The sequence below is a fragment of the Macaca thibetana genome, chromosome 9 (genome assembly GCF_024542745.1).
Source record: "Macaca thibetana thibetana isolate TM-01 chromosome 9, ASM2454274v1, whole genome shotgun sequence".
Lineage (NCBI taxonomy): Eukaryota > Metazoa > Chordata > Mammalia > Primates > Cercopithecidae > Macaca > Macaca thibetana.
Genome location: NC_065586.1, coordinates 26442138 through 27461203, shown reverse-complemented (window position 1 = coordinate 27461203; position 1019066 = coordinate 26442138). Strand labels below are relative to the sequence as shown.

Below are 1019066 nucleotides of genomic sequence, written 5' to 3'. Positions count from 1 at the left end.
AAGTTCTGGATAACCTGATGTCAGCTCCTTGTCAATGAGCGTTCTCTGCGTGGTGGGGGTGATCTTATCCACTAAGATTTCGATAAAATCAGCTTGAACACACAGAGAGGGGAAAACTCAACATTCTTCCAGTATTTCCAGGAATTCTTGAGTGGGACCTGTTTTTCCACGTTACCTCATGATCCTGATGATTGGCGGATCATCTACCTGTTCAGGTCTCTCTAGTCTCACCTCTTGCAAGTGTTCCCGTTTCCTTCTTCTTTCATGCCCTTGTAATCTCAGGCATGTAACACAACCCTTTTTCTTTGATTTCTGAAAAATACCACTGGCCTCAGGCAAATAGAAGTAGGAGATGTTGAATGATGATCCATGAATGAGGACAGGACTGAAGAAAGCTTTACTCTGTAAACCCACACCTATGTTCTGTCTCCCAGCTGTTCTCAAAACCGAGAACCTCTCACCGGCATCACTGGCCTTGGGCTCCTTCTTTCTCACCATCCAATTTCCTCTCCCATGACTTCCCCCCATTTCCAGAACCACCACCCCACCCCCAGATGCTATCCTCAGAAATTTAAATACTTCTGTATCTATTTGCTTTTGCTGCTTAACAAGCCATTGCCAACAGTCATTTGTTGAGCTCATGATTCCACTGGTCAGCAATTTGGACTGGGCTCAGGTGGGGGCCTGCATGCATCTGCTGTCACCTATAGGTTGACTTTGATGTTTTGGCCGGGCTTTCACTTGTCTGGGGCCTCAGCTGGGACAGCTGGGCTGATCTGAATGTGCTCCACGCACATTCCAGGAGGCAAGCCCAGGCTTATGGAGGTTGCACTCAGTTTCAAGAGAACACCCAAAAGCATGTAGGGATCCTTGAAGCCTAGGGACAATTGGTACATCATTTCTTCTGCTGCATTCCATCTGTCAAAGCAACTCACAAGGTCTCCACTTGATAGGGGGCTACAAACTCATGTTGTAAAGAGATGTGTATATGGGGAGTGGTTGGGTGGGGGACACATATATATAGGACAAATCCAAGGGCTTGTGTTTCCATAATCAAAATAGTCCTTAAGTTGTTTTTACTTAAAATACATTTCTTTCCTCTTGGAAGAACTTTGCAGCCACCTCTTAAACTTCTGTGATTTTTCTTCCCAAGATCACAAGAAAATAACATCAGTATGTGAGTGTGTTTTGGGAACAGGGAGAGTTGCAAGAAACGAAAGTAATTGTTTTTGCTCCTGGGTAATAATTTAATTTTTTATCTTCAAAATTTGTATTATGGGGACTTTAAGATAAGCAAACAATACAAATGTATATTTACTCCTGCTTTATTTTAATACATCCCTCCCAAAATTACACGAGGACGAGTGTCCTAACACCCCAGTGTGGTATGTTCAGACAGTTTCTAGCTACCCTGAAATTTGCTGAAGAAAATGGGTCAGCCACCAACTGTGAAATTGATTTTTAAGTACACTGGAGATAATTACTTTTTACAAAATACATCATAAAGACAAAGATCCTTTCTAACTCCATTTTCAATAATGGCAGAATTAACAGAGAACTAAAAGAGGATTGAACCTTCTGTGAAAGTAATATACTAAGGGGAAAAAAAGGCACAGCATTCTTTTCCTAAGGAAAAGGAAAGAAACTGATGAGGAAAAAATAATTTGTTCCAGGAAAGCAAATTTCAGTAACTTTAGGGCACTGGCGAAATAAATAAATAAATACATACATATTTTGGAAACCTAATGGGAAGAAAGCCATCCAGAAGAGATGGATACTCTTTAAACAAACAATGTTGGCAGGTGAACAAACTGTATGGGAAGTGCAGGACAGGGAACAGGGTGCCAAACTGGCAAGGCAGAACTGTGCAAAGTTCTGAAAGGCGAATAGAGAACCGTGAAATGATGTCCAGCCAGATCACCAAAGAAGAACAAAAAGAAGGGACTGGGAGGTGCAGGGACCACATCAAAAGTGAGAAAGACACTGCAGTGTGGGTAGACATAAAAGACATCAGGAAGCTGTTAATCAACTGCATTAATAAAATCCAAGTTATTCCTGACCATGTTACCATTTGGCTAAACAACCAGCCCTGGATTTCACATACAGTATTTCTCTGCTGGCCTGTTGCCTGGCTCCATAATCAGCATTGACTAAATGTTTTTGATTGCAAATAGCAAAACCTTAGCTCAAATGGCTACTTTTTTTTTTTTTTTTTTTTTTTTTTTGAGACAGAGCCTTCCTCTGTCGCCTAGGCTGTAGTGCAGTGGCACGATCTCGGCTCTCTGTAACCTCTGTCTCCCAAGTTTCAAGCAATTCTCCTGCCACAGCCTCCCGAGTGGCTGGGATTACAGGCATGTGCCACCATACCTGGCTAATTTTGGTATTTTTAGTAGAGACAGGGTTTCACCATATTGGCCAGGCTGGTCTAGAACTCCTGACCTCAGGTGATCCACTGGCCTTGGCCTCCCAAAGTGCTGGAATTATAGGCGTGAGCCACCATGCCCAGACAAAATGGCTTTTTAAATAATGGGAATTTGTTGGTTCATGTAAACAAAAAGTTTAAAGATAGAGTGATCTTTAGGTAAAGTTTGATCGAGTTTTGAATTCTATGTGTCTGAAATTATCTTGGCCGTGCCCTCCTCTGTACGTTGGCTTCATTTTCAGCTGGCTTCCCTCATGGTTGCAAAATGGCTGTAGCAACTCCAAATCTCATATCCTCACATCCCACTGTTCAGAGGAGTTCCTCTTCCTCCAACCACAAAGCAAACTGTCTGGGCTTCACGCTGATTGAACTGACTCAGGTCATTACCATGCGGATTGACTGATCCTAGATGTGTTCATCCCTGAAGAACCAGGCACTGGTAAGGAGATGAATTTATGCTGACTTCCTTGGGTCATGTGTTGACTGGAACATGGCGGGCTCCATCTCATCCAACCCACAGGGCTGATACTCAATGGGGTAAATGTTCAGGAAGCCAGTAAAATGCCTGCCTCAGGTAGTCTGAGCAGAAGAGGACTCTGTCATTCTCTTCTGGTTTGGGTGACTTAATAGGCACATAATCAGAACAAGGTTAACATGTAGCAAACCATGGCAGGTTAGACAACATTCTCAGGGCGTGAATGTCAGCCCGGTTGTATCCCACATCTGCCTGAAAGAAAAGCACCAGCTCTGTGTATTAAAAGCATGAATAGCTGCTCTGCAGCCATCTTCTCTCTTAACTTACTGTAATCACTAAATTTGTAGGAACGTGAATACCCTTCTCTCACGTTGGATCTTTGAAAAGTCAAACATTCTCATGCTTACACCTCACTTCGTGATAAAGCTGAAAATATTTCAAAGTAAATTAAGTTCCTCCATGTGTAATTATCGTCTGCATAAATTTAATTTTAATTTCAATGAAACTTAATTTGTCAGAATAAATATCCAGACACATTTTTATGCTCTTAAATGAACAAAAGTGATTTTTGCTCTATAAAGGATAATTTCCATTTTTTCTGTATAATTACTACCATTGATGTCTTTGAAATTTCTAGAAAAACATTTTTATCTCTTAAAAGAAATGTCTAGAGTGAACCTCAAAACCTCATCTGCAAAATAAGAATAATTACACCTACTTCATAGGGCGTCATGAGGATAAAAGAACTTAACATATAAAAAGTAAGTACAACAGTGTCTGACACACCTAATATATAATTATTATATATGTAATATGCAAGATTATTATATAACAACATCATTATTACCTCATTTTACTAGTTTTCACTTAATGCTCAGGCTAGACCTAGGAGGTTGGTGTTTATTACCACATTTTACAGAAGAGACACAAAGAGATGATAAATAAGGCATTGGGTTTCCAAGGTATTGAAATGGTGTAACTTTTTCTTCATAAGTTACTAAGATTCACATTAAAAATAACTTCAGACTTGCTAATCTCTTTTACACTTTCCTTGAACTTTCTTCTGGTTACTGAACCGATTCAGTTGAAACTCAGCAAATACATGCATGAGACACTATCTCTGCTATTCATTCATGGTCAAAGCTACTCTGCTGGGTGTTTATTTTCCAGATACTTCTGTCTTCCAGTCTCTTCCTTTTGTTATGTTTAGTTTACAGATTACATAATCTGTAGGCTTAAACATCTATCCTTACAGTTAAATTTAAATATCTGGCACTTAGTAGGTAGTCATTAACATTTATTGAAGGAAGGAAGGAATGAAGCACAACATTGATTTATAAAGAAAAACAAAGGCTTACAGGAAAGATAGAAACTCTAATTCTCATGCCACCACTCAGGCCAATGATATGACTAAAGGAATATAAAAATTAGAGAAAGCCTGAACTAGCTGTGGAAAATAGTAAAAGGTGGCATTTACATATCAGAAACATAACAGAATTTCTGCTAAATATAATGGGAATGGAAACAGACTAAGGAAGGCATGAAGGGTCAACTGTAAATTCAGTTTTACAAACTGCTTTTATCATCTAGCAGCATGACTTGAAAGTTTTTCCAGGTGAATATCAATATTACCACTTCAATTGCTTATAAATATTTCATTATTTGTATGCATAATTAATTCTTGCCAATATTTAGATTGCATCAATTTTCATTTTTACAAAAATGTCATTGAACATCAAAAATCTTATTTTCAAAGGCAACTGTTGCAGAATGAAGATTATAATTTTCAAACATTATAAGGAAAAAAGCAAATAAAACCAAATCTGTATAACAAAAGGTTGAAAGCAAAAGAAACTGCAAGGAAGTTGAAAATAGCAAAATACGAGAATGGAAGAGCAAATGAATGCAAATGAACTAATGCACCTTTTAAGAGGTCAAAAAACAACCCTCTGTATTTAGGTCCAAAGCAACTCAATTTTATTCAGTTTAAGCAAGGCACTAAAAGAAAAGCTACACATAAAAATAAAAGGCTATACAAAAATAAATTAGGTAATGGTTGCATGAAAGACTTGAGCTCTTTCCTTCTCTATGTTGATTTCATTTTTTTGGCTTGTAGCAAGACAGCCACAGCAATTTCGAGTGTCATAGCAGAAATAGCAATATTCAGGTGGAGATAAGAGACCCTGGCTCTTGCTCAGAAAAAGGAAACTTTCCCAGAGGCTACCTAGCTACCAGCACGCTTCCTTTTGGCCAGGACTGGACCTCATGCCCAATAAACACTCAAGTGGAAAACATAATGGACTCACCATTTGTCTCAAATCTTTGCCTGAGACACTTAGCTATTTGGGAAAGAAGTGACTACCGAAACAAATCTGAGGTTTAGGAAGGAAGGGGAATAAATGGATTCTAGCCAGGCAAGCGGTGATGATCACACCACCAGATCAGTGTTGACAAGAAGAAAGTTGATGTATACTAAACTGACTTAAGGACATAAAAGCATTATTAAGGATCAAGGGCTGCTTTACTTAATGATAGATTCACCAGGAAGACAAATTATTCTGATGCTGTATTCACCTAAAAGCATAGCTTCAAAATACATGAAGCAGAAAGCAAGCAGAAATATAAGGTAATATAAACAATTTTTTTTTTTTTTTTTTTTTTTTTTTTTTTTTTTTTTTTTGAGACAGTCTTTCTCTGTTGCCCAGACTGGAGTACAGTGGTACGATCTTGGCTCACTGCAACTTCTGTCTCCCAGGTTCAAGCAATTCTCATGCCTCAGCCTCCTGAGTAGTGCACCACCACACCTAGCTAATTTTTGTATTTTCAGTAGAGATGGGGTTTCACCATATTAGCCAGGCTGATCTCGAACTCCTGACCTCAGGTGATCCGCCCGCCTCAACTTCCCAAAGTGGTGGGATTATAGGCGTGAGCCACCACACCCAGCTGGCAATATAAATAATTTTATATAATTTTAGGTCATAGTGGAAGATTTTTAACATAGTTTTTCCAAGGACATTGAGCAGAACAAAATTTAGTAAAAACTGAGAAATTATGAACTGCAGAATTACTAAGCTTGATGTAATTGATATATGTGTGTGTGTATATATATATACTGTGTATGTATACAGTGCTACAAGCAAAAAAATATTAAATACATATTTTCAAGCACATATTGAATATCTATAAAAGTTGATCACATACTTGACCACAAAGCGCAACTCAGTAAAAAATCAAAGCAGTAAAATTACAAATGAAATCAATAGCTAAAGATAGTCATGAAACGAATACATTTAGAAATTTAAAAACCCACTTCTAAATAATTCATGGGTCAAAAAAGAAATAATATTGAAAATTGTAAAACAGAACTGACTGGCAATAGAAACCCTACATATTAAAAACGAATGCAGGATTATTTGCAGGGAAAATTCTTTCTGAGACAACTGGGGCTTGTCTTTTTTCTAATAACATATTTCCATCCAAAACGTTGACATTGACAGAAAATTTAGGAAAACATTATACTTCTTCCATGTATTTTGGAAAGACTGCCCTCTGTTCTTTCTTTCCTTGAGTGTTTTCATGAAGTCTCAGTGAGAGTCCACATGCCATTTATTTTCTCTTTATTAAGCATTTTTGTGGCGATTTTATTCAAATAGCCAGACCAGTAACGGTCAGCCTGTCCACACTCCCACTCCACAGGGGAACATTTTCCTTATGCTAGTAAGGTGGCTATCAGAGGAGTTTCTTATTGCCCTCTCTGGCCACTCCACAAAGAAATCTAAATTGCTCCAAGTATTGCTAACCTGGCCATCTCCTTGTGGACTCTGTCACTAGCTTCACAACTCTGCACATTAGTAACCTCTTATTGATAGAACATCTGCTTCTGTGAATTTCAAAATCCAAAGCTATGCAAAATTTCTCTTTTACCATTTACTCTAATGAATTGCATGCTCAACTTGATTCAAAGGAGGGAGGAAGAAATGAACAGTTCACCGCCTGCCCTGATAGAGAGAGTTTGTAGAGAGCTTTCATTTGATTTGTCTCATAGGGATGATAGTAAACCCAAATAAGAAAGATGAATAGAATGATTTCTACTTCCAGGTTTATTATACAAATAATACATTATTATTTTATTTAAAGTTGATTTCTTGTCATGAATAGTTAAAATGCATGAATACTTGTACAGATCATCTGTTATGGTAAAGAATGATTTTGCACATGGTTACATTAAGGAAAACCCATTTTATTTCCTTTCGACTTCATCCTAAGATCACAAATGTTGGCACTCTTAACCGAACAAAGGATAGACTTCCTTAAGCATGTTTCCTGATAATAACTTTCATTTTATTTTGGTTGGCTAGATGTATATTGCCTCTCCAAGACCTCAATTATATAACCTGGGATTTCCACATTGTTTTTGACAGAAAAGTAGAACAAAAATAAGTTATGCAGACAAAATTTGAAACACATGATATGGAATTGAAAGGACTTAGTGATGAAAAAGTTGTCTGACTTCGTGGTAATCAAATCTTGAAATAGATTTCTCCTTAAACAAGCAAACAGTTCAACGTATTTGGCTATGCATCACTGTCTCTTCAAGCTCAAACAGATTTTAGTGCTCCATCTCTCAACTACAGTATATTTACAGCCGGACTTGGAAACTGATGCAGTAAACATCAAACTCTTACTGCAGTCTTGAATTATACTCTCCATTAAGCAGCCTTTGTAAGACTCTGGCTCCACAATCACAGAGGACAGGCAAGACTGTAGAATTGAGGAAAAAATAACAAGGTTTTGAAAACCATGGACTGTTACAACAGATGTTCTCCTTTTGTCTTTCCAATTGGAGTAAGCTGCTTTAATCTTCCAATGCTATATTAACTTCCAATAATAGATACTCTTATTTAGTACCTATTATTCAGTACCTTATAGACGCTTAACCTATTTTGGGGTTATAGATCCTTATGTGCATTTGATGAAAAGTATGGATCTGTATAAAAATATACAAAACAAAGCATATAACCCTCAAAATTTTGGACTATAATTTCAGTTGACTCACGGACCCATAAATTCACTCATGGACCCCAGTTGAGAATCCTGACCCTAAGGAATCTGAGAATGCAAACCCTGGAGAAAAGGTAACTTAAAGAGTATTTTTTCTTCAAATTTTGGAATGTAAAATCCTTTTATTGAAACTTCGTTGTACACAGGGACCATCCATTGTAAGTACATTTTTTTTCAAAAAAGGATTTATGAGAATTAGGCCAGCTGCAGTGGCTTGTGCCTGTAATCCCAGCACTTTGGGAGGCCAAGGTGGGAAGATCACTTGAGGCCAGGAGTTCGAGATCAGCCTGAGCAACATGGTGAGACTCTATCTCTGTAGTTAAAAAAAAAAAAAGAAAAAGAAAAGAAAAAAAGAAAGAAAGAAAAGGAAGAAAGAGGAAGAGAATAAAAAAAGATATAGGAGATTTTTAAAGAAAAAAACATAATTTTAAGAGGAATTTTGACCTTTGCAATCTTTTTACCAAAAATCTACATGCGTCTCAAAAATGGATAGCTAAAGCATTAGATCAGTTTCCATATCCAAATGCTTTTATTTTTTCATCTTTATTCTACTAGATAAGAAAATTCTAACTCACATTATAAATCATCAGAACTGGAAGAAAATGTTTTATGGCTCTGACAAATGGTTCTGGGTATTTGGATTGAAGCTAGGAAGAAATTTCCAATTGAAGACTACTATACACTCCAAAGCTGGACTCTTGTATGCTTTGAGTTGGGAGGTGGGGTAAATGTTTTCTGTTTTTTGGTTGCATTTGACTCCAGAGAGAGTTCTATAATTTCTATTAACAGCATATGCATGTGGTTTTATAATATGCTCAATATGATGTTATTATTATTTTTTCTCTAAAGAAGGAAGAAATTTGAGATTTGGTGTTAAAAAGAGTCATACACACAGTGATAGAGCTGTTTCCACACAGTTTGATTGTCTTAAAAAGTCCTCTCTGATTTGAAATCAAGGGGTCTTTTTTCCTTTTTTTCTTTCTTTTCTTTTTCTTTTTTTTTTTTTTTTTTTTAGCTCTAATGTGTTAAAATCAAGCAACTAACAAAACCAAATATACTTCCAATACATGCTACTTTAGCAAGTCACTTGGAATCTTGGAGATGTTCTTTGCTGGCACTTTTTTACTGAAACTGAAATATATGATATAACATTTCTCATTAAATTGAGGCCTTTTCTCTCACTTTTAACGTGTGATAGAGCTGATTATTATACATGTTGTTCATTTGTTCACTAAGCACACAGAATACAGCTTAGGACCACTGGGTATTACCTGATTATATTCCCATTTCCAGCATGATCACAAGTTTAATCAAGAGCAGGAAGCATGTTAATGGTGACTATATCAATTAAGCCATAAGTACTGCTGCAGGTCAAACCACAATACAGAGCCTGGAACAAGAGAGAAGCTTATTTCTCTCATTGCATAAACTTCCAAGCTGTTCCATTAAATTATCAGGTGCCCATGTTCCTTCTCTTTTGGTCTAGTGCCATTCTAGCATGTTGCATGTCTGCAACATTCCACAACAGCTCACAAGACCCATGATTATATGGCAAGGAAGAAAACGGAAAGGGAGGGTGCAAACCTTAGAAGTTTCACATCTCACTTTTACATATCTCCTACCCATTAGGGCACATTCATAGGCCACACTTTACCTACAAGAGATGCTAGGAAATGTTGCCTTTATTCTGAGTGGCCATGCACCCAGCTAAAATAGTCTAATACCATAAAAGAAAGGAAGAATGGCTCTTGAGTGCAATCAGCAGTCTCTGCCAGAGCCAGCAACAGTTTCCTGTGAATTAAGTATAATGGGTTTGACTTTCAGTTGTCGTCTTTTATTCCCAAGCAGCACCTGTCTTATATATAGTGCTTGTGTTTCATCAGAACAGTTTCCAATTCAACTTTTTTTCTGATCTTTATCATAGATCACGATAGTTAACAAAAATACTTTGTCTCTAATAAGGGCAAATTAGTCCATTCTCACACTGTTTATAAAGACATAGTCAAGACTGAGTAATTTATAAAGGAAAGAAGTTTAATTGACTCACAGTTCCAAGGGGCTGGGGAGGCCTCAGGAAACTTACAATCATGTCGGATGGGGAAGCAAATACGTCCTTCTTCGCATGGCAGCAGCAAGGAGAAGTGTACGGAACTGCCCTTTATAAAACCATCAAATCTCGTGAGATTTATTCACTATCACTAGAACAGCACAGGAAAAACCTACTCCCATGATTTAATTACCTCCCACTGAGTCTCTCCCACAACACATGGGGATTATGAGAGCTACAATTCAAGATGAGATTTAGGTGGGGACACAGCCAAACGGTATCAAAAGGTTTTCAATAACAAACAGAACAAGGAAAAAATCAAAATGATGGAATACTTTCTCCTAATACTTTCACAGCACATATTCCTTGAACAGATTAATAGTAAACACATAAATAATTTAATGCAATTGTAAAGCAGAATATCTGCTAGCATGCATGCATATACAATTAGAGTTTTTTTTAGGTCTAAACAAATGGGAACTTGGCAGTTCTTATACCAAGGACATCCAAGGGGGGCTGCTGGCTTCCAGCACCAGTTGCCTAAGAGCCCACATTTGGGGAACATGATTAAGGCTACACATCAGAGTTTTTGTTTATTGCAAACAACAGAAATGGACTCTGGCTAGCTCAAAGGGAAAAAGAAGGAAATTTATCACAATGATATGAGGGTTGCTCATAGAAAAAGAAAAGTAAGCAAAAGGACTAGGTGTCAGGAAGGACAGAAGTCATGGCAAGGTAGCCCTGGGAAAAGGCCCTGCCATTGTGAATCCACCCTTGACATGTTCTGTCCTCATCACTGTGCTCTAAGATCTTCAGCCTCCTAGGAGGAGACTCTGAAGGTTGATGTTATGGGCTAAATTGTATCCTCCCCAGTTTCTACGTTAATGTCCTAACACCCAGAACCTCAGAATGTGACTATATGTGGAGATAGGGTCTTTAAAGGAGTAATTAAGTTAAAAATTAGGTCATTCAGGTGGTCCCTAATCCTACCAGTATTCTTATGAGAAGAGAAAATTTGGACACAGAGACACACAGCAGGAGAAGGCCAGGTGAATGTGAATCCAAATGGCCATCTGCAAGCCAAGGAGAGAAGCCACACAAGAAACCAACCTTGCTGACACCTTGATCTCAGACTTCCAGACTCCAGAACTGTGAGAAGACAGATTCCGATTGTTTAAACCACCCTGTCTGTGGTACTTTGCTACCCTAACAAACAAATAAGCTTGGCTTATCTTTTTACTTAAGACCGCATGCAATGAAGCAGAGGTAATCTACTAAAAGAAAGCAGAAAGAAGGAGAAAATGTGTCCAAAATAGAAAACATGATACATCTCTCGGAATAGTTGAAGCTTGTGCATTTAGAAGAGAGATTAAGTTTATTCCATATTACTCCAAAAAAAGAAATTAGTGACATTGGAAGTTCTGAGAAAATACATAATGGTCTAAATAGAATAAAGAGCTGCCTCATAACTATAATGGAATGAATTACCTTATAATTGTCTTAAAGCAACTACTATCTTTATTATAGCTAGCATTTACTGAGTGCAACTATGTGCCAAGAACTGTATAGGGCACTTTCCTGCATTATGTTATTTAATATGCCAATGGCCTCATGAATAAGTGAGCATTATTATCCCCATTTGAAAATAATGAAACTAAAATTAGTAAACAGTAAAAGTAATGGCAAAAGCCGCAGTTACTTTTGCACCAACCTATCACAAAAGCCAGATTTTGAACCCAGGACTATTTGAATTTGGAGCTAGAATTCTTATCCTAGTAGCAGTCTTGGTTTCAACTGTTGAATTCTGGAGGTATTGTACTCTTCTTTGTTTCAGCCCTGGTTAATAGATTCTTAGGGGAAGCAGAGGCTGGGATTTCTAAAGAGCAGTGGTCAATGAGAAGCTTTGGAAGGTGAAGAGGTTGTCAAACTATGTGCTGCACTGTTTGTATAAGATAATGCTGAGAATGGTCACAAGACATTTAGCTTGAATATATTTCTACCCATGTTGGAAGAAAAGGCCTTGTACCATAGAAGTGACTCAGTGCTATTTTTTTGATAACAAGCCTGCTTTTTGAGGTCAGATTGAAATATTTAGAACTATCTCCTATATAATGGAATCGTTCGTCTTATAATAGCATCTGCCAGCCCAGGCTGTGCATTAGAACACCTGGGAAAGCTGTTAAACAATATATAAGTCTGGGCCTCATTCCCAGAGGCGGTAATTCAGTTGGTCTGCGATGGGGCGTAGGCATGAATATTTTTAGAACAATCCCCCAGTGCTTCTAATATGCAACTAGGGTTGAGAAGCACTGCTTAAGAACTATACAATCAAACTGCACTTCAAACTAATAATGAAACTCCATTTTTCTATAAGAAACCTACCTGATTTGTTTTCAGCCAGAAAAGCATCAAACTCTGCCTCTGGTTTTTATCCTTCCAGGTCTGATAGTATCAATAAGTCCACCTTGTCAAACAACATGGGCGTGAAACTTTTTCCCATTCACTATCAATGGAGCAGCAGATTCCTGGTATTGTTGCAAAGCTTGATGAAATGATGGCTATGCCTTTTTGTTCTAGCTACTATATGTTCATATTCTGTTTAATTAAAAACATGATGTACATGACGGGAAGTTGCCTAGAAGTGGGAATTTAGTTAATGTATCCTTATCTATTGCCACAATAACGCTGTGTAACAAACCGCAAACCCTAACCGGCAGTGTTTATTGCTCACGTGTCTGAAGTATGTTGAGGATTGGCTTGGTGGCTCTGCTAATCTTGGCGGCTCTGCTAATCTTGGCTGGACTAGTTTGCTCAAGTGGGAGTCAGCTAGCCATTTTCTGATCCAGGTAATGACTGGCAGGACTAGGCATGACTGGGGTGACTTGACTCTGCCTGCGTTTCTCACATCCTCCAGCAGGCAAGCCCAGAGATGTTCTCATGTGATGGCTGAGGCGCCAGAGAGCAAGACACATATGAAAACCCTTTTCAAGACTTTGCTTATGACAGGTCAGTTAGAATCCCATTAGCCAAAGCAAATCACCTGGCTGAGCCCAGTGTTAATGGGTGGCAGTCACTCCACCCACTTGCAGTGGGAGGGCAAAAGGTGTGAACACGGGGAGGGGGAAAGAACTAGAGCCATCATTTAAATTCAAGAACTGTTGAGAAAACACTATAACATCAAACCCTGAAATAGAGTAGAGGGACAAAGAAAGAGGATAATATGGTGAAATAAATAGCTGGAAAGATAAAATTTTTAAACAGAAATAGGAGACCAATGGTGTGGCATTGTCAACTTTTAATTGGCTAGATGCCAGAGAATATGAGGGGAGGAATTGGCCTCCTACTTTTTACTATTGCTCTTTACCTAAAAGGTAATTGTTAAAGCCTGTGGAGTGTGGACAAATTATAAGCTATTCAAGGAAACGGGAATAAAAACATGTGAGTATATTTTCCATAAATGTGTTTATATATATATGTGTGCGTGTACATATATACATATATACACACACACATATATATGTGCACATATATATATATAAACATATTTATGGAAAAGTACTCTTTAATGTGGAAAAAAATGAGAGCTAAACATTAAAAAAAATGTACTTTGTAAGTTCTTATTATCTCAGCTACTCCAAATTTTAGACTTCTACTACAGATTTCTATTTTTCTGTGTCTTATATGTGGAAGTGGTTAGTAATAAATCTTTTGTTTCTGTAAGTAATTTGATCCAAAGAAAAAATAATTTTAATATTTACATAGAAACCCATCTTCTGTATTCTCAAACCTCAAAATAAGGCAATCATTTCACTAAATATCCTGCAGCCAGTTCAAAGTATTTTTGCAAAGTTAAAAAACTACATCTTGTTACTCAGATCAAGAGCTGGGTATATACACACATATACATATATGTGTATATGTATGTGCACATATATATGCATATATGTGTATATATATGTGATATTGGAACATCAGTATATTTTTTAAACAAGAACATTTTGTGCTTCAAGGAAACTTAGAGGTTACCTTATTTAGCCCTCAATTTATAGAACTGAAAAAGAATCCTCAAATAAGTTGAAATGATTTTCCCAAAATCATGCAGCAATTCAACCACCATCATGATAATATCTAGTACTTACGTAGTTTACAAAGCATTTTTATATTCATAATGTCTATTAGTTTTAACAACTACGTTCAATTATGTAGTACAGTCTTCATTACCTTTATTTTTTAGATGAGTAAACCAAGGTATACAGATATTAAGTAACGTATCCACAGGCACTAAGCTGTAAGACACATAACAGTGTCTTATTCTACCTCTATAATGTCAAAGTATCCCAGCTGGAAATCGACATTAAAACTACAATGAGATGCCACTATGCACCCATCAGAATCAGAATGTGTGAACTCAAAAAGACTGACCCTACCAAGTGTTGGCGAGGATGTGGAGGAGATGGAGCTCTTGTACCCTGCTGGTGGGGTGGGGCATGGCATAGTCACTTTAGAAAAGTTTGGCAGTTTCTTTAAATATCAAGCATACACCCACCATATGACCCAGTCATGTCACTCCTAGGGATTTACCAAAGAGAACAGAAAGTTTATATTCATACAAAGACTTGTACACAAATGTTCCTAGCGACATTTTTGCAATGGCCCTAACCTGGAAATGCAGCAATTTAGATGACTCTCAATACGGTTACACTGATTGAAAGGATCTAGATGAAGAAGAGTACATATTTTGTGATTTCATTTATTTAAAATTCTAGAAAATGAAAACTAATCTTTAGAGATAAAAAGCAGATGGAGTTGTGGGAAGGCAGCAAGGGTCTCCAAGGATTACAAAAGACCAAGAGGAAACTTGGGACTGATGAAAATGTTCATTATTTTGATTGTAGTGATGTTTTCACATCACACATATGTATATACATGTCAAAATTTATCAAAGTGTACACTTTAAATCATCCAGCATATTATATATTTCAATATGTTTGTGTACCTTGATAAAACTGTTGAAAATAAAAAGTGGCCCAGCTAAAGTCAAGATTCTGAAAAAATCTGCTTAATTATATGCAAACTTGCTAAGATCACATGAATACAAGTGTCTTTCCACTTTTTTTAATTGAAATAAACCCTAGCAATCAAAATTTACATAGAGTCTCTTAAAAATGCGAATAGCATTGTGACACTTCTGTGCCTTTTAAGGCAATTGCAAAGATTTTATGCTCTTTCTAACCCGCAGTGCTATTAATTCTAACAATAAGAAGTTATTAATGATCCTATGCTTGGTTAATTTATTTAGTAAAAGAAAGTTTGGATCAGCAAGGGACATTTACCCCATGCTGTTGGGTATGCAAATGAATCTTTTGGGGACACAATTTGGCATAGCTGTTTCAAGGACTTTAAAATCATCCTTTTCTTCACTCCTGTTCTTCAGTCGGGTAATTACACATCTGGCAATTTAACCTAAGAAAATGATCTCAAAGCAAAAAAAATAATAATAATAAAAAATAAAAAAGCCTTTTGCGAAAATTGTTCCTCCCAGCATTATTTATAATAGCCAAAACTGGAAATAAACTTAATGTCTAAAAATAGGAAAGAGTTCTTAAATAAATCATGTTACATTCGCTTAATGGACCATTTATAGGAATTAAATAAATAATTTGTAATAGGTTCTAGAGAATCACTGAAGACGCTCCCAGAAAGAGTGAAACCAAATTGTAAAATATCCCTCCCCTTAACACTAAAGAAATGAGCAAAAATAGGTAAAAACAGAAGGACCAAAACCCCAGCACCCAGAAAGAAGACCAACTTCTTATAATAGTATTTGAAAAGAAGCATCAGGGTGAGAGAAAAACCAAAAAGTCGTTTGGATTAGCTCCTAACTCTTCATCCCCAAGCAGTGGAGATGAGATGGAGAAAGGTGAGCAGATGAAATCCTAAGGAGTTTTTTGTTGTTTTAAGGTAGTCTCACTCTGTCGCCCAGGCTGGAGTGCAATGGAGTGATCATAGTTCACTGCAGCCTTGATCTCCCAGGCTCAAACCATTCTCCTGCTTCAGCCTCTGGAGGACTAGCTGGGACTACAATTGCAGTCTACTGCACCGAGCTAATTTACTTGGTTTTTTTTTCTTTTTTTTTTTTGTAGAGACAGAATCTCACTATGTTGCCCAGGCTCCTAAGCAGTTTCAATAATCCTACTCAGCTTGGGGAGAGGCAAATAGGGATAGAGAAGGAGAGGATGGAGAAAGAAAAGCAGCAAACTCCTGCAAAAAGAGTCTCTTGCACTCAGGTTGGTGCTCACTAGTGAAGAGAGAGCATTGCCATGGCTTGTCGCTCTGGACTAGGAGAAGACATGGAGGGGACTGTAAGCAGTCAATAGTGAGGCACAGAAAACTAGCTCAGCCATAAACAACACTTTGCCAGAACAGAAAGCAAAGAAGAGAGAAAAAGAAGGCGAGACCGTTTGCAGGAGTAGAAGGATAGAGCGGTGGGGCCAAGGGAAATCTCTGCCACTTGCTGCCCTCCTGCCCCACTCCATTCCCATAAAAGACCACCTGGAGCAAAACCCGTGGAATTTTTCCCTTTTAAACCCCTGAGTTGAGGCTGGGTGAGGTGGCTCATGCCTGTAATCCCAACAGGCAAGAGGTGGAGGTGGGAGGATGGCTCGAGGTCAATAATTTGAGACCGCTCCACACACAAAATTTTTTTAAAATTTAGCCTGGCATGATGGCATATTCCTGTAGTCCCAGCTACTCAGGAGGCTGAGGCAGGAGGATTGCTTAATCCTAGGAGTTGGAGGCTGCATTAAGCTATGACCATGCCACTGCACTCCAACCTGGACAACAGAGTGAGAACTTATCTCTAAAAAATAAATAAACCCTGAGATATTACAGCATTATTCATAATAGCCAAAATGTGTATGAACAACTCAAATGCCCATTAACTGGTGGGTGAATAAGCAAAATGTGGTATATTCACACAATGGAATATTATTTGAAATAAGGAGGTGAAATGCTGATACATGCTACACGTGGGTGAAACTTGAAAACATCATGCTAAGTGAAAAAAAAAAAAAAGCCCATCACAAAAGGTCACATCCTGTATGATTCCGTTTATATGAAATATCCTGAATAGGCAAATCCATAGAGAGAAAGTAGATTAGAGATTCTTGGGACCTGGAGGAGAGAAGACAATAGGAGGAACTGCTAACGGCTAGAGTTTCTTTTGGGGATGATGAAAATGTTCTAAAATTAGGTAGTGGTGGCCAGGCCCAGTGGCTCACGATGGTAATCCCAGCACTTTAGGAGGCCGAGGCATGTGATCACTTGATTGAGGTCAGGAGTTTGAGACCAGTCTGGCCAATATGGTGAAACCCCATCTCTATTAAAAATACAAAAATTAGCTGGGTGTGGTGGCAGGTACCTGTAATCCCAGCCCCTAGGCTGGGGCACGAGAATCACCTGAACTCAGGAGGTGGAGGTTGCAGTGAGCCAAGATCACACCACTGAACTCCAGCCTGGGAGACAGAGTGAGACTCCATCTCAAATAATAATAATAATAATAATTAGTGGTAACGCTTGCACAACATTGTGAATATAGGGAAAAAAACCCACTGAATTATACACTTTAAAAAGATGACCTAGGTCATATGTCAATTATATCACAATAAAACTGTTATTTAAAAAAAAGAAGAGGGAGAAGTGTCTGAAGGATTGCTGGGATTGCTGGCACGAGTGACGGGAGTGACTCTTAGCTGAAGTGCTACATCCTGAATTGAGGAAAGGATTTGAAGCTTGAGGAAACTACCTAAGGGAATAAGAAAGGCCACTGCTTAGATGGAAGTAACCCCATCACAGGGCTTTACATTAAATTATAGAAGAAAGGTCAGAACTCATTCACCAAATCCAACTAACCTGGTACTTCCTGAGCACTCCCTTGCCGTCCAGAGCCTCGGGCTTCCAAATAGAGCCAGAACGGCAGGCCCAGCCCTCCACATTCTGAGGTCTCAGATAAGCAAGAAGGGACCCAAGATGGCACACCAACATTGAGATGAAAGAGAAAGCCTTATTAGAGCTGCCTGTGATAAAGGAATAACATCGCAACCATAGAAATACCCTACAGCAAAGAAAGTAATAGAAAGGATTATATAAAGATAACATGTGAGCCATCCTTGGTTATAAAATACACAATACCAATACAGAAGAAAACTGTATAAAATAAGACTATGTGCTATAAAGAACATGCAAAGGACATAATCAGGAAAAATACCAATATTTTAGAACCATGGAAATTATGATTCCAAAAATGACAGTACATTATAAATATGCAACAACACTAAAAGAGGCTCCTAGTTTAGTGCTAAGTGGAAAGATATGCAAACATATATACTATAGGATTACAGATATGTATTTAATAGAACTATAAGGAAATTCCTGAGCCTGATAAAACTAATTGTTTTAGCCATGTGTAGTGGAGTTCACCTGTAATCCCGGCTACTCAGGAAGCTGAGGTTGGGACATTCCTTGAGCCCAGGAGTTTGGGATCAGCCTGGGTGACATAACAAGACCTCGTCTATAAAATAAAATAAAATTAAAATAAAATAAAATAAAATAAATCAAATTGTATTGAGGTGATTAGCCAATGCATCTTTTTTTCCTTCTTTTTAGGTTTGTACATTTTACAAGTTTTCTATAAAATGCATGTATTACTTTTGTAATGAAAACCATAATAAAACATATATTTTTTAAAATAATGGTTTCTAAGTGCCACTGTTGTGGGACATGCTTGTGCACAGGTAAAGTTCTATGTGGTCAGTGTGCAGCAGCAAGCAATTTTCAGTCTAAATGGCAGACTGAATAAAACTATGTGTGGATTTATTACCCTTTCTCCCCAAATCTCATTGAAATTCCAAAACAGATACGAATCCATAACAGTGCTACAAACCAACAAAGAATAGCATCAAGAAACCAAATACTGCGAACAATTTCTGTAGGACACAAAGCAAACACGATTGGATTTATGGGAAAACCAGAGCCCAGCCTTCCTAACTCCAATCACATATAGCAGAGGACCACCACAAAACCAAGTTACCATCTTCCCATCAAGAACTGTAGGCTACAGTCAGCAGGGCCATGGATCCAACATAAGCCACACACTATTGAATGGATACCTGATTAAAATGTTGCAGAAGTACTAGGCTAGTATCATACAGAAATGGTGGCATTTTTCACCAGAATGAAGCCTAAAAAACAGTTCTCTAAATAAAGCAGAGGGACGAAAACTGTGAGTTCCTTGTGGAGCCAAAGGCTAAAAATGGTTATTGGGGGAAAAAAGTAGTGGAAGAAAATTCCATACTTAAGAAAGACAAATTTTTCAGATAAAAAGATACCCAGTAGCCAAAAAAAGCTGAGCAAAAATAACAAAAACATAGAGCAAGAGAGACAGTTAGGCATAGCCCAAAAAAGAAGAGAAACTACCCAAAATATCTCGCAAGGCTCATATAGCCTTGAAGCCAAAACCGGACAAGTACAATAGAAGACTAAAGAAGAAACTAGTCCCACCCTGGAACATAGATGGAAAATCAAATCAGCAATGTATAAAATACTCATACTGAATGACATTAAAGTGTATGTCCCATTAATAATAAGGTGTTTCAGTGTTAGAAAAAAAAACCTAATTATGTGATCAAACACCTTAAAATATTAAAGTAGAAAAACACTTATTTCTATCATTGAGAAAATTTTGGGGAAATTCAAATGTGCATAATTAAAAATAAATAAACCTAGAAAATTAGGAATGGAAGATAGAAAAAACAATGAGTGTCTCCTCATCAGTCAACTTCACTTCTTCCTAAAAGAACCCCACCATTATTCACTCTCCTCTGATGGCAATTGTGGTGGTTCTGAAACATGTCCACAAATTGTTTACCACTTCTCTGTTCAAGAGGTGGATTGCATGCTTGATCAAAGAGGACGACCTTCCCTGATAGAAGAGGTCCTTTCTTTGGTCAAGGGTGTATGAGTAGCTGCACTCCCCTGCTAGAATCTCCAGACAAGCTCTCGAGAAGCAAAGCCTTCTAGTGACTCAATTCTGATGAATCAAGTGGAAGTGACAGTCATGAAAGGCAGTGCAGCCCCCTCCTGGATCTCTTTTGTAGTGCTTTCCTTAGGGGAAGTTAGTTGCTATGTTATGAGCAGCCCTATGGAGAGGCTCACATGGCAAGGAACTGAAGACTGCAGCCAACAGTCAAGGAATTGTGGCCCCCAGCCAAAAGCCAGCAAAGAACTGAGGCTCCCCCAACCAGTAGGCAGCAAAAAGCTGAGGCTTCTGGCCAATAGGCAACAAGGAACTGAGGCCCCCAGCCAACAGACAGCAAAGAACTGAGGCACTCAACCAACAGGCAGCAAAGAACTGAGGCTCCCAGTCAACAGCCAACAAAGAACTGAGGCCCCCAGCCAATAGGCAGCAAGGAACTGAGGCCTCCAACAAATAGTCAGCAAAGGACTAAAGACCCTGGCCAACAGTTATCAAGGAACTTAGGCACCCAACCAACAGGCAGCAAAGAACTGAGGCCCCCAGCCAATAGACAGCAAGGAACTGAGGCCCCCAGCCAATAGCCAGCAAAGAATTGAAGACCCCAACCAACAGCAAAGAACTGAAGAGCCCAGCCAATGGTCAGCAAAGAGCTGAATCTCCCAGCCAATAAGTAGCAAGAAACTGTGGTCCCCCAACCAACAGGCAGCAAAGAACTAAGACACCCAACCAATAGGTAGCAAAGAACTGTAGCCCCCAGCCAATAGACAGCAAAGAACTGTGGCCCTCGGCCGGGCGCAGTGGTTCAAGCCTGTAATCCCAGCACTTTGGGAGGCCGAGACGGGCGGATCACGAGGTCAGGAGATCGAGACCATCCTGGCTAACATGGTGAAACCCCGTCTCTACTAAAAAATACAAAAAAACTAGCCGGGGCGAGGTGGTGGGCGCCTGTAGTCCCAGCTACTCGGGAGGCTGAGACAGGAGAATGGCAGGAACCCGGGGGGCGGAGCTTGCAGTGAGCTGAGATCTGGCCACTGCACTCCAGCCTGGGGCGACAGAGCGAGACTCCATCTCAAAAAAAAAAAAAAAAAAAAAAAAAAAAAAGAACTGTGGCCCTCAACCAACAGGTAGCAAAGAACTGAGCCCCTCAGCCAACAGCCAGCAAGGAATTGAGATCCCTGGCCAACAGCCATGCTGGTGAACCATTTTGGAAGCAGATCCTCCAGCCCCAGTCAAGCCTTCAGATGACAGCCACCCCATCTGATACCTTTACTGCAACCTCATCAAAGATCTGGAGCAACAACTAAGCAAATAATCAATTCCTGGATTCCAACTGTCACAAACTGAGTGAAGTAATAAAAGTTTGTTGTTCTAAGCTGTTAAATTTGGAGATATGTGAGTAATTTGTTGTGTCACAATAGGTAACTAAAACAGTCTGTTGGGAAAGGCTAGACTTCTCAGCCCTGAGGATTAATCTATTACTTATTTCTTTAAGCTGACAAGTAAAAATTGTACAAATGTATTGGGTACAGCATGTATTTTATTTTATTTTATGTTATGTTATTTTATTTTATTTTATTTTATTTTATTTTATTTTTGGGGAACACAGTTACACTCTGTTTTCCAGACTGGAGTGCCGTGGTGCAATCTTGGCTCACTGCAACCTCTGCCTTCCAGGTTCAAGCCATTCTTGTGCCTCAGCCTCCCGAGTAGCTGGGAATGCAGGTGCGTGACACCACACTTGGCTAATTTTTTAATTATTAGTAGAGATGGGGTTTCGCCATGTTGGCCAGACTGGTCTTGAACTGCTGCCTCAAGTGATCCACGCAGCTTGGCCTCCCAAAGTGCTGGGATTACAGGTTGCAGCCACTGCACCCGACCAACATGTTGTTTTAAAATCTGTATTCATTATGGAACAGTTAAATTGAGCTAATTAGCATATGTGTTACCTCATATACTTATCTTTTTTGTGGTGAGAGCACTTAAAATCTACTCTCTTAGCAATTTTCCAGAATACAATACATTGTTATTAACTATAGTCACCAGCACTTTGGTCCCAGCACTTTGGGAGGCCAAGCTGGGTGGATCACTTAAGGCAGCAGTTCAAGACCTGTCTGGCCAACATGACGAAATCCCATATCTACTAATAATAAAACAATTAGCCAAGTGTGGTGTCATCCAGCTGTATTCCCAGCTACTCGGGAGGCTGAGGCACAAGAGTGGCTTGAACCCGGAAGGCAGAGGTTGCAGTGAACCAAGATTGCACACCCGCGCTCCAGTCTGGAAAACAGAGTGTAATGTTGTATAATAGATCTCTTGAATTTACTCTTCCTATCTACCTAAGGGAAAATCCTCACTGAAGCATGTTAATTATGGCAATCTCATTGCTTAAGACAGTTTTGGACAGCAAAACATTAGTGTAAATATGCTTCTGAGGGTTGGAAAGATTTCCTCACTTTGAAAAAGTCACGAATATTCTCATTTCTGCCTCCAAAAGCTGTTGTCTGAATAAGACACCGGCAACTGTGACAGCAGCTTCAAAATCATGACAAATGGCAGAAATATCTAAATGGAACTGGAGAGGGAAAAGATGAAGAACCTAAGCCCTTGATGAATCTGGGAGGCACTGAGTTACCTCGCCCTGGAATTCCCTGAAACTCTGACATTCTCAAGAAAGGTTTTTTAAAATGCCTTTAATGTTTAAGCTCCTTTTAATTGGGCTTTCTGTAGCTTGCAGGTGAGAGCATTCTCAGGGATTCAAAAAGAAAACTCTTGTATTGTCTCCTCATGCTGCCGTAATAAAATCCCATACACTGGGTGGTTTTGTATTTACCTCTGTGTAGTTTGAAATCTCTCAGTGAGAAAGTTTTATTTTATATAAAATACATCTGTTAAAATGATGGATAAAGAACAATTTTCCTGATTTTAAAATAGAAAGAGTCTAATATAGCCACCCAAAATGAATGACTAACGATAAGGATATGTGCAGTGGTCTACATAAGACATACCTATATCTAATTTTCATGTTAATTTCAGACGGATGTATCAGTAATAGGTCGCATTTTGTCGGATATACATAAGTTATTATAATCCCTTCACATCTTAGTTTAGAGAAAACAAAATGTCAAAGTCAATGCAAAAGATGTGAGACGTGCTTTGAAGGTTTTGAGAGCATTTTGACATTTCATTTAATTAATAAACTCAGATATTTCACAACATTGGCAAAAATAAGTGTTTATATCCATTTTGTTCATGTCAGTTTGTTTCAGACATCTTAGACACTAAACATGGCTTTTAAAGAAAGTCTACTGCAAGAACTTCACCAAGACTGATACCCCAACTCCTTCTAAAAATTGTGGCTATTTCCCTTTTCTCTGTCTCTATCCCATGATGTGCAGGATCAGATTAGTACTCCCAGAAAAGGAGTAAGAGGAAAGTAAAACTAGGAAAAGACAAAAATGAATTTGCCTCACCTATGATTGTAAAAAGAGTAGCCAATCAGTTAATCAATAACAATAATATCTATATGCATCTCAATTTTGATGAAAAATCTGTGACTTTTATTGATGCTAATTTGATTTGTTGTAAGTGCTGTTTTCCTCGTAATGTTCCAGAGCAAAACATGCTCTTACTAAACAGCTGCTCTCTTTGCATGGCCCCCCACCCAAGGCTATCAATGACCAAGAAGCCTGGACACAGGCTGTCTCTGTTGAGAGAACCTCAAAAACTACAGCGACCCTCCCAGGCGACTGAGACTGAGTCTACAAGGGCCAGCCCAGTGGCCTGAACCATCTTGCTTTTATTCCTCAAAGAGACCCATATCCATGGGGTAACTGTCCTTCTCTGACTCAAAACTTCTTCCAGAGCAATGTGTTTCAGTGTGTCCTACGAAAGAGGGGAGTACTTTTACCCACAAAATGGGTCAGTCAATTTAACAGGTGGGCATCTTTTGAGATATTTCAGAAATCAAGCAGGAGTTTTCCGAAGCAAGGAAATTTGGTACCGGTGGCCAAGGGAGAAGATTTAACTTCTTTTTCTTATTAGTTTTTCCTTCTCTTATTTTTATTACTATGCTTCTCCCACAACATTCCTTGAGGAAGTCATGCACATAAAAGGCGCATTCTGGTTACCTACTGGTCTCTGTGAGAGCAAATGGTGTAGTCACGACAGATCCACCTAGACAGACAGGAAAGGGTCGAGGGCTCTGCAACGTTTAAGGTCTCTGATCACCAAAAAGAGGCAATGATTGAAGCAATGGAAAGCCTTTATCCTGCCCGGATGGATGACGGGATTCCGAATGGCAGGCCTTATGGACGGTTTGTGAAAACTATCCCAGGGAGCTTATGAGTTTCTTCCAGGTTTAAAGAGCCTGTTAACACTGAGCCACATGAAAAAATAATACTCCGGAGGGTTTTTCCCTCCTCTCCGTGATGTGATTAACATCTGAAACTACTCAAATTATGCTCCAATGAGGAAAACTTAAACAAGAAAAAGCTCCCTTGAACATTAAAAGAATCCACTTGTTTTGTAATCTGCACTTTTATTCCCAGAAGCCCTTTCATTCCAGGTCTAGTTCTGCTGGATCTTCAAGTCCTGCATACTTTGATGTTAGTATCAATCTTATTGGTGGACAGTCACAAGTTTTTGAAGTATTTTGAAAGCAGTTTCCTGTTAATAGCACAGACACATGAGCTTTGCGTGTCAATCCTTTGATGGGGAAAATATCTGACTGGATTTGGACACTCACAGTTTTGCTTATAGTTATTCTGCCAGGTTTCATCATTGGAATTTGGCAGTTTATCTTCTTTCTATCTTTCCTTTCTTTTTCTTTCATTTAAAAATTTTTTTTCTCTATCTTTTGATCTCTGTATGCTTATATAGAATTTTAATTTAATTATCACCTAGAAAAAAGAGAAGCTACTTAAAATTAATTTTCAAAGACAGCCAGGCATATAGTAGAAAAATCTTCATGTTGAAGTCAGGCAAGTCAAGTCAGATCCTATGGCTTAAAGGAGCCACCAACCTCTTGGAGTTGCCTCAGTTTACTCATCCCTAAAATGGGGTTAACTGGGACTATTTAAAGCAGAATTTCTAAAACGTTATTCATATATGGAAACTTTAAGGAAAAAAAGATGCCTAGAGTGTTGATTCAAAGTGTTTTCTGATTTAATGTTGCTGAGCTATTACATAAATCTAGGTATAAGTTCTTTATGCTTATTTTAACTTCTTATGCCAATTATATTCGTTGACTACTATGGAAATAATGCTGCATAACTGACAACCCCAGAAATCTTGGTAAATTACAAATACAAATATTTGTGTTTTCTATTCACAGTAGGGTTTGGCCGATCTCAGCTGGGCCAGGTGAGGATTAGCACCAGGTTGCAGGTAGACTCAGTGCTGCTTCCTCTGTTTTCATCGCAGGATCAGAGGCTACGTGAGGCATGTCTGTTTTGTTTTGTTTTGTTTTTGATGATGTATCACAAGACTGCAGGGGCCATGTCAAATTATGAATACACATTTAGAGTCTCTTCCTGTGTCACATTAGCTGATATTCCAGCCAAGTCCAGCCTTAATGGGTCAGGGAAGTATAGTCTGCTTACTCTGGGAGAGGTACTGCAAAGACTCATGGCAAAGATCATGGAGGTATAAATCCATAACAGGGAGGAACAGAAGGACTGGCAGCAATGGTTCAATCCACAATTTTTCTTAGATTATCATTTTTCACGGCTGGGCATGGTGGCTCATGCCTATAATCCCAGCACTTTGGGAGGCTAAGGTGGGGTGAATCACCCGAAGTCAGGAGTTCGAGACCAGACTGACTAACATGGCAAAACCCCATTTCTACTAAAAATACAAAAATTAGCCAGGTATGGTGGTGTACGCCTGTAATCCCAGCTACTCCAGAGGCTGAGGCAGGAGAATGGCTTGACCCTGGGAAGCGGAGGTTGCAGTGACCAAGACTGGGCCACTGCACTCCAGCCTGGATGACAGAGCAAGACTCTGTCTCAGAAAAAAAAAAAAAAAAGATTGTACTTACTCACTTTGCTCCCATATGTGACGTGCTCCCCCTCCCCTCAAGACACACCACAAGCCTTAACCAATCATGGCATGGGGCTCAAAGTTCAAAATCTTGTGCTCCTCACTGAGATGTGGCTCTTCTTTATTCAGATATTCATAAACTAAAAAGACAAGGCATCTGTCAGCCTATATTCCCAACATACAATGGTGAAACAGGGTTGAGGAATAGCAGTAAATGCCCTTCTTTTAAAAGGGGAAGACTGAGAAGATATATAGTGATTACTGGGCCATTGGAATTCTGAAATCCTACTATGAAAGTATTGACCAGTTTCCCCACCGGGGGAGGGATTGTTCTTTGGAGCAATGCCCCAGTCCACTGTTCTCCATGTCCCAGCTCTGTCTCTGGCACAACCTTCCTTTTCCATTATTTTTCCTGGCCACATCCGAAAAGAGTACAATCATTCCTCGGTATCCATAGGGGATTGATTCCAGGATGCCCTCTCTTTGGATGCCAAAATTGGTGGATGCTCAAGTCCCTGATAGAAATGCCCTAGGATTTGTATATAACTTGCACACATCCTCTTATATACTTTAAATCATCTCTAGGTTACTTATAATACTTAATACAATGTAAATGCTATATAATAGATGTTACTCTGTATAACATCTAATACATAGTAGATGCTCTGGAAACAATACCGTGGTTTTTAATTTGTATTTTTTAATTGTTGTATTATTTTTAATGTTTTCTTTTTCAAATAATTTTGATCCATAGTTGGTTGAATCCACCCATGCAGAACACCCGTGGATACAGAGGGCCAACTGTATTGGAGGATGGGAGAGCAGCTCTCTCGCCCACTTCCTACCTATAGAAAGTTAGGAGCCTAGAGTTCTTTTTTCATCTCAAGGTCAGTCTCTTAATCTAGCAACACTTTTGCAAATACAGCTCTCTCAAAAGCCTGTTGGGTTTTGATGCAGTTGATTCCGGACATTTCCATGTACCAAAAGCCACACTTGTAATTCTTTGTGAGGCATATCTCTTTCTCTCTAAACTCAATTACAAGTACTTTGGGTGCATCAGGCATCAGTGAGCCCACTGTCTGGGCCACTTAAAAGTTGTTACGTCCAGGGAAAAGTACCTACGTTGGTTTTGTTGTGATGAGTTTGCGCCTGGATCATGTCATTTTTCTGAGGCTATTTTCGTGAGTCTTTCAAATGCAAGTTATTTTTCAATTTTATATTTTACTGATTGAAAATGAGAAACAGCTTTATTCGTCAACTCTACAGCTTCTGGAATTTCTAGGCTTGCTACATTCCCTGTCAATTTTGCTTGAAAACTGGCCAGTTCTTTTCTGAGCTTATCTCTTGTGGTACTTTTTCAAATGCTGAGAATTGCAGCCTATTCACGTTATCAACATTCGGATTCAGAATCTCCTTGCCCAGTGCCACAGCTTCATTAGAGAACACCTTTTGCCTTCTTAGTCATCAAAAACGATAGTTTTGCCCAAATGTTTCACTGCCCCATGGTGTTACAGCAGGTAGTCAGGCAGACATAAGTAGGGCAGGAGAGGGCCCCGCACCAGGAATGTCAGGCGACCATCAGGTGATGGTCAGGCCATTGTTAACCATCTCTCTAAAATAATGATTTGTTGCAGACAATGCCAAGAAAAGGTAGTTTCCCAACAGATAGAAATACCAGAAACTGGTGATCAGCAACTTCCCGATAAGATCTCAGGAACTGGGTGAACAGGCTCAAGCCTGCACACTAAGAGGCAAAACGGCAGAGTTTAACAGGTGAATGACCTTCTTCTAGGAACCCTTGACTGGTAAGGGAAGAACGCCTCAAGTGAGCATGTGTACAACTCCAGTAAACACACTGTGCGTGCTCACCTCCCAAGTGCTGGTAGGCCACTGTGCATGCAGACATCCCACCCCAAGGGAAGAATCAGGAAAGAAGGGTTGCAAGACCCCAGAAGTATGCCAGTGTATGAGACCCCAAGTCAAAGGTCTAACCATGTCCTTGAACTCTCAAGTCACCTGCTTGGCCCTCTTCCAAGTATACTTTCCTTCCTTTTGTTCCTATTTTAAAGCTTTTTAATAAACTTTCACTCCTGCTCTAAAACCTGCCTTGGTCTTTCCCTCTGCCTTATGCCTCTCAGTCACATTGTCTCTTTTGAGGATGCAAGAATTGAGGTTGCTGAAGATCCGCACCGATACACCACTGCTAACAGTGGTACAGGTTGTCTTGTTTTCCAGCCTCCTGTAGCATTCTGCTTTCTCTAAGGTGATGTATTGCAAAGTCTAGACAAAGGGCGTGGTTGTAGAATCCTATAATGGAGACGGAGTAAAAAAAGGAGGAGAATAATTTACCACACTGATATAAATCAAAGCAAAAAATGAAACTCAAAGAAACAGTATTAACTCAATGTGACACTGTTGTCTTATATCAAATCATAGCTCAAAATATGAATATGATGCATGTTCTTTAGGATACGACTTTACTACCGTCTGTCAGATGATAACTAAAATATCTTAGCACTATTCTGGATGTGAACTCCTGCAAAGCCATCTTCGATTTCACACACAATGAGATTGTCTTGACCAAAAGACCTCATACTGTATGAAATGAATGTATATGTATGTCATTTGCATATTAAGTCTGCCTTTGTGCGTTTCTCATTAGTGTACTTCAGTTAAAGTAGCACAATGGACTACTTTGTGTGACACTCTCATTGTAAGTGTTGATTATAATCTTTCTGATGATTCAGAATATGCTCATGTTAACCAGGTTCATACTATTTCTGATATGAAACACAAGCAGTTTTCAATCTTACCACTCATGTACTACTGAGAATATGGTCTGTAGATCCCTAAGCTGAGAACATTGATCTGTAAGGTTATTGGGGGTTTTAAATGACATGACATTGTTTAAAGAGCTTAGCACAATACTTGAGTAAGTGCTCAATAACTTTTAGTTTCCTTCCCTTCCCTTTTCACTTTATAGATTAGAGTTTCGTAGTCCACTGTGAGCATTAATTTGTCCAGCTCTGCCTTCAGGTGGAACATCTGTATAAATCCAGCTTTGTGAGTATTTTTAAACTGAGAGATTTTCCATCTGTTTTGGAGTTATAGCAGCCCACATTAGCCTCACTTGAGCTCTTAATGATATATGTGTGATGGAAACAAGACGTTTTAATATGTAAGTATTCATAGCCTCCTTCATTCCTGTCTGTGCAGATTCTACCCCTCCCCCACAGTCTTAGGAATTCTTTCTTTGCCCGTCTAGTTCTTGATATTTTTGTAATGCAAAATTAAGGGGCAGGGAGAGCAACTGGGCCATAGATGCCTGAAGAAAAAGGAAAGGATTTTTGCTTTCTGGGTCGGCCCTGGGTTCTCTATTGTGCAGAATCCAGGTAATGAGCAAAGCAGAAATGAGACTATAAAAAGAAGCCTAATTCCAAATTGATATAAATAAGAAAGATTTTGAGGTGGAGGCAGGAGGAAGAAGACAGAAAAGCCATGCTAGATTGATGTTGGGAGAATTTGGAAAGTTTGGGGAGAGTCTGCAACAAATATGGACCTTGAAAGAAGTGTGGAAGAGAGATGATATTTCCAAAAGTATTTTTGTGGGTTATAACATAGATTCCCTTTAAGACTGAGAAATACACATAAAATATTAAAATTCCTTCTAAGTTACTGCTATGGTTTGAGTGTTTGTCCCCTCCCAAACTCATGTCAAAATTTAATTCCCATTGTAACAGTATTAAGAGTTGAGACCTTTACGAGGTGATTAGGCCATGAGGGCTCTGCCCTCATGAATGGATGGATTAATGGCATTTTCCTAGAAGTGGGCTTTTATAAAAGGATGAATTTGCCTCCTCTGGTTCTAATGCTCTTTAGTTCTCTCTGTGGGTGTCTCTCTCTCCCATGTGATGCCTTCTGCCGTGGTATGACACGACAAAAAAGCCCTTGCCAGATACCACTGCATCTTGGACTTCCCAGCCTCTAAAACCATGAACCAATAAATTTCTGTTCACTATAAATTACCCAGTCTCTGCTATTCGATTTTAGCAGCACAAAATTGACTAAGTTACTTTTTGCTGCTGGAGTCTAGATTTCCTCAGGTGAGACACTATACTAAGACCTGTTCCTATGAACAACTGCTCTACACACACACATACACGCACACACACACAGTCACTCCGCACACAAAAACTCTTTGTATTTGGATTATATACAGTCCTTCCAACTAAACAGCATCAAGATTACGTATTTATTACTATATAAAGTTTGACAAAATTACTAGGTTCATTTTCTGCAGTGTGTTCTGTGTACTTAGTTTAAGATTTTCATATAAACATTATTTCCAAGAATGGAAAGTTAATAATATTTATATCATTTGTGTTTCACTGTTTGTCAGACTTCAAAATGCATTTCGAAACTTTTAGGCAAGTTTACTTTATACACGCACATAGAGTCACATAGTGTGGAAGACAGCTAATTGATCCTCAGTTCCTCCTCCCTCTAGCCCACATGCTAGAGACTGCATTATCAGCCTCCCTTGAAGCTAGTTGACCACTGGACTAGGTTTGTGCCAGGGGAAAGTGAGCAGAAGTGATTGTGCAAGTTCTGCAGCAGGTGCTTAAGAGAAAATTGCTTGCTCTCTAGATTCATTTATTATCCCTTTCTGGTAGGCTAAATTATGGACAATAACCTGAGCCAGTTTCAACCATCTGGATGAGAACAATATCACAGGAGCAATAACATAGAAGGAACCCAGGTCCCGACCCAGTCTTTTGCCCATCCAAGCTGGTTAACCACTTCTCTCCAGACTGTATGAGACAGAAGTACACTTCTATTATGTTTGAACCAGTGATGTATGGAAGTATCTGCTATTGCAGTTTAGCCTACACCATAATCAATACACCTAGAAAATGTCACTTTCAATGCGACAAAACCAAAAATACTCAAGTGGGACTTAACTAAACTAAAAAAGCTTCTGCAAAGCCAAAGAAATAATCCACAGAGTAAACAGAAAACCTGTAGAATGGGAGACAATATTTGCAAATTATGCCTCTGCAAAAACCACTAATATCCAGAATCTACAGAAACTCAAACCACTCAACAACAACAAATAACCCCATTAAAAAGGGGGCAAAAAGCCATCAACAGACATTTCTCAAAAGAAGATATATAAGCAGCCAACAAACAATTGAAACCTTGAGCAACATTGCTGATCATCAGAGAAATGCAAATTAAAACCACAAGATATCATCTTATACCAGTCAGAATGGCTATTACTAAAAAGTCAAAAAACAACAGATGTTGGTGTAGACGCAGAGAAATTGCATTCACAATTTGCAACTGGGAGAAATGTAAACTAGTACAGCCTCTATGGAAAATGGTATTGAGATTCCTCAAAGAACTAAAACTAGAACTACCACTCAACCTTGCAATCCCACTACTGGATATCTACTACCCAAAGGAAAAGAGACGATTCTATAAAAAAGACACCTGCACCCATATGCTTATTACAGCACCATTTATAGTAGCGAAGGCATGAAGTCAACTTAAGTGTTCATCAGTGGATTACTGGATAAAGAAAATGTATATATACACCATTGAATACTATGCAGCCATAAAAAGAGAATAAAATCATGTCTTTTGCTGTAACATAGATGAAGCAGGAGGTCATTATCCTAAATGAAATAACTCAGAAACAGAAAATCAAATAATGCACGTTTTCACTTATAAGTGGGAGCTCAATAATGTGTACACGTGGACATAAAAATGGAAACAATAGACATTAATAATAGTGAGATTTGGGCTCAAACCTCACCGTTACTCAATATACACAGGTAGCAAACCTGCATGTGTACCTCCCAAATCTAAAATAATTTTTTTAAAAAGAAAATGTTGCTTTCAATTTAAGGAGTTATTGACTAATGGACAATATAACATATATACTAGTCTCTGTATTGTGCAAAAATAAAATCTGTTACAGTAACAAAATTCATTGGAGGTCATGTTTGGAAATTACTATTCACTGATAGGAAAATTAATCTCTTTCTGTACAGTTATGTTTGATTAAAGTTCAGATGTTCAAAACTAGAGCAAACAAGAGTTCCTAGAGCAACTAGAGCAAACAAGCTGGTAGATGCACTATGTTTTAGCAGTCATTCACTTACCTGTAAAACACATTGAAAAATTTTCAACTTCTAGTCCAGCATATGCAGAGCTTGGATGTCATCTCTCTCAGGAAAATAAGCTCTACACACTGAAAACCAGCAACTCTTCTTAGATCCATCAGAGAACTGAGATCACAGAGCAAAAATACTGCCCCCAGAATTGTAGAGATAGACAGGTGGATACAGAAAATTCCATCACACAAGGAAGGAAGTTCAAGCGGAAACCTCGGTGGGCACCAGAACCAGGGTAGGAAAGCCTAAGCTTAACTGACAAATCGCTGGAGACTCAGTCCGGACAAGTTTGAGAATTAAAAACTCCCGGGGACCTGGTCTTAGAAGGAATGGGGAGCACTTTCAGGAATTGTACCTCCAAGAGCACTCAAGGTTCTCACAGTTAACATCTCAGAAAAATCCCCTCCTGTTTCCAGCAGGGTGTGTGGAAAGTAGCCATTGTGAAATAACATTCAGAGCTTTCTCCTCCTTACAAAGACTACCCCAAAGAGAAACTGCTTTGTTAGACCCCTGAGATTTTGCTAGACCCCAACTGATGTAGAGGAGGGAAATCTCCAACTCCAGCCCCATCTAACCTTCCTGTCTAACCACAGCTTGGTGGTGGTGGGGGACCTGAGAAGCACTTGGAAAGGTCGCAGCCCAGGGGCACAGGCTCATTTCAAGACAGACCTCCCCACAGGTCTAGAGGAAGCCTCCCCTCTTGACTCCTTATCTTCACACCAGTTGAGCTCCTGTATCACACAGGGGAATACAACTGAAAGAAGTGTGAGTTTCGGATGATATTTCAAGTATAAGTCTCTAAGGGAAACCTAGAAAATACTGAGTGCCTACTATATGCCAGCCAATAGCTTATCTGCCAAAGACACAGTGGCGTTAAACGAAAGCTGTCCTCTCATCGAGCTTATGTGGTAGTAGAGAAAAAAAGACCATAAACAACAAAATTTCCATTAGAGGTAAGTGGTATGCAGAGACTAAGAGAAGGAAAGGCCTGGCCAGGCACAGTCGTTCATGCCTATAATCCCAGTGCTTTGGGATGCTGAGGTGGGAGGATTGCTTGAGGCCTGGAGTTCAAAACCAGCCTGGGCAGCATACAGAGACTCTATTTCTATAAAAAATTTTTTAAAATTTTGGACATAGTAGTGCATGTCTGTAGTCCCAGCTATTGGGGGAGCTGAGGTGGTAGGATCACTTGAGCCCATGTGTTGGAAGCTGCAGTGATCTATTATCACACCACTAAATTCCAGCTTGGGCAACAGAGCAAGGTCCTGTAGAAAGAGAGAAAAAAGAAAGAAGGAAGAAAAGAAGGAGGGAAAGAAGGAAGGAAGGAAGGAAGGAAGGAAGGAAGGAAGGAAGGAAGGAAGGAAGGAAGGAAGGAAGGAAGGGAGGGAGGGAGGGAGGGAGGGAGGAAGGAAAAGGGAGAGAGAAAAAAGAAAGAGAAAGAAAGAAAGAAAGAAGAGAAAGAAAGAAAGAGGAGTAAGAAAGGGAGAAAGAAAGAAAGAAATGGGAGAAAGAAAGAAAGGGAAAGAAAGAAAGAAAGAAAGAAAGAAAGAAAGAAAGAAAGAAAGAAAGAAAAGAAAAGAAAAGAAAAGAAAAGAAAAGAAAAGAAAAGAAAAGAAAAGAAAGAAAGAAAGAAAGAAAAGGGAAGGGAGGGAGGAAGGAAGGAAGGAAAGAAGGAAGGAAGGAAAAGGGAGAGAGAAAAAAGAAAGACAGAAAAAGAGAGAGAGGGAAAGAAAGAAAAAAGAGAAATGGGAGAAAGAAAGAAAGAAAGAAAGAAATGGGAGAAAGAAAGGGAGAAAGAAAGAAAAGAAAGAAAAAAGGGAAGGGAAGGAGGGAGGGAGGAAGGAGGGAAGGAAAGAAGGAAGGAAGAAGGAAGGAAGGAAAGAAAGAAGGAAGGAAGGAAAACGGAGACAGAAAAAAAGAAAGAGAAAGAAAGAGGAGAAAGAAAGAAAGAAAGAAAGAGAAAGAAAGAAAGAAAGAAAGAAAGAAAGAGAAAGAAAGAAAGAAAGAAAGAAAGAAAGAAAAAAAATGGGAGAAAGGGAGAAAGAAAAGAAAGAAAGAGGAAGGGAAGGAAGGAGGGAGGGAGAGAAGAAGGAAGGAAGGAAGAAGAAAGGGAGGAAGGAAAGAAGGAAGGAAGAAAGGAAGAAGGAAGGAAAGAAAGAAAGAGAAGAAAGAAAGAAAGAAAGAAAGAAAGAAAGAAAGAGAAAGAAAGAAAGAAAGAAAGAAAGAAATGGGAGAAAGAAAGAAAGAAAAGGGAAGGAAGGAGGGAGGGAGGGAGGAAGGAAGGAAGGAGGAAGAAAGAAAGAAAGAAAGAAAGAAAGAAAGAAAGAAAGAAAGAAAGAAAGAAAGAAAGAAAGAAAGAAAGAAAGAAAGAAAGAAAGGAAAGAAAGAAGAAAGAAAGAGAAAGAAAGAAAAGACAGAAGAAAGGAGGAAAGGAGGGAAGGAAGGAGGGAGGGTAGGAAGGAGAAAGGAAGAAGTGAAGGAGGAAGGAAGGAGAGAGGGAGGGAAGGAAAGGAGAGACAGAAAGAGAAAGAAAGGAAGGAAGGAGAGAAGAACGGAGGGAGGGAAGGAGGGAAGAAAGTAAGAAAGAGAAAGAGAAAATGGAAGGAAGGAAGGAAGGAAGGAAGGAAGGAAGGAAGGAAGGAAGGAAGGAAGGAAGGAAGGAAGGAAGGAAGGCAGGCCTGGAAAGCAATTAGGAAATAGGGCACAGCTATTTTAGATAAGATGGTTAGGAACTATCTCCCTGAAAAGGTGGCCTCTGCACTGAGGCCTGAATGAATTAGAAGCTCAGTTTGCAAAAACAGAATACACATTCAGTCCAGTCATCTTTTTGCTCCTGATCCTTGAGGCATGCATGAACACGCACAGACCCCAGAGAAGTTGACAGAAACATTGTCCAATGCTCCATGTATCAGGAAGATCAAGCCCTTGATATCAGATACTTACAATTATTACAGCGTTTATGTTGGATGAGCCAAAAAAGTCATCAAATCTTGGGGGACCTGTGTCAAAAGTCTGTGGCCAAAATTTCCCCGCAAAAAGGGCTGTTAACCTTTTCTCAAAGAAGTCCTTCTGAACTTTGTGACCTTTATTGATATTGCCTTTCATGGGCTGATGGGTTTATTACACTGTATGATGATCATGTTTTTTATAAAATAAAATGTTCTGCGACTAGTTAATACATCTTCCTATTTATTTGAATAATGTGACTTTATTTTATTTATTTTATTTTGATATGCTAATCACATATTCTATTTCTAGCTAATTAAGTATAATGTCTGTAGTCATTTTTATTTCAGAAGTTGGGCTTTTAGTCAACACCCTTAGTCCTTAGGTTAACATTTTTTCTTTGGAAAAATCAGATTCAAATTCTATCAAATTATATCACTTTAGCAAACATTGCTCTTTCCAGAAAATTAAACTGGATTCTATACATAATAATTTAAAAGTCTGAAAACAATGGTTTTCATGCTGTTTCTGAGAAGTGGAGGTTCTATCTGTAAAACATAAATTCAGTAGTGTTCTCCATGAAGTGTGGTGGGCGATCAGCACATTCCTTCACCATCCCAATGACAGAATTAATTTCTGTCCTTCCTGGATGTATTAGTCTGTTCTCATGCTGCTAATAAAGACATGCCTGAGACTGGATAATTTATAAAGAAAAAGAGGTTTAATTGGCTCACAGTTCCACATGGCTGGGGAGATCTCACAATCGTGGTGGAAGGTGAAAGGCACGTCTTACATGGCGGCAGGCAAGAGAGAGAATGAGAGATTTATTCACTCCCATGAGAACAGTATGGGGGAAACCACTCCCATGATTCAGTTATCTCCCACCAGGTCCCTCCCACAACATGTGGGAATTATGGGAGCTACAATTCAAGATGAGATTTGGGTGGGAACACAGAGCCAAACCATATCACTGGATTTATGTGTAACTGGAATATTCATTTTTTATACAGTCTTCTACATTCCAAAGCCAGAAGAGAGGATATTTTAGAAGCCTAACACAATGGTTTACAAACTGTTCCCTAGAAATAGTTGTCTGGAGTTGCCTTAGGATGTGTGTAGAAAGCAGGGGGAAAAAAATCAAAGCAAAGGGAGGCTGGAGTTTGTGATATGGGAGATGGTGACTGGGCAGGACCCCCTAGGCTCATATTTGCAAGAGAGATAGGCTATGTGGGGATCACATATGATCTCAGTGGCTTCACACCACAAATGCTATTTCTTGCTCCACAAACACCAGCACAGACCAAAAAGCCTTTTCTTTCATCTCGTACACCCATCTGCCACCATTGTGTGATGCCACTATATATTAAAGACTGCTGTTGCTGCAATAGGAAAGGAGAAATGGAGGATCCATGGAGGATTTTAGGGCCAGCTTGGACGTGGCAGTCTCCACTGGCCAGAATGAAGTCACATGGCCCCTGTCTAACTTACAGGGAGCCCAGGAAACCTCAGGAGGCACCTAGGATCCACAGCAAGTACAAATGATTTCTGCTACAAGACCTTACCCCCACTCCAACAAGAGCAGTGATTTGTATATTTCTTTACTTGTGTGTAATATTTCCAAGGGAGATTTTATTTGAAGAGTTTCCTGGCTCAAAAGAAAAACATGTGTTAAGGCACTGATCTAATAAGAAAAATGACTATTTCAAATCTAAGATGGCACAATTTAGTTATACTTCGGAGAATATAAAATTGGTGCTTTCATGGTTTGATCAAGTTGAGGGAGATTGATGATAACAGAGTGATGTACCGACTTGTCAGAATCAAGAAAAAAGAGGTTGAACATGGTGGTTCATGCCTGTAGTCATAGTGCTTTGGGAGGCCGAGGCAGGAGGACTGCTTGAACCCAGGAGTTCAGGACCAGCCTGGGCAACATAGTGAGACTCCATCTCCACCAAAAAAAAAAAAAAAGAAAGAAAGAAATTAGCTGGACATGGTGGTGTGTGCCTGTAGTTCTAGCTACTCAGGAGGCTGAGAGGAGAAAACTGCTTGGGTCCAGGTGTTTGGGGCTGCAGTGAGCCATGATCCTACCACTGTGGTACAGCCTGGACAACGAAGTGAGACCCTGTCTCTACAAGAAAATAAAATAAATCTTGAAAAAGAAAGAAGACATCATCACATATATAGAAGTTGAATTTATGTGAAATACGAATGTTCATCATCCCTTCCAATCTTTTTAGCTTTCTCGTCTGACAGAGGCTGGAAAACTCAGGTCTATGTTTCCAAAACTCCTTTGCAAATTGGATTCTGAATGTGACTGATCTGACAAATCAAATGCATTCCATGTGCGATACAGCATTTGGAAGTATAGTGGAGGCCTCACCTCTGTGGTTTTCTGTTTCTTTCAGCAGTCAGTCTCATGGAGACACTTCAGGTTTCTGTTCCAGAACTGGCAGACTTTCCGGTGTCCACATTACAAGTTCCATGGGTGTCAGAGGTGAGGTGCAGGCCATCGGTGCTGTTCATGGGAGTCACAGTCCTGGTGCCAGCAGCAGTGGTGGTTTCTTGGTCATAGCGCTTCCTGACTGTGGCACAGGGGGGTGGTGCTCTGGAGTTAGGATCAGGGAGGAGGCAGAAGCTCTTTCAGTACCTCTGCTCTGCAGTGTACTTAGGAAGCCATTTCTGAAAAACCTGGAACGGAGGGGTTAACCTGATCAGGTCTGCCAGATGTAGCCGCCTTCTTGCTCTTGGTCATTTTTATTTCCATGAATCTGAAGGCCATGAGATGAATGCTGCAATGTCACCTTCACTGGCCACCTTATTGACAACACTTATAAGTCACCACGGTAATGGTCACGTCAGTTGTTTTTCAGGAACTTGGGACAGCTCCTATCCAGTTCAAACTGGTTGAGACCACCCTTCAACGGGGCCTGTGCAAATGCCCGAGAGCTGACCTTTTGACATGAGAGGACCCAAAACTTTACCCACAGATCATGCTCACAATGCCATGTTCTGAACATATGTCCTGTGAAATGCCAGGCACACTGCCTATGCTTGTGCAGATCACTGATTACGTCATTTTTCCCTACTGCCAATCACCTTTTCCCACGCCTTAGACCACCCTGCTTCTCTAACCCATAAATATCCCTATAAGCCTCATCTTCAAGGAGGTGGATTTGAGACCTGCTCTCCCACCTCCTCATCTGGCTGCCTTGTGAATAAACTCTCTTTTGCAAAACACGTATCACAGTGATTGATTTATTGCGTGTGCGCAGAAGGGACCTGGACCAGGGTGATACCAAGTGTACCCAGAGTTTACTAATTAAGCACTTCCCTTCCTCCTGTTCCTAAGTTCTTAGTGGTTTTCCACGTCATTTCATGTCCTGTAATCAATCTTTTCCTCATTGAACTAGCTAGAGTGGATTCCGTTTGCACCAATGAAGCCCTAACTGCTACAAGACCCATCTTGAAAAAAAGAAAAAGAAAATGATAGTAATATGTGGGAACATCTTGGTAACTTGCTCAAATCATCTCCCTCATCCTGTACCAGGCTAAATGCCACTGTTGTGCAGGCCCTACTTCCCAGCATTTTGTAGAAGCTGGTGGATTTCATAAATGAACTGAACTTGGCTAAAGATGAGAGATGAGAAGAAAATGGCCCAAAAAATGTGACGGAGGTGTCCAGGCATAGTGGCTCTCACCTGTAATCTCAGCACTTTGGGAGGACGAGGTGAGTAGATTACCTGAGATCAGGCGTTCAAGACCAGCCTGACCAACATGGTGAAACCCTGTCTCTACAAAAACTACGAAAATTAACGGGATGTGGTGGTGCATGCCTGTAGTACCCCCTACTCGGTAGGCTGAGGCAGGAGAATCACTTAAACTCAGGAGGCGGAGATAACAGAGAGCCGAGATTGTGCCATTGTACTCCAGTCTGGGTGACAAAAGCAAAACTCTGCCTCAAAAAAAAAAAGAAAAGAGAAGAATTATGACAGAGGCTTTCCCTGCTTTTTTTTTTTTTTTCCATTGCAGAGATCTGCAAACACTTTCTGTGAAAAGGCCAGACAGAAAATATTTTAGGCTTCATGGGCTGTGTGATCTCTTTAGGGACTACTTAGCTCTACAATTATAGTATGACAGCAGCCATAGATACTCTATACATGGGTATGGCTATGTCTTCCTAATAAAACTTTATTTACAAAAATAGGCGCTGAGCCAGATTGGGGTGGCAGATCATAGTTTGCTGATCCCTCTTCTATAGTAATAGTATCCTTTATTTTTATTTTGCAGATAGGAACATGGCCACCTGGAATAAAGACTGCATTTCCCAGCCTTTCTTGCAGCTAGGTGTGGGAACGAGGAAGCATGCATTTCTATTTCCCATTCTTTCTCCTTTTCTCCTGGTTGGAATGTGGTCATAATGGCTGAAACCCCCATAGCCTTTTTAGACCGGATAATGATCTCAAGACAGAAAGCCTTGCATTGGGGAAGCAACAAAATAGAAAGCAATTAGATCCTTGGCATATAGGAATGTCAGGTGGGTTTCTTGAATATGAAAAGAAAGTAAGCAATGATCTTGTTTAAACTATTTTGATTTGGAGTTTTTCTGTTATGGCCAAACAATCTTAACAGATCAGGCAAAAATTCAAAAAGCATAGTAAATGAATGAGGACTGCTCAGTACATCATTTTTGCTGGATTAATAAATGACTGTGAATTGAAGTATGCACCCCATGAAATAAGGCTATTGGGTCTTGTCTCAAAGATCTACATATCAACTTGAAGTACAAAATACAAAAAGGTATTTGGTTTATATATTTGCAATACCAAATTTCAGTATATGAACTATCTTTGTATAAAGTTATTTGGTATTTTCATGATATAAAATAGAGAAAACTAAACTTTATTAAAGAGGATTAAAATAAGTCTACATCTAGTTATAACATGTAGATTAAAAATTTATAAGTAGGGGCTTGGCACAGTGGCTCATGTCTATAATTTTCACCAACGCCCGAGGATTACTTGAGGCTAAGACTTTGACACCAGCCTGGGCAACACAGAGAGACCCTGTTTCTACAGAGAAAAAAATCAAAATTTGCTGGGGATGGTGGGTGCACTTGTATTCCTAGTTACACAGAAGGTTGAGGCAGGAGGATCCCTTGAGCCCAGGAGTTCAAGGCTACAGTGAGCTATGATGGCACCACGGCACTCCAGCCTGAGAGAGGGCGAGACCCTGTCTCTAAAAATAAACAATTAAAAAATTGTAATTAAAACACTCAGCAATTGTACGCTAAACTACCAACACAGTGTTCAGATTTATATCTATGTTCTAGTCACTGTGCTACAGAAATAGCTTCCTAACTGGTCATACAAATATCTCTCTACACCAAATAAATCATCCCGTAGAGGTGGTTTTTCTAATCCCTGTCCATGCCCTTACCCCTCTCTATAATGAGTGTATCTCATTGGGTTCTATTTGTTTTTCTAAGTTAAGAAGAGAAAGACAAAACTAAGCTATAGCTGAAAGTTTTCCAAAGAAACAAATTATGTTGTGTGTATTTAAGTTATACAGTATGATGTTATAGGATACATATACAGAGTAAAAAAGTTAATATAGTGAAACAAATTAACAAACATGTCTATCAACTCACATAATTATTCACTTTTTTATTTGTTTTTGTGGCAGGAGCAGCTAAAATCTACTCATTTAGCATGAATCTCAAATACAGTACAATTGTATTACCTATAATCTTCTTCTTGTACATTAGATCTCTAGACTTGTTTATCCTACATATCTGCTACTTTGTATTCTCTGACCCACATATCCCCATTTCTTCCCCCCATCCCCAACCCCTGCTAACCATTGTTATATGCTCCATCTCTGCATATTTGAAATTTTTTCAGATTCCACATATAAGTAAGATGATGCAATATTTTTCTTTCTGTGCCTGGAGAATTTCACTTAACATAATATCCTCCAGGCCCATCTGTTTTGTGGCAAATGGCAAGATCTGGTTCTTTTTTAGGGCTGAATAATACTTCATTCTGTATATAAACCACCCTACACCCTTGCTATTCAAAGTGTGGTCCTTGGGCCATCACCCCCACCTAGAAGCTTGTTAGGAATGCAGAATCTCTGACCACACAGTATCAGAATCTGGTTTTAATAAGATCCCAACGTGAATTGCACGCAAGTTGAAGTTTGCGAATATTTGAGAATACTGCTTTTCATTTCTTCTGTACTGACATTAAGTAACAAATACCCTTTAACTTCTCTCAGCTCTTTCAATCTCAAAAATACTAGTCACCTAAATAAAACGTTTCTGTACTTCTAAACTACCCACCAAGCACCAAAACAAAAAAAGGACTAAAATTAAAACATATGTCTCGTAGCATCACCTATATTCCCATTGGGAGAAAAGGGAGTATGTTTTCATTTCAAAGCACTTCTTTTTCCTAGAAAGCATCTAGGATTAGGCTCCTCTCTGATCCTCAGCTGAAAATGATAAAATGATAGTGATAAATTCTAACAATAAGATGCCATACCTGTAGAATCTCTTGGGGATCCTACAGAGTCAAATTCTGATAAATAAAACTAATAGTTTTATTTATTGAGACATCAATTTTATTACAGGTCTGCAACAATAGGTTATTATTTAATACTATTTCCACTACGTATATGTCAGTTTCATATCATTTCAAGAATATAAAAACTTGTATTACAAAGTAGAAATTGTATTTTTCCCCCCAAAGAAAATCTCTGCTTGCAGTCCTGCTTGCTTAATACATCCAAATCTATGCTTCAGGTACTTGGAGGAGAGCCTCACATGTAACTACAAGTTTAAAATATAAACTTTGAAGAAAAGTTAACAGCTTCTAGAACTAAAATACTGAAAAGAAAAGTAAAGACAATTTCTAACCTTTGTCAAAGAATGATACCCCCCTTTTGGGGATATTTTTAAATATATTGGGTAGAATTCCATGATGGCTTAATTATGGTCTTGACTAAATATGGAAAGATAGATTCTATTGGCTTCTCAAGGTCTCTTTTCAATGAATAGTCGCTGTACAAATAGTATTTCCTATAAATAAAATTGCATAGTGAAAATCAACCCAAGCACATTGTACCTTATACCATTTTATTTTCTAAACTTTGGCTGAAATATTCAGAAATATTGGCAACAATATTACTTCTTTGGAAGAAAAACTAGGTAGTGAGATTCTTGGGCCCTTTTGTGCTGGGAGTTTTAAAGAATTTTAGTACATTCCTGATAACTCTTAGAACTCACATCCTGTGTATTTAAAGACGTATTTTCTTGCCATTTTAATATATCAGCTCATATCTGAATTAAAGGCCTGTTTAAATGTCTAGGTCAAGAACAGAAGATTCATTAGAGAGCTGTTGGTTGAATCCTGTATGGTTTCCTATCTGGCAATTTTAAGGACCAATTGTAGGGATCATCCCCCCCACGTTGCGAAACCCTGGAGGGTTTACTGGGACACATAATTTTCAGTACTAACATAGAGACAGTTGGTCACACTACAATTTAGCAATATATTTTTCAGAGTGTATGTGTATCTGCACGTGTGTTAGTGAGTGGTTATGGGGTGTGTGTGCTTCTGTGTGTGTGTGTCTGTGTGGAGGTGCACGGGGTGTGTGTGTGTGTGGGTTTATGTCTGTGGATGTGTATGTGTGTATAAGTATGTGTGTTCAGATACATTTATTGTTATTATTTTTTCCATGTGTTTAACATCCTTTTAGAGGATAACGACCAAATATAATACTTTTTCCAATCTATGTGCTATGTGTGCAAGTAAACCAGTAGTTAGCTATTTATCAACTCATCTTTAAGAAAAGTAAAAACTAAAATTCAGTATTTGCATTTTAAATAAAAAGAAAAATTCTCAAAATAGAGACATCTTGTCTTGACGATGGTATCGGTAACCGTTTTTGAAATGGTGTTTCCTTTCCAGCCTTAATAAACCCATATTTCTGGAGTGAATTCATCTTTAATTATGCAAGGCTGATAGACGGAGCCTTATATGCTGCCATTAGAAGAGGACATTCTCTGGGCTGAGTGGCTCATCGTGTGTAACAAAAGACATTCTCACTTTCTTATCAATTCATTTTTTAAAATGTTCATAAAATTGTGAAGTTGGCTGTATCTGCTTCTTTTAAATAACACTTCAGTGTAAAAGCAACTGATGCTGAGTTGTTCAACTTATAACTTCTTGGATCCAAAATGTTTTCAGGATGAAGTGGCAATTTTTACAAAGCCAATAAACTCTGTGATTTTCTTAGATGGAAACAATGAAAACTCATAATTGAATAATGGTATTCAAAAAGGAGAAAGCCCCCCCCACATACACATTTGAGGCAGTTATTAATTAAGCTCCTTATTCTAAAAATGTATGTCTAATGGGAAAACTTTAACACTTAGTCTGCTTTTCCAGTAAGACTATATTTCAGGCCAACCAAAAAACCCCCACTTCATCTAGTGGGGTTTTACAAGAGAATACCATCTATGAAGAGAGATAAAAAACTGAACACTATGATAATCGTTGTCAATTCCTAATGAAATTATTGACCCAGGCAAGAATTATCAACTATTGTTGGAAGCAGCTGATCTTAAAAAAGATGAATGGACAGTCAGACATTCGCAGAGTACCAAAGTAATACCAAAGCTTTCTTGCTAGTCACAGGTGAGAAATGTAAGTGTACAATAGAAGGACCAGGTTTTCATCACCGGAAGCCAGTGGTCAAGTTTAACCTCATTTATGGTGCAGCCATCAAATATCATGTCTCCTGCTGTGACGCACAACAAAATGCAAACCACCACCTGAGACATATTCTACGAAAATGCTCAGTGTGAGTCCAGCAAACTTTCAAATCTAACTTCTGTTTATGGAAAACAGAGGGCATGAGGGAAAGTAAGACAACGGCATGAGGGAAAGTCAAATAACAGCACCAGAAAGTACACAGACAAATGAAGAAGGTGGAGAATTCTGTGGGGTCATTGGTCCAGTCCATCCAACAAGTCAGTGTGTAGTGAAAAATCATTAGGGATGGTGATTGATTAGAAAAAAACTTGGAGACAATACAACTAGATTCAAGATGTGGGCCTAGATTTGACTCTAGTTTGGACAGACTGGTTCTGAATGGTGCCTTGAAGACAATGAAGATTTCAACTACGGGTAGATTATGACATAAAAATTTATCGAATTTTAAAGTTAAAGCTCATTAATGTAGAAAACCAGGTTACAAAACATGTTGCAAAGTATTTTCTCATTTATATTAAAATACAAACATATGTAAATCATCTGAATGAATCATTGAAATAGTATTAACAGAAATAATTCCTGGGTGGTAAGAATATGGTACTTTTATTTTCTTATTTTTGCTTATCTTATTTTCTAGCTTTCTTATTGCACATATATGGCTTCTGTAACAATAAAATTTATTTATTGGTTAAGAAACTGAAAGAATTGTGTGCTGAGGGCGGGAGTGCCACAGTTCAATGACATTAGGGTTTTAGACCTTTCTGAGACCTAGCGCTGATCAATGCAATCATTTTCAATGACTTTAAATAGAGAATTTGGATTAGCAGAACAGAGTTGAGTTATAATCAGCAGGTCCAGAGCCAGGTCAGCACTTCAGCTCTTCGTGTCCACAACTGAAGTTGTCAGCATAGCCCAGATTTGCTGGACTCTTGGCTTTTATATGACCTCAAGCTCAGATTTTCATCTGGAAAGGACTGATAATGAGACCGTGTGCTTAGGGTATTGCCTTACATGAACAGATACACATGAGAGCCCTAGAACAATGCCTAGCATCTAAGAGCTCCATAAACATCAGCTCTTGTTCCTGTGATTGTTCTCTCTCACAGTGAAGGATTCCATTGTCCCCTGAGTCACTTAGGGCTGCAGGCCATCCTGGAGGCTCCCTCACTCCTCCCACAATGACCCAGTGGCATCTGTGGCTGCTCCGTTCTTATAGGAAGAAAACCAAAACAATGGATATAAGATACAGGCCTTCCATCATCTAGCATTTGCCCATTTATTGGCAGTCTTCTCATTTCACTTTCTGTTACGCATCCTAAGCTTCAGCCTTAAGCCACAATAATTTTTTCACCTTCTTGAGGATGTGACTATCATCCTCAAGGATATCTACTTTATAGTTATATAAAAGCAAAACACATATAAAACACTCTTCATCTGCCCCCTTCAGGTAAAGATGACATTTAACAGTAATTGAGAAAATAACTGCCTTCCAAAAGACACTTAGGATTTAGAAATGTGCCTTTCATTCCATAATTTTGTTTCTGAAAATAACTTGTATTATCTATTGAAAAACTCTGATTTTACTTAAAAACTTGGAAAAGGAATTTTCAAATCTACTTTAAAATCTCTTTAAAAGTTGCAGGGAATATGATAGTCATTTTTTTAAATTGAAGTGCCACACTTTCTGACCAATTTATAAGAAGAACTGATTGATATCAAGGAAGACTTAAAAGCATAATCTCAAGCAAGCCCCTTTGTATAATTTGTGGATGGGGCGGTAAATATAGTCAGAAATCCACCTCTTCTGTATGAATCTATGTCTTGTCCTGAGATATCTGGGATTTTAGGGATGACAGCAGTATGAAAAATGAAAAAGAAAAAAGGATGCTAATGAGCAACATGAAAGTTTAGAACTTACTGGTAAAAGTAAGTACATAGTCAAATTCAGAATACTCTAATACTGTAATGGTGGTATGTAAATTACATGTATCTTTAATATGCAGGTTAAAAGACAAAATTATTAAAACTAACAATAGCTACAACAATCTGTGAAGGGATACATAACACAAAAATATGTAAATTGTGACCTCATAAACGTAAAATGGGAGTAAAAGCATAGAGCTTTTATGAAATCAAAGTTAAGTTGTTCAAAACCAAAAACTGACAAATGGGATCTTATTAAACTAAAGAGCTTCTGCACAGCAAAAGAAACCATCAACAGAGTAAACAGACGACCTACAGAATGGGAGAAAAGTTTGGCAAACTATGCATCTGACGAAGGTCTAATATCCAGCATCTGTAAGGAACTTAAACCAATTTACAAGGAAAAAACAAATAACCTTATTAAAAAGTGGGCAAAAAGCATGAACACTTTTCAAAAGAAGATATATATGCAGCCAAGAAGCATATGAAAAAAGCTCAACATCACTAATCATTAGAGAAATGCAAATTAAAACCACAATGAGATACCATCTCACACCAGTCAGAATGGCTATTACTAAAAAGTCAAAAAATAACAGATGCTTGTGAGGTCGTGGAGAAAAAGGAACACTTCTACACTGTCGGTGGGAGTGTAAATTAGTTCAACCATTGTGGAAAACAGTGTGACTATTTTTTAAGTATGAAGCAATTCAAATTACATTGGTACAGTGTGACTATTTTTTAAGCATGAAGCAATTCAAATTACATTGCTTTCACTAAAAGTAGCCTTGTTGATGATATTAATAATTATTTATTGACATAATATTTTGGTGGGAACAAAAATATATTTGTATCATTAATAGAAAAACTTGTTTTAAAATATTGTTTATCTCATTGTTGCCTCTTTAAAAACCTTTCCATTTTTGAGTGTTTTACAATTTATAAAATATATTAGCCCAGTTGTACATCTGTACCATCCATTACCAGTAAATGACTACATATGTATTAGAGCAGGCCGCCCCTAAATATTTTCTACTGATAAGAGTGTACAATAAAAAAAGTTTGAGGGCCATTGCTCCAGACCAATTGTCCTCAATGTACAGTTTGATAAATATCCGTATCAGCACCATTATAGAGCCTGAAACCCAGAAAACCTGGCTTTGAGCATCTATAGTTGGGATGTGGAATCTGCATTTCTAACAAGTACCCACTGCTTAAGGTGGTTCAACGGCTTGAAAAGCCTAGCATTGAGGAAATAAAAAGCATTCCGTGCAGACCACGAGTGCCTAGGAATAAGGCATTCTACTGACAGCCATAGGCTATATACAGTGTCCACAGTCAGCAGTCTCCTTAGTAGTCTTACTGAATTTGCAAGTCCAACCTTAAGTGTATAAACTTCTTACCCTCAGCAAAGAAATTATTTCCTAAAGGATGATTCTGCAACAATTGGCTCTGTAAAAAATGTATGTGACCTACATAGGGCTTTATAGGGACTGCTACAGACTGAGTGTGTCCTCTCAAATTCCTATATTGAAACTTATTCTCCAATGTGATAAGCTAAATGAGTCCTCTGAAATTCATATATTGAAACTTAATTGCCAGTGTGATAACATTAAGATAAGTGGAGCACTTAGGAGGTGATTAAGTCATGAGGGTGGAGCTCTCATGGATGGAATTAGGACATTATTTCCTAGTTAAGGCCTTGAATGAGTGGGTTCATTCCCTTCCCATTCTTCTGCCATGTGAGATGCAGCAAGAAGGCCCTCACCAGACACCGGATGCTAGCACCTTGATCTTGGACTTTTCAGCCTCCAGAATCGTAAGAAAGAAATTTCTATTCTTTATAAATTATCCAGCCTCAGATATTTTGTTATAACAGCACAAAAGAACTAAGACAGTGGCCCTGCCATTGCAATTCCAGGGGCTGAATTATGTGTTAATCATTGTGGGATCATCAGAGGATAAACTCATGGAAAGGCTTCAGTTACTGCAATTTCTTTTTCATTAATCAGAGGGCCAAGTTTAATAGTTGTTTAAAAAAAATAAGTAGATAAATAAACACTTCAAATAACCATGCCACCCTTAAACCCAGGCAAAAGGCTACTGCCCTGAATCCTTCTTTTAAAAGGTCTGCAACACACACACACACAAACACACACGCACACTCTACCATTTGGGATTGCGTGCCAAACAGGGCATAGTGCAATCTAAACCTAAATGTCTGCTCTTGTGACAACATCATTCAGGCCCACGGAAATTGTTCTACACATTGTTTGCTTTATGTCCTCATAGTAAAAGGTGATCACATTCAAATGTTGTAAAGGTTTGGGTTGCACTGCTGAGAACACTGGAGGTGAACACTGCAGTGAACACTGCTTCTGACAGCTGGGAGAAAAGACCAATTAGTTAACTCAACAGATCCACAGAGAGGATGAATGCAATATATCTTTGCCTCATGCAATATTGTTTCCCAGTAGTGCCTGGCATCGTTTTTTCTTGCTCATCCAACACGTGGTTCTGGAGGTATTCAATATTTAGCAAAGCTTTGCAATAGTTGCAACTGGTAGCAAAAGAACGTTTTGCAATATTAAATAATTCATCACACTTAAATCAGTAATTGTATAAATCTTGACAAATCAGTCAGAAATCTGATGTCAATACTTTGCATTGAAACCAGCCATGTATTGAACACTAGCAATGCAAATAATTTCATTTGTATAAAGATATTTTAAATTAATTTTCCAAAGATTAAATAAAACATTAGATTTATTTGAAAGTTTATATTCATTATTTTTATCTTTTACTTTTATACATAATTATTTTAGAATAAAAATAGCACTTCATAAATAACACATGAAAATGAATTTAATTTTCAAACCTGCCATATTTACTTTAATGTACATTCTTTATAAAAACATATTCAGATTTTAAACACTTAATAGAATTGCATTTACTTGTAATCCTTCAGAACACAAATTATGAGAAAATATTGATTATAATAACACAATGTCTTTTGCTGAAATAAAGACAAGAAAATTAAATTTAATATAATAAATATATTTTATATTTCTTATATTTTATTACTCGTCTAAACACCGCAAGCTTAACAGCAAGATATCCAGACATGTGCAATAACAATTAAATCTGATTGCCTTTAACATTTTTCTAACCAAAGTCCTAACTTTCTATACAGTTTTTGATTTTCCAGCGAGATGGTATGTTCGTCAAAGTAGAAGGATGGGGCATATGTTACTTAAGTGTTTTAGCTTGATTTATAGGGTTTAAATATTTAGACATATGGTACGTGGGCGTCATTTGTACTCTTGCCTTAGGCTTCACAAATGTTAGGGGTAAGCCTGACGACGGTAACAAATGAAAACAAGACAAAACAAAACAAAATAGAGACAAAATAACCAACGAGGATCATGAAGTTGTAGGGCCACTGCCACCTTCCTCCTCAAAGCTACTGGTTTTCACCCCTCTTAGAATCAGCCACTTATAATTGTGTCTACTCCCACAAGAAAACAACATTTCAGGGTCACTGAGGCTATTCCAAAGCATGTTATTTTTCATTGTCCGGTGGAAAAGATGTTCTCCAGATTTCGAGAACCCTTAGAATATTCAGCAGCAATTGGCTTCTGGGTGTAAGCCCAGCCATGAAGATGAACATGAAGTGGAGCCTTTCTACCATGATGCTGAAGCTGTTAAAATCATCCTATTCCAGGTGACACTGACACTCCACTACTCTCCACCTAGAAAAAGTGTCATATACAGAATGAAAAGCGAACATATTGGCATTGAGTTTCTACCTGTGAAGTGAGGAGTTGGAAGGTGTGTAGCTGCATGTTTAGCTGTGCCTGCAATTATGGAGACAAGGGTTTAGAGTTCTTTCTGTCTACCCTTCCTATATACCTTCAAAGAAGGGGCAGAGTTAAGTGATATAGCACATGAGCTCTAGGGTCTGCCTGACATGGTTCAAATCCCAGCTCCACTAGTCACCAACTTTGTGACTTAGGGTAATCCTATGCCTAGATGTCCTCTTCTACAAAACGGGTACTAAAGGGTGGTTGTGAGAATTACATGAGTTAATTGCCTAGAATAGTGCATGGATTCATAGGAAGTGCTTTGTATGTATTATGTATGTTTAAAATATACTTTACTATGTCACCATTTATGAGTCTGGAAGAGTAGTATCAGGACATATGTCTTGAGCTGCCTGCTACTGCAGGTCTAAGAAAAATTTGTGACATTTGGATATTGCAAGACTTCCCCTATCCTACACTTCAGGCTGTTTAAATTTTACAATTAGGCCTGGCATGGTGGTTCACACTTGCAATCCCAGCAACTTGGGAAGCTGAGGCCAGGAGTTTGCGACCAGTCTGGACAACATAGCAAGATCCCACCTCTACAAAAAAAAAATTAAAAATTAGCTGAGTGTGGTGGTATGTGTCTGTAATCCCAGCTACTCGGAAGGCTGAGATGAGAGGATCTCTTGAGTCCAGGAGTTCAAGGATACAGTGAATTATGATCATGTCACCATACTACAGCCTGGGCAACAGAGCAAGATCCTATCTCGAAGAATTTACATTAATAAATAAATAGTATGCAATTAATTGGCCTAATGCCTTTTTCCTTTTCCCTTTCTACTAGTCCAAACTCCTTTCTCAGCAGGATTTATGGTAGCCTACTCCATCAAAGCACTTTTAACAAAGATCAGTGAAAAGCAGGACAAAAAGATGCTCACGCCTGCTGCCTGGCCTGAGGTTCCCTGGCCCAGATACTTGGGCAAGAATTAATCTGTCTTGTGCAGAGAATGACTGGAACCCCAGGAATGACTTCACTGCCACCCATAACAAGTTTATGCACAGAACACCTCTGTTCCAATACCTCTTTCCCTTTAGCACTTTTCCAAAACAGGGGTTTTATCAAAGTGGGGTGCAGTGAGGTAGGTTAGATAAAGGCACGCACAAGGAAGAAAAGTCACAAGCTAACTTCTGTGTGTCTACCATTACTGTATTTTTTTTTTCTCAACGGAAGTCCTAAAAATCTTTCTTGAAACCCAGAAGTTTTTGGCATAACATTCAAAACAGCCTGATGTAAGAGGTGAAAATACTGTTTTTCAATCAGGCTCAAATTTCTAAAATAATGCTCTCTTTTTGCATGTTTTCGGGAAGGATGTTGGTAATATGGTTACAAAATTTTTAGCAGACACATAAAATGGTCATTCTATCATCTTTAAGCTCCCTCATGCATAGCTGTTAGGCTAACCTAATCTGGGTCCAAAAACCTTTTTCTGTAAAGGGCCAGATAGCAAAGCCTTTCTGGGCCCTGTGATCTCCCCCATGGTGACTGAACTCCATCATTGTGGTGCAGAAGCAACCGTAGACAAGACTTGACTATGAATGAGTTAAGGAATGAGGGTTGATGTTTTCCTATAAGACTTGATTGAATGGCACTGAAGATTGAATTTATGTCATTCTCATCCTTACTGATATGGTTTGCCTGTGTCCTCACCCAAATCTCATCTCGAATTGTAGCTCCCATAATTCCCACGTGTCATGGGAGGGAGCCAGTGGGAGGCAATTGAATCATGGGGGCAGGTCTTTCCTGTACTGTTCCTATGATAGTGGTGACAGTGAGTAAGTCTCATGAGATCTGATGGTTTTATAAAGGGCAGCTGCCCTGCACAAGCTTTCTTGGCTGCCAGCTTTGGGTGATTCCTCTGCAGAATGTGATTGGGTGGAAGTGGCTGAGAGGCATTTTCACTTGTATTCCTCTTCGTTTGAGAGTGGATTTATGCAAAAGACCCTCCCTGTAAGGTGTTATTCATTCTGCATTATTTATGGAACTAAAATTAACTTATAAACAAAGCAGAAACATCTTGTGAGATACTTCGTGGCCACCCATTCTACTACTTAGCTCAGTGTTTCTGCAGCCGTATGTGTCACCACTTGTTCTCTTGTTCCCCTTACACACTCCAGTATGTATCTCTGCCATCAAACTGGCCACGTGTGAGCTGAACCTGCTGTTTGTTCATTAACTTACTATTTTATGCCATTTGAGCAGGAAGTTGTAGTCATTCTCTGGTTTTGTAGTTTGCTTTATTGCTTATAAGTAATAACTGGAAAAAGGAGTTTTAAAACACTCATTATTTTCAAACACTTTGACCAATATTTATTCTGAAATGTCAGGGTACCTTGGTAAAATATCAAAATGCTAAAACTGAAGACTTGTTCTTTTTCTTTACCAGAAAGTAATAATTACATATATTTATAACTGCAGAGTCCAATACAATGAATTAATATTTCTTCCAAATGTTCTTACTTAACGTCTTTCTAGCTTTAGCAAAGCAATATCTTACTTTCACATTAAAAAAAAAAAACACAAAAAACCTTCATAATAGTGTAAGGCAGTTTGTGGAAAACTTATTATTGTCATTTTATACTTTAGTAAATTCAGGCTAAACCAACATCAAATTAACTAGAATTAAGATAGTTGATTCTAGTTAATCAGGGCTCAAGTCTTCTGATTTCTGGTCTAAGTTTTTAGGTGTTTTGGGTTTTTTCCCCCCCTGCATAAGGCCATCTTCCACAAACTACATATACTTTCTTAAATCTTCTAAAACTTTCTAAAACTGGAGGTTTTACTTCTGAGGATTATATATAGCATTTCATATACTGACATTGGATATAGCACAAGAAGCTGAGTAACATTTAATTTAGAAATAGGTGTAATTTAATTATGAATGTATTTGAACTGTGGGTTAAAATGAAGACAACACTTCCCTTTTGCATAGAGGATAAAACTTGTAAAAATAAAATAAATGCTCATTTGTATATTACAGAGGGATATTTCACACCATTTCACTTCTAGAATGGATCCTTCACTCTTCTTTCATTTTTAAATGGATTTTAATTATTAAATCATAGTCTAAGGGAATTACCATATGTTAATTTTTTAGTGAATTGAGGCTTACTCAAACATATTTTATTCCTATATCAAATGAAAATTATTTTTGCATTAAGACTTTTGCTGTATATTTCATTTCAGAATTTAAGAAAACAAATATTACCTGTAAGAATATCTTAAATAAAAGCGCTCTAAATGCATTTTTAAATTGAGTAAATATAGTTAAGTACTAAAACAACAAAATTCATTTGTCCTATACTAACATGTACTATAGCATATAGCTCAAAAAGTTAGTAGAATACTGAGAAACTGCAAGTAACTGTATCATGCCTATTGCTTTACCTGGGACAGCTGACCAAAAAAATGTTTCAGGGGTGTGTTAGAGCTGATTTCATTACAATTCCTGGTGACAGCACCACTGATAGAGACCATAAAAGAGAAGATGGCTCTTTCGTCTTATGAAATCAATTAGATCTGCTTCTGTGGTGAAATTTGTTCGCTGAAAATTGATGGCTGAAACCTTAGGATTTACCCCTGTCTTTAAGTTCCTACAGCGAGGTCTGTAGACCAGAAGAAGCCTGTACTGAACTCACACCACAAGGGCAGCGCCAAAGACAAGATGCAAGCGCTGCAACAGCAAGTTATATAACAAAAGAGAACCGAGGACATCAGAACGTGCTCCAATGATACTTTGTATCTTCCTGGTGCGCAAAAATGTAAACCGGCCTTCCTTTATGGTTTACATTGTACCACTGCCCAACGGTTTGCTATCGCGTAATTTGGTAGATGATACATATGAAATTTGAGGGTGTGATTAGTCTTTAAAATAATAGCTTTAGTAAATATTTTAACCCCTTCTAGGCATCCCCGCCCCCTAAACACACACGAAAAGAAGATGCTAAGGTGGGCCACTGCCCCGGCTCTGGCCAGCCACATTTAGAGGGGAAAAGGACAAATGGTGCTATTTCTTTAAGCTTGGTGAGGGGAAATCTAAGTTTGTTCTTTAAAAAGGGCGAAAGTTCCCTGGGACCACAGGGCCGGCGGCGAGAGCGCAGGCAGCTTCGTTGTTGGCACCTTGGGGATCTTCTGGGCTGCCAGTAGCTCTGAGCTTGCAGTTACACCTAAACCGCCGATTTTGCTACTTATATTTGCAGTAATGCTAGGAAGCAAAGTATCATCAATTAGAGAATCTGGAAGCCATTCTCTCTTTGCCCTGTGTCCCAGCTTGTGATTCTTCTAAGTTCCATCTCCTTTGCCGAGTGCAGATTCCTGGCTCTGGCGCGCCTCCTCTTCTACACTCGGGTCACCGCGGGTTGGCCACCTGGGCTCAACTCACCCCATCCTTGCTTTCCCCCATCACTATACCCAGCGGCGAGGGCAGCCTCACTACTCTTGCCCCGGAGGTGAACGTGTGCCTGGCTTTGATTGAGACAACCAGGACCCCAGAAGCCCAGTGACATCAGAAAAGAGGCTCCTGGGCGCTAGCACTTTCCGCAATACGCTCCAGGGCTGTAGGTGCAAAACCAAGCTCTAACTTCCCTCCGAGAGGGAAATACAGGGCGCGTCACAGTGGCCTCTCCCGCCTAGCCACGCGCGGTGAAATTTCCGGCAATCGGGCCAGCTAAGACACGGGATTTGCACCGCAGTCTCCCAGCTTCTGGAGCCGGAGCCGAGAGCTCCCGGCAGCTTCTCCAATTTCTCTCCTAAAGTGCGAAGGGATAAGCCCCGTCTGCTCCACGCCTGCGAGGCCGGCGGATCTGGGAGCCGCGCCCGGCTCCGCAGGACTCGGCGGGCCCGGGGCTCCCCGGCAGCGGCTCCTCTGCTAGGGGTTAACAGCAGCCCCCGCGGCCAGGCGGGCGCGGACGCTTCCTCTCCACCCGCCCGGGAACGTGGATACTGCGCCCGCAGGATGTTCGCCGGCTGGGCCGCGCAGTCAGGAAACATGAGAAGGCCTCGCTATTCCTGTTCCCGGGCCGCGCGCGCCGGGCTGGGTAAATAAAGCCGAGACGACAGCGGTGGCGGTGGTGAGCGCGCCGGAGCCCGCGTGGAGAACATGCGGCGGGGATGGGAGTGCGCCTAGTCTCGAGGCGGGAGAGCCAGCCGCCCTGCAGCCGGCCGCCGGCCCCGCAGCCACAGGTACAGCCCCCGCGTCGCCGAGTCCCAGCCGGCTGCCGGGGAACGCCAGGTTCGCTCTGGCCCCTGCGCCCCACCTTCCCTGTGCCCCGGGCGCTGGTGCTCTCCCCGCCCTTCCCCCAACTTCCCTCCAAGGTCTGGTGGAGACGCGCTCGGGTGGCGGCCAAGCCTGACCCAAGGGCCTGCGCGGAGCCTGGGAGCCCACCTGGCCGCGCCTCCTTTGCTTTAAAATTATTCGCCGGCGTTGGGGGGAGGGGGACACTTCTGCAGGGAGTGACCTCCCCGGCCACAGTGTGGAGTGAATCCGGGTAAGTGATTTGAGAAGAGGCGCGGGTGGCCGCGCGCCGGAGTCCTGGGAGGGTCAGGAAGTGTGGTTCACACGCCCCCGGACCCCTTGCGACAGGACGGCGCTCGGACCTTTGCCATCGCTTGCCTCTGAGCCTGCTGCCTGCAGACCTAGAGCGCGCCGGTTGTCTGTGTCTGCGATCTCTGCGTGGGCTTGGGGCTGCCGGGGAAGGGTCCGAGGTGGCTAACCTCGTGGTGACTTCGCTAGGAAAAACACGTCGTCGCATCTAGGAGGACGCACTGGGGTGGCGCGGAGAAGGCCGGGCCAGGGAAAGGTGTCTTGTACAAATAAAGCAGCATGAACGCACATCCCCAAGGGCACTGACGTTAAAAGAAAACAGCAACGCTAGTCTTGACTGTAGAACAGGGGCTGCGAGCGCGGAAATTCGCTTTGACACTTATTGCCGAGGCTGTGTGCACACCCCAGGCACGTACCTGTCTGCGCGGGAGGACGCAGTCCTAAGGGACACGCGGCATCCAGCAGAGGTCTGACTTCACTTCCCTACGAACACAGACCGTAGCCGTAGTTTGATCGCGGTGGCCACAGTCCTAAATGTCACGCGTGGCCTCTGCTGCGGTGGCCGGAGGGCGGGGCGGGGGCGTTGGCGAGTGTGGGCACTCGGCGAGGCAGAGGGGGTGTGTGTGTGTGTGTGTGTGTGTGTGTGTGTGTGTGTATGCGCGCGCGTGTGTGTTAGTGGAGTAGCAGCCCATGCCGCGACTGGACGGGCAAAGGGGGCGCTGGCAGCGAAGCGGAGGCCGCTCGGAGGAAACGGGAGCTGTCCCGAGGCGCGAGGCGGGGAGATGGGGCGGGCGAGGGCGGCCGCGCGCCCTGGGGCTGTAACTCTGCGGCTCCGCGGCCGCGCGGACTTGCCCCTGACGCCCGTGCGCGGCAGGCAAAAGCTCAGGGTCTCCGCGACCCCAGAGGTGAGCTGCTGGCTCTCCCCGACAGTGGCAGCCGCAGCCCGGGAGGTGCGCCGACCAAGCTGCCTCCTGACCTGGACTTCTGACACCTTTACAGCCTCTGAAAGGGTCCCCTTGAGACCCCAGAGAGGAGCGAGTGTCAAGGGGCTCCGAGCCCGCGACTGACACCCGTGCTGTGGAAGAGAATGGCACTGATTGAGGGCTCTCGGGACCTGGGTCCTGGCGCCTTGGACCTTAGGACCATGCGCGTCCCGGGGCGCGTTGGGGGATGATAGGAAGATTCGGGGAGAGAAGGGGGAGAAGTGGTGCTTTCGTCCTGACGCCACTTAACTTTTTCCCTGTCCTTGAACCCAACCTCACCCCGGGGGACCTTATCGGGCAGAAGATGCGGGGGTTTCAACCAAACCATCCACGATCTAGGAAACACGAAAATCCTCCAAATTCCCGTATGGCCTGGGACTCATGAATTGGGCCTTGCGGATGCGGTTGGCACATTACCCCAACTCTTCCCTTCCATCCAGTCCCTCCTGACGCCCCGAGTTGGGGATCCCAGAGGCTTTAGTCTTCTGCTGTGATTGAAGAACCACGCGCGGCCTCACGCCGGTCCCGGCTCCGCAGTCCGGAGTATGCCTCTCCCAGACACAAACTGAAACCCAGAGGCTCGTTTGGGAATTCGTTTCCTTTGCCTCTGCGGGTGAATGATTCCCAGTTGTAGTTCTGGGGAGTGAGGGGAAGGGGGGATCGATCGCCCAGGCAAGGAAGAGGGCAAGTACCTGTCCGGGGAGCCTGCAGGGGCGGGGGCGTGTAGCCAACTGGGGAGAGCCGCAGGGTCCCTGCCATTTGCGGCGGCGCCGCTCCTCCCCTCGGCTCTGCAGCCCGGCGACCCGGGCAACTTCAAGGCCCAGGACCTGCAGGGGTCTGAGCACTCTCAGCCAGTAAGTAACGAGATGCACCTTCCTCTCCTAGAAGCCGAGCCCTGCTGCGGAGCTCCCGGCGGCCAAGCCCCGAGGCTCTGCGGCCGCGCAGCGCGTCCCTGCCACCCGGCACCATGAACACCATCGTCTTCAACAAGCTCAGCGGTGCGGTGCTGTTTGAGGACGGAGGCGCCCCGGAGCGGGAGCGGGGTGGCCGGCCCTACAGCAGTGTCCTGGACAGTCCTCACGCCCGCCCCGAGGTGGGCATTCCCGACGGCCCGCCCCTCAAGGACAACCTCGGCCTGAGACACCGGAGGACAGGGTATGCGCACTCCCGGGGGCAGGGGGCGGTGAGCTGTGCTGGGGTCCCGCGGCAACGCGGGCGGGTTGGGGGCAAAGGGCCCGGAGTTCCCTGGATGTGCAGGTCTGCCTCTCCAGGGCTCGCGCGTTCTCATGTTAACGGGCTCCTATCTCACAACATGAGAGATCAATTCGTCGGGGCAGCTCCAAAGAGCTTGGTGGAGACTGAGGGCGCCAGGAGCTGCCCCTCGGTCCTCGCTGCCTGGACCTCGGATTTGGGGGTTATTTGCCCCTCTCCGGACTGCGGGTGCCGGTGCGCGGCTGAGGGCGAGGAAAAAGGACTGAGCTGGGTGCAGAGAAACAGGCGAAGCCAAGTAGTCGGGGAGTCCCGGCTCAGACTCCGCGGACTTCTCTTCGGTCACCCCAGCCCCTCGCCAGGGCCCCGCGGCTCGCCTGGCCCAAGGAGTCGGGAAGGTCGCCTCCCCGCAGGGAGTCCCGGGCGCGCGCGCGGCTCGGCGGGGCCCGCAGCGAACCCGGAGGGGGAGGCTCTGGGCCTGCGGGGCAGGCTTTGGGTTTAGCGGGGTGAGGGGGATGCTGGGGGGCGGCAGCTTCCGGGTGGGCCAGCTGCTCAGACTGCCGGTGAGTGGAGGGCAGGCTATGCCTGGCCGGATCCCGGCGGCTTCCCGGACGCCCAGCTGGGGAGGGGTGGCAGTCCTGGCCGCCTCCACCTGAACGATTGCATCAGCTGCTTGTTCTGCGGCGTCGCTGCTTAGTAAAATAGAGATTCGGTTTCGTCAAAATGTTACTACCAGTCGCTTCGGGTGGAATTGCATTTCAAAGTGTTTAAAGAGGCAGAAACCCAGGACGCTCCGGCGCAGGCGCGCAAGCCTCGGGGAGCGGCTGGGCGCGCCGGCGGCCGCGCGCGACACCTCCCGGACCGGTGCGGGAGCGCATCGCCCCAGGCCACGCTCCAGGCTCCTGGCTCCAGGCTCGTGGCTGCCTCTGCCTCCTCCTCCTTTGAATATGCTTTTCCTGAGGTCTTTTTACTTTACCTGATGTGACAGAGCTTGCCGTACTTTTAACCCTCCCTTAGTCGGGAAACGGCCCGACAGTATTTTTGGGTTCTGCAGCCTTCCTCCACAAACCACCACCTCCTTTGGAAAGTTTCCCCCTTTTCCTAAAAGATTAAAGGAAATAGAGAGCTTAAAGAGAGCCGGGGAGGCAGTGCTCCTTTGCTTTATTCCCTCTGTCCAGTCGGCGACCTTTCCCCTGACCACAGGCGACGGAAAGCCTCTGGGAGCAGACAAGAGATCCCCAAGGAAAGTTTCGAGAGCCAGCCATATACCCTGCCAGGCCTGCCAGGCCAGGGTCACTCGAGGGCGCGGCGCCAGCGGGCGAGGGAAGGGTAGCAGTTAGCCCCGCTGCCCAGAGCCGCGACTGGAATAGCCGTTTTCTTCAAATCACTTGACCTTCGTCTCCTAAACCTCTAACCTTGGGGTATTGAGTTCAAAATATCCCCCTACTCAAGATAAACCTAGCGAAATGACCTCCCCATCCAGAAACTTTGTGGCTCCCACTTCCTGCCTCTCCCAAACTCTGGGCGCGCGCGGAGCAGGGGCGCAAGGCAGGACTGCGCAGCTTGGATGTAGGGTTCGGACTCGGCCGGTACGTGGAGGGGCCGGGCGGGCAATCGTGTTGCTCACCAGGGCCTCCTCCTCTCCCCATGTCCCAGCGCCCGGCAGAATGGCGGGAAGGTGAGGCACAAGCGGCAGGCCCTGCAAGACATGGCGCGGCCCCTCAAGCAGTGGCTTTACAAGCACCGTGACAACCCGTACCCCACCAAGACCGAGAAGATACTCTTGGCCCTCGGCTCGCAGATGACGCTAGTACAGGTAATCAGGACTAATTAACCCCCTGATCCGTTTCCGGGCGAGGGGCTGAAGAGCGGGCACGCTTAGGGTTCGTGAGGCTCTCCACGTGGCGCTTCTACCTGGAGAGGGATGGAGCCGAGCTGTGGGAGTTTCTGAATTACTTCTCACCCTCATCCCTCAGTTCAGTGCGGATGCTCGGTGCAGGAAGGAATGCAGGAAGCGCTGTCAGGGAGGGAAGTGAAAAGTAAACTGCAGACTTATGAGAAGGTAACTGGGAATCTGGATTCAAGAGCCACATATAGATGAATCCAGATGATGCCATCTGCGGTGATTTTCAACATTAGTGAGCATCAGAATCGCCTGGAGGGCTTAAAACACAAATCGCTAGACTCCACCTCCCAGTTTCGGATTCAGCAGGTCTGGGGTGAGACCATCATTTGCATCTCTTACAAGGCCCCAGGTGTTGCTGCAGCTGAGGCTAGGAAGGAATCCCACTTTGAGAACCGTGCAGTGTGACACTCCATATTAAGGCCCAGTATTAAAGCTCAGGTACAGAGTAACTTTCAAAATTACCATTACTGACAGCTAGGAGTAGGGGATAGAAAGATAAGAAATGATGTTTGGATCAACACCCCCCCCCACTCCCCCAGCCCGAAAAATTTTTTTTTTTTTTTTTTTTTTTTTTTTTTTAATAGGAAGCATCCTAAGCATTAGCTGCAATCCACAGCATTTTGCTCCTGATGCTTTTCTGCTGGGCTTAAGGAGAGGAGGCAGATTTCAGATGGTTGAGTTACTTTGCCAAGTGTGGAGAAATGGTGCTAAGTTTGTGTTCTCTGGTGAACAGCGTTACTTTACATTTGACTAGCTTTTCAAAACTGAATCTTACTGTTCACAAAACCACGATGTTGTAGGCAGTTATTGTAAGAATTTTACACTTGACATAACCAAGACTTGGGGCAGTTGTGTCAGTAAAAGACAGAGATAGGCCTGGAAATAAATAATTCCAGATCAAATGCTTTTCCCATCATGTCATAATTTTTTTAAAAAAATAAATATGGTGGCTTGAACTTTCTACATGCAAACAGGCAAATTTATTCAGAAAGAAGAGGAGGAGGAGCTACATCAGGTGAGAAGTTTTGCACATTACAATAGCATTACCTGATTGTGAAAATTTGGCCATTCCACTAAATTTACAGTAAGCAGGAGCTCCAAAAAGAAAAAAAGGAACTAGTGGATAAAATAAAAATTGCTTTCCGGAGTATTTAAAATTTCCCTTTAGGAATTACTGGAAAGTTTGACAAGGTGTGAAACTTGACTTATAGTCAGGCTATCAATACTAGAATATGTAATTTCTGCTTATTTTCAGAATATAATTATATACAAAAACATCTGTTTCTTTTATATTATCAGGCAATGGTATTAATAGTGATTTGCTGCAGCAGTGGAGGGGAAAATTAATTTAGTGTTCTTGGCTTAATAACTGTTTAACATAGAACTATGAATCTTTTAGCGATTTACCAAAGTAGTTTCTAAATAAATTATTCCAGTCAGAAAAACCTGACTTATGAAAATAAATAACCTATGTTAAAATTTCGTTTAAATAAGTATGCTATTTATTTTTAAAATACACTAATTTATAGAGTTATTTGAATATTTCACATGATGTCAGCAATGAAACACTAAGTTATTCTGGTTGATATAGAGCTTTATATTTAATAGTGGCTATTCTTTCATACAGAAAGCAAAAGAACATTTATGACATGTGTTAGGATGTTTTTAAATTACGAAGTAGCATTTGTCATTAGGAGAGCCATTTAAACTTTCTTATGTAGTACTTTTGTTGAGTTGCAATACAAGTAGTTGTAATTTTAAATTATTTGCCACCTGTAATGATAGTTCAAATACAAATAAAAATGCTTTTTACATTCAGATCTTGGTGACGCTATTACATTTTTAAAATATGCTTTACATGAAATTTTCATTCAAAACACTTTTTTTCTCTTACACTAGTCCTCAGAAAATAAAAATGCACAAACATATGTAATTTTAAGTGGGGTAAAATAACTTTTATAATAATAAATGACAACTGTATAATGATTTCAAATTTTATTATTCATGAAGCTGGTTTCTGAAGCTTTAAAGTGATAAATGGAAAAAATTAAAATGTATAGAATTACCAATGGATCTTATGGCTGATCCTATGGCTGATCATTGTTCAAATGCTATAGAAATACACTCTGGGCCGGGCGCGGTGGCTCAAGCCTGTAATCCCAGCACTTTGGGAGGCGGGCGGATCACGAGGTCAGGAGATCGAGACCATCTTGGTTAACACGGTGACACCCCGTCTCTACTAAAAAATACAAAAAACTAGCCGGGCGTGGTGGCGGCGCCTGTAGTCCCAGCTACTCGGGAGTCTGAGGCAGGAGAATGGCGTGAACGCAGGAGGCGGAGCTTGCAGTGAGCTGAGATCCGGCCACTGCACTCCAGCCTGGGCGACAGAGTGAGACTCCGTCTCAAAAAAAAAAAAAAAAAAAAAAAAAAAAGAAATACACTCTGTACTCTCAAAATATAAACAGCTTTGTTGTGGAATAGTATAAAATGGTATGTGATTGGGGTTTGTATTATTGCAGGATATGGAACTTACCAAGGAACAATGAGTAGATGTTAATGCTTCCTCCTCTAATAATGGAAGTCTCATATTCCTGTGATCTGTCCACATACGATTTGTTAAAACTACTATGTTCCAAGATCCTGTCTCCACTGTTGACATAACTCTGTTTTTCGTTGGTACTGAGTGTGCCTGCTGAGATATATATGCTGTTATCAGCTATAAGGCTTATAACAACTGTTAAATATTCAACAAAATCTCAGATTGGTCCTTATTCATTATTCCAAGTGTTATATTACATGGTGTGGGAATGAAATGCTCAATATTTCAGATGAATAGCTCAGAAGTTTGTTAATTCAGTGTGTTCAAAGATGGACAGATGCCAGTTTATCCCTTTGGGTGTACTATAACAATTGCTCTGTCAACATGATGAATGTAAACACCTTTGTTAAAGTAGGATGAATATTAGTTTTCCCTCCCAGCTTCGAGACAGTTGACCCTCTAATCTTTCACTATAAAATATGGGAGATAGATAGACAGATAGATACCAATATAAAATATAATTATATAAATTAGTCGTATCTAACTATCTCCCATATTTTATAGTGAAAACTTAGAGGCCCAAACATCTATACATATATACACACATAGCATTCAGTTTGACAGTAAAATTCTGTTCCAGAACCTACCCTTGGTAAGGAGACCTGTTTCATGTAAAATACAATTTGAAGAGAATATGAATGACAACCCGAAGGAATCCATAGTAGATTAAAAGTAGAAAATTTGAACCGATATTTTTACCTTCAGTGAAACAGATGGAATTTGCATTAATTCATCAAGAAAGAAATGCAAAACAAGAATATGCAAATTTGTTAACCAGCTATTTGCTGTTTGCAGGACCTACTGCAAATACACATTAAAGACCTTGGAGTGTATCTATCTGTTAGGTTGTACTGGAAAAAAAAAAAAAACAACAAAAAACCCCAGCAGAATACATGTATTACCAGATTGGGTGGTGGTCAATTTATGAAATCAGTTTTGAAACAGTCTATATTAGACATCAGCAAATCTTTCTGGAAAATCACCTAATGTGTAACTATTATAATATGGTAAAAAATAAAAGACTATGAGTATATAAAACATAAAAAAGATATGACTCCTATGTATGAAAAGTTAGTTAATCCCCTATGACATTTAAATCATTTAAATATTCCCCCATTTTTGTCTGTTAGAAGGATAGTGTATTACTTTTTTTTAAATTAGAAGGCCATTGCATTTTCATTATAAGAAGAGTTTCATAAGAATTGGATTTTACACTGTACTATGTGTGGTTGCTGTGTGAAGATTTAAGGTTAGTCTGAATTATATCCTGTTTAGTAAAGAAAGTTACAGAAATGTTTTGGAGTTGAATTCTAGTAAATATGAATGATCTAGGGGAAGTTGCAGGCTGTACTCTGTGTGAAAGGAGCAAAGAAGGACAAAAACACTCTTGCTGGAGACAGTACTGGTCAACAGAGGGAGGTTAGTACCTCGTGTAAAGGATATTAACATTGCTGTAGGGAAACTTGGGCTGTATTCGCCCATCTTAATTTTTAGAGCTAACAAGGATATTAGGAACCATCAAATCCATTTTAGAGATGAAGGATTCAAAGTTCAGTAAAGTTGAATAACTTATCCAAATTCATACCGCATGGTTTTGGCAAATTCAGAACAGGAAGCCAGGTCCTTTTCCATTGTATGGTGATTATGGGATAACAGGACATTTATGAGGATTTGAAGGAGTGAAGTGATTAAATCAAAATGGTGCATCAATTCTTGAATTTGATGATAGTTGCTAAGATCGATTTAAGAGAACAGAATGGAAGAGAGGGAAGTTAGAAAGAGAAATGTTTCCAAATTCCCAGTTAGTAGTATAGTTGGATAAAGTAGTTGGATAAAGATTTTGACAGTGAGTTGAAGAATCCAAGGAAAGATTGAGAAATTTCATGAAGAAAGGGATCAGGCTCCATGTGCTTCCACAGCTAATGTTCACCGGTGTATCCCAGTTAATTATGTGTAGTTCTTTTCTGCTAGTCCTTCTGGGAGTGCAGAAGACAAAGCTTATTCATTCCTAGAACTTAACACCATGGCTAAAGTACAATAGTCACTCAGTAATTTTGTTGTCTGTCTGTAGAGAATGGGAAGGACTGAGAATTCGAATTCAGACTGAGAATTTGAAGCCAGACCGAATCATAGTCATAGTAACATAGCTTAGCAGGAAGAAGTGTTGATGAAGACTGACTTCTGAAATGCCATAGTGAGATTATATGTCATTGCATATAAATTTGAAAGGATAACTATCATTGCTTCAGGTACAAAGAAGATAGTACTGACTATATTGAATATTAAATACATATGGGAAACCCAGCATGTGTTTACCCATGAGGACAGGGAGAAAAAGTATAATTTGAGGGTTTTTTAAAAGTAGAATAATAAGAATTTGAGTAATGCACAAAAAATGTGTATTTATGGTATAAATCTAGAAAAAAAAAAAAAAGGAGAAATTTCCAGTACAAACACTGCCACACAAACCATTATAGTAATCTGGCCTTTCTTCAAAGCCTAGCTTAAATTCCTCAGTTTGGTCATGTTCTGGACCAAACTGGCAGAAAAACTTAATTCTCTTCCCATGTTTCATTCTTTTAAAGGCAAGTATTGCCCTTTTGAGTTTCTAAAAATCTCTGCACTGATGATAGCCTGATATTTTAGAAGAAATCTCAAGTACAAATCCAGTGGCATCTTCAAAAAAAGAATGGAAGTATCTTTTCTTTGTCTTGAAATGTTTCTTTCTTTGCCTTCAACTATTTGTCTAAGCAACACTTTACTTTTGGCTTAAAGTGAAGAGTTCTTTGGTTTATTTTCCTCCTCTTCACCGATGGCTCTGCCTCTGCTTGTTTTGCTAGCTCATCTTTTGGAAGCAAACAGGTCCCACCTTTTTCATCTCTAATGGTTTCCAAAGCTTGGTCTTTGACCCTGCTTTCATTCTTTCTACTCTTGCAACTTTGACAATTACCTCTGTGCCTTTTCCTCTTGAATTTGGTCATCCCCTCCCTTCAATCTCAGATACCACTTTTATTTTCTTACCAGACATGTCACCAGTATTAGCACCTCAAACTAGACATTGCCCAAGCCAAACACATCATTTTATCCTCAAAAAGTTTTTTCTCTTTCCCCACGTGCACTACCTTTCTCTTGGTTACACAGGTTTGATGACTCAAGGTCATCTTTAACTCTTCCCTCTTCCTCAGCCCCTACAATTTCTCTGGAATTTCACTTCCATTTGTTCCTGTGTCCTCTTTATTGGCAATGCACTTCCCTTCCCTCTCAACCTGACCTATTCTGGACCTTCTTCAAAGCCTCACTTAAATTCCTCAAAAAGGCTGGAGTCACATATGAAAGTAACCCCTCTTTCTTTTGGACTCCTGTATCATTTTAATATCTTGTATGCCATTCATCACATTCTTTCTTATATTAGCTATTTGTATACCCTCCTACTTCTCTGACTGGACTTTTCTCTTACTAGAATTTTTTGAGGTCAAGGCCTCTTCATTTTTCCTTATTCCACAAATACACTAAGTGCTCAGTGTCTGTAGTAAGCAACATGTTTGTCGAATGAATGAATGGATATGAATGTCCAGTATTCTTATGTCCTGAGAATATTTAATGATCAGAGGTGCTGAGAGAGGCTTAGCTCCTTCATGAGAAAATAATTGCACCATGGATAATGTTTTCAAGTTTTGTTAATTGAAAAATAATACCGTTTTAGGTGTCAAATTGGTTTGCTAATGCAAGACGTCGGCTTAAGAATACCGTTCGACAGCCAGATTTAAGCTGGGCTTTGAGAATAAAGTTATACAACAAGTATGTTCAAGGCAATGCTGAACGGCTTAGCATAAGCAGTGATGACTCGTGTTCTGAAGGTTTGTTAATATTTTTATTTTGCTTTCTTTGTTTTGCCTCTATAGCAAGTTCACCATAATTGCTATTTTTAAGGTTGCTCTCACAAAATATGATGGTGCCATAACGGTTCTTTTTTATTGCATGAAGTAACTTCACTTTTATAATACTATAAATGACCAAAGGAATGATGGCCATTTCCTCTTGTTTATAGATATACCATGTGTCAGAATAACATATTCATTGAAATTCATTAAAATTAAAATACCATAAGTGAGAGATGACATAAATATTTGCTTTCATTGCCTAAAAATTAATCTTGAATATCAAAGATAATTTTATATACTTTAAATATATTTCCTTTATATATTTTTAAGGATTAAATATAAGAGTTGGGTGGCTGGGGGAAACTGTGCCTACTATCCTACTTAGTGATACTGTTCCGCTGTAGATGGAGAAAATCCTCCAAGAAACCACATGAATGAAGGGGGCTATAATACCCCAGTTCACCATCCCGTGATTAAAAGTGAGAGCTCAGTCATCAAAGCAGGAGTGAGGCCAGAGTCACGGGCCAGTGAGGACTACGTGGCACCCCCCAAATACAAGAGCAGCTTGTTGAACCGTTACCTTAATGACTCTTTGAGACATGTCATGGCCACGAACACTACCATGATGGGAAAAACAAGGCAAAGAAACCACTCGGGATCTTTTAGCTCCAATGAATTTGAGGAAGAATTAGTGTCTCCATCGTCATCAGAAACTGAAGGCAACTTTGTCTATCGCACAGGTAAGCCCATGTTTTCTGTAGTAATTCCTGTGATACCTTTTTAAAGTACAATTAAAACTGCATCAGAGGGGTTTATTTTAACAGGTATAAAGGCATCAGATTATTCACATATTGCCCATAATTCAGTTTTAAAGCTTTCATTTTGTTTATAATTGCCAATGGATAAATTTGTTAGTAGATTATGGTCTTATTGAGAAATTTTCAGTTTTCGTATTAAAGATAAGAAGTTTTATTTTTCTATTTTTTAATTTTAATTTTTTAATATTTTTGTTTTGATTTTATACAAAAATTAACTCAAGATGGAAGAATTTTCATACTTAATGATAATTTTAATCTTCATAATAACAATGTTTAGGGGAGGTATATACTGGCTTTTATGAATAATTCATAATAGAGGATAGTGCCAGATTGTGGCCAGTCCTGCAAATACTTTGTATTATGTCTTTTCTGTTAAATGCTTTGATTGCTAAATAGTGATGGTAAATGAAAACAAATTAATAGGGGTGCCAAGCTTTTGTGAAAGAAAAGTATAGGTCTGGCTTCCATTGCTCTGGAAATTTTACTCTCATTCCTGAAAAGCATAAGCAGGGCTGAAAGATAGCTTTTAAAATTTTACTTTCCTTCCAGAAATAAAGAATTGATTCCAACCTGTCCAAAACTTTCAGATAGAGTAGTAGGTTTGGTAAAAATTTCTATCTTGACTTCAGTTCCCAGAGAGGTTTGCTCTTAAGAAGTGTATGAGGTGACTTTCGAACAAGGAATATGCATGACCTACATCTACATCTGGTGTAGACAATCTGGGTCCTGAAAATGCCAGCAAATAGGATTTAGAATATTAGAGCTGGAAATAACCTCAGAAAGCATCTATAACAGGGACATTACATCACAGATAAGAAAACCCAGACCAAGAACACATAGTAGGTACTCTCCTCCAGATCTCTGAGTCTGCACGAGAGATAGGAAGAACATCACTACTATAATCACTATTATTATCCCAACTACTACCAATCATGTATACAGTAGTTACGGTACGCTAGGCCCTATGATATAAACTATACACATTTTACTACATCTTTTCTTCATAATATCAAGAAGCTTGGTCTGTGAACAGTAGGGCTTTATTAAGAAATCTAAAGTTGCTCTGTTAATATACCCTGTAGATCATTTTGCCAGCAATCTGATTTTCAAACATCTACAAATATATATGAGACAAATGATCTACAAAGATTCAGAGAAAATAGCAATACATTTCTAAAGACTTAAATCAACCTCATTTTCTCTCTGCATTACCAACTCTAACAATAAAAACAAACTCTAAACACTCAGAAATACAGAAATCGTCTTGTAAACAATAATTGGGTCTAGGAAGAAGAAAAAATAAAAGGAAATTTAGCCAATAAGGAAAATGAAGCTGGGCATGGTGGCTCATGCCTGTAATCCCAACACTTTGGGAGGCAGAGGCAAGAGGATTCCTTGAACCTAGGAGTTTGAGACAAGCCTAGGCAACATGGTGAGACCCCCATTGCTACAATTTTTTTTTAATTACCCATGCATGGTGGTGCATACCTGCAGTCCCAGCTACTTGGGAGGCTGAGGTGGGAGGACTGCTTGAGCCCAGGAGATCAAGGCTGCAGTGAGCCGTGATTGTGTCACTGCACACCAGCCTGGGCAACAGAGGGAGCCCCTGTTGCAAAAGAAAAAAAAAGAAAATGAAGACACTACATATTAACATCTAACTATTGTAACCAGAGAACTTGAAAGTAATTCAGAGTTTTATGAAGGTTTATTTTTAAAGAAAGGAAATCACATTGTTCAAATACAGATAATTGAAAAAAAGTAATAAAAAAACAAAAAAAGGTCAAATGGAAAGCTGAAAAACAAATAAGAGTTGACTCTTTTAAAACAGTAATAAACAAGCAAAAATCGACACAAATTAAAACTGGAAATTACAAAGGAGGAAACAGCAATCAATAAATAGTTATTAAACAAAAAAGGTTTTAAAAAATTATGATGAAGTACTATGCACAATTGTTTGGCAATATACTATATGTAAATGTATATTTAAATAAATTGGCATTCTCCACACAAAAGTTCATAAACATGAAAAGTTTTAAATGGCCAATAACTCACAAAAAATTAAGATTTTTAGTCAATCCAATTCCCAAAACACATGACTTAATTCATCCATTTTTTTTTCAAACTTTGAAGAATTAATGCTTGTGTTTTATGCGTTTTTCTGGAATGTATAAAGATATCAAATTTTAAAAAAAGTAAATGTTATCTTATTTCCAAACCAGATTAAGACTCCATAAAAGTCAAAATCTTTATTTATAATACTGATACTATGAAAATACCTGAGAAATATTTATAATGTAGTATTAATTGAAAAACAATTCAAAATTGTGGGAACAGTATAATACAGTTATAACAGTACAAATGTGCATAGGCAAATACAAAAAAATGACAAATACATTAATTTTAATGAGACACAGTAATTGGTAATTGGTAATCTTTTATTTAAAAATATTTTTCTTATAAAATATTTAACATTGTCTAGTAAAAACATAGGTTAATGACTATGCAATTTGCCCAGTGTGGTGAGTCTTCTGAAAATGCATGCTCTTTTCAAAAGTGACAAAATATAAAGCCAGAATGAATAGCACGCCTGTGCAGTTGATTCTTTTCAAAATTAAATGTCTCAGTGGCTTATTTTTATTAAAGCATTCCAAAGGCACTTTGTCCAATGTATGGACTATTCATTTGCCAATTCTATTTTTAAATAAAAGCCTATTTTTTTTTAGTTATGGAAGCAAAGAGAAAGCAACCTAGACATGTAAACTTCTGGTTTTACACGCATGTGCATCAACTTAAAAAGGGCAGACTAAATGATTTGTTTTTATGGTTGGAGAATTAAGAAAGACTAGCAGCCTAAGACTGATCTGCTAGGTTTCAGATCAAAACAATCAATGGCTGTCTTCTGTGGGAATTGAGTGACAGCGTTGCTGCAGTTGTAGCTGGGTTACCAGGCATGTATAAATAGTAAAACCGGGGATTTCAAGAAATACTTTCTGAGCAACTGCTGTGGTTTTCTCTGGCATACAACCTTCTTCTGAATTCTTTCAATTCCATCTGGTTATATCTTTCTTTCCTCCCTCACCTAAATAGAAATTTTCTAAGTCTGTATTAACACCCCCACCCCCAGTGCTACAGTAGTACAAAGATTCTGAACTTTCAAATTTTTTAAAAGAACACTTTACAATTTATTTGTTTTTGTTACAATTTATTGCTAAGGAACTTTTTTGTTTGTTTGTTTGTTTGTTTGTTTGTTTGTTTGTTTTTAGACGTAGTCTCGCTCTGTCACCCAGGCTGGAGTGCAGTGGTGCTATCTCGGTTCACTGCAAGCTCCTCATCCTGGGTTCACACCATTCTCCTGCCTCAGCCTCCCGAGTAGCTGGGACTACAGGCACCCGCCACCACACCAGGCTAATTTTTTGTGTTTTTGGTAGAGATGGGGTTTCACCGTGTTAGCCAGGATGGTCTCGATCTCCTGACCTCATGATCTGCCCGCCTCGGCCTCCCAAAGTGGTGGCTTTACAGGCGTGAGCCAGCGCGCCCGGCTGCTAAGGAACTTTATCCATTTATTCATCCATTTTTGTTAGAGTGGCTGTTTTGTAATGAGTTTTATTAAATACATGGAAGCAAAACGCCAGTTGAGGCCGGGCACGGTGACTCACACCTGTAATCCCTGCACTTTGGGAGCCCGAGGCAGGGAGATCATCTGAGATCAGGAGTTCGAGACCAGCCTGGCCAACATGGTGAAACCTCGTCTCCACTAATAATACAAAAATTAGCTGAGCATGGTGGGAGTCGCCTCTAATCTCAGCTACTAGGGAGGCTGAAGTACGAGAATCGCTTGAACCCAGGAGACAGAGGTTGCAGTGAGAGGAGATTATACCACTGCACTCCAGCCTGGGTGACAGCGTGAAACTGTGTCTCAAAGAAAAAAAAAGGCTAGTTGAAAGTTGGTATGAGAAAGGATAATGTATCACTGAATTTTATTTCACTTATTTTTATTAAATTCTAGGGGGCTGAAGTCGTATAGATTATAAAGTAGTAATCCTAATTGAAGATATTGCTAGAAACATCAAAGCAAATGCATACATATTTTTACTGATTTTACATAGACATTATTTCTCTGTAATCCAGTCTTTGGCTTCATGCCAGGTGCATAGCACACTCTCAATACAGATGGGTTGAAACATTTTTGACAGCAGTAGTTATACCATCACAATTGATCAGAATTATTAAGGTCATTGCATCTAAATGTAATTAATACTCAAAGGAAATTTAGTCACTCAGTGTCATCCATTGAATTAAGTCATCTAAATTAAAATTATAATTTGTTTTTATCATGTGAGCTTAGCGAATGTCAATTTTCAGATGTCTGACTGAGTGAATTTCCTTACAAACTGACCTCCAAGCCTCTAGACCTGGGGGTCATCTGCTCTGGGAGGTGCCAGGATAAGGACCCCCAGTGTAATATCCACCTTCATTCCTGTTGAGCCAGGTTCAAATTCTCCAGATGGAACCGTCTTTGCCGCCTTACAGAGTGGGTTCTCGCTGGAACCTTTCCTAGTTTGGATTAGAATTTGACTTTATCCTCAGAACCAAGCCTATGGAATTTCTTTCTCTACTGAAGAGGAAAGAGGTTTCTAAGAAGGAGTAAATCAGGCAAGTCTTGAAATAAAACCTGTGGAGTTCCCCTCTTGTTTTGCTCGACTTGAAGACAAGTCCCTGTTGCATTTTTCCCTTTCACAGATCACAGATGATTAGTTTATAAAGGCCTAGTGCAGGCCAGGCCTGGTGGCTCATGCCTGTAATCCCAGCACTTTGGGAGGCCGAGGCCAGTGGATCATCTGAGGTCAGGAGTTCGAGACCAGCCTGGACAATATGGCGAAACCCCATCTCTACTAAAAATACAAAAAAATTAGCCAGACATGGTGGCGTGTGCCTGTGATCCCAGCTACTAGGGGGAGTGAGGCAGGGAGATCACTTGAACCTGGGAGGTGGAGGTTGCACTGAGCCAAGATCATGCCACTGCACTCCGGCCTGGGCAATAGAATGAGACTCTCTCTCTCAAAAAAAAAAAAAAAAAAAAAAAAAAAAAAAAAAAAAAAAAGGCCTAGTGCATTAGAATGGTTGCTCTATGAGCTCCATGGCTCTGTCAGTATAGGCTTCATAAATGTATCCTGCTCCCAAGAGGCTGAATGTTTAAACTTCATCTTGTTAAACTCTCTAAAATCTCTCTTAATTAGACACATATGGTATAAACCAAAGCATCTAGGCAGATAGGAGTCTTTTCTATGTTAGTATGAATTAATTGGGCTAACTTCCCATCGCTTGACGGAGGTGAATATCCCTGGGAAGAAATGAAGATTTTGATTGAGAGAAAAAAGAAGTCATTTATTGGTGCATGGGACACTTTGGGAGGTAGGATCCATTTGGATGTCCTGCTGCAGTTGGAGACGTGGAACGAAACGAGAGAACAAGGCATTTTGGTTACTGGGGAAAGAGGAACAAGGACGTAGAAAGTTTGGGAGGATAACAAGTCCAACTGCCATCTCCAAACCTTTTTTCTTGGCTCATAATGACCCTCAGGGGAGAAAGTGTTCTTTTTTCTTTTTCTCTCTCTTCCTGCACACTGTGTACTTCAGAATTTAAGCTGGTATCAGTAGTAAAATCTAGATATGCTCATGAGTTCAATAAACCATTGGATCTGCCTGGGCTTCAAGCTTAATTTATGGCATAGTTTCTTCGGAGAAATGTACTCTCCGTTCTAAACAAGCAATGTAACAAGGACCCTTCTGGGACAGAATCCATTGGTATATGAGGTGCTGCTCCTATGTGCACTCATTCCACGTGCAAAAATGATAATTAAGAGCCACTCCAAGAAGGCTCTGGCTTAGACTCACTGGAGGCCTGTGTTTGGTGCTGGCCACTCTATCCATGAAACCATATTTAAATGAACCAGAAGAAAGGTTTAAAAAGATGCCTTGGCAGATCTTTTTGAGCAGTGAATATTCCCCTGACAATATCTGTTTCATTCATTTCAGCTTTTGTTTTGGGGGGTAGCTTTTAAAAAGTCTTACGGCGGCATCAAGAGCCATCTGTGTTAAGGGCCCTGCGTCGAGTGCCTCGGTGCACACGCACGGTTTCTCTTTTGGGCTTTTGTTACCAGTAAGTCTACCTCGGACACTTATTTTCTTATTTTATTTCCCTTTCTCTGCTGTCACTTTCTTGGTTTTAGTGAAAGAATTAAGCTTTGCCTTTTTGGATTATTCCAGACATTCTTTTCCTGGCATGCAAATGACTGTTGATGTACTCCAGCAGAGAATAATAAAAGCCTCTATCAACAGTCCAGCGAGTGACATTTAAAGGATACTTGAAAGGTTGTCCAATTCCTTGTCTTGTACCTTACCTAACAAAGGCCATCTGGGAATGAGGTATTTCACATAAGTCCAATTTCCAGATAGCAGAAATTTAAGGACCAATTTAAAAAATAGAGAATTTTCTTCTCTTCTAAACTTACACTATTCAGCACAGCTTTGGAGAGGTACTTTAATGATCTTTCTATTCTCTAAACTTCCTCTTCCTTGTATTCCTTATATTCTGTTCCACCCTTTCAAGTCAGTAACCTCAGGGTTAATCACAATCGGAAACTTGCCCCTCACTCCTTTGAATAACGAGCCTTGTCTTCCTGACAGCCTTTTTAAAAGGGAACTTTTCTAATTACTTATTTCTAAGCAGAATCTTTTCAAATGAGATTTATACAAATGCTGACCCTTTGAATATGCATGGGCTTACTATAGAATTATAAAAACTTAAGCACTATTCGGAATACCATAGATTCTTAGTAAACGTTTATGAGTCATGGTAGAAGCAAAACACATTGGTGTGGATTCTTTCTGAAGTTCAAATTAATTTGATGTTTGAAAATCATATTTCTTTCCGGCTTCACTTGCAAAAATCCAAATGCAATTGTACCAGGGTTTCACCCATTGTGAAGAACTGAGAGATTAATGGCAGACAAGAAGAGAAAAAAAGAAGAAATATTGGCAACATGAGCTGTGTGCTGGCTCCTTCAGGGGTGGCTTTCCATTCCCTTTTCTTTGTTATTTGGTGTCACATGAGAGCCCGAAAAATCCTACATGTAGATAGATGCTGAGACTCGCACTTTCCTACTATATGGCTTACAAACAAATCGAAAGTATGAGGCAGTTTAGCCTAGAAACTGTACAGATATTTTAGGGTTGTGTTAGCTTCTGACATTTTTGTCATTTTACATTGTGGTACCTAAAAAAGATAGCAACGCTGATTTCATATTCGGCTGAATATGGGCAGATTGTTTTCCGAAATGCAGCCGCATCCTATCTCTTTCCTTTGGTACTAGCTCTCACTGCCTTGTGTGTATTAAGAGTTCCTGGAGACCCTGAAATGGTGTTGTATTAATTTTTATAATTCCCCTAGTGCTTACTACCATGTCTTTCATGTATTTACTCTATAAATGTTTCTCAAGTGAATGAATTCATGTTTTGATGATTTAGTATGTCTGCGCCTTAAATCATAAAAAACATTTAAATTTACTTAAGTATATGTTGATCTGTGTTTGTGAAGAGAACAAGAGGAAGGGTCCTGAATAAGTTTGAATTGGTTTTTAAAAAGTTTTAAAAAGAAGAGAAACGTAAAGTAAAAACAAAAAGTTAAACAATGAAGCTGAAAACAATGAGATGTTTAAGAGAGTCAAAAGAAAAACATAGAAAGAATAAAATGAAACTAAATCGATTTTCAAGTAAAAGAGTAACTTCCAGAGAGATGCAAGGATGAAAAATGGAAAAAATTAGCTAGTTTAAAGAAAATCCACCAAAGAATAAAAAGCACAGCCAACAGACAAATAGAAACAAATGGAGCTTTTACAAATTTGACTTCACTAAGTAGTGGGATTTATTGTTTACCTAGTACCATACATAGCCTTGGAGGTGAGACTTAAGAAATAAAGCACAGATCTAAATCCACTCATTTAAACCCTACTGCCACCTTTACTGTCAGGGTTGACAAGAACCCTAAGTCAAAGTTGTGACTTTTTAAGAATGACTATTTTTAGCTGCATATGAGACTAGGAGAAAGTCCATACAGAAATTTTACACTTTCTCTCTCATCCATGTGCAGGAGCAAAGATCCCGTACATTTTTGATATTTTCCTGTTAAGAACAAGTTACCAACCTGAAATTTTGATCTTGCAAAGCCATTCTCTGTATTTTGGCATTACCGTTCTACTGATATTTATCAGCAAATCGATCATATTTGACTTTCTGATACTCAGTGCATTTCAGACTTGCTTCAGTGGTCAGTCACATCCTGGGGCAGCTTCATAGAAGTCCTTGTTCATGTCACTATATTTAAGACTGTGTCAGTATTTCCATTAAGAGACTTTCTCATTCCCTAGGGCTTCTAAATAAGTCATAAAAAATCAAGCCAAACTCAAAGCTGGCATAAAGGGGTCCTTTTTTTTTCTTCTCCTATATATAAGGAATATAAATGCTTAACTACCATTAATTCTATATTTAGTTAGGTTTGTAAACGCTTTATACACTGACGAGACCAAATAAGATCCATTGATGCTTCTGTGGCCTAAGAGTAAAAAGAATTTCAAAAAGTTTTTACTGTCTGTGAAAACAACAAGACATTCTATTTAATGAATATAGCCCAATGAATATAGAGGTGGTTTCTTTTCTCCCTTCTTCTTCTTCTTTTTTTTTTTTTTTTTTTTTTTTTGTTAGTTGCAGTTAGTTTTTTCCCTTCTGTCTCCCTATTTTGTTTCTAAAATTAAGAAGGTATTTTTCTGGGTTAAGATTTGTCTTGTTGATGTAACAGAATTTTTACACAGGGTAAATATGTGCTTTCTTCCAGTCCAGAGTTTTGGTACTTTTAATTTTGGAAGACTGATTTCTTGTTTTCCATTATAAATGATATCATTTATAATTGTGAGTTTTGAGGAAGTAAAAAAATATAATAATAAATGTGTTCACTTTGCCCAATTTCCTTCACAAAATTTGAATATTTTTCTCAGTTTTCAGTTTAAATGAAGGGTGGTGTGTTTAAATAACAGCTGCGTAATGAACTTTTTCTCTGTTTCCTCTTTGACAGCTTCTGTTACCCAATTTCTCTGTTTCATTGCACTAAACAGGTAAATAGTCAGGGATTTTTGTAAATCCAGCAATCAGCTTTTAAAGGATCTTCCAGATCAATCCCATATTTTTCAGGTTAGGAAATGGCTTTGGCCTCTATACAAGGCTCTGAAAATGTTCACTTTTGGCCATGAGTTGCTCTGTTGCTTGGAGATGTGATCCTGATCCTTTGTGTAGTAAGTCTAACAATTTTTGGCAGCTTCAGGCACTTAAACGACTTTTACTTACAAAATACTTAAATCATTAGTGTTGAACTTTTGAGAACTTGGAGTAGCTGTGTATGCCTTTCTAAAAATTTCTCTGTTGTAATAGCTAGAGTGGAAAGGTTTTTACACAAGTTGATATTATAAATTGTGGGTTGTAATAGTGATATAGTACCTAGGGATCATCTTTGGTTATTATGGGAAATAGAAATGGTTTGCAGAAGATCCCACACCATTAATACTGGTGGCCAAAGGTTTCTGCGGTGTGTATGTGTATGAGTGTGTGTGTGTGTGTAGTAGTAGTAGTAGTAGTAGTAGTAGTAGTAGTAGTAGTAGTAGCAGTAGCAGTAATAGAAATTGAACATAGTTGGAAAAACAAGGTCGCTTTTGAAGACGATCAGTGGCATCTCCCCTCCGCCTTGTACATGACACTGGAGACATTGAAGTTATTACCAGGAAGTGGCCAGAAACAATTTGAGGGATAACAACCCAGTTGGAAAGTGGTTTTGGGGAGATAGATTAGTCTCAGTTTCAAGCAGCAACACCACTCTACTTTCAACAGTTTGGAGTCTTCCCCAAAGTGAGTCAGTAACTTTTTCCAAGCCCAGTAGGAGGTGCTACAGGGTGAAATTCACTTTTAGCATTTGCTCAGGTCATGCAACCAAAAAAAGCAAAATTGAAGTTTAGATTTCACAGGCTCATGGATTTGGGTAGCACCTTAGCAATGGGCCATGATTCTCTTAAGCACTTTTTTCATGTCTTTCAGAATTGCTGGACTGCAGATAGGGGTAAAAACTGCCCCTTGCCCACTGACTTCAGTACTTTTGAGTGTCTTTGATACAGTGATGAAGACATACATCTTTTACACACTGTGTTCAATTTTTGGTCACTTTGTGTTCATTTTTTGATCACTTTTGGCCCAAAAACACACAATTTTGTTTTTTTGTGTGTGCTGTGTTTGTTTTAAATGAAAATTTTGATCAGTTTTCACTTAAATAAAGAGAACTTTTTTACAATGTGATTTAGAGAGGAATATTTTAGTAATACAAAATTAAAATGGAAAAGCAGAACTCAAACGATAATGAAACCTTTTAAAATGCTGAAAGGTGGTCAGAGACAACCATTCATAAAGTGATATTTCCAAGAAGCAGCTTGCTTCTTAAGTTTTCACATAGTTGCCTGTGTATTAAGAACTGATAGTCCCTTCAGCCGAGCCAGTCTCAGGTGATGGTGAACAAATCTCCCAGTATGGCAGAGACATTTCAAGTAAGAATGCCCTGTTCTGCCAAGACTGTCATGATACTAAAATGTACCCTTTTGCTAAGGGCCAAAATTCAGAGTCTCTCCTCCCAGTTTCTACACTGATGTAGACAACAGATGCACAAAAAGGCAAAGTGGTATGTCACATGGCTTCAGAGCAAGAGGATGGCTATCTGGCAAGGGAGAGAATTCCTTAAATGTTACTGGGGCTTACATTTCTAAATGTAAAATTCCTAGCCAGAAGCTATTTGGTGCCAAGTGTCTTTGCTGTGATGCCTGAGCCTAGCAGGAAACTGGATGGTTGCAATATTGTGGCTGCTGTTGGAATCCACACACCCCTTGCTAATTTGCAGCCAAGATTGAGTGATATGATTGTTTTCCATTTTTTCTTATCATTGTTTTGGTTGCATCTAATCTTGCTGTATTTTCTTCTCCTAGAATTCTCTTCTGAGTGCTAAATCTATCCAGATGGGTCAAGAGTTTCTTCATAACCTTGTCACTAGTGTAACTGGTCTTGTTTTAGTTTTGATGGTGTCTCCTGGGTTCATTTATTTTAGACCTTTTTAGAAATATGGCACCAATTCATATTTATGCGGCAACCCATGGGGACTCTGGCTTATCTAACTGTGTACTTTTTTCTTTCAACTGTGTACTTTTTTCTTTCAGAAGATTTTGTATGTATATATTTTTCTTAAAATGTGCTTGGAAAAGTATAAACATAAATCATCTGGAATAGTAATTCTCAACTATCTTGAAAGGTGTTCGAGGACTATTTCATGGTTACTATGATTGAAGCAGTAAAATTTAGTTTATAGTTACAATAACTTTCCTCTCATTAGGAAAATATAAAAAAGCTCAACTTTATGATTTCACGACATATTACCAACCCTTAAATTCCATTCTAATCCCCACCCCCTAACACACACAGACTGGGTGAAATGCTCATAGGAAGCTCAGAGAAGAACTGTAGAGGCATATGACCCGTCTGTGCTATGTTTGACCTCACCTTTTCTCTCAGCTGCTTTCATAAAAATGACAGCATAAAGGTCTGGGCAGAGGCTGGGTTGAATGTATATTTTGATTATAGTAAAGTTCTTGCTGCATCATCTTGTGATTTGGAAAATGACTTTGCAGGGCCCCAGTTTTCTCTCCAGCCAGCCTCCCTACCTACATGAAATTTTCCACCTGTAGATGAGACCACAGGAAGCTCTAATGTGGATAGAGCAGAGAGCAGTGCCTCAGAAATCAGCAGCTCTGTGTGTTGGCCAGATCTGTTAGCAACTGGGTATGTGTTCTAAGGCAAGTCCCTTTATTAATCATGGCTTTTGTCCCTTTAGCCATAAAACGAAGATGTATGACAAGATAATCCATAAGTACCTTACACCTCTGAGAGAGTGCAATTCTGTGCAATGCATAGGGAGACAAGGAAGCCCACAGTTTATAGAAAGTCATAGCTAAATGCATATCACAATGTCTCTATTAGAACAGAACTTGGGCTCTGAGCTACAAGACAGGGACATTGCAAAGGAGCGTTGGGGAGCATGGCACCAGTAAACCTCCCTGGTGGCAGATAAAGGAATCTGCCCAGCGGGGGTGTTGAGCCCTGAGCATGGGGTAGGAGGCCAAGAGGGTAGATTTCACGTGTTTAAATCTGGCAATGTTTGCCTTATGTCATGTGTCATTTTTAGGAGATCTCTCCCAAGATTATAGAAGTATGCTGTGTTTTGCTTTTTCTGATAATTTTTATCAGAAGTATATTTTCTGACATTTTTATTTTAAGTACATATTATATACTTATAATCTACCTACAATTTATTTTTGTAAATTATATGAGATCATGATCAGACTACTTTTTTCCCCACCAAATGAACAGCCAATTGTCCCAACACATTTTACTGAATACTTCTACCTTTCCTCATTGATTTGAAATGCTACCCTTATTATATACTGACTTCTTTTATATGTATACCTATTTCTGGACTCTATTGTATTCTATCCAACTATAACATATATTAATAGCATAACATTTTATTTCCTTTTTATTTTAAGTTCTGGGACACATGTGCAGGATGTGTAAATTTGTTACGTAGGTAAATGTGTGCCGTGGTGGTTTGCTGCACCTGTCAACCCCTTACTTAGGTATTAAGCCCAACATGGTTTAGCTATTTTTCCTGATGCTCTCCCTAGCCCTGGACCCCCCACGACAAGCCCTAGTGTGTGTTGTTACCCTCCCTGTGTCCACATGTTCTCATTATTCAGCTCCCACTTATAAAAGAGAACATGCTGTGTTTGGTTTTCTGTTCCTGCATTAGTTTGCCAAGGCTAATGGTTTCCAGCTCCATCCAAGACCCTGCAAAGGACATGATCACATTCCTTTTATGGCTGCATAGTATTCCATAGTGTATATGTATCACATTTCCTTTATCCAGTCTATCATTGATGGGCATTTGGGTTGGTTCCATGTGTTTGCTATTGTGAATAGAATAGCATACCATTTCCGTGACTGTAGTTTTATTGTCCATTTTGATGTATGACAGGGTATGTCTACTTTCAGTGTTTTTTTTTTTTCAAAATATTCTCATCTAGGTCCTTGAATTTATTTTTCTAGTAGAACTTTAGAATAAGTTTGATAATTCTATTTTTAAAAATCTTGTTAGAAGTTAATTTGGGATTTCATTGACTCTATATGTTAGTTTGGGGAATATTTTTGTCCATGATATTTACATCAAGTCTTCCCACTGAGGGCATGGCAGATTTCTCCATTTATTCTGGTCATCTTTTATGACAGTCGTTAGTTTTTATAGTTTTCTTTATATAGGGTTGGCATATTTCTCATTAGGTTAATTTCTGTTTTTTTATTTATTGTTCTTATTGTTTCTGTTGCAGATGAGTTCTTTTCAATAATAGCTATAATTGATATACAGGAAAGCTGTTGCATTTTGTATATTTTTCTTATGTCTAGTTCCATTGTTCAAGTACACAAGTATCTCATCTTCAAATAGTAAGTTTTGTGTATTTACTCTCTTTTTCTTTCCCTTCCTTCCTCCCTCCATTTATTGTATCATGTTGGCCAGGTCCTACAAAACGTCATTGACTCACAGCAGTAATAACACACATTAATGAGAATTTGTCTTATATTTTACCATTGAGTGTAATGTTTGCAGAAGGTTTCTTGTGTAATCACTTTATTGAGTTAAGGCTTTCTCTTTCCATTCCTAGATTATTTAATAAGATATCTCCCTAACCATACACTTAACTGAATAGGTCATTGCATTTACGACAAACTGCTATTTATATAGTTTTTAAGATTGTCATCTAGTTGTCCTCTTTTCATCTATTTAAGTTATTTACAGTAGTACATTTCCTAATGCTTAATCATCCTTGAATTCAATATTCTTTTAATATATTTCTGGATTCCATTTATTAACATATTATTTAATAATTTTGCATTGAAATTCTTAACTGAGATTTATCTTTAGTTTTCTTTTTTTTTTTTTTCTAATGGTCTCCTTGCACAGTTTTAGTATTAAAGTTATGCTAGGCTTATGGAATGAGCTGGAACATATTTTATCTTTTTCTACTCTAGGAAATTTTAAATAAAGTAAGGATTAGCTCTTCCTGATGCCTTGAAAGTTTAAAATAATTCACCTGTGAAAGGATCTTAGCCTGAGATTCCTTGGTTCTTTACTTTTCCTCTTACGTTTCTCATCTTTCTACATGTTCTGAACAGTTTCTGCTTTATCTTCCAGATTATTATTAATAATTTGGTCTTTAACTTTTCCCCCATTCATTCTTTAATCAACTTTTTTTTTTCTTTCTCTCTCTAATTTTTTTTTTTTTTTTTTTTTTGAGACAGGATCTCCTTCTGTTGCCCAGGCTGGAGTGCAGTGGCACAATCATAGCCCACATCAGCCTCAAACTCCTGGGCTCAAACGATCCTCCTATCTTGGGCCTCCAGAGTAGCTGGGATTACAGGCATGTGCCACCATGCCCCGCTAATTTTTAAACTTTTTTGTTGAGATGGGAATCTTACTATGTTACCTAGGCTGTTCTGAAACTCATGGCCTCAAGCAGTCCTGCTACCTTGGCCTTCCAAAGTTCTGAGATTGACAGATGGGAGCCAGCATGCCTGGCCCTATAAATCAACTTTTCTACTGCAGTTTTTCTTTTAAGTTGGGTATCTTATTTTTATTCTCCAAGAACATCTTTTTTATCTTATCACTCATTTGTCATAGCAGCTATGATCCCTGTAGAGATCAGAAGTTACTAGAATCTCTACTCTGTACCTCTTAATGGCCTTAAAGCCTTTTCTAGGAACTCCCTTAGACAGGTCCCCTAACCTATTTAAAGAGTATTTGTAGCAGCTTTATCCTGGGGTTAGATGACCCGGAAAGCTCTCTGTGGACTCAGAGAGGAGGAAGAGGTATGCCCTAGCTCTTCTGACAGCTGTCTCGTATCTGATAACCTTCTTGATTCCCCTGGTAGGCCACTTATTCTCTGTGAACTGTGCACTTGGAACTGTGTGCCCTTTTGGGAGAGGCAGCTCACACTCTCCACGGTCTTGCCCTCCACCTGTTTTGAGTTGTGGTTCCCTGTTTGGATTTCCCCACCAACTTGATGCCATATGTATTTTCCTTTCCATGAATTTCTCAACTTTTCTGACTTGGCAATGGTAACTTTTATTGTTTTTGAGCCCCATTAAGCATGTATTTGTTTTCAAATTTATATTTTGCAATTTAATGAGATTTCAAGGGAGAAATTAATAAAGCTTATTCAGTACCCCCTCTTAAAGGGTGATTCCATAACATAGACTTTTAGCAAATGATTTTATGGTAAAAGATGTTTTCCTTACTTCCGAGAGGTTTTATGGAGAATTTGCACACATTCAAAATTAAGCATAGATTCCGAATATCAATGAATAATAAATACAGAGTAACTGTGCACACAATGGAGCAGTGGGAACTGTTGCAACATTCCTGGTAGGTTTCATGTACATAAACATGATGCGTTGTGATAGGTCAAGACTTCCTCAACTATGGTGCTGGAATAAAGAGATAACTATAATTTAGTTAAATAAAAAATGCCATAATTATAACATGGTGTATTATTATTTGGCAGCTGTGCACCTAATCTCTACTGTACTTTTGAAACGTGACTGGAGTCCAGGTGGATAATGTTTTACTGTGTCATGAAGCATGTAGCACGCTAGACCTGACTTTTATTTTTGTCCTTCCAGTGGAAAACTTGGTGTTTTGTTTGAGTGCGGACTGCTGGGATTTTTTAAAGTAAAACAAGGAGCTAAGAATTTCACTCCTTCTTGCCAATAGTTCCTTCAAGCAAAATTATCAATTAATGGAGCGTTAAATATCATATGCTTCATATTTTTTTTTACCCTTTTGTACTTGGGTTATTTTAATAATTTTCAGCTAGTGCTACAAATTGACTAAATATTATTGACTATAATTGGCTATTATTGACTAAAATTATACATCAAAATAAAACAAAACCATGGCAGGGAAAAGATTATCATATTTGGAAAACATTTCAATAAAGTACATATTTAAATTTGCATATTTGGCTTATTGTGAAAATGTCAATATAGTTTTGCTTTCCCCTAATACCTTCGTTATTATTTCTTCATCTTCTTGATAATAATACAGTGCGTTGTCTTTGCTCAGAGCATTAGATTCTTCCTTGGTTTGTTCGACTGTGAATGAGCTGACTGAGTATTTCACCACACTTCTACATCCCTGAGCAGTGGTGAACTGACCATAGACTATTTTTCTATGAGTTTTCTTTCTTCCTTCAGGAACAAGTTTGATTGTTCATCTGTCAGCAGGAGGAAACTGTGATGCTTACATAGTAATGAATTTAAAATAAGCCACTGTTCCCAAGATCTTTCCAAGAGCAGCAAGCTTTCAGTGGAGTAACTAACATTTCTAGAGTTCTTTGCTTGCAGGGCACTTATCATCATTGTGTTAGGCAGTCCCTGTTATGCTGCACGGGTCTTTCCCTGAATTATAGAGCTAGTTCTCTGGTTCATCCTTTAAGGTGCTAAAATCACTCCGATGAGCTCGAGTTTTACATGTTATCACTAGTTGATCTCGCCACTGGGCAAAAATCATAAACAGCAAATCTCCAGACCTAATTTCTAGCAAACAATTGCAGCATACTCCTCCACCAGGCTTTCCCGGGGAATATGGGAATTTGAAGGGTTTTCTTTTCCAATGTTTCTGTCTATCCTGTTGGAGATGGTGATGGGCAGCGTCATCTCCACACACATATTCTACGAACATATTAAGTGAAGCCTCTGCAACTAAGAAGGGCAAAAGAAGTGCCGGACGTCCGGCCTGAGATCATGGCACCTACATGGCCAGGAACAGACAGCTTGCATGCAACAGTCAGGAATGCAGTATGTGGTTTCTGAATTCGTTAACAATGTCAGGTTGAAAACTGATGACTAGAATTTTAAATCAGAGAACAGTTTTTATGCATACGTATTAGTTTTCTCTTGCCGCATAACAAATCATCACAAATTTTGTAGTTCAAAACAGCACCCACTTATAAGCCCACAGTTCTGGAGGTCGGAAGTCTGGCATGGCATAGCTGGGTTCTCTGCTCAGGGTCTCACCAGGATGACATCAAGGTGTCAGTCATTCTAGGCTCTAAGAAAGAACCCATGTACAAGCTTATCCAGGCCAATGGCACAGCTCATTTTCTTGTGGTTATGGGACTGAGATCCACATTTCCTTGCCTCTCAATTTCTAGAGGCTGCCCAGCTCCCTTCCCTGTGGCCTCCTGGCACTTTCAAACCAACACCCGCATGTTGAGTTTTTCTCAGGCTTGAATTTCTCTGACTTCTCCCCCTGCATTCCCCCAGGAAAAAGCTCTGCATTTAAGAGTTCATGTAATTACATCAAGCCCATCCAGATAATCTTCCTATTTAAGGTCAACTGATTGATCATCTTAATTACATCTGTATAGTTCCTTTTAACATGGAATGTAACATATTAACAGATGTAATACCAGGTTGAAAAGTCATGAGGGCAAAATTCTTCTACCCCAGCATAGATCATGCGGCAGCGGGATTTGGGTAAGGTTTTGCCTGTACAACCACAAATGTTTAGACAATTAACATTATGATGAGTGTGAGCTTATAATTATAAAGTATAAAAAATGTACTGCTTCAAATGCTTTTGGTATGGCTAATCTATAAATGGAGTAATCAAATTCTGTCTAAATAAGTTAGTTGAAATTTACATAATTATTTACACATGAGCACAGAAAACACGTGTTCTCTTTATCCATTCAGTCAATCTTGCTTTCCTAAAGGTTATTTGTATTTTATCTCATAACATGAAGTAGGCATTTTCACATGCAGGCCAGCATCAGGCAATTGACATGTGCCTTTTTTTTTTTTTTTTTTTTTTTTTTTTGGAGCCGGGGGCAGAGTCTCACTCTGTCACCCAGGCTGAAGTGCAGTGGCATGATCATGACCCACTGCAGCCTCAACCTCCTGGGGCTCAGGTGATCCTCCCATCTCAGCCTCCCTAGTAGCCTGACAATGTGCTTCTAAGGTATCTGGCTAGATTATTCCCCATGGCATGATGAATGTTTATGACACATAATAATGGCTGCTATTTATCAAGCACTTCCTATGTGCCTGGCATTGTGCTATGTGCTACACTTGCAGGTATTATTTTAGTTAGTCTTTACAATAAGCCTATGATGTATATATTATTGTCCTTATTTTAAGGACGAGGGAACAGACTTAAATAGCATGTAAGCTCATGTAAGCTGAGATGTTGCAGAACCGTGATTTGAACTCATATCTGTTTGACTCTAAAACCTTCTTCAGCACTATCTTTTACTTTTTCCCAATCCTGGGAAAAGATGGCAGTTTATTTTTGACAGATCCTTCTACCCGCTGTTATAAGTCTTCCTCTACCTTTTTTCCCCACTATGCCCAGAGCAACCTATGTCTTTATGCTATGCCCAGCCCCCAGCCCATCCCATAGGTCCTCTGTCTGCCCTTCAGTCTTCCGGAGTAAGTGCTTTTCCATCTGTCAATTGATAACGACAGGTCCTCATCTCAGGCAGCTGATGTCAGTGAAGTATGAAAACAGCACCATCAAAATAGCTTATACCAGGGCATAATAATGACAAAAATAGCTGGGGATCCCTGTGCCAGGCACTGCACTAAGCACCCTACATGTATTTTCTTACTCAATCCTCATAATACCACACGAAGTAGGTACCTTATTATCCTCATTTCCCACAGGGAATTTTGAAAGCAGAATTTCTAAATCTCTGAGGGGATTAACTGTGTGAGAGAGTTTGCAGGGAGACTCCTTGCCTTCTCCGGGCCACCCTAATCCTTTCCTCATTCTAGAAGATTAGGATCAGCCGCATAGCACCCTCATCTTCAGTAACAGCCTTCAGTCTAGAATTTATTTCATCCTTCCTTCGTCTTACTTCAGATCCTTTCTCCCAGAGTGCCACTGTGAGCATTTGAGACTGGAGAGAATGCCATTAGGACCGAGCCTTCTCTGTAGCACAGGCCAGTGGCATTTTGGTCTTAGAATCCCAGGAGGGGACATTGAATATCTCTGTAGAGAGGAAAGGGACTCCAGGAATATAACAGATTGTCCAGGGCAAAGCAAGCATCTGCCTGCAGCAATTCTCCTGAGGGCCATTGAGGCCAAAACTATGATAAAGGAAAGTACAGCAATTGCATGGAACAAGGGTTACAGGCTCCTTATTAATAAGGAGAGCTACTTCTTTGAAAGGGACAGCAAGTCTGTTAAGAAAACAGGACTGCAGTCTAATTCTTTCTTACGGCCTAAAGATCTGAGTGGTCTCAGGATGCCGAAGGCAGGAAAGGAAGAGAGACCCTGCCTGGGGTCTGGGGTCCAGGCCCTCAGTCACTGCCCCTGCCTGTAAATTTGACTTACACCCTTTACTTCACATCACTCTGTAAATCCACAGAAAATAAAGTTGCGCCTTGATTTTCAGAATAGAAAACAAAAGGTTTACGTCTAATCAAGGTTTAAGGACAGCCCAGACACTTGGTGTTTTAAACTAATCTTGCCGTAAATCGTTTTGTTATATGTGCAGCATAAGTCCACTTCTGTTTCATAAGTTTAGGTTCTCAGATACTGAGTGTTTCTTACATTTAATGTTAACCAGCAATATCAACTTCCTTTGGTTGAGTCTGTCATTGTGTCAGCAGTAACGGCTACTAAAATATTACATCCTGGTTGTAAAATATAACTGAAATCACTGGAAAATATAATACTAAGTGGGCGAACTGTGACTACCATAGTTTGAAAACCACAAAAATGTTGTCTTGATGAGGAAGTGCATACTCTGTTTTTGATCATCCTATATTAATGAAGATTGTTACTTTAAGAGAATAATTAATTTTTAAAAAGTCAAGTGCTTTCTCCAACAGTGGGACTCAATGACATTCCTTTAAAACAACTTTCACATTTAATCCATCATTAAGGCCAAAGGTTTTTTTAATTTTTAAAAGCTTGTCCTTGAGCTAAAATAACATGGAACATTTTAAAACATGGCTCCAAGCTGCTCTACATACATTTTATTTAAACCACAGAGACTGCAGTTAGATTTCTCAGTGCCAGACAGACTGCAAATTATAACTGTAGCAGAAGCGACTATGAATTTCTGGATGTTGTAGTACCAGTGAGCCTGGTTGTTTTTTTGGAGCTGTTCCTCCCTTTGGGCTCTACTCATGAATGACTTAATCCCTGTGTCAGATCAAATGTCATGCCTGTTGCCATGCAGAGAAAAAGCAAGCAAAGCCTCTTTTTTTTTTTTTTTGTATTTGCACAAATTTGCTGTACTCGCCTGCGGAGGAGCAGGCGAGAGGTAAGAAAAGTCACAAAATAGAAGTTGTAAAGTGAGGCCAGAACACAGTGAAACTCCAAATGTTGGATATATGATGAAAATATCATCTAAAGCAGAGCACCATTGTTTATTATGGCAAGAAGAGGGGATAATATCCACGGTTGAATAGTAAAAATATTTTTACTAAGGTCATTTTTGTACTTACTATTCTGGTATTAGATTAGCAAACCTAATGCCAGATTAGATCTAATAATATCTTATGTTGTGTTGCACTGTGTACTGTAGAAAGTACCTGAACATCTGTTATTTTATTTGATCCTCATTATAACTCTATGAGGTAAAAATAAGGATAATTATTCCTGCTTTCACGCAGGGTGGGAGGGAGTGATCAACTCTTGCACAGCTACTTAATGGCAGAGCCAGAAAGAAAATTTAAGTCTCTAAGCTCCTGGTTCGGGTTCTTTCCACTCGATTTTACTGTGTTTTCCATCCTGGTTAAGTCAACTCAAAATAAAATAAAAAAAATCATTTACAGAATAGAACTCTCTAAAGCAGTGACTCTTCCTTTTGTACATGGACTGCTTTAAAAATTGGGTAAAAACTTTGGATCCTTCTTCAGAAAAATGCACATCCACTCCCTTAAATCCCCATAAACACACAGACACTGTTGTGTAGCCCAGATGGCAACAAGGGTATCTCTGATCCTTTCCATCTAAATAGCAATCCCATAGATACTTGATTGCACACTATGGAAGGTCGGACACTTCTGAAGACTTCTAGACATGCCCAAGGGCTCTGTCTTCTAAGCATATGGTACATTTGGTGCATGAGTCGTGTTGCCATTGCACATATGTGCTCCCTGTTCCGCATCGCGTGGATTCAGATGTGAAATGTACTCCCTTCCTCAAATGCCAGAAGATCCCCAGTCTCAGAAAGCCTGTGCACGTGGTACACTTGAAGGAAAATTCAGAGGGAGTGAAGGAGGACCTTCTATCACAGCAATTCGTATGACTTTATTATTGCTTTTTTTAAGAGACAGAGCCTTGCTCTGTCACCCAGGCTGCAGTGCAATGGCACGATCACGGCTCACTGCCACCTTGAGCTCTTGGGCTCAAGCTATCCTCCCACCTCAGCTTCTCCAGTAGCTAGGACCAGAGGCATTCACCACTGCACCTTGCTAACTTTTTATTTGTAAAGACGGGGTCTTGCTGTGTTTGGTCTCAAACTCCTGGCCTCAAGCAATCCTCCCCCATCAACCTCCCAAAGTGCTGGGATTACAGGCCTGAGCCACTGTGCCTGGGCACAGCAGTTTATATGATTTCCTACAGAGCACTACTTGTCTTCATTCTTTAGTGCCCTTTGGCCACCCCAATATGGGACTCTTCCCTGCCTGCTTCATCTCCCAGGGTCTCCAGCCTCACAGCACCTCACTGGCTCTACTCTTCCTCCTGCCACCCTTTCCTGTTACCTCCTAATCCCCAGTTGCCTCAAAATCCCATGTTCTTTACCTGTAGTGTAACCCAGGTCTCTCCAGCTTCAACTCCCAAAGTCTGTTCTATGCTCAGATCACTTATTGAGATGCTAAGCAAAGTTAAGAAACTTAAGGGGCTTTCTAGGTCCCCTTCCCCTTCCTTATAAGGCATTTGGGACATTAAACGGTAGTTTATTTTCTTCATACACACCTGTTTATAATTGTAGGAGTTTCAAGGATTCCCTAAAACATCACCCCCCTGGCTTTAGAATCCCATTCGAAGACAGCAATGGGAGTGACTGGTTTTCTTGGATCTGTGAGTTTAGAGCTTTATTCAGGTTCCTCTTTGGAGCAGAGTTGATGATTAGAGACAGAGTGCTCTTTTGAGCACTCCAGAGCTGTATCCAAGCCAGGACAGCTGGTGTGGGGCACCACGGGATCCCATGCTTATGGTCCTGCTTGTCTCCTTCACCTGGCCAGTCTAGAAGCAGGGAGTAGTATGGAAGCTTCTAGGAAAAAAGAAAACAGGTCAGTTGATCCAGCAAAAATCTACCTTGGTTCATGCTTATAGTCTACCTGCTTCTTGTCCTTTATGGAAAATGATACCTGTTTTATAAGAAAAAGTGAAGGATGGACACAGTTGTTCATGCCTGTAATCCCAGCACCCAAGAGCAGGAGGATTGCTTGAGGCTAGGAGTTCAAGACCAGCCTGGGCAACATACCGAGACCCCATCTCTATAAAAAAAAAAGTTTTAAAAATTAGCTGAGCATGGTGGTGGGCGCCTGTAGTTTTGGCTACTGGGGAGGGGCTGAGGCAGGAGGGTCACTTGAGCCCAGGATTTCGAGGCTGTAGTGAGCTATGACTGTGCCACTGCGCTGCAGCCTGGACAATAAAGCAAGACCCAGAAAAAAAAGAAAATAAAAAGAAAGAAAAGAAGGAAAGAAAGAGAGAAAGAGAGAGAGAGAAGGAAGGATGGAAGGAAGGAAGGAAGGAAAGAGAGAGAGAGAGAGAGAGAGAGAGAGAAAGAAAGAAAGAAAGAAAGAAAGAAAGAAAGAAAGAAAGAAAGAGAATGAGAGAAAGGAAGGAAGGAAGGAAGGAAGGAAGGAAGGAAGGAAGGGAAGGGAAGAAAAAAATAAAAATTAAAAAAGTGACAATTATGAAATAAGAATAGACAATGGCATAAAATAGTATTTTAAAAGTAGATCGTGCTTTTAGGAAAGAAGTGTTTTAAAATATTAGTATATTTTTAATTTGATTCAAGTTTGAAGCTATGTTATTTTGAGAGATGCATTCTTTTCCCAGTGATAAAGCTTCTCTTCTTGTTGATGGTCTGTGACTTTAAAGCACTGTTGTCTGAGTATTCTAGCACATCTAGTTTTGTTCATACCTGTGATTGGATAGTACAAAATAATTATTATCATCTTACTTGGAAAGTAATGACATGATTAGGCTAAGGTTGAACACGTTTCTAAAGGAAACTCTTGCCAGTCCAATGATATGACTTATAAATATAATTGGTAAGCACAAATGTTTAAAAACAAAAACTGGCTGAGCACAGTGGCTTACGGCTATAATCCAGCACTTTGGGAGGCTAAGGCAGGCAGATCACTTGAGGTCAGGAGTTTGAGACCAGTCTGGCCAACATGGTGAAACCCTGTCTCTACTAAAAATACAAAAATTAGCCGGGTATAGTGACTCATCCTCTAGTCCCAGCTACTTGGAGGCTGAGGCACAAGAATCATTTGAACCCAGGAGGTGGAAGTTGCAGTGAGCCAAGATCATACCACTGCACTCCAGCCTGGGTGACAGAGCAAGACTTTATCTCAATCAATCAATCAATCAAAATAAAAAATAAAAAACTAGCAGAAGTATGGAGTTAGAGATAGACCAGAAATGGAATTAGACCCATTGCTAATTCTGAAGTTGTGTGGAAAATGTAGAAATTCTCAAATTAGGAATTGGCCCTGCCCAGGCTGCCCCCAGAGGAGGAGTCCCTTCTGTGGGCCTTAGGCTTTAGCTTACACTCTGATTGATCTATTGGAGGACATCGGGGAGTGTGTCCTTCTCATGCTAATGCAGAAACTAAAGATAAGCTGGTGAGAGGAGGAATCCTGTCCTTGTGACCAGTCAGTAATGAAACCAGAGGAGGAACTTCCTTTAAACCAGAGATCAAGAATAGGAAGCAAAGTACATGGCCACAAATCAAGCCCTAGCTCATCTTCAACTTTTTCATTGCAGGACAATTCTAGGAGTCTCTGCTTCCACAGGATTTCTATAGGAAACTCTGATATCTCTGTACTTCTGAGGCATCCTCAGAATTCACTATGTCACTATGAGATTTAAGGGACAGCCCACAGAGTGGTTCACTTGTTCATTCTGCCTAGAGAGCCCTTAGAATTGTGCTGTTCGATATGGTAGCCAATAGCCACATGAGGCAACCCAGCACGTGAAATATGACTAGTCCAAATTGAGATACGTTTAAATATATGAGAAAAGAAAGCATGGAAAATATCTCATTGATAATTTCTATACTAATTACATGTTAAAATGATACTATTTTGTATATATTGGGTTAAATAAAATATTTTATGAAAAATACTTTCACCTTTTTCTTTCTACTGTAAGTGCATCTACTAGAAAATGTTAAATTACTTACATGGTTTACATGTAGCTCACATTATAATTCTATTGACAGCACTGCCTTACAGTCATGGGGCTTGCCAAATGGTGGTGGTGGGAGGAAATTTATGGAAAGGGCTTTTATTCCAACTCAAAGAAGAGGCATTGAGAGGGAAGTCAGAGTTTCATTTGGCTTAAAACTGGCTGGTATCCCTTTAATCCCACTCCAGAGGGGCACAGAATCTTCATCTTCAGGAATCCCTGCCGTCTTCCTGGTCACTCACGCATGGGGAACAGAGCCACATCCTCAGATCAGCTCACCCATGTTTCGTTATTGTTACCAGTCCTACCAGAAATCAGTGCAAATAACTGGTTTGTTCCCCTCATAAAATGTCGACTACCCTACAGTACAATAATCCCTCCATATCTTGGGAGGCTTGGTTCCAGGAACTTACCCTGCTTCTGCCACCAATACCAAAATCCACAGATGCTCAAGTCTCTTATGTGAAATGTCATAGTATTTGCATGTGACCTGCACACATCCCCCTGTATCCTTTAAATCATCTCTAGATCAGTTATAGTACCTAATACAATGGAAATGCTACGGAAATAGTTGCTATTTTTAATTTATATTTTTTATATTGTAAACTGTATTTTTTATTTGTGTTTTTTTGTTGTATTGTTGTTTGTTTGTTTGTTTGTTTATTTATTTATTTACTTTTTTCTTTTGAGACAGAGTCTCGCTTTGTCACCCAGGCTGGAGTGCAGTGGCACGATCTCGGCTCACTGCAACCTCCGCCTCCTGGGTTCAAGTGATTCTCCTGCCTCAGCCTCCAAGTAGCTAGGATTACAGGTGCCCACCATCATAACTGCCTAATTTTTTGTATTTTTAGTAGAGACGGGATTTCGCCGTATTGGCCAGGCTGGTCTCGAACTCCTGACCTCAGGTGATTCACCTGCCTCAGCCTCCCAAAGTGCTGGGATTACAGGCGTGAGCCACTGTACCCGACTGGTATTACTATTTTTTATTGTTTATTTTTTTCCAAATATTTTTCAATTCACTGTTGGTTGAATCTGCAGATGCAGACATGGAGTTCCAACTGTGTAGATTCTGTCTCATTCATCACTGGTACCCGACATATTATCTGGCATATAGTCGATTTTTTTTTCTTATTTTTTGAGACAAAGTCTCCCTCTGTCACCCAGGCTGGAGTGCAGTGGCGTGATCCTGGCTCACTGCAACCTTTGCCTCCTGGGTTCAAGTGATTCTCTTGCCTCAGCCTCCCAAGTAGCTGGGACTGCAGGTGCATGCCACCATGGCCAGCTAATTTTTTTATTTTAAAAGAGATGGGGTTTCACCATGTTGGTCAGAATGGTCTCAACCTCCTGACCTTGTGATCTGCCCACCTCGGCCTTCCAAAGTGCTGGGATTACAGGCGTGAGGCACCGCACCTGGCCTATAGTTGATTTTTTGATGTGTTAAAGAAATAGAAAATGTATAGATGAATAAATGAACAAATAAATTAATGGTGCACAATAAACCATTATTAATTTCTGTGGGCTCAGGTATACGGGAGAAGGCTTTGTCATGGTCAGTGAGCTAAACCAGGGAAAAAAAGTGTGAAGTGAGACGTAAAGTACTTTTTACAAGGGGTGAGATACTTGCCAGGATGCACCGGTGGTCGCTCTGAGTTCTCTACAGCCAGCATCTCTTGTGATTGTTTGATGTGAATGCCATACTGGCTGTTAAATATTTTAATATTCTCTGATTGGAAGGATTTCTTAGTTTTTTGTTTGTTTTTTTTTTTTTTTTTTAATTAAATCAACTAAGAGAGGTAACAGTTTCCTTCTTTAGGAACAAAATGTAGAAGAACGTTATTTAGAAAATGTATGAAGGTTACCATTTCCCACTCTCCCATTATTTTAAGAATACAAAGTTGGCTTTGGTTTAACCTGTTCATTTCTGATAGAATAATGCAGAGACCTGTTTAATTTCATCTGCACGTGTATGACGTAAGTCACTGTACTTTCAAACAGAAGCATTTTTGTTTAGAGGATATAAGCTTCCATCTAGAAAAATATGCTTTTTAAAAAATAAAATGCCCTTAAAAACACAAATGGATTAGCTAGAGGAACATTTCAGTTTGGGTGGAAGGAAAGTTCTATTTTACTTTCATTTTTCTTTGAAATGCAAAACTTACTAAGTTAGCTTTGCAGAATTAACCCATTCTTAGTGCCAGTGGATGCTAAGTGCTGCCGCCAGTAACTGTCAGAGAGGATGCAGCGATGTGGATGCAGGGCGGCAAACCTGGAAGCGGCTGAATTTTTATGTTGCTTTTATTAATACCTCTCCTTTCCACAGCTGTGCTGGGTTCCCACATCCTCATGTTGCCCCCTAATTACCCAAGACCACGACCTTGGGCATTACAAACCTGATTTCTTTAAGAGATACCCACATCCACTACTTTTTCCTGGGTTACCTTACCCAAGGCCAACTTTCCAAGTTAGGCACAGTAGCATGGTGCCTAGGGTCCACGAAAATGTTTCAATTTCAATTTTTTAATCAAACAAAAAATGAATATAATAATAATGAATATATCATAAGCCTGGATTATATGCACCTATATACCAATGCATTTGTAAAATATCATTTAAAATTTTTTTTATGTAGGAAAGGGCGCACCAAAACACAAGTACTAGAGCCTATGAAAGTCATAATGCAGGCCTGACCCCCACTTTTTTAATCCCCTGGGGCACATCGTTTTGTTTTCCAAAGGGACTGCTTTTTTGTCATCTGACAGTTTAGCATCCTAATAACATGCTGTATGCTAAAGTATTAAATTAATATCTCCCCATCAGTTCATTAATCTCTTAACAAATAATCATTGAGAATCCTTTCTGCTGTGAGTTGGGGCTGACGCAGTGACCAGGACAAACGGTACTTTGTGGTAGACGAGCATAGAACAAGGAAGTGTGCAAAATGCTACACGGAAATACAGCGTGCATACAGCACGGGACAGAGAGATCTCATCTAAGTACATCTTTAAAATATTTAACTTTTATTGTGTTCTTACAGAGATTCTGTATGGATTTAAGAGCAAGTATAAATATAGTTTCTTCTTTTCCCCTCTTTTATATAAAAGGTAGGCTATTCAACTCAACACCAAAAATCCAAACACCTCAATTAAAATGAGCAAAGGGCTTGACTACAGATGTTTCCAAAGAAGAACAAATAGTTAATAAGCACATGAAAAGATGATTAGCATTACCAATCATTAGAGAAATGCAAATGAAAACTACAATGATATACCACCTCACACCCACTAGGATGGCTATTGTTAAAACACACACACACACACACACACACAGAGAGAGAGAGAGAGAGAGAGAGAGAGAAATTAACAAGCGTTGGCAAGGATGGGGAAAAATCAGGATCCTTGTGCACTGCTGGGATTATAAATGGTACAGCTATGGAAAACAGTATGGTGTTTCTTCAAAAAATTAAAATTAGAGTTGTCATATGATCCAGCAATGCACCTTCTGTGTACATACCAGAAAGAGTTAAAAGCAGGGACTGAAACAAATATTTATATACCCATGTTTGTAGCAGCGTTATTTATAACAATCAAAAGGTGGAAGCAGCCCAATTGTCCATCGACAGAAGAAGGGACAAACAAAATGTGGCTTAAACAGGAAGGAAATTCTTTTTGTTTGTTTGTTTGTTTGTTTGTTTTTGAGGCGGAGTCTCGCTCTGTCGCCCAGGCTGGAGTGCTGTGGCGCGATCTCGGCTCACTGCAAGCTCCGCCTCCCGGGTTCACGCCACTCTCCTGCCTCAGCCTCCCGAGTAGCTGGGACTACGGGTGCCCGCCACCACCCCAGGCTAATTTTTTGTATTTTTAGTAGAGACGGGGTTTCACCTTGTTAGCCAGGATGGTCTCGATCTCCTGACCTCGTGATCCGCCCGCCTCGGCCTCCCAAAGTGCCGGGATTACAAGCGTGAGCCACCGCGCCCGGCCAGAGGAAGGAAATTCTGACACACGCTCCAACATAGATATACTTTCAAGACATTGTGCTGAGTGAAATAAGTCTGTCACAGAATGACAAATACTGTATGGTTCCACTTGTATGAGGTACCCAGAATAGTCAAATTTATAGAGACAGAAAAAAAATGGTGGTCACCCAGGGCTGGGGGAGGGAGGAATGAGGAGTGATGGTTTCATGAATATCAAGTTTCAGTCTGGAAGGTGAAAACATTTCTGGAGATGGATAGTGGTGATGGTTGCCCAACCATGTGAATGTACTTAATGCCACAGAACTGCAGAGTTAAAAATGGTTAAAATGATACATTTTATGTTATGTATATTTTACCACAATTTTTTAAAGAAAGCCTTCATCAGAGCAATTTCAGATCATACAGGCTGCTAATGGGCTAGAATTATCTGTCTTTGATTTGGACTATGATGACTAGTGTATTTATCCCATAGCCAGAAAAAACAATAGTGATAGCCACAGTTTATACTGTGTCGAGATACTAACAATAAAAAAATTACTTTGTTTTACATTTTTAAAAAAGGTAGCATATGGCTGGACATGGTGGCTTACACTTGTATTCTCAGCACTGTGGGAGGCTGAGGTGATAGGATTGCTTGGGGCCATGAGTTTAAGACCAGCCTGGGCACCATAGCGAGACTTTGTCGCTACAAAAAATTTAAAAATCAGCCAGGCATGGTGATGCACATCTGTAGTCCCAGCTACTTGGGAGGCTGAGGCAGTAGGATCACTTGAGCCCCAGAAGTTTGAGTCTGCAGTGAGGTATGACCGTGCCACTGCACTCCAGCTTGGGTGACAGAGTGAGATTCACTCTGTACAAAACAAACAAAAAAAACAGGTATATATCCCTTTACTTTGAGATTTTAAATTTAATAATGTATGCTAGAGATGTTTCCATAATAGCACATGGAGAGTATTCACATTCTTTTTCTTACAGCCGCATAGCATTCAATCCCAATTCCAAATCGCTCTCTGTAGGTTCGGAATCAGTTTGCACTCTAAGGATGAGAATCCTTGTTTCCTTACAGCCTCTAGATGCAGTGTCATGAAACTCATTAATTATTTTATCCATCTGATTGGTGAACAATGAGTCTGAGCATCTCTATATGTTTAAGGGTCGTTCATAATTCCATTTTCCTGTGCACACATATTCATACTGCTTTTGATAAGGACTCTCATGGATAATGTTTTATTAATTTGAACAGCTCTTTATGGAGGGAGATGAGCCTTTAATGTTCATTAACAAATATTTTGCCCAAGTTAGTTATATATCATTGTATATATTTATTTTAATGAAGATTTTTTTCCTTATGTAGCCATTTTGAAATGTCATTACACTGATTATTTTTTATAGCTTCTAGAATTTAAGTGATAGCGAGAACTTCCTCATTTTAAAACTTTAAAGGGAGTATTGTAAGTTTTCTTCAAGGATTTCTATGGTCTCAATTTTCACTTCACATCTTTCATCAATTTGGAATATCTTAGTTTGAGGTATAATATGGTGTGACAAAAATGTCCAACTTTATTTTTTTCCACACAGTCACCCAGTTATTCTAACACCATTTATTGGCCAATCTTTCTTGTCCTCCCTAATTGGAAATATCATCTTTTAAATTGAGTTGGTCTTGTCTTTCTATTCTCTTCTATTAATTTTTCTTTTTACTCATGTTTCTGTCCTATGCAGTTTTAATTATGGAGGTTTTAGAATATGTTTAATGTCTGGTTGTGCTTATTCTTTCTCATTGTTCTTTTTTCATAGTTTTTCTAACCAGTCTTGCTTATTTTTGCATATTAACTTTAGGGACAACTTGTCTATTTAAAAAATCCTTCTGTTATTTTTAATGAAATTGTGTTACATTTACAAAGTGATTATAGAAAAATCAATATTTCTAGGATGTAGAATCCTCTTATCCAAACACTTGGTATGTCTGTTCATGTATTCTTGTGTCACTTTTAATAGTGTTTTAAGATGTTCTAAATTGGCCTTGAACATTTCTTATAAAATGATCCCTATGCATTTTATCTGTTTTATTGTTATAAGTGGGTCCTTTCTTCCATTGCATTTTCACATTTCTGTATATTAATATTGTATTCTGCTACCATCATAAATTTGTTTATCATTTTGGTAGCCTTTTAGTTTATTTTTCTGTGTTTTCTTGTATTTTACTATCCTCATAAATTTGCTTATCATTTTGGTAGTCTTTTTTTTTCTTTGGATACACAGTCTTGCTCTGTCACCCAGGCTGGAGAGCAGTGGTGTGATGTCAGCTCACTGAAACCTCCGTCTCCTGGGTTCAAGTGATTCTTCTGCCTCAGCCTCCCGAGTAGTTGGGATTACAGGTGCATGCCACCATGCCTGAATAATTTTTGTATTTTTTAGTAGAGATGGAGTTTCACCATGTTGGCCAGGCTGGTAATGAACTCCTGACCTCAAGCGATCCACCCACTGCAGCCTCCCAAAGTTTTGGGATTACAGTTGTGAGCCACCAAGCCCTGCCAGCTTGGAAGTCTTTTAGTTGATTTTTCTATGTTTTCTAGCAATACAATCATATTTGCAAAGAGTGATGATTTTACCACCTCTTTGATTTTTTTTTTTTTTTTTTTTTTTTTTTTTTTTTTTTTTTTTTTGCCATAGATGTCTTTCTCTAGCTTATTACATTGAATTCTATTTCCATTGACCTTAGTGGTGTTATGTAAGTTGCTGGCCTTTGGGTTTCAATCAATGCCTGCTCAGATTATGGTTTTAGACTTGGAGGATCTGGGTTCCAATTTTTCTCTCTGCCACTCACTGAAAAACATTAGGTGAAACATTTAACTTCTCTGATTTACATTCATCTCTATAAAATGAAGAAGGCAATACAAGTACCTACCTCCCAGGGTTGTTTCAAGGTTCCAATATGATAACGATGGAGAAAGCACTTAGTAAATGTGCTATATAAGAGTTCCTTGTTATTGCCATTTCCTCCTACAGAGAATGCTTTTCTACAGCACTCTTTTAGGAATTATAAAACTGGACTTCCTTTTGTGGTCCTGCGCCTTTTTGTAATTCCATTTTCTACATATACTCCAAGGCTGGAAAGGAAAAGTGTTTTTTGAACGATGAGCAAATTCCTTTGCTGACATTTAACCAAAATGTATTCCAAACCTGAAGCTTTTTGGAAGCCTAAGAAAATGTTGGTCACCTTCCTGTAAAAAAGTGAAATAAAAAATGTTTATGTACCTCGGCACTTCCTGACTGAGCTGGAAGTGAGTGCACTGGCATGTTGTTATTTTGTGGTGTTTCAGTTCTGGGAAAAATGAAACCAGAAAATATAGCAGATTTTTCGAGATTTTTGGTTGTGAAAAACTTTCCTCACCCCCGCCCACTGATCCACTTTGGTTAACACTGAGAAGGCCATGTAAGTTTGACTCAGCTGTAAGTCTTCTGCAAACTAATTCTGATCTGTGATCCTGCATTAAATTTCTTTCTCTTTCCTTCTCTTGCGTTAAATTTGGTCGAGAATGAACTGCATGTCTAGAGATAGGACAGTGGTTCTTCTTTCACCCTTAGACACAACACTGCCGCCTGATAGCCTTGACTGAATGTATAATAACTTCGGTATGTAAGATGTTTGTATTCCTTTTGAAAAATAAGCTTCCATAACTAGTTTCTGTGCGTAGTTTTGTGTCCTGGTCCAATCTGATAAAATTTGCAAATTTGCTTTTCCTTTGTAAGAAACCACCCAGCAAGTGGCTTCACTCCTTCAAGGGTTTTAGTTACATGTCAACTGCCCCCGCCCTGCACCTCCCATGCAGGCATCTAGCTTGAAAAGTAATATGTGTGGTCATTGGTATGTCCCTGTGTTTCCTAACACCACTAACCTTCCTATTTAGACAGCTCTCTCTCTTAGGACCTCGCATCCAGCTGGGAAAGTTGTTTTTCCAGCAGCAGCCGCCTTTTCCCTTGGCTTCCTGGCCTATCAGTGGCTTTGGGAGATGCTTCTGGCTTTGTCCGTGCCTGGCTTCAGAAGAGAGTTTCATACTCCCTCATTTTCCTGGATTCAGTTCTACAGCTAACTTTGAATAGGAGGAATTTGCCCTTTGTGGAAGGAGTGGAGATCAGTTTTGCATTGAAAGTTAATGAGGTCTTAATGTATTCTCTCCTGGAGATTGGTAGGAGGAGGACATTCTAGTCTCCAGATGGGCTGTGGATTCGTTTACTGACCTTAAAGAAAAGCACATTTGAAAACATTTTCCTTCTTTTTTTGTGTGTATTTGTGTGTGTATATATATATATAAAATATACATGTACATTTGAAAACATATTCTTTCTTTGTGTGTGTGTATATATATAATATACATGTACATTTGAAAACATATTCCTTCTTTTTTTGTGTGTGTATATATATATGCACACACAAAATAACTCTGTAAACTTCTTTTTATATTATATATTTATATTATAATTTATATATAATATATATTCTATATATTATATTATATAAATATGCTATATATAATATAATATAAATATAAATATAAAATAACATATCAATATGTAATATATAAATATATTATTAATTATTTAAATATTAAAACAATAATTTTATATATGTATACATGTATTTATAATATAAAATTTTTACATTATTTTATATCTATATATCTAAATAAACATATAAAGATATTAGATATATAATAATATCTTTTATATATTATATATTTATACATCTTTTATATATAATATATTTAATCTTATATACTTATGCATTTTATATATATTATATATAGTAAAATCTGTTGTATTTTATAATCTTATACATATATATAAAAAATCATCTTTTGTGACTCTCAAAGCTCAAACATAATGAGGTAAAATCACGTGAGAATGTGCTGTGTGCCGTGATGTGCACTGCTTCAGTTCTTTAGAGGGAAAGTCCTTTGAAAACCCTTGCTTGTTAAAACTTTAAGTAGCAGTTGTACCAACAGTAGCAGTGCCATCGTTTATGTTAGCTAACTTCACAGAGTGCTTATCAAAGCAGATTTAGTAAATTAGAATAAAAGTCAAAATAGAAACAATTAAGTGAATCCATTAAAAACTTAACCCCTTTGTAGACATAGCCTGAACTGCTAGAGGCATCCAGCCTAGGAAATTATTTGTGGCTACCTTAACAGACCACTACTTCAAATGAAGGGCTTCATCCCTAAGTTTATTCAATAATAAGATAGGTATATACACCTACTGTATACCCACAAAAATTAAAAATTTTTAAAAAAATTATAGAACAGGAGTCAGGGAAGACAACGTGTTAATTTTGGTAGGGGAAAATATTTTATTATTATATAAATTAAAATGAACAACCTAGGAAATGAGAGTATGTGCTTAATGGATGATTTTTCTCGTTAAGTAAACTTCAGAGGACACAAACCACCTTCCTCTTGTTCACTACTGTATTACTAGCTGTTAACGAAATGCAATGAAAATCTGTTGATTGATCGGTTTATTGATTGATCACTGGGGAATATAATAAGTACTTCCACCTTTGAAACACTCTTAGTTTAAAGAGGAAAGTATGTCTATCTTTTGTTATGTAGCTATAACAGCAAGCAAAGAAAGCATGAAGGGCCAGAATCGATTCTTGGGTAATGAGGAACAGGCTCTATTCAACGGAAATGGTTTACATTATTCCAAAGGCACAATTTTGCATTTAGTGTAAGATACAGTGGTAAAACATTGAGCTTTTGCTTTTTACCGATAGTGTAAACATTACTCCAAGATGTAGTCTCTGGAAATAATTTAGTTAACTCTTATTTTTATATGCATGTTCTCTTCTGGAGACTTGTTGCAAAAATTGATGGAAAGTTATTTTCTTTAAGTGACAGTTTGTTTACAGAAATTCCTTGAAATCTTGATGGTTATTGAAAAGACTGAAATAAATGTTGCCTGAAACTGCCTGTTTTAGGGCTACTCCACACCTTCCAAAGTAATACCATACTTTGTTAGTAAATCATCTAAAATCCATAAAGGTCATGGAGACTGCTCCCTTTGTAAAATGAAATATTTATGTTTCAATCCCAAAAACATATTGTGAACCATTTTGTTGTTTTAAGTTGAGGGTACATAGTAAATTATTCCAGAATTATGGAGGCCAAATGTCATTCCCTCCAAAAGTTTGTGTAACATCTATTTATCTGCAGGCAGATGACTGCTCTCTATAATCAGAGGCAGACTTTGTCAAGTTAAGTCTAAGTAAACACAGCTGAACATAAGCAAGTTGGACTACAAGGTTTTTCTGAGCTTTGCCAATAGCATATGACCTTGAAGAATGCTGACTTCTTACTACAATCTGCTTTCCATGGAAAGAAGAATTTTTTTTTGGTTTCAAATTAACAAGTGATGATTAGAAGCTTGTTACGTTCTAATTTTTAGATGAAAGACAAATGAACATCACGCATGCACCCCAAAGACCATCTTTCTGAGGGAGTTATTCCCATGTCAGGGAGCTGAATTTAAACTAGGAAGGCGCATGTGGAAGCCAATTAAATGGAGTTTCTTTCTATAAGAAAGCCTTTTTTGTTGCTGTTTATTTGCATTTTGTGGGTTTTTTTAAAAAAAATTTTGTCTTTGTGCCATTTTGACAGATTACAACTGTGGTTCCATATGCCAATAGCAAGTGAACTTTATCGATGTATTCATTCTTCATGATGCATCTGTCCTCAATAGGAAAGGAGCTTTATGTTGTCATTGACTTTTGGTTTTCAATAGAAATTCTCATTAACTTCTCTGCGCTTTCCACAAGTCCCTTTTTTTCTTCTCCTTTTCTTTTTAACATACATGTGTCTTTTCAGTCACTGAATACCTCCTTCTTTTAGTCTAGTATGGAGTCCAATATTAAATTTTTAAGGGCACTTTGTGGCTAAAATAAAACTGCTATTAAATATTTCATGTCAAAAGGTGGGACTTTAAGTGAGAACTTTGGTAAAAGATGGATTAGTAGAGATTTGCCTTGAGACTTCTAGCTTTTCAATATTCTCTGACTGGCAGCTCGCCAGACAGATCCTCTGTTCTTTCTGTTTCTTCACTTAAGGAAACTATTACTTTCTGCTTCACCCTTTGGGTGTACATTTCTTTCTGAGAGTAAATAGAGTATGTATTAAGGATGTGTGACTAATAAATATTTTTAAATAATTCATCTTTCAAGACTTTGGCATTTTACACTTTTTAAAAATCACATGTTGAATAATATTAGCTGAGCATATGGAAAAATATTTAGATCTATGTGGTAAGATATTATACTGTAGTTAGATTTATATAAAATTCTTATTGATTGATTGATTTATATACCTCTTTTTTTCTATATGCGACTGACTTTCCACATTAAAAGGAATGCATTGAGGAGAAAATATCAAAACACCCTGTCTTTCCAAATATGTTGCTAAGTAATTTTGCATCGCGGTTTTCTTTTTGCAAAGAGCTGCATCAGACATCTCTGAGTACATCAACAGCTACGCAGGAAGGTCCTGAAGACACCACATACTCTCAACACATCCAAATCAAACACTTTATGTCCTGCATCCTTCAAAGTGAAGCTTGGCCTTCTTCCTTGCCTCCCTTCCTCAGACAATGCCATTGCCAACCACCCAGTCACCCAAGGCAGAAATCTGAGAAACATTTCAGACTCCCAGCTCCCATTCCCCCAACTCCATGTGGTCAGTCCGCAAGTCTCTCCTGTAAATATCTCTCGAATTTTGCCTTTCCATCCCCCCGGCTACTCCCTTAATCCCCAGGACTCCTCACGTCTCCCTTGGGCTCCTGCCATGATCCCACCTGGCTCCTTCAATCTGGTCTTCCACTAGGGCAAGAGGAATCTTTCCAACATCCAAATCTGATCCTATTATTTAAATATTAGCGAGTAACTCCCCGTGCCTGTCAGGATAGAGTTCACTTTCCTTATCTTGGCACACAGAACCACAAACCCCTCAATGTCTGGTCTCTGCTGATCTCTCTTGGTTCATTTTCCAGCTGTCCTTTCATATTCTTCATTCATTTCAGCTCAAATAAAAACTCAAACACTTTCCCAGAGGAGTCAAGACATTGCACTTTCATACAGCTCGTCCCTCTCCTTGGGCTGCTCCTCTCCATCTGTTCATCTCAGTAACTCCTGTTCACCTTGACCTTAGGCTGAGGCATTCCCATCTTTTCCACGTCTTGGCACTCAGATAATGATAAACTTGGTTGGGAACACTGGCAAGACCAGGGCAGGCTGCCTGCTGCTGGAAGCAACTGTCTGGAGTCTCTTCCCTGCTGCCCCACTGGTGTCATCTTCTTTAGAGCAATTTTCATGACCACTGCCTCCTTACCCCTGCCATTGCTCCATCCCGCCTCTGTTCCCACCATACTTACTACAATGAGCTATTGCCTTTCATTCATCACAAAGTGAGCTTCTTTGTGATGAGATCCATTTGCAATTTGTATTTTGAGGGCCCGTCACAGTGCTCGGTATACAGTACACATTCAGTAAATGTTTGCTGAATAAACCAATGAACCTGTGAATAAGTAAACAAAGACAACATGGAGAAGAGCAAATTCTGTTGTACTTGAAATGAGAAGATCCGACTTCTAGTGCTAGCCCTATTGTTGACTAACAATTTGGCCTTGGACCTGTCAATGGGCTTTTCTGAGGCTCGATTTCCACATTACAAATTGGGGATTGTTTTGAAAATAATGTAAGTGTGCACAAAAAAGAAATGAGGTAAGTTGCAGGTTTGTGACTTGAAAAACACTCACTAAATACTGTTATTATCATCACAGGTTATATTAAGGTGTCCTGGCCCTTTGTTATATCAAAAAGGGGGAGAAAGAGACAACATTCTGCATGCAAAGTATAGTTTTCCATACAACGCTCACAAAAAGATAATTTGGTTTTCATTTGAATAACTTCAGATACATTGTAATGTGATTACATGTTCCCTATCAAAGTGGCAGGCATCGAAGGATGACAACAATAATTCCAAGGAAAATCGAATATTCTTCCCATTCAGCAAGGCAGGGCGAAGAAGGTTTGGGATTGTCTGCCTATTTGTAAAATACCAGGATTATTTGAAAACGTATATACATTCTTGCAGCAGTAAATCTGAGAATTTGAGGATACCAAGTATACTGGTTAAGGATGAAGCAGTGATACAATTCAAGTCTTTTAGGTAACACGTGGTCACTTTGTGAAAAGGATAGGTATAACAGTTGTGAAAAGGATGGGTATAACAGTTAGATCCTCACAGAAAATTCTTACTAACAGATTAGAGAAGTAGCTTTTAAAAATTGGGAATTTCCAAAGGTGTCCCCCACATTCAAATGCCATACTCTTCTTGAGTAAGAACCTTTACATTTAAAACTTTTCTCCAAGCCACTAAGAGTAAAACACTGTCACATACCTATATGATTGAGTGGGTGATATACATATGATGCTAGTTCATGCACCAGCTCTAAAAGAGAAGAGCAGAAGACTAGCTGCTGACATAATTTTGGAATTAGCCTTGGTATGCACGTTCTCACTCTCGGTGAAGATTCCATCCTAATGTTTTGCATATTATGGCTAGTAACCAATTTAAGTGACCTTCTCCAAGGAGTCTCTAAAACTGGAATCTTTGTAATATGCAGCTTGTGCTCTTTTGATAATATTCCACACTCGAGCATCAGTCATAGACATAACATAACTGCCCTTGACCCAGCTTAGGCGATTCAAATACAAAAACTATTCTGGATTGTTGCGTTACTTGTTTTCTGTTCCATTTCAAGATAAATCTTAAAAGTTTGCTGTCACTACAAAAACAGTATTTGCAATTGTGGAGTAATTATTGCTGCAGCTCATTGAACGTTACTGGGTACCCAGTGTCTGACAGTGACTACTTCTAATTTTCACAAGAGTCCCAATTGTTTGCTACTCTTACATCTATTTTACAGATGAGAAAAAAAAAAAGACTCAGAGAGATTAAGTAACTTGCCCCAAACCTTTTTGAATAAAATCCCAGCAAAACTGGGATTCAAACCCCAGTCTCTGAGGTCCCAAATCTATTATCTTTCCAGTTCAACTTACTGTTCGAGGAATAGAGTGTGGTTAAATTTGTACTGATTAGCAGTAAACAGGTGTGTTTAATTCAAGATAAACAACAACGACAAAAAAGGCATGAATCCTACGAGAGAGCCGCCTTAGGAATTCAAATAGCTAATAGGTTATTATTTTTCTGTGTGCCTTTGTAACTACTAAAGTTAGCGTGGAATTTCCATTTGAATACTTCTTCAATTAATCATAAACTCCCAGTTCTAAAGTAACCTTTTGATACATGCTTCCAGCCCTTGTCCCACACAACTCTCATTACCCTTTTCTTCTTCAGTATAAAAATAATCATCTTTTTCCAACTCTGGCCCACTTTCTGCTTTTTCTATTTTCTTTATTATCATTATGATTAGTCATGTGAATAATTAATTAAATGCATTTTTACCTTTAGTAGGGCCCTTCCTCATCCCTCATCTCTCCTGTCTTTATTCTTCTCCATGAGCTCCTAAAAGTCAACACAAATACAGACTCCTTGCTCCTTTCACATTGGAAATAGTTTTCATTTTATGTGCATCTTCCTGTCCAAATAAGAGTCTATATATTAAGTTGCCTAACAAACCATCTATCTTGTAGGATGATTTTTATAAACCTCCTAAATTAAGCTGAAAATTGGCTGGATAATAGAACTAGTTACTGAGTGCATGGAAAATATGAGATTCTTTTCTTTTCTGTTAATCCTTACCGAGCATTTATGCTTCCTTATCTCCTATTCTTGTCTTGTGCTGTGGGCGGTGTAATTAACATTGCCCAGAGTCCTGCGACAGTGGCTCGCTTCTTCCTGTGTGTTGTGTCACGTCTTGTTTTCAGCTTCCACTGTGGGTGGCCTGGGAAGGAGCGTTTCTCCTTGTATGTTCAGTAGACGTCTTCAGCTCCCTCGGGTTGGGACTCATGTGCAAACCACATGCAACACAGACAGTGGCACACTACTGCTGGTCATTAACTGGGAGGGGTCTAACTGGGCCGACATTGAAAATAATAGAGGATGTCAGGAGCAATGGTGCTGGGGCACCTTTTGAGGCTCAGAGGTCCTCACAGTTCCTGGTTTCTTGTGAGAAACCTTCTGCCCTTGAATGCAAGGCTGGGCTATAACAACCCCTCTTGCTTCCACCTTCTGAGTGGTGGAAAAGTAACTGGAACTACCACACACCTGCAGGAGCTTGGGACTCTTGCAAGGAATGGAGGGTTTTCCTGGCTGTTGTTAAAAAAAAAAGAAAAGAGGGCAATTTGTTTGTGCTTCTATGATGAAACTATGTGGTCTGTTTACTCTTGTGTAGGAGTGCCAGGCTTTTTTGTGTGATCCTTTGATTCAAGGCAGTAACTACTATCTGTTTCTCATTGCTCATTCACTATCTACTTCTGGATGCCTGGAGAGAATTTAGAATTGGGAGATTAAACTTTTTTTTTTTTTTTTGAGACAGAGTCTCACTCTGTTGCCCAGGCTGGAGTGCAGCGGCATGATCTCGGCTCACTGCAAGCTCCGCCTCCTGGGTTCACGCCATTCTCCTGCCTCAGCCTCCCGAGTAGCTGGGACTACAGGCACCCGCCACCACATCTTTTTTTTTTTTTTTTTTTTTTTTTCAGTAGAGACGGGGTTTCACCATGTTAGCCAGGATGGTCTCAATCTCCTGACTTCGTGATCCGCCTGCCTCAGCCTCCCAAAGTGCTGGGATTACAGGCATGCGCCACCACGCCTGGCCTGGAGATTTAATTTTTAAAGCACTTTGGAGTATGTGTAGTATATTCCAAAACCAAACCCAAAAGGTATAGATAAATGGATCTGGTTTGTCCTGGAAATATCGTGTTTGCTTCCTTTTCTCTTTTGTACAGCTTTCTGCCTTTCTTTCTGTTTCTGTTGTTTATTTTTAAATTGGTAAGAGTATGTTAGTGGTCGTTAAAATATTACGTTTCTCTCTATAATCATTGTATTAGACCATTTTCATGCTGCTGATAAAGACATACCCAAGACTGTGTGATTTATCAACAGAAAGAGGTTTAATGGACTCACAGTTCCACATGGCTGGAGAGGCCTCACAATCATGGCAAAAGGCAAAAGGCACATTTTCATGGCAGCAGGCAAAAGAAGATGCGAGCCAAGCGAAAGGGGAAACCCCTCGTGAAATCATCAGCTCTCGTGAGACTTGCTCACTACTATGAGAACAGTATGGTAAAGACCCGCCCCCATGATTCGATTACCTCCCACCAGGTCCCTCTCACGACACATGGGAATTGTGGGAGCTACAATTCAAGATGAGATTTAGGTGGGGACACAGCCAAACCATATGAGTCATCAAAAGATATAACAAAGAGGAGAAAAGATAAGAAAGAGCAGAAAATTGCTTTTAATCCCTCAGAAGTATTAGATTCATTGGCCATTTCTCTAAATCAGTAACTTTTAGTGACTAAAATATGTTTTCTTTTTTATTTATAGGTGTCTTATTTACTTATAACAATATGTGACATCTGTAATGCAATATGTATGGTCCATTGGCATTTAAATACATTTGAATCATGTGAACATGCCATTCTTTTGTACTTAAATTTCCATGAAATGGCCTTGCAAAAGTTTTCTGTGTATTCTACTTGCTCTTGCCTTTTCCTGGTAGTCATTCAGTTCTTGTTTGGGGGTATTTTTAAATCTAAGATCATCGTGGTGTTTGTTCTCTCTCTCTTTCCCTTTCTTTCTTTATAACTTCTTTGATCCATGCTTAAGTACTGTAGTTTGAATGTCTGGTGATGCCCACAAAAATTCCTCTCCTGCATATTACACTTCTTAACTCTGTAGTATAGATCCTCATTGTTTTAGACCTGCTACGTTTAATTTTTGGCCCTTGGGAGGAGTAGTCTCAGCACAGAATGACCCCACAGACTCTGGGGGAGGCACAAGCCCAGCTCATCTCTCAGCATACACACAGTCAAGAGTTGTTCTCAGATCTCAGGCTCTGTCCCTAGACATATATATGCCTTTGAGATGGCCACCGTTAGCAGTTTAGTCCTTTTCAGCCCTATGGTTCCAGAAGCTGATGCTATGACATTCTGCGGCTGTTCAAAAGCAAAGCCATCAGCAGGCCTACATAGGACCCTCTCTATCCTCCATCGCAGTTCAATCCAGGATCCTAACCTCTGTGCTCTGCCTCAGTGGTTTTGGTCAAGCAGTTGCCAAGCTGTTTGCCTGGTGGATCTCTACCCCAGTCCCTGTTCCTCTTTAGAGACCATGTAGCTCTAGCTACCTCGCAGGGCTGCCCTAGAAATAACAGACTAAAAATAACCAAATACTCTGTTCGTAAAACCTCATCACTATGTCAGTGTATAATAAAACAATGCTCTGTTCTTTTTGAGGCAGGCCTGAATAAAATATTCCAAGAGCAGCAGAAACTAAGTTCACCTTAGTTTATAAAAGCTTATTATCCTACCCTAGAAAGAAATTCTATGTTAGGTTGAATAATTAGTTTTTGATGACCCAATGTGGAATACTATTTGTCACCTTATTTTCCCAAAGGAAAGATTAAGAAAAAAGTCAAAGACTTATAAAAATAAAAGGCCCTACCAGCACAGCAATTTTGCACTGGGCCAACATGTTTATTTTCAAAACAGAAAACACAGATCTCATGACAGTATATCATTACCATGGCTATTCCAGTTAGAAGAAGGAGGATGATTTGCATATTCTGAAGTATCTTGTAATACGTCACAATGAAAATCTTGGATTCCTTTGTTCTCAAGTGTGTATTAGTAATAATTCTCCCTGATTTATATGTCATAGCATAGTAAAACTTACAAGAACTGGGCAAAAGTAATGCAAGTAATGTGAGGTGTTTTACCACCTTACCTGACAAAAAGCATTTTCAGAGGTATTATATCCATATTTAAGCAAAGATAAACAATAAATAGTATTTTTGAAGTTGGAGTTACCGATTTCTGAGTGATATTTTCTTATAAAAGTGTTGTGTCTGCTATTCATATTAAATTGGAATCAAGAACTTGGTTTATTAAAACAGAATTACCATTCAACCCAGCAATCCCATTACTGGGGTATACAGCCAAAGGGAAATAAATCATTCTACCAAAAAGACAAATGCATTTGTGTATTCATCACAGCATTATTCACAATAGCAAAGACATTAAATCAACCCAGATGTCCATCAATAGTGGATTGGATAAAGAAAGTGAGGTACATATACACAATGGAACACTACACAGTCATAAAAAAGAGTTAAGTTATATCTTAACTTAAGATATAGTTAAGTTAGATATAGATATAGATATAATAAAGATATAGATACTGCAGCTGGAGGCCAGTATCCTAAGTAAATTAACACAGGAACAAAAAATCAAATACCACATGTTCTCATTTATACATGAGAGCTAAGCATTGAGTACACATAGACACAAAGAAGGAAACAATAAGCACTGGAGACTCCAAAAAGGTGGAGTGAGGGAGGGCAAAGGCTAAAAAGCTGCCTATTGGGTTCTGTGCTCACTATCTGAGTGACGGGATCATTCATACCCCAAACCTTAGCATCACACAATATACCTGTATAACAAAACTGCATATGTACCTCCTGAATTTAAAATAGTAGTTGAAATTATTACAAAAAAATCTTGGTTCATTCAATACAGGCTTAAGATGGCTGGTTGACCCTTGCTGGAATATTAGAAATCCAATAATATGTATATATATTTTACTATGACAAGGTAAGAGTGCCTTGTGCTGCTATACTTGAGTGAACACCAGGAATTCCAGCATAGTTCTTTACTAAAACAGTCCATTTCTAATGCTCCACACCATAGTTCTCATAGGGCAGCCCCTTCATCGTCAGCATCAGAACACCTGAGGAGGTTGTTCAAGTGCCATAGCCATGACCTACCTGAACACAATCTCAGAGATGGGATCCAGAAACCTTCCCCTTTGAAGACTTCCCCAGAGAATTTTATTCTCTTCTCTAGAGCATCCTAAGAAAATGAGTAAGAGGCCTGTATTAGTCCATTCGCACACTCCTATAAAGATACTACCTGAAACTGGGTCATTTATAAACAAAGGAGGTTTAATTGACTCACAATTCTGTGTAGCAGGGGAGGCCTCAGGAAATTTACAATCATGGCAGAAGGAGAAGCAGGCACCTTCTTCACAAGGCAGCAGGAGAGAGAAGAGTGAGCAAGAGCAGGGAAAACTGCCTTATAAAACTATCAGATCTCATGAGAGTTCCCGCACTATCACGAGAACAGCATGGGGGAAACCACCCCCATGATCTGATCACTTCTCACTGGATCCCTCCCTCGACATGTGGGGATTATGGGGATTGTAATTCAAGATGAGATTTGGGAACACAGGCGAACTATATCAAGGCCTAAGGTATGACAGGAGAGACCCAGTAGGGGGCTTAGTACCTTTGTAGAGCTTGGAGTGGCCCCTTGGCTAACAAAGGATGATTTGCACCCTGACTTCTTCAAGTCAGGAAGCATAGTGCCACAGCCCTTCCTATGTGCTGGGCACTATTTCAAGAGCTTTCCATTTAATACCTCATTTTATCCTCACAGCAACCGTACAAAGTAGGTGTTACAATGATCCCCATTTTATAGATGGAAAAACCTAGATATAGTGTGCGTAAATAACTCCTCCAAGGTCATGTACTTAGTGAGTCCACTATGTTCCCATGGGCCTAGGACGAATCCAGTGCCTCAGACAAATACTGTATGAGCAGGTGGTTTTGGATCTATGAAATGTTTTTTTATTTTCCTCCCAAAAGATCAACTTGTTAGGGTTTTGTTTTTGTTTTTGTTTTTTGAGATGGAATCTCGCTCTGTTGCCCAGGCTGGAGTGTAGTGGCACAATCTCAGCTCACTGCAACCTCTGCCTCCCGGGTTCAAACGAATCTCTGGCCTCAGCCTCCTGAGTAGCTGGGATTACAGGTGCATGCCACCACACCCGGCTAATTTTTGTGTTTTTAGTAGAGATGGGGTTTCACCATGTTGGTCAGTCTGGTCTTGAACTCCTGACCTCGTCATGATCTGCTGGCCTCAGCCTCCCAAAGTGTTGGGATTACAGGCGTGAACCACCACGCCCAACCGACTTGTTAGGTTTAAGCAATTTATCAGTTACTTTTTTCTAGCAATCTCTTGTATTCTGTTTAGGTGGTAATCGTAGAAAAAGGATCTGTATGCCATTGAAATTTAATAAGTGTATATTTAATAGATTAATAGGAAAGGAACATAATCAGATGCTTCCAGTTAGCAAGAGCTGTCCCCAGTCACCCACACGTGGCTTCCTTCAGCCAGAACTGGTTCTCCTAGGCAGGGAATCTTTCTCTAGGAGCAGAGTTGTTCTCATTGAAAAGTAGAGGTGACCAGTCTCTTCCCTTTTCTTTGGAGGTTACATTGCTTCTTGGTTTGGGATGTACATCCCTGGGCAAAATTTAGAGTAGATCTCTCAGCAAGATTTAAAGTGGAGAGGAGTTATTTAGTGTTCTTTTGGTCAAAAGGGGTCATGGGAGGACCACTAGACTAGGGGTGCTCTGTAACCTAGCTCCAGCCACCTTCCCACGGACAAGGACTTTTACCCTGCCTTTATTCACAGTTCTTTTTTAACTTATGCCCTTCAATACCATCAGCAGAAATCTTCCCCATTTTCATTTCAAAGTATACCTCCACCCTAGTTTAGGCTTTAAATACTGTTCCTAAATTAAAAGCAGAAGATTGCAGAACCTTTAAACATAGAAATGTGTGAACCTAGAACACTGACATGCCAAGTACAGTTTTAAGTTTATTAAGAACATTGAAGCATATTTGAAATGTAGAAGAAAGACTGGTAATAGTATTCATCTTATATCTAAAATGGGGGGGGGGGTTTTCTAGTAGTAAATACAGCAGATGAACAGTGAGTAGAGAAACTGCCATTTGCTGATCTTGTGAAAGAGCCAAGAAGTTTGTGAGCGTCACCTCTCTCATTGTGTCATTTCTGGTGTTAATCATTCAGACAGGTTTAACACGGAGATCTCCTAGTCTGAAGTGTCATTTCTGGAGACGGTAATTTGAAGAATTTGTAAAGCATAGCAATAATATGAGCCAATTCAAAGATACACTACAGTTCATGTATCAAAGGAAAAATACTTTTTGATGGTTTTTTAGAGATACTGAGGAGTTTGAAAATAGATGGAGGAGCCAGACTTTCCAGATCATGAATGCACATTTTTTCCGTTTAAAGAGTCTTTTTTTTTTTTTTTTTTTTTTTTTTTTTTTTTTTTTTTTTGCTGAAGTCATATTAGTCGTTTGTAGCCTAACACCATGCAGCTGTATATTTATTAACAAGTCAACCCTTCCAAAACGGCAGTGTGGTAACTGTAAAGTGAATCTTGGGAGGAATAAACCTTGTGCTATAGAACTGAAAGGATGAATATCAATATTAAGATGTGGGGACAAAATTAAGGTTTAGCTAAGAAGCACTATAAATGCATTTAGGTTTCAGAACTAGTAGCCCAACCTGCATGTAAAAAGGAGTGCTTTTATAAACAATTAATGCTCTTTGCAACATATAAGCACACACAGAACTTATTCATGTATAGTTAGGAGTTCATTTTCTGAGACTTTGGCTGGAAATCTAGGTTTCATGGATGAAACACTTTGGGTAACATCTCCAATATTCCCCCTGAGAAAATGAAGTAACAAAATCCATTAGATACTTAAAGCTAATAGATATTCTTTAATGTGGCTCCAGGTCTCTTTGTCTTGGCATGTTGTGGTGTTTTGGCACAAAAGACCATCAGAAAAGCCATTTTTGTCTTTGAAGATGATAGATTCTGCACACTTAATCCATTAATCTGAGCTGATGGGCTTTTGCCCAGAGTTAAATATTTTCTCCTTACATAATGGTTTTCATATTAAATCATCGAATAACACTAATTTTTCTGGTGACTGCATTTAATTCCATTTTCTAGATGTAGAAAATTAAAGTGAGAAGGGAGGTAAACTTTTTCTTTTTTTTAACGAGGACTTCTATAGTGCTTGGTATATGTGCTCAAGCTGTCTTCTAAGTGTTTTATAAAATATGAACTCATGTGGTCCACATAACTACCCTATGACTCCGGTACTATTATCCTCGTTTAATAGGTGATAAAGATGAAACACAGAGAAGTCAAGCAGCTGGCCAGCTTGGCACGTGGATGCTAAGTGAGAGAGCAGGGGTGCAGTTCATGCTGTCTAGGTCTGGAGTCTGAGCTCTGACCATTACACTACACAGCCTCTAAGGCTCCCTCCAGACCACCCTCGTGGAGAATACCAAGAGCCAAGAATAGAAACGAGAATACTTAACATTTCCAGATCCCCTTTCTGAACCCCCGCCGACCCTGGCCTCCCCATAGACTACATTCAAATCTTCAAAGTGAAATTTCAGGCTGAACGTTTTAAACTTGGGGAAGATGGAGCCTTTGAGATCACAGAGGAGCAATCTTGGAAGATGGGACTATGCTGAATGACTTAGCATCAAGAATATTTAATGTGCTTAGTGAATAAGATTAAAAGTGAATTGAAACATGATCATTGGGTGGTGTTCTGTTTATTCTGAACAGCTACTTTTAAGTTACAAGTCCCACTTCCTGCACCTCCACTGGCCCAGACTGATGGGGCCAGAAGAGCTGTGCATTTTACCAGAAAAAAGAAACATCAGGAAATGACTAAAGAGCCACCAGCCAGGGCAGTAGCTCCCTAACATAAGGAGCCAAGCAGCACTTTCACAGGTCTACCCAAGGCATTGGTACTCCTGCAGAAAGAAAGATGTCCTATCGTTGTTCTTAATGGAATTATAACCTAGCCTGAGAGCTTTGAGATATGAAATAGCCCCATCTTAACCAGGGAGCTCTTCACTATTGGTTCAAAATAGAGAGGTGTGGGCTGGGTGCAATGGCTCATACCTGTAATCCCAGCACTTTGGGAGGCCGAGGCTGGTGGATCACTAGGTCAGGTGTTTGAGACCAGCCTGAACAACATGGTGAAACCCTGTTTCTACTAAAAATACAAAAAATAGCTGGGCGAAGTGGTGCGTGCCTGTAATTCCAGCTACTTAGGAGGCTGAGGCAGGAGAATTACTTGAACCCAGGAAGTGGAGGTTGCAGTGAACCAAGATCGTGCCACTGCACTCCAGCCTGGACGACAGAGCGAGACTCTGTTTCAAAAAAGAAAGAAAAGAAAAGAAAAGAAAAGAAAAGAAAGAAAGAGCTGTGGCTTTCAATTTTTATTTTCTGGCAGTAGCTAGTTGAGGGGACTATGCATTGACAGAAAGGCAGTTGAAGGTAAGGACCCTGTGGATCCAGGACATCTGGGTGTCATTAGCCATCAAGAGGGGCCAGCCCACATAAGCGGTGGCAGAAAGGAAAAGAATCTCTGGCCAGAATATGGAAGTCATGGCTGGAGGCAACGTTGGCTTTATTTTTGGAAAAGAGTTGGCCGGGCGCGGTGGCTCATGCCGATAATCCCAACACTTTGGGAGGCCAAGATGGGCGGATCACCTGAGGTTGAGAGTTTGAGACCAGCCTGGCCAACGTGATGAAACCCCATCTCTACTAAAAAAACAAAAATTAGCCAGGCATGGTGGCAGGCGCCTATAATCCCAGCTACTCGGGAAGCTGAGGCAGGAGAATCGCTTGAACCCAGGAGGAGGAGGTTGAAGTGAGCCGAGATCACGCCACTGCACTCCAGCCTGAGTGACGGAGTAAGACTGTCTCAGAAGAAAGAAAAGACTTTTCTTTTCTTTTCTTTTTCTCTTCTCTTCTCTTCGCTTCTCTTCTCTTCTCTTCTCTTCTTTCTTTCTTTCTTTCTCTCTTTCTCTCTCTCTCTCTTTCTTTCTTCAAATTCTGAAATAATTTTAGACGCCTCTCATTCTTTATACTCCCAGGATAACTAATTCAGCTAGTCTATTACAAGAAGAAAAAAAATACTAAGTCCATCCATGAATATGGGGTGGGTTTCATTTTATTCATCTATTATTCATTATTCACTTCTCACCACTTAGAAAGCTTCCAAAGCTCTCTTATCTCCAGACCCATAAAATCCAGGCTTCTAATAACCCTTTTATCTTCAGTAGCCTTGACTTTCACCAGGCTTTAGTTGCAGTCTCTTCCTGTCATGCCAGAGTTTTAGAGTCAAACTCACTTTGGTCAGCGGGACTGGTAGAAGCAGTCTGGTCATCAACAAATAAGTGTTATGGGTTGTTGGGTGGTTTTCCTTTACTTCCTTTTCTGGCAAATATCACTTAGAATGATTTATCTTTACTCATTCAAAAGCTCTAACTGTCCCAAAGAGAGGATAACCACAAAAATTTCCTGTAAAAGTGACACAGCACTTTTCCTCTAAAAGTGACGCCTAGGAACTGTTTAGCAGTCATTCACTCAGGGCTATAGAGGAGTAGTTATAGGGATATCACACACACATCGATTAGAAATCACTCTACTGGGCCGGGCGCAGTGGCTCACGCCTGTAATCCCAGCACTTTGGGAGGCCAAGGCAGGCAGATCACAAGGTCAGAAGGTCGACACCATCCTGGCTAACACAGTGAAACCCCATCTCTACTAAAAATACAAAAAAAAAATTAGCCGGGCGTGGTGGCGGGCGCCTGTAGTCCCAGCTACTCAGGAGGCTGAGGCAGGAGAATGGTGTGAACCCCGGGAGGCAGAGGTTGCAGTGAGCCAAGATCACGCCCCTGCACTCCAGCCTGGGAGACAGAGCAAGACTCCGTCTCAAAAACAAACAAACAAACAAAAAGCAAAACAAAACAAAAATCCAAAAGAAATCACTCTACTGAAAGTATAAAGAAGATCTCAAGACAACTTACTTGAATTCCCTATTCTACAATTTGGACAGATTCCTTGATATTACATATTAAATCATAAGGAGAAAAAAATCTGGTTTTGGTCTCTTTGTGGTCTAAAATCCTAGCAAAAAGTACAGAGAAGTTTAATCCGTTTTTAATAGGTTCTACTGCCATAGGCTTTCTATGTATACTATGCATTAAGTCTTGCCACGGTCTTTGCAGGTGGCTTTATTGACAGAGGTTACTTGGATAGTGCCATGCAGGGGTTAAAAACAAGACCTTCAGGGCCAGGGGACCTCGTGCTGAGTCTCACAGCTTGCAAAGGTGCAAGTTCCTGGACCCCTCTAAGCTACAGTGTCATTTGTAAATAAGGGTGGTGGTGCTATCACACAGGGTCATTGCAGGCATTTAATCAGATCACATTTGTAGAGTTTCTGGCATAGTGCCTGGCATAAGAATAAGCATACAATAAATATTAGCAGCAGCATTAGATTCTCATAGGAGCATGAACCCTATTGTGAACTGTGCATATAAGGGATGTAGGTTGTGAACTCCTTACGAAAATCTAACTAATGCCTGATGATCTGAGGTGGAACCGTTTCATCTCAAACACCCCACTCCCTGCTCTGTGAAAAAACTGTCTTCTACAAAACCAGTCCCTGGTTTAAAGATAACTCCTTCTTGCAACATTTGCACTGCTTAATATTCAAGTTTAAGTTGGATGGAGCTGGATTTTGAATTCTTTCAGGCTGTTTCTATTTTACAGGCAAAACCCACTGCCACATTGGGAAAGGCCAAAGGGTAAATTACTGTCTTATTTATTAACAGCAGGTAAGGTGAACATGGAAGTTCAGTAGCAGGTTGTAACACATGTCCAGAATGATGCCATTTAAAAAAATGTGTATAATACTTGTTTGGAAGGCCATATATCCAAATGTTAATATTAATTATCCCTGATTGCCCCTTATTTTCTATTTTACACTTTTTCTTAGATTTTCTGCAGGGAAGCTGTATTACTTTCTTATTTAAAAAAAAACAACAAATGCTATATATTTATGTGCATGCGTGTGTGTGTGTGTGTGTGTGTGTGTATATATATATATATTTTTTTTTTTTTTTTTTTTTTTTTCGGACAGGGTCTCATTCTGTCACCCAGGCCTGAGTGCAGTGGCATGATCTCAGCTCACTGCAGCCTTGACCTCCTAGGCTCAAGTGATCCTCCCACCTCGGCCTTCTGAGTAGCTGGGACTACAGACACACACCACCATGCCTGGCTAATTTTAAAAAATTTTAATAGACACAAAGTCTCACCATATATGTTGCCCAGGCTGGTCTCAAACTCTTGGGCTCAAGCAATCCTCCCGCCTCGGTCTCTCAAAGTGCTAGGATTACAAGCATAAGCTGTTGTATCCAACCAATGAATGCTATTTATAAAAAGAAAGAACTGTATAGTCACTGTAGAACCAATTTGTAGAGGGGTGTGGAAGCCCAGCTTCAGTCTCCAGGTATGAAAAAGTAGAGATGGAGACGGTAGCCATGTGAGCAGGGAGCCCTGGGGATTGCTTGTGAGCCCTGGGGGTCATTTGGTAAGGCACTGCAACTTCACAGCAATTGGTATTTCAGAATCTTCAGTGAGGTTTTATACCTGCCATACTCACCAGAGTCTTGTTCTTATCCTCAGTTGTTCCAAGTATGTGAATAACTCCAGAAACTGATCTGGTACCCCCAGAGGCTCTCTGGATTTCTGAGGTCAATAACACACTAGACGCAGGTTCTGCACACCTGCTATCAAAGTAATGGCCCCCAAACTTAACAGGTGTGCAGAAGCACAGTTTTCAAGCATCTGGAGCTCTGACTTGCTTTGGATCATTATCACAGGCCCCAGATTTTTAATTGCTCTGCAAGGGCACTAGGCCAGGCCTCATGAGCAAGGTGAATATAGTCATGTGTTGCTTAACAACAGGGATGTGCTCTAAGAAATGCAAATGTATCATCAGGCAGTATCCTGGACTACAATGTATCCTAGACTACAAACCTGTACAGTAGATTACTATACTGACTACTGTAGGCAATCGGAGCCAATGGTAAGCATTAAAAATATGTATCTAAAAGAAACTACCATCAGAATGAACAGGCAACCTACAGAATGGGAAAAAATTTTGGCATCTACTCATCTGACAAAGGGCTAATATCCAGAACCTATAAAGAACTCAGTCAAATTTACAAGAAAAAAACAAACAACCCCATCAAAAAGTGGGCAAAGGATATGAACAGACACTTCTCAAAAGAAGACATTCATACAGCCAACAGACATAGGAAAAAATGCTCATCATCTCTCGCCATCAGAGAAATGCAAACCAAAACCACAATGAGATACTGTCTCACACCAGTTAGAATGGCAATCATTAAAAAATCAGGAAACAACAGGTGCTGGAGAGGATGTGGAGAAATAGGAACACTTTTACACTGTTGGTGGGACTGTAAACTAGTTCAACCATTGTGGAAAACAGTATGGCGATTCCTCAAGGATCTAGAACTAGAAATACCATTTGACCCAGCCATCCCATTACTGGGGACATACCCAAAGGATTATAAGTCATGCTGCTATAAAGACACATGCACACGTATGTTTATTGCGGCACTATTCACAATAGCGAAGACTTGGAATCAACCCAAATGTCCATCAGTGACAGATTGGATTAAGAAAATGTGGCACATATACACCATTGAATACTATACAGCCATAAAAAAGGGTGAGTTCGTGTCCTTTGTAGGGACATGGATGCAGCTGGAAACCATCATTCTCAGCAAACTATCGCAAGAACAGAAAACCAAATACTGCATGTTCTCACTCATAGGTGGGAACTGAACAATGAGATCACTTGGACACAGGGTGGGGAACATCACACACTGGATCCTATTGTGGGGAGGGGGGAGGGGGAAGAGATAGCATTAGGAGATATACCTAATGTAAATGACGAGTTAATGGGTGCAGCACACCAACATGCCACATGTACACATATGTAACAAACCTGCACGTTGTGCACATGTACCCTAGAACTTAAAGTACAAAAAAAAAAAAAAAAAAAAAAAGAGTTAACAGAAATGGGACCTGATTTCCTTTGGGGATCTTATAATAATGAATACTTTAAAAATATAGAAAGTAATTCCTACTCACTAGAAGAAATGTTTTACGTATTAATTGGGTTTTCTCAAAGGGTAGAAAAGTAGTACAATGAAGTAAAAAATATATATATATGTATCTAAACATACCTTCACATAGAAAAGACACAGTAAAGTATGGTATAAAACAGGGGCCCCTCACCCCCAGGCCACAGACCGGTAGCAGTCCAGGCTCCATAGCAGGAGCTGCATAAGCAGCTTTATCTGTATTTACAGCTGCTCCCCATCGCTCACATTACCATCTGAGCTCCACCTCCTGTCAGATCAGCGCTGGTGTTAGATTCTCACAGGAGCGCGAACCCTATTGTGAACTGTGCGTGTAGTTGTGCACTTCTCTTTCTTTTTTTTCTTTTCTTTTTTTGTTTTTTTGAGACTGAGTCTAGCTCTGTTGCCCAGGCTGGAGTGCAGTGGTGCGATGAGATATTGGCTAACTGCCACCTCCACCTCCCGGATTCAAGCGATTCTCCTGCCTCAGCCTCCCAAGTAGCTGGGATTACAGGTGCCTGCCACCACACCCAGCTAATTTTTGTATTGTTAGTAGAGATGGGGTTTCACTGTGTTGGCCAGGCTGGTCTCACACTCCTGATCTTGTGATCCACCCTCCTCGGCCTCCCACAGTGCTGGGATTACAAGCACGAGCCACCGCGCCTGGTTGGTTGTGCGCTTCTTATGAGAATCTAACTAATGCCTGATGATCCGAGGTAGAACAGTTTTATCCTGAAACTGCCTCCCTCCCTGGTCTGTGGGAAAATGGTCTTCCACGAAACCAGGCCCTGGTGCCAAAAAGGTTTAGGACTGCTGGTAAAAAATAAAAAAAATATGCACTTGTATAAGGCACTTACCATGAACGGAGCTTGCAAGGCTGGAAGTTGCTTTGGGTGAGTGAGTGAGTGAGTGGTGAGTGAATGTGAAGGCCTAGGACGTTACTCTACATTACTGTAGACTTTATAAACACTCAACACTTAGGCCACCCTAAATTTATTTAAAAATTTTTTTCTTCTATAATAAATTAATCTTAGCTTACTGTTACTTTTTACTTTATAAGCTTTTTAAAAAAACGTTTTGACTCTTTTGTAATAACACTTAGCTTAAAACACAAACACATTGGACAGCTGTATGAAAATATTTTCTTTATGTCCTATTCTGTAAACTTTTTCCTGTTATTAAAATTTTTCATTTCTTATTTTTACTTTCTAAACACTTTTGTTAAAAACTAAGCCACAAACACACACATTAGCCTAGGCCTGCACAGGGTAAGGCTCGTCAATATCACTGTCTTCCACCTCCATGTCTTCAGGGGCGATAACACGCACGAAGCTGTCATCTCCGATAATAGCAATGCCTTCTTCTGGAATTCCTCCTGAAGGGCCTGCCTGAGGCTGTTTTACAGTTAACCTTTCTTTTTTTTTTTTTTTTTTGAGACGTAGTCTTGCTCTGTTGCCCAGGCTGGAGTGCAATGGCGCAATCTCGGCTCACTGCAACCTCTGCCTCCTGGGTTCAAGCAATTCTTCCACCTCAGCCTCCCAAGTAGCTGGGATTACAGGCACCCGCCACCACACCCAACTAATTTTTTTGTATTTTTAGTAGAGATGGGGTTTCACCATGTTGACCAGATTGGTTTTGAACTCCTGGCCTCAAGTGATTCGCCCACCTCGGCCTCCCAAAGTACTAGGATTACAGGCGTGAGCCACCGCGCCCGGCTACAGTTAACTTTTGAAATATAAGTTGAAGGAGCACACTCTCAAATAACAATAAAAAATATAGTAAATACATAAACCCAGTAATATAGTCATTTATTATTACCAAGTATTATGTACTGTACATAATTTATGTGCTACACTTTATACATTTAGCAGCTCAGTAGGTGTTGTTTGTTTGTTTGTTTGTTTGTTTTGCAATGGCGTCCTGCTGCGTCACCAGACTGGAGTGCAATGGCGAGATCTTGGCTCACTGCGACCTCCACCTCCCGGGTTCCAGCGCTTCTCCCACCTCAGCCTCCTGAGTAGCTGGGATTACAGGCATGCAACACCATGCTTGGCTAAGTTTTTGTATTTTTTAGTAGAGACAGGGTTTCACCATGTTGGCCACGCTGGTCTTGAACTCCTGAACTCAAGTGATCCACCCGCCTTGGTCTCCCAAAGTGCTGGGATTACAGGCGTGAGCCACTGTGCCCGGCCTCAGTAGGTTTCTTTACACCAGTATCACCACAAACACATGAGCAATGTGTGGCACGACCACATTATGATGTCACTAGGTGACAGGAATTTTTCAGCTCCATTATAATCTTCTGGGCCACTGTCATATGTCTGGTTTGTCACTGACCGAATTATCGTTAGGTGGTGCACAACTGTACCTTCTTTTATTGTTTTAAAATATGAGTGGCTTCTTCTTCCCACTCAAATAATCCTAGTGGACTGTCTTTGTTTTCCCCCTTGGCTGAGCTATTTCAGTGATGATTTCTCACTGACTCATTTACTTCCCTTTCCGTGATCTCAAAAGTTTTTTTTCTTCTACTCCCTCCATTTTAATTTAGGGAAACATATATAATTTTTCGATTGTTTAATTTAAAAACCTGAATTCTTAATCTCGCCTCATTTTATTTACATTTCAGTGGCATATGTGAAACAAAAACATTTTTCCCTTTAGGGCCTATTTATTAAATTTTTTAAAAACCTCAGAGAAAAAGATTTGGCCACATTTTTGTCTCTTTTTATGGCTACAAATATAACATCGGGAATATACATCAGAATTGATGTGCTTCTGAGTTGCATTTTTCACAGTTGGCCGCAGAGCTTTTTGCTCAGATATCTCGAGTTGCATTGGAACTGGGTTTTCTGTATAATTTTTTTCTCTACTTAACCGTAGAAGGAAACACATGTCCAAACTGAGGATAGCCCCACTTTAAGTTTCAACATGGTTTGGGTTTTGCAGCATCCAAGATTTTCCTAACTACACACCTCTTTTTTTTTCTTTTCTTTTCTTTTTTCGTCTTAAAACACGCTCTTTTGGCTGGTTCAATAAGCCGTTCCTGCCAACCAGTTGCTTTTATGGTAATTGACAGCGAAGCTGATTTTTGGAACCTTGGAATCTAAAGAGGCATTTTAGCTCAGACTTTGGAGAGGCTGAGCCAAGCTACTTGCAGAGTAAGAGATATAGCCGAGCCAAATGTGGGGCAGTCAGACCCTGAGTCTGTGCATGCTAATGAACTGCTCTCAAGAGTCTACATACCAGGAGCTAGCTCCAACTTGCGTTTTCCCTCTTTCAGCAACATGCACGATCCTTCTCTCTCCTGTCTGATTGTTTCTGGAGCTACTAGGTGCCACTTCTCGAGTGGAGCCGGTGAGACCACCTGTCAGCAGTGGACAGACGTGTCAGGACCCCCATGACCACCAGGGGTGGGGTACACAGACCCACTGCACCTCAAATACTGACCATGAGCTGAAAAGACACAAGACACAGCACACTTGCATAAGAAAAAAAAAATTACAACATTAATACAGCCAGTTAGTATAATGAGAAGATTGTAAATTTTCTGAATTCCCCTCAAATGATATCAGTTCGCTAAAAACTGTGACATTTCTCCAGATTTCATCTTAGCACAACAAATAGAAAAAAAAAAAAAATCTCCCCAGTCTCCCAGATCTTTCGAGTCCTTGCTTTCCTAAAAAAAAGCACAAATGTTTCAGAGTCAAAGGGCTCTGTTTGCTATCTTCCTTTTGCCGGTTTGGCTTTTCTGGGAACCAGCACACATTACTCCACAGGAGGTGGCTCTCGGACTACAAAATACCCAAGTGACACTGGGCAGCCCACCAGTAACAGCCTCAGGAAAAGCATGCCCTTCTAACATCAATTCATTTTTTGAACTAAAAGCACTTTGGGCACAGAGACTGCCCACCCCCGGCACTTCCCAAGTGGTGGTAAGCAGCTTTTCCTTGTGGATTTCAGTCTCTGAGATTGAGTTTTGTTGTATGCAGTTTTCACACTGACTACTGATAGAGAAGCAACATGTGTCTATTCTCCATTACTTTTTTTTAAATAGAAATTCTTTTTTTATTGTATTATTCTTTATGTTCTAGGGTACATGTGCACAACGTGCAGGTTTGTTACATAGGTATACATGTGCCATGTTGGTTTGCTACACTCATCAACTTGTCATTGACATTAGGCGTTTCTCTTAATGCTTTCCCTCCCCCAGCTCCCCACCTCCCGAAAGGCCCCAGTGTGTGATGTAAAACAATTTTCTTCTGTTACTGGAAAGGAACCCAATCTATACCTAGTGACATTGAATGTGCCCATCTGCCTGAAAAATAAAATACATTATTCAGTGTATCGAATCCTGTGTAGTACATTGTTGAGATTTGTAAAACCTAATTAAGAATACCTGCATGGGGATTTGAGTCTACGTTTTTGCACTTCAAAGGTATTTTCATAGGCACCAAAGTGTCAAACACATACACCCAAAGAGTAAGCAGAATTTTATAATTTCACAGTTGGCTGTAGTAAACATGTTTCTCAGTGGAACAAGTCCAAGGAGTCAGCCACAGGGAGTGCTAGCCACAGCCAGGCGCTCACGATGCTGCAAGACATGCAAGTCAACTCCTCATCCTAAATAGAGGCTCTCCGTGGACCTGAGCCATGAATTACATCTTCTCCTTCCACGTGCAGGCTCCATACATTGATGGCATTGATGCACTGACAGGTTCTGTAACCCATAACGTATTTGATAGGCACAGGCTTTCTTCTTGTGTGTGCAGTAACCACTCTGAGGTTGACAGTTCAGGTAGGGAACTGGGTTCTGGTCTCCTTCGCCTATGTGAGATGGCTTCATCTGGGAGCCAGAGCGTCAGTTACATAGTCTTCTCTAAATTATGTTTTGTTATTTCCCTAACGTTATTTAAGCCTCATGGAACTTACTCTGCTTTTGCCAAGTCTTTCCATTGAATAAATATCTCCATAACCTATTGCTTCACTTTGGCAACAGAATTGTTGCAATTTGTGGGCAAAATGGAGCAAAGGCCTAACTCATTTTTTTTTCCTCTGTGAAATGTGCAATTTGCTGGCTTTCCTTCTCCCAGACGAAAGCCTTGACTTGTTCTCTGTTCTGGTAGCACCTTGTCTCTGTCCTCACTGAGTGAAGATTTACAGATAGGAGAATAGAACTCGATAAAAAATGACTTCACAGATACCGTGGAGACTTGTTATCCATACACAAAGTCAGTAATCATAAATAAATTAGGCCACGAAGTGCTCAGAATTGTGCCTGGCACGTAGTAAATGATCTGTAAATCAGTAGTATCAGAGTTCTGTAAATTACCAATGATCATTCTTTTCCTGCATTTACATGAGTTACTTTATAATTGCAAAACTATGGAAAGTAGCAGAGGTATAGCTAAGCATCCAGGCTGACCCTGTAAGAGCCAGAAGCTGGCAGAGCTGCAGAAGGTAACGATCTAACTGTTCACAGATCCAGTTATTTCCCCCAAAGGATCCCTAAAACCTTATAAAATGCCGCCTGAGTAGTCAGTGAAAGGAGACCAAGGGAACTAACACTCGTTGTTCCATTCTGGGCCAGACACACATGATCTCATGTGTTCTTCACAACCACTTTGCCATTTGTTCACTAAATGCTTTTGTTTTGTTTGTTCGCCTTGTTTATTTAAGTTCCTTAGGTGAAGGGTTGTGAAAAGAGCTCAGAGTGACCCATGATTGTCTCGTGGTCTACACCTTAAGGCTGAACTCAGGATATGTCAGCAGGCTTTCCCCATTCTTTTCCTTCAGACAGGGTATTGAAGCTTGGCTGCCTCATGGTCATGTCATTTGTTTTCTCTTGACCACCTCTTCCCTGGGAAATTTTGCCCTGCTTAGACTATATGACGATCATGTTGACGTTACTCTTCTCAAACCTCTTCTAGTTCTGTGACTCTCTTAGAGCTCAGAATTGGAAATTAGGATGCATTTCCTAACTATCCTTAAGCAGTGTAGAGAAAAAGAAATTGTGAGAAATATTGGGTTGGTGGGGATGGGAGGTGGGGTAAAAGGAAGGGAGAGGACTAAGGGCAGGAAAAGACAGTTTTGTAAAGGCCATAGAACTAGCAGAGGGCCTTGCATCTTCCAAGTTTCCTGTGTGGAGCACAGTGCCACCTGCAGTAGCTCCCCGGTGATATTGATTATTGTTGTGGATGATGATGGTGATGAAGAGGGGCTCACCCACTGTCTGGTTTTGGAGTCTCAACCCTACTCCTTTGCTAGGACGCCATGCCAGTAGCCTATCTACCACCCCCCTACATCTTTCCCTTCAGTAGGGAAATTTTTGTGTTACTCATACCAGATTCTTTTAGCCTAAGGAGCTCGAGAACCCATTTTTGTGGGTTCTTTATATTTATGTGGTGTTGAGAGACATTCGTGTTCGGAGTGAAGCAGCAAATCTAAACCAAAGATGTGAGTGTAGAAGCAAAAGCTAGCATCCTAACTTTCATTTCCTGCAGCAGCAGGAGGAAGCGTTCTTTTGGAAATTGAGGACTGGTGCCTGCTTCTTCTAATAAATATGCCAGGAAATCCTGTATTGCTATCGCCATTGGGTCTGTTACTCATTTGCTAACTAGCAGAGGGAACTATTTGCCCATCCTTTGTCTGAAATAAATGTGTGATAACTGGCCAGGCACGGTGGCTCACACCTGTAATCCCAGCACTGTGGGAGGTCGAGGCAGGCAGATCAGGAGGTCAGGAGTTCAAGATCAGCCTGACTAACATGGTGAAACCCTGTTTCTACTAAAAATACAAAAATTAGCCAGGCATGGTGGCAGGTGCCTGTAATCCCAGCTACTCAGGAGCCTGAGGCAGGAGAATTGCTTGAACCCGGGAGGTGGAAGTTGCAGTGAGCCGAGATCATACCATTGCACTCCAGCCTGGGCAACACAGCAAGCCTCCTTCTCAAAAAAAAAAAAGAAAAAAGAAAATTTGATAACCATGAAATTATAGAATCATTGAGCCAGAAGCACCCCCAAGTTTGTCTAGAACCCCCAGTTTTTTATTTTAATTTTCTTAGAGACAGGGTCTTGCTTTATTGCCCAGGCTGGAGTGCAGTGGCACAATCCCTGCTTACTGCAGCTTCAACCCCTGGGCTCAAGCCATCCTCCCACCTCAGCCTCCTGAGTAACTGGGAATACAGGTGAACACCCACCATACCCAGCTATTTTTATTTTTATTTTTAGTAGAGATGAGATCTCACGATGTAGCACAGGCTGGTCTCGAATTCCTAGGCTCAAGCAATCCCCCTGCCTTGGCCTCCCAAAGTACTGGGATTACAGATATGAGCCACTGTGCCCAGCCAAAACTCCCTGATTTGATAGTTACAGAACTGAATCCCAGACATTGTGGGAGGTCATAATCTGCCCCCAAGTTACACTGCAGATGGATAGTAGGGCAAGGCCAGAACCTGGCCCCAGGCACAGTCAGCACTTTTTTCCTTATGCTGCTTGTCTCCTGATCCAAAAGGCCCCAATTTCTCAGAGTAAATAACTTCAGATTATTGTATAGCTATGAGAGCTCCCTTTTATTCTTTACTACCCACTGTCATCTTATTTCTGCCCCTTTGCAATTTTTTTCATCTTAATACAAACTGCTTTATCTTTATTAAAAGCTAACTAATTTTCAACTATATTTCCTGAAGAACTTTTACTTCTGGTCATTAGTGATGGAACTCCTGAGATGAGAAAAGAAAGGAAAAAAATAAAAATAACTGAATTTTTGCTTTTCTTTACAGACACTCTGGAAAACGGATCCAATAAGGGTGACAGGTGAGCAAAATGTTCCCATTGGCCGTGCCTGCTTTTCGGCGATGACATTTTCAATGCAAACTGCAGTGAGTTTGATCGTTTACTTTCTGTTTTGCTTAACTCCAGTGCAGCTAACAGAAAGGGACCGAGCAAAGATGACACGTATTGGAAGGAGATCAACGCAGCTATGGCCTTAACAAATCTTGCACAGGGAAAGGACAAACTGCAGGGAACTACCAGCTGCATCATCCAGAAGTCGTCCCATATAGCAGAAGTAAAGACTGTCAAAGTGCCGCTGGTGCAGCAGTTTTAAGAGCTTGTTGCTTTTCAGATCCAATGGATGTTCTTTCCAGTGTTTTCGTCAACCCTCATCCTAAAAGCCGAAGCAGGGATGAAAATGACTCTCTCCCAAACCTCTTCTTATTTTTAATTATCCCAAATATATCATTTAGTTGCTTCTGTAAAAGACATATAAATTATAAAAAACTCATTTTAATCAAAAATATTAACTTATTTTATGTTACTCAAACTATGCATAAAATGTCTGCATTACCATTACAGTAAGTGCCTTGCTCCCAAAAATAAGCTCCAACGTGGGCATAGTTGAACAGCTATGCCTCAAAATGCCAACGCCATATGCTTATTAGCCTGTGTGCATCATTCCAGATGGACCTAATCATTCCAGGACTGAAACCAGAATCGCTGAAAGCCCTTGAAATGCATTCAATAATTCACAAGTTAAAACTTGGATATCTGTTCAGCCCAAATGAAATCTTCCTTTTAAAAAAAGTCTACAGTATTGAAAATTGTTCAATGTGCTTTTCAGAGTGACAGTGAGACTTTTATGCATGTATCTTGCCTGCATATCTGATATGTTACAAACTTCCAAAATTCAAGGTGCAGCGATCCACATAACGTTGTACATTTAAGAAGTGATTCCTTCAAGTTAATTTAAAATTTCAATGAATACATGGTGATCAGGAAAACGTTTTTTCAAGCACTGTTGGAAAGTACCACAAAGCCCTTTAGAATTAATCTGGATTTTTTTTCTCAAGTTCTGCTGAAGTTTAAAAAAAAAAAAACAACTTTATTATATAAATAACTCAAAATTTTCCTGTGTAAAACTAAACCTGTAGTTTTAAAACATAATCCTGTTTGCATTAGAGCTCACTGTCTTTTTGTGATGGAAACTGTGTTCATATGGTATGACTAAAAATCTTTTATTTGATTCGTTTCAAATTACAATTGCTGATGGACAATTTGTATTGCAGCGAGAACAAGAGAATGAAAGAAATGTATCTCTGTGTGGCTATACATACACATACATAAAATTGATTTTTAAATTTAAAACATATGGAAAACAAAACATTGAACAGTTTGAATTTTGCCAAGTTGGACATTAATGTAAAAGTGAAGTGAAATCGTGCATTGAAAGAAAACATTTTGTTTCTAAATTAGACAACCATTGAGTGAGAACAATCAATATCAAGAAAGAAGACTATCTTTCTCAACTAAACAATAATATTCTAATCAGCTTGGGAAGACTTGAAACTTGAATAAACAGTGGAAATGCCAAATATAACAGAGGGTATGTGCTACAGAGAAGTAAAAACGGTTTGACTCTTTTATGATGGGATTTTTTTTTCTGAGTATGTAATCTATTTTTTTTTAAACTGGAAAGCATTTTTGTCAGTGTGAATGAGGGTCAATAGTGTAGCCAAGTGGTGACATTTTTCTTTATTTTGCAAAATGCTTTTAAAACCAAAGGCTGCTCTAGTTGACGGACAGTATCAGTCTTGATATAAATTGTAGGACACTTTTTCATGTAACATAGCATTTGGGGATTGGATTTATTTAGTGTAATGAAGATAATTTGATATAAAAATATTTTGTGTATATATATATTTTTACTTTGTTTTCTAAATTGCTGTTTGCAGTAACAGTAAGCGCAAAGCAAAATATATAAGTTATGACTGTATGATCAGATGAAGTATGAGTTCTTTTGGTTTGCATCCTTAAATAGTTAGAGATCTCTGATACAAACTTTGGAATCTTTACAAAACAATTTTGCCAAAATGTGAGCATGTCAATGAAAACTAAAGACAAATACTTCACTCTTTTTCATACTATTATAAGTTATTCTGGTATTAAATATGTTAATAAAAGTGTTTTTGTTTTGACATATTTCAGTTAGATGAATGAATGCTGGTTGTATTTTATTTGAATGAGTCATGATTCATGTTTGCCGTCTTTTTTAAAAAATCAGCAAATTTCTTCTCTGTTATAAATTATAGATGACAAGGCAATATAGGACAACTATTCACATGATTTTTTTTAATACCAAAGGTTGGAAGATTTTATAATTAACATGTCAAGAAGACTTTATAATAAGCACATCCTTGGCAATATCTCCAATTGCAATGACTTTTTAATTTATTTTTTCTTTTGCTGCTTTAACATTTTCTGGATATTAAAATCCCCCCAGCCCTTTAAAAGAATCTTGAACAATGCTGAGCCGGCAGCTGAAAATCTAACTCATAATTTATGTTGTAGAGAAATAGAATTACCTCTATTCTTTGTTTTGCCATATGTAATCATTTTAATAAAATTAATAACTGCCAGGAGTTCTTGACAGATTTAAAATAAAAGTTAATTTCTAGACCTCAATGATCGTATGGATTTTGTTTTCCTTTGAGAGCTGAGCAGGTAGATGAAGCAGTAGAACAGACGGGCCCATTATATGCAGCAATTCTCCTTGGACTGTTAAGGGATATGATATGGGAGTGCTGCATTTGTATTAGGTTTGAATTTCATCACCTTAGGCCACCGATCCAGCTTTTAAAGACTGAGGAAAAGGGAGTGTGATGCTGACTATTCAAATACGTACCTTTAAAATGAGCATTTTCACATAATACCTTCTTTCCCTCACTAATACAATTAGCATTATTTGTGGTATGCTCTGCACTGGAGAGAAAACCTTGGCTTTGAAGCTAGACAGAACTACCTTTGAATCTCAGCTTTGTCCCTTACTACTTAGTCATTCTTACCTAGTTTCTTCATCTGCAAAGTGGGAGTAAGGAGCTATACCTTCTAGAGTTTGCAATAAGATTGAGATAAAATACAGTACATAAAGTGCCTACCACGGTGTCTGTCCGATAATAGGTGCTTGGTAGCTGGAACGTATTATTATGTAGTTACAATTCCTCTCTCCAGGCTTTATGCACAAGAAAGTAGAAATATTTAAAATGAATGCAACATACGAAATGGGTAGTTTAACAAACAGCTGTGGAGAGGGAGAGATGCCTGACAAGAAAAGCTGCTGTGCAATGGTGAAAGTTGGTATCAGAGTTAGAAAGGCCTTCAAGGAAGATTAGTTTAGCATCGTCACTTTGAATTTCCAGGCAAAAAGCATAAAGCGTTGCAAAGTTAAGGCAGAACAGACATTCCAGCAGAAAACACGATACATGCGGTCGCGTCCTTCTTTGGGATAACCAAGAATTGCTTTCCCTCTATTTGTCCTGCTTGATACTGTTGAAGATGGCTAAGAAAACCTCAAGCTGCTGCCTGTGTTCTCTGTCTGCTCCAAGTAGCAATGTTTAACAAACAGTGGCAATAGCCATAGCCTGCTTTCAAACTTATCCAGCTCAGCGGTGTCACAGCATGTAAATAAACACAGAGAAGCAGAGCAAGCCCCCCAGGCCATCCTGCCAGGGATGGCATAGGCAAGTCATGCCTTGGAAGGCAGTGTGTTGTGGTGGTAAGAACCTGGGCCGGCATGCTCTGGCTTTGCTACTTCACTTCTTAGTACCTTTGGGGAATAAGCATAAGCCTTCTTTCTATACCCATTGTTTGCACCTATAAAATTAGATCTGTGAAATTTACCTACTCCAACGATCTGTTGTGGGGAGTCAATGAGGCAGTCGATATGAAAGCACTTTACAAACTGCATGGCGCTGTACAAATGTTAGCGATTATGACCATATTCCACACAGCTCTGAAAGGCCTCATGTCTCACACTTTTTGGCACTATAAACTGTGGCTTCCGTGAAGCATATAGGACCCCTCGACTCTGTCAAATATGTGTTAGGGTCACCAACATTGGGTCCTTGTGAGCACTAAGAATTTCTCGGTCCTGTTCTTTTTTTTTTTTTTTTTTTTCTTGAGACAGAGCCTTACTCTGTCACCTAGGCTTATGGAGTACAGTGGTGCGATCTCGGCTCACTGCAACCTCTGCCCCCTGGGTTCAAACAATTCTCCTGCCTTAGCCTCCCAAGTAGCTGGGACTACAGGTGTGGTTGTGTGCCACCACACCTGGCTAATTTTTTATTTTTAGTAGACACAGTGTTTCACCATGTTGGCCAGGCTGGTCTCGAACTCCTGACCTCAGGTGATCCACCCGCTTCGACCTCTCAAAGTGCTGGGATTACAGGCGTGAGCCACCACGCCCAGCCAGTCCTGTTCTTCTTTGTAACCATTATGATTAGAATTAGAAGATAGATTGCCACACTGCAGGAATAGAATCCTGAGTTCACCGCTCCGAGCTTTGGGACCCATCTCAGAGATGGATTAAAACTTTGGTTTGGGAGAAGGGTGAATTGGCCACAGTAAACTTTTCCTCTCAAGGCGAGGAAAAACAGATTTCTGAGTTTGGAAACAAAACAAAATGCTGAGGTGTTTTTACATTTTGCACAAATGACTCCATGGGAATTCACCCCATGTAAGATGGTCTCACTAGGTCTTCTACAACAAATTGTAACCCAAAGCCAGTTTCTAGAAATTTGACCTACACTGAGTCTAATCTGACAGATATTCTTGACTTTTAAACAAAATTTAAATTTTAAATTACAAGTGTTTTAAAAAAATATAGATGTAATTTATGCTAATTGCAGAAAAATGTAAACAGTATAGAAGGGTAAAGAGGAAAAGCACCTACATGAGGATCTATTATTTTTGGATCTATTATAATTTATTTAGCAGATAGCCCACTGATGAACTTTTGGGTTATTTTGAATTTTTAATTATTATAAACTAGTGCTACTCAAAGTGCTGTTTCACATTGGAATAAGGAGCTTGCACCAAAATGGATTTCTTTCTTCATCAAGAAAGTCTTTCTGTAAGAAAAAAAAAAAATGTCAGCTGAATGTACAGTGCTCTTAGCAATGTAGTTGATTCACATTAAGTAACACTGATAACAATGATGCAGGTCCGGCACAGTGGCTCACACCTATAATCCCAGCACTTTGGGAAGCCGAGGCGGTGGATCATTTAAGGTCCAGGAGTTCAAGGCCAGCCTGACCAACATAGTGAAACCCCATCTCTACTAAAAGTACAAAAAAATTAGCCAGGTGTGGTGGTGAGCGCCTGTAAGTCCCAGCTACTCGGGAGGCTGAGACAGGAGAATCGCTCAAACCCTGGAGGCGGAGGTTGCAGTGAGCTGAGATTACGCCGCTGCACTCCAGCCTAGGTGACAGAGTGAGACTCTGTCTCAAAAAAGAAAAAGAAAACAGACAAACAAAAAACAAAAAAACAAAAAAAACCCACAAACAAAAAAACAATGACTCAATGAACATTCTTACGCCTATGTGTCTTCAGACACTTATACATCTATGGAATAGATAGCTAGAAGTGGAATTAATGGGTCAAAAGATAAGCACATTAAATTTTTTGATGAATGTTACCAAATTAGTATTTTAAAATTCTACCAATTTACACTTCCAAAAATAGGGTATGCCCGTTTTCCCTCAACCTGGTCAAAACATTGAGTAGTAGTAAACTTTTCAATAGTTGACAATGTGGTTGATAAAAATGATATCTCAACATTGTTTTAACTTGTGCTTGTTTAAGATGAGTGGCGCTGCACTTAAGCTTATTGGTATTTCTTTTCAGTAAACTGCTTGTTCATGTTTTTCTTTTTCTTTCTTTTTTACCTTTACTTGTCCATTTGTAAGTAATTTGTATGAGTTCTTCGTATATTAAAGAAAATTTAGTACTTTGTCTGTAATATATGCTATAAGTGTTTTCCCACTTTGCTAGGATTTTTTTTAACTTCACTTATCATATTTTGAAATTCGGAAGGTTGAGCCTCGTCTGTGTGTATATTTAGGGTACATAGGATGCTACTGCATCTATTTGGCCATCATAGAAGCAGTGTCATGTGGTAGCTCAGAGCATACACTCTGGAACCAGACTGCTGAGGTTCAAGTCACTTCTCTTGTGCTTACTGGCTCTATTACCTTGCACAACACACTTAACCCGTCTATGTCTCAGTTTCCTCATCTGCAAAAGATGGTTGATAATAATATCTACTTCTTAGTGTTGTGAGGATTAAATTAATTATATATAAAGTACTTACAATGCTACCTGGCATATAGTTAGTGCCAAAATTGTAAGAAGATTCATCCATGTTTTCTACTATCAGTTTTATTATTTATTTTTGTATATTTAAATCTTGTATCCATTGGCGATTTATTTTGGCTAAGAAGTAAGCTAGGTATCTGGCTCTCTCCTTGATCCTCCCAGCAAAAGACAACCTAGCTGGCTGTCTCAAAACTGTTTACTGGATAATCCACTGATCTCAGTATTTGCTTCTGAGCCCTCCTCAGGCCCTTACCATAGTACTGAGTATAAATCCTTCAATATCATTCTTCCTCAGAATTTTCCTGGCTCTTTCTACATCTTAACTTTTAAGGATATACATGATACATTATATTATCAAATCCCTACTGCCCCCAAAATAATGTTGGCATTTGTGGAGTTCATGAATATATAGATGAGTTTATACTTTGCAATGTTGAGTTTTATTATTCAGTTTTCTCCTTTCATTTGATCTCAGTAGAGTTTTAGTTTTGTTTCCTATTTCTCATTAATCTCATTCATTGGTGTTTATTTTTGTCTTGCATCTGTCAGTGTAGTTTTTCCATTTTTGTTTAATCTTAATTATCATTTGTTTGCAGACAAACTGTTGGTTTTTTAATATTATTTTTGTTAGCCAGACACTTAATTAGGATTCTTTTTTAAAAATTAATATTCCAAATATTTCACTTGAACTTTGAGGTATACCATCATGTTATTTCCAAATAATGAAAATTTACTGATCCTTTTCTAATATTTATACCCTATTCCTTTCCTTTCCTTGTGGTATTGACTGATATTTCCAGAACAATTTTCCATGACAGAGATGGTAAGCTCTCTTGTGTTTTTCCTCACTTTAATGGAATCACTTCTAGTGTTTAAATATTTATGCTGTAATGGATATTGATTTGAGAATTATTCTTTTTCGTATTTTAAGACAATATTATTTCATTCTGGATTGACTAAAATATTATATTATAAATGGATGTTGAATATTTTCCTAAACATTTTTTATTAAATTATAATGTAAAAAATTTGCAAGCCATAAATGTACAACTCAACAAATTTTAACCTAGAGAATATAATTGTGAAAGCAAAACCCAGATCAAGATTAGGACCATTATAAGTGTTCCAGAAGCTCCTACCCAGATGTAACTATTTTTCTGACTTCTGCCTAGTTGTGAAATTAAAGTAAATTGAATCATAGAGTTACATTCGTATTTCTATCTTTTTGATCAATATTATATTTGTGAGATTCATCCATCTTGTTGCATGAATTTATTCTTGTAGCATCCATTCCTCTTTATTGCTATATATAATTGCATCATTATGTGAATATAAAACAAATTATTTATACAACCTCCTGTTGATGGGTATGTGGGTTTTCCATTTGGGGGGCTATGATGAATAACACTTCTATAAACATTCTCATATGTTTCTTTGGGTAAATTCATGTATGCATTTCTGGTAGACTGGAGCTAGACTTTTTGAGTTACGTTCCATTGTAGTGGATATTATCAAACAGTTTTCCATGCTGGTAACACCAGTTTACATCTCCAAAGCAAGATATGAGAGACCTAGTTGCTCCATAGACTTGCTAATTTTGGTATTTTCAGATGTTAATGTTTTAGCTTTCATAGTAGATTTGTAGAGGCATCTTATGATTTAACATTAAGAACAAACTGATATTGTTTAATATGAATATTTAATTGATATTTAATTGGTGATTTTAATATGTCATATTTGGATATTGTGGCAGTGCCTGTTCAAGTTTTTTTTTTCTTTGAGACAGGGACTTACTATGTCACCCATGCTGGAGTGCAGTGGCACAGTCACAGCTCACTGCCTCAACCTCCCAAGCGCAGGTGATCCTCCCCCATCACCCTCCTAAATAGCTGGGACTACAATTTTTTTTTATTTTTTGTAGAGTCAGGTTTTTGCCATGTTACCCAGGCTGGTCTTGAACTTGTGGTCTCAAGCAATCCGCCTGTCTTGGCCTCTCGAAGTGATTGGATTGTAGGCATGAGCCACTGTGCCCAGCCTCAAGTTTTTTTCTAATTTATACATTATAATTGTACAGATTTATGGGATACAGCTTGATGTTTCGATGTATGTATGTTGTAGAATGATTTAATAAGGGTAGTTAGTGTATCCATCACTTCATGCATTTATCATTTCTTTGTGGTGAGAACATTCAAAAGCCTCTCTTCTAGCTATTTTGTAACATGCAATACCTTACTGTTAAGCATGTTACCCTCCTGTGCAATCAAATGCCAGAACTTATTCCTCCTAATTGTCACTTTGTACCCAGTGACCAACCTCTGACCAGCCTCTTCTTTCCCCCTTCCCTCTCCAGTCTCTGGTAACTACTGTTCCACTCTCTGTTTCTATGATATGAACATTTTTTTAAATGGACTTCATATATGAATGAAATCATGTCTTTCTGTGCCTGTCTTATTTCACCTAATATGGTGTCTTCCAGGTTCATCTATGTTGCAGCAAATGACAGGATTTCATTCTTTTTTATGGCTGAATGTGTGTGTGTATATATATGTGTGTGTGTATGTGTGTGTGTGTGTGTGTGTGTGTGTATATATATATATATATATATATATATATAACATTTTCTTTGTCCATCCACTTATTGTTGGACACAGTTTGATTCCATATCTTGGCTATTATAATTAGTGTTCAATAAACATGGAAGTGCAGCTATCTTTTTGATATACTGATTTTATTTCCCTTGGATATATACTCAGTAGTGGGATTGCTGGATCACACGGTAGTTCTGTTTTTAATTTTCTGAGGAAGCTTCATCCTGTTCTCCATAATGGCTGTACTAGTTTATAATTTCACCAACAATGCATAAGTGTCTCTTGTCTCTACATCCTCACTAACACTTGTTTTCTTTTGTGTTTTTGATAATAGTCATTTTAACTGGAGTTAAGTGGTATCTCCTTGTGGTTTTGATTTGCATTTCCTTGATAATTAGTGATGTTGGGCATTTTTCTACATCCCTATTGGCCATGTTTAGGTTTTCTTTTGAGAACTGTCTTTTAAAGTCTTTTGTCCCCTTTGAAATCAGATTATTTTATTTTATTTCTTTTTTTTTTTTTTTTTTTTTTTTTTTTTTTTTTTTTTTTTGCCGTTGAGTTGCTTGAGTTACTTATATATTCTTGATAATTATCATTTCCCCAGTGTGTGTTCTTTGATAAGTACTGACTATTTGGATTTACACCAGTGACTGTTCAAGATTTTTCCCCACTCTTGCATTGGGTTGTTTGTTCTTTACTTACTTATTTTTAAGTGTTCTTTAATACATTCTGGATATGAATCCTTTGTCGGTGTGTGTGTGTGTGTGTGTGTGTGTGTGTGTGTGAGATAGCAAGCATCTTCCAGAAAAATATCCTGCTGCAACTGAATCTCCTTAAATGCATTTGTTTGATTAATTATTTATGGTCAAGTTATAATAGTTCTCCTCCAATGGTTCCGTTTCAGTAGAAACTGCCTATCTGGGATATTGTGTTGTATTTCTCTCTTCGGCTGCTCAATCACCATTTTTCATTGCATGCACAAGACTTTCTTCAATTTGAAACCTAAGTGCATCTTAAGCAGTGGAAATCCTATGAGTTAAGGGATGGGGCAGATACTTTCAGCCCTTGTGATCAGGAGATAGACCAGCTGACAAGCTGTACTTCGTTGTTAAGGCACCAAGACATATCCCTTCTGCTCTCCAGGCTGCAGAACTGCAAATGGAAGAAGAACTTGGCCAATTGCTCAGCAACCCCACAGCACTTTGAGGGTCAAGACTTCATACGGTCTAGTGCTGCCTTCTTCTCAGAGGCCTCTGTATTTTCACAAGTAATGCTTTTTCTAAGAACTTACAACTTGATGCCCATTTTGGGGTTCTCCTCTACAGCAATCCAGGTTCTAGTCTTGACAGAGGGAAACTAACACATGATCTCTGTCCCTCCCTCCCTCTTCTCCTCTTCTCCTCTCTCCTACATCTTTCCTTGCAGAGCCAAGTCCTTGGTTCAACTCCACAGGCTCTGCCTAACAACTTCAAGAGCAGCTTCCCTGAGGTAGTTGAATTGGAGCTGGGTTTGAGAGGCAAGGCAGTCGAGGCACACAAAGGTGGCCATTTTCCCAATCTCAATTTCTTAAGCTACAAGCCTTGAATCCTCAATATGAAAGGTGACGTAACCAGAACTTTGATACTTCCTCTATTCTCACATGTCATTTTTAACACTTTCTTGTTAATTTTACATTGTCAGTATTTATGCTACTTAAATTATTATCTGAAACTATAACTCTTACAGTTACCGAAATAGGTTTGATGCTTGTTGGGAATACTTCCATAAGCTGCTTCCCCTTCTTGAGGTCTCTATTTTGATTTTTCTTTTGATTAGATGGATGTTATCATTAATTTTGTTTCTAAAGTTTATCATGTGGATGTTCTATTCCCTCACATTGAAGCTGTCTTCTTTTCCCTTATATACTCCTGATAACTTAACTAGGTATCGAAGTCTGAGCTTTTACTTTTGCTTTCAGAACTCTTGTCATCGCTCCACAACGAACTGAATATTGCTGTGGCAAATTCTGACGTCAGCCTGATACGTGTCTGCTGGGTTGTTTTGGCTTGGGTTTTGTTTTTGTCTTTGCTTTGCCTGAGGGCACATAGGCCGGGCGCGGTGGCTCAAGCCTGTAATCCCAGCACTTTGGGAGGCCGAGACGGGCGGATCACGAGGTCAGGAGATCGAGACCATCCTGGCTAACACCATGAAACCCCGTCTCTACTAAAAATACAAAAAAAAACTAGCCGGGCGAGGTGGCGGGCGCCTGTAGTCCCAGCTACTCCAGAGGCTGAGGCAGGAGAATGGCCTAAACCCGGGAGGCGGAGCTTGCAGTGAGCTGAGATCCGGCCAGTGCACTCCAGCCCGGGCTACAGAGCAAGACTCCGTCTCAAAAAAAAAAAAAAAAAAAAAAAAAAAAAAAAAAAAACAATTCCTTATTTAAACCTAAAGTTCACTCACTTACACAGGATATGTCGTGGATCTACAGACTGAAATCTGGAAAAAAATTATTATATCTAAATTTCAGGAAAAAAAATTGTTATATCTAAATTATTTCCTAAGTTCCTTTTTTTCTGTTAGTTTTCTCAACATTGCCAATTTGCTGTATTCGTTTATTCAACTGTTACTTATTGCATACCTACATTTGCCAGGCACTTTGCTAAAAGTGTTGGGTGTTCAATAATGTGAACAAAAAGTGCAGTACAATTCTCTCTCGATCAATCTCCTGCCTCTCTCATACTTATTTTTAGCAGTATCACATTTTCATGGTATTATTTTCATGTCTCCTGATTTTGCTTTGGCTTTGTTTGTTTATTATCTTCCATTTCTTCCCTGTCCTTAGGAGGCTCACTGTTGTTATTCTCCCCTCCGTGCTTGTTCTCTCTTTCATCCCCCCTTCGAGCTTGCTTTTCAAAATCTATTTCGTCTTTAACTTTTTGGAGTATATAGAGTAATATCTGTCAGAAATTTTCTTCTTTCCTTAGAGAATTGCTCTTCATGCAGGTTCTTCATTTGCTTTTTCCTTGTTATGTTTGCTCTTCTCCTCCTTGAGAATAACATTCAAGTCTCACTTTTCACCCTTTATACTTACTAACACTCTTTGCTTAAAAATAGTTGTGGGGGTGGGAAGGGCACAGTGTCCATGGTCGGACTTACAACAACACCATGCTCATATTTCTTAGCAAATCTCTGTCTCTGTGTGAGGATAGACCTCCCCTCTCCAGGCTGGGCAGATCTCCCAGGCAGGAATTAAAGAGGCTTACAGTGAAGTGTGGTAGTTCTCACAGATTATTTCTTTGTTCACGTGACTCAGTTCAGCAATTGCAAATCTGATTATTGTTTTTTCTGTTGTTTCAAGCCTGCCTCACTTCTAGTCAATTTTGAGGATAGAAAAAAATAAGCCTTTCAGCCCCACTTTTCCTTCCAATTCTATGTTATGAAATTAAACTCCCATTGGGATTTAGCCCTTTTCCTGTGGTCTACTCATGACTCAAGTCCTTGTCTTTCTAAGTCAGGGATTATTAGTTGAATATTTTAGGATTTTGTTTAACTTACTTTTAGAGCAATCTATACGCTTCTTGAGATGTAGAAAGGCATGTGTCAACTCTTACATTCTCTCTCAAGTTAGTCAAAATTTCACTGCATGGTACAGATACTCTTATGCTGTGGTTGGGTCTACACCAAGTTTCATCAAAGATGAAACTTTGCCCTCTGTTTCTCTTCTTGTTGTGCTTGTGGAAGGCTCTAGCAAAGGGCATAAGGTAAGTATAACTTTATGCTATCGTCTCCTACCAGAAGTCTTGGGGCAAATTATAGTCTTATTATTTTTCTTTATTCTGGTCTTAAAAATTCCAGTTCTGGGCCAGGCGCGGTGGCTCAAGCCTGTAATCCCAGCACTTTGGGAGGCCGAGGCGGGCGGATCACGAGGTCAGGAGATCGAGACCATCCTGGCTAACACGGTGAAACCCCGTCTCTACTTAAAAAATACAAAAAACTAGCCAGGCGGGGTGGCGGGCGCCTGTAGTCCCAGCTACTCAGGAGGCTGAGGCAGGAGAATGGCGTAAACCCGGGAGGCGGAGCTTGCAGTGAGCTGAGATCCGGCCACTGCACTCCAGCCTGGGCGACAGAGCGAGACTCCGTCTCAAAAAAAAAAAAAAAAAAAAAATTCCAGTTCTGACTTTTTTTTTTACTTTCTTTGCTAGATTTGTACAATTCTTAACACTTTCTCTTTTTTTTTTTTTTTTTTTTTTTTTTTGACCTGACACTACCATGTTACCTTCAAATGATTTTTTTCTTCAAACAGCCTCAGTCATGACTTTCCTGGTATGTCACAATACCCCCCTGAGGTCAATAATGAAGGGAGTAGCTATGAAGTGATAACCTCTATTTCCTGTTCACTTTCTCACAGGCCTTCAGCTTAACTGTGTGCTATAAAATCTCTTCAACCAACAAGCTCAACCATTTATCACTATAGTCTTAACTACCTCTGCTTTTTGGATATCTTAATTCCCCAAAGGACTGTCAACTTAACCATAACTACCTAACAACTGCCAAGCCTCACTTTATGAGCTGCTGTTGAGAGTTTAGCTATTTAAGGCTGATTTTTAAAAATTTTTATTGGCACTTCATGGCATTTGCTTGATTTACACTGCTGTAAATAACCACAATTAGGAAAATTTCTTTTCCTTTAAGGTATGGTAGGCAAGGATGAAAATGGATCCTGAGTCATCTTTCTCCATATAGTTAACTCCCTGCCAGTGCATTCTTCCAAGTTTGCCCAAGCTCAAAAGGTCAAATGTGGTCAGTTGTCGACTGGGTAGAGACCTCCTTGGAAACCAAGAATGGATCTGTTAAGGTAGAAGCTTTTTTCTACCCCACCCTGAGCTGCTTAGGGATCTGCTCCTTCACCAACCCTTTGGTCTTAAAACAAATGCTTCAATTACATTCATAGCTTCATGCATCTTATCAGGTATTCTGAGTTTTTGCAAAGGTATCCAAAGTAGGGGAAATCCAGTGGTTTAAAAAAAGATATTGGCTGCGTGCGGTGGCTCATGCCTGTAAACCCAGCACTTTGGGAGGCAGAGGCAGGCGAATCACTTGAGGTCAGGCATTCAAGACCACCCTAGGCAACATAGCAAAACCCCATCTCTACTAAAAATACAAAAATTAGCTAGACATGGTGGCACACACCTGTAGTCCCAGCTTCTCGGGAGGCTGAGGCGGGAGGATTTCTTGAACCCGGGAGGTGGAGGTTGCAGTGAGCCGAGATCATGCCACTGCACTCCAGCCTGGGTGACAGAGCAAGACTCTGTCTCAAAAAAAATAAAATAAAATAAAAGTAAAGTCAAATATTACTGAGACATAAAAAAGAACGGAATTCAGATACATGTTACCACATGGATGAACCGTGAAGATATTGTGCTAAGTGACATAAGCCAAACAAAATGATAGACGTCTTATAATCCCACTTAGATGAAGTAACTAGTATAGGCAAATTCATAGAGACAGGAAGTAGATTCAAGTATACCAGGAGCTGGGGGAGGAGGTACGGGGAGTGATTGCTTCATGGTTGCTGAGTTTCTGTTTGGGATAATAAAAAGTTATAGAAATAGATACTGCTGATGGTTGTACAACATTATGAATGCAATTAATGGCAGTAAATTGCACACTTAAAATTAGTTAAAATGGTTTATTTTAGTAAAGTAATGTATTACTTTGAAAAAAAAATTGTCAAGAAGTAACTTCAGGACTTTTGATTCCTCCAGACTTACCTTCTGGGATACAGTGAGTAAATGCACATCCTGGGGCTCTGCCGTGGGATCCCAGTCGTTCAGAATGCTGAGACCCTTGACTCCCTCGGTGGATCACAGTCCAACTCATTATCTTCTTCACCCTCTGAAGTTGCTCCATTCCTCTCTCCTCCTTCTCTCCCTCCCTGAAAAGTCTCACCCCACGTTCCTCTGACTCGTTCCTCCATCGTTCTCAGATCCTCCTCCCCTGCCTCGCTTCTTTTTTTTTTTTTTTTTTTTCCTTCGAGACAGTCTCACTCTGTCACCCCTGCTGGAGTGCGGTGGCACCATCACAGCTCACTGCAGCCTCGGCCTCCCAGGCTCAAGCGATCCTCTCACGTCAGCTTCCCAAGTAGCTAGGACTACATGCATGCACCACCATGCCAGGCTAATTTTTCCGTATTTTTTTGTAGAGATAGAGTCTTGTTGCGTTGCCCAGGCTGGTCTGGAACTCCTAGGATCAAGTGATCCTCCTGTCTTGGCTTCCCAAAGTGCCAGGATTACAGGCATGAGCCACTGTGTCCGGCCCCTGTCTCACTTCAGAGTCTGAATGTTGCCAAGCAGAGTATGACCATTCCTACTAACACCTGCTGAGATTTAACAAAGCACACTCACCACTTCTGTGCTGCCACAAAGTCCTTCAGGGCAGAGCCCACAGCTCCTCCCACTCTGCAGCCCTTCCTGAGCAACAAAACAGCACCTGGACTACGTGGTCAGCCACAGCCTGGGCCCCACTGCCTGTGCAGAAAACAAGCCAAATCTCTGGAACCAGCATACCAAACCACCAGTTGGGCTGGTGACCACTTTGACCCCTGGCCCAGCCCTAAAGCCCTCAAACCAGGTGGAACAGTTTTCTTTAGCTTCACCAGCAGAAGTAGGCGGCAGGTATAAGACCCTGGTAAAGGCAGGGACGGGCAGGAGCAGCTCATGGCACCAATCCACAAAAATGGAGAAGCGTTAAGTAGTGTTTAAAGGAAACATTAGGTCTGGCACGCCCATGCCTGTAATCCCAGCACTTTGGGAGGCCGAGGCGGGTGGATCACTTGAGATCAGGAGTTCGAGACCAGGCTGGCCAACATGGTGAAACCCATCTCTACCAAAAATACAAAAATTTGCTGGGCATGGTGGCAGGCGCCTGCAGTCCCAGCTACTCAGGAGGCTGAGGCAGGAGAATCGCTTGAACCTGGGAGGCAGAGGTTGCAGTGGGCCAAGATCACACCATTGCACTCCAGTCTGGGTGATAGAAAGAGACTCTGTATCAAAAAATTAAAAATAAATAAATAAATGAAGGAAAGGTTATTCCTTTCCCTAAATGCAGCAGAGGTGGGGCAAAGCAAATGCCCAGGTGAAGGCAAACGCCAGGGCAGGGGCAACAGCCAGAGTAGAAAAGACATTAGGCTGTGTTGTGGAGTTGAAGCAAAGCCACCCATTTGTATACTAAATGGCAGTTCAGGATAGAGGTGGGCAGAGTCCAAGACAACACCAAAAATTTGGAGGAATTCCACATTAATTCCGGAATTTGGTCATTAAGCAAACTGATTTTTAGTGAATTTGCCCTCATTAAATTGATTTTCAGCAACAGCATTTGTTACGCTAGTATAGCAAGAGAAAACTAGGATGCCAATATAGTTACTAAATACAAGTGATATTACCTAGTCATGACGAATCATTCCAGGCTCCAGTGCTGAGCTCCACGAACTCTGGAGAAGTGGAATATAATTGCATGCATCTGCTCAAATTCGCTAAGAATTATCAGACGAGGCCGGGTGCGGTGGCTCATGCCTGTGAGTGGCTGGATCACCTGATGTCAGGAGTTGGAGACCAGCCTGGCCAACATGGTGAAACCCCATCTCTACTAAAAATACAAAAAATTAGCAGAGCATGGTGGTGAATGCCTATAATCCCAGCTACTTGGGAGGCTGAGGCAGGAGAATCACCTGAACCCGGGAGGCAGAGGTGGCAGTGAGCTGAAATCGCACCACTGCACTCCAGGCTGGGAGACAGAGAGAGACTCCTTCTCAAACAAACACCAAAAAAGAATTATCAGAGGAACTTTCACACGAGCAGGTGAAGGTGGAGAGAAACAAAGTGGCCAAGCTTAGGAGGCAGAGTGGGCTGAGCAGCCAGGGTCAGGCAGGAGCATAGAGGGGTACTGCTTATTAGCTTAAGAAAAACATCATTAGGATGGAAATTTGCTACTGAAAACCAGGCCATCGTATATCATGCAATCCAAAGCCAAATATGTTGAGAGGTTTTTATTTATCCGCTGTCTGGAATTTTCCATACTTTTGCCATTGACCAATGGAGAAACAACCTCAGCTTTAAGCTGGCTCATTAAGGCCTTTCAGAAAAGAGCCAGTGGATTTAGCATCTCATCCCAGAGGGAAGGCTCTTGATCACATTAAAACAGAACGGAGCTGGCTGGCTGTTTCCTGCACTGCGCCGTTCGATGAAAGTGTTCAGCACTAAAGTCTCTGGAATTACACTTCACTTTCTTTTCTGCCATTATTATTCCCAGAAATAAGCTACACAGGCACATTACATCTCCACCCGGCCCCCACGCCTGTTTTACTTTCTTACTCCCTTTTAAATCTTTTCTCCCGACCCTGTATCTTCCCTTTCCTCTCTCTCCCTTTTCCTCTTTATGTAGCTTCTTGATCATTTGTCTCCAAGTTGAAATCAGAGCTCTTGTACTAAAAACAAACAAAAAGCTCAAAAAAGCAAAACCAGGATCCCAGGTGTAAAAACGTTCTTATGGCAACTCCTCTCTACCGTATTTGGGTAACCTGCAGAATGAAAACAGCGTTGTGTCATGTTTCAATATGGTTTCACTGTTGAAGCTACAAGGGTCAGATTGCATCTCCCAACGGTAGGCAAAGTCTCTCTGGAAAGACCGTGTGATTGATTCCTGGACCAACTTCTTTAGGAGAGAAGTTCAAAGCTCAAAACGGAGATTGGAACCCAGAGCGGGAACCCAGGTAGGCATGAAGGAGGGCTGTGCTTTTCTCGGTCAGACATCATGGAATCTAATGTCTGGGGGATCACCCTTGAACAGCGGATGTGAAATACGGCACTTTCAAACTGACACCTAGAAAATGAAGTTGAAAACAAGACTGGATTTGCTACCTGAGTCCACCTGGAGATGTGACCTTTGTACTGCAAGCTCTACCTTGCAAGGCAGATCACCTATATTTTTAATATTTTCAGAATGTATTCCCCTCTGGTTATCTCCATCTGTGATTAATTTTCTTCACCTAGCCAACGAAGTAATTTCTTTGCCAGGGTTTAGGTCTGAGTGTCTTAGGAGGCATGTGTCCTCGAAGCCACCAGCATGACCCTACAGAGGAGAGACTGTGGTAAGAACAGACTTGGAGTTTCTCCCAAAAAGGAGAATCCCCCCGCCCCATTTTTTTTACTTTTTATTTCCATAGGTTATTGGGGAACAGGTCGTGTTTGGTGACATGATTAAGTTCTTCTGTGGTGATTTGTGCAGTGACTGGATGAGATTGGAGACTATTATTCTAAGTGAAGTAACTCAGGAATGGAAAAGGAGAATCTCCTTCTAATGCTAACTTTAGTGTCTTGGTCTTACTTCATGTTGGAAGTTGGTATTTCTTTGGCCTTTCCCTGCTCAATTCACTTAATGGTCTCCATCTTCCTTTCCAAAACATTTGCAGTCAGTTAATTTTTGCTCAAGAGAATTAACTCAGTTAAAAGAAATCATGTACTGTTGTAGCCAGTAAACCCACCCATCTCTCTCTCTCTCTCTCTCTTCTCTCTCTCTCTCTCTCTCTTCTCTCTCTCTCTCTCTCTCTCTCTCTTTCTCTCTCTCTCTGTCTTTCTCTCTTTCTGTGTGACACACACACATACACACACACACACACACACACACACACACACACACACACACACAGAATCTGCAAGTGGGGTATGCTGCCACCAGGTGGCGTAGTACTTTAACTTTGCTGTTAAAAACCAGAAGTTCTAAAACCGTGGTCCCGATCACCTTTGTCAAAATGAACTGAGATAATTGTTTAAAACATGAACTCTCATTTCTTGTCCCAGACCTACTCAGTAAAATCTCTGAGGATGAGACTGAGGAAATGTTTGTTTGTTTGTTGAACAGTTCTCAGGTGAATCTGAGTCACAACTGGTTTTCAGAATTTCTGATACAAACTATGATACATATTTATAATTTTTTTGCTTAAAATTCAACTGATTTTTCCTTAAAGTTCCCTTGGCTTCGTAATAAATCTTCCATCTTTCATTTATCAAAATATAGAACTTTGTACTAAGTTTACACAGATGACCTCCAAAATGATCTTCCTCCCTCAGAATATTTTTTTCCCTTTTCTCTTCATTCTGGAAAAACTTCTTAAGCTTGTCTTCCATATTACTAACATAGTTTTCCTTTCCTTTTTTTTTTGAGATGGAGTCTCACTCTGTCTCCCAGGCTGGAGTGTAGTGGTGCAATCTCAGCTCACTGCAACCTCCACCTCCCAGGTTCAAGCGATTCTCCTGCCTCGAGCTCCTGAGTAGCTGGGATTACAGTTGCACACCACGATGCCCAGCTAATTTTTGTATTTTTTGTAGAGACTGGGTTTCACCATGTTGCCCAGGCTGGTTGTGAACTCCTGGCCTCAAGTGATCCTCTTGCTATGGCCTCCCAAAGTGCTGGGATTACAGGCGTGAGCCACTGCACCAGGCCCCATATTACTACCGTGGTTTTCTGAGATATTAATTCAAATCTTTTATTTCGTCTTGTATTTTGTAGTATTCCTTCCTTGTTCCATTTAATATATTTTTTAAAGTCTCAGTTTGGTGACTTATTTCAATCGTATTTCATAGACCACATGTTTTCTTAAATGTTAGTAAGAGCTCATAGCAGATGCTGTCTAATATTGACTTCTTTTTTATGCGACAAATCTTTTACAAAAGTGTGTTCCCATTGCCTTTTGAGTATTATATTTTCCTTCTTACATTACAGTTTATTCCTAGGACCTGTATGAATCAGAGTACAGTCAGGAAAACAAAACGCACTAGATAGTTGAAACTGGGAAGCTACGTACAGAGAATTGGTCACAGAAGTGATGGAGGAGATGAGAGGTCAAACAAGGATGTTGAGGACTAGAGAGACAGAGGACACCAGGAGCCAGGACACTGTGAAGAAGCTGGGACCCCCATGGGCTGGCCTCGGGGAGCTGAGACCACAGAGGGAGAGACAACACTTAGGGAACTGGAGCCATGAGGGAGACATGGCCACTGCCCAAGGAGCCTTCCGATAAAGAGAGGGAATGTCCTGGCTTCTCCCTCCCTCCCACCCTCAGCCTCCAATGGGCCAGGGAGCCTGGGACACAGAGCAGGGAGAGAGCAGAGGAGGAGAAGCAGAGGGGGAGCCACCTCCATCGTGCTGGCTTGCTGGACTCGCTTCCTCTCCACTCTTCTGTGAACAATCAGTGTTCTCTACTGGCCTAGTAATTTGGGCTGAAAGTGAAACCAGCTCCATTTTCCAACAAGCTGAATGCCCATAGAACTGAAGCTTGAGAAACTTACATTTGCACAATGAGATGCACCTGCTGCTGCTTCTTGGCCACTCCTCTTCCTTACCCATCTGACACGGTTTGGCTGTGTCCCCACCCAAATCTCATCTTGAATTCCCACGTGCTATGGGAGGGACCCAGTAGGAGGTAATTGAATCACGGAGGCAGGTCTTTCCCATGCTGTTCTCATGACAGTGAATAAGTCTCACAAGATCTGATGGTTTTATAAGCAGGAGTTTCCTTGCACAAGCTCTGTCTCTTTGCCTACCGCCATCCATGTGAACGTGACTTGCTCCTCCTTGCCTTCCACCGTGATTGTGAGGCCTCCCCAGCCCCGTGGAACTGAGTCCATTAAACCTCTTTTTCTGTATAAATGACCCAGTCTCGGGTATGTCTTTGTCAGCAGCGTGAGAACAGACACCATCCCTAATGCCTGTTTTCCCACATGTGGTTATGATGAGATAGACCCCTCACTTGACCACCTGCTGCCTGATGACCACCTCCTCTTCCTCCCCCTTCTTGTTGTCCTTCCCAGCTATATAAACCCTTAACTTCCATCTGCAGGGAGGGAGGGGTTTGAGGTTTTGCTCTCATTTCTCTGGCTGTTGTCACCCGAGAAAGCCTTCTTCCATGGCAGTACTCATTGTCTCCACTATTGGCTTTCTGTGCAGCAAGCAATGGGACGTAGACTGAAGCCCTGGTGTTTGGAACAACAGAATGCCTCTCCGATGCCCTTCAGAAGGTGCCTGCCATTCCTAAGCAGGTGCAATCCATTAACTAGAGGAATGAGGTAGGAAGTTGGGGGTTCCCTGGCAGCACATCTCCTCTCTGCTTTAGGGGAATCTGCCCTTCCAGTGCCAGCTGCTCTCACTGATCCTCCTCCTGGGCCTGTGGCTGCATCATCATGGCCCCACTGCCTCTGCCTCTCCAGGGGCAGCTCCCCCCACATCCAGCCTCCCCCCGAGCCTCCCCACCCAGCCTCCCCCAACATAATCTCCCCGCCAGCCTCTCCACCCAGCCTCCCCCAACATAATCTCCCCGCCAGCCTCTCCACCCAGCCTCCCCCCAGTCAGCCTCTCTTTGCTTGGCCTCCTTCCTGATGTTGTTGCCTAAGAAACTTCCAAAAGCCCAGCACTGACCACTGCCTGGCAGGGCTCCTGGAGCCCCGCGCTTTACCCTGACCTATCCTCCTAAAAGATGATGTGTTGAAAGAAGATCCTTACTCCTGCTGAGGAGGCCTCATCCCCCAGCACTGCTAGGGGGTTTCTTCATCTGGACCTGTGGTTTGAGCCTCCCTTACAATGGCTGAAAGTCCTCTAAGAGGGTGTCACCTCTCTGTCTCATCATCTGTCCTCACACTTGGACCCAGCAGACATTCATGGAGTTTGAGACCCTCTCTATTTCTTTCCTGCAAGGCCACCACAGCCAGGGACCCTGCAAGGCTCTAAGGACACAAATGAACAGGACAAAGCTCCTGTCCCAAGAAGCTCATGGCCCCACCAGGACAGCAGGCAAATAAAGAGGCACTCCCAGAACAGAGGCAGGGCCAGGGAGGGTGGGCAGAGCATGCAGGGTGTGCAGGGAGGAGGGGCACGTCTTCCCACCTAGGGGTGGCAGTGGTCCAAGGAGGCTTCCTGTGTGGGTATATCTAAGAGTGGGCCTGAGCTCAGGAGGTGACAGGAGTGAGTAGGGCTAATGTCAGACAAGGGAGGTGCAGGGAAGGGCCTCTAAGGTAGAAGGAAGAGCACGAGCAGAGGTCTGGAAGTGGAAGAAAGCCAGGTGCATGTACAGCCTGCATGGCAGGGAGTGCGTGGAGAGTTGAGAACAAGGTTGGGAGTGTTTTGAGAGATCTGGGAGCTGTGGCACCAGATTACAGAGGGCCTTGCATGCCAACTCAACCACACTCTAGGCTGAGGGAAGGGGCACCCAGCGAACACGTGTCACAGCATCCCATTTGTCTTTTAGCAAGAAATTACCCTGGCTACAGTAAGTAAAAGGGAAGCCAGTCCAAATACTGGAAAACTGTGGCTATCGTCAAGGCTAGGGACAAAGACATCCCAGACTAGGTGATGGCAGAGGGGACAGAGAGAAGAGGACGAATGGCTTAGGAGAAATGACAGCACTTGGTGGCTGACTGGGTATGGGTGTCAGGGAGAGAAAGAGAGCCATACTGAGGCCTTTCTGACTTGGGTGACTGGAAGAATGAGAGGAGAACTGAAGTAGTGAACATCGATTGCAAACCAGTAGGGTAAGGGTGGTTTCATTTTTGAACTTGATGAGTTTGAGACATCTGCGAAAAATCTGCTTGATCTACCTGGCTCTGGAGTGCAGCAGCTACCTACGAAATGTAAGGATGCTGGCTGAGCTAGATATACTGATGTTCAAACTAACGATCTTCCATTACTTTATAAACTCCACAGTGTACGATATAAGTGGCAAAGAATACTGAAAACACTCTGCAGTTGACCCTTGAACAACACAGGCTTGAACTGTGGAGGTCCACTGGCAGCTGGATTTTCTTCTGCCTCTGCCACCCCTTGAGCAAGCAAGACCAGCTCCTCCTCTCCCTCCTCCTACTCAGCCTACTTAACATGAAGACGATGAGGATGAAGACCTTTATGTCCCAACAAAAGCAAACTCCTTTTTTTGTTGTTGTTGCTCCAAATGCTACGACCTGAAGAATGGATGTAGATTGAGATATCAAAAATCTCAGAAAAATATATAATATATTTCTATATCTCTGTATTTTTTTATTTTTATTATTTAAATTTCACATTCCTTTTAAAGTGGTTATTCAGTCAGTAGCTGCTGAAGGAGGCTCCTCTGCTGGACCTGGGGGCGGGTGTGGGAAAATGCAATAATTTTTGATGAGATGGATGAAGGACAAGAAGTGAGTTCTGTCAATTATTGTAGATACAATTTTCTGATTAAATCTAGAAAAACAAGACCTTTATGATGGTCCACTTCCACTTAGTGAATATTTTCTCTTCCTTATAATTTTCTTAGAACATTTTCTTTTCTGCAGCTTACTTTATTGTAAGAACACAATGTGTGATGCATGCAACCTACCTACAAAATATATACGGTTTTCTTTCTTTCTTTCTTTCTTTCTTTCTTTCTTTCTTTCTTTCTTTCTTTCTTTCTTTCTTTCTTTCTTTCTTTCTTTCTTTCTCTTTCTTTCTCTTTTCTTTCTTTCTTTCCTTCTTTCTTTCTTTCTTTCCTTCCTTCCTTCTTTCTTTCTCTTCTTCTTTCTTCTTTCTTTTTTTGACACAGAGTTTCACTCAGTCACCCAGGCTGGAGTGCAGTGGGACGATCTTGGCTCACTGCAACCTCTGCCTCTCGGGTTCAAGAGATTCTCTTGCCTCAGCCTCCTAAGTAGCTGGGATTACAGGCATGTGCCACAATGCCTGGCTAATTTTTTGTATTTGTAGTAAAGACAGGGTTTCCCATGTTGGCCAGGCTGGTCTCAAACTCCTGACCTATAGTGATCTGCCCGCCTCAGCCTCAAAAGTGCAGGGATTACAGGCATGAGCCACAGCATGTAGCCAGCCTACAAAACATGTGTTAATCAACTTTATGTTATTGGTAAGGCTACTAGTCAATAGTATACTATTAGTTAAACTGGGGGGCAGTCAAAAGTTGTATGCAGGTGCTTTGGCGCCCCAATCCCCACATTGTTCAAAGATCAACTATATTTGAAAATGCCCCACAATGTTGTTTCCAAGATCGTGACAGAGACACAGGTTAGTTTTAAAGGAAAGGTCTTTGAGTAGAGTATCTTGTAGGAACATGGGTCAGCAGGTCACCTGGAACCAGAAGACAGATTTAAAACACATCGTGAGGGTAGCAGACTTGCCAGCCTGCACACAAACCCTTCGTGGACCTGGCTGGTGTCTCAGGAAGCTCTGCCTCACAATTACTGAGCAGAACAAACAAGACAGTCTCCCCGAGCAAACGTGGCCAAGTCAGGAGCTGTGACATTTGGTCTCTATCAAAAAAGCCTCCAGAGAGCCCAAAACTCATTTTGAGCTGTTTCATAGAGAACCCGTTCAAGGAACATGACTGGCCTCATACAGCACCTTTAAAATAACAGCTTTAAAAGTTACAGCTTAGCTGTAAACACTAAGGAAAACAGTGCTCACAAATATTTTTTAACCAATTTCCAACAGAGCATGGCCTTATGTAGGTACCCGAGTTGAAACACTGTTCTCCTTCTGTGAGGAGCTATGGGGCCTCCTGCAGACATGAGCGTGTGCTCAGGGCATGGTTCTTTGCAGATTTTTTCATGAGCAAAACAGAACAGGAATTCTCCACATCACTGTTCATGTGAAATATTCTTTGACTCTGTGTATCAGTCTGTTCTCACCTTGATATAAAGAAACACCTAAGACTGGGCAATTTATAAAGAAGAGGTTTAATTGGCCCATGGTTCTGCAGGCTGGACAGGAGGCATGATGCTGACATCTGCTCAGCTTCTGGGGAGGCCTCAGGAAACTTACAGTCATGGCAGAAGGTTAATGGGAAGCTGGCACGTCTTACATGGCTGGAGCAGGAGGGAGAGAGCAAGGGAAGAGGTGCCACAAACCTTTAAACAACCAAATCTCGAGAGCACTCTTTCATTATCACAAGAGCAGCACTGAGAGGGAAATCCACCCCCATGATCCAATCACCTCCCATCAGGCCCCATCTCCAACACTGGGAATTACAATTTGACATGAGATTTGAGCAGGGATACAGACCCAAGCCACATCACTCTGTTTCATGAAAACATACTAGAATGAAAGTCATGGTAAGGTGAATATGGATTGACCACTGAAATACCATTCTTTCTTTTAAAAAGTAATTATTGAGAATTTACTACATCCCAGGTACTATTATAGATACTGTAGAAAAGAAGCTAAACGATAAGATTTTTGTTCTCCTGATGTTTACTTTCTAATGCACAGAAAAAGAGAGTAAACAAAGAAACAAATGAAGAAAACCATTCCAACCGGTGCTGAGTGGGATAAAGTACTATAAACGGGGCCGGACACAGCGGCTTATGTCTGTAATCCCAGCACTTTGCAAGGTCAACACAGAAGAATCACTTGAGCCCAGGAGTTCAAGACCAGCCTGGGCAACAGAATGAGACCCCATTTCTATTTTTTAAAAAAATCAAAAATTCAGCTGGGTGTGGTGGCACACACCCGTAGTCCCAGCTACTACAGAGGCTGAGGTAGGAGGACCTCTGGAGCTTGGGAGATCGAGGCTACAGTGAGCTATGCTCACACCACTCTACTCTAGCCTGGGTGGTTTTCTGAGACTGTCTCAGAAAACAAACTACAAACGAGGGGCAGGGGGCATATGGAAGAATGTAATATGAGCTGGGGTAGGCTGTGCAATTAGAATAGTCAGGAATATTTAGTTCAAACATTTCACTGAGGAAATGTTTGAATTAAACCTAAATGGTGCTGGACACAGTGGCTCATGCCTATAATCCAAGGGCTTTGGAAGGCTGAGGCAGGAGGATTGCTTGAGGAGTTCAAGACCAGCCTGGGCAACATAGGAAGACTCCCATCTCTTAAAAAATAATAATAATAAAGATTAGCCAGGCATGGTAGAGTGTGCCTGTAGTCCCGACAACTCAGGAGGCTGAGGTGGGAGGATGGCTTGAGTCCAAGAGTTTGAGGCTGCAGTAAGCCGTGATCACGCCATTGTAATCCAGCCTGGGTGACAGAGGGAGAACCTGTCTCAAAACAAAACGAAGAAAAAAACCCACCCAAATGACACACAGGAGCCATGGGAAGAGCGGGGTTTGAGTATCACAGGCAGGAAGACCTGGAAATGCTCAAACTCAGTGCGTGTGTATTCTAGAAAAAAAAGAAGATCCAGTTAGGAGGAGCTCAGTGAGTGAGAGGAGAGTGGTAAGACAGGAAGTCACAAAGGTGGGCAAGACCAGATCCTGTAGATCTTTATAGCCACAGTGCTGAAAATTAGATACAGAACTAGGAGACTATTTGGTGATGACAACTGGACCAGCCAGAGCCCCATAGGAAATGAGAGGCCCCTTAAATGAGCTTCTGAAAAGAATGCAATGAAGGGTTTATTTTAAAAGCAAGGTTAAGGGAATTAACAGGGGTTGCTGAAGATTCAGAACCTGGGAAGGATAAGAACACCTTTAAAAAGGGTCGGGCATGGTGCCTCACGCCTGTAATACCAGCACTTTGGGAGGCTGAGGTGGGCCGATCACTTGAGGTCGGGAGTTCAAGACCAGCCTGACCAACATGTTGAAATCCTGTCTCTATAGAAATACAAAAATTAGCTGGATAGTTCCACCTACTCGGAAGGCTGAGGCACGAGGATCACTTGAACCCAGATGACTGAGGTTGCAGTGAGCCAAGATGGTGCCACTGCACTCCAGCCTGGGCGAAAGAGCAAGACCTGGTCTCAAAAAAAAAAAAACAAAGGCTGGGGGTTGGTGGTGCAGAGGTAGTGTAGTGAGAGCTAAGCCATAGTGGAAGGATCACTCAACAGAAGATGATGTCATAGAAGAATGCAGCCATGGCTGCAGGGGGTTGCAAAACAGTGAGGGAGGAGGTGATGGGGAGAGAATATCCCACCTCTTTCTGTTCCCACCCTCCCGTCTCCTGCTAGTACCTTCCATTGGCTGAACCCAACCAAAGCCAGAGCAAAAGGGTGGCCAGATTATGGAGTCCCCATGGTCATTATCCCAGGGCCAAGATTTGGCAGAAAGGGGGGATTTGGGGTTGGGGAAAAAGGGAAAATGACCTGGTCTGATGTTAGCTATTTATAACAGCTTTTTGAAAAATACATTTAGGGGATACAAGTGCAGTTTTATTGCATGGATGTATTGCAGAGTGGTGAAGTCTCGGCTTTTAGCGCATTCATTACCCAAATAGGGTACATCATCCCCATTAAGTAATTTCTTATCCTCATCCTGCCTCCCATCTTCCCACCCTTCCTAGTCTCCAATGTCTATTATTTCGCAATGTATGCCCGTGTGTACATATTATTTAGCTCCCCGTTATCAGTGAGAACATGCAGTTTGACTTTCTGTTTCTGAGTTATTTCACTTAAGATAATGGCTTCAAGTTCTTGTTTTGTTTTGTTTGTTGTTTGTTTTTTTGTTTTGTTTTGTTTTTGAGACAGAGACTCACTCTGTCGCCAGGCTGGAGTTCAGTGGCACGATCTCGGCTCACTGCAAGCTCTGCCTCCTGGATTCAAGCGATTCTCCTGCCTCAGCCTCCCGAGTAGCTGGGACTATACAGGTGCCCACCACCACGCCTGGCTAATTCTTGTATTTTTAGTAGAGATGGGGTTTCACCATGTTGGCTAGAATGGTCTCGATCTCTTGACCTCGTGATCTGCTTGCCTCAGTCTCCCAAAGTGTTAGGATTACAGACATGAGCCACCGCACCCAGCCAATGGCTTCAAGTTCTATCCATGTTGCTGCAAAAGACATGATTCTATTCTTCTTATGGCCAAGTAGTATTCCATGGTCTATGTGGAATTTTTTATTATTCAATCATCCATTGATGGACACTTAGATTGATTCCATAGCTTTGCAATTGTGAATAGTGCCACAACAAACATACAAGCACAGGTAATTTGATATAATAATTTCTTATCCTTTGGGTAGATACCCAGTAGTGGGATTGCTGGATTGAATGGTAGTTTTCTTTGTAGTTCTTGGAGAACTCTCCATACTGTTTTCCACAGAGATTGTACTTGTTTACATTCTCATCAACAACATATAAATGGCCCGGAGTGGTGGTTCATGCCTGTAATCTCAGCACTTTGGGAGGCCGAGGCAGGCAGATAACCTGAGATCAGGAGTTCGAGACCAGCCTGGCCAACATGGTGAAACCCTGTCTCTACTAAAAATACAAAAATTAGCCAGGTGTGGTGGCACACACCTGTAATCTCGGCTACTCAGGAGGTTGAGGCAGGAGAATCGCTTGAACCTGGGAGGTGGAGGCTGCAGTGAGCTGAGATCATACCATGGCACCCCAGCCTGGGCAACAGAGCAAGACTCTATCTCAAAAAAAAATAAAAAGTGTATAGGCGTTCCCTTTTTCTCCACATCCTCACCAACATCTGCTATTTTTTGACTTTATAACAGCTTTTCCAAAACAGCAATATAAATACAGCACAGAAAACATCCACCAATGTTCTAACTTACTCTACTTCCCAGTAGAATAAAGAACCAAACTCACTATGCAAGGAAACCCACCTAAAACGCAAGCGGGGTTCACAACCTCCTGTTTGTATTACAAAGAGAATGAGGTTTGCTCTTTGAAAAAAAATTTTAGTTTTCTATGACATTTAATGATCTCTAAAATCAATCTGCAGGTATTTATTACATCCAAAGAATGTCATAAAAATAGGTCAGAAAAAAATGTTCTGATTTACTGGGATTTTTCCAATGCAGCCCTACCATAGTGTTGGGGGTCATCCTTTCGTGACTTAAGAGAGGTCCTTCTTTGTTCAACTTTTCCTATAAATTCTTTCCAGATGACTCCAGGTCTTGTCAGTCTCCACACACTCCAATTCATCTGTATGATATTCTTTGCCTATACCTTGTAGCAAGGTGGGTAAGAGTGAAAATTCCCACTGCCACCAAACTGCCTGGCACATACAAGCAAACACAGAGAAACAACACAGCACAATGTTAAAGTGTATGTGCTTGGCCGTCAGCCCGCCTGTGTCCCTGGCTGGTCCACCTACTTAACCAAGTAACCCTGGGCAAGTTGCATAACCTCTTTGTACCCTGGTTTCATCATCCATAAAATGAGTGATAATAATAATACGTGTTACATACTGTCGTTATGAGGATTGAATAAATGACAATTTCTAACAGTTTCAAGCAGCATCTGGCCTGGAGTATGCACTAAAATGCTCTCTCCTGTGCACAGAAGGCTTCCTGTAGGACACACTGTAGTATACCACCTACCTCGCTGCCGTACATATGCCTGGAAGTCCATTTCCCCCATATGGGATGGAGAACTCCCACAGGGTACAAACTGAGTTCCAGTCTTTTCTGAATCCTCAGCACTCACATCACTGCCTCATCTCTTCATTCCACAAATAATTACAGAAGGCTTACTGTGTGCTTGATGTTTCTAGAATCTGCTTCTAGTTTGGTGACCAGATGAACTGCATCATTGCATTTTTCTATAATTGTCTTATGGGTATAATACGTCTTGTCTTTCCAAATAGATGTGTAATGTTCTGGAGAAAAGAGGTAATATCTTAAATTTGTCTCAATTATATTTAAAGATATCTATAATTTTTATTTTTTCTATGAATCGCCCTATTTTGCCAAAGCCAGTGAAAGAAGTGCCAAAGTTAACAATATTGTATTTATACGTCAATAACTTTTTACACCTTTTTCTCTTCAATAGAGGAGATAAAATGTACATATAAACAACTGTCATACAATATAGAAAAGACTGAGTGCTGGGTAAAATGCAGAGGGGATTCAGAAAACAGCAGAATTACTTTTAGTTCTGTACTCATTAACTCATTAAAGTTAAGTACAAGTAATAGAAAGCATTATGTTAGCTTAAACATAGAAAAAAAGGATATATGTTCAAAAATATACTCATAGAATTCAAGGACAACTGGGCATTACAGGACACCTGAAGCAGGAACTGGCACACTGAAGAAGTCCTTCCATTTTGGTACAACTGAAAACCATCATCTTCACTTGGTACAACTGAAAACCACCATCTTCATGTGCATCTGTTTCATTTCTTTCTTTTTCTTCAGGTCACCTTTATTGTCTCTCTGCCCTAACGGCACTAGGTTTTATGTGGTATCATTCTAACCACAGCTGACAATAACGGGCCATCTCTTAGTTTGAATTCCAAATCTTGTAGAATTTAACAGACCTGATTTAGGGCCAGAGAAGGGATGCCAGTGAGCCGATCAGAGCTCAGAAAAGATGTGTCTTCAGGGGCTCAGGGATAACTCTGTGGAGGAAAAGGTTCTGGAGCCTCAAGGAGGATGTCTGTGCCCTAGAAAGAAAAGTATCCACGTGCAAGACTCTCCTCCACTACTTGAGGTCATTTGGGATTCCCCAGAATAAGAGTCTGCTAGAGGTGGCTTCATACTGGCTTCCAAGAACCAATTGTTAAATTTTCAGGAATTTTCTGATCAGTTGTTAAACACAGCCCTATTAAAAATTAAACTATATAAATTCATAATTAGAAACAATATTAAAAATGAAAGTAAAGCAAGGCACCCATCCAGTAATCCCAGCACTTTGGGAGGTTGAGACAGGAGGATCACTTGAAGCCAGGAGTTCGAGACCAGCTTGGACAACAAAGTGAGACCCTGTCTCTAAAAAACATTTTAAAAAATTACCTGGGTGGTATAGTGGCATGTTCCTGTAGTCCCAGTTACTCAGGAGGCCAAAGTGGGAGGATCGCTTGAGCCCAGCAGTTCAAGGCTGTAGTGAGCTATGATTACATCACTGTACTCCAGCCTGGGCAACAGACCAAGACTCAATTAAAAAAACAAAACCCCATCAAAAAGTGGGCAAAGGATATGAACAGACATTTCTCAAAAAAAGACATTCATACAGCCAACAGACACATGAAAAAATGCTCATCATCACTGGCCATCAGAGAAATGCAAATCAAAACCACAATGAGATATCATCTCACATCAGTTAGAATGGCGATCATTAAAAAGTCAGGAAACAACTGGTGCTGGAGAGGATGTGGAGAAATAGGAACACTCTTACACTGTTGGTGGGATTGTAAACTAGTTCAACCATTATGGAAAACAGTATGGAAATTCCTCAAGGGTCTAGAACTAGATGTACCATATGACCCAGCCATCCCATTACTGGGTATATACCCAAAGGATTATAAATCATGCTGCTATAAAGACACATGCACATGTATGTTTATTGCGGCACTATTCACAATAGCAAAGACTTGGAATCAACCCAAATGTCCATCAGTGACAGACTGGATTAAGAAAATGTGGCACATATACACCATGGAATACTATGCAGCCATAAAAAAGGATGAGTTTGTGTCCTTTGTAGGGACATGGATGCAGCTGGAAACCATCATTCTTAGCAAACTATCACAAGAACAGAAAACCAAACACCGCATGTTCTCACTCATAGGTGGGAACTGAACAATGAGATCACTTGGACTCGGGAAGGGGAACATCACACACCGGGGCCTATCATGGGGAGGGGGGAAGGGGGAGGGATTGCATTGGGAGTTATACCTGATGTAAATGACGAGTTGATGGGTGCTGACGAGTTGATGGGTGCAGCACAGCAACATGGCACAAGTATACATATGTAAAAAACCTGCATGTTATGCACATGTACCCTAGAACTTAAAGTATAATAATAATAATAAAAAATAAATAAAAATTAAAAAAAACCACACAGACTCAAAACTCATTACTTTCTAATTATTTTTTATATGTTACCATTAGCTATGTCTTAAGATTCTTTTTGTCTGTTGTATCTGCATGGTGGAAAAAATGGCTGTATAATGCTACTGGGGTGCAACTTCACATTCTGTGACGTCACATTAGTAGCTTGAAATGAGCCAGGTAAGAGTACTTAGCCCATGGAATTGACAAATACTATAAATCAGACCTTGATTTGTTTTTTTGTTTTGTTTTGTTTTTACTATTGCTACTTTTTAATTGTCTAAATGAGGGATTAGCAAACTGTGGTCTAACACAGCTTGCCACTTATTTTTGTAGAATCCACAAGCTGAAATTAATTTTTAGTTTTTAATGGTTAGGGGAGAAAAAGAATGATATTTAATGACATGTGAAAGTTATGAGTTATGTTAATTGTAAATTTTACTGTTTACAGATGAGGTTTTATTGGTACACAGCCATGTTTACTACTATCTATGACTAATCTGTGCTATAATGGCAAAGTTAAGTAATTGCAACAGAGACCACATGGCCTGCAAAGATAAAATATGGTGTGGTTCTTTACAAAAATAGTTTTTCTGATCTGGGCTAGATTGAAGAAAATCAGAAGAAAATGTGAAGTATTCAGATTCTTAAATGTTAAAATTAAGAGTGTTGTGTCTCTTAGTGTTACATTATAATTAGCACAAAAAAATTAAGAAAATATCCTTTTGGAATTTAAAAACTGTTATCCAACTCCACAAAGATATCCCTCCAATCACTGACAAACAAATGAAGTTCTGACATCTTTCTTGATTGCTTCACTTTCTTCTAAATGAAAATATTAACCAACATTCATGAAGTTATTTATTTGCTGAATCAGACAATAATCAAACATTTATTCATAAGTTGATATTGTGACATGATTGCTGTCAATAGTATTAAAAACACTAATAGTAAAGGAATGACATTAGGGAAGACGGCAGAGTAGGCAGTGGCAGGAGTTCATCTCTTCACCAAACAGCAATTGTGTTGGCAGGATTTCTCTGATGTAAGTATTTCGGAAAACTGTAGTCTGTTTGAAAGCTTGCAGCTTCCAAGGGAAGTCTTTTCCTATAAATCATGGTTAATTTCAGTCAATTTCAGCAGTTATCATGGTAGCAGCTACCCAGCCACAGCTGCCAAATCTGAGCCCTGTGCCAGTCAGCTGTGCCAACATTCCTAGAGGAACTTATAGCAACTAGGATAGCTAGAAAACACATTGTCCTTTGAAAAACCCTGGGATCAGTTCTAACGTCTGGTGGCTGCTTCTGATTGTGGAGGTATAGACACAGAGGTCAGCTGCCATTGTTGCAAGTCCCACCCAGCAGCTGAAGTGGCTTCCTGGGAATGTAAAGAAACAAAGTTTGTTTTCACCCTTCATTTCTGCCCCCGTTTTTTTCTTTTGCTGAGCTAGATATTTAAGGATTAGGACATTGTAAAGCAACTGCACATGTGGAGGAATTTAGAAAGTCACTGCCCATGCCCAGGGAAAGACACCAGCTCAGAATACTACCCTAAGTTTACACCTCAAGCTGATCCCAGCATAGAGACACCTTATAACAGTTTAAAAACAAAACCAGACAAAAACAAAAACAGAAAAACAGCAAATCCTGGGGAAGGGGTTGAATCTGATTTCCATAGTTGCCACACAATAAGATTCAAATGTCCAGTTTTAAACACTATAAGATTCAAATGTCCAGTTTTAAACAACCACCAAAAGAACCACAAGTCACATAAAGAAATAGGAAAGTATGGTTTACTCAAAGGAAAAAAATAAATCAGAAGAAAATATGGTGTCTTTACTAGACAAAGACATGAAGACAACTGTCTTAAAGACTCTCAAAGGACTAAAGTAAGATATAGATAAACTCAAGAAAATAAGATATGAACAAAATATAAATATCATTAAAGAGATAACATAAAAAACAAAACATAAAATTCTGGAGTTTGGAATTACAATAACTGAAATTTTAAAAATTCACTAGAAACATTTAAAAGCAGATTTGAGCAGGCAGAAGAATCAATCAACTTAAAGACAGATAATTAAAATTTTGAGTCTAAGAAACACACACACAAAAAAAATTGAAGAAAAGTAAACAGAGCCCAAGGACAGTGGAACGTCATCAAGAATACCAACCTATGCATTGCGGGAACCTTAAAAAAATAAATAAATAAAGGATCAGGGCAGAGAGATTATTTGAAGAAATAATGTGCAAAAACTTTCCAAACATGCTGGGAGATATGAATCTACAAACCCAAGAAGCTCAACAAATTCCAGATATAATAAAGAGACCACACCAATACACATTATAATAAACTTATCAAAAGACAGAGAGAATCTTGAAAGCAGAAAGAGATAAGTGACTCATCAGGCACACAGGACCTTTAACAAGATTATTGGCAGATTTCTCTTCAGAAACCTTGAAGGTTTCAAAGTGCAAAAAGTGTGGAAAGTTATTCAAAAGTATATTCAAATTGCTGAAAGAAAAAAAACTGTCAAATGGGAATTCTATATCTAGAAAAACTATCCTACAAAAATAAGGTAGAAATTGAAACATTCCTAGATAAACAAAAGCTGAGGGCATTTATTACCACTAGATCTCAAAAGATCTTCAGATTGAAATAAAGGGACATTAAATAGTAAATCAAGGTCATATGAAGAATAAAGCTCTCCAGTAAAGGCAAATACATGGACAATTTAAAAATCTAGTTTTATTGTAACTTTTGTAACATGATTAAAAAGACAAATGTGTTTTAAAAACCAATTATTACTCTATGTTTTGAGGCTCACAATGTATAAAGATATAATTTATGATATTAATAACTGAAACCGGATGGGGACAGGGCTGTATCGAAGCAGAATTTTTGTATGCTATTGAAGTTAAGCTACTGTAAATTCAAATTAGTGTTATAACTTTAGGATGTTAAGTGTAATACCCATAGTAATGATAAACAAAATAACTATAGAATGTACTACACTAAGGAAAATGAGAAAGGAATTAAAACCTTTTCCTACAAAAATCAATGAAACACACAAAAAGAGCAATGCAGGAAATGAGGAACAAAAAAACTATAAGGAATATAGAAAATAAATGCAAAATGTAGAAGTAAACCCTCCTCATTAGTAATTACTTTAACTATAAATGAATTAAAATCTCCAGTCAAAAGACAGAGATTCAAAGAATGAATTTAAAAAAAAAAAAGTGATCCAACCATTTGCTGTCTACAAGATACTCACTTTAGCTCCAACACCACAGATAGATTAAAAGTGAAAGGATGAGAAAATATATTCCACAAAACTAGTAACCAACAGAACTCTGGGGTGGTTATGCCAACATCAGACAAAATATACTTTAAATTTAAGAAAGTTGCAAAAGACAAAGAAGACATTAAGTTTACAAAAGACAAAGAAGACTTTACAAGAGACATTAATATATGATGTTTGCTTTGTCTCTTGTAACCTTTTTAAATGTAAAGTGTATTGATTTTACTATTACATATTAATACAAATTTCAACATAGCAAAAAGACATAATTAGAAACACTTGTACACCTAATAAGAGGCTCCCAAAATACATGAAGGAAAAATTGACAAAATTGCTCTTCTTTTGCTTCAGAATACTCTCATGACAAAAATCTTGACTCTAGTTAAATCTAACTCTGTATCTATTTGTCATCTTCACTGGTGCAGTTATTTAGGGGTGAATTTTTTAAAAGCACAACTATGTTCATTGGCTTTAATTCATTATCATGAACTGTGGGAACTTAATGCTCTCTGTTGGTTATATGACATTTTTTTTTTCAATCTGATCACTTTTCCACACTTCTGGAAAACCACTTCATGTTTTCTTCCCCATTCTTTCTCTCCTTCCCTCCCAGCTTGTGACCTTGCTTCTTGTTTCACCAAGAAAATGAAAGCAACCAAAAATGTCTTTCACTAGTTCCAACAACCACATCCATCTATAATCTGTCTTTTGTTCCCATATTCTCTACTTTCTCTCCTGTCATAATAATACACCTACCCTTTTTACTAGAGTGTTATATATTACCTTCTCTTGCCTATTAAAAGATATTGTTCCAGTAATTCTTTCCCCTTTGTATTAATTTTCCTCTCTGTTGAATCATTTCTATGTAGCACTTCAATAAGATTTTCATCCTTATACCACTTCACTGAAATTGCTTCTGTCCACACCACTGATGAACTCCTCTTTGCTAAATCCAATGGTCAACTTCATCTTCATTTTACTTGGTTCGTTGGCAAGATTTAACATCAATCATGTCATCCTTCCTGAAGCACTTTCTTCACTGTGCTTCCAGGACAGCCTCTCTCTGGCCACATTTTTCAGTCTGCTTTTCTGGTTCTTTCTCATCTCCCTTACTTCTAAACATTAATGTACCCCAGTTACTTGAGTCTTTTATCCTGTCTATAAACACTCCTTTGGTGATCATAAAATGTCTAATGACTTTAAATATTATCCATGTAATGGTAACTCATTGATCTACTTTGATGGCCCAAACTACTGCCTGAGTTTATCTATACAAGTGCCTACCCAATATCTCCATTTAGAAGTCTTATTAAACTTGGTATGTCCAAAACTGAGTTCCTGATATTTCCATCTAAGCCTGCTCCATCCACAGTCTTCCCTTTCTTAGTTAATAGCAAATTTATCCTACCAAAAACCTAGAACCATCCTTGATTCCTCTATTTCTTTCACATCCTGAATCCAGCTTCCATCCTCCCTCATCTAGATTACTATAAAGCTTCATAACTTGTCTCCTTGTGTCTTTCCTTGCTTTCAGTCTATTCTCAAAACAGAAGTCAAAGCGATCCTATTAAAATTTAAGTCACATTATGTACCTTCTCTGCACAAATCCTTCCAATGGCTTCCCATCTTACATAAAGTATCATAAAAACCCAAGTCCTCATCTTAACCTACCAGGCTCTGCATGATCTTCCCCGTTCTGCCCATAATCTCTCTGAAATCATTTCCCTAACTCAGTCTTCTCCAATCACTCTGGAAGACACCTTCCTGCCCACCACCTTCTTTAGCTCTTCCCATTATTAAAAACTATATATATATATATATATATATAACTCCACTAGATTGTAAACACCATGACAGCAGGATTTTTTTTTTCAGTCTGTCTTGCTATCCACAGCACTGGAATAGTGTTTGGAGGCAAGGAAAGGGTATATGAGATAGCAAGGACGTGGTATTGAACATTTTCACTGTAGACATGGTGATATGGTTTGTCTATGTCCCCAACAAAATTTCATCTTGAATTGTAGCTCCCATAATTCCCACATGTTGTGGGAGGAACCTGGTGGGAGATAATTGAATCATGGGGGCAGTTTCCCCCCATACTGTTCTCATGGTAGTGAGTAAGTCTCACGAAATTTGATGGTTTTATAAAGGGAAACCCCTTTCACTTGGTTCTCATTCTCTTTTTGCCTGCTGCCATGTAAGACGTGCCTTTTGCCTTCTGTCATGATTGTGAGGTCTCCCCAGCCACAGCCACGTGGAACTGTGAGTCCATTACACTTCTTTTTCTTTATAAATTATCCAGTCTCGGGTATGTCTTTATTAGCAGCATGAGAATCAACTAATACATATGGATTTTGTCATTCAAAGGGATATCATTATGTCTGTGAATAGCCAGTTGATAGGGGGATCCTGAAGTCATTTTGAAAGGAATAATCATTTCCAAACTCATGATTTTTTCCAGAGACTACAAATGAGGACAAAGATGAGGTGACATTGATGGTATTTTAAATTGATATTTTAAAAGATGCATCTGTACCTTATTAGCATTTGAGAAATCAGTGGCAGGCAGTGTGCTGCAGAGAGACAGCCAGTGGACAAGAAATAGGAGATCCTTCCTGCGAGGCAAAAAGATGGGGCAAGGCCAGGAGGGAAGTGAGAGGAAAAGGCCAAGAGTGATACAAGCTTTGGCTCTTATGGTGTAACCGAAATACAACTAGGACCCCCCACCCCCACTCCAGGCCTAGCCTCAGCACATACATTTTAATTCAAAGAACTGCACTCTAAAGGAAAATACACATTAAATCAGTTCCAACTCTTACTTAGGGAGAAAATCGCCAAGAAATGTGGAGGGAACTACACTTTTAGTGCACAGTAAATCATGCCGCATCCTCTCTATGGGTCTCCTCCACTCTCAAAACTCACCACAGAAATTGCTACTGACCCCACAAACCTCTTTTTCCCTCCTCTCATCTCCTAATCCAAACCTCTCCATGGCCAAGTCCTGCTACTTCCCATTATCCCTCCATTCATCCTCCCTTTCCTCTCCAGCTTTCTTTCTCATGAATAATCTCGTTCTTTCCAATGTAATCCCTATGTCCCACTTGTCCAGTGGTGTCTCTGGCTCACCATTAACTCAGTTCTGCATTATAAAACCCTGAGCTCTGAGCTGACAAAGCTATAATTATCTCTAGAGAGGCAGAGGGAGGTACGGGAAAGGCTGAGACCACAAAACATTAATAATTTTCTCCCCCATCACAGTAGAATAAAGTCTCTTTTCCCTCCCTGGATTTCAAGTGTCTGAAAATATCTAATTTCAAAAGGAGGAGGAGGAAGAACCCCTTGGAAAGACAGAAATACTGGTGAAAAGAGAAATCCCTCTCTTTGACTGGGGATTTCAGCCAAGTGAGCTAAAAGGCCAGGATTCTTTCTAACCGTCCATGCCACAAGATGTAAACGAATCTATTTACTCAGCAAAATATTTCCTTATTACATTTTGAGTAATTTCCCATTGAAAACAAACAGTGCATGTCAAAAAGCTCCAGGAGTCCCTCAGGCCCTCGGGACTTAGAATGGGCCCATCTCAGTCATCTTTCCTCTGCTTTCAAGAGAGGAAGCCAGACAAGTTTATTTTTACTTTTGTCTTTCTATTTTGATTTACCAAATGCCACTGCTTAATTGAGTTCTGAAAAAGACAAACAAAAGCAGCAACCATCTCAGTGTAGACTGACTATAGAACATTTGAGCTGATCTTATCAGACAACGAATTCAACCATATTTTATTTACCAATAGAGATACTGGGAGTAGTCAAGATTACCAACCTTGATGTAGGATGCCCAGCTGTCATTAACTCTTCATCAATTAACCATTGAAAAAGAAACAAAATCATTTCACTTTCCTTTTTTTTTTTTTTAACTGATTATAAACACAATTCATTGGCCAATCCACTCTTTCCCTACTGATGTGAAAGACCACTTTTGTCATTTACTGAAGTATATTTAATTCTATGCTATTATAATAACTTCTGTGTTCTGGCAGTAAAGCCCCAGACGTTCAATTTCTGTGACTGTATGATTAATTTTAACAGCTTGTATGAGATTGGTGCAAAAGTAATTGCAGTTTTTGCTATTAAAAGTCATAAAAGTAGGCCAAAGTGGGCGGATCATGAGGTCAGGAGATCGAGACCATCCTGGCTAACAAGGTGAAACCCCGTCTCTACTAAAAATACAAAAAATGAGCTGGGCATGGTAGCAGGCGCCTGTAGTTCCAGCTACTCGGGAGGCTGAGGCAGAAGAATGGCATGAACCTGGGAGGCGGAGCTTGCAGTGAGCAGAGATCGTGCCACTGCACTCCAGCCTGGGCGACAGTGTGAGACTCCGTCTCAAAAAAAAAAAAAAAAAAGTAATGAAAGTAACACATCTACTTTCATATCTACCAGAATGGGTAAAACTAACGAATAAACATAAAGAATCCATACCAACATAAGGTGGTGGTATGGATTCGGAGCAACTAGAGCTCTCAAATACTGCTGGTGGGAATATAAATTAGAACAGATGTTTCTAAACTGTTTGGCAGTGTCTATTAAAGCTAAACATATGTACTGTATACTCTATGACCCAACATTAACCCTCCTGGCTTTCCCTCTAGTAACAATGAATATTTACTTTCACCAAAAGACATGCGCATGAGTATGATAGCTAAAAATCAGAAAACAACCCGAATGTTTACCACTAGTGAAGAATTTATTTTTTAAAATGTTGGTATATTCATGAAATGGAGCACTGGGAAGCAATGAAAATAATAAACTACTGCTACATGCTGCAATATCAATGAATCTTACAGGCATAATGTTGAATAAAAGCCACACACAAAAGATTAAAAGGTTAATCTTATTAATGTTATCAGTTGTATTAATTGATTACATTAACAAGAAATTCAAAATAAACAAAACCAATCTATGGTAATAGAGGTCAGGAGATAGTTGCCTTTTGTTGGATTTACTGACTGAGAGGGGTGCAAGGAAGCCTTCTGGAATGTTGGAAATGTTCTATAACTGGATCTGGATTGTGGTTGTATAGGTGTATACATATGAAAATACTTATTGAGCTGTACACCCAAGATTTGTGCATTTCACTACATTTAGTTATACCTCAATAGTTTTTAAAAATATTGCCTTTTCTTTTATTTTTATTATTTGGGGTAAAATTTAACATCATTTGACTGATTTTGATAAAAATCTCTATTAGGATTTACATATAAAATCAGAGTGCATTTAACATCATTGTAATTTTATTGATTTTAAAAATATTCCTCTTTTAAAATGTTGCTGTTTTCTTCATGTAGGTATAACCCAGATGTCAACTGCACTCAGCAAATATTTTGACATTCTAATTAAATTGCCTTGAACACTCTCCCAAATACAGTGAGAAACCCAGAGGAGGTGAAGCCATGAGGAGAGGTTGAGGTATAGTTTATAAGCTCCCCAGGCAATGTGCAGAATGTCGAGAACCAATAGCCTGGTTGACTTGACTCACTTGGGTCCTGCTGAAAGTCAATAGCTTGAGTGCCAAAAACACAGCACTATTTTGCAGTCAGAAATAAAGAATGAGACCTTTTCATTTGGGCTGGTCAGTTCCCTTAAAAAGAAATCAATGAATCTTCTGCTAGAGAATAACACTGACTGGGTATTCTGAGACCCCAGTGAAGGGAGAGGACTAGAGGTCTCACTATTGAAGATGTTAACTTTCATTTGATCTGCCTATTTTCAATATGGCACTATATTAGGCTATTTTTTCATTACTATACATAAATACCTGAGACTGGGCAACTTCTAAGAAAAGAGGTTTAATTGGCTTGCAGTTGGGCAGGCTATACAGGAAGAATTGTGCCAGCATCTGCTCATCTTCTGGGGAGGCCTCAAGAAGCTTACAAGGAGGGACGAAGGTGAAGCAGGAGAAGACAGGTCACATGGCAAAAGCAGGAGCAAGGGATGGGGAGGTGCCACACTTGATAACAACCAGACCTCATGAGAACTTACTCACCATTGCAGGGACAGCACCAAGCCATGAGGGATCCGCCCCTATGACCCAAAAAGCTTCTACCAGGCCCCTCCTAAATCTCATGACCTTCTTATATTGCAAAATGCAATCATACCTTCCCAGTAATCTCCCAAAGTCTTAAATCATTCTAGCATTAACTCAAAAGTTCAAAGTCTCATCTGAGACAAGGCAAGTTCCTTCTATCTATGAGCCTGTAAAATAAAAAAAAAACAAGTTACTTACTTCCAAGTTACAATGTGGGTATAGCCTTTGGGTAAACATTCCTGTTCCAAAAGGGAGAAATTGGCCAAAAGAAAGGGGCTGTAGTCTCCACTCAAGTCCAAAACCCAGCAGGGCAGTCATTAAATCTTAAAACTCCAAAATAGTCTCCTTTGACCCCACGTCCCACATTCAGGGCACACTGGTGCAAAAGATGGGCTCCCAAGGGCTTGGGCAGGCACCTCACACTCACTTTTCTGCTTCTGCTGTGTACCAAGTTCAGGCTGCTAAAATTGGGGAGAAGTCGTGACACAGCAGTATGGGGTCAAGGAAGGATTCAGGAGACAAACTGCTTGGTGTAAGGCCTTTCAACCAACCTTTCCAACTCCAGCCACATCTACACTCTTGTCTTCATAACCTGACACCTAGAATCGGTGAGCTTTTCTGGGGCTATGCGTAGAAACTGGCTTACTCCTTATTGGTTTCTTTGCTCATAGGCTTAGATTTTGACTTTCTCTCTAGAGTTAGTCAGCATTTACCTGCTTCCAAAATGTTGGTAATATATCTTGTTTGCTACATCTTCTAGGTGTGTCTTTTTAAAAAGACCATATAGTCATTTAAAATCTCAATTTGAGTCTTTGCCATTTTTTTCTTTTTTCTTCAGTACAATTTACATAAGGTGAACAAATCTTAAATGTATAATTAAATGGAGTTTTACATATTCATACACTTGTGTATCCACCTTTCAAGTCAAATTATAGAACATTTCCAGCACCCAAGCAGGATCCCATCTAACACCATATTTTAGATTGGGTTCTCTTGGAAGCAGACTCTGAGACTGTTTTGTGTCCAGAATATTTGTTATTGAATAATCATGATCAATACCTGTTGATCATGAGGGAAGGAAGCAGTCCTGGGTAGAAAATGTCAAGGTATCATGCAGGACCCTCAGCCTCAGCCAAACCCACAGAAAGCTCTGGAGCTGAAAGCGTCCGATGAATTGTCCTGTCCAATGGACAGGTGACTGTCCAAAATGGCCAGTCCTTTGTCTTTATACCCCCACCTGGATCTGTTGTTAGCTGTAAACTGCCTCTGGAAGAGTGCGTCACCCTGGTCAAGGCATGTCTCTGTTGCTGACGCAATCCCTAGGTCAATGACAGCTGATGGCTGTTGGTTGACAGCACTCCTTGCAGCTGAAGGAAGAATCAGGCCTCTTCATGTGTACCACACCCTCCTTGTCAAAAACCCTCCAAGGAAAACATCATTCTAACTCCTGTTACCTTAGATTAGTTTTGATTGATTTTACATTTCTTTTAAATTGAATTACACAGTATGGACTAATTTCATTCTAGTTTATTTTTTTCAGCATTACATATGTGAATTTCATCATGTTGTTGCATGTAGCAGAAATCATTCCTTTTCATTGCTATATAATATTTCACAGTAAGAACAAACTGCAGTTTATATATCCTTTCTTCCACTGATCAACATTTGAATTGTTTCCATTTGGGGCTATTAGGAATAATCTTCGCTTTCTCTTTCATTGGTTTCTGCTTTAGCTTTATTTTTCCTTCTTCCTATTTGGTTTTAATTTGCTCTTCACTTTCTAGTTTCTCAGAAAGGAGACTGAAATCATTGATTTTCGACTTTTCTTTTTCTACCCTATTCAATCAAAAGTATAAATTTCCCTTTGGTCAGAAACTGCATTCCATAAGTTTTGAAAATATTTTATAACTGCTGTTATGACTTCTTTTCTAATACATGTATTATTGAAGTTGTGGATTTTCTACTTATTTTTCTATTATTGATTTCAAGTTTAATTCTACTGTAGTCAAAGAACATTTTCTTTATGTTCTGAGTCTTTGAAATTTTGGGAGGCTTACACTCTGATCTAGTATAGGCTCTATTTTGGTGAATGTTCCATGTAGGCCGGGCACAGTGGCTCACGCCTGCAATCCCAGCACTCTGGGAAGCCGAGGTCGGTGGATCACAAGGTCAAGAGATCGAGACCATCCTGGCTAACATGGTGAAACCTCGTCTCTACTAAAAATAAAAAAAAATTAGCCAGACGTAGTGATGGGTGCCTGTAGCCCCAGCTACTTGGGAGGCTGAGGCAGGAGAATGGCATGAACCCAGGAGGCAGAACTTGCAGTGAGCCGAGACCACACCACTGTACTCCAGCCTGCATGACAGAGCAAGACTCTGTCTCAAAAAAAAAGTTTCATATAAACTTGAAAAAAAAAAATGTTCTGCAGTTATTGAGTGTGATGCTCTATACTTGTGAATCCGATTCAGATCTTCCATGTTTTTATTAATATTTTTTCTTTATTATTATCAATTGCTGAGAATGATGTATTAAAATCTCTGACTATAATTGTGGATTACCAATTTCTACTTCTGGATCTATGAACTTTTGCTGTACATATTTTAACTACGTTAGGTGCATACAAATTTAAAATTATCATGTTTCCTTGATGAATTACCTCTGTTATTATGAAAACTCTGTCTCTATTAACATTTCTTTCCATAAGTCCCATCATGTGATATTAATAGAGCTGTATCAACTAACTTTTGTTTAGTGTTTGCATGACATATCTTTTCTCATCCTTTTATTTTTCCATTTTCCTGTGTCCTTATCAATAAGTCTCTCATAAACAGTATTGTATTTAAAGTATGTCTCTTGCAAACAGCATATAGTAGTCTCTTTTTTAACCAAATTGGCCCATTCATCTAGCAAAGGAAAGGGCTAGTAATTGCAAGTTCACTTCACAATTTTCACTTCACAATTAGAATTTCAACTCATCTAGTCTCTTTGTTACCACAATTCTCCTATGTCTTTAAAAATATAATTTTGGAAAATCTTGGGATTCTTCTTTAGTTATTGCAGCCTGAGCATTGGGCTATTATGACCTATTACATCCTTCCATGAAGCGCAAGCCTCTGTCTTGTCATTTAATAGCAAGGGTTTTTGTTTGTTTTGTTTGTTTTTGTCGTTGGTTTTTGTTTTTAGAGACAGGGTCTCATTCTATCATTCAGGCTGGAGTGCAGTGGAGCAATTATAGTTCGGTGTAACCTCAAGCTCCTGGCCAGAACCTATCCTCTGCCTCCCAAGTAGCTAGGATTATAGGAATGTGCCACGATGCCCAGATTTTTATTTATTTATTTATTTGTTTTAGAGACAGGGTCTTGCGATTTTGCCCAGGCTGGTCTGGAACTCCTGGCCTCATGTGACTCTCCCTCTTTGGCCTCCCAAAACACTGAGATTACAGATGTGAGTCATTTTGCCTGACCTAATAGCAAGTTTAACTATACACATTCAATGTGATAACTGCTTTATTTGATCTAAATTCTATTATCTTATTTAATGGTTTGTGGCTATTTTTCATATTACTTTTTGATAGATTTATCTTTTTAACTCTAATAATACAGATATTCTATTGTATACCCCCAGAAGTCACATGGCCCCTCGATACCTAAACACAAAATGAACAAAACTATTGACTCTCTCAACTGTATTCAATAAGAAATTGAACGCCCTCTCCGAGATTGCAGGGGCTTACATTTTCATGGAGAATTTTGCTTCTGAATGTTTGTGTCTTCCATTCTGAACATCTCTAGCATTGATTCCCATAGCATGATCCCTGCAGCTTCATTCCGGCCCAGATGTGTTCCCTATTCCCTTTTCTCATACCGCCCCCCCAACCTCCTAATCACTCTAAGCCTGTTTTTTTATTTGCTTATTATTATTTTTTAAGACAGAGTCTCACTGTCTCCCAGGAGTGCAGTGGCACCATCATAGCTCACTGTAGCCTCTAACTCCTGGGCTCAACTGATCCTCCCACCTCAGCCTCCCTAGTAGCTTGAAATACAGACACACACCACCACCCCTGGCTAATCTTTTTTTCTTTTTTTCAATTTTTTTTTTTTTTTTAGAGATGGGATCTTGCTATGTTGCCCAGGCCAGACTTGAACTCCTGGCTTCAAGCAATCTTCCTGCCTCAGCTTCCCAAAGCACTAGGATTATAGGCATGAGCTACCATACCTAACCTCAAACCTTATACTAAGCTTTTTTTTTTTTACCTCCAAACCTTCTGTAAAGTCTTTTCTGAAGACTTGAGGTAATGAATAATGAATTATAGCCAAGCAATCAATGTATTATCAAATGAGGTGAATCTCCTCCTAAAAGTTCTTTGATCATCCTGGCCTTACAGATCACTCAGAAGTCACCTTTTTCCACAGGGAACTGTTCTCTTAACTTGCTAAGTTGACCTCTTTCTCTCAACAGACCTCAAATTTTGTGTAGGCAGCCTTTTAGCTCTTCACTTCTATTCAATTGTACCCACCTCTGTAGATCCAAAACCTGATTGGCACGTTAAGCTAGAAAAGGGACATGTATCTCTTCACTTCTATTCAATTCTACCCACCTCTGTAGATCCAAAAACTGATTGGCACATTAAGCTAGCAAAGGGACATGTATCTCTGTGTTGTATGCTTACCGGCCCCAAGGTATTTGCTTGTGATTTTCAGTTTCAGTCTTTCCTCCCAAATTATCTCTGTATTAATAGAAACAATCAATAGAAAGACTGCTTTTTCCCACTGACTTGATTTATGCTGTAATTCTTTTCTCTCTCTCTATTCCTTTGTTTGTTCTATAAAAAGTTGCCTTTCAATAAAAGTCAAGCCTAAATTCTTGATCATAATTAAGCAAGAAATTATATCTATTCACTGTTCTCCCCTCCCATTATGTAAAACAAGACATTTAACAGTCTTTTATCTCGCATCTCCCAACTCCCAATTACTGTTAACATAATCTAAGCTTTTAGATCCAAATGACAAATGTAAATTATTTTATTTTATTTATGTTACCTTTCAAGTACACTTGTCTGTCTTCCCGGGAATACCAGCCTGAAGCCATCAGGGTCAACTCTGTCTCCACTTTTTGCTCTTTTCTCATTGACATACTTGCTTTTGTAGAAACCAGGTAAATATTGATGCAGACCTCTGTGTTGCATATTTATTCATTTGTTTCAGTGGGAATTAGGAAGGAGAAAGGAAATTACCTGCCAGCTTAAATGCAAGGATCATCTTGACCTAGAAATCTTTTTTTTTTTTTTCCTGAGACAGAGTCTTGCTCTGTTACCCAGGCTGGAATGCAATGGTGTGATCTCAGCTCACTGCAACCTCCACCTCCCAGGTTCAAACAATTCTCCTGCCCCAGCCTCCTGAATAGCTGGGATTACAGACGTCCACCAGGATGCCTGGTAAATTTTTTGTGTTTTCGATAGAGATAGGGTTTCATCATGTTTACTAGGCTGGTCTCAAACTCCTGACCTCAGGTGATCTGCCTGCCTCAGCCTCCCAAAGTGCTGGGATTATAGGCGTGAACCACCGCACCTGGTCTAGAAATCTTTAAACTTACTTTTACTGAAGCAAGGTTTCATATTATAATTCATTCCTTAGATTATATTATATCCAATTTTTAAGTATAAGTTGGTGCTCTTACCCCAATCCTACCTAATTTACTCCTTCAAGTTTCTCCCCTTACACTGACCCTCCCATCACAATTTTAGGCCCTCATCCTTGCACTTGCCTGGGAAAAGTCTATTAACAAAATGCAACTTTACTTGAATATTCACCCCAGTCTGTTTTTATTTTTAAATGCCTGCAATCTTTCCACTGCTTAACACAGACTTTATTCCAAAACTCTGTTTAAAATTGATTTTTTTTGGTAAATTAAATGCACCAGCAGAGCTATTATTTAAGAGAAGCTTTCAGTGAACCATTTTGCAAAATAAAGGATTTTTTTTTTTTGCAATATGTATTAACTCCTATCCCAACCATTTCCACCTCCTCTTCCCACTCACAACAATAACAAAAAAAATCTGTTTTGTAAATTTGGATTTTTGAATAGTAAATGGAACTTACCATATTTCATTTTAAAACCAAATACAAACATTTACAGACTCTGCCCTGTAACTCTCTCATATCCATATAAATAATTATGCCTTTTCTGTACTTGAGAACTTACTATTTCTTTTCACTGCTTTCACTTTCTTTCTTCTTTTCTTTTTTTTTTTTTTTCCAGATCGTATAGATGCTTAAAGGGAGCTGAAACAAGAGATGAGAAAGATCAAGAGAAATAATTGTTTTTCTTTGTAAATGTTACAAACCTTTTAATTTTTCCTCCTAGGCTCAAAGCTCCTTTAACTTTGTTCTGTCATTATTATTGGCCTCTCAGAGATAAAGCAAACGTGCTAAATAGCATGTCCACACTGGCAGAGTTTTATACTTGCTGCACTTTCAGGCAATGAAATCGGCAGCCTAGAAAATTCAATTCATTGCTAGAGTTCAATTTCTGGCAAAAACCACTGCTCCAACATGAATGTCCATTCCCATTTCAGGTATTTCTTGGCATGGTACTTTTCCCAGCACTGAACCCTTGATGTCGTTAGTAATGATGACTATTATGGGAATAAAGGATCCAAAAATGAGAAAAACTTTCAGTGAAAGATAAGCTTTTGCAGTTATCCAAGAAATACAATGAAGAGGTGTTATTGAGCCAAGGTGCTCACTAATAGGACCTGCTTCTGATGATTAAGGGCGAGTGTTCAGTAGGCTTCATGCTGAAGTAATTAGCGGAATTTTTTATTATATTCTGACAAGTTCAATACAGAGTTGTTTGGTTACTCTCTACACTTGGAACGCACATGGAAAACACATGTGGCATTGACTGGAGTTTGTTCCACTCTAGAAGTGTTGATAAAATACTTTTTAAAATGTAACTCACAAGCCTGTAACATTCCTCAGCGCTACAGGATGCAAACCCACCTCCTAGTCAAAGGGTGAGATCTTTGGGGAGAACGCCATTGCTACCACGCTGTCTCTAACACTCCAAACCAGTACTACCCCGCCCGAGCCATGACCTTGGACTCAACCTGAGCCATTTTCTGGGAGTCTACTCAGCACAGGAAAGCTCTATGTTCCAGACAGGGAAGACACCGCACTGGAGCTTGCTCTCATTCCCTTCTTCTTCCAGCTCTTGCAAGGGTTCTGTGTTCCTGGAATCTGAGCACCAGGCTACCAGCAGAATCTAGATCTAAATCTTAGAAGGCAGTAACATATATAAACAGCTAATGAACATAGAGTAAGTGAAATCACCAAGTCTTTGTGATTCCTCTCTCTCAATAGTTATCATTTATCTTGAATCTATCCATTATCACTGTGAGTATTTTAATCCTGACTACCATCATCTCTACCTCGGATGAATACAATAATCTCCTAAAACATCTCTTGCCTCCAGCATTATTTTCTTCCACTGTGGCCAAAATAATCTTCCTAAAATGCAAATGTTGATCATATTTCTTTCCTTCTGGAAACATTTCACTGGCTCCTTGGACCTATCTTCAGGATTAAGTTTAAATACCTTGGCATGGATTAACTGGGGTGACAGATCATTAGTTGTCTAAACCAATCACTTTTTTTTAAGAGATGGGTCTTGTTCTGTCACCCACGTTGGAGTGCAATGGTGTGATCATAGCTCACTGCAGCCTCAGATTTCTGAGCTCAATCAGTTCTCCTGCCTCAGCCTCCCAAATGCTGAGATTACAGGCGTGAGCCACTGCACCCAGCCAAACCAATCTTTACTGAATGTCAAGGAGGGAAGACGATAATAGTTATGCTGAGACCACGGGTGCAAATAGAGTCTCTCCTAGGGCAAACTGATATGCATAGTCACCCAGAGCACAAATGGACATATCTTCATGATCTAATCCCAGCTAATCTCTCCAACTTCACCTCCCAGTCTTTTCCTCTTTTTGCATATGTTATTCACACTGCCTTGAATTCTATTCTCCTTATCACTGGCCGCTTCACCTAGACAGCTCTGAATTAGAACCTCATCCCTGCTGAGGCTCCTCTCATTTTCGGAAGCAGCCCTAACATCTTTTTCTTTTTCTTTTTCTTTTTTTTTTATTTTGAGACAGAATCTCTCACTCCATCGCCCAGGCTGGAGTGCAGTGGTATGATCTCGGCTCACTGCAACCTCCACCTTCTGGGTTCAAGAAATTCTTGTGCCTCAGCCTCCTGAGTAGCTGGGATTATAGGGGCCCGCCTATAATCCCAGGTGGCTAATTTTCGTGGTTTTAGTAGAGATGGCTTTTCACCGTGTTGGCCAGGCTGGTCTTAAGCCCTAACCTCTTGAGACCGAGAGAAGTGCTCCACTTTGGATGCCCTCTCACTTTCTGTACTTTCCAGTCCTGGCAGTGATGATAGCATGTTATTTGTCTTTTTGCCCAGTGCATCATCACCATTTGTGTATCTCCCCATAGATGGTGCTAAATTCTTTGAGAGTAAACATTCTGGAATTGGTTGACTCTCAATACATATGAGTGAATGAACGAACTCCAAGTGCCACTGGAATTGGGAGGGGAGAGATCTGGAGAGCTTACAGGGAGATGGTATTTGAGTCTGTCCCTGAAGACTGGGTAACATCTGGGAGCCTTGGGAGGCTGGAGGCACAGTCAGGGAAGTGAAGCCGAGACTGCTGCTGAGGATAGCATGGGCCTGGCACGTCACAGCACTGGGGACTTGAGTTGGCTTTGCCCTGAAGTTCTGGCACAAGATAAATCACCCTCATCTTCAGTAGCTAACAAGAAAAACTACATACCCACCAAAACTAAAAATAAATAAATAAATAAATAAATAAATAATAAAATGTAATGAATAAGAAGGAGAAGGTGATACCTGCAAAAGAAGTTGAGTGAGATTTCCGGGCGCTACTAACATTCTTTTCCATGGCCGAGAGGTTGGTCACACCGATGTGTTCAATTTGAGAAACAAAAAGTTTAAAATTAAAATAAGTCCATTCTCTCTAAATCGCTTTTCCAAACTGGATAACTGGAGACTCATGGGGTGTTAAATATAAAAGGCTGGGCCCAGCATCCTTTGCTGTAGCCGTAGGTAGCATGACTCTGGAAAGCCTGCCTTAGGGCTAAAGGTGTCCCAAAGCCTTTTCGACTTGCACCGCCAGCACCACATCAGGAGGGTGCTGCAATGCTCCCCGACAGAACAAATTGAAATAAGCCAGCTTGACCAGTGCTTAGGTGCAGGTTTAATTCTTCTAAGATATGCCTTCATTTTTGTTAATTGCACATGTGTTTCCAATGAAAATTCCAAATGTGTGTTTGAGCTCCCCACCCTTTCTGGGATAGTCATAAACATGCTACAATATACCCTGTGTATGTGCGTTAGAATTCAATTTGCAATGCGCATCGCCAGACATGCATATTTATGGCTGTGCATCTCTGCTCTGTGGACTCCTGCCCGTCTCCTCCCCAGCCCCATGCCCCTCATTTCCATTTTTTGTTTTGCTGGAAGCTGACTTGCCCCAGGAGGCCTGGGATTTTCCCTGGCCCATCCCCATGGTTTTAAAATGACACCAGCTGCTGACATGCAGTGGCAGCTCGGCTTCATTACAGATGTAGATTCTGTCTAGTGATGCTGGCCCCTGTCCCTGTTTGAAGAGAGCCCTGCTCAGACAGAGCTGCATAAGAACAGACAGGGGACAACTGCTGCTCTTTGTTTGAATGTAGATTCTGCGGTGCCTTGATTGTCCCACACTGTCAGACAAGGTGAGCCCAGCCCAGTCAGGAAGGGCTCAGCATAAGCCAGCCTGGCTCCAGGGCAGAGGAGAGAGAGAGCACAGCGTGTAAAGGGGGCCTTCTCTGCCTTCCTCTGCCCCTCCACCCCCCTCCCTGTCCTCACTGCCTGCCTCACCGCCCCTTCCTCCACCTTGAAGGTCTAATGGGGGGAATCATTTCCCAACAGAAAAGTCAACTGGAATTGTGAAACAGAAGCCATTTTAAAAGAACCCAGCTCCGCATTTTATTATTTTTCCAGGGAAAACAGGTTTTGCCTTGGCCAGGCCTTGGTGCCACGGTAGGATATGGCTTGTGACAGCTCTGAAAAGCATTCAGAACAGTAAACACGGGCCTGGCCGCAGCACCCTAATTTAAACCGGGGGCATTCTAGGCAGGCAGTGTTTACCACTGCACTCCCAGCACAAGAGGCTTTATTTCAGAGGAAATCATTTCTTTCCAATCAGAGACACAGAGAGAGACCATATAAGAAGGAAAAAAGTTTGGTTTCAATCTGTGAAATTGGTTCCCCTGGGGGAAACTTTAATTCTTGTCAAATGTTTAGGGAGAGTGCAAAAGAGAAATTTTCCACGTTTGCAGATGCGTTCTGTGACTCTGCAGCTCCGGGTCTCCGTGCAAAGCTTCTCACTCCTGTTTTGGGTGTTTCTGGAGTGAACGAGCCCTGGGATGGTCTGAGAAAGAGGAATTCAAGGATGTCTGGCGAGGCGATAGAGTGGCCATCCAGCCACAGTCTGCACGAGTCACCTTGTCTGATTAAGGGGAGGGGTCTGGGGCAGGGACCAGACCCAGAGGAGTGGAAGACTGCACTTAGGATCCGAGCAGCCCCTGCCTAAGCAGATCAAGAGCAAAGACAGACAAATCTTAGAAAAGTCCTCTAGTAAAATTCCTTTTCGCCTTTCTTTCTTCTGTCCTGGGCATCTCTGTGCCAGCGCAGGAGACCTTGACGCCCCCAGTGAGGGGGTTAGAAGCACAGTGCACTCCATTGAGGCTGTCAGGCCATATAAACGAAGCCTTGGTTATGGTCATCAAAAACACATTTCCCAGCTCTCGTTTCTTAAATCCACTGCCCTTGGGATAGAAGTCAGAAAGTCTAATTATAAAAGGTGACTTCAGGGCACTTCTGGGCATCACCGGTGTTTTGAAGAGGAAGGGGAGTTTCGGTGGGGAGATCTGGCAATGGCAGCAAGGAAATGGAAGTGCTACAGACGCTTTCCTCCAAAAAATAAATAAGTCCACAGTTAGGTAAATATTCTGTAGAGAAACAAAAGCTGTGAAGCCCCAGAGTTTAAATTGAGATGGGCTATGAAATGAGACCGTGTTAGATTCCCTCTAAGATGCAGACAAACCCTCAACCCTGGGGGCATTCAGAAGAGTTTGGGGGTCACATCATTCTGGCACCATCCCCAGGGGCAGCTGGCTTCGCTTAGCCTCTGGAACACACTCAGGTGACCACCTTCCTGGGTTACCTTCTGCTCACTGCCCCAGCCTCTCAGCTGAACTATATTCTGCCATCTTTCCCATCACCTCCATCCCACACTGTTGTTTTTAATGTGTGTAATTTCTGTCTTCCTAGCTGGACTGGTAACAACCCGAGGGCAGGGCTTGCCTGCGCTGCTCACCTCTGAATCCTGTGTGCCTACTGTGGACTGGCATATAGTAGGTATATCATGACTCTGCTGAAGGAATGAATGAATGAATGAGCCTTCCTGCTTGCTGCTCATGATGATGGCTCTTGGAAAAGGCAATGAGAAAAAGAAGAGGTGGAGGTTTTGAAAAATCACAACTTTTGGGCATCGGGTATGTCTGTAAACCCAATTACTCAAGAGGCTAAGGTGGAAGGATCACTCAAGCCCAGGAGTTGGAGGCTGCAGTGAGCTGATTGCACCAGTGTACTCCAGCCTTGGCAACAGAGTGAGATCCTTAAAACAAAACAAACAAGCAATTAAAAACACCTTAACTCTTCTAACTTAGGTTAGCATCATCTAGAAACTACCTTTGAGGGCAAAAAATCCTTTGAGACCATTTCAATTCTAGCTAAAAGAAGCCTGACCTGGGGAACATTGAAGATTCCCATCATGCCACAGGCATTCCCATGTTTGCCCATGTTAGAGTGTAGGGTTGGGGAGGTGGTTGTGGGTGGAGAGTAGAGAGGCACAAACAATGTTTAATGTGAAGAGAAGAGTCAACTCTGCAAAATAAGAGCCTCCCAGGCAATGTGATGACACCAAGAACTGGCGTTACTGCAAATTCCCTTTACTCATTCTTTTGGGTTAAGGCACAGAAAGCTACCATTAAATAGAGGTGTCATACTGGAAAGGAATTAGGTAAATTCTTTGATGGCCAATAAAAGGCATCTTGGTAGTACTCTGTCATTTAGAAGGAGTTCCAGGCTGGGCACAGTGGCTCACGAACCTGTAATCTCAGTGCTTTGGGAGGCCAAGGCAGGAGGATGACTTGAGCACAGGAGTTCAAGACCAGCCTGGGCAATACAGTGAGACCCCATCTCTACAAAAAACTTAAAACTTAGCCGGGCATGGAGGTGCACACCCGTAGTCACAGCTACTCAGGAGGCTGAGTGGGAGGATGGCTTGAGCCAAGGAGTTTGAGGCTGCAGTGAGCTATGATCATGCCTCAGAACTCCAGCCTGGGTGACAGAGCAAGATCCTGCTTGGAAAAAAAAGCAGGGTGTAGGGGCCAAAGGGAAGCCAAGGAAGATGCCAGCAACAAAGGCAGCTAACCAAATGGGTTTACGAGAAGTTTCTTTTCTACTTAGAAAAGAAAATTTCTATTGGCAGAGCCACCATAGCTTCCTATAGGGAAGTCTCTCTATGCTAGATTTACTCCCGTTTTTGCCAGCATCTCCAGGTTGATGAGAAAACTGTGGTGGGCATGCTATGCAATAATTTCAGCAAAACCTGTGATGAAATATTTAACAATCTTTTTATAGAAAGTATGGTGAAATAGGGGCTGGATTGGAAACTGATGAACAATTGAATCTGAAGACTGATTCTTGGCCTGATACCATCCAGGGAATAGTTTCTAAAACTTCAACTTTTTCATCAGTGACTTTTATGAAGACACAAAATACATTTCATAAAGATAACAAATAACCACAAGGGACTGGTTCCAGGACCTCTCCATACCCAAATCTGAGGATGCGCAAGTCCCTGATAAAAAATAACGTAGTATTTGCACATAACCTACACACACCCTTCCGTATACTTTAAATCATCTGTAGATTACTTATGATACCAAATACAATGGAAATGCTATGTAAATTATTATCATGCTGTATTGTTTTTCTGTTTGTATTACTTTTATTGTTGAATGGTTATTTTTTATTGCTTTTTTTCAAATATTTTCCATCCATGGTTGGTTGAATATAAGAATGTAAAATCTGCAGAGGGGAGGGCCCACTGTGTCAACAATGCAAGTAAAAAAATTCAAGACAGATAGCCAGGACTATAGAATACAGAGTCAAAATTCAAAATGCTGTCAACAATCTCATAACCAGCTAAAAGGGATGGAATGAATCTCAACAGAGAAGAGATGTAAAGTCTTCCATTTGTTCTCCAAAAATAAATCACAGAAAAACAGAATGGAGGATACTCAGGTTGGCATAGACTCCTATGAAGAAGATGGGAGGATTCAGAAGAACTAGAATGAACGCACAGGAAGAAGACTGAACAGAGTATGTTCTGAAAAATATGAGAAATGACTGAAAAAAATGGATGAGCAGCTTGGGATCATCGTTTGATGATATGGGAGCGTTCTCTACAAATATTTAAAGGACTGTCTTATCAAGAGGAAGACATTTTTGCAGAAGAATTCTTCCTTCTTCAGGACAGGCAGGGAGACAGACTCGTTCAATGACAGAATGGCCTTCCTTGCAGTTCCAGCTGTTTAACAGTGAATGATATGGGCTGCCTTGCAAAGCATGAGCTCTCTGTGGTGGCAAAATCAAAGTCATCTGCAGATACTTTGCAGACAGAAATTATAGCACTTAATTATCTATAGAACAAAGAGCTACAATAGACAAGTTTGATGAGAATGCACATTCCTGGGAAATAATGACTAGTGAATAAAACACGAAAGCAAAGACCAAGCGGACAAGATGTTTTGTGCGTGGAATGTTGATGTGGGTGTTTCACTCTGGACAAGGAAAACTGAGTAATGGGTTTGAAGTAACGGGCAGTGGTTGAGGAGGTCCACTGCTGGGAGTTCTCAAGGGGCACGGTGGCCTGGCATTTTAAGTGACTTCCAAGGTTCGTCTCAGCCTTTTGATTTTGGGTAGTTTTTTTTTAATCCCTTTCCCTCCTTTGGCTTTGGCAAGAACACACATCATTAGGTCGCTGAGTTTTCTTTGTGAATCACTCATAGAACAAGAAATTGCTCTGCCATGTCATAAAATATTTTTCCACTGAAAGACACAAAAGAATTTGTTATGAACACAGAGAACCCTGACATGCCCTCCTCTCGTCAGCAGTCCCAGAAATTGTCTGAAAGAAAAAGAGTGGGAGGAGGGAAGACAGAAAGGGGTGTTTCCATACTCTTAAGGCCCAGCGCTCTTCTGGACAGGTCTGATTCAATCTGTCTGGCTGGTCTCATGAAACATTCTATTTTGTACCTTCTGGGGCTGTTGAAGAAGGCAAGAGCGGAGATTTATAACAACAGTTGTTCATTCCAGCCCAACTGGTTTGGCACGGGGAGGAGCTATATTTTTCAGAACAGCTTTTCAACATTCCTGCATGAGTTGAAATGCATGAAAATTTCAGTTTTGAAACAACCAGATGTTTTTGTCAGTGAAGAAAGAGATGACCCAAAGGAGACTGGGACAACAAACTCAGGACTTGGGGGAGGAAAACAGTTCTGCCCAGAGCTCATGTCTTTCTCAGAGCTCCAACCAGCCATTTGCTGTGATTAGCCTACTTGTACCGAAGCCAGACTCCACTTAGCATTTTCCTTCCCAAGGATCCCACTTGGGCTGCAATGCTACGGATGGTTTGGGAGTAAAAGAAGCAGCCTACTGTCTTCACTGGAAACTCAAGGAGAGGGAAGGGTTGATGGCCAGTAACCCCTCATGACAGAACTGGCCCACATGAAGCAGATAGACAACGGGCTGCAGAATGTAGTGGAAATAATACTACACTTGGCAGTGGGACCCTGGGTTTCCCAGCTACAGATTTTGTCATTTCTTTGAGGTCATTTCTCTGACGAGGGGCTGGGAACAGATGAACCTTAGCACTGTGTCCAGCCCCCTGCATCAGTAAACCCCACTCCCTAACTTCTATCTTCCTTACAAATAGATAATACATTGAAATTGAACATGAGGAAATCACTTTTTTAATGATCAGTTAGCAGATAAAAAATATAATTTTTTTCAATAAAGGTGGCATTTCCTAATTTGAAAATTATAATTACTTCAGTAGATTCAGTGAAGTAAACCTCTATTATTACAGTGACTATAGTCACAGGGGATTTTTCAAAATAGTCCCGATTTTGAATATTCTGACTGGCTCTCAAATGGTGAGTTCTAACATTCAGTTAAGAAAATATGGCTAATTACTTATAAATGCTGGTTGGAAATGGAGAGAGGTAGGAGAGTATAGAGTTTTCATTTCCCATGACTGTTCTTGTTCTTAGTATAAGGTTTTCTTGTCAATTTTTTTGGAGGGGTGACATGGTTTGGATTTGTGTCCCTACCCAAATCTCAGGTTGAATTGTAATCCCCAGTGTTGGAGGCGGAGCCAGGTGGGAGGTGATTGGATCATGGGCGCGGAATTCCTCCTTGCGGTTCTCATGATAATGAGTGAGTTCTCACCAGATCTGTTCGTTTAAACTTGTGTAGCATGCCCACCCACCCCCTCTCTCTCTCCTGCTCCAGCCATGTAGGACGTGCCAGCTTCCCCTTCGCCTTCTGCCATGATTGTAAGTTTCCTGAGGCCTCCCCAACCATGCTTCCTATACAGCCCGTGGAACTCTGAACCCATTAAACTTCTCTTCTTTATAAATTGCCCAGTCTCAGGTAGTTCTTTATAGATATGTGACAATGGACTCGTACGGGAGGTTCTTAAGCAAGAAGAGCCCAGGAGTCATGCGTCTCCTCTCTCCTGATCTCCAGGCTTCCTGAGTCCCAGTCGGCATGTCCAAGACATTGGGCTGCACTAGGTATCTATCTGCTGCAGCAGGCGAGAGCCAAGAACGCCAGGCATCCTGACTGATGCTTCTTGGTGGTCTGGAACCTGCCACCATTTCCACGCTTGCTACTTCTTTCTTCTGTTTTTCAAAATCCTGCTTTGTTATAAGAAGTAAAAGGACCGGAAAGCAGATGCAACTGAGACTAATTTGGATGGGGGAGCTTTGAAGCTGCCTGTCTTCATTTGTCCCTGCCATAGGCCACATGGGTTTGACTTCCAGAGCCACACGTCAGACTCTGGTGCTGCGTTTTGCCTGACAATCCGTAGTTTCCCAGGCAGCTCCCCCATTGCTTTCCAAGGGCGACCAGCACGGGGTGATTCGTTTAACATTACTCTTGTAAAGTTGCTGCCTCTCCGAGAGCCGCGTCAGCATGCCTCCCTCTTCTTCAGAGGGAGCCAAGAGAAACTATTAAAAATGTGTTTGAAATTACACATTCCCCACTCTCCTTGACAGAGGAACTTTGCAAAGCTCGTTAAGAGAGCTGGAGAAAATTCCACAGCACATTTCTGGGTTTATGGTTATTATTTTGCATGTGCTGCTGAGCTAATAGAATATGACTTTGGACATCCATGATCCAAGGGAAAATGGCCGCCTAAGTCTAGAGGCTTTAAAACCAGAACAGCAGAGATGGCTACCATTTTGGCCATTCACCCCTCTTGCTCTACTTGCAGATTTAGTGAAAGAGATGAGAGCCAAGGGAACAAAGACAAAGAGGAAAGGAATAAATTAAGCAGATTTTGGAACCACTCCTCCTTCTCCCCACTTCTCTTTTCTCCCTGCCTGCCATCTTTTCTTTTTTGCCCTTTCAAATGTTGGATGGGCTGATTTAAGCTTATTTTACAGCTTTTCTCCAACTCCGTAACACTGAGCTCAACCAGAGCTGGACTGAGACTTGTAAATCATCTCCTAGAGGAGCCTCGCTAAGTGGAAGCAGCCTGTTCAATTCCATTTTCTCCTCCGGTTACCATCGATGACCTCTAGACATCTCAATTTCTTACATAATCCTCCAGCAAGCAACGCCACTGCTCCATTGCCTCTTTTGGAAAGAATGCTACTCCTGACCTTCTCCCTTGCTGGTGTGCTAGCATGACAATGTGAGAACCAGCCTGGCTCTGATCAGGAACCACCACATCGGACCCCCAGACCACAGAGCTCATGGTTTTATAGTTTCTCCAGGAGATTTGCATGTCTGGTGAATGTATTGCTGAACAGACACATTAGAAGTGAAGTTCACTACCACCTCATTGAAACTGATCCTTTCCTATAAAAACAATGGAGTCGCGTGACATTTCCGATGAGCGAAATGTGAAACAATACCATTTGACCTTAAAGCCATGTAAATAACTTTAACAAGCAAAAGTTAAAACATACTGGGTACATCTAACAAGAAACATGTATTGAGAAATCTAGCATGTGGGGGAACTTCAGTGGAATTTTTAAAATCCATTAGAAATGGAAACTGAACAGCTCAGAAATACCTGATTTCTAGGGTGTTATAAATTTCTGAAACAAAGATTGGAGGATTTATCCCTGGTGCTATGACTATAACTTCATCTTGATTTGAGATGCCATTGCTAACCAAGCTGGCTGCCCCTTGAAGGATGAACATCATAGTTTGCTTTTCATATTGAATTGAGATTCTCTCAGTTCGAAGAAACATAAAAAGAAAGATAATGTTTCTATTCTATTAGATCAAATATCATATCTTTTGATAAGATAATTGCTGAATTCTTAATAGGACACTATGCAGCCAACACCAAAAAGATTCTTTATTCTGTAAAATTTTAAGCACAAGTTCAGATCAAAGAGTTAAAAGACAATTTCCAAAAAACAATTCCAAAACTGCATTAGTTTAAAAAGACCTTTTTCCAAAACTCTGTTGTAAGCTTTTTGTCTCCCTGAATATGTTTTTCTTTCCATTTAAATTTTTACGTAAAGCAAGGACCAATCTTTACTTGCAAGAATATCTCAGAAAACATTTTCATCCAGAATATGTTTTCTTCTTAGCTTCTAAGCACACTTACCCCCAAAAGTGGGATCTTTTTCTTTGTTATAATTTCTTCCTCTCGGATCCGATCCTTTGACCTGAAACTTTGTGTTTTTCAAATCCACATCAACGTTTTATTTAGGTAATTGTTCAAGATGCACAGGCTGTACACATCTCTGCCTTGGCAGAGTTAGCACTTAGCATGCATCCCCACGGCTCCAAAGAGGGATATAAGAGGGACGTTTGCTCTTTTTGTTTAAGAATCCCTGCCAGGCGCTGTGGCTCACACCTGTAATCCCAGCACTTTGGGAGGCCGAGGCTGGCAGATCACTAGGTCAGGAGATCGAGACCATCCTGGCTAACACGGTGAAACCCCGTCTCTACTAAAAATATAAAACTTAGCCGGGCGAGGTGGCGGGCGCCTGTAGTCCCAGCTACTCGGGAGGCTGAGGCAGGAGAATGGCGTGAACCCGGGAGGCGGAGCTTGCAGTGAGCTGAGATTGCGCCACTGCACTCCAGCTTGGGCTACCAAGCCAGACTCCGTCTCAAAAAAAAAAAAAAAAAAAAAGCCCATGGGACACTCGATGACTTGAGAGCTTGGAACGCCTGGCCTATGGCACACAGAGGTTGCCTCATGTGCAGGGCTCCAGTGCTCACACCTCTGCTCAACTATAGGGTGGCAGTTGGTAATTCAGACCTGTGAGAAACAAATAACTTATGCATCTAGTGTGGCAGCTGGACCTTGAGCTATTGGTCCAGAGAACTGGCATTTTCTAACGGGCCATACGGAAGTCTGTCTACGATTCTGGACAAGAAATCCTTTCCTTGAAATGTACAGGTAATCCAGGCATGGAGGGCAGGAATAGTCACCTGGGTGCTTCATTCATTTTAATGTAAAGACAGCTGCACAGAAACCCTCCCCTGCAGTCCCTGAGCCCTACGAGTCAGGTAACAATGGATTTTCCCAGGTGAGAGCATGGGAAACCTGAAGCAGCTCTTAAATTTCCAGGCTCCACTTAATGTTACTGCTTTCCACCAGCTCTGCTTTAAGAAAGGTAAAAAGGTACCTAGGAATTTACGAAGCTTCAAATGGCTCTTGCAGCCACCGTTCTCAGCGGCTGATTTAAATAAAGAGATTTCCTTTGTAGTGCACACAGAATTTAAGGAAAAACAAAAATGTACCTGGCAGAGCCTGGCTCGGCTCTGATTATCGCTGTTTGACAAATAGAAAAGATTAATACGTGTAGGAAAAGATAATGTTTAAAGTATCAATGTTGGAAACAAACCAACTCAGGAGGAAAGAAAAGCAAATGTAGGTCAAAAAAACGGTTTGATGAGGAGAATTCCTTAATGCTTTGCAGACAAACAAAAAGGAGAGAAATGAGGAAATAAAAGGGGGAAAGCGGAAATTCAGTGAATTTAGTTTTTTTTTTTTTTGAGACAGAGTTTCACTGTGCCTCATGTGCCGCCACACCTGGCTAATTTTTATGTATTTAGTACAAACGGAGTTTCACCATGTTGGCCAGGCTGGTCTCAAACGCCTGACCTCAGGTGATCTGCCCGCCTCAGTCTCCCAAAGTGCTAGGATTACAGGCGTGAGCCACCGCGCCCCGCAAGTCAGTGCATTTAAGTGTAAAAAGATGTGAAACTGAAATCTACCGTGCTGGAACTGAAATCTACCGTGCTGGAACTGAAATCTACCGCGCTGGAACTGAAATCTACCGCGCTGGGAGAGACTAAGCAGGTTTTCTAAGGTGTTGCTAACTCCCATTTGATTTCCTTCTCTCAGTGTGTTATCTTCTTCAAGCTGAGCTAATAACCAAATTAATACCAAACTGCCATCTGGAAAAATTCTCCCTCATATGCCTCAGATATCTGCAAACTTCACTTCCCCGAGGAGCAGCCTGGATACTTCCAACTAGACCAGAGTCTCCTGTTAGAAGCTCTCTTGCTCGACCTGAGATTTTCCTCCGCAGCAGTCACTGTGGACCACCGTGGAGCGTGGACGTTAGATCTTCTGCTTTCTCCACTGGCTTGCAAGTCACAGTAAGGTGGGTGTGTGACAGTTTCTGCTCACTGTTGCTTCTCAGTCACCAGCTCAGTCTGGCTTATGCATTCATTCGCTCATTTGTTCATTCAGCAAGTGCTCACTGTGCTCCTGTGTAACAGGAGTTATCCCTGGCATCACAGAGATTGTACAGGATGAGGCAGAAATGGCTTTCTTTGCTCCGATGTTGTTTAAATTCTGGGGTTAGAAAAGGAGAAGAGGAAGGGCAATATATAAGTACATACTAAATGAACAAAACTTCAGATACTGTTAAGTTCCATGAAGAAAGTAAAAGAGAGTGATCTGCTTCTGAATGCAGCCCTGGGGGATGGGGTGGGGATAGGTGCGAGCCCTCACCCCATGGAGTTGTCAGAGAAGCATAATTGAGGGGAGGCATTTGCATAGAGACAGAGGTGACAGGAACAGACCAGCTATGCAGAGAGGGAGGCCACAGAACATTCCACACAATGCACATTCCTTAAGCTAAAGTGAGCGCATTTAGGTTAGAGAAAGAAGCACTGTGACTGTCTTTTAGTGGGATATGGGAGAGAGATAGGAGATGGGATTGGAAACGAAGAGTGGAGCAGGTCGTGCCGGTTATGCAGGCCATGGCAAGGAATCCGGGTTTTGTTTCCAGCTCATGGGACATCATCAGAGAGGTGCAAGGAAGCAGGACAGTGGCGTGATTTAATTGGCATTTGAAAGACTTATGGGGACAGGGACTTATGGGACCATGTAATGAAAACTAGGGACATTCTAGTTTATGGTTTGAAAAGTCACAACAGCAAGCTTTCTGGTGTGGTTAGCAGGGGTCTTCAAAAGGGCTCTTCATGGCAGCTATTTCATTTGGGGGATTTAGGAACAAGTTATGCAAAATTCTTGGTTAGAGAAATCCTTCAGGAACCTGGAGACCAGGCTTAGGGGCCCTGGCCCAGGCATTTGAGGGTGTCCCCACTGCAGCTTGAGCATCACTTAGGACAGCAAATGTCAGGGGGGAAGGAGGAAGAAGGTGACTTCTTTAGTTGGAGTTGTTTGACTTGCTGTCCTCTCACAAGGATGAATTTACCAAAGAAATTGTGTCATTTTCTCCAGCAAGGAAATTTATTTTAACCCTGTTCAGCTAGCAGGTAGGGGTTGGGGAAACAGCCATAGAAAGTGCTATAGACCATTGCTTCGCAAAGTTATCCACCAAAGTATTCTGACACCTGGAGGTGAGTGACAGTGACCTCTGGGAAGGCAGTCTGTTCACTGCAGGCTTAGACTCTCTGATAAATGTTACGTCTTTTTGTTGTTGTTGTTGTTTTTAGAGACAGAGTCTTGCTCTGTTGCCTAGGCTAGAGTGTATGGCACAATCATAGCTCACTGAAGCCTCGAACTCCTGGGGTCAAGGGATCCTCCCACCTCAGCCTTCTGAGTAGCTGGAACTACAGGCACACATCACTATGACCAATTAACTTCTTTATTTTTTGTAGAGATGGGGTCTTGCTATGTTGCACAGGCTGGTCTTGACCTCCTGATCCAAGTAATTCTCCTGTCTCGGCCTCCCAAAGTGCTGGAATTACAGGCATGAGCCACCACACCTTGCCCTTAAACATTATGTCTATTTAATCTCCTATTCCATAATATACATCGGTTTGGTTTAAAATTTAGAATTATGTTTAATTCTTAATTTAATAATTAAATTTATAATTATGTTTGATTCTAAATTTTATAATTAAATTTACACTTAAATTATTTATTTTCTCTTACAATTTTTCTGGCAAAAAAAAATATTAAAAATATTCCACCTGCTCTCCAGTGAAAAAGGCCAGGTTCTAGGTCCATCACTACCACCACCATCCTGAACCCCAAGAATCTGGTCCACACACCAAAAATGCAGTAAATGGAGATTGGCCTGAGAAAGGGAGGCAGAAATGGAGGAGTCAAGAATCCGGCCCATGTTCCAGTATATGCCTGGATTTCTAGATGATGCTCAAGTTCCTCATGTCACCCCTCTCTGCAGGGCAAACTCCTATGCTACCTGCAGGACACTCAGGGCTTAGGCCAATGCCAAGTTCTACCATTACTCTTCCCATCAGACTGACTTCTCTCCTTGCCTAATTTTGAAGACATGGTCAAGTGCAGGGTCTATCTCATCATAACCACATGTGGGAAAATAGGTCTGTTCTCATGCTATTAGTCTGTTCTCATGCTGCTGATAAAGACATACCCAAGACTGAGTAATTTACACAGAAAAAGAAATTTATTGGACTCACAGTTCCACGTGGCTGGGGAGGCCTCACAATCACGGTGGAGGGCAAGCGGGAGCAAGTCATGTCTCACATGGTTGGCGGCAGGCAAAGAGAGAGAGCTTGTGCAGGGCAACTCCAGCTTATAAAACCATCAGATCCTGTGAGACTTATTCACTATCACGACAACAGCACAGGAAAGATCTGCCACCATGATTCAATTACCTCCTACTGGGTCCCTCCCATGACAAGTGGAAATTCAAGATGAGATTTGGGTGGGGACACAGCCAAACCATGTCAGACGGGTAAGGAAGAGGCGTGGCCAAGAAGCAGCAGTAGTGTGTTAGCAGAAGAATACACAAGGGTCTCATATCTTCCCATGTCTGTTTGGATGAGTTGTTCGTGAAAGTCACGTCAGTTTTTCTGTTTTGCAAAATCAATGCAATTTCACACTTGCTGAGCCAATACCACGATCCCAGCCAGATCAGCCATCAAGTGTTATCTTTTTAAACTCCAAATAATGAAGTGCTCTTGTTTTCCTGAAATGTCTTGAAAAGGTTATTTCCAGGCTGACACTCTGCTTGCCAGCTTTTATTTAGAAACACATTTTTATATATTCACTTGAATTCTCTGGATAGGCCCAAAAAAGAGTAAATAAAGCCGTGGCCAAGGTTACTATCCATCCATCAATCCCCAGGCCCTGCAGAAGCCCGAGCCTTGCAAACACAGCCTTTGTAGGCGGTGGCTCTGGCCAGACCCTCTGTAAAAAGGGACTCTTGTTGCCCTTGAGGGTTTCAAGTTGAAAAGGAAAGCTTTTCAAAGCCATCAGAAAGTGAAAAACCAATCTAAGTGCATCCATGTAGCACAAGAGTGTCAGAATTCATAATTAAGGGTCATAAATCTTTTTGCAATGGACCAAAAATAAATAAGCTCGTTCGAGTACAAACATAAAGGCAGCAGGCATACACATACTCCAAGTGTCAGCTTTAATTTATTTCTTCACTTGGAAAGAGGAGACTGAAAGCTGGCTGCCAGGCTGGAGGGAGCCTCCTCGACTCTTCTTCTGGCCTAGACAAAGGTTTGAATGTTGTAGGGAGAAATCCAAAGAATAACACAGGAAGCTTGTTGACTTCTTACATTGAAAAGAGTTATTTGGAAGAGAAGGGAAAACAGCAGAGAGAACAAACCCCTTCTATAGTAATCTCCTTTGTATAATCCAAAATGCTTGGCACGTTAAAACCAAATACCAGCAGACCAAAGGAAAAAGAAAAAAATGGAAAGAAAAGTCTGATTTACAGTATGCTGTTTGACACATCTGGAGGGGATTTAGAAAAGACATTCAAAAACCATTTCAAGTGCATTGAGAACTCCGCTAGGACAACAAAGATACGTATATAAATATGTACACAGTTATTCACACAATTCAAAGTATAGCAGTCACAGCACATAATCATTTCTCTTGTGTGTGGGAACAACATCATTACAGCATTAAAATTGGAGGGGATCAATAGCAATGGAATTTTCTGAGAGCTCCATATGGAAAAAGGTCACTGAATACAGTACCTGTGGAACCAATTACTTGTCATTAAATTCAGCAGCATTCAAATAAACTTTTCCCCTCTCTTCTCTTGTCACTTACCCTAAGGCATCCAAACAAAAATCCTCAAATTAGCAAAGTAAAAGAGCCGCTCTAGGAAAATTCTGGTGCTCTGAGAAAATGTGTTCTGCAGCAGTCTTTCAACATTAGAGCAATGTTATGACGTTTATGAACTGAGTCAACACTGCACATGCAATGTTGGTCTTTGGGTCACAAAAGCATCAGGCTACGGGTTAGTCACAAGGCTCTTGCAGTCACCTTTGAGTGTTTGTGTCTCCATTGCCATTGTCGATAAAATAACCTTTCTTTCCTACCAAATTATTTTTATATTTAAGACAAGATATTGAAAGCACTTCTAGGACAGGCATGGTGGCTCATGCCTATAATTCTGACACTTTGGGAGGCTGAGACAGGAGGACTGTTTGAACCCAGGAGTTTGAAACCAGCCTGGGCAACACAGCAATACCCCCAAAAATGTTTTTTTTAATTAGCCAGGCATGGTGGCATGTGCCTGTGGTCCCACCTACTTAGCTGGCTGAGGTGGGAGGATTGCTTGAGCCTGGGAGGTCGAAGCTGCAGTGAGCTATGATCATACCCCTGCACTCCAGCCTGGGTGACAGAGTAGCACCCTTATCTCTTTTTATTTATTTATTTATTTATTTATTTATTTATTTATTTATTGAAACAGAGTCTTACTCTGTCACCCAGGCTGGAGTGCAGTGGCATGATCTTGGCTCACTGCAACTTCTGTTGCCCAGGTTCAAGCAATTCTCTTGCCTCAGCCTCCCAAGTGGCTGGGACTACAGGTGCCCACCACTATCCCCAGCTAATTTTTATATGTTTAGTGGAGACAGGGTTTCACCATGTTGGTCAGGCTTGAGACCCTTATCTCTTAAAACTAAAGAAGAAGAAGAAGAGGAGGAGGAGGAAGAGGAGAAGGAAGGAGGAGGAGGAGGAGGAGAAAAAAGAAAATATAAAATAAGAAAAGAACAGAAAGAACCTTTAAGGCATGAAGTGCCTTAAATTATAAGGAATGTGTTGTTGCCAAATTACTCTAGGCAACTCATGCAGTGGGTAGAGGACACAGAGCAGGTAACTAATCTGTAGTAAGATACAGCAGCTTTTCTAGTGTCTCTTGAAGGCCAGTATGGGATGGAAGGTGGTATGTGGAGAAAGGAATAGGGGACTCTGTTCTGGATTTGCATGAAGCCAGCTGGACTGAAAGGACTGGAGCTTGGGGACATCTGGAGCCTTGCCTAATAGTTCCCTGCCATGTAGTTTTCCATGTGGGAAATTCAGAGGAAGCCTGACTTGTGAGAATTGCAATCCCACATTTCATACCTATCTGTCTTCCACTGTTGAGAAGAGCTAGAGAAGTTGACTGGCTTTTGGAATGATTCTTCATGGAAGAAGCTAGATGAACCATTTAGTAGACTTCCCCTCATTTCAGAAGACAAATTCCTCAACTTATCTAAGGCCTACCTAGAATGCCAGTGCCTTTAAAGAATCGGGCACTCATCACACACCCTGATCACACTGAGTTGTGGCCTCCATGAAAGAGTCTCCCAAGAACCAAGAGTCAGTTGGAAGAACTCTTTTGAACTCTCTGAACACATCTCTGGGAGGTGGAACAGGGCATTTATAATACATGCAACAACTATCTACCCCAGCAGACCAGCAGATACATGATCCAGAATAAAAGTTTATTTTTTATGCCACTGAGTTTTGGGGTGGCATGTTATGCAGCATTTTGTGGCAATAGTTGACTGACACAAATCTCTAGAGAATAGAACAGGTTGTAAACTATAAGTGGAAGCTGATGTTGGGTGTGTCATACAGGATTTTTTTACAGCCTCAAAATCTGGAAATTACGTCTTATCCACGTGACTTGATTGGTCCTCTTTGATATTCAAATGTTTGGCATAGGTTCAGTGGGTTTTAGCCAATCCGCCCTGTGGTTCCCACACCTCCACATTCAGTCTGCCCTTCCATTCAGCACTTTAGCACCCAGAATAAGGGGAAGAAAGAACTCTTCAACCCATCAGTTTAAGAGTTTAATATCATCTAAAAATCCCGACACATTATAATATTTGTAAAATACTGTGGAACAAATGATCTGCTGTTACAATAACATATCATTATTAACCATCCAGGGGCACCTTAAAGTTAGCTAATTCATTTTCTTTGTATTGATGTCCTCCCCCTTAAGCTGGTCCCCACTGTCACTTAATCCCACCAGGAAGATGAGATCATTCTCTCTGTTCAGCAGGTTCGTCTTGTTAAATTGAGTTCCCTTACTCCTCCCATGTTCCTTGTTTATTACCACAAAATTGCAGTAGCATAGAACAATAAATCTTTGTTTTTGCTCACCCACAAGTTCTACAGGTCAACTGGACAACTGTGCTGATCTGGGCAGGCTTGGCTCATTTCAGCTAGGCTCACGTGCTCAGCTGGGGCCTGGCTGGGACAAACCATCTCTGCTCCACGTGGTCCCTCATCCTCCAGTAGACTGACCTGGGCTTGATTGCATGGCTGCAGGGAAAGTTTCTAAACAAGAGTAGAAGTGCGCAAAGCTTATTCAAATTTAGACTCAGAACGTTCTTTTAGAGCATTCATTCTGTTGGACCAAACAAGTCACAAAGTTGGCCCAGATTCAAGAGATGGGGAAACAGACTCTACCTCTTGGTGGGAGGAAGTTGCTTCCAAGTCACACTGCAAAGGGTGAGGATCCAGGAAGAGGTAGAGAAGTGGGGCCGTTTTTATAATCCAGCCACCAAACCTTTTCCCTAAATGGATGGCACAAATAAGCCTTATGTTTCCTCATTAAAAGAAAACAGTAACTATTTCTATACTTTACCCTAAATCTTTGTCCTATCTACACTCAAAGGTAATACATTTTCAGCAATGGATGCCTGTAACAGTAAGTCCCAAAAGGAAAATTATTATAAGTATTTTTCTAAAGGGGATTTGGAATATGCCTCCTAGTGACCAAAAAAAAGAAAAAAAAAAATATATATATATATATGTGTGTGTGTGTGTGTGTGTGTGTGTGTGTGTGTGTGTATTCTCATTTAACCAGGGCAGGTTGTAGAAGAAAAAGAAAAGATACTAACCTTTCACCTGAATTTCAGGTTTAAAGAGTTGGATGTTTTCCCATCTGGCCTTAAAGAAAAGCAGTTTTATCAGAGGGAAGAATGGACCTGCCACAATCTGCATTCACAACAGGAAGTAAGCTTGCCAACTTTTGGTGGTGTGAGCTGGTACATTCAGACTTCTTACAGCTTCCTGAAAACACAGACCTGGTGGGTTTTAATATCTATTATATACTCATCCTATTTGTGTGCCTATTTATCTCTAACATGTCTGCATCCAATTTGACAGCCTTTTAGATTTTATATGTTATAACCACCTAATCACTGACATAATACTTTTAGGAGATTTGAGAAACAGGATTGGAAACGATCCTGCCAAACTCCAAAGAAACCAAAGGCAGGGGAAATCTGGATTGGGGAAAGAGGTCCGCCATGGGTTCCTCTACCTGAAACTGAGGGCTGGAGAGCTTCCAATACCCATGGGAGGTCACTATGTTTTATTGGAAATGAAAAACCAATGCACTAGCCCTATAGTTAACAGATTATTGGTTATTTTGTATCCAGTCTCTTTGCCACATGACTTTATAGTTCTCCCTTCTAGAGGTCGAATGTTCTTCTCCTCCCCTTGACTTTGGGCTTTGTCATGGAACTTGCTTTGTTCGACAGTGTGTCCACAACATAATGCAAGCAGAGGCTTGCTCTCTGGAGCCTCTGTCATGAGAAGACCTGCCGTGGGTAGTTCAACAATTCCAAGAAAATGAGAAATGCCTAGAACACACTTGACCTGCTGAAATCATCAGAGCTGTCCCAATTTGCCTGAAGTTTGAAGACAACCTATCCCAGCTGACGAGCAGATACATGATCCCGAATATAAGTTTATTTTTGTATGCCACTGAGTGTGGGGATGGCATAGTAAGCAGAATTTTGGGGCAACAATTGACTGATATAAATCCCTGGAAAATAAAACAGGTTGTAAATTACAAGTGGAATCTAACGTTTGGTGTGCAATACAGGATTTTTTTACAGCTGCAAAATTTGCAAATTGCATCTTGTCCACATGACCTGATCAGTCTTCTTTGGCATTCAATTGGCATCCCAGATTCCCTCAATAACTAAGATACAAAATGTAAATTGGGTAGAAGAAAAGAAGATTTTAAAAAAATACTTGTTATTGTTCTACTTCCATACCCCAAAGAAAGTAGATTAATGATCCCTCATACAAACATCACCCAGTTTCAACATTTATCAATATTTTACATTTGTTGCTGTCTACCCTACCCACTGTTTTCTTGAAAACTAGATAATTTTAATTTCAGCTCCATTAGAATATACCTTCCATGAATGCCTAGCACCAAAGTTAAAAAAAAAAAAGGTTATTTCTCTAGGAAGGGACCTTAAATTTGAGTTCAGGAAGGTCTATGAATCTTCAGAAATTTATGCAAAAGTGTGTGTATGGAAATGTGTCTTTGGAAGAGGTCCACAGTTTCCATCAGATTCAGAAGATAAAATCCTCCTCTCTGCAAAAACATCAGCCATTCTTGCCTGTTCTCACCCAGCCTTGCCAGATGCCCGCATCTTGCACCCTCTGCAGGTGGAAGAAAGCCCATGAGTACAGAGAACCAACCCTCCTCAGCCAAAGGAGAACCCGTGACTCTGGATGGCCAGAATCACCAATTTGCTTATGTAGACACTGAAATAAGACAAAGTGTCGACTTTAATTTTAGCCATATGGGAAGTCGCAGTCCTTCAAATAATCAGGAAGAACGGCTTTGCCTTTCAGTGAAAATGTCTTGGATGGCTTAGAAGCTCAAGGTCCAAATCTCAGCTGTCTAACAATTTTGGATGTGCCTGCCTGCCTGCCTGTCTCATTGGCACTGAGAAGACATATCTGGGGTAGATTGAGTGTAGTGGTTCCTACATTTGAGAGAATGTACACATCACCTGGAAGCCTTTAAAACCCAGATTTCTGGATCCCATTCCAGACCTACTGAATTGGAGACTTTGCAAAGTCTGCATTTTTAACATCTTCTGATTGCAACGTGGTGCAACTCGTCCACAGACCACACTCTGAGAAGCACTGGCTGATGGGCAGCCAGTCCTATAGCAACTGTCAGAAGCTTAAAGTAAGTCTTTCTTGAATTCATATTTCCTTTCAGTCTATAGGTTGGGGGGGCGGGTGGAACTTTTCTAAAAAAAAAAACGAAAAGAAAAAAAAAATCCTTTCTAAAGTCTTAACAAGCCTAGAAATTTGCTATTTCTAAGATTTCTGATTTCCTTTGGGCTCTGTGCACTTCCACCCATTTATAGGACTGCTGTTCCATTGGGCTGGTTTTAACAGTTCAGGCTCAGCAGGGAATTCTCACCAACCCAAACCAGGGAGAGCGAGGCCAGATCCAGCGCCACCCGAAGTTATTCAGGCTACCCAGGTGACAGTGGCAGGCATGGGACATAAAGTCAGACATTCTTTGAATTTCTCATCCAATTCTTCCCAAGAGAAATGTCACATAAGCAATGGGGGCTTCAGAAGGTATCTTCAAATACAAAAAGGAACAAGCACTTAATGAGGAGCACAGAGGCAAGGGACAGTAAATACAGCTGCCCCCGCCCCTACACCTCCCCTTCCCTGCCCTGCACACTCAACATCAAGGCCACTGGTGCAATGTGGGTTTCATTAATGGCTCAAAGACAGTATTTCACTGAGTTATAAGTTCAAGATGTTATTGAAAAACCCATACTGTGTTTGTTTTTATCCCCACCTACTTCACTCCAAGTGTTTTCTTAAATCATAAAAAACAAAAAACAAAACAAAACAAAAACAAAAAACCTCTTTAACGTGGCTCCACCCAAGTGGTCATATTTCTAAGGGTCTGGAGCAATGCACACAGGGGCTGGTGAAACCCAAAACGGTTTGGGGAAGGATGATGCTATTTCCTCTGCCTCTCAGGGGAAGAGGAGAAAAAGCTGTGAATCCGTTAAGTACATAAGCAGGATCATGTGGGTGGCCCCAGAGAGGGACACCTGTTTTGCTACTAAATGCAAGATCACAAACACAGTTTTTTCCATCATAACTATCCTATCTGAAGCTCAGCCAGCAGAAGTTCAGAGCAAGCTCTCACAAGGTCTTAAGAGCATAATCTTGGAAAAAAGCCACTGCACTAAAAGATAAAGTCTACAGACATTCTTTTTCATAGATGTGGACTATTCCGTGGTATGACTGTACTGTATATTGGTGGACATTCAGGTTGTTTCCATCTTTTCCTATTACAAACAGTGCAGTAACATGAATAAATTTAAACACATATGTATATATGTATATCTGGAGGATGGATTCCTACAATTATTGTTGATAGGTTAAGAGTATTTACAAATATGCATATTTTAAATTTTAATAAATATTGTCATATTATTTTAAAAATATATTCACAAAGCTTATTTCCACCAGAAGTAGATGCAAGTGCCTGTTTTCTTATGCTTCTTTCTTTCTTTCTTTCTTTTTCTTTCTTTTTGAGACAGAGTCTCGCTCTGTCTTCCAGACTGGAGTGCAGTGGTGTGATCTTGGCTCACTGTAACCTCCAACTCCCAGGTTCTCTGCCTCAGCCTCCCGAGTAGCTGGGATTACAGGTGAATGCCACCATGCCAGGCTAATTTTTGTATTTTTAGTAGAGGCGTAGTTTCACCATCTTGGCCAGGCTGGTCTTGAACTCCTGATTTTGTGATTCACCTGCCTCAGCCTCCCAAAGTGCTGGGATTGCAGGCCTCCCATGCTTCTGTAAGCACTGGTTGCTGCTGCTTCTTTTCTTTCTTTCTTTTGTTGTTGTTGTTTTACTACTCAGGTGTGCATAAAGTGATCTTATTGTCATTTTTATTTGCATTTCTGTGCTTAGGTTGAGCATACTTGTATAATTATTGGTCATTTCATATGCATTTTCTCTTCTGTGAATTCCTATTCACATCCTTTGTCATAGCAGGTTGTGTTCTTATGAATTTGTAGAAGCTGAATAACATTAGCACTTGTTCTTACACACATGTTAAAAAGTATTTTTTCCCAGACTTGTCTTTTGACATTTTCCATTATCTCATCCTTTGATGTACAGAGGTTTTTAACTATTAGATAATCAACTCTTTGTGGATTCTGGGTTTCCTAAAGGCTTATACCACCTCAGGTCACAAAATGTATCTCAAATTCTCTTTTAAAATGTTTAGTTAAAAATATCAAGAACTTTAACCCATTTGTCTTAAATTCACTTTCATGTATGTTGTGTGAGGTTCAGGAAAATGTCATATATAAAACAGATACTCCTATCCTCTGGTGAATTGAAAGGTCATTGTGATAGTATGTCTCCATGGATCTGTTTCTAAACTCTCTATTTTTTAATTCCTGTGCCTGTGCCACACTGTTTTATTTACAATACTTTTATAATACGTTTTAATATTCTCTTTTTCTTTTCTAAAAATCTTGAGCAATTACAGCATATCTATTTTATATAAGAACTTTAAAATAATTTGTCTATTAAAAAATTACCCATTGAAATTTTTATTGACATTGCATCTTATGTTGTCTTCTTGTTCCAGAAACATAGTAGGTTTCTGCTTATTCACATCTTTTTAAATGCCTTTAAAAAATATCTTATAAGTGCCTTCATTTGGGTTCTTGTCCCACAATTAGGGTTATGTTAATAATATAAACAAATTGTGCCCTTGTGAGTTAAAAATCCAAAGAAATTAAAGTTTGATATTTATCCCCATCCCTAATATCTGACTCTGTTCAGTATCACTAGAGGGTCCTCGGTGCTTGGGTAATGGGAGGGTTGCTCAGCAGCTGTGGACCAGACTGTCCTCTGGAAGGCTGTAGTTCATTCTGGGCCATAGGAATTGAATTAGTTTCTCATATGCCCTGCCTTTAAAAAGTCCAATATGTTCCTAGAAAAGTAAGAATATCACAAAATTGGCTCTCCTCGCTCTGCCTTTATCAGTAAGCCAATTTGCGGATCCTAAGTGCAATTATCCCAGATAAAATTATGTTCCCAGAACCCAGTGTTTACTGTTGCCAAAGTCCAAAGCAAAAACTCATTGGTGTCTGAAGGAAGGACAGAATGGAAGGACGGTTCACCAGGACACTGGTTAGTTATGTCAGCTGTCCTGAATCCACTTCCCAGGTATTTAAACTCCCTTGGAAGAAATCATCCATCAGGAAGTTAACTTTGGCCCCATACATGAACATACGTAGGGGATAAAGCTACTTATACATACTGTACTCACTATCAGAAAGTGGCATTTTGAAAATGCTATGCTCTTACTAATATTTCTGCAATGGTGCAGCCTCAGGCACTGAGTCTTATTTGAGGAATCTTCATTTCCCATCCAGAATAGTCAGTCATCTTAATTTCTCATCTTCCTTTTGGCCTTGTGTTTCTGGCAACCAATGTCTCACTGAATGTGGCTCCATCCAGAACCCACTTAGCATTCTCGTGTGAACAAACATTCCAGTGCTGTGCTACAGTGGCTTTCCTATGGAAGCCTGTGAGACTTGCCAAGGATGGTTTCTCTTTCAATCCCCATGTTTATTTCAGCTGGAAGATCAAAGCTGCTCTTGATGATTATGAAGTTTGGGCTCCTAGAGTCATTGCAAAGGCCAATTATTCTACCACGGGCTGCTCCTCAATCCAATATGCTATGCAATTTGGGTCCTGGGTATCTAAAAGTTATGTTACATTGATTGTGTATGTAAAATGATCAGCCTAGTATAGAGCAGCCAGATAAGACTCAGCCCACTCAGTTAAATCTAAGTTTCAGATAAACAACCAATACTTTTTAGCATATTCCAAATATTGCATGAGATAGACTTGCCCTAAAATCTTGTCGTTTTGTTTATCTGAAATTCAAATTTAACTGGACATCTTGCATTTTTATTTGCTCAGTATGGCAACCCTAATCTAGAGCTAACTGGAAACTACATGGTGGGAGTGACTCTTCAGCCTGAGAGCGAGCACTTAAGTTCAAAGCTGAGCCCTCTACGCTTCCCTCCTTGGCCCTGGAAGGAAATGACATTTGGAGTAGCCGCTCTGGTCCTGCCTATCCAAGGCCTGGCAGCTGCATTAACCTAGAAACTCCCTAGTGCTCTGTAGAGTAGGCAGAGCTCAACTTCCTTGCAGCTTAAGCACAATCAATATTGTTCCACTTACCAATGCCTGAGAAGGTCTAATCCCACCATTAAGTCTTTCCTGATGGCTCCTGTTCTAGTGAGAATCAAAGTCATGCTCCAACAGCCTTTATCATTGCCCTTCCTCTTGCTTGCTGTACAGCTCAGGCACATCTGACCTACACACCCAATTTTACTAGGTAATCTCAGGCCAGAAAGACATTGTACAACTGCTGGTCCGGGTAAAAGTTGTTCCATCTATGGATGAAACAGTTTAATCACAGTAACCTGCCACAGGGTAATGTTGGCTCTTGAAAACCTGAGCTTTAAACATCCCACCCTGTCTGTATTAACACTGACCTAATGGGACTTCCAGAGACTGCACTGAAAGGTGGGAGAGGACAAAGTATCAATTCATGATAAAGAAAATAAAAGCAAAAAAGTTCAATACAAATATGTAAAAGTGCTCAATTTCACTTATGTATTTTTCTCAAACTAAAAGAAAGAGATGCAGTTTGGGCCCGTATATTTTGTAAAAATTAAAAAGATTAAAAGATTTTCTAGCATTTGGTATTATCAAGAGCATAAAAAAATGGGTATTGTCATATAGTCTTGGTGAGTGTAAATTGGCCTGGCCTTGTTGAACAGTAAAAATTGCACAAAAGTCTTATGCTTATGATAAAGGAAAATGGAAACAACCTAGATGTCAATTAATAGAGATAAATAGGCAGGGCATGGTGGCTCACACCTGTAATCCCAGGCGAGGCCAGGAGGATCACCTGAGGTCAAGAGTTCAAAACCAGCCTGGCCAACATGATGAAACCCCATCTCTACTAAAAATACAAAAATTAGCTGGGCATGGTGGTGGGCATCTGTAATCCCAGCTACTCAGGAGGCTGAGGCATGAAAATCGCTTGAACCTGGAAGGCAGAGGTTGCAGTGAGCCAAGATCATGCCACTGCACTCCAGCCTGAGTGATAGAGTGAGAATCTGTCAAAAAAGAAAAAAAAGAGAGAGAGACAAATAGAGGAGTGATGGCAGCAAGACGGCAGGATAGGTGGTCCCACCTTTAGGAACCCCCCACAGTAACAATATTTTGGCTGCTATCCATGGACAAAAGTGCCTTTGGGGCAGGCTTTTGGATCCAGGTAGGAGGTTACAAAAGCTTAGTGAAGCCTGAGACTGAGGAGAGCCATTTTGAGAAGGCGGACCAGCACCCAGGTGGCAGGATCACTGACTGTGGTCCTAGCATCTCTGTCCTTCTGTAGACTCAGGTACACCTTCAATTGGTCCTGCCACTGGCACCATCTGCCAAAGGACCCAGGATGGGCCATGCCTGCTCATGCCTGGAGTAATAGGCCCACTGACCTCAGTCCCAATTATAAGCCTTGAAGAGGCCCAAGACCAGTCTTCAGACCCATTCAGCCATAGTTTGAAAGTGATCCAGCCTGCCTACTGGGAAACACACCTGTGCATACCCTAGGAGGTGGGCCCACACACCTTGGCCCAACTACGGAAACTGGAGTAGTCTTGTGACTTGACTTCAGCCCCTCTCAGCTATAGTCCAGGAGTAGTCTTGCCCACCAAAAGACCCAGTGGGAGATCTGTGTCCCTAGAGGCAGGCCTGAAGAGCTCAGTCTTAGCTGTGGTCCCTCCAACCTGTGGTCCAAGGTCAGTTCTGCCCACCCAGAGACCTACACAATGATCTAGGAGGAGCCACACTCACCTATGCACTTAGTAACAAGCCTACTATCAACAGACCCAACTACAGATCCTGAAGCAGACCCTTGTCCCAGTGCCAGCCCTACTGACCAAGGTCTTGGAAGTAGATCTGTTCACCCAGAGACCAAGCAGGATCCATATCTGCTTGAGCCACTGTTAACAAGCTTGCCAACTGCAGACCCCAGTAGTAGCTACATGACCTGGTTGCAACCCCACTTGACTTCTTTTGTCAGATCCCAGGGGTGATGGCATCACTTGACTGTGCTTCTAGAGGAAATGCCATCAGCCCCGGGAGCTGACAAAAGAAGGTCTTTACCTGCCAAAACCAGTCTATAAAGACTGAAAAATGTGCTTGCTTCTTAAATGCACAGACACTAATGCAGAGCTACACAGATCATGAAGGATCAGGCTACCAAACTATAATACTACCATAACACTACCAAAGGAAACTAATAAAGCTCCATTATCTCACTCCAAAGCAAGGAGATCTACAAATTATCTGACAAAGAATTCAAAGTAATCATCTTAGAGAAGCCCAATAATGCAAGAGAACACAGAGAGACAACTAAACAAAATCAGGGAAACAAGGTATAAACAAAATGAGAAGTTCACTAGAGAAATAGAAACCACTAAACAATGAACCAAATAGAAGTCCTGGAGCTGAAGAATTCAATGACAGGGCTGAAAATTTCAATAAATTTCAATAGCTTCAACAGGAAGCTTGATCATGCAGAAGAAAGAATCTAAGAACTCAAAGACACGTCAGTTGAAATTAGAAAGTTGAAGGAACAAAAGAAAAGATGAGAAAAAGAGTGAGAAAAGCATATGGGACCTATGAGACATTACCAAATTGGTGAATATGTGCATAATTAGAGTCCAAGAAGAGAGAGACAGAAATGGGCAAAAAGTTTATTTAAAGAAATAATGTCTGAAAATTTACCGAACCTTGAGAGGGATATAGACATCCAGATTCCTGAAGTGCAAAAGTCCCAAAGCAAGATCAACTTGAGTAAGATTATATTCCACACATTGTAAACAAATTATCAGAAGTCAAAGGTGAAGAAAAAATGTTGAAAGCAGCAAGAGAAAAGTGATTTGTCACATAGAAGGGAATGTCTATAAGGCTATAAGAAGGTTTCTTAGCAGAAACCTTGCAAGCCAGGGTGATATATTCAGAGTGCTGAAAGCACTGTGTGTTTATTATTATTCCAACCAAAAATAATATACCTGGCAAAGCTATTCTTCAGAAATGGAGAGATAAAGTCATTCCCAGACAAACAAAAGCTGAGAGAGTTCATTGTCCAAGAAATGCCTTACAAGAAGTGCTAAAAAGAGCTATTTAAGTTGAAAGAAAAGGACATTAAGTAACAATATGAAAACATACGAAAATGTAAAACTAACTGACAAAAGTAAATATATAGTCAAATTCAGAATACTCTAAAACTGTAATGGTGGTGCATAAATCAGATTTAATTAAAAGTTAAAAGACAAAAGTACTAAAAATAGCTACAATGATTTGTTAATGGATACACAATACTTAAAAATAAAAAGTTTGACATCAATAGCTTATAATGTAGGAAGAGAGAGATATTAAAATGTAAAGCTTTTGTATGTGATTGAAGTTGTTACATGCTTAAAATAGAATTTATAACTATAAGATTTTATGTATGCCTTATAGTAACCACAAAGAAAAAAAACCTCTAGTAGCTAAAAGAAAAAGAGAAAGGAATCAAAGTATATCACTACAAAAAAGTCAATAAATCACAAAGAAATACAGCAAAAAAGTAAGAAAGAAACAAGAGAACTACAAAACAGTAAAAAAAAAAAAAAAAAACTAGCAAAATAGTAACAGTGTCTTTAGTTATTAATAATTAGTTTAAACATAAATGTATGAAATTCTCCAATCAAAGAATGGCTAAATAAATTGTTTTCAATCCAACAATATGCTGTCTGCAAGATATTCACTTTAGCTTTAACGACATACGTAGCCTGAAAGTAAAGGGATGATAAAAAAAAAAATATTCCATGCACATGCTAATGAAAAGGAAGCAAAATGACTGTACTTACATCAGACAAAATAGAATTTCAGTCAAAATTTGTCACAGGAGTCTAAGGTGACTATGTAATCACAAAGGGATCAATTCATCAAGAGGATATAATAATTATAAATATATATGGACCCAACATTAGAGCATCTAAATATAAAAAGCAAATATTTACAGAACTGAAGGGAGAAATAGACAGCAATACAAGGAGACTTTGACACATCATTTTCAAAGGGAAATTCAATACATCACTTTCAACAATGAATAGATCCAGACAGGAAATCAATAAGTGGGCTTGAATAACACTATAGACCAAATGGACCAAACAGAAAAGTCTATCCAATAGCACCACAATACACACTCTCCTCGAGAACATTCTCAGGGCAGATCATATGTTAGGCTATGAAACCAGTCCTAATAAATTTAAGAAGATTGAAATCACATGAAATATCTTTTCCAACCACAGTGGTATGAAACAGAAGGAAAATTGGAAAATTAACAAGTATGTGGAAATTATACAACATACTCCTGAACAAAAATGGGTCAAAGAAGAAATTCAAAGGGATATCAAAAAAGTATCTTGAGACCAATGAAAATGGAAGCACAACATGCCAAAACTTATGGGATGCAGCAAAAACAGTTGTAAGAGGAAATTTTATTGTGATAAATGTCTGTATTAAGAAAAATGAAAGATCTCAAATAAAGCTAATCGAAGAAAAAAGAGAGAGAGGAAACTTAGAAATGAAAGGGAGTCATGAAATACAGAAATACGATCATAAGAGATTACAATGAACAATCGTATACCAATGAGCTGAATAACATAAATGAAATAGATGAATTCCTAGAAACATACAACCTACCAAGACTGAATGACAAAGAAAGAAAATTTAAACTGACTGATAATGAGTGAGGAGATTGAAGCAATAATCCAAAGCCTCCCAAAAAGTAAAGCCCCGAACTTGATAGCTTCACAGCTGAATTCCACCAAACATTTAAAGAAAAATCAGTGTCAGTGCTTCTCAAATTTTTCCAAAAAATTGAAAAGGAGAGAATATTTCCAAATTTATTTTACAAAGCCAGCATTACCCTCATACCAAATCTAGATAAAGACACAACAAGAAAGCAAAATCACAGGCCAATATCCCCGATGAATATAGATGCAAAAATCCTCAACAAAATACAGATTGAGTATTCCTAATTTAAAATCTGAAATGCTCCAAAATCTGAAGTGCTCCAAAATCTGAAACTTTTTGAGCACTGATGTCATGCTCAGAGGAAATGCTCACTAGAGAATTTCAAATTTGGAATATTTGGGTGAGGGATGCTCAACTGGTAAATATAATGTAAATATTCCAAAATCCTAAATCCAAAACACTTCTGGTCACAAGCATTTTGAATAACGGATTATCACCTTGTACTAGGAAACCAAATTCAACATTATACTAATAGAATTATTCACTATAATCAAGTGGAATTTATCCCTGATATGGAAGCATGGCTCAACATAGAGAAATCAATAAACATTATACATCAAATTAACATACATCAGACTTACATCAGACAAAATAGATCTTATGATCATCAATATAGATGCAGATAAAGTATTTGACAAAATTCAACTTTTCATAATAAAAATTCTCAATAAATTATCTATAAGAAGGAATGTACCTGAACATAATGTAAGCTATATAGGACAAGCCTATAGCTAACACCATATGGTTCAACAGTGAAACTTTGAAAGCTCTTTCTCTACAATCAGGGGAAAGACTTCTAGATAGAAATCACTTCTATCAACATAGTGTTGGAAGTCCTAGCCAGAGGAATTAGGCAAGAAAAAGAAATAAAAGGCATCCAAATTGGAAAGGAAGAAGTTAAATTGTCTCTGTTTGCAAATAACATAATCAAATATGTTAAAAGCTCTTTAAATCTTTAACTGATTAAGTTGCTTATAGTCTTTAAGATTTCACCAAAGAACTGTTAGAACCAATAAACAAATTCTATAAAGTTGCAGGATACAAAATCAACATTAAAAAATCAATTGTTTTCCTATATGCTAATAATGAGCTATCCTAAAAAAGAAATTAAGAATCCCATATATAAAAGCATCCAAAAGAAAATACTTAGGAATAAATTTAACCAATTTATTGTGTTAGAAAGATCTGTAAACACTATGAAACATTAATGAAAGAAATTGAAGAAGACACAATAAATGGAAAGATGTCCTATTTTCTGCATTGAAATAATTAATATTGCTGAAATACCCATGCAGCCTAAAGAAATCAACAGATTCAATGCAATCCCTATGAAAATTCCACTGTCATTTTTCATACAAATAGAAAAAACATTCCTAAAATTCTTATGGGACAACAAAAGGTCCAAACTCAACTTCCATGCTCCTCTATAGGGAGAGGTTACTCCCCAACCCCAAGTCAGGTGAGGGTAGCTCTATGATGAAACACTGAAAGAGATTGGGGTGTCTGTTTCCCAGCTAAAAAAATTTGGAAGGCAGGAGGTGTCCTGGAGCTGTGTCCGTGGTATGTTGGGAACAGAGGCTGAAAGGTAGCAGCAATCTGGTAGACTGCATTTATCGTTTGGGAAAGAAAGTATGAGTTCCATGAGCCAATGGATGCTATGGCAGGCAACTGAGCATTACACTACTTTTTTTTTTTTTTTTTATACAGGGTCTTGCTCTGTCGCCCAGGCTGGAGTTGAGTGACACAATCAAGGCTCACTGCCCCCTCAAATTCCCAGAACCTAGCAATCCTCCCACCTCAGTCTCTCAAGTAGTTTGAGACTACAGGTGCACACCACTGTGCCCAGCTAATTTTTATTTTTATTTTGTAAGAGACAAGGTCTCACTGTGTTTCCCTGGCTGGTCTTGCACTCTTGGCCTCAAGTGATAATTCCACCTCAGCCTCCCAAAAAGCTAGGATAACAGGTGTGAGCCACCATGCCCAGACTGCTATGTTGAAAGGACTCCACCAAAGGGGCTTCCCATCGGGGTGAGGAGTATACCCCAACAAATGTCCCCAAGAGAGCCCACACTTGGAGGTCTACGGGACAGAGTCATTTGATGCTGTGGCAAGAACTATCAACAGTACCTTGTAGGTGAAGAAATCTTTCCTGTTGTCCTTCCTCCCTCCTCCTTGCCCCATCTCCACTTGATAGAACATTGTGTGAGGTCAAAGTGGAACATTAGTTAAAGCAGAGACCACACTTCACTGACCCCACTACAGATTCCAGAACTATGTCTTAGGCACTGAAAAGGAAGGAGGACAGAAGCCGTGAACTGGAGATGAGGCTGAAGTTTGCCTTATATTGAACTGGACTTTTATAACCTATTATTATTATTACTTCAGTCCGAAGATATAATTTTATATTGTTTTATTTATTTTATTTTTTAATAATTTCAACTTTTATTTTAAATTCAGGGAGTGCATGTGCAGGTTTGGTATAGGGAGAGATGGTGTGATGCTGAGATTTGGGGTACAAATGTTCCCATCACCCAGGTAGTAAGCATATAAGTAACTCTCAACCCTTGACCCCATTTTTCCTCCCCACTTTTGGAGTTCCCACTGTCTATTGTTGCCATCTTTACATCTGTTAGTACCCAGTGTTTAGCTCCCATTTATAAGTGAGAATGTGCAGTACTTGGTTTTCTGTTCCTGCATTAGTTCGCTTAGGATAATGACCTCCAACTGCATACATGTTGCTGCAAAGAACATGATTTTATTCTTTTTATGGTTGCATAGTATTCCATAGTATATATGTACCACATTTTCATATATATATTCCATATATACATAAAGTATATATATAAAGTGTGTGTGTATATATATATACACACACACACTTTAAGTTGTTGGATACATATGCAAAACGTGCAGGTTTGTTACATAGGTATACACATGCCATGGTAGTTTGCTGCACCCATCAACCCGTCATCTACATTAGGTATTTCTCCTAATGCTATCCCTCCCCTAGCCTCCCACCTGGCCACAACAGCCCCTGGTGTGTGATGTTCCCCTCCCTGTGTCCATGTGTTCTCATTGTTCAACTCCCACTTGTAAATGAGAACATGTGGTGTTTGGTTTTTTATTCCTGTGTTAGTTTGCTGAGCATGATGGTTTCCAGCTTCATCCATGTCCCTGCAAACAACACGAACTCATCCTTTCTTATGGCTGCATGGTATTCCATGGTATACATGTGCCACATTTTCTTTATTCAGTCTATCATTGATGGGCATTTGTGTTGTTTCCAAGTCTTTGCTATTGTGAATAGTACCACAATAAATATACATGTGGATGTGTCTTTATAGTAGAATGATTTATAATACTTTGGGTATATACCCAGTAATGGGATTGCTGGATCAAATGGTATTTCTGGTTCTAGATCCCTGAAGAATTGATACATTGTCTTCCACAATGGTTGAACTACTTTACACTCCCACCAACAGGGTAAAAGCATTCCTATTTCTCCACATCCTTTCCAGCATCTGTTGTTTCCTGACTTTTTAATCATCGCCATTCTAACTGGTGTGAAATGGCATCTCATTGTGGTTTTGATTTGCATATCTCTAATGACCAGTGATTATGAGCTTTTTTTCATATGTTTGTTGGTCACATAAATGTCTTCTTTTGAGAAGTGTCTGTTCATATCCTTGGCCCACTTTTTGTTGGGGTTGTTTTTTCATGTAAATTTGTTTAAGTCCCTTACAGATTCTGGATATTAGCCCTTTGTCAGATGGATAGATTGCAAAAATTTTCTCTCATTCTGTACGTTGCCTGTTCAGTCTGATGATAGTTTCTTCCACTGTGCAGAAGCTCTTTAGTTTAATTAGATCTTATTGGTCAATTTTGGCTTTTCTTGCCACTGCTTTTGGTGTTTTAGTTATGAAGTCTTTGCCCATGCCTATGTCCTGAATGGTATTGCCTAGGTTTTCTTCTAGGGTTTTTATGGTTTTAGCTCTGACATTAAGTCTTTAATCAACCTTGAGTTAATTTTTGTATAAGGTGTAATGAAGGGATACAGTTTCAGTTTTCTGCCTATGACTAGCCAGTTTTCCCAACATCATTTATTAAGTAGGGAATCCTTTCCCCATTGCTTGTTTTTGTCAGGTTAGTCAAAGATCAGATGGTTGTAGATGTGTGGCATTATTTCTGAGGCCTCTGATCTATTCCATTGGTCTATATATCTGTTTTGATACCAGTACCATGCTGTTTTGGTTACTGCAGCCTTGTAGCATGGTTTGAAGTCAGGTAGTGTGATGCCTCCAGCTTTGTTCTTTTTGCTTAGGATTGTCTGGCTATACAGGCTCTTTTTCGGTTCCATATGAAATTTAAAGTAGTTTTTTCTAATTCTGTGAAGAAAATCAATGCTAGCTTGATTGGGATAGCATTGAATCTATAAATTACTTTGGACAGTATGGCCATTTTTATGATATTGATTCTTCCTATCCATGAGTATGGAATGTTTTTCCATTTGTGTGTGTTCTCTCTTGTTTCCTTGAGCAGTGGTTCATAGTTCTCCTTGAAGAGGCACTTTACATCCCTTGTAAGTTGTATTCCTAGGTATTTTATTCTCTTTGTAGCATTTATGAATGGGAGTTCACTCATGATTTGGCTCTCTGTTTGTCTGTTATTGGTGTATATGAATGCCTGTGATTTTTGTACATTGATTCTGTATCCTGAGACTTTGCTGAAGTTGCTTATCAGCTTAAGGAGATTTTGGGCTGAGATGATGGGGTTTTCTAAATATACAATCATGTCATCTGCAAACAGAGACAATTTAACTTCCTCTCTTCCTGTTTGAATACCCTTTATTTCTTTCTCTTGCCTGATTTCCCTGGCCAGAACTTCCAATACTCTGTTGAATAGGAGTGGTGAGAGAGGGCATTCTTGTCTTGTGCCAGTTTTCAAAGGGAATGCTTCCATCTTTTGCCCATAAATATCGGCTGTGGATTTGTCATAAATAGTTCTTATTATTTTGAGATATATTCCATCAATACCTAGTTTATTGAGAGTTTTTAGCATGAAGGGGTGTCACATTTTATAGAAGAATTTTTCTGCATCTATTGAGATAATCATGTGGTTTTTGTCATTGGTTCTGTTTATGTGATGGATTACGTTTATAGATTTGTTTATGTTGAACCAGCCTTGCATCCCAGGTATGAAGCCAACTTGATCGTGGTGGATAAGCTTTTTGATGTGCTTGTGGATTCGATTTGACAGTATTTTATTGAAGATTTTTGCATTGATGTTCATCAGGGATATTGGCCTGAAATTTTCTTTTTTTGTTATGTCTCTGCCAGATTTTGGTATCAGGATGATGCTGGCCTCATAAAATGAGTTAGGAAGGAGTCCCTCTTTTTCTATTGTTTGGAATAATTTCATAAAGAATGGTACCAGCTCTTCTTCTTACCTCTGGTAAAATTCAGCTGTGAATCAATCTGGTCCTGGGCTTTTTTTGAGTTGGTAGGCTATTAATTACTGCTTCAGTTTCAGAACTTGTTAGGCATCTATTCACGGATGCAACTTCTTCCTGGTTTAGTCTTGGGAGCGTGTCTGTGACCAGGAATTTATCCATTTCTTCTAAATTTTCTAGTTTATTTGCAAAGAGGTGTTTATAGTATTCTCTAATGGTAGCTTGTATCTCTGTGGGATCAGTGGTGATATCCCCTTATCATTTTTTATTATGTCTATTTGATTCTTCTCTCTTTTCTTCTTTATTAGTCTGGCAGTCTATCTATTTTGTTAATCTTTTCAAAAAACCAGCTCCTGGATTCATTGATTTATTGAAGGGTTTTTCGTGTCTCTATCTCCTTCAGTTCTGCTCTGATCTTAGTTATTTCTTGTCTCCTGCTAGCCTTGGAATTTGTTTGCTCTTTCTTCTCTGGTTCTTTTAATTGTGATGTTAAGGTGTCAATTTTAGACCTTTTCCACTTTCACCTCTGGGCATTTAGTGCTATAAATTTCCCTCTAAACACTGTTTAGCTGCATCCCAGAGATTCTGGTACATTGTGTCTTTGATCTTATTGGTTTCAAAGAACTTATTTCTTTCAACCTAAATTTTGTTATTTAACCAGTAGTCATTCAGGAGCAGGCTGTTCAGTTACCATGTAGTTGTGTGGTTTTGAGTGAGGTTCTTAATCCTGAGTTCTAATTTGATTGCACTATGGTCTGAGAGACTGTTTGTTATAATTCCCATTCTTTTACATTTGCTGAGGAGTGTTTTACTTCCAATTATGTGGTAAATTTTATAATACGTGTGATGTGGTGCTGAGAAGAATGTATATCTGTTGATTTGGGGTGAGAGTTCTGTAGATATCTATTAGGCCCACTTGGTCCAGGGCTGAGTTCAAGTCCTGAATATCCTTATTAATTTTCTGTCTCATTGATCTGTCTAATATTGACAGTGGGGTGTTAAAGTCTCCAACTATTATTGTGTGGGAGTCTAAGTCTCTTTGTAGGTCTCTAAGAACTTGCTTTATGAAACTGGGTACATATATATTTAGGATAGTTAGTTCTTCTTGTTGCATTGATCCCTTTACCATTATGTAATGTCCTTCTTTGTCTCTTTTGTCTTTGTTGGTTTAAAGGCTGTTTTATCAGAGACTAGGATTGCAAACCATGCTTTTTTGTGCTTGTTTTTTTTTTTTCTTTCCATTTACTTGGTAAATATTCCTCCATCACTTTATTTTGAGCCTATGTGTGTCTTTGCACATGAGATGGGTCTCCTGAATACAGCACACCCATGGGTCTTGACTCTTTATCCAATTTGCCAGTCTGTGTCTTTTAATTGGGGCTTTTAGCCCATTTACATTTAAGGTTAATATTGTTATGTGTGAATTTGATCCTGTCATTGTGATGCTAGCTGGTTATTTTTCCCATTAGATGATGCAGTTTCTTCATAGTGTTGATGGTCTTTACAATTTGGTATGTTTCTACAGAGGCTGGTACCGGTTTTTCCTTTCCATATTTAGTGCTTCCTTCAGGAGCTCTTGTAAGTCAGGCCTTTTGGTGACAAAATCTCTCAGGATTTGCTTGTCTGTAAAGGATTTTATTTCTCCTTCGCTTATGAAGCTTAGTTTGGCTGGATATGAAATTCTGGGTTGAAAATTCTTTTCTTAAAGAATGTTGAATATTGACCCCCACTCTCTTTTGTCTTATAGGGTTTCTGCAGAGAGATCTGCTGTTAGTCTGATGGGCTTCCCTTTGTGGGTAACCTGACCTTTCTCTCTGGCTCCTCTTAACAATTTTTCCTCAATTTCAACCTTGGTGAATCTGACAATTATGTGTCTTGGGATTTCTCTTCTTGAACAGTACCTTTGTCATGTTCTCTGTATTTCCTGAATTTGAATGTTGGCCTGTCTTGCCAGGTTGGGGAAGTTCTCCTGGATAATATCCTGAAGAGTGTTTTCCAACTTGGTTCCATTCTCCCCATCACTTTCAGGTACACTAATCAAATGTAGGTTTGGTGTTTTTACATAGTCCCACATTTCTTGGAGGCTTTGTTCATTCCTTTTCTTTTTTTTCTCTAATCTCATCTTCATGTTTTATTTCATTAAGTTGATTTTCAATCTCTGACCTCCTTTCTTCCACTTGATAGATTTGGCTATTGATACTAGTGTATGCTTCAAGAAGTTCTCATGCTATATTTTTCAGCTCCATCAGGTCATTCGTGCTCTTCTCTAAACTGGTTACTCTAGTTAGCAATTCCTCTAACCTGTTTTTCAAGGTTCTTAGCTTCCTTGCATTGGGTTAGAACATGCTCCTTTAGCTCAGAGGAGTTTGTTATTACTCACCTTCTGAAGCATACTTCTGTCAATTCATCAAACTCATTCTCCATCCAGTTTTGTTCCCTTGCTGGTGAGGAGGTGTGATCCTTTGGAGGAGAAGAGGCATTCTAGTTTTTGGAATTTTCATTATTTTTGTGCTGGTTTTTCCTCATCTCCTTGGATTTATCTACCTTTGTTCTTTCATGCTGGTGATCTTCAGATGGGGTTGTTATGTGGACGTCCTTTTTGTTGATGTTGATGCTATTCCTTTCTGTTTGTTAGTTTTCCTTGTAACATTCAGGCCCCTCTGCTGCAGGTCTGCTGGAGTTTGCTGGAGGTCCACTCCAGACCCTGTTTGCCTGGGTATCACCAGCAGAGGCTGCAGAACAGCAAAGACTGCTGCCTGTTCCCTCCTCTGCAAGCTTTGTCCCAGAGGGGCACCTGCCAGATGCCAGCTGGAGCTTTCCTGTATGAGATGTCTGTCAACCCCTGCTGGGAGGTATCGCCCTGTCAGGAGGCACGGGGGTCAGGGACTCACTTGAGGGGGCAGTCTGTCCTTTAGCAGTGGTTGAGCACAGTGCTAGGAAATTCACTGCTGTCATCAGAGCTAGAAGGCAGGAATGTTTAAGTCTGCTGAAGCTGCACCCACAGCCCTTCCTTCCCCCAGGTGCTCTGTCCCAAGGAGATGGGAGTTTTATCTATAAGCCCCTGACTAGGGCTGCTGCCTTTCTTTCAGAGATGCCCTGCCCGGAGAGGAGGAATCTATAGAGGCAATCTTGCTACAGTGGCTTTGCAGACCTTCAGTGGGCTCTGCCCATTTCTAACCTCCTGGTGGCTTTGTTTATACTGTGAGGTGAAAACCACCTTCTCAAGCCTCAGTAATGGTGGACGCTCTTCCCCCCATCAAGCTCAAGCATCCCAGGTCAACTTCAGACTGCTGTGCTGGCACTGAGAATTTCAAGCCAGTGGATCTTAGCTTGCTGGGCTCTGTCGGGATGGTATCCACTGAGCTAGACCACTTGGCTCCCTGGCTTCAGCCCTCTTTCCAGGGGAGTGAACAGTTCTGTCTCACTGGCATTCCAGTGTCACTGGGGTATTAAAAAAAACTCCTGTGGCTAGCTCAATGCCTGCCCAAATGGCCACCCAGTTTTGTGCTTTAAACCCAGGGCCCTGGTGGTGTAGGCACCTGAGGGAATCTCCTGGTCTGTGGGCTGCAAAGACCATGGGAAAAGTGTAGTATCTGGGCTGGAATGCACTGTTGCTCACAGCACAGTCCCTCACGGCTTCCCTTGGCTAGGGGAGGGAGTTCCCTGACCCCTTGTGCTTCCCAGGTGAGGTGATGCCCCACCCTGCTTTGGCTCGCCCTCCATGGACTGCCCCCACTGTCTAACCAATCCCAATGAGATGAGCCAGGTACCTCAGCTGGAAATGCAGAAATCACCTGCCTTCTGCATTGATCTTGCTGGTAGCTGCAGACTGGAGCTGTTCCTATTTGGCCATCTTTGTGCCACATTTTCTTTATCCGATCCACCACTGATGGGCACCTAGGTTGATTGTGACTAGTGCTGCAATGAACATTTGAGTGCCAGTGTCTTTTTGGTAGATTTCTTTTCCTTTGGGTGTATATCCAGTAACGGCATTGTAAGATCAAATGGTAGTTGTGTTTTAAGTTCTTTGAGAAATCTCCAAACTGCTCTTCACAGTGGCTGGACTAATTTACATTCCCACCAACAGGGACTGGACTTTTAAAATCTGAAAATGTGACACTTCTCGTGGCCAAAAGTGAGCCAAAGATCATGGAATCTGACAAGGATGTCATCATTGAGCAGGGAGAGAGGGACTAGAAAGAGCTTGCTTAAAGGCACTCACCGATCAGCAAAAAAAAAAAATATATATATATATATATATATATGGTGTTTCCTGATTTACCCCACTCTGTCTAACCCATTAAATAAGTCAGTTACACGGAATATATTTCACATTAGTTTTTTGTTTTGTTTTACTTTGTAAGACTGCTTACAATATAGAACCCACCTATTTATCATAGTAACACTATGAACTAAGATGTCGTGATTTACAATAAAACTTGCAGCTCACAAACATGACACATGATACCCTTGCTCACATTCATAGCCCCAGCAACTATTCATCCATGTTAAAAGTTTGCTTTCATTCTGTTCCTTAATTTCTATACCTTTCATTTTCCTGATAGAGGCATCCAGAATTTGTAACCACAATTGACACTGATTTATTTATGGCTTGCTTTGAGCTGGATGATTTGGGCCTGAAGATCTCTAGGGCAACAGAAATGCATGATTGCAAACTTCAGTGCTAGCCAAAGCTTTAAGAGTCTCATAATTTTTTATCAACATATGTCATTGTCAAATATATATAAACAGTATTTAAAACTCATGAATAGATCATCTGAGTTTACATTAACTTCCCCTTCTAGCATAGAGTTATACCTCAGCTCTCTTAAAATTTTTCTTCAAGTTTACTTTTTATGTTCAATACATGATATTATTTCACCATTCACCCAAGTAGATGCCATTTGCTCAAGGTGACATATTTGTCCCCTTTGGTGCCACACTCATATCATCTAAAAGCATCACTGCTCCCCCAGAGAGATGCTTTCATTCACCAAGTAATTCTTTGCACGGTTATTAAAAACAATTCTGGACATTGGGAATACATAGCAGACAAGACAGTCTCTACCTTTAAGGAACATTCATTATAGTGGGGATAGTCAGTATAAAGCTTGACAAATAAATTGGGACATTTATTAATAAAGGTTCTCCAGAGAAAAGAGAACCAATTGTGTGGGGAAGGGCAGTGGGGGAGTTAAAGATATTTATTATAAGGAATTGGTTCAAGCAATTATGGAGGCTGACAAAGTCCAAAATCTGCAGAATTGACATCCCAGTTTGAGTCCAAAGGCCAGCAGGCTGTTGCAGAACCAGTCAGAAGGCTACCAGGCAGAAGAATTATCTCTTGCCCAGGGAGGTCAGCTTTTTGTTGTATTCAGGCCTTCTACTGATTGAATAAGGCCCACTCACATTATGGAGTGCCATGTGCTTTACTCAGTCTACCAATTTAAGTGTTCATCTCGGCCAGGCACTGTGGCTCACACCTGTAATCCCAGCACTTTGGGAGGCCAAGGCAGGTAGATCACTTGAGGCCAAGAGGTTGAGACCAGCCTGGCCATCATGGTGAAAATCTGCCTCTACTAAAAATACAAAAAAATTAGCTGGGCAAGGTGGCACACATCTGTAGTCACAGCTACTCAGGAGGCTGAAGCAGGAGAATTGCTTGAACCCAGGAGGCGGGGGTTGCAGTGAGCCGAGATCATGTCAGCCTGGGTGACAGAGCAAGAGCCTGTCTTGAAAATAATAATAATAATAATAAAAACAAATAAATGTTAATTTCATCTAAAAACACCCTCACAGCAGCACCCAAAATAGTGTTTGACCAAATATCTGGGTACCCCATGGCCCAATCAAGTTAAAACACAAGATTAGCCATAATAGGAGATCAAAAACAAGCAAGTTGAAAATAAAGAAGATGTTTTATGACTGTTAGGCTCAGAGGAAATAAACTCAGCAATTTTAATCTTACGGTGGTATGAGAGAAAATGGATGGGGAAGGGAAGTGACCAATTTTAGGCATGTATTTAAGTTACAGTAGTGTCCCAAACTTTAAATACTTCAGTATTCAAATGCCATCTTGTGGCTGATTACTTACATCAGGTCTTATTTATTTGGTGCCATGCACATAACATCTGTTAAAATGTTTTTTTGGAGTCAGTGGAGTTTCCTTCTTAAGGCCCCAGGGTTTTATGTCCTTATTTCACTCATATTAGTCGTAGCAATTCTGTGCCTGATGGATTCAGGATGCTAGCAGCCATGCCAGCCTCACTCAAGGTTCAGATGCCTTCTTTGATTGTAATGGATTTAATTCAAGCCCGCCATAAAATAAAATATTGATAGTCAGTGTACATAAGGATACCATAAGAGAAATATTTACACATTTAAACTAACATACAGAATCACTTTACAACCCCTATGTTTAGTACAAAAATAACATCATTATATAGAATAAACAGGACTGAATCATTTTCCAAATTCTGGGCCTCCATAAATAGTAGTATGCATTCTTGGCTCAATGTTATAATCTTTGTTGGTAACTTTATGCCATCTAATAAAAGACATATTATTAAAAGGCTTTGGGCATGACCCATAACTCATAATATATCTTGAATACATATCATCATTATTGAGTGTGGCAAATCTTTACATTCTTTTCACAGTCCCTCCCTTCCCCTTTTTACACCTGCACTGTTCAGAAGGCCCACTGACATCATGAGACTTATTTTCTGGCTTTCTCTTTTTTTAAGAAAAAGTTTATTTGATAATAAAATCACACTAAAGAATATTTACGACATATGTAAAAGATACAGCTACAATAATATAAATAACGATTTATGTTAGTTTTCTAGTGCACATGTAGCACATTACCACAAACTTAGCTGCTTAAAACAACATCCATTTATTAGCTCACAGTTTTGTAGATCAAAAGTTCAGCATGCTGGGGGGCAGGGATTCTTCTCAAGGTATCACAAGGTGGACATCAAGGTGTCACAAGGTGGACATCAAGGTGTCAGCTGGGCTGAATTCTCATCAGAGGCTCTGGGGAAGAATCAGCTTTCAGATTCACTCTTGTTGACAGAATGCAGTTCTTTGCAGTTTAGGATTTAAGTCCTCATTTCCTTGATGTGTGGTCCCCTCCAACTTCAAGCCAGCAACCGCACATCAAGTCCATCTTATGCTTTACATCTCTGACTTCCTAGTCTGCAACTAGCTGGAGAAAATGCTCTGCTTTTAAAGACTTCATGTAATTGGGTTTGGCCCACCCAGATAATCTCATTTTTATTAACTCAAACACAATTGATTAGTAGCCTTAATTACATATGCAAAATCCCTTCTGCAATATTCCATGATATAATCACAGACATAACACTAGGGGGCAGAAATCACTGGGGCAGTCTTAGAATTCTTCTTACCACACTTTGAATCCAACACCCAGGGAAAAAGATGGAAACATAATTAAAATTATAAAACCTTTAGAAGAAAGCATAGAAGAAAATGTATGTGGCGTTAGGTTAGACAAAGATTTCTTCAATAAGATATCAAAAAGTACAATCCATATTAGTGTAGACTGAGCTTCATCAAAATTTAAAACTTCTGCTCTTCAAAATACACTATTGAGAGCATAAAGATGGGTGTTAACAGGTGACACGAAATAAGAAAAAAAGAGTATAAAAAGTCTACAGACTTGCAAATCATATCTGATAAAGGACTTGTACCTAAAATACATAAAGAACTGTCAAACTTCAAAAATAAAATATCTCAATGAAAAAAACTAATAAGATTTCAACAGACATTTCACCAAAGAAGATAAGCTGATGGCAAATAGCCACGTGAAAAGATGTTTACTATCATTGGTTATTAGGGAAATGCAAACTAAAACTACAATGGGATACCATCACTCACCTACTAAAATGGCTGAATTTAAAAGGTGAATGGGTAAAGAAACTTTGCTATGTTCACACAATGGAATACCACTCACCAATAAAAAGGAATTGCCTACTGACACATACAACAATAATTATTTTGTTAAAGCTCAAAATAACTATTCTGAGTGCAAGAAGCCAGACCAAAGAAGTATATATTATTTCATTTATATAAAATTCCGGACAATGCAAACTAATCTGTAGGAACAAGAAGCATGGCAGTGGTTGCCTGGGGTGATAGAGAGGATCAGAAGGGAGGGATTAGAATGGAGCAGGAAAAACCTTTTGGGGATTGTGGCTATGTTCATTATCTCAATAGTAATGATGGTTTCATGAGTGTATACATATGTTAAAACTGATGAAATTGTTCACTTTACGTATGTGCACAATTATACCTGAATAAATCCATTGAAAATACAATAAAAAACAATTTACTCTGAATTTTATGAATTAAAAAATAAATGGAGCAAATTATTCACCGCTTTCTTGAGCACATGCAAATAGATACACATCACAGAGGACATCTGTGTTTGTTTTTCTAATGAATCTCAGGTGAACACAACTGAATAAATTGAAAGCTTTGGTTTATGGTACACTGTCTTCATTGGTTCATGCATAATTCTGTTTAATTTATGTTATTTGCTTGCATATATATTTATTATAATACTGTAAACAGTCATGAGTGCCTAGCCAATTGGAGAGCCATAACTCTGATCATCACATCACTTCATTAGCCTTCAAGCCCTGCTCCCAAATGACCAATCACCCTGAATTTTCTATTTAGCATTCTGTTAACTTCTTAGGATATTTTTATCCAATGACTAAGATAGTTTTGTATGTCCTATGAACTTAAAAAGTATTTCATTCTCATAACAATATTGTTCACGATAACCAAGAGGTGAAGGCAACACAAATGTCCATCAACAGAAGAATGGATTTTTAATGCAATATAATACTATACAGCCTTTCAAAAGAATGGGGCCAGGCGCAGTGGCTCACACCTGTAATCCTAGCACTTTGGGAGGCTGATCACTTGAGCTCAGGAGTTCAAGACCAGCCTGGGCAACATGGCGAAACCCCATCTCTACTAAAAATAAAAATAAAAGAAGGGTATTCTAACACATGTTACAGCATGAATAAACCTTGAGAACACTATGCTAAGTGAAATAAGCCACTCCAAAAAGACAAATACTATATGATTCTATTTATGTAAGGTATCTAAACTCAAATTCAATGAAACAGAATAAAACAGTTACCAGGGACTAAAGGGTAAAGGAAAAGTGGAGGCTGTTGTTTAACAGGTACAGAGTTTCAGACTGGCAACGTGAGGATGTTCTCAAGAGCTGTTTCACAACAATGGACTATATTTACTACTGAATTGGATACTTAATAATAGTTGAGATAGAATACAAAGCAGAACATGCATGAAGAAAAAAAATAATTAAGATAGTACATTTTTTGTTACATGATTTTTACCATAATAAAAAACAAATAAGCAAGCAAAGCAAAAAAAGTATCATACTAAATGTAGTCTTTTTTCACTGAACATTTCTAAATTATTATTCACATTATTGTATGTGGCTATAGTTAATTTATTTTCACAGCTGTAAAATACTAATTTTCCCTTTTCCACTTTCTTTGATTTATTTTGATGGTTTATTTTACCTGACTCATTAACTTTCAGCATTTTTTTTTAAATGTATGCATTCAGCCTGGCACAATGGCTCACACTTGTAATCCTGTAATCAGTACTTAGGGAAACAAAGTCTGTCAAACACGTTTTTCCTTTTGTCTCTTGTTTGGTACATTAGGAGTCTTTGCGATCTGAAGTCTTTCCTATTTCTTTAATTCTGGAGGAAGTTCTGCATTGTATCTTTAAATATTTTCTTTTCTCCATCATCATTTTTCTCTCCTTCTGGTATCATTTTTCTGTAAAAGTCAGCACCTCTACTTCTATTCTCCATCTCTCTTAACTTTTCTTTTGTATTTTCTATTTCTTTGTCTTCTCTTATTTTCTTCTTGGGATTGTTTTTCCATCTGTTCTAGCTCATCAGCTGGGTCTTCACCTGTATCCATTCTGCTATTTATACCATCTTCTATGTTTCTTATTTTAATTATCTAATTTTTCATACCTAATATTTGTCCTAGGTTCCTTTTATGTTTTTGTGTTTCTGTTCCACATTGAAAATTTCCCTTTCTCCTCTGATGTAGTTTAGATATTTGTCCTCTCCAAATTTTAAGTTGAAATGTGATTCCAAATATTGTCCAGTATGTCCATGTTTTGTCCATTATGTCTTTTAATATATATAGTAAGTTTATTTAAATATTTTCATCCATGTATTCTAATACTTCCAGGGATCTTTGGTTTGTTGTTTTTCTTTCAAGATAATTAAGTTCCATAAATATTTCATTATTTTGGCTAATGAAATCATTCTCTCCCAGGGATATCATATAGGGTATACTGAGAAAGGGCTCACACGCCTGCAGAAGCCCACACTTAGATCTATCATTCCAAATGACTGCAAGGAGTGAACAGGCATGAGCCTTAGGGTAGAAAGTCTCAGGCATCATAAAACCAAAATTAATCATCCTCCTGTGTCACTAAGCAACACCTTCAGATCAAGACTTGCATGTTAGAATCACTTGGCAAGCTCTGAAAACGATGATGCTGAGGTCAACAGCCCAGGTCAGTTACATCAGAATCTCTGGGGGTGGGAGCCGGTAAGAATGATGGCAGTGTAACAGTGGGAAGTGGGAGAGTGTGGCTTCCAGGGCTACACAGTCTCCAGATTTTTCCCCAACTCCTCACCTGATAGGTGTGTGTACCACCTTTGGGTCTTTGTCACTGGTTTCTGCAGGAAGCAGTTATCAATAATAATTACACGGCAAAGAATGATTGGCAAGAGTTGAATTTTTCAAACTTTTCTTTAAATCTCTTTATAGCAGCACCAGACACCCTCTGCCTCAGACCCCAGCCACTACGCACCCATCCACAAACCATAACCATCACCTCATTTCAAAACTTTCTTCCATTTCCACAGGAATTTCTCTTTTATGGATGTTGTTTGTATTCTCTAGCATTTATGTTTTTCTCTATATGATTTTTCCAGTGAATTTTTGAGAAAGGAGCCTACCCAAATCAGGAGGAACTATCTCTCATCTATTTTAAAGTCACAAGTTTACATTCCCAATAAACAAATATTTTTGAAACCTCCAAGCATTTATATTAAATAATTAGCTCCCGATGAGTCCACATCTATGCACATGTAATTAACAATTTCCCTTTCAGAAGGCGTGCTTCCATTTTGGAAAAGGAAAAGGTTTGCTTCATAGTCAAAATACCTGTAATTAAAACAAAATTTAAACTGACCAATATCTCTCATTCTTGACATCTGTAAGAAATTTTTTACTCTCATCAAGTATATTTCTATCCTACTCTGGGTCCCAGTATCTCTCATCATCATCCTTTTTGATAGAGGTGAAAAGAGGATGTCTTTGCCATTGATATGCTGCATTCTTCACCATTGTCCCAAATCCCACGAGGTTTTAAAAATAGCATAGGTCTTAGAAATTTACTCTATATAGTCCTTATCTTTCTCTAGTCAACTTAGAATGTTTAGCATGTGGGAAAATTTCCCTTTTCTCTCTAATAGAATTCAGATATTAATAATATTACTGTTTTTCCCCTCCAAATCTTATGTTGAAATGTGATCCCAAATATTGGAGGTGGGGCTTAGTGGGAGGTCATGAGGGCAGATCCCTCATGAATGACTTGGTGCCCTCCCCACAGTCGTAAGTTCACATGAGATATGGTTGTTAAAGGTTCTGGAACCTCTTGCACTCTCTGTCTTGCCTCCTCTCGCATGGTGTGCCACACCTGGCTCCTCTTGCCTTCCATCATGACTGTAAGCGTCCTGAGGCCCGCATTAGAAACTGATACAGGCACCACGCTTCTTTCGCAGCCTGCAGAACCGTGAGCCAAATAAGCCTATTTTCCTTATAAAATTACTCAGTCTCTGCTATCTCTTTATAGCAGTGCAAAGTGGACTCATATGTCCTTTATAAAACTAATTGCCTCTAAAATCTCCTGCTCCTTTGAAATCATGCATGGGTTGACTAAAAAGCCATATGCTATCCTCTTCCAGACATTTGTAGTCTATGCTTCTATGCTGCAGAAGAAATTACTACAAACCTGGGAGCTTGAATCAGCACACAATTATTACCTCAGAGTTTCTGCAGGTCACACATCTGGCCACGGCATAGCTCGGTCCTCCTCAGAAGGTCTTACAAGGCTACATTCAAGGTGTTGGCCAGGACTGGCTCTCAACTGAGGCTCAGCTAGGGAAGGATTTGCTTCCCAGTTCCTTTTGGCAGCAATGAGTTCCATGTGGCTTTAGGAGTTCTGGCAGCTTGCTCCTTCACAACCAGCAAGGGAGAGAGAACGTCAGTGGAGCCAGTCAGCTAGCAATACACAGTCATATAACATCACATAATCATGGAAATGACGTGCCATTCCATTTGCCATATTCTGTTGTTTAGGAGCAAGTCATGGGTCTGGTATGCACCTAAGAAGAAACAATTACACAAAGGCCTGAATACCAAGAGGAAGGGGTCGTGCGACCACCTTAAAGTTTATCTGCCACACCACTACTACGTCAATCTCATAAAATTTCATCTCCCCCAAGCCAATGGACCTGCCTCCCGGACCTCCTGATGTTTGGTAGAAGATGGCTCTCAGCAGGCTAGAAACATCTGCGGATTTTCATTCAATAACTGACAAGGAGCGACTGCTTTCTACTTTAATTATAATTCGCCACAAATTAAATGTCCAGGGATTATTAGGATTTAAGTTCGGATGCATGCAATGGAGACATGAAATAAACTGACTTACACCAAACCGAGTTTAATTCCTTTCTTGCAGAAGAGTCCAGAGTTAAGCCGTTCAAGGGGCTCTATTTCTCAGAGTTACCAAGGACCATGGCTGTTTCTATCTTGTTCTGCTATCCATACAGCATTGTCCTCATGACGTGGTCCAAGACGGCTTGCTGTCAGGTTCATATTTTAGTAAGATACAGGAAGGGAGGAAGGCACATACTGGAAATTGTGTGCACTACTTCCCCTTGAATCTTTTTTGACAAAAATCACTTATGCAGAAGTACCTACCAAGGGAGACTAAACCACTAAACCATGTAGACTTTATTCTGAGTAGTCATGTCTTTGGCCAAAAGATCAGAGATTCTCTCACCAAGGGAAAATAAATCAGGAGAAATAGAAACCAGAAGACAACCAGGATTAGTGAACTCCACGAAAGTGATTATTTTTTATTTTATTTATTTATTTATTTATTTATTTTGTACAGATGGGGTCTCACTGTTGCCAGGTTGGTCTTGAATTCCTGGCCTCAAGTAATCTTCCTGCCTTGGCCTCCCAAAGTGCTGGGATTCCAGGTGGCAGCCACCACATTCTGCTTGATGTGAATCTTTTTTTTTTTTTTTTTTGAGACGGAGTTTTGCTCTTATTGCCCAGGCTGGCGCGCAATGGCACAATCTCCCCTCACTGCAACCTCTACCTCCCAGGTTCAAGCGATTCTCTTACTTCAAACTCCCAAGTAGCTGGGATTACAGGCATGTGCCACCATGCCCAGCTAATTTTGTATTTTCAGTAGAGACAGAGTTTCACCATGTTGGCCAGGCTGGTCTCAAACTCCTGACGTCACATAATCTGCAGGCCTCTCCTCCCATAGTGCTGGGATTATAGAAGTGAGCCACCGTGCCTGGCCCTAATGTGAATCTTAACTCCACTTAGGAATCATTTTTCTCCCAGTTTTCCCCTCAGTTAGCTAAAAGAAATCCTTTTATTGAAATATCCCCAGACCTACTACATGGTCCAATCAAATTGTGCTCCCTAAAATGAAGTATTTTAATAACAAAATAAAATATTTTATTTTAAAATAAAAATTTTAAAGGCATTCATTTATTGGACAAGAGGGTCAAAGGAAAAAGCAAACTGTGTGCCACGGTGCTGATCGCAGTTTAATATTTCGGGTTTTCCCACACCCTTTTGGCTTCAGAATTAGGACCTGCCCTTCCCACGTCTCTCCCCTCCATTGCGCTTTAATTGGAAATAGGGATTTACTTCTCTTTGGTTATTCTGTGACCTACAGAGAATAGGACTGGGACCTGTTTTGAGAAGCAAAATAAAATAATATTATGAATTGAAATGCTTTTGTGGTCCACTTAGCAGTGATTGGGCAAGAATTTCATCTTAATTTTTTTGTAGTGCTTATCATTTGAGTGTATTTTGGACACACGTTACATTTGCCTGGTTCTCCAGGTGACATAATGACAAATTCCTGAACGCTTGATTCTTGGTTTCTCTATGCGCCTGCAGAGGAGCCCTAAAGTCATATGGGAATATAGACGTGTAACATAACAAAGGTATTGAGATATAACCCTAAAAGTTGATAGTGGTTTGCTCTGAGTAGAAGGATGGGGCAGAACTGGAATAAGTGGAGGTCTCATGTGGAAGGCTAAATAATGCCCCCCACAAGAATGTCCACATTCCAATTCCCAGAGCCTGTGAATATATTATCTTATATGGCAAAAGTGACTTTATAGGTATGATTAAGCTAAGGATCTTGAGCTGGGGAGACTCTTCGAGTGGGCCCTAAATGTAATCACAAGGATCCTCATAAGAGGTAGGCAGAGGGAGATTTTACATGGAAGATAAAGTGAGGTGGTGACACTGAGATCAGAGGTAGGAGAGGTGATGTGATGTGGTGTGACTACAAGCCAAGGAATGACGATATCCCCCAAAAGATGAAAAAGATAAGGAAATGGATTCTTCCCAAAGCCCCCAGTGAGTGCTGCCCGACTGACTTTGATTTTGGCCCAGGGACATCCATTAAAGACTAATGGTCTTCAGACTTGTAAAAGAATGAATCCAAGTTGCTTTAAGCCACCAAGTTTATGGTAATTTATACAGTGACTAAAGAAGCCACCAGATAATAAAAAAATGGTAGAAAAGAAGCATTTTTTTCCTTCTATCACTGCCTCTTATAGACTTTAGCTTCTCCATGATCTCCATCAACAGGGAACTAATATAGTTTAACTTTTTACCTTGATCCCTCCTAAATGTTTGAGTTTTTTTATAATAAGTATATATGATTTTTATAATTAAAAAGTAATAAAGAGGAAAAATGATAATTTCTCATCATTAAAATGAATTTTTTACCTTGTGAATTTTTTAAACATGTGTATTACATGTCCAAAAATAATTTTAAAATGACCTGAAAGATGCATATTTACATTGTTGTCTCTTGATCATTCCATAGTCTGAATTGTACAGGGGGATGTGAGTATCATGGGGGCCAACCAGCCCTGGAATTTTGCCTTTGGCAACTTTATGTCTGTTTTTGATGTTATTGTATGTTTTTCACTTGTTTGGTTTCCTGTAGTGATGTTCCTGGTGCCATTACAGCATGCTAGTGGTGTATGATGGTCTACTAAGAAGAGAGGACTATGATTTCAGTTGTTTCTCTGTATTAACCAGCCACCAAGAATTTCAATGACTTTTTAAAACCAGGGCCAGGCATGGTGGCTCATGCCTATAATTCCAGCACTTTGGGAGGCTGAGGCAGGAGGATCAGTTGAGGCCAGGAGTTTAAGACCAGCCTGGGTAACATAGCAAGACCTTGTCTCTTTAAAAATGTTTTAAATTAGCTGGGCCTGGGGGTGCATGCCTGTAGTCCTAGATACTCAGGAGGCCGAGGTGGGACGATTGCTTGAGCCCAGGAGTTCCAGGCTGCATGAGCTATGATTGTGCCACTACACTCCGGCGTAAGCAATAGAGCAAGACCTTGTTCATAAAAAATAAAAATAATGAAAAGTTTCAGAGTAAAAAAGATAAAGAAGATTGTAGTGAACGTAGGCTTTCATTTGATAAGGGTATTCACGGCTTTCCTCCTAGTTTTCCCCTTTGCTGCTGCTAGTTCAAAGGTCTAGAAACAGCCCCAAGTAAATCTCATCTAGTTTCTTTCCTGGTCTATTTCTTATCTTATACAACTCAGCCCCTGAAGACTGGGGACATGCCCTAGTACTAAAGAGCACATGCTTCGAAGAAGTCACCAGCTCATAGAAAAATGGTAGAAAAGAAGCATTTGTTTTTCCTTCTACTGCTGCCTCTTATACACTTTAGCTTCTCCATGATCTCCAGCAGGAAGACAGGACCGCAGTATGTGAGACTCCCCAGTGATCCATGGATGCTTCCAGATGCATCCTTTGCAGTGTTGCTCCCCTCCCTCATCGCCAGAATGTCTTTTTCTTACTTCCAAAAATACTGCCCTGCTTTCTTAGAAAAGGAAAAGACCCATGACTCTCCCATCTTCCTTCACTTCTTCCAGACTGTAACGTATGCAGCAGGAATTCTGTCACATTTGTACAGTACAGTTGGCATTGTTCCCAATTTAAAGACTTATCTAATTTTGTCCCCCAGATAGTATTTATTTGATCTTTCTTTTGAGGGCATTTTGGGGTGACAAACCAGGAATCAGTAATATATAAGCTTACTCTTATACTTTCATATTCCTTAGTTATCTAAACTCTCTAACTTTTCTTAAATGAATCTATATTATTTGTGTAATTTTAAAATAAATTTTACTTAAATGTACTTAAAAATAAATATTATTAAATTTCATTTAATAGTACTTTCCAATCAATGAATTCCTACAGTAAATATTTGAACTTATAAAATAATCCAGATGATTTTAGCTAAGCTCTAATTATCAGTTTAAATAGAGCCTCCTTTGTTCCTTTTACTGTTAATTATGATGACTATATCAGCTAAGCAGAATGCACCTCTGCTCAGGAAAATTTAGGTGAAAACGATAAAATTAATACGTTTTTAATTCTACCCTGAGGTATTCTCCTTGAGTCTTTTCAATCCAGACTATTATAAACAGGAAAAACATCAGCATTTAGATTAACAGCTGGATTTTGTTTAAAATATTTTCTTAATTATAATCTATTTAATTTTTTGCAGTCTAAGGGATTTTTGATGTTATTGTTATTGGAAAAAATCTCTTACTTGTGTTTCTTATATGACAATCTTGTGTTTCTGGAATACAGAGATGAAAAATATGGTGGCAATTGCTCTGAAAAGTTTGTCTTCTTAGTTGGCTCTTTCAAATTTTGCACCCAAGCAATAATTCGCTTTAGGGGTCAGACCTGAAAAACATATCAAATCTCACCAAATCATGTAGAAATAGAAGTTCCCAAAACTGGAAGAAACCTAATGAACCTTGGGGAAATGTCACAAAAAGCAAGTAAATATGCTTGGGTGTTTACTTCCTCCTGAAACTTAGAAAGACTTTTAGCAGCATAAAAGTTACATGAACTCAGGATTCTGGTTTTTCTCACTTTTCTCCATTTTGGGAGACTGGAGACAAAGTGCAGTTAGACCCAGCATAGCAATAACTCTCGGGGAGCCAAGGTGGAGCTTCACCATTTCAACAGAGACCGATTTTGGTTTTAGCACAATGCCACACATTTAGCACCGGATTGCTCCTGAAGGACCCGAGAGACCCCCCAAATACTGTGAGTGCCCAAACTGCAGAAGAGGGAAGGGGAGACCCGCCTCTCCCAAACACACATCCCCACTTGGAAAAGGGTCTAGTCTGTGGGAGAAGTTCCCAACCGACTTGGAGCTGAGTCAATTTAGAGAGCCCAGCAAAATACAGGTGCAGAGGAAGCAGCAGGAAAGGCCCTGGGAGCTCACTGAGTCCTCAAGCAGGCCATTCCTGCCTGGCACCACAGGGACCCTTCGGGAGGGTGGTCAGAGGTGCAGGGGAAAATGCCACAGTGAAAAGGAAGTCTCCAGCTGAACTTTGTAACAATTTGAACCGGACGAGAAGCCTCCTGGCCAGAACTCGGGGGAGGGTACGAATCCAGTGTGCAGACTCCACAGGTGCGAGAAGAACCAAAGCCCTGTTCTTTTGCAGCTTGGAGGTGGGTAGCTGGGGGCAAGTTCTCAAGCCTGGCTCACCCACTGCCTGGAAACGGACTCCGGGCTGTTGAAAGTGCACAGTGGGAGTGAGACTGGCCCTTCAGATTGCACGGGAGCTGGGTGAGGCGTGTGACTGCTGGCTTTCCCCACTTCCCTGACAACCTCCATGACTCAGCAGAGGCAGCCATAATCCTCCTAGGTACGCAACTCCATTGACCTGGAAACTTCACTCCCATTCCCCACAGCAGCCACAGCAAGACCTGCCCAAGAAGAGTCTGAACTCAGACACACCTGACCCTGCCCCCACCTGATGGGCCTTCCCTATCCACCCTGGTAGCTGAAGACAATGGGCATAAGCTCTTGGGAGCTCTAGGGCCCCACCCACCGCCAGTTCCTCTCCATACTACTACAGTTGATGCTCTCTGGAAAGCACCACCTCCTGGCAGGAGGCCAACCAACACAAAAATAGAACATTAAACCACCAAAGCTAAGAATCCTCACAGAGTCCATTTCACTCCCCTGCCACCTCCACTGGAACAGGTGGTGGTATCCACGACCGAGAGACCCATACAGTTCACATCACAGGACTCTGTGCAGACAACCCCCAGTACCAGCCTGGAACTGGAGACACTTGCTGGGTGGCTAGACCCAGAAGAGAGATAACAATCACTGCAGTTCAGCTCACAGGAAGCCACATCCCTAAGAAAAGGGGAAGAGTAGTACATCAAGGGAACACCCAGTGGGACAAAAGAATCTGAATACAGCCTTCAGCCCTGGACCTTCCCTCTGACAGAACCTATCCAAATGAGAAGGTACCAGAAAACCAACCCTGGTAATATGACAAAACAAGGCTCTTTAACAGCCCCCACAAAATATCACACTAGCTCACCAGCAATGGATCCAAACCAAGAAGAAATCCCTGATTTACCTGAAAAAGAATTCAAGAGGTTAGTTATTAAGCTAATCAGGTAGGCATCAGAGAAAGGCAAAACCCAATGCAAGGAAATCCAAAAAATGATACAAGAAGTGAAGGGAGAAATATTCAAGGAAATAGATAGCATGAAGAAAAAACAATCAAAACTTCAGGAAACACCGGACACACTTACAGAAATGCAAAATGCCCTGGAAAGCCTCAGCAATAGAATTGAACAAGTAGAAGAAGAAATTCAGAGCTCAAAGAAAAAGTCTTCGAATTGACCCAATCCAACAAAGATAAAGAAAGAAGAATAAGAAAATATGAACGAAGCCTCCAGGAAGTCTGGGATCATGTTAAACAACCAAACCTAAGAATAATCAGTGTTCCTGAGGAAGAAGAGAAATCTAAAAGCTTGGAAAACATATTTGGGGGAATAATTGAGGAAAACTTCCCTGGCTTCGCTAGAGATCTAGACATCCAAATACAAGAAGCACAAAGAACACCTGGGAAATTCATTGCAAGAAGATCATCGCCTAGACACATTGTCATCAGGTTTTCTTAGTTAAGATGAAGGAGAGACTCTTAAGAGCTATGAGACAAAAGCACCATGTAACCTATAAAGGAAAACCTATCAGATTAACAGCAGATTTATCAGCGGAAACCCTACAAGCTAGAAGGGATTTGGGCCCTATCTTCAGTCTCCTCAAACAAAACAATTATCAGCCAAGAATTAACTAAGCATCATATATGAAGGAAAGATTCAGTCTTTTTCAGACATCCAAATGCTGAGAAAATTCGCCACTATCAAGCCACCACTACAAGAACTGCTGAAAGCAGCTCTAAATCTTGAAACAAATCCTTGAAACACATCAAAACAGAAACTCTTTAAAGCATAAATCACACAGGGCCAATAAAACAAAAATATCATTTAAAAAGCAAAAAACAAAAACAAAACAACAACAAAAAACACGAAGGTACACAGGCAACAAATAGCATGATGACTGCAATGTTACCTCACATCTCAATACTAACATTGAATGTAAATGTCCTAAATGCTCCACTTGGAAGATACAGAACTGCAGAATGGATAGGAACTCACAAACCAACTATCTGCAGCCTTTAGGAGACTCACCTAACACACGAGGACTCACATAAACTTAAAGTAAAGGGGTGGGAAAAGGCATTTTATGCAAACAGACCCCAAAAGCAAGCAGGGGTAGCTATTCTTATATCAGACAAAACAAAATTTAAAGCAACAGCAGTTAAAGGAGACAAAGAGGGACATTATATAATGGTAAAAGGCCTTGTCCAATAGGAAAATATCTCAATCCTAAACATATATGCACCTAACACTGGAGCTCCCAAATTTATAAAACAATTACTAATAGACCTAAGAAATGAGATAGCAACACAATAATAGTGAGGGACTTCAATACTCCACTGACCGTACTAGACAGGTCATCAAGACAGAAAGTCAACAAAGAAACAGTGGATTTAAACTATAGCTTGGAACAAATGGACTTAACAGAGATATACAGAACATTTCATCCAACAACCACAGAATACACATTCTATTCAACAGTGCATGGAACTTTCTCCAAGATAGACCATATGATAGGCCATAAAACGAACTTCAGTAAATTTTTTAAAAATGAAATTATATCAAGCACTCTTTCAACCCACAGTGGAATACAACTGGAAATCAACTCCAAAAGGAAGATTTAAAACCATGCAAATACATGAAAATTAAATAACCTGCTCCTGAATGAGCATTGGGTCAAAAATGAAATCAAGATGGAAATCAAAAAAATTATTTGAACTAAACGACAATAATGACATAACCTATCGAAACTTCTGGGATACAGCAAAGGCAGTGCTAACAGGAAAGTCGTTGCCCTAAATGCTTACATCAGAAAGACTGAAAGAGGTGGCGGACACCTGTAATCCCAGTTACTCAGGAGGCTAAGGCAGGAGAATCATTTGAACCTGGGATATGGACGTTGCTGGGAGCCGAGATTGTGCCACTGCACTCCAGTCTGGGTGACGGCGAGACTCTGTCTCAAAACAAAACAAAACAAACAAACGAAAAAGATTGAAAGATCACAAACTGACATTCTGAGGTCACTTCTCAAGAAACTAGAGAAATAGGAACAAACCAAACCCAAACCCAGCAGAAGAAAGGAAATAACCAAGATCAGAGCAGAACTAAATGAAATTGAAACGAAAAACATACAAAAGATAAATGAAACAAAACACTGCTTCTTTGAAAAGATAAATAAAACGGATAGACCGTTAATGAGATTAACCAAGAAAAGAAGAGAGAAAATCCAAATAACCTCATAAGAAACGAAATGGAAGATATTACAACTGGCACCACTGAAATACAAAAGATCATTCGAAACTACTATGAACACCTTTACACACATAAACTAGAAAACCTACAAGAGACAGATAAATACCTGGAAAAAATACAACCCTCCTATCTTAAATCAGGAAGAATTAGACACGCTGAACAGACCAATAACAACCAGCGTGATTGAAATGGTAACTTTAAAATTACCAACAAAAGAGTCCAGGACCAGCTGGAATCACAGTAGAATTCTACCAGACATTCAAAGAAGAATTGGTACCAATCCTTTTGACACTATTCCACAAGATAGAGAAAGAAGGAACCCTCCCTAATTCATTCCATGAAGCCAGCATCACCCTAATACCAAAATCAGGAAAGGACATAACAAAAAAAGAAAACTACAGACCAATCTCCCTGATAAACACAGACGCTAAAATCCTTAACAAAATATTAGCTAACTGAATCCAACAACATATCAAACAGACAATCCACCATAATCAAGTGAGTTTCACACCAGGGATGCAGGGATGGTTTAACATATGCAAGCCAATAAATGTGATACACCACATAAACAGAATTAAAAACAAAAATCACATGATCATCTCAATAGACGCAGAAAAAGCATTAGAAAAAAATCTAGTATCCCTTTATGATAAAACTCTCAGCAAAATCAGCATACAAGGGACAGACCTCAATGTAATAAAAGCCATCTATGACAAACCCACAGACAACATAATACTGAATGGGGAAATGTTGAAAGCATTCCCTCTGAGAACTGGAACAAGACAAGGATGTCCACTCTCACCACTCCTCTTCAACATGGTACTGGAAGTCCTAGCCAGAGCAATCAGACAAGAGAAAGAAATAAAGGGCATCCAAATTGGTAAAGAGGAAATCAAACTGTCACTCTTTGCTGATGATATGATCATTTACCTCAAAAACTCTAAAGACTCCTCTAGAAAACTCCTAGAACTGATAAAAGAATTCAGCAAAGTTTCCAGATACAAGATTAATGTACACAAATCAGTAGCTCTTCTATATACCAACCAGTGACCAAGTGGAGAATCAAATCAAGGATTCAACTCCTTTTACAATAACTGCAAAAAAAAAAAAAAAAAAAAAAAAAAAAAAAGGACTTAGGAATATACCTAACCAAGGAGGCAAAAGACCTCTACAAGGAAAACTACAAAACACTGCTGAAAGAAATCACAGAAGACACAAACAAATGGAAACACATCCCCTGCTCATGGGTGAATAGAATCAATATTGTGAAAATGACCATACTGCCAAAAGCAATCTACAAATTCAGTGCAATCCCCATCAAAATACCATCATCATTCTTTACAGAGTTAGAAAAAACAATTCTAAAATTCATATGGAACCCAAAAAGAACCCGCATAGCCAAAGCAAGACTAAGCAAAAAGAACAAACCTGAGAGGCATCACACTACCTGATTTCAAACTATGCTATAAGGCCATAGTCACCAAAACAACATGGTCCTGTTATAAAAATAGGCACATAGACCAAGGGAACAGAATAGAGAACCCAGAAATAAACCCAAATAGTAACAGTCAACTGATTTTCAACAAAGCAAACAAAAACATAAAGTGAGTAAAGGACACCTTTTTCAACAAATGGTGCTGGGATGATTGGTTAGCCACATGTAGGAGAATGAAACCAGATCCTCATCTCTCAAGTTATACAAAAATCAACTCAAGCTGGATTAAAGACTTAAATCTAAGACCTAAAACTATAAAAATTCTAGAAGATAACATTGAAGAAACCCTTCTAGACATTGGCTAAGGCAAGGATTCCATGACCAAGAACCCAAAAGGAAATGCAATAAAAACAAATATAAATAGTTGGGACTTAATTAAACTAAAGAGCTTTTGCACGGCAAAAGGAACAGTCAGCAGAGTAAACAGACAACCCACAGAGTGGGAGAAAATCTTCACAATCTATACATCTGACAAAGAGCTAATATCCAGAATCTACAACGAACTCAAAATATCAGTAAGAAAAAAACAAATAATCCCATCAAAAAGTGGGCTAAGGACATTGACGATTCTCAAAAGAAGATAGATAAATGGCCAACAAACACTTGAAAAAAGGAAACATGGAAAAAATGCTCAACATTACTAATGATCAGGGAAACGCAAATCAAAACCACAATGCAATACCACCTTACTCCTGCAAGAATGGCCATAATCAAAAAATCAAAAAACAGTAGATGTTGGCATGGATGCAGTGATGAAAGAACACTTCTACACTGCTGGTGGGAATGTAAACTAGAACAACCACTATGGAAAACAGTGTGGAGATTCCTTAAAGAACTAAAAGTAGAACTACCATTTGATCTGGCAATCCAACTACTGAGTATCTAACTGGAAGAAAGTAGGTCATTACATGAAAAAGATACTTGCACACGCATGTTTATAGCAGCACAATTCACAATTGTGAAATCATGGAACCACCTCAAATACCCATCAATCAATGAGTGGGTAAAGCAACTGTGGTGTATATATATATGTACACACACACACACACACACACACACACAATGGAACACTACTCAACCATTAAAAGGAATGAATTAATGACATTTGCAGTGACCTGGATGAGACTGGACAATATTATTCCAAGTGAAGTAACTCAGGAATGGAAAACCAAACATCATATGTTCTCACTGATATGTGAGAGCTAAACTATGAGGATGCAAAGGCATAAGAATGATGCAATGAACTTTGGGGACTTGGGGAGACGGAAGAGGGGGGTGAGGGATAAAAGACTACAAATAGGGTACAGTGTACACTGCTCTGGTGATGGGTGCACCAAAATCTCACAAGTCACCACTACAGAACTTATTCATGTAATCAAATACCACTTGTACCCCAATAACCTATGAAAAAAAAAATAGCCACCCACTTCCAAAAAAAAGAAATTTTAACCCCAAACTTATTATCTAGTTATTTAATTGACAAAAAAAGGTAAGTATACAGAAGATATCTGAATGACATTATTAATCATCTTTACCTAAATTGATATTTAGAGAACACAGCCTCTAGTACATGGATGTTCACTAAAATAGATTATACATGCTGGGACACAAAACAAAGTTCAATAAATTTCAAAATATTGAAGTCTTACACAACATACTCTCTTACTAAAACAGAATTAAATTAGAAATTAATAACAAAAATATATCTAAAATATCTCCAAGTACTTGGGAATTAATATACATCTGCATAATTTGTTTTCAGGTAGGTCAAAGATGAATGGCTCCCTTCTTCCTCTGTCTTGCAGTCATAAAGAATTTTCTTTTAATGAGACAATCACTGTTGGTCAATTTCACAAATGCATTTTGAAATATACATATATGTACATATATGTATATATACTTTGTTATACAAATGCCAGCACACACTATACTGCAGCCCACTTCCTTCAATGAACAAATCACTTGAAAGTCTTTTTATGATTAGTATATTTAGAGATGCCTCATTTGTTATAATGTATAGCTGAACCATATTTTATATAACCAATTACCTATTGAAGATCATTTAGGTCATTTTCAATGTTTTGCTACTATCTACTGGTCAAATGGCTGGGACGAAAAGATGTATTTATTTCAAAATCTGATTGAAAATTCTAAATCATCTTCTCTAAAATTGCACCAATTTGTACTACAAGCAACATATGCAAGCACACAGAGCTCTGTTTAACAATATGTATACTCCTGGAAGAGCATCACAGTAAGGAGTCTTAAGATCTTATTAGGAGCAGGGTGATGAACTGGGTGGACATGAGCAATCAGCCCACAAATTAGACTTTCTAGCATCAGACACCACTACCCATTCAGCCTGTGCAAAAGGACCCAAATGCAGTTCTCTGGCGTGTGATAACACTGGGATTTGGGAACACATGGGCCTCTCAGCTCGAGATTCTTATCTCCAGATGTGGCACCAACCCTGCTTCTGCCATTTAGTTTGGGAATAAACTCTGCAGTTCTTCCTGCAAACCCAGGATAATCAACCCCTTAGCACGGTAATTATACGTACATATCTACTTTTATTAATGTACCCATTTAGCTTGTGCAGAAAATCCTTAATTCCATTCAGCCTTCATCACAGATGGGGTGAAAAGAACAGGACCTGTTGTCTTGCTCTTGTTTTTGAAATACTATACTCCTCTCTACAGGAATATTCTGTTGACAAAAGTGTGATATTAATATATAAAATTATAATCCTTATATATACAAATCCTTGGTATAAAAACACTGCTCAGTTTGATCCCAAAGGAGATGTGCACATGTGTGTGTGCATGTATGTAATTGTCTCATTAAACTCTCCTCTATCTTGAATAACTTTTTGTCTCCTCGACCTATTAGTTTAAGATGGAAGGCTGTCCTTTACTACTGAAAGCAATCCTAGTGTACTCAGTAGTCAGTTATTTTTGAAAGGTACATTAGGATACCATGTAATTGCCTTTCAAGCCTCCAATAGTCTCAAAAGTAAATGTGCTCTTGAAAAATAAGAAATTGGCATTTCTTTGCAGTTAAATCATTGATATTACTGATTTCCTATGCTTTATCCCTTATAATGTACAATGCATTCATGTTTTATATATTTTATATATATAAAACATATATCTAATAACCTAAAACATCTCTCTCTCTCATATATATATATATATGCTAGGTAACAGGAATGCATATATATGGGTGTGTATATGTGTGTGTGTGTGTGTGTGTGTGTGTATATATATCTGAAATACTCTCAGGTTAAGAATCCATGAGCAATCTAAATTTTCCTGACATGTGCAAATACAATAAAATTGTTGAAGATACAATATGGAATATAAAGTCATGATAAAAAGAGTAAGGCTGGGCATGGTGGCTCACACCTGTAATCCCAGCACTTTGGGAGGCCGAGGGAGGTGGATAACCTGAGGTCAGGAGTTTGAGACCAGCCTGAGCAACATGGTGAAACCTGATCTCTACTTAAAAAAAAAATACAAAATTAGCCAGGCATGGTAGCACAAGCCTATAACCCCAGCTACTTGGGAGGCTGAGGCAGGAGAATCGCCTGCACCTGGGAGGTGGAGGTTGCAGTGAGCCAAGATCACGCCATTGCACTCCAGCCTGGGCAATGAGAGCGAAACTCCATCTTACAAAAAAATAAAAGAAAAGAAAATAGTAGGTACCTTCAAGAACATCTTATAATTATTCACAGGCATTTCTTGGTTAAAAATTATGTTTTTCTTAGTTGCTTCTTTAGTTAAGTCCATATAGAACTCTGGAAAGGAAAATAATTCAGTTCCTGCAAAAAAAATTAAAAGTTCTCCTGAAGGCATCTGCCAATAACCTCACCTTTTTGCTATAATGGCCATATAATGATCAGGGGAAAAGAGACAAAACTTAGGGTCTTCTCGTGATGGAGATTCTAAATGACATTTCCAGAGTTGGGTCCCTACATAAAAGGATGAGTTAGGAAAAATCCCACACTGTAGAGGCAGACAGCAAGGAAACTTGCCTGTCTTAAATTTGACACTAAGCAAAGAATGAAAAAAGAATTTTAAAATTAACCACTAGCTGGGGATCAGGCACGGTGGCTCACGCCTGTAATCCCAGCACTTTGGGAGGCCGAGGGGCAAGGATTACATGAGGCCAGGAGTTCACACCCAGCCTGGGCAACATGGTGAAACCTTGTCTCTACTAAAAATATGAAAATACAAAAATTGGCCAGGCATGCAGGCACACGCCTGTAATCCCAGCTACTCGGGAAGCTGAGGCAGAAGAATCACTTGAACCCGGGAGGTGGAGGTTATAGTGAGTGGAGATCATCGCTGACCTCAAGTGATCCGCCTGCCTCGGCCTCCCAAAGCCTGGGAGACAGAGTGAGACTCTGTATCAAAAAAAAAGAAAAGAAAAGAAAATTAACCACTAACTGGTAGTCATGTCAGTTATGACTAAATACAAGCTCCCTAAATGACCCAAAAAATCTAGAGCCAACAACTAATATTAAGGTGTAATCCTAGTAGTGTTCTATAATATACTTCAAGTGGAATAAATAGAAATTCATATTTAGAGGCATTATAATGAGTCTGTGGAAGACAAAGAGAAGATGTTAAATGCAGCCAGAAAGAAAACAACATCAAAGGGACAATTGGACTGAAAGCTGCCTTCTCAGCAGTGACAATTAGATGGCAGAATACTGTAGAATCATATCTTCATATATCATTCCATACAACAGAAAACATGTGTCATACCCTAAAAAAACCTATTAAGAATAAATGTGAAATCAAGACTTTTTCTGGACAAAAATTAAACCAAGAGTTACCCTCAACAGATCCTCACTAAAAGATCTTCTAAAGAAATAATTTAGACTAATTCCAAAGGAAAAGTTTGACATATGAGAAAGAATGTAGAACAAAGAAATTGTTTAGATGGGTATCTAACATTGATTCTATAAAACGATAATAATGTCGGTTTCAGGGGCCAACCCTCCTCAACACACACACACACGACAAATATGAAAATAGTGGACTAAAATAGCATGGAATTTAAGAAGGCTATGATGTGAGAAGTAAATTCTTTAGGGTTTTTGCTATCATCGTTCATTGTATACCCTAAATAGTACAGGTATGGAAATGATTTTGTATTTTATTATAAACATGATAGAAGGTCATTGAGAATTTTGACTTAGAGTTAAAACCTTTTTTTCTTAAGAGATACAGCCTCACTCTGTCACCCAGGCTGGAGTGCAGTGGTACAATAGTAGCTCACTGCAGCCTGAAACTCCTGAGCTCAAACGATCCTCCCGTCTTGGCCTCAGGGCTGGAATTGCAGGTATGAGCTACCTGGTCTGGCCTTAGAGTAAAATTATCACAGACTACCCGTATTATCAAAGAATAATGAATACATGGCAGGGATTAGGGTAAAAGAGGAGACAGCAAGCCAGTCAGAAGGTTATTCCAGCAAAGTAAGGGTGATTTAGGCTGGGGTGGCCGTAAAAAGAAGTGATATAATTTGGGTTATCATCCTCAGAATGCATTTGTTTATTTTATATATGTGTGTGTATATATAAATATGTGTGTATATATATATATATATATTTTTTTTTTTTTTTTTTTTTTTTTTGAGACAAAGTCTTACTCTGTCACTCAGGCTGGAATGCAATGGCGCAATCTCGGCTGACTGCAACCTCCACTTCCTGGGTTCAGGCGATTCTCCTGTCTCAGCCTCCCGAGTAGCCGGGATTACAGGCATGTGCCACCACACCCGGCTAAGTTTTTGAATTTTTATTAGAGACTGGATTTTACCATGTTGGCCAGGTGGGTCTCAAACTCCTGGATGTATGTACTTTTGGGGTACATGTGATCATTTAATACATTCCTATAATTTGTAAGATCAAATCAGTGTAATTGAGATATCTGTCTCCTTAAACATTTTTCTTTAAGCTAGAAACATTTGAATTATTCTTTCCTAGCTATTTTGAAATATACAATTGATTGTTGTAAACTAGTCACCCTATGGTTCTATCAAACACGGGGTCTTATTTCTTCTATCAAACTGTATATTTGTATCCATTAATCAACCTCTCCTAAATCCCCCAACCCCCGAAGATGTGTTTGTTGATTCGATGAACAAATCAAGAGAAAGACAAGATGGTTACAAGATTTGGGGCCTGAATGACCGGAGAAAAGAAGGTGTTACTTCCTGAGAGGTTGATCCCTGAGCAAAGAGCTATTTGCAAGGAAAATCAAGAATTCTGTTTGCATATGTTACATTTTAGATTTACCAGACAGGCCCTTGAAGGTGTGATGTAGAGGTACAAGAGGATACAAGAAGGGTACAAGAGGGTACAAGAAGGGTACAAGAGTCTGGAGTTCAAGGTAAGAGGGCAAGACTGGAGATAGTAAATTGAATTAAAATCAGAGTGGGAGATTTTAGCACACTTCCATCTTAAACTGATTAGTCAAGTAGACAAAAAGTTATGCTTGATAGAGGAGATTCTAATGAGACAATGAAATGCACACAGACACATATACATGCACACAAACCATAGCCATATAATATATTGCGCCCACTGGGACATATTTGAGGTAAAAGGAGACATAATTATTACGATGAGGCAGCAGGTATAAACTGGAACAAAGAGTTGCAATGCGCACATCCCACGTCTTATGCCACATTCCTACAACAATGTTAAAAATTAATAATAAAAATAAATATAACTTTCCCCTCCAAAAAAACTAACAGCACAAGTTTGAAAACTAAAAGTCAAAGTGACAAATAACTGATCATTGTAAGATAAACTCACAATAGCAATTTTGAAATTTTGGAATTAAGTGCCAGGGAATATATAGCACATTAAAACCTATGAAAATGTTCTAAGGTTTTATTTATGACAACATTTTTTGCCTGAAGAATTAGTCATTTAATTCAAAGGGCTAGGAGGCTGGGCACAGTGACTCACGCCTATAATCTAAGCACTTTGGGAGGCTGGGGCAGGAGTATAGCTTGAGGCCAGGAGTTCAAGACCAGACTGGGAAATATAGGGGGACTCCATCTATACAAAAAAAAAAAAAAAAAAAATTAAAAATCAGCTGGGCATGGTGGTGCACACCTGTGGTCCTAGCTACTTGGGAGGCTGGAGCTGAAGGATCAACTGAGCCCAGGAATTCCAGGCTGCAGTGAGCTATAATTGCACCACTGCACTCCAGCCTGGGACAACACCTTTCCTCTAAAAAAGGGGGAGGAGGGGTTAGAAAAAGATTAATGGAGTAAATCTTTTTTAAAAAGTTGAAAGTGAAAAACCTTTGCAGAAATTAACAAACTAGAAAGTAAATACACACACAAACAAAAACAAGAAAAGCAATAACTAGATTCTTTGCAGCTTTTTAAAAAAATAGCAAACACTGGAAACAATTTCAGTACCTATCAGTAAGAGAATAGATAAATAAAATATGGCATGTTACTACAATGAAACAGAATGATACCATTAATTCATTTTATTCAATTTATTCATTAAACTAAAGCTTCATGTATCCTTATGAATAAATCTCAAAAGCAATGTTAAGTAACAAAATCAAGTTGCAAAATGATAGGTGCAGTATAACACCATTTATGTAAAGCTTCAAGCACACCAAACAATAATGTTTACTTTTTCTTTTTTTTTTTTCCTCGACGGATTCTCTCTCTTACCCAGGCTGGAATGCAGTGGCACAATCTTGGCTCACTGCAACCTCCCCTTCCAGGGTTCAAGTGATTCTCCTGCCTCAGCCACCCGAGGAGCTGGGATTACAGGCACCCATCATCATGCCTGGCTAGCTTTTGTATTTTTAGTAGAGATGGGATTTCACCATGTTAGTCAGGCTGGTCTCGAACTCCTGACCTCAGGTGATCCACCCACCTTGGCCTCCCAAAGTGCTGGGATTACAGGCGTGAGCCACCACACCTGGCCAATAACGTTTACTTTTATGACTGCACAGAAACTTCCTAAGATTCAAAAGTCTAAATGAGAAAGATGTCAACTTGAGAAGAATAGCCAGACCCACAGAATGGAAAGAGAATGTTCCTGTCACGGAAAGACACAAAGGAGACTTTAACTATATTTGTCCTATTTTTAATAATATCTGAAGTAAACAAGGCAAGTGTTAAGATGTGTTAAATCTGGATCTTAAGCACATAAGCGTTTTGCTATTTTCTATATGTCTGAATTATTTCATAATTTTTAAAAAATTTTTAAAAGAAAAATTGTGTTTCAATCAGGAGCATACATGAAATAATGTTTATTCTGTGAAATTATTTATCGTATACTGTCTCCTCCTCCTCCTCCTCTTCCTCCTCCTTCTTCTTCTTCCTCTTGTTCTTCTTCCTCTTTCTTCCTCTGAGTCAAGGTCTCACTCCATCACCCAGGCTAGAGTGCAGTGGCATGATCACTACTCTCTACAACCTCAACCTCTGAGGCTCAAGTGATCCTCCCACCTCAGCCTCCCAAGTAGCTGGGACTGCAGGCGCACTCCACCGCAGCTGGCTAATTTTTGTACTTTTTGTAGAGATGGGGTCTTGCCGTGTTACTCAGGCTGGTCTTGAACCCTTGGGCTCAAGTGATCCTCCTGCCTCAGCCTCTCAAGTAGCTGGGACTACAGGTGCATGCCACCACACTGGCTAATTTTTTGATTTTTGTAGAGATGGGGTCTCCCTATGTTGTTCAGGCTGGTCTTGAACTCCTGGGCTCAAGCGATCCTCCCTCCTCGGCCTCCCAGAGTGCTGGGATTACAGGCATGAGCCACCACACCCAGCCCTTCTATCTTGTTAAGTGTTACAGAATGGAAGGTCAGCTGGCCTCTCTCCACAATGGAATGACCTTGCTAGGACTTGACACCACCTCCCACTGCTCCTCTATCTGTTCTTTTGCTTCTCTGCCCTTTCTTCACAGCACAACGTTTTGGAGAGTATGTTGGCCAGATCAACAAAAACAACATTAAAAAGTACTCCGTTTCTGATGTTGAGTAAACATGACATTCTTGCCTGATAAGTTTTTAATTCTATCAACAGCTCAGGTTGAATATATTAAATTTGGGCTCTATCATCAGATTTTACAGCTTGAGAAGGAGGCATCTGATAATATACACAGAAAAGTAGGCCATCTGTCAAACATGAAAGCTACACGGGATGTACTGTGCAGCAGCGGGGCTGATCCACTCTACAGCTAAGCAGCAAAGCTCTGCCATGTGGTTCCCATCAAAGACCTCAAATGGGCATTTCACATCATAATCTAAAGAGACGACCCTCAATTAAATACAGGCCCAACACATATACATGTCAGAATTTGGGAGAGGTATTTCTATTGCATAACATATGTAGTCATTTCTGGTACATAAATTGGATTTTTACAGGCCTGTACAGACTCCACAAAGAACCTTACCTTTTTTTCATACTCTTTCTGACAATGCTTGTATAGATGTTGACATTTATCCCTTGAGTTGTGGTAATTGGGTGGTGTGGCTTCTACATTCCTGTAAGGTGACTTTGAGATACTAGCAGGGAGGAGCAGGAATGACCCAAGACCAACTGAAAAGAGAACGTACAGGCTCAGTAAGGATGCTTATCATCGTGAGAGTATGGAGATAGGGGAAAGTAGGAAGACCAACAGGGAAAAGGTAGAGAAACAATTAGAGACTCTACCCCAAACCTAAGATGCCTCATCCTCAGTGCTCCTGAGACCACCCTCTGCTGTGCTCCACCAGCCCAAAAAGAGACACACACCTCAGAATAATGGTCTCTCCCAAATGGCCACATCCATATCCCCAGAACCAGTGAATCTCACGTGGCAAAAGGGATTTTGCAAAATAGATTTAGTTAAGGATATGGTTTGGCTGTGTCCCCACCCAAATCTCATCTTGAATTGTAGCTCCCATAATTCCCACGTGTTGTGGGAGGGACCCTGTGGGAGATAATTGAATCATGGGGGCGGTTCCCCCATACTGTTCTCGTGGTACTGAACAAGTCTCACGAGATCTGATGATTTTACAAGGGGTTTCCCTTTTCACTTGGCTCTCTCTCATTCTCTAGTCTGCTGCCAGTAAGACATACCTTTAACCTTCTGCCATGATTGTGAGGCCTCCCCAGCCACGTGGAACTGTGAGTCCATTAAACCTCTTTTTCTTTATAAATTACCCAGTCTCAGGTATGTCTTTATCAGCAGCGTGAGAACAGACTATTACAGTTAAGGACCTCGAGATGGAGTTATTACCCTGGACCCTGGCTTATCTGGATAGGGCCAATGTATTCACAAGGGTCCTTGCAAGAGAGGGGCAGGAGGATCTTACTCAGGGAAGGGGATGTGATGACAGAAGCAGAGGTCAGAGGAAGAGAGAGATCTGAAGACTGTGCTGCTGGCTTTGAAGGTGGAGGAAGAGGCCCTAGCCAAGGAATGTGGGAGGCTTCCAGAAGCCCAAAACAGCAAAGAAGTAGACCTTCCCCTAGAGCTTCCAGAAAGAATGCAGCTCTGTCAACACCTCGATTTTAGAACTTCTAACTTCCTGAACTATAAGATAATACATCTGTATTGTTTCAAGCCACTAAGTCTGTGGTAACTTGTATGGTAACAATAGGAAACTAACACATGTCTCCATTGCTGGTGAAAAGTTACTGACTTATGACTCCATTCCATCAAATCTTGATAGCCCTTGCAGTTCTCAAAGTTCATGTTTCTGTGATTACTAACTAGGGGACCATGTGGAAACCTTGTTCTTTTTTTTTTAATATATTGACAGTACATTCCTCTAAACAAATTATGAGTACTGATTTGAAAGATTCAGAGACAAGAACACCGGGGCCACAGAAATGTGGTAACTTTACACATGAATTGCAGCTGATTTAAAAAAAAAAAAAAAATAGCAGACCTGCACCCACAAGACAAGGTACTACTTCCCTAGCGGGAAGCTCAGCTTCATGCACATCCTCTGCGTCCCTCCCTATATAACCTTGGAATCCACATTCACTTTCAGGAATCCAAGCACTTTCAACCTACTGAGGGAATATCTTCCACTTAAAAGTACTGAAATGGTGAAATCTCCCTTCATCAACATAAACACACATCTAAGAATCACCAGATAGCTGAGAAAATAACAATGTGAAAAAGAACTAACACATGAGGAAACAGAACTTACAAAGCAAACAAGAGAAGACTACAAAATAATCATTTGTATCCTCAGAGAGAGGAGAAGCTATCACAACAAGAAAAGTTTCTTTTAAAAAAAGTGATCAGAGTGGTTGGAAAATAGAAATGATTGTCATCCCCCAACTCCACAAATAAATCTCAATCTGTGGGCTAAGACAGAGAAAGGAAATATGTGAAGATTAAATTGGCGACCTGGAAATGCAAGCTGAGGGATTCTCCAGGATACAGTGCAAAAAAGAAGCAATGAAGTGATGGGGAAAAGGTTAAGAGACAAAGAAAACAGATACACGAGTCCACTGGAAGCCTAGCAGAAGTTGTGAGGAGAAACTCATAGCAGATACCCTGACTGAAATTTTTGATGAGAATAAAGAAGTTTTCACTGCATGTTCTCACTTATAAGTGGGAGCTGAACAATGAGAACACATGGACACAGGGAGGGGAACAACACACACTGGGACCTGCAGGGGGTTGCAGGGCCAGAGAGAGCACCAGGAAAAATAGTTAATGAATGCTGGGCTGAATACCTAGATGATGGGTTCATAGGTGCAGCAAACCACCACAGCACACACTTACCTATGTAACAAACTTGCACATCTATCCCAGAACTTAAAATAAAATAAAAATAATAGAGAACTTTTCTTGTTACTGATTTCTATTTTGATTCTCTTAAAGTCTGAAAAAACACTCTGTAAGATTTTATTACTAGAAATGTATCGAGACCTGTTTCGTGGCTCAGCTTATGATACATTTTGGTGAACATTCCATATGCTTTTAAGAAGAATGTGGGCAACATGGTGAGACCTCATCTCTACAAAAAATAAAAATTGCCTAGCATGGTGGTACGCACCTATAGTCCTAGCTACTTGGGAGGCTGAGGCGGGAGGATTACTTGAGCCCAGGAGTTTGAGGCTGCAATGAGCGATCATCATGCCACTGCAATCTAGCCTAGGCAACAAAGCAAGACCCTGTCTTTAAAAAAAAAACAAAAAGAAGAATGCATATTTTGCAGCTGTTGAGATAATGTTCTATAAAAGAGGTTTATAGTGAGAATTAAGTGGATTAATGTATGTGAAATGATATAATAACATTGAAATATCTCAAACACTAGCTGTTATTTTGCTATTGAAAAAGTTTTCTTTTTTTAAGTAAGATAAATAATAGATATCTGATATTCCATATTTACCTGCATATTTACCACTCAGGTGTTCTTCATTCTTTTTGTAATTCCAAGTTTCCATCTGTCATTACCCTACCCTGAAGAAGTTTCAACTTTAGATTTGTAGTGTTGATGGGCTGGCAAAAAAAAATTCTCTCAGCTTTCATTTATCACAAAATTTCTTCATTTTAACTCCTGTCTTGATGATATTCTAGATGGATATGACATTTTGGGTTAACAAATTTTTTTTTCCTCTCAACACATTTAATATGTTGTTCCATTATCTCTGGGCTCCACTGTTCTGATGAGATATAAGACATCATCTGTATCCTTGTTCCTTTGGCTGTTTTCCAAATTTTCTGCCTAGCTTTTGATTTTATCTTCAGTTCATTTATCTTTAGGTCATGCTAGTTTCTTTTGCCATCTCTAGTCTACTGGTTAAACCCACCCAGAAAACATTTCATTTCAGATATCATACTTTTCATTTCCCTGGAATTTCCATTTGATTTCTTTTATCCATTTCTGTGATAAAATTATAAGTCTGTTTAGTCATTGTGGTCATTTCCCTTTAAGTCTTTGAAGATAACCATAATAGCTCCTTCCAAGGTTTTGTCTGCTAATTCAAATATCGCAGGGTTTGTTTCTCTTGACTATGGATTCCATGTTTTTGCTTGTTCACCTTTCTAGTGAATTCCAATTGCATAAAAGATTAACCTATGCCATGGTTTGAATGTGTCCCCTAAAGTTCATGTATTGGAAACTTGATCCCCAATGTGGAGGTAGTGGGAGATGGGAAGCTCTGCCCTTATAAATGGATTAATGCCATTATTGTGAGAGTGGGTTTATTGTCACAGGAGTGGGTTTTTTTTTTTTTTTTTTTTTTTTTTTTTGATGGAGTCTCACTCTGTTGCCCAGGCTGGAGTGCAGTGGCATGATCTCAGCTCACTGCAACCTCCGCCTCCTGGGTTCAAGCGATTCTCCTGCCTCAGCCTCCTGAGTAGCTGGAATTACAGGTGCATGCCACCACGCCTGGCTAATGTTTGTATATTTAGTAGAGACAGGGTCTCACCATGTTGGCCAGTCTGGTCTTGAACTCCTGACCTCAGGTGATCTGCCTGCCTCGGCCTCCCAAAGTGCTGGGATTACAAGTGTGAGCCATCGCGCCCAGCCTAGGAGTTGGTTTCTTATAAAAGAATGAGTTTTGTTCCCTCTTGCTGTCTCTCTCGCCCGTATGATGTATTCCACCATGTTATGATGCATAAGAAGGCCATCATCAGATGCTAGTACTTTATAGTGTACTTCTTGGCCTCCAGAACTATAAGCCAATAAATGTCTGTTTATTATAAATTACCCAGTCTGTGGTATTCTGTTTTAGCAGCACAAAATGGACTAAGCCTATTATGAGCTACTCCTCTATCACCAAGAATTATTATTTTTAGAAAAATACTCTACTATCAATGTAATAGACTGAATGATGGGAGGTCAGATTCAGAGAGATCCGTTAGAGAATGTTAATGTTACAGATTACAGTGGTAATAGAGAAGTTCAGGTTTTAATGAAGACCTGAACTAAGGATAAGGAACTCTATTTATGTATGCCAAGATGTGGAAAATAATCTAAATGTCCATTGACAGATGAATGGATAAAGAAAATATATACAAACAATGAAGTATTATTCAGCCTTAGAAAAGAAGGAAATCCTACAGTATGAGACAACATGGACGAACGTGGAGGACATTACACTATGTGAAATAAGGCAGTCACAGGACAACAAATACTTATAAGTAACAAATACTTTTTTACTTATGGTTTCACTTATATGAAGTGTCTAAAAATAGCCAAAAGCCAAACCCATACAGAGAGTAAGAAGGGTGGTTGCCAGAGGCTGGCGGGGGCAGGGGGAAATGGGGAGTTGATATTCAATGCGTATAAAGATTTAGTTATACAAGATGAATAAGTTCTAGAGCTCTGCTGTACAATTAAATGTTTATAGTTAATACTGTATTGTCACTTAAAAGTTTGTTGAAAGAATAGGTCTCATGTTAAATGCTATTACTACAACTTTTAAAAGAGAAATGCTAGAAATCAAAAACACTGTAAGAGAAATGAAGAGCCTTTGATGACCTCATTAGTAGACTGAATATGACTGAAGATAGAATCACTAAGTTTGAAGAAATGTCAATAGAAATATTCAAATTGGAAAAACAGAAAACAACTGGAAAAAAAGAATGTCCAAGAACTATGGGAAAACTACAAAATATATCATGTGCATGTACGGGAATACCAGAAGGAGAAGTGAGAAAGGAACAGAAGAGATTAACTGAAGCCATAATCATTGAGAATTTTGCCCAATTACATGTCAGACATCAAACCACAAATCCAGGAAGCGCAGAGAGCACCAAGCAGAATAAATTTCTCTCTCTCTCTCTCTCTCTCTCTTTCTCTCACACACACACACACACACACACACACAGACACACACACACCCTTCATGTAGGCATATCATATTCAAACTGAAGAAAAATCAAAGGTAAAGAAAAAGTGTTTCAAGAAGGCAAAAGAAAAAAAAAACACTTTACTTCTAGAGGAGCAAAGATAAGAATCACATGTGATGTCTCCTCAGCAAGTAGACAAGCAAGAATAGTGAAGTATTTAAATTGTTGAGATAAAAGGCCACCAACCTAGAATACTGTACCCTAAGAAATTATTCAAAAATGAAGGAGAAATGGACTTTCTCAAACAAACAAAAATCAAATTTGTTGCCAGTAGACCTGCCTTCAAGAAATGTTGAAGCATGTTCTTCAAGGAGGAGGAAACTGATACAGGTCATACACTCAGATCTACATAAAGAAAAGATTAGCACTGGAAAATGAATAAGATACAGTTTAACAAAAACTTTTACTTTCATTACTCATTTTTCTAACCAATAAATATTCAAAATAATAATAGAGGCTGGGTGCAGTGGCTCACACCTGTAATTCCAGCACTTTGGAAGGCTGAGGTGGGAGGATCTCTTGAACCCAAGAGTTTGGGACCAGTCTGGGCAACATGAGACCCTGTCTCTACCACAACAACAAAAAATTAGCCTGGCATGGTGGAATGCACCTGTAGTGCTACTCAGGAGGTTGAGGCAGGAGGACTGTTTGAGCCCAGAGGTCAAGGCTGCAGTGAGCCATTATCACAATATTGCACTCCAGCCTGGGCAACAGAGCAAGACCCTGCCTCAAAATAATAATAATAATTGAAGGATATGGTGGTATATGTCTGTGGCCTCAGCTACTTAGGAGGCTAAGAGTGTCACTTAAGTCCAGGAGGCTGAGGCTGCAAAGAGCCATGATCACAACACTGTACTTCAGCCTAGGCAATAGAGTGAGACCCTGTATCAAAATAAGAATAATAGTAATAGAAACAATGTCTTGTATTATCTATGCTTATATATACATATGTGTATGTTTAAGTTTACGTATAAGTGATAACTTTTAAAAAATGGGCCAATTTCTTTGAAATTTCACAATCTAACAAAACTCACAAAAGAAGAAATACTTTGTCTAGGCCTATATCTATTAAAGAAAGTGAATCAATAATTAATAACCCTCCAAAACAGAAAGCACCAGACCCAGATGGGTTCACTGGTGAATTCTACCAAATATTGAGGAATAAATTATGGCAATTTTCTACAATCTCTTCCAAAAGACAGAAGCAGAGGGAATATTTCCTAACTCATTCTATGAGGCCAACATTACCTTAATATGAAAACTAGACAAAGACATTATTAAGAAAGAAGACTACAGATCAATATTTCTCGTGAACAAAAATTCCCAATAAAATATTAACAAAAAGAATGCAACAATGTATAAAAAGATTACACACCATGACCAAGTGAGATTTATCTATGGTGTGCAAGGTAGTTTCAACATTCAAAAATTAATTAGTGTAATTCCATCATATCAATAGGCTGAAGAAAAATTACATGATCACACAAATAGATGCAGAAAAAGCATTTAATAAAATCCTACATGCATTCATGATAAACCATTCAGAAAACTAATAATAGAAGGAAACTTCTCAACTTGATAAGAAGAAATCTCCAAAAACCTACAGCCAACATCATAGTTAATGGCAAGAAACTAGAAGTTTTCCCACTAAAATCAAGAAAAAGGTAAGGCTCTTCTCTCACTACTCCTTTTCAACATCATACTGGTAGTCCTAATTAATACAATGAGACCAGAAAAGGAAAGGAAATGTATAGAGATTGAGAAAGAAGAAATAAAATTGTGTTTGTTTTCAGATGACATGATTGTATATGTAGAAAATCTGAATGGACAAAAAAATAAACCTCCTAGAACTAATAAGAAATCATAGCAAGGTTGCAGGATACAGGCTAATATACAAATGTCAATCATGTCTTAGTGGTATAGTAGTGAGCAGAGCTGCCTTCCAAATATCAACCATTTTCCTATATAACAGCAATGAACACGTGGAATTCAAAATGAAAAACACATTATTACTCACATTAGCACCACCAAAAATGAAATACTTAGCTGTAAATCTAACAAAATCTGTACAATATCTATATGAGAGAAACTACAAAATTCTGATGAAAGAAATCAAAGAACTAAATAAATGGAGAGATAGTCCATGTTCATGGATACAGAAAATTAATGGTTTCAAAATGTCAGTTTTTCTAACTTAATCTATAGATCTAATACAATTCCAAAATTGTAAAGGCAAAAGACCCAGAAGAGCTTTCTCAATATTGAAGAACAAAGTCAGAGGATGGCTACTATCTGACTTGAAGACTTTGATCTTTGACAAAAGAATAAAGGCAATACAATGAAGCCAAGAAAGTCTTTTCAAGAAATGTTGCTGGAACAATTGGAAATTCACATGCAAAAGAAAGTCAATCTAGATAGACATAACACCCTTAACTAAATTAACTGAAAATGGATTATAAACCTAAAATGGAAAATGGAAAACTATAAAACTTCTAGAAGATAATACAGGAGAAAACCTAGATGACCTTGGCTATGGCAACGACTTTATAGATTCAACACCTAAGGCATGATCCATGAAAGAAATAATTGATAAGTTGGACTTCATCAAAATTAAATTTTCTTCTCTGCAAAAGACAAGTCGATAGAATAAAAAGAAAAGCTACAGATTGGCAAATAATATTTGCGAAAGACAACATCAGATTAAAGTACTGTTATTCAAAATACACAAAGAACTCTTAAAACTCAACAATAAGAAGGCAAATAACTCAACTAAAAAAGACGTTAACAGACGACTCACCAAAGAAGACACAAGAATGGTAAATAAGCATATAAAAAGATGCTCAACAACATGTGTCATTAGAGAATTGCAAATTAAAACAAGTGAACACTACACACCTATTTGAATTGCCGAAACCCAAAACACTGACAACATCATATGCTGGTGAGGATGTGAAGCAACCGGAACTACCATTCATTGCTAGTGGGCATGCAAAAGCCACTTTGTAAAAGCTTGGCAGTCTCAGGTATTCTCCCAAATGAACTGAGAACTTACATCCATGCAAAAACCTGTATGCACAAGTTCATGGCAGCTTTATTTATGATTGTCAAAACTTGGAAGCAAACAAGATGTCCTTCAGTAGGTGAGCAGAAATATAAACAGGTATAGACAAAGAATAAAATGTTATTCAGTGCTAAAAGAGAAATGAATGATTTAAGTCACTAACAAACATGGGGAAAACTTAGTGCATATTACTAAGTGAAATAAGCCAATCTGAAAATCCTACATATTGTAGTGATTTCAATTATACAACATTCAGGAAAAGGCAAAACTATGGATACGATAAAAATATCAGTGATTGGCCAGGCATGGTGGCTCATGCCTGTAATCCCAGCATTTGGGAGGCCAAGGTGGATGGATCACGAGGTCAGGAGATCGAGGGCATCCTGGCCAACGTGGTGAAACCCCGTCTCTACTTAAAAAAAATACAAAAATTAGCCAGGCATGGTGAGGTATGCCTGTAGTCCCAGCTACTCAGGCGACTGAGGTAGGAGAAAGGCTTGAACCTGAGAGGCGGAGGTTGTAGCGAGCTGAGATCTCGCAACTGCACTTCAGCCTGGTGACAGAGCAAGACTCCGTCTCAAAAATATATATATGTGTGTGTGTGTGTGTGTGTGTGTGTGTGTGTGTGTATGTGATTGCCAGTTCTTAAAGGAGAGGGTGGGATGAATAGATACAGATACTTTTTTTTTTTTTTGAGATGGAGTTTCACTCTTGTTGCCCGGCCTGGAATGCTATGGTACGATCTCAGCTCACTGCAACTTCTGCCTCCAGGGTTCAAGCAATTCTCCTGCCTCAGCCGCGCGAGTAGCTGGGATTACAGAGCCCCACCACCATGCCCGGCTAATTGTGTATCTTTGGTAGAGACAGGGTTTCACTTTGTTGGTCGGGCTGGTTTCAAACTCCTGACCTCAGGTGATCTGCCCGCCTCGGCCTCCCAAAGTTCTGGGATTACAGGCGTGAGCCACCACGCCCAGCCCACAGAGAATTTTAGGGCAGTAAAACTACTCTGTATGATACCACAATGGTAGATACATGTCATTGAACACTTGTCAAAACTCACAGAATGTACAACACCGAGAGTGAACTCTAATGTAAACCATGGACTTTGGTGATAATCATGCATCTCTATAGGTTCATTGATGGTAACAAAGGCACTTCTTGGGTGTAGGTTGTTGGTAACAGAGAGGCTGTGCATGTGTGATGGCAGAGGATATGTGGGAATTCTGGAATTCTGTTCTTCCTGATCAATTTTGCTGTAAACCAAAAACTACTCTGAAAGTCTATTTGTGAAAAAGTACAGAATGGAATTAATCACTCAAGAAGAAAAACTAAGAAAATAGAAACAGCAACAATAAAAATGTAGACTATCACTAGAACCAAGATTTTTGAAGTGGTAAGTGTGATCAACAATGTTAGCAGAGGCCGGGCGCAGTGGCTCATGCCTGTAATCCCAGCACTTTGGGAGGCGAGGCGGGGGGATCACCAGGTCAAGAGATTGAGACCATCTTGGCCAACATGGTGAAACTCTGTCTCTACTAAAAATGCAAAAATTAGCTGGGAGTGGTGGCAGGTGCCTGTAGTCCCAGCTACTCGGGAGGCTGAGGCAGGAGAATCGCTTGAACCCAACAGGTGGAGGTGGCAGTGAGCAGAGATCGCGCCATTGCACTGCAGCTTGGCTAAAGAGCAAGACTCCGTCTAAAAAAAAAAAAAAAAAAAAAGGCTTCTGAACATTCTAAAAATGACTTTAACATTACAGACATATACTTAGATCAAGCATGTCTATCATTACTCATCCAGAAATAGCATAATTTAAGCAAAGAAAGGCAGTGAAAGAGGGACAGTGCCAGGTTCTGATGAAGAATACAATGAAAGGATTGTCTTATAATTTGAAACATTTGGAGAAGGAAGCCTATTAGAATTAAATGTATTCAATATATTAGAGTCAAAATCATCGAACAATTTAGTTTTAAAAGTTTGGTGGAAAATGAAGTGCAATTTTAAATTCTTTATTTTAACTGAGCGTTTCCAGAAAACAGTTTTCTCTCTCACAAAAAGAAACACAGTATAAATTCTAAAATGGTTTTAAAGGAAAAATATAAATATATATAAATAAGTAATTTTAAAGTCCTAAATTGGCTCAGTTTTATAAAATACTGGTAGCGTCCTCATTTTATCTGTAATGTCTCTATTCAACCCCCTAAAACTTCTCTTTAAAAAGATAAATGTATGCAATAGAAAGGAAGCAATTCTCTCCTCCAAAATGCAAGATCGGTAATGATTCCATTTCCTCCACTTTCAACTAAGTCAATATCGGTGAATGCTGAACTATAATTTGGCCCCGGACTACTGTGAAATCTGTCTGTTGACCAGTATAAGCATTCCATCTTACAACGGGAAGGCCCAGATATAATAAAAAGGTGATTTGTTGCTGAATTTTCTCAAAAAGAGATGAAAAGAAACAAAGTCACAGAAGAAACCTGACCAAAGAAAGTACAGTCTGTGAAAATTCTCAGCTGGACAGTGCCTAAGGCGTCTTTGAACTTGACCTTCACCACAGGGTCTATCATGTTACTGAGGAGCTGCTGCCACCTCATGGAGAACTGAGAGATCTCATTTTCCAAACGCATGGGTTTCTGGTAGCCAAATGATCTTTGACAAAAGAATAAAGGCAATGCAATGAAGCAAAGAAAGTCTTTTCAAGAAATGTTGCTGGAACAATTGGAAATCCATATGCAAAAGAAAACCAATCTAGTTAGACATAACAATCATTTTCTAGGTGCATGGATTCCGCAATCACCCATTTATATCTTTCCTTTTCTCTTTATTGAAAGCGTAACAACCACATGAATCTCACATTAAAAAGCCCTTTCTTGTTGGATGTAATTCTCCTAATTCAATTTTTTATAACCATAGTATTATACAGCACATGCATATGAAATAAATAATATATCATCTCATTTTGAGTGATTACTGCGTGGATTTAGATATATCATCAGTCAAATTAATATCCCCAGACTGCAGAGAAATAGCCTAACATCGACAGTCTACAATTCTGCCCTGAATATACATTTACAAAGCTAATAGCTAAATTGCAAAATTTAGAGAATAACAAAATTTAAAAGGGTCTTGATGCTCCTTTTCCACCTTCCCTGCAACATCCTCACTGAAAACCAAAATATCTTCCCTTCTTGTTTTTTGTATTATTTTCTCTCAACTTTTTTCTGTTTGGTTTTGTTTGTTCGTTTGTTCGAGACGGTGTCTCGCTCTGTCGCCAGGCTGGAGTGCGGTGGCGCGATCTCAGGTCACAGTAACTTCTGCTTCCTGAGTTCAAGCGATTCTCCTGCCTCAGCCTCCTGAGTAGCTGGGACTACAGGCGCCCGCCACCACGCCCGGCTAATTTTTGTATCTTTGGTAGAGACGGGGTTTTGCCATGTTAACCAGGCTGATCTCAAACTCCTGACCTCAAGTGGTCCGCCCGCGTCAGCCTCCCAAAGTGCTGGGATTACAGGGATGAGCCACCGCGCTCGGCCGCCTCTCAACTTTCAAGTTCTGTCTTAAGCCACGTGATCCGAGCAACAGAAATGCGCAAGTCTTTCTAGCTTGGTGCAGTGTTTCACGCCTGTAATCCCAACACTTGAGAAGTCCAAGGTGGGAGAATCCCTTAAGGCTGGGAGTTCAAGATCATTCTGGGCAACATAGCAAGACCCCGCCTCTACAAAAATAATAATAATAATAATAATTCGAGAGGTCAAGGCTGCAGTGAGCTGTGATTGTGCCATTGCACACCAGCCTGGGCGACAAAGTGAGACCTTGTCTCGATTCTTTAAACAAATGAAGAAGAAGAAGAAATAGACAAGCCTAAGAACTAAAATAAAATAATAAATTCATTTTCAAGGAGCTTTTATATCTTACTCGCAGAGACAAACAGTGTTGGGTGTTTTTGTGGAAGTGCCATCGTGTAGATTTTGATCTAGAACAAATTACCTCAAAGTGTAAGATGTAATTTTTATGAATGATATTCTTCACTGGAGACAGAATGGGATTTCTAATAATTGCATCTTCATCATTTGAAACTCAGTGAGTCTTGGCATTTCCATGGTTTTTGTTTGTCTGCTTATTTTTAATGCTTTAAGCAGGTACTGTCCCCCAGGAAATTTGTAGATAAAAGCAAGTTATTTACAAATTTGTTCACCTACTTTTGATCCCACCCCAGCTCTGTACTCTGGGCTCACACTTCAACAAATCCTAGTAAAGTTTAAAAACAAATCTGAATTTCCATATTTGTATTTCACATGTCCTTCAAATATTTAGAAAGTTGGAAGAGAAAATCTAAAAGTAAAATATCTGCTTTCAATTTCTTCACCATGGTGAGTTTAGATAGAAACTTAAGGAACCTCCAAAAATAAGTTATAAAATAATAAGTTATACCACATAAATGTGTATAGATGTGCATACACACACACACAGTAGGACTTCAATGGGTGTTTATATTACTCTTTACAATGTATCTATGTTATCTATATTCTTTTATAAAGATGAAAATTTTATTAAAAATGAAATAAAAAGACACATGATTATAATATTATCGGAATAGACAAAATTCAAGGCTAAAACTAATTAAACAAGTAAAAGGGAATATCATGTAATGGCAAAAGACGTGATGATAAAGAATATACACACTGCGTTTCTTCATGAACTAAATAACATAAAGCTAAAAATTCCAAAACTATAGGAATGTGATAAAATCATCTGTCATGATAATATCCTTAATACAACTCTTTCAGAATCTGACAAAGTACACAACGTTACAATGTTATAGAAGATGTGATTAATAGTGTTTTACTTAACACACATATGTTGTATTCCACAAATCCTATACATTAAACTTCTTATATGAAGTAGCTTTAAAAATCAGTCAAGGCCTGCCGGGTGCAGTGGCTCACACCTGTAATCCCAGCACTTTGGGAGGCCGAGGCGGGCGGATCACGAGGTCAGCAGATCGAGGCCTTCCTGGCTAAAACGGTGAAACTCCATCTCTACTAAAAATACAAAAATTAGCTGGGCAAGGTGGCGGGCGCCCGTAGTCCCAGCTACTTGGGAGGCTTAGGCAGGAGAATGGCGTGAACCTGGGAGGCAGAGCTTGCAATGAGCCCAGATCTCGTCACTGCACTCCAGCCTGGGTGACAGAGTGAGACTCCATCTCAAAAAAAAAAAAAAAAAAAAAAAAAAAAAAAAAAAATCAGTCAAAATTCCAACTCTATTTGTTAGCTTTGTGACCTTGGAAAAGTTATTTAATCTTTCTAAATTCCTGTTTCCTTCTCTGTAAAATAAAAACTGTCACACTCACTTGACTGTTGCGAAGGTTTAAATGATTAATAGGAGTAAAAGCCAAGCATGGGACCTGGCACTTATGAAACAGTGTAACAGTGTTTTTTCTTGCTGTTATCATATTTCTTCCTGGTCTTCATCTTCTGCAACTTGAATGCTAAGTACTTTTCACTGCATCTTCATATCACACCTCTCTATTACTTGGAAAAATTTTAGATGCCACAAACTGGGCTACCCAACATATTCCAACATCATTGCAGCTTCGAATCAGAGTCAGGCAGTTTTATAGACCAGCATGTCCAATGAACTTGTCTTGCCCTTAGCCTCCCTGTATTATCCAACTGTAAGTCTAAAATAAGTAATCATCAAATAGAAAGAAACCAGCCAGAAAAAAAAAAAATAACTGAATTCTTGGCCACGAAGAAAATCTTAATTCCAAAAAATAGAGAGATTTTATGTCTCACATTCTCTAACCATACTTGAATTATAAACTAGAAGTTTACGACAAGAAGGAAAAAAAATACCCTAAAGGCAGAACAATATGAAATTAAGGCACACTTCAAAATAGTTCCTATCCGAAGAGGTACTTAAAACTGATATTACAGTCTGGGCAAGATGGCTCATGTTTGGAATTCCAGCACTTTGGGCAGTCAGGGCAGGAGGATTGCTTTGGACCAGGAGTTTGAAACCAGCCTGGACAACATGGTGAAACCTCATCTCTACAAAAAATTAAAAATTAGCCAGGTGTGGTGGCACAAGACTGTAATCGTAGTAATTCGGGAGGCTAAGGTGGGAGATCACTTGAGCCCGGGAGGTAGAGGCTGTAGTGAGCCATGATTGTGCCACTGCATTCAGCCTAAGCAACAGAGTGAGATCCTGTCTCAAAAACAAAAACAAAAACAAAAAACACTGATATTACAAATAAAAAGAATAGTCTAGGCATAGCTAAACTTTATACTACAGTAGGAAATATCTTAAATGCTTCTATTACTAAAAAGAAAAACTAACATTAAACCAAGTAAGCCAACTAATGAACTTTCTAAAAATTGTGATAAATCAAAAGAAAGTCATAGAGAATGAAAAATCAAGGATATTGACCAACCAATCACACTTCTGGCCACACAGTCTCTGTACACAATTGTTCATAGCAGCTTTATTTGTAATAGCCAAGAACAGAAAACAATCAAAATGTCCTATAACCGGTGAATGATTAAATCTATCTGTGGAACATACATGCCTTGAAATACTACTGAGCAATCGAAACAAGTTGTTGATATGCCCAACAACTTGCATTAATAGCATAGGCATTATGCCAAGTGGAAAAAGCTACTCTTAAAAGATCGCATGCTGGCTGGGCACACTGGCTCACATCTGTAATCCTAAAACTTTGAGAGGCCAATCACTAAAGGCCAGGAGTTCGAGACCAGCCTAGGCAAAATAGCAAGACCCTGTCTCCAAAAAAATTTTTTTTAATTAGTTGGGCATGATGGCATGCACCTGTAGTCGTAGCTACTCAGGAGGCTGAGGAAGGAGGCTCGCTTGAGCCCAGAAATTCAAGGCTGCAGTGAGCTATGATCACACCACTGCACGCCAGCCTGGGTGACAGAGCAAGACCCTGTCTCTAAAAAGAAAAAATTAATTTTAAAAATCACGTACTATATGATTCCATTTATATGATACTTTTGAAATGACAAAATTATCTATATGGAGAACAAATTAGTAGTTTCCAAAGGTTAGGGAAAGTAGGAGAAGGAGGAAGCATGACTGTAAAGGGACAGAACAAGAGAGACCTTTGTGGGGATGGGCCTGTTCTGTATCTTGATTGTGGTGGTGACTACACTCATCCACACATGTGATCAAATGGCCCAGAAGTACATACATGCCTTGTACCAAGGTTGATCTCCTGGTTTTGATATGTAAGCCATAACCATTGGGAAGACTGGATCAAGGGTACGTAGGAATGCTCTGTACTATCTTTATAACTTCTCATGGATCTATAATTAGCTCAAAAAAAAGGTGTTTTATAAAAAAAAAAAAAGATGAAATTTTAAAATAAAAAGTATTTAAAATTTATTTTAAAGTTTTTAAATAAAATCTTGGTTTTTGAAAACACAAAGGAAATCTCAAACACAGAGTAAATCTCCAACAAGGCTGAACAAGGGGGAAAAAGAGAGATGACAGAAAATATACAAGTAGGAAGAAGAAATAAGATATAACCCCAATACAGGTGATATTAAAAGTAAGAGACATGATATACACAATTCAGCGGCAATACATTTGGAAACTTAGGGTAAACTGATCTACTATGGGCCAGACATGTTCTTAGGTAGGGTCTCCCTGGATAACCACATAATTTTTGCTCACGGAATCCCCAGGAGGCACCATTCCCATAGAACACAATGGAACCCCCTAGAAATCTACAGGGGGAATACAACTGTGTCTATGAGCTGCCCTCATTATAGGAGCTTAATGTGGGTCAATTTACAAGACCCCATCTCTGCCTTTCTGCAGCATATAGATGCAAAAGCTATAAATACACACACGAGTAAGTCGAATCCAGCAGTGCATTGAAAAAAATACAACATGGACAAGATACATTCTAAGAATGTAAAGATGGTTTTGAAATAGAAAATCTTCAACATAATTCATTACGTAAACTAGCAACAAAACCATTTGATTGTATCAATAGGTGGCCAAAAAAAAAAAAGAATCTGAAAAAAATTAGCTGCTATTCCAAAAAAGATTAAAGTAAAATATTAAAATAATACAGTTAACTCAATATTCTAAAATAGTAAAGACTATTTCTTGAAATAAAAAAAAAAAAAAAAGCAAATGGTACCTTAAAAGACAAAGTACTAAAACTATTGTTATAAAACAGGAACACACAAAATTATCTTTACTCACACATATTGTGATGAATCTAAAAAACAAGAAACACTAAAAGGAGATTAGCATTAGTAGCAAATTTGGTAAGACACTTTCCATAAGAAATACATGAACAGTAATTTTTTCTTTTTATGGAGAAAAATAAATGAGAAATGGAAATGGAAAAAAAACCTGGACACACGATAGTAACAATATATGATAAAATACCTAGAAATACATTAACAAATGTAGCTAGACAGTCTATATGAAGGAAACTCTAAAATTTTATTAACAGACATAAAACAAGAACTGAATAAATGGAAAGGTATGTCATGTTTCTGGTTGGGAAGACTTTTTAAAATGTCACTTTTATAAATTAATACATAAATTTAATGTAGCTCCTGTCGGGATTCCAAAGAACTTTATTTTGTGACTGGGTAAAATGCTTGCCAAAATAGTAGTTACTGAAAAAAAAAATAGTGAGAGGAGAGCTTAATTTACAAATATACTGTAAATCAAAATGGTTGTGATTTTGGCATAGGACTATGTCAGTGGAACAGAACAGAATCTAGAAACAGACTCGACTGTATATGGGAACTTACTCTTTGAAGAAACAGCAATGATTCATCCAGCACCAGGGCCTCCTCCCTTTCAACTTTCTCCCAGGTTATAACCTGGACCTACCCTCAATGTCTGAATGTCAAACATCTCTCTGACATTTCTTTCCAGGTCCCTTGCCTGAGTATATCTAGGCTGAAATATTTGGCCACATTAGGAACACCCACCCTTTGGTTCTATCTACTTCTTTTCCCCCTCTATCGTCAACTTCTCACTGACCTCACTTCTCTCTTTATCCAGTTCAGATTCCATAATGCATCATTATAATTTGTCCCCTGTGTTTACTTTCAGATAACTTGTGGGGTGGACCTATCCCCATTTCACTACCTTAGGAAAATCCCAGCCCTGCTTAAATTCAAATTTTTACCCACTCTGTGTCCCTAGATGAACATGCCTAGAAAAACACACAGAATTAAACTGACTGGCCTCTATTTTTGACCACACATTTTAAATAATCACTTTGCACTACTGGTAAGTTCTATTATATTACCCTAATAGAGTTTCTTTCCTATTGTCCTAGATAATTATTTCCCATTTTCTCTTTTCTCAAATCCTCTCTTCCATTTACCCTAGTGATGATCTTGCTTTTTACATGAATAACACAGAAGCAATCAGAAGAGAACTCTCACATCCTCCTACCCCAAACCTGCAAGTCTGTCCATATCTGTGCTCCCCCACAGTCTTGTCATCTGATATGAGGACTGCACTACCTCTGCTCCTGTCTGAGGTCACTGTCTCCACTCAAGAAGTAGATCCCTTTCCTTACCTACTCAAGAGCGTTGTTGCTACCAGTTTCCCTTTTCATGACTGTTATTTTCTTTCTAGTAGATCATTTCTGATGTAGGGCAGGTGACCCCCCAAATGGGGGGTTAGCCCAGGGGACCTCTTGACTTTGCCCAGAAAAGAATTTAACAGCAAGCCAGTGATGCTGGACATAACTTTCATTGAAACAGCAGTGCATGGCAGCAGCGGAGGGACTGCTCCTTGTGGAACGGGGCTACCCATCAGCAGTGCACCCAGAGCAGCAGCCCAGGGGCAGTTCTGCAGTCATATTTATACCAGCTTTAAATCACACGCAAATTAATGGACAAGTTATTTAGAAATTTCTAGAAAAACGGTGGTAACTTCTGAGTGTTGCCATGGCAATGGTGAACTGACATGGCACTGGTGGATGCGTCTTATGGAGAGGTGCTTTCACCTCTTCCATACAGCCAGTCTTCATCTGGTCCAGAGTAAAGTCCTGCCACCTACCTCACTGTCTCATTCCCATCAACACAAAAGTATTCTGTAACATCTCCCATTTTCTCTCTTCCTAGGCCCACTTACCCTCTCCTCACTTCCAGCTAGGACTCTATTCCAGCAAAATGTCTATTCTCTCTGCCTCCATTTGCTTCTTTCCCTATCTTCCTTTACCACTCTTTCTAGGCTTTCATCTCACCCACCTCTGAAATCTGTCAAAGTCACCAGTGACCTCCATATTACCAAATCCAAATGTGAATTCCCTTTTCCTATATGTCTCAGCTCAGCAGCAGGGGATAGTGTCTAAAAGCACCTTACACCAGAGGACAAGAATCTGGTCTTCAACCAACTGTGAATATATGGGCAAGTTACTTACCTCCCTGTGCCAAGGTTTCCTCATTTGTAAAGGATGATGATCATACTACTCTAACACTGTATTATAGGGTCGTGGAAGGATTCTGTGATTTAATATGTATAAAGCACTTAGACATTGTCTAGCACACCATAACAATTCCATAAATGTTAGCTATTATTAGTATTGATTGTTCGCTTCTTCTTGAAACCTTTTTTTTTTTTACTGACTTCTAGGATGCCACACACCCCGGATTTTTCTGGCAACTTCCCAGTCTCCTTTGCTGACTCTTTCTTCTACTGTCTAAACAGCAAAGGGTTCTAGGATTACTTAGCACTTTCTTATTATCTATCTATTTTATAGATATATTCTTCCCTTGGTGATCTCTTATATATCTCATGTGTCTATGGCTTTAAATTTCATCTATGTGCTAATAATCCTCAAATATATATTTCCAGATCTCTATTATCTCCTAAGCCCCAGACTCTTATACTCTTATATTCAAATATCTATTCAAGGCCGGGCGCAGCGGCTCACGCCTGTAATCCCAGCACTTTGGGAGGCCGAGGTAGACGGATCACCTGAGGTCGGGAGTTCGAGACCAGCCCGACCAACATAGAGAAACCCTGTCTCTACTAAAAATACAAAAATTAGCCGGGCGTGGTGGCGCATGCCTGTAATCCCAGCCACTCGGCTACTCAGGAGACTGAGGCAGGACAATCGCTTGAACCTGGGAGGCGGAGGTTGTGGTGAGTTGAGATTGTGCCATTGTACTCCAGCCTGGGCAAGGAAGAGCGAAAACTCCATCTCAAAAATAAATAAATACAAAACAAAAAAACCTATATTCAAAATTTCCACTTGGATATCCAACAGGCAACTCAAATTTAATAAGTGCAAAATAATTTTTCCCCACATCTGTTTCTCCCTCCATATTTCCCACCTTATAATGGAGCACCGTTACCCAGTTGCTAATGCTAAACACCCAGGAATCATCCTTTGATTCCTCTCTTTTCCTCATCCAATCTATTAGCAGGTCTTATTGTATTTACCTTCAGAATACATCTTGGATCTGACACTTCTCACTACAACCCTTAGTCCAATCCACCATCATACCTTTATTAGATTTAAGCAACACCCTCCTCATAGATCTGCTTTCACACTTGCTCCCAAATACCAGTTTAGCAAATTTTTTGAAACAAGTATCAGATCACATTACTTCTATGGCAAAGTTGGCTAATTATCTTCCCAATAACCACCTAACACTTCTTCCTTACTTCCTTACTGCCATTGGAGACAGCAATGTGCCTAACCTAGACTGCATTTTCTAGCTTGTTAGGTGTGGCCAGGAGATTACATCCAGCCAGTGAAATAAATGGGAACAGTATTATGTATATCTTCAGGAAGTTCCCCCAAAAGACAACTGACTCAGTAGGGAGTGTGCCCTTTTGTCTTCCTCTCTTTCCTGCTGCCTGGAATATGGATGTGATAAACAGAGCTCTCCCACCCTGCAGCCACTTTGGACCATAAGGTAGTCTTGAGGATGAATAGAAATGGCCAATAGAGTCACTCTCAACAGTCCTGAATGATCATTTTTGGACTTCTCTGGTATAAGAAAACAAACCATTGCACATTTAAACAATTATTATTCTGAATTTTCAGTTAATATACATCCAAACCCAATCCTAAATAATACAACTCCTCTATTTTTTCTTAGTCAAGCTAGTTAACATATCCACCACTTCATGTACTTATTTTTCTGTGGTGACAACTTTTTTATTGGTACATAATTTTTGTTTGTATTTGTGGAATACAAATGATATTTTCATACATGTATAAAATGTGTAATAATCAAGTTATTTGATTATTCAGGCTACCCATCACCTCAAGCATTTATCATTTCTTTATGGTGAGAACATTCAAAATCCCCTCTTCTAGCTATCTTGAAATATACAATATAGTGTTAACTACAGTCACCCTACTGTGCTATTGAACATTAGAAATTATTTCTTCTATCTGTATTTTTGTAACCCTTAACCAACTTCTCTTCATCCTCTTGCCCACCTTCCCTTTCCAGCCTCTGGTAACTATCATTCTACTCTCTACCTCTGTTAGATCAACTTTTTTAGCTCCCACATATGAGTGAGAACATTCAATATTTGTCTTTCTGTGCCTGGCTTATTTCACTTAACATAATAACCTCCAGTTCTAACCATGTTGCTGCAAATGATTTCATTCTTTTTTATGGTCTAATAATATTCCTCTTTCTTTGTCCATTCATCCACTGATAGACACTTAGGTTGATTCCATATTTTGGCTATTGTGAATAGTGCTGCAATAAACATTGGAATGCAGATATTCCTTTCATAGACTGATTTCTTTTCCTTTGAAGAAATACCCAGTGGTGGAATTGCTGGATCAAATGGTAGTTCTATTTTTAGTTTTTTTGAGAAACCTCCATTCCATGGTGGCTGTGCTAATTTACATTGCCACCAACAGTGTATAAGAGTTCCCTTTTCTCTGCATTTATTTTTGTCTTCTTGATAATTGCCATTCTAAAAGGTGTGAAATAGTATCTCATTATGGCTTTGATTTGCATTTCCCTGATGATTAGTGATGTTGAGCATTACCTTTTCTTATACCTATTGGCCATTTGTATGTCTTCTTTTGAGAAAAGTTTACTCAGATCCTTTGCCCACTTTTTAATGGGATCATTTGTTGTGCTGTTGTTTGTAACTTCTGTATTTAAAGCTCTTCAGTGGTTTCCCATCACACTCAGCATAACATCCAAACTCCACCAGGATCTACAAAGTCTTACATGGTTTGACTCCTGCTTCCTTCTAACACCTCCCTGCTCACTTTCTATGCTACATAAACACTGGCCTTGTTATTCCCTGAACTCACCAAGCAGGATCTGCTCAGGCCCTTTCACACTTGCCAGTTCCTCTCCAGTAAACTCTCTTCTCCCACACATATGCGTATGTGTAGCAACATCTTTTTTCTTGTTGACTAGAGTCTCTGCTCAAATGTCACTTGCCCAGAGAGGACTTGCTTGAGACCGATACACTTTTTATCCAGTCAGTGTGGTCTATTTTCTTCCCACTCTTATTTCAAAATCATGTAATTCATCTGTTTACTCTCTTTTCCATCCTGCTACATAAACTAACATGAGGACATTGACTCTGATTTATTCACCACTCTATCCCTAGGACTTAGAACCGTGCCTGGCAAATAGGAAGTCTGAAATAAATCTTTACTGAATAAATCAACAAGTTATGGAATTTCTATTCAGGGGAGAAAAGATTTATTAAATTGTGTTGGCAAAGTTTACTATCTGCCTGGAATAAAATAAACATCATAAAAACACCATAAACACAAATAAATTCCAGATGGATTACATAATAAAATATAAAGACAAATAAGCAAACAACAAAACTATGAAAATAGTAGGAAAAAAATGTTTGAGAATGGCTGTATAACCTTGGGATGGGGATGCCTTCTTGACTAAAAGGGAAATACAGAAGACATAAAGGATTAACAATGTCATCTGCACAAAAGTGAAATAATTAAGAGTTAAAAAACAAATGATTGGCCAGGTGCAGTGGCTCACATCTGTAATCCTAGCACTTTGGGAGGCCAAGGCAGTGGATCACTTGAGCTCGGGAGTTCAAGACCAACCTGAGCAACACAGTGAAATCCTCATCTCCACAAAACAAAAACAAAACAGCCAAATGACTGCTCTGAACCATTGCATCCGGCCAAGAACAAATGCTCTGTCTCAGACAAGGACAGGAGTTGGTTCTTATGCCCTCCCTGAGAATATGTTAAAAATATATTTTAAACATTAAAGAACTTTGGGAGGCCGAGGCGGGCGGATCACGAGGTCAGGAGATCGAGACCATCCTGGCTAACGTGGTGAAATCCCGTCTCTACTAAAAATACAAAAAATTAGCCAGGACTGGTGGGGGGCACCTGTAGTCCCAGCTACTTGGGAGGCTGAGGCAGAAGAATGGCGTGAACCCGGGAGGCGGAGCTTGCAGTGAGCCGAGATTGCGCCACTGCGCTCCAGCCTGGGCAACAGAACGAGACTCTATCTCAAAAAAAAAAAAAAAAAAAAAAAAGAAAGAAAGAAAAGAAAAGAAAAAAATTAAGGAAAAGAACAAATCTTTGTTGTTGTTGTTTTTGTGATGGAGTCTTGCTCTGTCGCCCAGGCTGGAGTGCAGTGGCACAATCTCGGCTCATTACAACCTCTGCCTCCTGGTTCAAGTGATTCTCCTGCCTCCTGAGTAGCTGGGACTACAGGCGACCACCAGCATGCTTGGCTCATTTTTGCATTTTTAGTAGAGACGGGGTTTCACCGTGTTGGTCAGAATGCTCTCGGACTCCTGACCTCAAGTGAACTGCCCACCTTGGCCTCTCAAAGTGCTGGAATTACAGGCGTGAACCACTATGCCCGGCCAAGAACAAATCTTAATAGTAAAGGGCTGAGGCAGAAGGATCACCTGCGCCCAGGAGGTCAAGACCAGCCCGGGCAACATAGAGACTCTCTCTCTCCAAAAAGTAGAAAATTTGCAGGGCATGGTAGTGCCTACCTGTAGTCCCCACTACTTGGGAGGTTGAGATGGGATGATTGCATGAGCCCAGGAAGCTGTAGTGAGCTATGACGGCAGCACTGCACTCCAGCCTGGGCAACAGGGTGAGATCCTAAGTAAAAACAAAATAGTGAAGGCAGCGAAGAATATTATCCTATGATATATTTCTACAGATTTATGCAAGATAGAGGCCTCTAATAAATAAAGGAAGAGAAAAAGGAAGTCTAGAACACGTAGGTAGAGACTGCAGAGTGATGAGAGCCAACCTGCCTTGGGGTGGCCACGAAAGCCCTGATCAGTGTCAGGTATAGTAGAGGTGGGAGGAAGGAGTCCAAACATAACCACAAGGAAATTTTCTGGTAATGTGAATATTCTGTATCTTAACTGATAGTGGTTCTTTTGGGAGTGGGGAGGAAGGGTCTCACTCTTGCCAGGCTGGAGTGCAGTGGCACAATCACGGCTCACTGCAGCCTTGACCTGGATTGCTCAAATGATCCTCCCACCTCAGCCTCTGGAGTAGTGGAAACCATAGCTGCACCACAATATGCCTGGCTATTTTTTTTTTTTTAAGTTTTTTGTAGAGAAGAGATCCTATTATGTTGCCCAAGCTTGTCTTGAACTCTTGGGTTCAAGCAATCTTCCTGCCTCAGTCTCCCAAAGTGCTGGGATTACAGCCATGAGCCACACCCGGCCTTGATTGTGATAGTATTTATACAAGTGCATGTATTTATTAAAACCGATCAAGACATAGCCTTATATAATCAAAGTAGATTACAATACTTATGGGAATTTCATCTAAGGCAATAAACACTGAAAAATTACAAATTACATTTTTCCTATTTTTGCCTAGAAAATGAAAGAAATCCTAGTTAAACCTAAGTACCAAATGAAAGAAATTAATTAGGTGTCTCAATAAACTTAGAAAAGTCTATAGCTTTTATTAGTGACAACTACACAGATTTCTGAAACGAAGAAAACCTATGTTCCATTCACACTGACAAAATGAAATTCATAGGAATAACTTTAATAAAGAAGGTATAGGTCCTATGTGAAGAAAACCATAAACTACTAAAAACATTATAGAATCTGAATACAGAAAGATACCCCATGTATCCTCATGGCAAGTCTTGTAACTAAATTATCAGTTTTCTCACAATGAATGCAGGAATATCATGTGATCCCAATTAGAATTCTAAAAACTAATTAAGAATTAAATTTTTGGTTTTTAAAACTTTTAAGGATGTAAAACTTCAAGCAAATTCAAAAGACAAGTCACTGGGTGAAGATGTCAGCAATAAATATTAATGAGAAAAGATTAGTAACCATATAAACCTCCTTCATATGAATATTTTTTAAAGGACCTACCAAAAGGAAAAATGGGTAAGGGATCATTTGAAGATTCACATGTGAAGAAAAAAATATAAGCACATAGAAGAATGTGCCTTACAAGCCATATACTATGTTTTCTGTTATCTAAAGCCACCATCAAGACTTTTGCTTTACCAAACCCCTGTGGCAGTCTGATGAAACCTGCAGAGCTATTTTAAGAAGGTTTTTTAAAACATAAAATACACAGAATTAAAGAAAAACCAATTATACTAAAATACATTACTTTTCAAGGTTAAGAGCCCCTAAAATAGAAGGTCAAAGTAGATTACAGTACTTATGGGAATTTCATCTAGGGCAATAGCGGTACTTCGGCTCAGTAGGAAAAGGCAGGTTTATTTCATGTTTTGTGCAGAACAACAGGCTACATGTATGAAGAAGAATGAGATGGCTCCTTATCTTGTGCCATAAACAAGTGAATTTCAAATTATTCAAGATTTTAAAAGAAAAAATAAAATAAAAATCTCAGAGGAGGTTAAGGAAACTATGTCAAATCTAAGAGTTGAGGAGCCCAGAAGTGATAAAACATTTTTTAAAAAATTGTAAGGAAAATATAGCATAAACAAAATTTTAAAAGGCTGTTAGAAAAAAAATCCTTATAACATACACATTTGGATTAATATCTGTAGTATACAAAGAACTCATATAATAAAACCACAAAAAAACTGAACAGAAAAACTGGCAAAGGATATAAATAATCACTTCAAAAAAAAGCCCACAAACATGAAAACGACTGCAGAAAATGCAAACTAAGTTACACCTCAGAAGTTACACCTGCTTATAATCCCAGCACTTTGGGAGGCCGAGGGGGGGCGGATCACCTGAGGTCAGGAGTTCAAGATTAGCCTGGCCAACATGGTGAAACCCCATCTCTACTAAAAATATAAAAATTAGTCAGGCATAGTGGCACATGCCTGTAATCCCAGCTACTCGGGGGGCTGAGGCAGAAGAATCGTTTGAACCCGGGATGCAGAGGTTGCAGTAAGCTGAGATCATGCCACTGCACTCCAGCCTGGGTGACAGAGTCAGACTCTATCTCAAAAATATATATATACACTCACTATCTGGGAAAGATTCATTTGTATTCCAAACCTCAGCATCACACAATATACCTTTATAACAAACATGTATAGGTACTCCTGACTCTAAAATAAAAGTTGAAAAAAAATTACACCTTATAAGTATCGAAGTAACTAAAACGTGGTAACACCTCAGGGCTGATGGGGAATGTAGGAAAGAGGGAAAGTGGTATGTTCATAGGTATTACACTAGTGGAAATGTAAAAGATTATAGACTTTGGGAAGCTATTGACAAAATATGTCAACACTTAAAAAATGCATTGTCTGATCTATGGATCCAACTCATAGATATCTAACAAAAGGAAATATTTACAAGGATATTTATCATGGTACTATCTACAGTAGCAAAAAAATAGAAACAAGATAATTGCCCATTACTAGAGGAATAGTTGAACAAATTGTGGTATCCGACACATTCGAATTTTAATACTGTACCATCACTGAAATGGATCTTAGATGTACAGAAATTGGCTTGGAGGGATTTTCACAATCTACTGTTAGGAAAGAAAGGCAGCCAGGCGCAGTGACTCATGCCTGTAATCCCAGCACTTTAGGAGGCCAAGGCAGGATAGCTTAAGCCCAGGAGCTCGAGACCAGCCTGGGCAACACAGGGAGACCTTGTCTGTACAAAAAGATGTTTAAAAAAATTATCCAGGCATGGTGGTGCACACTGTAGTCCAGCTACTCGGGAAGCTGAGGTGAGAACATCATTTGGGTCTGGAAGGTCGAGGCTGCAGTGAGCTGTGATCATGCCACTGCACTCCTGCCTGGGAGACAGCGAATGCCTGTCTCTAAAAAATAAAGAAAAAAACAAAGAAAAACAACATGCAGAGATGAATATACAGATGGTTCCAATTTATAATATATATTTAAATGTAAAGAAAATTGTAACTATATATAAATATATATGTATCTATATGTATTTGCATATGAATATAAACATCGAGAAATGCAGAAAGAGCACATGTGCTAGGATGCAACAGATACCTCAGGGAGGAGAGGAATGAGAGGGCGTGCTCGGGTGACAGAGGAAATGAAAAGAAACCACATCATATAAATCAAGAGGTCCTTAAAATAGCATGTATGAAGTTAACTCATTTACAGTTTTCTATGTATATATCCACAAAGAAATATGTAAAAGGAATCTCACTAAAATGTTAATAGTTATTTAAGAGTAGTGGCTTTTCAAGTGGTTTACTTTTTTCTTTCTTATGCAAATAATCAATCTATTATTGATGTAACTAACCTGATGTACAAGTACCTCTGTAAATAAGAAAAACACACACATTCTCACACAACATATATTTGGTTGCAAGAAAAAAGAAAATCCAAGTCAAATTGCCTTCAACAAAAAAGGAATTTATTGGCTCACATAAGTGAAAGTTGAGAAATAGATCTCAATTCAGGTCCAATTTGATCCAGAAGTCCCCAAGGGCTCCAACAGACTCCCTCTCATTCTCTTGGTACTGCCTCAGGCTGGTTCCTTTATATTAGAAAAATGAGCTGCAGCAAGTTCAGAATGTGACTCCTCCCAGCACACTATCTCCAAGGAGATGTCTTCAATAGCTCCTGAAAAAGCCTAGGCAAACATCTTTATCTCAGTAGTCTGGTCTGGGTCAGGTGCCTACCCCTGAACCATTGCTACTGGGAAGTGGGGCACTGCTTAAAGGTAACTGGGTTAATCTAGAAAGCCGAGGGTGTGACAATGCCACCCAAACCACATGCATGATTCTTTGCAGGGGTTGGGGGGGGGTATGGTGAGAGAAGGAAGTAGGTGCTGGATTGGGCAGCCACAGCACACACGAACAAGAAATTAAAGTCGGTCACAAACATATCCAATAAAATATTAAAAGTACTCAAGCTCACTAGTAATCAAAGAAACACAAATAAAACTATGTAATTTGTTGCTTCTCCGGTCAAAAAAGAGGAAAAAAATAAACAATAAATAACTTGTATATGTATGAGGAATGGTAAAGGGGGCAAGACTGAGAACAGGCACTCACATGACTATTCAAAATATGTGTGTGTGTTTGCGTACATGGAATAGCTTTAACTATGGGGCACTTAAGCAAACTTTATACCACAATCAGAAACATGACTGATTCCTAAATATGAAACAGTAAGCTAGCAACAAAACAGTAAAATGTAAAGCCCCATCACAGCAGTCCTCCAGCATGATAGATGTTCCCATTTGGGGAGAGAAAAATCAAAAAAAAAAAAAAACAAAAAAAAAACCTGGGTGAGTCTATATTCCTTAGTCCCTAGTCTTGACTTAGCTAGCCTATCTATGTCTATTTATTCTCGTCTTTCAATAGTTTAGGCAAAACCCAGGGTGAAGTCTATATAGTCGAGTATACAAGGCAGGGTCAGAGTCAGAACAATGTCTTCTGAAAACTGAATAATGTTTTTACTCCTACACCTAACTAGGGAAATACAGGAAAGACAAAATAACTTCCTAAGTATTACTGGTGAAATGTACCTCCAAGAAATAGAAGCATAATGCTTGAATATGGAGAGGATCTCTGATCTGTAATACATGAAGAATTGTTGAGTTCATTTGAAAAAAATACACAGAAAAAATATGCATTAAGTTGTACTTAAAGATAGACTATGAATATTGCGTAAGTCTGTGCCAACTCACAGGCAGAACAAGTACTGGTGTAAGAAGGATTCTTTCATGAGCTATGGTGCTAGTCCCACCCTTAGTAGAGAATCATGTCTATTTCTTGACTATGCAAACTACGATGAATCAAAATCAAGTCTATTTCCACAACACTCAACTAGAATGTCAACACCAAGTATGAGTTTGTGGATGGCCATCAAATACATGAAATGAAAACATCACCCCCAGATTTCAGTTTTGAGCAAATTACTGTTTCCATACTTTCTGTTCTCACATAGAAAGTGAATGTACCATAAGTCCCTAACTTTGCACCTTTTCTAAGTCAGGATTTTCATTCCACTCTGAGCAGATGAAAGAAATAAGATCACCTACTCCACTACCTTAACTTTTATGTCACATGACTTATGAGGTAGGTTTACTTATGAGTATGGGATTTACTCTATAACCAAAAAGTCTGAAATACTTCTATTACATATAACAAAAGAGTGATAAAGAAATAGTGGACCTGCCTTAACTCAGTTGTGTTACAAAAAGCTGGTAACCACCCATTGTAAAACGAGTGATGGTGAAGAATATGGGCTCAGGCGTAAAAATGCCATGACTGGAATCCAGCTCAATGACCGAGTAGCTATGTGATCTTTGGGGGTTACCCAACATACCTACATAGTGTTGTCCTCACCTTTAAAATGGGCATAATAGGATAATCTATTAAGGTTGCTGTGAGGTTTAATGAGATAATTCAGCACTTAGAATGGCACCTGGCACCAAGGAAGCTTTCAATAAATGTTAACTGTTACTCAGAAATTGAATAGTTCTTTATTTGTTTGGGTCAATCTCAGTACTCCCAGAACTCAAAATACTACATTCTAATTGCTCTAATTTGTACCATCTGCAAAAGACCCTTTAAGACTGCTTCAATGATTCTGAAAAGAATTAACAAAACCCTGCTACTAGGTGCCTGACTTTAGATATTACAACTGTTGTCACTTACAAAACCTCCACTACAAAACACTAAGCGTGCAACAAAATAATAAAATGAAAGCCACATAATATCAGTAACACCATAGTACATATTCCTCAGCTGATGAGAGTAATAGGGAAATGTATATACTTCCTGCACAAATGCATCTAGGGAAGGTAGGCTATATTTATTCAAGAACTAGAAAAAGGTTACAATATAAATCTATCAAACAAAATTCATTTTTGTTATATTCAAGTAACTTGTATATATTCAAATTTAGACCAAATCAAGACAACAATCCAATACACAGATGATTATATAGCTCAAGGAGCAAAAAACAACAGTCTTGTCAATACAGACTCTACATAAATACACAAATCTCAAGTTTTAATATAACATGAACAAATCACAAGTACCTGTGTTAGTGTTCTTTCTCCAAATTTCTAGTAGTAAATCTTGTATATTTAGTAAAAGCATATAGAATGTATAAAACCTTCAACCACATGTAATGTAGACTAGGAAGTGTAAATCAAATAAATGTGAGGTTTTTATATGTAAAGATGTACATTTCAGAAAGAACCCAACATGAAGTAAATTAACAAACATATTGCAAAGGTGGTCACTCACAAAAATGCTTATCATTTGCAATCGTATACAGAGAACAAACTGCCCAGAAATTAATACTGGAATCTTACTAAGGGGTATTATAGTAACCAACCTTAAAGGACAAATAACTTATTTGGGGGGTTAAAATAGCAGAGATCAGTGTAAATTAAATAACACATGAGTGAAAAAAATCTACAATATACAATAGCAAGAGGTGAGAAAACTGAATACTATGAAAAAGATGTATTAGTCTGTACAAGTTGGTTTTGATGAACTATTGGTTACTTGTTAAGTAAATTGTCAAGATTTTCATTGTGACAGTATTTTCCCTCACACATCAGAATCTGAAAGTAATATGCCTTTCTCAAATTTTCACTCAGTGTTTTTCTTCCCCACTCCTCAAAACACAGAAATAGGTTTTTCAACGTCAACTAGCCATTATGGAAGCCATAAGATACAGATATTCATCAACATTACACAAGCTACAATTGAGGTACCTGGACAAATACTACCAACATTTATGAAAAAAGATGTTGGTTTTAAAAGTGGTTAGTACGAGGAGTCACAATAAACACACTATTCATGTCCTCCTGAAACCAAAATGGGGGAAAACCTTATTGTCATTCTGCCAAACACCACATAACTAAAAATGCTGCACAGAGTCATGAATCCAATGTACATATCACAGGCTTAAAACTCCAGTTAAGCAACTGAGCTAATCATTGAAGTAAATTAAAAGTACCAAGCTTCTTTAACCTATCAATGCTGTTTTAGAAGCATCATCAGAACAAATAGAGATTTAGTTATAAATTGGCCTGGGCTACATTCTGTAATGAGAATTTTGCTTTGTACTAAAAAAGAATCTCAAACATCCTAGAAAAGCTGTGGAATCATGCTCTTTATTATTCCTGAAAGAAAATTTGCCACGTTTGATGATACCTCTATTCTTCTCCGTGGGTCTAGGAGTTCTACATACCAAGTAATTCAGAAAATGATAGGAGTATTTAAGCAAAAAGAATAGCAAAAGCAGACTTTGTATCAACATATACTAGATAGGTGGATTTTTTTAAAAATTACATGATAAATGTAAATCATAAAATTGAATGTACTTATAAAGGTACACCTATTTTGTGCTACATAAAAAAACTGTAGACTGCAAACTGTGCATGCGTACCATAACATTTTACCCGGGGTCAATGAGTGGGATTTCTTGCAAATATTTACTGCTATGATATAAAACAATTATGTGCAAACTGCAAGGTCCCTAAAATAGCAGTTAAAGAGTTTATATACAGAAAGATGTCACTATCTGATCAAATACACAAGAGATGGAATTTCCCAGAGTTTATAACACAGAACAATAACCACCACAGGCTCCTCCTCCTTGGCCTTCTTCCCTGTGTGACAGTTTGACTCCTTTATTCTGGTTCTCACTTTCCCACAGTCCAGGGGTCTGAATGATCTTTTCAACAAGTTCTTCAAAGGCACATTGTACACCATCACAGGTTTTTGCACTTGCCTCTGAAATTCAAGGAAAAAGGTCATTCATAGTATATTCCTTTCTGGTCATATTCTCATGTTTTTCTGGGAAACGATCAGGGCATAAATATCAGCCTATAATACATTAAGATCCAAATCAGCAATTTTTCCCCACAGTCAATAACTACTGAATTTCCAAATCTCAAAACTGAGTTACTTAAATTCTATCCATAAGAATACTAGTGTATAAATTTATACCAAAAAAATACTGGTTTATAATCTTAAAACTGTGATAGAAGTATAACTTGTAAAGCCCTACTTAACTAGCATGTGAAAGTTTTTTCCTTAAGCTTTCAGTTAATTCTTACAACTTGCTCCCAAGGCAGATATTATTCCTATTTTAAAATAAGGAAATTCATACAAGTTATAGAATTAACCTGATTATTCTGTTAATAATCAGGCAGCTCCAGGTAGCTGGACAAAATGACAAACCACCATGAAAACTGGTCCCACAGCAAATGTTTGCTCATGAAACTCAAGTGGACACTCAGCACTGCTTCCAACCCTACATTTCCTTAGTGGTGATCTTTCTCACTGTCTGAGATGATGACTTTATTCCTGCCTCTCAAAACTCTATCACAGCTAATAATCTAGCTGCATTATGCTGAGAAAATCAGAAGCAATCTGGCAAGAACTACCTGATCATCCCACTAATAAATTTACCAAGTTACCTGCATATGTATCCTCATGCTCTGCCTTCCCTTCTGTGAGAACGGATGAACTGTCCCTGCTGCTATCCAAGCCATCGCCTTCTCTTGTTCCTGGAGTCCCACCCCTTCTCATTCACTGAAGGATCAAACACTCTCTCTATTGGATCATACGAATCAGCCTAAAAGTCTGCCAAATTATTTTCCATCCTATTAAAAAACAAACTTGCTCTCTACGCCACATGCCCTTCTTATAGCCACCCATTTCTCTACTCTCTTTGAAACCTCTTCTAAAGAGTTATCCACATAAGCTGTTTCTACCTTCTTATCTCACATTCTTTCTTCAAACTACTCTAATTAGGCTTTCATTCCCACCACTCCACTGAAATCATTCTTTTCCAAGACCACAACACCCTTTATCTTGTCAAATCCAACATCCTAATTTGATTTGACATCTTTGGTATTTGATACTGCTAATCACTTCTTCTTTTAAACAAGTTGTTCCCTTGACTTCCAGGACACTGAACATCCTGAAAATCCTCTATCTCATTGGCATGTCATGTGCAGACTTATTCGCTGGCACTTCTTCTTTCTGTGGACCTCTAATTGCTGGAGTCCCCCAGGGTTCAATCTTCTGCCATTTTCTTTGTTTCGTTTTGTTTCGTTTCCGAGACAGGGTCTCACTCTGTCACCTAGGCTGGAGTGCAGTGGGAGCTCCACTATAGCCCTGGACTCCCAGGCTCAAGTGATCCTCCCACCTCAGCCTCCAGAGCAACTGGAATCACAGGCACATGCCACCACACACAGCTGATTTTATTTGGAGATGAGGTCTCACTAGGTTGCCCAGGCTTCTTCAGCCCTTTTCTATCCACATTCTTTCCTGAAGTCACCAATCTAATCACGTGATCTTAAATGCCACCTAAATGCCAATGACCACCACGTCCACCGGTTATCAGAAAAATGTCTCATTCTTATGTCAAAGTGAAATTCTTGATTTCTCACTTCCCTACTGTAAACTTGCTCTTATCTCAATCTTTCACATCCCAATTATTGGCAGCACAATCTACCTCACTGCTCATGCCTAAAACCTGGAGTTATCTCTGATTGCTCTCTTTTCTTTTTCCTTTTTTTTTTTTTTCTTTTCTTTTTTGAGACGAAGTCTCGCTCTGTCACCCAGGCTGGACTGCAGTGGCCCAATCTTGCTCACTGCAAGCTATGCCTCCCAGGTTCAAGCGCTTCTCCTGCCTCAGCCTCCCCAGTAGCTGGGACTACAGGCGCCCGCCACCACTCCCAGTGAATTTTTTGTATTTTTAGTAGCGACCAGGTTTCACCATGTTAGCCAGGATGGTCTCGATCTCCTGACCTCGTAATCCACCTGCCTCGGCCTCCCAAAGTGCTGGGATTACAGGCATGAGCCACCATGCCCGCCTGATTGCTCTCTTTTCTTATCCTCCATACCCAATCCACCCACAAATTCTGTCAGCTGTACCTTCACTGTACCTCCCAGAACTGCCAGTTTTCCACCACCCTCTACTGCTACATAGTCAAACCACTGCTTCCTTCATCTAAGCCACCGCAAGAGAAGAACTAGTCTCTTGCTTCTGTTTCCCCTAGTCCATTTTCTACACAACAGGATCTTTTTAGAGTATCAGGTCACACGCTGCTTCCCTGCTTTCCACCACAACTGGAACACAATTCATCTCTTTACCATTTGAATGGCATCTCTCACCATCTGCCTTCTCCTTAACACACACTATGCTCCAGTACACACGCTTTCTTCCTGTTCCTTTAACACACTAGCCTGGTTCCTACCTCAGGAAATATTCGCTCTTCTCTCAGCCTGAGATGATCTCCCTCTAGACTAGGAGTGTCCAGTCTTTCGGTTTCCCTGGGCCACATTAGAAGAATAGTCTTGGGCCACACATAACATACACTAACACTAATGATAGCTGGAACTTAAAAAAATAACTCACAAAAATCTCATGTTTTAAGAAAGTTTACAAATTTGTGTTGGGTCACATTCAAAGCCATCTCCTGGGCCACATGCAGCCCGTGGGCTGGACAAGCTTGCTCTAGATCCTCACCTGAGGGATTTCTGCTCAAATGGGACAGTCTCTAAGAACCTTCCCTAATCAGTCCCCACTCCAGTCATTCTCTCTCCCCTTATAATGTTTTATTTCCTTCATAGCACTACTTACTTATTTAAGTCTGTCTCCCTTACTAGAATGTAAGCTCCATGTGGGCAGAAAGTTTGTCTGTTTTGTCCACTGTTACATCTCGAGTGTTCAATAAATATTGGGTAAACTAATGTATGGAAATCAGGGATATACAGCAAGTAAAAGTACTCAATTCCTTTCTGAAAATCTCAATACTTTCCACTAATTCCACTCTGCTTCTATCTATATATGAAGTCCTCTCAACGTCATTTGCAGATTCCTAGTAGTTTCTAATGCCATGGAATGGTTAAATCAGTAATTCCTAAAGCTGGCTTCACATCAGAATCAACTAGAGTGCTTTTTAATAAACTGCCTTTCAAACCTGTAATAAGGCACAGGGCCCAGGTGATTCTGATATGGCTCATCCAATTTTCTAGATGAGGGGTTGGCAAACTCTTTCTGTAAAGGGCCAGATAGTAAATATTTAGGCTTCGTGGCCCATATGGCCTCTGTTGTAACTACTAAAATCTGCCATATGGCACAAAAGCAGCCACAGACAACATGTAAACACATGGACATGGCTGTGTACCAATACAAATGGTGAGGCCAGATTTGGACCAGGCTGTAGTTTGGCAACCCTTGCTGGACCATGTTTCTCAAAAATTAATGTGCATATAAACCATAGGAAGAGCTTGTTAAAATGCAGATTCCAATTCAGAAAGTCTGGGGTAGGGCCTGAGCTGAAGCACTGCTAACAAGCTCCCAGGTGGTGCTGATGGTATCAGCATATGGATCAGCAAGGCACAACTTTAGCACTGGGTGCCAAACTTTACTGAATGCCATTATATCCTGTGAGGAATGATTTGACTTTTTTAAAATATGATTTCACATAATATGATCATACATTTTACAGAAAGAAGAATAAAGAACCTTGTTATATAGTTAGATTTTGTAACACAGGGCAACTAGGAACAATAAATACATTTTATGGTTCATAAAGGAATAAACTTAGCAAAAATTCCATTTAAAAATTCCTCATTAATAATGAAAGGATAGATACTCACTCACACACCTACCTATAAATAACATGGAATGCTTTCGTGCAAATTTCAGGCCTTCATTTCTATCGACTTCACGATTTTCCTAAAACATAAATGCAATGATTAAGAAAGGCTACCAAAATACAGAACCAAAATGCCAAGTGTCTACCTTCTTACCTTATCGATTTTATTTCCAACTAGCATGTTTACTATGTCATTTCTTGTACAGTATGTTTCCAATTCATTTAACCAATTATCCAGTTTAACAAATGTGTCTCTTCTTGTGACATCATAAACTGAAATAAAAGGAGTCATTTGTTAAATAAGCATTAAAGAAAGAAGCAATGGTATATTTCTGATACGTAGCTAGGAGTTAGCATTACTAAGCAATATAGGCAAGTCTGTTTTTTATTGTCTCCAACAATTAATAATGAGTGTCTACTGATCCAAATGGAAGAAACAAGTGTTTTGTTTTAAAGCATACACATTTCAATCCTATTAACATATACTGTCACAGAAATGAAATTATATCCTGTGTAATAAGTGAAAACCCATTTAATACCCATTAAAGCAAAATAACAGCTCTTCCCATTCATAATGATGAATGAGGTCTAGCCAAAAACCAGAGTATTTAGATTTGAATCTGTGGCAAAATATCAAAAAAAAAAAGAAAAGAAAAGAAAATACATGAATGTAAACATCTATGACCCCATTAATTTGTTTCTTACAAGAACCAAAATTTACAGCTTTGAAAAAATTGTAGTACAGTTAGTGGATGCGTTCCTAATGGTCTTCCTGTTATCACTTTCATCTTATGTCATTCTGCATTACAACAAAAAGCTTATTAAAGTGTTTTACAAACTCAAGAGATGCTGAACCAAAAGGCTGTCACTATCAAGTCATAATATTAAAAAAAAGAGAATTCTACCTATTAATACAATTGATCAATATTCATTTTAAACTGTTTCCCAGGAATATCAAGAACAAGCACTTTTCAACAAATTACACTGAGAAGCCACATTTGGTTTGTAAATTTTGTTTGATTATAAATCAATAGTGTTAAGTGCTTTGTGATATTTTTAGGACTAATAAAGCAGGTTCTACTAATCAACAAATACTTTTCATCCTTTATAAACTGCAGCAAATATTAATATGCTGATGACTGAAGCCCAGTTTCCATAATACTCCAAGACAGTCGAACATACGCTGATTAATCCTCAATTACGTTCTCATTGACATGTGTTTTCAAACCAAATAGTCTTGTCTTTATTTTTTAAGTGCTAGACAAAAGACTAAAATCAGAAGTTTTAATATTCATTAATATTACATGAAGTTAATACAACTACAAGTTACATAAAAGTAGCTCTAATGAGAAGTAAAACAAAAACACACTAACTTTCACACACTAGGAAAATCAGAAACTCCAATAAATATTTTTAAATTAATTAAAGTAAACACTTACCTAATATAACACCCTGTGCACCTCTATAATAGCTGGGAGTTAATGTTCTAAACCTCTCTTGACCAGCAGTATCCTAAAAATGATCATTATTATTAAATTAAACAAAGTATAAATAGACCTTCAATATACTAGTTTAAGAGTAGAAAGTCAAACAGCATTATTAAAAATAGTATTAATGCATGAGCTCATTAAAAAACTGGAACTTAAATAAGATGTGTTCACTTACTGACAAGTGTCACAAAATAAAATTACTTATAATTACTGATCTCTAGAAAAATGAAACTATGTAAAGGTTTTCTGCTGTTTTGAATTTAAGATTTTTATCATACATGAAATGAAACCCATGGTTCTAAACTCCAGTTGCACAATGAAATTTTCTGGGAATCTTGAGTCTAACCTCCAAAAAACTTCTGCTTAATCGGTCTAAGGTAATGACACGAATTTTTCAAAAAAAAATCTTACCAGGTGCTTTTAATGTAGAATCAAGGCTGAGAACCACTGATTTGAAGAAAATTATGGGGACGTATTACTTTAGGTAACAGATTTTTAGGTTGGGCTCTTTTAAGTGTTTTCTATGTATCTCCTTTTGAGAGAATGCATATAACCAAGCCATTCTTTATTACATGTTGTTTCTGACTCATGTTAGGGTTAATGAACAACGTACACTAGGTAGAAAATGTAAATTTCATAAAGCAGGGACTCATCTGTTTAATCACCAGTTTAACCGTTGTGCTGAGAGCAATTCTTGAAAAAAGACAGTTGCTCAGAATTTGTTGAGTAAAAACAGAAAAAGAAAAAGAATGAACCTATTTAACAAGCCTTTACCTCCGGGCCCAATTCCTTCTCTCTGTTGTCTTTCCACTATCCTTGGACTATGGATTCAAAGTACCTAAGATTATACAAAGCAGCTCAGCCCACCACCTGTTTTATTAAATAAAGTTTTATTGAAACACAGCAGGCCTATTTGCTTACGTATTGCCACATGGCCCACTTCAGGATTGGACTATTTCCTATCTGGCTCTTTAAGAAAAAGTTTGCAGTCTGCTGATGCAAAGTAACCTAAAGAAAAGTAAAAGTAAACACATGTATCAAACCTCAACTTAGCTACCAGTCCCACTGCTGTAAATGAGGGTTTTCTATGGGACAAGCAGAAGCTCCTCTAGATATAAAAAGTGCTAGAATAACCTGTAAGAGGTTTATAAGATTGGAGAGGAATTCAAACCAGGGGCTTGAGGGGCTTCAGCAACACAGTAGGGAGGATCTGCGGTCATTTATAACCCCAGAAGAGAAACTTAAGAGGAAAGTAATTTTCCAATGTAAACCCCTTTGAACATTCAGCACTCTTCCACAGATATACTTACATAAATTTGAATGCCTTTCCTTCCAGATTCTCACCACCACAGAAACTAATCCCCACCCTGCCATGCTTAAGTGAAGAAGTAACAGATTTAAAGTAAATGTTCTAAACAGATAAATTTATAAAATAAATGATTTTTCTCTTTACAAAACTTCTTGCTGCCTCTTAAGTTTCTTACAAAACCTGCTTTGGATTTTAAAATCATTCAATTTGTGTATTTACTCAACTTTTCAAGAACAATAATATGAATTAAAAGCTGCTTAAAGCAAAGTGAACTTGCCGCTATCTAAAGCAGATTATAACTTTGGTAACATGAGACAAGTCAATATTGTAGTCTAATAATCATTAATGAAATGGCACATGGATGCCCAGTGATCTTTTTTGATCACTATGCTTAAGTAATCAAAACCCAAATTTGCAGGGAAAGAAAAAGTAATCAACTAGAAGCCAAAAGATATAACTACTATGCATATCATAGTAAAATGATTACTATGTATATCAGTAAAAGTGTCACCGCTTTTAGGAAGCAATTGGTAATATATACAATAAGAAACTAGAAATGCTCTTCATAGCCTTGTACTAGTACCTATTTCACACAATCTGATTCATAAAAACTCAATAAAAAATGTGTATTTTAAAATGACAAATCATTATGAGAACGCATCCTGGCGATTTGCTTATATGCAAAAAATGACAAATTAGTAATATTCAAATTATTCAGTATCCAGATACATTATAACTTCGAGAATTGCACCATGTTAAGCATTTAACTTTTAGTAGTACAGACTATCTTCTTTAGAGAGAAAGAAAGAAAAAAGGAAGGAAAAGCCATTATTGAAAAGACAAGCCTTGGGTTTGGAACAGCGAATTAGTGAATTTGGAAATTTAAGCAGCAGCTATTTTTCCATACATGGAACACTGTTCTATATTCATAACAAATAGTTTGGGGCAAAGACCAAGTATGAAATATTTTAGCCCCAAGACTTTGTGATAACAGGAAAAAAGTTTATTCTATTTGCATATGGAAACTGTGTCCATAAGTTCCAGAGCTGGCAGAAAAACAAGTGAACATGAAATTTGTTCTCTCTGGTCTTCATTGAGATCAACTTCAAAAACTGCCTTAATGAAACACAACATAAAAATCAGAACTGCAATTCCAGTTAAAATATCCATAAATCCCGATGTTTTAAAAGTAAAAACCATAGCAAGAAAGTTTTAATGTTGAAATACTACACTTGACTTTGAAACTTTGCTTGTGAATATTTATTAATAATTAGGCCAGATGTTTAGAGCCTTGCCATTTTTGGATTCACTTATAAAAATGTTTAAATAGGTGTTATAATTTAGAGGGTGGAGGGAACCATGTGCAATAGCATTGGATCAGGATTTATAGTAACTATAAAGTGTATATGCTTAAATAGAAGTTAGATTGTTGCTTGTGTTTGTTTTCAAAACAGGAATATGTGGTAGGTATAATAACATCTTTGTAAGATAAATGAAGTATAGCTTTTTGTCTCTATCCTGTGGTTTTATTTTCTGATGGAGGAAGAAGAGAAGAAATTACCGAAAGATATATAGATCAGGGCTAGGAAATTCAGGGCTAGGAAAGATCTAGAAAGGCTTAATAATAGATGGAGGGAGTGAAAGTGAAGTAAGGACATAGAAAAAGGCAGTAGAAGAAAACAAGGTCATGGTGCGTATGCACTTTCAGGAGGCAGGAGGGGCAGGGCTATGCTTAACTATTCCATTTCATCCTAGAAAAAGCTTCCAAGTAGGAGAGAAACTCATTTTATTTTATAAATAAAACTATAGAAGAATTAGGCAATATGGATTTATATCTTTCTAATAGAGAGGAAAGGCCTTCCTAAATACATTACACCCAAATGCCATGATGAAAATAGCTGATCTAACCATATAAATATTAAAACCTTGGTATGACAAGAACATCCTTTACCTCCTCTTCACCTCCCCATCCCCATATTCATCCTTAACAATATTGGAAGGTAAATGACAAACTGGAAAAAAAAATCTGTAGCATATGGCAGTTAGTATTACACACACACAAGAACACAAACATATATTCAACTGAAACACGATTTTAAAGGCAAATGATAGATTAGAAAATTGTACCACATGACAAAGAGCTAATACTTTTATTATATAAAGACTTTAATGACAAAAAAGATGAATGCTAACATATAAAATGGGTAAAATATGTAAAAGAAAACTTATTTTTTAAAATGATCAATAAATAGGCAAAAATCTCTTATCAAAAGAAATGCAAATATAAGTAAAACAGCAACACTCAGAGGCAAAAACAAAGAATGATAACAGTATAGATAAGGATGTGGCAGAATGAATATAAATATAATTGGTGGGAGTATAAACTGAAAAAAAGGCTTTTTGGTGTACATTAATGTTAAGACTTCATATTTATTTCTACTTCCAGCTACACATTTTAAAGTAACTGGACACGTACACACAGACGTATAAATCAGAATGCTCAAAGAGCTCTAATCTTTGTGAAAAGCTGGCAAAAATGTAAGTATCTCTCATTGAAGGTTGACTAAAGTACAGCTATGAAATGGAATACTAGGTGGCCATCTAAATGGCTACAGCACATACTGTGTGTGGGGGTGAGGTGGTAGGAAAGGAGGACAAACAGGTTTAAAAATGTAAGATATAATCTCTTTGTTTTGGAAAACTCACATACTCGTAGGTATAGTGGTATGTATACATATCCCTAGATATTTTAAAGAATGCTCACTAAAATGTACTCGGTGGTATACTTTTATGGACATTTTTCTCTACTACTGTCTTACTGTCTCAATTATCCTTTTTAGAATGACCCTGTATTATTCTTACAGCCAGGGGGAAAATCTCTCTTCTTTAAAGAATGTTTATAGGCCTATGGTAAAAATTCTCTTAAATAATACCTGCCAGCCTTTTTATTAGGCAGGAACTAGAAAGTAAATTTAAAACAAAACGAAACTATGAGAGAAAAATCTCACTGCAACCAGCAAGCCTCAGATACTACTCTAATCTATATATTTCACAAAGCAGCAGCAAGGACGGAAAGGGATAATAAATCAACCACGAAAAGCATATGGAAATCAGGCCCCTACTTTAGTATGGAAAAAGCCAGCATTCTTACATCGTTCAACACATTTTACCATAGTCTAGTCCAACATTTTCCAAATTGTTCTCTGTTAGACATTACTGTTCTGATTGATATTAAATATATTTGCGGGAAAGGGGCAAACAAGTTAACAAATTTAAAGTAGTGTATGTTAGGAAAAACTGACATAAAAACATTAAACACACTTACACAGTTATTTGTTATTTGGGGATAAATGTGTATTAGAAACAGTGTGCCATTCAGAGAATGCCAAGAAATATGACATCATACAATGCATGAACACTTGCTGTTTTCAATCTGTGACTGATGTACAAAAACAGCATTTACCATTTAACCATCTTGTGGAAATATGTCTCGATTTGATGACTGCTGATCAGTTCTAATATGATTTCTTATGTTACAAACATATATGTATAATTATCAGAGCATATGTGGAAATTAGATATATAAAACAGTATATATTTAGAATTAACATATGTATATATAGTACCGATCATATTTAGATAGACAGATATAGATAGATCGGTATGTAGATGGGTAAATAGACTGATAAAAGGGAGACACACAGAGAGACAAACATAGACACTAAGCATCTTGGATATTTTTGACAGTTAATGCTACCTTATCTGACACTAGCATGAGGAGGTCTAGCTAGTACAGCAATGGGGATCAGAATGGTTGGATTCACAGGAAAATGAAAAGAAGTCAGTAAGGAAAAACGAGGCATTAAAAATAAGCCCAAAGTTTGAAACCTCAAATTTTATAAATATCTATACTAACAAACAAGAAAAATAAAATTTTTCCTAAACATCACGTCATTCCTCCTCCCCTTAACAATTACCTTTAGTGTTAGTTCAGTCTAGACGGTCTTTTTAAAACTTAAAGAAACATATCCAATTATGATTCTCTTTGGCAGATGAGATGATTTTTTAACATTCTGTTCTGTTTTGAAATATTCATAAAGAATTATGCATTGTAAAAATTTAAACAAAACATAGCTGCCTAATTACCCAATTATATTACTGTTTATCCTTTAATCAGTATCAAATCTCCCAAAAGTTATTTAATACAAATTGTTCATTCACCACCTCTAGAACACTACACAAATCAATTTCTGCATCCTTAAAAAGTAAAGTTTAACATTTTCAAAATACATTTTAAAAGCTCTTACCCATATTGCAAGTTTAGCCTTATTTCCATCCACTGAAATTGTTTTCACCTTAAAGTCAACACCTTAAAGAAATGAAAATTTTGATAAGTCTCCCAGTAAAACAGACTTTTAACATCCATTACCAAGAAAACCAGAAAACAGAAAAGTCACCTTTATCACATGCCCAGTTCACACCCCAAATTCTTAGAATTCTGGATGTGGAGATAAAATCCAGGATCTTAGGATTTAATCAGGATAAATAAAAATCAAATGCTTGTAGAATTCACTCACTCACCTACCTTCCATTCTTCCAAAAAGGAAAAACAAAAGTCAGTTTAAGGTAATAACTCACTATGCGAGCTAAAAGTCAAGAGCTGCAATTACAGTGCTCACATGAAGATTATGCATGGCTGACCGTGGATCATGGCAGCTTCCAGGGGCTCCCTAAGCATCCACATGCTACCGTTAAGAGTGCTGTCCACTGTCAGCCAACCACTAACTCAGATCTTGACTGTAAGCAGCTTGGGGAACCAGTAAAAATATAAAAGGGTCCCTCACTCTTTGTCATATAATTTCTTTATTTTGTTTTTATCCTAAAAAAAATACTATTTTTATGTGATAACCTAATCAATGATAACCTGCTTCAGCACAACTTCAATAAAAGAATTTATACATGAAAACATTTATATACAACCATCTAAGAATCTTCATAAGTGAAAGAGGCGTGCCCAAAGTTCTATGAAAAGCTTCTGTAAGTACTAATTTATGTAAAGAAAAGAGTTTCATAAGAAGTCACACAAGGCTTTATTACAGCAGCCAAAAAAGAAACCTCTCCCTTTCCAGGAAAAGGAGTTGACACATGCCATCTGGCTTAAATGAACAGCAACTGCCCACAGGTCTTTAAAGAGTTCAGTCTACCCCACTGGCCAGAGGGAAAACATTAGCTCAAGAAGCTTGGAAAGAAACTTTCAAAAGATCTTATTAGCTTGTCACAATTAATTCAGAACAGCCCCAACTAAGATGAACAGCACCCTCACATACTAAATGCTTAATAGAACACCTGTCACCAATATGGAAATATATTCGTAATTCTTGGAAGACTTGTGTTGATCCATTACAAATACAAATTCGGTAATAAAAATGCACATTCAAAATGTGCATTATGCCAGGTCTTTCTGTATACCAAATATATATATTTTTTAAGTTTGGTGTTTTGAGCTGGGGTGATAAAGGAGTTGATAAAGCCTAGAATGACGGGCAACCATTAGTAAAAGCACAGTGCTGATTACACAGCCCAAGAAAAACCTAAATATAAAATTTCTTCACAGCCAAACAAACAAAAAATCCCACATGCTAAATAATCTTTTATTTACCAGGTCTAAATAAAGAAGCTACCATACCATTTTAAAAGTGGAACCATCTACATAAACATGAAATTATCTACATTTTCTTCCTATTGCTTTTAAAAACAAAAAAGAAAAAAAAAAGCACAAAACCTGAGAAAATTCAGAAAAGGAAAATGGTTCTGACTTGGTGCAGGTACTAAATGATAGCCACTGGCAGACATTACACAGAGATAGCCTCTGTCATGCACACTCTACAGTTAAATTCTCAAGGTTTTTCAGGAAGTATATAAATAACTAATTTTTTTTTCTTAATAATCCCAGGTACATGTTCAAGAGCAGACAAACATCTTTCCTAACTATCAGCTAATTTGTTTACCCAAGAAAAGAAACCCACCACTTCCAGAATGTATGTGTTTTCTACCCATACCCCATCTCCTCTTTCTTTTCTTATTTCCTGGTTTTGCATGTTTGTTGTCAACAGTCTAATGACTGTCTCTGACATAAGAATAATTTGCATGTGAATAACTAACAATGTCTCTAAGTTATGCTTTTGACATATTATATCTGAAACTTACCAATACCATCCACAGGAGACACTGCCCACTGTCGTCCTGCCATCAAAGCTAACAGACACAGGTAGCCTGAAGGGGCACCTAATCTAAATCCAGACCCCTAAAGTCCCCAGTCATCTTCCCTGGGTTCCTCTGGTGAATCTCACATGCAGCAAGTGAATCTCACATGCAGCAATTGAGCTGTTCAGCTCTCACATGCTAAAACTGCTTCTTCACCATGCTTCTCTTTTGTAAGTGGCTGATAATTTGCCTTAATTGGTACCAGCAGTGGGAGTCTTTTTGAGAGATTTGATTTTGCCAGTTTCTTACCAAATTTGATTAAACTGTCTTTTCAATCTCTTTATGTGGATAACATGGAGCTCACAACAGAAACAGAAGAACTGTCATCTCAGCTTTTTCTTGTCCATTTGTGTTTGCATTTTTAATATGATCTTTAATTCAGTTTCTTCGCAAGAATCTTTTTTTGGGCACACTGGTAAATTTTCATGTGGCACTTACTGCTTATTTCAAAGGTTCCATTAATTATATTATCTAGTTTTAACTAAAACAACCTTTATTAAAAAGGCCAAAGAAAATATGAACTCAACAGTAGATATATGTGAATGGGAGACCAGAAGATATTAATGGAAGCAGAAGTGTATGTCTTGTCCAAGAGGAGAAAAATCAATCAATTAAAAACTACCTCAGTACTGACACAGATGTTACAACTATACACCACATGTTCAAAAAGTTTAGACATGAGTGACATAAAAAAAGATCAAATAGAACTTTCTAAAGATGAAAATGGGCTGGGCACAGTGGCTCATGCCTATAATTCCAACCCTTTGAGAGGCTGAGGTGGGAGGATCGCTTGAGGCCAGGAGTTCAAGACCAACCCTGGCAAAATAGCGAGACTTTGTCTTGACAAAATAAATAATAAATTTTTTTTTTTTTCTTTTTTGAGACGGAGTCTTGCTGTGTCGCCCAGGCTGGAGTGTAGTGGCAGCGATCTCGGTTCACAGCAAGCTGTGCCTCCCAGGGTCACGCCATTCTCCTGCCTCAGCCTCCCCAGCTGCTGGGACTACAAGCGCCCACCACCACGCCTGACTAATTTTTTGTATTTTTAGTAGAGACAAGGCTTCACCATGTTAGCCAGGATGGTCTCAATCTCCTGACCTCGTGATCCGCCCGCCTAGGCCTCCCAAAGTGGATTACAGGCGTGAGCCACCACACCTGGCCAAAAATAAAATTTTAAAATTAGCCAGGCATGGTGGCTTGTGCCTGTAGTCCCAGCTTCTCAGGAGGCTGAGGTACGAGGATGGCTTGAACCTGAAAGGTCGAGGCTGAAATGAGCAATGGTTGTGCTACTGCACTCTAGCCTGGATAACACAGCAACACCCTGTCTCAAAAAAAAAAAAAAAAAAAAAAAAAAAAGGTAAAATTGGCAATGTCTGAGATGAAAAATACACTGGATGGGATTAACAGCAAATTAGACGCTACAGAGGAAAACATCAGTGAATGTGATGACACAGCAATAGAAACTACCCAAAAGGAAGCAGAAAGAAAAGATTCAAAGAAAATGAGAGACCATCAATCATCTGTGGGACAACTTCAAGCAGCCTAATATTTCAAGCAGCCTAAATATTTCCAGATAAAAGGGACAATTTCCTTGAAAGATTAAAAGCTACCAGAATTTACTGAAATAGATCACAAAGGAAATATTTATAGAATATTTATCTATATTTATAGAATATAGATAAAAAAGGAAATGTGAAGAGAGTCAAAGCATATTATTATGAAAAATCCTAAACATAAAAGAAGGCAGTAATGGAAGAATTCAGAAACAAAAACTCTTTAAGGAAATAAATAGCAAAATGGCAGAGGTCCTTCCTTATTGGTATATTAAATGCAAATAGAATAAACTCTCTTATCAAAAGATTGGCAGAATACTTTTTAAAAATTCAACTACATGCTTTCTATCAGAGATTCACTTTTGGTCTAAAAATACGTTGAGAGTGAAAGGACAGGAAAAGATATTCCAAACAAATAGTAACCAAAAGAAAACAAAGGTAATTATACTAAAATCAGACAAAATAGACTTTTAAGTCAAAAACTGTTAGGAGACCAAAGACAAAATATTTTGATAAAAAGGCCAATTCTCAAGAAGATACAACAATTATAAACATATACACCATAGAACAGAAGTCCAATATATATGAAGCAAACACTGATAGAATTAAATGGAAAAACAGTGTTACAACAGTAGGAGATTCTATGTATTTATTTTCCTAAACACAAGCCCTCCACTGAAAATACTGATTATTTTTATTGCCTGACAGAATTCCAAAACGTCTTTTTTTCCTTTTTTTTTTTTTTTTTTTTTAACAAATTACATTTTATTTAGATTTTTACAATTACAGTTTTATTACAAAGGATACAATATCAGGACCAACCAAAAAGAAAAACACATAAGGATGAGGTCTGGGAGGGTCCCTAACGTGGAGCTTTCATGCCTCCCCCCTCCTCTCCCCGCAGAACCAGAGCACATCACCCTCTTTTTTTTTTTTTTTTAATCCTCCCACATACTTTATTTTACTTTTTTTTATTTCAATAGGTTTTTAGGAACAGGTGGTATGTGGTTACATGGATAAGTTCTTTAGGGTAATTTCCGAGATTTTGGTGCACCCATCACTCGGGCAGTGCGCACTGTACCCAGTGTGCAGTTATTTTATCCCTCTCCCTGAGTCCCCAAGGTCCACTATATCATTCTTATGCCTCTGTGTCTTCATAGCTTAGCTCCCACTTATAAATGAGAACATACAATGTTTGGTTTTCCATTCCTGAGTTACTTCACTTAGAATAATGGTCTCTAATTCCAGCCAGTTTGCTGCAAATGTCAGTATTTTATTCCTTTTCATGGCTAAGTGGTATTCCATGGTATACATATGCCACATTTTATCTACTCGTTGATTGCTGGGCATTTGGGCTGGTTCCATATTTTTGCAATTGTGAATTGTGTTGCTATAAACATGCATGTGCAAGGGTCTTTTTCATATGATAAACAGTCAGAGATTTTAATACACCACTTCCAATTATGAATAGGGTACTGAGATATATTATCAACAGAAAATAAAGGATTTCAAGCCAGTTAGAGCCAACAGAATACTCCGTACAACAACAAATTTTTTTCAAGTGTACATGAAACATTCTCCAGGATAGGCCATATGTTGGCTACAAAACAAGTCTTAATACATATAAAAACAATGAAATCATGCAAACCACTTTTCTGATTACAATGGAATAAACCTAGAAATTAATATCAGAAGGAATACTGGCAAATTCACAAATACATGAAAATGAAACAATACCCTTTTAAACAACCAATAAAAATCATAGAGAAAAATTAGAGAATGCCTTGAGACTAATAAAAATACAATATATTAAAACTTAGGGAATGCAGTGAAAGCAATGTTAACAGACATTTTTTTTTGAGATGGAGTCTTGCTCTGTCACCCAGGCTGGAATGCAGTAGTGCGATACTGGCTCACTGCAACCTCTGCCTCTTGGGTTCAAGTGGTTTACCCATCCCAGCCTCCCTAGTAGCTGGGACTACAGGTGCCCGCAACTATGCCTGGCTAATTTTTGTATTTTTAGTAGAGACGGGGTTTCACCATGTTGGCCAGGCAGATCTCGACCTCCTGACCTAAGGTAATCTGCCTGCCTTGGACTCCTAAAGCGCTAGGATTACAGGCATGAGCCACCACGCCCGGCACAGTAATTTATAGCTGTAAATGAATATATTATAAAGGAAATAAAACTTCAAATCAATAACCTAACTTCATACCTTAAGGAACTAAAAGAGAAGAGTAAACTCTGTGCAAAGCTAGCAGGGCAAAAGTAACAAATAATATGAGCAAAGATAATTAGAGAATAAAACACAGTAAGGAAAACTGATAACCAAAGTTGTTTTTTCTTAAAGATCAACAAAATAGACAAACTTTTAAACTAGATTAACTTAAAAAAAAAAAAGAGAGAGAGAGAGAGTGAGAGAAAACATTCAAATTACAAAACTCAGATATGAAAATAGGGCCATTACTACCAATTTTACAGAAAAAAAAAGGATCATAAGAGAATACTACAAACAACTGTATGTCAACAAATTGGATAACCTAAATTAAATTGGCAAATTTTAACAAATACACAATCTGCCAAAATTTACTCATGAATAGAAAACCTGAATAGACCCATAACCAGTAAGAAGACTGAATCAGTAATCAATCAAGTTTATTCCCAGAATGCAAGAACAGTTGAACTTCAAGAAAAATGAATCAAAGTAATATATCACATTAAGAGAATGAAGGGTTTTAAACACATGATGATCATCTTGATGCAGAAAACGCATTTGACAAAATTCAATTCCCTTTCATGATAAAAACACTCAACAAATTAGGAATAGAAGGGAATTTCCTCAACATGATATACACCACATATGAAAAACCCATGGCTAAGTCATACTCAATGGTGATAAAGCTTTGGGTTTTTTCCAAGTTGTTTCAGCTAGTCTACTTCCTTCGCATTTCCTAGTGAATTTTAGAATCAGCTTGTTGACTTAAAAATAAAAGCCTGCTGGGATTTTGATAGGGATTATGTTGAATCTATAGATCACTTTGGGGAGAACTGACCTCTTAGCAATATTAAATCTTATGGCTACTGAAAAAGTAATATCTTTCCATTCATTTAGGCCTTTAAAAATTAATCTGAAAGTATTTTGTAATTTTCAGTATTACACATCTTTGACAATTTTGGCAAATTGAGCCCTAGGTATTCCATAGATTTTTATTTAAAATTGTACTTAAATTTTTCGTCTTCCTTTTATTCATTACTAATATATAGAAATACAATTGACACTTTAAATATAGATTTTGTATTCCTGTGGATTTTTACATTCTTCTTTTCCAATCTGGATGCATTTCTTGTCTTACTGCCCTGCCTAAAAATTTCTAGTACAATAGAAGTGGTGAGAGCTTATATCCTTATTCTATTCCTTATATTAAGGGGACAACATTCTTTCATCATTAAGTATGATGTTAGCTGTATGTCTTTTATATATACCCTTTTATCAGGTTTCTATTCACAGTTTACTGAGTGATGTTATCAAGGATACATGTTGGATTTTTCTCAAATGCACTTTCTGCATCTATTGAGATGATTATGTGATATTTCTTTTTTAGTTTAAAGTAGTGAAGTATGCACTGATTTTTTTATTCAATGTTAAACCAACTTTTCCTTTGTGGGATAAATCCCACTTCATTTTGTGTTGTTCTTCGTATGTTTCATATAAATTGATAATTTTTCAAAAGCACAAAAGCTATTCAGTGTAGAAAGGACAGTCTTTTCAACTAATAGTGTTAGAACAACTGGATATATGAAAAAAGAACTTCATACCTTACATTGTATTCAAAACTTAATTCAAAAAATTATACTTAATGTAACACTTTAAACTATAAAACTTCTGGAAGAAAATATAGGGGAAAATCACTGCAACCTTCTACCAGACAAAAGATACAACACTGAAATCATCATCCACAAATGGAAAAATTAAGAAATTAGATTTCATCAAAATAAAAAACATATGCTGTTAGAAACATACTTTTACACGAATGAAAAGACAAGCCAGAGACTGGGAGGAAAACATTTGCAAGCATATATCATCTAATAAGGGACTTAAATGCAGAATATATTTTAAAAACTCTCAAAGCCCAACAAAAAGCAAAAAACCCACTTAAAAATTAATGAAAAACTTGAACAGACACTGCAAAAAAAATACATATATACAGTCTATATAAATGTGTGTATAGACATTAAAAAGACACTCAACCTCATTAGTCATTAGCAAAATTCAAATTAAACCACAATGAGATCCAAACACATACCTACTTACCCATTTGAAAATAAGGTGAAAATTTAAAAGGCTGCTCATAGAAATATAAAAGGTGAGGGGTACAGAAGAATAAGAATTCTCATATGAAGCTAGTGGGAATGTAAAAATGATACAACCACTTTATAAAAATATGGCCAAACTGTTTTCCAAAGTTAAATATGCATTTACCATATGACTCAGGAATTCCATTATTGGGTATGTATTCTAAAGAAATAAAAATTAGTATTCATACAAAATCCTGTACCTGAATGTTTACAACAGGACTATTCATAATCACTAAAAACTAGAAACAACACAAATGTCTTAAAATAGATGAATAGATAAACCAACTAAAACTGTGGTACATCCACACAATGGAATATAGCTCAGCAATAAAAAGGAACAAACAATTCACAGGAACTTGGATGAAGCTCAAAGGCATCAAGCTAGGTGAAAGCAGTCTCAAAGGTAACATACCATATGACTCCCCTTATATGACATTCTCAAAAAAGATAAAACTGTAGACCAGATAAGTGGCTGCTAAGGTTAGAGGCAGGAGGACCAGACTAGAATAGAACAGAAAGCGATAGCACCATGTAGTTTTGGGGATGATGGAACTAGTTGGTATGCCAACTGTGGTAGCAATTATATGACCATAAACACTTGTTTTAATACGTATGTTAAAAATCAAACTGTACATCAAAAAAATCAACTTTAATGTATAATTTTAAAAAAAATACTGCTATGAACTCATATGTAAGAAACACGATAGATCAAAAATATTTTCTGAAAGAATAAATTATCAAGAATGTGTATTGTAAAACCTCTACTTCTTTTCAATTTAGGATTTACTTTGTTGTTGTCAAGTCTGAGACTGATTCTGTATAACTGTTCCATGGGCTTTTAAAGTAGTGAGATCTTTATTCAAAAGATTTGCTGATTGTGTTAGTCCAATTCCCTATGCCTTTATCTGTATCTTTTGGGTCTATCTATCTACAAAAGAAATGCAGCAAATCCAATACAACTGTGTTTTCATCAAATTCTTTTTTTTTCTTTGAGACGGAGTCTCGCTCTGTCATCCAGGCTGCAGTGCTGTGGCGTAATCTCGGCTCACTGCAATCTCTGCCTCCCAGATTCAAGTGATACTCCTGTCTCAGCCTCCCGAGTGGCTAGGACTACAGGTGTGAGCCACCATGCCTGGTTAATTTTTGTATTTTTAGTAGAGACAGGGTTTCACTGTGTTGGACAGGCTGGTCTCGAACTCCTGAAATCAGATGATCTGCCCTCCTCAGCATCCCAAAGTGCTGGGATTACAGGTGTGAGTCACCGCACCTGGCCCTCACTGAATTCTTTTCTTGAGTTTTGAAGTTTTTATAGAGAGCTTCTACGTTTGGTGCCTACTTATTTATGACTGTTATAGCTGCTTAGTTAATTTACTGGGCCAACATTATATACTATCCACTTTATTCTGTCCAGTGCATTAACCTTCAATTCTACCTAACTTAGGCTTTATTTTACCACATCACTTTTGCATTTTTGCATTTGCCTGGGTCATCTATTTTCAACCTTCTCTTACTTCTTTTTCAACTCTAGCTGATAATCTGAATTAGTATGAGAAGTGGACCCAGGCACATTTAATTAATTAACATATTTAATTTTACTGCTTCCCTCTTAATTATATTTAGCATTCTTTGACATTCAGGTCAAATATGTGGTTGATATACTGTGAAATAATTAAAAGAATTTCAAATTAGAAGTTGGGACGCTGGAGTTAGCCCCAGCCTTCTGACTAAGGTATAGCCTAAGGAATATAGACTAAGGTATAGAAATCAAAGATTTCTTTCTTTTTTTTTCTTTTTGAGATAGAGTCTCTGTCACCCAGGCTGGAGTGCAGTGGTGCGATCTTGGCTCACTGCAACCTCCACCTCCTGGGTTTAAGTGATTCTCCTGCCTCAGCCTCCCAGGTACCTAGGATTACACACACCTGCCAACATGCCTGGCTAATTTTTATATTTTTAGGGGAGACTGAGGTTTCACCATGTTGACCAGGCTGGTCTCAAACTCCTGACCTTCAGTGATCCACCTGCCTCGGCCTCCCAAAGTGCTGAGAGTACAGGCGTGAGCCACTGTGCCTGGCCCAAAGACTTCAGATGTTCAAAGGGGAAAACAAAACTGAAAATTCAAAGTATCCAGAGCAATGACAAAGAAACACTCCATACCAAAACCTATGGAACACAGAATTGGTTCTTAGAGAACATCTTTAACAAAGAATAAGGATTAAAAATAAGGGGACTTAATATTTATGTTAACAAGCCAAAAAATATGCCAAAAGAAAAGCAGGAAGAACAAGGGAAAAAAATTAAAGCAATCCTCAAAACAGTAAAATAGATACATTCCTTAGGAGAAGAACAAAAATAGACGAAATGAAGAGCCACAATCACAGATAATGAAAAGTTTAAAATAATACTATGTGCAACTAACTTAAGAGAAAATGAATATTTTCCCAGTTACACTCCCAAGACTATTCTAAGAATAGAAAACTTGAAGAGGTTGGAATGGTAAAGAAGGAAGGAGGATCAGATTGATTCAACAGGTAAAATGTAACCCTTAAAGAACAGATAATTCCAATATTATTTAAGCTTGTCATGAAATTTTTTCTTTTTTTTAATTTTTTTATTTTTTGAGACAGGTCTTGCTCTATCACCCAGGCTAGAATACAGTGGTACGATGACAGCTCACTGCAGCCTTGACCTCCCAGGCTCAAGTGATCCTCCTGCCTTGGCCTCACAAAGTGCTGGGATTATCGGCATGAGCCACTGCGCCCAGCAGAAGTCATAAGTATTTTTGAAAGCTCACTAAGGAAATAACATCAACCCATAACAACCACAATTTTTCTAAGTGTAGTTGAAATATGCCAACCCTCAAAAGACATTTTCACATATTTTAACAATTATAAGTCTTAAAATAGATTAAGAAATATGTGTGAGCCAGTCTGAAGTAGAAAAATGGTTTTACATTCATTTTCTAGGTTTTTATTTGAAAATAGTTTTTTAAGACACCCTTTTTATATTCAAAAGTTACATAAAACGGAGTAAATAAAAAACAACGTAAAGCAAATTGTGCCTAATCAGATTATATAAAATTAGTATAACTAATTTCTACAGGATCTAATTTCCATGCTTACCAATGCCATCTATGCTACCAATTACTTAGATAAGTACCTGATTAAGGACCACCATGTGACCCTGTCATAGCAGGAAAATAAACCTAATACTATCTTTTATCAAACACTCCTATGTAATAAGCAAACAAAAAAACTGGTCAAGATACTTTTGCAGGCTGAGAGCAGTGGCTCACACCTGCAATCCCAGCACTTCGGGAGGCCAAGGTAGGAGGACTGCTTGAAACCAGGAGTTCAAGATCAGCCTAAGCAACATGGTGAGACCCCATCTCCAAAAAAATACAAAAATCATCCGGGCATGGTGGCACGTGCCTGTAGTTCCAGTTCAGGAGGCTCAGGTGGATCACTTGAGCCCAGGTGGTCGAGGCTGGAGTGAGCTGTGTTTGTGCCACTGCATTCCAGCCTGGTGACAGAACAAGACCCTGCCTCAAAAAAAAAAAAAAAAAAAAAAAAAAAAAACCCTGCAATTTTGTGTATATAACTGTATATTTTTACGTCAGAAATGTTATCTTGTACTACATTTTTAAAAATTTATGTTTCCGTATGTTTCCTTCTGAGTCTCAATATGCTTATGTTGGATTTCCTTCTCTGATTTCCACATCTATCATTTTCTAATTCATTTTAACATTTTCATTAATTTTGGTAAATTCTACCTGCTTTTTCCATTTCTAGACTCTGTCTCTTATTGTATCTTCCACTGTTCTCTATTATCTACGTGATCCTTTCAATTTCATCTTCATTTCAGTAAAGGTTTTATTTTCTAATTTCATTTATTTTTCTTTCCACTCAATCAGCTTACCTTGCATTTTCTCATGCACTCACTCTATTTCTTCCCTGGCCTCTTATATCAACTGCTTTCAGCTGCTAATGAAGTAAATACTTCATTAAGCTTTCTAAACTCATGGCAAAATGTTTGGTCACAATGTTCATCTTCTTTATGGCAATATTTTAGGTTACTGTTCTTCATTTGTCCTTTGTTTTTCTGTTTCTTTCTTCCTTTCTGATTTCCAAACATTTGTGGCAGTCAAGCTTAATGAATTCCTTTTGGTTATTCATCTTTGAAGAAGTGCTGGTTGTACGGAACCTGATATTTGTAAGAGGTTCATGCAGAAGGCCAGAGTGCCTCCAGTTCTGGACTGACAACCTTTTCGTGATTCAGAGATTTACCTAAGAGACAGTTTAGCGTTTTACTTCTCAACAGCCAGTGCAGACAGGCAGTCTGGAGGTTTTTCACAATGCAGTCATCTCCTCCCCAACTGCTGTAGAGATAGACACATATTACTTCCTGCAAAAATGGTTTGTTTATGTGACTCCCTGTTTGGCTTCATTTCCCTGACTTCTTAGAATCAAACTAGGTGGAGGAAAGCTCCTGCCTTGAGCTGAAGAAACCCATTTCACTTTTGTAAACAAGGGGTTTAGGTTTTATACCTCAGGGGGGCCTTGCAGTTTCATGTTTCTTGCTGTCTCTGAGCTCCACAGCCATGGCATTCTATCTACTTCTTCCCACATGCAGCCAGCCTGATCGCCACTGCTCCTGGCAACAATTCCACCTATTTTGTGGCTTGGGGTTTTTAACTGTCTTCTAGTTTAGTGGAATGCTGGGTTTGTGTGTCAGTTTTTCCCTCTCTTTGTTGTTTTTAGCTAATTGCCAACAAAGAAAAATGCTAACTTTATAGTACCATCTGCAATTGCAAATCCAACAATTATCTTAAAAGAGTATTTTATACAAGACGGAAACTTAAGTGTCTCACTAAGTTACTAAAAGGTAACAATACACTTTCCTTACTACTATTTTACTGTGGGGTAAAACACCAATTTTGCATAAAACACTAATTTTCACAAGGTCATTAAGTAATTGTTTTTATTTTAAAAACTCATGTGTGGGCTGGGCGTGGTGGCTCACACCTGTAATCCTAGCACTTTGGGAGGCTGAGGCAGGTGCATCGTTTGAGGTCAGGAGTTCAAGACCAGCCTGGCCAATATACTGAAACCCCATCTCTACTAAAAATATAAAAATTAGCAAGGCATGGTGGCACGCGCCTGCAATCCCAGCTTCTTGGGAGGCTGAGGCAGGAGCATCACTTGAACCTGGGAGTTGGAGACTGCAGTGAGCTGAGATCATGCACTACTGCACTCCGGCCTGGGCAACACAGAGAGACTCTCATCTCAAACAAAACAAAAAAAAAAAAACAAACAAAAAAAAATATATATATATACACATATATTTACATGTTATTACCTAAGGCAGAAAGTAATCTGATGCTTCAATGTAAAAGATACTTTGTTCAACATATTCAAGATCCAGGGCCTATTTGGGGAACAAATTATATATATTTTCACCAGCATACTATAATCTTAATATTTGTCTTTGCAGAAGACAAAGCCTTTTTAGTAATAAAGACAACCCACGATTTGGCATGCTACTAGTCCCCAAATTCCATTTGAGTTTGTAATGTAGACAGTTAATATTATATGTATGTTCATTCCTTCAGTAAAATTTTAACTTTAGGCAAGTTTATTTTTCTGCCAGTTGCTACTGCTCTCCTCCTGGCTAGCCATTACCAATATGTACTCAGACAGGTTTTGACCAAAGTAAGGTTTTACTACTAAGTAATTTTTATAGGAGTAAATAATACACCAGTCTGGGCACAGTGGCTCACACCCATAATCTCAACACTTTGGGAGGCCCAAGGTGGGTGGATCACTTGAGGCCAGGAGTTCAAGACCAGCCTGGCCAACATAGCAAAACCTGTCTCTACTAAAAATACAATTAGCCAGGTGTGGTGGTGCATGCCTGTAGTCTTGGCTACTCAGGAAGCTGAGGCACCAGAATCACTTGAACAGAGAGGTAGAGGCTGCAGTGAGTCAAGGTTGTGCCACTTCATTCCAGCCTGAGCAACAGAGCAAGACTCTGTCTCAAAAAAAAAAAAAAAATTAATTAATTAAATAATAATAATAAAGCCAAATTACAATGGATTTTGAATTAGTGTTTTAAATGATTCCCTTTCCTATGACACAAATAACAGTAAATCTGTAAATGTTAATATCATGCAAAAGCTAAGTAATGCCTAATTTATTGAAAATTTACAGGCACCATGAGTTCATATGAGGAAAAAGAAACAAACAAACATGAGCTCCTCCTGAGCTGGGCATGGTGGTGCATGGCTGTGGTTCCACCTACTTGGGAGGCTGAGGCAGGAGGATCGCTTGAGCCCAGGAGTCTGAGGCCAGCCTGGGCAACACAGCGAAACACTGCCTCATAAAAAAAGAAAAAAAAGAAAGAGCTCTTACTTACAGAATTCCAAACAAGATATGTAGACAGAGTGATGGCATTTTTTTAAAAATCCCCATTTGATAACAATCACAGTTGGAATGACAAGATCATATACTGTCCTTATCACTTGTCACAGGCAAGAATTATCAATGGATGCTACAACAAGAGGGCAAAAGGTGTAAGAAGGAGGATACCTATATAGTCTCAATGTATCTCTCTACAATAAATATATATATTAGTTATGAAGGGAAAAATAATAACTTCACAGAGGAGTAAGCTGGCATATATCACCTTAAGTAACCAAAGTCCCACCACTAGTAAATGGGATAAATAGACACAATGTGCCTCCTAACACTATGCTCTGGAAAACACTTCTGTGGGATTCCTGCCAAAACTGCATAATCTGAATCTAACTGTAAGGACACACCGGACATACACAAATTGAGAGACATTCTACAAAATAATTATTTACTCTTCAAAAATGTCAAGGCCCTGAAAAGGCAAATGAAGACTGATGAATTATTGATTAAAGAGGCTGAAGAGGCTCGACACGGTGGCTCAAAGCTGTAATCCCAGTACTTTGGGAGGCTGAGATGGGTAGATCACTTGAGGTCAGGAGCTCAAGACCAGGTTGGCCAACATGGCAAACCCTGTCTCTACCAAAAATACAAAGAAAAATTAGCCAGGCGTGGTGGCATGCGCCTGTAGTCCCAGCTACTCAGGTGGCTGAGGCAGGAGGATCACTGGAACCTGGAAAGTGGAGGTTGCACTGAGCTGAGATGGTGCCACTGCACTCCAGCCTGAGCGACAGAGCAAGACTCTGTCTCAAAAATAAATTAATTCATTAATTAAATAAAATAAAAGAGACTAAAGAGAAATAACTAAATTCAACATACGATCCTGGACCCAAAACAATTATTTGTCTTTTGCTATATGAGACATTAATGGAACAACTGATAAAATCTGTTAATAGACAATAAAATGTATCTATGTTCATTTAAGAAATACACATTAAAGTATGCAGACATTGAAGACATCATGTCTACAAACTACTCTCAATTCATTTTTTTAAAAAAGAATACTGTGTGTATGTAGAGAGAGAACGATAAAGCAAATGTGACAAACATTAACATTTAGAGTAATTTAATAGGATACACATGAATTATTTGTGCTATTTTTACAAATCTGTGGTCTGAAATTGTTTCACAATAAAATTTTAAAAATAGACATACAATAAATGAAAACAAAGGCAGTTAAGAAAAACTCTTTATTTTCCCTGACAATAATGCTAGGATCATCTTTACTATATTCTCCTCATCAGATCATGAAATTTTAAAGCTGGAAAAAAAGTATTCTCTCTCCCCAAATCCTTCCAATTTACAGATGAAGTTAGTAAGTCAAGTGACTTCATCAAGATTACACATAATTCAAGGCAAAGCCAACCAAGACTATTATCTAGCTCTGACTCAGCTCAGCTACCTTTCAACTATTCCAAGTGGTCTCTTCATCCTTTTACGTTATCTACAGTCTAAACACATGATACCAAAATACTTACCTCTATCTTCTCATATATTCTCATAAGTTAGTGTGACTAACCACTTTCAGGCAATCTAAATTTTATCCTTAAAAGGCATTTAAGTATCATTGCTCCTAACAATCCTTAATAACTAGTATCAATACATATGTAAAGATAAGAATACATGTCAAACACTGTAGCAAATGCTGAACATACAAAATTAATACACTCTGTTAGGTCCATAATGACGGAGACCAAGTTTCCCTGGCATACAATAAGTATTCAAATATAACTGTTGTATATTACAAAATAAAAGACAATCCAAAGTATAGAAAAGAAATGTGCGTACAGAAAATTACATTAGCAGTTTTAATAAAGTGCCATGAGACAACAGATAAGGAAGTTATTTTCTCTTGGTAAGATCTAGAAAAGCTTCAGAGATTTAATGATACCAAAATAAGTCTTGAAGGACAAATAAGATTTCAACAGACATGGAGGCAGTGGGGTGGTGAGAAGAAGGTAGAAGGATTTAGATTAAAAAGGCCAAAGGCAAGAAAATACTGGCCATTTCTATAGAATTTTTAAACACAGGCTTACCTATTGTTGCTGCAAGTTCTGGATCAAATGTATCATCTGTGAACCTCAAGAGCAGGCTGAAAGAGATATTAAAAAGACAGGTTGGGAACTTGAATTTTCTCATCATATGATAAATGTGTTCATGACTATTTGGTCACACATTATTAGATGCAGATAATGAATGATGTAGGCCTTCTCTTAGAGCAGGTATACACAGAAAAATTAAATTACTAGAGCAGGTATACACAGAAAAATTAAATTACTAGAAAGGCAATTTAAAAATCCCAAGAGCAAAGTAGTTTACTATTAAATATATTCCCCATGGTCTCCTACACAATCCCCCAAGTACAAAAGGTGGGGGTTTTTGTTGTTGTTGTTGTTGTTTAACTGTTCTGGTATGTCCTTCTGAGAAAAATGATACTAACAGCATGTCATGCTTTAACTGACATAGATGAAAAGGGAAAAAATAAAGTCCCTTAGAATGCAACAAACTAGCTTTTAAAAATCTGATTGTGTAATCCACTCTGAATTCAAGCAAAACCAGAAACATATCAAAGCCGAGCATTCTGTAACACGCAGTATGGCTACTACCTAAGAGAAGATATAGTAAAAAGAGAGGTAAAAAGAAAGATCACACGACAGAGTAGGTAGACTCGGGCAAACACCAGGTAGAGTGTATAAAACCAAGTAGGCAACTGGAGGCTACTGGAGGCTTTTAAAGAAGTTATGACAAGTACTGCTCTTTGTTTTAAAATGTTAATACTAACAAAAAATAGAAGAAAATCAACGGAAGACAACTGCCAAGGTTATGGCAAGAGAGAACGAAGGACTAAACCTAGGAAATGATAAGAAACCAGAAAGGAGGGATAAAAGATAAAGACGCCTAGGGATAAAAAGGGATAAAAAGCTAAAGATGCCAGATTAGAAGGGTACTCTAAGATTTTACATCTTCCAGAATTATTTTACTTACTACGAAGCAGAAGTGTCAGTTATTAGAAGCTCTTCAAAAATGAAATCTAAGCTTTTGTTAAAGCCCTTGGTTTTAAAGTCATCCAACCTTCCCTCATGTTAACTTCTGAAGTATAAGACTATCCTAATTGACCTGTTTGCATGAATAAAATCAAAGAAACAGCCATCAGGTATCTAAATTATAGAAAAATCTTATGACTTTCTATAGGTTGTGATTATTGCTGGTAGAGGTATGTTTTGTCCATAGAGTTTTTGCAAAATATAATGGCCTCCTGGTAGTTTCCAAACCCACTGTCATTAATTATATTTGAAGGATTAACTCTCCCTTACTGGTTTTGTTTTCTTGTGTTTACCATAAAACCAGCATCACAAAATCAAAGTAAAACAGAAGAGTCAAATTCTAGATTTATCCACCTAACATCTTGACTATATTTACTTACTTGGAACGTAGGTAACAATACTAGTAAGACTCTTAAAGACTACCTATAAAATTTTTCTTTTCTCCCAACATACTCAGTTAACTATAATTTAAGAAAAGATACATAATATCTACATGTGGTCACCACAGAAAATATTACTACAAAAACTTAAGTTAACATTACCTTGTAGACTAGTTGTAATAATATCATAATAATACAATAATGATGATATTGGGTATTATTTACTGAACACATGGCAATGTGCAGACACAAAGTCAGAGGTTTTTCTCTCATAATTGCTAATCCTTAAAAGGCCTTTGTTATTAACAGTACTTCATCAGGAGAGGCAGAGAATTGGTGGCATGGTGTGAAGCAACAAATTTTAATACAGGCTCAGGGTATACATCAGATCTTAGACAGGGGTATCCCGGTAGCCCAAAAAGTATTCTAAATTCTATGTATGTCTTTTTCTAGGCAGAGAGTCCATTTCTCTATTAGACTTTGAAAGGGGGAAGAGAGTTCATTTCTCTATTAGATATTGAGAGGAACTGACAATCTCAAAATAATTAAGAAGCCCTTTTTTTTTTTTTTTTTTTAGAGACAGGGTCTCACTCTGTCACCCAGGCTGGAATGCAGTAGCACAACTGCAGCTCACTAATCCTCCCACCTTAGACCCCCAAGTAACTGGCACGACAGGTGTGCATCACCACGGCTGGCTTATTTTTTTATTTTTATTTTTTTAGAGGCATGGTCTCGTTATGTTGCCCAAGCTGGTCTCGAACTCCTGGCCTCAAGAGATCCTCCTGTCTCAGCCTCCTGAGTAGCTAGGATTATAGAAAGAGCCACTGCACCTGGCAGAAGCACCATTCTTATAGTATTGTATATTTACACACTCATATTTTCAAAGTTAAAAGAGCAAAATGTTTCCCATGCAGAAGTAGAGATGGAAGGAGTAACTATCGCCATGGCACCTAGATGCGACCAAATTTATAATAAACAGTGTGATTATGACTAATCTGCATTTTTTAAATTTACAAATGAAATTCACCAAAAAAAAAACAAAATGGGAAGGCAAGGGGCATAGGAGGGACAGCAATTTAGATAATAGGTCTCTCTAATCCCTTTCAGTTCTCAATACGTTCTGCTACTCTTTCCCTCACCAGGCCTAGCCACAGAATCCTAGTCTTATACATTTAGGGTCTGAGAGGTTTCTATTCCAACCCCTCACTTTTGAAATGAAGGCCTACAGCATTCAAGTATTACACACAAGGTCACACAAGTGGCAGCCCCAGTTTCATAATCGTGATCTCCTGACTACTATCACATACCCTTTAGACTCTCACACTATGAAATACACTAGAAAGTAATCCACTAATTCGGATTAAACATATCCTTTGTTTTCCCCCAACAACACAAGTGCTATCTCACTTCCACTAGCTCCAGCTCTGTAATGAAACAGAAACCAACTTGGTTAAAACAATCCTTTAAGATCATATCCATGACAAACGTTTTTGTACTAATTCACTTTAAAAGGCAGAGACTTCTATTTTGGTAGAGTCATTTATTCTCATCTTATCCAGAAACATAAGTGTTCAAGATTGCTTTCCATAGCATATCACATAGGCAAATAATGTATATCCAGCTAGACAAATAAGACAACTTTCTCACTATATGTAATCCTTTCACGAAAGAAACAAAGAGTCAAAATCTTGCTGGGAGCAGTTGATAATCCACTGCCACGTATTGAGGAAAAAGTTTAAAACACACTAGGCCCATGGTAAATGTGTTTCCGTGACATGAACTAGGGAGACTGATAAATCCACTTAACAGGCCTTACTCTACAAGGAGAACCTTGGTTGGGTGTCATGGCTCGTGTCTGTAATCCCAGCAATTTAGGAGTATGAGGCAGGAGGTTGGCTTGAGCCCGTGTGCTTGAGACCAGCCTGGGCAACATAGGAAAATCCCATCTATGAAAAAAATTTTAGAAGTAGGGCCGGTTGTGGTGGCTCATGCCTATGTTCCTAGCACTTTGGGAGGTCAAGGCAGGAGAATCTGTTGAGCTCAGGAGTTCGAGACCAGCCTGGGCAACACAGTGAGTCCTCCTCTCTATAAAAAATAAAAAACACTAGTCAGGCATGGTGACTTGTGCCTATAGTCCAGCTACTCAAAAGGCTGAGGTGGGAGGATCACTTGAGCCCAGGAGATTGAGACTGCAGTGAGCTATGATCATGCCACTGCACTCCAGTCTGGGTGACAAAACAAGACCCTGTCTCAAATAAACAGTTGGTAGAGCAGAGGCGTTTTGTTTATATACTCCAGTTAACCTTCCAGAAAATTTTAACACGCCCTAACTTGTCATCCATGCAATACATTTAGAAAAAGTGCTAACAGACCATGTATTGGGTTGAACTACATGAAATGACAATCAACCATTCTTGACTTCAAAAACACTAATTTCATATGACTGAACTTAAATGAGGACCATGTCTCAAGGAAAAAAGGAGAAAAGAAAAAGAAAGATCACAAGGCTATGAAATTCCTATTAAGACAATGTTTACATTAACTTTTTAACCCTCAAATATGCATGTGCAATAATAGATGATCATGTAAATAATTTTACTCATCCCTTTTACACACACACAGACAAATCATGCTGGTTTGCTAATTCATAGTATTTCATTATTCTATTCCTTGGTATGTGCAAATCCTTCATTCCAGTAGATACAGAGTACATTACATGAGGAACACTATGAAAACGTGTTGTCAAACTGGTGGCTCATGCCAGTAATCCTAGCACTTTGGGAGACCGAGGTGGGCGGATCACAAGGTCAAGATCGAGACCATAGCCTGGCCAACATGGTGAAAATCCATCTCTACGAAAAGTACAAAAGTTAACTAGGCATAATGGTGCCCGCCTGTAGTCCAAGCTCTGGGGAGGCCTATAGTCCAGAATCGCTTGAACCCAGGAGGCGGAGGCTGCAGTGACCCGAGATGGCGCCACTGCACTCCAGCCTGGCAATAGAGCGAGACTCCGTCTCAATAAATAAATAAATAAATAATATCAGAATATATAAATAATATCAGAATTATCAGAATAAGTTTTCACATTCTGAAGAAGCTTTTAAAAAGTAAGACTTTACGAAGTGACTTTTACAAGTTATTTGAGGAGAGCTTTCATTCTAGCTTGTAGAATGAAGGCTACTTCAATTTATGAAATATAAAAAATCATTTGAAAGATATGTGTATCAGAAGGTATAGCTAAAATATGAAACTGATTACAGCCCCCGGAGTGTAAATGCGGTTTAAGGATCAGGACGGCCTTGAACATAACCTACTCATAATCAGACGGCAAGAATGACATCACCTGGAGAACTCTGTTCCAAGACCTGGATGAAATCACAACCCTCTAGCAACATCCACCTAGATCCATGTCTTACCTTATACTCAACTCCACTGTCAATATTATTTTCCCCAAGGAAAAAAGTCAAAAATGAAAAGACAACACTAATCTTCTGTCTCCATAGGATGTGGGAAAATGAGAAATAACAACTACATTTTATTTTCAAAGGTGACCCACGGCTGAAGCACTCGGACCTTAGACTAAAGCGAAATTTTCCAGCAGTCACAAGATCCAGGAGTTCTTCCACAGCCGACTAATAAAAAAGTAAAAGAAGCGACATTAAGCTGCGCCCAAACAGGCCAGGAATGGGACCTAAGGCGTCACGAAACTTCCCGAGGATATTATGTATTTAGAGAAGGCCCCACAGAAACCCTCAAGTGGGAAAGTTATGTCTCCCGGGTCTCGGGGTGACAGGCAGCCTGAACCCCGAAGAGTTGGAGGCAAGGCGCCCCCCGGCCAGATTCGGGCCCAAACCAGCCCGCCACGCCCTGAGCTCCGCGCAGCAAACCGGCCGGCGGAGCGGCGGCCCTCCGAATGGTGTTTTCTCCGCGCCACAGGAGGGAGAGCGACTCAGAGAACTTGGGCCTGGCAGAGGCCGGGAACCAGCCGCGCGGGTGGGGCGAGGGGAGGAGAAGCCGCGGGAGAGCGCAGCCCAGAGGCCGAGGAGGGCGCAAGTGGAGCCGGCTCGAGCCCGGCCCGCGCCCGCCGCCGCAGTTTACAGTTCCCGTCGCGGCCCAGGAGACAGCAGCCACCGGGACAGAAAGAGCCCAGTCACCCTCGTCACGACCCGCACGCCCGCCTCACCTGGACTTGCCCACCCCACTCTCGCCGATGATGAGGATCTTCAGGGTCGTCAGCACGTCCTCGTCCATCCTGACCCCGCTCCGCTCCGACCCCAGCTGGCGGCCCCGGTGCGCCTCTCAGCCCTTCAGCAGAGAGAGCTGCTGCGCATGCGCATCGCTCCACGGCTGCCACCTTCCTTTCACACCGGGTGTTCAGGCTGCCGAAGCCCTGGACGCCCCAGTTCCGCCTTGAGGTAGCTCCACGGCTGCGCAACCCAGAATCCCCGGCGTTTTTCCGGACTGCGTGTTCCTCCCCTGCGCAAGCGCAGGTGGGGAGAGCTGTGTGTGACTTCGTTGGCTTCTTCATGAGGTCTAGCTCCGCCCCAACCTCAACCTAACCCTCCTGTCGAGTCAGTGGGAGGACTGTCAGGAGAGTATCAAGCTGTTTTATTTCAGCAGCTGCTCATAACAGCTGCACTGCGGTGGTTAAAGCACTGTGCTTGAAGCAGATTATCTTAAATTTAGGTCTACCTCTACCTTATAACTGCCTGTCATACTACTCTGAGCTTTTCTTCATCTCTGAGAGACACAGTAACACTTCTTAGAACATCTGCTTCTTATTGTTATGAAGGTTAAATGAGTTAACTTGTGAAGACTTTTTTTTTTTTTTTTTTTTGAGACGGAGTCTCGGTCTGTCGCCCAGGCTGGAGTGCAGTGGCCGGATCTCAGCTCACTGCAAGCTCGGCCTCCCGGGTTCACGCCATTCTCCTGCCTCAGCCTCCCGAGTAGCTGGGACTACAGGCGCCTGCCACCTCGCCCGGCTAGGTTTTTTTTTGTATTTTTTAGTAGAGACGGAGTTTCACCGTGTTAGCCAGGATGGTCTCGATCTCCTGACCTCGTGATCCACCCATCTCAGCCTCCCAAAGTGCTGGGATTACAGGCTTGAGCCACCGCGCCCGGCGTGAAGACATATTGTTAACCAAAGCGCTCTATAAAAGGCGTGATCAGGTATTAACTTGCTGGCTTCCCCTCTGTTAGAGTGGAGAGCACCCTCCACACCCTAATTCATCTTGAAATGGAGGCCTAGACTTCAGGTAGGTCAAGTGCATTACTTCTGGCGGTGCAACTTCAAGCCAACTCTTCTCATAAGAACTGCTACACCCACACTGCAAGAAATGTATGTCTACACCTTGCCTCCTGCATTAAGTTGTAAATCTTAGTGAAGACACCAAACCTCATTCATAATACTTAGCACAGTGCCTGGTACATGGCAGGCACTCAATAAACCTCAGTTCTCTTGTCTGATTTCCTTGTACCTGCAGCTAATGTCATATACAATAGATATTTGATTAAAGACTACATATAAATAAAATTTCAAATGTTAAGAAATTAATTTGTTAAATAGCTGGAAAAGCCCTTTCAAAAGATATCCAAATGGCTTCACCTCCTTCAGGTCTTTGCTCAACTGTTGCATTCTTAAAGAGGCCTTCCCTGTCCATTCTACTGAAATATGCAAATCCCTCCAGCATTCTCTAGACCTCTTTACATTGTTTTTTCTGCATAGGACTTAACCACTCTCTGATACACTATATATTTTACTACTTTATTAGAAGTCTCATGAAGGCAAGGATTTTTTGTTTTGTCTACTGGTATGTCTTCAGTGTCTAGAGTACTTCCTGGCACATAATGTGTGCTAAATAAATGTATCCTGAATGAATGAATCGAATGAATGTTGTAGAGTCCATTCCTAACCTTAGAGAATAATGTCAATGAAACAACCTCCCCTTCTCATCAAATAGCCCTTGAAATTTCAGTCAAGTCTATCTAGCTTACTTTTCATCACGACAAAAAGACCTTATTTATGAGGTTCACAGTATTGTCAAGCTCTCCTGCCGTGGGGTCCCCAGATCCCTAGAAATTCCTGAAAACCTTTCAGGGGGGTTGCAAGATCAAACTATTTTCATAGTTAATATTTTTATGCACATTCTCTAATGATAATATAATGGAGTTTTCCAGAGGCTATATACTAATAACATGTAATAGCAAAACAGATTGAAGGCAGAACAAGATATGTGAACTTAATGGTTTTCTATTATATTAAGCCAGATATTAAAGGGATTTCCTAAAATGTAAAACATTGCCACTGTTCTCAATTTTTTTGTTTTGGTTATTTTCATAAATATTTCTATTAACTGGTAATAGGTTTATTATTGTTTTTACATAAATTAACATGTTTAAAATTTTCTCAGTTTTAATTTCTAGTAGGATAAATAAGAGATGTAATCTCTTTGGGGTTCTTATAATCAAAAGCTCTTTCAGGTCTTCAATAGTTTGTAAGATATACAATAATTTGTACAACCAAAAAGTTTGAGAACCATTGCACGGTACTATTCACACCAAGATAAATACAAAAACAAAAACTTAATCAATAAATCCAGGGCGATCTCTTGCAACCTGTAATACTGTTGACAGACTTTGGCAATATCATTTTCTCTTGGATTTCCTCCATCTTTTGGCCATTTTCTCTCTTTCTTTTACTTTTCTTTTTTTCTTTTTTTCTTTTTTCTTTTTTCTTTTTCTTTTTTTTTTTTTTTTTTTTTTTTTTTAACAGATGGGATAGTGCTATGCTGCCCAGGGTGGTCTCTAACTTCTGGGGTCAAGAAGTAACCCTCCTATCTCAGCCTTTGAGTAGCTGGAACGGCAGGCATGCATCACCACGCCTAACTAATTTTTTAAAAAGTTTTTTAGAGATGGGGTCTTGCTATGTTGCTGGTCTCAAACTGCTGGCCTCAAGCAATCCCCCTGCCTCAGCCTCCTGAATTGCTGGAAGTACAGGCATGCACCACCTCTTGGCTATTTCTCAGTTTGTGTTTTTTTTCTGTAATCTTCTTGCTCATTTTTTAAACAATTTTGTCTTTAGGATTTTAGCCTGGTTTTATCTTCTTGCTCTACTTACACTGTCCCCGGTTGCCTTCTTGGCTTCTTCATCCCCAAATGTATATCTCTGGCTGAGATTTTTCTCCTGAGGTTCAGGCCAACATACACAACTGCCAAGACATCCCTACATGGGGGCTGGCAATAAACAGATGTATGTAAAAGACATAAGGAATAATTGTCCCATGCTTAGTGAAGGAGAGGGAAAAAAAAGGGAAAGAAAAACATCAAACATTTCTCCAAATGTTTCAAGCCTCAGCACTACCAATCCAAGAGAAAACCCAAGATAGAAACAAGAAGGAATATGAGCTTCGTTTCAGCCATAGTGAATTTTATGTAAAGGTGAACCTTGAAGGCAAAATTTTTCAGAACTCTTTTAGAGCAGTGGTTCCAAGATTCAGGGCAGATAGCAAGACACTAAAAAAATGAACCAAGGAGATGGCATTCCTAACCAACAATTTGGCCTAGGTGTTCTGTTCTATATGGTATTATCCTTACATCCCTGGAAAACAGCCAAATCCTTTCTTAGGTTTCAGACATACCTGACTGCCCTTTCCCCTGTGGATCCATCTTCTAGTATTAATTATTTTTACCATACTCCAAATATATGATCACCTCATAAAGAAATGTCTATGGCAATATTCTTAAGACCTGAAGTTTGGGATGAGCAATGAGCAAGCCCAGTACATAGGAAGAAATTGAAATAGCGATACCACTTGGAGATGTGATGGAGAAGGCCCATCACATGTTGCTGTCAGTAACATTCCTACAGCGGGCAGCCCCAGAGATAGACAACAGATGACAGATAAAAACAGATTCAGGCCATTGACTTTTCTCCACCCTTAGTAATCGCATCAGTAATGAAGAGAAGAGAAATGCTGCTTGGAGAACTCACATTCTGTGAACAGGTACCAGCATGAGCACTGTGACTCATGGCTTATGTAGGACTGCTTGGGTCCAAGTGTAACAGGCGTCTGTGGCTGCAATTTAGGAGTTTAGTGAGCGAAGTCATACAGCATGGCCACCTCCGCCCCCAGCTCCATTGTCCCTGGCTGAGCTAAGGTTCCAAAACTACCCTCACCCTCTCCAGGCACTGCTTCTCCTTGCCTCGGTTGGTATGCACAGGAGCTTTGGTATGCAGTCACGGAAGAGTTTACCTTTTGTTGTTGTTGTTGTTGTTGTTGTTGTTAGAGATAGGGTCTCACTATGTTTCCCAGGCTGGACTATAAACTCCTGGGCTCAAAAGATCCTCTTTTCTTAGCCACCCAAGTGGTTGGGACTTCAGGCACATTCCACCATACCTGGTTTAAAGAGGAGTTCATTTCATTGTTTAATTATTTGGGTGAAGACTTGGGGATTAGAGAGAGGGGTTAGAAGTAAAGTCTGTGGAAGAGGTAGCTGAAATGTCATTTTGACCACTTGGGTGGGGTTTTAGCCCTGTGATTAGAAGGGTCAGGGTCAAAAGCTGGAGTAGCTGCTTTAGGCTTGCAGGCTGACACAAGCAGCGCTGTCTGAGGGTCCATGGGACAGGATAGCTGGGGCTGAGAAGAAGGTCATTGCACTGTTTTTTCCATTTGACCCCAGACCCTTTTCCAACCTTCTCTGTTACAATCTGTATAATATCACCTTCTACCAAGGAACTTATTTTACAGCAGAAGTGTGGCTGTGGGTTCAGGCATGCCCTTGGACTTCACTGGTGTTATCACCAGACCCCACCTCAGGAAGCAGCTACTATGATAGACAATGGGATGGTCCAATGCCCACTCAGTTAAAGTGCCAGCAGGGAGATAATATTCTGTCAGGTTGCACTGCTGCTCTACAGGATGTAGTAAAAACTTTAAACTTGCAACCTACAAATGATGCTGTTTTCCTAATAAAATTCAGAGTCGATGAGGAGTATCTGACCTCCTGGGTCTATATTACATGTTCCTCTTATGTGACTCCCCAAGCTGACCCCAGCACTCAGTGGGCTATGGTAACACTATCTTCTGCCTTTGCTTCCTCAGATCTAGGGTGGAAAAGGCTGCCTACCGAAGTTAATCTCTAGGTTCCTCTTTTCCTGGTGCCCTAACCTGACCATGCTGCTGTAAACAGTCTTTTGGTTATACTCCATACTCTCTTGAGACATCTGAGTTCGATTTTGTTTCATGCTGGGACCCTGACTAACCATTCTGTTCATTTACTCATTGACCTGAGCACCCAAAGCTCACTTCCTTGGAAGAATTAAGAGACAGCATCTTCGGCACAAACAGTGCTTTCAGGAAAGTTACCATCAACAATGATGATGAAACTTTTTTTTTTTTTTTTTTTTTGAGACAGTCTCACTCTATTGCCCAGGCTGGAGTGCAGTGGCGCGATCTCGGCTTACTGCAAGCTCTGCCTCCGGGTTCACGCCATTTCCCTGCCTCAGCCTCCCGAGTAGCTGGGACTACAGGCGTCCACCACTATGCCCGGCTAATTTTTTGTATTTTTAGTAGAGACGGGGTTTCACCATGTTAGCCAGGATGGTCTTGATCTCCTGACCTCATGATCTGCCCACCTCAGCCTCCCAAAGTGCTGGGATTACAGGCGTAAGCCACCACGCCTGGCCGATGAAACGTTTTGAAGAGGCAGTTTTCTCGCTATGTTCCCAGGCTGGGGTGCAGTGGCTCTTCACAGGAATGATCATAAAGCACTGCAGCCTCTAATTCCTGGGCTCAAAGGATCCTCCCGCCTTAGCCTCCCCAGGAGCTGGGACTATAGGTGCATGCCACCATGCCCAGCTATGATTATGCAACTTTAAGAGGCTTTGTGGGCAAGAGACATCAATCCATGATAGCATGAGCAGGAGGAAAAGATGGCAGAGTCAATATGATAAAAGCCTGGGATCCACATAAATAGTCAACTGATCTTTGACAAGGGGGCAAAGGCGATACAATGGATAGGAAATAATCTTCTCAACAAATGGTGCTGGAAAAACTGGAGAGTCACATGTGAAAAAATGCATCTAGAAACAGACCTTACACTTTTCACAAAAACTAACTCAAAATGGATTACGGACCTAATGTGTGACACAGAACTATAAAGCTCCTAGAAGATGTCATAGGAGAAAATCTAGATAACCTTGAGTATGGCAATGACTTTTTAGATACAACACTGAAGACGTTTCATGATCCGTGAAAGAAACTGACAAGCTGGACATAATTAAAATTTTAAAAATTTTCTCTGAGAAAGACAATGTTAAAAGAATCAGAAGACAAGCTACAGACTAGGAGAAAATATTTGTAAAAGATGCCTCTGCCAAAAGACTGCTATCCAAAATGTACAAAGAAACCTTAAAACTCAATAATATGAAAACTAACAATCTAACCAAAAACTGGACCAAAGACCTTAAGAGATACCTCACCAAAAAAGATGCACAGATGGCAAATACGTTTATGAAAAGATGCTCTAAATCATATGTCATTGGGGAAATAAAAATTAAGAAAACAATGAGATACCACTACACACCTATTAGGATGGCCAACATCCAGAACACTGACAACACCAAATGCTGAGTAGGATATGGAGCAACAGGAACTCTGATTCATTGCTGGTGGAAATGCAAAATGGCACAGCAACTTTGGAAGTCAGTTTGATGGTTCCTTATACTACTACATTTACAGACTCTTACCAGGCAATTCAGCAAATGTGCTCCTTGGTATTTACCCAAAGAAGTTAAAAATGTATGTCCACACAAAAACCTGCCCTCCTATGTTTGTAGCAGTTTTATTCACAATTGCCAAAACTTGGAAGCAACCAAGATATCCTTCAGTAGGAAAATGGATATATTAACTGTGTTCGAGCCAGAGAATGGAATATCATTCAGCATGGAAAAGAAATGAACTAACAAGTCATGAAAAGACATGGAGGAAACTTAAATGCATGTTACTCAGTGAAAGAAGCCAATCTGAAAAGTCTGCATATTATATAATCCCAACTATATTACATTCTGGAAAAGATACAACTATAGACACAGTAAAAAGATCAGTGGTTGGTAGAAGTTAGTAGGGAGGAAGGGATGAATAGGCATAGAATAAAGGATTTTTTTAGGTCGGCGAAACTACTTTCCGTGATACTATAATAGTGGATACATACCATATACATTTATTCAAACCCATAAAATGTACAACAGCAAGAGTAAGCCCTAATATATACTGTGGTCTTTGGGTGATAATGATGTGTCAATGTAACTCCATAAATTATAACAAATATAACACTCTGATGGGGAAGGATTTCTTTTTTTTTTTTTTTTTTTTTTTTTTTTTGAGACAGAGTCTCGCTCTATTGCCCAGGCTGGAGTACAGTGGCACAATCTCGGCTCACTGCAAACTCTGCCTCCCCGGTTCACGCCATTCTCCCACCTCAGCCTCCTGAGTAGCTGGGACTGCAGGCACCCACCACCACGCCTGGCTAATTTTTTTTTTTTTTTTTTTTTTTTTTTTTTGTATTATTAGTAGAGACGGGGTTTCATCATGTTAGCCAGGATGGTCTCAATCTCCTGACCTTGTGGTCCACTCTCTTCAGCCTCCCAAAATGCTAGGATTACAGGGGTGAGTCACTGCTCCTGGCCTACTGTCTATTGTCTTTGCCTAATTTTGGTATTTTATGCTGACCTCATAAAATTGGTTGGGAAGTCTTTTCTTCACTATTTTCTAAAAGAGATTTTGGAAAATTGACCTAAATTCAAACTTAACTCTTCCTTAAGTGTTTGTAAAATTTACCAGTGAAAGCATCTGGGCCTGGTGCTTTATGTTTTGGAAGGTTATTTGTTATTGATTTAATTTCTTTAGAAGTTGCATGGAATTGGTTTTATTCCTTCTTTATATGTTTGGTAGAATTTACCGGCAAAACTATTTGAGCCTGGAGATTTCTTTTTCAGAAAATTTTCAACGGAGAATTAATGATTTACAATAGTCACAGGACTATTAAATTATCTATTTTATTTTGGTCAGTTTGGGGAGTTTGTGTTTTTTAGAAATTACTCCGGTTCAACTAAGCTGTCAAATTTATGTGAGGGAAGTTGTTTATTATCTTTTTAAAGTATGCAGGGTTATATAGTGATTTCCCCTAATTCTTTCCTGATATTGGTAATTTGGACTTCACATTTTTTGTGTGTGTCACTCCTGCTAGAGATTTATCCAATTTATTGATCTTTTCAAAGAACCAACTTTTAGTTTTATTGACTTTTCTCATTTTTCTGTTTTCAATTTCATTGATATTCTTACCTTTCTTATTTCCTTCTTACTGCTTGATTTTTGTTCTTGTTCCTCCAGTTTTACATAAGGAAGTTTGGTTATTGATTTGAGATCTTTCTTCTAATAAAGTATTTAATGGCAGAAAATTTCCACTAAGCACTGATTTAGCTGCATCCTACAAATTTAAATATGATATATTTTCATTTATTTCATAGATTCCTGTAACTTCCCCCTCTTCCGTTATGGCTGTCTTGTACATTACATCTACATTCATTGAAATCCTCACCAGACATTGTAACCACCCAGTGGGTTCACCTTGCCCGCTGCCTAGACAGAGCCAATTTATCAAGACAGGGGAATTGCAAGAGAGAAAGAGTAATTCACACAGAGCCAGCTGTGCAGGAGACTAGAGTTTTATTATTAATCAAATCAGTCTCCCCAAGCAGCACTCAGCGATCAGAGATTTTAAGGACAACTTAGTTGGTGGGGGGAAGCCAGTGAGCCAGGAGTGCTGATTGGTGTATCAATCTGGGTGGTGCCAGCTGATCCAACAAGTGCAGGGTCTGCAAAATATCTCAAGCACTGATCTTAGGAGCAGTTTAGGGAGGGTCAGAGTCTTGCAGCCTCCAGCTGCATGACTCCTAAACCATAATTTCTAATCTTGTGGTTAATTGGTTAGTCCTGCAAAGGCAGTATAGTCCCTAGGCAAGAAGAAGGTTTGTTTTGGGAAAGGGCTGTTATCCACTTTGTTTTAAACTATAAACTGTAAACTAAGTTCCCCCAAAGTTAGTTCAGCCTATGCCCAGAAAGGAACAAGGATAGTTTAAAGGTTAGAACCAAGAGATTAGGTTAGATTAGCTCTGTTTCACTGTCTCAGTCATAATTTTGCAAGGGAAGTTTCAACATTGTTAAAATTTTTGCTTTCAAACATATTTAAAGGACTAAAGAAAAAATAATAGCCCATTATATATGCCCATATACCTATCATTTCTGTTGGTTGTTCTTAATTAATAGTTTTCCAAGTATACTTAATCTAAGAATGTCTTCCACTTTTATTCCTGAAACATATTATTTTTTACCAGACATACAATTACGAATTAACAGTTATTTTCTTTCATCACTTGAAAACTGTCTCACTTTTTTCTGGCCCCTATGGTTTCTGAGGAGAACTCCACAGTCATTTGCATCATTCTCTCTGTATAAGTAATGAGCTATTTGTGTCTGATGGCTTTCAAGACTTTTTATTTGTCTTTAGTTCATGGTTACATGTGTCTTGGAGTGGGTTTCCTTGGTTTTATCCTATTCAAGGTTTGCTGATTTCCTTAAATCCGTAGGTTTATGTTGTCTGCCAAATTTCAGGATTTTTAGCCAATTTTTTAAATAGTTTTTTTGGCACCACTTTTTCTTCTCTCTTTCTGGTGACATAAAGGTTAAATCTTTCGTTATTGTCGCACAGGTCCCTGAGTCCATGTGGGTGTTTTCATATCTTTTTCTCTGTTACTCAGAGAAATGATCTAATGATCATTTCTATTGAAATTTGTTCACATATACTGGGTCTTTCCTCTGACATCTCTATTTTGCCATTAAGCCCATACAGTGAGTTGTTTTTGTTTTTGTTTTTTTTAGTTTCAATTACTGTGTTTTTCAGTTCTAAATTTCTATTCAGTTTTTATGGCTGGAATACAGTAGCTATTCACAGGCATGATTATCGCACACTACAGCCTCAAACTCCTGGGTCCAAGCAATCCTCCTGCCTCAGCCTCCAGGGTAGCTGAGACTACAGGCATCTGCCACCATACCTAGCAATAATTTCTGTTAAATAAAAACTGTAGGAGGTCACTTTTTTGAACTAAGCTCTTGCTCTAGGCCCCAAAAGACCAGACTAAAAATCAAAATGGAGTCATCCATGCTACAGTTTCATGTCACCAAACCCAAACTAAGTTGTTACCTGACCTTCAGAGAAATCGCAAGAGACATAACAGCAATCTTCAGTCTAACCTTCAATCCCTATGATAATGAAGCTTCCTCTACTTAAATCCTTACACAAAAGAAGTAGCCTAAGAAATCTCGACAGTGTTTTCGTGGACAATATCTGTGTCCATAAAGTGGCTGTGCTAATTTATGTTCCCACTAACAGTAAGAGTTCCCTTTTCTTCACCACATCCTTGCTAGTTTCCCTTTTCTCCACATCCTTGCCAGTATCTGGGTTTTGTTGTCGCTGGTTTTTTGTTTGTTTGTTTGTTTTGTTTTGGGGTGTGTGTGTGTGTGTGTGTGTGTGTGTCTTAATAGCCATTTAACTGGGGTAAGATAATATCTCATTGTAGTTTTGATTTACATTTCCCTAATGATTTGTGATGTTGAGCATTTTTTCATGTACCTGTTGGTCATTTGTATGCCTGCTTTTGAGAAATATCATTCATGTCTTTTTCCCACTTGCTTATTTTATTACTATTGAGTTGAGTTCCTTGTACATTATTGATATTAGTCCCTCGTGGGATGAGTAGTTTGTGAATATTTTCTTCCATTCAACAGGTTGTCTCTTCACTCCGTTGATTGTTTCCTTTGCTGTGCAGAAACTTTTTAGTTTAATATTGTCCTATTTGTTTATTTTTGGTTTTTTGCCTGTGCTTTTGAGGTCCTAGCCATAATATGTTTCCCTACACCAGTGTCCTGCATTATTTCTCCCGTGTTTTCTTCTAGCAGCTTTATAGTTTTGGGTCTTGCATTAGTCTTTAATTCATCTTGAGTTGATTTATGTATATAGTGAGAGATGGGTCCAGTTTCATTCCTCTGCCTATGGATATACAATTTTCCAAACACCATTTATTGAAAAGGGTGTCTTTTCCATAATGTATGTTCTTGGCACTTATATTAAAATTCAGTTTGGCTGTAAATACATGGATTTATTTCTTGGTTCTCCATTTTGTTCCATTGGTCTAACTGTCTGTTTTTATACCAATACCATGCTGTTTTGGTTACTATAACCTTATAATATATTTTGAAGTCAGGTAGTGTGCTTTTAGCTTTGTTCTTTTTGCTCAAGAAAGTTTTGATTATTCACGCTCTTTTTTGGCTTCACATGAACTTTAAGATTTTTTTTTATTTCTGTGAAAAGTGATATTGGTATTTTGATAGGGAATGCGTTGAATCTGTAAATTGCTACAGAATAAAATAAAATAAAATAAACATACATTATGGAAAAGACATCCTCTTCAATAAGTGGTGCTAGGAAAATTGTACATCCATATGCAGAGGAATGAAACTGGACCCATCTCTCACCATATACAAAAATCAACTCAAGATGGATCCCATGAGCATGGGATGTCTTGTCTGTGTCCTCTCAAATTTCCGTCATCAGTGTTTTGCAGTTTGTCTTTAGATCTCTTTCACTGCCTTGGTTAAATTTATTCCTAAATATTTTATTTTGCTTTGTTTTGTTTTATTCTGTAGCTATTGGAAATGAGATTGTTTTCTTGATTGCTTTCTTAGTTCATAATTGGTGTGTAGAAATGCTACTGATTTGTATATGTTGATTTTTTAACCTGTACCTTTAGTGAATTTTTTTTTAATCAGATATCAGAGTTTTTGAGTGGAAAAACTAAAACTTGGACTTCTTTATGCTCCTGCAATCCCACTACTGGGTATTTATTCAGAGGAAAAGAAATCAGTATATCAAAGGGATGCCTTCACTCTTGTATTTACTGCAGCACTATTCACAATAGCAAAGATACAGAATCAACTTAAGTGTCCATTGACAGATAAATGAATAAAGAAACATGGTACATGTACACGATAGAATACTACCAGCCATAAAAAAGAATGAAATCCTGTCATTTTCAGCAGCATGGATGGAACCGGAGGTCATCATGTTAAGTGAAATACACCAGGCACAGAAAGACAAATATCGAATGTTCTCACCCATATGTGAGAGCTAAAAAAGTTGATCCCAAGGAGGCAGAGTAGAACGATAGATACCAGAGGCAGGGAAGGCTATGTGCTGGGAGTAAGGGAATGAACACAGATTGGTTAATGGAACAAACATACATTTAAATAGAAGGAATAAGGTCTAATGATTGATAGTGGAGTAGGGTGAGTATAGTTAACAACGTATCATATATTTCAAAATAGCTAGAAGAGACAATTTGAAATGTTCTCAAAATATAGAAATGATAATTATTCAAAATTATGGACACCTGAAATATCCTGATTCGATTATCACACATTCTATGCATGTAACAAAATATTACATATACCCAATAAATACATGTGAATATTATATATCAATAAAAAAATTAAAACACACAAAGTAGCCTGAAGTAAACTGATATTAACTAATCAGTTATTTTTCTATTGTTCTTTCTCCCTGTCCCAGCCTTACAAGAAAAACAATAGCTTTGAAATAACTAATATGCTTTTTGTTCTTTGCTTCTGCTTTCTGCGGCTCTTCTCTGTCTATAAAGTCAACCTCTTCTGCTCAGCTCATCAGAGCATTTATTCTGTTTTATGGAATGAAGTTTTGCCCTATTCTATAATTGCAATGAAGCTAATTGAAATATTTAAACTTGTCCTACTTTTGTTCTTTGATATTTCAAAATCTGCATCATCTCAGTACTGGAATCTGCTTATTGTCTTTTTGAGTTGTCCCTGATTCTTTGTAAACTGAATAATTTTGGATTATATTCTGAACAGTTTACATGTTATATTATGAGACTTTGAATCTTATTTAAATCCTATGTAGAATGTTTACATTTTGTTTAAGCAAGGAGCTTACCTGATTGGGTTCAGGAAACAAATTTCAACCTACCTTCTTCAATTTTCAACAATATTGCATGGCTATTGGATCTATCCAATGTATGCACTACCCAATGGCCATTTTGGCATAAGAGCAGTCATCTTTGGTATGCTGAATAGGATCAGACCCAATTTTGTGATCTTGGTAATTTGTCCAGGATAGTTACCCCTACCATGCCATGAATGTTCATAACTGAGCCCATGTCCATGGTCATGATAGAGGCAGGAGGCAGACAAATCCATGGCAGACAGAGGCAGGTCCCAGTGAAACCCTACCTTCAAGTCAAAGACAGTCCCGTGTAAATCCTTGCACCGGATTGAGAACCTCTCTTCCCATTTGGTGTGCTTTCCTCGGATTGATTCCCACCCTTCACCTATTTTACATATACCAACCCTTTCCTAATTGGTTTTCTGAACTGTTGTGCCCACCTTTGAGTGGTGCCTTTGTTTTAGCCTTATTTTTTGCATACTCACAAACCAATCAGCACGCATTCCCCATTCTGAGCCCATAAAAGCCCCAGACCCAGTCACACTGAGAGACCGCCAAACTTCAGGTGAAGGATCACCCTCACATCCCCCATCTTCTGAGAGCTGTTCCATTGCTCAGTAAAATTCTTCTCCACCCTTCTCACCCTTCGATTGTCAGAGTAGCCTCATTCTTCTTGGACATGGGACAAGAACTCAGTACCCAACAAATACAGGTACAAAGAAGGCTGTAATACTGTGGCCTTCTGCCCTCTGCCATCAACCCAATTATATTGTCAAAGGAGTATCCATTTAGAAATAGACTGCCTCTCCCTCCACCAAACGAACAATGAGCCAGCCCAGCACCATATCAAAATCTCTTGCCCTACTGTTCTCATGTGAGAGTACTCATGGCAAGTATGCCTATAGCTCCAGTGCACCAGTAGGTGTTGGCAAATACACACTATGGAAAGTCTAGGCCCCTACCTAACTCTCCTACCTACAGCACTTGGAGAGTCAGAGCTTCTCTACTCACAGTGTCAACTGGCTGGAATCTGATCTATGAATCAGGCCAGCTGGCTAGAATCTGCTTCCGGCCTCATTCCTGCCAGCCCCATTGCCTGGGGGCTGTGTCCTGTTCTTTTTCTCTAGTTTTGGGATAATTCTTAGAACAACCTGGCTCTGTGTCTAATACTCCCACTGCTACTGTTCCAAAGCATGCTTGTGTCTTTGTCTTTTAGATTAGGTTCTTCTTGCTGATAAAGTGAACTGAATCTGTCCATGTCTGTTAGTTTTGATCTTTTGTTGATAGGACAATTCTCTCACTTTCTATTTACTATAATTTTTGTATCTGCTTTTTATTTTAATGCATTGACTACCATTTTAGAAAAAATAAAATAATAGTGACAATAACATGCATCACTTTTTTTCTTATTTCTAATTTTAGTGGGAATATCTGTAGAGCTTCACCTATGGTTTGTCATTTCTCATAACTTATTAATGTAATGTATTATGTTGGATCTTGTAATGGATTTTGTTGTATTATTTTATCCTAAGATTTATCTTGATTCATCTTGGTAAGTTATTCCTTTATATATTGTTCAATTACATTTTCTGACATTTCATTTATGAATTTGCATATGTAGGCATATTCCCAAGTGACACAAATTCATGTTTCCCTTTAACTTACTGTCACTTAGATATGGGAGAGCATAGCAGGCACTGTTCTAAGATAATCATTGATATGGTGTACACGCAATTCTTTGTGGAAGACTAGATATCTACTGTTTCTTATTACCCCAAATCCGTTTCTCCTGGTTCAGTTAACACACTCGTATTTTCCTTGAGAAACCTCTCGCTTAATGTCCTTTGAAAGAAGCTGATCTCCTATCTCACCAATTCCAGAGGGTGCCCATTAAAAAGGTCCAGCCTATCAGCTCAGTCCACGCATGAAAATGATGTAATTCAAGGATGGGTACATTACTCAATGGGGTGAAATTCTAGGACTCTTGCAGAAACTTTGAAAAAAGAGAAGTCCATTTTGCAAGAGATGCCAACAGGTTAAGATAGGGCCCTAGAGGTATTAGGAGCCCTCTAGCTACTGAGAATGAAAAACCTAAAAGAGAATAGCACCCAGAGCAAAGAAAGTAACTCCAAAAGCTGGAGACAGCTCCTGGTACCACCACTGGATCCTCTGGATTGAGTCAGACTCACAGCCAGATACTCATAGATCTTTCTGTGACAGGAGCTAGTTTCCTTTTTTAAAGAAAATTATGAAATATTTTAAACATATACATCTATAGGGAATAATATGAATAACCAGTTTTATCAAATGTATTAAGCATCAAACATTATGTTATTAACATGAAGCACTAAACATTAAAGACAATTTCAAGAACCCCCTGTGTGCTCCTCCCTGATACAATCTATTATTTTCCTCTCACCCAGAGGAAAATATGATATGATATGAAAATTGATATGGTTTGGCTGTGTCCTCATTCAAATCTCAACTTGAATTGTATCTCCCAGAATTCCAAAGTGTCATGGAGGGGACCCAGGGGGAGGTAATTGAATCATGGGGTCAAGTCTTTCCCATGTTATTCTCATAACAGTGAATAAGTCTCACAAGATCTGACGGGTTTATCAGGGGTTTCCACTTTTTCTTCTCCCTCATTTTCTCTTGCTGTCACGATGGCAGCCTCTCGCCATGATTCTGAGGTCTCCCCAGCCATGTGGAGCTGGAAGTCCAATTAAACCTCTTTTTCTTCTCAGTCTTGGGTATGTCTTCGGCGTGAAAATGGACTAATACAATAATTACTGTCATAAATTCAGTGTTTGTCATGCCTATACATGATGTTATATTTTTACCTACTTATTTATGCATCCTCAAACTTAACAGAATTTAATATTTTATTATTTTATCAAATTATACAAATACTTCTGCAATTTGCCTTTTTCATCCCGGGGGTTTAACTATGTTTTGGGGGTTTAACTATGTTGAGAGATGTAGCTGTAGTTCATTTAAAGTGCTGTATTCTATGGCTGTAATAAAAAAGTAAAAAAAAATAGTAGATGTTGGCATGGATGCAGTGAACAGGGAACACTTCTACACTGCTGGTGGGAATGTAAACTAGTACAACCACTATGGAAATCAGTGTGGAGATTCCTTAAAGAACTAAAAGTAGAACTACCATGTGATCCAGCAATCTCACTACTGGGTATCCACACAGAGGAAAAGAAATTATACGAAAAAGATACTTGCACACACATGTTTATAGCAGGACAATTTGCAATTGCAAAAATGTGGAACCAACCCAAGTGCCCATCAATCAACTAGTGGATAAGGAAACTGTGGCATATATATATATGATGGAATACTACTCAGCCATAAAAATGAATGAAGTAATGGCATTCGCAGTGACCTGGATAAGATTGGAAACTATTATTCCAAGTGGAGTAACTCAGGAATGGAAAATCAAACATCGTATGTTCTCACTCATAAGTGGGAGCTAAGCTATGAGGGTGTAAAGCCTTAAGAATGACTTTGGGGACTCAGGGGGAAAGAGTGGGAAGGGGTTGAGGAATAAAAGACTACAAGTAGGGTGCAATGTATACTGCTCAGGTGATGGGCACACCAAAATCTCACAAATCACCACTAAAGAACTTACTCATGTAACCAAACACCACTTGTTCCCCAATAACATATGGGAAATTTAAAAATACAAAAATAAAAATAATAAAAATAAAGTGTTGTATTCTATATTCCAGAAAGCTATGTATTCATCAGTTCTTTCACTCTCTGGTGTTTCTGTAGGTGATCAAAATATGCAACCCCAAAATATATCACTTTGGCATATGGATTATTTTGAGCTGAAAGTATTTGAGATCCAATAGATGCAGAAAGAATCCTTCCCAGAGCTAAAAGCAGAAGCTTTTCAGAAATGAAGATTGCCATAAGTCCCCTTTCCTGGAGAAGTTTTATCGCCATGAAGAAGATCGAAAGTGGGTGTCAAGTCGGACCTTCACAAACAAATCCTGTTCCATTTGCTTCCCCTATATATTTACCTTCCCATAATTTTCAGACCTTGAAAGCCTAAAGCCTCTTCCTTTGTTTTCTCCATAAATTTATTGCCCTTTGTTAAGATGTTATATAACCCCAGATTCTAACCACCCCTTTGAATTACTTATCACTGGGTTTCTCTTGCATGTTTGCATGCTGCATATGGTAATAAACTATGTTTTCCTCTTGGTCATCTGCCTTTCATCAGTCTAATTCACAGGTCCCCTGTTAGAGAATGTAGGAAGATAAAGAAAATTAAGGTTTTCTTCCTCCCCTACATTTCCAATGTGTTGACAGTATACTCTCTTATCCTTTAAGCCAGATTACATTTGGGTTCCCCTTACTTGCCAACCAAAGAGTGCTGACCGGCCCATTCAGAAAATCTCTAAAAACTCCCAATATTACTCTCCCTTCAAGGAGCCTAAAATCCCTGACATTAGAGTCAATCCTGGCTGAGGCACTGTATTTGGAAAACTCTCATAGAGTGAAGGTATGATCCAGGAAGAACCAAAGATGAACTCATCAGATTTTGCACAGACCATAGAACTGTTGCTATTTAGGAGCTAGGCAGCTATCTCCTAAAAGAAGACAGGGCCCTGGGTGAAGAACAATAGATAACTTTTTTTTTTTTTTTTGAGACAGAGTCTCACTCTGTCACCCAGGCTGGAGTGCAGTGGCACGATCTCCGCTCACTGCAACCTCCACCTCCCAGGTTCAAGCGATTCTCCTGCCTCAGCCTCCTGAGTAGTTGGGATTACAGGCATGTGCCACCACATCCAGCTAATTTTTGTATTTTTAGTAGAGACGGTGTTTCACCATGTTGGTCAGGCTGGTCTCAAACTCCTGACCTCGTGATCCGCCTGCCTCAGCCTCCCAAAGTGCTGGGATTACAGTCGTGAGCCACCGCTACTTTCATACGAGACTTTGAAGGAGGAGGACAGCCCTGAGCTTTGTTGTAACTGGGGAAGACTTGGGGAATCCAGGGTTGAGATAAGAACGCTTAAGAAGAGTTAATGGTTTTGCCTTAGAGGCGAGACATGAAATGTCAGCTTTGTTTATTAAAGGTAGCAGCATCTAATTGGACAGCCTTAATTTCAAAGCTTCATTCAGTCATTTGCTGTCTGTATGATCTTGAGGCAAGTCATTCCAGTTTTTGAGCTTCGATTTCTTCACATGTAAAATGGAATGAATTATACCTACCTTTAAGGGTCGATTGCATTATTTAACACAGTGAATACATAATGTCTGGAAACTAGCACATCTTCAGTAGATAATGGTTATTATCATTATCATTAATTTAGCCAGTCCCATCGATAATAGTTACATCAATGACAGTGATTTCCCCCAGGGGTTGTACTATGAAGGGCTGACTTGAGAACCTGGGTTCAAAGCCAGGGCTTAAAAGTAAGAGGTTTATCAGAAAAATATATTTTTTCTTCTACCAAAGGTGACCCAAAGAAGGCACAATTTAGTGCTGGAGAAGACTGGGCTTATCCTGGGAGTGGATTCTAATGATCAGATCTCCATCCAAGGTGACCTGATCATTCCTGCCCAGTGCTCAACAGAAGTAAATTGGAATATAATAGAAGGGTTCTGCCAGTTTCTAACAACTTAAGGATAGTCTCTTAATGTGAAAAAAATAAAATGGTGCCCTATCCAATGTTTAAGAGGTAGAGAATCAAGCTTGAGCTAAATTTGATCATCTTGAGAATGTAGTTCTCTCAGAGTTGCTGATATGTCTAACATTGAGATAGAAGGCAGCTTCACGGAGAGGGTGAGAAGTTGCACTGCCTTTCAACCTGAGTCACACTTTAGAAACATCTGGAAGTTAAAGCTACTGATGTTGGATGCCATCCCTCAAGAAAGTCCCATGCCTTAGGTTAGGGTGGGGCATGAGCTTTAAAAAAATTATTCAGATAATTCCAACATGCTGCCAGAGATGAGATCCATTGCGTAGAGATTTCCACGACTTTGGGTCCCATATGTACAGGAACAACTACAGTATAAAATGGTGGTGTTGGTGATTCTAGGAGCAATAAGTATCACATGCAGTTAGTGTGAGCTCTGCCGGCAGAGCTGTCATCACTTACTAGAATAAATCATATCCATGGAACCCAAGGAAAATCAGGAGTTCTCAGGTGATAAGGAGAGAACCCTACCTAAGAATGACTGATGGACTCTGAGGAACCCCAGGACAAGGACCTATGAAGTTTCTCTCTTTCCCTTGTGAAACTTAAACCACAAGGTTAGCACAATCGCTGCATTTTCAATGACTTGTATACAAACTAATATAAGCAATTGTGCCTCATGTAGGCACTTCTGATTGGATACAACACAGTAATAAAACCAGTTACTCATTGTGAAGCTCTTGTTTAGAGAGCAAAGGCTGGCATATACAAACTCTTTTTCATTAGAAAATATTATACTGATGGGTAGAGGGAACAGAGGGTTCTGGAATGCTTGTACTGTTCTGTTTCTTGTTCTGGATGCTGGTGACGGGTATGTTCGGTTTATAAAAACAGGTATGTACACTTATGAACTGTGTATTTTTCAATGTGTATTTTACACTTCAGTACAGTATATAGCAAATATTAAAAACTGACTAATCACTGCTTCCTTTCAGCATGTGTATGGAGTATGCTAGATAATTCTTATCAATGGGGAAAAAAAATGTCCATATTGAATTCTTCCACTTACAGAGCTTGGGAGGAGTTACACAGGGAAAGGGTTACAGAAGAAAGACGGAAATTGCAAAGTGTTTGCCGGTTCTTCAGTGCTACCCAGGGGCGAACAGGTGGTCTTTTGTTTAGCAAAGTGATGAATGTGTTTTCAGACATGCAGAAGGTGAACAGACCTCAACATGAGGAAGAAGCAGAGAGCCCATTGCTCTGTCCTGTAATTAAATAGATTCTAATTTAGGGGAGCGCTAAAGGTGAAGGGACCTGGGGAATCACGGAATAAGAGGGGACACCTGAGAGAGAGGACTGCTTAGGCTGTGTGATGGCAGATTGCAGCTTGGGAAAAGATGCCCATACAGACTGGGAATGCATTCCGAAGATGCGATGGTTAAAGGACTCTTAAGAAAAGAGAAATCTATTATTTAATTTCAAATTTGTTTACGTGGCTGCAATGAAAATCCCATCCATTGATTCAGACCCTTGGTAACATCTGCTACCTTAGCTACCCTGCTACCCACCTGTTTTGTTTTGTTTATTTGTTTATTTAGAGACAGGATCTCACTCTGTCTCCTAGGCTGGAGTGCACTGGTGTGATCTTGGCTCACTGCAGCCTCTGCCTCCCGGGTTCAAGCAATACTCCTGCCTCAGCCCCCTGAGTAGCTGGGATTATAGGAGGGCATCACCACGCCAGGCTAATTTTTGCATTTTTAGTACAGACAGGGTTTCACTGTGTTGCCCAGGCAGGTCTCAAACTCCTGACCTCAGGTGATCCACTCACCTCAGCCTCCCAAAGTGCTGGGATTACAAGCATGAGCCACTGTGCCCAGCTCCCACATGCTTTATAATATTCCTAGGTACAAACCAGACAGATGGAAGGATACTGTAGCTTAGTGAGCCAAAGAGACTGAGTTAATTTGGTTATTTTAGCTCAATTTTCTTTTAACGATGATATATGCCTGAAACTTACTGATTTGGGGCCAGACCTTTAAACTGTAAAATGAAAATATGTGACACCCCCATAAAAAAAGGACCTCGGCCCTTCTGATATAGCTAATTCTGATACACAGATCATAATTGCTACTTGCCCCAGCTGCGATGTGGGTTAAAGGGTGGTAAAACTCGAAGTCAGATGATAAGTTGTATTCTTCGGGAAAGCTACTTAACATTTCTTTATTTTATTATTATTATTATTTGAGATGGAGTCTCGCTCTGTTGCCCAGACTGGAGTGCAGTGGCTCGATCTTGGCTCATTGAAACCTCTACCTCCCAGGTCAGAGCGATTCTCCTGCCTCAACCTCCTGAGTAGCTGGGATTACAGGTGCCCACCACCATATCTGGCTACTTTTTTAAATATTTTTAGTAGAGACAGGGTTTCGCCACGTTAACCAAGCTAGTCGTGAACTCCTGACCTCAAGTGATCAGTCCACCTCAGCCTCCCAATGTGTTGGGATGACAGGCGTGAGCCACCACGCTCAGCCAGCTGCTTAACATTTCTAAGCTTGTTTTCTCTTGTATAAAATGGGAGAAAATAACTCACACAGAGATTCTGTGAGACCTAAATGAAAGGATGTATTTGAAGCAAGTCCCTTACCAGATAGCATATAGTAAATACTCAATAAGTATTAACTCCTTTCCTTTTTGCTCATCCATAATATGGTATATAGAAATATTTTATAAATTACAAAGTGCCATACAAATAATTGTTTAAAAAATTAGTGATGACTAAAATTTGTTGACTGATTATTTGCAAAGATATTCCTTCCTAACAATTAATTTCAAGAAGTAGAAAGAGTATTTTCATACCATAAATTCAATGAATGATTTTAATACAGTGATTTTCAACTGGGAGCAATTTGGCCTCCCAAGGGTCATTTGGCAATGTCTGGGGACATTTTCAATCATCACAGCTTGGGGAATGCTACTGGCATCTAAGGAGGACAGGCCAGAGATGCTGTTAAATATCTTACAATGCATAGGACAGGCTCCCACAACAAAGAATTATCCAGCTCAAAATGTGAATGTCTCCACTGTTGAAAAACCGTGTTGGTGGCAAAGCAAGTTAGTCCGGTTTGTCTTCATATCAATTGTATTGAGTGCCCACACACACATCAACACCTTTTAACCTTAAAGTATCCCCTTCTTAGCCTGTGAACCCTCAAAAGGAATGAGAAAATTCACTTCTAAGGTGACCCTGTTCTTAGACGTTCAGGCATATAAACCATGAGCCTGTAATATCAATGCAAAGCTTGTGTTCTGCCCCAGAAAAGTCTAGAGAACTCTCTCACTAGACACTCTCCTCCACATCCCATTAAAAGGTGCATTATATTTTGTACAGTGTCACAACTTTAAAAAACCTGTACAGTCCTGCCTGTCTCAAGCAATACTTAGTAAATCAAATTCCATGGTACTCAGCTCATTTCATGATTCAACAATGTGGATGGAGCTCTTTCCAGTAGCGAAGATGATTTCTTCAGAGTAAGAACCTGACTTCATAGCAATCCTGAATCTTCATTTTAGGAATCAGAATGAGATAATTCACAGCTAGTGAAAAGATTGTTCAGAAACACTTCTGTTATTGCTAAGTAAATGTTCTTCCCGGCTATGAATCTAACAGAGGGTGGAGCTAGTAACCTGGGGCAATGGAGCTATTGATAGTGTGCTATTCAGTTTCTTCATCTCCCACCGTCCCTGCTACTCCTGCTGACGTCTTATCCCTGGCTCCATGAGAGCAGCCAGAGGTCCTACAACAAAGTCAGAGCTGGGTCAGGGGCAAAGGATGCTGGGAAAGCTGTGTGCAACATGCAGTGGAGTTGTTCTAGAATGCAGTAATAATTATTCTATAATTTACTTTGTATTTTCACAACACATTACTTTTTTTGTTTATTTGTTTTTGTTTTTGAGACAGAGTCTCACTCCGTGGCCCAGACTGGAGTGTAGTGACATGTTCTAGGCTCAGTGCAACCTCTGCCTCCCGTGTTCCAGCAATTCTCCTGCCTCAGCCTCCCTAGTAGCTGGGACTACAGGCATGCACCACCATAACGGCTAATTTTTCTATTTTTAGTAGAGGCGGGGTTTCACCACGTTGCCCAGGCTGATCGGTCTTGAACGCCTGACCTCAGGTGATCCCCCTGCCTCGGCCTCCCAAAGTGCTGGGATTACAGACATGAGACAACACATCCAGCCCAAAATATAACTTATACGATCTTTCCAACAACCCAATTATGTAAATAAAATAAATATCTTTAACCCTACTTTACAGATTAAAAGAAAAAAAAAACCCTATAAAGGTTAAATGTTTTATCTTAAATCCTGCAACTATTAAGTATCTAGAGAGCCACGTACAGTGGCTCATACCTGTAATCCCAGCTCTTTGGGAGGCCGAGGTGGGAGGATCACTTGAGCCCAGGAGTTCAAGACCAGCCTGAGCAACATAGCAAGACCCTGTCTTTATAAAAAACAAAAATTAATTAGCTGGTTCCAGCTACTCAGAGGCTGAGATGGAAATGTGGCTTGAGCCTGGAGTTCGAGGCTGCCATGAGCTATATGATTGCACCACTCCTTTCCAGCTTGGGCAATAGAACAAGATTCTGTCTCAAAAAAAAAAAAAAAAAAAGCGTCTAGGATCCAAGCCTTCTGTGATGGTTAATATTGAGTGTCAACTTGTTTGGAACGTATTGGAAGTATTTTGGAAGTATTGTTCCTCAGTGTATCTGTGAGGGTGTTGCCAAAGGAGAGTAACATTTGAGTCAGAGGACTAGGAGAGGCAAACCTACCCTCAATCAGGGTGGGCTCCATCTAATCAGCTGCCAGCATGGCTAGAATAAAGTAGGCAAGCAGCAGATGGAAGAGCAGACTTCTTGCTGAGCCTTCTGGCCTTCATCTTTCTCCTATGCTGGATGCTTCCTGCCCTCAAACACCAGACTCCAAGTTCTTCAGCTTTCGGACTCTTGGACTTACACCAGTGGTTTGCCAGGGGCTCTCGGGGTTTTGGCCACAGACCGAAGGTTGCACTGTCGGCTTCTCTACTTTTGAGGTTTTGGGACGTGGACTGATCCACCACTGGCTTCCTTGCTCTTCAACTTACAGACGGCCTATCGTGGGACTTTACCTTGTGATCACGTGAGTCAACTCTCCTGAATAAACTCCCTTTCACACATACATATATCCTATTAGTTCTGTCCCCCTAGAGAACCCTGACTAATACACCTTCCAACTCCTAAGAGTTCTTTACACTGAGAGTACACAAAAATAAAGTCTGTGCTCCTTTCCTTCCAGTTGTCTGCATTTACTTCCCTTTTCTCTGTTGCAGGAGTGCAAAAGAAAACCGGAGACACTGACCCGTTGTAACCTGGCCTGCAGACTCCAGAAAAGGTGCAGAAATCCATGACTTAGCCTGGTGGTATTCTCCAAATCAGAAAGTATCTGCCCTGCAAACATGCCTGTGGGAAATCATTCATTTCCTAAAAACTCATTTTCATAACGTCATTAATCATCCTGGACAGATTTTTCAAAATTAGCCGTTATTTGTTCTTGCCTAATTTCACCTATTACTGTAATTTAAACCATATTACTGTGATTTAATGTGCTTTTCTTCAGGATTATTACTTTAAACATTTGAAGACGGCTTGTTCCAAATTAGCAATGTCATGACCTGAATGAATGTACTTATTCCCTTCATTAACTCTCTTAGCTATTCATTCTTCCTTGAAAGGATCTTTCAGTTCCCTTAACTTCCTCTTATTTGAATACTCACTGTAATTGTGTTCACACAGAACATAAAGATGTTTTTTTTTCCTTTCTGAGAAGGTACAGCCACCCTGTTCCAGTTATAGGAAGTTTTAATGAGGGTTTTAGGTGTGTGTACGTAGGGAGATAATTTTATTATTACTTTTTATTCTTGGAGGAGTTAAAAATTTCACAACCAGCTCTTAATATTATTAAAACTTAGAAAATTTGTATATATAGCTACAAAGTTGTAGCTTGTCTCTAGAACTGTGAAGAACAAAACCAAGAATGTAGTATTCCTACGGCAGTGTGTGGGCCCTGAATTCAAAATACATACCTTCTAACTTCTGTAAACATAACCCAGAATTATACTGTTATTCCTTTTTGCTACTATACTTTGAAAATTCATAACTTAAAAGGCAGAGTAAAACTATGAGTGAGCAGATGTGATTCATTCACTTCTCCATAACGAGGGAGGTTTCAGCTGCGAAAACAGAAATATTCTGTTCTGGTATCTTCTACCTCTAGGAGAAAACTTTTTAATTATATTTTGAAGTCACTATGAATGTAGGAAAATTCAGCACAGATAAAGAAGGGTGAGGATGTCACTGGAGGAGACAGACAGTGCTTGAGCTCACCAGCCCTTTGCTATGTCAATCCTTGTCTACCTTTGAACTATACCATCTTGACTTCTCTTCTTGTAACTGAATGTTGAGTTTCTCATCTTCAATTTCTTTTCTTTTTTTTTGAGGCGGAGTCTCACTCTGTCACCCAGGCTGGGGTACAGTGGTGTGATCTTGGCTCACTGCAATCTTTGCCTTCTGGGTTCAAGCGATTCTCCTGCCTCAGCCTCCCAAGCTGTAACCCCAGCACTTTGGGAGGCCAAGGTGGGTGGATCATGAGGTCAATAAATCAAGACCATCCTGGCCAACATGGTGAAACTCCCTCTCTACTAAAAATACAAAAATTAGCTGGTCATGGTGGCGTGTGCCTGTAGTCCTACTTCCTTTTCTTTAAGCAGTAAAAACTTTATTGTTGTTAGCAATTCCTGCTTCAGTGAACAAGTTTACTGAGACCACATATGCCAAACCAAAAATCAGTCTCTCTCGATCACACACATACATTTTTTATTGTCAAATATTATTCACATATAAAATGTACGTGTATAGTTCAACAATTAGTTGAAGAAACATACACTGGTACAACCACCATGTAGGTCACAAACTGGAAATTTTCTAGCACTGCAGCAACTGATCAGTGCAGTCCTTCCTACTCCCAACCCATCTACCCATTCAAGATCACTCTATCCCAACTTATACTAATCATTTCCTGCTTTTATTTTTAAAAGTATAGTTTTACCATATGTACTTTGTTTTCTAAAATTTATTTTTTTTAAGATGGAGTCTCACTCTGTCACCACACTGCAGTGCAGTGGCACGATCTTGGCTCACTGCAACCTCCGCCTCCCGAGTTCAAGCGATTCTCCTGCCTTAACCTCCTGAGTAGCTGGAACTACAGGTGTGCACCACCACACCCAGCTAATTTTTGTATTTTTAGTAGAGACAGGGTTTCACCACATTGGTCAAGCTGGTCTCCATCTCCTGACCTCGTGATCTGCCCACCTTGGCCTCCCAAAGTGCTGGAATTACAGGCGTCAGCCACCATGCCCAGCTGTTTTCTAAAATTTTTAATAAGATGCATCCATATTGTGTGCAAATTTAATTCATCCAAGTTCATTGCTGTATTAGAGTCTACTTTATAAAAATACCACAAGTTGTCCTTTCTGCTGATATACCATGTGGGTTGTTTCCAGTTTGGGGCAATTTTATCAACACTACTGTGAACATGCTTGTACATGTATCTAGGGTATACCTTGGAGTGAAGCTTCTGAGTCATAGGGTAGGCATATCTTGAACATTACCATATATTGTTAAACCATCTCCCAAAGTAGTTGTACCAATTTAAACTCTTATCCATTGTACATGTGAGTTCTTGCAGTTCCACATTCTGGCCAACTTTTGATATGGTGAGATCTCAAATTTTTTATAATCAAATAGTTTAAAGAAAGGTAGCATTCTTACAACTTTTCTGTCAAAACAAAATTATTTATCAAAATCTCTTTGATGATCAATCTCTGCTACCATTTTCAACAAGTGGAGCTCCACATACCAAATGTCTAGATATTTAAAAGATGCCAAACTAATAAGCAGTGAAATTCAAAAGTCAACTATATGATGATGTTGTAAGAGTATCTCATAGTGATTTTAATTTGCATTTCTCTGATCACTGATGAGATCGCTAATGAGCCCCTTTCATGTCTAGTGGTCATTTAGATTTCCCCTTTTGGGAGAAGTGCCTGGTCAGGGTCTTTTGCCCATTTTTAGCATTCTCTATGTTTTTTCCATCATAGATGTTCTCTAAATGTTCTGAATACCACTCCTCTGTTGGTTATACAGTTGAAGATGTCTTCTCCAATACTTAGTCTATATTTTCACTTATTTTATGATGTATTTAGAAATCATTAATTTCAAGGTAAAAAGTAATGAAATGTGGCCTATGGTTGAACAGAAACAGTCTATAAAAGCAAATCTAGAGATGGCTCAGATACTGAGTTTATCAGTCAGGGACTTTAAAATAACTATAATAAATATGTTAAAGGATCTAGTTAGTAAAAATGGACAACAGACATAAAACAGGTGAGTAATATCCAAAGAGAGCTGGAAATGATAAAAAAATTAAAATGTAGAAATAATAAGTATAACAACAGACATGAGAATCATTCAGTGGTCTTAGCAGAATGGACATAACAGAAGAAAAAAAAGTTGGTGAGCTTGTAGACAAGTCAATTGAAATTATCCAAATTAACCTAAACAGGAGTGGAGGTGGGGAAAGAAGGTTAAAAAAACAGTCTGTGTTCTGTGGGACAAAAACAATAGTGGCCTAACATTGTACATGTCATTAGAGTTCCAGGAGGAAAAGAGAGAGAGTGAAACATGGGAAAAATTGGAAGAAATAATGGTTGAGAAATTTCTTTCTTTTTTTTTTTCTTTTTTTTTTTTTTTTTTTTTTTTTTTTTTTTTTTTTTTTTTTTTTCTTTTTTTTTTTTTTGAGACAGAGTCCTACTCTGTCACCCAGGCTGGAGTGCAGTGGTGTGGTCTCAGCTCACTGCAACCTCTGCCTCCTGGTTTCAAGCAATTCTCCTGCCTCAGCCTCCCAAATAGCTGAGATTATAAGCATGTGCCACGACGCCCAGCTAATTCTTGCACTTTTAGTAGAGATGGGGTTTCACATATGGCCAGGCTGTTCTTGAACTCCTGACCTCAAGTGATCTGCCCCCTTCAGCCTCCCAAAGTGCTGGGATTACAGGCGTGAGCCACTGCACCTGGGCATATCAGGAGTTTTAGAATTGGAATAGACACAGAGAAGAGCAGTTATGGAAAGGCCAGGGTTGGATCAGTGGAGAGGGGGCATGACTCTGGCCAGCTTATAATGGAGCCATATATGGCAAGGAGATGGCCAAATGCCTCTTTGAGGCTGTAGGTCAAGAGAGCTCCTTGTTCTGTGCAGCCAGCTGAGGTGAGTCAAGGCCTTTTTCTTTCTTTTTCCCTGTTATTCCTGCTGCTCTAGTTTACAGTTCACAGCACATATAGTCCCAGAACATGTCCCTTTCCCCTCTTCCAATTATAGCATAGTGGAAAATGTGGGAACTCTCTTCAATTTTGCAGAATTTTCTCCCCCTTAGTTTCCAGTTTTGTTTCCAGTTTTTGCCCTTTTGTGTATCTTCTTGGGTAAGCTAATGCGAAAGTTGGAGAAGTCCCATCAGGCACATCTAGCCTGGTTTTCTTCACAACTTTTTATTATTTAGATTTTCATGTACACAGGGAAGTGGGAAGAATTTTACAGGGAACATCCATATACCCACCAAATAATTCTACCTAAAGTATTATTTTAACTTATTAACAATAAATTTTAACTTGTATACCTGCTTTATAATAAATTTTAGTTTAATTCAAGCAGATTCTCATCATGCATATTCTCAGGACTTATAAGCCTTAGATAGACTTTAAAATATTAATTATAAAAAATTAACTAGAGAAATAAGAACTGGAATATATGTCATTGGGCTACAAATGGTATGTCTGCATTATATTAATAAGTAGAGAGTTGAAGCAATCATTTTAATAACTTCTGCTTAAAAAAATTTTGTGATGGTTAGTTTAATATTTTTTACAACTATCCACCTCGTTCCATAGATAAAAACTGGTCGTAAGAGTTGAAAAGAGAAATAAAGTGATCCCAATATCAATTTGGGCCCATATTGTTTCATGTAAAAATTCACCTAAAAATCAACCAGCTGTAGTGGCTCACACCTGTAATCCCAGCACTTTGGGAGGCCAAGGCAAGAGGACTGCTTGAGCCCAAGAGTTTAAGACCAGTCCAGCCTGGGCAACATGGCGAAATCTTGTATCTAAAAAAAATACAAAAATTAGTCAGGCGTGGTGGCATGCACCTGTGATCCCAGCTTCTCAGGAGGCTGAGGTGGAAGGATTGATTGATCCCAGGAGGTTGAGGCTGCAGTGAGCTGTGATCATGCCACTGCACTCCAGCCTGGGTGACAGAGCAAGACCCCATCTCAAGAAAAAGAAAAAAAAAAAAAGATAAAATATAAATTAATCTTGAAATTCATGGAATCTCCTTTTGTAGATTTTTTTTTTTTTTACAGACAGAGTCTCACCCTGTCGCCCAGGCTGGAGTGCAATGGCACAATCTTGGCTCTCTGCAACCTCTGCCTTCCAGGTTCAAGTGATTTTCCTATCTCAGCCTCCCAAGTAACTGGGATTATAGGTGCACACCACCATGCCTGGCTAATTTTTTTTTTTTTTTTAAATTTTAGTAGATACGGGGTTTCACTGTGTTGCCCAAGCTGGTCTCCAACTCCTGAGCTCAGGCAATCCACCCGTCTCGGCCTCCCAAAGTGCTAGGATCATAGGCATGAACCGCACCTGGCTGATAATTTTTAAGGATACTATATAGTCACATTGTCTCGTGGCAGATGACGAAGACAACAATCAGAAGATTCTTCTTGGTTTGTGATTCGTCATTTTCCAGTCCTTTCATGACCTGAGAGAAAACAACAGTAGCAGCAGCAAATGGACTTACTTCTTGCAAAGCCCAAGGATGGCCTCAAAGTTCTTTAAAAGGCCTGCTTAATTCCCGGCCTTCTTAAGAAGGGTATGTGTTAGCAAAACCTTGGCTGTAATGTTCCTAAACTTTACATTATTTCCCTTATAATAGCATTTGAAACATCCCAGCCAAAGGACCACAAAGCAATCTTACTTCTATATGACAATTCCCCGCATATTGTTGTTATTATTATTTTTTAATTGCATTTCCCTGGCATGCATTACAAAGAAGTTTTCCTACAAATCAAAACCAAAAGCTTGGACCAAGCCAAAGTGAGTTTCAACTTGAATCACCACCCACCTGGGCCTGCCTCAGGCTGGCAGTCCAAAGGGAAAATACTGCCTAAGCATATTACCAGCCTCTGGATCTGTCCCCTTCTCAGGTGTAGAGAACTGAGATTAATCGGGAGAGGTGACAAGGCAAATTTGACTGGAGATGAATTCTGGGAGGCAGCAGCGTTTAGAGTAGCCCAGCCATTTGGCAAGGAGTAGCAGAAATGACTTTTGATTGGAACAGTTTGAGAAAGAACAAGGTTGCTCATGATTCCAAACTGTTGCCAGAGCTTGCTGAAGCCTTTTAGCTAGAAATGCTTTCAAGACAACACTTTGCCTACTGGAGAAGCTTAAGACCTGAAAGCAAGCCAGATTTTGCTATGATGAAACTTGACAATATGTAAAATGTTAAAACATAAGACTTGGGTTCAAGAATTTACTTAAAACAAAAAGAAACCAGAATTGATCTGTTGTTGATTCTAGAGAGCCCTTTCAAATGTAGGTTCAGTCATTTTCCAAATTAATTTTCAGTAAAAGGAAGAGTAGTTTTATCAGACAATTATTGTTCTTTCCTTTTTCCCATCGACCAGATTTTGCCAGGTAAGTAAATGGTGTTAGTTGGCTGAGTCTTTCTAGCTTTAATTGTCTTTAACTCTCAAGCCTCTGGGATACTGCTCATTAAGAACAGATATTAATTATTCTCTACCCAAGGGCCTAGCAATGTGGTAGGTCTCCTAAAGTTGATGAAGAGGAGGTGTTGGTGTTGTACACCTTTCTGGGTTGACTCATGAACCCAGAAGCCTGGGAGACTATGTTGGCTGCTCTTGGGAGGTTTCATAGATGTGACTATTTGGAGAACTATGACAGAGTTTCCACCTGCCCCACTTAGTGGCTGGATAGATTGGGACAAGTTACTTAATCTCTAAGGCCCATTTCCTCATCTGCAAAATGGGGCTAATAGTAATGCCTATATCATAGAGCCATTTTTAGGATTAAATGCTAAAAATAAAGAGAGCAAAGTAAATGCTAAACATATGTCAGCCATTTTTATCAGACGTGTGTGCGCACGTCTGTGTGTCTGTATATGACTCATGTAACTCCATTAAGACCTGTTTTTCTTTTGCCAGCAGGATTTCATTGCCAGCTTGAGTCAGGAAAATCATGTTTTTAAACTTCTCTCATGATTGTGAAAAGATCACAAAAAAAGAAGCAGCCAACTGGCCAGGCACAATGGCTCACGTTTGTAATCCCAGCACCATGGGAGGCCAAGGCAGGCAGATCACTTGAGGTCAGGAGTTGGAGACCAGCCTGGGCAACATGGTGAAACCCCGTCTCTACTAAAAATACAAAAATTAGCCGGGCGTGGTGGCGGGCACCTGTAGTACCAGTTACTCAGGAGGCTGCAGGAGAATTGCTTGAACCCGAGAGGCGGAGGTTGCAGTGAGCCAAGAACATATCACTGCACTCTAGCTTGGGTGACAGAGCAAGACTTCATCTCAAAAAAAAAAAAAAAAAAAAAAAAAAAGCAGCAGAGGAAGAATGAAATCCCTGGGAATTGTCACTCCCAATGTCTTTTTCAGATCCCATCACCACTTAAGGTGATTTTCTCAGACCATGAACCTTTGAGAGGCCTCTTTGGAGCAGGCTTTGTGTGTTTTTCTAACGTTCCTCAACAAATATACAGAGCTTTGCTTTGAGAACACATGTCATAAATCCACAAAAAGAAATCCATCAAAAACCAAATTATGGATGTAAAAAATATTATAGAGACTTCACTAATGCATGGCTACTTACACAGTATTTATATTTATGAAGAGATCCTTGAATTAACCCAAAATGTTGACTCAAATAGGCACAACTTGAGCATGCTTTTAATCTCATTGGTGTCCATATGACACCAAGCTACAATTTCATTTCAAATAAATTAGCAATAAATGAAATTACAAAATGTGGTTTCTGTCCCCAAGTGGTGGTTTTTATTGCTTTCACAATTTTGCCAAGTACATTTTCAAGATAGAGACCTGTATACCCAGTGACAGTAAACAAGATAATTGGATATTAAGAAATTAGCTTCAGTGAAGGAGATCCAAATTCTTGGAAATTTTAATTTTCACTTTTTCTGCTTTCTTTTTTTCTGTAAGAAGAATGTAATTAGTTTCTTGCTTCTATCTCCAGAGAAACATGAAAAGAGTCTTCATTTCACTGGAAGATGATGTAATGCACACTTTGGATTCTGATCCTTGTGCAGACATTCAGAGCCACAGGGGAACCTAGCTCACAAGCTTTCAAATTCACAATATGCCCGCTGACATCATAGGCAATTATTTTATTGTTCCTTTGGCCAAATAATAGGAGAAATTTCAGACATTCAATATGACTTTACTAAATATTAACAACATCTCTGAGTATTTATAACTCATTATATTCTGGTATCACCCATGGTGCTGAAAGAGAAGGGCTTTTTTTTCCTAGTTTACATAAATTCTTGATTTTCATCTTCTGAGACCTTACGTTGGACACAGCTATCTCATAATGTCATAGTTACCTTAATTTTACACACAGACAATGGTGTGAAACTAAAAGGTTCAGTCACTCTAATGGTCCAGCCACTCTAATGAATTTATTTCTACGTAAATCCCCCAAATCTAATATTAATGTTTTGATTTTGCTGTAATGTAGATACTTCAGGGAAATAATAAAACCAAGAACACTTGACTTCAATCATGTAGTCAAAGAAAGATCATTAATTTCTTAAAGCTGGAAATGCTCCAATGTATTTTAGACAAGTTTTACCATGAGATTTCTATAAACATGAATACATTTCCTGATTATGCTCTACAGCACAAAACAAAAATGTCTTAAAATATTTACAGAACACTAAAACTTTTAAAATTAAGAGACCAACATTACCAACTGTTTGTTAATTGAGGATATTTAAAACAACAACAAAAATCTGCAATTTACTACCCAGCATCATTTCACCTCAAACATCAACATGTAAAAACACTAAACCCTTGATCCCCTCCTGCCAACACAAACCTTTTCACTGATGTCATCCAACTAAATAAATGGCACCCACCATTTATCAAAAAATATTTGCTCAAGACAAAGCCTTAGAAGTCAGCCCTCTCCTTTATTTCTCCCATATCCAACATCCAATTTAAGAGCAAATGCCTTTGGCTCTGCCTCCTCCAATTCTCTCCAATCCAACCACTTCACACCTTGATCTGCTAACACTTGTAGTCTAAACCACTGATCTTTCTAGCCTGATTTACAGCAGTAGGTTCCTAACTGATCCCCTACTTCTGCTCTTGCACCTGATATTTAGTCTATATTCCATACACCTGTCAGAGTAATTTTTCAAAATATAGATTAGATTATTTCACCGCCCAGCTCAAAATTCCCCTATGTCTTCTTTCACATTAGAATAAACCTGAGTTCTTTCCATGCCTTCCAGGGTTCTAAATGACCTGGCCCTTGTCTACCTCTCCAACCTAATGCTACATCATTCTTTCCCTCACTCATTCTGCACTACCCAAACTTACCTCCCTCCTCTTCCCAGGGTAATCCAAGCATCCACTCACTCTAGGACTTGTCTATGTGGTCCACCTAGCTGAATGCACTTGGGATATGCTCTTAGCTCATTCTCTCTCTTCATTCATACCTCTCCTCATGTTACCCAGTCAGTCTACCTTCCCACCTAAAAGTGCGTGTTTTGTCATTCTCCAACCTAGTGGTTCTCAATGCTGGCTGTACCTTAGAACCACCCAAAGTGCTTAAAAATCCACATTCCCAAGCTGTTCTCCAAACCAACTGGAATAGAATCCCTCCAAGTAGAACAGGATGTTTTAAAGCTCTCAGGTGTTTACAGTGTTGGGCCCCAGTTGAGTACCACTGCTTGAGCTCCTGGTTCTGTTTCATGTCTCTTCATAGCACTTACTACTATTGGCACGGCATTATATATCTGCCTTTTTCTGTATTCTAGAATTTGCTCTTGGGCTTTGAGCTAAGTCATATGCTGGGAACATAAGCAGCCTCCCTCCAGCCTCAGCCCCACCAACCCCTCGCCGAGGGCCTGGGCTCCCCCATCCAGCAATAGAAGGGTCCCTAGACTATATGCCTAAGCACTATTGTATTTTTGGCTTGGTGTGTATGCTTTTCATTGAGTAAAATTTCTGTTCTTCTGATAATTCAAGTAACTGTTTCACTTACTGTAGCTTTGTAAACAGAAATGTAAGAAAAAAATTCCATTGACTGTGTTCTGGTTGAAGATTTCATTACCAAGGTGTTAAGATCTGCCTTTTCCCTGTCGTTTTGAGGAAGTATTTGACTCCTCCTCCTCCTCCCCTAATGGCTTGTAGGTTTTCCCATGTCATAATAAAGCTACATTTTATTCTGGAGGAAAAAAAGAATTTGCTCCAAATGTTTAGAGATGTTCCATGTTTTGTTCGCAGTCAACTCCTTAGGACCTAAAACGTTCTTGCAAATTTCATGTTTCTTATGTCCTTCCTCTAATGAAATTAATTTCATAATTTCTTGAGGAGAAGACAAGAGAAAATGGATATAATCCTTCTGAGGGCATGAAGATGTCAGGATAGCACATCTTTCCCCATCTCAAAAGGGAAACAGTGGTTTCCTTAATCTTTTGAACAAAGAAACTTCCTATTTCACCTCTAAGAGCAGAAAGTGGAACAGATGACAAGCTGTTTGTGAAGGGTGTGAATATCTTCATGTCAACAGGAAACCTAGGGCCCCTGTATAACTCTGAAAAGAAGAAAGGTGTCTTCTACTGATTAAGTCAGGTTCATCTGAAATAGAGGAGCCGGGCGTTTCTTGGTGACTGGATAATCTTCTTTTCCTCTAGGTGCCATCCTGGGGAAATGGATTATTAAATAATCTATCTCTTCTCAATACCTAAGACACTTAAAGGAGAGTTAAGTCAATTTACCTCACAAAAGGGAAAACCAGGCCAGAGAGTTCTTTTCAACACATTATACAAGTTTCTGAAAATAGCATTACAAAGACTACAACCTCACTTTAAATTTCAAATAGCGTAGGATTAAAATGTAGACATCTCCTAATTCTACATTATCCATTTCACTCCTCAAGGGCAAATACTATTTGCAGTTTGGGGTGAAACCTTCTAGACATGTTTCTATGTATACATGCATACACACACACACACACACACACACACACACACGCCAAATGATTTCCTCCATTCTGTGATGCCATCAAATGTAAAGCCCAGGAGTGAACTGGTGCCACTCCTCAAGGCTACTGTCCCCTCCCATTGCGTCCTCCCGCATTGCGCCCCAAGTGTAGGCACAGCCCAATCCCTTTCTCCACAGCAAGATTGATCAAGTAAGTGATGGTTTGCATAGTGATACCGACATTTTTGAGGGATAACTGACAGGAATTACATCACATAACAGGCCAGAAAGTGAAACTAGATTATTGCTCTGGAATTGGACAGCCTAGGTTTGTATCCCAGCTTTTCTACTCACTAATGGCCTGCCTTTGAGAAAATTACCAAGGTGTCTCAATTTTCTCATTTGTGAAATGAAGATAATAATAGTACCTGCCTTATAGGATTGTTCACAGAATTCTATTACATACATGAGAAGAGCTTATAGCCATGCTGGGCAAGAATGAGTGCTTGGCAAACGTTAAATTTGTTTTACTCTTCCAAAAATCCATGCATTATACTATAAGGCTGGAGTCAGCAAACATTTTCAGTAAAGGGTCACAGTTAATATTTTAGGCTTTCGGAGCCATATGGTCTCTGTCAAACTCTTCAACTCTGCACAGGGGAAAACAGCCCTAGACAATACATAAGTGCATGGGTCTGGCATGTTCCAATAAAGCTTTATTTATGGACACTAACATTTGAATTTCATATAATGTTCACAAGTCATGAAATATTCTTTTTCAAAAATTTCTCAACCATTTTATGTAAAAACCATTCTTCACTCCTAGGCTGTGCAAAAACAGGCAGTGGGCTGGATTTAGCCCTTAGGCTGTAGTTCACCAACAAATCCCCCCGCTACCATGACAGTTGTCCCCACCTGGCCACTTCTGCACCCTCTTCTCCAGGTCCCCATCTCCCTGTTTTTGCTCATCTTTCCTCTATAGGAAAAAGCAAAACTCAGTAACCAGCTTTAAGAAGAGCCCTTTCCCATTAGGACACAGGGAGCATGGTCCCTCTGTCTCAGGCTTTACACTCCAGGTTGAGCTCTGCCCTCACCTTTGCAAACCAGAGGGACCAGGAAAAATGGCCACATGTGTTGTAGGAGGAAGCTCACTTTCTGTTGGAAACATACATTTTGGCTGCATAGCAGTTAACTGCTTTAGTCTACCAACTTCTTTAACTTGTCCCTTGGTAATTGATATGGTCTGGATGTGTGTCCCTGTCCAAATACCATGTTTAACTGTAATCCCCAGTATTGGAGGTGGGGTCTGGTGGGAGATGATGGGATCATGGGGGGTGGATTTCTCGTGAATGGCTTGGCATCATCCTCTTGGTGCTGCCTTGCCACAGTGAGTGACTTCTTGCAAGATCTGACTGTTTAAAAGGATGGCACCTCTCTCTCTCTCTCTCTTTCTCTCTCTCTCTCTCTTGCACCTGTTCCCACCGTGTGAGATGCCTGCTCCCCTTCACCTTCTACCACAATTGTAAGCTTTATGAGGACTCCCCAGAAGCACATGCTGTGTTATGCTTCCTGTACAGCCTGTGGAACCATAGGCCAATTAAACCTCTTTTCTTTATCAATTATCCAGTCTCAGGTATTTTTTTATAGCGATGTACAAACCAGCCTAATACAGTAATGAATGTCTATATTACATAGTTTCCAGGTTCCAGGTTTGCACTATTACAAAGAACGCTGAAAGAACTCTATGAGAGGGGAACAATTCAATCCCATTTGACAGATGAAGGAATGGAGGCACAGAAATTTTGAAGTAATTTGGCTAATCTCACACATGGTTATGATGGAAGCTGCTATGATCCCACTTCCTGGATACAACTGACTGACCTCCAAGAGTGGTCCCCTGAGCCAAGATGTTGTTACTGTAGTAATTCACTTCCTTGCACCAGTTGACTGGTCTATAAGTAGGCACATGGCCCATGCTAAGCCAATCAGTGTCCTTTCCCTAGAATTTTAGAACTGGACTTGTGAAACTCTTACGATTCAAACTTGGGTCTACTAGCAGACTTTTGGAGAAAAACTCACCTGTTTTCAAAAAGAAGGAAGCCAAGACAGGCAGAAAAAAAAAAAACAAAAACAGATAAACCATAAGAATCTTGTGGGCAAACAAGGCTTGGTTCCAGGTGTCCTTGAGGCCCAGCTATCCCCCACATCTTCCAGAAGCTAAGTTATTTTATAAGAGTCCACAATATATATTTATATATTAATTATATAATATATATATTAATACAATATATATTACAATATATATTAATACAATATATATTAATACAATATATATTACAATATATATTAATACAATATATATTAATACAATAAATTACTGATATGGTTTGGCTCTGTGTCCCCACCCAAATCTCACCTTGAATTGTAATCTCCATAATCCCCAAGTGTCAAGGGCAGCACCAGGTGGAGGTAATTGGATTATGGGGGTGCCTTCCCCCACACTGCTCTCATGATAATGGGTGAGTCTCATGAGATCTGATGGTTTTATAATCGTCTAGCATTTCCCCTGCTTGCACTCACTCAGTCCTGCCACCCTGCAAAGGTGATGCCTGCTTCTCCTTTGCCTTCTGCCATGATTGTAAGTTTGCTGAGGCCTCCCCAGCAATGAGGAACTGTGAGTCAACTAAAATGCTTTCCTTTATAAATTACCCAGTCTTGGGCAGTTCTTTACAGCAGCATGAGAATGGACTAATAGAATTATTTATTTTTTTTTTTTTTTGAGACAGAGTCTCGCTCTGTCACCCAGGCTGGAGTGCAGTGGTGTGATCTCGGCTCACTGCAAGCTCTGCCTCCTGGGTTCATGCCATTCTCCTGCCTCAGCCTCCCGGGTAAATGGGACTACAGGCGCCTGCTACCACACCGGGCTAATTTTTTGTATTTTTTAGTAGAGACAGGGTTTCACTGTCTTAGCCAGGATGATCTGGATCTCCTGACCTCATGATCTGCCCGCCTCGGCCTCCCAGAGCTACTTTTTAAAGTGATTTTATTAAAAAAAGACTTTCCTTCACTTTACCCAAGAGAATTCTAATTAAGTAAATTAATCAGCTGATGGTACTGTAAACATAAGAAGACAGCCATCAGGAAAAGGACTATTTCTCAGAAAGCCACTGAAAGTTTAATACGTTTGTAAACAAAATAAATTCCTAAGCCCTCAACTGACTAAATGGATCCTTTCTTGGCCAAGGGGACCCCAGAGAAATCTGAAAAACTGAGTTCATGACATGAAAGGAAGTTGGACACACTTTATTATACTCCCTCCCTTTTGGAGTTTAGACGCAACTGACCAACATTACAATAATTTTAAAATAAATTAACAAAATAAAAGTGATAACTTTTAATAAAAATAATAAAATTAAATTAATAAAATAAAATTTAATTCATTAAAATAAATGTAAAATTAAATAAAATTCAAATAGAGATCACAAAACTGAAAAAACAGACTCTTTGTAGCAATAAGCTACCAAATTCCAACCTGACTCTGTTATAGGATTGTAGGACACATAGCAGATCCCGAGAGATATCAAAATATTTTAACCCAAAATATATTTATTTGACATATTATGAAATTGCCCCACAAAGCTGTCTTTTGTGGGGGAAATTTGCATCTGTAGAGAATCTCCATTAATGCAGACAGGCCTTCCCTTTCCAGGCCTTTCCTGAATCTAGGAGAGATTAACCAAGTATCTGGTACCTCTAAAGATATGAAAAGAGACGTTTACCATCTATTCTCTCTGAAGCCTGCTACCTGTGAGACTTCAACTACTTAACAAGAACTTTGGTTTCCATAGGCCTCCTTATCTTAACTCAAACATTTTTTTCCTACTGATTTCAAGTCTTTAGACAGTGCTTAACTCTTTCAACCAATTGCCAACCAGAAAAATCTCTGAATCCACCTATGACCTGTAATCCTCCCCACCCCCACCCCTCATCTCACTGCCCTCTTCAAGATATCCCCCCTCTTTGGGCTGAGCAAATGTTTACCCTCCATGTATTAATTTAGTATTTTACCTGCAATTCCCACCTCCCTAAAATGTATAAAACCAAACTATAACCCAACTGCCTAGGGCACTCTCTCTCAGACGCTCTCAAGACTATTCCCTGGGCCACGGCCACTCATATTGGCTTAGAATAAACCTCTTTAAAATACTCTACAGAGTTTGAGGTTTCTTTCCATCAACAAGTTATAGATTCAAGACAAGTATTTCTACTGAACAGCCAAAAGAAAGTACATTTAGCAAACCAAGAGGCATACTCTGTTAGCCATGGCATAAAAATAGACAAAAATAAAGCCACCAGTGTTGCAGAATTTTCTTTGCTAAAAATAAAGAGGGAAAAATATAGAGAAGTAAAGTAGGAATAACAGATCCCCATCACCAAGAATAAACCATTTAAGCTCTTTTCTGTAACCTCCAAAGTTTTATGTAAAATAAAAGAGGTAGCCCAGATAACTGACTAGCTCCCTACTATCTGCAAAATTCTTTAGCTCTGATGTTAAAAAATGTCAACAGTTATTCACAAAATTTTTAAAGTCCTAGAAGTATGACAAAGATTATTTTCATACTAAACACAACTGCCAGAACTGGAGATCTTACAACTGACTTAGCTGCAACAATATAATTGGACTAAACACTTCAGAATACTTTTATTGGTTAATTAGTTTGTGTTGATGATAAATTATTACCAGCTCTTAGAAGTGAACTGTGAAGTCTAAGATATAGCCTATGCTTTTTAAATACTAAAAATATACAAAACTGTAATGTGACGATTCAAGAAAGCAAAATCAAATTGCTGTCATTTATTTCTGTATGGCTTTTAATTTAAAATTGCTACTCAGCTCAAGATCCAACTCATATTTATTTTTGTTTTAAAATGCAGTTCATTTCACACCAATAATTCACTTTATTACGAATATTTTCTTTACTGTGATTCAGTACTATATATATATGTATATATACACACACACACACATGCACACACACACATATATAAAATTAGGGTAATGATTACAAAACATTTTTGACAAGTACAGAAAATAGTAATGTTTTCCAGCTGCTACATGGTATGTCACCAAAAGAACCACTGGCCCCACAGAATAAGGCAACACCTATGCAAGTACGTGACAGAAATCTAAATGTCTAATGAATTAATTTTGATCACTGACTTATAGATTTTTGTAAATGTTCCCATATGTTGTTTAAATTGCCCATTATCCAAGTTAGTGCCTGAATGTTGTCACTTTCAGAGCTTCACTCTGGAGAGTTTTGAAAATTGTAATTATTTCAATGTATTTGTGTGCAATGTACTGTCACTGGGGAAAACATAAAACTACTGCCTTGCCTAATAAACTCTTTCTAGATATCTAATTTTTGAAATTAAATTGAGAGTTCTAAGTCTCTTTCTTTTATTAGCTCTAGTGGTGCCGTGGCAAGGTATTTTGTTGCTTTGGTAGACGTGTGTGCTAAAGAGTCAAAACGAAAAATATATCTAAAGACCTCAAATTCAGACTACACACTGCTGAAAGGAAATGCAGAATGCTTCACAACTTGAATCTTCAAGCTCGGAAAGCACTGCAGATTGTCCATATTCCAGGAGGCTGCCATAGCATAAGCCATCTGTCCCCACCCATTCCAGCCTTCCCAGGGATTGTGCTGGGAGGAGAGAGCTCAGCCAGGACAAAGCACAAAAACCTCAGAAACTCTTTCTAGATGAATCCATTTCACTGGCCTGGCATAAAAGTAAAGATCAGAAAGCCTTCCTATAACTAAAACAATTGTTCAAAATATTATAAATATGAATATAGTTATTTTGCTGTTTAGAAAACAATACTTATAATTTATTGACTCCTTGCAAAGTACCAGCACTACCTAAGCTCCTCAGAGGCAAGTACTCTACTATCCCATTTAACTTGTCCAAGGTTACACACCTAACGCACTGTCAACCCGGGATGTGAACACAGGTACCTGACTATACATACAGCCTGTGCTCCTGACAGTGCACAATGCTACTCCTGAAATGACCGAATGTAAAGGGCTTGATTTATTGGTACAAATGATACAAGCCTAACTTCTTGTGTTCTTGTCCTAGGCTACATTATCAGGATGTAACTAAGCAGCCTTTTTGGCCTGAGATTCTTTTAGTTCTATTAAAGTTTACACACCCTCCAATTCTTATTTTACATGCAAATACCACACAATGAAAATTTTAAGAAAAAATAGGGCTTATGTCATATAGCTCTCCCTTTTACAGTATCAGCACAACAGGCATCAAAGAATCTGCTCCGCTCTCCCCTGACCAAACCCTCAAGTCAAGGATGGGAAACAGGGGCTCAAGAGCCATGAGTTTTGTATGCCCAAGTTTATAACAGCATTAGTCGCAACAGCTAAAACATGGAAGCAACTCAAGTGTCCGTCAATGTTTGAGGGGTATGCAAAATGTGGTATATACACACAATAGAATATCATTCAGTCTTTTTAAGAAGGAAATTCTCACATAGGCTAACACATGGATGAAACTTGAGGTTATCATGCTAACTGAAATAAGCCAATCACAGAAAGACAAATACTGTATTATTCCACTTGTCTGAGGCATTTATTTAGAGTAGTCAAAATCATAGAGATAGACAGGAGAATGATGCTTAGATGGGGGCTGGGGACAGGAAGGAATAGGGAGTGGCTTAAGAGATACAGAGTTTCCGTTTTGCAAGATGAGTGGTCTGGAGATGGATGGTGGTGATGGTTGCACAACCTTACACCACTGGACAGTACATTTAGAAGTGATTAAGATTGTGAATTTTATGTGTATTTTACCACCATTTTTTAATTGGGAAAAAAATTAGAAAGAAAAGAGGAGCCCTGGCACAAAATTGTGATCTATAATGATTAGCTAGATGGATTGATCCCTTCCTCCTGCCCCACAGACCTCCCCATTTTGTCAGTAGCAGGTAGCTGAGGCATCTGCTTCAGGTTGGAGAAAAGTGTGGGTTTTTAAGCTGGAGAGGCAGGGCAGGGCCTTTGTGAATGGCATTGTCGAAGCAGTCCAAGGAGCGACCCCTAAGGATGCAGACCTGGCATTCCTCATCCAGTAAAACATCTGGTTCCTCCTCCACATCCTTGGAGACAGACCTCACACAAATACAAGACCCAAGTCAACAATTACCACACAGATGAGGAAAGCCAATGTCATAAAAGAGACATACTCAACTTAATCAACAGAAGTTACTCCCTAGGGAAAAAGGTTAATAGAGCAAACAAAATGAGCCTTTAATAAAAGTAAAATTCATACCCTCAGGAGGATATCATAACTATAAAAATACAACTATAAAACAATTTGAGATCCTAGAAATATAAAAATACCACTCACTATTAAAGTGAAACTCAATACCTGAGTTGAATGATAGAATAGACATGACTGAAGAGCATGTTCACAAAGCTGAAAGATCGAACTGATTACCTTGCCCTAAATGCAGTGCAATGGAATGAATGGGTGGTAAATACAAAATAAAAACTAAGACTTCAGGGAGAGTTCCAGAAGGTCTTGCACGCATCTAACTAGAGTTCCAGGAGAGAACAGAAAGTATTGAAAAAAATAATAAAAGTAATGATAGAAGGATATTCCCAAGAATATCAAAAGACATGAGTCTTCAGATTGAAAGGGATACTGAAATGTTTTTATTTTTTTCAACCCTGCTCCTTCTGTAAAGACTACTAAAAATTGATGCAGATGAGAACAACCATAGATATGTTCTTGTGAAATATTAAAGCGTAAGAACAATATCTTCAAAGCCTTCAAAGAAGGAAAATAATTATCTGCAAAAGAGGAGGAATCAGATTGATATTAGATTTTACCATCACAATGGTGGATGCAAAAAGACATTTGAACAAATTTTCAAAGTAGCAACTGAAAATAAATTTAAATCTAATTTAAATTTGAATGTGAACAACTCAAATATCCACCATAACAGAATGATTAGATGAGCTATGCTATATCCTCATTGTGGGACATTTTTTGTGACATTATGCAGCAGTTAAATATGCCATCTCTGCAATACACTGAAAAAGCAAGCTTCACAAATACAATATGCCAGACATGGTTCAAGTCATCTCTAAGATACATTGTTAGTGAAAAAACAAGCTATAGAAATATTTATATATATCAGTCATGGTTCAACTAAAGAAACAAAATCAGTAGGAAATACATATTAAGAGATTTATTGCAAGGAATATGTGTGTGTGGTTGTCAGGCTGGCTAGGCAGTCTGAGAACCACAGGGCAGGCCATCAGGGAGAGAAGTCTGGAACTGTGAGGCACAAACTGATACTGCTATCCACAGGCAGAATTCCTTTTTCTTCAGGGAAGACTCAGCTCTGCTCTTAAGAACTTTCAAATGACTGAATCAGGCCCATCCAGATTATCTAGGACAATCTCCCTTACTCAGAATCAACAGAATATGGATTTTAATCACATCTACAAAAATGCCTTTACAGCAACACACCTAGGTTAGTGTTGATTGAATAAGTGGAAACTGTACCTTAGCCAAGTAGACACATAAAACTGACAATCACAATCATACACACACACACACACACACTCACATCATGATCCAGATGCAGTGTGTGTGCGTGTGTGTGTGTGTCTGTGTGTGTAGACAGAGTTTGGGAAAGATTCACACGAAATAGCTAACAATGGTTACTATTCAGGAACAGAGTGAAAACTGGAAAGGAAAGTTCAGGAACACTGTGAAAATGGAAAAGAGAAGTGGTCTAGGGCAAAGAGGAGACTCATTTTCTGCTCTTTATAGTTCCAATTTTTAAACCTTTTAACCACTAGATCATATAATGAATTGTGCATTTGTGTGTGTATGTGTGTGTATGTGTATTTTTTTAAAAGACAGGTTCTCACCCAGGTTGGAGTACAGTGTCACAATCATAGCTTACTACAGCCTCTAACTCCTGGGCTCAGGCAATCCTCCAGCCTCAGCCTCCCAAGTACCTAGGACTACGGACATACACCACCATCCCCAGTTAAACCTTTTAATTTTTTTTTAGCAGAGACAGGGTCTTGCTATGTTGCCCAGGCTGGTCTGTAACTGCTGGCCTCAGGTGATCCTCCAGCCTCGACTTCCCAAAATACTTGGATTACAGGCATAAGCCACTGTGCCCAACACTATATTTTTAGCATCTATAAAAATGTATGTCTACCTCTTGCCAACAAGTGGTTTATAATGAGATTAAAAACATTAGTAACATGCCTGTAAGTCATCTACAATGAGATAAACACATTAGTAATATGTCTGTAGGTAAAGAATGAATATAATCCACCAATTTCAATGCCAACTGATTTTTTTTACAGAGCTATCATTTTAATTATATGGATATTCTTTTCAGTGTTAGTAAAGACACCTAAAGTTCAGTTTAAAAATTAAATAAAAATGTATAAATAAGAAGAATCTTTTTTTTTTCAGTAAGCCAGGAACCTAGTTGTACCTCTAATAAGTGAGATATATTATCTCTCTTAGGTCGCAGGGGACCTGTTTTTTAGCATTCCAATCTAACAGACTTCGAGTGCCCTCCGTAAGCACCTAGCTATAGACAAAGTGAATTAAACAATATGAGAAATCCAACTCATTAGGATCCAACATGCTGTACTCAGAACTACAGAGTCTCACCTCACCAGACTCGAGAATTCACCATAACACAGACGCAGAACAAAGGTCATTGTTTCACAACCGAAGATGGCTCTGTCTTTTGCATTCTGAATGTACACCGTATAATCTCCTTTGATGTTTCTGGTTAATTTACAAGGTCAGGGTTTTCCAAAGGTTACATTCTAGATTTATATGGGTGTCCTGGGATTCGGCTGCTCAATATACTTCAACTGGTTTCTTTTTTATTTTTTTTGAGACGGAGTCTCGCTCTGTTGCCCAGGCTGGAGTGCAGTGGTGCGATCTCGGCTCACTGCAAGCTCCACCTCCCGGGTTCACGCCATTCTCCTGCCTCAGCCTCCCGAGTAGCTGGGACTACAGGCGCCCGCCACCTCGCCCGGCTAGTTTTTTGTATTTTTTTTTTTTTTTTTTTTAGTAGAGACGGGGTTTTACCGTGTTAGCCAGGATGGTCTCGATCTCCTGACCTCGTGATCCGCCCGTCTCGGCCTCCCAAAGTGCTGGGATTACAGGCTTAGCCACCGCGCCCGGCCCCAACTGGTTTCTTACCAAGTTTCATCCAAATGCTTCTCCAAGTGTACCCTCTGTGCTTAGACCGTAAAACAAAAGCAGGCAGGAGGGGGCTAAGAAAAACAGTAGAAATTAATCAGGGCATAAATAGAAACATCAAATTAGAGCCCATTCAGAGCTCCATTTATTTCTCTTTCATATTTATTATTATTTCATTTTATTTTATTTTATTTTATTTTTTTTTGAGACAGAGTCTCACTCTGTCACCCAGGCTGGAGTGCAAAGGCATGATCCTGGCTCACTCCTATCTCTGCCTCTCAGGTTCATGCGTTTCTCCTGCCTCTGCCTCCTGAGTAGCTGGGATTACAGGCACCTGCCACCACGTGCGGCTAATGTTTGTATTTTTAGTAGTGACGGGGTTTCACCAGGTTGGCCAGGCTGGTCTTAAACACCTGACCTCAGGTGATCCGCCCGCCTCAGCCTCCCATAGTGCTGGGATTACAGGCATGAGCCACCACACCCGGCCTATTGCTCTTTTTTAAATTTTTGTTTTCATTTTAGACTCAGAAGGTACATGAGCTGGTTTGTTACAAGAGTATATCACACAATGCTGAGGTTTAGGCTTCTATTGATCCCATCACCTAGATAGTACACATAGTACCCAAAAGGAAGTTTTTAGCCCTTGCCCCCTCCCTCTCTCCTTTTGGAGTCCCCAGTGTCTACTGTTCCCATCTTTATGTCTGTGTGGACCCAAGATTCAGCTCAGTTCCCACTTATAAGTGAGAATTAGTGATATTTGGTTTTGTTTCCACATTAATTAGCCTAGGATAATGGTCTCCAGCTGCATCCACGTTGCTGCAAAGGACATGATTTCATTCTTTTTATGGCTGTGTAGTACTCCATGGTGGATATGTACCACATTTTCTTTATCCAATCCACTGTTGATGGGCACCTAGGTTGTTGCTACTGTGAATAGTGCTGCAATTAGCATATGAGTGCATGTGTATTTTTTACAAAATGATTTATTTTCCTTTGGGTGTATACCCAGTAATGTGATTGCAGCATTGAATGGTAGTTCTATGTTTAGTTTTTTGAGGAATCTCCAAACTGCTTTCCACAGGTGTTTAACTAATTTACATTTCAACCAACAACGTGTAAGTATTCCCTTTTCTCTGCATCCTCACTAACATCTGTTATCTTTTGACTTTTTACTAATAGCCATTCTGAAGCATGTGAGATGGTATCTCATTGTGGTTTTGATTTGCATCTCTTTGATGATCAGTGATGTTGTGTATTTTTTCATGTGTTTGATGAATACCATCAAATTTAATATCTTTAGCCCTTCCAATGAATAAATCTCCCCTACCCAACAGAAAGAATAATTAGTCTTTCATATAACTAGGCTGGTTGAAACTAGCCATTTTTAACAACTTTTTTTTCATGTGTTACCTACTGAAATACAGTTCAGTGCATATTGTTTGGGGTTAATACCAGGAGTCTAGAGATGACTAAAGAAACCATCTTCATTTTTCCATACTCTAAGAAAGACCTCCATGCTTCCTTCATACTAATTTGCTTGCACCCAATCATTCTTTTGCTTTTGGAGACTGAAAACTTTTCAGTGGATTGTTTTTCCCATCTCCATACTCTTGCCACTGAGTAAAGGGAATGAAGAAATGTCAACAACTGGTAACAATGCACCCCTTTACCACAGATGTTCTATTTCACTCCCAATTGGAGTTGCTATGGTTTGACTTTTTGTCCCCTCCCAAACTCCTGTTGAAATTCAATAGCCATTGTAGCAATATTAAGAGGTGGGAACTTTAAGAGGTGATTAGGCCATGAGGGCTCAGCCCTCAAGCACAAATTAATGCCATTACGGTGGGATTGAGTTATTTATAAAAGGATGAAGTCAGCCCCCTTTTGCCTCTCTTTCTCTTACTTTTTCATTGCCTTTCCACCATGGGTGCAGAAAGAAGGCCCTTGCAAGATGATGGCCCCTTAATCTTGGACTTCCCAGCCTCCAGACCCATGAACCAACACGCTGCTGTTCATTATAATTACCCTGTCTGTGGTATTCTGTTATAACATCACAAAATGAGTTAAGACAGGAGTAAATTACAATTCGATTCTGACACAAACAATCCAGAGTTAGCATAAAACTCAACAAGTTTTAAAATTCAGTCACAATGGGGTCTGCAGTCACTCACATTTCTGACCAACTGGCTACAAATTCAGAGTTTTCACAATCTTCTCAGGTTTGACAACTTACTGGAATGACTCAAAGAACTCAAGAAAGTGCTATACTTATTATTACAGTTTTATTTTAAAGGATACACATAGGGCAAGGTCTGGGAGAGTCCAGGACATGAACTTCCATGCCCTATCCCCGTAGAGTCAGGCTATGTCACCCTCCCAGCACATTGATGTGTTCACCAACCAGGAAGCTCCCCCAAGCCTCAGTGACCAGAGTTTTTATTGGAGTTTCATTACTTAGGCATGATTGATTAAACCATTAATCACTTAACTGAACTCAATCTCCAAACTCCTTCTCCTCCCGAGAGGTAAGGTGGCTCAAAGTTCGAGCTCTCTAATCATATTCCTGGTCTTTTTGGGGGCCACTTCCCATCCTGAAGCTATCTAAGGGTCCACCATGAGTCATCTAATTAGCATAAGAAAACCACTCCATCACTCAGAAAATTCCAAGGGTTTTGAAGCTCTTTTCAGGGAACCATGGGCAAAGACTATACATGTTCTTTTTTTTTTTTAAGAGACATAGTCTTGTTCTGTTGCCCAGACTGGAGTGCAGTAGCACAATCATAGCCCACTGTAGCCTCAAACTCATAGGCTCAACTTAATACATTAGTTAAAACTTAAAAATGGAAAAGTCACAGTGAAACATCAGAGTATTCAGAACAGAGAATTTTAAAAGCCCTCATTCTTAAAATGATGGATTACCAGGAGTCCTAGGTAGAGCAATAAGAGAAAGAAAGGGCATCCAAATTGGAAAGAAGGAAGTCAAATTATCTTTGTTTGCAGATGATACTATCTTATATTTGGAAAAACCTAAAGACTCTACCAAAAAAACTGTTAGAACTGATAAATAAATTCAGTAAAGTTGCAGGATACGAAATCAACATACAAAAATTAATGGCTTTTTTTTTTTTTCTTTGAGATGGACTGTTGCTCTTGTCACCCAGGGTGGAGTGCAATGGCACGATCTCGGCTCACTGCAACCTCCACCTCCGAGGCTCAAGTGATTCTCCTGCCTCAGCCTCCCGAGTAGCTGGGATTACACGTGCCTGCCACCACGCCCAGCTAATTTTTGTATTTTTAGTAGAGAGGGGGTTTTACCACGTTGGCCAGGCTGTTCTCCAACTCCTGAACTCAGGTGATCCACCTGCTTCAGACTCCCAAAGTGCTGGGATTACAGGCAAGAGCCACCACGCCCAGCCAAACAACAATCTGAAAAAAAAAAATTAAGTAATCTTATTTATAATAGATAAAATAAAATGCCAAGAATTAACCAAAAAAGTGAAAGATCTCTACAATGAAAACTATAAAACATTAATGAGAAAAATTGAAGAGGACACAAAAAATGGAAAGATAGTCCATGTTCATTGATTGAAAGAATCAATATCGTTAAAATGTCCATATTACCCAGAACAATGTACAGATACAATGCAATCCCTTGACATCAATGACATTCTACAATCTACATCAGTCAATCTACAGATACAATGCAATCCCAAAACATCAATGACATTCTTCACAGAAATAGAAAAAACAATCCTAAAACTTATATGGAACCACAAAAGACTCACAATAGCCAAAGCTTTTCTGAGGGGAAAAAAACAAAATGAAACTGGTGGAATCATATTACCTGACATCAAATTGTATTACAGAGCTCTAGTAGCTGAAACAGCATAGTACTGGCACAAAAACCAATGGAACAGAATAGAGAACCCAGAAACAAACCCACACATCTACATCGAACGCATTTTTGACAAAGGTGCCAAGAACATACACTAGGGAAGGGACAGTCTCTTCAATAAATGGTGCTAGGAAAACTGGATATCCATAGGCAAAAGAAGGAAAATAGAACCCTATCTCTTGCCATATACAAAACCCAAATCAAAATGGATTAAAGACATAAAACTAAGACCTCAAACTATAAAAACACTAAAAAGAAACTTTGAGGAAACTCTCCAGGACGCTGGACTCAGCAAAGATTTCCTAGGAATACCCCCAGTCACAAGCAACCAAAGCAAAAATTTGACAAATGAGATCACATCAAGTTAAAAAGCTTCTGCACAGCAAAGGAAACAATCAATGATATGAAGAGACAACCCAAAAAAATGGGAGAAAATATTTGCAAACTATCCATCTGACAAGGGATTAATAATAAGAATATATAGGAATATACATAAAAATATATATAACAAGAATGTATCAATCAACTCAATAGGAAAAAAATCTAATAATCTGATTAGAAAATGGGCAAAAGATCTCAATAGACATTTCTTAAAAGAAGATATTCAAATGGCAAACAGGTAGATGAAAAGGTGCTCAGTATCATTGATCATCACAGAAATGCAAATTAAAACTACAATGAGATATCTATCATCCCACCTCAGTTAAAATGGCTCATATCCAAAGCCGGATGTGGTGCCTCATGCCTGTAATCCCAGCACTTTGGGAGACTGAGGTGGTCAGATCACTTGAAGTCAGGAGCTTGAGACCAGCCTGGCCAACATGGCGAAACCCCGTCTCTACTAAAAATACAAAAAAAAAATTAGGTGGGCATGGTGGTGTGTGCCTGTGGTCCCAGCTACTCAGGAGACTGGGGCAGGAGAATTGCTTGAATCTGGGAGGCAGAGGTTGCAGTGAGCCAAGGTCACACCACTGCACTCCAGCCTGGGCAACACCACGAGACTTCATCTCAAAAAAATAAATAAATAAAAATAAAATAAAATGACTTATATCCAAAGACAGGCAATAACAAATGCTGGAAGGATGTGGAGAAAGGGGAACACATGTACACTGTTGGCAGGAATGTAAATTAGTGCAACCATGATGCAAAACAGTCGGAGGTTTCTCAAAAAACTAAAAATAGAGTTACCATATGATTAATCCCACTTCTGGGTATATACCCAAAAGAAAGGAAATCAGTAAGGAGATAGCTGTACGATGTTTACTGAAGCACTATTCACAATAGCCAAGATTTGGAATTAGCCTGTGTCCATCAACAGATGAATGAACAAAGAAAACATGGTACATATACAAAATGAAGTACTATTCAGCCATAAAAAAGAATGAGACCCTACCATGTACAACAACATGGATGGAACTGGAGGACATGATATTAAGTGAAATAAGCCAGGCACAGAAAGACAAACTTCACATATTCTCACCTGTTTGTGAGAGTTCAAAGTTAAAACAATTGAACTCATGGAGATAGAGGTCAAAATGATAATTACCTGAGGCTAGAAACGGTAGTGAGGCAGGGTGGGAGTGGGGATGGCTAGTGGGTACAAAAATATAGTTAGGTAGAATAAATAAAATCTAGTATTTGGCAGCAAAGCAGGGTGCCCACAGTCAACAATAATTTATTGCACATTTAAAAATAACTAAAAGAGTATAACTGGATTGTTTGTAACACAAAGAAAGGATAAATGCTTGAGGTGATGGATACCCCATTTACCCTAATATGACTATTGCACATTGTATGCCTATATAAAAATATCTCATGTAGTCTATAAATATGTACACCTACTATGTATCCACAAAAATTAAAAATTAAAATATTAAGGCTGGGTGCGGTGGCTCACACTTATAATTTCAGCACTTTGGGAGACCGAGGCAGGTGGATTACCTGAGGTCAGGGGTTCAGAACCAGACTAGCCAGCATGATGAAACTCCATCTCTATTAAAAATACAAAAATTAGCCAGGCATGGTAGCATATGGGGCTTGTAAGCCCAGCTACTCAGGAAGCTGAGGCAGGAGAACTGCTTGAACCCGGGAGGTAGAGGTTGCAGTAAGCTGAGATCATGCCACTGCACTCCAGCCTGGATGACAGAGACTCTGTCTCAAAAAAAAATATTAAAATATTAAAATGGCAGATTAACTATAAAGAAATGGCCATCACATGGGTAGTAAAGCACATACAAAAAAAATAAGCAAAAATGAATGCTAAAAGATCATGGAGAAATATCTTCAATGTACCTAAAGTAAAGAACTCTGAAACTAAACTTCTACATACAATAAATTATCATTGAAGGAGGAAGATCATTAAACGAATATCCAGATATTAAACAACACTTTATGCCTCAATGACATTTGCAAAGAAACTACAGAAGAATAGGCACCAGCCACAAAACTGATTCAAGGAGGAGGGAAGGAAATGCAATGGTGAGCAAATCAATTTGAAAACATATTGCTGAACTGAATTATTAACTGTGAAAAAAATAACAGCAATAATGTTCATGTATGTGTTTAAAAATCAAAATGGAATTAAAATTCTAAACAATAGTAGCCAAAAGTTGTGTGTTTCAGCAAAGAATAAAATATTATAAATATTTTTGTTCTTTTTAGAAGATAACAGAATTATCCAACAAAAGGAGCAAAGAATATCTAACAAAAAGAGCAAAGAATAAAAATTTTAAAAGTAGGTGGGGATAAAAGCATGGTAGACAATACAAAACGGGATGACAGAAATAAACCCAAAAATAAATTATAGGCTAGGCATGGTGGCTCATGCCTATAATCCCAGCACTTTAGAAGCTGAGACGGGGGGATATCACTGGAGCCCAAGAGTTCAACACAAACCAAGGCAACATAGTGAGACCATGCCTCTACAAAAAATAGAAAAAAATTAAAAAGGAATTAGCCTGGAGTGCTGGCAGAAACCTGTAGTTCCAGCTACTCGGGAGGCTCGGATGGGAGGATCACCTGAGCCTGGGAGATCGAGGCTGCAGTAAACTACGATAGCACCACTGCATTCCAGCCTGAGTGACAGAGCGAAACTCTGTCTCAAAAAGTTCAAATGGGTTTAAAACATCCATTAAGAGACAAACTTTAAGATAAGTCTCTTTCTTTTTTAAAATCCTACTATATGTTGTTTTTAACAGACATACCCAAAATAAAACAATATTAAAAGCTTAAAAATAAAGACTTGGAAAAAGATATACCAGAAAGTAATAAATGATGCTAACATAGTGATATTTTAAAGAATCAAACATTTAATGAGGTAAAGAAAGACGTGATATTGATAAAAGGAGAAATTTCCAAGAAGATCATAAACAAAATAACCTCGAATATAAAGGAAACAAACAGTATTACACGGATAAATTAACTAATTCACAATTATAGTGAAGGACTTTGCATCTCTCTTGCTCAGCAATTGGTAGGAAAAGCAGATAAAATATATAGAAATGTGTAGCATATTTATGGAAAAAAATGAATCTTATACCAAAAGGAATCATTATTATTTTCAAGCACATATAGAGATTTACATCTATAGACCAGAAAATACACCTCAATAAATTCTAAAGAACTGACATTATATAAGCCATTTTTGGCAATAATATAATAAAATTATAAATAAAATATAACCAAGAAAATTCAATAGTTTTAGAAATCATCCTACTTTAAAATAACTCATGGATTAAAGAAGAAACATCTAATAAAATTATTAAATTTTTGAAACATCATTAGGACACTACACATCAAAACGTGTAGAATGAAGTTAGTCTGGTACGTAAGTGAAAATTTACAGTTTTAAATGCATTTATTATAAAACAAAAAGCAGATAACATAAGAAGTTAGAAAAAGAACACAGAAAATTGGAGGAAGAAAATAAAGACAAAGTAGAAACAGAAAGATCAAAGAATTTTAAAATAGAGTGAAACTATAAAATTAAAACCTGGTTCTCTTAAAAAAGTAGTAAGTATAAAAAGCTTCAAAAGCTTTATTGGAGAAAGAAGACGGTAGACACAAATTCATACTAAGAATAGAAAAAGGGTCTCAAAGTACAGATAAAGAACACATTTTTAATCTTAATAAAATATGTTAATTAATTTGAAAACAAATGACATAAATGCATTTTTAGAAAAATAGAAATTACCAAAGTTGGCTGACGAAGAAATAAAAAACCTGACTTGCCCCATACTATCAAAGAAATTGAATTGGTTGTTAAAATTTCCCATTCCTTACAGTGACAGGTTTTAGAGCACTTAAAAAAACTGCATTCCTTAAAGGCACTAGACCCTGATAATTTCACAGAACAGATTTAGCAATCTTTCAAGTAACAGGTTATCCTTATCTTATAAAAACTCTTGTGGAAAATAAAGAAAAGGAGAAGTGACCCAACTTTTTAATAACATTGTTACTTACCCACATTAAATAATAAAAAAATTATAGGCCAATCTCACCGATAAATAGGGATGCAGAAGTGTTATATGAACTATTAGTAAATTGAATCCACATTGTATTTTCACATATTGGGTTTTCTAGCATCCTTCAAGGTTAGAAAACATAATAACACCATTTGCCAAATACATAGATTGAGGGAGGAAATCATATTATCTTCCCAATGTATCACACAGATGTCTGATAAAATTTAACTCATTCATGATTAAAAGAAAAAAAATTGTAGCAAATTTTCCTCACCTTGATAAAGGTATAAAACAAACAAACAAACAACCCACCTTAATCTTAATGTTGAAAATATTTCAAATAATAACACCTAAAAAACACATAGCCCTTATTTAATTTCACATGTTTTTAATAATTTCACATTTTAAATAACCTGGTCTTGATAACAACCTCATGAGCTATGTATTCTCTTCTCCGTTTGATAGCTGAAGAAATTGCAACAGAGTGAGATTCTGTAACTTGCCTCAAGTCATAGAAATAGCAAGAGGTACATCTGTGATTTGAACACCTGGGCCTCTAAGTCCATGTTTTTAAACAGAATGCCATAAAACCTTGGAGCACATCCCAAACCTGGTAATTCCCATTTCCCATGGGAATGAACTCAGGTATCTCCTGGATTCGGGCTCCCTCTGGGAACATCACTCTGGTTTCCTCTCTGAGATTTCTTCAGATTCTAGTCACTCTCCGTGATTTCCCTTTTATGTAGTTCAATCTCAAAGAGCAGTCACCTCTAATTTATCTTATTTTCCTTTTTGTATGTTGAGTGTGGCTTTCAAGATCTCATTTTTCCTTTTCTGCCCAGTTTGAGCTTCAAAATTGTAACACTTCTATTAAAGAAATCTCTATTTTTCGTTACCTTAAGCAGTCCCCAGTTTGTCTTCTGCTGATTCCTGAGGCATTTTTTTTTTTTTTTTTTTTTTTTTTTTTTGTCATCATTATACTACAGGAAATGAGAGATTCATTTCATGGTATAAAAAGGAATTTAATGAAAGTCTAAAACAATGTAAATGCTTCTAAGAGTTTTACTATCAGCATTGTGAACCTCACCCCCAAGTCAACAGGAGCCTGCACTCTCTTGCTTCCAAGCAAGCAAACCCCAAATGCATGTGTCATACTTGCTAATGCTAATGTCATACTTGCTAAGCATCACATGGTCAAGCCCAGAGCCAATGTGGGAGGGAACCACAAAAGGCCATATATGTTGGGAGCCAGGATTCAGTGGAGGCCATGAATGAGTCTACCACCTGCCCATAACATTAGATGCATTTTAACAATATGCTTCCCCTGTATTCATGGACTATATTCGTGGTCATTTCCTGCTGCTGTGGACTTTAGTTCCTCCTTCAGTTTCTTTTGTAATTGTTCACATATCGGTTTTAGAGCCTCTCCTCAATATCTGATACAACTTATTAAATCTTTAGATTTTTAACCTATAAAAAGAAAACTGATTTTTTTTTGGGGGGGGGGGACGGAGTCTCACTCTGTCGCCCAGGCTGGAGTGCAATGGCCTGATCTCAGCTCACTACAAGCTCCGCCTCCCGGGTTTACGCCATTCTCCTGCCTCAGCCTTCCGAGTAGCTGGGACTACAGGCGCCCACCACCTCGCCCGCCTAGTTTTTTGTATTTTTTAGTAGAGACGGGGTTTCACCGTAAAATTGAGTGATTTTATAATGTTCTGTGGAAGACTATTATAAAAGTTAAGAGAAACTTTTATAGGAAATTTTATACCATTTAAATTCCCAACAAGAAAAGAAGGGAGGGAAAGCTGAAGATGTGGCAGGTGAGAATATGCAAAGACAACTTGTATTTCTGTTAGAACAGAGATATCTGAACAGATCCTAGAAGACCTGTTCATCTACAGAATCCATTTCAGCCATTATACATGCCGTATTTTGTTTGATTGTTTGTTTGTTTGTTTGTTTGTTTTTATAAATAGAGACACGGTTTTCACCATGTTGCCCAGGGTAGTCTCGAATTCCTGAGCTCAAGTGATCCACCCACCTTGGCCCCCCAAAGTGCTGGGATTACAGGTATGAACCATCATGACCAGCCTATACCTGCCTATTTTAATTACATCATTTCAGGAGCTGTGGGAAAGCAAGCAGGAACAGCTAAGTAGTGACAATAGGGGATACTGACATGCGAAAAGGTTCTTATCTTTGCAACTGATGCCTTTACCCTCACCCCATCTTGGCTAACAGTGGAGTGTCCTCTAACTACTGAATGCTGCGATGAGTAAGACACAGCCCTTGTCTCTGAGTTGCTCATAATCAAGTGTAAGAGACAGCTAATCCATAACTGAAGTGTAATTTTAAAAGAGACATAGTTACTAGTGGGCAATTTTGCTTTATTTATGTCAAGTTTGGTTTAGCTGACCTGAGGGAACAGGACTTAGAGAAAGCAGGGAACAGAAAATCATGGAATACGAGGGCTGCTTAGGAAGAAATGGAGGAAAGTGGAATCTGCATATGGCAGGAGCTAAAGGAAGGAGAGATGACTTAGCACCAAGTGATGCTTTGCTTGTTTAACTTAATCTGAACCAAATATGGATAACTAAGAGAATAAACAAGTTTCTCATTTCCAAGCTATGTTCTTGAATTATGCAATACCCTTACCCTTCTCATACAGAAAATATTTTCTGGCCTATAGAGAACCCCATCCTGAAAAGTGGACATCATTCCCAGATTACAGGCCAGAAGGGTTGGCTGAAATTGAGAGAGAGAACCCGAACAGACATGTTCACCAGAAGCCATGTTGCTTTTAGCCCATGTTACAGGGGCACCCGCAGCAGAGTCTAGAGCTCTGAAACCAACAGCAAAGGGTTGCACAACTCAAACACAGCAGAGGGGCTCATAGAACATTGGGTCTGATTTTATTTCCTACACATTTTAAGAAAGCCAAATTCCTTCTATAGAATGATACAGAAAAAAACCAATAAGAGAGTAACAAATGGTGATCTTTTGCAATTGAACTACTAAACCCACACAAGCATTCGTAATCTGGGTATCTGGATTACTAAAATAAAATAATCAGAATAGATGATCTAAAGTCAGAAGAGTAGATTGAACCAGATCCTGAAACATACATGTTTTACTGTAGAATTTAGTAATTTGTAGTAACTGATTTGTTGAGTAATTGTAGACATTCAGTTGCTGTGTTTTGAAGGGTTAGAAAAATCTGCTGATGTGTAAGAAAGAAATACCATAAGACCTGGCACAGCGGCTGGGGCCTATAATAGCAGCACCTTGGGAGGCCAAGGCAGCAGGATTGTTTGAGTCCAGAAGTTTGAGACAAGCCTGAGCCACATGGCATGACAACATCTCTAAAAAAGTGTTGTTTTGTTTTGTTTTTACGATAGCCAGGTGTGGTGTAGCATGCACCTGTAGTCCCATCTACGCTGAAGGTGAGGCAGGAGGATCACTTGAGCCCAGGAGTTGGAGGCTGTAATGAGCCATGATCATGCCACTGTACTCCAGCCTGTGTGACAGAAAGACCGTTTCAAAAAAGAGAGAGAGAGAGAAGGGAAGAAAAGAAAGAGAGAGAGAGAGAAAGAAAGAAAGAAAGAGAGAGAGAGAGAAAGAAAGAAAGGAAAGGAAGGAAGGAAGGAAGGAAGGAAGGAAGAAAGAAAGAAAGAAAGAAAAAAGAAAGAAAGAAAGAAAGAAAAAGAAAGAAAGAAAGAAAGAAAGAAAGAAAGAAAGAAAGAAAGAAAGAGAGAGAAAGGAGGGAGGGAGGGAGGAGGGGAGGGAGGGAGGGAGGGAAAGAGACGGGAGGGGAGGGGAGGAGCAGGAGGAGGAAGGAAAGAGGGAGGGAGGGAGGGAAGGAGGGAGGAAGGAAGGAAGGAAGGAAGGAAGGAAGGAAGGAAGGAAGGAAGGAAGGAAGGAAGGAAGGACCATAAATAGGGGCAGTGAGAGGGCCTGGGTTTAGATTTGCTCCATTGCATATTACCGGTGAATCCTCGCACTCTGACATTTCATCTGAAATGCTTAGGAGAGCAGCTGAGCCATTCTCTCCTTAACATGGATATGGTCCAAGAAATAGAATTCACAAACTGGTTACTCTATCTACCGACTTTAAATGTGATCCAGCTGCTACTAGGTTTATAGCTCATGAATGATAAACTCAAGAGGCAGCTATAACTAGGACTTGGAACATGCAGAGATGAAAGATGAAAGGGATCCTCAGTCCAGTTTACCATATTTATTTTAAAATAGCAAACTGATGCCATCTTGTGGTTAGTTTAATAGGGTCACTCAGCTAAAATTCTGGAAAGCCAACAAACAAAAGCTCCTCTTCGTTTTTCCTTTAAAATATTGTTAAAGATATTTCCCCTGGACTTTTAGACACATATATCTTACAATCTGGAGATTTCGTTAAAATGCTGCATCTACCCACATGAAAACACAATTACTATTAAACTATTAATGCTAATTAAGTGATTGCTAACCATGGAAAAAGCACTAAGCAATTTTCATAATTCTAGAAAGTGCACGTGATCTGCCTTTCAGTAATGGAGTTCAGTGCATGTTAAAAGATAGGATTTTCATTAAAATGGTGACATGGACACATGGGTCCCTCTACCCTGGGAACTGCAGAATACACCAAAGAAATTGAACAAAAGGGGACAAGTTTACAAAAATGCTGGAGACGGAAGGCAGTACCATTCATATCTCACATTTTGGAGAGTTTCTTCCAGATAGAATTTAGAGGAAATCAGATTTTAAAAATGATCCCATGGACTACTCATAGTTAATTGCTGGGATAAATGGTGCAGGCAAGTCCTCTAAACATGAATAGATAGATGCCTTTGTTTTATTCATAGATTCCCAATATCATTAAAAGAATGTATATATCAGTCCTCAAAAGTATGCTCTCTTAGCCAAAATTACCAACATGAGTATGGTAATTTACATATATGAATATAAAATATATTAAGATGAAAAAGGAAATACTGTTAACCAATATAGTCCTCTGAAATGAGAAAGAAAATAGCAAAATATATCCTTGTAACACCTGTAGACATATGCATGGCTTGCATGTGGAAGTTGTGGATGAGGATAGAGAATGACTTGGGTATAAGATTTTTCAAATACAATTTGACTAAATCAAACAGACCCAGGTTCTTTAGCTCTTGGACTCTGGGACTTGCCCCCACGGCTTCTAGGGCAGTGTGGGAGGATGTTCCTCGGGCCTTCGGCCACAGACTGCAGACTGCACTGTTGATTTTCCTGGTTTTGAGGCTTTCAGATTTGGACTGAGCCACTACCAAGCTTTTCTCTCTCCCCAGCTTGCAGACAGCCTATCATAGTACTTCATCTTGCAATTCCATGAGCCAATTCTCCCTAATAAACCCCCTTTTAATTTTTTTGTTAATTTTATTTATTTATTTTTTTGAGACAGAGTCTCACTCTGTCACCCAAGCTGGAGTGCAGTGGCTCACTGCAACCTCCGCCTCCCGGGTTCAAGCGATTCTTCCACATCAGCCTCCCAAGTAGCTGAGACTACAGGCCAGCACCACTACACCCAGCTAATTTTTGTATTTTTAGCAGAGAAGGGGTTTCACCATGTTGACCAGGCTGATGTCAAACTCCTGACCTCAAGCGATCCACCTGCCTCAGCCTCCCAAAGTGCTGGGATTTACAGGGATGATCCACCGCACCCAGCCCATTTATCCTATTGTTTCTCTCCCTCTGGAGAACCCTAATAGAATAACCTATCCTTTGATCCAGTAACCTAGACTTACTCTTCTTGCCTCAGTTCAGTTATTACCTCACCTAAATTAGTTGAACATCTTCAGTTCTTGTACTGGGATCACCTTCAAATCTAAAGATAACACATGCAGTACAATCTCCATTGATGACTAAAAGCACTGCAACTCCAGCCAGTTGGTTAACTACTTATCAATAGGATTCCTTTCTCCTCATCGTTCTTTTTTTAATTATTTTTAATTTTAATTTCAATTTTATTTTTTGAGATGGAGTTTCGCCCTTATTGCCCAGGCGGGAGTGCAATGGTCACTGCAACCTCCACCTCCTGGGTTCAAGCGATTTTCCTGCCTCAGCCTCCCGAGTCACTGGGATTAAAGGCACCCGCCACCATGCCCAGCTAAATTTTGTATTTTTAGTAGAGATGGGGTTTCACCATGTTGGCCAGGCTGGTCTCAAACTCCTAATCTTAGGTGATCAGCCCGCCTTGGCCTCCCAAAGTGCTGGAATTACAGGCATGAGCCACTGTGCCCTGCTGAGTAAATTCTATTAATAGGAATTTTCAGAAAGAGGGAGGGAGAGGCTGGATGTGGTGGCTCATTCTGTAATTCCAGCACTTTGGGAACTGAGGTGGACGGATCATTTGAAGTCAGGACCAGCCTGGCCAACATGGCAAAACCCCGTCTCAAAAAAATAATAACACAGAAAGAGAGAGGGAGATTATATATATCGAAATAGAATGAGATTCATATCAGGCTTCCCATCAGCAATGCTAAAAGAAAACAATGCAAGAAGACAATAGAGTAGTATCTTTAAAGTTTTGATAGACAAAAATATTGACCCCCCAAATGTGATAACAGACAAATAATCATCCAAATGAACTACAAGATGCTACAGTGAGCTAAGTGATTAGGATATATTTTATTGCTTAAATAGGTTTGGTGTTTTTTTTTCATGGAAAAAACAATTTATAATTTTAAGGAATAATACCAATTTTCTCTTTTTCCCGTGTTATTTTTTTATTGATGCATAATAGAAGTCCATAGTTTTGGGGTACATGTGATAATTTAATACATTCATATAATTTGTAAAGATCAAATCAGTATACTTGGGATATTTATCACCTAAAATATTTGTCATTTCTTTCTGCTGGAACCATTCAAATTCTTCTCTTCTAGCTATGTTGAAATATCCAATAGATTACCATAAACTATAGTCACCCTACTGATCTATCTAATACTAGGTTTTATTTCTTCTTTTCTTTTTTCTTTTTTTCAGACAGAGTCTCACTCTGTCACCCAGGCTGGAGTGCAGTGGCGTAATCTCGGCTCACTGCAACCTAGGCCTCCCAGGTTCAAGCAATTCTCCTGCCTCAGCCTCCCAAGTAGTTGGGACTACAGGTGTGTGCCACCACACCCAACTAATTTTTGTATTTCTAGCAGAGACAGGGTTTCACCATGCTGGCCAGGCTGGTCTCGAACTCCTGACCTCAAGTGATTCACTCGCCTCGGCCTCCCAAAGTGCTGGGATTACAGGCGTGAGCCACCACGCCTGACCTAGGTTTTATTTCTTCTATCAAACCATACATTTGTACTCACTAAGCAACTTCTCTTCATCCCCTCTCCTGCTACCCTTCCCGGCTTTTGGTAACTACCAATCTATGAGAATTTTTTTTTTCTTAATAGCAAAACTAGGAACACAAATCCCAGATATCATCAATATGGGCAGTAGTTGTAAAGGAAAAGGATGCTGGGGAAATGCAGAGGAGGAGTAAAGAGGTTTTTTGACTGTATTAGATTTCCTATCATATCAACTAGAGCACATACATACATTCCTGACATTGTTTCAAAAAGAGAACCTTAAGAATGTTTATAAAATCTAAGAGTCATAAATAGGCTGGGTGCAATGGTTCATGCCTGTAATCCCAACACTTTGGGAGGCCAAGGCAGGAGGATGGCTTGAGCCCAGGAGTTAGAGACCAGCCTGGTCAACATAGTGAACCCCCACATCTTGACTAAAAATTAAAATTAAAATAATAATAACAAAATAACAGAAAGAGTTACAAGTAGAATAACAAAAGTAGAATTATAATTTACAAACCATTAAAAGAAAACAATTGAACAAAGAAAACTGGCAGTCCCATCCCCTTGCCTTCACCTGGGTCTGGTGCTCCTGAGCCCAGGCATCCTTAGCTTGACTGCTACAAGGGAAGATATTGTTTCCTACTGGAATAGAGGACAAGCAGTCATCTGACTACAGAGGCTGTGGATGAGTAACCTGATGGTCTAATCTTTACACAGACTTTCGACCCATTCAGCGTTTAGGTTTCTACCTGGCACTGTTTTTCAGAGGTACCTGGTGCTTTCATTCCTGAGCCTTACCAGTTTCTGGCAGGATCATAGTTCACTGCAGCCTTGTGGCACAATCATAGCTCTCCGCAGCTTTGAACTCCTGGGTTCGAGAGATCCTCTGTCCTCGGCCTCCCAAGTAGCTAGGACTACAGACACATGCCACCATGTTTGGCTAATTAAAAAAAAAAGTTTTTTGTAGAGACAAGGTCTCGCTATGTTGTCCAGGTTTGTCTGGAACTCCTGGCCTCAAGCTATCCTCCTGCCTCTGCCTCCCAAAGTGCTCGGATTATAGACAATATTTCTTATCTTTATCTGCTCTTCTAGGTCAGCTGCTACTGCTGATAGCTCTCATTTTCTGTTGTCTTCTCTTGCATTTCCTTATTCGTATGGGTTTACACTTACATAGTTCCTGAAGGGAGATCATGGAGGCATGTATATATCTAACAGCCTTCTCTGTAGCTAGAGAGTATTTGCAGCCAATAATTCCCTGGGCTTATGTTTATCATTCCTAACCTCACTTTTGCTGAGTGAACCCATGCCAAAACGAACCCATGCCAAAAATGTCAACATTCTAGTGAACTTAGAGAAACTTCAAAGTCAGCCTTAAGGAAATATTAAATATAAACTGGAGAAAAGCAAAGATATATAAGTAATTAAAAAGATGATAATAGACACAGAAGATAATGTATGTAATTCAGCATTTCTGTAACTGAGGTTGCTAAAGAAAAGAATCTAATAAACATTTCTTTATCCAAACCCTCAGAAAACCCTCAGGAAAGAATTCAAAAACAAAATTGGGAAAGAAAAGTTTATTAAATAAATGAAGACTTGAATATTCACATTGAAAAGGAGAAATTGATAAATGCACCATATGCTAATGAAGATACTGATTTTCAAACATAAATAAAGACTACTGTGGACAACCAGCCAATAAAAGGGTAGCGGGGAGTCACCTACAAAGGGAGATGACATCATACAAACAACATTGAAGGCCAGAAGACAGTGAAGCAATGTCTACAAAATTCTCTTAGAAAGTAAAAAAAGACTAGACACATATCTTCAAAGATACAAGATGCAAAGAGATGTAAGTCCTTATCTTTAAAAAACTAAAACTTCTTGGCAATTAAATCAGTTCAGCTAATAAATCAATCAAAATTAAGACCTCAGAAATTGGGAAGTCATGGTAAGGGAGCTTAAAGAAAATATTGAATCCATTAAAAATAGAGCTACAGATGTAAGCAGCTGCAAGAATTTTGGCTACAGAATAGAATGTAAGCTGAATAAATTATAACAATGTAAACAACAACAGCATATTTCACCAAACTCAGTGGTTGGTGGAGAAAGGGACAGAAAAGAAGAAAATTCTCTACTTTCAGGTTAGAAAGTCCAAAGTTGAAAAATCATGAAGTACGTGTTTAAGAATATCATTTAAAATTCATTAATTTTCAACAAATATTTATTGGGTACCTGATATGTCCAAGCTTTTTTTAGGTACTGAAGATACAAAATATAAACCACAATTAGAGACTTAAAACCAAACATAACTGAAATGTCAGTAAATATAAACAGAATAAATTATTAAAAGATAATCATTATTAGATTGAGTAAAAAGTGAATAATCTTCTATTAGTCGGGATAGGCTAGCTAATGGTAATGCTACAGGAAGAATAAAACAACAACATTTCAGCAACCTAACAAAAGTTCAATTCTTGCTCTATATAATGTTTAGACTGACTTCTATGCAATGGCTAAGAATTCCAGGCTGCCTCTATCTTATAGCACCTCCACCTCAACATAAAGCATTAGATTAGGACACAGAGAATTAGAACAGTGGCTCTGAAGTGTGTTGGACTGAAAGTAATACACAAAGGTTTTCATTATAACTCATTAGTCAGAACTAATCACATGACACTAGAGATTGGGAAATAATATTTTTCTTGTGTTTAAAAGGGAAAAGACAAGTAGAAATGCTAGTAAGCACTAGTAATATTTCTCCCACTCCTGTACGGTGTATACAAAAAGCACATCAGGAACAAACAGATAAAAAAAGATTAAAGAAAATGTGGTCAAAAATAAACAAGGCAAATGAAAACCTAACGACATATGTATGTCTGTGTTTAAATACTGAATTAATTTCCTTTACAGTTATAGAACTATCAAAGTTTCTAATTTTTATTTGCATTGTTTTGTTAGGTTTTATATTTCCAGGTTGCTATTCCCCCAAAGTTTGGGCTTTTTAATTTAAGTCTTTAACTGATTAGGAATTTATCTGTATATGAAATATGATGTAAACTATTGTTTACCTATGTTAAATTGTTGTTATAATTAATGTTATTAATTTGTTATGTTATAATTAATGTATAATAATTGTTATGTGAACAGTTTAACATAAACAATAGTTTAACATTAGGAAAACTCATACCTATAATGTTAACTGTTGTCTAACATTATGTGCATTCTCAAATTGTTGGCGAAGAGTACTAGAAATGTCTAATAAGTCAAGTTTGTTAACTACATTGTTCAAATCTTTTATACCAGCAAGTATTTTCTGGCAGATATTAGAATTTTCCTATAAGTTGAACTATTTGTCATTATATAGTCATCTCTTTATCTCTAATAATTACTTTTTATTGCCTTTTATATACATTTTTCCTGAGAATAATCTACATACTTCAACTTTCTCTTGGTTAGTATTTATTCGTTAGATATTTTTCTACTTCTCTTCATTTTTTGATAGTTGATTGACAAAATATAGAAACACAATTGATGTTTTTTAATATTGATCTTGAATCCTGCAACACTGTTGAATTCATTTTTTGGTTCTAATTGTGTGTGTGTGTGTGTGTGTGTGTGTGTGTGTGTGTGTGTAAAATTCCTAGGATTTTCTACATATAAGATCATGTCATCTGCAAATAGAGATGCTTTTACTTTTTCTGTTCCAATCTGGATGCCTTTTGTTTCTTTTGCAATTTCTCTTCTTAATTCTGTCCACTTTTGCATTATGTATTTTTAGTCTCTTTGGTTAGTTACATAAAAGTTCAAAATTGTTCTAACTTTTTGCTATATGAATTTTGCAATATAAATTTTTAAATACTTCTTTTATTCTCATGCTTCTTAAATTATTAACATCTTTTATAATTACCTTTTAGCATACAATTTACTAATATGATATCTTGATTGGTCATAAGATTTTTCTAGCTTTCTTTTTTTACAAATTCATTAGGTCATCAAAATAGATACCTTTAGTAACTTCATTATCAAATGAGGTAATTGAAAGCAACATTTGCCAACATCTTAACAAATGCAATATCATAAACAATTTTAATGATTTTTAATCTTGAGAAAGATCTTAATGATGATATAAGTGTTGCCAGAGTTGCGAGGGGTATTTTATAGGTCATGACAACATTTGGATACATTTATCATAAATTGCTTTGAAATACAAGTTTTACTACAACTAGAACCAATGACTCTTGTAATTTTTCTTAAAATACTTACCTTTTAATACAAATCAGTTCCATGTACATCTGAGTTTAATTTTAAATGTATACAATAGAATTTTAATGTTTCCTCTGCAATTTCCTGTAACTTATGGAGTTTTTGTAAAATACTGTCTTTTTGATTTGTATATATTTCAAAATATCTATGTACTCATTCTATCACTGTATCTTCAATTATAAGAAAAAATTAATTTCAATATTGTCCTAATTAATAATTGGTTTATCCAAAACTTCATTCAAAAATGCTGTTATTTCCTGTTGAACACAAAAATCTTCACGTCTAATTTCTGTTTCTAAGCCTGTGGAGATTCGAATTGTAATGTTGCGGCAGTATCAAAACCAGAGGTTCCAACTTAATTGAAGAATTCTACCTCCTTGATATGCTTTATTGAAATGTCTACGTGAGGACTTTTTTTTTTTTTTTTTTTTTTGAGACAGAGATTGGCTCTGACTCCCAGGCTGGAGTGCAGTGGTACAATCTTGGCTCACTGCATCTTCCACCTCCCGGGTTCAAGCGATTCTCCTGCCTCAGCCTCCTGAGTAGCTGGGATTACAAGCGTGCGCCACTAGGCCCAGCTAATTTTTGTGTTTTTAGTGGAGATGGGGTTTTGCCATGTTTGCCAGGCTGGTCTTGAACTCCTGACCTCAAATGATCTGCCTGCCTAGGCGTCCCAAAGTTGTTGGGATTACAGGTGTGAGCCACCGCGCCCGGCCTGAATGCTTGTATTTTGTAATAATTTACTGACAAAGGTTACTGCCTGAGCACCAGCAGTTTCTGCCTCCACACAGATTTGCAAGTAAATATATGCAGCTGTCACAGTAATACACTCCAGGGACACACTGGCAAGTCAGCTTCCTCCACAGTTGCTACTACTTCTACTGCTGTTGCTGCTGCCACCACGAATCTGCCCAGGTCCTGGTCCCAGCTGCTCCCTTGGGACCTTGTGGCATCCCTGACTCCCCTTGGCATGCATGTGTTCACCAGGCTCCCAAGTCTACAGTTTTAGTACACACGCTGTTTCATACCAGCCATGCCCATGGAACTGAGCAGCACATGCACACACTGCCGTTGGATACATGTCCTGTGCTTCATTCACTCATTAGACTTCACTTTGAATATATAAGTTCAAAGATAAAAATATTCAGAATTTCAAGTCAGCAACAGCAGAGCATTAAGTAGAGGGTGGAGTCCACCTGAGAATGGGCCACCAAGCCCTCCCAGACCCCCAGAGTTGTCCCACATCGTTGTTTCTATTTGGTATTGCCAGTCTTTTTCATTTTAGCCATCTAGTGAAGGTGGACTGGTAACTCATTGTATTCTTAATTATTTCCCCGATGACTTTTTATGTGCTTTTTGATCATTAATTTATGATCGACTTTCTTTGTGAAGAGCTTTGTCAAAGTCCTTTGCTCATTTTTACTGAGTTGTTGGTAACTTTTTTTTTTTTTTTTTTTTTTTTTTTTTTGAGAGAGAGAGGGTCTTCCTCTGTTGCTAATGCAATGGCACAATCATAGCTTACTGTAACCGGGGACTCCTGGGCTCGAGACCCTCCTGCCTCAGCCTCCAAGTACCAAGGACTACAGGCATGCACCACTATACAAGGAATACAGGCATGCACCACCATATGAGCTAATTTTTAATAATATTTATAGAGATAGGATCTTGCTATGTTGCCCAAACTAGTCTCAAACTCCTACCTTCAAGCAATCCTCCCACCTGGGCCTAACCATGCCTAGTTGTTTGTAATTTTCAAGATCTTTATATAACCTGAATACAAGGCTTTTTTCAAATATATGTATTAAAAATTATTTCTCCCACTCAGGAGCTTTCCTATGCATTTTTCTTAATGGTGCTTTTTGATGAGCAGAAATTTTTACAGTTTATAGAGTCCAATTCATTATTTTTTCCTTTTATGGTTAATGGTTTGTGTGTCCTACCTAAGAAACTGCTGCTTACTCCAAAGTGACCAAAAAACGAATCTATATTTTCATCTCAAAGCTTAAGAGTTTTAATTTTTACATTTGGGTCTATGATCCACCATGAATACATTTTTACATCCCCTGGAAAGTATGGATACAGGTTTATTTTCCTCATGAAATAGTTACTCAGTTGTTCCAGCATCATTTGTGGAAAGACTATCCTCTCGCCATAGGATTAAGTTGGCAACTTTGTCAAAAAATTCCATTGATCATTTATGTGTGCTTTTACTTCTATGCCGCTGACTTTTTTTGCCCATTCTAAAGACAATATCACACTGCCTTGATTACTGAAATGTTATGTTAGTTTTCTTAAATTCAGTTGTGTAGATTGGTCAAAAATTACATTTTTTTCTTTTCCAAATTGTCTTGGTTATTCCAGGTCCTTTGTATTTACTTGCTAATTTTAGAATCACTTGTCAATACCTCCAAAGCCAGCTGGGATCTTGACTATGTTGTGATAAATCTACAGATCAATTTGCAGAAAATGGATATCTTAGCAATATTGAGTTTTCAAAACCATTAGCATCATTTGTCTCTCCATTTACTTAGGTGTTCTTTAATTTCTCTGAGATATATTGTGCTCTTCAGTAGACTTATTCTTGAATATTTTATTTTTGCACCATTGCAAATAACATTAATCTTAAATCCCTTTCCAACTTTTTTCTAGTACAAAAAAAAATTGGTTTTGGTATAACTACCTTACGTTGTGTAACCTCATTATTCTCATTTATTAGCTCTTACAAATTTTTATGATTTCTTTAGCACTTTAATTTACACAATTATAATCTTTATCTCTTGTCTTAATCCACTGACTAAATATTCAATAAACTGTTTAAAAACAAAGAGCAAACATCATTGCCTTGTTCCCACCTTCAGAGGGAACATGTTCAACATTTCATCAGTAAGTAAAATGAGTATTTAGAAGTTTTTTATAGAGGTCTCCTATCAGATTGAGGAAGCTCCTTTCTGGTCCTAGTTTGCTCAAATGTTGTATCATGAATGAGTACTGAATTTTGTCAAATGATTTCTGTTCATCTATTAGGATTGTTGTATCATTTTTCTCTTTTAGTTAATGTGGTAATTCAACCTAAATGGTCTTTCAATATTACACCAACCTTAAATTCCTTGAATAATGCACATTGGTAATGGGATATTATTTTCATATACTACTATCTTTCATTTGTTAATATTTTGTAAATTATATTTGTTCCTATGATCACAATGGATATTGGTCTGCAATTCCCTGTTCTTGTAATGTCTTTCTCAGATTTTGATATCAGGGTTATGCTACCCTCAGGAAATGAGCTGGTGCTACTCATCCTGTCTTCTAAAATAAATGATGTATGGTTTATATAATTTCTTCATCGTTTCTTCCTTAAATGCTTGGTAGAATTTAGCAATGAATCAATTTGGATCTGGAGTTTTCATTCTGGAATGATTTTTTTTTTCAAATTCATTTTCTTTAACAAATATGAGACTATTCAGATATTCTGTTTCTTCTTGGGTCAGTTTTAGTATGTCTTCTCTCATAAGGAATTTACCAATTTCAGCTACGAGGTCAATTGATTATTTTCTTATTATAATTTTAATGTCTCTAGGTTCTCTGGTGGTATGCCCTCTTTAATTCTTGATGTTGCTAATTTGTATCATATCTCTTTTATTTTTATCAGTGCAGCCAGTGGCTTACAAAGTTTATTAAATTTTTCAAAGGATTAACTTTCAGTTTTATCAATTTTCTCTATTATTTTTCTATTTGCTGATTCACTGATTTCTCCTCTTATATTTATTTCTTCTCATTTTGTACTTAATTTGGGTTTAATTTTCACTTTTTTTTTTCCTTTTAGGATGGTAGCTTAATTGATTTTATATCTTTTTATTTTTCTAACATAATTTTCAAAGCTATGAATTTCCTTCTAAACACTCTTTAGCTTCATCCATAAATTTTGATATAGTCAGCATTCATTATCATTTATGACAAAATATGTTCTTTCCTTTGCTATATCTTTTTTGGCCTACGAGTCAAACAATGTTTATATTCTCTTCACTTTTTAAGGATAAATTTACTAGATATATAATTTCTAGGTGGAAAGGTTTTTTTTTCTTTCTTTCAGCATTTTAAGATTTCATTGCAATTGTCTTCTTACTACAATATTTGAATAGAAGTCAGCCTTCATTCTTAGTTTGTTTTATCCAATGTAAAAATGTCTTTTTTTCCTCCTCTCTCTCTCTAGCTTACTTAAGACTTACCTTTTGTTTTCAGTCATTTGACTATGATGTGCCTAAGTATGATCCTCTTTGTATTTAAAATGCTTGGGTTTCTTGCAGCTTCTAGGATCTGTGGCTTGTTTTTTTTCCCATCGCATTTGGAAATTTTTCAGCCTTTATTTCTTAAAATGTTTTTATGCCACTTTTCTCTCTTCTCTCTTTCAGGGACTCAACTACAAATATGACCTTGCATTTTTTTAGTTGGTTCATAAAATTATCCACAATTTTATTTAAATTTGTATCATATGGTAATTTGAATCTGTTGACACCTTCAGTGGAATCTTGTTTATGCAGCCTATTTTATTGAGAAAATACTCTCTCTAGAGACACTGAGATTCCTGGTGAACTCAAGAAAAATCTACTATGCGAATTTTGCTCTTTTTTTTAACTGAAATCTTGAAATACTTAAGTCCAGTTATTTTCATTATTCGTTATTTTCATTATTTCAGGGTTTGCCAGAGAAACAGAGCCAAGGTTCACCAGAGGAACAGAACAGTGTGTATACATAAACACACACACACACACACACACACACACACATACACGGAGAGAGGAAGGGAGGGAGAAAAGGAGGAAAGGAAAGAAAGAGAGAGACTTGAAGGTACTGGCTTACACATTTGCAGGGGTTGTAAATCCAAAATGTATGTCAGATTGGCAGGCTGAAAACTCTTGGGCAGGAGCTGATGTTACTTACATGCAGTCTTGAGACAGTATTTTTTTCTTTTTCTGGGAAACATCGGTTTTGTTCTTAAGGCCTTTCAACTTATTTGATGAGGTCTACTTTCATTATAGGGGGTAACTCCTTTACTTAAAGTCAACTGATTGTAGGCGTTAATAACACCTACAAAATATCTTCAAAAATAAAATAAATATATAGAATATCTTCATAGCAACACCTAGATAATTGTTTTATTAAATTACTGGGTACTCCAAATTGACACAACAAACTAACCATCATAGTCCACTCCTTCATCAACTTGGCACCCATATACATTTCCTTAAACCATACATAATCTCCATATAAAAATAATTAAAAAGTTTTAATTCCACCTAACCTGACACAACTATCCTGAAAGCAACTGAAAATGCACTCGCATTTTCCCTAGCAAAGTATACAAAGTACTTTGGTGATGTTCATGTTAATTCTTCTTTTTAAATACTGTGATGTAAAATTAACTATTATTAATATATCTTATCTTATAGGGGGATAAGAAAGGAAAAATATAAAAACTCCTAATAATTGCAGTCTTGGTTTCTGCAACTGGTCATATATTTGTAGGTAGTATTTATAACTACCTTCTTCCACTACCCATTCCATAGTTCCTGTGCCCAAAGCAAGCACCTCAGCTTGCTTGTGGTTCTTTGCACAGCAGAAAAACTCAAACCTTTATTGCTGAAGGGTCTAGGCCAGCTGTGTCCAACCCTTTGCACACAAGGACTTTTTTGCTTATCTGTGGTGGTGGATATCACGAAAATTATGCACAGACTTTTTTTTAAATAGCTCATCAGCTATTGTTAGTGTCAGCGTATGGCCCAAGACAATTCTTCTTCTTCCAATGTGGCCCAGGGAAACCAAAAGGCTGGAGACCCGTGGTCTAAGTCATTAGTAGTCCTGCCTGAATTGGGTTGTTGTAGTTTTCCATTGACTTTAAACACAGGTATTATAATACTAACAGACATGCTATAGGATCTTCTGCATTCCATACATACTCTTCCTTACCTCCATTATGTAGAAGCATTCCAATTTCTCCTTGGTAATCAGGATCAGTCCTTCCAGCCAGTACAGTAACTTCCTTGGCTGCCTGTTAATTCAGAAGCATCAGAAGTCTAAAGTGGCCAGGTGGAAGTCTGAACTTCCATCTCAATGAGATCATTGTTGTGCCTCCAGGTGGAAACATACCTTTATAATTGAGACTCTGGACCAGCAGAACATAAAGTTGTGCAGACAAGAAAAAAAAAATAGTGTGTATCAATAAGGGTAATAGTAATGACAAGTGACACTCCTATTTCCACCCTGTGATTCCTGGACCTATGAATCCTGGATATAAGAGAAAAGGTACCATATGTTGGATGCTGATTTAGAGTATATGCGGCATCCTGGAGCGCATTTCCCCAAATCTGCAATGTAGTGTCATCTAGCTGAAACTGAGACTTCACAAGTCGTTCCACTGTTCTATCAATCTACCTGCCTCAAGGTGACAGGAAACAGTTATTATAATTTGATGAGCATGGGGCCATTTCCACTCCTCATTTGCTGTGGAGTTCCTTGAGCAGAAGCAATGCTACGAGTAATATCATGACAGTGAAAAAGGCATTTTGCAAATCCACAGATGGTAGTTTTGCCAGAAGCATGCTGTGTAGGGAAGACAAATCCATATCTACAGTGTCTATTCCAGTAAAAATAAAAGTCCACCCCTTCCGTGATAAAAGCAGTCCAATGCAACCAAACTGACACCAAGCAGATAGTTGATCATCCCAGGGAATGGCTCCATATCAGGAACTCAGTGTTGGTCTCTGCTGCAGGACGACTGGGCACTCAGAAATAGCTGTAGCCATATCAGCCTTGGTAAGTGGAAGGCAGCTCAGCCTTGCTGAGCACATGCACAACCTCCATCTCTGCTACATAGCCACTTTGTTCATGAGCCCATTGGGGGATGATAGGGTGGGCTGAGGAGTAAAGTAAGCCGACTGCTATCCACAGAACAGGCCATCTTATCCACTTGATTTTTAAAATCCCCCTCTGTGCAGTTCACCCTTCGGTGAGCATTCACATGAAACACAAATACCTTCATTTCTTCCCACTCAGAAAGGCCTATCTTTCCACAAGACATGCCTCTTTCCCAGATCTCCTTGTCTCCAATTTTTTCACTTCTGTTCCTCACAAGTACCTGACCATCCAGCCAAACCACTGGCCACAGTCCGTGAATCAATATATACTTATACCTCTAGCCATCTCTCCTTCAAGCAAAAGTAACAGCCAAATGCTGTCTGGGAGGACTTCCCTTTGCTGCTGTCCCTCAGGGATGTCCTAGAAAGGGACTGTAGTACTGTAGCTATCCACTTGTGGGTAGTGCTTGCACATAGTGCAGAACCACCTATAAACCAAGCCCTAGTTTTCTCTTCCTCAGTCAACTATCATAGGGAATCCCCCGTGAAATAATAAGGGTGGGCTGGGGCAGAGAAGGTAATGTAGCAGGAGCAAGGACGATGGGCAATTGGGCCACTTCATGTAATTTACTGTGCCTTCAGAGCCTCCTCAAGCCAGATCCTGTATATATCACTGCTGTATGATGATGGAGTATCGCTCTGCACACCCAAGTTTATGGTTTGTTGGCTCAAACAACACTTAGGTTGTAAGAGTCAGCTCAGGTCACATGGTAGCCCATGGTTAAGCATTCAGTTTCTGAGGCCCAGTAGATAGACAAAAGCTGTTTCTCAAAAGGAGGATAGTTATCCACTGACTATGGCAGGGCTTACCTCCAGAATTCTAAGGTTCTGCACTGTGATTCACCTATAGAAGCCTTACAAAGGCTACAAATAGCATCTTTATATGCCAATGGTGCTCGGATCTCCTAGATCATATGGCTCAAGTGGCAGAACAGCTTGTATACCTGGACCTGTTGCAGAACCCTTCTCTTAAAACCAGCAGCCGGGCTGGGCTCAGTGGCTCACGCCTGTAATCCCAGCACTTTGGGAGGCCTAGGCAGGTGGATCACCTGAGGTCAGGAGTTCGAGAGCAGCTTGACCAACATGGCGAAACCCCGTCACTACTAAAAATACAAAATTAGCCAGGCATGGCAGTGTATGCCTGTAACCCAAGCTACTCGGGAGGCTGAGGCAGGAGAATCATTTGAACCCAGGAGGCAGAGGTTGCATTGAGCAAGATCGCGCCATTGCACTTCAGCCTGGGCAACAAGAGGGAAACTTCGTCTCAACAACAACAACAACAACAACAACAACAAACTAGCAGTTTTTCAGGTCACTTGGCAAATGTGCCAGAGTAGCATATCCAAATGAAGAATATGTTGCTTCCACCAGAGATGGCCAGTAGGCATTGTACCTGATTTTTAGCTATAGGAAGAGACAGATGCAATCATTTATCCACAGAAATTGGATACAGGGGCTGTGAAAGTCCCCTGTATTTTTGTGGGATCTATTTTCCATTCTCGTTGTTGTTGTTGTTGTTGTTGTTGTTGTTTTGAGACGGAGTCTCGCTGTTGTCAGCCCGGGCTGGAGAGCAATGGCGCGATCTTGGCTCACTGCAACATCAGCCTCCCAGGTTCCAGTAATTCTCCTGCCTCAGCCTCCTAAGTAGCTGAGATTACAGGTGCCCGCCAGCACACCCAGCTAATTTTTGCATTTTTAGTAGAGATGGGTTTCACCATGTTGGCCAGGCTGGTCTCGAACTCCTGACCTCAGCTGATCCAAATGCCTCGCTTCCCAAAGTGCTGGGATTATAGGTGTGAGCCACTGTGCCCAGCCCTCTTTGTTTTTAGATAGATGGGGTCTCACTATGTGGATCAGGCTGGTATTAAACTCCTCGCCATAAGCAATCCTCCCACCTTGACCTCCCAAATTGTTGGGATCACAGGCATGAGCCACCTTGCCCAGCCTATTTTCCACACTCTGACATACAAATGTCTTACCAATAAGTTAAGAGTAGTTATTACTTTTTGCTCACTAAGTCCAGTCAGCATAATATCATCAATGTAATGAACCAGTGTGATGTCTTGTGGAATGGAAAGGCAAGCAAAGTCCACACAGACTCAATAATGATACAAGGCAGGAAAGTTATATACCTATGAGGTAGGACAGTAAAGGTATACTGCTGGCATTGTCAGCTGAAGCAAAGCAACTTCTGGTGATATTTACTATAAAGTACTTGGGGGGTAAAAGCACTTGTTCAAGCAATAAAGTCACATCTGAAATAACAGCTGCAATTGGAATCACCACTGGTTAAGTTTACATCCTAAGTCCATGCAGTCCTGGTGGCTTCCACTTGGCCTTTCCCACCATAATAGCCCTCACTCCACAGGTCAGGGGACCAATGTGGGAAATCTGCCAGTTGCTGAGTATCTCTTCCAACTGTGCCTTCTGGAACAGGGGAAATAACAATATTGATCCAGAGACATGCTGGACACACTGTGAGATGTCTAAAACTCACCTGACCTCCATAAGACAAAACTCTGACTGGTGGATCACAGTGAAATTTTGGGTCCTGAAAATTTTGGATCCTGTCAGTTCAGAGATAGTGTCCATTAATCCCCACAAAATACAATTTTTTCCTTTTCTCAAATGCACAGTCACCTAGTAAATGGCTTTAGTCTCCTGTGGGAAAGATAAGAGAAAAATTAACAGCACAAATTTTTGGCAGTAAAATCTTTCATCAAGGAGACCCAGCCTCCCCTTCATCCAAAGGGTTCTGGGTCTACAAACTGAATCAAGTCTGGAAATTGATTGAGTGGCTGCAGCTCTCTATTTTGATGACTCAAGTTAAACTTCTGTATACTTGACCTAAAATTCTTCCACATATACAGTAAAATTTAATAAAATTTCATAGTCTGCCCATGTATTTCTCTTTTAGAGACACCATAATCAAGTAGCTAATGCTAGATGGTTGGGTCTCTGCAAGTTAGAATATTCTTATTACTGATTTGATTATGGTAACCACATCCACCCTGTCTCTGGCAATTAAGTGTCACCACTTGACTCCTGTCACCCTAGGACTCAATTATCCCCATTTCAGTGGCAGAAGTATCCACTGTAATTTCCAGCTTACAAAGAAAAGTGAACACAGAGTTCTTCAAGGATGCTGGGCCTTCTCGACAAATTCAATCCTCATAAATTTGGTGAAAGATGTGTCCTCTGGTCCTCTTGCTCTTGATGGATAAGCAAGTTTGACATAATGAATCCACCCTAACATTCCAATCCAGTATATATAACCTCATCTGCAATATATGAAGGCAGTGCTAGAATTTCCATTTCATTTAGTGTGGGCCAGTTTTTGGTTCATGTTTCAGCCAACCAGCCAATCAAACTATTAAAGCCCTTTCTAATACTTTGAGGTGCAACATTGAATCCAGAATCTCTGTTTAGTAAATCCATATCAGTAAATTCAGGCTGACCCAACTGTATTTTCTTTCCATCATTATCTTACAGCTTTAATATCCATTGCCACACATATTCCCCAAATTTCTATCAGTATAAATTGGAAAAATCATGTGGTTCTTTTGGTGTGTAACATTACTCTTCATGGGTCACAGTTTGTACCCAACCCACTGGGAACAACTGGGACTTAATTAAGTCTATGTATATGCCTAAAATCAAAAAGGGGTATCTGGGATAAGTTTTGAGAATAATCAGCAGTATCTTGCAAGGAAATTACCTCCAGGAAAACCATTACAGATTCCTTAGGAAAATCAGGCATAACTTATTCAGACAGGGGTGGGAGGACTGCTTCTATTGGTGAGAAAGATTCAGCAGAATATAGGAGTTTGAAGACCCCAGCCAGCTTCATCAGCATCTTCCTATATACCCCTATTCGAATTTTCAGGATCCCATTCCTAACCAATCAATGCCCGCAATTTAACAGAAGACACTTTGCAAAGCTGCAAATTCAGTTTGCGTTGTAATTTAGCCACTCGCAAATTCAGTTTGCATTGTAATTTAGCCACTCGCAGAATGAAACTCTGGGTTTAGTTTTCAGAAATCTTAGTCCTACAGATACTGGAGATAAGGGTTTCCTTAAGGACAGACATTAAAACTTTCAGTTCCTTTAGGAAGGGCTTGAGCTGAGAATGTGAAGCTCTGAGATCATCCTTTTCTTTCCCCACTTTCTCCAGTGCAGTTAGGAGCAACTAGTCAACTGTATTATACTAGTTAAACTAATATGTTTTAAGGTATCAAATACATGGTCATGCAGGACATTGCCTTTCATAAGCATGTGTTTAAGAGTAACCAATGATAATATTTTACATATCTACTGCCACATCACAGCATGGTCTATTAGTACCCTCTTTACCACTGGAAATACAGTCATTTGTTCCTTTAAATATAATCAGATTAGAGAACCATTCCAAAAAACTCAAACTCAATTAATAAAACTCAATCTTAAGACTCTATTTCTCTGGAATAACTCTTGCTACCAAAATATATATAGGTCAGAGTCCTACAGGGAAACAGAACCAGTAGGATGGTGCGTTTTCTCTCTAACATCTAACTGTCTATCTGGCATATTTCAAGGAATTGGCTGCTAGAATTGTGGGGGCTGACAAGACCAACATCTGTATGGCAGGCCAGTAAGCTAGAAACTCTCGGGCAGGAGCTCATGTCACAGTTTTGAGATAGAACTTTTTCTTTTGGGGGGAAATCCTGTGTTTGCTGTTAAGGCAATTCAACTGCTTGGATGAGACTCATCCACATTACAAAGGATAACTACTTTATTTAAAGTGAACTGATTGCAAATGTTAATAATCTTCACAAGTTATCTTCACAGCAACATCTAGATGAGCACTTGATTAAATGATTGGGTATTGTAGTCCAGACAAATGGACATGACAAATTAACCATCACACATGGATACTGTCTTCTTTACTTCATTCAGAGTATCATTCTTAAGAAACACTTTATAAAGCAAAACTAATAAAATAAGTAATCTCTAGTTCTAATTATCTTGAATGTTTTGTCAAACCAAATAAGATGCTGCAAAATAGGCATTTTCAATATTCCATTCATTACAGAATATAAATTTGTCCAAATAAAAACAGAAGCTCATCAAAATAGATATACATATATTTGAGACAATTTCACTCTTGTTGCCCAGGCTGGAGGACAGTGGTATGATCTCAGCTAGCTGCAACCTCCGCCTCCCAGATTCAAGCAATTCTCCTGCTTCAGCCTCCCAAGTACCTGGGGTTACAGGCATGTGCCACCACGCCCAGCTAATTTTGTATTTTTAATAGAGACCAGGTTTCACCATGTTGGTCAGACTGGTCTTGAACTCCTGACCTTAAGTGATCCACGCACCTCAGCCTCCCAAGGTGCTGGGATTACAGGCATGAGCCACCATGCCCGGCCCAAAAATAATTCTTCTTACAAGTTCACATTTAAAAACACCATTATAAAATTTCTAATTTAAATCTTATACAGTGTTTTATTCTCATAGTATATATTCACTTCCTTCCTCACTTTTGTAGTGACAATTTCAATGGCTTCTAATACAAATTTTGTTTTTAATAATTGAAATTTGTTAAAAGTTTCAAAACTTTAAGTTTGGTTGGAATTCTATCCAATAAACACTTCGATTAAAGATCCACAACTGATTTTGAACAAATTGCAACAAAAATGAATAGAGGACTCATTTACAAACTAGTTTAATACATTGTAAGGCACTAGATTGATTGTCAGTCTTTCTTCAAAGACAAGCATTTGTAAAATGTGACTGACTTTGGACAACAAACTAAAGTGCATACTTTCATGCTTCATCTTTTTTTGTTTTTTGTTTTGTTTTGAGACAAAGTCTCACTCTGTCGCCCAGGTTGCCATGCAGTGGCACGATCTTGGTTCACTGCAACCTCTGCCTCCCGGATTCAAGCAATTCTCCTGTCTCAGCCTCCTGAGTAGCTGGGACTACAAGCATGCACCACCATGTCCAGCTAATTTTTTGTATTTTTAGTAAAGACAGGGTTTCACCATGTTAGCCAGGTTGCTCTCAAACTCCTGACCTCAAGTGATTCACCTGCCTTGGCCTCCCAAAGTGCTGGGATTACAGGTGTGAGCCACCGGGCCTGGCCATGCTTCATCATTTTTTAATTCAACATTGATTTAATCACCAAATATTTGTCCTTCAATTACTTTAGATATTTTATTAGCTCATCTTCCTCCTTCTTCATGCTATTCCTCAGACATAAATTTTGATTATTCACTTATATTAACAAAAAAGGGCTATTTTGCTTAATATGGGTTATTGACAAGATTCCAGTGCAATTGTTAACTCTGTCTTCTGCAGCCAAAACTGGCTTCTTCTGTTGTCCTGGCAAACCATCTCATTTAAATTTGTTTTGGATGCCTTATTTCAAATGAAGTATTATTATCGATAGTTGAATTAAAATAAGCATGGACTGGTTTGATGTACTTCTGCTTTTTGCTTTCAGATACTGCCATAGTCAGATCTACCGATGTGGATGACACAAGTGCACTGAATAGAATTTTAACACTGGCTAATCCTGAAGTACACCCACTGACAAACCACCTTTCTTCCAGCTCCTTTTCAAACACTATGTAATTAACACCTCTCTTTCAATGTCAACAGGTAGAGTGCTGACTAAGTAAAATAAAGTGTGCTCAGATATGAGTGTTAGGGACGGCTATATCTTCATGGGTTATCCAGTAGTAAAGCCAAACTGATCATTTTAATAAATAAGCCACAACATTTTAGTGGCTTATCACAATACAAATATATCGCTCACTCATGTAACAGTCACTACAGATGTTCCTGGTCAGTGACTAGGTATCTTGCCCGGAATGCTTCAGGAACCCAGGTTCCTGCCAGCTTATATACCACAGTTCAAGTAGGTTCCTCTGTCACCTATGTCTAGATGATGGGATGAGACAGAGCAATTATTAAAGGTCTTGGTCTGGAAGTAACACCCATCACTTCCACTTACATTCTGTAGCTGATTACTGGTCACAAGGCCACACAAGGGAACAAAGGGGACTCGAAAATGTAATCCTTGACTGGACAGCCATATTTCAATTACAATTCCATATTATGATGGAAACGGTAGCACAGTTTTTAGTTGACAACAATCCCTTAATGTCATTGATTCTTAACTGCTTACATTAAACTAAAATAAATTTCAGATGGATTAATATTTAAATTTTTAAAAAGCAGATAATTATTGTATTAGTCCATTAGTGCTGTTATAACAAAACATCTGAGATCCTGTTTACAAACAACAGGAATTTATTTCTCACAGTTCTGGATGGGGGAAGTCCAAAATCAAGATGTTGGCAGGTTTGGTGTCTGGAGGGCCCAGTCTTTGCTTCCAAGTTGGTGCCATGTGGCTGCACCCTCTGGAGGAAAGGACGCCTATGTCCTCACCCGGCGAAAGAGAGGAAGGGCAAAAAGGCCTAGCTAGTTATCTCCAGCCCTTTTATAAGGTCACTAATCCCATTCACAAGAGGTCTACCATCATGACTTAATCACCTCTAAAGGCTATCACATTGGGGTTTGGGTTCCAACCTTTGAATTTTGGAGGGACACATTCATTCAAACCACAGCAATTATAATCACAAAAAAAGAAAATTTATTATGACAAAAAATGGGATTCATGAAAGAAAAGTATTCATTAACTAAATTACAAAAATAAGCCATGGCAATAAGAAAAATGAGGGGAGAGGGGAGGCTTGTAACTCTGACCACAAGAAAAGTGGTCATTTCTTTAACATACAAATCAAGAAGAAAATCCTAAAATCCAATAGGAAAACTATTTAATGGAATAGGCATGCAAAAGATATGATAGTTTACTCAAAAAGGAAAGATAAGGATACTAAGCAGTACATTCAAAATTAAACCAAAGTAAGATACCACTGGCACAAACCACTTTGCTGACATTGTAGGATAGGCTATGGCAAATTGGTATATTGCTTATGAGGGTATAAATCAATACAACTTCTTTGGATTTTAATTTCTCATAGCTCTAAAAATTTTAAAAAAAACCTATCCTTTGGCCTAGTGAATCCACTCTAAAAAATTATTTCTGACAGATACGGTTCTTATGTACAGGTTTAAAAAATGATATTTATTTACTGAGCACTGTTTATAAAAGCAAATGACTAAACAATGTATGGGTCCATCAATAAGATTCTAGCTAAATTATATTTCATCCATACATTGGAAAAGCATACAGCAGTTCAAAAAAATAAGATAAATCCATATGCACTGACATGTTCAAATCTTCTGCCACTGTAGATGAAAAATGTAATCTACATAACACGAATAGTGCAGTAGTATTTATGAAAAAGGTATATCTGCTATATCTTTGATATGCATGTATATGCATAGAAAGGGTTGGTAAGGATGCAGACCCACTTTTTAACACTTCTTTCAAGAGGAATGGGAGTGCAAGATTTTGATTTTTTTTCCCACTTTTCATTCTATGCATTTACTTCTTTTTACTAGGAGAATGTATGTATATGTTACACTTGTGGACAGAAAATAAAAATAATAACTAAGTCAAGTGCGTCAGGTTCACAAAAGTCTTACCCGAAACTGCTACTGGGTGAACGCCAAGAAAGGTAAAATCTGTCACTCAGGACACGTGGAATTTCTGTACCATTTGTGTGCGTGGAAGAAACACCCAAATTCTCCCAATAAATTGCGAGTCCCAAAGGATAGGCACACATTTGATGACCTTAAAGAAGCGTTCCTTGTATGTGCAGAACCCCTGAGAAACCAGGGACACCACAAACACATTTCAGATTAGTTGGGCGACGGGGCAAAACACGTGCTCCCAATGCAGCCTCCGCTTCTGGCGCGCGGCTGGAGCCAAACTCCCCTAGAATTCCTCCAGGAAACCGTTGGGTGGGGCTAGGAAAGCGTTGGGTGGGGCCAGGAAACCGTCTGGTGGGATCTCCGCAGCTACTTTTCACCTGCTGTCCCTCCTGCGCTTCCTTAGAGGAAGAATCAATGCCTTGGGTGGAGCCCGAGCCCAGGCCGAGCCCAGAGCAGAAGCCCAAGCTCACCAAGCAGGACTCGGCGACCGGGCCGGAGTGGTACCAGAAATCTGAGGAATCGGAGTCGGAGGGCAACCAGCCACCCCTGGGACCCCTGGCATCCCCGAGACCCCCCGAAACCCCAGGACCCCCGGCGTTGGAGCGGGACGATGCACCCCTGCCAGAGGGGGACGATGCATCCCCCCGGCCGTCGGTGCTGGATGATGCACCCCGCCTGCGGTTGGAGCTGGACGATGCACCCCTTCCAGAGGAGGAAACTCCCGAACCCAGGGCCATCTGCAGGCACCGGCACCACTGTCACACCGACTGCCTAGAGGCGCCGCTGTCCCGCGCCTTCCAGTGGCTGGGGTGGCAGGTGGGCGCGCACCCCTGGATCTTCCTGCTGGCGCCCTTGATGCTGACAGCGGCGCTGGGCACCGGTTTCCTGTACCTACCCGACGAGGAAGAGGAAGACCTAGAGGAGCAGTACACCCCGGTGGGGGGCCCGGCCAAGGCGGAGCGGCGCTTCGTGCAGGGCCATTTCACCACCAACGACTCCTACCGCTTCTCCGCCTCCAGGAGGAGCACCGAAGCCAATTTCGCCTCGCTTCTGGTGGTCTCCTACAGCGACTCACTGCTGGACCCGGCCACCTTTGCAGAAGTCAGCAAACTGGACGGCGCGGTGCAGGATCTGCGTGTGGCGCAGGAAGACGGAAGCCAGATCCAGTACCAGCAGGTGTGCGCGAGGTACAGGGCGCTCTGCGTGCGCCCCAACCCGCTCCTGCACGCCTGGCAGGTGGACAAAACGCTCAACCTGAGCAGCATCTCCTTCCCCATCTACCACCACGGCGGGCATCCCCTCTACCTGACCGGCTTCTTCGGAGGACGCATCTTGGGGGGCAGCCTAGGAATGGGCCACTTACTCCTGCGGGCCAAAGCCATGCGGCTGCTGTACTACCTGAAGACCGAGGACCCTGAGGACAGTGTGCAGAGCAAGCAGTGGCTCACCCATTTCCTCGACCAATTTACCAACATTACGAACACCTTGGCCTTGAAGAAAATTGAGGTACCTGGTGGTTTGGGTTTACAGGGAGGCCAGGAGAAGGTCAGAGGGACGAGGAAGACTTGCTCCCCAGAACCCTAACAAAAGCACCTCCTGACTACTTTATGGAGCCCTTGCCTCTAGGCTGGGTGTGCTCTACCATATTTGGTACTCAATCCAATTTTCTTAACACCGACGGATGCCAGAAATCGTGAATCCTGAGTAACATTCTAGTCGATAACACAAATCTTTCGTCCACCCAATGGGCCTGTTCGGTACAGACATTGATCTTCATGTTTAATTTTGGGGTTTGGTTTCTAATCAAATTACAGTATTCTGAAATTCTACTTTTAGTTAAATTCTTCACTGGCTTGGGAGAGCCCCTAAAACTTGCTTGGAGCTCATTGGGATTAAAAAACAAACCGTCTTGTAAGTAAAAGTTCTGTAGTGTTAAGAAGATAACTAGCGGGCCGGGCGCGGTGGCTCAAGCCTGTAATCCCAGCACTTTGGGAGGCCGAGACGGGCGGATCACGAGGTCGGGAGATCGAGACCATCCTGGCTAACACAGTGAAATCCCGTCTCTACTAAAAAAATACAAAAAAACTAGCCGGGCGCGGTGGCGGGCGCCTGTAGTCCCAGCTACTCGGGAGGCTGAGGCAGGAGAATGGCGTGAACCCGGGAGGCGGAGCTTGCAGTGAGCTGAGATCCGGCCACTGCACTCCAGCCTGGGTGGCAGAGCAAGACTCCGTCTCAAAAAAAAAAAAAAGAAGATAACTAGCTTAGCATTTTTCAAGTTAGATACATACAAAGCAGCCCCTGGCTTAGTGTGAGGTACATAGTAGCTGTTCAGTTATTGGTGGATCTGCAACTCTATTAATAAAGATGTATAAATAAGCCCTAGTGAAAGAGACACCTGCTGGAAAGAGCTTTCAAAGGCCAGGCCCTCCTGAAATATTTATGCAATTGAAATAGTAAAAGACACCAACCTAATACAAATTTAGAAAAAGTTGCGGCCGGGCGCGGTGGCTCAAGCCTGTAATCCCAGCACTTTGGGAGGCCGAGACGGGCGGATCACGAGGTCAGGAGATCGAGACCATCCTGGTTAATACGGTGAAACCCCGTCTCTACTAAAAAGTACAAAAAACTAGCCGGGCAAGGTGGCGGGCGCCTGTAGTCCCAGCTACTCGGGAGGCTGAGGCAGGAGAATGGCGTGAACCCGGGAGGCGGAGCTTGCAGTGAGCTGAGATCCGGCCACTGCACTCCAGCCTGGGCGACAGAGCAAGACTCCGTCTCAAAAAAAAAAGAAAAAGTTGCTAATTTCTGCAGCTATTAATGAGAACAAGATTAACCAGTTTCAGGCTAGGCGTGGCGGCTCACACCTGTAATCCCAGCATTCTGGGACACCAAGGCAGGTAGACCGCTTGAGTCCAGGGGTTCAAGACTAGCTGGGGCAACCTGGCAAAAAAAATACAAAAGTTAGCCAGTCGTGGTGGCACACACCTGTAGTCCCAGCTATTTGTAAGGCCAAGGCAGGAGGATCACTTGAGCCCAGGAGGTTGAGGGCCCTGTCTCAAAAAAAAAAAAAGATTTCAAAGTTTTATATAAAATTCAGATTTTGTTTATTCAGGAGTTTTATTTAAACTTTGAATTTGCAAGAAACTTGAGGAATCTATAGATGTGTGGAAAGAAGCAAATTGACATTGTTTTCTCTATTCTGAAGTCATAATCCATGTATTTCTATCTTTTGCTGAATTTTAACATATTGTTTCATCACTAAAATAAAGTGTTTCAATAGTTTTTGTAACTCGCACACAAATATTGTAATTAAAAGTTATTTATCTGAGTATATTTTTGTGGCAGGTGGTCCACTTTACATCACTTTCCAGACAACTGGAATTTCAGGCAACTTCTATGACTGTGATCCCTGTGTTTCACCTGGCATACGTTCTCATCATTCTGTTTGCAGTCACGTCATGCTTTAGGTAAAAAGCTTTGATTAGTTTTTAAATCTCTTACTTTATGAAAAATACTTTATTATGGTAAAATATTATAATATATATGACATATGTGCTATTCTAGCCATTCTTAAGTGTACAATTCAGTGGCATTAATTACATCCACACTGGCGTGCAACCATCACAACTATCTGTTTTCAAATATTTTACATCATCCCAAACAGGAACTCTGTTACCATTTTGCAATAAATTCCCCATCACCACCACCACCACCCCCACCCAGTGCCAGTTAACCTTTAATCTACTTTGTCTCTGTGAATTTTCCTAAAGGTTTCATATAGTGGAATCATATAATTGTCTTTTTGTGACTGGCTCATTTCACTAGGCATAATATTTTCAAGGTTCATCCTTGTAGCATGTATCAGAACCCCATTGCGTTTTATGGCTGAATAATACTGATTCCTTCAGCTTCGTTCTTCTTCTTCAAGATTACATAGATCATTGAGACTCCTTGCAATTCTATATGAATTTAAGAATCAGCTTCTCTATTTCTTGGGGGGAAATGACTGTTGGAATTTTGATGGGGATTGTGTTGAATCTGCAGACTGTTTTGAGTAGGACTGGCATTTTAGCAATATTGAGTCTACCAACCCAGGAACTAAGGATCTTTCCATTTATCTAGGTCTTTTTAAGTTTCTTTTACCTTGTTTGGTAGTTTTCAGTGTGCAGATTCTTCACCTCCTTGGTTAAAATTATTCTTAGGTGTTTCATTCATTTAGAGCTATTTAAATGGAATTGCTTTCTTAATTTCCTTTTTGGATTGTTTATTGCATATGTATAGAAGCACAACTAATTTTTTGGTGTTGATCTTGTATCCTGAAGTTGTGCTGAATTTATTAACTCTAGTAGTTTTCTTCTGGATTCTTTGGTATTTTTCAGGTATACAATCATGTGATCTCTGAGGAGGGAGAGTTATATTTCTTCCCTTCTAATTTAGATGCTTTTTATTTATACATTTTTTTTATCTAATTGCTCTGGCTACAACTTCCAGTACAACATTGCGTATCAATGGGGAAGTGGGGCATCTTTTCTGTCTTGTTTCTGATCTGATCTGATCTTAGAGGAAAGCTTTCATTGTTTCACCCTTGAGCATGATGTTAGTTTTACTATTTTTATAAATGTCTTTACTATTTTGAGGAATTTTCCTTCATATTCCTAGTTTTTTAGTGTTTTTATTATGCAAGGGTGTTGGATTTTGTCAAGTGCCTTTTAAACATCTAGTGAGATGATCATGTGGTTGTTGTCCTTTGTTCTATAAATATGGTATATTACATTGATTGACTTTCTCCCAATGACCTTTCTGGGATAAATCCCTGCTGACTATGATGTATAATCCTTTTAATATGCTTTGGATTGGACTTACTGGTATTTGTTAATGACTTTTGCACCTATATTCATGAGAGCTATTGATTTGTAGTTTTCTTTTCTTATGATGTCATTGTCTAGCATTGTATCAGTGTAATGATGGTCTCCCAGAGTGAGTTAAGAAATGTTCCCTCCTCCTCAATTTTTTGGAAGAGTTTGAGAAGGATTCCTGTTACCTCCACTTTAGATGTTTGGTAGAATTCATCAGTGAAATCTGGTCCTGGACTTTTCTTTGTTGGGAGTTTTTTTATTACTGGTTTAATCTTTTGTTACAGGTCTTGAGATTTTCTATTTCACCTTAAGTCAGTTTAGATCATTTGTATTTTTGTAGGAATTCGTGCATTCCATCTAGGTTATCCAGTTTGTTGACATACAGTTTTTGATAATATTCTCATAAACTTTTCTATTTCTATAAGGTCAGTAGTAACGTCTCCGCTTTCATGTCAACTTTAGTTATTTGTGTCTTCTCTTTTTCTTTGTGACACTAGGTAAAATTTAATCAATTTTGTTGATCTTTTCAAGTAACCAACTTTTGGATTGATTCATTCTATTGTTTTTCTATTCTGTTTTCACCTCTGTTCTAATCTTTACTCTTTCCTTCCTTTTTCCTGTGGCCTGAATGTTTGTGTCCTCCCAAAATTCCTATGTGGAAACCTAATTCCTGGTGTGATAGTAATATGAGGTGGGCCTTTGACAGGTGATTAGAATGGGACTGATACTCTTAAAAAGAATTCGGAGGGAGATTATTAGCCCTTTCCACCATGTAAGGACATAGCAAAAAGGCACCATCTATGGAGCAAAGAGCAAACCGTCACTAGACACCACATCTTTGGCCTTGACCTTGGATTTCGCAGCCTCGAGTACTGTAAGAAGCAATTTTCTGTTGTTTATAAGTTTCTCAGTCTATTTTGTTACAGTGGGCAGAACAGACTAAGACACCTCTGTTAGCTTTGAGTTTGGTTTTCCCTCCTTTCTCTAGCTCCACAAGGTGTTAATTTATTGATTTGAAATCTTTTTTCTTTTTCATGTAAGTATTTACAGCTATAAATTTCCCTCTGAGCACTATTATCACTGTATCCCATAAGTTATGTTACGTTGTGTGTTCATTTTCATTCTTAACTATTTTCTAATGTCCCTTGATTGTTTAATAGTGTATTGTTACATTTTTGTAGATTTGTTAATATTCCAGTTTTCCTTCTATTGTTGATTTTTAGCTTTATTCTATTGTTGGTTAGAAAAACATACACTGTATAACTTCAATCATTTAAAATTTGTTCAGACTTGTTTTACAGTCAAATGTATGATCTATCCTGGAGAATGTTCCATGGGCACTAAAGAAGAGTGTATATTCTGCTGTCATTGGGTTGAGTCTTCTATATATTTCCATAGGGTCTAATTGGTTTGTAGTGTTGTTCATTTCTCTGTGTCCTTATTGATATTCTGCTCAGATGTTTTATGCATTGATGAAAGTGGTATATTGCATTGTCCAGCTTTTTTTTTCTTTTTTTTTCTTTTTTTTTTTTTTTTTTTTTTTTGAGATGGAGTCTTACTCTGTCACCCAGGCAGAAGTGCAGGGACACAATCTTGCCTCAACGTAACCTGCACCTCCCAGGTTCAAGCAATTCTTCTGCTTCAGCCTCCCGAGTAGCTAGGATTACAGGTGTGCATCACCATGCTCACCTGATTTTTGTATTTTTAGTAGAGATGGGGTTTCACCATGTTGCCCAGGCTGGTCTCAAACTCCTGACCTCAAGTGATCCACCCACCTCAGCCTCCCAAAGTGCTGAAATTATAGGTGTAAGTCACCACGCCTAGTCCTCTCCAGCTATTATTGTAGAGTGCTCTATCCCCCCCTTCACTTCTGTCAATATTTACTTCATATATTTCGGGTCTCTGTTATGCAGTGCACATATGTTTACAGTTGTTATAGCTTCTTGGGGAATTGACCCTTTTATCAATATATAATGTACTCCTTTGTCTCTAAGTCTTTTTTGCCTGATGTTAGTGTAGCCACTCCTGCTCTATTTTGGTTACTATTTGTGTAGAGTTATCTTTTTATATACTTCCAATCTACTTATATTTTTGGAGATAAAGTAAGTCTGTAAACAGCATATAGTTAGATCATGTTGCTTTATCCATTCTGCCAACCTGTCTTTTGATTGGAGAGTTTAATCTATTTACATTTAAGGTAATTGCTGACAAGAAAGAACTTTTAACTTTTTTATGTTCTATCTGTCTTATCACTTTTTTGTCCTTCATTTCCTCTATTATGCTTTATTTTTTTCACATTTCTTTTTTCTTTTCAGACAGGGTCTTTCCCTGTTGCCCAGGCTGCTGTGGAATGGCACAATCGTAACTTACTGCAGCCTTGAACTCCTAAACTCAAGCAATCCTCCCACCTCAGCCTCCTGAGTAGCTGGGACTACAGGCACATGCCACCACATCTGGCTAATTTTTATTATTTTTTGTAGAGACAGGATCTTGCTGTGTTGCCTAGGCTGGCCTTGAACTCCTGGCCTCAAGTGATCCTCTCACCTCAACCTCCCAAAGTCATGGGATTACATTGTGAGCCACCCCCACTGGTGGGTGCAGCATGAGCTACTATGCCTAGCCACATTTCCTTTTGTTTTTTTGGAGACAGAGTCTGGTTTTGTCGCCCAGGCTGGAGTGCAGTGGCACAATCTCGGCTCACTGCCAGCTCTGCCTCTTGGGTTCATGCCATTCTCCTACCTCAGCCTCCCGAGTAGCTGGGACTACAGGTGTCCGCTACCACGCCCAGCTAATTTTTTGTATTTTTAGTAGAGACAGGGTTTCACCGTGTTAGCCAGGATGGTCTCGATCTCTTGACCTCGTGATCCACCCGCACCGGCCTCCCAAAGTGCTGGGATTACAGGCGTGAGTCACCGTGCCTGGCCGCCACATTGCATTTTTTTTTTTTTTTTCTGGTATACAATACACTTGGGAATTATACTGCACCAGGTAAGATTTCTATCACAGTGATATTCCATTATGCTTTCTTTTATGTTTAGTTTATATTTTTCTAGTGAGCTGTTTTTATTCTCTTTTCATCCCCTTTTGTGATATTTTTAGAGATTTTCTTTGTGATTACCATGGGGATTTTATATAACATCCTAAATTTAAAATAGTCTGTACTGAATTGATACCAATTTAATCCAAAACCATATAAGAACCTCTTCTCCTCTTTGTCACAAATTACACCTTAATATATTGTATGCCCTATAACATAGATTTACAGTTTTTTTTTTATGCATTTGTCTTTTAACTTCTATAGAAAATAAAATGTGGAGTTACAACCAAAAGTACAATAATACTTGCTTTTATAGTTGTCCATGCATTTCCTTTTACTGGATATTTTTATTTCTTCATACAAGTTAGTTACTGTTTATAGTAACTTTCTAAATTCCCCAGTATGCATAGTTGCTTTTCAATGTCCTAAATTCTCAGAGAAATGCTCCCCATCTTTTGTCTTAGTGTTTTGTACATTTGGGGTGTGATCTCTTGCCCCAGCCATCTGAGGGTTGTTAATTCAGGTTGCAATGTTTGCCACCTTTTTCAACCTGAGTTTTGAGTTAAGCAAAACAGAAAGGAGCACCTTGCATGAGTCCTTTGTGTAGCCAGACATATTATATATATATGTGTGTGTGTGTGTGTGTGTGTATATATATATATACTTTTTTTTTTTTTGAGATGGAGTCTTGTTCTGTCACCCAGGCTGGAGTGCAGTGGCGCAACCTCCACTCACTGCAACTTCTGCCTTCCAGGTTCAATCCATTCTCCTGCCTCAGCCTCCTGAGTAGCTGTGATTACAGGCATGTGCCACCACACCCAGCTAACTTTCATATACAATATTTCTTGAGTAAAATTCGCTCTTCCCCCTCCAGATCCGGTGAAACACTCTGACACTGGGACTCAGGCTGTCATCACTTTAATACTGCCTCTGCTTTTGAGACTGTGGCCACTTTAACACCCCTGCTACCTTAACACTGCCACCATGCCAGAAAGGGGGGCGATTTTTTCTTTTTCTTTTTCTTTTTTTTTTTTTTTTTTTTTTTTTTTTTGGTTCATCACTCGCTTGGTTGCTCTCACTTTTTCCAGGGTTCATAAAATTGCTTCTGACAGTTTCTGCTTGTTTTTTGGATAATTCTTTGAGAGGACAAGAGCTTCTTATTCTACCATTTTTCCTGACATCCCGTGCTAAACTCTTATTTTTTAAGCCTGGTGATTTTTAAAAACATTTTTTCCCATCAGCAATAGTGTCTAATCGAATGGAATAGTAAAAGAAATTGTGGCCAGTTTTGTTTGATTTGGCGTATCTTTTTTACCTAACATATTGCATCAGTTACGATTAATTGTTCCATTTGGAAGGCAGATAAGTTGGTGGAACCAGGAAGCACGTCCTATTTCTACTAATTTAAAATAGTACTTTTCACTTCATAAAAAATTAAGTTCGAATTTAATTGACTTAAGTGTCTCCATTGTTCTAATGTGCAGTTTACCTTGTTAAGCACTTAAAAATTGTTCTCTAGGCATTAAGGGTAGTTTGTGTTCTTGTTTGAGTTCAAACTAAAATATGAAAGATATCATCAAACAACAGAATTTAGATGTAGGAGGAACCCCATAGATTATATTCTAATTAATTTACATCAGAGTCACCCAGAGAGCCATAAACCAGATATTCTCAGGCACCACCCTACCAAATTAAAATATCTTGGGGTTAAATCTGGAAATCTGTATTTCAGAAATTTCTCTAGCTGATTCTTACATGTAGGTAGGTTTAGGGACAAATAATATAATTTAACTATTTAGATGTATGGAAAAGAAAGATGAAGTCTCAGTAGGTAAAGGGATGTGAAGACATTGGGGACCTCTTTGGGTCAATAAACTACCTCATAATTTTGTTACCCTGGAAAGAAGGACCACATCCCTTAGAAACAAAGAAACTTTAAAAAGAAACAAAGGCCGGGCGCGGTGGCTCAAGCCTGTAATTCCAGCACTTTGGGAGGCCGAGACGGGCGGATCACGAGGTCAGGAGATCGAGACCATCCTGGCTAACACGGTGAAACCCCGTCTCTACTAAAAAATACAAAAAACTAGCCGGGCGAGGTGGCGGGCGCCTGTAGTCCCAGCTACTTGGGAGGCTGAGGCAGGAGTGTGGCATGAACCCGGGAGGCGGAGCTTGCAGTGAGCTGAGATCCGGCCACTGCACTCCAGCCTGGGCGGCAGAGCAAGACTCCGTCTCAAAAAAAAAAAAAAAAAAAGAGAAACAAAAAAACCCCGCAAAATTCAGTCTACTAAACTTAGTAGGATAAAGCATTTTAAAAATTCAGTCTACATGTTACTAATAATTGGTTTGACAAAACTTTTCTACTAGATAGATAGTTGGTTTTGAAAATACAAATTCTAGTCAGTTCTTACATATCTTTACAAATGATTTGGACAATAACGCAGAAAAATATTTAATAAGAGAATTGGAAAATGATTTATAGTTGTCTCTAAAGACTCTTCTATGCTTATGTAACCACCATATTGAACACAAGACTCATAAGGTATAAACATAAAGCAGTTGTGTTTTTGTCTCCCTTTGTTTCCTGTTAGTTTACTAGGTAGAGCAAGTTCTTCCTCTGCCTCACGAAAATTCAGGCAGTCCCTATGTTATGGTAATTCTTAAGCAAGACAAAAAGTCCTCCAGTCAGAATTAAAATGTCCATGTTCATGTTCATGTCATAAACAAAAGTGGTAACTTGATTTGAAGCTAAGGTTTTTCCCCCTCTCCTAGCTGGAGCATGCTACATGGAATAGCCTTTAATAGGGAAAAAGGGATATTCCAGGCATCTCCTGTCACTTCTCCTACTATCCACCTTGCTGAGTGGTTCACAGACTGGAGCATGCTCAAAGAGTAGGAGAAATGGAATTGAAAAATTCTTAAGATATGAATGCTGCCACGACCGTCTAACATATGTCTTCTCTGGTCTTGAATATGAAATTGATCCTCTGGCAAGTGTTTGTTTCGTGTTTTGTGTTTTGTTTTTTGAGATGGAGTCTCACTCTGTCACCCAGCCTGGAGTACAATGGCACAATCTCAGCTCACTGAAACCTCCGCCTCCTGGGTTCAAGCGATTCTCCTGCCTCAGCCTCCTGAGTAGCTGGGATTACAGGCATGCGCCACCACACCCGGCTAATTTTTGTATTTTTAGTAGAGACGGGGTTTCGCCGTGTTGGCCAGGCTGGTCTCAAACTCCTCAGGTGATCCGCTCACCTCCGGCTTTCCAAAGTGCTGGGATTACAGGCGTGAGCCACTGCACCCGGCCGCCTACAAGTGCTTTTATAAGTTCCCTGGACACCTCTCGCTCCCCCTCTTCCCTTATCACAGAGGGTCTCTTATGTCTGCTCTGGGTGGAGCTTCCTAGACAGTTCTAGTACTTATCCCCATTTTGCCTGTCTCACACACACTCATATATGAAGGTTATACCTTGCATACACGCATTTAGCTCATTTAAGACACATATTCAAACATATTTCAGGATTCTATATTTATTGTCTTGCAATGAAGTCACTTAAATAAGACTTTTCCAAAAGCCTACGCTCTAAATTGAACTTAATTATAGTTCATGCTATTTCATGTATAGTAATACCCTGCCTTTCCACAGGAATACTATCCAAGACATCCAATGGATGCCTGAAACCACAGATAGTACTGAACTTTATTTATATTTAGCCAAAGTCTCTGTAATCAATACTATACTTCACTCCCCTATCCTAAGAAAAATTCACAGCTAAGAAAAGGAGGAATGGGCATAACCTTGTCATATATACCTTTTATCCAAAATCTTTCTGATTTTGAAATTCATCTCTTTTACTTTCTTATCTTAAATCCTATCAACCAATATTGTTGTTTTAAAAATGTATTATAATAGGCCGGGCGCAGTGGCTCATGCCTGTAATCCCAGCACTTTGGGAGGCCGAGGCAGGCAGATCGCCTGAGATCAGGAGTTCGAGCCCAGCTGGCCAACATGGTGAAACTCCATCTCTACTAAAAATACAAAATTATCCAGGTGTGGTGGCGCATGCCTGTAATCCCAGCTACTTGGGCGGCTGAGACAGGAGAATCACTTGAACCTGGGAGGCAGAGGTAGCAGTGAGCTAAGATTGCACCATTGCACTCCAGCCTGGGCAAAAAGAGCAAAAGTCTGTCTAAAAAAAAAGAATTATAATAAGAGATTTTATTATAACAAAGCAATTTACTTTTGCCCTGGAATTTATATGTGTATGTGTGTTGACTTGGGGCCCTGACCTAAATTCATAGTACCAGGTTGAGAAAAAGTGAAATACAATAACAGTACAGGCATTTTATTAGCAAGAAGAATTTTATCTATTTAAATGTGATCTCCCCTGCAGGTCTTTAGTCATGTTCCTGCTGTTTTGAAACCAGTGGTTCCAGTTCCTCAGCTCCTAGACTTTAATTCCCAAGTTAGTTTCTCTCCCCCACTAGAATATCTGAATGCAGGTATCAGTCATTTGTTCTGAAGCAATTTTTAACAAGTAAAATCTAAAGCCAGAGGTTGTTGCCAATACTTTAAAAGGTAACGTTATGGTTGTTGAGGAGGTAAAGCACTGAATCATACTTTAAAATATTCTGTATATAGTCCCATTCCTGTTGGTTTGCCAAGGAAACAGGCACAGATTGGGTCATTTAAAATATAGCGCATTTTAATTTTTTCCAAATTCGTAGCAACTTTTCCACAGAATCCACTTCACCAGTAGAGAAGAATCCTGAAAGTAACTTGAAAGAAGACTTTCCTACTGTATGTTAACAACAATACACATTGTACTAGCTTTGAAATACAGGAGGCATTTAATGTTGTGTTGTGGCTAGTTAGAGATCAGCAATAGGTGAAAAGATAACTGCTTATATGTTCTTTCTCTAGTGCAGTTTGCTCTTCATTACCTGTTATATTCCATTCACACCCTTCTGAAGATCAGAGTGGAATTAGCCATTAGCAGTGTTTTAGTACTTCTTTGTGGCTCCAAAATGCCAGTCAGTGACTTAGTGCCTGGCTGGCTGCAAAGAATCACATGTAGGAAAGTTGGTAGAAGTACAGATTTACAGATTTCTAACTTTTCTGCTCCCTTTCTTTCCTTTTATTTATTTATTTATTTTTTAATTGGTCTGAGATTGTCCCTGGCAATTAAAGGTCTCCAGAAGATACGTGTGGAAATTACTGCCTTAGAGATTTTTGACTACGTGTCCAAGTCAAAAATGTTATCCATTGATGAAAGCTGCCACCACAGATTCTATGATTTTTCCCTCCAACTTTGCAGGTTGGACTGCATACGAAACAAAATGTGTGTTGCAGCCTTTGGAGTGATTTCTGCTTTCTTGGCAGTGGTGAGCGGCTTTGGCCTGCTGTTGCACATTGGGGTGCCATTTGTCATCATAGTTGCCAATTCGCCATTTCTTATTCTAGGTGAGTAAAACCAAACGGGAGGCTACACACTGTGTATGTGGCAGGGTAGGGGATATAAGGGAAAGAATTGTATTGAGGTGGCTCTACAGTTCACAAATGAGGTGCCAGGAAACAGGGAAATGAAATTGAACTGGATATCTCTAGAGGTGGAAAGATCGAGTATCCTAATGGAAAAACAGACCATGTACGTGAACAGCAGTTCACATGTAAAAAACAAAATACGAATCACTAAAAATACAGTCATGTATCACTTAACATTGAGGGTCTGAGAAATGCTTCCATAGGCAATTTTGTCGTTGTGTAAACTTCCTAGAGTCTACTTACACAAACCTCAATTGTATATGCTACAACGCACCTCGGCTATGCTGGCCTCCTACTCCTAGGCTGCAGTCCTGTGCGGCATGTTACTATGCTGAATACTATAGGTAACTGTCACACAATGGTAAGTATTTGTATATCTAAATATATCTAAACATAGAAAAGGTACAGTAAAAATATGGTAGAAAATATAAAAAATGGTCCACCTGTACAGGGTACTTATCACGAATGGAGCTTGCAAGAATGAGAGTTGCTCCGGGTAAGTCAGTGAATAAATGTTGAGTGAACATAAGGTATAGGACATTCCTGTACACTACTGCAGACTTTATAAACACTGGACACTTAAGCTATTGCTACCTTTATTTAAAATGTAGTTTTCTTTCTTCGATAATAAGTTAACCTTAGCTTACTGCAACTTCATTATTTTATAAACTTTAAAGATTTTTTACACTTTTTGACTTTTGTGTTAACACAGCTTAAAACACAAACACATTGGAGAGCTGTACAATAATATTTTCTTTCCTTATATCTTGGTGTAAACAAACTCTGCCAGTCTTATGAAAGTATAGCACATACAATTATGTACACAACATAATACTTAATAAACAATTGTTACTGCTTTATATATTCACTATGCTAAATTTTATGTCATTATTTTAGAGTGTACTCTAACTTATGAAAAGAATAGTTAACTGTAAAATAGCTTCATGTAGGTTATTCAGGAGATATTTCAGAAGAAGGCATTGTTATCATAGCAGACAACTCCACGTGTCCTGAAGACCTTCCAGTGGGACAGGATGTGGAGATGGAAGACAGTGATAGTGATGATTCTGACCCTATGAAGGCCTAGGCTAATGTGTGTGGGTTTTGGTTTGTTTTTTGTGATGGAGCCTCACCCTGTCACCCGGGCTGAAGTGCAGTGGCTCAATCTCGGCTCCTGGGTTCGAGCAGTTCTCCTACCTCAGCCTCCTGAGTAGCTGGGACTACAGGCACGCACTACTATGCTCATATGTGTTTTTGTATCTTAGTTTTTAATAAAAAGTTTAGAAAGTAAAAAAAAAATAAAAATTTTTAAAAATAGAAAAAGGCTTATAGATTAAAGATATAAGTAAAGAAAATATTTTGTATAGCTGTCCAATGTTTTTGTGTTTTAAGCTGTGTTATAAAAAGCCAAAACATTTTTTAAAAACTTAAAAGTTTATAAAATAATAAAGTTACAGTAAGCTAAGGTTAATTTATTATTGAAGACAGAAAAATATATTTTAAAATAAATGTGGTGTAGCCTAAGTATCCAGTGTTTATAAAGTCTACAGTAGTATACAAGAAAGTCCCAGGCCTTCATGCAAACTCTACAAAATGGCTTACATTAAATCAATTATATACGTCTTAACTGTAGTTATTTATGGCTGTGAGGTACACTGGATGATTAGGTGTGAGTGCGTAGGAGGAAGGTATGCCTTGAAAAGCTAGAATAAATAAGCTAATATCCAGTACACAACTCACTATCTCCCCCAGAAAACCAAGTATTAGTTTTTCCAAGATGCTTACTTTCCAAAATATAAACATCTTTATTTTCTCATGCTTACTGTAAAATAAATTCTGAACTTACCAAAAATACAAAGAAAAATGGAAAACAACTGTAATTCCACCCTTCAGGGATAATTCCTGCTAATATCTCTATGTATATCCATCCAGAATTTGTTCTATGCAAATATACACATGTAGCTATCTCTCCATTTCAAACATCTTATTTTATAACAAGAAATTTTCGTTTAACATTAAATATCTACCTCTTTTTAAAAAGACTGAATATGATTCCAATCTAACGCTATGTTTGATTTGGCCAATCTCATACTGTTATGGGATTATGTTGTTTTCGATATTTTCCTATTATAAATTACACCAAAATGAACACACTTGTTCTACTTTTGAGCATTTGTCCAATTAGGACAAATTCCTAGAAGTAGAATTGACAGTCAAAGGTATTCCCTTTTTAAGTCTTTTGCTTTGTTGCAAACTTGGACTGAAAAATTGTGTGCCAGTTTCCATTTCTCCCTAGTGGACTGAGTGTCTTCATTTGCAGAAAACCCTCCAGAAATCCTCAGTCTTGCTCATATTGATTAATAAGAAAACCAAGTGTCTCACTTGTGGTTTAATTTGCATCCCTTGATTAATTGAAAAGTCAAATATTTTTTTCTTATACCGTTATTCACTACATAACGACGTTTGGGTCAAAGATAGACTGCATATACAAAGCAGACCACATATACAATGGTAGTCCCAGAAGGTTATAATGGAGCTGAAAAATTCCCATCACCTATTGTTATCATAGCCATCCTACTGTCATAACGCAATTCATTACTCACATGTCTGGTAGGAGATTGGAGGGAGGTGAAATTTATCTGCAACACGCTCATGCTGCCCTTTCCAGTTCCTTTTTTTTTTTGTAATCCCCTTTCCCAGGCTTCAGTCATGACTTGAAAATTCTCTGATGTTCTCCTATTCCAACCAATCTGAAATATCACTGAGGAAAGGAACTAATTATCTAGTAGGCATTAATATGTAAAGAATTCTTAAGATTTACCTTGATACATATTTCTGATCTCATTACAATGAACTGGGCGAGTGGAATTTGAATACCAACATCCTAGGTATCAGAAACAAACTAGAAGAAAAACTCTATCTGTGTATGTGCCTGTGCGTGTCTATAAACTATGTGGTGCCTCTCAAATCATACCACAGAGATAGCCAGATGCTCACTGTAGAACACATTAAGTCCAGCTTATATTTCAAGCAACAGAATGTTGGCTGGATGTGTCTGTACATGAGCATGAAATATCTTACAAGAGAAAATGATCTCTCAAGCAATCTACTGGAATCAAAGACACACATTGCCAATGCTGCTTTGACTGATACCCATCTAGCCAGGTTTCCTGACCTCATCATGGAAACACCCTAAGCAAAGAGTAGAGTATACTGCACTACGTGCATAATAGGAGTATATACAAAGCAAAGACTTATTACAAAGGAAGGAGTGATGAGTTCTGTTGTAAAGTCAGAGGCAACCAGGGAAAGCATCACAGAGAAGGTAGTATTTAATCAGAGGGTTGGACAAGATAAATAAAACCTTAAGATATAGAAAAAGAAAATGGTTTGAACCAAGCTGTTTAATTTTTAATGGATAGTAATATGTATGAAGATGAAGATTCTGTTTCTTTTTTTTTTTTTTTTTTTTTTTTGTTACAGGTGTTGGGGTCGATGACATGTTTATCATGATTTCTGCCTGGCATAAGACCAGACTTGCAGATGACATACCAGAGCGGATGTCCAATGTCTATTCAAAAGTGGCAGTGTCTATTACAATCACCACCATCACTAACATCCTGGCCTTCTATACAGGGGTTATGAGCTCTTTTAGGTCCGTACAATGTTTTTGCATCTATACAGGAACAACCCTGTTATTTTGCTATTTTTATAGCATCACCTGTTTTGGAGCATTTATGGCCTTGGATGGTAAAAGAGAAGTAGTCTGCCTACGCTGGTTGAAAAAGGCTGACCCAAAATGGTCCTCATTTAAAAAGTTCTGCTGTTTCCCATTTGGTTCTGTCCCAGATGAACATGGAACGGATGTCCATCCAATGAATTTGTTTTTTAGAGACTATTTTGGCCCCTTTCTCACAAGCAGTGAGTCCAAGTATTTTGTAGTCTTTATATACGTTTTGTATATCATAAGCAGTATATATGGGTGTTTCCATGTGCAGGAAGGTTTAGACCTTCGAAATCTGGCAAGTGACGATTCCTACATCACACCATATTTTAATGTAGAGGAAGATTATTTTTCAGATTATGGTCCCAGGGTTATGGTTATTGTTACTAAAAAAGTTGACTACTGGAATGAAGATGTTAGGCAAAAACTGGAAAACTGTATTAAAATTTTTGAAAAAAATGTCTATGTAGATAAAAATCTTACAGAGTTTTGGTTAGATGCATATGTGCAATATTTAAAAGGTAACAGCCAAGATCCTAATGATAAGAATACTTTTATGAACAATATTCCTGATTTTTTAAGCAATTTTCCAAATTTTCAGCATGATATTAATATTTCATCATCAAATGAAATCATTTCTTCCCGGGGCTTCATTCAGACAACAGATGTTTCTTCCTCAACCAAAAAGAAAATAATGTTATTCCAATTACGACGCATAGCTGAAGACTGTCAAATTCCCTTAATAGTATATAACCAGGCATTTATATATTTTGATCAGTATGCTGCAATAATAGAAAACACTGTTCGAAATGTATTGGTTGCATCAGCAGCTATGTTCATTGTTTCCTTATTGTTAATCCCTTATCCATTTTGTTCCTTGTGGGTGACTTTTGCTATTGGTTCTGTGATTGTAGGAGTAACGGGTTTCATGGCATTCTGGAAAGTCAATCTTGATTCCATATCCATGATTAATCTTGTCATTTGTATAGGGTTTTCTTTCGATTTTTCTGCACACATTTCCTATGCATTTATTTCTAGTTCTCAGCCCTCAGTAAACCAAAAATCAATTGAGGCATTATATCTTCTAGGCTACCCAGTGTTACAAAGTGCAATTTCAACAATATTAGGGGTGTGTGTTTTAGCTTCAGCGAAAGCATACATCTTCAGAACATTTTTTAAGATTATGTTTCTTGTTATGGTATTCGGGGCAGCTCATGGCCTAATTTTTATTCCAGTATTCTTAACCTTTTTTGGAAGGTTTATTTGAATATCCACTAACAAATCAAAGACCAATTCTATAATTCCTCATTGCCCCAATCCAATCTGATTTTTTTAAATGCACTATTAAGAATAGTCAACAAACTACTGGGAAACCAAGGTGGGTGGATCACCTAAGGTCAAGAGTTCGAGACCAGCCTGGCCAACATGGTGAAACCTTGTCACTACTGAAGATACAAAAATTATCCAGGCATGGTGGCGTGCACCTATAATCCCAGCTACCTGGGAGGCTGAGGCAGGAGAATCGCTTGAACCTGGGAGATAGAAGTTGCAGTGAGCTGAGATCATGCCACAGCACTCCAGCCTGGGTGACAAGAGTGAGACTCCGTCTCAGAAAAAAAAAAAAAAAAAAATTGGTCAACAAACTAAAAACAAGGGCATGTTTCCTTGACTTGGAAATCCCATTTTAAATTATTATTTAAAATATACTGATAAAAATTAATTAGTCCTATATTAAAATATCTTCGCTAAATTAGGAAGTGTTATCTTTCTTACAGTCTTTACAATCAAGTACAAGGTACAACTTTTCTGTTATTTTTTCCCTTTACTTTATATTTATACCTGAAATTCAACTACTGTATGTATGGTTCATACTATAAATGGAATATTGTTTTCATTGTACTTGCTACATGCATTCATATGTGAAAATATATCTTATCATTTATTTTTCCATTCAAAGGCTTTTCTACACATTTTGTTCATGGTATATTTTGGTAAAAAAATTTTAAAGTTTATAAATCCAATTTATCATATTTTTTCATGGTTAGTGCTTTCTTATCCTAAGAAATACACTGACTACTCCAAGGTTACAAATAAAGTCATCTATGTTTTCTCCTCTAAGCTAATAGTTTTGATTTTACATTTAGGCCTGTGATCCATACACATGTATTTGTTGGGCCGTATGGATAGAGATCCGTTTCCTTCTCATAAAAGCTGCCCATTTGTCTCAGCATCATTTGTGAAAAGACTGTCCTTCAGGATAGGATTAACTTGGCATCTATATAAAAAATAAATCAGTTGACAATTTATGTGTGGTTCTAATTTTGTGCCATTGATCTGTTGGTCTGCTCTAAGCCCAGTACCACCACACTGCCTTCATTATTGAAGCTTTATATTAATTACTGGAATTAGGCTGTGTATGTTGTCCACTTTGATTTTTATTAATCTTTCTGATTTCAAAGTTTATCTTTGTTATGTTCTTTTTTTTTTCTTTTTTTTTTGAGACAGATTTGCGCCCTGTCACTCAAGCTGGAGTGCAGTGGTGCGATCATAGCTCACTGCACCCAAAACTCCCGGGCTCATGTGATCCTCCTGTCTCAGCCTCCGAGTAGCTGGGAATACAGTCATGCCATTACATCTGACTAATTTTTTGTTTTAATTTTTTTTTAAGAGACAGGGTCTTTCTGTGCTGTCCAGGCTGGTCTTGAACTCTTGGCCTCAAGCAATTCTTCTGCCTCAGCCTCCCAAACTGCTGGGATTACAGGTGTAAGCCACCATACCAACACTTTGTTACTTTTTTATCTTAAACTCTATAAACCAATATTGTTTTTTTAAAGAAGGTATTCATCATAATAAAACTATACTGTAACAAAGCAATTCACTTTTACCCTGGAACTTGTTGGTTTTGGGCCTTGAATTTAATTCGTCACACCAATGGGATGGGAAAAGTGAAAAACAGCAACAGTGTAGAAGTTGTATTAATGATTAGAAAGGTTAGCTATTTAAATATGATCTTGCCTAAAGGCTTTAGTCATGTTTTTCCTGTCTTGCAATCAGTGGCTCCCGCTCCTTAGTTCTCTCTCCTAGACGTCAATTACAAATTAGTTTCTTTTCCTCACCAAAAATATTTGGGGTGATGTCAGCATAAACGGGGTAGAATGTAGCTCCGAGAGCCCATTTCACCACAAAAATTTAAAAAAAAAAAAATTGAAAAAAGCAAAAACTGTTAGAAATGATTCTAATTAAACTCTGAAAAATGGTCCAAGGTTTACACCAACCAAGTGGACACTAAATCAGAAAAAAAGCAACTTAAAAATGGTGGGAAAATTTTGTGGCATTTTTATTTGCCTTTGTCTCACACCCCCCTCCCTGGCTTGATAGTGATGGTGGTCCTAAGAAGGTAGCCTAGGCCAGGCAGGGTGGCTCAGGTCTGTAATCCCAACACTTTGGGAGGCCAAGGGGGGGTGGATCGCCTGAGGTCAGGAGTTCGAGACCAGCTTGGCCAACATGGTGAAACCCCATCTCTACTAAAAATACAAAAATTAGCCAGGCCTAGTGGCATGCACACCTGTAATTCCAGCTACTCGGAGACTGAAGCAGGAGAATCGCTTAAGACCTGGGAGGCAGAGGTTGCAGTGAGCTGAGATCGCACTACTGCACTCCAGCCTAGGTGACAGAGCAAGACTCCGTCTCAAAAAAAAAAAAAAAAAAAAGGTAGCCTACATTCATTCCTACCAGGTGTGGGACCCAGATTCCTAGTTCCAGAGGGAGAAAAGACCTCATTCACAGAGAGTTTGTCTGTTTAAACATGTCTACGAGCTATGAGAAGACTGACACAAAGCACTTATGCTTGTTTTACCTTCCCCAGAACTCACTCATGGTGAAAAGTTAGCAAGAATTTCCTTAAAACATCGTAAGCCAAATGAACAGCCCACAAGCATCAGGGTCAAAACATTTCTGTTGAGGTATTTAATAGTGCCCTATAAGCCAGGGAGGATAGGCTGGGCCAAGAGTTTCTTTGTCAAATTAAGGCATTCAAAAGCACCTTTATATACTGGGAATTTTTTTTTTTTTTTTTTTTTTTTTTTTGGCTTTGAGACAGAGTCTTATTCTGTCACCCAGGCTGGAGTGCAATAGCATGATCTTGGCGCTCTGCAACCTTTGCCTCCCAGGTTCAAGCGATTCTCCTGCCTCGGCCTCCTGAGTAGCTGGGACTATAGACGGGCGCCACCACGCCCAGCTAAGTTTTATATTTTTAGTAGGGATGGGGTTTTGCCATGTTGGCCAGGTTGGTCTTGAACTCCTGACCTCAGGTGATCCATATACTGGGAATTTTAAAGCCATGCACACGCTCAGGGCAGGACACATACTCAGAAAAGAGCTGCGAAAACTCAAAGCTTTAACCTCTGGCTAATCACTCCAGTCCAGCAGGAAGTGAGGGGGATGCTGTAGCTCCCTTGGGGTATGCTCACCAAGGCGATGCTTCCCTAGGGTACTTCTCCTCTATGGGATTGCACAAGGCTAGGGGACAGGACCAAGAAATACTAGGGTGCTAGATCTCTCTAGTGGCACTAGTAGTCTCCATGAACAAATGGCTATGTTCCCAGAAGAGACTAAGCTGCTCACAGGGGATGCTGTAGCTCTTCCTGTAGCTACCTAGGGCCCAAGATTCAAACACATGTCTTCCAAAAATATGGCATCATTTAGTGATGGCTCTGTAAAACTAAAAGCAGATAGGGTTCATTGGGCTGCAAAGGTGGATGGCCATCTTTTGACTCAGACTGAATACAGATGTTCCAACCAACCGGCCAAACTACCTGCAGTGGTGATGGCCAAGCAGGCCACCCCTACCACCATATTGCTACATTTTCACGGGCCATTGCCAGCAGCCTAGTTAAATTGTCAGGAGAATGGTGGCTGAGTGACTAGGCTATTAAAGGATCCCCTGTGTGAGGACAAGGACTATGCCAACAGCTTCCTGTCTTGAAGGGACAAATACATGTCACCCATGTGGATGCTAGGAATACCATAGCCACCCTTGAGATAACATGTCATGTTTTTTGGATACTCCGTGAGATGTCCCGTTAACCAAACAACATACTTCACTGCCCAAGCAACATGACACAGGTTACACTTTCAGAGGATATGATCAGAGGATATGATGGCCTTTCCATGCAGCCTATTATGCACAGGCCAGTGAAACCATTAAATGATGGAACAGCTGATTCACACAGCAACTGAAGAGAGAACATCAAGACAACCTGCTGGTGGGGTGGTACCCCCACCTGACTAGGGCAATGTAGGCACTAAACACAAGGAAAACACAGCATTGCAACACGTGTTGAGAAACACTGAACTAGGTAAGGGTCGCGGTGGACCAGGCAGCTGCCTGATTGGCCTGAGCCTGCAAAATCCTCATGTTTTCAACAATTCTTCTTTTTTCACTTTAGAAAGCATATCCTGTGGGTGGTTTGCAGTTCAGGCTGCCACAGTACCCCCAGACAGGGGGCTCTCTGACTCTAATCTGGAGGCAATGCTTCCTCTTGGTGCCTCCCCTCCCCTCTATGTGATTCCACAAGGGTGGGTGACAAAACCAAGGAATACAAGGGTGCTAGGGTCCCTCTAGGGGCACTAGGGACATCTGATCCTTCCAGTCAAGTGGGCATTGTCATCAGGCATATTAAGTTTTTACAGGACACCCTTTCTCTTCCTACACTGGACAAATGAGGACAAAAGGTCTGGGTTAAGCAGCAAGGGCAAGGGGTGCCCTCAGAGGTGGCAACCTCAGGATAGGGACAGACAGGCTAGGTCACTATACCACCTCAGCCCAATTCTTATCTGATGGGTAGGAAACACCTGGGCCCCCTGGGAGGGGTAGGGGTGGGGCACGAACCTGTCAGTCTGCTTTTCCACAAGGATGTGGCAGCAGAAGCCTTGAGTGTGTCTTTGGTGGGCTTTGGTGGGCTCTTTCAAGCTGTGGCCATGGCAGGCAACCTGACAAAGTGTTGGATTTGCCACCCTGGACCTCCTCCTGTCACAGACCACAGCAATTCTCTCCTGCCAGTGGTAAACTAAACCATTAATCTGTTCTCATGCTGCTAATAAAGACATACCCAAGTCTGGGTAATTTATAAAGAAAAAGTGGTTTAATGAATTCCAGTTCCATGGCTGGGGAAGCCTCACAATGATGACAGAAGGTGAAAGAGAAGAAAGGCACGTCTTACATGGCGGCAGGCAAGAGAGAAAACGTGTGCAGGGGAACTCCCCTTTATAAAACCATCAGATCTCATGAGACTCATTCACTATCATGAAAACAGCACAGGAAAAAACCCGCCCTCATGATTCAATTACCTCCCACCAGGTCCTTCACATGACACTTGGGAATTATGGGAGCTACAGTTCAAGATTTGGGCGGGGACACAACCAAACTGTATCAACCATTATTCTCTGAGTATTGTCACAGTGTAAGGCAATAACACCTGAGCATGGCTTACTGAGCAAGGATCTGGCACCTGCCACATGACAGGGAACCGGAAGTGCCCTATTAACTGACTCTGTGGCAAAATGTCACAACCACAACTAAAAAAACCTTGGTGGGCAGGTACTTTCATGGACACACTCCTTTGATTACATGGACTAGAACTGTCCCAGTAGTGATAATGAAAGCAAAGACTAGACTATCGCTAGCCCTCTGTGTAGGATTCATGAACAATATTGTATGGAAGAAACTGAGCTCATGCAACTATGCCATCAATCGGACTTGGTTGGTGAAAGCCAGTGCATCTATCCCTATGTATGGGCCATTGAACAATAAAATGAGGAAAGGGATGTTATGTACAGCCAAGGGCTACATCTTTCTCTGCAGATGGTCTGGCGGTAACCCACAGGATGGGCATTGTCATGCCTGAAAATCTGTCAGACAGAGGGATCTTGCATATTGCATATGCTGGGGGTACCCCAAGATACCACCCCTGGGAATAATGAGATGCCCCCATTTGGGCCTGCAGCCCAAAGCCATACACCAGACTTACTAGGAACCTTCCAGGAGGTAGAACTGACTCTGGGCTTATGTCCTTTATGAGATCTTTGAGACCATGCATCAGAGTCAGTGCTCTGGAAAAAGTGATAAGAAATCTGCCCCTGACCATGGCAGATATGGCTTCCTCCACTGTCACTGCCTTGACCGCCCAGCAGACATCCCTCAGCTCCCTCAGGAAGGCTGTTTCAGATGACAGAAGTTATCTAGACTTTCTTTTAATCCAACTGGGAGGAGTGCATGCAATTGGCAGTACTGCCTGCCATACCTGGATTAATACCACAGGTATGGTGGAAACACAAGTGAAGAAGATTCAGAAGTAGGTTCACTGGCCACAGACAGTGGAAACACCTGAAGAATTCCTCTTTCACCTCTTTGGCAACTTCTTAGCTAGATTGTTTGGATTCTGGGCTAGGTCACTACTCCAGGAAGGCTTGGTCATGCTTATGGTTGTAGTCCTCCTGAGCCTAGTGAAATGTATTCTGGCTATGGCCCAAAGGTGTTGCACTGAATGAAGATGTGTCAATCAAGATGTTACATGAATCTGATGAGACAAACCTCCACCTCCAGATCTGGGCATATGGTTGGTGAGCATATGATATGGACTGGTTTTGCTAAGGGTAATATCTTGTGGAAGTGAGGTGAGGCGCACTGCAGGACAGTTCTCTAGGTGTCCTTGGACCAACCCCATTCTTCCTCTTCCCTTACTCCTTCATAGTACTCAAGAAGAACTGTAGTATGTGCTGGGAACGCAACACCTTGAGATGTGGGGGAGTTTGCCAGAATAGTTCAGGCTCATTCCAGCCCCATTCTAAAAACAGAATGTCCATCAATGCTTCAGCCCAATGTGGAACAATCAAATGAGGAAAGGGATGTTATATGCAGCCAAGGGCTACAGCTTTTATACCCCAGTGTTGCCCCTGGGATATAAAACCCAGGGTGAGTTGCTTTCTGGAGTCCCTCAGCTGCAGTACAAGTAGGGCACTCACAGTTAAGGCTTCATCCATCCCGGGAAGCTTTCTGAGCCTTGGGAGGACTGACTCACAATGAATCCCAGGCATCTGCTGTCCCTTGTTGCCTATCCACAAGTAATAAATCCACTTAATGTAGCTTGTTGCATATGAGTACGTTCTGTCGCACTGGACTCAGACGACTTGATAAACCAGTACACAGTAAACCTGCTTCACAAAAACATGCAAGAATAAAAGAGTAATGTAAGCAGACATGGAATTCTAAGACATAATCCAAAAGAAATTGAATTGTAACAGAAATGAAGAATGCCCTCAGTAGGCTTATTGACAGACTGGACACAGCTGAGGAAAGAATTTCTACGCTTGAGGATATATCCATAAGACTTCTCAAACTGAAAAGCAAAGAAAAAAAAGACTGGGGGAAAAAAAGAACAGGCTGTCAAAGAACTGTGGGATAACTACAAAAGTTGTAACACATGTATAATGAGAATACCAGAAGGAGAAGAAAGAGAGAAGGGAACGGAAGAAATTGCTGAAGCGATAATGACTTAAAATCTCCCCAAATTGATGTCAGACACCAAACCACAGACCCAGGAAGCTCCGAGAATACCAAACAGGAACAATATCAGTAATTATAATAATAATACTACACCAAGCATCTCATATTCAAACATCAGAAAAACAAAGAGAAAAACATGAAAGAATTTAAAGGAGAAAACTACTTTACCTATTGAGGAGTAAAGATAAGAATTACATTCAACTCATCCTCAGAAACTATCCAAGCAAGAAGAGAGTGGCATGAAATATTTAGAGTGTTGAGAGTTCAGAACACCAACCTAGCATTTTGTATCCTGCAAAATTATCCTTCAAAAGTGAAAGAGACAAAAATTGAGGGGATTTATTGGCAGTAGACCTGCCTTGCAAGAAATCTTAATGTTCTTTGGAAAGGAGGAAAATGATATAGGTCGGGAACTCATATCTACGTAAAGAAAAGAAGAGCACTGTAGAAGGAATAAGTGAAGGTAAAATGAAAATTTTTATTTTTTATTCTTATCTGATTGAACAGATAACAATTTGTTCAAAATAAAAATAGCAACAATCTATTTGGCAATTATAGCTTATACGTAAGTGAAACAAATAGCAGAAATGATTAAACGAATGAAGGACAGAATTAGGAATATGTTACTCTTACAAGATATTTTCACTACCAGTGAAGCAGAATGATGTTATTTGAAAGTAGACTTGTATTCATTGTAAATGTGTGTTACAAACTCTAGGGCAAGCATTTAAAAGTGTTTTAAAAGAAGTATAATTGGACATTAGTAAGATGGTGGAATAGAAGGTAACGTGCTCCTATCCCCCAATAAAGATTCTATACCTATTCACAGTCAAAAGTCTCTCTGCAGGAGCCTCATTATTCAGGTTGGAGTTTGTGAAACCCCAGCTGATCCCAAGACCTATGAGGGTCATTTTGAGATTGCAGACCAACAGCCAGGTAGCTAATCCACTGAGTGTGCTCCCAAGTTCTAGCACAGAAATGGCCCAGTCCCAGAAGGGCCTTGACTACAGCCCTGTTTGACCTTGAGCCTGCAACCAAAACCGTCTTCCAGAAGTCCAGGAGGAATTGTACATACTAGGATCTTGATGAAAAGGCTCATCTGCCTGCTGACATCAGTTCTGGCAGTGAACCTGAAAGTTGCTCTGTGGCTCAGCTCTAGCCCCGCTCAGCTGAGGCCCAGCTCAGAACTGCCCACGCAAGGACCCAGAGGGACACTCACCCATATCTCACAGCCCAAGAGCCTGAGCTTCCCCGATAGCTTTGCCAACTTCTGTCTCACAGCACATTCCAAGGAGGCCTGGTCTCAGCTCCTGCTGCCGTCAGGTAACTGTCCCGTCTGTGCTGAAACCTGTTAGAAAACAAAGTGCCCCTCTGATTCTTCGATTTGGGCTCTCCAGCCTCCATCCCACAGCAGATCCCAAAGGGGTCCAATCCCAGCTCTGGCCTATCTTCTTGCATAAGATCCTTGTGCAATCTCATTCCTTGGTATTTGGCCAGATGTGCTGAAAACTTGTGCCCACACAAAAACCTGCATACAGGTGTTTATAGCGGCTTTGTTTGTAATTTCTAGAACTTGGAAGCAAGCAAGACATCCTTCAACAGGCAAATGGGTAAACCGTGGTACATATATTATTATATAATTATATATATATATGTAAAATTCCATGCTAAAAAGAAATAAGCTCTCAAGCCATGAAAGACATGAAGGAACTTTAAATATATCTTATGAAGTGAAAGAAGCCAATCTGAAAAGCCTACATATTGTATGACTCCTACAGTAGGACATTCTGGAAAAGGCAAAACTTTGGAGACAGTGAAAAGATCCATTGTTGCCAGGGGTTTGGGAGAGGGAGGGATAAATAGGCTGAGCACAGAGGAGTTTTAGGACAGTGAAACTGTTCTGTACAATATTATAATGGTAGATACATGTCATTTTGCATTTGTCAAAACCCATAGAATGTACAATACCAAGAGTAAACCCTAATGTAAACTATGGCATTCAGGTGATAATAATGTGTTAATGTAAATTCATCTACTGTAACAAATGGGAAAGTCAGGGGGCAGGGGCTATATGAGAATTCACTGTACTTTCTGCTCAACTTCACCATGAACCTAAAACTGCCCTAAACAAAATTTAGTGTGTATTTTAAAAATTTCTCAAGTCATATTTTTAAAAATACCTTTGTTTGATAAGAATCAAAACAAAGTCCATAGTTAGTGTGTTTCTTAAGACTCTTAGTCTACAAATTCTCCCTCCTCTTTTTATTTCCCCCTCTTGTAGTTTATTTGTTAAAGAAACCAGGTCATTTGTCCTGTAGAGTTAGAATCCTACATTTTGGCTTTTGTTGATTGCATTATGCTGTTTCAGCACATTCCTCTGACCTCTTGACATGGGTAAGACAGGTTTGATCACATGTGTGCTTGGTTTTGTTTGCTGTTTGTTTTTGCAAGGTGGCATTGTGAGCTTTCAATCCAATATGTCAGGAGGTGCTTAATGACTGACTGTCTGTTTAAGATGGTAAAATTCACTAATGTGTTCAGGTATTGTCAGCCTGGTCCAACCATTACAAAATACTTCATCAGTTTTTTTACTTAATTATTTTAACAACTTTGAGAGGCAGAATAATACCCTCCAAATATGTCCACATCTTTTTTTTTTGAAATGGAATGTCACTCTGTCACCACCCAGGCTGGAGTGCAGTGGTGCAATCTCGGCTCACTGCTGCAAACTCCGCCTGCCAGGTTCAAGCGATTCTCCTGCCTCAGCCACCTGAGTAGCTGGGATTACAGGCATGCCCCACCATGTCTGGCTAATTTTTGTATTTTTAGTAGAGATGGGGTTTCACCATGTTGGCCAGACTGGTCTCAAACTCCCAACCTCAGGTGATCAGCCTGCCTCAACCTCCCAAAGAGCTGGGATTACAGACACACACCTCCATGCCTGGCTAATTTTTGTATTTTTAGTAGAGACGGAGTTTCACCATGTTGGCCAGGCTGATCTTGAACTCCTGACCTCAAGTGATCCACCACCTCGGCCTCCCAATGTGCTGGGATTACAGACGTGAGCCACCATGCTCGGCCTTAATGGGTTTTTACTATGTTGAAGTTTCTCATGAGATTTAGTCAGATGTCAGCTGAGAATGCACACATCTGAAGGTTTGACTGGGGCTGGAATCAGATCCATTTTCAAGATGGCTAACTCACATGACTCTCAAGTTGTGCTGGCTATTTGTGGGAGACCCCAGTTCCTCTCCATATGGGCCCCTGACAGCTGCTGGATTCCCCTGGACCTAGTGGTCCAAGAGAATGGAAGATGAAATGTCCTTTATGCTCTAGCTTAGGATGCCACACAGAATCATATCTGCTACTCCACTGGTCACACAGACCAGTTCTAATTCAATGTGCAAAGATCAAAGTAATAAATACCAGGAGGTGATAAAAATTGGGGATCATCATAGAGGCTGGCTGCGAGTTTGTATGGATTAATTTCATCCCAGTTATGGTCACATTTTCCTTCTTCACATGTCTAGTGCATTTTTATTGGATACTTCTTATAGAATATATGTTGTTGAGTACTAGCTTTTGTTGCTTTCTCTTAATACTATTGGATATGACAAAGTTATCTGTGTATCAGGTTGGTCTTTTCAAAGCTCATTTTTAGGACTTCTTAGGATGAATCTAGAGTAGTCTTTAGTTCTAGGCTAGCTTTGCCCTACTATTAGGCACAACTCTCTGGGGTTTCTACTGAATCTCCCAGGTTTTCAATGAGGAATCTACATTCTGCCTGGTCAAAACTTAAACATCTCCCAGCCCTGTGAGATTGCTGGAGATTTAGTGTGTACCTCTCTGGTTATGCTTTGCCTTGTCTCATAGAGCTTCATCCTCTGCATGTGCCATATGTGGCTAAGTATTTAGTAATAGATTCTCTGGTCAAACTTTGCAAAGCCTGACTTCATGGACATTTACCTTACACAGAGGTGACTAGGTATTTAGAGACAAGCTAAAAGGGGCCCCGTGCAGATTTAGGAAGTGCTTTACCTCCACGGTTCCTTCTACTCTGGCACTTTGACTTACATATTTTAGCCTGCCCAGACCTCCTAAACTCTGCCCTGTAAAGAAAATGCCATGCTCTGCCTAGATTTACCTTCGTATTCTGTGGTTTGGAAAATGTCTCCATGAAGAAAATGAGTATGATTATAGGACTCGCTTCATTTGTTTTCTGTCTTTGAGGGTTCATAATTCTTCTCTGTCTGTTGTCTGGTGCCTGAAAATCATTGTTTGACACATTTTGTCCTGTTTTTTCTTTTTCTACCTTTTTTTTTTTTTTTTTTTTTTTTTTTGAGACAAGGTCTCACTCTGTTGCCCAGGCTTAAGTGCAGCAGCACGATCACTGCTCACTGCAGCCTCAGCCTCCCAGGCTCGAGCAATCTCCCGCCTCAGCCTCCAGCGTAGCTGGGACTCCAGGTGCATGCCACCACACTAGGCTAATTTTTGTAGAGATGGGGTTTCTTCATTTTGCCCAGGCTGGTCTTGAACTCCTGGGTTCAAGTGATCCACTCATCTCAGTCTCCCGAAGTGCTAGGATTACAGACATGAGCCACCGCACCCAGCCTTGCCCAGTTGTTAACAATAAGAGAACAAGCTCTCTTCTAATTATCTTATCATGGCTGGAAACAGATATCCCCTATCTTTTTGTTTTCATGTTTGTGTCATTCATTTCCTTGTCTAACTTTACAGTCTGATTTTCTCTAGTCCATCTCCTTGAAGCAAACTTTGAAATAAATATGAAACTTCAAATATCTGGAAATTCCCCTTTTTCTCTTAATAAATTAATAGAAATATGATACTACAAATGTTATTGTGATTTGCTAATAGGCTCTTAAATCTCCTTAAATTTTTTTAAAAGGCTTCCTGAACAAAATAAGTAGGCTTTCAAGACCACTGCAAAAGAGACTGATATATACTATACCAATTGCCCAGAAAATTCAAAGGGAATCTTCCAAGTAACACTTTTGCCCCAAAATTTCAGAATAATTCACCACTGAAAATATTATCCTTTTATGCTGCAAGTGTGCAAGAAAACATGACTCTCCTCCTCCATTCCCTGTACACACACACATTGTTCCCTTCTCTGAAGGAGGATCTTTGATGTGGATGAGCAATTTAAGTATAAATTTGTTGGTTAATATCTGTCAAAGTATATAGTTATGCTTTCTAAAGTTAAAGGATTTGGTGGCCATATAAGAATCAAATTGTAACACAGTCATAAACAACACACGCATTTATAATTATCATTTTGCTTTGATATTAAGTCCATTTATTAGTCCGTTTTCACATTGCTGATAAAGACATGCCTGAGACTGGGCAATTTACAAAAGAAAGAGGTTTTTTTGAACTCACAGTTCCACGTGCCTAGGGAGGCCTCATAATCAAGGTGGAAGGTGAAAGTTACGTCTCACATGGTGGCAGGCAAGAGAAGAGAGAACTCATTTAGGGGAACTCCTCTTTATAAAACAATCAGATCTCGTGAGATTTATTCACTATCATGAGAACAGCACGGGAAAGACTTCCCCTCATAATTCAATTATCTCCCACCGGGTCCCTCCCATATCACATGGGAATTCAAGATGAGATTTGGGTGGGGACACAGCCAAATCATATCAGTCTGTAACTGACATATGTTATTTTTCACATATATTGTGGCTAAAAAACTTCCTGGCAACTGTCAGCGTAAAATAACTTACTTTTTATTTTTCTAATATCAATAAAGAATTACAGAGTTCATTTTCTCTTTTCATATAGATAATTGAAAAGAAGATATTCCTTTCTTTTAAAAGACAAAGGTTTTGAGAGTTCTAAAGTTCAAAATGTTCTCAAAGGGGATCTGGCCTGAACCCTTGTCACAGACTGGAGGCTACTGCAGGTCTCATCACCCTCGCTCTGCATGGATGATGCCCTGAGATGCCATCCTTCTGCCTAGACTTTCTTCAGGTCAAGAGGCAGGGCAGGGACTGGCAGATGAAGTCACCAGCCAGGAATGGCTAACATTTCTTGTTAGCTATCTCAGTCCTGCTAGAAAGAATAAATTTAAAGAAACCCCTACATTAGAAAGGGGAGGTCAGAAGCTGAGTGGTTGGTAACACTTCCTTCTTTTTAACCACAGTAGTGGTGGGCTTCCTTCCTAGTGCTAAATGCCTACTGTTAGACACCTAGTGTATGATTCATTCATGCCTTTTACAAATACTTGTCAAGTGTTTGCATTGTGACCGATACTCTTCCAGGCACTGATTACAAAGCAATGAACAAATAAACAGAAGTCAATCCCCACAATGGAAATTACATTCTAGTGCCTAAGGAAGAAAGCACACAAGACACATAAGATACGTAAGTAAATAGGTAGTATGTTAGGAGCTGGTAATTATCATGGAGAAACATACAAACAATTAGCATGAAAGCCAGCAAGCTAACGTAAGTCCTTATCACGAAATAGGCAAGTGTGTGCAAGTACACACGTGTTAGTGTCCATGCATGTGCACAGCGTGTGCTGATGGAAGGGCAGGTCATTGCCACTATATCATAGGACCAAACTGGGGAGAAAGGAAAACTTATTCTTATAAGTCTATTAACATATATTCACCTGGAAAATAAATTAGGGAAAAGGAAGTACACTACTCCTACATATTATCAATCATGGTTATTGTTTTATTCTCTTTTCTAAAACAGCTTGGGTTCAGCATCAACCTTCTGGGTATTAACAAGGACACTGATTTTGAATTATAGAGTATAAACAATTATTTTAACAGAATTCATTATATTTAAGGGTTCACTGCAAGGACTTTAGTTTTGAGTAAGTAGAAAAACAATAGTGAGAACTGATATTCCAAGGGGGATTTTACAATAAAAAGCCCATACCTCATTATTTTGCCATAACAGAAGTCTTCACTCACTGGACACCCCAGTGAAGCCCTCTAGATGTTAGGCCCACTGTGTGCTGGAAGATATTATTGTATGTGCAGAAATCATTAAACTGGCTTTATGGAGAATTATGTTTTTGAAAGGAGAAAGCAGAGAAAACTAAAGGAATTCCGTAATGTGACACCAAAATGTAATCGAAGGGATAGTTTTCCCAATTCCATGTAATATCCGCCCCCTAAGCCACTGCAAAGAATCAGTGTATCAGACGCTACAAAGCATATAGAAGTAGACTGACTTTGGGGATATGCAAAATCTAATATCTAGCAGCTGAGAAATATAGTGAAAAGCCTGGGAATATGCTTCAAGGGAAAAATAGGTTCGCAACCAGCCTGGCCAACATGGTGAAACCCCACCTCTACTAAAAATATAAAAATTATGCGGGTGTGGTGGTGGCTGCCTGTAATCCCAGCTACTCGGGGGCTGAGGCAGGAGAATAGTTTGAACCCAGGAGGCGGAGGTTGCAGTGAGCTGAGATTGCACTACTGCACTCCAGCCTGGGCAACAGAGCAAGACGCTGTCTCAAAAAAAAAAAAAAAAGAAAGAAAGAAAGAAAGAAAAGAAAAAGAAAAATAGGTGTTTATGTTTTGTCCAGGTATACTAAATACTAAATATCCAGAGGTTTCCTTAAGGGATTCAGAATGGTGCAATTTATTTCTTCCTCTGTTATAACGTTGGTTCAACAAAATGAAACACACTTAAAGCTTGGGTTGGGTAAATACATGTGTTTATCAAGTCATTCAAATAATAACTATCATCAATAACACAATGAGGAAAATCACCAAGGTCATGATTTTTAAAAATCTTGAAAAAAATCAATAAAATGAAATAAATAAGTCTTCTTCCTCCAAAACATAAACTACATTCCAGGTGTTAAACTGCTATGGAAATCATAAAAGAAATGTTAATAGGAAAAACATACAACTCGTCGATAAAAACCTAAAGCCAACTAAAGCTTGAGCCAAGAAACAATTGTGGGCCATGATGAAGCTGTTGAGGATTTTTTAAGAATCATTTATGGAAGAAACAGACATTTGGAATAAAGCAGGTTGAGCCCAAGACACTCTTAGAAGGCTGCATAACTTTTTATAGATGTTACTAGTAAAGGTAGCAGCCATTACTGTCACACACACAAACACATGTGCATGCACGCACACACACAAACACATACACACACACACAGAGACGATTGCAATGGCAAACTACATCCCCCAAATTTATTAATACTTTGAGGTTTTATTTTCCATTTTTCTCTTTATACTGAATTATTTGTCTCATAATGCACTTCTCTATAAATGCTTTATTTCTCTGAACTGGGCAACTAATGAAATGCTACAAATACATACCCACGTAAACAAACACAAGGTTTTGTGCTCTCAGCTTCTGTCTTCTACCTACACTGATTACACCCCAAGAGTAGTCTTCTATAACGTTATTCAAATAACAGGCCACCAGATACTCTTCCCTCTGGAAGTGCACCTGTATCTTTCATCAACTTTAACGGAAATTATGTGCAAGCAAACTCCTACTGCTAGTTCAAGAGTCAAAGAGGGGACAAGGCATTATGAATTTTTCAGATTGCTGACCAAGAAATAACATTCATTTCCTCCATTATCAATATTGTTTAAAATGAAAGTCACAGGATTTCTGAGGCAGAAATATGGGAACTTAAAAGAATAAACAATAGATTATTTTTATTTCACAGCTTTTTCGGGGGCTGGTATTTAAAAGGAAACACTTTACTGAGGCCCACTGCCAACAATTTGTCAATAATAAAATGAATAAAACTAGGGCACTACCGAATTTCTTCACCTGTGAGTAGTGAATAAGTATAATCTATGATTTTAATACCCTTTTCAGTAGTATTTGCAAACTTTCCACCCAATTGATGGCTTGTTTTATCCTCACACAAATATTTTCAACATGAGCCCTAGCCTAACTGTCCTTTCTTATTTTCTTGCTGAAATGTAATGAAATGCTAAATTTCAGGAATGTTGAGAAATACTCTTTTGTCTGTCCCCGAAGAAATAGCTTCATTGTTTCCTTCCTATGAACTCTGCTCCCAATTAATTGACTTTTGTAATCGTGTTTTGAGACCAGATACTGTTCAGCAGATTTTTTTTTTTTTTTTTTACCAGGGTAAAGCTCTATTTATCACATGTCGTGTTTTTCCCACTCTGTCCTCATTGTCACTGGTTAGAAGGAAAGAGTGAATTTTTGAAGTTACTAATCAACAGTGGCTATTTGCCTTAGTTTAGCTAAGTCATCCTCAACTGACCAAAGAAAGAAATCGTCAGATCACTGATGGTTGGCAGCACAAACGGGTGTGTGCGTAAGATCCAAGATCAACATAGGATACATTGTACTGCGTATTGCTTTACCACATTTCTTCTGGGTTTAGCTATGCTGGGAGCAGTTGGGCACATACTCTTACAAATGAAGTTTGGAGGTGCCTGTATTTACATCTCCGTGTTCAGAAGAGCAGAGCCAATAACCCTATCTGTGCCTTTAAAGAAGATCTGAGAGAGTCAACCAATGTAAGGATGGTCATATGGACTTTCCTTGCTTTTGGTCACCTCTCCTGGCCATCTCTAGCCACAGATCTGCACAGACCAATATGCCACTTTATACAGAGATGATGTCCACAGATAAAGGAAGAAATGATTGTATCTACTGCTACAATGACTCCATTTTATTTCCTAAAGATCAGGAAACAACCCACATTTAGGATAGTGCAACAAATCTCAAGGACAAAATGGCAAAATACATACATTGCTTATTCACAATTAAGAGACATGGCCTCTGGCCTTTTGTTTTGTTTTTTGGCAGGTGGTACTTATTCTGACAGGTGGGAGTCTCCTCTGCTAAAGCCAGAGTTTATTCTTTTAAACTATAAATATGATATATTATGGGTTTCAAGAGTTGCATTCTTTTTTGCCTCCAATTTACTCTTCCATCCCTCCTTTCCTCATCCTGTGGCCAGCTCCTCCAGAGGCTATGGCAGAGGGAGAAGGGGCACAGTTGGAAATTCCTGCTGTTACCAGAACATGGCTATTGTTTACTTTGTGAAGGCGGGCTTTCTCTGTGAGTCCCAACTGTGGTTGTTTTTTTTGGGGGGTTTTTTTTGTTTGTTTGTTTGTTTGTTTGTTTACATTCCCCATTGCAGATACTCTCCATGTGACTTCTTTTCTCCCCTCAGCTTTATTGAGATATAATTGGCTTTTTAAAAACTGCACATAGGTACATACACACCATGGACTACTATGCAGCTATAAAAAAGAATGAAATAATGTCCTTCGCAGCAACATGGATGGAGTTGGAGGCCCTAATCCTAAGTGAATTAACACAGGAACAGAAAACCAAATACCACATGTTCTCACATATAAGTGGGGGCTAAGCATTGAGCACACACAGACATAAATATATAACAATAGACACTGGACTACAAGAGGGTGGAGGGAGGTGGGCAGGTAGTTGGCAAAACTACCTATCAGGTACTGTGCTCACTACCTGGGTGACAGGATCCGTGCCCTAAACCTCAGCATCACACAATATTCCTGTGTAAGAAACCTGCACACATACCCCTTGTATCAAAAAATAAAAGTTGAAAATTAACAAGCAAAGAACAACCCCATTACAACGCAGGAAAGGATATGAATAGACACTTTTCAAGAGAAGACATATATGTGGCCAAAAAGCACATAAAAAATGTTCAACATCACTAGTCATTAGAGAAATGCAAATCCAAACCACAATGAGATACCATCTCACACCAGTCAGAATGGTTATTATTAAAAAGTCAAAAAATAATGGATGCTGGCAAGGCTGCAGAGAAAAGCTAACACTGACAACAGTGTAAATTAGTTCAGCCACTGCAGAAAACAGTTTGCTGATTTCTCAAAGAACTTAGAACTACCATTTGACCCAGGAATCCCATTATTGGGTATATCCAAAGGAATATAGATTGTTCTAATGTAAAGACACATGCACACATATGTTCATCACAGCACTGTTCAGAATAGCAAAGACACGGAATCAACCTAAATGTTCATCAACAGTAGACTGGATAAAGAAAATGTGGTACATATACACCATGGAATACTACACAGCCATAAAAAAAGAACAAGGTCATGTTCTTTGCAGCAACATGATGGAGCCAGAGGCCGTTATCCTAAGGGAACTAATGCAGGAACAGAAAACCAGACACCTCATGTTCTCACTTGTAAGTAAGATCTAAACACCGAGTACACATAGACACAAAGAAAGGAATCATAGACACCAGGGCTACTTGAGGGTAAAAATTGAAAAGCTACTTATTGAGTATCATTTATGCTGTGTTTATTACCTGAGTAATGAAATAATCTGCACACCAAACCCCCAGAACATGCAGTTTATCCGTAGAATAAAACTGCATGTGTCCCGCTGAAAAGAAAATAAAAGTTAAAAATAAACAAAAGTTGAGGCTGGGCACGGTGGCTCACAACTGTAATCCCAGCAATTGGGAGGCCAAGATAGGCAGATCACTTCAGGTCAGGAGTTTGAAACCAGCCTGGCCAACATGATGAAACTCTGTCTCTACTAAAAATATAAAAATTAGCTGGGCATGGTGGTGGACGCCTGTAATCCCAGCTACTAGGGAGGCTGAGGCAGGAGAATTGCTTGAGCCCGGGAGGCGGAGGTTGCAGTGAGCAGAGATTGTGCCATTGCACTCCAGCCTGGGTGACAGAGCAAGACTCCATCTCAATAAATAAATAAATAAATAAATAAATGTTGAAATGAAATAAATTAAAAACTGCACAGAATTAATATATACAATGTGATGAGCTTGGACATATGTATACACTCATGTGACCATCACCACAATCAAAGTAATAAGTATATCCATCATCTCCAAAAGTTTCTTTGTGTCCCTTTGTTGTTTTGGTATTGCTGCTTTCATGGTAAGAACACCTAACATGAGACAGTATGCCACCATTGCCACCACCACCACCATCGCCATGAACAACGTCGTACAGACTCTCACACACGGAGCTTCAGTCGTATGATCAATGCTTTAGTTGTTGGTTTGTGGAGAAGCTTCTCAAGGATGACAGCTCTGGGGAGCCGTGCTCCAATCTCTTCAAGCATTACCTGCAGTGTGTTCAGAAAGCAGTAGCAGAGAGAATCCCTGTTGAAGGACTGAGTTCACGGGCCATGGCAAAGAAAAGCTTGAAGAGTCTTCTTGACCTTGACGGTCACCTTGAAAATGGATTCCTCAAATCAAGAAATTGAGGACTCTGGATTTTGTCAACTAAGTCTGTGAAGACAGCCATCAGATTTGATGGGGATTGGCAAGGGGAGTTTTGTTTCCTCCTTCTTGATGTTTTCCTCTCACTTGTAAAAGATGATGATTTTGGCCCGGGCATGGTGGCTCACGCCTGTAATCCCAGCACTTTGAGGGGCCGAGGCGGGCAGATCACGAGGTCAAGAGATCGAGACCATCCTGGCCAACATGGTGAAACCTCGTCTCTACTAAAAATACAAAAATTAGCTGGGCGTGGTGGCGCATGCCTGTAGTCCCAGCTACTTGGGAGGCTGAGGCAGGAGAACCCTTGAACCCGGGAGGCGGAGTTTGCAGTGAGCCGAGATCGTGCCACTGCACACTCCAGCCTGGCAACAGAGCGAGACTCCATCTCAACAACAACAACAAAAAGATGATGATTTCTCACTTGCTGTGGTATCTTCTAGGAACCCAGGGTGCTAAAACTGAACAATTTCTGGGGATTATCATTGCAATACTTGGTCTGGCATCAGCTGTAAATATACCTTGTATGAAAATAATGATAAACTAGTCAGGATGATCCAAGTTGCCTGACCTCTTGATTTTTGCTACGAATAACATTATGTACACTTGTACTGGAGTCATCGTTCACGAAAGCAATTGGTTAGGACTTCCTTTTTCTCTCAGGGAACTAATGCTCTGAAAAGGGATCTGGGCACAACAGTTTCAGTCAGTGCTTCGGAACAGAGTCTTTTTTTTTACATGGTAACTAACAGTTAAGATTGCTGGCAGCCTGGATAAGCAAAGAGGAAGACAGCTTTTAACACAACCCCCTGCCTGGAAAAGAGGTGTCAGATTAAGATGTGAAAGCTTCAAGAATGTTGCAGTGAACACCATTTCAGAGCTCACAGTGTAGATCAGGAATAAAGATACTCAGTGGCTATGGAGGAAAAGTCTAAATTGCACAGTTTGCTGTTGGCAGCTTTCAACTCAAGTCAAGAATTAAGTCAACCTTCAGACTCTAAAAAATGCCAAATTGCTGCATCTGGTTAAATGGGGGAAAAGGTGTTTGCTTTATTTGCCTTGTTTACTCACCCCATCCTATAATGTCTGAAATCATGGAGATGGAATAAAGTGTAACATTTCATTTCTATCATTATTTTCCCCTGGAATTCAGTACAGAACAACTATTATCCTGCTACTCCGCATATCTCATATACGCACGAAGGAGAGTTTTATCTTTTACAATTTAAAGGTGAAGAAATAGTAATTTGTCTCAGCTAAGTGGTATGGCATGGCAATTAGAAACCTCGCTGATTTCTAATATTTATTTCCAGAATAGGCTACACAAATATCTTAAAATAAATTTACATTATGGTACCAAAAATGTCACGATCAAGAGAATATTTACATGCTTTAGAGTGTCTTGTGATCCCCAAAATTGCATCTGCTGAGTAACTTGGTTTAATTTATTCGATGCCAAAGAATAATACAAAACTTGATTTACTGGCCAGGCATGGTGGCTCATGCCTGTAGTCACAGCTACTTGGGAAGCTGAGATGGGAGAATCGCTTGAGCACAAGGAGGTTGAGGCTACAGTGAGCCAAGATTGCGCCACTGCACTCCAGCCCCAGTGACAAAGTAAAGACCCTGTTTTTTTTTAAACACACAAGCAAAAAAAAAAACAAAAAAAAAAAAAACAAAAAACAAAAAAAACACCACCCTTGATTTATTGAAAACCTAAATTCTATTATCTTGTCTCTACTTTACCAGTTACAATTACTACTTCATATTTAATGTTACCAGTGCTTAATGTCATTTCAAAACATTCTTCATGGATATTTTCTGACTGGTTGGGGTTCATTATTCAAGGATTATAACAGATATATGGAACCCAACTGAAGGAGGCAGGCAGCAAGCTAAAGGACATCTGTCCTAAACTCAGACTGGCCACAAGCAAAATAGCTCCACAGAGATCAGAGGTGCAGGCTGTTATATCACATAATGGCAAAGGTAAAGGGATTCTTTATTCCTTATCGTAAATGGCTGTCCACGTGCCTTACCCTTGCATTACCAGTTGAATGTAATTACTACAAAATACCCTGTAGCCTCTTGAACCTTACCACAAACTGTCCCATGGAGTCTTCAGAAAAATCCTGCTCCAAGCCAACGATATTCTTTTATTATAAGTCGTATTAAGAGGTCTGTGTGTGAAAGCTGCATATGCCAGCCCAGAAATTCACTTTTGAACCTGATTTTTGGGGAAAATTGCAGGAAATATCTTGAACAAACCTCCTCAGTTTCAATCGAGGGGGTGAGAAGGATGTTCTAATTCATTAATTGCCAGGACAGATTTTAGGTTGCTGAAGTACAACTAAAAAGCTCAAGCAGTGGGTATCTCACCCTATCCATATTACAGTTAAGTCTTAAAGGCCAGATATTAATAACTACCTTGCTTTATGAACACATCCTACTGAAAGGAAAAACATCTTACCTTGCTGAGAATAATTCTTTCTGAATGTTCCCTACTCTGTCTTGACTTCATCCTCCCCATAGTGACTCCAACTACCTCAGCTACTTTAAAGGTTTTTAATTTTGATGAGGAATTAATTGCCCTTTCAGAGGGATTTTGTAACTTCTACTACTGTTTCTTCTTTCTAATTCTTATGGTTACAAGATGGTTTTAATTCCAAAAATCAGTAAAGCCAATACTTTAAGGAAAAAAAGAGGAACACTTAGCATGAGACGTACTGTCCTAACAAACGTTTAAGTGCACAATGCCTTATTGCCAACTGTAGATACTAAGGTGCACAGCAGATCTCTGGAATTTACTCATCTTGTATAAATGTAACTTTACATGCATTGAACAACCACTTCCTGTATCTCCCTAACTCCATTTCTTGGTAACCACCATTCTATTGTCTACTTCTGTATGTTTTCCTATTTTATTTTATTTTATTTTGATGGAGTTCTGCTCTGTCGCCTAGGCTGGAGTACAGTGGCACCATCCCAGCTCACTGCAACCTCCACCTCCTGGGTTCAAGCTATTCTGCTGCCTCAGCCTCCTGAGTAGCTGGGATTACAGGCACCTGCCGCACACCTGGCAAATTTTTGTATTTTTAGTAGAGATGGGGTTACACCATGTTGGCCTGGCTGGTCTCGCACTTCTGACCTTAAGTGATCCTCCCGCCTCGGCCTCCCAAAGTGCTGGATTACAGGTGTGAGCCACTGCGACCAGCTACTTATCCTAATATTCTTTTCCTATCAAATAATATTTTTAAAAAACTGATATTAAGGTATCCCTTATAAGCACCCAGAAAAATATATGAACAATGTTTCTTAACCAGCTTTTGCCCAATATTAACTAAGTCTTAGTGAACGTAAAAATCATCCAGGGTTGCGGCCGGGCGCGGTGGCTCAAGCCTGTAATCCCAGCACTTTGGGAGGCCGAGACGGGCGGATCACGAGGTCAGGAGATCGAGACCATCCTGGTTAATACGGCGAAACCTCGTCTCTACTAAAAAGTACAAAAACTAGCCGGGCGAGGTGGCGGGCGTCTGTAGTCCCAGCTACTTGGGAGGCTGAGGCAAGAGAATGGCGTGAACCCGGGAGGCGGAGCTTGCAGTGAGCTGAGATCTGGCCACTGCACTCCAGCCTGGGCGACAGAGCGAGACTCTGTCTCAAAAAAAAAAAAAAAAATCATCCAGGGTTAGGAAAAATCATGTAAAAATAACTTTTGTTTGCAAATTCAAGAAGCATGCCCACTTCTTGAGGAAACCAGCTGATGAAGAGAAGGTATGGCATACGAGGCAGTTCTCATGACTGTAGCTACAAAATTAGCACTTACAGGCCAGGCATGGTAACTCACACCTGTAATCCCAGCACTTTGGCAGATCACATGAGGTCACGAGTTCAGGACCAGCTGGGCCAATATGGTGAAACCCTGTCGTCACTAAAAATATAACAATTAGCCAAGCATGGTGGCATATGCCTGTAATCCTAGCTACTCAGGAGGCTGAGGCAGGAGGATCACTTGAACCTGGGAGATGGAGGTTGCAGTGAGCTGAAATTGTGCTACTGCACTCCAGCCTGGGTGACAAAGTGAGATTCTGTCTCAAAAAAAAGATTAACATTTATAACAAGAAGTTAGGTGGTTCCTCGTTGGTTCCCTTCATTCACTTTTTGAAGGCCTGAGGACAGTTTGCCAAGCCAGAATATGTTAGCAGAGTCAGACCACAGCTGAGAAGTAGGTGGAGTTGTCTTGTATATTTTTGTTTCTGCCTTGGGCATGCTTCTCCGCCCCCTATCCTCTTCTTTCTTCCTCCTCAAACTCCCACAGTACTCCCATCACTTCAAAATACTGTTTCCAAGAGATCCTAACTCTGAGTACAGCTCTTTGACTTCTTTTTTGAGACAGGATCTCACTCTGGTTGCCTGGGCTGGAGGCAGTGGTGCAATCATGGCTCACTACAGCCAGCAACCTCTCAGACTCAGGTGTTTCTCTGTCAGCCTCCTGAGTAGCTGGGACTACGGGTACATGGCCATGCCTGACTAATTTTTTTTTGTATTTTTAGTAGAGACAGGGTTTCTGCATGTTGCCCAGGCTTGTCTCAAACTCCTGGACTCAGGCAATCCACCTGCCTCAGTCTCCAAAAGTGCTGAGATTACAAGCATGAGCCACCGCACCCTTCTCACGCTGGCTATAGGCTCAGCCAACTCATACCCTTGGACTTAGCTGGGGAACTCCTGGCCAAAACCGCTTTATATTTCCCTATTTTATTTTATTTTATTTTATTTTGTTTTATTGAGATGGAGTTCTGCTCTGTCGCCTAGGCTGGAGTACTTCTCTTGGCATAAACCCATTTAGATTGCCTACTTGCCTATTTGCTTGCTAAACCCCAAGAGGTACTACTTTCTCTTCCATTGCGAATCCAAGCATTTTAATCCCACCCTTGTAACAAAGCACACTTCTACATGCTGTGGCACTTGCCTTTGGAATACACTCCTTCTGCATGAACTCAAGTAGATCAAGCACTCTGAGAGGCCGAGGCGGCCGGATCACTTGAGTTCAGGAGTTTGAGACCAATCTGGTCAACATGGTGAAACCCCGTCTCTACTAAAAATACAAAAATAAGCCGGAAATCGCTTGAATCCAGGAGGCAGAGGTTGCAGTGAGCCGAGATCATGCCACTGCACTCCAGCCTGGGTGACACAGTGAGACTCCTTCTAAAAAAAAAAAAAAAAAAAGGCCAGGTGCGGTGGCTTACACCTATAATCCCAGCACTTTGGGAGGCTGAGGAGGGCAGATCACGAGGTCAGGAGATCAAGACCATCCTGGCTAACACGGTGAAACCCCATCTCTACTAAAAATACAAAAATTAGTTGGGCGTGATGGTGTGCACCTGTAGTCCCGGCTACTTGGGGAGCTGAGGCAGGAGAATCGCTTGAACCCGGGAGGCAGAGGTTGCAGTGAGCCAAGGTTGTGCCACTGCACTCCAGTCTGATGACAGAGTGAGACTCTGTCTCAAAAAAAAAAAAAAAATTGTATCCTAAGGAAAAGATAATAAAAGGAAAATTATGACCCTTGTATACATTTAGGCAACATGTCTCCTACTAAACCCTTTGCATGAAGTATAGATAATATTTGATATTATTTATTATCCTTAATGAGACATGTTCTAAATTAATCCAGACATCTTCTCATTAATTCGCTCATACTTACTTTGGAACCAATCATCCTTCACTTGAATAGCCCTCTGATCTCTTCACCAGGCATGGACCATGAAGTGCCCGCATTTAATAATAATCCCAGGTTACCACATTTCACCTGTGCAATCCCTGCTGTTTACCTGGAACAGGGTATTTATTTTACTCTAATACAGAGAAAAGAAAACTCATAGATGATCACATACTGTTTCATGCCAGCTTATTTTTGAAAATATAGTGAACAGCTAAGATGGTTCCCAGTTACCTCTAAAAATGAATGAAAGAATAAAAAAGGATTAACATGAATCAGAAAAGAAGATACCATTTGATAAGCCCCAAAACAACACTTTCAGTAGTAGCTTTCCCGTAGATCCTACAGTATTGGCCTTAACCACCATGTGCAACAATATTTTAAGAGCTATGATCAGGCACACAGGTTAGGAATTCTTTGTCAGCATAAGCAATGCTTACAAGCTCTGAGAAGAACAGACTCCAGTAACATCTGTCTTAAATTTCAGATCTTTTGGTTCATTTTACCAATGTCTATTGAGAGCTAAGCATGAGTCACAGAGATGAATAAAACATATCCCATGCACACAGTAAGTTCATAGCATAATGAGTCATATGGACATGCATCAGATTAATCAATATTATTGGTCATGCTTTGAATTAAAGCATTGAAAGTCCAGTAGGTAATATCAAGCTCCAAAATTACAACAAACACAGAAAGATATTCAGGAAAGATGAGTTTCCAGGGTAGGATGTAAGAAGGTTCTGGAATGTACACAGATGCTGGAGAACTAGAGAACTGGTATCTCAACTGAGAGATACCAGTGAGGATAAATAAAGAAAAGATATGTGAGAGGCCATCAGAGAAAATTCTGCCTACATAATTTAACCAGTGTTTGCCCTAAGAATGCAAGTGATGACCCAGTCACCTATCTGCTAGCTTTGCCATTTTCCAAAGATTTTTAAATTGTCACTCAAAGAATAATATTTTCAAAGTATGAAGAACCCCTCTGTAGTAGTCTGTTTTCATGTTGCTGATAAAGACATACCCCAGACTGGGTAATTTATAAAGAAAAAGAGGTTTAATGGACTCACAGTTCCATGTGCTTGGGGAGGCCTCACAATCATGGCAGAAGGTGGAAGGCACGTCTTCCATGGCAGCAGGCAAACAGCAAATGAGAACCAAGAAAAAGGGGAGTCCCCTTACAAAGCCATCAGATCTCGTGAGACTTACTTCCACGAGAAGAATAGGAGTGAAACCGACCCCATAATTACATTATCTCCCACTAGGCCCCTCCCACAACATGTAGGAATTATGGGAGCTACAATTCAAGATGAAATTTGGATGGGGAGACAGCCAAACCATATCAACCTCTGAACTCAGTATATTTTATGCTTAGGCTCAGGGCTATACAAAACCTTTCTAGAATTAGATTTTGCCACATCCATTCTGATAACAGCCCTCCTAGCTTAACTTGCAGATTATTCCTTCTTCAATCTAGTTCATATGTGCTAGGTGGTCTCTATTGCTGCCCCAGGGGTGGACCACATGTCTCAGGCCCAAGCCAGTAAGCACATCACATTCCCCTGGCCTTGGTGCTTGCAGACACAAGAATAATTCCTAGCCTTGCAAGCAAAAGAGCTCACTGTTTCCTACTGTGCTTAAATATTGGACTAATCTGAGCCTAGGACTGCCGCAGTCATCTTGACATCAAGCACAGAGAGCCTAGAAGTTCCAGAAGTGATGACGAGGAGGTTGCACATGAAGTCAATCTAGTGGGAGGCAGAGAGGAGAAACACAGAAAAACAAAACAAAACAAACAAACAAACAAAAAACCCAAGCCCTAATGATTCTGTTTGAGCCCAGAATCCAACTATGCCGGCAGCCAGGCTACCTGTGGACTTTTTCGGTTGAGTGAGAAAATAAATTCCATCTTTGCCTCAAGACTTTTGGAGGAGATGTTCTAACCCTTGTAAATTAATACAGAAATAAGTATATAACAGACACGTTTAATCTGATGCCATCTCATTTCCAGGCCCCCTCCAAAACTCATCAGGGGCTAGAGTCTCAGAGCTATAAAACTGACACAGAAGGATTTCACAATTTCAAGTCACTTTAAAACCAACATCATAGGAAATGTGATCACAGAATCTTTAGCCAAATTCTATTTTGTAGGCATTTTCAAAAATGCAAATCCCATTTATGAGATAATCAAGAAAAACTACCAAGAGAGTAATTACATGCAATCTGCTTTGATTATTGGTCTTAGCCATCAAAATTCATAAATGCATTAGAAATCATATAACAAAGACAAGACATATAGCCTGATCCTGAAGCATGCAAATAGATATACAAAGTACTTCCTGCTTTTTATTGGCTGAGTGGTGAACAGGTGTAGTTATACAGTTTTTTCCTTTTCAGGAACAAAGATCTGAGCACTTTGCATGAGAGAAGCCTCATAAAATTGCCAATATGTGGCTTTGGGTTTGAAACTTACTCTGGAACTTAACGTTTGTGAAGAAGTGCACTAAGCATTCCCCCTTATTCATTAGAGTCACTCCCTCCACATTGAAGTCGTGATACGCAGAATGCAAATTATAAACCTAACTGCACATATGGATTCTTGTTTAATGCAATGACCCTAGTTTTATAGTCCAGGAGTCCATATTTGAGGGAAGGTGGTAACCAACCTCACCCAACAGCTAACCAACCTCACCCAACAGCTTGTAATCTTGGAAAAAAAAGTAAAAAATGAAAAACACCCATGGGCCAAGTTTCTAAAATGGGAAAATGGTGCCATCTTGTGGTTACAAATATGTAAAAATAAACGTTTTACCTTTTCTCTTGTTTTAGAGATGGTTTCACTCTGTCACCTGGGCTTATGTGCAGTGGCTTGATCATAGCTTTCACTGCAATTCAAATTCCTGGGCTCAAGTGATCCTCCTGCCTCAGCCTCCCAAGCAGCTAGAAATAAAGGTGCACACCAATGTGCCCAGCTAATGTATTTATTTTTCAAGACAGAGTCTCACTATGTTGCCCAATTTGGTCTCAAACTCCTAGCCTCAAGTGATTCTCCTGCCTTGGCCTCCCTGGGACTACAGGGGCACACCACCATGCCTGGCTGAATTATTTTAAAAATTTGTATAAAAGTGGGGTCTCACTATGCTGTCCAGGTTGGTCTCTAGCTCCTGGGCTCAAATGATTCTTCTGCCTTAGCCTCCCAAAGCACTGAGTTTACAGGCATGAGCCACCACACCTGGTCTCACTTTTTTCTCATATTAAAGAATCATTGCCAAAATCAGGCTCACTTTAAGTAATCATTTCCCTCAGTGTTCTGATACACCCCAATAAAGCTTCTTTTTTTCTTCTTTAGAATACTGTTAAAGTGTAGACACCTTTCTTTGACAGTCAATTTCCCTGCTTTTTCAGCCAGGAAACTCCAATTTCCTGTAAAAGTCGTGTCCATGATTACACTTTAATTTTTGGATCAGAAGCAGGCTTTAATTCTGAAAGCTAAGATGATGCATTCATGGAAGAAAAGAAGAAAAAAAAAGCTCAAACCAATTTTTAGACATTAACACAATAATCAGCGAATGTCTTGAGAGATGGCCCGGGACATTAGAAACAGCATTTGAGAGTCCTTGAAAATGCGGATTGACTTCCAGAAAACATAGTGTTCATAGTGAGGAGTCAAACACCTTCTTCTCAGAAATTGTTGGATTGATTAAAAAAAAAAAAAAAAAAAAGCCAAGATAGGCATGAGCCAAGATGTCATCCGAAATACCTTATATTTTGTGGAACTTTTCCTACGCAAATGCAAGTGGGGCTAGACTGGAGGAAGTGCCAAGGGCTGACTCACTGTGAATGTCAAACGGTGCCACGGAAAAGCCAGCCGGGCGCAGTGGCTCACGCCTGTCATCCCATCACTTTGGGAGGCTGAGGTAGGCGGATCACTTGAGATTAGGAGTATGAGACCAGCCTGGCCAACATGGTGAAACCCCGTCTCTACTAATAATACAAAAATTAGCTGGGCGTAGTGGCGCTCACCTGTAATTCCAGTACTCAATAGGCTGAGGCACAAGAATCACTTGAGGCCGGGCGCGGTGGCTCAAGCCTGTAATCCCAGCACTTTGGGAGGCCGAGATGGGCGGATCACTAGGTCAGGAGATCGAGACCATCCTGGCTAACACGGTGAAACCCCGTCTCTACTAAAAAATACAAAAAACTAGCCGGGCGAGGTGGCGGGCGCCTGTAGTCCCAGCTACTCAGGAGGCTGAGACAGGAGAATGGCCCGAACCCGGGAGGCGGAGCTTGCAGTGAGCTGAGATCCCGCCACTGCACTCCAGCCTGGGCGACAGAGCGAGACTCCGTCTCAAAAAAAAAAAAAAAGAATCACTTGAACTTGGGAGGTGGAGACTGCAGTGAGCAGAGATCAAGCCACTGCACTCCAGCCTGGGTGACAGAGTGAGACTCTCTGTCTAAAAAAAAAAAAAAAAAAAAAAAAAAAAAAATTTAAAAAATTTAAAAAATTAAATTATAAATAAAATTTATTTTTAAAAAAGAAAGAAAAGTAGAGAAGGCTTTCCTCTGCATTATGAAGACAGTCTGGTAAACCCGTGGGCAGATCGGATCATGAAAATTAAAGAAATTTCCCCAAAAGCAATAATGTTTGGGTGGCTTGTATTTATACTAGGAGATAGGACTTCAGTCTAAATTGGTATCATAATTTAAATAATTTATATTTAAGTTTAATAACATTCCTCAATATTCAATAGAAAATTCTTCCTTTATAAGAATAAAGCATAAATATAGAAATTACCTGCCTGGTAGAGTTATTGATAGGAAAAATGGGAATCAAAATAGAACACGACTTAGAGCGTGATTGTGGAGCTGGCCACAGCAAAGAGAAAGAGAGAGAAGTGAGGAATGAGAGAGTGGGGTTTGGGGAGAGCAAGTGAAAGAGAAAGAGAGAGTGAGAAGGTCTCATGTAAGCATACGGTAAAAGCATGTGCCCTAGATTACATATGGCTGAGCCGAATAAGAGAAATAGTAAGTCTAGTTACAGTGGCTCACACCTGTAATCCCAGCACTTTGGGAGGCTGAGGTAGGAGGATCGCTTGAGGCCAGGAGTTCAAGACTAGCCTGGACATGATAGTGAAATAATTAGTCTCTACTAACAATACAGGTGGTGGGCACTTGTAATCCCAGTTGTTCAGGAGGCTGAGGCAGAGAATTGCTTGAACCTGAGAAGCAGAGGTTGCAGGGAGCCGAGATCGCACCACTGCACTCCAGCCTAGGTGACAGAGTGAGACTCTGTCTCAAAAAAAAAAAAGTTTTAAAAATCAACCAGGCATGGTGGTGTGCACCTGCAGTCCCAGCTACTTGGGAGGTTGAGGCAGGAGAATCACTTGAAAAAAAGAATCTTTACCCAAAAAAAAGTTTTCTAAAAAATTAGCCTGGTGTGGTGATGCAGACCTGTAGTCCCAGCTACTCAGGAGACTGAGGCAGGAGGATGGCTTGAGCCCCAGAGTTGAAGGATGCAGTGAGATACGATGGTTCCACTGCCCTTCAGCTTAGGCAGCAAAGTGAGACTCTCAAAAATAAAAATAAAAAAGAGGGGGGAGTAATAGCAATAAAAGGCAACATTTTTGGACCCTCACCCCATACCAGGTGGAATAGTAAACTCCAGTTACACAACGCTTCATTTAATCCTGTTTGAAAATTTAAAAAAAATTTAAAAAGATGTGATTTTTTCCCAACACTACTAGATTCTGGTAACTAGATGAGACTTTTCATAGAATTTTTTTCCAACTAAAAAAACTACAGATCACTTTAAATATGTATGGCATTCTTCATCAGCACCTGCCATAATGCACCTTCATTGACCAAATGAATATGCCAGATATTTTTCAAAAAGTCTGAAACATTTTTAGAAGTAGAATACTGTTGGATACAATGGCCATGTAATCACAGATTCTTGAAATGTCTCTTCCCTCCAAAGTGAGTTAAGTGAATCTAAAAAGTGAAAACATTAAGAAGTATGTAATTCCATACTGAAGCCAGAAATAGGTCCAACCTTATACCACAAACCTAGCACCAAATTTAGATAAAATAACTGAACTGGAAAAGTGACTCACTTTCAAAAAAGAAGTATGCAAAGAAGCAGCAAACAAAAGACATGTGGGTAAACATGTGGGTAAACCCCACTTAGTATGGGCAGTTCAGGAGGCAGAAAGAACGTAGTTGGTTACTAGCCTATTTCCCAGGGCCCACACTGGAAGAGCTGGCAAATTTATCTTCCACTTTGGTCCAGGGTGAAAACACTGATCACCACTTTTATACACCTGGCAATGGAGGGTGCAAACAAAGATTGTACTACAAGAGAAAAGTTCTTAGGTATTTTTTTCACACTTTAGTATTTTTAAACTCAAGTTGCTTTAAAAATCTACAGCAAAACAAACTTTCCATCTTCCAGATGGAAGAGTAAGTGATAATATAATCATCAATTCCTGTGCTTTTTCTTACCTTTGAATAGAAGAGTTTTCTTGTGTTACATCTTTTAAAATTTTACTCTAAATGTAGATCTCTAATCATTTCTATGGATGTCCTCAAAAGATTGCCCCAGTGAGGCATTCTTAGCATAGAACTATCATGTATATGTTAACCATAATAAAGAAAATATTTGTTCCATACTTTTGTGGATTTTTCTGGGGCCTTCTAGGATCTTTCTTTGTGCTGAAAGAATTAGACTTTGCTCCAGGCTCTGATATGGAACAGGATTGTATATTAATTGAAGTCATTAAGGACATTGATGGCCATTCTGAATTTAAAGTTGAAACTTCACTTCTGTTCTATTTCCTATTTCAAATTGTATCCAGCAATATATTGCCCAATATAGACCTCAAAGTTTATGCAATGAGATTAAATAACAATATTAAAGTATTCCAACAATCATATGTCAGTATATACCGATGTTCCAAAGTTAAATATAATCTCCCTCCCATTAATAATTTCCAAAGATTTGATTAAATTCAAAGATGAAAACCTTTAAAACATTAAAATCCCAAATATCTAATTTAAAGTCTAAAAGGGCAAAAATCTGAAAGAAGAAAAATAACCCTGCTGTGTTTGTTGTGTAGTATGCATCCAAAGAAATGAAAGTCCCAAATCCCAACCTTCAATGCAAAATCATTCTCCCCAACTTCTCATTCTGTTCAATTTCAGTTCTATGAATTCTCCATTTGCATTTTTTCAGGGACTGCAGCCTGACTGTCTTTCTCTGGAGTGGGTTCAGTTCCTTCGGGACCTCAGAAATTGTGTCTGTTTGCTGTTAAGTCCCTCAGGGGCCTCCTTTTTAAGGATCCAAAGCATTCATAGAGCATACAAAATTAGACCTCACTGTGTTCCACATCTATATATTTTAGAAAATAGAGCAATCCCCAATTCCTAGAACATAATCATGTTCCAGAACCCGGCACTCCCTGTTGTCAAGATCATAAAAGAAACTGAAAAGTACCTAAAAATAAAATACTGGTTTCAGCTTTACTCGATTGCTGATCAACCCATGATATTTGCCTGGGATGCGTGATAGTCACCCTAAAAATCAGTTAGGATTGTGCAAGAATGTTCGGAGCAGCATTACGCAAAATAGACAAAAAAAAAAAAAAAAAAAAAAACAGAAGCAATTCAATGCCTATCAACTGATGAATGGACAAACAAAAATGTGGTCTGTCCAAAAACTATTCAGCTATAAAAATGAATTTATATTGGTACATGCTACAATATAGATGAGTCTTGAAAACATTGTGCTAAGTGAGAGAAGCCAGGCACAAAAGACCACGTATTTTATGATTCCATTTATATGAAATGTCCGTAATAGGCATATTCATAGAGACAAGAAGTAGATTCGTGGTTGCCAGGAGATGAGAGAAAGGGAGAATTGTGACTGACTGCTAATAGGTACAGGGTTTCTTTTGGGGTTGATGGGAATACTCTGGAGTTAGATAATAGTCATGGTTGCACAACATAGTTAATATACTTAAAATCACCGATGTGTACACTTTTAAACAGTGAATTTTATGTTCTTCTAAATTTACAGTAGCATCTAAAATAATGTCAGGAGTTTCACCTTTGACAGGATGAAAAGCTATACTTTGATTCCATAAAAAAGGATTAAAAGTAACCTATTATTAGAATTAACTGCTCTTTTATTTGAAGCATCTCGTGACATCAGTGTGGTAGTGACATTATTTCACAGTGTGAACAATTCTCTTTGGGGTATTCCAGACAACCTCTTACAGCTACCACTTAATTTTTTTCTGAGAAGAATTTACAATCTAAAGTGAACAAAATTAATTTAGAGAAACAGTCGATCTAAATAAACGTGAAACCTTTTTTGCAGTGTAATAGGTACACGTACTTTGCATATCTTCATGTTTTACATTGTTTACAGGCATAGGTTCCTTAAAATAACTATCACATGTTCAAGTTTATGATAACACTTTTTTAGGAGACATATGTCTTCTGTATTTATGTGGTCAGTGATATCACAATAGACCCTTAGTGGATGAGGCTATAAACATTTTACATAGGCTATGTATTTATCATCTGCTTTCTTGAGAATGGAATCCAGTTATGTGTTTATTTTCAAACCGAAATGTACTTTTTTAGATCATTTCTACTGCAAGGATTATCGCAAAAAATGTTACAAACAACAAAATAAATACGTCCAGATTTTTTCTACACAGAGTCACTCTAGCGAGGTCTTCTTTGCCTGCATTTGTTTTCTTGCACTTCACCTGCAATTTCCCAGGTGTCCCTCTGACCATTCCACATGGCCTCGAGCATCTCCCAGGCCCTAGCAAGGACCGTGGCACAAGCAGCCGAGGTGAGCTGAGGTTGAGCTGTGGGAGCACCAGGGACCGCCGCTGACTCTTTCGCCTCCACCCAAGTGCGGAAGGATTCTGCTGTCGCAGGCTTCGGTGTCATCGCACAACCTCATTACAGCCACAAGCACCCTGCGTGAGGCCAGTGACACTACGATGCTAGGTAGGTTTGGAAAAGAGGGTTAGAAGCCAGAAGTGAAAAGGGGACAGTATTCAAATCCATCCTAGATTATTCTGAAGGCAGCAGTTAGTTAAATATTCTATTTTATTTTAAATGAGAAAACGTCACTATTCGTGTTAAAGGGACAGGGAGTGGTTCAAGAGCCATAAACCCAGACTGCGCAGGACAAGCAAGTTATGACGTTCTAGGACTTCGACAAAAGGAGGTTGTTGTCTTGTGTTATTTCGAGGTACTGATGGGGCAAATGACGTTTCTGTTGTTACTGGCAACAACAAAGACTGCGTTTTTTGGTATTTGTCCCACAGCCTCTTTTGAAAGAGCCTCTTCCACCCTTTATGCTTTTTAGGAATGAATCCAGGCTTGACTCTCAGGGTTTAAAGCTCATGAGCTTTCTCCTAATCCATGTCCCTGTAGGAAATTTCATCAGGAGCCTCCACTTACCTAGTTACATGGCTTGAAAGATGATCCCAATTCTGAAATGAGATGCCACCCTGAGCAGAGGGCCCAGCCAACATGTGCCCAGATTCCTGACCCAGGGAACTGTGAGATAATTCATTTGTGTTGTTTTCAGCTGGTAAATTTGTGGTACTCAAAAACCAATGCAACTTTAAATAAATATATCAACTCGAATAAACTAATTTTATTTATATATGTGTACTTATTTGTGTATCTGTGTATGTGCACAAATGTCGACAAAGAGGCTGCCCCTAACAAAACTCTAGACAGGCTTCTCTGAGCTCTTTTTTGACTAGGCCTCATCTTTGGTGTGTTCTCCAGAGCCCAGTTTTAGCAAAGGCTCCTGCCGAGTTGGTTTTGCCGGAATCTCTCACCCTTGTTATCTGATCCAAGTCCCTATTCCCCAGCATCCCCCAAGTGATTATCTGATCACCTCAGCTTGCATTCAGCAAGAATGTAAAGTCCATTTAGCCAGAAATCCTTCACCAGAAGTAGTTTCCTGTGGTTTGTGCGCGTTTTTAAATATTTAAAAGTGATCCATGCTTTATACGTGGTTCTAAATGCTTCTGTAAGATCTCAGATTTCTTTTAGTTTGAACCCTTCATTTATTGCTTAAGCAAGTGGGTGAGGGAAGTGTGAACCCCGCCTGCCTTCTCTTAGCTCTCCCTCACTGAAGATGGGAACGCAGCCCTCCGCAGTGGCACCTGGGACCCCTGGTGCAGTGCCCAGGTGACATTCCTGTGGAGAAAAGCACTTTAGGACCGGTCTGCAGACACCCTCTTATGAATCTTCTGCTTTACCCTGAAGCCTGGGAGAAAACAAAGGGGAAAAATGTGAGAAGAACTACGCTGCCCTTCCCGAATAGAAACCTGTTGGGCAGAGGCACACGCAGCTGAGGACAGAGCTCAGCATTTTACGTTAAATTTGCACATAGTTTCTGTGACCTCATTTGACAGACTGTTTTTGAGCTCCCTGTTGCAAATGTGTCTATTTTCCTGTTCACTTAAACCTAAGGGAATACTCACATCAGCCACAAGAGGTGACTCTGTTGCACTATTGCTCCTGTATTCTCTTACGGCTGTCACAATGACACTGATATCACACAGAGACATGAACCTGGACGTAGGGCAGGGTACGTGCAGAAGAAGACTGTGCCATGGTTAGCCCAGCACTCATTCAATCAGCTAAAATTGTGATAAGGGAAAATGAAACACATGTCAAATACTACATTCAAGGTATCCAGAAGTGAAAATGGGAGAATCTTGACAAATTCTTGATGGCAAAGCCACATTGCTTGTGTCATTCACAGTCCTTCTCTATGATCTGTGTTTATGGAGTAGATCTATGTGTAGCCTCTCTTACGTAGAATAAGGTTCAATTGAAGGTGACAGAAAATCCCAAAAATGATAGTCCTTTAGGCAAGTTAGCATACTTCTTGCTCATGTAAAATCAGGCAGAGGCTTGGCCATTCAGGCGTGGCAGCTCTGCTTCATGAGCCATCAGAACTCCGCACTCCCCAGCTGTGCCCAGGGCATAGCTCACTTACTCATAGTCACATACGGCTGCTGGAGCTCCAGGAAACACAACTGCATCCCAAGCTGCAGTCATGAAAAAGGAGTAGGAAAAACAAAAGACCTCCTCCCGTAAGGAAAGTCCCTGGAAGTCACAGGCAAACAGTTCCGCCTCTACCTCACCTTCCCAACTTTAGTTCCATGGCCACACTGACCTGCAAGGGAGGCTAAGAAGTGTAGTATTTACATGGATGTTGATGTTATCAACTGAATATGTGGGGCTTTAGTAACTAACAAAAAAATGAGAATAAATATCAGGAAGAAACTAGGATTTTTAGACACACAAAACACTCATTCCGTAATAGTAATGACTCCTTTTTAAGAAACTATTTTACATTAACAAGAACAGACTTGGGAAATTCAACAGAACACTGAGAAGCATAAGAAAAGGTAATTCAAAGTAGGAAAAACGTTAATAGATTAAAAATATGTGAAGGGAAACTCAGAAAATTTAGTCATGAGATAAATGACACAGGCCGGGCGCGGTGGCTCAAGCCTGTAATCCCAGCACTTTGGGAGGCCGAGGCCGGTGGATCACGAGGTCAGGAGATCGAGACTATCCTGGCTAACATGGTGAAACCCCGTCTCTACTAAAAATACAAAAAACTAGCCGGGCGTGGTGGCGGGCGCCTGTAGTCTCAGCTACTTGGGAGGCTGAGGCGGGAGAATGGCGTGAACCCGGGAGGCGGAGCTTGCAGTGAGCCGAGATCACGCCACTGCACTCCAGCCTGGGAGACACAGCGAGACTCCGTCTCAAAAAAAAAAAAAAAAAAATGACACAAAAGAGCACTTTACATCAATTTACTAATTTTCAAAATTTGAATTATGCCAAAATTAGTGGAAATGTATGTGGACGTGTTCATGTTTTATCTCAAGGATTCAGACACACTTGGAGATTTTCTTCATACTTAGTGAAAATAATTATGCATATACTTTATGTCCCAACCATCAAATCCTGGGCATATTCCCCTGACAAGAAGCCATGGAGGACATTTTCAAAGCTCTTATTTGCAACATTTATTGTACTGCAAAGTATACTAAATTTAGATGCCCTTTACCTGGAGATTTTGTGTATAAGACATGGCTGTATTTATTGTATACATTTATATTTATATACTATATATATTTATCTATATATATCATAGCTTTTATAAATAATTTCGTATAAATGTGCAGGTGGCAAGAGGGCCCAATGGTCCCTCGTATAAATGTATTTGCATCTGTTTTTTGTTTGTGTGTGTTTATTTTCTGGCTGTATTTGTTTTATAAATTTATATTTATAGATGTATATATTTTTCTCTATATATTATAGCGATTACACACAACTTCGTCATGCTGTAATATAGCTATATTAACTGTATATTCTATATGAAATAGATATATGTGCACATATATGCATATATACATAAATACATACAAACAAAGCACTATGGGTAGGCCTCAAAAGCAGTGGGTGTTTACCATCTGCAAACGGGCCATATAATGTGGCTTTCTGGCTCCCTGCCAGTAGGTGGCAGTATTGCCCAACAGCCAGGAGTGTAAAAGTACGTGGATCTGTTTGTGGGAGGGTGTGTGTCTTTGTGTGAGATTTTTGGGTTATGTTTAGTGTGTGTGTGTGTGTGTGTGTGTATCCACATGCTTTGGGGTGTATAATTTATATAAGAATATACATACATATCTTTATATTTGAATATATGTACATACGTACATCCATATTTATATATAAATCTATGTGATTATATATGTTTACTAAGTGATACATGTTTTTAAGTATTAATTTACATATCTAGGCTTTCTTGTTCCTGCCTGGAGGCACACCACCACAAAAAGACACAGCTCTAACAAGTTCCATGCATAAATATGTATGTTTTAATTTTTATGTATATGTTGATGCATATATTTATATATGTTCTCTATTTCTTCATATATTAAAAATACAGACATGGATTTGTGTATGTTTGTTCGCGTCATGCCTTAGCTGGTGCCCTGTGTGTGGGAAGCACTCCAGACCGGCAGAGCGCACCGCTCCGTTCTCCAGAGCAGCAGTTTCCACACGCTGAGCCCCACCGATGGTTTATCCCCCGGAGAGTGGAAGGCACAGCTGTTCCATCTGGTTGCTACCTCCCTGAGCTTCAAAAAACAGAAGAGCTAGGACTTTCTTTTGGGTGTAAGGCAATACAGTTTTCAGCCTAGACTTGGCGACCCAAATTCTGTGCAGAAAGCTAGCGCTGCTGCTGTCCCAAAGCCAGATGCCAGGCCGGGAACCTCAGGGCTCCCCAGGGACTCCCCACTTGTGCACGTGCAGTTCAGCCTCTTAGGACGGACCTGCGTCACCCACAAGCTGGACCCGAGTTCTCTGAAAGGCGTCATCCATCCCCTGTGGATGGCCACATCCAGCATCTGCCTCTGACCTGGTTTTCCTCGTTTGCCACCTACACCGTGGACCAGAAAGTTTTGTCAAGCCAGAACCATTCCATGATTCTCAAAGTTTTGGGTGAAACCTCAAGCCTGCGGGTTCCCAGGTGTCTTTTTTTTTTTTTAATTATTATTTTAGATGGAGTCTCACTCTGTCGCCCAGGCTGGATGTAGTGGCGCAATTTTGGCTCACTGCAACCTCCGCCTTCCGGGTTCAAGTGATTTTCCTCCCTTAGCCTCCTGAGTAGCTGGGATTACAGGCACCTGCCACCATGTCTGGCTAATTTTTTTGTACTTTTAGTAGAGACCGGTTTTCCCCATGTTGGCCAGGCTGGTCTTGAACTCCTGACCTCAAGTGACCAGCCCGCCTTGGCCTCCCTCCCAGGTGTCTTTAATCCAAGTGTTCTCCGGGTCTGCCCTGGTTTCTCGAGATGCAGCTGGGGCCTGCCATAACAGGCTCACACAGATCTGTGCAGTCTTCAGTATAAATTGGGGGTCACTTTCCTGGTCCCCAAATGCTCTCAGGAACACTCAGAGCCATCCTGTCCTGGCCTCGATGTCCCTCTGGCCCGAGTCCCCCTTACCCCACCCAGATTCATGCTGCACCCAGTGACTCCTGTGTGTTCAGAGCTAGCCTGTTTTCATCCTCCTGGAAAGCCTCCCCTCCCCCCACCCAAACCGGGACGCCTCTCTCTGTCACCACCTCAACTATCAAAAAAGAGTCACTGTCCTGACTGACAGCTTCTGGATAAGTGGGCAGCTTTCCACTAGAAGACGATGGCGCTTGGCTGGATCTGGTCAAAGGGCCATGTTCGGGGTTTGTCATTTGTGGAGGCTCACACAGAACTGGCAGGAAAAGAGCCTCTGGGCCTTTTGTTTCACTCCACTGCCAGCCTGTGGTAAGGGGGCCCAATGGCTTCTTATATAAATGCAAGTGCATCTGTGTGGATTTGGGGTAACATGTTTGGGTTATGTTTATTTTATACATAGAGACTTGTACATATACACCTATATATATTTGTTCACATACATTTTTCTATATATATAATTACACAAAATATTTACATTCACTTATGTATATAAATATGTCTATATGTGTGTGGATGGATAGACAGATAGACAGATAGATAGATAGATAGATAGATAGATAGATAGATAGACAGACAGACAGACAGACAGATAGGGAGATAGGTTTTCTTCTTGCCTGAATGGAGAAGCACCACTATGGACGGGCAGAAAGCGCTACACAGTTTCCTGTATAAATATATGTATGTGTGTGTATATATGTGTATATATGTGTGTGTGTGTATATATACACGAATATTTACATGCTGATACATATATTCACATGTTACATATGCCCTTCTATCTTTAACAAACACACATTTCTGTGTGTGGATAAATCTATTTCTTGCTGTGTCTTAGCTGGGGCCCTGCATGTGTGAAACACTCCAGACCGACAGGCTGGGCCTCCCTGTTCCTCCAGAGCAGTGATTCCCAAAGCTCAGGCCCCACCCAGTGTTGATTCTCTGGCCCAGTGGGAAGGTGCAGCTGTGCATTTGACTTCGGGCGTCAGGGCCATTGCTTCCCTCGGTGTTTGGGGGAAGTCACGCTGCTGCTCTTCGTCCCCAAATGCTCTCAAGGGCACTCAGTGTAGTCTCACTGTGGCCTGCCTGTCCCTCCACCCTGCGCCATCTTACTGCCCCTGCCTTTCTCTGCTCCCAGTGAATCCTGAGGGCTCAGACTCTTCTTTCTCTCCATGGAAAGCCTCTTCTCTACTCACCAAACTTATCGTATTGCCCCCACCTGCAGTGTTCCAAAGAAGCCCAGCTAACCTGATGCGCAAGTTCTGGGAAACTGGCCATTTTTCCCAATGGAGGGTGATGGCCCTGGGACTGCCTCTTGTTAAAGGGAGATGGCCAGGTGTTTCCCATCCAGGACCGGTGACATGGACATGGCAGGAAAGGACTCCTGCTGGCTTTAGGGTTCCCCAGGCTGCTAGTAGGTGGCTTGAAGGCCCCAGGGGACCAATGGCCTCTAATATACATGCAGGTGCGTCTGTTTGTAGTACGTGTGGGTTTTTCAGTGAGTTTTGGATGTTTATTTTATACATATATGTTTGTATTTATACATTTATTTTAAATATATTGTTTGTATTTATGTTTATTTTAAATATGTGTTTATATATAAATTTATATATATAATTATACCAAATATCCAAATTTATTCCTTCATAAGAATATGTATATTTTATGTTTTCTAATCACCTGCATGGAGAAACACCAAGGTAGACTGGTGGAGAGTGCAGCAAAGATCTACATGGACACATCTATATTTTGATTTATATGTTGATACACATGTTTACATGCTACATACTCCCTTACACCTTTACATGCAAACACATTTATGTGTGTGAATATATTTATTTCTAGTTATATCTTAGGTGGTGCCCTGTCTGTGTGAAACACTCCAGACTAGCAGACTGGGCTGCACTGTTTCTGCAGATCAGTGATTTTAAAACACTGAGATCCACTGAGTGTTGATCATCTGGTCACGTGAGAAGACGCAGCTGCACGTTGGACGTCCAGATCAGAGATATTATTTCCCTTGGTGTCCGGGCCAGCTTGCACTCACAGTTTTGGAGATCGACAGAGAGTGCTGACAGCTGTGTTGGCATGAATGGGAGCGTCCAAAGCCTACGATAGCTGATCGCATTAGGTGTTCTTCCAATCGAGTTCCACCTGGTCACTGTCTCCCTGAGGGTCTAATAACAGAAGGCATCATCCATTTCTTTGGCTTGTGCAGTCATGCATTTTCCAGCCTTGTTCTGGCAAGCATGAGCCAGCCAAGAAGCGAACAGTGTGTGCGACCCGAGGCCTGAGGGCTGTCGGTAGCATCCCCACTTGAGCAAGCGCACTTGAATCCACCACAATGGACCGCCTCAGCCACAAGCTGGGCCCTGGCGTGGGGACGGGCATTATTCCTCCAGCTGGGAAGGTAGTGCCCAGCACTCTGCCACTGAACTGTTCTTCCCTGTCAACCACCTACATCGCAGGCCAGGGGGTTTTGTTAAGCCAGACCCCTGTTTCCCTGCTGTTCACACTAGTGTGAGGTCTCAGGCTCACGGCTCTCCTGCTGCCTTTCATCCAGGGATTCCTCAGGCCCATGAGACCCTGTCCTAACAGGCTTTGTCAGTCTGTGTAGGCTTAGGCATCCAGAAGCTCTCAGGGGCACCCGGCCCAGTCCTCCTCTGGCCTTGTACCACCGTAACACCCCCGCAACTGCCCTTCCCCCAGCGCATTCTGCAAGCTCAGACCCAGCATTTTCTCTTCTCCCAGGAAAGCCTCTTCTTCACCCACCAGATGTGGGACACCATTGGATGCACCCACCTTATGTACTCAAAACATGGGCGCCTAGTCTCATTGAGAGGTCCTGGAGGTGTGGGCAGCTTTTCCACTAGAGGGCAATGGCCGCTGGGCTTGCTCTGGTTAAAGGCCAATGGCCAGGTATTTGCCAACTGTAAAACGTCTTATAAAACTGGGTTTTTTGGCTCCCTGTGCTGCCACAAGGTGGCAGAAAAGCAGTGTCTCCCTAGGAACATGGAAGTACATCTCTGTGTGTGTGTTTGTGCGTGTGTGTGTGTGTGCGCATGTATGTGTGAGTGTGTTTATGTGAGATGCTCCAGTGAACATGGAAGTGCATGTGTGCGTGTGTGTGTTTATGTGAGATCCTCCAGGGAATGTGGAATTGCATCTGTGGTGGCTGGGGGGACATGTGTGATTATGTGAGATTTGGAGATCACGTTTTTTAATAAATATATTTATATATACAGAGAAATACATGCTCATACATGTAACTACATGTAGTATCTATAGTTATATATACATAAGTTGCCTCTCACCTACATGAAGAAACACCACCTCCGACTATAAGACAGCATCACATACTTTATGTGTAAATATCTCTATTTTAATTCTTGACTTATATGTTTACCATATATTTACATATGGTATATATTTCTTTATATATTTTTAAATATACACATATACACATTAACGTGTGTGTGTATCGGTTTATTTCTAGTTATATTTTGGCTGGCGCCCTCTATGTGAAAAACACTCTGATTGACAGACTGAGTCACACTGTTTCTCCCGATCAGCGATTTTTTTCTTTTTTTTTTTTAGCAGAGACGGGATTTCATCGTGTTAACCAGGATGGTCTCGATCTCCTGACCTCGTGATCCACCCGCCTTGGCCTCCCAAAGTGCTGGGATTACAGGCGTGAGCCACCACGCCCGGCCCCGATCAGCGATTTTAAAACCCTGGGCTCCCACCGAGTGCTGATCTTCTGATCCAGTGGGAAGATGCAGCTGCACACCGGACTTCCAGCGCCAGGACCGTTTCCTCCCTTCGTGGCCGGGAGAAGTCAGTCTCCCACCAAAGGAGGTCAGAGAGCGTTGCCTGGATGTTTTAGGGAAAATGGAGATTTCAAAAGACTGTGAGACCCAGTATAGTTCATTGGTGTTTCATTCCAGTCCCGTCTCGCTGCTACCTGCCTGAGCTTCTGAGAACAGATGGGGATACTATTGGCTAGCGCAGTGAAGTAAATACACGTATTTCATCTCACTTTTAAAGGAACCTCTACCATCTACCCTCTCTGAGGGCTGCTGGCTGTAAAGTATGAGCTCTATAACAAGACCTCATTTGCAAGCCATGTCTTCTCTTCTCTCTTATAGCCTGCCTTGCCACCATAACCTGATTTTGCCATAACTTGTTTCTGGCCATGCTCTGAGCCCCCATTGTTCATGGCCTCTAGATGGTAGCTATGCTGCTAAGCACTGTTGGAGGTTGGAGTCATCGCTTTGTGGTTCTCCCTTGTGCGCATCAATAACCCTGCATGCCATTTCTCCTATTAATCTGCATTTGGCCAGTCGATTTTTCAGTGAAACTTTAGACCACAAAGGGGAAGCATTCCCTTGTCCTCTATCATTTTGTGGCTGTGAGCAGAACACTAAAGCCTGCTCTTCCAGAAGCTGCAGCCAAAGGAACCCAGGACCAGAGCAGCTGGCAGAAGAGTACGAAATTCTTACCAGCCAGGCTGCTGGCCTCTGTGTGGACTCTGTTTGAGCAGATGGTGAAAATTGTTGCCTTTTCTTTCTCCATAAAATCTTGATGAGTGGAAGAAAAAGATTTGTGTGACTAGTCATACGTGTAGTGACTCTTGTGTAGTCTTTGGCATGAATAATCATGTTGTTTGATCCCTTTTCCTCCTAGAAATAGTCTCTCACTCTCTCGCTGTCTTTCTGGGTTGTGCTGTCATAAAGCAGGGCACCTCAGAATAGAACAGGGGTTCCGAACCCCTAGAAACCCAATTTCGAGCCACTTCTAAGAGTGGTTAGATTTATGGCTCTGATCAGACTGGTGTCTATTCAAGCAAACTTTACTATTTGTTCCACAAATAAAACCACATGAAGCTCCCCTCTGACCTTGTTTCATGTCCTTGAGAGCTTGGCTTTTAACCAAGTGGGAGCACTCTTGGTTGCCACCATCTGAGAAGTGTGATATTTGGGTCACATCCAGTGGCCAGTCTAAAACTGGCTGGGGACCTCAGACATGCAAGATTTTAGGCAGCACATTTTTTGTTCCAAATGTGTCACGCTCTCAGGAGAGTTTGTCTTAAGAAGTCCTATCCCTATGGGGCTTATGTCACATCAACTCTTGTTGCCTAATTAGTACTGAAACAGTACACTTTCAGGAGGGCCTCCCTAGCACCGCAGATTAAGGTGTCCGTGACTGGCAGTCCCCCACTAACTTGTGGGTTACTGGAGGTACTGTGTGCAAAAACACCATCCTTAACCATCTGTGGCAACAAGAGCTCTTGCCATCTTAAGCCTATTTCTGAGAGTAAATTTTTTGAGGATCATTAGGGCTGCCTCATCTATGCTGTCTCCAGGAATATCTTTTGTTTATATGGTTAAAGTTATTTTAAACTGTAAAATTGCCTTGTGGGCTTTTCATGACCAGGCTTGTTGGACTGAGTCACGATTGAAATAAGTTCACCATTGGAAATTCTAATCATTAGTGGTTAGAAAACCGATCCTTTATGTTAGAAAGACTCCTAAATTTAGAAAAAGAGATCTTTTATTCTAAACAATTGCTTCATTTGTGTTTACGGAAAGATTAATTTAAAATAAATATTCATAGTAGTTTCATGGCTATACTTAGAAATTCTTTTGACAAAATTAAAGGGCGAAAATCTGGCCCAAAGCAAAGTTTAAAGTTGTCGTATGCTCCGAGTGCCTGCTGTGACTCTCCTGCAGAATTTGCAGTGCCGGCCACTCCACCTCGCAGTCCGGTTAAAATTCCAGACTTCCACTGCCATAGCCTGGGTTTGATTCCTGGTGGGGAATTAGTCACTTTGGTTGGATATTTGTGTGATTTTTATCTTTTGGGGGACCATTTGTTACCCATCCTTTTCCTTCCCATGGACATATATATATATATATATATATTTTTTTTTTTTTTTAACTTTTATTTCAGGTTCAGTGTGTGCATGTGCTGTTTTGCTACACGGGTGAATTGTATGTCACTGGGGTTTGGGGTACAAATGATTTCATCACCCAGGTAGTGAGCATAGGTAGTTTTTTAACCCTCACCATTCTCCTCCATTCCCTTTTCAAGTGGGTCCCAGGCAGTAACAAATGCTGGCGAGGATGTGGAGGACAGGGAACCCTTGGACACTGTTGGTGGGAATGTAGTTTACACTATGGAGAACAGTTTGCAGGTTCCTCAAAAAACAAAAAATTGAGCTAGCATGTGATTCAGCAATCCCACTGCTGGGTATACATCTAAAAGAAAGGAAACCAGTATATCAAAAAGATATCTGCACTCCTATGTTTGTTGCAAGACTGTTTACAATAGCTAAGATTTTAAAAGCAACCTAAGTGTCCATCAGCAGATGAATGAATAAAGAAAATGTGGTACTTAAACAAAACAGACTACTATTCAGCCTTAAAAAGAGTAAGAACCTGTCATTTGTAACAACATGGTTGGAACTGGAAATAAGTGAAATAAGCCAGGCACAGAAAGACAAACATCACATGTTCTCACTTATTTGTGGGATCTAAAAATCAAAACAACTGAACTCATGAACAGAGAGCAGAGAAGGATGGTTACCAGAGACTGGGAATGGCAGTGGAGAGCTTGGGAGGTGGGCATGGTTAATGGGTTAAAAAGGAAAAAAGGAAAAAAAAAGCTCAGAAAAATAAATAGGACTTACTATTTGATAGCGCATCTGGGTGACTATAGTCAACAATAACTTAATTGTACATTTTAAAAAGACTTAAAGAGTGTGACCGAATTGTTTGTAACTCAAAGGATAAATGCTTGAGGGAATGGATACCCCATTCTCCACGATGTGCTTATTTCACATTGCACATCATCAACACATCTCATTAATCTTATAAATATATACACCTACTGTGCACCCACAAAAGTTTGAAAAATAATCAAATAAAAATAGTCTAATCATAATTTGCAAATACCAGCTGTTTTCTGTCACCACTAAATCAGTCTCCATTAAATACAAAATATACATAAAGTATGTATAAAGCTTATATATATTTGCTATTTCTGAATAAAATAAAATCAATCAATCAGCTACATCTTATACATTCTTACAGGGATGGAGGTATTTAAGAACTACCTCTACTAATCCTAGAAATGTTTCAACTCCTGTAGAAAAGATAGAACAGCTATCAGATTAATTTTCAAATTATACTAGAGAAACTTCAGAGAACAAATTTTGTGGCATCATACATCAAAATTAAACAATGACATCAGTGAGAATTACATACAATTAACTTAGGGACAGTTATGGATTGGTTTATGGTCTTGGATAGCCATTATTTCCACACAAGTAAAGCTCATGACTCAGTAATTATTTCCTCTTTCCTGAACAGATTTGGCCCTGGTCAGTTCGTGACCCAGAATTTTTTTTTCCAGGAAACAGCACTTATTCTGTCTATTGATCCACAGATAATAGACTCTGCTCACAGATTGAAATACAAACTACCCGCCTGATTTCTTTCTGCTGCCAGGACAATGGGCTCAGGTTTATGTTCACAACAGCCAATGAGTGCATAGAGGTCTGAGTATGGGCCTGCGATCCTGTGACTTTACTTCCCCCGAGAACTGCAACTGTCATCTCACCTGTGGATACAAGGACAGTACATATTTGATGACTTAAAGTTATTTTTTAATAACTTTGTCTTAGTTTCCAGTTACCAGAAAAATGACAACTTTCTACCAAGCATCTTCAAAGACATGAAAATGGGAGAGGCTCTGTTTTTCCATGATCCCTGGAGGCAGACAGGGGTTCACATGGAGAGAACAGGACATGCTGAGTCTGAGACATAGGAGACTGACAACAAAGCACGTGTGTCTTACCGGATTCCGCGCTTCCCTGAGATCTGCCTCTGCTGAAAATCTGATTTTCAGTTAACCCCCAAATTCCTGAGCCAAACTATTAGTGAATTGTAAATAGATGGGACCACACAAAGACCTTGAGAAGGAGGTGTCAACAGGTTACAGTGCAGAGAACTTAAAGACAAATATTAAAAAGGAAAATAGGGACAAAATAGTGTGCTTCAATGCAAATTAACATTAAACTGTGGCTCATATATAGCCTAGGAAATGTATTTTAAGATCATTTACCCCATAGAGAGAGACATGCTAAATTAAATAATATTCATAGAAGAAACAGAACATTTATTAAAGATTTGTTTTCCACACAAGAGAGCACCAAGTTTATATTGTCCAAAAGAAAATTTTACTCATGAACTAATTAATACACCAATGATTTAAAAGTTACAAAGTAACTTAAATGATTTAAAAGTTACAAAGTAACCAATCTTCCCAATAGTTTTTAGGAAGGATATGTAAAAGTGATACGGGCAGCGCCTAGCTGTGCGCCACGGCCGTGTTGCTGGCGGGGCGGGGCCCGGCAGGCAGAGTGGGCGCCCGGGTCCGGCCTTTTGCCACCTGGCTCCTGGGCGCGGCCACCCCCTGCGCCCTGCCGCCCCTGACCCTGGTCCTGCTCCCGCCCAGGCCAGATGCCCAGCTGCTCCGCCAGCAGCCGTGACCTCAGCCAGGCCACGGAGACAACAGGCAGTAGGGTCAGCCGCACAGAGGAGAAAAAGCAAAGCAAGTCACAGCAACTGAAGAAGATTTTTCAAGAATATGGCACTGTTGGCGTGTCGTTGTACACTGGAATCTCATTAATCTCCTTGGGCATATTTTACATGGTTGTGTCAAGTGGTGTGGACATGTCTGCAGTTCCGCTGAAACTCGGATTTAAAGAGTCCCTGGTACAGTCAAATATGGCAGCAGGTACAAGTACCTTTGTGGTGGGCTATGCAATCCACAAGCTGTTTGCGCCAGTGAGAATCGGCATTACCTTAGTCTCTGTGCCCTTGATAGTCAGATAGTTTTGCAAAGTGGGATTTTTTTAAACCTCCAGCTGCAAAACCTTAATGAACCCTTCAGTCGTAGGCACCGAAACCCTATTTCTTCTAAATTACACAATTTGGATTGGTTTTAGGGTTGTAGGATTTCTTTTGGAGGGGTAGGGGGCTAATTGCTATGTTCTCATGGATACATAAAACTCAGGCTTTTGAACAATTTTAATTTTTTGCTTCATAGATTTTGTGAATGCTATTCATTATAGGACTAAAATGTCAGGAAGATACCACAGATGGGTTAACATCTCAAGACAAAATAGTCTGCAATGTGCCTTCTGGGAGATTTTTGGCAAGGGTCTGTCTGTAAAAGTTCCAGGGCGTTAATCTTGGCTCAGGTTCCTAAAAAGCAATGATTAATTTAACTGGCTTTTGAATATCCCCTTCTGCTTATATTTGTTGTCAGCTGCCCACAGTTTAATATGCAGCGTTCTGCAAAACAGCTGCCAGTGCTACAATCAATGAAGCAAAACTTAATATGTATTCACAACCTAAATTAGTATCAATACTTTGACATTCATTACATTTGTTTTGGGGGAGGGAAAGTATTTCTGGTATGTTTCATTGATCCCCAAACACCTTCCAATCTGGACATGATGGGGCTGATTCCAGATGGTTTTTCTGAAATTTTATTAAAGTATGTCAGCGTCATTTGTTTAGGTAAAATATGAAAAGTCTGCCGAGTAGCAGTGGCATCACTTGGTTCCTGATGCCCATGTTCCAGATACCACACATAAAACAGCTAAGGCAATCTTAGCTTTTCTTAGACAACCTTTATCTCAAACTTTCAGACATTCCAGAATTGTCATGATATTTACACTGTCTCATTATTTTGAGTTAAAAATCCTGTTCAAGAAAAGGAAATTTTGTATCACTTCCTCAAAAGGAAAATTCATAGCACTTGTCACAAATGGAAGGCAACGATGAGATAATACAAGCCAGGGAGGGGCTTGTATTACACAGGCAGGTGTAGTTAGTCAACCGAGCCCGTTTTACCTAATGAAGGGCAGGTGTGTTAGAGAGATTAGCTAAGAGTAGAAAGTCAAGCACAGAGGCCGGGTGCGGTGGCTTATGTCTGTAATCTTAGCACTTCAGGAGGTTGAGGCAGGTGGATTACTTGAGGCCAGGAGTTTGAGACGAGCCTGGCCAACATGATGAAGCCCCATCTCTACTATAAGTACAAAAATTAGTCAGGCATGGTGGCACACGCTTGTAGTCCCAGCTGCTGGGGAGGCTGAGGCAGGAGAATATCTTGAACCCAGGAGGTGGAGGTTGCAGTGAGCCAAGATCGCACCACTGCACTCCAGCCTCGGTGACAGAGGGAAACTCTGTCTCCAAGGAAAAAGAAGAAAGGAAAGGAAAGGAAGGAAAGCAAGAAAGACAAAGAAAGAAGAAAGAAAAAGAGAAAAAGAAAGAAAAAAGGAAAGGAAAAGAAAGAAAAGAAGAAATAAAGAAAGAAAAGAAAAGAAATCTGAGCATAGAGCCAAACTGAGACACTGGCACCTCCTCCTTGTAGTAGTCAGGAGCAGATGATTGAAGTAATTCTGTCCTGTGGGGTTCAGCGTCATGCAAGCTCCCCCTGGGCCATTCTCTGATGCAGAGCACTTGCTCCACACTCTGGGAACCCAGATTAACCAGTCTGCCCTGTCACATAGTTGAAGGAGTTGCATTTATCTTTCTGGCTCCCAATTCCTTTAAAATTATATTTGCTGCAGAACCTCCACAAGGCTAAATAAAATAAAATCACATTTGCGACCATCAGAGAACTGAAGGAACTATTAACTGGCTGTCCTGGTTTTGCTGAGATTGGGCTGTTGACAGTAGTTCCTGGTTGGCCCCCAGTTACCCATGTCAGTTACCTCTGTTAACATTTCCAAGAATCTTTGTAGGACAATTCTCCACTTGCAAGGTCTTTAAAGTAGAACTCTTCCCCCCCTCTTTTAAGACAATTGGCCCATTGCCAAAAGGTTTTACTGTCTTAAAGCTGGAACTGTCTTTCTGAGATCGAATTCCAAGGACTCCTCCACAGCTAAGTGAGCTGCCTCACACCAGTGTTAGGTGATGCTTTGTGTGGACGAAACTGAGCATTTTCATCTTGTGTTTAAAGCAATTTGTTGGCTTCGGCTCCTCACCACTTTCTATACCAGTCTCCCATTCACATCCCTAGTAATGCTTAGGCAAAAAGAAAAAAGAAAAAAAGAAGAAAGGAAGGAAAGAAGAAAGGAAGGAAGAAAAGAAAAGAAAAGGAAAAGCTGATGGTGAAACCTACAGGTTTAAGGGCTTAAATCTCAAACTTTGTGTTAGGAGTAACGGGAGTGTGCTGAGAGGGCAAGCAATAAAATGAGTCATACCAAAAAGCCACATTGCTCTCTCCTAAGCCCTAAACCCACTCCACTCCTGAGGCCAGTGGTCCAAACAGAAAATAACTGGAGAAGACAAGGAGGTCAAAGGATCAGGGAACTAAGCATTACATGAATTCACCAGCAAGATGTACAGAACACTTGTGTTTACATTGTTTTTATGGAACTAGCAGAATAAAACTGTTCTATTTTAAAAATGAAAAAAATGTGATAACTTTGTTTGATGCCATATAGACTATGCCAATATAGATAATTAGAGCATATTAATATGAAAGTAAAATTTTTGAATGCTAAAAACCACTGTGCCAACCCATTAAAATATTAGATCATTAGGAAATCCCTTTATACCAGAAACGCAAGTAAGAGTCATCACATTAGGAAACTCATTAGCACAATAAATTACGTTAATTGAATTAATGAGAATGTCTTGTGTTCATGTTCATAGATAGAAAAGAGATAATGCCAAAATTTTAAACAAGATTATTTTAAATGATTCAATTAGTATGGAATTGGTGCAAAATATTTCTTTAAAACATAAAAATAGATTTGTATCAATGAAAATTAAGACATTACATGATTAGGCAGGATAAGCATTGTTAAGACATCAAAGGTACTTTAATTAATAAGTTGATTTTATGGTTGCGTAGTATTCCATGGAGTATATGCACCTTTACAAGGGCGTGGATGGAGGTGGAGACCATTATCCTTAGCAAAGGAAGGCAGGAACAGAAAACCAAATACAGCATGTTCTCACTTGTAAGTGGGAGCTAAATGATGAGAACACATGGACACATAAAGGGAAACACACACACTGGGCCTGTCGGAGGGTGAAAGGTGGGAGGAGAGAGAGGATCAGGAAAAATAACTACTGGACACTAGGCTTAACACCTGGGTGATGAAATAGTCTGTACAACAGCCCCGCCCCGCCGACAGACATTTACCTGTGCAACAAACCTGCACATCCTGCACGTGTACCCCCGAGATTAAAATAAAAGTTAAAAAAATAAAGAAAATAAAATAAGTTGATTTTAACTCCGATATAGATTCCATCTGTGTTGAGGATATAGAAATTGTACTGTAAGGAAGAGCAAACAAATTAAAATACCCATGAAAAGTCTCAAAATTAAAAGAGAGCGACTTCCCTTTTAAAATATTGTAAAGACTTGGAAATTAAAATTGTGTTGTGTTGTTTCATCATTAGTCTGAAAGACCAATGGAATACAACATTGAAAAATGGAATAAAACATATAGGAAAATGTGCAATGAAAGCAGGAGTGTAGAAAGAAGAGACGAAAGCTTGCTGCGTCTCACTGGGCACTGAAGCTCACAGACAGGCAGCAAGCTTTGTTTCTCACCACATGTGCTTTCTGCAAGTTTGGCATTGCCACATGTGCAGGAAGGACCTTTAACATTTGAGCAAGAACATTTGGGGGCTAATATCTGATTCATGTGACTTTTTCTGCCTCAATATTCATTGTAACCTGTTCTCATAGCTCACAGTATGTTTCCTGCTGAGCTAAGATGTTACCGCCATTAATAGAGCTGTATTACCTGCACCTTTCCCCTTTCTATGTTTGGGAACCTTGAGAACAGTCACACATCATTGTGGTAATTCTTTAGTTGGTCACTTGCCTAGTGAAAGACTATCGGGGGGCTCCTCTCCACACTGGGCCCACAGGGGGAAAAAAAGCTTGTGAAGAGTTCTGAGACAGAACACTGCCTGGGGACAGTGAGGTGGGTCACTTCAAGGTACAATATTCTTAACTTATATCCCAAACTGATGCAAACAGAAAGTTCCACACGCCTTCAGAAAAAGAGAGAGAGAAAAAAAAACATGATTGAAACGTGGAATCATCTTTGGTTGTGAAAAACACTATCTTCGGCCGGGCGTGGAGGCTCACGCCTGTAATCCCAGCACTTTGGGAGGCTGAGGCGGGCGGATCACAAGGTCGGGAGATGGAAACCATCCTGGCTAACACGGTGAAACCCCATCTCTACTAAAAATACAAAAAATTAGCCAGCCGTGGTGGCGGGCGCCTGTAGTCCCAGCTACACTGAAGGCTGAGGCAGGAGAATGGCGGGAACCCGGGAGGCGGAGCTTGCAGTGAGCTGAGATCCGGCCACTGCACTCCAGCCTGGGCGACAGAGCGAGACTCCGTCTCAAAAAAAAATAAAAAAAAAGAAAGAAAGAAAAGCAGAGGATGTGCTAAAATCAAAATTAACAGATGATCTATGTCTGGAATAAAAGTGGTTATTTGTTAACAGATGCTGGTGAGGCTGCAAAGGAAACTCCTATTCACTGTCACTGGGAATGTAAATTAGGTCAGCCACTGTGGAAAGCAGTTTGGAGATTTCTCAAAAAATGTAACAGAGCTACTAATTGACCCAGCAATCTCTTTACTGGGAATATACCCAAAAGAAAATACAACATTCTACCAAAAAGACACATGCGAACCTCCACACGCAGCACCTCTATCTAATATAAAAGTTAGCATTATTTCAAAAAGTGTTTATTTGTGAAAAATTTTCACCCATGGTAGGGATGAAGAAGAACATTCTCACTAAGGTCAAGAGGCGCACATCCAAAGGCAGCCCCGGGGACAGGGCTGGGAAAGCCAGCAGCACCAGCGTCCTGGGCACATGCCAACAGGTGTTGGCTGAAGCAACAGGTGCCCTGGGGAAATGGAAAGGAGTTACTTAGACACAGTTGCTGATTCTTGAATTTCCTATTTTTCCCAGGATGTCTTTATCATTTTCTTACCCTCCTGTCTATGTTTAGACACATGGCCCTAGAGGTGACTTGTTGGCCGCAGAATGAAGAATTCATCACTGTCCTTTGGTCAAGGTAGAGGGAGTTATGTAATTTCATAAACTTTCCATATCTGATGACAGCAATCAAAAAAGAACTGAACAGATGGAGAAGATACATTATATTCATGAACAGGAAAACTCAATATCCTCAGGATGTCAATTCTTCCCAGGGTACAGATTCAATGCACTTCTAATCAAAATGGAAGCAAATTATTTTATGGACATAGAAAAAGTAATTCTAAAACTTACATGGAGAAGAAAAAGACCTTGAATAGATAACACGATATTGAAGTAGAACAAAGCTGAAGGAAAGACAGGCACTACTCAACTTCAAGACTTACTGAAAAGCTACGGTAATCAAAGCAGTATCATATCGATGAAAGAATAGACAGGTTAATGAAACAAGACAGAGAGTTTAGAAATAGAGACACATCAATATATGTAATTAATCTTTGATGAAAAAGTAAACGCAACATGGTGAAACAAAGATTGGTTTCTTCAGAAAGTGGAACTGGAACAACTGAATATCCACATGTAAAAAAAATGAATCAGATCTTACCCCCTCATCAAAATTAAGTCAAAATGAATCACAGACCTAAATGTCAAATACAAAACTCTAAAACATCTGGAAAATAACAGGAGAAAATCTAGACTCTCTTGGGTTTGATGATCTCTAGAAAAAAAACACCAAAGTTACAGTGTATAAAAGAAATAAGTTCCTGATGGAATATAGATTAAAAATTTTTAATTTTGTATAAAATGAGAAAAATACCAGAAGAAAACATAAATGCCTATTTACACAGATACATTTTTATGTTGACAAAACCTTTCTAAGATGCTCAGAAACAAGCACTGTGAAGGTTAATTTAGAAAAAAAAAAAAAAAAAAATCACCCTGCATATGAGAAAAAATAAAAGGCAGCATACTGGTAAAATATTTACTATACATGTATGTGCATGTGTGTATACATATTAGATTTAAACATCTTCATTTTATACAGAATTCACTCAAATCAACAAAAAACCCTCTAATTTAAAATTGGGCAATTTAAATCAGAGATCTAAATTGCAGATCTAAAAAAAGTACTTTGCCTCTAATTTAAAATTGGGCAAAGTCCTTTTTTAAGATCTGCAAGTGACCTATGCACACAGGAAACAGTATTTAGTGTTCCTGGTTAGAGAAGGCATTTAAGTTAAAAGAGGAATCAAATGCTGTTTTCTATCCACAAAGTTTGTGAGGATAAAGAGCAGTGATATTTATATTGCTGCTTAAAGTTTAAGTTGCAGATGACTTTCGAATAGACAATTTGGTGGTAAGTACCATATTAAAAAAAATGTATATGCCCATTAGTGATCAATTCTATTACACTAAAATATTTTTAGAAAATAAGGAAACATACATGCAATTTCTTTTCTGAGCACTGCTTAAAATATCAATGTATTAAGAAGAATCCATATAATGGCTTTTATAAATACATTTCTGTGAATTTATAGCATGGGGTAATATGTGACCACTGAAGGTAGAAATATATGCAGAAGTATGTTGACATTTGAAAATGTATTTTGGTGTACCAAGTGAGCGTAAAGTTCAGTTTGTTTATACATACAGACGATAGTCTTGTGTTATCTGAAATTATGTACAAAATATGATAACATTTGTTATTTGAGGGCATTTGTTGTAACTTAAAATGTTTTTCCTATTTGTTCTCTTTGATTTCTGCATCGGGCATGTACAATGTTATTAGTAAAAGTTTATTATTAATGAGATAATTTTTGGGAAGAGCAGGACTATGAATTTTGCCCTGATAAAAACAATTTTTCACTTTCTATATTTTAATTTTTATTTTTTTGTGGATTAGTATATTCTGCGAACTTTTAGCATCTTCAGAAGAAAATCATTTTATCTGTGCTTGTTGATTTACATATACATTTTATTAGAAATGTATTTTATTATATCTAGATTTATTATACATATGTCAGTTATTACAGATTAATCCTTTTAGTGTAGTTTTATTATTAGGAAAATAAAGTAGCAAATATAAGTGCTTTATTTATAGCAGTTTTTTAAGATATTGAACTTCCCAACTGTATTTATCCATTCTTTGAATCCATTTATCACATGTAAGTTGAATGCCTATTATGTAGAAGACACATTCTATTAACTCTCAAGACCCTTTCATACTAAAAAATTTCACATTTACCTGCTAAGCCTGAGCAATGTGAGAGACTTAAAATTGGAGTAATAGGACTGAATCTCAGTTGCAGCTTTTCCTCTCATCTTTCAAACAAAAACACTTCCAAAGTCAGAAACTAGTAAGAGATAACTACCAACCACAATTTTGGAAATTTATAACAGCTTTAAATAGTAATATTAATCATTGGAAATACCTAATTTACAAGTATTCCCTCCATATATCTAAATATGAATTAATATACATTCTGTAAATCTAAATACAAAGTAAAATGAGCCATACCTGTTCATTTGAATCCCAAGTTTTCTTTGGCTTGAAGTTTTTAAAATATTAAAGGAGTACTTTGTTTTAACTTTTTTTTTTTTTTTTTTTTTTTTTAGACAGAATCTCGCTCTGCGGCCCAGGCTGGAGTGCGGTGGCGCGATCTCCACTCACTACAAGCTCCGCCTCCCGGGTTCACGCCATTCTCCTGCGTCAGCCTCCCGTGTAGCTGGGACTACAGGCGCCCCCCACCGCGACCGGCTAATTTTTGTATTTTTAGTAGAGAGGGGGTTTCACCGTGTTAGCCAGGATGGTCTGGATCTCCTGACCTCGTGATCCGCCCGTCTCAGCCTCCCAAAGTGCTGGGATTACAGGCGTGAGCCACCGCACCCGGCCAACAATTTGTTGTTTTTATTTCAACTCTCCTTTTGCGTAGTACTCTTAAAAGCTAAAATTTCTTTAAGTGTTAATCCTGTGACTAGGACTGCCATCGACCTGTTTGTTGTATATACCATATTCCACTTCATGGAAGGCACCGTGAATTGTGTGATGCCTCCTTACTTTATGTACCAATAAAAGATTGTTTAAATTTTTGCCAAATACAGTTCTAATAAATAATGAATTGTAAGTGGCATTTCAATGCCACAGATGTTAAAATATGAGAAATTGAGCATCCTAGAACCGTTAAAATACAGTGTTATCTCTAACCTTTAAAACACACCACAAAGTAGGCATAATTGTATTATATTACTTAAAATGTTGTCTTTGTTAAGAAGAAGTAATAATTATAATATCTAACAATTACTGAGCTGTTACATGTGCTAAAAACTCTTCAAAATACTTTGCATAGATTGTTGAGGCATTCTCAACAATCTCATTGAGGCATCACAGTGATGTTCTGTGAGATAACTGCTGTATTCATCTTCACTTTATTGATGAGAAAATTGAGGCACAGAGAGGTTAAGTGATAGCTAGTAAGTGAAAGACCTTAAAGTAATACTCAAGTCCAAGTTGAACTGAATCCAAAGGCCAAGCTCTTTCTATTCAAATAGGCCACTCTTTCATTAATGTCGTGAGTAATAAGAGTGAATGAATGTTGTACTTTCTTCAGGAGATTATTAAATATTTGTTTTGAAGGCAGATAAAGAGCATGGTATTTAATGTTTACAATTACATAAATCATTGTATGTTTTGAGACAGTGGACTAAACTTTCCTAAAACGTCCTCTCACTCTTGTAGGACTACTCTACACTGGGCCTGTGCCAAGGGCCATGCGGAATTAGTAACACTTCTGCCAGACAGAAATTGTCGACTTGACATCCATGACAGTGAAAACAGGACACCTCCTGTGAAGGTAAGTTGTAGACAATTCTTTCAGCAGGAGATGGATTTGGTTTAAATACATGGAATAAAATGAATTTGTCTCATTGAAATACAACTAGTTTGTGAAACCTGTGGAATATTTATTTTGATTTCCTAAAATTTATAATTTACTACTTGCTTTAATACTGACAGGCTCTACAATGCTGGAGAGAGGCTTGTGCAAATATTCTGGTAGATTCTGGTCCCAATGCGAATATTGTAGATGTGTATGGCAACACGGCTCTCCATCATGCTGTTTATAGTGAGAATTTGTCAATGGTGGCAAGACTGCTGTCCCATGGTGCAGACATCGAAGTGAAAAACAAGATAGACATTAACCAATGTTATTTTCAAAATATTTGAAATCCATTTGTTTTAACATTAACATATGTAAGTTTTTTTATATTTGGAAGCTCAAACATTCCTTGAATGAAAACAGTTTGAAAGAACTTAATTGTCTAAGATTTTACTTGAAATATTAATATTTTTACAAGAATTATTAGAGAGTATGGTTTTCTGTTCATTTATGATAAATATTTGAATTTGTTAAAGGTAAAACTTTTTCAAATATTCTTTCCCCCCGCCAAGTTTTTTTTCTTTCCAATTTGTGTAAAACTACAAGACCGCAAAATTTGCCTCCATAAATTGAGTCACCGTGTAAAATTTAGGAGACATGCAGAAATCTGGATTTCCTCTTAAAGGATAAAACCTGGTGTCTCTTGAGCCCATATGACTGTTTGGTATGTTCTGAAGAGGCTCTAGTTTTACACAAAGCATGTGTTTCCAGTTTGCTACTGCGCCTACCTAAGCACATCAATCACTCAACGTACCTCTTTTGCCTCTGTCAACATTTCAGTTATCAACTCCTCTCTCATAGTATATTTTGGTAAAGATTTCAAGGTATTCAAGACAGTTGATAAGTGTTTATAATATATAGTTTATATTTTACATTAATTCATTAATAATGGGGTTGATTTCTAGAATTTATAAGATTTTTTAAACGATTTTTCTTTAAATAAACCATAAATTGAGGCAATAATTAATAGCCTACCAACCAAAAAAAGTCCAGGACCAGACGGATTCACAGCCGAATTCTACCAGAGGTACAAGGAAGAGTTGGTACCATTCCTTCTGAAACTATTCCAATCAATAGAAAAAGAGGGAATCCTCCCTAACTCATTTTATGAGGCCAGCATCATCCTGATACCAAAGCCTGGCAGCGACACAACAAGAAAAAAGAGTTTTAGACCAATATCCCTGATGAACATCGATGCAAAAATCCTCAATAAAATACTGGCAAACAGAATCCAGCAGCACATCAAAAAGCTTATCCACCATGATCAAGCGGGCTTCATCCCTGGGATGAAAGGCTGGTTCAACATACGCAAATCAATAAACGTAATCCAGCATATAAACAGAACCAAAGACAAAAACCACATGATTATCTCAATAGATGCAGAAAAGGCCTTTGACAAAATTCAACAGCCCTTCTTGCTAAAAACTCTCAATAAATTCGGTATTGATGGAACGTACCTCAAAATAATAAGAGCTATTTATGACAAACCCACAGCCAATATCATACTGAATGGGCAAAAACTGGAAGCATTCCCTTTGAAAACTGGCACAAGACAGGGATGCCCTCTCTTACCACTCCTATTCAACATAATGTTGGAAGCTCTGGCTAGGGCAATCAGGCAAGAGAAAGAAATAAAGGGTATTCAGTTAGGAAAAGAAGAAGTCAAATTGTCCCTGTTTTCAGATGACATGATTGTATATTTAGAAAACCCCATTGTCTCAGCCCAAAATCTCCTTAAGCTGATAAGCAACTCCAGCAAAGTATCAGGATACAAAATCAATGTGCAAAAATCACAAGCATTCTTATACACCAGTAACAGACAAACAGAGAACCAAATCATGAATGAACTTCCATTCACAATTGCTTCAAAGAGAATAAAATACCTAGGAATCCAACTCACAAGGGATGTAAAGGACCTCTTCAAGGAGAACTACAAACCACTGCTTAGTGAAATAAAAGAGAACACGAACAAATGGAAGAACATACCATGCTCATGGATAGGAAGAATCAATATCGTGAAAATGGCCATACTGCCCAAGGTAATTTATAGATTCAATGCCATCCCCATCAAGCTACCAATGACTTTCTTCACAGAAGTGGAAAAAACTGCTTTAAAGTTCATATAGAACCAAAAAAGAGTCCGTATTGCCAAGACAATCCTAAGTCAAAAGAACAAAGCTGGAGGCATCACACTACCTGACTTCAAACTATACTACAAGGCTACAGTAACCAAAACAGCATGGTACTGGTACCAAAACAGAGATATAGACCAATGGAACAGAACAGAGCCCTCAGAAATAATACCACACATCTACAGCCATCTGATCTTTGACAAACCTGAGAAAAACAAGAAATGGGGAAAGGATTCCCTATTTAATAAATGGTGCTGGGAAAATTGGCTAGCCATAAGTAGAAAGCTGAAACTGGATCCTTTCCTTACTCCTTATACGAAAATTAATTCAAGATGGATTAGAGACTTAAATGTTAGACCTAATGCCATAAAAACCCTAGAAGAAAACCTAGGTAATACCATTCAGGACATAGGCATGGGCAAGGACTTCATGTCTAAAACACCAAAAGCAATGGCAACAAAAGCCAAACTTGACAAATGGGATCTAATTAAACTAAAGAGCTTCTGCACAGCAAAAGAAACTACCACCAGAGTGAACAGGTAACCTACAGAATGGGAGAAAATTTTTGCAATCTACTCATCTGACAAAGGGCTAATATCCAGAACCTACAAAGAACTCAAACAAATTTACAAGAAAAAAAACAAACAACCCCATCAAAAAGTGGGCAAAGGACATAAACAGACATTTCTCAAAAGAAGACATGCATGCAGCCAATAGACACATGAAAAAATGCTCGTCATCACTGGCCATCAGAGAAATGTAAATCAAAACCACAATGAGATACCATCTCATGCCAGTCAGAATGGCAATCATTAAAAAGTCAGGAAATAACAGGTGCTGGAGAGAATGTGGAGAAATAGGAACACTTTTACACTGTTGGTGGGATTGTAAACTAGTTCAACCATTGTGGAAAACAGTATGGCAATTCCTCAAGGATCTAGAACTAGCAATACCATATGACCCAGCCATCCCATTACTGGGTATATACCCAAAGGATTATAAATCATGCTGCTATAAAGACACATGCACAAGTATGTTTATTGCAGCACTATTCACAATAGCAAAGACTTGGAATCAACCCAGATGTCCATCAGTGACAGACTGGATTAAGAAAATGCGGCACATATATACCATGGAATACTATCCAGCCATAAAAAAGGATAAGTTTGTGTCCTTCGTAGGGACATGGATGCAGCTGGAAACTATCATTCTCAGCAAACTATGGCAAGAACAGAAAACCAAAGACCGCATGTTCTCACTCATAGGTGGGAATTGAACAATGAGATCACTTGGACTTGGGAAGGGGAACATCACACACTGGGGCCTATTATGGGGAGCGGGGAGAGGGGAGGGATTGCGCTGGGAGTCATACCTGACGCAAATGACGAGTTGATGGGTGCTGACGAGTTGATGGGTGCAACACACCAACATGGCACAAGTATACATATGTAACAAACGTGCACATTGTGCACATGTACCCTAGAACTTAAAGTAGAATAAAAATAAATAAATAAATAAATTTTAAAAAAAACTAAAAAGAAAGAAAAATAAAAAAATAAAAAATAAATAAACCATAAATAATCATCTTCTATTAGAATGCCTTTAAGCCTTTTTAGATTAATCATGGTTATATTTGAACAGGTTATGCCTATTGCAGAAAGTATATCTTTCTCCTCAGAACTGTCCCTTAAAATTCAAGTGATTTTTGTGGCTTCTATTATGCTAATCCATATAGATGAGTTAGAACTTTTGTTAATAAGCCATTTTATTCGTATTTCTTATATTTTGCCAAAAATTAAGTAGCAATTACAATGGAAACCAGAATCAAAATGGATTATTGCATTTTAAGAAGTAGAGATGCATTAGGGTCTTAGTATTATCGTTATAATTGAGAATAAGCTTTTATACTGAATTTCTAATAGTTGAGATAAAATTCTATTGTCTTATAATAAGAGAAACCCCATGGACCACTTATAATAAGCAATCAAATTCATTTGAGGCCAATCTCTTTAAATTAAAGCTCACTTCCTTAGTGACCCACATAGAGCAGGAGTGCCTGACATTGGCGTCTGGGATCTTGGGATTGTTGATAGAAGAGAATCAGCGAGTTTGTATCACCCAGAGGAAACCTCCATTTTTCTTGGGAAATTTTCAAAACTGTATCCCTGAAATTCTAATGTGTCAAATATTAATGTCTGCCACAAAAATACATTGTCAAATAAGGATTAGGCAAAGTTCAAGTCATTTCTTGGATAGTGGACTTTTGATTCACAGTTTTATAATATTTCTTGAACATAGGTAATGGTGGAATCTGTTGGGATACAGTGCTTCTGGTAAGGTAATTACTCTTTGGAATATAGTTTAAGAAACACTACTCTGGAGGTAATACTTTAGATTACAAATTTACTAAAAAAACAAAGTATTTACTACTATGTCTTAGGGTTTAAGGATATAGAGATAAAAGATACAGCCCCTGCCCTCAAGAAGCTCTTGCTTTAGTTGGGAAACAATAAAACTATTACAATATAAAGATTTTTGGAGATAACCAGAGTTAATGTGGTGATGCAGAGGCTGAATGTTTCCAAGGGAAGGTGCAGTGCATGGGAAAGCACAGAAAAGGGAGAAAGAAGGGGCTGCTATTGATTTACTTTCTATTTGATGTGTTTAAGTTCACAGGATATTATACAAGGGATTCAGTTCAGTTGAAAAATATGTAATTTCATGAATTATAAATTGTTTTTGCTGTTTTACAGGCTGGCCTCACACCACTTTTACTGGCCATAACAAAAAGAAGTGAGGAAATTGTGGAATTTTTAGTGACAAAAAATGCAAATGCAAATGCAGTTGATAAGTGTAAATGGTATAGGAGTTCTTTGTTTATTAAAAAACACTTGAGTAGTGTTCTAGAGTAATAGCACTCAAGTCAGAAATATTAATAACATTTACTTAAAATTATTAGATTATAGTGAAAACTATCAACACAAATTATCAGAAAGAAACGCAATTATTGGGACTGGTCAACATAAAGAACAGTATATAGTAGGATTTATCTTCTCTTATGATACTGACTGATTCTTATTTGTAATCTGATGTTTTTGGTTGCATTATCTTCTATTAGCTAAAGTGGTTCTGTATTAGTTTTAAGAAGTATTAGTTTTTAGTTTACTTTATAATTCAGTATTGAATGATTAACACATTTATAGTATTTTTCTAACTTCTGTTTTTTATACACTTTTTAAAAATGCAATATGTGCTGGTCATGGTACCTCTCGCCTGTTATCCCCGCACTTTGGGAGGCCAAGGTGATTGGAACACTTGAGGCCGGGAGTTCAAGACCAGCCTAGTCAACATGATAAAACCCCATCTCTACTAAAAATACAAAAATTAGCCAGGCATGGTGCTACATGCCTGTAGTTCTAGCTACTCGGGAGGCTGAGGCACAAAAATCACTAGAAGCAGGGAGGCAGATGTTGAAGTGAGCTAAGATTGTGCCATCACACTCCAGCCTGGGTAACAGAGCAAGACTCTGTCCGACAAAAAAAAAAAAAAAAAAAAAGCAATATTAATCAGAAATAGGAATTTAAAATCATTTTGTCTTTAGGATGACAGTTTGCTTTAAGTTGTTTTCTTTGAAGAATATTAATTTTAGGTTATCCCTACGTGACTATTAATTGCTATCATCAGATACTGTGAATTTATCATGTTTTTCCTTTTTTATTCATAGTGTATTATTATTTCTAATTTGTATAGGTAGAGGGAAGAAAGACATCTTTAATTTATTGAACGTTTTAGTTAATTAAGATAATCCAGCCAGGTGCGGTGGCTCACGCCTGTAATCCCAGCAGTTTGGGAGGCCAAGGCAGGTGGATCACCTGAGGTCAGGAGTTCAAGAGCAGCCTGGCTAACATGGTGAAACCCGTTGCTACTAAAAATACAAAAAATTAGCCAGGTGTGGTGGCGGGTGCCTGGAATCCCAGCTACTCAGGAGGCTGAGGCAGGAGAATAGCTCAAACCTGGGAGGTGGAGGTTGCAGCGAGCTGAGATTGTGCCACTGCACTCCAGCTTGTGCAATAAGAGCAAAACTCCATTTCAAAAAAAAAGACAAGCCACAGGTGAGTGATAAAAACAGAGAGGCTTCTGATTCACACAAGACTGGGTTTCATTTCCAGCTTCCTCACTTTATATGTGTGACTTTACAAACAGTACTGAATACCAAGTATGATTTTCTATATGAAAAGGAGAATAATAATATGCCCTTTAAGGACAGTTGTGTGGAAGTAACATTATGAATATCAACAGCATTTAATTCAGTGTCTCATACGTTCTTATCAGCATCATTAACTGAACTTACTATGACTACCACTGCTATCATTACTCCTAATATTGTTTTAAGCCTTCAGATTGCTCTTGTTTGACTTCTAGCTGATTTTGAAGTACAAAATATTATATCAGACTAAGGAAGAAATAGAGAATTCTTCACTTAAATCTTTGCCTCTTTAAGATTCGTGAACAAAGTGTATTTTCTTGCCCCTCAAAGGAGCTTATGTTAGCCACTTCTAGTACGCCACATGCCAGTGGGACATGAGTCTTTTTGCCCCTTCCTTTAGCCTTAGTGGTGATTTACAAGGATAAACACTTGAGCACTCAATATACTTATGTTTGTTAGTACATGTAAATGGTTAATTCTACACTGACAGGCACATATTAAATTGGTTCTGTTCCTAATAATGAAGTTGTCTCTTTGTTATTTTGGCACAGCCCTCATGCTTGCTGTATGTCATGGATCAGTCAGGAGGCAGAGGGAACTGGGGGAAAACATGGGAAAGGATCTTTATTGCAGTTCCATGGGAAGGAACAAGCAAGTCAAGGCAATCAGGCTTAGCACTGGCTAGTTTGAATAATTTCATTGGCTTCTCTAAAGAAGAGGCTGCTATCTGGCCCTGAGGAAATTAGGGAAGCAGAATAGTGGCCAGAAATGTGAGAGTGATAAGGAACATTAAAGACTGTAAAAGAGATAAACAGAGATAAAGAAGAGTAAAGAGTGATGAAGAGATGAGAAAGAAGGGGGTATAAACTCTGGATTGGTTGGATATATAGGAAAGGCATACAGGCAGGCAAGCGGTTTTTTACATCCAGCAATTAGCTTATCCTGAGAGGCGCAGTCCCTCCAGGGTCAACAAGGCCCAGATATCAAAGCATCAAATTCAGGAAATAAGAGACATGACTAATACACCGTTAAAGTCAGTATTATAATTAATATTATTCAACATTATCCTGGAGTCTCTAGCCAATGCACACAACAGCAAAACCAATAAGATAACAAATATCTGAATGGAAAAGACAGACTTTTAAATTCTCAGATGATGTATCTACTTAAAATTTAAAAACAAAGTCAAGTAATCCATTAAAAGCTATTAAATATAGACACTAAAAACCGTCCTGTATACTATATACTGGTGAAGCTCATTTATAAAATGTAGTGTAAAGCGTGATTCAGAAGAGCAACAAGAACTAAAATAGTTTTAGAACTGATGGAAAATTTCAAAGTCTATGTAAGGAAAAGTGTAAATGCTTATTGCAGATATAAAAGAAAGCATCAGGAGAAAAAGAGGTACAGGTCATCACTGCTCCACCTAGTTCCAGTAACCATGATTTAATTAAATAACATGAGTTCCCCAACATGGTTCCAATTTCAGTTACCGTGGTATTTCACCTGTAATTACATAAAGTACAAACTTTGTGTGAGCTTTTCAGTCCACAAATCACAGTATAAATAACAGATGTAATCATGATCAGTGACGCATCACTTCTTTCAAAGTATGCTGTTGCCAATCACTGCATATTTGTTACTGAGTTTATACAGAGAGCAAAGCATGTCACTGTCTTGCCTCCTTGTCTCCCAGTGAGAAGCCCATGTGACATTTTACAAAAAATGAATAATTAAAAGAGGAAAGTGGTCAACAAACATGAAACTGCAAAAAAAAAAAAAAAAAGAAAAGAAAAGAAAAGGGATAACACACAGTGAAATTCAAATGGCACATAAATGTAGTTGTAGAAGAAATAGTGGCCATTCACTGAGGCAGATGTTTGCTCGGTATTTCAATTAGTTTTGACAAATAAATCAATTCTGAGTCTGACTGAAGCTCTGTATTTACAGAAACACAGGGGGCACAGACACGTGCTGTGTTAGGGGGTTTTTCTGTTGCTGTAAAGAAATACCTGAGGCTGGGTCATTTATACAGAAAAAGTTTAATTGGCTCACAGGTCCACAGGTTTACGGGAAGCATGGTGCAGGCAACTGCTCACCTTTTGGGGAGGCCTCAGGAGGCTTCCATTCATGGCAGAAGGCAAAGTGGGAGCAGGCTTCTCACATGGAGAGACTGGGTGCAAGAGAGCAAGCGGGGGAGGTGCCACACACTTTTAAACAACAGATCTCCTGAGAACTCACTCACTATCAGTGGGACAGCACCAGGTTATGAGGAATCTGTCCCAGTGACCCAAACACCTCCCACAAGGCCCCACCTCCAACACTGGGAATTATATTGATGAAAGAAGGTAAACACCAGTAACATGTGGAAAGAACTGCATCTGGAAATCTGCTCTATCAACGAAATCATTAGAAAAATGTGATGTACTTAGTGTACGAATTTTAGGAAATTTCCCTATTACACTTGCTAGTTTGAATGAATACATGTGTTATTTCCAAAAACATATATATTGAATATTTAATTATTGAATGCATGTATATATCTCATATATATGTATATATCTCATATATATGTATATATCTCATATATATATTATATATATATGCTGACATCACAGGGTAGACTTAACTCATGGCAATTTTTTTCCTGAAGCACCTGCAGAAATCTGTCCTCTTTTCAGTTTTGAAAACCCTCACAAGCCATGGGGGAAAGAGGATCCTTTAGATGCCAGATAGTTCATGGGGCACATTGGGTTACAGTAATTTTAACATAGATCAAATTCATAATTCACAGTGAGGAAATCTGAGAGTTACTCCCAGCTATCATTGAATCAAAGGTGGGGCGGGGCTGTTGTGGGGGCGGGGCCTTGTGAGCCAGTGCCTGGACTCCCACATCACAAATGGAAGGGCGGCGCGTGGAGGGAACTCAAGGCCTGATTGGTTCCTCCTAAGCAGGATTCGACCTGGTTGGCAGGGCAACCGGCCTTCGGTTAGTGCCTTCAGTGGGTGCCTTCAGTTGGTGGCATTTGGCTGCTTTTCCTGGGGAGAGGTGGCAGGTGCTCAGCTCTGCAGGCGTGGGGCAAGCGAAGGCCCCAGCTGCCCGAGAAGAACAGAGTTGCCCCATGGGGACTAAGCCCGCCCCATGCAGGGCCTGCGCAGGGCTTCTGCAGAGCCGTCGTGCAGCTCTGACATCTATGAGTGGGCAGTCAGCAAAGGCGCAGGCCTCAGTAGAGAGGAGCAGAGGCGCCCAGAACACGCTGTCCCCTAATGCCAGCCCTAAGCGGGACTGGCTCAGGGTGCGGTGGGCGGAGCCGTTCTGCAGCCCTGAGGTCCACGATGTGGCCGTGGGAGTAGCGCCAGACTCCACTGCTTTGGAGCCTGCCTAGTCTGATTTGGAAGCCGTGACTTGCAGCACATTGGCGACCAGAAGACGCCAAAAGGTAGGGAGACTGCAGATACCGCTTGGCCTTAGGAGCTCCTTTGGCAGTTGCTCACCCAAGGTTCCCCTCAGAGGCTTCCACAGCCTAGGGCTCCTCCTCCTGCCCCTAGTTCGCGTTCCTAGGCCCGGGTCCCAAGCAGGAGGACTGGCTCTGCCTTGCCTCCCCACCCTTTCTTTTTTCCCTGCTGTTTCCAGCCAGTTTCTTTCCTCCTACATAATCCAATGCTCACTTCTGGGCCCTCTTCTTCTTCCCCAGGCTGGCCAAAAACTACATTTTTAGAATACAAAATGTATGCTACAGATTTCATTGCTGTAGAGGAAATGCCTGACAGCTCTTGTATTTAAACTTAAGTAGCCACACCGGGACTCACAATTTCATATCTTGAGTTCTAGACCACAGCCCTCTCTCCTAAGGCAATGTCAGAGGGTCAGAGGTACTCTTCTTGATTCTAATAAAGAAAATGATTTTTTGTAGAGACAGGGTCTCACTGTGTTGCCCAGGCTGGTCTCAAACTCCTGGCCTCAAGTGATCCACCCACCTTGGCCTCCCCCATTGCTGGCATGATAGGCAGGAACCACCACATCCCGCCTTTGGAGGTGCTCTAGATCTGTGTGTTTTGGCTGATGTTCCTGCACAGCTGTCAGTAAGATGCTCTTGCAGTATAGTTCCAAACCTTCCTGCACAAATTCAGTGGATCCTGTGATTTTATTTTTTTTACATGGAATAGAATAGCCCTTTTGTTATTGCAGAGAAGCTAGACAATTCACAGTTAGTAACCTACCGCCTAGAAAATTTTATTTCTTGATCAAAACACCTGTTTATAGATGCTTGTGGTCCAAAGATGCAGATTCCTAATCATGCCCAAGAAGAAGTGATGTCCACTACAGACAACCAGGGAGGGAGTTTAGGATTGTTCTGAGGTGGTGCAAGCTGTTGAAATTCACCCATAAGAGGATAGAGAAAGGGAATCCACATGTTTTGATCCCTCCATGTGCGGGGTATAACTGGGTCTTCATTAAGTTGCACCACCTTTGCTCTCAGAGAGAACTGGATTTGAATCCCAGTTCCAACACTCATTACAACGTGATGGTGAATGAGCTTTTAAATCCTCTGAGCCTCAGTTTGCTCATCTATAAAAGATTGGATTCCTATGAGGCTTGCCTAAGATTAGTGTGTAAAAATCTGGGAATAATGCCTGCAATTTGAAAGACAGGGTTGTTATGAGGCTTCAGTTAGGTAAGTGTGTGCAAATCTGGACAAAATGCCTTTAATTTTGTATTTGTTCAATATATAGAGAAGGAGTATTATTTTTCTCTCCTTAATTTTTAGAATAAGTTTATACAATTGGCATTATTCATCTTTTTGAGATAGCCAAAGGACCAGTAAGTTTAAATGTGGCTATGATTAGTCACAAAGCAGTTCACCATATATTTACTTGGTAATTGCTACTGAAAAGTAGCAATGATGCTCACACTGAAAATCTTGTATTACCTAGCGGTTTTCTCTTCCATAAGCCTCTTCATTTGTGGAAACCATAGATTCTAAGTTGCTCTATCAAAGTGATCATTAGAAAAATGTGATGTACTTAGTGTATAAATTTTAGAAAATTTCCTGTTAGTCTTGTTAATTTGATTGAATATATGTGTTTTGGATTATGAATATGAATATGTATTGATATAAGAAATATGACTTGACATCATAGAGTAATCTTAGCTCATGGCAATGTTTTGTTCTGAAAGCACTTGCGGAAATTTGCCTTTGTTCTAGTTTCGAAGAAAATCAGAAGTGATGGGGCAAGGGGGTGGTCTTTGAATGTCAGATAGTGCATGAGGTACATTAGTATACAGTAATTTTAGCATAATTCATATTCGTAATTCACAGTGAGGAAACCTGAAAGGTGCTACCAGCTACTAATAAATGAAAGGTGGGGCGGGGCCTTGTGAGCCAGTGCCTGGACTCCTGCGTCACAAATGGAAGGGTGGCGCGTGGAGGGAACTCAAGGCCTGATTGGTTTCTCCTAAGTAGGACGCGATCTGGTTGGCAGGGCAACTGACCTTCAGTTAGAGCCTTCAGTGGGTGCCTTCAGTTGGTGGCATTTGACTGCCTTTCCCAGTGAGGGGTGGCAGGTGCTCAGTTCTGCAGGCGTGGGGGCAAGCGAAGGCCCAAGCTGTCCGAGAAGAGCACAGGTGCCCCAGGGGACCACGCTGACCTGTCACATGTGCCCCAAAGCCCGCCCCAGGCAGGGCCAGTGCCGGGCTTCTGCGGAAAGGTGCTGCAGCTCTGACGTCTATGAGTGGGCGGCCAGGAAAGGTGCAGGCCCCAGCACAGAGGAGCAGAGGCGCCCACAACGCGTTGATACCCAAAGCCAGCCACAGTCAGGGCCAGCGCAAGGGTTCTGCAGAGCCAGCCTATGGCTCTGACCTCTACCAGTAAGCAGAGAGCGAAGGCGCAGGCCGCGCTGTAGAGGAGCAGAGGCGCCGGGAACACGCTGTCTCCCAATGCCAGCCACAAGCAGGGCTAGCTCAGGGTGCGGTGGGTGAAGCCGTCCTGCAGCTCTGGGATCCACGAGGTTGTGGAGGCACTAGTGCCCGACTCCACTGCTTTGGAGCCTGCCCAATTGAATTTGGGAGCCAGCGAGGGTCCTGACTGCAGCGTATTGGCCATCAGAAGACGCCCAAAAGTAGAAAGGCAACGAATACTGCTTAAGTTCAGGAGCTGCTCTGGCCGCTGCTGGCCCAAGGTTCCCTCAGATGCATCCAAAGCCTCAGTTTTGTCATCTATAAAAGATGTGATTGTTATGAGGCTTCCATGAGGTAAGTGTGTAAAAATCGTGGCAAATTCTTGTAATTTAAAAGAGAGAGTTTCTATGTAAGTGGCTTCTATAAGGTAAGTGGGTAAAAATCTGGACACAATACCTGTAATTTTTTAAGTGTTCAGTATATGGAGAAGGAGGATTATTTTTTCTCATCTAATTTTTAGAGCAAGTTTATAAAATTGGTGATACTCATATTTATTAGACAAACCAATGATCAGAAAGAATAAATAGATCACCAAAGTCACAAAGCAGTTCACAATGCATTTACTGGGTAATTTCTAGTTAAAAGTAGCAATGATGATCACATTGAAAATTGCGTATTATGTGGTCATTTTGTCTTACATAATCCTCTTGGTGTTTTGAAACCATAGATTCTAAGTTGCTCTATCAAAGTGATCATAAGAAAAATGTGATGTACTTAGTGTGTAAATTTTAGAAAATGTCTTCTGTTAGTCTTGTTAATTTGGTTGAACATGTATGTTATTTTCAAAAATGTAAATTGAATATATGTGTATTAGATATATATGTGTATCTCTGAAATATGACTTGACATTATAGAGTAGACTTAGCTCAAGACAGTATTTTTTTCTGAAAGCACCTGCAGAAATCTCTTTTCTAGTTTGTAAGAATCTCAGAGGTCATGGTTGAAAGGGGGTTCTATGAATCCCAGATAGTGCATGAGGCAGATTTGGAAATTTTCAGCAATTTTAGTATCATTCATTGTAAGGTGATGATGCCTTGGAGCTTCGTCACAGTGAGAAACCTGAAAAATCATAGCAATCAGCAATGAGTGAAAGGTGGGGCAGGCCTGCTGGCAGGGCGGTGTCTTGTGAGCCATGTGCCTGTGCCCTCAATTCCATGTTGTGGGGATGCGTGCAGGGGATTCTGGACCTGATTGTTTCCTCTGAACCAGGATTCGCTCTGGTTGACTTGGTAGTCGGCCTTCACCTGCTGGCGTTCATTGGTTACCCTCAGTTTGTGTTCTCAGTTGGTACCCTCAGCTGGTGATCTTCTGTTGGTGACCTTCAGTTGGTGGGCATCGGCTGAAGGAGAAGGAGGAGCTCCACCTATCTTCTCTCCTCCCGCAGTCACAGCTCTCATGCTTGTTGCATCCAAGCCATTTCTGAATAAACCAGGCAGGGTGATGGCTGCTGCAGACAAGTCAGCACAGGATAGGCAGGTGAGGCAGGGTGGAGGCTGCTAGTGGGGTGCAGCCCCATGGCCTGGTGCTGCCTGTGTTAGCTGTGCCTTTGCTGGGAAGAGGCGGCAGGTGCTGAGCTTTGCAGACTTGGGGGCAAGCAAAGGCCCAAACTGCCTGAGATCTGCTTAGTTGTCCCTTGTGAATCATGCTGACCTGTTCCACGTGCACCAAAGCCAGTCCCAGGCACAGCCGGCACAGGGCTTATGTGGAGCCTCCTGCAACTCTGACATCTTTGAGTGGGCCACGGACAAAGGCACAGGCCCCAGCAGAGAGGAGAAGAGGCAACTGGAACATGCTGGACCCCAATGCCAGCCCTAAGCAGGGCCAGCTCAGGGCAGGGCTGTGAGCAGAGCCATCCTGATGGTCTGAGATCCACGAGGTGGAGGTGGGAGTAGCGTCAGACCCCACTGATTTGGAACTTGCCCAATTGGATTTGGGAGACAGCCAGGGTCCTGACTGGCAGCACACTGGCGACCAGAAGACGCCAAAAGGTAGGGAGGCGACAGATATCGCTTGGCCTCAGGAGCTTCTCTGGCCACTGCTGACCCAAAGTTCTCCCCTACAGGCATCCACAGCCTGGGGCTCCTCCTTCCTGCCCCCAGTTAGCTTTCCTAGGCCCAGGTCCCAAGCAGGAAGACTGGCTCTGCCTTGCCTCCCACCCCCTTTTACTTTCCCTGCTGCGTCTGGCTGGTTTCTTTCCTCCTTCCTACCCCAATGCCGAGTTCTAGGCCCTCTTCTTCTCCCCTAGGCTGGCCAAAAACTAAGTTTTCAGAATACAAAATGGATGATGCAGATTTCATTGTTGTAAAGGAAATGTCTGACAGCTCTTGTATTTAAACTTAAGTAGCCACACTGGGACTCCCAATTTCATATCTTGATTTCTGGACCAGAGCCCTCTATTTTAAAACAATGTCAGACGTGTCAGAAGTATTCTTCTTGATTCTAATCACAAAAAATAATTTTTTTATGGAAACAGGGTCTCACTTCATTGCCCAGTCTGGTCTCAAGCCCCTGGCCTCATGTGATCCCCCCGACTTGGCTTCCCACATTGCTGGGCTGACAGGCAAGAACCACCACACCTGCCCTTCGGAGGTGCTCCTGCTTTGTGTGTTTCGGCTGGTCTTCCAGCCCAGCTCTGAGTAAGTTGCTCCTGTAGCATCGTTCCAAATCTTTCTGTACAAAATTAGTGGATGCTATGATATTTTACATGTAATAGTCTCTTTGTTTATTGCAGGTAAGCTAGACAATTCGCAGTTAGTAACCTAGGGTCTAGAAATTTTCATATATTTTATTTTATTTACTTATTTTTGAGAGGAAATTTCACTCTTGTTGCCCAGGCTGGAGTGCAGTGATGTGAACTAAGGTCACTGTAACCTCCACCTGCTGGGTTCAAGCGATTTTCCTGCCTTAGCCTCCCGAGTACCTGGGATTAGAGGCATGCACCACCAAGCCCGAATAGTTTTGTCTTTTTTAGTAGAGATGGGATTTCACCATGTTGGTGAGGCTGGTCTCGAACTCCTGACCTCCGGTGATCTGCTCACCTTGGCTTCCTAAAGTACTGGAATTACAGGTGTGAGACACCATCCCTGGCCAAAAATTTCATTTCTTGATCAACAAACCTGTTTCTAAGGAGATGCTTGTGGTCTAAATATGCAGATTCCTAGTCATTTCTAAGAAGGGAAGGACTGCAAGGCAACCTGGGAGGGAGTTTAGGATTGTTCTGAGGCTGTGAAAGCCATTGAACTTCACACATAAGAGGGTAGAGACAGGGAATCCACATGTTTTGATCCCTCCATGTGCGGGGTATAACTGGGTCTTCATTAAGTTGCACCACCTTTGCTCTCAGAGAGAACTGGATTTAAATCCCAGTTCCAACACTCATTAGGACGTGATCTGTGAATGTGTTTTTAACTCCTCTGAGCCTCACTTTGCTTATCTGTAAAAGGGGATTCTTATGAAGCTTCCATAAGGTAAGTGTGTAAAAATTTGGGTGGGCAAAATGCCTGTAATTTAAAAGATAGGGTTGTTGTGAGGCTTCGATAAGGTAAGTGTGTAAAAACCTGGACACGATACCTGTAATTTTGTAAATGTTCAATACATAGAGAAGGATTATTTTTCCCTCATTTAATTTTTAGAGCAAGTTTATAAAATGGTGTTACTCACATTTTTGAGATAATCAAACCAAGGATCACAAAGATTAAATGAGTCACCATAGTCACAAAGCAGTTCACAATACATTTACTGGGTAATTGCCAGTTAAAAGTAGCAATGATGGGAGGCTGAGGCCGGCGGATCACGAGGTCAGGAGATTGAGACCATCCTACCTAACACGGTGAAATCCCATCTCTACTAAAAATACGAAAAAAATTAGCTGGGCGTGGTGGCGGGTGCCTGTAGTCCCAGCTACTCAGGAGGCTGAGGCAGGAGAATAGCATGAACCTGGGAGGCAGAGCTTGCAGTGAGCCGAGATCCTGCCACTACACTCCAGCCTGGGCAACAGAGTGAGATTCCATCTCAAAAAAAAAAAAAAAAAAGTGCAACGATGATAACATTTAAAATCTTATATTATGTGGTACTTTTCTCTTACATACGCCTCATTGTTTGTTGAAGCTGTAGATTCTCAGTTGCTGTATCAAAGTGATCACTAGAAAACTGTGGTATACTTAGTGTATAAATTTTAGAAAATGTCCTCTATTAGTCTTGTTAATTTGATTGCATATATGTGTTATTTTCAAAAATTTAAAATGGAGTACGTGTGGATTGAATATATTTGTGTGTGTATATATATGAAATATGATTTGACATTATAGTGTAGGCGCAGCTCAAGGCAATGTGTTTTTCTGAAAGCACCTGCAGAAATCTGTCATTTTTCTAGTTTGTAAAAATCTCAGAGGTTATGGGGGAAAGGGGATTCTGTGAATCCCAGATAGTACATGAGGCAGATTTGGTTTCAGTGATTTTAGCATCATTTATTGTCTCAAAAAAAGAAAGAAAGAAAACCCCATCATCTCAGCCAAAGATCTCCTTAAGCTGATAAGCTACTTCAGTGAAGTCTCAGGCTACAAAATCAGTGTGCAAAAATCACAAGCATTCCTCTACACCAATAATAGACAAACAGAGAGCCAAACCATGAGTGAACTCCCATTCACAATTACTACAAAGAGAATAAAATACCTAGGAAAAAGGGATGTGAAGGACTTCTTCAAGGAGAACTACAAACTACTGCTCAAGGAAGTAAGACAGGACACAAACAAATAGGAAAACATTCCATGCTCATGAATACTAAGACACAATATCATGAAAATGGCCATATTGCCCAAAGTAATTTATAGATTCAATGCTATCTTCATCCAGCTACCATTGAAGAATTAGAAAAAAACTACTTTAAATTTTGAGAGGTGACAATGTGCCAGCAGCCCTCGCTCGCTCTGGGCGCTTCCTCCACCTCGACCTCCGCTCTGGTGGTGCTTGAGGAGCCCTTCAGCCTGCCATTGCACTGTGGGAGCCCCTCTCTGGGCTGGCAGAGACTGAAGCCGGCTCCTTCTGCTTATGGGGAGGTGTAGAGGGAGAGGGGCAGGGTGGGAACCCGGGCTGCCTGCAGGGCTCGTGGGGCAGTGCAAGTTCCCGTTGGCCATGGGCTCGGCAGACTCTGCACTTGGAAAGGCAGGCCAATGCCGCCGGTCCCTGGCAGTCAGGAGCTTAGCACCCGGGCCAGCAGCTGAAGTCCCCCAGCACTGCTGGCCCACCCAGGCCATGCTCGAATTCCCTCCCGGTCTCAGCTGCTTCTGTGCAGGGCAGGGCTCCAGACCTGCAGCCCACCATGCCCAATCCCCCCCACTGGTGGGCTCCCGCAAGGCCATAGCCTCCCCAGTGGATGCCACCCCCTTCTCTGTGGTGCCCAGTCCCATTGACCACCCAAGGGCTGAGGAGTGCAGGCCTGAGGCAGGCAGGACTGACAGGCAGCTCCGCCTGTGGCCCCAGCAGCGTGGGTTCCACTAGGTGAAGCCAGCTGGGCTCCTGAGTCAAGTGGGAACTTGGAGAACTTTTATGTCTAGCTAAAGGATTGTAAACACCAATCAGCACCCTGTGTCTAGCTCAAGGTTTGTAAATGCACCAATCAGTGCTCTGTGTCTAGTTAATCTAGTGGGGACTCAGAGAACTTTAGTGTCTAGCTAAAGGATTGTAAAGGCACCAGTCAGCACTCTGTGTCTAGCTCAGGGATAAACGCACCAATCAGCACCCTGTAAAATGGACCAATCAGCAGGATGTGGGTGGGGTTAGATAAGGTAATAAAAGCAGGCTGCTGGAGCCAGCAGTGGCAACCTGCTTAGGTCCCCTTCCACACTGTGGAAGCTTTGTTCTTTTGCTCTTTACAATAAATCTTGCTGCTGCTCACTCTTTGGGTCCATGCCACCTTTATGAGTTGTAACACTCATGGCGAAGGTCTGCAGTGTCACTCCTGAAGTCAGTGAGACCACAAACCCAACAGAAGGAAGAAACTCCAAACACATCTGAACATCAGAAGGAACAAACTCCGGACACACCATCTTTAAAAACGGTAACACTCACCGTGAGGGTCCACGGCTTCATTCTTGAAGTCAGTGAGACCAAGAACCCACCAATTCCGGACACAATTTCACATGGAACAAAAAAAGAGCCCATATAGCCAAGACAATCCTAAGCCAAAAGAACAAAGCTGGAAGCACCATGCTACCTGACTTCAAACTGTACTACAAGAAGCATAAATTTAAAAATATGAAGCACAATAATTTTTTGTCCTTTAAAAAAGAAGTATATTTTTCATTCCTGTAATCCCAGCAATTTGGGAGGCTGAGGTGGGTGGATCACGAGATCAGGAGATCAAGACCATCCTGGCTAACATGGTGAAACCCCATCTCTACTAAAAATACAAAAAAAATTAGCCGGGCATGGTGGCAGGTGCTTGTAGTCCCAGCTACTTGGGAGGCTGAGGCAGGAGAATGGCATGAACCTGGGAGTTCATTTTAAAGGTAATTTATACCTGATGAAAATGTTGTAATTTAAAAATGAAACTCTAGGCTTAAATTCCAAGAGTATACAAACAAATCAGTTGTAAAAGCCATGAAGCTTGCAGTGAGCCGAGATTGCACCACTGCACTCCAGCTTGGGCAAGACATCGAGACTCCATCTCAAAAAAAACAAAAACAAAAAAAGTATATTTTTAATTTGAAAGGTACACTGTTAGATAGTTTTACTAAAATGACATAATTATTTGCACACTCTCTCATCTAATTACTCTGTTTTAGTTCCTATGAACCTGATTATAAACTAGCAATATTTCTTTTGGCCTATTTATAAGCTTTTATTTTTATATTTGAATAAATATATTTAATTAAAAATTGTGTAGTTTTAAATTATAGACTGTACATTTGCTCAAATAAAAATTTCTTCTCTTTTCTAATTGATAAACCTATTTCTAATTAGCATTTCTCCAGTTTATATATGATCACAGCTGTTTCCTATACTAATGTAGTATTTTCTGCATATATACTGAGGGTGTCTTATTTACATTATAACATATAAAATATTTTAACAACCTAAGAGTTATTGTTTTCTAGTTGTGGAGGATATTTTTATTATTTTTATTGCTGAAGATGCTTATTCTCTCTTTCATAATTTACTATACTTTCATTTTTTTCTTTCTTTCTTTTTTTTTTTTTTGAGACAGAGTTTTTGCACTATTGCCCAGGCTGGAGTGCAATGGCTCGATCTCGGCTCACTGCAACCTCCGCCTGCTGGGTTCAAGCGATTCTTCTGCCTCAGCCTCTCCTGTAGCCGGGACTACAGGCGCCCTCCACTGCACCTGGCTAATTTTTGTATTTTTAGTAGAGACCAGATTTCGCCATGTTATCCAGGCTGGTCTTGAACTCTTGACCTCAGGTGATCCACCCGCCTTAGCCTCCCCAAGTCGCTAGAATTACAGGCATGAGCCACCGCGCTCATCCTGTTGATGAGTTTTTAACAAAGACACTTAACCCTAACATTTGAAGTCAAAATTTTATTAAAAAATGGTTTTAATCAATGCCAAGAATAAGATTAGATATATTAATGACCACTGTGGAAGACTAGAAGTCATCAGTTACTTCTTTCCAACACTGTGTTTTCTACAACTGATTTGTTTGTATACTCTTGGAATTTAAGCCTAGAGTTTCATTTTTAAATTACAACATTTTCATCAGGTATAAATTACCTTTAAAATAATTTATTTTGATAATTCCCAAATTCACAGATCGAAAGTCATCACCCTGTAGCACACAGGATTATTGCTGTGTATGGGAAACTGCAGTCCTTGTATTTTTAAGGTTTCATTGTGTATTTTCTTTGGGAAAATATTTCAACATTTTATAACTGCAACTAGCTGAAGTTACAAAATTATCTCTGGATTTGAGAAGATTATGCCTGAGCATGGCGAAGAATTAGAAATAATAGCTAACTTTTTCTATCTGCCAGGCACTGTGCTAAATACTTTGCATGAAGATGATAATTTCAAAACTAAACACAGAAAAGCAACTGTAAAAGAAATAATTTCTTTAAATAAATCCGATCTCCATTCACTCTAGAGTGAATTTTTACTGTAAATGTAAACTGTTTTCCTATGTCATTACTTTTCTGAATATAATTATAATGTGTGAATTTAATGTGTGAATTTTACAAAAAAAAACCAGATTTTTACCTCTGGCAGATCTCCTTCTAATGCAAGCATTTTACTAAATGACCTTCTTGAAATTCAAGTGTTTAATAAATGTTGTATACATTTATTTAATTTGGCTTAGGGTATTTGTTTATTAGTAGCACTTTCGCATCTATGGGATTGTTGCATAAATAAATGGTTTAAATATGTAGGATATTTAAAAGCTGTTCTTTCTGCATTTGAGATTTTGAAACTTTAAAGAAGGCATTATAAAATGTCTCATGGAAAACATATTATTTTAAGAATTATTAAAGTAAAATAAAAATCTGTGACTCATAAAGATACACTCCATTTTTGTCCTCTATGATTTTTTTAATGGGACTTGAATATTTTAAGCTAGTGTTTTTAGAAGATCACGTAATTTTAACAGGAAATTTCAAAAAAATGAAAGCCTAAATCCAATTCCAATTTCAATTACTTGAAAATTCTCACTGATATAAATTTATATAAATGTGATATTTATAATCAATAAATAAATACAATAGAATCATTGTTAAGTTGGGTAAAAAAATATTTTAAAAAACAATGAAGGCCGGGTGTGGTGGCTCATGCCTGTAATCCCAGCACTTTGGGAGGTCGAGGCAGGCAGATCATGAGGTCAGGAGATCAAGACCATCCTGGCTAACACAGTGAAACTCCGTCTCTACTAAAAATACAAAAAAATTAGCCAAAATTAGCCAGGTGTGGTGGCGGGCACCTGTAGTCCCAGTTACTTGGGAGGCAGGAGAATGGCGTGAACCTGGGAGGTGGAGATTGCAGTGAGCTGAGATCGCACCACTGCACTCCAGCCTGGGTGACAGAGCGAGACTCCATCTCAAAAAAAAAAAAAAAAAAAAATGAAAACTTCTATTACCTCTATATGTATGTATGTACACATGTACGCACACAATGAATATTTATATTTACATACACACACCATATATACCTGTGTATAAATGAATAACAATAGACTATCAGTTGACCTCTACTATATCATTTGAAGGCTCATTGCACAATGACCGCAACAGAGAGGACAGCAGAATACAACCTCAAATTTCCAAGATGGCTTGAATTGTATCTGAATTTCTTACAGGGTACAGAGATATTAAAATCTTGTTTAATTATGCTTCTTTGTTTATTACTGGGAGAGCCTCACATGCAAAGCAGATCAGGATATTCTCTTACAAAATGTGATAATTAACAGTCAATTCATAATGTAAGGGTAATTCAAACGGCAGTTTCAACAGCAAACAGGAGGGGCTTTTGTAGCCCATTCTATTTTCAATCAGCCACAAACCACCCACATCTGCTGAAATAAAAACTAAAAAGGCAGGTGGAGGAAAAGATGTTCTAGATCAAGCAGTAGGTACCAGGTCTGCTGAAGACATAGCGTGCCACCCACAAACACACAAGTTCAACAAATGTGGCTTAATCCTTCAGAAAATTAAGTTCTAACTTTCTAATCATTAGGTATCTTCTTTATAAAAGACATAGCAAATATAAATACAAAATATACCCCTCTAAGTTTACTGGGAAGTTAAAAAAAGTGTCTTGTAACTTTTAATAAATAACTAGGGAGGTAAGCTTGTTCATTTCTGAGATTTACAACTTTTATAAGGAAAGCCAGTAAAGGAGCTGTATTAATATTTGAATTGTGCCATGTTCAATAGAAGCAATGAGCCATAATACATACTGAGAGAAGAAAAGCAAGAGAAAGATTTAACAAGAGAATCTAACTATGGCGTTTAGTTTCTCTAAATATTTATTAAATTCTGAATGCTATATGATTGCTTTCATGTTAATTTTTCAGTAAAGAAATTGAATACAATTGAATACAATTTCTCAGTTGAGAAATTGAATACAATGGATTTTAGTTTGATGTGACACTTGATAGGATAATTTTAAAATCATTATTTTAATTAGATATAATACTTCTAGGTAGAATAATAAAAATAAAGGAAAGCTGATTTTCTTTAAATTCCATCAATTATTTCTTTCTCACAATAATTAATATTATTTACCAATGACGTAGTAGATTAATACCAAATAATTATAAAATCAGGGAGTCAAGCCTCGCCTATCTGACTGTGAATAAAATGTCTCAGGCTGCTTTTGCATTTAATATACATGCTCTTGCCTTTACCAGTCACACCCACATCTTCCTTCTGGTTTTATAAAACACTGGGTAAAGAAGAAGACAATGTTTCCGAGTTTTGCATTATCAGCCCAATAGAGAACTCCTCTCTTCCCTGAACTGAGGGCCACGTCTCAGGGGTTGAAACAGGGCCAGTTACATTCTATGTTCCCAACATAATTGTCCATGCATAGATCCAATCAAGTTAAATGAGCAATAGGATATTTATTCTAAAAACACCTGATTGCTGCAATAATAATATAGTAATATTATTCTAATAATGATATTAGAATAACTGGTTTTTAGAATACTAAATAGTTGAAAATAATCTAAATGCCTCACAAGGTAACATGTCAACTACAGCAAGTATGTAAGATTTAGTAGTATTCACACACTAAAATAATATTCCAAAAAGTAATGGCATAGGAAAAGTGTATTGATACAGAGATAATAAATATAACTAAACCATGCTAAAATGCATTTTAAAATAAAATATGCCAAAATGTTATTGATGATGATTTGAGATGATAGTATTGCTAAGTAAGGTTTCAAATTTAATTTGCTGCTTTTGTGGTACTTTTATAAATTTTTAAATAATTAGTGTGTTAAAAATATCAAAGTCTAGAAATCAGAAAAAGGTATATTGCCAAAGGAAGACTGAGTTAGTAGATTTGGGGATCCATTAAGTTCTGTTTATGCTCAAAAAACAAACAAAAACCAGGTAACAGCAGCAAAAAATATCTCACTCATTTCCTGGAAAAATAAATGAAACTACAAAGAATGTCCAAACTGAAAAACTATACATTTCCCTTCTGCCAGGTCTGTCCCAGCAGGTGTCACTAAAAGGCAGCCCTTGTGCTTCTGTCACTGTGACAGCTGTGAGAAGGAAGGTGGAAGGGAAAAGAGACCCAGTGCTGAACTCCAAGTAGAGATGGGGCTTTTCTCTCTGCTTTTCCCTCCCCTCCCAGCCAATAACAGATTGATTTGTATTTGTATTATGAGACAAAAATGGTTGTCGGCAGCTATTCTTTCCTTTTATACACAATGTAAGCTCATATTTACATTCCTAGCTGAACAATATCTAAGAGGTACTTAAACTGACATAAAACGCAGATGATCTTAGTCTGACCAACTGCTTAATGCAAGAAAAAAACTTCAAATTGGAAGAGGAGTCCCTCCAAATATAGAAAGGACCAGTATTTTAAGAGGCATGTTAACTAAAAATGTGGCAATGCAAGGAGCAGAGCAGGAAGAACCTTTAAGTCTGAAACACAACAGGTCAATTTCATAGTCAGTGTCCATGGTGCTTCCACAACAAACTCTGGCATCTGTTTTCTCTACAATGGAGGTTAACAATAGTAGCTATTTCAGAGCAGGAAAAGGCTTAGAAGAGTCCTAGAATATGGTCGTGGCTATATAAAGTTTAGATATTTGTATATTGTAACAAACCTACAACGCATTTTTTTCTTGGGTAGTCAATAATAGATTTCTTTTGGAAAAGTTGCAGCCTCCTGTCCAGGGAACACCTGCAGTTCCCACTAAGTGAACATTGGTGTCTGCTAACTGTTGCCTCTATTTCTCTCAATAATACACTGTCAAGCTATTCCTTGATTTAGCAATTTTATTTACTTTTTTTGTTTCGTTTTGTCTCGCTCTGTCGCCTAGGCTGGAGTACAGTGGTGTGATCTCAGCTCACTGCAACCTCTGCCTCCCAGGTTCAAGCGATTCTCCTGCCTCAGGCTCTTGAGGAGCTGGGATTACAGGCGCCTGCCACCACGCCCAGCTAATTTTTGTATTTTTAGTAGAGACGGGGTTTTGTTTGCCATGTTGGCCAGGGTGGTCTTGATCTCCTAACCTGGTGATCTGCCTGCCTCAGCCTCCCAAAGTGCTGGAATTACAGGTGTGAGCCACTGCACCCAGCTACATTCTTTTTTTTTTTTTTTTTTTTTTTTTTTTTTTTTAGACTGAGTCTCGCTCTGTTACCAAGTCTGGAGTGCAGCAGTGTCACTGAGAGGTGACAATGTGCTAGCAATGTGCTAGCAGCCCTCACAGCACCTCCTCAACCTCGGGTCCACTCTGGTGGCGCTTGAGGAGCCCTTCAGCCTGCCACTGCACTGTGGGAGCCCCTCTCTGGGCTGGCTGAGGCCAGAACCGGCTCCCTCAGCTTGCAGGGAGGCGTGGAGAGGCGCGGGCGGGAACCGGGGTTGCGCAGCAGCACTCACAGTCTGGCACCAGTTTTGAGGGGCACCGGCGTGGGCTTGGCAGGCCCCCTGCTATGAGCGGCCAGCCTGCACCAACCCAGGCCAGCGGCTGCGGTGAGTGAGCTGGGTCCCCCAGCAGTGCCTGCCTGCCGGAGCTGCGCTCCAGTTCTTGCGTGGTCTCAGCTGCCTCCTGGCAGGGCAAGGCTCAGGACCTGCAGCCCGCCATGCCCAAACTCCCCACCATCATGGGCTCCTGTGCAGCTGGAGCCTCCCCAAGGAGCACCACACCTTGCTCCGCATCCCTGGGTCCCATCAACCGCTCAGGGCCTGAAGAGTATGGGTGCACAGTGCGGGACTGGCAGGCAGCTCCGCTTGCGGCCCTAGGGTGGGATACACTAGCTGAAGTCAACTGGGCTCCTGGGTCTAGTGGGGCCTTGGAGAAATTTTATGTCTAGCTAAGGGATCGTAAAGGCACCAATCAGCACTCTGTGTCTAGCTTGGGGTTTGTAAATACACCAATCAGCACTCCGTCTAGCTCAGGGTTTGTAAATACACCAATCAGCACTCTGTGTCTAGCTCAGGGTTTGTAAATACACCAATCAGTAGTCTGTATCTAGTTAACATAGTGCAGACTTGGAGAACTTTTATGTCTAGCTAGAGGATTGTAAATGCACCAATCAGCACTCTGTGTCTAGCTCAGGGATTGTAAACGCACCAATCAGCTCTCTGTAAAATGGACCAATCAGCAGGATGTGGGTGGGGTCAGATAAGGGAATAAAAGCAGGCTGCCCTAGCCAGCCTGCCACAACCCGCTGGGGTCCCCTTCCACCCTGTGGAAGTTTTGTTGTTTTGCTCTGCAACAACTCTTGCTGCCCTCACTCTTTGGGTCCATGCTGCCTTTATGAACTATAACATTCAGTGCAAAGGTCTGCAGCTTCACTCCTGAAGCCAGCGAGACCACGAACCCACCAGGAAGAATGAACAACTCCAGATGCACCACATTTAAGAGCTGTAACACTCCCCATGAAGAGCTGCAGCTTCACTCCTTAAGTCAGTGAGACCACAAAACCACCAGAAGGAAGAAACTGCTGACACACCATCTTTAAGAACTGTAACACTCACCGCAAGGGTTTGCAGCTTCATTCTTGAAGGCAGTGAAAGTCAGTGAGACCAAGAAGCCATCAATTTGGGACACATCATCATAGCTCACTGCCACCTCGACCTCCTGGGATCAAGCAAGCCTCCTACCTCAGCCTTCAGAGAAGCTGGAACTCCTAGGCTCAAGTGATCCACCTCACTTGGCCTTCCAAAGTCTGGGATTACAGTGTGAGCCACTGAGCCAGGCCAATTTATTCCTTTCTGATTAATAAATTGGGCCGGGCGCCATGGCTCATGCCTGTAATCCCAGCACTTTGGATGGCCGAGTGAGGCCGATCACTTGAGCCTAGGAGGTCCAGACTGGCATGGGCAACATGGTGAAAACCCGTCTCTACTAAAATACAAAAAAATTAGCCAGGCATGGCGGCGGGAGCCTGTAGCAGCTACTCAGGAGACTGAGGCAGGAGAATCACTTGAACCCGCGCGGCGGAGCTTGCAGTGAGCCGAGATTGCACTGCTGCACTCCAGCCTGGGCAACGGAGCAAGACTCCACCTCAAAATAAATAAATAAACTGACCGGGTGCCAATTGATTATTAGAAACTATGGATTACCTCATTAAACCACCTCTCAAGCCTCTCCTTTCAGTCTCCTGCGTTAGTAACTCTGTAATTTTTGCTTTTTTGTTTTGTTTTGTTTTTTTGAGATGGAGTCTCGTTCTGTCGCCAGGCTGGAGTGCAGTGGCACCATCTCGGCTCACTGCAAGCTCAGCCTGCTGGGTTCAAGCAATTCTCCCGGGTAACTGAGACTACAGGCGCCCGCCACCACGCCCGGCTAATTTTTTTGCATTTTAGTAGAGACGGGGTTTCACCATGTTGGCCAGGATGGTCTCGATTTCTTGACCTTGTGATCCGCCCGCCTCAGCCTCCCAAAGTGCTAGGATTATAGGCGTGAGCCACCGTGCCCGGCCATCCTGTATATTTTTAATCTACGTGTGTTATTTTACTTTTGGCTTCATTTGTAAAACACATGTTTTCTAAAGCCTAATCTGAGAGTCTTTTTCATTTAATTGACTAACATATTTATTTACACGTCAAGTCAAAAAATTGGTTTCACGTTTATCATAATGTATATATTCTTTGTTTCTAAAATTCTTATTCTTTGTTATTTCTTTTTTCTTATAATATTGCATATATTTTGTTGGTTTTTATGTTCTCCAGATGTTTGAAAGGTATGTATATGTTCATCCTACTATACTGGTGATTTTAACTTTTCAAATCTTAAATTTCGGTTTTCCAGTTCCTTAAATCCATCATTTTTACCTACTTGTCCTTTATCTTCACAGTCTGGGAGGTCTTCTCAAAGCTACCCTCTTTATATCTCTTTTTTTATTTTTGAGACAGAGCTTTGCTCTGTCTCCAAGCTGGAGTGCAGTTGTGTGATCTCAGCTCACTGCGACTTAGTAATTCTCACAGGCAACTATGTGAAAACTTAAGGCGCAAGCTGTTCCTTGGAAATACCACTTTATGAATGGTTGTCTCTGATCACCTTTCAGCATTTTAAAAGGTTTCATTTTCATTTGAGTTCTGTTTTTCAATTTTAATTTTGTATTACTAAAATATTCCTCTCGAAATTGCTATTGTAAAAAATGTTATCTTTAAATGAAAACTGATCAAAGGCAAAACTGTGTGTGTGTGTGTGTGTAATAGGACCAAAAAGTGAACACAGTGTGTAGAAGATGTACATCTTCATCACTGTATCAAAGATACTCAAAAGCACTGAAGTCAGTGAGCAAGAAGCAGTTTTTACGCCTATCTGCAGTCCACCAATTTGGGAAGACGTGGAAAAAAAGCGCTTAAGAGAATCATGGCCCGCTGCTAAGGAGTTGCCCGAATCCGTGAGACAGTTAAGTCTAAACTTCAATTTTGCTTTTCCTAGGTGCCTGACCTGAGCAAATGCTAAAAGTGAATTTCACACTGCAGTACCTCCTATTGGGCTTGGAAAAACAGTTACTGACTCACTTTGGGGAAGACTCCAAACTGTTGAAAGTAGAGAGTGGTGTTGCTGCTTCAAACTGAGACTAATATATCTCCCTAAAGCCACTTTCCAACTTGGTTGTTATCCCTCTAATTATTTCTGGCCACTTCCTGGTGATAACTTCAATGTCTCCAGTGTTAGGTACAAGGCAGAGGGGAGATGCCACTGATGGTCTTCAAAAGCGACCTTGTTTTTCCAACTATGTTCAATTTCTATTACTGCTACTGCTACTACTACTTCTACTACTACTACTACTACTACTACTACTACTACTACTACACACACACACACACCACAGAAACCTTTGGCCACCAATATTAACTGTGTGGGATCTTCTGCAAACCATTTCTATTTCCATCAAAGATGATCCCTAGGTACTATATGGCTATTACAGCCGACAATTTATAATATCAACTTGTGGAAAAACCTTTCCACTCTAGCTAGTAAAACAGGGAAACTTTCAGAAATGCACACACACCTACTCCAAGTTCTCAAAAGTTCAACACTAATGATTTAAGTATTTTTTTAAAGTCGTTTAAGTACCTGAAGGTGCCAAAACCCGTTAGACTTACTGTACCAAGGATCAGGATCACATCTCCAAGCAACAGAGCAACCCATAGCCAAAAGTGAATATTTTCAGGGCCTTGTACAGAGGCTAAAGCAATTTCCTAACATGAGAAATAAGGGATTGATCTGGAAGATCCTTTAAAAGCTGATTGCTGGATTTACAAAAATCCCTGACTACTTCTTTAGTGCAATGAAACAGAGAAATTGGGTAACGATGCCGTCAAAGAGGAAACAGAGAAAAGGTTCATTACGCAGCTGTTGTTTAAACACACCACCCTTCATTTAAACTGAAAACTGAGAAAAATACTCAAATTTTGTGAAGGAAATTGGGCAAAGTGAACATGTTTATTATATTTTTTCACTCCCTCAAAAATCACAATTATAAATTATATCATTTATAATGGAAAACAAGAAATCAATCTTCCAAAGTTAAAAGTATCAAAACTCTGGACTGGAAGAAAGCACATATTTACCCTGTGTAAAAATTCTGTTACATCAACAAGACAAATTTTAACACAGAAAAATACCTGCTTAATTTTAGAAACAAGGTAGGGAGGCAGAAGGGAAAAAACCAACTGCAACTAATAACAACAAAAAAAGATGAAGGAAAAGAAACCACTTCTATATTCATTAAATAGAATGTCTTGTTATTTTTGAAGACAGTAAAAACTTTTTGACATTCTTTTTAATCGTAGGCCACGGAAGCATCATTGGATCTCATTTGGTCTAGTCAGTGTGTAAAGCGTTTACAAACCTAACTAAATATAGAATTAATGGGAGTTGGCCGGGCGCGGTGGCTCAAGCCTGTAATCCCAGCACTTTGGGAGGCCGAGACAGGCGGATCACGAGGTCAGGAGATTGAGACCATCCTGGCTAACACAATGAAACCCCGTCTCTACTAAAAAATACAAAAAACTAGCCGGGCGGGTGTGGTGGCGGGCGCCTGCAGTCCCAGCTACTCGGGAGGCTGAGGCAGGAGAATGGCTTAAACCCGGGAGGCGGAGCTTGCAGTGAGCTGAGATCCGGCCCCTGCACTCCAGCCCGGGTGACAGAGCAAGACTCCGTCTCAAAAAATAATTAATTAATTAATTAATGGGAGTTATGTGCTTATATTCCTTATACACAGGAGAAAAAGAAAAGGACCTCTTTATGCCAGCTTTGAGTTTGGCTTGATTTTTTATGACTTATTTAAAAGTGCTACTGAATGAGAAAGTCTCTTAATGGAAATACTGACACGGTCTTTTTTTTTTTTTTTTTTTTTTTTTTTTTACACGGAGTCTCGCTTTGTCGCCCAGGCTGGAGTGCAGTGGCATGATCTCGGCTCACTGCAAGCTCTGCCTCCTGGGTTCACGCCATTCTCCTACCTCAGCCTCCCGAGGAGCTGGGACTACAAGTGCCCACCACCATGCCCAGCTAATTTTTTGTATTTTTAGTAGAGACAGAGTTTCACCGTGTTAGCCAGGATGGTCTTAATCTCCTGACCTCATGATCCGCCTACCTCGGCCTCCCAAAGTGTTGGGATTACAGGTGTGAGCCACCACGCCTGGCCCTACACAGTCTTAAATATAGTGACATGAACAAGCACTTCTGTGAAGCTGCCCCAGGATGTGACTGACCACTGAAGCAAGTCTGAAATGCACTGAGTATCAGAAAGTCAAATATGATCGATTTGCTGATAAATATCAGTAGAATGATAACGCCAAAATACAGAGAATGCCTTTGCAAGATCAAAATTTCGTGTTGATAACTTGTTCTTAACAGGAAAATATGAAAAATGTATGGGATCTTCGCTTTTACACATGGAGGAGAGAGAAAATGTAAAATTTCTGTATGGACTTTCTCCCATTCTCATATACAGCTAAAAATAGTCATTCTTAAAAAGTCACAACTTGGACTTAGGGTTCTTATCAACCCTGACAGTCAAGGTGGCAGCAGGGTTTAAATGAGTGGGTTTAGAGCTGTGCTTTATTTCTTAAGTCTCACCTCCAAGGCTATGGTACTAGGTAAACAATAAATCCCTACATAGTGAAGTCAAATTTGTAAAAGCTCCATTTGTTTTTATTTGTCTATCAGCTGTGCTTTTTGTTCTTTGGTGGATTTTCTTTAAACTAGCTAAATTTTTCCATTTTTCATCCTTGTATCTCCCTGGAAGTCACTCTTTTACTTGAAAATCGATTTAGTTTCATTTTACTCTTTCTGTGTTTTTATTTTGACTCTCTTAAACATTTCATTGTTTTCAGCTTCATTGTTTAATTTTCTTTTTACTTTACATTTTTCTTCTTTTTAAAACTTTTTAAACACCAATTTAAACTTATTCAGGATCTTTCTTTTGTTCTGTTCAGACACAGATCAACATATACTTAAGTAAATTAAAATGTATTTTATGATTTAAGGAGCAGATATACTAAATCATGAAAACATTAATGCATTCACTTAAGAAACATTTATAGAGTAAATACATGAAAGACACGGTAGTAAGCACTAGGGGAATTATAAAAATTAATACAACACCATTTCAGGGTCTCCAGGAGCTTTTAATACAAGGCAGTGAGAGCTAGTACCAAAGGAAAGAGATAGGATGTGGCTGCATTTTGGAAAACAATTTGCCCACATTCAGCCAAATATGAAATCAGCGTTGCTATCTTTTTTAGGTACCACAATGTAAAAAGACAAAAATGTCAGAAGCTAACACAACCCTAAAATATCTGTACAGTTTCTAGGCTAAACTGCCTCATACTTTCGATTTGTTTGTAAGCCTAGTAGGAAAGTGCGAGTCTCAGCATCTATCTACATGTAGGATTTTTCGGGCTCTCGTGTGACACCAAATAACAAAGAAAAGGGAATGGAAAGCCACCCCTGAAGGAACCAGCACATAGCTCATGTTGCCAATATTTCTTCTTTTTTTCTCTTCTTGTCTGCCATTAATCTCTCAGTTCTTCACAATGGGTGAAACCCTGGTACAATTGCATTTGGATTTTTGCAAGTGAAGCCGGAAAGAAATATGATTTTCAAACATCAAATTAATTTCAACTTCAGAAAGAATCCACGTCAATGTGTTTTGTTTCTACCATGACTCATAAACGTTTACTGAGAATTATGGTATTCCGAATAGTGCTTAAGTTTTTATAATTCTATAGTAAGCCCATGCATATTCAAAGGGTCAGCATTTATATAAATCTCATTTTAAAAGATTCTGCTTAGAAATAAGTAATTAGAAAAGTTCCCTTTTAAAAAGGCTGTCAGGAAGACAAGGCTCGTCATTCAAAGGAGTGAGGGGCAAGTTTCCGATTGTGATTAACCCTCAGGTTACTGACTTGAAAGGGTGGAACAATATAAGAAATACAAGGAAGAGGAAGTTTAGAGAATAGAAAGATTATTAAAGTACCTCTCCAAAGCTGTGCTGAATAGTGTAAGTTTAGAAGAGAAGAAAATTCTCTATTTTTTAAATTGGTCCTTAAATTTCTGCTATCTGGAAATTGGACTTATGTGAAATACCTCATTCCCAGATGGCCTTTGTTAGGTAAGGTACAAGACAAGGAATTGGACAACCTTTCAAGTATCCTTTAAATGTCACTCGCTGGACTGTTGATAGAGGCTTTTATTATTCTCTGCTGGAGTACATCAACAGTCATTTGCATGCCAGGAAAAGAATGTCTGGAATAATCCAAAAAGGCAAAGCTTAATTCTTTCACTAAAACTAAGTGACAGCACAGAATGGGAAATAAAATAAGAAAATAAGTGTCCGAGGTAGACTTACTGGTAACAAAAGCCCAAAAGAGAAACCGTGCGTGTGCACCGAGGCACTCGACGCAGGGCCCTTAACACAGATGGCTCTTGATGCCGCCGTAAGACTTTTTTTAAGCTACCCCCCAAAACAAAAGCTGAAATGAATGAAACAGATATTGTCGGGCGAATATTCACTGTTCAAAAAGATCTGCCAAGGCATCTTTTTAAACCTTTCTTCTGGTTCATTTAAATATGGTTTCACGGATAGAGTGGCCAGCACCAAACACAGGCCTCCAGTGAGTCTAAGCCAGAGCCTTCATGGAGTGGCTCTTAATTATCATTTTTGCACGTGGAATGAGTGCACATAGGAGCAGCACCTCATATACCAATGGATTCTGTCCCAGAAGGGTCCTTGTTACATTGGTTGTTTAGAACGGAGAGTACATTTTTCCAAAGAAACTATGCCATAAATTAAGCTTGAAGCCCAGGCAGATCCAATGGTTTATTGAACTCATGAGCATATCTAGATTTTACTACTGATACCAGTTTAAATTCTAAAGTACACAGTGTGCAGAAAGAGAGAGAAAAAAAGAATAAAGAACGTTTTCTCCCCTGAGGGTCATTATGAGCCAAGAAAAAAGGTTTAGAGATGGCAGTTGGACTTGTTATCCTCCAACACTTTCTATGTCCTTGTTCCTCTTTCCCCAGTAACCAAAATGCTTTGTTCTCTTGTTTCGTTTCCACGTCTCCAACCACAGCAGGGCATCCAAATGTATCCTACCTCCCAGTGTCTCATGCACCAATAAATGACTTCTTTTTTCTCTCAGTCAAAATTTTCGTTTCTTCTCAGGGATATTCACCTCCATCAAGCACATGGGAAGTTAGCCCTATTAATTCGTACTAACATAAAAAAGACTCCTATCTGCCTAGATGCTTTGGCTTATACCAGATATGTCTAATTAAGAGGGATTTTAGAGAGTTCAACAAGATTAAGTTTAACATTCAGCTTCTTGGGAGCAAGATAAGTTTATGAATTATATACTGACAGAGCCATGGAGCTCATACAGCAACCTTTCCAATGCACTAGGCCTTTTTTTTTTGAGACAGAGCCTTACTCTGTTGCCCAGGCTGGAGTGCAGTGGCACAATCTCAGCTCAGTGCAACCTCCACCTCCCAGGTTCAAGCGATCCTCCTGCCTCAGCCCCCCTAGTATCTGGGATTACATGCACGTGCCACCATACTGGGCTAATTTTTTTGTATTTTTAGTAGAGACGGGGTTTCGTCATGTTGGCCAGGCTGGTCTCAAAACTCCCGACCTGAGGTGATCCACTGGCCTCGGCCTCCAAAAGTGCTGAGATTACAGGCGTGAGCCACCGTGCCTGGCCGGCACTAGGCCTTTATAAACTAATCATCTGTGATCTGTGAAAGGGAAAAATGCGACAGGGACTTGTCTTCAAGTCAAGCAAAACAAGAGGGGAACTCCACAGGTTTTATTTCAAGACTTGCCTGATTTACTCCTTCTTAGAAACCTCTTTCCTCTTCAGTAGAGAAAGAAATTCCATAGGCTTGGTTCTGAGGGTAAAGTCAAACTCTAATTCAAGCTAGGAAAGGTTCCAGTGAGAACCCACTCTGTAAGGCGGCAAAGACGGTTCCATCTGGAGAATTTGAACCCTGGCTCAACAGGAATGGAGGTAGATATTACACTGGGGGTCCTTATCCTGGCACCTCCCAGAGCAGATGATCTGGGGGCTAGAGGCTTGGAGGTCAGTTTGTAAGGAAATTCACTCAGTCAAACTTCTGAAAATTACCATTCGCTAAGCTCACATGATAAAAACAAATATAATTTTAATTTAGATGACTTAATTCAATGGATGACACTGAGTGACTAAATTTCCTTTAAGTATTATTTAATTACATTTAGATGCAATCTTAATAACTCTGATCAATTACAATGGTATAACAACTGCTGTCAAAAATGTTTCAACCCATTTGCACTGAGAGCGTGCTATGCCCCTGGAATGAAGTCAAAGACTGTGGATTACAGAGAAATAATGTCTACGTAAAATCAATAAAAATATGTTTGCATTTGCTTTGATGTTTCTAGCAATATCTTCAATTAGGATTACTACTTTATAATCTATAAGACTCCTGCCCCCTAGAATTTAATAAAAATAAGTGAAATAAAATTCAGTGATACATTATCCTTTCTCACACCAACTCTGAACTGGCTTTTTTTTTTCTTTTTTTTTTTTTTTGAGACAGTTTAACTCTGTCGTCCAGGCTGGAGTGCAGTGGCGCGATCTCGGCTCACTGCAACCTCTGTCTCCTGGGTTCAAGCAATTCTCGTACCTCAGCCTCCCGATTAGCTGGGATTACAGGCGCCTGCCACCAAGCTCGGCTAACTTTTGTATTATTAGTGGAGATGGGGTTTCACCATGTTGGCCAGACTGGTCTCGAACTCCTGATCTCAGGTGATCTGCCCGCCTTGGGCTCCCAAAGTGCAGGGATTACAGGTGTGAGCTACCGTGCCCAGCCTCAACTGGCTTTTTGATTTTATGTATTTAATAAAACACATCACAAGACAGTCACTCTAACAAAAATGAAGAAATGAAGTTCCTTAACAATAAATTGTAAGAAAAACAAATTAATTGTAAAGTGTTCTTTTAAAAAATTTGAAAGTTGAAAATCTTTTTTCTGCTGTAGCACTCAGGGAGGGGGTGTCAATACAGACTTAGAAAATTTCTATTTGGGTGAGGAAAGAAAGATATAACCAGATGGAATTGAAAGAATTCAGAAGAAGGTTGTCTGCCAGAGAAAACCACAGCAGTTGCTCAGAAAGTATTTCTTGAAATCCCCGGTTTTACTATTTATACATGCCTGGTAACCCAGCTACAACTGCAGCAACGCTGTCACTCAATTCCCACAGAAGACAGCCATTGATTGTTTTGATCTGAAACCTAGCAGATCAGTCTTAGGCCACCAGTCTTTCTCAATTCTCCAACCATAAACACAAATCATTTAGTCTGCCCTTTTTAAGTTGATGCACATGAGTGTAAAACCAGAAGTTTACATGTCTAGGTTGCTTTCTCATTGCTTCCATAACTCCAAAAAATAGGCTTTTATTTAAAAATAGAACTTGTAAAATGAGGCCGGGCGCGGTGGCTCATGCCTGTAATTCCAGCACTTTGGGAGGCGGAGGCGGGCGGATCATGAGGTCAGGAGATCGAGACCATCCTGGCCAACACGGTGAAACCCCGTCTCTACTAAAAATACAAAAACTTAGCCGGACGTCGTGGCAGGTGCCTGTAGTCCCAGCTACTCGGGAGGCTGAGGCAGGAGAATGGCGCCAACCCGGGAGGCAGAGCTTGCAGTGAGCTGAGATCACGCCACTGCACTCCAGCCTGGGCGACAGAGCAAGACTCTGTCTCCCAAAAAAAAAAAAAAAAAAAAATTAGAACTTGGCAAATGAACAGTCCACACGATGGACCATGTGCCTTTGGAATGCTTTTTTTTTTTTTTTTTTTTGAGACGGAGTCTTGCTCTGTCGCCCAGGCTGGAGTGCAGGGGCCGGATCTCAGCTCACTGAAAGCTCCGCTTCCTGGGTTCACGCCATTCTCCTGCCTCAGCCTCCCGAGTAGCTGGGACTACAGGCGCCCGTCACCTCGCCCGGCTAGTTTTTTGTATTTTTTAGTAGAGACAGGGTTTCACCGTGTTAGCCAGGATGGTCTCGATCTCCTGACCTCGTGATCCGCCCGTCTCGGCCTCCCAAAGTGCTGGGATTACAGGCTTGAGCCACGGCACCCGGCCTGGAATGCTTTAATAAAAATAAGCCACTGAGATATTTAACTTTGAAAAGAATCAACTATACAGGCATGCTATTCATTCTGGCTTCATTTTCTGTCACTTTTGAAAAGAGCATGCATTTTCAGAAGACTCACCACACCGGGCAAATTGCATAGGCATCTAACCTATATTTTTACTAGACAATGGTAAACATTGTATAAGAAGAATATTTTTGCCTGTTTTCAGCCGAAGCAGGCGGATCACGAGGTTAGGAGATCGAGATCATCCTGGCTAACACGGTGAAACTCCGTCTCTACTAAAAATACAAAAAATTAGCGGGGAGTGGTGGCGGGCACCTGTAGTCCCAGCTACTCAGGAGGATGAGGCAGGAGAATGGCGTGAATCCAGGAGGCGGAGCTTGCAGTGAGCTGAGATCACACCACTGTACTCCAGCCAGGGCAAAAGAGCAAGACTCCGTCTCAAAAAAAAAAAAAAAAGAAAAATATGTTTAAATAAAAGATTACCAGTTACCAATTACTCTGTCTCATTAAAATTTATGTATTTGTCATTTTTTTGTATTTGCCTATGCACATTTGTACTGTCACAACTGTGTTCAGTGTTTCCACAATTTTGAATTGTTTTTCAATTAATATTACACTATATATATTTCTCAGGTATTTTCATAGTATCAGTATTATAAATAAAGATGACTTTTATGTAATCTTAATCTGGTTTGGGGTTAGGATAAAATTTATATTTTTTTAAAATTGAGATTTTTTTTATATGTTCCAGAAAAATGTGTAAAGCACGGGCATTAATTACTACTTCAAAGTTTGAAAAAAAAAATGGATGTATTGAGTAACGTATTTTGGGAATTGAATTGACTAAAAGAATCTCAATTTTTCCTGAGTTATTGGTCATTTAAAACTTTTCTCGTTTATGAACTTTTGTGTGGAAAATGCCAATTTATTTAAATACACCTTCATATATAGTATATTGCTAAACGATTGTGCATAGTATTTCATCTTAATTTTTTTAAAACCTTTTTTGTTTAATAAATATTTATTCCTGTATCCTGCCTTTGTAATTTCCAACTTCAATTTGTATTGACTTTTGCTTGTTTAATTTATTATTGCTTTAAACGAGTCAACTCATTTACTTTTCAACTTTTCTTTTGACCTTTTTTTGTTTTATTTTTATTATTTTTTTTCAATTATCTGTATTTGAACAACGTGATTTCTTTTCCTTTCTCTAAAAATAAACATTCACAAAGCTCTGAATTACTTTCAAGTTCTGCTCTGGTCACAATAGTTAGATGTTAATATGTAGTTTCTTCATTTTCTTTTTTTTCTTTTGCAACAGGTGCTCCCCACTGTTGCCCAGGCTGGGTGCAGTGGCACGATCATGGCTCACTGCAGCCTCCATCTCCTGGGCTCAAGCAGTCCTCCCACCTGAGCTCCCCAAGTAGCTCTTTTCAAAATGGCTTTTACTTTTGTCCATTAAGATGGTTTTGACCCCACCTCTAGACACCCTACCAGCAAGAGTCCCAACTGGAAAACCAGTGAGGGATAAGGGAGTGGGAATATTGAGGCGGGGGTGGGTAGGGAAGAAAGCACTATCTTGGCATGGAGGGACACGGTGCTTAGGGACCAGTGCCGGAACATTTAGGATGATGGGATGTTTCGGAATTAAAACTGGATTCTTTTCCGGATGCCAAAGAGGCATATGTGGAATGTCAGGATATCACCTGTCATTATACGGATACTGTTCAAAGCAGAACCTTCCTGCAAACATGTAGGGATATGAGGCATAGATATTTGTGCTTTATTTTCGGTTTTTTGGAGGTTGGGGAATGGAGTCTGGCTCTGTACCTAGGCTGAAGTGCAGTGGCGCTATCTCCGCTCACTGCAACCTCCGCCGCCCAGCTCACTGCAACCTTTGCCTCCCGGGTTCAAGAGATCCTCCCGCCTTCAAGACATCCTCCCGCCTCCGCTTCCTGAGTAGCTGGGATTACTAGCATGCGCCACCATGCCCAGCTCATTTTTGTACTTTCAGTAGAGACGGGGTTTCACCATACTGGTGAGGCTAGTCTGGAAATCCTGACCTCAAGTGATCTGCCCACTTAGGCCTCCCAAAGTGCTGGGATTACAGGTGTGAGCCACAGCGCCTGGCCTGTTTTGGGTTCTTTTCTTCTCTTTTTGAAAGTGCAAAAGTTGTTAGGAATTGAAGAGTTTCGCCTAAAGGAGCCTCTACCTGCAGAGAAGCTTAGGCTTGCAACCAGTGAGAAAGGGGTTTATGCTAATAGGTATATAGCCTGGGCAACAGCACAAAAACTCTGTCTCAAAAAAAAAAAAAAAAAAAAAAGAAAGTATCGTAAATTATGAAAGAATAAGCATCTTCAACAATAAAAAATGAAAAATAATAAAAACTATACTCCATAATTAGAAAACAATAACTCTTAGGTTGTTAAAATATTATGTTGTAAATAAGATACCCTCAGTATATATGCAGAAAAGATTATATTAGTATAGGAAACAGCTGTGATTGTAGATATATAAACTAGAGAAATGCTAATCAGAAATAGGTTTATCAATTAGAAGAGAGAAGAAATTTTTGAGTAAATGCAGTCTATAATTTAAAAATATACAATTTTTAAATTAAATACATTTATTCAAATATAAAAATAGAAGTTTATAAATATGCCAAAAGAAATATTGCTGGTTTATAATCAGGTTCATAGGAACTAACAGAGTAATTAGATGAGACAGTGTGCAAATAATTATGTTATTTTAGTAAAAATATCTAACACTGTACCTTCCAAATTAAAAATATGCTTCTTTTTTAAAGGTCAACAAAAAATTATTGTGCTTCAGATTTTTAAAATTTATCCTTCTTGTAGTATAGTTTGAAGTCAGGTAGTGTGATGCCTCCAGCTTTGTTCTTTCTGCTCGGGATTGTCTTAGCTATACGGGCTCTTTTTTGGTTCCATAAGAAATTTAAAGTAGTTTTTTCTAACTCTGTGAAGAAAGTCAATGGTAGCTTGATGGGGATAGCACTGAATCTATAAATTACTTTGGGCAGTATGGCCATTTTCACGATATTGATTCTTCCTATTCATGAGCATGGAATGTTTTTCCATTTGTTTGTGTCCTCTCTTATTTCCTTGAGCAGTGGTTTGTAGTTCTCCTTGAAGAGGTCTTTCACTTCCCTTGTAAGTTGTATTCCTAGGTATTTTATTCTCTTTGTAGCAATTGTGAATGGGAGTTCATTCATGATTTGGATCGCTATTTTTGGTGTTTAAGAATGCCTGAGATTTTTTGCATACTGATTTTGTATCCTGAGACTTTGCTGAAGTTACTTATCAGCTTAAGGAGATTTTGGGCTGAGACGATGGGGTTTTCTAAATATACAATCATGTCATCTGCAAACAGAGATGATTTAACTTCCTCTCTTCCTATTTGAATATGCTTTATTTCTTTCTCTTGCCTGATTGCCTTGGCCAGAACTTCCAATACTATGTTGAATAGGCATGGTGAGAGAGGGCATCCTTGTCTTGTGTCACTTTTCAAATGGAATGCTCCCAGCTTTTGCCCATTCAGTATGATATTGGCTGTGGGTTGGTCATAAATAGCTTTTATTATTTTGAGATACATCACTCATAAGTGGGAGCTGAACAATGAGAACACACGAACACGAAGTGGAACACCACATACTGGGGCCTGTCTGGGGGTGGGGAAGTACAGGAGGGATAACATTAGGAGAAATACCTAACATAGATGATGGGTTCATGCGTGCACCAAACCACCATGGCACATGTATACCTATGTAACAAACCTGCATGTTCTGCACATGTATCCCAGAACTTAAAGCATAATAAAAATAAATAAAATAAAATAAAATAAAATTTATCCTCCAAGTGAAATTACTGTAAGAAGATACATCTAACCTATAAGTAAATAATCTACTGTTTGGAAAAGTTAACAAACTTCTCAACACACAATAGAATTAAGGAAGACAGGGTGGGCTCGGTGGCTCATGTCTGTAATCCCAGCACTTTGGGAGGCCAAGGCTGGCAGATCACAAGCTCAAGAGATTGAGACTATCCTGGCCAACATGGTGAAACCCCGTCTCTACTGAATATACAAAAATTAGTCCGGTGTGGTGGCATTCGCCTATAGTCCCAGCTACTCCGGAGGCTGAGGCAGGAGAAACGCTTGAACCCAGGAGGCGGAGGTTGCCATGAGCCAAAATCCTGCCACTGCACTGCAGCAGGAAATTAATAACAAAAGAGAGAGAGAGAGTATGGGGGTGGGGGGTGTGTGTGTGTGTGTGTGTGTGTATGTGTGTGTGTGTGTGTGTGTGTGTGTGTGTGTATGTGAGTGAGAGAGAGAGAAAGAGAGATTATCTCTGCTGCTTCTGTGGAAAAGCAGTCCCACCTCCTCCTGCTGATCAGGGTATATTAATCCTGCCCCATCGTCTTTTGGTTACTGGACCCAAGGAATCTAAAGCCCCCCCGGCAGATAATCTTCTTTAGAGAGCAGGACTTGCCTGCCTTCCAGATCCCAGAGCGGCAGGGATGAGAATCACAGAAAACCTTAGAAGATTATTGGGGGCATCTGTAACTGGGGACACTACTGTTGCTACCTCTTATTTTCCTGTAGATTCTTCCTACGGAGTAAGAACTACTATATAAAGATCTGTGACTGAATATGTATAAAAGATGATGCCTCCTGCTTTCAGAATGTCTCCTTTGGCATAGTGCCGCCCTTGCATCTTGAGAATGTTTCCCCAGGGCTTCATCATGAGTCCAACTGCTTCTTTTTTTTTTTTTTTTTTTTTTTTTTAAGACAGAGTCTCGCTCCACGGCCAGGCTGGAGTGCAGTGCCTCATCTACAACCTCCGCCTCCCAGGTTCAAGTGATCCTTCTGCCTCAGCCTCTGGAGTAGCTGGGACTGCTGGTGCCCACAACCATACCCGGCTAATTTTTGTATTTTTAGTAGAGACGGGGTTTCACCTTGTTGGCCGGGATGGTCTTGATCTCTTGACCTCGTGATCCACCCGCATCGGCCTCCCAAAGTACTGGGATTACAGGCGTGAGCCACCGGGCCCGGTCAAATTAAGACTAAATATATATATATATATATATTTTTTTTTTTTTTTTTTTTTTTTTTTTTCTTGAAACCTACAGGGATTTAAGAATCAGTATATTGGGCGGGAAGAAACAAAATGGTGGCTGAAGGTGATCCAGAGTAGGGCCCCAGCGATTCGGATTGAGCCTTCTCCCTCCACCCGCCCGGCCCCTAGGGCCTCCCTACCCGGCCCACCGCCCCCACTGCGCCCGCCCCTCCCCGCCCGCTTTCCCTTCTCCCGTGCCTCGGCTCCAACCTAAGGAGCCGGCGGGCCTGGCCAACCAGGTAGCCCGCGGCTCCCGCTGAGGAGCGCTGCGCCCTGGCCCCGCAGCCGCCGCCCGCGTCCGAACCCATCCGGGGGCTCCGCTCGCGGCAACGCGGTAGCAGCCGGGGCAGGTGGGCCGCCACCAGGCTGAGGTGGCGCCCAAGACGCGGCTGAGCTCGCCCGGAGTGGGCAGCAGTAGCAGGAGGAAGCCGCCGCCGCCAGCACCCCCAAGCCCCAGCGTCCCTGGCCGGCGGGGGGCGGGGCGGGGCGAGGAGGCGGGGACAGCCACCTGGCCCGGAGGGCTGTCGACAAAGTGGTATACGATGACCTCGAGAGCGAGGAGGAGCGAGGACGGTGACGCCGAGGAGACCCAGGAGTGTGAGGACAACTAGGAGGATGAGACGGAGGACGACGACGATGACTCCGATTACCCAGAGGAGTTGGAAGACGATGACGAGGACGCCAGTTGCTACACGGAAAGCAGCTTCAGGAGCCATAGTACCTACAGCAGCACTCCAGGCTGGAATGCAATGTTGCGATCTCGGCTCACTGCAGCCTCTGCCTCTCTCAGGTTCAAGAGATTCTCCTGCTTTAGCCTCCTGAGTAGCTGGGATTACAGGTCAGTTGCTCTCCCTGGAAGGAAGAGTACTCTCGATTTCACCTTGAAGGAGGAAGAGTTCAGGCTGCCAGAACTGGACTAGCGCTTCTGAATATCCCCAGGAGAGGTCCCGTGACTTCCTCAGGAAGCTCTGCCGTGCCCCCACCCAACCCTACCCCACCACAGCAGGCCGCTGGAGTCCTGGGACCACCCGGGTCTGCGGCCCAAATCCTCCCTCACGAAGGGGAGGGGAGGGGTATTCCGGCGAGGAGGCATGGGAAGGGGTGCTTGGGCGGGATTGTGACATCAGATTGCCATGGTGACATGGAGCAGATCTAGACCTGAGCCTAATAAAGGCATAAATAAAGGTGTCATAAAGACAGGGCGCGGCGCACGCTTATAAGGAGCATGAGGGTCTTGGGGCTGCCAGAATGGCTGCAGCTTAGTGTGCGGCGCCAGCATGTGTCATGTTCAGCTGCGTTTCTGGGGCCCATGGCCCCTCCTCACGTGGCAACTATTGTGGCTACTAGTCAAGGAGGCTCAGCCTCTGGAGTGGGTCAAGGACCCGCTCAAGCTGACCTCTAACTCCCCTGCCACCCCTGGGGCCGCCTGAGCCCTGGTCTTCCCGCTCCTCCCATCTCCCATGGGAATCTCCCCATGCGCCTACTCCCCCGGCAGACCCCGGGGACTTTGATTACCTGGGGCCCTCTGCTTCCTGGCAGATGTCAGCCCCACCCCAGGAATCGACTGAAAATGTGGTGCCATACCTGGACATGGATTCAGCTGGAGAGCTGCTCCTGGGGTCAGAGCAGTTCTGGGCTGCACACCAGGATTTAAATGACAAGCTGACTCTGCAAGAAAGGCTCCCAGAGGTGGTTCCAATGCTGAACGGGGATCAGAACCAGACCCTAGTTCAGCCTCCTCGCCTCAAAAGTAAGTTTCAAACTGCAGATTTCGATCGGGCTGCAGGTCATCAGGCAGATGAAATACTTGTTCCACTAGACAGTAAGGTTTCAAAACCAACCGAATTTATTGTTTCGCCCAAGAACCTGAAGAAAGATCTAGCTCAGCGTTGGAGCCTTGCTAAGATTGTTGGAATTCCACACCAATTATCCAAACTTCAGCATCAGAAACAGACTTTGCAGGCTGAATATTGGAGTATAGACACACTGTATCCCGGCAGCTGCCTCCAGAACTCCGGGTTAACTTGGATGAGCCCCTAGGGCTCTCTGAGCAAGTTGGACTTTCTCATTTCCATCTAGAGCCTGAAACTCAAAATCCAGAGACCCTTGAAGACATCCAGTCCTCTTCACTCCAGCAAGAAGCCCCAGCGCAGCTTCCACAGCTCCCTGAGGAGGAAGAACCTTCTTCAACCCAGCAGGGGGTCCCAGCTGGGCCTCCAGAGTACTCTATGGAGAGTCAAGCTCAAACTCTACCGAACCATGAGGTGACAGTTCAACCTCCAGGTGAGGATCAAGCTCATTATAACTTGCCCAACATTACAGTTGAACCTGCAGATATGGAGGTTACCATAACTTCGGAGCCTACCAATGAGACAGAATCTTCCCAAGCCCAGCAGGAGGCCCCAATTCAGTTTCCAGAGGAGGTGGAACGTTCTGCGACCCAACAGGAGGCCCCAACTGAGCCTCCAGGTTCTCCTATGGAGCGTGAACTTTCCATCAGTGAGCAGGAGCAGCCAGCTCAGCCTTCTGAGTCTTCTGGGGAGGTTGAATCTTCTCAGACCCAGCAGGAGACCTCAGCTTAGCCTCCAGAAGGGATGGAACCTTCTGCAAACCAAGAGGAAGCCCCAACTGAACCTCCAGGTCCTCCTATAGAGCCTGCACTTTCCCCCAGTGAGCAGGAGCAGCCAGCTCAGCCTTCTGAGTCTTCTGGGTAGGTTGAATCTTCTCAGACCCAGCCGGAGACCCAGCTCAGCCTCCAGAACATCATGAAGTCACAGTTTCGATTCCAGGTCACCATCAAACTCAGCATTCAGATTTGCCCAATGTCTCTGTTAAGCCTCCAGACATGCAGCTCACCATAGGAACACAGCCTAGTGCAGAGGTGGGAACTTCTGCAGTCCACCAGGAGGCTACAGCTCAGCTCTCAGGGCCAGGTAATGATGTAGAACCTCCTGCTATCCAGCATGGGGGCCCACCTCTGCCTCCAGAGTCATTGGAAGAGGCTTTACCTTTAGCAATTCAACAAGAGACTTCAGTTCAATTTCCGGAACCTATTAATAATGCAAATCCCTCTCCAACCCAGCAGAAGGCTGCAGCTGAGCATCCACAGACCGCTGAGGAGGGTCCAGCTCAGACTCCAGAGCTCCCTAATGTAGTTGTAGCCCAACCTCCAGAGCATTCAAACCTGACTCAAGCCACAGTTCAACCTTTGGACCTGGGGCTTACCATCACTCCAGAATCCACAACAGAGGTTGAACTTTCTCCTACCATGCAGGAGACCCCAACTCAGCCTCCTAAAAAAGTTGTACCCCAACTTCCAGTATATCAAGAGGTAACAATTCCAACACCAGGTCAGGATCAAGCTCAGCATCCAATGTCACCCAGCGTTACAGTTCAACCTTTGGACCTGGGACTTACCATCACTCCAGAACCCACTACGGAGGTTGGACATTCTACACCCCTGAAGAAGACTCTAGTTCCTCCCAAGCACCCTAAAGTGACACTTCCACATCCAGACCAGGTTCAGACTCAGCATTCAAACCTGACTCAAGCCACAGTTCAACCTTTGGATCTGGGGCTTACCAGCACTCCAGAATCCACGACAGACTTTGAACCTTCTACAGCCCTGACGACTACAGCTCCTCCTCCAGAACTGAGGACACTTCCACCTTCAGACAAGGGTCAGGCTCAGCATTCACACCTGACTTAAGTCACAGTCCCACCTCTGGACCTGGAGCTTATCATAACTACAGAACCTACTGCAGAGGTTAAACTGCCTCCAACCATGGAGAAGACCTCAACTCAGCCTCCAGACCTGGGGCTTGCCATCACACCAGAGCCCACTACAGAGATTGGACATTCTATAGCCCTGGAGAAGACTACAGCTCCTCGTCCAGACCAGGTTCAGACTCTGCATCGAAAACTGACTGAAGTCACCGGTCCGCCTACTGAACTAGAACCTACTCAGGATTCATTGGTTCAGTCTGAAAGTTATGCCCAAAATAAGGCTTTAACTGCACCAGAGGAACAGAAGGCCTCCACAAGCACCAACATATGTGAGCTCTGTAAATACGGTGTCGTGTATTGATCTGCCTGCCAGAGCCCAACACCCACAATGGCACCTTCAGCATCTTAAATTTCCAAGGAAACTATATTTCTTACATTGATGGAAATGTATGGAAAGCATGCAAGAAATTAATTGTCAATGAAAATTATTTGACTGAATTACATAAGGATTCATTGAAGGCCTGCTATCCCTCCAGTATTTAGATTTATCCTGCAATAAAATACAGTCTATTGAAAGACATACATTTGAACCACTACCATTTTTGCAGTTTATAAATCTTGGTTGCAATTTACTTACAGAACTGAGCTTTGGAACATTTCAGGCCTGGCACGGAATGCAGTTTTTACACAAGTTAATTCTCAATCGCAATCCTCTGACAACTGTTGAAGATCCATATCTCTTTAAACTGCCAGCATTAAAATATCTAAACATGGGAACAACGCATGTCCCATTTACAACAATTAAGAACATTCTCATGATGACTGTTGAACTGGAGAAACTGATCTTATGTAGCCATGTGGTCTGCTGCCTCTGCCAATTTAAAAATAGCATTAAGGCTCTCTGCAAGACAGTCAAGCTGCACTGCAACAGTGCATGTCTGACAAACACCATACATTGTCCTGAAGAAGCATCTGTAGGGAATCCAGAAGGAGCGTTCATGAAGGTGTTACAAGCTCCGAAGAAGCACACGAGCACTGAGCTGACTTTTGAGCCGGAGGCGGCCTCAGACAGCAATGGCATCAACTTGTCAGTCTTTGGGAGTGGACAGCTAGACACCAATGACGTGAGGGATGTTATCAGTGCACTAAGTTACATCTTGCCTTATTTCTGAGCGGTAAATCTAGATGTGAAATCAATGTTGTTACCGTTCATTAAACTGCTTTCTTCAAATGTGCAAGATGGAGATAGGCCCCTGGGTATTTTGAAAAACAATACAAAGAGCCCCTCTCTTCAACCTGTATCCAACAACTCAACTTATGAAAATAAATTGAGAAAGCTGTATTTGCTGGAAAATATGTTAGATGCAGAAATACAAGAAAAAATCGATGAAGTTAAAAGGGAAGAAAAAACTGCCATGCTTTTGCAGTCCAGCTTTCTAGGACAATTTTAAATGCCAAATATTTGAAAAGAAATTAGAAACTATCCAGCTATAGGAAAACAGCCTGGCAAAGATTCAAAGCATAGGCAAAAACCTGCTGAACAGACTCCTCATGGGCCCAAGGAGCATCCAGAAAAGGCACTTCGAAGAGGTGGGAAAGCAGAGCATCAGGAGGGAAGATGGGCCCAGACATTTGCAGAGAACACTGCCAAAGAAATAAGGCTCGGGAGTCCAACCCAAGGGAGCTGAAACAGCCTCAAATAGAGCAGGGGTCTGAGAAGTTAGTGGGAAACACCGACTACACCAAGCCTTTTCGTTCACACAGAAAGAGCAGTCGATGCTCGCAAAGAGGCCTCCGTTCTCTGCAGCGAAAAGCCTATGAATGTTGAAACTGTTCTCCATGGGCGTGCCTTCTGCCTCCACCTCTTAGGAGACCCGAGCCCTCAGGAAAATCCTCTTCCGGAAGCATTTGCTCCTTCAGAACGTTTTATAGAAAACCCTAATGTAAAAAACACAACTGCAAGAAATGCCTTTGAAGAAAACATTTTTATGGAAAACACTACTATGCCAGAAGGCACCATCTCTGAAAACACAAACTACAATCCTCCTCCTGAGGCAGATTCTGCTGGGACTGCGTTCAACTTAGGGCCAACTATTACACAAACTGAGACAAAATGGGAATACAACAACGTGGGCACCGACCTGTCCCCCGAGCCCCAAAGCTTCAATTACTCATTGCTCTCATCTCCAGGTGATCAGTTTGAAATTCAGCTAACCCAGCAGCTGCGGTCCCTCATCCCCAACAACAATGTGCGCAGGCTCATTTCTCATGTTATCCGGACCTTGAAGATGGACTGCTCTGAGACCCACGTGCAATTGACCTGTGCCAAGCTCATCTCCAGGACAGGCCTCCTGATGAAGCTTCTCAGTGAGCAGCAAGAAGTAAAGGTGTCCAAGGCATAATGGATACGGACCAGTGGAAAACTGAGAACTGTATCAACGAGAGCACGGAAGCCCAGAATGAACGGAAACAGCAAAAGTCGAGTAAGCTCACAATAGAAGTTCCAGGATATGGCTATAACAACAAACTCATCTTGGCAATATTTGTGACTGAAATACTAACGACTTTAATTCTAGTTTTCTGCCTCATTGAGATTTATTCTCACCGAAGGTCATCACAAGAAGATGAAGGATTCTCAAGGGGCATTTTCAGATTTCTGCCATAGAGGAGATGCTCTTCGCGAAGTGAGACTCAGGTTGAATCTTTCTCAGACAGCCGCTCTGGCTTAAAGATATGTACAAACCTCTCAATGCCACAAGAGTAAATACCAGGCATGGAAGCTGCACAAGAAGTCATCTAATGAGGATGAGATCCTCAACAGGGACCCTGGGGACAGCGAAGCCCCAACATAGAAGGGGGAGGAGAGTGAAGCCCTGCCATAGGAGGAGAACACAGAGTGACCCCAGCCCGCCTCAGGCCTCCTGCAAAAATACTTAGCATAAACAACAAGGGCCATGAGAAAGAAAAGCGGGACTGAAGCCAGCAGCCCACGCGTCCACAGAGGCAGCGGGCAGAGGAAGCACAGGGCCATCATTCCCTCCCTTGTTTCCCAGTATAATTAGTCACCCAGACCTGAAAACATATCCTCAGGGGGTGGAGATTTTACAATACCATTGTTCTTGGTGGAAAACAAAATCATTAGTTTATTATATATTGTGCACTGACAGTGATACAGTAGACTTCTTGATCATCTTGAGAAGTCTACAAGACACTAGAAGAATAATCTACTTGTTCAGTTATCTTAACTTTCAATATATCTGTTTTGTCTGTCTTAATTTTATGCATAGAACTGCAGTGATTCTAACTAAAGTGAGTAATAATTCAAGAAGCTTAGGCTCTATTAAAAACACACAGTCATGAATTCTCTATTTAACATGCCTCAATATAGGAATTTAGTCAAAAGTAAATATTTTCCACCTTTGCAGTGGTTCTGCCATTTCCAAATTCTTCCTCCTAAGTGCTCTCAATTTTGTTGTGTTGCTTTTTTTAGAAAAAATTATCACCACAGCCCTGTTTAAATTTAGGTAATGGCTCCCTAAAGCCCCCATGTTAACGTCTGAATTTCTGACATGATGCCTCCAATTTTACTCCAAATTCTTTTTTTTTTTTTTTTTGAGACGGAGTCTCGCTCTGTCACCCAGGCTAGAGTGCAGTGGCGCGATCTCGGCTCACTGCAAACTCCGCCTCCCGGGTTCACGCCATTCTCCTGCCTCAGCCTCCCAAGTAGCTGGACTACAGGCACCCACCACTAAGCCCAGCTAATTTCTTTTTGTATTTTTAGTAGAGATGGGGTTTCACCGTGTTAGCCAGGATGGTCTCGATCTCCTGACCTCGTGATCCGTCGGCCTCGGCCTCCCAAAGTGCTGGGATTACAGGCATGAGCCACCGCGCCCGGCCCAAATTCTTATCTCACTAATATTTGTCATACCTTCTATGTTCCTTCCAAATCCTCTTTATCTCCCAAAACTCAGTTCCTCCTCTGCCTTTGCATGTCGTCTATATGGAATGCCCAACTTTTTTTTGGATAGTGATAGGCCTTGCTCTACTGGCCAGGCTGGAGTGCAGTGGTGTGATCATAACTCACTGTAACCTCAAACTCCTGGCAAGCGATCCTCCTGCCTTGGCCTCCCAAAGTGCTCAGATCACAGATGTGAGACACTGCGCCCAGCCCACCTCTTTCCCACAGAATGTATCCTCCTTGTTCCTCAAGGTCAGTAAATATGCTTCCTCCTCTCTAGTCTTTTCTGGTTTTCTCCAGAAGCCAGGATCAGGAGTCACTATACCTCCTCTGTTTTCCCCAAGCATTTTATTAATAGATCTTTCATAGAACTCATTGCACTGTATGATATGCACTGGATTATATTGCATTATGATGTTATATTACTGCATCTTTTTCTCCACATTGTAAATTTCTTAAGGATAATTTCCTTTATTCATTTTATGTCCAACATTATATTTCTTGTCATGTAATAAGCAATAAAATTTTGGTGACTTGAATGATGTGAGAAAACAAGAAGAAAAAAACAGACTTGAGGAATACACAGGTGTATGCCTTATTTTTCATTCTGCCTAACTTCTGCCTGTATTTTATTGATAACCTTGGCCTTGAATATGTCTCATATTTTGGAGTAGGGTGTAGCAAATTAATCATCGAATTGCTTATTTATACCATTCAATTTGATCATCACAATTTAGGTCTCTAGCAAGAAGAAAAAGAAGACTTTCACATAGGTGACAAATAAATAGGATACAAGTAGGATTTGTTAATAATAGGAATCTGTTAAAAACAAGATAATTTTTATTGTTTTGTGATAATAACAAAGTAAAAGAAATTGTGTTCCTAGGGTTTACTTATAAATTAAACACACTATTACCACTTTATTTTCCAATTTCATCTCTTTAAGAAAAAAAATGTATTACTTTAAAATGATCTATGAGTACAATTTTATATGGAAAGGGCAATAACTACTTTCAATGCAAATAGTAGTTTATCATTGCAAGGGCAGCTGTAAAAAAGACTTTTAATTCACAACAGGGTGTGTGACATAGGCCTGTAATACGGGGCCAATGTCTCTAAGAAGTTGAAAATACCGTATTACAAAATCAGAAAACAAGCAACAAAACAAAAGTGTCTGCCTTCTCTTCTTTGTCCAATATGTTTGGGTGTTAGTATTGAAGGAGTTCTGTAACAAGTGCAAATGATGTGTGAAATGAATCAGCTCTGCCCAGCATATACACAGAGACTATAAAGCTACTTATGTAAATATAGCTCTGCAGTGTTAATTGCTGCAGGACTTGGACAGGTATGGCAGAAAGGGCCTGATTTAGATGACCTAGACACTGATGTCACACTAAACTCTTGGAATTGGCTTCTTGGCTTTCCTCCCTGACAAGTGACTGAAATGGGGGTAGGGTTGAATTTTATGAAGATGTGACACCCCACCACACACACACAATTATTGTATTTTCTTCTTCCTGCCTGTGTTATGGCCTGCTAATGATATACTTTACTTGAATGAACTCATGTGCTCCAAATTTCCTATGGGATAGGGATTGATAATATTCACCATTTTAAGGAAACTACGGCTTGAAAAAACTAAATAATGTGGCAAGAAAGCTAGTAAGTTGCGAAGTCAGGGAAGGTCCCAGGATTCTGTCTCTGGAGACTGTCCCTTCCACCCCATCACACATGGCCGCTGATCATCGAGACAGGTTTCCATGATGCACAGGATGGTGGGTGCAGTGGGGAGACAAGACATGTTTACCACACTCACATCTGTCATTTACCAGCAAATCAACCATGGAAAGCACCAGTGTTCTTAAATAAATGACTCACCTTGTGCTCAAATTTCCTAGGCTTGGGATAGGGATTGATAATATACTTCATTCTCTCTCTCTCTCTTTCTGTGGTGTGTGTGAATTGTTCCCCTCTAAGGCAGATCTTTCCTGTTTGCTTCATCCTGTCCAGATACCTTCCCACCCTGAATTGCCCTTAAAGCTGAGGACAATCTGTCCATCCACTCACACATCACGTAAGAGACAGAAACTTCAGCTGGAAGAAGCGGATGTGGCATTTCGAAGTAGCACGAAATGCAACCGGCTAGGAAAGAGGGCTTTCCGTCGCACGGCGGCTGCGTCGCCTGGACAGAGACGCCGAACCGGAAGATCTAGCAGGAATACCGCCCGCCGCTGGGAGGTATCCGGAAGCGCGGCAGAGCGGAGGACTACATTTCCCATAAGCCCGCGGGGCAGGGCGAGGGGCGGGCGTCGGGGACATTACCGGACAGGCCTTGCCCGGCAGTACCAAGGTAAATGCCGGCGCCGCGGCTCCGAGGGAAGAGTAACTTACGATCTGCGCCTAGATTTTTACTAGTAACCCTCCTAACCCATCCCCGAACTGACAAAAACGACTCTTCCATCCGGGAGACTTTGGGATTTCCGGGCCCCAGGACTCCACCCCTCACAACCTAGTCAGTCCCCCCACCAACGCTGGGCCTGCGGCACTTCCCAAATGCCTAAGGACGCTGGGGGTTGCGCTAGTAAGTTGAAGGCCCAGGGTACCCCCTATCTAGGATTGACGACCCATACTGTTATTGGCCCCTCCCTCCACGCCCAGTATCCTATTTTTAATTTTTTTTTTTTTTTAATTATTGGTTTCTTAAATAGAGCCAGGGTCTCGCCATATTGCCCAGGCTCGTCTTGAACTCCTGGCTTCAAGCGATCCTCCCCACTCGGCCTCTCAAAGTGTCGAGATTACAGGCGTGAGCCACTGTGCCTGGCCGTCCCCAAGCCCAGTCTCCTATAAAATCCAGCGGGAGGTGCCTGGCTCCCTGGGGCTGGGTGGAAAAGGTAGTAGAGGGGAAAGTTGCCCTCCGTCCCAGCCCAGTTTAGGAGCCGACGACCTCCCCTCTCCTTAGGCTGCTCCTCGGACGTTCTTGGCTCAGGGCGGCGAAAACTGTCGAAGACCTGCGGGCCAAGGACTGCTGAGCACCTCCATCCAAGGTCCCCAATGCTTTTCTCCATCTACCCTTTAGAGTGGTGTCACGATTGCCACTGGAGAGGCTAAGTGACTTGCCCTAGGTCACATAATTTAAATGGCAGTACTGGAGTTTCGCACAGAACCTGCCCCGACTTAAAGCCCTTTGCTTAGGCCCCATTACCTTCCTCAAACCTTAACTTAGGAGAGTGCAGGCGCTGGGGACCGCAGAGTCATTTTTGTTGCCCAGCGGTGCCGTCGAGTGCAGCTTTGGGCCCAGGAGCAGAACCCAACCGCGCATCCCCAGCGCGCACTTTGTCCACCCGGCTGCCAGAGCGGACACATAGGTCCGGCCTCGGTTTCCCCCTTCTGAACAAAAGTGCGCACAGGGTGCTCCCCGCACCGAGCCGGGACTGTGGCCCCCTGGAAGGTTCTCTCTCCTCCTTTCCTCGCTTCCCGGACCCTCCTCTGGGGACAGACGGACCGCTCGCGTCCTCGCCGCGGCGGCGGGTCGAGTGGGTGGGGTTTGCGCACTGCCGCTGCGGCGGCGACGCCAGTGGATCCTCCGGTGACTCTGGGGCGGGGCTGTGGGGAGGGCACGGACTGACAGACGGACTCCAGCGGAATGGGGGGTGTGGCTGCTCCGCCAGGGTCCCCAGGGTGGGAGAGCGGCTCCGCGGCCACCGGTGCCCGGACCCCCTCTGTCTTCTGCTAGACATGCTCTTCCTCTCGGTGAGTTGTTTTGCTGTCGTCGCGGGCCGGATTTGTGGCCTTAGTCACGCCCCGGGGGAGGAGGAAGGAGCCTGGCCGCTTCGATCCGTGTGGCCTGGATAGGGCAGGGCAAAGGGGAACAAACTGACCCGCTTCGCTCCCAGGCCTCCTCCCTTTGGGGCATGTTGATCCGCGGCTGCGCTCCATGTTCCAGTTTCATGCAGGCTCTTGGGAAAGCTGGTGCTGCTGCTGCCTGATTCCCGCCGACAGACCTTGGGACCGGGGCCGACGCTGGCAGCTGGAGATGGCGGACACGAGATCCGTGCACGAGACCAGGTTTGAGGCGGCAGTGAAGGTGATCCAGAGTTTGCCGAAGAATGGTACGTGCGCTGGGCCCCGGCTGGAGACGTCTGCTGCAGAGAGCCCCGAAGCCCCGGCTTACCTCTTTTCACTTTTTGGTTCTAGTGTTGTTTATTTAGCCTACTTTTTTTTTCCGTGTAGGAGCCATGTAGTGGAAGGGGAGCTATTGAATATGAATTAATTAACGTTTGATCTTCCAAACCGGAGAAAAATATAATATCCAGATTTTAAGTAGTTCATATTGTTGAAAACAGAAGTCTTGTCACTTAATGACTGCGGATTTGTGTATACTAAAAAAAAAAAAAAATCCGGGCCAGGCGGGGTGGCTCACGCCTGTAATTCCAGCACTTTGGGAGGCCGAGGTGGGTGGATCACCTGAGGTCAGGAGTTCAGGACCAGCCTGACCAATATGGTGAAACCCCATCTCTCCTAAAAAATACAAAAATTAGCCGGGCATGGTGGTGTGCGCCTGTAGTCCCAGCTACTTGGGAGGCTGAGACAGGAGAATTGCTTGAACTCAGGAGGCAGAGGCTGCAGTGACCCGATATCGTGCCACTGCACTCCAGCCTGGGCCAGAGAGCCAGACTCCGTATCAAAAAAAAAAGCCAAATAAACAAAAACAAAATTCTAGGCTGGGGTGCCTAATGCCACACACTCATAGGGTCTACCAGCTGAAGCCTTTTGAAAACTTTTGATATGAAGGGACAGAAAGGAAAGAATATAGTCAGTTGTGAAATAATTTCTCTTTATTTTAATAAATATATATTTTCTACCTTTTTATTTGCTATTCCATTCTATCAGGTTCTCTTTTTTATATTCATATTGGACCTTCTTTCCAGCTTGTGAGAAAAAAGTCATTCCAGTTGCTGAACTCTTTCTTGTATTTAATGTGTTATTTCTCTGGCTGCTTTTTAGATTTCTTTTCTATCTTCGGTTTTCAGCAATTTGACTAGTGGGTGTGGTTTTTCTTCATATTAACCCTGTTAACGATTTGCAGAGCTTTTTGAATTTGTAATTTTATGTCATAGACCAATGCGAAGTTTTTGGCTACTAGTTAAATATTTTTCTCTGTTCTAAATGCAGAGTCTTAGAGAGGAAGGCGTACTTTTCAATTCATATCTTTCTACATTATATGAATTATATTTCACAATAAACATATTTACTTATTTAGAGATGGAGTTTCGCTCTTGTTGCCCAGGCTGGAGTGCAATGGTGCAATCTCAGCTCGCCGCAACCCCCACCTCCCGGGTTCAAACGATTCTTCTGCCTCAGCCTCCCGAGTAGCTGGGATTACACACATGCGTCACCATGCCCGGCTAATTTTGTATTTTTAGTAGAGACGGGGTTTCTCCATGTTGGTCAGGCTGGTCTTGAACCCCCAAGCTCAGGTGATCCGCCCGCCTAGGCCTCCCAAAGTGCTGGGATTACAGGCGTGAGCCACCGCGCCTGGCCCAATAAACATACTTAGAAAGTAATGTTAGGTACTACTACTGTGCCACAATTGTAAAGCTAGGAATACAACTATAGTATTTAATATCATGGTTTCTGTTTTCATTAATTATCATCTGGCTAGGTAATGAATATTCACAAATCATTCAGTAAAAATTAAATACAAATTCAGGAAGTTTTTAAAACAAATACACACAAAATAGTGTTGCATTTGTAATTTCTTTCCTTCTACGGTGTTGTCTGAACCTTTTGTAATTTCAGACATTCTATTGCAGGAGGACATACGGGGGACTGAAAGATAAGAAAGAATAAACAAAATATAAAGAAATAACATAAATTTATTTAGGTATTGATTTTTTAAGTCCCTGATTATTAGAGTTCATAGAAAGGTATGATTCTAAGAGCTTGATGTAAGTAGTATGTTTACACTTTCTCCTAAAGCACACGTTTTTATAGTTTTTTGAAAACTGGTAAAGCTAGACTGATGTCTCTAGGCCACTATCCCTGTTGACATTCCTTATTAGGAAACCCGTATAAAGTACATTTTGTATTTACATAACATTTAAGAAGGTATTGCAAAGTTTTAAGATACCCTATCCGCCAGCGCGGTGGCTCACACCTGTAATCCCAGCACTTTGGGAGGCCGAGGCGGGCTGATCACGAGGCGGGCGGATCACAAGGTCAGGAGATCAAGACCATCCTGGCTAATACGGTGAAACCTCGTCTCTACTAAAAATACAAAAAATTGGTTGGGCGTGGTGGCGGGCGCCTGTAGTCCTAGCTACTGGGGAGGCTGAGGCAGGAGAATGGCATGAACTGGGGAGGCGGAGCTTGCAGTGAGCTGAGATCCTACCACTGCACTCCAGCCTGGGTGACAGAGACTATGTCTCCAAAAAAAAAAAAAAAAAAAAGATAACATATCAGGCCAGACATGGTGGCTCACACCTGTAGTCCCAACACTTTGGGAGGCTGAGACAGGCCCTGAGGTCAGGAGTTCAAGACCACCCTGGCCAACATGGTGAAACCCCACCTCTACTAAAAATACAAAAATTAGCTGGGTGTAGTGACCGGCTCCTGTAATCCCAGCTACTTGGGAGGCTGAGGCAGGAAAATCGCTTGAACTTGGGAGGCGAAGGTTGCAGTCAGCTGAGACTGCACCATTGCACTCCAGCCTGGGTGACAAGAGCCAGACTCCAACTCAAAAAAAAAAAAAAAAGATACCCTATCAAGTGGTAACTGTGTTGGACAACATCCAGTATACTGTTACCCCTTGAAACTAAGTTGATATTAATTGAAGCAGAAGTTTGTTATAATGAATTATAAATATTTTTGTAATACTACTTTTAAACCATTTGATTTGCTTTGAATCATTATACGAAGAGCAAGATCTTGGAGTTTTTTGTTCCTTGTTGCTCAATCCTTATTTAAGGCCTGAAATAGTAATGAATCCTATGGCATCTATGTTTGGTATGACCTTAACCTTTTAAAATTTAAATTCTTAGCTAATATTTCAAATACATATTAAATACATCATGTATGAGCACCTTGAGAACAGAAATCTTACTTGAGTGTCTTACACACAGACTACACTCGATAAATGATCTCGGTTTTGGGGTCTTTTTAATATCATTCACCTAAGCCAATAAACTTATTTGGTTGACTTACTGAAGATATTTTGAGATTAAACTTTTGATCTTTTTTTCTTTTTCTTTTTTTTTTTGAGACGGAGTCTCGCTCTGTCGCCCAGGCTGGAGTGCAGTGGCCGGATCTCCACTCACTGCAAGCTCCGCCTCCCAGGTTCACGCCATTCTCCTGCCTCAGCCTCCGGAGTAGCTGGGACTACAGGCGCTCGCCAGCTCGCCTGGCTAGTTTTTTGTTTTTGTTTTTTTTTTTAGTAGAGACAGGGTTTCACCACATTAGCCAGGATGGTCTCGATCTCCTGACCTCGTGATCCGCCCGTCTCAGCCTCCCAGAGTGCTGGGATTATAGGCTTGAGCCACCGCGCCTGGCAACTTTTGATCTTTTAAATTTAGATTTGTGTTATTTAAATAAGCGACCGTTTTAAACTGTGGTTTCTCCTTTTTTTCCCCTCTGCTTTATAAAGGTTTATGTCATTAAAACACTGTATCTATTAGGTACTCCTAAATGTGCATATATTATACAGATAATTGTTATAGTGATTTGAGAATTAATTATGCACTCTCGGCCAAACCTGAAACACCAGCTCTCAGTTTATCTGTGTGGTAATTTCCACAGCTTTTTTTTTTGAGACCAAGTCTTGCTCAGCTGCCCAGGCTGTAGTGCAGTGGTGTGATCTTGGCTCACTGCAAACACCGTCTTCTGAGTTCAAGCAATTCTCCTGTCTCAGCCTCCTGAGTAGCTGGGATTACATGCACCCGCCATCATGCCCAGCTAATTTTTGTGTTTTAGTAGAGACGGGGTTTCACCATGTTGGCCAGGCTGGTCTTAAACTCCTGACCTCAGGTGATACGCCCGCCTCGGCTTCCCAAAGTGCTAGGATTACAGGTTTGAGCCACTGTGCCCAGCCCACACAGGTCTTATAAACTGCTAGCTTATGCAATTTACAAACTTTAAAAAAATCTTGTTACAATTTTTATTTTTATTTTTATAATTTTGTTATAAAGGTAATATACACTGATGTTTAAAACTTTTTTAAAAACAGATAAGTGAAAAGGAAAAGAATCTGTATACTTACTATTCAGAGATAGTCTTTAAACATTTTATATTTATCTTTGTACTGTACTTTTTATGTATATAAATATTTGCCAAAATGTATCATATTATATATGTTGTTTTTAAACTTATTTTTCTAAATTTATAGTAGATCGTGGAACTTATACCATTATTTATATTTTTCTACAATATAACTTTTTAGGGCTACAGTTATATATTGTCCTGTTACATTTATATATCATAATTATTTAAACATTTATTATAAAACAATAATTTAACAATAATATAAAAACATTCCAATTTTTCAGTTATTGAGAATACTACAACTTACGGCACTTGCTTATACAATTTGAATTTTTTTTTTTTTTGAGACAGGGTCTTTCTCTGTCGCCTAGGCTGTAGTGCAGTGGTATGATCACAGCTCACTGCATCCTTGACCTCCCTAGGCTCAGGAGATCCTCTCTGCTTAGCCTCCTGAGTAGCTGGGACTACAGGGTGTGCCATCACACCCAGCTAATTTTTGTTTTTATTTGTAGAGACAGGGTTTTGCTATGTTGCTCAGGCTGGCCTTGAACTCCTGAGGGTCAGGCGATCTGCCTACCTCAGCTTCACAAAGTGCTGGGATTACAGGCGTGAGCCACCACAACTGGCCAATTTAAAAGTTTTAAACATGAGAAAAGTTATAGATATGCTAGAAACATATATGAAGAATTATCATCAAATTGATGTCTCCAAAATTACAGAGATAGGAAGTGAGATATCTGTTTTGTCTTAGATTAATTCTTTTTCTACCATAGTGTATACTCTTTGGCTTTAGCCCCAAATTCCTTATCTACTGAGAATTTGAAATTTGGCAGAATGTACATGTAACTTTTTCACTTACGCTAGTCAGTTTTGATTTGTCATAATCTTTGAATAAAAATACCTTATTACAATTGATTAATAATAGTTATTCTATATTTTAGTATGTTTTTAAAGAGACATTTGCTGGTTATTTTGGTTGTATCTACTGCATGTCTATTCATGTATTGTTTTATTTATTGAACCATCTTAGGCGTTGCTATTAAAGTTTAAAATCTCAGAGTGTTTTGAAATCAAAGAAGCAAACAACTGACAGAACCATAACTTTTGTTTCTATAAGATAGAAATAAATCATTATCTAAAGTATTAATGCAATATAAAATCACTATTAGTATAGCTAAGCTAATTATAACCTTAGATTATCTATCAGTTATATTCCCCAGGTGATCTGTATTTAATGTGTGTTTCCAACAGGTTCATTCCAGCCAACAAATGAAATGATGCTTAAATTTTATAGCTTCTATAAGCAGGCAACTGAAGGACCCTGTAAACTTTCAAGGCCTGGATTTTGGGATCCTATTGGAAGATATAAATGGTAATTTTTTGTGTAGAGCTATGCAAGAATTTAAATTTTAATGACATAATTATCATATGGCTGTTACTTAAGTGGTTATACATTATTCTGTGCAGGAAGTGTCCTAGGTATCTAGGTATTGGGTACAATTTTTATCCTCCAGGTTTTTTTTTTTTTTTTTTTTTTTTGAGACAGAATCTCATTCTATCGCCCAGGCTGGAGTGCAGTGGCAGGATCTCGGCTCACTGCAGCCTCTGCCTCCTGAGTTCAAGTGATTCTCCTGCCTCAGCAACCTGAGTAGCTGGAATTACAGGCATGTGCCACCACGCCCAACTAATTTTTGTATTTTTAGTAGAAACGGGGTTTCACTATGTTGGCCAGGCTGGTCTCAAACTCCTGGCCTCAGGTGATCCACCCACCTCGGCCTCCCAAAGTGCTGGGATTACAGGCGTGAGCCACCATGCCCAGCCTTTCCAGGTGCTCTTAGTACAATTTTACACAAATAGGAAAATCTTGGGGAGGAGAGAAAAATAGTAAAACCAAAAGGGATAGGTACATCAAAGATAAAGAAGCATTTTCAGTTAATCTTTACTTTTATGGAGTTTTTCTCTTTTTTTTTTTAAGGCAAGAGCAACTCCCTACCTAAGTTAAAGAAACAAACTTTAACTGCCTCTTTTGCCTCCAAGAAAAATAATGGCTTTTCCTTGTTTGTGTTGAGCCTTGAAGATAATAAGTAACTAGGAATATGACTCAGGTACTGCCACGCTAACTTTTTCTCTAAGCCGTCACTTCTGACCTACTGTAATTGAATAGAAATTTGATTTTTTGTATACTTAAAAGAATTCTAAACTAAAAAAGTATACTTAAAAGAATTATAAACTATAAATTAAAAGAATTATAGACACAGATACCCGTACCTGTCCGTGCTGTTTTCCCAGTTGAGTAACAGTTGATATTCTTAATACAATTGAAACCTTCACAAATGTCTGAGAAAAGTCCATTTTAGACTGTACATTATGAACAGAATATGCTAATTGGTGAAACATGTTTTATTTATTTATTTATTTTTGAGATGGAGTTTCGCTGTTATTGCCCAGGCTGGAGTGCAATGGGGTGATCTCAACTCACCACAACCTCTGCCTCCCAGGTTCAAGCGATTCTCCTGCCTCAGCCTCCTGAGTAGCTGGGATTACAGGCATGTGCCTCTACGCCTGGCTATTTTGTATTTTTAGTAGCGATGGGGTTTCTCCATGTTGGTCAGGCTGGTCTTGAACTCCTGACCTCAGGTGATCCGCCTGCCTCGGCCTCCCAAAGTGCTGGGATTATAGGTGTGAGCCACTGCGCCCAGCGGTGAAGCATGTTTTAAAACCCACACTTTTTTTGGACACAGGGTCTCACTCCCATCACTCAGGCTGGAGTGCAGTGGCACGATCACGGCTCACTGCAACCTCTGCCTCCTGGGCTGAAACAATTCTCCCACCTCAGCCTCCCTAGTAGCCGGGACCACATGCTTGTGCCATCACACCTGGCTAATTTTTAAAATTTTTTCCTAGACGGGGTTTGCCTGTGTTGCCCAGGCTGGTCTCAAATTTCTGGTCTCAAGTGATCCACCTGCCTTGGCTGGGATTACAGGTGTGAACCACCATGCCACACCAGTTTTGTTTTTTTTTTTTTTCTCTTGAGACGGAGTCTCGCTCTGTCGCCCAGGCTGGAGTGCAATGGCGCGATCTTGGCTCACTGCAATCTCTGCCTCCCGGGTTCAAGCAGTTCTCCTGCCTCAGCCTCACGAGTAGCTGGGATTCCAGGCACGTGCCACCACGCCTGGCTAATTTTTGTGTCTTTAGTAAAGACAGAGTTTTACCATGTTGTCCAGGCTGGTCTCAAACTCCTTACCTCAAGTGAACTGCCCACCTTGGCCTCTCAAATTGCTGGGATTACAGGCGTGAGCCACTGCACCCAGCCCGTTTTTGTTTGTTTTTTGTCCACACATTGTGATGTTCAGTTTCTTCACCCTGAATTGGAAGTGCCTAAGCTTGTTTTAAGATTTCTTAGTATTCTACTTTCCTTTAAGATCTTTATGAATTGTCATAAAGTAACAGGTTAAATGAAATAGTAATATGTTATTATTTAATATAACTTAATTTTAGTAGTATTAAATATTATTTAATATGATTTGATTTACCCATTTTAAGAAGATTTAATTATTTGCTTCATGTTTCCCCCTAGAATTGACCTTTGGTGGAGTTAAACACCTTCGGGGAAAAACATATAAAAAGGAGGGTTTACACATCGGGCAAAAATTTGAAAGAACTATTATTATTTAGGGGTTTAAAAATTTCCTGTCTCTCACATTTTCAGTATCCTAGAAGTGAGAAACCATTTCCTTTTTCAGTTCAAATGTACAAGTTAGGCTCTTATTTAAATTAATAGAACCTTTTAACCAAAATGTCTATTCATTTAAAACATGGCTGGCTGGGTGCAGTGGCTCATCCCTCTAATCCCAGCACTTTGGGAGGTCAAGGCGGTGGATCACTTGAGGTTAGGAGTTCGAGACCAGCCTGGCCAACATGGTGAAACTCCATCTCTACTAAAATACAAAAATTAGCTGGGTGTGGGGGCGCATGCCTGTAATCCCAGCTACTCAGGAGGCTGAGGCAGGAGAATCTCTTGAATCCAGGAAGTGGAGGTTGCAGTGAGCCAGGATCACACCACTGCACTCCAGCCTGGACAACACAGCGAGACTCCATCTCAAAAAAAAAAACAAAAAAAAAACCATGCCTGAGTGTTACAGCTCTTTTAGAATTTTTCTAGCAGGCTTTCTGGTCTTTACCGGAAAGCCTATTGAGAAATTTATATTAAAAAGAAAAAGAAAATATGCCTGTGACAATTAATGTAGTCTTGTACACTTGATCTTAGCGAAAGCCTGAGAAGCAATAATGTAGTCTTCTAAAATGTTTATTTCTGTTACTGTTCTTTGTAATAATATAAAAACTTAAGAGTTCTTATCAAATGTTTATGAATAGTCTGTAGTCTCTGGTATATTACTATATAGATGGGTTATATGCTTATTTGTTTAAATACTATTTAATTTGCTAGTTTATTTGCTGTGATAATTTTCTTCATGGTGGCACATTTAAGACAATCCTGTTATGGCTTTAAGTAGAGCCTGTTTTAATTAGTAACCCTATAGCATCAACTATAAATTGTATTCTGAGCAGTGAAAAATCAGATGTCTCTTTGTCATTATGTGGATATTTTCATTTCTAGGGATGCTTGGAGTTCACTGGGTGATATGACCAAAGAGGAAGCCATGATTGCATATGTTGAAGAAATGAAAAAGGTAGGGAAAATAATTCACAGTTAAAATGAAAATTCAGAGCATCTCTAATTTAATTTGGTTATCAGACAAATTAGTTGCTTTGCTTTAAGGAGACTGTAGTATGTTATACAATAGAATCTAGATTATTGGGTTTATTAGGACTCTTCTGCTTCATTAAAGTTCATCTTAAGATAAGTGTTTTTTCCTTAAGATATATAACACTGTGATGATGTGATGTTTTATTTTGTTTTTGTTTTGAGACGGAGTCTTGCTCTGTAGCCCCGGCTGGAGTGCAGTGGCGTGACCTTGGCTCGCTGCAACCTCCACCTTTCAGATTCAAGTGATTCTCCTGCCACAGCCTCCAAGTAGCTGGGACTACAGGTGCACACCACTACGCCCAGCTAATTTTTGTATTTTTAGTAGAAATGTGATTTTTCCATGTTGGTCAGGCTGGTGATCACGTGCCTCAGCATCCCAAAGTGCTGGGATTACAGGCATGAGCCACTGCGCCTAGCCCGTTTTTTGATTTTTAATCTCCCCTATCTTTCTCTATAGTCAACTTCTTAAGAAGTGTAGAAATAGTAATCTTTGAAAATATTGAAGTCTCTTACTCAGGAGTCTAGGAAGTAGCTGGACTCTCTTGAAAGTATTTCTGCTTTGAAGCTTTTTACTTAGTTCAATAATGTTCTCATGCCAGTTTTCACTCATAAATTGAGGTAGGTATTCTCATCACTGGAATTCTGTAAGAAGTCACATTTTTCTGTGAGTACATAGATCCTTCAGAAGCATAATAAGATAAGTTTTTTTCTGTGAGTACATAGATCTTCAGAAGCATAAGTTTTCAGGTTCTCTGCTAACTAGTAAGCAGGGAAGTTCATTTTAACTAGCTCTTTTAAGTGTGTCAAAGGCATTCTTTTGAGGAGCAAGTATATGAAGAAATCATGACTTTTAAAGATGATCATAGAGACTTTTGTTTTTGTTTTTGTTTTTTGTGTTTTTTTTTTGAGATGGAGTCTCGCTCTGTTGCCTGGGCTAGAGTGCAGTGGCATGATCTTGGCTGACTGCAACCTCCGCCTCCTTGGTTCAAGAGATTCTCTTGCCTTAGCCTCCCAAGTAGCTGGGATTACAGGTGCACGCCACCACACCAGGCTAATTTTTGTTTTGTTAGTACAGGTGGGATTTCACCACGTTGGCCAGGCTGGTCTCAAACTCCAGACCTCAGGTGATCCACCTGCTTGGCCTCCCAAAGTGCTGGGATTATAGGTGTTAGCCACCATGCCCGGCTGAGACTTTAACCATTTTTATGTTAGACATGGATCAGAGGTTGTGAAATCTAAGTTTGATAATTTTAAACAAATTATCTTTGAACATAAAGAAAATCTGTAAAAAAGAATAGTTTTTTGCCATATGATTTGATGGTATTAATCTTGGTAGTAATTTTTATTTGTTATTACTAGATTTAGACTAGTTTTTTTATTGTTTTTTTTTTTTAAATTTCTTCTACACTGCTTATAGTCATGCCCTTTGTTACCTTCTTGCAGTTTTTATTTGGTAGACTTTGTAACAAAGGGCAGAGTTTAGTTCTTTTGGCTATTAACTATGTCAATAACACAACAACAGATAGGCCTTTCAAAAGCAGAGAAAGAAAGATAATCGAAAGCCTTTTGGTTTCGTAACTATTTCTCTCTCTTTTTTTTTAACCTTAAATTTCTTTATAATTTTTAGGATATGCTTCTATAATGTAAAGTTGAATTGACACATTAAGTAAAATTTACCCATTTTTCCTATTCCATTGTGTTAATTAATGGTATAGCCACATTTTAAAGTTGGAGGACGATGAAGCAATGTGTCTTCTGCCTTTTTCCCTAAGAAAGATTAAAACTATATTGCTGCTAAAATACCTGTAACTCCTTCTTTAATTAAAATAATTTATTTCTTTTCATTCAGACTTTAAAAATTTCATTGCATATTGTGAATATGGCAAAGTTTACAGTGCAGTTTTAGAGGTAAACCTAAAAATATCAAGATACGCATAAATTGAAAATTTGATTACTCTTTTGAATTATTTTTAGAGTTTAGCTTTATGACTATCAGTCAATAAAATTGCATGTTTCTAAATAATCTTGTGGGATAGTACATTATCCCAAAGATTTGATTATTGAATTTGGGACTTATTCTAATTTCAATAATTTACTAATTGAAGCACTTGTTAAATTATCTCCTTAAATATAGTCTTTGTCATTTTTTTTTTTTTTTTGAGACAGGGTCTGGTTCTGTTGCCCAGGTTGGAGTGCAATGGTGCATGCCTCAACCTCCCAAGTAACTGGGATTACAGGGACATGCCATCACGCCCAGCTAATTTTTAGTATTTTTAGTAGAGATGGGGTTTCACTGTGTTGGCCAGGCTGGTCTCAAACTCCAGACCTCAGGTGATAAACTCACCTCAGCCTCCCAAAGTGCTGGGATTACAGGCATGAGCCACTGTGCGCCTGGCCTGTCACTGTCATTATTCTTTAGAGTATAAATCTCATTTTATGTCTTTGCAGTCAGAGGTTTCAGCAATCTTACTAATTTAACTTATATTTTATAATGAATGCTGTTTTGTAGAAAGTGACTTTTCATAATTTTTAAGTTGCCCCATAAAATATCACTGAGAAAGTTGATTGAATAAAAAAGTCTTTTAACGCCAGGCATGGTGGCTTATGCCTGCAATCCCAGAACTTTGGGAAGCTGAGGCGGGCAGATCACCTGAGGTCGGGAGTTTGAGACCAGCCTGGCCAATATGGCAAAACCCCGTCTCTACTAAAGATACAAAAAAATTAGCCTGGTGTGGTGGCATGCACCTGTAGTCCCAGCTACTCGGGAGACTGAGGCAGGAGAATCACTTGAACCAGGGAGGCAGAGGTTGCAGTGAGCCGAGATTACACCACTGCACTGCAGCCTGGGCAACAGAGCAAGAATCTCTTTAAAAAAAAAAAAAAAAACTATTTTAGCATAATAGAATTATGTTTTGTAGAAAATTGCTTTTCATAATTGATAAAGTGTCCCATAAAATGTCACTGAAAAACTTGATAGAATAAAACATTATTTTAATATAACGTAATAGGATTTTAGCTTTGAGGGAAAGTAATGTGGCTTGAGGGGTAAGAGACATGCATGTTTAATTCAATAAGGTTTATTTATAGACGTATAAAATTATCTTTTTTTGAGGCAGCATCTCGCATTGTTGCCTGGGCTAGAGTGTAATGGCACCATCTTGGCTCACTGCAACCTCTGCCTCCTCGGTTCACGCCATTCTCCTGCCTCAGCCTCCCGAGTAGCTGGGATTACAGGTGCAAACCACCACACCTGGCTAATCTTTTGTATTTTTAGTAGAGATGGGATTTCACTGTGTTGGCCAGACTGATCTCAAACTCCTGACTCCGTGATCTTCCCACTTCGGCCTCCCAAAGTGCTGGGATTATAGACGTGAGCCACCATGCCTGGCCAAAATTCTATTTTTTTGGTACAAATTTAGGCTATCTTCTGGGGATTTCCAGAGTATTCAGCTAACATTTGAATCATGTGCCTTATGTCTGTTGAATTTAAAAAGAGATAGGTGTACTCAACCCTGGCTCCACATTAGAATCACTAGGGGATCTTGTGAAAAAAATACAAATGCCCCAGGATGACCCCAGACTAATTATTTCAGGATTTCTAAGAGATTGGGATAATCGCTGTAATACAGGGAGGATTAGAGAATGGTCCCATTAAAGATGGAATCTCGGCCAGGCGTGGTGGCTCATGCCTGTAATCCCAGCACTTTGGGAGGCTGAGACAGGCAGATCACCTGAGGTCAGGAGTTAGAGACCAGCCTGGCCAACATGGTGAAACTCCATCTCTACTAAAATACAAAAATTTAGCTGGGTGTGATGGGAGGCACTTGTAATCTCAGCTACTAGAGAGGCTGAGATGGAAGAATCACTTGAATCAAGGAGGTGGAGGTTGCAGTGAGCCAAGATCACACCATTGCACTCCAGCCTGAGCAACAGAGTGACACTCTTGTCTCAGAAAAGAAAGAGAGAAAGAGAGAGAAAAAGAGAAAGGAAAGAAAGAAAGGAAAGGAAAGAAAGGGAAGGGAAGGGAAAAAGGAAAAGGGGAGGAAAGGAAGGAAACAAGGAACCTGAAAGTTGTCATGGCTTGAGGGTCTAGTCCAAGGGAGGAAGAGAGGAAGGCAGGAAGGGAGGGAAGGAAGGGAAGGGATGGAAAGGAGGGAAGGGAGGGAAGGGAAGGAAGGAAACAAGGAACCTGAAAGTTACTATGGCCGAGGGTCTAGTCCATAGCTCAACAACTGTAGAACACCAAGAACACCAACTTTCTCTGAGTACTGAGGGTTGGCTTTTGTTTTAAGGTTTCACTCATAGTAAACATCTTTTGCATATTGAGGGGGAAAACGAATGCTAGTTTCTTAGAGTGAGTGATAGGCTTCTAGTGATCAGCATATTCAGGACTGATATCTAGGTCACTCTTCAAAAGGTTAGAAGCGCTTGGGAGACTGAATTAGTGATTCTGTTGTACAGAGAGTAGAGCGTTGGGATTTGGATGGCTTTAAGAGATGTGGTCATTTTGGACCAAAAAAGCCTGAGAAATTTAGTCTTCGCTTTCTTAGAGTATATCTACACCTTTCCAGTATATTTTCATCATCTAGAAATGATGTCTGTCACTGAGGAAAAGTGCTGGATAGACCTAGAAGAATTATTGTGCTTTGGATGCTGCTTTTCTGGTGTCCATGCAGCTTACCAGATATTTCTGTCAAAACATTCTTCATTTGCTTGGGTTATAATATATTAAGTTAGCATAGTTAACTTGTAACTTTGGACCAGGGATGTCCAATCTTTTGGCTTCCGTGAGCCACACTGGAAGAAGAATTGTTTTAGGCCACACATAAAATACATGGATACTAACAATAGCTGGTGAACTAAAAAAAAAAAAAAAAAATTGGAAAAAAAAATCATAATGTTTTAAGAAAGTTTATGAATTTGGGCCAGGCGCAGTGGCTCACGCTTGTAATCCCAGCTAGTAATCCCAGCACTTTGGGAGGCCGAGGTGGGTGGATCTCTTGAGGTCAGGAGTTCAGACCAGCCTGGGTAACATGGTGAAACCCTGTCTCTACTAAAAATACAAAAAGTTAGCCGATCATGATGGTGTATGCCTGTAGTCTCAGCTACTCGGGCAGCTGAGATAGAAGAATTGCTTGAACCCCAGAGGCAGACGCTGCAGTGAGCCAAGATTGTGCCACTGCACTCCAGCCTGTGCAACAGAGTGAGACGCTGTCTCTATAGAAGAAAAAAAGAAAAAGAAAAAGTTTACGAATTTGGGTTGGGTATTTAAAGCCATCTTGGGCCACATGCGGCCTGAGGACTGCAGATTGGACAAGGGTGGTTTAGATAACACCTTCTCTGAGGGTAGGTAGTAGTTACCTAGACTGAGATTTGTCTGTGTCTGCTTGTGTGTGTGTGTGTGTTTGTGGTCTATATCTCATGTGCGTACATGTACACCATTTCGTGTTTTTCAACATTGGTGTAAGGGAGATAATTTTGCAAATGGCTGAGATCATTCTTGGTTTGTGTATGTTTAAAGTTTCTTCCTCAGAGAATAACCTCTTCAAAAGGGTGGAGGCAAGGGCTGAGAAACTTCCTATTGGGTACTGGGTGACTGGATCAATAGAAGCCCAAACTTCAGCATCACACAGTATACCCTTATAACAAACCTGCACATATACCCTCTGAATCTAAAAGAAAAAGAAAAACCAAAGAGAGTAACCTCATCAATTTTGGATGTGTCTTGCTTTGGTTACTGTGTCTTCACTATATTAACTACTGACATTCTGGTTTGTTGACAGAATGATTACTCAGTTGATACTTCCTTAGTGCCAATGGATACTCCTTTTATTTCATGCTGACATTTCAAGTCCACAGTTTACTCTTTTACCCTGTGGGGCATGAGAAATCCAGATGCTGAATTTAGTAGCCTTAAAAACAAGGACGAAGTTAAGAAAGAGATCTTTTAATAAGCCTTGAGAAATAGAGATGTTGCTTGCTTGTCAGGATGTGGTATGTGATTGGCTTACTAGATTCTGCTAACTGAAGTCTTGATATTACAGCGGCGTGGGATAGTGTAAAGGGTGCTGATTTATGTTCGAATTGTTTCTCTCCCGTTTGTTAGTTGTGACTTGGTCACAACTTTCTCCTGGTTTGAATCTGATTCTCAGAATTATTATTATAATTCAAATATGTTACAGCTCAGATATTTATAATAAATAATAAAACATTCCTTCACATAGCCGTAGCCTCATAACAAATGTTTCCTTTAGCAAAAAGAAATTTTGTGATTAAAGCATTCCTTTCACAGTACATTCAGAGGAGCAACAATCAGATAATTTACTCCAAGCTGTAAAATTAAATTATAATCACTAGAACCAGTTATTGTTAACATAGTTCATTCTGTGTAATCTCTCTCAACAACCTCCTCCTACGCATACAACACGGTGGGGAATGGTGTTGATGAGCATGTCTCAGATCAAAATCCTATCAGAGTTGCTGACTACCATAGACCACTGATGATCCATCTTATATCTGGTTTAGAAATAAAAGCATGTTGTTTGAACAATAATTTTAGGGTTTTGGCTGGGTGCAGTGGCTAACACCTATAACCCCAGCACTTTGGGAGGCCGAGGTAGGTGAATCACTTATGAAGGTGTCTGAAATTGCTTGAAAGTGAGAATTGCTTGAACCCGGAAGGTGGAAGTTGCAGTGAGCTGAGATCGTACTGCTGCACTACAGCCTGGGTGATGATGGAGTGAGACTCTGTCTCCAAAAAAGAAAGAAAGAAAGAAAGGGAGGGAGGGAGCGAAGGAGCCAGTTCTGGTATCTTTTTTTTTTTTTTTTTTTTTTTTGGGAGACAGAGTCTCACTCTGTTGCCCAGACTGGAATGCAGTGGTGCGATCTTGGCTCACTGCAACCTCCACCTCCTGGGTTCAAGCAATTCTCCTGCCTCATCCTCCCAAGTAGCTGGGATCACAGGTGCATGCCACCAAACATGGCTAATATTTGTATTTTTAGTAGAGATGGAGCTTCACCATGTTGGCCAGGGTGGTCTCGAACTCCTGACCTCAGGTGATCCTCCTGCCTCAGCCTCCCAAAGTGCTGAGATTACTGGCATGAGCCCGGCCCCTGGTAACATATTAAACATACTGTGATTAGCACACACAGAGCTGACTTTATTCTTTTTAATATCTGCAAAATATTTCAAATCTAGAAGTACTTTAGTTTCTTTGATCAGTCACCAATTGATGGCTGTTTAAATACCTTTTCAGTTAATTTACCTTGCTCTTTAAATTTGATGATTCTAAACTGGCCCATATTTATGAAGGTGTCTGAAAGTGATTGCCATTTCCTACTTTACTTTTGTGCCCTGTTAGAAATTCTATGCTACCTTATTGTTAAAGAACAGACATCATAATTTTATTCTAACTTCAGTTTTCTATTTCATTTAATGAAAGCCCCTAGTTTGTTTGTTTGTTTCCTTTATTGTTTTGGAGACAAGATCTCGCTCTGTTGCCTAGGCTGGCGTGCAGTGTGGTGTGATCATGGCTCACTGCAGCCTCAATTTCCTGGGCTCAAGAGATCCTTCCATCTCAGCCTGCTGAGTAGCTGGGACTACAGGCGTGCACCACCATGTCTGGATAATTAAACAAATTTTTTTTTGTAGAGATGGGCTCTTACTATGTTGCCCAGGCAAGTCTCGAACTCCTGGGCTCAAGCCATCCTCCTCCTGCTTTGGCCTCCCAAAGTGCTAGGATTACAGGTGTGAGCCATTGTACCCTGCCCCCTAGTTTTTAATACACAATTTATAGGTTATTGTATAAAATTTTACATGAAGCTCATGTAAAATAGTCTTCAAAATGAGAACGCTTTTAGATCTTTAATATACTTGAAGCTTTTCTAGGAGTGTATATACATTTTTTAAAAGGATTCCTTTTATTTTATTTTTTAATTTTTGGAGATGGTATCTCACTCTGTCACCAAGCCTGGAGTGCAGTGGTGCCATAATGGCTCACTGTAGCCTTGATCTCACAGGCTCATGTAATCCTCCCATCTCAGCCTCTGGAGTAGCTGGGACCACAGGCACACACCACCATGCCTGGTTAATTTAAAAAAATTTTTTTTTGTAGAGACAGGGTCTCACTATGTTGCCAAGGCTGGTCTCAAACTCCTGGGTTCAAGCCATCCTCCTACCTTGGCCTCCCAAAGTGCTGGGATTACAGGCATAAGCCACCACCTCACCTGGCCACAGTGTGTATACATTAATAAAAGTATGTAATTAATGTAGATCCTTCAGAGAGTGTATTATGAATGTCAAATCTTAAAATTATTGACAAATTGGAAATAGGAAATTATCTGATACTAGTGGAGATCAAATTAAGAGTTTGTGATTTCACAGTATTTGTTTCTTTTGATTACAGATTATTGAAACTATGCCAATGACTGAGAAAGTTGAAGAATTGCTGCGTGTCATAGGTCCATTTTATGAAATTGTCGAGGACAAAAAGAGTGGCAAGAGTTCTGATGTAACCTCAGGTTGGACTATTTTACCTATTTTAAAATTCATCAACTGATATATTATGCACATATTAATATTTGTATGTCTGATTTTTTTTTCTTACTTTCACATGCCAGTCCGATTGGAGAAAATCTCTAAATGTTTAGAAGGTAGGAATCATGAAATCATGTAAAAGTTTTGTTTAAAATTTACATGTCAAAAGAATTCTGCACAAACTTATAGAACTTACAGTCTTGTCATCCAGGAGTTTTCATTCCAAGCAAACACATTGTATGAAGTTCCAAAACATTATAAACCCTTAACATTTTAACCCTAAAGTTGTAAGCTATTAAAATACACCAGGTAATTTACTTAGTATGTTCAAAATTATAGCAGAATTCATGGTTTTATTTTGATAGATCATGTTTTCTATTTTGCTTTGAGAATTAAATTAATAGTACATTGAATTCAATGATTTACTAGCTAATTTTAAAATGGATATGTTGGCCAGGTGTGGTGGCTCATGTCTGTAATCCCAGCACTTTGGGAGGCCAAAGCGGGCAGATCACCTGAGGTCAGGAGTTCAAGACCAGACTTAACAACATGGTGAAACCCCGTCTCTACAAAAACCACAAAAATTAGCCAGGCATGGTGGCACACACCTGTGATCCCAGCTACTTGGCAGGCTGAGGCACAAGAGTCACTTGAACCCAGGAGGTGGAGGTTGCAGTGAGCCCAGATCACCCTGCTGCACTCCAGCCTGAGCAACGGAGTGAGATGCCGTCTCTAAAAATGGATGTGTTTAGAGTATGGTTTAACTGTAGTATAGTAAGCTAATGCAAGACAGTTCATTTAGCTTTTTTTTTTTTTCTTTCAGTTCAAGCATCTCTGCACGGATTGCAGTTTTTTTTTTTTTTTCTTGTAGAATTTTGTCTTCATGTACACAAAGGATTTAAAGGATTATGTTTTGCATATTTGTAGGAGTTGAATAAAATGCAAGATTTGTTAGTATTAACTAAACATTTGATCTTGAAATTTTTTTAGAAAGCAGGGTGAAATGAGACCACAAGAGTCAATTTACGAGAAAATTGTATACCCTTTAAATAAAAATTACCTGGCATCCCCTTTTTTTCCTTGTCATCCCTATTTATAAGACATCTTTTAATAATTAATTGACAGTAATGGCAGCATTTCAGAATAGTAATCTTCCTGTGCTGAAATCAGTCCTTGAACCTGTCACAGTAATAAACTATGTGCAAGTAGTACTGACTGCTTACTGGGCATAACTCTGTCACATCATTCTACATCTGATTTGCTTACAGAAGTCAAATATTAACAAGTAGTCCTTCTTACAAGGCATGCTTATTCAATTCAGAAAAAACTAAATGTTATTTGAGATGGAGTCTTCCTCTGTCACACTGACTGGAGTGCAGTGGTCCCATCTCGGCTCACTGCAACCTCTACCTCTTGGGTTCCAGCAATTCTCCTGACTTAGCCTCCCAGGTAGCTGGGATTGCAAGTGTGCACCACCATGCCTGGCTAATTTTTGTATTTTTAGTAGAGCCGGGGTTTTGCCATGTTGGCCAGGCTGATCTCGAACTCCTGACCTCAGGTAATCCTCCCAACTCAGTTTCCCAAAGCGCTGGAATTAAAGGCATGAGCCACTGTGCCCTGCCAGAAAAAAAAAATTAAATGTTTTCTGTATGTCAGGCATGTTAGGATGCAGAGGGAAATAAATCTGGATCTGCTGCAGTGGTGTCCAGCCACTGGCCAGAGGCAGATATTTAAACAGCTAATTATAAAACAAAGAAGAGTAAATAATAGTAATAAAGGTGCAGGCTCACAGCTTCCTAGCTATAACTTAAAATTTTTTAAATCTTTGAAGACCAGAAGTTTTTTGGTAAACTCATTTGGCAGCAAAACATGTCTGATATGAACTAAAAATCTGGGGAGCAAAATCTAACCTAAAGTAAAACGAGGGTATTTTGAGTCTCTGTCCTCTTTAGTGTAACTATTTATATGTTTTGCTGCAAAAATCATATTTTCTCTTTTTAGTGAGAGCTGCCTTAGACTCTATTGGATGTGTTACATAATATACCAAATGGCATATGTACCATATAACCTTTGCAAAATTAGAAAACTTGAGATTTCAAAACATATCTGGATCCAAGGGTTATAAGTAAGGGATTGTGGACCCTCACCATAATTTTTTTAACCTGAGCCATTCTGGTGGACATTTAGGTTATTTACTCCTTCAGATCTTCAGAAAATACTGCTGAGAATGACCATGTACATCTGTCATTTCATATATGTGAAAGCATATCTGTAAGAAATATTAGAAATGGAATTAGAAATGTTTGATGTTTGTAATTTTGTAAGATATTACCAAATTGCAAGACAGTTTGCAATCTTGCCTTTTTTTTTCCCTAAACAAAGCATTTTCTTAAAAGTAGCCATTTAGGTCCAATAGAACAGATGTATCAGTTTTACATGGCCATTTTCAGAATATACATATACAGTAAGTTTTGAAATCAGAATGATGAGTCCTCCAATTTTGTTCTTTTTCAAGATTGCTTTGGCTAATCTTGATCCTTCACATTTTCATATGAATTTTAGAATCTGCATGTCAATTTTTGCAAAAATGCCAGCTTGGATTTTGATAGAGATTGCAGTGAATTTGCAGATCATTTTGGGGAGTATTGTCACTTCAAAAATATTGTCTTTCAATTCATGTTCTCAAAACAGTGTCCAGTAACCAACAGCATTAGCAACAAATGTGATCTTTATAGAAATTCGGAATCTTAGATCACCATAGACCTACGAATTCAGAATCTGCATCTTAAATAGCTCTCAGGAGGTTCGTATGCACATTAAAGTTGAGAAGCTCTGATGTTACTCTCAGGATATAGCTTTGGCCACTTGGACAATTTGCTTTTGTACGTGATTGATCACATCAATGGATACTTTAAGAAAAAACTTAAATATCACAAAGACATGATAATTTGAGTTGTGCACCTGAAGCCCTAAAGGTAATACTGGAATAAAATTTTTAAAGTGGACTCCAACTGTAATATTGATGAGATTATTGGTAGAACCAAAAATGTACTTTTGTTGTCAGCATGCTAGCATATAGGAAGTATCTCTTCATTTGCCATGTATGAAGATCCATTGATCTCTGGACTTTATTTTTACTGATATTAACTTAAAAATAATTTACTTTCTGCCTGATTCAGAAAGGACTTAAGATAGCTTGATCATAAGGTGATAATTGAAGGAATTTGTCTATGTAATATATGTATGTTTATGGTCAAAGAAAATAATACTATTATATATATATAACTAACATTTTAATTCACAATTATTTTATTAGTTATTTGTAAATTGTATTAGTATTACTTGGAAATTATGGTATAATTGTATGTTACCACATTGTGACTAAGTGGTCATTTCATGTTTTAGATCTTGGTAATGTTCTCACTTCCACTCCAAACACCAAAACTGTTAATGGTAAAGCTGAAAGCAGTGACAGTGGAGCTGAGTCTGAGGAAGAAGAGGCCCAAGAAGAAGTGAAAGGAGCAGAACAAAGTAATAATGGTAATGTTTGGATAATCAGTTAGTAATTTTACAATAAATAAACGAAGAGGGTATGAAGACATTTGGGCTGATTTGGTATTGTAGAAGATTGGAGCAGGTGGTGGGATATAAGCTGTTGACCTTATAACCAGGTTTGCTGTGGACTGAAAGGCTCTGCTACAGAGAAAGGAACAACCAACCTTATGCATAAATGGAGTAGGTGTTAACTGAAGATTGACAAGAATAGGCCACTCCTCCAAATGGACGGCCTGAAATGCTGCATTAGACATGTGCTATTTTAAGGTGTTGTTTCCAACATGAATCTGCATAAGTTACTAAGGACAGGAGACAAGTTAGACTCTCAATATCTTACCAAAAATAGAATGGAATCCAGAGAATAGGATACAGGCATGAGTTTTTTTTGTTTTTTGGTTTTTTTTGAGATGGAGTCTCGCTCTGTCTCTCAGGCTGGAGTGCAGTGGTATGATCTTGACTCACTGCAACCTCTGCCACCCTCTGCAACCTCAAGCCGTCTTCCTGCCTCAGCCTCCCAATTAGCTGAGATTGTAGGCATGCACCACCATACCCGCTAATTTTTGTATTTTTAGTAGAGACAGGATTTCACCATATTGACCAGGCTGATCTTGAACTCCTGACCTCAAGTGATCTGCCCACCTCGGCCTCCCAAAGTGCTGGGCCTATAGGCATGAGCCATCGCACCCGGCCTACAGGCATAAGTTTTCATAAGGAAGGAACGTTGGAATTATGGCTTAGAGCATTGAGGGCTCTGTTAGAATACCAGTGACATGTGGGAAGACTGTTTTCAAAAGGGGAGGCAGAAAGACACTACAACAAACTGCGGCCAGGCACGGTGGCTCATGCCTGTAATCCCAGCACTTTGGGAGGCCGAGGCGGGCAGATCACCTGAGGTTGGGGGTTCGAGACCAGCCTGACCAACATGGTGAAACCCCATCTCTATTAAAAATACAAAAATTAGCCAGGCATGGTAGCAGGCGCCGGTAATCCCAGGTACTTGGGAAGCTGAGGCAGGAGAATCACTTGAACCTGGGAGGTGGAAGTTTCAGCGAGCCAAGATCGTGCCATTGCACTCTAGTCTGGGTGACAGAGTGAGACGCCGTTTCAAAAAAAGAAAACCAAAAACTGCGTAACTTAGTTTTGCCTTCCCTTTCCAGTAAGGTATGACAAGGAGCGCCTTCTTTAAAGGTCCTTTTTATCAGATATGTGGAAGAGCAATTTGCTTATGCCTAAAGGAGTAAAAAGACTTTGAGAGATTACTTTTTAAAAGAAACTCTAGAAGATTGACAGGGAACTGAAACAGTTTTGAAGCCAACATAGCTTGGGTGAGCTCTCAGCCTATAGTAAACCGCATTTCAAGAAGCATGCCTTCTCTTTGATCCAAGTAGGAAACCCTTCAAAGGGATTGTGAGGTTAGGGAAATGACATCTGGGTATTAAAACATGGTATGCAGAAGGTAACCTACTGTGAACTTTTATGAATCTCTCCATTTTCTCATAAAAGATAAGAAAATGATGAAGTCAGCAGACCATAAGAATTTGGAAGTCATTGTCACTAATGGCTATGATAAAGATGGCTTTGTTCAGGATATACAGAATGACATTCATGCCAGTTCTTCCCTGAATGGCAGAAGCACTGAAGAAGTAAAGCCTGTTGATGAAAACTTGGGGCAAACTGGAAAATCTGCTGTTTGTATTCACCAAGGTATTGTCCCCAAATAATTCTGTGTCCAGCCTCTTTCCTATGAATAGTCTTTTAGTAATTACAGGATCTTTAGGATTAGTTTTGAATTTAAAAATCTCTTCTTTAGTAATATCTTAGGGCTTATTAATATTATAAGGGTTTATGGTTTTGAAAGAGCATAAATTAGGGCCAGGGTTATATATGTATCTCTTTCTGTTGCCCAGGCTGGAGTGCAGTGGCATAGTCAAGGCGCACTGCAACCTTGAACTCCTGGGCAATTCTGCCTCAGCCTCCTGAGTAGCTGGGATTACAGAGACAGGGTTTTGCCAGGTTGCCCAGGCTGGTCTGCAACTCCTGAGTTCAAGTGATCTGCCTGCCTTGGCCTCCCAAAATGCTAGGATTACACGTTTGAGCCACGCACTGGCTTATTTTTTAATTTTTAGGGATACATAATAGTACATATGAGAAACATCATTTCTTTTTTTTGTGTGTGTGTGTGTGTGAGATGGTGTCTCACTCTGTTGTCCAGGCTGGAGTGCAGTGGCGCAATCTCGGCTCACTGCAACCTCCACCTCCCAGGTTCAAGTGATTCACCTGGTTCAGCCTCCCAAGTAGCTGGGATTACAGGCACATGCCACCACGCCCGGCTAATTTTTTATATTTTTAGGAGATACGGGGTTTCACCATGTTGCCAGGGTGGTCTCGAACTCCTGAATTCAAGTGATCCGCCCGCCTTGGCCTCCCAAAGTGCTGGAATTACAGGTGTGAGGCAACATGCTTGGCCGAGAAACATCATTTCTTTTTTTTTTTTTTTTTTTTTTGTGTGTGTGTGTGTGTGTGAGATGGTGTCTCACTCTGTCGCCCAGGCTGGAGTGCAGTGGCGCGATCTTGGCCCACTGCAAGCTCCACCTCCCGGGTTCATGCCATTCTCCTGCCTCAGCCTCCCGAGTAGCTAGAACTACAGGTGCCCGCTACCACACCAGGCTAATTTTTTGTATTTTTAGTAGAGACAGGGTTGCACCGTTTTAGCCAGGATGGTCTCGATCTCCTGACCTCGTGATCCTCCTACCTCGGCCTCCCAAAGTGCTGGGATTACAGGCGTGAGCACTGTGCCTGGATGTTTTTTGTTTTTTGTTTTTTTTTGAGACAGAGTCTTGCTTCTTTGCCCAGGCTAGAGCACAATGGCCCGATCTCAGCTCTCTGCAACCTCTGCCCCCTGGGTTCAAACAATTCTCCTGCCTCAGCCTCCCCAGTAGCTGGGATTATAGGCACGTGCCACCACGCCCAGCTAATTTTTGTATTTTTAATAGAGATGGGGTTTTACCCTGTTGGCCAGGGTGTTCTCAAACTCCTGATCTCAAGTGATCTGCCTGCCTCAGCCTCCCAAAGTGCTGAAATTACAGGTGTGAGGCAATGTGCCCGGCCAAGAAACATCATTTCTTTTTTATTTTGAACGAAGTCTCACTCTGTCATCCAGGCTGGAGTGCAGTGGCCCGACCTCGGCTCACTGCAAGCTCTGCCTCCCGGGTTCACGCCATTCTCCTGCCTCAGCCTCCCGAGTAGCTGGGGCTACAGGTGCCTGCCACCACGCCCAGCTAATTTTTTTGTATTTTTTAGTAGAGATGGGGTTTCACTGTGTTAGCCAGGATGGTCTCAATCTCCTAACCTCGTAATCCACCCTATTCTGCCTCCCAAAGTGCTGGGATTACAGGCGCGAGCCACTACGCCCGGCTGACAAATATCATTTCTTAATATGAGAACCAAACTTACCTAGTTGGATCTTACATTTAGGCATCCTGCTTGGTAGGTAATTTTCTCTTAAAGGGTTATTAGGTTTTATAAGATTTCATCTAGGTTGTCTTTATGGAATTCAATGAAAAAATATTTTGTAATATTTTCAAATAAAAATTATCAACTAAATTTAAAGTTTTGGTAAATTTTAAACAGTGTGGCTTGATAAATCAAATTTGTCTCTCAGTATAAAAATAATATAAGGCTGATGAATTTTGAAAATGGAATAAAGGTCAGACACGGTGGCTCACGCCTGTAATCCTAGCCCTTTGGGAGGTCGAGGCAGGTGGATCATCTGAGGTCAGGAGTTCGAGACCAGCCTGACCAACATGGTCAAACTCCGTCTCTACTGAAAATACAAAAGTTGTCTGGGTGTGGTGGTTCATGCCTGTAATCCCAGCACTATTGCAGGCTGAGGCAGGTGGATCACCTGAGGTCAGAAGTTCAAGACCAGCCTAGCTAACATGGAGAAACCCCATCTCAAGTGAAAATACAAAAAATTAGCTGGGCATGGTGGCATGCGCCTGTAATCCCAGCTACTTGGAGGCGAGGCATGAGAATCACTTGAACCCAGGAGGCAGAGGTTGCAGTGAGCCAAAATCATGCCACAGCACTCCAGCCTGGGCGACAGAACGAGACTCTGTCTCAAAAAACAAAAATAAACAGTACTTTGGGAGGCCAAGACGGGTGGATCATCTGAGCTCAGGAGTTTGAGATCAGTCTCACCAACATGGAGAAACCCTGTCTCTACTAAAAAAATCAAAATTAGCCAGCTGTGGTGGCCCATACCTGTAATCCCAGCTACTCGGGAGGCTGAGGCAGGAGAATCACTTGAACCTGGGAGGCAGAGGTTGTGGTGAGCCGAGATCACGCCATTGCACTCCAGCCTAGGCCACAAGAGCAAAACTCTGTCTCAAAAACAAAACAAAACAAAAATTAGCTGGGCATGGTGGTGGGCACCTGTAATCCCAGCTACTTGGGAGGCTGAGGCAAGAGAATCGCTTGAACCCAAGAGGTAGAAGTTGCAGTGAGCCAAGATCACACCACTGCACTCCAGCCTGGGTGACAGAGCAAGATTCCATCTCAAAAAAACAAAGGAATAAATTTGTTTTTCTTCTATTAGAGTATAATTGCCCTATCTGCACTTTTGTTCATATTTAGATATAATTGATGATCATGTTGAAGATGTTACAGGAATTCAGCATTTGACAAGTGATTCAGACAGTGAAGTTTACTGTGATTCTATGGAACAATTTGGACAAGAAGAGGTAAAAATGACATTTTCTGATTGGTGTATTTTCAAAGTGGTGTATTAGAATTCAATGCATAACTTCCGTTAGTGGCAAATATACATGCTATTTTTCATTTTGAAAATATACCCCTAAAATGTTTAAACATTTGTATTTTAAACTATTTTTTTCTGAATTGAAAAATACGTAAAATTCTGTAAAAGTCAAAAAAAGAAAAATTAATAATAACTATTCCAATATAACTATTAATGTACATATATTTATAAATATTCTAGGAGATGTGGGATGGGGATGCAGAGGAAACACTTTTTATGCTAGTCCCTATGTTTGAAACATGTATTAATGTTCAGGAAAATTGAATGATCTTCTTTGTTGTTGTTTTTATGTTTTAGAGATGGGGTCTCCGTCTGTTGCCCAGGCTGGAGTACATTGGCGCAATCTCAGGTCACTGCAACCTCTGCCTCCTAGGTTCAAGCAATTCTCCTGCCTCAGCCTCCCAAGTAGCTGGGATTACAGACATGTGCCACCACACCTGGCTAATTTTTATATTTTTATTAGAGACAGAGTTTCACCATGTTGGCCAGGTTGGTCTCAAACTCCTGGCCTCAAGTGATTTGCCCGCCTCTGTCTCTCAAAGTGCTGGGATTACGGACGTGAGCCACTGTGCCCAGCCTAAAAATGGGTGCTTGATATGTTGCCTAGGCTGGTCTCAAACTCTTGGCCTCAATCAGTGCTCCCACCTCGGCCTCCCAAAATGCTGGGATTACAGGTGTGAGCCACCGAGCCCGGCCTGAATAATGTTCAGACAAATAAGTCTGTTCTTCACGTTGACTGTAATTCACTGGATTGAAATTTTTAGTGGAAATAATTTTTAAGTTTCAGTTAAGATCCAGTATTGGAATAAAAAAAAAAAATTATAAAACATCCATGAATTCTTTTTCTCAACTTTTCCTGATAATGATGACAGCGGTATTTTAATTTTTAATTTTTAAATTTTTAATTTTAATGGGCACATAGTAGGTGTATATATTTATGGGTTAGACTGGGCACGGTGGCTCACACATGTAATCCCAGGAGGCTGAGGCAGGAACTTTGCTTGAAGTCAGGAGTTTGAGACCAGCCTGGGCAAGATGGCGAGACCCCCATCTCTACTTTATTTTTGTAAAATATAAAAAATATAATAAATATATATTTATGGGGTATGTGAGATAATTTGGTGCAGGCATATGATGTGTAATAATCACATCAGGGTAAATGGAGTATCCATTATTTCAGGCACTCATCATTTCTTTGTGTTCCAAACATTTCAATTGTACTTCCTCAGTTATTCTAAAATGTACAACAAAGTATTGCCGACTATAGCCACTCTGCTGTGCTATCAGGTACTAGATCTCATTCATTGTATCTCTATCTCCATGAGTTTAATTGTTTTAATTTTTAGCTCTCACAAGTAAGTGAGAACATTTGAAGTTTTTCTTTCTGTGCCTGGCTTATTTCACTAAACATAATATCTTCCAATTCCATCCATATTGCAAATGACAGGGTCTCATTCTTTTTATGGTAGAATAGTACTCCATCGTGTATATGTACCATGTTTTCTTTATCCATTCATCTGTTGATGGTCACTTAGGTTGCTTCCAAATCTTGGCTATTGTGAACAGTGCTGCAGTAACCATGGGAGTGCTGATATCTCTTCAGGATATTGATTTCCTTTCTTTTGGGTATACAGTCAGCATTGGAATTGCTGGTCATATGGTAACTCTATTTTTAGTGTTGTTGGTTTTTTTTTTCCCTTTGAGACGGAGTTTCGCTCTTGTTGCCCAGGCTGGAGGGCAATGGGGCGATCTTGGCTCACTGCAACCTCCGCCTCCCAGGTTCAAGTGATTCTCCTGCCTCAGCCTCCCAAGTAGCTGGGATTACAGGCATGCGCCACCACGCCTGGCTAATTTTGTATTTTCAGTAGAGACGGGGTTTCTCCCTGTTGGCCAGGCTAATCTCAAACTCCCTCAGGTGATCACCTCAGGTGATCTGCCCACCTTGGCCTCTCAAAGTGCTGGGATTACAGGCATGAGCCACCACACCCGGCCTGTTTGTTTTTTGAGGAACTTCCATACTGTTCTCCATAGGGGCTGTACTAATTTTACATTCTCACCAACAATGTACAAGGGCTTCCTTTTCTCCACATCCTCGCCAGCATTTGTTATTGCTTGTCTTTGGGATAAAAGCCATTTTAACTGGGGCAAGATACTATCTCGTTGTAGTTTTGATTTGCATTTCTCTGATGATCAGTGATGTTGAGCACCTTTCATATACCTGTTTGCCACTTGTCTTTTGAGAAATGTCTTTTCTGATCTTTTGCCCATTTTTAATCAGGTTATTAGTTTTTTTCCTATTGAGTTGTTTACGCTCCTTATGTATTCTAGTTGCTAATCTGATAAGGGTGGTTTGACAGCTATATTTCTGTTTGGCCTTTTTATATCCTCTCACCATTCTGTCTCCTACCTCCCTACCCTGTTCTAATACAGTTCAGTATGTCTTACAGAAAATCATGTATCTTTTGCCTCCCTGAAATGACTTTAACTTTTTGTGTTTTTCTCCTTTTCTCATTTCATAATGCAATTAAATCTACCTCTTAGTTTTCTCAAATTTTAAAAACACATGAATAAATTATCTTTTACTTAAGGTCAAACACAAATGAGTAGCGTAGGCCAGTCATGGTGGCTCACGCCTACAATCCCAACACTGTGGGAGGCCAAGGCAGGTGGAGCTTGAGCTCATGAGTTTCAGAGCCGCGTGGGGAACATGGCAAAAACCACGTCTTTATAAAAAATAAAAAAAGTAGCCAGGCGTGGTAGCTACTCAGGGAGGGCGGCTTGAGCCTGGGAGGCAGAGGATGCAGTGAACCAAGATGGCACTGCACTCCAGCCTGGGCTATAGAGCCAGAACTTGTCTCCAAAACAAAAAAGGGCAGCATAGATTGGAAAAATAATGATAAGGAGCCCAAACTGAGAATGAGTGAAATTAGTAAAAAATGAAAATGATGAAAAACCCAGATTCCCTTTTATTTTTTCTTTTTAAAAAAGAGATGTTTGGGGAAGATTGATGAAAGGGACCAGATAGAGATTGATTTCAGTAAATATCCGGCTGCTAAATTATAGGTTTGTTCCTGTTTTCTCTCTCAATCAGTTAATGGACTAAAGCTCAGGGGGCTGTCTGACCTGGCTTCTGGAGTGCAGTGGCACAATCTGGGCTCACTACAACTTCTATCTCCTGGGTTCAGGTGATTCTTGTGCCTCAGCCTTCCAAGTAGCTGGGACTACAGGCATGTGCTACCCTGCCTGGCTAATATTTGTATTTTTAGTAACGACAGGGTCTCGCCATGTTGGCCAGGCTGGTCCTATACTCCTGGCCTCAAGTGATCTGCCTGCCTCGGCCTCCCAAAGTGCTGAGATTACAGGTATGAGCCACTGTGCCTGGCCCCTTGCTGGCCTCTGTTAACACCACTCTCCTATTTGGTCATTGCTCACCACCCACCCTGGCCATCTCACTGTTTCTCTAATGTGTCAAGTCCCTTCCCACCCCCACCCCCTACTTGTACATCCTCCCTCTTCACTGAGGACTCTTATATACCTTTTGTATCCTAACTCAGATGTCCCTTCCTGAAGGAAACCTTAGATAAGATACCCACCTCATCACCACCTTCACCAAGTCCAGTTAATTATAGGTTGTCATCCACCAAAGTCTTAGGTGGGTTCTACACAGTAGTCATTCTTTATTCCTTTAGTTTCTTAATAAACTTGCTTTGACTTAAAAAAAATATTTAGGACTGGGTGTGGTGGCTCAAGCCTGTAATCCCAGCACTTTGGGAGGATGAGGCGGGCGGATCATGAGGTCAGGAGATCAAGACCATCCTGGCTAACACGGTGAGACCCCGTCTCTACTAAAAATACAAAAAAGAAAAAAAGTAGTCAGGCATGTTGGCGGGCGCCTGTAGTCCCATCTACTCGGGAGGCTGAGGCAGGAGAATGGCGTGAACCCGGGAGGCGGGGCTTGCAGTGAGCCAAGATCGCTCCCCTGCACTCCAGCCTGGGTGACAGTGCAAGACTGCATTTCAAAAAAAAAAAAAAAATTTAGGCAGTAATCTCTAAGCATAAGGTAAGCATAGAAATTTAGATGTTTCTTTAATAACTGACTCACAAAAACAATTCACTGGCCAGGCATGGTGTCTCATGCCTGTAATCCCAGCACTTTGGGAGGCCAAGGTGGATGGATCATGAGGTCAGGAGATTGAGACCATTCTGGCCAACATGGTGAAACCCCGTCTTTACGAAAAATATAAAAATTAACCGGGCGTGGCAGCGTGTGCCTGTAATCCCAGCTACTTGGGAGGCTGAAGCAGGAGAATCGCTTGAACCTGGGAGGTGGAGGTTGCAGTGAGCCGAGATCGTGCCATTGAACTCCAGCCTGGTAACAGAGTGAGACTCTGTCTCAAAAACAAACAAACAAACAAAAACAAAAAAACAATTCACTGCCCAGTCTTCTTGACTCTGTTCGTGGACAAATCATTCTTACCCTATTTCTTCCCTTCAGGTAGGAAGCAACATATGAATTAAAGACATTTTTTAGTTAAAGAATATTTCCAATAATGACATGAAAGAACGTTTTAGGAAAACAGTATTTCTCCTATTGCTGTAAAAACTTTGTGGTGTATAATTCATGTTTCTAGCTTTTAACTAAGTGTCATTTTAAATTTGTAGTCTTTAGACAGCTTTACGTCCAACAATGGACCATTTCAGTATTACTTGGGTGGTCATTCCAGTCAACCTGTGGAAAATTCTGGATTTCATGAAGATGTTCAAGTACCTCCTGGAAATGGCAACATTGGGAATATGCAGGTGGTTGCAGTTGAAGGGAAAGGTGAAGTCAAGCATGGAGGAGAAGATGGCAGGAATAACAGCGGGGCGCCACACCGGGAGAAGCGAGGTGGAGAAAGTGACGAATTCTCTAATGTCAGAAGAGGAAGAGGTGTGGATTACCTTTTTTCTTCCCTCACTATCTTTACTGATTTTCTTATTTATTTTTGAGATGGAATCTCGTGCTCTGTCACCAAGGCTGGAGTGCAGTGGCGCAATCTTGGCTCACTGCAATCTCTGCCTCCCGGGTTCAAGTGATTCTCAGCCTCCCGAGTAGCTGGGATTATAGGCACCTGCCACCACGCCTGGCTAATGTTTGTATTTTTAGTAGAGATGGGGTTTCACCATATTGGCCAGGCTGGTCTCAAACTGATCTCGGGTGATCCATCCACCTCAGCCTCCCAAAGTGCTGGGATTACTGGCATGAGCTATGCCTGGCCGCCTGACTAATTGAAAAAGTTTTTTTTGTAGCGATGAGCATCTCACTATGTTGCCCAGACTGATCTCAAAATTTACCTCCTTGATAGATTTTTCAAGATAGAAGTCTTGAAAACAGCATCAGGCACCTCAGGGCCCATTTTGGGGTTTAACTTGGCAAATAGCTATAATTCAGTTTCCCTTTTAATCCCCGACAATGCTTGATGCAGGTTCAGCTATGGGAATTCTGCTGCAGTGGAGGTCCAGGATGCTACAGGGCAGTGAGCTAGACAATTTCCTGTTTATTATTCAAAACAAAACTTGCTCATTATATTAGCAAATGTAAAATTTTGTAATATTCCATTCCTGCAAGGGTAGGGTAACGCAATAGTACCTTTTATAGTCTGCACTGTAACACTGTTTCAGCCTTCTGAAAAATAGCTTGGGAACCTTGACCCAGTTGTTATCCTTTAATCCAGTAATGATTTTTTTGGAATCTGTCCTAAAGAGATCAGGGGAAATTTGGACGAGGATTTACATATATAAAACCATTCATTGCAATTTTATTTGTAACAGAAAAAATTTGAACTCATCCTACCTATCCAAAAGTGGAGAATGGTTGAGTGAATTATTTCATAACCTAACTAGGGAATTTATGTAACCATTTAAGTGTTTTTGGAATAAAATTTAATGATGCAGATAAGTGTTCATAATACGATTTTAAAACTAGGACATAAAAATCAATGTATAAGGGGGTAGTGCCAATTTTGCAAATATATGTCCAGAGAAAAGAATGGATGGCTATATAACAAAATCTTAATAGTAGTGAGATTTCTATAAGGAACACACAATTTAGAATAAGAACAACACATTTAAAATCCTTTGGATGTCTGGGCATGGTGGCTCACTTCTGTAATCCCAGCACTTTGGGAGGCCGAGGCAGGCAGATCACTTGAGGTCAGGAGTTCGAGACTAGCCTGGCCAACAAAGTGAAACTCCGTCTCTACTAAAAATACAAAAATTAACCGGGCATAGGTGGCATGTGCCTATAATTCCAGTTGCTTGGGAGGCTGAGGCAGGAGAATTGGCTGAACCTGGGAGGCGGAGGTTGCAGTGAGCCATTGCACTCCAGCCTGGGCAACAGGGTGAGACTCTGTCTCAAAAACAAATACCTTTGGAGATTTATAATGTAATGAAACAAATAAAAAAGACCCAAAAGGCAAAAGTAGCTCTTTATTGTAACTTCTAATACTCTAAAGTAGGAGTCTTCAGGGCCAGGAGTGTTGGCTCATGCCTGTAATCCCAGCAGTTTGGGAGGCCGGGGCATGTGAATTGCTTGAACCCAAGCGTTCGAGACCAATTTGGGTAACATGGGGAGACCTCGTCTCTATTTAAAAAAAAAAAAGTCTTTAGATTTTTTCAGTCTGGTTACCTTATTAGTAAAGAATGTTTGAGCATGCACTCCAAATGTGTGTATTATTTCTGAATTATTTGCATAATGTATTAGTATATTGTGTATATTACAGAACCTTAGCAAAAAATTTTAGAATATATCAATATGAATAGAACTTTACAAATCAATTCCTTTGATCTCAGCAGTTTATTTTATGTACTTCTCGATTGCTTCTACTCCACTTTGGAAGGTTATTTTTTTATTTTTTTGAGATGGAGTATCGCTCTGTTGCCCAGGCTGGAGTGCAGTGGCGTGATCTCGGCTCACTACAACCACCGCCTCCAGGGTTTGAACGATTCTCCTGCCTCAGCCTCCCAAGTAGCTGGGATTACAGTCGCATGCCACCACACCCGGCTAATTTTTATATTTTTGGTAGAGACAGGGTTTCAGCATGTTGGCCAGGCTGGTCTTGAACTCCTGACCTCAGGTAATCCACCCGCCTCAGCCTCCCAAAGTGCTGGGATTACAGGTGTGAGCCACTGCTCCCGGCCACACTTTGGAGATTTACATCTAAAAGAAATAACAGGAAAATGAATAAAACACAGTTTCTACTTGTATAAGAATTATTTAAAACAAGCTTATTTTTGCCTCTTAAAATAGGACATAGGATGCAACACCTGAGCGAAGGAACCAAGGGCCGGCAGGTGGGAAGTGGAGGTGATGGGGAGCGCTGGGGCTCTGACAGAGGGTCCCGAGGCAGCCTCAATGAGCAGATCGCCCTCGTGCTGATGAGACTGCAGGAGGACATGCAGAATGTCCTTCAGAGACTGCAGAAACTGGAAACGCTGACTGCTTTGCAGGTAAACTTCCAAATGTGTCATATCTTCTTCTGCTTATTGATTCTGGAAAGCAATGTGGAATCTCTGTTGATCATATTTACATAAATTAATGTATTTTACTGATTTTTTTAGAAAATAGAAAGAACTTAGTTTTGAAAATATTGTTTAAGAAAAGACTGACCAAGAAACTAATTACTGCTTAAAATAATAGAAAAATGGCTGGGCATGGTGGCTCACGCTTATAATCCCAACACTTTGGGAGGATCACCTGAGTTCAGGAGTTCGAGACCAGACTGGTCAACATGGTGAAATTCTGTCTCTACTAAAAATACAAAAGTTAGCCAGGTATGGTGTTGGCATGCCTGTGATCCCAGGTACTTAGGAGGCTGAGGCAGGAGCGTGCCGTGAACCCGGGAAGCAGAGGTTGCGTGAGCCGAGATCACGCCACTGCACTCCAGCCTGGGTGAGAGAGTGAGACTCTGTCTCAAAAAAAAAAATAAATAAGTAAATAAATAAAAGAAGGGAAAAGGGTTCATAGGAAGAGACACTACAGCTTGATTTATAGTTTCAACTGTGGCCTATGATAATCCCTGAACTCAGCTGCCCTTTCTTGAGTAACATTTGTTGGAAAGAATAGAGAAGTAATTAGCGTTGGCTCTCTGACCTAGCTGCAAACATTATACAACATTGAAGCATCATGCTGTAACAGATGTTAAGAAGTATTTGTAAGGATTAATCAAAGAAGATGTGCTTCCGTTGCAAGATAAATACATTAAATGTAGGCTTATGTAAAGAAACTGATACCGCAGGCTTTCCTAAACAACCACCATGAATATCTTTCTCTTTACCTAATCAGTAAGTTACTCAAGCTATCACATTTTTTAAAATTATATGTATCTCCAGGATTCTCAGTTACTTGTTGTTATTGTTGTTGTTGTTGTTATTATTATTATTATTATTTTGGGGTTTTTTTGAGATGGAGTCTCATTCTGTCACCAGGCTGGAATGCAGTGGCAGGATCTTGACTTACTGCAATCTCCACCTCCCGGGTTCAAGCGATTCTTCTACCTCAGCCTCCTGAGTAGCTGGGACTATAGGCACACGCCACCATGCCTGACTAATTTTTGTATTTTTAGTAGAGACAGGTCTTCACCATGTTGGCCAGGGTGCTCTCAATCTCTTGACCTCGTGATCCACCCGCCTCAGCCTCCCAAAGTGCTGGGATTACAGGCGTGAGCCACCGCACCCGGCCTCTCAGTTACATATTATTATTAATCAGACTGCAAATTCCTAGACTTCCAGGAGTCTATGAACGCCCTAAAATGCTATGCACATTTGTCTTTGATCTTGCATTTTTGATGGGAGAGGACTTGTTGTCTTCATCAGATCCTCAAGAAGGTGTATAAGGAAAAAGAGTTTAAAATAGTGCCTTATGACCAGGTGTGGTGACTCACACCTGTAATTTCAGCACTTTGGGAGGCCGAGGCGAGTGGATTGCTTGAGGCCAGGAGTTCAAGACCAGCCTGGCCAGCATGGTGAAACCCCATCACTACTAAAAATACAAAAATTAGCTGGGCGTGGTGGTGCGTCCCTGTAATCCCAGCTACTCAGGAGGCTGAGGCATGAGAATCACCTGAACCCTGTTGGCAGAGGTTGCAGTGAGCCTAGATCATGCCACTGCACTTGGCTCACTGTAACCTCCACCTCCTGGGCTCAAGTCATCCTCCCACCTCAGCTTCCCAGGTAGCTGGAACCATAGGTGCACACAACCACGTCTGGCTAATTTTTGTATTTTTTGTAGAAACAGAGTTATGCCATGTTGCCTAGGCTGTTCTCAAACTCCTGAGCTCAAGTGATCAGCCCACCTCGGCCTCCCAAAGTGCTTGGGATTACAGGCGTGAGCCACTGAGCCTGGCAGGCTCTTTTTTTTTTTTTTTTTTAAAGAATATTTTACATATATTCAATATCTTTAGTGGTATTGAAATTCTGCTAAAATTCTTTTGATGTATTTTCTTAGACATTTACTTTTTCACTGTTATAGAAAACTTTAGGCTAGGCCCATGGCTCACACTTGTAATCTCAGCACTTTGGGAGGTCAAGGCGGGAGGATAACTTGAGGCTAGGAGTTCAAGACCAGCCTGGGCAACATGGCAAGACCCTGTGTCTACCAAAAAAGTAAAATTAAGATAGCTAGGCTTGGTGGTCGGCCCAGCTAATCAGAAAGCTGAGGCAGGATGATAGCTTGAACCTAGGAGTGCAAGGCTGCAGTGAGCCATGATCTCACCAGCCTGGGCAACAGAGCAAGACCTCATCTCTACAAAAATACAATACAATAATAAAATAAAGTTGAAAAGATTTTGATTTAAGGACTTTTTTTCCTTAAAATTTGAATAATTCACTTGGATGACTCATAGAAAAAATAAATTGGGCCAGGCATGGTGTCTCATGCCTATAATACCAACATTTTTGGAGGCTGAGGTGGGTGGATCACCTGAGGTCGGGAGTTCGAGACCAGCCTGGCCAACATAGTGAAACCCCATCTCTACTACTAAAAATACAAAAATTAGCTGGGTGTGGTGGTGCATGTCTCCCAGCTACTTGTGAGGCAGAGGTTGCAGTGAGCCAAGATCGTGTCTCTAAAAGAAAAGTCAAGTAGGTAATGTAATAAGACTGTAAACATAAGAGTTTAGATTTATTTGAGGTTTTATTTTGATAATTTTATGCAATTTGAGCTAAAAACTTAAAGCATCAAAGTATTGTTTGGATTGCCATTTTAGGGAACTTGTCCTTTGGTAAGTATTAGTTTCAGGATAATCTAAGTATAGTTAGCAGAAAAATACTGAATAAACTAATATTTCTATGTTCCAACCGTTCTATACATAAAGAAAACAAAAGCAACCCAAAAAAAACCCTCAATATTTCTGCCTTTTAAAAAAAGATGGGAAATAGAAAAATTATTGTGTCTTTCATTTTTTCAAGGCTAAGTCACTTTCATTTGCATTTACAGGCAAAATCGTCAACATCAACATTGCAGACTACTCCTCAGCCCACCTCACAGGTAAGACGGTTTTTTAAAAATTTAAATGCCAGGGTTTCATATGTTTTGTTTTGTTTTATTTTGAGATGGAGTCTCACTCTCGTCTAGGCTGGAGTGCAGTGGCGTGATCTCGGCTCACTGCAAACTCCACCTCCTGGGTTCATGCCATTCTCCTGCCTCAGCTTCCTGAGTAGCTGGGACTACAGGTGCCTGCCACCATGCCCGGCTAATTTTTTGTATTCTTAGTAGCGACGGGGTTTCACCATGTTAGCCAGGATGGTCTCGATCTCCTGACTTCGCGATCCACCTGCCTCAGCCTCCCAGACTGCTGGGATTATAGGCATGAGCCACCGCGCCCGGCCCAGGGTTTCATATGTTACAATACATTTAGAATATACAAAATCTTTAAATCATTCCAAATGAAATCTACCTTTGCAGTTAAAAAATACTTGTTTTGTGTTTATTTAAGCCTGAACTACTCCTGAAAGCCTGCTTCCTAAATTATACTCTGAAATGCAGAATATCTTCCTCCTTTTCAGCAGGAGTGAGATTTGTTACTAATTTTCTTTTCCACTTTCAAAATTGTGAATTAGGTATGTTTGTAAGTTGATACATGCAGTTGGTGACAAGCTCATTGTATTTTCTCAGAGACCATCTTGGTGGCCCTTCGAGATGTCTCCTGGTGTGCTAACTTTTGCCATCATATGGCCTTTTATTGCACAGTGGTTGGTGTATTTATACTATCAAAGAAGGAGAAGGTAAGACCAGTTTTATCATTTGAAATGGTGTATAACTCTCATAACCTATAGTAGACAGAGTTTTAAGCAGCAATTAAGGGATGCTAGGTCCCTTTTATAGATACATCCATCGTCATAGTGAACATTCTATATTTATCCTGAGACTGAAACTACCTTGGAAATGTTATCTTGTGGATTCCTAGGTACTTGTTAGACTTAAAAACATTTTCACTTGAGAGCATCTGATGGATTTACACACCTTTGATTTAGGCAACAACACAAAAATGACTACATGCTGCTTTTTTTCTTCTTTTTTTCTTTTTTTGAGACCAGGTCTCGTTTTGTTGCCCAGACTGGAGGGCAGTGGCTATTCACAGGCATGATCGTGTGCACTGAAGCCTCAGACTCCTTGGCTCAAGTGCTCCTTTCCGCCTCAGCCTCCTGAGTGGCTGGGACTACAGGCATGTACCACTGGGCGCAGTTTATATGTAGTTTAAATGTTATGGTTTGTGAGGAAACAATGTTCTTAAAGGCACAGTGGCTCACACCTGTTATCCCAGCACTTTGGGGAGGGCGAGGCAGGAGGATTGCTTGAGCAAAGGAGTTTGAAACAGGCCTGGGCAACATGGGGAGATGCTGTCTCTATTTTAAACAATTAATTAAACAGGAATTTGGAGGTACCTTTATTTTTAAAATTTATTTTATTTTATTAATTTGTGTTTTTGAGATGAAGTTTTGCTCTTATTGCCCAGGCTGGAGTGCAGTGGCGCCATCTCAGCTCACTGCAACCTCTGCCTCCCGGGTTCAAGCGATTCTCCTGCCTCAGCCTCCCAAGCAGCTGGGATTACAGGCATGTGGCACCACGCCCAGCTAATTTTTGTATTTTTAGTAGAGATGGAGTTTCACCATGTTGGCCAGATTGGTCTCAAACTCCTGACCTCAGGTGATTTGCCCACCTCGGCTTCCCAAAGAGCTGGAATTACAGGCACGAGCCACTGTGCCTGGCCGGACGTTACTTTACTTTGAGGGCCGGAATTTCAGTTTGGGATGACAAGATATCTCAAATAGGTCAGAAAATAATAGATTGGAATCCCTGAAAGTAACTCTGAGTCTGTCCATGTTAGGAATAACCTGAGGCCAAACCCTTGGGTTCAAGAAAATCCTTAAATCTTAAAAGTTGCCAGGTGCGATGGCTCATGTCTATAATCCCAGGACTTTGGGAAGCTGAGTTGGGTGGATTGCTTGAGCCCAGGAATTCAAGAACAGCCTGGGTGAGAAAGTGAGACTGTCTCTACAAAAAGTTTAAAAAATTAAATAAAAAATTAGCCGGGTTGGTTGTGCATGTCTCTAGTCCCAGATACTCGGGAGGCTGAGGCGGGAGGATCAACTTGAGCCCAGGAGGTTGAGGTTGCCATGAATCATGATCATGCCACTGCACTCCAGCCTGGGTGATGGAGTGAGACTGTCTCAAAAAATCAAAAAGAAAGATATAGACCTGAATTTAAATCCTTTCTTTTCTTCTTTTACACATTTTCAATTCCTCCTGTGATGGTTGGGTTTAGTGCTATACAGTGTTTTACATTAAAATATCCCTGGTAATAGGAAAGAAGAACCAAGCGTTTGTTAGATATGTAGTAATGCTGGATATAAGCAGCAGAGCTCCATGCCACTATGGGTAGATGTTTACATATTTTTAATGCATCTCAAAGTTCCTTTTCATGTTTCCGTTGTGGAAAGTTGGAAGTTACAGAGTAGAGGAATTTGCCTGAAAAAAAAAAAAAAAAACCTAAAGCTTACTTTGGTTAATAATTTATTTTATGTTTAAGATGGAAGCAGCTTATCAATTCATTAAAGACTGAAAAAACAAACCACACTCAGCTTCAACAGTCACATAAAATTAGAGTTTTTCTAAAAATTTTTAAAATGTTCCTTACTAGTAGAAGTTTTGTAAAAGGTTGTTCACTATTTCTCCTAAATATCCCTTTTAGCTGTTCATAGATGTCTCTGAATGTAGAAACTCTTTCCTAGTTTTAATTTTCTACTTGTTTATTATTGAACCTTTATAAGTTTTTTACTGTGTGTTAACTGTTTGATCCTTCCAAATTGCAAATTCTGCAGCACTGTGCAACTTCATTTTGATGAGGTGTAGTATTTTTACATACTGTTTGCTTATATATGTAATAGATTAACTGTGGTTGGTGGTAGGGTCATATTTGATATGGTGGAAATAAGTTTTAGTCTTGAGGGGATTTAGACATCTTTTCATCTAGCATTGTTTAGCAATTTTTAATCTGCTGGTTAAAGGAATGAAGACCAGAGAGCAGTTGTATGGTTTGGAAGAGACAGGTTCTATGTTAGAGATTAAGAGAAAGGTCTAGAAATCTGATTAGGATGGGGAAAGTGTGGGCAAATAGAGGGTGTGCCCTACTCATAATGGGGATCATCCTGTAGCTCATCCCCCAAAACAGTGTCTGGCATGTAGTAGGTGCTCAATAAATGTGTGTTGAGTCTATGACTGAATCCCTCTTTGGGCAAGATGGCAAACAGAAGTACCATAAGACATGGAAAAGCTTTCATTTTATTGAATAAATATGCATGTGGACACAGACATACTAGGATATGTCCAATAGAGATAGGATAGTCTTATATGTATATAAAACATATAGGACTGGAGGCTGGAGTGCAGTGGCGTGATCTCGGCTCACTGCAACCTCTGCCTTCTGGGTTCAAGTGATTTTCTTGCCTCAGCCTCCTGAGTAGCTGGGACTACAGGCATGCGCCACCACGCCCAACTAATTTTTGTATTTTTAGTAGAGATGGGGTGTCACCATGTTGACCAGACTGGTCTCGAACTCCTGATCTCAGGTGATCCAGCCTCCTCGGCTTCTCAAAGTGTTGGGATTACAGGCGTGAGCCAGCGCACTGAACCTGCAATAAGCTTTTGAAAATAAATATCTTTTCCTTCAACATTAAAAGTAATACATAAAGTCTGCTGTTTTTTTTTCCTAGTGTGGAATAATATAAATTTAAAAGTAAAAGAGATTTCTTACGCTATCACTCTGCAATGAATCAGAAGAAAATTCTGTATGTGATAGGAAGAACAAAGCCTGTAGACTTCTTGTTCAGAAATAGGCCCTGAACAGTCTCCTGTGGTAACACCTGTCCCTGGTTGTCTAGCCTGACAACTCTGCTATTAAAATTATCCTTGAGTTAAATACTGAAAGCAGACCTGTTAAGTCTAAGAACTACTCTTAAACTATTACTTTATTTATTTATTTATCTGAGACAGGGTCTCACTCTCTTGCCTGGGTTGCAGTGTAATGGCACAATCATTGGTCATTGCAGCCTCAAACTCCTGGGCTCAAGCAATCCTCCTGCCTCAGCCTCCTGAGAAGCTGGGACTACAGGCAGGTGTCAGCTAATTTTCTTAGTTTTTGTTGAGATGGGGTCTCACTATATTGCCAAGGCTAGTCTTGAACTCCTGCCCTCAAGAGATCCTCCCACCTCAGTCTCTCTCATACTGGGATTACAGGACTGAACCACCATGCCCAGCCTAAATATTACTGTTACAAGAAAGGGGCCCCAATCCAGACCCCAAGAGAGAGTTCTTGGATCTTGTGCAAGAAAAAATTCAGGGCAAGTCTGTAAGAGTAAAGTGAAAGCAAGTTTAAGAAGTTAGAGGAATAGGCCATGCATGGTGGCTCACGCCTGTAATCCCAGCACTTTGGGAGGCTGAGGTGGGCCCATCATCTGAGGTCAGGAGTTCGAGACCAGCCTGACCAACATGGTGAAACCCCATCTCTACTAAAAATGCAAAAATTAGCTGGTTGTGGTCTGGTGCCCATAATCCCAGCTACTAGGGAGGCTGAGGCAGGGGAATTGCTTGAACCCAGAGGTGGAGGTTGCAGTGAGCTGAGATCATGCCACTGTACTCCAGCCTAGGTGACACAGTGAGACTCCATCTCAAAAAAAAAAAAGAAAAAAGAAAGTACAGGGATAGAATAATGGCTGCTCGTTGCCCATTTTTGTGGTTATTTCTTGATGATATGCTAAACAAGGGGTGGATTATTCGTGCTTCCCCTTTTTAGACCATATAGGGTAACTTCCTGATGTTGCCATGGCATTTGTAAATTGTCATGGCACTGGTGGGAGTGTAGCAGTGAGGAAGACCAAAGGTCACTCTCATCACTATCTTGGTTTTGGTGGGTTTTAGCCAGCTTTTTTATTGCAACCTGTTTTATCAGCAAGGTCTTTATGACCTGTATCTTGTGCCGACCTGCTGTCTCATCCTGTAACTTAGAATGGCTTAACCGTCTGGGAATGCAGCCCAGTAGATCTCAGCCTCATTTTACCCAGATCCTATTTAAGATGGAGTTACTCTGGTTCACATGCCTCTGACATTACTTTGAAGGAAAGGATGTTTCTAACCAGTTTTCTTTTTTGAAATAGAGTCTCGCTCTATCGCCCAGGCTGGATTGCAGTGGCATTATCTCGGTTTACTGCAAGCTTCCCATCCCGGGTTCACGCCATTGTCCCGCAGTCTCCCGAGTAGTCGAGTAGCTGGGACTACAGGCGCCCGCCACCACGCCCGGCTAATTGTGTTTTTGTATTTTCAGTAGAGATGGGGTTTCACTGTGTTAGCCAGGATAGTCTTGACTAACCAGTTTTCTTAAGCAGCCTGCCCAGATTCCTAAATGTGCTATCATGGAATCTTGGGGACATGCAGCCTTCTGTAGAGAGGTAATAAATACAAACTTGTTGGGAGTGGGGAGGGTCTCAGGAAGAATATTCTCCAAATGGAGCCTAGGGCAGAAGGCACTGACACAGAAAGTCAGGCCCGGGCTTCTAAGGAGAAGGAACCGCAGCAGTGCAGCCAGAGCAGCATTCACCGCGGTGAGGGGTAAGGCAGAATTTATTCCTGTTCCCTTATCTGTTGTTTCCTGTGACTTTTCTTCTATCACACTATACCCTCCATTTTGCAAGTTGATTTAGAACAAAACAAAACAGAAAGATCTCACTAAGAGCCTGAAAACAAGTCTAAAGTTCTGAAGACAGTGATTTATGTTTACTCTATTACCTTAGAAGATTGGGGGTTCAGACTGGGCACAGTGGCTCACACCTGTAATCCCAGCATTTCGGGAGGCTGAGGCAGGAGAATAGCTTGAACCCAGGAGGTGGAGGTTGCGGTGAGCTGAGATCGTGCACCACTGCACTCCAGCCTGGGTGACAGAGTGAGACTCTGTCTCAAAAAAAAAAAAAGATTGGGGGTTCAGAGACCAAGTTGTCTGCCCTTTTTTATTGTTTTAATTTAATTTTATTTTTTGAGACAGTCTTGCTCTGTCTCCCAGGCTGGAGTGCAGTGGCGTGATCTTGGCTCACTGCAACCTCCGCCTCCCAGGTTCAAGTGATTCTCCTGCCTCAGCCTCCTGAGTAGCTGGGACTACAGGCGCCCGCCACCACGCCCGGCTAATTTTTTGTATTTTTAGTAGAGACGGAGTTTCACCGTGTTAGCAGGATGGTCTTGATCTCCCGACCTCGTGATCCGCCCGCCTCGGCCTCCCAAAATGCTGGAATTACAGGCATGAGCTACTGTTCCAGCTTTGTCTGCCCTTTTATAAATCTGCAAAGGATTGTGTGTAGTAATCTACATCACGCAGATTCTTGATAAGTGTGGCTAATTGTGCAGGCACCCTGCGGCTAACATTTTTGCTCAAACCTCAGGCAGTTTGTCTTTACAAGGATCCACATCTCTCTTGTCTTTGTCAACCATTTCAGTTCTCTTCCTCCAGGGGCCTGTTTTCTTCCTGCAGCTGGGATCTCCTTCTGTTATGTGAAAGTTGATCTGACTATTTAAAATGTCACTCCTGCCAAGGAGATGTACATAAGAGGATTTCTGTAGAGGATAAGGAATGATCTGATTATTTAAAATATCACTCCTGCCAAAGGAGTTGCATAAGAGTATTTCTACAGAGAGGAATCAATCTGTTATGAGAGTTTCAGGCATTTTGGCATCTTGAGTGCTGGGCAGGGTTTGTAGATTTTGGAGCAGAACTCAGATCATATGTGATTGTGTGTCTTGTGCTAACAAGCTCAGCCTTTTCTGATAGTTCATTCACTCTTCTGTCTTTGAAACCATCACATTGTATATATCCAAGTTTGGGGTTTATATGCCTCTTCCTCCTCCACCACCTAAACCGAGAGCTGTCTTGAGGCCTGAGAGCCTGCCTTGTTTATCTCTGAAAGCCCAGGGCGTGGCACAGAGCCTGGAAACCAATAGAAACATAACTCATGTTGATTAAATGAATAGTCCAGGTTGTACATCTATTATCCTCTTACAGTTTTGTCAAGGATTTGTTTCACAACTTTTCCATTTTGATAAAATTATGAAGTCATTTCCACAAATCTTAATTGTGTCATAGCCAATTAGAAAAGCGTAAGAATCTAGAAGGTAAGAGAGGATGAATGTGCATTTAAATTATTTATTAAAAACTGGCCGGGATGGCCAGGCGCCATGGCTAACGCCTGTAATCCCAACACTTTGGGAGGCCGAGGTGGGTAGATCACCTGAGGTCAGGAGTTCAAGATGGCGAAACCTTGTCTCTACTAGAAATACAGAAATTACCCGAGTGTGGTGGCGGGCACCTGTAATGCCAGCTACTTGCGAGGCTGAGGCAGGAGAATTGCTTGAACCTGGGAGGCGGAGGTTGCAGTGAGCCAAGATGGCGCCATTGCACTCCAGCCTGGACGACAGAGCAAGACTTTGCCTCAAACAATAAATAAATAATTTAAAATTGTTTGGTAATGTCAGCACTTGTAATTGGATCTTTCCTATCGGGCTGCAAGTCATATGAAGTAGTTTTATAAAGACTGTTGGTAATGTTATGGTTTTATTTTGAATTTGAATGGTATTATTATATTACCATCCAGAGAATTATTTGCATTCATACTCACAGAAAATTGGTTTTTATTTTCTTTTTAAAGAAAACTGAACTGAGGAAAATGGCATTTTCCTCAAGAAGACTACTGGAACTGGATGACCTCAGAATGAACTGGATTGTGCTGTTGACAAGAAAATCTTAGTTTGTGATGATTACATTGCTTTTTTTGTCCAGTAGTTTGGTTTGTGTACATATATACACATATATATTTTGCACTACACAAGCGATAACATTTTAAGGACTAATATTGCTGATACTTGAATAATCAATCTCTGCTAGGTTATAAGTAGTATACACAGATTTACCCTGCCCTTGAACTTGAAGGACATTAAATTATTAATGATCATTTGGTAACAAGTTTACCTGATTATCTTCCATAGAGTAACATAAGCTGCTTTTCAAAGGTACCATTGTGATAATGAGATCAAATTTATAAGTTATTATTTTTAATTTTCTAAATTAAATAAAAGAAAGAATGCAAACTAGGAGTGAATTTCAAATGAGATGTAATCAACTTCATATCTTAGTCACGGAGTCGCCATGCCACGTAGTAGAAAACCACAGGAAGAAACGTCATATTCACTTTGTGGGCTGCGCATATTCTTTCTTGGGTGTTCACAACTCTTGAGTTTGGTGTTCAGGCATCATTATTAAAAAGCAGAGTCCTATGTACCATACTGAGTTTTTATAAATGATTTGCAGACTAGACATAACGCGCCGATGGAAATGGTGAAGAATGAGCTTCATGTAGGTTTAAAAGTGTATTCTGAGCCTGTAGATGATTAATGAGGTTTTTATTCAACCATACAAATGTATTCCTTTGTAATCATTTTTCTTTAACTGAGGATATCTAGTGTCTGCTTCATAGGGTGCTTTGAAATATAAAATGAAAACTTATTTTTACTGTTTTTACAGCAGTCAAAAAGGAACCACATGAAAATCACTTTTGTGCAACTGATGAACTATACAGACTGGACTCTTAACCTCTTAGTGCCTCAGTTCCTTCGGGGTATACTATTTTAGATACACCTACTTCACAGGAGTACTGGAGGGATTTGCAAGCTAATGGGCCAAATGCTTCCATAGGAATAAGGCATGCCTAACTAACAGAAATTTAAGTCCCTCTTCCCCGCCTCTCTCATCTAGACCAAAAAGAAGACTATAATTTAGATCCTTGGAGACTTCTCCTGTATGCCTTCCAAAACTTCCTGCTCACTTAGATGTACCTTGTGCTTTGAAGATTTCTTTGATTCACTCTTTATAGCAAATAATTTTTTTTTTTTTAAACGGAGTTTCTCTCTTGTTGCCCAGGCTGGAGGGCAATGGCGCGATCTCGGCTCACTGCAACCTCCATCTCCTGCTTCAGCCTTCCAGGTAGCTGGGATTACAAGCGTGCACCACCATGCCTGGTTAATTTTGTATTTTTAGTAGAGACGGGGTTTCTCCATGTTGATGAGGCTGATCTCAAACTCCCAACCTCAGGTGATCGGCCTGCCTCAGCCTCCCAAAGGGCTGGGATTACAGGTGTGAGCCATTGCGCCTGGCCTGTAGCAAATAATTCTTAAGCATTTTCAAGATGTATGATGTTGGGTTTAGCATCATATGTTCAGAGTGTTTTAAATAAGAAAGAATTAATCTGTCTTTAGTATACAGGATGGTTCTTTGTTTGCCTGAAAAGTATAAGAATACAATTTACCTTTCCCAAACCCTTTTTTCCTTATTTTTTTCTTTCAGATAACTTTAATTATTTAATCCCACACTGATTAAAATATGTCTATCTAAAGGGATCTACTACTATTTGCTTTTTAAAAAGTGTTCCCTATTTATTTAGGAAAAAGTGAAGCAAGCAACTGAATTTATATGTAAAAATCACATTTAGACCCGTGGATCAAAGATTATTTTAAAAAATTAGATATTAATTTGATATCAGTAAAAAGTGGCTTTTCTCTTAGTATATACATAAATAAAATGAAAATTAAGAGTACAAGCAGTTGTGAATCATTACAAGCAGTCTGGGATAACTAACTCCTAGGGATAACCATTTCTATCCTGTTCCAAAGTCTTATTTTATAGTTTGAAAAGCACTTTGCACACAGTTCTTGTATATAAAAGTAAAGATGTAATTATAGGATATAGTGTTCTTGCTTTGTTTAATAAGAACCTCATTTAAACTTGACAGCTATGGTATTTTTTTAATGATCAAGTTCTTTTCTGTTTATTGTAAAACTAAGTTAAAAATAAAAGGTTAATGAGAAATGATATGGCTTTTATTACTTGTTGCTGTTAGTCCATTGATTAGGTAAGAATTCAATGAGAGTAAGTAGCAGTCACGCATAAAGTAATTATGATTCTCAAAATAACGCCGTGCTATTCCATACAATTTGATAAAAATCAGAAACTGGGATGAAATTTAACTTATTTAGTCATCTAGTTGAGAATATTAGCAATTCAGTCAGATTCTTGGTTTTACTTTTTTTTTTTGAGACAGTCTCGCTTTGTCGCCAGGCTAGAGTGCAGTGGCATAATCTCAGCTCACTGCAACCTCCGCCTCTCAGGTTCAAGTGGTTCTCCTGCCTCAGCCTCCTGAGTAGCTGGGACTACGGGCGCATGCCACTATGCCCGGCTAATTTTTGTATTTTTAGTAGAGACGGGGTTTCATTATGTTGGCCAGGATGGTCTCGAACTCCTGACCTCAAGATCAGCCCGCCTCGGCCTCCCATAGTGCTGGGATTACATGCGTGAGCCACTGCGCCCGGCCTTCCAGCTGCATTTCTGAGGTCACAAGTATGGCTTAAATGATTGCCCTCAAGAACACAGCTTTTGAAGGTAATATGCAAGTAAATTACAATCAAATGAAACTGTATGATTATTTTGTTATTTTAATACTAAACTGAACAGTGAACTGAAATCAGAGGAGAAAGAAAATCAAGCTAGTGGCTCACTCTCGATAGTGTCTTCTAATTTTATTGATGCTTCAGTTTTCATAAAGTGCAATAAACAAAATAAATAGATGAAAAAAGCTTTGAAGATTTATATACAGTTTTGAGATTAAGATAAATTACTGACTATATGCCTTTCATTATGTTAACTCTGTGAAAGCTGTAACGTACATTAAAAGCGCACTGAATTAGGTTAAATAATGATCTTTCCCCCTTAGATCAATCTAGTATTAAGGAGTATATAATTATGCAAGCTTATTCTATAACACAAGGCTAGACTAAAAGGAAAATGTTTGTGCTACAGACTAAATCCAGATACGGTCAGGTGCTGAGCAGTATTCCTGGCTTCAAAATAGGAGGTATCTGTTTCGTCATCTGGCTGGGGGATGAAAGGCATAGTTTGATGCTGCAAATTTTCCCAGTCCACATCACTGAAGAGAGGATGACGTTTTAGTTCTTAGGAAAAATATAAAACAAAACAGTATGGTCTCATTACCTAAGTAAGTACTGCTTTACAAGAATTATAAAAAGAGAATGTCTCACATATAACTTACCTTACTTTATTATGCCAGTTTCACAGATGTTTGTTTAACGTCTGTTAGGCCACATACTTCACAAAGGTCTACATGGGCCATTTTGAATACCACTTGGCATATGACAGGTCCCTGGTTTGTATTTGTTTAATGACAGAATGAATGATTTGCCTTAACTCAGAAGCCTATCTTTCTCACATCTTTTTTTTTTTTTTTGAGACAGAGTCTTGCTCTGTCGCCCAGGCTGAAGTGCAGTGGCGCAATCTGCTCACTGTAACCTCCGCCTCCCGGGTTCAAGCGATTCTCTTGCCCCAGCCTCCCGAGTAGCTAGGATTACAGGTGCACACCACCATGCCAGGCTAATTTTGTATTTTTAGTAGAGATGGGGTTGGCCAGGTTGGTCTCGAACTCCTGACCTCAGGTGATCTGCCCACTTTGGCCTTCCAAAGCCCGGCCCTCACATCTTTTTTTTTTTTTTTTTTTTAAATGGAGTTTCTCTTCGTTGCCCAATCTGGAGTGTAGTGGTGCAGTCTTGGCTCGCTGCAACCTCCATCTCCCAGGTTCAGTGATTCTCCTGCCTCAGCCTCCCAAGTAGCTGGGACTACAGGTGAGTGGCCCCATGCCTGGCTCATTTTTTTTGTCTGTCACCTAGGCTGGAGTGTAGTGGCACAATCTCGGCTCACTGCAAACTCTGCCTCCCGGGTTCAAGCAATTCTCCCACCTCATCCTCCTGAGTAGTTGGGATTACAGATGTGAACCACCACGCCTGGCTAATTTTTGTATTTTTAGTAGCGATGGGGTTTTACCATGTTGGCCAGGCTGGTCTCGAACTCCTGAACTCAAGGGATCCACCCGCCTCAGCCTCCCAAAGTGCTGGGATTATAGGTGTGAGCCACCGCACCCACCTTGCATCTTCTTACAGAATCCCTGACTCAAGGGAAGAGAGCATGGCCTACTTTCTGCTCCTTGATAAACCTTCCACGTCATTGATCTTCCATGATGAATGCTCCAATTCTTACTCTAAAACCTTGCCACCAGTTTCTGTCACCACATTCCTTAGCAGTATCTATTGCCCTAGACAGCTTTAGCATGAAGCTCACCCTCCTCTCCCTTTCTTCCCTGCACTCCGTCCTTATCCCTCATGGTGATTTCAAGATATACACTGATGACACTTCTGACACGTTCTCTTCATGGTTCTTTGACTTCCTTGATTTCACTGACTTGCATCTCTACAACATACTGACTTCTAGCATATGGCTACATTGGAAGCTCTGTATCACAGAGCTGCTCTGCTTACAAGATTTCAAAGCCTTCCTCACCTCTTTACTGCCATTTCATTACCTGTCATTTTTCCTATTTCCTTCTACCTAGTAAAATAAAAGTATGCTCTTCTGGGCCAGGCGTGGTGGCTCATGCCTATAATCCCAGCACTTTGGGAGGCTGAGGTGGGCAGATCACTTGAGGTCAGGAGTTCGAGACCAGCCTGGCCAACATGGTGAAACCCCATCTCTACTAAAAATACAAAAATTAGCCAGGTGTGGTGGGGCACACCTGCAGTCCCAGCTACTTGGGAGGCTGAGGCGGGAGAATCACTTGAACCTGGGAGGCAGAGGCTGCAGTGATCTGAGATCATGCCACTGCACTCCAGCCTTGGCAACAGAACGAGATTCCATCTCAAAAAAAATAAAAAATAAAAAAAATCTTTCTTATGAGTGATAGTGTTTTTTATAATAGCAATCTGACCAATATGTTGCCTTTGGACACTCATATCTATTGTGAAATAACACTACAAGGACTCAATATGTCCAAATCCAATGTACAGCATTGGAAGTTGAAATGTGTGTGTTTATGTGTTTTAAGTAGCATAATCTAAATCTGAAGTGCCTTGAAAAAGGTAGAGCTGGGTTTCCAAATGTCTGCTCCCTTGCTTTACACAGGTTTCTGCTCAAATGCCTCTCTTCACAGAGGTCTTCCTGACCACACTGTCTAAAAAGAAGTCTCGTGCCATCACTTCACGTCCTCTCACCCTGCTTTATTTTTCTTCCTAGTATTTACCACTACATGACATTATGTTGTATCTGTAACTGTTCACTGTCTCTCTTTCCACCAGAATGTAAGTTCCACAAGGACAGGAGTCTGAGTCTAGATCATCCTTAGGGTATTCCCAGGGCCTGAAGCAGTATCATCTGGCTCCTAGAAGGCACTCTACAGGGTTGGTTAAATCAGTGAGTAAACAAACTGGGCCAGGCGTGGTGGCTTATGCCTGTAATCCCAGTACTTAGGGAGGCCAAGGTGGGCGGATGGCTTGAGCCCAGGAGTTCGAGACCAGCCTGGGCAATACGGGGAAACCCCATCTCTACTAAAAATACAAAAATTAGCTGGGTGTGGTGGTGTGCACTTGTAGTACCAGCTACTTGGGAGGCTGAAGTGGAAGAATTGCTTGAGCCCAGAAGGTTGCAGTGAGCCGAGATTGTGCCACTGCATTCCAGCCTGGGCGACAGACCCAGAACCTGTCTCAAAAAAACCCCAAAACCAAAAAAAAAACCCAACTATTGATCTTATTACAGGAACACCTAGAAGCTGATGGCAAATGACATATTTCTGAAGCTCATTTTCCTGAATAAATCCTACTTGACATAGAAATGCATTTTGGGACATAATTTTAAAAAGGATTTTAAAATCCCAGCACTTTGGGAGGCCAAGGCAGGAGGATCACGTTCCAGGAGAGATCGAGACCATCCTGGCCAACTTGGTGAAACCCCGTCTCTACTAAAAAATACAAAAATTAGCTGGGCGTGGTGGCACATGCCTGTAGTCCCAGCTACTTGGGAGGCTGAGGCAGGAGAATCGCTTGAACCTGGGAGGCGGAGGTTGCAGTGAGCCGAGATCGCGCCACTTCACTCCAGCCTGGCGACAGAGCAAGACTCCGTCTCAACAACAACAACAACAAAAGCATTTTAAGGCAGCTGCTAATGAGATTTACTAGTTTCCAAATTAGGGTTTAAGATACTCCTGCATTGAGAAAACTATTGAGTGGTTTATAATATACCAAGTTTGTCATGAGCCAACCTGGGATCCAGTACATTTATCAATAAATAATAGTATAAAAAATGAAGCAATAAGAAATTACAGAACATCCCTCTAGCAAGATTAGGGAAAATAAATTTGTTTTAAAAAATTACAGAACAGAGGTTTTCATAAAAAAAGATTTCCTGTACTTCCTTAACTTTATCAGGCTTTGAAAAACCCAAGACACTAACAAGATTGTTTTAGGACAGGCATGGGTGGCTCACACCTGTAATTCCAGCATTTTGGGAGGCTGAGGTAGGAGGATCCTTTGAGCCCAGGAGTTCAAGACCAGCCTGAGCAACATACTGAGACCCTGTCTCTCAATAAATAAATAGCAATAATAATGTATGTTAAAAAAAAAAAAAAAAAAAAAAAGAGGTAAGATTGTTTTAGATACTTGAGATTAATAATTTTTTTTTGAGACAGTCTCACTCTGTTTCCCAGGCTGGAATGCAGTGGCATGAACATGGCTCACTGTAGCCTTGACTTCCTGGGCTCAAGCAGTCTTCCTGCCTAAGCCCCCAAGTACCTGGAACTATAGGTGCGCACTGCCTTGCTTGGCTATTTTTTGTATTTTTTTGTAGAGACAGAGTTTCACCGTGTTGCCCAGGCTGGTCACAAACTCCTGAGCTCAAACGATTGCCAGCTGCAGCCTCCCAAAGTGCTAGGACTACAGTCATGAGCCACCACACCCACCGATTACTAAAATTTAATGCATGAATACAGTATTGCTATTTGACCACACTAAATTTTTTTTTTGCCTCTTCTACCATGTGACACATTGAATTTTCATGTAGAATAAGGACCATATCAATGCATACCTAGAGGGCAGAAATAAATTGAATTATCTTTGTACCAATTTAGCAGTCAGATTATCTGTAGTCTTATACTGGAACTTGATTTTTTTTTTTTTTTTTTTTTTTTTGAGACAGAGTCTCACTCTGTCGCCCAGGCTGGAGTACAGTGGCACGATCTCTGCTCACTGCAATGTCTGCCTCCTGGGTTGAAGTGATTGTCCTGCCTCAGCCTCCCGAGTAGCTGGGACTACAGGTGCGCGCCACCACGCCTGGCCTAATTTTTGTTTTTGTTTTTTTTTTTTTAGACGGAGTCTTGCTCCGTTGCCTGGGCTGGAGTGCAGTGGTGCAATCTTGGCTCATTGCAAGCTCCGCCTCCTGGATTCACACCATTCTCCTGCCTCAGCCTCCAGAGTAACTGGGACCACAAGCACCTGCCACCACGCCTGGCTAATGTTTTTTATTTTTAGTAGAAACGGGGTTTCCCCATGTTAGCCAGGATGGTCTCGATCTCCTGACCTCGTGATCTGCCTGCCTCAGCCTCCCAAAGTGCTGGGATTACAGGTGTGAGCCACCGCGCCCAGCCGGAACTTGCTATTTTTATAAATATTCACCATCTGGAACAAATCAATGGTAAAACAGTGTATTAACACAAAACTGTACCTTTCATTCCAGCTCTCTTTGTATCATCAATGGTTAAAAGTATTTCTACTGCACTTTGAGCGTTATCAGATAACTTTTCTTCACCTTCTGGCCAAGGGATATCTAAAATTACACATATACAAATAAACTTGTTAATCACTGCTCAAAATAATAATACCCAGAGATAAATAACTACTTTTTTTTTTTTTCCTGAGATGGAATTTCACTCTTGTCACCCAGGCTGGAGTGCAATAGCGCGATCTCGGCTTACTGCAACCTCCACCTCCCAGGTTCAAGTGATTCTCCTGCTTCAGCCTTCCGAGTAGCTGGGATTACGGTACCCGCCAACACGCCCAGCTAATTTTCTGTATTTTTTTAGTAGAGATGGGGTTTTACCATGTTGGCCAGGCTTGTCTTGAACTCCTGACCTCAGGAGATCCACCCGCCTTGGCCTCCCAAAGTGCTGGGATTACAGGCATGAGCCACTATGCCCAGCCAGTAAATGACTATCTTAATAGGAGAAAAAGAATCACCTCTTTTCAGAATATTCTGAAATACTTGTTGCGGTGTTTCATCATTGAAAGGGGGAATTCCTGTTAGAAATTCAAACAAGCAAACTCCAAGTGCCCACCAGTCTACTGCAGGACCTGTAATTGAAGAGGAAACAGCTAAAGTGGCAAGCATTCTCTACAAATATGTGATGAACAGAAATATTAATTGTGGAGTCCTAATTAGGGAAAAGGAGTTAGGCTGGTCGGACTGGAGGAAGCAAAAAGAAAAAGCCAATAAGCTGCAAGTCTGCCTTTCTTCATGGTCCAAGATGTACAGCCCGCCTATACAAATAACTCACAATTGTCCTGTGTCCAGCTATCACCAGACCCTTGACTGATAGAAAAATGCAAGGTAGAGCTGGGTGCGGTGGCTCATGCCTGTAATCCCAGCACTTTGGGTGGCCGGGGAGGGTGGATCACCTGAGGTCAGGAATCCAAGACCAGCCCAGCCAACATGGTGGCTGTGTGTACTAAAAATAGAAAAATTAGCCAGGTGTGGTGGCACATGCCTGTAATCCCAGCTACTAAGGAGACTGAGGCAGGATAATTGCCTGAACCTGGGAGGCAGAGGTTGCGAGCCTCGATCACGCCACGCCACTGCACTCCAGCCTGGGCGACAGAGTAAGACTGTCTCAAAAAAAAAAAAAAAAAAAAAAAGAAAAGAAAAGAAAAGAAAAATGTGAGTTAGCTTACTGCAACCTTGGCATTATCAGTATAGCACACAGCCTTCTCTAGCACAAGCACCATCCTATAACATCTCTAGCAAGCCTTTGTCTCCTTGGAATCAGCTCCCCTCTCGGTGACTTGCTCGTTGCATCCTTACAATGTGTTTTCCTACTTCCTCTAATAAACCTGCCTTTCTTTACCTACGACTGTCTTGGTCAATTCCTTTATTGCCCACACCGTCAGCCCCAGATAGTCACTATCTGCAACATTAATATGTGCACATTTTGGCATTATCAAAAGTGCAAAAACCCACATTGCTTTCACTTGGGCAATGTGATAACTGCTTTCCTCTTTATTTTCCAAGAAATTTAGATTACCAATTACCACAGCTGATTAAAGAAAAGATAAAGCCATTTTTTTCATTTATTAATAATTTCTGACATTCTGGATATGTTATGTATCCTAAATCCTAAAATTATTCTCTAAAATAGGCAGACTACTACTCAATTTCATATCAGGAAATGTAAACATTTACATGATTATTCTGTATCCTGCACAAGGTATGAGATAAGGCAGCAACATTTATAGTAATTGAAAGAAAGCCTGGTAACTAGGGAAGGCCTTACTTACAGAGTAGTTTAATGGGGCTTTATTCCTTTTAGGAACACAGAGGGACAAATTAGTTTAGCAAAGAGTATTCACTTAAACTACGGTTTCAAGATATAAGTAGGAGATGTCTTAAGAAATAGGTAAAATTGATTTCTAAATAAAATATTCATTGGACGCAACATTTACATACAAAGTTTTTTGTTGTTGTTTGTTTTTTGAGAAGGAGTCTCACTCTGTCGCCCAGGCTGCAGTGCAGTGGTGCGATCTCAGCTCACTGCAAGTTCTGCCTCCTGGGTTCACGCCATTCTCCTGCCTCAGCCTCCCGAGTCGCTGGGACTACAGGCGCCCACCACCACACCCAGCTAATTCTTTTCTGTTTTTTCAGTAGAGACGAGGTTTCACCATGTTAGCCAGGATGGTCTCAATCTCCTGACCTCGTGATCTGTCTGCCTCAGTCTCCCAAAGTGCTGGGATTACAGGCGTGAGCCACTGCACCCGGCCACAGAGATGTTTTTAACAGTCATTTAAAATATGATCTTATAAACCATAAACTAGTTTATACTTTAGTTCTATGAATAAAGTGTTTCCTAAGAAAAGGTTAATTTTAGTTGAAAAATGGATAACTTCAATATAAATTAAGAATAGGGATCCTTGTCTAGTGCTAAATTTGCCTGAAAGTTACTCTTTAAAGACAACTTCACAAAATTCTTTATTGTGGTTAAAAAACTGCCACCATTCCATTTGAGGACAACTAGGAAAGCATTGTGGAATCTGATCTTAGGAAAAATAGCTGCATGCATTTAGAGTGCCATTTTACCTGCAAGCCATATAATCCCATCTTCCCTTAAAGGAACACAAAATGCAAATATTCTATAGGCTTCTATTTCTATAATACTATAAAAACATACAAACCACCTCAGTTAGTAGGCCTTTCAAGCAGCGCTGAGAAAGGATTATCCCAACAGATTAGATAATGTAACCAAATAACAGAAAAGTAGGGGGAATTAGGAAAAAAAAATGTACTTATTTTACTTATTAGGTTAGAAATTAGGCCCCTTTTACCAGCTCAGCTAAAATATACTTGTGTTAAAAAAAAAAAAAATACATGATTTCTGCATGGATATGCCACACATACCCATATACTTAAGTCAAAGTCTAAGAAGATCACATAGTGGAATAAAACTTTGCAATTATACGTTATTAGCCACAGAAAAAGAACAGACTTGTTTTACATTGCTGGCTTTCTAATTCAAAACTCACTCCTTTAGTTTATAGGATATGTTGATATTGTTACACTTTTTTATTTTCTAATGATAATAAAAGATTTGGAAAATTAGAGCCCTTCTGTAATTGTTAATTTTTTTTTTTTGAGATGGAGTCTCGCTCTGTCACCCAGGCTGGAGCGCAGTGGTGCAGTCTCAGCTCACTGCAACCTCCGCCACCCGGGTGCAAGTGATTCTCCTGCCTCAGCCTCTTGAGTAGCTAGGATTACAGGCATGAGCCACCACATCCAGCTAATTTTTGTCTTTTTTTAAGTGGAGACAGGGTTTCGCCATGTTGGGCAGGCTGGTCTCGAACTCCTAACCTCAGGTGACCTACCTGACTCAGCCTCCCAAAGTGTTAGCATTATAGATGTAAGCCACAGTGCCAGCCATTTTTAATATTTGTATCAATACTATTTCTTCTGTTGTAATAAAAAAGACTTTATCTTCACTCTGTGCTACCTTTAGAAGTTAATGAAAAATGCGTCAGGCCTACATTTCTTTTCACAGAGAAGAACGACCTCTCTGGATGTCTTGCTGCTGAGAAGACAGAAGACAGTTCATTTTTGTATTTCACAAGTGAGCTAAAAGGAAAAATAATTTTTTATGCAATGTGATCTAGTTATACTTTGACTGTTCAGTTTAATGTGCTTTGCCACATTACTTTATAGAGAAGCTCACTCACCAGAAGTCAGAAATCCTGCATGTAAGAAAACAGTAGTTAGGTACATTGCATTAAAATTATTAGAGTCCCTTCCCTCTTCATTCACTGAACTGGGCACCAGGTATTGTGCCAGATATAAAAGATACAAAGAGGATTAAGGAAAATCTCTTTTCCCAAAGAGAAACCAGCCTACTCTGGGAGAGACAATACAGAGAATTTTAACACACTAAGCTGAAACAAAAAGGTGCACATAAAGTTATGGAAAACTCAGGACAGAGTCCCTGGCTCATCTCTGCTGAGAGGCAAGATGGAGGGGCATCAGGAAGGTCATGGTTGGGTCTCAGCATGTTGTCAGCATGTTGTTTAGCTGAGGGAGCTAGATGTCTCACTAAAACAGTGGCAAGATGCTATAAAATACATCTTTATGTTTGAAGCTTACTTTCACATTCTGTCCTTAGAGATAATGCAAATTATAATACAGAAAATGGGCTAGCAAATCTGTGACAGAGCAAAAGAGGCACTATATAAAAATCAGTGCTCACAGGAATTTATTTGCTTTGGCTAAGAGAGAAAGAGGAACATTAAATGTGTCTATTTCCAATATTATAGAGATTAGTAATATCAGTTACTGAGTGCTTCCAAGGAATTCAGGAGTGCTGTGCAGACGGTAGAAAACTCACACTCTTGGCTGGGTGCAGTGGCTCATGCCTGTAATCCCAGCACTTTGGGAGGCTGAGCACTTTGGGTGGATCATGAGGTAAGGAGTTCAAGACCAGCCTGGCCATGATGGTGAAACCCTGTCTCTACTAAAAATACAAAAATTAGCCAAGCATTGGGGCGGGTGCCTGTAAGCTACTTGGGAGGCTGAGGCAGACAATTGCTTGAACCCAGGAGGCGGGAGTTGCAGTGAGCCGAGACTGCGCCACTGCACTCTAGCCTGGGCGACAAAGTAAGACTCTGTCTCAAAAAAAAAAAAAAAAAAAGGAAAGAAAGAAAACTCACAGTCTCCTCAAGTTTTCTTAAGCTTTTGTAGTGGAGATAAATTAACAATTAATTACAACACAGGAAGAATGTCATATTTTAAACAGTTTCTCATAAGGTAACAGAAGTGAATAATTCCCAGTAGTTGATCAAGGGATGCTTTATGGAAGAGGTAACATTTGAAATGATGAAATGAGAAGAATTTGACTGGAAGATACTAGGAAACTGGCTTTGCTCAAATAAGCTTAAATACACAAGCAAAATAAGGAAGACCTGAAAATTAAATGTATTTAAGAAATGGAATGGGAACATAAGGCATATAAAGAGACTCTTTGAGAGACAAGGCTGGTATGAGAGCTATAACCTGAAATGCCATGATCAATTTGGATTTTACTAAGCAGCTAAGAGGCAGCCACTGTAGTTTTCTGAGAAGGGAAATAGAATGAGCCATGTGATGGTTTGGGAAGAAAAATCTGGTGGCAATGATTATTGATAATAAGATGAAGTTGAAGAGACCAGATAGAAGGGCACTAAAATAATAAAAGAGAAAGATGAGTTCTTAAAGAGAACAGTGGCAGAGAAGAAAATGAGAGGTGAAACGCTGCAGAGATCTAATTGGCTGGATTTAAATGCTGGAATGTAGGAACAAAGATTGTGTCACCATGAAGCTGATGAAACTGAGGTAGGGAACAGAGGAAGAGCTAGCTGGATAATAAGCCCAGTTTTTTCTTTTTCTTTCTTTTTTTTGAGATGGAGTCTTGCTCTGTCACCCAGTCTGGAGTGCAGTGGCATGGTCTTGGCTCACTGCAACCTCCGCCTCCCAGGTTCAAGTGATTTTCCTGTCTCAGCCTCCTGAGTAGCTGGCATTACAGACGCACACCACCATGCCTGGCTAATTTTTGTATTTTCAGTAGAGATGGGGTTTTACCATGTTGGCCAGGCTGGTCTTGAACTCCTGACCTGAAGTGATCCACCCACCTTGGCCTCCCAAAGTGCTGTGGGGCCACAGCACCAGCCCCCACAAGTCCACTTTTGATATCCAACATTTGAAAGACCAGTAGAATACTGAATAGCCAGATTGGCTGTGTGTCTGCTGCCTAAAGAAGGTCAGGATTAGAGACAGAGATTTGGGAATCATCAACATGGAGGTGACAATTGAAGTCATGGGAGTGATGAGATGAACAGGGAGCACGTGTAGGGCAAAAAGCGTAAGGGCAGAATCTCGAACTAAATTTAGAAGAGGTAAGGAAGGAACTGAAGAGCAGGAACAGAGGTCAGGGGAATGAGAAGAGACGACTGGATTTGACAATAAGGAAATCGCTGGTGCCCATTAAGAAGTTTCAGTTAGGCAGGGCTCGGTGGCTCACGCCTGTAATCCCAGCACTTTGGAAGGCTGAGGCAGGCGGATCACCTGAGGTCAGGAGTTCAAGACCAGCCTGACCAACATGGAGAAACCCCATCTCTACTAAAAATACAAAATTAGCTGGGCATGGTGGTGGCACATGCCTATAATCCCAGCTACTCGGGAGGCTGAGGCAGGAGAATCATTTGAACCTGGGAGATGGAGGTTGTGGTGAGCTGAGATTGTGCCACTGCACTCCAGCGTGGGCAACAAGAGCTAAACTCCATCTCTAAATAAATAAATAATAAATAAAATAATTTTCAGTTAAATAGTGAGATGATGATCAAATTGCCAGAGCAAAATAATCAAAGAAAGAGGAAACCTTTGAGAAGTTAGGCAGTGAGGGGAAGACAAGAGTGGAAATTTATTTTCAGGCTGAGGATAAAAGTCGGCAAGGAAATAAAAACAGAAGAAAGGGTGTGAGAGGTGGGGTGGTGAGGATGAAACAGATGATCATGAAAAGAGCTCAAAGAAAAGGGAATTAAGTAACATCAACATGTAGAAGGGTTTCATGTGATGGGCTGAACTGTGTCCCTCCCAAAAAAGGTATGTTGAAGTCCTAACCCCCAGCACCTAAGAATGACCTTATTTGGAAATGGGTTTTTGCAAATATGATTAACTAGGTTAAGATGAGGTCATACTGGAGTAAGATGGGCTCCTAATGACTGGCGTCCTTCTAAGAAGCCAGCCCTGTGATGATAGAGACACAGGGAGAACACCATCACAGAAAGAGGGAGAACTGCAATGAGGCATCTTCAAGTCAAGGAACACCAGTGAGGATTGCCAGCGAACCACCAGAAGCCAGGAAGAGGCAAAGAAGGATTTCCCTACAGGTTTCAGGGGGAGAATAGCCCTGTGGACACCTGATTTTGGACCTCTAGCTTCTAGAACTGTGAAACAGTGAAGTTTTATTGGTTTGAGACACCCAGTTTGTGCTACAGCGTCCCTAGGAAAATGAATACAGTTCATTTCAGAATGTAAGAAGGGAACCATTTTCAAAGAGAGAAAGGGAAGAAAAGAATATAGGTGAAAATGTCATCTTTTTATTCTTTTTGTTTTTCTGTTTTTTTTTGTTTGTTTGTTTGTTTTTGTTTTTGTTTTTTGAGACGGAGTCTCGCTCTGTCGCCCAGGCTGGAGTGCAGTGGCGCGATCTCGGCTCACTGCAAGCTCCGCCTCCTGGGTTTACGCCATTCTCCTGCCTCAGCCTCCTGAGTAGCTGGGACTACAGGCGCCCGCCACCGCGCCCGGCTAATTTTTTTTTTGTATTTTTAGTAGAGACGGGGTTTCACCGTGGTCTCGATCTCCTGACCTTGTGATCCGCCCGCCTCGGCCTCCCAAAGTGCTGGGATTACAGGCGTGAGCCACCGCGCCCGGCCTATTCTTTTTTTTTTATTTGAGACAGAGTCTTGCTTTGTCGCCCAGGCTGGAGTGTAGTGGCGGCGCAATCTCGGCTTATTGCAACGTTGGCCTCCCAGGTTCAAGCAATTCTTATGCCTCAGCCTCCCAAATAGCTGGGATTACAGGCATGCACCACCATGCCCAGCTAGTTGTTGTGTTTTTAGTAGAGGTGAGGTTTCACCATGTTGGCCAGCTTGGTCTTGAACTCCTGGCCTCAAGGGATCCACCCGCCTCAGACTCCCAATGTGCTAGGATTAAAGGTGTGAGCCACCGTGCCCGGCCCTATCTTTTTATTCTTATGTTCTGTTTTGAAGGATGATGGTTCATTTCTGGTTTGACTCTTCTGGTAAGGATATAAGTGAGAGTAAGTTCTAAACAGGAATAGGCTTCTGCAGAAGCCTATTTAGAACAGAAATTTAGACCCAACATTGTAGTACCGAGCCCAAACTCCATCCAACCTGAAGAAACATTAAGAGGTAAGACAGGCAGGGTGCGGTGGCTCATGCCTGTAATCCCAGCACTTTGGGAGGCCAAGGCAGCCGGATCACCTGAGGTCAGGAGTTCAAGATTAGTCTGGCCAACATGGCGAAACTGTCTCTACTAAAAATACAAAAATTAGCCGGGCATGGTGGTGGACAACTATAATCCCACCTACTCAGGAGGCTAAGGACAGAGAATCACCTGAACTTGGGAGGCAGAGATTGCAGTGAGCCGAGATCATGCCATTGCACTCCAGCCTGGGTGACAAAAGAGAAACTCTGTCTCAAAAATAAAAAAAAACAAAAAAACAAAAAAAAAGAGGTAAGATAATATCAAGGGTGGCAGGTGTGGCTTTTCTGGAACATTGAGACTGAACCAGAAGGCAAAGGACAAATGACTGCATGTACTCTAGCATCTGGTCTTTTACATTCAGAGAGTGGGATAGCCATGGCCACTGTTATTTTATTTTCCTATGATAAATGCCATATAAATATGAGAGTACTGGATGAGCTCATTTTCTTTTACTTTAGGTAATGTAAGTACTGAAGAAATTTTTAAAAATTTAACCTTGAAAGATAATGTAGTGACAGATAACACTTCAAAAACTCAAGACATGCAAGCCTTACCATGGGCCCTGCCTAGTAACAGCTCGGGTGCAAGGTAGTCTGGGGTTCCTAGAATTCGGCCATCATCAACGGGGGCTGCCCCTCTTCTCACACTCTTCGGAGTTCGGTACGGAGTTCCCGACTTGATCTGATTTGGGGTCTGCTAATTCAAAAAGTGTTTAAGAGATAACAAATATCTTAATTCCTTTTACACTGAATAGGAAACGGTAAAACACACAAGCCAAATAACTAGCTTATAGGCTACTAAGCATAAGAGATGTAGTCAAATTTTTGATGTTTTGAAAATGAATGCATTAGTTATAATTATTAAAACGTCCTTTTATCTAGTGAAGTTCAAAAGCTTAGATGACATTGATTACTCCAATAAGATCTGGATAAGAAACAGTAAAAAAGTCTGCAAGAAAAACGTTCAATGAAAAAATATGCAAGAAGACTGATAGCATGGATAATACAAGCTTAAGAAGAGCCACTGAGGCCGGGCGCGGTGGCTCACGCCTGTAATTCCAGCACTTTGGGAGGTCGAGGCAGGTGGATCATGACGTCAGGAGTTCAAGACCAGCCTGGCCAAGATGGTGAAACCCTGTCTCTACTAAAAATACAAAAAATTAGCTGACCATGGTGGCGGGCACCTGTAATCCCAGCTACTTAGGAGGCTGAGGCAGACAACTGCTTAAACCTGGAGGGGCAGAGGTTGCAGTGAGCCGAGATCATGCCACTGCACTCCAGCCTGGGTGACAGAGCGAGACTCCGTCTCACAAAAAAAAAAAAAAAAAGAAACGTATATTTTTCAACTTTTATTCTGTTAAGAAAAGAGATCATCTAAATATGTCCTTGGAAGGCAGTAAGGTAGAGTGGACTTTAATTTTGTATCTCTGGCCGGGTGCGGTGGCTCACACATGTAATCCCAGCACTTTAGGAGGCCGAGGTGGGCGGATTGCTTGAGGTCAGGAGTTTGAGATCAGCCTGGGCAACATGGTGAAATGCCGTCTCTATTCTAAATACAAAAATTAGCCAGGTGTGGTGGTAGGCCCCTGTAATTCCAGCTACTCGGGATTAGGCTGAGGCAGGAGAATCACTTGAACCTGGGGAGTGAAGTCTGCAATGAGCCAAGATCACACTACTGCACTCCAGCCTGGGCAAAAGAACGAGACTCTGTCTCAAAAATGATAATAATAATAGTAATTTTGCATCTCATAGTACTGTAGGGATCAAGTGAAAATATGTGATTGTATTTTCTTAGAAAAGTACATAAAACTACACAAATGGAAGGAGGCATTACAACTAAAAATAATAAACATGATTTCTACCAGCTTTACCTTTCTGGGTAAAAACTTACAACAGCCCATAGATTCTCAATAAGAACAAAACTATGTGATTAATACCGCACAGTCTAGCTTAGAGGCAAATGTCTGTCTTCATAGTTTTTCTAAAATCCAAAAAACAAAGTGTTAGAAAGTTATAAATATACCTGATACGGCATACAGGATCTTCTTTTTTGAGTAGGGGTTACAGCCATGGGATATGAACCACTGTAGGCACACGAAATATCCATTGCATCTAAAGAAGTCATGTTCATTTTGGATGGTTCTGAGTTATTGGATGCATTAATATGACTGTTAAAACTTCGAAAAGCTACAGCATTTCTTTTAGAGGCTAACGTTTTCAGCACCTCCAAAGGAGGAGCTAACATTTTTTGGTTACTCTCTTGTACAGCAGGGTTCTCGTCACCTTTTGGTGAGGTCTTTTCTTGGCAATTTGGTGATACAATAAGTGGATCTTCAATATTTGATTCTTCAAAAGAGGATTCTTTCATGCTTCTATCTGGATCTAAGGGCTGACTTTCTAATGGACTTTCCATTATAGAAATTCCAGGAAAAGATGAATCAGAGTTCATAGAAATATTTTTGGAAGCTCTATCATCATCAGAACATAGAAAACTAGAACTTAAGTAGTCCCTCTTACTATTCTTTTCACAATCTTCATCCAGTTCACACATAAGGTTTTTTGCTATCATTGGTATTGGTAATTTTTCTGGTGTTTGTTGTTTATCAGTAAAAGAATTGACAATGTTCTCCTTATTAGCACAGTCATTTTGTTGACTTTTGTGCACTGATAGCTTCAGGTCCTGAACTTCAACTGTTAAGCCTGTATTTTGATTTGTATAACAATCTATCATTTCGTTATGCTTATACTCTACACAAGTTTTTTTATTCTGTATGATTTTTTTACAAGGACTGGAGTCAACCAAATCAAAGTTTCTTTTTAAACTTCTTTTCCCAAGGTGCTCTTCAGATATCCCACCAGAATCCACAGCCCACTGACGTGACTGATGGAAACCTGACTGTCTTGTGTCAGTGTCCATATTTATATTATTTACATCCAGTTCTACTGCTTCCCAAGAAACTTCCCCAGATAAGCAATTTTTAGCAAGGTTTACACAAGAGCGTCCAGTGGTGGGAAGGGCACTGCTGTTATGAATGGGAGAAAGAGCTAACTCAAGATCCTTTTTATTGAAACCCTTTGTCTCAATGGCATTTGGAGATTTTGCGCATAACTTTTCAACTGTATTCCAACTCATCATTGTTGGGCCCAATGCTTCGTCATTTTCCTAAGAGGGAAAAAAATATTCGTTTTAGTTATATAAAGCTGATATTCTTTGACCTTTTAACTGTGGTCCACTAAGGTAGGATAAACGACCCCATAAACTATTATGCTACCTGTTCCCACTTTTGAATGGAAAAAATAAACAACAGAGAATTAAAAAGCAATATAAACAATTATAAGCTTATATACATTATTCTGAATGAAATGGTCTAAAATTTAAATAAATTATTCTATAATACTTATTTTGATAGTATATCACAGGTTACTTAAACAGGACAAATTAACAGGCAACATATTCAGGCATACTTGGGGGTAAGGCTGCATTATGTACATATCTATTTTGCAATAGGTATATGGATGATTCTGGTTTTTTTTTTGTTTGGTTTTTTTTGAAACAGTGTCTTGCTCTGTCACCCAGGCTGAAGTGCAGTGGTGCGATCTCAGCTCACTGCAGCCTCCACCTCCTGGGTTCAAGTAATTCTCCCACCTCAGCCTCCCAAGTAGCTGGGATTACAGGGGTACACCACCATGCCCGGCTAATTTTTGCATTTTTTTTTTTTTTAATGGAGATGGGGTTTCAGTATGTTGGCCAGGCTAGTCTCAAACTCCTGACCTCAGGTGATCCACCTGCCTAGGCCTCCCAAAGTGCTGAGATTATAGGCCTAAGCTACCACACCTGGTCTGGATGATTCTGTTTCAAACTGCAAAATACACAGGGCTTGAAATTTAGTCAATGAAAAATTATAGACCTAAAATATTGTTAATGTAACTATATATCACTTCATATAAGTATTAAAAACCAAGCTAAGGATGAAGTGACATTAATGGTAATTAATAATTACAAACCCCAAAGAGCAGAAATTAAAATCCATTGTCAAGATGAACTGATAATGCATTAATAATGATATGTTTTTTTCTGAATTCCAACTATCTATCTGTGGGTACTCAGCTTTATACATAATATTGCAAATTGGTGCTTGGTGATCAAGATTTTTACAAGATTAGTCAAGTAGAGTGAGTCTTAAGTAAACTCTAATAGTGCTTATTTTTGATGTATAAATAGTAAACTTTATTAACTATCATTAACTTAGTAATAATAATGAGCACTTGATCACAAGCAAAAAGGATTTTTTTTTTTTTTTGAAGATGGAGTCTTGCTCTTGTTGCCCAGTCTGGAGTCATGATCTCCGCTCACTGCAACCTCTGCCTCCCGGGTTCAAGCAATTCTCCTGCCTCAGCCTCCTGAGTAGCTGGGATTACAGGCACCTGCCACCACGCCCAGCTGATATTTGTATTTTTAGTAGAGACAGGGTTTTGCCACGTTGGCCAGGCTGGTCGCAAACTCCTGACCTAGGTGATATACACGCCTTGGCCTCCCAGAGTGCTGGGATTACAGGCATGAGCCACCACGTCTGGCCTAAAAAAGGATATTCTTGAATTATATCTCACTGATCTGCAAGCACAGAAAATGATGCATGTGGGGATCAGTATAAGGTTTTTCAGAGGGTGCCTTATCATTCCTCTAATCATAACTTGAGAAGCACCACTATAATCCCACCGTTGCATCCCTCAGGGATGCAGAAGTGGGAGGAAGATGGTAAAGCCGCATGTAATTTGAAATAGTAAACAATATGTTTTCTTCAATAGGAAAGGAGTGCAATAATAGTACTAGGAATGGAAATCTGTTTATCTTGCAGAATATACTACCTTACTTTATAACGAGAGAAGGAAAAAAGATTAAGAAATTCTGGCTTAGTTAAAAGTTAATTTGATCTTGCTTATAAGATACAAATATCCAATAATAATAAAATTCTATTGCTGAGAATAAGCAGCAAATAGAATCAAAATTATCTTAACAAATATAAGGTTTATTCTTTGGATATTAGTGTTATCCTAATCTATCATTATTTTATCAGTACTCTATGAAGGAAACCTTATTATGATTTTAAATTTTAGTTCCTATCACCTTTAATATCTATTAGCTCTAATAACTGTTTAAAAAGGCAAAAACAATACGTAAGTTAAGTAACTTTAAGTAAATCCATTCATTTGGCAAGCAATATCCTCAGAATAGATACTTTAAGGGCACACCCACATTACCTTTCTGGTCTAAAAGTTATTTCTGATCCAGAAGAGTTACCATTCCATTAAACAAGAAACTGGCAGGAAATAGTATAGAAGGAGGTAGTATGAGTTTTAAAATGATATAGGTTAAAAACAAAATAAAACAAAACCAACAAGCCAATGTCTGTATCATGGGAAGGACTTTTAAAAACAAGTGAGGTCCACCTAGACATACAGAAGCCAAGCATTTACTATCAATTTACTGCAGGGATCTCATTATATAATCAAGCAAGAACAATGTCACAATTGAATGAGAAATGAAATGTTTCAAAAGAATTTGACAGAGTGTGCAGGAAAATGAATTTCTGATTAATACCATGACTGCCATTCATGTAACAATTTCGTTTCTTTATGGAATTTATATGAAAAGGTATGTTTCTATCATTCATTTGACATACATAATTGGTTTTCATTAAGATAAATGTCCCTCAAACCTGGCAATCTTTTTCCCATTTGGGACTGCTGTGGCATTCTGATTCCACACTGGATATGAAGGTGTGGGATTGACTACTGGCACTGGATGTGGCCAGCCTTTTCCTAGACTGGAGTAGATTAGAAGTCAGACACTTCACAGGCATTCCTGGGTTGGAGGCAACTGTTTCAAGACCTACAGAGAAGAGACAATACTGAATTCTATGTTACAGCTTTCTTAGTTCCTTACTGAACCTGAATCTTTACAGATAATTAAGCAAAGTATTAAGAATTACATAGTAAGAATTACATATCAGAACTATTTCTTTGTAAACACTATCTAGTCCAAAAGAACAGCTGGCATGCTTCCCATTATGTTTAGATACACATACTATTAATATATCTAAACATATCCCACTATGTTTAGATATAAGTACTGCTGTGAAAGTTAGAACCAAACAAAATCCCCTTAACATTCATACAGTAAAGAATAAGAACAAGGGAATGGTGGATTTATTGACTGATTCACGGCAGGATCTCCCTCTGTCATCCAGGCTAGAGTGCAGTGGTATGACTACTCTCACTGCAGCCTTGACCTCCTGGGCTCAAGCAATAGTCTCATCTCAGCCTCCTGAGTGGTGAGGACCACCAAATCTGGCTAATGCTTTAAATTTTTTTTAGAGATGGCGGTCTCACTATATTGCCCAGGCTGGTCTCAAACTCCTGGGTTCAAGTGATCCTCTCGCCTCAGCCTCCCAAAGTGCTGTGATTACAGATGTGAGCCACCAAATTAATGTATAACTAGGAGCAAATCAATTTGGAGTATCTATCATCCAATTTGAACCCATTCCTGACAAAGGAACATTATTGATGTGGTATATCCAGATGTGCTATAAGGTTAGAATATGACTAAATTTACTCAATTCAACTTGTATTTAACACTTGTATTTAATTCAACTTGTATTTATTGTAACACTGAGGTTTATGCACTTACAAATGTGAATTATACACACTTATAAGGGATTTTAAAAAAATACTACTGGATAAAGCAAACAAATAATGGTAAATTTCTTGTTTGTTTGTTGGTTTTGAGATAGTCTCACTGTCACCCAGGCTGGGGTACAATGGCACGATCTCAGCTCACTGCAACCTCTGCCTTCTGTGTTCAAGCGATTCTCCTGCCTCAGCCTCCTGAGTAGCTGGGATTACAGGTGCCCACCACCATGACCAGCTAATTTTTGTATTTTTAGTAAAGACAGGGTTTTACCATGTTGGCCAGGCGGGTCTCGAACTCCTGACCTTAAGTGATCTGCCCGCCTTGGTCTCCCAAAATGCTGGGTGTCATGTTGGTACTCAAAATGTTTTGAATTTTGGAGCAGTTTTTTGTTTTTTTAAGGTAGGGTATCATGCTGTCACCAAGGGTGGAGTGCAATGGTGCTATTATGGCTCACTGCAGCCTCAACCTCCTGGGCTCAAGTGATCCTCCTGCCTCAGCCTCCAATGTAGCTGGGACCACAAGTGTGCGCCAACATGCCCGGCTAATTTTTGTACAGATGAAGTCTCACTTTGTTGCTCAGGCTGGTCTTGAACTCTTGGCTTGCAGTGAGCTGCTGAGATCACGCCACTACACTCCAGCCTGGGCAACAGAGTGAGACTCCATCTCAAAAAGAAAGAAATCCTGCCTCAGCCTCCCAATGTGGTAGCATTATAGGTGTAAGCCTCCATGGCTGGCCTACCTTTTATTTTATACTCACATGATTTTAGTAACTTGCTAGAATAAGAAGTAGTGTCCTTTTGATCTATAGACATAGGGCATACGAGTCCTTCAGAAAGCTGTGATGTTTCAGATAGACAGGCTGAAAGGATGTTTGCAGAGTCGTGATTTTTTTCTGCAATTGGTGTGTTCTATTAAAAAGAGAAAAATAAAAACAGGTTTACCTTCCCCAAAACACCACCTAAGTATATAGACTGTTATACCACGTATGCAGACAAACTGCTAAAGTAAATCCAATTGCTTGATATTTAAATCTATTTTGATCTTTTTTTTTTTTTTTTGAGACGGAGTCTCATACTCTCACCCAGGCTGGAGTGCAGTAGCCCCATCTTGGCTCACTGAAAGCTCCACCTCCTGGGTTCACGCCATTCTCCTGCCTCAGCCTCCCGACTTAGCTTGGGACTACAGGTGCCCGCAACCGCGCCCGGCTAATTTTTTTTGTATTTTTAGTAGAGATGGGGTTTCACCGTGTTAGCCAGGATGGTCTCAATCTCCTGACCTTGTGATCTGCCCACCTCGGCCTCCCAAAGTGCTGGGATTATAGGCATGAGCCACCACGCCCGGCCTTGATATATTTTTTAAAGGTAATTTTAAATTTTAAGTGGTGATCATGAAAGGGCACGTCATGTTCAAATTTTCTTTTCAAGTACGTACAAATCCCAACGAGCTGATGAGCGATAACACTTGTCCTGGGGTTCTTGAATAATCTTGTCTAGGTTTCGCCATTGATGGTGTTGTAAGGATATCCATCATATTAATATCTATATATGCAAAGAAAAATATATGAATTAATTAAAAACCTTTACCTCCTATTGACTAAAAATGAATGTTATATATATGGCAACAATAAATTTTTTGTAAACCAAATGTTAAAAAAGGAGACGGTGGCCGGGCGCGGTGGCTCACGCCTGTTATGCCAGCACCTTGGGAGGCTGAGGCAGATGGATCACTTGAGGTCAGGCGTTCGAGACCAGCCTGGCCAACATGGTAAAACCCTGTCTCTACTAAAAATACAAAAATTAGCTGGTCGTAGTAGTGGGCACCTGTAATCTCAGCTACTCAGGAAGCTGAGGCAGGAGAATCACTTAAACCCGGGAGGCGGAGGTTGCAGTGAGCTGAAATTGCGCTTCTGCACTCCAACCAGGGCGACAGAGCAAAACTCTATCTCAAAAACTAAATAAATAAATAAGGAGATGGTATGGAATCAATATTAATTTTGGGCCCCTCATGTTAGCTAATATGTTTAAGCCTAGGTCAAGATAGAAACTGACCCAGATTGTTAGCATGTTTCAGTGCATAGTATTTTAAAAGAATTCAACAATGACACATAATACTATACTATTCCACTTAGATATAAAAAATGGTAAGAGAAGTCTAATGTTCTTATCCAGGCATGGTGGCTCACACCTGTAATCCTAGCACTTTGGGAAGCCAAATGGAGAGGATCCCATGAGCCCAGGAGTTTGACACCAGCTTGGGCAACAAGATAGAGTGATAGAGTGAGACCTATCTCTACAATTTAAAAACTAGCTGGGTATTACAGCAAGCACCTGTGTAGCCCCAGCTACTGGGGAGGCCGAGGTGGAAGAACTGCTTTTCCCAGGAGTTCGAGGCTATAGTGAGCTATGATCACATCACTGCACTCTAGCCTGGGTAATACAGTGAGACCCTGTCTCTTAAACAAACAAACAAAAAATAATCCAAGAACTCTAATGTACTTATATGATACATGACTTTTTAAAATTAGCTGGGTGTGGTGGCTCATGCCTGCAGTCCTAACTACTCGGAAGGCTGAGGCAAGAGAATCACTTGAGCCCAGGAGGCAAAGGTTGTAGTGAGCCGAGATCACGCCACTGTCCTCCAGCCTGGGTGATAGAGCAAGACTCTGTCTCAAAATAAATAAATTAACGAATGAATAGGCCAGGCGCGGTGGCTCACGCCTGTAATCCCAACACTTTGGGAGGCTGGGGTGGGTGGATTATGAGGTCAGGAGATCGAGACCATCCTGGCTAACACGGTGAAACCCCATCTCTACTAAAAATAAAAAAATTAGCCAGGCATGGTGGCGGGTCCCTGTTGTCCCAGCTACTCGGAGCCTGAGGCAGGAGAATGGCGTGATCTCAGGAGGGAGAGCTTGCAGTAAGCCGAGATCGTGCCACTGTACTCTAGCATTCCAGCCCGGGCAACAGAGCACGACTCCATCTCAAAAAATAATAATAATAATAATAAAATAAATAAATGAAAGTATACTGAAAGTTTTAACAACAAATTTCATTTATGCCTCACATTGATGAAGTGATAAGAATAATAATAATACACATATACGGTATTTTACAAAAAAAGTTTTATTAAAATTAGACCCTTATGATATACAAAGTGACTTAAATTTATCAACAATTTTATCTTAATGCAAATTTTTTGTCCTTTGTGATATTTTCCAATAGCTTATCTGAAATCCTTAGAATCAGATTTCAAAATAAGATTTCAAAGTCAGATTTCTTTGAAATCACAATTAAAAAATGTTGATTTTAGAAAAGTAATGCGGTAAATATACTGCATATTATGAAATATCCCTAGTGGCAAATCATATGACTAATCACATGAACTGGGATCAACAGACTATAAATACCCCTGGCCAGGCACGGTGGTTCATGCCTGTAATCCTAGCACTTTGGGAGGCTGAGGCAGGTGAACCATCTGAGGTCAGGAGTTTGAGACCAGCCTGCCCAATGTGGTGAAACTTCGTCTCTACTAAAAGAAAAAAATTAGCTGGGCGTGGTGGTGGGTGCCTATAATCCCAGCTGTTCAGAAGGCTGAGGCAGGAGAACTGCTTGAACCTGGGAGGTAGATGTTGCAGTGAGCCGAGATCACGCCATTGAACTCCAGCCTGGGAAATAGCAAAAACCCCATCTCAAAACAAACAAACGAAAGACCATAAATACCCCTACATCAGCACAGATCAGATTTTATTAAACTTAGTAAAAAGTTTTAGGTGTTCATAACTGTTGAACTTTGTACTTCACATGAAAAACTGTAGATCTGGCCGGGCGCGGTGGCTCACGCCTGTAATCCCAGCACTTTGGGAGGCCGAGGCGGGCGGATCACAAGGTCAGGAGATCGAGACCACGGTGAAACCCCGTCTCTACTAAAAATACAAAAAAAAAATTAGCCGGGCGCGGTTGTGGGCGCCTGTAGTCCCAGCTACTCGGGAGGCTGAGGCAGGAGAATGGCGTAAACCCGGGAGGCGGAGCTTGCAGTGAGCCGAGATCGCGCCACTGCACTCCAGCCTGGGCGACAGAGCGAGACTCCGTCTCAAAAAAAAAAAAAAAAAAAAAAAAAAGAAAAACTGTAGATCTGCATATATTTTCAAATACTAATAGTTATAATTCCAGAGTTTATAAGTCCAATTTCTGGTTATTTTCATTATTAATACTTTCCCATCCATGTACCCTTTCTAATAGAGAATACAGTATGTTTTTTTTTTTTGAGATGGAGTCTCACTCTGTCCCCCCAGGCTAGAGTGCAGTGTCACGATCTTGGCTCACTGCAAGCTCCGCCTCCCAGTTTCAAGCAATTCTCCTGCCTCAGCCTACTAAGTAGCTGGGACTACAGGCGCGTGCCACCACGCCAAGCTAATTTTTGTACTTGTAGTAAAGATGGGGTTTTGCCACATTGGCTAGGCTGGTCTCCAACTCCTGACCTCAGGTGATCTGCCTGCCTCGGCCTCCCAAAGTGCTGAGATTACAGGCATGAGCCACCATGCCTGGCCTGTTGGATGTTTTAAAAAGGTACTTACTCGATATTTTTCTTACCTCTATTCAAAGTAACTTTTGAAAGGCCGAAATCCGTCAGTTTAATATGACCCTCATTAGAAATAAGCATATTGTCCGGTTTCAAGTCCCTGCACACATAAAAGGCAAATAGTAGATAACCAAAAAAGGGCTAGTTTTAATGTTAGAATTTCCAGAAAGAAAGTTACAAAGGAGGCAAGCCCTATTTATTTCCTCCAAAATGAAGATGTCACTGATGGCTTTGAAGAGTACAGAAAACATCTCTTAAAAGCAAAACATCTTTTGTACCGTTTATCAGAATCGACAAAAAACATACGTGAATACTAGATTATTTTTGGTATCATTGGTTAGATATTCCATTAAAATAAAGAAACCTTATTAGATAAAATCAATCTCAAGCCAGTTCAAATTTATATTTACCATTTACCTTCTTTTTTTTTGATGGAGTTTCACTCTTGTCACCCAGGCTGGAGTGCAATGGCACAATCTCAGCTAACTGCAACCTCCGCCTCCCGGATTCAAGCAATTCTCCTGTCTCAGGCTCCCAAGTAGCTGGGATTACAGGCATCCACCACCACACTTGGCTAATTTTTGTATTTTTAGTAGAGAAAAGGTTTCACCATGTTGTCCAGGCCGGTCTCGAACTCCCGACCTCAGGTGATCCACCCACCTCAGCCTCCCAAAGTGCTGGGATTATAGGCATGAGCCACTGCACCTGGCCTAAATTTACCTTCTTAAAGGAAGGTACGATTGAGATTTAATAAGTCACTTAATCTGACTTTCTTTGCATAGAGAAAAACATTGTAAATCAGTTGGACTACAAAATACAGCACTTCTGTATAATGCAGAGCAGCAGAAAGGATTCAATACTCTTCACATAAAATGCCATACTTAGTGGGGCGTGGTAGCTCATGCCTGTAATTGTAGCATTTTGGGAGGCTGAGGTGGGAGGATCCCTTGAGCCCAGGAGTTAAACAGCAGCCTGGGAACCTTGTCTCTAAACACACACACACAAAGTCAGGAGTAATGGCACATGCCTCTGGTCCCAGACACTTGGGAGGCTAAGGCAGGGGGATTGCTTGAGCCCCAGAGGTCGAGGCTGTAGTGAGCCAAGATCAAGCCACTGCACTCCACAACCTGGGTGACAAAGTGAGACCCTGTCTCAACAAAGAAAAAGATAAATAAAAATGTAAATAAATACAAAAATAAATAAATACATGCTATACTCATGTTCAAAGCAATATATTTTTAAAAACACAGGGAGATGAAAGAAGAGTTAATTTCTAAACGAATACAAGTCACTAGTAAACTTTAGATAACCTGGAAGTAAGTGCAAGTGGTTACCGTGAATATTTGAGACTCAAATATATAATTTGATTACTTGAATTTTTAAGTAATAATTTGGAGAAAAGTTGGTCTTTACCTGTGGATGATTCCATGTCTGTGAAGGTAGTCTAGAGCCAGTGCTACTTCAGAAATATATTTCACAGCCATCTCTTCATCAAAATAACCATATATATGTAGGAGAGACTTGACATCTCCCCCAATGAGATATTCCATTACCTATCAAAAAAGAATTTAACATTGTGAAATAAAAACAATATGATTACTTTAAAAATCTAGTATTTGGGCATTACAGTTACAATATTTGGCATGGCTCTGTAACAAAACTACCTTTTCTTGCTATTACTTGTAATACATTAATACTAGGTTTATTCATGTTGCCATATAGTTTTTAATTAAAAATTAAATTGTTTAGGCTGGGCACAATGGCTCACGCCTATAATCTCAGCACTTCTGGGAGGCCAAGATGGGCAGATCACTTGAGGCCAGGAGTTCGAGAATAGCCTGGCTATTCTCGAAATAGCGAAACCCCATCTCTACTAAAATATAAAAAATTAAGCTGGGCCTGGTGACACATGCCTTTAATCTCAGCTACTTGGGAGGTTGAGGCACGAGAATTGCTTGAACCCATGAGGCACAGGGTGGCCAAGATTGCGCCACTGCAGTCCAGCCTGGGCAACAGAGGGAGACTCTATCTCAGGTTGGGGTGCAGTTATGTGCAATGGTATCTCTATTAGCTAGCTGCACACCACCATGCCCAGCTCATTTTTATTTTAATTTTTTTGTAGAGATGGAGTCTCATCCCCAAGTTGGTCTTGAACTCTTGGCTTCAAGTGATCCTCCTGTCTCAGCATCTCGAAGTGCTTGAATTACAGGTGTGAGCCACGGCCCCTGGCCTGTGTCTCTGTGTATATATACGTACACATACACACACACCGTATGTATCGGGAGAACCCGCTCACGATGTTTACCATGGGTTCTTTTCTATTTCCTAAGTGTCTCGGCTGGGTTGAGAAATAAAGGGAAAGAGCACAAGAGAGAGAAATTTAAAACTGGGTGTCCAGGGGAGATATCACATGTCGGCAGGATCCAGCAAGTTTTTATTAGCGATTTTCAAAAGGGGAGGGAGTGCAGGAATAGGGTGTGGGTCACAGAGATCACATACTTCACAAGGTAATAAAATATCACAAAGCAAATGGAGGCAGGGCGAGATCACAGGACCACCAGATGAGGTGAAATTAAAATTGCTAATGAAGTTTCGGGCACGCCTTGTCATTGATAACATCTTATCAGGAAACAGGGTTTGAGAGCAGATAATTTGTCTGACCACAATTTATTAGGTGGGAATTTTCTCATCCTAATAAGCCTAGGAGCACTATAGGAGACCTGGGCTTATTTCATCCCCTCGGCCCTTTGACCATAAAAGACGGGATGCCTTAGAAAGGGGCGATGCCTTAAAAAGGGGCCGTCTATAGGCCTACCTTCAGGGCGCATTCTCTTTCTCAGGGATGTTCCTTGCTGAGAAAAAGAAATCAGAGATATTTCTCCTATTTGCTTATGAAAGAGGAGGAATGTAGCTCTGTTCCGTCAGCTCACCGGCGGCCAGTTCAAAGTTACCACTCTTGTTCCCAGTTCAAAGTTACCTCTCTTGTTCCCCGAACATGGCTGTTATCCTGTTCTTTTTTTAAGATGCCCAGATTTCATACTCAAACACACACGCTCTACAAACAATTTGTGCAGTTGACACAATCACAGGTTACTGAGGCGACATTCATCCTCCTTAACTTACAAAGAAGATGACGAGATTAAGAGATTAAAGTAAAAACAGGCATAGGAAATTACAAGGATATTCATTGGGGAAGTGATAAGTGTCCATGAAATCTTCACAATTTATGTTCAGAGATTACAGTAAAGACAGGTATAAGAAATTATAAAAGTATTAATTTGGGGAACTAATAAATGTCCATGAAAACTTCAAAATTTATGTTCTTCTGCTGCGGCTTTAGCGGGTGCCTCCGTTCGGGGTCCCTGACTTCCCGCAACACATATGCATATATCCTATTGGTTCTTTTTCTTTGGAGAACTCTAACTAATATAACAGGTAAATTTGCCAAGGTAGTGAGTGCAGCCAGAATTCAAATGCAAGTACTCTGAATCTAGACATGGTTCTCTTAAATCACTGGGTCCACTGACTGCTGAATGAATAAAGAAACAAAGTAAAAATTATTTACTCACCAAGTAGACATTGTTTGCAGACTGCAGTGAATAATACAAATGGACAATGAATGGGCTTTTGCTTAGTGCCAGTGCATCTCTCTCAGCTTGGACCTGATGAGTCATATTTTTGTTGATCATGTCTGCTTTTTTAACAACCTGTAATAGATAAAATAAAAATGATATGTTATTTTATTCTGAGACAGAGTCTCCGTCTCTTACCCAGGCTGAGTGCAGTGGCATGATCAAGGCTTACTGCAGCCTTGATTTCCCAGGCTCAAGTTATCCTCCCACCTCAGCCTCCCAAGTAGCTGGGACTACAGGCACGCATCACTACATCTGGCTACTTTATGTTTTTGTAGAGACAAGGTCTCACTATGTTGCCCAGGTCGGCCTAAAATGAGCCTCAAGCAATACCCCTGTCAAAGTGCTGGGATTACAGGTATGAGTCACAGCTCCCTGCCTTTTTTTAAAAATTACAGAGTGATCTCTGCCGGGTGGGGTGGCTCATGCCTGTAATCCTAGCACTTTGGGAGGCTAAGGCAGGTGGATCACGAGGTCAGGAGATCAAGACCATCCTGGCTAACATGGTGAAACCATCTCTACTGAAAATACAAAAAAAAATTAGCCAGGCATGGTGGCGGGTGCCTGTGGTCCGTTACTCGGGAGTCTGAGGCAGGAGAATGGCGTGAACCTGGGAGGTGGGGATTGCAGTGAGCCGAGATCGTGCCACTGCACTCCAGCCTGGGCGACAGAGTGAGACTCTGTCTCAAAAAAAAAAAAAAAAAAAAAAAAAAATACAGAGTGATCTCAGGTTTCAAAGTTACCATCATAAAAATACGAACAGAGAGAACACATATAGATGTCATGTGGACTTGCACTGCTATCAGGAAACCACGTACAAAAAATAGTTAAGACAGTTTTAAAAAAAATCTTCAAGATAGAATTGCTTATCTTGGTATTAAATGGCAGAAGTATCACAATCTCTTTAGAGAAGGAAAAAAAATTAAACAAATGCTCCCAGACTGCCCTGCATATTAATAGAAAAAAAATTCTGTTCCACTGTTCTGATAACAAAGTCAAAAGATAGTTACATTTTTCATAAGCCCACAGATAACTAGGACCTGGGCATGGAGTAACTACCTAATTTTTTTTTTTTTAACTTCTGATTCTTTGATAGATGGGAATAGAATCAGAAAGAGGAATAATGTCAGAAGTTTGCCTATGAAAAAAAATCTTAAGCTGGAATGGTTAGAACTTCAAGTTTCAAGGTAATCTGTACAGAAACAGAACTATTAAAGTTGGAACACTAAAAAAAATTAAAGGCCAGGTGCGGTGGCTCACGCCTGTAATCCCACACTTTAGGAGGTCGAGGCGGACGGATTACAAGGTCAGGAGATCGAGACCACGGTGAAACCCGGTCTCTACTAAAAATACAAAAAATTAGCCTGGCATGGTGGCAGGTGCCTGTAGTCCCAGCTACTCGGGAGGCTGAGGCTGGAGAATGGCATGAACCCAGGACGTGGAGCTTGCAGTAAGCCAAGATCACGCCACTGCACTCCAGCCTGGGGCGACAGAGCAAGACTTCTGTCTCCAAAAAAAAAAAAAAATAAATAAATAAATAAATAAATAAACAAATAAATAAATAAATAATACATAAATAAATAAAAATAAAGTTGGAACACTAAACTGAATAGTCAGTAACACTGGGATCAATTCTTAGAACTGCTACAAGAAAAAAAAGGCATATTTCTTTCAAAGATTACTTAATAAAATCATTAATACATTATAAATTCCTGCCTTAACTGCTTTCTTTAAGAAAACTGAGGGAAACTGACAAAGCAAGTCGGTAACATGATTTTTCCTATCATTTCACTGGCTATGAGGGCATGCTTGTTTTGTTCTCCATTGTTGTCCAGTTCTTAGACACGAAGAGGGTGGGTGCTAAGCAAATACTGATTAAATACATGGATTGGTGTTTTCGTTTCAACAACTGATCATGACTGAGTACTGTAGAAGGAAAAGCAAAAATCTCAGGAACATATAAAGTAACCAATTCAATGAGATGGGTCTGAAAGATTAGGGAAGGTCTGAAGGGGAGCTAAGATGAATCGTAATACATGAATAAGACAGGTGGAGAATAGCAGAAAAGGGTGGAAGAAAAGCACTTAAAAAGGAGCCAGCATAAGGCCAGGCACAGTGGCTCACACCTGTAATCCCAGCACTTTGGGAGGCCGAGCCAGGCGGACCACTTGAGGTCTGGAGTTTGAGACCGGCCTAACCAGCATGGAGAAACCCTGTCTCTAATAAAAATACAAAATTAGTCAGGTGTGATGGTGCATGCCTGTAATCTCAGCTACTCAGGAGGCTGAGTCAGGAGAATCGCTGGAACCTGGGAGGTGGAGGTTGCGGTGAGCTGAGATCACACCATTGCACTCTAGCCTGGGCAACGAGAGCGAAACTCTGTCTCCCAAAAAAAAAAAAAGAACTAGCATAAACATAAGCACAGAAGCAAGAAAATACACAGCATTTAGAGACTAGCCAATTGTCTGCTGAGGCCAAAACACAGGGTATGAGGAAGATACAGTGGAAATACGGAGCCAGAACTGGGAAAACGACTGCTTTTCTAAAGAGTCTGAACTTGAGTTTACATGTCACAGTGTAAGGAATGAATGAAAAAACGAAGATAATGATTCTAGCTAGGAGGCTATTCCAACAGACTATGTATGGAAATGAAGGCATGATGAACCTCAAAAATGTCATGTCGAGTGAAAAAAACCAGATGCAGACCACATATTGTATGATTCCATTTATATGAAATGTCCAGAAATGGCAAACCTATGGAGACAGAAAGTAGATCAGTGGTTATCTGGGGCTGGGGGTGTTAATGGGGTAGGCACTGCAGATGAGCAGAAGAGGTTTTCCGGCAATGGAAATATTCTAAAACTAGATTGTGGCGATGGTTATACAACTATCTTAACTTACTAAAACCACTGAATTGTACCTTTTTTTTTTTTTTGAGATGGAGTATCACCCTGTCTCCCAGGCTGGAGTACAGTGGCGCGATCTTGGCTCACCGCAACTTCTACCTCCCAAGTTCAAGTGATTCTCCTGCCTCAGCCTCCCGAGCACCTGGGATTACAGGTGCACACCACTATCCAGCTAATTTTTGTATTTTTAGTAGAGACAGGGTTTCACCATGTTGGCCAGGCTGGTCTCGAACTCCTGACCTCAGGTGATCCGCCCGCCTCAGCCTCCCAACGTGCTGGGATTACAGGCGTGGGCCACAGTGCCTGCCCTTTTTTTTTTTTTTTTTGACACTTAGTCCTGCTCTGTCAACCAGGCTGGAATATATTGGTGTAATCTCAGCTCGCTGCAACCTCTGCTTCCCGAGTTCAAGTGATTCTCCTGCCTTAGCCTACTGAATAGCTGGCGTGCCAGCACGCCCGGCTAATTTTTTGTATTTTTAGTAGAGACAGGGTTTCACCATGTTGGTCAGCTGGTCTCAAACTCCTGACCTCAGGTAATCCCACCTGTCTTGGCCTCTCAAAGTGCTGGGATTACAGGAGTGAGCCACTGCACCCAGCCTGTACCTTTATAACCAAATAAATAGGGGGAAAAGTGAAAGCCTGTACTTGGGCAGGGACTTGGGAATGGAAACGGATAAAAAGCATGACTAACAGAGAAGGAACTGACAGGAACACTGAGAGAGATACAGAGATGAAATAAAGTGATTCAGGTTTCTAGTCTGAAGGACAGGGGTGAAGGTGTTATCAAACCGAGAGAAGGAATATAGGCGGTTCAGAATTTAGGCAGTTAGGTGGAAAGGATTAGTTAAGGTTAGGCAAGTACAATTTGGAGGTGTGTGCCGGATATTCACTTGACAATGTCCAATAGGAAGCTGAAATCCCACTAACAAGTTGCTGGTTTCTCATTTCCTTTACCACCTTCACTCAGTGCCACAATGTGAGTAATGTGAAACCACTGCAATGGACGAGTACCAAGAATGGACAGAATAGCTGTCAAGATACATGTTGAATGTTTTTAGAATGATACACATGGCTGCATGGACAAAGGATCGGCTTAGGACATATTTCAACCTACTCTTTAAATAAAAGTGCATTCTAGATTTCACAATGGAAGATTTGAAGAGAAAACAATGGGCTCATTCAATGAGAACTTTTGGTTATACAACAGGTCAGAAATTAATCAACATCAAACTGCAAAGCTAGAATATAACTTGGAAGTGACAGTTACTAATTTAATGAATATTCCCAACTTAATCCTGGCAAAGGCCAAATGAGTAAAAAGGATCCAGAAGATACATCAAACGAATAGGTAATGCTAACACTTAAAAATTTCATAATGCCACGCACGGTGGCTGACGCCTGTAATCCCAGCGTTTTGGGAGGCTGAGGCGGGCAGATCACCTGAGGTCAGGAGTTCGAGACCAGCCTGCCCAAAATGGTGAAACCCCGTCTCTACTAAAAATACAAAAAATTAGCCCGAGTTGGTGGCGTGCACATTTAATCCCAACTACTCGGGAGGCTGAGGCAGGAGAATTGCTTGAACCTGGGAGGTGGAGGTTGCAGTGAGCTGAGATCACTTCACTGTGAAACTCCGTCTCAAAAAAAAAAAAAAAAATTCGTAACAGGGCCGGGCGCGGTGGCTCACACCTGTAATCCCAGCACTCTGGGAGGCCGTGGTGGGCGGATCACATGAGGTCAGGAGCTCCAGACCAGTCTGGTCAACATAGCGAAAACAACATGGCGAAACTCAATCTCTACCCAAAAAAATACAAAAATCAGCCAGGTGTGGTGGCGCGCGCCTGTAATCCCGGTTACTCGGGAGGCTGAGACAGGAGAATCGCTTGAATCCAGGAGGCAGAGGTTGCAGGGAGCCGGGATCGCGCCACACTACTCCAGCCTGGGGGACAGAGAAAGACTGTCTTTAAAAAAAAATTATTAAAGACTTATCAGAAAAGAGTACATCTTTCTCCTGGTTAAGAGTCAAAAAGTTATCAGTGCCTACAAATTAATCACTCTTCTGCGGTAGAAAAATTTCAGCGATTCTGCACGTCAAAGCAAACAAACAAGGTAAACAAAACCACTAATTACTAAAAACCTTTTGGATTTAGAAACCTAACCGAAGCACGGGTGAGACTACGAATCACGGCTTTGGCTTTAAGTCCCTGTTGTACTAAGGCCGATGTAATCACTTCGGTCAAGTCCCTTTGCCTTTGGCCTCAGTTTCCTCATTTGCTAACGCTGGGAAGGGAGAAGAGGGTCAAACTACTGGGCATCCGAGATATGGAGGGAAGGGCGGAACAGAGGTGAGACACCCGACCCGATCGCGGATGTTGCAGGGCTCTGAAGGCTTCAGCAAGCCAGGCAAGCAAGGCCACCCAGACTCCTTGCTCCAGCGGCCCCGGGGCCTGCCCAAGCCGGGGGGCAGAAAGGAGGGCCGAAGGGCCTGACCCCTTCCTTTGCTCCTCCTTGACTTCCTACCTTTACTGCATACAATTTGCCGCCTTTCTGCCCCAGATACACTTTCCCGAAGGCGCCTCGGCTAATGGGCTTCACGATGCTGAATTCCTCAATGGAGGGCGGTTTTGGCACCGAGATTCTATTCACGCCCTCCTCGGTCGCCGCGCCTCCTCCAGCCTCCTTCTTGCTTCCCGCGGTGGGCTCCATCGCCAGCCAGCCTACAGCGATCCCGCGGCCGCGGCCCCCCGCCCAGCAGCCACTCCCGCCAACTGGGTTCAAAGTGAGGCTCCGCCCACGCCGCGCGCGGCCGTGACGTCACAGCGCCGCCGTGCCCCGCCCCCGTCACCGCCCCTACGCAGACGTGGAGGGAGGGGGCGTCGGGAAAGCCCAGCGTCCCCGGCAGTACACTAGTCGTGGGCGCGACTGCGGCACTACTGACGTCATTCCTCATGAGGGAGGAGGCATAGACAGTTCTGGGCCGACAGTAAACGGACGACTGGGGCTTCACTGAATCGCAGGATTTGAAAACATTTCTCCCGGCTTCCCACCGAGGCTGGTGGGAAGCGGTCCTCCTCGCATACGCGACCTCCCCACCCCCGCGAGGCGCAGAAACCAGTTCGGACTGTACAGTAAAGCGAAAGCCAGGGCTGAGGTCTGGAAGCTAGTGAAGGCACAGAATGTGGAGAAACGATGAGCAGGAAGCGGGTGGCCGCCCCTGTAATCTGACGTTTTCCCAGGATATAATTTGCCTGACTGAAACAGATCAGAACCAACAGGGAGAGTTTTCGATTTAGTGTGAGGAAAAGAGCACGAAATTGTAGTGAAAGACCTTATTGCTCAAGGCCCATTCAGAAGATTTCATAAGGAAGCTGTAGAGAGTCTTAAGAGGAGATTAGCCGAGCGTGGTGGCGGGCACCTGTGATCCCAGCTACTTGGGAGGCTGAGGCAGGAGAATCGCTTGAACCCGGGGGGCGGAGGTTGCAGTGAGCCGAGATCGCGCCACTGCACTCCAGCCTGAGCGAAAGAACGAAACTCCGTCTCCAAAAAAAAAAAAAGAAAAAGTCTAAAGAGGGTAAAGGCTGTTCTCTCGTTAAAAAAGAGCTAAAGACCTTTGGGGACGCTGTTCCTTGTAAATGTCAACTACTTCCGCGGGAAAGAACGCGCAGGCACTTGGCCGTGTGGGCACTCACTTGCCCCGGAAGTAGTGTTGCGTTTGCGCCTCACCTTCCGGGGCGGATTGTCTGTCGTTGCAGTAGCTGTAGGAAGGGGAGGCCATTTTCCGTTTCTGGGAGGAGTGCGGGGCAACGGGTCGGAGAAAAAGGTAAAAAGAAGGGCTCGGCGCCTCCCCGCCGGGCCGTCGACAGAGGGGCACAGTTTCGGCAGGCGGGTGAGGTCGCTGAGGGCCCGCAGGAGATGTTTTCCTTGTCGAGCACGGTGCAACCCCAGGTAAGCGCGGCATTCACCCCATTTTTTTCCCTCCCGTCCTGCCCGTGGCTGTTTGCAAATTGCGCTCTTGGAAGCGATTTCTCAGAAAGGACTCTAGGAAAGAAGTGATGAACTCAGTGCGCGTCCCAGGATTGAGGAGTGGATCAGGGGACGTCGCTGAGAGTGGGCCCGAGACTTCAGGGCTGACGATGAAGCTGTTGGGGGCAGAGGCGGGATGTGAGCGTGATGGAGAGAGACCCTGGCTTACCGAACTGATGGCGTGGAATTTCTGCTAGAGAATCCGTCCGGCATTGTTCAGTGTCTGGCGTTCTGGGGTGGGGGCTGGGGAAATGTCTCTACCATACATGTAAAGGGAGCAGGTAATGTTCCCGTTTCTTCCGACTTTCTAGTGGCTTTAGTGTTCACAGCCCCTGTCCCGTGCTCTTTCTTTCTTTTTAAATGGAATTTAAATTTAACCCAAACATGGCATAATAATTCGAATGGCCAGCCTTGCAAGTTTTCTCTTTTTGACCAGAAGTAACTAATAACGTGTATTTTCGAGTCGTAAACTGTTTGCAGTTAAAATTTTGATTCAGCCTCATCCTCATCGTTTTGTAAAACAAAAGGTAGTGAAGAGAAAAATGATTTCAAGGGTTTTCAGTATGCTCTTTGATGGGCAGTCACTTATGACAATGTTTTATTCTTGCTTCATTCCAGTCTCTTTTTTTGATGGTAACATTTTAATAGATTTTTTGAGAGTTCCTACAGTTTTGCAAAGAAATAGTTTTTAAAACGTTGAGTTTTTTTTTTTTTTAAATAATTTTTAAGAAAATCGACACTCAGGTTCTTGGTTTAAGCATATGATTGTGTTCCTTTGTGTAACTTTTACTCCCCCTCATTTTAAGAATTTTTAATTTTTTTGTGCTAGTATTGGCTAACAAACTGAAGCAGCTGCTTGTTTATTGGGCATCAGTTATGTACCAGGTGAGCAAAGCAAATGTGGAATCTTCTCTTAATATTGATATGAAGTAAATATGACTAGGACTTAACCAGGTGAAGAGTGAACAGGTATCACGGGCATACAGAAAAATACCTGGAGGTCCTGAGTTAGGAAACGATTTAGCAGGTTGGAGGAACCAAAATAAGGCTAGTGTGGCTAGAACATAGTAATTAAAGGGGGTAGTGACAGAAGAGGTTGGAGAAAAGACTTGAGGCAGATCATACAGGGAGTAAAGCATTTGTTATGGCTGATTTCATGTTAAGTGCGTTGGCAACCACTGAAAGTTGTTTTTTTGTTTTTTTTTTTTTTTAATTGAGACGGAGTCTCGCTCTGTCGCCCAGGCCGGAGTGCAGTGGCGCAATCTCGACTCACTGCAAGCTCCTCCTCCAGGGTTCACGCCATTCTTCTGCCTCAGCCTCCCGAGTAGCTGGGACTACAGGCGCCCTCCACCACGCCCGGCTAATTTTTTTTTTTGTATTTTTAGTAGAGACGGGGTTTCACCGTGTTAGCCAAGATGATCTCGATCTCCTGACCTCGTGATCCGCCCGCCTCGGCCTCCCAAAGTGCTGGGATTACAGGCGTGAGCCACCGCGCCCGGCCACACTGAAACTTTTATTTTTTATTTATTTATTTTTTTGAGACGGAGTCTGGCTCTGTCTCCCGGGCTGGAGTGCAGTGGCCGGATCTCGACTTACTGCAAGCTCCTCCTCCCGGGTTCACGCCATTCTCCTGCCTCAGCCTCCCGAGTAGCTGGGACTACAGGCGCCCACCACCTCGCCCGGCTAATTTTTTTTTGGATTTTTAGTAGAGACGGGGTTTCACCGTGTTAGCCAAGATGATCTCGATCTCCTGACCTCGTGATCCGCCCGCCTCGGCCTCCCAAAGTGCTGGGATTACAGGCGTGAGCCACTCGCGCCCGGCCACACTGAAACTTTTATTTTTTATTTATTTTTTTTTGAGACGGAGTCTCGGTCTGTCTCCCGGGCTGGAGTGCAGTGGCCGGATCTCGGCTCACTGCAAGCTCTGCTTCCCGGGTTCCCGCCATTCTCCTGCCTCAGCCTCCCGAGTAGCTGGGACTACAAGCGCCGCCACCTCGCCCGGCTAGTTTTTTGTATTTTTTAGTAGAGACGGGGTTTCACCATGTTCGCCAGGATGGTCTCGATCTCCTGACCTCGTGATCCACCCGTCTCGGCCTCCCAAAGTGCTGGGATTACAGGCTTGAGCCACCGCGCCCGGCCACACTGAAACTTTTAAAACATAATTAGATTTTCGTTTTTAAAAGATGACTGGCTTTTGCTGTATGGAGAATAGGAGAGGGCAAGAGTGGAAGGTGTTACCAGTTAAAAATACCGCCCCTGCCCCCCCCATTTATGCGGTTGCAGTGGTTATGGAAAGAAGGGAATGAGATATATTTTGAAGAAAGTGGAATTGCATGAGAGATCAGATAAAAGAGATGATGGGGAGAGGTGTTTCTGGGTTTGATCAGATGAATGCATTGAAGGTGCTATTTACCAAGATGACAGTGTCTGGAGAAGTCCTAGTAATTGAAAAAGAAGTCTGACATGGCCTATTGAATATGGTATTAAAGTTTTTGGAACAACTCTTTGTCTTAGTTAACATCAAGAGGCCTGATTTTAGGAGAATTTACCATCAACTGGATGGACAGTTAGTAGTATGTGATGTTGGTAGAGATGATAAAGGGATTTTTATGTACCCTAGGCAGTCTTAACAGGGCTCAAATATAGTGAGAACACTCAGGCATTACTTGCTTTGAAAGATGGTAACACATTTGAAATTCCTGGTTGCTTAATTGGCTGAATACACTTGAAATTAAATGGTAGAAAGGAAGCCACAGAAAACGAACTGTTTCATTGAGAAGAGCTCAATCCTAAATCCTTTTGTGAAAGAAAAGAGTTAAAACTAATTCAAATAAATCTTTTCAAAGAAATAGGTAGAAAATATGTATCTTGAAATGATCTGATTATTTTTACAGTTTCAAAATAAGTTACTGTTTATTTTTTTCTTTTTACTGCCCCCAGGCTGTAAGGAACTTACTGTTTCTTTCTGACTCTAAAAATGATACATTGCTTCACTTGACGAGCCTTAAAACAAATACATTTATTTTGCTAAAAATGCTGAAAATATAATTAAATCACCAATAATCTCATTACTGAGGGATACGTGTCTTAGAATAAATTCTTTCAGACAGTTTTTTCTATAGACAAACGCAAATATGCATACTTTCTTTTTTGTTTTTATTTTTTGAGATGGAGTCTCACTCTGTCGCCCAGGCTGGAGTGCAGTGACACGATCTCAGCTTACTGCAAGCTGCGCCTCCCAGGTTCACGCCTTTCTCCTGCCTCAGCCTCCCAAGTACCTGGGACTACAGGCGCCCGCTACTGCTTTTTAGTAGGGACGGGGTTTTCACTGTGTTAGCCAGGATGGTCTCGATCTCCTGATCTGGTGATCCATCCACCTCAGCCTCCCGAAGTGCTGGGATTACAGGCGTGAGCCACCGCGCCCGGCCACAGATATGCATACTTAAGGTAGTTTTACAGTCTGCTTTATTCCCTAGTATGTCACGAATTTGTGTATCAATACCCATGGGATGAGAAGTCTGGAATTTTGAGTCAGATTCTAAATCTCTGTTGTCTTCATCTGTTAAATGGTCTGTACCCCACGGTAATGGCATTAGTCATTGATGAGGGCAGAGCCCTCCTGAACTAAATGCCTCTAAAAGGTCCCACCTCTTAACAGGATTACAGTGGCAACAAAGTTTGCCATTCTTCTCAACTCAGACTTGAGTTTTGGAGGAGATGAACAGTGAAATTTTTACTGGAAGTGGGCCCTGTTCCAGACCCCAACAGAGGGTTCTTGGATCCCGCACAAGAATTTGAGAGAGTCGCCGGGTGCGTGGTGCTCACACATGTGAGCTCACACATCCCAGCACTTTGGGAGGCAGAGGCGAGCGGATCACGAGGTCAGGAGATAGAAATCCTGGCTAACATTGTGAAATTCCGTCTCTACTAAAAATACAAAAAATTAGCTGGGCGTGGTGGCCTGTGCCTGTAGTCCCAACTCCTTGGGAGACTGAGGCAGAAGAATCGCTTGAACCCAGGAGGCGGAGGTTGCAGTGAGCCGAGATCGCATCACTGTGCTCCCAGCCTGGGCGACAAAGCAAGACTCCATCTCAAAAACAAACAAACAAACAAAAAAACACGAGAGAGTCTATAAAGTGAAAGCAAGTTTATTAAGATATAAGAAGGTAAAGTAAAAAATGGGGTACTCCATAGGCAGAGGAGCGGAGCTGCTTGGGCTTCTCCGCTAAGGATACCTACGGTTAGTTATTTCTTGGTTTTATGCTAAACAATGTGTGATTATTCATAAGTTTTCAGGGAAAGGGGGACCTTCGAGATTCCTCCCCTTTTTGGACCACACAGGGTAACTTCTTGACGTTGCCATGGCATTTATAAACTGTCATGATCTGGTGGGAGTGTCTTTTAGCGTGCTAATGCATTATAATTAGCACATAATGAACATTGAGGATTAGCAGAGGCCACTCTATTCATCTTGGTTTTGGTGGGATTTGGCTGGCTTCCTTACTACAGCTTGTTTTATCAGCAAAGTCTTTATGACCTGTATCTTATGCCCACATCCTATCTCATCCTGTGACTTAGAATGCCTAACCTCCTGGGAATGCAGCCCAGTAGGTCTCAGCCTCATTTACTGTCATTTTGCCCCTGCTCCAGATGGAGTCGCTGTGGTTCAAACATCTCTGACAGAACTGTAACAAGAAGTATAATTGTTACTCATTATTATAGCTATTTGAGGATTAAATGGGATGATGTAAGTAAAGCATGTAATACTAAACCTGGTATATAATAAGAAGCCATTTAGTTTGTTTGTTTATTCAACAAATATTTATTAAGTAAATTTTTTTTTTTTCTTGAGACAGGGTCTTGCCGTGTCACTCAGGCTGGAGTGCAGTGGCGTGATAGCTCACTGCAGCCTCACACCTCCTGGGCTCAAGTGTTTTTTTGTTTTTATTTTATTTTTTTTGTTTGTTTTTATTTTTTGAGGTGGAGTTTTGCTCTTGTCACCTAGGCTGGAGTGCAGTGGCACGATCTTGGCTCACTGCAACCTCCGCCTCCCAGGTTCGAATGATTCTCCTGCCTCTGCCTCCCAAGTATCTGGGATTACAGGTGCCCATCACCATTCCTGGCCAATTTTTTGTATTTTTAGTGGAGACGGGATTTCACCACATTGGCCAGGCTGGTCTTGAACTCCTGACCTCAGGTATCTGCCTGCATTGGTCTCCCAAAGTACTGGGATTACAGGTGTGAGCCTCTGTTCCTGGCCTACTTACTATTTTTTTTAATGTTGGATGTATTTCATTATGTGGTAGTTTCTTTTTTTTTTGAGACAGGTCTTACCCTGTTGCCCTGGCTAGAGTGCAGTGGTGTGATCACAGCTCACTGCAACCTCTGCTTCCTGGGATCAAGCAATTCTCCTACCTCAGCCTCCCAAGTAGCTGAGACTACAGGTGCACACCATCACACCCGTGTAATTGTTGTATTTTTTGGTAGAGATGGGGTTTCACTGTGTTGGTCAGGCTGGTCTTGAACTCCTGACCTCAAGTGATCCGTCTGCCTCGGCCTCCCAAAGTGCTGGGATTACAGGCATGAGCAACTGCACCTGACCAGTGGTGTCATTTATTTTGCCGCTCCTCTAATGGTGGATGTTTCCAGCTTTCTACTATTTTTGAAATGTTTTTGATGAGAGTTATTCTCTATGCATGTGCGAGTACTTGTCAGATTCCTTAGAATAAATTCCTAGAAGGTGGATTGCTACAAACAAGAAATGTATGTATTTTTGATACTTTTGATTTACATATTCAGAATAATATCCTGAAAGAATATACCAATTTTCTTCTCACCAGCAGTAAATCCGAGTACTTACAGTTTTTAGTATACTGGGTTGACGTATGATGTATATTTAAATACTTAACAAATCCTGACAAGAAAAAGGAGATTGTTCTGTTTATTCAAAAAAAAAAAACTACTTAATTTTTAACTTTTATCTTTTTCTAGGTTACAGTTCCTCTGAGTCATCTCATCAATGCCTTCCATACACCAAAAAACACTTCTGTTTCTCTCAGTGGAGTGTCAGTTTCTCAAAAACAGCATCGAGATGTAGTTCCTGAGCATGAGGCTCCCAGCAGTGAGGTAAGTCTTTATCCTGGTTGTGTGAGAAAGCCTTTTTGATATATAGTTAACCGTGAACAAATGAGGGATTAAGGATATTGACCCTCCCCCATAGTCAAAAATTTGAGTATAATTTTTGACTCCTGAGAAACTTAACTACTAATACCCTACTATTGACCGGGAAGTCTTGCCAATAAAATAAAGAGTCCATTAACGTGTATTTTGTATATTTTATGTATTATGTACTGTATTCTTACAATAAAGTAAGATAGAGAAAATAAAATGTTATTAAGAAAATCATAAGGAAGAGAAAATATACTTACTATTCATTAAGTAGAAGTGGACCATCGTAAAGATCTTCATTATCTTCAAGTTGAGTGGGCTGAGGAGGAAGAGGAGGGGTTGGTCTTGCTGTCTCTGGTAGCAGAGTAATTTGAGTAATTTATCTAGTGGTCTGTTAGACATTTTCCTTGGATAGGCTCCAGGGACCTCAAATTTAATATGCCCAAAACTGAGAAAGTCCATGTATCTGTGGATGTGCACAGCTCTAATCTGTTGTTCAAGGATCAACTGTACTATTAATCATGTTGGATGAAGTATCTTTCTCTAGGCACTTGTGGCAGGTGATTTCTGCCTTCAGCTTAATCTTCTTTGCAATTGAAGATATTTCTGGCTTTTATTATACATATTGCAAATATATTTAGACTTTTTTTTTCTTAATTTTCATTTGGCATTGTACTTCGTATTAGCCCCTCCTACATTGTGCGATACCAGTCGGCTACTCTGTTGTGTTCCCTCAGCAGTAGCGGTGAACCCACAGGTAACTGACCATAATTACCTCCCAAGTTTCAAGGAAGATAAAATAGTATGAGGTTACCATCTACTGCCTTATAGGAGCCTTCAGTGTAACTGAACAATTAAAATATAGATACTGGAAAGTGAAATATATAAGCTAGGACACTGTACTTTCAGTATTTGTATAATTATAAAATCAGTGTTTCCTAGGATATTGAGAATTATGAACCTAAGAACTGATGTATTTACAAGGCTTATTAGTAAGATAGTTGCTTACAAGCTCAGGATACATTTTTCATGGAAAAAATGTTATAATCTGGCATTAAGTTCCCAAAGCCTCTTCAACACATAAATAGGTTATGTTCTTAATCTGGTATCAGGAGCTAATGGCAAAGGACAGTAGTGGAGGAGTTGAAAAGAGCTTGCTTTTGAGAGGGTTGTAGAGTCAGCCTTGGGATAAAATTTTAATTTAATGAAAAGTTTGTCATCTTGTACTTCCTTTTGAACTATTTGCCTAGTTCTTACTGCCTTTTCCTATACACAGTCCATTATTGTCTTTCTACTCTACTACTGACACTCTTCTCCAAAATTATAGTCCAAGAGAGCCTTACTACTGAAGATGGTATCAACATTGGTACATGCAACAAAATTATGTTCATTTTACAAGTTTTAGAAAATATTAGTGTAGGTAGAAGAAACGGAATTCATCCGTGGACTCTTTTCCAGATATAAGGCTGTTAACATTTTGTATTTTCGTATGTCTTTTTCTCTTGCACTTTCCGTATTTTATAATAATTAGATACTATTGCACATGTTGATTTAGATTCTGCTTTGCTTATTTAGTAGTCTTATGAATTTATGCTGTATGTTTTCTGCATGTGTATTCACACTACATTCTATTGAAATTTGGCTACTACTTTTACTATTTTTCAGACTTCTTTCGCTGAAGTTAGTGCTGATTTCCTTAGTGTTAAATATAGGCCTTTTACCAAAAAAAACCCTGCATCTCTCAACTTGTCATTTGCATTTGACCTTTCTTACTTTGCAAATACTCCCTTAAATTGAGTGATACTACTTTGATGGGTTTTTTTGTTGTTGTTTATTTGTTTGTTTTTTGAGACAGAGTCTCCCTCTGTCGCCCAGGCTGTAATGCAGTGGTGTGATCTTGGCTCATTGCAACCTCCACCTCCTGGGATCAAACGATTCTCATGCCTCAGCCTTCCTAGTAGCTGGAATTACAGGCATACCCCACCACACCTGGCTAATTTTTTGTATTTTTAGTAGAGATGGAGTTCACCGTGTTGGCCAAGCTGGTCTCAGACTCCGGACCTCAAATGATCTGCCAGCCTCAGCCTTTCAAAGTGCTGGGATTACAGGCGTGAGCCACCATGCCTGTCCTAATTTTCAGTCTTTTTTTTTTTTTTTTGAGACGGAGTCTCGCTGTGTCTCCCAGGCTGGAGTGCAGTGGCGTGATCTCGGCTCACTGCAAGCTCCGCCTCCCGGGTTCACGCCATTCTCCCGCCTCAGCCTCCCAAGTAGCTGAGACTACAGGCGCCCGCCACCACGCCCGGCTAGTTTTTTGTATTTTTAGTAGAGACGGGGTTTCACCATGTTAGCCAGGGTAGTCTCGATCTCCTGACCTCGTGATCCACCCGCCTCGGCCTCCCAAAGTGCTGGGATTACAGGCTTGAGCCACCGCGCCCGGCCTAATTTTCAGTCTTTACTTTCTCCCAGGTTACATTCCCACTTACATATTTTCTTTCCTTTTTTTTTTTCTTTAGTTTTAAGATGGAGTTTCGCTCTCGTTGCCCACGCTGGAGTGCAATGGTGCAATCTTGGCTCACTGCAACCTCCGCCTCCCCGGTTCAAGCAATTCTTCTGCCTCAGTCTCCCTAGTAGCTGAGATTACAGGCGTGAGCCACCACGTGTGGCTAATTTTTTGTATTTTTAGTAGAGACGGGGTTTCACCGTGTTGGCCAGGCTGGTCTTAAACTTCTGACATCAGGTGATACGCCTGCCTCTGCCTCCCAAAGTGCTGGGATTATAGGCGTAAGCCACTGTGCCCGGCTGCCACTTGCATATTTTCAGTTAACATCTCTCTATATGTTACTCCCAAATATATCTTCAATGGTAAAGTCACTTTCAAGTTTTGAATAATTTATCTAGTGGTCTGTTAGACATTTTCCTTGGATAGGTTCTAGGGACCTCAAATTTAATATGCCCAAAACTGAGTTATTGGTCTTACAGTGGCTTTAGTCCTACTTTTTCAGTCTGAGTCCAACTAGAAAAGAGAAACCACATAGTCATTTGAACAGTAAAAGTTTAGTATAAAAATGTAATGTCTGCTGGGCACAGTGGCTCATGCCTGTAGTCCCAGCACTTTGGAAGGCTGAGGAGGGTGGATCACCTGCGGTGAGGAGTTCAAGACTAGCCTGACCAATATGAGAAAATTCCATCTCTACTAAAAATACAAAAATTAGCCGGGTGTGGTGGCATGTGCCTGTAGTCCCAGCTACTCGGGAGGCTGAGACAGGAGAATCGCTTGAGCCCAGGAGGCAGACGTTGCTGTGAGCCGAGATTGCACCACTGCACTCCAGCCTGGGTGACAGCAAGACTCTGTCTCAAAAATAAATAAATAAATATAAAAATGTAATCTCATTTTTTTGTTTAATCTTAAAAAAACCCTGTTTTTACAGGGAAGTGGAATAGGTAGGGATTTAAGAAGTAAAGAAAACACTTAAAAAATATAAAAAATAAAAAAGGACCAGCAGATTTAGGGAGCAGCTCATACTTCTAGGGCTGAGATAGAATCAGGAAGAGTTCTCCACCCTCAGGGCTGAGATCCTGATGTTGGCGAAGGCATGGCCTTGGCTTACTGAATGGTAGAGAAGTTGCTGTGATGTCATGCCAGGAGAACTTGCTGGATACTGGGGAAAGCTGTTCCTGGGGATGTGTCCTACTAGAGAAGCTGCTATATGAGTGGTGCCAGGGGAAGCTGCTAGGTATTGCTGGCCATTGTGCACTCCAGGAGCCAGGGTTTGGTGAAACTGCACAATTGACAGGAGCCAGATGCTATAGAAACCATGGGTGTTACAGACAGGAATCTGCTAAATGAGCATACCAGAACCAGGAATCAAAACCTCTCTTCCTACAGTGTGCATTCAGTGACTTCCTGACGAAGCTTAACATTGTTTCAATTGGCAAAGGAAAAATATTCAAAGGGTACAGATCCATGTTCATGGAGCCAGCAAAAAGGATGAAAGAGCGCTTGGACACAACCAGCTGATAACTGGCACGTCCGTCCAGAACCCTTCTCCCTCTCAATCCCTATACTGTGGGTTTCTCCAAATGCCTATTGCCTATGATTTACTGTGTCCATCCTTCTTAGTCACGGCTTAGTTCAGGTTCTTGCCATCTTTCACTTGTTCCATCAGCCTTCTCTCTCATCCAGTCTAGCTTGTTTGTTTGTTTTTTCATTTTAAAATTTTTTGTAAAGACAGGGTCTTGCTTTGTTGACCAGGCTGATCTCGAACTCCTGGCCTGAAACAGTCCTCCCACCTCAGCCTCTCAAAGTGTTGGGATTACAGGCTTGAGCCATCATGCTAGGCCAGTCTATCTTCCTTAGTTCTGTATTTTCTTCCGAAAGACAGAACTAATCATATTACTTAGAGAATTAAATTCAAATATGGCTCTTCACAGTTTGGCCATAGCATATCTCTTTACTTTTTTCTTTCCTTGAATTTTTTGAGATGTTCCAGACCCTTGGATAGCTTTTTGTTTGCCCCTCTCCCTAAGTCTTCTTCATCCATCATTTTTAATAGCTTAAAATACTTAAAATACTCTTAAGTATTTTATTTCACCATGCCTTTAACTGTCTTTTACTATGGCCGTCATGCTGTATGCTAGGCTGTGTAGATGAGTAAGACATGATCTTTGCCTTTCATCTTTACTATTATGAAATAAGGTGTATTTTATAGTTATGTTAGTATTGAGAAAATGAATTCTAGGAATATGAGTTATATCTAGTAAAAAAAAAAGTACTATACTCCCAGACATCAATCTAAAGCTATATAATCCATGTCCATGCCTCTTTTAAGAAAGTTTTTAGTTTTAGAGATAGGGTCTCCCCTCTGTATCCCAGGCTGAAGTGCAGTGATGCTATCATAGCTCACTGCAACCTCCAGCTCCTGGGCTCAAACATTTCTCCTGAATAGCTGGTACTGCGGGCGAATACCACCACACCCAGCTAATTTTTTAATTTTTCGTCGAGATGATGTCTTACCATGTCACCTAAGCTGGCCTCAAACGCTCCTCCCACCTTAGCCGTTTTGGGTTTGAGTAACATATAATTGTTACTTGTCTTTAAGTGCCTCCTTTTCAGCTCATGTGGACAAGAAAATAACTAATCCCTGTCCTGTTGTTTAAAAGTGGGTATATATACACACATATTTGTGATTTTTAGACTTTTTTGCCTGATTTTCACAGTTTTGACTTTAATTTTCTTCCTTATTAGAAGAAAATGGGTAACTTTAGAACCTCTGAGTTCAAGGAAGGATCTCAGCAGTGAGGCCAGAGGAGTGAGATGTCCTGTGGTAACCAAGCATACCATTTCCTTGTCAAGTGGGCTTTTGTTTATGGCCGCCTAGGGGCTTAAAACTCCATGGACTGGTGAGGATTATCATTTGAATAGAATTTCTCCAATTCAAAAACCTTACTATTATCCTCCAATCAGTTTTACACTGTTGGGGAAAATCCCCCTGACCTTATATAACATACTTTGTAACCCTGCAGGTAGTTACTCTTATACTCTTGTCATTATAAATGCTTGATCAATGGTTGATAGACTAGCTCTTGATCAGAGTACCCTTGTATGGAGAGAAGGAAAAAATATACATTTCACTTGATTCTGTGAACCATAGTACTTAGGACAGTAGTGGTTTGGGTTTGATTTAAAAACAAATGTTTTTCTCATTCATGCTGAAATGTTATCTCTTTATTTAAGGATACCATTGGGAATATAATTTTTTAACCTATGTCAAACCTTATATGACTGATCTCAGTGAAACGAACTGTAAAAATATTTGCATCAATTTATTTTTAAATATTAAAAAAAGAAATATATGTATTAGACTTTTAAAATCTAATTGTTTTAACTGATAATATGTACTTCTTAGGTTAAATATCTTGGTAATATTAATGCATACCTGGTTGACCCAATCTTTTACAGCCTTCACTTAACTTAAGAGACCTTGGATTATCTGAATTAAAAATTGGACAGATTGATCAGCTGGTAGAAAATCTACTTCCTGGATTTTGTAAAGGCAAAAACATTTCTTCCCATTGGCATACGTCCCATGTCTCTGCACAGTCCTTCTTTGAAAATAAATATGGTATGTTAATGTATTTTTTGTTCTAATTAAATATTTTAGCACTATTAATAAATACCATTTATTAGCTTTTACGGTAGCATTTACTGTGGGCTGGGTTCCTTCCTGAAGGGTTTTTTTTTTTTTTTTGGACAGAGTCTCCCTCTGTCACCCAGGCTGCAGTGCAGTGGTGTAATCTCTGCTCACTGCAAGCTCCACCTCCTGGGTTCATGCCATTCTCTTGCCTCAGCCTCCCTAGTAGCCGGGACTACAGGTGCCCACTGCCACAGCCAGCTGATTTTTGTATTTTTAGTAGAGACGGGGTTTCACCGTGTTAGCCAGGATGGTCTCGACCTCCTGACCTTGTGATCCACCTACCTCAGCCTCCCAAAGTGCTGGAATTATAGGCGTGAGCCACTGCGCCCAGCCTTAAACACAGTACATCTTTTATCACTGGTTTTGTTTTGTTTTGTTTTGTTTTTGAGATGGAGTTTCACTCTTCTTGCCCAGGTGGGAGTGCAATGGCTCACTCTCAGCTCACCACAACCTTCACCTCCTGGTTTCAAGCGATTCTCCTGCCTCAGCCTCCCAAGTAGCTGAGATTACAGGCATGTGCCACCATGCCTGGCTAATTTTTTGTTTTTAGTAGAGACGGGGTTTCTTCATGTTGGCAAGGCTGATCTCAAACTCCCAACCTCAGGTGATCCACCCACTTCTGCCTCCCAAAGTGCTGGAATTACAGGCGTGAGCCAGCGTGGCCGGCCATGTTTTGTCACTGTTAATTTGAATTTAGTTTCATTAGCAGCTACATTTGTATGCCAGATAAAAAAGACAATGTAAGCCAGGCGCGGTGGCTCACGTCTGTAATCCCAGAACTTTGGGAGGCTGAGGCAGGCGGATCACAAGGTCAGGAGATCAAGACCATCCTGACTAACAGGGTGAAACACCATCTCTACTAAAAATACAAAAAATTAGCCGGGCGTGATGGTGGACACCTGTGGTCCCAGCTGCTCGGGAGGCCAAGGCAGGAGAATAGAGTGAGCCTGGGAGGCGGAGTTCACAGTGAGCCGAGATCATGCCACTGCATTCCAGCCTGGTGGACAGAGCGAGATTTTGTCTCAAAAAAAAAAAAAAAAAAAAAAGATAATGTAACCAACAAGTGATAGTAAACTAAAGGATTGTGAGATGTAAAGTAGTTAAATTAGCAATGCTTTAGATATTTTCATAAAAGTTGAAACTCATATTGTGATTTCCCTAATATTTGATAGAATTATTTATGTTTCATAGGATATTTGTTTTTTGTTTTAGAAATTAGAAAATTTACTTTTTGCAATTTCCTTCCAGGTAACTTAGATATATTTAGTACGTTACGTTCCTCTTGCTTGTATCGAAAACAACATTCAAGAGCTCTTCAAAGCATTTGTTCAGATCTTCAGTACTGGCCAGGTATGAAGCAACAACCATAGCTATTTTGGAAAAATAATATACTTATTTACTGTAGTCTGATTTGTCTTTCTTAATGGTATTAATGATTATAAACATTCATTTGCAATTCACACGGCCTAAAGAGTATTTGGAATTGATTAGTTTGGGTTCTTCTGTATAATTTTTAATCTGGGATATAATTATATATATAGGAGTATAATATATAGGAGCTAAATTTTGAGTGTGATAGTGCCACAATAAATCAAACGCCAGGGAATTTATCTAACTTGTTTTAAGATAAATGACTAAGCACATTTGCTTACTCATCCTCACTTTCAAAAGCCCATTGAAATTAATTTTATTTATATATATATATATATATATATGAAAAAAAGCAATGACAGAAGGGTTTTGTTAATGGGCCAGAAATTTGAGGACTTTCAGTAAGTTGTAATATAGGTGACATCAAGTTGACAGTAAAATCAAATTTGCATTTATTCGTGTAATTTTTGAATACAAGGCACTAGTGATAGATGTCAGGTGATAGCGATCATTGTAAATGAAAAAGACATGTTTTCTACCTTCATGGGACTAAGGGTCTCGTGAAAGAGGTAAGTACTTCTGCTTCCAAGAGAACTCAGGAAAAACCCCACTTCCAGAGCCAGTAAAATTGGACTCTGGGATGGAATGGAATAAACAGTTGAGGATTGCCAGAAATGGGCCAATCACAGAACAGATATGGCCTTTAACCTTTAGGTAAATTAGCAAAAAACACCTTTCTAATAAGACTTCTGTGTGTGTGTTTGTGTATCGAGGGACATCTGTCTGTGGAGACTCCTGGTTTGAGCATTGATGCCAAGGAAAGAAACAAGATAGTACCCCAGATTACTTTGGTTTTGAATTATACATTCACTAAAGGTATTCTGCTCATAGTCCAAGTTTTATATTCTGAATATATTTACTTTTGCTAGTGTTGAGGATACCCATTTGTAGTCAATACCGATGACTGTATTTGTTTTGTTTTGTTTTTGAGATGGAGTTTTCCTCTTGTCACCCAGGCTGGAGTGCAATGGCACCTCCTGGGTTCAAGCAATTCTCCCGCCTCAGCCTCCCGAGGAGGTGGGATTACAGGTTCCCCCACCAGGCCCAGCTAAGTTTTGTATTTTTAGTAGAGATGGGGTTTCACCATGTTGGCCAGGCTGGTCTCGGAACTCCTGACCTTAGGTGATCCGCCTGCCTTGGCCTCCCAAAGTGTTGGGATTACAACATGAGCCACGGCGCCAGGCCCTGATCACTGTATTCTTATTTATAATTACAAATGGATTACCAAGAATCTACGTATTTGAGGAAAACTTAAAGCATAAAAGAGAGGCGCCAAGTTCAGCAAAGAGACCAATAACCCTCCGAAGAAATGATTAATGCAGAAGACAGAAGAAGACAGCTGATACGTTTTTAGATACTGTTGGAAGATGTTTAAAAACTGAGCATGTGTTACCTAGGGTATGAAAACTATCTTAATAAATTTTCATAGTGTTGTAACTCTGAGATCAGATTCTCTCAACATCAGAAAATAAAGCTAAAAATCCAGTAACAGAAAAGACAGCTTAAAAAAATACCTAAATACTTGAAAATTTAAAAACCCTTTTCTAAATGTCTCATGACTGAATGGAAATTAAAACTGAGATTACAGACACTCAGTAATTAACCACAGTGAAAATCTGTTTATCAGACTCTTTTGGTGAGGACAAAATGACGTTGAGGGCATTATATAATTTATTAAGAAATCAGGCCAGGCACGGTGGCTCACGCCTATAATCCCAGCACTTTGGGAGGCCGAGGCGGGCAGATCACCTGAATTCGGGAGTTCAAGACCAGCCTGGCCAACATGATGAAACCCCGTTCTCTACTAAAAAGGAAATACAAAATTAGCTGGGCGTGGTGGTGCATGCCTGTAATCTCAGCTACTTGGGAGCCTGAGGTAGGAGAATCACTTGAACCCAGGAGGCAGAGGTTGCAGTGAGCCGAGAGCACGCCATTGCCCTCCAGCCTGGGCAACAAGAGCGAAACTCCGTCTCAAGAAAAAAAGAAAAGAAACCAAGATGGGCTGGACACAGTGGCTCACGCCTATAATTCCAACACTTTGGGAGGCTGAGGCTGAGGCTGAGGCTGAGGTGGGCGGATCACTTGAGGTCAGGAGTTTGAGACCAGCCTGGCCAACATGGCAAAACCCTGTCTCTACCACGATATACAAAAATTAGCTGGGTGTGGTGGCAAATGCCTCTAGTCCTAGCTACTCAGGAGGCTGAGGCAGGATAATTTCTTGAACGTGGGAGATGAAAGTTGCAGTGAGCCAAGACTGCGCCTCCATCCTGCGTGACAGAGCAAGACTTTGTCTCAAAAAAAAAAAAAATTAAGATATAAAACATGGAAAATAAATTGAATTTCTGAAAAATAATAGAAGAAATTAATACAAAGCAAATATTTTAAAATAATAGGTGGAAATAGTTTTACTTAATTAAACCAAAAAAAATTTAATATAAAAAAATGGAACAACATAACAATTCTGATTAAGAAACAACAGAAAAATACAAACAGTATTAGAAGTATGAGTGGGAATTGCCATGGATATGTGAAGGTTTTAAAATTGCAAGGTGGTATGTGTAACTTTATGTCATAAAAATACGTTGAAATGGACAGTTACCTAAGCAATAAATTGACAAAGTTGGCCCAAGAAGAGATAGGATAATAACCATAAAGTTTAAAAGATACTATTTTAAAAATATTGTTCCTTTGCCCCAGAGGCACTAGGTTCAGATAGTTTTTATGGCTGCATTCTTCTAGAATATTGAGTTTCTTGTTAATTTAAAACCATATTAAAAAGAAAAAGGTCTAGAATACACTTCCCTGTTTATTCCATGAGATTGCTGTTAGTAGAACTTGCTAGTATTGGTGTAAGGCCAGGCACTGTGGATCACACCTGTAATCCCAACACTTTGGGATGATCACTTGAGGCCAGGAGTTCCAGACAAGCCTGGACAACATCTCAACAGCAACAAAAGTTAGCCCATCGTGGTATCATGCCCTTGTAGTTCTGGATACTTGGGAGGCTGAGGTGAGAGGTTTGCTTGAGCCCAAAGTTCAAGGTTACAGTGAGCTATGATGATGCTGCTATACTTCAACTTTAGTGACAGAGCAAGATCCTGTCTAAAAAAAATATATATATATATGTATGTATGTATGTATATACACACACAAGCACGACAGAGGAACAAAATCGATGAGTTTCAATTAACAGAAATCCTAAATAAAATCCAAAGAAAGCAAATCTAAAAATGTGCTAAAAATATTATATCATGACTAAGGAATACAAAAGTGATTTAATGTTAAGTCAATTAATATATCATATTAATTGATTAGAAAAGAAAAATAATGTCATTATTTCAATGTATGATACAAAGACATAATATACTTTAATTGCTGTGCTTCCTGAAAACTCTTAGAAAGCTAGAAATGGAAGGAAACTTTTAAAATTTCTTAACATCTATTATGTTCCTGTTAATTTGAGAAACATGGAGTATCCTGGTTTTTTTCAGCATTAATTTGGAGATTCTGAACAATATGATTTAAAAGAAAACGAAATGAGCCATATGTAAGTTAAAGGAAGGGGTAAAATTATAATTTGCAGGTGATACAATTGTTTACCAGAAAATTCAAGAAAATCATCCAAAAGGCTGTTCAAGTAGAGTTCACTCCTTTGTCCATACCAGATAAATGCATAAAAATCAATAGTTTTCTTATAATCTAGCAGCAGGTTTTATTTACAGTTTCTTTAAAACCCAGTAAATGTTTTATCCTGACAAGAAATATACAGCATACATATATACACACGTACACACGTGTGTATATGAAGCTTTACTGAAGGAAAAAGAGGAACTGAGTGAAATAAAATGAGAGAAGGCCATAATCCTATTTGGAAGAACTAGGTATTATAACAGTATCAATTTACACCCAAATTTATAAAGTCAGTACAACCCCAATCAAAACTCTCATGACCCATTTGGGAAATTGAGAAGTTGATTTTAAACTTAATTTGGAGTAACTGAGAACATGTTAAAAGAATACTAATGAAGGGGATTTCACCCTACTTAAGTATATGAAAATATAGATATTTAGCCGTGGAAATCAGCAGTGTAGTATTATAAATAACTAAAATTTAAAAATTTAACCTAGTGCTGGCATATATCAGTGCAACAAAATTAAGAATTTTAAATCAATAAGCAAATGATGGATAATGAAATGTTATCAGCCTAAGTGACTGTTTTGGAAAAATCAAGTTCTTTTCTTACATCATACCAAAAAAAAAGTTCCAAATATGTTAAAGGGCTGAAAACAAAAATATAAAACTGAAAATATTACAGGTAAGTAGACTTCCTTTCAAATCTTAGTTTGGCGATGAAACTCTAATCAAGTTAAAATGCAGAAAACTCAACAAAGGTATGGCTACACTGACCTAATAAATTTCTGTATCATGTGATTGAAAGACAAAGACACATTAATAATAAATATTTACAATATATATAAAGATTACTATCTGTAACATCCATATTCTCTAAATAAAAATGGAAAAATGGCCGGGCGCGGTGGCTCAAGCCTGTAATCCCAGCACTTTGGGAGGCCGAGACGGGCGGATCACGAGGTCAGGAGATCGAGACCATCCTGGCTAACACAGTGAAACCCGGTCTCTACTAAAAATACAAAAAACTAGCCGGGCGTGGTGGCGGGTGCCTGTAGTCCCAGCTACTCGGGAGGCTGAGGCCGGAGAATGGCGTAAACCCGGGAGGCGGAGCTTGCAGTGAGCTGAGATCCGGCCACTGCACTCCAGCCTGGGCGGCAGAGCGAGACTCCGTCTCAAAAAAAAAAAAAAAATAAATAAATAAATAAAAAAAAATGGAAAAATGTGCAAAGGACATGCATGTTCAGTTTACCAATAAAATAAAAATAAAAATAGTGAATAAAAATACAGAGGAATCTTTTCAAAATTTTCCCACATTTGTAATCTGGGAAATGCAAAGTTGGTAAAACAAGGTACTGGTATTTTTGCCCATCAGACTTGTACAAATTTAAAAGATTCATATTGTTTAGTATTGGCAAGGATATGAAGAAAAGGAAACTTATAAGCATTGGTGGGCACATAAATTGATAACAGCCTTTTTTAGAAAGTAGTCTCGGCCAGGCGCAATGGCGTACACCTGTAATCCCAGCACTTTGGGAGGCCGAGGTAGGCGGATCACGAGGTCAGGAGTTTGAGATCAGCCTGGTCAACATGGTGAAACCCCACCTCTACTAAAAATACAAAAATTAGCTGGGCATGGTGGCGGGTGCTTATAATCGCAGCTACTCAGGAGGCTGAGGCAGGTGAATCCGTTGAACCCAGGAGGCGTAGTGAGCGGAGATCATGCCACTGCACTCCCGCCTGGATGATAGAGTGAGACTCTACCTCAAAAAAAAGTAGTAGTTTCTTAGTGTCAAACAAAATTTAAACCTTAACAGTGTTTCTTTTAGGAATTCAATCTACATCTGCTGACATACATGTACAAGAATGTTCACCACAGTTTGTTTTCAGCAATAAAAACCAGAAAACAAATAATGTTCATGGTAGGGAAATGGTTGAATGAATTGCACTCTGATACATTGGAGAAGTGTAAACAGCCATTAAACTGAATGCACTGTCCTGTTCTGAAAAATAATGCGTGAAAAATGAAAATTGCAAAAAATTAGGTACTATTTCTAGAGTAGTTTTTATAGAAAGAGCATGTATGTGCAGGCATAGAAGGGTAGTCAGAATTGTTAACAGGTTATACTTCTGGGAAGTGGGATTGGGGCTTGAGAAATTAGAAGACACTAATTTGATACACTCACCTTTTTTTCAAAAACATGTAAAAATCAGTTGTGTAGATTCAACCTATTTTAATTACTTGGCTGGTTTTTTTTTTGGAAAAAAATCACAGTTTATCAGAGTTGATACTCAGTTTTTAAAATTATACTGTACAACCCTCTGACTTCTCTATTTACTTTTATCCCCTATCAACATAAAAATAGGGCAGGCGCGGTGGCTCGTGCCTGTAATCCCAGCACTTTGGGAGGCCAAGGCAGGTGGATCACCTGAGGTCAGGAGGCTGAGGCAGGATAATTGCTTGAACCCAGGAGGTGGAAGTTGCAGTGAGCAGAGACTGCGCATTGCACTCCAGCCTAGGCAACAAGAAAACAAAACTCCATCTTAAATAAATAAATAAATTAATTAATTAATTTCCTTTTGAAACAAGGACAATAGAAAAAACTGTAGGCTGGACCTGGTAGATTTAAGTGCTCAGACCTAATCCCAGCACTTTGGGAGGCTGAGGCAAGAGGATTGCTTGAGCCCAGGAGTTCAAGGCCAGCCTGGGCATAAAAGGAGACCCCGTCTCCACAAAAAAGAAAGAAACAAGGAACACATATTTAAGTGTCAGGCAAATTAGATAGACTAGGATATAGAGGTAGAGTGTCAGACTTTAGAATCTCAGGCGTTTTTCTTTTCCTGTAACAATTTACAGTGACAGTGAATGGTATTGTTTTATTTAGTTTTCATACAGTCTCGGGGTTTTAAAACTTTGAAATCAAGGACACGACGTCTCCAGTCCACCTCCGAAAGATTAGCTGAAACACAGAATATAGCGCCATCATTCGTGAAGGTAATTAGACCTTTTTATGATCCAAAAAGCAAATATTTTCAAGTTGTTAAAAAAAATGAGGAGCTTCAATATCTGATTTCTTTTGTTGGCTGATAGATTTTCTTCCTTCTTTCCACTAATAAGGGATTAGTAACCTGTGTAATCATTATACCTGTAACTCTTCTGGGCCCCAGACTTGCCTCTCCACTTACTAGATTTTTTCCCCACAAACCTACACCTGTTAAGGTGTTCTCTGTATTAATGAGCAGCATCCACCCAAGCTAAAAACCTGGCTGTGAACCTATGTTTGTCCATGTTGCCTCACCTCCCACATCCATTAACCACTAAAGTTCTGTTGATCCAGCCTCCTAAATATTTGTTAAATCTGTTCCACTGGCATAGATAGGCTATAACTATTTGTTGCCTAAATTACTCTAATGAATACTTGTTTAATCTCCTTGCCTCTAGTCTTGCTATGTTCCGTCCAGCCTCCAGATTACCACCCATCAATCTTTCTAAAATTTTGATCTAGTTGTATTACTCTGCTTTATTGCTTACCTCCACCTGATACACTGGGAATTTCATCATTTGGTCTTTACCTGCTATGTCTCTTCTCACCATTCAATATGCCCCTCTGTTTCCCTGCTCCTCTCTGGCACTGAAGTCTTATATAAGATTGCTAGGGCCGGGCGTGGTGGCTCACACCTGTGATCCCAGCACTTTGGGAAGGCCGAGGTGGGTGGGTCACCTGAGGTCAGGAGTTTGAGACCAGCCTCGACATGGCGAAACCCCGTCTCTACTAAAAATACAAAATTAGTTGGGCGTGGTAGTGCATGCCTGTAATCCCAGCTACTCGGGAGGCTGAGTGTATGAACGGTGCTCAGTAGATATTTAGTAAATTAATGAGATTTTTCCTCTAGTAAAGATAAAGGGATATGAATATTAAGTCAATCAAACCCTAAGCTAATATGTGACCTGTTTTCAGTATAGTGTTCATGCAGAGAATAATGCCACTTTCTTTGTATTGATGCAGGAATAGGATCTAGTATTAGTTTCCTAGTTATTAATTCATTGCTGAGTCTTAATCTGTTTCTTCACATTGACAGTAAAAGTTACAGAATTTTAGTGAATTTTTTTGAGTGGTCACAATATTGTTAGGGAGTGTCACTCTGTCGTTAACCAGTACTGATGTGTTGTTTGTGTATTCAGGGGTTTCTTTTGCGGGACAGAGGATCAGATGTTGAGAGTTTGGACAAACTCATGAAAACCAAAAATATACCTGAAGCTCACCAAGATGCATTTAAAACTGGTTTTGCGGAAGGTTTTCTGAAAGCTCAAGCACTCACACAAAAAACCAATGGTAAGTTGATTTGAAACTGTCCATGTTTGAGAAGAGTAACTGAAAGGAAGTCATAGTCCTACATTTAAGTTTTAAGTAACTTTTCTAAGACCATCTGTCTTTCTATTGATTAAATTCTACTACATTTGTAACTTGATCTATGTAGAAATAGAGATACTGCTGATGGTTTCCCTTTCTCAAGAGAGAAAACGAATTGGAGAAAAGGAAGTGTGAATGGTTTAAAGGTTTTTGTTTCTTTGTTTTTTGTTTGTGTTTGTTTTTGAGACACGGTCTTGCTTCATTGCCTAAGCCAGAGTGCAGTGGTGCAATCACGGCTCATTGCAGCCTTAACTTCCTGGGCTCAAGTGATCCTCTCACCTCAGCCTCCTGAGTAGCTAGGACCACAGGCATGTGCCACCATGCCCAGCTAATTTTTGTAGAGATGGAATTTTGCCATGTTTTCCAGGCTGGTCTTGAACTCCCGGGATCAAGTGATCCTCCTGCCTTGACTTCTTAAAGTGTGGGGATTACAGGCATAAGCCCACCTTGCTTGGCCTTAATGAAGTTTTTGATAATAGGGTACTTACAGGAAATCATAGCAGTTGTGAAAAAGAATGCCAGATTCCAAAATTGGATGTGATGAAATGTGATTATCAGCAATAACCTAATGTTTACATTTCATTGAGCTGTCTTTTTTTTTTTTTTTTTTTTTTTTTTTTTTTTGAGACGGAGTCTCGCTCTGTCGCCCGAGCTGGAGTGCAGTGGCCGGATCTCAGCTCACTGCAAGCTCCGCCTCCCGGGTTCATGCCATTCTCCTGCCTCAGCCTCCTGAGTAGCTGGGACTACAGGCGCCCGCCACCTCGCCCGGCTAGTTTTTTGTATTTTTTAGTAGAGATGGGGTTTCACCTTGTTAGCCAGGATGGTCTTGATCTCCTGACCTCGTGATCCGCCCGTCTCGGCCTCCCAAAGTGCTGGGATTACAGGCTTGAGCCACCGCCCCGGCCGAGCTGTCATGTTTAATTAATGTCATTTGATGTAAAGCTTTTTCTTTCTACCCTAGATTCCCTAAGGCGAACCCGTCTGATTCTCTTCATTCTGCTGCTATTCGGCATTTATGGACTTTTAAAAAATCCATTTTTATCTGGTAAAAGCTTTTTTTATTTATCTAACTTGTTAGTTTCTTATTCCTTTAAATACATGATTCCTTTTAATGCCTAATCTAACCCTTAAAAGAAAGAACACATTAATGTTTATAGTTCTAGAATTAGGCTTTCATTCCTAGTAGTGGTTAGTTTCCCAAATTTTAGAAAATGATACCTGTCCAATTATAAAATTTAAAAATTATCCTGGTCAACAGGGTAAAAGGAAAGTAAATTAATTAATTGAAAAATTATGTAGAAGAATTTTATAATAGTGCAAACTGAAATAGTTTTCTGTTTCAAAGATAAACTAATAAATTCAATTTATTAATAATATCATATTAAATGTTCCCCTTTTTTTTAGTTTGCTTATCTGAAATTAAGCAATAGTGTCAGACTTAAGTGGTTCCAATTACCTTTTCCACTACTATGTAGTTTTCACCCTGTGTTCTCTATTCTCTTTAATATCAAGGATATGTACAGATTCTTAAAAAATACTTTGTGGGCTAAAACTGTTAGTGTTCATTCTAGAATTACTATTTTAAATTTGTTTTCTCAGTTTCTGTGTTCTTGATTTATTAAGCATTTCTTCTTAACCCTGTATTTTGCCAGCTCATTTTTCAGCCTATCTTAACAGTATTTTGGGCTTCTTTTGAGGAAATTAGAAATTGCTCAGTTTACTCATTTATAACTGTTCTAGTTTGGAAGTTTCTACCTGAGTGGGAAAGACTTAAGAAATTCTTGTAATAGTTCTCCAAAATTGATCTCTAGTATTTTACTGTCCTATCAGACTTTTTCTGTCTTGCTTGTCAGACTTAATGATGTCATAATTGATAGGTCATTTGAGGGCAAGTAGTAACAGTTGTCAGAAGACGAGGACTACATGAAAAATATCATAATGTGTTAAGCCCATGTGTGTCAGTGTTTTTTGCTAACTGTAAGGCAATGTATTTCAAAGTGTAGACCTGCGACCAGTTATATCAGAATAATCAAAGTGTTTGTTAAAAATGCAAATTCTCCTGGGCCCTGTGCTGTGGCCTGAGAACCTGCATTTTAACGTATTTCTCAAGTGAATTTTATTCACACCAGAGTTTGAGAAACTTTGTTCTATCATTAGATACTACAATGAGAAGTGGAAAATAATTCTTGATTTTATTAACTGAAAAGTACAAATGTCTTTTTATTTTATGTTATTTTATTTATTTATTTATTTTCAGTTGGAGTCTTGCTCTGTTGCCCAGGCTGGAGTCCAGTGGCACGATCTCGGCCCACTGCAATCTCCGCCTCCCGGGGTTCAAGTGATTCCCCTGCCTCAGCCTCCTGAGTAGCTGGGACTACAGGCCTTTGCCACCATGCCCAGCTAATTTTTTGTATGTTTAGTAGAGACGGGGTTTCATCATGTTAGCCAGGATGGTCATGATCTCCTGACCTCGTGATCTGTCTGCCTCAGCCTCTCAAAGTGCTGGGATTATAGGTGTGAGCCACTGTGCCCGGTCTTTATTATTTTTTAATTTTTATTTTTTCAAATTGATTAAGAAAGTAAAGTAATAAAAGAATGGCTACTCCATAGGCAGAGCAGCCAAAATATGTCTTTTTAATGTGAATCACTTACTCTTTGAAGATGGTTTAGAAATCCAGAAGACCTAGTTTCTGTTCCTCACTCTGATTTGATATGTGAATTTAGGTCTCTTAGACATTTAATTTTTCTAGGCTTTGCTTTCTTGCATCTAAAAAAATCAGGTGATTGGAATGTTATTAATCTATCAAATATAAACATTTCTTTTCTTCCCTTTAGTCCGCTTCCGGACGACAACAGGGCTTGATTCTGCAGTAGATCCTGTCCAGATGAAAAATGTCACCTTTGAACATGTTAAAGGTGTAAGTTAAGAAGATTGCCTTGCCTTCTTCATACATTCTCTAATTGATACTCTATATAAGGTGGATATTTGATTCTATAGCGTATGCTAGAACAGGTAAAATTGTATCCAAAAGTATTAGAAACAATATTTTGGGATAAATATTAATAGTCAAGGATCCAATCTTGCTTTATGACAGGGGATAGTATAATTTATGAAGGAGCAACCTGGTGTAGTGGAGTGAATGTGGACTTCAGAGTCAAGCTGACTAACATTTGGAATTCATTTTTATACTTATTAGCTATGAGACCTTGAAGAAATTACTTTAGATCCTGACAGATAATGTATGTGCTTGACACATAGTAGATAGTTAATAAATGGTCCTTCTTTACCTGTTCCTTTTATTGATCTTTGTAACTCCAGTATCTAAAACATATTAATGTATATTTCTTGAATGAATAGAATGGATAAATGCTAGTTTACAGTCAATTAATTTGTTAAATATTTAATAGTATCTATTTAGTGCTAGGTCCTGTTTTAGCTGCTGGGATAGAATAAATAATCTTTGCGTTCTTAGAGTTTAAACTCTAAAAGCAGTAATTGGACACTGATATGTCATATAAGAAAAAGTGGAGTATGTTAAAAGGTAATAAAAGTGTATGGAGGAAAAAGTAGAGCAGGGTAAAGAGGATTGGGAGTTTTGGGAGAAGGCTTAAGTTTTAAATGGAGTGTTCAAGGTGCGATTGATGGAGAAGGTGACATTTGAGAGAAAATCTGAAGGAGAAGATGGAATAAACTGCATTTATCTGAGAAAAGAACATTTCTGACCAAAGGAACAGTTTGAGCAAAGGCTCTGAATTATTAGGGTGTCTGACTTGTTCATTTTTGAAAGTAGAACCAATAGGATTTCTCATTGGAACATAAGGTGTAAGAGAAAAGAGAAGTCAAAAAGGACCACAAGATTTTTGGTCTCAACAATTATGGAAGGATAGAATTGACATTTACTGAGATTTTTGTTTTTGAGACGGAGTTTTGCTTTTGTTGCCCAAGCTGGAGTGCAACGGCGTGACCTCGGCTCAGTGCAACCTCCGCCTCCCAGTTCAAGCGATTCTCCTGCCTCAGCCTCCAGAGTAGCTGGGATTACAGGCACAAGCCACCACGCCCAGCTAATTTTTTGTATTTTTAGTAGAAACAGGGTTTCACCGTGTTAGCCAGGCTAGTCTCGAACTCCTGACCTCAGGTGATCGCCTGCCTCAGCCTTCCAAAGTGGTGGGATTATAGGCGTGAGCCACTGCACCCAGCCTTTAGTGAGGTTTTCAAAGGCTGTGAGTGGAGCAGATTTGGGGGACAAAGGTTAGAAATTTAGTTTTAGGTATGTTAAGTGTGAGAGATACAAATGAAAGTGTTGAGTAACTTGGATATACCACTTTGGAGGTATGGGAGAGGTCTGAGCTAGAATTAAAAATAGGAGATTATATGTATGTTAAGTCTACATATTTGGATGAGATCACCCAGGAAGTGAGTGTAACCAGAAGAGAGATCTAAATACTGAGTTATAGAGCACTTGAAGGTTCACAAGACAGAGAAGAGAAGCCAGGAACCCAGGTGAAAAGGAGCTGCCAGTGAGTTAGGTGAGAATGGTGTCCTGGAAGAAAATATTTCTGATGAGGGGAGTGATTAGCGACGTGAAATGCTGTTGATGGGCCAAGTGACAGCTATCCATTTGATTTAGCAGTAAGTCATTGGTTTACCTGATAAAGAGCAATTTTAGTGGAGTAGCAGGGGTTAAATTCCGATTGCAGTGGGTTTACAAGAGGTGGAAAGAAATGAGATGGAATAGAGGATTACAGACAATTCTTGGATTTTGTCTGACAGAATAGTGCAGATAATTTATCTTATAATATAAAATAAAGTTGGAATGTTGGTAAACTGTTGAGTGGGAGGTTGTGGAAATTGATAGTATCAAGGTCACCAGCAGAGAGAATATGGATGGGAGAGGAGGAATGAGTGGTTAATGGAGGAAGTAAATTGTGCAGGAATAGGAGAATGAATGGAAATGGGAAATAAAACTGTTGGGCTCACTTGAAATTTTGGATCATGAATTTATATTAAGACAAGTCAAAATGAGTCGTTTTTCTACTGATTTTCTATTTGTTTTATCTCTTCCAAATGTGAATTCTGCAACTTTAGTACCACACTGTGCTCTTCTCTGTGTTTTGCCATTATATCTGCTCTATTATATTTGATTTCTGAGAACTGTAGTGGCTGGGTAATTATCTTTCAGGAATGTTTTAGAAGAAATTCTTCCTGCAGGAGGGATTTGAAGTACATGATCTGAGGACTCTTCCAACTCTGAAGAGATTGGTTATGTTATTTCTGCTTTTCCTCTTTACATATTCATGTCTCTGTTTATACATAACCATGTTTTTTCAACCTCGACTATTTGGGGAATAAGGCATTGGGAATCATTATGATAGTTTTACACCAAGCAGTTCTTTCCTTTCCTTTCCAGTTTAAATGGCTATGAACCCTGTTGGAAATGTATAAAGGGAACAATTGAGGAAGAGGTTGGTGCAGTGATTATTTGAAAACTTCAATCATCAGTGTGGAGGGCCCTTCTCATTGTGTTTGAGGTCTGCATGCCTTTTCTAAATTGAGCCTGTATTAAGGCTGAGGTCAGATAGAGCATTGTTATTTTCTGCCTGCAATGTACGTACATACTTACTGAATATACCACACTTCCACCTCTTTTGAGAGAATTTGTTTTGTTTTGTTTTGTTTGAGACAGGGTCTCGCTCTCTTGCCCAGGCTGGAGTGCAATGGCATGATCTTGGCTCACTGCAGCTTTGACCTTCTGGGCTCAAGTGATCCTCCTGCCTTAACCTCCCTTGTAGTTGAGACCACAGGCATGCACCACCACACTTGACTAATTTTTTAGTTTAATTTTTTTATTCTTTCTAGACAGGGTCTGGCTCTATCACCCAGACTGAAGTGCAGTGGTGTGATCTTAGCTCACAACAACCTCCTCCTCCTGGGCTCAAGCCATCCTCCTGCCTCAGCCTCCCAGGTAGCTAGGACTACAGGCGTATGACCCTACGCCTGGCTAATTTTTGTATTTTTTTTGTAGAGTCGGGATTTAGCTGTGTTGCCCAGGCTGGTCTTGATCTCCTGGGCTCAAGTGATCCACGCATCTTTGCCTCCCAAAGTGCTGGGATTACAGGCATGAGTCACCGAGCCCAGCTGATTTATCCTTCTCCTTCTTCCTTCTCTTCTGCTTCCTCTTGTTCTTCCTCCTCTTCTTCCTCTTCTTCTTTCTCCTCTTCTTTCTCCTCTTCTTCCTTTTCTTCCTCTTCCTCTTCCTCTTCTTCCTCCTCTTCTTTCCTCTTCCTTTTCCTCCTCCTCCTCTTCCTCCTCTTCCCTCTTCTTCTTTCTTCCTCCTCTTCTTTCTTCTCCTTCTCCTCCTCCTCCTCCTTCTTCCTTCTCCTCCTCCTCCTTCTTCTCCTCCTTTTCCTTCCTTCTCCTCCTCCTCCTCCTCCCTTCTTCTCCTCCTCCTCCTCTTCCTTCTTCTCCCCCCCCTCCTCCTCCTCTTTTTGGGTGCAGGGGGTAGAGACAGAGCTTCACTTTGTTCTCCAGTCTGGTCTCAAACTCCTGAGCTCAGGTAGTCCTCCCATCTCAGCCTCACAAAGTGCTTGGGTAGTAGACATGAGCCATCATGCCTGTCCTGGAATGTGGGGATTTCTGAGTACTAAACTAAAGCCATGCTGATGACTAAGCATAATGAAAGTAAACATCACAATTAAGGTAGATCCTTACCAAGTTTTCCATGCTAAAATGAATCAATTTTTTTTTTTTTTTTTTTTTTTTTTTTTTTTTTTTTTGAGACAGAGTCTCGCTCTGTCGCCCAGGTTGGAGTGCAGTGGCTGGATCTCAGCTCACCGCAAGCTCCGCCTCCCGGGTTTACGCCATTCTCCTGCCTCAGCCTCCTGAGTAGCTGGGACTACAGGCGCCCGCCACCTCGCCCGGCTAGTTTTTTGTATTTTTTTAGTAGAGACGGGGTTTCACCGTGTTAGCCAGGATGGTCTCGATCTCCTGACCTCGTGATCCGCCCGCCTCGGCCTCCCAAAGTGCTGGGATTACAGGCTTGAGCCACCGCGCCCGGCCGAATCAATTTTATAATTGCTGTAAGACCTAAATTTATATAGAGCAAAGTAATTCAGTAGCATTTACCAGAACAGATTTACCATTAGGTAGTTCCTGTGATCAAATTTTTACCAAATCTCAAAGAGCTTGTGTGGGAATGTCATTTCCTTACCTAGAATTTCTGGATATATGGGCATACTTATATATATAGTCTTAAAAATGTTAATACAGGCATTTAATAACTTGATTCATTACCTTGATCCCATTAACTATTTTCCTTGATAGATCTTAGGTTCCTGAAGTGGGAATTCTCTTGCCACAGAATTTGGGGAGAGAATATAGTTTATTTGAGTAGCAAATTACGTTTAATCTCTTCTCCTTTATTCCTACAAGTTAAAATTGGAATTATATCTGTTATTTTGACCAAATACAATTTAGTCATCTTTTAGTACATGGATATTATCTTTCAAGTTCTCTTTTAATAAACCAGCCAGGTCTTTTTTTAACCATAAATTTCATTGAAGTTTAACAAATTCACACAGAAGTGCACAAATACATAAATTTTCACAAAGTGTCTGTGTTATAAGTACCCAGCTCAAGGAACAGAACGTTATCAGAAGCCTAGAACCTCCTTGATGCCTCCTTCTGGTTACTGGCCTAGGGACAATTTCCTATCTAATACCATATATGAATTTTCCCTATTTTTGAATTTTAGATAAATGTAATCCATATAGAATATCCTTTTTTGTATGAGGCTTGTTTTATTCAACATGTTTGTGAGATCCATCTATGTTATTTGGAGTTGAGGTTTATTTATCCTTACTGCATAGTATCCCATTATACGAATACCACAACACAGTGCAGTTATACTACTTTAGAGTGGACATTTGAATTATTTCTAGTTTTTGGTTCAAATACAGCTGGTGTGAATATTCTTGTACAAGTCTCTTGGTGAAAATATGTACACACTTCTCCTGGACCTAGGAGTGGACAAAGCTTTGTTTTCTATTTTTTTAAATACTCTGTGAAAAGAAAATGCTATGTTTTTAACCATTAACTTCATTAAAACATTAGTAAATTTTTAATTATTTAATCAGAATAACTTTCAAAGATCATTCCAAGTCTAACAAAAAAACATAACTTTGCTCTTTAATAAGTATAATATTTCCTGGAAATATATCTGGGAAGTTTTTTTGAAATGATAAGTGAATCTTGACATTAATTGGACATTTTCAGAACGCCGTTTGGCATAAAACTATGTTTCCTGTTTTAGTATGCTCCTCTCTAGGTACTTTCTTTTTAACCCTGTCCAATGTACTTGACTTTTGTTTTCTCACTGAGAAAATGAAAGTTCAGAATGATTTTTTAGGGATAGTAAGGAGACTTTGCATAATTGGAAATAACGGTCAGGGGAAAACCCTTTGTGTGTTTTATAAGGGGCCATTTTTGTATGCTGCTTTTACTGAAACAAAGAAGGCCAGGTTAATTCCATATCCAAATTAAGTTTATGATTTTCAAAAGGGCTAATCTCACCAAATGTGTCCATAATCTAAAGTTATTTGGAAAATTGTGTCACTTTAGGTGGAGGAAGCTAAACAAGAATTACAGGAAGTTGTTGAATTCTTGAAAAACCCACAAAAATTTACTATTCTTGGAGGTAAACTTCCAAAAGGTAAGATAATCTTTTTTTTACCATGATTTGATGGAAAAAACAAAAACAAACAAAATCTATATTACTTATTTAATGTTAACTGATTAAAGTTTAAGTCTTAATTGCTGTTTTACAAAATAGATGTTCATTCTGAACATACAATTCCACAACCTTTTTTGGTAACTGCACATTTTTATATACTTTCAAATTTTAAGTAAAGTTATAAGAATAGTACATAGAATGTTCCTCATATCCTTAACTTAGACTCACAAATTTTTAATATTTAACTTCCTTTTTTTAGACCCAGGCTTGACTGCAGTGGTGCAATCATGGCTTACTGTATCCACAACCTCTTGTGTTCAGGCGGCACTCCCAGGTAGCTGAGACCACAGGCACACACTACCATGCCACCTAATTTTTGTATTTTTTGTAGAGATGAGGCCATGTTGCCCAGGCTGCTCTTGAACTCCTGGGCTCAAGCGATCCACTCACTTTGGCCTCCTAAAGTACTAGGACTGCAGGCATGAGCCAGCGCACTCAACCTAGCTCCATTTAAAAAATCATTCACTTTGTCTCTTTACATATATATAAATACAAAAATTATTTGTAAATAAATAATTTTTTAATTATTTGAGAGTAAAATGTAAACATAATCACCCCTAAGAGTGTATTTTCTAAGAATAAGGATATTCTTCTACATAACTCCAGAATTATATTAAAATTAGGACATTAGTTAGGTGTGGTGGCTCACACCTTTAATCCTAGCATTTTAGGAGGTGGAGGCGGGTGGATTACTTGAGGTCAGGAGTTCGAGACCAGTCTGGTCTTGAAGCAGGGGCCATTGGAGTTCCAGCCAGCCTGGCCAACATGGTGAAACCCTGTCTCTACTAAAAATACAAAAAAAAAAATTAGCCGGGCTTGGTAGCAGGCGCCTGTAATCCCACCTGCTCGGCAGGCTGAGGCAGGAGAATCGCTTGAACCTAGGAGGTGGAGGTTGCAGTGAGCCAAGATTGTGCCCACTGCACTCCAGTCTGGGAGACAAAGCAAGACTCTGTCTCCAAAAAAAAAAAAAAAAAGGACATTTAACGTACATACAAAACTATTCTCAAATTTAGAGTCTATATTCAAATTTCAGCATTTGTTCCAATAGTATCCTTTGTAGGATACCCTCTTCGCCAGTTCAGGACCCAATCCAGGATCACAGATAACATTTAGGCTTTTATTTTATTTTGTTTGTTTGTTTTTTAATGAAACAATTCCTTAGCCTTTTTGTGAGGGAGTGGGGAGAAGAGGATCTTTCATGATTTTTACAGTTGTAAAGAGTACTTGCCTAATTATTTATAGAATGTTCTCAGTTTAGCTTTGTCTGATGTTTTCTCGTGGTTAACATGACTTTTGATGACTTAATAGTATCCTTCTAATTTATGGTTGTATCACAGTTTAACCATTTACATTGAATTTTTGTATGGCTTCCGGTTTTTTATTAAGAATAGTACTGTGGTTCATCTTAATTCAAGGCTTTGCCTGCATGCTTAATTATTTCCTTAGAATAAATTTCTAGAAATGGAATTGCTGAGTTAAAGGATGACACTCCTTTTTAATGCTTGTTTTTATACTGTCACCTATCTCTACTGAGAATACAGCAGTGTATGAAATTATTTGAAGTAACCTTTGCTAATTTAGGGTACATTTATTAAATCAGTGCTAATCACATCACAGAGTGAATGTTTAAAACCATAGAAGTATTAATAGTTAGCCTCTTCCTCTTTCTAATCACAAGGAGTATTTTAAATTTATAGAAAATTTGAGTAGTATAAATTTGTAGAAAAATCTTCAGATACCAAGATGTAATCCACAGAAATTAATATGATTTACACCAGTTAAGTATAACTAAAACATGACAATACTAGGATAGTCTTAAAGCTATTTTTGAGCTTGAGCTTTCTTTAAAATTTTTATGTTAAAATGCAGCAAACATGTATGTAAAGAAGTTTTGTTGCTTTTTAAATGTAATATGTATATTTATAAAAACATATAAATCAGGCAATTCTGTTTTTTCTAACATGTGAAAATCTTTGATATTATGAAAATTTTCAAACATATGGAAAACCTTGAAAGAACAGTACAATTAACATCCATATCCTATCCACTTAGACTCAACAATTAACATTCTGTCATATTTGCTTTCTGTGTATGTGTGTATTTTTCCTCCTGAACATTTGAAAGAAAACTGTAAACATCACCTACTTGACATCTAAAGACTGTTGTACATCATCTAAGAATAAGGACAGTGTCCTAAATAAACATAATAACCTTATCCCACCAAAGAAAATTAACACTATTTCCTTAATATTATGTACTCTCCAATCTTGTTTAAACGTTTTCACCAAATGTCTCTAGAATATTTTGTTCTTTATGAAAAAGCATCAAATCAAGATTCATTAATTACATTTGGTTGTTTAGTCTTTTAATCTATTTCTACATGAATTTTAATCTTTTTTAGTGATAAATGGGTTTATATTTTTTTACCTCAAGATTCTTCCTGTCATGTCTGTTGTTGATATGTAATATTTATATGATACAGGAACATTAATTTTGGACAAGATTCTGAAGTGAACCATTAGCAGAGACAAGTACGGTTTGCTGTGTTTCAAAATACTGGTTTTTGGTGTGACCTCAGCCTGAAAATTATATAAATGAATAATTATTTGTTTTATAGGTTCATATCGAGGAATTTTTAAAAAATACTTTGAATTATTCTTGTTTTCATTTTCTTTTAGGAATTCTTTTAGTTGGACCCCCAGGGACTGGAAAGACACTGCTTGCCCGAGCTGTGGCAGGAGAAGCTGACGTTCCTTTTTATTATGCTTCTGGATCCGAATTTGATGAGATGTTTGTGGGTGTGGGAGCCAGCCGTATCAGAAATCTTTTTAGTACGTTTTGATGTATCTTTCATACAGTGCTAAATTTTGTTAAGGGAAGTGTGTATCTTACCCTTCTTTGCTAATTACTTTTTTTCTTCCTTTTTTTAATTTCTATTTTTTCGGGCCTCCAGCTTTGCATGCTAATTAGTTTTGATAGCTAAAATAGCCATTGTGGGATCTTGGTTTGGGTAACTTTTACTATATGAATTAGCTAGTAGAAGTGCAAGGATGAGGTTGAAGGCTACCAAAAAAAAAATTTTTTTTTTTTTTTTCATTTTATTCATCAGTTTTATAGTATGGAATTAAGAAGTAATTAGCTTCAAACCTGATTGTATATGGTATTTGTATAGCTAGGAAGAATGAATGCCCAACTGTTTTTATTTTATATCATTTTCTTTGGTATAGTTTTTTCCCCCTGAAGCTACTATTCTTAAATCAGTAAAAAATGACCTCCTTTTGTGTATTTTCTTCCAATGAATATTTTTTGTTGGCTTTTGACAGTTTTATAGGATTTTAATATTTATCTCGTTTTGTTCAAAAGTGTTGACTTCTTTCAGCTTATTTGAATGTTTTTTGTTTTCTTAGGGGAAGCAAAAGCGAATGCTCCTTGTGTTATATTTATTGATGAATTAGATTCTGTTGGTGGGAAGAGAATTGAATCTCCAATGCATCCATATTCAAGGCAGACTATAAATCAACTTCTTGCTGAAATGGATGGGTAATTGAATCTTCTTTTGTCTTAGAATATGGTGATGCCTCCCAGCATTTGATATATGTAGAATTGATCTTATGCAAATTATTTCCGTAAGGCATTTCATATCTAGAGATACGAAAAATGTGATGTGTATAGGAAACAGAGTAGTCCCTCATGCAAGAACACAAGACCAGCTTTTTCTGTCAGTATTGTATTGTTTTCATTACTAATTGGATATTTGAATATCAACTCATCTTATTTAATTGATGGTATTTATATTCTTTTTCATTTATTGTTATACTTATGACAGAAAAACAGTGATTCATGCTGAGACTAGTAGTCTATTTGAAGAAATACACTCATTTCTACAGTTTATGACTAGCTTTGAATGTGGCAGCTTTAAAGCTTACATCAATGTTCATAATATAAAAAGCAAGAGGTGATGTTGCTTTGAAAGAAGTATCTTAAAGATAATATATAAGACATTTTGAAACCACATAGGAAGCCCAGGAGTGAATAACTTGAATTGGTATACTTGAATTTCTTCAAAAATTAACCAGGTACCTAAGCTTTTTATATCAGGTTATCTTTTCCTACATAGACCAGACAATTGTGAAGGTATGTAGTCACAGATGACTGGTGGTTTATTATCAGTCTCTTTTCTTAGCTGTTATTTAATTAATGAAGCCGGGCATGGTGGCTCACGCCTTTAATCCCAGGACTTTTGGAAGCCAGGGTGGGAGAATTGCTTGAGGCCAGGAGTTCAAAACCAGCCTGGTCAATATAGCAAGACCCTATCTCTACTAAAAATAAAAATAGTCGCCGGGCACGGTGACTCAAGCCTATAATCCTAGCACTTGGGAGGCTGAGGCAGGTGGATCACTTGAGGTCAGGAGTTCAAGACCAAACTGGCCAACATGGTGAAACCCCATCTCTACTAAAAATATAAGAATTAGCTGGGCATGGTGGCAGCCGCCTGTAATCCTGGCTACTCAGGAGGCTGAGACATGAGAATTGCTTGAACCTGGGAGATGGAGGTTGCAGTGAGCGCCGTTGCACTCCAGCCTGGGTGACAGTGAGACTCTGTCTCAAAAAAAAAAAAAAAAAAATAGTGGCTTGTACCTAGAAATTGGGTAGAAAAAATATAAAAATAAATAAATTAGGTATGTTGGCATGCACCTGTCATTCCAGCTACTTGAGAGGTTGAGGCAGAAGTTTCACTTCAACCCAGGAGTTTGAGGCAGCAGTGAGCTATGATCATACTGGTGTGTTCCAGCCTAGGCCACAAAGCGAGTGCTAATCTCAAAAAAGGAAAACAAACCAGTTTTGTGTAGAGCATTTCTACATGTGTGCTGTGCTTCAATGTTAGTGAAAATATACTGTTTTTTTTTTTCCTATATAGTTTTAAACCCAATGAAGGAGTTATTATAATAGGAGCCACAAACTTCCCAGAGGCATTAGATAAGTAAGTATTAAAAGAAGATTTTTGTGAAGTACTATTACCTGCTATAAAATTATGCTAAAAGAAGTCAATTGCAAAAGATCACATTGTATGATTGCATTTATATGCAATACCCAGAATAAGCAAATTCACAGAGACAAATTGGGTTAGCAGTTACCAGAGGTTAGGGAGAATAGGAGATGGCTGTCATTGGATATGGGATTTCTTTGCCGGGGATGGGAATATTCTAAAATTAGATTGTGGTGATGGTTGTACAATTCTGAATATATTAAAAGTCACTGAGGTATCCACTGTTATGTGAATTACATCTCAATAAAACTTAAAATTTATTTGTTAGATGTCACAAAAGTTTTATGTAGAAAGGATTTTAAAAATAAATTCACTGTAGTAGTATAGGTTTAAAGTTACTATGAAAAAAAATTGTATTGTAGAAGTTATTCATATTTTCATTTGCTCAGTAGTTTGTCACTGCCTAAGACTCTAGTCTAACATACATTCTGTGCTTAGCAGTTGAGATGGATGTGTGGTTCTTATCCACAATAATAGTTTATTGTAGAATTATTTGTTCCTGGACTGAGTTACTTGCATGCTTTTGTTTCTGAGGGGTAGGCTACCTAGGTACAGACATGTATCTGAATGAACCTTTGTTCTACCCTCTGGTTATTGACACTGTTACTTGAGCCATGTTTTAAAAGGAACTATCTGAATATTTATGTACAAAATTCCATCTGCACTCTGGCTGCCATTGGCTTCCCAGTCATGTCATTAGGGTGTCAGTCCTGCTGACTTTGAGCTTAAATTGTTTATTAATTTATATTTTCCTTTTGCATTCTTCCTGTAGTGCCTTAATACGTCCTGGTCGTTTTGACATGCAAGTTACAGTTCCAAGGCCAGATGTAAAAGGTCGAACAGAAATTTTGAAATGGTATCTCAATAAAATAAAGTTTGATCAATGTAAGTCTAATTCTATCAAAATAAACATTTGTCATTTATGTAAAGTGGTAATATACCACTCACCCTGTTTGTGGTCTTTTCATGATAAATGTATTAATATTAAAAGACCAGTCCATTTTTGTCTTTTTTTTTTTTTCCGTTACTATGTTCACTTAAAAGTCCATTCCTTAGTGTATATCCAGGAGATTATATTGTTTTGAACCCTGATTCTAAAGAAAGGTTTTTTTAGAGTATTCAGACAGATATTTGAGGATATATATATATATATACACACACACACACACACACTTTTTAAGATGAATGTAAAATGCAAAATAATAGAAAAAGCTGCAGAAACAGTAACTCATGATATAGTCAGTATGGGGCCAAAAGAGAAGAAAGCAAATTATAAAACAAAACACATGGAAATTTATTACCCACTTGAGTAATAAATGAAATTATTAAAGCTGCAGTAGTTTCAGAGATAGCTGTATCAATTCATTAAACTATATGTGTTTCCTATAATAAGGGCAACTGTTATGTCCAAAGTTTCCAGATGAAATTCAAGAAGAAAGTGTCTAAACTATAGCTCAGAATAGCTAGCTATTTTCTTTTTTCCCTCAGAATGTAGTTTTTGTTTGTTTGTTTGTTTGTTTGTTTTGAGACAGAGTTTCGCCCTTTTTGCCCAGGCTGGAGTGCAGTGTCACAATCTCGGCTCACTGCTACCTCCACCTCCCGGGTTCAAGTGATTCTCCTGCCTCAGCCTCCTGAGTAGTTGGTATTACAGGTGCATGCCACCATGCCCAGCTAATTTTTGTATTTTTAGTAGAGATGGGGTTTCACCATGTTGGCCAGGCTGGTCTCGAACTCCTGACCTCCAGTGATCTACCTGCCTCAGCCTCCCAAAGTGCTGGGATTAAAGGCGTGAGCCATCACACCCGGCCCGAATGTGAGTTCTGTGTGAAGAGTTTTCTTTTACCTGTTTTCGACTTTTAATGTTGTGTTCTCCTTTTACATTAGCCGTTGATCCAGAAATTATAGCTCGAGGTACTGTTGGCTTTTCTGGAGCAGAGTTGGAGAATCTTGTGAACCAGGCTGCATTAAAAGCAGCTGTTGATGGAAAAGAAATGGTTACCATGAAGGAGCTGGAGTTTTCCAAAGACAAAATTCTAATGGGTAGGTTTCCTTTGTTTTTTTTTTTCTGTCTTTACTTTCCATTGTGTTAGATAATTCATTTGGGGCAAATACCCTATTCAAACAGCTAAAGCCATGGCAATGTTGAATCTAATCTTACTCTAAAACTTCAGTGTCTGGGTTTTCAAGATTTGTAATAAATGATTTTACAAAATTACCAATTTAACAGTCAAATGCCATTAAACAGTAACATTTTCTTGACAGTACTCTTGTCAGTGATACAGAACTGATTTTATAGTGTACCACATTTATTAGTTTTGTCTCTTTCTTAGAAAACCTTTTTTTCTGACTGGAAAGTTTCAAAAAGTGATGGGAACATGAAAATATATACTTGACAACACCACAATTTGGCCTTTTATAAAACAAATATATTCTAGTGGCTTATATAATTGTATAGTTCAACTGTTGGTGGGGAGATGAGGCACATATACATTTCCTCTTATCGGACATTGCTGCTAAAAAGGATAGTTAACTTTATTCTGTGCTTGATTTCGATTTTAAATCTTGGATTGACTTAAAAGCACATTAGTTATGATATTCTTGTTAAATTGGAAGTTTATTTTATAGAAATAGAAATAAGTTTTCCCTTTTGATGTAAGAATTAAGATGATAGTTTTGACAGTTTTGGTTTGTAGATAAATTGTTAAAGTTTGTATGTGTTAGGCCGGGCGCGGTGGCTCAAGCCTTTAATCTCAGCACTTTGGGAGGCCGAGACGGGCGGATCATGAGGTCAGGAGATCGAGACCATCCTGGCTAACACGGTGAAACCCCGTCTCTACTAAAAATACAAGAAAATTAGCCGGGCGAGGTGGCGGGCACCTGTAGTCCCAGCTACTCGGGAGGCTGAGCCAGGAGAATGGCGTGAACCCGGGGGAGCGGAGCTTGCAGTGAGCCGAGATCGCGCCACTGCACTCCAGCCTGGGGCACAGAGCAAGACTCCGCGTTAAAAAAAAAAAAGTTTGTATGTGTTATGGAATGAATTCTGCCCATTTTAAAAAACTTTTACTCTGTAGACTGGGCGTGGCGGTTCACACCTGTAATCCCAGCACTTTGGGAGGCCGAGGCAGGAGGACCACGTGAGCCCAGAATCGTTGGAGTTCAAGATCAGCTGGGCAACATAGCGAGACTCCATCTCTACCAAAAATTTTAAAAATTAGCTGGGTGGGGTAGCACGCGTCTGTGGTCCCATCTACTCGGGAGTCTGAGGTGGGAGAATTGCTAAAAAGTCCAAGAAGTTAAAGCTACATTGAGCTGTGATTATGCCACTGCACTCCAGCCTGGGTTACAGACCCTGTTTAAAAGTTTAAAAAATTGCTATTGCTAAAAAATTATTAAAGCTAGGCACAGTGGCACATGCCTGTAATCCCAGCACTTTGGGAAGCTGAGGTGGGTGGCTTACTTGAGGCTAAGAGTTGGAGTGAGCTATGACAAAAATGACTTTAAGAAGAATGAGTTTTTTGTTTTTTAATATTAATCCAGTATCAGATACATTCATCCCTCAGTATCCACGGAGGGGGTGGGGATTGGTTCCAGGTCCCATGTGGATACCAAAATTCAAGGATGCTCAAGTGTCTTTTATAAAATGGTGTACTATTTGTGTATAACATACATAATTCTCCTGTATACTTGAAATCATCTCTAGATTACTAATACAATGGAAATGCTCTGTAAATAGTTGTTATACTGTATTTTTCATTTGTATTTTTTTTATTGTTCCTCTTCCCCATACTTTTAATCCTTATTTGGTTGAATCTATGGATGCAGAATCTGCTGATAGGAAGGGTGGAGTGTATTTGATTTGCAGACAAGAATGTGTTTTGTTGATTTAAATATACCTTTCTAGTGGAGTATTTACGCAATTAAATTTTTATCTTAGGGCCTGAAAGAAGAAGTGTGGAAATTGATAACAAAAACAAAACCATCACAGCATATCATGAATCTGGTCATGCCATTATTGCATATTACACAAAAGATGCAATGCCTATCAACAAAGCTACAATCATGCCCCGGGGACCAACACTTGGACATGTAAGTTTTTTGTAGCATCTCGCCCTGTCGCCCAGGCTGGAGTGCAATGGCACAGTCTCAGCTCACTGCAACTTCTGTCTTCCGGGTTCAAATGATTCTCTCACCTCAGCCTCCCAAGTAGCTGGGATTACAGGCGCCCACCACCATGCCCAGCTAATTTTTGTGTTTTTAGTAGAGATGGGGTTTCACCATGTTGGCCAGGCTGGTCTTGAACTCCTGACCTCAGGTGATCCAGCCGCCTCAGCCTCCCAAAGTGCTGGGATTACAGGCATGAACCACCATGGCCTGCCTAATTCTTAAATATCTAATTACTGTGCTGTCCCAAAAGGGAAAACATTATGTTTTGCAGCAACTGATTCAGTAGTTTTTCTAAGATTTTTCTCATTTAGTACAAGTTTATCAGATCTTTCAAAATTGTAGACATTTTAAAAATTTCTGTGCACCTGGGGAGAAAACAGTCCTATTGCAGCATTATCCACCTATTGTTGTTGCTTTATAAAGGATTTTTTATTCTCTAATTGCTGGTTTTTCATCAGTCCCCTGATGACCAGCTTTCAGCATGGTATAAGAGAGCTAAATGATAATTCTGGTTTGTATTTTTTTATTTTGCCCAGTCTTATGGTGCTGAAATTCTGGTTTTTAATGTAACGATCTCAGAACTGTATCTGAATTTCTTTTTTTTAAATCTTCATTTTATTTTATATTGATGGGGTCTCACTATGTTGCCCAGGCTAGTCTCAAACTCCTGGACTCAAGTGATCCTCCCACCTCAGCCTCCCAAAGTGCTGAGACTACAGGTATGAGCCACTGCGCCCAGCCTGTATCTGAATTCTTTCCTTACATTTTATATTATTTTATTTATTTATTTATTATTTTATTTTATTTTTGAGATGGAGTTTCATTCTTGTTGCCCAGGCTGGAGTGCAATGGCGTGATCTCAGCTCACCGCAACCTCCATCTCCCAGCTTCAAGCAACTCTCCTGCCTCAGCCTCCCGAGTAGTTGGGATTACAGGCATGCGCCACCATGCCCAGCTAATTTTGTATTTTCAGTAGAGACAGGGTTTCTCCATGTTGGTCAGGCTGGTCTCGAACTCCCAACCTCAGGTGATCCACCCGCCTCAGCCTCCCAAAGTGCTGGGATTCAGGCGTAAGCCTCCACGCCTGGCCTCTTTTTTTACTTTTTATCTGATTGATTTTTAATCGTCTAGGTGTCCCTGTTACCTGAGAATGACAGATGGAATGAAACTAGAGCCCAGCTGCTTGCACAAATGGATGTTAGTATGGGAGGAAGAGTGGCAGAGGAACTTATATTTGGAACTGACCATATTACAACAGGTTAGCGTTAAAGAATGGCTTTAGTTCAAATTGTATGTGGTCTTAAAGATATTTTTTAAAATTGTATGTTTTTATTTTAGGTGCTTCCAGTGATTTTGATAATGCCACTAAAATAGCAAAGCGGATGGTTACCAAATTTGGAATGAGTGAAAAGGTAATAGATTATTTTAATCCTTTTCATGTATCAAATTACATGTCAAGTGTTGATTTGAGAGATGGTTCTGATATATAAATTGGTAATATTCACTTTTGCTCTGTCTCACTCCAAATGGATTTGAGGCTGCTTATTCTGAACATTGTTACTCTCTGAATAAAGAAAATGGAGCCTTCTCCTAGCTGCTCAGAATGAGCTGCCCAGATAGTAGCTATTACTTCATGAGTTTAGGCTGGGCAGTGTGGCTCACACCTATAATCCCAGCACTTTTGGGAGGCTGAAGAGACTGGATTGCTTGAGCCTAGGAGTGAGTTCTGGACCAGCCTGGGCAACATAGCACAACCCCATCTCTTAAAAAAAATACAAAAATTAGCCAGGTGTGGTGGTGTGTGCCTGTAGTCCCAGCTGCTTGGGAGTCTGAGGTGGGAGGATTCCCTGAACCCAGGAGGTCTAGGCTACAGTGAGTCCTGGTTGTGCCACCGCACTCTACCCTGGGTGACAGACCAAGACCCTGTCTCCAAAAAAGTAAAAGATTTAAAATGTTCTCTCTTGCTCATATTTTTACTATTTTGATGTTACTACATATTAGGTACAGTGTATACTATGTAGGTATGGATACACTAATATCCCAGACTTCACTTATACACAGTTCATCCATGGAACCAAAAACCATTTGTACCCCATAAGCTGTTGAAATAAAATATGTCTACATATAAAATTTTATGTATATATATATATATATATAATTCAATTGTACTTTAGCTGCAAAACTGTAAGAGGTAATAGAATGGGAAGAGTATTGTTTATTGAATCTTTGACATGTATTCAACAAATACATTTTTTTTTTTTTTTGATATGGAGTCTCGCTCTGTTGCCCAGGCTGGAGTGCAGTGGCATGATCTCGGCTCACTGCAACCTAAGAAATAAGTTTAGTAGATTTTTTGTTGTTGGTTTTTTGCAGGTTTTATCTTTTTTTTTTTCTTTTTTAAGGGGATGGGTCTTGCTATATTGCCCAGGCTGGACTTGATCTCCTGGGCTCAAGTGAGCTTCCTGCCTCAACCTCCCAAGTAGCTGGGGCTACAGGCACACACCACTGTGCCTAGCTCCATGATTTCAGTTTTGGTTTTTTTTTTGTTTTTGTTTTTGTTTTTGAGACAGCATCTTGCCCTGTCACTCAGGCTGGAGTGCAGTGCTGTGATCTCGGCTGATTGCAATCTCTGTCTCCGAAGCTCAAGTGATCCTCCCACCTCAGCCTCCTGAGTAGCTGGGACTGGGACTATAAGCACACACTGCCACGCCTAGCTAATTTTGTTATTTTTTGTAGAGAGCATTTCACTATGTTACCCAGGCTGGTCTCGAACTCCTGGGCTCAAACGATTCACCTGCCTTGGCCTCCCAAAGTGCCGGGATTACAGGTGTGAGCCACCGCACCCAACCAGGCAGGTTTTTTTTTTTTTTTTTTTTTTTTTTTTTTGAGACGGAGTCTCGCTCTGTAGCCCAGGCTGGAGTGCAGTGGCCGGATCTCAGCTCACTGCAAGCTCCGCCTCCCGGGTTCACGCCATTCTCCGGCCTCAGCCTCCCGCGTAGCTGGGACTACAGGCGCTGCCACCTCGCCCGGCTATTTTTTGTATTTCTTAGTAGAGACGGGGTTTCACCGTGTTAGCCAGGATGGTCTCGATCTCCTGACCTCGTGATCCGCCCATCTCGGCCTCCCAAAGTGCTGGGATTACAGGCTTGAGCCACCGCGCCCGGCCCCAGGCAGGTTTTAAGAGTAAGACTGACCAGCCTGGGCAACATGGCAAAACCCCATCTCTACAAAAAATAGAAAAATTAGCTGAGCGTGGTGGTGGTTCATACCTGTAGTCACAGCTACTTGGGATGAGGTGGGAGGATCACTTGAGCCCAGGGAGGTTGAGGCTGTAGTGAGCTGTGATTGCCTCACTTCACTCCAGCCTGAGCAACAGAGACTGAAAAAAAAAAAAAAAGAGTGACTTGAGCTGAGTGCCAGAGTCTTTAGTGAATAAGGAGTATGTTTGTTAGATGGCACAATGAAGACAGTTGGATAGCTCCATAGTCAAACGGCCTGGACTTCAACAGAATAGGAAGAGTGCATTGTATAAGAGGGTAGGTTAGTAATGGTCTGAAAGAGGTGACTAGAACAAAGAGCTCAGCTCTCTACTTTGAAGTATCTAGGGTAAACGTGAACACATAGCTTGAGAGGGCTTAAGGAATGTAGTCTCCACAGGAGGGACCATGGCTTTGATTATTTCAAGGAGGTGGAGGGAATGCTTTAGAGTACTTAAGGATACAGAAAGTTTGTATGATGGAAAGGTTTAGAGAGTGTTATAGAAGAGGTGGTCTCTGCCTTCTCAGGTGTTTATTCTCTTTTCCTTACTATTTATGTTATAATGCACAAATTATCTCTACAGTAGAATCATGATTCTACATGATTTTATAAATATAAACAGATTTCATATTTTTTAGGGTACATAAAGTTTTTCTTTTCCTATTGACTGGTTTTTGCATCCCTACATTTACTGCTACTTACGTATCTCCTTTTCTATTTAGGACTCATATGAACGAGCAAAACATATCTTGAAAACTCATGCAAAGGAGCATAAGAATCTTGCAGAAGCTTTATTGACCTATGAGACTTTGGATGCCAAAGAGATTCAAATTGTTCTTGAGGGGAAGAAGTTGGAAGTGAGATGATAACTCTCTTGATATGGATGCTTGCTGGTTTTATTGCAAGAATATAAGTAGCATTGCAGTAGTCTACTTTTGCAACACTTTCCCCTCATTCTTGACGTGGTGTAATTGAAGGGTGTGAAATGCTTTGTCAATCATTTGTCACATTTATCCAGTTTTGGTTATTCTCATTATGACACCTAATGCAAATTAGCATCCCATGGCAAATATATTTTGAAAAAATAAAGAACTATCAGGATTTAAAACAGCTCGTTTGAGGAATGTCAATGAGTTATTAAGTTGAAAGTAACTAATGATTTTATGTTTGGTTACTCTACTAGATGTGATAAAAATTGTGCCTTTAGCCTTCTATATACATCAGTGGAAACTTAAGATGCAGTAATTATGTTCCAGATTGACCATGAATAAAATGTTTTTTAATCTAAATGTAGAGAAGTTGGGATCAAAAGCAGTCTTGGAAACACAGAGCCGGGCATGTAGCCTTTTGGCGTGGTGCAGTGGCTCACACCTGTGTAATCCCAGCACTTTGGGAGGCTGAGGTGGGTGAATCACTTCAGGCCAGGAGTTCGAGACCAGCCTGGCCAACGTGGTGAAACACTGTCTCTACCAGAATACAAAAAAAAAAAAGGCTGGGCGCAGTTGCTCATGCCTGTAATCCCAGCACTTTCGGAGGCCAAGGCGGGCAAATCACCTGAGGTCGAGAGTTTGAGACCAGCCTGGCCAACATGGTGAAACCCCATCTCTACTAAAAAAATGCAAAAATTAGCTGGGCACGGTGGCAGGTGCTTATAATCCCGGCTACTTTGGGGGCTGAGGCAGGAGAATTGCTTGAGCCTGGGAGGTGGAGGTTGCAGTGAGCCGAGATTGTGCCACTGCACTCCAGCCTGGGCAACAGAGGAAGACTCTGTCTCAAAAAAAAAAAAAAAATTTAAATAACTTTAAATATTAAAAAAGTAGCCAGGTGTGGTGGTGCATGCCTGGAATCCCAGCTACTTGAGAGGCTGAGGCACGAGATTGCTTGAACCCAGGAGGTGGAGGTTGCAGTGAGCCAAGATCACAAGAGCCACTGCACTCCAGCCTGGGTGACAGAGTGAGACTCCCTCTCAAAAAATAAATAAATAGATAAATGATTATAACCTTTTAGAAATGCAGTGTACATTTTCATGTTCCTTTTTTAAGCATTACTGTCACTCTCCCTAATGAAATGTACTTCAGAGAAGCAGTATTTTGTTAAATAAATACATAACAAACCTCATTCTGAATAATGTCCCTCATTTTGACTATAATTATGCTTGGTTTCAAAAGCAAAATTAAATCTCAGTCCCCTCTGAAGCGAACTTTGTGTTATACCCTGTGCCCTGCGTCAGAAATGCCAAGTCGTGTTTACTTTTCATCCAGATTTTGTGAATATGAACATGTTGTTACAGGATTTACAGATGAATATTTAACTCAATAGAAAAATTATTTTAGAGCACATTGTATTGGTATTACAACCAGATTATATTCTTGACGATGACTTTATTAAAATTACCTACAATTTCCTAATAACTTAAGCTGCATATGGTCTTCATTGAAAAAAGATGGATATTGTTTCAGGAAGCTTGTTACATTATATTCTTGACCTTTTGGTTGATGATCTATGTAATTTCAAACTGACAGAAATGTTGTCAGCATAATACATGGATCTCTCATATACGCTGCATCCAGATTTACCAATTGTTTTCATTTTGCCCGTTTTTTATTGCCCCAAACCTGTTCTGTCTCCCTCTCTGTATGTACATACATACACGTATAAAATATTGTTAAAGTCTTATCTGTCTTAAATTTTTTTACATATTTGTTGAGGTATAATTTACATATGATAAAATTCATTGTAAATGTACAGTTGAAAGATGTGTGTGTAATCACCACCACAATCAGGTTTTAGAACATTTCCATCACCCAAAAACATTGTCATACAAGTGTGTGGGTTAATTTTTTAAGAAACTTATGAATCATTTTCAAAGTGACTATAGTTTTATGTTCTAACTAGCAATGTAGGAGGGTTATAGTTTCTCCACATCTTTTTCACTGCTTATAGTCTGCCTTTATTATTATGGCCATTCTAGTGGACCACTCACATCCAAATTAATCTCATCCAAGTTAGATCATTTCTCTAGTGACATAAGATGCTGAGCATCTTCTGTGCTTATTGGCCATTTGTATATCTTCTTTGGAGAAGTGTTTATTCAGATCTTTTACTTCCTCCTTTTAATTGGGTTGCCTTGTTTTTATGAGTTATAAAAGATGTTCTGAATGCAAGTCCTTTATCAGATGGATCTTGCTTTTTTATCCTGTTTCACAATCTCTGCCATTTTGGTGGAGTGTTCAATTCATTTATACTTAATATTATTGATACATTTGAATTTATACCTGTCTTTTGGTATTTTTTTCCTCATAATTAAAGAGATCCCTCTGTTCCTCCTTTTCTACCTTCTTTTGCTTTAAATAATTGGAACTACTGGCTGGGAGCAGTGACTCACCTGTAATCCCAGCAGTTTAGGAGGCTGAGGTGGGCAGACCACTTGAGGCCAGGAGTTTGAGACAAGCCTGGCCAACATGATGAAACACCGTCTCTACCAAAAATACAAAAATTAGTTGTGCATGGTGGTGCATGCCTGTAATTCCAGCTATTTGAGTAGCTGAGGCAGGAGAATCACTTGAACTTGGGAGGCAGAGGTTGCAGTGAGCTGGGATCATGCCAGTATACTCCAGCCTGGGTGACAGAGCAAGACACTGTCTCCAATAATAGTAATAATAATAATCATGGTTGGAACTACTGCTTTATACGATCTTAATGTCCTCAATCTTTATCTGGGAATGTCTGGTCTTGCCTTGATTCTCTTCTTTTTTTAAGGATAGTTTGCTGGATATAGAATTTGTGCCTGACAATTTTTTCTTTGACTCTCTTTTAATGTCATCCCAGTGCACCCTGATTTCCATTACTTTTGGTGTTAAGTCAGCTGTTAATTATTGTTGGTCTCCTTTGTGTAATTGTTTTCCTCACTGCTTTTGGGCTTTTTTCTCTGGGCCTTGTCTTTTAAACAGTTTGACTAAGATGTTTTTAGGTGTGGATCTCATAGTGTTTATCCTACGTGGGTTTGTTGTTGGTGGTTTTTGTTTGTTTTAGCTTCTTGGATATATAATGTTTTTTATAAAATTTGAGAGATTTTTGGACATTATTTCTTCGTTACATTTTTCTGCCCTTTGCTCTTTCTTCTGTGGTTCGCCTTATGCAATTGTTGGTACATTTCCTATTACCCTGGTCTCAGGCTCTGTTAATTTTTTTCAGTCTTTTTCTGCCTCTATTTGTCAGGTTGCGTAATGTTGATTTTTCTTCAAGCTCACCGATGCATCTGCCATCTCAAATCTACTTGCATTTTTTTGTTTCGTAAGTTGAATTTTTCAGCTCCCAGGTTTCCATTTGGTTCTTTCATAACTTTGTACCTCTTTATCGAGATTCTTTGTTCATTGAGTATGTTTTCTTTAACATGATAAACAGATTTCCATTTATTTTTGAACATGTTTAAAAATAGTCTTTGCTAAATCCAATACCTAAGGATATTCGGGCAGTTTCTCTTGAATACTTTCTTCCTTAGTGACTTATTTTGTAACCACAGTCCCGATAAAGCAATTTATTATTAAGAGTGAACCTAAAGAAGACTTAAACGTTTCATAGCTATTCACTCAAAACTATCAGAATGCCAGAATTTCACCTATTATCTATATCATTATTACTTTTAGTAATTGATACATATTTTATTGCTAGATACTCTCTAGTATTTGTTCATATTCATTTTAAAGGCAATTCTGCATTGTTTCAAGCCAGCTAGTTATAAGCATATTTCTTAATATAAGTGTGTAATATTTTAATAAAACGTGGTAGAATATAGATCTTTGGATTGGAAACATAACAGTACTGGATGTGAAGATTTGCAGAGCTTTTTTTTTTTTTTTTTTTTTTGAGATGAAGTCTTGCTCTGTCGCCCAGGCTGGAGTGCATTGGCATGATCTCGACTCACTGTAACCTTCTTCCAGGTTCAAGCAATTCTCATGCCTCAGCCTCCCAAACAGCTGGGATTCCAGGCACCCGCCACCATGCCTGGCTAATTTTTTTGTATTTTTAGTAGAGATGGGGTTTCACCATGTTTGCCAGGTTGGTCTTGAACTCCTGACCTCAGGTGATCTGTCTGCCTCAGCCTCCCAAAGTGCTGGGATTACAGGCATGAGCCACTGCACCTGGCCAGAGTTGGTATCTTTGAAGTGAGGATTTTACTTATATGCAAATTCTTTTCTGTCAGAGGTGAATCCCTGTTTTAGTCAGGAATATGATATTTATTCCTCTTTCACAACAGGAACGTCATATATATGAGTGCCGTGTGGTGTTCTGAACTATTTCAGTCTTGAATTAGCATGGTAATACATAATGTAGCTAATCTGCTATGAATTTGAGAATGCATTTTATGACAAATTTACAAAGCTGTCAGGGAGGATGGAAAGGTGCTTATTTCTCATATAAAACTGTCTTCAGAGAGCTCGATGTGAATCTTCTGCACACCTGCTTCCTCCTGGAAGCAGGTATGTAACTCATCCCCAGGAAATCAAGCCTGACAAATTCTGATGAGCTGCTTGGCTACTGTGTTGAGACCGGTCTGCTCTCTTAGCATTTGTTTTGGCAAAGAATGTTTGAATGTTTACAGAGGACAGATGTTGGTCAAGTATGAGAGCTGTTGGTGGGAGGGAGAATCCATTTGGGATCCCATATGAAAAGGCCTGTTAAGGGTGCGAGCAGGCCTTAGAAGAGGGTAATCCAAAGTGAATCTGTGGATTCCTTAGGAGCTAAGAGGAAAGGCCAGAGTGGAGTGCATTCATTCAGGTCAAGGCAATTGCAGGTGAAAACAGCTGTGGGAACAGAAGTGTCCCTGTGAGAGTCAGCGTTCAAGGAAAGGCCACATCAAATACTCAAAATCATCTCACAACAGTATCAGCCAGATAAGAACCACCCTCTGCAGTTTTTGTTTTGTTTTGAGATGGAGTCTCACTCTTTCGTCCAGGCTGAAGTGCTGTGATGCGATCTCAGCTCACTGCAACCTCTGCCTCCCAAGTAACTGAGATTACAGGTGCACACCACCATGCCTGGCTAATTTTTTTGTATTTTTAGTAGAGATGGGGTTTCACCATGTTGACCAGGCTGGTCTCAAACTCCTGACCTCAAGTGGTCTACCCACCTTGGCCTCCCGAAGTGCTGGGATTACAGCAGAAGCCTGTAGAGGAGTCCTGTGCCGGACAGAAATGGCTTGGCTTTGTATCCTCTTTGTGCTCAGTCATTGGCTGGAAGCAGCCTGACAGAAGCAAGGTCCTGGTGAAAGCACCAGCTGGAGGCTACAGTTCAACTGTGCACTCCACAATAGGGTCTCCCGAAGACAGATCTGAACAGTGCAACTCCACGGCCTTTGTATCAATCTGGGTCCAATGACAGTGTAGAAACCACACAGCAATTTAGTTTAATATAAAGAATTACTAAGCTGTGAGATGAGAATAATTATAAAGATGGAAAGAGAAGTCTAAAGGGTACCTTAGGGCTGAAGGAGAGTACTCAAGAAGGGGTTAATTTGGGAGGGGGGTTCAAACATTGGTGAACGAGATGGGATTGCAGCCTGCTAGGTGGCAGAGAAGTTTGACTCTATTTGCATGTCTGACTTTCCCTTGCATCTGACTACCCACCTCATTTAATCTGCATCCCAGCAGGTTGTTTCTGCTTGCCTAGAGACCGAGGGGTGGCCCTGGCCTAGGTTCTGGTGTGCTGCTGGGTTGCGTCTTCGTGTTCCTTCTACACCAATGCCAGTAGTGGGTGCTCTGCCCAGGCTGTGCCTTCCCAGAGCATGCAGTGCGTTGACTACCCTGAGCTCTGGCCCCAGCCAGTAACCCTTTTAACATGGACACCATTGGTCTTTGTGAGCAGGCTTGTAACAACTTCCTACCCCAAGCCTTGTACTGCTGTGTGGGGAAGTGGGCTTCCTGTCTCCTCACAACCATCTATGCACCTATCAGATTGGGCCCCTGATACTCCAGAAGGGTGTTTTATGTTTGCTCGATGACTGTGGACAACTCCCGCCTTGGCAACCACACCTTCTCCAAGGACATCTGAATCCCCAGCCTTGTGAAGCCATTTAAGTTGTTCATACTTTCGGTATAATCTCACTCTAAGGGATTCTTTAGATTTTTCTTTTCACTTTTATACTACTGTTACAGTTAATAGTTCTTTTTTGGGGGAAGGGGTTTTTTTTTGGTTTTTTTTTAGATGGAGTCTCACTCTGTCGCCAGACTGGAGTACAATGGCGCAATCTTGGCTCACTGCAACCGCTTACTCCCTGGTTCAAGCAATTCTCCTGCCTCAGCCTCCCAAGTAGCTGGGATTATAGGCACGAACCACCACACCCAGCTAATTTTTGTATTTGTAGTAGAGATGGGATTTCACCGTGTTGGCCAGGCTGGTCTCGAACTGACCTCGTGATCCACCCACCTCGGCCTCCCAAAGTGCTGGGATTACAGGCGTGAGCCACAGCACCCAGCCTGAGATAGGTCTTGCTATATTCCCCAGGCTGGTCTCAAACTCCTATGATCAAATGATCCTCCTGCCTTAACCTCCCAAGAAGCTGGAACTACAGGTATGTGCCACCGAGCCTGGCTAATTTTTTTTTTTTTTTTTTTTTTTTTTTTTTTTTTTGAGATGGAGTCTTGCTATTTTCCCAGGCTGGAGTGCAGAGGTGCGATCTCAGCTCCCTGCAGCCTCTGCCTCCTGGGTTCAAATGATCCTCCCACCTCAGCCTCCTGAGTAGCTGGAATTACAGGCATGCACCACCATGCCTGGCTAATTTTTTTTTGTATTTTTAGTAGAGACAGGGTTTCATCATGTTGGCCAGGCTGCTGTTGAACTCCTAACTTCAAGTGATCTGCCCACCTCAGCCTCCCGAAGTGCTGGGATTACAGGCATGAGCCACCATGTCTGGACATGGCTGTTTTTTTTTTTTTTTTTTTTTTTTTTTTTGAGACAGAGTCTTGCTCTGTCACTCAGGCTGGAGTGCAGTGGTACAATTTTGGCTCACTGCAACCTCCACCTCTCGGGTTCAAGTGATTCTCCTGCCTCAGCCACTGAATAGCTGGGATTATAGGTGCCTGCCACCACACCTGGCTAAATTTTATATTTTTAGTGGAGATGGGGTTTCACCATGTCGGCCAAGCTGCTCTCTGACCCCAAGTGAGCCACCCACCTCCGTCTCCCAAGGTATGTAATCCCTGCTGGGATTACAGGTGTGAGACACGGTGTCCAGCACTGGCCATGGGTAATTTAAAAAAACTTTTTGGAGACATGTTCTGGCTATATTGCCTAGGCTGGTTGTTGGGAACAAGCCCCCCAAAATCTGGCCATAAACTGGCCCCAAAAGGGGCCATAAAAAAATCTCTGCAGCACTGTAACATGTTCATGATGGCCATAACGCCAACGCCGGAAGTTTGTGGGTTTACCGGAATGCAAGGCGGAAAACTGCTTAAAGGCATTCTTAAGCCACAAACAATAGCATGAACGATCTGTGCCTTAAGGACATGCTCCTGCTGCAGTTAACTAGCCCATTCCTTTGTTTCCCATAAGGGATACTTTTAGTTAATTTAGTATCTATAGAAACAATGCTAATGACTGGCCTGCTGTTAATAAATAGGTGGGTAAATCTCTGTCCTCTGTTCGGGGCTCTCAGCTCTGAAGGCTGTGAGGCCCCTGATTTCCCACTTCACACCTTTATATTTCTGTGTGTGTGTCTTTAATTCCTCTAGCGCCGCTGGGTTAGGGTCTCCCCGACCGAGCTGGTCTTGGCGCTGGTCTTAAACCCCTGACTTCAAGCAATCTTCATGCCTTAGCCTCCCAAGTAATTGGGATTACAGGCACAAGCTAACATGCAAAACTTCTATAGTAAATAATAATTTGTATTAAAATTTTCTTGTTCAGGTTACTAGGTGGTTTCTCTCCTGATTGAAACCTGGCTGACACATTATTTCTTTCTAGGATGTACTTTTTTCCCCCATCTTCCCCCCTCTGACAAACTCCTGTTTATTCTAAGTTTCGGCTTTTAAAATTTAATTTAATTTAATTTTAGAGACAAGGTATTGCTATGTTGCCCTGGGTGATCTCGAACTCTTGAGCTCAAGTGATCCGCCAGCCTCAGCCTTTCAAAGTGCTGGGATTACAGGCCTGCACCACCATGCCCAGCCCTAAATCTCAGCTTTGACATCACTTCTGCATGTGCCTCTCTCCCTGACCTACCACCCTTCTCTTGACATGATGCTGTAGGCCCTCTGTGCTCCCCCTTAATGTGGCACTAAACATGAAATTTGCCTCCCTCCCTGAACTGAAGAATGACACATCTGTTGTTTCCTCACTGACTCTCACAATACCTAGAATAAAGAAGGTTCCCGGCCGGGCGCGGTGGCTCAAGCCTGTAATCCCAGCACTTTGGGAGGCCGAGGCGGGCGGATCACAAGGTCAGGAGATCGAGACCATCCTGGCTAACACGGTGAAACCCCGTCTCTACTAAAAACACAAAAAACTAGCCGGGCGAGATGGCGGGCGCCTGTAGTCCCAGCTACTCGGGAGGCTGAGCCAGGAGAATGGCGTGAACCCGGGAGGCGGAGCTTGCAGTGAGCTGAGATCGCGCCACTGCACTCCAGCCTGGGGGACAGAGCAAGACTCCGTCTCAAAAAAAAAAAAAAAAAAAAAAAAGAAGGTTCCCAGAACATGTTTCTGTTTAGTGTTGTGGCCTCCTTACTGTGATCATCCCAGGTCTTGGATCTCCAGGAGATACAGGCAGATGGGCCTCAATACCCTTGAGCCCTTATGTTCTAATCATGGTTTAATTATAGTCTCATTATTCCTCAACAGATACAGCAGAATGCATGGGAAGACACATTTCAAAGAATGAACCAGTTTTGGAAAAGGGTTTGATGAATTTCTTGGTAACTCTTAAAAGGAGAAAACGTGTGACAGCCTTGAACTGGAATTAAAGAGCTTTATCTGGCCGGGCACGGTGGCTCATGCCTGTAATCCCAGCACTTTGGGAGGCCAAGGCGGGCGGATCACGAGGTCAGGAAATTGAGACCATCCTGGTTAACAAGGTGAAACCCCGTCTCTACTAAACAAAATACAAAAATTAGCTGGGGGTGGTGGCGGGCGCCTGTAGTCCCAGCTACTCTGGACTTTTTGGGGATCCAGCATTTGGCTGACGAATTCAACACCTTAGAGCTGGCCTAACATAGTCCTTGAGTATCTCTGGTCTATACAAAAACACTATAGTCAACCAAATCTCTACAACTTACCTGGAGGGTGGTGTGTGATTCCTATATCTGTCCAGACTGGTAATGTCTTTGGCTCTCATTTCAGGATGCATTAGGAAACGTCAGAGTCTTCTGTTCAGAGTCAGTCTTCTCCACATTTGAGTATTTTTTGTTTGTTTGTTTTTGTTTTTTGAGATGGAGTCTTGGTCTGTTACCCAGGCTACAGTGCAGTGGTGCGATCTCTGCTCACTGCCACCTCTGCCTCCCAGGTTCAAGCGTTTCTCCTGCCTCAGCCTCCCGAGCAGCTGGGACTACAGGCATGCGCCACCACGCCCAGCTAATTTTTGTATTTTTAGTACAGACGGGGTTTCACCACGTTGGCCAGGCTGGTCTCAAACTCCTGACCTTAGGTAATCCACCTGCCTCGGCCTCCCAAAGTGCTGGGACTTGACTAGCTTCATAGATCACCCTGGGGAATGTCGAGGAGACAACATAACTTTCTAGCTGGGCTAGTATAGGAGGAAAATTCTTGGTGATGATAGTGGAAACCACTCTCCCACATCAAAACCATTTGATCTAGCTAAGCTGGAGAGGCCTGAGAAGTGTTGTTTTGTTTTTGCTCATTTCTCTCTTGCCAATAAAGACTCCTGTTCTGGGGCCAGCCATCTCCTCCACAGGGACCCTATAGCTGTCCAGAGCTATGGAGGTGCATTCCAGCAGCAATTTCTGCTGAGACTCCAGACGCTTGGCATCTGCGTTGCTAATTCCAATTTGTTGTCAAATTATTCAATCTAGGCTGGGCGCGGTGGCTCACACCTGTAATCCCAGCACTTTGGGAGGCTGAGATGGGAGCATCATTTGAGCCCTGGAGTCGGAGACCAGCCTGGGCAACATGACGAGACCCTGTCTCTACAAAAAATGCAAAAATAGCCGGGCGTGGTAGCGTGCGTCTGTAGTCTCAGCTACTCACACGGGAGACTGAGGTGGGAGGATTGTTGAGCCCAGGAGGTGGAGGCTGCAGTAAGCCGTGATTGCACCACTGCACTACAGTCTGGGCGACAGAGCGAGATTCTGTTGGGGGGGAAAAAAGAGAGATGTAACCTTGGAAAATTAAAAACAAAAAATAGAACGTAAGACGGGGCCAAAGGCAAAGGGGTGGGGGAAGAAGGCATGCAGAAATGCGTTTTCATTTCTTCTGAGAATGTGCATTGGTTTCTCCTCGTAAGTTTGCACTTAACACATATTGCCACGATCTCCGAAATCCTGTGCCCTCTGTTGTTGCATCTGTTAAGTTCTCATGGAGACCAGCTGGAACCCAAAGGGACGTGGAAGGGGAATAAACTGAGAGATACGGAGATTGAGAGTTTCTTAGGAGAGTTTTCTCGGATAAGAGGCCTTCAGCATCTTAAAACTCCACGCTACTCCAGTCCCAGTCATGCGCAAAGGCTGCTTCCCCATAGGCGCGAGGGTTCTTTTCGCAAACCTCCTGAACATTCAGCCAAACTCCCACCGACATTTGTTTGAATGGAACAATGTTTGAATTGACAGCAACGCAGGGCTGCTCCCAAACAGCCTCCGAGATTTGCGAGGCCTGGGCCTTGCACATGCGCACGGAGCACCCTGGGGGCCACTGGGTCTTCCAGCGCACGCGCATGGACCTTGCAGTCCGAGGCGCGCATGCGCACTTGTGTCTAGCGGTTTCGCTTGCTTGGTAACCCGGAGGGAAAGATTGGAAACCGCGGAGTTTCCTCTGGGAGGCCGCGGCCAGCCGGGGCTGACTTGCTATGTTGGGCTCCGGGGGCCGTTAAAAGGCGAGAGAGACATGAGGTGTCTCTGAAGCCCGGTCGCCTGGGCCATGAAGAAGATTTTTAGCAAGAAGGGCGAATCGCCCTTGGGCTCCTTCGCGCGGCGGCGGAGGAGCAGCGCGGGCGGCGGGGGCGAGCTCGGGGAGGGCGCCTACTCGCAGCCCGGCTACCACGTCCGAGACCGAGATCTCGGCAAGATTCACAAAGCTGCCAGCGCGGGTAATGTGGCGAAAGTGCAGCAGATCCTTTTGCTCAGGAAGAATGGCTTGAACGATAGAGACAAGATGAACAGGTAATAGTCGCAAGCCTGGACTGAATGCCACGGGGGTAGGCGGGCAGGAAGAGGGGCCTTGTTTGTGGAAGCCACCTGGGGCCTGGATCAGCCTCCCACGGGCTTCGCAGCCCCTGGGACGGTGACCACCTTGCGGGTCTCCAGCTCCCAGGCCGCCTTTCTGAGCAGAAAAAAAAAAAAAACCAGAACTCTAGCTGGTTTCCGATCCCCCCGAAATCCCCTTAGAACTTAAGTGACAATTTTAAAGTGAGTTAACGAACAAAAGCACGTACAGCGTTTTATTTTTAATGTACACATTTAAGACATAATGTCATATACTTTATGGAAAGGTGCATAATGAGATAAGCAGTTTCCATAATATAGCAACTTCTGGGTTAAAAATTATTTCTATAAAATCTTTTATTTGTCAGGCGCGGTGGCTCGCGCCTGTAATCACAGCACTTTGGGAGGCTGAGGCGGGAGGATTGCTTGAGGCCAGGAGTTCAAGGCCAGCCTGGGCATTATAGCGAGGCCCTCCCTCACCCCCCGCCCATCTCTAATAGTCTCAGTTACTTGGAAGGCTGAGGCAGGGGCATCACTTGAGCCCAGGAGTTCTAGGCTGCAGTGAGGTATGTGAGTGACAACAGAGCAAGACCCTATCTTTCAAAAAGAAAAAGAAATAAAATGCCTTTAGGAAACAGACATGTAATTTGTTTTTGTTGGCATTGCTTAAGCAATCCATAGAATGGATTTTATGAATAAATGTCAGTGCATGATAATATGTGACCATTGAAAGTGGCAGTAGAGGCCAGGCGTGGTGGCTCACGCCTGTAAACCCAGCACTTTGGGAGACCAAGGCAGGCGGATATCCTGAGATCAGAAGTTCGAGACCAGCTTAGGCAACATGGTGAAACCCCGTCTCTGCTAAAAATACAAAAATTAGCCAGGCGTGGTGGCGGGAGCCTATAATCCCAGCTACTCAGAAGACTGAGGCAGGAGAATCGCTTGAACCTGGGAGGCAGAGGTTGCAGTGAGCCAAGATCATGCCACTGCACTCCATCCAGCCTGGGCAACAAGAGCAAAACTCCATCTCAAAAAAAAAAAAATGAAAAGAAAGTGGCAATAGATACAGAAGTATATTGGCATGTGAGGATACACTTTGGTATCTCAAGTGAGAAAAAAATCAGTTTGATTGTACAATATCAGTTTGATATGTATATACAGACTGGTCTTGTGTTAGCTGAAAATATGTACAAAACGTGGCAAAATTTGTTATTTCTGGGCATTTGTATAATAAGTCAAACTCTTTCCTTTTTCTTTATGATTTCTGCAATGAGTATGTATAAAAGTTCTACTGAGAATTTGTTGATGAAGTAATCCTTGGGAAAAGAGCAGGAATATGAATCTTGCACACATAAAAATAATTCCCCCCCCTTTTTTTTTGGTGGATTGCTGTCGTCTGACAACTTTTATCCTTTTCAGAAGTAAAGGGGATCTTGGCTGGGCACGGTGGCTCATGACTGGAATCCCAGCACTTTGGGAGGCCCAGGCAGGAGGATTGCTTGACCCAGGAGTTCGAAACTAGCCTGGGCAACATAGCAAGACCCTGTCTCTATTAAAAATGTAAGGTAAATCTGATCTTTTTTCTTGCCACCAAAAAATAAGAAGATAAAAAGTAAAAAGAAAAGAAAAAGGGTATCTTTCTATCTGTATTTATAGATTTTATGTATGTATTTTACCATATACGTTTTTATTATAGATTTATTATATATGCAAACAGGTACAATCATTTTATTTTAGTTGTGTCCTCATGACAATAAAAATACCGAATATAAATGATAATTAGGCCAGATTCAATGGCTTACGCCTGTAATTCCAGCACTTTGGGAGGCTGAGGAGGGCGGATCACTTGAGTCCAGGAGTTGGAGACCAGCCTGGCCAACATGGTGAAACCCTTCTGTACTAAAAGTACAAATATTAGCCAGGTGCGGTGGTACGCACCTGTAGTCTCAGCTACTTGAGAGACTGAGGCAGGCAGTAGAATAGGGTGAACCTGGGAGGCGGAGGGTACAGTGAGCCGAGATTGCACTCTGCAATCCACCCTAGGCGACAGAGCGAGACTGCATCTCAAAAAATAAATAAATAAATAAATATTATTGCAAAAGAATAAAAGAATTGCTCTACTTTATAAGAATTTTATTTAAAAATATTGAACTCCCTAACGATTTTTCCATTCTTTCAATCCATTTATTCATCAGACATAACCTGAATACCTGTTATGTAGCAGACATAGTGTACTATCTCTCTTTTTTTTTTTTTTTTTTTTTTGAGACAGAGTCTCCCTCTGTCACCGAGGCTGGAGTGCAATGGCCAGATCTCAGCTCACTGCAACCTCTGCCTCCCGGGTTCAAACGATTCTCCTGCCTCAGTCTCCCAAGTAGCTGGGATGGCTAAATTTTTTTTTTTTTTTGTATTTTTAGTAGAGACAGGGTTTCACCGTGTTAGCCAGGATGGTCTTGATCTCCTGACCTCGTGATCTACCTGCCTCGGCCTCCCAAAGTGCTGAGATTACAGGTGTGGGCCACCGCGCCTGGCCTATTTTGTTGTTGTGTTTTGTTTTTGTTGTTGAGATGGAGTCTCGCTTCTTCGCCCAGGCTGGAGTGCAATGGTGTGATCTCGGCTCAGTGCAACTTCCACCTCCTGGATTCAAGCAGTTCTCCTACCTCAGCCTCCCCAGTAGCTGGGATTACAGGCACGTGCCACCATGCCTGGCTAATTTTTATATTTTTAGTAGAGATGGGGTTCTGCCATGTTGGCCAGGCTGGTCTTGAACTCCTGACCTCAAGTGATCTGCCTGCCTTGGCCTCCCAAAGTGTTGGGATTACAGGCATGAGCCACCGCACCCAGCAACATAGTCTACTTTAATCTCTCAGGACCTTTCCATCCTTAAAACCTTTATGTTTACATACCTGCCCAGCCTGAGCAAGTTGAGAGATTTAAAATTAGACTATTAGGGCAATCTCAGTTGAAACTTTTCCTCCCTCCTCTTATTTATTTATTTTTTTGAGAAGAAATCATGCTCTGACACCCAGGCTGGAGTAAAGTGGTGTGATCTTGGCTCACTGCAACTTCACCACCGGGGTTCAAGTGATTCTTCTACCTCAGCCCCCCAAATAGCTGGGATTACAGGCACGTGCTACCATGTCCGGCTAATTTTTGTATTTTTAGCAGAGATGGGGTTTTACCATGTTGGTCAGGCTGATCTTGAACTCCTGACCTCAAGTGATCTGCCTGCCTCGTCCTGCCAAAGTGTTGGGATTACAGGCGTGAACCACTGCGCCCAGCCCCTCTTTTTAAACAAAAGTGTTTCTGAAGGTAGGAAATTATAAGAGATAACCTTTAACTGTCCTTTTGAAAATGTATGTCTTAAACACTAATATTAGTCATTGGAAATACCTGCATATATTCTATAAATCTAAATATTGAATAAAATGAGCCAACCTATTCATTTGAATCCTGAGTTTCTTTGTGTTGAAGTTTCTTGAAAACACAGTAAGAATTACTTTGTTTTAAAAGTTTGTTTTTCAATTTTAAAAATGCTTCCAATTATAGTTGTAATAAATCATGAATTGCAAGTGGCATTCCAATGTCAGAGATGTTGAAATGTGAGAAAATGAGCCTCGTAGAATCACTGAAATACAGTGTTATCTCTAATTTTATTTATTTATTTTTTTGTAGACAGGGTCTCTCTCTGTTGCCCAGGCTAGAGTATAGTGGCATGATCACAGCTCACTGCAGCCTCAACCTCCTGGGCTCAAGCGATTCTTTGGCCTTAACCTCCTGAGTAGCTGGGACCACAGGTGTGGACCATCATGCCTGGCTACTTTTTAAATTTTTTTGTAGAGATGGGGTCTCACTGTGTTGCCCAGGCTGGTCTCAAACTCTTGGACTCAAGCAGTCATCCTACCTCAGCCTCCCAAAGTTCTGGGATTCAGGCATGAGCCACCATGCCTGGCCTTATCTCTGGTCTTTAAAACATACTGTCAACTAGGTATAATTGTATCATTTCATTTAATTAAACATTTTTGTCAAACAGTAGTAATGGTAATTATATCTAAGAATTATTGAGCTCTTATTTGTGCTAGGAACTGTTCTAAACATTTTGCATAGATTCTCATTTAAGCATCCCAGTGGTGTCCTATGAGATAGCTACTATTTTGATCCCCATTTTATTGATGAGGAAACTGAGGCACTTACTAAGCCGTAATGAGTAAATGACAGAGCTTAAAGTAGGATTCAACCCCAAGTTGAACTGAATCCAAAGGTCAAGCCTTTTCTATTCAAATAGGTTGCTCTTTCATTAATGTGGTGAGTAGTAAGAGCTAATCAGTATTGTACTTTTTTCAGAAGAAAATTAAATACTTGTTTTGAAGGCAGAGGATTAACATATGTATTAGTCTGTTCTCATGCTGCTAATAAAGCCATACCCTTTATTATATGGGTAATTTATGAAGGAAAGAGGTTTAATTAACTCACAGTTCAACCTGGTTGGGGAGGCCTCAGGAAACTACGATCATGGTGGAAGGAGAAGCAAACATGTCCTTAACATGGTGTCAGCAAGGAGAAGTGCCAAGCAGAAGGGGGAAAAGCCCCTTATGAAACCGTCAAATATTGTGAAACCTCACTATCACAAGAGCAGCAGCATAGGGGAACCACCCCCACATGATTCAGTTACCTCCCACTGAGTCCCCCTCACCACACGTAGGGATCATGGGAATTGCAGTTTAGGATTTGGTTGGGGACACAGCCAAACCGTATCAACATGCTATTTAATGTTTATAGTTTTATGAATCATTGTGTGTTTTGAGACAGTGCACTACAGTTTATAAAAAGTCCTGTTGCTCTCCTAGGACGGCTCTACATTTGGCCTGTGCCAATGGTCATCCAGAAGTAGTAACTCTCCTGGTGGACAGAAAATGCCAGCTCAATGTCTGTGACAACGAAAACAGGACAGCTCTGATGAAGGTATATAGGAGCCAGCTCTTTCAGCATGAGATGGATTTGACTTAAATACATAGAATGAAAATGAATTTATCTCATTAAAATATAACTAATTGGTGAAACCTGTGATGTGTTTACTTTGCATTCCTAGAATTTATGATCTGTTTCTTGGTCTAATACTGGCAGGCTGTACAATGCCAGGAAGAGGAATGTGCAACTATTCTACTAGAACATGGTGCTGATCCAAATCTTGCCGATGTCCATGGCAACACTGCTCTCCACTATGCTATCTATAATGAGGACATACCAGTAGCAACAAAGCTGCTTTTGTATGATGCAAATATTGAAGCAAAAAACAAGGTATAGATCAACCAACTTTATTTTTACAATATTTGAAATGCATTTGTTTCAACAGCAACATATGTAAGGGTTAGTTTTCCATATTTGGAAGCGCAAGCATTCCCTGAGTGAAAGTATTTTAAAATAACTTGTCTAAGATTTTACTTTAAATGTTTATACTTATTAGGCAGTGCACCTTTTTTAATGCATTTATTGTAAATACTTGTGAAAACACAACTTGTTACAGGCAAATCTTACTTTGTTTTTTTTTTTTTTTGAGACAGAGTCTTACTCTGTCTCCCAGGCTGAAGTGCAGAGGCACGATCTCGGCTCATTGCAACCTCTGCCTCTGCCTCTGCCTCTGCCTCCTGGGTTCAAGCAATTCTCCTGCCTCAGCCTCCTGAGTAGCTGGGATTACAGGCACCCACCACCATGCCCGGCTAATTTTTGTATTTTTAGTAGAGATGGGGTTTTGCCATGTTGGCCAGGCTGGTCTCGAACTCCTGACCTCAGGTGATCCGCCCACCTCAACCTCCCAAACTGCTGGTATTACAGGCATGAGCCACTGTGCCCAGCCTAGAAGCTCTTGGTTTTGATGGGAAACAATACAATAAATACAATATGCCATGCCAAATGGTGTGATAGAAGCAAATATTCTTGAAACCGGTAAACGTTTGAAGTGAGTTTTGGAGATGACTGGAGTTCATGTGGTGAGGCAGAGGAGGGGTGTTTCAAGGGAAGCAAGTGTTTTTTTATTTGTTTTCTGTTTTATATGTTTCAATTCATAGGATCTGACATAGGGTTTTCAGTTCAGCCAAGAAATATGTCATTTTATGCATTTTAAATTGTTTTTGCTGTCTCACAGGATGACCTCACACCACTTCTAGTTGCAGTAAATGGAAAAAAGCAGCAAATGGTGGAATTTTTAATAAAGAAAAAAGCAAATGTAAATGCAGTGGATAAGTTGGAAAGGTACAGTAGCTGGTTTTGTTTTGTTTTTTTAAACCTGTGTGTTTAGAAGGTTTTTTAGATCTGCGTTTTGCATGTTACAGATTTTTTAAACCTGCTGGTTGTTCTTGAGGGGCAACAGTGATTCTGTTGCTGTTTCTCACTCAAGTCAGAAATATTAATAAGAAGATTAACACAATTATGGGGATATAGTGACAAATAGCAACACAAATCAGGTAGAAAAGCAGTTGCTTGGAGTGGGCAATATAAAAGACTATACAGTAGGATTCCTCTTCTCATAATATTGACTGATGTTTGTTATTTGTAAACCCATGTTTTTGGCCATGTGATCTGTTAGCTAATGAGGTTTCTTACCAGTTCTATAAGTTTTATAAAATGTAGACTTTAACTTTTAGTTTACTTTGTTTTTTTTTGTTTGATATCTAGTCTCCCTGTGTCACCCAGGCTGGAGCGCAGTGGCGCAATCTAGGCTCACTGCAACCTCCGCCTCCCAGGTTCAAGTGAGTCTCATGTCCCAACCTCCTGAGTAGCTGGGATTACAGGCATGCACCACCGCGCCTGGCTAATTTTCGTATTTTTTTTTTTTTTCAGTTGAGACAGGGTTTCATGATGTTGGTCAGGCTGGTTTCGAACTCCTGACCTCGTGATCCGCCCGCCTTGGCCTCCCAAAGTGTTGGGATTACAGGTGTAAGCTACTGCGCCCGGCAACTTTTTAACTCAATATTGAACTTCTTAACCCTTTTATGGTGATGTTCTAACCTCTGTTTATGCGCTTTTCCTTCAGAAATGCTGTATTAAACATCAATAGCAGTTTGAAATCATTTTTTTGGGTGCCTCTTGGCTTTAAGTTGCTGTGTTCTTTGAAGAATACTTAGGTTATCCCTAGGTGACTATTGATTGCTATTACCAGATACTGTAGTTTCATTATTTTTTTCCTTTTCTATTTTTAGTATATTTTGATGTTTTTATTTTTAATTGGTATGGGCAAAGGGAAGAAAGACAGTTTTAATTGGATAAACTTTTCCTTTATTGAAGACAAGCTATAGATGGGTGATAAAGAGAAAAGAGGCTTTAAATTCACACAAGAGTGGATTTCATTCCTTGCTCTCCCACTTGTTAAGTGTGTAAGCTTGGGGAACTTACTTATCACCAAATGTTTTCTGATATGAAAAGGGGGATACTAAATATATCTCAAGGTGGTTGTATTTAAGTAAGATTATATAACATTTAATTCGGTGCCTAGCCCATGCTTATTGGCATCATTAGCTGAAACTACTGTGACTCCTATTATTACCATTATTGTTATTATTATTTGAGACAAGGTCTGGCTCTGTCACCGAGGCTGGAGTGCAGTGGTGCCATCTTGGCTCACTACAATGTCCGCCTCTCAGGCTCAAGCAATCCTCCTGCCTCAGTCTCCCGACTAGCTGGGACTATAGGCATGTGCCACCACACCCAGCTAAGTTTTGTATTTTTTGTAGAGATGGGATTTCGCCATATTACCCAGGCTGGCCTCGAACTCCTGGGCTGTAGAGATCTACCCATCTCGGCCTCCCGAAGTGCTTGGATGAGCTGCCGCACCTGGCCACCATTATTAGTAATATTGTTTTAAGCCTGCGGGTGGCTCTTACCTGACCCTTAGCTGACTTGCAATTGTAATATATTATATCAGACTAGAGAAGAAATGGAGAATTGTTCATTTAAATCTTTGCCTACTTTAGATAAGTAAACTCAGCATAGGCTTTTGCCATCAAAGGACTTCTATATAATACCCCAGTGAGACAAGAGGCCTCTTTTTTGTCGCTTCCTTTTAGCCTTGGTGGTAATTTACAAAGATGAGCATGCAAGATGCTTATGTCTGTTAGTAGATGTAGTTAATTCTACACAGACAGGCAAGATACTAAATTGGTAAAGTATATCAAATTATCTGTGTACGTAACTTTATTAAAGTTCCTGGGATGAAATTATATCTCTTATTTTATTTATTTTTATTTATCTTTTCTGCCCTTGCTGTGATCAGTTAGTTCAGTAATAAGGGACAATTCTGTTATCTAGTTTAATGAGATGCTATATTTATAAGTGAATTCAGTTACAAATTATGAAATTTACTCAGATTGGAAACCACAAAGAATAGAATAACTAATAACCAAAATTAGGACTTAGTAATATTTTCTGAAAGTGGCAACATTTGAATATTAGAACCCTTGGAGAAATGTTTAATTGGGTTTTGTTTGGGATTCCAAAATAGTTTTAGCAAGAAGATTCAGGAACAAATTATTCCATTTCTTTACTATTTCTCTGAGCATTTAAAAAGTGTTACCTTGTTAAATCTTTATAACTGTAGTGAAATAAGGCAGTAAAATCCTTATTTTTTAGAAGATGTTGAGCCTAAGAGAAACATCTTGTCCAAAAACAAATAGCTGTTGGTTACAGAGCTAGGACTTCTTCTGAGTTCAGAACACTTTCCATTATGTCAAGCTAACTCTAGTTAATTTGCTGAGCTATACTGCCCTTACTTCATAACTATTTTACCTTACTGTTTTTCTTCTTTAATTTGAAGCTTAATAAGAAGTTTGGGCCAGGTACAGTGGCTCACGCCTGTAATCCCAGCACTTTGGGAGGCCGAGGCAGGCGAATCACGAGGTCAGGAGTTCAAGACTAGCCTGTCTAACATGGTGAAACCCTGTCTCTACTAAAAATACAAAAAATTAGCTGAAATTAGTGAGGGGCGCCTGTAATCCCAGCTACTCGGGAGGCTGAGGCAGGAGAATCACTTGAACCTGGGAGGCGGAGGTTGCAGTAAGCCGAGATCATACCACTGCATTCCCGCCTGAGCAACAGAGTAAGACTCTGTCTCAAAAAAAAAAAAAAGAAAGTTTGTAGAGCTCACATATTTGAAGTGTATGTGATAATTAAAGTTCTGCTATTAGCTCTGATGTTGGCTGAAATACTCTAAGATTTTGAGATATTTGGTAAATATTTTTTTGTATCCGTATTAAAATAATTTTATATATTACATTTTTCTATACATAGCAGTCACCAACTAATTCCAGAGTATAAAGAAGAAAGGATACCTAAAAATTCTTCTCAAAATAGTAATTCAGGTAAGACTTCCGATAGTGGATTACTCTTGGTAAATACCATGGATAAAAAAGTAGAAGTAAGGAAGTGTTGATCACAAAAAAGCAGTTAAAAAAATCAGTGTATAAAGTGCATGTGTATTTTTTCTTAATTTCTCTTGGTAATTTAGAATTCAGAATTATTTAAGAAGTTACTTGTAGTTATTTATTATGTCAAATGGTACTATCTGAAAAAAATTCATTTACTTAGTTATCATCCCTAAATTCCTATATGAAATTTTTGTATAAATAGGAAAAAAGGGCCGGGCGCGGTGGCTCAAGCCTGTAATCCCAGCACTTTGGGAGGCCGAGGCGGGCGGATCACAAGGTCAGGAGATCGAGACCACAGTGAAACCCCGTCTCTACTAAAAACACAAAAAATTAGCTGGGCGCGGTGGCGGGCGCCTGTAGTCCCAGCTACTCAGGAGGCTGAGGCAGGAGAATGGCATGAACCCGGGAGGCGGAGCTTGCAGTGAGCCGAGATCGCGCCACTGCACTCCAGCCTGGGCAACAGCGTGAGACTCCGTCTCAAAAAAAAAAAAAAAAAATAGGAAAAAAGGTTTTTAAGTTAGTATGTTGTGTATTTCCTTTATAATCACATTATAATGAACTAGACTTGTAAAAAAAGGATATTCTATTTAATTTTTATAATAAATGATTTGTGTTTATTAAATGAATATTAATTACAGTTGACCCTTGAGCAATGTGCATGTTAGGACTGGTAATCCCTGTGCAGCTGAAAATCTGCATTAACTTTCGACTCCCCCAAAACTTAACTACTAATTGCCTACTGTTGACTGCAAGCCTTATGATAATATAGTCAATTAACATGTATTACATATACATATTATATAATGTATTATAGTAAAGTAAGCTACAAGAAAGAAATTATGATTAAGAAAATCATTAAAGAAGAAAAAATGTATTTACTACTCATTGAGTGGAAGCTGATTATCATAGAGGTCTTCATCCTGCTTGTCAACATGTTGAGTAGACTGAGAAGCAGGAGGAAGAGGAGAGGTTGGTCCTGCTGTCTTGGGGTGGCAGAGGTGAAGAAGTCCATATATAGGTGGACTTGTGCAGTTCAAACCTGTATTGTTCAAGTGTCATTACATAGTGATTTGTGTCACTAAAAATTAACTATCTTTAAAAGTGGGAACTCAACAGTATCTTTCTGGTACCATAAACAAATGGCAGTAAGAACTGCAGAACTTAGCCAGTGTGCACCAATACCAATAGGAAATTATTTTTTAAAGATACTGAATACAGAAGTCAGAAAAGCAATTCCTTGTTGAGAAGCACAAGTCATATTACTTATTCTTAAACCAACAAAATCTCATTATTACTGATTTTATTCAACCTAAGTTGAAATAGGATGCTTCTGGCCAGGTGCGGTGGCTCACACCTATAATCCCAGCACTTTCAGAGGCCTAGGCAGGCGGATTATGAGGTCAGGAGTTCAAGACCAACCTGGCCAATATGGTGAAACCTTGTCTCTACTAAAAATACAAAACTTAGCTGGGTGTGGTGACACGCACCTGTAATCCCAGCTACTCAGGAGGCAGAGGCAGGAGAATGGCTTGAACCAGGAGGCAGAGGTTGCAGTGAGCCAAGATTGTGTCACTACACTCCAGCCTGGGTGACAGAATGAGACTCCATCTCAAAAAAAAAAAAAAAAAAAAAGGTGTGTTCTTCTGTCTGCTGGATAATTGTGATGATAACAGTAATTTTATTAGAATAAAACACTCCGTTATCATTAGCTAAAAGATTATCATGATGAATATTCAAATATCTCAACTCTGGGCTCAATGAATTATAATGGAAGTACAAAAATATCCAATGGGAGACTCTAAAAAAAAAAAAAGTACAGAAAGGTTTTTGTTTTTTTTTTCCCAAGATGGAGTTTCACTCTTGTTGCCCAGGCTGGAGTGCAATGGTGCGATCTCGGCTCACTGCAGCCTCCGCCTCCCAGGTTCAAGCGGTTCTCCTGCCTCAGCCTCAGCCTCCCGAGTAGCCGAGATTACAGGCACCTGCCACCACGACCGGCCAATTTTTGTATTTTTAGTAGAGACGCAGATTCACCATGTTGGCCAGGCTGGTCTCGAACTCCTGACCTTAGGTGATCTGCCCACCTTGGCCTCCCAAAGTGTTAGGGTTACAGGCTTGAGACACTGTGCCCAGTCAGAAATGTTTCACCATGACGAAAATGCTACTATGCTACCTGGATGTGACATTGAATGCACTGTATAATCTGAACTGCATGAAGACACATTTAATTTAGTACATATTTATCAAATAACTTTTATAGGTTAGGTTTTGCAAGTTGCAAGAAACATGACTATGGAACAGATATAGTTTTGGTCTTTAAAGTTTTCATAATAGAATGGAGCTGTTCTATTTCATTTGTGGTTTTTCAATGAAAACGTAACTGATTTCTTTTTTTTTTTTTTTTTTTTTTTTTTGAGACGGAGTCTCGCTCTGTCGCCCAGGCTAGAGTGCAGTGGCGCGATCTCGGCTCACTGCAAGCTCCGCCTCCCGGGTTCACGCCATTCTCCTGCCTCAGCCTCCCGAGTAGCTGGGACTACAGGCGCCCACAACCGCGCCCGGCTAATTTTTTGTATTTTTAGTAGAGACGGGGTTTCACCGTGGTCTCGATCTCCTGACCTTGTGATCCGCCCACCTCGGCCTCCCAAAGTGCTGGGATTACAGGCTTTAGCCACCGCGCCCGGCCGAAAACGTAACTGATTTCTATAATTGTTTACTTAGCAAATAACTGTCAAGTATCTTTTAGGTACTAAGCATTTTTCTAGTGTTACACAATGCAAACATTTTATTTCTTTTCTTTGCTCTTGTTGCCCAGGCTGGAGTGCAGTGGTGTGATCTTGGCTTGGCTCACTGCAACCTCCGCCTCCCAGGTTCAAGCGATTCTCCTCCCTCAGCCTCTCAGGTAGCTGGGATTACAGGCATGTACCACCACACCCGGCTACTTTTGTATTTTTAGTAGAGATGGGGTTTCACCAAGTTGGTCAGGCTGGTCTCGAACTCCTGATCTCAGGTGATCCACCCATCTTGGCCTCCCAAAATGCTGGGATTACAGGTGTAAGCCACCATGCCCAGCTTCCTTTTTTTTTTTTTTCCAAATCCACATCAGCTAACCACAAAATACAAACATTTAAAAAATAGAGTCAGGTGCTTATTATGATCATTGTAGTTTTTATTGTTTACTACTTTATTCAGTGCTTTTTGTGTGCCAGATGCCCTCTGGGAGCTTCTAATTATCATTTATTCCGTATTTATTATATATTATTATGTGCCAGACACTTTATGGTAAAGAATTAAAGTTTTAAAACAGTGGGTGGGATATAAGGTAAGCATGCAGAGTGAGTAGAAGTTTGCCAGGTACAAAGTCAGAAGAATGATCCTTAACAGAAGGAACAACTGACAAGATTCCATGCTTGGCAGAAGGAACAGCAAATCTAAAGCTAAGACACTTGAGTGAACTTCACGAGGGTTTATGGGTGTTCAGTTTTGCTAGTGCAAAAAGTGTAATATGGAAGTGGTTGGGAATGTGGTGAATACCTAGCTAAGGCAAACTTATGAAAGACTTTTTTAATAGTTCAGCGTAGATCTTAGCCTGTAGGCCATGGGAAATTTATCAGTTAAAATGCTTTTGGCTGCAAATAATGGGTGACCTAACTAGAAGTGCTAAAATAATAAGAACCATAGTTGTTTTGGTGGTTCAATGATGTCATTGGATCCCACTTGTTGTCCCTCTTTTAGCTATGCCCTCGGCAGTGTTTTTGTTCATATCTCCCTTCATGGTTGGCTAAGAAGCAGCAGCTCCAAACATCATGTTCTCACAAAAGTATAGATCTAACAGCTAGAAGTACTGCTTTTCTTTGTTTTTTTTTTTGTTTGTTTTTTAAGACGGAGTCTTGCTCTGTTACCCAGGCTGGAGTGCAGTGGTACGATCTCAGCTCACTGAAAGCTCCACCTCCCGGGTTCACGTCATTCTCCTGCTTCAGCTTCCCGAGTAACTGGGACCACAGGCGCCCACCACCTCGCCCGGCTAGTTTTTTGTACTTTTTAGTAGAGACGGGGTTTCACCGTGTTAGCTAGGATGGTCTCGATCTCCTGACCTCGTGATCCGCCCGTCTCGGCCTCCCAAAGTGCTGGGATTACAGGCTTGAGCCACCGCGCCCGGCCCACGTTTCTTTTAAATAGGAAGAAAACTTAGAGGCTTGCACAAACTTAGAGGTTCCTATTTTATTATTATTTTTTTCAAGACAGGGCCTCACTCTGTCTCCCAGGCTGGAGTACAGTGGTGCAATCACAGCTCACTGCAGCCTTGACTACCGGGCTCAGGTGATCCTCCCACCTCAGCCTCCTGGATACCTGTGACTGTGGGTGCGCACCATCACACCTGGCTGATTTTTTATAGAGACGTTTCATCACATTGCCCAGACTTGTGTCAAACTCCTGAGATCAAGCCATCTGCCTGCTTTAGTCTCCCCAAGTGCTGGGATTATAGGCACGAGCCACCATTCCCGGCCTCATCACATTTTATTAGCTGGTTACATCACATGCTCATTTTTAAACCAGTCACTGGGAAAGCAAATGTAATTACTGTGATTAGCTTAAAATAATAATTTCTCTTTTGGAGCTGGGTAGGGTATTGGGATGCTAAATATCCAAGTAGACTTGTGTTTTTCCAGCACAAAAGATTAAAGAATTGGATAGGGAGTCAGCAATGTTCGCTGCGGGGATTCATTGGAGAATTTTAAGCATGGGAGTCACAAGATTAGATCTGAGTATTAGGGCATTCTGGCTATGGTGTAAAGCAGGGATTGGCAGCTTTTCTGTAAAGGGCCAGTTGAAAAATATTTTAGGCCATGTAGTCTTTTTTTTTTTTTTTTTTTTTTTTTGAGACAGAGTCTCACTCTGTTGCCCAGGCTGGAGTGCAGTGGCCAGATCTTGGCTCATTGCAAGCTCTGCCTCCCGGGTTTACGCCATTCTCCTGCCTCAGCCTCCCGAGTAGCTGGGACTACAGGTGCCCGCCACCTCGCCTGGCTAGTTTTTTTTTTGTATTTTTTAGTAGAGATGGGGTTTCACTGTGTTAGCCAGAATGGTCTCGATCTCCTGACCTCGTGATCTGCCCGCCTCGGCCTCCCAAAGTGCTAGGATTACAGGCTTCAACCACCGTGCCCGGCCTTTTTTTTTTTTTTTTTAAGTTGGAGTTTCACTCTTGTTGCCCAGGCTGGAGTGCAATGGCGTGATCTTGGCTCGCTGCAACCTCCGCTTTCTGGGTTCAAGCGATTCTCCTGCCTCAGCCTCCTGAGTAGCTGGGATTACAGGTGCATTCCACCATGCCTAGCTAATTTTTGTATTTTTAGTAGAGGTGGGTTTTCTCCATGTTGGTCAGGCTGGTTTTGAACTCCTGGCCTCATGATCTGCCTGCCTCGGCCTCCCAAAGTGCTGGGATTACAGGTGTGAGCCACTGCGCCCGGCCTAGGCCATGTAGTCTTTGTCATAGCTATGCAACCCTGCCATTGTAAGGTGAAAGCAGTCATAGATTATATGTAAGTTAATAACATGACTGTGCTTTAGTAAACCTTTATTTACAAAACCATATGGCTGGCTGGAATTGGCTTGTGGCCTCTAGTTTGCTGGTCCCTCATATATACAGGACAGATGGAAGGTAAGCACGTAAAGAGATTGGGAAACAAAGGAAGCTTTTGCAGCAGTCAGTCATAGTTTCCTTGTCACTAATCCTTGGACTGGTATTCATCCATTATGAGGTTTTCACCATCCATGGTGAAATACATACAGTTAGGAAGCTCAGTTTATTTATTTTATTTTGTTTATTCTTTTAGAGATGAGGTCTCACTATGTTAGGCCAGGCTGGTCTCAAACTCCTGGCCTCAAGTGATCCTCCTGCCTTGGCCTCCCAAAGTGCTGGGATTATATGCATGAGGCACCATACCTGGCCGGTTTATTCATTTTAAAATGTTGGTCTTTTTCTTCATGTTATGACTTTTTAATTAGTTTTGCTTAGATTTTTTTTTTTTTCATTTAAGAAATAACATTTAAAGTGCATGGGTTTTTTTTTTTTTCTTTGTGAAAGCCATCAGTTCGGAGTCCATGTTTTACTAGGAAATATAAACATATTAAGTAAATAACACATTAAGTAAATGTGTTTATATTTCCAGGGGTAGTGGAAATGTAAGGCAGAGGCAGAAAAGCGGTACAGTTAAAAGGATTTAGTGATTATTGAGTGTAAAAAGTTAGGGGGCAGGGAGGAATCTCAGATGATTCGTAGGTTTCCAGGTTGTGCACAAGCATTTAAACTGGACACCAGAAGTAGGAAATTGTCAGGTGAGTAGAGAAGACTGGCAGGTCTTCAGGGAAGATTAACTTTTTTCTATAATGTGAGTTTAATGGAATATTTATGTAGGATATTAATTCTATTATAGTCTCCAGATATGGTCCCAGAGGGATACTTTGTAACAAAGCATCAGTCTTATGCTTTAAATTATATATATTTTTCTATTGTTGATTTAAAATGTGTTTTACTTTTCTCTTTAATAGTGGATGAGAGCTCTGAAGACTCCTTAAGCAGGTAGTATTTTACAGATTTTTAAAAATACATTTAAAGGAATACAGGAAAAGAAACTGTTGAGTGCTCTACTCTGGACTAGATACCATATTATGTGCTTCTCCATATAGTCATCCCAACAGCTTCGCAAAGTATCTGTGCTATTATAACCCAACTGTGTGGTTCAGAGAGGTTGATTAATTGGCCCATGACATCACAGTTAGCAAGCAACCGACCCATGATTTGACTCAGCCTGCTTGGCTCCCAAATCCTTTCTCTTGCCCCTCAACATAGATTGATAGAGACCTGTGCAGCACCGGATCAAGGTACAGGTCCAAATCAGATCAATTCAGAGACCTTCATTTAGTTATGTGTTAACTCTCAGAGTTTTTCTTAGGAGCCTGGTTAATCCAACAATTTGTCCTAATATGTTTGATAATTGCAGTGGTAACTACTTTGATTTTATCATCAAATGTTTTAGGCCATATCTCACTTAGCTGTGGCCATAGGGCCATACATTTTACATAAGCAGACCATGCAAGTCCTAGGAAGGAATTATTTTACTGTAAGTGAGGGCTATCTACCTGTAGACCATATTGTGTTAATTGTATTTAGCATGTAGTTAGACGATATTTCAGATTTATTTCTCTACCTACTGACTTCACAGTTTGGTTTTCCCTTTAGGCTAGTACTCCAGCTCCATCTGAGTTGCTAGAAAGGATATGATTTTGTTTCTCTCTCTCTTTTTTTTTAAATAACTGCATAGGGCGAGGCGCGGTGGCTCATGCCTGTAATCCCAGCACTTTGGGAGGCTGAGGCAGGCAGATCACGAGGTCAGGAGTTTGAGACCAGCCTGGCTAACATGGTGAAACCCTGTCTCTACTAAAAATACAAAAAAATTAGCCGGGCGTGGTGGCACGTGCCTGTTGTCCCAGCTACTCAGGAGGCTGAGACAGGAGAACTGCTTGAACCTGGGAGGCAGAGGTTACAGTGAGCCAAGATTGTACCACTGCACTTCAGCCTTGGTGACCGCGCGGGACTGCATCTCAAAAAAAACGAAAAAAAAAAAAATCAAAAAAAAAAAAAAAAAACTGCATAGTATTCTATGGTATATTTATACCACATATTCTTTATCCAGCCAACTGGGTTCTATTATTTTTTTCCATTTCTGCCAACTGTATTCCCCATTTTCCTATCAACAGAATCAAAGCACCTAGAATTTCAAGATTTTAAGGAATCAGACTAATCAGAATGTTTTGTAGTACTTCAGTCTGTGTTTAACATTTTGGTCAAATGGTTCCGATGGAGAACCTGAAACTCAGATTAAGGGGATTTATTTGGATATGATATTCGAACTCATTTCAGAGCCTAGTACTCTTCCTTCTTTATCATCCTACAGGTTAATATTTTAATAATAGAAAGGGTGAGTGGATCTAGTGAACATAGTGCAAGAGGAAAGAATGAAATTAGAGGGAGGCCAAGTTTGAAGAGAAATAATACTGGGTTGGATAGGAACAGGGCTTTTGGAAAAGAGATCAGAATATTGGGGTTTCTGACAAGTTCGATAATGATAAATTATAGGAATGAAGGATACAGGATGTTGGGAATTATCTAGAAAGGCATATTAAAATAGGGGGTTCAGGGGAGTCCTGAACAGGTTGTTGCTTTTCTTATATAATTGGAAGAACCAACAAACTCTCAGGGTTTCTACTGAAAAATGTTAAAATAATATGAGCCACTGGGAAGAGTCTCTACAGCCAATAGGAATGTGCTGTGACTACTTCTGCCTCAACTTATAGAGCGATGGCTTTGAGCCCCTCAAGTACTTTGGAGCTGGAGGCTGCTGAACTACGTAGATCTGTGGCCCAGGGCAGGTGTCCCCTCACCTCTGCCTCTTTTCCCAATTCTCTGATGTCCTTCTCATGGACATGTAGGGTAGGGCAGGAGTAAGATTGGCTGGCAAGTCAGTCACAGAGTTACCCAACTCACAGAGTTGGGTAGTTGGTAACATGCCTGTGCTGGTGGCAGATGACGGAGACTCCATTTAGCTTGTTTTCCAGGAGCGGAGAAATAGAGAGCTCCTACTCTTGGGCATTTGAGACCATCCTTTCAGGAATTTGTGCTTTCATAGGCTGAAGACTTAAAGGTTGGAGATGCTATGGAGCCCTGCAAAAGAGGGATCTGTAAGTGGGAGCTCATAGGAAGGAAGGTGTTTAGATAGTACTTAGGGAAATACAGGTACAACTACCAGGACTCTTTCTCCAGCAGTCTTTCTCTTTGGGTATCTGAGTGCCTATAAATATTTTTAAGGGCTTGCTAGTTTAAGGCAGGACCTCTATAGGGAAAATAATTGGATTTTATAACCTTTACTGTTTTAGTATTTCTGGTGTGAGTAGTCCCAACAACAGCATATACATTTGTGTTTTGACTTTTGCCCATCTAGCTTTCAAACATTTCAGACATTGCAGGGGACTCCCTATACTGTTTTAGGGTGAAGGGAAACAGTGAGGCCTTAAGTGGTTTTCATGTTGAAGAACCAAGACTGCCATTTTTGAGTGACACAGATTAGTCTTTGAACTGGAGATAGATATGTGGAGAAGGGACAGTGTATCTTTCTACCTTGTTTTATTTATTTATTTTATTATTATTATTATTATTATTGGTTTTTTTTTTTTTTGAGACAAAGTCTTGGACTGTTGCCCAGGCTGGAGTGCAACGGCATGATCTCAGCTCACTGCAACCTCCACTTCCCGGGTTCACACAATTCTCCTGCCTCTGCCTCCCAAGTAGCTGCGACCACAGGTGCACACCACCAAACCTAGCTAATTCTTTGTATTTTTAGTAGAGATGGGGTTTCACTATCTTGGCCAGACTGGCCTTGAACTCCTGACCTCATGATCTGCCCACCTTGGCCTCCCAAAGTGCTGAGATTATACGGATGAGCCACTGCACCCAGCCTATTTATTTATTTTTATTTTTTGAGACAGTGTGTCACCCAGGCTGGAGTGCAGTGGCATGATCTTGGCTCACTGCAATCTCTGCCTCCCAGGTTCAAGCGATTCTCTTGCCCCAGCCTCCTTAGTAGCTGGGATTACAGACATGTGCCACCAGGCCTGGTTAATTTTTGTATTTTAGTAGAGACAGGGTTTTGCCATGTTGGCCAGGCTGGTCTCAAATTCCTGGGCTCCAGTTATCTGCCTGCCTCCACCTCCCAAAGTTCTGGGATTACAGGCACAAGCCACTGCATCTGGTCTCCACTTGTTTTAGATTATCAGATTTGTGCTGGTTCAGGTAACCAAAGTTAAATCAGCTATTAATTGGATTATCAGTTCAACCTTCAGGACAATTTGTGAAGACAAAGTATTCCCAGGCTCTGCCAATGTCTTGGCTGTCACTATTAGTTATAGAACTAAGGTTGAGTCTTTTTTTTTTTTTTTTTTTTTTTTGAGACGGAGTCTCGCTCTGTCGCCCAGGCTGGAGTGCAGTGGCGCGATTTCGGCTCACTGCAAGCTCCGCCTCCTGGGTTCATGCCATTCTCCTGCCTCAGCCTCCCGAGTAGCTGGGACTACAGGCGCCGCCACCAAGCCCGGCTAGTTTTTCGTATTTTTTAGTAGAGACGGGGTTTCACCGTGTTAGCCAGGATGGTCTTGATCTCCTGACCTCGTGATCCGCCCGTCTCGGCCTCCCAAAGTGCTGGGATTACAGGGTTGAGCCACCGCGCCTGGCCTGGTTGAGTCTTTACTGAATGTTTTATAGTTTCAGAGAGGTAGAGGTAGCAATAGGTAACTAAAATAGTTTTCAAAAACAAGGTCAAATTTTAATTAGATCAAGAAGCATCATTTAATATACAGACAATTGACCTTTCACCAAGGTTTTGTTTTTTTGGAGGGGGCATCCAGATTGAAAACTGTAAGCTGGTTTTTGTTTTGTTTTGTTTTTAAAGAAATGAATTCACTCATTTTTATATATTTTTGTTCTAAAGGCTTTCTGGCAAACCAGGTGTTGATGATTCATGGCCTACCTCAGATGATGAAGACCTCAATTTTGATACCAAGGTAAAGTGCTCTCTCATGAACTTAATTTTCTTACGCTGAATCTAGTTTCGTATAGTATTCTCTTAAAATTTAGCAGTGGTCTACTTATTATTGTTTTCTGTTTGTAATGGAAAGGTGGTCAGAGGAAGCCATTTTATAGAAATATGGCCAGTTGAATTCTTTTTTTTTTTTTTTTTTTACTTTAGTAAATAACAAAGGATTGATAAATAATTTGAGGGAGTGGGGATTGCAAAAAAAGAATATTCTGGAAAATACATAGTGACAGGAAAATTATATTGGGAAAAGTTTTCCTATAATAGAGGAAATATGAAATTTGGTCAAAGTTTATATGGATAAGCATTCCTACTATGATTTTAAAATCTTTTTCCATTTTTCTGTCTCTGTAGTAAGAATGTTACAGCTTTCAGGAAGTATTAGATAATTTTTAACTAATTGGATGACTTAAAATTAAACTCTTCACTACAGAAGTATTTTTTTAAAAACTGGTTGTAAATACTAATCAGTATTATCAGGGGTATTCTATGAACAAAAGCCTGTGTTACAGGTGTGTGTTTCTCCATGTGCCTTATTATACTTAAAGCTTTTCCTTTTCTTCCTTGACTTAAGCTCACACTTGATTGATAGTCATGCCTCTATTTTTTTTCTCCCTACACTTTCATCTTTTAAAAATGATTTATCTCAGCCTAAATGTTTCCTTACAGAATACGTTTCTTCAGTGTCTGTTTTTTCAGTCCATGTTTGTCTCCATTTGCAGCATATTTAGGTGCAGCTTTCTATTTAGTAGTTATGTGTGGCTTTTGTTCAGCAATCATCGCCCCACAAGGATTATTTTTGTTTTTTCCTCTCTTTCTTGTAAGGAGCTGAATTTATACAATCATTTATTTTTAGCTTTTTGACAGAATAGAAGCAGCCTATACTATTTGCAATGCCAACCCACTTAAATAAGATACACTAAGAATAAAATGCTCACAGTTTTTATCACAAGAGGTAATTCATGCAAATATAAATCATGCATACACATTTCAGAAAATAATATGTAATTAATTTAAATGTCTTAATGTTTGACTTTTATACTATTCTACCTAGGAATAAATTTTCATTCTAGGCTACTGTGGTTAAGAAAATAATCGAATAGATATCATAGTATTTATAAAATAATCAACTAGGGGTAAGGGGAGTAACCTTTGCAGGATATCTGTATCATCTCTCATAATCCTTACCCCATGAGAAGATGTAGTAAATGGCAGAACTGAGGTTTAAATCTACATCTGAGTGACTCCAAAATCTGTGTTCTTTGTGTTAGATCATGTAGTAATTTGTCACTGTCTATTACAGTTATTTGATCAAATTTGATACTTGTTATTTTTAAAGCTTGTTATTCTTATTTTTGTTTTCTAGAATGTCCCAAAACCAAGCTTAGCAAAGCTAATGACTGCTTCTCAGCAATCCAGGAAAAATTGTAAGCTGTTTGAAAACTGATTATTCTTGTGTTATTCACTGATTCTTAATTACAAATATTTTCATTTACTCTTTATTTTGTTTTTACTGTAGTAGAAGCAACATATGGCATTGTGAGAACAGGAAGCAGAACTTTGTTTGAGGATAGAGATTCTGATAGTCAAGATGAAGTTGTGGTTGAAAGCCTTCCTACAACATCAGTCAAAGCCCAGGGCTTTTCTCATCCTACCTGTCAATCACCTGACCCCCTTCCAAAACCGTCCCACAAGTCGTTAGCAAACCCTGGTCTTATAAAGGTAAGTATTTTTAAAAAAACTTTTTTCGCGTACCCTTCCCCTGCCCCCACAATCTTCATAATGATGTGTCTATTGAGATGATCATACGGTTTTTGTTTCTAATTCTGTGTATATGATGAATCACATTTATTGACTTGCATATGTTGAACCATCCCTGCATCCTTGAAATGAAACCCACTTAGTCATGGTGAATTATTACTTTGTGATGTGCTGTTGGATTCGGTTTGCTAGTATTTTCTTGAGGAATTTTGTATCTGTATTCATCAGAGATATTGGTCTGCAGTTTTCTTTTTTTTTGTTGTGTCCTTTTCTGGCTTTGGTATAGTGTGATACTGGCTTCATAGAATGAGTTAGGGAGGATTCCCCCCTTCTCAATCTTTTGGAATAGTTTCAGTAGAATTGTTACCAGTTCTCTTTTGAATGTCTGGTAGAATTTAGCTATGAATCCGTGTGGCCCTGAGCTTTTTTCTTGTTGGCAGTTTTAAAATTACTGATTCAGTCTCACGCTTATTACTGGTCTGTTCAGGATTTCTGTTTCTTCCTGATTCAAGCTAGAGGAGTTATATGTTTCCAGGAATTTAGCTGTTTGCTCTAGATTTTCTAGTTTGTGTGCATAGAGGTGTTTATAGTAGTCTTGAATGATCTTTTGTATTTCTGTGGTATCAGTTGTAATGTCTCCACATTCATTCCTACTTGAGCTTATTTGTATCATCTCTCTTTTCTTATTGTAGCTAGTGATCTATCAACTGTGTTACCTTTTAAAAAAAATCGTCTTGCACGGTGGCTCACTCCTGTAATCCCAGCACTTTGGGAGGCCTAGGCGGGCAGATCACCTGAGGTCAGGAGTTCGAGACCAGCCTGGCCCACATGGTAAAACTCTGTCTTTACTAAAAATACAGAAAAAATTAGCTGAGCGTGGTCTTGGGTGCCTGTAATCCCAGCTTCTTGGGAGGCTGAGGCAGGAGAATCACTTGAACCCAGGAGGTGGCGGTTGTAGTGAGCCAAGATCGTGCCATTGCACTCCAGCCTGGGTGACAAGAGTGAAACTCTGTCTAAAAAAAAAACCAAACAAACGAAAAACAAACTTTTTGTTTCATTGATCTTTTGTATTGTGTTTTTGGTTATAAATACATTTAGCTCTGCTCTGATCTTTGTTATTTCATTTCTTCTGCTAGCTTTGGGTTTGGTTTGTCCTTGTTTCTCTAATTTCCTAAGGTGTGATGTTAGTGCTGATTGGCTATAACAGGTTTTGATAATTTGTAGCACTGTTACTTATTTCAAAACATTTTAAAATTTCCTTCTTGATTTTATTACTAACTCTGAAATCAGGAGCAGATCATTAAATTAAATGGAAATTACCATATGTTTGTATAATTTTGAGAGTTCCTTTTGGAATTGATTTCTATGTATTCTGCTGTGGTCTGAGAAGATACTTCATATGATTTCAGTTTTTTAAAATTTATTAAGACTTATTGTATGGCCTGTCATATGGTCTGTCTTGGAGAATGTTCCATGTGCTTATTAAAAGAATGTATATTCTGCAGTTCTCAGGTAGAATGTTTGGTAAATATCTGTTAGATTCATTTGTTCTTGAGTGCAGTTTAAGTCCAGTATTTTTTTTTTGGCTTTCTGCCTTGATGACCTGTCTAGTGCTGTCAGTGGAGTGTTGAAGTCCTGTACTGTTATTGTGTTGCTATATCTTTTCTTAGGTTTTCTTAGGTCTAGTAGTAATAGTTTTATGAATCTGGGAGCTCTGAAGATAGGTGCGTATATATTTAGAATTTTTAGATCTTACTGAATCGATCCTTTCATCGTTATATATGTGACCATTTTTATTTATTTTTACTGTCGTTGCTTTAAACTCTGTTTTATCTGATATAGGAATAGTTTCTCCTGCTCACTTTTGGTTTCTCTTTGTGTGAAATATCTGTTTCCACCCCTTTATCTTGAGAGTACAGGAATCCTTACATGATAGGTGTGTCTCCTGAAAACAGTAGAGAAATTTGGTTTGTGATTTTTAAAAATCCATTCTGCCAACCTGCATCTTTTAAGTGGAGCATTTAGACCATTTACATTCAAAGGTAATTTGAGATGTGAGGTGCTATTCCAGTCATTGTGTTGATTGTTATTTAGTGACTTTGTTTCCTCTATTATGTTTTGTTTTATAAACCTTGTGAATTGTATGCTTTCAGAAATTTCTAATCTGTTTTGTATCAACCTTTTATTTCAATATTGAGAACTTTTATATATATTTCTTGTAGGGCTTGTCTAGTATTGACAGATTCCCTCAGCATTTGCTTCTTCAAGAAAGACTTTATTTTTCCTTCATTTATGAAACTTAGTTTTGTTTGATACACAATTCTTGGCTGACAATTTTTTTCCTATTTAAGGAGGCTGTAGATAGGACTGCATTCCCTCCTGGCTTGTGAAGGTTTCTGCTGAGAAGTCTGCTGTCAGTCTGATAGGTTTTCCTTTACAGGTTATTTTTAAAAATTATTTTTTTTAAATTTAATTTTATTTTATTCTTTTTATTTTTGTCTGATTGGATTAATTTGAAAGCCTTGTCTTCAAACTTTAAAGTTCTTACTTCTATTTGGCATAGCCTACTGTTAAAACTTCCCACTACTTTTTTTTTCCCCCTTGAGACAGAGTCTCTCTCTGTCACCCAGGCTGGAGTAGCATGATCTCAGCTCACTGCAACCTCCACCCACTGGATTCAAGCACTTCTCCTGCTTCAGCTTCCCTAGTAGCTGGGATTATAGGTATACACTACCACGCCCGGCTAATTTTTGTGTTTTTAGTAGAGGCAGGGTTTTGCCATGTTGGCCAGGGTGGTCTCAAACTCCTGACCTCAAGCGATCCACCCACCTTGGTCTCCCAAATGCTGGGATTACAGGCGTGAGTCACCACACCCGGCCCCCCACTACATTTTGTAGTTTCTTAAATGTGTCTTTCATTTCCGGAAGTTCTGATTGTTTTTTCTTTAAAATATCTTTCTCTTTGGAAAATTTTTCATTAAGATCCTGAATTGTTTTTAAAAATTTCTTTATGTTGGTTTTTACCTTTCCCTTATATATTCTTGAGTAATAGTCAATCTTTTGAATTCTTTATCTGGTATTTCAAAGATTTCATCTTGTTTTGGATCAATTGCTGGAGAGTTAGTGTGATCTTTTAGGGGGATTATAGAATGCTGTTTTTTTATATTGCCAGAATTATTTTTCTGGTTCCTTCTAATTTGGGTGGAATATTTCTTCTAATTATTTTTGAATTTACTTTTGATTTGACTGGGTTTTTTTAAATTTACTTTTCCCCCCTTGAGGATGTGACTTTAATGTCTATAATTTGTTGTCACCTATTTTCAGCTCTGGGTGCTTTCAGTAGTGAAGACCTTGTAGTAGTGAGTTCCTTGGTTACAGAGAATCTTTGTGTGATGATTTTCTCAGATGTTGGTAGTAATAGCGATGTACTGGGTGTGTGAGCAGGTTCACTGTTTCCTGTGGGACTGGAGTGGCAGAAGTCTCACGAATCTTATCTCATTCTCCAGTGTTGTGCACTTAAAAATTCAGCTGCCTATTCTGTTTCCTAAAACATTTTTTTCCCAGTATTTTATTTACTGGATCGAACATTTCAGGCCTCAGACTGAAGGTACTCATGGGTAAAAACTGGTTGTAGCTAAAGCAGGTGGATAAATGCAGTACCCCAAGGGTGACCTTGACAGAGGTGACTGGGGGAGCTCTCAGTGATATGCACTAAGGTGTTTTCAGGGGGAAGGGAGGGAGCCACCACAGCTCCCCTTCCAGGCCAGCAGGAAAGCAGTCTGCCTCCCAGTCACACTCCTGACCTGGTGTTCCAGCTAGTCAGATCAGACAGGACCTTTTTTTAATCTGCAGGAATACTGGTGTTCCATGTAGAGAGGGATTGTGATCCTCATGCAAGCCTGAACATGGAGGGCACTCCTGTGGGATGCAGTCACCCTGAAGTGCTTCAGGAAGGCTGTCTACAGATGCACCCACGTCATGCTCTCATGGGAAAAGCCCCAGCTGTGTCTGCAGTGGTGGGCGAGAGGGAGAAGTTCTCTTCTCCAAGACTCTTCACATGCCCCAGGGCTACCTGTTAAGGGAAAGCCCTAGATTTTCTCCACTGAGGCCAGCACTGCACCTGTCGCTCTGCTGAAAAAAACTTCCCCCAAGCAGAAGGCCTGCAGTCTGGTTTCTTTTTTCCCTCGGGGTGCCCTCTCAATGTGGTGCATTCCTTCCCCTGGGAGTAGCAGCCCTTGAGGACCTGGCTGCTGTGACTCCTGCTGCTCCTCTGGTTCTAGCCACCCAGTGGGCTGCCATACTCCAGGGTGGTGCTGGGGAATGTCTGCAAGGGATCCAGTGAGATGACCTGTCCTCGAGTCTCCCAGCAGTGGGTACCAGCACCTGCTCCGATAGGGTGGGAAGGGGAATGACGTAGACCCTGTGAGATTTCCTTCATTACAAATAGCCTTCGTGTGTTTTCTCAAATGCCAGCTGTAGTATTAATGTGCTGGGCTCATAGACAGACATAGGACCTCCTGGTTAGCCAGAATGGTGCAGGCCGTGGTGATAACTGAGGATGCACAGACGTTTCCTACTTCCTTGGTACTGTGACATTGTGCTTGCAGATGCTGTGCTGGTTGACTTTTAGCCAGGAGGTGGCGCTTGCAAAAGAGCGCCAGTTGCGGAGGTAGTGGTAGGATTTGTTTGCCTTAGGTTACCCAAGGGAAATACTCTGGAGTCTCAGACAATGGTTGGGGCCATCAAGCTCTCAGAAGTCCCTGTCCGTTGTGTTATGTTAGCATGGCAGGTGGAGGGGCAAAGCCGGGTCGGGGCTGGGTGAGGCCAGTCCACACTCTGGCTCCCCACATGTGGGCCCTCTGATCCACTGGGGATCAGAGGGCAGTTCCCTGGCTGCTAGAGTAATGTTCCAGGGAGGAGCTCAGCTGCCGCTGCTGCACAAAAGAATCCACAGAAGGAGCCGGGGGTGTCAGGCAGCAGTAAGTCTCACTCAGCTCTCATGGGCTTGGCAAGGCAGGTCTCATACCTATAGGGTTCTGCTAGCAGCAGCTAGTTGGGTTCCAGTCAGCCTGTGCTTGGAACTCAAAATTGCCCCAGGCCATAAGCCTCCCTGAGGTACAGGAACCTTACTTTCAAGCCACGCCCCTCCTGATCCGCCTGTGGAACAAGGGGCATCCAGCTCCTGCAGCCTGGACTGTAGCACACTGCTTGTTCACCCCGTGGTTCTGGCCAACGGGGTCATCCCCACTCAAGATAATATGGCAGCTTTCATTGGGGAGCTCCTCTCCACCTGTGACGGCAGCCTGCGTTAGCTGACTGACTTCTGGGAGGATGCCTGTGAGGTAGGGTCAGGAATGGTTTCCCTCTGTCCCTGCTAGAGTCAGGGAATGCATGCAAAGTGTGTGGGGATGCCACTCCTCTCGTGCGCTCCCCACTGCTCACTCAGCTCCAGCGCGTGGGGAGTTAGGGCTTCCCTGTGACCTGGATTGCCGGGCTTCCCAGTGGAAGTGTGTGTCCTAGAGACCGTCTCTCCCGTTCACACTCTGGAGACTCACGATTTTCTACCTGGTTCATTGTGTACATTGCTGCCTGCCTGTTCTTTCACAGGGTCTCTGGTTTCTTTAAATTTTTCTGTTAAGGTCCTGTGTTGCTTCTTGGAAAAAAGTTTGCAGCGCAAATCCCTCCACACTATTTTGTCTTTCCAGATGGGAGAGGCTTGGTCACAGTGCCTCCCATCTGTCATCTTGGGAAAAAAATTAGAGAAAATTAATTTTAGTATAAGCATTCTTAGAGAAATGAATGTATCAATTATTTATTTCTGCAGATACTCTGATTTATCTTGTGCTAATAATTAATATCTGTGTGTAATGGACATATATGCACACACCAAATGAAAGCGATCAAAATTTGTTATTGCTTTCTAAAATAAACTGCGTATTATAGAATCATAAGGAAGGAAAGATTGTCAAGGGGGTTTACAAAATTATCTCTGGGCTGGGCGTGGTGGCTCACACCTGTAATCCCAGCACTTTGGGAGGCCAAGACGGGCAGATCACGAGGTTAGGAGTTGGAGACCAGCCTGGCCAACATGGTGAAACCCTGTCTCTTCTGAAGATACAAAAAATTAGCTGGGTGTGGTGGCGCATGCCTATAATCCCAGCTACTGGGAGCTGAGCCAGGAGAATTGCTTGAACCCGGGAGGTGGAGGTTGCAGTGAGGCTAGGTCACGCCATTGCACTCCATTCTGGGCAACAGGGTGAGACTCTGTCTCAAAAAAAAAAAATTCTGGAAGATGATTTTTCACTTTTAAAAGTATCTACAGCAATGAGGATATTTTATATTCTCATCAGGAAGCTTTGTTAACTTTAGTATTCATAGTTGTTAAACCTTGCTCATAAATTCATTCATCTCTAAAACTCAGAATCCTGTTGACTTGATTTTTTAGTCCTTTTCTCTATGTGAATACTGGTCTTGCTTGATAATCATAGATATATTTGAAGACTATTTGAAATCTTCAACTTGGATAGTCATAGCTTTCTTTTCTTTTCTTTTCTTTTCTTTTCTTTTTTGAGACGGAGTCTTGCTCTGTTACCCAGGCTGGAGTACAGTGGCAGGATCTCAGCTCACTGCAACCTCTGCTTCCTGGGTTCAAGCAGTTCTTGTGCCTCAGCCTTCTGAGTAGCTGGGACTACAAGTGTGCACCACCACATGTGGATAATTTTTATATTTTTAGTAGAGATGGGGTTTTGCTATGTTGGCTGGTCTTGAACACCTGGCCTCAAGTGATCTACCCACCTCAGCCTCCCAAAGTACTGGGATTACAGGTGTGAACCGCCACGCCCGGCCTTTTTTGTTTTGTTTTGTTTTGTTTTGTTTTTAAATACGGAGTCTCTGTTACCCAGGCTGGAGTGCAGTGGCATGATCAAGGCTCACTGAAGCTTAAATCTTCTGGATCTGGCTTCAGCCTCCCAAGCAGCTGGGACCATGGGCATGCACCATCATGCCCAGCTATTTATTTTTTTTTGTAGAGATGGGGTCTGGCTATATTATCTAGGCCGATTTTGAACTCCTGGGCTCAAGTGATCCTCCCACCTTGGCCTCCCAAAGTGCTAAGATTGCAGGTGGGGCCCACCGCACCCATCCTCAAATGTTGAAATATGTAATTGAAACCTTAAATCCTGTGTTTTTTTTTCCCTCTTTGTCTTTTCATTTTCAAAATTTCAGAGTTCTGTGTAGGTTCATATTATTTAACACTACCAGTTTAGTGAATTTTACAAATATGTATATACTTAATTCCTATGCTTTTCCTGAGGTCATCTACTTCTACTCTAAATGTATTTATCCAAATCTGTCTTCTAAATCCCCTGGGTAGGCTGGGTCCAGTGGTTCATGCCTATAATTCCAGCACTTGGGAAGGCGAAGACTGGCGGATCACTTGAGCTCAGGAGTTGGTGACCAGCCTGGGCAACACGGTGAAACCTTGTCTCTGAAAAAAAACCACCAAAAACCTAAGTTCCCCGGGTGCCTCAAATTTTATAGTAATATGTCCCAAACTGAAGACATTGTTCCTGACTCTTTCCTGACTCTTTGTAATTTACTCTGTCCTCTGGTTTCCTCATCCCAGTAAATAACACCTAGGAAGTAGCACTGAAACATAGAAATCTTGCACTCCAGTTTTCCCTCAAATTACGAATCCAGTCACTCACCAAGTTCTTTATTTTCTACCTGCTTATCCTTTCTCATAACTTTTTTTTTTTTTTTTTTTGAGACGACGTCTCTCTCTGTTGCCCAAGCTGGAGTGCAATGGCATGACCTCTGCTCACCGCAAGCTCTGCCTCCTGGGTTTAAGTAGTTCTCCTGCATCAGCCTCCCAAGTAGCCGGGAGTACAGGCATGTGCCACCACACCCAACTAATTTTTGTATTTTTAGTAGAGACGGGGTTTCACCATGTTGAACAGGCTGGTCTTGAACTCCTGACCTCATGATCTGCGCACTTCTCGGCCTCCCAAAGTGCCGGGATTATAGGTGTGAGCCACCACACTGCGCCCGGCCTCATTTCTCATATCTTATTATTGCAAATCACTTTTTTTTTTTTTTTTTCTTTTTAGGATGTCCAAAGAAAATGTGACAGTTCACTTTCTGACCTGTAATTTTGGAATAATCTTTTCTATTTTTGTGCTGACCACTCCCCCCACCCCCATGTCTATCTGTCTTTACATTGCTGCCAGGGTGACCTTTCTGAAATGTATTTGTGATGCTCTAACTCACCTGCTTACTGACGAGATCCCCAGTACATGAAAGGGAAAGTTCACATTCTAACCTAAATCAGGTCCTTGGTGGTTTGGCCTGATTTTCCTGTTTTATCTCTTCATCGTATTCCCTCTGACTGTGTTCCAGTTTTACCACATTACTTTGGTACCCTCATTTGTCATGTTGTTTCATGCCTCATCTTTTTGTTTATGGTGCCCTTTCTAGAAACCTTTTACATTCCCACTCTGCATGTATTACTCCATTGTCACACTGCTAAAAAGAAATACCCCAGACTGGGTAATGTATAACAGAAAGAGGTTTAATTGACTCACAGTTCCACATGGCTGGGGAGGCCTCAGGAAACTTACAATCATGGCAGAAGGCAAAAGGGAAGCAGGCACCTTCTTCACAAGGCCGTAGGAGAGTGAATTAATGCAGGAGGAACTACCAAACACTTGTAAAACCATCAGATTTCATGAGAACTCACTATCATGAGAGCAGCATGGTGGAAACCACCTCATGATCCAGTTATCTCCTCTGGTCTGTCCCTTGACACATGAAGATTGCAATTCGAGATGAGATTTGGGTGGGGACACAGAGCCAAACCATATCACTGCACTGGGTCTGCCTCATAGTATGGCCCTATCTTTGCATCATTTCCTGAGCTTCCCAGGTGGAACGGACTGTTCTCTTTTGTGCCCTTACTGTCCTTTATTCACTTCAGTTGTAGAACTAGTGAATTATACTTTTCTGTTCTTATTTGTTTTTATTTATCTCTACCCACACTTGATGAATATAGGACAGAGTCTGTCTTCTGTTTATATTTTTAGTTTTTCCCAGGATAGTACCTATGATGTGATAGACACATAAGTGTTTATTGTCTTACTGACTGGTATAGTTTGGATGTATGTCCTGCCCCAAATCTCATATTGAAATGTAATCCCCAGTGTTGGAGGTGGGACCTGGTGGGAGGTGATTGGATCATAGGGTCAGATTTCTAGTGAATGGTTTAGCACCATCCCCGTTGGTCTTGTCCTTGAGATAGCAAGTGAGTTCTCTTGGGATCTGCTTCTTTAAAAGTGTGCAGCACCTCCCCACCTTGCTCTCTTGCCCTGGCTCTGCCATGTGAGACATCTGCTCCCTCTTTGCCTTCTGCCATGATTATAAGCTTCCTGAGGCCTCCCCAGAAGCAGAAGCTGCTATGCCTCCTATACAGCCTGCAGAACTATGAGCCAATGAAACCTCTTTTCTTCATAAATTACCCAGTCAGGTGTTTCTTTAAAAAAAAAAAAAAACTGTGACCCCATCTTGGATGACCAGGTATTTCTTTATGGTAGTGCAAGAACAGACTAATACAGTGTCTGATTGAATAAGTGAATAAATACAGTGTTTTCTGAATTTTTTTTTTTTTTAATAGGAAGGACCAACAAAGCCAGCTGTTGGAAAAAAAGAAAATGGTATTGATATTATTGAAAGTGCACCACTAGAGCAAACAAACAGTGACAATTTGACTTATGTTGATGAAGTGCACAAAAATAATAGAAGTGGTAAGTTAGTGGATATCTCTGAATATTTTTCTATCCTTAAATTCTATTCTGAGGGCCAGATGTGGTGGCTCACACCTGTAATCCTAGCACTTTGGGAGGCTGAAGTGGGCAGATCACCTGAGGTCAGGAGTTAGAGACCAGCCTAGCCAACATGGTGAAACCCTGTCTCTACTAAAATACAAACATTGACCTGTGGACGCCGCCGAAGAAACATCGTTAAAGTCTCTCTTCTCCCTGCCATCATGTCTAAATCAGAGTCTCCTAAAGAGCCCGAACAGCTGAGGAAGCTCTTCATTGGAGGGTTGAGCTTTGAAATAACCGGTGAGAGCCTGAGGAGCCATTCTGAGCAATGGAGAATGCTCATGGACTGTGTGGTAATGAGAGATCCAAACACCAAGCACTCCAGGGGCTTTGAGTTTGTCACATGTGCCATTGTGGAGGAGATGGATGCAGCCATAAATGCAAGGCCACACAAGGTAGATGGAAGAGTTGTGGAACCAAAGAGAGCTGTCTCAAGAGAAGATTCTCAAAGACCAGGTGCCCACTTAGCTGTGAAAAAGATATTTGTTGGTGGCATTAAAGAAGACACTGAAGAACATCACCTAAGAGATAATTTTGAACAGTATGGGAAAATGGAAGTGATTGAAATCATGACTGACCGAGGCAGTGGCAAGAAAAGGGGCTTTGCCTTTGTAACCTTTGACGACCATGACTCCGTGGATAAGATTGTCATTCAGAAATACCATACTGTGAATGGCCACAACTGTGAAGTTAGGAAAGCCCTGTCAAAGCAAGAGATGGCTAGTGCTTCATCCAGCCATAGAGGTCGAAGTGGTTCTGGAAACTTTGGTGGTGGTCATGGAGGTGGTTTCGGTGGGAATGACAACTTCGGTTGTGAAGGAAACTTAAGTGGTCATGGTGGCTTTGGTGGCAGCCATGGTGATGGTGGATATGGTGGCAGTGGGGATGGCTATAATGGATTTGGTAATGATGGAAGCAATTTTGGAGGTGGTGAAAGCTACAATGATTTTGGCAATTACAACAGTTAGTCTTCAAATTTTGGACCCATGAAGGGAGGAAATTTTGGAGGCAGAAGCTCTGGCCCCTATGGTGGTGGAGGCCAATACTTTGCAAAACCACGAAACCAAGGTGGCTATGGCGGTTCCAGCAGCAGCAGTAGCTTTGGCAATGGGAGAAGATTTTAATTAGGAAACAAAGCTTAGCAGGAGAGGAGAGCCAGAGAAGTGACAGGGAAGCTACAGGTTGCAACAGGTTTGTGAACTCAGCCAAGCACAGTGGTGGCAGGGCCTAGCTGCTACAAAGAAGACATGTTTTAGACAAATACTCATGTGTATGGGCAAAAAATCGAGGACTGTATTTGTGACTAATTGTATAACAGGTTATTTTAGTTTCTGTTCTGTGGAAAGTGTAAAGCATTCCAACAAAGGGTTTTAATGTAGATTTTGTTTTTTTTGCACCCATGCTATTATAGTCTGATCATGATGCTGAATAAATGTCTTTTTTTAAATGTGCTGTGTGAAGTTAGTCTACTCTGAAGCTATCTTGGTAAATTTCCCCAACAATGTGAAGTTAGAATTCCTTCAGGGTGATGCCAGGTTCTATTTGGAATTTATATACAACCAGCTTGGATGGAGAAGCCATTGTCTTCGGAAACCTTGGTATAGTTGAACTGATAGTTACTGTTGTGACCTGAAGTTCACCATTAAAAGGGATTACCCAAGCAAAATCATGGAATTATTGGTTATAAAAGTGATTGTTGGCACATTCTATGCAATATATCTAAATTGAATAATGGTACCAGATAAAATTACAGATGGGAGTTAAGCTTGTGTATCATCCATTATCATGTGTAATTAATAAACAATTCTCTTGAAAAAAAAAATACAAACATTAGCTGGGTGTGGTGGTGCATTCCTATAATCCCAGGTACCTGGGAGGCTGAGGCAAAGAATTGCTTGAACCCAGGAGATGGAAGTTGCAGTGGGCTGAGATTGTGCCACTGCACTCCAGCCTGGGTAACAGAGTGAGACTCTGTCTCAAAAACAAACAAACAAACAAACAAAAACCCTCTATTCTAAGACAACCAATTAACATATGCAGACCCAAGTATTATATTCATTTTAAAAATATTTTTCTTTTGCTGTCTTTCTTCATATTACCAATTTTTTCCTGAGACTGCATCAACCTTGTAAAATTCTTTTTTTGCTATTATTTTTATTTTATTGAAATATTCATGAATGGAGATAGACTTGTATATGTATTTAATTTTTTTATATTTTTTATTTTTGTAGATATATGTATTTAAAATTTACAATAGTAAATGTTCTCATGCATATATATGTGTATCACATTTGATAGATATGATGTCCGCATTAGGATTAGGACAAGAGGAAGATATAGAATCACCTTGGGATTCTGAGGTACTGTCTATGGTTGTTACTGTTATTTTAAAATATAAGCATTGAGTGATGTTTAAAACTAAAGCGATGCCCTGACTTGACTTTTTTACCTCTGCATACGTCCATAAGGAACTACTTTCTTATATTTTTCAGTGTATAATTAATAAAGTATGTGCTAAGTATATTATTGCTACATAGAATAATTCTGCTAATTTGCAGGATTCATTTAAGAATCTAGTGTAGGATAGTGCAAAAAATAAAATAAAATAAGAACAAAAAAGGCTTAGAAGTCACAAGGAATTAGTATGGGTTCTGAAGTTAAGTTTATCTAAAAACTAAAGAATTATTTCAAGTCAGCTGGGCGAGGTGGCTCACGCCTGTAATCCAAGCACTTTGGGAGGCCGAGGCGGGCGGATCATGAGGTCAGGAGATGGAGATCATCCTGGCCAACATGGTAAAACCCCGTCTCTACAAAAATACAAAAAATTAGCTGGGTGTGGTGGCGTGTGCCTGTAGTCACTATTCGGGAGGCTGGGGCAGGGGAATCGCTTGAACCTGGGAGGCAGAGGTTGTAGTGAGCTGAGATCGCGCCACTGCACTCCATCCTGGCAACAGAGCAAGACTCCGCCTCAAAAAAAAGAATTATTTCAGGTTAACCTATGGCCATGTATATGATTCTGTGTTACGTATGGATGAGTAAAAGTCCTAATGAGATTCAGAGAGAAACAGTTTGGAATGTAGTTTTTTTTTCTTGACAACTTAGAACTTGAAAAGATAATGTCTGGGACTTTAAAGTATTAATATATATTTGTATAGATCTGCAGGGAACTTTCAGGAGAAGGAAGAATATGGAGAATAATAACGATTTGGTTGAGTGGTATTGTAATAAGTACAAATGATTTTCAAAATCATTTCCAGTGACTTAATAAATATTCAGGGTACTTTTTGTAAATGTGAAGGCAGTAGTGTCAAGAAAAGAATGGGAAAGTTGGAATAGAAATGTGGATTTCTAATTTGGGGTATAAGTTTCACTAGACAGTTACTGGAGATATCTTATAGGAATATAGTGAGTTGACACTTGAGACCTTCCCAATGAGATTTTAAATGTTTGAGCTTGAATAAATTGAGTACCAACCACGTGCTAGACTATTAGACACTGCATGTACAAGGTGAGGGCTTATGCTCTAGTAGTGGGAACTGAAAAACAAGTAAATCACAAACACTTATAAGTCACTATAAGTGCTTCATGTGAAGAAAACAGAGTATTAGGTTAAAGAAAATTGAGGGAGTTTGTAGTTAGGATGGGAATCGGAGTGGGAGTGAAATTCTGTAGTCAGAGAAGATCTTTCTGAGTGTGACCTTAGAGTGCCAACTAAAGGAAGAGAAGGAGCACCCATCAGAAAGGCTAGGAGGAGGGCATTCTGGGCAGAGGACACAATCATCAGATCTGTTCATCATTTTACTCTTAACATCTTAGAATGACCAAGAAGCAGGAAGCCGGATAACCATCATCATCATCATTTTTATTATTATAGTGCATAGAAAAGAAAATGTGCAAATAAATGGCTGGCACATTTCACATGCTTAATACATAAATGTTCTTATTCTTCTGTTTTTATGAAGGCTTGCTATATTTCTTTGAAATTATTTCTTAATTGGGAAAGAGTTTATATTCTGTATCTTATATTTCCTTGCTTTTCTTTAGACATAACATAAAGCAAAGTTTTTCTTACTGCTTTGTCATTTTAGTCAACCATTTTCCTATCAGTAAAAGTTTTATCAAAAAGTATTTAGATTTTTCTAAGCCATTGTTTACTTAAATGAAGCAGCTTCTGCAGTGTTCTGTTTATACTTAACAGGACATACTCCAGTTTCTTATCATGCCACATATCTTAACACTAAAAATTTCTATAATTAGAAATATTTTAAATATTTAATGCTGTACTATAGGGAGTGTATTCTATTTTTTAAAATACACTTTTTTTTCCCTCTTAATCAGGCAGCCCCCAAACCAGAATAGGTTCAGAGAAGCTCCCCTCTTATTTTTGGTGAGGAATACAAAGTAGAGTTAGGTCTTTTGATATTAATTCCTCATTGAACTGTGCACATAAGTTAATATTTTGTCTGTTAATATGTGTCCTTAGGCCTTCTGTGTTTGGTTTGCAGAGTCAGTAGTCATCTGAAGATGAAAGATAAGCTTAATCTAGTGAGCATATGTGAGGTTCTTTATTGAAATGTTTTGGTTTTCAATACATACTTATCTTATTTTTAAGCCTAATTGCTTTTAAAATAGGAAATTCATATTATATTTGAAAGTGATTAGAAAATCTTTAGCAATTCATTCTTTTTGTAAAATTGAAACTCATTATTGATATTAATTTTAACAGAGTATCTCTGAGAATTTTCCACAGAAGTATGTTGATCATTTAGCTGGGGCTGCATATCAAAAAGAAAAAAATATAGGAAATGAACAAGCAGAAGGTAAGAGCTATATTTTATTTTAAAAAAGCCATTGGACAGAGTGTTTATTTAAAAACATGACCGTTGCTATATTCTAATAGCCAAAGAAAATCACCTATTAAATACATAGTAAGAATAAAAAGAGGTGAAATTGTGATAAGTTATATATCTTATGTGTCAGCAACAGATTAAATTGCTAGTGCCAGTAAGGGAACTGAATTATTAGATCCATTTCAAAATACATTAAGACCTGAGGGAGCCAGGAAATAAGGAAGAGGAGAGGAGTAAAAGAGGACATGAGAATGAGGAAGGCAGAGAATACAGGGAGCGAATGAAGGACAAAGAAGCAAGTGTATGTAATGGAGAGTGGCAAAATAAAATAATTCTAGGGCCAGGTGCGGTGGCTCACGCCTTTAATCCCAGCACTTTGGGAGGCCAAAGCAGGCAGATCACTTGAGGTCAGGAGTTCGAGACCAGCCTGGTCAACATGGTAAAACCCTAGCTCTACTAAAAATACAAAAATTAGCTGAGTATGGTGGCAAGCACCTGTAATTCCAGCTACTTGGGAGGCTGAGGCAAGAGATTTGTTTGAACCTGGGAGGTGGAGGTGACAGTGAGCTGAGATCGTGTCACTGCACTGCAGCCTGGGCGGCAGAGCAAGACTTCATCTCAAAAATATAAAAATTTAAAAATAAAATAATTCTTTAGAAAATGGAAAAGCAGGGTATTAGAAAGGTAGGAAGAGTTTAAAATGAGCTTCAAGTACCAAAACTTGTTGGAGAAGTAGACCAAAATTTACCCACTCTTCCTATCCTCCTCACTGTTGGGAAGGCAAGGATGGAAGTACTGGACCATCTATGGCACGTTTCATTTGCCATAGATGAATACAGGCATATGTGGTCAGCCATACATATCTATAATTTAATGTCATAGAAAATGTTACATCAGGCTGAGCATGATGGCTTACACCTGTAATCCCAGCACTTTGGAAGGTAGATCACCTGAGGTCAGGAGTTTGAGACCAGCCTGGCCAAAATGGTGAAACCCTGTCTCTACTAAAAATACAAACATTAGCCAGGCACGGTGGTGCGTGCCTGTAATCCTAGCTACTTGGGAGGCTCAGGTAGGAGAATCACTTGAACCTGGAGATGGAAGTTGCAGTGAGCCAAGATTGCACCACTGCACTCCAGCCTGGACAACAGAGCGAGATTCTGTCTCTCAAAAAAAAAAAAGAAAGAAAGAAAGAAAATGTTACTTCATAGGATAGTATCTCAAAGGCCAAAAGAAGAGAACTGGAAAGAAGAGAGTAGGGTTGGTTATGGGGAGCTCAAGGAAGACATACTCTGATAAAAAGCCCACTAGCAACTTCGTGACTTGTAATACAGTTTCAGTTTCGGGGACATAGTAGGGAGGAACTAGATGCCAGATTCCAAAGGGGCAATCTAACATAAAAGAATGTGGAAGCACACTAAGTATGGACCAGAGCTTCTTAAAATTTAGTAAATCAGCTGGGAATCTTGTTAAAAATGTACATTTTGATTCAGCAGGCCTGGGGTTCTGTATTTCTAATAAGTTCCCACATAATGCTGATGCTTCTGGTCCTTGGACCACACTCTGAGTAACAAGAGTGTAGGCTTCCTTTTTGAGACATCTGAAAGAAGAGTTGTTCGACAACAATTCGAGGCATAACAGGATCAAGATAAAGCATTATTTTTCTTTTATTTCTGAGCATGTTTCTAGCCAGAGGAGAAGGAACAAAGAGATGGAGGAATAGAAATTGTAGATGTAAGATAACTATTGTTAAATGAAGAGGAAAGAAGTGCTGAGAATATTCCATAAAAAGGATGTAGAATGGGAAGAATCAAGACCACAGATCTAGAGATTACTTTTGCAAAGGAAGAGATTGTGAATGGAGAAAGAGAGGAAAGAAAGAAGTTAGTTGAGTCATTTTGGAGTTACTGATGAGGAAACGAGAGAACTCATTTCCAGATGGATTCAGTATATTTACACTCAAACAGACGATTAGATCATTTCTGCTCCAGAGATTATTACAAGCAGGAGGGCATGCTAGAATGGGGGTAAACTACAGTGATTCATATCTCCTCTCTGTAACTATCAGACATCGAACAGATATGTTGCTTTGGATAGATCGTGGTGGTTCGCCTGTCACTCAGCACTTTGGGAGGCCAAGGTGGGTGGGTTGCTGGAGCCCAGGAGTTTGAGACCAGCCTGGGCAATATGGCGAGACTACATCTCTACAAAAACATACAAAAATTAGGCATGGTGGTGCATGGGCCTGTAGTTCGGCTATTCAGGAGGCTAAGGCAGGAGGATTGCTTGAGCCTGCGAGGTTGAGGTTGTAGGGAGCAATGACCCGTGATTGTGCCACTGCACTACAGTCTGGGTGACAGAGTGAGACTCTATCAAAAAAAAAAAAAAAAAAGGATACATGTTACATTGGTATTAGTTAATCAGATGAGTTTTATTTGAATACAGAAGCACTGGCTTTTTTCTTAAAGAAAGTTGCTTTTTGGTAATGATAGCTGTTTCATAAAATCCTTTAGAGGCTAACATGATATTTTAGAAATGAAAAAATTACAGTTAATTCCTTGAATACTAAAATTGTTGTTTTCAATAAACACTGCATTGATTTAAAAAACTGCACTAATTTTGAAATATAAAATGTTATTAATATCTAATTCTGTGGCAATTAAATTTTTTCCTTTTGATAAATATTTCAATATTAAAAGCTTATTATGTGTTATTCCTTAGATATGTTTTACATACCTTCTTGCATGAGTGGATCAAGAAACTTTAAGATGGCTAAACTAGAGGATACAAGAAATGTAGGCATGCCAGTAGCCCACATGGGTATGGAAAAAAATGAGTATTTTTGTTAACTGTTACTCTACAAGTGTATATCCAAGCTGATCAATTCAGAACATTTTCTCTGATGAGAAATGAGTTATATATCCAAATCAAGTGGCATCACAGCTGTGTGCTTCCTAAATTACAGGACAAGTTGAAGAACATGATAAATACTTGTAGTGTAATGGTATAAATGATTCTGATGTGTTGCATTAAAGATATGCTGTCTCATTTTACCATCAGCCTTGACATTTCTCCTCTCAGGGTCATGATTTGCTCCTCTAATTAAAGATTACCTTTCTCTGCATTGACCAGCATGCTCACGTTGGTATATGTGCACCTTTCTATTTTAGTTATAGTCACTTGGAACATAATCTTACATTCAAATCATAACTGCATGTTTTATTAAACCTGTGTTCCTGTTTTTTTCTCCAGTATACTTCTGTCATGTTGCTGTCCTAACCAAAATAAAAAACATCCCAACAATTAACATAATCATTTTCAAACCAAGCATGATGATTCAGGTCATACTAACACTGCATGAATTTATAATTTGCTTTGTGATATTTACATGTAATTGATTATATGTCCCTTTTGCTTTTTAGAGTCTCCTGAAAGATATCTTCACTTGAAGGTAATAAATTTTGTATTTTTATCTTGAATTATTAAGTGCATATTGTATAAAGTATACATTATTTATTAATCATTTTGTTTCAAAACCCATTCAGCCTGCCATTGAAATGAAAGATTCTGTTCCAAATAAAGCAGGAGGAATGAAGGATGTACAAACATCCAAAGCAGGTAAATGCTACAATACGTATTTAACTCTGGAAGGAAGTACATTAAAATTTTTGAAATATTTGAAATGCTCACAGTTTTCTTATTCCTAATTCTTTTTTTTCCCCAAATTTGATGGGAGGATTTTTAAAAAAATTTTTAAAAATTAAGACTGAGTCTCACTTTGTCACCCAGACTGGAATGCAGTGGCATGATCTCAGCTCAGTGCAACCTCCGCCTCCCAGGTTCAAGTGATTCTCCTGCCTCAGCCTCCTGAAAAATAACTGGGATTACAGGTGTGCATCACCATGCCTGGCAAATTTTTCTATTTTTAGTAGTGACAGGGTTTCACCATGTTGGCCAGACTGGTCTCAAACTCCTGACCTCAGGTGATCCACCCGCCTCAGCCTCCCAAAGTTCTGGGATTACAGGCATGAGCCACTGTGCCCGGCATTTTTTTTTTTTTTTTTTTTTTTGATACAGAGTCTCACTCTGTCGCCCAGGCTTAGTGCAGTGGTATGATCTTGGTTCACTGCAGCCTCCGCCTCCTGGGTTCCAGCAATTCTCCTGCCTCAGGCTTCCTGGTAGCTGGGATTACAGGCACACACCTCCATGCCCGGCTAATTTTTGTATTTTTTAGAGACAGGGCTTCACCATGTTGGCCAGGCTGGTCTCGAACTCCTGATCTCAGGAGTTCTCCTCCCACCTTAGCCTCCCATAGTGCTAGGTTTACAGGCTTAAGCCACCATGCCCGGGCAGTAATTTTTAATTACTATGTGGTAGACATAGTCTTTTAAAACAGCAATTCTGAAACTTTTTGGCTTTAGGGTCCTTTTATACTATTAAAAATTACTGCATAGAGGTAACCAACACGCTGAATTAGTTAGTCCCATTCCCATGCTCTTTTAAAACATTTTACTGTATATGTATACGTCTATAAATAATACATAGAATTTGTTTTCATGTCCTAAAATTGTATATAAATGGTTGTACACTGTACATATCATTCTTCAACTTTCTTTTGTTTGTCTAGCATTATATTTTTCAAATCTACCCATATCAACACAAGTAGTTCTGGTTCAAGCTCTTTATACTATTCCATTTTATCACTGTACATTTAATTAAACTCTCTTCATTCGGATAAACAATAATTAAATAAACATAAAAATCAGGCCAGTCGTGGTGATTCACGCCTGTAATCCCAGCACTTTGGGAAGGCCGAGGTGGGTGGATCACGAGGTCAGAAGATTGAGACCATCCTGGCTAACATTGTGAAACTCCGTCTTTACCAAAAATCCAAAAAATTAGTCAGGCATGGTGGTGGGCACCTGTAGTCCCAGTTACTTGGGAGGCTGAGGCAGGAGAATGGCATGAACCCGGAGGCGGAGTTTGCAGTGAGCCAAGATTGTGCCACTGCACTCCAGCCTGGGTGACAGAGCGAGATGACGTCTCAAAACAAACAAACAAACAAAAAAACATAAAAATTATTGTGGGCCAGGCGCGGTGCCTCACGCCTATAATCCCAGCACTTTAGGAGGCTGAGGCAGGCAGATCATGCAGTCAGGAGATCAAGACCATCCTGGCCAACATGGTGAAACCCTATCTCTACTAAAAAATACAAAAATTAGCTGGGTGTGGTGGCACATGCCTGTAATCCCAGCTACTCGGGAGGCTGAGGCAGGAGAATTGCTTGAACCAGGGAGTCGGAGGTTGCAGTGAGCCGAGATGGCACCACTGGACTTCAGCCTGGTGACAGAGTGAGACTGGTCTGAAAAAAAAAATAAATCATTGTGGATTTCATTTTTGAAATGAAAATCATGCTTACCAATGAGGAGAAAAGTGATCTTTGTTTAAGTGGTTTTTAGCTGTTGATAAGTACTATATTAGAAATTAAAACTGAAAAATAGAAAATACATGCATGTACAGCCATGCATTTGAATAGGCTTTAGAGCTATGACCCATGAACCATTAGCCTGTGATGTTATGATACATCCTAGCTTCGAAAAAGTCTACTGTACACTTCTCAGAAAATTAGAGTGAAAATGTCAAATATATTATGCATTATGCAACCTCTTGTACCCTTGAATAGATATTGAATTCTAGGGATTCTTAGATCAAAATACAGAACCACAGTTTTAAACCATATGTATGGTTTGTAGATGTCAAATGGTAAATGGTCCTTTGATGAGGAAATGGCCTTTAAAGTTTCACTTCTGTGGTTTTTACTTTTTTCTTTTGCTTGTCTTAAAAAGTTTAAATCCAACAATTTTGTTTATAAAGAAAAAAGGAAAACATTGTTGTTGTATATTCACTTCTTGTTTCATGGCACTGTGTACTCTCTGGATCAAGTGTGAACCTAGATTTATTTTCAGGTGGGAACAATTAGGTCACTTAAAGACATCATTTTTTCTTTCTTTTTTTTTTTGTTTGAGACGGAGTCTCGCTCTGTCGCCAGGCTGGAGTGCAGTGGCACAATCTCGGCTCACTGCAACCTCTGCCTCCTGGGTTCAAGCGATTCTACTGCCTCAGCCTCCCAAGTAGCTGGGACTACAGGCGTGTGCCAACACACCCAGCTAATTTTTGTATTTTTAGGAGAGATGGGGTTTTGCCATGTTGGCCAGGATGGTCTCAATCTCTTGACCTCGTGATCCGCCTGCCTTGGCCTCCCAAAGTGCTGGGATTACAGGCGTGAGCCTCCACGCCCGGCCAAGTCCATCATTTTGTCTATAAATTTCTGATGTTTATCCAAGGCTAAACAGTAAATTCTGAAGATACTGGTGCATTGAGGAAAGAGCATTTCATTGTAATAAGTTTTTATTTGAAGTTTATTTATTAAATGTTTTTGTCTTCAGAACACACCCACCCACACACACACACACACACACACACACAAATACTTCTATCCGTATTTAAACCTAAAACGGTTAGACATAAAGTTTGTTCATAAAAAAATTCATATCCCTGAAGAATCTTTAATTATTAATAAACAAATCTCTTACGGAGAACAAAATAGGTAACAGAGGTTGCTGAGTGAATCAAAGTAAATAAGTAATACTAAAATATGAAAACAGAAAAAAATCTGAGAGATGACAGTCAATTAAACTTCTGTGAGCAAGTGGCAAGTAAAGGACATGTAAAATACAGTTCACCATGGAGGAGTAGTGTGTTTGTAGGATAGAGGTTGACATAGGACTGCTTCTATGAAGAAAGTTAGTCCGATTTATATTATTTACATTCTAATAAGTAAAAACTTTATTTTCAGAGTTTTCAGATTGGGACTTTACTACCTTGACCCTCAGTAATAAGACTTGCCAAAGACCTAGGAATTTGAAAATCAGTGATAAATATCTATCTGCATCACAGTCAGTGACCAAAAATCAGTCAGCATCCACAGAACTGGAAGAAATAGCTAAAGAAATGATTACTATTGGAGCTGAGTTTCTATTAGAGAATGATACTCTCCATGACCTGTGTGAATCACAGCTACCAGCAAACAAAAAGCAAAGAAGGTAACACAGAAGCACAGAGAATTCAGTCCTAGAGTACTTGGCTTCATAATATCATAGTTATGACTTTTATTTTTTATTTTATGTTTTGAGACGGAATTTTGCTCTTGTTGCCCAAGCTGGAGTGCAATGGCATGATCTCAGCTCACTGCAACCTCTGCCTCCCGGGTTCAAGCGATTCTCCTTCCTCAGCCTCCCGAGCAGCTGGGATTACAGGCACGCACCATCATGCCTGGCTAATTTTGTATTTTTAGTACAGACAGGGTTTCACCATGTTGGTCAGGCTGGTCTTGAACTCCTGACCTCAGGTAATCCACCCACCTCAGCCTCCCAAGTTGTGGGGATTTCAGGCGTGAGCCACCTTGCCCAGCCTAGTTATAACTTAAAAATAAATTATTTTTGGCTGGGTCATGCCTGTAATTCCAGCACTTTGGAAGGCCAAAGTGGCTGGATCACCTGAGGTCAGGAGTTGAAGACCAGCCTGGCCCACATGGTGAAACCCCATCTCTACTGAAAATATGAAAATTAGCTGGGCGTGGTGGAGGGCGCCTGTAATCCCAGCTGCTCAAGAGGCTGAGGCAGGAGAATCACTTGAGCCCGGGAGGCGGAGCTTGCAGTGAGCCAAGATCACACCATTGCACTCCAACCTGGGCGACAGAGCAAGACTCCATCTCAAAAAAAAAAGAAGGAAAAGAATCATTTTTAGCAAAAGTACTTTGTGTTTACTCTCCTTATATAACCTACAACCAAACAAAATACCTTTTAGCAGGGCATTTGTATTCTTCCTCTAATCAAAACAATCTATGAACAACAAAGAGAATTAGGAGAGAGAGTAATTTTGTTTAGGCTAATATGAAACATAAACTTGAGAGTCAGGACCAGGATTATATTTAGAGTTTTGGGACTGGATGGGAAACTAGGTAGAGATTAAATATTGCCTACTCAAGCACAATGTGGTTTTTTTTGTTTTTGTTTTTTTTTTTGTTTTTGTTTTTTTTTTTTTTGAGACGGAGTCTTGCTCTGTCGCCCAGGCTGGAATGCAGTGGCCGGATCTCAGCTCACTGCAAGCTCTGCCTCCCGGGTTCACGCCATTCTCCTGCCTCAGCCTCCCAAGTAGCTGGGACTACAGGCGCCCGCCACCTCGTCCGGCTAATTTTTTTTGTATTTTTTTTAGTAGAGACGGGGTTTCACCGTGTTAGCCAGGATGGTCTCGATCTCCTGACCTCGTGATCCGCCCGTCTCAGCCTCCCAAAGTGCTGGGATTACAGGCTTGAGCCACCGCGCCCGGCCGCACAATGTGGTTTTTATGCTTTATTTTTACAGCTCTGAATTCACAAGTATTAGTTATAACTACATGTAATGTAACAAAGAAGCACCATCCAAATCAAATATTATTTCTTACAATTTCTATGGCTTTAGATATTATAGAATGGACTGCCCCAGTATTAGTGGGAATCGTTGAGAATTTCTCTATAGTGTATCCCCAGCTGTGTACCCATAGTCTGTCACCTTATTTTAATGAATAGTTGTTCACTAGGAATATTTGTTTTAAGGAGTGCTCTATCATTTAAAAAAGATATATGAAGTTCAATTTTACTAATAATTCTTTTAGGACACCCAGTCTATTGATTAATTGCATCTAATGTGTTTTACTTTATGTACCAGTTTAACTCAGTGCCCTTAATCATATGATCTGGTCTACAGTAATAAATTATATAATTTTTTTATCCCAATAGTTTTGTTTTCTTTTCCCCCTTGTAAAATTAACGTATTTTACAGAAGATGATCAGCTGTCTCCTAGAGTAGTGACTGCAAGCTATAAATCCAGAGTTACTTACCTATACCTATATATGCTTGTTTGCTCTTATTTCTTCATGAGCTTAGTAGATCCAAGAAGCAGGACTTTTAAAACAAAATAACTAAATGAAATCCCTCAACACAGGAAGACATGAAACAGAAAAAGCGTGAAGTAAACAACTTAAACAGTGCCTGTAGATTGTTTCACTTCTCATTTAATACCTTTTATAAAGTAATGAAGAGTCTAGTTCTCCAGGGACCCAGATATATACTTGTATCCATTTAATAAAAATTCACTCTATATTGGGTACTGATATTCTATATCCTAAATATTTTTGGAAACATTCCCTCAGTTTAGGCCTACAGTATTCTTGTTTTGCAATATTTTCTAATTCAGTTCCCTTTATTTATTCATATGCCCTTGAAATTCATCCTCCCATCAGTATTTAGGATGATCTGTCTCCAATGCAAAACAGGACCTTGAGTCCCTCTTGAAAACATAAATGTTCAAACATCTTAAGATTACATATAAGGCTTTCATCATCTGACTTCTGCTTAACTCTCCATCTTTAGCCCTTTCCCCTTTCTGCCCTTTTCTCTGGGATTACTCAACTGCTGTTGATGCTCTCCTCAGGTGCTTGTATTTTAGACAAATACGCTATCTGAGGCTTCTTTCCCTCTCTTGTTGCTGCCTTGCATGCTGTTACCCTTTCCTGCCCTTTACCCCTTTTAGTCTGGCTAACCTCACTTTTTAAGTCTCAACTCAGGCATGATCTCTAGAAAAGCCATCTTTGACACCTTTTATTTACTTTCTTTTTTTTTTTTTTTTTTTTGTGGTGGAGTCTCACTGGAGTACAGCAGCATGATCTTGGCTCTCCGCAAACCTCCGCCTCCCAGGTTCAAGCGATTTTCCTAACTCAGCCTTCCAAGTAGCTGGGATCACAGGCACCCATCGCCAAGCCCAGACCATTTTTGTATTTTTAGTAGACAGGGCGTTTCATCATGTTGGCCAGGCTGGTCTGGAACTCCTGGCCTCAAGTGATCCACCCGCCTTGGCCTCCCAGAGTGCTGGGATTACAGATGTGAGCCATCCGTGCTGTTCTTATTTACATTCTTAAACCCCAGTGTTTAGCACTTAGCAGGAACTCAGTAAATAATTGTCAAGTAAAATAGATAAAGACTGTTTATACAAAGATAACTTGAAAGATTGTCCCCTACCATCTGGGGAGCAAGGGCATAAACATATAAATAAAAAATTTACAGTTCAGATGGAAGAGATACAGTACAAAGATAAGGTACTAAGGCAGCCCCAAGGAAGGAGACACCTGTTTATCAGGGGGAAGATAGCTCTAATCAAGGAAGACTTCACATAACTCTCTTAGTCTTAAAAGATGAAAAGAAATTTGTCAAAATAGAAAACGTTTCAGATGTAAGGAGCGTGATGTACAATGATAAAGATGTAAAAAGTAACAGTAATTTTGGAACTCATTAATAATGAACAACACTCTTTGTGCCTTGTTGAAAAGATACCGTTATAGAGAACATTTACAGTGTTACTTTATATATTCCTACTGTATCATAAAATTTTGTTTTGTTTCTGACAGTTTAGCTCATTTACGTTGGGTGAATGAATCTGTGAGTGAATCTTTAAGACCTTTGTATGGGTTGAACCTATTGTCTAGTGTTAGTAGTCTCCCCAAGTGGTTTGTTGAAGTTTTGGATAATAGTTGAAGTTTTAATTAGATACTTCATTAAGCTGATACTTAGAAGTATCTTACTGAGAAGTAAATGTTCCACTAAAGATTAGGCTTCATTCAAACTTTTTGTGATTGCGCCACTGCACTCCAGCTAGGGTGACAGAGTAAGGCCCTGTCTCAAAAACAAATAGAAGAAAACCCTCTCAATTTATAAAATAAAAATAAATGTTATTTTCTATTTCTATAAAGACTATACCTTTTACCTAACTGTTCTAAGTAGTTCGTTTAACTAAATATTTGGATTTTTTTCAGCTGAACGTGACTTAGAAGTGGCATCAGAAGAAGAGCAAGAAAGGGAAGAAAGTGAAAATAACCAGCCACAGGTATTATATATATTGTTTTAAATTTCTGTTTTAATATTGTTTTCTTTGCTTTAATGATATAACATCGTTCAAATAAAATTACCTTTCAGACTAGCCTTTTAGAATCAATAGATCGTTATTTAATATTTAGTATTAAAAACATTTAGACTAGTTAAAATATTCTTAGTTAAAATATCGTAACCTATAGCTAATCTTTTGTTTTTGTCATAGTTAATCTTTACGCTTGGAATTGAAGCCAGAAATTTCCTGAATGTTGTTTCCTCTTTCATTTTTATAACTTCCTTACATGATAAAGATGGTAACATCAAATATTGAATCATATTATTAAACAATAGAAATTATGAACATTTTAACACTGATGGCCACTGAGTTGAATTCATCTTAAAGGAGTAATCATTCCCAGTGGTTCAGGATTTACATTCTTATATTCCTGGTCACTAATTCCAAGGTTAAAGATTTATTCTGCCTTGTGATCTCTATCAACTTCAGTGTCTACATTCAGAGAAAGAATGAGGTCAGAAAATCAACCCAGTTATTAAGAAAATCATTCCTTTCAGAATGGGATCTTTCCACTGTTAGGATATAAACCATAACTTTCTGATTATTTCAGTCTAGGAAATCAGTAAATATTACAGAATTTTTTATCCACTATTAATGAACCTTAGAATATATAAGAATTGGACTTAAGCTGATAGCCTATACAGATGCATAACACCATATTATGGTATATAATTTCAATCAAAATGTAAAGATTTGCTTTTCTTTCTGATTGTTGTTTATTTTGGCTCCAAATAGGCTCCAAATAATTTAAAGTTTCCCTACTCTCCAGTTATAAATCTTTGGAAAAAGTACTTAAATGTATTGTAGGGGCTCAGTATTTGAGGTATGGTAAGGTAAAATCTTTTTAAGTGAAGATGCCTTTGTAATGCTACAGATCATCTGCTAATTTATTTTTGGTAGATTTAACACGTAATGAATTAAGTTTAATCCAAAGGAACAGTGAAACACTTAACTTTGCTAGTTCATGCTTTTCTTCTATTTTAGGCTAAGACAAATTAGTTTTTATTTCTTAGTTACTATTCCAGTGATTTGGGAGTAACTAAACGTAGATTAACAGTTAAATTTTAATTATTTCCTAATTGTTCTTTGTCCGTACTTGATTACTCAAGGATAAAGTTATTTTAAAAACATGCACCCTGACAGAAAAGACGTCTGAAAAACAAAACAAGCAAATTAATCTTTCACTTTCACGTCTGCAAAAAATGTCTCAAGAACCAGAACTGAATAAGGAGTATGATAGAGAGGATGTATCTGTATATTCAGGACTTCCTGGTGTGCAAAACGGTGAAGAAATGTCAACCAAACAAGGCAAATTAGAGTGGAAAAATAACTTAAAACTCATCACAAATGAGTTAAAGCAGAGCTGTGGTGAAACTTGTGAAAAATACAAAATTACTGCTTATCCTGGGGAAGAGCCACTACATGATAACTCTAAAGGAGGCGCAAACTTAAAGGAAGTACCCTCTTCTTTGACAAATAATATAGTTGATTGTGATGAAAAAGATTCTCCTGTCTCTGTACTATACCAGGCATTGCCTGAACAAAAAGAACCCAGTCTCGAAAATGGCTTTTCATCTCCTTCATACTCTGGGTCCCCAGACTATGTCTGCCAGTCATATTCTAAGACTTATTTAAATGAAAATAAATTAGGCCATGGAAATGTTAACAAACCAGACACTGAGCATGTTTTTAACACAGATGAGAATTTTTATAATGATAGAGAAAATAAAAAAGTAAGGAACCCAGAAGTAGTTACAGGTGAAATGAAAGAAGAATTTGATATGCAAATGACAAAAAATATGAACCAAAGTACCACTAATTGGAAATTAGACATCAGACGTGTGCCTCAGTCTAGTGATCCAAAAAGACCTTTTGATTTGATCTGCTCCAAAGAAATGAAGCATATGATTCAAATAAAAAGGCACAGGATTTCTGCTGGTACAGACGCTTATAAGAAAACAAAACCAATACAGAACTTGTTCCAGAAGCCATTATATGATCATTGCAGTGCTCATAACTATAAAAGCATGGAACCTGAATTAGAAAATGTGAGGTCTTCTCTACCACATGGTGAGAGAACATCAAAAGTATCTCTAAAAGAAGAATTACAGCAAGATATGCAAAGGTTTAAAAATGAGATAGGCATGTTAAAAGTAGAGTTCCAGACTTTGGAGAAAGAAAAAGTCCAACTTCAGAAAGAGGTAGAGGTTTGCTTGCTGCTACTCTTTGTTTTTTCTCTATCAATTATTTGATCCATTCTGATTTTCTGCTTATGAAGAGCTCAAGTATAAAATGGTGTTACCTAAATATGTAATTGTGTGTAGAAATAGATTATTTCTTCTAAGTAACAGGAGTTAAGGAAAATGTTCTCAAAATCTTTGTTCCTTAATCAACTTAAGAAGTCTATGAATCTTCGCTCTTCTAAGTGACATATGGACTGGGAAACTAATTTAGCCATATACCATGTGACCTTGTGAACCAGTGTAAGTGTAAAGGAAATTGCTTTATGAAAGGTAATAAGTGCTAGGGTTTTTTTCCCTATTGACTTAAAAATTAATTCCTTTTATTTAAACAACAACATGGCAATACAGTGGGAAAGAAGCAGTGACTAAAAGAGATATAAAAATGTTTCTAGCCCTGAGTATTGTAACAAATATTCCCAGCCAAAGGGATCTTTTTAATGCGAGCTTATCTGTTTGACTCAAGCTGTTGGAGTTTATAATTCCATTCTGATCACTTTAAAGATTTTTGACAACAAATACATACACTTTTACATGTTTTTTAAATCACCAGTCAAACATTTCTGTAGAACCAGACCTTTACATTACGTTGTTTAATAAAATATGGTAAGTTTGGGCATGTATACCATATAAGTAGCATAAATCCTCAGCCAGCAATTTAGTATTTAACTCCAAAGTAGAAAGCTGAGTTCTGTACATTGAGTTTTAAAGATAAACAATAATCTGCAGATATTCTTTTTTTTCTTTCTTTATTTCTTTTTTTTTTTTTTTTTTTGAGACAGAATATCACTCTATTGCCCAGACTGGAGTGCAATGGCATGATCTTGGCTCACTGCAACCTCCGCCTCCCGAGTTCAAGCCATTCTCCTGCCTCAGCCTCCTGAGTAGCTGAGATTACAGGCGTGCACCACCACACCCGGCTAAGTTTTGTATTTTAGTAGAGACCGGGTTTCACCATGTTGGCCAGGCTGGTCTTAAACTCCTGACCTCATGATCTGCCTTCCTTGGCCTCCCAAAGTGCTGGGATTACAGCGTGAGCCACATTCTTCTTTAAAAGTAAAAGTAGATGAGGTTACCCACACCCTGCTATGGCTTTAAATTACTTTGCCAGTGTCACGCTTTTAATTCATCTGATTAATTTGATGAATTTATCTGGTAATTTATCTGATTCAGCATTATGGAGTTATATCATCTCTTTTGGTGCCATAAAATGCTAGATAATGCCACTTTAGGAGCTCTGGATGGATCATTTAATCTTTCTTGTTTTACTCCCATTCTCAGTAGATAATGGGGCTAACTTAGATAATTAATACTTATACTGTGTATCCTCCAACTATAAAATTTTATGGTTATTGAATGTGAAATTTGGGAAGCATCTCATTCTCCAGAATTCCACACCAGCAACTCAGCACTTTCACTCTGTTCCTTATGTTGTGGCAAACTTTGGTTTCTGTGTTTCAGTGAGCACCTTCGCCTTGTTGATATCCCAGGATCCAAATGAAAAAAAGAATTATAAAAGACACTGGGGAAAAGAATAGCTTAGTGCAGAAAGGGGAAAGATTCCTTCCTCTTCCTGGAGCAATGTCACATCCTCTACATCTGGCTGCATAGTGTAAAATCCAGGTGGTAAAGGCAGAAGAAGATGCATCTTGTGTCTTTGTCTTTTTATTTCTCTGTTTCTGCCAGTAAAATGGAGTGAAAATTCATAGTAGATAGTGAAGATTGGATGGGAATAAAAGCACAAAATTAAGAAGAGTCCTTGAAATTTTGGAAAATTCTGTTTTACCCAAACAGAAATGAAGCAGACTTTACAAAAATTTCATTAATAAAATTATAATAATAGCTGATAATTATATAACAATTATATATACAATGATCCCATTAAAGTAAGCAGGAAATGTTTTTATTGGCTAAAGTTACCATAGTTAAACTGAGACAAATGATAAACTCAGTGAAAACAGAGAAATTCTTTTTGTTGGCCGGGCGCGGTGGCTCAAGCCTGTAATCCCAGCACTTTGGGAGGCCGAGACGGGCGGATCACGAGGTCAGGAGATCGAGACCATCCTGGCTAACACGGTGAAACCCCGTCTCTACTAAAAAAAATACAAAAAACTAGCCAGGCGAGGTGGCGGGCGCCTGGAGTCCCAGCTACTCGGGAGGCTGAGGCAGGAGAATGGCGTGAACCCAGGAGGCGGAGCTTGCAGTGAGCTGAGATCCGTCCACTGCACTCCAGCCTGGGCAACAGAGCAAGACTCCTCTCAAAAAAAAAAAAAAAAAAAAAAAAAAAAAAAAAAAAAAAAAAAAAAAAAAAAAAAAGAAATTCTTTTTGTTGAATAAAGTAATAGCAATTCCTTAGTATCAAACTTTCATCGAAGGTTGAAGAAGAAAGGAAAAAACACAGAAATAGTGAAATGGAAGTATCAGCAAACATACATGATGGTGCTACTGATAATGATGAAGATGATGGATTAATTCAAGAAAGAAGGAGTGGAGAAACTGATCATCAGCAATTTCCTAGGAAGGAAAATAAAGAGTATGCTAGGTAAGCCGATAGCATATTTAACAGCAGATAATTGTTATTGTGCTATAAAACTAATTCTAATTTGGACTAATATTCATGATTAATGAATATTATACTTTTATTATACAAGGGATATGCAACCTTGTCTTGTAATTAGAAAAAGGCAAATTAACAAACAATGAGATACCAGTTGTTTCAGTCATATTGATATTTTATTTAAAAAATAATACCCAGTGATGGCAAATGCGAGAAAAAAGGCATTCTCGTACACTGTTGGTAAATGAAATTGTAAATCCTTTCTGAGGGATAATTTAGTATGTATTAGAATTTCAAATATTTCCTATCTTTAACCTAACAGCTTCACTTCTGGGACTAGATTCTACAGGAAAATATGACTTATGTAAAAATGTACACACACAAGGACATTTATTATATATTATGTATAGTATACAGTAAGCCTATATGTAATATATATAACATGTTAAAGATAAATAATATGTATTTTAAGGATATTTATATAAACACATTACATATATACATATGTATGTTAAGGATATTTATTATAGTATCCCAAATGTTGGGCTCTCAAATTAATCTGAATTACAATCTGTGAATTCACCAGTGTTTGAGAAAGCCCTGCACAGAGGCATCTGTAGTCCATGTAAACATTTCAGTATATTGGGTATTTTTAGGGGCTCACGCTCAACTCTTAACACAGTGGGAAATTTCAGTCTCTGTAAATTATGTAGGTATAGATAGTGATATCCTTGTGCATGTTTTTAGACCATAAAAAAGTAGTTATGACTGGGCGCGGTGGCTCATGCCTGTAATCCCAGCACTTTGGGAGGCTGAGGCAGGTGGATCACTTGAGGTCAGAGTTCCGGACGAGCCTGGAAAACATGGTAAAACCCCATCTCTACTAAAAATACAAAATTAGGCAGGCGTGGTGGCAGGTGCCTGTAAACCCAACTACTGGGGAAGCTGAGGCAGGAGAATCGCTTGAACCTGGGAGGCAGAAGTTGCAGTGAGCCAAGATTGTGCCACTGTACTCCAAACTGGACTCCATCTTTTAGAGACTCCATCTCCAAAAGTAATAATAATAATACTTACAGATTTTCTGGTGGTAAATTTAACTAGGCTAAAAGTCTATAAAAGTTACCAAATTCTTTTCTTTTCTTTTTTTGAGATGGAGTTTTGCTCTTGTTGCCCAGGCTGGAGTACAGTGGCGCGATCTCAGCTCACTACAACCTCTCTCTCCCGTGCTCAAGCAATTCACCTGCCTCAGCCACCCAAGTAGCTGGGATTACAGGCCCGTGCCATCACACCAGACTAATTTTTTTGTATTTTTAGTAGAGATGGGGTTTCACCATCTTGGCCAGCTGGTCTTGAACTCCTGACCTCGTGATTCACCCGCCTCAGCCTCCCAAAGTGCTGGGATTACAGGCATGAGCCTCCGTGCCCCACCCATTATTTTATTTTCAAACAAAATCATAACTAATCAGAATATTGCTATTTTGGAGCTGCATATAATGACATACAGGTATTCTAAAAGTAAGGGTTTTTTCCCCCATCCAGATATTTTCCTGATTTCTTCTTTCATGTTATATGTGTATCATTCTATTTTTAAAACTTTGTTTAAAAAAAACTTCATTTAAGTGAAACGTTATATTTAAAAACAAAACCAAAAATATAGCCCAAATCTAATTGCTACTTCCATGTCTAAAGATCATTGCTTGTGAGCTCTAGCCTTTTACTGTAGCATTCAAGTTTAGTGTAGCATTCACCTCTCTCTAGTTTCTTTTTTTTCTTTCAAGTTCCTAGGAAACATCTAGACGCTGTGGGCCTAATCTCTGCTCACCTTCTATCTCTAAGTAGAATGGTTTTCTCTCACTTTTTTGTCTTGTGAACTCCTCTATTTTGTCTCTTCTGTTTTAAAACTGTCCTTATGCTCAGATGTACCTTTTCATATATTAGTTCTTACATATCACATTTTATCATAATGGTATGATAAAATTATGGTTTTTGAAGCAGGGAATATACATTTCCTCTTATGTTGTTAGTAATTTGTGTTTTTTCAATTAGTGAATGAATTGAGGTGGAGGAAATGTTGGAATTTTATAAAAATTTTTTGTTTGTCAGAATTATTAGAAAACATTGGCTTTTTAATGGATTTTTAAATTTTTTTTATTCTTTTTTGTTCCTTAACTCTCTTTCTGCATTTTGTTTCTTTTTTTCTTTTTTCTTATGTAACTTTCACTTCCCATGGATTTTTTAAAGTAGTGGTCCTGCCTTGCAAATGAAGGCAGTAAAGAGAACCTCGAAAGAATCTGTGAATTCACCAGTGTTTGAGAAAGCCGGTTTACTAACTGGTGGCCTGCTACAAGTGGATGATGACAGCAGTTTAAGTGAAATAGATGAGGACGAAGAAAGGTAAAATCTGTGATTTATTTCTCTATGGAGGAAGGTTAGTAATAATTTTTTTTCTGAAAATAGAATGATGTAGTCTCCCAAAGCTAGAGAATATCGACTGTTTCCATGCTGCCGAAAGATTAAGATGAGGACAACTTTGACAAGCAGCAGTTTCAATAAATGGTCACCATGGAGCCCTGACTGTAGTCGATGGGCTTTGACAGTGTTTGAGAGAACTTGGATTGAGAGGCAGTAGGTAAACGGGTGGTAACTGAAGAAGAATGTGGGATTCAAGGGAGCCTTCTTTCTTTTTTATTTTAAAACGTAAGCTTTTAGAGTATATTTACATGCTTTTGGGAGTGACCCAGTAGAGAAGGAAATGCTTATGAAATTTAGTTTTGTTTGCATGTCTAAGCCTCAAAAAGCTTGATCCTTTATCTTTTAAAGATTTATAATAAACTAACTGTTCTTAGAACTTCTATTTATGTAGTTTTTTGCTGTATAAAAAGAGATTGTTCATTTAGAATTGTTTCAGAAATGGAATATTCTTATATAATTGAATGTGTTGATGACGATCTAAAAGTTAAACTATCGTATATGGATTTTAAAAAATTAATAATAAACATGCAAACCATGTAGGTCATACTGAATTGAATTTAAATAATTCTTGGTAATTGAAGATATCAGAGTACTTTTGACAATAGCATCATGAACAGCTATGATTTTGTAAGATCAGGTGTATTAACTTAATAGTTGTTTAGATTCTGGGGAGAAGGGGAGGATTTTGTTTATGTACCATAGAAAATTAAACCATTGACAATCTATCACAGACTTATTTTTAAGTTATAAAGTTCTAAAATATTAAAAACCATGTTGCCTTATGCTAATAGTGTCATTGACATATATTGTATGCTCAATAAGGATTTTTTTTTTTTTTTTTTTTTTTTTTTTTTTGTCAGAGTCTTGTTCTGTTGCCCAGGCTGGAGTACAGTGACATGATCTCAGCTCACTGCAACCTCCGTCTCTTGGGTTCAAGCAATTCTCATGCCTCAGCCTCCCAAGTAGCTGGGACTACAGGTGCACACCACCATGCCTGGCTATTTTTTGTATTTTTAGTAGAGACAGGATTTTGCCATGTTGGCCAGGCTGGTCTTGAACTCCTGACCTCAAGTGATCTGCCCACCTTGGCCTCCCAAAGTGCTGGGATTACAGGCGTGAGGCACCATGCCCAGCTTCAGTAAGGATTTTTGAATGCATGAATAAAGAGTTGAGTAGATGAATGAATGAACGTTGATGAATTTCTTTAGAAAAAATAAATGTTGAGCTTATTGAAAGTAGGTTTCCAAATTGGCTAGATATAAGGTCTTTTTATTTTAAAAATATTTACAAGATTAAAAAATTATTATTTATAATTATAACCGGAAATAGAATGAAAATATAGATTCATCTGCTATCATATCACTTAAAACACTTGAAAATAAATATTACTTTCACAGCACAGCAAAATATGTTTCAGAGCTAGAATTTTTGGGTTTGAATTTTGGGTCTGCTACTGACCAGCAATATGTGCTTGGGCAAATTACTTGGCTTTTCTGTGCCTAGTTTCTTCCTTTATAAAATATCTAATATTTTATCAACCTCACAGAATTATTGTTAGGATTAAAATGAGTTTAACGTACAGTGCTTAGAATAATGCATAGTACCTGCATTGTGACTCCTGAAAAAAGCTAATATCGTCATTCAAAAAGGGTTTCCCTCGTGTAAGGGTGTTAAGTAATACATTCCAAATAGGTTTTAGTGCCAGTAAAAGCTCGTTTTTATTGAAAAGGTCAATACCAAAAAAAACCTGGTATATTTCTTTCTATTGAGTAACGCAAGTAACACTGTGTTTTCCTTTTGCTTTGACTGTCAGGAAGCTTGATCTAAATTTGTTTGTTATGATATTAGTATATTTTTCTTGTCCCTTACTTTTACTTTTTCTGTTTATGGTTCAATACCCCTTGTAGAAAATTATTATCTTTTATATTATCTGTAAAAAATATTCCTGTGAACTTTATGAATAGGGTAAATAAATTACAAATGCAGAGCTTTTATTTAAAAAAACAATAATTTTAGATATTCCTTACATTTTACATATTTACTATTTGCCTGAAAGGTTTTTTTTTTTTTTAGGCCTAGTAAGAAAACATCTAATGAAAAGAACAAGGTACTGTAAAAAATAAATTATCAAAATTATTGTTTAAAAAAATTATTATAAAAGATAAAGTGGGCTGGGACAGTGGCTCACACCTTAATCCCAGCACTTTGGAAGGCTAAAGCAGGAGGATTGCTTGACTCCAGGAATTTGAGACCAGCCTAGGTAACATAGTGAGAGCCTTGTCTTTACAAAAATTAAGAAAAAATTAACCAGGCATGGTGAGCATGCCTGTAGTCCCAGCTCCTTGGGAGGCTGAGGTGAGAGGATTGGTTGAGCCCAGGAATTTGAAGCTGCAGTGAGCTATGATCATGATGCTACACTCCAGCCTGGGTGATAGAACAAGACCCGATGTCAAAAAAAAAAAAAAAAGAAATGAAAAAAAAAACAGAGAATCTTTTGTTGTAAAGACATTTACTTTGAAAAACTGATTAAGAAGCACTAGCCGTTGATAATATATCCTTTTAACTAAAATCAGTTCTTTTAAAGAAATACCTGTGTTTTTGCTCATATAGAAAGATGGATAATTATCACTTCTGTATGTGCTATAAATATTTGGGGGACATTTTGAAACAGTGTTATTTATTTCAACCCCATAGGTCAAAAACCAAATACAGTCTATGGATGATGTTGATGACTTAACTCAGTCATCTGAAACAGCCTCAGAGGATTGTGAGCTGCCCCGCTCTAGTTACAAGAATTTTATGTTGCTCATTGAACAACTTGGAATGGAGTGTAAAGGTAGGCCCATTGCAGAAATTTAAGGCCTTTTTATGTATCCCACTGTAATGTATGCAAAGTAATAAAGTGAAATGTATGCACACTTAGCATACATTATGCTGTGTTTAATTGGTGGCTACAGTGCTGCCACTGTGCAAAGCTGAAGAGATCTTTATATAATATATTCTTGATATTATTCCTTTGTTAGCTATGTTTTTTGCAGGGATTTTTTTCTCCCAGTTTGTGGCTTGACTTTTCATTCTCTCTTTTTTTTTAATTTTATTTTTTAATTGTTTTGTTGACTTTTCATTCTCTTAATGGTATCTTTTGAAGAGCAGAAGTTTTTAATTTTGATTAAGTCCAATTTATCTGTTTAATTATGGATTTTGCTTTTTGTATCGCATTTAAGAAGTCTTTGCTTAACACAGGGTCACAAAGATTTCCTCCTATGCTTTTTTTCTAGAAGTTTTATAGCTTTAGGTCTTTCTTTGGACAAAATCTCACTCTGTCACTCAGGCTGGAGTGCACTGTAACTGCAACCTCCACCTCCCAGGTTCAAGCGATTCTTGTGTCTCAGCCTCCTGAGTAACTGGGATTATAGGCGTGTGCCACCGTACCCAGGTTTTTTTGTTTGTTTTGGGGTTTTTTTTATGTTTTTTTGTTTGTTTATTGTGTTTGTTTATTTTCTTGTTTTTTGGGATGGAGTCTCGCTCTGTCACCCAGGCTGGAGTGCAGTGGCGCGATCTCGGCTCACTGCAAGCTCTGCCTCCTGGGTTCACTTTATTCTGCTGCCTCAGCCTCCCAAGTAGCTGGAACTACAGGCGCCCGCCACCAGGCCTGGCAAATTTTTTGTATTTTTAGTAGAGACGGGGTTTCACCATGTTAGCCAGGATGTTCTTGATTTCCTGACCTTGTGATCTGCCCGCCTTGGTCTCCCAAAGTGCTGGGATTACAGGCGTGAGCCACCCACTGTGCCCTGCCGGCTTTTTTGTATTTTTAATAGAGGCGGGATTTCATCATGTTGGCCAGGCTAGTCTCAAACTCCCGACCTCAAGTGATCCGCCCACCTTGGCCTCCCAGAGTGCTGGGATTACGGGCATGAGCCACCGTGCCCAGCCAGTTCTGGGTCTTATATTTAGGTCTGTGATCCATTTTGAGTTCCTATTTTTGTATGGATTGAAGTATGGATTCAAGTTCATCTTTTTGGATATGGACATGCAATTGTTTCAGCATCATACGTCAGAAAGGCTAGCCTTTTCCTACTGCATTTGCCATTGTGCCTTTGTCAAAAATAAGTTGACTGCATACATGTAGGTCTACTTCTCAACTCTATTGTGTTCCATTGATCTACAGATGCTCCTGAGTTTTATCTCAGGTTTTTGGTTTTTTTGTTTTTTGGCTTATAAGCTATGACTCTTTGTTTTGCTATCTTAGTGGTTGCTTTAGGATTTATAGTATATGACTTGAACTTATCACAGTCTACCTTCATATAATATCATACCACATCATATATGTATAATTTTGTTATAGTTCTGGTATACAGTATAATTATAATAGTAGGCTTTCATTTTTTCTCTCCTAGCCATATCCTTTCTGAATCTGTGGGATTATAGTTAATTTATTAAGTCTAGGAAGTTTTGGCCAATTTTTCTTCACTTTTTTTTTTTCTGTCTCTCTTCCTCCCTCTTTGGGGGCTTATATATTAGCTGCTTGGATTTTTTTCCATAGTTCATTGGTGTCTCAAAGTTATGAATCTTTTCTTTTGTGATGGTTCATCTGTGTTTATTTCCATCTAATTTAGTTTTCATCTTTGACATTGTAATTTGCATCTCTACAAGTGCAATCTGGTTTTTTAAAAAATATCTTCCATGCCTCCACTTGTCTTCTTGAGCTTTATTTTGGGGTACAGTTGAATTCCATATAAACAGCTTGACTTTTTCCTATCTTGCTTCTATGATTTGGGCTAATTCCCCGCTCCTGAGGCAATACCTTTCTGATTATTCATTGTCTTGAGAAGTATGAGTTTTTCCAGCCTGACTGTGGGAATGAATACCCTTCTTGGTGCTGTGGAAGCACCAGGCAGGATTTCCTCTCTTTTTTTAGGTGGTTTTTTCTTTGGTTTCAGGTAGTTTCCTGGCATACATGCACTGTTTATTACACTGCTCAATACCCAAGAGGGGATCTCTGGAGATCTCCAGGGTTCTTTCTCTGTATCTCTCATTCCTCTCTAGTGTCCTGTGATCTCTGTCTACTTTGCGTTTACCAGACTCTCAGCTTCATCACTTCAACTCAGGGAGTTTGCTGGACTTTATGTCAGTTTTTCCTCCCCACGTCATGGCCTGGAAACTCTGAAGGCCGGGCTCTGGGCATTCATAAGACCATAAGACTTACTTCCTTTGTTTCTTTTCTTTTCTTTCTTTTTTTTTTTTTTTTTGAGACAGAGTCTCACTCTGTCGCCCAGGCTGGATTACAGTGGTGCAATCTCAGCTCACTGCAACCTCCGCCTCCTGGGTTCAAGCAATTCTCCTGCCTTAGCCTCCCAAGTAGCTGTGATTACAGGCACCCGCCACCACGCCCTGCTAATTTTTGTATTTTTAGTAGAGACAGGGTTTCACTATGTTGGCTAGACTGGTCTCGAACCCCTAGCCTCAGGTGATCTGCTCACCTCACCTCCTAAAGTGCTGGGATTACAGGTGTGACCCACCGTGCCCAGCCACTTCTTTTGTTTCTTGTCTGTCAAGGATCATTGTGTTCATTGCCTGAGTCCACTGTCTTGAAACTCATTGTTTCATGTATTTTGTCTGTTTTGTCTTTGGTCATTTCAGGAAAGAAGGAAAGTTAGTACTTGAAGCAGACTGCACTAGAGGCTCAGCACATACCACAGACTGGCTAGATGCTTTTCTTCCCCCTTTGCTGAACTGCTGCCTTCTCGTCCTTCATTTCTCATTGTAGCCACCTCTCCTTCAGGGAAATCTTACCTGGGCCCAGTATAGATCAAATTATCTTTTGTGGTCTTAGAACTCTTGCTTCCTTACAGCATCTATCTGAATTCATAATTGTGACTTTTTTTGTCTTTCTTAACTATACTTTAAGCTAAGCAAGTGCAGAGGTCTTGTCTGTTATATCTGCAGAGCTTAGTTTAATGTCTTCCACATTGTAGGCCCTCAGTATATAATTGGTCAGTGTCTTAATGAGTTACAGTGTATAGTGTGTTATATGCGAAAAGTACTCATATATTTCTGTCTTGTTTTCTCCCTGATACAGATTCTGTTAGCCTATTGAAAATCCAGGATGCAGCTCTTTCGTGTGAAAGATTATTAGAACTTAAAAAAAATCACTGTGAACTACTTACAGTAAAAATTAAAAAAATGGAAGATAAGGTTAATGTACTACAAAAGGAGCTATCTGAAACAAAAGAAATAAAATCACAGTTAGAGCATCAAAAAGTTGAATGGGAACGAGAACTGTGCTCTTTGAGGTATGATAGCCTAGTTTTAAAGAAATGTTTAACTATTTGTACTAAAGATATATAGAATTCTTGTAATTGCTGACTTACCTTCTGGGGCTTAGCAGGGAAGAAAGCTTAGTCTTGTGGAGTGTGAAATTCTTGGAAATAATATAACTAGTTCTTAACTATGAACATCTACTAAATATATATTCTTTTAAATCACTTTAATGGCAATGTAGAAGTTTGTCATACAGAAGTCTCGTTATTTATTTAATAGAATAAGTTTTGGGTTTACAATTTTTTTGTATTATAGTTAATGCTGGAAGGAATACCTTTTTATAAATCTTTTTCTGTATTTCTAATTATTTTGAATAAATTCTTCAATATAGAATTGTTTATAGGAATTTTTTTTAAAAAGGCCTTTGATCCAGATTTTTAAATTGTTCTCAAGAAAGTTTATGTTAATTTATATTTCAATTAATAGAGAATGAAATGCCCATTTTTTCAACCTAAATTTTTTTTTTTTTTGAAATGGAGTCTTGCTGTGTTGCCCAGGCTGGAGTGCAGTGGCGTGATTTCGGCTCACTGCAACATCTGCCTCACGGGTTCTCTTGCCTCAGCCTCCTGAGTAGCTGGGATTACAGGCGCATGCCACCACACCTGGCTAATTTTTTATATCTTTAATAGAGATGTGGTTTCACCCTGTTGGCCAGGCTGGTCTCGAACTCCTGACCTCAAGTAATGTGCCCTCCTCAGCCTCCCAAAGTGATAAGATTACAGGCATGAACCACTGGCACCCGGCCAAAAAGATAATTTTCAACTTGCATCTTTATTGAATCATTTCCAATATCCTTTTCCATAATATTTACCAGAAGTACTTGTAACAGAAACCTACCAGTTAACAGAATGTTCTTTCATCACTGCCTTTCAAGTATATATGTCCTTTGGAAAAGACTGAAGTGAGAAATTAAAAATCGGAGAACTAGAAAGGAAAGATATTCAAGAACACAGAAATTGTATTAGGGTGATAAACCAACATATGAAGCAGCAGATCACACAATGAACTTTTTATTTTGTAACAATACAGATTTTAAGATAAGCATCTTTAACTGCAGATTTAGCTTAAACCAAGAAGAAGAGAAGAGAAGAAATGCTGATATGTTGTATGAAAAAATTAGGGAACAGTTAAGAAGGAAAGAAGAGCAATATAGGAAAGAAGTTGAAGTGAAACAACAGCTTGAACTGAGTCTCCAAACACTGGAGATGGAATTGAGGACTGTAAAAAGTAATTTGAATCAGGTAAATTAATTTTGGATAAAAATTTCATATTTTTAACTTTATTTCATCACTATTACTTATGCTTTTGATTTCATATATATTATCTAGGTTTAAAACAAAAATGTTATCTCATCTTAAGCTGACCTATGACCTTTATAACTAAAATTATTCATGATAAATCTTGGCACCTAATAGATGCTCAGACTCTGTTTTCTGAATGAAGGAATGGAGGATAAGTTGAGTTTAATCACTAACATAAATGTTAATTTAGGCATTTAATGTTAAAATACAGGCTAAATATCTCTAAAATTATGATGAAACTAGTAAAATGTTTGACATTTTATTTCACAATTCTTTATTTGCCTGTATTTAAGAACCGTTTTTGCTCTTTGATGAATTTAGCTGACATTTATATGATTAAAATTTGAGTAATTCTTGAGTAATAAAGGTTCTTGCATTTTAATATGCTATTTCCTTTTTTTTTTTTTTTTTTTTTTTTTTTTTTTTGAGATGGAGTCTCGCTCTGTCGCCCAGGCTGGAGTGCAGTAGCCGGATCTCAGCTCACTGCAAGTTCTGCCTCCCGGGTTTACGCCATTCTCCTGCCTCAGCCTCCCGAGTAGCTGGGACTATAGGCACCCGCCACCTCGCCCGGCTAGTTTTTTGTATTTTTTGATAGAGACGGGGTTTCACCGGGTTAGCCAGGATGGTCTCCATCTGACCTCGTGATCCACCCGTCTCGGCCTCCCAAAGTGCTGGGATTACAGGCTTGAGCCACCACGCCCGGCCGCTATTTCCTTTTTATAAGTTTTTTTTGTTTTAAAATTCTGCTCTTGATTAACCTTTTAGACTTTTAAAAAATGCTAATAGACCCAAAACTTAATATATTTCTAGGTCATACAAGAGCGAAATGACACTCAGAGGCAACTTTCTCGAGAACAGAATGCCAGAATGTTACAAGATGGAATTCTGACCAGTCACCTTTCCAAACAAAAGGAGATTGAAATGACTCAAAGGAAAATGAATTCTGAGGTATTTCTATTTCCTTTAGTCATTTTCAAATATGTGTATATATGTATTTGTGTGTGTATATGTATTTGTATGTGTATATATTTTAAAAACCAACTATATATGCATCTTGGAAAGTATTGAGGATTTTTAAGCCATATATGTACATCTTGGGGGTGGTGGTAGCGTTTTTGGTCCATTGGATAAAGTGATGTTCTTAATTCAGCTCCACTTGTCTGCAGCAGTCAAGTAACAACATTCAGAATGGCCTCATCCAAAGGAGAAGTTTTTAATATCTTCCATAGGAATTGATGGTCTTTCCACAATCTCAAAACCCTTGCTACTAACAATAAATGCTTGAGTTTTTGGAAGTGATTTCATCACCTTGATATATTAATGGAGAGGTTAGTTTATTACTTCCACCCACAGGAAGGGAGGAAAAGTACAGCCAGTTCAGTGACCATATTTTGGATATTAATCTTCTCACTTTTGAGAAGAGTAATAGTGTGCTCTAAGTAGTATCTTATTTTGGTACAAAGAGCTTTTGAAACAATGATATGCCATGATATATACTTAGTGATAATTTAGTAATAAGTATTTTGTTCCTAGTAAAACAGTTCGGCATATTTCTCCCTGTTTCACATTATTACAGTTTCAAACATTATGAAGAGGAAACGAAAGTTATTGCGACAACAAATCATCTCATGATTTTCTAAGAGGAGCTCTACAGATTTTGTCCTATTTACCATTAGTGTTGTGAAATAAAAGTCTTCTTTTGTATTTAAATATTTATACCACAGAAATAACTGATTTAGTGAAAGAAGACTACAAATAGAGTCAGAAGCCCCAGGGAAAATCATACAGCTGCTTATATTTTTTTTAACTTTTCCTTTTCAAAATTGTGATACTAAATGAGTCCATTGATATAGTAGAAGTGCTTAGTACAATGCCTAGATTTATTATTCATCAATAAACTTAATTGTTATAACTGACTATAAAGATGTGAGAAAAGTAGAATATAGAATATTCTCAGAAAAAAGAAACCTGAAAAACTGCGGGAAATTTCGTCTGTCCAGATATATGCAGAGCCAAGGCTCTTACTATGGGTTGGTGTATGGGTTAGATATCAGAATATAAACCCAATTTTTTAATGTGATCAAATTATTAATCTTTTATGCTTTTGAATTTGTTGTACTTCAGGGAAAGGCCTTTCCAATTCTGAGATTCTTAAAAATTTTCTAGTGATTTCTGTTTTACTTTCATGGATTAATTGTCTTCAAATAAATTTTTGAACTTTGGGGAGTTAATGCTCTATAAGGTTTGAGTTTTGATCCAACTTTTTTTTTCAATTGGATATACACTTGTTGCAACCCTTTATTGTAAAATGTACAGCTTATTCTTTAATTTCAAAGGAAATCATGATATGTCATTTTCTTGGGTGCTAACTCAAAGTTTCCTTTGTTTTACTTAGAATTCTCATAGTCATGAAGAAGAAAAAGACCTACTGCATAAAAATAGCATGTTGCAGGAAGAGATTGCTATGCTAAGACTAGAAATAGACACGATAAAAAATCAAAACCAGGAAAAAGAAAAGAAATGTTTTGAGGACCTTGAAATTGTAAAAGAAAAGAATGAAGACCTTCAGAAGACTATAAAGCAGAATGAGGAAACATTAACACAAACAATATCCCAGTATAATGGACGGCTTAGTGTTCTGACAGCTGAGAATACAATGCTAAATTCTAAACTGGAGAGTGAAAAGCAAAGCAAGGAAAGACTAGAAGCAGAAGTTGAATCATACCGTTCGAGATTGGCTGCTGCTATACATGATCGTGATCAAAGTGAGACATCAAAAAGAGACCTAGAACTTGCTTTCCAGAGAGCAAGAGATGAGTGGTCTCGTTTACAGGACAAAATGAATTTTGATGCATCTCACCTAAAAGATAACAATGAGATTCTTTCTCAACAACTATTTAAAACTGAAAGTAAACTCAATAGCCTAGAAATTGAGCTCCATCACACAAGAGACGCCCTCAGAGAAAAGACTTTGGGTTTAGAACGGGTACAAAAGGACCTAAGCCAAACCCAGTGTCAAATGAAGGAAATGGAACAAAAGTATCAAAATGAACAAGTTAAAGTGAATAAATACATTGGAAAGCAGGAGTCTGTAGAGGAGAGATTGTCTCAACTACAAAGTGAGAATATGCTGCTTCGACAACAACTGGATGATGCCCACAACAAGGCTGACAATAAAGAGAAGACAGTGATTAATATTCAAGACCAGTTTCATGCTATTGTGCAAAAACTTCAAGCTGAGAGCGAAAAGCAAAGTCTTCTGCTAGAAGAAAGAAATAAGGAGTTAATCAGTGAATGTAATCACTTAAAAGAAAGACAGTATCAATATGAAAATGAAAAGGCAGAAAGAGAAGTAAGTATCAAGAAAGATAAATATTTTTCAAACCTCCCGAAAGAAAATTTAAAATAATATACGGTTATGTAGTTAACTATAAAAATAAATAGATAAGCTTATTTACGCTATCAGTTTAGAAACATCCCTTGTTTTCAGCAAATAAAAGAGCTGAGAGGTGCTTTACTTTGAGTAAAGACATTGTATCATCTATGAAATTTTGAGTTTTAAGTTACGAGCTGTTAATAGACTAGTATGAATAGTAAACTAATGTGAATAATGTAGTCTTTTACTGCTGAAGATAAAATTTTAATGTCTTTATGTTGCCACATCTTAAGAACATTTCCATTTATCTGCCACCATGAAACAGATAAATGGAAATGCTCATACCTGAAATGAGTATTTTGAAATTAAGATTCAATTAAGCGTGTTATTTTGACAGTTAATTCCAGATTTCCCAGATAAACTGAAGTATATTGCTATATCTCTTAATACTTTTCTGTCAGTAGCTTTTTATATATTTCAGTTGATGTAATTTTATTTTTATTCTTGTCAATTTGAACTGTCTAAAAAATCAGTAACAAAAATGTCTTATCAGGTTGTTGTGAGACAACTTCAACAAGAACTGGCTGATACCCTAAAAAAACAATCTATGTCAGAGGCTTCACTGGAGGTTACATCACGTTATCGTATTAATTTAGAGGATGAGACACAGGATTTAAAGAAGAAATTAGGTCAAATCAGAAATCAAGTATGTATGAAATTTAACATGTCAACAGTTAATCTATAACTGGTTAAATATATAGTGTGTTATCATACTAATTTAGTAGGTAACCTTCTTTTGTATTTTCGTTATAATTAATTTAAATTTTATTAACTTTTTTTTTTTCTTTGAGATGGAGTCTCGCTTTATCACCCAGGCTGGAGCATGGTGGCACGGTGGCACGATGTCGGTTCACTGCAAGCCCCACTTCCCAGGTTCACACCACTCTCCTGCCTCAGCCTCCCGAGTAGCTGGGACTACAGGCGCCCGCCACCTCGCCTGGCTAATTTTTTTTTTTTTTTTTTTTTTTTAGTAGAGACGAGGTTTGACCGTGTTAGCCAGGATGATCTCCATCTGCTGACCTCGTGATCCACCCGCCTCAGCCTTCCAGTGTGCTGGGATTACAGGCGTGAGCCACCGCACCTGGCCTAAATTTTATTATCTTTATAATACACTTGCTGCTTTTTTTTTTTTTTTTTTTGAGACAGTCTCACTCTGTTGCCCAGGCTAGAATACAGTGGCACTGTCTCAGCTCACTGCAACCTCCACCTCCCGGGCTCAAGTGATTCTCCTGCCTCAGCCTCCTGAGTAGCTGGCATTACAGGTGTGTGCCAGCATGCCCAGCTAATTTTTTTTTTTTTTTTTTTTTTTTTTTTTTTTTGCGACAGAGTCTCACTCTGTAGCCCAGGCTGGAGTGCAGTGGCATGATCTTGGCTCATTGCAACCTCCGCCTCCTGGGTTCAAGCGATTCTCCTGCCTCAGCCTCCCGAGTAGCTGGGATTATAGGTGCCCACCACTAGGCCTGGCTAATTTTTGTATTTACAGTAGAGATAGGGTTTTGCGATGTTGGCCAGGTTGGTCTCAAACTCCTAACCTCAGGTGATCCACCCTCCTTGGCCTCCCAAAGTGCTGGGATTACAGGAGTGAGCCACCACGCCTGGCCTAATTTTTGTATTTTTAATAGAGACACGGTTTCACCATGTTGGCCAGGCTGGTCTCGAATTCCTGACCACACGTGTTCCACCTGCCTGAGCCTCCCAAGTGCTGGGATTACAGATGTGAGCCACCGCACCTATCTTGTTTATTAAACTCTGACTTTCATTCTGCCATTTTTTCTTATAATTACACATTAAAAAAAATAATATTTACTCTTATGAAAGTTGAGAATTATACATCATTCCTCATGGAAGTTGAGAGAGTTTTTTTCCTGTTAAACAGTATTTTATAGTGATTTTTCTATTGTCATGGTGAAGCAAACCAGATTAAGTTAGGGGATAATGTTTAATGGAATGTTCCAGAAAATTGTCTTATTTCTTATTTTCACTTTTGTGAATGGATACAGAATCTGTGTTGATTTATTTTATGGATTTCAAATTAATTTGTACAGAAAGGCCATTAACTTTTCTCCAAAATACAAATATTTTAGGTTAATTTATAAACTATTTAAAATAGGCATTTCCTTCATTTTCCTTTCATTTAAAATATATTATAAAAACATAGAAGTATTTAGATTATGTATAGTATGTATATCTAAAGTAGAGAATTAAGAAAATTATCTAGATCCCTCTTGGATTTTTAAAAAACAACATTGAGATATAATTTGCATACCATACAGTTCACTCATTTAAGGTGTAAAATTCAGTCTCTTAGATTATTTACAGAGTTGTGTAACCATCACCACAGTCAATTTTAGAACATTGTTATCACTCTGAAAAGAAACCCCACATCCCTTAGCCATCACTACCATCCCCGTCCGTGTCCCTCCACCTTCTCCAGTCCTAGGCAATCACCATCTACTTTTTGTCTCCTTAAATTTGTCTGTTCTGAACATTTCATATAAATAGAGTCATACAATATGCAGTCTTTTATGAGTGGCTTCTTTTACTTAGCATGTTTCTGGGGTTCATCTGTGTTGTAGCACATATCAGTACTTCATTTCTTTTTGTTGTCGAATAATACTCTATTGTATGGCTATACCAGTTATCCATTCATCAGTGGATGGGCCTCTAGTTTGCACTTTTTGGCTACTGTAAATAATGCTGCGATGAACATTCATTTATAAGACATGTTTTTATTCTCCTGCCACTGGATTTTATCCTCAGGGTTAATCGGGCTGCTTTCACCATCTCCCTGCTTTACTTCTGCTGTTCTTCCTGTCTTTGCAGTTTGTATTCGTCTAGCCTCATTCCTTCAGACCTGGCACACAATTCCCCCTCCTTTGGGAAGCTTTCTCTGACTATTCTGGCTCTCATTGACCTCACATTTTAGCATTTTTTATCTAGTCTGTGTAGAACAATTTGCCCTTAATTTAACTTCAATTTTATTTTTTTCATGAGAGAGAAACTCATCTAATTATAAGTTTGCCTACGAGGTGAATAATATCTGATATGCCTGTCACGTATCCTTGTATAAATTGAAAATATTTTAGCTTAGCAATTGTTAGGTTAAAATTACTTTATATTATACTAAGAATTTCTTTTTTGAGACGTTGATATAATAAAGCTTTTATTCTATTTTTATTATTTTATTTTTTTACAAGCCCATGACTAACATAGGTGGTTATTCTAAATATATTTTAAGTAATTAAATATAACTGGAAACCACTTAATCTAATAAAGGAAAGTTATTCAATCAAATGCTCATGTTTTTCTCACTATAAAAAAAATCTAAATTTACATTTCTTTATTATGTAGCCAGAGCTGGGATTCATAGATTCATACCACTTTACCACCCAAAGAGCTCTGGCTGCAGCTTTTCTGATATGCCATGTGACATAACCTTAGCCTTAAGCTCATCAGAGTGCTTGCTAAAGCAGCTCAGCACAGATACTTGTTGGGAATGACTTGATTTAGGAACCTTGTTTTGCAGTAGAGTCCAGTGTTTTTAGTCCAGTGCTCTGATGGCCATGTAAGTTATGTACTACTCATTCCAGGAGGTGCTGTTTACATTGTGGTCATCGCCCACTGAGGAGAGCAGAGACAAAGTAATCTATAATTGTTTAAAGTACTGTTGGCTAGTGGAATTGGCGAAAGTTCTGTGAAGCACTAGGGGTGTATTCTGGGCCTCATGCTCCTCATTTGCTTTCACTTCCAGTGGTGTGAAGAATGATTCAGTGTAGCTATAGGAGACCACTTCCATTGGCATGCCAGCTGCCTAAAATATACAATTTTATTAGAACACAAAATACAGTAAAAATCACAAAAACAGCAAATATCATATATAGCTCACTATATGCCATGTACTCATCTAAGTACTTTATGTGCATATTCTTTGACTGAATCATCTTACCATCCTAGTGAAATAGATACTATTACTGTCACCATTTCTATTTTACCGATGAAGAAACTGAGACACTGAGCATTAATTTGCTCAAGGTCACACAGCTGGTAACTGGTGGAGCTGGGATTCCCACCCAGCTATTCCAGCTTCTGTGTGGATACTGCCTCTCAATTTCATGAAACATCTAGTTGTCAACTAACATGTCATCATGTTAATTTTTATAATCACTGGTATCGTCATGGTCATTCACATCTATAAATATTAAAATTCTAGTTGACGTGGTGGTGCTTGGAATGCAAAAATATAGATGCTTACCGTAAGGTAATTTCCTGTCTTTCTCCATTTTACCAAGTTTGTAAATTTGAGTATTTATCTGATAAAATATAGTTTGAAAACAAGAATAATGTGTTTTAGTTGTAGAACGCAGGTTGATAAACTTTTCTGTAAAGGGCCAGATAGTATTATTTTAGACTTTGGGAGCCATGGATACCTGCTGCAGCAAATCAGCTCTACAGCCACAGCACAAAAGCAGCCATAAACTACGCGTATTAAAGGAGTGTGACTGTGTTCCAATACAGTTTAGTTACAAAAAGAGGTGGTGGGCAGATTTTAGTAGATTATTATTTAGTAGATTATTTTACTAGATTATTAGTAAAGTGTTATTTTTTTTTCTTTGTTTTAGTTGCAAGAAGCACAGGATCGACATACAGAAGCTGTCAGATGTGCTGAGAAGATGCAAGATCACAAGCAAAAGTAAAATTTAAAGCAGCACACAGAAAAACATGATTATTTATAGAGCAAATAAGCAGTTATTTATAGAGCAAATAAGCAGTGTAGTATGAGAATTATATCAGCTATGATCATAGGTACATCTGTGTGAAGTCAAGGAAAAATTTCAGCATTAAGCAATTTTGAAATGCACTTTTTAAATATTATCCTAGAATTTTGTGCATTATCCACAAACCACAACTAGAAAAATGATAGTTGCCGAATCACCTACTTTTGAAATCTTTAAGCATTTATGTAATTATGCCTTCAGGTGTTTGCTAAGAAATTACACAGTATTTTAAAAATTTATCTGTGAGAATAATTATTCTAAAATATACATTGCAGGCTTGAAAAAGATAATGCCAAGTTAAAAGTTACAATCAAAAAGCAAATGGACAAAATTGAGGAGCTTCAGAAAAACCTGTTAAATGCAAATTTGGTAAGTCAACCTCTTAATTTCTGTCATAGTGAAAAGGAATTTTATTGCTTTAGTAAGAGAAGTGGAGTATCCCTTATTTAAAGTACTTGAGACTAGTATTTCACATTTTGGATTTTTTTTTTATTTTGGAATATTTGTACATACATAATGAGATATCTTGGAGACAGGACCCAAATCTAAACATGAAATTCATTTGTGTTTCATATATACCTTATATATGTAGCCTGAAGTTAATTTTATGTAATATTTTTAAAATAATGTTATGCATGAAACAAAGTTTTGACCATGTTTTCACTGTGATATGTCACATGAGGTTAGGTATGGAATTTTCCATTTGTGGCATCCTGTCCACAGTCAAGAGTTTCAGAGTTTGGAACATTTTGAATTTCAAATTTTCAGATGTTCCTCAACTGATAGATGGGGTTACATCCTCATAAACACATTATAAGTTGAAAATATTATAAGATGAAATTTAATACACCTACCAAACATGATAGCTTAGCCTTAAACCTGCTCTGAACACGTACATTAGCCTACAGTTTGACAAAATCATCTAATACACAGTCTGTCTTATAATAAAGTATTGAATATCTCATATACCACATATTGCTAGCCAAGGAAAAGACCAAAATTCAAAATTTGAAGTTTGTTGAAATTGTGATGGTTTCACACCATTGTAAAGTCAAAATATATTAATAAGTTGACCCCTGGTAAGTCAATCCAAATTGTAGTGGTTTCACACGCTCTTATCGTCGAAAAACCATAAGTTGGACTGTTGTAAGTTGGGGACTATCTGTATGTAAGAATATTTTAGATAATATGATAATCTTCATTGATGAAAGTATTTATTGTATTCATGGTAATACTGCTTGCTACTAGTAGTACAAGTCTTAACGTTATAGAAGTTGACTGAATTCATAACATGAATGAATTTGGTAGTAAGATTTTTAGTATAAAAGATTGTGATAGCCTAAAAACAGTGTTTTTTATGTACATTTTGTTTGTTCATTCATCCATTGATGGACATTTGGATTATTTCTGTCTTTTGCTTATTGTGAATAATGCTGCTATGGACATTGGTGTACAATTGTGAGTCCCTGCTAATGCTTATAATGTCTTTTGAAATTTTAAGAAATTTGAGTAATGATTTGATCTACAATTTGAATTTCTTTTATAATCTAAATTTGTATTCCTCATCAAGAATGGATACTAGGTCATTATACAAGCATTTTTTCCCCAAAGTAATGTGTTTTTCTCTTTGGATTTTAAAAAAGAGAAACCTGTGAAAAAGTAGAAATGGCTGCTCCAACAGGACATCACAGAATAACACAGTGCTCCTAGCACTGCAGATTCAGAAACTTTTTTTCCCATTTATCTGTGTTCATCAATCTTTCAAAACCTTAACAGTCCCTGCCGGGCGCAGTGGCTCATGCTTGTAATTCCAGCACTTTGGGAGGCTGAGACAGGGTGAATCACCTGAGGTTAGGAGTTTGAGACCAGCCTGGCCAACATGGCAAAATCCTATCTCTACTGTAAATGCAAATATTTGCCATATTCCTTACTCATGCCAGGCATGGTGGCAGGTGCCTGTAATCCCAGCTACTCGGGAGGCTGAGGCAGGAGAATTGCTTGAACCCAGGAGGTGGAGGTTACAGTGAGCTGAGATTGCACCATTGCGCTCCAGCCTGGGTGACAGAGCGAGACTCCGTCTCAAAAAAAAAAAAAAAAAACACCTAAAAAAACCAAAACAGTCTAGTCTCAGAAAAGTTGGCTGTGTAATCCACAATACCAATTTATTGATGTACCAATTTAATGATGTATTTATTGATGTTCTGCTTGATGTTTAACAAGCAGAACAGGATTCTCTGGTCATTCATGCTTTCCTGTGTAGAAATGAAGATCAGAAGGTTGCATTGTGAATACTAAAGTGGAGCAATGAGGTTGATGCTTCTACTAATGAGTTTCTTGAAGTCACAATAGGAAGATTTATGCGACTCTCGTATACAGATATATCTATCAGAAGAAACATCGACAAGTTTTTTTTCTAGATTTCATGTGTTAGTCCTACTTTATTGGCATCCTTTTCACACAAGTGACATGGCAATATATTGATATGAAGTCTCCTGTGAATGAGAGTATGGGAGGACATCCCTTATATGGGTGTCGTCCATGAATATATCAATGTCTCAGAAATGGAAAATTTAGTAAAAGTACTCAAAACCTGCTAAGCGTATTCAAAAATAATGCAGGATTTTCTGTAGATTCCCATAGAAATGAGTAAGGAATATGGCATATTATTAGTACACTTTGAAGTGTACACTGTGAATCAGAAATTTAATAGAGACAGCTTTCATCCAACTCATCAATAGCCCCTAACTTTTCCAGAAGGTTCTCATCTCATGTCTTTATGGAAAAGGGAATTATTCAAAAGAAAGCAGAGGCAAACAATCAATAATCTGTCCCTTGTGGAAAAGTTTTGCATTATAAAAGAAAAACAAAGACAAAGTATGCTGGTTGACATCCTAAGGGTGAGTGTGCCCACCCAAGATGAGAAAATAACACTATACTCAAAATAACACCAGTAAGAATCAACATAAAATGTACAAAATTAGCTATCTACAAAAGGAATCTGCACCAAGTAATGGTTTATGGGTGTGTGGTTGAGAATATTAATTGTTTATGGAAGTGAACTAGAAGGAAGATACCTCAGGAAAGAGGTGTGGGATGGAAATCTAGATGAGGGAATCTGGGATGAAGCCTTGAGATTTAAGGAGCTCTTAGAGAATCTCTTTAAAATTATAGTTAAATCAATTAAATGGTTAAAATGATCTGAAATACTAAAATCAGATCTGAAATACTAAAATCCTCTTCCAGAGGAAGAGGACAGAGGACAGAACTCAGCATGAGGGGTGGCTGCATTTAGAAATGAAGTGGGGTCAGAGTAGTCTGGGAGAGGGTATGGTCACTGTTAGTAGTTGCTACTGAGAAGCAAAGCAGATTAAAGATTAAAAAATAGGGCCTTGATGATTTTCAGAATTTTAAAATGAGAATTATAAGATTGAAAATTAGATTTTAGTATAAAAGAAGACAAGTGATGAAAAAGTAGATCTCTAGATGAGACCATGTATTAAAAAATATTAGAGTCTGGCGAGCACTGTGGCTGACACCTGTAATCCCAGTGCTTTAGGAGACTGAGGCAGGAGGATTGCTTCAGACTAGGAATTGAGACCAGCCTGGGCAGCATAGCAAGACTCTGTCTCTAAAAAATATAAAATAAATTAGCCAGTGTGGTGGTGCACGCCTGTTCTCCTAGCTGCTGAGGAGGCTGAGGTGGGAGGATTGCTTGAGCCCTGGAGTTCGAGGCTGCAGTGAACTATGATTGCACCATTGCACTACAGCTTGGTTGACAGAGTGAGACCCTATTACAAACAAACAAACAAAAAGGAAAGTCCAGTGGAAAAATGGGATGATTAAAAATGCCACAAGAATTAGGCAAAAGTTATGTTTTTGTTTATTGTGGAGAAGACAAACTTTATTTAAAGAGAAATGGTTAATAGAAAAGGAAAAATTGAAACTCATGGAAGAATGTTTATAAAGAATGAGAGATAACTCATCTTGAAGTCAGGTGAATATAAAAAATGTAATGGGAACCAGATGAAGGTTTTCTAAAAATTTTCTTAGTAAGATTTGATTTAACAAAAACTGGAATATCTTGAACTATTGATGACAATGTTTCTAGAGCAACTTTAGAAACGAGAACATACATCTAAAATAACTTTTAAAAAAATTTCATTAACACTTAGTATTTTATGTGTAAAAACTTCTATTTTTAACAAATAAATTTTGGTAATTTAAGTTCCAGAAAAGAAATATGAGCTGTTTTAAGAAAAGTCGTTTTTGAAATCTGTTCTTATTGGTATCAGGTTTATAAACTGACAGAAGTTTATAAACTGTGTTTTATAAACCTCCCTAAACATATGTTACTCATGAACTCATGAGAAATAATAGTTTTAAGAACAAAAGTGTTTCTAGAGTTTTAAAAATAATTGAAAATATTTTGTTTCAAAGTCTGAAGATGAAAAGGAACAATTAAAGAAACTTATGGAATTAAAACAGTCTCTGGAATGTAATTTGGATCAGGAAATGAAGAAAAATGTTGAATTAGAAAGAGAGATAACTGGGTAAGATTTTAGTATTTCAGATCATTTTAACCATTTAATTGATTTAACTATAATTTTACTTTATTCAAAACTAGATACAAATTCATTTAATATCTACTTTTTCTTGATGAAATTATTCTCTTTTAAAATTGTTTTAGAAAGTTGCAGCACAATCTGAAACTTTTTGAATGCCTAAATATTACACTTATTCTTCAGTGATTTTGAAAACAGTAACAATGCCTTTGGCATATAATGTTAACTTCTCTCTTCATCTTTTACTTCGAACTTTTATTTCTGAAGATATTTTCATTCTCTTTGGTAATCTTTCTCTCTTTGATAGTGTCCAAAGATATTCAGATCTTTTAATATCTGAAAACCTATCTGTATCACATCAAAAATTATCTTGATTTAGCTTATGCTTTCTTTCTGCCTCTTTTGTGTGTGTGTGTAGTTATAAAATATATCATGGAAATTTACTCATGGAAATTTCGCATGGATAGCTCCCATGTTTACCTGAGGTATACATGTTATTAAACTTCTGTTTGTTTTAAAACACATATGCCTCATACATATACAAATCTATGTATGATTTAAGAGTAAAATGAACAATCGTGTTTTTACTATCCAGATTTAAAAATGGAATGTTACCCGTTGTCTTGGAAGCCCCAACAAGGCTGCTTTTCTATTTATTTGCTGAGTACTTACGTTTGTTCGATTCTAATTACTATTTTTCTCTCATTGTCTTTCTCTGACATGGTTTTGCATCCCTTTTACTTTGTTAGCATTGTGCTAGTAAAGATTTCTAGATCTCTTCTGACATGCTCTCTCTGCTCATTTCCTTTCTTCTAAAACTCTGTTTCCTTTTCCCCTTAACTCAGACATCAAAGATGTTTTCTTTCCTGTCTCTTGTCTACTTTGAATGATCTTGATGTTTTTTATTTGTACTTTCTTTTTTTTGTACTTTTATTCTTATAAACTGTGGTCAGTGGATATCAAATGTATTTTTATGTCTTTTCCAACCATTTATGTATAAGTATGTATATGCTTTGCTTTTCTTTTTTCGGGAGTCTCTCTGTTGCCCAGGCTGGAGTGCAGTGGTGCAGTCGCAGCTCACTGCAACCTCCACCTCCTGGGTTCAAGCAATTCTCCTGGCTCAGCTTCTTGAGTAGCTGGGATTGTAGACATGCAACACCAAGCACAGCTAATTTTTGTATTTTCAGTAGAGACGAGGTTTCACCATCTTGGCCAGGATGGTCTTGAACTCCTGAGCTCAAGTGATCCGCCTGGCACGGCATCCCAAAGTGCTGGGATTTTAGGCATGAACCACTGAGTTCAGCCTAACTATGTTTTTCCTCTTCACCTTGGACGCTGATCTCTGGGTTATAGCTAATATTTGATGACAGGTTAATGTTTTATATTAACATTAAAATGGATAGGAATAATTTACAAAAACTCGATGTGATTACAGTATTAACTCTTATTAATCTGCCATATATGTCATATAATTTTTCTTCACATTATTTACCTAAGATTATAATTTCATTAGAGTGTTTTCAAACTATGTCAGATTGAAATAAACGAGAGAATCATGATTTATACATTTCTGTCTCTTATATGCTAAAACATATCTGTTTAAATAATTATTAAATGTTTGCCTTTTTAAAACTTGAGTTACTCATTTTGTACCTTCCTGCAGATTTAAGAACCTCTTAAAAATGACAAGAAAGAAGTTAAATGAATATGAAAATGGAGAACTTAGTTTTCATGGAGATTTAAAATCTAGTCAATTTGAAATGGATATTCAGATTAATAAGCTAAAACATAAGGTAATTTTTAATAAGTTTTGGGACCAAAAAAATCACTTAATTTTGGGAAATATAGACTTCTCAATACTTTGAACAGTGAAATAAAGATTTTTTTTTTTTAACTTTAGGGACTTGATACTAATAAAGAGAACTTTTTTTTTTTTTTTTTAAGTTCAGGGGTACATGGGCAGGTTTGTAATATAGTTAAACTTTTGTTTCGGGAGTTTGTTGTATAGATTATTTTGTCACCCAGGTATTAAGCCTAGTGCCCATTAGTTATTTTTCCTGATTCCTCTCCCTTCTCTCATCCTCCATCCTCTAGGAGGCCCCAGTGTCTGTTGTTCCCCTCCATATATCCATGTGTTCTAATCATTTAGCTCCCACTTAGTAGTGAGAACTTGCAATATTTGGTTTTCTCTTCCTGTGTTAGTTTACTAAGGATAATGGCTTCTAGCTCTGGACATAGGAACAGGCAAAGATTTCATGGCCAAGACACCAAAAGCAATTGCAACAGAAGTAAAAATTGACAGAATCTAATTAAACTAAAGAGCTTCTACAGAGCAAAGGTAGTATCAGCAGAGTAAACAGACAACCTACAGAATGGGAGAAAATTTTTGCAAACTATGCATCTGACAGAGGTCTTATATCCGGCATCTGTAAGGAACGTACACAAATTTACAAGGAAAAAACAACCCCATTAAAAAGTGGGCAAAGGACATGAATAGACACTTCTCAAAAGAAGACATACATGCAGCCAAACAAACATGATAAAAAGCTCAACGTCATTGATCATTAGAGAAATGCAAATCAAAACCTCAACAAGATACCATCTCATACTTGCCAGGAAGGCTATTATTTAAAAAAGTCAAAAAAATAAACTATTCATCTGACAAGGGACTAATATCCAGAATATACAAGGAACTCAACTCGACAGCAAAAAGAATAAATAATCTAATTCAAAAGTAGGCCAAAAATCTGAAACAGACATTTCTCATAAGAAGACACACGAATGGCCAAAAGGTATATGGAAAAAATACTCAACATCACTAATCATCAGGGAAGTGTACATCAAAACCACCAAGTGATACGATCTTATTCCAGTTAGAATCGCTACTATCAAAAGACAAAAAATAACGAATGCTAGCAGGGCTGCGGAGAACAGGGAACTCTTAGACATTGTTGGTGGGAATGTAAAGTAGTACAGCCATTATAAAAAATGTGGAGTTTTTTCAAAAAACTAAAAATAAAGCTGCCATATGATGTAGTTATTCTACTATCAGGTATTTATCCAGGAAAAAGGAAATCAGCATATCAGAGGGATATCTGCATTCCCATGTTGATTGCAGTACTAATCACAGTAGCTAAGATGTGGAATCAACCTAAATGTCCATAGACAATGGAAAAGAAAAATACGGTGTATACAGATACGTAAAGATGAAAACAACAGACACTGAGGTTTCCAAGAATGCAGAATCTGTACCAAGAAGTGTGTTCAGAATCTGGGTGACAGGATCAATAGAAGTCCAAACCTCGGCATCTTGCAGTGTAGTAACAAGCCTGCATGTGTACCCTTTCAATCTAAAAATGGAAATTTTTTTTTTTTTAAATAAAAAGATTTGGAGGCTGGGCACGGTGGCTCATACCTGTAATTCCAGCACTTTGGAAGTAAGGTGGGCCACTCACCTGAAGTCACAAGTTCGAGACAAGCTTTGACAAAATGGCAAAACCACGTCTCTACCAAAAATACAAAAAAATTAGCTGGGCGTAGTGGCATACGCCTGTAGTCCCAGCTACTTGGGAGACTGAAGCAGGAGAATTGCTTGAACCCAAGAGGCGGAGGTTACAGTGAGCCAAGATTGCGCCATTGCACACCAGCCTGGGCGACAAGAGTGAAAATCTGTCTCAAAAAACAAAAAAAACAAACAAAAAAAAGATGTAGTGTATATACACAATGGAATACTATTCAGCCATAAAAGATGAATGAAATCATGTCAGTAACATCATGTTAAGTGAAATAGGTCAGGCAAGGAAGATAAATATCTGAGTTTCTCACTCATACGCAAGTGCTAAAAAGAAAACTGAGTTCATGGAAGTAGAGAGTAGAACTGTGAGTATTAGAGGCTGGGAAAAGCAGGAGGGAGGAGAGGTGGGCAAAGGGGTGGGGAAGGGAGGAGGTGTTGGGTGATGGCTACCAAGTTAGAGCTAGCTAGGAGGAATGCGTTCTGGTGTTCTATAGCACCACAGGGCAAATACAGTTAAATACATTTATTGTGTTTTTTCAAAAAGCTAAAAAGGATTTTGAATGTTCACAAGACAAAGAAATGATAAATGTTTGAAGTGATAGATATACTAGTCCGCTTATACATTGTATACATCTATTAAAATATCTCTGTAGCCATAAATACATATAATGTTATGTGTCAACTAAAAAGGAAAAAATATTCATCCCATGATAAACCAGAACATGGGCCAACCTCAGTGACTCATTTCTAATGAATAGAATGTGGTAAAGGTGACAACATGTGACTTAGGCATTAGGTTAGAAGAGGCTTCCTATCTCAGATTCCTTGCCCTTGGAACCAAGCCCGATCTTGGGAGGAAGCTCGAGACCCAAAGGCAGCCTTGGAGTTCCAGTCCCCCAGGCTTTGAGCTGTGTCCAGGGAACCTGAGGGGAACAGAGACAAGCTGTCCTAGCCAAGATTTTCCCAAACCACAGGTTCCTGAACAGAATAAACGTTTTAAGCCATAAATTTTGGGTACTTTGTTAGGAAGCAATAAGCAGAAAAAAAATGTATGTTACAAAAATAGACAATAAGAAACATAATAACTTACACAGGAGAAATTAGTCTCATTTAAAGTAGAATCTAATAAATGTTGAGATTAATTTATTTATGGCAAATAGTGTTAAGCAGATAACCAGGAGAAAGACATAAGAGCTATCGAGGAGAAAGTTTTTTCTCCAGATGGAACTCAGAATTAAAGATCTGGAATCAGAACTCTCCAAAATAAAAATTTCTCAAGAAGATTTTAGTAAAACTGAACTGGAAAAATATAAGCAACTCTATCTAGAAGAATTAAAACTTCTAGATAGAGGGGGACTGGAATCTTCTGGTTTGTGCACTAATGTGTCTGGTTGCTGATGGTGGCCGTTGGCTGGAACTTTGGTTGGGGCAGGCACCCTGAGCACCCACGCTGGAATAGTTTGTAAATAGCTTCTTCCATTCTATAGCTTGTCTCTTCACTCTTAATTATTTCCTTTGCTGTGCAGAAGCTTTTCAGTTTAATATTGTCTCATTTGTCTATTTTTGGTTTTTTGGCTATGCTTTTGAAAAATAGCCATAAAATCTTTGCCTAGACCAGTGTCCTGAAGCAGTTATCCCTATCTCTTCTTCTAGTAGTTTTATGGTTTCAAGGTCTTACTTTTTTACGTCTGAAATCCATTTTGAGTTGATTTTATATATGGTGTTCGATAAGGGCCTAGTTTCATTCTTCTGCATGTGGATATACGGTTTTCCCAGCACCATTTGTTGAAGAGGATGTCCTTTCCCCAATGTATGTTCTTAGCACCTTTGTTTAAAATCAGTTGGCTGTAAATATATGAATTTATTTCTAGGTTCCTTATTCTGTGGCCTTAACACCAATAATTATTACCCCTTGGAATGCAAGCCAAATTAGCATAAAACATTTGCAGCTCAGGAAAAGGCTTATGGCCTTAGAATCTATATTACAGGATTCATTAATTACACTCTTATTCTGGGAGCCATTTTTTTATGAGGCCTAAATAACTCAATAGGAATTCCCTGAAACTTCTTTAGAAATTATAGGGCATGTTTATGGGGGAAGCAGTAAGAGACTTTCTGCTACCCCTTAGAGCCATGTAAGGAGGAAAGACACGAAACAATCATAGAAAAATACAAGTTGAAGATCAAGTGCAAATGTTGTGTGGCCAAGATGCTGGAAATAAGGAATATATTTTTGTGACTCCTGGTGGCTTTGACTTTGTTTATTTTCTGAGTAATTTAAGGGTTCACATTTGAAGAATCTTTTGTGTTTCAGGTGACATTTTATTGCAGTTGAATTTATTTCAGAATTTGTTCTTGGTTTTATGTTAGGCTGTTCTCAGACTGCTTCCTTCATTATCACACTATATTATTGTCTTCTTTCAGATTGATGATCTTACAGCAGACCTGGAGACTGCAGGTTCAAAATGTCTACATCTGGATACAAAGAATCAAGTTCTTCAACAGGAGTTGTTATCTATGAAAACAATACAAAAGAAATGTGAAAAACTGCAGAAGAATAAAAAGAAGTTGGAACAAGAAGTGGTCAACCTGAGAAGTCATATAGAAAGGAATATGGTAGAACTTGGTCAAGTCAAACAGTATAAACAGGAGATTGAAGAAAGAGCAAGACAGGAAATAGTAGAAAAATTAAAAGAAGTCAATCTATTTTTACAGGTTAGTTTATGTGTAGTGTGCCTCCATTCATTTCACTGCAAATTGTATTTTGGATAAATACATTATATGTGTTTCCTCTACATCCCTTATAGCAATTTGTTCTATAGATTTCTAGAAAGATGATGGCATCTGTTTCTCCCTTTAGATATTTGAGTTTCCATCATTATTATAACTTAATTGATGATTTAGAATAATGATTTTCATTAGAGAATTATTAAGACCAGTTGGCATAAAACAAAATCATCAGGAAAACAAAATATTGTGATTTAGAAATTATACCGTATTCTTGAATTGTTCTTAAATTACATTGTTCACTTTTTTAAATTTTTAATTAATTTTATTATTCTTTAAATTATCAGAGTTCATGAGTACTAATGAAACAGTGATTCAAATGTTTATACCTCAGCCTCCTGGATAGCTGGGACTACAGGTGCATATCACGATGCCTAGCTAAATTTTTAATTCTTATAAAAACAGAGTCTCGCTTTGTTACCCAGACTGGTCTCGAACTCTTGGCTTCAGGTGATCCTCCTGCTTAGGTCTCCCAAAGTGCTGAGATTACAGGCATGAGCCACCAAACCTGGCTGATAACTATTTTAAACTTAAGCTTGTTTTTTCACATATTTAACTCAAAAGTAAAGGAAAAAAAAGACACAATGATTACCCAGGTTATATATAAATTAAATTTTATTGAGGTATAATGTACAAATAAACACAACCATTTTAACAGTTTGACCCAAGTATATACTTGAATAACCACCCTCTCAACAGAGAACATTTCCAGAAAGTTCTCTCTTGCCCTTTTGTAGTTAATTCCCCCTACTTCATCCCAGGAAACCACTGGGACTTTAAGACAACTTGTGTTGTTTTTGCCTTTAAAAAAAAAAAAAAGAAAAGAAACAAAGCTGGGCACGGTGGCTCATGCCTGTAATCCCAGCACTTTGGGAAGCCGAGGTGGGCGGATCACGAGGTCAGGAGTTCGAGACCAGCCTGGCCAACATAGTGGAAACCCATATCTACTAAAATTTTTTTAAAAAGTAATTAGCCAGGCGTGGTGGTGCATGCCTGTATTCCCAGTTACTTGGGAGACTGAGGCAGGAGAATTGCTTGAATCTGGGCGGCAGAGGTTGCAGTGAGGCGAGATGGTGAGAGCTAGACTCCATCTCAAATACAAAACAAAACAAACAAATTAGGCTGGGCATGGTAGCTCGCACCTGTAATCCTGGCACTTTGAGGGCTGAGGCGGGAGAACCGCTTGAGCCCAGGAGTTCAAGACCAACCTGGGCAACAAAGTGAGACCCTGTCTCTACAGAAAATTTAAAAAAATAATTAACCAGGCGTGGTGGTGCATGGCTGTAGTCCCAGGTACTTGGGAGGCTGAGGTGAGAGGATCATTTAAGCCCAGGAGTTTTCAAGGCTGCAGTGAGCTATGGTTGTACCACTGAACTGAACCATAGGCAACAGACTGAGACCCTGTCTCTAAAATAAACAAAGCCAAAGAAATGTCTTTCCTCTCTTACCCACATGGGTATATGAGTGCGTGAGTGTGTGTGTGTCTGAGTGAGTGATAAAAATCTACTTCCTTAATAACATGAGTTTGTGTGTCTATGAGTCATTAAAACTCAATAATTTAACAAATTTGTTTTAGTTGGGATAAAGAGCGATTGAGAACTGTGCAGGACCCTTGTGCTTATGAGAGAGGATGGAGGGTGCAAACTGGTAGAAAGCATTTGAAGATTAACAGAGAGCAAATCTGGGCCACTGGAAAATATGTAGCCGTTGTGAGAATAGAAAGTCTTCGCTACTCATTCTCAGCTTTTTCCCTTCCCTCAGGCTCCTGAGAGATAGGAGTCTTGGAACACAATCTACAAGGCCAAGGTGGTGGTATCCATGATAACACAGGTTTCTTCACATGGTATTTACGATAGTCTTACAAAGCTCTACGTGTTAGGTCTTAGCATGGAATGAGAATAGGGAGAAATCTTAGTGATAAGCCAGTATAGTTTCTCATTTTACAGATGAAGAGACCTAGGGAAAGGTTAAACAGCAGGCCCCAAGCCATAGAGCTAGTCAGGCTCAGGATCACACTCCACGTTCCTTTACTTGTAGTCCAGGTGATTCCATAACCTTATGCTCCAGCAGGTAGAATTACTGTAAGAGATCCAAGACCTTGGGCTTTTTTCTCAACATGTATTGATGTGCACAGCATTTATTCCTAAGAAGCTCTAAGTTCCTATATCTTCCATACAGATGATTGCTTTAATTTACTTTGCCAAGTATATTCATAATATGGAATATCACATCAAAATTTTTAAGCATATTCAAGTCTCCCATGAATATATTTTAACACAAAAATAATTTTTATACGATTTTCATTCGAAAATACCTACACATTTGTAGTCATTTTCTTTCTTAGGTTTTCCTTATGTTACCAGTTATTTTTTATTTTCCATATAACATCGTTAGACATCTGGGTTGCCAGTCAGCCTTTATTGTTTTGATTACTTCATCAAAGATGAAAATGCTTCTCTAGTAGAAACTCACTTTCATTTCTTTGGAAGGTGTATTTGGATTCCCGTTTCAGTTAGAGCCCTGGAGTGTCCTCTTATCTCTTTGACCAATGCCTGTTGACACAGAAATCTTTCTCTTTTGGAGTTTGGGTTAAAAACAAAACAGCCCTTAGACACCGAGTAGGTGGCCATGGTCTTACTCAGGTTACATATTTTTAATATATTTTAAAAACACATGCTTTTAATTTGTTTTAGGCACAAGCAGCATCTCAAGAAAACTTAGAGCAGTTAAGAGAGAATAATTTTGCTTCAATGAAAAGTCAGATGGAACTCAGAATTAAAGATCTGGAATCTGAACTCTCCAAAATAAAAACTTCTCAAGAAGACTTTAATAAAACCGAACTGGAAAAATATAAGCAACTCTATCTAGACGAATTAAAAGTTAGAAAGTCCTTGTCAAATAAACTAAACAAGTAAGTCAAAATATAGAATAGGAAATAAATTAAGCTCATTCATTTGCCTTGAAAGCATAATTCTTAGTGAGATAGGTTCATGAGATTAATGGGAAGTGAAAGCTAACTAGGTAATATAATTTTGGAAAATGTTAGTAAATTAACTTACCTTTAAAATGTGAGTCCAGGACAGTTTATGTCTTTCCTCGTTTTTTTTTTTTTTTTTTTTTTTTTTTTATGGCTTTTCCGTTAATATTCTTACGTAGTTAACTAGATCTATGTCTTTCAGCTATGTGCTTTTGAAACTCTGTTAATTTAGACATTGACATTGTCATCAAATTGTTTATCAGCATTGCTATAAATGTAATTATTAATGAGTTGGGCTGTTTTTTGGAAAATTACAACTTAAACCAGAAGGGTCAATATCACTACTACTCTGCACATTCTGGCACTCCATAAATGAACTTTCCTTGATTGTGATATCTGGTGTTATCACTAGAGGGCGCTGTGAGACAAACTATCCTGTGTAGTTTTTCTACTACTTAAAGGTATGCTAGTGAAATATGATTAACGTAGGGATGAAGGGAAGTATAATTCATAAAGTGGTTAAAAATAACACCTTGGTCGGCCTGAGGGAGTGTGTGTGGAAAACAGGTCAGGCCCCACCTCTGATGCCTTGGGAACAATGTTAGGAGCTAACTGCCTTTGAGGCTCTTTAGTTCTTTTTGATCACCAACTCAGCTATCTTCTTTTCCCCTAGAATTTTTTGCTCTGAATTATTCCTTGGTGCCAGATGCCTAATATTTTTCCAGATAATGGGTGAAATAAATGTAAAAGGGTGGTGAAAGCAAATGCTTGCACATGTCTTGAGGATTTTTTTTTTTTAATCTCTAAACTGGTTTACTAAATACAAGTATTTTTAGCTGGGCTTTTTCCTTTGTTCTTAGTTCTGTTAATTGTATGTATCAAAATGATGTTTTTGATATGTTTGTACATAGTGAAATGGTTATTATAGTCAAGCAAATTAACATATTTATCATCTCACATATTTACTCTTTAAAGACAAGTATTTCTAATGACATCCTCAGGAATCTTACCTGTGGAGCGTTCCAGAAGGCAGCAGGTGTTAACCTGTGAAGCCATACATCATTGGTAGCCATTCTCTTCCCTTCCCTACTTTGCTTGAATTACTTGTTTGTTGGAAACTACCCTAGAAACATATGCACTTCTTTAGAACAGTCTAAAAATTATAATTGCATACAGTAGGCATGCTCTGACACGTTTTTCAGTATTAAAATACTGGTCAGTGGGAAATTTCATTTACTCTTATGGTAACTTTTTTAAAAATGCAAGTCTCCTAGGAATCATTTAGGGGAAAGTAAAATATTAAGCATGTGTCTTCTGCAATCTTCACAGAACTAATGAGAGGCTAGCAGAGGTCAGCACCAAACTTCTTGTGGAAAAACAGCAGAGCAGATCTTTGTTCACCACTCTCACTACCAGGCCAGTCATGGAGCCACCTTGTGTTGGAAATCTTAATAACAGTTTAGATCACAACAGAAAACTTATTCCAAGAGAAAACTTAGTGATCTCTTCCTCAAATCCACGGACTTCAAATAATAGCGTGGAGAACTACTTGAGCAAGGTTAGTTATGTTGTCTTTTTTCCTTCAGGTTTCAAATTTCTCATATAAGAATTCTTTTTTTGTTTGTGTTTTTGAGACAGGGTTTTACTCTGTTGTCCAGGCTGGAGTGCAGTGGTGCCATCTTGGCTCACTGCAACCTCTGCCTCCAGGTTCAAGCGCCTCTTGTGTCTCGGCCTCCCAGGTAGCTGGGACTACAGGTGTGTGCCACCACACCCAGCTAATTTGTATATTTTTAGTAGAGACTGGGTTTCACATATTGCCGGGCTGGTCTCAAACTTGTGGTCTCAAATGATCTGCCTGCCCCAACCTTCCGAAGTGCTGGGATTACAGGTGTGAGCCACTGTGCCTAGCCTCAAATTTCTGGTATAATTCTTATTTTTAATTTGGTGAAATACTGAGTTGTTTAATTGACTTATGCTTGATAAGTAAGGGTCATAATTATCTGTGCTAATAAAGTGAGGAAATTTTTTTTGTTTTTTTTTTTTTTTTTTTTTTTTTTTTTTTTTTTGAGACGGAGTCTCGCTCTGTCGCCCAGGCTGGAGTGCAGTGGCCAGATCTCAGCTCACTGCAAGCTCCGCCTCCCGGGTTCCCGCCATTCTCCTGCCTCAGCCTCCCGAGTAGCTGGGACCACAGGCGCCGCCACCTCGCCCGGCTAATTTTTTGTGTTTTTTTAGTAGAGACGGGGTTTCGCCGTGTTAGCCAGGATGGTCTCGATCTCCTGACCTTGTGATCCGCCCGCCTCGGCCTCCCAAAGTGCTGGGATTACAGGCTTGAGCCACCGCGCCCGGCCAGTTTTTTTTTTTTTTTTTAAGTCCCTAGAGCTCTCACTTTCAAGAGATACCATTTGTTAACTTTATTCAATAAATGTAACTAAATTGTCACATTTTAAATTTCTTTAAAAGCTGAATTTATTAGAAATGGAATATGACTGCCTATTACCTGATAGTAAAAGGTATACGTTGAGATACTTTGGCTTTCTTTCTAATGGATTTGAGTTTGGCTGTGGTTGATGGCACTTTGATGGTTTTCTGGCACCATCTCAAGTGTTCCACCCTTAATCATAAGTGAACGATTGGCATCCAGACACTTAACCACATATGGAAATTATTATTTAAAGAACTCCAAGATAAATACTTTTTGTGAATTAAACCTCTAACACTGATTAATTTGTATTTTTAAGTTTTGTCATTTTGTTACATAGGATTACATCCTTAGTTGCTATTGTTACAGCATTTTTCTCCCAATTTTTGTAAAATGTGTCTATTACTGGGCAATTGCACAGCAGTTTTTAAATAGTTAAGCAAATATGTGAATTTTAAAAATGCACTTGTGCCATTATTTGAATGATTGATGACTAAGATGGCAATGATATCAAGAGTGTTTAGTAAGTATGATCAAACAGAATTATTTTCTTCCCACCCAGAATTTCATGTAAAGCCTCACAGGGTCCCCATCTTTACAGTTGCAAGATCCTAGCTAGCCAATATTATGTTCATCATTTTGTTAGCTTAGTTTTGTCTTGCTTTTCTAGGACAATAGAAAACCCATTGAAGAGGAACCTTCCAATCCAACCTTATGATTTCACTCATAGTATGACTCCATTTCTGGGGATCTCAAAATGAATTCAACAATTACAAGTTATAACAATTGTAGACTTGGTAGGGAAAAAAAAAAATAATTCAACTATGCTTGATCCAGTTTAAGATACTTGTCTAACTTTTGACCATTTTTGACCAGGGGGACAAATTACAAAAGCTGGTTGCAGTGGTGAACACCTGTAGTCCCAGCTACTTGGGAGGCTGGGGCAGGAGGATTGCTTGAGCCCGAGAGTTTGAGGTCGTAGTGTGTTTTTATTGCACCTGTGTGCAATAGTGTGTGTGTTTTTTGTTTTTTGTTTTTTTTTTTTTTTGAGATGGAGTCTTGCAGGCTGGAGTGCAGTGGCCAGATCTCAGCTCACTGCAAGCTCCACCTCCCGGGTTCACGCCATTCTCCTGCCTCAGCCTCCCACCACCTCAGACGCCCACCACCTCGCCCGGCTAGTTTTTTGTATTTTTTAGCAGAGACGGGGTTTCACCGTGTTAGCCAGGATGGTCTCGATCTCCTGACCTCGTGATCCGCCCGTCTCGGCCTCCCAAAGTGCTGGGATTAATAGTGTGTTTTTATAGCCGCCACACTCCAGCCTGGGCAACATAGCAAGACCCTGTCTCTTAAAAAAATTACAAGATGCATAAAACATTTGTTTGAACAAAAATAAATAAATAACTAGTTCTTGTTGTATATCATTAAAATATTCATTTTAATCAGTGCACATTAGCTTAAGATTTAATGGTATTTTCATGATCTTAATGCAGAGAAAAATAGTGTAGACTCATGTTAAATGAGACCTCAATGTGGTTTCTTTACCAGGCCTCATGTCCTAATGAATCATAGAAGAGCAAGCCTGAGGTTTTTTAGACAGCACTGCAGCCAAGTGGCTAACAAGAAACAAATTAAATTATTGTTTTAATATATAAATTACAAGATCCTAGCCAGCTAATATTTTTTTCATCATTTTGTTAGCTTAGTTTTGTCTTGTTTTTTTTTTTGACAATGAGATGATCACGGTCTAAGTGCTTCAGGGTCATGAAATTGTCCTACTGGGTACAAAAAGAAAATGAATGTCAAATACTTCTGTAGGCCAGATGCTCATGCCTATAATCCCAACACTTTGGGAAGCCAAAGCAGGAAGACCGCTTGAGCTCAGGAGTTCAAGACCAGCCTGGGAAACATAGTGAGACATAGTGAGACTTCATTTCTGCAAAAAATTTAAAAAATTAGCTGGGCATGGTGATGCACGCTTGTAGTCCCAGCTTCTCGGGAGGCTGAGGCAGGAGAATCACTTGAGCCCAGGAGGTCAAAGCTGCAGTGAGCTATGATCGTGCTTCTGTACTTTATCCTGGATGACAGTGAGACCCTGTCTCAAAAAAACCAAAACAATAACAAAAAACCTTCTGTAACTTATTAAGCATGATGCAAATATAAAATTTTTTCATTAGTTCCTACCAGAAAACTCAGGTAACAGCATTTTATAAGATGATGAAAGAGTGTATAAATACACAATGTAAGGGAAGATTTTTGAGGAAATATTTTTTCTTGATTTTTTGGGGGGACAAGGGGGTGTTTATTTGTACTATTTCTGGATAAGCTGAAAAATATTCCATTGGTATACATGGTTTCTTTGTGGGGCACTGGTTTGCCAAACCATGCTAGACTTAAAAGAGATTAAAAAGAAGTATTCTATCAAGTCAAGTGTGACTTTCATACCTTAAAAATTTTTTTTTAAAGAATAGAACTTTTAAAAAATGGCATGAAACTATATTCCATAAAACAGATAGAAGTAGAGCTCTCCGGCTAAAGGAGGGTTAGGAGCTCTGAAGTTGTGACTTCCTTATCCCTTAATCCTACAATATCCTCTGTAGATCCTTAGATTTCTGCGGGACAGTTTGAAAACTACCAGTTATGAAAGAATCCAATTAGCCAAAATTTGTTGGTACATTATTCTTCTATAATTTTATCCTATTCTTAAAAAAGTATACATGAAGTTGCAGATGTGCTCCCTTTATTAATGTTGGACTTCAAGCTACCTCCACCATCTGAAGCATAATCCTCACCTGGAAATAAACAGAAAGTCCATAGAAAAAGGAGGAGCATTTTTTTTTTTTTTTTTTTTGAGATGGAGTCTCGCTCTGTCGCCCAGGCTGGAGTGCAGTGGCCGGATCTCAGCTCACTGCAAGCTCCGCCTCCCGGGTTTATGCCATTCTCCTGCCTCAGCTTCCCGAGTAGCTGGAACTACAGGCGCCCGCCACCTCGCCCGGCTAGTTTTTTGTATTTTTTTGGTAGAGACGGGGATTCACCGTGTTAGCCAGGCTGGTCTCGATCTCCTGACCTCGTGATCCACCCGTCTCAGCCTCCCAAAGTGCTGGGATTACAGGCGTGAGCCACCGCGCCCGGCCAGGAGGAGCATTTTTATAAAACATAGTTTATTTATTTTACTCTATAATAGCTTTTGATTTTGTATTATGCATTAAATTATTAGCATAAGAGATTAGTAATTTATTAAGCTTTTTAATTTCCTCTAGCAGTGTTCAGTTTCTCCTAAACTATTGCTCTATCCATTTCAAAAACCATTGATGGCACCTTGTCTACCTCAATAGGACAGTTATTAATGTCACCAATACATTTTTATCTCCTTTTTTCTTCCGTAGTCTGTATCAGGCACTGTGTTAAGTTATTTAACTGGAGACAATAATTCTAAATTTGTATTAAGGGAAATATGAGGAAAATGTGTGATTTAAATGTGTGATTTAATGATAAAGTAGGAACGAAAGGAACTTTTTCAAAGTCATTTAATATTTGCCAGTTTTCACTTTGAATATAGGTAAAACCTTCCCAGTTTCCCATCAGCCAGGACAAAACCAGACTTGTCAACACACATGACCCTTTTCCTAAGCTTTCGAGTGTCCCTCCCAGAGCCGCTCCCTCCTGGGTTCTGGGTCTGCCACTTTTCCCTTTGAGCCTTTATGTCTGACCTGGTGTCCTTTTCTCAAAAGTAGTTGCCCTCAGTTGTCATTTATGTGGTAAAACACTCACCACACTCGGCGTGGTGGCCCATGCCTGTAATCCCAGCACTTTGGAAGGCCCAGGTGGGTGGATCACGAGGTCAGGAGTTCAAGACCAGCCTGTCCAATATGGTGAAACCTCGTCTCTACAAAAAAATACAAAAATTAGCTGGGCGTGGTAGTGCATGCCTGTAGTCCCAGCTACTCAGGAAGCTGAGGCAGGAGAATTGCTCGACCTGGGAGGCGGAGGTTTCAGTGAGCTGAGATTGCGGCAATGCACTCCAGCCTGGGCAACAGAGTGAGGGGGGAAAAATAACCTCTACTTAAATTTGTTACACAAGAAGTATTCTCAGTCTAGACAGTTAAGATTTCTTCAGTATTAGAGTAAGCAATTTGCTAAGAGTATTTCATTTTTATCTAAGCAAAATATACATATTGTGAAAGTATTTGTAAATAGGGTATAAAGAAATAAAATTTATTACACGTAGGAAATAAATATTTAGGAGAAGCGAGAAACTACATTACATTAGTAGTTCCTTAATATAAGTCATGTAAAAATGTATATTTATGTCATGTTTATTAATGAATAGCAATATAAGATTTGTTCAATAAAGGCTTCTCCTTTTATTTGGTATTGAGTTATTACTTTTACAGGACCTGTCTGCTAATGCTGTTGTCACATTATTCAGTTTATAAGGCCTGTCTGTAATGTTACTGTCAGAAGTATATGGAAAACAGTCTTACAAAAAATTGGGAAACCTGTTAGTCAAAAAATTTTATCTTCATGCCTAACATTTTTAAAAGCATTGGATATCATATTATCATTATCACCACAAAGTGCCTGTTATGCTCACTATATAGTGTGCTGTTTCAGACCGCGTTCTGGGTATTTAGAGAGAGAATACCTTTTATAAAAAAGATTTAAATAAGAGCACTCTAAATGGGCCACTTGCAATATAGTTTGAAATATTCCCACACATTTCATAGTTAAGTATATAAATAAAATTAGATGTTTAAAAAATTGGTACTAATTTTTGAAATCAAAATTACAATTAAAGAGCTATACATATTGTTTTTGTTTATAATTCTACCAAGTTGTGAATCAAAGAAACTAAACTGGAAAACTAGCTTTAACTTATATTTATCACTTTTTGAGCAAATTTTCTGAAATCTTTGTGTTTACATGAATAAAGAAATGTTACTTATAATATATAGGTAGGATAATACTTATTTTCACTTACTTTTTTGCCAGTAGAATTTTCACATGACATTATGATAGTATCACTTTCTTCATGTATATATTGATGATTTTGTACCAAAAAATAGCATAGAACATACTTTAAAATTTTAATTTTCTAAAAGTAGACAATAGAAAGTGTTTTATTTGTTTTTGTTTTTGTTTTTGTTTTTGAGATGGAGTCCCGCTCTGTTGCCCAGGCTGGAGTGCAGTGGTGCAATCTCGGCTCACTGCAACCTCCACCTCCTGGGTTCAAGCAATTCTCCTGCCTCAGCCTCCTGAGTAGCTGGGACTACAGGTGCACGGCACCATACCTGGCTAATTTGTTTTGTATTTTAGTAGAGATAGAATTTCACTATGTTGCCCAGGCTAGTCTCGAACTTCTGAGCTCAGACAATCTGCCTGCCTTGGCCTCCCAAAGTGCTAGGATTATAGATTTGAGCCACTGTGCCCCACCAGAAAGTTTATTTTAAGGAAAAATCCATTAAAGTGAAAAAACTGATTAATCTTTATAAAGGTCAGAGTTTTGCTAAGAATTTCAAAGTAATGCATTCATTGCAAACTATGACTTCAGTTGTTTAACCTTGTACTAAAAAGAGAAAATATCACCTTTCTGGCATTATGTATATGCAATAGACCAATATTAATTGTACTTTTTATCAGATTAAACAACATTACACATTTTTAAAATCTAAACTTAAAACAAGTAGGAATTTTATTTATGTGATTATTTTTATATTTAAGCAATCAAGTGTAGTCTTTAAGAGTATTACAGGCCACGTTTTGTAAGTGATATATCATTCCCATGATAATGTCTCTTGTGTAACTTAAACAGTATAAATAACATTTGACTTATTTCAGATGCAGCAGGAGTTAGAAAAAAATATAACTAGAGAACTCGAAGAAGGTATGTTGCCAAACTTCATGAATTAAATTTAGATTGATTAATTGATTTCTGAAATAAACTGTAAATGGTGAGTGGGATCCCTTTCCATTGTTTGGCTAATAGATACTACATTAAATGTTCTTTCTTACACACATCTAATGAAAGATGTGAAAACATAAATATTCATAGTGGAGAGTATACTTCCTTTGTCTCATTAATTCATCATGTTCCATAGCTTTAAAAAAATCTCAAGAAGTCTTTGCAGCTCTTTTTTTTTCGGCTCTACACTTTCTTCACTTCTGCCATTCCCATAGAACTGTAGCCAGCATGCAGAAATTATTCTTAGAAAACAAAGGCATCATCAACTTCTCAGGGGTATGGTGGTGGTTTAAGGCCCAAAGACCCCAGACTTACCTAGTAATACCTAGTCTGGAATTACAGTTCATAAGCAGTCGCTTGACAGGTGACATTTTAAATCTCCAGTCATTTACTTTGTCATTGGTTTCCCTTTGCCCTCAGGAGAAGCTCCAAGTTCCTTAGCATGGAATAAAAACACCCACATCAATGTGGTCCTTGTCATGTCATTCAGCCTTATTTCTCACCCCTTACTGTTATCCGGGCCCCTTTGCTCTGGCATCCAGCCACCCTAGACCACGTGGAATTCCACAGGGAGCTTCCTTAGCTCCAGCTCTTGGCATTTGCGTCTTCCTTCTGTCTGGCATGTTTTCCTTGTCCTTCAGGTATCAGTCTGCACATTGCCTCCATCAAAAAGCCTACGTTATTGACTCAGACCTGGGATAGGTGTCCGTTCTGTGTGTTCCAGTAGTGTCCTGTCTTATACCTCTCATGGTATCTGTGACTCTGTATGGAAATTGTATGTTTGTCTGTTTTTTCAGATTATAGCATATGTTTGTTAGAGATGGATCATATCTTCATCTTGTAATTCCAGTGCTTACTTTGCTCATGGTTGTTGAATAAATGAATGAAGAGAAGCTCTGATATTTAACCACAAGGATAAATTAATTCAATGTGCAACCACAGGCAAATTATATTTAATAGTAATCTTGTATAATAGTTGTGCATAGATATATTTCTTTATTAAAACTGACAAAATTCTCAACTCTTTTACTGACTTTCACTTAGTTAACTTTGAAATCTTTTAGGTAAAGAATATAATTCTTTCTTTTTCATTTTAGCTGCTGCTGAATTGGAATCTGTATCAATAGCTTCTCCTCTAGGATCTACTGATGAGTCAAATCTAAATCAAGATCTGGTTTGGAAAGCATCCAGAGAATATGTACAGGTTTTAAAGAAAAATTATATGATCTGAAAGATAAAATTTTATTACTGGGCTGTTTATGTGACATTTTAATTGTTTCTCATTAAATATTAATATATGACATGTAAAAATCTTTATTAAAGGAAAATATTTTTGTATCATATGTGTCAGATCAAAATTTGTATAGTATTTTAAACAATGTTACTTGGCTTCTTTAACTTTTAAGTGGATTTTGCCAGTGAAAACCAGGAATATTGAGTTTTACATACTCAAAGTGCCCAAATGTCAGCTGTTTAAACAGCCAAACCACGAAGTTGTCATTAATACTTTAGTGCAGTTAATTGATGACTTATTTGTATTTTGTAATTTTTATCACTATATGTAGTGGTAGAGTTGGACTTAGATGTCATTTTGTTGTGCAGGAACTATGGTCATTGTTCATGTTTGGATGTATTAACAATCGTTACAGTGCCATCAAATATACACAATTTTAAGCACTGATTTATATAGCTCTTCTCAGGGAGAAATAAGATTTGCCTAATTCACCTTTTCTGTTTGTTTATTTATTTCTAATTAACCTTTTGGAAATAGTCTTCAATTTAGAGAAAATTTCCAAATTTTAATACAAAGACTTTCCCCTCTGAACCATTTGAGAGTAAATTACTGACATTATGCCATCACCCCTGATTACTTTAGTGGGCATTCCTACAAGTCAGGACATTCTATGTAACTACAGTGCAAACATTGCAATCAGAAAGTCAACATTAATACATTCTAGTTTGTTACTTCTCTGTAATGTCCTTTATAACAAAAGGATCCCATTCCAATCCACGGCTTGTATTTAGTTGTTGTATCTCTTAGATTCTTTCAGTCTGGAACAGTTCCTCAGTCTTTCCTTGACCTTCATGACCTTGAGTATTTTGAAGAGTAAAGTCCAGTAATATAGAATGTCCCTCAATTGGGTTTCATGGTGATTAGATTTAGATTACATGATTTTTTGGCAGGAGTATCACAGAAGTGACCCAGTGATCTTCTCATTGCATCTTACCTGTGACCCTACAGTTTTGATTTGCCCTGTTACTGGCAATGTTAGCATTGATCACTAACAGTGGTATCTGCTGAATTTCTCCTCTGTAATGTTATTTTTTCACCTTGTGGTTAATTAGTATTTTATGGGGAGGTAATTTGAGACTATGTACATATCTCTGTTCCTCATCAAACCCTCAATTTATTCATTTACTTCTATCAATATGGGTTCATGGTTTATTTTATTCAATGGGTTATCATTCATTAATATCATTATTAAAATTTGTTTTTCTTTTAAGAAATACTCTATTTTGACAATTTCAGACTTACAGAAAAATTGTAAGAGGTAGTACAAATAATTTTTGGATATTATTCCCTAAATGTTAACATTTTACTACATTTACTTCATCCTTTCTCCCCCTTTTCCTCCTCTCTCTCTAAATATGAATATAGGTGCTTATGACAGATATTTTTTCTGAACTGTTTGTAGGTTGCAGACATGACGCCTCTTTATTTCTAAATAATGCATATTTCCTAAACACAAGGAATTACCTTACATAAGTGTAGTTTAATGGTCAAAATCAGGATATTAACATTGGCTCAATGTTAATATCTAATCTATAGACCTCATGCAGATTTTGCCAGTTGTCTCCAAAATATCCTTGATAGCCGAGGAAAATTCAAGATGGGGGATTTTCACCAAGTGTGCTGTGTTGGTCCAATTGTCCCGTTTCTGTAGTCTCCTTTAATCTGGGACAGTTGCATGACAATCAAATTTATGTTTTTGGAGAGTATAGGTCAGCTGTTTTGTAGGCTTTCTCTCCATTTTGGTTTGTACGATGTTTTCTCATGATTAGCTTCAGGTTGTGCCATTTGGGCAGGGCTTTCACGCAGGCTGAGTTCTCTGCAGTGCAGCATCTGGAGGCATCTGCTGTCAACTTGCTTCCATTACTGGCCAATGTTGACTTTGATTATTTGGTTTGTTCAGATAATCGAAGTCCACATCCTGCCATGTTTGTCCATGGTAAAGCTACTATATACTTTGTATTTAATAAGTATCTTGTATAAAGATACTTTGAGGTTTTGTAAATATCTGGCTACTACTCAGAACTTCAGCCATGAGATCAAGCCTTTCATTGGTGATTTGTGCTTGAATCAGTTATTATGATGGTTACCAAATGATGATGTTCTTATTCCTTTATCCCTTCTATATTGATAAATACAACAAAACCAGTGAACAAATAGGGGGAGAGGGGAAATCTTACTAATTTGGTGTTCAGATGCCCCTGGATTTGGCCAACAGTAGCCATTTCAAGCCGACTTTGTGTCCTTCTGAACCTGTCCCCCTTATTCTTTGGACACTTCAAGGGTCAACTGTATGTTTAACTTCCTTTTCTGACAGTAACCTGGCTCCCTTCATCCTGAATATATATTAAGTACTTACTTCATGCTGTCGATAGGCTTTGGAATCTGACTTTAAGTGAAATGACATATAACAGAACCAATTTTGCCATAGGCTAAATGATACAAATAAAACATACATATCGTTGACATATCGTTGGTCACAAAAACATCACTAAACTTGTAAGTGAAGACCCCGAAACATGAATACTAAACATTGAAGTAAATGTGAGCTCTACGTATATTTAGGAAAGATTAATTTAAAAAATTAAGATACTACCCAATTTTGGGTGCATCAGTGAGTGATAGTGGTTGTAGTGGTGGTGCTGTGTTAAATCAAGGAATAAATGATGCAAAGTGAAAAAATTGTCAGGAGCACCTGCTGCCCTCATGCAGCTATCTGAACACTATTTTTGTGTCCAAAAATAGTCACAAGTACGGCAGGCTCATGGAGCACTTTCATACCACATAATTGTGTACCGCAGCATTTGTATTATGACCATAGACCCTACAACATTTTATTTTATAGTAATTTGCATTCATTTGTTCTTCTTAACCTGCTTATTCCAGTTCAGGGTCACACATTGTCGGAGCCTCTCCTGCACTTAGGGGTGCAGGGTGGGAACCAGCTCTGGACAGGACACATCCCATTGCAGGGCCACTCACATACACCCGCCCTCACTCTAACTGGGACCATGTCATGACATCAGCACATCACATGACCTAACATGCCCAGCTTTGGGATGTAGGAGGAAACCAGAATACCTGGAGGAAACCCACACAGACAAGGGGAGAATGTGCAACCTCCACATAGATGGGAGCCCAGTTGGGAATTCTTTTTCTCATCAGTGTGACAATGAAATGATGTTGTTCAAGAATCTGCTATATTTACTGATTTGTTCAATCCCCGTGTGTGTAACCAATCTCTTGTGTCCCAGCCCCTAAGCAACTGTGCTCCCCAGTCCCCCTTGGACTCCAGCACCCTTCATCAGGTTGCCTCCACCGCTTTTCCTCCCAAGCTGATGCTGTCTTCACTCCATCCTTTCCCAGACACCCTGTGCCAGGCCACCCTCTTATGTAGATGCTTCCAAATCAAATGCTGTAAACCCATGTGGGACTATCCCTTCCCCCATGTGGTTGCCTCCTGACTCTGTCTTTGATACCTCATTCTATTCCATCTACCTTTCAGGAGTGCCCTTACTTGACCTCCAACCCTGTAGAGGGTGACACTCCTGACATAGGAGATAGAAATTATTTAGGCAGATAGCAAGGGTAAAAGAGTCCTTGGCAGAATTTCTCTTTTAACAAAAAGCAGGTCCCAAATCATTTCTAACAAGGAGCAGCCTGAAAAATCGAGCTGCTGACATAGATAAGCAAGCTGGAAGCTTGCATGGGTGAATGCTGGCAATTGTGCCAATAGAAAAGGGCTACCTGAGGGCGACGTACTTTCAGTATGGAGGCTCCATCTTCCCTTTTCTTTGTACAGTAAAGGAACAGGCAACATGGTGCTGGCCAGGCAGAGAACTCATCTGCATAATAAAAGATTAGGGTGGGGGCGGCCAGATTTTCATGCACTATGCAAATGGCACACCTAGCCCTAACCAGTTTTTTGCACCTTATGCAAACGGCACACCTGGTCTGATCAATCTTTTGTGCCCTGTGTAAATCAGACACCACTGCCTTAAGCTCATCTATAAAACCGTGTGCATTTTGCCACAGACTGGAATACCCGCCCGGGACCCTCTCTCTGCAGGGGAGAGCTTTTCTCTTTCTCTCACCTATCAAACCTCTGCTCTTAACCTCACCCCTGTGTGTCCACATCCTTGATTTCCCTGGCATGAGACAATGAACCTCAGATATTACTCCAACAGTAATGCTGCTTCACTCCCACACTTAGGCCGTTCTCATTTTATCCAGACTCCAGCCCCTCACTCTGGGCCACCACAACTGTGTTTTTGTTTCCAGACTTAGTCCCTATACTTTTGAACTGAAATGTTCAGGAAGAAAAAGGAGAATAGGACTCCACATACCATTTATAATCAACATGCCGAGCTCTACAAAGCAAGCATTTTGTATTGGAATTGCATTGAGTCTATAATTTGGGGACAAAAGACATTTAGAATATTGAGTTATTCTGTCTTTATTTTTTTTTTTTTTTTTTTTTTTTTTTTTTTTGAGACGGAGCCTTACTCTTTTGCCCAGGCTGGAGTGCAGTGGCGCAATCTCGGCTCACTGCAAGCTCTGCCTCCTGGGTTCACGCCATTCTCCCGCCTCAGCCTCCCGAGTATCTGGGACTACAGGTGCCTGCCACCATGCCCGGCTAATTTTGTTTTTGTATTTTTAGTAGAGACGAGGTATCACCATGTTAGCCAGGATGGTCTCCATCTGCTGACCTCATGATCCACCCGCCTCGGCCTCCAAGAGTGCTGGGATTACAGGCATGAGCCACTGCGCCCGGCCTATTCTGTCTTGTTAACTTACAGAGATATTGCATATATACATTTTTAGATTTATTCCCAGTTATTTGATACTTTTGATTCTATTCTTACATTTTATTTCCTGTTTCTTATAGAAGTAAAATCAGTATTTTATGTTTTAAACTTGGATTCAGCTATCTTGATAAATTCATATTTTCTATTTGAGTATTTTATCTGTAGAATCTTGGATTTCCCGTATACACACAAAAATATCTGTAATAGTGACAGTATTGTATCCTTTCCAATTCCTGGAGTTTTTGTTTTTCTTTCCTACTACAAGAATGATGTTGAATAAAAGGGTTGAAACAGTAGGCATCCATATTTTGTTGAAATTACAAAGGGGAAGCAATATTTTTCAATAAGTATGTAGATGGCAGGCTTTTGTTTTTATAATGAATATTCTTCATTATTGTATAGGTTTCCTATTGCTGCATAATAGGCCATCACAAACTTAGCATCTTAAAATCACACACACTTATTATCTCACGGTTTGGGTGGGTCAAGAGTTCAGGCATGGTCTATCTGGGTCCTCTGCCCAGGTTCTCACAAGGCAGTTGTAAGATCTGAGGTTTATTTTGCTGTAAACTTTTTTCCTTGGAGTTTCAGCTGGTTTCCATCAAGGAAGCTGAGCTTGTCTGCTTCTGTGTGGGTGGAGCGTGGTCTTCAATCTGGGCCCCATTGCTAGGTAAGGAGCTGAGTTGGGAGTTTGTCTTGCAAATTATAATGACTGAAAGTTTTAGCAACCAGCTGGTCTTAATTTCAACTTACAATTGGAGTTCTCAGAAATTGTGTAATTTGTGTGATCATTGTTTTGCTTAGCTGTTTTTGTTTGGGATTTTGGGATTTTGGTGGTGGTGGTGGTGGTGGTTTTGGTATGTTTTGGTCTCAAACCTGTCAGATTTGATGAATTCTAAACCCCTCTAGCCTATGAGCGTGGAATTTTCACTCCAAAGGAAAAAAGAGCACCATGCTTTTCTCAGCCTTTCAGGGCATTCTCAGGTGACTGAGAATCATGTGAGGGTGTCTGGGAGGAATGCCTCCTAAGAGCGGCAGTGGCTCCAAGGAGGTTTCTCCCTCAGGAGAACATAATTAGGGCCTATTCTCACCTGGCAGGTGCATATAAGGAGTTGACCCCTCCCACATCTTAAGCCCCTGACACATTGTGCCAGGTAGTTGTGACACAGGTGGACCAAACCAGTTCAGAGAGTAATTGCCCTGGAAAGCTAGGTCCGCAGGCAGCACACTTTGAGTCTGACACATTCACCGACTTAATAATATCTGAAGGAGAACTCTAAACTATGGAAAATTAGGCCTCTACATTGGCTAAAATCCCAGCAGCTGTGCAACAAAAAGTTACAACCTTAGAAACTCTGGCTGGGTATTTGCAAAATGCTTTTGGCGAATTGTCATGCAAATATTTGGTCAAATGGACAACTATAACCAAAGCAGACTCTTAAGTTACAATTGCCGAGATGGGGATCTTTGAGATGCCCAAATTAGTGCATCTGTGAACTAGAATAGAAAAGGCACGCACAAAAACTAAACAGCCAGAATGGGAGAGCTGCTTTCAGTGATATCTGGAGAGGAGCAAAATGGGGGAAGATTGCCTCATCTCCTTACAGAAGACCAAGAAGCAACTTAGAGATGCTGAGAACCCTCTAGTGCTTTATCTCAAAGAAATCTTCAGAATCATTTACTTCCCTCTTGGTGCCTTCCCCACCTCCAAGTATACCCCTACTTTACCCCAACCTCTTTGAGCTTCCTGAACCAGATCTGTTCCCTCCTCATGCATGCTCCAGTCTACCATCTTCCCCTCCTTGACTGCTACTCACTCAACAGAAGGCAGCAGGGGGTCTAACTTCCAAGACTCTACCTCCTGCTGATTCTCTGACAGCCCCAGTGTCACCCTCTCATCTGGAAGATGGGAAAAGGGGGACCCTATAGGGACATCTCTCATGATTGCCCTGTTTTGAAAACAACCAATAACAGATAGAGGAACCACAGCATTTGCCTATCAATTCTGGTCAGAGGCTCTACGAGGCACAGTTATAGAATTTCCTGACCTCCATAAAGATCCAATTGGGGGCCGGGCATGGTGGCTCAAGCCTGTAATCCCAGCATTTTGGGAGGCCGAGATGGGCGGATCACGAGGTCAGGAGATCGAGACCATCCTGGCTAACATGGTGAAACCCCGTCTCTACTAAGAAATACAAAAAAAAATAGCCGGGCGAGGTGGCAGCGCCTGTAGTCCCAGCTACTCGGGAGGCTGAGGCCGGAGAATGGCGTGAACCCGGGAGGCGGAGCTTGCAGTGAGCTGAGATCTGGCCACTGCACTCCAGCCTGGGCTACAGAGCGAGACTCCGTCTCAAAAAAAAAAAAAAAAAAAAAAAAAATCCAACTGGGTTTGCCCATGAATTTGAGCTCATTATCAGAACTATGACCCAGGTCATTCAGACCTTTACCAACTGGTACACATGCTTGTTTCAGATGCTAAAGCTAAGGAATGGCTAGAAAAAACATAGAGATAAGACCCTTTAGCAGACTTGATCCTCAAAGGCCCAATAGAATGACAACAATCAACCCCCACAAGTCCAGAAGACAGGCCCAAAGATGTCTGGGAGTGAGCGCCTGCTCTGCTAAATATCATTCCCTCAGTGTTCCAAAGGGTTGTGGATTGAATAAAATCTAGCAGTGCCACCAGAACCCAAAAGAATCAGATCATTTTACATGTTTTAGTAAAACTTGCAACAGTATTGCAAGATGTCAGCTGATTGCTTTGAAAACACTAAAAATGATACGTTATTAAATGCAAACTTTTAAAACAGACCAGATGATGATTTAGCCACCCTTGTAAATTGGGTTATGGCTGGGACTAACAAACTGGTTACCTTAGCTGAGAAGTTATCCTGTGCTATAGACTGCCCAAGTTATGCATCTACAGTTAAAGCAATTTGTTGGGGTGATCAGACCCAACACCAGGCCATGGGGACTACGAAGTCCAGTAGAGTCAAAGGAATGAGAAAAGACAAGAGAGAAAGTGGGACCAGGGGGCCAACGCTAGTATGGATGCTGCGAAGGCCCCAAGATCTGGGAGACCATGCTATTTATTGGTGATCAAACAAAGAAACAGGTGGTAAGGATGGGGTTGAAAGGAAGCAGTGCATCAAGCGAATGAGCCACAGCTGTGGCGGTTTAGCATTTTTTTCTGAAACATACCGCTACTTGAGACAATGGGAGTGCCAGAAGCAAGGAGCCAGCAAGTCCAGACACATTCCAAAGGCCACGAGGGGTGTTAGACCCTGGACCCTGGACATGTTCCAAGCCCTGTCTCAGCTTCTTTCCCAACACTCAGCTCTTCTCCCAACACAATTAACTTCTCAAACCTCTCAGTCACAGAAAAATGTTAAACCGCCCCAGTGTGAGGACTCTTCCCTCAGCCTGTTACTAATGTAAAAGACTGGGACACTTGAAAAGGGACTGCTTTAGGCTGAAATGGAAGCCACAGCAGGAGGATACAACTCAGGAAGACCAGGGGTGCTCTGAGGAAGTTAAAGTGTTTCACCTCTCCCAGTATTCTACCTTGACAAACAATTAGGAGAGATTAATCATCAACCATCCTTATTTGACACAGGAACACCCATATCTGTTATAAATCCCACCTTGTTTAGAAACCTCATTCCTCGGAGTAATGAAAGGATTATCTTCGTGGGTGTATCTAGAAAAACTACCTCATGTTTTAAATCAAAACCTCTAACCTTACAGTTTTGTCAGGTTTGGTACCCCACCAACTGAGGGCCCTAAATATGACCCACTCAGTCTGTCCCATGTGTTCCTAATATGCCCTGAGATCCCTTTCAATCTTTTGGGCCATGATCTCCTCAACATTCATAATGACCATATATATATATATATATTTTTTTTTTATCAAAAGGTGAAATTTTTTTGGAATATGAGCCAGGAGACAAAACAAAAACAACCCAAAACAAACAAAACAAATTAGAGAAACATCCTGACAATGTACCATAATTTAGTACTAGTAATGGTAAAACATCATCTTGTGTCTGGGAAATGAACTAAAGACGGAAAGGGAAATCTTAGCAGAGAAGAGAGAAAAGTGTAATAAAAGGCAGAGAACTGTAAAACTCCTTTTAGCCTCCCCAGTTTTCAAATTACCCCAGAAGTGGAGCATTTGGTTAAGGCCATCCTCTCCCACTTATGGTCCCAGTCAAATACAGACACAGGAAAAATATTCCTAAAGATACTGCTCCCCAACTTTGTATAGTATCCTTCTTGATAGTAAGACATAGATGGAATTGTCCCTATCATACAAGATTATCTAAAAAAGGGATTCATTATTTCCTGTACCAACCCCTACAACACCCCTGTATTCTCTACCAAATGGTAGAGAATGAAGACTTTTTTTCTTGAGACTGAGTCTTGCTCTGTTGCCAGGCTGGAATGCAGTGGCACGATCTGGCTCACTGCAACCTCTGACTCCCTGGTTCAAGTGATTCTCCTGCCTCAGCCTCCCCAGTAGCTGGGATTACAGGCATGAGCCACCATGCCCAGCTAATTTTTGTATTTTTAGTAGAGATGGGGTTTCACCATGTTGGCCAGGATGGTCTTGATCTCCCGGCCTTGTGATCCGCCCGCCTTGACCTTCCGAAGTGCTGGGATTACAGGCATGAGCCACTGTGCCCAGGTTGTTTTGTTTGTTTGTTTGTTTGTTTTTGTTTTTTTAATGAGGTCTCACATCTCACTATATTTCCCAGGCTAGTTTCAAACTCCTGATCTCAAGATATTCTCTCTTCTTGACCTCCCAAACTGCTGGGATTAGTCATGAGCCACCATGCCTGGGCTGAGGGTGGAGATTTGTACAGAATTTGAGAGCAGTAAACAATAGCATAAATTTAGACACTCACATGCCCTTCTATCAGCTGTACCTGCTCCCAGTTAATATTTCTCAATTGTGCATCTACAGTGCCTTCTCTAGAATTCCTGTAGATCGACACAGCCAATAGTTGTTTGCCTTCACCTGGAGAGAGTTTTTCCCAGGATAGTGCCTATGATGTCATAGACACATAAGTGTTTATTGTCTTACTGACTGGTATAGTTTGGATGTGTGTCCTGCCCCAAATCTCATATTGAAATGCAATCCCCAGTGTTGGAGGTGGAACCTGGTGGGAGGTGATTGGATCATAGGGTCAGATTTCTAGTGAATGGTTTAGCACCATCCCCATTGGTAATTTATAAAGAAAAAAGGTTTCACTGGCTCACAGGTCTGCAGGCTTTACAGGAAGCATGGTGCTGGCAACTGCTCACCTTTTGAGGAGGCCTCAGGAGGCTTCCATTCATGGCAGAAGGCAAAGTGGGAGCAGGCTTCTCACAGGGAGAGACTGGGAGCAAGAGAGCAAGCAGGGGAGGTGCCACACACTTTTAAACAACAGATCTCCTGAGAACTCACTATCAGTGGGACAGCACCAGATTATGAGGAATCTGTCCCCATGACCCAAACACCTCCCACAAGGCCCCACCTCCAACACAGACGATTATATCTCAACATGAGTATATGAGTACGTTTTCATACTGCTATAAAGAAACTACCTGAGACTGGGTAATTTATAAAGGAAGTTTTAATTGACTCACAGTTATGCATGGCTGCAGAGGCCTCAGGAAACTTACAATCATCACAGAGGGTGAAGGAGAAGCAAGGCACATCTTACATGGCAGCAGGAGAGAGAGAGCAAAGAGGAAATGCCAGACACTTATTAAACTACCACATGTCATGAGAACTCCCTCACTATCACAAATACAGCATGGGGTAACTGCCCCCATGATCCAACCACCTCCCACCAAGTCCCTGCATCCACACATGGGAGTCATAATTCAAGATGAGATCTGGGTGGGAACATAGAGCCAAACCATATCAATGAGATTTGGAGGAGACATCCAAACTATATCCCAGGTTCAATAAATAATACCACGGAATGCAATCAGAAAAATGCAGAATGTTGAAATAACACAGGATAAATAATCTGGTTTCTTCAGTCAAAACTAAAGGAACCAATAGAGTGCAAGTGAATAAAAATGTAGGGACACATGTAGGTGATATACTCAAAGATATCAAAGGAAACTGAAGACGTCTTATCTAATTTTAATGTATACTCCTTATTCAGATCCCAATTAATATAACCATGAGGCTGGGCACGGTGGCTCACACCTGTAATCCCAGCACTTGGGAGGTCGAGGCAGGTGGATCACAAGGTCAGGAGTTCAAGACCAGCCTGGCCAAGATGGTGAAAGCCTATCTCTACTAAAAATACAAAAATTAGCCAGGGATGGTGGTGGGTGCCTGTGGTCCCAGCTACTTGGAAGGCTGAGGCAGAGAATTGCTTGAACCCAGAAGGCAGAAATTGCACCACTGCACTACAGCCTGGGCAACAGAGTGAGACAATGGTCAAAACTAAATGAATAAATTAATCAATGTAACTATAAGATAATGATGATGATAATAATGTATAAGACAGTAGGAAAACCTTGAAAACTGGCTGAATACTTAATGATACATTAAGAGTTACTGCTGATTTGTCTCAGGGTCATATGATGTCACGGACTGTTTGTGTTTTAAGTCATTAACATTTAGAGATGCATGCAGAAATATTTGTAGAGGAAATGAAACGATGTTTTTATTTTCCAAAAAAATGAGGGACATATATATTATACCTCAATTAAGGCAATAATAATATGGGGGAAGTGTGTGGAGGCGTAGGTGAAGCAAAATTGGCAATGTATTAATCATTAGTAAGCTGATTAAATGGTAAATTAGGTTCATTAAACTATTAAAATTTTGTCTACCTTAGTTAATGTTTTAAAATTCTATCATAGAAAAAAAACTCTAGGAGCATAATAAAACTAAATACCCACTGATATGCCCCAAAGTGCTGAATTTACAGTAAATACTAGAGCAATATTTAATAATCCATTTTTTTCAGGTGGAGTTTTGCTCTTGTTGCCCAGGCTGGAGTGCAATGGTGTGATCTCAGCTCATTGCAACCTGCGTCTCCCAGGTTCAAGTGACTCTCCTGCCTCAGCCTCCCAAGTAGCTGGAATTACAGGTGCCCACAATGATGCCCTAATAATTTTTTTTTTTTGGTGTTTTTAGTATAGAAAGGGTTTCATCATGTTGACCAGGCTAGTCTTGAACTCCTGACCTCAGGTGATCCGCCCGCCTCATCCTCCCAAAGTGCTGGGATTACAGGCATGAGCCACCATGCCTTTGATTACAACTGTCATAAGATCTTGTAGTCATTGAGAATAACTCATGTGGTTTATCAAAAACACCTAATTATTCCATTAAAGTTACTAAGTAGAACAAAAATGATTATAAAGATGTTTGAAAGAATAGGTTCCAATTTAATTGGCTAAAATATTTGCATATATAATCATTATTGCCAAATGTGGGGTTGGCATCAAAATGTGGATGATCAAAAATAATTTTGTAAACAGATTATTCTATGTTGTGTGTAAGGATAGAAGAGTCTTTAATTATTTTTCCAAAATGAAGTCTGAGATCTTTAGCCCAAGAAGGAGTAGGTGAGGTGTAGCCTGCTTTCCTGGCTGTTGAATGCTTCTGGAAAGGATGCTGAATAACTTGCTGGAGAAGATGCATATGGTAAACATTGTGGGCAGATAAATATAGATTATAATTACTCAGGACCCTGATGAATTTCTGCATTTCTAAATGGAAAGGTCAATGTTAAATGTTTAAAAATGTTTATACTTTGGGAAGCAGAGGCAGGCAGATCACTGGAGGTCAGGAGTTGGAGACCAGCCTGGCCAACATTGTGAAACCTTGTCTCTACTAAAATTACAAAAATTAGCTGGGCATGGTGGCATCTGCCTGTACTCTCACCTACTTGGGAGGTTGAAGCAGGAGAATGACTTGAAACTGAATGTGGAGGATGCAGTGAACCGAGATCACGACACTGCATACACTCCAGCCTGGGTGACGGAGCTAGATTGTCTCAAATTGAACAAACACCAATAAAAGTTCATACATTTTGTCTTATGAAAAATCAACTCTAGTTGTTACTTAGAATTGCTATTATTCCACAGAAGTTCCTTAAGTACTATTTTTGCACTAAACTAAGAGAAAATGTACATTGTCTTGGAGAGTACACATATATCCCCGTCATGTTAAGATCCCTTTACAGCATTAAGAGAATTCTAATTTTCTAAAATATTTAGCAAAAAAAAAAGAATAGGGCATGAATTCCAGCTCATGCTGCTTCCTCACTGGGAGTTTGACTCTATAATAATACACTGAGGCATCAACGACACACTTCTTTCAACAACAAATCAAAGATTGACATGTTTATTTTGCGTGGTTTTGCTATTTCTTAGGGATTATGAAGGAAATGCTTAGTTAGAATAGAGAGGGTAGATGATAATACCAGGAAATTAAATGTGAGAGGTCAAGGAGAACATTTTATTTTATCACTAGTATTTTAAATATAAAGATTACATAATCGTAAATATAGGGCTTTTGGAGCCCATCTTAGTACTTCTCCCCAGGTACGTTCAATACATATCATTTTATTGAAGTTGCTTGTACACCTATCAGTCTCACCTACTAGTTAAATGGCTCCTCTAATTGATTTTTACATTTCTCTACCACATCTTGCCTTGAGTCGATTCTAAAGACATGATTGATGAAAGAAGGTAAATGCCAGTAACGTGAACAGGGCTGCATCTAGAAAACCGCTCTATCAAGGAAATCATTTAAAATAATGAAGTACTCAGTGTACAAATTTTAGGAAATTTCCCTATTATACTTGCTAGTTTGAATGATTTGTGTTATTTTCAAAAACGTAAATTGAATATATTATTATTGAGTGCATGTGTGTATATATATATATATATATGAAATATGAAATATTTATGTTAACATCACAGAGCAGACTTAACTCATGGCAAAGTTTTTTTTTAAGCACCTGCAGAAATCAGTCTTCTTTCCAGTTTCGAAAACCCTCACAAGCCATGGGCGAAAGAGGATCCTTTGGATGCCATATAGTGCATGAAACACATTGGGTTACAGTAATTTTTAAATAATTCATATTCATAATTCACAATGAGGAAACCTGAAAGTTGCTGGAAGCTATCAACGAATGAAAGGTGGGGCGGGGCCGCTGTCGGGGCGGGGCCTTGTGAGCCAGTGCCTGGACTCCCACTTCACAAATGGAAGGGAGGCGCGTGGAGGGAACTCAAGGCCTGATTGGTTCCTCCTAAGCAGGAGGCGATCTGGTTGGCAGGGCAACCGGCCTTCAGTTAGAGCCTTCAGTGGGTGCCTTCAGTTGGTGGCATTTGGTTGCCTTTCCTGGGAAGAGGTGGCAGGTGCTCAGCTCTGCAGGCGTGGGGGCAAGCGAAGGCCCCAGCTGCCCGAGAAGAACAGAGTTGCCCCACGGGGACCATGCTGACCTGTCACATGTGCACCAAAGCCAGCCTTAGGCAGTGCCAGCGCAGGGCTTCTGCAGAGCCTTCTTGAGGCTCTGACATCTATGAATGGGCGGCAAGCAAAGGCGCAGGCCCAGCACAGAGGAGCAGAGGAGCTGGAAACACGCTGTCCCTTAATACCATCCCCAAGCGGGGCCAGCTGAGGGTGTGGTGTTTGGAGCCGTCCTGCAGCTCTGAGATCCACGATGTGGCGGTGGGAGTAGCACGAGACTCCACTGCTTTGGAGCCTGCCCGGTCTGATTCAGGAGCCATGACTAGCAGCACATTGGCGACCAGAAGACGCCAAAAGGTAGGGAGACTACAGATACCGCTTGGCCTTAGGAGCTCCTTTGGCACTTGCTCACCCAAGGTTCCCCCCAGCGGCAACCACAGCCTAGGGCTCCTCCCTCCTGCCCCTAGTTCACTTTTCTAGGCTTAGGCCCCAAGCAGGAAGTACTTATTCTGATTCCAATGCCTACTCCGTTCTTCTTTCCCTGTTGCATCCAGCCGTTTACTTTTGGTCGCCCTGCCCAAATGTCCACTTCAGCGCCCTCTTCTTTTCCTAGGCTGGCCGAAAACCAAGTTTTCAAAATACAAAATGGATGCCACATTTTTCGTTACAGTAGAGGAAATGTTCGACAGCTCTTGTATGTAAACTGAAGTAGCCACACTGGGACTCCCAATTTCATATCTTGAGTTCTAGAGCAGAGCTCTCTCTCCTAAAGTGATGGCTGAGGGTTAGAGCTACTCTTCTTGATTCTAATAATCAGAAATGATTTTTTATAGAGACAGGGTCTCACCGTGTTGCCCAGGCTTGTCTCAAACCTTGGCCTCAAGTGATTCACCCACCTTGGCCACCCACTTTGTTGGGATGACAGGCAAGAACCACCACACCTGGCCTTGGGAGCTGCTCCTGCTTGGTGTGTTCTGGCTGGTCTTCTGCGCAGCTGTCAGTAAGATGCTCCTGCAGCACAGTTCCAAATCTTTCCGCACAAATTCAGTGGATGCTGTGATTTTTTACATGGAATAGCCCCTTTATTTATTCCAGAGAAGCTGGACAATTCACACTTACTAACATACGGCCTAGCAAATTTCATTTCTTGATCAACACACCTGTTAAAAGGTGATGCTTGTGGTCTAAATATGCAGATTCCTCATCATCCCCAAGAAAAAGGGAACCACTGCAAGGCAACCTGGGAGGGAGTTTAGGATTGTTCTGAGGCAGTGCAAGCCATTGAAATTCACACAGGAGTGGGTAGGAAAGAGAATCCACATGTTTTGATCCCTCCATGTTCTGGGTATCACTTGGTCCTCCTTAAATTGCACCATTTTTGGTGTCAGAGAAAACTGGATTTGAATCCCAGGTCCATCGCTCTTTATGATGTGATGGTGAAAGTGTTTTTAAGTTGTCTGAGCCTCAGTTTGCTCATCTATAGAAGGATGTGATTGTTACGAGGCTTCCACAAGGTAAGTGCGTAAAAACCATGGTAAAATACTTGTCATTTAAAAGAGAGTGTTATTGGCCGGGCGCGGTGGCTCAAGCCTGTAATCCCAGCACTTTGGGAGGCCGAGATGGGCGGATCACGAGGTCAGGAGATCGAGACCATCCTGGCTAACACGGTGAAACCCCGTCTCTACTAAGAAATACAAAAAACTAGCCGGGCGAGGTGGCGGGCGCCTGTAGTCCCAGCTACTCGGGAGGCTGAGGCAGGAGAATGGCGTGAACCCGGGAGGCGGAGCTTGCAGTGAGCTGAGATCCGGCCACTGCACTCCAGCCTGGGCTACAGAGCGAGACGCCGTCTCAAAAAAAAAAAAAAAAAAAAAAAAGAGAGTGTTATTATGAGGCTTCTGTAAGGTAAGTGTGTAAAAGTCTGGATGCAATGTCTAAAATTTTGTAAGTGTCCAATATGTGTACAAGGAGGATTATCTTTCATTTTTCAGATGATTAATTTTTAGACCAAGTTGATAAAATTGGGGACACTCATATTTCTTAGACAATCAAACCAAAGATCAGAAAGACTAAATAAATCACCACAGTCACAAAGCAGTTCACAATGCATTCACTGGGTAATTTCTAGTTAACAGTAGAAATGATGATCACATTGAAAAATCTCATATTTTGTGGTAGTTTTCTCTTACATAAACCTCTTGCTTTGTTGAAAGCATAGATTCTAAGCTGCTCTATGAAAGTGATTATTAGAAAAATGTGATGTACTTAGTGTGTACATTTGAGAAAATTTCTTCTGTTAGTCTTGTTAATTTGATTGAACATCTGTGTCATTTTCAAAAATGTAAATCGAATATATGTGAACGGGATATATATGTGTGTGTACATATGGAATATAACTTGATATTAGAAAGTAGGCTTAGCTCATGGTAATGCTTTTTTTCTGAAAGCGCCTGCAGAAATCTCTCTCATTTCTAGTTTGTTAATGTTTCAGAGATTAAGGGGGGAAAAGGGGCTTCTATGAATCCCGGACACTGCGTGAGGCAGATTTGGTTTCAGTAATTTTAGCATCATTTATTGTAAGGCAATGATCCCTAGGAATTTCTTCACAATGAGAAACCTGAAAGGTCCTAGCAGCGAACAATAAATGAAATGTAGGGTGGGTCCACTGGCAGGGCGGGACCTTGTGAGCCAGGTGCCTGTGCACTCAATTTCCAAGTTTGTGAGGAGGCACGCAGGGGATTCTGGACCTGATTGTTTCCTAGAACCTGGATGCGTTCTGGTTGGCAGGGCAACTGGCCTTCACTTGGTGGCCTTGAGTGGATGCCCTCATTGGTTGCCTTCATTTAGTGCCCTCAGTTGGTTCCCTCAGTTGTTTCTCTTCAGTTGGTGGTCTGCAGTTGTTGGGCAGTGGTGGAAGGAGGATGATTCCATTTGTGCTCTCTCCTCCCCCAGTCACAGCTCCCAGGCTTGTTGCATCCAGTCCCTTCTAAAATAAACCAGACAGGTTGGCATGGTTTTTTTTTTTTAGCAGACAAGTCAGCTTAGGGTACAGGGGTGACCTGGGTTCCGGGATTTTAGTGCAGTGCTGCCCCATGGCCCAGGGCTGCCCATGCCAGCCATGCCTTTGCCAGGAAGAGGCGATAGGTGTTGAGCCCTGCAGACTTGGGGGCAAGCGAAGGCCCAAGCTACCCCAGAAGAACACAGGTGCCACATGGGGACCACACTGAACTGTCGCATGTGCACCAAAGCCAGCCCCAGTCAGGGTGCAGACAGCGAAGGCGCAGGCTGCGATAAACAGGACCAGAGGCACCCGGAACACGCTGTCCCCAATGTCCTCTGCAAGCGGAGCCAGCTCAGGGTGCGGTGGATGAAGCTGTCTTGCACCTCTGGGATCCACGAGGTGGAGGTGGCAGTAGCGCTGCACTCCACTTCTTTGGAGCCTGCCCAGTCAAATCTGGGAGGCAACAAGGGACCTGACAGCAGCACACTGGCAAACAGAAGACGCCCAAAGGTAGGGAGGAAACGGATGCTGCTATAGTTCAGAAGATCCTCTGGCTGTTGTTGGCCCAAGGTTCCCCCAGAGACATCCAAACCCACAGTTTTCTCATCTATAAAAGATGTGATTGTTATGAGGCTTCCATAAGGTAAGTGTGTAAAAACCATGGCAAAATGCTTGTAACTTAAAAGAGAGGGTTTCTATAAGGCTTCTGTAAGGCACGTGTTTAAAAATCTGGACATAATACGTGTAATTTTTTTTAAGTGTTCAGCATATAGAGAAGGAGGATTGTTTTCTCATCTACTTTTTAGAGCAAGTTTGTAAGATTGGTGATACTCATATATCTTAGACAATCTAATCAATGATCAGAAAGAATAAATAGATAACCAAGGTCACAAAGCAATTCACAATGCATTCACTGTGTAATTTCTAGTTAAAAGTAGCAATGATTTTCACACTGAAATTTTTGTATTATGTTGTGATTTTCTCTTACATAATCCTCTTGGTGATATGTAAGCACAGATTTTAAGTTGCTCTATCAAAGTGATCATTAGAAAAATGTGATGTACTTAGTGTGTAAATTTTAGAAAATTTCTTCTGTTAGTCTTGTTAATTTGATTTAACATGTGTGTTATTTTAAAAAATGTAAATGTGAATTGGATATATATGTGTACATATGAAATATGACTTGACTTTATAGAGCTGGCTTAACTCATGGCAATGTTTTATTCTGAAGGCACCTGCAGAAATCTCTCTTATTTCTAGTTTGTTAAAGTTTCAGAGATGATGAGGGAAAGGGGGTGTAGGAATCCCAGACACTGTGTGAGGCAGATTTGGTTTCAGTGATTTTAGCATCATTCATTGTAGGTGATGATCCCTAGGAACTTCTTCACAGTGAGAAACCTGAAAGGTCCCAGCAGGCAGCAATGAATGAAAGGTGGGGCGGGGCCGCTGGCAGAGCGGGGCCTTGTGAGCCATGTGCCTGTGCTCTCAAGTTCCAAGTTTGTGGGGATGCCTGCAGGGGGTTCTGGACCTGATTGTTTCCTCTGAACCAGGATGCAATCTGGTTGGCAGGGCAACTGGCCTTCACTTGGAAGCCTTCAGTAGGTGACCTCATTGGTTGCCCTCAGTTAGTGCCCTCAGTTGATACCCTCAGTTGTTTCTCTTCTGTTGGTCATCCTCAGTTGGTGGTCCTCAGTTGGTGGTCCTCAGTTGTTGGGCAGTGGTGGAAGGAGCAAGAATCCGTTGGTGCTCTCTCCTCCCCCAGTCACAGCTCTCAGGCTTGCTGCATCCAGGCTCTTCTACAATAAACCTGACACATTGGCAGGTTTTTTTTTAGCAGACAAGTCGGGTCATGGTATGGAGATGACATGGCATGCGGGCTGGTAGAGCAGTGTCACCCCATGGCTTAGGGATGCCTGTGCCAGCAATGCCTTTGCCAGGAAGAGGCGATAGGTGTTGAGCCCTGCAGACTTCGGGGCAAGCGAAGGCCCAAGCTGCCTGAGAAGAGCAGGGTTTGCCCCATGGGGTCCACATGAACTGCTGCATGTGTGCCAAAGCCAGCCCCAACCAGGACTTGCACAAGGTTCTGCAGAGCTAGCCTGTGGCTCTGATTTCTACGAGAGTACAGACAGCGAAGACGCAGGCCGTAATATCCAGAAGCAGAGGCGCCCGGAGCATGCTGTGCCCCAGTGCCTGCCTGAAGCGAGGCCAGCGGAGGGTGCGGTGAGTGAAGCTGTCCTGCAGCTCTGGGATCCACGAAGTGGAGGTGGTAATAGCACAGGACTGCACTGCTTTGGAGGCTGCCCCATCGAATGTGGGAGCCAGCGAGGGTCCTGACAGCAGCACAATGGCCCCCAGAAGATGCCGAAAGGTAGGGAGGCGACGGATACCACTTAAGTTCAGGAGCTCCTCTGGCTGCGGATGGTCCAAACTTCCCCAAGAGGCATCTAAAACCTCAGTTTTCTCATCTATAAAAGATGTGATTGTTATGAGGCTTCCATAAGGTAAAGGTGTGAAAACCATGGCAGAAATGTTTACAATTTAAAAGAGGGGGTTTCTTTGAGGCTTCTGTAAGGCAAGTGTGTAAAATCTGGACACAATACCTTTAATTTAGGTCACTGTAACCTTTGCCTCCTGGGTTCAAGTGATTCTCTGGCCTCAGCCTCCTGAGTAGCTGGGATTAGAGGTATGCACCATCAGGCCCGACTAATTTTGTCCTTTTAGAAGAGACAGGGTTTCAGCATGTAGGTCAGGCTGGTCTCGAACTCCTGACCTCAGGTCATCTGCCTACCTTGAATTCCCTAAGTACTGGGATTACAGGCTTGAGCTACAATCCGGCCAAAAATTTCATTTCTTGATCAACAAACCTTTTCTAAGGAGATGCTTGTGGTCTAAATATGCAGATTCCCAGTCATTTCCAAGAAGAAGGGAAGGACTGCGAGGCAACACGGGAGGGAGTTTAGGATTGTTCTGAGGCTGTGAAAGCCATTGAAATCCACACATAAGACGGTAGAGAAAGGGAATCCACATGTCTTGATCCCTCCATGTACTGGGTATATCTTGGTCTTCATTAAGTTGCACCACCTTTGGCATCAGAGACAACTGGATTTGAATCCAAGTTCCAACGCTCATTAGGACATGATGGGGAATGTGTTTTCAAATCCTCAAAGCCTCAGTTTGCTTATCTATAAAACATGGGATTCTTATGAGGCTTCTGTAAGGTAAATGAGTAAAAATGTGGGTGGGCAAAATGCCACCAGAAGACGTCCAAAGGTAGGGAGGTGACAGATACTGCTCAAGTTCAGGAGCTCCTCTGGCCATTGCTGGCCCAAGGTTCCCCCAGAGACATCCAAAGCCTCAGTTTTCTCATCTATAAAAGACGTGATCGTTTTGAGGTTTCCATAAGGTAGGTGTGTAAAAACCATGGCAAAATGCTTGTAATTTAAAAGATAGGGTTATTATGAGGCTTCAATAAGGTAAATGTGTAAAAATGTGGATGCAATGCCTATGATTTTGTAAGTGTTTAGTATAGAGAGTAGGATTATTTTTCTCTCATTTAATTTTTAGAGCAAGTTTATAAAATGGTGTTGCTCATCCTTTTGAGATAATCAAAGCAAGGATCACAAAGATTAAATGAGTCACCATAGTCACAGAGCAGTTTACAATACATTTAGTGGGTAATTGCCAGTTAAAAGTAGCAATGATGATCACATTTAAAATCTTGTATTATGTGGTGGTTTTCTCTTACTTAAGCCTCTTTTTTGTTGAAGCAGTAGATTCTAAGTTGCTGTATCAAAATGATCACTAGAAAACTGTGCTATACTTTGTCTATAAATTTTAGAAAATGTCTTCTATTATTCTTATTAATTTGATTGAATATGTGTGTTATTTTCAAAAATTTAAATGGAATATGTGTGGACTGAATATGTATGTGTATGTATATGTTGGAAATATGATTTGACATTATAGTGTAGGTGTAGCTCATGGCAATGTGTTTTTCTGAAAGCACCTGCAGAAATCTGTCATTTTTCTAGTTTGTAAAAATCTCAGAGGTTATGGGGGAAAGGGGGTTCTATGAATCCCAGATAGTACATGAGGCAGATTTGGTTTCAGTAATTTTAGCATAGTTTATTGTAAGGCAATGATCTCTAGGAACTTCTTCACAGTGAGAAACATGAAAGTACCCAGCAGCCAGCAATGAATGAAAGGTGGGGTGAGTCTACCGGCAGGGCGGGGCCTTGTGAGCCTGGTGCTTGAGCTCTGAATTCCAAGTTGGGGGGACACATGGAAAGGATTCTGGGCCTCATTGTTTCCTCTAACCAGGATACAGTCTGGTTGGCAGGGCAAGTGACCTTCACTTCGTGGTCTTCAGTGGGTGCCCTCATTGGTTGCCTTCATTTAGCACCCTGAGTTGGTTCCCTCAGTTGTTTCTTTCAGTTGGTGGTATTCAGTTGTTAGGCAGTGGTGGAAGGAGGATGAATCCGGTTGTGCTCCCTCCTCCCCCAGTCACAGCTCTCAGGCTTGTTGCATCCAGGCCCTTCTAAAATAAACGAGACAGGTTAGCAGGGTTTTTTTTAGCAGACAAGTCAGCTCAGGGTACAGGGGTAACACGTGGTACTGGATGCTAGTGCAGTGCCATCCCATGGCCCAGGGCTGCCTGTGCAAGCCATGCTTTTGGAAGGAGGAGGCGATAGGTGTTGAGCTCTGCAGACTTCGGGGCAAGCGAAGACCCAAGCTACCCCAGAAGAGCAGGGGTGCCCCATGGAGACCACACTGAACTGTCGCATGTACACCAAAGCCAGCCCCAGTCAGGACTGGCACAAGGGTTCTGCAGAGCCAGCCTGTGTCTCTGACATCTACGGGGGTGCAGACAGTGAAGGCACAGGCTGCAATAAACAGGACCAGAGGGACATGCTGTCCCCCAATGTCCTCCGCAAGGGGGCCACCTCGGGGTGTGGTGGGTGATGTCGTACTGCACCTCTGGGATCCATGAGGTGGAGGTGGCTGCAGCGACGGACTGCACTGCTTTGGAGCCTGCCCAATCGAATCTGGGAGCCAGCGAGGGACCTGACAGCAGCACACTGGCCACCTGAAGACATCCAAAGGTAGGGAGACAACAGATACTGCTTAAATTCAGGAGCTCCTCTGGCCGTTGCTGGCCCAAGGTTCCCCCAGAAATATCCAAAGCCTCAGTTTTCTCATCTATAAAAGACATGATTGTTTTGAGGTTTCCATAAGGTAGGTGTGTAAAAACCATGGCAAAATGCTTGTAATTTAAAAGAGAACTTTTTTTCAGGCTTCTATAAGGTAAGTGTGTAAAAATCTGGACACAATACCTATAATTTTTTAAGTGTTCAGTATATGGAGAAGGAGGATTATTTTTTCTCATCTAATTTTCAGAGGAAGTTTATAAAATTGTTGATAGTCATATTTCTTAAACAATCTAACCAGTGATCAGAAAGAATAAATAGATAACCGAGGTCACAAAGCAGTTCACAATGCATTCACTGGGTAATTTCTAGTTAAAAGTGGCAATGATTTTCACATTGAAAATTTTGTATTATGTTGTGGTTTTCTCTTACATAATCCTCTTGGTGTTTTGAAACCACAGATTCTAAGTTGCTCTATCAAAGCGATCATTAGAAAAATGTGATTTACTTAGTGTGTAAATGTTTGAAAATTTCTTCTGTTAGTCTTTTTAATTTGATTGAACATATTTGTTATTTTCAAAAACGGAAATTGAGTACATATTGATTGGATTTATATGTGCTTATATGTGCATATATGAAATATGATTCAACATTATAGAGTAGGCTTAGTTCATGGCAATGTCTTTTTCTGAAAGCACCCACAGAAATCTCTCTTCTTTCTAGTTTGTAAATGTTTCAGAGATTATGCGGGAAGGGGATTCTATGAATCCCAGACACTGCGTGAGGCAGATTTGGTTTCAGTGATTTTAGCATCGTTCGTTGTAAAGGATGATCCCTAGGAACTTCTTCACAGTGAGAAACCTGAAAGGTTCCAGCAGCCAGCAATGAATGAAAGGTAGGGCGTGGCCACTGGCAGAGCGGGGCCTTGTGAGCCATGTGCCTGTGCTCTCAAGTTCCAAGTTTGTGGGGAGGCAAGCAGGGAATTCTGGACCTGATTGTTTCCTCTGAACTAGGATGTGTTCTGGTTGGCAGAGCAACCGGCCTTCACTTGGTGGCCTTCACTGGGTGCCCTCATTGGTTGCCTTCGGTTAGTGCCCTCACTTGTTAACCTCAGTTGTTTCTCTTCAGTTAGTGGTCCTCAGTTGGTGGTCTTCAGTTGTTGGGCAGTGGCAGAAGGACGATGAATCCGTTTGTGCTCTCTCCTCCCCCAGTCACAGCTCTCGGGCTTGTTGCATCCACACCCTTCTAAAATAAACCAGACACTGGCAGGGTTTTTTAGCAGACAAGTCAGCGCAGGGTGTGGGGGTGGCGCGAGGAGCGGGCTGCTAGCTCAGTGCCACCCCATGGCCCAGGACTGCCCTTGCCAGCCATGCCTTTGCGAGGAAAAGGCGATAGTTGTTGAGCTCTGCAGACTGGGGGAAGCGAAGGCCCAAGCTGCCCGAGAAGAGAAGGGGTGCCCCATGGTGACCACACTGACCTGTCGCATGTGCACCAAAACCATCCCCAGTCAGGGCCAGCACAACAATTTTGCAGAGCCACCCTGTGGCTCTGAGGTCTATGAATATGAAGACAGGGAAGGCACAGGCCGCGATATACAGGAGCGAAGGAGCCCTGAACATGCCGTCCCCCAATGCCATCTGCAAGCGAGGCCAGCTCAGGGTGCGGTGGGTGAAGCTGTCCTGCAGCTCTGGGATCCAGGAAGTGGAGGTGGCAGTACCACCGGACCCCACTTCTTTGGAGTCTGCCCAGTCCAATTTGGGAGCCAGCGAGGTTCCTGACTGTTGTACTTTGGCTACCAGAAGACATCCAAAGGTAAGGAGGCTTCGGATACCACTTAAGTATAGGAGCTCCTCTGCCTGCTGCTGGCCCAAAATTTCCCCCGAGGAATCCAACACCTGGGGCTCCTGCCTCCTGCCCCTAGTTTGCTATCCTAAGCCCAGGCCTCAAGCAGGAGGACTGACTCTGCCTCATCTCCCCACCCCTCTTTTTTCCTTGCTGTGTCCAGCTGGTTTCTTTCCTCTACCTACCCCAGTGCCCAGTTCTAGGCACTCTTCTTCTTCCCCTAGGCTGTCGGAAAACTACGTTTTTAGAATACAAAATTTATGCTACAGATGTCGTTGCTATAGAGGAAATGTCTGACAGCTCTTGTATTTAAACTTAAGCAGCCACATTGGGACTCACAATTTCATTATCTTGAGTGCTAGGCCAGAGCCCTCTCTCCTAAGGCAATGTCAGAGGGTCAGAGGTACTCTTCTTGATTTTAATAATAAAAAGGGATTTTTTTGCAGAGACAGGGTCTCACTGTGTTGCCCAGTCTGGTCTTGAACTCCTGGCCTCAAGTGATCCACCCACCTTGGCCTCCCACTTTGCTGGCATGATAAGCAAGAACCACCACACCTGGCCTTTGGAGGTGCTCTAGCTTTGTGTGTTTCAGCTAATCTTCCTGCACATCTGTCAGTAAGATGCTCTTGCAGTATAGTTCCAAACCTTTCTGCACAAATTCAGTGGATCCTGTGATTTTTTTACATAGAATAACCCTTTTTTTTTTTATTGCAGAGAAGCTAGACAATTCACAGTTAGTAACCTAAGGCCTAGAAAACAGTGTGTCTTGATCAAAACAATTGTTCAGAGATGCTTGTGGTCCAAAGATGCAGATTCCTAATAATGAAAGAGAAGAATCACGTGATGTCCACTACAGGCAAGCAGGGAGGGAGTTTAGGATTGTTCTGAGGCCGTGAAAGCCATTCAAATTCACCCATAAAAGGGTACAGAAAGGGAATCCACATGTTTTGATCGCTCCATGTGCGGGGTATAACTGGGTCTTCGTGAAGGTGCACCACCTTTGGTGTCAGAGAGAACTGGATTTGAATCCCAGTTCCAACACTCATTACGAAGTGATGGTGAGTGTGTTTTTAAATCCTTTGAGCCTCAATTTGGTCATCTATAAAAGAAGGGATTCTTATGAGGCTTGCATAAGATTAGTGTGTAAAAATCTGGGAATAATGCCTGTAATTTAAAAGATGGGTTGTTATGAGGCTTCAATAAGGTAAGTGTGTAAAAATCTGGACACAATGCCTTTAATTTTGTATTGTACAGTATATGAAAAAGAAATATTTTTTCTCTCCTTTTATTTTTAGAACAATTTATACAATTAGCATTATTCATATTTTTAAGATAATCAAAGGACCAATAAGTTTAAATAAATCACCATACTCACAAAGCAGTTCACAATATATTTACTGGGTAATTGCTACTTAAAAGTAGCAATGATGATCACACTGAAAATCTTTTATGTGGTGGTTTTCTCTTTCATGAGCTTCTTCATTTGTGGAAACCATAGAGTCTAACTTCTCTATCAAAGTGATCATTAGAAAAATGTGATGTACTTAGTGTATAAATTTTAGAAAATTTCCTCTGTTAGTCTTGTTAATTTGATTGAATATGTGTGTTTTGGATTATGAATATGAATATGTATTGATATATGAAATGAGGCTTGACATCAGAGTAATCTTAGCTCATGGCAATGTTTTTTTTTTTTTTTTTTTTTTTGAGACGGAGTCTCGCTCTGTCACCCAGGCTGGAGTGCAGGGCCCGGATCTCAGCTCACTGCAAGCTCCGCCTCCCGGGTTCACGCCATTCTCCTGCCTCAGCCTCCCGAGTAGCTGGGACTACAGGCGCCCGCCACCTCGCCCGGCTAGTTTTTTGTATTTTTTAGTAGAGACGGGGTTTCACCGTGTTAGCCAGGATGGTCTCGATCTCCTGACCTCGTGATCCACCCGTCTCGGCCTCCCAAAGTGCTGGGATTATAGGCTTGAGCCACCGCGGCAATGTTTTGTTCTGAAAACACCTGTCGAAATTTGTCTTTTTTCTAGTTTCCAAAAAAATCAGAGGCGATTGGGCAAGGTGGCTCTTTGAATGTCAGATAGTGCATGCGGTACATTGGTATACAGTAATTTCAGCATAATTCATATTCATAATTCACAATGAGGAAACCTCAAAGTTGCTACCAGTTACTAATAAATAAAAGGTGGGGCGGGGCTGCTGTGGCCGGGGGGGGGGCGCCTTGAGAGCCAGTGCCTGGACTCCCACATCACAAATGGCAGGGCGGAGCCTGGGAAAACTCAAGGCCTGATTGGTTCCTCCTAAGCAGGACGCAATATGCTTGGTAGGGAACCGGCCTTCAGTTAGTGTCTTCAGTGGGTGCCTTCACTTGGTGGCATTTGGTTGCCTTTCCTGGGAAAAGGTGGCAGTTGCTCAGCTCTGCAGGCGTGGGGGCAAGCGAAGGACCACGAGCTGCCCGAGAAGAGCAGAGTTGTCCCATGGGGACCAAGTTGACCTGTTGCATATGTCCCAGAGCCAGCCCAAGGCAGGGCCAGCTCAGGGCTTCTGCGGAGCTGTCCTGAGGCTCTGACATCTATGAGTGGGCGGCCAGCAAAGGCGCAGGCCCCAGCACAGAGGAGCAGAGGCGCCCGGAGCACACTGTCCCTTAATGCCAGCCCCAAGCTGGGCCAGCTCAGGGTGCGGTGTTTGGACCCGTCCTGCAGCTCTGAGATCCACGAGGTGGCGGTGGGAGTAGCACAAGACTCCACTGCTTTGGAGCCTGTCCCGTCAGACTCGGGAGCCTTGACTAGCAACACATTGGCGACCAGAAGACGCCAAAAGGTAGGGAGACTACAGATACCGCTTGGCCTTAGGAGCTCCTCTGGCCGTTGCTCACCAAATATTCGTTCCTCCGAGAGGCATCCGCAGCCTAGGGCTCCTCCCTCCTGCCCCTAGTTCGCTTTCCTAGACCCAGGCCCCCGAGCAGGAGGACTTGCTCTGACTCGACTCCCCACCCCTTCTTCTTTCCCTGTTGCATCCAACCAGTTGCTTTTCATGGCCCTGCCCAAATGCCCACTTCTGGGTCCTCTTCTCCTTTGACTAGGCTGGCAGAAAACTAAGTTTTCAAAATACAAAATGGATGCTACAGATTTCATTACAGTAGAGGAAACGTCTGACAGCTCTTGTATTTAAACTTAAGTAGCCACATCGGGACTCCCAATTTCATATCTTGAGTTCTAGAGCAGAGCTCTCCCTCCTAAAGTAATGACTGAGGGTTAGAGGTATTCTAATAATAAAAAATGATTTTTTTTGTAGAGTCAGGGTCTCACTGTGTTGCCCAGGCTGGTCTCAAACCTTGGCCTCAAGTGATTCACCCACCTTGGCCTCCCACTTTGTTGGGATGACAGGCAAGAACCACCACACCTGGCCTTGGGAGCTGCTCCTGCTTGGTGTGTTCCGGCTGGTCTTCCTGCGCAGCTGTCAGTAAGATGCTCCTGCAGCACAGTTCCAAATCTTTCCGCACAAATTCAGTGGATGCTGTGATTTTTTACATGGAATAGCCCCTTTATTTATTGCAGAGAAGTTGGACAATTCACACTTAGTAACATACAGCTTAGCAAATTTCATTTCTTGATCAATACACCTGTTAAAAGGTGATGCTTGTGGTCTAAATATGCAGATTCCTCATCATCCCCAAGGAAAAGGGAACCACTGCAAGGCAACCTGGGAGGGAGTTTAGGATTGTTCTGAGGCAGTGCAAGCCATTGAAATTCACACACGAGGGGGTAGAAAAGAGAATCACGTGTTCTGATCCCTCCGTGTTCTGGGTATAACTGGGTCCTCCTTAAATTGCACCATTTTTGGTGTCAGAGAAAACTGGATTTGAATCCCAGGTCCATCGCTCTTTATGATGTGATGGTGAAAGTGTTTTTAAGTTGTCTGAGCCTCAGTTTGCTCATCTATAGAAGATGTGATTGTTATGAGGCTTCCATAAGGTAAGTGTGTAAATACCATGGCAAAATGTTTGTCATTTAAAAGAGAGGGTTATTGTGAGGCTTCTATACGGTAAGTGTGTAAAAGTCTGGACACAATGTCTACAGTTTTGTAAGTTTTCAACATGTGGACAAGGAGGACTTTCTTTCATTTGTTTTAGACCATTAATTTTTAGACCAAGTTTATAAAATTTGGTACACTCATATTTCTTAGACAATCAAACCAATGATCAGAAAGACTAAATAAATTACCACAGTCACAAAGCAGTTCACAATGCATTCACTGGGTAATTTCTAGTTAACAGTAGTAATGACGATCACATTGAAAATCTTGTATTTTTTGTGGTTTGCTCTTACATCAGCCTCTTGCTTTGTTGAAAGCATAGATTCTAAGCTGCTCTATGAAAGTGATTATTAGAAAAATGTGATGTACCTAGTGTGTAAATTTTGGAAAATTTCTTCTATTAGTCTCATTAATTTGAACATGTGTGTCATTTTCAAAAATATAAATCAAATATATGTGGATGGGATATGTATGTGTACATATGAAATATAACTTGATATTAGAGAGTAGGCTTACCTCATGGCTATGTTTTTTTTTGTGTGTGAAAGCACCTGCAGAAATGTCTCTTATTTCTAGTTCATAAATGTTTCAGAGATTATGGGGAAAAGGGGGTTCTGTGAATCCCAGACACTGCATGAGGCAGATTTGGTTTCAGTAATTTTAGCATCATTCATCGTAAGGTGATGATCCCTAGGAATTTCTTCACGGTGAGAAACCTGAAAGGTCCCAGCAGGCAGCAGTGAATGAAAGGTGGGGCGGGGCCGCTGGCAGGGCGGGGCCTTGTGAGCTGTGTGCCTGTCCTTTCAAGTTCCAAGTGTGTGGGGAGGCATGCAGGGGATTCTGGACCTGATTGTTTCCTAGAACCTGGATGCGTTCTGGTTGGCAGGGCAACTGACCTTCACTTGGTGGTCTTCAGCGGGTGCCCTCACTTTTTGCCTTCAGTTAGTGCCCTCAGTTCGTTCCCTCCGTTGTTTCTCTTCACTTCGTGGTCTTCAGTTGTTGGGCAGTGGTGGAAGGAGGATGAATCCGTTTGTGCTCTCTCCTTCCCCAGTCACAGCTCTCAGGCTTGTTGCCTCCAGGCCCTTCTAAAATAAACCAGACAGGTTGGCAGGGTTTTTTTTTTTTGCAGACAAGCCAGCTCAGGGTACAGGGGTAACACGGGGTACCAGATGCTAGTGCAGTGCAACCCCATGGCCTAGGGCTGCCTGTGCAAGCCATGCTTTTGGAAGGAAGAGGCGATAGGTGTTGAGCCCTGCAGCCTTGGGGACAAACGAAGACCCAAGCTACCCCAGAAGAGCAGGGGTGCCCCATGGAGACCACACTGAACTGTCGCATGTGCACCAAAGCCAGCCCCAGTCAGGACTGGCACAAGGGTTCTGCAGAGCCAGCCTGTGTCTCTGACATCTACGAGGGTGCAGGGTGCAGACAGTGAAGGCGCAGCTTGCGATAAACAGGACCAGAGGGACATGCTGTCCCCCAATGTCCTCCGCAAGGGGGCCACCTCAGGGTGTGGTGGGTGATGTCGTACTGCACCTCTGGGATCCATGAGGTGGAGGTGGCTGCAGCGACGGACTCCACCACTTTGGAGTCAGCCCAATCGAATTTGGGAGCCAGCGAGGGACCTGACAACAGGACCACATTGGCCACCAGAAGACGTCCAAAGGTAGGGAGGCAACAGATACTGCTTAAGTTCAGAAGATCCTCTGGCCATTGCTGGCCCAAGGTTCCCCCAGAGACATCCAAAGCCTCAGTTTTCTCATCTACAAAAGACGTGATTGTTTTGAGGTTTTCATAAGGTAAGTGTGTAAAAACCATGGCAAAATTTTTGTAATTTAAAAGAGAGTGTTTCTTTCAGGCTTCTATAAGGTAAGTGTGTAAAAATCTGGACACAATACCTATAATTTTTTAAGTGTTCAGTATATGGAGAAGGAGGATTATTTTTTCTCATCTAATTTTCAGAGGAAGTTTATAAAATTGTTGATAGTCATATTTCTTAAACAATCTAACCAGTGATCAGAAAGAATAAATAGATAACCGAGGTCACAAAGCAGTTCACAATGCGTTCACTGGGTAATTTCTAGTTAAAAGTGGCAATGATTTCCACATTGAAAACTTTGTATTATGTTGTGGTTTTCTCTTACATAATCCTCTTGGTGTTTTGAAACCACAGATTCTAAGTTGCACTATCAAAGTGATCATTAGAAAAATGTGATTTACTTAGTGTGTAAATGTTTGAAAATTTCTTCTGTTAGTCTTTTTAATTTGATTGAACATATTTGTTATTTTCAAAAACGGAAATTGAATATATATGGATTGGATTTATATGTGCATATATGAAATACGACTTGACATTATAGAGTAGGCTTAGCTCATGGCAACGTTTTTTTCTGAAAGCACCCGCAGAAATCTCTCTTCTTTCTAGTTTGTAAATGTTTCAGAGATTATGGGGGAAGGGGATTCTATGAATCCCAGACACTGCGTGAGGCAGATTTGGTTTCAGTGATTTTAACATTGTTCATTGTAAGGGATGATCCCTAGGAACTTCTTCACAGTGAGAAACCGGAAAGGTCCCAGCAGCCAGCAATGAATGAAAGGTGGGGCGGGGCCACTGGCAGGGCGGGGCCTTGTGAGCCATGTGCCTGTGCTCTCAAGTTCCAAGTTTGTGAGGATGCCTGCAGGGGATTCTGGACCTGATTGTTTCCTCTGAACCAGGATGTGTTCTGGTTGGCAGGGCAACTGGCCTTCACTTGGTGGCCTTCAGTGGGTGCCCTCATTGGTTTCCTTCGGTTTGTGTCCTCAGTTGGTTCCCTCAGCTGGTGGTCTTCAGTTGTTGGGCAGTGGTGGAAGGAAGATGAATCCGTTTGTGCTCTCTCCTCCCCCCAGTCACAGCTCTCAGGTTTATTGCATCCAAGCCCTTCTAAAATAAACTGGACAGGTTGGCAGGGTTTTTTAGCAGACAAGTCAGGTCATGCTATGGGGCTGACACGGAGTGAGGACTGCTAGCGTATTGCTGCCCCATGGCCCAGGGCTGCCCGTGGCAGCAATGCTTTTGCCAGGAAGAGGCGAGAGGTGTTCAGCTCTGCAGAACTGGGGGCAAGTGAAGGCCCAAGCTGCCTGAGAAGAGCAGAGTTTACCCCATGGGGTCCACACTGAACTGTCGCATATGCACCAAAGCCAGCCCTAATCAGGGCTGGGACAAGCATTCTGCAGAGCCAGCCTGTGGCTCTGACGTCTACTAGCATGCAGACAGCGAAGACGCAGGCCGCGATATACAGGAGCAGAGGCGCCCGGAACACGCTGTTCCCCAATGCCAGCTGCAAGCCAGGCTATCTCAGCGTGCGGTGGGTGAAGCTGTCCTGCAGCTCTGAGATCCATGAAGTGGAGGTGGTAGTAGCGCAGGACTCCACTGCTTTGGAGGCTGCCCAATCGAATTTGGGAGCCAGCGAGGGTCCTGACAGCAGCACATTGGCCACCAGAAGACACTGAAAGGTAGGGAGGCGACGGATACTGTTTAAATTCAGGAGCTCCTCTGGCCATTGCTGGCGCGAGTTTCCCCAGAGGCATCCAAAGCCTCAGTTTTCTCATCTATAAAAGATGTGATTGTTATGAGGCTTCCATAAGGTAAATGTATGAAAACCATGGCAAAAATGTTTGTAATTTAAAAGAAAGGCTTTCTATGAGGCTTCTATAAGGTAAGTGTGTAAAAATCTGGATACAATACCTATAATTTAGGTCACTGTAACCTCTGCCCTCTGGGTTCAAGCAATTCTTCTGCCTTAACCTCCGGAGTATCTGGGATTAGAGGCATGTGCCATCAGGCCCAATTAATTTTATTCTTTTTAGGAGAGACAGGGTTTCACCATTTTGGTTGGGCTGGTCTCAAACTCCTGGCCTCAGGTGATCTGCTCACCTTGGTTTCCCTAAGTACTGGGATTACAGGCTTGAGCCACCATCCCCGGCCAAAACTTTGGTTTCTTGATCAACAATCCTGTTTCTAAGGAGATGCTTGTGGTCTAAATATGCAGATTCCCAGTCATTTCCAAGAAGAAGGGAAGGAGTGCAAGGCAACCTGGGAGGAAGTTTAGGATTTTTCTGAGGCCATGAAAGCCATCGAAATTCATACATAAGACGGTAGAGAAAGGGAATCCACATGTCTTGATCCTTCCATGTACTGGGTATATCTTGGTCTTCATTAAGTTTGCACCACCTTTGGCATCAGAGACAACTGGATTTGAATCCAAGTTCCAACACTCATTAGGATGTGATCGTGAATGTGTTTTTAACTCCTCTGAGCCTCAGTTTGCTTATCTATAAAAGATGGGATTCTTATGAGGCTTGCGGAAGGTAAATGAGTAAAAATTTGTGTGGGCAAAATGCCTGTAATTTAAAAGATAGGATTGTTATGAGGCTTCGATAAGGTAAGTGTGTAAAAACCTGGACACAATGCCTGTAATTTTGTAAGTGTTCAATGTATAGAGAAGGATTATTTTTCTCTCATTTAATTTTCAGAGCAAGTTTATAAAATGGTGTTACTCATATTTTTAAGATAATGAAAGCAAGGATCACAAAGATTAAATGAGTCACCATAGTCACAGAGCAGTTTACAATACATTTAGTGGGTAATTGCCAGCTAAAAGTAGCAATGATGATCACATTTAAAATCTTGTATTATGTGGTGCTTTTCTCTTACATAAGCCTCTTTTTTTGTTCAAGGCATAGATTCTAAGTTGCTGTATCAAAATGATCACTAGAAAACTGTGCTATACTTTGTCTATAATTTTTAGAAAGTGTATTCTATTACTCTTGTTAATTTGATTGAATATGTGTGTTATTTTCAAAAAATGTAAATGGAATATGTGTGGATTGAATATATATGTGTATATATATGTGAAATATGATTTGACATTATAGTGTAGGTGTAGCTCATGGCAATGTGTTTTTCTGAAAGCACCTGCAGAAATCTGTCATTTTTCTAGTTTGTAAAAATCTCAGAGGTTATGGGGGAAAGAGGGTTTTTTGAATCCCAGACAGTACATGAGGCAGATTTGGTTTCAGTAATTTTAGCATCATTCATTGTAAGGTGATGATCCCTAGGAACTTCATCACAGTGAGCAACCTGAAAGTTTCTAGCAGCCAGCAATGCATGAAAGGTGGGGGAAGTCCACTGGCAGGGTGGGGCCTTGTGAGCCTGGTGCTTGAGCTCTCAATTCCAAGCTAGGGGGACACATGCAAAGGATTCTGGGCCTGATTGTTTCCTCTAACCAGTATGTGGTCTGGTTGGCAGGGCAACTGGCCTTCAGTGGGTGCCCTCATTGGTTGCCTTTGGTTAGTGCCCTCAGTTGGTACCCTCAGTTGTTTCTCTTTAGTTGGTGGTCCTAGTTGGTGGTCTTCAGTTGTTGGGCAGTCGTGGCAGGAGGATGAATCCGTTTGTGCTCTCTTCTCCCCTAGTAACAGGTCTCAGGTGTGTTGCATTCAGGCCGTTCTAAAATAAACCGGAGAGGTTGGCAGGTATTTTTTAGCAGACAAGTCAGCTCAGGGTACGGATGCGGGCTGCTAGTGCAATACTGCTCCATGGCCCAGGGCTGCCCGTGGCAGTGATGCTTTTGCCAGGAAGAGGCAATAGGTGTTCACCTATGCAGACTCGGGAGAAAGCCAAGGCCCATGCTGCCCGAGAACAGCAGGGGTGTCCCACGTGGTCCACACTGAACTTTCGAATATTCACCAAAGCCAGACCCAATCAGGGCTGGCACAAGGGTTCTCAACAGCCAGCTTCTGACTCTGACATCTACGAGTGTCCAGACAGCAAAGACGCAGGCCGCGACATACAGGAGCAGAGGTGCCCAGAACACACTGTCGCCCAATGCCAGCCATAAGCAGGGCTATCTCAGGGTGCGATGGGTGAAACCGTCCTGCATCTCAGAGATCCACAAGGTGAAGGTAGCAGTAGCGCCAACTCCACTGCTTTGGAGCCTGCCCAGGAGAAGTTGGGAGCCAGCAAGGGTCCTGACAGCAGCACATTGGCCACCAGAAGACACCCAAAGGTAGGGAAGTGGCAGATACTGCTTAATTTCAGGAGTTCCTCTGGCCGTTGCTGACCCAAGGTTCCCCCAGAGGCATCCACAGCCTGGGGCTCCTTCCTCCTGCCTGGCGTTTGCTTTCCTATGCCCAGGCCCCAAGCAGGAGGACTGGCTCTGCCTGGAGTCCTCACCCCTTCTTCTTTCCCTGCTGTGTCCAACCGGTTTCTTACTTTCCCACTACATACCCCAATGCCCCGTTCTGTTTCCTCTTCTTCTTCCCCCAGGCTGGCTGAAAACTAAGTTTCAAAATACAAAATATATGCTAGAGATTTCATTGCTGTAGACGAAATGTCTGACAGCTTTTCTATTTAAACTCTGATTGTTCTCTTCATTTCTTTAAACATTAGAATAATTAAGTCTCATCATAGACATGCTTTTGTAACTTGAAAGTATGACAGTAAATTTGCACAATTTAAAATTTCTTCTAAATTTTTCTTTTCATAAATGTTTGGCAAACAGGTAGTATTTAGTTACTTGAGTAACTCCTTTAGTGGTGATTTGTGAGATTTTGGTGCACCAATCACCCAAGCAGTACACACGGAATCCAATTTGTAGTCTCTTAACTTTCTCCCCCTTCCCACCATTTCCCCCTGAGTATCATCCTTGTATTTGAGACTGAGTCTCATTGTGTCACCAAGGCTGGAATGCTGTGTCACGATGTCAGCTCGCTGCAACCCTTGGTTCCCAAGTTCATGTGATCCTCCTGCTTCAGCTTCCCGAGTGGCAGGGATTAGAGGTGTGGGTCACGATGCCTGACTAAATTTTTTAATTGTTTTTTTTGTTGGTTTGTTTTTGTTTTGTTTTGTTTTTTTGAGACAGAGTCTCACTCTGTCACCCAGGCTGGAGTGCAATGGCGCGATCTTGGCTCACTGCAAGCTCTGCCTCCCGGGTTCACGCCATTCCCATGCCTCAGCCTCCCAAGTCGCTGGGACTACAGGTGTCCGCCACCTCGCCTGGCTAATTTTGTGTATTTTTAGTAGAGACGGGGTTTCATCCCAGGATGATCTCGATCTCCTGACCTTGTGATCTGCCTGCCTCGGCCTCCCAAAGTGCTGGGATTACAGGTGTGAGCCACCATTCCCGGCCAATTTTTTGTATTTTTAGCAGTTAGTGGATTTCACCAAATTGGCCAGTCTGTTCTCGAACTCCTGACCTCAAGTGATCCACCTGCCTTGGCCTCCCCTAGGGCTGGGAATACAGGAATGAGCCAGCAGAACCCAGCCAACGTTCCCCACCCACTTTTTTTTTTCTTATGTCCTGAAGTCATTCTTTGAGTTGTCATGTAAATTAATGGGTTACTCAAATTACTGGAAAACTAGTTGAAGAAATAAGCAGGCAGTTTGTGAATATTAGACAGAACGGTGGTGCCGAGCATGGCTAAAGCATCTCTGCATTCACAGGGAGAGGAGCGGAAGACCTTCTGGTGTGGGCTGGGCTGCAATTCACTTGCAGGAGAAACAGCCCGGGTGTGGAGAGGTGGCCATCCTTGGCGGGATCCTTTCTGAAGAGCCGAGAAATCAACACAGAGCTTCTTCTATCTGATTCTCTAACAACTGCAGACCTTCCATGAGTCAAGCTTTGTGTCAAAAGGACAAATTAAAAGGCAAGAAAATAAAATCTTAATACCAGGACTTTTGGGGAAAACAAAACAAACAAAAACTCACATCTAATTCCAGATTATTTCAGGGACCCGCACATTTTGTCCAAATCTGTGTCTGTTGTTTCTGTGTCCAATGTACCCTTTGTTGTTGTTGTTATTGTTGTTTATCTGTTTTTCGTTTTTGTTGTTGTTGTTGTTGAGACTGAGTCTCACCCTGTCACCAGGCTGGAGAGCAGTGGTGTGATCTCGGGTCACTGCAAGCTCCGCCTCCCAGGTTCACACCATTCTCCTGCCTCAGCCTCCCGAGCAGCTGGGACCACAGGCACCCACCACCACCCCGGGCTAATTTTTGTATTTTTAGTAGAGATGGGGTTCCCCATGTTGGCCAGAATGGTCTCAATCTCTTGACCTCGTGATCTGCTCGCCCTCGGCCTCCCGAAGTGCAGGGATTACAGGCCTGAGCCATCGCGCCCAGCCCAATATACTCTTTGTCGAAGACAATGTTCGAAAGTTGTTCCTATACTCAGCATGGTATGAAACTAGATAAATACATTTTAGGGAAATCAACAATACAATTTTTTTGAAAGAAAATTGGTTTTCAAGGTTTATTCTTCAATTATCAAAAGGTTTTCAAAAGTAAAACATACTATTCCTCTCCACGATCCCAGTTAATCCAGACCCTCCTCGGTGAGCTTTATCAAATACCGCACTCATCTTCCTGAATCTTCTGCTGAATCTCCTATACAGTTTTGTCACAGAACCTCAGATTTTTCGTAAGGTTTTGTGTACCATGCCATGCCTGTGATTTGCTTTCTTTGCTTTGTTTTTATTTTTTATTTTTGTAAGAAGTAGCCGGCAAGTATCTTTCTTTGCTTTAGAGATGTAAACTGCTTTTATTTTTTTTTTTTTTTTTTTTTTTTTTTTTTTTTTTTTTTTTATACAGAGTCTCGCTCTGTCGCCCAGGCTGGAGTGCAGTGGCCGCATCTCAGCTCACTGCAAGCTCCGCCTCCCGGGTCTACGCCATTCTCCTGCCTCAGCCTCCCGAGTAGCTGGGACTACAGGCGCCCGCCACCTCACCCGGCTAGTTTTTTGTATTTTTTTAGTAGAGACGGGGTTTCACCGTATTAGCCAGGCTGGTCTCGATCTCCTGACCTTGTGATCCGCCCGTCTCGGCCTCCCAAAGTGCTGGGATTACAGGCTTGAGCCACCGCGCCCGGCCGTACTGCTTTTATTTTCAGATTAACTTTCAAGAATGTTGAAAATGCTTTGCTCGCTCTTCTTTTCTCGCTTCCTCCCTCTCAGGACCTATAAACGGCACCGCCCAGCCCAATGGACAGATGCCCCAGGCTGCACATTCTGTCAGTGCTGTTCTCCAAGAGGCCAAGACACTTGCTGAAACATCCAAGGTAAAACCAGCAAGCAGCTGACATACATTCCGTCAGCCGTCCCCCAAAACCCATGTTCTCAACCATTCACATTGTTCCAATAACTGCTCTTTTAAAAAGAGAAAACAGGCTGGGTACGGTGGCTCACGCCTGTAATCCCAGCACTTTGGGAGGCCGAAGCAGGATAATTGCTTGAGCTCCGGAGTTCCAGACCAGCCTGGGCAACAGAACGAGGGCTGATCTCTACAAGAAATAAAAAAACTAGCCAGGCTTGGTGGCATGCACCTGTGGTCCTAGCTACTTGGGTAGCTGAGGTGTCTGAATGGCTTGAGCCTAGGATTTCAAGGCTGCAGTGAGCTGTGATCACACCACTGCACCCCAGCCTACATGATAAAGACCTTGTCTTAAAAAAAAGAAACAAATATAAAAAAGGGTTACACTAAAAATGTGCATTTTTTATTGTTCCCACTGATGTCCTACCTACATCCCCAGGGTGATGAAGGAGAAAATACGTTGTAAAATGATAGCCAATAGGGATGACATCCTCCATAACATTTTTTCAACCAAATAGATCAATGAAGATTCACTTAAATCTATCTTAAAATCATAGCTAATAATTATGATTTCGTTACTAATCTAGTTCAAAACCTCTCAGTTGACTGTATAAATTCTGTTGAATATTTCTCATGTGTGATTCAAAACAACCCGAAATAACTGTGACAACAGCATGTCTCCCAGCTAGGAAAGGCAGGGTGCTTCACTTTAGCAATTTTTCACTTCTTTCACCCCTTCATTTTGTCCATCGGCCAGTCATGAAAACAACTAAATCTTGGTATTTATTGAACTTCTTATAATTTTGACAACCACTGCAGGCCTGTAAAAGTTCTATTTCTTTAGTGTTTTCATTATCTTCTCAAGCCTGACAATCTCTTCATGCAATGCACTTTCAGCTATTATTATTTTCATTATTTCTATAATGCCAATCGAAGGAAAGCATTTAAAAATGCTGAAATAAATAAAAGAATCCCAGAATAGAAATCACTTAACTATATGTGAACACCAATTCCCAAGCTGCCTGTTCAGAGATTTTTTAAAAAGGAAAATGTACATCGCCAGTTAATTAGCTTATCATGCTAAGGAAATAAACTAAAATAGAAACTAAATCAGAAGGCACTGTTAGAAAAAAAAAACTTCCAAATTTAATTTTCAGTGTCAAGAGGCTATTAAGCAGAGGAAGAAATAAACTGGAACCCTGATGAAATGTCAATTGGAATGATAATTATCACTAAAACAGAGGGATTCAATCCAGCTGCCTGGGGACGTTTCATTATATACACCCAAATTATCCTTATCTATTCGAGTATTGGTGGAGGAAGGGCTATACCTCTATTAGACTTCAGCCACATTTGGCGTTCTGGTTTCTACCAATAGCACGCTGGTGATTTTTCTTTTCAGAACTCATATATGTATCTCATTTGATCTCATCACAACCTGAGACACATGTCATAATAGAGGCTACTGGGCTCATTTTATACCCGGTGAACCAGCCAACTTTCATGCAGTTGAGAAAAGGTAAACTGTCTGGGTGAGGTGGCTCACACCTGTAATTCCAGCACTTTGGGAGGCCAAGGTAGATAGATCACTTGAGCCCAGGAGTTGGAGACAAGTCTGAGCAACATGGCAAAAAACCATCTCTACAACAAATACAAAAATTAACTGGGCATGGTGGCACATGCTTTCATCCCAGCTACTCGGGAGGCTGAGGCATGAGGATCATTGAGCCCTAGAGGCAGAAGTTGCAGTGAGTCAAGCTTGCGCCACTGCACTCCAGCCTGGGTGACACAGCGAGATCCTGTCAAAAAAAAAAAAAAAAAAAACAAGGCGCAGTGGCTCATGCCTGTAATCCCAGCACTTTGGGAGGCAGAGGCAGGCAGATCATGAGGTCTGGGGTTCGAGACCAGTCTGACCAACATGATGAAACCTCATCTCTACTAAAAATACAATAATTAGCAGGACGTGGTGGCCAGCTCCTGTAGTCCCAGCTACTTGGGAGGCTGAGGCAGGAGAATCGCCTGAACCCAGGGGGTGGAGGTTGCAGTGAGCCAAGATGGCACCACTGCACTCCAGCCTGGGCAACAGAGCAAGACTCCATCTCAATAATAATAATAATAATAATAATAATAATAATAATAATAAAGGCCATTGAAAGTCATTTCCCTATTCCAGAGCAAAGATGAGCTCATGAACAACCAGGGCTCTCAGTGACTGAGGGACGGAGGCTCCCCAGTGGGCAGAGAGACTCACCTATCTATGGCATGGTCCTGTCCACTGGGGCTGTTTTGTCAAGAATAGAGAATGCTACCCAGGAGACTGAGGTGGGAGGGTTCGCTTGAGCTCAGGAGGTGGAGGCTGCAGTGGGCCCAGATTGTGCCATTGCACTCAGCCTGGGCGACAGAGTGAGACCCTGTGTCCATTAATTAATAACAATAAATTAAAATTTCAAAAATTTTAAAATAATGAATGCTGCTGTCACTGGGTTGCAGGATAGGAAGCCAGCCCTCAGGAACCACCAGGAGCCAGGAGCACCCCCGGCCCCACACGGCCCCAAGTCCAGCCTGCCCCACCCCCCGCTCTGGTGCAGAGGTCCTGGGACACCATCTGCAGCCCTGTCACGCCCCCCAAGGCCAAGAGCACTGGCGGCGGGGGCTTCCCCGCCCCGCCCGACGACTTCCTGCCGCCACTGCCACCGCTGCCTCCACTGGACGACCCAGAGCTGCCGCCACTCCCGCTGCAGGATCCAGAGCTCCCGCCACCGCCCCTGGACTTCATGGAGCCGCCCGCCCGCCCCCGGACTTCGTGCCCGCTCCCCCAGCGGTCGTCAAGAGGCCTCCTATGCCCCACCCTCCCAACAGGCACGAAGCATCAATGTTCAGAACCAACAAATGAATAAAACAAATGAATAAATGTTAAACGTTCTTCCTACTGTATTTATACAAAGATTACGGGGCCAGTAGATCTGGAGGTCAACACTATAATTAAAAATAGCTTTCACCATCCCATGCCTTCTTAAGTCTTGGTGACCTTAGATTTTCATCTCTACCTCTGCGACCTTCAGAATTTTCAGGAAAATTGAGAGAGGAAAATGAGAAAACATGACAAGCAGAGCCTGTTCCCTTGCTCTGAGATTCCCGTCGCTTGATTGATTGGAGCCCTGGACACAAGCTGTTTTGGTTTTGCTTCTTTAATGCTTGAATAGCAGTAATTTTAAAAAACAGTTATTCAGATAATTTTTGAATTCTCTGTTACTACAGCGCTGTAAGTATCCTGTAAATAAGAATGCAGGGGCAGGTAAAAGCAATCTTATTGATGTATATTTCAATCTGGAATATTTTCCCTCAGAGATACATTTAATGCCCAGTTTATCCTAGGCTCTTGTTACCTGTATCTCTTCTCTTTCAAATTGGCTTCTCATAGGCTAAAAGGCTATTAAAACTAAGGAAGGTAATTAATGGTATGTTTTAATATCTGGGGAAGAGTAAGCTGTAGATCATGCTGTCTCAACCCATGGGCTCCCGCGGCCCAGGACAACTTCGAATGCTGCCCGACAAATATTAAAACATTGTAAGCTCTTTGCAGGGTGCGGTGGCTCACACCTGTAATCCCAGCACTATTGGCAGGCCAAGGCTGGCAGATCACTTGAGGTCAGGAGTTCAAGACCAGCCTGGCCAACACGGCAAAACCCTATCTGTGCTAAAAATACAAAAACAAGCCAGGGGCAGTGAGCATGCCTGTAATCCCAGCAACTCCAGAGGCTGAGGTGAGAGAATCCTTTGAACCCAGGAGGTGGAGGCTGCAGTGAGCTGAGATCTTGCTACTGCACTCAATCCTGGACGACAGGGCAAGACACGCTCTTAAAAAAATTACGAGATATTTTCACATTTTTTTTTTTTTAGCTGATCAGCTATTGCTAGTGTTAGTGCATCTTATGTGAGTCCCAGGGAAGCCAAAAGATTGGACACCCCTGCAGGCTAAATGGAAATTTAAAATGAAACAAATTTAGTTTTAAAACCAAAATATTTAGTAATTAAAACTGGCAAGGTGTTCTTAATTTATTTGAGCATATGCTTGAAATAGGATAGAAGGTAAATTTGCTTTACATTAAATTTTATCTCACAAACAGTAACTTTCTACTTTTAGTATACTATGTTCTTTTGATGTCAGATACAGTAATAATATGGTTTTTCTTTTAAAATTTTTTTTAAATATTATTTTACTTTAAGTTCCAGGATACATATGCAGAACGTGCAGATTTGTTACTTAGGTAAACGTGTGCCATAATGGTTTGCTGCACCTATCAACCCATCACCTAAATATTAAGCCCAGCATGCATTAGCTATTTGTGACATTAGCTATTTGTCCAGGTTTTGTAATGGCAAACATACTCCCTGCATGACCATTCACCCCTGGACCCCCTGCAGCAGCGCCCCCACCATTAGTGAATGCCTTCTTATCCCCTTTTCAATCATTTTCTCAAATGGTTCCTAGTAGATACAAAACGTTTTTTTCTCCAATGGGAAAATAGAACACAGGGAGCCACTCAGTTTGCTCCCAACACCCCTTTCCAGTGGCTCACCGGAGCTACCTTGGCAAGTACTCTAGGAGTATGGGAAAATGAAAACAACAAACTCATACACCTTTTTAACATACACAACCAGTTCTGTCTACCCAGCCAAGGCATATTCTTCTTATATGGAACATCAACCTATATCTGCCTCCCCACTAACTGGACAGGCACCTGCACCTTAGTCTTTCTAAGTCCCAACATTAATATTGCCCCAGGAAATCAGACCTCATCAGTACTCCTTAAAGCTCAAGTCCGCCAGCCATACAACTAATACCCCTACTTACAGGGTTAGGAATGGCTACTGCTACAGGAACTGGAATACCTGGTTTATCTACTTCATTATCTTACTACCACATACTCTCAAAGGATTTCTCAGACAGTTTGCAAGAAATAACGAAATCTATCCTTACTTTACAATCCCAAATAGATTCTTTAGCAGCAGTGACTCTCCAAAACCGCCGAGGCTTAGACCTCCTCACCGCTGAGGCTTTAGACCTCCTCACCGCTGAGGCTGAGACCTCCTCACTCCTAGCAACTGGGACTACAGGCGCCCACCACCACGCCCCGCTAATTTTTTGTATTTTTAATAGAGACGGGGTTTCACCGTGTTATGGTCTCGATCTCCTGACCTCGTGATCCACCCGCCTCGGCCTCCCAAAGTGCTGGGATTACAGGTATGAGCCGCCGTGCTCGGCCTCTTACTATAAATTTTTAAAACACATACAAATCTGTTTTATAGCCAATCTGTTAGAATTGCAATCTTAAAAATTACTCCAGGTCAAAACATTTAAAATCTCATCAGAAAAGTCTACCTTTCCAGACTGCTATATTTCTATGGAAAATCTTCAGTAGTAGCCTGCTGAAAGTTATCATCCCCTTACCCCCAATTAGAAATCCACATGCCTGTTCTTACTCCCCATTCTTGTCCTACCAATACTGTCTTCACTTCAATGCCACTTTGATCATTTTGTCTTACATTTGTATACAGACTTTTCAGTTTACAAGTGTTTTCACATTTGTTACAACATTTTTTCATCATGCAGACCTAAGAGGTAGATACGAGCACTATTTTTATAAATAAGGTTACTGGTATTTGATTAGGTTAAATGATTTGTTCCAAGTTCCCATAGCTAGTAAGTGGCAGAACCAAAATACAGACTTATCTTTTGACATCCACTCATTGCTGTTACTACTATGCAGCTGCTGCTTCTATCTAAGTGGTGAGGCCTTTCCTATCTCTTCCACATCCACCGTTGTGACCTTGGAATCCATCATTATTATTTGACATTTATGTGGCTGCAAACCTGGCTGCCACAAAGGACTCAAAGAGTTCTCTTCGTGAAAAGAATGTCTACTTATGAAAACACTACTCAACCGAATTGTTATTATTATAGTTTTACAGGTGTCCTGTTTCTCATGTTTATCCAGCTCCTGAAATGTTCCTTCAGCTGTATACTGGATAATCAAAATATACCAATACTTTCAAGTCCCAAGCATTATCTTTTCAAGTTCCAAGTTGTACAAGACTGAGACTACAATTTAAACTCTTTCTCTCTGAATCCAATTAGAGCTTTCGTAAATCTGGAGATACACAGAATCATATATTTGCCCATAGGTGAATGCAGAGAAATTCTTTAGTTTTTAGACAAACTTAACTTCAGAACTCAAATAGATTCCTAGTGACTTCTAAGCCTTATTTTCTTTCGCACTATTCTACACTGGCTTCTTAAATTAATCCTACAAATTAGCAGAATTGCACTATGCAATAGTTATCTAGTTGGCACATGATTATAAAGTATGTTCTGATAAATGTCTGAAAATAATTTCTTATGACACATGCAGAGGTGACAGAATAAAGTCAAATCATCTTTTTATGTTTTAACATGACTCATTACTTATGTTTTAAAATAACAACAGCAACAACAACAACAACAACAATACACTGTACCTCAGTATTTGAAGGTCATTTCGTATCTTCTTTTTGTCCTGATTCTGATGTGGGCATCTTATCTACAAAATGTTATTCACAGACACATATATGAGAACATTTTTTACTGTAAATTGTAAAAATATATACTATATCCATTTATGAATATTTCAATAAAATAACAGTAATAGCAAAAATAGAATTTCAGGATTGAAGCAGGTTCAGGAAAAAGAATTGATAGTATGGAAAAAGATAGCAAAAAGTATTTTTTTTAAGTAGACATTATATTTGGGTCTATAAAGTTATTTTCTAAATAATAGCGTTTAAGCATAAAAATATTTTCAGAGATATTCACTGACTTACCACTTCTATTATTTTGGTATAAAAAAATAAAATTGTCATTGCTTGCTTGATTTTGTGGAGCTCGTTCAATAATGCCAATGTCATTTTCTTGTTTTCCAGTTATTGTCTTTGTTGCTCCCTCCTATTACAAACAAAAAACAAAAGCAACAAAAAAAAAACTTCAGAAAAAAATGTATTTATTCACTCACTCACTCAGTTTGTCAGTAAGACAAAACAACACACACACACATACATTGTATCTATCAAATCACAGGCACTATCCTGGGAGAAGCAGAAAATATATACAGAAGATAGATTCTGACCTATATTCAAGAAATGGCAGAGACATATGAACACAAATAAAAACAGAAAAAGGTGTAATTCACCAGTTCTACAATTTAAGTCAATAAAATACATAAGGGCACAAAGGAGAGAACAATCAGTTTTACCTGAAAAGCATAGAAAATGCTACCATAATTGGGCCATATTTGGAAGGACAGAAAAAGTGCAGAGTCAGGACACAAAGTCTAGGTGCAATAGCATGTGTAAAATAATAAGGCATGAAACAACATTGCAAATGAGGGGTGCCAAAGAGATGTGGTAAAACTGGAACACAGTCGGAGGAAATGAGATGAAGAGATAAAATGGAACCACACCATATAAGATATGTGTCACACTGGAATGTGAACTTACCCTTTCATGTGACGGGTATCCACTCCATATGTAGATGAGTTACATTATTACAAATATATTTTAGAAAGGTGACACTTCTAGCAGTGTAAAGATAGAGGAACATGGGGAGATGGGGCAAAACTAGAAAGGAGTATGTCAAAATTATAGGTAGAGAGTCAGTTATGCTAATGAGAGATGGAAGATTATAAGAAGGTAGAAAGTACACAATTTGGTGTGTGACTGGATTGGTGACCTGGAGGAGGGCTGAGGGCAGGTTGAAGTGCTTGAGTGTTTCACGGCTACTTCCTAGGTGTTATTTACTAGGGTGGGGAAACCACATGACAGGTTAGAGTCAGGAAAAGAATAAAAATGTTTTCAGTTTGAGACCTATAAAATTTGAGGGATCCAAGGGGCTTGGAAGAAAGAGCTGAATAAATACATTTGGAGTGCGAGTAGATGACCTACATCAGGAGAATTACATGGTGATAAGAAGATAAACATTTATAAGATAGACTAAATGGGTAGAATTAAATAACACAAACCTATGCAGAATGCTGATATTTTGAAAATGAAATCAAAGAAGAGAAAAAAATGGGATTAAGTTTTTCAATACATATTTCTACATTTGTTTCAAGAATATAATTTTATTTACATAGGTAAATATTTCTGAAATATTTTTGCAATATATATCTTTGAATTGAATGAAAACATTTAATTCTAAAATACCAAGATTCTGGAAGAGGACTTTTATAAAAATTAACCTTGAAACTTTTAATTGTACAAGAGAAATGCTTACCTAATTATAGAATTATGAGGCTTTTTTTCTTTCCTTTTTTTTTTTTTTGAGATGGAGTCTCGCTCTGTTGCCCAGGTTGGAGTGCAGTGGCTCCATTTCCTCTCACTGCAACCTCCACCCCCCCAGGTTCACGCCATTCTCCCACCTCAGCCTCCCAAGTAGTTGGGACTACAGGCACCCATCACCACGCCTGGCTAATTTTTTGTGTTTTTAGTAGAGAGGGGGTTTTACCGTGTTAGCCAGGATGGTCTCGATCTCCTGACCTCGTGATCTGCCCACCTCGACCTCCCAGAGTGCTGGGATTACAGGCGTGAGCCAGCGCGCCCAGCCTTTCCTAGGTATTTTAAAGAGTACAACAAATTGCTCTTACCTATAGTCGTCCTTATATTTTCTTTCAGCTTTTTATTAAAATCAGCTATAAGTCACTCAAAAACATCTGAGCAGTATTTTATTACTTGGCTATCTTTTCTTAATTTTTATTTTAAATAATTTATATCATAGCTTTTATTCTAGAGAGTTCCTGCTCTCGTTTAAACCACTATTTTCGCTGTGTTGTTATAATAATCTTATATAATATATATAATGTCTATATATATAATATATAATCTTATATAATATTTACAATAATCTTATATAATAATATAATAAGAGTCTTATCTTGACTCTTATGTAGTCTCTATGTTTATCTTACTTTTCTGTATTGAATTATTTCCTTTCATCCCCTTCTTCTAATTGATTATTATACAAATATGGTGGCATCCTTTAGATCATTTTTTGGCCAAAATAACCTAAGACAAAAATTTACCCTTACGTAGCTTATAGTATTGTAGAAATAATTAAGATTAAAAAATTTAAATTGCATGTTATATTTTGAAATATCTCTTCACGATTTACAGGTTTATTACCTCTTGTGTGGAAAATGTGAGATTTTAGTTTTTAATAGTACCGTATTTAAATGGGTTTGCATTGAAATAGTATAGGTTGTTTCTATTCTATGTGTCAAATAGCTAAGTATAAATAATTGTATAAATTCTGCTTCTTCCAAAAAACAGAGAGAAAGAGAATAATGGGGTGGGGGGGCGCGCAATGATTGATTACTGAAAACCATACATAGAAACTAAATAGAAAACTGTAACTAAATATGGTGACAACTGAGACAGTGATAGCCTAAAAAACAGACACTGAAGAAATGTATTGTGTGAGGAAAAAAGTCTAGGGTAAATAATTTTTAAAAAGGTGAAGGAGGCCAGGCGCGGTGGCTCAAGCCTGTAATCCCAGCACTTTGGGAGGCCGAGACGCGCGGATCACGAGGTCAGGAAATCAAGACCATCCTAGCTAACCCGGTGAAACCCCGTCTCTACTAAAAAAAAATACAAAAAAACTAGCCGGGCGAGGTGACGGGCGCCTGTAGTCCCAGCTACTCGGGAGGCTGAGGCAGAATGGCGTGAACCCAGTGGGTGGAGCTTGCAGTGAGCTGGGATCCGGCCACTGCACTCCAGCCTGGGCGACAGAGCGAGACTCCGTCTCAAAACAAACAAACAAACAAAAAAAGGTGAAGGAGGAGGGAGAAACAAACAAGAGACATGACCGGTCAATCAAGTATGAGCTTCAGTCATGAAAGAAGAGGAAAAGCAACTGCTATAACATATGTGATGAAATATACATAATAGAGACTTTTGTTCATAATACATTCCTATCATGCTGATGAGTATTTACACTGCGATTAGTTATTTTGTTAATACCTGTGTAATAAAACTTTTATTATTATATGAAAAGACATTCAGTTAGTTAAACATGGCCTTCAGCCACTACCTAAAAGCTGGAACATTCTTACTACAGAAAGAGGAAAAACGAATGTCTTATAAACTTTTCACCTGAAGAAAGTATTGGTAATCAGAATTCTAAAGAGTAATATATTGCTTGAAAATATGTTTAATAGAGCATGCGTTGAGACTAAAATATATTAAAATTTTTAAAATCTAAACTCCACTTGGAGGATACTAGAAAATATAGAGTAACCTTCTTTCCTATTTACTACGTATCTCTGATTTATTGTCTTCTTATTTAAGACATATTTTCTCAACATAACTCACCTGAATTTATGCATTCTAAACATTACAAGAAACTATAAATTTAAGTCATGTTTTAGAAATGCATTAGATTTCATTATTAGATATATTATGCATATTATCTTACTTGTAACATTCCATTACATAAAAATTCATTTGTCTGCTTATTTATTCACATTGAAAACCTCTTAAAATGCTTTTTATAGACAAGACTGTATTCTCGGTACTCTACAATGAACACAAGTATGTTTTCTAACCTCTAGTATCTCATAGTGATGCAAGAGCTTCAAAACGATTATTTAAACAACTAAATACAAAATCTTTTGAAATTTAAAATTTTCAAATGTGATCAAAAACCTTTGAACAATATGTTTAAAAACCACAATTTAAAAATTCTGAAATTAAAATCTTACCATATACTTATTAAGAGTGTCCACTTCCAGAACTGCATTCTTCATTTAGATGAAGAGTTTAAAGTATACTTTTAAAGAAATAACTTAGAAAACACACTGGCATCCCTTAGTAATACAGATTCTTAGAAAGAGAATTTAGAATTCTAAATTTTTTCAGTTATTTTTTAAAATTAGAGATAAAGTTTCGCTATGTTGCCCACACTGGTCTCAAACTCTTGGGCTCAAGCAGTCCTCCTGCCTCAGCCTCCCTAGTAACTGGAACTACCATGCACTGCCATGCCCAAATAGGTTTTCACAATTCCTAATATTATTCTGGTGTAAAGAACCAAGAAGAGAAACTGAGAAAAAGCTCTCTCCTAAAAACTACATCATATCGAAATAATAAGTGCAAAAAAAAACCAAAAAACCTATATGCTACGTGGTACAGTTTGGAAACTGAACGGTATCAGAAAGATTCCTTGATTACTATAAATAAGTAATTGGATCCATTAAAGATAAATGTCAGCATGAGTTTTTTTAAGTTACAATAGAATATTTTTAAAAGTCACAGTAAAAATACTTACTGCCAGGCTGGGTGCAGTGCCTCACGCCTGTACTTCCAGTGCTTTGGGAGACCGAGATAGGAGGATCCTTTGATCCCAGGAGTTTGAGACCAGCTTAGACAACACAGGGAAACTTCATCTCTACAAAAATGCAAATCAGCCAGGCATGGTGGTGCCCGCCTGTGGCCCCAGCTACTTGGGAGACTGATTGTGGGAGGATCACTTGGGCCCGGGAGTTCGTGAGTACAGTGATCTGTGATTGTGCCACAAACAAGGAATGAGAGGTCCTGTTGCTTCACAGCCTTGACAGCATTTGACGTTTTCAGTCTTCTGGATTTGGGTTATTATTTGGTTATTTGTGCTCCTGCACTCCAAGCCTGGGCAACAGAATTTCTCTCAAAATAAATAAATAAAAGACTTCTAGTCACTATATCATATCTATGTCGAACTCTTTACACACCAAGCTTGCAGAGTTAAAGCCCACAGCACCCTCTAATTATGTGATGGGGACCATGTGATTAAAGTGGGTGACCATGTTCTTGCTTTTGGTCATTCCAATAGATGTGCAGCAGGAGCTCACTACTGCATTTCCCTAAGGATCATTATATGGAGCATCATTCCAAACGCTTATTTCTTATTTGTATATTTTATTTTGTGAGATGCCTGCTACAGTCTTTAGCTCACTTTTTAATGGGGTTGTTTGTTTCTTACTATTAAGTTTTAAGAATATTGGTATATTTTGGATAAAATTCATTATTCAAATATGTTTCTGCAAATATTTTCTTCCAGTCTGTGGCTTGTCTTCCATTTCAGTGGCTTAACACAACAAAAATGTGACATTTTAATCAAGTCCAGCTTGTCATATTATTTCTTTTATGTATTGTAACTTCGGCGTTTTTTTCTAGACATAATCAAATCCAAGAGAGTCTAGATTTTCTCCTGTTATTTTCCAGAAGTTTTATATTTTGTATTTGACATTTAGGTCTGTGATTCATTTTGAGTTAATTTTGGTGAGGGAGTAAGATCTGATTCATTTTTTTTACATGTGGATATTCAGTTATTCCAGCACCACTTTCTGAAGAAACCAATCTTTGTTTCATCATATTGCCTTTACTTTTTCATCAAAGATTAATTAAGTATATTGATGTGTCTCTATTTCTAAACTCTCTGTCTTGTTTCATTAACCTGTCTATTCTTTCATCAGTATGATACTGCCTTGATTACCGTAGCTTTTCAGTAAGTCTTGAAGTTGAGTAGTGCCTGTCTGTCCTCCAGCTTTGTTCTCCTTCACTATTGTGTTAGCTATTCAAGGTTTTTTTCTTCTCCATATAAGTTTTAGAATTACTTTTTCTATATCCATAAAATAATTTGCTTCCATTTTGATTAGAAGTGCATTGAATCTGTACCCTGGGAAGAACTGACATCCTGATGATATTGAGTTATTCTATTCTTGAATATAATGTATCTTCTCTAACTGTTCAGTTCTTTTTTATTTCCATCATCAGATATGGACAGTTTATGAAATCACATAACTCTCTCTACCTTGACCAAAGGACAGTGATGAATTCCTCATTCTGCAGCCAACAAGTCACCTCTGAGGGCCATGTGTCTAAACATAGACAGGAGGGCAAGAAAATGATAAAGACATTCTGGGAAAAATAGGAAATTCAAGAATCAGCAACTGTGTCTAAGTAACTCCTTTCCATTTCCCCAGGGCACCTGTTGCTTCAGCCAACACCTGCTGGCATGCGCCCAGGACGCTGGTGCTGCTGGCTTTCCCAGCCCTGCCCCCGGGGCTGCCATTAGGTGTGGTGTAGCTCTTGACCTTAGCAAGAATGTTCTTCTTCATCCCTACCATGGGTGAAATTTTTTCACAAACACTTTTTAAAATAATGCCAACTTTTATATTAGATAGAAGTGCCACGTGTGCAGGTTTACGTGTGTCTTTTTGGTAGAATGTTGTATTTTCTTTTGGGTGTATTCCCAGTAATGAGATTGCTGCGTCAATTAGTAGCTCTGTTTTACATTTTTTTGAGAAATCTCCAAACTGCTTTCCACAGTGGCTGACCTAATTTGCATTCCCAGTGACAGTGAACAGGAGTTTCCTTTGCAGCCTCACCAGCATCTGTTAACAAATAATGACTTTTATTCCAGACATAGATCATCTGTTAGTTTTGATTTTAGTACATCCTCTGAAAAAGACAGTGTTTTTCACAACCAAAGATGATTCCTCTTTCCAAACATGTTTTTTTTTTTTTTCTCTTTTTCTGAAGGTTTGTGGAACTTTCTGTCTGCATCAGTTTGGGGTACAGTTTAAGAGCATTGTACCTTGAAGTGACCCATGCAGTGTTCTGTCCCAGAACTCTCCACAAGCTTTTTCCCCCTGTGGGCCCAGTGTGGAGAGGAGCCCCCCCGATAGTCTTTCACCAGGCAAGTGACACAAAGAATTACCACAATCATGTGTGACTGTTCTCAAGGTTCCCAAACATAAAAAGGGGACAGTTGCAGGTAATACAGCTTTATTAATGGCAGTAACATCTCAGCTCAGCAGGAAACATACTGTGGGCTATGAGAACAGGTTACAATGAATATTGAGGCAGAAAAAGTCACATGAATCAGATATTAGCACAAAAATGTTCTTGCTCAAATGTTCAATGTCCTTCCTGCACATGTGGCAATACCAGACTTGCAGAAAGCACATGTGTGAGAAACAAAGCCTGCTGCCTGTCTGTGAGCTTCAGTGCCCAGTGAGACTCAGCAAGCTTTCGTCTCTTCTTTCTACACTCCTGCTTTTATTGCACATTTTCATATATGTTTTATTCCATTTTTCAATGTTGTATTCCATTGGTCTTTCAGACTAATGATGAAACAACACAACACAATTTTTTTTTTTTTTTTGAGGCGGAGTCTCGCTCTGTTGCCCAGGCTGGAGTGCAGTGGTGCGATCTCGGGTCACTGCAAACTCTGCCTCCCGGGTTCACGCCATTCTCCTGCCTCAGCCTCCCAAGTAACTGGGACTACAGGCGCCTGTCACGACGTCCTGCTAATTTTTTTGTATTCTTAGTAGAGACGGGGTTTCACTGTGTCAGCCAGGAAGGTCTCGATCTCCCGACCTCATGATCTGCCCGCTTCGGCCTCCAAGACAGCACGATTTTAATTTCCAAGTCTTTACAATATTTTAAAGGACAAGTCACTCTCTTTTAATTTTCAGATTTTTCATGGATATTTTAATTTGTTTGCTCTTCTTTATGATAAAATTGTAAGTTAATTGGAGTTAAAATCAACTTTTTTCTTTTCTTTATTTTTTTAACTTTTATTTTAATCTCAGGGGTACACGTGCAGGATGTGCAGGTTTGTTGCACAGGTAAATGTCTGTCGGCGGGGCGGGGCTGTTGTACAGACTATTTCATCACCCAGGTGTTAAGCCTAGTGTCCAGTAGTTATTTTTCCTGATCCTCTCTCTCCTCCCACCTTTCACCCTCCGACAGGCCCAGTGTGTGTGTTTCCCTTTATGTGTCCATGTGTTCTCATCATTTAGCTCCCACTTACAAGTGAGAACATGCTGTATTTGGTTTTCTGTTCCTGCCTTCCTTTGCTAAGGATAATGGTCTCCACCTCCATCCACGCCCTTGTAAAGGTACATATACTCCATGGAATACTATGCAACCATAAAATCAACTTATTAATTAAAGTACCTTTGATGTCTTAACAATGCTTATCCTGCCTAATCATGTAATGTCTTAATTTTTCATTTATACAAATCTATTTTTATGTTTTAAAGAAATATTTTGCACCAATTCAATACTAATTGAATCATTTAAAATAATTTTCTTTTAAATGTTGGCATTATCTGTTTTCCATCTATGAACATGAACACAAGACACTCTCATTAGTTCAATTAATGTAATTTATTGTGTTAATGAATTTCCTAATGCCATGACTCTTACTTGCGTTTCTGGCATAAATGGACTTCCTAATGATCTAGTACTTTAATGGGTTGGCACAATGGTTTTTAACATTCAAAAATTTTACTTTCATATTAATATGCTCTAACTATCTACAGTATTCTATACAGCATCAAACAAAGTTATATCACTTTTATATATCCTTTCTAAAACTATTGGGAAAATTGGTTACTTTATAACTATTAGTTTAAGCATATTGGTATATTAATAAGTTCATGAATAAAATTTTCTTCTGGACAATATAAATTTGGTGCTTTCTTGTGTGGAAAACAAATATTTAATAAATGTCCTGTTTCTTCTATGAATATTACTTAATTCAGCATGTCTATCTATATGGGGTAAATGATCTTAAAATACATTTCTTAGACTATATATGAGCCACAGTTTAATGTTAATTTGCATTGAAGCACACTATTTTGTCCCTGTTTTTCATTTTAATATTTGTCTTTAAGTTCTTCTCTCCACTGTAACCTGTTGACACCTCCCTCTCAAGGTCTTTGTGTGGTCCCATCTATTTACATACAATTCACTAATAGTTTGGCTCAGGAATTTGGGGGTTAACTGAAAATCAGATTTTCAGCAGAGGCAGATCTCAGGGAAGCGCGGAATCCGGTAAGTCACATGTGCTTTGCTGTCAGTCTCCTATGTCTCAGACTCAGCATGTGCTGTTCTCTCCATGTGAACCCCTGTCTGCCTCCAGGGATCATGCAAAAACAGAGCCTCTGCCATTTTCTTGTCTTTGAAGGTGCTTGGTAGAAAGTTGTCATTTTTCTGGTAATTGGAAACTAAGACAAAGTTATTCCGAAATAACTTTAACTCATCAAATATGTACTGTTCTTGGTGAGATGACAATTGCATTTCTCGGGGGAAGTAAAGTCACAGGATCACAAGCCCTTATCTCAGACCTTTATGCACTCATTGGCTGTTGTGAACATAAACCCGAGCCCATTGTCCCAGTAGCAGAAAGAAATGAGGCGAGTATTTTATGTTTCAATCTGTGAGCAGAGTCTATTGTCTGTGGATCAATAGGCAGAATAAGTGCTCATTCCTGGGGAAAAAAAAAAGCTCTGGGTCACAAACTGACCAGGGCCAAATCTATGCATGAAAAAGGAAATAATTACTGAGTCATGAGCTTAACTTGTGGGAAAATAATGAATGTCCAAGACCATAAATCAATCCATAAGTGTTCCTAAATTAACTATATGTAATTCTCACTGTTCATCATTGTTGAATTTTGATGTATGAAGCCATAAAATTTGTTTTCTGGCTGGGTGTGGGGCTTACACCTGTAATCCCAACAATTTGGGAGGCCGAGGAGGGCAGATCACGAGGTCAGGAGTTTGAGACCAGTCTGGCCAACATAGTGAAACCCCGTCTCTACTAAAAATACAAAAAGTTAGCCGGATGTGGTGGTGCGTGCCTATAATCCAAGCTACTCAGGAGGCTGAGGCCAGAGATCAGGAGGCTGAGGCCAGAGAATCACATGAACCCGGGAGGTGGAGGTTGCGGTGAGCCGAGATCACACCATTGCACTCCAGCCTGGGCAATGGAGCAAGACTCCATCTCAAATAAATAAATAAATAAATAAATAAATAAATAAAGGAAATAAATGTTTTCTGAAGGTTCTGTAGTATAATTTGAAAATTAATCTGATAGCTGTTCTATCTTTCTACAAGAGTTGGAACATTTCTAGGATTAGTAGAGGTATTTCTAAAATACTTCCATCCCTGTAATAATTTATAAGATGTTGCTAATTGACTGATTTTGTTTTATTCAGAAATAGCAAATACGTATAAGCTTTATACCTACTTTGTATATACTTTGTATTTAGTGGAGACAGTGATTTAGTGGTGACAGAGAACAACAGGTGTCCGCAAATTATGATTAGACTATTTTTATTTTATTATTTTTCATTTTTAACTTTTGTGGGTGCACAATAGGTGTATACATTTATAAGATTCATGAGATGTGTTGATGATGTGCAATGTGAAATAAGCACATCGTGGAGAATGGGGTATCCATTCCCTCAAGCATTTATCCTTTGGGTTACAAACAATTCAGTCACACTCTTTAAGTCATTTAAAAATGTACAACTAAGTTATTATTGACTATAGTCACCCTGATGTGCTATCAAATAGTAAGTCTTATTTATTTTTCTGAACTTTTTTTTTACCCATTAACCATGCCCACCTCCCAAGCTCTCCACTGCCGTTCCCAGTCTCTGGTAACCATCCTTCTCTGCTCTCTGTTTATGAGTTCAGTTGTTTTGATTTTTAGATCCCACAAATAAGTGAGAACATGTGATGTTTGTCTTTCTGTGCCTGGCTTATTTCACTTAATTATTTTCAGGTCCAACCATGTTGCTGCAAATGACAGGATCTCATTCTTTTTAAGGCTGAATAGTAGTCTGTTTTGTATAAGTACCACATTTTTTTTATCCATTCATCTGCTAATAGACTCTTAGGTTGCTTTTAAGTCTTAGCTATTGTAAACAGTCCTACAACATAGGAGTGATATACTGATTTCCTGTCTTTTAGATGTATACCAAGCAGTGGGATAGCTGATTCATATGATAGCTCAATTTTTTGTTTTTTGAGGAACCTCCAAACTGTTCTCCACAGTGATTGTACTAAACTACATTCCCACCAACAGTGTCCGGGGTTTCCTGTCCTCCACATCCTCGCCAGCGTTTGTTACTGCCTGTATTTTTAGCGAGAGCGGGCAGCTAATATTCCTGGCTTTGAATCTTTTTAAGCCAATGGAACTCTTTCAAGTGACTCACCAAATTCAGTAAACCTTAACCAAGGTTATAGCTTAATTGAGGTTGCACGTGGAATCTCCAAAGAGGTGCAGACCAGTCCTCACAAGATCCAGAATCACCCCAAAGACAGCTCAAGGAAAGGAAAGTTTTGCTACCTGCAAATAGGATACAACTCACATTGGTTCAGCCGTATTCTCTAGGGTGTCAACTTCTCAGCTGACCGTCTACACACGAAGGCCCTAAATCCCCGTGTGCCCCACAGACAGAAAAAGACGAGAAATAAAAAGACGGGAACAATAGACACTGGGACCTACTTGGAAAAGGGAGTGGGGGCGGACAATGGTGAGGGTTAAAGAAACTACCTGTGCTCACTACCTGGGTGATGAAATCATTTGCATACCAAACCCCAGTGACATACAATTCACCCATGTAGCAAAACAGCACATGCACACACTGAACCTGAAATAAACATGTGTGTGTGTGTGTGTGTGTGTGTGTGTGTGTGTGTGTATGTATATATCCATTGGAGGGAAAAGGATGGGTAACAAATGGTCCCCCAAAAGATAAAAGTCACACAAATATCCAACCAAAGTGACTAATTCCCCACCAGGAATCAAACCCAGGCTATGGCAGTGGAAGTCTGGAATTTTAACCAGACTGCGAGGTGGAGTGGCCGGCACTGCAAATTCTGCAGAAGAGTCACAGCAGGCACTCGGAGCATACAACAACTTTAAACTTTGCTTTAGGCCAGATTTTCGTGTTTTAATTTTGTCAAAAGAATTTCTAAGGCTAGTCATGAAACCACCATGAGTCTTTATTTTAAATTAATCTTTCCATAAATACAAATGAGGCAATTGTTTAGAATAAGAGACCTCTTTTTCTAAATTTAGGAGTCTTTCTGACATGAAGGATCGGTTTTCTAACCACTAATGATTAGAATTTCCAATGGTGAACTTATTTCAATCATGACTCAGTCCAACAGGCCTGTTCATGAAAAGCCCACAAGGCAATTTTACAGGTTTAGAAAAACTTTAACCATATAAACAAAAGGTATTCCTGGAGACAGCATAAATGAGGCAGCCCCAGTGATCCTCAAAAACTTTACTCTTCGAAATAGGCTTAAGATGGCAAGAGCTCTTGTTGCCACAGATGGTTAAGGATGGTGTTTGTGCATACAGTACCTCAAGTAACCCACAAATTAGTGGGGGACTGCCAATCACGGATGCCTTAATCTGTGATAGCAGGGAGGCCCTCCTGAATGTGTACTTTTCCAGGACTAATTAGGCAACAAGAGTTGATATGAAAAAAGCCCATAGGGATAGGACTTCTTAAGACAAACTCTCCTGAAAGCGTGACACAATAGGAACAAAAAATGTGCTTCCTAAAATCTTACATGTCTGAGGTCCCCAGCCAGTTTTAGACTGGCCACTGGATGTGACCCAAATATCACACTTCTCAGATGGTAGCGACCAAGAATGCTCCCACTTGGTTAAAAGCCAAGCTCTCAAGGACATGAAACAAGGTCAGAGGGGAGCTTCATGTGGTTTTATTTGGGGAACAAATAGTAAAGTTTCCCTGAATAGACACCAGTCTGATCAGAGCCATAAATCCGACCTGTCTTCAGAGAGGTGGCTCGAAATTGGGTTTCTAGGGGTTCGGAACCCCTGTTCTATTCTGAGGTGTCCTGCTTTATGACAGCACAACCCAGAAAGACAGCGAGAGAGTGAGAGACTATTTCTAGGAGGAAAAGGGATCAAACAACGTGATTATTCATGCCAAAGACTACACAAGAGTCACTACATGTATGACTAGTCACACAAATCTTTTTCTTCCACTAATCAAGATTTTATGGAGAAAGAAAATACAACAATTTTCACCATCTGCTCAAACAGAGTCCACACAGAGGCCAGCAGCCTGGCTGGTAAGAATTTCTTACTCTTCTGCCAGCTGCTCTGGTCCTGGATTCCTTTGGCTGCAGCTTCTGGAAGAGCAGGCTTTGGTATTCTGCTCATAGCCACAAAATGATAGAGGACAAGGGAACACTTCCCCTTTGCGGTCTAAAGTTTCACTGAAAAATCGACTGGCCAAATGCAGATTAATAGGAGAAATGGCATGCAGGGTTATTGATGCGCACAAGGGAGAACCACAAAGTGATGACTCCAACCTCCAACAGTGCTTTAGCAGCATAGCTACCACCTGGAGACCACAGAAAAAATGGGGGCTCAGAGCATGGCCGGAAACAAGTTATGGCAAAATCAGGTTATGGTGGCAAGGCAGGCTATAAGAGAGAAGAGAAGGCCTGGCTTGCAAATGAGGTCTTGTTATAGAGCTCATACTTTACAGCCAACAGCCCTCAGAGAGGGTAGATGGTAGAGGTTCCTTTAAAAGTGAGATGGCCGGGCGCGGTGGCTCAAGCCTGTAATCCCAGCACTTTGGGAGGCCGAGACCGGCGGATCACGAGGTCAGGAGATCGAGACCATCCTGGCTAACACGGTGAAACCCCGTCTCTACTAAAAAATACAAAAAACTAGCCAGCCGTGGTGGCGGGCGCCTGTAGTCCCAGCTACTCGGGAGGCTGAGGCAGGAGAATGGCGTAAACCCGGGAGGCGGAGCTTCCTGTGAGCTGAGATCCGGCCGCTGCACTCCAGCCTGGGCGACAGAGCGAGACTTCGTCTCAAAAAAAAAAAAAAAAGTGAGATGAAATATGTGTATTTACTTCACTGTGCTAGCCAATAGTATCCCCATCTGTTCTCAGAAGCTCAGGCAGGTAGCAGCGAGACAGGACTGGAATGAAACACCAATGAACTGTACTGGGTCCCACAGTCTTTTGAAATCTGTTTTCCCTAAAACATCCAGGCAACGCTCTCTGACCTGTCCTTTGGTGGGAGACTGACTTCTCCCAGCCACGAAGGGAGGAAACGGTCCTGGCGCTGGAAGTCCCGTGTGCAGCTGCATCTTCCCGCTGGACCAGAAGATCAGCACTGGGTGGGAGCCCAGGGTTTTAAAACCGCTGATCGGGAGAAACAGTGTGGCTGAGTCTGTCAGAGTGTTTTACACATAGAGGGTGACAGCCAAAATATAACTAGAAGTAAACCGATACACACACACGTTAATGTGTATATATATATATAGACATAGAATTATGCTTAAAGTTCTGGGGTACGTGTGCAGAACGTGCAGATTTCTTACGTGGTTATACACGTGCCATGGTGGTTTGCTGCACCCATCAACCCACCGTCTACATTAGGTATTTCTCCTAACGCTATCCCTCCTCTAGCCCCAAAATCCCCGACAGGCCCTGGTGTGTGATGTTCCCCTCCCTGTGTCCATGTGTTCTCATTGTTCAACTCCCACTTAGGAGTGAGAGCATGCGGTGTTTGGTTTTCTGTTACTGTGTTAGTTTGCTGAGAATGACGGTTTCCAGCTTCATTCATGTCCCTGCAAAGGACATGAACTCATCCTTTGTCATGGTTGCATAGTTAAAAATATACACATATGCACATTATTCCTCAAGGATAATGTGTATATTTTTTACTATACAAAGTAATATATACCATATGTAAATATATAGTAAATATATAAGTAAATAAGAGATAAAATAGATATTTACACATAAAGTATGTGATGCTATCTTATAGTCTGAGGTGGTGTTTCTTCATGTAGGTGAGAGGCGACTTATGTATATAACCAGAGATACTACATGTAATTACATGTATGAACATGTGTTTCTCTGTATATAAAAGGACAAATATTTATTAAAAAAACATAATCCCAAAATCTCATATAATCACACATGCCCCCCTCAACGCAGATGCAATTCCACATTCCCTGGAGGATCTCACATAAACACACACACGCACACACAGATACACTTCCATGTTCACTTTAGGATCACACACACACACACACACACACGTACTTCCATGTTCCCAGGGAGACACTGCTTTTCTGCCACCTTGTGGCAGCACAGGGAGCCAAAAAGGCCACAGGAGTCTTTCCTGCCTGTTTTTTTTTTTTTTTTTTTGAGACGGAGTCTCGCTCTGTCGCCCGGGCTGGAGTGCAATGGCCTGATCTCAGCTCACTGCAAGCTCCGCCTCCCGGGTTTACGCCATTCTCCTGCCTCCGCCTCCCAAGTAGCTGGGACTACAGGCGCCCGCCACCTCGCCCGGCTAGTTTTTATTTATTTATTTATTTATTTGTATTTTTTTTAGTAGAGACGGGGTTTCACCGGGTTAGCCAGGATGGTCTCCATCTCCTGACCTCGTGATCCGCCCGTCTCAGCCTCCCAAAGTGCTGGGATTACAGGCTTGAGCCGCCGCACTCGGCCTTCCTGCCAGTTTTATAAGACATTTTATAGTTGGCAATTGGCCTTTAACCAGAGCAAGCCCAGCGGCCATTGCCCTCTAGTGGAAAAGCTGCCCACACCTCCAGCACCTCTCAATGAAACTAGGCGCCCTTGTTTTGAGTACATAAGGTGTTTTGAGTACATAAGGTGGGTGCATCCAATGGTGTCCCACATCTGGTGGGTGAAGAAGAGGCTTTCCCGGGAGAAGAGAAAATGCTGGGTCTGAGCTTGCAGAATGCACTGGGGGAAGGGCAGTTGTGGGGGGTTACGGTGGTACAAGGCCAGAGGAGGACTGGTCCGGGTGCCCCTGAGAGCTTCTGGATGCCTAAGCCTACACACCCTGAGAAAGCCTGTTAGGACAGGGTCTCATGGGCCTGAGGAATCCCTGGATGAAAAGCAGCAGGAGAGCCGTGAGCCTGAGACCTCACACTAGTGTGAACAGCAGGGAAACAGGGGTCTGGCTTAACAAAACCCCCTGGCCTGCGATGTAGGTGGTTGACAAGGAAGAACAGTTCAGTGGCAGAGTGCTGGGCACTGCCTTCCCAGCTGGAGGAATAATGCCCGTCCCCACGCCAGGGCCCAGCTTGTGGCTGAGGCGGTCCATTGTGGTGGATTCAAGTGCGCTTGCTCAAGTGGGGATGCTACCGACAGCCCTCAGGCCTCGGGTCGCACACACTGTTCGCTTCTTGGCTGGCTCGTGCTTGCCAAAACAAGGCTGGAAAATGCATGACTGCACAAGCCAAAGAAATGAATGATGTCTTCTGTTACTAGACCCTCAGGGAGACAGTGACCAGGTGGAACTTGAGTGTAAGAACACCTAATGCGATAGCTATCGTAGGCTTTGGACGCTCCCATTCATGCCAACACAGCTGGGCAGCACTCTCTGTCGATCTTCAAAACTGTGAGTGCAAGCTGGCCCACACGTACTACAAACAGACGCACCTGCTTGAATATTAGGGGCCATTGGTCCCCTGGGGCCTTCATGCCACCTACTAGCAGCCTAGGGAATCCTAAAGCCAGCAGGAGTCCTTTCCTGCCAGGTCCATGTCACCGGTCCTGGATGGGAAACACCTGGCCATCTCCCTTTAACAAGAGGCGTCCCAGGGCCATCACCCTCCATTGGGAAAAATGGCCAGTTTCCCAGAACTTGCGCATCAGGTTAGCTGCGCTTCTTTGGAACACTGCAGGTGGGGGCAATACAATTAGTTTGGTGAGTAGAGAAGAGGCTTTCCATGGAGAGAAAGAAGAGTCTGAGCCCTCAGGATGCACTGGGAGCAGAGAAAGGCAGGGGCAGTAAGATGGTGCAGGGTGGAGGGACAGGCAGGCCACAGTGAGACTGCACTTAGTGCCTTTGAGAGCATTTGGAGACCAAGAGCAGCAGCGTGACTTCCCCCAAACACCGAGGGAAGCAATGGCCCTGACGCCCGAAGTCAAATGCACAGCTGCACCTTCCCACTGGGCCAGAGAATCAACACTGGGTGGGGCCTGAGCTTTGGGAATCACTGCTCTGGAGGAACAGGGAGGCCCAGCCTGTCGGTCTGGAGTGTTTCACACACGCAGGGCCCCAGCTAAGACACAGCAAGAAATAGATTTATCCACACACAGAAATGTGTGTTTGTTAAAGATAGATATGTATCAGCATATAGATATTCATATATATACATATATACACATATATATACACATATATACACACACACATATATACACACACACATATATATATATATTTATACAGGAAACCGTGTAGCACTTTCTGCCTGTCCATGGTGGTGCTTCTTTATTCAGGCAAGAAGAAAAATCTATGTTCCTATCTATCTACCTATCCACACACACATAAATATAGGCATGTTCATATAAATGAATGTAAATACTCTGTATAATACCTATATTTATATATAGAAAAATATATATGAACACATATATAAATGAAGGTATATATGTACAAGTCTCTATGTATAAAATAAACATAACCAAACATGTTACCCCAAATCCACACAGATGCACGTGCATTTATACAAGAAGCCATTGGGCCCCCTTTCCACAGACTGGCAGTGGAGTGAAACAAAAGGCCCAGAGGCTCTTTTCCTGCCAGTTCCGTGTGAGCCTCCACAAATGACAAACCCCTGAACATGGCCCTTTGACCAGATCCAGCCAAGCGCCATCGTCTTCTAGTGGAAAGCTGCCCACTTATCCAGAAGCTGTTAGTCAAGACGGGCTCCTCTTTTGATAGTTGAGGTGGGAACATAAAGAGGCGTCCCGGTTTGGGCGGGTGGAGGAGGATGAAAACACACAGGAGTCACTGGGTGCGGCATGAATCTGGGTGGGGTAAGGGGGTCTCGGGCCAGAGGGACAGCGAGGCCAGGACAGGATGGCTCTGAGTGCTCCTGAGAGCATTTGGGGACCAGGAGAGTGACCCCCAATTTATTTTGAAGACTGCACAGATCTGTGTGAGCCTGTTATGGCAGGCCCCAGCTGCACCTCGAGAAACCAGGGCAGACCCGGAGAACACTTGGATTAAAGACACCTGGGAGGGAGGCTGAGGCGGGTGGATCACTTGAGGTCAGGAGTTCAAGACTAGCCTGGCCAACATGGGGAAAATCCATCTCTACTAAAAATATAAAAATTAGCCAGGTATGGTGGCGGGTGCCTGCAATCCTAGCTACTCAGGAGGCTGAGGCAGGAGAATCACTTGAACCCAGAAGATGGAGGTTGCAGTGAGCCAAGATCGTGCCACTGCACTCCAGCCTGGGTGACAGAGTGAGACTCCATCTAAAATAATAATTATAAAAAAAAAAAAAGAGACACCTGGGAACCCACAGGCTTGAGGCTTCGTCCAAAACTTTGAGAATCATGGAAACGGGTCTGGCTTGACAAAACTTTCTGGTCCACGGTGTAGGTGGCAAATGAGGAAAATCAGGTCAGAGGCAGATGCTGGATGTGGCCATCCACAGGGGATGGATGACGCCTTTCAGAGAACTCAGGTCCAGCTTGTGGGTGAGGCAGGTCCATCGCAGGAGAATGAACTGCACGTGCACAAGTGGGGAGTCCCCAGGGAGCCCTGAGGTTCCGGGCCTGGCATCTGGCTTTGGGACAGCAGCAGCGCTAGCTTTCTGCACAGACTCCGGGTCGCCAAGTCTAGGCTGAAAACTGCCTTACACCCAAAAGAAAGTCCTGTCTCTTCTGTTTTTTGAAGCTCAGGGAGGTAGCAACCAGATGGAACAGCTGTGCCTTCCACTTGCCAGGGGATAAACCATCGGTGGGGCTCAGTGTGTGGAAACTGCTGCTCTGGAGAACGGAGCGGTGCGCTCTGCTGGTCTGGAGTGCTTCACACACACAGGGCACCAGCTAAGGCATGACGCGAACAAACACATACACAAATCCATGTCTGTATTTTTAATATATGAAGAAATAGATAACATATAAATATATGCCTCAACGAATAAATACATAAAAATTAAAACATAGATATTTATACATGGAACTTTTTAGAGCTGTTTCCCTTTGTAGTGGTGTGCCTCCAGGCAGGAAGAAGAAAGCCTACATATGTAAACCAATACATAAAAACATGTAGTACTTAGTAAACATACGTAATCACATAAATTTATATATAAACATGCATGTATGTACCTATATTCATAAATATATTTATGTATATTCATATATAAATTATAAACCCTCAACCATGTGGTTATACACACACACACACGTATAAACTAAACATAACCCAAAAATCTCACACAAAGACACACCCCCCCCCTCCACACACACACACAGATGCATGTACTTTTACACTCCTGGCAGTTGGGCGATGCTGCCACCTACTGGCAGGGAGCCAAAAAGGCCAATTACATGACCCCTTTGCAGGTGGTAAATACCCAACCATTCCTTTGAACCAGGGCCAGTCCAAAGGCCGTCATCCCCTAGCTTAAAAGCTGTCCGCATCACCAGAACCTGTCAGTCAGCATAGGTGCTCTTAGGCGGTTGCTTTCAAGGGTGTCTTTCCTGGCTGATTGAACTACGCAGGAACAGGTGAGGCTTTCTCAGCACAGCTGCGTCCTCCCAGTCCGCCAGGGGAACCGCACTCCATGGGGGCTCAGGGATTTGGAATTTCTGCCTTAAAAAACAGTGTGGGGCAATCTGCGCGTCTGGAGTGTTTCACACAGAGAAGACACAAGCAAAGATACAACTAGAAATAAATATACACACAAATATGAATATTTAAAATGTATTGTGAAATATGTAACATGTGAATATATGCATCAACATGGAAATAATTAAACATTGATATACAGATATTTGTGCATACAACATCGTAGTGCTGTTTACCAGACTGTGGTGCTGTTTTTGTATGCAGAAGAGTAAAAATCATCTACGCTTAAACACACGCACACACACACACGGACGTATGGAAACTATAATATTGTACTCAAAATATACTTCTTTGACATATTTTGAGATGGCCCTTCAGAGCGCCTGCAATCAGAAGGAGTCCTGCAAAGTTGTCTTTTGCAGGTGAGATTTCAACTTTATAGAAAAGCTGCATTGATAGAGTCATAATTGAAGCTCTGAGGCCATTCCTTGTCTGGATGTAAGAAAGATGAACTGAGAGTCTGACACCTTTAGAGGTCTGGAAAAAAAACATCTACCATCTCTTTCTCGGAGGGCTACTATCTTCAAGGATTCTTGTAAATAACAGGACCACCTTTCCTAGCCAGGCCTTTCTCTCTCCTCTGATAACTGGTTTTGCCACCATCCCCTGTTTTGCCACTATTCATTCCCCTATTCTTTGTGTTACCTGAAGATGTCATAAAACATCAACCCTTTGCTTCTCTTTCAGTTTCTATATTCTGTACATTTCATGTGCATGTTAATACATTTACATGCTTTTTCTCAGATTAATGTCTTTGGTCAGATGTTACTTAAGAGAAACTTCAGAGAGAAAAGGAGAAGTTTGCCCTTGGCTGTACAATATATTTATACCTCAATAAATACAGATATCATATATAGGGACATATGTGTGTAATATATAGAGATAAACATATGGACATATACAAATATAAATGTATAAAATAAACACAACCAGAAAATAAACACACACAAACACAAAAACAGATGCAAATACATTTATACTAGGGACCACTGGGCCATCTTGCCACCTGCTAACTGTGAGGGGTGCCACAAAGCCCACAGGAATTTTTTTGTTTTGTTTTGTTATTTTTTTTTTTTTTTTTTGAGACGTGGTCCCACTCTGCCGCCCAGGCTGGAGTGCAGTGGTGCGATCTCGGCTCACTGCAACCTCTGCCTTCCAGGTTCAAGCAATTCTCCTGCCTCAACCTCCCGAGTAACTGGGATTACAGGCATAGGCAACCACACCCAGATAAGTTTTGCATTTTTAGCAGAGACAGGGTTTCACCATGTTGGCCAGGCTGGTCTTGAACTCCTGGCTTCAGGTGATCCGCCCTCCTCCGCTGCCCAAAGTGCTGGGATTACAGCCGTGAACCACTGCGCCCAGCTCGACCACAGGAGTTTTACCCCGTCACTTCCAAGTGACCCTACACTGATGGCAAACACCAGCCCACCACCCTTTAACCAGACCCAGCCCAGGTGCTGTCACCCTCCAGTGCAAAAGTTGTTCACAACCCCAGAACCTGGCAATCAGGATGGGTGCTCTTCTTTTGAACGCCTTAAGTGCATACGTGTGTCCTGTTTAAGTGGATAGAGAAGAGCCTTTGTGCAGAGAGAAAGAAAGGCGAGGTCTGAGCCTTCAGCATGTGCTGGGGGCAGTGCGAGTGCGGGAGGAGCACGATGGTAAGAGGCTGGAGGGACAGTGAGGCCAGGGAAGGCCTCTGCTGAGGACCGTTGACAGCTTTCAGGAACCGGGAAAATGGGTCAGACTCTGAAGGCTACTCAATTCTGAGGAAGTTTGTTCCAGCCAGTTTCATCTGGACTGAGAAAAACTCTGCAGTTGTTCTTGAGGTCCTTGAGGGGACAGGTGCATGAGGTTTCTTTCATAAGAATAAAACATGTGGCAAACAGGGTTCTGGCTTCCTAGACTCTGAAATAGGTGGCAGGCAAAGAAAACCACGTCAGAAAAAGTCTGTTGGACACTGCTGACTCGGGTGAATGGATAATATCTGTCACCAAACTAAAGCCTAGCTTGTGCAGTAATGAGAGTCTATCATGTCAGATATGAACTGTGCATGCACAAGTCGGGAAGCTACAGAGAGCCCCGAGGCCCTGGGCTAGGAATCTAGTCTTGGCCAGAAGCACTGCTAGCTTCCCAGCTGGCCTCTGCAACCAAAGGCCAGGCTGAAGTGCATGGACCTCCAGAAAGCCCATCTTTTCTACTTTTAAAATCTCATGGAGGTACCAACCAGATAGGACTTGAATGGAAGATCACCTGATATTACCCGGTTCCATAGGCTTTTGGCATCTCCATTCATCCCAGAACAGCCAGTCAGCCCTCTCTTCTGTGTCCCAGAGCATCAGGAAATGAATAAACAGTCCTAGAGTGAGACACGGAGAATACGACCAAGTATCAGGGGTGAACGGCCAGGCAGCCAGTGGCTCTTCTGCCTCATCCCCTCTGCGTGAGCATTGTGGGAAGGAGGTCTGGGTGATGGCAACCATTTGGAGTCTCCTCCCTCCTCACTGGAGAATAGCAAGACCTGAGGTCTGCAAGGAAGGACCCAACCATCTTGCTTTGTTGGGGGTCACTCAGCAGCCAACCACCTATGCTCTGGGTCTTTAGTTCAGATTTTGATGATTCCTGGGGATGCTATAGAGTCGTCACGTGCCTTGACAGTAAGTGCATGGGAGCTAGATTTACTCTGGCAGAAAGAGAAGTACAGGGACTCCTCAGGAGCAAAGCCTCTTCAAGAAAGATGAGTTGAGCTAAGGCGTCTCCTTCAGAAGTGCTGGCTCACTTTGGTTCTACACCTCACCGTACTAGGGGAATCTTCTGTGAAGCTGCCCCGGTCCTGTCTGCCTGGACGCTGCCCTGCAGATAGCTCTCTGCATTCGGCAGGGTCTGGCCGGGCCCTCTCCTGGGGGACGGAGACCCCTCTGCTCTTCTCCAGACCCTGCAGAATTCTGGAGAGGAAGGGAAGGTGGAACAAACACTTTCTTCCTGCTTCTCTAGGTTGCTGGGTCATCTCTCTCCTTCTTTTAGCTACAAACTCACAGTCCACCTCCTTCTTCTTCTTTACAAGTGCCTTGGGTCCTCCAAGAACCAAAGTAAAAAAATGGTTTAAAAGTGTGCAGGTCCATTCTACTTCCACCCCGCCGTGTAGCTTCCCTGAAGTGACCCTGTACAGATTCTTCCATCTGCTTGTGGGGGAGGAAGTTTCATCCGCTTGTGGAAAATAAAAGGCAAGCAAGGGATACAACTTAATTTTTTTTTGTTTTTGAGATGGAGTCTCACTCTGTCAGGCTGGAGTGCAGCGGTGCAATCTCGGCTCAAGGCAACCTCCACCTGCCGGGTTCAAGTGATTCTCCTACCTCAGCCTCCCGAGTAGCTGATACTACAGGTGCCCACCACCATGCCCGGCTAAGTTTTGTATTTTTAGTAGAGACGGGGTTTCACCATGTTGGCCTGGCTAGTCTCAATCTCTTGTCCTCGTGATCCACCCACCTTGGCCTCCCAAAGTGCTGGGATTACAGGTGTGAGCCACCGCACCCAGCCGGGATACAACTTAATATTTTTTTTAAAAAAAATAATATTTAGGAAAACCAATCATAAAGATATTGATTATAACAGCCCACTATTTTGGTATAAATTTGTCAACCTGAAATAATCAAGGAAAGAGAATCCCATTTCCAATAGTTTATTCAAGTGAAAAGATGGGAAACCCCTTCCATCTTGGTAAATGTAGGAGTGCGAGAAATAGCATGCTTAAGTCATTTATTTATAGACAGCCATCCACTTCTTAGAATATGCTCACTGTACTCACACAACACTGTTTTTGAGGCCTACTAATAGTGCTTTATTTGTATGTATGTATGCATATATTTGCACATGTATCTATTTCCTATAGAATATATAGTTAATATAGCTATATTGCATCATGATGAAATTGTGTGTAATTGCTATTATATATAAAGAAAAATATATACATCTATAAATGTAAATATATAAAATAAACACAATCAGAAAATAAACACACACAAACAAAAAACAGATGCAAATACATTTACACTAGGGACCATTGGGCCCTCTTGTCACCTGCAAATACATTGATATAAAATTGTGTGTAAAAGCTATGATATATATAGAGAAATATATATGTATATCAATATAAATGTATACAATAAACACAACCATGTCTTATGCATAAAATCTCCAAGTAAAAGGCATTTAAATTTAGTATATGTTGCAGTACACTAAATGTTGCAAATAAGATCTTTGAAAATGTCCTCCATGGCTTCTTGTCAGGGGAATATGCCCAGGCTTTGATGGTTGGGACATAAAGTATATGCATAATTATTTTCACGAAGTGCGAAGAAAATCTCCAAGTGTGTCTGAATCCTTGAGATAAAACATGAACACGTCCACATACATTTCCACTAATTTGGGCATAATCCAAATTTCTAAAATTAATAAATTGATATAAAGTGCTTTTCTTTTTTCTTTTTTTTTTTTTTGAGACAGACTTTCACTCTTGTTGCCCAGGCTGGAGTGCAATGGTGCAATCTCTGCTCACTGCAACTTCTGCCTCCCGGGTTCTAGCGATTCTCCTGCCTCAGCTTCCCAAGTAGCTGGAATTACAGGCACCTGCCACCATGCCCAGCTAATCTTTTGTGTTTTTATAGAGACGGGATTTCACCATGTTGGCCAGGCTGTTCTTGAACTCCTGGCCTCAGGTGATCCACCCACCTCGGCTTCCCAAAGTGCTGGGATTACAGGCGTGAGCCACCGTGCCTGGCCTAAAGTGCTCTTTTGTGTCATTTATCTGATGACTAATTTTTCTGAGTTTCCCTTCACATCTTTTCAACCTATTAAAGTTTTTCCTACTTTGATTTACCTAATCATATGCTTCTCAGTGTTCTGTTGGATTTCGCTAGTCTTTTCTTGTTAATATAAAATAGTTTCTTAAAAAGAAACTATTAAGATTATAGAATGAGTGTTCTGTGCATCTAAAAATCCTAGTTTCTTCCCGATATTTATTCTCTCATTTTTTTGTTAGTTACTACAGCCCCACATATTCAGTTGATAACATCAACATCCATGTAAATACTACACTTCTTAGCCTCCCTTGCAGGTCAGTGTGGCCATGGAACGAAAGTTGGGAAGGTGAGGTAGAGGCGGAACTGTTTGCCTGTGACTTCCAGGGACTTTCCTTACGGGAGGAGGTCTTTTGTTTTTTCTACTCCTTTTTCATGACTGCAGCTTGGGATGCAGTTGTGTTTCCTGGAGCTCCAGCAGCCGTATGTGCCCTGGGCACAGCTGGGGAGTGCGGAGTTCTGATGGCTCATGAAGCAGAGCTGCCACACCAAACCTGGATGGCCAAGCCTCTGCCTGATTTTACGTGAGCAAGAAGTATGCTAACTTCTCTAAGGGACTGTTATTTTGGGAATTTTCTGTCACCTTCAATTGAACCTTATTCTATGTAAGAGAGGCTATACTCCATAAACACAGATCACAGAGAAGGATCGGGAATGACACAGGCAATGTGGCTTTGCCATCATGAATCGGTCAAGATTATTCCATTTTCACTTCTGGGTACCTTGAATGTAGTGTTTGACACGTGTTTCATTTTCCCTTATCACAATTTTAGCTGATTGAATGAGTGCTGGGCTAACCATGGCACAGTCTTCTTCTGCACGTACCCTGCCCTACGTCCAGGTTCATGTCACTGTGTGATATCAGTGTCATTGTGACAGCCGTAAGAGAATACAGGAGCAATAGTGCAACAGAGTCACCTCTTGCGGCTGATGTGAGTATTCCCCTAGATTTAAGTGAACAGGAAAATAGACACATTTGCAACAGGGAGCTCAAAAACAGTCTGTCAAATGAGGTCACAGAAACTATGTGCAAATTTAACGTAAAATGCTGAGCTCTGTCCTCAGCTGCGTGTGCCTCTGCCCAACAGGTTTCTATTTGGGAAGGGCAGCGTAGTTCTTCTCACATTTTTCCCCTTTGTTTTCTCCCAGGTTTCATGGTAAAGCAGAAGATTCATGAGAGGGTGTCTGCAGACCGGTCCTAAAGTGCTTTTCTCCACAGGAATGTCACCTGGGCACTGCAGCCAGGGGTCCCAGGTGCCACTGCTGAGAGCTGCGTTCCCATCTTCAGTGAGGGAGAGCTAAGAGAAGGCAGGCGGGGTTCGCACTTCCCTCACCCACTTGCTTAAGCAATACATGAAAGGTTCAAACTAAAATAAATCCGAGATCTTACAGAAGCATTTAGAACCATATATAAAGCGTGGATCACTTTTAAATATTTAAAAATGCACACAAACCACATGAAGCTACTTTTGCTAAAAGTATATGTTCTTTGCAGTAGTGGTTAGTAGTGTTCTTTTGTGAGATGGCTTTTTTTAAATTTTTATTTTTGAGACAGGGTCTTCCCGTGTTACCCAGGCTGAAGTGCAGTGATATGATCATAGCTCATTGCAGCCTCGAACTCCTGGGGTCAAGCAATCCTCCCAGGTAGCTGAGACTACAAGGACAGGCCACCACATCTGGCTGTTTACTTATTCATTTTTTCTAGAGACGTGGTCTTACCTGTTGCCCAGGCTGGTCTGGAACTCCTAGCCTAAAAAACCCTCCTACTTCGGGCTCCCAAAGTGCTGGGATTATAAGACTGAGCCATAGTGTCCTGCTAGCATTTTTTTTTTTTCAAGCAATCACCATTTGGATTCTTAGTTCTCTTAACTTTTAACTTTTAGGTTTTTAGCAGTTCAATACACCTTCCAAGTGTTCCTTGGAATATTTTTTCTGGTTTAACTATTGGTGTAGGTGATGTCTATGGTCTGTTTTAATGCTAAGACTCTGATCTGTATCCATTTGGTTAGAGTACATATGAGTAAAGCCAAGGTCATCCAATGATGACTCCAATACCTTTTCCATGATTTCTAGTTCTAAAGTGGCCTGGTGATTTGGGGGAAAAAAGTATGTTTTGAGAAACATACTTTAGAGTTCCTGCTCTGTTTTAATTAATAGTGATAATGACATTGTTTTGCCTTACTCAATTAGATTAACTGAGCAAGCATTTATTGAGCAGTAATTATGGGCAAGTCATTAAGAAGCAAAAAATGATAATAAATAGTCTTGACATTAGGAAGCTTAAGGGAAACATGACACATTAATAAATTACTACAAATAAAGGCATAATATAATAAAATAAGAAGAGAATAAACTATTTTAATAAACATGTTCTACCATCCACAATTCCCAATGTGCAGCTTCACTCAGGGGAAGTAAGTTTCTAGGCCAGCAGCTAAGGATGCATTTAGTTTATATTCAGCCTCTCAAAATGCAGTTATGTAATCAGAATACAAAAACAACCAACAATTCTTGCCCAAGTTTCATTACGTTTCAGGTAATACTAAAAGTCATACAATGCTTATAACATAAAACTTTGTTGTAGAAAGTATATTTGGCCAGGCGTGGTGGTTCACGCCTGTAATCCCAGCACTTTGGGAGGCCAAGGCAGGTGGATCGCGAGGTCAAAAGACTGAGACCATCCTGGCCAACATAGTGAAACCCCGTCTCTACTAAAAATACAAAAATTAACTGGGCGTGGTGGCCGTGCCTGTACTCCCAGCTACTTGGGAGGCAGAGATAGGACAATCGCTTGAACCAGGAGGCGGAGGTTGCAGTGAAACGAGATCGCACCATTGCACTCCAGCCTGGGCTACAAGAGCGAAATTCTGTCTCAAAAAAAAAAAAAAAAGTATATTCAATAAACCTTGAGTGTAAAACAGTAAGAGCTCTTTGCCTACAAAATATAAAAAAGGAATTACAATTAAATACTCTTCAATAAATTTGAGTTGCATTGCTATCCCTCGCTGACTTGCTCAATTGATCCTCTCAGTCAACTTTTGTCTCTTCGTTACCACTAAGCGGCAGTAAAGGCTAAATTATGACGCAGCTCTACTAAAGCGCTCTCTATCCAAGTGACGTTTTCCCATTATTTCTACTTCTAAAAAAATGAGTGTGAGATGGGATTTTAAACTTCCACTTTAAAAAAAAGAAGAGTGGAGGGAAAAGTGTGGAGGGGAGAAATAAAGATACGTGAATAAAACATTTGCTTTACCATTTAATCTTTTAAAATGACATGGAATGCCAATTTCAAGATCACTGAATCTTTAAAAAAAACTGCAATCCGAACACAGTCCTTACAAACATGCCAATCGCTGGTTCACTGTGGTAGGTCTCCCATGTTGCCTATGTTGTCACTGAATTACACTTGACCCTTGCATGGGATTACCCTCCACCCTGTGGGGCTTCACTAACGAGAATCCCATCTACCTGCATGCCATGCTCACCACTTTCCTTGCCATCTATTAGCCCCTTCTTTAGTATTTGATCTTCAGGTCACCTGTTCCCTTTCTAGCTCTTTCTAGCACTCTGATTTTCTCTGTTCCTTTAGCCTATCCTATCCAGATCAGCTCTCAGAGATGAAAATGGGGACTTCAGGATGGAGAAATGAAAGGAAGCTATTATTATAACCCTTCCTTTCTTATTTTCTTATAAATTCTCTCTTTCTGTCTTAGTCTCTCTCTCTCTCTCTCTCTCTCTCTCTAAGAAATAGAGAGAAATTTACAGAGTAAGAGATATTAGGAAGATGAATTTATTGGCAGGGTCAGGAAAAATTGAAGAGTTGCTAATATTAAAACAAATTTGAAATAAACGTTTTTAGACTTCATAGGTAGCTCCTCTCAAAAAGGTTAAGTTAAAGAATCTGGTTAAGGGCAGATGACAGAATATATGTAAAACATTTGATACTGTTTTTGTTATTATTACAATACTTATCATGTCTATAATATTTTAAAAGTAAAGAATTATATAGTTGATATTTCTTTCTAATCTAGAAACAGATTCTTATTTTAGTTTGGATACTTGTTAACCTTTTCACAATCATTGAGATAAAATTAACTTATATTTTATGTAAATTATATTCTCTCATGGAATACCATAGAATTGTTATTATAAATCTTAAGTAGGAGGTTATGTGTTTCATATAGCATTCCAAAAATAACACCAACAGTATGCTTTGCTTTCCATTATTATGAATCTGTGTTATAAAACTTTTAGTATTGCAAATATTGTTATAAGTAAACAGTTTGACTGAAAATGTGTTCAATTTCACCTAAAAATAGAAAATAAAAGCTTTGTCTTCAGAAGCTGTCAAGAAAAATTATAATAAAAGCTATATTTTCCACAATTCAGATTTAATTAATTGTATATATTGCAATTGATTTAAATGGAATTTTAATTTTAGAACCATTTTAGATTCACAGAAAACTTGTGATGATAGTATGGTGTTCCTGTAAAGCCCAAACCCAGTTTTCTCTATTATTAATATCTTAGTATGGTATATTTGATACAATTAATGAATCAATATGGATGAATTATTGATACATAAAAATCATACTTGTTCAGAATTCCTCAGTTTATTTAATGTCCATTTTCTGTTCCAGGATACAATTTAGAACATCACATTACATTTAGGCATTAGGAGAGAGACTCCAAGTTACATTGTGCTGTTCTGGTCCATTTAAAACTTGATGTTTGAAAATGTGTAACAAATTATATTTTCCAGTTTTAAAAGTCACATTTTTATCTTACAAAATGTTTAGAGTGCACATGAGTATGTGAAACAATTTCATCATTAAAATACTAAATTTTGGAATATGTAAGTTTCAATTATTAGAAAATGTTTTCAACTGTGGGTGTGTGTGGTTTATTTAAGTGTTTTTATGAAAGCATTTGGGAAGTCTCCACCCATGAATTGGTGCCTCTCAACTTCTACCTGTATTTCTAAGAGTGTCAATTACATACATTTCACAGATTTTCTATTTAATCCATGAAGTTATTTTTGAGTGTGGTGTATATCTTTTAACAATATGAAAGGCATAACTCTATCTTTTTTTTTTTTTTTTTTTGAGACAGAGTCTCGCTCTGTCGCCCAGGCTGGAGGGCAGTGGCGCGATCTCGGCTCACTGCAAGCTCCGCCTCTCAGGTTCACGCCATTCTCCTGCCTGAGCCTCTGACGTAGCTGGGACTACAGGTGCCCACCACCATGCCCGGCTAATTTTTCGTATTTTTAGTGGAGACAGGGTTTCACCATGTTAGCCAGGATGGTCTTGATCTCCTGACCTGATGATCCGCCCACCTAGGCCTCCCAAAGTGCTGGGATTACAGGCGTAAGTCACCGTGCCCAGCCTTTTTGATTTTTTTTTAAACAAGAAACTCATGCTCTTTGAAATTTAATTATATTTCTTGGACTTAAATTTCCCTTTTTGTTTTATACTAAAAATATGTTTTTCTTCTGAATTATGCCTTTCCATTTATGCTATAGGGTGTTTCTAAACCTTCGAATGTTGTTTTAGATTGTATTGTTTTAATTACTTTTATTCTGTTACTCATCTTCAAGATAAATTAGACCTGGTGTCTGCCAATACACTGCATAGATAAATTCTCCTTGGCTCCAGCTGTTATCCACCTGATTGCTCTCCAGGCTGGTCTCAACCTCCTGAGCTCAAGTGATCTACCCGCCTCAGCCTCCCACCATGCCTGGCTGGAGCTACTTTTTAATGGGTACGGAGTTTCACTTTGGGAAAAAGGTGGTAATGGTTGCGTAACAGTATGAATATGCTCAATACCACTGGGCTGGATACTTACAAAATGTTAAAATGGTCATTTTCATTTTTGTGTTATATATATTTTACCATAACAGCAAAAATTAACTTTATAAAGTTATATGCTGTTGGAAACTCTGGAAGCAGTGGGAAAAGGGGGAAATTCTATTAAGTAAAAATTAATTTTGCAATGCAGATCTTTTTTTGCTAACTCAAACTTTTGTTTATTTCAATAAAGCCAAATCCAGTAAACTATTTGAAGCCAGGATTAGTCACAACTAAAAGGTTGGACTGTTTCCTTCAGAAACTGACTGTTTTTCTTGCCTGCAATAGGCTGGTGTGTTCCAAATAATAATGGAATTGTCCTCAAAAACAGAAAATACTGGTTCGTGTATATTTTAGGGCCTGTTTCTGAATTTTCTATTCTTTTGTTCTTATCTCTTTATCTATTTATGTACCATTACCAAACCATTTTAATCATAGTAGCACTTACATATGTTTTAATAACACACAGGGCTAGATTTCCCTGTGTAAAATAAAAACTATTTATTGCAATATCGTGGTGATAGTCAAAGATTAAAAACAATTTAAATGTCTTTCAACATGAGACTGACTGAATAATTATGACCAGTGGACTAGCACAAAAAATAATGGGGAAGTTGTTAATGTTTGATGTATAAAGATCTCCAGAATATATGGTTAAATGAACAAAAAAGCGGCTGGGTTGCAGTGGCTTATGCCCATAATCCCAGGACTTTGGGAGGCCAAGTTGGGTGATCACCCGAGGTTGGGAGTTCGAAACCAACCTGGCCAACATGGTGAAATTAAAAATAGAAAAAGTAGCCGGGCATGGTGGCGTGCACGTGTAATCCCAGTTACTCCAGAAGCTAAGGCAGGAGAATTGCTTGAACCCAGGAGGCGGAGGTTGCAGTGAGCCAAGATCGTGCCATTGCACTCCAGCCTGGGTGACAGAGCGAGACTCCACCTCAAAAAAAAATTTAAAAAAAAGTTTCCACCAGAGGTGCTTACATTTGTTGAACACTCACCTTTTTTTTTTTTTTTTTTTTGACATGGGGTCTCATGATGTTGCCCAGACTGGTCTTGAACTTCTGGGCTCAAGTGATTCACCCACCTCAGCCTCCCAAAGTGCTGGGATTACAGGCATGAGCCTCTGAACACTCACTTTTTAAAATGTATTTATTTTTATTTTTTATTATATTTATTTACTTACTTATTTTTGAGACAGTCTTACTTGGTCATCCAGGCTGAGTGCATTGGCGCCATCTCGGTTCACTGCAACCCCCGCCCCCCAGGTTCAAGCGATTCTCCTGCCTCAGCATCCCGACTAGCTGGGATTACAAGTGCCTGCCACCACACCCAGCTAATTTTTGTGTTTTTAGTAGAGACAGGGTTTCGCTATGTTGGCCAGGCTGGTCTCGAATGTCCGACCTCGGGTGATCCCCCACCTTGGCCTCCCAAAGTGCTGGGATTACAGGCGTGAACCACCTCGCCTGGCCCAAATGAGTGTTGTGCTAACTACTTTACAGTATTATCTATATTATTTCATTTATTGTTTACAAGACATAGGTAGGTACCGGCAAAATTATACACCTTGCCCGGGGTCACACAGGTGTGGATAGTTAAGCTTAGATTTAAAACAAATAGTGAGTCAGGCGTGGTGGCTCATGCCTAGAATCCCAGCACTTTGGAAGGCTGGGGAGGGAGGATCTCTTGAGCCCAGGAGTTTGAGACCAGCCTGGGCAACATAGTGAGACTCTGTCTTTACAAAAAATTTAAAAATTAGCTGGGTGCAGTGGCTCTAGGCTATGGTCCCAGCTACTCAGAAGGCTGAGGTGGGAGGATTGTTTGAGTCCAGGAGGTTGAGGCTGCAGTGAGCTATGACTGGATCACTGCACCCTACCCTGTGTGACAGAGGGAGACCCTGTCTCAAAACACAAACAAACAAAAAAAGAGCAAATAAGGGATGGCACTTCCAGAACAGTGGAGTATATACCTCCAAAGGCCTGCGGCCCCATAAAAACAATGAGAACACTGGCAAAAATTGCAAAAGTCATTTTTTCAAAACATCGGAAATTAATTAAGGCTTGCAACAATCTGAGCATCATCGATTCAAGAAAAACAACTGAATCTCAATAAAAACAGGAAGCTTTTAATATTTTAACTTGTCTTACTCTTATCCTTCTCTCCCCAGCTCCACAGTGGCCCTGAAAATGAACTTGACAATCATGGTAGCTATGAAAAACAGCAGTATAACAGTTATTTGAGAGGAAGGAACAGGTTTGGTATAAACCCCCAAACCCTAATCTAAAGAGAATTGTCATTATTTGACCTGACTGAAGACTCCTGGGAAAGATCCCATTCTCAGGACTTACCTTTATTTGACCAATACATTCCTATCCTGAGGGCATTTGTCAAAACCAATCAGTGGCAATGATTTGCCACTGAAGTGACTGAAGCAGTGATACCAATTGGGCAAATAAAAAGCTGAATCAGAAACTTAAAAGGAGACCAGCCTGGACAACATGGTGAGATCCTGTCTCTACAAAAAACAAACAAAAAAAAAACCAAAACATATTCCCAGCCATTCAGGAGGCTGAGGCAGGGTTTGAGCCTAGGAGTTTGAGGCTACCTTAGCCCTGTTCACACCACTGCACTCCAGCCTGGTTGAAAGAGCAAGACCTTGTCTCAAACAAACAAACAAACAAACAAAAGACTTAAAAGAGGCTCAGAGTGGTGACATGCACCTGTCATCCAAACTCTTTGGGAGGCTGATGGGGAAGGTTTGCTTGAGCCCAAGGGTTGAGGCCAGCTAGGGCAACATAGCAAGATCCTCATCTCTAAAAAAAGAAAGAAAGATAGAAAAAGGGAAAATCTGGGGAATTAGACCTCTCTAGAAGGCTTTGAAATGCAGTAACAAACACACACAAACACACACACAAAAGAAAAGAGCAGAAAAAAAATGCAGTAACATACTCTTGATCAAGAGGTGATGAATATCATATTAAAAGTCTTTAAAGAAAAATGCCATCAAACAAGAATTGTATACAATTTCACCAATACTATCCTTCACAAGCAAAGGAGAAATTAAGACTTTCCTAGCTTTAAAAACAACAACAACAACAAAAAACACTGAGAAAAATTTCTCATTAGGAGAATTGTTCTCAAGAAATACTAAAAGGCGGCCGGGTGCAGTGGCTCAAGCCTGTAATCCCAGCACTTTGGGAGGCCGAGACGGGCGGATCACAAGGTCAGGAGATCGAGACCATCCTGGCTAACACGGTGAAACCCCGTCTCTACTAAAAAAATACAAAAAACTAGCTGGGCGTGGTGGCGGGCGCCTGTATTCCCAGCTACTTGGGAGGCTGAGGCAGGAGAATGGCGTAAACCCAGGAGGTGAACCTTGAAGTGAGCTGAGATCCAGCTACTGCACTCCAGCCTGGTGACAGAGCGAGACTCCGCCTCAAAAAAAAAAAAAAAAAGAAAGAAATACTAAAAGGGAATGGGAGGGGTTGCTCACGCCTGTAATCCCAGCACTTTGGGAGGCCAAGGCAGGAGAACAGCTTAAGCCCAGGAATCTGAGATCAGCCTGGGCAGCAGTGAGACCCTGTGTATTTTTAAAATAAATAAATTTAAATTATTAAATTTAAAATTAAAAATAAAATAAATTCTTCAGGTTGAAATGAAAGACATTACACAGTTACATGAAGAAAGAAAGAACACTAACTATGTAGGTCAATATAAAATCAATATAAATGTATTTTGTTTGTAACTCTTCTAACTGATTTAAAAGACAACTGCAGAGAGCAATAATTAAAAAGCTGTGTTAATGGACTTATAATGTTTAAAGATGTAATTTGTGACAATAATAGCACAAAGTGGGAGAGGGAAAGGAACTATATTGGAGCAAAGTCTTGGTATAATATTGAAGTTAACTTGGTACTAATTGGAACTAGATTGTTTAAAAATATTCATTGTCTCGAACACGGTGAAACCCCGTCTCTACTAAAAAATACAAAAAACTAGCCGGCGCGGTGGCGGGCGCCTGTAGTCCCAGCTACTCGGGAGGCTGAGGCAGGAGAATGGCGTGAACCCGGGAGGCGGAGCTTGCAGTGAGCTGAGATCCGGCCACTGCACTCCAGCCTGGGCGGCAGAGCGAGACTCCGTCTCAAAAAAAAAAAAAAAAAAAAAAAAAAAAAAAAAAAAAAAAAAAATATTCATTGTAACCCCCTAGGGCAGCCAGTAACAAAATAACACAAAACTATACAGAAAAAGAAACAACAAGGGAATTAAAATAGTACAGTAGAAAACGTATTTAACATGAAAAAATGTAGTACTCATGAAATAGAACAAAAAAGGTATAAACCATCTAGAAAATAAATTTAGAAAATTATAAACATGTTTTACTTTATCAATAATTGAATGTAAATGTAAATGGACTAGCACTTTGGGGGAGGCTGAGGTGGACAGATCACCTGAGGTCAGGAGTTCAAGACCAGCCTGGCCAATATGGCAAAACCCTGTCTCTACTAAAAATACAAAAATTAGGTCTGGGTGTGTTGGCACACACTGGTAATCCCACCTACTAGAGAGGCTAAGGCTGGAGAATCGCTTGAACCCAGAAGGTGGAGGCTACAGTGAGCCCAGATCATACCATTGTACTCCAGCCTGCGCAACAGAGTGAGACTCTGTCTCAAAAAAAAAAAAAAAAATCCATTAGGAAAACACAATTATTATAAATATATATGTACCTATCAACAGAAACTCAAACATGAAACAAACACTGACAGAATTGATAAGAGAAATAGACAATTTAAAAAAATACCTGGAGACTTCAATACCCACTTTCAATAATGAATATGAAAAGAAGATTGATTAAAAAAAAAAAAAGACTTTGGACTGGACGTGGTGGCTCGCGCCTGTAATCCCAGCACTTTGGGAGGCCAAGGCAGGCAGATCACTGGAGGCCAGGAGTTGGAGACCAGTCTGGCCAACATGGCAAAACTCTGTTTCTACTGAAAATACAAAAATTAGCTGAGCACGTGGTGGCACACACCTGTAATCCCAGCTACCTGGGAGGCTAAGGCAAGGGAAATAGCTAGAACCTGGGAGGCAGAAGTTGCAGTAAGCCTAGATTGCACACCGCACTCCTGCCTGGGCGACCCAGTGACACTCTGTCTCAAAAAAAAAAAAAAAAAAAAAGAAGACTTCAACAACATTGCAACATCGTAAACCAATTAGACCTGACAGACACCTATAAAACACTCTACTCAAGGAGGCAGAATACACATCTCAAATGTACATAGAATGTTCTCTGCAATGAATCATATGTTAGGCCACAAAACAATAAATGTAAAAGGACTGAAATAATAAAAAATATCATCTCCAAACACAGTGGGATGAAATTAGGGATAATAACACAAGAAAATTTGAAAAGATTCACAAGTAAGCAGTAGACAACATACTTTTAAATAATCAATGTGTCAAAAAAATCACAATAGAAATTTAAAAATACTTTGAGAAAAATGAAAACAAAAATATAACATACTAAAACTATGAGCTGCAATAAAAACAATTATCAGAGGAAATTTTATACACAAAATGCCTCTATTAAAAAAGAAGAAAAATTGGCCAGGCATGGTGGCTCAGGCCTGTAATCCCAGTACTTTGGGAGGCCGACACGGGTGGATCACAAGGTCAGGAGTTAGATACCAGTCTGGTCAACATGGAGTAACCCTGTCTCTACTGAAAACACAATAGCTGGGTGTGGTGGTGGGGCCTGTAATCTCAGCTACTCCGGAGGCTGAGGCAGGAGAATTGCTTGAACCCGCGAGGCGGAAGTTGCAGTGAGCCAAGATCACCCCACTGCACTCCAGCCTGGGCGACAAGAGTGGAAATTCCGTCAAAAAAAAAAAAAAAAAAAAAAGAAGAAGAAATAGAATTGAAGAATTGATGGGTGCAGCCAACCACCATGGCACGTGTATACCTATGCAACAAACCTGCACGTTTCACACATGTATCCCAGAACTTAAAGTATAACTATGTGTGTGTGTGTGTGTGTGTGTATATATATATATGTATACACACTTTAAAGGCCAAGTGCTGTTGCTCACGCCTGTAATCCAGCACTTTGGGAGGCAGAGGCAGGTGGGGTGGATCATGAGGTCAGGAGTTCGAGACCAGCCCGGCCAAGGTGGTGAAGCCCCATCTCTACTAAAAAATACAAAAATTGGCCTGGCACGGTGGCTCATGCCTGTAATTCCAGCACTTTGGGAGGCCGAGGAGGGCAGATCACGAGGTCAGGAGACCGAGACCATCCTGGATAACACAGTGAAACCCGTCTCTACTAAAAATGCAAAAAATTACCTGGCGTGGTGGCGGGCGCCTGTAGTCCTAGCTACTCAGGAGGCTGAGGTAGGAGAATGGCGTGAACCTGGAGAATGGCGTGAACCTGGAGCTTGCAGTGAGCAGAGATCTGGCCACTGCACTCCAGCCTGGGCGACAGAGCAAGACTCCGTCTCAAAAAAAAAAAAAAAAAAAAAAAAAAAAAAAAGAAGCTGGGCGCGGTGGCTCACGCCTGTAATCCCAGCACTGTGGGAGGCCGAGGCGGGGGGATCACGAGGTCAGGAGATCGAGACCATCCTGGCTAACACGGTGAAACCCGTCTCTACTAAAAAAATACAAAAAACTAGCAGGGCGTGGCGGCGGGCGCCTGTAGTCCCAGCTGCTCGGGAGGCTGAGGCAGGAGAATGGCGTGACCCCGGGAGGCGGAACTTGCAGTGAGCCGAGATCCCGCCACTGCACTTCAGCCTGGGCGACTGAGCGAGACTCTGTCTCAAAAAAAAAAAAAAAAATCACTGGGGAAAGAATAGTCTTTTCAATAAATGATGCTGGGACAACTGAATAGCCACATGCAAAAGAATGAATTTGGACTTCCACCTCATACCGTATATAAAAATTAACTCAAAATAAATCATAGACACAAATGTAAGGGCTAAAACTATAAAACTCTCAGAAGAAAGCTTAGGCATAAACCATTGTTCTCTCAATTATGCAATGATTTCTTAGATAGGACACCAAAAGCACAAACGACAAGAGAAAAACAGATACTTTGAACTTAATTGAAATTAAAGCCTTTTGTGCTCCTAAGGATATCATTAACAAAGTGAAAAGAACATCTACAGAATGGGAGCAAATACTACAAGTTATAGATATGATAGGAGAGTTGTATCCAAAATATATAAGCGGGGTGGGGCATGGTGGCTCACGCCTGTAATCCCAGCACTTTGGGAGGCTGAGGCGGGCTGATCACCGGGTCAGGAAATCGAGACCATCCTGACTAACATGGTGAAACCCCGTCTCTACTAAAAACACAAAAAATTAGCCGGGCATGGTGGTGGACGCCTGTAGTCCCAGCTACTCGGGAGGCTGAGGCAGGAGAATGGCATGAACCCGGGAGGCGGAGCTTGCAGTGAGCCGAGATCGCCCCACTGCACTCCAGCCTGGGGCGACAGAGCGAGGCTCCATCTCAAAATAAATAAATAAATAAATAAATAAATAAATAAATAAATAGATAAAAAGACAACCCAACAGAAGATGTCCAAAGGATTTGAATAGATAACTTTCTAAAGAAGATATACAACTGGCCAAGAAGCACATGAAAAGATATTGAACATATTAGTGATTAGGGAAATGCAAATCAAAGCCACAGTGAGATACAACTTCATACCCACTATGATGGCTATATTCAAAAAGACAATAATAAGTACTGGCAAACATGTGGAGGAGAGAATGTTGGCAGGGTAATCAGACACTGTCAAATAAGACTTTCTGTGATGATGAAAATTTTCTGTAAATCTGTATTGCATTGCCAATATGGTGACTGCTAACCATATGAATACTGCCTGAAACGAGCACCTGAAAGTTGAAGTATAAATAGAAGTTTTAATTTTATTTAATTTCAGTTAAAATAATTGCGTGTGGGCTGGGCACAGTGGCTCTTGCCTGTAACCCCAGGACTTTGGGAGGCCGAGGCAGGTGGATCACCTGAGGTTGGGAGCTTGAGACCAGCCTGACCAACATAGTGAAACTACCTCTCTACTAAAAATACAAAAATATGTCAGGTGTGGTGGCACCTGTAATCCCAGCTACTTGGGAGGCTGAGGCAGGAGAATCGCTTGAACCTGGGAGGCAGAGGTTGCAGTGAGCTGAGATCGCACCACTGCCCTCTAGCCTGGGCTACAGAGGGAGACTCTGTCTCAAAAAAAAAAAAAAAAAAAAAGAATAATAAATAATAAAATAAAATAGTTGCATGTGATTGGTAATCACCATATTAGCACAATATTTTGGATCATTATAATATACAGCTTCCCCAGAGGAATAATAACCCTTTCTCTCTCATATGTAGTAAGGTAAAAACTTACAAACTATATATCAGATACAAAAAAAAGTTGTATTATTTATAACTCATCTTGTTCTCAAGCCCCAGTTCAAGTGAAAGTGCAAGAAAAATCTTTGTATTGCCAGGGAAAAGCAAATCAGCCTTCTTCTGTTTAAGCACAGTCTCTTTCAGTCCATACCAGTTCCTTTTGTTAGATAATCAACCTATTTCTAGACTTCTACCAGGTTGCCTTTCTACCTTGAAATTGCTTCCCCCTCTCAATCCTCCTTAAATGGCATTGGTTGAGGGGAACTTCATGCTTCATCAAAGCAGGGGCTGGTTACTGTGGCTTATGTCTGCAATCCTCGAAGTTTGGGAGGCTGAGGTGGGAGGATCCTTTGAGTCTAGGAGTTCAAGACCAGTCTGGCCAACATGGCAAGACCTTGTCCCTACAAAAAGAAAAAATTTTTTTTGAGATGGAGTCTCACTTTGTTGCCCAGGCTGAAGTGCAGTGGTGTGATCTCAGCTCACTGCAACCTCTGCCTCCTAGGTTCAAATGATTCTCCTTCCTCAGCCTCCCTAGTAGCTGGGATTATAGCCTGCACCACCATGCCCAGCTAATTTTTATATTTTTAGTAGAGACGGGGTTTCACCATATTGGCCAGGCTGGTCTCAAACTCCTGATCTCAGGTGATCCACCTGCCTTGGCCTCCCAAAGTGCTGGAATTACAAGCCTGAGCCACCGCGCCTGGCCTACAAAAATTTTTTTTCAGAAATTAGCTGGGTATGGTAGCTCGCGCCTGTAATCCCAGCTACTTGGGAGGCTCAGGCAAAAGGATCACTTGAGCCCAGGAATTTGAGGCTACAGTGAGCTATGACGGTGCTACTGCACTCCAGCCTAGGCAACAGAGTGAGACCCTGTCTCAAGAAAAAAAAAAAAGAAAAAAAAAAGGCAGGTATGGAGAAAAGACAGTGCAATGTGGCTTGGCTGCTCTGGCCTGGGCATCCGTGCTGGAGATCATGGATGCGTAGCTTGTCCCTCATGATTGCTTTAGGCACTCTGTCAACATCAGCTGCTAAATTCTAAGGTTCCTTTTCCCACCCTGGTCGCCAGTTGTAAGGTCCCTGTAGCTGCAGCTTTTATATTCTGACCCCAGGTCTTCTTTAGAATTTCAGTTTTCTTAGCATTTCCATATGCCCTACGGAGCCTTGTGTGAACTTTTGATTTTTTACAGAGATCTGCAGTTATTAAAGAATGCAGGCACCATCTTGGGCCCATTTGCCTAGAAACCTCCTCAACCATTTCGAAATTAGCACTTGGATGCAGTCATGTGTCTCTCGCCTTTACTGAATGGAGAATGTTTTCAAAGGGGTTTTTGATTTCTTGGATTATGCACTGAGAAGTCAGGAGAAAGAACCCCTAGACTGAGTCCCAAAAACTTATTTGGATGTTTCTTCCCAGAGTATGAACCTAAATCTTTTTTCCCCCTTTCTTTCTTTTCTTTTCTTTTTTTTGAGATGGGGTCTTGTTCTGTCGCCCAGGCTGGAACGCAGTGGTGCAATCTCTGCTCACCGCAACCTCCGCCTCCTGGGTTCTACGGATTCTCCTGCCTGAGCCTCTCAAGTAGCTGGGACTACAGGCGCTCACCACCACGTCCACTTAATTTTTGTAATTTTAGTAGAGACAGGGTTTCACCACTTTGGCTATGGTGGTCTGGAACTCCTGACCTCAGATGATCCACCCGCCTTGGCCTCAGAAAGTGCTGGGATTACAGGCGTGAGCCCCCACGCCCGGCCTTTTCCCCCTTTCTTGCTTTTCTTTCCTCTCCTTCCCTGAGTCTTGGGCTCTCTAATTCCTTTTCATGACTTGGATCTTCTCTATACATGGCTTTATAATAAAACTCAGTTTCCTAACATCTAAGCCTTGCTTTTGATATATGAAAGGATGCTTTTAAAATTCTGAAATCCTTCTCTTATAATGAAGTCTGACTTGCCAGGCCATTTTCTCATGACTGGTTTTAAGATCCTAGTTTGCTTTGAAAAAAAAATCTGAAAATTGACTTTTTCATCTTCTTTTCCATTTGTGACCTAACAATCCACATTCTCTCCAGAGCAAACGATTGCCTCAGAATTTAAAAAAAAAAAAAAAGGATTAAAAATCTCATTCCATCACTAGGAAAAGAAAAACATATTAATATATTTTTAAAACCATTACTAAAGCTACTTCCTGAAAGCTGGTGAAGCACTCTTGCGCTAATTTTAAAAAGGGAACCTCTTCCTCAGAGTGAATGCAGCCCACACCGGAGCTTTCAGCTTGGGGCACCAAGCTCAGATCCTACTTAATCCTCAGCCAAGTGTGCTGTGTATGAGTAACCCGCATAACCACACATGGTAGTCCTGGATAGCGCCCAGGTAACACGTATATGTATTGCACAATTTTCCTCAGTAGACACCTGACACTGTTGTTTTCTTGATTATCTACTCTCTCCGGAAACTTCCCACGCCAACCTCAGGGTGGTTCAAATAGTTTCGCTGCTGCTGTTTGAACACGCCCCTACTGCCAAAGGTGATAAGTGGAAAGAAGATGAAATTCAAGCTGATGGTTGGGCATGGTGGCTCACGCCTGTAATCCCAGAAATTTGGGAGGCGGAGGCAAGAGGATCACTTGAGCCCAGGAGTTGAAGACCAGCCTGGGCAACAGGGCAAGACCTCATTTCTTAACAACAACAACAAAATCAGGCATGGCGGTGTGAGCCTGTAGTCCCAGCTACTTAGAAGGCTGAGATGGGAGGTTGAAGCTGCAGTAAGCCACAGTGAGCTGTGACCACGCCACTGCACTCCAGCCTAAGCAGCAGAGAGACAACCTGTCTCAAAAGAAAAAGAGGAGGAAGAAGAAAAAGAAGGAGGAAGAGGAGGATGGAGGCCCGTGGCTCATGCCTTTATCCCAGCACTTTGGCAGGCCAAGGTGGGCGAATCACAAGGTCAGGAGTTCGAGATCAGTCTGACCAACATAGTGAAACCCCATCCCTACTAAAAATACAAAAATGAGCTGGGCATGGTGGCACATGCCTGTAGTCCCAGCTACCTGGGAGGCTGAGGCAGGAGAATCACTTGAACCCAGGAGGCGGAGGTTGTAGTGTGCTGAGATAGGGCCACTGCACTCCAGCCTGGGCAACAGAGTGAGGGTCTGTCTCAAAAAAATAAATAAAATACAAATAAATTTAAAAAAGAAATTTAACTTGGAATAATCAGATTTTCTTTTTGCGAGATATGGGTTTGGAATGGAAGGATTTCAATCTCAGATTGGGCTTCTTGAATGCAGTAGAAGGGAAAACTTGGGATTTGCATTTACCATGCTCTCCACCATTTAGAAAGGGCAGCGAAAAAAACCTTTTCGCAAAGAAACAAGACATTTATTGAGAATGCTGCCTGGGTTCCTGCTGTTCTTCCAAATGATTCATTCCAGTACTTTCTTTTCTTTTTTTTTTTGAGACAGAGTCTCGCTCTGTAGCCCAACCTAGAGTGCAGTGGCGCCATCTCAGCTCGCAAGCTCCGCCTCCCGGGTTCACGCCATTCTCCTGCCTCAGCCTCCCGAGTAGCTGGGACTGCAGGCGCCCGCCACTATGCCCGGCTAATTTTTTGTATGTTTTAGTAGAGACGGGGTTTCACTGTGTTAGTCAGGATGGTCTCGATCTCTTGACCTCGTGATACGCCGGCCCCGGCCTCCCAGAGTGCTGGGATTACAGGCGTGAGCCACGGCGCCCGGCCCATTCTAGTACTTTCTTAGGACTGATTACTGATTGCATTTCTATTTCTGAGTTCTTTATGCCTGAATTTTTATAATAAAATCTTTTTTTCTCCCACCCTCAACTGATGATAGCTTGAGTTGTTTTCTGTAACTTCCAATGAAAGAAATACTAACTTTATGTGGATTGTCATTTGTCTCTAGAACTTTTTTTCAGAGACTAGGTCTCACAGTGTTGCCCAGGCTGGAGTGCAGCGATATTCACAAGTCCAGTCATTTCACACAACAGCCCCAACTCCTGGGCTCAGGTTCAGTCTCCCGAGCTCTTGGCTCCTGGGCTCTTGGCTCAGTCTCCCGAGTAGCTGGGACCACATCGAACTTTTATTTTCCCCCCACATCAGATGGGTAACATGCCAACATTCTAACAAGGTTTGATGGAGGCACATCTTACACATAGTGTGAAAACCCAATCATCATGAACTATGAAAGAATCAGAACTTTTAAATGTGTTTTTTTTAGTTGTATCAGAGTTCAGTCAGGAAACAAAAATTACTATAGCTATTTCAAGCAGTAAGGGATTTATAAAACCGTTGGAAGAGTTTGATACTCGAAGTTCAGGGAAGACCATCAATAGCTCCCAGCTCACCACTAGGCTCAGAGAATGAGGTACTTGTTATACCTGGCCAGCTTAACTGCTCCAGAAACTGCTCTGTTACAAATGCTTACAATATCTTACTGAAGTTGAAAAGGGAGGTGGAGAAGGAGATGTTGGAGGAGATGTTGGTTCAGTAGCTTCCAAAATTAACAAGAGATTTACTCATCTAATAACCATACTGGCCAGGCACGGTGGCTTATGCCTGTAATCCCAGTGCTTTCGGAGGTTGAGGTGGGCGGATCACAAGGTCAGGAGTTTGAAACCAACCTGGCCAACATGGTGAAACCCGTCTCTGCCAAAAATACAAAAAATTAGCTGGGTGTGGTGGCAGGCACCTGTAATCCCAGCTACTTGGGCAACTGAGGCAGGAGAATTGCTTGAACTCAGGAGGCAGAGTTTGCAGTGAGCCAAGACCATGCCACTGCACTCCAGCCTGGACAACAGAGCAAGACTCCATCTCAAAAAAAAAAAAAAAAAAAAATACCACGGCTGGGCATGGTCACTCATGCCTGTAATCCCAGGACTTTGGGAGGCTGAGGTGGTTGGATCACTTGAGGTTAGGAGTTTGAGACCAGCCTGGCCAACATAGTGAAACCCCGTCTCTACCAAAAAATACAAACATTAGCTGGGTGTGGTGGCACGTGACTGGATTCCCAGCTACTCGGGAGGCTGAGGCATGAGATTCACTTGAACTCGGGAGGTGGAGATTGCAGTGAGCCAAGATCATGCCAAATTCACATGTGGAAGTCCTAACCCCCAGTACCTTTAAAGATAGTACTAAGATAAGATCTTTAGGGTGGGGCCCTGATTCAGTATAAATGTTGTCCTTATAAGAAGAGGAAGAGACATCAGGGATGTGGGTGCAGGTGAGGGCGCAGTAAGAAGGCGACTATCTACAAGCCAAGAAGAGAGACTTCAGGGAAACCAACCCCGCACACTTCTTGATCTTAGGCCTCCAGCCTCCAAAACTGTGAGAAATAAATTTCTGTTGTTTAAGCCACCCAGTCTGTGGTATTTTGTTATAGCAGCCCTGGTAGAGTAATATACTCCTCCCTACCCTGTTTTCATGGAGAAGGTGGTCACGTCACATGGTGGTGGTGGTGGGTGCCTGGGTTGGCAGGGGTTGAGGAGGCAGGCACGTTTAGGGAGAAAACCCTGATTGCCTGACCCCTGGTTTCTTTCCACTAGTTCTCACTGCTATTCTACATTCTGGTCTGTGGACCACTCACTTCCAATGTAATGTTCTAGGATACCATATCGTGAATTAACTTTTCAGAAGTCTGAGATTCTCAGGATGCGGTGTGCTAGATAATAAGATCAGCAATTACGTACCAAAATAATCCAAATTATGATTTCGCCTGGAACATCTCTTAATTCTTCTGAAGTGAGTCTTTATGATGGCTAGCAATCTGCTATTTCTGAGCGAGATACAGAAATTTCAATTTCTCTTCATGCATATGTGCCGAATTTTCAGTTACACACGGTTTTTCATGACCAAATTGATTAGTCTGAGTAGACATCCATGAAATGAAATGTGCAAGGTCCGATTTAGAGTTTTAGCCCTAGGAATACAGCATTAGGTATATACAGCCACTGTTTTTCCTCATTCTGTTGGGATTCTTTGAAAGGCATTTCAGTATAATTTATTTGCACAAAATCCACAGAAAAATACTAACTCAATAAAGAGTATAAAGGTGCACGTTACGGGAGAGAAGTTAAACTGAAAAAGTTAGCGTGATGCCCTTAATTTAGTGTCACAGTGTCTACTTGCAATTCTTTTTTTTTTTTTTTTTTGAGATGGAGTCTTGCTCTTGTTGCCCAGCCTGGAGTGCAATGGCATGATCTCAGCTCACTGCAACCTCCGCCTCCGCCTCCCGGTTCAAGTGATTCTCCTGCCTCAGCCTCCTGAGTAGCTGCGATTAAAGGCACCTGGCACCACGCCCGGCTAATTTTTGTATTTTTAATAGAAACAGGGTTTCACCGTGTTGGCCAGGCTAGTCTTGAATTCCTGACCTCAGGTGATCCGCCTGTCTTGGCCTCCCAAAGTGCTGGGATTACAGGTGTGAGCCACTGCACCCAGCCCTACCTGCAATTCTTAATGTTAACTCTTGAACTTTTAGTCACTTATACTTTTCACCATACATCAAAGGCAACAGAAATACGTAGTTTTCCCTTTTTTATTATTTGAAGCAAGGAATTATTTCCCTACTTGCATTTTCTTTGTCCAGCTTCATCGAGATATACTTAAGTTATTTATTTATTTTGAGACAGGATCTTGCTTTGTCACCCAGACTTGAGTGAAGTTTCACCATCATAGCTCACTGCAACCTCAGCCTCCTGGGCTCCTCCTGCATTAGCCTTCTGAGTAGCTAGGGAAGCCACTATGCCCGGCTCAGAGGTATAACTTAGTTGCAATAAAAGGCACAGATTTTTTTTTTTTTTTTTTTTTGAGATGGAGTCTCAGTCTGTAGTCCAGGCTGGAGTGCAGTGGTGTGATCTCGGCTCACTGCAACCTGCGCCTCCCAGGTTCAAGTGATTCTCTTGCCTCAGCCTCCTGAGTAGCTGGGATTACAGGTGTGCGCCACCACGCCCGGCTAATTTTTGTATTTTTAATAGAGATGGGGTTTCACCACGTTGGCCAGGCTGGTCTTGAACTCATGTCTTCATGTGATCCACCTGCGTTGGCCTCCCAAAGTGCTGGGATTACAGGCGTGAGCCACCACACCTGGCAAAAGGCACAGATTTAAAGTGTGCAATTCAATGTGATTTGACAAATGTATGTAGTTATGTAACCCCCAGTACAGTGATGATATTGAATATTTCCATTACGTCTAAAAGTTCACTTGCATCCGAGTATTTCCATTACGTCTAAAAGTTCACTTGCATCCCTTTGGTGTCACTCCACCACTACTCCAGCCTTTGGCAAAGTCTGATCCGATTTCTGTCACTGTAATTTTGCCTTTTCTAAAATTTCATGGAAGAGGAATCATACAGTATGTTGTTTGTTTATTTATTTATTTATTTGCTTGTTTGAGACAAAGTTTTGCTCTTGTTTCCCAGGCTGGAGTGCAATGGCGCAGTCTTGGCTCACCACAACCTCTGCCTTGTGGGTTCAAGCAATTCTCCTGCCTCAGCCTCCCGAGTAGGTGGGACTACAGGTGTGTGCCACCAGGCACGGCTAATTTTGTATTTTTAGTAGAGATGGGATTTCTCCATGTTGGTCAAGCTGGTTGCGAACTCCCAGTCTCAGGTGATCTGCGCACCTCAGCCTCCCAAAGTGCTGGGATTACCCATGTGAGCCACCGTGCCTGTTTTTTTTTTTCTTTTGAGATAAGAGTCTCCCTCTGTCACCCAGGCTGGAATGCAGTGGCGTGATCTCAGCTCACTGCAACGTCTGCCTCTTGGGTTCAAGCGATTCTCCTGCCTCAGCTGCCTAAGTACCACGCCCGGCTAATTTAATATTTTATGTTTAGTAGAGATGGGGTTTCACCGTGTTGGCCAGGCTGGTCTCGAACTCCTGGCCTCAAGTGGTTCACCCACATTGACCTCCCAAAGTGCTGGGATTACAGGTATAAGCCACTGTGCCCAGTTCGTGCCTGGCTACTTGAAAAAATACATACATTTTGTAGAGACAGCCTGTTGCCCAAGCTGGTCTCAAACTCCTAGGCTCAAGTGATCCTCCTGGCTCAGCCTCCCAAAATGCTGGGATTACAGGTGTAAGCCACTGCGCCTAGCCTTTTGGCTTGTTTTAAAAACTGGTTTGTCATCTTATTACTGAATTGTAAGAGTTGTTTGTATATTAGGGTACAACTCCTTTATCAAGATATTTGTTTTGCAGATATTTTCTCCCAGGTTTTGGTTTGCCTCTTCTTCCTTCTTTCCTCTTCCCCTCCTCCTCCTCCCCACCTCTTTCTTTTCTCCTCCTCTTTCTTCTCCTTCCTCCTCCTCCTCCCCCTCCTCTTCCACCTCTTTCTCCTCCCTTTCCTCCTCCTGCTTTTCCTCCTCACCTTTAAGGCATGAGGGATAAGTTCTTTGAGTGAACTTTACATGAGCCACAAATATTTGTACAAGGTTGCACTATCCACTGGATTTTGGAAATATCACTGTATTAGTCCATTCTAGCACTGCTATAAAGAACTATCTGAGATTGGGTAATTTATAAAGAAAAGAGGTTTAGGCCGGGCGTGGTGGCTCAAGCCTGTAATCCCAGCACTTTGGGAGGCCGAGACGGGCGGATCACGAGGTCAGGAGATCGAGACCATCCTGGCTAACACGGTGAAACCCCGTCTCTACTAAAAAATAAAAAAACTAGCCGGGCGAGGTGGCGGACGCCTGTAGTCCCAGCTACTCGGGAGGCTGAGGCAGGAGAATGGCGTGAACCCGGGAGGCGGAGCTTGCAGTGAGCTGAGATCCGGCCACTGCACTCCAGTCTGGGCGACACAGGGAGACTCTGTCTCAACAACAACAACAACAACAAAAAAAAAAAAAAAAAAAAAGAGGTTTAATTGGTTCACGGCTCTGCAGGTTGTACCAGAAGCATAGCGGCTTCTGCTTCCAGGAGGCTTCAGGAAGCTTCCGATAATGGCGGGAAGGCAAAGACGAAGAGAAGTGTCTCACGTGGCAGGAGGGGAGCAGGAGGCAGGCGGGGAGGGGTCATATACTCTTATTTTATTTTTTAGACATCGTCTTCCTCTGTCACCCAGGCTAGAGTGCAGTGGTGTGATCTTGGCTCACTGCAATCTCTGCCTCCCAGGCTCAAGCAATCCTCCTACCTCAGCTTCCTAAGTAACTGAGTCTACAGGTGCTCACTACCACACCTGGCTAATTTTTCGTGTGTTTTGTAGAGACGGGTTTTTGCCATGTTGCCCGGGGTGGTCTGGAACTCAAGCGGAAGTAGTTCATCATGTTGGTCTCCCATTTTGGAAGTCAGGCGAGTCTCCCGCCTTGGTCTCCCAAAGTCTGGGATTACAGGCGCAAGCCACTGCATTGGGCTGCCATGGACTTTTATTTTTTTATTTTTATTTTTTTTGAGACGGAGTCTCGCTCTGTCACCCAGGCTGGAGTGCTGTGGCCTGATCTCGGCTCACTGCAAGCTCCGCCTCCCGGGTTCACGCCATTCTCCTGCCTCAGCCTCCCGAGTAGCTGGGACTACAGGCGCCTGCCACCTCGCCCGGCTAATTTTTTTGTATTTTTAGTACAGACGGGGTTTCACCGTGCTAGCCCGGATGGTCTTGATCTCCTGACCTCGAGATCTGCCCGCCTCGGCCTCCCATAGTGCTGGGATTGCAGGCGTGATGTCATACACTTATAAATGAGCAGATTTCAGGAGAACTCACTAGAGATCACGGGAAGAGTTCCAACAGGATGCTGCCTAACCATTCACGAAAAATCTGACACATGATCCATTCACCCTTCCCCCACGTCCCACCTCCAACATTAGGGATTACAATTCAACATGTGATTTGGCCGGGATACAGATCCAAACCATATCAGTCAGTAAGCTAGGAAACTTGACGGCATTTTCAGTACCCTTAGCTAAATTCCTTAACCTATCTAAGCTTAAATTTCCTTATTTGATAAAGAAGGAAAATAATATTTATATTATCTCTCAGAGTTGTGAGAAGAAATCTGACAGTACTTTTTGTTTGTATTTATCATGATTATTATTATTATTCATTCATAGCTCAACTGCATGGAAAGTACGTTGAAAATAGTAAATCAGTATCACCTCCCTAATCATTTCCCCAATGTTGTTGAAATGTGTCAATATTTGGATATATGCAAACCGAGTGATTTGTACAGTTAAACCTCAAGTAGAGACCAAGATCAATAATACATTAAATTTTAATAACTTGGATTAAGTCATGTTTGGGTTAACGATAAATATCAAAAGATAACTATTATACCTATTCCAGATATCATGGAAAGTAATACATTTATTATTGATTTATAGACCACAGAATCCTTGATGGAGAATCTGGTGGCAAGGGGAAGTTAACACTTTTAGTAGGAAACTGAATTTTTCCTTTCAGAGGTTGAGGAGGGAAACTAGTTCCCTGGGGCCCTGAATAAGGCCCCAGTAAAGGCAATATTCAATAAATACCTGGTGATGGCAATTTTTAATTTGGTTGAGTGATGTTGTTAATCCTATAGTTATTTTGATTCTAAATGACTTTATGGAGATACATGGACATATGGATTTTACAACGATCTTTAGTTTCCTCTTCGGCCTTTGGACAACACTTTTCATAGCTGATTATATCCAAAGCATTTAATGTTCCCGTTGAAGTGAAGAGCTTGAAATATAGGGCCTTTTGAGACTATTCCAAAGCAGGTGATAAAAACAAAACAAAAATCCAGAAGCAAAAAACGAAGGGCCAGCATGGGTGGCTCATGATTGTAATCCTAGCAGTTTGGGAGGCTGAGGCAGAAGGATTGCTTGAGGCCAGGGGTTCGAGACCAGCGAGGGCAACAAAATTGGATCCCTGTCGCTACAAAAATTTAAAAAGCTCAGCCCCGGTGTAGTGACCCTCGCTTGTAGTCCCAGTTACTCCGGAGGCTGAGGCATGAGGATCGCTTGAGTCTAGGAGGTCTAGGCTGCAGAGAGCCGTGATTGCGCTACCGTACTCCAGGCTGGGTAAGAGTGAGATCCTGTTTCAAACAAACAACCCCCACCCCTAAAAAACCGTGCACTTGACTTTAAAAGTGTAGGAAGATTACACGCCAAGGAGAGTCACAGAAAAGAGAAATTAGGACAGGAAAGCCCTACAAGCTATGCATGTTTATTTTATAATCGAGTCTTTAAGGGTATGGAGTATTCATACTCAACTTGTACCCCCAGTGTCCAGTACACTGCTTAGTAAACAGCTGGCAATCAAGAAATCTTTGCTAAATTTTAAATTAATTGATGGGGGCGGAAGCTCAGAAAGTAAAACCTGACTCGCATTATTTCTAAGAAGGCAGAGGAAGTAAAAATCTAGTTTTCTATACTCTGTCCCTTTTTAATCCTTCTGTGAATGGATGTCCCTGATTCACTGGCATTTCCTAATTAACCAAGTTCTGCCAAGTTTCACATGAAACTTGGGGAACCGATTTCATTCCCCCACAATCACCCTGTGGCGCCACCTTCCGGAGCTGTGAGGAAACTCCGGACTTCCCCCCAACACCGCCCCCTCCCTCCACCTTCGGTCTCCGCTTTCTGCGCTCTGCCTAGTTGTTTTCGGAGGTGTCTGCGCGCATGCGCTTTGGACGGGCAGCCTAGTCTAAGAGAGACTACAATTCCCAGAAGACAGTGCGAAAGAAAAAAAAATCCCGCGGCCCGGCGTGGGGGAGGTGGCAGAAATGAAGACTCGCGAGAGAACGAGGTTCAGGCGGCTGCGCGAAGTGGGTGGAGGGAGACCCGAGAGAGTGAGGAAGAACGGGAGGAGGTGCCGTCCCACAATACCAGGCGGGAGGGCGGGTAGTCGGTTTGTATCCGGGCTGTGAGGTGCTCGGAGCCTCGGCGGACCTTGCTGCCTCTGTCTCTTTAACGCGAGAGGAAGCGATGCAGAGGGGTGGAAAATGGCAGAGCTGCAGATGTTACTAGAGGAGGAGATCCCGTCTGGCAAGAGGGCGCTGATCGAGAGTTACCAGAACCTGACTCGGGTGGCGGACTACTGTGAAAACAACTACATACAGGTGAGGCGCGCTGGCGGCCGGCGGGCGCTGGCCGGGTCGAGGACCCGCCGGAGTGACCAGCCCACTGGGCGGGGTGGGGAACTGCCCTGACCTCAGCGGTTGCCACCAGCCCGAGCCCCTACCGCAGTCCCAACCCCAGCCCCAACCGGGGACTGAGCGAGTGGCCCGGCTGAGGGAGTCGGGCTGCGATACAGGAAGTGGCTGTGGTGGTGGAAATCGATGGAAGGGGAGAGAAAATGGGCGAGGGAGCCGGGAGCCCGCCGCAGCCCGGCGCCCCCCTCGCGTCCGCTTTCCCCAGGGCCGGGCCACCGGGGTCGCGCGCCCCCCAGGTAGCCTCCAGTCCACGGAGCTGGCGTCCCGGAGACCCCCCTGCTGCCGCCGCGCCGCCTCTCTGCGCCCGGAGAGGAGGTCCAGGACGGGAGAGGGGAGAGGAGAGGGCAGGGACCAGGCTGAAGCCGCAGAAGGGATAGGACCAGCGGGGTGTGTGTTGTGTGTCGGCGGAGGGTGGGGTGGGGGCGATTATGTCAGTTTCAGCCCCCAGAGGGTGTGTCTTTTATTTATTTATTTATTTATTTAAAAAAAATTTGTCATGAGTCACATTACACCGACCTCCCGGAGGAGAGGAGGAAGCGGGTGTGGGGAGTGAGGGAGGGCGTTTGAGAGAAGTTAATCTTAAAATTCCTTTAATTGAAGGTTTGTAAATCTGCCTGCTTGTCCATTTTCAAGTCGGGTTCCCCCCCCCCCCCCGCCATCGTTTTCGCTTCCGCCCCACCGTAATGTATTCTAAGAGGTTGTTAGGGCTGCTATCATTAATTATCAAACACGAATTGTTTTTAACTCCTTGGAAAAACGGCTTAAATACTCTCCCTTCTCCCAAAAGTTCTTGAACTGTAGGCTTCATAAGTAACTTAATACTGGTGTCATCGCTGGTTGCTTATTTTCTGAGGTTTCTCTCTTAACAAGCTAAGTAAATGTATAGTATATGAATCCAAGTACAGAAATGAACAGAGGTAGCCTCCGAACTACAACATAAAAATATCAGTTATTGTAAATTAGAAAACTCTTGGGACTTTGTGACAGATGCTGGTTTGTTCATTTCTTTTTGGATGATTGGAAGTGAATTGTGTGTGGTAGTTTGTTTTGAAGACCTTTAACTGTGTAAACCAACAGTTTGCACTAGAAACAAAGTAGCACAGTCCTTTGTATAAATATAAAGCCACCAGAAATGCTCTTGCTTTTGGTAAGGCAAGGCTAGAACGTGCTTTGAAAGGTTAGGGTTATTGCAATTCAGAACTAAATTATTTATAGAAATGCCTCCCATGTGATTATAATTTTTAAGAACCAATGTTTGTGTGTTGGCAAATGCTTTCCCTCTTTATTTTTAGAGGGAGATGCTGTTTTCGGAATGTTTTGAATATTTCTTAATTTTGATGTTAGTAACATTGTATCTTCAGTAGCACTACTCGGAATTTATCTTCACAATTTTTTTGTCAAGTTTTTACTTTAGGAATTCTTCGGATAAGTAAACTTGTTGAATACCTGTCACATCTACTGTATCACTTTGTTTATGCAAACTTTATATTTAGCCCTTCGAAACTTAAAAATCGAGTAGAAAAGTGGGTATAGTTTGCAGATACAAAAGTGATCTTGTAGTTTATCGATATTAAAAATAGGCAACTTTTATTCAACTTAACATGAAAAGCCTTGAAATTGAGGAGAACCTTAATTTGCTGAAAGTTTTAAAGATTTTTGAAAGCCAAAAGGAGAGCACAGTAGGTTAAATTGCTCCCTTTCCAGAAAAGTTATGTCTTCTCTGTAGAAGTCAGTAGATAAGTACTTCATACAGGGTGGCTCCTTTTTGTTTTGCGTGTTGGGAAATCTGACGAGTATATAGTGTGGTAACTATGTGTTGGCAACTCTTGGTAACTGTAAACGTGTTTTAACCTGTGTACTATTTCTTTTTCAGGTAGTTGTATGCTGTAATGCTTTTTTTACCTCTCTCTGACCCCTTTCCTTTACTCCTCTTGCTACGATCATGTAACTTTGAAGCACTTTAAAACTTCTTTGCTAATATATCTAATTAAGTCATGTTATTTCTCATACAGTCTCTCACTTTATAAAATGTTAGTGCCATGGTGCAGGCCCCGTTTTTTTATTTTCTTTTTTTGCGGGGGCGGGGTGAGGTATAATTCTAAATCTGACACCAGTGAGGTGTTTTGTTTATACTGGGCGGGGGGGGGGGAAGAATTCACACAAAGCAATGATGATCTAAATACCTTAGTAGCCTTTATTCATTGGGCTGCATGATCCAGGCCACTAGTTGCCTCCCTAAGGGACTCAGACAGGGTCAGACTCAGAAAGTGATGTGGAAGTTGATGTGGTAGGTGGTGCTGATGACTTTGGTGCTAAGAATGGGGAATGAATAATATTAGAAATATCCATTAGGGTGTCTGTTGAGGTCTTTCTATATCCTTCCTGGGACCTGATTGGGTTATTTATAACTAATACTCTTCATAAATATACCTCTTCTCAGTGAAAGTATGCAGTTCACATGTGCTTTGAGAATTTTTAAATAAGGTGAGCTAAGTTATTGCTTGGGTGATTTTTGTTCTGAGATTCACTTTTCATTTCATTTTTCTACAGTTTGAAAGTGCAGTCCAGTTTAGCTAAGGTGTGTAGCTGAGAAACTCTTTTGGCTGTGGTGCATTTAAGTTCTTGAGGCAGTTTATTAGTTCTTTGGTTCTGTTGACTTTATTAGATTGTATTATTAATAGCGAAACATCTGAAAAGATTCTACGTTAAAATGGACAGTTTTTTTCTTTCTTTTCTTGTTTTTTTTTTTTTTTTTTTTTTTTTGAGACAGAGACTTGCTCTGTCACCCAGGCTGGAGTGCATTGGTGTGTGAACACCACTCACTGCAGCCTCTACCTCCTGGGCTCAAGCAATCCTTAGCCTCCCATGTAGCCTCCCACCTTAGCCTCCCATGTAGCTGAGACCACACGTGTGTGCAAGGACAGGGTTTTAAAAGTTGCCATGGGGTAAATAATATTAAAAATAGAAAGCGTTCCTTTTTTTTTTTTTGCTTTTCTTGTTTTTGAGACAGGGTCTTGCTCTGTTGCTCAGGCTGGAGTGCAGTGATGCCATCATGGCTTACTGCAGCCTCAACCTCCTGGGCTCTGGAGATCCTCCCACCTCAGCCCCCACAGGTAGCTGGGATTACAGGTGCACACCACCGCTCTCAGCTAATTTCTGTATTTTTTTTGTAGAGACGAGGTTTTGCCATGTTGCCTAGGCTGGTCTCAAACTCCTGGGCTCAAGCGATCTGCCTGCTTTGGCCTCCCAGTATGCCAGTATTACAGACATAAGCCACTGCACTTTGTCAGAAGGTGTTTTTTCGTTTTTTTTTTTTTTTTTTTTTTTTTTGAGATTGAGTCTCGCTCTATCCCCCGGGCTGGAGTGCAATGGCATGATCTCAGCTCACTGAAACCTCAGCCTCCTGGGTTCAAGTGATTCTCCTGCCTCAGACTCTCAAGTAGCTGGGATTACAGATGCCCACTACCACCCTTGGCTAATTTTTTGTGTTCTTAGGAGAGGCAGGGTTTCGTCATGTTGGCCAGGCTGGTCTCAAACTACTGACCTCAGGTGATCTGCCCTCCTCCGCCTCCCAAAGTGTTGGGATTACAGGTGTGAGCCATCATGCCTGGCTGAAAGTGTTTTTGTATAGTATTTATGTAGACATACAGAGGAGACTTTTCCATCTTTGTTTAATACGACCAGATAGAATTTTTCATGCCAAGGACAGTGCTTAACTTGAACACACATGTTTAGCCAGTTCTCTGTGCTCTACCTTAGAGTTAGTTCATACTGCCTTTGTTATGGGAACTATTTTGGGAAATAGGAAGGAAAGCTGAGTGAAAAGGAGTAGAAATTGCTTAAGAAGATTTGTCAGGATGCAGATTGGTAGGCTGGGGGTAAGGACAGAAAAGTCTTCATACAGCTTAACTTTAAAATTTAATTTTATTTTTTGTCTGGAGTTCTACCAGGAGCTTTATTTGGGTTAACAAGTATGTTCTAAAGTCTGGGAGTATGAAGGGGATATCATCCCAGTATGTTACTGTGAGCTACTCACTTCAGCTTGCTTTCCTCCTCCTGTGACATTTGCTTCATTAGCACATTTAATCTCAGAAGGCGGGTAATTTTTGAGCAGGATCTCTTTGGAGTAGGTAAAAGCTAACATTTCTGATACTGTATACTTTATGCCAGTTTATAAACTGCATCACTTTTTTTTTTTTTTTTTTTGAGTAACTGATGGACAGTTAGAGGTTCAGAGGTATTAAATACCCAACCTAAAGTTCAGTAGCTTGTATGAGGTGGTGCCTGGAATCAAACCCAGATTTTCTAGATTCCAAATCCCAAATTGCATCTAATAAATCCTGAATGGTTTTTTTTTTCTTTTTTTTTTTTTTTGACGGAGCCTTACTCTGTCACCTAAGCTGGAGTGCAGTGGCACGATCTCAGCTCACTGCAACCTCCAAGCGATTCTCCTGCCTCGGCCTCCCGAGTAGCTGGGACTACAGGTGCGTGCCACTGCACCCAGCTAATTTTTGCATTTTTAGTAGAGACAGGGTCTCACCATGTTGACCAGGCTGGTCTTGGACTCCTGGCCTTAGGTGATCCACCCTCCTCAGTCTCCCATGGAGTTGGGATTATAACTGTGAGCCAACATGCCCAGCCTGGAATGGGATTTTTTTTTTTTTTTTTGAGATGGAGTCTCTCTCTGGAGTGCAGTGGCAGGATCTCAGCTCACTGCAATCTACGCCTCCCGGGTTCAAGTGATTCTCCTGCCCCAGCCTCCCAAGTGGTTGAGATTACAGGTGCCCAGCACCACGCCTGACTAATTTTTGTATTTTTAGTAGATATGGAGTTTCACCATGTTGGCCAGGCTGGTCTCAAACTCCTGACCTCAGGTGATCCACCCACCTCGGCCTCCCAAAGTGCTGGGATTACAGGCCTGAGCTACCACGCCAGGACCTGAATGGGGTTCTTAGGGCAACATAGGGGATAAAAACAGTGTGCGAATAGATAAGGGTAGAGGGTAATGTAATTGCCTCTATTTATTGAATACCTGCTCCATTGCAGTCTCTGCTAGTTGGTTTTGTATTATCTTTAATCCTTACAAACTCTATGCGAGGAAATTAGGACTCATAAAAGTTAAGTTTTGTTTAGTCATAGAGTTAGTAATTGGCAGTCAGGACTTCCTTCTGACTCTGGCAGATTCCATAGGCTGTTCTCTTTTCATATCATACTGTTTCCACATGAATGAATCTGGAACTCAAGACTGGTTTAGGAATACTGGGGAATTAACAGAATAGACTGTATTGGGCAAGCCTGGGAACCTAACAACTCTTTACCATTGTTTCCAGTTTGTGAATATAAGAAGAGGTATGTTCGTAATTTAGGGACTTGCCCATATCACCAGAGGATGGTAACTTTGGCATCTGAAATGTTTCAGATTACAGATTTTTTTGTTGAATTTTGGAATTATTTGCATTATATACTTACTGGTTGAGCGTCCCTAATCTGAAAATCTGAAATCCAGAATAGTCTAATGAGCATTTTTTTAAATGTCATGTTGATGCTCAAAAAGTTTTGGGTTTTGGATTTCCAGATTAGGGATACTGAACGCTGTATAGGAATTACAGGCTAGTTTTTCACTGAGCTCCCTGGATCCTTTTTCTTTTCCTGCATCCTTGCCTGTTTTTTTTTTCTATTCTTAGTCTGTGTTGCAATTGTGCTAAGAAATTTTGGAGAGGAATTTGTAGAGATTAACAAAAAATTTGTTGAAATATTCTGAGTAGATGTGATTTCTATACAAACCAGGTTTGGAGAGAAACAAAGTGATTCAGGAGATTAGGATAGACTGGAATGGTTTGAATTCTTAGAATTGCACTTTGAAGTTTGAGTAAAACAGTGGCTAGCAAAGTTAGAGATATAGGTTGGAAATGTAAATGTATTTAACAGAAGGCTAGATAATTTTATGGGAGATCCTTGTTAAATTGACCCATGCCATGTCATTACATGTTTATTCATACTGTTGTGTCAAGGTGATACAGGGCTGGGTAGAGCAGGATCTGACCTAGCATATCAGTTCTTTTTTTTCTTTTCTTTCATTTTTTTTTCTTTCACACCATGTCTGTGGACCTAGCATATCAGTTCTTATGAAAGTTCATATCACATATATCAGTTCTTGGTAATACTCTCAAGGTGAATACTGAATATTTTTAGGGCTACATAATATTTGAAAATTTGTATTAAAACTAATGTCTCTTTTTTCTTTTGTAGCTTTAATACTAATAACAGCTTTATATGTAATACTTCTCTCTAGTCCTGGTCTGTTTAGAACCTCAATTTTAGCATGCTTCTGTCTTTTGGAGAGTTTTCTTAGAAAATTGTTGAAATAATCCCTTAGGATACTTTCAAATTTTTCTTATGTGCTTCTCCTTTCTCCAGTTGATTCTGATAGCTCAGGAATGCTAATAGTCCTTGTGGAAAGGAGATATTTAGGCAATTGGGGATCTGCTGTGTGGCCATTTACACTAACCTTATTTATATTCAGTGAAATTATGTTCTAAGAATTAAGACAGTTAACAGTCAAAAATACGTTAGCCACAAAGGAAGAGTGTTCATATTGGGATAAGAGGTTGGATCAAACTCTAGGAGACTGTGCAGATACAAATCTATAAAATCCATGAAAATAGTGTTGTCATGAAAAGTAAGGTAAAGGCTGGGTGTGGTGGCTCACGCCTGTAATTCCAGCACTTTGGGAGGCTGAGGTGGGCAGATCATGAGGTCAGGAGGTCGAGACCATCCTGGCTAACACGGTGAAACCCTGTCTCTACTAAAAATACAAAAACAAAATTAGCCGAGTGTGGTGATGGGCGCCTGTAGTCCCAGCTACTCAGGAGGCTGAGGTGGCTGAATGGTGTGAACCCAGGAGGCGGAGCTTGCAGTGAGCAGAGATCATGCCACAGAACTGGCAGCCTGGGCGACAGAGCGAGACTGCGTCTCAAAAAAAGAAAAAAAAAAGTAACATAAAAATGATAGTTAAATGCTAATTTTGAAGCATTTAAAAAGTTTTGATTGGGAGTTTGTATATTTTTCGTAATATCATCTTGTGTTGATTGTAATATTTATTGAAATTATGGTTTGATTGTAGAAGAAATAATAGTCAAACCCCAGAACTACAAACTCTGTAGATCTTAGTATTTAATAAGACATCATGTTAGAAATAAGGGATTTTTAAAAAAAGGACATCGTTGAGAAATAAGACAATAGGAAAGTAGCAATTATTGAATTTTGTTTTTAAAGGAAATAGTTGACTTGGTCTTTTTAACAGTAAACATCCATCCCTTAGAATGGAGACTTGAAATTTGACTACTGTGTGTCAAGCCAAATAAGTACTTTTAACTTTAGATCTACTAATTTTCTACATTTACAAAATAAAACTTTCTTAGACATAGTTGGTAGTGAACCTGTGTTTATGAAGAAAATCTGTTAATGAGGGACCACACCCAGCTAATTTTTTGTAATTTTTGTAGAGATGGGATTTTGCCATGTTGCCCAGGCTTGTCCTGAACTCCTGGACTCAAGCGATCCTCCTGCCTTGGCCTCCCAAAGTGTTGGGATTACACGTGTGAGCCACCATGCCAGCCCAGCAAAAACATATTTTTGAAAAACTTCAATTTACCTTTAATTCACTCATTTCCTCAATGCTTTATAATTAATTTTTGTTAATAATTTCTACATTATTTGACAAAATTGTATTTGGTATATTTTATTTTTCCTTCTATGGAAAGGCGAGTGTGGCACTTTTTCAGAACCCTTGAGAAATTAATGCCCTCCACTTAAACATCAGAAATGTATATATTACATCATATAGAAAAAGGTGCATTCTACTACGTCAAATATTAGCAACTTAAGAATTGTAACAATAGATGCTTATTTTATTTTATTTTTTTTTGAGACGGAGTTTCGCTCTTGTTGCCCAAGCTGGAGTACAATAGCACAATCTTCGCTCACCGCAACTTCTGCCTCCTGGGTTCAGTCAATTTTCCTGCCTCAGCCTCCGGAGTAGCTGGGATTACAGGCATGCACCACCACGCCTGGCCAGTTTTGTATTTTTAGTAGAGACAGGGTTTCTCCATGTTGGTCAGGCTGGTCTCGGACTCCCAACCTTAGGTGATCCACCGGCCTTGGCCTCCCAAAGTGCTGGAATTACAGGTGTGAGCCACCGCACTCAGCCCAGATGCTTATTTTAATAAGGCAATGCAGAGAAAAGAGTACATGGGTGCCATTTTATTTTTAATTTTTATGAAGGATGGGGTCTTCTATGTTCCCCAGCTGTCCTTGTAATTCTGGGGTCAAGCAATCCTCTCATCTCAGCCTCCTGAGTAGCTGGTTCTACAGACATTCCCCCCAAGCCCCTCCCACCATGCTCAGCTCACGGGTGTCATTTTAAAATCGTGATTATTACTCAAAAGTGGGCCCTCAGCATAGTTAGGCAATCCCACTAGATAACCTCGCCAGTTTATTCTTCCACTTACCACAAACTATTTTAAATTTTTTATCCCCTTTTGAAATCTGACTCTTTCCTTTCTTGTTTTTTGTTTCATAGAGAAAATAGACTTCATCATATAAGACCTATAATTTCTTACCACTGCATCTCCAAACCTGCTATCCTCACTCACCCTATTCTACTTCCTTTTTATAATGGAAGAGAGGCGTTCTTCCTCCTAGCTAAAGTCCTAACTCTGGGTCACATTCTCTCCTGCCTTTTCATAAACCTTATGCTCCTATATTTATACCTCCTCTGTTTACTGAATTTGTGTTTTCAGAATTGAAACATTTCAGATTGCTGCCATACTTGAAAACTCTTTTGAGTTCATATACCCATCTAGTAACTGACCTATCTCTCCTTTATGGGTTAACTAGTTTTATTACACTATTGTCAGCTAGCTGCAGTGGCTCAAGTCTGTAATCCCAGTTACTTGGGAGGCTGAGGTAGGAGGATTGCTTGAACCCAGGAGTTTGAGACCAGCTTAGGTAACAAAGCAGGACCCTGTCTCAAAAAAAATAAAAAATAATAATTAGCTTAGTCTGTAGTCCCAGTTACTTGGCAGGCTGAGATGGGAGGATCACTTGAGCTCAGGAGTTTGAGGCTGCAGTGAGCTATGATCGCACCACTGCACTCCAGCCTGGGCAACAGTGAAACCCTGTCTTTTAAAATAAAAACAAAAAACCAGGCATCTTCCTCCATCTCTCACTTTTCATTCACTCTTTAACCTGTTCTATTTCCAGTGCTCTCTGAATGCTAATAACCTCCATGTTGCAAAATTCTTTCACATTTTAGTTCTCATCGTGCTTGTTTTCTCTTCATCATTTTGCATGGTTGATTTTTCGTACTTTTTTTGAGAAGTTAATCCTTTGGCTTCTCTGATATATGTTTCTTTCATGCTTTTCCTATTACTCTCTGGCCCATTATTTTTTACTATTAAGTATTAAAGTGGCTTCGTATGGACTCACTGAAAACCTGGGCATCATTTTTTTTTTTTTGAGATGGAGTCTCACTCTGTTGCCCAGGCTGGAAGTGCAATGGTGTGGCCTTGGCTCACTGCAACCTCTGCCTCCCAGGTTCAAGCAATTCTCCTGCCTTAGCTTCCCAAGTAGTTGGGACTACAGGCATGTGCTACGATGCCTGGCTAATTTTTGTATTTTTAGTAGAGACGGGGTTTCACCATGTTGGCCAGGCTGGTCTTGAACTCCTGACCTCATGATCCGCCCGCCTCGGCCTCCCAAAGTTCTGGGATTACAGGCATGAGCCACCGCGCCTGGCCGAGAACTTTTTTTTAGGTGGGTTCTATCTATTAGCATTTACTGTACTAAAACTAAAACTGAGCAGTTTAAAACATTAATTCATTTAAAGTGATATCTAATGGGTTTATTATTAACATAAATAATATGTTTTATGAAAAATGTAACCTTAGTTTTCCAAAACAAAAATGTTTAGGGCAAGAGTAACATTAATTTACATTATTGCACAACTCAGTGAAAAATAGATGGCAACAAAATTCTTATATCTGCTTCTGCAGTTAATCTGTTCATTTTGTTTTGGTTGAAGTATATGAAGGAAATCTGTTCTTACATGGTTATGTAGTAGAAAAAGGGGGACTTTCTACTTTTTCTACGCTGTGCACATAATTGTGGATAATTTTGTTTGATACTACAACAAAACTTGGTAGATGGTAGTTTCTTAAAGATTAGTTACAGTGTGGATTCTGAAACCGTATCAATAAACATTTTATACTCCATTGCATTAAAATACATTGCATAGGCCATTTGGAAAATATTTTTCACTGAGTTATGCAGACCTTCTGAATGTTGACACATTTCATTATATAATGTGAAAAAATTACAATCACTAATATTAACACAGATCTCACTAGAAGAATTTTCAAGTATCTCAAAGCTTTCTTTTTTTTTTTTTTGAGACGGAGTCTCGCTCTGTCGCCCAGGCTGGAGTGCAGTGGCCAGATCTCAGCTCACTGCAAGCTCCGCCTCCCGGGTTCACGCCATTCTCCTGCCTCAGCCTCCCGAGTAGCTGGGATCACAGGCGCCGCCACCTCGCCCGGCTAATTTTTTTTGTGTGTGTTTTTAGTAGAGACGGGGTTTCGCTGTGTTAGCCAGGATGGTCTCGATCTCCTGACCTTGTGATCCGCCCGTCTCGGCCTCCCAAAGTGCTGGGATTACAGGCTTGAGCCACCGCGCCCGGCCACAAAGCTTTCAAGTTCACATTGATGGATGCAAGTTTTCTAAGATTGCAGTTTTTGCTTGAAAGCTTACATTTTATTATTGGCAACAAATATTGCCAGTTATTTTCCTTGAAGTGTTAGGCTTACTTATTCATTTTTAGGAAAATGTCTGCCAGATGCTCAAGTCTAAATAATCTTAGTTTACCTATGAGTTGTTTTTGAAGCAATAATGATGTTCCATGAATAATTGGCTTATTCTGCCTGCAAATAAACTGCACAAGTGCTTTTTCCTAACAGGAGCCATCATACTTAGTATGTAGCAGAAGTACTATATGTGTACTTCCATTTTGTCATACACAATATTAAAAGACATTTTCTCAAGGGTCAAGATTTAATAGAATAATAAATTTTCCTGCTTCATCAAGAACATTTTAAAGTGAAACTGGTTTTCTTAAACTTCTTTTTCTGTTTTTTTCTGTGGATGGTTGGCAGTAAAGAACACAGTGGCTACTAGTATTGTTGGTGATGTTGCCTTGATTGCCTAAGAGGCTACTGTAATTTTACTCACCTTTGTTTTTGTACCCTCAATTCAAATGTCAACTTAGGAAAGAAAGCGAATAATGTTAGTAGTAGTATAAAAATAATTTTGACCTTGTGGACCCCGTGTAAAGATCTTAGGAATCCTCAGGGTTCTGCAGAGCACACTAGACAACATTTGGGGTAGATGATTGGTTCAGTAGACTTAATACCTTCCTTTTGTGGTAATGGGAGTCAGAATTTTAAATATCATTGTATACTACTATGTATCTTGAGAATCCCTGACTAATGTAGTTACCATTAAAATAAAAAATGTAAAGTTTCTTATGTAGAAAGTCTTGGCCAGGCGCGGTGGCTCACGCCTGCAATCTCAGCACTTTGGGAGGCCAAGGTGAGTGGGTCACCTGAGGTCATGAGTTCAAGACCAGCCTGGCCAACATGGTGAACTCCTGTCTCTGCTAAAAATTCAAAAATTAGCTGGGTGTGGTGGCACGTGCCTGTAATCCCAGCTACTTGGGAGGCTGAGGCAGGACAATCGCTTGAACCTGGGAGGGAGAGGTTGCAGTGAGCTGTGATCGCACCATTGCACTCCAGCCTGGGTGATAGAGCGAGACTCCATCTCAAAAAAAAAAAGCCTCTTATTATATTGTGTACTGTGCTAATTATTTTGGTTCTTACTATTTGGGTCTTATTGCTCTGTACAATTCACCTTTCACTAGCACTGATTCTGAAACTGATTTGCTGCTAAAAGTTTCATACATCTGTTATCTTCAAATTTCATACCAAAAATTTAGTAATTTGTTTATATGAATTTATTTGATTCATAGGCAATTGTTAAATGATTTTAGGAAGTAGTGAGAAGTAATTTTAATTTTAAAATGATATAACAATCATTCATTTCTAATTTGAGTATGTTCCAAATTAGATGTGAAGAAATCTCTTGTTATTATCCATGGCACATATCATTTTGGTACTAATATATTTACATCTTCTTTTTTTTTTTTTTTTTTTTTTGAGACAGGGTCTCACTCTCTTGCCCAGGTTCTGGAGTGCAGTGGCACAATTACTGTTCACTGCAGCCTTGAAATCCTGGGCTCAGGTCATCCTCCCACCTAAGCCTCCCAAGTAGCTGGAATCACAGGTGCACCACCATGCCCAACTAATTTTTTGGGCATTTTTTGTAGAGACAGGGTTTCACCATGTTGTCCAGTCTCGTCTTGAACTCCTGAGCTCAAGCAGTCCTCCTGACTTGACCTCCCAAAGTGTGAGCCACCAGGCCTGGCCCAACATCTTAAAAAATAAGAATAACCTAGCTGAAGTGAAAAAGGACAAAAAAACGGAGGGTACACTTTTTGTTTTAGTTGTTTCTCTGGCATTTTCCCCCTTTTATTATATACATTTTATGTTTTCCATGAGAAAAGATTTAGGATTTATCTTTTTCTCTGTTGAATCATATCTCTTTTAAAAGCTTTGAGAAGCCTATTTTTTTTTTCAGTTCCATCTTCCCTTAAAATTAATAATAATCAAATTTTGCTTTTTTTTTTTTTTTAAAGATAGGGTCTCTTTCTGTTGCCCAGGCTGTAGGACAGTGGTGCAGTCTCAACTCACTGTAGCCTCAACCTCCTAGGCTCAAGCAATCCTCCCACCTCAGCTTCCCAAGTAACTGGGACTACAGGTGTGTGACACCATGCTTGGCTAATTTTTGTTATTTTTTTTTTTAAATAAGGACAGGGTTTTACCATGTTGCCCAGGCTGGTCTTGAACTCCTGGGGTCAAGGGATCTGCCTACCTTGACCTCCCAAAGAGTTAAGATTACCGGCATGAGCCACCGTGCCTGGTCCTCAGAGTTTGCTTTGAATAGTGGGAAGACAAACTGGTGATACTCTTATTCTTTTAGAATAATCACATAATACCATAAAGATCCCAAAGAAAACTGGCAAAATTGTATAGGTTCCCAAGTTGGAACCACAGGAGTTCCAAAAGAAATGCACAGTAAAATGAAATATATGTGTAACTGTATGTATTATGCTTCTTAGTATGACAGAATTTATTAGTTTGTCACATACTCAGTTATTCTGGGACTTTTTACATGTATTATATGTCAGACTGTTTTGTCAATGAGACACAGTTTCTACCCTTAAGTGATTTATAGTTGACCTCCTCCATTAATCAAATAACTCAAACTATAATACATTACATCGGCCGGGTGCGGTGGCTCATGCCTGTAATCCCAGCACTTTGGGAGGCTGAGGCGGGCAGATCACAAGGTTAGGAGGTTGAGATCATCCTGGCTAACACGGTGAGACCCCCGTGTCTACTAAAAATACAAAAAACATAGCTGGGTGTGGTGGCGGGTGCCTGTAGTCCCAGCTACTTGGGAGACTGAGGCAGGAGAATGGCATGAACCTGGGAGGCGGAGCTTGCAGTGAGCCAAGATTGCACCACTGCACTCTAGCCTGGGCAACAGAGCGAGACTCCGTCTCAAAAAAAAAAAAAAAAAAAAAAAAAGAGAGAAATAAATTACATCTAGGGAAGGTACATGTGACATGAAAGTATATATCAGGTGCTGCCACCTAGCTTGGTGTGTCATAGAAGTAATGTTGGAGTTGAGATCTGAAGGGTGAATGTGTGTTAACAGAGAACATTTGGGGGAAGGGGAAACAGTGTCTCTGCAGAGGGGAACAGCATGCATACAGGCTCAAAGGTGAGTGAAGGCAGAGTGATTTTGAACAAGTTACACACTTGTGTACTTCAGAGTAAACAGAGTCATTTGTGAAGAGGTAAATAGGTACCAGATAAGGATTTTGATGTTTTCTTTTTCTGAGGCTGATGAGAAGGCATTGAAAGTTTTAAGCAAGCTGGGCACAGTGGCTCATGCCTATAATCCCAGCACTTTGGGAGGCCAAGATGGGCCCATCACTTGAGGTCAGGAGTTCGAGAGCAGTCTGGCCAACATGGTGAAACCCCGTGTCTACTAAAAATACAAAAATTAGCCCGGCATGGTGGTGCTTGCCTGTAGTCCCAGCCACTCAGGAGGGTGAGGCAGGAGAATCACTTGAACCCGGGAGGCAGAGGTTGCAGTGAGCTGAGATCGTGCCACTGCACTCCAGCCTGGGCAACAGAGTGAGACTCTGCCTCAAGGAAAAAAAAAAAAAAAAAAGAAAAGGAAAAGTTTTAATGGGATCATACCTTTTTTACTTTTTATGAAGATTCCTCTTGTTTAGCGTGGAGAACAGATTGGAAGGAGGATTGAGTACAGATTGGAAGGAGTTCAGAACAGATTGGAGGGAGGCTAGTCTAGAGGTGATGGTAGCAATTGGTGGTGGTTTTTCTAAAATCTTTTGTTTTTTTGAGACGGAGTCTAGCTCTGTTGCCCAGGCTAGAGTGCAGTGGTGTGATCTTGGCTCACTGCAACCTCTGCCTCTCAGGTTCAAGCAAGTCGTCTGCCTCAGCCTCAGTAGCTGGATTACAGATGCCTGCCACTGTGCCCGGCTACTTTTTGTAGTTTTTTGTAGAGACAGGGTTCCACCATGTTGGCCAGGCTGGTATTGAACTCCTGACCTCAGGTGATCTGCCTGCCTTGGCCTCCCAAAGTGCTGGGATTACAGGCATGAGCCACCATGCCCGTCCATTTTTTCCAAAATCTTTAGTGCCTGAACTCATCATGGTAGACTGTGACTCTTTATTATTTTTCTTTTCTAAAAAGAGGAGTGTTTGAGGCTATTGGGATTTGTTGAACTGAAATTCATTCAACAAATAGTTAATTGCCTACTCTATGGAAGACTGTCTGCTAGGTATTATGGCGTGGTGGTATGATGTCATTATTATTATTATTATTATTATTATTGTTTTTGAGACAGAGTTTCACTCTTGTTGTCCAGGCTGGAGTGTAGTGGTGTGATGTTGGCTCACTGCAGCCTCCATCTCCTGGGTTGAAGTAATTTTCCTGTCTCAGCCTCCTGAGTAGCTGGGATTACAGGCGTATGCCACCACATCCAGCTAGCATTTGTAGCTTTAGTAGAGACAGGGTTTCATCATATTGGTCAGGCTGGTTTTGAACTCCTGACCTCAGGTGATCCGCCTGCCTCGGCCTCCCAAAGTGCTGCGATTATAGGCGTGAGCCATCACACCCTGCCTTGTGTCTCTATTATTTATAGGCTATGTAGAAATCATTGAAAAGCCTTAAATCTAAGAAAAGGAAGATTGGTCTATAGTAGTTATAATTAAATGAGGAAATGTTCTGTATGGAAGAAAAATAATTGTTATTTTTGAAAGGTTTTTGATTTTAGTTTGACGGCAGTCAGAAGATTGCTTATGGAAAGAGAATATGTCAAGCAGCATTTTTTTGTTTTAAAGCATTTAGGTAATATGTTCCTGTAAAAGAGTCAATACAGTTGTATTAAAAGTCAAACTTAAAATGTCTCTTCTTCTCCCCATACTGCTTTTATCCTCTCCCCTCAAACTGTATGCTTGTTTTCTGCCTTTCCAGTTTTTGTACAAAGGATGTGCTTTGGGAAGATTCATCTTGAATTGGTGCGGGATGGATTGGAGAAAGGAGACTGGATGGACAGTGACCAGTTAGAGGACTGTCACATTTGTCTCACTGTAAAGAGTATTTCATGAATTGAGATAGCTATAGTAAGATTGAAAAGGAAGAATCAGCAAGCCTTGGTGAAGGAGATACGGGTGGCTGGGGGGAAAAGGAGAATCCAAAGAAGGCTTATTTAACTGGTATCTATTTTCCTCCAGCATAAAGCTAATACGCCTACAGAAGGTAATTTGTAGTCACAGAAGTGAATCTATAGACCCCCCTCTTTTTCAGCCGTTAGTACACAGTTGGTTTCTGACACTTTCCAGCTTTTACTCCTCCACAATTGAATTGATTGGCAGAGCAGTGGGTTGGAGAATAGGAATAAAGCTTGACTGCTAGCTGGCTGTGTGGGCAGAACGGGGAAGGGAAGGGGGAAGAGGAGAGGAAAGGGATTCCAATTTCTCTGGCTATATACTTTTGTGGCATGAGGTGCATGTGTCTTTTGATGTTAATTTTGATGTTCTAACCTTCTGCATTATAGATTGTTGGTATTTTTATATGTGTAGAGTCTTTATAAATTTTGAATACATATGACATGTGGATTGAAAATGCTCTCTCTTTGAAAGGAACTTTTAGAGAGAATTCTGAGGAACAGTACAGTGTTTGGGGGTTCTCAGGGCAAGTGTCTCCTAAAGAATGAGTTTAGCCGAGTCATTAATGTAAACAGTTGAGGGGAAGGGGGATTGGGAGGCAAGGGATATATAGGTAGTAGGAACAGAAAGATAGCAAGGCATGTTTGAGAGAGCTGTGAGTAGTGTCAAGTGCAAGGGAAGGTGGAGGAGATGAAGTCTTAGTCAAAAACATACTTGAACTGCTGTCACCAAACTGTAGAAGATCAGGTCAGTGTTTCCTGGATTTGAAAATAGAAACCGTGTTTTAAATTTAACACTGGTAAGATGAAATTGTGCTTTTGCTGTGTCCTGACATATTCTGTTCATTTGTCTAGACACATTTTGCATAATCAACGGAAACCATTGGATGAGTGGTTAAATATAAGATCAATGAGTTATAGGTCTGAATCAATCACTTTTGTATGAGCTAATTGTCATAACTTGGGGACTGCTTGCATGAGTGGCTTTATTGTTAGTGCTTATTAATACCTTGTGGTATATATAACCTTTTTTTTTTCAACTCAATTGTATATTTCTTCCACCCATCCTGCCTCTCCTACCTTGCCCCACTACCACAAAGAAGAAGAAGAAAGGCGGCATGGTCCTATCTCTATGAAAATCTGCCACTCTCATTTTTGGTTCTTGGGTGAGGAGGTACGGTGCTGCAAGATGGGAAGAATATGTGATATATTAATACGTACATCACTGAGGAGAATTGCAATACATTCCTTTTATAGTCAGGTGGAAGTTTTAGGAAAAGCTTTGCTTCTACACACACACAGACACACACACACACACACACATATATATATACTTTTTTTTTTAATATAATAATCTCGCTGTGTCATACAGGCTGGAGTGCAGTAGTGCGATCTCAGCCTCAGTTCACTGCAACCTCCACCTCCCAGGTTCAAGCGATTCTCCTGCCTCAGCCTCCCAAGTAGCAGGGACTACAGGTGCATGCCACCATGCCTGACTAATTTTTGTATTTTTAGTGGAGACAGGGTTTCACTGTGTTGGCCAGGCTGGTCTCGAACTCCTGACCTCAGGTGATCTGCCCACCTCAGCCTCCCAGAGTGCTGGGATTATAGGCGTAAGCTACCATGCTGGGCCCCACCAAGATATTTTGACCTTATGGATACTGTAAATCATATAATCTTTTTTCCTTTATCTTTGTGGATTCATGCAAAAGCCAGAGCCAAACTTGTGGCTCTAATTTATTATTTATTTATTATTTTTTGAGACGGAATCTCGCTCTTTCTCCCAGGCTGGAGTGCAGTGGCTGGATCTTGGCTCACTGCAGCCGCCTCCTCCTGGGTTCAAGCATTTCTCCTGCCTCAGCTTCCTGAGTAGCTGGGACTATAGGCGTGCACCACCATGTCTGGCTAATTTTTGTATTTTTAGTAGAGGTGGGGTTTCACCACGTTGGCCAGGATGATCTTGATCTCCTGACCTTGTGATCCAGCGTCCTCGGCCTCCCAAAGTGCTGGGATTACAGGCCTGAGCCACTGCGTCTAGCCTCTTGTGGCTCTAATTTATTATGTATTACTCTGTGGTCTGTATATTAACATCTTGCCTTTATCTTTTATATTATGTGATAAAACCCTGATTTTTGTATTTTGAATTTTCTTGTTTAACTGTACACATTTTTGTATTGGTATAGCAATAGCTAATGGCGTTTCCCTAGACCAATGAAATTGGCATCTTTTTAGGGAGAGAGGGTTAGATTGGCTCTCAGGCTCTGGAATTTTTAAAAAATTCACCAGAGGCCGGGTGCGGTGGCTCAAGCCTGTAATCCCAGCACTTTGGGAGGCCGAGACGGGCGGATCACGAGGTCAGGAGATCGAGACCATCCTGGCGAACACGGTGAAACCCCGTCTCTACTAAAAAAATACAAAAAACTAGCCGGGCGAGGTGGCGGGCGCCTGTAGTCCTAGCTACACAGGAGGCTGAGGCAGGAGAATGGCGTAAACCCGGGAGGCGGAGCTTGCAGTGAGCTGAGATCTGGCCACTGCGCTCCAGCCCCGGCGACAGAGCGAGACTCCGTCTCAAAAAAAAAAAAAAAAAAAAAAAAAATCACCAGATAGTGCTGGTGTCCAGCTAGAATTTTTTTTTTTTTTGGATTCCACACCAAAAACTTAGGCCATAAAAGAAAAAATAAATAAACAGAATGATGTCAAACTGAAAAACTTCTGCAAAACAAAGGAAACAATCAACAAAATGTAACAACCTGTGGTCTGGGAAAACATATTTGCAAACCGTTGATCTGTTAAGGGGTTAATATCCAAAATTCATGAAGAACTCAAACAATTCAGTAATAGAAAAATAATCTGATTAGAGAATGGGCAAAAGACTTGAACAGACATTTTTTCAAAGAAGACATAAGGATGGCTGACAGGTATATGAAAAGGTACTCAACAGCATTAGTCATGGGGAAATGCAGATCAAAACCACTGTAGGCGCCACCTCACACCCCTTAGGGTGGCTATCATAAAAAAGTGAAGTGGTAACAAATGTTGGCGAGGGTGTGGAGAAAATGGAGCCCTTGTACACTGTTGGTGGGAGTGGATTGGTGCAGCCATGATGGAAAATAGTATGGAGGTTGCTAAAGAAATGAAAAATAGAAGTAGTGTATGACCCAGCAATTCCTTATCTGGTCATATACCCAAAAGAAGTGAAATCACCACCTTATAAAGATATCTGCACTCGCATGTTCATTGCAGCGTTATTTACATTAGCCAAGCTGTGGAAACAACCTGAATGTCCACTGATAGATGAATGGATAAAGAACATGTGATATGTATATATAATGGAATATTACTCAGCCTTAAAATGCAGATAGTGCCATTTGCCACAACATGAATGACCTGGAGGCAGTATGCTAAGTGAAATAAGCCAGAAACAGGGAGAAAAATATTGCATGATCTCATATGTGGAATCTTATAAAAAAATTTTAAAAGAAGAGTCAAATATACAGAGTGAATAAAAGAGTGGTTACCAGGAGCAAGTGGGTGGGGGATGGGAAATGTAGGTGAGGGGTAACAAAATAGCAAGTGTAGGATGAAAGAGCCTAGAGATCTAATGTATAACATGTAGCTAATAAAAGGACTGTAGCTAATATTTGGAATTCCAGCTAAATGAATAGATTTTTAGCTGTTCTTGCCACAAAAACAAACCAAAAAAAAAAAAAAAAAAGTAACTATGTGGGATGACATATATGTTAATTTGCTTCACTGAGGTAACCATTTTGCCTTCTATACGAATCCCATAACATCAAATTGTATGCTTTAAATATATATAATAAAATGTATTTTAAAAAATGAAATAAAATATGTGGTTGATATAAAAAGAATAAAAGCTCACCAGGTAGTGCTGATGTCCACCTAGAGTTCAGAATCAATTTTCTGGAGCAAGAGTGGGCAGGTGTTTCCTGTAAAGGGCCAGATAGTAAATATTTTAGGCTTTGCATGCCATATGGTCTGACACAATTACTCAACTCTGCTATTGTAGTAAGAAAACCATAGATGATATGTAAAGGAATGGATGTGGCCATGTTGTAGTAAAATGTTATTTGCAAAAATGGGGAGAAGTATTTGGCCTGAGGGACATAGTTTCTTGACCTTTATTTTACAGCCTGAATTTTAATTACTATGCTAGAATCTATTGGTAGTGGTTGATGACGGACCAAAACTGTATTGGTACGGCCCACATACTGAGATGAATGCCTTTTTAAAAATGCTTTTGTATCCGGTTAATTGGTGTTAGATTTCTAAGTGATTAAATTATCTATTTGCCTGGGATCTGATATGATAATTTATTAATATAATACTTTTATCTTTTTGTCTCATTTTTATTTTATAATGTACATGTGTGAACAGAATATCCCTCTGTTCACATCTCAAATTTTTTTGGAATAGTAATGTAGAAAATTCAGTTGATTACAGTAGAGATTGATACTTACAGTTTTATAATTTTTATACTTTTCCAGAGCAGATTAAGAAATTAGGATACACATAATTTGTCAGGTAGTGTCATACTGGTCCTGATTTTTAGTTTGGAAAATGTGACTAATGAATCACTAGGCTGGATATAGCTAAGACTAATTCTGTGAAGCTGTGTTGTAAGCTGGTTTAAGTGAGTGTCTTAGTCTGTTTGTGTTGCTACAAAGGAATACTTCAGGCTGGCTAATTTATTTGACTCATGGTTCTGCAGGCCGTATAAGAAGCATGGTGCCAACATCTGCTTCTGATGAGGGCTTCAAGTTGCTTCCACTTGTAGCTGAAGGGAAGGGAGCTGACATTTGCAGAGATCTCTTGGCAAGAAGCAAGGTGGGGAGGTGCTAGACACTTTTTAACAACCAGCCCTTTGGAAGTAATAGAGCAAGAATTTACCTGAGGACCCCAAGCCATTCATGAGGGATCCTCCCCCATGATCCAGACACCTCCCATTAGGATCTACCTCCAGCATTGGGGATCATAGTTCAACATGAGGTTTGAGGGGACCAACATCTAAACTACAGCAGTGAGGAAATATATAATCGGTAGGACAAGGTACTTTTGCTAGTATTCATAGAATCTTGAATTTTTTTTTTTTGATACAGGATCTCTCTATGTCACCCTGGCTGGAGTGCAGTGGTGTGATCATAGCTCACTGTAGCCTCAAAGTCCTGGGTTCCAGCAGTCCTCTTGCCTCAGCCTTCCAAGTAGCTGGGACTACAGGCACGTGCTACCATTTTTACTGTCTTTACCATCTTTAAAGTGCTAACTTTAAAGATTTTTTTATTTTTATTTTTTGTAGAGACATGGTTTTGCTGTGTTCCTCTGTCTACTCGCAAACTCCTGGCCTCAAGTGATCCTCCTCCCTTGACCTCCCAAAGCATTGGGATTACAGTTGTGAGCCGCCAAGCCTGGCACGATTTTTTTTTCTTTAAAGCAGAAGTACTTTTTCTCAAGTCAGTTAAGGGTGGTGCTGATTGTGACAGTGTTAACTACCACCCTGCCTATTAGTTTGTTAAAAGATGCATTATACTGCTTGAGTAATTTCCTAGTAAAGTTACCCTTTTTTTTTTTTTCTTTATTTTTGTTTTTGAGACAGGGTCCTGCTGTCGCCCAGGCTGGAGTGCAGTGGTGTGATCTCGGCTCACTGCAGCCTCAAACTCCTGGGCTCAAGCAGTCCTCCTACCTCAGCCTCCCCGGTAGCTATGACTATAGGCTTATGCCACCATGCCTGGCTAATTTTTATATTTTTGTAGAGACAGGGTTTTGTCATGTTCTCCAGGCTAGTCTCGAACTCCTTAGCTCAAGCAATCCACTTTCCTCAACTTCCCAAAGTGCTGGGATTACAGGCGTCAGCCACCATGCCTGGCTAGTTAAATTTATGTGGGCATGAATTAAAGATGTGATTTTGTCACTTCAGTGAAGGATAACCTAGAAATGTGTTAAATGTTTAATTTTTGTTTCTTCCATTTATAGAACCCTATGTGTAGAACATCAATTGTTTCATAGATCAAAAACATTCTCAGTTATCCTGAGAACATTTTCTTTCTCACTCTCCTCTCTTTACCCTCCCAGTGAATTAAAATTCATGTGGTTTGCAGAGTGGTTAATGATGACTTGGAGTGGTTCATCTTAGAGGCCACATTAGAATTATACTTTGTTCATTTTTAGAATTATAAATGGAGGCAGTGTGGCATAGTGGCAGACTGGTCTTTGGGAGACGTAGTGGTTCTATTTTTCCTAGCAGTGTTATCTTGGGCAAGTTACTTAACCACGACAAATTTCTTTTTCCTCTTTTTTTGCTAGGCTAAGTGGGATATTTCACTTAAAGCTGTCTTTCTTGTGTAGATATCACAGAATACATATTACAACAGAATCCTTGTCTCCTTTTTTGTGTCCTCTGATTTCCACAATCTAGTTTATAAAACTGCACCTGAAGTGATATTTCTAAAGCCTAAAACCAGTCATATTTTTTCTTCCTAAAAATTCTTCAGTGTTTCCCCACTAGCCGTACACTGAAATCCACATTCCCTAAAATGCTCTCAAGGGCCTGTAGTGTTTCTCGAGCCCTGTAGTATATTCCCCCATTGCGTCTACTGTTATAGGCTTACTCACCTTTAAACCGATACTGTTCATTTCATTCTACTTGGAACCCTATCTTCTGCTTCTTCCTCTTCCCTTCCCCTAAACTGCTTCTGATGTTTAGAACATTAGGTGAAATGAAGTTCCCATACCTCGGATGCATATGAAAGATTAAGAGTTGGCCAGGTGCAGTGGCTCACGCCTGTAATCCCAGCACTTTGGGAGGCTGAGGTGGGTAGATCACGAGGTTAGGAGTTTGAGACCAGCCTGGCCAAGATGGTGAAACCCCATCTCTACTAAAAATACAAAAATTAGCTGGGCTTGGTGGCAGGCACTCGTAATCCTAGCTACTCGGGAGGCTGAGACGGGAGAATCGCTTGAACCCAGGAGGCAGAGGTTGCAGCGAGCCGAGATCGTGCCACTGCACTCTAGCCTGGGTGACAGAGCAAGACTCTGTCTCAAAAAAAAAAAAAAAAAAAAAAACAAATTAAGAACTGTGTAAAGATCAGTATCGGTGCCTTCATCTGTGAAACCAAGATATCTGCTTAGGTTACTGTGAAAATGCTTTGAAAAAACTAAGCTGGGTGTGGTGGCTCATGCCTGTAATCCCAGCACTTTTGGAGGCTGAGGCAGGTGGATCACTTGAGGCCGGGAATTTGAGACCAGCCTGGGCAACATGAGGAAACCCTATCTCTACTAAAAATACTAAAAAATTAGCTGAGTGTGGTGGCACACACTTGTAATCCCAGCTACTCAAGAGACTGAGGCATGTGAATCGCTTGAACCTTGGAGGCAGAGGTTGCAGTGAGCTAAGATGGATCGCACCACTGCAGTGTAGCCTGGGCAACACAATGAGACTCTGTCTCAATAACAGAAACACCAAAAAAAGAAAATTAAATCCTAATTATATGTAACTGTTAACAGTATTGCTGTCAAGTATATATTTTGGGTATTTGTAAGAAGACATCATTTCCTAATGTTTAAAGTTAAAGATTATTCTAATTGTGAATAGAGTTGTGTCCCCCTGCCATCCTTACGTTGAAGCCTCAAACCCGTCTCCCCCACCATGTGACTGTATTGGAGCTAGGGCCTTTAAGGAGGTGAATAAGGAGGTTAAATGAGGTCGTAAGGCCGGAGCCCTGATCCCACAGAACTAGTGTACTTATAAAAGAGGAAGTCACAACAGAGATTGGTCTCTCTCTGCCATGTGAGGACACAGCGAGAAGGTAGCTGTCTGCAAGCCAGGAAGAAATCCCTTGCTAGAACCACACCCTACTGGAACTTTGATTGTGGACTTCCTGCCCTTCAGAACTATTCTCTTGTTGAAGCCATGCAGTGGTATTTTGTTAATGGCAGCCCAAGCCGACTACTACAGATTAAAATATAATTTCCTTGTGGGAAAGGCCAACTAGAGTGATTTCTCAGGTAACATTTTAATGAGTAACACAACCAGCTGTAAATTCCTGGACTAGTTTAGAAAACAGCCTCAGCAATTTGAGAATTATCTTAGTAGATCTTTTGTCTATGTAACTAGGAGGGTATTACTGTAAATTGTTACTTTCTGGTTTAGCCAAGACCCTTTTTATGAAAGTACTTTCTCCTCCCATATAAAAGTTAAATCATTTAGGATGCATTTGGCTATAAGTAATACAACTCAGTTAACTTAAACAGTAAGGAACATTTACTATTTCATGTAACAAATTCCAAGGTAGGAATTTAGTGTTAGGGTTAGGGTTAATTCTTCAGCTTAGTATCATCAAGGATTCACATTCTTTACATTTTCATCCTCATTTTTGGTGGAGTGGTAGGGAGGTACTGTTAGCCTTATTCTTAGTCTCCTGGTATCTGCAAGATGGTTGCAACAAAAATGTTACATGGTTATTGTGGATCATTTGGAAAATGTCACAAGAGGGAAAGGATGAAAACATAAATCACTCATAATCCAACTATTTACATGCGTTATCTTCTCATTGGCATATTAGTTTGTACAGGTACTAATTATATCAAACAAAATTAGGTCACACTGTTTACACAAATATATGTTGTTCTTTTCCATTAAGATACTATCAAGAGTCCAGGCACATTGGCTCACACCTGTAATCCTAGCACTTTGGGATGCTGAAGTGGGTGTATTGCCTGAGGTCAGGAGTTCGAGACCAGGCTGGCTAACATGGTTAAACCCCGTCTCTACTAAAAATACAAAAAGCCAGGTGTGGCGGCTCACGCCTGTAGTCCCAGCTACTCGGGAGGCGGAGGCAGGAGAATCGCTTGAACCCGAGAGGCAGAGGTTGCAGTGAGCCGAGATTGCGCCACTACACTCCAGCCTGGGTGACAGAGCAAGACTCTGTCTCAAAAAAAAAAAAAAAAAAAAAGATACTATGAAGAGAATTATCCATGTCATTAAAATTCTCAGTAAAAATGGACTGGGCACAGTGGCTCATGCCTGTAATCCTAGCAGTTTAGGAGGCTGAGGCAGGAGGATTCCTTGAGCTTAGGAGTTCGAGACCAGACTGGGCAACATGGTGAGATCCAGTCTTTACAAAAAATACAAAAACTGCCAGGCGTGGTGGTGTATGCTTATAGTGCCAGCTACTTGAGAGGATCCCTCGAGCCCAGGATTTCAAGGCTGCAGTGAGCCGTAATTGTGCCACTGCACTCTAGCCTGGACCCTGTCTCAAAAAAAAAAAAAAAAAAAAAAAAAAAAATTCTTAGTAAATTTTTTTTTTTTTTCTTGAGACAGAGTCTTGCTCTCTTGCCCAGGCTGGAGTGCAGTGGCACGATCTCAGCTCACTGCAAGCCCCGCCTCTTGGGTTCACGCCATTCTCCTGCCTCAGCCTCCCAAGTAGCTGGGACTACAGGCGCCTGCCACAATGCCTGGCTACTTTTTTGTATTTTTAGTAGAGATGGGGTTTCACCATGTTAGCCAGGATGGTCTCCATCTCCTGACCTCGTGAGCCGCCTGCCTTGGCCTCCCAAAATGCTGGGATTACATGTGTGAGCCACCGCACCTGGCCATAAAAATATTTTTTCCCTTCAAGTAATGATTGTTGAAAAAGTTGGATACAGAAAAATAGAATATTAAAAATTACCCATATCTCACAACTCAGAAATAACCACTCATATATCAATATATTTCCTTTTAGAACATTTGTGTGTATGTATTTAAAATTAGATATAGAATAATTTTTTTTTTCCTATGGCGACAGGGTCTAACTCTCTCACTGAGGCTGGAGTGCAGTGGTGTGATCATGGCTCATTAGACCCTCAACCTTCTGGGCTTAAGTGATCCTTCCATCTTAGCCTCCCAAGTAGCTGGGACCACAGGTGTGCACCACCACAGCCTGCTAGTTTTTAAATTTGTTGTAGAGATGAGGTCTTGCTGTGTTGCTCAGGCTGGTCTTGAACTCCTGAACTCAAGTGATCCTTCCGCCTGGGTCTCCAAAAGTGCTGGAATTACAGGTGTGAGCTATTGTGCCTGACTAATTTTAGTTTTTTTGAGGAATCTTCATATCATTCTTCATAGTGGCTGTACTAATTTACATTTCAACCGACAGGATACAAGTGTTCCCCTTTCTCCACGTCCTCTCTAGCATCCTTTATTGCCTGTCTTTTTGATATAAGCCATTTTAACTGGGGGTGAGATGATATTGCATTGTGGTTTTTTAAAAAATTTTTTTGAGATGGAGTCTCGCTCTGTCACCCAGGTTGGAGTGCATGGCACTGCAGCCTCTGCCTCCTGGGTTCAGGTGATTCTCATGCCTCAGCCTCTTGGGTAGCTGGGATTACAGGCACGTGCCACCACACCTGACTAATTTTTGTATTTTTAGTAGAGGTGGGGTTTCACCATGTTGGCCAGGCTGTTCTCGAAGTCCTAACCTCAAGTGATTTGCCTGCCTTGGCCTCCCAAAGGGCTGGGATTACAGGCTTGAGCTACTGCACCTGGCTTACTTTTTGTATTTTTAGTAGAGACAGGGTTTCACTGTGTTGCCTAGGCTGGTCTCGAACTCCTGACCTCAGGTGATCCGCCTGCCTTGGCCTCCCAAAGTGCTGGCATCACAGGCGTGAGCCACCGTGCCTGGTCTGTTGCATTGTGGTTTTGATTTGTGTTTCTCTGATTAATGATGTTGAGCATTTTTTCACATACCTGTTTGCCATTTGTATGTCTTCTTGTGTGTGTATGTGTGTGTGTGTGTATGTGTGTATGTGTTTTGTATGTCTTCTTTTTACAAGTATCTGTTCAGATCTTTTGCCATTTTCTTTTTGGATTATTTGGTTTTTGCTATTGCATTGTATGAGCTCCTTATATATTCTGATTATTAGTCCTGTGTCAGATGGATAGTTTGCAAATATTTTCTCCCATCTGTGGGTTGTCATTTTACTTTGTTGATTATTTCCTTTCTTGTGCAGAAGCTTTTTAGCTTTATGTAATTCCATTTGACTATTTTTGCTTTGTTGCCTGTGCTTTTGAGGTTGTCATTTTTTATTGACTAGATGATATTCCAGTATATTATGTTTTTTTCTTTTCTTTCTTTCTTTCTTTCTTTTTTTTTTTTTTTTTTTTGAGATGGAGTCTCTCTCTGTCACCCAGGCTGGAGTGCAGTGGTGTGATCTCAGCTCGCTGCAACCTCCACCTTCCGGGTTCAAGCAATTCTCCTGCCTCACCCTCCTGAGTAGCTGGGAATACAGGCGTGTGCCACCATGCCCGGGTAATTTTTTTTTTTTTTTTTTTTTTTAGCAGAGCCGGGGTTTCACTATGTTGGCCTGGTCTCGAACTCCTGACCTCAGGTATCCACCCACTTTGGCCTCCCAAAGTGCTGGATTACAGGCGTGAGCCACCGTACCCGACCCCAGTATATTAATTTTTTAATAATTTGTCATTGGCTATTCAGATCTCTTCTAGTTTTTTTGGTGTTGTAAATAAAGGTGGCATGAACATCCTTGAACATACAGATTTTTCGCATTTGGCCATTTATTTCTTTTGGGTGAATTTCTTGTAGTGAAGTGTGTGTGTGTATGTATATATATACACACACATATATATATTTAAATTTTGTGATATACATTATCTGATTGTATTTTTTAGTAGTACATGATAGTATTTGCCCAAGCTATATTCTTGATCATCATGGCTCTTGCTACATAATTCCTTTTAAGAAGAATTAAAATTATATGAGAAGATAACTTGTTAACATGGAAGGAGTTAATGGAAGGAAGCGAATGTTTTGGACTAATATGAGCTGTTTTCTATTAGTAATCCTTAAGTATTTAACAGATTATGTGTTTGAATGTAGTTCTTTCTAGAGCTGGGGTTTTTCAGGTTTTGTAGTAAGACTGTTTTTGAAATATAAGCCTTGTAGTATGGCGTAGGATGGTAAAAGAATTAGTTTGGGGAAAGCGTCATTGTCTTAGGCTATAGCTGTGGTCAAACTTAAAATTTCAGAGGCTAATTATCTAGTTATTGGGAATGTTCTGGGGATGCAGATTGAAGTGAAAAGTTTAAAAATACTCTGCATTATGGTTGAACTTGGAATTCTGTATACTGAATATGTATGTTAGCAGTTGATTGTTCTGTGTTGCTCTCCTGTTAAAGAAGAGAGTACGCCCCAGCTGGCATTGCTGTCAGTCACAACTGTATGACACCACAGGCAGCAGAGGCTTCCCTAGACGTTGCTGGGAATGAACGGGCTCCCAGAGCCCTTGGCAGTTGTGTAAGTGGGAGGCGGTAGGGAAGCTGCGTTAAAGCTTGTAATGAAAGGTCTCAACCTGAATTGTTAGGCAAAAAAACTTATTTTTTTTGCTGGATACTTGCCATAACCTGGTAGGATTTCTTTTTAGTTTTCACTTTGATTGGAATAGGCATTCTGTTGGAGAAAATGAGATCCTTTTAGTGGTAGCTAGGCATTGCATATATGTATGCCCTAGTCCCCATGACTGTACTGTGATAGATTATTTGTCAGTAATGAACCAGCATTTGGCCCATGTGCTCTTTTTTCCCCGATCCTCTCCTCTCTCTCCATGAAGTGATTATGGATTCTTCCTGGAAGGTTTCTCAGGTCTGTAACCAACCAAAGCGTTTGTTGGCCTTCAGCAAAGTAGATGTTTGTTTTTGTGTACTTTATAGTGTATAATATTCTTCTTGCCACAGGTATTAAAACCTGAGATTTTAAATCCTTTCCATTGGTGTTAACATACTTTATTTTTAAAAGGCCTTAAATCGAGAACTGTTTCTTGTATACTGTATTTCATGAATTCTAGTAACTGCCCCTCCCCTACTTAGTATCTCTGAAATTGGGAAACATTTTACAAGTAATCATGTCCTTAAAAAGTCATCAGCCAGTCAGCGGTCATGGCATATTTGTCATTGTTTGTGCTTATGTGAATTTGGTTGTTTTTCCTTGTGGCTTAACTGGATTATTGCACCCTTAACCTTTTGAACAACAAACCATTTAAGGACCATTGGAGGATAGGATAGAAGCCAAGTTTTTGTCGTAAAACATTTTTTTGACATCTTCTGGTAAAATCAATAAATTAGCTTCATCAGCATTTGCAGAATTGGTGTTGGCAGCTTGGAAGAAAATAATGGGAAGAAAACTCTGGAAATAGCTGTGCAACGTTATTTTAGATGTTCCATTATTTGTAATGGGAAGTTCACAGCATCAACTATTAATATATAGTATTCTTGCCACAATGTTCAATATGAATCTAATCATGAGGAAACAATCAGATAAATCCCGGTTGTAGGATTTTTTACAAGATGCCTGGATTTTAAAAATAATTTCTGTGTTTTGAAAGGAAAAAAGTGTCAGGGTTGGGAGTGTGTTCTATATTTAAGGATACGAAATAGAAATATGGCTGTCAACAGCTGTGAACAATCTTTGATTAGATCTTAGATCATATGGAATAAAATAAAACATACGTAAAGAGATTTTTTTTTCTTCTTTGAGACAGAGTCTCACTTTGTTGCCCAGGCTGGAGTGTAGTGGCACTATCTCGGCTCACTACAACCTCTGCCTCCTGGGTTCAAGCGATTCTCGTGCCTCAGCCTCCCGAGTAGCTGGGATTATAGGTGCCCACCACCACTCTTGGCTAATTTTTGTATTTTTAGTAGAGATGGGGTTTCACCATGCTGGCCAGGCTGCTCTTGAACTCCTGACCTTAAGCCGTCCACCTGCCTGGGCCTCCCAAAGTGCTGGGCTTACAGACGTGAGCCACCATGCCTGGCCACAGAAAGGTTTTTTTTTTTTTTTTGGAAGTTGGAGAAATTTGGGTATAGGTTTGGATTAGAGATAAGTTAAATGTTAGACAAATATGGTGTGACAGATGTGACATTTCTAGAAAGAATGGGAGGAGATTTAAAGACGTGGAAACAAAATGGTAGAAAACTTAAAAACATGCACATGATACCCTTGTTTTGTTATGTAAGTGGGGTTATTAGACTGTTGTCAGTCCCAGCAACTCAGGAGGCTGAGGTGGGAGGATCCGTTGAACCCAGGAGATCAAGGCTGCAGTGAGCTGTGATTGTGCCACTGCCCTCCAGCCTTGGGTACAGAGAAAGACTCTGTCTCTAAAATTACAGAATGGGTAAAATATTTGAACATTTTATCAAGGAAGAAATGGACGCCACATAAGCACTTGAAAACATTGTGATTTGATAGCAAAATGGAAATTAAAACCATAATGAGATATCATTATATACCTACTAGAATATTTAAAATTAAAAAGACTGACCATACCAAGTGTTGTCAAGGATGTGGGGCACTAGAATTTTCATAAGTTTCTAGTGAGAATGCCAAATAATATTGTTTCTGTTTTTTGTAAAATAGTTTGGTGGTTTCTTTTTCTTTCTTTTTTTTTTTTTTTAAAGGAGACAGGGTCTTGTTCTGTTGCTCAGACTTGGAGTGTAGCGGTGCAGTCACAGCTCATTGCAGCCTCAACCTCCCTGGCCCAACTGATCCTCCCACCTCAAGCTCCCAAGTAGCTGGGACCACAGGCATATGCTACCAGGCCTATCTGATTTTTTATTTTTGTAGAGACAGGATCTCACTATGTTGCTCAGGCTGGTCTCGAACTCCTGAGCTTAAGCAGTCCTCTCACCTTGACCTCCCAAAATGCTGAGATTACAGTCATGAGCCACCATGCCCAACTGGTAGTTTCTTACAATGTTAAATGTACACTTAACTTACCATGTGACTCTGCAGTTGTTATCTTTAGGTATTACCCAAAATAAATGAAAACATATATCCACACAAAGACCTTCTACTCAAATATTCATAGTAGCCCAGAACTGGAAACAACCCAAATGTCCATGAGCTGATAAATGGAGAAACAAATTGTGATACATCCATACAATAGAATACTACTTAGCGGTAACAAGGATGAATCTTAAAGGCATTCTGCTAAGTGGAAGAAGCCAGATACAGAAGACTATAGCTTTCAATTCCGTTTATATGAAACTCTAGAAAAGGCAAAACTGTTGTGACAGAAGAGAAGTCAGTTTTTTCCAGGGTCCAGAGGATGGGGAGGGAGTTATGAGGGAAATGTTCTTTATCTTGGTGGTTATACTACTGTACCCATTTATCAAAGCACATTGAATTGTACGCTGAGAGTTTAACAATTTTAATGTATGCACTTCATACTTAATATTAAAGCTGACCTCCCTTCCTCATCCAAGAAAAAAATGAGATGATCCATAGCATCCTACAAAAGTTGCTAGTGACTTTTTGGTTTGTTTTTTTTTAACTTTTTAATATTTTTATGAAGTCTTAAATGTAAACATTTTGTGTGTTTCTTTCCATTGCAGTTATGATCCTCATTGATCCTTACATTGAGCCCTTTGGACATGATGCTAGAAAATTCCTTTGTGGCTTTTTTGTTTTGTTGTTTATTTACTTAAATTGACACATAAAAATTGTATTTATTTATGGTGTACGATATTTTTTGAAATGTGCATACATTGTGGAATGTCTAAGTTAAGCTAACATACCTTGCTTCACATACTTTCTTTTTGTGGTGAGAACCTTAAAATTTACTCTCAGCAATTTTCAAGTATACAATATGTTACTGTTAACTATAGTCACCGTATTGTAACCAGGTACCTTTTGATATAGAGCCTGTTTTAGGTGCATCACTATACGGATAACGGGTGGTGCTCCATGGCTACTAGACAGTCTTTATTCTTAGATCTTTTCATTGGACAGAGCTGGGATATTAAGATATGATATGATAAATACATTTTAGGTTTAAACTGGTGCTTTTAGTTTAAGTCTAGAACTATAGGATTCTTTCTTAACCTGGCTTTTCTTATGTCAGCATCTGTTTTGAACCATGCCCCAAATCTCAGTTCTCAATGACTTAATTAATGATTTGCTATATCCCACCCTATGCAAATAACAGTATCAGGGTAATAATTTCAGTACTAACACCAGCAATAAAGAGACTAAAAACAATTTTTTTTTTTTTTTTTAGTTTTTCCTTCCCCTCTTTCGATTACTTTTGTTCTAATGGTAAATCCTATTAAGAATGTACAATCGAATTACTGTGCTTTGAAGCCACTTCTAGAGTGCTTTCTCTCTGGTTAAGACCGCTAATTGGATGCACAGTTAGGCTAATTTGATTAATTTACCTTTACTTTGGTGTAATTCCTTTTTAAATTTAAATTTTGTTTTATAATTGAATTATTTACAGGCATACTTCTCTTTATTGGGCTTTGCTTTAATGCGCTTTGCAGACTGCGTGTTCTACAAATTGAAGGTTTGTGGCAACCTTGCATCAAGCAAGTCTATTGGTGCCATTTTTGTAAGGGCATGTGCTTACAGTATGTCTCTGTCATATTTTGGTAATTCTTAAAATATTTCACACCTTTTTATTATTACTGTATCTGTTATGGTGATATTTGATGTTACTACTGTAATCGTTTTGGGGCACCACAAACTGCACTCATGTGAGATGGTGAACTTAATAATTGTGTGTTCTGACTGTACCACCAACCGACCATTCCCTCTGGCTCTCCCTCTCTTTGAGCCTCCCTATTGCCTGAGATGCAGCAATGTTGAAATTGGACCAATTCATTACCCTATGTTGTCCTCTAAGTGTTCAAGTGAAAGGATTGCATGTTTCTCATTTAAAATAAAAAACTACAAATGGGAGCTTAGCGAGGAAGGCAAGTCAAAAACTGAGATAGGCCAAACATTAAGCCTCTTGCTCCAAACATTAGCTAAGTTGTGAATGCAAAGGAAAAGTTCTTGAAGGACATTAAAAGGGCTAGTCCACTGAACACGTGAATCATAAGAAAGAGAAAAGCCGGCCGGGCGCGGTGGCTCATGCCTGTAATCCCAGCACTTTGGGAGGACCAGGTGGGTGGAATCACAAGGGTCAGGAGTTTGAGACCAGCCTGGCCAGCATGGTGAAACCCCGTCTCTAATAAAAATACAAACAATAGCCGGGCATGGTGGCTCATGACTGTAGTCCCAGCTACTCGGGAGGCTGAGGCAGGAGAATTGCTTGAACCCAACAGGCGGAGTTTGCAGTGAGCCGAGATCGCTCCATTGTACTCTAGCCTGGGTGACAGAGTGAGACTCCGTCTCAAAAAAAAAAAAAAAAAAAAAAACACCTTATTGCTGATAGGGAGAAAGTTTTAGTGGTCTGGATAGAAAGTCAAACCAGGCTGGGCACGGTGGCTCACTCCTGTAATCCCAGCACTTTGGGAAGCTGAGGTGGGCGGATCACTTGAGGTCAGGAGTTCCAGACCAGCCTGGACAACATGATGACATCTTGTCTCTACTAAAAATCCAAAAAATTAGCCAGGCCAGCTACTTGGGAAGCTGAGGCAGGAGAATGTCTTGAACCCGGGAGGTGGAGGTTGCAGTGAGCCAAGATTGTGACAGTGCACTCCAGCCTGAGCGACAGCGTGAGGCTCTGTCTCCCCCCCAACACAAAAAAAGGTCAAACTAGCCACGGTATTCCCTTAAGCCAAAGCCTAATTCAGAACGAGGCCCTAACTGTTCAGTTCTCTGAAGGCTGAGAGAGGTGAGGTGAGAAAGCTACAGAAGGAAAGTTGGAACCTAGCAGAGATGGGTTCATGAGGTTTAAGGAAAGCAGCCATCTCTATAATGTAAAAGTGCAAGGTAAAGCACTAAATGCTGATGGAGAAGCTGCAGCAAGTTACCCAGAAGATCTAGCTAAGATTATTGAAGGTTGCTACACTTAATGACAGATTTTCAATGTAGACGAAACAGTCTTCTATTGGGAGAAGATGCCATCTAGGGCTTTTACAGGGGAGAGAGGAGAAGCCCATGCCTGGCCTTCAAAGGCCAGGCTGACTCTCTTGTTAGGGGCTAATGCAGCTGGTGACTTTAAGTTGAAGCTGGTGCTCATTTGCCATTCTGAAAATCCTAGGGCCCTTAGAATTATGCTAAATCTGCTCTGCTTGTGCTCTTTAACCAGAACAACCAAGCCTGCATGATGGCATATCTGTTTACAGCATAGTTTATGGAATCTTTTAAGGCAACTATTGAGACCTGCTCAGATAAAAATATTCCATTCAAAATATTACTGCTCATTGACAGTGCACTTAGTCATCCAAGAGCTCTGATGGTGATGTATAAGGAGATTAATGTTGTTTTCATGCCTACTAACACATAATTATTTTGTAGCCCCACAGAGTAATTTTGGCTTTCTAATATTACTATTTAAGAAATACATTTCTTTTTTTTTTTTTTTTGAGACGGAGTCTTGCTCTGTGCCCCAGGCTGGAGTGCAGTAGCGAGATCTCGGCTCACTGCAAGCTTCGCCCCCCTGGGTTCACGCCATTCTCCTGCCTCAGCCTCCCGAGTAGCTGGGACTACAGGCGCCCTGGCCGGGCGCGGTGGCTCAAGCCTGTAATCCCAGCACTTTGGGAGGCTGAGACGGGCGGATCACGAGGTCAGGAGATCGAGACCATCCTGGCTAACACGGTGAAACCCCGTCTCTACTAAAAATACAAGAAAATTAGCCGGGCGAGAAATACATTTCATAAGGCCATAGCTGCCTTAGATAGTGACTCCTCTGATGGACTTGGGAAAAGTAAATTGAAAACTTTCTGGAAAGGATTCACCATTCTAGATGCCATTAGGAATATTAGTAATTCATGGGAGGAGGTCAGAATATCAACATTAACAGGATTTTGGAAGAAGTTTATTCCAACCCTCATGGATGATGCTGAGGGGTTCAAGACTTCAGTGGAGGAAGTAACTGCAGATATGGTGGAAACAGCAAGAGAACTAGAATTAGAAGTGGAGCCTGAAGATGTGGCTCAATTGCTGCAATCTCACAAGAAAACTTGAATGGATGAGTTACTCCTTATGGGTGAATAAAGGAAGTAGTTTCTTGAGATGGAATACTGTTGCTGCTGAAGATGCTGTGACCTTGTTGAAATGACAACAAAGGATTTGGAATATTACATAAACTTAGTTGATAAAACATTGGTAGGCTTGAAAGGATTGACTCATTAAAACAATTTTTTTTTTTTGAGACAGAGTTTTGCTCTTGTTGTCTAAGTTGGGGTGCAGTGGCACGATCTCGGCTCACTACCACCTCTGCCTCCTGGGCTCAAGTGATTCTCCTGCCTCAGCCTCCTGAGTAGCTGAGATTATAGGCCTACACCACCATGCCCAGCCGGTTTTTGTATTTTCAGTAGAGACGGGGTTTCACCATGTTGACTGGGCTGGTCTCGAACTCGTGACCTCAGGTGATCCTCCCGCCTTGGCCTCCCAAAGTGCTGGGATTACAGGTGTGAGCCACTGCTCCCGGCCAAATTTTTTTTTTTTTTTTTCCGGAGACAGGTTCTCACTGTGTTGCCCAGGCTGTCCTCAAACTCTTGGGCTTAAGCAGTTCTCCTGCCTCAGTCTCCCAACTGGCCAGTATTACAGGTACAAGCCGCCACCACACCCAGGCTTGATTTCAGTTTTGAGAGACGTTCTCCTGAGGGTAAAATGCTATCAAATACTGCATGCTGTAGAGAAATCTTGTTAAAGGAAAAGTCAATAGATGCAGCAAATTTCATTGCTGTCTTATTTTAAGAAATTGCCCCAGCTATCCCAACCTTCAAAAACTCCACTCTGATCAGTCAGCAACCATCAACATGGAGGCAAGGCCCTCCACCAGCACACAAATATTAGGACTCTCTAAAGGCTCTGAAGATGGTTAGCATTCTTTTTTAAGCAATAAAGTATTTTTAGTTAAGGCATGTACCTAGTTTTTTTAGACATAGTACTATCGCACATTTAATAGACTACAGCATAATATAAACATAACTTTTATATATACACTGTCTCTAGCCAAAACCGCAGTATCTTTGCAGTGTGCCTATATGTGGTTCCAAAGAGAAATCTGTGAAACAAGATACGCTTAAGGGATTCTATCTACTATCCATGTTTTCTCTATCCTATTTATTACCTCTCCTCCTGCATGTGTTTTTTTTTTTTTTTAATGTCAAGGTTTATCTTTCCTTTAAAAATTAAGCATGTATTTTCATATTTCCTTCTGTTAAGAAGTAGCGTATTATACACATTTTTTTCCCTACATTGTGTGGTTTTTTTTTTTTTGTTTTTTTTTTCACCTTAGCAATATTCTGGAGATCATGGAGTCATGGTAACAGAGATATTCCTTGAATTCCTTGTCCTTATTACGGCAGTATAATACTCTATTGTGTGGAGATACCATAGCTTATTCAAACAGTCCCCTGCATATGGGTTGTTTCCAGTCTTCTGCTGTTACAGATAGTGCTGCAGTGAATAACTGTGTACATATCTTTTTGTATTTTTGCCAGTGATTTTTTGAGATACATACCTAAAAGTGAGCTTACTGGGTCAGAAAGTAAATCTATGTGTAATACTGCTGGATATCACTAACCAGTGAGTCAGAGTTTTTTCTCACAGCTTTGCTGAGTGTCTTATCAGACTTTTGTATATTTGCCATTTGGGTGAGTGAGAAACAGTATCTCATATTGGTTTGCACTTGCATTTCTTTCCTATAATGAGTGAGGTTGAACATCTTTTCAGTGGTTAAGAGTGGTTCCATTGCTTTTTTGTTGAGCTTTCTGTTAGATCTCTGTTCCCTTTTTTTTCTGTCTAGAACTGGAAGGGACATGAGACCATTTTGTTTAGTCTCTTGAGTTCATGACACTGATACCTAGAGAAAGAAATGATTTTCCTGAAGTTGTAAGTAGGTAGGATAGCCTTTTTTTTTTTTTTCATTTTTAGATTATATGTTAGTGATATTTACTCTTTCTGGTATAAGTTATTGATTCCCCTTCTCACCCATATACAGTTTGTCACCTTTTAACTTTGCTCCTCTTTGAGGAGTTCTTGCCTTTGGACTGAGTTATCTATAGGAGTTTGGAAGAAGGGGTGGGTGGGGAAGGAATTGGAGCAGTAAGATTCACAGTAGTTTTTGTGGGGCATGATGGGCTTGAATCATCATAGATAACAAGGAGGTTGGATTTCTGATGGTGGTTAGTGGGCACAGGAATATAAGGCAGATTGGATTTAATCCATTTCATTGTAAGTGGATTGGGAGCTTGAGGCTGACAGTAAAGTCCTTAGGATGTAATGCAGTGAATTGGTGATGGAAATGGTCTAGGCAAGGAGAACCAATTGGTGCAGTGTGTCTCTGATACTGTGACTACAGTTAGTGGCCCCTCTAGTGGATGAGCTATTGAGGAGAGAGTGGTTCCCAGCTGGCACATGGGGATTTCTGCCATGGCTTAATGTAGTATCCTGAGACTATCATATTGGTACAGCGAGGTTTTTTTTTAAATTTTTTATTTTTTATTGAGCTTCTCTATTAAAATAATATAACTTTGCCTTTCTGTAGAATATATGTTTAATGCATGTTAATCTAAATAAGTATTTGTTGTTTTTGTTCTTATTTCAGGCTACAGACAAGAGGAAAGCTTTAGAAGAGACCAAAGCCTATACAACACAATCTCTAGCTAGTGTTGCTTATCAAATAAATGCATTGGCCAACAATGTACTCCAATTGCTGGATATCCAAGCCTCTCAGCTTCGGAGAATGGAGTCTTCCATCAATCATATCTCACAGGTAACAGCTTATAAAATGCTTTAAATTCAATTTCATTAAACTGTAGCATATGCCAAAGAAGTAAATAGCCCGCATGTATGGATTTCTGACTCATCTTACTGGTGATAATCACTATCATGTTTTAGTTTGGTAAACCTGCTGTTTTTCTTTTAGTCCTTTTTTTATCATGATAAAGTAAACATAACATAAAATTGACCATTTTAACCATTTTTAAGTGTATAATTCAGTAGCATTAAGTACACTCACATTGTACAACTGCCACCACTGTCCTACTCTTAAGAGCTTTTCTGACGTAAAGTTATTTGTACATAATTAAAGAAGTAAGTTTTGACACAGATGTATACCCAGGTGACCATCAACACATTCAAGATAATGAACCATCCCCTCTCCCCGTGCCAAATTTCTTCATTTTCCTACGTAATCCCTCCCTCCTGTCCCCTGTCCTTAGGGTTTCTGTCCCTAGAGATTAGTTTAAATTTTCTAAATTTTTATATAAATGGAGTCATATAGTATTTACTATTTTTTTTTTGGTCTGGGATGTTTTACTATGCATAATTATTTTGAGATTCATTCATGTTTTTGCATGTAAAAGTAGTTCACTCTTTATTGCTGAGTAGTTTCTATTGTTACACATTTTGTTTATGTGTTCACATGTTGATGGAAATGTGGGTTGTTTTTAGGTTTTGGCTATTACAGATCCCATGAGAACATTGGTATGCAAATCTTTGTATGGTCATATGCTTTTATTTCTTTTGGGTAAATACCTCTGTGCAGAATGGATAGGTCATGTGGTAGGTGTCTGTCTGACTTTAGAAGAACCTGCCAAATTGTTTTCCAAAGTGGTTATACCACTTAGTTTGCTGAGTGTTCTTATCAGGAATGGGTGATGAATTTTATCAAACGCTTTTTTGCATTTGTTGAAATGTTCATATATGTGTGTGTGTGTGTATGTATATATATGTCTATTAATATGGTGAATTACATTGGTTTGTGTGTGTATTAGAAATTTTTGCTTCTGTACTCTTGAGTGCTATTGGGCTGTGGTTTTCTTTTCTTGTAATGCCTTTGTCTGGTTTTGGTGTCAGTGTAATGCTGGTTTTATTGACTATATTGGGCAGTGTTCCCTCTGGACCTGGAGTATTCTTGGTGAAAACGATTTTAACTACATATTTAGTTTCTTTTGTGGATACAAGCCTATTCTGTTTATCTGTTTTTCCTTGAGTGAGCTTTTTGTCTTTTTAGGAATTTAGCTATTTCACCTAAGTTGACAGATTTATTTGCATAAAACTTTTGTAATAATCCGCCTGCTTTTTTTTTTTTTTTTTTTTTGAGACAAGAGTCTTGCTCTGTTGCCCAGGCTGGAGTGCAGTGGTGTGATCTTGGCTCACTGCAACCTCTACCTCCTGGGTTCAAGCAATTCTTCTGCCTCAGCCTCCCAAGTAGCTAGGATTACAGGCCATCGCCACCACGCCCAGCTAATTTTTTGTATTTTTAGTAGAGATGGGGTTTTGCCATGTTGACCAGGCTGGTCTCGAATTCCTGACCTCAGGTGATCCACCCACCTTGGCCTCCCAAAGTGTTGGGATTTCAGGCGTGAACCACGACACCCTGCCTAATCCCTTATTTTAAAAATATCTGTAGAATCTATAATAATTTCACATTGCTCATTCTTCATATTGGTAACTAGTGTCATCTTTCTTTTTTAAACTAATCATTGTGGCTAGTTTTCCAACTTTATCAATATTAAAAAACATCTTTGGCCTTATTAATTTTCTATTTTTTTGTTTTCTGTTGCATTGATTTCCATGTGACCTTTATTATTTCTTTTTCTTTTGCTTACCTTGGGATTGATTTGCTCTTATTTCATACTGTTTTGTTTTTTTTTGAGATGGAGTCTTGCTCTGATGCCCAGGCTGGAGTGCAGTGGCATGATCTTGGCTCACTGCAACCTCCATCTTCCAGGTTCAGGCCTTTCTTGTGCCTTACCTCTCCAAGTAACTGGGATTACAGGTGCACCCCATGCCCAGCTAACTTTTTGTATTTTTAGTAGAGGTGGGGTTTCACCGTGTTGGCCAGGCTGGCCTCAAACTCATGGGCTCAAGTGATCTGCCTTCCTTGGCCTCCCAAAGTGGTAGGATTGCAGGTGTGAGCCACCACACCTGGCCTTATTTTATACTTTATTAAGGTGAAAGCCAAGGTCATTTACTTGAGACCCTTAATCTTTTCTAACATAGGTGTTTAGCTCTGTAAATGTCCCTCTAAATAGTGTATTATTGGGAGATCGAGGCGGGTGGATCATGAGGTTAGGAGTTCAAGACCAGCCTGGCCAAGATGGTGAAACCCTATCTCTACTGAAAATACAAAAATTAGCCGAATGTGGTGGTGGGCACCTGTAATCCCAGCTGCTCCCTCGGGAGGCTGAGGCAGATAATTGCTTGAATCTGCAGTGGGCCGAGATCGTGCCACTGCACTCCAGCCTGGGTGACAGAGCGAGACTTTGTCTCAAAAAAAAAAAAAATAAAAATAAAAATAAAAAAAAAGTAGTGCATTAGCTGTATCTCATACATTTAGATATGTTGTGCTTTCATTTTCATTTAGCTCAAAATAATTTCTAAGTTTGCTTTTTTATTTCTTTCTGACCCAGGGGTTATTGGAAATGTGTTACTTAGTTTGCAAGTATTTTGGGGTTTTGCAAGGATATTTCTGCTGTTGATTTCTAATTTAATTTCTTACTCGTCAGAAAAATATACCTCCTATGATTTTTTTTTTTTTTTTTTTACATTAAGTAGTTTTCCCCCCAGCTTTATTGAGGTATGGTTGATATAAAAAGCATATACATTTAAGATGTACTGTGTGATGTTTTGAGATGCATATACATTGTGAAATGATTACCACCATCATGCTGACTAGCATATCTATCACCTCACACAGCTACTTTTTTTATGTGCAGCGAGAGCATTTAAGATCGCCTCTTTTAGCAAATGTCAAGTCTGTAACACTATGTTATTAACTATAGTCATCATGCTGTGCATTAGATCTCCAGAACTTATTCATCCTGCATAGCTAAAACTTTATACCCTTTGAGCAACAGCTCCCCTTTTCCCTTACCCCCAATCCCTGACAACCACCATTCTACTCTCTGCTTCATTGAGCTTTGATTTTTTTTAGATTCCACATCTGAAAAAGTGAGATCAGTTTTTGTCCATCTGCGCCTAGCTTATTTCACTTACCATAAGGTCCTTCCCAGTTTGTGTCATGTTGCAAATAACAGGATTTTCTTTTTTTAAGATGAATAATAGGAATAATAGTCCATTTAAATAAATGTATATGTATACCTGCCTCCCATATTTTCTTTATTCACCCAATGATAGACACCTAGATTGATGCTGTGTCTCGGCTATTCTGAATAATACTTTATATGCTTTGAGTGCTTTCATATTTATTAAGAATTGTTATATATCCCAGAATATGCTCTGTCTTGGTAAATGTTTTGTGTGTATTTGAGAAAAATATGTATTTTTCTCTGGTTGGGTGGAATGTCTATAAATCTCATTAGGTCAAGTTGGTTGATAATCAGTTCTTTTGTGTCTTTACTGATTCTGTCTGATTTATCAATTATTAAGGGAGGTAAATTGAAATCTCCAAATATAATTTTGAATGTCTATTTTTCTTTGCATTTTTGTCTTTTTTCTGTTTCATGTATTTTGAAGTGATGTTATATTAGGTACACAAATGCTTTGGCTCGTTAGGTCCTCTTGATGAATGGACCCTTTATCTTTGTAAAGAGACTGTTTTTATCTTGGTAGTATTCTTCAGAAATCTGTTTTGTCTGATGTGAATACAGCCATTCCAGCTTTCCTTTTATCTTCTTTTTCTGCCTCCTTGTGTGTTAATGGAGTGATTTTTTTTTGGGTGGGGGGCTGATTTGCTGTAACACTTTGTTCTGCTTCTCTCTTTTATTATTTCATTCATGTTTGCCTTAGGGCTTCTGGTAAACATCTTTAAACTTATTAATATCACTTGAAGGTACACTATGTTATTACTTCAGGAGTGTGCTAAGACTTTGTAATAGTTGATACCACTTCTCTCCTGTCTTAGGGCTGTTGGTGTCATGGACTTTCTTTTTTCTTTTTTTCTTTTATTAAGACGGAGTCTCCCTCTGTCACCCAGGCTGGAGTACAGTGGCGCGATCTCGGCTCACTGCAACCTCCACCTCGCAGGTTCAAGCAATTCTCTGCCTCAGCCTCCTGAGTGAGTAGCTGGGATTACAGGTGCCCGCCACCACGCCCAGCTAATTTTTGTATTTTTACTAGAGACAGGGTTTCACCATCTTGGCCAGGCTGGTCTTCAACTCCTGACCTCATGATCCACCCACCTTGGTCTCCGAAAGTGCTGGGATTACAGGTGTGAGCCACCGTGCCTAGCTCGTGTCACGCATTTTCTTTTTGTGTATGTTTTAAACCCCATGATGCTTTGCTCTTTTTTTTTTTTTTTTTTTGAGACGGGGCTTGCTTTGTTGTCCAGGCTGAAGTGCAGTTGCATGATGTTGGCTCACTGCAACCTTTGCCCCCCGCTTCCCCCACCCCACCTTCCCAGTTTCAAGTGATTCTTATGTCTCAGCCTACTGAGTAGCTAGGATTACAGGTGCATGCCACCACACTCGGCTAATTTTTGTATTTTTAGTAGAGACGGGGTTTCACCATGTTGGCCAGATTGGTTTCAAACTCCTGACCTCAAGTGATCTGCCTGCCTCGGCCTCCTAAAGTGCTGGGATTGCAGACGTGAGCCACTGTGCCTACCTGTTATTTTTGTTTTGAAAAGCAATCAGCTTTGAATGAGATTTAATATGAGGAAAGTAATTCCTCTATATTTACCCATAGTTACTATTTCTGATCAGAAAATATACATTATATGATTTGAGTCCTTTCAAATTTGTTGGGAATTTTTTTTTTTTTTTTGGAGACGAGTCTTGCTCTGTCTCCCAGGCTGGAGGGCAGTGGTGCTGTCTTGGCTCACTGCAACCTCTGCCTCCTGGGTTCAGGCCATTCTCCTGCCTCAGACTCCCAGGTAGCTGGGACTACAGGCATGTGCCACCATGCCCAGCTATTTTTTTTTTTTTTTTTTTTTTGTATTTTTAGTAGGGATGGGATTTTACCATGCTGGCCAGTCTGGTCTCCAACTTCTGACCTCAAGTGATCTGTCAGCCTTGGCCTCCCAAAGTGCTGGGATTACAGACGTGAGCCACTGCGCCCGGCCGGGAATTGTTTTATAGCCCAGAGTTTTGGTGGTTTTTATTCCCTTGGAATCCTGTAGCATGAAGTGTTGCTCTATTCTGCTGGTGATGAATTCTTTCAGCTTTTGTATATCTGAAAGAGATTTTTGCTTTTTATCCCTGTTTATTATTGTGGCAGAATATGCCTAAGACAAAATTGATCATTCAACCATTTTTAAGTGTACAGTGGCATTAAGTACCTTCACATTGTTTTGTAATTATCACCACCATTCATCTCTAAAACTTCTTTCCTTTTTCCAGACCAAAACAATTGTACCTGATAAGCACTAACTCTCCATCCACAAGTGATCCACCCACCTCAGCTTCCTGAGTAGCTGGGACTATGGACATGTGCCATTGTGCCTAGCTTATTTTCATGTTTGGTGGTATCCTATTGCCTTTTTAGATTTTAGGACAAAATTGGTATAGATTGGAACTTTGCTCAAATAGTTTTTTTTGTAGAACAGAATCTAGTATAAAGTGGTTCATGCTGGATCTTCAGGACTTGCACAATGTCTGGCAAATGATTGGTTTGCAGTAAGTGTTTACTGAATTAAAATAAATCTCTTGGCCAGGCAAGGTGTCCTGTAATCCCAGGACTTTGGGAGGCCAAGGTGAGTGTATCACTTGAGGTCAGGAGTTCGAGACCATCCTGGCCAACATGGTGAAACGCTATTTCTACAAAAAATACAAAAATTAGCCGGGGTGTGCTAGCAGGCACTTGTAATCCCACCTACTCTGGAGGCAGGAGAATCACCTTAACTCGTAGGCAGAGGTTGCAGTGAGCTGAGATCACGTCACTGGACCTCAGCCTGGGCGACAGAGTAAGACTCCATCACACACACACACACACACACACACACACACACACAAGCACAAAAGTCTTTGCAAAATTATTTAGGAAAAGTATAATAGAACCTAGTTTTTAGCTGATTCTTATACATGGATTATAACTAGAGGATCACTGTACATTTTATGTATAGGCAGTCATAATTTTGAATGGTTATTAAAGATTATAAAAAAATGGTGATGTAAGCTGAAGGTATACAAAACAATCTTACTAATCAGTGGCTAAAATTATGGTTGTTCTGTGGTCTGTAAAATTTTTTGTCCAAACATTAAAATCTCTCTTTTTGTTATAGATGAATAGAGAAATGGAAAAAAGTTATGCTAACATTTAGTATACCATCATGTAAAACATTCGAGGTATTGAGAATTAAAGGGTTTTCTTTCTTTGTTAAAAAAGTAGTTTGACTAGCACTTGCTACCTTCTCACTGTATAAGTTGTTATGAAGCACACATTTTTTCTGTGCCTTGGCAAATTGTCTTTCTCCTTTGTCTGTGTGGATCAGCTCCTCCCAACATTTTATCCTTTGGATTTTAAATGTTGTGACGTATTCTAGAGTTTCTTTAATGTAAAATTTTTATGGGTATCATTTTATCTGTAGTATCTTCTTCCCTTTCATCTCAGCCACTTTGTTCATTTATGTTAATAAGTGCCTTCACGATATTCTTCTGGCTGCATATCTGTAGTCTCCTGAATGGCAGCAATGTCAACATTCCTATATGCATTATTTCTATTTTAATCCTATTTACATTCAATTCGAATTTCACCTCTAGCATTGTCACTTTTCTTGTCTTTGCTGCATTTTCATCTTTGTTGGCCAGTTCTCTCTTTGATAGCCACTTTTGTAAAATGTCACGAAGGCTTATCATTTAGGGGACAAGGAAGCAGCATGACTATGTACTTTGTAGTCTGTGGATGAACTTAATATCAGACGTACAGAGACCATCCACCAATAAACTTTGAAACAAAGACACGATTGGTCACCAGTAATGATGCTCATCTGTTACTTACGTGGACTTAAGACCTAGCAGCAAAGTTTGTACTTTGTGTAATTATTTATAGTTCTTGTGGTAACTGAAATTTATTTTTATGTTTTTCTGAGACAGAGTCCTGTTGTTGCTCAGGCTGGAGTGCAGTGGCACAGTCATAGTTCACTGTAGCTTCAAAACTCCTGGGCTCAAGTGATCCTCCCGCCTCAGCCTCCTGAGTAGCTGGGACCACAGGTGCACACCATCATAACCAGCTAATTTTTTTGGGTGGTGAGGTAGAGAGGGATCTTGCTATGTTGCCCAGGCTGGTCTTAATTTCCTGGCTTCAAGTGATACTTCCATCTTGGCCTTCCAAAGTGCTGGCACTACAGATGTGAACCACTGCACCTGACTGTAACTGAAATTTAAATTGTGTAGTTGGAGGACTGGTGTTAACTAAAATATGGTAACTGAAATTCATGCATATCAGAACTGTGCAAAACAACTTCCTGTATTTCGTTTCTTCAATAACAAAACATTTTCAAATTATTTTTCCTCTTTATTTAATTATGAGTATTCTCTGTGTTCTGCTGAGCTTACCGAATTCAATTCTCATTCTCTGGAAGATGTCTTAATTCATACAGATGTAGTTATTTCAGTAGATTTAAAAATAAAGCTGTTAATACTATCAGTTGACTTACTGAATCATAAAATTAAGGTGACTAGGTAAATGAAGCTTTTGTAATTCTGTAAATTACATTGAATTACTTGGAACTTTTAAATGCAGCTGAAATCTAGGTGGCTAAATTTACTTAAAAACAGGCTTTTTGGGGGGCATTTATTCTTAATTGGGGAAGTAAAAAGAGTATTTTCTTGCTCTTCCAAATTGCTGTTCTTAAAACATTGCTTAAGTAAATGCATTGTAGTGAAAGAAATTTTTTTTTAAATCTCTCAGAGCTTTATGAGGGATCTGCCTCTGTCATACCTGTTGAGTGGTGTGTTTTTAGTTAAAATTCTGCTTTATAATCTCTTAATATAGCACAGATTATGTGCCAATTAGGAAATAATCTCAAAATTTAGAATTCAGAGCTTGTTTGAGTTTTCAGTTTCAAAAAATTTTTAAACTAAAAAAAAAAAAAATCTCCAATTCTATCAGGACTTGGATAAATTAAATCTTTAATTATTTCAGGAAAGAGTCCCTTTCCTTTCAGTGTGGAGCTTTTAACTTTCTGTTTGTGTGTTGGCATGTTTTAGATTTATAAAGTTTTCTACTTTAACAATTTTACCCCCCATTTTTCCCATCTTAGATTAATAGTTACCAAATATTAGTAGCTTTCTCTGGTAAAGTAATTACTGAGAAGTCCTTTCTGTAACCAATATTCACTTCTTATTTTGTAAGTTTTTAAAAGATTCTTATAGTGATATTTCTTGTGGCACAGTAGTCATCTAAAGGTAGCCAGTCACTTTTCCTGGAAGATATAGGAAGTAATATTAGGAGAAAGTATGCAACTGTTAAATTCTTTTATATCACCAACTTTTTCACGATTAAAGTATTTGCTTAGTAGAGTGCTTAGCAATGTCCATTATGATTTCTTTTTCCATTGGCAATTTTGGGCTTTCCTCAAATCATGGAACTTAGAACTGGAAGGGACATTAGATCATTTGGTTTATTCTCTGATTTTATAGGTCGTGACACTGATGCCCAAAGAAATAAATGATTTACCTGAAGTTGTAGGTAGCTAGTATAACATTAGAAATCAAAAGATGGGCATCGACTCATAGATGATCCCTTGGTTTTCTCTTCTGTACTACAATGCCTCCAATTTATAATCAGAGTCTTCAAAATTTAGGAATTGGATGAATTGCCCCATTCAGTCTATTTCTGTAGTGGGCTCACAGAACCTTACATAACAAACCTTCAAAGTAACTGCATCTTTTAGGAGACTGTTCAGTTTTATATAGGCAAAAACCTAGTTACTATGGGCACTGGGGAGGTAGGGTGGCTACCTAGAATGGAAATGCTAACTGAGTCAGTGCTCCGATTTCTCAAATGTTTTGTTAGGATCCTTTTACATCTTAAATTATTGAGGATCCAAATAGGCTTTGGATTCTTTGGGTAGATCTTCCAGTATTTATCATATCAGATATTCAAACAAATTTTAAAAGTATTTAACTCATTTAACAATAAAAGAAATCCACTATTAGTTCATACAAGTAATATTTTAATGAAAAAACCTATTATCCAAAACAAATAAATTTATGAGAAGAGTGGCATTGTTTTACATTTCTGAAAATGTCTTTAAAATGTTCAGTTGAAGATCACGGGGTTCTCATGTCTGCTTCTTCATTCACTCTGTTGTGATTTGTTGTTTGGGTTGAAGTATGTGAAGAAATTTTGCTTGACAAAAATATGTAGTTAGAAAAAACAGCATCTTGGGGACTTCAAGAGTCTTTATCAGAGAACTATTGCTTTATGTGGTTATTACAGTTTAGTCCCTATGGATATGTATTGTGAATATTATATGCAGGCCATCATGCTCCCATTTTAAAAGAGTCACCCAAATTGATAATACATCTCCACCTGTAGTTTCTTTTGGCTCTCCATCATACATTTTTTGTTTTATCCTTACTGACTACTTAGTGATATTTTTGGTGCCATTATCCCCATTATGAAGGGGCTTCTTCAGATTCCTAAAGGATTGTTGGTATTTATCTTAGATTTCCTCAGCCAGTTTCTTAAAAGTGTTTCATGAATTTTTTCTTTTTTTTGGGAATGGAGTCTTGCTCTGTGGCCCAGGCTGGAGTGCAGTGTCATGATTTTGGTCCATTGTAACCTCCACCTCCCGGATTCAAGTGGTTCTCCTGCTTCAGCCTCCCAAGTAGCTGGGATTACAGGTGTGCACCACCATGCCTAGGTCATTTTTGTATTTTTAGTAGAGATGGGGTTTCACCATGTTGGCCAGGCTGGTCTTGAACTCCTGACCTCAAGTGATCCACCTGCCTCAGCCTGCCAAAGTGCTGAGATTACAGGTGTGAGCCACTGCGTCTGGCCATTTCATGAATTGTAACATCAAGCATGCTACTATTCCTTGGCACTTACTGCCTGAGTTGTGTTCCCCCGCCCACCCCAACAGATTTATATTTTGAAGTCATAACTCCCAGTCCCTCAGAGTGTGACTGTATTTGGAGATAGGGTCTTTGAAGAGGTAATTAAGTTAAAATGAGGTTACAGAGTAGGCCCTAGTCCAGTATGACTGGTATTCTTGAAAGAAGAGAGTGAAGACGCAAAGAGAAGATGGCCATCTGTAAGTCAAGGAGAAAGGCCCTGAGAAGAATTCAGTCCTCATAACATGTTGATCTTGGACTTGTAGCTTCCTGAGTCGTGAGAAAGTAAATTTCCTAGCCACCCACCTGTGGTACTTTGTTATGGCAGTCCTAGCAAACTAATAACAGCTCTCTTATGTTGTCATTAGCACTATCACTTTTATACTTTTTTCCAACTATTATGGATGTAAACTTTTGCCAGAACCTTCAATATGGACAGAAAGATAGAATGTAGATTGATTTGTGTCATTTGTCATTCAAAATCAGAAAAGCGTGACATGTTCAGTCAGTGCCCAATGGCTAGGAGCATTCATTAGCACTCACTTGATATGGCTGATTTACTGTGAGAAAAGTATGTTAACTGCACTAGTCAGTACTCTGGTGGGTTTGTATGCACGTCTAGTATTTCTAAGATGAACCATGCTTATGCTGTGTTGAGTAATGCTGCCAAAAGATATTCCTAATCCCTGGGAATGTGGATGTTACCTTCTGGCAGAAGGGGATTTTTGCAAGTACAAATTAAGATCTTGAGATGGGAAGATTATCCTGGATTATGCAGTGGGCCATAACTGTAATCACAGATGTCCCGATAAGAGGGAGGCAGAGGAGGGTTTGACATAGAAGAGCAGAAGGTGGTGTGGAAACAGGAGCAGAGATTAAAATGATGTGGTGACAAGTCAAGGAATGCTGGTAGTTACCAGAATCTGGAAGAGGCAAGTGAACACCCCCTCCTGAGCCTTCTCAGGGAGCCTGGCCCTGCTCACTCTTGGATTTGATCCTGTAGGATTTTGTTCAGATTTCTGGCCACCAGAACTGTTAAGAGGATAAAGTTCTGCTAAGAAATTTATACAAATCTTTGCATAAATTTATACAAATTTATACAAATCTTTGTTAGAGTTTGGTTCTTCATGAAATAGATTTAAATTGGAATTTTAAAAGGATGTTATAAAATTGTATAATATTCTTAACATCATAAGGAAAACATGAAAAATTCCTCAAGTTTCCTGCCAAAGCCCTATTATGAAATAGTATTTTTTATCTTCAGCTTTGTTGTTTTAAGACTGATATCTAACCAAAACAGTTGCTAATTTTCCTGTTGTAAATATTGAGGACCAATAGTAAAATGATTTAGAGCAAATTTCCTAACTCCCTTTCTTTGGAGGGATGACACCTTTTATTAATTCAGATTAATTAAGCATGCTTGCTTTAATTGTAGTTATTAACAAGGTATATTTATACAGGAACGAGCTATAGTAGAGATACACTAATATAGAATGTAGATTCTTCTCTGAATGTAAATACATGCTACAGAACACATACATTCTTATTTGGGGGCTAGAGGGACTGAGCCATATCTTGGCACTAAACTTTATCTCAGCATTATCTAAAATAAAATTTTCTTAATTATTATATTGATAAACATTTGTTTCAAAATTATTCTACAGGGATTCTTAATAGCACCTAGCAGAGAGCCTGGTACTACTATAATCTTACTTATAACCTTACTTATAGTAAGTTACTTCATGTTAATTGCAGGAATTTATGAATTTTAATATATTTTAGATATCTGAAATTTATGAAGTAAAAAAAACTCTAAAATATACCAGTGATTTCTGATATCATTAGATTTTCTTCCTTTGTATTTCTTTCTTTCTCCTTCCTCCCCTCCCCTTCTTCCCCTTTTTCTTTCTTTCCCTATCCCCTTCCTTTTTTCCTTCCTTTAACATTTCCTGCCAAGGAAACACATTTTGGCTAAAATATAATTTGTATCAGTTAATTTTTTTCTTTTAATGAACAGGTATACTAAACTCTCCCAGACTATTAGTTATTGGTGTGGCAACCAGACCTTCATGCCATCAGAAGAGTTACATACTTCATACTTATTGAATAAATAATCTAGTGCAGGGGTCAGTAAACTGTGATCCATGAGCCAAATGTAGTCCTTCCCCCTCCATTTTTACAAATAAAGTTTTATTGGAACATAGCTGTGTTCCTTTGTTTACATATTGTTATGGCTGCTTTGGCTGACACATGGCAAAGTTGAGTCGTTATGACAGAAACCGTATGGCCTGCAAAGCCTTAAAGATATACTCTCTGATTGTGTCCAGAAAGTTTGCTGATCCCTGATGTGTTATACAAACATTTACTTCAAAACACTGGTTTCTCTATTTATAGTAAGTAACTTTTTTTTTTTTTTAAGATAATTTTTCTGGAGGTGGATTTGCTGAAATTCCTTAAGGAGCCAGAAATTTTGAAGAGTGGGGCTGGTGCAGATTGCATGATGATACAAGTTGTACATGTTTATGGCTTCATTCCTACTATATCCCCAGCATATAGGCTTAGCTTGTGTAAGATATGATGGAAGAAGTTCTGTTAGGGTTTGGTGTTCTGACACCAGTGGAGAACTGCAGTGCTGTTCTGACACTGATCACACAGCGTTAGTGCAGACCCCACAAGGGAAGGGCCCAGTTCCATAGGTCTGCCTTCATTTCAGGTGCTAGTGGCAAGTAGGGTCCCCATTCTACCCATACTTATGGCCAACTAGCTACAAATCTGGGGAGTTTCCCACAACCCCCCTCAGGGATAATTTACTAGAATGATTCAAAGATTTCAGGGAAACACTACCCATATGATTGCAATTTTATTTAACGGATACAGATCAGGACCAGCCAAATGAAGAGACACATAGGGCAAGGCCTGGGAGCTTCCAAACATAGAGCTTCCGTGTCTCTTCCCATGGAATCAGGGCATGCTACCCTCCTGACTCATCAATGTGTTCACCATCCAGGAAGCTCCACCAGGCTTCAGTGTCTAGAATTTTATCAGGGCTAGTGCTGTTTTCTCACAGTTGTTTTTGGTTTGTGCAGAAAGAAAAGTGAGACTAATTAGTGTCCATATGTATTGTAAATTAATGAACTCTTGTCAGGTAAGGCTTATATCGATTCTAAGATTTCCCCCCCTTTTTATGTGAAAATGAAAGTTTATGGTAATATGTTTGCTTTATTTTTATTCTTTTATTTATTTACTTGGACACTCACTCTGTCACCTAGACTGGTGTGCAATGGTGTGATCATAGCTCACTGTATCCTCAAACTCCCTGGCTCAAGGGGTCTGCCCACCCAGCCTCCCGAGTAGCTAGGACTGCAGGTGCATGCCACCATGCTTGGCTGATTTTTTCATCTTTTTGTAGAGATGGGATCTCACTATGTTTCCTAGGGTAGTCTGGAACTCCTGGGTTCAAATGATCCTTCTATCTTGGTGTCTCAAAGTGTGGGGATTACTGTGAGAACTAGTATTTTTTTTTTTTTTTTGAGACAAGTCTCACTCTGACATCCAGGCTGGAGTGCAGTGGCACGATGTTGGCTCACTGCAACCTCTGCCTGCTGGGTTCAAGTGATTCTTGTGCCTCAGCCTCTCAAGTAGCTAGGATTACAGGCACCCGCTACCATGCTCAACTGATTTTTGTATTTTTAGTGGAGACGAGGTTTCACCATGTTGGCCAGGCTGGTCTCAAACTCCTGACCTCAGGTGATCCACCTGCCTCGGCCTCCCAAAGTGCTGGGATTACAGGCCTGAGCCACCGCGCCCGGCCAGTTGTTTTTTAAAATGTCCTTATTGGCCAATAAAATTGGCAGCAATACTTTGTACTTCTCCCTGTGTGTCTGTCTGTCTCTCTCTCCCTCCTTTATTACCTTTCCCCCTTCTTCCCTACTCCTTTTCTTTGTCTGTCTGCCTCACCTCCCTGTCCCCTCCCCCTTCTGGAATCTTTTAAAAACAATTTATTAATCTGTGAAATCCATAGTTAGAATAACCCGGACTGTTCCATCTCGCAGTTACCTTCTTCTTTTTTTTTTTTTTTTCCTTTTTTTGAGATGGGGTCTCATTTTGTCTCCCAGGCTAGATTGCAGTGGCACGATCTTGGCTCACTGCAACTTCTGCCTCCTGAGTTCAAGCCATTCTCCTGCCTCAGCCTCCTGAGTAGCTGGGATTACAGGCACGTGCCACCATGCCCGGCTAATTTTTTGTATTTTTAGCAGAAATGGGGTCTCACCATGTTGGCCAGGCTGGTCTCGAACTCCTCACCTCAGGTGATCTACCTGCCTCAGCCTCCCAAAGTGCTGGGACCCAGTTACCTTCTTTTAACACATGCATACACACCAACCCACCATCCCACCCCTGAGTAAACAAAGAATGAAACTTGAACCATCACCCTTATGGGGCCAGAATATTATTTATTTTTAGGATAGAGAATAGGGGCAATGCTATGAATTTAGTTTCTGTTCCAGAGTAAACCAACCAACCATTCTTCCTGTGGTAATGACAGAATACTTCCTATCAAATCAATCTTCTTACAGATAACTTAAACTCTGAACAAAATATAAAAAACAAAGAGTACCTGAAGAACAACTAGTAGCAGACAGAAACTACAGAGAAGAAGGTGTTATTATACACTTTTAAAAATGAAACAGCCCTGGTTGGTTTGCTATTTTTTTGAACAGTCTCGTTGTGATGCCCAGGCTGGAGTGCAATGGTGCGATCTCAGCTCACTGCAACCTCCGCCTCCTGGGTTCAAGCAATTCTTCTGCCCCAGCCTCCGGAGTAGCTGGGAATACAGGCATGCACCACCATGCCCAGCTAATTTTTGTATTTTTAATAGAGGCAGGGTTTCACCATTTTGGCCAGGCTGGCCGCGAACTCCTGACCTCAAGTGATCCATCCACCTCAGCCTCCCAAAGTGCTGGGATTACAGATGTGAGCCACCGCGCCTGGCTGGGTTTGTTAATTTTTGTAGCTAGTTTTGCACCATGCTAGAGCTAAAACTCAGTTAGGAAGCTGCATATAGCTTGTGACCCAGAGGGCAGAGTTCATGGTGACCACAACAGCTGGAAAGTGAGTGGAAAGAGAGACCTGAAGAGAAAGATCCCCAAATTTTGCATTAAACTTTGCCTGTATTACAGGCTGAGCTGTGTGTGGAGCAAACTGCATGCAACTCAGCCAAGGATAAAAGAACTGAACAAAGATTTCAGCTGCTGCCCATCTTGGAGGAGAAAGTTTGCAGTTTAAGTCAAGCTAAGTTTAGTATAAACTTTTTCTTTTTTTGAGGCCGGCGCTCACTCTCGTCGCCCAAGCTGGAATGCCGTGGTGTGATTACGGTTCACTGCAGCCTTGTCTTCCTAGGCTCAGCCTCCTCCTCCCACTTCAGCCTCCCAAGTAGCTGGGACTACAGGCATGCGCCACAACACCTGAATAATTTTTTGTATGTTTTGTGGAGATGAGGTTTTGCCTTGTTGCCCAGGCTGGTGTCGAATTCCTGGGCTCAAGTGATCCACCACCTTCTGCCTCCAAAAGTGCTGGGATTACAGGCGTGAGCCACTGTGCCCGGCCTACTACAAACATTTTTTGTTTGTTTTTTCTTTTCTACTTCTTATCTTTTTATTTTTCCTGCCCTTGGAAATCAAAACATTTTTTAAAGGACTATAACAGAATCTAGAGTTTCTGTAAGATATCATTTACCACATATAGAATGTAATCTAAAATTACCATACTTAGGAAGAACCATGAAAACATGGCCAATATTCAAGAGAAAAGATAAAACTTGCAATTACATGCATGTTGGACAAATGATGATTTCTTATGTGTGACTACTTAGGGATTTAGGGACTTAAAACTTTTTATAGTCAAAGGGAATTTTAGGGTACTGATTCTAGTCTAATTCATTGTTTTTCTCATGTGTCTAAGGTCTAACTGGCACTTACCAGTTTGTTAGCCTCTTGCACTGATGTTACTCATTTTCTTTCCTTCTTGGTGTGCTTCTTCCCCTGTAAGGTGTTAACTTGTTTAGTGTATATGAGTCAAGGATGAGGAAATAGAAACCATTCTAACTATCTTAAATATAAATTTGCTCTCCACAAATAAGTTCCAGAACTCAAAAACTGATCTGCTGGGGAAGCTATAACCACCGATGGTGCCACGGAAATTACTGGGTTTAAGAACCTTATGCAAGGGTTTCAGGCCATTGCTTAGAAAGCTGCTGCCACTGTTGCTGCCTCAACTGCCTCTTGACACCCACAAACCTGGTGACTGGGCATTGAACTTGGAGTCTAGCCGTTGTTTCCAGTGTGGTTGCCTGTAAACATCCGAACAGTTAGAGAATGGACACTGGAACATCGATTTGGAAAAAAAAATCTTATTTCTTGACTTGCTTTGCCAATAGGAAATGTAAAGTGGTAATAAGAGATCTCCACTTCACTTTCAGTTTCTAAATCCCATGAAAGTATTTTTTGATAGATCAGAAACTGTATCCAGAAGCCTGGTGGTGAGAACAACTGGACAATGTTGATTTTAGCTTTTTAGCTTTGCAGTGCAAGCAGATACTCTTGGGGCAAGGATCGGGAGGGTAGAATTAAGATTGAATGAGCTGGTTTTACAGCATGGCTTGAAGGAATAACAGTTGAATTGGGCTTAACGGAAGCCTGTGCATTTATCATGTTGATATGGAGTTATAGATGCATTCCAGTCTGAGGTAATGGCATTAGAGAAAGACATGGATGGTTTTTTCAGGGTGATTAGAATGTAGGGTATGATTTCTGCAATGAGGAAAGTACCTGGAGATCAGTTTGTAAAAACCTAAAGTTCTAAATTATAGCTTATTTTCCTTTGATTTGGTTTCATTGCTGAGGCTGACAAATTGTGTTGTGCTAGGGGAGTAGCTGGTATCCTTTGGTTTCTTCTCTGCTTCTTATATCTGCTAGGTGCTGGAATTATACAGCTTCTGAGTCAGAGCAATACGCTTAGCAGAAGTAAGCATCAGTCTTCCTGAACCATCAGATGGCAGACTGACGTGATATGCCCTGAATCAAAGGAAAGGCAGTATCTTTTGGAAAGTGGAGACTCTGTTCTTTGCTTTTAGGGTAAACAGCTGGCAATCCTGCTTCTGTTCAATATGCTTTTTGGAGATATGAATCACTTAAGCCTGCATTCTGCCTCAAATAATCTATATTTGTGGGGTTAAGGAAGCAAACCTTCAGTCCCTCCCTGTTGATCACGAAGTGTAGGTGAAACCATTTCTCTGTTGTGTCCTAAAATTTGACAATGGAGTGTTCTCATTTCACTTAGAATAAAAACTACCTTTTTTAAAAAAATAAAAATAAAAATAAAAAAGCGACTTTGGAACTGTCCTTAAGCTGATTATAAACAGTTAGTTTGGGAGTCTTCTTCCAAATTTCATGTTCTTTTGGTTGTCTGTAAGCCATTCATTCACCAGGCTACTGCTCAGACCTCTGAAGTCTGACTTCACAGTAGCCTAATCTTGCTTTAAAGTCTGGAAATGGATTTTTACTTCCTATAGTTGAAAGTTCAGATACCATAGCATGGCATAAAAGGCTCATTGACGTGGTCTCTTCAACTCTCATATTTCTGCCATGCCAAGCTTCTTGAAGTGTTGCAGACACAGCTGTGAAGTTGTGCGTCTTTGCTTTTCCATTATCTGTTTGTCTTACCTGGAATTCAGTTTGTCATGTTTTTGTTCTGCCTAATAGGAACACCATCTGAGGTCTTCACTAATCAGCTCAGGATAGAGTTACTGGCTCTCTCTTTGTTTTATACCTTCTAACTTATTCCTACTTTTACATTGATTTTTGGGTATATGTTTTTATTCCTTACCTTACTCTTTAAAGATAAGGACCATGTTTTATTCATCTCTATATCTTTATTACATAGTAACTGGCACTTACATAGTTTGATAAGGATATGTGGCAGTGTGGTGTACTTTGGAGTCATAAAGACCTGTGTTTGAAGCCATGTTCTGTCACTGTGTGATTTTTCCTACCTACCTAACTTTTTGAGTTTAGTTATCTCATATGCAGAATTTGGACAACAGTGCTAATCTTGGAGATTAAATAAGGAATTGCACATAAAGCATTTACCTTTACATAGTGTTGGCATTATTAGTCATCATGTCTGTCATCCCTTTTTTCTCTTACATTCCATCTCTCTTGTGTTCCCACTTCCAATAAATATTTAACATGTGTATGTCTTCCCATCTTAAGTTTTCCTAACCATGCCTTTTGATAAATTACCTTTCTCTGTTGTCAGTTTACAACCGAGTTCTTGAATCTATTTCCTGGCAGCATCTTCCTTCAAACATATGTATGCCTCAATCCATTGTGATTTTTAAAAATTTTTTAAAATATGGAGCCTTGCTCTGTCACACAGGCTGGAGTGCAGTGGCGTGATCGAAGCTCACTGCAACCTCTGTCTCCCGGGTTCGAGAGATTCCTGTGCCTCAGCCTCCCAAGTAGCTGAGACTACAGACATGCACCATGACCCCTAGCTACTTTTTGTATTTTTGGTAAAGACAGGGTTTTGCCATGTTGGTCAGGCTGGTCTCGAATTTCTGACCTCAGGTTATCTGCCTGCCTCAGTCTCTCAAAGTGCTGGGATTACAGGCGTGAGCCACCGCGCCCAGCTGATCTATTGTATTTGACTTTGTTTCCTTCCAGTCCCTGGACATTGCTTTTGCAGAGTCATCAATTATATCTTTGTTCTAAATGTAATAGAATTTTTTTTTTTTACTTCATCCTTTGTACTACATACCAGGTTTGTAATTATGTTTATTTGTATGCTTACTTATTTAATGGCTATTCTTTCTTTTGAGGTTAAGTTTAATGATGACAGGAACCTTGTCTGTTTTGTATGTCACTGTATCCCTAGTATCTTCAGTAGGGCCTGGCAAGGAGTTGATCCTCAAGTCTCTAAATTTTCAGTGTGTCACTTTAGAAAATCTGCAGTTCTTTGCAGATAGGGCACAGGTGTCAAGTTTGTTTTTAGGAAGGTTCTCCATTTTGAAGCAGAATGCATACACTCTAGTGTAAAATTTCAATGATCAATTATTTGGTTCAGAATGTTAAATAGATGACTTAATGTGATCACTAAACATTTTTGCCTGCCTGTTTCCTGAAAAAGTCAAAATTTGGGAAATTAAAAAGGATGACGTAGATTAGAATTTGTGTAATAATTTAGTATTACTGGTGTTTGCATTGTTCTCTACATTTCCATTCTGCCTTGCAATTCTTGTGAAATGACCAGGCAAGAGCTATTTAACCAAGAAATAGGAGAGCAAATGGACTTCAGTCATTAAAAAATCCCTGTGCCTGTTACTTTTATTAAAAACCTACACCCATTTCTGTCAGATGAGGTCATGTCAATCTTTAAACTTTGCCTTTAGGCTAAAGGTAAAGGGAAACATGGTATAAAAGATTGATCTTATTTCCCCTTACCTCTCTAGTTTTCTTCTTTTCCCTTTTTTCCCCTCATACTCTGTGCTTCAAACATCCTAATTTATTTACTCTACTGGAAGTATACGTTTGTAGTGCTAGTCCCTTTGCCTGGAATGTCTGTCTCCCCTATTTCTTCTGCCTAACTCTTGCTCATTCTTTAGGCTTCACCTTAATTGTCTCTGCCTAATGGAAACCTTTTTCTTGCTCCCAGAAGACTAGGTTTGATTTTTCCTAGTACTTCTGTATATACCCCTGCATGACAGATAGCTTCTCTTTGATCTTCCTGATCTATGCTTTCTTTTTCTCTCCTGTTCTTTGCCCAGTAGGCTTACTTGTATGGATTTTGTCAATCAGTATCTGTGACTTGGACTTCACAGTTCAGCTAGTGTAGAAAACAGGTAGATTGGAAGCAGTGAGAAAGGCCAGTTCAGAATATTTATTTCCCTGGTTTCTTCGCTGTGAGGTTACCTTGGGTTGGCAGTGTCCCCACACAGGTACTACCCCCCTCCAGGTGGCCTTCTCTATGTGACTTTCTGTTCCACATTGTTGTAATCTCTCCCATCCCTTGCCATTTGGATTTAGAAGTACTGCTCCTGCTGTTAGTGCTACTTCCTATATTTCCCATGTTTTCCCCTTTCCCCTCATCACTCCATTGTGTTTACTTCTTTTGTATGTAAATACTCTGTGAATGATCCTCATTGAAATATTGTATTTGTTTTTGATTGGAAGTCTAGTTAGTATATCCCCAACATATATTATTTGTGATACTGCCTTCTCTCTCTCAAACAATTGCCTGTTTTTGCCTTTGCCCTCATTTTAGGTGAACAGGAGCCTCAGTTGGTGAAATTCTAAAGCACTCTACCCACATTAGATAGGACAGTGCTGTTTTAGTGTATATTATATATTGCGATTCTCTGTAAGACTTGATTTGAAATTAGGGTTGAACAGTGAAAAAAGTTTGAAAATTAGTGACTACAAGGGAAAAAATCCTAAACTATTTTTAATGGCATTTAAAGGTTCTTTAAAGGTCTGGCATCTAGTGCCTGCCTTAATTTTTTGCCTTTTCCTAACTCTTCTTGGACTTTTAACTTCCAGGGATGACAAATGTTCTCTCCCATGTTAGTGTCTTGACATGTGTTATTACAGACATGCATCACCTAGCTAATGCCCACTCTTCGTTTAGTTCTTATTAACCTAACTTTTTTAAAAGGGTGGTTTTCCCGTTTCTCCTTTCTGACCTGTTTCTTGCCAGCACACGTGCTATTAGGAGTCTCTGTTAACTATTTTTGTGGCATCCTATACTTTCCCTTCATAGCATTTATTATTTGAATTATATGGCTATTTGTCTGATTGTTCGGTATGTGCCTTCCATAAGAGGTCTATTATGGTCATTGCTCTATTCCCATTGTCTAGCATGCATGCATGCATTTATCCAACAAATAAAAGGGAAGGATGTTAGAGTGGAAGGATAATCACATCATCTCTTTGGAGGAGTATGATGCAGAATTTAGGGCCATTAGAATTCTTCACTGTTTTGAATGAGGCCATCCCCTTTTAACTTCAGTTAATGAAAAATCAGTCTATCTTTTTAGAGAAATTTTATTGGATTGCAAGTTACAGGCATAGGACAAAGAGCTTTTTGTTTTGAACAGTTTGAGAATAACTTGCTGGTATGATGCCCTCATTACCCCTGAATACTGTGGTGTGTATTTTCTTTTTTCCATTCTTTTTTTTTTGAGACAAGGTCTGGTCCTATCGCCTAGGCTGGAGTGTAGTGGCACGGTCTTGGCTCACTGCAACCTCTACCTCCCGGGCTCAAGTCATCCTGCCACGTCAGCCTCCTAAGTAGTTGGGACTACAGGCGCGTACCACCATGCCTGGCTAATTTTTGTATTTTTTGTAGAGACAGGGTTTTGCCATATTGCCCAGGCCGGTCTCAAACTCATGAGCTCAAGTGATCTGCCTGCCTCAGCCTCCAAAGTGCTGGGATTATAGGTGTGAGCTACCATGGCCGGCCATGGTATTTTCTAAAAGCAAATACATTTTACTGCATCACTGCAGTATGCTCATCAAAGTCGGGTGATTACCACTGATACATTGCTACCATCTAATCGTCAAATTCCATTCAAGTATGCCAGTTGTTCCAATAGTTTCATAGGAAAGGATGCAGTTCAGAAACATTTAAATATCATGTCTCCTTCATCTTCCTCAGTCTGGCACAGTTCTGCAGTCTTCTCTTGACCTCATCTGACCTTGATCCTTTATTTTTTATTTTTTATTTTTTGAGATGGAGTTTCGCTCTTGTCACCTAGGCTGGAATGCAATGGCGCAATCTCAATTCACCACAATCTCCGCCTCCCGGGTTCAAGTGATTCTCCCGCCTTAGCCTCCCAGGTAACTGGGATTGCAGGCATGTGCCACCATGTCAGGCTAATTTTGTATTTTTAGTAGAGATGGGGTTTCTCCGTGTTGGTCAGGCTGATCTCGAACTCCTGACCTCCCAAGTGCTGGGATGACAGGCGGGAGCCACCGTGCCTGGCCCCTTGATTTTTTTTTTGAGGCAAGGTCCTGGTCTGTCACTCAGGCAGAGTGTAATTGTCCTGTCATGGCTCATTGCAGCCTCCACCTCCTGGGCTCAAATGATCCTCCTGCCTCATTTTTTGTTTTATTTTGTAGAGATGAGTTCTCACTGTGTTTTCCAGGCTGGTCTCAAACTCCAGGGTTCAGCCATCCTCCCGTCTTGGCCTACCAAAGTACTGGAATTACAGGTGTGAGCCACCATGCGTGGCTGACCTTGATACTTTGGAAAATTTATAGCCAGTTGTTTTGTAGAATGTGTCTCCATATGGGTATGTGTAATGCTTCCTTGTGATTAGATTCAGGTGTTTGTTTTTGTTTTTGAGACAGAGTCTCACTCTGTCGCCCAGGCTAGAGTGCAGTGGCGCGATCTTGGCCCACTACAACCTCTGCCTCTGGGGTTCAAGCGATTCTCCTGCCTCAGCCTCCTGAGTAACTGGTACTACAGGCACGTGCCACCATGCCCAGCTAATTTTTTGTATTTTTAGTAGAGACGGGGTTTCTCCATGTTGGCCAGGCTGGTCTTGAACTCCTGACCTCAAGTGATCCACCTGACTTGGCCTCCCAAAGTGTTGGGATTACAGGCGTGAGCCACTGTGCCTGGCCTGATTCAGGTGATATATTAAAGATTACTTTTTGAAAGCAGTAGTTGCCTATTTAAAAGCTACTGCCACTGTCTTCGTTTTTTTTTTTTTTTAAAACGTTTTTGTGGTTTATATTGTAAAATTTTTTTCCGAGTGTTTTTAGTTTTGTGTCTTTTGAATCTATGATAATCTTGAAATCTAGAGGAAACCTGTAGAGAATTTGGCATGCCCATCAAGATGTGATGTCCCTAAAAATATTTTGGAAGAGACCAGCAAAATGTACTGTTAGAGGAATTTTTTTCAATTAATTGGGAATAATTGATTTTGCTTTAATTTGTCATTAAGATCATTTTTAATTGAAAAATTCTTTGGCTTTTGAATTGCAAGTGGTACTTGAACTTCTAACGCATAAATAAGTATATTTAATTATGGCAGAACTTATTTCTAAAATTGCCTTCTTGGTTAAAACAAATTGTACACATTTCATCTCTCAGTTTTAGCTCTGAAATAATTTGAACATCCAAACGAAGGCAGTCAGAATCACTGTTCTAAGCCTATTTTTAGATTTTTTTCCCCTTCAGTTGGTTTCCTTTCTAGCCACCTGCAGTTTTATGTGCAGTCGCACGTGCTCATTTTTTCTAATTTTCCCCCTCCCCTGAAGCTTGGCAAGCAGCTTCTTTATTGCTTTTGGTTTGTTCTTTTTGAAGAGCGAAGTGTAAATTATAAAGCCTTCATTGCATGTTTAAATTTATTTAAAAATATTTTTGAGAAAATGCAGCATAATTATGGAATACAGGATACTCTGCCTCTAAGAATCTTTTCTGATTATAGTTCATCTAGATATTATTATATTAATATACTATATATTAATATGCAGAATATATCTTTTTTATTCTTGTGGCTTTTTTCTATTTTTAAAGATTTGGATGACAGAGCTTTGGGAGATGGAACTGGAAAAAAGTTAAAAACATTGCCTCTTCTAATCATATAACTGGATTCACAAAAATACAGTGATACTTATTTTAATAGGAGTACTTATTGAATTTACATTTAATGTAGTTAATGATGTATTGGAATTCAAATGAAACATTTTGTGTTTTCTACTTATGTCATCTGTTCTGTCTCTTTTTTTCTGCTTTCTTACTTTATTTTGGATTAACTTCCTTTGGAGATTTGTTACGTGTGTACATGCTGACTCCTGCTTGTGCTGAATTGTTTCCTGATGTGTTTTGTAAATTTGTGTTGTGAGCTTATTTTAAGATCTCATCGAGGCCGGGCGCGGTGGCTCAAGCCTGTAATCCCAGCACTTTGGGAGGCCGAGACGGGCGGATCACAAGGTCAGGAGATCGAGACCATCCTGGCTAACATGGTGAAACCCCGTCTCTACTAAAAATACAAAAAAACTAGCCGGGCGAGGTGGCGGGCGCCTGTAGTCCCAGCTACTCGGGAGGCTGAGGCAGGAGAATGGCGTAAACCCGGGAGGCGGAGCTTGCAGTGAGCTGAGATCCGGCCACTGCACTCCAGCCTGGGCGACAGAGCGAGACTCCGTCTCAAAAAAAAAAAAAAAAAAAAAAAAAAGATCTCATCTCTGCGCTGCCTAAGGGATATACTATTGATCAGCTAAGCTGAAGGTATATTCCCTGTTCTGCTAAGTGTTCTAGGATGCTGTCAGTCCAGGACTATAATTTTTGAACCTGAAAACTTCATGGAAACGTGTGTATATTTTCTAGAACATTCCCCAACCCCACCTCGGTGTGTGTGCCTTAGTTTCCTATAGCTGCTGTAACAATTTATCACAAATTTAGTGACTTATATTTTACAGTTCTGGAGGTCAGAAGTTTGAAATGAGTTTCACTGAGCTAAAATCAATATGTGGATAGGGCTGTGTTCCTTCTAGAAGCACTGGGGGAGCATCTGTTCCCTTGCCTTTTTTTTTCAGCTTCTAGAGGCCACCTGCACTTTTGGTGCATGACCCCTTCCTCCATCTTTAAGTCACCAATGGCCAGTTGAGTCTTTTTCATATGGCATCACTGATCAGTACTGACTCTCTGGCCTCCCTCTGTGGCTTATAAGGACCCTTGTGATTTCATTTCGCCCCCCTCCCCCCAATACTGGATAACACCCCATCTCAAGATTCTTAATCACATCTGCAAAGTCCCTTTTGCTCTATCAGTTCTAACTTCCCACCTTCAGCAAGCCCAAAGGGTATTTTAATTTTGTCCCCATGTGGCATAAGAGTACAGGCTCCTTTGCTAGAGGCCAAAAAGCTACTACAGAGTAGCTGCAGCCTCGTTCATGTTTTCTGCTCGGAATTTTCATCCTCTCTTTTTCCTAGTCTCCCTGGATTTTCTTCACTCTCTTTAGTTTTGGACTGTGAATTTTAAAAAGATGCTTTCATAGCATCTTTAAATCAAGCGTTTTTAGGTAGTTTCCAGTGGGAGAGATTTCAGGTTATCTAATGTGCCATATTGCCCCAGTTGGCATTGCTTATATTAGTAAGGTGATAATGACTTTAACAAGACATGAAGTCTGTTTCTTTGTTTTCCTATTATCCTTTAATTTAAAATGCTTTTAATGTCAATCAGAACCCCTCAGTGAATCTCATCTTTGAAAAGTCAGTTAATTGTGATTAAAACTCAGTTTCTTCATATGAACATTCCGTTCTACTCTGATATCGACAAGCCATGCCTTTTTTCTTTAATCTGAATCAGCATGTCTTGGTTGACAGCTCTGTCCCCGCTATTCAGCCAGACCTGGTTTTTCCTACCATGCCTTGCCTCCCTTCTTGACTGTCTGCTGAAATTCTCCCTCATTTTTAAATTTTCTGTGTTTCTGCTTATCTCATTTGAGCTAAAGGCATATAGATAATCTTCTGTACCAAGCTGTTATCTTTGGGCTTCATTTTACAACTCCCTCCCTTCCTCCCTGTGATAATATGTGAATGTGATTAAAAACCAATCACATACTACCTAAGGGATTATAATGACAAGCGGAATTCAGTGCAATCCCTTCCTATCCCTAGTTGTGCTTTCTAGAGCACTCAGAGAGTGCATATTGTATACTAGACTTTTTATATAAACGAACATCTATGAATTAATTCGTTCTTATAACAACCTCATTTTACAGATGAAGAAATTGATACACAAAGAGCTTATGCAACTTGTTCAGGATAATACATCTATTAAATGGCATCATTTGAACCAGGCAGTCTGCTTTTAGAATCTACTTGTTATCACTATGCTATACTGTCCTTAGTTTTAGACTAAAAATTATTTTCCTTTAGACTTTAAAAAAAATAAATTTTACTGTGTATATTTGAGGTTTACAACATGATGTTATGGCAGGGGTCCCCAGCCCCTGGGCTACTGGCCCGTACTAGTCCGTGGCTTGTCAGGAACTGGGCTGCACAGCAGGAGGTGAGCGGAGGGCGAGTGAGCATTACTGCCTCCTGTCAGATTAGCTTCGGCATTAGATTCTCATAGGAGCGCAAACCCTATTGTGAACCTTATGTCCAAGGGATCTAGGTTGCACACTCCTTATGAGAATCTAATGCCTGATGATCTGAGGTAGAACAGTTTAATCGCAAAACCATTCCCGTCCCCCTAGTGCGTGGAAAATTGTCTTCCACAAAACCGGTCCCTGGTGCCAAAAAGGGGACTGCTGTGTTATGGAATACATATAGATAGTAAATTAGTTACTATAGGGAAGCAGATAAACACATCTGTCATTTCACATAGTTACTTTTGTTAATTGACAAGAGCACCTAAAATCTACTTATTTAATGAAAATCTTTAATACAGTCATACCTTGCTTAATGACAGGGAAATGTTCTGAGAAATGTGTTCCTAGGCCATTTTGTTGTGTTAACATCATAGAGTGTACTTACGCAAACCTAGATAGTACAGCCTATTGTATACCTAGACCCTATGGTACAGCCTATTGCTCCTAGGCTATAAACCTGTATAGCATGTTACTGTACTCAGTACCGTAGGCAATTGGAACACAGTGGTATTTGTATATCCAAACATATCTAAACAGAAAAGGTACAGTAAAAATACAGTATTATAATCTTATGGAACCATTGTTATTATGTGGTGTGACATATATGTGGTCCATTGTTGACCAAAATGTTATGTGACACATGACTATAATACAGTTTTATTACCTGTGGTCCTCATGTTGTACCTGGACCTCTAAACTTATTCTGCATATCTGCAATTTTGTATCTTTTGACCCACATCTCCCCTTCCTGTTCTCCCAAAATAACAATGGTAACCACTGTTTCATTCTCTATTTCTGTGTATTTGAGCTCTTTTATTTTATTTTTTGAGAGTGAGTCTCACTCCATCACCCAGGCTGGAGTGCAGTGACCAATCATGGCTCATTGCAGCTTCGACCTCCCAAGCTTTTAAGCTCTTTTATTTTATTTTTTGAGACTGGGTCTCACTCTGTCACCAGACTGGAGTTTCTCCGTATTGCTTTGGTTATTTAGGATTTCTGTGGCTCTATATGAATTTTAGGATTGTTTTTTTCTATTTCTGTGGAGGATGCCATTAGAATTTTGATAGGGATTGGGTTAAATCTGTATATTGCTTTGGGTAGTATGGCTGTTTTAACAATATTAATTATTCCTGTCTATGAACATGGGATATCTGTCCATTTATTTGTGTCTTCTTCAGTTTCTTTCATCAGTGTATTATAGTTTTCAGTCTACAAACCTTTAACCTTCTTGGTTAAATTTACTCCTAAGTATTTTTTTTTTTTATGCTATCATAAATGGAATTGTTTTCTTGATTTCTTTTTCAGCTGGGTTATTGTATATAGAAATGTTACTGATTTTTGTATGTTGATTTTGTATTCTTTAACTTCACTGAATTCATTACTTCTAGCAGTGTTTATATTTTCTGTGGAATCTTTGGGGTTTTCTGCATTTAGGAACATGTCATTTGCAAATAGAGATAATTTTATTACTTTCTTTCTGATTTAAATGCCTGTTTATTTCTTTTTCTTGTTTGATGGCTCTTGCTAGTACTTCCAGTACTATGTTAAGTAAAATTTTGTATTTTAGAAGTCAACGTATTTTAAAGGAAATAGTTCATTTCTTCTAGCTTCCAGTATTGTCATTGAGAGGTCTTATGCGTCACTGATTCCAAATCCTTGGTATATTCTTATCTTTTTCTCTCTGGAAACTTTTGGCATATTGAATGTCTTTACTGTGGTGTTTTGAAATTTCACAGTTACGTAACTTGGTGTGGCGTTTTTTTGTTTTTTTTTTGAGATGGAGTCTCGCTCTGTCGCCCAGGCTGGAATGCAGTGGTGCGATCTCGGCTCACTGCAATCCCCACCTCCTGGGTTCAAGCAATTCTTGTGCCGCAGCCTCCCAAGTAGCTGGGATTACAGACATGTGCTACCACGCCTGGCTAATTTTTGTATTTTTAGTAGAGACAGGGTTTTGCCATGTTGGCCAGGCTGGTCTCAAACTCCTGACCTCAGGTGATCCACTCGCCTCGGCCTTCCAAAGTGCTAGGATTACAGGCATGCGTGCCCGACTGGTTATGGTCTTTAACATTTTTTTTTTTTTTTTACCAAAAAAAAAAGGTCCGTAAAGAGATGGGGTCTTCCTGTGTTGCCCAGGCTGGCTTTGAACTCCCAGGCTCAAGTGATTCTCCTGCCCCAGCCTTCTGAGTAGCTGGGATGTGTATACCACTGTACTTGGCAGGTATTGGTCATTCATTTATTTAATTTTTAAATTTTTATTGTATTGATTGATTGACAGACAGGCTCTTGTTCTGTTGCCCAGGCTGGAATGCAGTGGTGCAGTTGTAGCTCACTGCAGCCTTGAACTCCTGGGCTCAAGTGATCTGTCCTGCCTCAGCCTCCTGAGTAACTAGGACTACAGGTGCATGCCACCACACTTAGCATTTTTTTTTTTTTTTTCAAATAGAGGAAAGCTCGTGCTATGTTGCCCAGGCTTGTATCAAACTCTGGCCTTAGGCCATCCTCCCACCTTGGCTTCCCAAAGTGCTGCGATTTACAGGGCTAAGCCACCATATGGTATTGGTCTTTTAAAAATACATTGTGCCGGCACTTGGTGAGCTCTTTTTAATCTGAAGATGTGCTACTGCATTTTTGGAAGATAATATTCTTTGATTATTTCTTTTCCATTGTATTCTCTGTTCTTTTTTTTCCCTAAGTGCTCCATTCAGATGCTAGACTTTTTGTATTAATATTTTAGTGTTATTTTCCTTCCTAATTTTCACCTCTTTGGGAGACTTCCTAAGCTTTAAATTCCAGTCTGTTGTTAGTTTTTATTCTTTTTTTTTTTTTTTTAACTTTTTAAGGGTTTTCTTGTCCTTAGTTCCTTTTCTATAAACTGAAACTTAATGATTAGTTTTTATTCTGCACTTAAGTTCCTTTTCTTTTATTTTTAAAAATTTTTTAAATTTTTTTGAGATGGAATTTTGCTCTTGTTGCCCAGGCTGTAGTGCAATGGCACGATCTTGGGTCACTGCAACCTCTGCCTCCCAGGTTCAACTGATTCTCCTGCCTCAGCCTCCCAAGTAGCTGGGATTACAGGCATGTGCCACCACGCCTGGCTAATTTTTTATATTTAGTAGAGATGGGGTTTCACCATGTTGGTCAGGCTGGTCTTGAACTCCTGACCTCAAGTGATCCACCAGCCTCGGCCTTCCAAAGTGCTGGGATTACAAGCGTGAGCCACCACGCCTAGCCTCTTATTTTTATTTTTTAAAGTATTATTCTGTTCCCTGCAAAATCTATTTTTTTCCAGGTTTTTTTTTCTGTTTTGTTTTGGGATCTCCTCCTTTATGAAATGTTGCCCTCAGATAGTCTGGTGATTCTTGGCTTTCTGTTTATATTTAAGAATAAGAGACTAAAATGCTTAAGTAGAAACTTCAAGTGTGTGACAGAGTCTATTAACTGGTGGTGTGACATGGCCACCAATTGATAGCCTCTGGCAATTGGTGGCCGTATCATGTTGGTGGATGAATCACACCACCAATTGATAGCTTTTGTCATATACTTAAAGATGGGAGCACCTCCAAATTTCAATGTATGGAAGTCTTTTCTCTTGTGCCATTCTGTATCTGCAGTGGAGAATCTTCTAATTTCTTTCATGAGAGTCACATTCTTAAGGGAGAACACGGTGAGTGGAAAGACTGGGAACTTCATTGTTCGATTTACAGATACTCAATTCTTCAGCTTTTTGTTGTTTCTCGCTTTTAAAAGAAAGTTCTATTGAAATATAATTAACATCATGTAATTCATCTATTTAAAGTATACAGTGCATTAGCTTTTGCTGTGTTCACAAAGTTATGCATATGTTACCACAATCAATTTTAGAACATTTTCATTACCCCAAAAAGAAACCCCATACCCCTCAGCTAATCACTCCCAATCATAGCATCCCCTCTCCTCCCAGTCCTAACAATTAGTCATCTGGTTTTTGTCTGTATAGATTTGCCTACCATGGGCATTTCATGTAAATAGATTCAAGCAATATGTGATCCTTTGTGCTTCTTAGTGTGATATTTTCAAGGTCCATGCATGTTGTAGCATGCATTAGTACTTTATTCCTTTTTATTTCCAAATAATATTCTGTTGTATGGATGGACTACCTTTTCTTTATCTGTTCATCATTTTATTTGATAGACATTTGGGTTGTTTCCACTTTTTGACTGTTACGAATAATGCTGCTGTGAACAATTGTGTACAAGTTTTGCATAGACATATGTTTTCAGTTATACTGGTTGTATACCTAGAAGTGGAATCGCTGGATCGTATGGTAACTCTGTGTTTAACTATTTGAGGAACTGCTGACTGTTTCCCCAAATGGCTGTCCCATTTTATATTCCCATCAGCAGTGTATGAGTGTTGCAGAGAAACACTTCTTTTGTCTTCACATCCTTACAGACTTGTTTTGTCTAGTATTATTTTTTTGAAATAGGGCCTTGCTATGTTGTCCAGGCTGGCTTCAGACTCCTGGACTCAGTTGATCCTCCTCCATCAGCCTCCTGAGTATCTTCTACTAGAGGCATGTGCCACTGCACCCGGCTCAATTTTTTTGATTATAACTATCCTAGTGAGTATGAAGTGGTATCTTATTGTGGTTCCTCATTTAAAGAACCTGGCTTCCAGAGACTGTTTCTTTTAGGACAAATTGCCTTGCTGTGTGCAGGTGTTTTAAGTTCTGCTTCTAGTCGGATGAGTTAGCTGCCTTGCCTTGATTTGTTTTCTGATATTCAGAGATTTGTTGGAAATACTTGTCCCTTATCCCTCTAAAAAATGTGTGTGTGTGTGTATAAATAAATGAATCCTTTGGCAGTCATTTTGGTGACGTTACAGGAGGGAGAGACATCAGAGTGTAAATCCATCCTCAAAATTTACACTGAAGTACCAACTTGTACTTTTAAATATCCTTTCAGTATAAATATCTCCAAATGTTGTCATTGCTTGAAAGAAGAATTATAGGACCAAAAATACTCCTATAATGAAGAAAGAAATAAGGGTGCCTAGAAAGGGCTACTACTAAGTGAATCCAAATCCTTTTGAAGTTTTTAGATTTGAATCTTCTTTTTTGATAATATTGATTTGTGCTGCTTGTTTTGCATGCAGTATACTTGGGGTATCTTAAATGGACTAAGTAACAATTTCTTTTTCTTTTTCTTTCTTTTTTTTTTTTTTTTTTGAGACAGAGTCTCGCTCTGTTGCCCAGGCTAGAGTGCAGTGGCGCAATCTTGGCTCACTGCAAGCTCCACCTCCTAGGTTCACGCCATTCTCCTGCCTCAGCCTCCTGAGTAGCTGGGACTACAGGCGCCCGCCACCACACTTGGCTAATTTTTTGTATTTTTAGTAGAGACGGGGTTTCACCACGTTAGTCAGGATAGTCTTGATCTCCTGACTTCATAATCTGCCAGCCTCAGCCTCCCAAAGTGCTGGGATTACAGGCATGAGCCACCTTGCCCGGCCTCTGTGGGGACAGATTCTCATTCTATTGCCCAGGCTGGAGTGCAGTGGTACGATCTCAGCTAACTGCAACCTCTGCTTCCCGAATAGCTGGGATTACAGGCGATTCTTGTGCCTCAGCCTCCTGAGTAGCTGGGATTACAGGCGTGCGCCACAATGCCTGGCTAAGTTTTGTATTGTTAGTAGAGACAGGATTTCGCCATGTTGGCCAGGCTGGTCTCGAACTCCTGTCCTCAAGCAGTCCACCTACTTGGGCCTCCCAAAGTGCTGGGATTACAGGCATGAGCCACTGGGCCTGGCCCTAAGTAACAACTTCTAATGTCTAAGATTGCTAAGATGAGTTGTATTTATTATTGGCTATAAGCTTTTTCTGGTTTCATATCATCAAGTAAACTCAGTTAAACACTTGAATAAGGACTGGGAAACAATAGTAATAAAAACCTAACGTATATTGATTTTTCTACATGCTAGATACTGTTGAAAATCCATTCTATATATTACCTCATTTAATCCTTACAGTAACCGTGAAGTTGATAACTGTTTTTTTGCTTGTTTTTACATCTCATCTGTATGGTAAGAAAACTGAGGGCATAGGATGGTTAAGTAACTTACCCATGTTCACACAGTTGGTAAATGGTACAACTACCTATTAAATCCACACAGTTTGGTTCCTGAATTCAACTCTTAGTCATTAGACTATACTGCCTGACATATGTAGAGAATTTTATTTTACTTGTTTTTCATCTATTGAGACACGGTCTTGTTGTGTCACCTAGTTTGGAATGCAGTGGCATGATCACTGTTTACTGCATCTTCGACTTCCTAGGCTTAAGCAATTCTCCTGCCTCTTGTGTAGCTGGAACTACAGGTGTGAGCCACCTTGCCTGGCTAATGTAGTTATTTTTATTTTTATTTATTTTGGAGACAGAGTTGCTCAGGCTGGAGTACAGTGGCATGAACTTGGCTCAATGCAACCTCTGCCTCCTGGGTTCAAGGGATTCTCCTGCCTTAGCCTCCCGAGTAGCTGGGATTACATGTGCCCATGTCACTCCCGGCTAATTTTTATATGTTTTGGTAGAGATGGGGTTTCACCATGTTGGCCAGGTTGGTCTTGGGCTCCTGACCTCAAGTGATCCACCCACTTTGGCCCCCCGAAGTGCTGGGATTATGGGTGTAAACCACTGCACCTGGCCTTTGCCTGGCTAATTAAAAAAAAAAATTTTTTTTTTTTTTAAAGACAGGGTCTCACTATGTTGCCCAGGCTGGAGAATTTAAAATATATCATCTTTTTAAGAAGGGAGAGACACTCATGAAATATTGAAACAAATGTTAATTGTTAGGTAAGAAGTAGTAGGTTGAAGAATTAAGTACAAATTCATGACCTGGTGCTTAGAAGATAAACTGTGATCTAATGTTCTATTAAAAGTTCATATTTAGCTTAGATTCTAGTTTGGATAAAAAATGATTATCACTAAATTAGGCAAAAAGATTTCTTTTTTGAGGTGGGTATGTGATTACCACATAGAGTATTTTGTAGTTTATCTTATATAATTAAGCAGGCGAGGAGGAGACAGAAAAATGTCATGGGAAGTACTAAAAAATTAGGCATGGGCCAGAATGTTAGTAACAGATTCAGTTTTTCCCAGGCTAAAATATTTCAGAATAATTCTGATCCAAGTGGTTTTTGTTTTTCCACCAGAGTCTGATTTTGCAGCTCATCTTTTCTAAATAGATCTATTTTATGGTGTGTATATGGGTCATTCTGAATCAAGTTAACTTCGAAGTTGATTGGGACCTTGTTTCAAGCTTATTGAACAAAGATCTGTAACACAGAATTTTGGGCATAAGGCCATTTCCAGAGTCTGGTCCAAATAAGCAATAACAGACAAAGATTGTCTCTTTCTTGGCTGAAGGCTTCCTCTGTGCAGCTTGTCTCAGGACTCTCTTCTTCTGCCCTTTTTATACCCCTCTCCTTTTTCTATTCAGGGCAAAAATATTTCGGTTTTCATTCTGTAGTTATTTTTTTAGCAAACATTCATTGTGTTTTTACTTATGTACAAGGTTCTTTGCTTAAAACCTATAATGCCCTCCCTGTAGTAGCAGTGGCAGTTGTGAGGATGATAGTAGGCCTTCTGAGATGATATTGTAGAAAATCCATGGAACATTAAGTAGTGTTGCTATGTCATACTTCTTTCCTGCCTGCCTTTCTGTCTTTTGGTGATTAAGAAGGATTTTTCTGGAAGATCTTTAAAAGAAGCATATGTATTCTTTTTATTTCCTCCAGAGTGACTAGGGAGAGAAAAAAGAACAAAATGAAAACCTATTTCTATACAGCAGTTTAAAATAATCATATCTTAAAAGATAATTTTAAAATCTTGTCTGCTTATGAAGTTTATCATTTTATTTCTACATTTTAGAAGATGTTTTCCTCTCTAAATATAATTGCTTTTAGAATATTTTAATGTTTCCTTTAGAACATTTACTTACCATACAATTAATTTTATTTATTCAATTCCCAATCTGCTTATTTTAATAAAAGCCTTGCTTGACCATTTAAAAAGAAGTTTTCAAGATTGGCCTCCTAATTTCCATAATCTTTTCTTTAACTCTTAATTAGAGTAGAGTTCAACTTACTTTTATTCATGCTATTTTAGCTTTTCTCTAATCTCAGAGAAGGTGTTGTGTTTTCATGCCTTTTTTCCCTGGCTTATACTGTCTGCTGTGCTTGGATTTTGACCTTTTTCCCCACTCTCCTTTTTTCTCTTTTACCTGCCAGATATGGCTGGCAAAATTGAGGTTTCTTTCATGGAGTCTTTTGATGTTGCTTCAGGAATATTAATCATTCTTTTCTGTGTGCTATTTGTGTGTAATTAAAGACAAAAATTATACTTATTCAAAAGAATAAATGTAATATATGTTATGCATATGCAATAATAAATCAAACATCTCTGAATCTATCATTAAAACTAAAAACTAGAAAATGACCAATTCTGTTTCTTTTCTCTGTATACTTCTCACCCACCACAAAAGGGATGTTTATCATTCCCTTGCACTTAACATTTTTTTGAAATCACATGTATGTGTATCACTAAACAATTATTGTTTAATTTTGCTTGTGTTTGGGCTTATAACAATGGATTCATCCTGTATGTACTCTAGCGTGGCTTACTTTTTTTATTCAGCATTATAATTTCTAAGATTTATCCATATTACATATACATAGTTCATTCATTAGTAATTTGTTCATTCTCATTAATGTATATAATGTATAATGTTGCAAGTATAAATATGCCATTTATTTGCATTTAAATTTAAAGGATCTGGAATTAGTTTTCTCCTATGGTTTGAGGTAGGGATCCATTTTCAGTGTTTTTTTCTATATGGCAAAATATTTGCTCTACTCAAACAATACATTCTTTCTTTCTGTGCTATCACTGTAAGATACCAAATTTCCTTATAAGCATGATTTTTTTTTTTTCTGAATTCTCTCTTCTGTTGTATTGGTCCATTTATTTAACCCTGTAAGAACCCTACTATCTTCTTTACTATGGTTTCATAATATCTCAAGAGGCAAGTTACCCTCCCTTCTTATTTTTCTTTTAGACCATGTCTCAGCCATTCCTTCCCCTTTGCCCTCCCATATAAATTTAGAACCTTGGAAATCTCTGTTGGCATTTTTATTGGAATGCATTGAAGCCATAGATCAGTTTGGAAAGACTTGGTATCAAGATAACATGGGATAGAAGGGGGACGATCGGGTGTATATGTGGTTGTGAGTAGATGGGGGTGTGTTGTATCTGGTTTTGAAGACCATTTAATTTTTTTTCCAGGTTTTTCTTTCAAACTCCTATCTCACTGTTTCCTTATTTCTTATTTATAACTAGAAGTAAAATATAATAGGGGAGAGAGTTTTTAGGGTTTTATTCAGGGTGCTCTAGTGATTTTTACTGTAGAATATTCCTGTTGATTATCTTATGTTCCATATTGCCATTCGTCTCTCTCACAACTCTTGGTATGATTTTTGCTTGTCATATTGAGTCTGCCAAAAGAGTTTTCCACTTGTATTGTATTTGCTCTATTTTTTTTTTTTGTTTGGAGACCGAGTCTTACTCTTACCCAGGCTGTAGTGCCGTGGTGTGATTGTGGCTCACTGCAGCCTTAACCTCTTGGGCTCAGGAGATCCTCCCACCTCAGACTCCTGAGTAGCTGGGACTACAAGTGTGTGCCACCATGCCCAGCAAATTTTTTTGCATTTTTTGTAGAGACGGGGTTTCACCATGTTGCCTAGGCTAGTCTCGAACTCCTGGACTCAAATGATCCATTCTCCTTGGCCTCCCAAAGGGCTGGGATTATAGGTGTGAGTCACTGAGCACAGCCAGTATTAGCTCTAGATTACGCCTCTTGCGTTACCCAAATTCAGAGGCTTTGTTTGCTTTGTATTGGACTAACTATAACTATGTCATTTTTACCAGCCCATTGCAGTACAATTTCATTTTATGTGATAAAAATACAACATAAGTGGTCACTTCTGCAGCACGTACACTAAAATTGGAGCAATACAGAGAAGATTAGCATGCCTCCTGTGCAAGGATGACATGCAAATTCATGAAGTGTTTCACATTTTTCTGACAACGGTCTAATATCCAGCTTCTATAAGGAACTTAAACTTACAAGAAAAAAAAAACCATTAAAAAGTGGGCAAAGGACATGAACAGAGAACAGACACTTCTTAGAAGACATACGTGCGCGTCCAACAATCATATGAAAAAGAATTTAACATCGCTGACCATTAAAAAATGCAAATAAAAACCATAATGAGATTCCATTTCATACCAGTCAGAATGGTTATTATTAAAAAGTCAAAAAAAATAACAGATGCTGGTGAGGTCGTGGAGAAAAAGGAACACTTTTACACTGTTGGTGGGAATGTAAATTAGTTCAACCATTGTGGAAAACAGTGTGGTGAATCCTCAAAGACCTAGAGACAGAAATACCATTTGACCCAGCAATCCCATTACTGGGTATATACCCAAAGGAATATAAATTGTTCTGTTATAAAGACACATGCACATGTATGTTCACTGTAGCACTATTCACAGTAGCAAAGATGGAATCAATCTAAATGTCCCATCAGTGATAGACTGGATAAAGAAAAAGAGGTACATACACACCATGGAATACTATGCAGCCATCAAAAAATAATGAGATCATGTCTTTTGCAGGGACATGAATGGAACTGGAGGCCATTATCCTTAGCAAACTAATGCAGGAGCAGAAAACCAAATACTACATGTTCTCACTTATATGTAGGATCTAAATGATGAGAACACATGGGCACATAGAGGGGAACAGTGCACACTGGGGCCTACCAGATGGTGAAGGGTGGGAAGAGGGAGAGGATCAGGAAAAACCTAGTGGATACTAGGTTTAATACTTGGGTGATGAAATAATCTGTACAACAACACTCATGACACATGTTTACCTATGCAACAAAGTAACACATCTTACATATGTACCCCTGAGCTTAAAAGTTAAATAAAAACATAAAATATTAATAAATACAGAAAATCCCTTTTAAAATGTGTAGATTTCCCTCACATTAAAAATTTTGTGAACCACTGCATAATTTCAAAACTGAACAGGGGAGTAGTTAAACAATGTCTTTTATTGTCATTTGATGTTTAGCCAGGAAACGGAAACACCATCATTTGTTATACTTCTTGAATTTTGTGAGCTTCGAATTATATAAAGCATATGTAATTCAAATGTGTGTGTGTATTCAAGCTTTAAAAGGTGATTCCCCCTGTACATGTTCATTCTATTGGTTACTTCCAAATTTGTTTCATGTATATTCTATTTTGATTTTGTCTTTTCTCCTTCAGGTGCTGATGCATCAAGCATGGTCTTCATTTATTGAGAACTTGTCTTTGGGTTGTTATCTTTTCTCTAGTTAGTACTTTTGATACCCCTACCTCTGAGATCCACTTTCTTTTTTCTTTTTCCTTTTCCCTGGTGTCCTGGTGCTTGAGGATAGAACTGGCAGACAGGAAGCTGCATGGCACCAAAGACATGCCAAGGGGGGCCGGAGCTCTTCCCTTTGCCTCTGTACATAACAGGGAGTAGGACTACATGCCCAGTTCCTGTCAAGAAAATGAGGATCCACTTTTTTTTTTTTCCCCACATGAATTTTAGCATTTGTTTACCTTGGAATCAGTTGAGTTTTCAAACTGCTGGGGTGTGTGTGTGTGTGTGTGTGTGTGTGTGTGTGTGTGTGTGTGTGTGTCAGAGTCTGGCTCTGTTGCCCAGGCTGGAGTGCAGTGGCGTGATCTTGACTCACTGCAAGCTCCGCCTCCCGGGGTTCACGCCATTCTCCTGTCTCAGCCTTCTGAGTAGCTGGGACTACAGATGCCCGCCACCACTCCTGGCTAATTTTTTGTATTTTTAGTAGAGACGGGGTTTCACCGTGTTAGCCAGGATGGTCTTGATCTCCTGACCCCGTGATCCACCCGCCTCGGCCTCCCAAAGTGCTGGAATTACAGGCGTGAGCCACTGCGCCCGGCCTCAAACTGCTGGTATCTTAATGTTTATTAGACTGGCTTTGAGGAGTTCTTCAAAATTGTATTGCCAGTGGCAAAACTGGAGATTGGAACCTAAATCACATTCATCATATTTCAAATACATAATGTGATACATTCATGTTTTCATATTCATATTTTAGAAATGCTTTATCTTAATTGCAGAGTTGTAGATTGGATAGTTTGATAAATAAGATTCAGATTTATTAATTTTTAGTACTTTTTTGTATCAAGCAATGTTATAGTTTCTAATATGCTATTCCCATTTTATATAAGCTGTATTAGTCTGTTTTCACATTGCTGATAAAGATATACCTGAAACTGGGAAGAAAAAGAGGTTCAATTGGGCTTACAGTTCCACATGGCTGGGGAGGCCTAAGAATCATGCCAGGATGCAGCAGCAAGAGAAAATGAGAAGGATGCAAGAGTGGAAACCCCTGATGAAACCATCAGATCTCGTGAGACTTATTCACTACCATGAGAACAGTATGAGGGAAACCGACCCCGTGATTCAAATTATCTCCCACTGTGTCCCCCCGACAACATGTGGGAATTATGGGAGTACAATTCAAGATGAGATTTGGATGGGGACACAGAGCCAAATATTATAAGCAAAATTAAATTTTAATTAATTAAAACTTGTATAAAATTTTATATCCAGTAAGCAAAAGAGTTAGTATTCAAACATAATTTTCTAATTTCAAGTTTGCGTGCTTTTTTTTTTTAAAACGAGTGGGTCTAAGGATTGCTATAGGGTAATCTCTTGGGCCATCTAGTTCTTCTCAACTGGGGTTACTCTGATTTTGACTCTCATATATTAAGACTAAAAGCTTATTATTATTTTTTTTTAATGTCAGACTGCTGCTTTTGCTATGTAAAGTTGAAGAAAAACGTGTGAAAGTAAGGAAATTCAAGTATGAGAAAGAATTAGTCTCGCTGAAAAAGCTAACTCTCGCTTGGTGAACATATGCATGCTGTTGTTAGACAAATGTTCCAAACCTGTTCCCTTCTTCTCTACCCGCTTTATTTCCTCACCCTGCCATATGGAGGGTTGTGCTTTGCTGGACGTGTTGTGTTTTGGACTTTTATGATTCAGAATTGAGAGAATGGAGAGGGAGTAGACCAGAGTATAATTTTTCAAGTAATTTGAAATCGTGTCCTGAATAATTCTGCAGAGTGTGAGTGAAGTAGGAAGGGTGAAAATAGGATGATTTTAAGGAGGAGAGTTGTGGATTCCATGATGCTTGAGAAAAATAGGGAAAGAACAAGACATTTTGAATTAATTTTTCCTTTGAGGACTGGGGACCGTGTGGGATGCTCTTTTAATAGGGTTTAAACAGGTGAAATGTACACATTTTTAATTTTGTTTTCTCAAGTTTACTTCTTTTGTAAAGCTCTCCATGGTTACACCATAGAGAGCAGACTGGATAAAGGCCAGATTGGGTACAAGTGGACCAATTAGAAGGCTGTTGCAATAGCCAAGGTGAGAGATGGTAGTAGATTGAGTAGGATTAAAGTGTTAGAAACAGATTTCTGGTATTTAAAGGTAAATGTGACAAGATTTAGTAAAATTAAACATGAAGTAAATGCTGGATGTCTGACTTACATAAACTAATAGAGAATTGAAGTAGGAACATTGAAATAGGATTGAGTGGCCTGTGTGTTTGATTTTGAACATGTTCACTTTAAGGTACCATTCAAATATCTGAGAGAATGTCAGTTTTATACATGAACTTACAGCTTAGATGAGCGTTCTTGAATAGATAAATAGAAGTTTGTGTGTATATATAGTAATTTAAGCCTGAATGTGGACGAATTTGCTGGGGGGTTTTAAAGAGGAAAGTGAACCTGGAGACACTGTAAGATGACCTTGCAAAGGAGACAGAGAATGAGTGTTTGGGAGAGGTAGAAACAAACCTAGGTAAATACTGGTCCATCTTTTCCAACTTCCAATGAAGTCTCAGTATTTTCCTCTCTATGGAGTTAGGGATTCCTCAACTTAATTCTGTGTTGAGCAGAATTGAGCTAAAATTTATACTAGTGCTGGACCTATTAGAAAAGGGAGGAGTTTAAAAGATGTGTGGAGAGGCTGGATATGGTGGCTCATGCCTGTAATCCCAGCACTTTAGGAGACTGAGGCTGGCAAATCAGTTGAGGTCAGGAGTTTGCCACCAGCCTGGCCAACATGGTGAAACCCCATCTCTACAAAATATACAAAAATAAGCCGGGTGTGGGGGCACATGCCTGTAGTCCCAGCTACTTGGGAGTCATGAGACATGAGAATCGCTTGAACCCGGGAGGCAGAGGGCGCAGTGAGCCGAGATGGCACCATTGAACTCCAGTCTGGGCGACAGAGCAAGACCCTGTCAAAAAAAAAAAAAAAAAAAAAGTGTAGAGAGGCATTCTACAAAAATGTGGCTCTTTACATTTTGTAACATCAATGAATCAATGATTGTATCAGATAATCCTCAGAATTACTTGGGGATGGGGGTGGTCAGAATATGTGAATTGTTTCACTATAAAAACAGTTTTTTCAAGAACTGTTAAGAGTCAGATTTTGCCCTCCATGCAAGCTAACGTCTTTTGTAGATGCTGGTAGAAGACAGAAGACTTCTGGACCAGAGACACAGGACTTTATTACTGATGAGAATAACGGGAGCCAGAGCGTTAGCATTTGTGCCGGTTTCCCAAACCGACTGCTCCATAGAGGAAGGTGAAAGGGGCCGAGTGATGCATGTGGTGATGCCTTTTCTGTAATGCACTGCAGTCTGTTACAGGAGAGGGACTACCAGTTTAGGGAACCCAAACTTTGATAATAGGTAGTAAGTTGTAAGCCTACCTGACCTTCATTCACCCTGGAGGGAGATGACAATTTTTTTTTTTCCAGACAGAGTCTTACTCTGTCCCTCAGGCTGGAGTGCAGTGGCATGATCTTGGTACACTGCACTTCGTTCACTGCACTTGTTTCACTGCACTTGGTTCACTTCCTCCACCTCCCAGGTTCAAGCTGTTCTCATGCCTCAGCACCCCCGCAAGTAGTTGAGACTACAGGTGTGCGCCACCGTGCCCGCCTAATTTTTGTATTTCTAGTAGAGACAGAATTTCACCATGTTGACCAGGCTGGTCTTGAATTCCTGACCTCAGGTGATCTGCCTCACTCGCTTCCCAAAGTGCTGGGATTACAGGCGTGAGCCACCATGCCCGCTGGAAATGACATCTTTATTGTACTAGACAGCAAACAAACCTGCCTTTTGCTCCTGAGGGAGACGCTGTTTCTTGATCCCTGAAGACCATTCCTTATATAATACAAACATATGTAACAAGTTGGTATGGAATAAAAGGAATCAGTCCCTCTACTCACGACAGGTACAGAAACATGAAAGACTCAAGTATAATTGCCTTCCAACAGTATTCTACCTTCATTTCTATACCTTCTTGGCTTCTGGTAAGATTTCCTTCCCATGATTATACAACTTCACTGGTCACTCTGATTAGTCTCACTGACAGAGCCTGGGACCAGATCCATTCAGTTTTTCTTATAACACATTTCATTAAAGTTACTATCAACAGGATAGCAGGATGAGGCCAGACTGCAATATTGACTTCAATTATGCTCCCCAGGGTCCGAGACCCAGCCAACATAACAAATGCAATAAACCTTTAGGGTCTATCTAAGAGAGCCAGGTGGTGGCTTTCTCTTTGTTTCTGCTCTGACTTTACTCTTGGCCCAAGGCATTAATCTAGTTACTGCAGAATATATAGCACAGATTTGGCCTTGGTCTACAAAGAGGTAGTGTAGGGCTATTCTTTTATCTGTAACAATCCTGGTTAGTGATTTGAGACTGTCCTGAATGCCTCTAGGCCCAAGGTGATGTCGTCGATTGCTTTAGCTCAAGTCCGGAACAAATTTCAAACAAACTTTTCTAATTGGATGACTCCCATTATAGCGATTATTCCCTTGGTGTGCAAGTCATCACATTTTCTGAAGGGAGGCAATGCCTGACTTCCAAACAAGAAACACTCCCAAGGACTGTGTGCCTATAAAGAATGTGTTGTTTATATTGTCCTACTTCTGCCCCTCCGACACGCTCCCCCACCCCCACCTCCCAGTTATGTGGGACCTACTTTTAAGTCAGAGGGCACAGGCTGATAGTTTCTCCAATGTGGCCTCCCTGATGGCTGGTAAGCCTTAGGGTTCCGAGTTCAGTATGAATACTTCTCTAGTACTTGTTTGTGGAGAGACTGCCTGAAGGCAGTCAGTCCAATCTGTCCTATTTATTATCTGTGCCACCAACTTGATGGCATTCATCTGTCCCTTGAAATGACTGTGCCTTGAAAAGATGCCTGAAGTTATGGACAGGTGTTTCGTGTGGGAGATTTGGGAGCTTGGACCATCTTCTGCTTCCGAGAGACTGTGTGGTTAAGGAGAATGATGATTGAGTAGTGATCAAAGCTGTGTGGCGGGGTAGGGGCAGACCCAGTAGTCAGTTAAATTTGAGGTTTTGCGCATTTGCAGAGAAATGTCCTTTGTGAGGGATGATTCTAAAAGACAGATCACTAATGTCCCTCCTTTTCCTTCCCAACATCTAAGGTGTTTCCCCACAGGTGCCAGACAGAGTTGTTGTACCCCTTCGACTGCCACAAAATCAGTGTGTCCCATTCCAGTAGCTAGCTTTACCTTTTTTCCAGTCATCTCTGACTCAAACCCAGACCTTTTGTCTGGAAGGGCCAGGTGCGAGAGCGACAAAGGTCCTTTTTATTAAACTTACAGCGACCCTTTTATGTCTCCTACTTTAGTCCACATGAGCCACCCTAGGGGAAGCAGTATACTTAACTAAGTGGTCATTATTATTTAAGACCAAGGAAATCCAGCAAGAAAATCCAGATTGTCAATTCCAGGTGGCTGAACCTGAATTAAGTTTATACCAAAGACCTCCTTTTGACTGGATTGCCACCCAGAGAGTAGACCAATCAAGCTAGCCTGGGATTTCCATTAGAGGAAAGAAAGAAGCATCATGCTTAGAAATGGTCAGGGTGGAATCCCAATTGGCCAGGAGCTGTTCTCTTCCTGGAGACAGCCACATTTAGCGACCAAACTGCTGTACTCCTGTGTAGACCAGGAAGAGGTGACAGAGGTATACTCAGAAATCTTTTGAGATGGTTAAAATTTTTTTAAAAATTGTGGCAAAATGCATATATGATTACCATCTTAACCATTTTAAGTGTACTGTTCAGTAGGGTTAAGTACAGTTACAATGCTGAGCAACTAATAATCTCTAGGACTCTTTTTATCTTGTAGAAATTAAACCCTATGCCCATTAAACAACAAGTGTCTATTGAGCTTTCCTCCCCCAGGCAACCACTATCTCCACTTTCTGTTTTTATGAATTTGACTACTCTAGTTACCTCATATAAATGGAATCATACAATATATGTCTTTTTGTGACTGGCATATTTCACTCAGCATAATGTCCTCAAGGTTCATCCATATTGTAGCTTGTATCAAAAGTACCTTCATTGTTAAGTCTAAATACTATTCTATAGTATGTATATATCACATTTTGTGCATCCATTGATCTGTTGATGGATAATTGGCTGTTGTGAATAAAGCTGCTAGGTGACCCTGCTTTCAGTTCTTTTGGGAATATACCTATAATTGGAATTGCTGGGTTGTGTGCTAATTCTGTTTTTAATTTTGTGAGGAATCTCACTATACTATGTTTCACAGTGACTGCAAGTGCACAAGGGCTCCCGTTTCTCCACATCTTGATTTTTTGATTGTAACCATCATTGTGGTTGTGAGGTTGTGTCACATTGTGGTTTTGATTTGCATTGCCCTCATGATGAGTGATATTGAATGTCGTTTCATGTGCTTATTGGCCATTTGCCTGTCTTCTTTTTTTTTTTTTGAGATGAAGTCTCACTCTGTCGCCAGGCTGGAGTGCAGTGGCATAATCTCGGCTCACTGCAACCTCTGACTCCATGGTTCAAGCGATTCTCCTGCCTCAGCCTCCTGAGTAGCTGGGACTACAGGTACATTCCACCATGCCCAGCTAATTTTTGTATTTTTGGTAGAGACAGGGTTTCACCATGTTGGCCAAGATGGTCTCCATCTCCTGACCTTGTGATCCGCCCGCCTAGGCCTCCCAAAGTGTTGAGATTGCAGGCATGAGCCACCATGCCCAGCTTCTGTTTGCCTGTCTTCTTTGGAGAAATGTCTGTTCAAGTCTTTTGTCCATTTTTGAGTCGGGTTTATTTTTGTTGTTGTTGAGTTTTTCGAGATGATTTCTGATAAGGCTGTTGCAGCACTAAGCAATATAAGATGCTTGTGGATGGTAGAGTATCAGATACCTTGACTAACAGCTCATTGTTGAGTGACTTTTGTGATAAAAAGTGTACCTATTGTCAGATTGCAAATGATGTGGAAAGTAAAAATAGGACACAGATTAGTGTCAAGGACTGCAATAGTATGGCTGGAGTCAGCTGATTGAAGTGGAATAGCAGTACCAGACCCTGGAAAAGTGTCATCAACAGTGAGACACCACTGATAGCCTGAAAAAGGTTGTCAAAGGTCTGATGCAACCAATCTGCCATTAGCATGTGATGTGGTTCCTCTCACCATGAGACAAATGAGTCCTTTTGCAGGACTCACAAGTCTGGGATGAGGTGGCAGCCTCTGCATCAGGAACATAGAGTCTTTTACTTTGTATCCACTCTATGATGATAGATGTGTTGCTGTGTCTTGTATGATGATGGATCCAGCAGCAGTGGTAGCAGCCTTGACAGTGCAGTTTGATCAGTAGCTTGATTATAATTGGTCTAATCAGACAATGGACTCTTACCGTAAACATCTGTATTAATGACCCAGATGGTTTGATCAGCAATTACAATTGATCTCCATGGTTTATGAACAGTCTTAAATATGTCATTCTGTAGTTTTCCAAGTGACTGACTAAATAGCTAGGCTGTTGGTAATAGCCTGATAGTCAGTAAAAATATAACAAGGTTTTCAAGGGGAATATTGGCTAGATCTGTGAGAATGTCCTTGAGTTTTGCTGGTGGAACAAAGCAACCACACCCATTTTCAGTTCTGTATTATGGGCACTGGAGTTTAAAGCCCACTAGGCACCACAGGGTCTCAGCTTAGTTGAATAATCAGTGAAACAGGCCCAGGCATTTATGGAACCTTTGTGAATCAAGGGCCTCACTGAGCTAGCAGATTTGGTTTAGGTGGCAGAATGCAAGATCAGATGTTCTCAAAGGGAGAAGCTGCTACTTTTTCACGTAAAGCTGAGATGCCCTAGGGGCCAGACTGGCTGCATTCTTGAATATTATCAGTTCATGTGATGAGAGAGGCTTGTTGGGCCTTTCCCACTTTGCTAGTCATTGCATTTGAGTTGACTCGCTCTCCTTTCAAAAGAGGCATACCTAGTAGCTATGTCAGGGAGGCATTGAATCCAAACCCACGAGTCACCTCCAGAAGAGGTTGTTCCTCTTGCCAGAGGGTCTACTCAGAAAAGTCATGTATGCACAGACTTGTATTCAAACAGGTCATAAGGAATGTGGGGCCCCAGACTTACTAATGCCTTTCTACATGGGCTCTTGACAGTGAGCATGATCTCCCTGGAGCTTATGATCACTCACAGTTCAGCATGTAAAATATCAATACCACTAGACACTCAGCAGTGGAAGCCACAACCAGTACAGTGAATGGTCCAAAGAGCCCCACCCAAAAGGTCACAGTAGCATCCCTTCCCTACTTTGAACCCTACCCAGACCTCAGTATTGGAAGCTTGTAACTTATTCTTCTGCAGGATGGGTATGAAGGTGCCTTGGGCTCCTGTATCCAACAGAACCGTAAAATGTTGAATCTGTGCTCTCCCCAAAGTTATGTAGCCTACCCAGGTGTGTGTGATCTTCAGTCTCCTTTGGGAACTTGGAGAACTTGGCCCCACTCCTAATCATCTTTCTTTGTAAAGCAGCTGAGGTTGAGGGATGAGGGAGGCTGGGAGAGAGTAGCTTTGTACCAGTGAACAAGAGACATTTACTTTCAGTTTTGAGTGGTGCTATAGCTGTGTGCTGATCAGTAAAATAAACCTGAGGTAATTTTGGTTCAACCAAAACCCTGTATTCTGTGCAAGATCATTATTGCTTGAGCCCAGGAGTTGGAGACCAGCCTGGGCAACATTGCAAGACCTCGTCTCTACTAAAAATTATATTAAAGAAATTAGCCTGGCATGGTGGGATGCACCTGTTGTCCCAGCTGCTCAGGAGGCTGAGGTCAGAGGATTGCTTGAGTGAAAGAATTTGAAGATTGCAGTGAGCCGTGATTGTTCCACTGCCCTCCAGCCTGGGTGACAGAGCAAGATGTTGTCTTACACACACAAAAAAGGTCATCATTATGGACGGTATCCATTTCTGTTTGGGAACACATTGATCGAACAGCTACAGTTTTGTCACTTTCTGGTGGGGGAAATGGGTTTTGTACCCTTTGGCTGACGGGCTTGAACTGCACAATGCCATCATTTTTTAGAAGTTCACCTTAATATAGGCTCTTTGCTGCTCCATTGTTAAGATAATGTCAAGATAAGATCTCTTAAATTCTTGCTTGATTTCAATACTAGGGCTACTGGAGTTTTCTAAGGCTGCAGGACTGACAGCAAGAATTATCTAGATTCTTTGAGCTAGTTTCTGATTCTCCAGTGAATCACCTTGATCCTCATTTTAAACCCAATCTAGTACAGTAGGAGTCTGTAGACTGGTTGGTGTCCAAGGGAGTTTGTCTTAGGGAAATTTCCCCAAGAGTGTCAAAGGTTCCTTGTAGTGGACAGGTTGTACCACCAGAAAATGCTGAGGCCCTTTGTAGTCATCTTGAAAGGATTGAATGTTGGCAAGGTAGACTGCAGTAGGAGCTGAGCACTAAGATAGCCAGCAAAATGCCATTCTTCTTTAACAAGCATTACATGCCTGAACAATGTAACTATATGTTCCTCATCTTCCAAGCAAACTAGCCAAAGTTCTAAAGATTTGTTTGGCTCTGCCAACAATGGTTGCAAATTTTCTTACTTTCAAACTCAGTGTAGATGCATGTCTCTGTAACTGTTGTCCAAAGGAAACAGAACCTTATGTGCCCCCGTCTCCCTCTTCCTGACAAATCTTAGTCTGGAAGATTTCACGAGGCACACCTGCTGAGGCTGTCAGCTTGATAAGGAAGTCCTCCCATCCGCAGAAGTGTTGACAGTAACCAGGGCATCATTCAGGCTGTTGTCTTTGAATCTGTCTACTTCCTGGTACTTATCCTGAAACTTCATTTTAGCCTCATTAACAGGCAGTAAAGTGGAGGATCATTCATTGCCTGGTTGACCATACAATGGACAACATGTTCGTTAATGATTCTCGTGGACTTTTCTCAATTTCTGCTAACTGGTCTTTCCTTCCATTTCTAGAAAGCTTTGTCCCCATCAGCATTCTATTTTCATTGCCAGAACAATTGAAAATTGTGACGGTCCCGAGATTTATCCTTGTTAACTGATGAGTTAGCCTACCACAGTTTCATGGATTCTTTTGGAAGACATGAGACTCCTGGATCAGAAACAAAGGACATCATTACTCATGGCAATAGTAGTAGCCAGAGTGTCAGCATTTGTGCTAGAAAACAGCCCCAGTTTCCCCAGGATACTGCAAAGAGCCAAGTGATGCCTTTGCATACACAGTTGTGTGCATTAGAGAAAAAGTACTCTCAATTTAGGGGACCACATCTTTTATAATGGGCAAAAAACCTTTCTCCTGGAGGGTTACATTAGCTTTATTATATTGGACAGTAAACAATTCTGCCTTTGCTTTCTAAGGAGATGCTTTATTTTCTAAGGCTGTTTACTCTATAAACATCCAGAACGAAGGGAGTTAGTGCATCTTCTCACAAGATGTACAGAAATGATAGATACTCATGGAGAGGTGTCTCTATCTATCTTGGTTTGGAATTGGGATAGCATTTTTGATTAGAAGTTCTTTCTCAATTAAAAAGTTCTGATAAAATAAGACAGAATTGTGACAGATTTGATTCAAGCATAACATTGAACTGTTCTTTTCCCTGGGAGTACCTTCCCCTCCCCCCCCTTTTTCCTGCTTCAGTTCCTATCCTGGCCTCGTCCACCTAGACTACCATAATTGCCCCTTAGTTGGTTTTACTCTCTGTAGTCTTGTTCTTTCTATCTTCAATACCTCTGCTACTGGGATCTTCTTAAAATGCAGAGGTGATCATGCCACTCATTTAAATTTGTCATCACTTCCTTATTAAGCTGGATTTTAAGTTGTTGAGCAGTTGTATAATTATTTCTCATGTGCTGGCTACTGTCCAGTTTTAAGTTGGCAGCTAAATTAAAAAAATTTTTTTAAAAACCTTGTAGGCCAGTCCTAGGTAGGCTGTGCCAAACAGGTGTCTAGGCTGCTTGCTGACAGTGTATATCTGCTCTTACCATTTTTCTCTCTTAAACCTTTTTCTGCAGGATGTTATTCTCTCTGCCTTTAATATTTTTCATATCCAATTCTTGACTCCTGTTTATCCTTTGAAACCTACGTACTCTTAAAGCCTTTAAATGAAGCTTTTCAACCTAGTTAGTTGTCTTGTTCTCAGCACCTTTATAGTAATTTTGAATGAACTGTGCATGTGTCATTATAGCACTTGCCTCATTGTGTTGTAATTACTTTTTTTGGGGTGTGTATGGGGGGGATTCTGCATCACACTGAATAAATAAAGTGTCAGCTACTCATACCAGGACAACTTTCCCTTTCTGCACATACCAAATCTCTCTTTCTTTTTTTGAGACAGGGTCTCCCTCTGTTGCCCAGGCTGGAGTGCAGTGGCACAATCACAGCTCACTGCAGCCTTCACCTCCCAGGTTGAAGCGATCCTCTCACTTCACGTCCCCAGTAGCTGGGACCACAGGTGCATGCCACCATGCCTGGCTGTTTTGTACTTTTTGTAGAGACAGGGTTTTGCCATGTTGCCCAGACTGGTCTTGAACTCCTGAACTCAAGCAGTCCCCCTGCTTTGGTCTAAAGTGCTGATATTACAGGCGTGAGCTACCATGCCCGGCCCACATACCAAATTGTTAGGAAAGAAAACTGCTTTCCAGAGAATTGTTTTAAAATCAAATCCATTACATTAGTTGGTGCTTTAAACCACCACTAAACATTCTCTGCTTTTAGCCTAGTATAATTTAATAGTATTCACTGGAAAATAGACATGTGGTGTACAGTCCTGTGGTCCATCCTAAATATGGTCCAATGTATATGGATAGCAAATATATTATGCCAAATAATATTTTCTTGTTTTGTTCAAATTTAAAATATAGACTGTGGATATTCATAAAGAGAAAGTGGCTCGAAGAGAGATTGGTATTTTGACAACAAATAAGAATACGTCAAGAACTCACAAAATAATAGCACCTGCGAATATGGAGCGCCCTGTAAGGTATATTCGGAAACCCATCGATTACACAGTTCTGGATGATGTGGGCCATGGTGTCAAGGTAAGCATTTTATATTACATAAACTAATTTGCATATCCAGTAAATATTTTGGATAGGAAATATTGTGATAAAGAGAATTGTAATTAATAGATTCTCTTTAGCAACTAGTATTATAATTTTCATACAATTTTTAATATGCATTTTTACTAAGGTTGGGGTGTAATTTTATCAGTGGAATAGGCTATACTAAAAATGATATTAAAATTTGAAATGGTTATTAAACCATAAATCCTAGACAAATAAATATTATCCATTTGTGTTGTGAATTCCATGTCTTTCTTTCTCTACTGAATATTTAAAAATAAAAATCTACATGCTTTTCAAAATTACTTTAGAAAATAATTTATAAATACTTTAATCATTTCATTTCTAAATATGTATATATATTTGTATACCTGTGTGTATATGTAATGCCAGCAACTTATTAAAAAATGAAAATTGTATGTAATTTTGTCTTAACCCCCCACCCTCCCCCCCGCAAAAAAAAAACCCACAGATTTTCAGGAGAGAGATGATGTGTTGCCTGTGTTCATTTCTAAGCATGGAAAATTAGCTGATCTTGAAGGATACCTGTAGTGTGTCAGCTTTTTGGTATTTATGGGTCATTTTGCAAGCATTTGGAATGACCTAAATTCTTTCGCTGTCTCTGCTCAGGATAAACTATTCCTTTGAAATTTGGAAGTTCCTTTCTAAGAGGACTGTTTGATTTGGATTCTGGTCTTCAGAATATTTTTTAAGTTGTTAAGGAGTCAGCTAGAATCTTGAAGCTTGTCCTAGCTGATTGATCTGACTGGTGCTGTTGCTAGATCTGTTACATTCTGGATTTTTTGGGGTTCCTGGTTGAGAGAAGAGTATAGCTGAAAGCATTAACCTTTATTCTATTTCTCTCTGAGACTATTGGAATCTCCTCTTCACTTTTTATGTCTGTAAATTGTATATAAAATTGGAACACATTGCAAATGCAGAGGAGATTGCTTGTTTATTTCTTGTATTTTTATTCAGAGATGTGGCTAGGCTTGTATAAGAGCTGAAATTCAGTTTTAATTCAAGGTGCTTTAAACTAGACTGATCTCTGGGGTTGGAGTTTTGAGAATCCGGGGAAAATGTCTTTTGTGTTACTATCTACCTTAAGATTTAAAGAAAAACAATATGTTCATGCATGCATGTATGTATACATATATACCTGTATATGTGCACACACACACACACACACACACTTCCCCATTTTGCCTCACCTTGATTATTCCTACCAAAGCAGTATACATTCATTAAAAATTTTTTTCTGTCATTATGTTAGTAGTGAATATCTTCCATTACCTCATCCCTCAATTAGTAGTTGTGTTTAACAGTTCAAGACATAGTACTTAGCTGAGTATACGATGAATCTAAATTTTACAAGGAAGTTTTGGATGAGAAAATTTAACTATTTCATCGTATATGTGTAAGTGGGAGATATAAACAGCATAATAAATGCTGAAAGTATAGGACTGTGAATTTTGGAAATCTGCTTTCTAGCCATAATATGGATATATTAGACACAAGGGTGGGGGGCTTTGTTTTTGTTTTTAGATTTTTTTATTGTGGTAAGATATACATAACATAAAATGACCATTTAACTCTTTTTAGGTGTATAGTTCTGTGACATTAAGTACATTCACATTGTTATGCAGGCTATTTTAAAATACGTTTTTGGTGAGGGATGAAGGTGCACGGTCTGAGAAGAATATATTTTAGAAGCTGATTATTTGGCATATTTGTCTATAGTTTGTTTCTGTGACTGAAAAATACACACATACACACAATTGCTTCTCCCCAGTAATCTTAATGCTGCTTTGTTTTCTTAGTTTTGTGTTCTCTCTAAAGGATCATTGTTGGCTTAAATATTTCCAGAATGTTGTAGAGATGTGTGAAGGTAGAAATTTTGGTAGTAGTTAATGAACATTTGCCAGGCCAAAATTATTAGAAGGAAAAGTTTACGTTTATTTTAAAATTAGTGTTTTGAGGATAGTGAGATACTGCTTACAGCTTTCAAATTATTTTTGTATTTTTTGCCCACTTTTCTGTTTAGAAGTTTGTTTTCTTACTGACTTGTCAGAGTCCTTTTTTTTCTGTTTGAAGAGTTAGTAGCCACTCATATATTGGCAACTATTTACTCATATTGCTGTCTGGCTTTTGACTTTGATGTTTTTTGGTATTTAAAAAATATACATACAGAATTTTAAAAATTGTATCTAAATATATTAATATTTTTCTTATAGCTACTAGGCTTTATGCTTACGATTGCCATACTCCAAGATTAATATTCCATTGCATTTTCTTATTTTGTGATATAAATTTTAGTGTTTTGGTATTTGTATTTAAATATACCTGGGTTTTATTTAAATAGTATTTACTGTGTTAATGCATTTTATGCTGTGAAATAAATGGTACATGTTAGTTTAATAGGAATTTAAAAATATGCAAAATATCCCAAAGTAAATCTGGTTTGATTTTTGGGAATAATAATAAGATACGTATAAGAGAATCCCAGCATAGAGAAACTACCAGAACATATTCATAAAGGAGAATTAAAAGAAGATGATCTTTGTAAGTGAGCACAAGGTTTGAGAGGAAGCTAGAATAGGGAAGGCCTGAATACTTAGCAAAGAAATTTACATTTATTTTGAAGAACACTAATAATAATTAACAGCCTGGATCATAATTTACAAAGGACTTTTCATATGTAGTTGGCCCTTTGTATCTCCAGGTTTCTATCTGTGGATTCAGCCAACCTTGGATAAAAAAAATTCCAGAAAGAAAAAGAGTAAAAAATGCAAGGACAATACAAGAATAAAAAATAATACAAATAAATATCATTACTATTTACATAGCATTTACCTTGTATTAGGTATTATAAGTAATTTAGAGATGATGTAAAGTATATTGGAGGGTAGTGTTGGTTATATGCAAATACTACACCGGTTTATATGAGGGATTTGAGCATCCTTGGATTTTGGTATTCATGGGGGTCCTGGAACCAAGCCTTCTTGATACCAAGGGATGACTGGATTAGTGTGTGCTTGTGTGCTTGTTTTTAAGCTTCAAAAGATTATGTGATCTAGGAGTTGTTAGATTTTATTATTGGTCTTCAAAGATAAACTTAGGTACGTTACTTTTTTTGGAGTTTGAGTTCACAGTGATTCATGAATCGGGCAGCTTCAGACCACAGAGACATGAAGCAGGGGGAAGTTCAAAGAAGCAAGACAAGCAAAATATTTGATTGGTTAGAAGTTAATTGTGGTTTCTGATTAGTAAAGTTCCTAGTTAGAGGTTAGTTGGAGGTTTCTGATTAAGTTACTCTCAGTTGTGTTTTGGTTTGCCTAAGTAGGAACCCAGAATGCGGGAGCTGTCTCAGCTTAATGGCTTTCTGATTAATTTTTTTTAAACAGTGTAGAAACTAAAGCTTTATAATATTTACATAGGAATGATTTTTTTTTTTTTTAATTTATAAAGCAGAGGAGTGAGTTAAGAATCATTTCAAAGAAAGAATTGGCCTTGGCTGGGCACAGTGGCTTATGCCTGTAATCTTGGCACTTTGGGAGGCTCAGGAGGGAGGATCACTTGAGGCCAGGAGTTCCAGACCAGCCTGGCCAACGTGGCAAAACCCTGTGTCCTAAAAATATAAAATTTAGCCAAGTGTAGTAGCACACACTTGTAATCCCAGCTATTTGGGAGGCTGAGGCACGAGAATTGCTTGAACCCGGGAGGCGGAGGTTGCAGTGAGCCAAGATTGCACCACTGAACTCCATCCTGGACAACAGCCAGATTCTGTCTGAAAAAAAAAAAAAAGAATTAACATTAGACATTGAGTGCCTATGACATACAAAGCTATGATGTACTTAGAAGATAGGGAGGAATCAAAGGGAATTTCAAACAGATTCCAGGCAAATGGTGAAATTACTCATCCATAAAGGTAAATGTTAAGGAAACAAAGTGAGATCTTTTTTAAAAAGAGACAGTGTCTCACTGAAGTGCAATAGCTCAAGCACAGTTCACAACCTTCTGGGCTCAAGTGATCCTCCCTCCTCAGCCATGCAAGTAGCTGGGACTACAGGTGTGTGCCACTATGCTTGGCTAATTTTTTATTTTTATTTTTTCAAGAGAAGGGGTTTCACTGTGTTGCCCAGGCTGGTCTCAAACTCCTGGGCTCAAGCAGTCCACCTGCTTTGGCCTCCCAAAGTGCCGGGAGTTGTAGGCAAGAGCCACTATGCCTAGCCTGAAATGAGATCTTAAGGAAATAAAAAACGGTTCCATTTTGGATATGTTTTGAGGATATTTAAATGGAAAAATTTTATAGATTTCTAACAAAAATATTAGTATTTTGAGATGTAAGATACAGAGGTTATTTCCTACTAACACTCGCCAACATTGACACATCTGCATATATAATAACACTTAATAGAGGAGGCTGAACTTCATAAGAGGTTAAAGCTTACACCATTGCATAGTAGCACAGAGTTCAAGTAGAATTTTCATCCCCAGTCTAATTCTTTTATTCTTTCCATTTGGGACCAACTTATACTTGAATGCTTTTTTTTGTTACTTATCCACTTGAAATGACAAATGAAGGGAGATACGTGGACATATTTAGAATATTTTCTTAGTGATTTTAGGATAGTATTTAGTGTATTATGTATATACATTATAAGATATACATTGGTATGTAAGTATATTATATATCATAATACAGATACTGAAGTATACATTAGTATATTTTATCTTCAAGGATTCTAATAATGTTACTCAAATTTTATTCTTTAGGTGTGAAATGTCATGGTTGGTAGGGTGCCAGATGTTGTTTCCAGATAGAAATAAGCAATATCATTTTAAACAAACATTGAAGTGTACCATATTTCTGGCACAGTTTCTATAAATGAGAATGTATCCAAGAGATACCAGATCTCTTCTTTGGATGATTTCCTTTGATATTGCCTTGTGGCCACCTGAAAAATGGTAGTTACTTGTTGAGAATGTCAGATGTTGTTAAAAAAAAAACTTGAAGCCCCCAAATCTATAAAAAATTAGACTCTAAAACCTGAAGATACATGTTTTTTAGTGGCATTGTACAAGTAGTGATGCTTTAGGACTCCACACATTGTTTCATGTTCTGTAGGCTAGTCAGCTTTAGGATGAAAACAACTTTTCTTCAGCTTTGAATTTTGACTTAAGTGGCTCAGATGAAAACTTAGAACTAAAGGTACTTAGAACTTCCTGTTAGTGTTGACCTGCTCAGGATTGGGGTTCAGAAGCTAGGAATGAGAGAGTTTTCCAGACCCTGTTTGTTTATATCTCAGTTAGAATCTGGCTAAGTTATCACTGTGCATGATGGGTTTTTTTAAGCTTCGAGATACTAGGTCCTTTTTTCATTTTTGAAAGCAATGTGTGGTTTTGAATTTTAACATTTGCAGTTTATCACTTTTTAAACTATACTGCCATTGAAATAATGAATACTCATACTTGGACATTCATTATCCAGTAAAGTGTTAGGTCTTATGCACCAATATGTTTAAATAGCTTCACATCTAATGTGTTATGGTATTTGTGTTTAAATGAACATATTTTTTAAATCATCTGTGATTTGGTTGGATTAGCTCCATAGGATAAAATACTGACTTAAAAAATCATTGAGCCTGCATGAGATTGGAATAATTAAGTGGTGGTTTCCTTATGAGTATAATTCTTTTGAAAAATATGTGAAACACATGAGTATTTCCCCAGTACTTATGGATATCTTTTTCTTTACAAAGTATTTGAAACATGGCTGGAAAAAAGCTTGTTAATATGAATTGAATAACTGTAAATGTAAACCTGTCCTATCAGATATAACTTACCTAGCATTAATGTCTACTTTTTCCCCCTCTTTTTTTGCCAACGTAAAGTGGCTAAAAGCCAAGGTAAGAGCCATTACTTATCATTTGATCCACAGTATTTCCTCTGTATTGATAGAGGCTGCAGAGCCACTAAAATTTGAAAACTCTTCTTATGTCTGTCTGCTTTTCCCTGTAGGATTTATGTAGATTAAATATACTCAAATTCAGTTCAAATAAGCAACATTTAGCTTGGCTGTGTTAATATATCAAAGATATATTGACATCTACGTTTGTATAGGAACATTAATTTTGCTAACATTTATTGCTTTGCTCATTTTTCGGTAGTTGCCTTGCTTTCATTGACTTACAATTAGGAGGTTTCCCAGACATCATATGTGACTTTGTTACTGAATTGTTAGGATGAAGATGATTTTTCAGATGGGTATTTGAGCAAATTGACAAGTAAGATCTATAGTTTATGTTCATGCCCACATTTCAAAAATTTGTAGGAAACCCAGTGTTTGAATGCAGATAAGTCTGATCTCAGTGAACATGTTTAACAATAAAATAAGATAAACAATCCAGTGATCTCACATGTATTTTGCTACAATGTGATATGAATGGCATAAAATAATAGGAAAACCAAGTGCAAGTGGTTCCTTGACTTTTTAAACTGTAGTACCAAAGTCTTTATTCAAACTGTCTGGGAATCCTTAATTCACATTCTGATATTAAAAAAAAATAATACATGGTGTTAAAACACAAAGAGAACAATTTGATATAAAAATAAAAGCATTTCTTTCTACATTTTAGCACGGAAATAACCAGCCTGCAAGAACTGGCACTCTGTCGAGAACAAATCCTCCTACTCAGAAACCGCCAAGTCCTCCCATGTCAGGCCGGGGAACACTGGGGTAAGAATTCAACTACATTTTACAGAAGAAATTCATATGCTAAAGGAAAAGATGTTTCTGTGACTTAAGTAAGTGTATGGGATCCATGCCACACTACCTTCTCTATGTGACACTACCTTTTACAAATTCATTTTAATTCTTGTTTTCCTGAACAGAATCCCAAATGAATCTGCTGGCTTTGTAATACTCTCTAAAATCTGTACCAGGAAAGTTTTTATATACATATAAATGGCATTGTTTATTTTTTTGTCATCTAATTTTTAAAAAATATAAATCTGACTTGTTTTAAATGGAATGATTAGAGTATTCCAAATGGTGCCTTTGCATGTGTTTACAGTATCTATATTATAGAACTTTGACCAGTGGTCTACTTTTGTGTAGTGTGGCTGAGTCCACAGCTCTTCTGTTTCCCCTATTGGTGTCTGAGACTTAGGGACTCTTTACTTTAGGAAACTATGCACTTTATTTGTAACTATGCTTCTGCTGGTGTTCTTAGGCCTCTTTATACTAGAGTAGCTCCATGGGAAGGCCAGTTGGACAAGTAGAAAAGATAACAGTGGCTTCTTCCTTCTTAATTCTTAGTGTACTAAATATAGCGAATACTTGCCAGGGCATTACGTTTCTTTAAGGTTGCTTTTCTTAATACTGGGAATATTATATTGGATTTCTTATTTTTTGGTGGAGGGGTTGTTCAACAATCAGTCTTCTTTTAAGAAGGTCTTAGTTTTCATTTTTATTAATTAAACCCTCTGCCCCTGAAAAAAAAAAATGAAGTTATTAAACAGAAAAGTCGAAATCATTTATTGAGAAATTAATGATTAGAATAGAATGTATGTCTCCATTTATTGCCATATTGAGGTAGGAATAAGTTGCAGCTTCCTATATAAAGAAATTTAGCTTCCTGTTTAAAGAACAGTGGCTTATGAGTGACTGGACTGAGAATGATGTACATTTTAAAGTTTGATATTACTGAGCATTTAAAAAATTATAATCATAATTTTTAGAAATCAGGTTAGGACTTTAAATTACCCTTTCCTATGTTTTTCTTAGGAAAAGGAAACAAATTTTAGTTTTCATGTTAAAATAACAAAATTCATATATCCCAGTGAAGAATATTTTTTAAAATTACAAACTTTGTTATATATATTTTTAAATCCTGGCATACATGGTCACAAAGGGAAACTCACATATTTTTGGGAAAAATACAATTTTATCTTTTTTATTCATTATTCCTTTTTCCACTATGCTTCTTTAGACGGAATACTCCTTATAAAACCCTGGAACCTGTTAAACCCCCAACAGTTCCTAATGACTATATGACGAGTCCTGCTAGGCTTGGAAGTCAGCATAGTCCAGGCAGGACAGCATCTTTAAATCAGAGACCAAGGACACACAGGTAAGCCTTTAGGTTGAGTATTTGAACATCTCTAAAGTGGGTGTAACTGACTGGTGACAAACTCCTATGGAGGTGCTGAGTAAAGGTGAAGTGCCACTCTAATGCTAATATCAAATGTGAAAGTTGGGGGAATAATATTATATATGTTCCTGTAAATTTGTGTTATAACTTCTGTTTTTTTTTTTTTTTTAAGATTTTTAAACACCTGTTTGTACTATTAATGGATTGTTTGTGTTTCCTCCTTTTGATAGAGGTACAGACTCTATCAGACTCTTTGGGTTAAGACTAAAGAATTTTTTTCTTTTTTTTGTGATGGAGTTTTGCTCTTGTTGCCCAGGCTGGAGTGCAGTGGTGCAATCTTGGCTCACTGCAACCTCTGCCTCCTAGGTTCAAGCGATTCTCCTGTCTCAGCCTCCCAAGTAGCTGGGATTACAGGCCTGTGCCACCACACCCGGCTAATTTTGAGTTGAATCAGGGTTTCTGCATATTGGTCAGGCTGGTTTCGAACTCCTGACCTCAGGTGATCCACCCGCTTTGGCCTTTCAGAGTGCTGGGATTACTGGTGTGAGCCACCGTGCCTGGCCCTAAGAATGTTTTAAAATGCTCTTTTAAAAAAATTTAAGGCAAACCACTCAAATACTTTTGGAGAAAAGATTAACTATCATAGGAATTATACAACGTGATTTAAACTTTCAGAGATTCAAGGAAAGAAGATTGAAGTTAAATCTGAGGGAGACTTTCAAGAGAATCAGTATACTAGAATATGTTTTATTATTATTATTATTATCTTTTTGGAGATGGAGTCTAGCTCTGTCACCCAGGCTGGAGTGCAGTGACGCGATCTCGGCTCACTGCAACTTCTGCCATCCAGGCTCAAGCAATGCTCCTGCCTCAGCCTCCAGAGAAGCTGGGATTACAGGGGCACGCTACCATGCCCGGCTACTTTTTGTATTTTAGTAGAGATGAGGTTTCACCAGGTTGCCCGGGCTGGTCTCCAACTCCTGACCTCAGGTGATCTGCCCACCTTGGCCTCCCAAAGTGTTGGGATTACAGGCGTGAGCCACCGCTCCCGGCCTTGTATTTATTATTTTTGAATGTCCTAAAAATCAATTACCTGGTGGATTTTTTAAAATTTAGTTACAGAGTATAACATTCAGAAAAGTATCCACTTTATTAAGTATACAGCTTGATGGATGGACACACACTCATATAACCGTCACCCAGATCAGAAAATGGAACATTATCAGCAACGCAGAAGCCTCTCAAGCTCCTTCCCAGTTATTGCCTCGACCTTCTTCCCCCAAAATGTAGCCACTTCAATTTTTGAGTGCTTTATAAAACCAGATAAATATATTTTATAACCAAATTTGTTTTATTCTTTAGTTTTCTCTCTCACGTAATAACGTGGGCAGGGAACCTCTCTTTTGCCTTCACTCTTACGTTGGTAAATGAGAGATAACTTATCAAAATGATTTATGGGAATTCCACTAAATAGGGCATATTGAGATGCGAGATGCTAGGTAAGTGGTATTTATTACTATTGCCACTGTTAGTAAACAAATTGTTAAGTTGATATCTGCAGATACTGTATCAAGTCAAGTTCTTTGAGGAACAAAATTGTTCTCTTTGTTGTTATTTGAACTATTGGATCAAAGTATAGGTTTTCTCTATAGTGGAAGCATAGTTTAATCATATTCAACAAACAGTTATTAAGTGTTGTTTCATTAGATATTAGGCATTTGCCAATAAGGCATAGTTCTTTTTTCAAGAGCTCATTCTATTAGAACAGGGATCAGCACACGTTTTCTATAAAGGGCCAGATTGTCAATATTTTAGGATTTGTGGGCCATATGGTTTCTGTTGCAATTACTCAGATCTGTCATTATAGCACAAAAGCAGCCATTGACAATACGTAAATGAATGTGGCTATGTTCCAGTAAAACTTTATTTATAGCACTGACATTCTAATTTCATATAATTTTAATGTGCTACAAAATATTATTCCTCTTTTGATTTTTTTAACTATTAAAAAATGTAAAAGACATTCTTAACTCACAGGTAGTAAAAATCGGGCAATGGACCAGTTTTAGCCCACAGGCTGTAATTTGCCAACCCCTTGTTGGAAAAAAGACAGTAATTGAAGAGGAGCATAATAAGAGGATAAATACTCATATGTCTATGATGCAGTGATGGCACAAAACTAAGTGTTGATCACCTGGCTTGAGGGAGTTAGGGAGGTCTTCACATCTAAGCTGTGTCTGTTATATAAATGGCTTTTTTCTTTTTCTTCCATTAGCATATGATAATCTAATTATAGAATGATCATATTGCAGAAGAAAATAAAAATCTTATCCAGGCATTGCAAATCTTTGCCCTTTAAATTTCTGGGCTCATTGAGCAAATCATGTAGATTTTAAAACATAATAGGGAGCGTAAGGATACATGTACACAAATATATGTTTTTACACATGTACACACATTACTATAAACAACTAGATGGCACAAGATCTAGTTGTTTGTGCCATACCTTACAAGAAGTAAGGCTTGTGCCATACCTTACTAGAAACAACTAGAGAGAGCCACGTCCTACAGCTAACAGGACAGTACATCCACAGGAAGTAGAATAGTAGTGAGGAGTTGATTAGAGTTTATCAGTAGCAACTATTCTAGAATGACCACACTGAAACTTCACTATTGTCTTTCTTTGTCATTATGCTTATTTTCCAGAAAATGTTTGTGTTATCACCTTTCTTTGAGATGAGAGGAAGTTTTCATATTAATTTTAGACTAGAATGGATTACCCTTTTAATTTACTTCCACATTATTTGTACTTTCTCTTTTGTTGTATCTGTTACATTACCTTTTCATGTCAGTTTTCCCATTATGAGCTTCAGACAGTGTGGTTCATCACTGCATTGCTCCCTGCTCTTCATAGCAGGTTTTGAATAAACACTTGTTGACCCATTGTACTGTAAGATTTTGTTGGTGATAAATATTTCAGCAGAGATGGTTTTAAGTACTGTGTTATCATTATATTGGTTCCAGATAGGTTGAGAAGTAGAGGAAACCATTTCAAATATTAGGATTAAGGTTTGTGATGAATAGTTAAAAAAATTCTTGTTACACGCACACACATGCACACACACACACACACACACCCTCCCATTCCCTTCCTCCCTCCCTCTCCCCTCTCTCCCTCCATCTCTCCTTCCCTTCCTCCCTCCCTCCTTCCCTTCCCCGCTTCTTCTCTCCCTCCCTCCCTTCCTTCCTCAGGTTCTGCGTTCCCAGAGTCAGCCCGTCTCAGGTTGAAAATACAGTATTCATGGGATGCAGACCCCGTGGATACAGAAGACCGACTTTTCATATCCACTGGTTCTGTAGGGCCAGCCGCAGGACTTGAACATCCATGGGTTTTGGTATCCAAGGGGGTTCTTGAAACCAATCCTCCAAGAATACTGAGGGGTGACTATATGACATAAAAGGAGTATTCAGTGGCCTTGGGTGATTACAGTTTTTTTTTTAATATGTCTCTAGAATTGGTTTTTCACAATTTTTTTTTCTTTTCAGTGGAAGTAGCGGAGGAAGTGGAAGTCGAGAAAACAGTGGTAGCAGTAGTATTGGCATTCCCATTGCTGTGCCTACACCTTCGCCACCCACTATTGGACCAGGTGTGTTATTTATTAATCTGTGTTTAATACGTGATAATATTTATGAGCTTTATTGTGGAAGGCTGAAATAAATTAGTCACATTGAGTAAAATTATTAATTAAATTTGTGATTGTTGCTAGAATAAAGGCTGATAACAAATTTAACAATGTTTTTAGATTGTTTTTCACAAAGTCTATAGGATTTCGCCAGCTGTTTCTCCTTATATATACTGTATATTAAGTAGTTTTGTTAAATAACTTTTTGTTAGCCATTTTGCTTTAGAAATGTATTCATTCCTCAGTGTCCATAGGGGATTGGTTCCAAGGTCCCCTGCAGATACCAAAATGCATGGATGCTCAAGTCCTTTCTATAAACTGGTGTAGTATTTGCATATAACCTACACACATCCTCTCATATTGTTTAAATCATCCCTAGATTACTTATAATACCTAATACAATATAAGTGTTACTTAAATAGTTATATTGTATTGTTTAGGGAATAGTGACAAGAAAAATAAGTCTGCACATGTTCAGTACAGATGTAGCCATCCCCTTTTTTCCCCGAAATATTTTTGATCTATTATTGATTGAATCCAGGGACGAAGAACCCCATGGATATGGAGGGCTGACTGTATTTGCCTAGCATACTAGTCAAGAATGACATTTATTATTTCAAGAGCAAACCAGTATTGTATGATACTCCAGCTGGAGAATCAGTGTCTATAAAGGTGAATTATGTTTCTAGGAGTTTTAATGTTGCCTTGCAGGCCAGTATCTGCTCTGGTGGTTGCTTATTTTGTGACTTTACTACATTTATCTGTGATATTCAATATATATTTCAATAAAATGCAATACATGTAAAATAAGATTAAGATAGGAAAGTTATTTTACTTTCAGAAAGTATGAAAATTTCAAAAATCCTTGGAGGGCATTAAATTAGCCTCTTGATTTTTAGTAAATGAAATGGAGACTTTTTATATTGTTAAAATGTATATTTTAAAAATATGATAATGAAAAATGTTAGAAAAAAATTCTTAGCTTTTCAAGCATATTTTTGAAAAAGGAGAAAAAGCCACTTATAAACATAGGCATATTTGATAGTTAAGGCAGGTATAAATTTGGTAGCCTCTTTACCTACAAAATTCATACTCATTTGAGCATGCTTTACATGTGGGTATCTTTTTTCTTTTTATTTCCAATATATTGTACTTTCTTGCTGTTTCAAAATGTTGAGTTTTCTTTTCTTGTACTCTGACCTGAATTATAAACTATTTTATTAGAAAACATTTCTGTCCCTCCTCCTTCTGGAGCTCCACCAGCACCACCTCTGGCACCACTTCTCCCAGTGAGCACTGTGATAGGTGAGATTGCATAGCCATTGCAGCCATTGAACTCACTTTACATAATTCATAATAAACTCCTCTGTGCTAGTAGAGTGCTAGCATTTATAGTTATCAGCTTGCAGGTGATAATACAAAGATTAAAGTATTAAATCTAATATCACTAACTTCTGGTGAAAGGCTTCTGCACTTACACAGTAAACAAATATAAAACAACTTTTTCTATAATATGAAATGCTTGGTTTATAACCAACTTAATGTGTTTTTTATTTGTTGTTTGTTTAGATTTTTCTAGTCTAATCCCCCCACCCAGCACAAGTGAAACTTAATTTGGAACTCTCTGGTATATACAACAGTCAAAGGATCAGGGTGAAGGTGGGGACAGGAGGAGAAAAATTGAAAGGCAAATGATACATGTGGGATGGGGTACTCTGAGGCTTTCCTGTGAATCATAGTTTGAAAAACTCTGATATGGCCCGTTTTTTATGACATCTCAGGATGCCATGAAATAGTTTATCGATAAAATGCATTTAAATTGTTCACAAGTTGGGGATGACTGGACTGAGCATATAAGGAATTTTAAATGTATTTTAAATGTCAATGTAAAAACCATTGAGTCTAGAAATACACAATCACAGTAATCTGGGTAGAAATGGATAATGAGGTGTTCAAATAAGGAGAGCTGAGTTTCAGGTTAGGTGAAATAAAGCTGTCTAACAGCATATCTTTTCAAAACATCTGCACATACCAAGGAAAAGAGAGAAAGGAGGTAATAAAATGAAGACCCTTGGCTCAAGCCTGTAATCCCAGCACTTTGGGAGGCCGAGACGGGTGGATCACGAGGTCAGGAGATCGAGACCATCCTGGCTAACAGAGTGAAACCCCGTCTCTACTAAAAAATACAAAAAACTAGCCGGGCGAGGTGGCGAGTGCCTGTAGTCACAGCTGCTCGGGAGGCTGAGGCAGGAGAATGGCATGAACCAGGGAGGCGGAGCTTGCAGTGAGCTGAGATCCGGCCACTGCACTCCAGCCTGGGCGACAGAGCAAGACTCCGTCTCAAAAAAAAAAAAAAAAAAAAAAAAATAAAGACCCTAAGAATAGAAATTGTTAGTAGAAAATCTGTGAGAAAAAAACGGCCTCAACCCAATTAATAATCAGGAGAATTAAAATTAAAACCACAGTGAAATACTATTTTATATCCAGCAGACAGGTTAAAAGGTAGAAGTTTGCTGGTATCAGTGTTGGTGAGGAAAGCAAATTGCTGGTGGGAGTTTATTAATGTGTACACTCACTTCAGAAAGTAATTTGTTGTTACCTAGTCAAGTTGAACATGTACCCTACCCTAGATTTATCAATTTCATTTCTACGTATTTACCCTAGAATACTAGGTCTCAAATATGGTTAAGGGACCCCTGAGGATTACCAAGATCCTTTCATGGAGTTTTTGAGGTCAGAGCTCTATTCATTATTTGTCCTTTTCATTCTCATTCTGTTATAATTATATGGTGGAATTTTCTAGAAGCTGCATGAAGTATTGATAAAGTCATTGCTTTGACTTCTAATGAAATGTGTACTTGTGTATTCATATGTTTTAAAGATATATCAGTTTTAGTATCTAATGTAATTATCTACAGCTATAACCCATGTCAACAAAAGGCTTTTGGGGTTGTCTAAGAGTGGACCCTAAGACCAAAAAGTGTGAAAACTGCTGTCCTAGAGCAGTGGTTTTCAGAGTGTCATCCCCAGACAATCAGTATCTGGGAACTAGTTAGAAATACAAATTCACAGGTCCCTTCTAGGCCTAATTCAGTCTGGAAACTGAGGATGGGGCCAGCAGTCTGTATTATAACAAGCTGTCAGGCCGGGCACAGTGGCTCACGCCTGTAATCCTAGCACCTTGGGAGGCTGAGGCAGGCGGATTGCTTGATCCAGGAGATCGAGACCAGCCTGGGCAACATAGCAAGACTTCATCTCTGCAAAAAATACAAAAAATGTAGCCGGGCATGGTGGTGCATGCCCGTAGCCCCAGCTACTCAATAGGCTGAGGTGGGAGGATGGCTTGAGCCTGAAAGGTAGAGGTTGCAGACAGCTGAGATTGTGCCACTGCGCTGTAGCCTGGGTGACAGAATGAGACCCCATCTTAAACAAAACACAAGGCCTTAAGAAGAAATACTGATCAATGATGAAGTTTGAGAACCACTGTCCTAGAGATTCAGGAATTATATTTAGGAATGTTCATAGTGGTAGTATTGATAGCACAAATCTCAATAAAACCAAAATGTCTAATAGTGGTAGAATGGATAAATAAATTATGATATATTTACATACAAATAAAATAGCAAAAATGAATGACTGATATACATAGCCACATGGATGAATTTTTGAAAATATTATCAAGAAAAAGAGCAATTCAACAATATGTATAGATTCATTCTATTACAAAAGTTTATAAATTTGTAAAAACGATGTGTATTAAGGTTATATATGTGTATGTGTGTGTATATATATATATGGTAAAAACTATTTACAAAAGAAAGAAAATGTTTAACATATACCTTGTGGGGGTCGGAATCCAGGAGAGGAGCACCCAGGAAGCCTCAGTGATCTTGTTAATATTCGATTTCTTGAGCTGTATATATTATTTAGATTTTTTTATACACACATGTATGTGTATAATTCACATGTATAACACATAATGATGCATATAAGTCGCACACCGTTTGGCATTATTTATTTTATGATAAAATGTTAAATTCTAAAATAGGCTCAGAATTGCTAAATGATTGGCTTTTTTTCTTGAATCACCAACAAAAATAACTCGGATTCTATACACTTTTTTATACAAGCCAGAGAAATGTAAAATCCTTTTACAGAGATTTCTATTAAAAATGGTTGGCTGGGAGTGGTGGCTCACACCTGTAATCCAGCATTTTGGGAGGCCAAGGTGGGAGGATTGCTTGAGCCCAGGACAAGACCACCCTGGGCAACATAGTGAGACTCTGTCTCTACAAAACATAAAAAATTAGCTGGGTTTGGCGGCGCTCTCCTGTATCCCCAGCTACTCAGGAGGCTGAGGTAGGAGGATTGCTTGAGTCCAGGAGGTTGAGGCTGCAGTGAGCTGTGATCCCACCACTCTACTCCAGCCTGGGCGACAGAGTCAGACTCTTTACCCAAAATAAAAAACTAAAAACAAAAACAGTTAAAGACTTACTCTTTTTTTTTTTTTTTTTTTTTTTTTTTTGAGACGGAGTCTTGCTCTGTCACTCAGGCTGGAGTACAGTGGTGCAATCTTGGCTCACTGAAACCTCCATCTCCCGGGTTCAAGTGATTCTCCTGTCTCAGCCTCCTGAGTAGCTGGGATTACAGGCGTGTGCCTCCATGCCTGGCTAATTGTTGTATTTTTAGTAGACACGGGTTTTCGCCATGTTGGCCAGGCTGATCTCAAACTCCTAAACTCAGGTGATCCGCCTGCCTCGGCCTCCCAAAGTGCTGGGATTACAGGCATAAGCTACCGCACCTGGCCCTTAAATGCTTATTTCTTGGCTCTCTGGAAAAACCTAGCTGTCCAAAATTACTTATTCACGAAGGCTTTTGAATAGACAATTATTTTTAAACTGTTTTCTTTTTAGAAAATGAGCATGTGGATGATTCAAATAATTAGTGACTGCCTATGACTTGGGAGTTCCAAAATGTTAGATCAGCACTTGTCTTAATGAACAACCTCTGCTGTATGGTTTTATCTAATACCTTGTGTGACCTCTAAGAATGATTAGACAACTGAATGAAGATAAACTAGGACGCTGGCTTTTTACTTACTCTGTCATTGTTTGTTGTTTAGATGGGGCAAGGAAAATAATAATAATCCCGAAGTTAACCTTGGAAAGTATAGTTAACTTTAGAGGCTTTGAACTCTATTAACGTTTTAAATATGAAACTTTTGAAATGTTGGGAAAGATGGCACTTAATACAATGTTAAGTATTAATATTTTCATCAGTTTCATTATTAACTGATGAAAAAATATATATGAGCATGCTAATTTTTTTATTTTTAAAAAGCAGATGCTTTGGATGTACTGTGGAAAAGCAGCTCTCCAGGCATGGAGAAAGAGAATAGATTTTCTAAACAAAACTGCCTTAAAATGCCATATTTTATAGAGTCAAAAAATGTTCTGCTTTTGTCAGTTATAAAAATTTAATAGGGAAAATGTATGTTAATCTTAGAAATTTGGAGGTCTACAACAAATCTGACATTACATGAAAGTGCTTTGAAACTAGAAATGGTACTTTTCTTAAAAAATGATTTTACCTAATATGTATTGATACTAATAACTGCTAATTCAATAAAAACTCAAAAATACTAGTAAATAAAAATTTATTGTTTAACTTGGATTTGGCTAGATAGAGTCTTATAATGTGAATCAAAATTCTGAAAGTTTTGTCAGTGGAAAGGAAGAAGTTTGTAAACCAGACATGAATCTACTTATATCTAAAGACTGATGCTTTCTGCCTCACACTGTCTTTTGGTACTTATTTTATTGGAAAGACAGTTTACATATAAAAGCTATATATTTGAAAATGTACAAAAAATTATATATAATATTAGCAAAGTATCATTTGGGATTGTGTTTTTTAAAAGCTTGGGAATATTACTTATTTACTTTTACAGCTTTCCATGCAGCTGTTTTTTTTTCTCTCTGTTTTTGACTTTGGAGATAAAGTTACTTGATTTTTATCTTTACTTTTGTCTTTATTTTGTGCCTTGGTCTTGAAAAAGTAATAAATATTTCTTACTGAGGCCCCCTCCCGCTTTGTTCTGCCATCTAAGGTGATTACAATGCTCAAGTCTCTTTGTTGGTTGCCTTTGACTAATGCTTTTCAGCAGCCCCGGGCTCAGCTCCTGGTTCCCAGTATGGCACAATGACCAGGCAGATCTCTCGACACAACTCTACTACTTCTTCGACATCTTCTGGTGGATACAGACGAACTCCCTCTGTGACTGCTCAATTTTCTGCTCAGCCCCATGTTAATGGAGGTCCACTTTATTCTCAAAATTCAAGTAAGCTTGTGCTTTGCAGGCATACAGCAACAGTGGAGCTCCTTTTGAAGGAAATTATTTGAAACTGTTATTCTTGCCAGTGATAGACAACAATTGAAAACCATGCTGTTTCATGTTTATTTTTGTTTTAGGATTTTGTCCTTGAATCATACCATTTTAAGAGTAATCGCTTACCACTTTCTCTTCCAAAATTTAGACCTATCAAGTATATTTAACTAAATTTATCAAGACATGTCTATATTGAGTATACTAAAATTTAACTTTAATATGCTATTTTATTACATAAGTAAAACTAGAGAACAAAAACATTGCAGAAATAAACTGAATTTATTGGCATGTTCGAGACAGCTTAGTAATGGTAAAATTAAAGACACAAACATTGTCAAAGTTTTCCTTTAAATTAATATAATGAAATTGCTGGCTATCACTTTTAAGGTCATTAACCTATTCAGAAATGAGTTCAAAACCAATTAAAACTGTTTGTGATGCCTGCTTAATTACTCTGTCTTTGAATAATTCTAATGGTGGGAATTTCTTCTGATTTCCTTCTGTTTACCTCAAATTGCACATCTCAACACTAATTGCAATCAGTATTTAAAAGCTGATAAGAGAAGAAAATAGTTTTAGCATATAATGTTAGGAAGTTAGAATAATGTAGGGTAGTCATTAATATCACTTTCCATATTAAGATGTTCAGTGCAAAAAAGAAAACAAAATCAGAAATGAAACTGTTGTCCACCGTTTGCTTTTAGCTTACAGTTGTGCCTACTGGGCATAGACTGAGACAAGCTTTCCTACAGGGCTTTTGTGGCTCTTTCTAGAGCTACATGTTATTTTAGTTTATACAACAACACTTAATACTCAGTGAATTCTCCATATTTACATAGGAGGTTGCTTTAAGCTCTTTGCATTTATAATGAATGACTCGTATATGTGTCTTAAAGCAGAGTTAGGGGAAAGTGTTTTTTTGAGACGGAGTTTCACTGTTGTCACCCAGGCTGGAGTGCAGTGATGCATCTCGGCTCACTGAAACCTCCGCCTCCCAGGTTCAAGCGATTCTCCTGTCTCAGCCACCTGAGTAGCTGGGATTACAGGCGCCTGCCACTACACCTAGCTAATTTTTGTATTTTTAGTAGGGACAGGATTTCACCATGTTGGCCAGGCTGGTCTCGAACTCCTGACCTCAGGTGATCCACTCACCTCAGCCTCCCAGGATGCTGGGATTACAGGCGTGAGCCACTGCGCCCAGCCGAAAGTTCTCATTAGTTTTTTGTTTATAATTTAAAGATAAATTATGTTATAGCAAAAATTCCTAAGAATTGAAAACCACTTTAGCAGAAATATCAAAATTCACGAGTAATCCCAAAATTTATATAGCTTTTATCCAGACTAAAATATTAAAGCTACTGAGAAGTGTTAAACTTCACTAAATAGGATTTTACCTAAGATTTGGTATCAAAAGGTAGCCAGTGTCTGTCTAAATATTCTAGATTATCTAATAATTCACTTCACTTGTTTTGTCAACTTTATTTTTTTCATATTCTGAATTTTTAGATCCCATCTTTTTGTTTATCATTTTCCTTTTCCCTACTTTAGACATTTAATTTACTCTGCAAATAGGATTTTTGGTGACTCTTTTATATAATACATAGTTTTATAGTTTTAGCAATGCCTGCGTGGATTATTTTCAAACAGGATACTTTAATTAATGACTACGTTCTTTTGAATATTGGAAAGCAAATTTGGCCTAAAATTTTAAATAAATGATTATGTTTTGTCAAATTAATTATCCTTCAATCTGAGTTACTGTTGGTGTTGTACTACTGGTAGTAGTATGTGAATGTTTTTAGTGTTTTGATGTGCACATTTTCCCTTCTGTCTAAATGTAGTAATGATTAGTATCTTCACAGCATAGCTTTTCTTTTTCATTACATACTAACCAGCATGGCTAGTTACTAAGAGTTGTTTCTAAACACTTTTTTAGCTTTGTGAGAGTTTTCTGTTTTTTAAGTCAAAACCTCTAACCTTTTATTTAAGAGCCTTCTATAGCATATTAGAATGAAATAGGATTGGTTTCATAGTGAATTGAATGTTATTTTTAGCTATACAATGAATATTAATGCACATAATTGCTTTGTTACTTCTTTGAACACTGAACTTCTTTCAAATTTTTATGCTTACCAACAGAATTTGCACGTTAGATTAATTGAAGCAACCTTTTGATTAATCCTTGGTAACCAATAAATTGTTTTTCTCTATCAATTTAGTGTTACTACTTGGTGACTACCAACAGATTAAATTTTGCTATCAAGTCCTACTGACTTTTTCTAAGCAATCTTTGGCAATTACTTGTTAAAATGAGACAAAGTCACAAGCATATGAATGTTTACTTTTAGTGTATGTTATAATTTTTAATACATGAGTATTTGGTATTTCCTGTCAATTATGTCATCTCCACAAATACATGTGAATGTGTTTCAAGCTATCCAATGAGTTGTTAAAAATTAATGCAAAGAATTACATATTTTAACTTATTGGAGATCAGGTTTCCTTTTTCAGAACAGTGATAAGGTCACTTTTGAGATATCCCATGAAACTGAATGATTAACATGATATATTCCCTTGTAAATTTAGGACTGATATTTTTAAAAATAAAATTGCCAAATTAAATCACAACCTTGTTTTACAAACAAGAGTTTTTCCTGGAGAGCTGTGTGTGAATTTAGATATATAATAAGAACTGTCTTTAAAGGAAACCTGTGATTAATAGTTTTATTGATATATGAAATAAACAGCTATTATATATTTGTTTTATTTATTTGGGTCCCAATTTACAACATTACCTTAAAGCTAGACAAACCTGTTATAGTTATGGCAAAGACACAATATTCTGGAAACCTATGTAGGTATTTCATTGTTACCTATTTTAGAAGTCTTTCCTTATAATTTGAAAATTTTATTTTACCAAATAAAGTGAGTGTGATGGTAAATTTAAATCTTTCCCAAACAATATAACATTAGGATTAAATTAAGTATATTTGTTCTTTTATAAAATTAATTAATTGGCTAAGCACAACTTGGCCTTTAGGTTTGCTTGTGGGAAATGTACTCGAAGGTTCTGCAGGTTTTTGTTTTGTTTTTTGTTTTGTTTTGTTTCATTTGCAAACTGTTCTTTGCATACTTATGTTTGTGGTCCTTGTAACTGACTTCTGCTTTTTGTTTGTTTCCTTTTCTTTCCTTTATCTGTTTTACTTCCCCCATACTGTGTTGTTGCTACCAGTTTCTATTGCTCCACCCCCTCCCCCTATGCCTCAGTTGACTCCACAGATACCTCTCACAGGCTTCGTGGCCAGGGTGCAGGAAAACAGTAAGTTTGGAAAAACTGAGCTATGGAAGAGTAGAGGCTGTCTCCTTATAGCATGCATGGCTGACGATGAGTCATCGTTTTCCTTACTTTTATTGAGAAGCTAATCTTATCTTGAAAATAGGTGCAGATATGTTACTGAAACTGAAGAGCACGGTCTTCAGTTTTTTCTCTTTGTGTGCATGGTTACTGACCCATATAAATTTCAAAGCTGCAGTTTTCTTATGTCTTTACATGATCCTAAAACAGGAGATCTGATCTTTACATAATCTCAAGGAAAGAATAATCAAACACAAAAATTCAAATTGTATGGGAACTTTTAGCTTCTAATATTTATTAGAATTAGAAAGCATATTTTATTTTAATAAATTTATCAAGATATAGGTAGATATACTATGAGATTAAATTTAATATGAAATTGGGGCAGGTTTTCCCCCCTTAATTACAAAAAAATTTTAGGGAAAGCTTTGTAGCCTCAGATTTTCGTACATACATGATATTGAATCTACGTAAAGGTTCATTGTTTGGATAAGATTGAATGGCCAAGAATAAGTAAATTACATTGATGCTATCCATTTCAGGGTGAGTGATAAGCAATTTAGCATCCTTTTCACATTTTGGCTACATCCAGGCCCACGAAGATTGTTTCTGAATATGAAAATCAGTTAACTTTTTTAGTTCTTCTCTTGAATGAAGTTCAGGGATTTTTTTTTTTTTTTTTTTTTTTTTTTTTTGGCGGGCGGGGGGGAAGTTATTTTGGATATATAGCTTTAATCAGGATAGACTAATTTATATTACTGCCTGATTACTTTTGAAATTCCAGAAGATGTATAATCCTAACTGCATGATCACAGTGAATGTTATATAAAGTGAAAAATACCACTATTTTACTGAATTATAATATGCTAGAATAGCATATTGATGGTAATGTGGTCTATTTTTAATTTACTTCATTTGGACCATCACCATGAAAATAAATCTCAGGATGGTTTGAACAAATGAATAACCCACTTGCCCAGCCTATCCTCCAAGACGATATATTGTGGCAAATTCCATTCTTCAGCTTTTGCTGACCCTGTTATGTTATTCTCCCCATTCCCTCCCTTCTGCCAGTCAAATATTTGTGTACTCGATGTTATGTGCCAGGCTCTGTGAAAAATACCAGCAGTTTAAGACAAAAGCCCCTTCCTTCAGGAAATGTGTGATCCAATTGGCTTGTTATAAAATGTTGTTTCGTAATGTTGACATTTCTGAGTGTAAGCCATCCTTACTGTTAATATGTGTTTGAAAACCCTAATGTGTGCAAACCTTTAAAAAGATATGAATAATCAGCCTGGGCAACACGGCAAGACCCTGTCTGTACAAAAAATAAAAAATTAGCCAGGTGTGGTGGCATGTGCCCGTAGTTCCAGCTACTAGGGAGGCTGAGGCTGGGGCATCATTTGAGTCCAGGACGTCAAGGCTGCAGTGAGCCATGATCGCACTACTGCACTCCAGCCTAGGAGTGCAAAAATAAATAAATGCATGGATGGATGGATAGATAGAAGTGAATCTTATTTTTAAAAATAAATGAGTAAGGGTAAACTGCTGGTCATTAATGCTGCAGAGTTTAAAGACAGACAGTGCGAACTTTTGAACTGCCATACCACTAACAGTTATTAGGAAATAATTTAAAATAGTCATAATGCACTTCAGTTTTGTGAGTCCAATGGTGACTGACTAGCTATTTGGTAAATCTTTTCTTTATATAGAAATCCAGTATTAGTGTGCATTATTCTAGGCATGTGTGGTCTTTGCTAAAGAGGCTCTTGGTATTAGTTCTTTTTACCAAACATACGAACTTGGGTCAGTGATTCTCCTTGTGCCACAGATTCCCTAACTTTATTTGGTTTCTGTTTTCTTTGAAAGTATGTTAGGAAGATTGGTGTTAAAATATGTATCAGTACTTTAAATGTTTTATGAAGTACAAATTTTATGTGTTCTTCTCTTAAATACCCAGTTTATTATGACACTCAAAGTGGGTGATAATGAATGCATGTAGCAGTTAGCCTATTAATAAGTGTTTCAATTTAAGATACCAGCCTCTAAAAAAGTCAGCAGTGTGTTTGCATCTCTTTATGATTATGCAGAGAATTAGATTAACCAAGACTTCTGCCATAATTTGAAGATAAGACATGTAGATTTACAACAGTTGGACATAAAGACAATTTCGTGAAAACATTGAACTAGTGTGATAAATCGAGAGTAAATTCAAAGTACCCACATATATAATTTACACATTAAGCCAAACTAAGGATATGAACTATGGCTGTTTGATGTTAGGAGGGGTCCATACCCATTTTCCTGTCCTCAATAATATTAAAAAGTTTTATAGAGGAAGTTATGGACAACGATAAAATAGATCTAGGAATGAGGCAGAAAATTTAATTGTAGACCCGTTTGATAGGTATTAGAGTGAGCATTACCATACAAGATTTGTTTTCTAATAGCCCTTTCATCCCTCAAGAGGATAAAATAGAAATCACAGCATTGAAGTGGTTATGAAAATAGGGTCATTATCTGCAAATATTTTAAACCTGGAGCCCTTGGTTGTATATTCAGCACATTATTCCCAGGACGGTAAACGTTTAAACCTGTATGACAAATAGATTACGGCTGATTTCTTTGATCACGTAAATAGCCCCAGAAATTGGCATTTGATTTAGTGTGTTTGTATTATGAACTTCTCCCCTGCAGGAATTATATAATTCCTGTATCAATCTGTATGAAAACATTTTCATATGTCTTTTGAACTTTTAAAGAATTTTATGGATCAGAAATTTAAGTTAAGCACTAGTTGGGTTCCAGCTTTGAATTCTTTAAGTAATAGGAGCATTTTTACCTGATATTATGCTAGTTCATTGAACAGAGCTCTAGCCTGACATTTTCCCATTTCCCTGTTTACACCTTTGACTATGTAAAGCACACACATATATACTGACCACGACCATCTAGAGTTTGAGGTATGAGTCATTTTTATTGTTTTGTTTACTATAAGTTTCTTTTTGTTTGTTTTTTTAATTACATCTTCAACACTTTATGTTTAAATCTTAATTGTTGATGTATTCTTAGAAAATTGAATCTTTAGGATCTAGGCTTGCCCTCATCCTGTGCTTATGTTTTACTAGCAATAACGCAAAATTTTAGCTTGCTTTCTACAAAAAAACTGATTATGAATATAAACATTTTTAAAAATATTCAATTAGATTTTCTACTGGTTGGGGATTCTTCTTCCATTTTTTCAACTTGTAAAATGTAAATAACAGAGTAGAAAATCTATACACAGAAGCAGACCTAATACCACCAACTTTAACTTTCTCTCCATCAAAACAAACAATAATCAGCAAAGAAACAAAAATCTGTCCATGGGAGACTCAATTTTTAGGGAACCAAAGCTGTTTCAAGCCAAAATCGGGCATGAATGAGCAGAGTGAAAAGTGATCAAACCATTAATGTAATGTTACTCATATCGTTTACTGCAGTCCAAATGACAAAAGTGACATAGATTTAGTTTAGGTTGTTAACATTTGTCCCGATCTGAACCTTGGAATAAGGAAACTACTCCTATAATCCTTATAAAAAGAGACATTGTCTCCTAACACCCTGCATTCATTAATTTGTAATACTTACAGATACACTTATTTTTAGCTCATTTTGTTATTTTTAAATGATTCTTGAGTAGCATAAACTTTAACACACCAAGCTTTTATTTCTAATCATTGCATGTTTTATTATAGTGCATGCTGTACTTAAGTTAGAGCTTTCTTAAATTCTGTTAACTTATAACTTTCCATCTAGACTTATTTGTGATTCAAATCAATCATATGAATCTTTTTAGTTGCTGATAGTCCAACTCCACCGCCACCACCTCCACCAGATGACATTCCCATGTTTGATGACTCTCCACCTCCCCCACCACCACCTCCAGTGGATTATGAAGATGAGGAGGCTGCAGTAGTTCAGTATAATGATCCATATGCAGATGGGGATCCTGCTTGGGCCCCCAAGAATTATATTGAGAAAGGTAAGGTACAATCATTGAATTGATGTGAAGGAATATAACCTAATTGTAGAAATTTAGGACTATAAAGAACATCTAGTCCAATGTTTCTCAGCCTTTTAAACTGCCTTACCAGCGAAGATGATTTACTTAAACCTTACTTCCTAAGCTTTGTATTATTCCCAGTGTACAGGGTGATTCTTTCTTTGTATTTTAAATTAAAATTGCAGTGTTAGATTTGCTTTCAAACTACATATGTGTTCAGCTGAAGATTAACTTGCTGGATGGCATTTTGTAGATGAAACAGCTAAGGCACAAAAATGGAGTTATATGTAATTAGTAAAGATTTTAAAAGTTCTGTCAAGCTCTGTTGATGACCTTTCATATCTAAATATAGATGGTCCCTGAATTACAATGGTTCAGTTTAGGATCTTTTCAACTTTATGATGGTACAAAAATGATATGCATTCAGTATGCTTCTCAACTTATGATGTAGCTTTGTCTGGATAAACCTGTTATAAGTAAAAAATGTAAGTTATAGGTTGAAAACGTACTTTCAATTTACAATATTTTCCACTAAACAGTGGGTTTATTGGGACATAACCCCATCATATGGAAGTGGAGGAGCATCTGTCTTTAAAAATTTATTAGTACTATCATGAGAAAAGCCTCAATTAAGGCGTCAGGTGATTTTATAAAAGAGAAGACAAATTACCAGGATTATATTTCATGAAACTATGAACTACTATAAAGTCGTAATTTACCTACAGTACCCAATATTCACTGTAATTATCTATTAAGAAATATAGGTGGGGAAGAAACAAATCCTGTTTCTAGTTTTTATTTTTTCATCTAGTTCTGTGCTATTTTAAAATCTGTATTTCTTTTTGCAGAAATGGGAATCAATTAAAAATAAAATCAAATCTGTATTTCTATAGAGTTCTGAAAAATGCTTGTAATTTAGTTGAACACTTTTGGTTGCCTTTGATAGATTTCCTTCTATTGACTTTATTGGGTTAACAGTCTTTAAGCAAGTAGCTGTAGCTCTTGAGACCAGCAGCATTCTTTCCTGCCCAAGTTTTGGATATGTGGCAAAAGTAAATTTGTTTTCCTTTTACATTTTTTTATTTTTTGAGGTGGAGTCTTGTTCTGTCTCCCAGTGTGGAGTGCAGTGGTGCGATCTTGGCTCACTGCAACTTCTGCCTCCCGGGTTCAAGCAATTCTCCTGCCTCAGCCTCTTAAATAGCTGGGATTACAGGTGCCCGCCACCACGCCCAGCTAACTTTTATATTGTTAGTAGAGACGGGGTTTTGCCATGTTGGCCAGCCTGGTCTTGAACTCCTGACCTCAAGTGATCCACCCATCTCAGCCTCCCAGTTGTGGGATTACCGGTGTGAGCCACCACTCCTGGCCTTATATTTTTAAACGGTAAATAATTTACATATTGTTAAGAAAGTCTTAAATATTCTACTTTAGATTCCCATATACCTTCAAATAGAGAGCTGTTGTTACTTATGAGGATGATAAACTTGAGTGGCCTTGAATTGTGTTTTTACCCATATTTTCTTTCTTGGTAAAGCAAATTTAACTATGAAAATGGGACCATATTTATAGAAGTTGACAAATTTGGAATGACATATCGGGTAATATACTTGATAGTAGAGGATTAAAAAGTATCTTCCCAAGAACTAGGGGTGAGCATACTTTGTTTGGTATAAAGCCAGATGGTAAATATTTTAAACTTTGCTGGCTATACAGTCTCTGTCACAACTACTCAGTCCTACTGTTGTAGCGTAAAAGAGGACATAGTACATGAGTAAGTAGATGTGGCCATATTGCAATAAAACTTTATTTACAAAAAATGCAGTGGTTTGGATTTGTCCATGGGCCATGATACACTTTAGATTGCTTTCCACAGCAGTTTGCAAAGGAAGTGAATATAGGCTGAGCATCCCTATCTGAAAGTCCCAAATTCAAAATGCTTCAAAATCCACAATGAGTTCCAACATGATGCCGCAAGTGGAAAATTCCACACCTGACCTCATGTGATGGGTCACAGTCAGAACGCAGGCACATGACACAGTTTATTCAGTGTTCCCAAGGGAAAAATAAAATTACCTTCAGGCTATGTGTGTAAGGTGTATGTGAAACAAAAATGAGTTTTGTGTTTAGACTTGGATCCCATCTCCAAGATAGTATCTCATTACCTATATGTAAAATTCCAAAGTCTGAAAAAAAAACCCAAATCCAAAGCAGTTCTGATCCCAGGCATTTCAGATAAGGGTTACTCAACCTGTATCTTGAACTGAAAAGAATTACAGACACCACAGAATTGCCACGTTCTCTAAATATTAATTAAAATCCTTTGAAGTAAGTAAATATTCTTTTTAAAAAATCTGGGAACAGTACCTTAAATTAGCATGGGTCCTTGAATGAGTAGGATGTGATTTACCTTCCAGTGACTGTGTATTTTCAAATTAGATAGCTTGGGTTGTTACCTGGTTTACTGAATGGCTATGCAGCTTTGCCTGATAATTATTTCGAAAAGCGGTGCTTTGTATATGATAGGCACTTGGTATTTGAATGAATTGAAACATCTAATAAATTCTGAAGTTCAGAGAGCTTTCTTAAAGTGATTGACAGAACCTATTGACCTGTTCAGTCTAATCAGATTGTCATTTGACTCTTAAGATTAAGCCAATGATATAAGTACATGGTTGGCACTGACCTACTTATATTGATAGATACAAAAATTAAGAAATCTTCATAAAAATGGTTTTGCTGTGCTATATATTTAATTGGCTTTGTCTTAAAATTCAAGTAAATGTTGGATATAGTGCATTCATGTGATATTTCAACTCTTTTTTCCATAGTTGTTGCAATATATGATTATACAAAAGACAAGGATGATGAGCTGTCATTTATGGAGGGTGCAATCATTTATGTTATAAAGAAGAATGATGATGGCTGGTATGAAGGAGTCTGCAATCGAGTGACTGGTCTGTTCCCTGGGAACTATGTTGAATCAATCATGCACTATACTGATTAATTTTTTTTTTTTTTTTTTTTTTTTTTTTTGCTTTTAAAGTAGATTCTTATTACTCAGTCATACTGTGGGACAATTATGGTTAACAGAACTGTCTTAATATGTTTTAAAATGTGCCCATATTTTCAGAACATGCTGTTTTATTGGTAAATTGAATGTCTACCTGTAAGCATAAATCTTTGTGGCAGTTTGTGTATTGCTAAATAGCAATTTATACAAGAAGCTGTCCATAACTGATTATGCTTATGTACTTACTTACACATTTTTAACTTTATGACCAGCCTAAATATTCTGGGGGAAGTGGGGTATAATATTTAACGAATCATTATTCAGATTGTACCATTACATGTTTCAGTGCAGCATGATTACTAACGCTATGTCAGACTAATATTAAAATCAGAAAATTTAAATGCTGGTGCTGGTCAGACTTTTTTTGTTAGATTCTCTCATTTAAAAAAATACTGTTTGTTTAAAGCATGCATAAAAATTTATGTATTGAAATATACTTAAAAATTCCAAGATGCTTCCCATTTGTGTAATATTTACCTGGAGGACTCATACTTAGGTGTCTTAACATGAATTGAGTCTCCAAGGGTCTCCATGTGAAACAAAAGAAGCAAAAAGAGAATTATCTGTAATGTTGTAATTTGTACCTAAGTTTTTTAATGAGTGAAATTTGCATTATAAATTTTTTCCATTCATAAATACATAAGTGAACCAAAGGTTTTTGTCCTTTCCTTCACTGGTTTGCTTTAAAAAAAAATAAAAGATAATGATTTATTGCAGAATTATGGTTCTATTTTCTCAATATGTTAACTTGGAAAAAAATTTTAGCCTTATCTTAATCTGTCCCAACAGCAACGTGACGGGTTTTTGCAGATTCAAAATCTGCAATGGTTATTTACAAGTCAATCTACTGAATTCCTTTTTTAAAGAATCTTTTGAAGCTAAGAAAATGTGTCAAATTGTGCATTCATTCTGTAAGTAAAATTCGTAAGGATTGCCATGTCCTTCAGTTTTGGACTGTTGTACACTGGTTCAATGAAAGGAAGTTAAAAGTACCTTTTACATATTGTAAAAGTGGATACAGTTGATTTGTGAATAGGCACTATTTAATCCATTACCTGGCACTAGCAACATTAGAATTTTAAAATAAAATAATTGGGAAAGAAGGTGGGTCATGTATTAATCAGTGAACAGAGATTTACCTAATGAACAGACTTGTATTGTCTTTTGACATAATCAAAATGCAACACATGCACTTTGTGTGTCTCCTCTTAATTTAAGGGAGGGCTGAGGGATGTTTTCTCTCCTTGTGTATAATTCTATATTGCTTAGGATATTAAAGTAGAGCACTCAAGTGTGGGTTTCTGTGTTATTGAGGATTTGTTTGGAATTCAAATTACAGTTATGTACTGGACGTTACAGACTTGTAACACCATAGTGAATGGTAAGACTAGTGCAAAACAGTTATTTCTGAAAATTAAAGACCATTACTGCTACCAAATCAATGTGACTATTTCATACGCATTTTGCCTTTGTTAATTTTAAACAAACAAAGTATCATTAGTGATCAGCTAGCTACCTTCTACTTTCCATTTTTGAAGTGGATTGTTCTCTTAATTTGTATATAACCTGTTGTCTAAATTTTATGTACAGTCTTTTATAATAAACCATTCTCCTATATGAAACTTTGGATACTGTTAAAATATAACTAATGTGGACTTCAATGCAGACTTCACATTTTTCTCATCTTTACTCCCACAGTAAATCAAGACAAACCATTTGAATTTTAACATCGATTATTTATTTGTGTAATGGCCTTACATGTGGATATTAACAGTGTAAACAATACCACATATAACCATCAAGATACCTCGATTATAATTTATAGGACTAGAATGACAGATTCAGATGGTTTAATTACATTTAAAAAGTTTTCTGAAAAAACTTTTGCAATAAAAAAAATAAATTGCCCATCAATAAGTTTGATATCTTTTAAAATGATTTTTGGTTATCTGCACATGAAGCAAACAAAGTGTATTCCACAAAATTCTTTAGGCACAGTCTGGTGAGATAGCTGCCAGAAAGAACAGAAAGAGCTGTCATTTCTCTCTTGTGAGGACAATTTCTGAAAGTTGAATGAGGGCATCTCTTTCTGGGGATGGTCGAAGTTTACTGATCTCTCTTATTGCTTCATGGCAGTACTGCTGGGCGAGGTAGGTTGTTTGTTGCACACCATCACTCTACGAGATACAGAACAAAACAGAACAGATGCCTGTCACTGACTGAATTCCTGCTATAATAAATGAACACATAGTTTTGAGATCAGATGAGCTGAGGGTTACAGTTTCAACAGTCAAACTACATCTCTAATGTTCTTTTCCCGACTCATAGTGCTAACTTCCTTTAGGCCTTTTTCTCATATTGAAGCAAATTTTTATTCTATTAGCATGCAAAACAACTAGCTCATCAATATTACGTGGTCATCCATTTTCCCCTTTTACTTGACTTTCTCAAAAGTTCTACATACAAAGTATTGTTACACATTTAAATGTAAAAAAAACACAAGTAAAACTTATAAAGAATAAAGACATAACAAAATGAAAGTACAGAGGGTTTATGAAGAAAGTCAGGTTCCTTTCTTCCAAAGGCACTCACTTTATCCATTAGTTTTTCTTTTTCTGTTTTTTTTTTTTGAGACAGGGTCTCACTCTGTCACCCGGACTGGAGTGCACGGCGTGATCTCAGCTCACTGCAACCTCTATCTCCCGGGTTCAAGCAATTGTCCTGCCTCAGTCTCCCAAGTAGCTGGGACTACAGGCGCATGCCACCACACCCAGCTAATTTTTGTATTTTTTTTTTTTTTTGAGACAGAGTTTTGCTCTTGTTGCCCAGGCTGAAGTGCAATGGCACGATCTCGGCTCACTACAACCTCTGCCTCCTAGGTTCAAGCAATTCTCCTGCCTCAGCTTCCCTAGTAGCTGAGATTACAGGCATGTGCCACCATTCCTGGCTATTTTTTTTTTTTTGTATTTTTAGTAGAGACAGGGTTTCTCCATGTTGGATATTTACATTCTATTCTGTAACCATGTTTTAAAATATTGGTTCTTTCTAAAAGCCAAGTACTAATAAAGTATCATTTCTATGATGTAAAAATATTTACTGCAGAATCAAGTCATATACTATAATTCTATTTCCTTCTCCATGGCTCATGATCCCTCTGACATTTATTTATTTATTTATTTATTTATTTATTTATTTATTTATTTATTTATTTTCAGACAGAATCTTGCTCTGTTGCCCAGGCTGGAGTGAAGTGGTGTGATCTTGGCTCACCACAACCTCCGCCTCCCAGGCTCAAGGGATTCTCGTGCCTCAGCCTCCTTAGTAGCTAGGATTACAGGCGTGTGCCACCACGCCTGGCTAATGTTTGTATTTTTAGTAGAGACGTGGTTTCACCATGTTGGCCAGGCTGGTCTCAAACTCCTGACCTCAGGTGATCCACCCGCCTCGGCCTCCCAAAGTGCTGGGATTACAGGCGTGAGCCAGTGCGCCCAGACCCCTCTGACATTTAGAAATAGAATATTCCTAACACTGTGGTTGAAAGAAATCTGATTTTCTATACCAATTGCTCAAAACATGACACATTTTAGTTTGCTGTTCCTTTTTGTACAGAAGCCTGCCTTCTCTCAGTGTTTTCCACACATTTTGCTGAAGTACATCTGCAAATAACCTACCCAGAAAGTGTTCACGCAGGCCAGGTGTGGTGCTCACGCCTGTGATCCCAGCATTTTGGGAGGCCGAGCTGGGCGGATCACGAGGTCATGAGATCGAGACCACAATGGCCAACATGGTGAAACCCCCGTCTCTACTAAAAATACAAAAATCAGCCGCGCATGGTGGCGGGCGCCTGTGTTCCCAGCTACTCAGGAGGCTGAGGCAGAAGAATCACTTGAACCCGGGAGGCGGAGCTTGCAGTGAGCCGAGATGCACCACTGCACTCCAGCCTGGCGACAGAACGAGACTCCGTCTCAGAAAAATAAAATAAAGAAGTGTTTATGGGAAGTCAGTGTTTTAGTCCCGATGTGTGGTGACTTTCTTTTGCCTTCAGATTTAATGGATCTTAGGTTTAAAATGTTTAATCATTATTTGCAAGACCTTCCTCCACTGCCTTCTAGCACCCAGTATTTTTGCTATTCATTGAGCCAGTTTTGACACCTTTTTCTTGCGTAAGTGACCACTTTTTAATTTTCTTCCCGAAATACTTGTTACATGATGGCACCGGTCCTTGTAGCTCTTCTTATTTTCACTATTTCCCCCTTTCTGTTTTACACTTGGGAGGATTTCCTCAATTTCACATTGCAGACGTTCTTTGGAGTTTGCTCTGCAGTCATTTCCAGTTTCTTTTTTTTTTTTTTTTTTTTTTTGAGACGGAGTCTCACTCTGTCCCCCTTGCTGGAGTGCAGTGGCCGGATCTCAGCTCACTGCAAGCTCCGCCTCCCGGGTTCAGGCCATTCTCCTGCCTCAGCCTCCCGAGTAGCTGGGACTACAGGCGCCCGCCACCTCGCCCAGCTAGTTTTTTTTGTATTTTTTAGTAGAGACGGGGTTTCACCGTGTTAGCCAGGATGGTCTTGATCTCCTGACCTCGTGATCCACCCGTCTCAGCCTCCCAAAGTGCTGGGATTACAGGCTTGAGCCACCGCGCCCGGCCCTATTTCCAGTTTCTTAGAACTTGCTCTTACTCATTTAAAAAGTCTGATCCTGTCTTGTTTTGTGAATGTGGTATATTTTTGGATCCTCCTATTTATGTTTTTCCTGAGTTTCCCCCCCCCCGTTATTTTAGTCCCACTCTTTTGTTCAGCAAGCTTTAGTCAACTCATTTGTAACCCTGAGTTGTCTATTCACATTTAATGAGGGAATAGGACTAGAAGCTATGTGGGTGAACAGGGAGCTAGAATTTTGGAGAATTTGTTCAGAGAACATTCCCGTGGATTTTTGTTTTCCCTAAATGCGTTTCTGGCTAGGATTGCTGGAACTTTGCTATTTTCCATAGGTGCTACTATTAATTTCCCTCTTTTCAGTTCCACCTCCCACTCCAGCCTTCAATAATACCATTATTTCTGAAGCCAGAACCTCTCCCAGGGATATTGACTTTTATCAGCTCCAGCTCCCTCCCATAGTTTTTAATAGTACTTTTAAACCATTCTCCAAAAAAGCCAGTAACCCATAGTGAATGATGAGGCTTAACAGCATAGTCAGTTAAAAGAGAAAAATAACCTTTTAGGGGTTGGGGGTTGCTTTTTAAATGTTTTAAGAATCAGAACGGTAATTATTTGGAAGTCTTTCAGGTACCACACTAAGTACGGATCTCACGGCACACTTGCTTTGTAACAATGTTTTTGCTCACTCCGACTCATCCAGGAGATCTGTTGGCTGCAAATGATGGTGAGCTTGGAAATGGCTCATTCTCAAGAGAGTCAGTCACCAAAACTCAAGTCATGCAAAGAGATGTGGCTTCCACAGAAAGCTTCTGAAGATATGTGGCAATATATTTAAAACAAGCCACTAGCCCCTAAACAGGGTTAAATGGTTCTCCCTTTAAAAGAAAAATGTTTGTATAAATGTATAGTTTGCCTATGTTGGTTTAATTGTTTTCAATGATCATGTCTTTAGTCACACTTTTATAACAGGTAGGACAGACTAGGAAAGCCCAATTAGGAGTAGCCCATTGCAGTAGTGCAGCTGCAGCCCACGTGGGGTCACGGATGGGGACACGGATGAGGCTGGGGCTGAGGCTGGGTGACTGGGGGCCTAGTGATTCTGCTGATGGACACAGGGAAGGCTGGTTCCACACCACTCTGCTTCAACACTAACAGTTCACCAGAATCACTTAGGTACCTTTTACCAGACATTAATATCTGTGCCTTACCCAAGACCAGTTAAAACAAAATATTTCCTAAGTAGTCTAGAAGAGAAATGAAAACAAAAAATCTGAAAAATGAGTTTTCCCTTCTCAGTTTTTGTCACATCAAGAGTTGACCAAACAGTCTTGTATCTGTAATTTAATGTTTACATTTTTGGATTAAAGGACTTTGCCACGTTGTTCCTGCTGCTGCCTTTCTTTTAAAAATAGTCTTACCTGTAACACATACTGTCGAGCTCTGTCTACATCTCCCGGCAAACTGAACCTTCGCATGATCATAGCATTCATTTCTGGGAACTAAGAAAAAAGAGAGAAAATCTGTTTATTTCTCTTGGGGGAAACAAGTGTTCTAACACTAGTTTGTAACAATAGGAAATAAGAAACAACAAAAATGTAATTAAATGTCTAAATGATGTGGGGGAGCAATAAACTGTGGCAACAAAAGCTGAGCTAAGAGGCATCCACTGTCTATGCCTAGGCACTGTGGTGGTGTACAGGAGGAGAGACACTAGTCCTTGTTTATTCTGATGTTTTATCCTAGTCCAACATTGAGTAAGAGAGGCAGGAGGAATAAAGTACATCTCAACAACAACATGGTTCTGGCTGGGTGTGGTGGCTCACGCCTGTAATCCCAGCACTTTGGGAGGCCGAGGTGGGCGGATCACCTGAGGTCAGGAGTTTGAGACCAGCCTGGCTAACATGGTGAAACTCTGTTTCTACTAAAAATATAAAAAAATTAGCTGGGCGTGGTGGTGCACGCCTGTAATCCCAGCTACTCAGGAGGCTGAGGCAAGAGAATTGGTTGAACCCTGGAGGCGGAGGTTGCAGTGAGCCGAGATTGCGCCACTGCACTCCAGCTTGGGCAACAAGAGTGAAACTCCATCTCAAATAAAAAAATAAAAAACAACATGGTTGGTAAACTTGAAATTGTATCAGGATCGCCTGTACTGCTTGTGGGGCCTCTCCCCCAGTTTCTGATTGAGTAGGGGTGGAGCCTTGGCATGCATTTCTAACAGATTCCCAGGTGACACCAGTATCTCTGGTCTCTGCCAACATTTTGCGAGTCACTGGCCTAGGATGAGGATGGGAATTAGGCATTCTACTCTAAGTACTAAATTGATTACCAACTGAAAGCTATTGAGGTTTCTGAGCAGAGAGCATTACGTACAGAGCTCTGCCTTAAGCAGTGTGTACAGTGGATCTGAGCAGTGGTGCATGACACTGACTGCATACTGGGATCAGCTGGGGAGGTTTTTGTGTTTTTTTTTTTCTTCTGAGATGGAGTTTCGCTGTGTCGCCCAGGCTGGAGTGCAATGGCACGATCTCAGCTCACTGCAAACTCCACCTTCCTGGTTCAAGCGATTCTCTGCCTCAGCCTCTTGAGTAGCAGGGACTACAGATGTGCGCCACCACACCTGGCTAATTTTGTATTTTTAGTAGAGACAGGGTTTTGCCATATTGGCCAGGCTGGTCTTGAACTCCTGACCTCAGGTGATCTGTCCACCTCAGCCTCCCAAAGTGCTGGGATTACAGGTGTGAACCACTGCGTCTTGCCTGGGGAGGTACAGTTGCCTAGATCCTGTTCCCAGAGATTTTGATTATATTGGCTTGGTGCTTAGTCTGGGCACCAGGATTTTCAACCCCTTCCCATCTACTCTGATATTTTTAATGTGCAGCCAAGGTTGAGAACCATGGAACTAAGAGAGTCAGAGGTAGACGGAACAAACAGGTTACTAGAGTAGTTTATAAAAAAGACTTGAATTAATCTGATAGCAAGAAGAGGGGGAAAAAAAAAGGTAAAAATCCAATTGAAGGTAAAATCGATATTCTACAATACTTAGCAACTATTTATAACTGTCACCATTAACAGAATACAAAAGCCAGGACACCAAATCACTTCACTTCCTAGATCCAAGCTCTAGTCTTGGTTTGGCTACCAACTGCCACAGCTGAGTGACTTCCTTAGTCCCTGGGGTCTTAGGCTTCTCCTCTTCATGACCGGAAGCCCTTGAGCTCTAACAGTCTACGGCTCCACGGAAGAGGTAAGATGTGTTTGGTTTTGGCCACGTCAGTGCTTATAGCAGTTGCCAGTTTTTCCCTGGCAGTGAACCTGAAGATGAAAAAAGTTGTTGTCCTGTAACCATGACCATGGTATTAGTAATCCTAGAAGAAAAAATAGGGCATACATAGAAAAGCCTCAGCCGAGTGATCACAGACGAAGAAAGAATGTTTCTTTCAGACCAAAATATGTGTCAGAACAAAGCTCTAAACATGTAGAGACTGCTAATGTGTTTACAGAATTTATAGAGCCAGCAACTGGTTAGTTCTTATGAAAACCAGTAATTTCCTTTAGTTACTGGTGTTTTAAGAAGAAAACAAGCTACTAGAAAGAAATCAGGGAAGCCCAAATCAACTTCTGTGGTAAAAAAGCCAAATCAAGTAGGTTTTAGTTTTGTTTTGAGACTTGTTCTGTTGCCCAGGCTGGAGTGCAGTGGTGCAATCATAGCTCACTGCAGCCTCAAACTCCTATAGGTTCAAGTAATCCTCCTGTCTCAGCCTTCCAAGTAGCTGGGACTACAGGCATGCAGCTGGCTAATTTTTTTAAATTTAAAAAAAAATTTTTTTTGAGATGGAGTCTCACTCTGTCGCCCAGGCTGGAGTGCAGTGGCACAATCTTGACTCACCGCAACCTCCGCCTCCCAGGTTCAAACGATTCTTCTGCCTCAGCCTCCCGAGTAGCTGGGACTACGGGGCACATGCCACCACACCCTGCTAATTTTGTGTATTTTTAATAGAGACGGGGTTTCACCATGTTAGGCAGGATGGTCTCGATCTCCTGACCTTGTGATCCGCCCACCTCGGCCTCCCAAAGTGCTGGGATTACAGGCGTGAGCCACTGCGCCTGGCCAATTTTTCAATTTTTTATAGAGATGGGGTCTTGCCTTGTTGCCTGGGCTGGTGTCAAACTCCTGGCTTCACATGATCCTCTCACCTGGGCCTCCCAGAGTGCTGGGATTATGGGTGTGAGCCACTACACATAGCCTGTTTTCGTTTTTTAATACCACATACTTGCTGGATATCTAGAAGGTTTTATCGTTAACACTAATGTGATCCTCTTGTAGGCATCTGGTGACATTACTGTGTTTATGATGTATAAGCTTTTTCTACAGTACCAGCAAGTGTAGTAAGATGTGCTGACTGGGTGTTTTCACTGATGCTTTTACTATGAAAAGCACTGAGAAAGCAAAATTTGAAAAAATTATTTGCATTGAGTGACTACATCCTTCCTTCCAAACATGTCATGTGTGCAATTATAATATGCAAAACATCGAACTCTTCCCCGGGCACTCCCCAGTCCCCTCCATGTGTATGTGGAAAAGAAAAGAGAAACACAGCAGGAAGAACAGTTGCCTGCAGATTTAGTGACAAATAAAAGTTCTGTTTGCTCAGGTGGTGTTTTTAAGAGTAGGAAAACCACCTGTGGGTAAATCAGGTTGTAGTGCTGTGAAACCCATCCATACACTAAACCGCCAAGGTGATCAGTAGATGAGTTTTCCCAAGCAAAACGTGGGTCACTCTAAGGCACCAACTAGTCACCACGACAGCATAAGGCCTGTGCAGCTGGTGCAGGGGCTGGTGATGGCATTTGGAAACGTGGCTACAGCTGACATTTGGGTCTAGTGACTTAGCAAATAAGGAAGAGAAGCAGAAGAAAGGAAAGATTTGTTTTTGTTAAAAAAGATATTTGAAGAGTGATGAAGTTTCATCAGATAAAGTAAAGCACTTCCATTTTGTTTCTGAAGCTTTCAAAGTCCAATTAACTTGAGGTTTTTGTTCTTAAAGAGAATATGTACACATATACATACATACATGGGAGGGTGCTGTCATCCCTGGGACTTCTCCAGAAATCCCCAAAACTCTTCTTAAATCCTCTGAACCAACTGTTACCAGGAAACCCCTTAAGAGAGATGTTAAAAATAAAGGAACTCCAAAGAGAGGGGGTTTCTGTCAAGTGCTGGGTGGTGCAAACTCCAAGACAACCCACCACACCAAGTTAAAAAGGAAAAGGTGGTTTCCCAAGAATGCTTGCCCTGGCCCAGTGTTCACAAATGGAAAAGCTCAAAGAGCATCTCATCAGCACACACAACTCACCTACCAAAGGGAAAGGATTACAGACGTCTTAGAACTCCTCCACTAAGTAGGTATGCTGTTCATAATAACAAAGACATCACACAGAGAGGATTCTTTGAGTATCATCAGTGCCCGGGTGGGTTAGTTACCTGCTCTGTGGGAAGGCCTGTTTGGTATCATAGCTACTAACTTCTCAGCATTACCAGTGGCAATAACACTGTGTATGATGTAATAAAATGAATACTGGTCTTAGACTTGTTCAGTTCCCTGCTGTGCCATTTACCAGATGTTTAATTTTGGCGAGGTTTGAGCATCAGTTTCTTACTTGTAGAATAGGCACCATGATATCTACCACAAAGAGGAGTTGTGAGATTAGAGATAATGTATGAAAGAATCCTTTGTAAACTAAAAACACATTTTCATTAAGTGGAGATACTGCACATTCTTAACGTTATTTTTGGAACTTGTTTTTACCCAGAATGAATTTTAGTCCCAAAAATCTTTTGACACATTTCTTGCTAAGAATCTCTTGTTTGACAGTGTATTCCACAAAAGAGCCTAACCTTGCTGTTTTATTAGAAGGCAACTTATAAATACATATTTGGCTAACGTCTGGCCCATGTGCCACAAGACAGAAACATCAGTCTACTTTTGAAATGAGTTCTGTCCAGAGTCACTTCCTGCTTGGACTCCATTCTGTGTTCCCTTTTCTGAGGCTGCAATGTGCCTTTTAAACTCACTGCCTTATGGGCAGATGAGAACACTGCTGTCTGGTGACTGTGAGTAGGTGCCTCATGACTGGGATTTCCCAGTAAAGCACACACAAAACCATGGCTCGGGGTACAGTAATCTTTTTTCTTCCTTTTGCTTGCGTTTTTTAACCAGCATTTTTCTTTCTTTCTCTTTTTTTTTTTTTTTGTTTTGAGATGGAGTCTCACTCTGTCGCCCAGGCTAGAGTGCAGTGGTGCGATCTCAGCTCACTGCAACCTCCGCCTCCCAGGTTCAAATGATTCTCCTTCCTCGGCCTCCTGAGTAGCTGGGATTACAGGCGTGCACCACCATGCCCGGCTAACTTTTGTATTTTTAGTAGAGACGGGGTTTCACCATATTGGTCAGGCTGGTGTTGAACTCCTGACCTCGTGATCCACCTGCCTTGGCCTCCCAAAGTGCTGGAATTACAGGCATGAGCCACCGCGCCCGGCCTTAACCAGCATTTTTCAATCTCTTATAGATTACTGACAGATACTATGTAGAAGAGGTCCATCTCCCCTGTCCCCCACTATATATGAAGGCAGAGTTAGCCGTTACTCCTTTGTGTGTGGAGGGGAAAGTAAGTTAGTGTCTTTCGAAATCTATTCAGAGTGAAACTTACGGTTTAAGAAGGACTCAACCGATAACTTAGTATTCTGGGGTTCATAACAAGTATTTAACAACTTGAAGATTTTTACAAATACAGCAACCAAAACGTTTTCAGCGCCTTCTCCAGGGAGAGGCTTTTTCCTTCTATCCTGACAATCTTAGAGCCTAGGTAGAGGAATCTTTACCAAGCTAGCTGGATTTCAGCACACTCAGTCCATCTTACTGTCCTTCACTCATGTTTACTAACAAGCATCTGAGAAGTAATGTTCGCAGTTGTATAGGTGGAAGCCAGTGCCTCATTTTTCTAATCCCCGGCATAGTATCTACACGGCTCAAACGTTCCTCACTCATGCCTCAATGTACAAAAGGGGGTTTTTAGAAATTTTTGTCAAAACTGGGCACATGTATGATGCTCCTTGATTTTGGGCTGGCAAGTAAGTCTCATTGGGAGAGAGGACCTATTTATAGCATATCTTTCACTTCTTACCTCAGCCTCCAAAGTCTGAGAGGATGGAAGCCTTGTAATAATGAGGGCAGGTGTTCCTTCAAAGTGCCCTGACATCTCCATTCATAGCCCTAGCAAGCTGCCAAAGTAGCCTGGCCCAGCCACCCAGAACATCAGCCTCCCCTGGGAAGAATCACGCTGCCAATGGCTGTGCTAGATAGTGGGTGAAAGATAATCTTTCCTCTCTCCAATAGAAACCCACCAAAAGCAAGGGTCATGGTTTCTGTATCACAGTGGAATCACTGAATTCTATGGAGGACATGATTGACCTTTGTAAACGTGAAGACAGAATGAGGCAAAATCTCTGAAAGACCAAAAGTTACTATAATTTTAGACCAAAGAGCTAATGTTGAATTTCATGGCACGGTGATGAACATCTTATTGCTTTGCTACATACCAAATTAAATACTACTAAGATGAAAATCTATTAACAAGATGTTCCAACACCAACTAATGTCTCACTTATTTCAAGTAACATTCAGTACAGCCACAAGCCATGTGGCCAGCGTCTAGAGGAGGCTGTGAGGATGTCTGCTGTGTCAGTCGAGGGAACATCTTTGAAGCTTCCTAAGCCTTTCATTCACATTAAGGGGGACACGAGGGCAGCTGTACTGACTTCCTCACTTCTCAGTCCCTCGATCCGGAGAAAGAAGGAACTATGTGGGTCTACTGCACTCCACTGACTTCTTGACATTTTGAGGCAATGGCCGAAGTTCTAAGGCCTCTCTCAGAGCAGCAGAGTCTCATTAAACTTCTAAAACTGGAGAATTTCTTATGCTTGGAGGCCCCTGATGCTTCCTGTGCCTTTTAAGGGGCTCTGAGGACCACCAGAGTCCAGTCCTATAATCAACACTTGGAAACCGTTCACTTTGCCAGTGGCCAAAATATATGGAAATAATCACGATGCTACCTCAAATGCCTCTGGCACACCACAAGACACAAAGATCTTAAATAGGATCTTAGCTAATCCTCACAACCCCCCTGGGAGAAAGCTGATCTTCTCAATTTTACAGATAAGGAAACAGGCTTAGCAAGGTGAAATGACCAGCCCTAACATCTCACTCAGAGCCAGGATCAAAGGCAGACCTGTGATCTCTTACCTGAATGCCTTCCCATCGATTCCGTTATGCAACCTTCCCATCAGGTGTGTCGCGGGACATCAGTTCTGTGGGGCTATCAGTGGCGTGTCGCAGGGAGTTCGTAACACTTACCTGCTGACAGGCAAACAGGACAGGACCAGTGGCTAACCCGAGCTTCAGATCAGCTGATGTTGGTTTGCCCATCTGATCAGAACATGAGGTGAAGTCCAACACATCATCTATTAGCTGGCAAAAGGAAAAATGGGATGTAAGGAGCACCGCCAGGCCAGCATCGCTGCCATCGTTCCTACTATTTTGGCAATTCCACACTAGGGGAGAATGCTGACTGTATCACTGTGCCACCATTCTTACAAATAAAAAGCATACCAACCTGAAAAGCTATTCCGACATTTTTTCCGTACTGATAGGCGATCTCATGCACCACTGGGTCGGGACATCCTAGAACAGAGACCTGAAACAGAAAGAGCATTCTGAGATAAGCTGCTTCCAGGCAGCAGCACAGCAGCTGACCCCTGACTGAAGGAATTCCTTAAAATAGGAGGTAGCGGGGCTAGATTATACACAGTCAGGAGACGCTGACATCAGAGGGACACCAAGCATGTACAAAACCGCATTTCCAATCACAGAGTTTCAGCCTCAGATTGTGTCGTTAAATTCTAAGAAAATTCCCCTTCTCCGGCCCCTGCTTTCAGACAGGATAAGCAGCCTTTCCCACTGCTTAGAAAAAACGGAGCCACAGCTGGACTAATTCTGCTGGTAACAGGCTAAGTAAACCTTCCTGACATGCACAAGAAACAGACCCTCATCTGTGAAATACTGACTTCCAGCACTCGGCAAGCGAGCCCAATTACTGTTGGCTTTAATAATCTCCATCAATGTGTCCCTCATTTCAGGAAGAGATACTCATGTAGTCACACACAATTTCCCCATCTGTAGTCCTTTTCATCATCTTTGGGAATTTCACCTGTTTCTGAATGCAGTTATTTCTTGCTTTGTCCATAAAAATCGTCTCAAGCCTCCTGCTTCAGACACAGGTATCGCTTTTTTATTATCAGAAGGAACTTCACTGGTCCCACTGTTTCCACATTTCTCTCAAAAGGAGTTACTGTATAAAAACCCTTTTCCCTCTTCTCAGTGGGGGAGAAATAAGACTTCGGAAAGTCTTTTTAAAACTCCAAAAAGCTAGCTGGCACCGGCCACTGAAGTGCATTTCCCAGTGCCCTGCTAAGCATGTTAAGCAGGCCCAGCCACATTTTCAGAAAACAAAGCCTGGGTAAAACCAACACGGGGGAGGGGAGAGACGGTCTGTGTCTACCGGAGAGACGCCTCTGCTCAATCTCCGTGAGAAAGCCAGCTGGAGCGCTGCAGTTAGCTGCCTTTCTGAAAGGCTCGCAGATGCTAGGAAACCCTGTCCCCTGACCTTCGGTCCTGCCTCTGTGGCTCTCTGGTCAGGGAGTGAACTTGGCTCAGGCATCCGTGTGGTGCAGCGCTGCAGGCTCTGCCGTGAGACTGTGGGGCTGCATTTGTGACCTTTACAAGTACCACGTGATGTCGGCATGTTACTGAACCTCTCTCGGCTTCAGCTTCCTCATCTGTACAATGTGGAAATCACAAGCACCTACCTTGTAGCGTTACTGTGAGAAACAGACATGATGCTGCATTTAAACCCTCAGTATAGTGCCTGGCGCCTGGTTAGAACTCAATGTGTGTTTGCTATTATTATCTCTTTTTAGAAATAGGATGTCACTCTGTTGCCCAAGCTGGGGTGCAGTGGTGCAATCACAGCTCACTGTAACCTTGAACTCCCAGGCTCAAGGGTTCCTTCCGCCTCAGTCTCCTGAGTAGCTGGGACTACAGGCACGTGCAACCACACCCAGCTAATTTTTAATTTTTTCGTAGAGATGGAGTCTCACCATGTTGTCTAGGCTGGCCTCAAAGTCCTGGGCTCATGATCCTCCCACCTCCACCTCCCAAAGCGTTGGGATTACCACCAGGTGTGAGCCACCGCACCCTGCTGTTTGCCATTATTATGAATAATTGTCCTCCTCCTCATCCGCTGGAACCAGAAATAGGAGCCTTGGCAGTGTCCACGCACCTCTGCCAACTGAAGCCAGGTCGCATAATGTCCTCAGCCTAAGAATGCTTTTTGACAACTTAATGAGGTCTGTTGACTATGTAGGGCTTGGCCATAAGTACATGGTAAAATTGCATGCACCATAAAGGGTCAGGTGGCCACGGACTTGAGTGAACAGTAACTGCTTTCAACAGCAAACCCCTTCCCGTGGGCAGGCACTGACCTCTGGGCAGTCAGGCAGGGCTCCTTTTTTCAACTAAAGAGTCTGGGAGACCACATGGGGGACAATTCAGAAACTTCTGAGAAGCTAAGATCAGCTTGGCTCAGAGGAGAGCATGGCAAGATCTGGGCAGCCTGGGATGTGCTGAGCTCAGGCCAGAATGATACTGGGAACCAAGATATTCCTAGATTGAAATCACTGAGAGTGAAGCAGTCTCCTGTAGTGAGATTAATGCTGTTTCCTCCACACAAAGCCATAGAGAATATAAACTTTCTTCCTGGAAAGTGAAAGATTTTCTAAAAATCCATTTCTTTTTTTGGAGACAGAGTCTCTCTGTCACTCAGGCTAGAGTGCAGCGGCACGATCTGGGCTCACTGTAATCTCCACCTCCCAGGTTTAAGCGAGTCTCCTGCCTCAGCCTCCATGAGCCACCATGCCCAGATAATTTTTGTATCTAGTAGAGACGGGGTTTCACTAAGTTGGCCAGGCTGGTCTCAAACTCCTGACCTCAGGTGATCTGCTTGACTCAGCCTCCCAAAGTGCTAGGATTACAGGTGTGAGCCACCGCGCCCGGCCTAAAAATCTGTGAGGGAACATTTTAATGGAGTAAAATGTGTGGAGCACGTATGATGAGTACTTGGTATGATTTGAGCTAAACCTCACAATATCCCACAAATATGGATTATGTGGTTGGTGATGATAAAAGCTAACAATTCCTGAGTATCCACTATGTGCCAGGCACTGTTCTGAGAATTCTCACCTTTTAAGTCACTTATGAGGTTCGAGAAACTGAGGCACAGACGGTCCCAGGCATTACATGGCTCTGACACGCTGGAACCTGAATTTCATCCCAGATGGTCTGGCTCTAGGTACTGTTCTCTCCATCACTTTGCTGTGCTGCTTCTATGCTGGGCAATAAAATGGAACCTCCAAGAGGTCAAGGAACGTGTCCAAGTACGCACAAATCTGCAGTCTGTCTGCACTGCCCCCTCTACGCCCACACATGCTGACACAGAGGTTATTTAGTGGGCGGCTTCTGCCTGACACATGGCGAAGGGACATTACTGCTCAGATTTCAACTATCCCAGATTTCCCTGGGGTGGCATAAAGACCATGCCAGAGAGTCCTGCTTCCCCATCCCAGGTCGGGACTGTCTGGATCTGTGGCAGGAAAACAGAAAACAACTGCCACAAATTAGACACAACATGGCACAACATACAAGAAGGCAAAGAGGTGCGCAGACGTGCGCTCAGCATCAGAGAGATGCCTCACATCTTTCCGGAAATGGGTGGAGCATGAAGAATGATTAAGTCAAAGAAAGTGGAGCTCGACCGACTGTTTTGTTTGAAGCAGATGCTGCAGCCAGGCTGCGTTGTGCATATGCACTTCTTTCTGGGGAACGTTCACACCTTGCATCACATCCTTACAAGCCTTGTCTCAACAAGATGGGGAAGGGCCGGGCGCAGTGGCTCACGCCTGTAATCCCAGCTACCTGGGAGGCTGAGCCAGGAGAATTGCTTGAACCTGGGAGGCGGAGGTTGCAGTGAGCCGAGATCGTGCCACTGCACTCCAGCCTGGGTGACAGAGTAAGACTCCGATAAATAAATAAATAAATAAATAAATGGCCCTTAAGCATCTGAAAAATGTTCCACTCACTCAGAAAGGAGAGATGTAAATTAAAAGTCCACCGCAATACATTCTCCTCTACTGGACTAGCAAAAACTCAAAAGTGTTATGGCACATTCAGTTAGTAAGGCTGTGGGAAAAGAGGTTCTGAAAAGCTGCTGGTGGAAACACATCTGGTACAGACCCAACAGAGGGAAATGTGGTGCTGCCTAACAAAACCATATGTGCAATTACCCCTAAATTCACCCTGCAGGCACTCCTCTCACAACACAAAAATAGGTTTATGCAAGGCCAGCCCTTGCAGTAGTGTTTGTAATTGCAAAACGAAACCTAAATGCCCATGTATAGAAGGTTGGTTGAACAAACCATGCTATGTCCACACAATGGGATCTGATACAGAAGCTTTAAAAAAAAGTTTTAATTAATTATTATTATTAATTTTTTTGAGATGGGAGTCTCACTCTGTAGCCCACGCTGGAGTACAGTGACGTGATCTCGGCTCACTGCAACCTCCACCTCCCGGGTTCAAGCTATTCTTGTGCCTCAGCCTCCCAAATAGCTGGGATTACAGCCATATACCACCACAGCTGGCTAATTTTTGTACTTTTAATAGAGACAGGGTTTCACCATGTTGGCCTCAAGTGATCTGCCTGCTTTGGCCTCCCGAAGTGCTGGGATTACAGGTGCGCACCACCACGCCCAGCTAATTTTTGTATTTTTAGTAGAGAACGGGTTTCACCATGTTGGCCCGGCTGCTCTTGAACTCCTGACCTCATGATTTGGCCACCTCAGCCTCCCAAAGTGCTGGGATTACAAGCATGAGTCACCATGCCCAGCCCTGACACAGCAGTTTTAAAAATGAGGAAGATCCTACAAACCAATGTGGAATCATTTTCCTAATAAACTGTTAAGAAATGCAAAGTAAAGCAGAGTAGTCTAGGGTACTACCTCTTCTGTAAGAAAGAAGGGAAGATTGGGCATACTTGTGGCTGCTTGTTTGTGCGAAATGAAACCCAGGAAGGAGGAACCAGAAACGAACAAGACTGCTTACCTACAAGGGGGCATGGGAAGAGAACAGGGCAAAAGGGAGAGTTACTGTATTGCACAGTTCTGACTTTTGGAGCTAATTTTTCTTTTTCTTTTTTTAGACAGGGTCTCACTCTGTTGCCAGGCTAGAGTGCAGTGGTGTGATCATGGCTCACTGCAGCCTCAACCTCCCTGGGCTCAGGTGATCCGCCCACCTCAGCCTCCCAGGTAGCTGGGACTACAGGTGTGCACTACCACGCCCAGCTAATTTTTGTATTCCTGTAGAAAGAGGTTTCGCCATGTTGCCCAGGCTGGTCTCAAACTCCTGGGCTCAAGCAATCCGTCTGCCTTGGCCTCCCAAAGTGCTAGGATTACAGGCGTGAGCCACTGCGCCCGGCCACATTGTTTCAAACATTCAAAACAACAGCAACAATAACAAAACGCTCAAAACCAAAACCCGAAATCAGCAAGAATGAAAGGGAATCCCTAAAATGGAATAAAAATGAACCCAACTATTAACCCATTTATGCTGGAGGTTGCAAATTTTTTTGTGTGAAAAATCAGACCTTGGTAATGACATTGAGCAGTAGGATAGAAATAACTCCACAAGCTTAGCGTTCCAATAGTGGAACGCTAGCATAAATGGGTTAATATATTCCAAATAATAACATAACCACACTGATCCACAGAGAAAGGTAACTTTTGAACAGATAAACTTTGATTCTATTATCCTCAGGCCCAAGACAAAAGGAATGGCAAATACTGGAGTCTAGCGACTGGGTTTGCTTTTCACAGAGATATGTATGAGTCATGAATTTGGAAACTCCTATGGTATATTCTTGGATTGTGCAAATAAATACACCGTGGAGAATAGGAGCCAGGTCTCTCATTGTTTGGGAAGTGAGTTACAAATATGGAAAGATGGAATCCTGGAATAAACCACAAATCCTGTGGTGTTAGATAGATTTAGAACTATCTGTTTGATACCTCATGGTTTTGAATAAGTGCGGATGGGTACAGAAAGATATACATGTATCTACCTACATTACATATAATACATACATGTATTTCCTAGCTCTGTCCATTGGGTGGGTCTAGAAACGGTGACACCCAATACTCAAATTCTGGTTTCTTAACACCATTTTCCACCAAAAGGAATGTGGGTTCCTTGGAGAACAGTGAATAACAGGGCTGAATATCTCCTGCCAGAAATGGGGTGCTGAAAAAACGATAGGAGGACACAGAACCAGATTAAAGGGCCTCCTCCATGGGCCATATGTTGGATAATTGAGTATTAAAATAAATAATGACAGTGTTATAATCTACAGAATAAAATAAGATGGCTGGGCGTAGTGACTCACGCCTGTAATCCCAGCACTTTGTGAGGCCAAGGTGGCGATCACTTGAGGCCAGGAGTTTGAGACCAGCCTGGGCAACATGGCAAAACCCCATCTCTACTAAAAATACAAAAAGTCAGCTGGGTATGGGGGCTGGCGCATGTAATCCCAGCTACTCGGGAGGCTGAGGTGGAGGATCACCTGAGCCCGGGAGGTGGAGGTTGCAGTGAACCGAGATTGCGCCACTGCACTACTCCAGCATGGGCAACAGAGTGATACCCTATCTCAAAAAAAAAAAAAAAAAAAAAAAGATACAGAATAAAGTAAGAATCCAAGAGCCCATACAGTTAAGAGCTTCCTTAAATGGAATACCAACACTTCACTTCATTCTTTTGAGAATGAAATAATAATAATAAAAAAACAATAGAATACCAGCTGTCTTGTGGAAGAGTGATATAGAAGAAATGATGAAAATAGGAAAACAGCCATTTGACAACCATCAGAATAATCTTTACATAATCTGAAAATACTTCACCCAAAATAGGTTAAAATAGTAATTTTAGATTGAAGAAACTGGCAGATGGTATCCTTTTTTTTTTTCTTTTTTTGAGATGGAGTTTCACTCTTGTTGACCAGGCCGGAGTGCAATGGTGCAATCTCAGCTCCCTGCAACCTCCGCCTCCCGGGTTCAAGCAATTCTCCTGCATCAGCCTCCTGAGTAGCTGGGACTACAGGCATGTGCCACCATGCCCGGCTAATTTTTGTATTTTTAGTAGAGAAGGGGTTTCACCCACGTTGGCCAGGCTTGTCTCGAACTCTTGACCTCAGGTGATCCATCCGCCTCGGCCTCCCAAAGTGCTGGGATTACAGGTGCCCGCCACCATGCCCGGCTCATTTTTTGTATTTTTAGTAGAGACAGGGTTTTACCATGTTGGCCAGGCTGGTCTTGAACTCTTGACCTCAGGTGATCCGCTCACCTCGGCCTCCCAAAGTGCTGGGATTACAGGCATGAGCCACGGCGCCCGGCCCGACAGTATCCTAATCAAGTGATCCAGGCACACATCACCGGTAGCAGGACAGAGAGACAGCACGTGCCTCCTGGTGTGAGGAGCTGAGGACGGCACCGCTCTTGTGGTATTCTTGCCAAACATTCATAACCTGGATCGAATCTTGAGAAATATCAGAGAAGCCCCACTGAGAGGCTCAACAACATAACTGGCCTGCACTCTTCCAAATACCAAGGTAAATGAGAGGCAAAGAAATACTGTTGTAGATGACAAGAGACTACAGAGTCATGACCCCTAAATGCAACGTGAGATCCCGGACTGGATGCTGGAACAGAAAAGTACGGTTTCCCTTTTGTTATAACGGTTCCCAAGTGGCAAGATCTGAATGAGGCCTATAGATAGATACGAATATTGTAAAAAAAAGAGGCCAGGTGTGGCATGTGGTGGTGGGCGCCTGTAATCCCAGTTACCCGAGAGGCTGAGGTGGGAGGATCACTTGAACCTGGGAGGTGGAGGTTGCAGTGAGGTGAGACTGTGCCACTGCGCTCCAGCCTGGTCAACAGAGCAAGACTCTGTCTCAAAAAAATGAATTAAATAAAAAAGAGTGTTCTGCTAACGTAACCCACAATATGCAATTCCGTAGTGGTACCAAAGGCTTTGAAAATCAAGTAATAGGAAGACAGCCCATTAATTCCAGGCCACAAGCAGCCCTGGAGAGAACAGAAATTCAGAAAAAAAAAAAAAAAAGAGAGAGAGACAGAAAAGGCAGGATTACCATACTCAGCTCTGGGTTCAAGTCCCGGCTCAGCTGCTGTCTGGCTGCACAACTGGACAGACCCCTTGACCTCTCAGGTCTCATTCCCACCAGATTTTCTGGCGAACAAGCCACAGTCTTCATCACTAAGCTACAAAATGTATTTTGCATGAGTATGTATGTAAATAAATAAGTCATCTTTTGATAATAACAAGAATTCTGCTTTTTTTTTTTTTTTTTTTTTTTTTTTGAGAGAGAGTCTCGCTCTGTTGCCCAGGCTGGAATGCAGTGGAGTGATTTTGGCTCACTGCAACCTCCACCTCCCGGGTTCAAGCGGTTTTCCTGCCTCAGCTTCCCAAGTAGCTGGGATCACAGGTGTGCACCACCACGCCCAGCTAATTTTTGTATTTTTAGTAGAGATGGGGTTTTGCCATGTTGGCCGGGCTGGTCTCGAAATCCTGGACTAAAGTGATCCACTCGCCCTGGCCTCCTTAAGTGTTGGGATTACAGGTGTGAGCCACCGTGCCTGGCCTAAAACGGATTCTATTTTAATATCAGTCAATCACAAAACAATCCCCATAGACAGCCCTCTCTTAGATGTTAATATTATTTTCACTAAAAAAAGGAGGGGAGACGAAGAAATGGCATCCTTAGTAGAATGCAGCTGGTAAGTTTCCCTCCAATTCTCAATACATTTTGCAATCCTGTTAGTTCTTCTTCTGTAATAATTCTGCTCTTTCAGTTCTCCTCCTCCCCTCTTTTTGGTGTGTCTAATTTGCTTTGCATGCATTTCTTTGGATCTCGCATGGCTTTGCATTTTAAATACCAAGAGTACATAAAAATAGCCATTTTGAATCCATAACACCTCTGGAATATTTCCACCCATAGGCACTTAAATATAGAAACTTTTATTCAAATAGCTCACACTATGATTTTGCTTTATTATTCTAAGAGCTCTGGAGTTTAGGAATAAATCACATGAAAAGGAGGTAGTGCTGGGACGATGCCAGCATGCCCCCTAGTGGGCAGCAGGAAACATTTCATTTTTAATAAGGGTCCAGCCACGTTAACATGTTCACTGTTCAGTTGCTAATCTTTGAAGAATGAATTGCATATCTTCATAAAAGAATTCCTGTGCATTATCTTTGGCTTCTTAAGCAGAGAACGGTGAGCATGAGGAAACCTCTCTATCACGACTCAGGTCCATTTCTTTGGACCATTTGTAAGATTCCATCACTGAGTGAATTTCTGTGCTAGCTCCAATTTGGTGCCGCCCCCTGTGCCTGTGGGATGTCCGCGTGGTGCACACAGTAAGTCTTGGTGTTTCCAATTCCAACAGTCTCACTACTACTAATGCTTGTAAGACTTTATTTTTTAAATATTATTTTTAAGTAGAGAGGGGATCTTGCTATGTTGCCTAGGTTGGTCTTGAACTTCTGGTCTCAAGCAAACCTTCCACCTCAGTCTCCCTAAATACTGGGATTACAGGTGTGAGCCACCTCGCCTGGCCATGCTAATGCTTCTAAGTGTGCAGTCTCAAACTTGTGAAATTATCAATGGGCCTCACTTAACACATCCTCTTAAGGATAAATATTAATAAGTAATATTAAGGTATCCTAATGTGTTAAGAGGATGGATCCTGACCTTCAGGGAGATTTGGGCCATCAAGGGCACGATAATATATAAAGGATTACTGTAAAATTGTTAGAACACCCATTTAAAATAGGCTATTCTCTTATTTAGTATCTTGTGTCTATACTTTCTTCCATCTCACTTAAAAAAAAAAAAGACCCACATAATTTCTTGGAAATAAAAACATAATAGCCCTTTTAATAAAAAGACAAAAGTGGTCGAGACTGTGGCTGGCATGTTCTACATAATTCACATTCCTTAAAGTTTCCATTAAGTCTTTTTAGGAAGAAAAGATTGTCCTCATTTGTTTCTGGCTTGCAATTATACATTTCTTGACACTTTTCAAAACAGAGACACTAACAGCAAGAGACCTTTTCACCTGAGAGGTCTGAGCAAAAGCTCTCTTTACCTGTTAATTATCTTAGGAGTCTATCATGGCAGCAATTGACATGTGACCCTTACAAGTCTTCCTTATTTTGTGGCTGTAATCACATGGGAAGGTCATCTGTCCAGGTTTTATCTCTGTGTATCTGTCAGGCTTAGAGATGGGCAGAGAAACAATTCTTTGGAGAGACTGTTTCTCATTCTTGGACTAACAATGAATACCACATATTTGTCTACAGATTAAAGAATTACTCATTAAAAAAAAAAATGTATACACGTGTATGTACAGTGGAGGGAAGGCCAGGGAGAAAGCAAGGGGAGAAACAGTTATGGCTTATACTCACTTTGTACTCTGAAGAAATAGGACTTGTTTATATTTCATATAAAATATTAGAAGGATTGGCCAGGCGCGATGGCTCATGCCTATAATCCCAGCACTCTGCGGGGCCAAGGTAGGTGGATCACTCGAGGCCAGGAGTTTGAGACCAGCCCGGCCAACATGGCAAAATCCCAACCCTAGGAAAAATACAAAAATTAGCCAGGCGTGATGGTGCACACCTGTGATCCCAGCTACTAGGGAAGCTGAGGCAGGACAATTGCCTGAACCTGGGAGGTGGAGGTTGCAGTGAGCCAAGATCACACCACTGCTTTGTAGCCTGGGCCACACAGCAAGACTCTGTCTCCAAAAAAAAAAAAAAAAAAGTATATAGAATGCTAGTACAATCTAATAGATATCTTTTCCTGGGTAAATATTATATTAAAGAACAGAGCACTTCATTTTTAAAAGGTAAAGTATCAGAAAGAGTGTGTGTGACATCAATCATTAGAGAAATTACGGTAAATTGTTCAAAATGATACATAGTTTGGCAATTAGATTGGGGAAGGTGCAGGAAAGCTTATTTTGATTCAGTTCTTGGGAAGAAAACATGAAAAGTTAACACCTGCATACCAAAAGAAGATAGCAAAAATGAAAACACAGCAGAAATCCTCTACTGTTTGGGGATGTCATTCTTTTCCTCCTTAACCTCTTGGGATTTTTGGATACTATTTTAAGATTCTTCACTGAAATATTTTCTAGGAGAATTAGCTCCCAAAAAAGAGCTATGAGGCTTTAACTTGAAGAAAGACAGAACGTACATACTGCTTTACAACTGTTGGCTATCAGGCTGGCAGTCTTCTTGAAGGTCTTCTCAAGGTAGTGTGCAAATCTTTCATTCTCATTTTCCTTTGACCCAAGCTGAAGAAATTCACCTATAAAGAAGGAAAAGAGTCATTTGAGAGGTGGTTTCATTGCCTAGCTACACACCAGGACTGAATAACAAAGAAGAAAAATCAGAATCAACGTACCACGCACCAAATCTTCAATAACTTGGGTTAAAATAGATATAACAGTTGTATTTCCAATTCGTGCCAGAGCTATAGATGCTGCAGAAAGAATTAAATCTCCAGCAAGAACAGCCTAGAAAAAGACAGGGGGAAAACAAAACGTTCAGAAAAATTTATCAGAGCAGTAGAGCCAACGATGAACCTGACTGGAAGGGAGCTCCGTGGAAGTGGGGGCTCATCTTGGATGCAGGTGTTTTTACCTTCCTCTTCCTCAACAGGAGTCCGTAACAATCAGCTACAGATTTGGACAGTGTTTGAACTGGATTGGCTCTCAGAGATGACCATGTCACTCTTCCCAGTTCGTAACAATCGGTTACAGATTTGGGACAGTGCTTGAACTGGACTGGCTCTCAGAGATGACCATGTCCATCTCCTCAGTTGACAGCTGAAGAAATCAATGCCTGGAGAGGGAGAGCAGTTTCACCCACCAGCCCCACCAAAATGCAGCTGCCTTCAGTTTCACTACACTGGATGTTCACTCTTCCCTTATGCCTTTCCACTTACTGTTCCTTCTGCTCAAAAAGTTCTGCCCTCTTCTTCACTGAGTGGACTTATTTGCATAATTAGTTCAGTTGCCACTTCTAAGAAGTCACCCCCGATCCCTAAGTCTGGTCAGATGCCTCCCTTTTGTGTGAGTACAACACCCGTACATGCTGCGACCATCACATCTTGCATACCAGTCAGTGATGCTCTAGTCTCTATACTCCCAGGTCAATGGGGAGGGTGGGGTGAGCGGGAGCTCGGATTCGGAATCATCTCAGCAGGTACTGAGCACACCCCAGAGCATGGCACGAAACATGTTATTTTCAATGAAAATTAAACCAACGAATTTTGGCTCCAAGTGAAATGCTTTTTGTACTATGTGACACTGCCCCTCACTCCCAGACACACACAAAAATTTTTTTCCATTGAACACTAAGCAATCAACATCTTTCCAGTCTTCTTGAGACTGTGATGGATGTCTACACTGTGCTAGCAACTAGTTATAAATTACTGCATAAATAGTTGAATTATATGCTATAATGAAATACGTGCTATGTATATTAATTTGCATATTTAAAGATATATATGTTATATTCAATTTTTTTTTTTTTTTTGAGAAAGAGTCTTGCTCTGCTGCCCAGGCTGAAGTACAGTGGCACGATCTCAGCTCACTGCGGACTCTGCCTCCTGGGTTCAAGCGATCCTTCCACCTCAGCCTCATGAGTAGCTGAGACTATAGGCGTATACCACCACGCCCAGGTAATTTTTGTATTTCGACTAGAGATGAGGTTTCACCATGTTGGCCAGGCTGGTCTCAAACTCCTGGCCTCAAGCAATCCAACTGCCTCAGCCTCCCAAAGTGCTAGGATTCCCAAAGTGCTAGGATTCCAGGCATGAGCCACCACGCCCGGCCGTTAAGTGTTATATTCTGTAGTAATTAGTCATAAAGGCTAGAGTTCACAGAATTTTCAACACACCTATTTTAGGTACTTATCGTCTTAGTTCTCTGGTATCTAAAATAGTGATGTTCAGTGTGTTTACCAATTAATCACCACTTTATGTAATATACATATTATGTAAGAGATCCTGATGTAAGTATATGCTTATAAAGTCATTTTACAAATTATGATATATAGGTACCCACTTATATTCTCCCACCCAGCCCCTACATCATTAGCAGCTCAGGGCTCAGGATCCATTGGCTTTTACTTCTTTCTTCTCCTGGCTGGGGGGATCCTAGAGACCAAAAGGTCCAGCATATGACATGGAAGCCACAGGACTGTGGACAGCCAGGGGTGGGAGTTAAAGGAAAGAAGAGATAGGAAGCCCAGGCCAGGCCTAACAAGGGCTCACCGAGAGGGCACAGTGTGTGTGGGTTTTTGTACCGGTAACGTAGCATTTGCGGGTCAGAGGCAGAAACAGGTAGGAACTGGCAAGTAGCCCTGTGCTAAGCAGATGGCTGTCAGAACTGAAGGAGGCAGGTGAGAGCAGCACATGTGTCCCTGGCCTGCCCTCAGAAAGAGGCCCCTAATGGCCGAGGCAGACACACAGGGGCTAGCCAAGGCGGAGACCATCATTTGTTCTCTTGATCCTCTTCCCCCACCCAAGGCTCCAAATAAGGCTTTAGGACTGGCCCTGCCTGAAAACAGACACAGCTGATTGCAGGGACGGGTCACAGAGTTACCCACGTCCTCTCCAAATCAAAACGCCATCTGCTTTTTTGGCCAACCTTCTGATGTACAGAATTGAGTCAACAGGACGTAAAGCCTTTCCATCTAAAATTTGAAATAAAAGGCATATAAATGAAATTGCAGGACTCCATTTCAAAACAAAGTCATTTATGTTCAAATAACATCAGCATGTGAAGATAATAATAAACATATATGTGTGTGTGTGTGTGTGTGTATATCTTCTTTTAATACGGACAATAGGAATTAACCAGGAATACTATAAATCTGTGAAAGAAAAGGAGGTGAAGGTGGGGTAGTTCTAGTTGCACACACCTTTTTTTTTTTTGAAATGGAGTCTCACTCTGTTGCCCAGGCTGGAGTGCAGTGGTGCAATCTCGGCTCACTGCAACCTCCTTCTCCCAGGTTCAAGTGATTCTCCTGCCTAAGCCTCCTGAGTAGCTGGGATTACAGGCGCACGCTGGCTAATTTTTTTTGTTTTTTTAGTAGTGACAGGGTTTCGCCCTGTTGGCCAGGCTGGTCTCAAACTCCTGACCTCAGGTGATCCGCCCGCCTCAGCCTCCCAAAGTGCTGGGATTACAGGCGTGAGCCACTGTGCCTGGCCTGCACAAACTTTTTGTTTGCTCTTCAGTGGAGGCACGTGTGTGGTGATGGTGATGGATGCCTGTGCATTTTCATTCTCATCTGTTCAACTTTATTCTCATCCTTTAACCCAGAATCTATGCATCCTTAAACCAAAGTCCCTGTTTCTCATATTCCCAATGCAAATAATACAGAAATATGCTTTAATATATACATATACGAACTAAATCCAATTACAGAACTTCTATTTCAAAAGATAGAATTTTCATGGTAGAACAGTATCTCTGAGGTTTCTTTTTCCTTTTTTTTTTTTAGTTTTGTTTGCTTTGACATTTATATGCAGCACTCAAACAAATGTTTAAAAAATTAAACTGAATCTGGGTAATCTAAGCCCAAAAGTAAAATGTTTGATTCCTCATGAAATACACTTTTTGGATACCCATGAAAATCCCTTTCCTCATAACCAAAGGAATTCTATTAGAAATACTAAGTTTATTTTTCCATGGTATTTTTTATTATTTATTTATCAAATATCTGTATATAGACAAGACATGAATACTTCTTTGAAATTCAGAAGACCATATTACATTTGAGCAAACGTATTTTTAATGAGACAAATCTGAGAAACAAATGCGGTCCAAAAAGCGTGTGATTCAGTAAGACAGATTTAAAAAAAAAAACAAAAAAACCATACCTTCTTTTCACCCCAGATCTTATTAACTGTGTGTTTTCCTCTTCGAGAACTTGCATCGTCAATAACGTCATCGTGAACCAGACTAGCAGTGTGGATCATTTCTGCAATTAAGGCTATGGTGCGCTGGCTGGCTTGCACATGTCTAATTAACAGAAAGCAATGCTTTTTTAACAGACGCCGCCTAGAACCTTCTCAGCAATCAGCTTGTGAAAACTGGACATCGGATCTAGGACAAAGAATGTTATTTCTCTAAGAGAAACAGTATAAAAACTTTGGCTTCACGATAGAGCCATTTCTATACATTTACAAACGTATGAGAAACCCTGCCACAACTACATTTTATGAATTCCGCATTAAAGAAGTAGAAATTGTACAATTAACCAAAAATGCAGTAAACCATCAGAAGTCTGGCTGATCTTATTGGGCTGAAGAATCATCTGTATGACAGTGTTCTTGGTCAGATGTTTAAGTCTGTAAGTTTACAATTAAATTTTGGGGTGGATAGGGAAGAGAGGCGAGAAGCATTTTTAAAAAGTATTTTAAAGACTCAACTGTCTCAATGTTCAAAGCTTTTAATACTGTCTTTTTTTTTTCTTTTTTTTTGAGACAGGGTCTCGCTCTGTTGCTGAGGCTGGAGCGCAGTAGTGCCATCCTGGCTCACCACAGCCTTTGCCTCCCAGGTTCAAGTGATTCTGCCACCTCAGCCTCCACGAGTAGCTGGGACTATAGGTACACACCACCCCACACAGCTAAATTTTATATTTTTAGTAGAGATGGGGTTTCACCCCGTTGGCCGGGCTGGTCTCGCACTCCTGACCTCAAGTGATCCACCCGCCTTGGCCTCCCAAAGTGCAGATTACAGGCCTCGTAATTACAGGCCACGGATTACCGCGGCCCGCGTAGTAATGTCTTAAATTCAGTAACCAACAGAAGATGTTTGTAAAACTTTCTTCCAACTCACATTTAACCTTCTCATTAGAAATTTAAACTTTTATTTCCCAAATTTAACACAAACTATAGCATAAGTAGGCTCAAGAAGATAGTATGCAGATATGAATTTTACAGTTCAGAGGGAATGTCCCCCATTTTATTTTAATCATTATTACCACCATCATCTACGGGAATTTTTATTTTTATTATTTATTTGTGTATTTATTTATTTTTTGAGACAGAGTCTTGCTCTGTCACCCAGGCGCCCAGGCTGGAGTGCAGTGGCATGATCTTGGCTCACTGCAAGCTCCGCCTCCCGGGTTCATGCCATTCTCCTGCCTCAGCCTCCCGAGTAGCTGGGACTACAGGCGCCCGCCACCACGCCTGGCTAATTTTTTGTATTTTTAATAGGGGCAGGGTTTCACTGTGTTAGCCAGGATGGTCTTGATCTCCTGACCTTGTGATCTGCCCGCTTCGGCCTCCCAAAGTGCTGGGATTACAGGTGTGAGCCACCACGCCCGGCCATCTATGGGAATTTTTAAAAACTAAATTTCAAGAAAATCAAACTGGGGAAAACCATTTGGAACCTAAAACATATGCCTGATTTAAACACGCACTAACCAAATGTTGCACTTACTCCAAATGCTTATTTTCAAATATCATCAGGTTACATCTTACAGGGGAAAGAAGGTGGAGGGATTCTGAAATATGACTTTTTATTTAAAAATCGAATCTGAACATCTGCACAAGGTAATGCTCATTCCAATTCCTCAGACCCGGCAGAAAGCAATGAAAAATGAAGTATAACTACATAAAAGTGCTGGAATTTAACGATCGACACTAAATCAGCATGAGAAAAGCTTTCGATCTTGCTTTACATATAATTTTACAATATGATGTCATGCTGGCTCATCTTATCAGCAGCCTTGGAACTAAACCCTAGACCCTTCCAACTGCTCTCAGCCTGGAAATCGTGTCTACAGTGCTACTCATCCTTTTTTTTTTTTTTTTTTTTTTGAGATAGAGTTTTGTTCTTATTGCCCAGGCTGGAGTGCAATGGCGTGATCTCAACTCACTACAACCTCTGCCTCCCGGGTTCAAACCATTCTCCTGCCTTAGCCTCCCGAGTAGCTTGCATTACAGGCGCACACCACCACACCCAGCTAATGTTTGTATTTTTAGTAGAGACAGGGTTTCACCATGTTGACGAGGCTGGTCTTGAATTCCTGAAGTCAGGTGATCCATCCACCTCGGCTTCCCGAAGTGCTGGGATCACAGGTGTGAGCCACCACGCCTGGCCTCATTCTTTATTAATATTTCAGTTACAACTTCTTAATATGTCTAGATCACAACAGATTCTTCCAAGGGGGAAGTATTAAAACAAAAGCAGTGGAGGGTAGGGACAAATTAGCATATAAAAACCACTTTCGTAGTCTAGGCACAGTTACAGGCTCCTGTCTGTAATCCCAGCACTCTGGAAGGCTGAGGCGGGCGGATCACTTGAGGTCAGAAGTTCGAGACCAGCCTAGACAACATGGCGAAACTCCGTCTCTACTTAAAATACAAAGATTAGCTGGGCATTAGTGGTGCGCATCTGTAATCCCAGCTACTTGAGAGGCTGATGCAGCAGAATCACTTGAGCTGGGAGGCGGAGGTTGAAGTGAGCCGAGATTACGCCACTGCACTGCACTCCAGCCTCGGTGACAGAGACTCCGTCTCAAAAAAAAAAAAAAAGAAAAAGAAAAAACCAAAAACCCCAATAAACCACTTCAGTAAATGAGAAAATAGAGGTTCAGGTGACTTTTAAGCCACCTGAATCCCTCAGTGAGATTCAGTTTTTACATTAGAATACTTAAATATTTTTCAGGTAAATGTACTAGGCCCTATCTTCTCTGAGTTGAATGCACAGGAAAAGATATAGACATTTACAGTTTTTTTTTTTTTTTAATATAAAGGCTATTTTTAAGAATATTTTTACAAGTGAATTTCAGTCTAATAAATCAGACACCTCCTCCTAGTTAGTAGTAGACCTTACCTTAAAACAACAGGTAAGGTCTAGCCTTTCTCACACATTCAGAAGTTGGGCACCACTTCCATTATCATAAATTGCATCAGCAGACGGGGCTCCTGCTGAGAAGCTGCAATGAAATTGGCAGCACTCACCAAGATACTAGAGTTGTTTTGGTAATCTGAAGCTATTATTACAACAAAGATTTCTTAAAATATTTTGAAATTTCATAGACTATTATATATCTATCTAAAAACATCATTTTGTGCCTGGCGTGGTGGCTCATGCCTGTAATCCCAGCTCTTTGGGAAGCTGAGGCGGGAGGATTACCTGAGGTCAGGAGTTCGAGACCAGCCTGGCCAACACGACGAAACCACGTCTCTACTAAAAATACAAAAATTAGCCAGGCGTGGTAGTGGGTGCCTGTAATCCCAACTACTTTGGAGGCTGAGGCAGGAGAATCGCTTGAACCTGGGAGGTGGAGGTTGCAGTGAGCTGAGACTGCACCAGCCTTGGGGGTAGAGTGAGACTCTGTCTCCAAAAAAAAAAATAATAAATAATTTAGAAAATAGAATAAAAATGTCATTTTGCATGGCTAAATTGTTGACTGATGAAATCGGGATGAAACTGGAATGTTATCTGGTACGTAACACAGTCTCTACATAGACTACACATCGTATTTCAGATGCTCCATAGTTTTACCTGGTGTATTTTTTTATACAGGTTGGCTTTAGTGTGTGTCAGCTTAAATCTGGAAAATGCTGCCACTGCTTATCCACAACATGAGGGTGGGACAGATGACCAAAATGCACAGATTACAGAAAAACCTCACACTGTCCTTAAGATGACATCTCCAAAATGCCAAACTGAATCAAGCCTTCAAAAAACTGGGCACCGTTTCTACTTCCTACTGTGAAATAGTGGTCACATTTTCCCAGGATCTGGGAGAGGTGACAGGGAAGGTAACATGGAAAACGAGGCCCTTGGTCTTGAGAGTTGGCTACGTCCTCTGTACTTCACACCTGCAAGAGTATGCTACGGTTCAGCATGCCTCTCAGGACTTTTCTTCCCCGCTTCATTAGATTTAAAAAATTATTATTATTTTTTTGAGATGGCGTCTCGCTCTTTCCCCCAGGCTAGGTAGAGCGCAGGAGCGCGATCTTGAGTCACTGCAACCTCCGCCTCCTTAATTTTAGTCCTTCTTCTGCCTCAGACTCCCAGGTAGCTGAGATTACAGGCGTGTGCCACCATGCCCAGCTAATTTTTGTATTTTTAGTAGAGATGGGGTTTTGCCATGTTGGCAAGGCAGGTCTCAAACTCATGACCTCACATGATCCACCTGCCTTGGCCTCCCAGAGTGCTGGGATTACGTGAGCCACTGCACCCGGCCAAAAAAAAATTTTTCTTAATAATGAAGAGTTTCAAACATACCTAAAAATAGATAGAATAATATAATGACCCTACCTGTGAATGCTTTACGAGATTTACATGCAGTTTTACAAAATATATTTTCCCTGTTCATATTAATGTAAAATGTGAAGTCTTAAATTGCAAGTAAACCTCTAGTGTGTAGGGAGGGATTCATATCAAGGGCGCCTCCAATTTAAGGAATGGCCCTGCAGGGAGGAAGCCTGTGAGCTCCACCTTCAAGGCCATCCTCCCCAGCCACTGCTCATTCACCTTCTAAACTTAAAGAAACATGTAAGGCTCAGAGTAAAATCTGTCTCTCTTCAGTGGGAATTGTCTTAACTTGATCATAACAGTCATAGATTTGTTAGCATTTTAATGTCAAGAGAAAATAATTGGTATCTAAAAGCAGCAACTCCTGAATATTTTCGGATTTAGCTGTGGATATAATGGATGTCTGCAAAGTTGCATCATAAATGGTGTGGGGTCCACGCTCTTGCTTATTTGCTTGCCAATGAAGCAGCACTTACAAGAGCTTCTGAATCTTGGGATATGTGGAGAGAGACCCCATGACGATATCTGGATCTGCAACTTACCCAGGTTGCTCTGCGCAGAGCTTTCTCTACAGGGTCCAGGGTACTATGGACTAACCAGCATTCAGTTCTTTCAAATTGGGCATGGGCAAGGAAAGTGTAGGAGTGCCCAGGCGCGGTGGCTCACGCCTGTAATCCCAGCACTTTGGGAAGGGGAGACAGGCGGATCACTTGAGGTCAGGAGTTCAAGACCAGTCTGGCCAACACGATGAAACCCCGTCTCTACTAAAAATACTAACATTAGCTGGGAGTGATGGTGCATGCCTGTAATCCCAGCTACTCGGGAGGCTGAGGCAGAAGAATTGCTTGAACCTGGGAGGCGGAGGGTGCAGTGAGCCGAGATTGCACCACTGCACTCCAGCCTGGGCAACAGAGCAAGACTCAAAAAAACAACAACAAGAAAAGTATAGGAGTTGATTCCTTCGCAAACAGAATCAGCCTCATCCTGGCATGGAGGGTGCTGAAGAAGGTGCACACACCACGGTCACAAGCCCTGCAGCCCTCTTGCTCTCACTGAGGTTCTTGTGCTTGACCTTGCACTCATGCATGAAATGATGACCATCTGCTCATCAAAATCTCCACCTTAGTGAGTGTCCCTTACCGTAGACTGTACTTCAAAGATCGATTTTAATAGTGATTACGGACATATCCAAAGTGCCGTCTCCTAGGTGAAAGACAAAACCATGTCCTTTGGTAGCAACCTTCTTGCCTAACAGCAGCAGCAGTGGCTGGCTCAGTGACGCAGAACACACACAGAAACCAGGAATGGTTCTAGAGTTGTTAGTGGCCTGACCTTTGGAATCACTGGAGCCAGTCAGTGCTAAACGACTGTTTTGTTACAGTCTTTCCAGGGATAAGCTTTGGTAATTTCCTTAGTTTTTATAGTGCTATAAAAGTTACCTCCTCTGAATACAGGATTGTTATCAAACCTGGACTCTCAATCTGTTATCTAATGTGAAAACTGTGTCTTATAATTTGACCCTCTAAACATCTAGTTCAGCTTTGAAAACTGGACTAATGTAATTCAATGCCTTGACTGTTTGCAAAATTGGTATCAACTCTGTTTTCTGGACATGTCAAGTCTGAATTACCTATTGTGTGGATTCCTACTGTCTCTACCCAGACACCATGGTTAGCAAGATTCAGAAAGAAAACAAACACGGGGTCCTGAGCTTTTCAGGGCCCTACTTCCCTTTGAGAATAAACTGTAAGCCATAGAAACCCTTCCCCAGAAAAATCCAAATATACACAAAATACTGCATACAACGTCAAGTGGTTTACAGATAACCCACAACTCCCCTGAATCTTAAGTTAAGAACTCCCTGTAACCTAGCAGGGAACATTTAACGGACAACTGAAAAGCTTAATAAAAGAAAATATAAAAATCAGTAAGTAGTAGTTTCTCCCTCTTGCTGTTTCTTAAGATATACCTATCGTTTATTAAAATCCCCTCCAAAAGAAAATTTTTGCAATCTACTCATCTGACAAAGGGCTAATATCCAGAACCTACAAAGAACTCAAACAAATTTAAAAGAAAAAAACAAACAACCCCATCAAAAAGTGGGCAAAGGATATGAACAGACATTTCTCAAAAGAAGACATTCATACAGCCAACAGACACATGAAAAAATGCTCATCATCACTGGCCATCAGAGAAATGCAAATCAAAACCACAATGAGATACCATCTCACACCAGTTAGAATGGCGATCATTAAAAAGTCAGGAAACAACAGGTGCTGGAGAGGATGTGGAGAAATAGGAACACTTTTACACTGTTGGTGGGATTGTAAACTAGTTCAACCATTATGGAAAACAGTATGGCGATTCCTCAAGGATCTAGAACTAGATGTACCATATGACCCAGCCATCCCATTACTGGGTATATACCCAAAGGATTATAAATTATGCTGTTATAAAGACACATGCACACGTATGTTTATTGCAGCACTATTCACAATAGCAAAGACTTGGAATCAACCCAAATGTCCATCAGTGACAGATTGGATTAAGAAAATGTGGCACATATACACCATGGAATACTATGCAGCCATAAAAAAGGATGAGTTTGTGTCCTTTGTAGGGACATGGATGCAGCTGGAAACCATCATTCTTAGCAAACTATCACAAGAACAGAAAACCAAACACCGCATGTTCTCACTCATAGGTGGGAACTGAACAATGAGATCACTTGGACTCAGGAAGGGGAACATCACACACCGGGGCCTATCATGGGGGGGGGGGGGGGGGGGGGAGAGGGATTGCATTGGGAGTTATACCTGATGTAAATGACGAGTTGATGGGTGCAGCACACCAACATGGCACAAGTATACATATGTAACAAACCTGCACGTTATGCACATGTACCCTACAACTTAAAGTATAATAAAGTATAATAATAATAATTAAAAAAAAAAAATTCCCCTCCAAAGTTTTGTTTTAAAAATCCCTCATTTGTTTTGTTTTGTTTTTGTTTTTGTTTTTTTGAGACGGAGTCTCGCTCTGTTGCCAGGCTGGAGTGCAATCGCGCGATCTCGGCTCACTGCAACCTCCACCTCCCGGGTTCAAGCGATTCTCCTGCCTCAGCCTCCGGAGTAGCTGGGACTACAGGTACCCGCCACCACGCCCAGCTAATTTTTTTGTATTTTTAGTAGAGACAGGGTTTCACCATGTTAGCCAGGATGGTCTTGATCTCCTGACCTCGTGACCCGCCTGCCTCAGCCTCCCAAAGTGCTGGGATTACAGGTGTGAGCCACTGCGCCTGGCAAAAAATCCCCAATTTAATACATACCTCAGAAGCAAAAAAAGAGACACAGTATCTGATAAGCCTCCTAGGAGCCATTAAACTTCGATTGTCAAAGGTTTAAAATGGTCTCCCTCAATTATGACATCACCAACAAGCAAGCCTGTCAGGTTCACTGATCTGGGGCCACTGAGGCTGGAGGGGCCTCTGCTGGCCCTGAACATAGATGGTGCTGCTCCTGAATCTAGCTGCCGTTTCCTCCTACTTTCCTAAGCCTTTCTCAGCAAAAGCAAAATCACAAATGGCCCAGCTCTCCAGAAGCCTTGTCCCTTCTTCTTAAGTGGCATGGAGATAATACCTACATATTTAGTCCTTTAAGTGCCTGATCCAGAAGAGTCCACAGAAAGCAAGTACTGGAGAGCAGAACTGCTAAGGTACTGTACCACCCAAACCCACGCCAAAACCGTGACTCGCCCCCATGCCGGACACTGTCTCTGCACTGTGACTTTCCTAAGCCCTGCTCCAATCACTCACAGGGAGAACGAGGCTGCAGTTCAGACATCCCCTGGAGAGGGCAGCAGTGAACTTACTATTTAAACTAGCAATGGCTTTTGTTATATTCTCCCATGTTTTCTGCAACTAACAATTTATACAATTTCCATAAGGCAGACTGAAAAAACTTCCAATTGGCCGGGCAGGGTGGCTCACACCTGTAATCCCAGCACTTTGGGAGGCCAAGGCCGGTGGATCACCTGAGGCCAGGTGTTTGAGATCAGCCTGGCCAACATGGCAAAACCCTATCTCTACTAAAACACACAAAATTGGCTGGGTGTGGTAGCATGCATCTGTAATCCCAGCTACTTGGAAGGCTGAGGCAAGAGAATTGCCTGAACCCGGGAGGCGGAAGTTGCAATGAGCTGGGATTGTGCAACTGCACTCCAGCCTGGGTGACAGAGCGAGATGCCATCTCAAAAAAAAAAAAAAAAAAAGAAAAGAAAAAGAAAACGAAAAACTTCCAATTATGGGGACACTGGGTGATAGTACTTAAAGCAGTTAAAAAAAAATTTCCTTCCCATGTTTATTTCTGAGAGCAATGAAGTGTATTATGAATTAAGAGGGAAATTAAAAATATAAACACATTCTCTAGGCCAGTGATTCTCAACCAGGGGTGATTCTGTGCTGTCTGGCACCGTGAGACATTTGGCAGTGTCTGGAGGCGTTTCTGATTGTTACCAACTCAGGGGCATCTAGCAGAGCCAGCGATGCTGCTGAACATTCTGTAATGCACACGGCAGCCCCACTGACCCCCAACAAAGAACAATGTGGCCCACAATCTCAACAGTCCCGAGGCTGAGGAACTCCGCTCTGGACCACAGGAGATGTTATTTCAAGTCTGGATCAGAGGGAGCGTTTTTGCTGTTCTGCCTCCCGGTAAAGTGAAAGTGATCCTGATGACGGTTAAAGGTCAATGCCAGAGATTTCACTGCTTGCTACAAATACACTGTGAGCTCTTTGAAAGGCCCAGCTAAAGTGGCAGCCAGCCCTGGGCATGGACAATGTGCTGGACAAGGCAGGGCCAGCAGTAGGGCAGAGAAAGCTGTGGGCAGAGGTGAGCAGCCACTAAGAAGCAATATCTGACACTCATTCTTACAGCGTCATTACTCAGTATTGACACATCTTAGGCATTCCTTAAATATCTACTGAGAAGGGGAAATATAATACAAATGTTCAACACTAGGGAAATGTATTAGTACATTACAGTCTACTGGAATTTCCATCAATAGATTATATGATGTAATTGTTAAGACATTTCATTATTTTAAAAACTTTTTTTTTGAGACTGAGTCCACGCAACAGATGACTTAGACTTGACATGTCCAGAAAACAGAGTTGTGGTGGATTCTGAGACATGCCCCCAGACCCCCCGTCAGTGCACGACTCTGCCCCAGCTGCTGTACCAGGTATAGTTGGTACCTGTTGGCCTTCATTCCTTAGCCTCTTCAAGGATTGCCTCGGCTACAAAGCGTCCTCTCACCATAGGCTGTGCCCCTTCGGGAGGCAGTCCACATCCGAGGACTGAGAGATGAAGGGCCATTCCACCTGCACACCCTAGAGGGCGTTTCAGGCTGTGGATTGCAGCTCAGCTTCTCCTGCTCCCCAGTCCTGTTTCCTCTCCCCCCGGCTCAGGTGTCAGTAATCCCAAGGGATAATCCCAAATAAACATCCTGTCCTTTAAACTTCATCTCAGAGTCTGCCTCCTGGAAAACCTAACTTGCAACAGAGCTCAGCAAAATGCAAGCTCATTTTATTAAAGAACCCAGATCAAAAAAGAGCTTTATGGGCTAGGCACAGTGGCTCACGCCTGTAATCTCAGCACTTTGGGAGGCTGATGAGGGCGGATCACCTGAGGTCAGGAGTTTGAGACCAGCCTGGCCAACATGGTGAAACCCCGTCTTGACTAAAAATACAAAATTAGCCAGTCGTGGTGGCACACGCCTGTAATCACAGCTACTCAGGAGGCTGAGGCAGGAGAATTGCTTGAACCCAGGAAGTGGAGGCTGCAGTGAGCCGAGATCGCGCCACTGCGCTCCAGTCTGGGTGAGACTCTGTCTCAAAAAAAATAAAAGCTTTATGATAAATGGATTTCTATAAAATTGCTTCACCCACTGAATGCAGCCCAGTTATGGTGTCTGCATGTTTCTCAGACAAGCCAAACCTAGCCTGCTCGGCAGCCTCACTGAAGACACTTATCAACGGCACCTGGATCTTGGCACCATCCATTCCTGTGTGAAACTCTTTTAGCTCGAGGAAGTGAATATCATTGCCAGCAACCAGGATAACAGACTACCCAAATTGTGCCGCACTGAGATCTGTTGACACCAATTTTGCAAACAGTCAATGGCACTGAATTACATTAGTCCAGTTTTCAAAGCTGAACTAGATGTTTAGAGGGTCAAATTGTAAGACACAGTTTTCACATTAGATTAACAGGTTGAGAGTCCAGGTTTGATAACAATCCTGTATTCAGAGGAGGTAACTTTTATAGCACTATAAAAACTAAGGAAATTACCAAAGCTTATCCCTGGAAAGACTGTAACAAAACAGTCATTTAGCACTGACTGGCTCCAGTGATTCCAAAGGTCAGGCCACTAACAACTCTAGAACCATTCCTGGTTTCTGTGTGTGTTCTGCGTCACTGAGCCAGCCACTGCTGCTGCTGTTAGGCAAGAAGGTTGCTACCAAAGGACATGGTTTTGTCTTTCACCTAGGAGACGGCACTTTGGATATGTCCGTAATCACTATTAAAATCGATCTTTGAAGTACAGTCTACGGTAAGGGACACTCACTAAGGTGGAGATTTTGATGAGCAGATGGTCATCATTTCATGCATGAGTGCAAGGTCAAGCACAAGAACCTCAGTGAGAGCAAGAGGGCTGCAGGGCTTGTGACCGTGGTGTGTGCACCTTCTTCAGCACCCTCCATGCCAGGATAAGGCTGATTCTGTCTGCGAAGGAATCAACTCCTATACTTTTCTTGTTGTTGTTTTTTTGAGTCTTGCTCTGTTGCCCAGGCTAGAGTGCAGTGGTGCAATCTCGGCTCACTGCAACCTCCGCCTCCCAGGTTCAAGCAATTCTTCTGCCTCAGCCTCCCGAGTAGCTGGGATTACAGGCATGCACTATCACACCCAGCTAATGTTTGTATTTTTAGTAGAGACAGGTTTCACCACGTTGGCCAGACTGGTCTTGAACTTCTGACCTCAAGTGATCTTGGCCTTGGCCTCCCAAAGTGCTGGGACTACAGGTGTGAGCCACCACACCTGGCCTAATAACAAAGACATTTCAGCAATGTGCGAAAGAGTTTAAAATACAATGGTAAGTAAACAAAGCTGAACACAAAATTATATGTTAATGTCTTGAATGACCAAATACAGAATGGACGGGAAGAGAGAAGGAGGCGATTGCTAGGCGAGATACGAGGGAAAGACTTTTACCTTTTAAGATTTCCTTTACATTGAAACATTGCAGGTTTTTTAAATATTTACAACTTTTATATATATTCAAAATGTAAGAGTTGAGGACCAATAGCCAAAAAAAGTCTTTCTTTTTGGAGACAGCGTCTTGCTCTGTCACCCAGGCTGGAGTGTACTGGTGCAAGCACGGCTCACTGCAGCCTCCAACTCCTGCACGCAAGCAATCCTCCTGCCTCAGCCTCCCGAGTAGCTGGGACTACAGGCATATGTCACCACGCCTGGCTAATTTAAAATTTTTCGTAGAGACAGGGTCTTGCTGTGATGCTCAGGCTGGTCTTAAACTCCTGGGCTCAAGCGATCCTCCTGCCATGGCCTCTCAAAGTGCTGAGATTACAGGTATAAGCCACCTCATCCAGGCTCAAAATGTCTTCTTTTTTTTTTTTTTTTTTTTTTTTTTTTGAGACAGAGTCTCGCTCTGTCGCCCGGGCTGGAGTGCAGTGGCCGGATCTCAGCTCACTACAAGCTCCGCCTCCCGGGTTCACGCCATTCTCCTGCCTCAGCCTCCCGAGTAGCTGGGACTACAGGCGCCCACCACCGCGCCCGGCTAATTTTTTTTTTTTTGTATTTTTTAGTAGAGACGGGGTTTCACTGTGTTAACCAGGATGGTCTCGATCTCCTGACCTCGTGATCCGCCCGTCTCGGCCTCCCAAAGTGCTGGGATTACAGGCTTGAGCCACCGCGCCCGGCCTCAAAATGTCTTCTTTAAAGATGATTTTGCTTCTGTGCAATTCAGAAGGTCACAGAAGGCTGCCGCCCCAGTGTGTACGTTTGTTGCCCAGTATAATGGTGCACTTATCACTTTAGAGCAATCAATCTTTTTTCCCTGTGTATGATGATTAAATGTATTCACCTGTCCTAGTATTACATTGTTTGCTTCCTAACAAGAAAACCAAATTTGGCTCTGAAATTTTTAAAAAATGTTAATTTGCAGTTAAAGTTTTTCTTCCATGAACATTAAAAGATCTTTTAAAAAAAAGATGCCAGACTAGATTCCAGAGTGACTTTAGTGACTTAAAGTCAGAATCTAAACATCACAAAGTGAATTTTTAGGTACATGTTACTTTTTTTTTTTTTTAAAGACAAGAGTCTCTCACTCTGTCGCCCAGGCTGGAGAGTAATGGTGTGATCTCGGCTCACTGCAACCTCTGCCTCCCAGGTTCAAACGATTCTCCTGTCTCAGCCTCCCAAGTAGCTGGGATTATAGGCACCCGCCACCACGCCCGGCTAATTTTTTTTTTTGTATTTTCAGTAGAGGTGGGATCTCACCATGTTGGCCAGGCTGGTCTCAAACTCCTGATCTCATGATCTGCCCACCTCAGCCTCCCAAAATGCTGGGATTATAGGCGTGAGCCACCGCGCCCAGCAGGTATATGCTAATTCTTAAATGGGAAAGAAACAGTAACCTTGGGAAGAAAGACTTCCCAAATATAAAAACAAAAAAGGAACGAACAGAAGAGCTCACCGGGAGTTGTTATGATGAATATTGCATGCTCGGGCCATTAGCGCCACAATAATTGGTCGAAAGGCTTTCCCTTTTCCATCAAAGTAGTACTCAGACATTTCCTTAAGTTCTGATGTTGATATAAGCAGTTCCTGAAATAAAGTTTCTCTGTGTCACAATGGCATCAAAACTGCACAGAAAGCCATCAGGATTCTTTTTTTTTTGAGATGGAGTTTCGCTCTTGTTGCCCAGACTGGAGTGCAATGGCATGATCTCAGTTCACTGCAACCTCCGCCTGCCGGGTTCATGCGATTCTCCTGCCTCAGCCTCCCAAGTAGCTGGGATTATCCGCCACAATGCCTAATTTTTTGTATTTTTAGTAGAGACAGGGTTTCAACATGTTGGCCAGGCTGGTCTCAAACTCCTGACGTCAGGTGATACACCCGCCTCAGCCTCCCAAAGTGTTGGGATTATAGGCATGAGCCACCGTGGCTGGCCAAGATTTCTACTACAAAACTTTGGTTTGATTTAAGTGTATTCATTTCAATTGAGAAATTCAACACTCCGTGGGCAAGGCTCCCATGCTGCAGGGCCATCCACCTGGCTGTCCTGCAGGCTAGAACATAAACAACGCCTGGATCAGCCCCAAGTGGCCTGAGTGCTAGAACAGATACTGCCACCTGCTCCTGCTGATAGCATCAGACACCAGAAGACTCCAAGAGACAGAAGGAGAGGGAAGAAAGCACTAGGTGGCTAAGGGTCTCTGGGCTCACCGACAGCCGGACAGTGAAAGGAACAGGGGCTGGTTCGCAGCCTGAAAGATGGAGGTGGGAGGAGAAAGATGGGGAAGGTGGAAGTCAGTGGCCGTCCAGAGCCTGTGAAGCAGGTCGGGGGTGTCGGTGTTCTGGGTAGGGTGGCAACGTTGTTTAAATTTTTTAATTTTTTAGAGACAAGGTCTTGCTCTGTCACCCAGGCCTCAGGGCAGTGGCATGATCGTAACTCACTGCAGCCTCAAACTCCTCAGGGCAAAGCTGTTTATGAGGGGCAGGAAGATAGTAAGGTCACAGCCAAGCAGAAGAAGCAGGGCTCAGCCCATGTGGCTTGGCCTTTATTTGGCAAAAGACATTTTGAGGGTTCATAGAGGCCCATGTAAGTGCATAGAGCCCATATAAGGCATGGGCTGTCTGATTATAAGGAGCCTACAATTGAACTGGAGAGAGAAACATTTCGCAAATATGAAACAATCAATGATGAATCCAGTGGTAGCATGAACAATACTATACATTAAACACATTAAAAGTTCAGGGAAGGAAGAGATCAGTGCAGGCTAGAAAAACCGAGTATTTCATGGAGGAGATGGGCTTTAATGTGGGATCAGAAGCCTAAACAGGGTTCTGACTCACAAAGAGGGCGAGAGCTTTCCAGCTGACAGGTACGTGTCGCTTGTATCTGCCACTCCAGGACATGCTTGAATAAGTCAGAGTTTATCCCCCGGACGCAGTGGGAGCCAATGAACCCTCAGCCCAGCACAGGTGAACACAACAAAGTGGGCCCATCGTTAATTCAGCAAATTACCGACTTAGTGCCAGGCACTGTAACAGACACAGAGGCCAAAAAGGTAAGACAAGCCTTGCCTACAAGGAGCTCAGGGTCTAGATGGGAAGAAGTAAAACAATCACTGCCTTTGACACAACACAGTGTGATGGGTGCGGTGCTGTCACCCAGGTAAGCCGTCCCCTTGGAAGCTGAGACAGGAAGGAGAAGAGCACAAACGAAAGGACTAGGGGCATGGAATTGCCTGGCCTGTGGCAGTGGGGACTGACAAAGGGCAGACTAGAAGCACATGGAGGGGAAGGAGACGGAGAAGTCCTGGGTTCTTCCCAGATTCTCCAAGCAACAGGAAAACAGCAGAACAAACAACTCGTGGGGGAAAAGTAGAGTCTCAGCTGAGTTAAGTCTGAGACCGTCACCGCCGCCCCATGGCGTTCCCGGTGAGCAGTTAGCTACCTGGGTGTGGGAGATGTGATTCAACCTGGAGTAGTGATATTATTTGGGAGACATAAGCATGGACACGGGTATATAAAGAATAGAGAGAGGAGGGGGCCCATGGAACCCGAGGGAATGGCAGAATGAAAGGAAGCGAGGTGGAGGTGATAAACTGAAGAACATTCTCAGGACAAGGAGGAGGAAGAAAGTGCAGCGTGAAGGGAACCATGTTTCAAGGAGGACTTACAGTCAATAGTGCTCAATGGTCAGAAAACCAGGAAGCGTCTGCTACAGTAGGCAGCTAGTCAGGTATGAGCAGGGCAGGAGGGGGCTCCCCCACCCACAACAGGAAGGTCAGGTGACCATCAGGTGATGGTCAGGCAGTTGTTAACTGTCTCTAAAATACTAATTGGTAACAGCTGATGCCAAGGGACGGCAGTCTCTCGATAGAAAAACCTGAAACTGGTGATCAGCTTCCCAATAAGATCTCAGGAGTTGGGTGAGTCGGCTCAACCATGCACACTAGGAGGCAAAATGGCAGAGCTTAACTGGTATATGTCCTTCTAGGAACACTGGGACTGGTAGGGGAAGAATGCCTCAAGTGAGCATGCGCAAAACTCCGGTACCCACACTGAGCATGCTCCCCTCAGAAACACTGGCGGGTCACTGCGCATGCGGGCAGCCCATCCCAAGAGAAGAATCCGGGGAGACCGGATGCAAGTCCCTGGAAGTATGCCAACATCTAAAACCCAAATTCCAACCTCAAACCACACACTTGATTTCTCAGGTCACCAGCTTGGCCCTCTTCCAAGTGTACTTTACTTCCTTCCCTTCCTGCTTTACACTTTTCTCTCCTGCTCTAAAACTCGCCTCCAGTCTCTCCTTCTGCCTTAGGCCCCTCAGTCGATTTCTTTCTTCTGAGGAGGCAAAAACTGAGGTTGCTGCAAACCTGTACAGATTTGCTGCTGGTAACACATCCATTGGATTGAGCACAGGGAAGCTATCAGTGACCCAAGCAAAACCAGCTTCAGAGGAGAGGCTGGAAAGGGGGGCCCAGTGCAATAGTGGGGGGAACCTGAAGGCACTGGAGAGAGGCAGAAGGCGGGGGATTCTGTGACGGAAGGGAGGGAGTGAAGCACTGGGTCAGTGGATGGGCCTTTTAAAAATGCAGGTGAAGAAACTGAACACCCAATGGATATAGAAGAGAACATGCCAATGAAAGTTTGTAGACAGAGGGAGAGACCATGTCTGGGGAAGTTCCTAAGGAACTGGGGAAGTGGCTAAGGGACTGCCCCTAGAGAGGGAAGGGACATGACTTCCATGGGTGGGAGGAGAGCAGGCAATCGCCAGAGAAGGCGCAGGCAAGCTGGCCAACTGCAATAGAACAGGAGCTGAAGGAGTTCTTCCACAGCCCCTACTGTCTATGAAACAGGAAGTGTTGTCATCAGAATATGACAGTCGTCAGTGTACTGGGGACTTGAGGAGGAAAGGAGAAAAGTGGGGACTTGTATAGGGTGAGCAAGCTGAGGGGGGGGCATACAGACATTTCTGGGAAGCATTTTATTCTTTTATTTATTTATGTATTTGTTTATTTTTTGAGGTGGGGTCTCGCTCTGTCACCCAGGCTGGAGTGCAGTGGCGGGATCTCAACTCACTGCAACCTCCACTTCCTGGGTTCAAGCAATTCTTCTGCTTCTGCCCCCCCAGTAGCTGGGATTACAGGCGCATGCCACCACCCCCAGCTAATTTTTGTATTTTTAGTAGAGATGGAGTTTCCGCCTCCTGGGTTCAAGCAATTCTCCTGCTTCAGCCTCCCAAGTAGCTGGGATTACAGGCGCATGCCACCACCCCCAGCTAATTTTTGTATTTTTAGTAGAGATAGAGTTTCACCATGTTGGCCAGGCACTTGAACTCCTGACCTCAAGTGATCCCAGCCTCCCAAAGTGCTAGGATTATAGGTGTGAGCCACCGTGCCCCGCCAATTTTTTTCTAAAGACAGAAAAAATGTCTTGCTCTGTCACTCAGGCTGGAGTGCAATGGCGGGATCATGGCTCACTGCAGCCTCAAATTCCTGGGCTTAAGCAATCCTCTTGCTTTGGCCTCCTAAATTGGTGGGATTACAGGCACGAGCCACCGTGCCCAACCACGTGAGGTTGGGAACTACTGAAAGTTTTCAGGAAAAAGAGTTGAATGAAGAAAGCCATATTTGGGGCAGACTGGCAATGACATTCAGAATTAGATAAGGAAGAGACAGCTGGAGTCACTGGGAGGTGGTGGGTTTTAAGAGGAAAGGTGGGATAACTCACTGGACAAGCATGAGCTACCTGGACCATTTTTTTTCTTCAGGTTCACAATCCTGCCATAACCTCTTTATGGATATTAATACATATTGCCTGGCACTGGGTCACATGTGGTTCTTGCTCAAGAAACATTTGAAACTTGACCATACATGAATCAAGACTGCAAACTGCATTGTACAGATCTGAAAACCTGCATTGTTTTTTTGTAATCCCAGCACTTTGGAAGGCCAAGGCGGGTAGGTCACCTGAGGTCAGGCGTTCAAGACCAGCCTGGCCAACATGGCAAATCCCCATCTCCACTAAAAATACAAAAACTACCCAGGCGTGATGGTGCACGCCTATACTCTCAGCTACTGAGGAGGCTGAGGCAGGAGAACTGCATGGACCCTGGAGGTAAGGGTTGCAGTGAGCTTAGATTGTACCACTGTACTCAAGCCTGGGAAACACAGTGAAACTCCATCTCAAAAAAAAAAAAAAAAAAAAATTATTATAATAATAAAAAATAAAATAAAATTTTAGTAAGTTTTGGTAAGCTAAAACATTACATCACAGCAGAATAAAAAACTCACCTTTCTAATGTCCTCATACAGACCTTTCAAGTCTCTCCAACCAAGTTTGAAAGGATCGGTGTATTTTTCACCACTGTGTGTTTTACTGTCCGGGGTTGTGTGATGAAACCTGGGACATGCAAAAATGCACATGACTTCATTTTCTAAGTAAGTTTTATATACATATATATTTGGTAGACTCAGATATGGAAAATTCAGCCCAAATACTTGCTAGAAATTAATCATGAATCTGAAAAGGTCATTATAATTTGGAAAAACATACAGAATTCTGTTCTTGCTAAATGACAGATCAATAGATAATTTTTATAACTACGACCTTGAGAACCCACAAATTCAAAGATAAACTGAACTATGTTCATTGTGTTCTGCATTGAGCTCAAACTTTATTACATTCCTGTTTTTTGAATAGGCAGAGATCTACAATTTAGAATAGAAATTTACAGGCAATATAATTAACAATTTTAGGCCGGGTGCTTATGTCCGCAATCCCAGCACTTTGGGAAGCTGAAGGTGGGAGGATCGCTTGAGGCCAGCAGTTCAAGACCAGCCTGGGCAACATAGTGAGCTCCCCATCACTACAAAAAAAAATTTTTAATAACGATAAATTTAAAAATGGATAATTTTGGTAGTTGCAGTATGGACTGTAAACTTACCGTGATATACTATATACATTTGGACAGGCAGATGTTAAATGCTTCACAAGATTAATATAGGGTATCTATAAAATAAAAATATCAAGAAATTTATAAGAATATTCCTGAAAAACTGTAACATTAGATGATAACACCCCCATAATTATAATCTTTATCTTCTAATCACCCATTTATAGGCAGATTGCAAACTTTAGAGAAAGAATAATTTTAAAAGTTTCCTTTTGTTATTACAAAATACTTGTCATTGCAGAAAACATAAATAAGAAAAAAGGAGAAAATAAAAACCATCTTCAGTCCCTCCCTTCCCCCAAAGAAAGTCAATTTCCATATTCATATCTATCTTTCCAGACCTGAAAAGTAGTTTTAAAACAATTTCCTTCCATTTAACTAAGATTGGTCAGAGGAAAAAGATTTCAATAGCAAGGAAGGAATTTATATTTATACAAGCACTGTCTATTTTAAGTTCTTGTTCCTCAACATACTTTGGAAATGGTACTTTTGGATAAATATTGTCAAAAAAAAACCAACCCACCTCAGGACATTTTGATATTACACATGGGAGAACAGAGTTTGAAAGCACATAAACCAGGGTGTTAAAAGTAGTTATTCTGGAATGAATTGGATTGTGGGGTGTTTTGTTTTATTCCTTCTTTTGGCAGATATTTTCTGATTCTTCTCTAATGAACATGTATCGCTCTAGCCATATTACAATGACAATGAAGGTTGACTTTGCCAGGCAGCAGTCAAAGTAGTTGGTCTGAGTTTCATTCTTTCCCTGGCAGCATTACGTATTCATTAAACCAGTAAGAACTTTCATGATGTCCCAGGCAATTACCATGTAACAAGAAAACAAAGTGACAATCCTTCCTCATGCTTTATATGACAACCTATGTCTTTCAGTCTACCTGGGTAATTAATTCATATGAGTTCAGTATTTTATTACAATACTTATCAATAAGGGCATCTTAATGGAAGAGTAAAAGTTCTTCAGTAAGAGACTTCATAATTATTATCAGGTCTCTAGTAATAGTTATTATTAGTAGAAATCCTGAGCAAAAGTGATCCTCCTGCCATGGCCTCCCCAAGTGCTGGAATTACAGGTGTGAGTCACTGCACTTGACCAAATAACTATGATTAGTTATAATAACTAACTGAACTATTCTAACTGAATAGTTATTCAGTTAGAGAACTCTAATCTGGGTTGAAGGATTAAAATTACATAGCTAATTAGTACAGGGGGCGCTTTTTACCACCAAGTGGCCTAAAATTTATTAGTAGCATGGACTTTGGAAGACAGATCTCGATTCAAATCTCAACATTTGTGTTACTTTGTGACATCTTTCTGATAATACCCACTCATGGAGACAGGTGGAGATTAATTTAGAGAGCATATATAAAGCTCTTAGCTCAGAGCCTAGTACACAGTATACATTTAATACAATATCTATTCAATCAAGCTACTATTTTCTGCTTTAAAAGTACTTTAGAGCAGTTTTCCAATGTGAGGTTAGAAGTGCTCAGAAAGGCAGTGAAGTATGAAAAGAGAAGGGCAACAGTCATTTTCTAATTCCGATTTTGTTCCTTACCTTTCCCTCATACACTCTCTGAAAGTCAACCTTGCCTCTCATGAATTTACTTTTATTTTATTTTTCCAGGCTGGAGTGTAGTGGTGCAATCATAGTTCACTGCAGCCTCAATCTCCTGGGCTCAAGCTATCCTCCCACCTCAGCCTCCTGAGTAGCTGGGACTACAGGGACATGCCACAACGCCTAGCTGATTTTTAAAATTTTTAGTAGACACGAGGTGTATCAGTACATTTTCACATTGCTATAAAGAAATACCCAAGACTGGGTAATTTATAAAAGAAAGAGGTGTAATTGACTCACAGTTCTAAACGGCTGGGGAGGCCTCAAGAAACTTACAATCATGGCAGAAGGAAAAGGGAAAGCAAGGCACCTTCTTCAATAGGCAGCAGGAAGGAGAATGAGCACAGGAGGAACTACCAATCACTTATAAAACCATCAGATCTCAAAAGAATTCACTATAACAAGAACAGCATGGGGGAACCTGCCCCCATGATCCAATTGCCTCCACCCAGGCCCTCCCTTGACACATGGGGATTAAAATTCGAGATGAGATTTGGGTAGAGACACAGAACCAACCGTATCATTCTGCCCCTTGCTCCTCCCAAATCTCATATTCTCACTTTTCAAAACCAACCATTCCTTCCCAACAGTCTCCGAAAGTCTTAACTCATTCTAGCATTTAACTCAAAAGTCCAAGTCCAAAGTCTTACCTGAGACAAGTGAAGTCCCTTCCGCCTATGAACCTGTAAAATCAAAAACAAGTTAGTTACATCCAAGATACAATGGGGGTACAGGCATTAGTTAAACGTTCCCATTCCAAATGGTAGAAATTGGCCAAAATAAAGGGGCTTACAGGCCTCATGCAAGTCCAAACCCAGCAGGGCAGTCATTACTGAAAGCTCCAAAGTGATCTTTGACTCCATGTCTCACATCTAGGTCACACTGATGCAAAGGGTGGGCTCCCAAGAACTTGGGTAGCACTGCCTCTGTGGCTTTGCAGGGTTCAACCCCCACCACTATTCTCATGGACTGGCACTGAGTGCCAGCAGCTTTTCCAGGTGCACAGTGGAAGCTGTTGGTGGACATTCTGGGGTGTAGAGGATGGTGGCCCTCCTTTCACAGCTCCATTAGGCAGTGCCCCAGCGGGAACTCTGTGTGGGGGCAGCAACCCCACATTTCCCTTCTGCACTGTCCTAGCAGAGGTTCTCTAAGAGGGTTCTCCCCCTTCAGCGGACTTTTGCCTGGGCACTGAGGCATTTCCATACATCCTCTGAAATCTAGGCAGAGGTTCCCAAATTGTTGTCTTCTGTGCACCTGCAGGCTCAACAGCACATGGAAGCCACCAAGGCTTGGGGCTTATACCCTCTGAAGCAATGGCCCAAGCTGTACCTTGGCCCCTTTTGGCTACAGCTGGGAAGCAGGGGACCAAGTCCCAAGGCTGATCTTGCACAGCGCAGCAGGGCCCTGGGCCCAGCCCATGAATCCATTTTTCCCTCCTAGGCCTCCTGGCCTGTGATGGGAGGGGCTGCAGAGAAGGTCTCTGCTGTGCCCTGGAGACATTTTCCCCATTCTCTTGGCTATTAACATTGGGCTCCTTGTTACTTATGCAAATTTCTGCAGCCAGCTTGAATTCCTCCCCAGAAAATTCTTTTCTATCACATCTTTAGGCTGCAAATTTTCCAAACTTTTATGCTCTGCTTCCCCTTTAAATTTAAGTTCCAATTTCAGATCGTCTCTCTAAAGCTCAAAGTTCCACAGACCTCTAGGGTGGGGCAAAATGCCGCCAGTCTCTTTGCTAAAGCATAGCAAGAGTGACCTTTGCCCAATTCCCAGGAAGCTCCTATCTCCATCTGAGACCACCTCAGCCTGGACTTCATTGTCCGTATCACTTTCAGCATTTTGGTCAAAGCCATTCAACAAGTCTCTAGGAAGTTCCAAACTTTCCTGCATCTTCCTTTCTTCCTCTGAGCCCTCCAAACTATTCCAACCTCTGCTTGTTACCCAGTTCCAAAGTAATTTCCACATTCTCAGGTGTCTTATATCAATGCCGACTACTTTGGTACCGATTATCTGTATTGGTCCGTTCTCACACTGCTATAAAGAAATTACCCATGACTGGGCAATTTATAATTATAGGAAAGGGGTTTAACTGACTCACAGTTCTGGATGGCTGGGGAGGCCTCAGAAACTTATAATCATGGGGAAGGAGGAGAAACAAGCACCTTCTTCACAAGGCAGCGGGAGAGAGAATGAACACAAGAGGAACTACCAAACATTTATAAAACCATCTTGTGAGAACTCCCTATCATGAGAACAGCATGGGGAAATCCACCCCCATGATCCAATTACCTCTACCTGGTCTCTCCCTTGACCCTCCCTGGTCCCCAGTTGTAACTGGGGATTACAATTTGAGATAGATGTGGGTGGGGACACAGAGCCAAACCATATCAGGAGGTCTCACTAAGTTGCCCAGGCTGGTCTCGAACTCCTGAGCAAAAGCAATACTCCTGTCTCAACCTCCCAAAGTGTTGGGATTACAGGCGTGAGTCACCACACTCAGCCAAAGAGAAAGTGCTAGGTAAGAATCAAAGACATAGCCGTGTGCCAATCCTCAAGCATGGGGGATTGCTTGAGTCCAAGAGTTCAAGACCAAGCTGGTCAACACAGAAAGTCCCCATCCCTAAAAAAAAAAATTAAAAAAAAAAAATCAAAGATATACTGAGAAGTGATTTGGCATGATCACATGCACACTGGTTTTTATCCTATTACAGTATTTGTTCACACTACTAGTGAAGTCAGGAGAATGTACAACCATTAGGAGGTAGTAGAGCTCTGGTGGAGAGCAAGACTTGGCTTAATTATTGCTGCTATTTGTCCCTGTGGCTTAGTTATTGTAGTTCTGTGTCCCCAAGGACTATCAGGCCCTGAAGAAACCAAAACATACATGCTTGAGGCAGACACCAGAATGCTAACATATTAACGTACAGTGAAAAGCATCACTGACACACATCAGAAATACATGGTCTTGGCATCACGAGTCCACACAATCCCTCCTTGTCATCATTCGGGCAGACAGGAAGGCCATAAAGCATATTCTCTCCAGAAAAGCACACTTTCCCTGGCTAAAGTTGCTTGGTGGGCATGAAATTTTTTTCAAAAGAAGTGTCAAGCCAGGTGTGGTGGCTCACGCCTATAATTCCAGCACTTTGGGAGGCTGAGGGGGGTGGATCACTTGAGGTCAGGAGTTCCAGACCAGCCTGGGCAACACGGTGAAACCCCATCTCTACTAAAAATACAAAAATTAGCTGGGCCTAGTGCTGTACGCCTGTAATCCCAGCTACTTGGGAGTCTGAGGCAGGAGAATTGCTTGAACCTGGGAGGTGGAGGTTGCAGTGAGCCCAGATTCCGCCACTGCACTCCAGCCTGGGAGACAGAGTGAGACTCTGTGTCCAAAAAAAAAAAAAGCATGTAGTGGCATAAGAGGGTGGATGCACCCATCTCTTCAAATACTGGCCTCATCTGTGGAACTAGAAATATCTGAAGTCTGGAGAGAACAGTCCTGAAATGGATCCCAGCAAAGCCTCCTTTAAGCCTCTTTTTCCACGTGCCCCTCACCCCCCCCCCCATTCTGTTCTCTTTACTGTCTAGCCTTGTCTAGTTGCCCAGCTGCCATTTGGTCTCCAAATGTCTTTTTTGCTTTTGATTTTTTAGAGATAGGGTCTCACACTGTTGCCCAGGCTGGAGTGCATTGGCACTATCATAATAAATAGCTCACTGTAATCTTGAACTCCTGAAATCGAACGATCCTCCTCCCTCAGGCTCCTGAGTAGCTGGGACTACAGGCATGCACCACCACACCCGGTGATTTTTTTCCATATTTTGTAGAGACAGAGTCTCGCTATGTTGCCTAGGTTGGTCCCAAACTCCTGGCCTCAACCGATTCTTCCACCTCAGCCTCCCAAAGCGCTGGGATTACAGGTGTGAGCCACTGCACCTGGCCCAAGCCTCATTTTGGATAATTTGTGATATGCATCCACTTTGGTACAAAGTAGATATTTATAAGTGTTATATATTTCATACTGGGAAATTATGTTTGATGAGAACACGGACACAAAATCTGAATTTAAAGAGTACTAAATTCAAATAAACTTAAATAACAGTGAGTCCATAGATTTTGTACGGTTATGCTAATAGCATGGGCCTACCCCAGGGCACACTGAGAATCATCACAAAGTGCAGAAGGGCTCACAGGGGCTAAACTGACCAGAAGTGGAGAAAAAGGAGATTGGAACCCAAAGGCAGCAGAGGAGACCCTGAGAGAATGGGCTATCGCTGAGACTCTGACTTTAGAGGACTCCAGGGTTTCTCTCCTCCTGACGGCCTCGGGCCTTTCTCCTTCCAGTGCCATTCCAGCCCCATCCAGGTATGCTCTCCTCCGGAAGCCACTGCTGGACACCTAAGGTCCGGTCCACCCTAGCACCAGCCCTGCATTCTCCACAAGACCTTTTCGGACTATTCCGAGGCCGATTTGATCCTCCGTTTCTCGGAGACAGCTCTGAGCACCTTTGACTCTAAAATTTCAGGCAAGATCTGTCTTCTTCTAACTCGAAAGTAAATAGCTGCAGCCGCTCTCCAGGCTTAACCTTGTCCATATCGCAGCAGTCAATCTGATCGCTCCCGCGCTTCCCCCAGGACCCGGCTACCACCGCTTTTTCCACTGCCCCAAACGCTCCCGGGATGCCCAAGACACCGCTTTCTGCAACCCCGTGTAGGGCGCCCCTACTTCAATCCAACGCTCGGCCCCGTCATACCGCGGGCACCCCTCCGCTCTGGAGTCCCACCCTGGAGCTACCCTGTGCGCCCCCGCGTCGCGATGCACGTGCTCCCTGCTCCCATTCATTCCGCCCGCCGCTGTCATTGGAGCCGTGACCTCTGAGCCCCGCCGGGCGCGCGCCTCCCAACCTCACCTGCGCGTGGGCGTCGGCAGCTGCCTGCGGCCCCCGCGGTCCCGCAAGGCCGGGGCAGCCGGGCCCGGGGCTCCGCGCCGCCGGCCTCCAGGAGCAGCCGCGCAGCCACCGCCACCAGCGGGAGGCCATGGTCGGAGTCTGAAAGTCGCGGCAGGACGGCGGCTCCGCCTCTGGTCCGCGATCCTCCTCCAGGGACCCGGAGCCGGAAACCTGGCACAGGAAGCGCTTCGGCCACACCCGGGCCCGCGGTTCGCTCCTCCCCGCGTATGGCCCGGCTGCCAGCGCCGGGACCTCGGGTACCTGCCACTCCGCAGCCAGCGGGGACCGCGGCCGCTCCCGGGAGGCAGCGGGGCAGGGGCGCGCGTAGACCCGGTCTGGGGACCCCGGGCGTGACCTTCCCCGGGGCAAGCCTCCTATCCCCACCCCTTCCCGGAAGCCGTGCAGGGGGACTGGCCACGCCTCCAGTCATAGCAAAATGTCCCTGTGGGGACCTTTTATTAGCAAGAAATAGCACCGCGCGCGACTCTTGCAGTCACTAACTCTTGTTCTGCGTGTTTAGGCAGAAACATAACTCAGAGAATCGGGTTCCCGCTCCGCAGCCTAAGCCAGAGGCGACGGTTTCCGCCACGCTATGGTCGGCTGCCTTTGCAATCTGTTCTTGAAGGAAGTTCCAGCCCATCGCATCTTCCTAGGAACATGTCGACCACGATCAGGGCTGTTGTGAAATAGGAGCTAAAGTAGCCTGGTGTCTTGACTTTTGACTTTTTGCCTTGTAGGTATAGTTTGGCAATCTTGCTCACACATGGGTGTGAACCTGCGTGTACCCAGCCCGGGAGATACTGGAGTCTGCACAGGATTAGTACCCCTCATGGGTTAGAAAGACCTTTTTTCCTTAGCTCTAAGGCCAGATCTACTGGTGCTAAGAGATAGCGTGTTTCTAACAGAAATTAAGTGATATAGTTAAGCATTCGGTGCATGCACTCAAACACACAGAGCCAGTGAGATAGAGGGTAAGCATTAGAGATACGGAAATGCAATTTAGTACTCAAAAAATTCACTCTAATGAGGAAATAGTCCAGCAAATAGGTAATTGCAGTTCCCTGATTCATGTATTTTCTCGTTCTTCTTGCGTTAAAGAATGCGGTAGCCTCATAGCTGGGTACATTAATTTCATATTTAGTCGTGTGGGTTTTTATGGAATGAAGACATCATAGACTGTATAAAGACATCTATAAAAATAAGCCAGTTTGATGGGTTTTTTTCATCTTGAAGAATGGCATGTAAAAATAAGCAAAGTGCTTTATGAGTAAATGTTAATATGCACCTGTAGTTTATCTTGGTATAGATTAGGTTTATATATTAAGAAACATCCCACAGGTAGAACTTGCCAAGTAGAGTGTGGCAATAAGCACTCAGGTTGTACTTGACAATCCTATGACTAAGACATTATCATTTGCCCTTTTTTGTATATAAAGATAAGGAAACATAGAGAGAAAATACCGTATTGTCAAATAAGTATCACACTCAAGCTCACACAGTTGACAAGTATGGCACTACACAATTTTGTTAGACCATGTTCATTTACAGATTGCTTGACCACATTAAAACAGACAACATTGCTCTTAAAAAGATGCTGTAGGTTGGGTGCATTGGCTCAGCCTGTCATCCCAGCACTGTGGGAGGCTGAGGCAGGTGGATCACTTGAGATCAGGAATTTGAGACCCGCCTGGCCAACATGATGAAACCCATCTCTACTAAAAATGCAAAAATTAGCTGGGCATGGTGGTGCAAGTTCTGTAATCCCAGCTACTTGGGAGGCTAAGGCAGGAGAATCAGTTGAACCTGGGAGGCAGAGGTTGCAGTGAGCCAAGATTGTGCTACTACACTTCGCCCTAGGTAACAAAGTGAGACTCTGTCTTTTAAAAAAGAGAAAAAAGGATGCTGTAGTATTGCAAGGCTAAGTAGGGAAAGCAAATGAAGTTCCTCAAGACTTCCAACGTTACTGTATAGCTAAACTCTTGAGAAAAAACAGTAACCTACCAATTGGACATGCGGAATTCATTTAACCCAGCTAGGCCAAGCATGAGTTGAGGAAGTTAAAAACATTATCTGAGTTGTGCAGGTAACTGCTAAAGAACAGACTTCTTTAGTCTATTTCTCTGCCCTTAGACAAATGTAAGAGCCAGTGCAGATGGAACAAAATGGCCTATGTGTAACTGAAAGTGATCAAGGCTGTCGTTTTGATGTTGGAGTATTAGGTACCCGCAAAGACATTTTCTTGCCATATTGATGATACTATTTAAAACATAATATCTACAATAGGACCAGGTTTTATAGCCAAAGAGATTGTAAATATAATACCAGGTCAGACAGAGTGGGTCATGCCTGTTATCACAGCACTTTGGGAGGCCGAGGTGGCAGGATTGTCGAAACAGGTCAAGATGTCAAAACCAGTCTGGGTAACATAAGCAAGACCCTGTCTCTACAAAAAATAAAATTAGCCAGGTGTGGTGGTGTGTGCCTGTAGCCCTAGCTACTCAGGAGCCTGAGGCGGGGAAGTTTGCTTGAGCCCAGAAGTTCGAGAGTTCGAGGCTACAGTGAGTTGTGATCATGCCACTGCACTCCAGCCTGGATGAAAGAGTGGGACACTGTCTCCAAATAAATAAATAAATAACAAATAAATAAATAAATAAATAATCATATATGTTACTGTGTCTTGATTTACAGTACTGTGTGAAACATCTCATCCTGTTGTTACTAAATAAATGATCAATGAATTATCCAAATTATCATACTCTGGTAAGCACATTTATTGAGAGAAAAGGTTCAAACATTTGCAGTGAAAGCTAGTTTCACTCACTTTGTTGTTGTTGTTGTTGTTAGTTTTTGTGGATTTCATAGCCTTGTGCAAAACTGAATTCTAAAGAATTTAATGTTGCCAGTACTGATTTTCCTGAGATCTAAAGATAGGGGGTTAGTATGCTTTTGGAATTTTCTCTGGGGTTTTTAGTCTATGACTTATTAGCTTGTTAAAGCATCAAATGAGTGAGGATTGAATATGCCTGAAATAGCCTTCTTTGTTCCACGGCTGGTGATCACATGTATTGACCAGCAGCTGTCTTGCCGGGACATGCATCAAGCGGTAACAACATGATAACCACTAATGGAACATGATATGCTGCCCCTGCCCTACCAATGTTAGATCATCATAAAGGAGATTGTGCTAATTATATAATCTAGTTAATTCCACACAGAGGCTCTCCCACAAAAGAAGAAAATATACTGTTGGTTCTTCCACTTATAATCATATTGTCCAGTTTTCTGGTGTGAATGCTAAAATCTGCCACTTTTTGATTGACTACACATTTATTCCCCCAGGATGCTACCTTATAATACATCATGGTCTTAAGGGAATATATGAAGGGCTAAATATGGCCCATATGGCCCGTATTAGCCTGTTTTTATTACTCATTTGAGGAAGCTAGAAAATTGCTGTTGTAACTGACATTTAGTTCACTTAAGCCTGGATGGAATAAATTGGCGTTGCTCCAGACAGTGGAGCAAATTGTCCTAATGCTACCTTTCTCCAGTGATTTGAAATGTTATTTTCACTATATAGGAAATTATTTTACAGCTTTCTGTTGTTTCCGTGCTTTTTATTGAGTTCCATTGATCTCTGCATCTATTTTTAGAATAGCAATATTTTTTATTGTATTCTTTTAATTTTTAATATAAGCAAACTTGTTTCTCTTGCTTAAAAAACTTATCTGTTTATTTTTTCAGATTTGCACACTAAGGTTGTCTATTTCTTCAAAAAAATCCTGCTAGGCTATTAATTGGATTCCTATTATGTTTATTAAATAATTTAGTGACACATTTTGACAGTAAATCGCTATCCAGAAACAGGATTTTTGTCTCTTAGTCTTAAAGTTTTATTAACATACCTACTCTCTTCTATTTTATTTTATTTTTTTTTTTCTGTTTCAATGCTTTGGATTGGAAAAACAGACTACGAGTTTAGGTATTGTTTATAAAATAAGAGTAAATACGTTCTGAGACTCTAAAACGTGTTCAAAGCTTTCTTTTCCTCTACAGCTTTGAAAATACGGTACATGTGTTTCAGTGTATGGACTTACTGAGACATGGTTTGTCTCTGCAGAGGCAATTTCTAAACTTTTAGCTTTGTGGGTGGGCATCTATCAAATGTGGGATCTACAGCAGTTTTATGCATCTAGTAAGCCATGTATTAAATGGTCTTAAATTATTTGTGTATCTTCTATACCTGTTTCCTTTTGCTAATTGTGTTTCCAAAGGGCAGAATGCATGTGATTATGTGCCTAATGGATTTTGGTTCCATTGAATTAACTAGTACTATACTTGTAATTCTGTAATGCAGCTCACCTCCACTTAAAAATATATATTTTTGGGCTGGGTGCAGTGGCTCATGCCTGTAATCCCAGCACTTTGGGAGGCCGAGGTGGGTGGATCGCCTGAGGTCAGGAGTTTGAGACCAGCCTGACCAACATGGTAAAATCCCATCTCTACTAAAAATACAAAATTAGCCGGGCATGGTGGCACATGCCTGTAATCCCAGCTACTTGGGAGGCTGAGGCAGGAGAATTGCTTGAACCTGGGAGGTGGAGGTTGCCGTGAGCTGTGATCACGCCATTGCACTCTAGCCTGAGCAACAAGAGAGAAACTCCATCTTAAAAAGAATATATATATATATATATATCTCTGATTTACCTTCCATGAGTGAAGATCTTTGAAGACAGGGTATGTGTCTTCCCGTTTTAAACTTTTTCCATTCCCTAGCCTCTTGAACAGTTCCATGATGTACTGTCCTAAATGCATGTTGGCTAGGTCGTGTTGAAATGACAAAGTAGCCTTCAAATAACAAAGCATGAAGAAAATAGTGACTTGGGTTTCTTGAAGAACCATAGGCTTTCTAAGGGATATTAGTGTTGTATATGTAACAAATGAGAACATTAAGAAAGATGTTTTATTTTATCAGCTATGTTGCCTGTTGATCGTGTTAAAGACAATTATGTTCATAAAGTGAAAAACTGTATTTTTTCAATCTCCTTCCCAACTCCTTTCAAATCAAGAGTATGTCTTGTAGCAGTTTCAAAGGTTAGGCATTATTTTTTCACAATACAAATACTTAACTCACTAAAATATTTACTTAAAATAATTTTTTAGAGTTAATATTATTAGTCTAATTATACATGACTATCTGTGTTTAAAATTCAAATACTAGATGTCATTCTTAGAAATCACACTTTGATACTTAGTTTCAACTTAAAGTTGTCTTACAAGGAAAATACGCTTTTGTGAAAAAGAGGAAAATGAGTTAAATTGTTATCTTAGATATCC

General features: G+C 40.2%; 9 protein-coding genes, 4 long non-coding RNA genes, 3 other non-coding genes and 4 pseudogenes across 60 annotated transcripts; 15 read left to right on the top strand and 5 right to left on the bottom strand.

Moving 5' to 3' along the window:
- The first annotated feature begins 54806 nt into the window (after positions 1–54806).
- MKX (mohawk homeobox) lies at positions 54807–129854 on the top strand. The gene is made up of 7 exons (XM_050804550.1): positions 54807–54944; positions 57174–57443; positions 59154–59313; positions 65706–65859; positions 66288–66623; positions 127177–127210; positions 127316–129854. Exons 2-7 carry the CDS (start codon positions 57256–57258, stop codon positions 127500–127502), a joined length of 1059 nt encoding a protein of 352 aa, XP_050660507.1. The 5' UTR covers positions 54807–54944; positions 57174–57255; the 3' UTR covers positions 127503–129854.
- Positions 129855–273005: 143151 nt separating this feature from the next.
- On the bottom strand, positions 273006–812749 carry RAB18 (RAB18, member RAS oncogene family). The gene is made up of 9 exons (XM_050804552.1): positions 812740–812749; positions 308222–308398; positions 302651–302706; positions 286287–286348; positions 281592–281678; positions 280620–280692; positions 279335–279453; positions 279194–279260; positions 273006–275296 (listed from the first exon to the last, which is right to left on the bottom strand). The coding sequence occupies exons 2-9, from the start codon at positions 308287–308289 to the stop codon at positions 275121–275123; spliced, it is 708 nt and encodes a 235-aa protein (XP_050660509.1). The 5' UTR covers positions 308290–308398; positions 812740–812749; the 3' UTR covers positions 273006–275120.
- Positions 389216–407960, top strand: PTCHD3 (patched domain containing 3). Its single transcript, XM_050804495.1, has 4 exons — positions 389216–390419; positions 392256–392377; positions 402116–402261; positions 405826–407960. The coding sequence occupies exons 1-4, from the start codon at positions 389328–389330 to the stop codon at positions 407331–407333; spliced, it is 2868 nt and encodes a 955-aa protein (XP_050660452.1). The 5' UTR covers positions 389216–389327; the 3' UTR covers positions 407334–407960.
- LOC126962206 (protein FAM210B, mitochondrial-like) lies at positions 441619–455618 on the top strand (annotated as a pseudogene).
- On the top strand, positions 507099–512771 carry LOC126962889 (leucine-rich repeat-containing protein 37B-like; annotated as a pseudogene). Its single transcript, XR_007728843.1, has 2 exons — positions 507099–510713; positions 511803–512771. The product of XR_007728843.1 is annotated as a leucine-rich repeat-containing protein 37B-like (transcript).
- Positions 515854–563942, top strand: ACBD5 (acyl-CoA binding domain containing 5). 10 transcript variants are annotated; one of them, XM_050804522.1, is made up of 14 exons: positions 515854–515920; positions 517524–517679; positions 523078–523198; positions 526445–526517; positions 535000–535114; positions 535214–535246; positions 538536–538670; positions 540189–540389; positions 543321–543427; positions 548167–548434; positions 550793–550992; positions 553979–554029; positions 554657–554766; positions 561727–563942. In XM_050804522.1, exons 2-14 carry the CDS (start codon positions 517604–517606, stop codon positions 561737–561739), a joined length of 1503 nt encoding a protein of 500 aa, XP_050660479.1. In that variant the 5' UTR covers positions 515854–515920; positions 517524–517603; the 3' UTR covers positions 561740–563942. The 10 variants fall into 10 exon arrangements, with proteins under 10 accessions (XP_050660479.1, XP_050660484.1, XP_050660483.1 ...); XM_050804523.1 differs by having other exon boundaries at positions 515855–515920; positions 517514–517679; XM_050804520.1 differs by lacking the exon at positions 515854–515920 and adding an exon at positions 516001–516151 and having other exon boundaries at positions 517514–517679.
- Positions 525958–526019, top strand: LOC126963463 (U7 small nuclear RNA). The gene has a single exon (XR_007729097.1). It is a non-coding gene; the product is annotated as a U7 small nuclear RNA (small nuclear RNA).
- MASTL (microtubule associated serine/threonine kinase like) lies at positions 564632–599231 on the bottom strand. Of its 5 annotated transcripts, none has more exons than XM_050804500.1 (12): positions 599157–599231; positions 592583–592720; positions 590427–590566; positions 589025–589113; positions 585867–585973; positions 585193–585343; positions 583462–583634; positions 579768–580907; positions 578300–578441; positions 570194–570307; positions 569682–569783; positions 564632–565078 (listed from the first exon to the last, which is right to left on the bottom strand). In XM_050804500.1, the coding sequence occupies exons 2-12, from the start codon at positions 592700–592702 to the stop codon at positions 564921–564923; spliced, it is 2436 nt and encodes an 811-aa protein (XP_050660457.1). In that variant the 5' UTR covers positions 592703–592720; positions 599157–599231; the 3' UTR covers positions 564632–564920. The 5 variants fall into 5 exon arrangements, with proteins under 5 accessions (XP_050660457.1, XP_050660456.1, XP_050660455.1 ...); XM_050804499.1 differs by lacking the exon at positions 599157–599231 and adding an exon at positions 598964–599045; XM_050804498.1 differs by lacking the exon at positions 599157–599231 and adding an exon at positions 598877–598953.
- Positions 599220–640979, top strand: YME1L1 (YME1 like 1 ATPase). Its single transcript, XM_050804507.1, has 17 exons — positions 599220–599493; positions 605563–605697; positions 611699–611861; positions 613182–613283; positions 619881–619990; positions 621179–621329; positions 622369–622452; positions 624243–624325; positions 630025–630115; positions 632875–633027; positions 633604–633736; positions 635115–635177; positions 636016–636128; positions 637128–637283; positions 639178–639329; positions 640539–640665; positions 640746–640979. Exons 1-17 carry the CDS (start codon positions 599461–599463, stop codon positions 640895–640897), a joined length of 2001 nt encoding a protein of 666 aa, XP_050660464.1. The 5' UTR covers positions 599220–599460; the 3' UTR covers positions 640898–640979.
- LOC126962895 (uncharacterized) lies at positions 641403–645076 on the top strand. The gene is made up of 2 exons (XR_007728850.1): positions 641403–642262; positions 642582–645076. It is a non-coding gene; the product is annotated as an uncharacterized LOC126962895 (long non-coding RNA).
- On the top strand, positions 654572–749231 carry ANKRD26 (ankyrin repeat domain containing 26). Of its 11 annotated transcripts, XM_050804478.1 has the most exons (36): positions 654896–654985; positions 656447–656592; positions 659875–659989; positions 660152–660325; positions 661170–661276; positions 664307–664377; positions 670981–671011; positions 674970–675042; positions 676441–676501; positions 676594–676796; positions 686502–686631; positions 689011–689072; positions 691439–691532; positions 694284–694382; positions 694985–695013; positions 695108–695180; positions 702469–702539; positions 703709–704800; positions 707215–707381; positions 709638–709790; positions 711942–711975; positions 712563–712704; positions 715948–716161; positions 717247–717430; positions 718301–718438; positions 719886–720842; positions 721420–721572; positions 725546–725616; positions 725977–726070; positions 730139–730251; positions 731927–732056; positions 736202–736492; positions 739258–739475; positions 740871–741099; positions 747796–747841; positions 749017–749231. In XM_050804478.1, exons 3-36 carry the CDS (start codon positions 659984–659986, stop codon positions 749148–749150), a joined length of 5844 nt encoding a protein of 1947 aa, XP_050660435.1. In that variant the 5' UTR covers positions 654896–654985; positions 656447–656592; positions 659875–659983; the 3' UTR covers positions 749151–749231. The 11 variants fall into 11 exon arrangements, with proteins under 11 accessions (XP_050660430.1, XP_050660439.1, XP_050660438.1 ...); XM_050804473.1 differs by lacking the exon at positions 656447–656592 and having other exon boundaries at positions 654572–654985; XM_050804474.1 differs by lacking the exon at positions 656447–656592 and having other exon boundaries at positions 654589–654985; positions 709641–709790.
- Positions 686638–688880, top strand: LOC126962878 (heterogeneous nuclear ribonucleoprotein A1-like; annotated as a pseudogene).
- LOC126962891 (uncharacterized) lies at positions 763243–785145 on the top strand. 3 transcript variants are annotated; one of them, XR_007728847.1, is made up of 4 exons: positions 763243–767095; positions 768954–771137; positions 778713–783511; positions 784948–785145. It is a non-coding gene; the product is annotated as an uncharacterized LOC126962891 (long non-coding RNA). The 3 variants fall into 3 exon arrangements; XR_007728846.1 differs by having other exon boundaries at positions 763243–771001; positions 778574–783511; XR_007728845.1 differs by having other exon boundaries at positions 763243–771137.
- LOC126962892 (uncharacterized) lies at positions 786453–789496 on the top strand. The gene is made up of 2 exons (XR_007728848.1): positions 786453–786553; positions 789076–789496. It is a non-coding gene; the product is annotated as an uncharacterized LOC126962892 (long non-coding RNA).
- Positions 812750–836333: 23584 nt separating the features above from the next.
- Positions 836334–836430, bottom strand: LOC126963509 (uncharacterized; annotated as a pseudogene).
- Positions 836431–843990: 7560 nt separating this feature from the next.
- ABI1 (abl interactor 1) lies at positions 843991–962072 on the top strand. Of its 17 annotated transcripts, none has more exons than XM_050804530.1 (12): positions 843991–844270; positions 881805–881972; positions 931737–931913; positions 937832–937846; positions 938576–938676; positions 939932–940072; positions 943640–943740; positions 945001–945081; positions 949943–950116; positions 953397–953483; positions 957358–957543; positions 960393–962072. In XM_050804530.1, the coding sequence occupies exons 1-12, from the start codon at positions 844154–844156 to the stop codon at positions 960566–960568; spliced, it is 1524 nt and encodes a 507-aa protein (XP_050660487.1). In that variant the 5' UTR covers positions 843991–844153; the 3' UTR covers positions 960569–962072. The 17 variants fall into 17 exon arrangements, with proteins under 17 accessions (XP_050660487.1, XP_050660486.1, XP_050660489.1 ...); XM_050804529.1 differs by having other exon boundaries at positions 949940–950116; XM_050804532.1 differs by lacking the exon at positions 937832–937846 and having other exon boundaries at positions 949940–950116.
- On the top strand, positions 918326–918432 carry LOC126963539 (U6 spliceosomal RNA). Its single transcript, XR_007729155.1, has one exon. It is a non-coding gene; the product is annotated as a U6 spliceosomal RNA (small nuclear RNA).
- LOC126963478 (small nucleolar RNA SNORA57) lies at positions 919818–919964 on the bottom strand. Its single transcript, XR_007729109.1, has one exon. It is a non-coding gene; the product is annotated as a small nucleolar RNA SNORA57 (small nucleolar RNA).
- A 277-nt stretch (positions 962073–962349) lies between the features above and the next one.
- Positions 962350–1013867, bottom strand: PDSS1 (decaprenyl diphosphate synthase subunit 1). 3 transcript variants are annotated; one of them, XM_050804547.1, is made up of 12 exons: positions 1013691–1013867; positions 1009434–1009466; positions 1007138–1007202; positions 1006485–1006593; positions 1001651–1001781; positions 988480–988621; positions 984994–985105; positions 984788–984897; positions 973957–974037; positions 973698–973811; positions 966708–966788; positions 962350–962811 (listed from the first exon to the last, which is right to left on the bottom strand). In XM_050804547.1, exons 1-12 carry the CDS (start codon positions 1013817–1013819, stop codon positions 962671–962673), a joined length of 1248 nt encoding a protein of 415 aa, XP_050660504.1. In that variant the 5' UTR covers positions 1013820–1013867; the 3' UTR covers positions 962350–962670. The 3 variants fall into 3 exon arrangements, with proteins under 3 accessions (XP_050660504.1, XP_050660505.1, XP_050660506.1); XM_050804548.1 differs by lacking the exons at positions 1006485–1006593; positions 1013691–1013867 and having other exon boundaries at positions 1009434–1010155; XM_050804549.1 differs by lacking the exons at positions 1006485–1006593; positions 1007138–1007202; positions 1009434–1009466; positions 1013691–1013867 and adding an exon at positions 1003863–1004189.
- LOC126962897 (uncharacterized) lies at positions 996363–1004252 on the top strand. The gene is made up of 3 exons (XR_007728852.1): positions 996363–996592; positions 1003091–1003247; positions 1004183–1004252. It is a non-coding gene; the product is annotated as an uncharacterized LOC126962897 (long non-coding RNA).
- Positions 1013868–1019066: the final 5199 nt, after the last annotated feature.

Excerpts from the sequence above, each read along its gene's own strand:
- MKX (XM_050804550.1), top strand. The coding sequence starts at position 57,256 with ATGAACACCATCGTCTTCAACAAGCTCAGCGGTGCGGTGCTGTTTGAG. Across the intron at positions 57,444-59,153 it reads CTGAGACACCGGAGGACAGG|CGCCCGGCAGAATGGCGGGA; the intron begins GTATGCGCACTC and ends CCCATGTCCCAG. Across the intron at positions 65,860-66,287 it reads TGATGACTCGTGTTCTGAAG|ATGGAGAAAATCCTCCAAGA; the intron begins GTTTGTTAATAT and ends GTTCCGCTGTAG.
- RAB18 (XM_050804552.1), bottom strand. The coding sequence starts at position 308,289 with ATGGACGAGGACGTGCTGACGACCCTGAAGATCCTCATCATCGGCGAG. Across the intron at positions 280,693-281,591 it reads AGTGGGCCATGTGGCAATAC|GATACTGCTGGTCAAGAGAG; the intron begins GTAAGCAAATAG and ends GATCATTTTTAG. Across the intron at positions 279,454-280,619 it reads TGCACAGGGTGTTATATTAG|TTTATGATGTCACAAGAAGA; the intron begins GTAAGTGTTTAC and ends CTTTTATTTCAG.
- PTCHD3 (XM_050804495.1), top strand. The coding sequence starts at position 389,328 with ATGCCTTGGGTGGAGCCCGAGCCCAGGCCGAGCCCAGAGCAGAAGCCC. Across the intron at positions 390,420-392,255 it reads TGGCCTTGAAGAAAATTGAG|GTGGTCCACTTTACATCACT; the intron begins GTACCTGGTGGT and ends TTTTTGTGGCAG. Across the intron at positions 402,262-405,825 it reads TTCGCCATTTCTTATTCTAG|GTGTTGGGGTCGATGACATG; the intron begins GTGAGTAAAACC and ends TTTTTGTTACAG.
- ACBD5 (XM_050804518.1), top strand. Across the intron at positions 526,518-534,999 it reads ATGTTGAAGAAATGAAAAAG|ATTATTGAAACTATGCCAAT; the intron begins GTAGGGAAAATA and ends TTTTGATTACAG. Across the intron at positions 543,428-548,166 it reads AACAATTTGGACAAGAAGAG|TCTTTAGACAGCTTTACGTC; the intron begins GTAAAAATGACA and ends TTAAATTTGTAG.
- MASTL (XM_050804496.1), bottom strand. The coding sequence starts at position 598,254 with ATGGAGCCCACCGCGGGAAGCAAGAAGGAGGCTGGAGGAGGCGCGGCG. Across the intron at positions 590,567-592,582 it reads CTGCAAACAATGTCTACTTG|GTAATGGAATATCTCATTGG; the intron begins GTGAGTAAATAA and ends CTTTTTTGATAG. Across the intron at positions 578,442-579,767 it reads GATCCTGTATGCCGTATCAG|CAGACCCCAAATCAGATCAA; the intron begins GTATATTTATAA and ends TTTTTGAATTAG.
- YME1L1 (XM_050804507.1), top strand. The coding sequence starts at position 599,461 with ATGTTTTCCTTGTCGAGCACGGTGCAACCCCAG. Across the intron at positions 630,116-632,874 it reads TGGAGGTAAACTTCCAAAAG|GAATTCTTTTAGTTGGACCC; the intron begins GTAAGATAATCT and ends ATTTTCTTTTAG. Across the intron at positions 633,028-633,603 it reads CCGTATCAGAAATCTTTTTA|GGGAAGCAAAAGCGAATGCT; the intron begins GTACGTTTTGAT and ends TTGTTTTCTTAG.
- ANKRD26 (XM_050804473.1), top strand. The coding sequence starts at position 654,744 with ATGAAGAAGATTTTTAGCAAGAAGGGCGAATCGCCCTTGGGCTCCTTC. Across the intron at positions 675,043-676,440 it reads ACCTCAATTTTGATACCAAG|AATGTCCCAAAACCAAGCTT; the intron begins GTAAAGTGCTCT and ends TTTGTTTTCTAG. Across the intron at positions 718,439-719,885 it reads AAAGGAAAATGAATTCTGAG|AATTCTCATAGTCATGAAGA; the intron begins GTATTTCTATTT and ends TGTTTTACTTAG.
- ABI1 (XM_050804529.1), top strand. The coding sequence starts at position 844,154 with ATGGCAGAGCTGCAGATGTTACTAGAGGAGGAGATCCCGTCTGGCAAG. Across the intron at positions 940,073-943,639 it reads CAGAGACCAAGGACACACAG|TGGAAGTAGCGGAGGAAGTG; the intron begins GTAAGCCTTTAG and ends TTTTCTTTTCAG. Across the intron at positions 950,117-953,396 it reads ACTTTATTCTCAAAATTCAA|TTTCTATTGCTCCACCCCCT; the intron begins GTAAGCTTGTGC and ends TGTTGCTACCAG.
- PDSS1 (XM_050804547.1), bottom strand. The coding sequence starts at position 1,013,819 with ATGGCCTCCCGCTGGTGGCGGTGGCTGCGCGGCTGCTCCTGGAGGCCG. Across the intron at positions 1,007,203-1,009,433 it reads AGGGACTTCACTTGTCTCAG|ATACCCTATATTAATCTTGT; the intron begins GTAAGACTTTGG and ends TTTATTTTATAG. Across the intron at positions 973,812-973,956 it reads ATGTCGGAATAGCTTTTCAG|CTAATAGATGATGTGTTGGA; the intron begins GTTGGTATGCTT and ends TCCTTTTGCCAG.